At 34.5% G+C, this 1012500-nt stretch overlaps 13 protein-coding genes and 1 long non-coding RNA gene across 21 annotated transcripts; 6 read left to right on the top strand and 8 right to left on the bottom strand.

Moving 5' to 3' along the window:
* Positions 1 to 13633: 13633 nt before the first annotated feature.
* On the bottom strand, positions 13634 to 16505 carry LOC141403269 (uncharacterized). The gene is made up of 3 exons (XM_073985457.1): positions 16094 to 16505; positions 15388 to 16032; positions 13634 to 14286 (listed from the first exon to the last, which is right to left on the bottom strand). Exons 1-3 carry the CDS (start codon positions 16503 to 16505, stop codon positions 13634 to 13636), a joined length of 1710 nt encoding a protein of 569 aa, XP_073841558.1.
* A 1571-nt stretch (positions 16506 to 18076) lies between these two features.
* Positions 18077 to 68587, bottom strand: Plod (procollagen lysyl hydroxylase). The gene is made up of 10 exons (XM_073983940.1): positions 68083 to 68587; positions 62781 to 62866; positions 48505 to 48644; positions 47909 to 48440; positions 47587 to 47840; positions 40445 to 40546; positions 40257 to 40382; positions 25644 to 25770; positions 19002 to 19436; positions 18077 to 18935 (listed from the first exon to the last, which is right to left on the bottom strand). The coding sequence occupies exons 1-10, from the start codon at positions 68228 to 68230 to the stop codon at positions 18651 to 18653; spliced, it is 2235 nt and encodes a 744-aa protein (XP_073840041.1). The 5' UTR covers positions 68231 to 68587; the 3' UTR covers positions 18077 to 18650.
* On the top strand, positions 20043 to 20503 carry LOC141402484 (uncharacterized). Its single transcript, XR_012412640.1, has 3 exons — positions 20043 to 20183; positions 20245 to 20326; positions 20388 to 20503. It is a non-coding gene; the product is annotated as an uncharacterized lncRNA (long non-coding RNA).
* On the top strand, positions 25893 to 31334 carry LOC141402482 (immunoglobulin domain-containing protein oig-4). Its single transcript, XM_073983941.1, has 6 exons — positions 25893 to 26647; positions 26715 to 26821; positions 26916 to 26997; positions 27074 to 27141; positions 30986 to 31061; positions 31139 to 31334. Exons 1-6 carry the CDS (start codon positions 26563 to 26565, stop codon positions 31219 to 31221), a joined length of 501 nt encoding a protein of 166 aa, XP_073840042.1. The 5' UTR covers positions 25893 to 26562; the 3' UTR covers positions 31222 to 31334.
* Positions 37827 to 39000, top strand: nkt (noktochor). The gene is made up of 4 exons (XM_073983942.1): positions 37827 to 38195; positions 38257 to 38406; positions 38483 to 38660; positions 38692 to 39000. The coding sequence occupies exons 1-3, from the start codon at positions 38022 to 38024 to the stop codon at positions 38639 to 38641; spliced, it is 483 nt and encodes a 160-aa protein (XP_073840043.1). The 5' UTR covers positions 37827 to 38021; the 3' UTR covers positions 38642 to 38660; positions 38692 to 39000.
* Positions 68588 to 79768: 11181 nt separating the features above from the next.
* On the bottom strand, positions 79769 to 85250 carry Ube3a (ubiquitin protein ligase E3A). Of its 2 annotated transcripts, none has more exons than XM_073985978.1 (8): positions 84870 to 85250; positions 83451 to 84793; positions 82939 to 83180; positions 82551 to 82875; positions 82268 to 82482; positions 82017 to 82198; positions 80868 to 81360; positions 79769 to 80808 (listed from the first exon to the last, which is right to left on the bottom strand). In XM_073985978.1, exons 1-8 carry the CDS (start codon positions 84971 to 84973, stop codon positions 80470 to 80472), a joined length of 3243 nt encoding a protein of 1080 aa, XP_073842079.1. In that variant the 5' UTR covers positions 84974 to 85250; the 3' UTR covers positions 79769 to 80469. The 2 variants fall into 2 exon arrangements, with proteins under 2 accessions (XP_073842079.1, XP_073842078.1); XM_073985977.1 differs by having other exon boundaries at positions 82545 to 82875; positions 84870 to 85243.
* Positions 85251 to 96993: 11743 nt separating this feature from the next.
* On the top strand, positions 96994 to 101174 carry LOC141401703 (protein FAM91A1). Its single transcript, XM_073982080.1, has 2 exons — positions 96994 to 99003; positions 99825 to 101174. Exons 1-2 carry the CDS (start codon positions 97185 to 97187, stop codon positions 100919 to 100921), a joined length of 2916 nt encoding a protein of 971 aa, XP_073838181.1. The 5' UTR covers positions 96994 to 97184; the 3' UTR covers positions 100922 to 101174.
* A 68509-nt stretch (positions 101175 to 169683) lies between these two features.
* bbg (PDZ domain-containing protein big bang) lies at positions 169684 to 706802 on the top strand. Of its 2 annotated transcripts, none has more exons than XM_073983226.1 (9): positions 169684 to 170289; positions 201881 to 202422; positions 252546 to 255546; positions 276361 to 280190; positions 697985 to 701157; positions 701218 to 701346; positions 701700 to 702126; positions 706216 to 706347; positions 706423 to 706802. In XM_073983226.1, exons 3-9 carry the CDS (start codon positions 252641 to 252643, stop codon positions 706569 to 706571), a joined length of 10746 nt encoding a protein of 3581 aa, XP_073839327.1. In that variant the 5' UTR covers positions 169684 to 170289; positions 201881 to 202422; positions 252546 to 252640; the 3' UTR covers positions 706572 to 706802. The 2 variants fall into 2 exon arrangements, with proteins under 2 accessions (XP_073839327.1, XP_073839328.1); XM_073983227.1 differs by having other exon boundaries at positions 169941 to 170174.
* Positions 233955 to 235445, top strand: LOC141404168 (trypsin-1). Its single transcript, XM_073987502.1, has 4 exons — positions 233955 to 234179; positions 234245 to 234500; positions 234569 to 235134; positions 235197 to 235445. Exons 1-4 carry the CDS (start codon positions 234120 to 234122, stop codon positions 235368 to 235370), a joined length of 1056 nt encoding a protein of 351 aa, XP_073843603.1. The 5' UTR covers positions 233955 to 234119; the 3' UTR covers positions 235371 to 235445.
* Positions 706803 to 713485: 6683 nt separating the features above from the next.
* LOC141400581 (uncharacterized) lies at positions 713486 to 732200 on the bottom strand. 3 transcript variants are annotated; one of them, XM_073979828.1, is made up of 4 exons: positions 731215 to 732200; positions 729806 to 729936; positions 729376 to 729720; positions 713486 to 717766 (listed from the first exon to the last, which is right to left on the bottom strand). In XM_073979828.1, exons 3-4 carry the CDS (start codon positions 729704 to 729706, stop codon positions 716145 to 716147), a joined length of 1953 nt encoding a protein of 650 aa, XP_073835929.1. In that variant the 5' UTR covers positions 729707 to 729720; positions 729806 to 729936; positions 731215 to 732200; the 3' UTR covers positions 713486 to 716144. The 3 variants fall into 3 exon arrangements, with proteins under 3 accessions (XP_073835929.1, XP_073835926.1, XP_073835928.1); XM_073979825.1 differs by having other exon boundaries at positions 729376 to 729936; XM_073979827.1 differs by lacking the exon at positions 731215 to 732200 and adding an exon at positions 730011 to 730125 and having other exon boundaries at positions 729376 to 729936.
* Positions 732201 to 761842: 29642 nt separating this feature from the next.
* Positions 761843 to 774424, bottom strand: LOC141400580 (uncharacterized). The gene is made up of 4 exons (XM_073979824.1): positions 774331 to 774424; positions 770278 to 771643; positions 763196 to 763863; positions 761843 to 763132 (listed from the first exon to the last, which is right to left on the bottom strand). Exons 2-4 carry the CDS (start codon positions 770435 to 770437, stop codon positions 762602 to 762604), a joined length of 1359 nt encoding a protein of 452 aa, XP_073835925.1. The 5' UTR covers positions 770438 to 771643; positions 774331 to 774424; the 3' UTR covers positions 761843 to 762601.
* A 12180-nt stretch (positions 774425 to 786604) lies between these two features.
* Positions 786605 to 829477, bottom strand: LOC141400579 (uncharacterized). 2 transcript variants are annotated; one of them, XM_073979823.1, is made up of 2 exons: positions 828933 to 829477; positions 786605 to 789453 (listed from the first exon to the last, which is right to left on the bottom strand). In XM_073979823.1, exons 1-2 carry the CDS (start codon positions 829099 to 829101, stop codon positions 786797 to 786799), a joined length of 2826 nt encoding a protein of 941 aa, XP_073835924.1. In that variant the 5' UTR covers positions 829102 to 829477; the 3' UTR covers positions 786605 to 786796. The 2 variants fall into 2 exon arrangements, with proteins under 2 accessions (XP_073835924.1, XP_073835923.1); XM_073979822.1 differs by lacking the exon at positions 828933 to 829477 and adding an exon at positions 808460 to 808966.
* A 6962-nt stretch (positions 829478 to 836439) lies between these two features.
* Positions 836440 to 847643, bottom strand: LOC141400843 (uncharacterized). Its single transcript, XM_073980413.1, has 2 exons — positions 846678 to 847643; positions 836440 to 839090 (listed from the first exon to the last, which is right to left on the bottom strand). Exons 1-2 carry the CDS (start codon positions 846832 to 846834, stop codon positions 836743 to 836745), a joined length of 2505 nt encoding a protein of 834 aa, XP_073836514.1. The 5' UTR covers positions 846835 to 847643; the 3' UTR covers positions 836440 to 836742.
* A 16193-nt stretch (positions 847644 to 863836) lies between these two features.
* On the bottom strand, positions 863837 to 872991 carry LOC141400842 (uncharacterized). Of its 3 annotated transcripts, none has more exons than XM_073980409.1 (3): positions 872395 to 872991; positions 871885 to 871957; positions 863837 to 865657 (listed from the first exon to the last, which is right to left on the bottom strand). In XM_073980409.1, exon 3 carries the CDS (start codon positions 865653 to 865655, stop codon positions 864525 to 864527), a length of 1131 nt encoding a protein of 376 aa, XP_073836510.1. In that variant the 5' UTR covers positions 865656 to 865657; positions 871885 to 871957; positions 872395 to 872991; the 3' UTR covers positions 863837 to 864524. The 3 variants fall into 3 exon arrangements, with proteins under 3 accessions (XP_073836510.1, XP_073836511.1, XP_073836512.1); XM_073980410.1 differs by having other exon boundaries at positions 872565 to 872991; XM_073980411.1 differs by having other exon boundaries at positions 871901 to 872991.
* Positions 872992 to 1012500: the final 139509 nt, after the last annotated feature.

The following is a 1012500-nucleotide window of genomic DNA, read 5'->3' as shown; positions in this document are numbered from 1 at the left end:
TTTCAAATAAAAGAATGTTAAAAAATTGTAAAAAATCACTTTATATAAAATAAAATTTATAAAAAAATGATAAGTAAAAGATTAAACAAAAAAAAATTAGAATATGTTAAAAAACTATAACAAATCAAAATCCATAAAATAAAATTAGTAAATAAAAAGATTATAAAAAATATGAATAATAAAGTCAAGTTAAAATAATTAATATATATAATAAAGATAAATAACAAATGATACAAATTGAATAATAAATAAAATAAAAACATTATAATAAATAATATAATAATATAATAATAAAACCAAGTAAAAAATAAATAAATGATAAAAACAAAAATAAAATAATATAAACAATATAAAAAATTAGAAATATCAAGAATAAATTAAGGGAATTGGATTGGAATCTACAGCTCCAGTACATTTTTTTTTCTTTATATATATATATATATATATTGTTGTGAAATAATTCAGCTAAATCTCGGGTTTTGTTGTTTTTAAATTTTAAAACAACAAGTAGTTAAAATTGATTTAATTTCGGGAAAGGCAAAGAATACTAGTTTCGTCCAACGCCACTTGGACTTCTTTGTATTGAAACAAAGAACTCTTTCCCAATTTTATGACGACCATTAATTTTATAGTTTTAGGACATTTTTTCATCTAAAATGGCACATCTTGGCATTTCACTAGAAAAATTGATGTAGACAATCTTAAGGGCAATCCACTTTACAGTAGACGACCCTAAAGTAGACCACCTTAGAGGCCACCTACTTTCAGTGAACGACCCTTGAGACCATCTACTCTACAGAAGACGAAACTAAGGACCATCTACTCAAGATTATACGATTCTAGGGACCATCTACTCCACCGTATACAATCTTAGAGACCGTCTACTTTACAGTAGACAGCCCTAAGGGCAAACTACTCTACAGTAGACGACCCAAGGGGTCATACATTAGACGAGCCAGTAGATGGCCCTACTTACTATACAGTAGACGACACAAAGGGTTATCTACACAGTAGGTGACACGAAAGGTCATCTACTTTACAGTAGACGACTTCATGGGTCGTATACTTGACAGTAGACAACCCGAAAAGCCACATGGTCATCTACTCTACAGTATACGAGCCCAGGGGCCATCTAATCTACAGTAGACAGTCCCAGAAGCCATATACTCTCCAGTAAATGACCCAGACGACCCTAGAGGTCATGTTATCTACAATAGGCCACCACAGAAGCCATATATTCTAAACTCGACTGGTCAAGGAGCCATCTTCTCAACAGTAGACGACCCCAGAAGTCATACATTCAACAAAATTTAACCCAGAGGGACATATGCTGTACAATAGCTGACCCAAGGAGCCATCTACTCTATAGTAGACAATCCTAGGCGTAAACTACTCTTCAGTAGATGATCTTAGGAGCTATATATTTGACAGTCGATGATCCTAGGGGCCATCTACTCAACAATAGAGGACCCTAGAGGTAATTTACTCAATAGTAGACGACTTTACAATGAATTAAATGGCAAAATCCTTCAACTTTTGCATATGAGGTACTTGAAGGAATGGATCTCGAGTATAAAACCACCTTTAAACTTCTTTGTCGGCTATCAAACCACCCTCGAACTTCTTTGTCGCGTATCGAATCACTTTCACACTACTTCCTCGAGTATCAAACTACCTTTAAACTTCTTTTCGGATATGAACACACCTTCAAACTTCTTTGCAGGGTATCGAACTACCTTCAAACTACATTCTCGAGTATCAATCTACCTTCGATCTTCTTTGTCGGTTATCAAGCCACCTTCGAACTTCTCTGTCGCGTATCGAATCACTTTCAAACAACTTCCTCGAGTATCAAACTACCTTTAAACTTATTTTCGGATATGAAAACACCTTCAAACTTCATTGTCGGGTATCGAACTACCTTCAAACTACATTCTCAAGTATCAATCTACCTACGAACTTCTTTGTCGGCTATCAAACCACCTTCGAACTTCTCTGTCGCGTATCGAATCACTTTCAAACTACTTCCTCGAGTATCAAACTACTTTAAACTTCTTTTTGGATATGAAAACACCTTCAAACTTCTTTGTCTGGTATCGAACTACCTTCAAACTACATTCTCGAGTATCAATCTACCCACGAACTTCTTTGTAGGCTATCAAACCACCTTCGAACTTCTCTGTCGCGTATCGAATCACTTTCAAACTACTTCCTCGAGTATCAAATTATCTTTAAACTTCTTTTCGGATATGAAAACACCTTCAAATTTCTTTGTCGGGTATCGAGCTAACTTCAAACTACATTCTCGAGTATCAATCTACTTACGAACTTCTTTGTCGGCTATCAAACCACCTTCGAACTTCTCTGTCGCGTATCGAATCACTTTCAAACTACTTCCTCAAGTATCGAACTACCTTTAAACTTCTTTTCGGATATGAAAACAACTTCAAACATCTTTGACGGTTATTGAACCACCTTCAAACTATATTCTCGAGTATCAATCTACCTACGAATTTCTTTGTCGGCTATCAAACCACCTTCGAACTTCTCTGTCGCATATCGAATCACATTCAAACTACTTCCTCGTGTATCAAACTACTTTTAAACTTCTTTTCGGATATGAAAACACCTTTAAACTTCTTTGTCGGGTATCGAACTAACTTCAACTACATTCTCGAGTACCAATATACCTACGAACTTCTTTGTCGGCTATCAAACCACCTTCGAACTTCTCTGTCGCGTATCGAATCGCTTTCAAACTAATTCCTCGAGTATCAAACTACCTTTAAACTTCTTTTCGGATAATAAAACACCTTCAAACATCATTGTCGGGTATCGAACTACCTTCAAACTACATTCTCGAGTATCAATCTACCTACGAACTTCTTTGTGGGCTATCAAACCACCTTCGAACTTCTCTGTCGCGTATCGAATCGCTTTCAAGCTACTTCCTCGAGTATCAAACTTCCTTTAAACTTGTTTTCGGATATGAAAACCCCTTCAAACTTCTTTGTCGGGTATAGAACTACCTTCAAACTACATTCTCGAGTATCAATCTACCTACGAACTTCTTTGTCGGCTATCAAACCACCTTCGAACTTCTCTGTCGCGTATCGAATCACATTCAAACTACTTCCTCGAGTATCAAACTACCTTTAAAGTTCTTTTCGGATATGAAAACACCTTCAAACTTCTTTGTCGGGTATCGAACTACTTTCAAACTACATTCTCGAGTATCAATCTACCTAGGAACTTCTTTGTCGGCTATGAAACCACCTTCAAACTTCTCTGTCACGTATCGAATCAGTTTCAAACTACTTCCTCGAGTATCAAACTACCGTTCAACTTCTTTTCGGATATGAAAACACCTTCAAACATCTTTGTCGGGTATCGAAGTACCTTCAAACTACATTGTCGAGTATCAATCTACCTATGAACTTCTTTGTCGGCTATCAAACCACCTTCGAACTTCTCTGTAGCGTATTGAATCACATTCAAACTACTTCCTCGAGTATCAAACTACCTTTAAAGTTCTTTTCGGATATGAAAACACCTTCAAACTTCTTTGTCGGGTATCGAACTACCTTCAAACTACATTCTCGAGTATCAATCTACCTACGAACTTCTTTGTCGGCTATCAAACCACCTTCGAACTTCTCTGTCGCGTATCGAATCACTTTCAAACTACTTCCTCGAGTATCAAACTACATTTAAACTTCTTTTCGGATATGAAAACACCTTCAAACTTCTTTGACGGTTATTGAACCACCTTCAAACTATATTCTCGAGTATCAATCTACCTATGAACTTCTTTGTCGGCTATCAAACCACCTTCTAACTTCTCTGTCTCGTATCGAATCACTTTCAAACCTTCGGTTATCGGTCGGTTATCGAACTACCTTCAAACTACATTCTCGAGTATCAATCTACCTATGAACTTCTTTGTCGGCTATCAAACCACCTTCGAACTTCTCTGTCGCGTATCGAATCACTTTTAAACTACTTCCTCGAGTATCAAACTACCTTTAAATTTCTTTTCGGATATGAAAACACCTTCAAACTTTTTTGTCGGGAATCAAACTACCTTCAAACTACATTCTCGAGTATCAATCTACCTATGAACTTCTTTGTCGGCTATCAAACCACCTTCGAACTTCTCTGTCGCGTATCGAATCACTTTCAAACTACTTCCTCGAGTATCAAACTACCTTTAAACTTCTTTTCGGATATGAAAACACCTTCAGACTTCTTTGTCGGGTATCGAACTACCTTCAAACTACATTCTCGAGTATCAATCTACCTACGAACTTCTTTGTCGGCTATCAAACCACCTTCAACTTCTCTGTCGCGTATCGAATCACGTTCAAACCACTTCCTCGACTATCAAACTACCTTTAAACTTCTTTTTGGGCATGAAAACACCTTCACAGTTCTTTTTCGGGTATCGAACTACCTTCAAACTACATTCCCGAGTATCAATCTACCTATGAACTTCTTTGTCGGCTATCAAACCAACTTCGAACTTTTGTGTCGCGTATCGAATCACTTTCAAACTACTTCCTCGAGTATCGAACTACCTTTAAACTTCTTTTCGGATATGAAAACACCTTCAAATTTCTTTGTCGGGTATCGAGCTAACTTCAAACTACATTCTCGAGTATCAATCTACTTACGAACTTCTTTGTCGGCTATCAAACCACCTTCGAACTTCTCTGTCGCGTATCGAATCACTTTCAAACTACTTCCTCGAGTATCGAACTACCTTTAAACTTCTTTTCGGATATGAAAACACCTTCAAACATCTTTGTCGGGCATCGAACTACCTTCAAACTACATTCTCGAGTATCAATCTACCTACGATTTTCTTTGTCGGCTATCAAGCCACCTTCAAACTTCTCTGTCGTGTATCGAATCACTTTCAAACTACTTCCTCGATTGACAAACTACCTTTAAACTTCTTTTCGGGTATGAAAACACCTGCAAACTTCTTTGCCGGGTATCGAACTACCTTCAAATTACATTCTCTTGTATCAATCTACCTATGAACTTCTTTGTCGGCTAACAAACCACCTTCGAACTTCTCTGTCGCGTATCGAATCACTTTCAAACTACTTCCTCGAGTATCAAACTACCTTTAAACTTCTTTTCGGATATGAAAACACTTTCAAACTTCTTTGTCGGGTATCGAACTACCTTCAAACTACATTCTCGAGTATCAATCTACCTACGAACTTCTTTGTCGGCTATCAAACCACCTTCGAACTTCTCTGTCGCGTATCGAATCACTTTCAAACTACTTCCTTGAGTATCAAACTACCTTTAAACTTCTTTTCGGATATGAAACACCTTCAAACTTCTTTGTCGGGTATCGAAGTACCTTCAAACTACATTCTCGAGTATCAATATACCTACGAACTTCTTTGTCGGCTATCAAACCACCTTCGAACTTCTTTGTCGCGTATCGAATCAGTTTCAAATTACTTCCTCGAGTATCAAACTACCTTTAAATTCTTTTTGGATATGAAAACGCCTTCAAACTTCTTTGACGGTTATTGAACCACATTCAAACTATATTCTCAAGAATCAATCTACCTATGAACTTCTTTGTCGGCTATCAAACCACCTTCGAACTTCTCTGTCGCGTATCGAATCACTTTCAAACAACTTCCTCGAATATCAAACTACCTTTAAACTTCTTTTCGGATATGAAAACACCTTCAAACTTCTTTGTGGGGTATCGAACTACCTTCAAACTACATTATCGAGTATTATTCTACCTACGAACTTCTTTGTCGGCTATCAAACCACCTTCGAACTTCTCTGTCGAATATCGAATCACTTTCAAACAACTTTCTCGAGTATCAATCTACCTTTAAACTTCTTTTCGGATATGAACACACCTTCAAACTTCTTTGTCGGGTATCAAACTACCTTTAAACTTCTTTTTGGATATGAAAACACCTTCAAACTTGTAATATATCAGATAAAAACAAAATCTTCTGAAAAAATTTGGTAGGGTTTTAGCCAAAAATTCATAAAGAATTGCATTTTTCGTGCTCAATAAGTGGCCAAAACACTTTAAACCAAATTCGAACCTGATATATGTCTGGCATTAATGGACAATGTTTGGACAAAAGCGCTTACTTCCGTCTATAAAAACTTTTGCAATTTTTGTGAAGGAGTTACGCTATGGAGTGGTCCGATAGGAACCGTCTTCCAACTTGATGTAAAATTCTTATTCGTTTTAGTAGGAAAAAATTTGATTTACAAACAAATTAGTAAATATTTTTTGAAGTGCCTGGATTTGATTTAATGATACTTGTTAACAACAAGTGATAAACTTGGTCATATAAAGTCCCATAAAAAGTCTCATAAAGATATAGATAGTTCACATCAAAGTGCTGCGATAAGAAAAATAAAAAAGAAAAATATTGCAAGATGACTATTGCACTCTATAATGGCAACCATAAATTATTTAATTGCTATTAAATAAAATAAAAAATATTGCACCCAAAAAAGAGCACCCCTCCATCTAACCATTACATGAAGTGCACCAATAATTACAGCAACATTTGCCAGGTAGTGACAAGCTATCAAAACAACTCACAAGTGAAGTGGCACTTGGAAATACATTCTAAATGATCTAATTTCTATTTTAAAGTTTTTGCCTTTTTAGGGGCGAAGGCCATTATTTGTGAGATTTAATTAATTTAATTAATTTAATTCTATTTTTTTACAGTTATACATTACAGATACCAGGATCTTTGATTAAGTGGCCCATAGTGAAATTTTATGCGGAAGTTTTCTGCCATTGGTAACAAATTCCTACAAAAAAATTAAAGATCAAATTGACTCATTCAGAATTACCTTAAAACTAAGGAAAGATTTTTCTTATTTTTATAACCAAATTATTTTCGTAATATTTAGCTGGTATATATCACATCTACAGTCTTCGTTTGATCGGGGACCCAAAGTGGAATTTTATGCTGAACATATTATCCATTTACATCAACTGCCTAAAATGAAGATTTAAAGGTCACCTGAAACTAACACAAAATTATTTTTATAACCAAATTTGTTTCATGATATTTTTCAGGTTTATATCACATCTATGCAATTCTTTTAGTGATCCATAGTAAAATTTGATGCTGAGCATATTTTCCATTGACACCAACCCCCTAAAACGAAGTCTTATGCATCAATTTGGCCCAATTGGAAAATAGCTTCAAAATAAACAGAAATGATTTTCTTAATTTTATAACAAAATTTGTTTCATGATGTTTTCCAGATATATATGAGAGCTACAGATTTCTTTTGTTCAGAGGCCCATAGTCGAATTTGATACTGAATACATTTTCCATTGATTGAATTTCCATTGACACCAACTCCCTAAAATTAAGTTTTAAAGGTGAAATTTGTTAAAATCGAAAATACCTCACAATAATCCAGAATTAATTTTACCTTTTTATAAGCAAATTTATTTCAGGTTATTTTCCAGATATATATAAGACATGAAGATTTCTTTTGTTCTGTGGCCCATAGTGGAATTTGATGCTGAGTATATTTTCCATTGACACCAACTATCTAAAATGAAGTTTAAAGGGTCCAATTGGCCCAATTGAAAAAATATCTTAAAACTGACCAAAATTTTTTTTCGTATTTTTATAACCAATTTTGTTTCGTGATGATTTCCAGATATATCACAGACATACAGATTTCTTGTGTTCAATTACCCATAGTGGAATTTGGTGCTCAATACATTTTTCATTGACACCAACATCCTAAAATTAAGTTTTAAAGGTGAAATTGGTTAAAATCCAAAATAACTCATAATAAACCAAAATTTACTCTACCTTTTTATTATAACAAAATTTGTTTCGTGACATTTTCCAGATATGTATGAGGTCTATAGATTTCATTTGCTCACATACTTTTAGTGAAATTTGATGATGAACATATTTTCCATTGACACTAACTCCCTAAAACGACGTCTTATGTATCGGATTCTCCCAATTGGAAAATGCCTTCGAACTAACCAAAAATGGTTTTCTTATTTTTATAACCAAATTTGTTTCTTGATATTTCCAGATATACATCAGAGCTACAAATCCCTTTTGTTCGGAAACCGATATTGAAATTTGATGTTGAGCATAATTTCCATTGACACCAACTTCCTAAAATTAAATTTTAAAGGTGAAATTGGTTAAAATCGAAAATACCTCACAATAAACCAAAATTAATTTTACCTTTTTATAAACAAATTTGTTTCAGGTTATTTTCCAGATATATATGAGACATGAAGATTTCTTTTGTTCTGTGACCCATAGTGGAATTTGATGCTGAACACATTTTCCATTGACACCAATTCACCAAAACGACGTCTTATGTATCAGATGGGCCCAATTGGAAATGCCTTCAAACTAATCAAAAATTGTTTTCTTATTTTTATAACCAAATTTGTTTCATTGTATTTTTCAGATATATATCAGACCTACCGAGTTCTTTCGTTCAGAAAGCCATAGTCGAATTTTATTCTGAACATATTTTTCATTGACACTAACCCCCAGTTTTTGTAAAAAATTTTATTGTTCTCACACGAATTGTCAAATTTTGTAGATCAATTTACTCGTTTTAGCGCAAATGTAGAGCGCTGATTTTTAAATGAGGAATTCTCAGCGATATATGGAACGGGTATACGAAAAATTAGGTATGTATGTCTTTAGGGGGATAAGCTATGGATGCCTAAATTATTACGAATATAGACGAACGAACAAAAATAAGTTACAAAAACAGGGGGTAACTCTCTAAAATGAAACCTCAAGCGTCAAATCGGCCTAGTTCGAAAATACCTTACACTTCCGTTACACATGCCAGTAAATTGGTGCCAATTGAGTACATGTATTATACTCGAAAATGCCGAAAAAGTGTTCGACTGGCATGCAGTTTTCTTGTGTGTTTACACATGCCAGTGCAAGTTCAATTCCAAAATTATTTTAAGCAGCATATAACACACGAAATTGCATTATATTTCAGATTTAAAACACAATTCACAACATATTTTACTATTTTTATTTTATTTCGTTTTAAAAAGATTGTTTACAATCATAAACATAATGAATCTGGTATTGCCGCCTTTTCAATATTGTATAATCTCAGAGGGGAAATTATTTATCAACCTATATTTGCATGAAAAACATCAAAATTATGTCTTTACTAACCACTAATATATTGCAGCTACCAAGACGTATTATTTGTGTTTCCTAATCTTTCTGAAAATATGCATTAAATCTTTGCATTCTTAAAAGAAACAAAAATGTACATGGATTAAAAAATAGTCTCGGCAACTCCTTTTTCATTTTCGACATATCATTGGCAGCCAGCTCAAAATTTTGCTGGCATGAAAAATCTAGTGCCAGTGGAGTCGACAATTCAAAAAATGTAATTGTGGTAGTAAAATATTGTGTATGTATTGATTTTTTCGAACTGTCACTGGCATGTGTAAAGGTTGGGTTAGAACTAACTACAAATTATTTACTTATGTTTATAATCAAATTGGTTTTATGAAATACTTCAGGTAGATATCACATATAAAAATTTATTTTGTTGGGAGACCCATAGTCGAACACATGCTGAGCACATTTTCCATTGGCACCAACTCCCTAAAACGACGTCTTATGTATCAGATTTGACCAATTGTAAAATGCCTTCAAACTAACCAAAATTGTTTCATTGTATTTTCCAGAAATATATCAGACACATAGATTTTTTTGCTCAGAGACCCATAATGGAATTTGATGCTGAGTATATTTTCCACTGACACCAACTATCTAAAATGAAGTTTTAAGGGTCCATTTTGCCCAATTGAAAAATATCTTAAAAGTGACCAAAAATTATTTTTATAACCAAATTTGTTTCGTGATGATTTCCAGATATATAACAGTCATAACAGATTTATTGTGTTCAGTTACCCATAGTGGAATTTGATGCTCAACATATTTTCCATTGACACCAACTTCCTAAAATTAAGTGTTAAAGGTAAAATTGGTTAAAATCGAAAATAACTCATAATAAACCAAAATTTACTCTATCTTTTTATAACAAAACTTGTTTCGTGACCTTTTCCAGATATGTATGAGGCCTATAGATTTCATTTGCTCACATACTTATAGTGAAATTTGATGCTGAACATATTTCCCATTGACACCAACTCACCAAAACGACGTCTTATGTATCGGATTCTCCCAATTGGAAAATGCCTTCGAACTAACCAAAAATGGTTTTCTTATTTTTATAACCAAATTTGTTTCGTGATGATTTCCAGATATATAACAGACATACAGATTTCTTGTGTTCAGTTACACATAGTGGAATTTGATGCTCAACATATTTTCCATTGACACCAACTCCCTAAAATTAAGTTTTAAAGGTGAAATTGGTTAAAATCGAAAATACCTCACAATAAACCAAAATTGACTCTACCTTTTTATAACAAAATTTGTTTCGTGACATTTTCCAGATATGTATGAGACCTATAGATTTCTTTTGTTCACATACTTATAGTGAAATTTGATGATGAACATATTTTCCATTGACACTAACTCCCTAAAACGACGTATTATGTATCAGATTGTCCCAATTGGAAAATGCCTTCAAACTAAGCAAAAATTGTTTTCTTATTTTTATAACCAAATTTGTTTCTTGATATTTCCAGATATATATCAGAGCTACAGATCCCTTTTGTTCAGAAACCGATAGTGAAATTTGATGTTGAGCATAATTTCCATTCACACCAACTCCCTAAAATTAAGTTTTAAAGGTGAAATTTGTTAAAATCGAAAATACCTCACAATAAACCAAAATTATTTTTACCTTTTTATAAACAAATTTGTTTCAGGTTATTTTACATACTTCTTTTGTTCAGAGACCGGTAGTGGAATTTGATGTTGAGCATAATTTTCCATTGACCCCAACTTCGTAAATTAAAGTGTTAACCATGGAATTGGCTAAAATCGAAAAACTTCATAATAAACCCAACTGGAGTTCATCTTTCTATAACCTACTTGTCGATATAAAATAATTCCACTCCTTTCCTTTCTTCAGTACCAATAACGAAATTTGATAAAGAACACGATTACTCTTGACACCAACTCTCTAAAATAAAGAATTAAAGGTAAAATTAGCTGAGTTCGAAAATAGCTTAAAATTAACCAACAAAAAATTTTCACATTTGTATACCCCAATTTGTTACATGATATTTTCCCGATAAATATTAAGTGCACAGTTTTTATTCGCTCAGAGACCCATAATGAAATTTGATGAGTAACATTTTCTCCAATAACCCTTTCCACCTAAAATGAAGTATAGCCTGTCAAATTGGTCCAAATAAAAATTAATTACAATTTCTCAAAAAAAAAATATCTTTATTTAAAACTCAAATTTGTTACCTGATATTAAGTAGTTATATATTAGAGCTACAGCTTTCCTTTGTTTGGGGGCCTATTGTGAAATTTTCCGTAGAACAAGTCTTCCTTTGATACCAACCTCCTAAAATAATGTTATGGGGTCCAAAGTACATAATTTCGAAATAACCTCAAATTGAAGATAAAAAGTTTACTACTTTTTTATAAACAATTTGGTAATGAACCGTTATATATTATACATGGGTTTTATATTTCTTAAGAGACATATAGTGAAATTTGATAGGGAACATTTCTTCCATTAGCACCTTCAACTTAAAATGAAGTATAGCAGGTCAAATTCACTTAATTAAAGTGTACTCACAATTTCTCAAAAAATAAAACCCCAAATTTCTTACTTGATATTTTACCGTTATAAGTTTGTGCTACAACTGTCCTTTGTCTGTGGACCTATTATGAAATTTTCCATAGAACAAGTCTTCCTTTGATACCACACTCCTAAAATGAAGTTAAGGGGACCAAAGTGCCTAATTTCAAAATAACCTCAAATTTAACATAAAAAAATACTATTTTTATAAACAATTTGCTAATGATATTTTACCGTTATATATTATACATAGGCATTTGATTTCTTATGTGTTGTACTCTTACGTTTGAGTAAAAGATTTAGTTGTGCTTTTATGTTGTAAATAAAAGACTTATTGATAAATTAACAAACTTAAGCAAGATTTATTCTGTTTAATTCTGGAAACTGAAATACGTTACAATAGTTGATGTGCGTGTTAATACTTGTGGTGTAATACAATGACTGTGTTGTCTGAATGACTGAAAGAGACTGACTGAGTGAGAAAGAGTATAGCATGAGGGTAGCAAGTGTGTGTGTGTGTATGTATAATAACAATGATGCCTAGTTTCTGATTGTTTACAGTAGAACCCTAACATCTCCCTTTTTGAGACTTCTCGGGGGTCCGGGATACTGGCTGTACAGGGTTTCTTCGAGAAGTGATGCGTTGTGGGTGCATAACCGGTGATGATGGTGGAGTTGTGAAATCTTCTTCCATTGGTGGACTAATGTTGAAGTCTTCTAGTAGGATTTGAAGAGGAAGATTATCATTTTGCTCTGCAGGTACATTTTCATCGGTTTCTCTTGCTCGGAGTTGATCTGCGTGAGATCTCACAAGAATTTGTCTCTTATCCACTTGAATGAGAGTGTTGTAGGTAACATTTCCCACTTTGTTGATAATTTCACCTGGAACCCAGTAGCTTTTATTACCTTTGAAGTGTTTAGCGTAGACAAGATCTCCAGTGATGAAATTTCGTTGTTTTGTACAATGTTTCCGGTTGTATTGTTTCTCCATTTGAATGTTTCTCTCTCTGCTCGCTGGTGGAGGCTTTGTTATTAAATCAAAAACTGTTCTCATTTTTCGACCTAGGAATGATTCCGCTGGAGAGAGTTCATTAGGTGAGTTTTTGTTCGGTGTTGAACGATACACTTCTAAGAATGTTTGTAGTGCATTAGATGCCGTCTCCTTTCCCTCTGATTTTTTTAAAGATCGTTTGAGAGTATCGACGAATCTTTCTGCTTGACCATTGGAACTTGGGTGATATCGAACTGTTCGTGTATGTTTGATTCCTCGTTGAGAACACCAATTTTCAAAATCCGCTGAGGAAAATTGTGTTCCATTGTCGGATACGATTTGTTCAGGATTTCCAAACTGTGAACAATAAGTTGTTAGTAACCTTAATGTTGCTGCGGTCGTGGTTGATGAAGTTTCATATATGACGGGATATTTGGAATATGAATCCACTATTACGAGGTAGTAAATGCTTTTTACAGGACCTGCGTAATCTATGTGAACACGTTCGAGAACGCGTGTTGTTGTGGGCCAAGGACAAAGGTTGGTTTTGATGGGACTTTTTGCTGCGAGTTGGCAATTGTTGCATTTCTTGACGTAAGTCTCTATGTCCTTGTCTATGTTTGGCCAATATACGTAGCTGCGTGCGATAGATTTGCTTCTTTCTGTTCCTATGTGTCCGCGATGCAGTTGTTTGAGAATTTGTTTTCTGTAGCATTCGGGTACTATTATGCGCGTATTGAACATAAGACAATCATCTGTTATTGATATTGAATCTTGCCTGTTGAAATATGGAAGAATTGAAGAATCTATGCTGTTTTTGTTTTCTGGCCAGCCGTTGTATACGTAGTTTGAAACTGTTTATAAGGTTGAATCCTTTTTGGTTGCATCCTGTATCATTTTGAAGCTAACTGGCAGTGTTGATACGGCGTCTGTGATGTCATATCTTATGTCGTTTTCTAGGTTGATTGAAGCTATGATGTACTCGTCTGATGGTTTTTCATGTGCGCTTATCAATCTTGACAGAACGTCTGCATGTCCAAAATCCTTTGTATTGGTATACTTTATATCGAAATCGTAGGTGAGAAGGATGAGAGCCCAACGTTGTAACCTGTTCGCGGTGTAGACCGGAATACCTTTTTTGGAACCAAATATGGTGAGCAATGGCTTATGGTCGGTATGTAGGGTGAATTTTCTTCCGAAAATCATTTTGTGGAAACGTTGTACGGCGAAAACTAGTGCTAGTCCTTCTTTTTCGATTTGACTGTAATTTCGCTCCGTTGGAGTAAGTGATCTGGAGACGTGATGAATGGCTTTGACACTGTTGTCTGGGTAAGTATGGTATATTACCGCTCCGATGCCATGTGATGATGCGTCCGCTGCAATGTGAATTGGCAATGCTGGATTGTAATGAGTTAGTAGTAAATCCGATGTTAGAATGCGTTTGAATTCGTTGAGAGATTGTTGACATTCTTTGGTCCAAATGAATTTGTGATCTTTTTTTAAGAGATCATCTAGTGGTTTTCGGATGTTTCTCATGTTGTGGACATACTTTCCATAGTGGTTTATGGAGCCAAGTAAAGATCGTACTTCTGAAATGTTTTCAGGGACCTTCAGATTCTGTATTGCAAGAATTTTATCTGGATCAGGTCGTATGCCATTTTTATCTATGATTTGAGCTAGATACTTGATTGATGGTTTGAAAAATTGACATTTTTCGAATTTGAGTTTGAACCCGTAATCTTGAATTTTCTGTAATAACAAATTAAGATTAGTTTTGTGATCGTGAAGAGATCTACTTGCCAAGACTATGTCGTCTATGTACGCTCGTGCTCCTTGGATGCCTTTGCATAGCTCATCCATGATTCGCTGGAAGGATCCTGGTGCTGATTTTATACCTGGAGTGAGGCGATTAAATCTGTATAACCCTTTGTGAGTATTAATAGTTAGCAAGTCTTTGCTTTGATCGTCGACTTCTACTTGTAGATATGCGTCAGAGAGATCCAAATGACTAAATATCATACAATCGTGACAATCTGAGAGAATTTCTTCAGGAGTGGGCAGAGGATACTGATTTGGTTCAATTGAATTGTTGAGACCCGTGGAATAGTCTGCACAAATTCTAATTTTCCCGTTCCTTCTACTCACGACTATTGGCGCTGCAAATTTTGAAGAATTGACTGGTGTGATGATATTTGCTTTTTCAAGTCTATCTAGCTCTGTTTCTATTTCTGTTCTCACGGCATATGGTACTGGGCGTTTTGCAATGAATGTTTCTTTTGCGTCTGGAAGAAGTTTAATATGCACTTTGGTTTTTGTACAAAGGCCAAGACTGCTGTTGTCGAAAACAGGTTTGAACTTGCTTCTCAGGTTTGATATGTATTCATCGTTTGATATTTGGCGACACCAAGCTGAAATTGGTTTGTCCCAAAGGTTAAAACTTTGTATCCAGTCGATACCCATTATGTTTAAGTTATCGATTTCCGTGACGTAACATTGTAGAGTTAGCGTTTTGTCTGATACCGTTGTGTTGCATTGACACTTTCCGATTAGGCTGATGCTGTTGGAATTCACGTCTGTTGCAGTATCATTTGTTTTGTGTACGTGAGGCTTACCTATGTATTCCCATGTTGATCGTGATATGATTGAAATATCGGATGCTGTGTCGATTTGTAATTTGACTTGTTTCTTGTTTATTTCCACGGTGGTATATTTTCGCAATTGTTGAAATTGGAGTTGCTTTGAAGAGAATACAGCGTTGGCGTTGTATTTTGTTTTGTCCGACTTGACTGCAGTTTTGTCTGTAGTGGACTTGCCTCGTTTTGCGCTTTTGCAAAAGTTATCCTTGTGACCTGTCTGCTGACACTTTGAACATTTATGATTTTTAAATGGACAGTATTTTGAGTAATGCATGTCTCCGCATAACCAGCAGGGCGTTTTAGGAATTTTATGGGAATGCTTGTTGTTGTTCTTGGCGAATTTCTTGACTGCGCATATTGATTGCGATTGATGCTCGATCAATGTATTGTCTGTTTTCAAATCCATGAGTCGTTGAGTTTCATCTACAAGAGTGTCTAGAGTTGTGGAGTCCTTTGCTTCGTCTAGCAATTTGAGTAAACGTAAGCGAATGTCGTTGTCTTTGCTTGATTGTAAACCCAAGACATAGATTAGACACTTGAATTGATCCACTTGCATTTCATTTAGCTTGAAGAGTTCGCACTGTAAGTTAACTCTACCGGCGTATTCCTTATAGTCTTCTCCTTCAAGTTTTTTTCATTTGCAAACACTTGTAGCGTTGAGACACTTGAGTTTCTACCTTACCAAATAGTTTGTTAAGTTTCTCCAGGGTGTCTTTGAGACTCATTTCTGTTGGATTCTTTGGAAGAACGTAGTTCCTGAATCTTTCGTGAACACTGTTTGACATCTTTCTCCAGAGTAACGCAACTTTGTCATGATCGTCCAGAGATTGGGCTTCTTTTTCGAAGACATGTTGGTAGCGATTGTACCACGCTTGAAAAATTAATCCGCTTTCCGGTTCATAAACGAAGTCTGTCATGGAATGTGAAAGAGATTCCATCAATGCTGCTTTTGAAGTGCTGGGACTCGTAGCATCTTTGGTGTTTCCAGTACTCTGTGCTTGAAGTAGATTTGTTAATTGTTGCAGTAACTGCGTTTGAAGATTCATAGCCGCTTGCTGTTCAGCTAGTAATTTCACAATGTTCTCGCTTGACATTTTATGTGCAGTTGATTTTTGCGTAGATGAATTGAAATTAAAGAATTTATTTCCTTATTCACCGTCCTCGTCGCCAGTTGTTGTACTCTTACGTTTGAGTAAAAGATTTAGTTGTGCTTTTATGTTGTAAATAAAAGACTTATTGATAAGCAAGATTTATTCTGTTTAATTCTGGAAACTGAAATACGTTACAATAGTTGATGTGCGTGTTAATACTTGTGGTGTAATACAATGACTGTGTTGTCTGAATGACTGAAAGAGACTGACTGAGTGAGAAAGAGTATAGCATGAGGGTAGCAAGTGTGTGTGTGTGTATGTATAATAACAATGATGCCTAGTTTCTGATTGTTTACAGTAGAACCCTAACATTATGAGACCTATAGTGAAAATGAAGTATAGCAGGTCAAATTCACTTAATTAAAGTGTACTCACAATTTCTCAAAAAATAAAACCCCAAATTTCTTACTTGATATTTTACCGTTATAAGTTTGTGCTACAACTGTCCTTTGTCTGTGGACCTATTATGAAATTTTCCATAGAACAAGTCTTCCTTTGATACCACACTCCTAAAATGAAGTTAAGGGGACCAAAGTGCCTAATTTCAAAATAACCTCAAATTTAACATAAAAAAATACTATTTTTATAAACAATTTGCTAATGATATTTTACCGTTATATATTATACATAGGCATTTGATTTCTTATGAGACCTATAGTGAAATTTGATGGAGATCATTTTGTCCATTAACACCTTCCACCTAAAATGAAGTATAGGGTGAGAAATTGGCTCTATTGAAAATTACTGAGAATTTCTCAAGAAAATATGTCTTCATTTAAAACCCAAATAAGTTTCTTAGTAATTTACAGTTATATCTTCGAGCTACAGCATTCCTTTGTCTGTGGACCTATTATGAAATTTTCCATAGAACAAGTCTTCCTTTGATACCACACTCCTAAAATGAAGTTATGTGGACCAAATTGCTTAATTTCAAAATAACCTCAAATTGAACGTAAAAGATTACTATTTTTTATTAACAATTCGCTAATGATATTTTACCGTTAATATAATACATAGGCATTTGATTTATTAGGAGACCTATAGTGAAATTTAATGGAGAACATTTTGTCCATTAACACTTTCCTCCTAAAATGAAGTATAGGGTGAGAAATTGGCTCAATTGAAAATTACTGAGAATTTCTAAACAAAATATGTCTTCATTTAAAACTCATATTAGTTTCTTGATAATTTACAGTTATATGTTCGAACTGCAGTTTTCCCTTGTTTGGAGACCTATTGTGAAATTTTCCGTAGAGCATTTGTTCCTTTGATACCATCCTCCTAAAATGAAGTTAAGGGGACCAAAGTGCTTAATTTCAAAATAACATAAAATTGAACATAAAAACTTTACTACTTTTCATAACAATTTTAATTATGAAATTTTACCGTTATAAGCTATACTTTGTTCAGTGACCCATAGTATAATTTCTTGCAGAACATTTCTTTCCTTGAACCTTTCCCCTAAAAAGAAATTATATTTTTAGAAATTGAATCAAAAAGATTACAAAAGATTATTTCACTTATAAATTCTTTTTTTATTGCTTTATATCTTTTTCTATATAAAATATATATTCGATTTTGTTGCATTTTGTTTTTGTTCGTTTGTTTGTAGTTGTTGTTGTTGTTGTTGTTGTTGTTTTACATACAAAAAATGTATAATGATTGTTTGTTCGATTAAGACTACTAGGAAAAGTAAATATGTATGTAAAATAGTTATAAAAAACGTGTTATTACTAAAAACGTAATTACAAACAGACACACAAAAAGAAGAGATGGAAAGAACAACGAATGTTAAATTTTATAGTAGAACTTTTCCCATATAACCCTTAGTTATATGTGTGTGCGAGAAAAAGTAGTAGTAATGTGTTAAATGGAATTTAGAAAATTTGTTGTCGATGGTTTGAAACTTAAAAACTATTAAAGGAAACGACGAACACTGAGATTCTCTCGTACATTCTGTTAAGGAATTTTTCCCACAAAACAGAAGACTATAAAGTAAATTATTCTTTGGATATAAGTTGTGCTGGGCGACCTTAATGGCTACGGAGCAACGGTGGTTGACGGCTGTGGTTAGTGGGTCTCCTTCATTTATGGATCAATAAAGGAAATCATAATATAGCGAGTGCCATTGGTAACCCTTAAGCCTTCATGATAATGGGTCAAACGTCCAGGATGCATAAGCATCCAACCTTTTTTGGTGGCCGTAACGGAGCAATTGTAACGCAAGAAACGGCAGCCGCCACCCTCATAATCAATGCCGGCACGGTTCAAGGCAATGTTAATGGTATAGGTGGAAGAGTCATGGTGGGGTCTCAGGAAGGGTTGTTCATCTGGGCGATAACGTACAACAAAGTTCATCAGGGAGCGAACAGGCTAAAATGGAAATAAAACAAAATTAATTAAATAATAATAAAAACAATAGATTTTTACGATACTTACGCTATGAAAATAACCCAAGAACACCTTCTCTTGCAGCGGTCTCACAAAGTAATCCAAAAATTGCAACCACAAAGCATCCAAACCAACTTGTTTCATGTGAATATCCCGTGTGGGCACAGCTTCATAACCACCCTCTAAACGTTCATCTTTGTTGCTACCATCCGACCATTTACCAAATGTTTCCATAATGGCAACCATATCATCACAAAAAGCATCGGTGGCAATTTTAAACCAAAATACATCAGTACATGGTTGATTAGGCACATGGTCCGGCTTCAATTGTTCTTGATATTCGGGATGTATGTATTTCTTGGTCCAATCATATTTATTTGAAAATAATGTATAGAAATCTGGACGAGCTACGGTAATATCGAAATTTTCGGCATTAACCAAATGACCGAAGTGACGATCATTGATGATGAACAAGTGGACACCCTAAAAAGAAGAAGAAGAATAAAAAAATTAAAAATTATATGAGAAGATTTTATGCCTATAAAATGGAGTTTCATGGGTCAACAAATTTTGAACATAACCTAAAACTAACCAACATTTTTTATTAGTTCAGTTAAACGGAAATTATTGGAGTTACAGATTTCATTTGTTCGGGAGCCTATAGTGAAATTTGGAGGAGAACATGTTATCATTTTATACCATCCTTTAAAGCGTGATTTTATGGGTAAAATCGGCCAATTTTGAACATAACCTAAAAATAAACCCATTTTGTTTTATTATTTTAGTTAACCGGAAATTATTGGAGTTACAGATTTCATTTGTCCGGGAGCTTATAGTGAAATTTGGAGAAGAACATGTTATCCTTTGATACCGCTCCTCTAAAAGTGGGTTTTATAAAATTGTCCCATTTTTAACATAACCTAAAACTAACCACATTTTTATTATTTCAGTTAAACGGAAATTATTGGAATAACATATTTCATCCGTTCAAGACCTATATTGAAATTTAAAGAAGAACATTTTATCCTTTATATCACCCCTCTAAAAGGGGATTTTATGGCTAAAATTGTCGCATTTTGAACATAACCTCAAACTAAAGACAATTTTGTATTATTTTAGTTAACCGAAAATGATGGGAGTTACAGATTTCATTTGTTCGGAAACCTATGGTGAAATTTGGAGAAGAACATGTTTTACTTTGATATCACCCCTCTAAAAATGAGTCTAAGGGTAAAATTGTCTCATTTTGAACATAACCTAAAACTAATCCCCTTTTGTTTTATTATTTTAGTTACGCGGGAATTATTGGAGCTAAAGATTTCATTTCTTTGGAGACTTATAGTGGAATTTTGGTGTTGTTTGGAGTTTTATGGGTAAAGTTGTCCTATTTTGAACATAACCTAAAACTAATCACACATTTTTTTATTATTTTAGTTAAGCTGTAATTATTGAAGTTACAGAATTCATTTGTTTGGAGACCTATAGTGAAATTTTAAGAAGAATATTTTATCCCTTGATACCGTACCTTTAAAACGGGTTTTTATGGGTAAAATTATCCTATTTTGAACATAACCTAAAATTAACAACGAGTTTTTATTATTTTAGATAACCGGAAAGTATTGAATACAGATTTCATTTGATCGGATACCTTTAGTGCAATTTGGAGAAGAACAATACATCCCTTGATACCACCCCTCCTTAATGGTGTTTTTTGGGTAAAATTGTCCCATTTTGAACATAACCTAAAACATTTTTTTTATTATTTTAGTTATCCGGGAATGATTTATTTGGACGCCTATAGTGAATTTGGGAGATGAACATGTTATCATTTGATAGCACCCGAGTTATTGGTTCATTTTGAACATAACCTAAAATTAACCAAAAATATTTTCTTCTTTACAGTTTCTAATTTGTTCAGTCTTTCAAGAGATGTATACATTGGATGTACCAGTGTCTTTTGTTCCGAGACCCATGCTGAAATTTGATGAAGAATATTTCTTCTATTGGCCTCACACTTCTATAATAAAGAACAACAGGGCAAATCAATAAAATTCGAAAACTCTTAGAAATTGTCAACACATTTTTTCACCTCTATATTTATTTCGGTTATTTTACCGTTATATATTGCAGCTAGAAATATCTTGTGTTCGATAACCAACTTTGAAATTTGATGTAGAATAAGTTTTCCCTTGACACCTTCCCCCTAAAATCAAATATTGTGGACCTAATTAGCCTTTTTTGAACATAACCTAAAATTGGCAAAAAAATGTTTATTTATTTATAGATTTAAATTTATGCAAACTTTTAGAAGATAAATGCTGGACCTGTAGCTTACTTTTGTTCAGAGACCCATGCTAGAATTTGATGAAGAATATTTCTTCCATTAACCTAACACCGCTATAATAGAGTTTAATAAGCCAAATCGATCAAATTCGAAAATGCTTCGAAATAAACAAAAATCATTTCACTTTTTCACAGCCAAGCTTGTTTCAGTTATTTTACCAATACATAATGGGCCTATAAATTTCTTGGGTTCGGTGGCCAACTTTGAAATTTAATGTAGAAAAAGTTTCCTATTGACATCTTCTCCCCAAATTTGTGATATTGTGGGAAAAATTGGGCTTTTTGAACGAAACCTAAAATTATCTAAAAAAGATTTGTTCTTTCTAGACTCAATATTGTGTTAACTTTTAGAAGATATATACTGGACCTATAGTTTTCTTTTGTTCCGTAACCCCTGCTGAAATTTGATGAACAATATTTCTTCCATTGATCTCACATCGCTATAATAAAGTTTAACAGCCCAAATCGACCAAATTCGAAAATCTTTAAAAATAACCAAAAATCATTTTTTCTCTCAATACCTAAATTTGTTTCAGTGTTTTTATCATTATATATTGGACCTAGAAATTTCTTGTGTTCGGTGGCTAGCTTTGAAATTTAATGCAGAATAAGTTTTCCATTGACAACTTCCTCCTAAATTGAAATCTTGGGTACCAATTTAGCCTACTATGAACATAACCTAAAATTAACCAAAAAATAATTTTTCTTTATAGACTCAAATTTGCGTCGACTTTTAGAAGATAAGTACTGGACCTACCGCTTGCTTTTCATCTGAGACCCATGCAGGAATTTGATGAAGAATATTTCTTCCATTGACCACACACCGCTATAATAAAGTTTAATAAGCCAAGTCGATCAAATTCGAAAATGCTTCGAAATAAACAAAAACCAATTCACCTTTTCACAGCCAAGTTTGTTTCCGTTATTTTACCAATACATAATGGGCATAGAAATTCTTGGATTCGGTGGCCAACTTTGAAATTTAATGTAGAAAAAGTTTCCTATTGACATCTTCTCCCCAAATTGAGAGATATTGTGGAAAAAAAATTGGGCTTTTTGAACATAACCTAAAATTAACTAAAAAAGATTTGTTCTTTCTAGACTCAAAATTGTATTAACTTTTAGAAGATATATACTGAAGCTATAGTTTTCTTTTCTTCCGTAACTCTTGCTGAAATTTGATGAAGAATATTTCTTCCATTGATCTCACATCGCTATAGTAAAGTTTAATAGGCCAAATCGACCAAATTCAAAAATCCTTAAAACTAACCAAAAATCATTTTTCCTCTCAATACCTAAATTTGTTTCAGTGTTTTTAGCTTTATATATTGGACCTAGAAGTTTCTTGAGTTCGGTGGCTAGCTTTGAAATTTAATGCAAAATAAGTTCTCCATTGACACCTTCCTCCTAAATTGAAATCTTGGCTACCAATTTAGCCTACTATGAACATAACCTAAAATTAACCAAAAAATATTTTTTCTTTATAGACTCAAATTTGCGTCGACTTTTAGAAGATAAGTACTGGACCTATCGCTTGCTTTTCTTCTGAGACCCATGCTGAAATTTGATAAAGAATATTTCTTCCATTGACCTTACACCGCTATAATAAAGTTTAATAAGCCAAATCGATCAAATTCGAAAATTCTTAGAAATAACCAAAAATCATTTTTCCTCTCAATATCTAAATTGGTTTCAGTGTTTTTAGCATTATATATTGGACCTAGAAATTTCTTGTGTTCGGTGGCTAGCTTTAAAATTTAATGCAGAATAAGTTTTCCATTGACAACTTCCTCCTAAATTGAAATCTTGGGTACCAATTTAGCCTACTATGAATATAACCTTAAATTAACCAAAAAATAATTTTTCTTTGTAGACTCAAATTTGCGTCGAGTTTTAGAAGATAAGTACTGGACCTACCGCTTGCTTTTCTTCTGAGACCCATGCTGGAATTTGATGAAGAATATTTCTTCCATTGACCTCACACCGCTATAATAAAGTTTAATAAGCCAAGTTGATCAAATTTCAAAATGCTTCGAAAAAAAAAACAAAAATCATTTCACCTTTTCACAGCCAAGTTTGTTTCAGTTATTTTACCAATACATAATAGGCCTAGAAATTCCTTGGGTTCGGTGGGCAACTTTGAAATTTAATGTAGAAAAAGTTTCCTTTTGGCATCTTTTACCCAAATTTGAGATATTGTGGAAAAAATTGGGCTTTTTGAACATAACCTAAAATTGGTAAAAAAATGTTTATTTCTTTATGCAAACTTTTGGAAGATAAATGCTGGACCTATAGATTACTTTTGTTCTGAGACCCACGCTGAAATTTGATGAAGAATATTTCTTCCATTGACCTCACACCGAGTTAATGAAGTTTAATAAGCCAAATCAATCAAATTCGAAAATGCTTCGAAATAAACAAAAATCACTTCACCTTTTTACAGCCAAGTTTGTTTCAGTAATTTTACCAACGCATAATGGGCCTAGAAATTCCTTGGGTTCGGTGCCCAACTTTAAAATTTAATGTAGAAAAAGTTTCCTATTGACATCTTCTCCCCAAATTTGAGATATTGTGGAAAAAATTGGGCTTTTTCAACATAACCTAAAATTAACTAAAAAAGATGTGTTATTTCTAGACTCAAAATTGTGTGGACTTTTAGAAGATATACACTGCACCTATTGGTTTCTTTTGTTCCGTGACCCCTATTGAAATTTGATGAAGAATATTTCTTCCATTGATCTCACATCGCTATAAAATAGTTTAACAGGCTAAATCGACCAAATTCAAAAATCCTTAAAAATAACCAAAAATCATTTTTCCTCTCAATACCTAAATTTGTTTCAGTGTTTTTAGCATTATATATTGGACCTAGAAGTTTCTTGTGTTCGATAACCAACTTTGAAATTTGATGTAGAATAAGTTTTCCCTTGACACCTTCCCCCTAAAAACAAATATTGTGGACCAAATAAGCCTTTTTTGAACATAACCTAAAATTAACCAAAACAATTATTTCTTTATAGATTTAAATTTATGCAAACTTTTAGAAGATAAATGCTGGATCTATAGCATACTTTTGTTCTGAGACCCCTACTGAAATTTGATGAAGAATATTTCTTATATTGACCAAACACTGCTATAATAAATTTTAACATGTCAAATTGGCCAAATTGGGAAAATCCTTAAAAATTACCAAAAATTTACTTTTTTATAACCAAATTTATTTAAGTTCAGCTATTTTACCGATATATATTGGACCTAGAAATTTCTTTTGTTCGCTGGCCAACTTTGAAATTTGATGTAGAATAAGTTTTCCATTGACACTTTCCCCCTAATGTCAAATGTTGTGGGCCAAATCCGCCTTTCATGGGAGAATGAATCAAATGGGAAAAAATAATAATTTTAAACATTTTATTAGGTAGCCCCATCATAGGACCTGGGCCTCAGACAACCCTCAGAAGTTCTCGCATTTATTGTTTTTGCTCATTTCCCAATTTGAGCCACCAAATTCATTAACAATTGTGGCTTTTTACCCTCATTGTGACAATTATTAATTTGAACAAGATCATTTGGGGGGTTCCAATATGGAACCGGGGTCTCAGCCTCCCCATTACAAGATTTCTCAGTTTTTCAAACGTCTAAATCCCAAATTTTAGCCAAATCCAGTAAAAATTGTGGCTTTTGTGGTAATGCTGGCAAATTTCCTCTATAATGAAGGCTAGATTGCAAAATTAAGAGCATACTTTTAGGCGTTAACCTTACTTTGGTGAAATATAAGGAAATTCTATGCAATTCGAATAAAATTAACAAAATAAGAGTTAAATAAATTAAAAATTATTGAAATTGATACTATTTTGTATACCAAAACGTAACAAGGTGTGTTCACCTTCCCCATGACGGAAATATTCCCACAATTTTTAATTATATGAATATATTTCCCAAACAAAACCTCCATCTTTTCAAAAGACAAAACCTTGCTAGATTGCAAACCAGGCTAGATTGCAAAATCAAGAGCATACTTTTAGGCGTAAACATTAATTTGGTGAAATATAAGGAAATTCTATGAAATTCGAATCAAATTAAAAAAATAAGAGTTAAATAAATTAAAAATTATTGAAATTGATACTATTTTGTACACCAAAACGTAACAAGGTGTGTTCACCTTCCCCATGACGGAAATATTCCCACAATTTTTAATTATATGAATATATTTCCCAAAGAAAACCTAGAGTTTTTCAAAAGACAAATCCTGTGCGGAAATACATTTGCATAACCATTCATCACTAGTTGGAAAAAGCTGCTCTTTTCTTCTTCCATTTATGAAAACAGTTACAAAACACACAAACTTACCGCATTTCTAAGTGATTCACACATGGCCATATCGGGGTCATAATATTGATGATCATAGTTGAGATGTTTAAAGGCAGTATTTTTGATCAAATAAATGCTGGATACATAAGGCACATTCCACATGCCACTGAAAAGAGCAAAAAAAGAAACAACAATGAGTAAGAAAAAAGAAAAATAAAACAGAAAATTGTATAAAAATAAACTTAAAAATTAAAAAATAAAAAAAAATCACAAACCAGACACATAACACCACAACAAGTCAATGAATGTAAATTGAGGCATAACAGCAGAGTGGCGCAACAAACAACAACGAAAATAGATTGATTATAAAGCGGGATAAAAGTGTAATCCGATTAAAGTCGAGAAGCTGAGAATCTCAGGGGTCATAACCCCTTGCCTGGCAGAAAAAATAAACAAAGCCTAGAAATAAATTGGACACCCACAATTCATAAACAAGTCATCATAATGCTCTGCTCATTCCCATCATCCTCCTCATCTCATTTATCCAACCATTTATCATTTGCCATGCCTAGCTATGTGAGTGACCAAAAAACTAAGAATGAGCGTGCAACTAAGCTCATGTGGTGGCCTGGCTGGTTGGCTCACAGTTTGATTTTCTGACTGGGGGTCAGCAGTTTAACAAAAACACTTGAAGCTCCAGCATACCCAGTAACACAACGCGCAATAGGTGTCCACATTAAACGTTTGTGACAACAGCATTTGAGGCTGAATCTTAAAAATTCACGCTGTTAAATTAAACTGCAAAAAAAAATAAATTCAACTTTTGCTTTTTTTGGGTCAAAAACGCGTTTAAGAAAAAAAACAAAAACTTTTTAAATTTTAAGTGACCGGGAATAATCGGACGGTTGGTTGGTGGACGAAAACGCATTCTCGTTTTTTTATAACCCAGAAACAAAAAATGTGTTGGTCTTCTCAACATCATTGGAAATTTTTAATATTCGTTGTGATTTTATTGATAAGGGCCAATAATTTGGAGGCTCAAAGTAAAGAATTTAAAAACAAAAATACTGGAATTTTTTTTATAATTAAAATATTCTGTTTGTCCTCCAGGAACTGTCAGTGGCCGTGGTGTATTGCGTCGCAATTATACCGGAAAGAAACCAGTACTAATCCAACATCGCACCCCAGATGCCGTCAATTATTATGATCATGAAAATGTAAGTCAAGTCCATGGAGACAACGACGACGACGACAATGACCTAAAAAGAGTTTACGTTTAATTGTATTTCCTTTTGTCGCTCAAAAAAATAGGGGGCCAAAATAATCAAATCTTCTCACTTTGAATTGGATTATACATTGGGTCGTAAAATCACCTTCTTTTGTATGGCTCAGGGTAAGTGTTGAGCGATAGGAGTTTAAGTAGTTTGGAAATTTAAATCTAATACCAATTTTCGGTGTATTCTCTAAAGGCAATCCACGTCCCACCATAACATGGTTTAAAGATGGCTCGGAACTGTATCAGCATCGATTCTTTCAGGTAAGAAAACAAGTAAAAAATTTCGAAGATTTTCAAATGAAGTGAATAAAGTATCTATGGGTATCGGATAAAGTGGATAATGTATTTAAGATGTCCAGATAACGTAGATAATGTGGACAAAGTATCTGAGTTATCCAGATAATGTGGATAATCCGTCTTCATTATCTAGATAACGCGGATAAGGTATTTAACGTAACCAGATAATGTGTATAATATATCTGATAAATTCAGATAACGTGGATAATGTATCTATATTTCCAAATAAGGTGGATAATACATTTATATTATCCAGATAACGTGGATAATGCATCTACTTTATCTAGATGACGTGGGAAATTCATCTAAATTATCCATATGATGTAGATAATGTATCTGAGTTATCCAGATAATGTGGATAATGTATCTGATATATTCAGATAATGTGGATAATGTATATTAGATAACTGAATGACACGGATAATGCATCTCCATTATTTAGATAACGTGTAAAATGCATCCACAGTATCCAGATAACGCGGATAATGTATCTACACTATCTAGACAATTAGATTATCAGCGGATAACGCTGATAATGCATTTACATTATCCGGGTTAACTTGGATAATGCATCTACATTATCCAGATAACGTGGATAATGCATCTACATTATCTAGATAACGTAGGAAATTCATCTAAATTATCCATACAATGTGGATAATGTATCTGATATATCCAGATAATGTAGATAATGTATATTAGATAACTGAATGACACGGATAATGCATCTACATTATTTAGATAACATGTAAATAGCATCCACAGTATCCACATAACGCGGATAATGTATCTACATTATCTAGATAACGTTTAAAATGCATCTACAGTATCCAGATAACCTGGATAATGTATATACACTATCTAGATAATTAGATTATCAGCGGATAACGCTGATAATGCATCTACATTATCCGGGATAACTTGGATAATGTATCTACATTATCCAGATAACATGGATAATGCATCTGCATTATCTAGATAACGTGGGAAATTCATCTAAATTATCCATATAATGTGGATAATGTATCTGAGATATGCAGATAATGTGGATAATGTATCTGAGATATCCAGATAATGTGGATAATGTATCTGAGATATCCAGATAATGTGGATAATGTATATTAGATAACTGAATGACACGGATAATGCATCTACATTATTTAGATAACGTGTAAAATGCAACCACAGTATCCAGATAACGCGGATAATGTATCTACATTATCTGGATAACGTTTAAAATGCATCTACAGTATCCAGATAACCTGGATAATGCATCTACACTATCTAGATAATTAGATTATCAGCGGATAATGCTGATAATGCATCTACATTATCCGGGTTAACTTGGATAATGCATCTACATTATCCAGATAATGTGTAAAATGCATCTACAGTATCTAGATAACGTGGGAAATTCATCTAAATTATTCATATAATGTGGATAATGTATCTGAGATATCCAGATAATGTGCATAATGTATATTAGATAACTGAATGACACGGATAATGCATCTACATTATCTAGATAACGTGTAAAATGCATACACAATATCCAGATAACGTGGATAATGTATCTACACTATCCAGATAACGTGAATATTATATCCACATTATCCAGATAACGTGGATATTGTATCCATATTATCCAGATAACGTGATTAATGTATCTACATTATCCAGATAACGTGGAAAATGTGTCGAAGTTTTCCAGATAATGTGGATAATGTATCTGAGATATGCAAATAATATGGATAATGTGTTTAAGTTACACAGATAACGTGGATAATGTATCTAAGAAATCCGTTGACGTAGATAATGCATCTAATTTATCCAGATAACGATAAAAATGTATCTAAGATAACCAGATAATGTGGATAATTTGACTAAATTAACTACATGAGGTGGATTACGTACCTAAGTTATCCAAAGAACGTATCCGGCTGACGCGGATAATGTATCTACACTATCTACTCTAGCCAGATAAGGTGGATATTTTATCCAGATAACAAGAATAATGCATTTACAAGATCCAGATAACATGGATAATTTATCTACATTATCCAAATGACTTGGATAATGTATCTACAATATCCAGATAACGTGGATAATGTATCTACATTATCCAAATGACTTGGATAATGAGTTTACATTATCCGGACAACGTGGATAATGAATTTACATTATCCAGATAACGTGGATAATGAATTTACGTTATCCAGATAACGTGGATAATGAATTTACATTATCCGGACAATGTGGATAATGAATTTAAATTATCCGGACAATGTGGATAATACATTTACATTATCCAGATAAATTGTTTTAAGTTGTTCGCATGTCGTGGATAATGTTTGAACATTATCCGGGTGTCACGGATAATTTTATAAGCTTATCCGCGTGCCATGGATAAGGTTTTAACGTTATCCGCGTGCTTGGATAATGTTTTAACTTTATCCGCGTGGTGTGCATAATGTTTAAACCTTGTCTGCGTGCCATGGATAATGTTTTAAACTTATCCGGGTGCCATGGATAATATTATAAGCTTATCCGCATACCGTGGATAACATTTAAAGCTTATTCGTATGCAATGGATAATGTTTTTATCTTATCCGCTTGCCATGGATAAGGTTTTAACCTTATCTGCGTGCTTGGATAATGTTTTAACTTTATTCGTATAATGTTTAAACCTTGTCTCCGTGCCATGGATAATGTTTTAAACTTATCCGGGTGCCATGGGTATTATTATAAGCTTATCCGCGTACCGTGGATAACATATTAAGCTTATTCGTATGCCATGGATAATGTTCTAACCTTTTCCGCATGCCGCGGATGATGTTTTACCTTAGCCGCTTACCTTGGATAATATTTTATCTGTATCCGCTTGCCGTGGATAATATTTTAACATTAACCACATGCCGTCGATAACATTATAAATTTATCCACGTACAGTGGATAATGTTTTAACCTTACTCACATGCCGTGGATAATATTTTAGCCATATCCGTATGTCATGGATAATGTTTAAACCTTATCCGCACGCTGTGGACTGTGTTTTAAAGTTATCCGCGTGCCGGGGATAATATTTTTAGCTCGTACACGTGCCATGGAAAATTTTTTACTTTATCCACATGTCGTGGAAAATATTTTAACCTTATCCGCATGTCATGGATAATATTATAAGCTTATCCACGTGCAATGGAAAATGTTTTACTTTATCCACATGTCGTGGATAATATTTTAAGCTTATCCGCTTACCGTGGATAACATTTTAAGCTTTTACGCATGCCACGGATAACATTTAAAGGTTATCCACAAGCCGTGGATAATATTTTATTCTTATCCGCGTGACGTGGATAATGTTTTTACCTTAACCACACGAAGTGGACAATGTTTTAAACTGTTTCGCATGCCGTAAATAACACTTTAAGCTTATCCACTTGAAGTGGATAATATTAAACACTATCCGCATAACTTGAATAATATTTCAATTGTAACCCTGTGTCGGTAATAATGTTTTTATGTTATTCAAACACCGAGGATAATCTTTTCGGTACTCCAAATATTGTGGATAAAGTTTTTAGCATATCACTTATCGCGGATAATGATTTAGCCTTAAGGCCACGACACATAAAAAGCATGGCATTCTTGATCAAGTCATATCTGGTAAATGACTAAACACCAAGTTCGACCTAATTCAAATGTGATTCTGAAAAATTTTTATTAGGTCGAACTTGATCTTGTTCCATGTCCTCATATTGTGGATAACGTTTTCATATTATCCACTTTCTTACTACTATCCTTTTTACAGGTTCATGAGGCCCACATTGACAACGACATCATTAAATCGAAAATGGAAATTGATCCTACCACACAAATGGATGCAGGTAAGGTTCAGGATATCTAGATACACCTTTGCTTAATCATATCACCCTAACCCATTACTCTCTTCTTCTCCCCACAGGCTACTATGAATGTCAGGCCGACAACATTTATGCCATTGATCGTCGTGGTTTTCGAACGGACTATGTTATGGTTAATTTCTAAGATATGCCTCAGATTCCAAACATTTCCATTTCTTCCTCATAATTTTTTTATACATTGTACACAACAACAATTTAACTTAATAAAATTAAAATGTGGAAAATTCTAAAAGAAAACTACAAAAAACCAACGCTTTTCATTAAATAAAAGAAAGGTAGGAAAATTTTCCCATCTTCTCTTCATTGAATTTGGGGGAGCCATTGTTTGAATAAATGTGGTATTTTCTGGAATTTTATCAATCAGAAACTATAAACCATGGTGTAGACGACGGATGGATGTTATTGTGACTTTTGCGACCAGTAGTTGTTGTTATTTTTATTTTGTAACTAAAAAATTACCTCAATTATTTAATTTAAATACGAATACGAGAACAATGACAATAACAACAACAAAATGTAGTAGCATTCGGAAAGAGTATGAAGAGAGTTTTTCTAAGAGAAAGACAAGTGTTGTGGGAATGTTGCGGGAATGATAGCAAAATAAGAGTTTAATGGAGGCTTAATATGTTGTATGCTGCAAATGTGGCATGGGGGAAAATGTGTATAAATATGTACAGGACTGTGAATGAAGACTTTATGTTGCTTTTCATGGTGGAAATATAGGATTTAACATAAATAAGTACTTCTAGAATTTTTTACTCAAATTTTGGGCAATGATATTACGTTTACTTCTAAATATTGCAGCATAACGAAAAGTGAAAAGCAAAAAACTTGTGGTATTTTGAAACAAGTCCGATAAATGCAATGTAACAGTTATAGGGAAGAGTGTAACAGTTTGAACTAATAGTTTTCACTATACACGTTTTAAAGAAGAGAATAAAATCTTAAAAAAAAATTTATTACTTCAGTCGATCTTGTAGTAAACAATTGTTTACAATACATCATATAATAGTATGCATTTTTAACCGCAGTGTACAAAATTTATTTCGTAAACAAAGTTAGTATAACAGTTTAGTAACTCAGAATAACATCATGTGCTATTTTGAAACAAATTTAAAAAATACTTTTTTCTTCAGTTGATTTTTCAGTATGACAGTTATAGGGGAAAGAAAAATTATAGAGAACAAAACGTTCTCAAAAAATTCCGTTTTAAAGGGGAATATAAAAATGTTTCTTTAAAAAAGTTAATACAAAAGATTAGAAAAGTTTGGAAAAACATAAATGGTATGTTCCAGTACTGCAAGAATCTACTAATTTGTACTATTTTTTTCGATAACATAAGGGAAAAAAGTTTATGGTAGTAAAAAGTAATAGCTTCTTGCAGGTTCTGGAACAGAGCAAAAAAATACTTAAATTCTGTTCATTTTTTAAATTAATTTTAAAAATATTGGTCGTTTTTTTAGTATAACATCTATGAAGAAAAATATAACAGTTTGAACTATTTATTGTCAGTATGTCAATTTTAAAGGAGCATAATTTGTTTGAATAGAATCAGTATAAACAAATCGAAACTTGTGATACTTTGGTATAAATCTCAAAAACATTTAAGCGTATTTTGTGATATAACAGAATTGTATAACAATTTGAAATAATTAGGGCGAAGCCTAAATTTTCGTTGTAAGTGTTTTGAAGAAGTTTTTATGAGTATATAACAAGTAAAAAAGTATCAGTCGGCTTTGCCGACAGAGGTATACCCTCAGCCTATGTGAATTTAAACTTTCATCTTCGGACAGATCGAATGTATTCAGTATTTTTTTGAACTTGCCGACGAAAATATGGATTAGGATAAAAGTTCAAAAGTGTTGCAGAGGCGAACAGCCTTAAACTGCACTTAGACAAAAATGTTAGGGGAGATGCCCTAAGGTTCCTCCATTTTAGAAGTTAAACTAAATTTGGACGAAATATTAGGAAATCCAAAGTTTGGACTAAATCTGATCAAGATATATCGTGCATGCAATTTAAGTGACTTTTTTAAATATTCGGGTGAAGTGCCGGAAGATGTGGATATGGTGCCATAGGGGTTTTTTCATCTTTCGGGCTGTTTTCTCAAGAGGTATGGACTAGCCCCTAAAAAAAACATTTACCGTCGTAATTAATGCAGCGAATGCAAGTTGCTTCAACAAAAATCAAAGTGATTCGAGAGCTGGTCTTAAAGTGAACTTATCCGTAATTTTGTGTGATAGGTACCCGAAGTAGTGGACAAATATAGTCCATACTCGAACCTCATCTATATTTGGTAGATATATTAGGATGTGTAAAGTATGTATCAAATCGCTCACTCCCTTCTAGAGTTATCGTGCAAACAATTTTTCCGAATATTTTTTAACTTTTGTGGGGGAGGTACCTGAAGGAGTGGACCGATATGGCTTATGTTCGAACTTAAACTATGTTTGGACAAAATATAAAGAAGGTCAAATTTTGGACCGAATCGGCGGATCAGTTCGAGAGTTATCTTGCTATCCAACCATTACACACGGTGTCATAGGGGTTTTTTGCACCTTTCAGGCTTTTTTTCTCAGGAAGTATGGACTTGCTCCTGATGAAACATGTACCATCGCATGGGGGCGGTGAATACAAGTTGTTACAACAAAAATCAAAGAGATTCGAGAGCAGGTCCTAAACTGAACTTTTCGGAAATTTTGTATGGGAGGTACCCGAAGGAGTGGACCGATTGAGCCGATATTGAAACCACATCTAAGTCTGGTAGATATTTCACGATGTGCAAAGTATGGACCAAATTGGCTACTCCCTTCAAGAGTTATCGTGCCCACAAATTTTCTGAACATTTTCGAACTTTTGTGGGGGAGGTATTGGAAGGAGTGGACCGATATAACCCATCTTCGAACTTAAACTAAGTTTGGACAAAATATTGCGATAGCCAACTTTTAGACCAAATCGGTTCATCAGTTCGAGAGTTATCGTGCTCACCAGCCAGCCAGACAGACAGAGGGAGGGACATTGCTAAATCGACTCCAAATTGTCTGAAACACATTTCGTCCAAACATACATAAGTGGTACGATGTACGTTCCATATTTGAACGTAATCCAAGTATGTACGCGAGTGTTATGTTAGGCACAAGCAAGTTTAGTTAGTGCCGGCAGATTTTTTTGGAGCTCCAGGGCCATTATCTCATATATATTAAGATTGAAAACCAAATTTCTGTAATTTTGGGTGAATAATATGGCCAAAACCTTAAAAACCCGAAAATTGGACGTGAACCAATACCAACAATTCTCTGTAAAAATATTTCGCAAGACCTGGCGAAGACTTAATACCAAATATCAGCTACATTGGTTGTTTAATGTGACTAAAACCTTGAAAATACCGAAAAACGGGCCATACCGTTCTATTAGAGTTATATCAAAACGTGGACCTATGTACCTAATTTTTATCAGAAAAGTATTTTGGTCCATTCGGAACCCTCAATGGAAAATTTCGGCATATTTGGGCGTGAAATATATGTAAAATCTTCAACATTCCAAAAATCGGGAGGTTTGTAAAGTGAAAACCCCGCATCTCAAAATTCAACCAATTTGGTTGATAAGTTTAGCTAAAATATTCAAAATACCGAAACATTAAGAAGTACCGTTGCATGGGGACTAGCCCAAAACGTGGACCGACCTTCCCAATTTTTTGCTCTCGACATTGTCAGTGAACTATAAGTATTTATACCAAAATTCATCTGCCAACGCCAACTCCTTATATATTTGGCCACGGTATATTTGAACTCGCGACATAGTGCAGCATTTTTTTTTTTTTTTTTTTTGAGTTTATGTGCCATTGTCTCGGGAACTATGGACTTGCCCTCGAAAAAAATTACAATGACGTAACGGGGGCCGCACGAACATCCTGTTACAAAAAATTTCTTAACGATTCGTGAGGTGTCACTAAACTGCACTTATTTCAAATTTTGTTGTACCTGAAGGAGTGGACCGATATAATCCATATTCGAACCTGATGTATGCCAAGAGGTAGTATTACCGTATGCAAAGTTTGGTTCAATTCGATTACTCCCGTCGAGAGTTATCGTGCGCACAAGTTTTGCGACAATTTTTGAACATTTGTGGGGGAGGTACCTGAAGGAGTGGACCTATATGGCCTATCTTCGAATTTAAATCAAATCTGGACAAAAGATTTTGATACCCAAAATTTGAACCGAATCGATTGATCCGTTCGAGAGTTATCGTGCGCACCAGCCAGGCAGACAGACGGACGGACATTGCTAGATCTACTCAAAATTGTCTAAAACGGATATCGTACAAACATACTTGGGGTCTAAAACCATTATTTCGATGAGGCACATTTTGTATATACCCTCTTTAGCATAAACAGTATATTAGTATAAGAGTTTTGTAATTCAAATTAAATATACTTATGTTCAACTCTGAGGGTTTTTGCTACATATTACAGAAATATGTAATAGCGCGGTATAACAGTTTGGAATAACAATAAGTTAGTACTAGAAACATTTGAAGAATTAAAATGGGATATTGATCAAATTAATTTTTTATTATTTCTACTACTAATGTATAACAGTATAAAAAAGTGTCAATATCAAATATTGTTGATTTGTTTCCTCTACTAAATGCAACCAATAAGTTTTCTAATGATATTTTATGGTATATCACTTTTTTATTGAAATAAGTTTCCAGTATAACAGTTACCAAAATGAGAAAAACAGTCCTAAAATCAAGGAAACACATTAATTTTTTTTGTGTATAGCCTAAATAACAGTTTTACAGAGAAGTAAAATAGTTTAACAGTTTTATGAAGACGTATAATAGATAGAAAATAAATATTTTGGAATCTTCTCTCCTTTAAACAGAGCATATGAAAGAAACTTGAATAAAATGTTACAATAACAATTTCAAAATAATGCCATTATTGCAAAATGTACATAACATGTGGTATAACAGTTTTAAAAACATTAGAAGTGTTAAACAGAACAAGAAAATACACAAATTGAAAGAAAAGATGTCCAGAAATTAAAAACTTTTTAATGTATGATAAAATAGTTCCCAAAAATAGTATACAATTTAAAAAACATGTTAAGACCAAATACTTTTGAATTCTTTCCTCTGTAAGTTGAAGCATAAGAGTTTTCTAACTATATTTTACAGTATACCAATCATGTAGTATAACAGTTAAACAGTTTTAGAAAGTTGTATAACAGTTACATAAGCTACAAAAAACTAATATTTTTTATTTTTTTTCTATAATAAAATGAGCATGTGAAATAACTGTATAACGTGTAGTATAACAGTTTTGAAAACGTTAGAAGGGTCAAATAATGCAAAAAATACACAAATTCAAGAAAAATCTGTCCCAAAATGAAATAATTTTTTTTAAATATGAAACTATATATAATTTTTGTGTCAATTGCTTTGTATAACAGTTTCATAAAGAGGTATAAATGTAAAAATATGCTCCAAGATCCATGTTTTTAATTTTTTCCCCTCTATTTAATAAAGTACAAGGATCTTCCAATGATATTTTATAGTATAACACTTTTTTCTTTAAATAAATTTGTGGTATAACAATTGAAAATTAATGAAAAACTATCATAAAAGCAAGATTTTTTATCGATTAATAAAACACATGGAATTTTGGTGTGGTTTAACTTGTATAACAGTTTTTAGTAGAGTATAACAGTTTAATAAAATGGTACAAATGAACGAAAAAATAATATTTTTAAAATTTTAAACACTATTAAACGCAGCCTACTTGAATTCTTATGACATTTCACAGTATAACACTTTCAAAATAATGAAAGATTTGTATAGATGCGAATTAATGTTAATTTTTAAAGTTTTAGGGTTAGCATTCTCTACCACCGTGGTGCATGGTATGCACACCCGCCTTGTACACATAAGGTCGTGGGTTCGATTCCCCGGCCAGGCAACATCAATACTTTTCAACGGTGGCAAAATACCCCTCAGTAATGTTGGCGACATTTCCTGAGTATTTCAGCCATGTAAAACACTCTACAAAAGTGGTGTCTTAGACACGCCGTTCGGATTCGGCGATAAACTGTAGGTCCCATATCATTGAGCTAATAAGAATCGAGGTGCACTCATTGATATGAGAGAAGTCTCCCTTGTCCCTTATGGGATGTTTGTGGAAATATTATTCTCTACATTATCAAAGTACTGCTCTAAATAATCTTTAATAGCACACTATCCAATTCTTTAATGAATTCTAGAAAAGTCCCAATTATTCCCACAATAAACTTTGTACCATTCCTCTCCCTATACTTCGCTAATAATACATGGTGTTCCCCAACACAAAACACCATGCAGACTAATGGGAGCCGACATAATAAAAATTACAAAAAATAACTTTTATGGGTTACGGAAAGAGGTAAATTTCAAATATGAGTTATTTATATGCCATGGCAATTTAGGGAGAGTGAGAGAGAGAGGAATTCTCTATCACAACAAATTTGAAATTTTAAATTAAGCTTAACTCAGATGATGAGCTTGAGCTAATGCAGATTTTATTCATGCTGCCTGCTGCAGCTGGCTTTTGATGAGGGGTGAGAAAAATTGTGTGAGTGACAAAAACAAAAAACCTAGAAACAAACAACAAAAAACATACAAAGACCTCCAGCTTTTTTTGGGTAGAGCATGGAAAGATTTGCCCACAAGCGATCAGTTGTAAAAAGGAAACCCAGCAGATCAAAACAAACAAATCTGCAATATTATTACGGATACATTAGGGGTGAAATAGCTAGGTGGGACAAAAGTAATTGGGTGTAGATCACAGTGAAGAACGTGTTGGCACTCGGTAAAAAAAGAATTACAGGAAATTTTAAACCCAAAAACATCCGCAATAATTACAAAAACAAGTATACGAAAAAAGAAATGTATTTGAAAGTCGTGTTGTTGTGTGTGTGCATATTGATCTTGACCAGTCCCATAACTGAAGGACGACGTGGCCGTGGCAGAGGTCGTACCAAGTCTCGAGTACAAATTGGTTTACCCATTACGGGCAAATACAGAGATCCTGAATCCGATCAGTATTACAATAACAATAATGTAAGGAGAGCAAAAGAAGTTACTAAAAAAAAGAAATTAATAATTTAAAGTCTATTTTTAGGGTGCCAAAATATTGCAAGCCTCACACTTTGATTATGAATACGTGTTGGGCCACAAGATAGCCTTTTTATGTGTGGCCAAGGGCAATCCCAGACCACAAATCACCTGGTACAAAGATGGTACAGAGATTTTCCAACATCTTTATATGCATGTAAGTTTGGGAATCTTTAAAGGAAAGAAATAAAGAGATTTTTATAATAATTATTATTTTTTTTTATAATTTTAAGGTCCATGAATGGCGCATTGGAGAGGATCGTGTCAAATCGAAAATTGAAATTGATCCAGCCACACAAATGGATGCTGGGCTTTATGAATGTACCGCCGACAATATGTATTCCATTGATCGTCGTAGTTTTAAAACAGATTTTTCAATTGCTTTCGATTAAACCCCAACGAAGACGACGACCACTACAACAGATGTTGGAGAATAACCAGAATAACCCCACCAAACAAACAACTACAAGAGAAGAAGAGCAAGCAGTGTATGGAATGAAAATGGAGAGCAAAAATAGTATAGCCCCGAAGCTAAATTTTCAACATCACAGTTTTGAATAGTCGTCAAGGGGTATTTTAAGGTTGTGTCTGTCTGTCTGATTGTGTGTTTGTCTCCTCTCACTGAGCAAAAGAGTTAGTTTTAAGCTTTTAATTTATCATAATATCACCTTAATTTGTCCAAAGTTTAAATGGTTTTTGTACATGTGAATAACGTTTTAATAAATTGTGATTATTTTCTATGCGAAATAAATGCTTTGAGGGCTCTCAAAATAATTTAGCAAATAAACGGCAGGCACAACGTTTATCAACTGAAGAGGAAATTGTACCGCTGACCAAAGTAAAGACAATGATAATGATCTAGAAATTGTTTGGTGATTATTTTAAATGACAAGTAAATGGAGGGTTAAGCAGTTACCTGCCTCAAATTATAAAAATAGAGGAATTATTTAATTCAATTTTCCAATTGGGAGTTAAAAATAGAGAAGAATTTGATGGTGGATAGTTTTCTCCGTATAACCTCTGCTGCATTCTCTTATTGTTTCAGCAAATCTGTCAGTATGAATATTTACTACAAATGGAGTCAAACATAGTGACTCTCCGTTTGCGTATGGTGACAAAAAGGAAGTCCATATTAATTCCTACGCTAACTGAAAACTCTTGATGTCTGTTGCCTGTTTCCTGAAACATAGTCTATTTATTGTTCATAAACAGATATTATTCACCCCTTTAAAAGGAAGAAGGATCAATAGAAATCCGTTGTGAAAAAAAGAAGATATGTCCGTTTAAATTTGAAAATGTAAAAAAACCCAGATTTTCGCTACTTTTACCGTTATAAAAAAATAAAACGATGTGGCCCAAACGAACTAAAGGCATTGTCGTTGTCCATGGATCACGGTATAATTTTACATCAGAACGCTTGAATATTTTTCTGGTCAACTTTTGCCACAGTGCCATTTATCGACATTTTTCGAAAAATGTACACTTTTTCAAGGCCAAAACTGCCTGAAGGAGCGTTCCAATGCTCTTGCGATGTATTAGAGAGTTCTTAATTACTGTCTTGGATGCAATTCTTGTCTTAGTGTTCGATCGGAAATCTCAATGGTTTGGTTGTTATATGCCAAAATGTCCAAAAACGTGGATAAAAAACTTAAAGTCAAAATCGGAATGCTCGATTTTCACCGCAGACCTATGGTCTAGTGGAACTTTTTGCTTAGATCAATCCCAGGAATAAGAAACGCGAAGAACCCATTAAGCTTTTTTCCTTCCATACAAATCGCCCCGGCCTAATCTCGAGGTCAACGGAAAATGTTTCTTTGTATAAATTGTATCAAAGGATTCATGAAATTTATCAAAGGATTCATGGCGACTTCTATACATAAAGGAACATTATGAAGAGTACAGAAAAGTCGTGTACACCGAGAAGAAGTTTTGGTTGTTGCATGGTTTTGATTTCAAAATCGCTTCGACCTCGAAATGTTGTATCTAATTCTAAAAATAGGTACTCACATGATATCACCCTTGACAATATCGACATAATCGGGAGAGCGGGCATAGTAACCACCTTCGGATAGGGCACCCCAGAAATTACTCCACAACTCATTGTATTTGGTGACAAGGGGAGCAATGAATTGTCTGTAAAATAAATTAACTTATATAAATTATCTTAAAACAAAAATAATAAATAGTAGACTTACTTATTGTAGGTCATTAATTCTTTCAAGACTTCCAAATCATCAATATGGGTATCAGCATCAAGAAAGAAAATATAATCACTTTGTTTTTGTTTAGCTTGTTGGCTGGAATGAATAAAAAATAAATAAAAAAGGGATAATTTAAAATCAATCAATATAAAGTATGACGCCTAAAAATACCCGAAAGCCAATAATAAATCATATTTGTTTGTTTACAACGGTTTCATTCTAGTAACCTATATAGTCCTCTTCTAAGCACCTAGTAATACTACCCTTTATTCGTCTACGTAATTATTCATTACTTGTTTTATTTACAAAACTTTCCATGAATTGTCAATAAAGGCTATATTCAGCTATATAAAGACTCCTTGCAGATGGTCAAAGAAGCGTACCTTCAGCTCATCTATAAAGACTTCTTTCATTTCGTCTATAGAAACACGTCTCAGCTGGTCCATAAAGACTCCTTTCAGTTCGTCTATAAAGATACCAATCAGCTCGTCTATAAAGATTTCCTTCAGTAAGTCTACAAGGACTCCCTTCAGTCCGTCTATAAAGACTCGTTAAAAATCCTATTTTAAAAAATCCCTTTAAAAAATCAACGACGTTGAAAAAAAAATTGAAAGAAATATTCTTTAAAAACTGTACGACTTTGAAATAATTTAAGAAATCCACGATTTAAGAAATCCAAAATTACAAAAAATATTTTTAAAAAATCCACGTCTTTGAAAAAATTATAAAAAATATTTTTAAAAAATCCACGTCTTTGAAAAAATTATAAAAAATATTTTTAAAAAATCCACGTCTTTGAAAAAATTATAAAAAATATTTTTTTAAAAAATCCACGTCTTTGAAAAAATTATAAAAAATATTTTTAAAAAATCCACGTCTTTGAAAAAATTATAAATTTTTTTTAAAAAAATCCACGTCTTTGAAAAATAATTTAAAAAAAAAAATTCTTTAAAAAACCCACGTTTTTGAAAAAATTATAAAACATATTTTTAAAAAATCCACGACTTTGAAAATTTATAAAAAATATTTTTAAAAACTCCACTTCTTTGAAAAAATTATAAAAAATATTTTTAAAAAATTCACGTCTTTGAAAAAATTATAAAAAATATTTTTAAAAAATCCACGTCTTTGAAAAAATTATAAAAAATATTTTTAAAAAATCCACGTCTTTGAAAAAATTATAAAAAACAATTTTTAAAAAATCCACGTCTTTGAAAAAATTATAAAAAACAATTTTTAAAAAATCCACGTCTTTGAAAAAATTATAAAAAAATTATTTAAAAAATCCACGTCTTTGAAAAAATTATAAAAAATATTTTTAAAAAATCCACGTCTTTGAAAAAATTATAAAAATATTTTTAAAAAATCCAAGTCTTTGAAAAAATTATAAAAAATATTTTTAAAAAATCGACGTCTTTGAAAAAATTATAAAAAATATTTTTAAAAAATCGACGTCTTTGAAAAAATTATAAAAAATATTTTTAAAAAATCGACGTCTTTGAAAAAATTATAAAAAATATTTTTAAAAAATCCACGTCTTTGAAAAAAATATTTTTAAAAAATCCACGTCTTTGAAAAAATTATAAGAAATATTTTTAAAAAATCCACGTCTTTGAAAAAATTATAAAAAATATTTTTAAAAAATCCACGTCTTTGAAAAAATTATAAAAATATTTTTAAAAAATCCAAGTCTTTGAAAAAATTATAAAAAATATTTTTAAAAAATCGACGTCTTTGAAAAAATTATAAAAAATATTTTTAAAAAATCGACGTCTTTGAAAAAATTATAAAAATATTTTTAAAAAATCCAAGTCTTTGAAAAAATTATAAAAAATATTTTTAAAAAATCCACGTCTTTGAAAAAAATATTTTTAAAAAATCCACGTCTTTGAAAAAATTATAAGAAATATTTTTAAAAAATCCACGTCTTTGAAAAAATTATAAAAAATACTTTTAAAAAATCGACGTCTTTAAAAAAATTATAAAAACTATTTTTAAAAAATCCACGTCTTTGAAAAAATTATAAAAAATATTTTTAAAAAATCCACGTCTTTGAAAAAATTATAAAAATATTTTTAAAAAATCCAAGTCTTTGAAAAAATTATAAAAAATATTTTTAAAAAATCGACGTCTTTGAAAAAATTATAAAAAATATTTTTAAAAAATCGACGTCTTTGAAAAAATTATAAAAAATATTTTTAAAAAATCGACGTCTTTGAAAAAATTATAAAAAATATTTTTAAAATATCCACGTCTTTGAAAAAATTATAAAAAATATTTTTAAAAAATCCACGTCTTTGAAGAAAATTATAAAAAATATTTTTAAAAAATCCACGTCTTTGAAAAAAATATAAAAAATATTTTTAAAAAATCCACGTCTTTGAAAATATTATAAAAAAATATTTTAAAAAATCCACGTCTTTGCAAAAATTATAAAAAATATTTTTAAAAAATCCACGTCTTTGAAAAATTAATAAAAACTTTTTTTAAAAAATCCCCGTGTTTGAAAAAATTATAAAAAATATTTTTAAAAAATCCACGTCTTTGAAAAAATTATAAAAAATATTTTTAAAAAAATCGACGTCTTTGAAAAAATTACAAAAAATATTTTTAAAAAATCCACGTCTTTGAAAAAATTGTAAAAAATATTTTTAAAAAATCGACGTCTTTGAAAAAATTACAAAAAATATTTTTAAAAAATCCAGGTCTTTGAAAAAATTATAAAAAATATTGTTAAAAAATCCACGTCTTTGAAAAATTATAAAAAATATTTTTAAAAAATCCACGTCTTTGAAAAAATTATAAAAAATATTTTTCAAAAATCCACGTCTTTGAAAAAATTATAAAAGATATTTTTCAAAAATCCACGTCTTTGAAAAAATTATAAAAAATCCACGTCTTTGAAAAAATTATAAAAAATATTTTTCAAAAATCCACGTCTTTGAAAAAATTATAAAAAATATTTTTAAAAAATCCACGTCTTTGAAAAAATTATAAAAAATATTTTTAAAAAATCCACATGTTTGAAAAAATTATAAAAAATATTTTTAAAAAATCCACGTCTTTGAAAAAATTATAAAACATATTTTTGAAAAATCCACGTGTTTGAAAAAATTATAAAAAATATTTTTAAAAAATCCACGTCTTTGAAAAAAATATAAAAAATATTTTTAAAAAATCCACGTCTTTGAAAAAATTATAAAAAATATTTTTAAAAAATCCACGTCTTTGAAAAATATATAAAAAATATTTTTAAAAAATCCACGTCTTTGAAGAAATTATAAAAAATATTTTTAAAAAATCCACGTCTTTGAAAAAATTATAAAAAATATTTTTAAAAAATCCACGTCTTTGAAAAAATTATAAAAAATATTTTTAAAAAACCCACGTCTTTGAAAAAATTATAAAAAATATTTTTAAAAAATCCACGTCTTTGAAAAAATTATAAAAAATATTTTTAAAAAATCCACGTCTTTGAAAAATTATAAAAAATATTTTTTAAAAAATCCACGTCTTTGAAAAAATTATAAAAAATATTTTTAAAAAATCCACATGTTTGAAAAAATTATAAAAAATATTTTTAAAAAATCCACGTGTTTGAAAAAATTATAAAAAATATTTTTAAAAAATCCACGTGTTTGAAAAAATTATAAAAAATATTCCTAAAAAATTCACGTCTTTGAAAAACCTATATATTTTTTTTTTAAAAAATCCACGTCTTTGAAAAACTTATAAAAAATATTTTTAAAAAATCCACGTCATTGAAAAAATTATAAAAAATATTTTTAAAAAATCCAGGTCTTTGAAAAAATTATAAAAATATTTTTAAAAAATCCACGTCTTTGAAAAAAATTTAAAGAAATATTCTTTTAAAAGCCACATCTTTGAAAAAAAAATTATAAATAAAATTTTTAAAAATGCCAGGTTTTTGAAAAACTTTAACAAAAATATTAAAAATCCACGTCTTTGAAAAAATTATAAAAAAAATTTTTAAAATATCCACGTCTTTGAAAAAATTATAAAAAATATTTTTAAAAAATCCACGTCTTTGAAAAAATTATAAAAGATATTTTTCAAAAATCCACGTCTTTGAAAAAATTATAAAAAATCCACGTCTTTGAAAAAATTATAAAAAATATTTTTCAAAAATCCACGTCTTTGAAAAAATTATAAAAAATATTTTTAAAAAATCCACGTCTTTGAAAAAATTATAAAAAATATTTTTAAAAAATCCACATGTTTGAAAAAATTATAAAAAATATTTTTAAAAAATCCACGTCTTTGAAAAAATTATAAAACATATTTTTGAAAAATCCACGTGTTTGAAAAAATTATAAAAAATATTTTTAAAAAATCCACGTCTTTGAAAAAAATATAAAAAATATTTTTAAAAAATCCACGTCTTTGAAAAAATTATAAAAAATATTTTTAAAAAATCCACGTCTTTGAAAAATATATAAAAAATATTTTTAAAAAATCCACGTCTTTGAAGAAATTATAAAAAATATTTTTAAAAAATCCACGTCTTTGAAAAAATTATAAAAAATATTTTTAAAAAATCCACGTCTTTGAAAAAATTATAAAAAATATTTTTAAAAAATCCACGTCTTTGAAAAAATTATAAAAAATATTTTTAAAAAATCCACGTCTTTGAAAAAATTATAAAAAATATTTTTAAAAAATCCACGTCTTTGAAAAAATTATAAAAAATATTTTTTAAAAAATCCACGTCTTTGAAAAAATTATAAAAAATATTTTTAAAAAATCCACATGTTTGAAAAAATTATAAAAAATATTTTTAAAAAATCCACGTGTTTGAAAAAATTATAAAAAATATTTTTAAAAAATCCACGTGTTTGAAAAAATTATAAAAAATATTCCTAAAAAATTCACGTCTTTGAAAAACCTATATATTTTTTTTTTAAAAAATCCACGTCTTTGAAAAACTTATAAAAAATATTTTTAAAAAATCCACGTCATTGAAAAAATTATAAAAAATATTTTTAAAAAATCCAGGTCTTTGAAAAAATTATAAAAATATTTTTAAAAAATCCACGTCTTTGAAAAAAATTTAAAGAAATATTCTTTTAAAAGCCACATCTTTGAAAAAAAAATTATAAATAAAATTTTTAAAAATGCCAGGTTTTTGAAAAACTTTAACAAAAATATTAAAAATCCACGTCTTTGAAAAAATTATAAAAAAAAATTTTAAAATATCCACGTCTTTGAAAAAATTATAAAAAATATTTTTAAAATATCCACGTCTTTGAAAAAATTATAAAAAATATTTTTAAAAAATCCACGTCTTTGAAAAAATTATAAAAATATTTTTAAAAAATCCACGTCTTTGAAAAAATTATAAAAATATTTTTAAAAAATCCACGTCTGTGAAAAAATTATAAAAAAAATTTTTAAAAAATCCACGTCTTTGAAAATATTGTAAAAAATATTTTTAAAAAATCCACGTCTTTGAAAAAATTATAAAAAATATTTTTAAAAAATCCACGTCTTTGAAAAAATTATAAAAAATATTTTTAAAAAATCCACGTCCTTGAAAAAAAATATTTTTAAAAAATCCACGAATTTGAAAAAATTATAAAAAATATATTTTTAAAAAAATCCACGTCTTTGAAAAAATTAAAAAAAAAAATATTTTTAAAAAATCCACGTCTTTGAAAAAATTATAAAAAATATTTTTAAAAAATCCACGACTTTGAAAAAATTATAAAAAATATTGAAAAAATTAAAAAAAAAAATATTTTAAAAAAATCTACGTCTTTGAAAAATTTTTATAAAAAAAATTAAAAATCCACGTCTTTGAAAAAATTATAAAAAATATTTTTAAAAAATCCACGACTTTGAAAAAATATATTTAAAAAATCCACGTCTTTGAAAAAATAATAAAAAATATATTTAAAAAATCCACGTCTTTGAAAAAATAATAAAAAATATATTTAAAAAATCCACGTCTTTGAAAAAATAATAAAAAATATATTTAAAAAATCCACGTCTTTGAAAAAATAATAAAAAATATATTTAAAAAATCCACGTCTTTGAAAAAATAATAAAAAATATATTTAAAAAATCCACGTCTTTGAAAAAATAATAAAAAATATATTTAAAAAATCCACGTCTTTGAAAAAATAATAAAAAATATATTTAAAAAATCCACGTCTTTGAAAAACTTATAAAAAAATATTTTTAAAAAATCCACGTCTTTGAAAAAATTATAAAAAATACTTTTAAAAAATCCACGTCTTTGAAAAAATTATAAAAAATATTTTTAAAAAATCCACGTCTTTGAAAAAATTATAAAAAATATTTTTAAAAAATCCACGTCTTTGAAAAAATTATAAAAAATATTTTTTAAAAAATCCACGTCTTTGAAAAAATTATAAAAAAATTTTTAAAAAATCCACGTCTTTGAAAAAATTTTAAAAAAATCCACGTCTTTGAAGATATTATAAAAAATACTTTTAAAAAATCCAAGTCTTTGAAAAAATTATAAAAAATTTTTTTAAAAAATCCACGTCTTTGAAAAAATTATAAAAAATATTTTTAAAAAATCCACATCTTAAAAATAATAATTAAAAAAATTTTAAATTTAAAATTTTAATAGAAACGTCTTGGAAAAATAATTAAAAAAAAATATTCCTGCAAAAATCACGTCTTTGAAAAAATATTCTTTAAAAAAGCACGTCTTGGAAAAAATAAAAATAATTATTATTAAAAAATTCAAGTCTTTGAAAAAATAATTTAAAAATATTCTTTAAAAAAATCTACGTCTTTACAAAATAGTTTAATTTTTTTTATAAATCCAGCTGCTTTGCTTTTACCGCTCAGCTCGTCTATAAAGACTCCCTTCAACTCGTCTATAAACACGTCCTTCAGCTCATATATACTCTCTTCAGTTCGTCTAAAAATACCCGCTTTGGCTCGCCTATAAAGTTTACCTTTATCTCGTCTATAAAGACTCCCTTCAGCTCATCTTTAAAGACTCCCTTCAGCTCGCCTATAAAGACTCCCTACAACTCCTTTATTAGTGGTCTGCTTTTGATAATATCTGAACCCTAAAGATTTCATTCTTTCCTTCTATTTTGTTGTTTTCTTTTTAATTTCTCTTTTCCCATACTTACACAGCCAACTGTCTAGCTCTCCTCTCATCAAATTGATCTGTGGACAAAACAATTTTGGCAGACAAATATTCTGTTTCGTATTTCTTCAAATGTGATTTGGCCAAGGCATCTAAATATTCCACACCGCTGTAGATGAAGAGATGCATGCGATTTTTGGGATAATTCAAGTTGGCAGTGGCATTTAAGAACATGTCAAAGAAGGGCACAGGGGTAATACCAATCAAGGCCATGGTAACAATGGGTAGATTTTTATCCTAAAATATAAGGAAACGATATAATTAATAAGAGTTAAAAATGTTATTTAGTTTCCAATAAAACTTACATCAACTTTCACACGATTTTCCTGGCATATCAAACAATGGCCATTAAAGGTATTTGCCAAATAATTGGCAAAAGCATTCAGCTCAACTTTACTGGGACCATTGCCGTGTATGACACTTGGTGTTGTAAGGAAATTGATATTTTTCAGTGTACCACGGTTTGTTTCCAAATTAACATCCAACTTCACATCATCTTTGGCGCCATTAAGATTTTGGAATACTTTTGATTCGGTATCCAATTTCATGGATAATTTTTCCCTCAACTCCTCATTGAGGAATGATTTGGTATAATACAATTGATCATCTTCCAGGTTGTCAATGCTGGGCTGTAATAACTCCCAGATTTCTGGAGCATAACCAATAAAAGCACCTGAGTTGAGATAACGTGAGGCCTTGGGTTCCACTTGGGGATATTTGGTGGCCAGTTTTACATCAGGCCAACAGAATTTTTCGGCAGAGAATAAAATGCGGGCATCGAATTCTTTGAATTTCTTAACAATTTCATTGAGGCGGGTGGTGAAGACAACATCGTAGCTGAAAGGAAAGTGAAGAAGAAATTAGTATGGGATAAGAGAGGAAAGCAAAATCAAAACCTCACCTATCAGTAAACATAATGAGGGTATCCTTTTCATCTTTCAAAGGTTTGACGGCCGCTTTTAACAGATTAACTTTAAAGCCGCCACCCACACTTGTCATATCACCACCCTGCCATTCTTGATCCAGACCCAAGGGAGTAACCTAAAAATAAAGATAATTGAAACGAAATTAATTTTAAATGTCTTTTATCAGTAAAAATAAAGTTTTTTTTTTATTTTCTGAAATCCAAGATAGACAGAAAAAAAGAATTTTTCTAATCTCTTATTGCCAACCCCAGCATCTAGGGGTCACTCACTCACTAAGCCTTAAAACATGCATGAGTTGTCACATCGTATTTCATAACTGATAAACCGGCGTTTTGTTTTCTGGGTCATCATTATCACCAAGCCAGCCAGCCAGCATCATGTTTCTCTGCTATTCCATTTATATTTCCATATTTTATCAATTTCCAATAAGAAATGGTTCTAATGTTTCCTAACAGAAGTCTACGTGATTAAAAGAACGACAAACGCATTGAGTTTCTGAATCAGAGACACACGCAACCCACATCCCAACATTGTTTTATATAAACAATCGTAACGAAACGACAAGTAATGAAAAAAAGGAAAAATGAAACTGAGAAAAATCTGGAACATCTCTATGCGACAGACGAAAGCTGCTACTGCATGCAGCCATAAAACGAAGATGGTGATGATGTGGTTTTAGAAGATTTCTCAGTTTTTCATCTCGACTGAAAACAATAACAAATGCTAGCCGACGAATGTATTGAACATGTGTTGTGTTTGGAATTGGAAAAGTAATAAAAACAACAAAATCATGGAAGAACATCATAAAAGAGTTGATAGCTGTGTATTTAGAACAATAGCCAGAGAATAGCATTATTATGTACGTTTAGTTAACCGGATGCAGTGTAAAACAAAATCTTATATTTTGTTTATATTTTACGGTCTATGACCTCACAACTAGTATATCAGTTTCTAAAAACTATAGAATATTGAAAAAAAAACTTTAAAATATTTTTTTAAATGAAATTTAATTAGAAAATTCTAATTTTAATGGTCGAGCTGAAAGGGAACTATGGATGCACCCTTTCTTTTAGAAAGGGACTATAGAAGCTTAACTAAAGGAAGTCTTTATAGACGAGCTAAACGGAGTTTTTATAGACGAGCTAAAGGGAGTCTTTATAGACGAGCTGAAGGGAGCCTTTATAAACGAGCTGGAGGGAGTCTTTATAGACGAGCTAAAGGGAGTCTTTTTAGACGAGCTGAAGGCAGTCTTTATAGACGAGCTGAAGGCAGTCTTTATAGAGGAGCTGAAGGCAGTCTTTATAGACGAGCTGAAGGGCGTCTTCATAGACGAGGTGAAGGGAGCCTTTATAAACGAGCTGGAGGGAGTCTTTATAAACAAGCTGAAGTGAGTCTTTATAGACGAGCTGTAGGGAGTCTTTATAGACGAGCTAAAGAAGTCTTTTTAGACGAGCTAAAGGGAGTCTTTTTAGACGAGCTGAAGGAAATGTGAATGGACGAGCTGAAGGGAGTCTTTACAGACGAGCTGAAGGGAGTCTTTATAGACGAGCTGAAGGGAGTCTTTATAGACGAGCTGAAGGGAGTCTTTATAGACGAGCTGAAGGGAGTTTTATAGAAGAGCTGAAGGGAGTATTTAAAGACGAGCTGAAGGGAGTCTTTATAGACGAGCTGAAGGGAGTCTTTATAGACGAGCTGAAGGGAGTCTTTATAGACGAGCTGAAGGGAGTCTTTATAGACGAGCTGAAGGGAGTCTTTATAGACGAGCTGAAGGGAGTCTTTATAGACGAGCTGAAGGGAGTCTTTATAGACGAGCTGAAGGGAGTCTTTATAGACGAGCTGAAGGGAGTCTTTATAGAAGAGCTGAAGGGAGTATTTATAGACGAGCTGAAGGGAGTCTTTATAGACGAGCTGAAGGGAGTCTTTATAGACGAGCTGAAGGGAGTCTTTATAGACGAGCTGAAGGGAGTCTTTATAGACGAGCTGAAGGGAGTCTTTATAGACGAGCTGAAGGGAGTCTTTATAGAAGAGCTGAAGGGAGTATTTATAGACGAGCTGAAGGGAGTCTTTATAGACGAGCTGAAGGGAGTCTTTATAGACGAGCTGAAGGGAGTCTTTATAGACGAGCTGAAGGGAGTCTTTATAGAAGAGCTGAAGGGAGTATTTATAGACGAGCTGAAGGGAGTCTTTATAGACGAGCTGAAGGGAGTCTTTATAGACGAGCTGAAGGGAGCCTTTATAGACGAGCTGAAGGGAGTCTTTATAGACAAGCTGAAGGGAGTCTTTCTAGACGAACTGCAGGGGTCTTTATAGACGAGCTGAAGGGAGTCTTTATAGACGAGCTGAAGGGAGTCTTTATAGACGAGCTGAAGGGAGTCTTTATAGACGAGCTGAAGGGAGTCTTTATAGACGAGCTGAAGGGAGCCTTTATAGACGAGCTGAAGGGAGTCTTTATAGACGAGCTGAAGGGAGCCTTTATAGACGAGCTGAAGGGAGTCTTTATAGACAAGCTGAAGGGAGTCTTTCTAGACGAACTGCAGGGGTCTTTATAGACGAGCTGAAGGGAGTCTTTATAGACGAGCTGAAGGGAGTCTTTATAGACGAGCTGAAGGGAGTCTTTATAGACGAGCTGAAGGGAGTCTTTTTAGACGAGCTGAAGGGAGTCTTTATAGACGAGCTGAAGGGAGTCTTTATAGACGAGCTGAAGGGAGTCTTTATAGACGAGCTGAAGGGAGTCTTTATAGACGAGCTGAAGGGAGTCTTTATAGACGAGCTGAAGGGAGTCTTTATAGACGAGCTGAAGGGAGTCTTTATAGACGAGCTGAAGGGAGTCTTTATAGACGAGCTGAAGGGAGTCTTTATAGACGAGCTGAAGGGAGTCTTTATAGACGAGCTGAAGGGAGTCTTTATAGAAGAGCTGAAGGGAGTATTTATAGACGAGCTGAAGGGAGTCTTTATAGACGAGCTGAAGGGAGTCTTTATAGACGAGCTGAAGGGAGTCTTTATAGACGAGCTGAAGGGAGTCTTTATAGAAGAGCTGAAGGGAGTATTTATAGACGAGCTGAAGGGAGTCTTTATAGACGAGCTGAAGGGAGTCTTTATAGACGAGCTGAAGGGAGTCTTTATAGACGAGCTGAAGGGAGTCTTTATAGACGAGCTGAAGGGAGTCTTTATAGACGAGCTGAAGGGAGTCTTTATAGACGAGCTGAAGGGAGTATTTATAGACGAGCTGAAGGGAGTCTTTATAGACGAGCTGAAGGGAGTCTTTATAGACGAGCTGAAGGGAGTCTTTATAGACGAGCTGAAGGGAGTCTTTATAGACGAGCTGAAGGGAGTCTTTATAGACGAGCTGAAGGGAGTCTTTATAGACAAGCTGAAGGGAGTCTTTCTAGACGAACTGCAGGGGTCTTTATAGACGAGCTGAAGGAAGTCTTTACAAACGTGGTGAAGGAAGCCTTTATAGACATGCTAAAGAAGGTCTTAGTAGACGAGGTCAAATAAAAATCCACGAGGTTAAAAAAAATTTAAAAGTCTACGACGCCTCTAAAAATATTCTAAAAAATCCACATATTTTAAAAATCCACGAGACCTCTAAAAAAGTTTTGAAAATCCACGACGTCTCTAAAAATACTTTCACAAATCCACGAGGCCTCTACAAATATTTTAAAATTTCCACGAGGTTTCTAAAAATAAAATACCCGAGGCCTCTAAAAACAGTTTTAAAATCCCCAAGGCCTCTAAAAATAGTTTTAAAAATCGACGAGGCTTTTAAAAATATTTTTAAAAATCCGCGAGGCCTATAAAAATAGTTTTAAAAAACCAGGTACCCTCCAAACAAAATTTTAAAACCCCCAGGCTTCTAAAATATTTTAATATTTCCGACAGGCCTCTAATTATATTTAAAAAATCTACGGGGCTTCTAAAAATATTTTTAAAAAATTCACAAGGCCTTTAAAAATATTTTAAAAAATCTACAGGGTCTCCCAATATATTTAAAAAAATATACGAGGCCTCTAAAAATATTTTTAAAAAATCCACGAAGCCTCTAAAAATATTTTAAAAAATCCACGAGGCCTCTAAAAACATTTTAAAAAATCCACGAACCCTCTAAAGATATTTTAAAAAATCCACGAGGCCTCTAAAAATGTTTTGAAAAATCCACGAACCCTCTAAAAATATTTTTAAAAATCAGGAGGCCTCTAAAAACATTTTAAAAAATCCACGAACCCTCTAAAAATATTTTAAAAAATTCACAAGGTCTTTAAAAATATTTTAAAAAATCTACAGGGTCTCCCAAAATATTTTAAAAAATATACGAGGCCTCTAAAAATATTTTTAAAAAATCCACAAAGCCTCTAAAAATATTTTAAAAAATCCACGAGGCCTCTAAAAGCATTTTAAAAAATCCACGAACCCTCTAAAAATATTTTAAAAAATCCACGAGGCCTCTAAAAATGTTTTGAAAAATCCACGAACCCTCTAAAAATATTTTTAAAAATCCTCGAAGCCTCTAAAAATATTTTTAAAAAATTCACAAGGCCTTTCAAAATATTTTAAAAAATCTACAGGGTCTCCCAAAATATTTTAAAAAATCCAAGAACCCTCTAAAAATATTTTAAAAAATCCACGAAGTCTATAAAAATATTTTAAAAAATCCAAGAGGCCTTTAAAAATATTTTAAAAAATCTACGAGGCCTCTAACTAAAAATATTTTTTAAAATCCACAAGGCCTCCACAAATAGTTTTAAAAAACCGTGAGGCCTCTGAAAATAGTTTTAAAAGACCAGGAGCCTTCCAAACAATTTTTTAAAACCCCCCAAGAGGCTTCTACAATATTTTAATAGATCCGAGAGGCCTCTAAATATATTTTAAAAAATCTACGAGGCTTCTAAAAATATTTAAAAAAAATCCCAAGGCCTCTAAAAATATTTTAAAAAATCCACGAGGCCTCTAAGAACATTTTAAAAAATCCACGAACCCTTTAAAAATATTTTAAAAAGTCCACGAGGCCTCTAAAAATATTTTAAAAAAATCCACTAGGTCTCTGAACGTATTTTAAAAAATCCACGAGGCATCTAAAAATATTTTAAAAAATCCACGGGGCATACAAATATATTTAAAAAATTAACGAGGCCTCTATAAATATTTTAAAAAATCCACGAGGCATCTAAATATATTTTAAAAAATTAACGAGGCCTCTAAAACTATTTTAAAAAATTCACGAGGCCTCTAAAAATATTTTAAAAAACCCACGAGGCCTCTAAAAGTATTTAAAAAAATCCACGAGGCCTCTAAAAATATTTTAAAAAATCCACGAAGCCTCTAAAAATATTAAAAAAAACCCACGAGGCCTCTAAATATATTTAAAAAAATCCACGAACCCTCTAAAAATATTTTAAAAAGTCCACGAGGCCTCTAAAAATAATTTAAAAAATCCACGAAGCTTCTAAAAATATTTTAAAAAATCCACAAACCCTCTAAAAATACTTTAAAAATCCACGAGGTCTCTGAACGTATTTTAAAAAATCCACGAGGCCTCTAAAAATATTTTAAAAACTCCATGAGGACTCTAAAAATATTTTTAAAAATCCACGAGGCCTGTAGAAATATTTTAAAAAATACAGGAGGCCTCTAAAAATATTTTAAAAAAATCCACGAGGCCTCTAAAAATATTTTAAAAAATCCACGAGGGCTCTACAAATATTTTAAAAAAATCCACGAGACCGCTACAAATATTTTAAAAAAATCCACGAAGCTTCTAAAAATATTTTAAAAATCCACAAGGCCTCTAAACATATTTTAAAAAATCCATTTTAAAAAGCCTCTAAAAATATTTTAAAAAATTCACGAGGTCTCTGAACGTATTTTAAAAAATCAACGAAGCCTCTGAAAAAAGTTTAAAAAATCCACGAAGCCTCTAAAAATATTTTAAAAAATTCACGAGGCCTCTAAAAATATTTTAAAAAATCCACGAACCCTCTAAGTATATTTTAAAAAAATCCACGACGTCTCCGAACTTGTTTTAAAAAATCCACGAGGCTTCTAAAAATATTTTAAAAAATCCACGAACCCTCTAAAAATATTTTAAAAAATCCACGAGGCTTCTAAAAATATTTTAAAAAATCCACGAACCCTCTAAAAATATTTTAAAAAATCCACGAGGCCTCTAAAAATATTTAAAAAAATCCACGAGAAATCTAAAAATATTTTTAAAAATTCACGAACCCTGTAAAAATATTTTAAAAAATCCACGACGTCTCTGAACGTAATTTAAAAAATCCACGAAGCCTCTACAAATATTTTAAAAAATCCAAGAGGCCTCTAAAACTATTTTAAAGAAATCTACGAGGCCCCTAAAAATATTTAAAAAAATCAGCGAGGCCTTCCAAAATATTTTAAAAAATCCACGAGGCCTCCACAAATATTTTAAAAAATCCACGAGGCCTCTAAATTTATTTTAAAAAATTAACGAGGCCTCTGAAAATATTTTAAAAAATCCACGAGGCCTCTAACAATATTTTTAAAAATCCCGAGGCCTATAAAAATATTTCTAAAAATCCACGAAGTCTCTAAAATTATTTTAAAAAATCTAATATCGTGTTTTCGGAGACCCGCTTAGAAATAAAAAAACAATTAAATTAACCCAGATAAAGCCAATGGTCGTTTAAACGCCACAAAAAATGGTTGCAAAAATTGATGTAAAACTCTGTTTTTTTCGAATATTTTTGTGCGATTTTTTATATTTTGTTATTGTTAGGGTTCTACTGTAAACAATCAGAAACTAGGCATCATTGTTATTATACATACACACACACACACACACACTTGCTACCCTCATGCTATACTCTTTCTCACTCAGTCAGTCTCTTTCAGTCATTCAGACAACACAGTCATTGTATTACACCACAAGTAGTAACACGCACATCAATTGTAACGTATTTTCAGTTTCCAGAATTAAACAGAATAAATCTTGCTTAAGTTTGTTAATTTATCAATAAGTCTTTTATTTACAACATAAAAGCACAACTAAATCTTTTACTCAAACATAAGAGTACAACAACTGGCGACGAGGACGGTGAATAAAGAAATAAATTCTTTAATTTCAATTCATCTACGCAAAAATCAACTGCACATAAAATGTCAAGCGAGAACATTGTGAAATTACTAGCTGAACAGCAAGCGGCTATGAATCTTCAAACGCAGTTACTGCAACAATTAACAAATCTACTTCAAGCACAGAGTACTGGAAACACCAAAGATGCTACGAGTCCCAGCACTTCAAAAGCAGCATTGATGGAATCTCTTTCACATTCCATGACAGACTTCGTTTATGAACCGGAAAGCGGATTAATTTTTCAAGCGTGGTACAATCGCTACCAACATGTCTTCGAAAAAGAAGCCCAATCTCTGGACGATCATGACAAAGTTGCGTTACTCTGGAGAAAGATGTCAAACAGTGTTCACGAAAGATTCAGGAACTACGTTCTTCCAAAGAATCCAACAGAAATGAGTCTCAAAGACACCCTGGAGAAACTTAACAAACTATTTGGTAAGGTAGAAACTCAAGTGTCTCAACGCTACAAGTGTTTGCAAATGAAAAAAACTTGAAGGAGAAGACTATAAGGAATACGCCGGTAGAGTTAACTTACAGTGCGAACTCTTCAAGCTAAATGAAATGCAAGTGGATCAATTCAAGTGTCTAATCTATGTCTTGGGTTTACAATCAAGCAAAGACAACGACATTCGCTTACGTTTACTCAAATTGCTAGACGAAGCAAAGGACTCCACAACTCTAGACACTCTTGTAGATGAAACTCAACGACTCATGGATTTGAAAACAGACAATACATTGATCGAGCATCAATCGCAATCAATATGCGCAGTCAAGAAATTCGCCAAGAACAACAACAAGCATTCCCATAAAATTCCTAAAACGCCCTGCTGGTTATGCGGAGACATGCATTACTCAAAGTACTGTCCATTTAAAAATCATAAATGTTCAAATTGTCAGCAGACAGGTCACAAGGATAACTTTTGCAAAAGCGCAAAACGAGGCAAGTCCACTACAGACAAAACTGCAGTCAAGTCGGACAAAACAAAATACAACGCCAACGCTGTATTCTCTTCAAAGCAACTCCAATTTCAACAATTGCGAAAATATACCACCGTGGAAATAAACAAGAAACAAGTCAAATTACAAATCGACACAGCATCTGATATTTCAATCATATCACGATCAACATGGGAATACATAGGTAAGCCTCACGTACACAAAACAAATGATACTGCAACAGACGTGAATTCCAACAGCATCAGCCTAATCGGAAAGTGTCAATGCAACATAACGGTATCAGACAAAACGCTAACTCTACAATGTTACGTCACGGAAATCGATAACTTAAACATAATGGGTATCGACTGGATACAAAGTTTTAACCTATGGGACAAACCAATTTCAGCTTGGTGTCGCCAAATATCAAACGATGAATACATATCAAACCTGAGAAGCAAGTTCAAACCTGTTTTCGACAACAGCAGTCTTGGCCTTTGTACAAAAACCAAAGTGCATATTAAACTTCTTCCAGACGCAAAAGAAACATTCATTGCAAAACGCCCAGTACCATATGCCGTGAGAACAGAAATAGAAACAGAGCTAGATAGACTTGAAAAAGCAAATATCATCACACCAGTCAATTCTTCAAAATTTGCAGCGCCAATAGTCGTAAGTAGAAGGAACGGAAAAATTAGAATTTGTGCAGACTATTCCACGGGTCTCAACAATTCAATTGAACCAAATCAGTATCCTCTGCCCACTCCTGAAGAAATTCTCTCAGATTGTCACGATTGTATGATATTTAGTCATTTGGATCTCTCGGACGCATATCTACAAGTAGAAGTCGACGATCAAAGCAAAGACTTGCTAACTATTAATACTCACAAAGGGTTATACAGATTTAATCGCCTCACTCCAGGTATAAAATCAGCACCAGGATCCTTCCAGCGAATCATGGATGAGCTATGCACAGGCATCCAAGGAGCACGAGCGTACATAGACGACATAGTCTTGGCAAGTAGATCTCTTCACGATCACAAAACTAATCTTAATTTGTTATTACAGAAAATTCAAGATTACGGGTTCAAACTCAAATTCGAAAAATGTCAATTTTTCAAACCATCAATCAAGTATCTAGCTCAAATCATAGATAAAAATGGCATACGACCTGATCCAGATAAAATTCTTGCAATACAGAATCTCAAGGTCCCTGAAAACATTTCAGAAGTACGATCTTTACTAGGCTCCATAAACCACTATGGAAAGTATGTCTACAACATGAGAAACATCCGAAAACCACTAGATGATCTCTTAAAAAAAGATCACAAATTCATTTGGACCAAAGAATGTCAACAATCTCTCAACGAATTCAAACGCATTCTAACATCGGATTTACTACTAACTCATTACAATCCAGCATTGCCAATTCACATTGCAGCGGACGCATCATCACATGGCATCGGAGCGGTAATATACCATACTTACCCAGACAACAGTGTCAAAGCCATTCATCACGTCTCAAGATCACTTACTCCAACGGAGCGAAATTACAGTCAAATCGAAAAAGAAGGACTAGCACTAGTTTTCGCCGTACAACGTTTCCACAAAATGATTTTCGGAAGAAAATTCACCCTACACACCGACCATAAGCCATTGCTCACCATATTTGGTTCCAAAAAAGGTATTCCGGTCTACACCGCGAACAGGTTACAACGTTGGGCTCTCATCCTTCTCACCTACGATTTCGATATAAAGTATACCAATACAAAGGATTTTGGACATGCAGACGTTCTGTCAAGATTGATAAGCGCACATGAAAAACCATCAGACGAGTACATCATAGCTTCAATCAACCTAGAAAACCACATAAGATATGACATCACAGACGCCGTATCAACACTGCCAGTTAGCTTCAAAATGATACAGGATGCAACCAAAAAGGATTCAACCTTACAAACAGTTTCAAACTACGTATACAACGGCTGGCCAGAAAACAAAAACAGCATAGATTCTTCAATTCTTCCATATTTCAACAGGCAAGATTCAATATCAATAACAGATGATTGTCTTATGTTCAATACGCGCATAATAGTACCCGAATGCTACAGAAAACAAATTCTCAAACAACTGCATCGCGGACACATAGGAACAGAAAGAAGCAAATCTATCGCACGCAGCTACGTATATTGGCCAAACATAGACAAGGACATAGAGACTTACGTCAAGAAATGCAACAATTGCCAACTCGCAGCAAAAAGTCCCATCAAAACCAACCTTTGTCCTTGGCCCACAACAACACGCGTTCTCGAACGTGTTCACATAGATTACGCAGGTCCTGTAAAAAGCATTTACTACCTCGTAATAGTGGATTCATATTCCAAATATCCCGTCATATATGAAACTTCATCAACCACGACCGCAGCAACATTAAGGTTACTAACAACTTATTGTTCACAGTTTGGAAATCCTGAACAAATCGTATCCGACAATGGAACACAATTTTCCTCAGCGGATTTTGAAAATTGGAGTTCTCAACGAGGAATCAAACACACACGAACAGTTCGATATCACCCAAGTTCCAATGGTCAAGCAGAAAGATTCGTCGATACTCTCAAACGATCTTTAACATCTAATGCACTACAAACATTCTTAGAAGTGTATCGTTCAACACCGAACAAAAACTCACCTAATGAACTCTCTCCAGCGGAATCATTCCTAGGTCGAAAAATGAGAACAGTTTTCGATTTAATAACAAAGCCTCCACCAGCGAGCAGAGAGAGAAACATTCAAATGGAGAAACAATACAACCGGAAACATGGTACAAAACAACGAAATTTCATCACTGGAGATCTTGTCTACGCTAAACACTTCAAAGGTAATAAAAGCTACTGGGTTCCAGGTGAAATTATCAACAAAGTGGGAAATGTTACCTACAACACTCTCATTCAAGTGGATAAGAGACAAATTCTTGTGAGATCTCACGCAGATCAACTCAGACCAAGAGAAACCGATGAAAATGTACCTGCAGAGCAAAATGATAATCTTCCTCTTCAAATTCTACTAGAAGACTTCAACATTAGTCCACCAATGGAAGAAGATTTCACAACTCCACCATCATCACCGGTTATGCACCCACAACGCATCACTTCTCGAAGAAACCCTGTACAGCCAGTATCCCGGACCCCCGAGAAGTCTCAAAAAGGGAGATGTTAGGGTTCTACTGTAAACAATCAGAAACTAGGCATCATTGTTATTATACATACACACACACACACACACTTGCTACCCTCATGCTATACTCTTTCTCACTCAGTCAGTCTCTTTCAGTCATTCAGACAACACAGTCATTGTATTACACCACAAGTAGTAACACGCACATCAATTGTAACGTATTTTCAGTTTCCAGAATTAAACAGAATAAATCTTGCTTAAGTTTGTTAATTTATCAATAAGTCTTTTATTTACAACATAAAAGCACAACTAAATCTTTTACTCAAACATAAGAGTACAACAGTTATAGTATTATATGTTATCTATCATTACCAGAGGCCTGCATTGAATCACCGCAACAAGGTAGTGTATAAAATCATTTCATAAACAAATCATTCATTTTACAGAGTAAAAAATTCCGTTAGCATAATCGAATATGCAAAAATCAACATACGCCAAAGACTACCAATGATTACCTTTGGTTTGCTCAAACAATCGTTTTGATCGTTCACAAATATGTATGCATTAAAAACTACTAATGAGTGGTGGGTGAATGTAAAAAAACAACCGCCGAATGAATAGAGAGTAGTACCGCTAAATTGAATAGAGTATGAGAGAACAGAAAACAACAACAACGCAACAGTAAGAACATAGTTGTCTAAAAAATATAAAGAATTTATGGGAGAGATGTGTTCCTTTGTTATGCAAAGGCTGTGTTAGGCAAAGGGAAAACACGTTTAATATGTTGTTACGGCAATATACTCGAGTGGACATAAATGTCATTACATTTGATCAACGATGCTCAGGCCACACGAAAAAGTGCAAACAAACCACACTTCTTATTTCTTAATTTTCATCTGCAGTGGTTTAACAATGCCAATGCTGGCTTACCAATATCAACGCACGAAATATGTTGAGCACCTTTGCATTTGATGTGTTTAGTTTTTTCTGTTCCTTTTGATGATGCTGTTCTCACCAATTGTATATTTTTGCATACTCGAAACGAAGTCGACACGAACAATTGAATGAAGAAGCGATTGTTTTTACGAAGCAGTAAATTGATTACCATACTCCTTTAAATATTGAATCAATATGAATCATTATTGAGTCTCAACAGAGTGTTGATTACATTCTAACGCAAAACAATAGAGTGGCGGTGTGTATTAGTATCCCTTTCATTTGTGCATACCGCAAATCAAAAAAATGGCACCGGTTGCAGGTCACTGATCATTACACGCTTATAGAGCTTCATTGGCCTTTACATTTCCACGTAATTGGCCGAAAACCCAAGCTATTCAAAAAAATCTACTTTTTTGTAATTTTCGACTTTTGATGAAAAATTTAAAAATGCGATAAAAGTTTAATCATGTTAGAATCGTATAATGTCAGGGATTTGTTAGGAATATCTTAAGAGTATTTTCTCCTTCAAAAACCAAGGGATTGGCATATAAGGATACACCTATATAGCCGTCCAAAGTTTTTGGCACTTTTAAAAGAAGGCCCGAATGCAGGAAAACTATACATTTTAGAGAAAAAAGTTTTTTTAAATTCTTAAAAATTCTCAAAAATTTTCATAAAAAGATTTTAAGTTTTCTCCCAACAAAAAATAATCTTATGTGGATTAAATACTACTTTACTGTCTGTTTCACAATATCTACAACAAGAGGTTTAATAGTTTTTCCATCGTATTTATGTTCTTGTCGACATTATGAAACAGGCATTTAGCTTATTACTGACCAATATCAAATATCTGTCTAAACAGAATATAAAACATTGACATTTGAAAATTACGGATAGTTTTATTACCCCATTAGTTAATAAATTTTGCGACTTAAACCTGCTTCATTAAAACTGCCTAACTAAGCTTGCAGAACAAGTCAATTAAAAATGTATTGCTTGGCTTGGATTGAGTTTTGTCATTAGTAGTGTTATGCACTCAAGCCATTTGGAAAGCAGCTGATAAGAGATTGCACATTTGTAGAAGCAAAACGTAGGAAGAGGTGCTTGATTTAAAAACAAAAACAAAAAATCTTGCATCTTTCTTTTGTTTACAAAAGTCGCCCTCTTCCCTTCTGAAATGTTTGTTGGAACAATTATTAATCGGTAATTGTTTCCTTTGTAAGCAATTTCTTAAACTATAATTAAAAGAAAAAAAAACTAAAATATTAATCATTTCTAAAGTAACATTAACAAAATAGTCTATTGTACAAAAATAAATTATTAATTTCCAATTAAAACACATAATTATATGTATTAAAATTTCAGCTATTATGTCACTTTGCAGTTTTATTTTTTGGTTAAAAATTCGCAAAAGCAACGCATTGGATATTCCACAAGCGTTCACACAAAATTCAAGTTTAATATATTCGTGGATTTCATTAACTTTTGCAGAGTTTTGGTGTGCTACAGAGCAAATGATTTTAAATGTCAAAAAGCAGATGCTTGCCATTGAAGAAAGAAAGACAGCAGACAAGCTTTCGGACAAATAGTTACGCATCATACATCTTTAAGTTCCCTTAGCCAAATAACACAAACAAAAACCGGTAACTTCTCATTCATCATTAACAGTTTGTTTACTTCGCAAGCCAGCTAGGCTTTACACGCTTCTTGGCTCTACAAAAACCAAACAAATGCCGGCTACCGCCGCCTTTACTGACATCAATCATTTTGATTAATAATAAAATTCACAACAAATCGCTATGATTATCAGTTATCAATACAAGTTAATGCGGTATAATGGCAAAACAAACCCTGTTTTATTCAAATCATTCAAAAATAAGATTGTTCAACAATGGCATTGTTGTATCTTTTGTTATCTCTATTGTTTTTGGAGATTGCTCTGAATGCATTAATATTATTTTTGTCTTGTATGGGAGTTCTAGTTTTCATAACGTTTTTATTTTTGAGTGGACAATAACATATGTGGAGAAAGGTGCTAGAAGAAAGGCGTTAAAAATTTCCTTTTAAAATATTTTGCGGAAAAAAACTTACATCAATATCGTAGACTTTTGCTGAACGCATATAACGTAAAAAGCCATCGGTACGTTCTGTGGCTACTGTGAAGACTTTGACTTTAACTGTAAAGAAAGGAGAAATATAGTAATAAGTGGCGATGATCGTTCAAAGGAATATTTAAGGAAACATTTTCAAATATTTGAAGTAGAAGACCAACTGAAGGGTAATTTTTATTGATCACCTGAAGCGAAGGGAAGAGAGAAATGAATCTTTATAGATGAGGTGAATGAACTCTTTATAGACGAGCTAAAGAAAGTCCTTATAGACGAGTTGATGTGAGCCTTTGCAAACAAGCTAAAGAAAGTATTTTTAGACGGGCAGGAGGGAGTCTTTACAGAGGAGCTGAAGGGAGTCTTTTTAGACGAGTTGAAGGGAGTTTTTATAGGCGAGCTGAAGGGAGTCTTTATAGACGAGCTGAAGGGAGTCTTTACAGAGGAGCTGAAGGGAGTCTTTACAGACGAGCTGAAGGGAGTCTTTATAGTCGAGCTGAAGGGAGTTTTTATAGACGAGCTGAAGGGAGTCTTTGTAGACGAGCTAAAGGGAGTATTTCTAGTCGATCTGAAGGGAGTCTTCATAGACGAGCTGAAGGGAGTCTTTACAGAGGAGCTGAAGGACGTCTTTACAGACGAGCTGAAGGGATGAAGGGAGGACTTTAAAAACATTTTTAAAATCCACGAAGACTTTAAAAACATTTTTAAAATCCACGAGGCCTCAAAAATGTTTTTAAAAATCCAAGAGACCTCTAAAAATATTTTTAAAAATCCGCGAGGTCTCTAAAAAAGCTTTTAAATTCCACAAGGCCACTAAAAATATTTTTAAAAATCCGCGAGGTCTCTAAAAAAGTTTTTAAATTCCACAAGGCCACTAAAAATATTTTTAAAAATCCACTAGGTCTCTAAAAATATTTTTAAAAATCCACCCCCAAAAATATTTTTAAAAATCCACGAAGCCTCTAAAAATATTATAAAAATGCGCGAAACCACTAAAATTTTTTTAAAACTCCACGAGGCCTCTACAAATATTTTTAAAACAAACCACGAGGACTCAAAAAGCATTTTTAAATATCTCTGAAGCCTTTGGAGGTCTCTAAAAATATTTCTAAAATACCACGAGGCCTTTGTTGGCGTCTAAAAATATTTTTAAAAATCCACGAGGCTTCTAAAAAATCTTTTCAAAAATTTACGAAGCCTCTAAAAAATATTTTTAAAAATTCAGGAGGCCTCAAAACACATTTTTAGAAATCTGCTAGGCCTCTAATTTTTCTTAAAAAATTCATCAGGCCTCTAAAAAAATTTTAAAAATCCACGAAGCCTCTGAAAATATTTTTAAAAAATCCACGAGGTCTAAAAAATTTTTTAAAAATACATGAGGCCTCTAAAAATATTTTAAAAAATCCACGAGGCATCTGAATGTATTTTCAAATATCCACGAGGACTCTTTAAAATGTTTTTAAAAATCCACGATGTCTCTAAAAATATTTTTAAGGATACACGAGAAAACGACGGGGCCTCTAAAAATATTTTAAGAAATCCACGAGGCCTCTTTAAAATATTTAAATCTTTCAGAATATTTTTAAAAATCCACTAAAAATATTTTTAAAAATCAAGGACGCATTTTGAGGCCTGTAACAATTTTTATAAAAATATACGAGGCATTTGATGGCCTCTAAAAATATTATAAAAAATCCACAAGGCCTTTGTTGGCTTCTGGAAATGTTTTCGAAAATCTAATAGGCCTCTAAAGGTATTTTAAAAATTCATGAGGCCTCGAAAATTATCTTAAACATCCACAAGGGCTCTAAAAATAATTTTCGAAATCCACGAGGCCTCCAAAAATGTTTTTTTAAAAATCCACCAAGTTTTTTTAAAAATATTTTTAGATTAATTATATCAAAACCAGATTTCAGCCATTTCGGTTTCATAATGTGGAAAAAACCATCACTATTCCAAAATGTCGGAAGGGCCGTTCTATGGGTCTATATCAAAAAGGGACCTATGCTGATAAATTGATGCTAAATACCGAAAATGGTGAGGTACCGATCTATGAGGGCTATTTCAAACGTGGACCGATATAAACGAGCGGATAGACGGGCATAGGGTCTCCGACGAATATACCATCCTTATTATGGTGGAGGATTTAAAAATGACCCCGTGTGGATCTCTTTGACACGTCTACCTTATTTGATTACAACCACATATATTTTTGTTGACGGAGTCCATACTGTCGATTTTATCTCATGGTTTTGAAAGGCAACCAAGACAATATAGGAAGTTTTTAACACGAGGTTTTGAAATGTGACCAGAGGTGAATGCCAAAAAAACATTCCAAATGCCTTAGTTGTCTTCCAAAACAATGGGAATAAATTCAAAGATGATTACGGAACTTTGAAGGCCCATGTTTAGGGAAATATGGACTTTCGCAACAAAAAATAGATATCTTTGTAATCAAGGCTCCAGGGCTACCAAAAGTAGACATGACAAAGAGATTCGTTAAAGGCGCTTTAAACTGAACTTGCTACTTAAATCCACTTGTTGTGGTTCTTAAATGGTATGAGTTCACTTTAAGATCACCAGTCGATTTGATACGGATAATTACGCTAGAGAATATTTAATTCAATGAAAAGTGATTTAGTAAGTAAGAATGTAGGAATGCATAGGGAACATCTGATTCGTCGACTGAGATTCAAACAGCTTTGGGTGTAAGATGAAGGCTTTTGGAAGATAAAACTTTGATGAAACTACTGTGGTAAAGTGATCTCCTTTAAATTTTAGAGTCAGCTGCCACTGAAAAAGGTTGACTATATGTAGCACGGGACTTGAGGCAGTGGGTAAGAGAATTTCCTTATAAACATTTATTCTGCATATTGGGCATCCTAATCGGTATTTATTACAGTTTCTAAGCTTTATTCTTAACATATTCCTGGTATTCCTCTTTTTTAACAATTTCCCATCACATCACAATAAAACCTCTAAAAAGATGCTCATTATTATCAAAAATACATAATTTTACCAATACATACCTACAGTGAGTGTCAAAAATATTCGGTTTTAAATTTCACCAATAATAACACCTCAGTATTTTAGAAGCCCATACCCAATATTCAAAAAACCAAATACTTAAAAAAATGTTGGTCCTGTGGCAATTAAAACATGTATGTAACATGGATCCATGGCAACCCTATAAGCGAGAATAACAAAGAAAACGTTGTTAACCCTGTTTTCTATGCGTCAAAAATATTCGGTTTTTGTAACTTTTGTTAAATATTTTGGCAAAAAACCGGTCAATATCTAACTTTTTCTGCAATATTAGTATAAATTTCAATAACTGCGAATAGAATCTTTGTTTCTGTGTGCAGAAATATCATATTTCATAGCAAATTATCAAAATTTAGGGCTAAGGAAAAACGCTATCCTAGAAAAGAGAAAACTGTTTATATTTCATTATAAAAACGGCAGAAATAAAGGGAATTTTTGCTTATTTTTTAATATTTAGTCGAATATAGTTGAAATAATGTGGAAAAGTCACGAAAACACAGAAATAATCGATTTCGTGAAACACTTAAACCAGCTAAACCAAGGACTGGGAGGGAAGGTAGAGGTATCTCCTGGAAAATTGCGGCTAAACCGCCCTTAATTTTCTTGAAATTAGTCACCGAGACCTAAATGACTTTCAAAAGATAGAAAATATGCACTTACTTTCCAAAAAAATTGTAAGGGTAAAGCCTTTCATGGCCTGCTAACACATCATAAGTCATTGATAAATACATGCCTCCTAGAAGCTCCTTCGTACTTTTTGTGTTGGAGTACACAGAAAGGCCGGAAACTTGGTGGTATACTGTTTTTCCAGCTTAGACATTCAAAACTAACTCCTTTTCACCAAGTTTCTGATGTACATCAAGTTTTGAAGGCACATCAAGGCGAAACTTGAACTAGATTTTGGTTACGTAAATAAGCCGATAAGTGTGTGATGTGTTACAAGGCCATGAAAGGCTTTATCCTTACGATTGTTTTGGAATGTAAGTGCATATTTTTTATCTTCTGAAAGTCATTTAGGTCTCGGTGACTAATTTCAAGAAAATAAGGGCGGTTTAGCCGCCATTTTTCCAGGAGATACCTCTACCTTCCCTCCCAGTCCTTGGTTTGGCTGGCTTAAGTGTTTCACGAAATCGATTATTTCCGTGTTTTCGTGACTTTTCGACATTATTTCAACTATATTCGACTAAATATCAAAAAATAAGCAAAAATTCCCTTTACTTCTGTCGTTTTTATAATGAAATATAAACAGTTTTCTCTTTTCTAGGATAGCGTTTTTCCTTATCCCTAAATTTTGATAATTTGCTATGAAATATGATATTTCTGCACACAGAAACAAAGATTCTCTTCGCAATTATTGAAATTTATACTAATATTGCAGAAAAAGTTCGATAATGACATGTTTTTGCCAAAATATTTAACAAAAGTTACAAAAACCGAATATTTTTGACGCATAGAAAACAGGGTTAACAACTTCTTCTTTGTTATTCTCGCTTATAGGGTTGCCACGGATCATTGTTACCTACATTTTTTAATTGCCACAGGACCAACATTTTTTTAAGTATTTGGTTTTTTGAATATTCGGTATATGCTTCTAAAATACTGAGGTGTTATTATTGGTGAATTTTAAAACCGAATATTTTTGACACTCACTGTACATGCCTGAATACCCAAATGTGTCCCTGAAAACAAAAATTGCCACTTGTTGCTTGTCCTACTTTGTTGTCTGCTGTTGATGTTTGAAACCGGAAAGCATGTTCAAGTCTTATCTCATAATACATCTATAAGTTGTATGTATTTCATTGCATGTTATATTTCCAAGAATCTCTTATACACATGCTCATACAAATATCATATCGCACATCCATACATCCATGAAATGTGTCTGATAGACCACTATGTTCACCATCTAGCTTAGCTATATGATATTCCAAAATATATAAGTAAATGCATACATGCATTTTATTTTGCTCATAGCCTGCCTATGTAACAAAAAGAATGATATCATGATTTTGGACTGCATCCAGTCATTAAAAAAAAGAAATCTTTTCATACTTCCTTCATGCTTTCTTCACCCATTCCCCGAGCCAACCAGCTAATTGAGGCACATGAGTGCAATAGATATACAGGCAAAAAACAGACATACCCCAACTATACAAAACATACCCAATGACTTCAATGGAAAACATAAAACACTAGCTATAATTGTTAATAAAAACAAATGAATTGCAATTTTGTTTACATACCATCCAGAGGTGTTTCTTCCCCCGCCACTGGTGTCACAGTCACAGGCGTCTCTTCCTCCGTTACCAATTCATCTTGTATACAACTGCATTGGGAAATTATGAGACACACTAGTAGTATAAAACTACCAATTTTTTTAAAAGTAAGCATTTTTACTATTTATCACGTTACACTACTAAAATATATGGTTTTATGTTTCGAGGATTCACTTTAGATCTTGTCTTGTTGTGTTTCAATTTGTTTTGGGGGGCTTTCTTGTCACTTCACTGCACTAATTGCTTTGTATTATTTCTTTTCCTTTTTTATAATTTCACTCTTGCATTGCACTATTTCGTTGTTATTTCGCTTGAAAAAGCGTATATATTTTATTAATTATTTTATTTTAATAATCCATGTCCAAGTAGAGCTCCACCATTCAAGACAAAAGTAAATTAATAAATGACACAGAGAGCTGGAGTGTGCTCCCCTTTTAAGGCACTCTCTCATATCTCATATCTGTTGTACAATACGAGAGAGAGCGCAGCAACTGAGTTTTGGCGTCACAACACAATCAACTGATAACAACACAACAAACACAATGCAACGTAAAAGCGTTTGGCGTCAGAAAGTGGATATTAGCTAGAAAATTGACAAAATTAAAGACAAATATTTATACTCAAAAGTTGGCAAAAAGGTTAAAAATTATAATGAAATAATGAAACGAATGAAAATTGAATTCCCATTATTAAAAAACGTACATTTAATTAATACAAAAAGGCAGCGTATTTTTTGGAGTCAATGGGAAATTATTATTTTTATTTTTTAAAACCTGTTAAATATTTCTCATTTTAATAATTTATTTAATGTGAATAAAACATTTTTTATTTACTTTAATGTGTTATCCAAATTTCTTGTTGAACATTTTAATATACCATAAAAAGAAAAATGTTGCTTAGGAAACGAAAAACCCCCTATGTTTCTTTATCAGAAACATGTCATAGGTCATTTCAATATGATTGGGAATCTTATCGGAATGCTGTAGGAACCCTACAGTGTAGTTTCTTTGAACAGTCAAGATAAGCTGTTCCATATAAATGAGCACCCAGATGAATCAGTGAATGTTTGTTCAAACAAAACTGATAAGGAAACCATTAAGAATAGATTTAAACTAAAAAATCTAAATCAGAGTTTAATGAAAGATCATGGTTCTATGAAAAATCCGAGGAAAAATCCGAAAAATCTACAGCTCTTCTATAAAAGCTTATTCTGTAGACACTTGCTGAGAGAAAGGGTGCTTCTATAGATTCTTTGTGAAAGAAAGGGTGCTTCTATAGACCCTTTGTGAAGGAAATTGTGCTTCTATAGACCATTTGTGAAAGAAAAGGTGCTTCTATAGACCTTTGCTGAAAAAAAGGTTGCTTCTATAGACCCTTGCTGAAAGAAATGGTGCTTCTATAGACCCTTGCTGAAGGAAAGAGTGTTTCTATAGACCCTTGCTGAAAGAAAGGGTGCTTCTGTAGACCCTTGCTGAAAGAAAGGGTGCTTCTATAGACCCTTGCTAAGAGAAACGGTGCTTCTACAGACCCTTGCTGAAAGTTAGGGTAGTTCTATAGACCCGTTGTAAAAGAAAGCGTGCTTCTATAGGCCCTTTATGGAGTAAATGGTGCTTCTGTAGACCCTTTGTAGGAGAAAGGGTGCTTCTATCGACCATTTGTGAAAGATATGTTGCTTCTATAGACCCTTGCTGAAAGAAAGGGTGTTTCTATAGAACCGTTATGAAAGAAAGGGTGCTTCTATAGATCCTTTGTGAAAGAAATGTTGCTTCTACAGACCCTTGCTGAAAGAAAGTGTGCTTCTATAAACCCTTGCTGAAAGAATGGTTGCTTCTATAGACCCTTTGTGAAAGAAATGGTGCTTCTATAGAACCTTTGTAAAAGAAAGGGTGCTTCTATAGACCCTTTGTAAAAGAAAGGGTGCTTCTATAGACCCTTTGTAAAAGAAAGGGTGCTTCTATAGACCCTTTGTAAAAGAAAGGGTGCTTCTATAGACCCTTTGTAAAAGAAAGGGTGCTTCTATAGACCCTTTGTAAAAGAAAGGGTGCTTCTATAGACCCTTTGTAAAAGAAAGGGTGCTTCTATAGACCCTTTGTAAAAGAAAGGGTGCTTCTATAGACCCTTTGTAAAAGAAAGGGTGCTTCTATAGACCCTTTGTAAAAGAAAGGGTGCTTCTATAGACCCTTTGTAAAAGAAAGGGTGCTTCTATAGACCCTTTGTAAAAGAAAGGGTGCTTCTATAGACCCTTTGTAAAAGAAAGGGTGCTTCTATAGACCCTTTGTAAAAGAAAGGGTGCTTCTATAGACCCTTTGTAAAAGAAAGGGTGCTTCTATAGACCCTTTGTAAAAGAAAGGGTGCTTCTATAGACCCTTTGTAAAAGAAAGGGTGCTTCTATAGACCCTTTGTAAAAGAAAGGGTGCTTCTATAGACCCTTTGTAAAAGAAAGGGTGCTTCTATAGACCCTTTGTAAAAGAAAGGGTGCTTCTATAGACCCTTTGTAAAAGAAAGGGTGCTTCTATAGACCCTTTGTAAAAGAAAGGGTGCTTCTATAGACCCTTTGTAAAAGAAAGGGTGCTTCTATAGACCCTTTGTAAAAGAAAGGGTGCTTCTATAGACCCTTTGTAAAAGAAAGGGTGCTTCTATAGACCCTTTGTAAAAGAAAGGGTGCTTCTATAGACACTTTGTAAAAGAAAGGGTGCTTCTATAGACCCTCTGTAAAAGAAAGGGTGCTTCTATAGACCCTTTGTAAAAGAAAGGGTGCTTCTATAGACCCTTTGTAAAAGAAAGGGTGCTTCTATAGACCCTTTGTAAAAGAAAGGGTGCTTCTATAGACCCTTTGTAAAAGAAAGGGTGCTTCTATAGACCCTTTTTGAAAGAAAGGGTGCTTCTTTAGACCCTTTGTGAAAGAAAGGGTGCTTCTTTAGACCCTTTGTGAAAGAAAGGGTGCTTCTTTAGACCCTTTGTGAAAGAAAGGGTGCTTCTTTAGACCCTTTGTGAAAGAAAGGGTGCTTCTTTAGACCCTTTGTGAAAGAAAGGGTGCTTCTTTAGACCCTTTGTGAAAGAAAGGGTGCTTCTTTAGACCCTTTGTGAAAGAAAGGGTGCTTCTTTAGACCCTTTGTGAAAGAAAGGGTGCTTCTTTAGACCCTTTGTGAAAGAAAGGGTGCTTCTTTAGACCCTTTGTGAAAGAAAGGGTGCTTCTTTAGACCCTTTGTGAAAGAAAGGGTGCTTCTTTAGACCCTTTGTGAAAGAAAGGGTGCTTCTTTAGACCCTTTGTGAAAGAAAGGGTGCTTCTTTAGACCCTTTGTGAAAGAAAGGGTGCTTCTTTAGACCCTTTGTGAAAGAAAGGGTGCTTCTTTAGACCCTTTGTGAAAGAAAGGGTGCTTCTTTAGACCCTTTGTGAAAGAAAGGGTGCTTCTTTAGACCCTTTGTGAAAGAAAGGGTGCTTCTTTAGACCCTTTGTGAAAGAAAGGGTGCTTCTTTAGACCCTTTGTGAAAGAAAGGGTGCTTCTTTAGACCCTTTGTGAAAGAAAGGGTGCTTCTTTAGACCCTTTGTGAAAGAAAGGGTGCTTCTTTAGACCCTTTGTGAAAGAAGGGTGCTTCTTTAGACCCTTTGTGAAAGGGTGCTTCTTTAGACCCTTTGTGAAAGGGTGCTTCTTTAGACCCTTTGTGAAAGAAAGGGTGCTTCTTTAGACCCTTTGTGAAAGAAAGGGTGCTTCTTTAGACCCTTTGTGAAAGAAAGGGTGCTTCTTTAGACCCTTTGTGAAAGAAAGGGTGCTTCTTTAGACCCTTTGTGAAAGAAAGGGTGCTTCTTTAGACCCTTTGTGAAAGAAAGGGTGCTTCTTTAGACCCTTTGTGAAAGAAAGGGTGCTTCTTTAGACCCTTTGTGAAAGAAAGGGTGCTTCTTTAGACCCTTTGTGAAAGAAAGGGTGCTTCTTTAGACCCTTTGTGAAAGAAAGGGTGCTTCTTTAGACCCTTTGTGAAAGAAAGGGTGCTTCTTTAGACCCTTTGTGAAAGAAAGGGTGCTTCTTTAGACCCTTTGTGAAAGAAAGGGTGCTTCTTTAGACCCTTTGTGAAAGAAAGGGTGCTTCTTTAGACCCTTTGTGAAAGAAAGGGTGCTTCTTTAGACCCTTTGTGAAAGAAAGGGTGCTTCTTTAGACCCTTTGTGAAAGAAAGGGTGCTTCTTTAGACCCTTTGTGAAAGAAAGGGTGCTTCTTTAGACCCTTTGTGAAAGAAAGGGTGCTTCTTTAGACCCTTTGTGAAAGAAAGGGTGCTTCTTTAGACCCTTTGTGAAAGAAAGGGTGCTTCTTTAGACCCTTTGTGAAAGAAAGGGTGCTTCTTTAGACCCTTTGTGAAAGAAAGGGTGCTTCTTTAGACCCTTTGTGAAAGAAAGGGTGCTTCTTTAGACCCTTTGTGAAAGAAAGGGTGCTTCTTTAGACCCTTTGTGAAAGAAAGGGTGCTTCTTTAGACCCTTTGTGAAAGAAAGGGTGCTTCTTTAGACCCTTTGTGAAAGGGTGCTTCTTTAGACCCTTTGTGAAAGGGTGCTTCTTTAGACCCTTTGTGAAAGAAAGGGTGCTTCTTTAGACCCTTTGTGAAAGAAAGGGTGCTTCTTTAGACCCTTTGTGAAAGAAAGGGTGCTTCTTTAGACCCTTTGTGAAAGAAAGGGTGCTTCTTTAGACCCTTTGTGAAAGAAAGGGTGCTTCTTTAGACCCTTTGTGAAAGAAAGGGTGCTTCTTTAGACCCTTTGTGAAAGAAAGGGTGCTTCTTTAGACCCTTTGTGAAAGAAAGGGTGCTTCTTTAGACCCTTTGTGAAAGAAAGGGTGCTTCTTTAGACCCTTTGTGAAAGAAAGGGTGCTTCTTTAGACCCTTTGTGAAAGAAAGGGTGCTTCTTTAGACCCTTTGTGAAAGAAAGGGTGCTTCTTTAGACCCTTTGTGAAAGAAAGGGTGCTTCTTTAGACCCTTTGTGAAAGAAAGGGTGCTTCTTTAGACCCTTTGTGAAAGAAAGGGTGCTTCTTTAGACCCTTTGTGAAAGAAAGGGTGCTTCTTTAGACCCTTTGTGAAAGAAAGGGTGCTTCTTTAGACCCTTTGTGAAAGAAAGGGTGCTTCTTTAGACCCTTTGTGAAAGAAAGGGTGCTTCTTTAGACCCTTTGTGAAAGAAAGGGTGCTTCTTTAGACCCTTTGTGAAAGAAAGGGTGCTTCTTTAGACCCTTTGTGAAAGAAAGGGTGCTTCTTTAGACCCTTTGTGAAAGAAAGGGTGCTTCTTTAGACCCTTTGTGAAAGAAAGGGTGCTTCTTTAGACCCTTTGTGAAAGAAAGGGTGCTTCTTTAGACCCTTTGTGAAAGAAAGGGTGCTTCTTTAGACCCTTTGTGAAAGAAAGGGTGCTTCTTTAGACCCTTTGTGAAAGAAAGGGTGCTTCTTTAGACCCTTTGTGAAAGAAAGGGTGCTTCTTTAGACCCTTTGTGAAAGAAAGGGTGCTTCTTTAGACCCTTTGTGAAAGGGTGCTTCTTTAGACCCTTTGTGAAAGAAAGGGTGCTTCTTTAGACCCTTTGTGAAAGAAAGGGTGCTTCTTTAGACCCTTTGTGAAAGAAAGGGTGCTTCTTTAGACCCTTTGTGAAAGAAAGGGTGCTTCTTTAGACCCTTTGTGAAAGAAAGGGTGCTTCTTTAGACCCTTTGTGAAAGAAAGGGTGCTTCTTTAGACCCTTTGTGAAAGAAAGGGTGCTTCTTTAGACCCTTTGTGAAAGAAAGGGTGCTTCTTTAGACCCTTTGTGAAAGAAAGGGTGCTTCTTTAGACCCTTTGTGAAAGAAAGGGTGCTTCTTTAGACCCTTTGTGAAAGAAAGGGTGCTTCTTTAGACCCTTTGTGAAAGAAAGGGTGCTTCTTTAGACCCTTTGTGAAAGAAAGGGTGCTTCTTTAGACCCTTTGTGAAAGAAAGGGTGCTTCTGAAAGGGCGCTTCTATAGCAGAAAAAAAATACAAAAATTTCCTTTAAATCGCAAGTTTCCTTAAGTAGCCGGCCTTCGGCCGGGGATTTAAGACTTTCTCCTATGGACAGGAGCGAATTTCGGCTACGCGAACAAACTTTTTTTTAAATCGTAAATTTTTTCCCAAGTAAACAAGGGAATTTTCGGAACTTCGGAGGCCTATATCTCGGTAAGTATACATGAAAAGTAATAGACCCTTGCTGAAAGAAAGGGTGCTTCTTTAGACCCTTTGTGAAAGAAAGGGTGCTTCTTTAGACCCTTTGTGAAAGAAAGGGTGCTTCTATAGACCCTTTGTGAAAGAAAGGGTGCTTCTTTAGACCCTTTGTGAAAGAAAGGGTGCTTCTATAGACCCTTTGTAAAAGAAAGGGTGCTTCTATAGACCCTTTGTGAAAGAAAGGGTGCTTCTATAGACCCTTTGTCAAAGAAAGTGTGCTTCTATAGACCCTTTGTAAAAGAAAGGGTGCTTCTTTAGACCCTTTGTGAAAGAAAGGGAGCTTCTTTGGACCCTTTGTGAAAGAAAGGGTGCTTTTATAGACCCTTTGTGAAAGAAATGTTGCTTTTATAGACCCTTGCTGAAAGAAAGGGTGCTTCTATAGACACTTGCTGAAAAAAGGGTGCTTCTATAGACCTTTTCTGAAAGAAATGTTGCTTCTATAGACCCTTTGTGAAAGAAAGGGTGCTTCTATAGACCCTTGCTGAAAGAAAGGGTGCTTCTATAGACCCTTGCTGAGAGAAAGGGTGCTTCTATAGACCCTTGCTGAAATATAGGGTAGTTCTATAGACCCTTTGTAAAAGAAAGCGTGCTTGTATAGAGCCTTCTTGAAAAAGGATGTTTCTATAGAACCGTTATGAAAGAAAGGGTGCTTTTATAGACCCTTTGTGAAAGAAATGTTGCTTTTATAGACCCTTGCTGAAAGAAAGGGTGCTTCTATAGACACTTGCTGAAAAAAGGGTGCTTCTATAGACCTTTTCTGAAAGAAATGTTGCTTCTATAGACCCTTTGCGAAAGAAAGGGTGCTTCTATAGACCCTTGCTGAAAGAAAGGGTGCTTCTATAGACCCTTGCTGAAAGAAAGGGTGCTTCTATAGACCCTTTGTGAAAGAAAGAGTGCTTTTATAGACCCTTGCTGAGAGAAAGGGTGCTTCTATAGACCCTTGCTGAAATATAGGGTAGTTCTATAGACCCTTTGTAAAAGAAAGCGTGCTTGTATAGAGCCTTCTTGAAAGAAAGGGTGTTTCTATAGAACCGTTATGAAAGAAAGGGTGCTTTTATAGACCCTTTGTGAAAGAAATGTTGCCCTTGCTGAAAGAAATGGTGCTTCTATAGACACTTGCTGAAAAAAGGGTGCTTCTATAGAACTTTTCTGAAAGAAATGTTGCTTCTATAGACCCTTTGTGAAAGAAAGGGTGCTTCTATAGACCCATGCTGAAAAAAGGGGTGCTTCTATAGTCCTTTTCTGAAAGAAATGTTGCTTCTACAGACCCTTGCTGAAAGAAAGCGTGCTTCTATAGACCCTTGCTGAAAGAAAGGGTGCTTCTATAGACCCTTGCTGAAAGAAAGGGTGCTTCTATAGACCTATGCTGAAAGAAAGGGTGCTTCTACAGACCCTTGCTGAAAGAAAGGGTGCTTCTATAGACCCTTGCTGAAAGAAAGGGTGCTTCTATAGACACTTGCTGAAAGAAAGGGTGCTTCTATAGACCCTTTGTGAAAGAAAGGGTGCTTCTATAGACCCTTTATAAAAGAAGGGGTGCTTCTGTAGACCCTTTGTGAAAGAAAGGGTGCTTCTATAGACCCTATATGAAAGAAAGGGTGCTTCTATAGGCGCTTTGTGAAGGAAAGAGTGCTTGTATAGACACTTGCTGAAAAAAGGTACTTCTATTAGACCCTTTCCGGAAGAAAGAGTGCTTCTATAGACCCTTTAAGGAAGAAATGGAGCTTATATAGACCCTTTCCGGAAGAAAGGGAGCTTCTATAGACCCTTTCCGGAAGAAAGGGAGCTTCTATAGACCCTTGCTGAAAGAAAGGGTGCTTCTATAGACCCTTGCTGAAAGAAAGGGTGCTTCTATAGACCCTTGCTGAAAGAAAGGGTGCTTCTATAGACCCTTGCTGAAAGAAAGGGTGCTTCTATAGACCCTTGCTAAAAGAAAGGGTGCTTCTATAGACCCTTGCTGAAAAAAAGGGTGCTTCTATAGACCCTTGCTGAAAGAAAGGGTGCTTCTATAGACCCTTTGTGAAAGAAAGGGTGCTTCTATAGACCCTTTATAAAAGAAAGGGTGCTTCTATAGACCCTTTGTGAAAGAAAGGGTGTTTCTATGGAACCGTTATGAAAGAAAGGGTGCTTCTATAGACCCTTTATAAAAGAAAGGGTGCTTCTATAGACCCTTTGTGAAAGAAAGGGTGCTTCTATAGACACTTGCTGAAAAAAGGGTGCTTCTATAGACCTTTTCTGAAAGAAATGTTGCTTCTATAGACCCTTTGTGAAAGAAAGGGTGCTTCTATAGACCCTTGCTGAAAGAAAGGGTGCTTCTATAGACCCTTGCTGAAAGAAAGGGTGCTTCTATAGACCCTTTGTGAAAGAAAGGGTGCTTTTATAGACCCTTTGTGAAAGAAAGGGTGCTTTTATAGACCTTTGCTGAGAGAAAGGGTGCTTCTATATACCCTTGCTGAAATATAGGGTAGTTCTATAGACCCTTTGTAAAAGAAAGCGTGCTTGTATAGAGCCTTCTTGAAAGAAAGGGTGTTTCTATAGAACCTTTATGAAAGATAGGGTGCTTTTATAGACCCTTTGTGAAAGAAATGTTGCCCTTGCTGAAAGAAATGGTGCTCCTATAGACACTTGCTGAAAAAAGGGTGCTTCTATAGAACTTTTCTGAAAGAAATGTTGCTTCTATAGACCCTTGCTGAAAAAAGGGTGCTTCTATAGTCCTTTTCTGAAAGAAATGTTGCTTCTACAGACCCTTGCTGAAAGACAGGGTGCTTCTATAGACCCTTGCTGAAAGAAAGGGTGCTTCTATAGACCCTTTGTGAAAGAAAGGGTGCTTCTATAGACCCTTTGTGAAAGGAAGGGTGTTTCTATAGACCCTTTGCGAAAGAAATGTTGCTTCTATAGACCCTTTGTCAAAGAAAGGGTGCTTCTATAGACCCTTTGTGAAAGAAGGGGTGCTTCTATAGACCCTTTGTGAAATAAAGGGTGCTTCTATAGACCCTTTGTGAAAGAAAGGGTGCTTCTATAGACCCTTTGTGAAAGAAAGGGTGTTTCTATAGACCCTTTGCGAAAGAAATGTTGCTTCTATAGACCCTTTGTGAGAGAAAGGGTGCTTCTATAGACCCTTTGTGAGAGAAAGGGTGCTTCTATAGACCCTTTGTGAAAGAAAGGGTGTTTCTATAGACCCTTTGCGAAAGAAATGTTGCTTCTATAGACCCTTTGTCAAAGAAAGGGTGCTTCTATAGACCCTTTGTGAAAGAAAGGGTGCTTCTACAGACCCTTTGTGAAAGAAAGGGTGCTTCTATAGACCCTTTGTGAAAGAAAGGGTGCTTCTATAGACCCTTTGTGAAAGAAAGGATGCTTCTATAGACCCCTTGTGAAAGAAGGGGTGCTTCTATAGATCCTTTGTAAAAGAAAGGGTGCTTCTTTAGACCCTTTGTGAAAGAAAGGGTGCTTCTTTAGACCCTTTGTGAAAGAAAGGGTGCTTCTTTATACCCTTTGTGAAAGAAAGGGTGCTTCTTTAGACCCTTTGTGAAAGAAAGGGTGCTTCTTTAGACCCTTTGTGAAAGAAAGGGTGCTTCTTTAGACCCTTTGTGAAAGAAAGGGTGCTTCTTTAGACCCTTTGTGAAAGAAAGGGTGCTTCTTTAGACCCTTTGTGAAAGAAAGGGTGCTTCTTTAGACCCTTTGTGAAAGAAAGGGTGCTTCTTTAGACCCTTTGTGAAAGAAAGGGTGCTTCTTTAGACCCTTTGTGAAAGAAAGGGTGCTTCTTTAGACCCTTTGTGAAAGAAAGGGTGCTTCTTTAGACCCTTTGTGAAAGAAAGGGTGCTTCTTTAGACCCTTTGTGAAAGAAAGGGTGCTTCTTTAGACCCTTTGTGAAAGAAAGGGTGCTTCTTTAGACCCTTTGTGAAAGAAAGGGTGCTTCTTTAGACCCTTTGTGAAAGAAAGGGTGCTTCTTTAGACCCTTTGTGAAAGAAAGGGTGCTTCTTTAGACCCTTTGTGAAAGAAAGGGTGCTTCTTTAGACCCTTTGTGAAAGAAAGGGTGCTTCTTTAGACCCTTTGTGAAAGAAAGGGTGCTTCTTTAGACCCTTTGTGAAAGAAAGGGTGCTTCTTTAGACCCTTTGTGAAAGAAAGGGTGCTTCTTTAGACCCTTTGTGAAAGAAAGGGTGCTTCTTTAGACCCTTTGTGAAAGAAAGGGTGCTTCTTTAGACCCTTTGTGAAAGAAAGGGTGCTTCTTTAGACCCTTTGTGAAAGAAAGGGTGCTTCTTTAGACCCTTTGTGAAAGAAAGGGTGCTTCTTTAGACCCTTTGTGAAAGAAAGGGTGCTTCTTTAGACCCTTTGTGAAAGAAAGGGTGCTTCTTTAGACCCTTTGTGAAAGAAAGGGTGCTTCTTTAGACCCTTTGTGAAAGAAAGGGTGCTTCTTTAGACCCTTTGTGAAAGAAAGGGTGCTTCTTTAGACCCTTTGTGAAAGAATGGGTGCTTCTTTAGACCCTTTGTGAAAGAAAGGGTGCTTCTTTAGACCCTTTGTGAAAGAAAGGGTGCTTCTTTAGACCCTTTGTGAAAGAAAGGGTGCTTCTTTAGACCCTTTGTGAAAGAAAGGGTGCTTCTTTAGACCCTTTGTGAAAGAAAGGGTGCTTCTTTAGACCCTTTGTGAAAGAAAGGGTGCTTCTTTAGACCCTTTGTGAAAGAAAGGGTGCTTCTTTAGACCCTTTGTGAAAGAAAGGGTGCTTCTTTAGACCCTTTGTGAAAGAAAGGGTGCTTCTTTAGACCCTTTGTGAAAGAAAGGGTGCTTCTTTAGACCCTTTGTGAAAGAAGGGGTGCTTCTTTAGACCCTTTGTGAAAGAAAGGGTAATTCTATAGACCCTTTGTGAAAGAAAGGGTGCTTCTATAGACCCTTTGTGAAAGAAAGGGTGCTTCTATAGACCCTTGCTGAAATGCTGCCTCTATAGAACCTTGCTGAAATGCTGCTTCTGTAGACCCTTTGTGAAAGAAAGGGTGCTTCTATAGACACTTGCTGAAAAAGGTACTTCTATTAGACCCTTTCCGGAAGAGTGCTTCTATAGACCCTTTCCGGAAGAAAGGGAGCTTCTATATACCCTTGCTGAAAGGGTGCTTCTATAGACACTTTCTGAAAGAAAGGATACTTCTATTGAAACTTTCTGAAAGAAAAGAGGCTTCTACAGAATTGTGGAGTAGATGACCCCTCGGATCGTGTACAATCGAATGGATGGTCCCTTGGTTCGTCTACTGTAGAGAGTGGCCAAGAAAACATTCTTTAAAAAACCCACGGGTTGCGGAAAAATAAGGTTTTGCGGCCTTTGAAGACCAAGAAAAATATTCTTTAAAAAATCTATAATATTCTTTAAAAATCCACGTTTTGTGGCCTTTGAGGACCAAGAAAAATATTCAAATATACTCAAAATATCCACTTTTTCGGTTGGTTTGTTGATACCTGAAAAAATAGAAATTCTTCAATTATGTTGTTGTTGTTTTCTGTAATATATATTCTTCATTAAATTAAAAAGACTTTATTTACATAAAAAGAAAGTTAAGGACATTTAATGATCATCTTGTTGTTGTTATTTTTTTATAGCTTTCTTTTTTTCTTTTCTTTTTTAATGAGTAGTTTGGAAGAAGAGTTTCAGAATATAATTTTTTTTGGCCGAAAAAAAAAACTTATTATGCCAATTAGATTCGATTTTGTTTCCAATACGAAGAGTATGTATAAAAAATGCCAAAAAATATGTGTATAATATCTATGTTATATGGATAAATATGCAAAATAAATTAGGCAATATTTTAATAACCTATCATTAAATCGAGAGGGGATTGGGAGACCAAATTTCTTTGCTTAAGAGTTAGTAAATGATCTTTTTGATGATGAAGTATGATTTGAGAAAATCAGGACAAAGACATTTCTCTGGTTTTAATTTATATAAATAGCGCATTTCCAGTAAAGTAGGTGGTCATCGTTTTCAAAAACACAAAAAAAAAAGAAAGTCTTTGAATTTGAAAAAAAGAAACATGTTCCATGTTTGTTTTAAGAGATTTTTGTTTTTTGTTTATGCTCGTGTTTTTCAAAGGCCTTGGTTTCTTCATTTTCCTTGGATGATTACACAGGGTTGTGGTAGCATGGGTATTGGTCAATATGTTTAATTGATTTCGCCTTTTTCTCGAGTCTACAACATGCCAAAACCTTTGGAATAATTTATGGCTTTTAAAAGTCTTTCCTCTAATTTCTCTTTGCTGCTATATTCAGGCAATAAGAGCACATTGAAACAGGTATGCGATGTGGGCAGGCGATCACTGTCTGGGCCATGGCGGGTTATAAGCAATTTAAGACGACTTAAGCCACCCACGGGTACACGATCTGAGCCAGTGGTGAATTCCAAGAGTTTACGTTTCGATTCTTCCGGCAAACTGTGAACAATGCTCCAAAAATCTTTGATGATTTGCGTATCTTTTGTGTAGCCACCTTCATATTCAGTGGATTTTTCCAATTCCACAAAATCGAATTTCTACAACAAAAACAACAAAAGTTAGCGAAAAAAGTTTATTAGATATCCAATTTACTTACCCTGCTACCACACACCAACAATTCAATTTCTTCGGGTCTAAACAACAACTGCAAAGGCGATTCATCTGTAACCATGTCAAAACCTTTTTTAAAGGCCTTAAATTGTTTCTCTACACTGGTGTTGAGCAAGAAGTCACTATACAAATCAACAAATTCCTTTTTGTTGTGTTGGCCCACAGCTATGTCACCACCACCTGGCTTCAGTTCATGTTCCACAACTTCATCGAAAACATTTTTATAGCTGATTTTAAAGGTTTGCATGAAAACTTCTTCCATATCGGATTCTTGATAATCCAGCATAGATTTAAGACTTCTATAGAGGGTGGGATTCCAATCTTTCAAATCGTAGAAAGAGCCACGACCACCCATCAATTTGCGATAAACCACCATGGGAAAGTTCACAGCCAAAATAATATTGTTGTAAATAGCTAAGCCTATGATAATGCCGATCAAGGCAAATTGTGCCCCATTTTCAAAGGCTGAGGGATTGAACCTGGAAAAAAGGTAATTAGAAAAAAATTAAAAAAAGACTTAAGACTTATTATTATGACATAAGGGCTTGCGTCCAATTTAGAGTAGTAGAGGGCCCTTAGGGTATTCTACTGTCCAGTAGATGGCACCTAGTGTCTTCTACAGTCTAGTAGATGACACCAAGGGTCGTCTACTGTCCAGTAGATGGCACCTAGGGTCGTCTACTGTCCAGTAGATGACACTTAGGGTCGTCTACTGTCCAGTAGATGGCACATAGGGTCGTCTACTGTCCAGTAGATGGCACATAGGGTCGTCTACTGTCCAGTAGATGGCACTTAGGGTCGTCTACTGTCCAATAGATGGCACCCAGGGCCGTCTACTGTCCAGTAGATGGCACCTAGGGTCGTCTACTGTCCAGTAGATGACAAATAGGGTAGTCTACTGTCCACTAGATGGTACCTAGGGTCGTCTACTGTCCAATAGATGTCACCTAGGGTCGTATTCTGTCCAGTAGATGGCCCTTAGGGTCATCTACTATAGAGAAGATGGCCCCAAGGAACGTCAACTACACAGTGGATGGCCTGTTGTGTGGTCTACTGTAAAGTTGATAGCCCTTTGAGTCGTTAGAGCAGTAGATTGCCTACTTTAGAGTAGATTGCCTACTGTTGTCAAACTTACCACATTGTATTGGTCTCCTCCTGATGTACAAACATGCCGAAATCTGGATTGAATATCTCTTCAACAATCAATTGGAAGAATTCTTTGGAAACACCACCCTCATCGATGCCCTGTTCTCCCACAAATTCAACTACCAATTGTTTTTTCAAGTCTTTTGGATTACTCATGGCCACCAATTCCAACTGTAAACACACCAGAAAACACATTTAGAAATTAGAGACTTTCCTCCCCAAATCCAATTCAAAACTTACCCCTATTAAAGCATCATTAACAATATTATCACGTCTTACTTTCAACTTTAAGTCAGGACGTACCACATCATTGACATCACCCAAATAGCTAAACAATGAATATAAGGATGAATTACGTTCGCTATACATGCGTATGCGACTGTCATAGTAGAGGGCTATGACTTTGGTGGCAGGCGTTAATATAAAGGAATACAACATAAAGGAGAAGTGATTGCCTGTGGAAGAGAAAAGAATCGAATTTGAAATGATGACAAAGTTCTTTCTTCATTAGGTATACCTTCACCCATTGGATCCAAGGATAAATTCTTATACGATAGATAATCTCTATCCATTTGTATGGCATCACTTAAAGGCTCATTATAGAATTCTTCAAATGGCACAAGTGGGATCCTACAATCCATGCATGATATACTTAGTTCCTTTTCCAAATTATCTTCGGAAAATGAATAATAAGGAAAATAGACAAACATGCCATCATCACCACCACCAGAACCGGATGCACCATCTTGATCTTCGGATGAATCTTTATCAGCATCTGAAGCCGAAGCAGCAGATGTCCTACTGTAGCTATCGATTTCACCGGCCAACAGGCTGGCATAGAAGGCTATCTGTAAAGACAGAGAAATGTAGGAGTTAACAAAGTGTTCAGTTGGGGTAGGGTCTTTGCTCACCTTTAAAACTTTGGTTACAGCTATAACATCACTATTCTCTTGTACTGTATCCTCATCCATAATTACTTGCAGGGTAATCAATTGTTGACAGCACTGGACAAAAGATTGTAGCTGATCTTTACAGTGCACAGACCAAATGCGTGCTAAACGTGCCTGCGCCTTTATGGGCATGGTCTGAGCTGCCTGACACAATTTTGGCATACTTCTTTCCAAATATTCCAAGTCAGCAAAGCGATTTGAGGCTGGAAGGAGAGAAAAAAGATTACAGATAATAGGATAAAGGCGATATTAAAATGCAGTAGATGATCCTATTAGCGACTGGACACTCCACTTGATAGTAGAGGTCATCTACTCGACAGTAGATGACGCTCGGGGCCATCTACTCTATAGTAGACGACCATAGGGGCCCCTTACTCTGTGGTAGACGACCCTACGGGCCATCTACTCTACGTCTACACTATAGTATACTTACTCTACGACAGGAAAGCTTTTTAACAAGTTCATTTACTTACTTGTTGTTGCCATATCAAAGCATATAACAAAACAATGCAATATCTTTTCCCAGTCATAGAAACGTCCATATTTTATACTCTCTGCCAATAGGATGATGTTATTATTTAATGCTTCGCCCACAGCATTATTGTTCAGTCCATAGAGTTTCTTTTTGACACGACGTAAACTTTCCAAATCCACTTGAGTATCACAACTTTGGGTTAGAACAACAATGTCATCTAAATCCACCGAGACATCATCTTCATCCATGGGTTCAATACCTTCACCACTAGGACCTACGCTAACACCATCAGCACCTGCATTACTTGAGGAGCTGTGATCCACACCAATTTCCATGGAATTTGATGTGGCAGAGGCAGGTCTAATGTCATCAGAATCTCCACCACCAGTACCACCACCCCCATTATCTTCACCATCGTCGTCGTCTCCGTCATCAGCATCAATACATGTTGAATCCTCATCCTTATCATGTTCCCCCTCCAAGGTGCGCAAATCTTCTTTTTTCAGTTCTTGTGGTGATTTACCCAAAATTTCTTGTAACTTCGAGGCATTCGCTGTGGTCGAGGCTAATTTCACCAATGGTGGCCGTTTAAAGCTTTTACTTAGTTTCTTAACCGAACAATAGACCTGATTAATGGCATGTATTAGACGATCATAGGAATTGTATTTTGTACACTCTTCTATCAGTTCATCAAGTATTTGTTCATTCAAGTATTCCACATTTTCCAAAGTGGGTGTGGTGGGAGGACTAGCCGGTTTCGCCTTGGATGTATTTGGTGATTCAATTTCCCCCAAGATATTGGTGTTACTGCTACCTGTCGAACTGGAGGATGAGGATGATGAAGAACCTGATGTTATGGTACTGTTTGAACTACTACTACTGCTGCTACCACTGGTGCTGGCTGCATCCGGGCCAGAACATTCCATATCAACGGTGGCTGAACGTGAACTAGAGGGTGAGTCATGCTGTGGACCTGTCCTGGGCACTTTGGGTTGTTGGGCATAATGATCGCACAGTGGTGCATCTTGTGAGAATAGAGAAATTGCTTTGGCTGCAATTTCATTTGGTGTCATGGGGGCCACCTTACCACTAGAGGCACAATTGACATTGGAACATTTGGGATTGCCGCAACCTCTTTGTAACTGATAAAAATAACGTTCAATTAATTCCTTTACTGCTGATCTTTTCATATCCGTAGGTGTTGGTGAGGTATGTGTTGTGGTTGTTGTAGATGATGTTGTTGTTGCTGATCTAGCTGGAGTTGTTTGTTCTGCTTGATTTGCTTGTGTTGTTGTTGTTGCTGTTGGTCTTTGTCCTCCCAAAGACAAATCTTGTGGCACACTGATGAAAATAATAAAAAAATAATTTAACAAATTTTATTTGTTGCTTTAATCATCTCTTTCATAAAGCGTCTTACCTTATAGTTTCTTCGTCATCTGACATTGGATGGTCTTCTTGTTCTATTAACTGGCCGTTTTCTTCTGCTGCTCTTGGCAACTTTAATTTATTCTCGTCGTTCATGTGTTTTGTTTTTGTTAATTTATTTGCCTTTTATAGCAAATATCCGTTTCTCTGCCCAATTCTTTTCAATATTACCTTACTTATTCGGCTATTTTTACCTTTAGTTATTTAATCCAATTGATTTTGTATTGGATTTCGTGCATTAATTCACAGAATCTCACAAAATATTCCTTTGTATTTTGGAAAAAAGGAAGAATGTCAAACTGCCAAGAAAAAAATCAAATCATCCTGTCAATGAGAGTAACCATTTATATGAATGAGAGTAATTGGTAACTGTGTGTGTGGGGGTTTTCTGATTGGCATAAACAAGATGCAAAAAAGACGTCTTATGCGTAGCGTATGACGTAAAAGTGAAGTTTTTGACAAGACAAGTGGGAAATGAGTGGGAGTTTGAAGATTTAACAGCTGATTTGTGGGTTTGGCGCAAACGTCAAATAAATCCTCTCGAATTGCAGTAACAGGCCCAAAATGTGGATAAAACTTGAGAATATCTTAAATTGGGCGGTACCGTTACATGGGGGTGCAACAAAACGATGACATATGTATATAAATATCTCCACAATTATTGGTGCCGATATACAGTATGCAAAGTTCATATTCGTACATCCCTACAAAAATGAATAAAATCGTTATTAATTCCATATTTTATGTGCAAATATGAAATAATTGCTAGGAATTACCATAACGAAGAAAGATTTAAGAATAACAAAACAAATTTTTAATTTACTCCGTCATTTAGGTATAGATGGCGCCTGTGTGGGTGGCAAAGTTCGTATTCGTACACCTATAAGCTCTGTATATTTGGAGTTTTTAAGGATTTTCAAAGCAAAATACCGTAAATTTTTGTTCTTTTCTTCTTTTGGAATGCCTCTGCTATAGAAATATGTAAAAATAACGGTAATTTTATTAAAAATTGTGCATGAATAAAAAGTCGGACGAATATTTGAAATACTTAAGAAAAATGTGCTAGATATGATTAACTATTGCAATTTATTCCCGAATTTTGGACGAAAATAGCTAATAGCAGCCCTTCTGTAACAATATTCGAAGTCTAATATAAAAAAAAGTGTGGTCAGCGTTTGGAAATGCAAAGAAACGTAATCCGGGCTTAGGTAAAGTCAACACATTTTTGGTTTTTACTTGGTGAAAATCACAAGTTTCGTTTTATATTTGACATTAAATGTATAGAAGTTTTAGAATACGGTTTCGAAAATCATTTTGTGTCAAGACATATTGGAAATTACGAGGAATAATCAATTTTTAAGGAAGAAAATTTCCCCAGAAGTAATGACTTTCTTCAAAAGGTTACCCCACGTTCTTTCCTGGAAAATTTACTTCATTCTTTTGACATTTTTGTACTCATTTTGAATACTTCGGTAAAGAAATATAATTTTCAAGAAGCAAAAACCATTATTTTCGCAATTTTGGCGGCCATAACCCTCGTTCATAGTAAGGGTAGAATTTCAGACGTACGCAGACAGTATGAAAACTTGTACAGTTTCATTTTTCTTCATAATTTCTCACATTTTTCGACATAAAATGATTTTCGAAACCGTATTCTAAAACTTCAATACATTTTATGTCAAATATAAAACGAAACTTGCGATTTTTACCAAGTAAAAACCAAAAATGTGTCTACTTTACGTAAGCTCAGATTACGTTTCTTTGCATTTCCAAACGCTGACAACATTTATTTTCATATTAGACCTTGAATATTGTTACAGAAGGACTGCTATTACCTATTTTCGTCCAAAATTCGGGAATAAATTGCAATAGTTAATCATATCTACCACATTTTTCTCAAGTATTTCAAAAAATTCGTCCGACTTTTTATTCATGCAACATTTTTAATAAAATTACCGTTATTTTTACATATTTCTATAGCAGAGACATTCCAAACGAAGAAAAGAACAACAATTTGCGGTATTTTGCTTTGAATATCCTTAAAAACTCCAAATATATAGTGCTTAGAGTTGTACGAATACGAACTTTGCCATCCACAAAGGCGCCACCTATACCTAAATGACTGAATCAATTAAAAATTAGTTTTGTTATTCTTAAATCTTTCTTCGTTATGGTAATTCCTATCAATTATTTTATATTTGCACATAAAATATAGAATTAATAACGATTTTATTCATTTTTTTAGGGGTGTACGAATATGAACTTTGCATACTGTATTTTTTAACCACTGGAAACCCAAATTACAAAATGTATACCTGGGGCTCAATACTGTTTCTATGAAAATGTGAAATGAAAACTTTTATAAAGGGGAAAACTGAAAAATGAAAAATTATAAAGGACATTTTTTCAATTATCATCTCACTTATTTTTACAAAAATGTCAAAATTTGTCTTGCCTACTGTCTGTGAAAAAATGATAGAAAGCTGGGAGCCAAAAGACAAATGTATGTATGTGTTAGTAAATCAGAGTTGTATTTGAAGACAAACTGTCTGCTGTAAACGCCTTGTAAGCAACAATGCAATGCTTCTTATCGGCCTGTTCCTTTACTTTTGGTAAAACCGGCAAAAGTAGCAAAAGTTGTAAACTGCTCTCATATGAATTGTATGGTGTCTGAAGTAAAGGAACGCCTTTCGAGTAAAAAGTAGTAAAACTTGAAGATTCTTGCACGTAAAGGAACAGAGCCTATGTGTCGAAGCCCTAACATTGCTCCTTGCGAAAGATTTTACTAACTAAATTTCCACGAAATCTCAACTGATTCTTGAGGCTATAGTTGAATACATATTTCTCGTAATCACGTTGGTTATTGTGGAAACGATTTACCAGATGAACTGGAAGATTGTGCCACGGAATAGCCTTTCGGACACAATTAGCGATATCTTCCGCAATCTTTTCGTTACTCATGTTTGCCTTTTTTCTATTTTTGTTATTGTTGTACGTCTTTCATATGATTGGTATTATTCCTGCATTTTCCTGTAGTTACGCAGTTTTCCGAGGATTATATGGATAAATTTATTTTATTTCTTTTCTTATTCTTTTATTCTTTTCACTAAAATTTTCTTCTTATATTCTGCTTTTTCTGATAACGAAAACAACAGCTGTTTTTCCAATTGACAGGTGGCAATGTAGCCATATAGTTACCTAATAAGAAAGGAATGAACAGCTGTTTTCTTTGGATGCGCCGTTGTTACCAAATTGGTATGTTCCTTTACTTTTGAAAATGGTAAAACCGGCAAAAGTAGCAAAAGTTGTGAACTGCTCTCATAGGCTCATACCTATATACGGACGTATACCCAGGGCGCGTGTGGTGAAAAAAGTAGAACACATTTAAGCTTCGTTCCAGAACTAAAAAGTTTTTACACATTTTGAACATTTTTTTCCCAAAATGCGTTCCCGTACACCAAAAAAGTTGCAAAATGGTCACTTCTTTTTGAACAAAAATGGCGCTGAATGGCTCTCTCTTTAGAAACTTTTTACACAACAAATTTGAGCGAGCAAAAATGTGCAACATGTTTGCCGGCTTCCGATTGGCTGACACGCCGACTTTGACATTTGTTCCAGTTTTTTTGACGTTTCTGCCATTTTTCCGTTCCCGTACATTTTGGAAAAATGTGTGTGTTGGACCCATTTTCAACAGATTGCTCTTTTGACACTTTTATCATGAGAACTACCAAAATACGTCGAGCGTATACTTTTTGTAAGTTGAAAAAGTTTAACTTTGACAGAACGTTTTTGTTTGTATGTGTGTGTGTTTTGTATTTAAAAAACAAAAGCCCAACAAAACATGAAATACAATTTATTGCAAAGGAAAATTATTTGTTTTACGAATGAAAACATTCAAGTAAGTTTCGGTCGCGCATTTTGTGATTTAAATGTGATTTGGGACTCAACGTAATTGGGTAATACGGAAGCTCAGAGAACGTTGTTTTGGTAGGTTGGTGAAATATTTGTGTACGTCCCGTCGTTATTTAGGTTTAGCAGATATGAATTGTATGGTGTCAGAAGTAAAGGAACGCTTTTCGAGTAAAAAGTGGTAAAACTTAAAGATTCTTGTACGTAAAGGAATAGTGCGGTTACACTACAGTTTTTTGCCGGGTTAACCCACTTTATGAGGATTTATTGCTTAATCTGGTCAAATTTGACCAGATTTGCCATACAAAAATTAAATCCTCTCACGACTGGGTTTATTTTAAATCCGGCATAAATCCACCAAATATACAGTGTTGTATTCGGTATTTGTGCAAAAAAATCCAACCCTACTAAAAAAGTACCAAAAGTTGCAGCTGTTTTTGCAACAGAGTTTGTCGTGTTTTACACCTTTACGATTGGTCGCATTGGATTTTATGGAGTTAACAAATCTAAAGTTATTTGAAAATCATAAAATTATTTATTTTTTTAAATTAGACACTTTTTTAACAAAAATTACGCTTGATACAAAAATGTATCCCTGTGTGTAAAATATACCAATATGAGCAAAGAGGGGACGATATCTCATGCGAGAAATTGTAAAAGTGTTAAACACGACTTTATTAGTTATTTTGTATGTATACGTAAACAAACATCAGCTGACAGTTTATATACTCGAAAAGCTAAGTGTAACCAGCAAAGATTAACCCACTGGATCTATTAAACCCAGTGGGTTAACCTTCAATAGTGTAACCGTGGTAGAACAGAGCTAATATGAATATTAGTCATGGCACAATAATGCTAAGTTTACATTTACGAAATCCACTCGATTTCAACAGTCAATTCCATAGCTCAAACGTCAAATGAAATCTCATCTGGACTTCATTTGACGTTTAACCTATGGATTTGACAGTTGAAATCGAGTGGATTTCGTAAATGTAAACCAAGCATAAGAAGGTACAGCGCCAAATAAACTTATGCTTGGGTTACATTTACGTAATCCACTCGATTTCAACTGTCAATTCCTTTGTATATACGTCAAATAAAATCTCATCTGAAATTGATTGGATTTCATTTGACATTTGAGCAATGGAATTGACAGTTGAAATCGAGTGGATTTCGTAAATGTAAACCTAGTATTAATGTTGTACACGTAAAGTGTCAACATTTGTTGTGTTTGTATGAGGATTTAACTTATAATAACTTATAGCCCTGTTCCTTTACGTGCAAGAATCTTCAAGTTTTACAACTTTTTACTCGAAAAGCGTTCCTTTACTTCAGACACTATACAATTCATATGGAAGTAGATTACAACTTTTGCTACTTTTGCCAGTTTTACCATTTTCAAAAGTAAAGGAACAGACCACATTTTAGCAGTTCAAGTTCGATCAGCTGGTATTTTCTGTTTCGTCAAAAAAAATTAATAACGGTAACAACTTTTTCTCGGAAAATGTTTTGTACGTATCTACCTGAATTGACAGAAAAGGAGTACATCGAAAGATGTTGGGAAATTATATCTCCAATTGCACAACTTCCAAAATTTTTTGCTGGGTAATGTTAGAAAAAAGAGCGAATTGTCAAAAATTGTTTTCCCATGCAAATTTGTTGAAAATATGGGAACAAAAGAATGACGGAAAATGCAAAAACTCAGCAGAAATATCAAAATCAATCAAAATCAAAATGCTGTCAGTTTTACTCTGCCAAAATTGTATAGCAGAAAATTGGAGAAGAGGGTGTTATTCAGCACTATTTTTGTTTAAAGAGAAGTGCAAGTCTTGCTAGATTTCGGAGTACGGGAACGCATTTTTAGCATGGTATAAGTAAAGAGGTAGATTTAAATAAAAAAAATCTATAGAACCCTTGTTTTTCTTGAATTCCTAAAACTTCAAAATAAAAGCAACAAGTGGGTTTGTTTACAATGCATTTTTGAGCATTTTATAAAAAACGCGAAAAATGAATGAAGAGTTAAGTTTTCTCCACATAATCGAGTTGTGAATATGATAAACTGTTTGTTTCAACGCAAATCTCACCAATTTCTTCCATACAAATGGTCTAAAAACAATTTTAAAAATCATTGAATTCGATTGTTTTCAAAATTGTTTGGCATATTATGCCAAGTTTACACTTGCGCTCCAAAATCCACTGGATTTCACGAAATCCTGAAATACACCCCGATGTTTACATTTATTTTTTGTTGATTTCAAACATATCACAATGATCAAGGTAGATGCATATGCGCAGCTGATCGCACACGAAATTTCAAATAAGTTGTTGTAAATTGAATTAATCATCAAAAATATACGACAATATAGAACTTTACAACTTTATTTCGAAAATCGTAAAATTATCTATATATCGTATTAATTGTGTATAGTACTAACAAATGAAAAAATAAAAAAATGATTTTATTGTTGAGACATCGTTATAATAAATTTTGATAGGTAAAAGTTGTGCTCAGAACCTGCACAATATTAGTACTTGCAGTAGTTTTCCCGTTTAGTGCTACAAATGCGATCCCGTACTCCGAAATCTAGCAAGACTTGCACTTATCTTTAAACAAAAATAGCGCCGAATAACATCCTCTTCTCCTGTTTTCGCCATACAATTTTGACCTAGTAGAAACTAGCAGCAAGCATGTTCATTGGCATCTAATATGATTGCTGATACATTGATTTTGACGTTTATGATGGAGTTTTTGCAATTTCCGTCATTTTTTCGTTCCCGTATTTTTTAAGAAATTTGTATTGGGAAGCAATTTTTGACAATTTTCTAACATTACCATTAAAAAAGTACGGGAACACAATGAAAAATAGCATTGTAACAAAGTAATTTAGTATTTTCTTCACATTGTTTACAAATTTTGACACTAAAATTTTTTGTTGCAGCAATTGACCATCTACCTTGTTTATTGTGATACGTGAAATGTGTTGCAACTTTTGGTACTTTTTTAGGCAAAAGCAGGGTTGTATATCATGCGTACTGTGATTTCGATGTTGATTTCGCTGAAATTACGAAATAAGATGATTTCATTTTTGTATGCGAAATCATGAAAAAATTTGCTTGATTCCGCGCGAAATCACGAAACGCCTTCGAAATCACGAAACGACGCCAAATGTAAACTAATGCCAAGTTTATACTTGCGCTCCAAAATCCACTGGATTTCACGAAATCCTGAAATACACCCCGGTGTTTACACTTATTTTTTTGTTGATTTCGAACATATCACAATAATCAAGGTAGATGCATATGCGCAGCTGATCGAACATGAATTTTCAAAACAAGTTGTTGTAAATTGAATTAATCATCAAAATATACGACAATATAGAACTTTGCAACTTTATTTCGAACATTATCGTACAATTATCTATATATCGTATAAATTGTGTATAGTATTAACAAATGAAAAAATACAAAATGATTTTATCGTTGAGACATAATAATAATAAATTTTGATAGATAAAATTTGTGTTCAGAACTTGCAAAATATTAATATTTGCAGCAGTTTTCCCGTTTAGTGCTAAAAATGTGTTCCCGTACTCCGAAATCTAGCAAGATTTGCACTTCTCTTTGAACAAATGTAGCGCCGAATAAAACCCTATTCTCCTGTTTTTGGCAATACAATTTTGGCCTAGTATAAACTAGCTGCATGTTAATTGGTATCTAGATACGATAGCTGATACGTTGATTTTGACATTTTTGCTGCAGTTTTTGCAATTTCCGTCATTTTTTCGTTCCCGTATTTTTTAAGGAATTTGTATGGGGAAGCAATTTTTTACAATTCGCTCTTTTTTTAACATTACCATTAAAAAGTACGGGAACACAATGAAAAATAGCATTGTAACAAAGTAATTTAATATTTCTTTTACATTGTTTACAAATTTTGATACAAATTTTTTTTTGTTGCAGCAATTGACCATCTACCTTGTTTATTGTGATACGTGAAAAGTGTTGCAACTTTTGGTACTTTGTTAGGCAAAACCAGGGTTGTATATCATGTGTACTGTGATTTCGATGTTGATTTCGCTGAAATCACGAAATAAGATGATTTCATTTTTGTATGCGAAATCATGATAAATTTTGCATGATTCCGCGCGAAATCACGAAACGCCTTCGAAATCACGAAAAGACGCCGAATGTAAACCAAACATAAGCATTATTCAAACACCACACACACATACACAGTTTGTTTATATTGTTTTGACGTTTTAGGCATACTCGAAAGAAAAAATTTAAATTGACAGAGCTTTGGCTAACCTTTCTTATTAAACCATGATTTTTAGCACTAAACGTGAAAACTTCTGCAAGTATTTTACTTTTATCTATAAAAAGGTATTATTATGATGATGTCTCAACGATAAAACAATTTTTTTGTTCATTTGTTAGTATTATACACAATTAATACGATATATAAATTTGCGAAATAAAGCAGTAATGTTCTATATTGTCGTATATTTTTAACAATTCAACTTGTTTTGAAAATTCATGTTCGGTCAGCTGCGTTTATGCATTTATAGCTCGGTTACACTACAGCTTTTTGCCAGGTTAACCCACTTCATGAGGATTTATTGCTTAATCTGGTCAAATCTGACCAGATTTGCCATACACAAATTAAATCCTCTCATGGCTGGGTTTATTTTAAATCCGGCACAAATCTACCAAAAATACAGTGTTGTATTCGGTTTTTGTGCAAAAAAATCCAACTCTACTCAAAAAGTACCAAAAGTTGCAACTGTTTTTGCAACAGAGTTTGTCGTGTTTTACACGTTTACGATTGGTCGCATGAGACTTTATGGAGATAATAAATCTAAAGTTATTTGGAAATCATAAAATTATTTATTTTTTTTTTTTTCATTAGACACTTTTTTAACAAGAAGTACGTTTGATACCATGATACAAAAATGTATCCCTGTGTGTAAAATATACCAATATGAGCAAAGGCGGTGACGATATCTCACACGAGAAATTGTAAAAGTGTAACACACGACTTTATTAGTTATTTTGTATGTATACGTAAACAAACATCAGCTGACAGTTTATATCCTCGATAAGCTAAGTGTAACCAGCAAAGATTAACCCACTGGATCTATTAAACCCAGTGGGTTAACCTACAATAGTGTAACCGGGGTATTACCTTGATTATTGTGATATGTTTGAAATCAACAAAAAATAAGTCTAAACACCGCGGTGTATTTCAGGATTTCGTGAAATCCAGTGGAACTGGAGCGTAAATGTAAACTTGGCATAATAGTCTGTTTAAATTATAGCTTTTGCGGGGTTAACCTTCTTTATGAGCATTTACTTGACATATAGTTCATTTAGACTAGCCATAAATCTTCGACTGGATTTAATATATCCAGTACAAATTTCATTGCATTTAGATATATATTTTGGAGGATTTAAATGGCAGTCAGCTGATTTTTGTTCGTAGCACAATTACCAAGGTAGATGCATCAGCCCATCTGAACGAATGTGAAACGTCAAAAGAATTTTTTGTAAATTGAATTCGTCTCAAAAAACATACGTCAAATTACAAATGTATTGTTTAATACTTAAAATGTTAGTACATTATGCTACTAATGTTAACTAAAGAGCAAATAAAGAATTATTTTATCGCAGTTTGCCCATCTAAAATAAATAAACGAATTATTTTATCGTTTAGACATCATAAATATTAGTCTTGGTTGATTAAAATCAACTTTGTACATCACTTGTTTACAAATTTTTACATTTTAAATTATTTTTAGTGTAATAATTCACCGATGCAACTACCTTGTTTCTTGTGCCAGCTTGCAACATTTTGTATTTTCTAGCAACATGTTGCAAAAAACAGAGTTGTATACGAGGATTTATGCCACATTTAAAACAAATCCACTCAATAGGAGGATTTATTTTTGTATGGGAAATCTGGTAGATTTTGGCTGGATTTAGCAAATAAAACCTGATAATGCGTTAAATCCGGCTAAAGTCCAATTTACATATGCACATTAAATGATTTCGTTTTACGAAATCCTAGAATCAAATGAAGTGTATTTACATCTGTTTTTTTGCGTCATTTGCTTACGCACACAATCGCACATACACACTTATACAATAACACAAACACACGCACACTATATATTTATTCAGAGAAATAGGAATTTCACAACACAAATGTGTATCAAATAACTTAAATTAATTCTAAAAACAAAAAAACATAATTTTTGCAAGTTTTTTAAACATTTATTTTCACTTTTGTCATCGTTTGAGTATTTTTGTTTTTCTACAACACACACAAACAAACAAAGACATCATAAAACAGTTGCATTTTTTGGTAGTTTATGGCGATAAAGCTGGGCTGCACATAATAGTATGGTGTATTCGTGCGTTGTTTAGAAAAAATGACGCAGCTATGGTCATTTATTTTTGTATGGTAAATGACGCAAAATGTTGCCTGTTTTAGCAAATAAATGATGAAACAGCTCTAAATGACGAAAAAGTTGCTAATGTAAATTGGACATAATGGTGTCATATCTAAATGACATAATATACTCAATGGAATTGACGTTTGAAACCCATGATCTGTTCCACAACTTACAAGAAGCTACTACTTTTTACTACGATAACATTTTCTCCTTTATGTTATCGGAAAAAGTAGTAAAAATTTGTAGATTCTTGCAGTATTGGAACAGACCACCAGTGGGTTTGTTAAATCCGCTTATATTTAAACGTACTATAACAGTACTGGAAGAAGTACTTACTTGGCGTTTACACAAAACAGACTGTCTGCGTTTTAATTTTACCGATTTTCTTTTCTGTCAATTCAGGTAGATACATACAAAACATTTTCCGAGAAAAAGTTGTTACAGTAGTTATTTTTGTTTGACGAAACAGAAAATACCAGCTGATCGAACTTGAACTGCTAAAATAAGTTATTATAAGTTAAATTCTCATACAAACACAACAAATGTTGACACTCGATTTCAACTGTCAATTCCATTGCTCAAACGTCAAATGAAATCCAATCAATTTCAGATGAGATTTATTTTTGACGTATATACAAAGGAATTGACAGTTGAAATCGAGTGGATTTCGTTAATGTAACCCAAGCATAAGTTTATTTGGCGCTGTACCTTCTTATTGTGCCATGACTCATATTCATATTAGCTCTGTTCCTTTACGTACAAGAATCTTTAAGTTTTACCACTTTTTACTCGAAAAGCGTTCCTTTACTTCTGACACCATACAATTCATATCTGCTAAACCTAAATAACGACGGGAAGTACACAAATATTTCACCAACCTACCAAAACAACGTTCTCTGAGCTTCCGTATTACCCAATTACGTTGAGTCCCAAATCACATTTAAATCACAAAATGCGCGACCGAAACTTACTTGAATGTTTTCATTCGTAAAACAAATAATTTTCCTTTGCAATAAATTGTATTTCATGTTTTGTTGGGCTTTTGTTTTTTAAATAGAAAACACACACACACACACACAAACAAAAACGTTCTGTCAAAGTTAAACTTTTTCAACTTACAAAAAGTATACGCTCGACGTATTTTGGTAGTTCTCATAAGAATACAGCTTCGTTCCAGTATTTTTTTAATGATAAAAGTGTCAAAAGAGCAATCTGTTGAAAATGGGTCCAACACACACATTTTTCCAAAATGTACGGGAACGGAAAAATGGCAGAAACGTCAAAAAAACTGGAACAAATGTCAAAGTCGGCGTGTCAGCCAATCGGAAGCCGGCAAACATGTTGCACATTTTTGCTCGCTCAAATTTGTTGTGTAAAAAGTTTCTAAAGAGAGAGCCATTCAGCGCCATTTTTGTTCAAAAAGAAGTGACCATTTTGCAACTTTTTTGGTGTACGGGAACGCATTTTGGGAAAAAATATTCAAAATGTGTAAAAACTTTTTAGTTCTGGAACGAAGCTTAAATGTGTTCTACTTTTTTCACCACACACGCCCTGGGTATACGTCCGTATATAGGTATGGGCCTATGAGAGCAGTTCACAACTTTTGCTACTTTTGCCGGTTTTACCATTTTCAAAAGTAAAGGAACAGACCAATTTGGTAACAACGGCGCATCCAAAGAAAACAGCTGTTCATTCCTTTCTTATTAGGTAACTATATGGCTACATTGCCACCTGTCAATTGGAAAAACAGCTGTTGTTTTCGTTATCAGAAAAAGCAGAATATAAGAAGAAAATTTTAGTGAAAAGAATAAAAGAATAAGAAAAGAAATAAAATAAATTTATCCATATAATCCTCGGAAAACTGCGTAACTACAGGAAAATGCAGGAATAATACTATCATATGAAAGACGTACAACAATAACAAAAATAGAAAAAAGGCAAACATGAGTAACGAAAAGATTGCGGAAGATATCGCTAATTGTGTCCGAAAGGCTATTCCGTGGCACAATCTTCCAGTTCATCTGGTAAATCGTTTCCACAATAACCAACGTGATTACGAGAAATATGTATTCAACTATAGCCTCAAGAATCAGTTGAGATTTCGTGGAAATTTAGTTAGTAAAATCTTTCGCAAGGAGCAACGTTACTACGAATTGCTTGTGCAGAAATCGATAAATACCTTGGGTTTGTTTCCCTATCACTTGGCTGACATTGTGACCAAGGGATTGCGAGTGACCCCCTTTAATTATTATCTTGATGTCTTGTCTCAGCTGCTGAGAAATGATAAGAGCTATGATAGCTTACCGAATTTCACTGCAGCTGATTGTTTACGCGTCTTGGGCATTGGACGCAATGAATATTTGTCGCTGATAAGTGAGTTGAAAACGCATACAACACGTGCATTGTTGTTTACGGCGAAGCCTAACCCCTTGGAATATTTACCACGATTTCCACAACGTATACGCATTGAGCCCTGGTGGCGGGTGGAAGTCGGGTTTGTGCTGGAAACAGATATACGCTATGTTACGGCTGGCGAGAGAAGCCTTATAGATGATTTGATTGATTTTGGTTCGCAGACTGCTGGCAAGTGTGATTATAATGCGGTCCATAGTTTGTATAGGAAGGGGTTGATATATCTCGATGTACCGATATCGGGGGAGGATAAAATTTCCATACCCCCTCTGAGGAATTTTGTTATGAATCGTGTTAGTGGTGATTACTTTGAGAATTTGTTGTACAAAATCTTTGTTAGTGCGGATGAGCACATGACCATCTTGGAATTGGCCCAAATGTTGCAATTGGAATTGGATTTGGTGAAACAGGCAGTGAGTTTATTTTGTCGTTTGGGTTTTGCCCAGCTGAAGGAGTCTGCCAGCTCGCTGGAAAGTCCTTCGAATATGGCAAAGTATCATGAATCCTGGGATGCATATAAAAGTGAACGGGCCTTGGCCAAGGAGGCACCCCAGATTACTCCCTTGAACTATAACAACTATATAAACAATGAAACAGATGGTCCCGCTTCAGTGGAGACACCCAAGGCCAAGGTGGAGGAGGAGAAAAACAAAGACAAAGATTCAAGTTCCATTGGTTATTTATCTTCGGATGGTAATACCAGTGATTTTAGTTTTGCCAATATGCCCACACCATCTCCACAACCTGCAGTGAAAAATTCTCCTCGACAAAATTCCGATGACCCTGATTTATCCTCGGAGATAGATGATTTATCGGAGAATACCACCAAACCAAGTCTAAGGGAGGCCATAACACCGACCGAAAGTCCACCCAAGACAGGGAAGAGAGTTGCCTTTTTATTTGACTCTACGCTAACGGCATTTTTGATGATGGGTAATCTATCACCGGGCCTAAAGAATCATGCTGTAACCATGTTTGAGGTGGGTAAACTGTGTGAGGAAAGTATGGACTCATTGTTGGCCGAATTGGAAAAAGTTTCCCTCCTCGATGCTGAGGGGGAGGGAGATGTATCACGTTACTTTGCTCATGCTGTTATATTACGTTCCACAATTTGCTCGCTACGCAATTTGCTGCCCGGTGGCATGGATCTCCTGAGACTAGAGTGTTTGGAGAGTCTGGATCAAAAGACCCGTGATCGTGTTTTGGAAAAGAAATATAAATTTATTATTTCCTCTACACCGCTAACTGCCACCATGTCACATCTTTTCACCATACCCTTCTTTGGACAATTCTTCAGATCCTCGGATAACTCACATATGTGGACGAAGTTGTTTTATAATCACATTTCGGGTGAGTCATTAAAAATAGACATACACTGACGACACTTAGGGTCATATACTGTAGAGTTGATGGCCTCTTGGGACCGTCTACTGTGGAGTAGATGGCCCTTGGGGTCGTCTACTGTCGAATAGATGGCCCCTAGGGTCGTCTACTGTCGAGTAGATGGCCCCAAAGGTCGTCTACTGTTGAGTAGATGGACCCTAGGGTCGTCTACTGTCGAGTAGATAGCCCCTATGGTCGTCTACTGTCGAGTAGATGGCCCCTAGGGTCGTCTACTGTCGAGTAGATGGCCCCTAAGGTCGTCTACTGTCGTGTAGATGGCCCCTAGGATCGTCTACTGTCGAGTAGATGGCCCCTAGGATCGTCTACTGTCGAGTAGATGGCCCCTAGGGTCGTCTACTGTGGAGTAGATGGCCCCTAGGGTCGTCTATTGTCGACTAGATGGCCCCTATGGTCGTCTACTGTCGAGTAGATGGTCCCTAGGGTCGTCTACTGTCGAGTAGATGGCCCTAGGGTCGTCTACTGTCGAGTAGATGACCCCTAGTGTCGTCTACTGTCGGGTAGATGTCGTCTACTGTCGGGTAGATGACCCCTAGGGTCGTCTACTGTCGGGTAGATGGCCCCTAGGGTCGTCTACTGTCGAGTAGATGGCCCCTAGGGTCGTCTACTGTGGAGTAGATGGCCCCTAGGGTCGTCTATTGTCGGCTAGATGGCCCCTATTGTCGTCTACTGTCGAGTAGATGGCCCCTAGGGTCTTCTACTGTCGAGTAGATTTCCCTTATACTTTTTGGAGAACTCTTGACTAATGCCCATTTTCCTTTTCATTCCAGGTTATGGTCCACCATCGCTGTTTCTATGCCGCGGTACTGTCTTGAAATCTTTGCCCCGCATCTTTTTGGGTTATGGCAAGCTACTGGTTAATATCTTACATTCCGACTCGTATGTCATCAACAGTGAAAACTTTCGCAATCTAAATGATCAGCTGAAAAATGGTTGCATTCTGCTACAAGGTTATGGTATTCGCTCTCCTGGTGAGCTGCACTATGAAGCCTTTCCATTTGCCACCCATGGCCGGGAACAAAGTAAATGGTCGAAACATAAGGCGGTACTCAAATTACAGGAACATTTGGATTTGAAACATCACTGTGGCTATATAACATTTGTCAATACTGGGGTGGTAGATATTGGTTGCGAACAATATGATTTGAATGTCCACCTCAAGAATCCACGTAGCAAATTGAAGGCAGTGAGAAAAGAAAAAGATGGTCTTCAAAGTCCTAACAAGGAAACACAAAATGTGCCAAATGTACTTAAATTGGATGAAGATAAAATCGAGGTGAAGGATTTACTTTCACCCGATCAAACGGAGCTGTGTAGCTTTGTAGCAAGAACCACCAGCTCACCACAACATCATCAACATCTTAAGACCCCAGATGAAAACTATTTTGCCAGTACAAAGGCTAACCAAGAACCATCTGCCGTCTATACATCAGAAGATTGTAATGAACTACTGGCCTCCGAGCTTGCCAATTGCAGCGGTAAAATGGAACTTGTGTCTCAGGGTTCGGTGGAAATACCATTAGATCGTGAATCACTAATGCAAAAACAACCAATTCTCCCCGAAGAAGATGATACCACAGAAGAATGGACCCTCCTCGATGTTAATTTTGGCGTACCCCTATTCGATGTGGATACTAATACACGTATCTGTGAGCAAATTGTAAGAAATCTCTCCGAGGAAGAAAATCTCCAAGAATTACCACGACGATCGGCAGAAATGTCGGAGAAGTTCAGTAATTTCATTAAACAATGCCTCTACTTTGAAGATGAACTGTTGGATCAATTGAAATTGGGACGAAATCTACCACATCCACGTATTAATTTGGCCTTTGAAAATGGTAAGGTGTGCTACTGGAATGGAAGATAAATATGGGGTGGAATTTTTGTGGTTCAATTTTCATTTGCCGAGAGAGATCGAAAGACAGAGAGAGTTTCCATCCAGTTATTTCTATTTTGTTTTTGTGTTTTTGTTGTTGTTTTTCTTTGTAGGATTATCAGGATGTCCTTTTTTGCAATATAATGTGATAGTGCCAAAATCATATGTTCCAAAGGGAGGGAGGGAGAGAGAGTAAAAGTTAGAAAAGGTATTTCGAATTTAAACAAAAAAGTCTACGTAGAAATGAATAAATGGTTGGATAATGAGCGAGAGAGAGGAAGAGAGAGAGAGAAAGGAAGAGAGAGAGAGGATAGGGAAGAGAAAAATGCCCTTGGGTCCGTCTACTGTATAATTGATGGCCTTTGGGGAGGTCTATTGTAAAGTAGCTGAGCTTTTGAGGACGTCTACTGTATAGCAGATGGGGGCAAACGGCCTTTGGGGACCACAAGGCTCATCTACTCCAATGTAGACGACCGCAAGGGCCATCTACTACACAGTATACGACCGCAAGGGCCATCTACTATACAGTAGACGACCCCAAGGGCCATCTACTATACAGTAGACGACCCCAAGGGCCATCTACTATACAGTAGACGACCCCAAGGGCCATCTACTATACAGTAGACGACCCTTAGGGCCATCTACTATACAGTAGACGACCCCAAGGGCCATCTACTATACAGTAGACGACCCTTAGGGCCAACTACTATACAGTAGACGACCCCAAGGGCCATCTACTATACAGTAGACGACCCCAAGGGCCATCTACTATACAGTAGACGACCCCAAGGGCCATCTACTATACAGTAGACGACCCCAAGGGCCATCTACTATACAGTAGACGACCCCAAGGGCCATCTACTATACAGTAGACGACCCCAAGGGCCATCTACTATACAGTAGACGACCCCAAGGGCCATCTACTATACAGTAGACGACCCCAAGGGCCATCTACTACACAGTAGACGACCCCAAGGGCCATCTACTATACAGTAGACGACCCCAAGGGCCATCTACTATACAGTAGACGACCCCAAGGGCCATCTACTATACAGTAGACGACCCCAAGGGCCATCTACTATACAGTAGACGACCCCAAGGGCCATCTACTATACAGTAGACGACCCCAAGGGCCATCTACTATACAGTAGACGACCCCAAGGGCCATCTACTATACAGTAGACGACCCCAAGGGCCATCTACTATACAGTAGACGACCCCAAGGGCCATCTACTATACAGTAGACGACCCCAAGGGCCATCTACTATACAGTAGACGACCCCAAGGGCCATCTACTATACAGTAGACGACCCCAAGGGCCATCTACTATACAGTAGACGACCCCAAGGGCCATCTACTATACAGTAGACGACCCCAAGGGCCATCTACTATACAGTAGACGACCCCAAGGGCCATCTACTATACAGTAGACGACCCCAAGGGCCATCTACTATACAGTAGACGACCCCAAGGGCCATCTACTATACAGTAGACGACCCCAAGGGCCATCTACTATACAGTAGACGACCCCAAGGGCCATCTACTATACAGTAGACGACCCCAAGGGCCATCTACTATACAGTAAACGACCGCAAGGGCCATCTACTACACAGTAGACGACCGCAAGGGCCATCTACTACACAGTAGACGACCGCAAGGGCCATCTACTATACAGTAGACGACCCCAAGGGTCATCTACTATACAGTAGACGACCCCAAGGGCCATCTACTATACAGTAGACGACCCCAAGGGCCATCTACTATACAGTAGACGACCCCAAGGGCCATCTACTATACAGTAGTCGACCCCAAGGGCCATCTACTATACAGTAGACGACCCCAAGGGCCATCTACTATACAGTAGACGACCCCAAGGGCCATCTACTATACAGTAGACGATCCCAAGGGCCATCTACTATACAGCAGACGACCCCAAGGGCCATCTACTATACAGTAGACGACCCCAAGGGCCATCTACTATACAGTAGACGACCCCAAGGGCCATCTACTATACAGTAGACGACCCCAAGGGCCATCTACTATACAGTAGACGACCCCAAGGGCCATCTACTATACAGTAGACGACCCCAAGGGCCATCTACTATACAGTAGACGACCCCAAGGGCCATCTACTATACAGTAGACGACCCCAAGGGCCATCTACTATACAGTAGACGACCCCAAGGGCCATCTACTATACAGTAGACGACCCCAAGGGCCATCTACTATACAGTAGACGACCCCAAGGGCCATCTACTATACAGTAGAAGGCAGTGTAGATGGGCTTTAGGGTTTTCTTGGGTGAATAAAGAGAGAGGGAGAGAGTGAGAGAGAGCAAAATCGGAGAATTTTACAATTTGCTCTTCATTGCTAGAGGAGGGAAAAAGTAAGGGAACATACACCAATTTTCTTATTGAGTTTATGAGTGAATGACAGTAAAATGGAATGCAAAGAGAATCAAAACCTGAAGTAACAACGAAAAATGTTAAACATTTTATTAATTTTAAAACCTATTCATAGACGTCCAAAAGAAAAAAATATGTGGGAGAGACTGTGGAAACATATAAATGAGAGGGATGTGAAAGATGAGCCGTGAGAGGAATTCTTCAGATCTGATTCTTGAAAAGAGAACAATGTTTAATTTAACGGCAATATTGAGGGAATTACTTAGAAATATTTTAGGAAAATTAACAATACAAAGTGCCAAAGATTTCCCCAATTGTTAAACAAACATTTCTAAAATTAAAAGAATGTATTTGTAAAATTTCGAAATACCCTATTAACAGCTCTAAGGAATATATGATTTCTGTATTATCGCATAAAACCCATAACGTTTATATTACATATTATTTTGTTATTGTTTTTTGTTTTGTTTCCAGTGAAGAAAAAAAATCGTAATATAATTTTAATAATTATTTCATAATTTGCAGCCTTGATTTATAAAGTCATACATAATATATCTTATCTTATATTTAATTATCAATATCTTATCTTATATACCTACACAAACATATACATATTACTCTATACGATTATTAAATACTTAAAAAATCTTATTATCTCTGATTTACATTCCATTATTTTGTTGTATTCTATAAATGCAATTAGATAAAAAAATTGCAATAATTATTGTCATAGCATTTATTTACACGGCTACATATATATTTGTTTTTTGTAGTCAACTTTTATTGTGTAATATTTTTAATTATTAATATTTTTATTTCACAAATTTTGCAACTGATTTCCTTCCATATTCAAGCAGAATGTTGAACAAGAAGTAAAACAAATCACATGAAAAATATTTTTAAAATATTTCAAAAAATAAAAACAAATGTTTTTTTTAAGAAATGCAATTGTTAGGCCATTAGTTTTAATAAAACAAAAATTATAAAAATTGAAAATTAAAAAATAAATAATTAAAAATAAATAAAATAATATTATCAACTACAAAATAAAATTATATTAATATTTTAATAAAGTTTTAACATCCAAACTGATTTTATAACTTTAATAAAATATTTTTTTTTAAACTTACCTTAAAGGCTAAACCAATTAGTCAACTATCAAATATACATACCTTAACTAGGATCTACATTTATAAAGATACACACACCTATAAAAACTTACTCCTAACACAATTTTAAAGCTTATTGTAAACAAAAAAGAAACAACATATTTTATCATAAATAATAAAAAAAAACAATTGATGAAAAATTAATTAACAAACTAAATTTGTAACTAACATTATTGTTTTAAGAATATTAACAAAAATACAATAAATAATAATTAATATTACAAACATTATTGTAATAAAATAAAACTAAAAAAAATCATAAATAAAAAATAAGAAAACAAATATTTTAAAATAAAATAAAAAATATACTTTTGTTCAAAATGACGAGTTAGGTTAGGGACTATAGAAGCACCCTATCTTTCAGAAAGGGACTATAGAAGCACCATTTCTTTTAGAAAGGTACTACAGAAGCACCCTTTCTTTCAGAGAGGGACTATAGAAGCATCCTTTCTTTCAGAAAGGGACTATAGAAGCACCCTTTCTTTCAGAAAGGGACTATAGAAGCACCCTTTCTTTTAGAAAGGCACTATAGAAGCAACCTTTCTTTTAGAAAAGGCCTATAGAAGCACCCTTTCTTTCAGAAAGGGACTATAGAAGCACCCTTTCTTTCAGAAAGGGACTATAGAAGCACCATTTCTTTCAAAAAGGGACTATAGAAGCTCCCTTTCTTTCAGAAAGGGACTATAGAAGCACCCTTTCTTTCAGAAAGGGACTATAGAAGCACCATTTCTTTCAAAAAGGGACTATAGAAGCACCCTTTCTTTCAGAAAGGGACTATAGAAGCACCCTTTCTTTCAGAAAGGGACTATAGAAGCACCCTTTCTTTCAGAAAGGGACTATAGAAGCACCATTTCTTTTAACAAGTAAAAAAGTATCAGTCGGCTTTGCCGACAGAGATATACCCTCAGCCTGTATACATATATTGAAACAATTTTTTCCCAAAAAACTTATGTATGTATTTAGGGGTTTTTATAAATTTTGGGAATTTGAACCGACAAAAATGTTCATTAGGATTAGGGATCAAAAGTTTTGCGGAGGAGATACTAAAAGGAATGGATCTACATTGACCATTATGGAAGTGCCATATGGTGCCATATGTGGTTTTTACACACTTCGGGATGTTTACTCAAGAAGTATGGACTTGCCCCTGAAAAAACGTTTACCATCGTAATTGAGGCAGAGAATGCAAGTTGCTTCAACAAAAATCAAAGTGATTCGATAGCAGGTCTTAAAGTGAACTTATCCGAAATTTTGTGTGGGAGGTACCGGATGGATTGGACAAATATAGTCCATATTTGAACCTGTAATATATCTAGTAGATATATTAGGATGTGTAAAGTATAGACCAATTCGGCCACTCCCTTTAAGAGTTACCGTATGAACAAATTTTCCGAACATTTTTGAACTTTTGTGGGGGAGGTACATGAAAAAGTGGACCGATATGGCTTATCTTCAGACTTAGACCATGTTTGGACAAAACATTACTAAGGCCAAGTTTTGGACCGAATCGGCAGATCCGTTCTAGAGTTATTTTGCGCTCCAACCACCTCACACGGTGTCATAGGGGTTTTTTTTACAACTTTCAGGCTATTTTCTCAGGAAGTATGGACTTGCCCCTAATGAAACTTTTACCGTCGTATGGAGGGCAGTGAATACAAGTTGCTAAAACAAAAATCATAGTGATTCGAGAGATGACCCTAAACTGAACTTTTCCGAAATTTTGTGTGGGAGGTACTCGAAGGAGTGGACCGATTGAGGCCGTATTGGAACCTCATCTTCCTCTTGTAGAATGTTTACGATATACAAAGTATGGACCAAATCGGTTACTCCCTTCAAGAGTTATCGTGCGGACAATTTTTCCGAACATTTTTGAACTTTTGTGGGGGAGGTACCTGAAGGAGTGGACCGATATGGCCCATCTTCGAACTTAAATCAAATCTGGACAAAATATTTCGATACCCAAAATTTGAACCGAATCTATTGATCCGTTCGAGAGTTATCGTGCGCACCAGCCAGCCAGACAGACAGACGGACAGACAGACAGACGGACGGACATTGCTAGATTTACTCAAAATTGTCTGAAACGGATATCGTACAAACATACTTGGGGTCTAAAACCATTATTTCGATGAGGCACATTTTTGGCCGTATCAAAGTGTAAATACCCTCTTTAGCCTAAAGGCTGAGGGTATAAAAAGGGACTATAGAAGCACCCTTTCTTTCAGAAAGGGACTATAGAAGCACCCTTTCTTTCAGAAAGGGACTATAGAAGCACCCTTTCTTTCAGAAAGGGACTATAGAAGCACCATTTCTTTCAAAAAGGGACTATAGAAGCACCCTTTCTTTCAGAAAGGGATGTTTTAAAAAATATTTTCAATAAACGTGGATTTTTTAAAAAAATATTTTTTCAATAAACGTGGATTTTTTTAAAAAATATTTCTGCAATAAACCTGGAATTTTTAAGAAATATTTTTTCAATAAACGTGGATTTTTTAAAAAATATTTTTTCAATAAACGTGGATTTTTTTAATAATATTTTTTCGATAAACGTGGATTTTTTTTAAATAATTTTTCAATAAACGTTGAGTTTTTTTAATTAATTCTCTTTCGAGTTGAGCTGTTCAGCCAGGCTGAATTGAAGTTTTCCTATTGAAAATCTTATTCACGTTTATTATTTTAAAAAATCCACGTTTATTGAAAAAATGTTTAAAAAAAACTCAACGTTTATTGAAAAAATATTTAAAAAAAATTCACGTTTATCGAAAAAATATTATTAAAAAAATCCACGTTTATTGAAAAAATATTTTTTAAAAAATCCACGTTTATTGAAAAGAACTTCAATTCAGCCTGGCTGAATAAGGTTTTCCATACGAAAACTTCAATTCAGCCTGGCTGAATAAGGTTTTCCGTAAGGAAACTTCAATTTAGCCTGGCTGAATAAGGTTTTCCATATGAAAACTTCAATTCAATTCAGCCTGACTGAATAAGGTTTTCCACAGGAAAACTTCAATTCAGCCTGGCTGAATAAGGTTTTCCATAGGAAAACTTCAATTCAGCCTGGCTCAATAAGGTTTTCCATAGGAAAACTTCAATTCAGCCTGGCTCAATAAGGTTTTCCATAGGAAAACTTCAATTCAGCCTGGCTGATTAAGGTTTTCCACAGGAAAACTTCAATTCAGCCTGGCTGAATAAGGTTTTCCACAGGAAAACTTCAATTCAGCCTGGCTGAATAGGGTTTTCCATAGGAAAACTTCAATTCAGCCTGCCTGAATAGGGTTTTCCATAGGAAAACTTCAATTCAGCCTGCCTGAATAGGGTTTTCCATAGGAAAACTTCAATTCAGCCTGCCTGAATAGGGTTTTCCATAGGAAAACTTCAATTCAGCCTGGCTGAATAAGGTTTTCCATAGGAAAACTTCAATTCAGCCTGGCTGAATAAGGTTTTCCATAGGAAAACTTCAATTCAGCCTGGCTGAATAAGGTTTTCCATAGGAAAACTTCAATTCAGCCTGGCTGAATAAGGTTTTCCATAGGAAAACTTCAATTCAGCCTGGCTGAATAAGGTTTCCCATAGGAAAACTTGAAATCAAGGACCCAAAAATTGTATTTTTTTTAAGATTGTGGATTTTTACCCACTAAAAACAAAAATGAATTAACCTTGATATTTCCAATTAAGGTAATAGCAACACCTTGTTTAAGGGCGTGTCCTCTTCCATCATGACACACATACGACTATAACAACAGCATTTCAGTCGTCGCACATCATGTTATATTTGTGGGCCATTGAAGATAACGGACATGTTAATACAACAGTTTCAATGTTGAATTAACACTCCTCTAACAAGATAATGATTTGCAATCATGTGCGGAGGGGGACCATCAAATGCTCAACGAGAAGATAAATGGCCAACAACAGCAAAACAACACAACAAAATCTATGACTTAGCTTCCCAAAAGAAATCATTTAAATTTTATCTTTGATTCAAGCAATGGATGTTGGTTTTCGAAAAGGAGAAAGAGGAACAGCAAAAACATTCCCTCCATACCAGAAATACCATCATGACAGGGAAGGTAAACGCTTAGATGTACTGCTGCTCCAAACGTTGTTTTGGTGAATTAGAAAAAGCTTCACACATGCCGTTTGCTCATATGGTTTGGTATGGATGTATGTATATTTGTCGTTATGCGAGTGTGTGTGTAATTACAATTTTGCATGTTTTTCTTTCTTAGATGGATGGTCAAGATATGTTGGTTTCTTCTTAGGTTGTGTGGCTTATATCGTTCATAATATCTTGGCCAAGATTAAACTGAGATTTTCCCAAAAAGTTACAGGCAGCAGCAGCGGACCATGAATATTTACTCAGCAACATGATCCTCGTCTGTTTTTGTACAAACATATATCATTGACGTTAGTTACCTCCATTTACCTCCTTGGTCAGACTTGAAAAAATCTTCTCTGCTTGTGATCTCCTGGTCAGTCAGCTTGGTAACAGTAAAATAAGCGTTTGGATTACTAAAATAATCTTCTGCTATTCAAATGCCACCAAACTCAATTGTATGTGATGTTGTTGTTATCGTTGTTCACATGATGTGTGGAGGCGTGGTCCAATCTTTAATTTTCGTCATCGTCGAACCACGAAAAAGTAATTTTTAAACTGTCTTCTATTCTGACGGTGTGTGTCTTGTCTGCCAATGCTGCAGATAAAGTGAAAGTTATGACATTTAACAAATCTTGGAAAGAAAGGAAGATAAATTGCTCTCAAAGTCTCTACAATAAAAAAATGGATGGGAAAATTAGAATCTTCAATCTCCATCAACAGAAAATTTTATTCAGCCAGGCTAAATTGAAGATTTCTTTTAGAAATCCCCATTCAGCCAGGCTGAATTGAAGATTTCCTATAGAAATCCCCATTCAGCCAGGCTGAATTGAAGATTTCCTACAGAAATCCCCATTCAGCCAGGCTGAATTGAAGATTTCCTATAGAAATCCCCATTCAGCCAGGCTGAATTGAAGATTTCCTATAGAAATCCCCATTCAGCCAGGCTGAATTGAAGATTTCCTATAGAAATCCCCATTCAGCCAGGCTGAATTGAAGATTTCCTATAGAAATCCCCATTCAGCCAGGCTGAATTGAAGATTTCCTATAGAAATCCCCATTCAGCCAGGCTGAATTGAAGATTTCCTATAGAAATCCCCATTCAGCCAGGCTGAATTGAAGATTTCCTATAGAAATCCCCATTCAGCCAGGCTGAATTGAAGATTTCCTATAGAAATCCCCATTCAGCCAGGCTGAATTGAAGATTTCCTATAGAAATCCCCATTCAGCCAGGCTGAATTGAAGATTTCCTATAGAAATCCCCATTCAGCCAGGCTGAATTGAAGATTTCCTATAGAAATCCCCATTCAGCCAGGCTGAATTGAAGATTTCCTATAGAAATCCCCATTCAGCCAGGCTGAATTGAAGATTTCCTATAGAAATCCCCATTCAGCCAGGCTGAATTGAAGATTTCCTATAGAAATCCCCATTCAGCCAGGCTGAATTGAAGATTTCCTATAGAAATCCCCATTCAGCCAGGCTGAATTGAAGATTTCCTATAGAAATCCCCATTCAGCCAGGCTGAATTGAAGATTTCCTATAGAAATCCCCATTCAGCCAGGCTGAATTGAAGATTTCCTATAGAAATCCCCATTCAGCCAGGCTGAATTGAAGATTTCCTATAGAAATCCCCATTCAGCCAGGCTGAATTGAAGATTTCCTATAGAAATCCCCATTCAGCCAGGCTGAATTGAAGATTTCCTATAGAAATCCCCATTCAGCCAGGCTGAATTGAAGATTTCCTATAGAAATCCCCATTCAGCCAGGCTGAATTGAAGATTTCCTATAGAAATCCCCATTCAGCCAGGCTGAATTGAAGATTTCCTATAGAAATCCCCATTCAGCCAGGCTGAATTGAAGATTTCCTATAGAAATCCCCATTCAGCCAGGCTGAATTGAAGATTTCCTATAGAAATCCCCATTCAGCCAGGCTGAATTGAAGATTTCCTATAGAAATCCCCATTCAGCCAGGCTGAATTGAAGATTTCCTATAGAAATCCCCATTCAGCCAGGCTGAATTGAAGATTTCCTATAGAAATCCCCATTCAGCCAGGCTGAATTGAAGATTTCCTATAGAAATCCCCATTCAGCCAGGCTGAATTGAAGATTTCCTATAGAAATCCCCATTCAGCCAGGCTGAATTGAAGATTTCCTATAGAAATCCCCATTCAGCCAGGCTGAATTGAAGATTTCCTATAGAAATCCCCATTCAGCCAGGCTGAATTGAAGATTTCCTATAGAAATCCCCATTCAGCCAGGCTGAATTGAAGATTTCCTATAGAAATCCCCATTCAGCCAGGCTGAATTGAAGATTACCTATAGAAATCCCCATTCAGCCAGGCTGAATTGAAGATTACCTATAGAAATCCCCATTCAGCCAGGCTGAATTGAAGATTACCTATAGAAATCCCCATTCAGCCAGGCTGAATTGAAGATTACCTATAGAAATCCCCATTCAGCCAGGCTGAATTGAAGATTTCCTATAGAAATCCCCATTCAGCCAGGCTGAATTGAAGATTTCCTATAGAAATCCCCATTCAGCCAGGCTGAATTGAAGATTTCCTATAGAAATCCCCATTCAGCCAGGCTGAATTGAAGATTTCCTATAGAAATCCCCATTCAGCCAGGCTGAATTGAAGATTTCCTATAGAAATCCCCATTCAGCCAGGCTGAATTGAAGATTTCCTATAGAAATCCCCATTCAGCCAGGCTGAATTGAAGATTTCCTATAGAAATCCCCATTCAGCCAGGCTGAATTGAAGATTTCCTATAGAAATCCCCATTCAGCCAGGCTGAATTGAAGATTTCCTATAGAAATCCCCATTCAGCCAGGCTGAATTGAAGATTTGCTATAGAAATCCCCATTCAGCCAGGCTGAATTGAAGATTTGCTGTAGAAATCCCCATTCAGCCAGGCTGAATTGAAGATTTCCTATAGAAATCCCCATTCAGCCAGGCTGAATTGAAGATTTGCTGTAGAAATCCCCATTCAGCCAGGCTGAATTGAAGATTTGCTATAGAAATCCCCATTCAGCCAGGCTGAATTGAAGATTTGCTATAGAAATCCCCATTCAGCCAGGCTGAATTGAAGATTTGCTATAGAAATCCCCATTCAGCCAGGCTGAATTGAAGATTTGCTATAGAAATCCCCATTCAGCCAGGCTGAATTGAAGATTTGCTATAGAAATCCCCATTCAGCCAGGCTGAATTGAAGATTTCCTATAGAAATCCCCATTCAGCCAAGCTGAATTGAAGATTTCCTATAGAAATCCCCATTCAGCCAAGCTGAATTGAAGATTTCCTATAGAAATCCCCATTCAGCCAAGCTGAATTGAAGATTTCCTATAGAAATCCCCATTCAGCCAAGCTGAATTGAAGATTTCCTATAGAAATCCCCATTCAGCCAAGCTGAATTGAAGATTTCCTATAGAAATCGCCATTCAGCCAGGCTGAATTGAAGATTTCCTATAGAAATCGCCATTCAGCCAGGCTGAATTGAAGATTTCCTATAGAAATCGCGATTCAGCCAGGCTGAATTGAAGATTACCTATAGAAATCGCCATTCAGCCAGGCTGAATTGAAGATTACCTATAGAAATCGCCATTCAGCCAGGCTGAATTGAAGATTACCTATAGAAATCCCCATTCAGCCAGGCTGAATTGACGATTTCCTTTAGAAATCCCCATTCAGCTAGGCTGAATTGAAGATTTTCTATAGAAATCCCCATTCAGCCAGGCTGAATTGAAGATTTCCTATAGAAATCCCCATTCAGCCAGGCTGAATTGAAGATTTCCTATAGAAATCCCCATTCAGCCAGGCTGAATTGAAGATTTCCTATAGAAATCCCCATTCAGCCAGGCTGAATTGAAGATTTCCTATAGAAATCCCCATTCAGCCAGGCTGAATTGAAGATTTCCTATAGAAATCCCCATTCAGCCAGGCTGAATTGAAGATTTCCTATAGAAATCCCCATTCAGCCAGGCTGAATTGAAGATTTCCTATAGAAATCCCCATTCAGCCAGGCTGAATTGAAGATTTCCTATAGAAATCCCCATTCAGCCAGGCTGAATTGAAGATTTCCTATAGAAATCCCCATTCAGCCAGGCTGAATTGAAGATTTCCTATAGAAATCCCCATTCAGCCAGGCTGAATTGAAGATTTCCTATAGAAATCCCCATTCAGCCAGGCTGAATTGAAGATTTCCTATAGAAATCCCCATTCAGCCAGGCTGAATTGAAGATTTCCTATAGAAATCCCCATTCAGCCAGGCTGAATTGAAGATTTCCTATAGAAATCCCCATTCAGCCAGGCTGAATTGAAGATTTCCTATAGAAATCCCCATTCAGCCAGGCTGAATTGAAGATTTCCTATAGAAATCCCCATTCAGCCAGGCTGAATTGAAGATTTCCTATAGAAATCCCCATTCAGCCAGGCTGAATTGAAGATTTCCTATAGAAATCCCCATTCAGCCAGGCTGAATTGAAGATTTCCTATAGAAATCCCCATTCAGCCAGGCTGAATTGAAGATTTCCTATAGAAATCCCCATTCAGCCAGGCTGAATTGAAGATTTCCTATAGAAATCCCCATTCAGCCAGGCTGAATTGAAGATTTCCTATAGAAATCCCCATTCAGCCAGGCTGAATTGAAGATTTCCTATAGAAATCCCCATTCAGCCAGGCTGAATTGAAGATTTCCTATAGAAATCCCCATTCAGCCAGGCTGAATTGAAGATTTCCTATAGAAATCCCCATTCAGCCAGGCTGAATTGAAGATTTCCTATAGAAATCCCCATTCAGCCAGGCTGAATTGAAGATTTCCTATAGAAATCCCCATTCAGCCAGGCTGAATTGAAGATTTCCTATAGAAATCCCCATTCAGCCAGGCTGAATTGAAGATTTCCTATAGAAATCCCCATTCAGCCAGGCTGAATTGAAGATTTCCTATAGAAATCCCCATTCAGCCAGGCTGAATTGAAGATTTCCTATAGAAATCCCCATTCAGCCAGGCTGAATTGAAGATTTCCTATAGAAATCCCCATTCAGCCAGGCTGAATTGAAGATTTCCTATAGAAATCCCCATTCAGCCAGGCTGAATTGAAGATTTCCTATAGAAATCCCCATTCAGCCAGGCTGAATTGAAGATTTCCTATAGAAATCCCCATTCAGCCAGGCTGAATTGAAGATTTCCTATAGAAATCCCCATTCAGCCAGAAATCCCCATTCAGCCAGGCTGAATTGAAGATTTCCTATAGAAATCCCCATTCAGCCAGGCTGAATTGAAGATTTCCTATAGAAATCCCCATTCAGCCAGGCTGAATTGAAGATTTCCTATAGAAATCCCCATTCAGCCAGGCTGAATTGAAGATTTCCTATAGAAATCCCCATTCAGCCAGGCTGAATTGAAGATTTCCTATAGAAATCCCCATTCAGCCAGGCTGAATTGAAGATTTCCTATAGAAATCCCCATTCAGCCAGGCTGAATTGAAGATTTCCTATAGAAATCCCCATTCAGCCAGGCTGAATTGAAGATTTCCTATAGAAATCCCCATTCAGCCAGGCTGAATTGAAGATTTCCTATAGAAATCCCCATTCAGCCAGGCTGAATTGAAGATTTCCTATAGAAATCCCCATTCAGCCAGGCTGAATTGAAGATTTCCTATAGAAATCCCCATTCAGCCAGGCTGAATTGAAGATTTCCTATAGAAATCCCCATTCAGCCAGGCTGAATTGAAGATTTCCTATAGAAATCCCCATTCAGCCAGGCTGAATTGAAGATTTCCTATAGAAATCCCCATTCAGCCAGGCTGAATTGAAGATTTCCTATAGAAATCCCCATTCAGCCAGGCTGAATTGAAGATTTCCTATAGAAATCCCCATTCAGCCAGGCTGAATTGAAGATTTCCTATAGAAATCCCCATTCAGCCAGGCTGAATTGAAGATTTCCTATAGAAATCCCCATTCAGCCAGGCTGAATTGAAGATTTCCTATAGAAATCCCCATTCAGCCAGGCTGAATTGAAGATTTCCTATAGAAATCCCCATTCAGCCAGGCTGAATTGAAGATTTCCTATAGAAATCCCCATTCAGCCAGGCTGAATTGAAGATTTCCTATAGAAATCCCCATTCAGCCAGGCTGAATTGAAGATTTCCTATAGAAATCCCCATTCAGCCAGGCTGAATTGAAGATTTCCTATAGAAATCCCCATTCAGCCAGGCTGAATTGAAGATTTCCTATAGAAATCCCCATTCAGCCAGGCTGAATTGAAGATTTCCTATAGAAATCCCCATTCAGCCAGGCTGAATTGAAGATTTCCTATAGAAATCCCCATTCAGCCAGGCTGAATTGAAGATTTCCTATAGAAATCCCCATTCAGCCAGGCTGAATTGAAGATTTCCTATAGAAATCCCCATTCAGCCAGGCTGAATTGAAGATTTCCTATAGAAATCCCCATTCAGCCAGGCTGAATTGAAGATTTCCTATAGAAATCCCCATTCAGCCAGGCTGAATTGAAGATTTCCTATAGAAATCCCCATTCAGCCAGGCTGAATTGAAGATTTCCTATAGAAATCCCCATTCAGCCAGGCTGAATTGAAGATTTCCTATAGAAATCCCCATTCAGCCAGGCTGAATTGAAGATTTCCTATAGAAATCCCCATTCAGCCAGGCTGAATTGAAGATTTCCTATAGAAATCCCCATTCAGCCAGGCTGAATTGAAGATTTCCTATAGAAATCCCCATTCAGCCAGGCTGAATTGAAGATTTCCTATAGAAATCCCCATTCAGCCAGGCTGAATTGAAGATTTCCTATAGAAATCCCCATTCAGCCAGGCTGAATTGAAGATTTCCTATAGAAATAGGAAATAGGAAATTTCCTATAGAAATACCCATTCAGCCAGGCTGAATTGAAGATTTCCTATAGAAATCCCCATTCAGCCAGGCTGAATTGAAGATTTCCTATAGAAATCCCCATTCAGCCAGGCTGAATTGAAGATTTCCTATAGAAATCCCCATTCAGCCAGGCTGAATTGAAGATTTCCTATAGAAATCCCCATTCAGCCAGGCTGAATTGAAGATTTCCTATAGAAATCCCCATTCAGCCAGGCTGAATTGAAGATTTCCTATAGAAATCCCCATTCAGCCAGGCTGAATTGAAGATTACCTATAGAAATCCCCATTCAGCCAGGCTGAATTGAAGATTTCCTATAGAAATCCCCATTCAGCCAGGCTGAATTGAAGATTTCCTATAGAAATCCCCATTCAGCCAGGCTGAATTGAAGATTTCCTATAGAAATCCCCATTCAGCCAGGCTGAATTGAAGATTTCCTATAGAAATCCCCATTCAGCCAGGCTGAATTGAAGATTTCCTATAGAAATCCCCATTCAGCCAGGCTGAATTGAAGATTTCCTATAGAAATCCCCATTCAGCCAGGCTGAATTGAAGATTTCCTATAGAAATCCCCATTCAGCCAGGCTGAATTGAAGATTTCCTATAGAAATCCCCATTCAGCCAGGCTGAATTGAAGATTTCCTATAGAAATCCCCATTCAGCCAGGCGGAATTGAAGATTTCCTATAGAAATCCCCATTCAGCCAGGCTGAATTGAAGATTTCCTATAGAAATCCCCATTCAGCCAGGCTGAATTGAAGATTTCCTATAGAAATCCCCATTCAGCCAGGCTGAATTGAAGATTTCCTATAGAAATCCCCATTCAGCCAGGCTGAATTGAAAATTTCCTATAGAAATCCCCATTCAGCCAGGCGGAATTGAAGATTTCCTATAGAAATCCCCATTCAGCCAGGCTGAATTGAAGATTTCCTATAGAAATCCCCATTCAGCCAGGCTGAATTGAAGATTTCCTATAGAAATCCCCATTCAGCCAGGCTGAATTGAAGATTTCCTATAGAAATCCCCATTCAGCCAGGCTGAATTGAAGATTGCCTATAGAAATCCCCATTCAGCCAGGCTGAATTGAAGATTTCCTATAGAAATCCCCATTCAGCCAGGCTGAATTGAAGATTTCCTATAGAAATCCCCATTCAGCCAGGCTGAATTGAAGATTTCCTATAGAAATCCCCATTCAGCCAGGCTGAATTGAAGATTTCCTATAGAAATCCCCATTCAGCCAGGCTGAATTGAAGATTTCCTATAGAAATCCCCATTCAGCCAGGCTGAATTGAAGATTTCCTATAGAAATCCCCATTCAGCCAGGCTGAATTGAAGATTTCCTATAGAAATCCCCATTCAGCCAGGCTGAATTGAAGATTTCCTATAGAAATCCCCATTCAGCCAGGCTGAATTGAAGATTTCCTATAGAAATCCCCATTCAGCCAGGCTGAATTGAAGATTTCCTATAGAAATCCCCATTCAGCCAGGCTGAATTGAAGATTTCCTATAGAAATCCCCATTCAGCCAGGCTGAATTGAAGATTTCCTATAGAAATCCCCATTCAGCCAGGCTGAATTGAAGATTTCCTATAGAAATCCCCATTCAGCCAGGCTGAATTGAAGATTTCCTATAGAAATCCCCATTCAGCCAGGCTGAATTGAAGATTTCCTATAGAAATCCCCATTCAGCCAGGCTGAATTGAAGATTTCCTATAGAAATAGGAAATAGGAAATTTCCTATAGAAATCCCCATTCAGCCAGGCTGAATTGAAGATTTCCTATAGAAATCCCCATTCAGCCAGTCTGAATTGAAGATTTCCTATAGAAATCCCCATTCAGCCAGGCTGAATTGAAGATTTCCTATAGAAATCCCCATTCAGCCAGGCTGAATTGAAGATTTCCTATAGAAATCCCCATTCAGCCAGGCTGAATTGAAGATTTCCTATAGAAATCCCCATTCAGCCAGGCTGAATTGAAGATTTCCTATAGAAATCCCCATTCAGCCAGGCTGAATTGAAGATTTCCTATAGAAATCCCCATTCAGCCAGGCTGAATTGAAGATTTCCTATAGAAATCCCCATTCAGCCAGGCTGAATTGAAGATTTCCTATAGAAATCCCCATTCAGCCAGGCTGAATTGAAGATTTCCTATAGAAATCCCCATTCAGCCAGGCTGAATTGAAGATTTCCTATAGAAATCCCCATTCAGCCAGGCTGAATTGAAGATTTCCTATAGAAATCCCCATTCAGCCAGGCTGAATTGAAGATTTCCTATAGAAATCCCCATTCAGCCAGGCTGAATTGAAGATTTCCTATAGAAATCCCCATTCAGCCAGGCTGAATTGAAGATTTCCTATAGAAATCCCCATTCAGCCAGGCTGAATTGAAGATTTCCTATAGAAATCCCCATTCAGCCAGGCTGAATTGAAGATTTCCTATAGAAATCCCCATTCAGCCAGGCTGAATTGAAGATTTCCTATAGAAATCCCCATTCAGCCAGGCTGAATTGAAGATTTCCTATAGAAATCCCCATTCAGCCAGGCTGAATTGAAGATTTCCTATAGAAATCCCCATTCAGCCAGGCTGAATTGAAGATTTCCTATAGAAATCCCCATTCAGCCAGGCTGAATTGAAGATTTCCTATAGAAATCCCCATTCAGCCAGGCTGAATTGAAGATTTCCTATAGAAATCCCCATTCAGCCAGGCTGAATTGAAGATTTCCTATAGAAATCCCCATTCAGCCAGGCTGAATTGAAGATTTCCTATAGAAATCCCCATTCAGCCAGGCTGAATTGAAGATTTCCTATAGAAATCCCCATTCAGCCAGGCTGAATTGAAGATTTCCTATAGAAATCCCCATTCAGCCAGGCTGAATTGAAGATTTCCTATAGAAATCCCCATTCAGCCAGGCTGAATTGAAGATTTCCTATAGAAATCCCCATTCAGCCAGGCTGAATTGAAGATTTCCTATAGAAATCCCCATTCAGCCAGGCTGAATTGAAGATTTCCTATAGAAATCCCCATTCAGCCAGGCTGAATTGAAGATTTCCTATAGAAATCCCCATTCAGCCAGGCTGAATTGAAGATTTCCTATAGAAATCCCCATTCAGCCAGGCTGAATTGAAGATTTCCTATAGAAATCCCCATTCAGCCAGGCTGAATTGAAGATTTCCTATAGAAATCCCCATTCAGCCAGGCTGAATTGAAGATTTCCAATAGAAATCCCCATTCAGCCAGGCTGAATTGAAGATTTCCTATAGAAATCCCCATTCAGCCAGGCTGAATTGAAGATTTCCTATAGAAATCCCCATTCAGCCAGGCTGAATTGAAGATTTCCTATAGAAATCCCCATTCAGCCAGGCTGAATTGAAGATTTCCTATAGAAATCCCCATTCAGCCAGGCTGAATTGAAGATTTCCTATAGAAATCCCCATTCAGCCAGGCTGAATTGAAGATTTCCTATAGAAATCCCCATTCAGCCAGGCTGAATTGAAGATTTCCTATAGAAATCCCCATTCAGCCAGGCTGAATTGAAGATTTCCTATAGAAATCCCCATTCAGCCAGGCTGAATTGAAGATTTCCTATAGAAATCCCCATTCAGCCAGGCTGAATTGAAGATTTCCTATAGAAATCCCCATTCAGCCAGGCTGAATTGAAGATTTCCTATAGAAATAGGAAATAGGAAATTTCCTATAGAAATACCCATTCAGCCAGGCTGAATTGAAGATTTCCTATAGAAATCCCCATTCAGCCAGGCTGAATTGAAGATTTCCTATAGAAATCCCCATTCAGCCAGGCTGAATTGAAGATTTCCTATAGAAATCCCCATTCAGCCAGGCTGAATTGAAGATTTCCTATAGAAATCCCCATTCAGCCAGGCTGAATTGAAGATTTCCTATAGAAATCCCCATTCAGCCAGGCTGAATTGAAGATTTCCTATAGAAATCCCCATTCAGCCAGGCTGAATTGAAGATTTCCTATAGAAATCCCCATTCAGCCAGGCTGAATTGAAGATTTCCTATAGAAATCCCCATTCAGCCAGGCTGAATTGAAGATTACCTATAGAAATCCCCATTCAGCCAGGCTGAATTGAAGATTTCCTATAGAAATCCCCATTCAGCCAGGCTGAATTGAAGATTTCCTATAGAAATCCCCATTCAGCCAGGCTGAATTGAAGATTTCCTATAGAAATCCCCATTCAGCCAGGCTGAATTGAAGATTTCCTATAGAAATCCCCATTCAGCCAGGCTGAATTGAAGATTTCCTATAGAAATCCCCATTCAGCCAGGCTGAATTGAAGATTTCCTATAGAAATCCCCATTCAGCCAGGCTGAATTGAAGATTTCCTATAGAAATCCCCATTCAGCCAGGCTGAATTGAAGATTTCCTATAGAAATCCCCATTCAGCCAGGCTGAATTGAAGATTTCCTATAGAAATCCCCATTCAGCCAGGCTGAATTGAAGATTTCCTATAGAAATCCCCATTCAGCCAGGCTGAATTGAAGATTTCCTATAGAAATCCCCATTCAGCCAGGCTGAATTGAAGATTTCCTATAGAAATCCCCATTCAGCCAGGCTGAATTGAAGATTTCCTATAGAAATCCCCATTCAGCCAGGCTGAATTGAAGATTTCCTATAGAAATCCCCATTCAGCCAGGCTGAATTGAAGATTTCCTATAGAAATCCCCATTCAGCCAGGCTGAATTGAAAATTTCCTATAGAAATCCCCATTCAGCCAGGCTGAATTGAAGATTTCCTATAGAAATCCCCATTCAGCCAGGCTGAATTGAAGATTTCCTATAGAAATCCCCATTCAGCCAGGCTGAATTGAAGATTTCCTATAGAAATCCCCATTCAGCCAGGCTGAATTGAAGATTTCCTATAGAAATCCCCATTCAGCCAGGCTGAATTGAAGATTTCCTATAGAAATCCCCATTCAGCCAGGCTGAATTGAAGATTTCCTATAGAAATCCCCATTCAGCCAGGCTGAATTGAAGATTTCCTATAGAAATCCCCATTCAGCCAGGCTGAATTGAAGATTTCCTATAGAAATCCCCATTCAGCCAGGCTGAATTGAAGATTTCCTATAGAAATCCCCATTCAGCCAGGCTGAATTGAAGATTGCCTATAGAAATCCCCATTCAGCCAGGCTGAATTGAAGATTTCCTATAGAAATCCCCATTCAGCCAGGCTGAATTGAAGATTTCCTATAGAAATCCCCATTCAGCCAGGCTGAATTGAAGATTTCCTATAGAAATCCCCATTCAGCCAGGCTGAATTGAAGATTTCCTATAGAAATCCCCATTCAGCCAGGCTGAATTGAAGATTTCCTATAGAAATCCCCATTCAGCCAGGCTGAATTGAAGATTTCCTATAGAAATCCCCATTCAGCCAGGCTGAATTGAAGATTTCCTATAGAAATCCCCATTCAGCCAGGCTGAATTGAAGATTTCCTATAGAAATCCCCATTCAGCCAGGCTGAATTGAAGATTTCCTATAGAAATCCCCATTCAGCCAGGCTGAATTGAAGATTTCCTATAGAAATCCCATTCAGCGAAATAGGAAGATTTCCTATAGAAATCCCCATTCAGCCAGGCTGAATTGAAGATTTCCTATAGAAATCCCCATTCAGCCAGGCTGAATTGAAGATTTCCTATAGAAATCCCCATTCAGCCAGGCTGAATTGAAGATTTCCTATAGAAATCCCCATTCAGCCAGGCTGAATTGAAGATTTCCTATAGAAATCCCCATTCAGCCAGGCTGAATTGAAGATTTCCTATAGAAATCCCCATTCAGCCAGGCTGAATTGAAGATTTCCTATAGAAATCCCCATTCAGCCAGGCTGAATTGAAGATTTCCTATAGAAATCCCCATTCAGCCAGGCTGAATTGAAGATTTCCTATAGAAATCCCCATTCAGCCAGGCTGAATTGAAGATTTCCTATAGAAATCCCCATTCAGCCAGGCTGAATTGAAGATTTCCTATAGAAATCCCCATTCAGCCAGGCTGAATTGAAGATTTCCTATAGAAATCCCCATTCAGCCAGGCTGAATTGAAGATTTCCTATAGAAATCCCCATTCAGCCAGGCTGAATTGAAGATTTCCTATAGAAATCCCCATTCAGCCAGGCTGAATTGAAGATTTCCTATAGAAATCCCCATTCAGCCAGGCTGAATTGAAGATTTCCTATAGAAATCCCCATTCAGCCAGGCTGAATTGAAGATTTCCTATAGAAATCCCCATTCAGCCAGGCTGAATTGAAGATTTCCTATAGAAATCCCCATTCAGCCAGGCTGAATTGAAGATTTCCTATAGAAATCCCCATTCAGCCAGGCTGAATTGAAGATTTCCTATAGAAATCCCCATTCAGCCAGGCTGAATTGAAGATTTCCTATAGAAATCCCCATTCAGCCAGGCTGAATTGAAGATTTCCTATAGAAATCCCCATTCAGCCAGGCTGAATTGAAGATTTCCTATAGAAATCCCCATTCAGCCAGGCTGAATTGAAGATTTCCTATAGAAATCCCCATTCAGCCAGGCTGAATTGAAGATTTCCTATAGAAATCCCCATTCAGCCAGGCTGAATTGAAGATTTCCTATAGAAATCCCCATTCAGCCAGGCTGAATTGAAGATTTCCTATAGAAATCCCCATTCAGCCAGGCTGAATTGAAGATTTCCTATAGAAATCCCCATTCAGCCAGGCTGAATTGAAGATTTCCTATAGAAATCCCCATTCAGCCAGGCTGAATTGAAGATTTCCTATAGAAATCCCCATTCAGCCAGGCTGAATTGAAGATTTCCTATAGAAATCCCCATTCAGCCAGGCTGAATTGAAGATTTCCTATAGAAATCCCCATTCAGCCAGGCTGAATTGAAGATTTCCTATAGAAATCCCCATTCAGCCAGGCTGAATTGAAGATTTCCTATAGAAATCCCCATTCAGCCAGGCTGAATTGAAGATTTCCTATAGAAATCCCCATTCAGCCAGGCTGAATTGAAGATTTCCTATAGAAATCCCCATTCAGCCAGGCTGAATTGAAGATTTCCTATAGAAATCCCCATTCAGCCAGGCTGAATTGAAGATTTCCTATAGAAATCCCCATTCAGCCAGGCTGAATTGAAGATTTCCTATAGAAATCCCCATTCAGCCAGGCTGAATTGAAGATTTCCTATAGAAATCCCCATTCAGCCAGGCTGAATTGAAGATTTCCTATAGAAATCCCCATTCAGCCAGGCTGAATTGAAGATTTCCTATAGAAATCCCCATTCAGCCAGGCTGAATTGAAGATTTCCTATAGAAATCCCCATTCAGCCAGGCTGAATTGAAGATTTCCTATAGAAATCCCCATTCAGCCAGGCTGAATTGAAGATTTCCTATAGAAATCCCCATTCAGCCAGGCTGAATTGAAGATTTCCTATAGAAATCCCCATTCAGCCAGGCTGAATTGAAGATTTCCTATAGAAATCCCCATTCAGCCAGGCTGAATTGAAGATTTCCTATAGAAATCCCCATTCAGCCAGGCTGAATTGAAGATTTCCTATAGAAATCCCCATTCAGCCAGGCTGAATTGAAGATTTCCTATAGAAATCCCCATTCAGCCAGGCTGAATTGAAGATTTCCTATAGAAATCCCCATTCAGCCAGGCTGAATTGAAGATTTCCTATAGAAATCCCCATTCAGCCAGGCTGAATTGAAGATTTCCTATAGAAATCCCCATTCAGCCAGGCTGAATTGAAGATTTCCTATAGAAATCCCCATTCAGCCAGGCTGAATTGAAGATTTCCTATAGAAATCCCCATTCAGCCAGGCTGAATTGAAGATTTCCTATAGAAATCCCCATTCAGCCAGGCTGAATTGAAGATTTCCTATAGAAATCCCCATTCAGCCAGGCTGAATTGAAGATTTCCTATAGAAATCCCCATTCAGCCAGGCTGAATTGAAGATTTCCTATAGAAATCCCCATTCAGCCAGGCTGAATTGAAGATTTCCTATAGAAATCCCCATTCAGCCAGGCTGAATTGAAGATTTCCTATAGAAATCCCCATTCAGCCAGGCTGAATTGAAGATTTCCTATAGAAATCCCCATTCAGCCAGGCTGAATTGAAGATTTCCTATAGAAATCCCCATTCAGCCAGGCTGAATTGAAGATTTCCTATAGAAATCCCCATTCAGCCAGGCTGAATTGAAGATTTCCTATAGAAATCCCCATTCAGCCAGGCTGAATTGAAGATTTCCTATAGAAATCCCCATTCAGCCAGGCTGAATTGAAGATTTCCTATAGAAATCCCCATTCAGCCAGGCTGAATTGAAGATTTCCTATAGAAATCCCCATTCAGCCAGGCTGAATTGAAGATTTCCTATAGAAATCCCCATTCAGCCAGGCTGAATTGAAGATTTCCTATAGAAATCCCCATTCAGCCAGGCTGAATTGAAGATTTCCTATAGAAATCCCCATTCAGCCAGGCTGAATTGAAGATTTCCTATAGAAATCCCCATTCAGCCAGGCTGAATTGAAGATTTCCTATAGAAATCCCCATTCAGCCAGGCTGAATTGAAGATTTCCTATAGAAATCCCCATTCAGCCAGGCTGAATTGAAGATTTCCTATAGAAATCCCCATTCAGCCAGGCTGAATTGAAGATTTCCTATAGAAATCCCCATTCAGCCAGGCTGAATTGAAGATTTCCTATAGAAATCCCCATTCAGCCAGGCTGAATTGAAGATTTCCTATAGAAATCCCCATTCAGCCAGGCTGAATTGAAGATTTCCTATAGAAATCCCCATTCAGCCAGGCTGAATTGAAGATTTCCTATAGAAATCCCCATTCAGCCAGGCTGAATTGAAGATTTCCTATAGAAATCCCCATTCAGCCAGGCTGAATTGAAGATTTCCTATAGAAATCCCCATTCAGCCAGGCTGAATTGAAGATTTCCTATAGAAATCCCCATTCAGCCAGGCTGAATTGAAGATTTCCTATAGAAATCCCCATTCAGCCAGGCTGAATTGAAGATTTCCTATAGAAATCCCCATTCAGCCAGGCTGAATTGAAGATTTCCTATAGAAATCCCCATTCAGCCAGGCTGAATTGAAGATTTCCTATAGAAATCCCCATTCAGCCAGGCTGAATTGAAGATTTCCTATAGAAATCCCCATTCAGCCAGGCTGAATTGAAGATTTCCTATAGAAATCCCCATTCAGCCAGGCTGAATTGAAGATTTCCTATAGAAATCCCCATTCAGCCAGGCTGAATTGAAGATTTCCTATAGAAATCCCCATTCAGCCAGGCTGAATTGAAGATTTCCTATAGAAATCCCCATTCAGCCAGGCTGAATTGAAGATTTCCTATAGAAATCCCCATTCAGCCAGGCTGAATTGAAGATTTCCTATAGAAATCCCCATTCAGCCAGGCTGAATTGAAGATTTCCTATAGAAATCCCCATTCAGCCAGGCTGAATTGAAGATTTCCTATAGAAATCCCCATTCAGCCAGGCTGAATTGAAGATTTCCTATAGAAATCCCCATTCAGCCAGGCTGAATTGAAGATTTCCTATAGAAATCCCCATTCAGCCAGGCTGAATTGAAGATTTCCTATAGAAATCCCCATTCAGCCAGGCTGAATTGAAGATTTCCTATAGAAATCCCCATTCAGCCAGGCTGAATTGAAGATTTCCTATAGAAATCCCCATTCAGCCAGGCTGAATTGAAGATTTCCTATAGAAATCCTTATTCAGCCAGGCTGAATTAAAGTTTTCCTATGGAAAACCTTATTCAGCCAGGCTGAATTAAAGTTTTCCTATGGAAAACCTTATTCAGCCAGGCTGAATTAAAGTTTTCCTATGGAAAACCTTATTCAGCCAGGCTGAATTAAAGTTTTCCTATGGAAAACCTTATTCAGCCAGGCTGAATTAAAGTTTTCCTATGGAAAACCTTATTCAGCCAGGCTGAATTAAAGTTTTCCTATGGAAAACCTTATTCAGCCAGGCTGAATTAAAGTTTTCCTATGGAAAACCTTATTCAGCCAGGCTGAATTAAAGTTTTCCTATGGAAAACCTTATTCAGCCAGGCTGAATTAAAGTTTTCCTATGGAAAACCTTATTCAGCCAGGCTGAATTAAAGTTTTCCTATGGAAAACCTTATTCAGCCAGGCTGAATTAAAGTTTTCCTATGGAAAACCTTATTCAGCCAGGCTGAATTAAAGTTTTCCTATGGAAAACCTTATTCAGCCAGGCTGAATTAAAGTTTTCCTATGGAAAACCTTATTCAGCCAGGCTGAATTAAAGTTTTCCTATGGAAAACCTTATTCAGCCAGGCTGAATTAAAGTTTTCCTATGGAAAATATTATTCAGCCAGGCTGAATTAAAGTTTTCCTATGGAAAATATTATTCAGCCAGGCTGAATTAAAGTTTTCCTATGGAAAATATTATTCAGCCAGGCTGAATTAAAGTTTTCCTATATGATTAACCTCTATTCAGCCAGGCTGAATTAAAGTTTTCCTATATGGATAACCTCTATTCAGCCAGGCTGAATTGAAGTTTTCCTATATGGATAACCTCTATTCAGCCAGGCTGAATTGAAGTTTTCCTATATGGAAAACCTTATTCAGCCAGGCTGAATTGAAGTTTTCCTATATGGAAAACCTTATTCAGCCAGGCTGAATTGAAGTTTTCCTATATGGAAAACCTTATTCAGCCAGGCTGAATTGAAGTTTTCCTATATGGAAAACCTTATTCAGCCAGGCTGAATTGAAGTTTTCCTATATGGAAAACCTTATTCAGCCAGGCTGAATTGAAGTTTTCCTATATGGAAAACCTTATTCAGCCAGGCTGAATTGAAGTTTTCCTATATGGAAAACCTTATTCAGCCAGGCTGAATTAAAGTTTTCCTATGGAAAACCTTATTCAGCCAGGCTGAATTAAAGTTTTCCTATGGAAAACCTTATTCAGCCAGGCTGAATTAAAGTTTTCCTATGGAAAACCTTATTCAGCCAGGCTGAATTAAAGTTTTCCTATGGAAAACCTTATTCAGCCAGGCTGAATTAAAGTTTTCCTATGGAAAACCTTATTCAGCCAGGCTGAATTAAAGTTTTCCTATGGAAAACCTTATTCAGCCAGGCTGAATTAAAGTTTTCCTATGGAAAACCTTATTCAGCCAGGCTGAATTAAAGTTTTCCTATGGAAAACCTTATTCAGCCAGGCTGAATTAAAGTTTTCCTATGGAAAACCTTATTCAGCCAGGCTGAATTAAAGTTTGCCTATGGAAAACAACTATTCAGCCAGGCTGAATTAAAGTTTGCCTATGGAAAACAACTATTCAGCCAGGCTGAATTAAAGTTTTCCTATGGAAAACAACTATTCAGCCAGGCTGAATTAAAGTTTTCCTATGGAAAATCTCTATTCAGCCAGGCTGAATTGAAGTTTTCCTATACGGAAAATCTCTATTCAGCCAGGCTGAATTGAAGTTCTCCTATACGGAAAATCTCTATTCAGCCAGGCTGAATTGAAGTTTTCCTATACGGAAAATCTCTATTCAGCCAGGCTGAATTGAAGTTTTCCTATACGGAAAATCTCTATTCAGCCAGGCTGAATTGAAGTTTTCCTATACGGAAAATCTCTATTCAGCCAGGCTGAATTGAAGTTTTCCTATACGGAAAATCTCTATTCAGCCAGGCTGAATTGAAGTTTTCCTATACGGAAAATCTCTATTCAGCCAGGCTGAATTGAAGTTTTCCTATACGGAAAATCTCTATTCAGCCAGGCTGAATTGAAGTTTTCCTATACGGAAAATCTCTATTCAGCCAGGCTGAATTGAAGGTTTCCTTTACGGAAAATCTCTATTCAGCCAGGCTGAATTGAAGTTTTCCTATACGGAAAATCTCTATTCAGCCAGGCTGAATTGAAGTTTTCCTATGGAAAACCTTATTCAGCCAGGCTGAATTGAAGTTTTCCTATGGAAAACCTTATTCAGCCAGGCTGAATTGAAGTTTTCCTATGGAAAACCTTATTCAGCCAGGCTGAATTGAAGTTTTCCTATATGGAAAACCTCTATTTAGCCAGGCTGAATTGATGTTTTTCTATATGGAAAACTTATATTTCCTATAGGAAATCCCCATTCAGCCAGGCTAAGGCGAAGATATCCTATAAGAAATATTCAATTCAGCCTGGCTGAATGGGGTTTTCCATATAGGAAAACTTAATACAGGTTTTCCTATATGGAAAGCCTGGCTGAATTGAAGTTTTCCTATATGGAAAACATCTATTCAGCCAGGCTGAATTGAAGTTTTCCTATATGGAAAACCTGTATTCAGCCAGGCTGAATTGAAGTTTTCCTATATGGAAAACCTGTATTAAGTTTTCCTATATGGAAAACCTCTATTCAGCCAGACTAAATTGAAGTTTTCCTATATGGAAAACCTTTATTCAGCCAGGCTGAATTGAAGTTTTCCTATATGGAAAACCTCTATTTAGCCAGGCTGAATTGATGTTTTTCTATATGGAAAACTTATATTTCCTATAGGAAATCCCCATTCAGCCAGGCTGAAGCGAAGATATCCTATAAGAAATATTCAATTCAGCCTGGCTGAATGGGGTTTCCTATAGAGAATAGGAGACCACTGTAGGTGTCTTCTATAGAACAGAAGACCACCGTAGGGGGCTTCTATGGAATAGAAGAACACCGTAGGGGGCTTCTATAGAATAGAAGACCACCGTAGCGGGCTTCTATAGAATAGAGGACCATCGTAGGGGGCTTCTATAGAATAGAAGACCACCGTAGGGGGCTTCTATAGAATAGAAGACCACCGTAGGGGGCTTCTATAGAATAGAAGACCACCGTAGGGGGCTTCTATAGAATAGAAGACCACCGTAGGGGGCTTCTATAGAATAGAAGACCACCGTAGGGGGCTTCTATAGAATAGAAGACCACCGTAGGGGGCTTCCATAGAATAGAAGACCACCCAAGGGGGCTTCTATGGAAAAGAAGACCCCCGTAGGGGGCTTCTATGGAATAGAAGACCACCGTAGGGGGCTTCTATAGAATAGAAGACCACCGTAGGGGGCTTCTATAGAATAGAAGACCACCTTAGGGGGCTTCCATAGAATGAAGACCACCGTTGGGGGCTTCTATAGAATAGAAGACCACCGTAGGGGGCTTCTATAGAATAGAAGACCACCGTAGGGGGCTTCTATAGAATAGAAGACCACCTTAGGGGGCTTCCATAGAATGAAGACCACCGTAGGGGGCTTCTATAGAATAGAAGACCACCGTAGGGGGCTTCTATAGAATAGAAGACCACCGTAGGGGGCTTCTATGGAATAGAAGACCACCGTTGGGGGCTTCTATAGAATAGAAGACCACCGTAGGGGGCTTCTATAGAATAGAAGACCACCGTAGGGGGCTTCTATAGAATAGAAGACCACCTTAGGGGGCTTCCATAGAATGAAGACCACCCTAGGGGGCTTCTATAGAATAGAAGACCACCTTAGGGGGCTTCTATAGAATAGAAGACCACCGTAGGGGGCTTCTATAGAATAGAAGACCACCGTAGGGGGCTTCTATAGAATAGAAGACCACCGTAGGGGGCTTCCATAGAATGAAGACCACCCTAGGGGGCTTCTATAGAATAGAAGACCACCGTAGGGGGCTTCTATAGAATAGAAGACCACCGTAGGGGGCTTCTATAGAATAGAAGACCACCGTAGGGGGCTTCTATAGAATAGAAGACCACCGTAGGGGGCTTCTATAGAATAGAAGACCACCGTAGGGGGCTTCTATAGAATAGAAGACCACCGTAGGGGGCTTCTATAGAATGAAGACCACCCTAGGGGGCTTCTATAGAATGAAGACCACCCTAGGGGGCTTCTATAGAATAGAAGACCACCGTAGGGGGCTTCTATGGAAAAGAAGACCACCGTAGGGGGCTTCTATAGAATAGAAGACCACCGTAGGGGGCTTCTATAGAATAGAAGACCACCGTAGGGGGCTTCTATGGAAAAGAAGACCACCGTAGGGGGCTTCTATGGAATAGAAGACCACCGTAGGGGGCTTCTATAGAATAGAAGACCACCGTAGGGGGCTTCTATGGAATAGAAGACCACCGTTGGGGGCTTCTATAGAATAGAAGACCACCGTAGGGGGCTTCTATAGAATAGAAGACCACCGTAGGGGGCTTCTATAGAATAGAAGACCACCGTAGGGGGCTTCTATAGAATAGAAGACCACCGTAGGGGGCTTCTATGGAAAAGAAGACCACCGTAGGGGGCTTCTATGGAATAGAAGACCACCGTAGGGGGCTTCTATGGAATAGAAGACCACCGTAGGGGGCTTCTATGGAATAGAAGACCACCGTTGGGGGCTTCTATGGAATAGAAGACCACCGTTGGGGGCTTCTATGGAATAGAAGACCACCGTTGGGGGCTTCTATAGAATAGAAGACCACCGTAGGGGGCTTCTATGGAATAGAAGACCACCGTAGGGAGCTTCTATGGAATAGAAGACCAAAGCTCTAAAAATCTTTTGGCTGCGTGGGACTAGAAAAAAAATGAATGAATGAAAAGAATGATTCCCAAAATCCCAACTGATTCTTTTTTATTTGTATTATTTAACGTTATGTGGAGATTGTGATTACATAATGTTGGCCCTCCCATACCATTCATAGCTCACCCAAAAGCCAACATAATATTCTTCTTTATTACTTTTTTCCTAATCTCTTTATTGTCACATAAACAACAACAACTTTGTCCCACGTGATTCGTATAACAGCTACGACAACATGATGTTATTCTGCTGATGCTATCATGACTGACAGATATGTCAAGTCATGTCAGTTCAGTGATCTCTTTATTGTGGTTATTTGTCATTTATGTTGGCTATTCCGGAGAAGAGTAAAGGAAACATAAAAATGTTTTTTTTTCAGGGCAATTTTATGGGTTGATTTAATGTAGAGTTGGTGGGAGAATGGTTTTCGGGTGTTATGAAGGTTACATAGGTGTTCCAAGGTGATGTTAGGAAGATGCGAACTTTTCTAAACAAAGCGTGCATATAATTCGTATTATTTTTTCTAACAGTTCTCAATTTGAAGTCAAATCAAATCAAACGGTTTCTTCAAATACCTACCTCCTCTTTTGTAGATCTCTGCCGTTGATGATATTGACAATGCCCAGATTCTAATCTGCAGTTCATTTGTGGTTCACGCATCCTCTTTCAAGAGAACAAGAAACTGATTTTTTATGACAAAGAATAGAATGAGAAATAATAAAAAACAGCAACAACAAGAGCAACATCTAAGGTGAAATGTATGTCATTTAACCATGAAATGTGTGATGTTGGTTGGCCTTAGATGATGATGATGGAGGCGATGATGAAAAGGCAGATAACTTCTAAACAATAAAAAACAACACCAAACAACAACGGACCGTTTTAAAACGGAAGTAATCAGCTTTGAGAAAAAAGAACATCATTGTCGTTGCCATAAAGAAAGTCACACAATAAACGAAATTTGTAAGAATAGAAAAAAAAGAAGAAGAAAAAGAACTGTAAAGAACAATAAGGAATTTTTGTTAACAATCTTTATTGAATTGTTTAATTAAAAAAAAAAAAAACTTTTGGTAAAAATAATAAATAAATATTGGCAAGAAATAAAATTCGTTTAGGTCAATGATCGTTTATAAATTACAACAAAATATATGAAAGAATTACACCAACATTAATACAATAATAAGAATTATTAACAGGAATTGGGTATTAAATTGGTAATTATTACTTTCAAAATTTCGTTCAGAATAAAAAACTAATACAAATCAAATGACTTAAGCGACAAGTAAAAAAATTAAAACTTCCATTGGAAAATTACAATTCAGCCCAGCTGAATTTTGGCTATCCATAGGAAAACTTCAATTGCCTCTAAAAATATTTTTAAAAATTCACGAGCCTCTGTTGAGCCTCTAAAAATATTTTTAAAAATCCACGAGCCTCTGTTGAGCCTCTAAAAATATTTTTAAAAATCCACGAGCCTCTGTTGAGCCTCTAAAAATATTTTTAAAAATCCACGAGCCTCTGTTGAGCCTCTAAAAATATTTCTAAAAATCCACGAGCCTCAGTTGAGCCTCTAAAAATATTTCTTAAAATCCACCAGCCTCTGTTGAGCCTCTAAAAATATTTTTAAAAATCCACGAGCCTCTGTTGAGCCTCTAAAAATATTTTTAAAAATCCACGAGCCTCTGTTGAGCCTCTAAAAATATTTTTAAAAATCCACGAGCCTCTGTTGAGCCTCTAAAAATATTTTTAAAAATCCACGAGCCTCTGCTGAGCCTCTAAAAATATTTTTAAAAATCCACGAGCCTCTGTTGAGCCTCTAAAAATATTTTTAGAAATCCACGAGCCTCTGTAATGTCTTTAAAAATATTTTTAAAAATCCACGAGCCTCTATAATGTCTTTAAAAATATTTTTAAAAATCCACGAGCCTCTGTTGAGCCTCTAAAAATATTTTTAAAAATCCACGAGCCTCTGCTGAGCCTCTAAAAATATTTTTAAAAATCCACGAGCCTCTGTTGAGCCTCTAAAAATATTTTTAAAAATCCACGAGCCTCTGTTGAGCCTCTAAAAATATTTTTAAAAATCCACGAGCCTCTGTTGAGCCTCTAAAAATATTTTTAAAAATCCACGAGCCTCTGTTGAGCCTCTAAAAATATTTTTAAAAATCCACGAGCCTCTGTTGAGCCTCTAAAAATATTTTTAAAAATCCACGAGCCTCTGTTGAGCCTCTAAAAATATTTTTAAAAATCCACGAGCCTCTGTTGAGCCTCTAAAAATATTTTTAAAAATCCACGAGCCTCTGTTGAGCCTCTAAAAATATTTTTAAAAATCCACGAGCCTCTGCCGATCTTCTAAAAATATTTTTAAAAATCCACGAGCCTCTGTTGAGCCTCTAAAAATATTTTTAAAAATCCTCTGTGGAGCCTCTGTGGAGCCTCCAAAAATATTTTTAAAAATCCACGAGCCTCTGTTGAGCCTCTAAAAATATTTTTAAAAATCCACGAGCCTCTGCTGAGCCTCTTAAAATATTTTTAAAAATCCACGAGCCTCTGCTGAGCCTCTAAAAATATTTTTAAAAATCCACGAGCCTCTGTTGAGCCTCTAAAAATATTTTTAAAAATCCTCTGTGGAGCCTCTGTGGAGCCTCCAAAAATATTTTTAAAAATCCACGAGCCTCTGCTGAGCCTCTTAAAATATTTTTAAAAATCCACGAGCCTCTGCTGAGCCTCTTAAAATATTTTTAAAAATCCACGAGCCTCTGCTGAGCCTCTAAAAATATTTTTAAAAATCCACGAGCCTCTGTTGAGCCTCTAAAAATATTTTTAAAAATCCACGAGCCTCTGTTGAGCCTCTTAAAATATTTTTAAAAATCCACGAGCCTCTGTTGAGCCTCTAAAAATATTTTTAAAAATCCACGAGCCTCTGTTGAGCCTCTAAAAATATTTTTAAAAATCCACGAGCCTCTGTTGAGCCTCTAAAAATATTTTTAAAAATCCACGAGCCTCTGTTGATCCTCTAAAAATATTTTTAAAAATCCACGAGCCTCTGTTGAGCCTCTAAAAATATTTTTAAAAATCCACGAGCCTCTGTTGAGCCTCTAAAAATATTTTTAAAAATCCACGAGCTTCTGTTGAGCCTCTAAAAATATTTTTAAAAATCCACGAGCCTCTGTTGAGCCTCTAAAAATATTTTTAAAAATCCACGAGCCTCTGTTGAGCCTCTAAAAATATTTTTAAAAATCCACGAGCCTCTGTTGAGCCTCTAAAAATATTTTTAAAAATCCACGAGCCTCTGTTGAGCCTCTAAAAATATTTTTAAAAATCCACGAGCCTCTGTTGAGCCTCTAAAAATATTTTTAAAAATCCACGAGCCTCTGTTGAGCCTCTAAAAATATTTTTAAAAATCCACGAGCCTCTGTTGAGCCTCTAAAAATATTTTTAAAAATCCACGAGCCTCTGTTGAGCCTCTAAAAATATTTTTAAAAATCCACGAGCCTCTGTTGAGCCTCTAAAAATATTTTTAAAAATCCACGAGCCTCTGTTGAGCCTCTAAAAATATTTTTAAAAATCCACGAGCCTCTGTTGAGCCTCTAAAAATATTTTTAAAAATCCACGAGCCTCTGCTGAGCCTCTAAAAATATTTTTAAAAATCCACGAGCCTCTGTTGAGCCTCTAAAAATATTTTTAAAAATCCACGAGCCTCTGTTGAGCCTCTAAAAATATTTTTAAAAATCCCCGAGCCTCTGTTGAGCCTCTAAAAATATTTTTAAAAATCCCCGAGCCTCTGTTGAGCCTCTAAAAAAATTTTTTAAAATCCACGAGCATCTGCTGAGCCTCTAAAAAATTTTTAAAAATCCACGAGCCTCTGCTGAGCCTCTAAAAATATTTTTAAAAATCCACGAGCCTTTGCTGAGCCTCTAAAAATATTTTTAAAAATCCACGAGCCTCTGCTGAGCCTCTAAAAATATTTTTAAAAATCCACGAGCCTCTGCTTAGCCTCTAAAAATATTTTAAAAAATCCACGAGCCTCTGTTGACCTCTAAAAAATGTTTTTAAAAATGCACGAGCCTCAGTTGAGCCTCTAAAAAAATGTTTAAAATTCCACAAACCTCTGAGGTGCCTCTAAAGTATTTTTAAAAATCCACGAGCCTCTGCTGAGCCTCTAAAAATATTTTTAAAAATCCTTGAGCCTCTGCTGAGCCTCTAAAAATATTTTTAAAAATCCACGAGCCTCTGTTGAGCCTCTAAAAATATTTTTAAAAATCCACGAGCCTCTGTTGAGCCTCTAAAAATATTTTTAAAAATCCACGAGCCTCTGTTGAGCCTCTAAAAATATTTTTAAAAATCCACGAGCCTCTGTTGAGCCTCTAAAAATATTTTTAAAAATCCACGAGCCTCTGTTGAACCTCTAAAAATATTTTTAAAAATCCACGAGCCTCTGTTGAGCCTCTAAAAATATTTTTAAAAATCCACGAGCCTCTGTTGAGCCTCTAAAAATATTTTTAAAAATCTACGAGCCTCTGTTGAGCCTTTAAAATTATGTTTTTAAAATCCACGAGCCTCTGTTGAGCCTCTAAAAATATTTTTAAAAATCCACGAGCCTCTGTTGAACCTCTAAAAATATTTTTAAAAATCCACGAGCCTCTGTTGAGCCTCTAAAAATATTTTTAAAAATCCACGAGCCTCTGTTGAACCTCTAAAAATATTTTTAAAAATCCACGAGCCTCTGTTGAACCTCTAAAAATATTTTTAAAAATCCACGAGCCTCTGTTGAGCCTCTAAAAATATTTTTAAAAATCCACGAGCCCTTGTTTAGCCCCTAAAAATATTTTTAAAAATCCACGAGCCCTTGTTTAGCCCCTAAAAATATTTTTAAAAATCCACGAGCCCTTGTTTAGCCCCTAAAAATATTTTTAAAAATCCACGAGCCCTTGTTTAGCCCCTAAAAATATTTTTATAAATCCACGAGCCCTTGTTTAGCCCCTAAAAATATTTTTAAAAATCCACGAGCCCTTGTTTAGCCCCTAAAAATATTTTTAAAAATCCACGAGCCTCTGTTGAGCCTCTAAAAATATTTTTAAAAATCCACGAGCCTCTGTTGAGCCTCTAAAAATATTTTTAAAAATCCACTAGCCTCTGTTGAGCCTCTAAAAATATTTTTAAAAATCCACGAGCCTCTGTTGAGCCTCTAAAAATATTTTTAAAAATCCACGAGCCTCTGTAGTGCCTCTAAAAATATTTTTAAAAATCCACGAGCCTCTGTTGAGCCTCTAAAAATATTTTTAAAAATCCACGAGCCTCTGTTGAGCCTCTAAAAATATTTTTAAAAATCCACGAGCCTCTGTTGAGCCTCTAAAATTAATTTTAAAAATCCACGAGCCTCTGCTGAGTCTCTAAAAATATTTTTTTAAAATTCACGAGCCTCTGAAGAGTCTTTAAAATATTTTTAAAAATCCGCGAGCCTCTGCTGAGCCTCTAAAAATATTTTTAAAAATCCACTAGCCTCTAAAGGGCCTCTAAAAATATTTTTAAAAATCCACGAGCCTCTGTTGAGCCTCTAAAATTAATTTTAAATATCCACGAGCCTCTGTTGAGCCTCTAAAAATATTTTTAAAAATCCACGAGCCTCTGTTGAGCCTCTAAAAATATTTTTAAAAATCCACGAGCCTCTGTTGAGCCTCTAAAAATATTTTTAAAAATCCACTAGCCTATGTTGAGCCTCTAAAAATATTTTTAAAAATCCACGAGCCTCTTTTGAGCCTCTAAAAATATTTTTAAAAATCCACGAGCCTCTTTTGAGCCTCTACAAATATTTTTAAAAATCCACGAGCCTCTGTTGAGCCTCTAAAATTATTTTTAAAAATCCACGAGCCTCTGTTGAGCCTCTAAAATTATTTTTAAAAATCCACGAGCCTCAGTTGAGCCTCTAAAATTATTTTTAAAAATCCACGAGCCTCTGTTGAGCCTCTAAAATTATTTTTAAAAATCCACGAACCTCTGTTGAGCCTCTAAAAATATTTTTAAAAATCCACGAGCCTCTGCTGAGCCTCTAAAATTAATTTTAAAAATTCACGGGCCTCTGTTGAGACTCTAAAATTAATTTTAAAAATCCACGAGCCTCTGTTGAGCCTCTAAAAATATTTTTAAAAATCCACGAGCCTCTGTAATGACTCTAAAAATATTTTTAAAAATCCACGAGCCTCTGTTGAGCTTCTAAAAATATTTTTAAAAATCCACGAGCCTCTGTTGAGCTTCTAAAAATATTTTTAAAAATCCACGAGCCTCTGTTGAGCCTCTAAAAATATTTTTAAAAATTCACGAGCCTCTGTTGAGCCTCTAAAAATATTTTTAAAAATCCACGAGCCTCTGTTGAGCCTCTAAAAATATTTTTAAAAATCCACGAGCTTCTTTTGAGCCTCTAAAATTGTTTTTAAAAATCCACGAGCCTCTGTTGAGCCTCTAAAATTAGTTTTAAAAATCCACGGCCCTCTGTTGAGCCTCTAAAAATATTTTCAAAAAAAAAAAAAAAACATTTTTTGTTTAGTTCGTCTCTTTGTTCTGACCAGTCTGCCTCTCTAACGTTTATTCAAATCAAAAGACTTAAGAAACAAACTCTATTTAGTTCGCTTTGTGTTCTTAAGGTGGGTTGTGGCTGCTGCTGCGGGCTTTGAAATGAAATCACTGGATAATTATTTTTATTATTCATAAATGACATTAGTTTACACACACACATACCAACATACATCGACAACCACTAGAAGCTATAACTTTTTTTGTTCTCTTAAAAAATCAAGAACCTGTCTGGTGGTGGCATGGCTTGTCGTTCCAATGGAATGTTTGTGTGTCGTTGTTGGTGTTGTTTTAAGAACATTTTAATGCGATGCTATCATAACTGACCGACTTTTTCAACAGCAGCGGCATCAACAGCTGCAGCAGTCGCAGTGGCATGCAGCATCTAAAACAACATAAAACTCATTGCCAGTGGAGGCCGGTTGGTCATACATCTTTCCCCCACAGAGCAATGATTGGGACCAGAAAAAAAAATGAACGACAATCGTTCGTTGTCTGTGGCATCAATGATCATTACGGTCGTCGTGTTCTTGTTGTTGTTTTTCCTTTTTTGCTTACATTAAATATTAACAGGTTGTTTTTGTTGTCTCTTCTGCACTATCATCGCCATAAGCTGCACTGAATACATCTCCGACATCAACATCAAACCTCAATGTTGTCATGTCTCACAAGCAACGTGTTATGTGTCCACAATCTGAGCTGGATGGACGCATAAGTGCGTTCTCTGTCCACTAAATGAATTAAGGCGACATCATCATCAGGTGGTCGCTCGGTCGGTCGTTGTTGCTTTGGGTCAGACTAATCATGGCCATAAAAATTTCGAACAAAACGTCAACTTTAGAATCCCAAGACAGACAGATAGACACACAAACCAAGAAGAAGAAGGAAAAAAACAAATCACAACAGAGAGGTGAAATGAAGAAAAGCAACAACAAAACAAAAAACGAAAACCAGAAATACTCGTAAACAACGGTATCTTGGACTTAAAGGCGTTGGACTGAATGTTTGGTTAGAATGGTTAGCAGTCACCGCGGCAGTAGTTTGGTCATTTTAACGTTAAGAGATAAACAAAACACGAAATAAAAAAAAAAATAAACGGGCGACTAAAATAAACAACCCAAGCAAATGACCACGTCTAAAAGAAAAAAAAAAACAAAAAAATTCTGTAAGAAAAACCATTTTGGCAAGTGGATGTTGAAAAAGAAGTTGGACTCTGAAAAGAACCCAGCTAACAATAGCTGGGCCAAACTCTTTGCTTTAAATTCTCCAAAGAACGCTGAGACACAAACAAAAAAAACTGAATGGACCTAAATGCCCATCAACAACCAAACAAGAGAAGGAGGGGCAGCATCCGCAGCAGCAGAAAACTACAAATTATGACAAATTATTGGTTATGAAATATTTAACGGTACAATTTTTCTTTTCAAAATCAATTGGTTTTGCGTAGGTTTTTTTTTTGCTAGGGGTTTTTTTAGAAATGAAACGTGCGAGACAAGACGAGGAAAATAAGTTGTGGCCTGTTGTCAACGACCTAGCACTATAGAATTAAGATAGGTGAAGGTAAGATGGCTTCCACAAAATAAACATATTCAAATATCAGAAAAGAGGACAACCGTAAGGGATTTTTATAGAATAGAAGACCTCTGGATGGGACTTTTATAGAATAAAAGGCCACCGTAAGGGACTTCTATAGAAGAGAAGACCACCGTAGGGAACTTCTATAGGAAACACAGTACGGGACTTTTATTGAATAAAAGGCCCCGTAGGGGTATCCTATAGAATATAAGGCCACCGTAAAAAACCGCCGTATAAGACTTCTATAGAATACAAGGCAATCATTGGAGTCTTTATGGAATAGAAGGTCATTGAAGAAGTATTCTATGAAATAAAAGGCCATCGTATTGGTCTTCCATGGAATTGAAGGCCACCGTAGGGGTGTTCTACGGAATAAAAGGCCATAGTAGGGGTCTTCTATGGAATAAAAAACCGCCGTATGGGACTTCTATGAAATATAAGACAATCGAAATGGCCTTCTATGGAATATAATGTCATCGTAGGGGTCTTCTATAGAATAGAAGACCTCGGTAGGGGTCTTCTATAGAATAGAAGATCTCGGAAGGGATCTTCTTTAGAATAGAAGACCGCGGTAGGGGTCTTCTATAGAATAGAAGACTTTGTTAGGGGTCTTCTATAGAACAGAAGACCACGTTTGGGGTCTTCTATACAATAGAAGACCTCGGTAGGTGTCTTCTATAGAATAGAAGACCCCGGTAGGGGTCTTATATAGAATAGAAGACCTCGGCAGGGGTCTTCTATACAAAAGAAGACCTTCTTCTGGATCTTCTGTAGAATAGAAGACCTCGGAAGGGATGTTCTGTAGAATAGAAGACCTCGGTAGGGGTCTTCTATAGAATAGAAGACCTCTTATGGATATTCTGTAGAACAGAAGACCTCGGAAGGGATGTTCTGTAGAATAGAAGACCTCGGAAGGGGACTTCTATAGAATTGAAGACCTCGGAAGGGATGTTCTGTAGAATAGAAGACCTCGTTAGGGGTCTTCTATAGAATAGAAGACCTCGGTAGGGGTCTTCTATAGAATAGAAGACCTCGGAAGGGGTCTTCTATAGAATAGAAGACCTCGGTAAGGGTCTTCTTTAGAATAGAAGATCTCGGTAAGGGTCTTCTTTAGAATAGAAGATCTCGGTAGGGGTATTCTATAGAATAGAAGACCTCGGAAGGGGTCTTCTATAGAATAGAAGGCCTCGGAAGGGGTCTTCTATAGAATAGAAGGCCTCGGAAGGGGTCTTCTATAGAATAGAAGACCTCGGAAGGGGTCTTCTATAGAATAGAAGACCTCGGAAGGGAAGACCTCGGGGGGGGGAGAAAATTTCGGTAGGGGTCTTCTATATTATAGAAGATCTCGGTAGGGGTCTTATATAGAATGGAAGACCTCGGTAGGGGTCTTCTATAGAACAGAAGACCTCGTTAGGGGTCTTCTATAAAACAGAAGACCTCGTTAGGGGTCTTCTATCGAATAGAAGACCTCGCTAGGGGTCTTCTATCGAATAGAAGACCTCGTTAGGGGTCTTCTATAGAATAGAAGACCTCGGAAGGGGACTTCTATACAATAGAAGACCTCGGTAGGGGTCTTCTATACAATAGAAGACCTCGGTAGGGGTCTTCTATAGAATAGAAGACCTCGGTAGGGGTCTTCTATAGAATAGAAGACCTCGGTAAGGGTCTTCTATAGAATAGAAGACCTCGGTAGGGGTCTTCTATAGAATAGAAGACCTCGGTAGGGGTCTTCTATTGAATAGAAGACCTCGGTAGGGGTCTTCTATAGAATATAAGACCTCGGAAGGGGTATTCTATAGAATAGAAGAACTGGGAAAGGGTCTTCTATAGAATAGAATAATTCGGTAGGGATTTTCTATAGAATAGAAGACCTCGGTAGGGGTCTTCTATAGAAAAGAAGACCTCGGTAGGGGTCTTTTATACAACAGAAGACCTTCTTATGGATCTTCTGTAGAATAGAAGACCTCGGAAGGGATGTTATGTAGAAAAGAAAACCTCGGAAGGGGACTTCTATAGAATTGAAGACCTCGGTAGGGGTTTTCTGTAGAATAGAATACCTCGGTAGGGGTCTTATATAGAATAGAATATCGCGTAGGGGTCTTCTATAGAATAGAAAACCTCGTTAGGGGTCTTCTATAGAATAGAAGACGACGTTAGAGTCTTCTATAGAATAGAAGACCTCGTTAGGGTTCTTCTATAGACTAGAAGATCTCGGCAGGGGTCTTCTATAGACTAGAAGGCCTCGTTAGGGCTCTTCTATAGAATAGAAGAGCTCGGAAGGGGTCTTCTATAGAATAGAAGAGCTCGGAAGGGGTCTTCTATAGAATAGAACACCTCGGAAGGGGTCTTCTATAGAATAGAAGACCTCGGAAGGGGTCTTCTATAGAATAGAAGTCCTCGGAAGGGGTCTTCTATAGAATAGATGACCTCGGAAGGGGTCTTCTATAGAATAGAAGACCTCGGTAGGGGTCTTCTATAGAATAGAAGACCTCGGTAGGGGTCTTCTATATAATAGAAGACCTCAGTAGGGGTCTTCTATAGAATAGAAGTCCTCGGTATGGGTCTTCTATAGAATAGAAGACCTCTGCAGGGGTCTTCTATAGAATAGAAGACCTCGGTAGGGGTCTTCTATAGAATAGAAGACCTCGGTAGGGGTCTTCTATAGAATAGAAGACCTCGGTAGGGGTCTTCTATAGAATAGAAGACCTCGGTAGGGGTCTTCTATAGAATAGAAGATCTCGGTAGGGGTCTTCTATAGAATAGAAGATCTCGGTAGGGGTCTTCTATAGAATAGAAGATCTCGGTAGGGGTCTTCTATAGAATAGAAGATCTCGGTAGGGGTCTTCTATAGAATAGAAGATCTCGGTAGGGGTCTTCTATAGAATAGAAGACCTCGGTAGGGGTCTTCTATAGAATAGAAGACCTCGGTAGGGGTCTTCTATAGAATAGAAGACCTCGGTAGTGGTATTCTTTAGAATAGAAGACGTCGGTAGGGGTCTTCTATAGAATAGAAGACCTCGGTAGGGGTCTTCTATAGAATAGAAGACCTCAGTAGGGGTCTTCTATAGAATAGAAGTCCTCGGTATGGGTCTTCTATAGAATAGAAGACCTCTGCAGGGGTCTTCTATAGAATAGAAGACCTCGGTAGGGGTCTTCTTTAGAATAGAAGACCTCGGTAGGGGTCTTCTATTGAATAGAAGACCTCGGTAGGGGTCTTCTATTGAATAGAAGACCTCGGTAGGGGTCTTCTATTGAATAGAAGACCTCGGTAGGGGTCTTCTATAGAATAGAAGACCTCGGTAGGGGTCTTCTATAGAATAGAAGACTTCGGTAGGGGTCTTCTATAGAATAGAAGGCCTCGTTAGGGGTCTTCTATAGAATAGAAGACCTCGTTAGGGCTCTTCTATAGACTAGAAGACCTCGGTAGGTCTCTGCTATAGAACAGAAGACCACGTTAGGGGTCTTCTATAGAATAGAAGACCTCGTTAGGGGTCTTCTATAGAATAGAGGACCTCGTTAGGGGTCTTCTATAGAATAGAAGACCTCGGTAGGGGTCTTCTATAGAATAGAAGATCTCGGTAGGGGTCTTCTATAGAATAGAAGATCTCGGTAGGGGTCTTCTATAGAATAGAAGACCTCGGTAGGGGTCTTCTATGGAATAGACTAACGTATGGATCTTCTATAGAATAAACCATCTCGTTAGGGGTCTTCTATAGAATAGAATATCTCGTTAGGGGTCTTCTATAGAATAGAAGACCTCGTTAGGGGTCTTCTATAGAATAGAAGATCTCGTTAGGGGTCTTCTATAGAATAGAAGATCTCGTTAGGTGTCTTCTATAGAATAGAAGATCCCGTTAGGGGTCTTCTATAAAATAGAAGACCTCGGAAGGGGTCTTCTATAGAATAGAAGACCTCGGAAGGGGTCTTCTATAGAATAGAAGACCTCGGAAGGGGTCTTCTATAGAATAGAAGACCTCGGAAGGGGTCTTCTATAGAATAGAAAACCTCGGAAGGGGTCTTCTATAGAATAGAAGACCGCGTTAGGGGTCTTCAATAGGATAGAAGACCTCGTTAGGGTTCTTCTATAGAATAGAAGACCTCGTTAGGGGTCTTCTATAGAATGGAAAACCTCGTTAGGGGTCTTCTATAAAATAGAAGACCTCGGTAGGGGTCTTCTATGGAACAGAAGACTTCGGTAGGGGTCTTCTATAGAATAGAAGTCCTCGGTAGGGGTCTTCTATTCTATAGAATAGAATAGGGGTCTTCTATAGAATAGAAGACCTCGTTAGGGGTCTTCTGTAGAATAAAAGACCTCGGTAGGGGTCTTCTGTAGAAGAGAAATCTGGGTAGGGGTCTTCTGTAGAATAGAAGACCTCGTTAGGGGTCTTCTATAGAATAGAAGACCTCGTTAGGGGTCTTCTAGAGAATAGAAGACCTCTTTAGGGGTCTTCTAGAGAATAGAAGACCTCGTTAGGGGTCTTCTATAGAATAGAAGACCTCGTTAGGGGTCTTCTATAGAATAGAAGACCTCGTTAGGGGTCTTCTATAGAATAGAAGACCTCGTTAGGGGTCTTCTATAGAATAGAAGACCTCGTTAGGGGTCTTCTATAGAATAGAAGACCTCGTTAGGGGTCTTCTATAGAATAGAAGACCTCGTTAGGGGTCTTCTATAGAATAGAAGACCTCGTTAGGGGTCTTCTATAGAATAGAAGACCTCGTTAGGGGTCTTCTATAGAATAGAAGACCTCGTTAGGGGTCTTCTATAGAATAGAAGACCTCGTTAGGGGTTTTCTATAGAATATAAGACCTCGGTAGGGGTCTTCTATAGAATAGAACACCTCGGTAGGGGTCTTCTATAGAATAGAACACCTCGGTAGGGGTCTTATATAGAATAGAAGACCTCTTTAGGGGTCTTCTATAGAATAGAAGACCTCGGTAGGGGTCTTCAATAGAATAGAAGACCTTATTAGAGGTCTTCTATAGAATAGAAGACCGCGTTAGGGGTCTTCTATAGAATAGAAGACCTCTATAGGGGTCTTCTATAGAATAGAAGACCTCTATAGGGGTCTTCTATAGAATGGAAGACCTCGCTAGGGGTCTTCCGTAGAATAGAAGACCTCGTTAGGGGTCTTCTATAGAATAGAAGACCTCGTTTGGGGGTCTTCTATAGAATAGAAGACCTCGTTTGGATGTCTTCTATAGAATAGAAGACCTCGTTTGGGGGTCTTCTATAGAATAGAAGACGTCGTTTGGGGGTCTTCTATAGAATAGAAGACCTCGTTTGGGGGTCTTCTATAGAATAGAAGACCTCGTTTGGGGGTCTTCTATAGAATAGAAGACCTCGTTTGGGGGTCTTCTATAGAATAGAAGACCTCGTTTGGATGTCTTCTATAGAATAGAAGACCTCGTTTGGGGGTCTTCTATAGAATAGAAGACCTCGTTTGGGGGTCTTCTATAGAATAGAAGACCTCGTTTGGGGGTCTTCTATAGAATAGAAGACCTCGTTTGGGGGTCTTCTATAGAATAGAAGACCTCGTTTGGGGGTCTTCTATAGAATAGAAGACCTCGTTTGGGGGTCTTCTATAGAATAGAAGACCTCGTTTGGGGGTCTTCTATAGAATAGAAGACCTCGTTTGGGGGTCTTCTATAGAATAGAAGACCTCGTTTGGGGGTCTTCTATAGAATAGAAGACCTCGTTTGGGGGTCTTCTATAGAATAGAAGACCTCGTTTGGGGGTCTTTTATAGAATAGAAGACCTCGTTTGGGGTCTTCTATAGAACAGAAGACCTCGTTTGGGGGTCTTCTAAATTAAATAAAATTTTCTAGGCCTCCAAAGGCCACAAAACGTGGATTTTTTAAATCAATTTTATTAGGCCTTCAAAGGCCACAAAACGTGGATTTTTTAAATAAATTTTACTAGGCCTCCAAAGGCCACAAAACGTGGATTTTTTAAATAAATTTTACTAGGCCTCCAAAGGCGACAAAACGTGGATTTTTTAAATAAATTTTACTAGGCCTCCAAAGGCCACAAAACGTGGATTTTTTAAATAAATTTTTCTAGGCCTCCAAAGGCCACAAAACGTGGATTTTTTAAATAAATTTTTCTGGGCCTCCAAAGGCCACAAAACGTGGATTTTTTAAATAAATTTTACTAGGCCTCCAAAGGCTACAAAACGTGGATTTTTTAAATAAATTTTTCTGGGCCTCCAAAGGCCACAAAACGTGGATTTTTTAAATAAATTTTACTAGGCCTCCAAAGGCCACAAAACGTGGATTTTTTAAATAAATTTTTCTGGGCCTCCAAAGGCCACAAAACGTGGATTTTTTAAATAAATTTTACTAGGCCTCCAAAGGCCACAAAACGTGGATTTTTTAAATAAATTTTACTAGGCCTCCAAAGGCCACAAAACGTGGATTTTTTAAATAAATTTTACTAGGCCTCCAAAGGCCACAAAACGTGGATTTTTTAAATAAATTTTTCTGGTCCTCCAAAGGCCACAAAACGTGGATTTTTTAAATAAATTTTACTAGGCCTCCAAAGGCCACAAAACGTGAATTTTTTAAATAAATTTTACTAGGCCTCCAAAGGCCACAAAACGTGGATTTTTTAAATAAATTTTACTAGGCCTCCAAAGGCCACAAAACGTGGATTTTTTAAATAAAATTTTCTAGGCCATAAAATGTGGATTTTTAGGGGTCTTCTACAAAATAGATGACCTCTATAGAAAAGAAGTCCTCAATAGAATACTCAGACTTTGTAGGTTTCTTCCGTAGAATAGAAGAATATGTGAATATTATTTTTTTGTTTTGTTTTAACTACCAAAGCAGCAACCTCAGCATTTTTTGAGAGATATATTTCTACCACATTCCATTTATTTTCTGGTCCCACAAAAAAACTGACCACTCACTAACCAGTCACCTCGGTCAAAACTAACAAGAAAAAAAAACTAAAAAAGTAGGTACCACCAAATCTAACCAGCCATCAAATTAAATGCACCTGTTATGGCCTATTGTCAGTTGGGTTCGTTCGTTAGTTAATAACTTGTTTTGTGTGCTGATGCTGGCTGGCTGACTGGTGTTTGTTGCGTGGTGGCAACCAAATGTTGCATTTTTTTGGACTGCTGTTAGAGGTATGTCTACGGCTGTCAAGTCAATGGTCAGCTAACAAGCTGAGGCTTTTGGCACCAAAAAAAATGTGGTTTGCCAAATATGTGAGGAATTATTTTAAGCAGTAAAGCTAGAAAAAAATAAATTAAAAATTTGTTAAGAGGACTAACAGAGCCAAGATGTTGGACCTATTTATAAAGAACGCATAGAACGTGGGAGCCTTTCCAGATCACAAACATAAAAATCAAGTAGAATTTCATGTTACTTAGTGATTTTGTTTTTTCGGTTGATTTTTGTCAAACTTCAAGTAGAGGAGCTCATTCGCAATTGTTGATTCTTGTTTAAGTGTTTTAAAAATCCACCACGGATCGTCTACTGAGTCCTCCAAAAAGGGACTACCTTGATATTTTTGCATTTAAAGTTATTGTTGATTTCTCCCACAAAAATACCTTAGAAGATCTCCAACTTAATTATCTTTTTTGAAATCTTCCCAAGCTGAGAATAATTCCCATCTCCTCCTGCCTTCCCAACAAACAATCCAGACAATATGTCGCTATTTTTTCTTCTCAGATAATCACAAACAAAATCTTGGGATTCCACGCAATGCCCAGCCACAACATTATGTTCCCTGTGAAACCCTTCAAAGCGGCTTACAATTGAACAACTTAATTTAGTTCCCTTCTTTAAATCGCTCGTTTTCATTCTTCACTTTTTGTTCTTCTTCCTCTTTCCAAAAGAATAGTTACACGAAAACATGCCACCAAACATAAGCGAATAATAAAAATGTTAGTACATTTTATTGCAACTTCTTTTACCGGGAATACCTCCACTACCACCACATTTAATTACCCTGCTCAACATTAAAAAAAAAAAACACAAGAACAGAATGGACAAGAACAACAAAGTAGGTGCGCAAAGAAGCGACAAAGATGATTTTATTAAAGAAGCCGGACATTCTTATGGTTCTTCTCCTCCTTTTAAAAAGACATAAACATTAAAGCGAGCATTCGCAACTCACAAAAAAAAAAAACCAACAAAAACTAAAAATTACTTTGTCAACATTCCGGCGGCCAAGTAACACAACAGCCACAACGTTTATGGCCAACAATTCAAACGTGCCACTGACCTCTTTTGTAAGGAAGTTCCATGGCCCGACAATCTGAGAGAGGAAGGGAGACAAAGAATGATATAAAAACACAAGTTGCCACAAGTAGAAGAAGAAGCACAAGGAATTTAATGTTGTACAAATATTAGAACGACAAGCGAACAATTGAAAGATCGAGTGGCCGACCGGCCATATGATCAACCACAATCAAAAGGCCATGGAAGACCACAAAAATAACATCACTAGGCAATGAAGATAAATGTATCCATCCACATGGTGACTTCTTGCTATTTGATGGCGGAAAAGGGTTTCTTATTGGAAATCAAGAAGCTTTTTTTTATTTTGTAAGGAAACAAATTGGGTAACCATAACCATTTAGAAATCCAAAATTTGTTTAAAAAATCCTTTGGAGGGCCACAAAAATTTTTTAAAAAAGTCAAAGTTTTGTGGCATAAAAAATTATTTGAAAATCCAAAAAAATCCTAGAAAAAAAGTTATTTTAAAATCCACATTTTGTGGCCTAAAAAAATATTTAAAAAATCCACGTTTTGTGGTCTTTGGAGGGCCCCAAAAATTTATTTAAAAAAAATTCAGATTTTGTGGCCTTTGGAGAAATTATTTTAAAAATCCACAAAAATTTATTTAAAAAAAATCCAGGTTTTGTGGCATAAAAAATTATTTGACAACCAAAAAAATCCTAGAAAAAATTATTTGAAAATCCAAAAAAAATCCTAGAAAAAATTATTTAAAAACCCAAAAAAAAAAAAAAATTTAAAAAAAAAATATTTGAAAATCCACGTTTTGTGGCCTAGAAAAAATTATTTGAAAATCCACGTTTTGTGGCCTAGAACAAATTATTTTAAAATCCACGTTTTGTGGTCTTTGGAGGCATAGAAAAAATTATTTACAAAAATCCACGTTTTGTGGCCTTTGGAGAAATTATTTTAAAAATTCACAAAAATTTACTTAAAAAAATCCAAGTTTTGTGGCATAAAAGAATTATTTGAAAATCCAAAACAACCAAGAAAAAATTATTTGAAAATCCACTTTTTGTGGCCTAGAAAAAATTATTTTAAAATCCACGTTTTGTGGCCTTTGGAGGCCTAGAAAAAAATTATTTTAAAATCCACGTTTTGTGGCCTTTCGAGGCCTAGAAAAAATTATTTTAAAATCCACGTTTTGTGGCCTTTGGAGGCCTAGAAAATATTATTTTAAAATCCACGTTTTGTGGCCTTTGGAGGCCTAGAAAAAATTATTTTAAGATCCACGTTTTGTGGCCTTTGGAGGCCTAGAAAAAATTATTTTAAAATCCACGTTTTGTGGCCTTTGGAGGCCTAGAAAAAATTATTTACAAAAATCCACGTTTTGCGGCCTTTGGAGGCCTAGAAAAAAATATTTTAAAATCCACGTTTGGTGGCCTTTGGATGCCTAGAAAAAATTATTTACAAAAATCCACGTTTTGTGGCCTTTGGAGGCCTAGAAAAAATTATTTTAAAATCCACGTTTTGTGGCCTTTGGAGGCCTAACAGAAGTAATTTTAAAATCCACGTTTTGTGGCCTGTAAAAAATTATTTCAAAATCCAGGTTTTGTGGCCTTTGGAGGCCTAGAAAAAATTATTTTAAGATCCACGTTTTGTGGCCTTTGGAGGCCTAGAAAAAATTATTTTAAAATCCACGTTTTGTGGCCTTTGGAGGCCTAGAAAAAATTATTTACAAAAATCCATGTTTTGCGGCCTTTGGAGGCCTAAAAAAAAATATTTTAAAATCCACGTTTGGTGGCCTTTGGATGCCTAGAAAAAATTATTTACAAAAATCCACGTTTTGTGGCCTTTGCAGGCCTAGAAAAAATTATTTTAAAATCCACGTTTTGTGGCCTTTGGAGGCCTAGAAAAAATTATTTACAAAAATCCACGTTTTGTGGCCTTTGCAGGCCTAGAAAAAATTATTTTAAAATCCACGTTTTGTGGCCTTTGGAGGCCTAGAAAAAATTATTTACAAAAATCCACGTTTTGTGGCCTTTGGAGGCCTAGAAAAAATTATTTTAAAATCCACGTTTTGTGGCCTTTGGATGCCTAGAAAAAATTATTTACAAAAATCCACGTTTTGTGGCCTTTGGAGGCCTAGAAAAAATTATTTACAAAAATCCACATTTTGTGGCTTTTGGAGGCCTAGAAAAAATTATTTTAAAATCCACGTTTTGTGGCCTTTGGAGGCCTAGAAAAAATTATTTACAAAAATCCCCGTTTTGTGGCCATTGGAGAAATTATTTTAAAAATCCACGTTTTTAACCCTTTGGGGCTGCTTCCGTTGGATTTGACTTCTATTATTAAATCTCTATAAGTTTTTTTTTTCAGACAACGAAAATTAAGTCATTCACCATAAAAAAAAGGTTTTGAGCCAAAGGCAAACTTTGAAACCATCTTTCCGTTTTAATTGTCTTATTTTTGTTTTGTTTGTTTTGTCTCGTATGTGGTGATTGACTTATTAATTATCTTTTGCCATTTAACTGTTTTCCATTTCAATAAGCTGGCGCGGGAAACAGTTATAATTATTTGCTAACTAATCGAATAGAAAACAAAACAAATTCTAAACGACTTTCTATGTTGAGTATTTTGTGTATAGAATTTTGTGAGTATTTTGTGTATATAATAAAAAAATTCTATAATTTTCAAATGGGGTTTCTCATGTTTGCAAATGGGTTCTTTAATTAATAATTTTGCAATAAATATTTATAATAACAGTAGCTTTAACATTTTTGAAAAAAAATGTTGGTAGCCTAACGTGGATTTTTTAATTACTATTTTCTGGGCAACTCAAAACGTGGCTTTTTTAAAAAATATTTTTCTAGGGCTACACAAAACGTGGATTTAAAAAACATTTTTCCTGGGCTCCACAAAACGTGGATTTAAAAAAAATATATTTTTTCTGGGCTACACAAAACGTGGATTTTTTGAAAAATACTTTTCCTGAGTTACACGTGGATGTTAAATAAAATATTTTTCCTGAGCTACACAAAACGTGGATTTTTTGAAAAATATTTTTCCTGGGCTACACAAAATGTGGGTTAAAAAAATGTTTTTCCTTTGTAATTTTTGTTTTGCAATTTTTTAATATCCACTATTTTTATTTTTTAAAATATATTTATTTTTAAAAATATTTTTCTTGGCCTACACAAAACGCTGATTTAAAAAAAATATTTTTCCTGGGCTACACAAAACGTGGATTTTTTAAAAAATATTTTTCCTGGGCTACACAAAAGGTGGATTTTTAAAAAATATTTTTCCTGGGCTACACAAAAGGTGGATTTTTTAAAAATATTTTACATGGGCTACTCAAAACGTGGATTTTTTAAAAAATAGTTTTCCAGGGCTACACAAAACGTGGATTTTTGTTGTGTATTTATTTCAGCTAAAGTCCATACTTTGTTGCTTCAAAATTTGAAGAAACAAAATGTTTAACAGTGGGTATTGAAATTGATTACTACGAGCGGAGGCAGAGAATACTATAGTTTCGGAAGCAGCCAAACTTCCTCATCAGTTCTCTTAACCGCTGACTCTGTATCAATAAACAGGTCAATAAGAGTGACCAGAAAATTAAACAGAACGAGAAATTTTCTGTATCCTCCTAAATCTGTTGACCGCACAATTGAGTCAGAATAACGTGGATTTTTAAAAAAATATTTTTTCTGGGCTACACAAAACGTGGATTTTTTTAAAAAAATATTTTTCCTGGGCTACACAAAACGTGGATTTTTAAAAAAAATATTTTCCTGGGCTACACAAAACGTGAATTTTTAAAAAAGTATTTTTCCTGGGCTACACAAAACGTGGATTTTTTAAAAAGATGTTTTTCCTGGGTTACACAAAACGTGGATTTTTTAAAAAAATGTTTTTCCTGGGCTACACAAAATGTGGATTTTTTAAAAAATATTTTTCCTGGGCTACTCAAAACGTGTAAACGTTAATGTAAAAAATATTTTTTTCTAATTTTTGTTTTGTAATTTTATAATATTATCTATTTTTATTTTTTAAAATATATTTATTTTTAAAAATATTTTTCCTGGGCTACACAAAACGTGGATTTTTTAAAAATATTTAGCGTGGGCTACTCAAAACTTGGATTTTTTTAAAAAACATTTTCCAGGGTTACGCAATATGCGGATTAAAAAAAATGTTCCTGGGCTACACAAAACGTGGATTTAAAAAAAATAATTTTCCTGGGCTACACGACACGTGGATTTTTTTTTTTAAATATATTTTTCCTGGGCTGTACGAAACGTGGATTTAAAAAAAAAATGTTCCCTCTGTAATTATTGTTTTGTCATTTTTTTAATATCATCTATTTTTATTTTTTATAATATATTTATTTTTAAATATATTATTTTTTCATATTTTTATTTTTACAAAATATTTTTTATTTTTAAAAAGCAATATTTTTTATTTTCACAGAATATTTTTTATTATTTTGAAGCAATCAAAATTTTAATAATTATAGTTTCAACGCCATCTATATCAATACTCGTAGTAAAATTTTTAAGCTTTTGTACATTTGTCATTGTGATTTTATAACTTTTCATATTTCCTATTGTGATTGATTTTTAAATTTAAAGCTAACAGCTAAAAATACAAGTCTGTAAAATATTTTTAATACTACTAATACAAGCAACTATGTACTACTAAATTTATCAAGCAATACTAGATGACTATATCGCTTCTCAAAAATAGAAGCTAAACAGAACGAAATTCAATATATTTGTTCATTGCGCTTGAGCAACTTGAACTCTGTACATCAACATAATTTTATAGGTTATTTTTCGGGGAGTTTTTAAATAATATTTTTCCAGACCTTGACAAAATGTGGATTTTTAAATAAAATCGTTTTGTGATATTTTTTATTTAAAAAAATTAAAATATTAAAATAAATTATTATATATGTATATTTTATAATGTATAACTAAATTCAAATGTATTTATTTTTAAATATATTAATTAATATTTATACCCTCAGCCTTTAGGCTAAAGAGGGTATTTACACTTTGATACGACCAAAAATGTGCCTCATCGAAATAATGGTTTTAGACCCCATGTATGTTTGTACGATATCCGTTTCAGACAATTTTGAGCAGATCTAGCAATGTCCGTCCGTCTGTCTGTCTGTCCGTCTGTCTGGCTGGCTGGTGCGCACGATAACTCTCGAACGGATTAATCGATTCGGTTCAAATTTTGGGTATCGAAATATTTTGTCCAGATTCGATTTAAGTTCGAAGATGGGCCATATAGGTCCACTCCATCAGGTACCTCCCCCACAAGTGTTCAAAAATTGTCGCAAAACTTGTGCGCACGATAACTCTTGTAGGGAATAACCGATTTGGTCCATACTTTGCACATCGTGTAATTTCAACTAAACTTAGATGAGGTTCCAATATGGACTCAATCGGTCCACTCCTTCGGGTACCTCCCACACACAATTTCGGAAAAGTTCAGTTTAGGACCTGGTCTCGAATCGCTTTGATTTTTGTTTACGCAAGTTGTATTCGCTGTCCTCTATACGACGCTGTAAGTTTCATTAGGGGCAAGTCCATACTTCCTGAGAAAATAGCCTGATAGTTACAAAAAACCCTATGACACCGTGTGTAGTGGTTGGAGCGCAAGATAACTCTCGAACGGATCTGCCGATTCGGTCCAAAATTTGGCTTTCGTAATATTTTGTCCAAACTTAGTTCAAGTTCAAAGATGGATTATATCGGTCCACTCCTTCCGGTACCTCCCCCACAAAAGTTCGAAATTGTTCGTAAAATTTGTGCGTACGATAACTCTTGAAGGGAGTAACCGATTTGGCCCATACTTTGCACATTATGAAATTTCTACCAGATTTAGACGAAGTTCCAATATGGACTCAATCGGTAAACTCCTTCGAGTACCTCCCACACAAAATTTCGGAAAATTTCAGTTTAGGACCTGCTATTGAATCGCCTTGGATTTTGTTGTAACATCTTGTATTCACTGTCCCCTATACGAAGGTACAAGTTTCCTCAGGGCAAGTCCACACTTCCTGAAAAAATAGCCTCAAAGTTGAAAAACAAACCCTATGACACCATGTTTATGGGTGGAAGAGCAAGATAATTCTCGAATGGAAATGCCGATTCCGGCCAAAATTTGGCCTTTGTAATATTGTTTCCAAACTTACTTTAAGTTCGTAGATAAGCCATATCGGTCCACGCCTTCAGGTGCCAACCACACAAAAGTTCAAAACTACTCGGAAAAATTGTGCGCACGATAACTCTTGATGGGAGTGACCGATTTGGTCCATACTTTACACGTTTTCATAATATCTACCAGATATAGATCGGGTTCGAATATGGACTATATTTGTCCACTCCACCCCGTACCTCCCACACAAAATTTTGGCTAAGTTCACTTTAAGACCTGCTATTGAATTACTTTGTTTTTTGCTGAAGCAACTTACATTCGCTGCCTCAATTACGATGGCAACAGTTGTTTCAGGGGCAAGTCCATACAAACAGCCCGAAGGCTGTAAAAACCCCCTATGGCACCCCCATGGTCTATGTCGGTCCATTCCTTTAAGTACCTTTTCCGAAAAATTTTGAAATTTAATCCTAATCAACATTTTTGTCGGTTCATACGACCAAAGTTTTGAAACCCCCTAAATACATAAGTTTTTTGTGAAAAAAGTGTTTTAATTTGCACAGGCTGAGGGTATATCTCTGTCGGCAAAGCCGACTGATACTTTTTTACTTGTTTTTATTGAAAAAAAAAAATATTTTGAAATATAATTCATATTTTTAAATTTTTTTCATTTATTTTTTATCTTGAAAAAAAAAATTTTAATATGTTTTATTTTTACAAAATATTTTTTTAATACATATTTATTATTACAAAAAAACATTTTTTAATATTTTTTATTTGTAAAAATTTTTTCTGATACTTTTTATTCTGTTAAAAAACTTTTTTTTGTTAAAATATATTTATTTTTAAAAATATTAATTAATTTATTTTTATTTTGAAAAAAAATATTTTTTAATATGTTTTATTTAAAAAAAAATTATATTTATTATTAAAAAAACATTTTTTAATATTTTTTATTTGTACAAATAATTTAGTTCGGATACTTTTTATTTTGTTAGAATATATTTATTTTTAAAAGTATTAATAAATATTTTCATTCTTAAAAAATATTTTTTTAATAAAATATTTTTTTTAAATATAATTTAAAGTTTTAAAATTTTTTATTTTGAAAAAAAAAATTGTAATATGTTTTATTATTAAATTTTTTTTAATATGTTTTATTAAACAAAAAACATTTTTTAATATCTTTTATATTTGCCTTATTAAGGCGAAGGTCATTTATAGTGATATTTAATTAATTCTCTTTCGAGTTAAGCTTATTAGACCTATTATATACATTGAAAAATTAGGAGTCTACGGAAGTCCCACCATTACGCTACGTTTCACGGGTGGTTAAGCCGATCTTCAGGCGTACTGAATGTTGTTTTTGTGGCAGACGAAGGCAAAGCTTGGGTACTAGTATATATATCGCACTTCATTAGATAAATGTATATGCGAAATTATGTCAGTTAATTTAAACTCCAAACTTTTCCTATAGTCCTGCTTGGTAATCCCATTTTTAAATGTTCACAAATACTATGGTAAGTTTTATTCCTACGTCATTAGTAATTGCTCTCCTAAATAAGAAGGTTTTTTTATACCCTCAGCATTTATGCTAACGAAGGTATATCACCAATATTTTTGAAAATTTAACATAGTTGAAGCCAAGGTTTACCCTTTTAGAACACGCGACTTGTGATTGTATATAATACAAATTAAATATTTTTGGATAAAATGAAATGCTTTTGGACGTGACAAAAAATATTGGCCTTAAAAGATAATTTGCGTGGAAGCTGTGGCTATATTTATATTAAAAAATGGGTAAAAATGTGTTGAAGCCAACGTGTCTTTTTTTGTTTTCTCTTGATTTGTGAATAAACCAAACATTTCCCGATTTTCCTGTCAAAGTAAAAGTAGAAGCAAACTAAATAAGGATCATCTCACTAATGTATTACTTTTCAAAATTTGATCTGCTTTTACCATTAAATGATGCTGACATTTTGAAGCCAGATTAACAGTGTTTTTTGACATTCTCTTCTAATTTCATTCCGCAAACAGGTTTTTCAAAAAATCGTATATAGGATTGTAGAACTCGCGATTCTGAGTTATTTGATATAGGTGCCGTGAATGTAGTCTACACAGCTTCATAGAAATCTGCATCCAAATACGGAAATTTTGTGCCAACATTTTTCTAAAAATCATATTTTTCGGGCCTAATTTTTACAATTGTCATTCGAATTCCTCGTACTTGATTGCACATTTTGGTTTTTTACGTTCCGGATCCAATAAATCACTCTGCGTGAAAATCCATCTACTAAAACGCGAGTTACGAGAAATTCCAAAGTAGAAAAATCACATAAAAATGTTTTTGAAAATATCGCGTATTTTATCGCGTTTTCTGTGGTTCGTTTCCACTGCAATGAAACAACTAGTACTGCATCTTCGTTTTAGCGGAAACAGAGATTTGAAAACTTCACTGATAAGGGAGCTATATTCATTTTATCCCAAAAAATTGTGTGGGATGCTATATCCACGGTTCTTGATTGATCGCCTTGAAATAGATATATATGGATGTAGATTTTCATGGTGGACATTGAAATCGGATGCGGACAAAAATTGTATTCACTTTGCGCAAATTAGCGATATTTTATAGGTTTTTTAGTGCTAAGATGCAGCCGATGCTACATCTGAGCCTCCAAATTAAATTTCGAAAAATATATACAAATTAAAAGATATGGTCTTGCTGTACATGAAAATCACATGCGGACAAAATGATTTTGATAATTACGCGATTTACACGTATTTTCAAATGCATATAAATTAAAATGGGTTATGTGACCCCTATTTCCATTTCAGAAGCCTTGAGATATATCCTCAGCAACCCAATTATCTTCCTCAATAGGAAAGCTTTTATATGAATGTCTATAAAGCAAAATCCGAATATTTTAATTGGAGATTTAAGCAAAATGAAGGAAGTATTCCTACAGATATTTCCAAAATTTTATACTACATAATGAATGTGAAAAAATATTTTTTCAAACAAAAAATTATTTTTTTAACCAAAATATGTGTTTATTGTGACATCGAAACTATAATACCAATCTGTATGATTTTAGTCTCATTTGATTCGCCGTGAAGTTTTGCTCCCATACGAATTTTTTCGTAATTTTATAGCGGGTAAATGGACCTTTATTTTGAAAAAAGTTGACTTACATTCAATAATTTATCAATTTATTATACATTTCGCGAGTACTGAGTAACATTTAACAAATATTATGCAATCTACTAACTCAAGCCACATCCAGATAACTTTTTAGTAGCAGTTGCTCGCGGTAAAATAATTAGCGTTTTTATAATATTTTTTTCTTTAAAACGAAAATAAAACCGCCACAACTTTTGTCCACATCAACAAAAAACTGGCTCGCGAGCGGATTCGTACTGGGAATTTTTTTTCTTAACCTATGTACCAAAAATCGTTGATGTAGCGCAAAAAAAATTTAACATTTTTTTTGAAATGGAATATGAAATATTTGACAACATTCGTGATATACACTTTCATACGGGCAAAATGTGCCTCATCGAAATAATGGTTTTAGACTAGGGATACGTATTACCAAGCAAAAATCGATCTTTCGATCTTTTGATTCTTACTTAGAACTCAAGATTCGATCTTCTGATTCTTACTTAGAACTCAAAAATCGATTTTTCGATTCTTACGTAGGAATCAAAAATCGATCTTTCGATCCTTTAATTCATACTTAGAACTCACTTGGATAAAAGAATCGTTCGATCGAGATGACTCCTTAGTTGAAAATGTGAACGTTTTAGTGTACAATGCTTCGCGTTTAACACTGCCGTACCGTTAGATTAACTTTGTTAATCAGTACAACAAATAATATGATATTGTTGTCTTGCTCTTACCAATGTAATCTGCATATTTAATTTTCGTCGTACATCAAAAAGTCAAAACAGAATTGATCTTTCGATTCCCACTGCAAGAATCGAAGAATCATAATAGAAAATCGATCTTTCGATTCTCTATGAAGTCAAAACTCGATTCCGATTTTTAGATTCTTCAAATCAAAGAATCGAGGAATCGATTACTCGAAAATCGACTTGCGTATCCCTATTTTAGACCCCAAGTATGTTTGGACGAAATGTGTTTCAGACTATTTGGAGTCGATTGAGCAATGCCCGTCCGTCTGTCTGTCTGGCTGGAGCACACGATAACTCTCGAACGGAACAACCGTTTCGGTCCAAAATTTGGTTTTCGTAATATTTTGTCCGAACATAGTTTAAGTTCGAACATGGGTTATATCGGTCCACTCCTTCCGGTAGCTCCCCCACAAAAGTTGAAAAATGTTCGAAAAAATTGTGCGCACGATAACTTTTGAAGGGAGTGACCGATGTAACCCATACTTTGCACATCCTAATATATCTACCACGTATAGATCAGGTTCGAATATGGACTATATTTGTCCACTCCTTCGGGTACCTCCCACACAAAATTTTCGATAAATTCACTTTAAGACCTGCTCTCGAATCACTTTGATTTTTGTTGAAGCAACTTGCATTCGCTGCCTAAATTACGGCAGTAAAAGTTTTTTCAGGGGCAAGTCCATACTTCTTGAGAAAACAACCCGAAAGTTGTTAAAAACCCCTATGGCACCATATGTAGTAGTTGGAGAGCATAATAACTCTCGAAGTGATAGACTAATTTGGTCCAAAATTTTGCCTTCGTCATATTTTGTCCAAACTTAGTTTAACTTCTAAAATGGCCCATATCGGTTCTCTCCTTATAATACCTCCCCCACAAAATTCAACATTTGTGTCCAAGTGCAGTTTAGGGTGTGTTCGGAGATCCTTTGGAAAATTATACCGATGATGTACAGCCATATTATGTTTTCCGTGGACAAGTCCATGCTTCTTGGCATACTGCTCCAACAGGTGTACGATAACCCACTGAAATGACTAGTGGGCGCGATATCTATCGAAAAGATATGGCTCTCAAAATAAGATCCGCTTCCGTAATGCACTATGTCGGTTCATTCCCTTTAATCCTAATCCACGTTTTTGTCGGCAAGTTCAAATGTCCAAAAAGTGCCACAAAATTCTGAAAAGACCCTAAATACATTCGATCTGTTCGTAGATGAAAATTCCAATTCAAATAGGCTGAGGGTATATCTCTGTCGGCAAAGCCGACTGATACTTTTTTACTTGTTACCGTTTGATTTTAATTTTTTTATTTTTACAAAATATTTTTTGTAATAGGTTTTATATAAAAAAAATATATTTTTTCTTAATATTCTTTAATCTTTTTTTATTTAAAAAAGACCTGATGAAAGTCTTTAAAGACGAGTTGAAGAGAGTTTTTAGGCCACAAACCATGCATTTCTAAAGACATTTTTTAGACCACGAAGCGTGGATATTTTTAGAAGTTTTTGTGGCCCTCTAAATTCAACAAAACTTTGAATTTTGTAAAGAACATTTTGTGGCCCTTTTAAATCGACAAAACGTGGATTTTCTAGAGAAATTTTTGTGGCTTTCTAAATTCTACAATACATTAATTTTTTAAAGAAATTTTCGGGTCCCAATAAATGCCACAACATGGGCCACAAAATAGGGATTTTTAAATAAATGGGGATTTTTTAGTACATTTTTGTATGCCAGTTAACACTACAAAATGGGGATATTTTGAGTGCATTGCTTTTTAGGGATTTTTAAAGTACATTATTGTTGCCCACCATGCTGGTTTTTTAGATAACTTTGGTCCCTTCAAAGGCCTCTAAACTTTGATTTTAATAAATAACTTTAAATGCAAATATGTCAAGTCCACCAAAAACATCTTAAAATAAAAAAAATCATTTAAATATTTTATGTTAACCAACCAAGTTAATAAATTATTATTACTTCTTTGTGTTGACATTTTGGGGCGCCAATATGTCCCATAGCCAAGAAAGAATTCTATCCATATTTCAATTACAAAAATAGACATTAAATGCATTTTAATTTTCAAGCACTGAGGAATTTCATATCCAATGTCACATGTCAATACGACGGTGGCCAATAGCATGTAGTCTAAATCCAGCATTTAAGGTAATATCCCAACAGTAATTCAGTAATTCTTTTGTTTAGATTTCTGCTCATACGGGTCGGAAAGTTGTTTAATATTCCAAACAGGTTGTTGAAATAGCGACAACATGTAAACACTCTGTGGCCTGTTGAGGAGGGCTTAGAATTGTTGAGGTGACAAGTGTGGGCACGAAGAGTTCGTAAAGGGTGGAAGTATTTACAATAAAAGTGTTATTACAATTATCAAACGTGTGGGGATTGTTAATAAGATTGTTGATGAATAGATGGCCTCTTGGGCCACCTCGCCACACAATGTTGCAGTTTTGTTTTTGTTTGTAAAATATGATGGTAATTTGTGTGAAGGAGGAGTCCACTCCTTTGATTTGTTTGTTTTCTTCTTTTGTTGTTAAGGTTAATTATGCAATTTGTCTGCATTGCTGCATCTGGATTTTTGTTGCTGTTAGGTTGTTTGTTGTATTATCTTCTATGAATTTGGTTTTAATTGGTTTTGGATTTTCGTGCAATCTCAAGTGAGTGTGTGTGAAAGATTTTTTCTCGATAACTACATTTTTTATTCATGAAATCGAAAGGGGACTGAAGTGAAATTAAACAAAGAAATAAATTACAAATGGAAATCTATGCAGATAAAAATTGGTAAAAGTAAAAGTGAAAATTTTTGCTACAAAGAGTGAGATTTCTAACTACAGCTGCTACTACTTACCCGTGGAATCAGGCAATTCGAATTCAATGTTTAATAAAATTTACAAAGTTTTATGACAAGGATGCCATGGAAACAAACATCCATTTCCAGATGGTAAAACATCATAATCATGGAAATGTTTGAAGGAGGTTTGATGCCACATGATATAGACGCCACACATGTTATTTGACAAGACATGTAATTTGAAAGTCTCTTCTTCATTTGTCTGCTCTTACATCTTTGTAGCTTCCATCCATCCATTGATCTCGCAATATGACTTTAATAAAAATAATAAACGTTAAAATTTATTAAATATTTTTCTATTCGCGGACAAACCCATTTTGCATTGTTTTTGCATAAAAGTGCTATTTCTTTTTATTATTTTTATGATTTGATAGTCGGCAGCCAAAGCATTCCGGCTGTAACCACAATTGCCATTAAATTAGCAAACGGCAAATTTCTTTGCCTTTTTGCAAATCAACCAACCAAACAAACGGTCATCTGTCTTTCAATCATCAAGCAGCCAACCCCAGTCATGCAGCCTCAAGAAAACATTTGTTGTCTTGCTATGTGCCGCATACAGTTCCATATGTTTATTTGTTTTAATTCATACTCAATTAAAACGGTGTTCAACACTCTCTTCCTCTCACTCTCTCGTTCAACATAAATGGGGAGATTCATGCGGCTTTTCTGGCAGCATTTCTTGACAATGGCTTAAGTAAGGTAAGCAAACTCATTAAATTAGATTGGAACTCTCTCTCACTATGAGAGTGAGAGAGGATTCAGCAGACACTCTACCTTGGGAAATAATGCAACATTAGAAAAACGTGGTCTAAAATTTCTGTAAAAAAGAGGCAATAATAATTTATTAGCTTGGTTTGGTAACATAAAATAATTAAATAAATTTTTATTTTCAGATCTATGTATTTGACATACTTGACATATTTGCATTTAAAGTTATTTTTAAAATCTGAGTTTATAGAACTTTGGAACTCTACAGAAATTTTTATTAAAATACCCCCTTTGCAACCTTTGAAGGACTTAGAAATTCTCATTTTGTGGCCTTTGGTGGGCCACAAAAATTTCATTTAAAAAATCCACGTTTTGTGGCCTTTGGTGGGCCACAAAAATTTCATTTAAAAAAATCCACGTTTTGTGGCCTTTGGTGGGCCACAAAAATTTCATTTAAAAAATCCACGTTTTGTGGCCTTTGGTGGGCCACAAAAATTTCATTTAAAAAATCCACGTTTTGTGGCCTTTGGTGGGCCACAAAAATTTCATTTAAAAAATCCACGTTTTGTGGCCTTTGGTGGGCCACAAAAATTTCATTTAAAAAATCCACGTTTTGTGGCCTTTGGTGGGCCACAAAAATTTCATTTAAAAAATCCACGTTTTGTGGCCTTTGGTGGGCCACAAAAATTTCATTTAAAAAATCCACGTTTTGTGGCCTTTGGTGGGCCACAAAAATTTCATTTAAAAAATCCACGTTTTGTGGCCTTTGGTGGGCCACAAAAATTTCATTTAAAAAATCCACGTTTTGTGGCCTTTGGTGGGCCACAAAAATTTCATTTAAAAAATCCACGTTTTGTGGCCTTTGGTGGGCCACAAAAATTTCATTTAAAAAATCCACGTTTTGTGGCCTTTGGTGGGCCACAAAAATTTATTTAAAAAATTCACGTTTTGTGGCCTTTGTTGGGCCACGAAAATTTATTTAAAAAATTCACGTTTTGTGGCCTTGGTTGGGCCACGAAAATTTATTTAAAAAATCCACGTTTTGTGGTCTTTGTTGGGCCACGAAATTTTATTTAAAAAATCCACGTTTTGTGGCCTTTGTTGGGCCACAAAAATTTATTTAAAAAATCCACGCTTTGTGGCCTTTGGTGGGCCATAAAAATTTCATTTAAAAAATCCACGTTTTGTGGCCTTTGTTGGGCCACAAAAATTTATTTAAAAAATCCACGTTTTGTGGCCTTTGTTGGGCCACAAAAATTAATTTAAAAAATCCACGTTTTGTGGCCTTTGGTGGACCACAAAAATTTCTTTAAAAAATCCACGTTTTGTGGCCTTTGGTGGACCACAAAAATTTCTTTAAAAAATCCAAGTTTTGTGGCCTTCGGTGGGCTACACAAATTTCTTTAAAAAATTCTCGTTTTGTGGCCTTTGTTGGGCCACACAAATTTATTTAAAAAATCCACGTTTTGTGGCCTTTGTTGGGCCACACAAATTTATTTAAAAAATCCACGTTTTGTGGCCTTTGTTGGGCCACAAAAATTTATTTAAAAAATCCACGTTATGTGGCCTTTGGTGGACCACACAAATTTCTTTAAAAAATCCAAGTTTTGTGGCCTTCGGTGGGCCACACAAATTTCATTTAAAAAATCCACGTTTTGAGGCCTTTGGTGGGCCACAAAAATTTCATTTAAAAAATCCACGTTTTGTGGCCTTTGGTGGGCCACAAAAATTTATTTAAAAAATTCACGTTTTGTGGCCTTTGTTTAGCCACAAAAATTTATTTAAAAAATTCACGTTTTGTAGCCTTTGTTGGGCCGCAAAAATTTATTTAAAAAATTCACGTTTTGTGGCCTTTGGTGGACCACAAAAATTTCTTTAAAAAATCCACGTTTTGTGGCCTTTGGTGGACCACAAAAATTTCTTTAAAAAATCCAAGTTTTGTGGCCTTCGGTGGGCTACACAAATTTCTTTAAAAAATTCTCGTTTTGTGGCCTTTGTTGGGTCACAAAAATTTATTTAAAAAATCCACGTTTTGTGGCCTTTGTTGGGCCACAAAAATTTATTTAAAAAATCCACGTTTTGTGGCCTTTGGTGGACCACAAAAATTTATTTAAAAAATCCACGTTTTGTGGCCTTTGGTGGACCACAAAAATTTCTTTAAAAAATCCACGTTTTGTGGCCTTTGGTGGACCACAAAAATTTCTTTAAAAAATCCACGTTTTGTGGCCTTTGGTGGGCCACAAAAATTTATTTAAAAAATCCACGTTTTGTGGCCTTTGGTGGACCACAAAAATTTCTTTAAAAAATCCACGTTTTGTGGCCTTTGGTGGACCACAAAAATTTCTTTAAAAAATCCACGTTTTGTGGCCTTTGGTGGGCCACAAAAATTTATTTAAAAAATCCACGTTTTGTGGCCTTTGGTGGGCCACAAAAATTTATTTAAAAAATCCACGTTTTGTGGCCTTTGGTGGGCCACAAAAATTTATTTAAAAAATCCACGTTTTGTGGCCTTTGGTGGGCCACAAAAATTTATTTAAAAAATCCACGTTTTGTGGCCTTTGGTGGGCCACAAAAATTTATTTAAAAAATCCACGTTTTGTGGCCTTTGGTGGACCACAAAAATTTATTTAAAAAATCCACGTTTTGTGGCCTTTGGTGGGCCACAAAAATTTATTTAAAAAATCCACGTTTTGTGGCCTTTGGTGGGCCACAAAAATTTATTTAAAAATCCACGTTTTGTGGCCTTTGGTGGGCCACAAAAATTTATTTAAAAATCCACGTTTTGTGGCCTTTGGTGGGCCACAAAAATTTATTTAAAAAATCCACGTTTTGTGGCCTTTGGTGGGCCACAAAAATTTATTTAAAAAATCCACGTTTTGTGGCCTTTGGTGGGCACAAAAATTTATTTAAAAATCCACGTTTTGTGGCCTTTGGTGGGCCACAAAAATTTATTTAAAAAATCCACGTTTTGTGGCCTTTGGTGGGCCACAAAAATTTATTTAAAAAATCCACGTTTTGTGGCCTTTGGTGGGCCACAAAAATTTATTTAAAAAATCCACGTTTTGTGGCCTTTGTTGGGCCACAAAAATTTATTTAAAAAATCCACGTTTTGTGGCCTTTGTTGGGCCACAAAAATTTATTTAAAAAATCCACGTTTTGTGGCCTTTGGTGGACCACAAAAATTTCTTTAAAAAATCCACGTTTTGTGGCCTTTGGTGGGCCACAAAAATTTATTTAAAAAATCCACGTTTTGTGGCCTTTGTTGGGCCACAAAAATTTATTTAAAAAATCCACGTTTTGTGGCCTTTGGTGGGCCACAAAAATTTATTTAAAAAATCCACGTTTTGTGGCCTTTGGTGGGCCACAAAAATTTATTTAAAAAATCCACGTTTTGTGGCCTTTGGTGGGCCACAAAAATTTATTTAAAAATCCACGTTTTGTGGCCTTTGGTGGGCCACAAAAATTTATTTAAAAAATCCACGTTTTGTGGCCTTTGGTGGGCCACAAAAATTTATTTAAAAAATCCACGTTTTGTGGCCTTTGGTGGGCCACAAAAATTTATTTAAAAAATCCACGTTTTGTGGCCTTTGGTGGGCCACAAAAATTTATTTAAAAAATCCACGTTTTGTGGCCTTTGGTGGGCCACAAAAATTTATTTAAAAAATCCACGTTTTGTGGCCTTTGGTGGGCCACAAAAATTTATTTAAAAAATCCACGTTTTGTGGCCTTTGGTGGGCCACAAAAATTTATTTAAAAAATCCACGTTTTGTGGCCTTTGGTGGGCCACAAAAATTTATTTAAAAAATCCACGTTTTGTGGCCTTTGGTGGGCCACAAAAATTTATTTAAAAAATCCACGTTTTGTGGCCTTTGGTGGGCCACAAAAATTTATTTAAAAATCCACGTTTTGTGGCCTTTGGTGGGCCACAAAAATTTATTTAAAAAATCCACGTTTTGTGGCCTTTGGTGGGCCACAAAAATTTATTTAAAAAATCCACGTTTTGTGGCCTTTGGTGGGCCACAAAAATTTATTTAAAAAATCCACGTTTTGTGGCCTTTGGTGGGCCACAAAAATTTATTTAAAAAATCCACGTTTTGTGGCCTTTGGTGGGCCACAAAAATTTATTTAAAAAATCCACGTTTTGTGGCCTTTGGTGGGCCACAAAAATTTATTTAAAAAATCCACGTTTTGTGGCCTTTGGTGGGCCACAAAAATTTATTTAAAAAATCCACGTTTTGTGGCCTTTGGTGGGCCACAAAAATTTCTTTTAAAAAATCCAAGTTTTGTGGCCGGTGGGCCACAAAAATTTCATTTAAAAAATCCACGTTTTGTGGCCTTTGTTGGGCCAATATTTTTTAAAAAATCCACGTTTTGTGTAGGGCAAGAAAAATATTTTTTAAAAAATACACGTTTTGTGTAGGGCAAGAAAAATATTTTTTAAAAAATCCACGTTTTGTGTGGAGCAAGAAAAATATTTTTTAAAAAATCCACGTTTTGTGTGGAGCAAGAAAAATATTTTTTAAAAAATCCACGTTTTGTGTGGAGCAAGAAAAATATTTTTTAAAAAATCCACGTTTTGTGTGGAGCAAGAAAAATATTTTTTAAAAAATCCACGTTTTGTGTGGAGCAAGAAAAATATTTTTTAAAAAATCCACGTTTTGTGAGGAGCAAGAAAAATATTTTTTAAAAAATCCACGTTTTGTGTGGAGCAAGATAAATATTTTTTAAAAAATCCACGTTTTTTTGTGGAGCGAGAAAAATATTTTTTAAAAAATCCACGTTTTGTGTGGAGCAAGAAAAATTTTTTTTTAGAAAATCCTCGTTTTGTGTGGAGCAAGAAAAATATTTTTTAAAAAATCCACGTTTTGTGTGGAGCAAGAAAAATATTTTTTAAAAAATCCACGTTTTGTGTGGAGCAAGAAAAATATTTTTTAAAAAATCCACGTTTTGTGTGGAGCAAGAAAAATATTTTTTAAAAAATCCACGTTTTGTGTGGAGCAAGAAAAATATTTTTTAAAAAATCCACGTTTTGTGTGGAGCAAGAAAAATATTTTTTAAAAAATCCACGTTTTGTGTGGAGCAAGAAAAATATTTTTTAAAAAATCCACGTTTTGTGTGGAGCAAGAAAAATATTTTTTAAAAAATCCACGTTTTGTGTGGAGCAAGAAAAATATTTTTTAAAAAATCCACGTTTTGTGTGGAGCAAGAAAAATATTTTTTAAAAAATCCACGTTTTGTGTGGAGCAAGAAAAATATTTTTTAAAAAATCCACGTTTTGTGTGGAGCAAGAAAAATATTTTTTAGAAAATCCCCGTTTTGTGTGGAGCAAGAAAAATATTATTTTAAAAAATCCACGTTTTGTGTGGAGCAAGAAAAATATTTTTTTTAAAAAATCCACGTTTTGTGTGGAGCAAGAAAAAATTTTTTTAAAAAATCCACGTTCTGTGTGGAGCTAGAAAAAAAATTTAAAAATCCACGTTTTGTGTGGAGCAAGAAAAATATTTTTTAAAAAATCCACGTTTTGTTTAGTTTATGAATTTTTTTTTTAAATTCCTCGTTTTGCGTAGTTTATGAAAAATATTTTTAAAAAAATCCACGTTTTGTGTAGTGTATGAAATTTTTTTTTTTTTAAAATCCACGTTTTGTGTAGTTTATGAAAAATATTTTTTAAAAAATCCACGTTTTGTGTAGTTTATGAAAAATATTTTTTAAAAAATCCACGTTTTGTGTGGAGCAAGAAAAATATTTTTTAAAAAATCCCCGTTTTGTGTGGAGCAAGAAAAATATTATTTTAAAAAATCCACGTTTTGTGTGGAGCAAGAAAAATATTTTTTAAAAAAATCCACGTTTTGTGTAGTTTATGAAAAATAATTTTTAAAAAATCAACGTTTTGTGCAGTTTATGAAAAATAATTTTTAAAAAAATCCACGTTTTGTGTAGTTTATGAAAAATAATTTTTAAAAAATCCACGTTTTGTGCAGTTTATGAAAAATAATTTTTAAAAAATCCACGTTTTATGTAGTTTATGAAAAATATTTTTTAAAAAATCCACGTTTTGTGCAGTTTATGAAAAATATTTTTTAAAAAATCCACGTTTTGTATAGTTTATGAAAGATATTTTTTAAAAAATCCACGTTTTGTGTAGTTTATGAAAAATATTTTTTAAAAAATCCACGTTTTGTGTAGTTTATGAAAAATAATTTTTAAAAAATCCACGTTTTGTGTAGTTTATGAAAAATATTTTTTAAAAAATCCACGTTTTGTGTAGTTTATGAAAAATATTTTTTAAAAAATCCGCGTTTTGTGTAGTTTATGAAAATTATTTTTTAAAAAATCCGCGTTTTGTGTAGTTTATGAAAAATAATTTTTAAAAAATCCACGTTTTGTGTAGTTTATGAAAAATATTTTTTAAAAAATCCGCGTTTTGTGTAGTTTATGAAAATTATGTTTTAAAAAATCCGCGTTTTGTGTAGTTTATGAAAAATAATTTTTAAAAAATCCACGTTTTGTGTAGTTTATGAAAAATATTTTTTAAAAAATCCGCGTTTTGTGTAGTTTATGAAAAATAATTTTTAAAAAATCCACGTTTTGTGTAGTTTATGAAAAATAATTTTTAAAAAATCCACGTTTTGTGTAGTTTATGAAAAATATTTTTTAAAAAATCCACGTTTTGTGTAGTTTATGAAAAATAATTTTTAAAAAATCCACGTTTTGTGTAGTTTATGAAAAATAATTTTTAAAAAATCCACGTTTTGTGTAGTTTATGAAAAATATTTTTTAAAAAATCCGCGTTTTGTGTAGTTTATGAAAAATAATTTTTAAAAAATCCACGTTTTGTGTAGTTTATGAAAAATATTTTTTAAAAAATCCACGTTTTGTGTAGTTTATGAAAAATATTTTTTAAAAAATCCACGTTTTGTGTAGTTTATGAAAAATAATTTTTAAAAAATCCACGTTTTGTGTAGTTTATGAAAAATAATTTTTAAAAAATCCACGTTTTGTGTAGTTTATGAAAAATATTTTTTAAAAAATCCACGTTTTGTGTAGTTTATGAAAAATATTTTTTAAAAAATCCGCGTTTTGTGTAGTTTATGAAAATTATTTTTTAAAAAATCCGCGTTTTGTGTAGTTTATGAAAAATAATTTTTAAAAAATCCACGTTTTGTGTAGTTTATGAAAAATATTTTTTAAAAAATCCGCGTTTTGTGTAGTTTATGAAAATTATTTTTTAAAAAATCCGCGTTTTGTGTAGTTTATGAAAAATAATTTTTAAAAAATCCACGTTTTGTGTAGTTTATGAAAAATATTTTTTAAAAAATCCGCGTTTTGTGTAGTTTATGAAAAATAATTTTTAAAAAATCCACGTTTTGTGTAGTTTATGAAAAATATTTTTTAAAAAATCCGCGTTTTGTGTAGTTTATGAAAAATAATTTTTAAAAAATCCACGTTTTGTGTAGTTTATGAAAAATAATTTTTAAAAAATCCACGTTTTGTGTAGTTTATGAAAAATATTTTTTAAAAAATCCACGTTTTGTGTAGTTTATGAAAAATAATTTTTAAAAAATCCGCGTTTTGTGTAGTTTATGAAAAATAATTTTTAAAAAATCCACGTTTTGTGTAGTTTATGAAAAATAATTTTTAAAAAATCCACGTTTTGTGTAGTTTATGAAAAATATTTTTTAAAAAATCCACGTTTTGTGTAGTTTATGAAAAATAATTTTTAAAAAATCCACGTTTTGTGTAGTTTATGAAAAATAATTTTTAAAAAATCCACGTTTTGTGTAGTTTATGAAAAATATTTTTTAAAAAATCCACGTTTTGTGTAGTTTATGAAAAATATTTTTTAAAAAATCCGCGTTTTGTGTAGTTTATGAAAATTATTTTTTAAAAAATCCGCGTTTTGTGTAGTTTATGAAAAATAATTTTTAAAAAATCAACATTTTGTGTAGTTTATGAAAAATAATTTTTAAAAAATCAACGTTTTGTGTAGTTTATGAAAAATAATTTTTAAAAAATCAACGTTTTGTGTAGTTTATGAAAAATAATTTTTAAAAATCCACGTTTTGTGTAGTTTATGAAAAATAATTTTTAAAAAATCCACGTTTTGTGTAGTTTATGAAAAATATTTTTTAAAAAATCCACGTTTTGTGTAGTTTATGAAAAATATTTTTTAAAAAATTCACGTTTTGTGTAGTTTATGAAAAATTTTTTTTAAAAAATCCTCGTTTTGTGTAGTTTATGAAAAATAATTTTTAAAAAATCCACGTTTTGTGTAGTTTATGAAAAATAATTTTTAAAAAATCCACGTTTTGTGTAGTTTATGAAAAATAATTTTTAAAAAATCGACGTTTAGTGTAGTTTATGAAAAATAATTTTTAAAAAATCCTCGTATCGTGTGGAGCAAGAAAAATATTTTTTAAAAAATTCACGTTTTGTGTGGAGCAAGAAAAATAATTTTTAAAAAATCCACGTTTTGTGTGGAGCAAGAAAAATATTTTTTAAAAAAATCCACGTTTTGTGTGGAGCAAGATAAATATTTTTTAAAAAATCCACGTTTTGTGTGGAGAAAGAAAAATATTTTTTAAAAAATCCACGTTTTGTGTAGTTTATGAAAAATAATTTTTAAAAAATCCACGTTTTGTGTAGTTTATGAAAAATAGTTTTTAAAAAATCCACGTTTTGTGTAGTTTATGAAAAATAATTTTTAAAAAATCCCCGTTTTGTGCAGTTTATGAAAAATAATTTTTAAAAAATCCACGTTTTGTGTAGTTTATGAAAAATAATTTTTAAAAAATCCCCGTTTTGTGTAGTTTATGAAAAATAATTTTTAAAAAATCCACGTTTTGTGTAGTTTATGAAAAATAATTTTTAAAAAATCCCCGTTTTGTGTAGTTTATGAAAAATAATTTTTAAAAAATCCACGTTTTGTGTAGTTTATGAAAAATAATTTTTAAAAAATCCCCGTTTTGTGTAGTTTATGAAAAATAATTTTTAAAAAATCCACGTTTTGTGTAGTTTATGAAAAATATTTTTTAAAAAATCCACGTTTTGTGTAGTTTATGAAAAATATTTTTTAAAAAATCCACGTTCTGTGTAGTTTATGAAAAATATTTTTTAAAAAATCCACGTTTTGTGTAGTTTATGAAAAATATTTTTTAAAAAATCCACGTTTTGTGTGGTTTATGAAAAATCTTTTTTAAAAAATCCACGTTTTGTGTAGGTAAAGAAAAATATTTTTTTAAAAAATCCACGTTTTGTGTAGGTAAAGAAAAATATTTTTTAAAAAATCCACGTTTTGTGTGGAGCAAGAAAAATATTTTTTAAAAAATCCACGTTTTGTGTGGAGCAAGAAAGATATTTTTTAAAAAATCCACGTTTTGTGTGGAGCAAGAAAAATATTTTTTTTTAAAAATTCCACGTTTTTAGGCTTCAAAATACCCCCATAAAAATCCCTAAATTTCCCAGTGTATATAAAATATGGGGAAGGGCATTTTCTTGCCTTTAATACCCATTGATTTCTCCAATTGGATTGTTTTGTTGTTATTTCTCTGGGTTTGAGCACAACAATGAGAAATGTTGGTAGTCTCATTGATTTAATTGTGGTTTGTTTACTACCCGTTGCACTCTCTTCCACTCTCCTCTCCTTGAAATCACCATGTTACCATACAAAACAATAACAAACTAAGCCAGTTGCTACACGACCTAACAACGATATGTGAAACGAAGTGATGGTTGTTTACGTTGCCGTTGTTGTTGTTGTTCTTGTTATTGTAACTGTTGCTTTTGACCATTCATGTTTGATTTGTTTTGTTTGGCTTTGCTTGCTTGGTTGTTGTGCCGTTGTGGTAGGTATTGTGGCCTCTGTCGTTGAAACATACGCCGCAGCAGCAGAGACAGCGACAGCAGCAGCAACATTTGAGCCAAGTATCTTTATTAAGCCGTAGATAGAGCACAGTCAGAGTTTGATACGTAAGGCGTAAAGCACGCGCATTTGTTTTATGAAAATAATATCGAGCGACCGCAGAAGAAAATAAATAAAAAAAAACGAAGAAGAAATAAACGGCGAAACGAAATTAAAATAATACTAATTATATTTTGTTAAAATAACAAAACGAAATATTAAAATTTATTTATTTTGTACATAAGTGAAATAATAACAACAGCAACAACAACAGTAAGAAAATAAATAATAACATCAGAAAATAAACCCAAATTGAGAAGAACTTTGAAATAACAGAGTAATTGTTGTGAGTTCGTTCGTTTACGAAGTGTAGTGTGTTCGTTAATGTGTAAGTGTGTTCCCTCCATTGCTGTTTTTGAGGTTTTTGAAGTGAATGAATAATTACGTTAAAAATTCATTTCAAAAACGCGTTTGAATGTGGAAAAAAATGCCAAAAATTTTATTGAGAATTATTATTGTGGATGGTAGATGTTACCATGTTATGTTATAAAGTGAATAAATTATTAGAAAAACAACAACAAAAATACAAAAAATAACAAGCAAAACCGTTTCTAAGGTGATAATCAATAATAAAAAAAATAACAGCAACAACAACACAACATATGGCTATAATTTAAATAAATTGTTTGTGAATGACATAAAATGAGTGTAAAAAAGAAGATTCAAACAGCTGGTTTTTAATAAAATTTCGTGTGTAATTGAAATTTTTGGCGGATGTTTTTTTTTTTTCTTAATTCTAACAAAACGTGCTTTGGTGACGTTCTATGAATAATCAAGTATATGAAAAAAAATTAATGTATATAATTAATTTTTTTAACTGAAATTTAATATTTTGTTATAAATGGCCATGCATAGTGAAGTGTTCAAAGCAAATATAAAAATCATATGAAATTGGAGCCTAAGGTAGGAGACGCATGGATTTGTTGGTTTCAATGACTGTTAGCGACCTAGGCTCCAGTGGGAGTTAAAGGAGGCCTAGATAAGTAAAATAATATGTGTGTTCGTTTACTCAAAATTTGTACAAATTGTTACTGGATGTTGTTTGTTTACTCAACAGTACAATGCAGAAGATCTTAGCCGATTACAAGAAGTTGCTGAACTTGTACAAATTTGTACAAATTGTTGAGTAAACGAACACACCTAATAATATGTAGGTCTGTTCGATAATTTCGCAAGTAAAAAGTACTTTTAAGTTCTCTTTTACTGAACAAGTTTGTTATCGAACAGCATTTTGTTAAAGTTTGTAAAAATTTTTGGGTTAGCGAACATACATAATATAAAAAAATTAAATATCTTAGAGATTGGCGCCCAAAAAGGCAGAGGGCATGGATTATTGGCTACAATGAAATAAGTCGAGAGAGGTCCCAATTTATTGAAAAAATTGTGAAATATTGACATTTTCAAATATTTGTTATGCAAATTGGCGCCCAACGTAGGGTTTTTTTCTCTTAAACTGAAATTCAATAGTGAAAAATTGTTTAAAATCTTTAAAAATTAATTATTTTCGAGTTTGACACCCGAAGTGGAATCATGGATTATTGGCTTCAATTATTGTTTAAAATTTCTTAAATGGCCAAGAATAGAAATCAATAAAAAAAGAAAAACCCCTTATGCAAATTGGCGCCCAAAATGGGGTTGTGAATATTTCCTTGATCCTCGGCATAAGGTTTGATGAAACAACAAAAGATTAGTTTATCGACTATCAACTACCGTCGCGCATTTGACTTCCTTTCGTGGGATAGCGTGCTCGCTAAGCTGTCTGAGATTAGGTGTTGGGAGTTTGTTCTCTGGTTGAGTTATTTCAGTGGACGAAGGGCTTGTCTCGTGGGAGCCAATGAGACGGTCTGGACAGATGTGGAGCGAGGCTGCCCTCATATAAACCTACGTAGAAGCAAAGGTTTGATGCTGGGTTGGCAGCCGCTGGCCGAAAAACTATGGTTTCGGGTCAATACGGTACGAAAGAACCCGCTGCCGTGAGATTTATTTGGAACCTCATGATGGATTCTCTGCTGCGGGAGTTAGCGACCACTTTCAAGATCTGTGCGTATGCAGATGATCTCATCATGATTGAAGGTAAGACTCGTATCGAACTGGAAAGTCGTGCTGAGGAGGCCATGGGCATCGTGGGGGTCTGGAGAGACCGAGTGGGTGTTGAGGTGTCTAGGGAGAAGACTGAGAAGAAGACTGGTGTCTAGGGAGAAGACTGACTGATGCTGCTGCAAGGCAGATTAGCACACAGTCGACCTCCCCACGTTCTATTTGGTGACCACGGCATACGATATGTCAAGCAAGTCAAGTACCTTGGAATAACGATTGCCGAGAGAATGAACTTCCTGCCGCACTTTGATCGTTTGAAGGACAAGTTGACTGCTGTTGCTGGTATGGTCAGAAGTGTCTTGCGGACCGACTGGGGTTTGAGCTGGCGTTCCGTGCGCACCATATATGGTGGAATTTTGGCTTCAATTATTGTTTAAAGTTTCTTAAATGGCCGAGAATAGAAATCAATATTTGAAAACCCCCTTACGCAATTTGGCGCCCAACATGGGGTTGTGAATATTTCCTTGACCCTCGGCATAATGTTTGATGAAACAACAAAAGATTAGTTTGTGGACTGTCAACTACCGTCGCGCATTTGACTTCCTTTCGTGGGATAGCGTGCTCGGTAAGCTGTCTGAGATTAGGTGTCGGGAGTTTGTTCTCTGGTTGAGTTATTTCAGTGGACGAAGGGCTTGTGTCGTGGGAGCCAATGAGACGGTCTGGACAGATGTGGAGCGAGGCTGCCCTCACGGGTCTATCTGTGGTCCATTTGTTGTTGTTGTAGCAGCATCTATCTATGGTCCATTTGTTGTTGTTGTAGCAGCATATAAACCTACGTAGAAGCATAGGTTTGATGATGCGTTGGCAGCCGCCGAAAAACTAATGTTTCGGGTCAATCCGGTACGAAGGAACCCGCTACCGTGGGATTTATTTGGAATCACATAATGGATTCTCTGCTGAGGGAGTTAGCGACCACTTTCAAGATCTGTGCGTATGCAGATGATCTCTTTATGATCGAAGGTGAGACTCATGTCGAACTGGATAGTGGGGGTCTGGAGAGACCGAGTGGGTGTTGAGGTGTCTAGGGAGAAGACTGAGCTAATGCTGCTGCAAGGCAGATTAGCGCACAGTCGACCTCCCCACGTTCGATTTGGTGACCACGGCATACGATATGTCAAGCTAGTCAAGTACCTTGGAATAACGATTGCCGAGAGAATGAACTTCCTGCCGCACTTTGATCGTTTGAAGGACAAGTTGACTGTTGTTGCTGGTATGGTCAGAAGGACCGACTGGGGTTTGAGCAGGTGTTCCATGCGCACCATATCTGGTGGACTTTTTGTTGCTTGTGCAACATATGGTGCTTCCTGTTGGGCGTAGGAAGCTCTTGTCGTATCAACGAGTGGTCATGTTAGCATGTCTGCCAGTGTGTCGCACTGTATCTACGGACGCAATGCAGGTGTTACTTGGCGCCCTGCCCTTTGACCTGAAAGCGAGATGTAGGACTGTTCTGTGGCGTGGCTTGCAACTGAGGAGGCCATGGACATCGTGGCAGTCTGGAGAGACCGAGTGGGTCTTGAGGTGTCTAGGGAGAAGACTGAGCTAATGGTGCTGTAAGGCAGATTAGCGCACATTCGACCTCACGACCCCACGTTCGATTTGGTGACCACGGCATCGATATGTCAAGCAACTCAAGTACCTTGGAATAACGAGGGGCGAGAGAATGAACTTCCTGCCGCACTTTGATCGTTTGAAGGACAAGTTGACTGCTGGTCAGAAGGATCTTGCGGACAATCCTTCGGGAGCGTGCTGCTGTTAGGTGGCGGACTAGGTGGACGGACTAGGTGGACGGACAAAGATAGGGTGACGTACGAATTTATTCGTGACGCTACGTTCGTACTGGACCGCCCAGACTTCGGCTTTAGCATGAGTCTGGGATTCTTACTGACGGAGCATGGCTTTCTAAATCCATTTTTATATGTAAGAGGCCTGTCCGGGACAGATTTATGTGGGTGTGGGATGACTGAAGACTGGCAGCATATACTGACGGAATGCCGGTACTATGATGACATTAGAGATTGAGTCAATATCTGTATTACGTATGGAGGGGCGGGGTGGCATTTCAGTAGGGCACTTGAAGACAGGCGGATCTTTAGTTGTTTACTGAAAATATGAAGATTCTTCCCACAACCGTAATTATCAAGTCTGGGTCCATGATTTAATATATTTCTTGATGCGTGGCAGCGAATTTCTTGGTGTGTAGTGTTTTGGATCGATCCTCGAAACATGAACCTTTTTAGGTCCTCTTTCAGCTCCATCAAATGCCCACTGTCCCTCAACTGCACATCCGTGGTGATATTTTCCAACTTTGAGCTCATCTATCTCAAAATATTTCGGGGGCCGCCGATATGAATTTGGTTTTGGAATGTACTGAAGATACAAACTTCTCCACAGCCACCCAAAAGCCAGTGAAAATCTTACCTATCCCTATGTTATTCCGTGGAATTTGATTTGTCGTATCTAATTAAGTAAATGGAGTCATTTTATGTTATAAAGTGAAAACTTTACTATGGGTGTTAGCAATTCGCTAACTACGATTTTCCCCAATTTAATTTTCTATGCAAAGAACCTCTATGCGAAGAACTTCTCGTTGCTATCCCGTCAAGGATTTCTTTTTCATTTCATTGTCTTTCCATTTTAATTTATTTACAAATCGTGTTGTTTAATGTTTTCTTTACAAATTCTTTTCTTCTTTTTCTGCCTTTAGATTTTGAAGGAAGTTTAATGTTATTTTTAAAACGTTTGTGGGCTTTGAACTTTATTTTGAAAATAAATTTCCTAGTTTTTCGTATTGATTTCTATTTATATTTAGCAAATGTAATTAAATTGCTTATTTATAGTAAACTGTTGTAATTACGAAAGACCAGATGCAGAGTAGCAAATCTCGTAAATTGGGTGCAATGACTGAAATGTCTGAAAGAGAAATGAAATTGAGATCATATAAAAAACAAATCTTTTTTTGCGTGGATACAACTTTGTCTCTTGAACTCACTTGTATTTTGTGAAAAGAAACATAAACATCTTAATGGAAATTTCATAACATTAAATATATAGTAACTAGAATGCCGCCCCTTTTCTCCCATTACTAATTCTGTTTCTTTTAAATTCATAATAAACTTTTATAGGCAACTTCGCTGGGTTTTTGTTTTGTTTTTTAGAAAACGCTTTAATGTGTCAAAATTAAAATGCTGTAATTAAAAAGTCATTATCTTCGTCTTGTTTGAATGTTATTTTTATTTCTTTTCTTTACTTTTTTCCTATATGAAAGCTAAAATATGAAAGTATTTTTGAGCATAACAAATACTGCTTGGCTTTAAGCGCGCAAAATATGATGAATGGAAGAGTTTTTTGTTGTGTTTCCTCGAAGCCAAAATAAAGGCGGGGAAAATTATGTAAAAAGACAAGGATTGCTAGAACTGTTGAGTGCAATAATAACTCTTGGAAAATATTTTTCAACATTTATATTCAGACATGTATCTTTTTAAGATGGAGCAGAGCCAAGGAGAAGAATCCATTCTACGAACTTCTCAAGTTCGGGAGAAAATAACAGCATAGGTATATGCGGCAATGGGTACTTTGTGGAATTGGTAGAGGATCGGATGAAAGTGTCAAGTTTCCAGTAGAAGGTCGATCCAAAGAAATTCTACTGTTCTTTAACAAGAAATACCTAAAAACCTGGATCCATAATCATTTCTGATTTTTTTTTAAGTTATTTTATCGGAGGAGGCTTACACACACTAAAGTTGGGTAATCAAGTTCCTGGAGTGGATCGATCTTTCTAGTTCCTTTTGCCAAAAGGAACTAGTTCCTTAATATAGTTCCATAGTTCCAAATAGTTCCGAGACCGATATAGTTCAATGAATATTTCTCTTTCGTCGTTCTTTTTATTTCCTTCGTTCCAAATAGTTCCTAGAGTGAAGTAGTTTAACGAATCTTTCTCTTTCTTTTTGTTTTCATCTTTTGGTGGATGAATTGACATAAAAGTAAATAAATTGCAGCGATGTAACTAGGATGTGAAGGGCTGGGTACATAAGCTGTTTTGACTGATTGCCTCGCTTTCCTACTTCATTTCTGACATAATAAAAATAAAAAAATAAAGGAGGCCGAGCAAATTTCGAACTGGGTTTCCTTTTTCTTTTTTATTCTTTTATCAGAAGCAAGCAAGGTAAGCAGGCGAGGCAGCTTATGTACCCAGGCCTTGATTTACGTTTATTGAAAGAAAGATCGAAGTACTATATAAACTAAAGGAACTATACAAATTAAAGAGCCGGATATAGTTCCTATAGTTCCTTGGAACTAGTTCATTCCGGAACTACACAACTCTAACACACACCACAATGTCAACTACTCCGAAAATTTTGTGTATCCATAGTCCGGTTTTCATAACAACACCATAAAGGGGTTATCGGAAACAATTTTTCCATGTTTATATTCAGAAATTTATATTTTTAAGATGGAACCGAGTCAATGAGAAGAGTTCATTGTTCCAATTTCTCAAGTAAGCGGGGAAATACGACCATGTACTTGATAATGGGTACCTGGTGGAGTTGAGGGAGGAACGAATAAAAGTTTGATGCTTCCAGTTAAACATAGATCTCAAGAAACCCTACACTCATCACAATGTCAACAGCTCCAAAAATTTGGGGATCCGCAGTTAAAACCCAACATTTTTGAGAGGTTATCGTAAAATATTTTTCAACGTTTATGTTCAGAAATTTATCTTTTAAGATGGAGCCGAGCCAATGAAAAGAATCCATTCTACGCGGGTCAGTTGTATGTATGATTTCGTTGAATCGTCAATGGACTAGTGTTTTCGGAAAGTTAACTCTCGTCTGGGGGGATGATGAGAAGTAGTGTGGGAAGTAAGTGAAGTGAGGATGAAAGTGAAAAGGGGTCCAAGTTTGTTTGGAAACGTAAATTTCTAGACCAGCTAAACCTTAAGTACCTTCACAAGCCCCAGACATTTTAATGTGGATCTCATGGACCTTCAAAAGCGTTTAAGGGCTGGGTACATAAGCTGCCTCGCCTGCTTGTCTTGCTTACCTGCTTCATTTCTGACATAACAGAAATAAAAGAATAAAGAAGAAAAGTGCAAACTAGTTCGAAATTGGCCCGATCTTCTTTATTCTTTTATCAGAAGCAAGCAAGGCAAGCAGGGGAGGCAGCTTATGTACCCAGGCCTTGAACGTCAAGCAAGCAACAAAATTCATTGTGTTTCTACCATTAAAGTACAAAACCGCTTTCAAGTTCTCCTGCTCATCATACCAGATTATACCAAAAATAATTTTCCAGACTAGATTACCATTTAAAGTCCTTTTCTAGCCACCTTGGTTATACAAAAAGTAATTTCCAGACTAGATTGCTTCTAAAAGTCTTTTAAAAGCCTCACAAGTTTTTCAAAATTAATTTGTCAGCCTAGTTTACCCTTGAAAGATCTGGTCAAGCCTCTTAAGCTATGCAAAAGTAATTTTCCAGACCAAATAACGTCTGAAAGACTTTCCTCTATGTTATCGAAAGGTAATTTCGTAGATTAGATAAAGCTTGAGAACTTTCACAACCCTACTAATTTATCCAAAAGTTGTATTTCCTGGCTAGGTAAGAGTCGAAAGGTCTTAAGGAGCACACCCCTTCGACAAACAGCTTTCTAAACTTGAAAACCCTTTAAAGAACTTTACAAGGCCCCACGATCTTCTTCAAGTCTATGTAGATGTTGGGGAACTTCAAAAGTCATTCAGAGATTTACTGAAGATAAAAGATACCAAAAATAATTGTAGATAACCTCCATAAGCCTGATAACATATAAAAAAGATAATTTTCCGCACTCACGATCTTCTTCAAGTCTATTTAGATATTGGAGGACCTTCAAAAGTCATTCAGAAATCTACGGACGATTAAAAATACCAAAACTAATTTTTTAGATTAGAAAAAAACTTTCCACAAGTCTCCTAAGTTATAAAGAAGTAATTTTCCGCACTAAGTAACATCTGCAAGGCTTTCACAAGCTTGCTAATTTATTCAAAAGTAATTTTCCAATTTAGCTCACCTTTGAAAAATTCTCATAAGCCTCTTAGGACTGGATAACCCTTAAATGATCTTCAAAAGCCTCCTATGACATCCAAAAGTAATTTTCTAGACTATCTAACCTTTGAAGGACCTTCATAAGCGCCCTATGTTATCTAAAAATAAGTTTATATAGTTGATACCCATTGGAAGGCCTTAACAGACATCCTATGATCTTCTACTAGTCTTTCAAGGCCTTCACAAGTTCCTTATAACATTTTTTACATAATTCGGAAGACCTTCAAAAGACCCGAGACATTTTTATACCCTCCACCATAATATGGAGGAGTTTAATTTGTCATTCCGTTTGTAACACATCGAAATATTTATCGGAGACCCTACAAAGTATATATATTCTTGATCAGGGTAAAATTTTAAGTCAATATAACCATGTCCGTCTGTCCGTCCGTCTGTTAAAATCAAGATACAGCTCGCAATTTTTAAGATAGAGCTTTGAAATTTGGTATAGAAGTTTCTATTACTCCTAGGATGTTTGGTATTGCAAATGGGCTACATCGGTCCACGTTTTGATATAGCCCCCATAGAACGGTACCACCCGATTTTCGCTATTTTTAAGGTTTTAGCTTCATTATCACACCGAATTAACGGAAATTTGGTATTAAGCGTTCGTTAGCGGTATAAAACTTTCCCTCAGAATTTTGTTGGTATGGGTCCACGCCTTCATATAGCCCCCATAGAACGGTACCTCACGATTTTCGGTATATTGAAGGTTGTGGTCTCAATATTACTCCGAAATGGCTGAAATTTGGTATTTGTTCTTCATTGGGGGTACGAAACTTTCCCCCAGAAATTATTCGGTAGGTCCACGCCTTCATATAGCCCCCATAGAGCGGTACCTCCCGATTTTCGGTATTTTAAGGGTTATGGACACAATAATCCATTGAAATGACTGAAATTTGGTATTTAGTCTTTGTTAGGGGTATTCAACTTTCCACTCTACATTTGTCGGTATAGGTCCATAGGTCCGCCTCCATATAGCCCGATTTTCGGTATTTTGAAGGTTGTGACCTCAATATTCATCCAATGTGGCTGAAATTTGGTATTTAGTCTTCGTTCGGGTAATAAAACTTTCCCACAGAAATTTGTTGGTACAGGCCCACGCCTTAATGCAGCCCCCATAGAATGGTACCACCCGATTTTCGGTATTTTGAAGGTTTTAGCTTCGTTATCACACCGAAATGGCTGAAATTTGGTACGTAGCCTTCGTTGAGACAATACAATTTTCCCCCAGAATTTTGTTGGTATGGGTCCGCACCTTCATATAGCCCCAAGAACGGTACCTTCCGATTTACGGTATTTTGAAGGTTGTAGCCTCAATATTTTTGCGATATTTCTGAAATTTGGTATTTAGTCCTCATTTGAGTTATAAACTTTCCATATGAAATTTGTCGATATAGCCCCCATAGAACGGTGCCTCCCGATTTTCATAATCGTGAAGGATGTGACTTTAATATCCCACCGAAATGACTGAAATTTCTTATTTAGTCTTTCATGGGTTTATAAAATGTTCCAGAAAAGAATTATCATTATAGGTCCACGTCTTCTTCGTGATTTACGGTATTTTTAGGTTTTAAACACATTATTCTACTGAAATATCATAAATTTAGTATTTAGTCTTCTTTGAGTCTAAAAACTTTACGCCAGAAATTTGTCGGTATAGATCGACGTTTTGACGTTTTCCGTGTTTTAAAGGTTAGCGATATTGTTTTTACCGCAATTGCTGAAATTTGGTATTAAGTCCATTTTCATAAACGAAAGGAAACTAATTGTTCCCTTTTACTTTAATACCACTCCTGGTGGAGGTTGTAACAAGTTCGGCCCGTTCGAATTTAAAGCCGTTCTTACTTGTTTTTAGGTACTTTAAAGTTGTCCATTGTAACTCTTATTATTCTTGACTATATTCCGTGATCTCCACAGGCCTCCTAAACCCTAAACCAAGTCTTCAAAAAATCCATATAAAACTTTAGAACACCTATAAAAGGCTTTCGGAAATCTAAGATACTTCATGTTGTTTAACAAATCTTGAAATAACTAATACTCGTATGAATGTGTCCAGGCTGTATAACCATTGAAAGACCTTCACAGGTCTCCTGATTTCTTTTGGAAGTCTTGTAAAGCCTTTTGAAGTTTATTACAATAACTTAGCAGGCCTAGAAAGAGCTTTTTAGAAGTCTTCAGAGATGTATGATAGACTTCAAGATCTTGGGCATATCTTAAAAAAATCTTTGTAATATTTCCATGCCTCTTACGATTTTCTTCTAGCTTCTTAACTTCTCTATAAAGCTTTAGAAAACCTTGGATGACCTTCAATAGTCTATTAGAGTCCTAAGAATGTCTTTTGACATTTTACCCTCCTTAGAAGAACTATAAGCCATTTTTTAGGTTCTTCATGTCAGTTTGTCTCAAGCCTTAAATCTTCCACATTTCCTTATACAATTTTTAAAGGCCTTGGAGGCTTTTAAAACTCGTTGAAAGGTCTTATTAAGTTCATCCGAAGGTTCTATATCTCTAGGGAAAGTTCTAAATCTCTAGGGAAGCATTCTAATCTTCCTTAAAAAGCTTTTTATCCCACGGAAGGCATTCAAGAAGTAACTTCCCGCACTATATAAGCATTGAAAGTCTTAGAAACATTTCTAAAGTCTTTCAACATAGTAGAACAAAGAAGGTAAAGTAAATACTACAACAAATACAACTCAACAACAACCACATAGAAATTTGTTTTTGTTTGTAACATTTTTTTATCCTTTATTTATTCCACTTGGGAACATAGGGTATCTACAAGTTCATTCCATTTTACTTTATCATGACTAATCATTTTTATTTCATTAAATAACAGGTTTATTTTTGCGATGTCCGTTGTTAGCGTTCTTCGCCATCTATTCTTCGGGCGTCCACGTCTTGTGTTGCCTTGTGGGTTCCATTCCAAGGAATACCTCGCGATGCTGTCGGGGGTTTTACGAAGAGTATGGCCCACCCAGCTCCACTTTCGTTTCATTAGTTGGTTGCCAATAGGTATTTCGTTCGACTTTCTCCAGAGCTCGTTGTTTGATTTTGTGTTAGGCCAGAATATACGCCAAATTATTCGCAGGAATTTATTGATTTGCGTTTGTAGTTTCTGAAGTATTGAGTTGAAAGTCAACCATGTTTCACTGCCGTATAATAATGTTGTTTTGACGCAGGCATTGAATATACGCAGCTTGGTATGGATGGATATTTGCGGAGATTTCCATTTTTTGTTCAGTCGTCCAAAGGCTGTTCTAGCTTTGCCCAGCTTAAAATTCACGTCGTCATCTACTCCTCCTTGGGATGACATAATACATCCTAGATAGCAAAATTGTTTCACAAAATCAATATCTACATTATCTATATTAAAATTGAGGGTGACGTTGCTATTTAAGCTCTGTTCCTTTACGTGCAAGAATCTTCAAGTTTTACCACTTTTTACTCGAAAAGCGTTCCTTTACTTTGGATACCGTACAATTCATATGGGAGCAGTTTACAACTTTTACTACTTCTGCCGGTTTTACTATTTTCAAAAGTAAAGGAACAGACCATTATTTGCATGGCCTTAGTCTTATTAATGTTGACTTCAAGGCCGATACGTTTGCAGAGGATTGTTAGGTCGTTGATTTTACTTTGCATATCGCTACGCTTATGGGATATTAGGCATATATCGTCTGCAAAGTCTAAGTCTTCAAGATGGCGGTGAAATCCCCACACAATTCCTCTTTTTCTCTTGCACACTTCGACCATAACGGTATCAAGCACTAACGCAAACAGCAGTGGGGATAGAGGAAAACCCTGCTTTACTCCGATGTTTGTAGTGAACGTATCGTTGTATATATTGTTGTGTCGAACTTTGAGTGATACATTCTCGTACATAGCTTTTATTATATTTATTATTTTTTGTGGGACTCCATTATTTTGCAAAGCATTCCATATTGCGCTGCGTTTCACTGAATCGAAGGCTTTCGTGAAGTCAATGAACACTAGGTATAGGGGCGAATGCCATTCGATGGATTGCTCGATAAGTATTCGGAGAGTATTCGATTGGTCGATACAACTGCGATGGGGTCTAAAACCAGCTAGCTCGTCTTTATTTATACTCTCAGCGTCTTCTGTTGGGGCATAACATTGTAACACATTTCCTCACTGCAGTATTGAGGCGTGTCGTCAAGATCCTATTACTGATCGCGTTCCAAGATTTTAATGTATTTTTAATTCCTCTTGAGAGTATAATTCCGACTCCATTTTCCCGTCTTTCTTCCTTGCCACTGTACAAAACTAGACTTCCGTTTGCTGTTATGAACTCCCCATTTTGAATCCATCGCATTTCACTTATCCCTAGGATTCGGATGTCAAATATTTCCATTTGGGATACAACCTGCGCAAGCTTTGTGGAATCGTTTTGTGTTCTTACATTCCAAGTTCCTATTCGTGTCCTTTTCCGTGTGCCAAAGTTCGTCAACGTTACGGGTGTTGTTATTTCATTCATTGTAGACATTTCGAAAATCGATTAAGCTTCAGGTAAGTGGGTGATTGGTCCACAGTACCCTAGAATGGTAGTGGGGCTGCCAACTTTAATTGTATTTATTGGCTTTTCACTCCGGCGTCAAATTATAAAGGAATGACAGAGCCTCTTTGCAAATCCGCCTGCGTTCTCCTTTAGGAGGCTCTGGCATTCCTTTATAATTTGACATTTGGGAAGCAAGCAAAGCAAACGACGATTGATTCTGTTCAGGCCTTTATAGTTCTGTACGATAACCCAAAAATTCGTAAAAATTTTTACTGAATGCTGTTCGATAACAAAATTGTTCAGTAAAGGAGGGCGAGTTGGGAGAGATTTTTGGAGAGTTCTGTGACTGAGAACTTACACATTTTTGCTGGGAAGATTTGTCCCCTAAAAATTTGCAAGTGCGGTCAGCTGACATTTAATCAGCTGTTCGATGTAAACAAATTAAAATGTGAACGTTTACGCTTTTGACCAAAAAATCACAATATCAAATATTTTAGAATATAAAGCATTGTACGTAGGATTATCACTTTAAATAGCTGAAATTTAATTTTAATAGTAATGATTTTGTGACATTTAATTTAATATATCAAAAGCAACAAAAAAATTGTTCATGCATTTTTGGAAACAGCTGACTTTGTTGGAAGTTTTTGCAAAATGTTGTTCGATAATTCTCTGCAATTTTTCTTGCTTGAGAGAGTAAAATTCACTAAGAGAGGTTGCTGAAAGTTACAGAGTGATTATTGCTGGGAAAGGTATCGTACTCACCTTTTGTTCTCCGACTGACCGTAAAATACATCAAAAGTAATTTTCCACACTAGATAAATGCAGTTTAAAGGCTGTTCGGCGATAGTTTTGAAATGTTCATGCACCCTGAAAACTACCCTGCATCTACGAGTATTAAACTCTTTTCATAAAGATTTCTGGGTCTTTAGAGTCTAAAGTTTAGACTCTAAGATTTTTTATTAGGCTTCAAAAATCTCAAACATACATATGGGTCAATGTTTTTCCATAACCTTCCCTTCCTAATACACATTTAAATCACTTCTTTACAAACTGTTCCACTAACTGACCTGCATAAATATGTTATGACATTTAAAATTTTCTTGTTGTTATTGTTTTCTGAACACACCTCATTGAACTTACCTCTCCTTAGTAGCAGTTCTAGTTTAAAGTAGACCTAAAAAACCACAACAATTAATTCCCATGTTAAATTTTTTCTGCTTTCCCATGCAGTTTTATGTTTTATATTTTTTTACTCGTTTCATTGCAACAGAAGAAAATCCACAAAAGACGAGCAGACACACAACCTCCCAATTTTTAATGAAAACAAACCTTAATTTCCAACCCATTAAAAGGCCATTAAACGTAGCGTACAGGGGGAACTCTAAGCAGCCTCTTTAAGTTGAAAAAAAAAATCTAGTTGATTCAGCATAATTTAATCTCACACTCTCTCTCTCCCTCCTCAAACCACACTGCACTCTCTTGCACAACACACCCGGGTTATTTTGTGCCACACTACCATTAAACAACAACAATCGTGGACAGAAGAAGAAAACAATACCGTTCACTTAAATCAATTACAACAAAATAATGTATGCAAAAACATGGTGAATTGACTAAAGAACAACAACAACCAATACAGCAGCAACAAGTTATAAAAAGTATCCAAGAAACAACAACAACAATAGCAGCAGCAGCGGCAACTTGCCGATACAAGTGCATTCCACAAGCAACAGGCATTTAAATTGATGCTCTCTCACATTTTTTTTCTCAATTTGAGAAACTGTTCATTGGGGTTATGTTGTCTCTCTGTCTTGGAGGTTTTTTACTCTCTCTTTCTCTCCCTGTCTCTCTTTGGTTACATTGCATTGTGTTGCATTTTAATTTGTCTCTTGGTGTGTGTGTGTTTGTTATAAAATAACTGTAAATTGAAACAAACATCGAATAAAGTCGTCGTGGTCGTCATCGTTAGCCGGCAACGACATCGCCATTGGAGATTGTTGTTTTTATTTTTGTTGTTGTAGCCAATGTTGCCACACATATCATGGCTTAGCATAGCTCCAAAAACAACAAAAAGAGTATCAGTTAGACTTTATTGAAAAAAGGGAGAGGGAGCACATTGAAATGCAACTAAATGAGAATTGTAATCCCATTGTAGGTCGCGCACAAAGGGTGCTGTGAGGGCAGAAGAGCAAAACCGAAGTATTTGTTGCTATTGAAAAAGAAAGGGATTTCTACGAGGTTAGGTAAATACAGTGTGGTTAAAAAAATTTGGAGTCTAAGAAAGATAAGGTCTGTGCCTCAGTTAGTTGTCTGAAAACAAGCGAGGTCTATAAAAATTTATATTGGAAATTTTAAAAGGATTTACGTGATCTTTAGAGTACATAAGAAGGATTAAGAGGTATCGGAAAATATTTTTCAACGTTTATATTCAGAAATTTATCTTAAGAAGGATTTTAGAGGACATAATAAGGGCCAGGACAAGAACCTGTAGAATCTGAAGGTATATCGAAGTACCTTAAACCATTGATGCTCAAAATTAAAAAGAGAGTAAAGTAGTGAGAGAATCACAAGAAAGTTTGTATCAGCATTCAGTGGTTGTTAGAACTGCGATCAGTAAACATGTGGCGGGTGTGTGCGGTTTTGTTCAGTGTCCCCACTAAAATTATGCGTACATCCATGTAAATGTTTAGTTGTCGGCTGCTCAACGAAGTCTGATTGTTATTCTCATTGTGGGTACACGTAACATGTAGTCACGTTAACGTATATGGATGATCTTGTCTCAGGCAGACAATTTTTAGGTTTTCAAAGACTTTTAGAGAATTTTCTAGGTCGGAAAAAATCTTATAGGGCACCTTAGAAGACTCTAGCATAATTGTTGAAGATTTCAGCAGGCCTATGGCGGCCTTTCAACGGCTTTCTAGTTTTGGTTGGCTTGTGAAGGGTTTTCAAGGATTTCCTGGTTTAAAAACCTTATTTTGCAGAATCTGTAAAATTTTTCCTGGTATTTTTTTGTAGTCAATAGACTTTTGAAGTTCTCTAAGATCTACCAAACATTTTAGAATTGGTTTCAACGCTTGTAGAAGATCCTATAAGGTCCTTCAACGGTTATCTAGCCTATATCATCACTTTTGGGTGATATAGGGGGCATGTAACGGCCTTTCAAGGGTTATCTAATCTAGAAAATTATTTTTGGTAAGGGTTTTGGTCAGTGAGAGAACTTGAAAACATACTCAGAAAGATTTCTGAAGTTCTCCTAAGACTTCTGAAGTCTCAAAGATCTACAAACAGAGTTTTCAAGACTTGTTAAAGATCGTGGGATAAATTAGGAGGATTCTGAAGGTCTTTTAAGGTCTAGCTGGGTTGGAAAATTATTTTTGGATGACATATGGGGGTTTTGAAGGTCTTTAAAGGGTTATCTAATCTGCAAAATTATTAAATTATTTGTACGTTTTTTGGTCAGTAGGAGAACTTTAAAGCGCTCCCAGATCTCTGGAAGACTTCTGAAGGTCTGCAAGAACTACAAAAGGGGGTTTCAAGACTTGTTGAAGATCGAGGGATAAATTAGGAGGCTTCCGAAGCTTTAGCCGGCCTGGAAAATTATTTTGGATGACACAGGGGACTTGTTAAGGTCTTTCAAAGGTTAACTAATCTGGAAAATTATTTTTAAAATGTTGTTTGGTCTTGTTGAAGATGGTGGGATAAATTAGGAGGCCCCTGAAGGCCTTTTAAGGTATAGCTGATCCTGAAAATTTCATTTGAATGAAAAGAGAGGCTTCTGATAGTCTTAATAGGGCTATCTAATTGGAAAATTATTTTTGGTACGTTTTTGGTCAGTAGCACAACTTGAAAGCATTCTTAGGTCTCTGCAAGACTTCTGAATGCCTTCAAGATCTACAAGAATGGGTTTTACAGGCTTGTTGAAGGGGGTGGGATAAATTATGTGGCTCCTGAAGGCCTTTTAAGGTTTAGCTAATTTGGAAAATTACACTTGAATGGCAAGGGAGGCTTGTGAAAGTCTTAATAGGGCTAGCTAATTTAGAAAATTATTTTTGGTACGGTTTTTTGTCAGTGGGAGAACTTGGAAGAATTCTCAGGTCTCTAAAAGACTTCTGAAGGTCTCCAAGATCTACAAAAAGAGTTTTCAAGACTTATTGAAGATCTTAGGATAAATTAGGAGGCTTCTGAAGGTCTTTAAGGGTTAGATTGTCTAGAAAAGTATTTTCAAATGACATATGCGGCTTTTGAAGGTCTTTCAAGTGTTATCTAATATGGAAAATAATTTCTGGTACAATTTTCGGTCAGTAGCAGAACTTGAAAGTATTCATTGGTCTTTGAAAAACTTCTGAATATTTCCAAGATCTATGAAAAGGGGTTTCAAGACTTGTTGAAAATCGAGGGAGAAATTTGGAGGCCTCTGAAGGACTTTTAAAGTTTATCTGGTCTGGAAAATTACTTTTGGATATGTTAGGAGGGGTGTGAAGGTTTTTCAAGTGTTATCTAATCTGGAAAATTATTTTTGTAACGTTTTTTGGTCAGTGGGACAACTTAAAAGCATTCTCATGTCTGTGAAAGACTTCTGAAGTTCTCCAAGATCTACAAAAAGAGTTTTTCAAAACTTGTTGAAGATCGTGGGATAAATTAGGAGGCTTCTGAAGGCCTGGAAAATTGCTTTTGGATGATACTGGCGGCTAGAAACTACTTTTGGATATCATATGAGGCTTATGAAGGCCTTTCAAGGGTTGTATAGAGAGAAAAAATATGTTTTTGGTATATTTCATGATCGGTAGCAGAACATAAACATTTAAGGCCTGGGTACATAAGCTGCCTCGCCTACTTGCCTTGCTTCCCTGCTTCATTTCTGACACAACAAAAATAAAAGCATAAAGAAGGCCGAGCCAATTTCGAACAACGTTGCCCTTTTCTTTTTTATTCTTTTATCGGAAGCAAGCAAGGCAAGCAGGCAAGGCAGCTTATGTAATAGGACCTTTATAAGGTTAGTAAAAGGCTTTCAAAGGTATTCGAGATAACTAAGGAGGCTTGTGAAGATCTTTTAAGGTTAATAGTCTGCAAAATTACTTTTGAATAACTTAGAAGGCTTGTGAAGGTATTTTAAGTGTTAGCTAGACTGAAAAAGTTCTTTTAGATAATTTAGGAGGCTTGTGAAGGGTTATCTAGTCTGGAAAACTATTTTTGGATAACAAAGAGGTCTTGTGAAGGTCTCACTAGTCTAAAAAGTTGCTTTTGAAGGAATATACATATTAGGCTTGTGAAGGCCTTTCATGGATTATCTAGTCTAAAAACTACTTGTGGATAACATAGGTGGCTTGTGTAGGTCATTCATGGGTCCATTTAGTCTGGAAAATTACTTTTTGTACTATTAAAGGTGATCAGAGAAACTTGGAAACATTCTTAGGTCTCTGAAAGACTTTTGAAGGTAAGGTCTACAAAATAATTTTAGAAGGGCTTCTAAGACATGCGAAACGTCGTAGGAGGCCTGTAGAGGTATTTCAAGGTTAATTTTGCCTAGACAATTACTTTTGGATAACATAGACGCCTTGTGAAAATCTACAAATGGTTATCTAGTTTGGAAAGAACCTTCGGACAACGTGGGAGGCTTTTGAGTGTCTCTAAAGGGATAAATTGTCTGGAAAATTACTTTTGGAAAACTTAGGAGGCTTGTGAGAGTCTCTAAACGGATAAATTGTCTGGAAAATTACTTTTGGACAAATTAGGAGGCTTGTGAAGGTCTTCAAGAATTAGCCAATCCAAGAAAATTACTTTTGGAAAACTTGGTAGGTTTGCGAAAGTTTTATAGGGATAGCTAGTCTGGAAAATTACTTTTAGACAACTTATGAGGCTTATGAAAATCTGCAAATGGTTATCTAGTTTGGAAAAGTACTTTTGGATAACTTGGGTGGCTTGTGAGTGTCTCTAAAGGGATAGCTAAGCTGAAAAGTCACTTTTGGATAATTTGGGGGGGGCTTGTGAAGGTCTTCAAGAGTTAGCTTGATTGGATAATAACTTAAGAGGCTTTGGATAACTTAAGAGGCTTGCGAAGGCTTTTAGGGTTAGATAGTCTGAAAAAAAACTGTTTGATAATTTAAGCGGCTTGTGAAGGTCGTTCAACGGACAATTATTATTGGTGTCTTTTGTGGAGTCAGTGAAAGCAATGCATGTAAGTCCTCTGAAAGAATACTGAATGTCTCCAAGATCTACTAAAATGTTGTTGAAGGGTATTCAAGATTTATGGAAGATCGTGGGGACTGTGAAGGTTTTTAAGAGGTTATTTAGATTGGAAAATTACTTTTGGCAACTTTAACGGTCAGTAGGAGAATTTGTAGGCATTCATAGGACTCTGAAAAAATTTTAAGGGTTTTCTAAAAATTTATTAAGAACTTTAGGCGTGTTTTCAAGATTTAAATATCTTAGTAGAAATATGAAGGATTTTCTGGATACCGGACGCTATTTTTAAAGTCTTCCGACACACTGTGGGGAACTTGTAACGGTTCAATATAACTTGAAGACTAAGCTAAGTGGTCTGCCAAGGTCTTTCAAGGGCTATCTAATCAGAAAAATTACTTATAGTATCTTTCCAGGTGTGTAGAAGTACCTGAAAGGATTTTGTGGAATCTGTAAATATTGCAAAGGACATCCGAGGATTTAAGAATATTTCTTTTTTCAAAACTTTTGCAAGATCGTGGGGACCTGTAAAGACCTTTCAAGTGATATCTAGTTCTGAACTATTTGAAGACATTCGTAGGTCCCTGAATATACTCCAAGGGCTGTAGACATTTTAAAAGGGACTTTTAGAAGGCTTCGCTGACCCCATGGAAGGTCTTTGAGTGTGTATAATATTGCAAAGAAGAATATGGAAGCTTACCTTAGACTCATAGAGGCATTTCAGGATCTTCTTAAATCTGCAAAATACTGTTGATTGTATTATGAGCACTATCGAAGGCTTCATGAGATTGTTTTGGAATTTTCGAAGACATTCAATGGATTTAGCTGTATGTAAAAGAACTTTTAATGTCTACATAGGATCTTTCAAAACCTCCTAAGATTATATAAGGCTCATAGAGGCATATTAAGACCTTCGTAGGTATCTGAAGTTCTACTAAGTAAAAATGAAGATTTTCCAAGCACTTTAAGCTCTTTAGAAGATCCTAGGTTTTATTATGTTCATACCTTTGAAGTTGTGATAAATCGCAGAGAAATTCTTATGAAATTATTGACTATTATCTTAGGTTCTTTAAGGTCATCAAGGTCTTCTGGGGCCACCGTAAAATACTTTGTAAAAAAATACCTTTGAAAATTCTGCTAAGTTAAAGAAGACATTCAACGGTTTTTGAGGTCCATAATATGTTACCCATATGATGCTTCATGATATCTGTGAAGGTTATCTTAGATTCACAGAAAGTAATTAAAGGTCTTCTTACAACTTAAGAAGGTTGGTGATTGTTGATCCGGAGGTCCAAGGAGGTTGAAGAATGAATTATTTTACAAAAATATAATTGAAATTGTTGAGTTTTCCCAGAGCCTCAACGTCGCCTAAAAGTATGTATAAAGTTATTTGTACATTTTCCAGGGCCTCAAAGTCGCCTAAAAGTATGTAAAAAGTTATTTGTACAAGAGATTTAATAAAGGTTATCTGAGGTTCTTAGAGGCATTCTGAGGTCTGTGGAGGACTTTTGAAGGTATCTATAATCTATTCTGAGGTCTAGGAAAGACTTTGATGGTCTTCTAAGATCTCCAAAAGCCCGTTGAGCGTATTTGGAAGTTCAAAGAGGATGTTTGAAGGTTGACTTAGGTTGTAGTAGCCATTTAAAGGTTCTGGAAGTTGCTGATAGCTTATTTCAATAACTTTTAAAGTTTTCTTACGTTCATTTCGAAAATCTTGTTTAGTCTCTAGAAACTTTTCTGAAATCCACAAAAAATTGTTGGGCTTTGTTGGTGTTATAGAAGAATCCATTAAATTGCCGAGATGTTCTTGCGAGATCTTTGAAGATAATATAAGCCTCATACAAGCTTAGCGTAGTTGTCTATAAAGCCGTTGGTTGTATTTTGAACACCGTTGGAGAAATATGATGGTTGATTTTGGCTGTGGAAGGCATTCGAGGGATTTGGGGTTCCTTTTGAGGTTTTTAAAGTCCATAAAAGGCATTGAAAAGACGATTAGGCAGCAGGTAAGTCTTTTCAATGATATTTTAAATTTAATTATTCCTATAAGGTTCTTATTAGATCTCTAGAAGGCCCTTGAGTACATTTAAAAGTCAAATGAAGATGTTTGAAGGATATAGAAGCCATTCCGCGGCATTTTAGGTTCGTGAAGGCTCTTTGAAGGTCTTTCAAGATCTTTAAAAGCAATCTTAGGCTCAATGAAGCATTTAGAGGTCTTCTTAGGTCTGTAGAAGGCCGCTTATTGTTTATTGCGATCCATAGAAGATTTATGACGATTTACTTAGGTTATAAACGATTGTCAATGGTTTGTTAAGTTCATAGAAGACCATTGGAGGTGTAATAAATTTCGGGATCTTTACAGATTATCTTAGACACATAGAGGTTTATCAATTTTATCTTAGGTCTCTAGACGGACACTGAGTGAATTTTGAAGTCCATGGAAAAAATCTGAAGGTCGAATTTGGTTAGAGAACACATTCAACGGATTTTGGGGTCCTTTAAAGGTTTTTGTTGAAGTCCTGAAGGTCTATTGTTGTTGTTGAGGCAGCATAAAAACCTTCATAGAACCGTAGGTTTAATGCTGGGTTGGCAGCCGCTAGCCGAAACACTATGGTTTCGGGACAATCCGGTACGAAAGAACTCGCTGCCATGGGATTGTGGAAGGCCTATAAGGTAGCAAGTAGTATCTTGTAGGGGCTCTGGGTTGTATTTTAAGTTAAAGTAGTCATACAAAGGTCTTCTAAGATCTCTAGAAGGTCCTTCATCCGAAGGAGATGTTTAAAGTTGTAATAAAAGAACTTTGAAGGTTTATTGAGGTGCCGAGAGCATCATTAAAGATCTGTGAAGTTTTTCCTAGCCTAATTGAGCTATTTAAAGGTTGTTTGGGCCTATGGAAGGTTGAGGTTAGGCCTTTCAAGGTTGTCTTAGGACTATAGAAGGTCATTGATTGAATTTCGAACTTCGTGGAAGGGCTCTCCACGTCTTTAAAGATTATGTTAGGTTCATAGAGGCTTTTTAAGGCTACGTTGGGTCTCCAGAAACCCTGTTAATTGCATTTTGAACCCTGTGAAAGGCCTTTCGATAACCTTGTAGATTATCTTGTGCTCATAGATGCATCTTAAGCTTATTTAGGTCTCAAGAAGGCAGTTGTTTGTATTTTTAACTATATGGAAGAAATTTAAAGGTTGAATTTGACTACAGGAAATAGTCGACGAATTTTTTGGTCCATAGAAGACCGTTGAAGGTTTCCTCTGCTGCAGGCAAGAACTTTTAAGGCAATTAGAGGTTCTCTTGGGCGTTCTTAGGACTCTATTTTTTAAAGGTATTCTGAGGACTCTGGAGGACCTTTGAACATCTATTAAATTTAATAAAATATCTTTAAAGGAGTGTGAACCTTTTCCATGGGCCATACACGATTTTTAATGTCGTTGTAGGTCTCATGAAGATTCTTGAAGCTACTCTGAGGTCTATGAAAGATCTTGGATGGTCAGCTTGAATGTATAGGAGACATTCGAACGGTTTTGGGGTTCATAGAAAGTCTTTGAAGGTGTATTATATTGCACAGTAGATTGTTGTAGGCCTTTGAATGTTACCATAGGCATATGGAGGAATTTTAAAATCTACGTACTTTAGACGAAATTTGACGAAAATTAAAGAAGCTTGTTGTTGTTCAAGGCAGACCTTTGAAGAAGTGTTAAGGTCTTCTATGGGTCCTATAAGCAGTCTGAGGACCTTTAAGAGTCTATTAAGGTGAAGAGAAATCTTTAAAGGAGTGTGAAACTTTTCTATTGGTCATACACGCTTTTCTCTTTCGTTGTAGGTCTCTTGAAGATTGTTGAAGCTACTCTGAGGTCTATGGAAGGTCTGCTTGAATGTATAGAAGACATTCGATGGGTTTTGAGGTTCATAGAAGGTCTTTGACGTAGTATTATATTGCACAGGATATTGTTTCAGGCATTTGAAGGTTATCATAGGTGTACGGAGGTATTTAAAAGTTTACCTTTTAAGGTCTCAAAAAGTCTATAAAGAACAAATTGATTGTGCCTTTAAGCAACGTTCGAGTTTCTTCTAAAAAACTCCCCTACCTTCTCTCCCCAATCCCCTGCCTTCTTGAGATTTTTCTCTCTCTAGCAAAATTATTGCTTGATTAAAAACGACATGACCACTTAGCCCACAATTTAGCCGACAACAACCCAAGTGAGTGGCAGGTCTTCTTCTCGCCTTTTCCCCAGTTTTTTTCTTTTAAGTTTTTTTTTGTGTATTGGGCACACAAGTCGCGTGCTTCATGACTTTATGCTGAACAAATCAATGTTGCTGGGACTTCTTTCGCTGCCACTGCTGCTGACCGAACAATTTTTTTGTATAACATGGCATGGCATTGTTGTGATTGCAGGAACACCATCATTACATTTCGGAACGATCGATCAGGTTCATTGTGCGTTGACAATCTATGGGTGTCTTATGGCTTCTTCTTCTTCAAAGAGATGCCATGCCTCGGGCATCCTACATTGAAATTGTTTGATGACAAAAGACTACAACATTTTCCGGATGACATTCAGTGGACAATGATGATGATGATGGTTCAGGCGTAAGCTTTCAAGTTATAGGCATGTGGATGCCACTTGAATGAGGTTACCACTGGTGGTGGTGCGATCACTGTGTGTCTGTCTGTCCGTCCAGTTGTCTTCAATCTGTGTGAATTATGAGAGGATAATATTTTTATTTTTTTCAATTTACTTTCACAAGGCAAATAATTTTCGTTTATTTGTCTTGTTGTTGTTGCTGCTGCAGAGGATGCTTGTTTAAGTGGTTGCCTAGCGGATAAATGCATGGACAGACGTAGGAATTGAGTGTCTGTGGTGATGGCATGCATAAAAAATAAGAAATTTTAGTTTTATGAAGTGTGTAAAAGTGTTGCCGTTTAGAGATGTGGCTTTAGCCGTGCAGTGCAGTGCCAGCAATGCATCCATCCATTGTTTGTTTTGTGCCGTGGAATTGTGTGCCGGGCATTTGTGCGACAATTGTTTCTTGTTGTTGTTGTGGTTGTCATTGATGCTGAGATTGTTTTTTTTGTCTTCTTTTGTGTGCGTGTTTTTATTGCACTTTAATCAGAGTCAATGATTTACGATTTTAACCTGCTATCGGCAAGAGGGTCTTTTAAGGACCTGGCAGTAATAATATTTTAACTTTGGTGGAAAAATTTTTAAAAAATCCACGTCTTAAGGATTATTGAAAAAATAATTTTTAAAAAATCCACGTCTTAAGGATTATTGAAAAAATAATTTTTAAAAAATCCACGTCTTAAGGATTATTGAAAAAATAATTTTTAAAAAATCCACGTCTTAAGGATTATTGAAAAAATAATTTTTTAAAAAATCCACGTCTTAAGGATTATTGAAAAAATAATTTTTAAAAAATCCACGTCTTAAGGATTATTGAAAAAATAATTTTTAAAAAATCCACGTCTTAAGGATTATTGAAAAAATAATTTTTAAAAAATCCACGTCTTAAGGATTATTGAAAAAATAATTTTTAAAAAATCCACGTCTTAAGGATTATTGAAAAAATAATTTTTAAAAAATCCACGTCTTAAGGATTATTGAAAAAATAATTTTTAAAAAATCCACGTCTTAAGGATTATTGAAAAAATAATTTTTAAAAAATCCACGTCTTAAGGATTATTGAAAAAATAATTTTTAAAAAATCCACGTCTTAAGGATTATTGAAAAAATAATTTTTAAAAAATCCACGTCTTAAGGATTATTGAAAAAATAATTTTTAAAAAATCCACGTCTTGAGGATTATTGAAAAAATAATTTTTAAAAAATCCACGTCTTAAGGATTATTGAAAAAATAATTTTTAAAAAATCCACGTCTTAAGGATTATTGAAAAAATAATTTTTAAAAAATCCACGTCTTAAGGATTATTGAAAAAATAATTTTTAAAAAATCCACGTCTTAAGGATTATTGAAAAAATAATTTTTAAAAAATCCACGTCTTAAGGATTATTGAAAAAATAATTTTTAAAAAATCCACGTCTTAAGGATTATTGAAAAAATAATTTTTAAAAAATCCACGTCTTAAGGATTATTGAAAAAATAATTTTTAAAAAATCCACGTCTTAAGGATTATTGAAAAAATAATTTTTAAAAAATCCACGTCTTAAGGATTATTGAAAAAATAATTTTTAAAAAATCCACGTCTTAAGGATTATTGAAAAAATAATTTTTAAAAAATCCACGTCTTAAGGATTATTGAAAAAATAATTTTTAAAAAATCCACGTCTTAAGGATTATTGAAAAAATAATTTTTAAAAAATCCACGTCTTAAGGATTATTGAAAAAATAATTTTTAAAAAATCCACGTCTTAAGGATTATTGAAAAAATAATTTTTAAAAAATCCACGTCTTAAGGATTATTGAAAAAATAATTTTTAAAAAATCCACGTCTTAAGGATTATTGAAAAAATAATTTTTAAAAAATCCACGTCTTAAGGATTATTGAAAAAATAATTTTTAAAAAATCCACGTCTTAAGGATTATTGAAAAAATAATTTTTAAAAAATCCACGTCTTAAGGATTATTGAAAAAATAATTTTTAAAAAATCCACGTTTTGGATTATTGAAAAAATAATTTTTAAAAAATCCACGTCTTAAGGATTGTTGAAAAAATAATTTTTAAAAAATCCACGTTCTGGATTATTGAAAAAATAATTTTTAAAAAATCCACGTTCTGGATTATTGAAAAAATAATTTTTAAAAAATCCACGTCTTAAGGATTGTTGAAAAAATAATTTTAAAAAAATCCACGTCCTAAGGATTATTGAAAAAATAATTTTTAAAAAATCCACGTCTTAAGGATTATTGAAAAAATAATTTTTAAAAAATCCACGTCTTAAGGATTATTGAAAAAATAATTTTTAAAAAATCCACGTCTTAGGGATTTTTGAAAAAATAATTTTTAAAAAATCCACGTCTTAGGGATTATTGAAAAAATAATTTTTAAAAAATCCACGTCTTAGGGATTTTTGAAAAAATAATTTTTAAAAAATCCACGTCTTAGGGATTTTTGAAAATATAATTTTTAAATATCCACGTCTTAAGGATTTTTGAAAAAATAATTTTTAAAAAATCCACGTCTTAAGGATTATTGAAAAAATAATTTTTAAAAAATCCACGTCTTAAAGATTATTGAAAAAATAATTTTTAAAAAATCCACGTCTTAAGGATTATTGAAAAAATAATTTTTAAAAAATCCACGTCTTAAAGATTATTGAAAAAATAATTTTTAAAAAATCCACGTCTTAAGGATTATTGAAAAAATAATTTTTAAAAACTGCACGTCTTAAGGATTATTGAAAAAATAATTTTTAAAAACTGCACGTCTTAAGGATTATTGAAAAAATAATTTTTAAAAACTGCACGTCTTACGGATTATTGAAAAAATAATTTTTAAAAAAAGTTCACGTCTTAATGATTATTGAAAAAATAATTTTTAAAAAATCCAAGTCATAAGGATTATTGAAAAAATAATTTTTAAAAAATCCACGTCTTAAGGATTATTGAAAAAATAATTTTTAAAAACTGCACGTCTTAAGGATTATTGAAAAAATAATTTTTAAAAACTGCACGTCTTAAGGATTATTGAAAAAATAATTTTTAAAAACTGCACGTCTTAAGGATTATTGAAAAAATAATTTTTAAAAACTGCACGTCTTAAGGATTATTGAAAAAATAATTTTTAAAAACTGCACGTCTTAAGGATTATTGAAAAAATAATTTTTAAAAAATCCACGTCTTAAGGATTATTGAAAAAATAATTTTTAAAAAATCCACGTCTTAAGGATTATTGAAAAAATAATTTTTAAAAAATCCACGTCTTAAGGATTATTGAAAAAATAATTTTTAAAAAATCCACGTCTTAAGGATTATTGAAAAAATAATTTTTAAAAAATCCACGTCTTAAGGATTATTGAAAAAATAATTTTTAAAAAATCCACGTCTTAAGGATTATTGAAAAAATAATTTTTAAAAAATCCACGTCTTAAGGATTATTGAAAAAATAATTTTTAAAAAATCCACGTCTTAAGGATTATTGAAAAAATAATTTTTAAAAAAAGTTCACGTCTTAGGGATAATTTAAAAAATAATTTTTAAAAAATCCACGTATCAAGGATTATTGAAAAAATAATTTTTAAGAAATCCACGTCTCAAGGATTATTGAAAAAATAATTTTTAAAAAATCCACGTCTCATGGATTATTGAAAAAATAATTTTTAAAAAATCCACGTCTTAAGGATTATTGAAAAAATAATTTTTAAAAAATCCACGTCTTAAGGATTATTGAAAAAATAATTTTTAAAAACTGCACGTCTTAAGGATTATTGAAAAAATAATTTTTAAAAACTGCACGTCTTAAGGATTATTGAAAAAATAATTTTTAAAAACTGCACGTCTTAAGGATTATTGAAAAAATAATTTTTAAAAACTGCACGTCTTAAGGATTATTGAAAAAATAATTTTTAAAAACTGCACGTCTTAAGGATTATTGAAAAAATAATTTTTAAAAAATCCACGTCTTAAGGATTATTGAAAAAATAATTTTTAAAAAATCCACGTCTTAAGGATTATTGAAAAAATAATTTTTAAAAAATCCACGTCTTAAGGATTATTGAAAAAATAATTTTTAAAAAATCCACGTCTTAAGGATTATTGAAAAAATAATTTTTAAAAAATCCACGTCTTAAGGATTATTGAAAAAATAATTTTTAAAAAATCCACGTCTTAAGGATTATTGAAAAAATAATTTTTAAAAAATCCACGTCTTAAGGATTATTGAAAAAATAATTTTTAAAAAATCCAAGTCTTAAGGATTATTGAAAAAATAATTTTTAAAAAATCCACGTCTTAAGGATTATTGAAAAAATAATTTTTAAAAAATCCACGTCTTAAGGATTATTGAAAAAATAATTTTTAAAAAATCCACGTCTTAAGGATTATTGAAAAAATAATTTTTAAAAAATCCACGTCTTAAGGATTATTGAAAAAATAATTTTTAAAAAAATCCACGTCTTAAGGATTATTGAAAAAACTAATTTTTAAAAAATCCACGTCTTAGGGATTATTGAAAAAATAATTTTTAAAAAATCCACGTCTTAAGGATTATTGAAAAAAATAATTTTTAAAAAATCCACGTCTTAGGGATTATTGAAAAAATGATTTTTAAAAAATCCACGTCTTAAGGATTATGGAAAAAATAATTTTTAAAAAATCCACGTCTTAAGGATTATTGAAAAAATAATTTTTAGGGGTCTAGAGAACTCTCTATAAAGGGGCCAAGGGTTAACAATTTTGTATTTTTTTATTTAATTTATGCCATGGTATGTCTCTCAACTAGCCGTGGGGCCATGATCATTGATCTGACAATGATCATTGACTAAATTGTTGCTTTTTGTTTTTGCTTTGGTTTGTGATTGAAACCCGGAACTTTAAAAGAAATTCCTTGGTTAAATTGTCTTGTAAGACACAAAAACAACAACAAAAATGATTTTAAAAATAATCCCGTGAGTGATTTGAAATCAATTAAAGTGCAAATAGATTTGCGACAGACGATTGCACACAAAAACCAACAAAACAAACTCCACAATGGGGCGACACCACTTACGCGGAGACTGATTGTGCTGTGACTACGACCACAAACGCTGCCATACAAACAGCCAGCCAGGCAGCAAGTTAGGCAGCCAGCTAGTCAGCTCCAATCATACAGCCAACCAATGCAGCCAGCCACCATCCATCCACATCTCACATCCCCAGTGAAAGGTTCATTGTCGCCTTGACTTTAAAAGCGAAAAGATGCTCAAAGTTTATTAAAAAAACCGATTTCGTGCACGGCTAAAGTGAAATTATTTTTCGGTAAAGAAACTCAACGTCTATTGTGAATTGAAATATTTGGACAAGAAAATTATTTTCTTGTTAAATAAAAAAAAATTCTTTCTCTTTGTGACACAAAGAAGACAAAAAAATCGGCAAACAACCTGGAGAGCCGGCTTTTTTTAGTTAGTGAAAGTGCCTAAACTGAAAGAAAGTACTTGCGAAAAGAAACCCACCACAAGAAGAATAAGTTAAAGGAAAGAAAAAAAGAAAAGACAAACAGTAATTGCAAATAATAAAAATAATAATAAAGAAATTATTGTCGGGTAATTTTCGTTAATGGCCGCGTATATCCGCATCAAATTACAACAAGTTGAATTGAAAAAAAAAGAAATATATTGTGTGAAATTATAGCGCAGAAATAAAATATTATTTAAAAAATTAGAAACTTATTTTAAAAAAAGTTGGGTGCGAAATAAAAAGTTTTTTTCTCTTCTAGAAATGACAAAGAAAGTGAGAAAGTGTGACAATAAAAAGAAAGAAAGAGAATGGATCGAAGATTTTCTTAAAGAATATTTCTCTAGGCCTCCACAAGGCGTGGAGTTTTTAAAGAATATTTTTCTAGGCCTCCACAAGGCGTGGGGTTTTTCAAGAATATTTTTCTAGGCCTTTACAAGGCGTGGCGTTTTTAAAGAATATTTTTTCTACAACTCCACAAGGCGTGGATTATTTAAAGAATTTTTTTTTCTACAACTCCATAAGGCGAGGAGTATTTAAAGAATATTTTTTCTAAAACTCCATAAGGCGAGGAGTATTTAAAGAATATTTTTTCTACAAGTCCATAAGGCGAGGAGTATTTAAAGAATATTTTTTCTACAACTCCATAAGGCGAGGAGTATTTAAAGAATATTTTTTCTACAACTCCATAAGGCGAGGAGTATTTAAAGAATATTTTTTCTACAACTCCATAAGGCGAGGAGTATTTAAAGAATATTTTTTCTACAACTCCATAAGGCGAGGAGTATTTAAAGAATATTTTTTCTACAACTCCATAAGGCGAGGAGTATTTAAAGAAAAATTTAAAGAATATTTTTCTAGGCCTTTACAAGGCGTGGAGTTTTTAAAGAATATTTTTCTAGGCCTTTACAAGGCGTGGAGTTTTTAAAGAATATTTTTCTAGGCCTTTACAAGGCGTGGAGTTTTTAAAGAATATTTTTCTAGGCCTTTACAAGGCGTGGAGTTTTTAAAGAATATTTTTCTAGGCCTTTACAAGGCGTGGAGTTTTTAAAGAATATTTTTCTAGGCCTTTACAAGGCGTGGAGTTTTTAAAGAATATTTTTCTAGGCCTTTACAAGGCGTGGATTAATTAAAGAATATTTTTCTAGGCCTCCACAAGGCGTGGATTAATTAAAGAATATTTTTCTAGGCCTCCACAAGGCGTGGATTAATTAAAGAATATTTTTCTAGGCCTCCACAAGGCGTGGATTAATTAAAGAATATTTTTCTAGGCCTCCACAAGGCGTGGATTAATTAAAGAATATTTTTCTAGGCCTCCACAAGGCGTGGATTAATTAAAGAATATTTTTCTAGGCCTCCACAAGGCGTGGATTAATTAAAGAATATTTTTCTAGGCCTCCACAAGGCGTGGATTAATTAAAGAATATTTTTCTAGGCCTCCACAAGGCGTGGATTAATTAAAGAATATTTTTCTAGGCCTCCACAAGGCGTGGATTAATTAAAGAATATTTTTCTAGGCCTCCACAAGGCGTGGATTAATTAAAGAATATTTTTCTAGGCCTCCACAAGGCGTGGATTAATTAAAGAATATTTTTCTAGGCCTCCACAAGGCGTGGATTAATTAAAGAATATTTTTCTAGGCCTCCACAAGGCGTGGATTAATTAAAGAATATTTTTCTAGGCCTCCACAAGGCGTGGATTAATTAAAGAATATTTTTCTAGGCCTCCACAAGGCGTGGATTAATTAAAGAATATTTTTCTAGGCCTCCACAAGGCGTGGATTAATTAAAGAATATTTTTCTAGGCCTCCACAAGGCGTGGATTAATTAAAGAATATTTTTCTAGGCCTCCACAAGGCGTGGATTAATTAAAGAATATTTTTCTAGGCCTCCACAAGGCGTGGATTAATTAAAGAATATTTTTCTAGGCCTCCACAAGGCGTGGATTAATTAAAGAATATTTTTCTAGGCCTCTTCATTCAAAAGTTTAGAAACTCAGGTTGTTTGGTAATGACCTGAGAGCCAAAATATTTTATAGGTAATTTTCAATTTTTTCCACATATGTTTTGATTCTATAACGGTTTGATTCAAAACTCTATGTTGATAAATTCCAAAGATATAGTCAAATATTTAAAAATAGTCAATAATTATTAATAGTCATACGCCACCTGGGACTTGAAATGAAATCGCCAATCGGCATAGGGGTACATATTTGAATGATTTTTTTTGCAAGGATCAATAGACCATGAAAAGTAGTTTTTATGTACAAATAGCGTAAACTTTAAGGAATAGTTTAAAGGGCTCAATTCGCAAATGTTTTATTTTAAATTTTAGAGAACTACAATAGAAGCCGATTTAAAAAAAAATCTAGAACCCAATAAAACGTGCAAAAATCTTTCCAACCAAACCAGTAGAACTGTTTACTTTAAGAACATTGGCCATTTAAAACAAAAATAAACTCATAATTATAATTTATTATAAAAATTAATTATAAATTTAAAATGTGTTCGTTAAAATAATTTATTAATAATTCGAATAAACAACTGTAAATTAAATAACAAGAAAAACGTGCGGTCTCTAACCTTTTTAATGAAACAAAAATTACATGGAAACATATTCATAACGACAATTCAAACATAAAATATATGCAACAAAAACAACAATAAATAATAATAAAAATACCAACAAGTTTTTCAAGAAACCTTAAGAGGCCAGGCCAAGCCAAGCCAAACCAAGTGAAGTCAAGCCGAATCAAAGCAATCCAATCAATTCCTAGACAAACAAAAAATTATTTTTTGGTGCCGCCATAACGCATTGCCGTTATGGAGTGATGGAAGAATTCATTGTTGAGTGTGTGTGTCTGATATTAAAAATTTATAGTGAAGTGAAACAAGTTTTTTTTTATTGATTTTTATTTATTTTGTTGGTGACATTTTTTCCAGATATTTTGAATGAATTTAAGAAACCGAAATAGAGGCCTACAAAAAATTTACCACAAAAATAACATAAAACGGGTCTAAGACTCTTCAATACAAAAGGCCAGCAATAAATAAACAAAAAAATCTAACACAACAAAAAACGTCAACAAAGATCAGCGATATCCAGCTAGCCAACCAGCCTGCCTGCCTGTCACTCAGCCAGACAAATCAAATAAACAGCAATCCAAAAAATACAACAACTGATTGCCTGTAAAGCCTATTTCAGCCACAGACAAGGAAGTATTTATAAGGTAAAAAAGCTTCAAGCTTGAGACTGCCTTCCTGCTGCCTACTACTCTCTAGCCATATCCATAACGACGGCAGGCCATAACAGCGAATGGATGAATGCCTGTGAATTTACCATCACCAACCGCACCATCACCATCGTAAAACTGCAATAAACAATTGTGGAATTTTCTTTCCAATTGAAAATCTCAGCTGGATTTAATTGAAAAATCATAATTTTCCATTCAGTCAACTCTTCAACTTCCAAGGAAAAAATAAGGGTAAGTGAATTTTTTGATTATTCAAATAGGCTAACGTTTCGATATTTTTTATGGAAATTTCATCCAGCCTTTCAATAAAGAAATGCAGACTTTGGGATTGCCTAGAAAAATATTTTCTATTAAGCGAGTCTTGCCTAAGGCTCTGACTTTATGGAAGACTAGAAAAATATTCCTTTATTAATTTAGACTTTGGGGATGCCAGGAAAAATATTCTTTAAGAAATCCAAACTTGGGTAGGCCTAGAAAAATTGTCTTTTATTAATACAGACTTTGAGGGGCCTAGAGAAATATTCTACAATATTTTCTCGTAATTTTTTTTAAGAAATTTCCTTTTAAAATGGCTAAGAAAAATAGTATGTCCATATTTACATTAGGCAATTTTCCTAGAGGCATTTGTCAGTTCGATGGAGAAGAGGTGAAATATTTGGGAACCATTTGCCACCCTCTCTCACCAACAAACTGACATTTGCCGGAAGGAAATTGCCTGATATAAATATGGACTATCTAAGAATCCCAGGTTGTGGAGAGGCCTATACTATTTTTAATAGGCGTCTTGACTTCCCTTTCTAGGAGTTCGTGCATTTTGAATTGGCGTTAAAATATTTCTCTATACCTCGAAAAAAAAAACAAAAAAATCATCATTCCTTGGAATAAAAAATTGTTCATTGAAGAACTTCCGAACTCAAGTCGATTTCCTAATTATTTCCGAGCTAAAGTCTAGCTTGTTAGCAATTTTGTATTTTTTCTACACATGTTAGCAACCTATTACAGTTCGAATCAAAATTTTATGTTGATAAATACCAAAGTTATAGGCAAATATTAAACAAAGTTAATAATTAATAATAGTTATACGCCACCAGGTTCTTTTATCAAATTTCAATTTTACAACCACAGAGGTACATGTTTTTGAATTTTTTCAAAGACATACGATTCTATTTTTTATTTAAAATGGTTCTTGGGCCAGAAATCGTGGAATCCAGACTTTGAAGGGGCGTAGAAAAATATTCGTTAAAAAATTCGCACTTTGGAGGCTTAGAAAAGTATTCTATTAGAAATCCTGACTTTGGGGAGGACTGGGAAAATACTCTTTAAGAAATCCGAACTTGGGAAGGCCTAAAAAATATTTTTTTATAAATCCAAACTTTAATGAAGACTAGAAAAATATTTTACAACATTTTTCCCCTACAAATTATTTTTTAAGAAATTTTCGCCGCAGAAAAACATTCTCTAAAAAATCAACGTTGTGGCGAGGCCTAGAATATTTTTTTAATAGACTTATAGGTTTTCCTTTTTTAGAATTCGACTATTTTTTCAAATAATTTTAAATAATTTCAAATAATGTTTCTTTCGTTTAATTTGCAGTAAAATATTTCCCCAGATCTCCGGAAAATAAATAAAAAATGCCGCATTCCTTACAATAAAAAATCTTCATTTAACAATTTCCAAACTCTAGTCAATTTTCTAATTATTTCGGAGCTATAATTTAGAAAGATATTAATTGTGAATTTTTTCTACACATGTAAGCTTTCTATCACAGTTCGAATGAAAAGTTTGCGTTGATAAATGCCAAAGTTATAGGCAAATATTTAAAAATAATTAATAATTAATAATAGTCATACGCTACCAGGTTCTATTATCAAATCTCAATTTTACGGACACAGAGGTACATATTTTTGATATTTTTCAAAGACATAAGAATCTATTTTTAATTTATAATGACCTAAAATGTTTGTCAGGAAAAATGTTCGTCACTTTGGAGGCGTACAAAAATATTCGTAAGAAATCCAGACTTTGGAGAGTGCTGGGAAATATTCTTAAAGGATTCTAAACTTGGGGAGTCCTAGAAAAATATTTTTTTTAATAATAGAGACTTTAATGAAGTCTTGGAAAATATTTTACAACATTTTCCTCCACAAATTATTTTTAAGAAATTTCCGCCGCAGAAAAGCATTCTCTAAAAAATCCACGTTGTGGCGAGGCCTAGAATATTTTTTAATAGACTTATAGTTTTCCCTTTGTTAGAATTCGATTATTTTTTCACATAATTTCAAATAATGTTTCTTTCGTTTAATTTGCAGTAAAATATTTCTCTAGACCTCCGGAAAATAAATAAAAAATTACGCATTCTTTAAAATAACATAGATGGATAGAAATTTTGATATTTTTCTACACATGTGAGTTTCCAATCACAGTTCTAATCAAAACTGTACGTTGATAAATGCCAAAGCTATAGGCAAATATTTAAAAATAATCAATAATTAATAATAGTCATACGCCACCGGGCCCTTTTATCAAACCCCCATTTTATAGCTACAGGGGTGCATATTATAAGTATTAAACAAATTTGTAAATTTTTTTTACAGGTTTTCTTTGGCCAGAATTCGGACATGTATTTTAAAGAATGTTTCTTTCGTCGAAAATGAATTAATAGTTTTATCTAGGGTTTTAAAGTCATAAGTATTTTGTAGACCTCCACATCACTTTGGAGCCAAAATATACTTGGAAGAGCATTTTCTATTTTTTCTCACACATGTTAGTATTTTAAAATTATTTGATTTGAAACTACATGTCGATAAATTTCAAAGATATGGACAAATATTTAAAAATAGTCAGTAATTAATAATAATAATACGCCACTGATCTCTAACATAAAATATCCATTTTAAAGCCATAGGGTTACATATCCTTAATTTCTTTTCAGACCAAAGTTGGCAAATTTTTCAAAATAATTTTTATAGGGTTTCTTTGGTCAGAAATCGTGCATATATATATTTCTAAGAAAATTTGTCTCCTGCAAAATACTTTAATGGCTTGTTTCTCTAAGACGTTTTGAATTAAAATTCTTTCGAATAACTACCAAACTCCAGTTGTTGTAAACAACTTTTGTTTGACTAAAAACACAAATGAAGCAAATATTTTCAAAAAACTGAATTTTGTTAGTAGTTCGAACGATTTTTTTTCGTATCGTCTTAGTGAAACAGTCCATAATACTTTTTATATATGTAAGTAAGACTTCGAGAAACCTAAAGAAATATTCGCTGATAAATTCTGGGTTTGTGGAGGCCAAGAAAAATAGTTTTTTAAGAAATCCACATTTTTGGAAATCTGGGAAAACATTCTTTAAGAAATTAACGTTTTGGAAAGTCTAGGAAAACATTCTAAAGAAATTCAATATTTGTGTAGGTCTAGAAAAGTTTTTTTTAAATATGTAGACCATTTGTGGAGGCCCAAAATATTCCTTAAGACATTCACGTTGTGTAAAAGTCCAGAAAATAATTTTTAGACACGTAATTTGTAGACCTAATAAAATATTCTTTAAGAATTGTTCTTCAAGCAACAGGTCGAGTGGTGGCCCAAAATTTATTGTGGTATAGAAAAATGTAATTGGTAAAAATCGATATCTTTTAGATGCTTACAAAGAAAAAACTTTGTGAAATGAGCTCTTGAAAATATTTTCACCATATTCGTCATAAGGACCCAAACACTACATGTCCTGGTCTTTTGATCGCTTCAACAAATCTTAAAAATATGTACCCCTATGCCCTTAAAAAGGCGATTTCATTTTAGGCCCCCCTGGTGGCGTATGACTATTATTAATTATTGACTTTTTGTAAATATTTGCATATATCTTTGGAACTTATCGACATATAGTTTTGAATCAAACGGTTATGGAATCCTAACATATGAGGGAAAATTTTAAAATTATTACTCATATGTATTTTGGCTCCAAAGTCATTAGGAAAACGACTTGATTTCATAAATTCTTGAATGAAATCTTCCTGTATTCTTTTGAAAATCCACATTTTTTTTTGGATGACGTAGAAAAGTTTAACTTAAAAATGTCATCAATATCACAGATATTGGAGACGTTAAAAAATATGTTTTATCTTAGAAAATCAGGTACAAAATATTAGAAAAATATCCATAATTTTGGATGCCTAGACAACAATACTAAGTCATTTTATACAAGAGAAACATACTTTAATTTCTGACCAAGGAAATTAATAAAAAAAATTAAAAAATTATAAAAAATTATATAAAAATACAACTTTTGGTATATTAGTCGTTGAAATAATTTTGAAAAGTCTATATAAAAATATAAATTAAATTAAGGACTCGACCAAATTAGGACAATCGAGTTCAAAAGGATCAGAGACTATGTAAATAGGACAGAGATCCTAGACTAAGTAAAAAAAATAAAGGAACTAAACAAATAATTTCAAAAATATAAAGATAATCTTCCATAACCCAAAAATAGAGCGCACAACAGGCCTACTTATGGCTTAAGTGTACGTCCACATGGGCATGTGGGGATCTAGTATCACCCCTCTTTTCAACCTAACCTAAACTATAAATTAATTTCTTTCATTTTCTTTAAAATAGATGCACGATTTCTGGCCAAGGAAAGGCATATAATAAATTATTTCAAAACTTTACAACTCTTCATCTTTTAGTAATTGAAATACAATCTTTAAAATATCCACCTCTTTGCCCTTGAAATGGCTATTTCATATTACGTCCCCGGTTGCGTATGACTATTAATAATTATTGGATATTTTTCCCTTTTTGCCTATGTCTTTGGAACTTGTAGACATCGAGTTATGAATCAAACAGTTTTGGAATCGTAACATGTAAGGGAAACATTGAAAATTATCATTCATATATACTTTTGCTGCAAAGTCATTAGAAAAACGACTTGATTTCATAATTTCTTGAATTTGTATTCTTTTGAAAATCCAAATTTTGTGGAAGCATAAAAATAAATCATTAGGACGGGTCTCAAAAAGAATTCTTTTAGAAAATCCAGGTATTTTAGAGGGCTATAAAAGTAATATCTATCAAAACCAGGTTATGTTGTGGTGTAGAAAATATTTTTTAAAAAATATCCACGATTTTGGAATTCCGCATAAAAATAGTAATGAAATCTCCACGAGAAAAATATACTTTGGAATAAATACACAATGTCCGGACAAGGAACTACTAAAAAATACTTAAAATAAAAATAAAATAAAATAAATTTTTAGGTCTGTTTGTCCTTGCAAAAATATTTTAAATATATATGTATACTACCATGGCTTTAAAATTACAATTTTATGTTAGATCCCTGGTGGCGTATGACTATTAATAATTATTGACTATTTTTAAATATTTGTCTATATATTTAGTATTTATTGATATAGAAAATTGAATTAAATTGTGATGAAATCCTTATATAAGTAGGAAAAATTTAAAATTAATACAGAGTGTATAACAGACAAGGAAATCATTAGAAAACGACTTGAGTTCAAAAAATCTTTAATAAATAATTTTGTGGATTCTTTTCAGTAATGCTCAATACTGACATTCTGTTATTTCTTGATTATTAAATACTAACAGATTTCTTTTTATTTTTGCCTTATTAAGGCTTAAGTTTAGCCTTTGCCTACAAACTAAAATAACATCCTAATATGCCTGATGATCGGACATAACCACCTAGCATAATGGTTGGATATGTGGGACTTTGGTAGACTCCCAATTTTTCAATGTACCTCCTAGGCCATAATAGCTGAACTCGATGGAGAATTAATTAAAAAAATAGAATACTTGGGTTTTGATTTATTTGTAAAGTCATAATATTACTTGTTAAGTCTTTAATAGAGATATTTCATTTTTGGCCCATGTGTCGTATGACTAATAATAATTTTTGGGTATTCTTAAAGATTTCCTCATAACTTTGGTAATAGTGGGCATAAATTCATCAAATAAAATACAACAGAAACTTAATATATGTGGAAAGATTTTGGGGTAGCTTGGAAATTTCTATTGCCCGATGTTTTTGTAGAAATTTACCGCCAATTTGTAATTTCAGGAGCTCTATATACGTTTTCTTCGAAAAATCCAAGTTTTGTGAGGAGACTGTAGAAATATTCTTCATTCTCTTGCATAAAGTTTGCGTTGTGTGCCTAAATAAGGTTAAAAATCAACTAGTTTTGATTGTTTATCCAGTCATGATATTACTTAATAGGCCTTTTAGAGAGATTTTTATTTGAAGTCCATGTGGCGTATAACTAATAACAATTATTGGGTATTCTTAAATATTTAACCATAACTCCGCTAATAACGGACATAAATTGATCAACTAAAATGCAATGGAAACTAAATATATGTTGGAAATTCTGAATAGACTTGTGAAGATCTAGTGACGGATATTTTTGTAAAAATCTGCCTCCAATTTGTACCTTCAGGAGCTCTCTGAATGTTTTCTTCAACAAGTGAACCTTTTGGAAAGGACTGTAGAAGAATTCTTTATTCTCTAGCATAAAATTTAAGTTGTGTTGATAGATAAGACCAGAAGTTCATAATTGTGATAGATTATATTTCTTTGGCTGTTTTCAAGAGATGGTTTATTTGGAACCCATGGGGCTTATGACTAATAATAAATATTGAGTATTCTCAAAGATTTCCTCATTACTCTGCTAATAGTGGTTATTAATTGATCAAATTAACTGCAGTAGTTTGGGGAAACTTGAAAAGATCTATTGAGTTTGGTTTTGGTAGAAAACTCCCTGTATTTTTCATCTTCATTAACGAAATGAAAGATTCAAAATTATGGTAGACAGTAGAAATATTCTTAATTGCCTTGTTTTGACATTTGCAGCTAAGGCCAGAAAACCTAATATTGATTATTTATCTTTCCATGAGAGCGCTAATAGGTACATTTATAGAGGTATTTTATTTAAGGCCATTGTGGCGTATGACTAATAATAATTATTGGGTATTCTTATAGAATAACTTATAACTCTGCTACTAATGGACATAAATTGTTCAAATAAAATGCAACGGGAACATAATATGCGTCAAAAGTCTTTAAATATACTTGTAACGTTTTACGAGTTCATACAGCTATAGAAAATTGCCTTAATTTTATAACTGATTCACCATATAAATTTTTCTTCAATTAAAATTCACTTATTGTGGAGACATACAAAATATTTCTCATTGATTTTGAGTGGTGTATATAATCTAGAAGAGATATATTTAATACTTGATTATTTCTCAAGCAATAGTACCACTTCTTAGGCCTTTTAGAAAGCTATTTTATTTTGGGTACATGTGACGTATGACTAATAATAATTTTTGGTTATTATTAAAGATTTTCTCATAACTCTGCTAATAGTGGACATAATTTTAGGAAATAAAATGCCTGATGAGCTTAATATATGTGAGAAAAATTAAAATATGCTTAAAAAGTTCTACCACGTCATGCAGCTATAGAAAACTGCCTTAATTTTATGTCTTCGTGCACCATATACATTTTTCTTCGACAAGCATACAGTTTTTGTGAGTTTTGTTTGTAAATTGGGACCAAAAATCATTAATCCTGGATTATTTGTCAAGTTATGGTACTTCTTTTTAAAGCTTTTAGAGGGATATTTTATTTGAAGCCCACGTGGCGTATAACTAATAATAATTATTGGGTATTCTAAAAGATTGCCTCATAACTCTGCCAATAATGGGTATAAATTGATCAAGTAAAATGCAATAGGGACCTTATATGTGTGGAAAATTTATGGAGAAACTTGTGAAATACTATTGACTAAAGTTTCTGTAGAAACCTACCCCCAATTTGTAACTTCATGAAGGACATGAACTTTTACTTCAACTAAAATCCATGTTTGTCCAAGGGATACACAATAATTTGTATCCTCTTAAATGAACCCTGAATTGCGTTGTGAATAACGATAGAAATCCCTAATTTTTAATTATTTATTCCACAATGTAGTCATTACAAGTTTTTCGGAAAATATTTTATTTTCGGCCCATGTGGCGTATAACTAATAATAATTATTGGATACTTTTAAAGTTTTCCTCATAACTTTACTAATAATGGTCATAATTTGATGAAATAAAATGCAATGGAAACATAATATATTGGGGAAGAATTAAAATAACCTTCGGAAGTTTTGCCTCCCTAAGGGTCTAGTGAAAATCGCACTGCATTTGCGACTTCTTAATGATAGAAAATTATACTAAGGAAATATTTTTTTGAAAACTTGGCGATTAGTTTCTTTTGAAAGTCTAAAAAATGTTATTATCATATTCAAGATTTGTGATATTTTGAGGTCTCTATTTTTACTAAAAAGCTAAACTAGAAACCTACCCCCAATTTGTAGCTTCATGAAGGATATAAACGTTTACTTTAACTAAAATCCCTGTTTGTCCAAGGGATGCACAATAATTCTTATCCTCTTAAATGAACCCTGAATTGCGTTGTAAATAACGATAGAAATCCCTAATTTTTAAATTTTTACTCGACAGTGTAGTCATTACAAGTTTTTCGGAAAATATTTTATTTTCGGCCCATGTGGCGTATAACTAATAATAATTATTGGATACTTTTAAAGTTTTCCTCATAACTTTACTAATAATGGGCATAATTTGATCAAATAAAATGCAATGGAAACATAATATATTGGGGAAGAATTGAAAAACATTTAGAAGTTTCCTTTCCTTAAGGGTCTAGTGAAAATTGGCCTGATTTTGCGACATTTTAATGAAAGAAAGTTACAACAAGGAAATATTTTTTTGAAAACTTCACGTTTAGTGTTTTTTGAAAGTCAAAAAAAAAATTCAAGATTTGTGATATTATGAGCTCTCTTACTTACTTACTTACTTAGTTGGCCCATTACAGAACATTTGTTCCATAGACCGAACTAAGAAAAGATCTCCATTCCTCTCTGTTTTTCGCTTGACTTTTTGGAATACCGCGCCTTTTCATTTCTTCATCCACTTGTATGCTCCATCGAAGCTTAGGCCTGCCGATTCTGCGTGCACCGCCATATGGCATGTATTCATACGCCTTTTTAGCGGGTTCATCATCGCTCATTCTCATGATATGGCCTAGCCAACGCAATCGTTGCATCTCGATACGTTTAACTATATTCATGTCTTTGTATAGCTTATATAGCTCGTGGTTCATGCGACGTCGATATTCACCGTCAATGCAAATCGGCCGCTAGATCTTTCGAAGAGTTTTCCTCTCAAACACACCAAGCACTGCCTTATCTGCTTGCGCAAGTACCCATGCTTCGGAGCCATACAGTAGCACGGGTAGTATCAGCGTTTTGTATAGTGTTATTTTTGTTTGACGAGATGTGGCTTTGTTTTTAAATTGCTTACTTAGACCATAGTAGCATCTGTTGGCCCATACAATTCTTCTACTTATTTCACAACTGATGTTGTTTGTTGTGTTTATGGCAGTGCCGAGGTAGACGAAGTCTTTAACTACCTCAAAATTGTAGGTACCAACTTCCACAGTTGGTCCGAGCTCTATGGACGCTTTGCCCGTCGACACCATCAATTTGGTCTTTTCGCCGTTTACCGCCAGACCCACTTTCGCAGATTCTACTTCGACCTTCCTAAAGGTTTAGTTACTTCCTCTACTGATCGTCCCATGATGTCTATGTCATCAGCATAGGCAAGTAACATGTGGCTATTGGTGTAAATTGTGCCATTTCTTTTGACATTTGCATCTCGTATTACCTTTTCGAGCAAAATGTTGAATAGGTCATACGAAAGGCTGTCTCCTTGTCTGAAACCTCTTTTGGTACAAAATTCTTCGGAGAGGTTCTTTCCAATTTTAACTGAGGACCTAGTATCAGTTAAAGTCATCTTACAAAGCCGGATGTGCTTTGCGGGGATACCAAATTCAGACATTGCATGGAATACCTTTGAACGCAGCGGGCTCTCGAAGACTGCTTTATAATCGACAAAAAGGTGGTAGGTGTCGATCTGCATCTCTCGGGTCTTCTCTAGGATTTGCCGCAGGGTAAATATCTGGTCAATGGTGGACTTGCCAGGTCTAAAGCCACATTGGTATGGTCCAATTATCTCGTTGACCATAGGTTTTAGTCGTTCGCACAATATCCCTGACACGATCTTGTAGGCAATAGGGAGAAGACTTATGCCCCTATAGTTGGAGCATACAGTCTTATCTCCTTTCTTGTGGACGGGACAAAGGATGCTCAGGTTCCAATCGTCGGGTACGCGTTCTTCCTGCCAGATTGTGCTAACTAGCTGATGCATACACCTTATCAGCGCGTCGCCTCCGGTTTTAAATAGCTCGGCTGGTAAGCCATCGGCTCCTGCTGCCTTATTATTCTTCAGCCGGTTGATTGCTGTTTTTACCTCATCTTGGCTGGGCGGTATACATTCAATACCATCTTCTGGGATTGGGACTGTGGTATATTCGTCGTCTTCGCTGCTATTGGATACCAGCAGATTGGAGAAATGTTCCTTCCATATCCTGAGCACGTTATCTGTATCTGTTACCAGATTACCTGGTCTCTACAGGAGGATGTGCCTGTACCAAAGCCATCAGTTTGATGCTTGACTCTTTGGTAGAATTTTCGGACTTCATTCTGGTTCCTGTACATCTCGATTTGTTCACACTCCCGCTTTTCCATCTCTCTCTTTTTCCTGCGGAAAAGACGTTTCTACTCTCTCCTTTTCTCCCTGTATTTCTCTCGTGCGCTACGCGTTGCTACGGATTCTAAAGTAGCCTTATATGCCGCATTTTTCTCTTCGGTGGCAGCACGACACTCCTGATCATACCATGAATTCCTTTGTGGAGGTCTCTGGAATCCAAGTATGGATTTTGCGGCTGTTTGCATGGAGTGGGCAATATGTTGCCATTGTGTTGTTATGTTATCGGGACAAGGAGTGCTCGCGTTAAGCAATTGGGCTAGTTGAGTGGAATATGCTGTGTCTATCTGTTGTGTTTGCAGCCTATCGATGTCCAACTTCCTCGTTGTGTCTGTTCGTGCTTTATTTGCAACGTTTAGACGGGTACGTACCTTTGCTGCAACAAGGTAGTGGTCCGAATCAATGTTTGCGCCTCAGAACGATCGTACATCCAACACGCTGGATGAATGTCTTCCATCTATCACAACATGATCAATTTGATTACTTGTTCTTTGATCTGGAGACAGCCAGGTGCCCTTATGAATATCGAGATGACTAAATCTGGTACTGCTAACTACCATGTTTTTTGCAGCTGCAAAGTCTATCAGCCTCATACCATTGTCAGATGTTTCACTGTGGAGACTGAATTTCCCGACTGTTGGGCCAAAGATATTCTCCTTTCCAATTTTTGGCATTAAAATCGCCTAGAATAATTTTAATGTCATGGGCAGGGCAACGGTCATATGTTTCTTCTAAGCGCTCGTAAAATATATCTTTGGTCTGTTCGTCCATTTCTTCAGTGGGAGCATGAGCGCAAATACAGCTGATGTTGAAGAATTTAGCTTTTATTCGAATTGCAGCAAGTCTTTCATTCACTGGGGTGAAGCTGGATACCAGATGTTTTAGTCTCCGACTAACTACAAATCCGCAACCAAACTCATGCTTTACGTCATGGCAGCTATAGTACAGTGCGTCACCTTTAGGTGTTGTTGCGACGCCTTTCCCAATCCATCGTATTTCCTGTATGGCAGTAATGTCGGTCTTGTACTTTTCAAGTACGTCTGCCAATGCGAAGACTGCACCTTCTCTATAAAGAGTGCGAACATTCCAGGTGCAGATTCGCAGATCATGGTCCTTTGTTGTTGGCAATCTTATTTATGACTCATGTAGTTGGCGTATTACTAAATATGCGAAATATTTGATTTGTTTTGAAAGATAAATTTTTTAGTAACATTGAAATTATGAGAGATGTGGTTTTTCACTCAGGGGGAGTAAAGGCAGTCCCCTGAAAACAAATTGCTCTCCGTAAAGCTTTTGCAATTCTTTATAAGGTTTCAACAATCAACATATTTTAAATTTCTTGCAATCCATGCCATTATTAGCCACCCCTCCTCAACAATTCAAACAAACTACGTCTTTGCTGATGATGCAAAATATTTTGAAAACTCTATCAAGAGTTGTAACAAATTGTTATTAATTTAAATAAAAATTTTCTCACAACTTAGATCATAGAAAAAATGATCTCAACCATAATAGAAGTATAATCGGATGCAATTCACTGGCAGAGCAATTCAAAAAAAAAAAAAAAAATAATTTAAATTTATTTCCCATTCCCATTTAATGCAATTTATTAGCATGATTTTCAAAACTAAATAGGACAAACCCCTCATTTAATAAATTAATTTCCACCACAATTTAATGGGATTCACACGAGCAACTAATTTTAGGAGTAGCCAAAATTACCCTCCTACCACTCATTTTTTTCGGAGCGGAGTTCATTCATCCATGTTCTCGTTTTGTTTTTTTTTGTGGTTGGTTTGTGTACAACCTTGACATTGGTGTTTACTACGAAAAAATTTAAGTTTCTTTTTTTGCAGGTTGTGGAGAAAAAGTGAATGAACACTGACGGCGGCAGTGTAACCATCAAAACAGCCGCAGCTACTAGGAACTTAACCAAGCATGAAGTGCTTCGCTACTTTTTTTTGCACAAACTGCTCATAACACAAAAATTAACAGTCTCATAAGTAAAGAAGAAGCACCCAAACTAGCATAAAGAAAACTAACACCCGGTTATTATTTAATAAAAAGAATAACAAGCATTTCATAGAGGAAAGATATCAGGAGCAGGTTGAAGGAGGCGAAGAAGGTTAGCTTAACATTCCCCCAAAACAATATGTTACGCTTGAATTTCAAAGCAAGGCTTGGGAAATTGCTTGAAACTCAAGCTTGTTCTTCATTATTTTTTCAACTTTGCTTTTATTTAGCTATTTCTGGCATAAATCATAAAGGCAAACCTCGGAAATCAGATTGTTATCTTGCCATAGAGGTTGGTCTCATTTAAATTTTCCTAAAGTTCTTTTCTCACTTATTCTTGTGGTTCCTATAAAAAAAGTCTCCTACCGCTTAATGAGTTTTAATGGCTTGTTTTTGGTTTGTAATGAAGGCTAAGAATAGAGTTATTACGAAGAAGAAGAAAAAGAAATTTATTAATTTAATGGACAAAACGTGGAAGAAAAGAAGATCGGCTGCACAATATTTTTCTCAGGCTCGAAATATTGTGAATTTGTAAAGAAAACTTCATCTAGGCCTCCACAAGGCGTGACAATTTTAAAGAATATTTTTTCTAGGCCTTCACAAGGCGTGGATATTTTAAAGAATATTTTTTAGGCCTCCACAAGGTATGGATATTTTAAAGTATATTTTTCTAGGCCTGCACAAGGCGTGGATATTTTAAAGAATATTTTTCTAGGCCTGCACAAGGCGTGGATATTTTAAAGAATATTTTTCTAGGCCTGCACAAGGCGTGGATATTTTAAAGAATATTTTTCTAGGCCTGCACAAGGCGTGGATATTTTAAAGAATATTTTTCTAGGCCTGCACAAGGCGTGGATATTTTAAAGAATATTTTTCTAGGCCTGCACAAGGCGTGGATATTTTAAAGAATATTTTTCTAGGCCTGCACAAGGCGTGGATATTTTAAAGAATATTTTTTGCTAGGCCTACACAAGGCGTGGATAATTTAAAGAATATTTTTTGCTAGGCCTACACAAGGCGTGGATATTTTAAAGAATATTTTTTGCTAGCCCTACACAAGGCGTGGATATTTTAAAGAATATTTTTCTAGGCCTGCACAAGGCGTGGATATATTAAAGAATATTTTTCTAGGCCTCCATAAGGCGTGGAGTTTTTAAAGAACATTTTTTTGCTAGGCCTACACAAGGCGTGGATATTTTAAAGAATATTTTTCTAGGCCTGCACAAGGCGTGGATATATTAAAGAATATTTTTCTAGGCCTCCATAAGGCGTGGAGTTTTTAAAGAACATTTTTTTTCTAGGCCTCCACAAGGCGTGGATATTTTAAAGAATATTTTTCTAGGCCTGCACAAGGCGTGGATATTTTAAAGAATATTTTTCTAGGCCTGCACAAGGCGTGGATATTTTAAAGAATATTTTTCTAGGCCTGCACAAGGCGTGGATATTTTAAAGAATATTTTTCTAGGCCTGCACAAGGCGTGGATATTTTAAAGAATATTTTTCTAGGCCTGCACAAGGCGTGGATATTTTAAAGAATATTTTTCTAGGCCTGCACAAGGCGTGGATATTTTAAAGAATATTTTTTTCTAGGCCTACACAAGGCGTGGATATGTTAAAGAATATATTTCTAGGCCTGCACAAGGCGTGGATATTTTAAAGAATATTTTTCTAGGCCTGCACAAGGCGTGGATATTTTAAAGAATATTTTTCTAGGCCTGCACAAGGCGTGGGTATTTTAAAGAATATTTTTTTCTAGGCCTCCACAAGGCGTGGAATTTTTAAAGAATATTTTTTTCTAGGCCTCCACAAGGCGTGGAATTTTTAAAGAATATTTTTTTCTAAACCTCCACAAGGCGTGGATTTTTTAAACAATATTTTTTTCTAAACCTCCACCAGGCGTGGATTTTTTAAACAATATTTTTTTCTAAACCTCCACAAGGCGTGGATTTTTTAAACAATATTTTTTTCTAAACCTCCACCAGGCGTGGATTTTTTAAACAATATTTTTTTCTAAACCTCCACCAGGCGTGGAATTTTTAAAGAATATTTTTTCTAGGCCTCCACAAGGCGTGGAATTTTTAAAGAATATTTTTTTCTAAACCTCCACAAGGCGTGGATTTTTTAAACAATATTTTTTTCTAAACCTCCACCAGGCGTGGATTTTTTAAACAATATTTTTTTCTAAACCTCCACAAGGCGTGGATTTTTTAAACAATATTTTTTTCTAAACCTCCACAAGGCGTGGATTTTTTAAACAATATTTTTTTCTAAACCTCCACAAGGCGTGGATTTTTTAAACAATATTTTTTTCTAAACCTCCACAAGGCGTGGATTTTTTAAAGAATATTTTTTTCTAGGCCTCCACAAGGCGTGGAATTTTTAACGAATATTTTTTTCTAGGCCTCCACAAGGCGTGGAATTTTTAAAGAATATTTTTTTCTAGGTCTCCATAGGGCGTGGATATTTTAAAGAATATTTTTTTCTAGGCCTTCACAAGGCGTTGATTTTGTAATGAATATTTTTCATAGATCCTCATATTATTCTTTGGTGTTTTCTCGAGAATTTTTTTAGTACCATTTAAACGTCCAATGTATTCAACATTTTTGTTAGTAATTTGCCGTTAAATAATTTATATTCTCTGTTTAGTGTTGTTGTAAAAAGAATAACAACAAAAGATATTTTGTTGTTATTATTACTCAAATTATCAGCATGACTTCCTGCTAAATCGCCACCATAGTGGTGGTTATCAGCAATAAAGGTGGTCCACAACAGCAATTACCAAGTGAAATGAAAATAAAATTCAAGCAAAAAGCTAAGCAGAAATGCGACTGTGTTTGTGTTTTTTGTTGTTAGCCCAATATAGCAGCCAAATAAAGATGCTTATCTTGTTTTACAAGCAGATTTTTTACAACTTTTTTTACACACGTTTTTCACATTTTTGCTGTTTACATTTTTCGGCCAAAAGAGAAGTGCAGAAGAGTGGGAGATGCAGAGGTATGAATTGCATTTTTGGATATGAAAATATAATTTTTTATTAAAGTTTCTTTGTGCTGCTGCACCAGAGCATTATTCTTGTTGTTGTTGGCTTTTTTTGGCTGATGTTTAGTGACTGACTGCCTGTTTGCTTGCCTGCCTGGCTGCCTGACGAGGCTGACCCAGTTTAAAGCAAGTGTAACGAATTGGCCAACACCAACAGGTATGAAATTGTTTCATTATTATTGTTGCTTGGCTTGACTGTTTTTTTGATGTTTTTGCACATCAGCATGAAGTTTTTCCTGCTGCTGTCTGTCTGTTTTGGGGGAACTGCTGGGTTGGGTCTTTTTTTGCAATAATGTGCTTCCCATATTTCTTTTTTTATTTAAATTATGCCACAGGGCTCAAATTTTGTTATTAATATTTATGATTTTCTTGTTTAAATTTGTTTATAATTTATGCACATAAAAATTTAATAACTTTGTTAAAGAAAAAAAAACAATGGCAGTTTAAAATGATTTTTCTCGGGTGGGAAAAAAGAAAGGAAATTTGGGAAAATTTATTTTCTTTTTTTTTCATTTGATGTTTATGAGGTTTGTGTCTTAAGTCTTTTGTTTTGTTTGGAGATGTAGGTGGTTGTTTTTCATGTTTTTAATTTTTTTCTAAACCTCCACAAGGCGTGGATTTTTTAAACAATATTTTTTCTAAACCTCCACAAGGCGTGGATTTTTTAAACAATATTTTTTCTAAACCTCCACAAGGCGTGGATTTTTTAAACAATATTTTTTCTAAACCTCCACAAGGCGTGGATTTTTTAAACAATATTTTTTCTAAACCTCCACAAGGCGTGGATTTTTTAAACAATATTTTTTCTAAACCTCCACAAGGCGTGGATTTTTTAAACAATATTTTTTCTAAACCTCCACAAGGCGTGGATTTTTTAAACAATATTTTTTCTAAACCTCCACAAGGCGTGGATTTTTTAAACAATATTTTTTCTAAACCTCCACAAGGCGTGGATTTTTTAAACAATATTTTTTCTAAACCTCCACAAGGCGTGGATTTTTTAAACAATATTTTTTCTAAACCTCCACAAGGCGTGGATTTTTTAAACAATATTTTTTCTAAACCTCCACAAGGCGTGGATTTTTTAAACAATATTTTTTCTAAACCTCCACAAGGCGTGGATTTTTTAAACAATATTTTTTCTAAACCTCCACAACCGCTTGCCTTTACTCCTTTCTAACTATGTAAGCCAGTTAAGTTACTAACAACTGCAGTTGGATTCCTCCATCTCTTCTTATCAATCTCACATTCCACAAGGCATTTGTAAAGTGTCACCAAAAATCAATGTGAACTTGTGTCGCCAGAAATGGATTTCCATGTTTCTGTTGCTTCGATTCCTTTGCCACACATTCCACTTGAATTGAAAAAACCTGAAACCTCCACGAGATGTCATTTAATAAGACTTCAAAGGCATCTAACACCACCACCATTCACATAGACCTGAATTCGTAGATTTTTGTTTTGCGAAATTCAAAAAATGTTTGCAATCGTAGACTTTATTGAAAAGCCATGTTTAGAGCATGAAATTTGAATATCACCATTTTGCAATAAAATACTGAAGCAAGCGAAATACGTGCAGCTTTAACACCCTGGCGTCTGGCATTACACCACATCAGAAGTTAGAAAAAAAATGCAAACAGAATGCCACCAATCAGCCGTGGCAATGCTATGAAACAAGTCATGAAGAAAAAAACGAGAAAGAGAACAAAAGCAGTAACAGCACCAAAAATGTGTTACCAAATCAGGTTGGTTTGGTGGTTGCTGGTGTTGCACGTTTAGAGTTATTTTTTTGGATTTGAAACGCCACTACTGCCAACATCAGCAGAGAGTCTCTTTGTGGCGTTAGAAGTGGTGCAACATGCTGAACGAAATTTTGTTGCAATCGAGTGCAGAGGACTATCTGAAATTTGTAAAGAAGCTGAGATTGGAAGTGGGTAACAAGGAGTCTAAAATGTACCAAGTTTTGGTACATTTGAAGAAGGGACTCTTTTTGAGGCTTGTCTCTAAGAAGATGTAATGTTGAGAACAAAGCCTCCAAAAAGGTTTTTTTGATTACCCCATTTAAATATTTAAATATTTTTTTAATAAAAAATATGCCAACCGAGCTTTCCTCTTGTACTTGTTATTGTGTGCCACTTGACTTAACCAAATTAATTGTAGGTGATTTGCGATTTCGTTTTTATTTCTCTGACATCTCTGCTTAAATAAAAAATTATTTATGCCATGATAATCAACCAAAAAAACCTGGCAAATTAAAAACACCAAATTGTGTGCATTATAACCCCAGCAGGTTTGTTGTCTAAGTCTTTTGTTTCCTGCTTTGTAATGAGGCAAAAAATATATCTCGCTTGTCTATTTGGCCAAAATAAATACGAAATAAAAACTGAACTTGTTTTCTGTCGTCACAAAAAGTTGCATTCTCTTGCCTGTGTGTGTGTGTGAAACAACCCTGAGTTGAGTGTCTTGCTGGCTTGTCATAACGGCATCAAACAAGCAAAGAAGCCAGGGGAACAAAGCCAGCAAAGTGTCAAGTCAAAACCATTAAAAAATTGTTTTGCTGACTATTTTTATGAACTGTTTCAGTTGTTGTTCGTGGTGGTGAAGGTGGGGGTTGGGGGTGCACTGCTGCCTGCTACTGCTGTTTGGTGATTGTAAAGCAAAGTCTTACACTGGCAATGACTCGTTGCTCGTTGTACCCGGTTTTTTTCTTCTTCTGTTCAGCTCTTTAAATGTCAATTGAAACATGAATCGCCGGGCATTATGGTTTTTTAGTCTTTGGCAATAAAAAGTTGAACAAAGTGCAAAATAAATGTTCGTGTTTTTTTGTTTAAGAAAAACTGCATTTCTATGGTGAATTGGATTGTGCAAAAACTTCAAGCAATAATGGCGTAATTTCAAAGGAATGTTGGGCTAGTGGTGTTTGATTGTGGTTTTGATTTCCTTTAGAAGGGAGATTTGAAACAAATTCTAATTTAATATTTAATATTTAAAAATTTAAACATTTAAGTATCTTAATATTCTAATATTTTAATATCTTTATATTTAAATATTTTAATATTTTAATATTTTAATATTTTAATATTTTAATATTTTAATATTTTAATATTTTAATATTTAAATATTTTAATATTTTAATATTTTAATATTTTAATATTTTAATATTTTAATATTTTAATATTTTAATATTTTAATATTTTAATATTTTAATATTTTAATATTTTAATATTTTAATATTTTAATATTTTAATATTTTAATATTTTAAATTTTAATATTTTAATATTTTAATATTTTAATATTTTAATATTTTAATATTTTAATATTTTAATATTTTAATATTTTAACATTTTAATATTTTAATTTTTAATATTTAATATTTAATATTTAATATTTAATATTTAATATTTAATATTTAATATTTAATATTTAATATTTAATATTTAATATTTAATATTTAATATTTAATATTTAATATTTAATATTTAATATTTAATATTTAATATTTAATATTTAATATTTAATATTTAATATTTAATATTTAATATTTAATATTTAATATTTAACATTTAATATTTAATATTTAATATTTAATATTTAATATTTAATATTTAATATTTAATATTTAATATTTAATATTTAATATTTAATATTTAATATTTAATATTTAATATTTAATATTTAATATTTAATATTTAATATTTAATATTTAATATTTAATATTTAATATTTAATATTTAATATTTAATATTTAATATTTAATATTTAATATTTAATATTTAATATTTAATATTTAATATTTAATATTTAATATTTAATATTTAATATTTAATATTTAATATTTAATATTTAATATTTAATATTTAATATTTAATATTTAATATTTAATATTTAATATTTAATATTTAATATTTAATATTTAATATTTAATATTTAATATTTAATATTTAATATTTAATATTTAATATTTAATATTTAATATTTAATATTTAATATTTAATATTTAATATTTAATATTTAATATTTAATATTTAATATTTAATATTTAATATTTAATATTTAATATTTAATATTTAATATTTAATATTTAATATTTAATATTTAATATTTAATATTTAATATTTAATATTTAATATTTAATATTTAATATTTAATATTTAATATTTAATATTTAATATTTAATATTTAATATTTAATATTTAATATTTAATATTTAATATTTAATATTTAATATTTAATATTTAATATTTAATATTTAATATTTAATATTTAATATTTAATATTTAATATTTAATATTTAATATTTAATATTTAATATTTAATATTTAATATTTAATATTTAATATTTAATATTTAATATTTAATATTTAATATTTAATATTTAATATTTAATATTTAATATTTAATATTTAATATTTAATATTTAATATTTAATATTTAATATTTAATATTTAATATTTAATATTTAATATTTAATATTTAATATTTAATATTTAATATTTAATATTTAATATTTAATATTTAATATTTAATATTTAATATTTAATATTTAATATTTAATATTTAATATTTAATATTTAATATTTAATATTTAATATTTAATATTTAATATTTAATATTTAATATTTAATATTTAATATTTAATATTTAATATTTAATATTTAATATTTAATATTTAATATTTAATATTTAATATTTAATATTTAATATTTAATATTTAATATTTAATATTTAATATTTAATATTTAATATTTAATATTTAATATTTAATATTTAATATTTAATATTTAATATTTAATATTTAATATTTAATATTTAATATTTAATATTTAATATTTAATATTTAATATTTAATATTTAATATTTAATATTTAATATTTAATATTTAATATTTAATATTTAATATTTAATATTTAATATTTAATATTTAATATTTAATATTTAATATTTAATATTTAATATTTAATATTTAATATTTAATATTTAATATTTAATATTTAATATTTAATATTTAATATTTAATATTTAATATTTAATATTTAATATTTAATATTTAATATTTAATATTTAATATTTAATATTTAATATTTAATATTTAATATTTAATATTTAATATTTAATATTTAATATTTAATATTTAATATTTAATATTTAATATTTAATATTTAATATTTAATATTTAATATTTAATATTTAATATTTAATATTTAATATTTAATATTTAATATTTAATATTTAATATTTAATATTTAATATTTAATATTTAATATTTAATATTTAATATTTAATATTTAATATTTAATATTTAATATTTAATATTTAATATTTAATATTTAATATTTAATATTTAATATTTAATATTTAATATTTAATATTTAATATTTAATATTTAATATTTAATATTTAATATTTAATATTTAATATTTAATATTTAATATTTAATATTTAATATTTAATATTTAATATTTAATATTTAATATTTAATATTTAATATTTAATATTTAATATTTAATATTTAATATTTAATATTTAATATTTAATATTTAATATTTAATATTTAATATTTAATATTTAATATTTAATATTTAATATTTAATATTTAATATTTAATATTTAATATTTAATATTTAATATTTAATATTTAATATTTAATATTTAATATTTAATATTTAATATTTAATATTTAATATTTAATATTTAATATTTAATATTTAATATTTAATATTTAATATTTAATATTTAATATTTAATATTTAATATTTAATATTTAATATTTAATATTTAATATTTAATATTTAATATTTAATATTTAATATTTAATATTTAATATTTAATATTTAATATTTAATATTTAATATTTAATATTTAATATTTAATATTTAATATTTAATATTTAATATTTAATATTTAATATTTAATATTTAATATTTAATATTTAATATTTAATATTTAATATTTAATATTTAATATTTAATATTTAATATTTAATATTTAATATTTAATATTTAATATTTAATATTTAATATTTAATATTTAATATTTAATATTTAATATTTAATATTTAATATTTAATATTTAATATTTAATATTTAATATTTAATATTTAATATTTAATATTTAATATTTAATATTTAATATTTAATATTTAATATTTAATATTTAATATTTAATATTTAATATTTAATATTTAATATTTAATATTTAATATTTAATATTTAATATTTAATATTTAATATTTAATATTTAATATTTAATATTTAATATTTAATATTTAATATTTAATATTTAATATTTAATATTTAATATTTAATATTTAATATTTAATATTTAATATTTAATATTTAATATTTAATATTTAATATTTAATATTTAATATTTAATATTTAATATTTAATATTTAATATTTAATATTTAATATTTAATATTTAATATTTAATATTTAATATTTAATATTTAATATTTAATATTTAATATTTAATATTTAATATTTAATATTTAATATTTAATATTTAATATTTAATATTTAATATTTAATATTTAATATTTAATATTTAATATTTAATATTTAATATTTAATATTTAATATTTAATATTTAATATTTAATATTTAATATTTAATATTTAATATTTAATATTTAATATTTAATATTTAATATTTAATATTTAATATTTAATATTTAATATTTAATATTTAATATTTAATATTTAATATTTAATATTTAATATTTAATATTTAATATTTAATATTTAATATTTAATATTTAATATTTAATATTTAATATTTAATATTTAATATTTAATATTTAATATTTAATATTTAATATTTAATATTTAATATTTAATATTTAATATTTAATATTTAATATTTAATATTTAATATTTAATATTTAATATTTAATATTTAATATTTAATATTTAATATTTAATATTTAATATTTAATATTTAATATTTAATATTTAATATTTAATATTTAATATTTAATATTTAATATTTAATATTTAATATTTAATATTTAATATTTAATATTTAATATTTAATATTTAATATTTAATATTTAATATTTAATATTTAATATTTAATATTTAATATTTAATATTTAATATTTAATATTTAATATTTAATATTTAATATTTAATATTTAATATTTAATATTTAATATTTAATATTTAATATTTAATATTTAATATTTAATATTTAATATTTAATATTTAATATTTAATATTTAATATTTAATATTTAATATTTAATATTTAATATTTAATATTTAATATTTAATATTTAATATTTAATATTTAATATTTAATATTTAATATTTAATATTTAATATTTAATATTTAATATTTAATATTTAATATTTAATATTTAATATTTAATATTTAATATTTAATATTTAATATTTAATATTTAATATTTAATATTTAATATTTAATATTTAATATTTAATATTTAATATTTAATATTTAATATTTAATATTTAATATTTAATATTTAATATTTAATATTTAATATTTAATATTTAATATTTAATATTTAATATTTAATATTTAATATTTAATATTTAATATTTAATATTTAATATTTAATATTTAATATTTAATATTTAATATTTAATATTTAATATTTAATATTTAATATTTAATATTTAATATTTAATATTTAATATTTAATATTTAATATTTAATATTTAATATTTAATATTTAATATTTAATATTTAATATTTAATATTTAATATTTAATATTTAATATTTAATATTTAATATTTAATATTTAATATTTAATATTTAATATTTAATATTTAATATTTAATATTTAATATTTAATATTTAATATTTAATATTTAATATTTAATATTTAATATTTAATATTTAATATTTAATATTTAATATTTAATATTTAATATTTAATATTTAATATTTAATATTTAATATTTAATATTTAATATTTAATATTTAATATTTAATATTTAATATTTAATATTTAATATTTAATATTTAATATTTAATATTTAATATTTAATATTTAATATTTAATATTTAATATTTAATATTTAATATTTAATATTTAATATTTAATATTTAATATTTAATATTTAATATTTAATATTTAATATTTAATATTTAATATTTAATATTTAATATTTAATATTTAATATTTAATATTTAATATTTAATATTTTAATATTTTATTATTTTATTATTTTATTATTTTATTTTTTTATTATTTTATTATTTTATTATTTTATTATTTTAATATTTTAATATTTTATTATTTTAATATTTTAGTTTTAATTTTAATAAAAACTAAAACTGTTGCCCTGTGTAATTTCCATCAATACCACCAAAGCATTTCAGATCTCTCTGGCCATTTCATGCTTCATTCTATAGATAATCTCTTGTCTATCCAGATGAAAATCATTACCATCATTATCTCCGTTGTACCTGTGTTAGTGCACGTCTGCGTCCCCAACGTATTTGGGTCATTAGAACATTGCTTTTGCTTGGAGTTTCATCAACTCAATGTCAAGAAGTTATTGAAGAGGCAAAAAAAGAAAAGAAAATATAAATTCTTCCAAGAACTCCATCAAAGCTCATTTCCAACTCCACAGCCACCAGCCAACGAATGAAAGTAAAGAAGAAGCAACACAGAAAAAAATCAATAAAACAAACTTGTTTTTGTTTTTTTTTCTTCTTCTTGATCTCTGCTCCACTGGCTCACTCAAAAGATTTCTTCAAGTGCTATTGTCATAAATCTCAAGAATCTTTAATGCTGTTGTTGCTGCTTAGATGGTCAGTCAGTTAATCTGTCTGTCCATTAAATAAACACAGACGTAAGTGGAGAGACGAATGAATAGACAAACAAACATTCATACAGATTAAGGTTAATACAAATGTTAAGGTTAAAGAAAAATTATCCAAATGAGGAGTGGGAGAGGGGGCATTACGTTTGTGCTACTGCATCAACAGCCTGAGGGGTTATGTCTTCGAGAGCTATTGTGGTTTGAGGTTTTACTTTTAGGCAGTGGAAAATGGGGAAAACAATCAAAACTTATGAGCAACAACAAAAGACTTACAATAACAGTAAACAAATAAAAACAAATGAAAATAAGAAGTCGCTTTAAAATTATTTTTAAAAATCCACGAGCCGCAGTAGATTGGCAAAAAATATTTTTAAAAATCCACGAGCCGCAGTAGATTGGCAAAAAATATTTTTAAAAATCCACGAGCCGCAATAGATTGGCAAAAAATATTTTTAAAAATCCACGAGCCTTTGTAGATGTTCAAAAAATATTTTTAAAAATCCACGAGTCTTTGTAGATGCTCAAAAAATATTTTTAAAAATCCACGAGTCTTTGTAGATGCTCAAAAAATATTTTTAAAAATCCACGAGTCTTTGTAGATGCTCAAAAAATATTTTTAAAAATCCACGAGGCGCAGTAGATGCTCAAAAAATATTTTTAAAAATCCACGAGCCGCAGTAGATGGTCAAAAAATATTTTTAAAAATCCACGAGTCTTTGTAGATGGTCAAAAAATATTTTTAAAAATCCACGAGTCTTTGTAGATGCTAAAAAAATATTTTTAAAAATCCACGAGTCTTTGTAGATGCTCAAAAAATATTTTTAAAAATCCACGAGTCTTTGTAGATGCTAAAAAAATATTTTTAAAAATCCACGAGTCTTTGTAGATGCTCAAAAAATATTTTTAAAAATCCACGAGTCTTTGTAGATGCTCAAAAAATATTTTTAAAAATCCACGAGCCGTAGTAGATGCTCAAAAAATATGTTTAAAAATCCACGAGTCTTTGTAGATGCTCAAAAAATATTTTTAAAAATCCACGAGTCTTTGTAGATGCTCAAAAAATATTTTTAAAAATCCACGAGTCTTTGTAGATGCTAAAAAAATATTTTTAAAAATCCACGAGTCTTTGTAGATGCTCAAAAAATATTTTTAAAAATCCACGAGTCTTTGTAGATGCTAAAAAAATATTTTTAAAAATCCACGAGTCTTTGTAGATGCTCAAAAAATATTTTTAAAAATCCACGAGTCTTTGTAGATGCTCAAAAAATATTTTTAAAAATCCACGAGCCGCAGTAGATGCTCAAAAAATATTTTTAAAAATCCACGAGCCGCAGTAGATGCTCAAAAAATATTTTTAAAAATCCACGAGCCGCAGTAGATGGTCAAAAAATATTTTTAAAAATCCACGAGTCTTTGTAGACGGTCAAAAAATATTTTTAAAAATCCACGAGTCGTTGTAGATGGTCAAAAAATATTTTTAAAAATCCACGAGTCGTTGTAGACGGTCAAAAAATATTTTTAAAAATCCACGAGTCTTTGTAGACGGTCAAAAAATATTTTTAAAAATCCACGAGTCTTTGTAGATGCTCAAAAAATATTTTTAAAAATCCACGAGTCTTTGTAGATGCTCAAAAAATATTTTTAAAAATCCACGAGTCTTTGTAGATGCTCAAAAAATATTTTTAAAAATCCACGAGTCTTTGTAGATGCTCAAAAAATATTTTTAAAAATCCACGAGTCTTTGTAGATGCTCAAAAAATATTTTTTAAAATCCAGGAGCCGCAGTTTTTTTTTGAGAATCTAAAAATCCACGAATTTAAAGAATATTTTTTAGTCTATCCCCCATCACGTTGATTTTTTAAAGAACATTTTTCTAGGCTTCGTTGTGAAAAAAATCTTGAAGAGTATAAAAACAAAAGACTTAAGAAAGAAGTGCGAACTTTTCAAAATAATTTATGAGGCTTTTGTTTTATTGAAGCCTTCCTTCTTTCATCAACAGCATCATAAATGTCTTAACTTAAGTCAGCTTAACTCACCTCATCTATTATTTATTTTAAAATTATACAAAGCTTTAGCTGGCGTCTGTGTTAGTTTGAAATTTGATGAAAGTTTACGCTTCATTGAAGCTACAAAATTGGCAATCATTCTTTAATTGGCATTTGTGTGGGAATTTGGCAAAGATAAGAAACACTAAAGTGCAAAAACTTCACAGCCGAAGGCTATGCTTATAAATCATCTCTTGTCTTAGAAGATGGGAAATACCACTTTCTTTCAATCGATGATTTATGAATAGAGAGGTTGATAGGTTATCGGTTTTTGAGAATTCAAGAAAGTTGTAATGGAATAAGTTTTGCAAAGCTAAATTAAAATAAAAAATTGAATTGGTGTTGAAATTCTTAAGATTCTTAACTCTATTTTACCCACCCTAATTTAGTTGTTTTTGTTTTTTCTTCACCCAACCATGCGTGAGAATTTCTGAACGATTTATTTCAGCAACTTCCCCCTTAACCATGGTCAGGTTTTCGTTTTTTTTCACTGATTTAAGGCACGCCAACTGTCACCGAGTTTTGCGGTTATATTTTGTGTGACACAACTCAGAAACGGCTAAGAAAAAAAGTTAATTACCAAATATAGATCTGTTTAGGTATGCATCACGCACAGCAGTAGCCGCCGTCAGGCCATCGAAACGTAATTTAATAGCCACCTTCCTTAACACTTTACGAGGCAGGCGGCCGGCAGGCGGTTTTATGTACATATTCAAAGCTCTCTCACTCTCTCTCCTCTTCCGCCCTAAGACAACAAACTACATACAGTTAAGCTAAGCTGTAAGTGATGTCTACAAATTTTTGCACACAACACGTTCCAACTATTTACGGTAATCTGAGCTCTTTGTTTTCCGAGTGTTTAGTGTTTTTGCAAGTATTAATACAGCTACAAGTATTCATAGTGTTGGATGCCATAAATGGACCACAGTGGATGACCAACCAACCAACCAACCAACCAAACAAGTCACTTCATTCCGTCATGACCACATTGATGATGGTATCAGTTATATGGTTTTATGGTATATCACTCAGGCAAACACACATACCTTCAGGTATTGAATAATTTTGTGTTTTTGTTGGCGGACCATTTTCCTTTTCAAGTTTCCTAAAAAAATGCATCAAAGCCCATATTTTTATTAATAACTTTTTTTATTATTATTGTTATTAGCTAACAATAACTGTAACATGAGTAAGTGTTAACTTGAAAGCAGACCGTAGAAAATGCTGGCAGACAGCCAGCCAGTTTTATATGAAATTTCATAATCGAATTTTCGTTTCGTATCAATGAATGAATTGAATATCAAAAGTAACAAATCTCTGATCATTGATCACTGTATTGTGGCTACGGTAGCCCAAAGGCTATGATAAGTGTCAACGGCATTGTTTTCTTGATGGGCTTGATTTGTTTTGTGATTGCGTTAGGCTGAAATTCATTTCAGGTTTGTGACTTGAGTCTTTTGTTTTGGTCGTGATGGAAATGGATTATTCTTTAGAATTCTTTAGAAAAATCCACATGGATTTTTAAAAATATTTTTTTTTAACTATTTTTTGAGGATCTACAGAGGCTCGTGGATTTTTAAAAATATTTTTTGAGGATCTACAGAGGCTCGTGGATTTTTAAAAATATTTTTTGAGCATCTACTGAGGCTCGTGGATTTTTAAAAATAGTTTTTGAGGATCTTCTAAAGCTCGTGGATTTTTAAAAGTATTTCTTGAGGATCTACAGAGGCTCGTGGATTTTTAAAAATATTTCTTGAGGATCTACAGAGGCTCGTGGATTTTTAAAAATATTTTTAGAGGATCTACAGAGGCTCGTGGATTTTTAAAAATATTTTTTGAGGATCTACAGAGGCTCGTGGATTTTTAAAAATATTTTTTGATGATCTTCTTAAGCTCGTGGATTTTTAAAAATATTTTTTGAGGATCTTCTAAAGCTCGTGGATTTTTAAAAATATTTTTTGAGGATCTACAGAGGCTCGTGGATTTTTAAAAATATTTTTGAAGATCGACTGAGGCTCGTGGATTTTTAAAAATATTTTTTGAGGATCTACAGAGGCTCGTGGATTTTTAAAAATATTTTTTGAGGATCTACAACGGCTCGTGGATTTTTAAAAAAATTTTTTGAGGATCTACAGAGGCTCGTGGATTTTTAAAAATATTTTTTGAGGATCTACAGAGGCTCGTGGATTTTTAAAAATATTTTTTGAGCACCTACTGAGGCTCGTGGATTTTTAAAAATATTTTTTCAGGATCTACAGAGGCTCGTGAATTTTTAAAAATATTTTTTCAGGATCTACAGAGGCTCGTGAATTTTTAAAAATATTTTTTGAGGATCTACAGAGGCTCGTGGATTTTTAAAAATATTTTTTGAGGATCTACAGAGGCTCGTGGATTTTTAAGAATATTTTTTGAGCATCTACTGAGGCTCGTGGATTTTTTGAGGATCTACTGAGGCTCGTGGATTTTTAAAAATATTTTTTGAGGATCTACTGAGGCTCGTGGATTTTTAAAAATATTTTTTGAGCTTCTGTTGAGGCTCGTGGATTTTTAAAAATATTTTTGAGCATCTACTGAGTCTCGTAGATTTTTAAAAATATTTTTTGAGGATCTACAGAGGCTCGTGGATTTTTAAAAATATTTTTGTAGGATCTACTGAGGCTAGTGGATTTTCAAAAGTAGCTTTTGAGGATTTACTAAGGCTCGTGGATTGTTAAAAATATTTTTTGCGCATCTACGGAGGCTCGTGGATTTTTAAAAATATTTTTCGAGCATCTACTGAGGCTCGTGGATTTTTAAAAATATTTTTTGAGCATCTACTGAGGCTCGTGGATTTTTAAAAATGTTGTTTGAGCATCTACTGAGGCTCGTGGATTTTTAAAAATATTTTTTGAGCATCTACTGAGTCTGGGATTTTAAAAATATTTTTTGAGCATCTACTGAGTCTGGGATTTTAAAAATATTTTTTGAGCATATACTGAGGCTCGGGGATTTTTAAAAATATTTTTTGAGGATCGTGGATTTTTAAAAATATTTTTTGAGGATCGTGGATTTTTAAAAATATTTTTTTGAGGATCGTGGATTTTTAAAAATATTTTTTGAGGATTGTGGATTTTTAAAAATATTTTTTTGAGGATCGTGTATTTTTAAAAATATTTTTTGAGGATTGTGGATTTTTAAAAATATTTTTTGAGGATCTACAGAGGCTCGTGGATTTTTAAAAATATTTTTTGAGGATCTTCTAAAGCTCGTGGATTTTTAAAAATATTTTTTGAGGATCTTCTAAGGCTCGTGGATTTTTAAAAATATTTTTTGAGGATCTTCTAAAGCTCGTGGATTTTTAAAAATAGTTTTTGAGCATCTACTGAGGCTCGTGGATTTTTAAAAATATTTTTTGAGGATCTACAGAGGCTCGTGGATTTTTAAAAATATTTTTTGAGGATCTACAGAGGCTCGTGGATTTTTAAAAATATTTTTTGACCATCTACTGAGGCTTGTGGATTTTTAAAAATATTTTTTGACCATCCACTGAGGCTCGTGGATTTTTAAAAATATTTTTTGAGGATCTACATAGGCTCGTGGATTTTTAAAAATATTTTTTGACCATCTACTGAGGCTCGTGGATTTTTAAAAATATTTTTTGACCATCTACTGAGGCTCGTGGATTTTTAAAAATATTTTTTGAGGATCTACAAAGGCTCGTGGATTTTTAAAAATATTTTTTGAGTATCTACAAAGGCTCGTGGATTTTTAAAAATATTTTTTGACTATCTACTGAGGCTCGTGGATTTTTAAAAATATTTTTTGAGCATCTACTGAGGCTCGTGGATTTTTAAAAATATTTTTTGAGCATCTACTGAGGCTCGTGGATTTTTAAAAATATTTTTTGAGCACCTACTGAGGCTCGTGGATTTTTAAAAATATTTTTTGAGCATCTACTGAGGCTCGCTTAGCTTATTTTATTTTCATTTTGCCTATAATATATCCAAAAATGTTGCTCCATTGCAGTTTAATTGAATTTTTATATAATGTCCTTTGGTGCGTATGAGTATTTTTAATAGAGGAGTACTTTTACTTAAAAGGCTATAACAACCAGGTTTCTGAACCGATTTAAGTAGTGTAAAAAGCGTATGAATCTAGACATTTCAGGCCATTTTTCATTCTTTACAAAGAAATTGCGAAGCTCAGTGGAAGATCTAGAAAAGTTGCCTTCAAAATTTGAAATCTTTTGCATGGCATGAATTCTTTAATTTCTTTTTAAATATTTCACAGGATAACCATAGTGATTGCTGGAAATCCGTAATTTTACTACTGACTGCCCTTGAATTTCTGTTAAAAATCCATATTTACAGCTTCCAAACTTATCCGTTATATATTTTTTATCGGGAATTGCTTTAAAGTTTCATTTAATGGGAATTTTGTGGCTTAAGTCTTTTGTTTGGATTGCCTAAATTTCAAGTTTATGCCTTAAGTCTTTTTTATTTGCGATTTGTTTATAATAAATTCACCACACTTGAAATAAAAATAACAATTTGTCACCATATTTTATGGCTCTATTTCATCGACAAATTTAGGTCACTACCATTAAAAAATGAAAGGTTCTTGTTAACGCACCGCCGCCACCACCACCAACACCACCGTCCGTCTGATTAAAACCTTCTTTTGTTAAATAATTAATAAAACATTTATAAACATTTATAACGCCCCAAAGTAACAAAAAGCTTATACATTATGCAAAAACTAAAATAAACAACAACAATAAAGATAAAAATGTTGGTTTGGGGGGAATTACAACAAAAAGGGGAATGCTGGCTAAGCCACTCTACTTTAAACAATTCACAGCTAAAAGCCCTAAAGACCTTTAAGATGGACGGACGGACAGCCAAAAGACAATGGCTTGATGTTGGTCATTAAGGAACGAACGTAAAATGTACGATTTAATTGCCGCCAGCAATGCTGTGGCTAAGCTGAAAAATTCTTAAGGCTTTGCCAAAATGTAAAAATAGTCATTCTTAAGAAGTTGATCGTGATCTTGTTGATGATGCCAATACCGAAGATGATGATGGAGATGACGATGTAGAAGGAGATGCCTGGAATATTTGTTATTCTGGTGCTTGATCTGTTTTTTTGATATTGCGAAGCGAAGTGATATAAGAACCGTTAACGACAAACTTTCTTTCACAGTATTGTGGCTGAGATTAAACGTTACGGATCTTTATCTGGCGATTGATCGCTGAATTTTTAATAAGAAAAAGTGAAACTAAGAAAAAAAGAAGCAGAAAAAGTGTTTGAAAGAAAAAAAAAAAAAATAAACCATAACCCAATTTTGGAATTTTGTGTTGGAAATGAAATTAATTTTTATAATTCTGGTGCTGTGGCATTTGGCCAGCTTGTGTTCAGGCGGGGTAAAATTTCCCCTCACATTTCCTTTTGAAACCCAAAAAAAATTATTGTGTGCTACTCATTTCAGTTCCAGGGTTATGAATATCCCAAACCCCAAACCCCCTTTGAAGAGGTTTATGAAAAACCCACCCGCGATTTGCCCGGCAATGCCTCAGAATCTGGTCCCCCACCCGGAGTACAGGGAGATTTCATAGATGACATTATCACCGAACATAAGCAGCAAATTTTGATTTCCATTTTGGGAGGATCCAAGCTGCCCTCCTCGCAATTTGTTCAAAGCAATGAGGGTAAAGCCTTCCAGGGCAACAAATGTGCCAGTTGCAGTAAGTATGGAGTGGAATACCCCCAGCCCTTATAACACTAATCCACCAAAAAAATCTCCCCCCTCCAGCCTGTGGTGTGCCCAACATCAACCGCATTGTGGGCGGCTCCAAGGTAAAGACCAACAAATACCCCTGGATTGTGCAAGTTTTGCGTGGTTCTTTCCAATTTTGTGGTGCCACTCTGATCAATGATCGTTATGCCCTTACCGCGGCGCATTGTGTCCACGGCATGGATTCCAAGGGGCTCACTGTGCGCCTTCTCCAATTGGATAAAAATGCCGCCTCAGAGGGTATTTTACGCAAAGTTTCTGCCGTCAATATGCATCGACAATATAGTCCATCCACCCTGCAGCATGATATTGCCCTGCTAAAACTGGACCAACCTGTTCCCCTAAAGGATCCCATTAGGCCCATTTGCCTGCCGGTTACAAGTAATCACAATTTCGATTTTAAACCAGCCATTGTGGCTGGATGGGGTCTAACTTCGGATGGGGGTTCTTCATCGAATTTTTTGCGTGAGGTCACAGTGCCGGTCATAACCAATGCCCAGTGCAGGGCCACCTCCTATAAATCCATGATTTTAGATACCATGTTGTGTGCTGGGTATTTGGAGGGTGGTAAAGATGCTTGCCAGGTAAAAACTTGAAAATATTTTACCCTCTCATCGCCATCATCTAAACATTTGTTTTGCCATAGGGTGACAGTGGCGGTCCTTTAATTGTCCGTGAAGGTATTTTCCGTTTGGCTGGTGTTGTGTCCTTTGGCTATGGCTGTGCCAGTCCTGATGCTCCTGGTGTCTATACTCGTGTTAGTAAATATTTGGATTGGATTGCTGCCAATACCCGAGATGCATGCTACTGTGCCAAGTAGTAGCTGCGTAGGGGGAACAATGTGGAGGCTCTAAATTATTTAATTTATTACAAAAACTCATAAATATTCAAATAATAATATAATAAATTATTTTTAAAGTGTACTTTTATTTCAAATCCTAACATTTTAATGGAAACTACAAATATCGTAAATTTACGATATTACAAAAACACTGCAAAATTAAATAAAAAGTGGTTTTCTGAACATATAATTAAAAATTTTGAATTTTTGGCCAAAATTTATAATATCGTAAATTTACGATATTGCCGAAAATCAATGATATTTGCATTTTTAGCTAACCAAATGATTTTTCTAACAAAATTTGAGAGTTTTAAACATTTGTGGTGAATTTTGGTATTATCGTAAATTTACGATATTCCATAAAATCCACAAAAAGTTGCCAAATTTTAATAAAAAAAGATTAATTATACATATTTTATGGTTTTATGATTTCCAGAAATGTTTATAAGCATTTTTAACGGAATGTAATAAGATCGTATAATTACGAGATTTTGCCAAAAATATCCACAAATGTTCAATGTGCCAGGGAACAACGTGGAGGCTCTAAATTATTTAATTTATTACAAAATCTCATAACAAATCAAATAAAAGCAAAATAAATAATTTTTAAAGTGTATTTTTATTACAAATCCTACCATTTTAATGAAAACGGCAAATATCGTAAATTTACGATATTGTAAAAAATCAGGAAAATTTGACTTTTTAGCTCACAAAATGGTTTCTTTTAAACATTTTAACAATTTTAATTTGTTTTGTGAATTCTGGTATTATCGTAAATTTACAATATTGCTTAAAATCCACAAAAAGTTGCCAAATTTTAATAAAAAAAGAATAATTTTACATATTTTATGGTTTTTATGCCTTCTAGAAATGTTTAGAAACATTTTTAACGGAATGTAATAATATCGTATAATTACGAGATTGTGCCAAAAATACCCACAAAATCGAAATTTACAAAAATTATGCTAAAACACAAAAAAACAAATAAGGTGCTTCTGAATTAATTTTTCTAAAATCACTCGTGAAACTTTTTTAATTTTACCAAATATTTCCAATATCAAAAATGTACGATATTGCAAAAAATTAGCGAAGTGCACATTTTTGGCCTATTTTATTTCTCTAACAAAATTTGAGAATTTAAGACGTTTATTATGAAAACTGGTAATATCGCAAATTTACGATATTTAAAAGAAATCCACAAAAAAATTAGTTAAAGTGCTTCTGACTAAATTCTTCTATAATCCCTCGTGAAATTTTGTAATTTGAACAAATATTTCTTATATCGTAAATTTACGATATTGAAAAAAAATTAGCGAAATGCGATTTTTTAACGTACATAATTATTTCTCTTACAAGATGAGAATTTAAGCCATTTTGTGTGAAGTCTGGTAATATCACAGATTTACGATATTGCCAAAAATCCACAAAAATTTTTGATAAAATCTCACAAAAATCGAAAATTATTTGTCTAACACCTGAATATAAAAATATTGTTTAAAAAAATAATAATAATAATTTAGACATTTCTGGTAAAATTAGCATATCGTAAATTTATCATATTTCACAATGATCAAAAATTTACAAAAATGGCACTAAAACACCAAAATAATCAGTTCGAGTGCTTCCGACTAAATTTTTCAAAAAACGCAAGTGAAATTTTTTAATTTTGGCAAATTTTTTCAATATCGTAAATTTACGATATTGCAAAAAATCCAACAAAATTTACAACAGTTCTGCTAACAAGCACCAACAAATTAGTGAAATGCTTCTGACTACATGTATTTAAGAAGACATATGAAAATTTTTAGTTTTAACAAAAATATGCAATATCGTAAATTTACGTTATTGCAAAAAAACTCACAAACGTGTACAAAAATCGTGCTAAAAAATCACTTATCTAAAAACACCATTAAAATTTTTTTGATTTTGGCAATTTTTTGAGAAAATTATCTTAAACATAGGTAATATCGTCAATTACGATATTGCAAAAAGTCCAGAAAATAAACAAAAATTGTGCTAAAAACATCCAAAAAATCAATTAAAATATTTCTGAAAACTTTTTAGTAAAAATATAGGTGAAAATTTGCATTTAAACTAAAATTTCCAATATCGTACATTTACGATATTGGAAAAAATGAGTGAAATGCTAATTTTTATATTACAGAATTATTCCTATTACGTAATTTGAGAATTGAAGACCTTTTTGTGAAAACTTGTAATATGGAAAATTTACGATATTAAGCATAAACATACAAAAATTAAATGATTTTGACTTAATTTTTCTAAAAAATAACTTGAATTTATTTTATTTAAGCCAAAGTTGCATTCAAAATCCTCTCTATCTCATTGTTTTGGCATATATTTTAAATATCGTAATTGTCTGCATTTACGATATTACAATTTTCACATAACAATCTAGGCAAATTTCCCCCCAAAAATTAAGAAAAATATATTTTCCAATTCTAATCATGTTTAAGATGCTTTTAAACAGTTTTTTATAGTCTTGTACCAATATCATACATTTACGATATCACAAAATTTTTATAATTATGTATCAATTTTTAAATTTTTGCAACAACCAATGTTCTCCAATAAAATTTTTTAGTATTTTTTATGAACTCGGAAAACATTTTCACATTTTTAAATTCTCAATTTATTAAGTACTTGGCTTATATCGTAAATTTTACAATATAACTTATTACAGTTTTTTTCAGGAAAAACGTTGTTTTCATTTCTAAACATGTTTTAGATATTAAAAGACAAGTTTTTATTGTTTTGGTGCAATATCGTAAAGTTACGATATTACAAAATTGTCACAATAATACAAGAAATTTGGGTGTCTATTGCATGCAATGATTTCTGAAGACATTTATAAGTCATAAAAAGCTCAAATGTCAATTTTTTCTACATATCCTTTTATTATCGTGTTTTTTTAAATGTACGATATTACAATTTTCACTTAAAAATTCAGAAAAAAATTCATTTTCGTTGCCAAACAAATTTAGAACATTTTAAAACAAGTTTTTATTCTGTTGGAGGAATATCGTAAATTTACGATATAACGAAATTTTCATAGATTTTCTGTTCTATCACAAATCTTGCAATCTAAAGACATTTTGACGTCTAAACATTGTCGCAAGTCTAACTGCACACATTTTTACGCTAATATCGTAAATTTTACAATTTACTATTTTGCAATTTTAATTCAAAAAATTTAGGGCTAATTACGTTTTTCGTTCCCAAACATGTTTAAGGCATTTTAAAACAAGTTTTTATAGTCTTGGACTTATATCGTACATTTACGATATGATAAAATTACGATTAATTCACTTAAAATTTTGTGTTATATCACAAACAATTAATTCTGAAGACATTTTTACATTTCAAAAATGGCACTTGTCTAACTTTACACGCTGTTTGGCTAATACCGTAAATTCCGCAATTTACGATATTGCAAATTTCACTCAAAAACACAAGTAAAATTGTTTTTTTTATTTCTGAAACTTTTTAACACATTGTATTCATTTTTTATTGTCTAACAATTATATTGTAAACTACGATATTACAAAATTGCAGTAATTTCATATACAATTTTGTATATTATCACATACAATGTTCTCTGAATATATTTTTTTAAAGAAATATGATATTTTAATTTGTAAACATGTTGAAGACATTATAGCACACTTTTTTGGCCTTAGACTAATATTGTAAATTTACGATATTACGAAATTCTCAAAATTGTACATGAAATTTCGTGTTTTTATCACAAGCAATGAACTTGGAACATATTTTGACATTTCACATTTGTGAAAAATCTAAATTTAGAGGCTTTTTGGCAAATATCGTAAAATTTAAAATTTAATATTTTAGAACTTTTACACAATGTTGAAGCAATAAATAATATTTTCGTTGCTTAATATGTTTAAGAAGTTGTTTAACAAGTTTTTGTTGTCTTGCCCTAATATCGTAGATCTACGATAAGGCAAAATTCCCATAAACAATGAGGTCAGATATCATTTTAGACATTTCAAAATAGTCAAAAATAGAACCTTACACACATTTTGGCCAATATCTTAATTTTCAGAATTTACGATATTAAAGTTTTTACTTCAAAAATTAAAGAATAACTGTGTTTTCAATTTCCAAACATGTTTAGGACATTTTAAAATAATTTTTAACGGCCTAGGACAAGTAATGCAATATACGATATTACAAAATGTATAATAATTTCGCATAAAATGTTCAATTCTATCACAAACAATGAACTGGGAAGACATTTTGACATTTCAAAATTCTTTTTATCACTTAAAAAATAAGAAAAATACCTTTAAGTTGTAAAAAAAATATTTAGGAAATTTTAAAATGCATAGTATTGGACTAATATCGTAAATTTACAATATTGCAAAATTATCACAATTTCACATGAAATTAAGTCTGAATACATTTTGACATTTCGAAATTGTAGCAAGTCTACATTTGCGTACTTTTGGCCTTTGTAAATTCGCGATTTACAATTTACGATATTGCAATTTTCATTCGAAAACAAAAGGAAAAATCGTTATTTCACACACAATTTTGGATATTATCACATACAATGTTTTTGAAGACATTATAATTTTTCAAAATTGTCACAAGTTCAACTTTACACACTTTTAAGCTAATATCGTAATTTTTAGAATTTACAATATTCGAATTTTTAATAAAACAAACTTGGAAAAGTTATGTTTGCGCTGCAAAAGCCTTTTTAAGACATTTTATAATAATTTTAATGGCTTTAGACTGATATCGTAAATTTACGATATTGCAAAATTATCGCGATTTCCTATGAAATTAAATCTGAATACATTTTGACATTTCGAAATTGTAATAAATCGACCTTTACCTACTTTTGGCTAATATCGCGAATTTACAATTTACGATATTGCAATTTTCATTCGAAAACAAATGAAAAAATCGTTTTTTCACATACATTTTTGATATTATCACACACACAATGTTTTTTTAAGACATTATGATGTTTCAAAATTGTCACAAGTTGAACTTTACACACTTTGAAGCTAATATCGTAATTTTTGCAATTTACAATATTCGAATTTTTAATAAAAAAATCTTGGAAAAGTCATGTTTGGGCTGCAAAAATATGTTTAAGACATTTTATAATACTTTTAATGCCTTTTGACTAATATCGTAAATTTACGATATTGCAAAATTATCGCGATTTCACATGAAATTAAATCTGAATACATTTTGACATTTCGAAATTGTAATAAATCGACATTTACCTACTTTTGGCTAATATCGCGAATTTACAACTTACGATATTGAAATTTTCATTCGAAAACAAATGAAAAAATCGTTATTTCACATACATTTTTGATATTATCACACACAATGTTTTTTTAAGACATTATGATGTTTCAAAATTATCACAAGTCGAACTTTACACACTTTTAAGCTAATATCGTAATTTTTAGAATTTACAATATTCCAATTATTCATAAAAAAAATCTTGGAAAAGTTATGTTAGCGCTGTAAAAACATGTTTAAGACATTTTATAATACTTTTAATGGCTTTAGACTGAATATCGTAAATTTACGATATTGCAAAATTCTTCTAATTCCATTTAAATTTTTACATTATCACACATAATGTTTTTTTAAGACATCATGATGTTTCAAAATTGTCACAAGTCGAACTTTACACACTTTTAAGCTAATATCGTAATTTTTAGAATTTATAATATTAGAATTTTTAATTAAAAAATCTTGGAAAATTTATGTTTGCGCTGCAAAACCATGTTTAAGACATTTTATAATACTTTTAATGCCTTTAGACTAATATCGTAAATTTACGATATTGCAAAATTCTTTTAATTTCATTTAAATTTTTTACATTATCACACATAATGTTTTTTGAAGACATTATGATGTTTGAAAATTATCACAAGTCGAACTTTACACACTTTTAAGCTAATATCGTAATTTTTAGAATTTACAATATTCGAATTTTTAATAAAAAAATCTTAGAAAAGTTTTGTTTGCGCTGTAAAAACATGTTTAAGACATTATATAACACTTTTAATGCCTTTAGACTAATATCGTAAATTTACGATATTGCAAAATTCTTCTAATTCCATTTAAATTTTTACATTTAGCAACAAACTATGAATTCCAGTGATATTTTTAAATCTTTTTTCTCACAAAATAACCACATCCTTTGCCATAATGATGGGAATATTCTTTCCTTCTCCTTTCCAAACCAAAGTACAACATACTTGAAAAATTCGTTCCTTTTTTGTTTCATTTACCATTTTTGTAAGCCATTCATTGTCTTTAAAAAATTCTTTTCCGATCAACCAACCCTTAAACAAACAAAAAAACCTAAATACCTTAAGCTTGAGCTTCAGAAAAAAAAACCAAACATGCAACCATACCTTTTTATTCCATTCAACATTTATGTGATTGGAGAGTGGTCATGTTCAATATCCCTTGGGTCCCCAGGGTAATTTAATCCATGTTACAAAAGAACCTGAAGAGTCAGACATACTTTTCTTTGACTCTGTGCAACAATTTAGTTATTGTTGTAATGATGAAAAATGTATAAAAATGCCTCAAGGTCTTTCGGAAGCAAACAGGACGGTAATTTTAGTTTTTTGTTGTTGGTCTTGTTTCTTACAGTCATGGCATTCTTATCACTTGTTGGCAAGAAGTAAATGTGTTTTCGATAAAGTCTTTGCCATGTGAAAGGGGGAATATGTTGAGCAAATGAAGGCAAAAAAAAAAAACAAGTCATTACCATATCCGGTAAGCAGAGGGAAGGGTTTCTGTAATTGTTTGGTGGGAAGCTTCTTCAAAGGAGTAAAAAGAAGATGGATGGCTAAAATGGGTCACACAATTTATAGGTTATGATCTTCTCTAACTCCTTCTTTGGTCTTATTTTATTTCTTTAGGTTGAAATCAATTCCACATATTCCTCTATTTCTAAATCTCCTCCATTCATTATCACATTGCCCTCTTTCTAAGATCGCTTAGATCAGGAAGTAATCATAAATCTATTGCAATAATTATTTTAATTGAAAATCTTTGCATATTATTAACCATTTATTAATCAATTCCAACACTTAATGACGCTTGTAATTGCCACTACAAGAATGTGAAATGAATTTAATTGGCAAAGGCATGGAAGAAAAAAAAATCGCACTCAAACTTCGAACAGTAAAGCAGGCAGCATAAATATGCCATAAATAACACAGAAAAAATACAACATGTTCAGATATCTGTCATTAACATAATACAATAATACTGCATTTATATGCACTGTATTTAAAAGAAAAAAAAAAAAAAGAAAAACTCTCAAGATAAGTACGACTACAAAGATACTAACTTTGCTAGACATGGCTTAGCACTTCATACCATGCCATGTAATTAGACAATAAGCAAACAATTCAAATTCATGGAGAAAAAATCCAGTTTACATTTTTTCTATACAACATGGACGATCTAAGACACACACATGAAACTCCACAACTCCCCTTTGTACTATCTCTAATCCTCTCATGAATGACTTCCCACACACACACACTGCTTGGCATGGTGAAATTCTCATATCTGCAACACTTAAATGGGGAGGGCGCTAGACTTTGCCACTTCACTCTAATCAACAACACGCAGAGTGTCTTTGGCACACAAATTTTTCCCGGCAATTTGCTTTGACACCAGAAACAGACATGTACTCGGTGGCGGAATAAGGCGGAGATCATAATTATGGTCGGCAATTAAAGTTAATCGGACCAAGACTTGGAAAGTCATCACAAACAAAGAAATTATGAAAATTAGGGAGAGGAATTATGAAAATGTTCATAGTTTTACTAAGAAAAATAAAATATCGTAAATTTACGATATTCTAAAAATTTACAAAAAATAAAGCACCACACCAAATATCACCAGAGATGTGAGTTTTACGGTCTTGCAAATCCCATATTGGCTTTAACAATGTCGAATACTTTTTAGTCTTACTTCCATTGCAAGCAGATATTTGGGGGCAGCCCCTTAAATCCGTTTAAAGTGTAGACCTAATATAGTCCCAAAAACACAGTCACACACAAAAACCATCAAAATGTAGAAAAAGTATTAAAAATTCTATCAAATATAACAAAAAATACAAACAAATTTCAACAGCAAATTAAAACACCACACAATGTGAAATGTTTTGATTTTTTCGTAGATTTTCCACTAAGTTTAGCTTTTCCCCTGCAAAGGGTGTCAAATGGCCTAAAATGTCTAGTTTCATATGCACTTTACACAACTAAAATCGGTTCAGAAATCTTCAAGTTATAGCCATTTAAGTAAAACAACTCAGCTATTAATAATACTAATACGCACAAATGGACACTAATTAAAAATTCAATTACACATGAAATGAGCTACATTTTTGGATATATTAAATGGGAAATGGAAATAAAATAATTTAAATCACATATTTTAAGCAATTGCATACAGGAAAGGCATTTTAAATACCCATAGAATACATACATATTTCATGGGTGCCCTGTTAGGTACCACAGTCACTCATAATGAAAATGAGTACACTGGGAAATATGGAAGCTAAGAACATGGATTTTTACAATATTTTTAAGCTAGTTACAACTTTTATTGTGTTTTCCATAGATCTTGTGGTTTTACTATAAAATATTCATGGAAAAACATCAAAAAGGACGTGTTACCCCCTGAGTCATCTTAGCGCAAATATAGATCGTCGATTTTTAAATGAGGAATTCATTACTATACATGGAACGCATCTTCAAAGAATTAGATCTGTATGTTATCTCGGGACTGAACTATGGATGCCTAAAATATTACGAATATAGACGAACGAACAAAAATTAGTTACAAAAACAGGGGTGTAACAAAAGACTCCAACATTCAAGCCAACTTTTGCAGACTTTCCACTAACTTTCCCAATTTTTTTTACAAAGCATGCCAAATGACCTAAAATGTCTAGTTTCATATGCACTTTAAACAACTTAAATCGGTTAAGAAATCTCGGAGTTATAACCGTTTAAGTAAAACAACTCCTCTATTAATAATACTCATACGCTCACAGGGACACAGTTTAAAAATTAAATTTTACTACAATGGAGTTCGATTTTTAAATGTTTTAGGATGGAAATGGCAAGAAAATAGATTAAATTATATACTTTAACAGATTTCTTAAATGAAATGAAATTCAGAGGCTCGTGGATTTTTAAAAATATTTTTAGAGGCAAGTGAGAGGCTCGTGGATTTTTAAAAATATTTTTAAAGATACTTCAGAGGCTCGTGGATTTTTAAAAATATTTTTAGAGCGACTTCAGAGGCTCGTGAATTTTTAAAAATATTTTTAGAGACAATTCAAAGGCTCGTGGATTTTTAAAAATATTTTTAGATACAACTCAAAGGCTCGCGGATTTTTAAAAATATTTTTAGGGACAATTCAGAGGCTCGTGGATTTTTAAAACTATTTTTAGGGACAATTCAGAGGCTCGTGGATTTTTAAAACTATTTTTAGAGAAAATTCAGAGGCACGTGGATTTTTAAATATATTTTTAGAGGTACTTCAGAGGCTCGTGGATTTTTAAAAATATTTTTAGAGAGACTTCAGAGGCTCGTGGATTTTTAAAAATATTTTTAGAGGTACTTAAGAGGCTCGTGGATTTTTAAAAATATTTTTAGAGGTACTTCAGAGGCTCGTGGATTTTTAAAAATATTTTTACAGGTACTTCAGAGGCTCGTGGATTTTTAAAAATATTTTTAGAAGTACTTCAGAGGCTCGTGGATTTTTAAAAATATTTTTAGAGGTACTCCAGAGGCTCGTGGATTTTTAAAAATATTTTTAGAGGTACTTCAGAGGCTCGTGGATTTTTAAAAATATTTTTAGAGGTACTTCAGAGGCTCGTGGATTTTTAAAAATATTTTTAGAGGTACTTCAGAGACTCGTGGATTTTTAAAAATATTTTTAGAGAATTTTCAGAGGCTCGTGGATTTTTAGAAATATTTCTAGAGCAACATCTGAGGCTCATGAATTTTTAGAAATATTTCTAGAGCCACATCTGAGGCTCTTAGATTTTTAAAAATATTTTTAGAGAATTTTCAGAGGCTCGTGGATTTTTAAAAATATTTTTAGAGACAATTCAGAGGCTCATGGATTTTTAAAAATATTTTTAGAGACAATTCAAAGGCTGGTGGATTTTTAAAAATATTTTTAGAGACAATTCGGAGGCTCGTGGATTTTTAAAAATATTTTTAGAGACAATTCAGAGGCTCGTGGATTTTTAAAAATATTTTTAGAGACAATTCAGAGGCTCGTGGATTTTTAAAAATATTTTTAGATCCACTTCTGACTATTTTTAGAGACAATTCAGAGGCTCGTGGATTTTTAAAAATATTTTTAGAGCGACTTCAGAGGCTCGTGGATTTTTTAAAATATTTTTAGAGCCACTTCTGAGGCTCGTGGATTTTTTAAAATATTTTTAGAGCCACTTCTGAGGCTCGTGGATTTTTAAAAATATTTTTATAGGTACTTCAGCGGCTCGTGGATTTTTAAAAATATTTTTAGAGGTACTTCAGAAGCTCGTGGATTTTTAAAAATATTTTTAGAGCGACTTCAGAGGCTCGTGAATTTTTAAAAATATTTTTAGAGCGACTTCAGAGGCTCGTGGATTTTTAAAAATATTTTTAGAGCGACTTCAGAGGCTCGTGGATTTTTAAAAATATTTTTAGAGCGACTTCAGAGGCTCGTGGATTTTTAAAAATATTTTTAGAGGATAAACAGAGGCTCGTGGATTTTTAAAAATATTTTTAGAGGATAAACAGAGGCTCGTGGATTTTTAAAAATATTTTTAGGGAGACTTCAAAGGCTCGTGGATTTTTAAAAATATTTTTAGGGAGACATCAAAGGCTCGTGGATTTTTAAAAATATTTTTAGAGGTACTTCAGAGGCTCGTGGATTTTTAAAAATATTTTTAGAGGTACTTCAGAGGCTCGTGGATTTTTAAAAATATTTTTAGAGCCACTTCTGAGGCTTGCGGATTTTTTAAAATATTTTTAGAGAGACTTCATAGGCTCGTGGATTTAAACAAAATATTTTTAGAGAGAGAGATGCTTGTGGATTTTTAAAAATATTTTTAGAGAGAGAGAAATGCTTGTAAATTTTTAAAAATGTTTTTAGAGCTACTCTAGGGTCGTTGATCTTTAAAAATTTTTCAGGAACATATCTAAAGCTCGTAGATCTTTCAAAAAAATCGTGGATTTTTAAAAATGTTTTCAGAGCTACTATAGGTAGTGGGTTTTTAAAATATTTTTAGAGGGACTGGTAGATTTTTTATAAATATTTTCAGAGCCTCTCTAATGGCTAATTAAGTTTCAAAAATATTTTCCGAGCCAATCCTAAGACTCGTGGATTTTTGAAAATAAATTCAGAGCAACTTCTAAGGCTTGTAGATTTTTAAAAATATTTTTAGAGACAATTCAGAGGCACGTGGATTTTTAAAAACATTTTAAGAGAAAATTCAGAGGCTCGCGGATTTTTAAAAATATTTTTAGAGACACTTCCCTGGCTCGTGGATTTTTAAAAATATTTTTAGAGACACTTCCCTGGCTCGTGGATTTTTAAAAATATTTTTAGAGACACTTCCCTGGCTCGTGGATTTTTAAAAATATTTTTAGAGACACTTCCCTGGCTCGTGGATTTTTAAAAATATTTTTAGAGACAAATCAAAGGCTCGTGGATTTTAAAAAAATATTTTTAGAGACAAATCAAAGGCTCGTGGATTTTTAAAATTATTTTTAGAGACGAATCAAAGGCTCGTGGATTTTTAAAAATATTTTTAGAGGTACTTCGGAGGCTCCTGGGTTTTTAAAAATATTTTTAGAGGTACGTCAGAGGCACGTTTATTTTTAAAAAATATTTTTAGAGGTACTTTAGAGGCTCGTGGATTTTTAAAAATATTTTTATAGGTACTTCAGCGGCTCGTGGATTTTTAAAAATATTTTTAGAGGTACTTCAGAAGCTCGTGGATTTTTAAAAATATTTTTAGAGCGACTTCAGAGGCTCGTGAATTTTTAAAAATATTTTTAGAGCGACTTCAGAGGCTCGTGGATTTTTAAAACTATTTTTAGAGGTACTTCAGAGGCTCGTGGATTTTTAAAAATATTTTTAGAGGTACTTCAGAGGCTCGTGGATTTTTAAAAATATTTTTAGAGCCACTTCTGAGGCTTGCGGATTTTTTAAAATATTTTTAGAGAGACTTCATAGGCTCGTGGATTTAAACAAAATATTTTTAGAGAGAGAGATGCTTGTGGATTTTTAAAAATATTTTTAGAGAGAGAGAAATGCTTGTAAATTTTTAAAAATGTTTTTAGAGCTACTCTAGGGTCGTTGATCTTTAAAAATTTTTCAGGAACATTTCTAAAGCTCGTAGATCTTTCAAAAAAATCGTGGATTTTTAAAAATGTTTTCAGAGCTACTATAGCTAGTGGGTTTTTAAAATATTTTTAGAGGGACTGGTAGATTTTTTATAAATATTTTCAGAGCGTCTCTAATGGCTAATTAAGTTTCAAAAATATTTTCCGAGCCAATCCTAAGACTCGTGGATTTTTGAAAATAAATTCAGAGCAACTTCTAAGGCTTGTAGATTTTTAAAAATATTTTTCAGAGGCAAGTGAATTTTTATAAATATCCTCAAAAGCACTTAACACAATTGTCCAAAAATTTACTGATTTTCATAAAGTCTGCATTAAAATTATAAAATAGAGAAATTGACAACATTAATCCACATAATTTTTTCTTGTTATTGATCTATGTAACAGATTGGAAATTATATTGATTTTCTCACTTATCCTAAAATCTTCCTATATCTATTTTCCACAAAGCCACAATTGCGGTTAAATGGGGGGAAAAGTTGTTATAGTTGTGTGGCTCTTTGTAATTGTGTTAATGCAGGCGGAGAGGAAGAGGTGGAAAGAAGTAAACATTAAAACTAATACATTTAATTTACATAAATGTTCGATTAAATGGAGATTTCCTGGAATTAAAGCAATCAGTGTTGTTTGACTGGCTATGAAAGTGGGAAATTTTCTTTACAAGTTTTGCATGAGAAGTCTTAGCTTATGAGCAACGTTTTTTATTAAAGAAGGTTATGACATTATTTGTAGGGGGAGAGAGAGGACAGAGGAGTGGGAATTCGTCACCTTTCATCAATTAATTTGACCGGGAAAACTGGGAATTGCTTGATTTTGAATTTGTCCAGGTGAAATCATCATAAACTTGAGAAGTTTCAGTCTCAATAACTAGTAAGTCCTCATCTTTACAAGATTTATTTGACAATTTTTGGGACCTTAGGACCTATAAATTTTTTCTACTTCCATAACACTAACCATGTTGATGATCAATTAATTACAAACAAACTTTTTCTTAAAAAACCTTCAACACAATACCTTGCGGCCTAAAAACAGAAACCAACAAAACGCAAAGCACTAAATCATGTGTCCCGAAAAAAAAAAACAATATCTCTTCATGTTACAACTTTCTTGCAACAAGTTGTTAGGATGCAGGTTTTTAGTTGTTGCTGTTTTTGGTCTTTTTTTCCTCTTCACCAAAATCAACAACTTGTTATTGTTGATTTCTTGAAGGCTACCTTGTGCAGTCAAAGAGTTTGGCAGGCCAACGACAACTGCATTCCAGAAAGCATTGGAACTTCAAACTAAAAAAAACAACAAAAAAACAGTTAATTTTTACCACAAAATATTTGGTGTCTAAGTACCGGTTTAAAACCGCAAAATCGCACAAAATACCCTGTGCGGATGCAACAACATCGAAGAAAATTTTGCGTTAAAACAACTTTTACATTTTTTTATGTTGCCTAAGAAGAAATCACGGAAAATCTCTTGTTTTTCGGCATGGCCATAAATGATAGACAGGCGAGCAGATGAAGCCAAACCAACAAGCTTGTGCAGAGGACCAACCTGTGTAAGTAGTAGGTGGCGGCGAAGCAGGTTTCAAGCAGCCTTTAAATATTTAATTGTTGCTTAGTTTGGCAAACTTGATGTTGAAGTTAATTTAAATTTATTGGGTAAATGATTAGCGCTGATGTGTTGCTTGGGTATATGTCCACAAAACAAAAAAAAAAAAAAACAAACAATTAATAAATAAAAAAGAAAATCGTGGAAACTTCGAAATATTTTGTGGGATTATTAAATAGAAATTAACAAACAGAGAAATGGAAAGGCAAACAGATATTAAGCGGAATTATATCAGGAAACCTATTAATTTTCAGTCTTCAAATACTCTTGGATTTTTAAAAATCCACTAGCTGTAGAAGTGACCATGAAAATATTTTAAAAAATCCACGAGCCTCAGAAGTGGCTCTAAAAATATTTTAAAAAATCCACGAGCCTCAGAAGTGGCTCTAAAAATATTTTAAAAAAATCCACGAGCTTCAGAAGAGTTTCTACAAATATTTTAAAAAAATCCACGAGCTTCAGAAGAGTTTCTACAAATATTTTAAAAAAATCCACGAGCTTCAGAAGTGTTTCTACAAATATTTTAAAAAATCCACGAGCCTCAGAAGTGGCTCTAAAAATATTTTAAAAAATCCACGAGCCTCAGAAGTGGCTCTAAAAATATTTTAAAAAATTCACGAGCCTCAGAAGTGGCTCTAAAAATATTTTAAAAAATCCACGAGCTTCTGAAAATTCTCCAAAAATATTTTAAAAAATCCACGAGACTCAGAAGTGTCTCAAAAAATATTTTAAAAAATCCACAAGCCTGAGAAATGGCTCTAAAACTGTTTTAAAAAATCCACGAGCCTCAGAAGTGGCTCTAAAACTGTTTTAAAAAATCCACGAGCCTCAGAAGTGGCTCTAAAAATATTTTAAAAAATCTCCAAGCCTCTGAAGTACCTCTAAAAATATTTTTAAAAATCCACGAGCCTCTGAAGTACCTCTAAAAATATTTTTAAAAATCCACGAGCCTCTGAAGTACCTCTAAAAATATTTTTAAAAATCCACGAGCCTCTGAAGTACCTCTAAAAATATTTTTAAAAATCCACGAGCCTCTGAAGTACCTCTAAAAATATTTTTAAAAATCCACGAGCCTCTGAAGTACCTCTAAAAATATTTTTAAAAATCCACGAGCCTCTGAAGTAACTCTAAAAATATTTTTAAAAATCCACGAGCCTCTGAAGTACCTCTAAAAATATTTTTAAAAATCCACGAGCCTCAGAAGTGGCTCTAAAAATATTTTAAAAAATCCACGAGCCTCAGAAGTGGCTCTAAAAATATTTTAAAAAATCCACGAGCCTCAGAAGTGGCTCTAAAAATATTTTAAAAAATTCACGAGCCTCAGAAGTGGCTCTAAAAATATTTTAAAAAATCCACGAGCCTCAGAAGTGGCTCTAAAAATATTTTAAAAAATCCACGAGCCTCAGAAGTGGCTCTAAAAATATTTTAAAAAATCCACGAGCCTCAGAAGTGGCTCTAAAAATATTTTAAAAAATCCACGAGCCTCAGAATTGGCTCTAAAAATATTTTAAAAAATTCACGAGCCTCAGAAGTGGCTCTAAAAATATTTTAAAAAATCCACGAGCCTCAGAAGTGGCTCTAAAAATATTTTAAAAAATCCACGAGCCTCAGAAGTGGCTCTAAAAATATTTTAAAAAATCCACGAGCCTCAGAAGTGGCTCTTAAAATATTTTAAAAAATTCACGAGCCTCAGAAGTGGCTCTAAAAATATTTTAAAAAATCCACGAGCCTCAGAAGTGGCTCTAAAAATATTTTAAAATATCCACGAGCCTCAGAGTTGGCTCTAAAAATATTTTAAAAAATCCACGAGCCTCAGAAGTGGCTGTAAAAATATTTTAAAAAATCCACGAGCCTCAGAAGTGGCTGTAAAAATATTTTAAAAAATCCAAAAGCCTCAGAAGTTGCTCTAAAAATATTTAAAAAAAAATCCACGATCCTCAGAAGTGGCTCTAAAAATATTTAAAAAAAATCCACGAGTCTCAGAAGTGGCTCTAAAAATATTTTAAAAAATCCACGAGTCTCAGAAGTGGTTCTAAAATTTTTTTAAAAAATCCACGAGCCTCAGAAGTGGCTCTAAAATTATTTTAAATCCACGAGCGTCAGAAGTGGCTCTAAAAATATTTTAAAAAATCCACGAGCCTCAGAGGTGGCTCAAAAAATATTTTAAAAAATCCACGAGCCTCAGCAGAGGCTCTAAAAATTGTTTAAAAAATCCACGAGCCTCAGCAGAGGCTCTAAAAATTTTTTAAAAAATCCACGAGCCTCAGAAGTGGCTCTAAAAATATTTTCAAAAATCCACGAGCCTCAGAAGTGGCTCTAAAAATATTTTAAAAAATCCACGAGCCTTTGAAGTGGCTCTAAAAATATTTTAAAAAATCCACGAGCCTCAGAAGTGGCTCTAAAAATAGTTTAAAAAAACCAGGAGCCTCAGAAGCGGCTGTAAAAATATTTTAAAAAATCCACGAGACTCAGAAGTGGCTGTAAAAATATTTTAAAAAAATCCACGAGCCTCAGAAGTGGCTCTAAAAATATTTTAAAAAATCCACGAGCCTCAAAAGTGGTTCTAAAAATATTTAAAAAAAATCCACGAGCCTCAGAAGTGGCTGTAAAAAGATTTTAAAAAATCCACGAGCCTCAGCAGAGGCTCTAAAAATATTTAAAAAAAAATCCACGAGCCTCAGAAGTGGCTCTAAAAGTATTTTAAAAAAAATCCACGAGCCTCAGAAGTGGCTCTAAAAATATTTTAAAAAATCTACGAGCCTCAGAAGTGGCTCTAAAAATATTTTAAAAAATTCACGAGCCTCATAAGTGGCTCTAAAAATATTTTAAAAAATCCACGAGCCTCAGAAGTGGCTCTAAAAATATTTTAAAAAATCCGCGAGCCTCAGAAGTGGCTCTAAAAAAATTTTAAAAAATCCACTAGCCTCAGAAGTGGCGCTAAAAATATTTTAAAAAATTCACGGTCCCCTTCTGTGATCAATTGATGGTCCTGTTGAAGCCCTGTTGATACCTGGAGATGTTCTTAAAAAATAATACCAACCATAATCGAACTTTTAATAATCTAAACATCTTATTTTACTTCTCTATTTTCAGGTAACGCCATCTAGCGACGTGTAGTAAAAACCAACACCTGCGATCCACTCAATCTTCAGTTTACACCATATGCATGCGACTCTGCTTACCACATCATGGCTGATTATGTTACTGTGGTAGAAGTTGATGATCCACAATCATCATCCAAAGACACAAACCCATTGTTGGCAAATTCACCGCAACACTCAACGAATAGCACCGCATTATCGGCCGCTGATGATCCCTCATTTATAACAGTACTATCGATCAATAACAATAACAGTACAGACAACAACCTCTCAACTGGTGTGGCGGCGAAAACAATGCTTCACAACACACAGGGTGCCGTTCAGCAGCAATTAACCACAACAGAACGCCACAGTACGGACACTAACCTCTCGAACGATGATACTGAAGAGGTTGTGGTCTATCGTTTGGTTGGTGAACGTTTGGGTTTCGGTTTAAAATTTCAAGGTGGCACTCGTAGTGCAGAAAAAGTACAAAAATTATTTATTCAATCATGTGCCAAGGATAGTCCCGCTTCCAAGGTGGTGACCTCATGGGGCCAGCTAAAGGAGGGGGATGAGATTGTGAAAATTGATGAACATTATGTTCGGGACATGACCCGCATTGAATGTGTGAAATGTCTGAAAGATAATGTGGCCATAAAACTGGTGGTGCGTAACGGTAAGGGTTTGAAGCCGGAAGATTTGGATGAGGAGGGCTGTATGGAGAATCAAAGTAGTGTGGGTATGGCAGCTAATGGTAGTAATGGACAAATGAAGGGGGCACCACCGCCACCACCACCAGTACCACCCAGAAAATTGGTAAAGAAACAGAGATCCTGTAAGGATCAGGAGCACAAAGAAGTGGCGCCGCAGAAGCAAGATGTTGTGGACATGTCGGCGGAGCGATCCTTTACCCCACCACCAGATGCGGAGTATTATATCAATTTATTTGCCGAAAATAATGGTGCAAACGGCTCCCTGCTAAGGAATCCCTCACGCAATGGCGAATCCGAGTCCGATGATACTGCCAGTACCATATCCACAGTTATCGATCGTTATTCCATGACCTCCAACTATTCATCAGAGTCTGATCTCTCGGGATTTACTTCTTTGAATAATGGTCAGTCTCTGGGAAAACCCGAACTGGCCAAGGTTTTGAAGCCATTTGCCTTATTGGAGCAAGAATTCAAGGTGGAGGGTGGTGGCCTGGAGGAATCTCTTATAACCGAGGTAATGGAAATGAACCTGAAGCCGGGTAATAATTACGAAAACATAGAATTTAAGAGCGAGAAGGTGAATAACTACGAAAATGTGGAGCTGAAAGTGAAATCGGAAGCACCCAAAGATGAGGTGGATAGAAGTGCAAAAGAAAAAGAGGAAATTGTGGAAATTATGGCAGAGCTCAAGCAATCTCCTCCACCCACACCTAAACCCAGGCAACAGCTTGCCACCTCTCCTGTAGAACCCAAGAAACGCTCCATTATACCCATGCCCCGCAAGCTAAGCATCAATGGCAAACAGGCCATAGAGGTGCCGCCTCCAAAAATCCCCGAGGGAGCCATTGTAACAAAACCTTCTGCAGAGTCACAAAATGGCAAGCTGGCCACAAGTCCAGTTCAGGCTGCTGCTAAGCCCGCTCAAGAACCTCCCACTCCAACCAAAGAATTTAGCACAAAAATCCCCAAGGCCATTCACTCGCCTAGCAGTCAATACCGCTCTCTAGAACGGGCCAAAACGGAGAGTGAAATTAAACTCAAGCAAGAAAGCAGCAAACAGGATAAACTCAAGCTGCAAACTTCGGAATTTTTGGCCCATGAATCTGCCACAAATGGCATGAAAGCAGCAGAGCTGAAACCCAATAAGACACCCTCACCTGTAAAGTCCCGCATACCCATTGTCCTAACACCCAAGAGGTCTCTGGATTTGGAATCCTCGATGGAAAAGAAGGCCATCCAAAAATCTCCCACAAATATACCACGTTTGCTGACCAAGCAAAAATCCGAAACTGACCTCAAACTTAACTATTGCCGCTCCAAGGAAACCAGTCCCACCATGACCAGCAAAAAACTGCCGCTACAAAGGACCATTTCGGCAGATTCTAAAATTAAAATGCCTGAAAGGACCCTGATACCCGTGCTGCATGTCAACAATGGAAATTCCAATGGAACTTCTTCGACAGAGAGCCTGAATTCCAATTCAACGGCCAGCACCACAGCTTCTTTGGGAAGATCTTCGCGGGGTCCCAAACCCAAGCCACCAGAGAGGGTGCAATCGCTCAACAAAACCCAAACCCAAATACCCAAAGCAAATGCAAATGCCACCAACAACGTTACCACCGTAACTGTTGTGGATCGCTCCTCCACAAATAGCCTGGCAAGTCCCCAAACCTCTCCCCTACCAGCCATGCAGACCTTCAAGCAGCCTTCAACACCACCCAAACACCAAGAGAAACCGTTAACACCCCCCTCACCGAATAGGGAGATACGTTTTAAAATTCAAACCTACACTGCCAATAGCAACAGCACCAACAATGCCTTTCAAGAACCCGAAGAGCTGCCCAGCCTATTTGAACTGCAGCGGCGTAATAGCCCCGATACGGCCAGGAAAAATGAGGAATTTTCGACCTTCAAAGCGCCCTCGAACACTAATACTCCTTCAAGCAGTCCCAAAACCGAAGCCAAGCCAGAAATGGAAGATGAATTAGATCGCATTACCCCACCTCCCATGGTAGTGGGTAAATGTGTCAAGGTCAATGATACCGCTCCCATGTATTACTCTAGCTCGAGTAGTGACGAAGAAGAGGAGGAGGAAACCGATCTAAGCGGCGCCTATGATGATGAAAAGGATTATATTTGTGAGGATGGTGAGAAATTGGGTCCACCAGAATTGATTAATGGCCCTGGACCTTCTGAGGCCTATTTCAATCTTTATTGGCACTCGAATATGCTGCCCACAATTGGTGAGGTTGAGGAGGAATGTTCATCGCTGGAACTGCAATCAATGAACAATAATGGGTGAGTAGAAAAACGACTTTCAAAACCCCTCGCGGTTATATTGGCTTTGTAATGGGAGTTTTGAGGTTAAACTGCTCCTGAAAGTAGACTTTAAAATAATTAGATAGTTTAAAAACCGCCCTAGTTAAGGAGGTTTTTTGAAGTAGGACATAGAGGTCAGTAAGTGGTAAAACTAATCTTGAACATGCAGAAGTCGCAGTGGAGATCAGCGAAAGCTAATGTGCCTCCACAAAATTCATTAGAGGTTCATTAGCTTCTACAGAGGGCAGTAGGTGCTCTAAAATTTATTGGGAATTTTAAAAAGTCTCTTGAGATGTTCAGGAGTCTTTGTAGATGCCCTAGAGCCTTAATATGATGTCTCTGTAGATTCCCGGAGGTCTTCACAGATGTCTGAAGGTGGTATATACATATTCTGGTTACATTATGCCTGAAAATATGCCTTAAAAATAATTAGACTTTTCGAAAACCTCCCTAACAACTGGCTCTCTAATGCAGGAGATTTTTTAGTGTTAGAAATAGAGGTCAGTAAGTGCTAAAATAAGTTATAAACATCAAGAAACCCCAGTAGAGATCAGCAGAATCTACTGTGCTTTCACGAACTTAAATAGCGGCCCATTAGCCCCTACAAAGGTCAGTAGTTATCAAAAAAATATTTTCGACTGTCTAAAATACTCTGCAGAAGACCAGTAGCCTTTCTATATGTCCTCAACCTTTGAACGATGCCTCTGTCGAGAGCCAGGAGCCTCCTAAGATGTCAGCAAGTGATATACAAATATTCTCCTTAGATTATGCCTAAAAGTATGCTTCGGAAATAATTAGACTTCCTGAAACCTTCCTAACAATAGGCTACCCAATGCAGGAGATTTTTTGAAGTGTCATGTAGATGTCATTAAGTGATAAAACTAATCCTTAACATCCAGGCGGCCTAGTAGAGGTCAGCAAGACCAACTGTGCCTCCACGAAACTCAGTAGAAGAACATAAGCCCCTGAAGAGGCCAAATATTTTCTAATATCTAAAATTCTCTGCAGTTGAGTAGGCTAGTAGAGGCCAGCAAAACCTACTGTGCCTCCACGAAATTCAGTAGAAGAACATTAGCCCCTGAAGAGGTCAGTAGGTGATCTAAAAATATTTTCAAATATCTATAAGCCTCTGCAGTAGAGTAGTAGACCTTGTAAATGACCAGGAGCCATCTCAGTTGTCAGCAATTGTTCTACAACATTTTTGCTGAGGCTTATGAGCCTTTATGGATATCCACTAACCATTCTAGAGACAAGTAGAAGTCCAAGATCTTCTGTTGATGCTCTGTGGTATTTTTTGGGGTCATAAGAAGCTCTGAAAATATTCTGTAGATGTTCAGCAGGCTTCGCAGATATGAACAGGCGTTCTAAAAATATTTTCATAAATTAATAAGTCCAGACGCTTTTGTAGATAAAGAGAAATGTTTCTGGAGGTTGGTAGGTGTTCCCAAAATATATTTAAGCAGGATTCAGATTTCTGGAGTCTCTATAGGATTCCTCAAAAGGTTTTATGCACGTCAGGTAGTCTTTCTTGAAGAACTCCAGAAACGTCTGTAGGAAAGTTTCGTAGAGCTCAGGAAGGGCTCTAAAATATTATGCATGTGTTTAATAGCCTTCGTGGATGTGAGCATGTCTTCTAAAAATATTCTTAAAAATCTATGAGCATTTGTAGAGGTGCAGGAGCTTTTGTAGATATCCAGGAACCTTTCAGGAGGTCGGTAGATAATATCTAAATATTCTTAATTTTTCTCGAACCACCAAAATGGTTCAGGAGCCTCCTCAATATGTTTTTTGACATCTACAAGTCCCAGTAGTCTTTGTTGGTTTATTCAAAAAGATTTTTGGCATCTGTATTCCTCTGCAGATGTCCAGGAACATCTGTAGGTGTCCAGGAGCCTAGGTAGAGACCAGTAGGAGCTCAAAAAATATTCTATAGATTTTTAGAAGACTTTCCACATGTCAGAAAGTGTTCTTAAGATATTCTTAAAAATGAAGCAGCCACTGTAGATGCCCTGAAGCTTTTGTAGATATTCGGAATTTTTTTAAGAGGTCGGTAGGTGTTCTTCATATATTCTTAATCACTCACGAGTCTCTGTAGGGGTTCAGAAGCCTATAAAAGTTTCTTTTGGCATCTGCAAGTCTTTGTGGAACTCCAGGAACGTCTGTAGATGCTCAGGAGCTTTTGTGGAGCTTAGTAAGTACTCTTAAATATTCTGTGGATGTCCACGAACCTTTGCAGGTATCAGCGGATATTTTAAAAATATTCTTAGAAATCTATAAGCCTACGAACATCTTTAGATATCCAGGGAAGTCCGTTGATGTCTAGAAGCTCTTGTAAAATGTTTTTTGACATCTGCAAGACCCAGTAGAAGTCTGGAGCATTTATTGGTTTTCTTTATAAAGGTTTTTTTGGCATCAGTATTCCTTTGCAGAAGTTCAGGAACGTCTGTCCACGAGCCTTTGTAGAGGTCAGTAGGAACTCAAAAAATATTCTATAGATCTTCAGTAGACTTCCTACATGCCGAAAAGTGTTCTTAAAATATTTTTAAAAGTGAGCCAGCGTCTGTAGAAGCCAAGAAGCTTTTGTAGATATCCGGAATTTTTTCAAGAGGTCGGTAGGTGCCCTTCAAATATTCTTAATCACTTGCCAGCCTCAGAAGGGATTCAGGAGCCTACATACAGTCTGTCGCAAAAGTTAGTATACACTGTTGAAACCAAAATGTATTAGAGATAAATATCACTATAACATATTGAAAACAACAAACAATTAGTTTTATTTGATAGACAAGAAGGTTGTCTTCTGTAATAACAATTAAAAGTGCGCAATATTTGCATACATTAGCAAATGTAGGGTTCGAATCCCAAAAAGACCAAAATTTATGTCGCAAAAGTTAGTATACAACTGAGAATCCTCGTGGAACTGTGTAAAAAATGCTTGATATTTTTGAACAAAATGAAACTAAATCTGTACTTAAGATCATAAAAAGTATATTAATTGGTTTTAATGGCAGTTATAGTACTTATAGTGACAAGTCCAACGTACACTGGGTCGTAAAATCCACAAAAATTGGTCATCTGCAAATACAACAACTGTAGCAACAAAATTCCGGGTGTTATGTCCTGTTTATGGATTCTAAAGCCATGAAATGCTCAGAAAAGCTCTAAAGTTCCAATATGGGGTGATCTTGATCGAGTTTCGGCTTGTCCTGTTTGAAAAAACGGGAACTTCTTGAAGGAAACCCATACTTTTGAGGCGGTTGTCCTTTTGAAACGTGTAATAATCCTTAATCCTTACACATAAGGACTTTCCTTTTCAGTTAATTTTCTCACAAGTTATATACCTTTTCACATTCCCACCAAAAACAAATAGTAGGAGAACCTCAAGTTCGGGTGTAAGTTCTACAGTGATATTCCACCACCACAGAAGGATATGATAGCTCATTAAAGATTTTAATACAGAGCTTTCTCTGCTGTTATAACGCATAGATTGTGCAACAACGTTCTGAAAAGCTGTGTTCGCTTCACTTAGGACCAAAATACAACTAAATGGATCAGTTAGAAGTAGTTCATTAGACATTAGTAGTACATTAGACACTAGGGATATGGGAAGCATGTTCGATACTGCTAAAAGGCCGGTAGGACAGTTTAACTGTAGGGCTTACAACGGACCTTGAGGTTCTCCTACTATTTACTTTTGGTGGCAATATGAAAAGGGGCAATTTTGTGAGAAAATTAAACCAAAAAGACAGTCCTTATGTGTAAGGATTAAGGATTATTACATGTTTCAAAAGGACAATGACCTCAAAAGTATGGGCTTCCTTCAAGAAATTCCCGTTTTTTCAAACAGGACAAGCCGAAACTCGATCAAGATCACCCCATATTGAAACGTTAGAGCTTTTCTGAGCATTTCATGGCTTTAAAATTCATAAACATGACATAACACCCGGCATTTTGTCGCTACAGTTGTTATATTTGTAGATGACCAATTTTTGTGGATTTTACGACCCAGTGTACGTTGGACTTGTCACTATAAGTACTATAACTATCATTAAAACCAATTAATATACTCTTTATGATATTAAGTACAGATTTAGCTTCTTTTTGTTCAAAAATATCAAGAATTTTTTACACAGTTCCACGAGGATTCTCCATTGTATACTAACTTTTGCGACATAAATTTTGGTCTTTTTGGGATTCGAACCGTACATTTGCTAATGTATGCAAATATTGCGAACTTTTAATTGTTATTACGGAAGACAACTTTCTTGTCTATCAAATAAAACTAATTGTTTGGCGTTTTCAATAAGTTATAGTGATATTTATCCCTAATACATTTTGGTTTCAACGGTGTATACTAACTTTTGCGACAGACTGTAGGTTTCTTCAAAGCCTTTATTGGTTTCTCCAAAAAGATATTTGGCATCTGTATTCCTCTGCAGAAGTTCAGAACGTCTGTAGGTGACCAGGAGCCTAGGTAGAGATCAGTAGGAGCTCAAAAAATATTCTATAGATCTTCAGTAGATTTCTCACATGTCAGAAAGTGTTCTTAAAGTATTCTTAAAATTGAAGCAGCCTCTGTAGAAGCCCAGAAGCATTTGTAGATACCCAGAAATTTTTCAAGATATCTTTAGGTTTTTTCCAAATATTCCTAATCACTCACGAACCTCTGTAGGGGTTCAGAAGCCTATAAAGGTTTCATCAAAAATGATTCTTGACATCTGCAAGCCTTTGTGGAACTCCATGAACGTCTGTAGATACTCAGGAGCTTTTGTGGAGCTTAGTAAGTACTCTAAAATATTCTGTGGATGTCCACGAGCCTTCGCAGGTATCAGCAGATATTTTAAAAATATTCTTAGAAATCTGTAAGCCTCTGTAGATGTCTACGAACATCTTTAGATATCCAGGGAAGTTCGTTGATGTCTAGAAGCTTTTGTAGGGGTCAGTAGTAGTTCTAAAATATTCGGCAGAGTTCAGGTGGCGCTCGACAATTTTTTTTAAACTCATATAGTCTCAAGCAGCGGACAGATGGCGCTGTAAACTATTCTTGAAACTAAATCAAACATTGACGTACAGGTGGCGTCCTATAAATAATCTTACAACTCCCCAAGCTAGATGTCTACGAACATCTTTAGATATCCAGGGAAGTCCGTTGATGTCTAGAAGCTTTTGTAGGGGTTAGTAGTAGTTCTAAAAATATTCGGCAGAGTTCAGGTGGCGCTCGACAAATATTTTTTAAATTCAAGTAGTCTCAAGCAGCGGACAGATTTCTACGAACATCTTTAGATATCCAGAGAAGTCGGTTGATGTCTAGAAGCTTTTGTAGGGGTCAGTAGTAGTTCTAAAATATTCGGCAGAGTTCAGGTGGCGCTCGACAAATTTTTATAAACTAAAATAGTCTCAAGCAGCGGACAGATGGCGCTGTAAATATATTCTTGAAACTCAATCAACCCTTGACGCACAGGTGGCGTGCTATAAATAATATTACAACTCCCGAAGCTAGAGGTCTACGAACATCTTTAGATATCCAGCGAAGTTCTATTCGGCAGACTTCAGGTGTCGCTCGACAAATATTTTTGAAACTCAAGTAGTCCCAAGCAGCGGACAGATGGCGCTGTAAAAATATTTTTGAAACTCAATCAACCCTTGACGTACAGGTGGCGTCCTATAAATAATCTTACAACTCCCGAAGCTTCTCTTGGCGCTAGAGGAGTTATAAAATTGTTGCTGAAAACTCACCAGCCACTTTGGTCGCCCTAGAAATACTTCTGGAAGTCTTTGGAAGTCCAATGACTTTTGTAGGGGTGAGTAGGTCTCCTAAAAGTATTGTGTAGATATGCTCCGATGTCAGAATGTGCCCTAAAATAATCTTAAAAATTCAGGAGTCTCTATAGAGGTCAAGGAACATCTACAGATATCTTGGAACCTTTCTTCAGAGTCTCTAGGAGTTCCAAAAGTCTTCGTAGACCCTTGCGAATATCTCAAGACTTCCATCAGAGTTTTTAGCCTTCGAGGACCCTTGGTAGAGATATGCAGGTGTTTCAAAAAAATCTGCAACTTTCTATGTAGCCATGTCAATTTCCAGGAGCTTTTGTAGGGGGAAGTACGTGCCTAAGAATTATTTATTTAAATGTCCAGGAGCCTCTTTAGATGTTGATGAGTATCTGTAGTTTTCTGGGAAACTTTCCTGTGTGTCAGTAAGTGTACGTAAACCTTTACGAGCCTCTTAAGACTTCCAGAAGCATTTGCATAGATCAATAAGAGTAATAAAGGTTCTAGTGAATCCAAGGACCGCCTGTTAATGTCTAGAAACTTATCAAGGTTGCAGCAAGTGTCATAAAATCGTGTACGGATGTCTAGGAACCTCTCTTGGTGTTCAGAAGTATTTGTAGATATCTGTTAAGCTTTCTAGGAAGTCGGTAAGTGTTCTAAATTTGTTTTTAAGTCCTTACGAGCCTTTCAAGGGATTCATCAGCCTCTGACGGCTTCCAGAAGCCATTGTATAGGTCCGTAGGTACTTTAAAAATATTTCTCTACAACAGCAAGACTCTAGGAAGTCCAGGAAAGTCTGTAAATGTCCAGGTGCCTTAATAGGGGTCGGTAGGTGTCCTAAAATATTCTGTACATATGCACTGATGTTAGGAGATGTTCTAGAAATATTCTTAAAAATCCAGGGCTCTCTCTAGATGTCAAGGAAAGTTTGTAGACAAAACGGGGGCAAATTTAGAAGTATATAGGCCTTCTAGAAGTAGTCTTACACAGACTCTCCCTTTGTAAAGGCCTCTGTGGAATTTAAATAACCTTTGTAGAGGCAGGTGGTTGCTTTAAAGGAGCATTAGGAGCGTCTGTGGACATTCTGGGACATTTGTTGAAGTCGGAAGGCCCTCTAAAACTAGTCTTACACATTTTCGGGCCTTTGTATGGGACCAGGAGCCCCTGTGGCATTCCAAAAACATTTGTAGAGACCGCCAGGTGTCTCAAAAATATTTCCTATCATCTGCAAAAAGTCCAGAAATCCCTGTATATTTTTAAGAGTATTTGTTGAGGTCCAATTATGCTCTTACAAATGTCTTTAACATTGCCCAAGCTGTGTAAAAGCCCTGAAACCTGCGTAGATGCTGTAAGAATATTCCTCAAAGCCTGGAAGGTTCTGTGGACTTTCCAGGAGTCTGCGTAGATGTCGATAGACGATCTGAAAACATTCTTAAACGCCCACAATCCTCTGCAGAATTCTAATAGCCTCTCTGGATACTTTAAAGCCTAAAGTAGATGCTCTTAAAACATTCGTAAACATCGTTGAGCTTTTGTGGATGGACCAATGAGCCTTTGTTGAGGTTCATATGTACGCTAAAATTATACCAAAGCTATAATGAGCTTCCACATATATTCAGGAGCCTGTACAGATGCTAGTAGATAATCTAAGTATATTAAAGGAATATTTTGCTGACCTTTCAATGTACCAGTAAGTGCTCCTGGATATTTAACATAAAGGAGCCACCCTAGAAGTCGAATTATTTCTGTAGGTGCTCAGGAGCCTTCCTTGAGGCTCTGGGGTGCTTAGAAATAATCTTAAAAATGTTTGAGCCATTGTGCATGCCCAGAAGACTTTGTTGGATCCAATAAGTACTGTAAAAATATTTTTGAACGTCTGCGAACCCTTATAACGATGCAAAAGCCTCTTTGGATGTCCAGGATCTCAACGTTGTGTGGTATAAAAATGTTTTTTTTTAATTCCACGAGGTTTTGTAGTGAGTACTGATGCTCAGCAAAGATTAGTTACTGCTTTTAAAATATTTAAAAAAATTCAAAAGGTCTCCAAGAACTTCTGAAGAAACCAATTGATACCTTAAAAATTCCACGAGCCTCTACAGATGCCAAACGGGGCTGTAAAAGTAATCATAAAAATCCGCAAAATACTTCAGGGGTCTACAAGCGCAGGTATTTACTGCTGAACCTCTGTAGAGATCAGCAGGTGCAGTATGAATATTCATAGAAATTCTCAAACTGCTAAATAATCGACGTGGTCTTCAAAAACATTTTTAATGCTCAACGAACCCTTATAGAGGCAAGGTGGCGTATAGAAAATATTCATTCAACTGAACAAGTCGCTGTGATGGCCAGATGACATTCTAAACATAATCTCTAAACTCAACAAGATTTTGTGGAGGACAGATGGCATTCTAAGAAATCTTAAAACTCAATTAGGCTTTGTAGAAACCAGATGTCGCCTTTAAACTATTATAATACCCCAAAGAGGCTTTGTATAATGCACCTAGTGGTCTACAAACATTTTCAAAACTCTGAAAGTTTCTGTAGGGGCTAGGAGTCACTAAAAAAATATTCTCGCAGCTCCACAAACTTCTGTAAAAGCCAGGGATGCTGCAAGATTATTTTTAAAAATTTACCAGCCAGATGTCAGATAACGCTGTTTAAATATTCTTAAAAAAAACCCATAAAGCTTCTACAGAGCTCCACTAGACTCAATGACAATCCTTAAACCTCTTCATAGATCAAGCAGCACTTTAGAAATATTCTAAAAAATCCACTAGCCTCAGTCGAGACCATTATTACTCAAAAAATATTCTTACAATTCAGTGAGCCTTTATGGCGGCCAGATGGCATTGTAAAAATTTTCTTCAAACTTCACGAGTCTCTGCAAAAGCCAGGTGTCGCTCTTAAGCTAATTCATAAACCCAAGACGGCTTTGTAGAGTACATGTGACCGTCAAAAAGACTAGACAGTGGTGCTTAAATAGGATTAGGATTCAACGAGCTATTGTAGTGTGCAGATGGCGCGGATAAAAATTCTTTAAACACTACTATTCTCCATAGAAGCCATGTGTCACTCTTTAACTATTCCATAAACTCAAGGAGCCTCTGTAGAGTTCAGATGGCTCTTGAAAACATTCTTACAACTCCACAAACTTTTATAGACACTGTTAAATTATTTATGAAAATTTACAACCACGACAGAGGTCAGATAGCGCTGTATAAATATTGTTACGGAATTAGGTTTAACTAATCTCCGTGTAGACGTTGTTTTATTCCCCAGTACGATTTGTACCAAATAAAACAGGGTTCGTTTTAGATTACGTTTCTACAATGCTTTATTTACTTTATTACATTTATTCGGAACCGACTTTAATTACTAAGCACACAGCAAGTCTCTAGTTAGCACGCAGCACTTCTTTAACCGATCTGTTCAGTTCAACGCTTAAAACACAACTCACCTCGTCATTGCCAGTTCCCCTGTATTTATACCCCAAAGTCTCCTTGGTCTAGAATTATCCAGAAAGTCTGGCAACACCTCGAATCTGTGCAACGAACACACAGACGCACATTCGCACTAAGCGAACAACCATACTCACATACATACATGGGGGGAATACAGGCGGACGACAAGCAAAGTAATGACGTAATTACAACAACAAACAAATGCAAGAAATAAAGAAGTGACAAACTAAACAATAATTACATGACTATGGCAGAACAAAATAAAAGCACATTAATGAAAGGTAAAGTAACATCCAGAATAATGAAGAGAGTTCTACATGGTAGTTGTTGTTGCTTAAATAAAGTAACTGCGTAATAAAACTTTACGTTACAATTCAAATTTTTAAATTAACGGAAATTAAACTAAATTAACTTAAACCTATCAGTTACATTCGTAACAATATTGTTGAAGTTAAAACACCCTTTGTACGGCGTGGTGGCGTTCTATAAATAATCCAACTACTTCACAAGCTTTTGTGAAATTCAGAGGCGCTTTACATTCCTCTACAGGAACCAGATGGCGCTCGAAAATTCTTCTTAAAAGCCTCTGACAAGGGCCAAAAACCTATATTCCATTGAATGTTCTAGAATATTGAAAAAAGTCCCCCCTACTACACAGTCTGGACATTCTTAGCAAATTTCAGGCTCCATAACTTCTGCCAAAGTTCATAGACCTTACCTTCGATTTACTTTCCCCCATTTACCTTCCCTCTTCCAATCACACTTCATCTGATAATATAAATTCCCCCATTATTTCTCACATACTTCAGAATAAATTTATGGCCACTAATTTCCATACTTATCAGCCACTTCACACCCCGGTACGAATTGCAATTTTCAAAATTGCGATTGTTATCTGCTTGGTGGTGGTGTACCTTTTTTTGTCAGTAGTATCTGGAACAATATTTTACTAACACACATTGTGAGTAATAATTAAAATATGGCTAAGAAGTAGAGGAGGACGAGGAGCGAACACCAAAACAGGTGAACATATTAAACACTGCTGTCGGTGTAACAAATCAAAGTGTGAATGCAACAACACCACCAAATCACACACTTCTTTGCTGTGCGTCTATGCGTTCGGGGCTGATAAGCAAATTCCCCCATATCTTTTTGGGTTGATAAGAGCTAAACATATGACACCGGCTTTTGATAAGAAGCCGCAAAGTGAACAGTGAGAATGGGAGAAGAGAATGTTAAGCGTTAATGAATGTTTTGATGAATTTCCCAAAAGGGGGAGAGTAGATTATGTGGGGTCAGGTAGACTTTGGTAGGAGCTATAGTAATAAAATCTCGGGCTTCTCAAACTTTCAAAATATTTTTAGATAAACATCAGAGGCTCGTGAATTTTTTTAAAATATTTTTAGGGCGACGTCTGAGGCTCGTGGATTTTTAAAAATATTTTTAGAGACATTACAGAGGCTCGTGGATTTTTAAAAATATTTTTAGAGCCACTTCAGAGGCTCGTGGATTTTTAAAAATATTTTTAGAGCCACTTCAGGGGCTCGTGGATTTTTAAAAATATTTTTAGAGCCACTTCAGAGGCTCGTGGATTTTTAAAAATATTTTTAGAGCAACTTCAGAGGCTCGCGGATTTTTAAAAATATTTTTAGAGCCACTTCAGAGGCTCGTGGATTTTTAAAAATATTTTTAGAGCAACTTCAGAGGCTCGCGGATTTTTAAAAATATTTTTAGAGGCACTTCAAAGGCTTTTAAAAATATTTTAAAAATATTTTTAGAGGCACTTCAAAACTTTTAAAAATATATTTAGAGGTTCTGCTGAGGCTCGTGGATTTTTAAAAATATTTTTAGAGCTACTTCAGAGGCTCGTGGATTTTTTAAAATATTTTTAGAGTGACCTCTGATGCTCGTGGATTTTTTAAAATATTTTTAGATCGACCTCTGATGCTCGTGGATTTTTTAAAATATTTTTAGAGCGGTCTGTGATGCTCGTGGATTTTTTAAAATACTTTTAGAGCGACCTCTGATGCTCGTTAATTTTTTTAAAATATTTTTAGAGCGACCTCTAATGCTCGTGGATTTTTTAAAATATTTTTAGAGCGACCTTTGAGCCTCGTGGATTTTTTAAAATATTTTTGGAGCGACCTCTGAGGCTCATGGATTTTTTGACATATTTTTAGAGCGACCTCTGAGGCTCATGGATTTTTTAAAATATTTTTAGAGCGACCTCTGAGGCTCGTGGATTTTTTAAACTATTTTTAGAGCGACATCAAAGGCTCGTGGATCTTTTAAAATATTTTTAAAGCGAACTCTGAGGCTCGTGGATTTTTTAAAATATTTTTAGAGCGACCTCTGAGGCTCGTGGATTTTTTAAAATATTTTTAGAGCGACCTCTGAGGCTCGTGGATTTTTTAAAATATGTTTAGATCGACCTCTTATGCTCTGGATTTTTTAAAATATTTTTAGAGCGACCTCTGATGCTCGTGGATTTTTAAAATATTTTTAGAGCGACCTCTGATGCTCGTGGATTTTTCGAAATATTTTTAGAGCGACCTCTGATGCTCGTTGCTTTTTTAAATTATTTTTAGAGCGACCTCTGATGCTCGTGGATTTTTTAAAATATTTTTAGAGCGACCTCTGATGCTCGTGGATTTTTTAAAATATTTTTAGAGCGACCTCTGTTGCTCGTGGATTTTTTTAAAATATTTTTAGAGCGACCTCTGTTGCTCGTGGATTTTTTAAAACATTTTTAGAGCGACCTCTGTTGCTCGTGGATTTTTTTAAAATATTTTAGGAAATCTTCTAAGGTCTGTGGATTTTTAATACTATTTTTAGAAAAACTTCTGAGGTTTGTGGATTTTTAAAAATATTTTTAGGAGAACTTCTTAGTTTTGTGGATTAGAGTTTTGTGGTACTTCAGTGGCTCGTGGATTTTTTTAAAATATTTTTGGAGTGACATCTGAGGCTCGTGGATTTTTTAAAATATTTTTGGAGTGACATCTGAGGTTCGTGGATTTTTTAAAATATTTTTGGAGTGACATCTGAGGCTCTTAGATTTTTTAAAATATTTTTTGAGTGACATCTGAGGCTCGTAGATTTTTTAAAATATTTTTTGAGTGACATCTGAAGCTCGTGGATTTTTTAAAATATTTTTGGAGTGACATCTGAGGCTCGTGGATTTTTCAAATATTTTTGGAGTGACATCTGAGGCTCGTGGATTTTTTAAAATATTTTTGGAGTGACATCTGAGGCTCGTGGATTTTTTAAAATATTTTTGGAATGGCATCTGAGGCTCGTGGATTTTTTAAAATATTTTTGGAGTGACATCTGAGGCTCGTGGATTTTTTAAAATATTTTTGGAGTGACATCTGAGGCTCGTGGATTTTTTAAAATATTTTTGGAGTGACATCTGAGGCTCGTGGATTTTTTAAAATATGTTTGGAGTGACATCTGAGGCTCGTGGATTTTTTAAAATATTTTTGGAGTGACATCTGAGGCTCGTGGATTTTTTAAAATATTTTTGGAGTGAAATCTGAGGCTCGTGGATTTTTTAAAATATTTTTGGAGTGACATCTGAGGCTCGTGGATTTTTTAAAATATTTTTGGAGTGACATCTGAGGCTCGCGGATTTTTTAAAATATTTTTGGAGTGACATCTGAGGCTCGTGGATTTTTTAAAATATTTTTGGAGTGACATCTGAGGCTCGTGAATTTTTTAAAATATTTTTGGAGTGACATCTGAGGCTCGTGGATTTTTTAAAATATTTTTGGAGTGACATCTGAGGCTCGTGGATTTTTTAAAATATTTTTGGAGTGACATCTGAGGCTCGTGGATTTTTTTAAATATTTTTAGAGCGACCTCTGAGGCTCGTGGATTTCTTAAAATATTTTTAGAGCGACCTCTGAGGCTCGTGGATTTTTTAAAAAATGTTTAGAGCGACCTCTGAGGCTCGTGGATTTTTTTAAATATTTTTAGAGCGACCTCTGAATCTCGTGGATTTCTTAAAATATTTTTAGAGCGACCTCTGAGGCTCGTGGATTTTTTAAAAAATGTTTAGAGCGACCTCTGAGGCTCGTGGATTTTTTAAAAAATTTTTAGAGCGACCTCTGAGGCTCGTGGATTTTTTAAAATATTTTTAGAGCGACCTCTGAGGCTCGTGGATTTTTTAAAATATTTTTAGAGCGACCTCTGAGGCTCGTGGATTTTTTAAAATATTTTTAGAGCGACCTCTGAGGCTCGTGGATTTTTTAAAATATTTTTAGAGTTACTTCAGAGGCTCGAGGATTTTTAAAATTACTTTTAGAGGTTCTGCTGAGGCTCGTGGGTTTTTAAAATTACTTTTAGAGGTTCTGCTGAGGCTCGTGGATTTTTAAAATTACTTTTAGCCCAGATATGCCTAGTGTACTACATGTAGTACACCTACTATTTGCAGGTTTCTGAGCTTATTTTACGTTAAAATTTCTAATAAATTTGATGAGGCGGTACTGAACATAACGGTGAACAAAGCGTACTTTCATAAGTTTTGTCTAAAGTAATCGCTTGTGCGTATTATTTGTGATCGAAGATTTCAGTTTTGTGAAATTTGGAAAAGTGTGAAGATGCCACGCAATCGGCGCGAAAAAATGTTATATGCATATATTATTTTTGTTGGTTTTCTACATTTTTCTAATTTTAACAGTTGTAAAAATCAATACGTAGCAAAAGTATATGCCAAAAAATTAATTATATGTGATTTTAGTTGACATATTTCCTTGCGTACTACATGTAGTACGTTCGGCACTTGTGCGTAAAAAATAAAGATATAATTTTTACAGATTTTTATCACTAAATAAGATAATAAAGGCCTTAGAAGAAATATTTGAACAGTTTTCTACACGATTTTTATGGCATTGCAATTGTACCCGCCGTAGGTGTGAATACGAGGGCTACTAGATAAGTTTCTGGCCTAGGCAATATCGCCAAAAACGGCCGTTGTGACAGAAAATATTGATGCCGTGCAAGAACTAATAATGCAAAATCGTAATGTGATATACGGTGAGATAGAGGCAGCCTTGGTCATTTCTTACACCAGCATACATTCGATATTGCATGAACACCTGCCCGTAAAAAAGGTTTTGTTATCGTTGGAAACTCCACAATTTGACAATCGCTAAAAAAAGACTCGTGTCGATTGGTGCAAAGAAATTTTGAAAAAATACGATAGCGGTGCTTCACAAGACGTTTATACTGTCCTCACAGGTGACCAAACGTGAGTATAAGCGTATGAGCCTGAAACAAAACAGCAATTGACCATGGGGTCTACGAAGACGAGGCAAATCCAACAAAAGTTGTTCATTGAAGAAGCACTTCGAAACAAATGCTCGCCTGTTTCTGCGGCTTAACTGATCATATGGCGACTATGTGGCTTGAAAACCGTATGACGATAAATTCTGAGTAGTACTTTACAAGAAAAAAAAGGTGTGGTCAACGATTTTCGTCGCCAGAAGATGCAGTTGAAGCGTTTAAAACCCATGTTTTGGCGATGTCTCATCCGGAGTGGAAAAAGTGTTTGAACAATTGGTTTGAGTGCTGCCAAAAGTGTATAAATCATGATGGAGAATACTTTAGAAAACAACATAACTATTTTTGATGATAAATATTCGCGTTTTCATTAATAGGTCAGAAACTTTTATAGAAGCCCGCCTAATTACATTATAGATGAAGATCCTGGAGTAGATGAAGCTAATTTTAAAAATTTATCTCCTTCATTATTAAATGTTGAAGCTGATTTTTTTCGAAATCTTTATTCCACTTTTTCAGATAGCGATGTCGAATTGCACTTGCGTTATTGTAACAGATCTTACTTTGCTCTTCTCACTGACGGCTTGATACGTCAGTGAAAAGAGCGAAGCAAGATCTGGAAGACACCGATGCTATTATTTCAGCATGTGATAAGGAAATTTTACCTAAAACCCTGAAATTGTTTTAAAAAATTGTTGATGGTGATTTGGTGCAAGTTATTACTCAATTCTCCAGTGACTATGCCCCAAACATGATAAAACTATATTTCTCTTTTGCATACGTATATGCCGAGTGTACTACATGTAGTACGGCCTTAAAATCCAAGTTAGAAAATATTTTTCTTTATTTTTTCTTCAGTTTTGTAATATTATCTGTCAGAATAACACTATATTGGAAAATCACGAAAATTGCTGCATTAGTTTGCCCGTCGGCATATCCGGGTTAGAGGTTCTGCTGAGGCTCGTGGATTTTTAAAAATTACTTTTAGAGGTTCTGCTGAGGCTCGTGGATTTTTAAAAATATTTTTAGAAAAACTTCTGAGGTTTGTGGATTTCTAAAACTATTTTTAGGAGAACTTCTTAGGTTTGTTTATTTTTAAAAATATTTTTAGAGGTACTTCAGAGGCTCGTGGATTTTTAAAAATATTTTTAGAGGTACTTCAGAGGCTCGTGGATTTTTAAAAATATTTTTAGAGGTACTTCAGAGGCTCGTGGATTTGAAAAAATATTTTTAGAGGTTCTGCTTAGGCTCGTTGATTTTTAAAAATATATTAAGAGGTTCTGCTGAGGCTCGTGGATTTTTAAAAATATATTAAGAGGTTCTGCTGAGGCTCGTGGATTTTTAAAAATATATTAAGAGGTTCTGCTGAGGCTCGTGGATTTTTAAAAATATTTTTAGAGCCACTTCAGAGGCTCGTGGATTTTTAAAAATATTTTTAGAGCCACTTCAGAGGCTCGTGGATTTTTAAAAATATTTTTAGAGCCACTTCAGAGGCTCGTGGATTTTTAAAAATATTTTTAGAGCAACTTCAGAGGCTCGTGGATTTTTAAAAATATTTTTAGAGCCACTTCAGAGGCTCGTGGATTTTTAAAAATATTTTTAGAGCCACTTCAGAGGCTCGTTGATTTTTAAAAATATTTTTAGAGGTACTTCAGAGGCTCGTGGATTTTTAAAAATATTTTTAGAGGTACTTCAGAGGCTCGTGGATTTTTAAAAATATTTTTAGAGGTACTTCAGAGGCTCGTGGATTTTTAAAAATATTTTTAGAGGTACTTCAGAGGCTCGTGGATTTTTAAAAATATTTTTAGAGGTACTTCAGAGGCTCGTGGATTTTTAAAAATATTTTTAGAGGTACTTCAGAGGCTCGTGGATTTTTAAAAATATTTTTAGAGGTACTTCAGAGGCTCGTGGATTTTTAAAAATATTTTTTTGAGCGACGCCTGAGGCTTTTGGAGTTTTAAAAATATTTTTAGAGTGACGTCTAAGGCTCGCGGATTTTTAAAAATATTTTTCGAGCGACGCCTGAGGCTCTTGGAGTTTTTAAAATATTTTTAGAGTGACGTCTGAGGCTCGTGTATTCTTAAAAATATTTTTAGAATGACATCTGGGTTCGTGGATTTTTAAAAATATTTTTAGAGCGACATCTGAGGCTCGTGTATTTTTAAAAATATTTTTAGAGTGACATCTGAGGCTCTTGTATTTTTAAAAATATTTTTACAGTGACATCTGAGGCTCGTGGATTTTTAAAAATATTTTTACAGTGACATCTGAGGCTCGTGGATTTTTAAAAATATTTTTAGAGCGACATCTGAGGCTCGTGGATTTTTTAAAATATTTTTGGAGTGACATCTGAGGCTCGTGGATTTTTTAAAATATTTTTGGAGTGAAATCTGAGGCTCGTGGATTTTTTAAAATATTTTTGGAGTGACATCTGAGGCTCGTGGATTTTTTAAAATATTTTTGGAGTGACATCTGAGGCTCGCGGATTTTTTAAAATATTTTTGGAGTGACATCTGAGGCTTGTGGATTTTTTAAAATATTTTTGGAGTGACATCTGAGGCTCGTGAATTTTTTAAAATATTTTTGGAGTGACATCTGAGGCTCGTGGATTTTTTAAAATATTTTTGGAGTGACATCTGAGGCTCGTGGATTTTTTAAAATATTTTTGGAGTGACATCTGAGGCTCGTGGATTTTTTTAAATATTTTTAGAGCGACCTCTGAGGCTCGTGGATTTCTTAAAATATTTTTAGAGCGACCTCTGAGGCTCGTGGATTTTTTAAAAAATGTTTAGAGCGACCTCTGAGGCTCGTGGATTTTTTTAAATATTTTTAGAGCGACCTCTGAGGCTCGTGGATTTCTTAAAATATTTTTAGAGTGACCTCTGAGGCTCGTGGATTTTTTAAAAAATGTTTAGAGCGACCTCTGAGGCTCGTGGATTTTTTAAAAAATTTTTAGAGCGACCTCTGAGGCTCGTGGATTTTTTAAAAAATTTTTAGAGCGACCTCTGAGGCTCGTGGATTTTTTAAAATATTTTTAGAGCGACCTCTGAGGCTCGTGGATTTTTTAAAATATTTTTAGCGCGACCTCTGAGGCTCGTGGATTTTTTAAAATATTTTTTGAGTTACTTCAGAGGCTCGTGGATTTTTAAAATTACTTTTAGAGGTTCTGCTGAGGCTCGTGGGTTTTTAAAATTACTTTTAGAGGTTCTGCTGAGGCTCGTGGATTTTTAAAATTACTTTTAGAGGTTCTGCTGAGGCTCGTGGATTTTTAAAAATTACTTTTAGAGGTTCTGCTGAGGCTCGTGGATTTTTAAAAATATTTTTAGAAAAACTTCTGAGGTTTGTGGATTTCTAAAACTATTTTTAGGAGAACTTCTTAGGTTTGTTTATTTTTAAAAATATTTTTAGAGGTACTTCAGAGACTCGTGGATTTTTAAAAATATTTTCAGAGGTACTTCAGAGGCTCGTGGATTTTTAAAAATATTTTTAGAGGTACTTCAGAGGCTCGTGGATTTTTAAAAATATTTTTAGAGGTACTTCAGAGGCTCGTCGATTTGAAAAAATATTTTTAGAGGTTCTGCTGAGGCTCGTTGATTTTTAAAAATATATTAAGAGGTTCTGCTGAGGCTCGTGGATTTTTAAAAATATATTAAGAGGTTCTGCTGAGGCTCGTGGATTTTTAAAAATATATTAAGAGGTTCTGCTGAGGCTCGTGGATTTTTAAAAATATATTAAGAGGTTCTGCTGAGGCTCGTGGATTTTTAAAAATATTTTTAGAGCCACTTCAGAGGCTCGTGGATTTTTAAAAATATTTTTAGAGCCACTTCAGAGGCTCGTGGATTTTTAAAAATATTTTTAGAGCCACTTCAGAGGCTCGTGGATTTTTAAAAATATTTTTAGAGCAACTTCAGAGGCTCGTGGATTTTTAAAAATATTTTTAGAGCCACTTCAGAGGCTCGTGGATTTTTAAAAATATTTTTAGAGCCACTTCAGAGGCTCGTTGATTTTTAAAAATATTTTTAGAGGTACTTCAGAGGCTCGTGGATTTTTAAAAATATTTTTAGAGGTACTTCAGAGGCTCGTGGATTTTTAAAAATATTTTTAGAGGTACTTCAGAGGCTCGTGGATTTTTAAAAATATTTTTAGAGCCACTTCAGAGGCTCGTTGATTTTTAAAAATATTTTTAGAGGTACTTCAGAGGCTCGTGGATTTTTAAAAATATTTTTAGAGGTACTTCAGAGGCTCGTGGATTTTTAAAAATATTTTTAGAGGTACTTCAGAGGCTCGTGGATTTTTAAAAATATTTTTAGAGGTACTTCAGAGGCTCGTGGATTTTTAAAAATATTTTTAGAGGTACTTCAGAGGCTCGTGGATTTTTAAAAATATTTTTAGAGGTACTTCAGAGCCACTTCAGAGGCTCGTGGATTTTTAAAAATATTTTTAGAGGTACTTCAGAGCCACTTCAGAGGCTCGTGGATTTTTAAAAATATTTTTAGAGGTACTTCAGAGCCACTTCAGAGGCTCGTGGATTTTTAAAAATATTTTTAGAGGTACTTCAGGGGCTCGTGGATTTTTAAAAATATTTTTAGAGCCACTTCAGAGGCTCGTGGGTTTTTAAAAATATTTTTAGAGCCACTTCAGAGGCTCGTGGATTTTTAAAAATATTTTTAGAGCCACTTCAGAGGCTCGTGGATTTTTAAAAATATTTTTAGAGCCACTTCAGAGGCTCGTGGATTTTTAAAAATATTTTTAGAGCCACTTCAGAGGCTCGTGGATTTTTAAAAATATTTTTAGAGTAATTACAGAGGCTCGTGGATTTTTAAAAATATTTTTAGAGTAATTACAGAGGCTCGTGGATTTTTAAAAATATTTTTAGAGGTACTTCAGAGGCTCTTGGATTTTTAAAAATATTTTTAGAGGTACTTCAGAGGCTCGTGGATTTTTAAAAATATTTTTAGAGGTACTTCAGAGGCTCGTGGATTTTTAAAAATATTTTTAGAGGTACTTCAGAGGCTCGTGGATTTTTAAAAATATTTTTAGAGGCTCAACAGAGGCTCGTGGATTTTTAAAAATATTTTTAGAGGCTCAACAGAGGCTCGTGGATTTTTAAAAATATTTTTTTGAGCGACGCCTGAGGCTTTTGGAGTTTTAAAAATATTTTTAGAGTGACGCCTGAGGCTTTTGGAGTTTTAAAAATATTTTTAGAGTGACGTCTAAGGCTCGCGGATTTTTAAAAATATTTTTCGAGCGACGCCTGAGGCTCTTGGAGTTTTTAAAATATTTTTAGAGTGACGTCTGAGGCTCGTGTATTCTTAAAAATATTTTTAGAATGACATCTGAGTTCGTGGATTTTTAAAAATATTTTTAGAGCGACATCTGAGGCTCGTGGATTTTTAAAAATATTTTTAGAGGGGCTTAAGAGGTTCGTGGATTTTTAAAAATATTTTTAGAGCGACATCTGAGGCTCGTGTATTTTTAAAAATATTTTTAGAGTGACATCTGAGGCTCTTGTATTTTTAAAAATATTTTTACAGTGACATCTGAGGCTCGTGGATTTTTAAAAATATTTTTAGAGGGACATCTTAGGCTCGTGGATTTTTAAAAATATTGTTAGAGGGACATCTGAGGCTTGTGGATTTTTAAAAATATTTTTAGAGTGACATCTGAGGCTCGTGGATTTTTAAAAATATTTTTAGAGTGACATCTGAGGCTCGTGGATTTTTAAAAATATTTTTAGAGTGACATCTGAGGCTCGTGGATTTTTAAAAATATTTTTAGAGTGACATCTGAGGCTCGGGGATTTTTAAAAATATTTTTAGAGTGACATTTTGAAGAATAACTTTATGCTGTGTGTTATTGTAGGACCCTTTGGCTGCCTGTTTTGCCTTCCCCTATCTTTCCGTTATTCCACCTGATTTGTTTGTTGTGAAACTAACGGAAAGTAAACAGACTAAAAATAATGAAACATCATCGTCAACGCTTGGAGAGATAAGGCGGTGCAGCAGACCTATTTACAGGTGCTTGCCTACGCTACCTTATCAGCAAAAATACGCTACGCCAGTAAAGTTAGTAAAGAAAATTGAAATTTAGTATAGAATTTCGATTGAAAAGGTTAAGGTTAGGCGTACGAAGTAAAAAAAAAATAAACCGAAAAGCTATTAAAAAGTAAGAGTAGAGAGACCTACCCGACACAACCATTACAAGCTAATTTCCGGCGAGCCAAAAAGGGGTAAATCAGCTGTAAGTTGTTTTGAATCTAATTAATTGCTCGTTTTTTTGTTTTCAGTCCCATTGTCATAGTTGATGATTTGAGTCAGCAAAAATCAGCCGCTGCAGGAGCTACAAAGTCGCAAGCTGAGAATAAACAAGAATCTGAACAAAAATCAATTCTGAAGGGGAATCTCAAGAAACCTGCCTTCATTGGGGTGCCTGTCCAACCGCCCACAGTACCAGCCTTTGAGGATTTGAAGAGTCTAAAGAAGAACCTGAAAGAGCCCAGCAGAGATCATAAAATAGATAGCAAAACAATGAGTGAGGAAACGAAAGAGAAATGCAATAATTTGCAAAATTCCGAAGATAAGATAGCTAACGCTGAAACAACTACCGTCGATATGCAAACTAATGAGGAAGTGGCCAAGGTAATGGAAATTAAGCAAAACGAAAATAGCTCGGAGATACCCGAGATAACTGAAGAAAGCAAAGAAGTCAAGGAACAAAACTTTGTTGAGGTTAGTAAGAGTTCGTCCAAGGAAATCTCTGAGGATAATTCGCAAACCTGTAAAACCTCTGAGGAGGTAAAAACCGAGCACCAAGAAACCACAACTAAGACGGAAACCGAAACCAAGACCACAACAACTACGAAGAAAATCATAAAATCCACCACGACCAGCAGCAGTACATCACAGGTCCTAGAAACTACAAACTTAAGTGATTTAAAGGCCTTGGATGCATTGCCTGAGGAATTTAAGAAAGCCCTACCCAAAGAGTTTGAAAAATTGATGAACTCTCCAAAATCTCCGCAGGATAGCAAACCAGTATTTACCCTCCAACCCTACAATGAGCGCAAAGGTAATACCAAAATCACCGTACTCGAGGAGAGGCAATTTGAATCCGATCAAAAAGCCTATTCCGAAATACGCACCAAGGACGCAAAAACTGGTGAGGAAAAGGTCCAAAAATCCAGTGAAACCCATAAGGAAAGAGCCAAACTGAAGAAGGTACAATCTCAAGATAGTCTTGATGAGAACTTTGAGGCCTCCGGACAGCAGCAGCAACCTCTAACTGTTACCGCCAAAGCGGAAACAAGATTAGCGGAAGAGGCCCATAATCCACAGGATAATCAAAGTATTGCCCGAGGTATTTTGAAATTATCGGAGTGTGGTAAACAAATTCTGGCGAATGCAATGGGTGGTGTGGATCTGGTGGAGTGTGAGCATCAGGTTATGGAGACATTTGAGGATTCGGAACAGATTCTGAAACCAAATGAAGAGAAGAAGAAGGAAACAAAACCTTTGGAAAAACCTTCCTTGATAAGGGAAATCAGTGAAACCCTGACGGTCACTAATAATGGTGATACTCAGGTCACCAAGCGTAATGAGACTACAATGGAAGAAGCCAAGCCAGACGTCTTTGAGAGGACCAAAGAGGCTCAAAGTCCCCAACAGCTTGAGGCCCAGAAAATTGTGGAAAATATTTTGCAGGATGCTGAGAAACAGGCCCTGAAACGTTCTGAAGTCCCCAAGGAACCGGCGAAAAAGGGTCCCAAGCTTCTCAAGAAATCGGAGGAGGAAAAACGTCTAGAATTGGAGGCCCAGAAGCTAATTGAAAGTTATCAAAAGGTTCGCAAGGAGGCGGAGAAACTTTTCCAGTTTGATAACTTCAGACACAATGATGATGATCAGGGCTTTGATTTGAGTGGATTGGAAGTTCAGGAAGAGGAGGAAACACCAAAAGCGAGTTTGAAGGAAGATTTGAATGTGAAAGTGGACAATACTTCAGAAAATGTGGAGAAGTTCGAAGGGGAAGTGGTGCATTCTAAACCAGAAGTGAAGAAAGCGGAACCTGAAGTGAAGAAATCAGAACGTGAAGTGAAGAAATCAGAACCTGAAGTGAAGAAATCGGAATCTGAAGTGAAGAAATCCGAACCTGAAGTGAAGAAATCGGAACCTGAAGTGAAAGAATCTGAACCTGAAGTGCAAGAATCTGAACCAGCAGCAAAGAAATCGGAACAAGAAAATAAGAAATCTGATCCAGAAGTAAAGAGCCCGGAACTTGTGAAGAAATCTGTACCAGATGCAAAGATTTCTGAACCGGAAGTGAAAAGATCTGATCCTGTGAAGGAATCCAAACCACAAGTCAAAAAAACTGAATCAGAAGAGTCTGAACCAGAAATCAAGAAATCTGAGCCAAAAGTCAAGGAAACAGAATCACCATTCAAGAAATCGGAACCAGAAGTCAAGGAGTCTGAACAAGAAGTCAAAGAATCTGATTCAGAAGTAAAGAAACTTGAATCAGTTGTGGTGAAATCAGAATCTGAGGCAAAGAAATCTGATCCAGTTAAGAATTCTGAACCCAAAGTGAACAAACTTGAACCTGAGGTAAAAAAATCAGAACCTGTGAAGAAATCTGAAACCGAAGTGAAGAAATCCGAAGCAGAAGTGAAAAAATCCGAAGCAGAAGTGATCAAGTCCGTACCAGAAGTGAAGAAATCCGAAGTGGAAGTCAAGAAATCTCAAACAGAAGTTACGAAATCTTCACCAGATGCCAAGAAACGCGAACTTCAAGTCAAGAATTCGGAGCCAGTGAAGAATTCTGAAACAGAAACTAAGAAATTCGCTGCGGAAGTGAAGAAGTTTGAGAAGAATGTCCCTCAAAATAAGGAAACTCTTCCTGAATTTAAGAAATCTGAGCCACAAGTGAAGACCTCTGTCCAAGAAGTTAAGACACCAGAAAACAAGAACAAAACCTCAACACCAACTACAGAAATTGCTCTGGAAAAGAGAGAAATCACAAAAGAAAAGAAGGAATTCTCAGACTTCCCTAAAATGCCACAAAGCTTGCCACCTCAGATGACAAAAGTGGAACCCCACTTTGTCATTAAAGGTGAAACGAAACCCCCAACACCACCCTCAAGGAGTGACAGTGAAATCCTAAGCTCTCCCATAATCATCACCCCCAGTTCCTCTGGAGATCTTCTACAAACAGAAACTGAATATGTGCTGCACAAAAATATCATCAAAGCAGAAGAGAAGAAACCTCAAATCCACACAGAAACCAAGATCACTGAAATTATTACCATTGAAGAAAGTCCTAAAACTCCCAAGGAGGTCCTTACGAAATCCCCTCTCACAACGCACAAAGAAACCTCCACGAAGATTATTAAAATATCTCCCAAATCTTCACCACGAGCTTCTCCCAAACTCAAACGCAGTGAAAAGTCGTCCAAAACAAAGAGCGAAGAGAGTGGAGAAGAGACAACTTCACCTAAACCGAAACCCAAACCCTCACCAAAACCCAAACCACCCGTACCCCAGAGACGAAACAGTGGTGATGCTGCCGCTAAACCCATACCCAAGCGTCGAGGTTCCCTAGAAACCACTGCCACCATTACACTACCGCCCAAAGAACCGGCACGGCAATCACCCACACAAGCCACAACTCCGATAATTGAAATACCCAAACCAATGGAACGTATCATTGTGGGTGTGGAACATCACATTATTATACCTTCGGCTGACTTAAAGAAAGACACGCCCATTCAACCACCGGTCATAACCTTGGCTAGCGATAAACTTCCCTCAGTGGTGGAGAAACAAGCCTCGTTTGAATCTAAAGTGCCACTACTAAGTCAAACGGCTTCGGGTGATCTATTGGAGACCATTAATTTACCAAATGTCTCCACATCGGCTTCAGATATTTCGAAAAATTCCAAAGAAATTTTAATGTCCTCATCTTTGGATTCGGTGCAAAGTGTAACCGAGGAACAGTTAAGGTATTCTAAACCTACTTTCCACACCGATGAGGAGGAGGAACATGAAGAGCAGGAGGAGAAGAAGGAGTCCAGGGAGCAGCACCAGGATATGAAAGCCCGTCGAGAGCAAGAGAAGAAAATTGAAGGTAAGTCGAATCAATTTTTTCCCATTTTTATATTGAAACGGAACAGTTTTGAGATTGATGCCCAAAAAGACAATTTAAATAAAATAAAATTCCCCTGGAGGCATTTTAAGCAGACTAAAAATCTTTAGGAGGCCTTCCATGCGGAAAAGTGTAGCTCGAATACATTTTTTAATGGAGAGGAAGTCCTAAAAAGGTATCCTATATAGAATAGAAAGATTGAAGAAGTTTTACTATGAATGGGAGACTTCTGTCTTATTCCTAATACAATGAAAGCCCTCAGAGGGTCTCCCATGTCGAAAAAGAGGTCTCATGAAGTCTTCTACATGCTTTATGAAGTCTTCCAGAATCTTACAGGAGCTTCAATTCACGAATGAAGGTTGCCTATAACGAACAAAATGTCTAATGAAGTCTTCTATATCGAATATGAGACATCAGTCAATCAGAAGGGTTATTGAGCCTTTCAGAATTCTCCAGGAGCTTTCTTTCTTAAATTGAAGGTCCCTATATGGAATAATGCAATTAAAGTTCTTTTCTCCAGTCGTCCGGTATTAATTATTTAAATATTCTCCTTAAAGTATGCTCACGAATTTATGTTCTTAAGTAGAGTAGTGCTAAACGTGAAGTATATGTGGCGTAATAGTGTACATTGTACTTGAAATCTATTGGATAGATTCAAGGGGCTTTCGATGCCTCCAAAAATCTCTAGGAACATTATCATAGGCCTCGGAAGACCACAAAAATCTAGAGGAAATCCTCTGAGGCCTATGGAATCTTTCGGGAGTTTTCTTTCTTGAATAAATGCCTCCTATATCGAACAGAAGGTCTCATGAAGTCTTCCACATCGAATTTGAGACATCAGTCCACCAGAGGGGTTTATTGAGCCTTTCAAAATTCTCAGAAGCTATCTTTCTTGCATTGAAGGTGGAATAATGCAATCAAAATGCTTTTCTCCAATCGTCCATCATAATTATTTAAAATTCCCCCCTAAAAGCATGCCCATACATGTTTCTTGTTAAGTAAAGCAATGTTATATTTGAAGTATAGATGTAGTAATAGTGTATTTTTGTACTGGAAATCTATAGGAATGATTCCAGAGGGTTTCGAGGTCTCCAACAATCTTTAGGAACATTTCCATAGGCATCTGTAGCCCATAAAAATATAGCTTAAATCCTGTGAAACCTATGGAATCTTTCGGGAATTTTCTTTCTTGAATGAATGCCCGTTTTACCGAACAAAAGGTCTCTTGAAGTCTTCTACATCGAATATGAGACATCAGTGAATTAGAAGAGCTTATTTAGCCTTTCAAATTTCTCCAGCAGTTATCTTTCTTAAATTGAAGGGCCCTATATGGAATAATGCATCCAAAATTCTTTTCTTCAGTCCTCCGGTATTAACTATTTAAATATTCCACCTAAAAGTAGGCTCACAAATTTACCCTCTTTAACAAAGTAATGTTAAACTTGAAGTATATACTGCGCAATAGTGTACTCTTTGTACTGGGAAATTTTTCCTAAGCCTACGTAGCATACAATGTCCAAGAAAGTCTATAGGGAAGTTTCCATAGGCCTCAAAATCCCACACAAATCAAAAGGAAAACCTCTGAGGCCTATGGAATCTCTCTGGAGTTTGTTTTTCTTAAACCATTGCCTCTTTATCTTATGAAGTCTTGCACATAGGATATAAGGCATCAAGTATCAATAAGAATGCCTTATGTAGCCTTTCAAAATCCTTCGGAAGTTCTCTTTCTTGAATGAATAGTCCCTATATGGAATACTTCCATCTATAGGAAAGTTTACTAAGGGCTCCAAGGCTCACAAAAATCTATAGAAAAGTTTCCATAGTCTTCCGAGTTTCATAAAAATCTATAGGAAAGTTTCCATAGACCTTTGAGGTCCACACAAATCTAGAGAACGTTTCGCATTGGCCTTTGAGGCCCCAAGTTTCTCCAGGAAAATTTTCTGTGGAAGTTAAGGCTTTCAAAATTTCTTCAGGAAATTTTTTTATGCCTCTGATGGCTCCATATATCTATAGTAAATATTTCTTAGCCCTCTGAGGTCCATAAACTTCCAAGGCTCACAAAAATCTGTAGAAAACTTTGCAGAGGCTTCCAAGGCTCACAAAAATCTATAGGAAAGTTTCCGTATCCCTTTGAGGTCCACATACATCTGGAGAAAATTTCCCTTTGGCCTTTAAGCCACAAGTTTCTCTAGGAAAATTTTCTTAGGAAGTTAAGGCTTTCAAATTCCTACAGGAATTTTTTTGTAGGCCTCTGATGGCTCCATATGTTTATAGTAAATATTTCTTAGCCCTCAGAGTTCCATAAACTTTTATAGAAAATGGTTCGTTGCCTCCATGGCCAACAAATTCATTTAGAAAAATGTTTGCAGATCTCAAGGATATTAAAAAATTTTATCAGAGAAATTTAATAAGATTTTCACGCCTCATAGGTCTACACAATTTTATAGAATTTTTTTCAAGGCCTCTGAGGCCTGCGAATTTCAGTATGAAATGTTTAATAGACGTCCGAAGATTATAAATCTCTACAGATTTTTTTTATCCATCTGAGGCGTACAAATTGCTTTAAAAATTTTTATCTACACCTCGAAAGCCAAACTATTCTTTATTAAATTTTTTGTAAGCCTCTGAGGTCTTTAAATTTTTATAGGAAATTGTTTTGTAAGCCTCCGAGGCCTACAAACTTCTGTAAGAAAATATCTCCTAGGCCTCTGAGCTTTACAAGTTTCCATAGAAAGTATATCGTAAGCCTTTGAGGTCTATACATATCTATAGAAATTTTTCGTTGGCTTCTGAGACCTACAGATTTTTATTGTAAAATTTTTTTGGGCCTCTGGAGCCTAAAAGTGTCTGTAGGAAATTATTCCAAGGCTTGTTAGATCCAAAAATTTCTATTAGAATTTTTTTATAAAGAGCTGTTCATGATCTCTAAGGTCTAAAATTTGTTCTTATATATTCCGCCTAAAAGTCTGCACAAAAAATTACCTCTAAAACAAATTTGCCAATATTAATAATAAATTTCAATTATAGATGGCGTGATCTTGATTTTTCAAATACTATGTCAAAAATTTCATAGGCCTCCGATGTCTACAAATATCCATAGGAAATTTTTCTTTAGCCACTGAGGCCTATAGATTTCTATGGGAAATTTTTCTTTGGCCTGTGAGACCCACAAGTTTCTAAACTAATAATAAGTTTCAAGTATAGGTGGTGTGATCTTGATTTTTCAAATGCTGTGTCAATACAAATTTCCATAGGAAATTTTTTTTAGCCTCTGAGACCTATGCATTTTTATAGGCCTCTGAGGCCTACATATTCTTTAGGAAATTTTTTTTGTAGGCCTCTGAGGCCTAAATATTTCTATAGGAAAAAATTTCCTATGTATCTGAGGCCTAATAAAATCTATAATAAATTTTTCGTAGGCCTCTGAAGCCTACAAATTTTTATAGGAAAAGTTTCGTAGGCCTCTGAAACCTAAAATGTCCTTAGGAAAATTTTCAGATGCCTACAGAAATTTATTGGAAATTTGTCGTAGGCCTACAAATTTCTATTAGAAATTTTTCGTAGACCTTGAAGAAAATTATAGAAAATATTGGACATTTTTTGTCGGCCTCTGAGTCCCTCAAATGTCTATAGGAAATTTTTCGTATGCCTCTGAGGCCAAGAAATTTTTATAGGATTTTTTTTTCGTAGGCCTCAAATGTCTAGTCATATCCATAGGAAATTTTACGTAGGTCTCAGAGGCTTTCAAATGTCTATAGGAAATTTTTGTAGGCCTGAAAGACTTACAAATTTCTTTAGGAAATTTTTCGTAGGCCTATAAATTTTTATAGGAAATTTTTCGTGGGCCTCAGAGGCCTGCAAATTCCTGTAGATTTTTTCTAAGCCTCTGACGCATACAAATTTCTATAGAAAATTTTTCGTAGGCCTTTGAGGCCTATGAATGTCTATAAACATTTTTTTAGGCCTCTTCTATAAATTTCTATAGGAAATTTTTCGTAGGCCTCAAAGGCCTATACATTTCTGTAGAAAGCCTCTAAGGCCTACACATTTCTATAGGAAATTTTTCGTAGGCTTCTGAGGCCTACACCTTCTATAGGAAAATTTTCATAGGCCTCTGAGGCCTACAAATTTCAGTAGAATATATTCCGTAGGCCTCTGAGGGCTAAAAATTTCGATAAGAAATTTTTTCTAAGCCTCTGAGGCTCACCAAATTCTATAAAAATTGTTCGAGGCCTACTAATTTCAATAGATCATTTTTCGTTATGCTCTGAGGCCTATTAGAAATTATTCCCAAGCCTTAGATTCCCAGAAATGTATATGGGAAATTTTTCGTAAGCTTCTGAGGCCTATATATTTCCATAGCAAATTTCCTATATGACATTTTTCGTACAAACCATCAAATTGTACGCCATCTGCAGCGGAAAATTAAAACGTCTATATTAGCAGAGACACGAGCCATATAACCACTGTTTCAAACGAATAATAGATGGCACTGTGGTATCATGGTTAGTGAGTAGATACAGTTGGTATGTTCTCAAACCATCACCATTTTAAGAGACTCCTTCGTAAGTGTACGAATTTTTGAAATATTTGAAACCATCTGCGGATTTATGTTTATTTTATTTTTTTATATTATCCTAATAATATTTTTGTCCTAAGCACCTTTTTGCAATTCTTTTTATTTCCCTCAAAATAGTAAAATTTGAAAATTTATTGCAATTGTTTTGATATTTTTCTACCGAAAAAGCCACTTTAATGGCATTTACATTTAATTGATTTCTACGAAGGAAAAAAATCAATTTGAATTTCTAATTAAATTGAAAATCCGAAAACCAACAACAACAATGCTAAGGTATATTTGCCAGTCCGTACACACTTTGACCAAATAACACACATTTGGCTTTTGGGCCACGAAAAGTGGAAAAATTGCAGCAGCAACAACAAACCCATTGGCAACCAGGCTTATGGAAGGGATTTCTCATACCTCCACAGTTTCCACTTTTGGCAATGGGCGTTGTTCGGACAATCCACAGACAATAGGTGTAAACAAACAAATTGAAACATTGTTTGAACAGATTTTTTTTTTCATTTCAAGTCAATTCGGTTGTTCGGTTAATAAATAAAAATTAATAGAAACAACATTGGCGAACTGTTAACAAATCAACGCCCATATTTTCCATGGAAGGATAGGAGAATTTGTAGCTGCTAAATAGGTGGCTGCGTTGAAAGGGCGCACATACGGCAGAGAATTTTGTTTAACAAAAAACACTTTCTGGAAACCATAAAAAAAGCAACAGGTGGAATACTTTTTTGTCAATCCCTATAGCTGAGTTTTAAGTTCCATCACTCTAAAATGTTGTCTCTTTATGGGTTTACTCTGTTTGGCCTATTTGTATTTTTTCTCCATTCGTTATAGAAATTAAGTACGATTTTTTATGTCCGCTCATGACAAGTTTTGCATAATTGCCCCCTTTGTTTAACAAAGCCCAGAAGCTTAAAATGACCAAAGTACCTCTAAGCCATAAACAAATGAGATGAGGTAACGAATCAGAGGAAAATGTGTAATACAAATATGCTTTTAGAAGGAATGGCTACAAATATGTCAACGAAAAATTGCTTACAGAAATTTTTCTATGTCTCTGAGTTCTACATAAAAAAAAAGAAATTTGAAACCTTGGGAAATGAAATTGCTTCCATAGAATCTAGAAGAATACAAGATCACGCCATCTATTCTTGACGTCTTTTGACCAAATTAATCAAGTAGATGCGTAGATGAGCATGCTTTTAGGCGGAGTATTTTGGAAAATCCCCCTAATGAAATTGTGTAGGCCTCAGAGACCTAGGGAAACATTTTCTATAGATATTTCTATGCCTCAAGGCATCAGAAAAATTTCCTATAGAAATGTATAGGCCTCAGGGGCCTACGAAGAATTTCCTATAGAAATTTGTAGGCCTCATCGGTCCTGTAAAAAACTGTTGTTCTCCTAGGCCTACGAAAAAAAAATCCTAAAGAAATCTGTAAATCTCAGAGGCCTACGAAAATATTCGTATAGAAATTTGTAGGCTGAAGTTCTCCCATAACATTTGGAATACTCAATATCACGCCATCTATATTTCAAGTTTAACATTATAAGTTAAATATTTGTCTTAAGAAGATATTACGTTGAGCATGCTTTTCGGCGGAATATTTAAGAAACATTTTTATGGAAATTTCTAGACTTCAGAGACTTACAATAATATTTTATAAAATATTCTTCTAGAAATAGTTTTTTTAACTCGTGGATTTTTTAAAAAAATATTTTTTCACAAATCGTGGATTTTTTAAAAAATATTTTTTCACAAATCATGGATTTTTTAAAAAATATTTTTTCACAAATCGTGGATTTTTTAAAAATTATTTTTTTCACAGATGGTGGATTTTTTAAAAAAATATTTTTTCACAAATCGTGGATTTTTAAAAAAATATTTTTTCACAAATCGTAGATTTTTTAAAAAAAATTTCACAAATCGTGGTTTTTTTAAAAATAAATTTTTCACAAATCCTGAATTTTTTAAAAATATTTTTTCACAAATCGTGGATTTTTTAAAAAATATATTTTTACAAATCGTGGATTTTTTAAAAAATATTTTTTTACAAATCGTGGATTTTTTAAAAATATTTTTTCACAAATCGTGGATTTTTTAAAAAATATTTTTTCACAAATCGTGGATTTTTTAAAAAACATTTTTTCACAAATCGTGGATTTTTTAAAAAACATTTTTTCACAAATCGTGGATTTTTTAAAAAATATTTTTTCACAAATCCTGGATTTTTTAAAAAATATTTTTTCACAAATCGTGGATTTTTTAAAAAATATTTTTTTCACAAATCCTGGATTTTTTAAAAAATATTTTTTCACAAATCCTGGATTTTTTAAAAAATATTTTTTCACAAATCGTGGATTTTCTAAAAAATATTTTTCCACAAATCGTGGATTTTTAAAAAAATATTTTTTCACAATATTTGTTCACAAATCGTGGATTTTCTAAAAAATATTTTTCCACAAATCGTGGATTTTTAAAAAAATATTTTTTCACAATATTTGTTCACAAATCGTGGATTTTTTAAAAAATATTTGTTCACAAATCGTGGATTTTTTTAAAAATATTTTTTCACAAATCGTGGATTTTTTAAAAAATATTTTTCCACAAATCGTGGATTTTTAAAAAAATATTTGTTCACAAATCGTGGATTTTTTAAAAAATATTTTTTCACAAATCGTGGATATTTTAAAAAATATTTTTTTACAAATCGTGGATTTTTTAAAAAATATTTTTCCACAAATCGTGGATTTTTAAAAAAATATTTTTTCACGAATAGTGGATTTTTTAATTTTTTCACAAATCGTGGATTTTTTTAAAAAAATATTTTTTTCACAAATCGTGAATTTTTTAAAAAAATATTTTTTCACAAATCGTGAATTTTTTAAAAAATATTTTTTTCACAAATCGTGAATTTTTTAAAAAAATATTTTTTCTTAGAAATCGTGGATTTTTAAAAAATACTTTTTTCAGAAATTGTGTTTTTTAAAAAACGTTTTTCACAAATGGTGGATTTTTTAAAAAATATTTTTTCACAAATCGTGGATTTTTTAAAAAATATTTTTTCACGAATAGTGGATTTTTTAAAAAATATTTTTTCACGAATAGTGGATTTGTTTAAAAAAATTTTCACAAGTCGTGGATTTTTTAAAAAATATTTTTTAACAAATCTTGGATTTTTTAAATAATATTTTTTAACAAATCTTGGATTTTTTAAAAAAATATTTTTTAACAAATCTTGGATTTTTTAAAAAAATATTTTTTAACAAATCTTGGATTTTTATAAAATATTCTTCTAGAAATAGTTTTTTTAACTCGTGGATTTTTTAAAAAAATATTTTTTCACAAATCGTGGATTTTTTAAAAAATATTTTTTCACAAATCGTGGATTTTTTAAAAAATATTTTTTCACAAATCGTGGATTTTTTAAAAATTATTTTTTTCACAGATGGTGGATTTTTTAAAAAAATATTTTTTCACAAATCGTGGATTTTTAAAAAAATATTTTTTCACAAATCGTAGATTTTTTAAAAAAAATTTCACAAATCGTGGTTTTTTTAAAAATAAATTTTTCACAAATCCTGAATTTTTTAAAAATATTTTTTCACAAATCGTGGATTTTTTAAAAAATATATTTTTACAAATCGTGGATTTTTTAAAAAATATTTTTTTACAAATCGTGGATTTTTTAAAAATATTTTTTCACAAATCGTGGATTTTTTAAAAAATATTTTTTCACAAATCGTGGATTTTTTAAAAAACATTTTTTCACAAATCGTGGATTTTTTAAAAAACATTTTTTCACAAATCGTGGATTTTTTAAAAAATATTTTTTCACAAATCCTGGATTTTTTAAAAAATATTTTTTCACAAATCGTGGATTTTTTAAAAAATATTTTTTTCACAAATCCTGGATTTTTTAAAAAATATTTTTTCACAAATCCTGGATTTTTTAAAAAATATTTTTTCACAAATCGTGGATTTTCTAAAAAATATTTTTCCACAAATCGTGGATTTTTAAAAAAATATTTTTTCACAATATTTGTTCACAAATCGTGGATTTTCTAAAAAATATTTTTCCACAAATCGTGGATTTTTAAAAAAATATTTTTTCACAATATTTGTTCACAAATCGTGGATTTTTTAAAAAATATTTGTTCACAAATCGTGGATTTTTTTAAAAATATTTTTTCACAAATCGTGGATTTTTTAAAAAATATTTTTCCACAAATCGTGGATTTTTAAAAAAATATTTGTTCACAAATCGTGGATTTTTTAAAAAATATTTTTTCACAAATCGTGGATATTTTAAAAAATATTTTTTTACAAATCGTGGATTTTTTAAAAAATATTTTTCCACAAATCGTGGATTTTTAAAAAAATATTTTTTCACGAATAGTGGATTTTTTAATTTTTTCACAAATCGTGGATTTTTTTAAAAAAATATTTTTTTCACAAATCGTGAATTTTTTAAAAAAATATTTTTTCACAAATCGTGAATTTTTTAAAAAATATTTTTTTCACAAATCGTGAATTTTTTAAAAAAATATTTTTTCTTAGAAATCGTGGATTTTTAAAAAATACTTTTTTCAGAAATTGTGTTTTTTAAAAAACGTTTTTCACAAATGGTGGATTTTTTAAAAAATATTTTTTCACAAATCGTGGATTTTTTAAAAAATATTTTTTCACGAATAGTGGATTTTTTAAAAAATATTTTTTCACGAATAGTGGATTTGTTTAAAAAAATTTTCACAAGTCGTGGATTTTTTAAAAAATATTTTTTAACAAATCTTGGATTTTTTAAATAATATTTTTTAACAAATCTTGGATTTTTTAAAAAAATATTTTTTAACAAATCTTGGATTTTTTAAAAAAATATTTTTTAACAAATCTTGGATTTTTTAAAAAATATTTTTTCACAAATCGTGCATTTTTTCTGAAAAATGTTTTTAGTAATTCTTGGATTTTTTAAAAAATAGTTTTTTTACCAATCGTGGATTTTTTAAAAAATATTTTTTCACAAATCGTGGATTTTTTAAAAAATATTTTTTCACAAATCGTGGATTTTTTAAAAAATATTTTTTCACAAATCGTGGATTTTTTAAAAATATTTTTCTTTACAAATCGTGGATTTTTTAAAAAATATTTTTTCACAAATTGTGAATTTTTTAAAAATATTTTTCTTTACAAATCGTGTATTTTTTAAAAAACATTTTTTCACAAATGGTGCATTTTTTAAAAAATATTTTTTTTTAAGTCGTGGATTTTTTTTAAAAAATATTTTTTTTTAAGTCATGGATTTTTTTAAAAAATATTTTGTTCCGAAAATGGCGAATTTAAAAAAAAAATATTTCTCCATAAATGGTTGATTGTTTTAAATTTGTAAATAATATTTTTTCCAATGGTGAATTTTTTTAAAAATAATTTTTTCACAAGTCATGGATTTTTTTCAAATATTGTGTATTTAAATTTGTTTTCTTAATATTTAATTTTTATTTCGTTTAAATCTTTAATTTTTTTGAATATTTTTAAAAAAATATCTTGTCCTATAATTTTTTTTAGAAAATTGTTCATGGGCCGCTCTGTCCTAAATATTTTATTTGTAGGTCACAAAAAAAATTTTAGGTCACAGTGACCTGTGAAAAATGTTTAAAAAATTGTATAGGCAATTTTCCAAAAATTTTATAGGCCATAGTGGCCTATCGAAATTTTTCAATAAAAATAAACAGTGTCCTATGAAAAAGTTTGTATAAAATTTTAAAAGCCACAGTCGCCGATAAGTCTTGAATAATTTTCTAATTTTTTGTAGACCGCTCTGACCTATACACATTTTTAGGAAATGTTTTCATAGCCCACTGTGGTCTATTTGTGTACCTCAGAAGCCTATCGGAAAATAATAATTTCTGATTTCCCTTACCTCCCATAAAATCGAATTATTTAAATAACCATGCAATTTTATTGAAAATTCGAAAATTAATATCATTTCAAACTAATGACAATTGTTGTAGTTATTTATCGTTTAACGGTAAAGATATCAGCTTTATGACAAAAAACCTAGATAAAGAAAACAGACTAATTACAATTTTTGGTAGTCAGTCGTCAATTAACCAAAGAAAAAGAGTTTTCAATTGCCCCCAAACAGTAATTTGCCATAATCATTGAAAGGAAAGGGTTGGTTGGTTTAGTTGAGTATTGAAATGACTACCGTTTGTAGATAACATTTAACTAAAGTTTAATTACAAAACTGAAATGATTTTTGAGTTTATGGGAGGTGGGTGGGTGGATGGCGGAAGAAATAACCATTACACCAAAAAATCCATAGCAACTTAGAAAAACCCAAAACTAATGAGGAAATTTTCCAAAAGAAAAAGGCTAGGTTTGTTTACTGTTGCTGTGTGGTGTTTGTTGTCGTTGTTGTCAGCCATTATCTGTCTTGTCATTAGAATTAAAAAGATAAATTTTGAAATCTTACATCGTTGACCTGAATTTTGTGTCATCTTAGGTGAGCAGAGAGAATAGGAGAAGAAATATGGTTTGATGATGGTTGGCTGTTGGCTGGCTTAGTGGTGGTGGTGGTTCCTCGTTCTAAACCATGGCAGTGAAAGGTGTCATGTTTTTGTTTAAATAGAAAGCCAAAGTTAGCTACAATTAACGGACAAATCCTAAATTTACTCTAGAGTTTAATTTGAAAACTAAGCCAAGAACATCAGATGTTCATTACTTTCAAAAACAAAAAAGAAACAACAAGACTTGGGATTTCTAGTGAACTTTTGTCACCTGATCCTCCAAATGGTTTGTTTTATTTTTCTATCTTTCTGCTGAAGACTGGCAAGCAATCTTAATTTTGTTATTCCCATCTAATGCCTCTCTCTCCCGTTGCCTTTTTTGAGCTTTCAATGACAAAGTGTCAAATTTTTCTTTTAATTATCCATAAATTCTGGGAAAAGGAGATTGTTGGTATTTACCCAGCAAAATGTTCGATGCCAAAGATGACATTCAATCATGGGTGCAAGTGATCTAGCATGTCATCTTTTTAGCATCTTCATCGATGAATTTTATATGAGCGTGGACCCCAAAAGATGACGTTCTTTTCTGGATCCTAAGCATGTCATTTTAACCAATGCGTTGACATGTCATTTCCACCAATGCTTTGGCATGTCATTTCCACCAATGATTTGACATGTCATTTTCACCAATGCTTTGACACGTCATTTTCACCCATGCTTTGACATGTCATTTTAACCAATGCCTTGGCATGTCATTTTCACCAACCCCTTGGCATGAAATTTTCATATTGTTTGGAAAATGCTGTATTGAAATATGGTTTTCATGAAAAACAAAACTCTTTATTAATTCAAACGAATTCATGAAATAACTACAATTAGTCCATATTTATATTAGGCAATTTTCCTTGCGGCAATTGTCAGTTTGATGGAGAGAGAGGTGAAGCATATGGTAACCCTTTGCCTCTCAATACCCTCTCTCACGTACAAACTGACAATTGCCGCAAGAAAAATTGCTTAATGTAAATATGGACTTAATTTATCAGTTTAGTTTTTCAAAAGTTTACATCCAAAATTGCAATGTAATCACCACCGCTGCAACGCAAAAGATTACTTCCTCCGTTCTCCGCAACTGATATTCTTTCATCTTACAAAAGGTTTTTTCAATTATCTTCCCATCACCAGTTCAGATTTCAACATGGACTCCAAATGCACTCCTTTAAGTATTTTTATTTCGTAAATTACTTTTATTTTATAATTTTGTTATTTTATAACAACATTTTGGTAATTTATACTCTTTTGTTTAGTGACGGAAATATGTAGGGATCTACAACCCGGCTTGCTTTAGGGATCTCTAAGAACAAAATGTAACGAACGGGGAGGAGAGACTTTTTATGGAAAATACCATTTATGCTTAATTAATTTATTTTTAATTGTTTCTTTCCAAAAGTAGTTTCTTCTTTATTTTCAGATTCTTGTTCCTTTTCGTTTCGGACTTTTTTTCAAATTCCAAGAAGCGAGATTTGATTGATTTCTTTCTATGTCAGATTTAGAACAGACAAGGGGACTTTTAAAATAGCAATGTGTGCAGTCCGATTCTATTTTTAGCTCGATGGTTGGGACTTCATATAATACCAATTGTTTAGAAGTTTTAGTTGTTTGATATGCAGGAAATGTAAGACAACATCACGACGACAGTTCTAACAACTTTGGTCTGTTCCAGAAACTACAAGAATCTACTTATTTTTACTACGATAACAATTTTTCCTTTATGTTATCGGAGAAAATAGTAAAAATTAGTAGATTTTAACAGTACTGGAACATACCAAAATGAAAATAAACAGGTGTGTAAATAAAAACACAAACATCATCTCTATTGGATCGATGGAATGGGTACAAATGCTGATGAAAAGATCGGATCTTTCACGACTTCCTTTGCATTGGTTCAAATCCTAATGAAAAGATCGGATCTTTCACGACTTCCTTTGAACCAATGCAAAAGATGACATGAAATCACGTCATCGCAAAGAACCCCTTCCGTCAAATTTTGCTGGGTAGCCATTGGGTTTGGGCATTGCAATTATTTCATAAAAAAATCTTAAGAGTGAAGAAAGGAAAAAATAAAAATAGAATTCTAGGTTTGGGGAAAAAAAATATTTAATTGGACATTTTTAAAATTGGTCGGAAAAAATGAAATAAAATCTATGAAAATTTTTCTATAAATGTGTATGGGCCACTGTGGCCTTTGTAAAAATTTTCTATAAATTTGTATGGGCCACTAAGGCCTTTGTAAAAATTTTATTTAAATTTTTAGAGGCCACTGTGGGATATGAAAAATGTTCTAAAAATTTTTATAGGCCACTGTGGCCTATGAAAAATTTTCTATAAATTTTTATAGGCCACTGTGGCCTATGAAACATTTTCTATAAATTTTTATAGGCCACTGTGGCCTATGAAAAAATTTCTAAAAATTTTTATAGGCCACTGTGGCCTATGAAAAATTTTCTATAAATTTTTATAGGCCACTGTGGCCTATGAAAAATTTTCTATAAATGTTTATAGGCCACTGTGGCTTATGAAAAATTTTCTATAAATTTTTATAGGCCACAGTGGCCTATGAAAAATTTTCTATAAATTTTTATAGGCCACTGTGGCCTATGAAAAATTTTCTATAAATTTTTATAGGCCACAGTGGTCTATGAAAAATTTTCTTTAAATTTGTGTAGATCACAAAGGCCTATGAAAAATTTTCTATAAATTTTTATAGGCCACAGTAGCATATGAAAAATTTTATATACATTTTTATAGGCCACTGTGGCATTGTGGCCTATGGAAAATTTTCTATAAATTTCTATAGGCCACTGTGGTTTATGAAAAATTTTCTATAAATTTTTATAGGCCACTGTGGCCTATGAAAAATTTTCCTTGAATTTTTATAGGCCACTGTGGCCTATGAAAAATTTTCTATAAATTTTTATGGGCCACTGTGGCTTATAAAAAATTTTCTATACATTTTTATAGGCCACTATGGCCTATGAAAAATTTTCCTTGAATTTTTATAGGCCACTGTGGCCTATGAAAAATTTTCTATAAATTTTTATAGGCCACTGTGGCCTATGAAAATTTTTCTACAAATTTTTATAGGCCACTGTGGCTTATGAAAAATTTCCTATAGAAATTTTATAGGCCACTGTGGCCTATGAAAAATTTTCTATAAATTTTTATAGGCCACTGTGGCCTATGAAAAAGTTTCTATAAATTTTTATAGGCCACTGTGGCCTATGAAAAATATTGTATAAATTTGTATAGGCCACTGTGGCCTATGAAAAATGTTCTATAAATTTTTATAGGCCACTGTGGCCTATGAAAAATGTTCTATTAATTTTTATAGGTCACTGTGGCCTATGAAAAATTTTCTATAAATTTTTATAGGCCACTGTGGCATATGAAAAATTTTCTATAAAATTGTATAGGCCACAGTGGTCTATGAAAAATTTTTTATAAATTTTTGTAGGCCACAGTGGCCTATGAAAAATTTTCTATAAATTTTTATAGGCCACTGTGGCCTATGAAAAATTTTCTATAAACTTTTATAGGCCACTGTGACGTATGAAACATTTGCTATAAATTTTTATAGGCCACTGTGGCCTATGAAAAATTGTCTTTAAATTTTTATAGGGCACTGTGGCCTATGAAACATTTTCTCTAAATTTTTATAGGCCATTGTGACTTAAAAAAATACTATATAAATTTTTATAGGCCACTGTGGGCTATGAAAAATGTTCTATGTATTTTTATAGGCCAGTGTGATCAAAGAAAAATTGTCTATAAAATTCTATAAATTTTTATTGGCCTCAGTGGCCTATGAAAAATTTTCTATAAATTTTTATAGGCCACAGTGGCCTATGAAAAATTTTCTATAAATTTTTATAGGCCACAGTGGCCTATGAAAAATTTTCTATAAATTTTTATAGGCCACTGTGGCCTATGAAAAATTTTCTATAAGTTTTTATAGGCCACTGTGGCCTGTGACAAATTTTCTATAAATTTTTATAGGCCACTGTGGCCTATGGAAAATTTTCTATAAATTTGTATAGGCCACTGTGGCCTATGCAAAATTTTCTATAAATTTTTATAGGCCACTGTGGCCTATGAAAAATTTTCTATACATTTTTATAGGCCACTGTGGCCTATGAAAAATTTTCTATAAATTTTTATAGGCCACTGTGGCCTATGAAAAATTTTCTATTAATTGTTATAGGCCACTGTGGCCTATGAAAAATTTTCTATATTTTTTTTTAGCTGAAAAATTTTCTATAAATTTTTATAGGACACTGCGGCCTATTATAGGCCACAGTGGCCTATGAAAAATTTTCTATAAATTTTTATAGGCCACAGTGGCCTATGAAAAATTTTCTATAAATTTTTATAGGCCACTGTGGCCTATGAAAAATTTTCTATAAGTTTTTATAGGCCACTGTGGCCTGTGACAAATTTTCTATAAATTTTTATAGGCCACTGTGGCCTATGGAAAATTTTCTATAAATTTGTATAGGCCACTGTGGCCTATGCAAAATTTTCTATACATTTTTATAGGCCACTGTGGCCTATGAAAAATTTTCTATACATTATTATAGGCCACTGTGGCCTATGAAAAATTTTCTATAAATTTTTATAGGCCACTGTGGCCTATGAAAAATTTTCTATTAATTGTTATAGGCCACTGTGGCCTATGAAAAATTTTCTATATTTTTTTTTAGCTGAAAAATTTTCTATAAATTTTTATAGGACACTGCGGCCTATTGAAAAATTTTCTATAAATTTTTATTGCCCACTGTGGCCTATGAAAATTTTTCTATAAAATTTGTATAGGCCACAATGGTCTATGAAAAAGTTTTTATAGGCCACAGTGGCCTATGAAAAATTTTCCATAAATTTTCATAGACCACTGTGGCCTATTAAAAATTTTCCATAAATTTTTAAATGCCACTGTGGCCTATGAAAAATTTTCTATAAAATTTGATAGCCCACTGTGGCCTATGAAAAATTTTTGTATAAATTTTTATAGGCCACTGTGGCCTATGAAACATTTTCTATACATTTTTATAGGCCACTGTGGCGTATGAAAAATTTTCTATAAATTTGTATAGGCCACCAATGAAAAATTTTCTATAATTTTTTATAGGCCACTGTGGCCTATGAAAAATTTTCTATAAATTTTTATAGGCCACTGTGGCCTAAGAAAAATGTTCTATAAATTTTTATATACCACTGTGACCTAAGGAAATTTTTTAATTATTATATTGACAAATTTTTGATTGAAATGGCAACCCTGCGCCACACATCAACTCTGGCAAATACATAATGAGGAGCTAAAATACCACGAAAGCTCAGAAATGTACAGATGTTTTCTATAAGATAGCCTGTCAGTGGCAGCTCCCACACTTTTGTTTATACTTACAGTAGCTTCTATTTAGCTTAGTAAAGATGTTGATATGTGGCATGTGAAGAGACAACTACCAAAGAAAATGGAAAAGAGCAATAGGTTTTTGGAAATTCCATAATGTTTCATGTAGAACACGTCATAGGTCTTATACATGGTGTTGACTATAATGATGTGTTGGAACATAGTCGTCTATGCATTGCTAGCTAATTCACCATGTCACATTATGCAGCTGCCTTTTTGGAAGCTACTAACCATATTTTGTGCTTGACTACGCAGATGTCATAAAGCCTCAACTCAAGATGCTTCATAACAATTGCAGATTTATATTTTTGCTTGTTTGTTTATTTGTTTTGCTACTTAACATACAGACATATTAAGATCAGACATGTAAATCTCGATAATAAACGAGATCAAGAGTCTGAGTAAGGGATTTTATCGTTTCTTGTTTGTCACCAGAATGCACAGTTTTGTATTTCAATGTTGACAAATTTCATGACTAGAAGCAGCAAAAAAGCAAATAAAAAAGAAAAAAAGATTCACATGAAGAGCATCTTGTTTTCCAAGAGATTTCGGAGATTTAGTTAGGCCACATATATCAATCAAATATGACCATGATCTTGGCAATGGTACACAATCAATTTTGCATACCAAGCTACTGCGGCCTATGAAAAATATTCTATAAAATTTTATAGGCCATTGTAGCCTATGAAAAATTTCCTATAGAAATTTTATAGGCCACTGTGGCCTATGAAAAATTTCCTATAGAAATTTTATAGGCCACTGTGGCCTATGAAAAATTTCCTATAGAAATTTTATAGGCCACTGTGGCCTATGAAAAATTTCCTATAGAAATTTTATAGGCCACTGTGGCCTATGAAAAATTTCCTATAGAAATTTTATAGGCCACTGTGGCCTATGAAAAATTTCCTATAGAAATTTTATAGGCCACTGTGGCCTATGAAAAATTTCCTATAGAAATTTTATAGGCCACTGTGGCCTATGAAAAATTTCCTATAGAAATTTTATAGGCCACTGTGGCCTATGAAAAATTTCCTATAGAAATTTTATAGGCCACTGTGGCCTATGAAAAATTTCCTATAGAAATTTTATAGGCCACTGTGGCCTATGAAAAATTTCCTATAGAAATTTTATAGGCCACTGTGGCCTATGAAAAATTTCCTATAGAAATTTTATAGGCCACTGTGGCCTATGAAAAATTTCCTATAGAAATTTTATAGGCCACTGTGGCCTATGAAAAATTTCCTATAGAAATTTTATAGGCCACTGTGGCCTATGAAAAATTTCCTATAGAAATTTTATAGGCCACTGTGGCCTATGAAAAATTTCCTATAGAAATTTTATAGGCCACTGAAAAATTTCCTATAGAAATTTTATAGGCCACTTTGGCCTATGAAAAATTTCCTATAGAAATTTTATAGGCCACTGTGGCCTATGAAAAATTTCCTATGGAAATTTTATGGGCCACTGTGGCCTATGAAAACTTTCCTATGGATATTTTGTAGGCCGCTGTGGCCTGTGAAAACTTTCCTACGGAAATTCATAGGCCACTATGAAAAAAATCCTTTTCTTCTTCCACAACCTATTTGTTCTCCCTTATCCCCTTTGAAGAAGAAGATCCAAAGGTAGTTTATTTGTTTTTTATGTGAGCTATGGCGTGACCTGTCAGAAATTTTTAACTAATGATTGATTGTTCGAATGGCTGCTAAAGTGTTCCAATGGTTATTGGGACAGTGATTAATGTGGCCATCCAACCTTATATTGGTTAGCAGGACGAACAAGCAAAGCAAACAAGGAGACAGACAGCAAAACAATGCAGACAAGGTGCAACAAAGGGAATACAAAAGAATAAAACGTGACATTTTGCCCAAAGAGAAAGTTCCCAGGGACAACAAGTAAACGAACAGGCAAATGTTGGAATTCAGAACAAAAAGATTGAAATACTTTTTGGAAACTGACAAATAAAACTAAAATAATTGCTAAATATGCAGATTTTCAATATTGTTGTGCCTATTTACGCAACCTCAACACGTCTGTGACCAGTGACATACTCACTTCTGTGAGCTGTGAATAAATTTATGAGACACGTCTTGCCGATTCTTTTATTGTTTGGCAATTTTCAACTGCATTGTGATATCCTTTAAATTTATTGAAAATTGGGCCATGGTGGTCGTAATTTCTGGTGAGGGTCATAACAAATGTCAAAATACCGTAAATCGCCATTCAGCACCTCTGCTCTGGACGGCAATTTACAACAATCAATGTCGCTGCTAAGACATTCACTCAAGCCAGCCAGCCAATGGCGGCGTTTGTTCTTTTAAAACGATTTTTGTTTAAACTTAATTTGCATGCTAAGCTGGTGGGCATGAAATTCGTCAGCCTGTGAACTGCCAAAAAACACAATCGAAGCCGCAACGAAACTGCTTATTGATAACAAAAAAAAAAAAAAAAACGTAAACCAATCTTGATATAATTTTCGCACGCAATGCCATATTTTAAAGAAGTCATCCTACTGAATGGCTTTACAAAGAATTCCAGTTGTAGCTTTTGTATGTGTCCGATAGAATATTCGTCTCTCCGTCTTTTTTCATTGGTTCGGCGTTTAGCATTTTTGTATGGCAATTTGTGAATGCGTGTAATTTCATTTCTGGACGATTCCTTAACAATGTGTTATGATTGTGGTCGCGGTTTATGGTCATCATCATCATCGGATTCTTTGGTTTCTTTGCAATTTCTGCTGAAGTTTTATCATTAAATCAAGATGATCTTCTCTCTTCTTTTATTTTCTTGGTCATAAGAATTTAATTGAAAAATGTGTGAATAGAATATTGAACTTCAGATTTTTGTGGTTTTGAAAAAAAAAATCAAAATTAGGGCTGTGGTTTTTAATTTCAATCAATATGGCACAATAAATAAATAATTAAAGTTTTAAGGAATTTTTATTTTGAAATAAAAAGGTTATTACAAGTTTGAATTCGAAAAAAAACTTCGAAAATTTTTGTAGGCCACAGTGGCCTCAAAAATTTCTACAAGAAATTTATCATATGCCACAGTCACCTATAATATTTTATAGAAAAATGTTCACAGGCCACTGTGGCCCATAAAAATTCATTCATAGGAAATTTTTCATAAGCCAAAGTGGTCTATAAATTTCTATAGGAAATTTTTCATAAGCCAAAGTGGTCTATAAATTTCTATAGGAAATTTTTCATAGGCCACCGTGGCCTATAAAATTTCTATAGGAAATTTTTCATAGGCCACCGTGGCCTATAAAATTTCTATAGGAAATTTTTCATAGGCCACCGTGGCCCATAAAATTTCTATAGGAAATTCTTTACAGGCCACAGTGGCCTATACAATTTCTATAGGAATTTGTTCATAGGCCACAGTGACCTATAAAATTTCTATAGGAAATTTTTCATAGGCCACAGTGGCCTATAAAATTTCTATAGGAAATTTTTCATAGCCCACAGTGGCCTATAAAATTTCTATGGGAAATTTGTCATAGGCCACAGTGGCCTATTAAATTTCTATAGGAAATTTTTCATAGGCCACAGTGGCCTATAAAATTTCTATAGGAAATTTTTCTTAGGCCACAGTGGCCTATAAAATTTCTATAGGAAATTTTTCATAGGCCACAGTGGCCTATAAAATTTCTATAGGACATTTTTCATAGGCCACGGTGGCCTATAAAATTTCTATAGGACATTTTTCATAGGCCACAGTGGCCTCTAAATTTCTATAAGAATTTTTTCATAGGCCAAAGTGGCCTATAAATTTCTATAGAAAAAATTCCATAGGCCACAGTGGCCTAAAGAAAAATTATAGAAAATTGTTGTATTTTGTTTTTAAAAGGTCCTGTCTCTCCCGTCCCTCCCCGCCAACTCTCAACATTTCCCATACTCCTTGTTGAAATCAAATTAACACCTCAACAGTGGAACATCTCAAAAAAAATCAACTTGAAACGAAGCAATATTTTATGCTTTCAGACATAACCAAAACCATAACAACCAGAACTAATTTCAAACATCAAACAATAAAAGGCAACAGCAGTACGCAATCACATACATGCACACAAACACATGTTCAGATAAAAGTCGTAACTTATGACCAACAATCGAAAACTGAAAACCAACTGACATTTCAAATCTAAAGAAATCGTAAAGAGAAGGATGCCTGCCTGCCAGCCAGCCAGGTTCCTTTGGCTGTCTATGTTGGCAACAACTTGCTGACAGAGGGCGTAACTACGCATAATTATGCATGGCAGCAATAAGAATGTGAAGCGCACTGACTGACGCTTTACGAACCTCTCTGCAATGTTTCGCCAAGTGCGTGTGGCTCTGAGTGTGTGCGAGCGAACTAATAATCACATCAAAGTTCTTAACACTTTGGGCGTTTTGTTGAGGCTCTTCAGGCTTCACAATAAACTTTTTTTGTGTGTTCGGGTAGGCAATAAAGCAATGCATCATTCACAAATCACATGGCGGCGGCACTGCCAACAATTGCATCCGAAGAAGAAATGAAAATATCACACCTAAGTGGGGTTTAGGGGCTAGGAGTATGAGGTTTGTGGTGGTTAACATGCGGCACAACCCAGTTGCATATCATTTGAAGAATTGAAGAAATCACAACAGTCGCATTTCAAAAGCCTTAGAGGTGTAGCTATAATTGAAGCAATGCTTATTTTTTATGATTCTGTTTTGCTTTGCACATTTTTATGTTTCTTTTGAAATGCCGTAAAAGTGTAACAAAATGTTTGAAGCTGATATGAATGAAATTACTTTATTGTTTGGCATCCAATGAGGATAGAAGCAGATGGAAGTGCAAAGGATGGAGGAAAAGAGCTTAGAAGGAAGTTAATGTTTTGTAGGCCATAAAAAAAAATTTATAAAGGAGTATGGCAAATGCTTAATGGTGGGAGAAGGCAGAGAAAGAAGCTGTATGGCGGGCAAGTATGCACGGTGTTAGGATTGGGATTTAATGGAACACAGAATAACTTTCAGAGGCTTGTGGATTTTTAAAAACTGGTTTTGGAGGCATTTCAAGGGCTTGTGAATTTTTAAAAATTTTTTGAAATAGCTTTCTAGGGCTCTTGAATTTTTTAAAATATTTTTAGACAAACTTCTGAGGCTCGTGGATTTTTAAAAATATTTTTGGAGGCACTTTAGAGGCTCGTGGGATTTTAAAAATATTTTTGGAGGCACTTCAGAGGCTCGCGGATTTTTAAAAATATTTTTAGAGACAATTCCGATTTTTAAAAATATTTTTAGAGACAACTCGGATTTTTAAAAAATATTTTTAGAGACAATTCAGAGACTCGTGGATTTTTAAAAATATTTTTATAGACAATTCAGAGGCTCGCGGATTTTTTAAAAATATTTTTAAGCGACAATTCAGAGGCTCGTGGATTTCTAAAAATATTTTTAGCGACAATTCAGAGGCTCGTGGATTTCTAAAAATATTTTTAGAGGCACTTCAGAGGCTCGTGGATTTCTCAAAATATTTTTAGTGACAATTCAGAGTCTCGTAGATTTCTAAAAATATTTTTAGCGACAATTCAGAGGCTCGTGGATTTTTAAAAATATTTTTAGACGGACTTCAGAGGTTTGAGGATTTTTGAAAATATTTTTATAGGAACTTCCGATGCTCGTGGATTTTTAAAAATATTTTTGGGAGCACTTCATAGGCTCGAGGATTTTTAAAAATATGTTTGGGAGCACTTCATAGGCTCGTGGATTTTTAAAAATATTTTTAGACGGACTTCAGAGGTTTGAGAATTTTTGAAAATATTTTTAGACGGACTTCAGAGGTTTGAGAATTTTTGAAAATATTTTTAGACGCACTTTAGACGGAGGTTTGAGAATTTTTGAAAATATTTTTATAGGAACTTCCGATGCTCGTGGATTTTTAAAAATATTTTTGGAAGCACTTCATAGGCTCGTGGATTTTAAAAATATTTTTAGATGGACTTACGAGGCTCGTGGATTTTTAAAAATATTTTTAGATGGACTTACTAGGCTCGTGGATTTTTAAAAATATTTTTAGATGGACTTACGAGGCTCGTGGATTTTTAAAAATATTTGTAGAGGGACTTACGAGGCTCGTGGATTTTTAAAAATACTTTTGGATGGACTTACGAGGCTCGTGGATTTTTAAAAATATTTTTAGATGGACTTACGAGGCTCGTGGATTTTTAAAAATATTTTTAGATGGGCTTACGAGGCTCGTGGATTTTTAAAAATATTTGTAGAGGGACTTACGAGGCTCGTGGATTTTTAAAAATATTTTTAGCGACACTTCAGAGGCTCGTGGATTTTAAAAAATATTTTTAGCGACACTTCAGAGGCTCGTGGATTTTTAGAAATATTTTTAGCGAAAATTCAGAGGCTCGTGGATTTTAAAAAATATTTTTAGCGACACTTCAGAGGCTCGTGGATTTTTAAAAATATTTTTAGCGACACTTCAGAGGCTCGTGGATTTTTAAAAATATTTTTAGCGACACTTCAGAGGCTCGTGGATTTTTAAAAATATTTTTAGCGACACTTCAGAGGCTCTTGAATTTTTAAAAATATTTTTAGAGCGACTTACGAGGCTCTTGGATTTTAAAAATATTTTTAGAGGTACTTCAGAGGCTCGTGAATTTTTAAAAATATTTTTAGAGGTACTTCAGAGGCTCGTGGATTTTTAAAAATATTTTTAGAGGTACTTTAGAGGCTCATGGATTTTTAAAAATATTTTTAGAGGTACTTACGAGGCTCATGGATTTTTAAAAATATTTTTAGAGGTACTTTAGGGGCTCATGGATTTTTAAAAATATTTTTAGAAGTACCTACGAGGCTCGTGGATTTTTAAAGACATTTTTAGAGATACTTCAGGGGCTCGTGGATTTTTAAAAATATTTTTAGAGGTACTTCAGATGCTCGTGGATTTTTAAAAATATTTTTAGAGGTACTTCAGAGGCTCGTGGATTTTTAAAAATATTTTTAGAGGTACTTCAGAGGCTCGTGGATTTTTAAAAATATTTTTAGAGGTACTTCAGAGGCTCGTGGTATTACAAAAATATTTTTAGAGGTACTTCAGAGGCTCGTGGATTTTTAAAAATATTTTTGGAAGCACTTCAGTGGCTCGTGGATTTTTAAAAATATTTTTAGAGCCACTACAGAGGCTCGTGGATTTTTAAGAATATTTTTATAGACACTTCAGAGGCTCGTGGATTTTTAAAAATATTTTTATAGACATCTCAGAGGCTCGTGCATTTTTAAAAATATTTTTATAGACACTTCAGAGGCTCGTGGATTTTTAAAAATATTTTTAGAGGTACTTCAGAGGCTCGTGGATTTTTAAAAATATTTTTAGAGGTACTTCAGAGGCTCGTGGATTTTTAATAATATTTTTAGAGGTACTTCAGAGGCTCGTGGATTTTTAAAAATATTTTTAGAGCCACTTCAGAGGCTCGTGGATTTTTAAAAATATTTTTAAAGCCACTTCAGAGGCTCGTGGATTTTTAAAAATATTTTTAGAGCCACTTCATAGGCTCGTGGATTTTTAAAAATATTTTTAGAGCCACTTCAGAGGCTCGTGGATTTAAAAAAAAAAAAAATTTGCGAAAATTCAGGGGCTCGGGGATTTTTCAAAATATTTTTAGAGCCACTTCATAGGCTCGTGGATTTTTAAAAATATTTTTAGAGCCACTTCAGAGGCTCGTGGATTTAAAAAAAAAAAAAAAATTGCGAAAATTCAGGGGCTCGGGGATTTTTCAAAATATTTTTAGCGAAAATTCAGAGGCTCGTGGATTTTTAAAAATATTTTTATAGAAAAGTGAGAGGCTCGTGGATTTTTAAAAATATTTTTAGAGCCACTTCAGAGGCTCAGAGATTTTTAAAATATTTTTAGACGGACTCGTGGATTTTAAAAATATTTTTAGAGGAACTTCAGAGGCTCGTGGGTTTTTAAAAATATTTTTAGAGGTACTTCAGAGGCTCGTGGGTATTTAAAAATATTTTAAGAGGAACTTCAAGGGCTCGTGGATTTTTAAAAATATTTTTGGGGGCACATCAGCGGCTCGTGGATTTTTAAAAATATTTTTGGAGGCACTTCAGAGGCTCGTGGATTATTAAAAATATATTTAGAGGTACTTCAGAGGCTCATGGATTTTTAATAATATTTTTAGAGGTACTTACGAGGCTCATGGATTTTTAATAATATTTTTAGAGGTACTTACGAGGCTCGTGGATTTTTAATAATATTTTTAGAGGTACTTACGAGGCTCGTGGATTTTTAAAGACATTTTTAGAGGCACTTCAGAGGCTAGTGGATTTTTTTAAAAATATTTTTAGCGACAATTCAGAGGTTCGTGGATTTTAACAAATATTTTTAGAGGTTCTTCAGAGGCTCGTGAATTTTAAAAAATATTTTTAGAGGACTTACGAGGCTCGTGAATTTTTAAAAATATTTTTAGATGTACTTCAGAGGCTCTTGGATTTTTAAAAATATTTTTAGAGGTACTTCAGAGGCTTATGGATTTTTAAAAATATTTTTAGAGGAACTTACGAGGCTCGTGGATTTTTAAAAATATTTTTAGAGGGACTTACGAGGCTCTTGGATTTTTAAAAATATTTTTAGCGGGACTTACGAGGCTCGTGGATTTTTTAAAATAGAGCGACTTCCGACCAACGTAGATATTTTACAAAATATTTTTAGAGCTACTTTCAACCTTCCTAGAATTGTTAAAAAGATTTTAGACGACTTTCGAGCTTCCTAGAATTGATAAAAATATTTTAGACGATTTTTGAGCCTCTTTCCTTGATTTTTTAAATTATTTGTATAGCTACTTCCGACCCACGCAGATTTTTTATAAATATTTTTACTGCGAATTTCGAGCGTCATAAATTTTCTAAAAATATTTTTAGAGCGACGTTCTACCCTCCTAGAATTTTTAAAAATATTTGTAGAGCAACTTCCGGGCTTCGTAAATTTTTTATAAATATTTTTAGAGCGACTTTCGAGTCTCGTAGAATTTTTTATAAATATTTTTAGAGCGACTTCCGAGCCTCTTTGATTTTTTAAAATATATGTAGGGCTTATTCCGACCCACGTAGATTTTTTCTAAATATTTTTAGGGCGACTTTCGAACCTCCTAGAATTTTAAAATTTTTTTTAGGGCGACTTCCGAGCCTCCTTTTTTTTCAAAATATTTGTAGAGCTACTTCCGACCCACGTAGATTTTTTATAAATATTTTTAGAGCGACTTCGAGCCTCATAGAATTTTTAAAAACATTTTAGAGCGACTTCCGATCCTCTTTGATTTTTTTAAAATATTTGTAGAGCTACTTCCGACCACGTAGATTTTTTATAAATAAGTTAAGAGCAACTTTCGAGCTTCTTAGAATTTTTAAATATTTTAAATATTTTTAGAGCTACTTTTGAGCCACTTGGATTTTTTTAAAAATATTTTAGAGCGACTTCCGAGCCTCATTGATTTTTTAAATATTTGTAGAGCCTCTTCCGACCCACGTAGATTTTTTATAAATATTGTTAGAGCGACTTTCGAGCCACCTGGATTTTTTTAAAAATATTTTTAGAGCGACTTTCGAGCCTCCTAGAATTTTTTAAATTATTTCAGAGCATTCCGAGGTTCATTGATTTTTAAAAATATTTGTAAAGCAACATCCGGGCTTCGTAGACTTTTTATAAATATTTTCAGAGTGACTTTCGAGCCTCCTAAAATTTTTTACAAATATTTTTACAGCGACTTTCGAGCCTCCTAGAATTTTTAAAATTATTTTAAAGCAACGTCCGAGCCTCCTTGATTTTTTAAAATATTTGTAGATCTACGCCCGATCCACGCAGATTTTTTATAAATATTTTCAAATCGACTTTCAACCCTCCCAGAATTTTTAAAATTATTTTAGAGCGACTTCCGAGCCTCCTTGATTTTTTAAAATATTTGTAGAGCTACGCCCGACCCACGTAGATTTTTTAAATATTATTAGAAAAACTTTCGAGCCACCTGGATTTTAGAAAATATTTTTCGAGCTACTTACGAACATCATAGAATTTTTAAAATTACTTTAGAGCTATTCCGAGCCTCTTTGATTTCTTAAAATATTTGTGGAGCAACTTCCGGGCTGCGTAGATGTTTTAAAATAATATTAGAGAAACTTTCGAGCCTCCTAGAATTTTTAAAATTAGTTTAGATTTTTTTAAATAATATCAGAGCTACTTTTAAGCCTCCTTGATTTTTTTTTTAAATATTTGTTGCGCTACTTCCGACGTACGTAGATTTTTTATAAATATTTTTAGAGCAACTTTCGAGCCTCCATGATTTAAAAAAAAAAAAATTTAGAGCGACCTTCAATCCTCTTAGAATTTTTAAAAATATTTGTGGAGCTGCTTCCGACCCACGTAGATTTTTTTGAAAATTACTTGAATTTTTGAAAATTATTTAAAAGCGACTTCCGAGCCCCCTTGTTTTTTTTAAATATTTGTGGAGCTACGTCCGACCCACGTAGGTTATTTTAAATATTACTAGAGCGACTTTCGAGCATTTTTAAAATTATTTTAAAGCAACTTCCGAGCCTCCTTGAATTTTAAAAATATTTGTAGACCTACGTCCGACCACGTAGATTTTTTATAAATATTTTTATAGCGACTTTCGAACCTCCTAAATTTTTTAAATAATTTTATATGGACTTATGGCTTTTGCGACTTTTGAGCCTCCTGGAATTTTGTTTATTTTGTTATGTTTCCTAATATTTTTACTTGATGGGACTTCTGAGACCCATGGATTATTAAAAATATTTTTCGTGTCACTTCTGACTTTCGCGCATGTTTGTTCTTTATAAAATGCATCCTTCATTATCCCTTCAAACCAATGATATTTGATTACCACCACCAAAAAAAAGCGTTCCTCTCATTCACCACTTTTGTTCTTAACATGAAAATAATTCTCATCTTCAATACCACAACGGCAGTGATTAATCAAATGTCATAAATCATTTGGAGAACAATAAATTAATGGGCTTTTTGCGGTATAGGATATCTATGCCGGACAACCACCAAGTACTGAGAGCATTCAAGCGAACAATCATTGGATGATACCACGATTACAAACTTTTAGCACCTTATGATGGATGACTGCAACCAAAGTTGGCATAGGGTCTCAAGTGTCGATTCCATTTGTAAAGCGATTTTATTCTATGAATCATTAAGAAAACAAAACATGCTATGTCCGCTCGCAGAGAACCCATTCAATGACTCCCCCCGCCCTCTCCACCAACCACAACGAGAAGAAAACAAAGAAGCCAGCAAGATCCTCAATGGCGATGGTGGTGTTGTGGACCATAAAACATTTTAGTTAAGCAGTCATCCAAAAAATTAGGAGTAAAATAAAAAAGACAACAACGACGCAGGAAAAAAAAGACATAACAGAAATTCAATCTTTTGCAATAACAACAACTTTGAACGAAGAAGACAACGACGAAGTTTAGGCTAGAAAATTGACCAGACCACACACTGGAGGCCATAAAGTGGTGGACACACGATTCTTATAAGGTGTGTGTGTTGCTTGGTGTACATAACAGCGAGACATGAGACAAGTCACATCATTATAGTGCGGGCTCATTGGCATAATACAACAACAACGGCAATGCTAAACCATCAAAACACCAACAAGTCGCATCATTGTTTCACTCAACACCACCAAACCAACAAAAACATTACTAAATCAATAGTTAGCAGCAGTACTTCAATACATCCATCCAAAGATTGGCATAAAAGTGTTACTTTTACATGGAGGAAACACACTGAGCTTCACAGGAATAGACAAGTTCCTTGGCACCATGGACAACGATATTCAGATTTGGAACGCCTTCCTTGCCGTTTAAATGAATGCTAGGCTAGTTAATGGTGCGTAACATTGTAAAATTTAGCATAAAGTATTTGAAAACGGGGGAGGGAGAATAAAACTATAAAATCTTAGGACAATTTGAAGAGGGGTGCTGTTAGAAACTGGACATTTATGATGATTCTATTGCAGACAATGTAAAACATTTTTAATGTTTTCCTTTGTTAACCTCAATGCCTTAGAAATATTTTAAAAAATCCACGATCCTCTGAAGTCCCTCTAAAAATATTTTAAAAAATCCACGATCCTCTGAAGTCCCTCTAAAAATATTTTAAAAAATCCACGATCCTCTGAAGTCCCTCTAAAAATATTTTAAAAAATCCACGATCCTCTGAAGTCCCTCTAAAAATATTTTAAAAAATCCACGATCCTCTGAAGTCCCTCTAAAAATATTTTAAAAAATCCACGATCCTCTGAAGTCCCTCTAAAAATATTTTAAAAAATCCACGAGCCTCTGAAATCCCTCTAAAAATATTTTAAAAAATCCACGAGCCTCTGAAGTGGCTCTAAAAATATTTTAAAAAATCCACGAGCTTCTGAAGTGGCTCTAAAAATATTTTAAAAAATCCACGAGCCTCTGAAGTGGCTCTAAAAATATTTTAAAAAATCCACGAGCTTCTGAAGTGGCTCTAAAAATATTTTAAAAAATCCACGAGCCTCTGAAGTGGCTCTAAAAATATTTTAAAAAATCCACGAGCTTCTGAAGTGGCTCTAAAAATATTTTAAAAAATCCACGAGCCTCTGAAGTGGCTCTAAAAATATTTTAAAAAATCCACGAGCTTCTGAAGTGGCTCTAAAAATATTTTAAAAAATCCACGAGCCTCTGAAGTGGCTCTAAAAATATTTTAAAAAATCCACGAGCTTCTGAAGTGGCTCTAAAAATATTTTAAAAAATCCACGAGCCTCTGAAGTGGCTCTAAAAATATTTTAAAAAATCCACGAGCTTCTGAAGTGGCTCTAAAAATATTTTAAAAAATCCACGAGCCTCTGAAGTGGCTCTAAAAATATTTTTAAAAATCCACGAGCCTCTGAAGTCCCTCTAAAAATATTTTAAAAAATCCACGAGCCTCTGAAGTCCCTCTAAAAATATTTTAAAAAATCCACGAGCCTCTGAAGTCCCTCTAAAAATATTTTAAAAAATCCACGAGCCTCTGAAGTTTCTCTAAAAATATTTTTAAAAATCTACGAGCCTCTGAAGTGGCTCTAAAAATATTTTTAAAAATCCACGAGCCTCTGAAGTTGCTCTAAAATATTTTTAAAAATCCACGAGCCTCTGAAGTGGCTCTAAAACTATTTTTAAAAATCCACGAGCCTCTGAAGTTGCTCTAAAAATATTTTTAAAAATCCACGAGCCTCTAAGGTGGCTCTAAAAATATTTTTCAAAAATCCACGAGCCTCTAAAAATATTTTTAAAAATCCACGAGCCTCTAAAAATATTTTAAAAAATCCACAATCCTCTGAAGTCCCTTTAAAAATATTTTAAAAAATCCACGAGCCTCTGAAGTCCCTCTAAAAATATTTTAAAAAATCCACGAGCCTCTGAAGTGGCTCTAAAAATATTTTAAAAAATCCACGAGCCTCTGAAGTGGCTCTAAAAATATTTTTAAAAATCCACGAAACTCTGCAGTGGCTCTAAAAATATTTTTAAGAATCCACGAGCCTCTGAAGTGGCTCTAAAAATATTTTTAAAAATCCACGAAACTCTGCAGTGGCTCTAAAAATATTTTTAAAAATCCACGAGCCTCTGAAGTCCCTCTAAAAATATTTTGAAAAAATCCACGAGCCTCTGAAGTCCCTCTAAAAATATTTTAAAAAATCCACGAGCCTCTGAAGTCCCTCTAAAAATATTTTAAAAAATCCACAAGCCTCTGAAGTCCCTCTAAAAATATTTTAAAAAATCCACAAGCCTCTGAAGTCCCTCTAAAAATATTTTAAAAAATCCGCGAGCCTTTAAAGGCTTCCTAAAATTTTTTTTACAAATTCTTGAACCTCACAAAATTCAGTCTAAAAATATTTTTAAGTGACCAGTCTTCTGCTTCAAATAAGCACCCTTCTATTTGCCTTCTCACAAAATCTTCTCACGAAGCGATGTGCGTCTGTTTCCCTCAAAGTTATTCCCTTAGAAAATTACTTTGTTTTAAGAGAAAATTTCTTAAATATTTTTCTAAAAGCAATTGAAAAATATTATCTGCTTTTTCATAACATTCTTCAGCTTAGCTCCCATCTTGAAACCTAACTTTTGCTTTTCTTCGAGGTATAATAAAGCACTTCAGTGTTTTGCAGAGAATGTTATCAGGGCCACTTGATATCAGCATTTAATTCTTAACTTAAAAAGGTTGTTCGCATGGAAGTTTCATTATTTTTTCGTCTCTCTCCCCCTCTCTTTCGCACTCCTGCCTCTTCTCATGACGCGTTCTTTAAACATCATTTAATACTTAAGACAGGTGGACACACGGACAGATAGTCTGACACTTAAAGACAAACATCTTGAGGACCATCATCAAATAAATAAAAAAATTAAAAAGGAAGGTTTGACAGGGTGAAGGAGAGGCAAAAGGTTTTGCCACAAACAAAAAAAAAACGGCTTACAAAAATGGTATTTTCTTTTGAACATTTAAAAGGATGCGCAGCGTATTTCTGCTCTTATCATCTGCGTGGCGGCGGCGAGTTTGGGGCTTTGTTTTTAACTGCCTCTTCTTCATCTCAAAAACATAAAGAAAAAAGAAGAGCGTCATATGACTTTTTATGGTTCAGTAGTTGTAAAACATATTGTACATCATCATCATCATCGTCTTCATCTCCCTTTTTATTCTGCAGTTGTGGTCCCTTTTTGGTGTTGCGGATCACCAACAACCGCTGAGCTAACTTTTGGTTGGTTCCTAAGTAGATGTCGGCTTTAAAGTTTTTTGATCATTTTTTTCTTCCAGTTACCCGTTGTTGTCCCGTGTAGCGTTGTGCGAGCGTGTGTGTGTGTCTGTTAAACATTATTTGGCCGTAAAGGGCTTTAGCCGAAGAAATATCAAAGCTTTTTAAGCCGCCAAAAAGGAACAAACAGGCAATTTCAATGTTTGTTTCTTTGGCTGTCCGTCCGTCCATCCATCTGCGGTTCCTTGTTTGCCATTTTTGGGGCTGTGTCCCAAAATAAAAGATTCTGTTTTTGGCAATATTACGTTATGTGTTACGACAGTAGGTTTTTTTTTTCTCCTTCAGAAGAAGAGGAAGAAGGGTTTGTTGGGGAGCTTTGGGAATTGCTTTGCATGGCTGCTTAGCTGAATGGGACTCTTTTTCACATTAGCACAACTCAAATCAATATTTGCATATAATCGCCTTTAATCATTTTGGGGAATTTGTAATCTTCTTTTTTCTTAAGGAGTTTTATGTCATCATTAATTCCCCAACGGAAGTGATTAGCACAAGATAAAGGAGCTTCTTAGAATATCGTGGTACGTTAAAAATATATTAGAGTACCTTTTGAACTCCATAAGGGATCGTGGATTTTTTTAAAATATTTTTAGAGGAACTTCAGAGGCTCGTAGGTTTTTAAAAATATTTTTCAAAGAACTCAGAGGCTCGTGGATTTTTAAAAATATTTTTAGAGGCACTACAAAGGCTCGTGTATTTTTAAAGATATTTTTAGGCTGACCTTAGAGGCTCGTGGATTTTTAAAAATATTTTTAGGCTGACCTTAGAGACTCGTGGATTTTTAAAAATATTTTTAGACTGACCTTAGAGACTCGTGGATTTTTAAAAATATTTTTAGACTGACCTTAGAGACTCGTGGATTTTTAGAAATATTTTAAGGCTGACCTTAGAGGCTCGTGGATTTTTTAAAATATTTTTAGGCTGACCTTAGAGACTCGTGGATTTTTAAAAATATTTTTAGACTGACCTTAGAGACTCGTGGATTTTTAAAAATATTTTTAGACTGACCTTAGAGACTCGTGGATTTTTAGAAATATTTTAAGGCTGACCTTAGAGGTTCGTGGATTTTTAAAAATATTTTTAGGCTGACCTTAGAGACTCGTGGATTTTTAAAAATATTTTTAGACTGACCTTAGAGACTCGTGGATTTTTAAAAATATTTTTAGACTGACCTTAGAGACTCGTGGATTTTTAGAAATATTTTAAGGCTGACCTTAGAGGCTCGTGGATTTTTAAAAATATTTTTAGGCTGACCTTAGAGACTCGTGGATTTTTAAAAATATTTTTAGACTGACCTTAGAGACTCGTGGATTTTTAAAAATATTTTTAGACTGACCTTAGAGACTCGTGGATTTTTAGAAATATTTTAAGGCTGACCTTAGAGGCTCGTGGATTTTTAAAAATATTTTTAGGCTGACCTTAGATGCTCGTGGATTTTTAAAAATATTTTTAGAGGTACTACAGAGGCTCGTGGATTTTTAAAAATATTTTTAGAGGTACTACAGAGGCTCGTGGATTTTTAAAAATATTTTTAGAGGTACTACAGAGGCTCGTGGATTTTTAAAAATATTTTTAGAGGTACTACAGAGGCTCGTGGATTTTTAAAAATATTTTTAGAGGTACTACAGAGGCTCGTGGATTTTTAAAAATATTTTTAGAGGTACTACAGAGGCTCGTGGATTTTTAAAAATATTTTTAGAGCAATTTCAGAGGCTCGTGGATTTTTAAAAATATTTTTAGAGGCATTTCAGAGGCTCGTGGATTTTAAAAATATTTTTAGAGGCATTTCAGAGGCTCGTGGATTTTTAAAAATATTTTTAGAGCCATTTCAGAGGCTCGTGGATTTTTAAAAATATTTTTAGAGCCATCTCAGAAGCTCGCGGATTTGTAAAAATATTTTTAGAGCCATCTCAGAAGCTCGCGGATTTGTAAAAATATTAGAGCCAACTCAGAAGCTCGTGGATTTTTAAAAATATTTTTAGAGCCATCTCAGAACCTCGTGGATTTTTAAAAATATTTTTAGAGCCATCTCAGAACCTCGTGGATTTTTGAAAATATTTTTAGAGCCATCTCAGAACCTCGTGGATTTTTAAAACTATTTTTAGAGCCATCTCAGAAACTCGTGGATTTTTAAAACTATTTCTAGAGCCATCTCAGAAACTCGTGGATTTTTAAAAAAAATTTTAGAGCCATCTCAGAAGCTCGTGGATTTTTAAAAATATTTTTAGAGCCATCTTAGAAGCTCTTGGATTTTTAAAAAAAATATTTTTGGAGCCATCTCAGAAGCTCGTGGATTTTTAAAATTATTTTTAGAGCCATCTCAGAGGCTCGTGGATTTTTAAAAATATTTTTAGAGCCATCTCAGGAGCACGTGGATTTTTAAAAATATTTTTGGAGCCATCTCAGAAGCTCGTGGATGTTTAAAAATATTTTTAGAGCCATCTTAGAAGCTCGTGGATTTTTAAAAATATTTTTAGAGCCATCTCAGAAGCTCGTGGATTTTTAAAAAATTTTTAGAGCCATCTCAGAAGCTCGTGGATTTTTAAAAATATTTTTAGAGCCATCTCAGAGGCTCGTGGATTTTTAAAAATATTTTTAGAGCCACTACAGAGGCTCGTGGATTTTTAAAAATATTTTTAGAGCCACTATAGAGGCTCGTGGATTTTTAAAAATATTTTTAGAGCCACTACAGAGGCTCGTGGATTTTTAAAAATATTTTTTGAGGCACGACGGAGGTTCGTGGATTTTGGAAAATATTTTTTGAGGCACTACGGAGGCTCGTTGATTTTTAAAAATATTTTTAGAGGCACTCCGGAGGCTCGTGGATTTTTAAAAATATTTTTAGAGCCATCTCAGAAGCTCGTGGATTTTTAAAAGTATTTTTAGAGGTACTACAGAGGCTCGTGGATTTTTAAAAATATTTTTAGAGGTACTACAGAAGCTCGTGGATTTTTAAAAATATTTTTAGAGGTACTACAGAGGCTCGTGGATTTTTAAAAATATTTTTAGAGGTACTACAGAGGCTCGTGGATTTTTAAAAATATTTTTAGAGGTACTACAGAGGCTCGTGGATTTTTAAAAATATTTTTATAGGTACTACAGAGGCTCGTGGATTTTTAAAAATATTTTTAGAGGTACTACAGAGGCTCGTGGATTTTTAAAAATATTTTTATAGGTACTACAGAGGCTCGTGGATTTTTAAAAATATTTTTAGAGGTACTACAGAGGCTCGTGGATTTTTAAAAATATTTTTAGAGGTACTACAGAGGCTCGTGGATTTTTAAAAATATTTTTAGAGGTACTACAGAGGCTCGTGGATTTTTAAAAATATTTTTAGAGGTACTACAGAGGCTCGTGGATTTTTAAAAATATTTTTAGAGGTACTACAGGGGCACGTGGATTTTTTAAAATATTTTAGAGGCTCTACAGGGGCTCGTGGATTTTTATACCCTCCACCATATGGAGGGTATAATTAAATTTGTCATTCCGTTTGTAACACATCGAAATATTCGTCGGAGACCCTATAAAGTATATATATTATTGATCAGCATAAAATTCTATGTCGATTTGACCATGTCCGTCTGTCCGTCCGTCCGTCAGTCCGTCCGTCTGTCTGTCTGTTGAAATCAAGATATAGCTCGCAATTTTAAAGATAGAGAGTCAAAATTTGGTACAGAAGTTTTTATTACTTGCAGGATGGTTGGTATTGAAAATGGGATATATCGGTCCACGTTTTGATATAGCCCCCATAGAACGGTACCTCCCGATTTTCGGTATTTTTAAGGTTTTAGCTTCATTATCCTATCAAAATGGCTGAAATTTGGTACGTAGTCTTCTTTAGGGGTATAAAACTTTCCCCCAGAATTTTGTCGGTATCGGTCCACACCTTCATATAGCCCCCATAGAACGGTACCTCCCGATTTTCGGTATTTTTAAGGTTTTAGCTTCATTATCCTACCAAAATGGCTGAAATTTGGTACGTAGTCTTCATTAGTGGTATAAAACTTTCCCCCAGAATTTTGTCGGTATTGGTCCACACCTTCATATAGCCCCCCTAGAACGGTACCTCCCGATTTTCGGTATTTTTAAGGTTTTAGCTTCATTATCCTACCAAAATGGCTGAAATTTGGTACGTAGTCTTCTTTAGGGGTATAAAACTTTCCCCCAGAATTTTGTCGGTATCGGTCCACACCTTCATATAGCCCCCATAGAACGGTACCTCCCGATTTTCGGTATTTTGAATGTTTTAACTTCATTATCCTACCAAATTGACTGAAATTTGGTACGTAGTCTTCCTTAGGGGTATAAAACTTTCTCCTAGAATTTTGTCGGTATCGGTCCACACCTTCATATAGCCCCCATAGAACGGTACCTCCCAATTTTCGGTATTTTGAAGGTCATAGATTCATTATCACACTGAACTGGCTGAAATGTGGTACTTAGTCTACGTTGGTGGTATAAAACTTTCCCCCAGAACTTTGTCGGTATCGGTCCATGCCTTCATATAGCCCCCATAGAACGGTACCTCCCGATTTTCGGTATTTTGAACGTTGTGGCCTCAATACTCCACCGAAATGACTGAAATTTGGTATTTAGACTTCGTTGGGGTACTCAAACTTTCCCTTTAAATTTGTCGGTATAGGTCCACGCCTTCATATAGCCCCCATGGAAAGGTACCTCCAGATTTTTCGTATTTTGAAGGTTGTGTCTTCAATATTCCACCAAAATGGCTGAAATTTGGTATTTAATCTGCAATGTGATATAAAACTGTTCACCAGAAATATGTCTGTACAGGTCCACGCTTTCATATTGCCCCATTTCGGAGTAAAATTCGTCGGTATAGGTCCACGTTTCGATATAGCCCCCATACAACGGTACCTCCCGATTTTCGTAATACTGAAGATTGTGACGTCAATATCCAATCAAAATGGCTGAAATTCGTTATTTCGTCTTGCAAGAGTTATAAAATATTCCAGAAGAGTATTATCAGTATAGGTCCACGTCTTCCTATATCCCCATAGAAGCGTACTTCTTGATTTTCGGTATTTTTTAAGTTATAGCCATATTCTCTTGCCGAAATATAGGAAATTTGGTATTTAGTCTTCTTTGAGCCTAAAAACTTTCCGTCAGAAATTTGTCGGTATAGATCGACGTTTTGAAATAGCCCCCATAGAATGGTGCCTTACATTGTTTTACCGAAATTGCTGAAATTTAGTATTTAGTCTTCTTCATACACGAAAGGAAACTAATTATTCCATTTTACTTCAATACAACTTGTGGTGGAGGGTATAACAAGTTCGGCCCGGCCGAACTTAATTCCGTTCTTACTTGTTAAAAATATTTTAGGGGCTCTACATGGGCTCGTGGATTTTTAAAAATATTTTAGAGGCTCTACAGGGGCTCGTGGATTTTTAAAAATATTTTAAGGGCTCTACATGGGCTCGTGGATTTTTAAAAATATTTTAGAGGCACTCCTGAGGTTCGTGGATTTTTAAAAATATTTTAGAGGCACTCCTGAGGTTCATGGATTTTTAAAAATATTTTAGAGGCACTCCTGAGGTTCGTGGATTTTTAAAAATATTTTTAGATCAAAAGGCTCCTGGATTTTTAAAAATATTTTTAGATCAAAAGGCTCCTGGATTTTCTAAAATATTTTTAGATCAAAAAGCTCCTGGATTTTTAAAAGTATTTTTCGAGCCGCTTCTTAGGCTCATGGATTTGTAAAAATATTCTTAGATCTTTCAGTTAAAATTTACTCTTTTCTGGTCTAAAAATCCTACCTTCATCCTTCAACGAACACAAACAGCCATCGTATTAGACATTTTATAATCAGCAACAACACCCCATTGTAACCTCATCAACATTGCAAAGGAATTGCTGTCACTCTGGAACAAAGTTTGGCAATAAATCGCTCAACGCACCCGCAACTAATATCAAATCGCCTTATGGAAAATTCAATACTCCTGGCAAACCAAATATCAAATTCTGATGTCAGACAGGCTAATGGTTTAAACGTGTACCAAATAACCATTTAATTTTCAACGCCTGCGTGTGGGAACACACCCTCCTGCCTTCCCCAAAAGTCTTTTTTCGTAGGGGAATTATTTTCTTTACAATTATTTTTTTCATTTCAAAGGCAAATTAAATACAGAACTTTGGTAACTCAACAAAAGAAAACTGATTGAGGAGTTTGGAAACTGACCAAATACTGGCAAACATTTAGGGGGATAAAGACCAGCACCCGGTCTTAATTTACCAAACAAAACCGCATGCGTTCATTTTGGAAGCGATAAATGTTGCATGTCTTTTGATCGGCCAATGTTGGTTGCCTGCCTGCATATCATTACTGTCGAAGGTTTTATTCATTTGGGTTGGGGTTTGTTCTGCAGCAGCACACACCACAAAAAAACTTATTCTCATATTATTAGAACGTTTAGTTTAGTTACATTGTTGCAAACTCTTTACGTGTCTGCTGATGTTTGATGTTTTTGCTTGGCTTTTTTGTTGTTGTTACTCTTTTGTATGTCAAGATTCGTATTAATGGTTTTAACCATAATTTATGGGTCAATGGTTAAGACAAGGTTCCAAGTGGTTGCTGCTGATAGACTGCAAGTCTCTTTTAAAGATGCTACTTAAATTTCAACAGGCAAAGGTGTTGCAGATAAAAGATTACACAGTGATTTAAAACGTGATGTAGAAGAGATTGATTGAATTTGTTGGTTTTGCATCGTGACTGGAAGGTCTCACACATACACAAATATATTATAGAGTCTGTATGGTAGGCATGGAGATATACTTGTATGAACTTGGTTGATATTTTACGGTCTAGCAATTCGTGTTCTATCCAAGAGCTCAGCTATTTATATGGTTTTTTAATGGGGAGCGTATAATTGTTGTCAACACGTATACGCCACCGATTTTAAGTTCATTAATTTTATATCTGAAAGCTGGTTGCTGACTAAAATGCAGCCACTGTGACGCTTAGCCAATATAGAACGTGGATAACCATGATACAGCGAAAAACGTTATGAATAAGATATACCACGACCCTCCAAGGGTCCACTGACCTCAGAAGTCCCATTAAAGTATTTTTAAAAATCAACGAGACTTACTATCCATAAGTTTCAGAATTTATTATTCTTTAAGGACAGGCTAAAAATATTTTTAAAAGTACACCAGCCTCCAAAGCCCCGCTACAAATATTCTTAAATAACTATGGGCATCAGTGGTCCCTCTAAAAATATTTTTCAAAATCCACTAGCCTTCGAAGCTCGTCCACAAATATTTTTAAAAATTATTATTCTTAAAAATTCTTTTTTATTTGATTATTCTTTAAAATCTATGGGCCTCCGGAGTCTCTCCCACATGTGCTCCCCAGAACCTCAGAACTCTATTGAAGAGTTCAGAAGTTTTAGTAAACTTTATACGCTTTATTCGCTTTTCCCAGTATTTCTCATCTAGAATTTTGCCTGATTATTGTTCATCCCACATTGCCCAGGCATTGCAACCGCTGTATTTTAGTGTCAGAATACAAATCATACTGCTCGCAGATTGAATATTAGTGAAGCAAAACATAGTGGCGTATATGTATTGACAACAATTATACGCTCCCCATTTTCTCTGTAGAAAATTACCCAATTCGCTCATTCAGGGTTGCTTTAATGACCCTACAAGCGCTATAAAGTTTTTAGATGACCTTTTCAGGCTCCGAGAGGTCTTCTGCTGAATGCACGTGAACATCAAAAACCGTGAAAGCCCTTAGGTGGGCTGCTCAGAAAATATGAAAATATGTTAAGACCCAAGAAGATCGACAAATGTATAAGTCATCAAATGGCTTCTAGAAGAGGGTTTCAATGGCTTAAATATGTCTGAAAGTCTTCAGAATACCTCGATCTCAATATTACGGAGTTAAAAATCGGTGGCGTATGACTATTGGCAACTCTTATACGCTCCCCCATTTTCTTGAAGAAAATGAACAAATCTACTCTTTAAATGTTACTTTAATGTTCATTTGTCTTCATTTACCAGGTTGTACAAACCGTAGAACTATTTTAAAGTTTTCATAAGACCTTGACAGGCCTCTGAAATTTTTCTTCTGAAAATAAGAAGATTTCATAGGTCATGAAATGCCTTGGAAAGACAGATGAGACGAAAGAAGATCGAAAAATGTTTCAAAAACATGTCTACAATATTAAAGTCTAAAATCTATGGCGTATAAGTATTGACAACAATTATACGCTCCCCATGTTTCTTGAGATAAATTACACAATTTATGCTTTCAATGCTACTTTAACGTTAAATGTTTTAGTTTACTAGGTTAGAAAGAATTTTACAGTTTACAGAAGACTTTGTCAGGTCTCGTGAGGTCTTCTTTAGAGACAAATAGACTTCAAAGGACGAAGAAATTCTTAATAGAGCTTAGAAAGGTTTTATAAGCCTAATAGGATCATAAAACGTTATATAAAAGTCTTCAGAAAAGTGGTGTAAAGCCTTAAATAGTTTCAAGAATTTACAGAGAACGTTGCAAAGCCTTGGTAGCTCTAGAAAATCTTCAAAAGATCTGATAAGCAAGAACATATCTCAATCATAACTTTACAAACGTTTGGGGACGACTTTTAGAGGCGTTGGAAGATTGCAAGGAGTCTTGAGAGCCGTAAGACTTAATACAAATACCTTCAAATTAATATGATTTTCGAAATATTAAGAATGTCGGAAGTACAAAGGGTCGGCTTTGATAAATGGAAGCGATCACTAGTAATCACAACATTGCGAAGACTTTTAAAATAGTATGCCACCAATAGGGTGCCACCGTGGTGCAATGGTTTGCATTTTTCAGCGGTGGTAAAATACACCTCAGTAATGTTGGCGACATTTCCTGAGTATTTCAACCACGTAAAACTTCCCTACAAGTGGTGTCATAAGACACGCCGTTAGGTATGACAGAAGTCTCCCTTGTCCCTGCAGGGATGTTTGTGGAACAATTACAAAAATTTTAAATAATATAGACCTACCAAAGATTAAATGGTAAGCTCAAGAGCATCTAAGAATATCCAGAAAATTGGTTAGAGAATATAGTATTCATAAAAATGGTGTAAGAAGCCAGATTCCGATGCTGTTGCCTACATATATGTCAGTGTACAGTTTGTAGAATTACTATGAAAATATGTGGCGTATAAGTATTGACAACATTGATACGCTCTCAATTCCCCTAAGGAAAAAATCTGAGGGTTTTCTATGACATAGAAGAATCCTAAGACTTACTATGATCTCCAGAGACTTTCTTAGATTTTGTCGAAATAAAAGAAAACCCTTAAAAACCGTGCAGGTCTCAGGAGGTGTTGTGAAGCCAAAGAAGACCCTTAGTCGCTAGATCCTTTTTGTCCTTACCTACAGATATATCAGGATAAATATTCATATTCGCATAAGAATTGACAGCATTCATACGCTCTCCATTCCACTTAGGGAAAATTATAAAATACATAAATCAGAGGTTTTGTCTATGGCATAGACAACTTCTAAGGCTTTCTATGATCTCCTGAGTATTGGGCTGCATCAAAGAAGACCCTCAAATGTTCTTAGAAGCCACCGAAATGTCTTGAAAGTCCACATTAGACCACAGTCGATAGATTTTGATGTGCGTTCTCACAGCTATGTTAGGATACAGCTTTTACATGCGTTATCAACATGTGTGCCGTATGAGTATTGACAGCATTCATACGCTCCTCAATCCCCTTATGGAAAATTACAAATTATTTCAATTTGAAGTTTTTTGTATAGCATAGAAGACTCCTGACGCGTTCTATCAACTCTAGAGACTGTCTAGGTTTTGGGTGGGGTCAAAAATGACCCTTTGAAGAATATGAAAGACCAAATGATAGCTCAGGAAGTCTTGTAAGACCCATGAAATTCTTTGGAAATTTTGAAAAATGCGTGGGAGTACCTCAGAAAATATTTCTAAGCAACAAACAGTCCCTAAGGTTATACATAAGACTTCTAAACTTCTCAGTAAGTCTTTGGAGTTTTTAGAAAAATCTTGAGACCTCTGTAGGATGTTTCACTTTATTGGCAGATATTTTTAAATTACTTTGGAGACATCATAAGGTTAGGGAGGTCTTAAGAAGTCTTTGGAAAACCTTAGGGATTTCAGAAGAACACTCTAACTAAGCAACAAACGGTCCCAGGACGTTCCAGAGAAATCCTTTAAAGGGGTTTGAAGCGGCTTAAAACCTTTTGAAATCATTACAAAGCCTTAAGAACAATCATCTGAAAGTTATGGAAACTCTTTCAAAGCCTTTGGAATACATTGTAAGTCCGCGGAGAGTTTCGAAATAATTTTGTAAGCAGCAAACGGTTTCAGTAGGCATCGGAGTATACCCCTAAATTAACCAAAAGATCTAAACAATCCTCAACAAGTTAAGGGATACCCTTAAAATATTTCAAACATCACGTGAGACCTTAAGAGACCTCATAACGTCCCAGGACTATCTAAGAATATGCTAGATAGCCTTTCAAGACTTTCAGGAAGATTATAGACACCATTGTAATGTTTTAAAAGCCATCAGAAGACCATAAAAAGTCTCGCCAAACCCAGGAGTAATAGTAATTGTTCCACAAACATCCCAGGCGGGACAAGGGAGACTTCTCTCATATCAATGAGTGCACCCCGATTCATATTAGCTCAATGATATGCGACCTACAGTTTATCGCCGAGTCCGAACGGCGTGTCTTAAGACACCACTTGTAGAGAAATTTTACATGGCTGAAATACTCAGGAGATGTCGCCAACATTACTGAGGGGTATTTTGCCACCGTTGAAAATTTGATGTTGCCTGGCCGGGGAATCGAACCCACGACCTTCTGCGTACAAGGCGGGTGTGCATACCATTGCACCACGGTGGCACCCAAGTATCTATGAATATACCAAATAGTGTGGAAAGATTTTCAAGAATGCTGTACAAGACTTTTTAGGGTTTTAGAAGCCGTTAAGACACTCACAAAGCCTCGTAGTCTGGAAATTTTTCAAAAAGCTGCAGAAGACCTTATAAGGCGGTAGGAGGACTTTCTATATCAAGGACCTCAAAATTCCAAATGATTATCGGGACGTTCAAAATGTGTTCAACAGACTCAGATAATTTATCTACTGACTTGGGTAAGTTATTTATGTTATCCAAATTGACTTGGATAAGTTATCTTTGTTATCCAAATGACTTGGATAAGTTATCTATGTTATCCAAACGACGGGGATAACTTATCTATGTTATCCAAATGACGTGGATAAGTTATCTATGTTATCCAAATGACTTGGATAAGTTATCTATGTTACCCAAATGACTTGGATTAGTTATCTATGTTATCTTTGTTATCCAAATGACTTGGATAAGTTATCTATGTTATCCAAACGACGGGGATAACCTATCAATGTTATCCAAACGACGGGGATAACTTATCTATGTTATCCAAATGACGTGGATAAGTTATTTATGTTATCCAAATTGACTTGGATAAGTTATCTGTGTTCTCCACATGACATGGATAAGTTATATATGTTATCCAGATGACGTCGTTAAGTTATCTATGTTATCCAAATGACGTGGATAAATTATCTATGTTATCCAAATGACTTGGATAAGTTATCTATGTTATCCAAATGACGTGGTATGGTATCTAAATGATGTGGATAAGTTATCCATGGTATCTAAATGCTTTCGATAAGTTATCTTTATTATATAAATGACTTGGATAAGTTATCCACGTTATCCAAATAATTTGTATAAGTTATCTATGTTATCCAAATGACGTGGATAAGTTATCTATGTTATCCAAATGACGTGGAAACGTTATCTATGTTATATAAATGACGTGGATAAGTTATCTATGTTATCCAAATGACTTGGATAAGTTGTCTATGTTATCCATATGACTTGGATAAGTTATCTATGTTATCCAAATGACTTGTATAAGTTCCCTATGTTATGCAAACGACGTGGATAAGTTAACTATGTTATCCAAATGATGTGAATAAGTTATCTTTGTTATACAAATGACGACAATAAGTTATCCAGGTTATCCAAATGATTTGTATAAGTTATCTATGTTATCCAAATGACGTGGATAAGTTATCTATGTTATCCAAATGAGGTGGATAAGTTGTTTATGTTATCCAAATGACGTGAATAAGTAAACTATGTTATCCAAATCACTTGGATAAGTTATCTATGTTATCCAAATGACGTGCATATGTTATCTATGTTATCCAGATAACATAATTTTGCCATTACTTTAACTTTACATGAATTATTCTACAGTTTTATTTTTTCATTAAGTCTCACCTCCACTACCCATTTGCCAACCTCTAAGTTAATTAAAAGCTTTGGCCATTTTATTACTTAACATTTTTGTCATTTAATATTATCTCACCTCGGCCCCTGTCAACGTGACAAAACAGACAAAGTCAAACTATCTGTCAGATTTTTTCAAAGGCTGTGTAACTAAAGTTTAATTAGTGTCTTATGCCCTTTTCGTTGAGCCAGAAAGGAGCGAAGGCTACAGAAAATAAACCCTAAGACTGAAGCAAATCCTTTAAAAGTAATGCGACCATAAGCTTTATTTGTTAAAAGTATTAAATCTCCACTTACATGATAATGTAATGTACTGATGACGTGACCGGGATGTGAGTGTGAGCGAGTGTGTGTATATGTGTCCGTGTGACAGCCGCCAAGGCTATTTGGCTGTTGTTCCTTAAGAATTATGGGCATAGATAACTAGATTAACGCATCTACTCTGTGGCTAAATTCAAGAACTGTTTGGCTTTCTTTGGACCCAAAGAGATGTTAACAATTTGACAGTTACTTTAGACGAAACGAGACGACGAGATTACAAACGTTGCAACGTTATCTTTTTTGGCCAAAGCTGGAAGAACGTGGAACCTAGAGGAGAAAAATAACTTTACATTTCTTTATCTATTTTGGTTTCAAAAGCTAAATAGCAAGGCTGAATGGCAGTCGTCGCTTAAAAAAAAACTAAAAGCAAATCCCTGCAGTGGCCAAGGTAAAGTTCTGAGCCACTATTTTTTGTGCCAACTAAGAATTTGGCTTTTAGCCAGCAAACTAAGCTTACATAGTTTTCATTTTCATTTCAGTTTTGTTTTTTATATTTTGTTTTTTTTTTTTTGTTTCTTGGCTGACTTTGGCAAGACATTCGCGTGGCGATAAATAAATGCAAAAAGTTAAAAGTTAATTGGTTTTTGTCAATCTCAGTACAATGTCTGTCTGTCCGTTTGACTGGCTGCTTGGCTGTCTATGTACAGCACGTCTAGGCCTTTAGCCACATAAATTGGCATATGTTGTTACATTGGCTAAAATGAAGTACATATCCCCAAAAACAGAAAAAAAGAACGCTGGCCATTTTCCTTTGCCAACTCTCTGGAATAAAGATGTTTTTTCTTCTGTTTGCAAGGCAACATGCAGGAGGAATGCTTTTCTTGCCTTAGAGCCTTCTTTTTGTGGGATCACTGCTTACTAGAGCAGGCAGAAAGTTAAAATAGACATAAATACCATTAACATATGCCATTTTAAGCCAGGCGGCCACATAGTCCAGGGAACGAACTATAAAGTTGTACGATTGGCTCCATTCTAGCACTTTTCCATGTACCCTGCCCAAACAAAAACTGATGACGATGATGATGATGGCTTGGCAACAGCAACATGTTAAGAAACAGCAACAAAAACAACAACAGCAAATATATTAAACAAAATCTCCTTTGAAAGATTTATAACAGTTTAATTAGTCAAAATGTCCAAAACATTGACAGCAGTTCAGGCAATAAGGCAGAAAGATAACATTTCACATAAATAACGACAAATCGTTCATTAAAATATCTTCTCTTCGTCTGCAGTTATCGCGCAAAGCTATGCAATCTGATAAGCTTTGAAAGGTAAAAAAATGAATCAAAATGTAGCAGATAAAAGGGATAAAATGTGGTAGCCATCACAATGTCGGGGGTAATTAGTATCATGATCGCTGGGGTCGATTTGAAGTGATTTGTTATAATCTAGATAATATTTACACTTAATTTGGATGATCTAGATCATTTGGATAACGAAGACACGTTATCCACGACATTTGAGTGATGCAGATAATTTATCCACGATGTTTGGATAACTTAGATAATTATGCGGATCATTTGAGTGATGCAGATCACTTATCCAAGTTGTTTGGATGACTTAGATAACTTATCCGCATCATTTGTGTGATGCAGATAAATTATCCAAAGCGTTTAGATAACGGAGATAAGTTATCCACTTCATTTGGGTGATGTAGATAACTAATCCATATTGTTTGGATAACTTAGATAACTTATCCGCATTATCCAAGTTGTTTGGATGACTTAGATAAGTTATCCGCATCATTTGGGTGATGTAGATAATTTATTCACGTTGTTTGGATAACTTAGATAAGTTATCCGCATCATTTGGGTGATGTAGATAACTTATCCACTTTACTTAGATCACTTAGATAAGTTATCCGTATCATTTGGGTCATGTAGATAACTTATCCACGTTGCTTGCATCACTTAGATAAGTTATCCTATCATTTGGATCATGTAGATAACTTATCCACGTTGTTTGGATAACATAGATAAGTTATCCGCATCATTTGGGTGATGTAGATAACTTATCCACTTTATTTGGATAACTTAGATAAGTTATCCGTATCATTTGGGTCATGTAGATAACTTATCCACTTTGTTTGGATAACTTAGATAAGTTATCCGCATCATTTGGGCGATGTAGATAACTTATGCACGTTGGTTGGATAGCTTAGATAAGTTATTCGTATCATTTGGGTGATGTAGATAACTTATCCACTTTACTTGAATAACTTAGGTAAGTTATCCGTATCATTTGGGTCATGTAGATAACTTATCCGCATCATTTGGGTGATGTGGATAACTTATCCACGTTGTAGATACTTTATTCCCGTTCTTTGGATAACTTGGATAAATTATTCGCATCATTTGACTGCTTAGATAAGTTATCCGCATCATTTGGGTGATGTAGATAACTTATCCACTTTGTTTTGATAACTTAGATAAGTTATTCGCATCATTTGGGTGATGTGGATAACTTATCCACGTTGTTTGGATAACTTAGATAAGTTATCCGCATCATTTGGGTGATGTAGAAAACTTGTCCACGTTATATGGATAACTTAGATAAGCTATCCGCATCATTTGGATGATGTAGATAACTTATCCACGTTTCTTGGATAAAATAGATAAGTTATCCGCATCATTTGGGTGATGTAGATAACTTATCCACTTTGTTTGGATAACTTAGATAAGATATCCGAGACTTTATGGTAACGTAGACAACTGATTCGTAGAATAAAAGTCTGTTTTGGTAGAAAATTAAATTTCTAAAGAAAACCGTCCTTACCAGCGATCACTTTGAGCATTATCAACCTTCGCTGTGAAGTCGTCTATAAAACTTCCCGACTGTTACTGCTGGCAACTACAACTGAATGATTGCATGTTTCCAACTATTTTCAAGCGGATTTTTGTGCTCAGCGTTCTCTATTCCCATTTCATTTCAAACGCCACAAATATTTCTGACAATCAGGGTCGTTCTGTTTCTTTTTTTTTTTGTGAAATCATTTTCTTCCTACTTCAGGCAGCTACAACATGGAACACCACAGATCGTTAGAAAAGATGCCAATGTTAGAGATGACGGCAGCCAGCCAGTCAGTTAACCAACCAGCAGCACCTCTAAAAGTTGTAGAAATAGCTGTGACATTGGCTGATTATTTGATGTTGCCTACTGTTCTTATTTTTATTTTCGTTTTTTTTTGTTTAGTTTTTTTCTTAGCTTCTGTGCTCATGTTTGTCGTTTTGTCTTTGATAGCTCCTGTTTTAGTTGGATCTTCGGGTTTTCTGTTTTTTCTGTTTCTTAGGAAAAATTGTAGAAAAAAGTGTCATTTAATGGTGTCGTGGCATCAGAGGTTGCTGCCGAAGTCTGAAGGTTATGCCATTTTGGCACATGCAAAGTGCCAACAAGCAAAACGTAGTGGAATTTGGAATTTGTAAAGAAAAGTGTAAAGAAAGCAGGATATGGATGTATTTTGTTGAAAAAATAAGTGTTGTTTTGGGGAATAAGTTATAAAAGAAGGAGAAAAACATTTGGAACAATAAGCTTCATCTTAGCTGGAGATATAAATATCTTATACACGTTTTTTGGATAACTTAGATAAGTCATCCGCATCATGGATACATTATCCGAGGTGTTGAAACATTATCCACGTTGATTGGATAAAGTAAACCCAGTACACACGGTGTTTGGATAACATAACTGCATTCTTCATGGTGTTTGGTTAGCATAGATACATAATCTATGGTGTATGGATAAGGTAGATACATTATCCATAGTGTCTGGATAACGTAAATACATGATATACGGTGTTTGCTTAAGGTAGATACATTACATGGTGCAGATACATTATATATGGTGTATAGATATTGTAGATACACTATCCTGGTTGTTTGGATGACGTAGATACATTATATATCGTGTTTGGATAACACAGATACATTATCCGCGGTGTATGAATAACATACATACATTATTCATGGTCTTTGGATAACGTAGATGCAATATCTATGGTGTGTGGTTAACATAGATACATTATCTGTGGTGTTTGGATAACGCAGATACATTATCTATGGTGTGTGGATAGAATAGATACACTATCCACGTTGTTTGGACGACGTAGATACATTATCTATGGTGTTTGGATAACGTAGATGCATTATCTATGGTGTGTGAATAACGTAGATACATTATTCGTGGTGTGTGGATAACGCAGATACATTATCCGTAGTGTTTGGATGACGCAGATCCATCACCCATGGTGATTGGATAACGAAATATATCTATGGTGTGTGGATAACAGAGATACATTATCCACGTTATGAAGATACCATTAATACATTACCCACGTTACCCAGATACCATAGATACATTATCTATGGTGTGTGGATAACGTAAATACATTATCCACTTTGTTTGGATAACATAGATACATTATCCATTTTCTTTTGATAACGTAGATACATTATCCTCGTTATCCAGATAACATAGATACATTATCCACGTTATGAAGATACCATTAATACATTATTCTCGTTACCCAGATACCATAGATACATTATCCACGTTATCCAGATACCATAGATACATTCTCCATGTTATCCAGAAACCATAGATACATTACCCACGTTACCCAGATACTATAGACACATTATCCATGTTATCCAGATAACTTAGATACATTATCCACACTATCTAAATAGAACAGATACATTATCCACGTTATCCAGATACTATAGATACATTATCCAAGTTATCCAGATAACTTAGACACATTATCCACACTATGTAGATACCATAGATAATTAATCCGAATACCGTCGATACATTATCAGCCTTATCTGGTTGTCATATGTAAATTTTCTACGTTATCCAGATGGTGAGATATATTTTACACGTTATCTAGATACCGTAGATACATCATATACCCTATCCAAATAGATACCATAGATACATTATCCACGTTACCCAGATACTATAGATACATTATCAATGTTATCCAGATAACTTAGCTACTTATCAACGCTATCTATATACCATAGATAATTTATCCGAATACCGTCGATACATTATCAACGTTCTCTGGTTATCATATGTAAATTTTCTACGTTATCCAGATGGTGAGATATATTTTACACGTTATCTAGATACCGCAGATACATTATCCACGCTATCCAAATAGCATAGATACATTATCCATCTTATCCAGATACCATAAATACGTTATCCGTGTTACTCAGATACCATAGATACATTATCCATGTTGTCCAGTTAGCATAGATACATTATCCACGTTATCCAGATACCAGAGATACATTATCCACGGTATCCAGATACCACAGATACATTATCCACGTTATACAAATACTGAAGATATAATATTCACGTCATCTAGATACCATAGATACATTATCCAAGTTATCCAGATACCATAGATACATTATCCATGTTATCCAGATACAATAGATACATTATCCACGTTATACAAATACTGAAGATATAATATTCACGTCATCTAGATACCATAGGTACATTACCCATGTTATCCAGATACAATAGATACATTATCCACGTTATCCATATACCATAGATACATTGTTCACGTTATCCAGATGCCTTAGAAACATTATCCGTGTTATCCAGATACCATAGATACGTTATCCGTGTTATCCAGATACCATAGATACATTATCCACGTTATCCAGATACCATAGATACTTCATCCGTGTTATCGAGATACCATAGATACATTATCCATGATATCCAGATACCATAGATACATTATCCACGTTATCCAGATACCATAGATACTTTATCCACCTTATCCAAATACTGTAGATATAATATTTACGTCATCTATATACCATAGATACATTATCCAAGTTATCCAGATACCATAGATACATTATCCATATTATCCAGATACCATAGATACATTATCCATGTTATCCAAATACTGTATATATAATATTCACGTCATCTAGATACTATAGATACATTATCCAAGTTATCCAGATACCATAGATACATTATCCATGTTATCCAAATACTGTATATATAATATTTACGTCATCTAGATACCATAGATACATTATCCATGTTATCCAGATACCATAGATACATTATCCATGTTATCCAGATACCATAGATACATTATCCATGTTATCCAGATACCATAGATACATTATCCATGTTATCCAGATACCATAGATACATTATCCACGTTATCCAGATACCATAGATACATTATCCAAGTTATCCAGATACCATAGATACATTATCCATGTTATCTATCTTTTTCAAACATATGTTGATACATTTTCCACGCTTTTGATAGTCGAGTTCGCGAATCGAATTCCTGCATTGTCCATGGTTCTACGGCTCTACCTCCTTCTAACTTGTGTTAAATTCTTCTTTTCTTGTCCCAATACTGTGGCCAATTGTCACCAGCATGCTGTTGAACTTGTTTTCTATTTTCCTTGTAGTTTCTACTTTTCACCCCGCAATCCTTCTCTCCCTCTCCCTCCCCCCTCCTCTCCTTATGATTATCTTCCGCTTTAAAAATAAATAAATATTTTATTAGGAAAAACAAACAAAACAAAATAAATAACAATCGATTGACAACATTGCAGATGCCACCATCATCAGCAGAAGCAGCACCAACGACTACTGCTCGTGGTTGCTTGGCATTGCAATGTAATTCACAGCCCGGACAACAACAGCAGGCAACATTCTCTAGTTGTCGTCTACTGATCAGCATCATCGTCATCAGCGGCGGCAGCACAGAAAAAAACGAAAATAATGGCGGTAGCAAATGTTAGTTGGAAACAGCAGGAGCAGTAGCTTATGGCCAGCCAATTGTTGGCCAAAACAATGTCAAAGTTATAATTGTAAACTGCTGGTTGGAGAAGGAGGGTGATAGTGGTGGTGGTGCTGCTGTTGGTGGTGTGGATCTTAGACAAGTAACAACAAACATGCAACATTCTCTAAATGAAACACAGCAGCCAAAATCACACAAAAGTCCTGAAAAAAAAAACAACGAAACAAACAAGAAGAAGCAGCAGAAAACATAACTCCAACTCCAAACGATCGATGGATCGTTGAAACGAACGAAAAACATGTCGCCATTCACGTTGATCGCTTGTTAAATGTCTTCTACCGTAGAGATGTCATCAATATCAAACGAAAGCATCTCTAAACGAAAACAAACACACACACACACATACAGTGCGACACACGCTCATACAGAATCCCCAAAGTCAACTCTCGCCACAAGACAATAACAGCAACAACAACACCAGCAACATTGATAAAATGCTACCAAAACTTCTATGGGGGCCAATATAATCCTGCTAGCCGACCAACCATCCAGCACCAGCCATCTATCCAAAGCTAAGAAGCCCCAGTAGCCTTTTTATTCTTTGTTTGATGTTGTCCTCGTTGTTGTTTTCACGGGCCTAGAAAACAATTCTTTTTCCTAATGCCAAAGAAAGAAAAAAAAACAGAAACACAAACGAAAGAAAACAGCAAGCGGGCCTCTGGAACTTTGAAATCTCATGTGGCGGCTTGCTAGATAATGATGACAATGCTGCTGGTGCTGATGGTGCTGCTTCTGCTGAATGATGGTGGTTAGAGAGAAGCACTGTGGGATGATTAAGGATGCGTTGCAATGTATCTATGGTATCTTAATAACTCTGATAATGTATCTACGGTGTCTGGATAACGTGGATAATGTATCTATAGCATCTGGATAACGCGGTTAATGTATCTTTGGTACCTTGATAACGTGGATAATGTATCTATAGCATCTGGATAACGCGGTTAATGTATCTTTGGTACCTTGATAACGTGGATAATGTATCTATGATGTCTGGATAATGTATCTATGACGACTGCGTAACGTGGATAATGAATCTATGATGTCTGGATAACGTGGAAAATGTATCTATGATATCTGGATATCTTGGATAATGTTTCCATGGTATTTAGATAACGTGGATAATATTTCTACTATAAATATGTAACATGCATAATGAATCTATGATGTCTGGATAACGTGTATAATATGTCTATGATAACTGGATAACGTGGATAATGTATCTATGATCTCTGGATATCTTGGATTATGTTTCCATGGTATTTAGATAACGTGGATAATATTTCTACTGTAAGTAGGTAACATGGTTAATATATCTATTATGTCTGGATAACGTGGATAAAGTATCTGTGATGACTGGATAACGTGGATAATGTATCTATGACGACTAAATAACGTGGATAATGTATCTATGATGACTTGTATGATGCTTCCAAGGTATTTAGATAAGGTGGATAATAATTCTACTGTAAATAGATAACATGGATAATATATCTATGATGTCTTGATAACATGGATAATGTACCTATGAGGACTGCATAACGTGGATAATGTATCTATGATGTCTGGAAAACTTGGATAATTTATCTATGCTATCTGGATAACTTGGATAATGTTTCCATGGTATTTGGATAACTTGGATAATGTTTCCATGGTATTTAGATAACGTGTATAATATTTCTACTGTAAATAGGTACATGGATAATATATCTATGATGTCTGGATAACGTGGATAATTTATCTATGATGACTGGATAACGTGGATAATGTATCTATGATGTCTGGATAACGTGGATGATGTATCTATGAGGACTGCATAACGTGGATAATGTATCTATGATATATGGATAACGCGGATAATGTATCTATGATATATGGAGTTAAGATAACGTGGATAATGTATATATAGTATCTAAAAACACGGATAATGCATCTTTGACATCTAGACAACATAGAAAATGTATCTATAGTATATGGTAGCGTGGATAATGTATCTGTGGTGTCCGGATAACGTGGATAATGTATATATGGCATCTAGGTAACACAGAAATTTTATCTATGGTATCTAGATAACGTGGATAATTTATATATGGTATGTGGATAACGCCGATAATTTATTTATTATATCTAGTTAACGCGGATAATGTAATCATGGTATCTAGATAAGGTGGATAATGTATCTATGGTGTCTGAATAATGTGGATAATGTATCTGCGGTATCTGGATAACGTGGGTTGTGTTTCTCTGTTATCTGACTAACGTGGATAATGTATCTATGTTATCTCACTAACGTGGGTAATATATCTGATTAACGTGGATAAAGTATCTTTGGTATTTAGATGACGTAGATAATATATTAACGGTATCTAGACAACGTGGATAATGTATATATGGTATATAGATAACGTGGATATTGTGTCTATGGTGTTCAGATAACGTGGATAATGTATCGATGGTATCAAGATGCTGTGGATAACATCTCTATGATATCTGGATAACGTTGATATTGTATCTGTGACATATGTATAGAATCGAAAATGTATCTACGTTATCTGGATAACGTGGGTAATGTATCTATGGTATCTCGATAACGTAGATAAAGTATTCATGGTATCTACATAACGTTGATAATGTATATATTGTGTCTAGATAGCTTGTATAATTTATCTACGTTATCTGGATAACGTGGATAATGTATCTACGGTGTCTGGATAATGTGGATAATGTATCTGCTGTATCTGGATAACATAGGTTATGTATCTATGTTATCTGGATAACACGGATAATGTATCTATAGTATCTGGTAACGTGTATAAAGTATCTGTGGTATCTAGATAGCGTAAATAATGTATTTGAGGCATCTAGAAAACGTGAATAATGTATATATGGTACTTAGAAAACGTGGATAATGTGTCTATGGAGTTCAGATAACGTGGAGAATGTATCTATGGTAACTAGATAACGTGGATAATATATCTATGGTATCTGGATAACGTAGATAATGTATCTATTTTATCTAGCTATATGTCTATGGAGTTAAGATAACGTGGATAATGTATCTATGTTATATAGATAACGTGGATAATGTATCTATGTTATCTAGATAACGTGGATTACGTATCTATGGTATCTGGATTATATGGATAATGTATCTATGGTGTCTAGATAACATAGATTACAAATCTAAAGTATCCAGATGACCTGGATAATTTATCTGAAGTATCCAGATGACCTGGATAATTTATCTAAAGTATCCACATGACCTGGATAATTTATCTGAATTATCCATATGACCTGGATAATTTATCTGAAGTATCCAGATGACGTGGATACTTTTTCTAAAGTGTCCAGATGACGTGAATAATTTATCCAATGTTTCCAGATGACGTGGAAAATTTATCTAAAATATCCAGATGACGTGGAAAATTTAACTTAAGTATCTAGATGACGTGGGCAATTTATCATAAGTATCCAGATGACGTGGATGATTTTTCTAAAATATCCAGATGTCATGAATAATTTATCTAATCTATCCAGATGCATGGATAATTTATCTTAAGTATCCATATGACGTGGGTAATTTATCTAAAGCATTCACATGTTGTAGATAATTTGTCTAAAGTATCTACAAAGCGTATATAATTTATCTAAAGTATCTAAAATGTATAGCTAATTTATATAAAGTATCTACAAGACGTAAATAATTTATCAAAAGTATCTACAAGACGTAGATAAGTTACATAAAGTGTCTATCAAGCGTAGATAATTTATCTAAAGTATTTACAAGGCGTTGATAATTTATCTAAAGTATTTGTAAGGCGTAGATAATTTGTCTAAAGTATTTATAAGGCGTAGGTAATTTATCTAAAGTATTTATAAGGCGTAGAAAATTTATCTAAAGTATTTATAAGGCGTAGATAATTTATCTAAAGTATTTACAAGGCGTATATAATTATCTAAGTATTTATAAGGCGTAGATAATTTATTTAAAGTATTTATAAGGTGTAGATAATGTATCTAAAGTATTTATAAGGCGTAGATAATTTATCTAAAGTATTTATAAAGCGTAGATAATTTATCTAAAGTATTTATAAGGCGTACATAATTTATCTAAAGTATTTATAAGGCGTACATAATTTATCTAAAATATGTATTTATAAAGCGTAGATAATTTATCTAAAGTATCTATAAGGCGTAGATAATTTATCTAAAGAATTTATAAGGCGTACATAATTTATCTAAAGTATTTGTAAGGCGTACATAATTTATCTAAAGTATTTATAAGGCGTAGATAATTTATCTAAAGTATTTATAAGGCGTAGATAGTTTATCTAAAGTATTCATAATGCGTAGATAATTTATCTTAAGTATATACAACGCGTACATAATTTATCTAAAGTATTTATAAGGCGTACATAATGTATCTAAAGTATTTATAAGGCGTAGATAATTTATCTAAAGTATTTATAAGGCGTACATAATTTATCTAAAGTATTTATAAGGCGTAGATAATTTATCTAAAGTATTTATAAGGCGTAGATAGTTTATCTAAAGTATTCATAATGCGTAGATAATTTATCTAAAGTATATACAACGCATACATAATTTATCTAAAGTATTTATAAGGCGTACATAATTTATCTAAAGTATTTATAAGGCGTACATAATTTATCTAAAGTATTTATAAAGTGTACATAATTTATCTAAAGTATTTATAAGGCGTAGATAATTTATCTAAAGTATTTATAAGGTGTAGATAATTTATCTAAAGTATTTATAATGCGTAGATAATTTATCTAAAGTATATACAACGCGTACATAATTATCTAAAGTATTTATAAGGCGTACATAATTTATCTAAAGTATTTATAAAGCGTAGATAATTTATCTAAAGTATTTACATGGCGTTGTTAGTGTACCTTATAAATAATTTGTTTAACGTATCTACAAGGTGTATATAATTTACTGAAAGTATCTTCAAGGCGTAGATAAATTATCTTATGTATCTACAAGACTTAGATAATTCATTTGATGTATCTATGCCATCCAACTGACATTGATACGTAATATATACTATCCAAATGACTTGGATAAGTTATTGGTGCTATCCAATGGCTGTTTATAAATTATCTATATTATCCAAATGAGTGGATAGTTAATCTATGTTTTACAAATAATGTGCATAAGTCATCAATATTATCCGAAAACCGTGCATAAGTTATATTGCTATCAAATTTACTCAGATAAGTTATCATGGATTTGTTATTTATGGGATCGAAATAAAGTGAATAATTCATATATGTTATCCGAATGCTGGGGATATATTATCTATGCTTTCCCAGTGACGTGGATAAGTTATGTATGCTTGGCAGTGACGTGGATAAGTTATCTATGCTTTCCCAGTGACGTGGGTAAGTTATAGATGCTTTCCCAGTGATGTGGATAAGTTATCTATGCTTTCCCAGCGACGTGCATTAGTTATCTATGTTACCCAAATGCCTTGAATAAACTATATATTTTACGTGGATATGTCATCTATTTTATCCGAATGCTGTGGATAATTTATCTATGCTAGGCAACTGAGGTTGGTAAGTTATCTATGTTACCTAAATGACTTGGATAGACTATCAATGTTATCCAGATTACTTGGATAAATTTTCTACGTTATCCAACTGACGTAGATAAGTTATTTTACAAAAGACTTGTATAAGTTATCTATATTATCCTAATGACATGTATAAGTCATATATGTTATCCGATTGCCCTGGATATGTTATCTATGCTATCCAACTGTCGTGGATATGTCACCTATGCTACCCAAATGACTTGGATAAATTATCTAAATGTCCTGGGTAAGTTACATAGATACAATTCAAATTATGGATAAATTATCTTATTCATTTGATTAATGTGAATAGTTATCTAACTTATCCGAATAAGAGCTTAAAGTTATTTGACTTATCCAAGTGACGTAGATAAGTAATCTACGTTATACATATAATTTATCTTAATATTATAGATAATTTATGTCTGCTTATCCAAATGTCATCTGTAATATCTGTCGATATCTATATCTGTTATCCAAGTGAGTCGTTTTCAGAAACATAAACTGAATTGTAACATGTCATATTTTTAATGAATATTTCCTTGTCCTTTTTCTTCCCTTCCAAACCCATTGTGCAGCTGCTACCAAAGCTGTACAGTAGTCATTTTACCAATGTTGTAAATAGTTTGCGTTTACATGCAACTATTGCTATTTTATTGCCAATGTCACAACAATAACATGGCTCGAGAGTAGCAGCATCTTCTTCTTATCCACGGCAATGCTGGTCCCTCTATCCTCCGGAGTCTACCTTGTGCCTTTGTGTATTACCACCACCACCACCAGCAGCATCAACAGCAACAATTCCATTCAATTCTAGGACTCTGCTGGAATTCTCATTTTATGATTTTTCATCATAAAATTGACTATTGTCTCTAAAGAATTTATTGTTGTCTGTGGCGGCTTGAAAGTTTTCTACGGACCGGCCACTTGGTTAAGGGTTATGGTAGCTGGCTATTTGTTTGTTTTGCATTTTAAAAAGAAAAAAACTTTCCATGAAATTTCTTTAGAAATGTTAATAAATGTTCTAAGAACGAACGAAAAAAAAAAGATTTAACATTTTTAATGACAAAGTCGTAATCGTAGTTTTGCTATGGCAGAGGTTAGGTGGTCAAAAGTGTTGGGAGTTCTTGGGAAAAGTGTTATGGCTTTTTATGCGGTGGAAAGGTCAGTTTGATAAAATCCTATTTCCCTTTCCAAAATATGAGTTTCAGACCCTTAATTTTATAACTTATACTAAATCTCGTATGCCCTTGAGCTTCTGTTTCAAATCAATCGAATGTTGTTGTAGTTGCTGTTCTTGTTATTGTCCTGCGATGTTTATCATGCCATATTCAGTCAAAAAATATTCACCTCTAACCACAAAAAAAAAAAACCAAAAATATCCCAAGATTTCAGTTCAATGTATTACCATTACAACAACAAAGAAGTTTACTTCTTTTCTTGTTGTTGCTATTATTGTCGTCGTTGTTGTAGTTATGTCATTGTCGTGATGCCATTAAATGTGTCCATTACCATTTTTATGAGCTTTAAAGCCATTGACATTGTGACTTGTTTATAAGCTAAGCTGAGGGTTTAGATTCCTGCCATTTTCTGCTTCTTCTCTATCTCCATCTTCTTGTGCTTCTATTGCTGTTGGTGTTTGGCCAGCAACTGCAACAACTACAACAAAAGATGTGACATTGTTGTTGCTGTTGTTATTGTCAGCATAAGCGCGTCATTGTCATCATTTTTCGTTGTAACTATTGTTCCTGTCGCCGGCCGTCGTCATTGCAATCTACGACGCCGTCGCAGAAGCTGTTGCTGCTGCTGCTGCAGTTTCTGCTGCCAAGGTGGCTTCGTTTTGGCCATAATGAATGCACTTCTTTTTCTAAAGTTGGTAGCAATATTTCCGCTGTTGGGTTTCTTCTGTTGCTGAATCTTTTCGTTTTTGTTGTTATTGTTGTTGTTATTATTCATGTATAGGGGTTAGAAACCTTGTTATTGTTGCTTGTCGTTCGTTTCTTTTTTGTTTTGTTTTGTGTGTGTTGTTGTTTGCCGAACAAAACATATTTAAGAGTCTATTTTTATGGGTTTGTCATGAAACTGATTGTTTAAAGATCGATAACAAGCCACAGCAGCAACAAAGAACAGCAACAACAATAACAACAACACCAAAGCAAGCTTAATATTTAATCTTTGCAACAGTAAAGGAAACATGCTTCTAGCTTAGCCCTAAAGTTCAAGTTCTTCGTTGGAGTTCAGTGAGTTCCAAAGAACACTAAAATAAATATTGGTTAACTTCGTGGAGGCCTCTTAGGAAAAGAATACCTTCATGGTCTTCTATGGAGGAAATATGAAGACTTCCTGGTCCTCCTGATTATAAGTTATCTATGCTCTCCAAATGACGTGGATAAGTTATCTATGTTATCCAAATAACGTGAATAAAATGTTTGTGCTTTTAAAATGCCATGGATAGGTTACCTATGTTATCCAAAGACCTTGAAAACGTTATCTATGTTATCCAAATGATGTGGATATGTTATCTATGTTATCCAAATGACGTGTAGTTATCCAGATGACTTGGTTAAGTTATCTATGTTACCCAAATGACGCGGATAAGTTATCTATGTTATATAAATGACTTGGATAAGTTATCTAAGTTATCCAAATGCCGTCGATAAGTTATCTATGTTATCCAAATGATGTGGATAAGCTATCTATGTTATCTAAATGACGTGGATAAGTTATCTATGTTATATAAATGACGTGGATAAGTTATCCATGTTATCCATATTACGTGTAGTTATCCAGATGACTTGAATAAGTTATCTATGTTATCTAAATGACGTGGATAAGTAATCTGTATTATCCAAATGGCATGGATAAGTTATCTATGTTATCCAAATGACGTGGATAAGTTATCGATGTTATTCCAATGATGTGGATAAGTTATCTTTGTTGTCCCAATAACGTGGATAAGTTATCCATGTTATCCAAGTGACGTGTAGTTATCCAAATGACATGGATAAGTTATCTATGTTATCCAAATGACATGGATAAGTTATCTATGTTATCCAAATGACGTGGATAAGTTATCTATGTTATCCAAATGACGTGGATAAGTTATCTATGTTATCCAAATGACGTGGATAAGTTATCCATGTTATCCAAAAGACGTGTAGTTATCCAGGTGACTTGGATAAGTTATCTATGTTATATAAATGACTTGGATAAGTTATCTGTGTAATCCAAATGACATGAATAAGGTATCTATGTTATCTAAATAACGTGGATAAGTTATCCATGTTATCCAAATGACGTGTAGTTATCCAGATGACTTGGATAAGTTATCTATGTTATCTTAGTGACGTGGATAAGTAATCTGTGTTATCCAAATGGCATGGATAAATTATCTATGTTTTCCAAATGACGTAGATAAGTTATCTATGTTATCCCAATGATGTGGATAAGTTATATTTGTTATCTCAATGACGTTTATAAGTTATCCATGTTATCCAAATGACGTGTAGTTATCCATATGACTTAAATAAGTTATCTATGTTATCCAAATGAAGTGGATAAGTTATCTATGTTATCCAAATTACGTGGATAAGTTATCTATGTTATCCAAGTGACGTGGATAAGTTATATAATATCCAAATGACGTCGATAAGTTATTTATGTTATCCAAGTGACGTGGATAAGTTATTTATGTTATCCAAATGAGGTGGATCTGTTAACTATGATATCCAAATGATGTGGATAAGTTATCTATGTTATTTAAGTGACGTGGGTAAGTTATCTATGTTATCCAAATGACTTGGATAAATCATATTTGTTATCCAGATGACGTGAGTAAGTTATCTAGTTATCCCAATGACGTGGATAAGTTATCTATGTTATCCAAGTGGCGCGGATAAGTAATCTGTGTTATCGAAAGAACTTTGAAACTTTAAATATGTCATCCAAGTAACGTGGATAAGTTATCTAGTTATCCGAATGACGTGGATTAGTTATCTGAATGATGTGGATAAGTTGTCTAAGTTACAAAAATGACGTGGATAAGTTATCTATGTTATCCAAATGACGTGGATAAGTTATCTAAGTTATCCAAATGATGTTGATAAGTTATCTAGTTATCCATATGATGTGGATAAGTTGTCTATGTTATCCATATGATGTGGATAAGTTATCTATGTTATCCAAATTACGTGGATAAGTTATCTATGTTATCAAAATGACGTGGATAAGTTATCTATGTTATCCAAATGAGGTGGATATGTTAACTATGATATCCAAATGATGTGGATAAGTTATCTAGTTATCCATATGATATGGATAAATTATCTATGTTATCCAAATGACGTGGGTAAGTTATCTATGTTATCCCAGTGACGTGGATAAATTATCTTTGTTTTCCAAATGAGGTGGATATGTTATCTATGATATCCAAATGATGTGGATAAGTTATCTATGTTATCCAACTGATGTGGATAAGTTATCTATGTTAACCAAACGAAGTGGATAAGTTATCTATGTTATCTAAATGATGTGGATATGTTTTCTATGTTATCCACATGATGTAGATAAGTTATCTATGTTATCCAAATGACGGGCAATGAGTTAACTATCCACGAATGACGTGGATATGTTATCTATGTTATCCGAATGTCATTGGTATTTTATCTATCAATCTATTATTTTACCTTTTATGGCCAGAAGACCTCCTGGTCTTCTATGGTAACAGTGAAGACCTTCTGGTCTTCTATTGGAACACGGAAGATCTTCTGCTCTTCTATGGTTAGAACGTATTCTGGTCTTCTATGGCTTTCGGTTTTGATATCTATGGGTAGATGACCTTTTGTCTCCTATAGCTAGGAGAGATAACGGTCTTCTATGGCTTTCAAAGTTGCTGATCTCCTATAACTAGAAGACCTCCTGGTCTTTTATAACTAGAAGACCTCCGCATCTTTTAGAACTAGAAGACCTCATGATCTCCTTTAACTAGAAGGCCATCTGCTCTTCTATGTCTAAGACACCTCCAAGTCTTCTATGGCAAGACAGAAGACCTGGACATCTGAACCTAGAAGACCTCCTTCTTTTCTATAGATAGCCTTCTATGAAGACTTATATCCTATAGAATACCTCTTATAAGTTTGTCAATTCTACAGAAGGCCTCTTATGAAGACTTCTATTCTATAGAACGTCTCTTATCTGGGCTTTTATTCTATAGCCGATTTCTTATGAAATCATCTATTATGGACTTCTCTTATCCATATTATGTGGATTTTTATCCCATAGAAGAAAAGGCATTCTGTAGAATGGAAAACCCCATAAGAGGCCTACTATAGCATAGGAGACTTCATGGGAGACCTTCTATAGAAGAGAATACCTAATAAGAGGCTTTCTATAGAATAGAAGACCTCATAAGGCATCTTCTGTAGAAGGTCCCTTCATTCTACAGAAGGTCACTTATGAGGTCTTCTTTTCTATAGAACTCCTCTTATAAGGTCTTCTATTCTATGGAAGGTCTCACATGAAGTCTCCTATGCTATAGAAGGCCTCTTATGGGGTTTTCCATTCTACAGAAGGCCTCTTATGAGGTCTTTCATTCTACAGAAGGTCCCTTATGAGGTCTTCTTTTCTATAGGAAGCCTCTTATTAGGTATTCTAATCTATAGAAGGTCTTCCATGAAGTCTCCTATGCTATAGAAGGCCTCTTATGGGGTTTTCCATTCTACAGAAGGCCTCTTCTTTTATGGGATAAAAATCCAGATAATAGAAAAAACAAGTAAAAAAGCATTAAGTTCGGCCGGGCCGAACTTTTCATACCCTCCACCATAAAATATTCTGAACTAAAATGGAATAATTACTTTTCATTCCTGTCCCCAACTTTAAGTGGGTACGTTAAAATGTCAGATAATGTTTATGTACATTTATGCTTCATTCGGGAGGCCCTTTTTTATGGTGCCTATATCTAACTATGTATGTTGACAATTTTTGGTGGGCTAGAAATTGGGAGGTACTGTTATATAGGGGTTATAATAAAACATGGGCCTATGTTGACAGTTTTTGATGGGAGCCTTTAATTTCAAATAACTCCTAATTCGGTTAAAAAATTTAGCTAGAATCTTCAAAATATCGAAAATCGGTACATAACGTGGGAACTTCAAATGTCATTAACAGCTAGTTCGGAGGTATCTGGGCTATACGAAAATATGAACTTAAATGAACCGTTATATGGGGGCTATACCAAAACGTGGACCTATGTAGCTACAAACGTCAAAACACCGCAAATCGGGGGTACCGTTATATGGGGGCTATACCAAAACGTGGACCTATGTCCACAAGTTTTGTTATATAAGTTTATTGACACTTAAGAACCATAAGTGTCAAAATATAGCTAAATCGGTCTGAAAATGTAGCTAAACCTGTCAAAATACCGTAAATCGGGGGGTACCGTTATATGGGGCAATACCGAAACGTGGACCTATGTCCACAACTTTTGTTATATAAGTTTATTGACATTTAAGAACCCTAAATGTCAAATTATAGCTACATCGGTCTGAAAATGTAGCTAAAAACATTAAAACACCGTAAATCGGGGGGCACCGTTATATGGGGGCTATACCAAAACGGGGACCTATATCCACAACTTTTGTTATATAAGTTTATTGACACTTAAGAACCCTAAATGTTAAATTATAGCTACATCGGTCTGAAAATGTAGCTAAAAACGTCAAAATACCGCAAATCGGAGGGTACCGTTATATGGGGGCTATACCAAAACGTGGACCTATGTCCACAACTTTTGTTATATAAGTTTATTGACACTTAAGAACCCTAAATGTTAAATTATAGCTACATCGGTCTGAAAATGTAGCTAAAAACTTCAAAATACCGTAAATTGGGGGGTACCGTTATATGGGGGCTATACCAAAACGTGGACCTATGTCCACAACTTTTGTTATGTAAGTTTATTGATACTTAAGAACCCTAAATGTCAAGTTATAGCTAAATCGGTCTGAAAATGTAGCTAAAAACGTCAAAATACCGCAAATCGGGGGGTACCGTTATATGGGGGCTATACCAAAACGTAGACCTATGTCCACAAGTTTTGTTATATATGTTTATTGACACTTAAGAACCCTAAATGTCAAATTATAGCCAAATCGGTCTGAAAATGTAGCTGAAAACGTCAAAATACCGTAAATCGGGGGGTACCGTTATATGGGGGCTATACCAAAACGTGGACCGATATATCCCATCTTCGAACTTGATCTTCCGACGGCTAAAAAAATGGTATTCCCCAATTTTCAGCGAAATCGGTCAACAAATGCGACCTGTATGTTGCGAACGGACGGACGGACGGACGGACATGCATAAATCGACTCAGAAAGTGATTCTATGTATATCCCTAGAAGGAACTATGGGTCTATCTCGCTTCCTTTTGTATGTTACATACAAATGCACTAACACATAATACCCCTTACCACATAGTGGTGTAGGGTATAATAACAGAAGTCCATAAAATATGAATTCATAAGAGGTCTGCTATAGAATAAAAGTCCAGAATAGAATATAGAATAGAAGCTTCCTATGAGGTCTTATATTCTATAGAAGGCCTCTTATTAGGCCTTCTATTCTGTAGAGGGTCTCTTTTGAGGTCTCTTTTGAGGCCTCTCTTGAGGTCTCCTATTCTACAGAAGGCCTCTTATGAACTCTCCTATAAAAGGCTTCTTATGACATCTTGTATAGAATAGGCCTTTTATGTGGTCTTCCATTGTATAGACGACCTCTTAAGAGGCCTAGAAGACGTCCTGGTCTTCTGAACCTAGAAGACCTTCTGGTCTTCTAAAACTAAAATACCTCCTGTAGTGGGATTCTCTAACTCATTTTTTGAGTTACCGACAAAAATCGGTAAAATTAAAATTTTTATAATTTCGGTAATTAACCATAAAACCATAAACTCATAGCGATAGCAAGAGTGTTGTCGACTTTTATTTGAATTCTTCATCCAGAATTTTGCGTTTTAATTTTACCGATTTTTCGGCAACTCAAAAAATGAGTTAGAGAATCCCACTGCAGGTCTCCTAACACTGCTGGTCTTCTATAACTTGAATACTTCCTGGTATTCTGAACCTAAAAGACCGCCTGATCTTCTGCAACTAGAAAACTTCCGGGTCCTCTAAAATTAAAATTGGTCTTCTAGAAAAGCTGCCGTTCATCTACGGCTAGTAAGGCTAGATATAAGACCTTCTGTTCTTCTTTGGCCAGAATACTAACTTTTATTGGAAGACAACCGTTCTCTGGTCTTCCATAGATGCAACGCCTCATGTTCGTCTATAGCTCAAAGTTTCATATGACTTATCGAATAAAATTATTAAATTTTGCCCAGATTTTTTTCTTCTTCCGAATAAAAAAACTTTTCTATGATTTTTATCAATTAGTTAATTAACACAAACTCCCCAGATACTGGTGACAATGGATGAGGATGATGATGACGAGCATGTACTTGTAGCCTATTTTGTATTCCTATCATCTTCAACCATGAGTATTTATGGATGTCTGGCCCATCTAGCTGATGTCACAGCTATCCTGATGCCATGTTTTTTTTTGTTGGTGTTGTTTCTAATGCCATGGTGATGTTGGGTCATTAAAATTCTCCTGTGTTTCAGGAGACAGGAACAAGAGGCGGACGGACGGACGGATGGATAGATGGACATGCAGACAATCGGACCCAAGTCTCTGGATAATAAAATAATGACGCCATATTGTCACATTTAAACAATTTAACGTCATTTTAAGGCCAAACAACAACAGCACCGATGCACAACAACAACATCATGGTGCTGTAAAGTTTGCGGCAAGGTGCGTGCCTGTGTTTGATTTGATGTTTAGAGAATCTGTTAATGGCCCAGGAATGGTTGGTGTTGGCGGCCGCGTGGACAGACGAACGACTGACTATTGGCAACAAGTTTCCGTTTTTCTTGCCTATTTTTGAAGAACTCCACACTCCATTTGGCCAGAGCTTCTTTTTTTTCTAACGACAACAACATCATTGGCGGCAATAGTACATCATTGCCAACAACCTGAGAAGAAACTTCAAGTTTAGGAAACAAAACAAACAAAAAAACAGCAACGACAACAACAAACCAAGTTGTTGTTGCTGTTGTCGACAAAACGAAACGTAAAGAATTTGTAACGTGGCGGTATTGTGTAATTACTGGCGCCATGATGTGTGTTGTTATGCCACCAAAACTAAATGTCCAGAGCCCAAAGATGGACATTCATCTTCATTCTACTACGGCCGTCGCCCGGGGTAAAGAGAAGTTGTCGGAGGGCAGTGTTGAATGTTAAGGCCTAAGCCACCGCCATATAACCATAAATGACTCGAACGCAATGAGGCTAGTTAATGTTTGTTGTTGTTGTTTCTTAACTGTTTCTGTTGCTTGTTGCACCTCTGGCCAAGTCTGTGTGCCCGTCTGTCCATTTGCTAGATTTCTTGTCTTATTTAAAATTTCTTAAACGTCTACTAGTAGGAGACGTACGTTCGGCGTTTTTTTGCCGTTTCAATTCACCGTAACATATTTTCAACAGAAATATTTTGCAATTATAAACGTTTTAGCAGCAGCAGCCAGAGCAGAGTGCATCGAAGTATTTAAGCAAATATCCATTCATCTAACTCTGGCTAATACCCCATAACTAAGTGTTAATTATTCAAAGAATTTCTAAAACGGAGATTTATGGCCAATGTCGGAGATTTTTGTTTGCTGTGTTTGGTTCTTAAAATGTTCGAAGGGGGGAGTTAGGCGGTAGATGCGAACATAGACATTTAATTTAAGGTAGATGGGTCATTGATGATTCAAAATCTGCAAGTGGGTAGGTAAGGTCCTCGCAAACTTTGGAGGCCTACAAGAATATTTTACAGTCATCAGAAGATGATAAGGGTGTTTAAAGGTTCTGTAATGAGTATAAAACACTTTTTGATTGCGGTAAAGACCTGCATGATCGTATGATGGTAAATAAGGCAATTAAAAGGCTGAGGTCATTAGCACCTTCCAAAACTTGGCAATATGGTCAGAGATCTGTAAATGAATCTAAAGGTCTTTACGATTTTAATAACGAGTTCTGAAGATCCTCAAAAGATCTACAAGGACATTAAAATATCTATATGAACCTATGCAGACTAGAGGTCGACAAGAACGTTAGAAATTCAAATAAATACCTTTAAAAGGCCGTAGTGATGTTGAAATTGTTGATAAGGAGGTTTAAATTGTTTAAAGATAAAGATGAAGTTTTAAGAAGCTAATAAAATTTTAAATGTCGAATCCCATAAAATCCTATTGGATGATGACCACTCACGTTAGATACTAATTATCTATAAAGGCTCGAGAGGATTGCATAAAAACAAAAAGCACCCACAGAGGCATATAAGGACTCCTAGAAGGCCAAGAAGGATATCTGTGTTATTAGTTAGACTCCCAAATGACATCTAAATAATAGATGAAGCTCTTAAGAAGTCTATGCGAACCTATAAGATGTAGACAAGTCCTTTAGGAACTCCATGTAGGGGCTTTAAAAGGCCTTGAGGTCCATTAGGAAACTAAACTGGTCTACTAACATCCTTAATAGATCGTTGATGACCTCTAGGAACCGCTGCGAGTTGAATAGGAAATCTTATATTTCCTATAGTCGTCTGTAAGCAACTATATATGTTGACCCTGGGTAATTAGATATACCCCTAAATAAAAGAGGTGGACCTAATCAAGTCCATACGAACCTGTAGGCTGTCGTTTAGTCTGTAGGGAATTCTAGTATTTCATTGAGGGACTTTAAAGGGGACGAAGACGAGTCATACAAATCTCTTCGAATTCAACGAAGACCTACAAAAACCTCAATTGGCCTATTAAGGCCCTTAATGGATCGTTTTTGACCTCAAGGAACCTCTGCGATTTCGATGAGAAAGTATAAGAAGCTCTTCGATATTCAAGAAAGTCAAAAATGCCTCTGAGTTATTAAATTGACCTGTAATATACTTATAAATGATCGACAATGATCTGTTGAGGTCTATGAGAATCTCTAGAATTTTGATTGGTTTGTAAGGAACTCTAATATGGTCTTTAAGCAATAAAAACAAGTCTATGAAACTTCCAGTTAACTGAGAACCAGTAAAGACTTCTTTGAGTCCTAAGATCGATAATCCTAAAGGATCGACAATGATCTCTGGGAACCTCTTCCAGTTCGATGGATATATAAGAAGCTTTTGGTAAATATAAAAATTTAAATATGCTTCCAAGTTATTTATTTGATGTCCAAAAGAATTATAAATGATTGGTGAAGACATCAGGAATTCTATTTTCGTCAGACCTTAAAGGATTAAAAAATCAACTAATTTCTTCCAGTTCAAAGAGGGCTTATAGAAATCCCAATAGGTATATATAGACGCCCAATCGATCGATAGTGACCTCTAGAAACACCTCCGAGTTTCACGAGGACATATAAGAGATTCTTTGGCTTACTGTGACTTCTATGAACCTCTAAGATGACGATTAAAGAACTTCTGAGGTATTATCTAGAAATTTATAAAGCTTATAATATCGATGACTGCTTTGGGCGGACCCTGCAAGTCTGTAAGGTCTTAATGAGATCTAAATGTATGCGATGAGAGGTCCTTGAGTGTCTGTACGATGTACGTGTACGTGTACTGAGAATGTTCAAGTTGACTCTGATTACCATTAAAGCTTAGAGGATAACTTCTAGGAATCTACAATAGTCTGAAATTGGTTGTAAGCACCTCGAGTAATCTTTTAGATGCTGATTATGACTTAAAATGAATCTTAACAGGCTCTTCATTACTTAAAACGACCTCTAAGAGACCGGCCAAGTCAAATAGACTGTCTACAACCACCGGAAAGTACAAAACGACCTCCTAACACCTCCAACATGTCTATTAGTACTGTACGATATTGTTAAAGTCGAGATAGATAAGACGGGGACGTCTAAAAAATTAATTAAAAAAATCTAAGATATTGATGGCAGCCTCTAGTGTGTTGCTGAGGACCTCTGGATGGTCAATTACCCTCTTAGCAAGTCGATCAGAAACACAGAGAGCAATAACAGCAGCTAGTGTATTCCTGAAGACCCCTGTTTGGTTGAAAATCCTCCCTTGTGGTCTTTAAGAACCGATAGGATGTAAATGAGCCCACAAACAACAAATAGATGGCGCTTATAGTCTAATGGGGGCTTAAAATTAATTCTCGGAATACTTGCGAGCACGAAAGGGCCTACAAGGGTCTGCTGTGGTCCATAAGAACTTTTACAGACCTCTACTTGTCAGTTATGAGTTTTAAGAGAACATAATGGATCGATATTAAGTTCTTATACCCCTAAAAGGTCGGCAAGATCAAGTCGATAATATCCTTAGTGAGGTCTATGAAGGCATCTGGAGGTCAAATTGCAAGGAGGGAATTGAGATTCCATTATTTTTTCGTAACGCCATCTATATCTCAAATATGTACCTTACATTTTGCAATTTGTCAGAGAAAGATAAAGCAATGAGTATACTTTTAGGCGGAATATTTAAATATATAAGACATACTCCTGATATTTCAGTAAGGGCTATGTGATTTTTATGAGGTTAAGATGTCCTATGCAGAGACCTACAAAGACATCAGGAGAACATCCAACAAGATCTAGCAGGTCTCAAATGGCATTTTAAACCATCTCAGATTTCAATTAGGGCTTTCAAGAAACTAAAAGCTTGGTACGTTTTCAAAAATTTCATTAAACTTGGGTACAGTTTCTAAGACCCGTGAGATTCAATACACATATCTAGGTTCATCTCGGATGTCAATTAGGACTTCAAGAAAGCTCTAAAAGCTTAATGAGAACTTCTAAGAATCTCTGACCGGGTTATTATGAATTTAGAGATCCTCTGAGCGGATGATTAAGATATCTAGAAACATCTGATGTACAAAATAGTTATGTTAAAGACTCTAGGAGATGAAGTAGGACCCGTAAGAAATTCACAGAGTTCATAGAGATCTATTAGTACTTCTGAGAATCTGTTATATGATGATATTGATATTCAGGTTTCCATAAGAAGACCATTGAAATTGCAAAGCATTTTTAAGAGACCAATAAGTCCATAAAGAATGTGTCAGAGGCCGATAATCATCCTAAGAAACTTCTGATCTGAATAATCACGGGATAAAAACATTTAATAATGTTGATTATGCTCTCGAGGATGCTTTTGAATGGCGAATAGGATTGCAAAATTTTCAAATTCTCAATCAAGACTTAAAAGAAACTCTAATTGATCGATATAAATGTCTAAGAACTGTCGAGAGCTCGATTAGCATCTACAGGAACCGTTTGAGTCTCGATTAGGGGTTCAATGAACCTCTAAGGTATCAATGGTACTTCCAATATTATCAGCGACACAGATTCTGACTTCAGAAATATCTGAGAAGACAGTTAGAATTTCACAGAAGCTCTGGAGAAAAGAGAACGATCTATATGGCTCTCAAATTGAACGAAATTTTATTGGGATCATTAGCAGCCTCTTGTACCCTTAGCGACTTGTTGGAAGATCATTAAGGAAACTCCAAGAGATTAATGAAACCTCCAGAATGAGGTCAACTACGATCTGTAGTTACTAGAATTGTATAGTGCCCTCGAAGAACCTCTGAGGGGACGATTAGAACCACAACGAAACGAAATCCAAAAAGAACGCAGATATTTATTTTTTCATCAACGCCATCTACATCTCAAAATTACCACTAATATTGGGCAATTTTTCTGTGAACTATAAAAGCCTGTGAGAGATAGATTATAACCTTTAAGAACCTCCGAGAGATAAACTACCACCTTCTGTGGCCTCTTAGAATTTAAATGGGACCTCTACGAACCTCTTAGAGGATGGCCAAGACCACTACAAATAAAAAAATCAAAATGAACATTGCTATTTTATTATTAAATATAACGCCATCTATATCTCAATCACGTCATTTATAATGGGCGAGTTTTGATTATATTACCTAAGGGTTCACTTGAGAGATGGATTAGAGTCTTCATTAAGACCTTCAAGAGCCGATCAGACATCAATGTACATATTCTTGTAACCTTCAATTTAATTAAAAGGGTAATGAAATAGCTAAAAAGTATGAGAAAGGGCCTCGCACCAACTATGATGGCTTTAAAGGACCTTTGAGAGGTCGACTACGATATTTAATTTTCAGTAAACAAACTTCACATGCATCGTTTTGAAAAAAAATAGGATTTCAGATGTTCTTTAAGGCCTCCAGAAAGATGGAAAGATCTGTATGAATTCGGAAAAGGCCCATGGTAGTCTTGTACGACCTTAAGAAGGTCAGAAATTGGCATTTAAAAAAATTGATAACGTTTGCTAGTTGGTAATAATCCAGCGAGTCGTTACATGCACCTATGGTGATGGTCAAACTACCAGGCAAGGTAGTTTGATGGCAGTTTGATATCCTACAAATTAGTTTCAGGGAAGTTTGATAACCTACAAATTAGTTTGACTTTAGTTTGATATCCGACAGAGTTGGTTGATGCATAGAAAAGTAGTGTAATATCACATAAAGTAGTTTGAAGGCAGTTCGATACCCTACAAATTAGTTTGAGAGCATGTTGATAACCAATAAAGTGGTTTGATAGCCGCCAGAGTTGGTTGATGCCAAGGAAAGTGGTTTAGAGGTAGTTTGATGTCAGATAAATTGGTTTGAGGGAATTTTATAGCTCACAAATTATTTTTATGGTAGTGTTGCATCCAACAGAATAGGTTGGTGCCAAAGAAACTAGTCTGAAAGTTGTTTGATGTCAGACGAAGTGGTTTGAGGGCAGTTTACTATCCTACAAAATAGTTTGAGGGAAGTTTGATACCTCACAAATTAATTTTATGGCAGTTTGGCATCCAGAAGAATAGGTTTATGCCAAGGAACCTAGTTTGATGTCAGTTAAAGTAGTTTGAAAGCAGTTTGGTACCCTAAAAATATTTTGAGGGAAGTTTGATACCGCTGAAATTAATTTCATGGCACTTTGGTATCTAGCAGAATAGGTCGATGCCTAGGAAAGTAGTCTGAAAGTAGCTTGACAAAGTAGTTCAAGAACCTGTGAGAGGTAGGCTTCGACCTTTAGTAATCTATAAGCTATCTATTAGAATTATATAAGGACCTTTCAGAACCTGTAAGTTGGCGATTAGCATCTTAGCGAAATAAAAATCATAAAAGACCATTGATATTATCATTCCTTTAACGCCATCTATATTTGAAATTTACAACAGCAATGTAAAGAGCATACCTTTAGGCGGAATATTTAAATAACACTGAATACAAATTTTGGGGCAGAGATAATTTCTTTTGGAGATGAAAGCCCTTGGTGAGTATATTAAGAATCCCAAAGGACAGATCCGCCGAGAGTCGAACTTCCGCGTTATGGCGTGATGAAGTTTTTGCTAGAGACCCTGTAAGCCATCAGGAATTAGCATTATATCTTTGTTCACTGTTGATTTAGCTTATTTTTGAGATGACATGTCTGCAGTCGAATCGAATGAGGATTATTTTCGTAGAGCACTTCGACCTTCTAATTCGCTTCCTTCAATGTCCTTTTCGTCCTTTATTTTAAGAGCCGCTATAAAAGTATCACAAGCTGACGTTTTTCAGTTTCGAAGTGTTCTGCGTAAATTTCGCTCAGAAAATTTTATGTACGGCTCTTATTGACAACTAATCGATTTTGTAGCGTTTTCGTGGTCGCTTTGTGCATTACGTGCTTCCACCTACATCTCAAAATTGCCATCAATATTGGACGATTTTTCTGTGACTTACAAAAGTCTCTGAGAGATCGATTAGGCCTTCAAGAGCTCTGAAAAATATTATGGCCGATCTGATATTACATTTACTCATTCTTGAACCTGCAATTTACTTAAAATGAATGGAAAAAAACTCAAAGAGGTGCACTACGACATTTGGTAACCTATAAACCATTAGAAATAACCTCGCATCCTCTATATGATATATGACCTTTAAGAAGCTCTGAGAAATCAACTACCAACTTCTTTAACGTATAAATTATCCACTAGAATTTAACTGGCACCTCTACGAACCTCTGAGAGGATGGATCCCTACGAAATAAAAAATGCAAAATGGGCATTGATATTTTATTATTACCATTAATACACCATTTACACATATCTCAAATATCCCAATAATAATGGACGATTTTTGTTTATATGACCTACAAGGGCTTCATTAAGACCTTCAAGAGTCGATCAGACATCAATTTACATATTCTTGACCGTTAATAAAATTAAAAGGGTGATATATAAGTGAAAAGTACCTCGCACCGTCGATGATGACCTACATGAAGCTTTGAGACGTAGACTAAGACGTTTATTAACCTATAAGGTATCCATAAGAATTCTATAGGGAACTCTAAGAACCTATCCGTTGACGATTAGGATCTCAGCGAAACCTCAAATCACAAAAGACATCAATATTTAGTTTTCCCTTTAACGCCACCTATATTTGATATTTACAACCACTGAAGGGGGATTTGTCAGAGGATGATAATGATAAGAGCATACTTTTAGGCGGAATACTTAAATAATAAGCGAAGTGGTTTGGGACTTAAACGATTGGTAAAAGCAAAGTGAACTCAAATTATTAGCGTAAACATGTATTAAAAACTCACCATATCTGCTTATGTGCTTCCTAAAATTCGGTCCCGTCAGACTATTTGCGCTATTTAATTGCTTACATATTTTCTAATATTATTTTCATTTTCTTTTCTTCTTTGCAGGTATGTGTTCACAACTATGTTCGGTAAGACAGCCAACTTATAACTCACATATTGTTAGAATTGCTTTACCTTTATCAGCCAGCCTCAACTTTACTTTCGCTTAAACTTTTCATTTCCTCCACTCACAGTGGACACTGCTCTGCAGCACCACTATCCCTTCCAATATCTAACGACATCTAATCCATTTTGACAGTTTGGCTTTAAGACTAATCATTCTGCTTGAATTGACAAATTTACCTCTTCAACGAGTCCTTCTAAGGCAGGCATCTAACTTTGATTGTCAACCAAGCGATAAGCGATTAGAAGAAATCATAAAACAACCTCCAATATCATGAAAACGTGATGGATATTAAATATCCCAGACATTGTGATAGAGGTAACTCCAACGACAAACAAAGGTATTTTCAAAAGCCAAACGTATGGTCAAGCATTCATTTGTGGGCGAAATATCCGAGGTGTACAAGGGGAGACTCTTGAAAAAAATGTCACTTTAATTTAAATTTGCACGCATCAAATTTCACTGGAAAACTTGTTGAAAAGATGTATATCACCCCGAAACGCAGTTGGACCTCAAAGCACGGCTACATTGCTATGAGGTGCCAGCCAGAGTTAAATCCTTAGCCTGTATTGCCATTTTTATGAGACTTGCTATGGTTGCTTAATTGGTTGTTGTAGAAATGTGTTGTGGCAGAGAGAAGGAGCGAAAAACAACAACAAAATATTTAAATTTTAATTGACTGTTAAAATCAGGCACACACTTACAGTTTACTGGTCCGATGCTGAAAGTTTCAAATGACGAAAAATTTTTATTATTATTAAGTAATTAAATGGTAGAACGATTTTGGTTTTAAATTGGGAATGTGACATTATTGAAAAGAGTTTGAGTGTGAAATTGAAACTAATAAAATGGCTCAGCGAAAAAACAGAATCATAAATATTTAAACATAAATACCGAAGACATTGATGAGAAACTTCACAATTTATGTGACTTCATTGGAGGTTTTTAAGGTTCTTCGCGAATCTGTAAGGCACTCAAATGGGTCACCAAAAAAGCCCTATTAGGTCCAGGGGACCACTAGAATTCTTTGAGACTCTCTGTTAGTTCGACGTGAGTCATCAGGAGCTCTAAGAGACATTGTGACCCTAAACAGTTTATCAGGTAGCAATTTTCATATTCTTGAACCTGTAAAAGGATAAAAAAAATACCTCTCGATGTTAATGCTGACCTTAAAGAACCTATGAGAGGTTGTCTATGACCTTCAGAAACCTCGCTTCCAGCTCGAAGGACCATGTTCAAACCAGATTGGGTTGGCCTAGAGTGGACTGTATAGCGTTTGATAGTTAAGCGGTGGCAACTTCCTCTGCTTGAAATAGCGGCTGAGTGGGACAAATTAAAACAACCTTTTGGTTTTGGTAATGTTGTTGAGTATGCGGCAGGATTTATTGTTTCTACTTTTCTATTTAGCGGTTCTGGTACAAGTGAAGTTAAATCTCTGTGCTGCAGTCATTTGTAGTCTCTTTTTCTGATTTTATACAGAAATGAAATGGAATGTAACCTTCTTGAACTCTTAGATACATTAAGTCCTTCCAGAAAATATAAGATAACAATTGCCATATTATTGATCCTGCAATTAACTTAAATGTGTCGTGAAATAGCTAAAAAGGATCTAGCACCATTGATGAAGACCTGTTAGAACCTCTGAGATGGGGAGTAAGACCTGGAAAAACCTATATGGTACCAATAAGGTGTCATCAATACCTCTGAGATACATATTCTTGAATCAGCAATTAACTTAAAAGGATCGTAAAATGACCAAAGGGTATAAAAAAGGACCTCGGGTTGTCTATGGTGACCTTTAAGAACTTCTGAGACCTTGAAGAAAACTTTAATGTATTTATCAGAATTTTATAGCGACCTCTAACAGCCTCTGTGAGGTCCATTATGACCTGTACGAAGCTCTTAGAATTCATTTAGGACTTTCTACTCTAAGAAACCATCAGAGGTACCAGAGCTTCTCAGAAATCGATTAGAACTTACACGAATATCCTGCAGAACGTTTAGGAGCACCTAAAATCCTAGCAAATTATTGGTGACATGGTAGAGCGTTTGAGAAATTGAGTAGGAACTTCCTGAACATCTCAGCGAATCTTCAGAGGTACCAGAGCTTCTGAAAAATCGATTTGAACATACATGAACTTCCTGCAGAACGATTAGGACCATCTAAAGCCCTCTGAAGTTGGTGATGACATACTAGAGTGTCTGAGAAATCAAGTAGGATATTTTCGAACGTCTCAGCGATAGATTAGAATCCACGTGGACTTTTGAGACATCGATTTCGAAGCAGCTATTAACTTAAAAGTTCCAACAACAAATTTAAGGAATCCGAACGATGTCAACGACTTTTTCAAATATCGGAAAGAAGCTCTGACAAGTCTAAAATGACATTTTATAACCCTTAGATTTCAATCAGGACTTTTTAGTACCACAAAAACTTGAGGACTTTTAAGAAACCGTCAGACCTAGAAAGCTGCTTTAGGAACATGTCAAGTAGGACTTCAAGGAAGATCTAAGACCACAATGAGAACCTCCAAGAACTTCTAAGTGGCCGATTAAGACATTTAGAAACATCTTAGACCTCTCAGCACTTAATTGTGATTTTTTGAGAAAATCAAATAAACTTATATAGATTTCTGAGGCCCAGCGAGACGCAATTAACAGCCTTAGGATGGTCTCGGACATCAACTAGGACTTCAAGGAATCTCTAAGACCACAATGAGAATCTCTAAGTAGTTGATTAAGACGTCTAGAAACATATAAGACATCTCAGTATTCAATTATGATTTTTGATAAACTCAAAGAAACTTATATCGACTTCTAAGAGCCCGCGAGACTCAATTAACAGTATTATGACTAGGACTTCGACATGGCTCCCAGAACTCAATGAACACTTCTAAGTACATTTGAGGAGATTTTTAAGACTTCTAAACATATCTGAGATAACAATTAATTCTGTAAGGGAACTCTTGGACCTCTAAGGAAACCTCAGAACCGCACAGAGCTCATAGGGATCTATTAGTACCTCTGGTAGACATTTATAGGTTAGTTAGGTTAAGGATGCGTAACTGCCGTGCTGGCAGCCACTCCACTCGGAGACCTTGAGGTCCATAGTGATCATCCAGACTATTGAATTATGTCTATTGTAGAGATGAAGATGTTGTTGTGATGTGATGGTGTGTACATTGGGTTATTTGTTTGTATATGAAGAATGTGGCTATGTGTGTTGTTGAAAAGGTGTTCCAGTTTGTAAGTCGCTATCGACGTATAAACATCCTTAAGATGGCCAATAGAATTATTAAGTGTCTTAAAGGACCTTAAAGAATTTGTCAGATACCGATTATGACCACAAGAAGCTTCTGATATCCCAATCGCGAACAGAAAACTTTAATGGATGGATTTGGACTTTAATCGCCGATCAATTGTTGATTAGCATCTCTAGGAAGCTCGATTTGGACTGTAAATAAAGTCAGGAACTTAAGTGAGACATAAAATAAAGTCTTATATATCTATTTCGCTTCTAAGAACCGACAATATGTCCAGTAACTTCTCCAGGAATTTTTGGACCTCAATCTTCGACCTTAAAAATAATTAACGATACTGATTACGACCTCAAGGAACCTCTGGGATGTGAATTAGATTAGAAATAGATCGAACTTCATTTCTAAGAACCGCTAATATGCCGATTAATGTCTCCACGAATCTTTTGAGTCTCGATTAGGACTTTAATAAACCTCCAAGAGATCAATTGCACCTTCAAAATAATCAACAACACTGATCGCGACCTGTGGGAACCTCTGGAAGCTAAACAGAATTTCACAGGAGCTCTGGCGTATTGAGAAGGATGCATTTGACTTCTAGAGTGGACCACTATCTGCTAGGACCTTTAGGAACGTCTGCTCGTGGATTACCAACTAAACCTCTAAGATACCAATTAGGACTTCCAAAATACCAATGGAATCTCGAGGAATACCCGAGATGCTGAATGAGACCGCTAGAAATCTAAAAGATTGGGAGTGACTTTAAAACGTCTTTAAGGTCGACTGAGGCCTCTAGGAATCCGAAATTTAAATTAGAATTCCACAGAAAATATTAGGAAAGGAAAATTAGTTATTCGACACATAACGAACCTTCAATGGAAGTTAGATGCTTCTATGAGGTTTCTGGGAAATGTGCAAGGTTAGTAAAGACCGTTTTGAGGTCGGTATGGTACCTTGGAGGTTATTAGAGACTCCCAAGAAAGCCAGTAAGACCTCTTAGAGGTTGTGACAGTTCTCTAGAAGGCCGGTAATACCTTTAGGTGTATAAGAAATTCCAAAGAGGGGTGAATGACCACTCAAAAGATCAGTCAGAGTTCAGTTCAGCCAATAAGACTTGTGGAATTTTAAACAAGGCTCTAAAAAGCCGGAAAGGCTTGTAGGAAGTGTAAGTAAAGATCACTAATAGCTTCAAAAAAGGTCTAGGAAGTTAGTAATGACCCGTGGACCCCTTGCAGATCTCTTGGATGTTGGTAAGTACCAAAGAAGAGGAATTTGAAAGTTAGTTAGGTCCATTTAAATTTAATTCCCGTTCTAGAAGGTCAGTAAGAGATGCAGGTGGTCCAAAAGAACCCCAGCGATGTGTGAGACACGAGTAGGTCAGATCAGTAAGCCTATAAGACCTGTGGAATTAAAAAAAAGACTTTCACATTGTCTCTATGGTTTTCAGAAAGTCTGACAGATTCGTAGGAAGCCTGGAAAGGTTTTTAATAGTCTCTTGAGACTTTCAGGAGGTCATTAATGCGGGGTTTCCCTCGGAGGCGTTACCAGATTTATGGAATGTCGCTGATCACCAAAAGTGGTCACGAAAGATCCCAAGGATGCCATTGAACATATCAATGAGTTTGGGGATATCAATCTGTTGGTCTATAAAGTCCGGCAGTAGGTTTATATAGACTTCAGGGATAAAAGTATAGACTTTGGAGGTCGATTAATATTCTCTAATGTCGGTAAGGAGCTTTGCCAAGCATATAAAGACATCACGATCTATAAATACTTCTAGATAGTAGATATTAGTATTTAGGACGTCCGTAATAACGTAGCGAGTCGATTAGGTCACCTGCAATGATGGTAAGGCTCTTTTTGATGCCAGATAAAGCATATTGAGGGTAGTTTGATGTCCTACAAAGTTGTTTGAGGGAAGTTTAATAATCCACCAAGTAGTTTGAATGTAGTCCTACATCCGGCAGAGTTGGTTGATGTCTGGGAATGTAGTTTGACGTTAGACGGACTGGTTTGAAGGCTGTTTGATATCTAACAAATTAATTTGAGGGAAGTTTGATATCCCGAAGAGTTGGTTGACGCCTAGGAAAGCAATGTGAACCTAAATATATGATAAACAAAGTAGTAAACAAGCTTGATGTCCAGTAGAGTATGTTGATGCCTAGGAAAGAAGTCTGCAAGTAGTTCGATGTCAGAGAAAGTAGTTTGATGAGATTTTATAACCTGCAAAGTAGTTTGACTGTAGTTTGATACCCGGCAGAGTTGGTTGATGTCTAGGAAAGTAGTTCGATATCAGATGGAGTAGTTTGAAGGCAGTTTAATATCCAAAAATGGTTCGAAGGAAGTTTGATATCCGGAAGAGTTGATTGACGCCAAGACAGCAGTGTGAGCCTAAATTTATGCCAAACAAAGCAGTTGGAGGAAAGTTGGATACTTCAGAAAATAGTTGGGTATCCCTCAATGAAGTAGTTTGATATCTAGGAAGGAAGTCTAAAAGTAGTTTAATGTCAGGCAAAGTAGTTTGACTGTAGTTTGATATCCGGCAGAGTTGGTTGATGCCTAGAAAAGTAGTCTGAAAGTAGTTCGATGTCAGATGGAGTGGTTTAAAGGCAGTTTGATATCAAAAAATAATAGTATGATATCCGGAAGATTAGGGTGATGTCTATGAAGCAGTGTGAGCCAAAATGTATGCCAGAAAAAGTAGTTTAAGGAAAGTTTAATACCTCAGAATGTAGTTCGACCATAGTTTCGAGTTTGGTATCCAACAGAGTAGTTTGATGCCTAGGGAAGAAGTCTGAGAGTAGTTTGATGTCAGTCAAAGTAGTTTGAGAGCAGCTTGATATCCTACAAATTAGTTTGAGGCATGTTTGATAACACTCAAAGTAGTTTGATGATTCCTGCAGTGGTCTGAAGATAATTTGATGTCATACAAAGTATTTTGAGGGCTGCCTGATATGCTTAAAATTGGTTTGAGGGATGTTTGATACCTCAGAAAGTAGCTTCGCGGTAATTTGGTATGCAGTAGAGTAGGTTGATGCCTAGGAGGTAGTTTGATGTCACACAAAGTAGTCTGATGGAAGTTTGACAACCCAAAAAGTAGCTTGAAGATAGTTTTAGATCTGGTAGAGTTGGTTTTAGCCTAGAAAAGTTGTGTGAACTTAATTTGATGCCTGACAAAGTAGTCCGACGGCAGTTTACTATCCTTCACATTAGTTTGGGGGAAGTTTGATTTATCACAAATATCCAGCAGAGTAGGTTGATGCCTAGCAAAGTGCAGTGAAAGTAGTTTGATGCCAGACAAAGTGGTTTGAAAGGGAGTGTGAGCAAGCTGGAAAGTAAGAGCTCTAGAAAGACGCATCAGAGACCTCGAGAACGCCGATAAGATTTCTATAAATTCTGAAATAATAATAATTCGATTCGATAAAAACTCTTGAAAGCCGTTTCAACCTCCAGGACATCCAGAAGGTCGGTAAAAACAAGTAAGAAGTAGGAGGATGAGGGTAAATGTGGCCGGAAGGTGGGTAATTACATTCAGCAGGTCGTTAAACTACTTAAGGAGCTCGGAAGACTTTAAGATAACGATAAGTTGGTCGGGAAAGACGCACCGACCTTTTGAGTCTTTCTCGACCTATTTAGGCAATTCAAAGGTAGGAAGGCTCACCGGGATGACGGTAAATACTTCCAGGAGGTCGGTAATTACTTCTAATGTGTTGAAAAGGGCATTTTGGAGAGCAGCAGACATATAGAAGGTCGATAAAAACATCTAAGGGACCTGTAAAGACGTCGGAAGTCGTTGAGGACATCCAGGGTGCCAGTAAAGATAACTAAGAAGTGAGCGAATACATTTAGAAGGTCAATAAAGAACTTTTAGGGCACGACAGACTTGTAAGAGTTCAGTAAAGACTATTCAGAAGTTGGTACGGACGTAGAAAATAGGTAAGGACATCCAGGAGTTCGCCAAGTACAACAAAGAGTTAGGAAGATTTTGTGGGATGAGGGTAAATGTACAGCCAGTAGGTCGATAAAAGACTTTAGGAGCTCGGCAAACTTGTAAGATGCCGATAATTACTTCTAAGTGGTTGGTAAAGACGCAAAAGGTCGATAAAGATATACAGGCGGTCGGTAAAGACATACAGGGAGTCGGTAAAGACAATAAAGAGGTAGCAAGAATCTCTGGAATGTCGGTAAATAATTCCAAATTGTCGGAAAGTACATCTAGTATGTCGTTGAAGGGATTTAGGAGTGTCGGTAAAGACATAGAAGGTAGGTAAGTGCATGTAGAAGATCGGTAAAGACAACTATGAATCCGTGTGAAATCGGTAAAGGATTTCTAGAGCACGACAGACTTATAGGAGGTCGATAAAGACTACTCAGAGGTTGGTACGGACGTAGAAAATCGGTAAGGACATTAAGGAGGTTGCCAGAGACAACAAAGAGTTAGAAAGACACCCTATGATGAGGTAAATGTGTCTAGAATGTCGGTAGTTACATCTAGTAGGTCGATAAACGACTTAGAAGTTCGGCAGGCTTGAAAGAGGGCGATAATGACTCCCAAGAGGTCGGAAAAGACGGAAAAAGTGGATAAAGAAATACAAGCGGTCGGTAAAGACAACAAAGAAGTAGAAAGAATCTCTAGAATGTCGGTAAATATTTCCATATGGTGGGTAAGTACATCTAGTATGTCGTTGAAGGGATTTAGGAGCACGGCAAAACTTGTACAAAATCGATAAAAACTCCTAAAGTATCGGTAAAGACATAGACGGTCGGTAAAGATACCTCCGATGTAGCTAAGACAGTACTAAGTCGGTAAAGACGTTAGGGATGTCGGTAAAATCGTTCGGAAGGTGGTAGAAAGAATCTCTAGAATGTCAGTAAATACACCCATATGGTCGGTAAGTACATCTAGTATGTCGTTGAAGGGATATAGGAGCACGGCAAAACTTGTACAAGTTCGATAAAAACACCTAAGGTATCGGTAATGACATAGAAGGTCGGTTAAGATACCTCCGATGTAGCTAAGACAGTACTAAGTCGGTAAAGACATTAGGAATGTCGGTAAAATCGTTAGGAAGGTGGGTAAAACTGCTAAGAAGATCGGTAAAGGCATGTAGAAGATTGGCAAAACTTATGAGAATAGAAACAAGTCTCGTGCAAAATATTTTCATAATTAAATTGCTTCCCTTATTATTCAAATTTCCAATTCAACACAAATTTTTCTCTAGTGTATCTGCAGCCAATCACCCAGCATAACCCATGTAATTAAAATAAATAGGCTGCCGAAATAATAAAAAAACTTCAACTTATGTGCCAAAAGATATTTGCAAATTGAAATTGTAGCCACAAATTTAATCAACCGAGTGAATGGTGGTTTTGGTGGTGGCTGGCGGTATGGTTTTGTGACCTTCTCATGTTGCCTAATTCCAAGAACCTATAATTTAGACACACTTGGTTTTAGTCTATATGTGTGCGCTGAAAGTAACGAATTTTAGAACAATGTTGGTGGTCTCTTATGTGAAGCAATTAATTAGGCTAGCCAAACCAAACCCTTTAAGATAGCCGTAGGAAACAAAAGAGCAGAAACAAGAACCAAATTTGGTGTTTTGTTCTTAGCTCTTGTTTTTGGGAGTAGCCCTTGAAACATAATTTTCGGATAAACGCAAGACATGTGAATACTTGTGATTTATTTAGTCCTTTGGATTTTGGTCTTTTTCCTGCAGATGATGTGATTCAAAACTAAATCAATAAAAAGGCCACCCATTATGTTGGAAATTGTTTTGTGAGTTAGGTCTGAAGAGTGGCTCTCAGGCCTTCAGTTAATTGTGTGTTTTTTCGGTTAGTTGTCTTTTTTGTGAATGAATATTGTGTCTCTTTTCGGCAACATATGGCACCACATTGCCTCATGAAATTTGGAATTTTATTGTCTTGCCATGTATGGCCATGACATCAGTTCGAAGCTCAAGTTACCATGGTCAAGAGATACAATTTGCAAATATGAGAAATTAAAAGATAGGGAGGAGATCAATAAATGATATCTTAATTAAGGCGACAATATTCAATAGCCGATTAATGCGAACTATTTATTCAGGCGTTCCGCAAATTGCACCCTTACCTTCTCATCTCCTTAAATCGTTTTTTTGCTTTAAAATACGTTTATTTTCATTTTGCTTCCCCCTACCACAACATGGTTTACTTAAAATGTTAACCCTCCTGAAAGTGCAAACATTGCAACGCCTGCGCATTTTAGGACAAAAGACAATTGTAGAACGCCTTACACCAGATTAATGCGTAAAGCTCTGTTGTAAACATTGAGATGTAAAAAAGAAGTACTTATTTTTATTATTTTTTAATGAATGGATGATTGGTTGGTTGACTGGCTGGCTGTCTAATGTCTTTGTTGTAGGCCATATGCAAACACATGATCCGACCATAAAATCCGGGAACAAAACAAAAGATTCTGATGGCATTAAAACCCAGAACTGTCAACCGCAAAACAGCAGTGGGAGCAAAATGCAAGAGCACAATGGGTTTGAAGTTACCGCTTCACAAAATTTTCAATTTTTAAGGCTTCTTAAACGGAAGTTGCCTTTCGTAAAGACATAGAAGGTCGGTTAGGACATCCAGGAGGACCGCAAACTCAACTAAGAGGTAAAAAGGCTCACTACGGACAAGGCGAGTAATTTCAGGAGACCTGGGAATACCTCTACTGGGTAGATAAAGACCTTTTGGGACACGGAAGACTTGAAAGAGGTCGATTAGGAGTATTAAGAGGTTGGTAAAGAAGTAAAAGGTTGGTAAAGGGATCTCAGAGGTTGGTAATTACATCTAGTAAGCCCATAAATGACGGTATGTCGACTAGAAAGCCAATACAAAGTCTGAGAGATGAGGAAATGCATTTAAAAGGTCGGCAAAACATATAGGATGTTATATAGACTTCAAGGAAGCCTGAAAAAGACATCCAGAAAGTCTCAAAGACTTTAATAAGGCCTTTTAAGCTTTTAAAAACGTTATAAGGATCAGAAAGTCCTCTAGTTTACCATATAGGACCTCAAGAAGATCGATTAATGCTTGTGGATGTCCGAAAGAGAAAACTGAAGACTTTTAAAAAGTAGGTACTTTTCAGTAAAGCAATAAGATTTGGGATGGATAGGAAAAACTTTCATGAAAATCTGAATAAATAAGGTCAGTAACTGCGATATAGATCGGTTCATTTATCCTACAGGGTAGGAAAGCCATTGGGGTCATCAACCAAGGTTTGCAAAGGCTTTCTGGAGATTGGTATACTTCTAGAAGATCAAAAAGGCCATTTAAGATGACATACAAGTAGTTCGATGGCAATTTGATATTCTACAAATTAATTTGAGAGAAGTTTGATATCTAAAAAGCAGTTTGATGTCAGACAAAGGAGTTTGATGGAAGTTCGATACCCGAGAAAGTGGTTTGAAGATAATTTTATATTTGGAAGAGTAGGTTGATGCCTAGGAAAGTAATCTTTCCATCTTTTATGCCTGATAAAATTGTTTTGGTGTAGTTTGATACTTCACAAATTAGTCTGAGGGAAGTTTGATACCCACAAACTAGTTTGATGGCAGTTTGATATTCAGTAGAGTTGGTTCATGACCAGGAAAGTAGTCTGAAACTAGTTTGATGTCATACAAATTAGTCATGTTTGATGCCGCTGGGAAAGTAGTCTGAACATATTTCGATGTCTGACAAAATGGTTCGAAGGTAGTTTGATATCCCGCAAATTAGTTTTTGAGAAGTTTGATATCAGTTTGATGTCAGGCAAAGTAGTTTGAGGGAAGTTCGATACCCGAGAAAGTGGCTTGAAGATAGTTTTATATTTGGAAGAGTAGGTTGATGCCTAGAAAAGTAATTTCTCCATCTTTTATGCTTGACAAAATTGTTTTGTTGTAGTTTGATACTCCACAAATTAGCCTTAGGGAAGTTTGATACCAGTTTGACATTCAGTAGAGTTGGTTGGTTGGCACTTTGATGTCAGACAAAGTAGTTTGAGGGAAGTTCGATACCCGAGAAAGTGGTTTAGTGGATTGTTTTATATTTGGAAGAGTAGGTTGATGCCTAGGAAAGTAATCTTTCCGTCCTTTATGTCTAAGAAAATAGTTTTGGTGTAGTCTGATACTGCACAAATTAGTCTAAGGGAAGTTTGATACCCACAAAGTAGTTTGATGGCGGTTTGATATTCAGTAGAGTTGGATTATGACCAAGAAACTAGTATGATGTCATAGAAATTAGTTTGAGTCAAGTTTGATGCCGCAACAAATAGTTTGAGGGTGGCAGAGCAGTTTTATGCCTAGGAAAGTAGACTGAACATCTGTTGATGTGTGACAAAATGGTTCGAAGGTAGTTTGATATCCCACAAATTAGTTTGAGAGAAGTTTGATATCTCAAAAAGCAGTTTGATGTCAGACAAAGTAGTTTGAGGGAAGTTCGATACCCGAGAAAGTGGGTTGAACATAGTTTTATATTTGGAAGTGTAGGTTGATGCCTAGGAAAGTAATCTCTCTATCTTTTATGCCTGACAAAATTGTTTTGTTGCAGTTTGATACTCCACAAATTAATCTGATGGAAGTTTGATACCTACAAAGTAGCACGATGACAGTTTGATATTCAGTAGAGTTGGTTCGTGACCAGGAAAGTAGTCTGAAACTAGTTTGATGTCGTACAAATTAGTTTGAGTCAAGTTTGATGCCGCACCAAATAGTTTGAGGGTGGCAGAGCTGGTTGATGCCTAGGAAAGTAGTCTGAACATATATTGATGTGTGACAAAATGGTTCGAAGGTAGTTTGATATCCCACAAATTAGTTTGAGAGAAGTTTGATATCTCAAAAAGCCGTTTGATGTCATACAAAGGAGTTTGGGGGAAGTTCGATACCCGAGAAAGTGGTTTGAAGATAGTTTTATATTTGGAAGAGTAGATTGATGCCTAGGAAAGTATTCTCTCCATCTTTTATGTCTGACAAAATTGTTTTAGTGTAGTTTAAAAGCGTACAAATTAGTTTGAGGTATGTTTGATACCCGACAAAGTGGTTTGACATTTGAATGACCAGGAAAGTAGTCTGAAACTAGTTTGATGTCGTACAAATTAGTTTGAGTCAAGTTTGATGCCGCACCAAATAGTTTGAGGGTGGCAGAGCTGGTTGATGCCTAGGAAAGTAGTCTGAACATATTTTGATGTGTGACAAAATGGTTCGAAGGTAGTTTGATATCCCACAAATTAGTTTGAGAGAAGTTTGATATCTCAAAAAGCCGTTTGATGTCATACAAAGGAGTTTGGGGGAAGTTCGATACCCGAGAAAGTGGTTTGAAGATAGTTTTATATTTGGAAGAGTAGGTTGATGCCTAGGAAAGTATTCTCTCCATCTTTTATGTCTGACAAAATTGTTTTAGTGTAGTTTAAAAGCGTACAAATTAGTTTGAGGTATGTTTGATACCCGACAAAGTGGTTTGACATTTGAATGAGTAGTTTGATTCCTAGAAAACTAGTCACGTCTTAGCTTGATGGTAATTAAAGCTGTTTGAGCGTAGATTGATGTCTTACGAATTAGTTTGAGGAATATTTGATGCCTCACAAAGTACTCGAGATGTCGTCCCGCATTCAAAATCCTTAATAATCTTCTAAATCTTTCGCAAACCCCATAGAAGTGTTTAAAGGCCGTTTGTAGGTCTTCATGAGCTCCTAGATTACGTGCAGAGCTTCACATATTTTACTGAAATAGATCTGCAAGTAATCTAAGAGCTCATAAAGACCTTCAAACGGCCCTTAAACACTTCTATGGGGTATGCGCGAAGATTTAGAAGATTATTAATGATTTTGAGGGCGGTACGACATCTCGAAAATTGTTAAAGACCTTTAGAAGAAAGATAAAACCTCTATAAGGTTAGTTAGACCTCCAAAAGGCCTTAAGAAACCCCATAGAGAAAGGAATTTTGGAAAAGTCTTTAGTAAGTTATTTCAGGACTGTAGGAATTGGGAAAGACTTGTAGGAATCGGAAATGTTCACTAGTCACCTCGACAGGCCTTCAGGAGCTTAGTAATGGACCCTTATGTAAAATTTTTACTCTAAAAGACGTAAAAGACATCTGGAAAGTTGGTTTAACGTCATGAAAAGCTTCTAGGAGGTTTGTGAAAGATATACAAGGTCCGTTTTAAGATAAATAAGACGTCTACGAAATGATTTAGACCTCTATAAGGCCTTAAAAGATGTCAAAGACAAGTGAAGGATCAGTAAGTCAGTTCTCTAAGCCAAATAGACCTTTGGATTTTATAAAAGAGACTTTCAGAAGTTTTTTAAGGCCTGTAGAAAGTTGTAGGAAAATGGAAACGGTCATTAATCACTTTGAAAGACCTTTGGGAGAATCGGTTTTGGCTCTGGAGGTCAGTAAAGAACACTAAAACCTTGGCAAAATGTTATTAAAAGTTTCTTGGAGGTTTGTAGAAGATGTACAATGTCAATAAGGACCATTTTCCGATTGCCTCTTAAAGTTTGTTAGAGATCTCTAGAAGAAGTGGAAGACCAATAATTGAGTTCAGTAAGTCAATTAGACCTGTAAGTTTTTGAAAAGGCTTTCGGAAGATCCATAAGGGCTGCAGAAAGTGGGCAAATATTTGTAGGAAATCAGATATGGTCTCTTATCACCTCCAAAGACTTCGCAATATCCCCTAGTAGTGGATTGTACTCTGGAAGTCGGTAAAGATCTCTGGGAATTGGAACAACATTAGTAAAAGCTTCTTGGAGGTATGTGTAAGATCTACAAGGTCAGTAAGCCCAATTTCCGTAACTGTATGACCTTTTTCGTTCTTAGAGACATATATAAGTTCGGTAAGACCTCTAGGGTGTCTTAAAAGATCCCAAAGAGGAAAAGAAAGACCAGTTAGTCGATTTTGTAAGGCAATAAACATCGTATAGATTTCTGAATTTTTTCTGAAGGATTCTAACGCCCCTGAAAGATTTGTAAGAAGTGATTGAGCGCGTCAAAGCGATTTCGAAAAAGCTAAAGTGATTACAGTCGCCTTTGCGCACTTCCTTGATGTCTTCTCCGACCCTTTTTGAGACTTTTGTAAGGCAATTAATCTCGTATATATTTCAGAAACTTTCCCGAAGGTCTCTAATGTCTCTCAAACTTTAGTAAGACTTCTAGGAATTGATTGGAGTGCACCAAAGCTATCACGGAACAGCTAAAGTGATTACAGTCGTCTTTGCACACTTCCGTGATGTTTTCTCCGACCCATCTGATTCTTGGAGGTTAATTAACAGACGCCTTGATGTCTAAAAGGCTTGTATGGCTTTGAAGGGATATTATTATTCATCTACATATGGTCTGTACAGCATCCAACAATGTTATAGGCCTTATTGTCATCCGGTTGCTTTATACGGCCCTTTCTGAACACTTTATCAATTGCGAAGGACCATTTTGTGACTTTACCGATATCTTAGTACATTTATCGACTTTCTAGAAGTTGTTACCGGCCTCGCTTATGTCTTTACCGTCTTCATTTACGTTTTTAGCATCTTTCTTGATATGCTAGTCCAAGATCCTGATGTACTTACCGTCATCCTTGATGTCTTTATCGACATCTCTGAGTCTTTAGTGGTGTTAAAGATATGTATTTGCATTATTCAAAGCTGCATAGCAGCATCCAACAATCTGTTAGACCTTGTAATGATTCTCTAACTTTAAATGGGCCGTACTGAAAACTATATCAATCTCGAAGGACCATTTCGAAACTCTACCGGCATATTAGTACATTTATCGACCTCCTAGAAGCTCTTACCGACCGAGCTTATGTCTTTAACGACATTGCTTACGTTTTTGTCGGCTGTCTTGATGTAATTATCCACGTTCTTGATGTATTTACCGACCTGCTTGATGTCTTTATCGACATCTCGGAGTTTTTAGTGGCGTTATAGATATTTATTTGCATTCTAGAAGGGTCCTTACCAGCATCCAACATTCCTGTAGACCTTATAATGATCTTTTGGCTTTATACAGACCATCTTGAAAATTTTATCAATCTCGAAGGACCCTTTCGGGACCTTAGCTACTTTCCTGCACTTTTATTGATCTCCAACAATTTTTGCCGACCTCAATAATGTCATTAACGACTTTGTTTACAGTTGTACCGTCTTTATTAATGTTTTATCCACGTTGTTTGTGTAGATACCTACCACAAGAACGCCTTAACCGACTTCACATTCTGTACTGGAGTTATAAGCATTAAAAAACTTCATCAATCTCAAAGGACCATTTTTTCGACTTTGCTTACGTTTCTACCATCTATCTTGGTGTAGTTACGAACCACAATGACTCCCTAAGTCGCCTTTGCGCACTTCCTTGATGTCTTCTCCGACCTTTCTGAGACTTTTGTAAGGCAAATAATCTCGTATATATTTCAGAAACTTTCCTGAAGGTCTCTAATGCCTCTCAAACTTTAGATAGACTTCTTGGAATTGATTGGAGTGCACCAAAGCTATAACGGAGCAGCTAAAGTGATTACAGTCGCCTTTGCACACTTCCGTGGTGTCTTCTCCGACCCATCTGAGTCTTTGAGTTTAATTACCAGACGCCTTGATGTCTCGAAAGCTCTCATGGCTTTGAAGGGATATTATTATTGATCTAAATATAGTCTGAACAACATCTAACAATGTTATAGGTCTTATTGACATTCTGTTGCTTTATACGGAACTCCTTGAATACTTTTTCAATTGCATTTATCGACCTCCTAGAAACTTTTACCGACCCAGATTATGTCGTTACCGACATTACTTACGTTTTTGCCGGCTGTCTTGATGGCATTATCCACGTTCTTGATGTATTTGCCGACCTCCTTGATGTCTTTATCGACATATTGGAGTTTTTAGTGGCGTTATAGATATTTATTTGCATTCTAGAAGGTTCCTTACCAGCATCCAACAATCCTATAGACCTTATAATGATCCTTTGGCTTTATACATACCATCTTGGAAATGTTATCACTCTCGAAGGACCATTTCGGGACTTTAGCTACTTTCCAGCACTTTTATCGATCTCCAACAATTTTTGCCGACCTCAATAATGTCTTCAACGACGTTGTTTACAGTTGTACCGTCTTTATTAATGTCTTTATCCACATTGTTGGTGTAGATACCGACCGCATTGACGCCTTCACCGACTTTCCAGTCTGTACTGGAGTTCTAGAGATTATAGATATTTATTTGCATTCTAGAAGGGTCCTTACCAGCATCCAACAATCCTATAGACCTTATAATTATCCTTTGGCTTTGTACGACCATCTTGAAAATTTTATCAATCTCGAAGGACCATTTCGGGACCTTAGCTACTTTCCAGCACTTTTATCGATCTCCAACAATTTTCGCCGACCTCAATTATGTCTTTACCGACGTTGTTTACATTTGTACCGTCTTTATTAATGTCTTTACCATTTCGAAACTGTACCGGCATATTAGTACATTTATCGACTCCTAGAAACTTTTGCCGACCCAACTTATGTCTTTACCGACATTGCTTACGTTTTTGCCGGCTGTCTTGATGTCATTATCCACGTTCTTGACGTGTTTACCGACCTCCTTGAAAGTCTTTATCGACATCTCGGGGTCTTTAGTGGCGTTATAGATATTTATTTGCATTCTAGAAGGGTCCTTACCAGCATCCAACAATCCTATAGACCTTATAAGGATCCTTTGGCTTTATACAGACCTTCTTCAACATTTTATCAATCTCGAAGGACCATTTCGGGACCTTAGCTACTTTTCAGCATTTTTATCGATCTCCAACAATTTTTGTCGACCTCACTTATGTCTTTACCGACGTTGCTTACTGTTTTACCGTCTTTATTAGTGTCTTTATCTACGTTGTTTGTGTAGATACCCACCACATGGACGCCTTAACCGACTTTCCAGTCTGTACTGGAGTTCTAGAGATATATTTGCATTCTAGGAGGATCTAATAAACATTATAATAATCCTTGAGCTTTTTTCGGAACTCTTTCATAACTTCATCAATCTCAAAGGACCATTTTATCGACTTTGCTTACGTTTTCACCATCTATCTTGATGTAGTTACCGACCACAATGACCTAACCAACCTTTTAAGTTTTTACTGGCATTCTCGAGTTTTTTTTTCATTCTAAAAGGGTTCTTAACAGCATTCAACAAGCTTATGGAACTTATAAAGTTCCCTGAGCTTTGTACATATCTACTTTATCAATCTCCAAGCAATTATGTTGTTTTACAGACTTCCCTGAGTCTTTACTTTCGTTCTACAGATTATTTTCGACATGTTTGCCGTATTTACGATCTAGAAGGGTCCTTCCCAGCATTTAGCAATTTCATAGACCTTATAAAAAACTTTATCAATCTCGATGGATCATTTCGAGACCTTATTGACTTTTCGCACATTTACCGACCTCCTAGACGATTTTACCGACCTCATATATGTCCTTACCGACATTGCTTACGGCTTTGTATTCTTTATTGATATCTTTATCCACGTTGTTGATGTAGTTACATGCCACAATGACGCCTTAATCGACCTCCGAGTCCTTATAGGTTTTCTAGAGACGTACTTGCATTCTAAAAAGGTCCTTACCAGCATCCATCATTCCTATTGATCATAAAATAATATTTTAGCTCTATATGAAGCTCTTTGAAAACTTAATCAATCTCGAAGGACCATTTTGTGAACCTATTGATTTCATAGCATATTTATCGACTTTGCCGACCTAAGTTATGTCATTACCGACTTTTCTTACGGCTTTGCCGAGTATTTATAGGTTCTCTGGAGATGGACTTGCATTCTAAATAGGTCCTTACCAGCATCCATCATTCTTATTGATCATAAAATAATCTTTTAGCTTTATGTTGACATCTTTGAAAACCTAATCAATCTCGAAGGACCATTTTGTGAACCTATTGACTTCGTAGCATATTTATCGACCTCATGACGACTTTGCCGACCTAAGTTATGTTTTTACCGACTTTTCTTACGGCTTTGCCGAGTATTTATAGGTTTTCTAGAGATGTACTTGCATTTTAAATAGGTCCTTATCAGCATCCATCATTCTTATTGATCATAAAATTATCTTTTGGCTCTATATGAGCCTCATTGAAACCTTAATCAATCTCGAAGGACCATTTTGTGAACCCATTGACTTCGTAGCATATTTATCGACCTCCGAGACGACTTTGCCGGCCTAAGTTATGTCTTTAGCGACTATTCTTACGGCTTTGCCGAGTATTTATAGGTTTTCTAGAGATGTACCTGCATTCTAAAAAGGTGCTTACCAGCATCCTTCATTCTTATTGATCATAAAATAATCTTTTAGCTCTATATGAACCTCTTTGGAACCTTAATCAATCTCGAAGGACCCTTTTGTGAACCTATTGGCTTCGTAGCATATTTATCGACCTCCTAGATGACTTTGCCGACCTAAGTTATGTCTTTACCGACTTTTCTTACGGCTTTGCCGTCTTTATTATTGTTTTATCTGCATTGTTGATGTTGTTACCGACCGCAATGACGCCTTAACCGACCTCTGAGATGTCTTTAGCGACATCCCTGAGTGTTCGCTGGCATCTTATGCCACGCTTATGCCTTTACTCTTTATACAAGTTCTTGATGTATTTACCGATCTCAATAATTTCTTTACTGATCTCCTTGATGTCTTTACCCTCTTCTCCGTTGACTTTACCTAAATCCAAGAGTCCTCACTGGCCTTCTAGAGATTATTTTCAAACTGATGTGTTTTCACTATTTCTTTCTCATAACCCATTGTGCCCTTCGCAATGCAAATTCATTTGAGGGAGGCAGTTCAGCGAACAACAACACCGCCATCAACCCAAAGAATACTTAAATCCACAGTAAGCTTTTTCAGATTTCAATTTTCATTATCAGTTGAGAATAAAAGTAAATATCGAAATGTCATGTGTTGACAGTCATATACGCAGCTGTCATTTTTTTGTTGTGAGCCCGCCAACAAATATTCAAACGAAAGAAAGACAGGGCACGCATTTAGATCACGGCAGGCAGTTGTAAACAGATGACATGCGCGCTAGTGGAGCAATGAAACTTTACAAAAGAGCTTGGGGAAAGAGTGGGGAACGTAAACGACACTCTGTAAAGCAACAACAATAAACATACAGACTGCAAAGAGCTTTGTTTTGTTGTTGATTCTTAGGCTGTTCATTGGCTTGGTGGCGGTTTTGGTCTGAACGCTTGCTTACCGGCTGGCTAGCTGTGATTGTGGTATGTGTGGTGACGGTGGAGGTACAACAACGAAAACGAAAAAAAGTGAAGTAAAACGCCCAAGGCGGAGGTGTATTAAGTGACGTTAAATAATACGTATTTTCATAAGGTGTTGACAGGAGGCGTTCTACAAATGACAAAGTATTTAACAAAAACAAACACAACAAACACCACCAGCAACAGCAACAAGAATAAGATCAACAAAATCCACATAAAAACAAAGCGCAAAATGTGGAGCGTTTGTGGCTTAATATTTCCAAAGACAAGCAAAATAAATATTGAATAAAAAAAGGTTAAGGATAACCTGGATTGAAATTGAAAACAAATTTGAAATTGAGAGGAAAATTTTGTTTGGCGAGGTCTTAGAATGAATTCTGTGGAAGGCTTTTAATTTCATATACCTTATTTTTTAAGGTTATGACCTGTGAAATCTTTTAACACGACAACCAATTTGGTAACTGTTTACCTGGTTATTTTAAAATAAACACAATTTCTCCTCTTATCGGGAGCGTGTAGATCCTTCTTTACACCATTAGCTATTCCTAATGCTATTTTTTTTGCAAAAATTCTATTTTTATTTGCTTGTAAAGTTTATTTTACAAGTTTGTAAGCTTTTGTTAAACATTAGCATGTTAAGCTATTTTGTGGGAAAGCAAACAGTGCTGATTTGCAAAACAGCAGACACACAAGTGTGTTAACAATTGCTGGCAACATTTGACACTCTCTGGAGAACAACATATGTCGTTGGAAACAAAAGGAAAAGGGAAAAAACCCTAGAACATAAGTAAACAAGGTATTTACCTAAAATAGGAGAAGGATTTCAGGGGGCCCAATGCCAATGGGGCCCAAACAAAATTTTTCAGAAAGAATTTCCTCTTTGGAGGTAGCTTCCACAGGAAACTAAGGACCTGAGGAATTTTTTTCTATGGAAAAAACCATACTCAGCGAACTGAGGATATTTTTTCTATACGAAAAAACCATCCTCAGGGTACTGAGGAAATTTTTTCTATACGAAAAAACCATCCTCAGGGTACTGAGGAAATTTTTTCTATACGAAAAAACCATCCTCAGGGTACTGAGGAAATTTTTTCTATACGAAAAAACCATCCTCAGAGGCTTTTGGAATTTTTTCTTTACCAAAAAACCATCCTCAAAAAATCAAAATGGGCCCTCACTTACCACGTGTCATTTTGAGCACCTGCGCATTTTCCTTTTCTATTTGCTTTCCATGCTTTAAGAGTTCTTTAACTTTTGTTGCAGGCAAAGCTATTGACAAAATTGGCAGCTGTATTTATTTGCCATACCCAAATAGAAAGAAAAAAGAAAGAGTAATGTGTGAGATCTCTGTTTCTGGAATCTAGCCTCAGGACATTGAAGAAAAATTGCTGGGAGGAGAGTTGCGAGTCATGCAAAAGGTGTTTCTATTCGTAGATGTTTAACTGCGGTACAGTGACTAAAAAAAATAAAAATAAAATTATAGATTTTAGATTTTGATGGACTGGCTGATTCCGAGGTAGTTTTTTAAGTATTGCTTGGTGTTTTTTTACCGGTTATTTATCAGATTTATATAAAAATTATTTTGTACGGATTTTAAGTTACTTCTGTTCTTTTCTATAGATCACGTGAACCGGTTATTCGGTTTTAGAATTGGGGTTTTGTTTCAATTGTATACAAAAATAACTTTTAAAGTGCCTACTGTCCCGTGCTCTATGAGTTTTGAGCCGATTTCTTGTTTTGAACCGATTATTTTGGTTATTTAGTTGGTTATTTGGGTTTAAAGCCGGGTTTGTTTACAAGATTTATATAAAAATAATTTTGTACCGATTTTAAATTTTTTCTATTCGAAGTAACCATCCGGTTAAAGTCTATAGAGAATTTAACCGGATGGTTACTTCGTTTTTAACCTGTTATTCGGTTTGAAAATCGTAAATTTTATACTAAAATTACGTGTATTGGTGATTTTAAGGTGCCTACTGTCCCCTGCTCTATGGTTTTTGAATCGATTTCTTGGTTTGAACCGGTTCCTTTGGTTCTTTATTCGGTTATTCGGTTTAAAAGCCGGTTTATGTAAACATTACAAAATAATTAAGCAATATTGGTTTCTGTTGTTTTCTATGTTCCCCTCTATGGATATTGAATCGGTTACCTGGTTTCTTGAACCGGTTATTCGGTGTCACAATTGGGGTTTTCTTCAATTTTATATACAATTAATTGTTGTTGGTGTTTCTTAGGTCTCCACTGTTCCCTACTCTATGGGCTTTGAAACGGTTACACGTTTTTGAACCGGTTACTTGGGTTCTTCAAGTTTGGGTTCTTTAACTTTAGTTTCAAAATCGGGTTTGTGAATAAATTTGAAAATACAGAAATAAAAAATACTGGCTTTAGTTTTTTCCTGTATTCTCATCTATGGGATTTGAACCGGTTACTTGTTTTTAATGATCTGGTTATTCGATTTCAGAATCGGGTTTACTTCAATTTTTTTTACAAAAATAACTTTTATTGATTTTTTAAGGTGTCTACTGTTCCCTACTCTATGGGTTTTCAATCGGTTACCTGTTTCTTGTAACCGGTATATTGCTACTTGAACTTTTGAACGGGTAGTTCGGTTTCCAAACCGTTTTTTTTTTTTGCATTACAGGGGGTCTTGAACCGGTTATTCGTTTTCAAATCGTTTTTTGAATAAATTTAAAAGAATAAATAAATAATATTGAGTATTCCCTCTTTGCGTTTGAACCGATTACTTGGTTTCAAGAACTGGTTACTTGGTTTTTGAACCGGGTTTTGGGTTCCGTTTTATTATAAAAATTACTTTTATTGTGTTTTATGTTTCCTCTATTTACCTACATGGGTTTTTGTCCGGTTACTTGATTTTATATTCGGGTTACTTAGATTCCTCGACCGGTTATTTGGTTTCTGAACCAGGTTTTTTTGCTTCATTTTTTTTTACAAAAATAATTTTTATTGATTTTTATGTTTCGTCTGTGCACATACATATGTGGATTTGAAAACGGTTACTCAGTTTTTTTACCGGTTACTTAGGTTTTTAAACCGGTTATTCTGTTTACTTCAAAAATATTTTTTATTGTTTTTTTAAGATGTCCACTGTTACCTACTCTATGAGTTTTCAATTGGTTACTTGTTTCTTGAAACCGGTACATTGCTTCTTGAACGTCTGAACGGTTAGTTCGGTTTTCAAACCGGTTTTTTGCATTACATGGTTTCTTGAACCGGTTATTCCTTTTTAAAACTCGTTTTTTGCATAAAAGTAAAAGAATAAATAAATAATATTGTGTATTCCCTCTATGCGTTTGAACCGATTACTTGGTTTCATGAACTGGTTACTTGGTTTTTAAACCGGTTTTTTTGCTCCATTTTATTACAAAAATAAATTTTATTGTGTTTTATGTTTCCCCTATTCACCTACATGGGTTTTTGGTCCGGTTACTTGATTTTATATTCCGGTTACTTAGGTTCTTCGACAGATTATTTGGTTTCTGAACCAGGTTTTTTGCTTGACTTTTTACAAAAATAATTTTTATTGGTTTTTTGTTTCGTCGGTGCACACACATTTGTGGATTTGGAAACGGTTACTCAGTTTTTTTTGAACCGGTTACTTAGGTTTTTAAACCGGTTATTCGGTTTACTTCAAAAATATTTTTTTATTGTTTTTTTTTTTAAGATGTCCACTGTTACCTACTCTATGGGTTTTCAATCGGTTACTTTTTTCTTGTAACCGATACATTGGTTCCTGAACTTTAGAACGGGTGGTTCGGTTTCCAAACCGGTTTTTTGTATTACATGGGTTCTTGAACCGATTATTCGTTTTTAAAACAGTTTTTGCACAAATTTAAAAGAATAAATAAATAATATTGGGTATTCCCTCTATGCGTTTAAACCGATTACCTGGTTTCATGAACTGGTTACTTGATTTTTGAACCGGGTTTTGGGTTCCATTTTATTACAAAAATTACTTTTATTGGGTTTTATGTTTCCTCTATTCTTCTACATGGGTTTTGGCCTGGTTACTTGATTTTATATTCCGGTTACTTAGGTTCTTCGACCGATTATTTGGTTTCTCAAAAATTTTTTTACAAACAATATTTTTATTGATTTTATGTTTCGTCTGTGCACATGAATATGTGTATTTGGAAACGGTTACTCAGTTTTTTTGAACCGGTTACTTAGGTCTTTAAACCGGTTATTCGGTTTCAAAAAAGTTTTAGCATAAATTAAAAAAAAAAGTAAAAAATAAATTATATTTTTGATGATTCCTGTGTTATCCACTATGAGTTTTGAACCGATTAATTGGTTACCTGAAGCGGTTATTTGGTTTCGTAAACGGATTTTGCTTCCATTTTATCAAATTTTGTTAAACAAATTAACTTTTATAGTTTTTTATGTTTCCACTATTTGACTATATGGATTTGGAACCGGTTACTTGGTTTTATAATCCGGGTACTTAAGTTTTGAACCGGTTAATTGGTTACCCGAACCGGTTATTTGGTTTCGATAACGATGTTTTGCTTCAATTTTATCAAAAAATCAATTTAATTGGGTTTTTTTGTTTCCGCTGTTCACCTATGTGTTTTTTTGAACCGATTACTTGGTTTTGTGATACGGTTACTTAGGTTCTTCAACCGATTATTCAGTTTCAAAACCGGTTTTGTACCTAAATTTAAAGTGTAATATTGGTTTTTGATGACTCCTGTGTACACCTCTATGGGTTTTGAAGCGGTTACTAGATTTCGTGAACCGGTTTTTCCGTCTCAGAACCGGGTTTTTGCTTCAGTTTTGTAAAACAATTTAACTTTTATTGTTTTTTATGTATCCTTTGTTTGGCAATATGGGTTTGGAACCGGTTACTTGGTTTTATGATCCGGTTACTTAGGAGTTTCAACCGGTTATTTAGTTTAAAAAACTGGTTTTGTGCAAAACTTTTAACTATAGATGAACAATATTGTTTTTGATGTTTCCTATCTTCTAGTCTTTGGGTTTTGAACCGGTTACTCGACTCCTTGAACCGGTTATCGGTTTCGGAACCGGTGTTTTGCTTCAATTTTGTTAACAAATTTAATTTTTTTGGGTTTTTATGGTTCTCCTATCCAGTGTTTATGGCAATTTGAACCGGTTACTTATTTTTGTAACCGGTTACTCGGTTTCAGAACCGGGTTTTTTCGTTATTTTTATAAAAAAATATTTTTCTTCCATTATTCGGTTTCAAAAAAAGTTTTTGCATAAATTTAAAAAATATATAAATTAATTATATTTGATGTTTCCTGTGCTCTCCACTATGAATTTGGAACCGAATAATTGATTACCTGAACCGGTTATTTGGTTTCGTAAAAGGGGATTTGCTTCCATTTTATTAAAAATTCAATTTAATTGGGTTTTTTGTTTTCGCTGTTCACCTATGTGTTTTTTTGAACCGATTACTTGGTTTTGTGATACGGTTACTTAGGTTTTTTTAACGGATTATTCACTTTCAAAACCGGTTTTGTACATAAATTTAAAGTATAATATTGCTTTTTGATGATTTCTGTGTACACCTCTATGGGTTTTGAAGCGGTTACTAGATTTCGTGAACCGGTTTTCCGTTTCAGAACCGGGTTTTTGCTTCAGTTTTGTAAAACAAATTAACTTTTATTGTTTTTTATGTTTCCTTTGTTTGACTATATGCTTTTGGAACCGGTTACTTGGTTTTATGATCCGGTTACTTAGGTTCTTCAACCGGTTATTCAGTTTCAAAACAGGTTTTGTGCATAACTCTTAAATATAAATGAGCAATATTGGGTATGATGTTTCCAGTGTTCCAGTCTTTGGGTTTTAAACTGGTTACTCGACTCCTTGAACCGGTTAATCGGTTTCGGAACCGGTTTTTTGCTTCAATTTTATTAAAAAAATTAATTTTATTGGGTTTTTGTGGTTCTCCTATGCAGTGTTTATGGTATTTTGAACCGGTTACTTGTTTTTGTAACCGGTTACTTGGTTTCAGAACCGGTTTTTTTATTATTTTTATAAAAAAAGTAGTTTTTTCTCTAAAAAATCAATTTAGAGTATTTTATGGCTGATTTCCATTTCTGTTCCTGTGACCACTGTCCTCCTCTATGGCTTCTGCTTCTAATTTTTGCACCTTTTAGCCAGAACTTGCGATAGTTTTGTATTTCCTCTTTAAATGTTGCATTTGCTTTGCCAACAAATCACACTTTGGATTGCTTTTTTTCTATTCAAACAAAACAATGAAATTAAATGAAGAGGAAAAGTGGAAGTAGAAGTGGAGTTAGAAATGGAATTGAAAGGAAAAAAACTCAACAAAACGCAAGGTTCACCAATAAACATTTATGCAGCTGCTGTTGATGCTGTTTATATTGCAGTGATTTGATCTCAATGGTCATGGCAATGGGTTCCTCTAAGGTTGGGAATACAAAGACAATGTCTTTGAGGACTCCAATAAGCCCACGAAAATGAAATTGGAAAAAACTCTCCAGAGGTTTTTGGTTTATATTTTTCAACACACTAATCTCATCAATTGATAGAAAAATGGGTTTTAAGCAGTTGGTGTTGTTGTTGTAAGGCCCCCACCTTCCCCTCTCTATATTACATAACTAAATGTCGAATGAAATTCTTGGTGGTTGTTCATCTGTCTGTATATTTATATATAAATATACAATATATCTTGTGGCTTAGATCATCATCACAAGACACGAGAGCTAGGCTACAAGGCAGGTTACCATCGAAGGCAGCCAAGCCAGCATTACCAATGAATGAATGCCTTTTACAAAGTCAATGACGACGAAGACGACGACAACGTAGCTAAGCAGAACAAAAAACGCATAAATTGCATTTTGTCGATTTGTTGTCGTTTTCATAAATAAAAGCCACCAGAAGAAGTAGTAGAAAAAGAGCATGAAACAAATGTCCCGGAAAGAAGAAGCCATGGCGGAAGACCAAGAAGCTGTTGTGGATGCTCTAACTGCTGCTGCTGCTGCAATGGAAAGATAAATGCTTTTAGAATTATTATTTGTAATTACATAGATTTGCCATTTGTTTTTCGGTTTTACCTCACAACACCACACAGCAAACACACGCACACAAACACCGTCACAAACAGAGGCCTTACAGGTTTCCTCCTAAAGCCCAAGGTGGTGGTTTGGCTGGCTGGCTGGCTGCCTATCTTAACGCAATCGTTTGAAGTAACAGGAAGGAAAGCGAATTTTTCTTTTTATAAGAACATTAGACATTGTTAAGCAAAATTTATTAGACGATATCAGTTAGTTTAGAAAACGAAACGACCAACAACAACAGCAGCAACAACAACAACATCGGCAGCAGCAGTTGCAATTGCAGCAACAAAAGAAAAATATGTAATGGATTTGTATCAAAACCATATTGGCCATTATTAGCTTTCATTTGAAGTTTGGTTCTTAAGTCTTTCGTTTTGTTTTCAAGGCATCATTACTTCATGGAAGGGGGCAATGCTTCCTCTTGTTCTTTTCCTCATCAAAAAAAAAAAATAAATATTTCTTTCTTTGACTTTTATTAATGTGACTTTAAAGACGGAAGTGTTTACTTTCATGTTGTGATTTCCACTGTTAATTTGATAAGAAAGAAGAAAAAAATCCGCAAACAGACTCCTCAACAGATATGAAATCCAACAACATTTTTTTCTTCTTCTCTGCTTTGACATAATAAATGAAAATGATTTGAGAAAAATTTATTAATGTTTTATCATCTCGAAGAAGCAGCTGCCGCCGCATTAACTGCTGATCTAGGCAACTAAACGGCCTGAGATTAGCCATAGTTAACTACATCAAAACAAATTGCGGTTATTTTTTGAGCAACATTCTTGTTATCCTCTTTAGCTGTGGAATTTTAATAAGAAAATGTAGTGGTTTTTCTCTTGATAAATCAAGTCAAGAATTTCAAATATTTTTGCAGCATGAAATATGTGTTTTTATGTCATTGCTAAAATTTATTGATTCATGCATAGAAAAAAACCATCCTCAGGGAACAGAGAAATTCTTTTCTATAGAAAAAATCCACCTCAGGGACCTGAGAAAATGTTTTCTACAGAAAAAAACCCACCTCAGGGACCAGAGGAAATTTTTTCTATAGAAAAAACCCACCTCAGAGACCTGAGGAATTTGTGTCTATAGAAAAACCCACCTCACGTACCTGAGGACATTTTGTCTATAGAAAAAAACCCACCTCAGGGACCTTAGCAAATTTTTTCTATAGAAAAAACCCACCTCCGGGAACTGAAGAATTTGTTCCTATAAAAAACCCACCTCAGACAACTGTGGAATTTTTTTTATAGAAAAAACCCACCTCAGGGACCTGAGGAAATTTTTTTTATAGAAAAAACCCACCTCAGGGTCCAGAGGAAATTTTTTCTATAGAAAAAACCCACTTCAGCGGCCTGAGGAAATTTTTTCTATAGAAAAAACCCACCTCGGGGACCTGAGGAAATTTTTTCTATAGAAAAAAACCCACCTCAGGGACCTGAGGAAATTTTTTCTATAGATAAAACCCACCTCAGGCAACTGAGAAAATTTTTTCTATAGAAAAAACCCACCTCAGACAACTGAGGAAATTTTTTCTATAGAAAAAACCAACCGCAGTGACCTGAGGAAATTTTTTCTGTAGAAAAAAAAACATCCTCAGGGACCTGAGGAAATTTTTTCTATAGAAAAAACCATCCTCAGGGACCTGAGGAAATTTTTTCTATAGAAAAAACCATCCTCAGGGACCTGAGGAAATTTTTTCTATAGAAAAAACCATCCTCAGGGACCTGAGGAAATTTTTTCTATAGAAAAAACCATCCTCAGGGACCTGAGGAAATTTTTTCTATAGAAAAAACCATCCTCAGGGACCTGAGGAAATTTTTTCTATAGATAAAACCCACCTCAGGCAACTGAGAAAATTTTTTCTATAGAAAAAACCCACCTCAGACAACTGAGGAAATTTTTCTATAGAAAAAATCTACCTCAGGGACCTGAGAGAAATGTTTCTATAGAAAAAACCCATCTCAGAGAAAAAAATCCACCTTTGGTACCTGCAAAAAACCAACCCAGGGACCAGAGGGATTTTTTTCTATATAAAAACCCACCTCTGGGACTTGAAGAAATTGTGTCTATAGAAAAAGCCCACCCCAGGGAACTGAGGAAATTTTTTCTATAGAAAAAATTCACCTCAGGGACCTGAGGAAATTTTTTCTATAGAAAAAAATCCACCTCAGGGACCTGAGGAAATTTTTTCTATAGAAAAAAACCAACCGCAGTGACCTGAGGAAATTTTTTTTATAAAAAAAAAAACATCCTCAGGGACCTGAGGAAATTTTTTCTATAGAAAAAACCATCCTCAGGGACCTGAGGAATTTTTTTCTATAGAAAAAACCATCCTCAGGGACCTGAGGAAATTTTTTCTATAGAAAAAACCATCCTCAGGGACCTGAGGAAATTTTTTTCTATAGAAAAAACCATCCTCAGGGACCTGAGGAAATTTTTTCTATAAAAAAAAACCATCCTTAGGGATCTGAGAAAATTTTTTCTGTAGAAAAAACCTACCTCAGGGACCTGAGGAAATTTTTTCTATAGAAAAAACCCACCTCAATGACCTGAGGAAATAATGTTTCCCTAAGACGTGGATTTTTTCAAAATAATTTTTCCCTAAGACATGGATTTTTTTCCCAAATAATTTTTTCACTTAGACGTGGATTTTTTCAAAATAATTTTTCCCTTAGATGTGGCTTTTTTCAAAATAATTTTTCTTTAAGACGTGAATTTTTTCAAAATAATGTTCCCTAAGACGTGGAGTTTTTTAAAATAATTTTTTCCTAAGACGTAGATTTTTTCAAAATAATTTTTCTCCAAAATGTGCATTTTTTCAAAATAATTTTTCCCTAAGACGTGGATTATTCAAAATTGTTTTTCCCTAAGACGTGGATTTTTTCAAAATAATTTTTACACAAAATGTGGATTTTTTCAAAATAATTTTTCCCTAAGACGTGGATTTTTTCAAAATAATTTTTACACAAAATGTGGATTTTTTCGAAATAATTTCAAAATAATTTTTACATAAAATGTGGATTTTTTCGAAATAATTCCAAAATAAATTTTCCCTAAGACGTGGATTTTTCAAAATAATTTTTCCCTTAGACGTGGATTTTTTCAAAATAATTTTTCCTAAGACGTGGATTTTTCAAAATAATTTTTCCTAAGACGTGGATTTTTCAAAATAATTTTTCCTAAGACGTGGATTTTTCAAAATAATTTTTCCTAAGACGTGGATTTTTCAAAATAATTCCAAAATAATTTTTCCCTAAGACGTAGATTTTTCAAAATAATTTTTCACACAAAACGTGAATTTTCCAAAATAAATTTTCCCTAAGACGTGAATTTTTTCAAAATAATTTGTTACTATGACGTGGATTTTTTCAAAACGTGGATGATTTCAAAATGATTTTTCCCTTAGACGTGGATTTTTTCAAAATAATTTTTCCCTAAAACATGGATTTTTTCAAAATAATTTTTCCTTAAGACGTGGATTTTTTCAAAATAGTTTTTCCCTAAAACGTGGATTTTTTCAAACTAATTCCAAAATAATTTTTCTCTAAGATTTTTTCAAAATAATTTTTACAAAAAAAGTGGATTTTTCAAAAAAATTCCAAAAAATTTTTCCCTAAGACGTAGATTTTTTCAAAATAATTTTTCACACAAAACGTGAATTTTTCAAAATAATTTTTGCACAAAGTGTGAATTTTTTCAAAATAATTTTTCCCTAAGATGGATATTTTTTCAAAATAGTTTTTCACGCAAAACGTGAATTTTTCAAAATAATTTTTCCCTAAGACGTGGACTTTCTCTATAGAAAAAACAATCTCCGGATACTGAGGAAATTTTTTCTATACGAAAAAACCATCCTCAGGGTACTGAGGAAATTTTTTCTATACGAAAAAACCATCCTCAGGGTACTGAGGAAATTTTTTCTATACGAAAAAACCATCCTCAGGGTACTGAGGAAATTTTTTCTATACGAAAAAACCATCCTCAGGGTACTGAGGAAATTTTTTCTATACGAAAAAACCATCCTCAGGGTACTGAGGAAATTTTTTCTATACGAAAAAACCATCCTCAGGGTACTGAGGAAATTTTTTCTATACGAAAAAACCATCCTCAGGGTACTGAGGAAATTTTTTCTATACGAAAAAACCATCCTCAGGGTACTAAGGAAATTTTTTCTATACGAAAAAACCATCCTCAGGGTACTGAGGAAATTTTTTCTATACGAAAAAACCATCCTCAGGGTACTGAGGAAATTTTTTCTATACGAAAAAACCATCCTCAGGGTACTGAGGAAATTTTTTCTATACGAAAAAACCATCCTCAGGGTACTGAGGAAATTTTTTCTATACGAAAAAACCATCCTCAGGGTACTGAGGAAATTTTTTCTATACGAAAAAACCATCCTCAGGGTACTGAGGAAATTTTTTCTATACGAAAAAACCATCCTCAGGGTACTGAGGAAATTTTTTCTATACGAAAAAACCATCCTCAGCTAACTGAGGAAATTTTTTCTATACGAAAAAACCATCCTCAGCTAACTGAGGAAATTTTTTCTATACGAAAAAACCATCCTCAGTGAACTGAGGGAATTTTTTCTATACGAAAAAAGAATTTTTTCTATACGAAAAAAACCATCCTCAGCTAACTGAGGAAATTTTTTCTATACGAAAAAAACCATCCTCAGCTAACTGAGGAAATTTTTTCTATACGAAAAAAACCATCCTCAGCTAACTGAGGAAATTTTTTCTATACGAAAAAAACCATCCTCAGCTAACTGAGGAAATTTTTTCTATACGAAAAAAACCATCCTCAGCTAACTGAGGAAATTTTTTCTGTACGAAAAAAACCATCCTCAGCTAACTGAGAAAATTTTTTCTATACGAAAAAAACCATCCTAAGCTAACTGAGGAAATTTTTTCTATACGAAAAAAAATCATCCTCAGCTAACTGAGGAATTTTTTTCTATACGAAAAAACCATCCTCAGCTAACTGAGGAAATTTTTTCTATACGAAAAAAACCATCCTCAGCTAACTGAGGAAATTTTTTCTATACGAAAAAAACCATCCTCAGCTAACTGAGGAAATTTTTTCTATACGAAAAAACCATCCTCAGCTAACTGAGGAAATTTTTTCTATACGAAAAAACCATCCTCAGCTAACTGAGGAAATTTTTTCTATACGAAAAAACCATCCTCAGCTAACTGAGGAATTTTTTTCTATACGAAAAAACCATCCTCAGGGCACTGAGGAAATTTTTTCTATACGAAAAAATCATCCTCAGGGTACTGAGGAAATTTTTTCTGTACGAAAAAATCATCCTCAGGGTACTTAGGAAATTTTTTTTATACGAAAAAATCATCCTCTGGGTACTGAGGAAATTTTTTCTATACGAAGAAATCATCCTCAGGGTACTGAGGAAATTTTTTCTATACGAAAAAATCATCCTCAGGGTACTGAGGAAATTTTTTCTATACGAAAAAACCATCCTCAGGGTACTGAGGAAATTTTTTCTATACGAAAAAACCATCCTCAGCTAACTGAGGAAATTTTTTTCTATACGAAAAAACCATCCTCAGCTAACTGAGGAAATTTTTTTCTATACGAAAAAACCATCCTCAGCTAACTGAGGAAATTTTTTTCTATACGAAAAAACCATCCTCAGCTAACTGAGGAAATTTTTTTCTATACGAAAAAACCATCCTCAGCTAACTGAGGAAATTTTTTTCTATACGAAAAAACCATCCTCAGCTAACTGAGGAAATTTTTTTCTATACGAAAAAACCATCCTCAGCTAACTGAGGAAATTTTTTTCTATACGAAAAAACCATCCTCAGCTAACTGAGGAAATTTTTTCTATACGAAAAAACTATCCTCAGGGACCTCAGGAAATTTTTTCTATACGAAAAAACCATCCTCAGGGACCTCAGGAAATTTTTTCTATACGAAAAAACCATCCTCAGGGTTCTGAGGAAATTTTTTCTATACGAAAAACCCATCCTCAGGGTACTGAGGAAATTTTTTCTATACGAAAAAACCATCCTCAGGCACCTAAGGAAATTGTTTGTATAGAAAAGAACATCCTCAGGGTCCTGAGGACCATCCTCAGAGGCCTGAGGAAATTTTTCTTTAAAAAAACCCAACCTTTTACTATATCTATTTACCTATTCGATTCCCAAACGTGATATCTTTATGACACTTTACGAGTTTGCGGTTTTTTGGCATTTATTTTCAATTTCCTTTGATTTTTTGTTTGAATTTTGTTAAACAATTGTTATGTTCGACCATTGATATATCAATTTTTAATTAATTCATTACAATTTTGTCGCTTTAACAATTCACAAAACCAACAACCGCAAATTTCTATCATTCATTTTTACTCATGTTTTGTTTTCTTTTCCCCTTTCTTTCCCATTACAGGTGAGTTATTGTTTGAGGAAAAAATGACACATGTATGAGCGAGCGACCACACAGCAAATTATGTAAGTTTTTGATTTTTGTTAAATTGAATTAAATTTTAGTGAGAAAAAAAACGACAAGGCGGGGGACAAAAGATTTAAAATAAATGATTAATTCCTTTCCAATTGGACGAATGAAAAGAAAAGACACAACCGATACCAATTGTGTCTCTTCGACTTCCTTAAAACAAAAGCTGGAAACCACTTTCGTTTTGTGTTATTATTACCATTTTGACAATGTTTGTCTGTCTGTCGGCTTTTGTTTTTTTTTTTTGTGGTCATTTGGAGGCGATTTTGAATGAATTGATGTTGGTTAAATGAAATCGAAACTTAAAAGAAAAAAATTATTGCAAATGTTAAATAATTTTTCATTGTTTCGGATTTTTGCTTTGTTGTTATTGTATGAGTAAACAACAAATAATAATTTTGAATTACCATAATGTTTGTCATTTGTAATGTGAGCAAAACATCAGCCACTTGTTGTTTACATTGTTTATTGGATTATCATATCCGTTATTAGTGTCTTTCTTTTTTTGGAATTAGATAAGTGGTTGTAATTGTGGGCAGATTTGAAGATTGGCATACATCTTAAGTGAGTCATGGGGAATGGAATCACTTGGGAACTGACAATTTTTGTCTACAAAAACCATTTTTTGTATAGAAAAAAATTTCCTCAGGTAGCTGAGGTGGGTTTTTTCTATAGAAAAAATTTGCTCAGGTCCCTGAGGATGGTTTTTTCTATAGAAAAAATTTGCTCAGGTCCCTGAGGATGGTTTTTTCTATAGAAAAAATTTGCTCAGGTCCCTGAGGATGGTTTTTTCTTTAGAAAAAAATTCCTCAGGTCCCTGAGGATGGTTTTTTCTATAGAAAAAATTTCCTCAGGTCCCTGAGGATGGTTTTTTCTATAGAAAAAATTTCCTCAGGTCCCAGAGGAGGATTTCCTCATGTCCTCAGGTCCCTGAGGATGGTTTTTTCTATAGAAAAAATTTCCTCAGGTCCCAGAGGAGGATTTCCTCATGTCCTCAGGTCCCTGAGGTGGGTTTTTTCTATAGAAAAAATTTCCTCAGGTCCCTGAGGTGGGTTTTTTCTATAGAAAAAATTTCCTCAGGTCCCTGAGGTGGGTTTTTTCTATAGAAAAAATTTCCTCAGGTCCCTGAGGTGGGTTTTTTCTATAGAAAAAATTTCCTCAGGTCCCTGAGGTGGGTTTTTTCTATAGAAAAAATTTCCTCAGGTCCCTGAGGTGGGTTTTTTCTATAGAAAAAATTTCCTCAGGTCCCTGAGGTGGGTTTTTTTCTATAGAAAAAATTTCCTCAGGTCCCTGAGGTGGGTTTTTTCTATAGAAAAAATTTCCTCAGGTCCCTGAGGTGGGTTTTTTCTATAGAAAAAATTTCCTCAGGTCCCTGAGGTGGGTTTTTTCTATAGAAAAAATTTCCTCAGGTCCCTGAGGTGGGTTTTTTTCTATAGAAAAAATTTCCTCAGGTCCCTGAGGTGGGTTTTTTCTATAGAAAAAATTTCCTCAGGTCCCTGAGGTGGGTTTTTTCAATAGAAAAAATTTCCTCAGGTCCCTGAGGTGGGTTTTTTCAATAGAAAAAATTTCCTCAGGTCCCTGAGGTGGGTTTTTTCAATAGAAAAAATTTCCTCAGGTCCCTGAGGTGGGTTTTTTCAATAGAAAAAATTTCCTCAGGTCCCTGAGGTGGGTTTTTTCTATAGAAAAAATTTCCTCAGGTCCCTGAGGATGGTTTTTTCTATAGAAAAAATTTCCTCAGGTCCCTGAGGATGGTCTTTCAAAAATGTACTTTAAAAAATATTGCTTTAATTCACGTTTTGCGGCTTTTAAAAATTTCCAAGAGCCCCAAAATACTGTTAAAAAAACCAACTAGACCTTTGGAGGACTCTAAATTATTTCTAAAAATGCATTAGGCCTTTGGTTGCCTTTAAAATTACTTTGAAGAGCCTGCGAGGCCTAGGAAGGTCTCTAAAATATTTTTAAAAATCCACGAGGCCTCTAAAAATATTTTTAAAAATCCACGAGGCCTCTAAAAATATTTTTAAAAATCCACGAGGCCTCTGAAAATATTTTTAAAAATCCACGAGGCCTCTAAAAATATTTTTAAAAATCCACGAGGCCTCTAAAAATATTTTTAAAAATCCACGAGGCCTCTAAAAATATTTTTAAAAATCCACGAGGCCTCTAAAAATATTTTTAAAAATCCACGAGGCCTCTAAAATATTTTTAAAAATCCAAGAGGCCTCTAAAATATTTTTAAAAATCCATGAGGCCTCTAAAAATATTTTTAAAAATCCACGAGGCCTCTAAAAATATTTTTAAAAATCCACGAGGCCTCTAAAAATATTTTTAAAAATCCACGAGGCCTCTAAAAATATTTTTAAAAATCCACGAGGCCTCTAAAAATATTTTTAAAAATCCACGAGGCCTCTAAAAATATTTTTAAAAATCCACGAGGCCTCCAAAAATATTTTTAAAAATCCACGAGGCCTCTAAAAATATTTTTAAAAATCCACGAGGCCTTTATTAATTAATTAATTAATTAATATTAATTAAATAATTTATTGTAATTTTTATTAGGTTTCTCGGTTCAATGATCTGCTAAAGAGTCTGCTGGATATTAATTTGATGGCAAACTAGAGCAACAAATGTCATTAAACAAAAATATGATAATAATAATAATAAACATAAGTTATTGTTAATGAGAGTACTTAACATCCGAGCATTAACATGTACTTTAAAAAATATTGCTTTAATTCACGTTTTGCGGCTTTTAAAAATTTCCAAGAGCCCCAAAATACTGTTAAAAAAACCAACTAGGCCTTTGGAGGACTCTAAATTATTTCTAAAAATGCATTAGGCCTTTGGTTGCCTTTAAAATTACTTTGAAGAGCCTGCGAGGCCTAGGAAGGTCTCTAAAATATTTTTAAAAATCCACGAGGCCTCTAAAAATATTTTTAAAAATCCACGAGGCCTCTAAAAATATTTTTAAAAATCCACGAGGCCTCTGAAAATATTTTTAAAAATCCACGAGGCCTCTAAAAATATTTTTAAAAATCCACGAGGCCTCTAAAAATATTTTTAAAAATCCACGAGGCCTCTAAAAATATTTTTAAAAATCCACGAGGCTTTTAAAATACTTTTAAAAATCCAAGAGGCCTCTAAAATATTTTTAAAAATCCATGAGGCCTCTAAAAATATTTTTAAAAATCCACGAGGCCTCTAAAAATATTTTTAAAAATCCACGAGGCCTCTAAAAATATTTATAAAAATCCACGAGGCCTCTAAAAATATTTTTAAAAATCCACGAGGCCTCTAAAAATATTTTTAAAAATCCACGAGGCCTCTAAAAATATTTTTAAAAATCCACGAGGCCTCCAAAAATATTTTTAAAAATCCACGAGGCCTCTAAAAATATTTTTAAAAATCCACGAGGCCTCCAAAAATATTCTTAAAAATCCACGAGGCCTCTAAAAATATTGTTAAAAATCCACGAGGCCTCTAAAAATATTTTTAAAAATCCACGAGGCCTCTAAAAATATTTTTAAAAATCCACGAGGCCTGTAAAAATATTTTTAAAAATCCACGAGGCCTCTAAAAATATTTTTAAAAATCCACGAGGCCTCTAAAAATATTTTTAAAAATCCACGAGGCCTCTAAAAATATTTTTAAAAATCCACGAGGCCTCTAAAAATATTTTTAAAAATCCACGAGGCTTCTAAAAATATTTTTAAAAATCCACGAGGCCTCTAAAAATATTTTTAAAAATCCACGAGGCCTCTAAAAGTATTTTCAAAAATCCACGAGGCCTCTAAAAATATTTTTAAAAATCCACGAGGCCTCTAAAAATATTTTTAAAAATCCACGAGGCCTCTAAAAATATTTTTAAAAATCCACGAGGACTCTAAAAATATTTTTAAAAATCCACGAGGCCTCTAAAAGTATTTTCAAAAATCCACGAGGCCTCTAGAAATATTTTTAAAAATCCACGAGTCCTCTAAAAATATTTTTAAAAATCCACGAGGCCTTTGAAGGCCTCTAAAAATATTTTTAAAAATCCACGAGGCCTTTGAAGGCCTCTAAAAATATTTTTAAAAATCCACGAGGCCTTTGAAGGCCTCTAAAAATATTTTTAAAAATCCACGAGGCCTTTGAAGGCCTCTAAAAATATTTTTAAAAATCCACGAGGCCTTTGAAGGCCTCTAAAAATATTTTTAAAAATCCACGAGGCCTTTGAAGGCCTCTAAAAATATTTTTAAAAATCCACGAGGCCTTTGAAGGCCTCTAAAAATATTTTTAAAAATCCACGAGGCCTTTGAAGGCCTCTAAAAATATTTTTAAAAATCCACGAGGCCTTTGAAGGCCTCTAAAAATATTTTTAAAAATCCACGAGGCCTTTGAAGGCCTCTAAAAATATTTTTAAAAGCCACGAGGCCTTTGAAGGCCTCTAAAAATATTTTTAAAAATCCACGAGGCCTTTGAAGGCCTCTAAAAATATTTTTAAAAATCCACGAGGCCTTTGAAGGCCTCTAAAAATATTTTTAAAAATCCACGAGGCCTTTGAAGGCCTCTAAAAATATTTTTAAAAATTCACGAGGCCTTTGAAGGCCTCTAAAAATATTAAAAATTTCCAAGAGCCCCAAAATACTGTTAAAAAAACCAACTAGGCCTTTGGAGGACTCTAAATTATTTCTAAAAATGCATTAGGCCTTTGGTTGCCTTTAAAATTACTTTGAAGAGCCTGCGAGGCCTAGGAAGGTCTCTAAAATAGTTTTAAAAATCCACGAGGCCTCTAAAAATATTTTTAAAAATCCACGAGGCCTCTAAAAATATTTTTAAAAATCCACGAGGCCTCTGAAAATATTTTTAAAAATCCACGAGGCCTCTAAAAATATTTTTAAAAATCCACGAGGCCTCTAAAAATATTTTTAAAAATCCACGAGGCCTCTAAAAATATTTTTAAAAATCCACGAGGCCTCTAAAATATTTTTAAAAATCCAAGAGGCCTCTAAAATATTTTTAAAAATCCATGAGGCCTCTAAAAATATTTTTAAAAATCCACGAGGCCTCTAAAAATATTTTTAAAAATCCACGAGGCCTCTAAAAATATTTATAAAAATCCACGAGGCCTCTAAAAATATTTTTAAAAATCCACGAGGCCTCTAAAAATATTTTTAAAAATCAACGAGGCCTCTAAAAATATTTTTAAAAATCCACGAGGCCTCTAAAAATATTTTTAAAAATCCACGAGGCCTCCAAAAATATTTTTAAAAATCCACGAGGCCTCTAAAAATATTTTTAAAAATCCACGAGGCCTCCAAAAATATTCTTAAAAATCCACGAGGCCTCTAAAAATATTGTTAAAAATCCACGAGGCCTCTAAAAATATTTTTAAAAATCCACGAGGCCTCTAAAAATATTTTTAAAAATCCACGAGGCCTGTAAAAATATTTTTAAAAATCCACGAGGCCTCTAAAAATATTTTTAAAAATCCACGAGGCCTCTAAAAATATTTTTAAAAATCCACGAGGCCTCTAAAAATATTTTTAAAAATCCACGAGGCCTCTAAAAATATTTTTAAAAATCCACGAGGCTTCTAAAAATATTTTTAAAAATCCACGAGGCCTCTAAAAATATTTTTAAAAATCCACGAGGCCTCTAAAAGTATTTTCAAAAATCCACGAGGCCTCTAAAAATATTTTTAAAAATCCACGAGGCCTCTAAAAATATTTTTAAAAATCCACGAGGCCTCTAAAAATATTTTTAAAAATCCACGAGGACTCTAAAAATATTTTTAAAAATCCACGAGGCCTCTAAAAGTATTTTCAAAAATCCACGAGGCCTCTAGAAATATTTTTAAAAATCCACGAGTCCTCTAAAAATATTTTTAAAAATCCACGAGGCCTTTGAAGGCCTCTAAAAATATTTTTAAAAATCCACGAGGCCTTTGAAGGCCTCTAAAAATATTTTTAAAAATCCACGAGGCCTTTGAAGGCCTCTAAAAATATTTTTAAAAATCCACGAGGCCTTTGAGGGCCTCTAAAAATATTTTTAAAAATCCACGAGGCCTTTGAAGGCCTCTAAAAATATTTTTAAAAATCCACGAGGCCTTTGAAGGCCTCTAAAAATATTTTTAAAAATCCACGAGGCCTTTGAAGGCCTCTAAAAATATTTTTAAAAATCCACGAGGCCTTTGAAGGCCTCTAAAAATATTTTTAAAAATCCACGAGGCCTTTGAAAGCCTCTAAAAATATTTTTAAAAATCCACGAGGCCTTTGAAGGCCTCTAAAAATATTTTTAAAAGCCACGAGGCCTTTGAAGGCCTCTAAAAATTTTTTTAAAAATCCACGAGGCCTTTGAAGGCCTCTAAAAATATTTTTAAAAATCCACGAGGCCTTTGAAGGCCTCTAAAAATATTTTTAAAAATCCACGAGGCCTTTGAAGGCCTCTAAAAATATTTTTAAAAATCCACGAGGCCTCTAAAAATATTTTTAAAAATCCACGAGGCCTCTAAAAATATTTTTAAAAATCCACAAGGCCTCTAAAAATATTTTTAAAAATCCACGAGGCTTCTAAAAATATTTTTAAAAATCCACGAGGCCTCTAAAAATATTTTTAAAAATCCACGAGGCTTCTAAAAATATTTTTAAAAATCCACGAGGACTCTAAAAATATTTTTAAAAATCCACGAGGCCTCTAAAAGTATTTTCAAAAATCCACGAGGCCTCTAAAAATATTTTTAAAAATCCACGAGTCCTCTAAAAATATTTTTAAAAATCCACGAGGCCTCTAAAAATAATTTTAAAAATCCACGAGGCCTCTAAAAATATTTTTAAAAATCCACGAGGCCTCTAAAAATATTTTTAAAAATCCACGAGGCCTCTAAAAATATTTTTAAAAATCCACGAGGCCTCTAAAAATTTTTTTAAAAATCCACGAGGCCTTTGAAGGGCTCTAAAAATATTTTTAAAAATCCACGAGGCCTTTGAAGGCCTCTAAAAGTATTTTTAAAAATCCACGAGGCCTTTGAAGGCCTCTTAAAATATTTTTAAAAATCCACGAGGCCTTTGAAGGCCTCTAAAAATATTTTTAAAAATCCACGAGGCCTTTGAAGGCCTCTAAAAATATTTTTAAAAATCCACGAGGCCTCTGAAAATATTTTTAAAAATCCACGAGGCCTCTGAAAATATTTTTAAAAATCCACGAGGCCTCTGAAAATATTTTTAAAAATCCACGAGGCCTCTGAAAATATTTTTAAAAATCCACGAGGCCTTTGAAGGCCTCTGAAAATATTTTTTAAAATCCACGAGGCCTCTAAAAATATTTTTAAAAATCCACGAGGCCTCTAAAAATATTTTTAAAAATCCACGAGGCCTCTAAAAATATTTTTAAAAATCCACGAGGCCTCTAAAAATATTTTTAAAAATCCACGAGGCCTCTAAAAATATTTTTAAAAATCCACGAGGCCTCTAAAAATATTTTTAAAAATCCACGAGGCCTCTAAAAATATTTTTAAAAATCCACGAGGCCTTTGAAGGCCTCTGAAAATATTTTTAAAAATCTACGAGGCCTTTGAAGGCCTCTAAAAATATTTTTAAAAATCCACGAGGCCTTTGAAGGCCTCTGAAAATATTTTTAAAAATCTACGAGGCCTTTGAAGGCCTCTAAAAATATTTTTAAAAATCCACGAGGCCTTTGAAGGCCTCTGAAAATATTTTTAAAAATCTACGAGGCCTTTGAAGGCCTCTAAAAATATTTTTAAAAATCCACGAGGCCTTTGAAGGCCTCTAAAAATTATTTTAAAAATCTACGAGGCCTTTTAAGGCCTCTAAAAATAGTTTTAAAAATTCACGAGGCTTTGAAGGCCTCTAAAAATATTTTTAAAAATCCACGAGGCCTTTGAAGGTCTCTAAAAATATTTGTAAAAATCCACGAGGCCTTTGAAGGCCTCTAAAAATATTTTTAAAAATCCACGAGGCCTATGAAGGACTCTAAAAATATTTTTAAAAATCCACGAGGCCTTTGAAGGCCTCTAAAAATATTTATAAAAATCCACGAGGCCTTTAAAGGCTTTTAAAAAATAGTTTTAAAAATCCACGAGGCCTTTGAAGGCCTCTAAAAATATTTTTAAAAATCCACGAGGCCTATGAAGGACTCTAAAAATATTTTTAAAAATCCACGAGGCCTTTGAAGGCCTCTAAAAATATTTATAAAAATCCACGAGGCCTTTAAAGGCTTTTAAAAAATAGTTTTAAAAATCCACGAGGCCTTTGAAGGTCTCTAAAATATTTTTAAAAATCCACGCGGCCTTTGAAGGTCTCTAAAAATATTTTTAAATATCCACGAGGCCATTGAAGGCCTCTAAAAATATTTTTAAAAATCCACGAGGTCTTCAAAGGCCTCTAAAAATATTTTGTGGCCCCTGAAGGTGGACAAAAATTTCTTTTAAAAAATCAGCATTTTGTGGCCTTGAAGGCCCACATAAATTTCATTTAAAAAATCCACGTTTTGTGCCCTTTGTGTGACAAAAATATAAAACATCTGTCGCTCTTTAATTGTTCCCCCACTGTGGTGCTTGCGTGCCAATATTAATTAAATAATTTATTGTAATTTTTATTAGGTTTCTCGGTTCAATGATCTGCTAAAGAGTCTGCTGGATATTAATTTGATGGCAAACTAGAGCAACAAATGTCATTAAACAAAAATATGATAATAATAATAAACATAAGTTATTGTTAATGAGAGTACTTAACATCCGAGCATTAACATTGATGGGACTCAATTCTCAATTTGTTAACAAAAAATATTATACAAATATAATGAATTTGTTAACCTAATAAAAGCATGAAACAAACAGACCATCATAATTTGCAAAAAAATAAAAAAATGGTTTTAATTTTCTCTGCATGATGGCTTTACTGATTGTGAACCCCCTTTTTGGGAGGTCATTCATTGAATCAGTAGCCAAGTAAATGATTTTCGGCTAAAAACCTCACCATTTGAATTTTTAATTATACACACCAGCATTATACGATCGCTTATCGTCTATCTTAGAGATCGATAATATGCTAAAAGCTCCACTAGTCAGCTGGGGCGGTCATAAAACACCAAACTTTTCAACCTGTCAATATTCTTGAATTTGTGGTTTGACCATAAACACCCTCTGAGTAGGGGTCACTCTATTTGGCCAACCGTGGGAAATGTTTAAAAAAATATTTAAATAATTTGGTAGTTTTATTGTTATTTTAACGCATAGAGGTGAATTAATCGCTACGTATGTTAATGTGTTTTAGGCTGTAAATCATTCCGGCTAAGATGTATTGTTTGTTGTAGGGCAGGTGTATGGCTATTGAGGCCTGCTTTATCATGAAAAACAATCTGCACATCTAAAACTATAAATTATATAAAGAATTCGATATAAAAGATATTTAGTTAAGATTATTTGAAGTAACCTGAGGATGGTTTTTTCTATAGAAAAAATTTCCTCAGTAGCCTGAGGATGGTTTTTTTCTATAGAAAAAATTTCCTCAGTAGTCTGAGGATGGTTTTTTCTATAGAAAAAATTTCCTCAGTCGTCTGAGGATGGTTTTTTCTACAGAAAAAAATTCTATAGAAAAAATTTCTATAGAAAAAATTTTTTCTATAGAAAAAATTTCCTCAGGTCCCTGAGGATGGTTTTTCGTATAGAAAAAAATTCCTCAGGTTCCTGAGGATAGTTTTTTCTATAGAAAAAATTTCCTCAGTAGCCTGAGGATGGTTTTTTCTATAGAAAAAATTTCCTCAGTAGCCTGAGGATGGTTTTTTCTATAGAAAAAATTTCCTCAGTAGCCTGAGGATGGTTTTTTCTATAGAAAAAATTTCCTCAGTTAGCTGAGGATGGTTTTTTCTATAGAAAAAATGTCCTCAGTTAGCTGAGGATGGTTTTTTCTATAGAAAAAATGTCCTCAGATCCCTGAGGATGGTTTTTTCTATAGAAAAAATTTCCTCATTAGCCTGAGGATGGTTTTTTCTATAAAAAAAAAATTTCCTCAGTAGCCTGAGGATGGTTTTTTCTATAGAAAAAATGTCCTCAGTAGCCTGAGCATGGTTTTTTCTATAGAAAAAATTTCCTCAGTAGCCTCAGGATGTTATTTTCAATAGGAAAAAATGTCATCAGTATCCTGAGGATGGTATTTTCTATAGAAAAAATTTCCTCAATAACCTGAGGATGTTTTTTTCTATAGAAAAAATTCCTCAGATCCTTGAGGTGGGTTTTTTTCTATAGAAAAAAATGCTCAGGTCCCTGAGGTGGATTTTTTCTATAAAAATGTATGTTTTTTCATAAGCTACCATAATGTTCTATAGAATCTCCCTTATTTCACTTATATGTTGAGTTTATTGCCCTCTTCTCCCTCCACCTTTCAGCGATTCTCATTAATTTAAATTTATTTGTTTTCTGCCAATCAATTTTGGGTTGTTCCATAAACAATTTTTTTAAAGTGTCAAAATAATAGTTGTTGTTTTGAGGGGAGGGGGAAACTCCCGTCACAACAAGATCTATATCTCTAAGTGCCAAGATGATTAAATGCCGGATAAGAACCTGCTCCCCACCCCCTTGTGTGCAGGTCTTCCCCTTTTGCATCTCTAAAGCCAAAAAAACATAACAAATTAATTGTTTTCAATTGGCTTGACCTTCGATTTCGATTAAAATCAATTGTTAAAAGACCGAAAAAATAGTTTATCACTTAGTTTAATTTTTTGGCAAACGAGGAGGAGGCGCCCCAAATTGTTTATGTTCCCAAAGCAAACACCAACAACAAATAGTTTATATCATTTCAATTAAATAAACAATAGCGGTAGATGGTTATCAGGTTTGCAATTGTGTGGTATAAATGGAAGGGAAGGGGGGGAGTGGGTAACAATTGTTTAATAAATACCTCTGTTTGTTAAATTTATTTACCCGTCAACCTCGTCCCTCATTTGAACTCGTTCAAAATGTTAACTAAATACATTTGTTGTTGTTGTATTTTTTATTATTATATTATCATTTACTTGTGGTTGTTGTAGATATTTTTGTTTTGGTAGTTCAGTTGTTGGTTATGTATCATGACGTTGTTTTTTTATGTTTTTGTTTAAACAATTGAATTTGTTTTTGTTTGAGGTTTGAATTCAGTTGTTAAAAATTATTTACTTCATTTAATTTATGCTCATGTCTGATCTTATCACAATGGAATTTTGTCTGTGCAAAAAGCAATCAGTTTTGACAACTCGAGTACCTAACACACCCTCCCCCTAAACTTCTTAATCAAAAAACATTTGATAGTGGATTCAACATTCCTTAGGTATAGCACAATATTTTTGCTACATAAAAAACCATTCTCAGGGGCTTGAGGAAATTTTTCCACAGAAAAAACCATCCTCAGGCCACTAATGAATTTTTTTCTACAGAAAAAACCATCCTCAGGGCACCTGAGAAAACTTTTTCTATGGAAAAACCATCCTTTAGGCTCAGAGGAAATTGTTTCTATAGAAAAAGCCATCCTCAGGCTACTGAGGAAATTTTTTCTATACGAAATAACCATCCTCAGCTAACTGAGGAAATTTTTTCTATACGAAAAAACCATCCTCAGCTAACTGAGGAAATTTTTCTATGGAAAAAACCCTCCACAGGGACCTGAGGAAATTTTTTCTATAGAAAAAACCCTCCTCAGGGACCTGAGGAAATTTTTTCTATAGAAAAAACCCTCCTCAGGGACCTAAGGAAATTTTTTCTATAGAAAAAACCATCCTCCGTGACTTGAGGAGGTTTTTTTGCTATGGAAAAAACCATCCTCAGGGACCTGAGGAAATTTTTTCTATAGAAAAAACCATCCTCAGGGACCTGAGGAAATTTTTTCTATAGAAAAAACCATCCTCAGGGACCTGAGGAAATTTTTTCTATAGAAAAAACCATCCTCAGGCTACTAAGGAAATTTTTTCTATAGAAAAAAAACCATCCTCAGGGCACTGAGGAAATATTTGTCTACAGAAACAACATCTTCAGGCTACTGAGGACATTTTTTTCTATAGGAAAAAACCATCCTCAGCTAACTGAGGAAATTTTTTCTATACGAAAAAACCATCCTCAGCTAACTGAGGAAATTTTTTCTATACGAAAAAACCATCCTCAGCTAACTGAGGAAATTTTTTCTATACGAAAAAACCATCCTCAGCTAACTGAGGAAATTTTTTCTATACGAAAAAACCATCCTCAGCTAACTGAGGAAATTTTTTCTATACGAAAAAACTATCCTCAGCTAACTGAGGAAATTTTTTCTATACGAAAAAACCATCCTCAGCTAACTGAGGAAATTTTTTCTATACGAAAAAACCATCCTCAGCTAACTGAGGAAATTTTTTCTATACGAAAAAACCATCCTCAGCTAACTGAGGAAATTTTTTCTATACGAAAAAAACCATTCTCAGCTAACTGAGGGAATTTTTTCTATACGAAAAAAACCATCCTCAGCTAACTGAGGGAATTTTTTCTATACGAAAAAAACCATCCTCAGCTAACTGAGGGAATTTTTTCTATACGAAAAAAACCATCCTCAGCTAAATGAGGAAATTTTTTCTATACGAAAAAAACCATCCTCAGCTAAATGAGGAAATTTTTTCTATACGAAAAAACCATCCTCAGATAACTGAGGAAATTTTTTCTATACGAAAAAACCATCCTCAGATAACTGAGGAAATTTTTTCTATACGAAAAAACCATCCTCAGATAACTGAGGAAATTTTTTCTATACGAAAAAACCATCCTCAGATAACTGAGGAAATTTTTTCTATACGAAAAAACCATCCTCAGATAACTGAGGAAATTTTTTCTATACGAAAAAACCATCCTCAGATAACTGAGGAAATTTTTTCTATACGAAAAAACCATCCTCAGATAACTGAGGAAATTTTTTCTATACGAAAAAACCATCCTCAGATAACTGAGGAAATTTTTTCTATACGAAAAAACCATCCTCAGATAACTGAGGAAATTTTTTCTATACGAAAAAACCATCCTCAGATAACTGAGGAAATTTTTTCTATACGAAAAAACCATCCTCAGATAACTGAGGAAATTTTTTCTATACGAAAAAACCATCCTCAGATAACTGAGGAAATTTTTTCTATACGAAAAAACCATCCTCAGATAACTGAGGAAATTTTTTCTATACGAAAAAACCATCCTCAGATAACTGAGGAAATTTTTTCTATACGAAAAAACCATCCTCAGATAACTGAGGAAATTTTTTCTATACGAAAAAACCATCCTCAGATAACTGAGGAAATTTTTTCTATACGAAAAAACCATCCTCAGATAACTGAGGAAATTTTTTCTATACGAAAAAACCATCCTCAGATAACTGAGGAAATTTTTTCTATACGAAAAAACCATCCTCAGATAACTGAGGAAATTTTTTCTATACGAAAAAACCATCCTCAGCTAACTGAGGAAATTTTTTCTATACGAAAAAACCATCCTCAGCTAACTGAGGAAATTTTTTCTATACGAAAAAACCATCCTCAGCTAACTGAGGAAATTTTTTCTATACGAAAAAACCATCCTCAGCTAACTGAGGAAATTTTTTCTATACGAGAAAACCATCCTCAGCTAACTGAGGAAATTTTTTCTATACGTAAAAACCATCCTCTGGTACCTGAGGAAATTTTTTCTATACGAAAAAACCATCCTCAGGGACCAGAGGATTTTTTTTTTCTAAAGAAAAATTTATCCCGTGGGGTAATTCCCTGATTTTCCTTAATTTAAAGTACTCCCAACTCTCTTGATTATTGCTTATGTTTCAATTCCGTTTCGTTTCAACCAAACCAAGTTGCAACTAACTGCCTTCAAACTTAACGAATGAACAAACTTGTCTTCAGGTGTGTTGCGTGAGCCATGCCATGCAGTAATTTTGCCAATTTTTTTACTCTTGTTGTTGTTGGTTTTTTTCTCTTGTTAAAGTTCATGATCACATTTATTTATTTCCTTCTGTTGCAATCGTCACAAAGCAACGAACAACACCACAACCACCTTCACCAGAGTCTATGTATGACTGGCTGTTTGACTCCAGTCACTCGCTATACAAGGTATGATGCTGATGAGGATTGTGGCCACTACAACTACCACAACTGGTGCCTAGCCATAAAGGCTGCTGCTATACAAAAGGAAACAAGTTCTAAATTTTGCAACAAAAACAAGAACAACAAGAAGGCATTTTCAACCTGAAACAACTTTAATAAGAGTTGTGTATTTTCTTGTATTTTTTTTTTTTGCATCATGGCTGAGAATCAAACTCGGTTTCCAGCTTCTCACTCTCAGCACCTTAGCTTTGGCTGCGCCGCTGCCCCAGCTTAGAACAACAACATCAGCAGCATTACAACATTTTTCGCCATTAACTCTGTTAGCTGGCCGTGTGGCAGGAAGTTTTTCCTCCACGACATCCAGTTTAGATCTAAACATCTTTTAAAATAGACGTGTGGCCAACAATAAAAAGAAGTTCTGCAAAGGAAAGAATTTTTTTTGGAAAGAAAAAAATCTTCTTCAAACTTCTTCAACGGGAGAGAAAATTATTTTAAAGAAAATATTTTGTTGATTTGAAAAGTGTTGGTGGAAATGTTATAAAGGCGATAATCGGTAACTGAAAATATAAACAAAATACCAACGAATGAATTTTCGTTTTGTAGTGCCTGCAAAATAGTTTTGTTTTAGTTACTCAATTAGTGGCAGACAGTGTTTCCCAAACTGTTTTTGTTTTTCGTTCACTTAACAGCTTCAACTTTAAAACGCAAGAAGTAAAAGCAACAAATGCTGCGTCAACGTTTGGCGGCTCTGAGCCTGAAAAAAGGTAAGATTTTGGATGGACGATTTTTTAAATAGAATTAGGACAAATTTTAAAGTCTTAAAAGTTTTCTTTAATTGAAATTTTGTGTAGGAAAAAAAATAAATATGTATATTGATTTGGCATTAAAATATCTAAGAATCTCGAGTGAGTCAAATTTGATGCTTTTGAAAAATGCGACTTTTGGTTTACTACTAAGGAGTATTTTTTACGTCACAATTGACTTCTTATTTGACCAAAATTCATAAAAAAAAATACGAATATTTGGGAAATTCGACATTTGTAAGAATCAAAATTTCCTTAGGAAAACTCTATTTCTCTTAAGAAAATATATTTCCCTTGTAGGGAAATTTTTATTTATCATAAAAAATAAACACTTTAGTGCTAAAATACTTAAAAAATATATAAAATAATTTCATGGTTTTTTAAAAATGTCCTATTTGGGAAATTTTGCGGATTTTTTTTAACACAAATTAAAATTCCCTTTGTTTCCAGTCAGATTCATAAAAGCAAATTTCTAAAATCAAACATTTGAACGGAACGTTTATTTTACATCAATATTTATTTTCAAGATTTTCCAAAAATTTACCTTGTGGGAAATTTTGAGGTAATTTTTTTGTAAAACTCGAATAAAACTTAGACATTTTAAACCCAGTTTTCGCTTAAATAAAATTTCCCTTTTGGTAAAAATATTTCCCTTTAAGGTCATTTTGATTTTTAACTAAACCGTCGAAATTTTGGAGCCCACAAAATGTCCACAAACGTAAATGTGCATTGTTTGCAAACAGTTTACTTTGTGGGAATTTTGAGGTAAAATTTTTTGTTAAAAAGCAAACATTTTGTACCAAATTTCCCTAAAGGAAATTAATTTCCCTTTAAGAGAAACTATTTCCTTTGTAAATGATTTTTTTTTTATTTTTTACTAAAATATCCACATGTTAATGTCAAACTACATAAAACCCACAAATAAATAAATGTTCAGGTTTTTGTAAAATTTCCCTTTCGGGAAATTTGAAGGGAAATTTTTATTTCACTAAAATTTATCTCTTTTTGCAACAAGAATGCATAAAAATACCCAATTTTGTAAAATTAAATATTTTTGAATGTAAATTTTCTTAGAGGGAAAAACTTTTCTCAGAAGAAACAAATTTCCCTTGAAGGGAATTTTTTTAATTTTCATTAAAATATCAACGTTCCAGTGCCAAAATAGCTACAAATCACAAATAAGTTTGTTTTCGTGGTTTTTGAAAAATTTCCCTTTTGGGAAATTTGGAGGGAAATTTTTTGTTTTACTAAAACCAATAAATTTTTGAAACCACCATTCATAACAATACAAAATCAAACATTGTCTTCTTTTCCCTTCTTTAAAAAAAAAAAAAAACATTTTTTTTAATATTGAGAATATTGAAAAATAAATCTTCATTTAGAAGAAATCTTTTCACTCTATTTTCTAATTTGTAGTGATTGATTAAAAATCCCTCTTTGAAAATATTTTGATTTTCTTGTCTGTCTACCTACAGACAATCTACCAAACGATAAAATTCCCCAATACCGAAGAACCATTCAAAATCAGATGAGACTGTAAGTCCGCTAAACCAAATTGATTAGTACTTGAGTCACGATCGTGATATTTTGATTCTCAAAATCTGTAAACATCCCTACCAGTTTCACAACTGGATCCTAGAAATCACTGAATTAAAATTCTCCATGGTTTCCCAAAATATCTATTTATAAGAAAAATCTATTAATGTCGTACAAGGTGGCCAAATTATTAATACAATTATATAAATATTTTATTATTTTGGAAAAATTTCCCTTTTTGCCAATTTTGATTGAAAATTTTGGTTTCACTAAAATTAATCTCAATTTATAGCCAGATTAAAAAAAATCACAATTTTGTATAAATCAAACATTTTGAAACGAATTTCCTTAGAAAAAATAAATTTCCCTTAAAGATGAAAAAAAATTCCCTGTGGGGAAATTTTTAGTTTTCATAAAAATATTAACATTTTAGTGTCAAAATACTACAAATCACAAATATGGTTGTTTTCGAGGTTTTTGAAAAATTTCCCTTTTGGGAAATTTCGAGGGAAATTTTTTGATTCACTAAAATACATTTAGTTTTGCAACCGCAATTCATAAAAATAAATACTTTTATAAAAACAAACACTATGAACAAATTTCCCTTTATTTACTTTGTAGGGAAATGTTTATTTTTCATCAAAATATCGGCATTTGGGAGCCGAAAAATTAAGAAACACCAAGGATACATGTAAATGGATTTTGAACAATTTTCCTTTTATGAAACTATATGAGATTTTTTTAACATTAGAATCAAACTCTTGTTTATAAAAACGGGAAATTATGATTAAAATTTTCTTAGAACAATTAATTCCCACAAAATATCCCCTCAGCTAAAATGTATTATTTTCCTTAAAAATACTAAAAAAAGAAACAAAAAATCCTTCCCCAGTATTTAAAAAATTGGCTTCATTGTTGTCTTTATAAAAAAAATATTTACTTAATATTACATGTTTTGAAAAATAACCATTTAGAAGAAATCTTTCCATTCTATTACCTAAGGTGTATTGATTCTTAAAAAAAAACCACTTTCAAAATGTTTTGAATTTTTATTCTGTATATCTCAGATAAAACTTGATAAGTAAAAGGCTTCCAAAAGACTTCATATCTGCAAATTTGTAATAATAGAAGTTATCAAAATCAGCCTTTGTCTTCTAGCCATTCACATCCGATATACCTGATGAGCTGAATGAAACCACCAGCGAAACGATCGTAGCATATTTGTTGTGTGTGTGGGACTTTGCTAGAATTCACGTTTTCAATACAAATCCCTTAGGTCATGTTAGCTCGATTAAAATTCAATTAATTAAAATCCTCAAATAATCTTTTAAAACATTACTTTAATGCCTTAGATAACTTTAACTCGTAGTACAAAAAAATTCCCTACAAAACTTCCCAGTACCGAAGAACCATTTCAAATCAGCTTGGACTATTAGTGCGTTAAATCAAAATTAGTTGAACTAGATGCAAGTTATTTTTCTCTCTCAGTGAATTTTACTCTCTCTGGCAAGGACAATTGCAGAAAGTTATCGAACAAGATTTTGCAAAAACTTGCAAGAATGTGAAATTTTCTTGGTCAAAAATATTAACATTTCGAGTTGTTTACATTGAACAGGTGATTAAAAGTCAGCTGATCAGACAAATTTTTGAGGCACAAATTTTCCCAGCAAAAATTTGCAAGTTTTCATTCACAAAACTCTCCAAACTCGCTGTCTTGTGCTGGATAATTTTGTTATTGTACAGACCTATAATGCCTCTTTTGTAAGTTCAAAGACGCCGTCAAATTTACTTTGATTCTTAAGGTCTCTAAATTTCCCTAAGAATTCCCTAAAGGTATCCTTCAAGGAATTAAAATAAAATTCCCCGTGGTTTCCGGAAATATCCACTGATAAAAAACATCGTACAAGGTGGCATATGATAAACGACAGTAGTTATACGCCACAGTACAATGACTTAAAAATTTCGCTTTTTAAGAGCCAGCATTTTGGATACCCGTATTATATAATAATTTTTATAACCAAATTCTCTATACTTCCCCATTAATTTGTTAAATGGGTTCTACAAATCACGTATGCAAATTTATTATATTTATTCAGAAATTTCCATTAATACCAAGAAATATCTACAAATGTTGTACAAAGTGGCGTATGATTGACGACAGTAGTCATACGCAACCGTGGAATGTTTTAAATATGATGATTTTTAAGTACTAGCAAAAATTGTCTACCTTGAAAATTTGACTGGTAAGTTTATGGACTGATGAGCCATTTCCAATGTCCATACTTAGCAATTAACTCAGACAGAAGAAGCTTAATATGAAGGTCACGATCCACGTTCCTGAGAAAATTACCCCTTTTCGCAAGTTTACAAGTTCTACAACAGGTATCCGTAAATTGGATTCAGTTGATTTTATTGATTTTTAAAAGTCTCAAATTAAGTCTCTCAAATCCTTTAAGAATAACCCCCCTTTTTAATGAGGACTAATTGTGGGTTTCAAGATCATGATTGAGGTATCCAGAAGTTCCCTATCAATTCCCTTCCTAAGAAGACTAATTGTAGGTTTTATTATCGTTATATTAGTATCCGAATGTCACAAATCTCTGCAAAAAAATTACCTATCGTTTCCAGAGATTTTCGTAAATAAGAATAAAATCAAAATGTTGGACTAGGTAGCGAATGATTGACGACAGTTGTCATTCGCCACAATATTACGACATTTTAAAGAAATGTTAACAGTTTGAGTATATCTCTTATTCATTTACCTGTTCCTGAAGATCAACAATCTTAGACTTAAGCATATTAATCAAGATCCCAAGGGTTTGTAAAGACACAACATTAAGCCCTAATGAGTTAATTCGTTTAAATGTTTATTTAAGAAGGACCCTGAGCATTGTATGGACCAAATATCGTTGGGTTTTGAAGACAACTATGCGAGTTTATTTTACAAGTCTCTTGTGACTTTACTTATTTATTTTCGAAATGTTATTTGAAATCGGTGAAGTAAATTTTTTAATAATATTTATTTTGTTGAATAATTTTTTTAATATTTGTCCTAATCGAAGGTTGCGTATGATTGACGACAGCGGTCATACGACACACTATCACTAGTTAAATTTTGTATGTTTAAGAATTATTTGTAGGTCTTCAGAAGCCACAACATATGAATAAAAATGGAGTTTTTTTTAGAAGTATGTTCGTGGCCTCCAAAGTCGCAAAGCCTGGATTATATTAAACAAATTGTTGTTGGCTTCCAATAGACACAAAGCCTGGATATTATTAAATATACTTTTAGACGTCCAAAGGCAACAAAGCCTGAATTTATTATTTATAAATAATTTTGTATGGTCCCATAGGCCACAACAGTTGGATTTTAAAGAGAAAATTCTAGGCTTTACAGGGCTAATAAACGGGATTCATTTGGAATGTTTCAGGAGCCCTTCAAAAGCCATAAACCATTGAGACGTATGAGTGGCGATATAAGTCATACGTAACCCTATAGAAGAGCATGAAACATAGTAAAATTTTAAAGAAGTTATTTTAGCAGCCCCCATTAAAGTCATAAAGACATTTGGCCTATGAGTGGTGAGGCAAGTCATACTCCAACCTATATGAGAACATCAAAAATAGACTGCTCGAGACCTGAAATAGTCTTGGCCACAAAAACCCTGGACCTCTTAAGGAATATTTTTACTAGGATTTTTACGTCGATTTCTTTCGATTTTTTCCAGGACTCCACAAATTTTTCTAGGAATCCACAGAAACAATACAAAACAAGGCGTGGTATTCTTAAGGGTTATTTTTCTGGGTCTCCACAAAACGAGGATTTCCTAAAGAATATTTTTTATGCATCCTCAAGATGTTAATTTCTTAAAGAATATTTTTCTAGACCTTCACACGGTGTGGACCTCTTAAGGATTATTTTTCTAGGTTCCCACAAAATGTGGATTTCTTATAGTATTTTTTTCAAGCCATCCTCAGGACGTGGATTTCATAAAGATTACTTTTTTGGGCATCCTCAAGACGTGGATTTCTTAAAAAACATATTACTGGTCATCCTCAAGACGTGGATTTCTTAAAGCATTTTTTTCTAGACCTCCACTAGGCGCGGATTTCTTAAAGAATATTTCTCTGGCCATCCTCAAGACGTGGGTTTCCTAAAGTATAGTTTTCTGGCCATCCTCAAGACGTGGAGTTCTTAAAGAATATTTTTCTGGCCAACCTCAAGACGTGGATTTCTTAAAGAATATTTTTCTGGCCAACCTCAAGACGTGGATGACTTAAAGAATATTTTTCTGGCCAACCTCAAAACGTGGATTTCTTAAAGAATATTTTTCTAGGAATCCCCAAGATGTGGATTTCTTAAAGAATATTTGTATAGGCCTCTACAAGACGTGGATTTCTTAAAGAATATTTTTCTGGGAATCCTCAAGACGTGGATTTCTTAAAGAATATTTTTCTGGGAATCCTCAAGACGTGGATTTCTTAAAGAATATTTTTCTCGGAATCCTCAAGACGTGGATTTCTTAAAGAATATTTTTCTGGGAATCCTCAAGACGTGGATTTCTTAAAGAATATTTTTCTGGGAATCCTCAAGACGTGGATTTCTTAAAGAATATTTTTCTGGGAATCCTCAAGACGTGGATTTCTTAAAGAATATTTTTCTGGGAATCCTCAAGACGTGGATTTCTTAAAGAATATTTTTCTGGGAATCCTCAAGACGTGGATTTCTTAAAGAATATTTTTCTGGGAATCCTCAAGACGTGGATTTCTTAAAGAATATTTTTCTGGGAATCCTCAAGACGTGGATTTCTTAAAGAATATTTTTCTGGGAATCCTCAAGACGTGGATTTCTTAAAGAATATTTTTCTGGGAATCCTCAAGACGTGGATTTCTTAAAGAATATTTTTCTGGGAATCCTCAAGACGTGGATTTCTTCTGGAATATTTCTAGGAAACCAAAGGCCTCCACATTTTCTTAAAAAAAATTTTAAGCCTTTACAAAACCTCCTTTTCTTAAACAATATTTTTCTAGGCCTCAACAAAAGCTGGATTTCATAAAGAATTAAATAATATTCTGGATTTTATCTAAAAGGAGTCAAAAAATCTGTTTGAAAGCTATGCCAATACAATTTTTAAATATTGTATAAGTGGCGTATGAGTAACGACATGGGTCATACGCCACCCTAGGATTAATTAAAAATCACCTATGTAATCCACATCTTTAATTAGCTTCTATGAAGAATGTTCATTGTTTTGAAATCTAATAAATTTCAATTTATTAAGAATGAATTTTGCACAGGTTTGCCTGCAGAAGATACGATTTTATTTTAGGTCTCATACTCCTAAATTGACATTTTATATTAAACAGCATTTAATGAAAATATTCAAATCACCCTAAGGACAACATGCCCAAAAGACTTTGCCCACATAATGAAGACTTCTTCCCTAATACTTACCCGCTTATTTGTCTTGCTGTAGAACAACAGCGACCAGATAAAATCTCTAAATTTCTTTTTTACTTCAAATGAAAGAAATAAATATTTAAAGCACGTTTTTTCTTCTTCACGTTTTTATTGTGAATTTTTAAATAGTGTCAAAAGAGTTCAGCTTGAATGGATGAAGGAATGAATGGAACTGTAACACACACCAAACAAAACAAAAACGATATGTGGCACACTTTAGAAAAAATAACTTTAAAAATCCATTGTTAATCAATACAAAAGATAAAAATCTATAGCCTCATTTTTTTGGTTTGTTCTGCTCTAGAGTTAGACAGAAAAAGCTATTAATTAGCTTTACTAAAAATGTATTTTTTTTTTGAAAGTCTTTAAATCAGAGGCTAAGGCTATGTTAGCCACAACATAACCCCCAAAGGTTTTTTATGGTTGCCTATTTTTTGCAAGTACCAAAACCGCAAACAAAAAACAAGAATGAACAAAAAGGTAATGTAGTTTTACAAGGACATGAAATATGTTTTTCTAATCAGCAACAACAAGAGCACGACAAGAAATGCTAAGCAGCAAATTTGGTAACCACAGCGGCAGCCGCAGCAGCAGCGATGACAAACAGTAACAAACGTTCCAAACACACTTGACCATTTCTTGAGATCTAACGCCCAAAAGAGAGATAAACGTAACACACAGACAGGCCTTGGTGTGTGGACCCCTTAAAGGGGTTTTAGATACAAGAAAAAAAAATAGACAAAAACACAACAATGAGGGCCAGGACTGCATGACTAAGATTTAGTGTGGCACAAGCCACAAATATTGTAATTGAACACAATGGTGCTGGACCCCCATATACTTGTAATTTTAACAAAAAAAAAATGTAAAACGAAATAAATAACATATGACCACATATTTTTTTCTCTCTTTATGAAAAAATGACTAATGAAATGTTTTTTCTTTAATTTTTATTTTTTTTTTAAATATTGTTTTGTATAGCTGTTTAATATGCAAATATTTTGTTGTTGCTGTTATTGAAATGGGTGGTCAATAAGTTCTCCGTTTACCTGATATTTTAATAGAAAAAGAACTGACATTTAACATAAACGAAATTTGTCGCTGGTCAAGAATTTTTAAAGCAACAAGGCTATGAGTAATTTGAGATGACAACAAAAACAACAACAAGCGAACGTTCATAACAAACAACTGCCTGTTGTTGTTTTTGTTTTCTAATCACCGAGAACACAATTTATTGAACATTCTGTATTTAGCAAAAATATCTAATTTTCAATTAAAAAGTTTAAAGGCCACAAAATGTTAAAAATTACAAAATGCATTTGCTGCAATAATTGATGGATGGCCAAGACAAAAAAGGACAAAGGTCATAAATGAAATATTGGTGTTGTTAAGGTACGACATACTTACGACATGATTAGTGACTTTTTGAAATTTCAAAAATTAATTGGTCGAAGATTTCAATAATTTCACAGATTTAGTAAGAATTTTTGACCATGTACAACTTGGCGTATAAGTAGTGTCAGTAGTTATACGACACCATATAACTAGAGACCAGAAGATTTGGAACAAATAAACCTTTAAACAATCCACGTCTTGAGGATTCTTAGAAAAATATTCTTTAAGAAATCCACGTCTTGAGGATTCTTAGAAAAATATTCTTTAAGAAATCCACGTCTTGTGGAGGCCTAGAAAAATATTCTTTAAGAAATCCACGTCTTGAGGATTCTTAGAAAAATATTCTTTAAGAAATCCACGTCTTGTGGATGCCTTGAAAAATATTCTTTAAGAAATCCCCATCTTGTGGATGCCTTGAAAAATATTCTTTAAGAAATCCCCATCTTGAGGATTCTTAGAAAAATATTCTTTAAGAAATCCACGTCTTGAGGATTCTTAGAAAAATATTCTTTAAGAAATCCACGTCTTGAGGATTCATAGAAAAATATTCTTTAAGAAATCCACGTCTTGAGGATTCCTAAAAATATATTCTTTAATATTGGATTGCTAGAAAAATACTCTTTAAGAAATCCACGTCTTGAGGATGTCTAGACAAATATTCCGGAAGAACTCCACGTCTTGAGGATGCCTAAACAAATATTCCGAAAGAAATTCACGACTTGAGGATTCCTAGAAAAATATTTTGTAAGAAAGCCAGATTTGTGGAGGCCTAGAAAAATATTCCTTAATACTTTGAGAAGTCTTAAAACAAAAAATAAAAAAATCGGAAGCATAAATTAAATCTTAATATTCGCAAATATTCTTTAGAAATGTATTATTTAGTGTCTCCACTAGGGTTATGACTTTTTTACAACCTCATATCCCTGTATCATAGCGTGATGAGTTTTGCCATAAGATTACATAAAATCTTAATTATAAGGTGATTCGGTGAAAAAACCTCACGCACAAAATTATTTTAAAATCTGAATTTATCAAAATTATGGACACTTTTTTGAAGTGACTGAAAACAGATATATAATTGAAAATAAACTTTAGAGCCACATAAGATAATTAAAATGACATAAAATTTATTTCTCACTAGTTTTCTTCAATTTTGAGAATCGTAAAAATGTCGTAAACGCTTTGATTCAAAAATATAATTTTTTAACAAAAAACAAAAAATTTAAAATTTTTTTAAAGTGACTTTTTTCGCGACTTTTTTATATTTGAATGAAATAAACGTTATTATAGTTATTAGTAGGCTTATATTTATTAATTTGCGCAACAAAAAATTATTTTTTGAAAAAAATTTTTTTTTTCATTTCATATATTTTTTCAAAAAATTATTTTTTTAAAATCGATTTGTGCGTGAACTTTTTTTATATTTCAATGGAATAAACGATAGCATAATGATTAATAGGCAAAAGTTCATTCATCCCTGCTACAGGAAATCATTTTTGAGGAAAAATGCCAAAAAGTCATAACCCTAGTCTCCACATCTCAAAAAATGTATATGTCATAGCGTGGCGTATGACTACTGTCACCACTTATACGCCGCAGTAGCCCACGTAAATATTATTATTGCCTTTAAAAATATTCTCTAATAAAACTATGGTTGGTAGCAAAAATACGTTTTGTGGCCTTGGAAGGCTCACAAAAATTTCATTTAAAAATCCACGTTTTGTGGCCTTGGAAGGCTCACAAAAATTTCATTTAAAAATCCACGTTTTGTGGCCTTGGAAGGCTCACAAAAATTTCATTTAAAAATCCACGTTTTGTGGCCTTGGAAGGCTCACAAAAATTTCATTTAAAAATCCACGTTTTGTGGCCTTGGAAGGCTCACAAAAATTTCATTTAAAAATCCACGTTTTGTGGCCTTGGAAGGCTCACAAAAATTTCATTTAAAAATCCACGTTTTGTGGCCTTGGAAGGCTCACAAAAATTTCATTTAAAAATCCACGTTTTGTGGCCTTGGAAGGCTCACAAAAATTTCATTTAAAAATCCACGTTTTGTGGCCTTGGAAGACTCACAAAAATTTCATTTAAAAATCCACGTTTTGTGGCCTTGGAAGGCTCACAAAAATTTCATTTAAAAATCCACGTTTTGTGGCCTTGGAAGGCTCACAAAAATTTCATTTAAAAATCCACGTTTTGTGGCCTTGGAAGGCTCACAAAAATTTCATTTAAAAATCCACGTTTTGTGGCCTTGGAAGGCTCACAAAAATTTCATTTAAAAATCCACGTTTTGTGGCCTTGGAAGGCTCACAAAAATTTCATTTAAAAATCCACGTTTTGTGGCCTTGGAAGGCTCACAAAAATTTCATTTAAAAATCCACGTTTTGTGGCCTTGGAAGGCTCACAAAAATTTCATTTAAAAATCCACGTTTTGTGGCCTTGGAAGGCTCACAAAAATTTCATTTAAAAATCCACGTTTTGTGGCCTTGGAAGGCTCACAAAAATTTCATTTAAAAATCCACGTTTTGTGGCCTTGGAAGGCTCACAAAAATTTCATTTAAAAATCCACGTTTTGTGGCCTTGGAAGGCTCACAAAAATTTCATTTAAAAATCCACGTTTTGTGGCCTTGGAAGGCTCACAAAAATTTCATTTAAAAATCCACGTTTTGTGGCCTTGGAGGGCTCACAAAAATTTCATTTAAAAATCCACGTTTTGTGGCCTTGGAAGGCTCACAAAAATTTCATTTAAAAATCCACGTTTTGTGGCCTTGGAAGTCTCACAAAAATTTCATTTAAAAATCCACGTTTTGTGGCCTTGGAAGTCTCACAAAAATTTCATTTAAAAATCCACGTTTTGTGGCCTTGGAGGGCTCACAAAAATTTCATTTAAAAAGCCACGTTTTGTGGCCTTGGAAGGCTCACAAAAATTTCATTTAAAAATCCACGTTTTGTGGCCTTGGAAGGCTCACAAAAATTTCATTTAAAAATCCACGTTTTGTGGCCTTGGAAGGCTCACAAAAATTTCGTTTAAAAATCCACGTTTTGTGGCCTTGGAAGGCTCACAAAAATTTCATTTAAAAATCCACGTTTTGTGGCCTTTGAAGGCCCACAAAACTGTTATTTAAAAATCCACGTTTTGTGGCCTTTGAAGGCCCACAAAACTGTTATTTAAAAATCCACGTTTTGTGGCCTTTGAAGGCCCACAAAACTGTTATTTAAAAATCCACGTTTTGTGGCCTTTGAAGGCCCACAAAACTGTTATTTAAAAATCCACGTTTTGTGGCCATTGAAGGCCCACAAAACTGTTATTTAAAAATCCACGTTTTGTGACCTTTGAAGGCCCACAAAACTGTTATTTAAAAATCCACGTTTTGTGGCCTTTGAAGGCCCACAAAACTGTTATTTAAAAATCCACGTTTTGTGGCCTTTGAAGGCCCACAAAACTGTTATTTAAAAATCCACGTTTTGTGGCCTTGGAAGGCTCACAAAAATTTCATTTAAAAATCCACGTTTTGTGGCCTTGGAAGGCTCACAAAAATTTCATTTAAAAATCCACGTTTTGTGGCCTTGGAAGGCTCACAAAAATTTCATTTAAAAATCCACGTTTTGTGGCCTTGGAAGGCTCACAAAAATTTCATTTAAAAATCCACGTTTTGTGGCCTTGGAAGGCTCACAAAAATTTCATTTAAAAATCCACGTTTTGTGGCCTTGGAAGGCTCACAAAAATTTCATTTAAAAATCCACGTTTTGTGGCCTTGGAAGGCTCACAAAAATTTCATTTAAAAATCCACGTTTTGTGGCCTTGGAAGGCTCACAAAAATTTCATTTAAAAATCCACGTTTTGTGGCCTTGGAAGGCTCACAAAAATTTCATTTAAAAATCCACGTTTTGTGGCCTTGGAAGGCTCACAAAAATTTCATTTAAAAATCCACGTTTTGTGGCCTTGGAAGGCTCACAAAAATTTCATTTAAAAATCCACGTTTTGTGGCCTTGGAAGGCTCACAAAAATTTCATTTAAAAATCCACGTTTTGTGGCCTTGGAAGGCTCACAAAAATTTCATTTAAAAATCCACGTTTTGTGGCCTTGGAAGGCTCACAACAATTTCATTTAAAAATCCACGTTTTGTGGCCTTGGAAGGCTCACAAAAATTTCATTTAAAAATCCACGTTTTGTGGCCTTAGAAGGCTCACAAAAATGTCATTCAAAAATCCACGTTTTGTGGCCTTGGAAGGCTCACAAAAATCTCATTTAAAAATCCACGTTTTGTGGCCTTGGAAGGCTCAAAAAATTTTCATTTAAAAATCCACGTTTTGTGGCCATTGAAGGACCACAAAAATTTTATTTAAAAATCCACGTTTTGTGGCCTTAGAAGACCTACAAAATATTCTTTAAAAAATCCACGTTTTGTGGCCTTTGAAGGCCCAAAAAAAATTAATTTAAAAATCCCCGTTTTGTGGCCTTAGAAGGCCAACAAAAATTTTATTTAAAAATCCGCGTTTTGTGGCCTTAGAAGGCCCACAAAAATTTTATTTAAAAATTCACGTTTTGTGGCCTTGGAAGGCTCACAAAAATTTCATTTAAAAATCCACGTTTTGTGGCCTTGGAAGGATCACAAAAATTTCATTTAAAAATCCACGTTTTGTGGCCTTGGAAGGCTCACAAAAATTTCATTTAAAAATCCACGTTTTGTGGCCTTGGAAGGCTCACAAAAATTTCATTTAAAAATCCACGTTTTGTGGCCTTGGAAGTCTCACAAAAATTTCATTTAAAAATCCACGTTTTGTGGCCTTGGAAGTCTCACAAAAATTTCATTTAAAAATCCACGTTTTGTGGCCTTGGAGGGCTCACAAAAATTTCATTTAAAAAGCCACGTTTTGTGGCCTTGGAAGGCTCACAAAAATTTCATTTAAAAATCCACGTTTTGTGGCCTTGGAAGGCTCACAAAAATTTCATTTAAAAATCCACGTTTTGTGGCCATGGAAGGCTCACAAAAATTTCGTTTAAAAATCCACGTTTTGTGGCCTTGGAAGGCTCACAAAAATTTCATTTAAAAATCCACGTTTTGTGGCCTTTGAAGGCCCACAAAACTGTTATTTAAAAATCCACGTTTTGTGGCCTTTGAAGGCCCACAAAACTGTTATTTAAAAATCCACGTTTTGTGGCCTTTGAAGGCCCACAAAACTGTTATTTAAAAATCCACGTTTTGTGGCCATTGAAGGCCCACAAAACTGTTATTTAAAAATCCACGTTTTGTGACCTTTGAAGGCCCACAAAACTGTTATTTAAAAATCCACGTTTTGTGGCCTTTGAAGGCCCACAAAACTGTTATTTAAAAATCCACGTTTTGTGGCCTTTGAAGGCCCACAAAACTGTTATTTAAAAATCCACGTTTTGTGGCCTATGAAGGCCCACAAAACTGTTATTTAAAAATCCACGTTTTGTGGCCTTGGAAGGCTCACAAAAATTTCATTTAAAAATCCACGTTTTGTGGCCTTGGAAGGCTCACAAAAATTTCATTTAAAAATCCACGTTTTGTGGCCTTGGAAGCCTCACAAAAATTTCATTTAAAAATCCACGTTTTGTGGCCTTGGAAGGCTCACAAAAATTTCATTTAAAAATCCACGTTTTGTGGCCTTGGAAGGCTCACAAAAATTTCATTTAAAAATCCACGTTTTGTGGCCTTGGAAGGCTCACAAAAATTTCATTTAAAAATCCACGTTTTGTGGCCTTGGAAGGCTCACAAAAATTTCATTTAAAAATCCACGTTTTGTGGCCTTGGAAGGCTCACAAAAATTTCATTTAAAAATCCACGTTTTGTGGCCTTGGAAGGCTCACAAAAATTTCATTTAAAAATCCACGTTTTGTGGCCTTGGAAGGCTCACAAAAATTTCATTTAAAAATCCACGTTTTGTGGACTTGGAAGGCTCACAAAAATTTCATTTAAAAATCCACGTTTTGTGGCCTTGGAAGGCTCACAAAAATTTCATTTAAAAATCCACGTTTTGTGGCCTTGGAAGGCTCACAAAAATTTCATTTAAAAATCCACGTTTTGTGGCCTTGGAAGGCTCACAACAATTTCATTTAAAAATCCACGTTTTGTGGCCTTGGAAGGCTCACAAAAATTTCATTTAAAAATCCACGTTTTGTGGCCTTAGAAGGCTCACAAAAATGTCATTCAAAAATCCACGTTTTGTGGCCTTGGAAGGCTCACAAAAATCTCATTTAAAAATCCACGTTTTGTGGCCTTGGAAGGCTCAAAAAATTTTCATTTAAAAATCCACGTTTTGTGGCCATTGAAGGACCACAAAAATTTTATTTAAAAATCCACGTTTTGTGGCCTTAGAAGACCTACAAAATATTCTTTAAAAAATCCACGTTTTGTGGCCTTTGAAGGCCCAAAAAAAATTAATTTAAAAATCCCCGTTTTGTGGCCTTAGAAGGCCAACAAAAATTTTATTTAAAAATCCGCGTTTTGTGGCCTTAGAAGGCCCACAAAAATTTTATTTAAAAATTCACGTTTTGTGGCCTTGGAAGGCTCACAAAAATTTTATTTAAAAATTCACGTTTTGTGGCCTTGGAAGGCTCACAAAAATTTCATTTAAAAATCCACGTTTTGTGGCCTTGGAAGGATCACAAAAATTTCATTTAAAAATCCACTTTTGTGGCCTTGGAAGGCTCACAAAAATCTCATTTAAAAATCTACGTTTTGTGGCCTTGGAAGGCTCACAAAAATCTCATTTAAAAATCCACGTTTTGTGGCCTTGGAAGGCTCAAAAAATTTTCATTTAAAAATCCACGTTTTGTGGCCATTGAAGGACCACAAAAATTTTATTTAAAAATCCACGTTGTGTGGCCTTGAAGGGCCCACCCAAATTTTATTTAAAAATCCACGTTTTGTGGCCTTTAAAGGCCCACAAAATTTTATTTAAAAATCCACGTTTTGTGGCCTTTGAAGGCTCACAAAAATTTTATTTAAAAATCCACGTTTTGTGGCCTTTAAAGGCCCACAAAATTTTATTTAAAAATCCACGTTTTGTGGCCTTTGAAGGCCCATAAAAATGTTATTTAAAAATCCACGTTGTGTGGCCTTGAAGGGCCCACCCAAATTTTATTTAAAAATCCACGTTTTGTGGCCTTTAAAGGCCCACAAAAATTTTATTTAAAAATCCAAGTTTTGTGGACTTTAAAGGCCCACAAAAATTTTATTTAAAAATCCACGTTTGGTGGCCTTTGAAATCCGACAAAAATTTTATTTAAAAATCCATGTTTTGTGGCCTTTGAAAGCCGACAAACATTTTATTTAAAAATCCACGTTTTGTGGCCTTTGAAACCCGACAAAAATTTTATTTAAAAATCCACGTTTCTGGCCTTTGAAAGCCGACAAAAATTTTATTTAAAAATCCACGTTTCTGGCCTTCGAAAGCCCACAAAAATTTCATTTAAAAATTCCACGTTTAGGTGCCTTGAATGGCCTAGCAATTATTCTTTAAAAAATCCAAGTTCTATGGCCTAGAAATGTCCTTAAAAAATCCAAACCAAATAAAATTTAAGACCTCTTAGGTCCTGTTTTTATAATCTTTGACATAGGTGGCGTATAACTACTGTCACTACTTATACGCCATAAGGTGCAAATTCTAAAAATTGTCTTATTTTATGAGAAATTGCTGAAATATTATCACAAAATGTTGCCAAATGTATGGTTATAGAACCTTGCTCTCCCATCTGCGGCTGAAATTACAATTTAAATTTCATAATTCACCCTGCAAATCACCTCCTATCTTCTTTCTGTTCTTATTCAATTTCGACTTTCACAAATAAACAAAACATTTAATCTTCTTAAGCTCCCCCAGGGCACACTGTGGACAGTTAGACCAAAGACCTATACTTCTTTAATATCATGCAGCAGTCTTTCACTTCTTCACTAGATGTGGCATTCAAGCAGAACCATTTTACCATATGAGGAGGATGGGGGAACATAATATTTGCCAGAAAATCAATTTCTATGGCAATGCCAACTACGTAGCAAAAAAAAACAAATGTATAATTTTTCTTCGGAAAGCCAGTGAGGCAATATGTTTGCCAGAAATACCGTAATTCGAACTTATGATGCAACCAAGCATTACCCGACCATCTTTGAAATCAGGCTTAAATCTTCTGCTTCCATCTATCTACCAAGCCTAGCCGGTATTTGTAGAGGGAGATTGCCAAGATGTTACAAATGGCGCAACATGAAATCGTCATCATCGTCGTCAGCCAAATGCCAAAGCCGGCATGCATACATGATTGCTCTGAACCAACTACCAACAAAAACATTATTTGTGGCACGTTGTTGTTGTTTTGGTTCGGTTGGTTCGTATAGCCATTTTTAGGTACATCTTCTTCCTCTTAAATCAAGTCCTACACCAAGTTTTTGTTGTCGCACTAGTGTTGTGTTTTTGTTGGTGCTGGTGTTGTTATTCCTGTTAGATTTTCTGCAAAATTCTAATCGTATTCCTTTCTTCTTTTCTTGGCTTTTTTTCGGACATGTGTAATTTCAGCTTTCTCAGCATAGAACACAAACAAAAAAACCCAAAAAAGTACAATTCTAGTTCCACGAATCAATGTATGTCTTTATGTCTAACTAACAGACTTTCTGACTGTCCTCCTCGGTTTGGTTGTCTGTACCGTTGCTTTTTGGTCGGTCTCCTTAGCCGGTTGTTGGTGCTGCTGCTTACTGTAGCATTACCATATGCAGTTTGTTGTTCATTGGTGTTATTACCAGATTCTCTTTAGTTTTAGTGTTGTTATTCTTTGTTGTTGGTGTTGTTGTCCATTTTCAAAAACATAATCAAATGTACCGCAATATGCCAACGGTGATTTTCCCTTTCTGGTCGATCTTTTTAAGCTGTGTCAGGATTTTGTTGTTGTTTTGGTTTTATGGAGCTGCCTTATGTTGCAGCAGCAGCAGCCGCCTCACCTCATCACCAGATGACGATGATGCTGAAGATTTTTTTTTTTTTCATTTTGAGAAAACAAGTATTGCGTATATGTTTGAATAACTGATTTGTTTAGCTTAGCATGAACCATCATGGAGGGAAACAAAAACACAAAAAACCTGGAATACAGTTCTAAGCGTTGCTGTGATTTAAAGTAGTCGAAGAAGTATGAAGCGACAGTGGGGAGAGACATTAAAAAAGGGTTAAAAAAATTATGAACAAAAATTCAACATTTTTTCCGACAGATTTGCTTCCAAAATTATTCTTTCGATTGTATTTCAAACGATATAAACCAAAGTTTTAATTATAATTGGTTTATATTAAGGGGTTGCTCGGTGGCGAATAAATGCTGTCGTTACTTATACGCCACTAAAACGAATATATTTGCAGGCCATTAAGGCCACAAAACGAAATAGCCTTTGGAGGCCTATGGATTTTTTAAATAATTTTTCGACCCTTTGAATTTTTTAAATAATTTTTTCGAACCAATGGATGCTACGTGGTTTTTTTAAATAATTTTTTCGACCCAATGGAGGCTACGTGGATTTTTTAAATAATTTTTTTCGGCCCTTAGAATTTTTTAAATATTTTTTTCGACCCTTTACAGGCTACGTGGATTTTTTTTTAAATATTTTTTCGAATTAATGGAGGCTACGTGGATTTTTTAAATATTTTTTTCGACCCTTTACAGGCTACGTGGATTTTTTAAATATTTTTTTCGACCCTTTACAGGCTACGTGGATTTTTTAAATATTTTTTTCAAATTAATGGAGGTACCTGGATTTTTTAAATATTTTTTTCGACCCTTTACAGGCTACGTGGATTTTTTAAATACTTTTTTCGACCCTTTACAGGCTACGTGGATTTTTTAAATATTTTTTTCGACCCTTTACAGGCTACGTGGATTTTTTAAATATTTTTTTCAAATTAATGGAGGTACCTGGATTTTTTAAATATTTTTTTCGACCCTTTACAGGCTACGTGGATTTTTTAAATATTTTTTTGACCCTTTAGAGGCTACGTGGATTTTTAAAATATTTTTTTCGACCCTTTACAGGCTACGTGGATTTTTTAAATATTTTTTTCGACCCTTTACAGGCTACGTGGATTTTTTAAATATTTTTTTCGACCCTTTACAGGCTACGTGGATTTTTTAAATATTTTTTTCGACCCTTTACAGGCTACGTGGATTTTTTAAATAATTTTTTCTACCTAATGGAGGCTACGTGGATTTTTTAAATAAATTTTTCGACCCTATGCAGGCTACGTGGATTTTTTTAAATAAATTTTTCGACCATTTGCAGGCTACGTGGATTTTTAAATAAAATTTTCGACCCTTTGCAGGCTACGTCGATTTTTTATATGTTTTTTTTTTCGACCCTTTGCAGGCTACGTGGATTTTTCAAATATTTTTTTCGACCCTTTGCAGGCTACGTGGATTTTTTAAATATTTTTTCGACCCTTTGTAGGCTACGTGGATTTTTTAAATATTTGTTTCGACCTAATAGAAGCTACGTGGATGTTTTATACATTTTTTGACCATTTGACCCTTTGGAGCCGACGTGAATTTTTAAATTAATTTCTTCGACCCTTTTAAATATTTTTTTCGACCCTGTGGATTTTTTAAATATTTCTTTTCGGCCCCCTTGGAGGCTACGTGGATTTTTAAAGTAATTTTTCCAACCCTTTTTAAATACTTTTTTTGGCTCCATGGAGGCTATATGGATTTTCAAAATATTTTTTTTTTCAACCCTTTGTTTTTCGACGCCTTGGGGGCTACGTAGACTTTTAAATATTTTTTCGACCTTTAAAGGACTTTAAAATATTTTTTCGTCCCATTGGAGGCTAAGTGGACTTTTAAATATTTTTTTTTTTTCGAAGAATGTCCTCGGTCCATGTAAGACCTTTAGCAGATATTCTGTCCTTTAGATGGTCTTCTGTCATTTAGAAGGTCTTCTGTCCTTAGAGGTTCATCTATACATAGAAGAACTTTAGAAGGTCTTCTATCTATGAAATAGATTTAAAAGGACTATAAAAGACCTTCGGAGTGTCTTCTGTCCATTGAAGACAATTAGAAGATCCCTTTTTCAGAAATTGCCAATAGAAGAAGCCCGTTTTCAAAGAATATGAAATGACCTACCAAGCCCACCAAACGTGAATTTTTTAAATGAAACTTTTGTGGGCATGCCAAAGCTACAAGACGTTGATTTTTAAACGAACTTTTTGTGGCCCTTCCAAGCCCCAAAACGTGGATTTTTAAATGAAATTTTTGTGGCCCTACCAAGGCCCCAAAACGTGGATTTTTAAATTAAATTTTTGTGGCCCTACCAAGGCCCCAAAACGTGGATTTTTAAATGAAATTTTTGTGGCTCTACCAAGGCCACAAAACGTGGATTTTTAAATGAAATTTTTGTGGCCCTACCAAGGCCACAAAACGTGGATTTTTAAATGAAATTTTTGTGGCCCTACCAAGGCCACAAAACGTGGATTTTTAAATGAAATTTTTGTGGCCCTACCAAGCCCACAAAACGTGGATTTTTAAATGAAATTTTTGTGACCCATCCAAGGCCACAAAACGTGGATTTTTAAATGAAATTTTTGTGACCCATCCAAGGCCACAAAACGTGGATTTTTAAATGAAATTTTTGTGACCCATCCAAGGCCACAAAACGTGGATTTTTAAATGAAATTTTTGTGACCCATCCAAGGCCACAAAACGTGGATTTTTAAATGAAAATTTTGTGGCCCTACCAAGGCCACAAAACGTGGATTTTTAAATGAAATTGTTGTGACCCATCCAAGGCCACAAAACGTGGATTTTTAAATGAAATTTTTGTGACCCATCCAAGGCCACAAAACGTGGATTTTTAAATGAAATTTTTGTGACCCATCCAAGGCCACAAAACGTGGATTTTTAAATGAAATTTTTGTGACCCATCCAAGGCCACAAAACGTGGATTTTTAAATGAAATTTTTGTGACCCATCCAAGGCCACAAAACGTGGATTTTTAAATGAAATTTTTGTGACCCATCCAAGGCCACAAAACGTGGATTTTTAAATGAAATTTTTGTGACCCATCCAAGGCCACAAAACGTGGATTTTTAAATGAAATTTTTGTGACCCATCCAAGGCCACAAAACGTGGATTTTTAAATGAAATTTTTGTGACCCATCCAAGGCCACAAAACGTGGATTTTTAAATGAAATTTTTGTGACCCATCCAAGGCCACAAAACGTGGATTTTTAAATGAAATTTTTGTGACCCATCCAAGGCCACAAAACGTGGATTTTTAAATGAAATTTTTGTGACCCATCCAAGGCCACAAAACGTGGATTTTTAAATGAAATTTTTGTGGCCCTTGAAAGGTCAGAAAACGTGGATTTTTAAATGAAATTTTTGTGGCCCTTGAAAGGTCAGAAAACGTGGATTTTTAAATGACATTTTTGTGGCCCTACCAAGGCCCCAAAACGTGGATTTTTTAATGAAATTTGTGTGGCCCTACCAAGGCCCCAAAACGTGGATTTTTAACTGACATTTTTGTGGCCCTACCAAGGCACCAAAACGTGGATTTTTTTAAAAAATATTTGGAGGACATCCAAAGACCAAAAATGTGGATTTTTAAATGAATTTTTATGGGCCTCCCATTTCCGCAAAACGTGGATTTTTTAAAAAAATATTTGGAGGACTTCCAAAGACCAAAAATGTGGATTTTTAAATGAATTTTTATGGGCCTCCCATTCCCACAAAACGTGGATTTTTTAAAAAAATATTTGGAGGACATCCAAAGACCAAAAATGTGGATTTTAAAATGAATTTTTATGGGCCTCCCATTTCCACAAAACGTGGATTTTTTAAAAAATATTTGGAGGACATCCAAAGACCAAAAATGTGGATTTTTAAATGAATTTTTATGGGCCTTCCATTTCCACAAAACGTGGATTTTTAAATGAAATTTTTCTACGCCTCCCAAGGCCAGAAAATGTGCATTTTTTGAATAATACTTTCTAGGCATTCCAAGCCCTCAAAACGTGGAGTTTTTTAAGAATATTTTCAAAGGCCCAATGGAAGGCTACGTGGATTAAAGCCCGCAAAACTCTCTAAAATATATTTTTAAAATCCTGCCTCATTGTCTCCCATAGGGTGGCGTATGACTGCTGTCATTACTTATACGCCACAAATATCACTTAGAGTCACTTATACGTAACAATATACAATTGTATATCACTTAAAAACATTATTCCAAATTCTGATTCTAATTTGTATTTTTTTCTTTTCAGGTATGTTTCCCGAGTAATAATGTATATAATTAGGACCTTCATTTGGTGAGTCTCCCCACAAAATGTGGATTTATTAAGGAATATTTTTCTAGGCCTATGTACAACGTGGATATCTAAAAGAATATTTTTCTAGGCCTCTACAAGACGTGGATTTCTTAAAGAATATTTTTCTAGGCCTCCTCAAGACGTGAATTTTGTAAAGAATATTTTCTAGGTCTGTGGAAGGCATGAATTTCTTGAAGAATATTTTTCTAGACCTCTGCAAGACGTGGATTTCTTAAAGAATATTTTTCTTGGTCTCTGCAAGACGTGGATTTCTTAAACAATTTTTTCTGGGCCTCTGCAAGACGTGGATTTCTTAAAGAATTTTTTTTCTAGGTCTCTGCAAGACGTGAATTTCTTAAAGAATTTTTTTCTAGGCCTCTGCAAGACGTGGATTTCTTAAAGAATTTTTTTCTAGGCCTCAGCAAGACGTCTATTTCTTAAAGAATTTTTTTCTAGGTCTGTGGAAGGCATGAATTTCTTGAAGAATATATTTCTAGGCCTCTTCAACACGTGGATTTCTTAAAGAATATTTTTCTAGGTCTGTGGAAGGCATGCATTTCTTGAAGAATATATTTCTAGGCCTCCTCAAGGCGTGGATTTCTTAAAGAATATTTTTCTAGGCCTCCCCAAGGCGTGGATTTCTTAAAGAATATTTTTCTAGGTCTCCTCAGGACGTGGATTCCTTAAAGAATATTTTTCTAGGTCTCCTCAGGACGTGGATTCCTTAAAGAATTATTTTCTAGGTCTGTGGAAGGCATGAAATTCTTAAAGAATATTTTTCTAGGTCTCCAAAGACGCGGATTTCTTAAAGAATATTTGTCTATGCCTCCGCAAGACGTGGTTTTCTTAAAAAATATTTTTCTGGGACTCAAAAAATACATTCTTAAAAATTGCAGTGTTCACGGTGGCGTATGAGTAGTGACGCTACTTATACGCACCATTCACCCAATAAGTAAAATTAGTGTATTTCCTTTACCTTCATCTTTCTCAACTATTTTTTCATCCCACTGTCTCCCAATGATTATAAATTCTATTCTACCTGGTGGTGATGGTGGCAAAGTGATGGACTCTGGCTCCGGCTCTCTAACCAGTATGTTAAGCAAGCTGTTTGTCGTCATCATCATCGTCATTGATTCTATGTTGAATTGCATTCTTAAGACTTCTTTTTGTTTCGTTGAATGACTAACTAACTGACTGGCTGGCTGCTGCTGGGTAGTTGGTTCTAGAGCTGTTGCCTCTCGACTACCACGGCTGATGTTGTCAGTTTGGCTCATTTGTTCCCTAGACTTAAATAAAAAAGAAGTCTTTCCTGGATCCAGTGTCTGTTTTGCATTTATTTTCTTGCTTTTTTGTATTTTACTCTTGAACCCAAGCTGACGATTATATTTTACGACGCGTGACTGTTAAGAGAACCGTATTCCATGGCATTCTATTTTGCCTGCTGCCGCTTGCTGATCATTTTGTTGTCTTCCTTGTTGCCAAATGGTATTGGGTATACAATTTCGTTAGCTTGTTAGGCCTTTAGGTCTTGTTATGCATGTAAACTTGAAATGTTTTGTGTGTGTGTGTGTCTGTGAAGCTACGCAATTCCGTGATGGTACTTGCTGTTGGTACTCTTCCCTCCCGTTTGTTTCGTACTTTTTGGACGTTTTTTTTTATTTTTGTGCTGCCTAAGCAGTTAATCAATTATAACGACTCTTGATTTCCTTCCTGATCTAGATCGAAACTTTTTGGCATGATTTACAAGCTAAAAAACAACAACAATATAAAAAACAAGCCACCAAAGAACAGTTGCTTTTTCGCACCGTGTGCCTGGGATTTTTGGTGGGTTGTTTGGTCTCATGGCCAAACTTGTGTTGCTGGTTTACAGTTGTTGTAGAGCACACAGCAAAACATGTTGCGTTATATTTTTTGTCCACACTGATTATGCGTTCTTTAGTTTTTTCTTTCATGATCTTCTTTGTCAAGTTGAGATTTTTATTTCTTCCTTCTTGTTATGGCTGCTGATGCTGCTGCTTCATTGGCAATGTCATGTGCCAGCAGCAATGGCTGGCTGACTGTCAGTGACTTCTTGGTCGTCATTTTATCCTTTCTTACGCTGCGACTTCCTTCTTCTTGGGAGTTTTTTCTACTTGACTTGGCATTCATCACACCACAGATTCCATAACAAGGGGGACCAATAGCTGGATCTTCCTCGTCTGTTTTTCTTTTTTTATGTAGAGCCGCTTCAATTGTTCAATCTTTGTTTCTAAAGCGGCGATAAGGTGTTGCTAATAAATGAATGGCTTAACCAGGGTAATTTATGTTTATCCGTTATTATACCGTTTTTTTTTAAAACAACAATTAATCAATTTATGTGGAACAAATGGTTTTAAAATGGATTACAGTAGAAACATACGGGGTAAGGTTGCGTATAAGTGCTGACAAAACTCATACGCCCTTAAATTTCTTTTGGAAACCATTTTTGGGGGCCACTTAAGGCCGGAAAAATGGGAGTTTTCAAAGCATATCTTTTATAGACCTTCAAAAAACGTGAAATTCTTAAAGAATATTATTCTAGACATCCTCAAGACGTGGATTTCTCTAAGAATATTTTTCAACACAAGTCGCGAATTTCTTAAAGAATATTTTTCTAGAATTCCTTAAGACGTCGATTTCTTAAAAAATATTTTCTAGGCATCCTCAAGACGTGGATTATTTAAAGAATATTTGTTTAAGCCTCCACAAGACGTGGATTATTTAAAGAATTTTTTTCTAGACTTCCACAAGACCTGAATTTCTTAAAGAATATTTTTCTAGACCTCCACAAAACGTGGATTTCTTAAAGAATATTTTTCTAGGCCTTTAGAAAGATGTGGATTTTTTAAAGAATATTTTCTATGCCTTTAGAAGACGTGAATTTCTTAAAGAATATTTTTCTAGGCTTCCTTAAAACGTGGATTTCATAAAGAATAATTGTCTAGGCCTTAAGAAGACGTGGATTTCTTAAAGAATATTTTTCTAGGCTTCCTTAAGACGTGGGTTTCTTAAAGAATATTTTTCTAGGCTTCCTTAAGACGTGGTTTTCTTAAAGAATATTTTTCTAGGCTTCCTCAAGACGTGGTTTTCTTAAAGAATATTTTTCTAGGCTTCCTCAAGACGTGGTTTTCTTAAAGAATATTTTTCTAGGCTTCCTCAAGACGTGGTTTTCTTAAAGAATATTTTTCTAGGCTTCCTCAAGACGTGGTTTTCTTAAAGAATATTTTTCTAGGCTTCCTCAAGACGTGGTTTTCTTAAAGAATATTTTTCTAGGCTTCCTCAAGACGTGGTTTTCTTAAAGAATATTTTTCTAGGCTTCCTCAAGACGTGGTTTTCTTAAAGAATATTTTTCTAGGCTTCCTCAAGACGTGGTTTTCTTAAAGAATATTTTTCTAGGCTTCCTCAAGACGTGGTTTTCTTAAAGAATATTTTTCTAGGCTTCCTCAAGACGTGGTTTTCTTAAAGAATATTTTTCTAGGCTTCCTCAAGACGTGGTTTTCTTAAAGAATATTTTTCTAGGCTTCCTCAAGACGTGGTTTTCTTAAAGAATATTTTTCTAGGCTTCCTCAAGACGTGGTTTTCTTAAAGAATATTTTTCTAGGCTTCCTCAAGACGTGGTTTTCTTAAAGAATATTTTTCTAGGCTTCCTCAAGACGTGGTTTTCTTAAAGAATATTTTTCTAGGCTTCCTCAAGACGTGGTTTTCTTAAAGAATATTTTTCTAGGCTTCCTCAAGACGTGGTTTTCTTAAAGAATATTTTTCTAGGCTTCCTCAAGACGTGGTTTTCTTAAAGAATATTTTTCTAGGCTTCCTCAAGACGTGGTTTCCTCAAAGAATATTTTTCTAGGCTTCCTCAAGACGTGGTTTTCTTAAAGAATATTTTTCTAGGCTTCCTCAAGACGTGGTTTTCATGAAGAATATTTTTCTAGGCTTCCTCAAGACGCGGTTTTCTTGAAGAATATTTTTCTAGGCTTCCTTAAGTCGTGGTTTTCTTAAAGAATATTTTTCTAGGCTTCCTCAAGACGTGGTTTTCTTAAAGAATATTTTTCTAGGCTTCCTTAAGTCGTTGTTTTCTTAAAGAATATTTTTCTAGGCTTCCTCAAGACGTGGTTTTCTTAAAGAATATTTTTCTAGGCTTCCTCAAGACGTGGTTTTCTTAAAGAATATTTTTCTAGGCTTCCTTAAGTCGTGGTTTTCTTAAAGAATATTTTTCTAGGCTTCCTTAAGTCGTGGTTTTCTTAAAGAATATTTTTCTATGCTTCCTCAAGACGTGGTTTTCTTAAAGAATATTTTTCTAGGCTTCCTCAAGACGTGGTTTTCTTAAAGAATATTTTTCTAGGCTTCCTCAAGACGTGGTTTTCTTAAAGAATATTTTTCTAATCTACCTCAAGACGTGGTTTTCTTAAAGAATATTTTTCTAGACCTCCACAAGACCTGGATTTCTTAAAGAATATTTTTCTAGACCTCCACAAGACCTGGATTTCTTAAAGAATATTTTTCTAGGCCTTTTGAAGTCGTGGATTTCTTAAAGAATATTTTTCTAGGCCTTTTGAAGTCGTGGATTTCTTAAAGAATATTTTTCTAGGCCTTTTGAAGACGTGGATTTCTTAAAGAATATTTTTCTAGGCCTTTTGAAGACGTGGATTTCTTAAAGAATATTTTTCTAGACCTCCACAAGACCTGGATTTCGTAAAGAATATTTTTCTAGACCTTAAAGAATATTTTTCTAGACCTCCACAAAACGTGGATTTCTTAAAGAATATTTTTCTAGACCTCCACAAAACGTGGATTTCTTAAAGAATATTTTACTAGGCCTCCACAAAGCGTGAAGTTCTTAATGCATATTTTACTAGCCCCCCACAAGACCTGGATTTCTTAAAAAACATTTTTCTAGGTTTCCTCAAGGAATCGAGAAATACGTATTCTTACAATAAAATTGTGGTAGATTATATGTGGCGTATAAGTCATGTCAATAGTCATACGCAACCAGGTTTTTCGAGAAAAATCACTTGGCTTGTAGGCATCCAAAGAATTCTAAACAATAATTTGGATTTTTGATTTTTACGCATATTTATATAAGCCTCTCAAAGTTCTTTTCATAAATTTTAATTTATATACGCTGGTCCATTTCTGGAAGACAAATCTGATCCTTAAAAATACAATGTATTTAATTCCATTTTCTAATTCCGTTTTCATTTCCTTTTAAGAAAAAAATTCCACAGGTTAAGTATTTTTACAGTTTCTCCATCACCATTATTATGGTAACCAACTGTCCCTTATGGCCACAGAAAGCCAGCCTTAAAATGGAAAACTAATTCCACATAACGTTCCAATAACACATTGAAGAAGAAGAGGAGTTATGGCAAAACTTTATTCTGGTGATGATGATGCCGATCGAGCATGTGAAACTCTAAACAAAACTCCTCCCTCAAGACCACCTTCTCCAATGTTTTTTTTCCAGCCTTGGTTTGGCAAGTCAAAGTAGGTCATTTTTAGTTTTATGGTTTTGTTTTATTTCTTCGTTGTTGATGTTGTTTTTTTTTACCAATGCAATGGGTTAATTTAATTTCTTCTTCGTTTTGGGTTTTTTCTGTGGTTGTGTGGCAAAATTCATTTTTAGTCTGGGTCTTCAATGGCATTTTGGCCACAAAAAACAAAAACCCCAAGCAAAGAAAGACAATCAAAAGTATGGATAGAAAAACAAAAAACGACAAACAATTGTAGGAGAAACCAAACACCCAATGGACTAAATGAATGACTGACTGGTGGTGGTGTCTGAGAGCTAGAGTTAGAATTGCCAGACATAATCATGAATTTGTTTTCCATATGATGAGAAAGAAATTCTTCTTCTGTTTTGGGAAAATTTTTCTCTGTTGGTTTCGAGGGAATTTATGAAGATGACCTAAATTTTCAAAGTTAAGAAGAAAAAAATGGAAAAACATTCCATTAAGAAAGAAAGCCATTGAAGGTCGCCTTTATCTGGCACAAATGTTGTAAAATATCATTTAACTATAAAAAAAATTAATATTTATTTATTAGGAAAATTAATGATGATGTCTAATTACCATCAACAAGTGATGCATGAAGTGAAGGTCAATAATAATTGTACTATATAGACCCAGTTATTTATTGAAATTAATTATAAGACCAAATAAAAGAACAAATGAAAGAAAGCCTTGGGCTATTAAAAAATTTGTCTAAAAACAATAGCCGTCAAAAAACAGGAATTTGTGTATATTTAACTGAAATTAAAAAAGAAGTACCTTGGGCGTATGCGTATTGGCGTTAATCACACGCCCTTGTGGAATTCTAGAAAAATTTTCTTTAAGAAATCCACGTCTTGTGGAATTCTAGAAAAATTTTCTTTAAGAAATCCACGTCTTGTGGAGTTCTAGAAAAATATTCTTTAAGAAATCCACGTCTTGTGGAGTTCTAGAAAAATATTCTTTAAGAAATCCACGTCTTGTGGAGTTCTAGAAAAATATTCTTTAAGAAATCCACGTCTTGTGGAATTCTAGAAAAATATTCTTTAAGAAATCCACGTCTTGTGGAGTTCTAGAAAAATATTCTTTTAAAAATGCACGTCTTGTGGAGGCCTAGAAAAATTATCTTTTAAAAATCCATGTCTTGTAGAGGCCTAGAAAAATATTCTTTAAGAAATCCACTTCTTGAGGATGCCTAGAAAAATATTCTTTAAGAAATCCACGTCCTGAGGATGCCTAGAAAAATATTCTTTAAGAAATCCACGTCTTGAGGATGCCTAGAAAAATATTCTTTAAGAAATCCACGTCCTGTGGAGGCCTAGAAAAATATTCTTTAAGAAATCAACATTTTGTGGAAGCCTAGAAAAATATTCTTTAAGAAATCAACATTTTGTGGAAGCCTAGAAAAATATTCTTTAAGAAATCCACGTCTTGGGGAGGCCTAGAAAAATATTCTTTAAGAAATCCACGTCTTGTGGAGTTCTAGAAAAATATTCTTTAAGAAATCCACGTCTTGTGGAATTCTAGAAAAATATTCTTTAAGAAATCCACGTCTTGTAAAGGCCTAGAAAAATATTCTTTAAGAAATCCAGGTCTTGTGGAGGCCTAGAAAAATATTCTTTAAGAAATCCAGGTCTTGTGGAGGCCTAGAAAAATATTCTTTAAGAAATCCACGTCCTGTGGAGGCCTAGAAAAATATTCTTTAAGAAATCCACGTCTTGTGGAGGCCTAGAAAAATATTCTTTAAAAATTCCACTCCTTATGGAGGCCTGGAAAATATTCTTTAAGAAATCCACGTCTGGTGGAGGCGTGGAAAATATTCTTTAAGAAATCCACGTCTTGTGGAGGCCTGGAAAATATTCTTTACCAAATCCACGTCTTGTGGAGGCCTAGAAAAATATTATTTAAGAAATCCACGTCTTGTAGAGGCCTAGAAAAATATTCTTTAATAAATCCACGTCTTGTAGAGGCCTAGAGAAATATTCTTTAATAAATCCACGTCTTGTAGAGGCCTAGAAAAATATTCTTTATGAAATCTTTGTCTTGATATGGCCTGGAAAAATATTCTTTAAGAAATCTACGTTTTGTGTAGTCCTAGAAAAATATTCTTTAACAAATCCAGGTCTTATAGAGGTCTGGAAAAATATTCTTCAAGAAATCTACGTCTGCTGGAGGCCTAGAAAAATATTCTCTAAAAAATCCACATCTTAAGGAGGCAGAGAAAAATATTCTTTAAGAAATCCACGTCTGCTGGAGGCCTACAAAAATATCCTCTAAGAAATCCACGACTACTTGCTGGAGGCCTAGAAAAATATTCTTTTAGAAATCCACGTCTTGTGGAGCCCTAGAAAAATATTCTTTAAGATATCCACGTCTTGTGGAGGCCTAGAAAAATATTCTATAAGAAATCCACGTTCTTTGTAGGTCTAAAAGAAACTCTTTGAGAAATCCACGATTTGAAGATTCCTAGAAAAGTATTCTTTATGAAATGTTTGTCTTGAGAAGGCCTGGACATTCTTTAGATGCCTACAAACCAAGAGTAAGCAAATCCAATTATGTTGCCTAACAGAGGCCTATATTTCAGTGATTTTTCTCGAAAACCTGGTTGCGTATGACTATTGACATGACTAATACGCCACATATATTCTACCACAGTTTTATGGTAAGAATACATATTTCTCGATTCCTTGAGGAAGCCTAGAAAAATATTCTTTAAGAAATCCACGTCTTGTGGAATTCTAGAAAAATATTCTTTAAGAAATCCACGTCTTGTGGAATTCTAGAAAAATATTCTTTAAGAAATCCACGTCTTGTGGAGGCCTAGAAAAATATTCTTTAAGAAATCCACGTCTTGTGGAGGCCTGGAAAAATATTCTTTAAGAAATGCACGTCTTGTGGAGGCCTGGAAAAATATTCTTTTAAAAATCCACGTCTTATGGAGGTCTGGAAAAATATCTTTAATAAATCCACGTCTTATGGAGGTCTGGAAAAATATCTTTCATAAATCCACGTCTTGGTGAGGCCTAGAAAACTATTCTTTACGAAATCCACGTCTTGTGGAGGCCTATAAAAATATTCTTTAAGAAATCCACGTCTTGTGGAGGCCTAGAAAAATATTCTTTAAGAAATCCACGTCTTGTGGAGGCCTATAAAAATATTCTTTAAGAAATCCACGTCTTGTGGAGGCCTATAAAAATATTGTTTAAGAAATCCACGTCTTGTGGAGGCCTAGAAAAATATTCTTTAATAAATCCACGTCTTTTGGAGGCCTATAAAAATATTCTTTAAGAAATCCACGTCTTGTGGAGGCCTAGAAAAATATTCTTTAAGAAATCCACGTCTTGTGGAGGCCTATAAAAATATTCTTTAAGAAATCCACGTCTTGCGGAGGCCTATAAAAATATTCTTTAAGAAATCCACGTCTTGTGGAGGCCTATAAAAATATTGTTTAAGAAATCCACGTCTTGTGGAGGCCTAGAAAAATATTCTTTAAGAAATCCACGTCTTGTGGAGGCCTACAAAAATATTGTTTAAGAAATCCACGTCTTGTGGAGGCCTAGAAAAATATTCTTTAATAAATCCACGTCTTTTGGAGGCCTATAAAAATATTCTTTAAGAAATCCACGTCTTGTGGAGGCCTAGAAAAATATTCTTTAAGAAATCCACGTCTTGTGGAGGCCTATAAAAATATTCTTTAAGAAATCCACGTCTTGTGGAGGCCTATAAAAATATTGTTTAAGAAATCCACGTCTTGTGGAGGCCTAGAAAAATATTCTTTAATAAATCCACGTCTTTTGGAGGCCTATAAAAATATTCTTTAAGAAATCCACGTCTTGTGGAGGCCTAGAAAAATATTCTTTAAGAAATCCACGTCTTGTGGAGGCCTAGAAAAATATTCTTTAAGAAATCCACGTCTTGTGGAGGCCTAGAAAAATATTCTTTAAGAAATCCACGTCTTGTGGAGGCCTAGAAAAATATTCTTTAATAAATCCACGTCTTTTGGAGGCCTATAAAAATATTCTTTAAGAAATCCACGTCTTGTGGAGGCCTAGAAAAATATTCTTTAAGAAATCCACGTCTTGTGGAGGCCTATAAAAATATTCTTTAAGAAATCCACGTCTTGTGGAGGCCTATAAAAATATTGTTTAAGAAATCCACGTCTTGTGGAGGCCTAGAAAAATATTCTTTAATAAATCCACGTCTTTTGGAGGCCTATAAAAATATTGTTTAAGAAATCCACGTCTTGTGGAGGCCTAGAAAAATATTCTTTAATAAATCCACGTCTTTTGGAGGCCTATAAAAATATTCTTTAAGAAATCCACGTCTTGTGGAGGCCTATAAAAATATTCTTTAAGAAATCCACGTCTTGTGGAGGCCTAGAAAAATAATCTTAAATAAATCCACGTCTTGAGGAGCCCTTGAAAAATTATCTTAAATAAATCCACGTCTTGTGGAGGCCTGAAAAAATCTTCTTTAAGATATTCACGTCTTGTGGAGGCCTGGAAAAATCTTCTTTAATAAATCCACGTCTTGGTGAGGCCTAGAAAAATATTCTTCAAGAAATCCACGTCATATGGAGGCCTAGAAAAATATTCTTTAAGAAATCCACGTCTTGGTGAGGCCTAGAAAAATATTCTTCAAGAAATCCACGTCTTGTAGAGACCTAGAAAAATATTCTTTAAGAAATCCACGTCTTGTGGAGGCCTGGAAAAATCTTCTTTAAGAAATCCACGTCTTGTGGAGGCCTGGAAAAATATTCTTTAAGAAATCCACGTCTTGTGGAGGCCTGGAAAAATCTTCCTTAAGAAATCCACGTCTGGTGGAGGCCTAGAAAAATATTCTTTAATAATTCCACGTCTTGTGGAGGCCTGGAAAATATTCTTTAAGAAATCCACGTCTGGTGGAGGCCTAGAAAAATATTCTTTAATAATTCCACGTCTTGTGGAGGCCTAGAAAAATATTCTTTAATAAATCCACGTCTTGTGGAGGCCTAGAAAAATATTCTTTAAGAAATCCACGTCTTGAGGAAGCCTAGAAAAATATTCTTTAAGAAATCCACGTCTTGGTGAGGTCTAGAAAAATATTCTTTAAGAAATCCACGTCTCTTGAGGCCTAGAAAAATTATATTTCAGAAATCGACGCCTTAAGGAGGCCCAGAAAAATATTCCTTAAGGAATCCACGTCTTGTGGAAGCCTAAAAAATATTCCTTAAGAAATCCACGTCGTGTGAAGGCCTAGAAAAATATTCTTTAAGAAATCCACGTCTGCTGGAGGCCTAGAAAAAATTCTTTAAGAAGTCCACTTCTTGTGGAGGCCTTCTTGTAATGGCCCAGACTAGCAAAATATTCTTTGTAGTGGTCTAGAAAAGAAACATAGACCCCTTCTGAAAAAATGGGTTCTTCTATATAACATTTATGAAAGAAAGGGTCCTTCTGTAGACCTAGGGTACACAAGGCGTATGCGTATTGTCATTACATATACGCCACATGCTCACAATTAATTTTGTAAACCCCAATTTTTCTTCCAGGTAAATCTTCTCTTGGGAATTTTTCCCTATCTCTCTTCTTGTTGTTTTCCACTTGAATCGCATAAATAAGTTAATACTTTGCCGGTTCACATTTCATTGAAAAACTATTGCAAACAGCCATGAAATGACAACATTCAGCATCCGTAGTAGCAGCAGCGGCAGCTCATTTTGTGGTTTTCTATATTTGTCTGGGATCTGCACACAATTATATGCAACAATTGTCAGATGGTGGCACTTCTATGTCTTGTGTCCGGTATTCTTTGTGTTGTTCATAACAAGTTGGCTGATGGTTTTGTATTTTATTGTCTCGGACTGCACCTACAACACATGTCATAATGACGCGGAACGTTAAGACTAAGAACAGAAGGTGCAGTTAAAAGACAGCCCATTGCGGATTATAAAGCATGTGAAAATGCGTGGTTGGTTAGCTGTGATGACTCTGTGGATGAAAATCGAAGGTGCACTTATGATGAAACAATAAGGGAAATACATACATATGAGCTATGGTAGTAGAATCTTTTTTAGAAAATTTGTTTTCTATATAGAATAGGTAGGTATATTTATCATACAATTTCTCATATTTTAGATCAGCGGTTAGTATTTTCTTTATGTTTTTTTAAGTCCTCCATCGGTCATAAAAGGTGGCGTATGATTGCTGTCAGCACTCACACGCCCCTGTGCCACTTTCTTTTTATTTCAGTAAAATTTATATGTTTTATCAGCAATTGCGGATCCTTGATGCCCTCTACAAAATAATTGCTAATTGCAAAACCAAAACTAAGAAGGACCATAACATTCTCTCCGTGTATATCCCCACCTATTGTCCTAATTTATTCTGTCAAATCAAAAAAAATATTGCATGCAAATATTATCCATTTTCAGTTCCATGAATTCTCCAGTGTCCACATTCCAATTGTACCCTGTTCCATTTTATCGAATTTGCACAAACATTGATCATGTTTTACAATTTACATTTTCGATCATAAATCTTTCATTTATCCACAAGTTGGCGGCCATTATTTGTAACATTTCGGAATGTTGGCATGGCATTACAATACGTCCATGACCTTCTTTTGTGTGCATTTGGAAATTTGTTCGTTCGTACATGTACAAATGGGAGTCTTGGGAGTTGCTAAGCAAATTAAAGCCAAAGATATTGGCTTACATTTCCCCCTTTTTTTCTTTTTTTTTTATGGCGGTGGTAATGTTTAGAGTTTCTTGCCATGCCATCCCTCCATCATCATGAGCATCATCATGGTTGTGGCAGTTAACAAATCCCAAAAAATCTCATTGGCACGACTTTGAACTTCTTTGGTGAACACACAACAACATTTTGCAAGGCATTTTTCCTTAGCATTTTCTTTAGATTTTCCTTCCATTACTTCTTCTTCAAGATGGCTATGAAAAGCTTAGCCTAGGAAAATCATCTCCCAAAACGATTAAAGGCAAGTAACAAAAAAAAAAAAAAAAAATGAAAACCAAGAACTTGGCTTTTAATTTGAAAAGAAAAAACAAAAGAAAATACTCTCCCTGCTATGTATGGCCTGGCCTTCCCAAAGCTCTAGAGACCCATTAGACATTTTCTCATATCTAAATTAAAATGGAAAACGAAGAAAAGAAAAATAAAAAAATTACTGAAAATATTTCTGTTAAATTATAGGTTTCCACCACATTGAGCCAAGTCTTTGACTGGTTTAATTTCCTTTTCAATATCAGGAGAAACTATGATGCATGAATTGAGGAAAACATCTGGGCATTAAGAAAATGAAAATAGACGTAAGGTATTTTCAACAAACATCCGAAGAAGGGACAATAGGAAAGGTAAGCTCGAAATGAAACTGATGAGGGAGGTTCACAAAAATTTTATTTAAAAATCCACGTTTTGTGGCATTTCAAGGGCCGCAAAAATTTTATTTAAAAATCCACGTTTTGTGGCATTTCAAGGGCCGCAAAAATTTTATTTAAAAATCCACGTTTTGTGGCATTTCAAGGGCCACAAAACTTTCATTTGAAAATCCACGTTTTGTGGCATTTCAAGGGCCACAAAAATTTCATTTGAAAATCCACGTATTGTGGCCTTCGATGGGCCACAAAAATTTCATTTAAAAATCCACGTTTTCTGGCTTTTCAAGGGCCACAAAAATTTAATTTAAAAATCCACGTTTTCTGGCTTTTCAAGGGCCACAAAAATTTAATTTAAAAATCCACGTTTTCTGGCCTTTTCAAGGGCCACAAAAATTTTATTTAAAAATCCACGTTTTCTGGCCTTAGGAGACCCACAAAAAATTTCATTTAAAAATCCACGTTTTGTGGCCTTAGGAAGCTCACAAAAAATTCATTTAAAAATCCACGTTTGTGGCTTTGGATGGTCCACAAAAATTTCATTTAAAAATCCACGTTTTGTGGCCTTAGGACGCTCACAAAAATTTTATTTAAAAATCCACGTTTTGTGGCCTTCAAAGATGCACAATAATGTCATTTAGAAATCCACGTTTTGTGGCTTTGGAACATACACAAAAATTTAATTTAAAAATCCACGCTTTTTGGCCTTGGATGGTTCACATAAAAATTAAAAAATCTACGTTCTGTGGCCTTTTATTCAGGTTTTTGAAGGCATCTAAAAATATTTTTAAAAATACACGAAGCCTTTCTAGGCCCCAAAAATATTTTTACAAATCCTCTAAAAATATTTCTTAAAAATCCACAAGGCTTTTGCTGGTTTCTAAAAATATTTTTAAGATCCCGCGAGACCTTTGGAGGCCTCTAAAAATGTTTTTAAAATCGACGTCGCATTTGGAAGCCTCTAAAATTATTTTTAAAAATCCACGAGGCCTCTAAAAATATTTTTAAAAATCCACGAGGCCTCTAAAAATATTTTTAAAAATCCACGAGGCCTCTAAAAATATTTTTAAAAATCCACGAGGCCTCTAAAAAAAATTTTAAAAATCAACGAGGCCTTGAGGGTGTCCAAAGCATTCGAAGGCCTCTAAAGGTATTCTTAAAAATCCACGAAGTATTGGGAAGTCTCCAAAATATTTTTAAAACTTCACGAAGCCTCTAAAAATATTTTTAAAAATCCACGAGGCCTTTGAGGGCCTCTAAAATATTTATAAAAATATACGAGGCCTTTGAAGGCCTCTAAAAATATTTATAAAAATACACGAGGCCTTTGAAGGCCTCTAAAAATATTTATAAAAATACACGAGGCCTTTGAAGTCCTCTAAAAATATTTATAAAAATATACAAGGCCTTTGAAGGCCTCTAAAAATATTTTCAAAAATTCACGAGGCCTTTGAAGGCCTCTAAAAATATTTTCAAAAATCCACGAGGCCATTGAAGGCCTCTAAAAATATTTTTAAAAATCCACGAGGCCTTTGAAGGCATCTAAAAATATTTTTAAAAATCCACGAGGCCTTTGAAGGCCTCTAAAAATATTTTTAAAAATCCACGAGGCCTTTGAAGGCCTCTAAAAATATTTTTAAAAATCCACGAGGCCTTTGAAGTCCTCTAAAAATATTTTTAAAAATCCACGAGGCCTTTGGAGACCTGTAAAAAAATTTTTAAAAATCCACGAGGCCTTTGGAGACCTGTAAAAATATTTTTAAAAATCCACGAGCCCCTTGAAGGCCTCTAAAAATATTTTTAAAAATCCACGAGGCCTTTGAAGGCCTCTAAAAATATTTTTAAAAATCCACGAGGTCTTTGAAGGCCTCTAAAAATATTTTTAAAAATCCACGAGGCCTTTGAAGTCCTCTAAAAATATTTTTAAAAATCCACGAGGCCTTTGAAGGCCTCTAAAAATATTTTTAAAAAACCACGAGGCCTTTGAAGGCCTCTAAAAATATTTTTAAAAATCCGAAGGCCTCTAAAAATATTTTTAAAAATCCGAAGGCCTCTAAAAATATTTTTAAAAATCCACGAGGCCTTTGAAGGCCTCTAAAAATATTTTTAAAAAACCACGAGGCCTTTGAAGGCCTCTAAAAATATTTTTAAAAATCCACGAGGCCTTTGAAGGCCTCTAAAAATATTTTTAAAAATTCACGAGGCCTTTGAAGGCCTCTAAAAATATTTTTAAAAATCCACGAGGCCTTTGAAGGCCTCTAAAAATATTTTTAAAAATCCACGAGGCCTTTGAAGTCCTCTAAAAATATTTTTAAAAATTCACGAGGCCTTTGGAGACCTCTAAAAATATTTTTAAAAATCCACGAGCCCCTTGAAGGCCTCTAAAAATATTTTTAAAAATCCACGAGGCCTTTGAAGGCCTCTAAAAATATTTTTAAAAATCCACGAGGCCTTTGAAGGCCTCTAAAAATATTTTTAAAAATCCACGTGGCCTTTGAAGGCCTCTAAAAATTTTTTTAAAAATCCAAGAGGCCTTTGAAGGCCTCTAAAAATATTTTTGAAAATCCACGTGGCCTTTGAAGGCCTCTACAATATTTTTGAAAATCCACGAGGCCTTTGAAGGCCTCTAAAAATATTTTTGAAAATCCACGAGGCCTTTGAAGGCCTCTAAAAATATTTTTAAAAATCCACGAGGCCTTTGAAGGCCTCTAAAAATATTTTTAAAAATCCACGAGGCCTTTGAAGGCCTCTAAAAATATTTTTAAAAATCCACGAGGCCTTTGAAGGTCTCTAAAAATATTTTTAAAAATCCACGAGGCCTTTGAAGGTCTCTAAAAATATTTTTAAAAATCCACGAGGCCTTTGAAGGCCTCTAAAAATATTTTTAAAAATCCACAAGGCCTTTGAAGGCCTCTCAAAATATTTTTAAAAATCCACGAGGCCTTTGAAGACCTCTAAAAATATTTTTACAAATCCACGAGGCCTTTGAAGGCCTCTAAAAATATTTTTAAAAATCCACGAGGCCTTTGAAGGCCTCTAAAAATATTTTTAAATATCCACGAGGCCTTTGAAGGCCTCTAAAAATATTTTTAAAAATCCACGAGGCCTTTGAAGGCCTCTAAAAATATTTTTAAAAATCCACGAGGCCTTTGAAGGCCTCTAAAAATATTTTTAAAAATCCACGAGGCCTTTGAAGGCCTCTAAAAATATTTTTAAAAATCCACGAGGCCTTTGAAGGCCTCTAAAAATATTTTTAAAAATCCACGAGGCCTTTGATGGCCTCTAAAAATATTTTTAAAATCCCCGAGGCCTTTGAAAGCCTCTAAAAATATTTTTAAAAATCCACGAGGCCTTTGAAGGCCACTAAAAATATTTTTAAAAATCCACGAGGCCTTTGAAGGCCTCTAAAAATATTTTTAAAAATCCACGAGGCCTTTGAAGGCCTCTAAAAATATTTTTAAAAATCCACGAGGCCTTTGAAGGCCTCTAAAAATATTTTTAAAAATCCACGAGGCCTTTGAAGGCCTCTAAAAATATTTTTAAAAATCCACGAGGCCTTTGAAGGCCTCTAAAAATATTTTTAAAAATCCACGAGGCCTTTGAAGGCCTCTAAAAATATTTTTAAAAATCCACGAGGCCTTTGAAGGCCTCTAAAAATATTTTTAAAAATCCACGAGGCCTTTGAAGGCCTCTAAAAATATTTTTAAAAATCCACGAGGCTTTGAAGGCCTCTAAAAATATTTTTAAAAATCCACGAGGCCTTTGAAGGCCTCTAAAAATATTTTTAAAAATCCACGAGGCCTTTGAAGGCCTCTAAAAATATTTTTAAAAATCCACGAGGCCTTTGAAGGCCTCTAAAAATATTTTTAAAAATCCACGAGGCCTTTGAAGGCCTCTAAAAATATTTTTAAAAATCCACGAGGCCTTTGAAGGCCTCTAAAAATATTTTTAAAAATCCACGAGGCCTTTGAAGGCCTCTAAAAATATTTTTAAAAATCCACGAGGCCTTTGAAGGCCTCTAAAAAATATTTTTAAAAATCCACGAGGCCTTTACAAATATTTTTCAAATCCACGATGCCTCTGGAGACCTCTGAAAATATTGTAAAAAAAGTTTACGAGACCTTTGGAGCTTCAGAATTGTCCAAGAAATCAAAGAAAATCAAGTAAATCAAATTGACACCGCTGCGGCGTATACGTGTTGACACAATTCATACGCCACCAGACCTCCAAAGTAAGGAGCCATAACCATTAATTTTTCATGAAAAGACAAATGTTTCTATCAGGAAATTGTTCCATTTCTCTAACAATTTCTACAACATATCATCTACAGGTCCATAAACTGTCTGCTTTTTCTATTACATTAAATTTTATGTTTTTTTTTTTTTTTTTTGAGGTAATAATCAATTGACCTACAATTGCAGTTTTATGCAAAATAGCAACGTCTAACGTTATGGTGCATCAATTCATCAGAATTTCACAGTTATTTTCAAAAAAAAATCAAACCAAATAACAACTTGGCTTCTTAAAAATTTAACAGAATAACCTCAACTTTAGTTACTATCTAGCGAGGGATAAAGAAGAAAAAATAATGGCAATAAAAATAAATAAAACTGGCAATAAATTCAGTCAAACACTGGCAATCGATCAATCAATCAATTCCTTGTTGCCATTTTTTTTTCACCCAAAAACCACAGACTCCTTAAAGCCATCTAATAACTCTTTTACCAACGCCAACACCAGCATCACCATTACTTTGGGAACCATAACAGCGCCACCAACACCACCACGACCACTAACAACAACAATATCATCACTCTTCTTATGGCCCAATACCTGTAGGGGGGGCCTTGTATTTTATTTTATTTCTTTATTCAAGCTGTTGATGTTTTATATTGACTTTAAAGCAAATTGACAGATTCCCACCGAAAGGAAGAAGAAATCGACAAAAAACAAATAGTTTTAGAGGAAGAAGTTGTAGCCATTGCCATAACTTAACATAAAGAATGGGTAGATACAGCCAGCCAGTATGGGATAGCAGTATGATGGTGATGAGGACATTGATGGTTACAAGTCTTCCCCCGGCTAACTGGCATCAAACATTAACAACAACAACAAAACATAAATATGTCAACTGTCAAAAAAAAGTTGAAAATGCCAAATGTCCAGGCTAACAAGATGAAAATAAGAACTAACCATCATTGGCCATATTAAATAGCCACTCAGCCGGGCAGCAACATGAACACATGTTGGCCATTGGTCTCCCAGGCCTTCTTAAGACCAATTAAATTTTTTTCCTACCATAACCTAACGACTAAGTGAGTGAGTGGCTAAGTGACTGACTGATGAAAAGAAGTCTGCTGTGTAACGATCATCATTGTCCTCCTCTGATGATGATGAAAAGAAATTTTAATTGAAATGAAAGGTCTCAGGCACATTTTGGAAAGGTCTAACAGCTACCAAGCAATCCATCCATCCTTCCACACTGCATGTAATCTTCTGTCTGAAGAATCAATCTTAAAGTTGGGTAATAAACTTTAAATGAAAATGGCCATAAATTAGTAGTGCTGGTCAGTCAGGCAACAATAACAACAGCAACAACATTAATTACGCACTGCTAAAGGGGGATGTCAGGAGGAAAAAATGAAGAAATAATCATGGGAAAATGTCATCATCTTTGATATGATGAAACAAGGAAGTGATGTTACCAATGTAACAGGTTTTTCTTCGTCTACTTTAAAACTTCTTAGGAAAAATAATTAGCTTTAGAGAGACCAGCTGTCAACTATTTGAAAAACATTGGAACCATAAATTCAAGAGAGGAAATTGAAAGAAAAAAAGTTTGGGAATTGGAAAAATACCAAAACAATTTTTGTAGCATTCACAAAGTTGACAAATCAAGGCAATCTTCTATGGATCCTTAAAATTCCAAGACATTTTAATTTATTTACAATTCATCCTGCATATCTTAGCTACCCATTACAATTTCTTTCAACAATTTATGCCAATAATTGACCGAGTTATGAGGAAATCTTTAAAAATATCCACGAATTATTATTAGTTATTCGCCCCATTGGCATCGTAAAAATAAATTCCGTAAACGACTTAAACGGCCATTAGCTTGACAAAATAACCATGGAATGTTAGAACTTATTGTCCTTATTTACAAATAGAAAACAATTTCCATCGATTGACAGAAAAACATATGCCGAAAAAGTCAATATATTTCTGTCATGGAAAAAAATTTCACAAGTCGAGGCATGTTTCAAGGTGTTTATGAGGTATAGGATATTCCATACTAATTTTCGTTTTTTTCTGCACATGTCAGGATTACAATGACGTCTAGTTCGTATTTTTATTCCAAAAAACAGCAGAGATATGGACAAATATTTCAAACTAGTCAAAAATTAATATTAGTCATACGCAACCTGGGTCCAATATGAAATCTCTAACCAGAGCGGTATTTGTACATATCTTAAAAGAATTTTTGGCGACTCTGTAGGGCACAAAAGGGTAGATTATTTGTGGAACTCCCACGACCACAAAACGTGGTTTTTTAAATGAAATTTTTGTGGCCCTGCCAAGGCCTCAAAACGTGGATTTTTTAAATGAAATTTTTGTGACCCTGCCAAAAATACAAAACGTGGATTTTTAAATAAAATTTTTGTAGCGCTGCCAAGGCCACAAAACGTGGATTTTTAAATGCAATTTTTGAAAACCTCCCATAGCCACAAAACGTTGATTTTTTAAAGGAACTTCTTGTGGCCCCTGAAAGGTCACAAAACGAAGATTTTTTTAATGAAATTTTTGCGAACCTCTAGGAACATAAAATGTGAAGTTTTTTGTGGATCTCCTAAGGCCACAAAACGTGGATTTTTAAATGCAATTTTTGAAAACCTCCCATAGCCACAAAACGTTGATTTTTTAAAGGAACTTCTTGTGGCCCCTGAAAGGTCACAAAACGAAGATTTTTTTAATGAAATTTTTGCGAACCTCTAGGAACATAAAATGTGGACTTTTTTGTGGATCTCCTAAGGCCACAAAACGTGGATTATTAAATGAAATTTTTTGTGGGTTTCCTAAGGCCACAAAACGTGGAATTTTAAATGAAAATTTTTGTGGGTCTCCTAAGGCCACAAAACGTGAATTTTTAAATGAAATTTTTGTGGGTCTCCTAAGGCCACAAAACGTGGATTTTAAATGAAATTTTTTTGGGGGTCTCCTTAGGCCACAAAACGTGGATTTTTAAATGAAATTTTCGTAGAACTCCCAAGGCCAAAAAACGTGGATTTTTAAATGAAATTTGTTGTGGTTCTCCTAAGGCCACAAAACGTGGATTTTTAAATGAAATTTTTTGTGGGTCTCTTAAGGCAACAAAACGTGGATTTTTAAATGAAATTTTTTGTGGGTCTCCTAAGGCCACAAAACGTGGATTTTTAAATGAAATTTTTTGTGGGTCTCCTAAGGCCACAAAACGTGGATTTTTAAATGAAATTTTTTTGTGGGTCTCCTAAGGCCACAAAACGTGGATTTTTAAATGAAATTTTTTGTGGATCTCCTAAGGCCACAAAACGTGGATTTTTAAATGAAATTTTTTGTAGGTCTCCTAAGGCCACAAAACGTGGATTTTTAAATGAAATTTTTTGTGGGTCTCCTAAGGCCACAAAACGTGGATTTTTAATTGAAATTTTTGTAGCGCTGCCAAGGCCACAAAATGTGGATTTTTAAATGAAATTTTTTGTGGGTCTCCTAAGGCCACAAAACGTGGATTTTTAAATGAAATTTTTTGTGGGTCTCCTAAGGCCACAAAACGTGGATTTTTAAATTAAAAATTTTTGTGGGTCTCCTGAGGCCACAAAACGTGGATTTTTAAATGAAATTTTGTGGGTCTCCTAAGGCCACAAAACGTGGATTTTTAAATGAAATTTTTGTAGACCTTCTAAGGCCACAAAACGTGGATTTTTAAATGAAATTTTTGTTGGGTCTCCTAAGGCCACAAAACGTGGATTTTTAGATGAAATTTTTGTGCACCTCCCAAGGCCAAAAAACATAGATTTTTTAAATAAACTTCTTGTGGCTCATCAAAGGCCACAAAACGAAGATTTTTTAATGAAATTTTTCGTGGGTCTCCTAAGGCCACAAAATGTGGATTTTTAAATGAACATTTTCCTGGGTCTCCTAAGGCCACAAAACGAGGATTTTTAAATTAAGTTTTTTGTGGGTCTCCTAAGGCCACAAAACGTGGATTTTTAAATGAAATGTTTTGTGGGTCTCCTAAGGCCACAAAACGTGGATTTTTAAATGAAATGTTTTGTGGGTCTCCTAAGGCCACAAAACGTGGATTTTTAAATGAAATGTTTTGTGGGTCTCCTAAGGCCACAAAACGTGGATTTTTAAATGAAATGTTTTGTGGGTCTCCTAAGGCCACAAAACGTGGATTTTTAAATGAAATGTTTTGTGGGTCTCCTAAGGCCACAAAACGTGGATTTTTAAATGAAATGTTTTGTGGGTCTCCTAAGGCCACAAAACGTGGATTTTTAAATGAAATGTTTTGTGGGTCTCCTAAGGCCACAAAACGTGGATTTTTAAATGAAATGTTTTGTGGGTCTCCTAAGGCCACAAAACGTGGATTTTTAAATGAAATGTTTTGTGGGTCTCCTAAGGCCACAAAACGTGGATTTTTAAATGAAATGTTTTGTGGGTCTCCTAAGGCCACAAAACGTGGATTTTTAAATGAAATGTTTTGTGGGTCTCCTAAGGCCACAAAACGTGGATTTTTAAATGAAATTTTTGTGGGTCTCCTAAGGCCACAAAACGTTTTTGTGTCCACGTGGATTTTTAAAAATATTTTTTGAGGCCTTTAAAGGCCTCGTGGTTAAAAATAATTTAAGAAAACTCCAATGGCCTCGTGGTTTAAAAAAATAGAGACCTCCAAAGGCCTCATGGTTTTTTAAAAAATATTTTTGGAGGCCTCCAAAGGTCTCGTGGATTTTAAAAAATATTTTCGTATGCCTCCAAAACCCTTGTGGATTTTTAAAAATATTTTTAGAGGCCTCCAAAGGCTTCTTGGATTTTTACAAATATTTTTAGAGGCTTTTTTGAATTTTTATAAATATTTGTATAGGCCTCCAAAGGCTTCGTGGGTCTCCTAAGGCCACAGAATGTGGATTTTTTGAATGAATTTTTTTATGGGTATACCAAAAACTATTGAAAATGTTCCATTCCCATTGACTGAGGCATATTGGGATTTTTTCTCCCAATTTTTTCCTTTTCCCCCTTTTCACTCATGAGGTTTTAAAATTATTGTAAGTGACCTTCAAAGGCCTCATGGAATTTTAAAAATATTTCGTGACTTTTTTAAAAAAAAAATTTAAGGCATTTAAAGGTCTCGTGTATTTTTAAAAATATTTTTTGAGGCCTATAAATGCCACGTGGATTTTTAACAATATTTTTAAGGCCTTTAAAGGCCTCGTGGTTTAAAATAATTTTGGAGAACTCAAAAGGCCTCATGTTTTATAAAAGTAGAGACCGCAAGTGTCTCGTGGATTTTTAAAAATATTTTTAGTGTCCTCCAAAAGTCTCGCGGATTTTTAAAAATATTTTTAGTGTCCTCCAAAAGTCTCGCGGATTTTTAAAAATATTTTTAGTGTCCTCCAAAAGTCTCGCGGATTTTTAAAAATATTTTTAGTATCCTTCAAAAGTCTCGCGGATTTTTAAAAATATTTTCTTAAGACTCCAAAACCCTTGTGGACTTTTAAAAATATTTGTAGGGGCCTCCAGAGGCCTTGTGGATTTTTAAAAATATTTTTAGAGGCCTCCAAAGGTATCGTGGTTTTTAAAAAATATTTTCTTAAGCCTCCAAAAGTCTTGTGGATTTTAAAAAAATATTTTCTTAAGACTCCAAAAACCTTGTGGATTGTAGGGGCCTCCAGAGGCCTTGTGGATTTTTAGAAATATTTTTAGATGTCACCAAAGGCTTCGTGGAGTTTTACAAATATGTTTAGAGGCCTCCAAAGGCTTCGTGGATTTTTACAAATATTTTTGAGGACTCCAAAGGCTTCGTGGATTTTTACAAATATATTTAGAGGCCTCCAAGGGCATCGTGGATTTTTACACACATTTTTAGAGAGGCTTTTTGAATTATTAATAAATATTTTTACCCCTTTTCACTCATTGGGGTTTAAAAATATTCTTAGAGACCTTCAAAGGCCTCATGGATTTTTAAAAATATTTTTGAGGCATTTAAAGGTCTCCTGCAATTTTAAAAATATTTTTTGAGGCCTATAAATGTCACGTGAATTTTTAATATTATTTTAAGGCCTCTTGGTTTAAAAAGTAGAGACCGCAAAGGTCTCGTGGTCAAAGGTCTAGCGGATTTTAAATAATATATTCTTAAGACTCCAAAACCCATGTGGATTTTTAAAAATATTTTTAGAGGTCTCCAGTGGCCTTGTGGATTTTTGAACATATTTTTAGAGGCCTCCAAAAGTATCGTAGGTTTTAAAAAATATTTTCTTGAGCCTCCAAAGGTCTCGTGGATTTTATAAAATATTTTGTTAAGCCTCCAAAAACCTTGTAGATTTTTAAAAAATATTTTTAGAGACCTCTAAAGGCTTCGTGGATTTTTAGAAATATTTTTAGATGCCACCAAAGGCTTCGTGGATTTTTACAAATATATTTAGAGGCCTCCAAAAGCTTCGCGGATTTTTACAAATAATTTTATAGGCCTCCAAAGGATTCGTGGATTTTTTAAAAATATTTATAGAGACATCCAAAGGCTTCTTGGATTCTTACATATTTTTTTAGAGGCTTTTTGAATTTTTATAAATATTTGTAGAAGCCTCCAAAGGCTTCGTGGGTCTCCTAAGGCCACAAAATGTGGATTTTTTAAATGAATTTTTTTGTGGGCCTCCCAAAAAACTCTTGAAAATTTTCCATTCCCACTGACTGAGGCATATTGGGATTTTTTCTCCCACTTTTTTTCCTTTTCCCCCCCTTTTCACTCACATTCCAGTAATGACTTGTTAGAAAAGTGTATAACTTGTTACTGGCAAACATTAGAAGAGGCTTCTTGCCACTTCTGTTTCGAAGTGGTAAGAATACTTGTCCGTTTCTGTGTTTGTTTAACAGGAAAGATAACAGAAGATTCCTTTCCTCAAGACCGGAATATTCATAATGTCGATGTTTGAAAATGACAACAACAAGAACAACAAATAATCTTGGTTTGTTTTTCCACTTCTTTAGCTTCTTCTTTTTTTGTTGCATTACTTGTCTTGTTGCAAGTTCTTGTTGTTCAACAAGTTGTTATAGCGGTTATTTTACGCCATCAGCCGCATATATCTTTACGAAGGTAAAGACAGGGTGGGGAAGTAGCTCTTGGAGATAGTTTTTGGGCGAAAGAATACAAATAACGCATCCTTCAAAGCGATTTGGTTGGGTCACTGGAGACCTTTGACAGTATTACTGTCACATTCCTTTTCCAATTTCCTAGACCTTGCCTTTAAGTTTGCCCACCTCTGTAGCTAGTAACTATACGCTAGTTATTTTTTTTCATCTATCCACAAAGTAAACATTTGCCATTACTCACCGTAGGCCATGGAAATCAATGTGTACAAACCGAACGAACGACCGTCGAACCAACAGACAGACAGCCAATAAGTCTCACTTACTTCTTACGCGCATTCTGTATGTGGTTGGCTCGGTTTGTTGTTGTTGTTGGTTTAAATGCGGTTATTTATGACAAGCATATCATTAAAAATAAAAGTATAATCGCCTCTGCATCTCCATTCCAATTTTGCCATTTTTGCAACAATTGCAACCTACCACAAGTCGTTCTACATCACCATCATCGGAATCGGCAATGGTCATTTGTATAGCTGAAAGAGTAGATCTATAATTTTTTCCATCTTAAAGAAAAGCGAATCTAAGAATTCGTTTTTTATTGATATGGCCAACTACTAATATTGTTGTTGTGGTTGTAGTTGTTGTTGCTGCTGCTGGTATGTGTTGTTGGTTATTACATGCCTCTTTATTGATGTAAAGTTGAAATTATTATTAGAAAAATAATATTTTCTTACCATTTATGTTCGGATAGCAGCAGCATAGCAGATCTTTTAATGACCAATTTCTTGGTACTTCAAACGTAGTTGGAAAGTAGCAACAGCCGCCATTTAATAGTTATTAAAAATTGGAAATTATCGAATTATTGGAAATAAAGTTTTGCACTTTAAGATGATGGCTGATGCTACTTCGGGGGAAAATTCTTTTCTCCTATTTGCAATATATGGCAATAATAAGAATTAATAAAAACAGTTTATGTTAGACAGGTAATAAAATTTCTAAAGGAAAATCATCTTTAAAGGGGTTATTTTATACGGCAGAATGGGTTAATAAGGTAATGAAGTTATTTTGTAGGTCATTAAAAGGGGATTTATGATTAAATCATAGCCTTTGAAGAAAATAAATATTTTATAGAGGTGCAAAAGATAACTTGTGTGCGTCATTATAATATTTTCTATGAAATATGGACTTATTCAAGGTCTTTAAATACTTGTTTAATAGTGTACGAGGTTTAGATAATTTCAAACAAGCATTAGGTAATTTATCTGTGCTCTAAGATAACAAAGATAATAAAAACATAGCCTTTAGATAACATAGATAATGATTATACGACATATAAATAATATTGAAACAATATCTAAGGCATTTTAATATCATAGATACATTATCCATGGTCTTTACATAACATAGATACTTTATCCCAGTTAGCTAGACAAGGTCTTGGATCAAGTATCTACATTATCCAAGGACAATCTATAATATATCTATAGATTGTCTTTGGATAATGTAGATACTTGATTCAAGACATTTAGATAACGCAGATACCTTATCCTAGATCTTTAGATAATGTAGATACTTTATCCAAGGTCTTTAGATAATGAAAATACTTTATTTAAGGTATTTATATGATGTAGATACTTTATCGAAGGTCTTTGGATAATGTAGATACTTTATCCGAGGTCTCTAGATAATGTAGAGCATAGATAACTTCTCTTTCCACGGCTTCTAAAGAGCATAGATAATTTATCCACGCCTTCTAAAGAGCATATATATATCTTATCCCCGCCTTCAAAAGAGCATAGATAATTTATCCACTCCTTCTAAAAAGCAGAGATAATTAATATACACCATCTAAAGATCATAGATAACCTATCCACGCCTTCTAAAGAGCATATATAACTTATCCACGCCTTCTAAAGAGCATAGATAATTTATCCACTCCTTCTAAAAAGCAGAGATAATTTATCCACTCCTTCTAAAAAGCTGAGATAATTTATCCACACCTTCTAAAGAGCATAGATAACTGATCCACGCCTTTTAGAGAGCATATATACTTATCCACTCCTTCTAAAGAGCATAGATAAATTATCCACGCCTTCTAAAGAGCATATATGACTTATCCACGCCTTTAAGATAGGAACGCCTTCTACGAAGAATATATAACTTATCCACGCCTTCTAACAAGAATAGATAATTTATCCACACCTTCCAAAGAGCATGGATAACTTATCCACGCCTTAGAAAGAGCATATATAACTTATCCACGCCTTGGAAAGAGCATAGATAATTTATTCACGCCTTCTAAAAAGCATAGATAATTTATTCACGCCTTGTAAAGAGCATAGATAATTTATTCACACATTCTAAAGAGCATATATAACTTATCCACGCCTTGTAAAGAGCATAGATAACTTATCCACGCCTTTAAGATAGGAAAGATAACTTATCCACGCCCTATAAAGAGCATAGATAATTTATCAACGTCTTCTAAAAAGCATAGATAATTTATCCACACCTTCTAAAGAGCATAGATAACTTATCTACGCTTTCTAAAGAGCATATATAACTTATACACGCCTTGTAAAGAGCATAGATAACTTATCCACGCCTTGTACAGAGCATATATAACTTATCCAAGCCCTCTAAAAAGCATAGATAATTCATCCTTCTAAAGAGCATAGATATTTTAGCCACGCCTTCTAAAGAGCATAGATATTTTATCCACGCCTTCTAAAGAGCATAGAATTTTATCCACGCCTTCTAAAGAGCATAGATATTTTATCCACGCCTTCTAAAGAGCATAGATATTTTATCCACGCCTTCTAAAGAGCATAGATATTTTATCCACACCTTCTAAAGAGCATAGATATTTTATCCACGCCTTCTAAAGAGAATAGATATTTTATCCACGCCTTTTAAAGAGCATATAGAACGTATCCACGACTTCTAAATAGTACAGATAATTTATCCACGCCTTCTAAAAATCATAGATAATTTATCCACGCCTTCTAAAAATCATAGATAATTTATTCACGCCTTCTAAAGAGAATAGATAATATATCCACGCCTTCTAAAAGTCATAGATAAATTATCCACGCCCTCTTAAGGGCATAGATATTTTATCCACGCCTTATAAAGAGTATAGATAATTTGTCCACGTCTTCTAAAGAGCATATATAACTTATTCACGCCCTCTAAAGAGCATAGATAATTCATCTACGCCTTCAAAAGAGCATAGACAATTCATCTACGCCTTCTAAAGAGCATAGATATTTTATCCACGCCTTCTAAAGACCATAGATAATTTATCCACGCCTACTAAAGGGCATGTAACTTATCCACGACTTCTACAGAGTGTAAATAATTTACCCACGCCTTCTACAAAGCATTGATAATTTATCCACACCTTCTAAAGAGCATAGATAATTTATCCACACCTTCTAAAGAGCATAGATAACTTATCCACGCCTTCTAAAGAGCATGGATATCTTATCCACGCCTTTAAGATAGAAAAGATAACTTATCCACGCCTTTAAGATAGAAAAGATAACTTATCCACGCCTTCTAAAAAGCATAAACAACTTATCCACGCCTTCTAAAAAGCATAAACAACTTATCCACGCCTTCTAAAAAGCATAAACAACTTATCCACGCCTTTTAAAAAGCATAAACAACTTATCCACGCCTTCTAAAAAGCATAAACAACTTATCCACGCCTTCTAAGAGGATAGATAATTTATCCACGCCTTCTAAAAGCATGGATAACTTATTCACGCCCTTTGAAGAGCTTAGATAACTTATCCACGCCTTCTAGATAGCATAGATAACTTATCCACGCCTTCTAGATAGCATAGATAACTTATCCACGCCTTCTAGATAGCATAGATAACTTATCCACGCCTTCCAGATAGCATAGATAACTTATCCACGCCTTCTAGATAGCATAGATAACTTATCCACGCCTTCTAAAAAGCATAAACAACTTATCCACGCCTTCTTAAAAGCATAAACAACTTATCCACGCCTTCTAAAAAGCATAAACAACTTATCCACGCCTTCTAAAAAACATAAAAAACTTATCCACGCCTTCTAAAAATCATAAAAAACTTATCCACGCCTTCTAAAAAGCATAAACAACTTATCCACGCCTTCTAAGAGCATAGATAATTTATCCACGCCTTCTAAAAGCATGGATAACTTATTCACGCCATTTGAAGAGCGTAGATAACTTATCCACGCCTTCTTGATAGCATAGATAACTTATCCACGCCTTCTTGATAGCATAGATAACTTATCCACGCCTTCTTGATAGCATAGATAACTTATCCACGGCTTCTAGGTAACATAGATGACTTATCCACACCTTCTAGATAGCATAGATAACTTATCCACGCGGCGTGGATAAGTCATCTATGTTATCTAAAAGGCGTGTATAAGTTATCTATGCTATCTAGAAGGCGTGGATAAGTCATCTATGCCATCTAAAAGGCGTGGATAAGTTATCTATACTATCTAGAAGGCGTGGATAAGTCATCTATGTTATCCACGCCTTCTAGATAGCATAGATAACTTATCCACGCCTTCTAGATAACATAGATGACTTATCCACGCCTTCTAGATAGTATAGATAACTTATCCACGCCTTCTAGATGGCATAGATGACTTATCCACGCCTTCTAGATAGCATAGATAACTTATACACGCCTTTTAGATAACATAGATGACTTATCCACGCCTTCTAGATAGCATAGATAACTTATCCACGCCTTCTAGATAACATAGATAACTTATCCACGCCTTCTAGATAACAGAGATGACTTATCCACGCCTTCTAGATAACATAGATGACTTATCCACGCCTTCTAGATAGCATAGATGACTTATCCACGCCTTCTAGATAACATAGATAACTTATTCACGCCTTCTAGATAACATAGATGACTTATCCACGCCTTCTAGATAGCATAGATAACTTATCCACGCCTTCTAGATTTCACAGATACATCCACGTCATCTATATATCATAGATAAGTTATTTACCCCTTCTAGATATCATAGAGACATTATCCACGCCTTCTTGGTATCATAGATACATTATCCTTGCCTTCTAGACATCACAGATACATTATCCATGTCTTCTAGATATCATCGATACATTATCCTAGCCTTCTAGATACATTATCTAAGGGCGTGGAAAAAGGGACAACATACCTATGATATCTGGAAGGCGTGAATAACTTATCTATGATATCAAGAAGGCCTCGATAACTTATCTATGATATCTAGAAGGCAAGGAAAATTTATCTATGATATCTAGAAGGCGTGGATAATGTATCTTTGCCTTCTAGATATCATAGATAAGTTATCGACGCCTTCTTGATATCATAGATAAGTTATTCACGCCTTCCAGATATCATAGGTATGTTGTCCCTTTTTCCATGCCCTTAGATAATGTATCTAGAAGGCTAGGATAATGTATCGATGATATCTAGAAGACATGGATAATGTATCTGTGATGTCTAGAAGGCATAAGATAAGTTATTCACGCCTTCCAGTTATTATAGATATGCTGTCCTCTTTCCATGTCCTTAGATAGTATACAAACTGCCTATCCTATATTTGCCGCTAACTAACTTCTTCCTTAAGGTCTCAAAAGGAACTCAAGTTACTTATCTCAATTGCTTTTAGTGTATAACTTCGCTCAGAAGTTCATTAACCTCCAGCAACGTTCTGCAGCTTGATTTTGTTAGAGTTCATCTAAGAAGTAAGAACCTTGGACAAATGCCCGACCAAATCAAACGAACGGGTGTCCACTATACACAGAAGATATTAATACCGTGGACCGTGAAGTGAATGGTACATTCTCTTGAGCAATAGCAGCTGCTGCTGATACGGATGCTGCTGTGTGTATTTATGCAATTTGTGTTCAAGAACAAAAGCAACAACAACAGCAAAGACTGGAACAAAAATGAAAGCATGGAAGCTTAGCTAAAATAAGATCTTTATTTATTTATTTTTTTCATGGAAGAACAATGAGAGGGTGGTTAAGTAAAGGCCACCTGCACCTAAAGAGGATGCAGAAGAGGAGAAGCTCAAGAGGATCTCTATGCTGTTATGATGACCATTTCATTGTTTTTTTTTTTTTTTTTTGTTTATTTTGTTCGTAAGCGTTAACTTCCTTCTCCACTAAGGCTGGGAGTTGGCGGCGCTTATGACATTGCTGTTGGCTCGATGGTCAAGCCCATAAAAAAAAAAACAAAATATGAAAGGCCATACCCAGGCGGACTAAGAACATTACTTGGCAGAGATATGATATCTTGAAATCGAGAAAGACCTAAACAATAACAGAAAGTTCACAAGGAAACCAAAACATATACATGCGAATTTACAATTGTTTTGCTACCCAACAACACTCACATTCCCATAGAAGTTTTTGAGAAAGGGTAGCACCCAGAAATTTGCATTCGCCAGCAAATAAAAACCATGAAATAATGTGCAAAACTTGAAACCCAAACATTTGATGTCTTCAGCAGCAGCAGCAGCTGCATCTAACTTTTCAAAATCTTTCCTATTTATGGAATGGTTATGGTGTGCTATGATGCTGGTCGAGGCTGTCCACAAGAGTGGTGTTATGATTCTTGTTTTCAATCTTTAGCTTTTGTCTTTTATTGTTTTTTTTTTTTTGCTTTGTTTTGTTTTGTCTTTGTTGTATTTATATCACCACGTCCACCACCAGCACCAAATGAGTTGCGGGAACAAAATAAGAAACAACTGAAAAAGTGGGAGTTTACCTTCAAAACTACCTTTTTTTCTTTTGTCCGTTGCAGAATCGAATGAAAAGAATTCAGAACAATACCATAATTGTCCATTATTATGGCATACTCCTACTACTATAGAAGTGATCTTCTCCTCTTGCTCTTCGCTGTGGTTTAGTAATGCCAGGTACATACAATTGTTTTTGGGTTTTTGTTGTTGTAGTGGCCAAGCCCAGTGCGAGGAAAGGTATGTGTTGAAGGAACGTTTAATGACCTTGACCATTTTGTGAGGAGTCATTACGTATGATCTCTATATAAGATAGGTAAAGCTTTCATCTTGCCTAGATAAAGTAGGTATGTAAAAAATCGATTCCTAAGATATATACTTTATCCACATGTTTTAGATACCATAGATGCTTTATCCGTGTCTTTTAGATACCATAGATGATTTATCCGTGTCTTTTATATACCACAGATACTTTATCTACGCCTTCTAGATAGCAAAAATAATTTATCCACGCCGTCCAGATAGCACAGATAACTTATACACGCCTTCTAAATAGCATAGATAACATATCCAGGCCTTCCAGATAGCACAGATAACTTATTCGCGTCTTGTAAATAGCATAGATAATTTATCCAGGTCTTCCAGATAGCACAGATAACTTACCCACATATTCTTTATAGCATAGATTACTTATCCACTTTTTTTTGATAGCATGGATTACTTAACCACGCCTTCTGGATAGCACAGATAACTTATTCACGTCTTCTGGATAGCACAGATAACTTATCCACGCCTTCTGGGTAGCATAGATAACTTATTTACGCCTTCTGGATAGCACAGATCACTTATCCACACCTTCTGGATAGCACAGATAACTCGTCCACGCCTTCTGGATAGCATAGGTAACTTATCTACGCCTTCTGGATAGCATAGATAACTTATCCACGCCTTCCATGTAGCACAGATAACTTATTTACCCTCTAAATAACATAGATAACATATACAGGCCTTCCAGATAGCACAGATAACTAATCCACCCCTTTCGGATAGCATAGATTACTTATCAACGCCTTCTGGATAGCATTGATAACTTACCTACGCCTTCTAGATAGCATAGATAACTTTTCTACGCCTTCTAAAAAGCAAAGATAACTTATCGACGCCTTCTAGATAGCATAGATAACTTATCCACACCTTCTGGATAGCACAGATAACTTATCCACGCCTTCCATATAGCACAGATAACTTATTCACGTTTTGTAAATAGCATAGACAACTTATGCAGGCCTTCCAGATAGCGCAGATAACTCATCCACGGCTTCTGGGTAGCAAAGATAACTTATCCACGCATTCTGAATAGCACAGATAACTTATTCACGTCTTGTAAATAGCATAGATAACTTATCCACGCCTTTTAGATAGCATAGATAACTTATCCACGCGTTCAATATAGCATAGATAACTTATCCACGCGTTCAATATAGCATAGAGAACTTTTCCATGCCTTGTGGATAGCATAGATAACTTATCCACGCCTTCTAGATAGCATAGATAACTTATCCACACCCTCTAGATAGCGTAGATAACTTATCCACGTCTTTTGGATAGCATAGATTACTTATCCACGCCTTCAAGATAGCATAGATAATTTATCCATGCCCTCTAGGTAGCATAGATAACTTATTCACGCCCTCTAGATAGCATAGATAACATATCCACGTCTCTTAGATAGCATTGATAACTTATTAACGCGTTTGGATAGCATAGATAACTTATCCACGCCTTCTAGATAGCATAGGTAACTTATCCACGTCTCTTAGATAGCATAGATAACTTATCCTCGTCTCTTAGATAGCATAGATAACTTATCCACGCCTTCTGGATAGCACAGTTAACTTATCCACGCCTACTAGATAGCATAGATAACTTATACACGTCTTCCATATAGCATAGATAACTTATCCATTCCTTCTAGATTGCATAGGTAACTAATCCACGCATTCAATATAGCATAGAGAACTTATCCACGCCTACTGTATAGCATAGATAACTTATTCACACCTTCTGTATAGCATAGCTAACTTAACCTCGCCTTCTGGATATCATCGATAACTTAACCTCGCCTTCTGGATATCATAGGTAACTTATCCACTCATTTTATATAGCAAAGATAACTTACCCACGCCTTCTGGATAGCACAGATCACTTATCCACGCCTTCTGAATAGCATAGGTAACTTTACCCACGCCTTCTGGATAGCATAGATTACTTATCCACGCCTTCTAGATAGCATAGATAAGTTATCCACACCTTCTAGATAGCACCTTCTGGATAGCATATATTACTTATCCACGCCTTCTGGATAGCATAAATAACTTAGCCACGCCTTCTGGATAGCACAGATCACTTATCCACGCCTTCTAGATAGCATAGATAACTTATCCACGCCTTCTAGATAGCATAGATAACTTATCCACGCCTTCTAGAAAGCATAGATAACTTATCCACGCCTTCTAGATAGCATAGAAAACTTATCCACGCCTTCTAGATAGCATAGATAACTTATTCACGCCTTCCAGATAGCATAGATAACTTATCCACGCCTTCTAGATAGCATAGATAACTTATCCACTCCTTCTGGATAGCATAGATAACTTATCCACGCCTTCTAGATAGCAAAGATAATTTATCCATGCCTTCTGGATAGCACAGATAACTTATCCACGGCTTCTGGACAGCATAGATAACTTATCCACGCCTTCTAGGTAGCATGGATGGCTTAGTCACGCCTTTAAAAAGACATAGATAACATATGCACAAATTCAGGATAGCATAGATAACTTATGCACCCTTTAGGATAGCATAGATAACTTGTCCACGCCTTCTGGATAGCATAGATAACTTGTCCACGCCTTCTAGGTAGCATAGATACATTACCCACGCCTTCTAAATACCATAGATAACATATCCACGCCTTCTATATAGCACAGATAAGTTATCCACGCCTTCTGGATAGCATAGATAATTTATCCACGCCTTCTGGATAGCACAGATAACTTATCCAAGGCTTCTGGACAGCAGGGATAACTTATTCACGTCTTTCGGATAGCATAGGTAACTTACCCATGCGTTCTGGATAGCACAGATAACTTATTCACGCCTTCTGGATAGCATAGTTAACTTATCCACGGCTTCTGGATAGCACATATGACTTATCCACGGCTTCTGGATAGCATAGGTAACTTATCCACACCTTCTGGATACCATTGTTAGCATATCCACGCCTTCTAGATAGCATAGATAACTTATCTACACCTTCGGGATACCATAGATAACTTATCCACGCCTTCTAGATAGAATAGATAACTTATCCACGGCTTCTAGATAGCACAGATAACTTATCCACGCCTTCTGGACAGCATATATTACTTATCCACGCCTTCTAGATAGCATAGATAATTTATCCACGCCTTCTGGATAGCACAGATAACTTATCCACGGCTTCTGGACAGCAGGGATAACTTATTCACGTCTTTCGGATAGCATAGGTAACTTACCCATGCGTTCTGGATAGCACAGATAACTTATTCACGCCTTCTGGATAGCATAGTTAACTTATTCACGGCTTCTGGATAGCACATATGACTTATCCACGACTTCTAGATAGCATAGGTTACTTATCCACACCTTCTGGATACCATTGTTAACATATCCACGCCTTCTACATAGCATAGATAACTTATCTACACCTTCGGGATACCATAGATAACTTATCCACGCCTTCTGGATAGCATAGGTAACTTATCCACGGCTTCTGGACAGCATAGGTAAATTACCCATGCCTTCTGGATAGCATAGCTAACTTAACCACGCCTCCTAGATAGCATAGATACTGTATCCTCCTCTTCTAGATTAGTTACACAGTTCTTCCAAGTTTCCTGCATACATTTTAGATAAATTATCCGTGTCTTCTGGATTTACTTCTTCGGGCCGATCTACTTTCTGAAAGAGAAGATAAACAATTATCCTCACCTTCTTACACATTTTCTACTTGAAAAATTTCCACGGACATTTGCCTCTAGTTTCCTGCATACATTTTAGATAAATTATCCGTGTCTTCTGGATTTACTTTTTGGGGCCTATCTGCTCTCTGAAAGAAAAGATAAACAATTATCCTCACCTTCTTACACAGTTTCTATTTGAAAAATTTCCATAGACATTTCCCTCTCCCTCCTTCACCTTTCCCGTTGTTTACATCGACCTTAGGAATTTTTGCGTGGCTGGCTCAAAATCTTTGAAAAGCATGCCAGATTTGCCTGTCATGTGTATATTAGCGAGAGTGAGTGTGTGTGTGCGTATGTGTCTGTTTTTATGTTTAGCTAAACAACCACTATAATTATCCAAGGACGCTTGTCTTTCATTTCGCTCTGCAGTCAGTGGCTGACGGGCGCGCGGAATATCTTCCCATGTCGTCATACCAGATTCTAAGCCATAAAAAAAGCTAGTTGCAGCTAGTTTGGAGCATTGGCCGTTTCATTGCTTGATGTCCGTTTTAAAGAACAGAATTTGTTTTGTTTGATTCTGCTGTTCCTCCTCCCTTTTTATAGATTTTCTTTGGGTAATTTTTACTGCTACGGTTTGGAGTAGCAACAGCAGCCAGCAGCCACAGAACCTTCATTGCCAAGTGCCAAGATTTTTGTTCATTTATGGTCATCATACATTGGCAATGGTGGTTGGCTGGACTTTAACACATATGTATGTGAGTGTGCTACACTTATAGATAAAGTGAAACGACCTTGAGATTTTGACGTACCAAACTGGGCAACAAACGTAAGAAACAGCAACAAAAACAACGTGCAGAATATTCAATGTTATACCCGTATATTTTCGAACGAACTTTTCCTCCTCTGCATTTAAAGCCTTGTTCTTGTTCTTCATGGCATTGATCGCTGTCTAAGCGTCTATCTGTGAATGCCTGTCCGTTGTAAATTTTTGTTGTTGTTGCCCCTATTACGTCCGTCCTTGACGTTGTTTTACTAATAAAGGCAAATTCCAATTATTTGTTGACTTCTTTTCGTTCGTTTGGACTCTCATTCCTCGTTCAAATCTCTAGGAAAAGCAAAGGTTTTCTTTGCATCTCCATCTTTAGCATGGCCTGTTTTTCTTGATTGTGGCCCTAGTTATCTTAGGAATTTTAGCCATTAATATTTAGAAGGCCATGAAGAGGAAAAGCACACACGTAATCGCCAAGCCAAGGCAAAAACAATAGGCAGAGGGATGGACAACATAATATTACATGTTGGCTATATAAGGAGTTGTTGGCTGAAGATGTCATGGAAGAGGAGGATAGCGTAATAAGTTTCGGCATTGCTCTTCAATGGCCTTTGGAAGGTTTTATTCCACAGAAGATATTTTTAAGGATTTTATTCTATGGAAAATTTCTTGTTAAGAACTTCTAGAGAAGACGATGTTCCTCGAAGAATATCCCATAAAGGTGTTCTATTGAAGAAGAAAGCCTTCTAAAGGTATTTTATAGAAGATGGCTGAATACCTTCTAAAACTCTTCAGTAGAAGCAGAAGACTGTCTGAAGGTCTTCCTTAGATGCAAAAAAACCCTTCCAAGGAGTTTCCGTAGAAGCAGAAGAAGAAGAAAACCTTCTAAGGGTTCTCCACAGTAACAGAAACCCTTTAAAGGTCCTCCATAGAATCAGACGATGAATTCCTTAGAAGCAGAAGACTTTCTAAAGGTCTTCTAATGAAATAGAAGGCACTCTGGATGTCTTCCGTATAATGTATATGAAGGCCTCCCTCAAGGCCTCAGAAAATATTTTTTTTTTAAAAAATCCACGTTTTGTGGAATATTCAAAAAATATTTTTTAAAAAATCCACGTTTTGTGGAATATTCAAAAAATATTTTTTAAAAAATCCACGTTTTGTGGAATATTCAAAAAATATTTTTTAAAAAATCCACGTTTTGTGGAATATTCAAAAAATATTTTTTAAAAAATCCACGTTTTGTGGAATATTCAAAAAATATTTTTTAAAAAATCCACGTTTTGTGGAATATTCAAAAAATATTTTTTAAAAAATCCACGTTTTGTGGAATATTCAAAAAATATTTTTTTAAAAAATCCACGTTTTGTGGAATATTCAAAAAATATTTTTTAAAAAATCCACGTTTTGTGGAATATTCAAAACATATTTTTTAAAAAATCCACGTTTTGTGGAATATTCAAAAAATATTTTTTAAAAAATCCACGTTTTGTGGAATATTCAAAAAATATTTTTTAAAAAATCCACGTTTTGTGGAATATTCAAAAAATATTTTTTTAAAAAATCCACGTTTTGTGGAATATTCAAAAAATATTTTTTAAAAAATCCACGTTTTGTGGAATATTCAAAAAATATTTTTTAAAAAATCCACGTTTTGTGGAATATTCAAAAAATATTTTTTAAAAAATCCACGTTTTGTGGAATATTCAAAAAATATTTTTTAAAAAATCCACGTTTTGTGGAATATTCAAAAAATATTTTTTAAAAAATCCACGTTTTGTGGAATATTGAAAAAATATTTTTTAAAAAATCCACGTTTTGTGGAATATTCAAAAAATATTTTTTAAAAAATCCACGTTTTGTGGAATATTGAAAAAATATTTTTTAAAAAATCCACGTTTTGTGGAATATTGAAAAAATATTTTTTAAAAAATCCACGTTTTGTGGAATATTGAAAAAATATTTTTTAAAAAATCCACGTTTTGTGGAATATCCAAAAAATATTTTTTAAAAAATCCACGTTTTGTGGAATATTCAAAAAATATTTTTTAAAAAATCCACGTTTTGTGGAATATTCAAAAAATATTTTTTTAAAAAATCCACGTTTTGTGGAATATTCAAAAAATATTTTTTAAAAAATCCACGTTTTGTGGAATATTCAAAAAATATTTTTTAAAAAATCCACGTTTTGTGGAATATTGAAAAAATATTTTTTAAAAAATCCACGTTTTGTGGAATATTGAAAAAATATTTTTTAAAAAATCCACGTTTTGTGGAATATTGAAAAAATATTTTTTAAAAAATCCACGTTTTGTGGAATATTGAAAAAATATTTTTTAAAAAATCCACGTTTTGTGGAATATTGAAAAAATATTTTTTAAAAAATCCACGTTTTGTGGAATATTGAAAAAATATTTTTTAAAAAATCCACGTTTTGTGGAATATTGAAAAAATATTTTTTAAAAAATCCACGTTTTGTGGAATATTGAAAAAATATTTTTTAAAAAATCCACGTTTTGTGGAATATTGAAAAAATATTTTTTAAAAAATCCACGTTTTGTGGAATATTGAAAAAATATTTTTTTAAAAATCCACGTTTTGTGGAATATTGAAAAAATATTTTTTAAAAAATCCACGTTTTGTGGAATATTGAAAAAATATTTTTTAAAAAATCCACGTTTTGTGGAATATTGAAAAAATATTTTTTAAAAAATCCACGTTTTGTGGAATATTGAAAAAATATTTTTTAAAAAATCCACGTTTTGTGGAATATTCAAAAAATATTTTTTAAAAAATCCACGTTTTGTGGAATATTCAAAAAATATTTTTTAAAAAATCCACGTTTTGTGGAATATTTAAAAAATTTTTTTTTAAAAAATCCACGTTTTGTGGAATATTCAAAAAATGTTTTTTAAAAAATCCACGTTTTGTGGAATATTGAAAAAATATTTTTTAAAAAATCCACGTTTTGTGGAATATTGAAAAAATATTTTTTAAAAAATCCACGTTTTGTGGAATATTGAAAAAATATTTTTTAAAAAATCCACGTTTTGTGGAATATCCAAAAAATATTTTTTAAAAAATCCACTTTTTGTGGAATATCCAAAAAATATTTTTTAAAAAATCCACGTTTTGTGGAATATCCAAAAAATATTTTTTAAAAAATCCACGTTTTGTGGAATATTGACAAAAAAATTTTTAAAAAATCCACGTTTTTTTTTTGGAATATTCAAAAACTACTTTTTTAAAAATCCACGTTTTTTGGAATATTCAAATCTATTTTTTAAAAAATCCACGTTTTGTGGAATATTCAAAAAATATTTTTTTAAAAAATCCACGTTTTGTGGAATATTCAAAAAATATTTTTTTAAAAAATCCACGTTTTGTGGAATATTCAAAAAATATTTTTTAAAAAATCCACGTTTTGTGGAATATTCAAAAAATATTTTTTAAAAAATCCACGTTTTGTGGAATATTCAAAAAATATTTTTTAAAAAATCCACGTTTTGTGGAATATTCAAAAAATATTTTTTAAAAAATCCACGTTTTGTGGAATATTCAAAAAATATTTTTTAAAAAATCCACGTTTTGTGGAATATTCAAAAAATATTTTTTAAAAAATCCACGTTTTGTGGAATATTGAAAAAATATTTTTTAAAAAATCCACGTTTTGTGGAATATTGAAAAAATATTTTTTAAAAAATCCACGTTTTGTGGAATATTGAAAAAATATTTTTTTAAAAATCCACGTTTTGTGGAATATTGAAAAAATATTTTTTAAAAAATCCACGTTTTGTGGAATATTGAAAAAATATTTTTTAAAAAATCCACGTTTTGTGGAATATTGAAAAAATATTTTTTAAAAAATCCACGTTTTGTGGAATATTGAAAAAATATTTTTTAAAAAATCCACGTTTTGTGGAATATTCAAAAAATATTTTTTAAAAAATCCACGTTTTGTGGAATATTCAAAAAATATTTTTTAAAAAATCCACGTTTTGTGGAATATTTAAAAAAATTTTTTTTAAAAAATCCACGTTTTGTGGAATATTCAAAAAATGTTTTTTAAAAAATCCACGTTTTGTGGAATATTGAAAAAATATTTTTTAAAAAATCTACGTTTTGTGGAATATTGAAAAAATATTTTTTAAAAAATCCACGTTTTGTGGAATATTGAAAAAATATTTTTTAAAAAATCCACGTTTTGTGGAATATCCAAAAAATATTTTTTAAAAAATCCACTTTTTGTGGAATATCCAAAAAATATTTTTTAAAAAATCCACGTTTTGTGGAATATCCAAAAAATATTTTTTAAAAAATCCACGTTTTGTGGAATATTGACAAAAAAATTTTTAAAAAATCCACGTTTTTTTTTTGGAATATTCAAAAACTACTTTTTTAAAAATCCACGTTTTTTGGAATATTCAAATCTATTTTTTAAAAAATCCACGTTTTGTGGAATATTCAAAAAATATTTTTTTAAAAAATCCACGTTTTGTGGAATATTCAAAAAATATTTTTTAAAAAATCCACGTTTTGTGGAATATTCAAAAAATATTTTTTAAAAAATCCACGTTTTGTGGAATATTCAAAAAATATTTTTTAAAAAATCCACGTTTTGTGGAATATTCAAAAAATATTTTTTAAAAAATCCACGTTTTGTGGAATATTCAAAAAATATTTTTTAAAAAATCCACGTTTTGTGGAATATTCAAAAAATATTTTTTTAAAAAATCCACGTTTTGTGGAATATTCAAAAAATATTTTTTAAAAAATCCACGTTTTGTGGAATATCCAAAAAATATTTTTTAAAAAATCCACTTTTTGTGGAATATCCAAAAAATATTTTTTAAAAATCCACGTTTTGTGGAATATCCAAAAAATATTTTTTAAAAAATCCACGTTTTGTGGAATATTGACAAAATAATTTTTAAAAAATCCACGTTTTTTTTTGGAATATTCAAAAACTACTTTTTTAAAAATCCACGTTTTTTGGAATATTCAAATCTATTTTTTAAAAAATCCACGTTTTGTGGAATATTCAAAAAATATTTTTTTAAAAAATCCACGTTTTGTGGAATATTCAAAAAATATTTTTTAAAAAATCCACGTTTTGTGGAATATTCAAAAAATATTTTTTAAAAAATCCACGTTTTGTGGAATATTCAAAAAATATTTTTTAAAAAATCCACGTTTTGTGGAATATTCAAAAAATATTTTTTAAAAAATCCACGTTTTGTGGAATATTCAAAAAATATTTTTTAAAAAATCCACGTTTTGTGGAATATTCAAAAAATATTTTTTTAAAAAATCCACGTTTTGTGGAATATTCAAAAAATATTTTTTAAAAAATCCACGTTTTGTGGAATATTCAAAAAATATTTTTTAAAAAATCCACGTTTTGTGGAATATTCAAAAAATATTTTTTAAAAAATCCACGTTTTGTGGAATATTCAAAAAATATTTTTTAAAAAATCCACGTTTTGTGGAATATTCAAAAAATATTTTTTTAAAAAATCCACGTTTTGTGGAATATTCAAAAAATATTTTTTAAAAAATCCACGTTTTGTGGAATATTCAAAAAATATTTTTTAAAAAATCCACGTTTTGTGGAATATTCAAAAAATATTTTTTAAAAAATCCACGTTTTGTGGAATATTCAAAAAATATTTTTTAAAAAATCCAAGTTTTGTGGAATATTCAAAAAATATTTTTTAAAAAATCCACGTTTTGTGGAATATTGAAAAAATATTTTTTAAAAAATCCACGTTTTGTGGAATATTGAAAAAATATTTTTTAAAAAATCCACGTTTTGTGGAATATTGAAAAAATATTTTTTAAAAAATCCACGTTTTGTGGAATATTGAAAAAATATTTTTTAAAAAATCCACGTTTTGTGGAATATCCAAAAAATATTTTTTAAAAAATCCACGTTTTGTGGAATATTCAAAAAATATTTTTTAAAAAATCCACGTTTTGTGGAATATCCAAAAAATATTTTTTAAAAAATCCACGTTTTGTGGAATATCCAAAAAATATTTTTTAAAAAATCCACGTTTTGTGGAATATTGAAAAAATAATTTTTAAAAAATCCACGTTTTTTTTTTTGGAATATTCAAAAACTACTTTTTTCAAAATCCACGTTTTTTGGAATATTCAAAAAATATTTTTTTAAAAAATCCACGTTTTGTGGAATATTCAAAAAATATTTTTTTAAAAAATCCACGTTTTGTGGAATATTCAAAAAATATTTTTTAAAAAATCCACGTTTTGTGGAATATTCAAAAAATATTTTTTTAAAAAATCCACGTTTTGTGAAATATTCAAAAAATATTTTTTAAAAAATCCACGTTTTGTGGAATATTCAAAAAATATTTTTTAAAAAATCCACGTTTTGTGGAATATTAAAAAAATATATTTTAAAAAATCCACGTTTTGTGGAATATTAAAAAAATATTTTTTAAAAAATCCACGTTTTGTGGAATATTAAAAAAATATTTTTAAAAAATCCACGTTTTGTGGAATATTAAAAAAATATTTGTTAAAAAATCCACGTTTTATGGAATATTAAAAAAAATATTTTTTAAAAAATCCACGTTTTGTGGAATATTAAAAAAATATTTTTTAAAAAATCCACGTTTTGTGGAATATTCAAAAAATATTTTTAAAAAATCCACGTTCCGTGGAATATTCAAAAAATATTTTTTAAAAAATCCACGTTTTGTGGAAAATATTTTATTTAAAAGCCACGTTTTGTGGAAACGTATTTTTGTGATTTTTTTAAATCCTCGTTCTGAAAGAATTCCTCCTTTTGCTGGTTTTCTTCCCTTCTTACCCCTCACCCTTAATGTATATGTATGTCCTTGCCAATGTACTTATTTTAGATAAGAACAACTTAGCTATCAGAATATTGGAAGTCTTGTACATTTCAACAACAAAAACAACACCAACAAACGCAGCTGAATTTTTTTCTTTTTATGCTTCATTTTTTTGTTGTACTTAAAGTCCGTCATCTCTCTTTGTGTACGTCTTGGGTTTGGTTAGTTTATTATGGTGGTGGCCAGTAATGCTGGCTGGCTCAAACTGCCGTCATCGTCTCGCTGTTGTTATTGTTGTTAATGTTATTGCAAAAAAATTATTGTTTTGTATGGCGTCATTACCTTGGTTTAAGGGTGTGGGCTGTTTGGCTGGTGCCAAGATTAATGGTTGTATCCATACATCGGTATATTTAGTAAACTTTTTTTTTAAATTTTTTTGCGGATTTCTACACCACACACTCGCCTGCTCGATCTCTAACAACGAAGTTATTATTATTAAATTTCAAATCGGTGCTGCTGAAGATTGGTTAAGGCGGCAATTGCATGAAGTGTAAAACAAAACTAAGAAATCAAACGCATTTACCACACACACCAGAGGAGGTACGAAGCTAAGCTGCAAAGCTGCCTGGTCTAGCTAGCTTAGCGGCCCTAGTAGTTCAAGGTTGTTGTAGTTATAATTTTCGCATGATTGTTACATATTGGCGTTTTTTTTTTCAAATTTCTATTTTTATGGCAAGGAAAGAGGAAGGAGTTTGTAGGAAGGCTCTAACATGAGGTATTATTTTTCAAATCAAATCTCTGGAAAAAATATGTATTTTTAATATCTATTATTAAAAACATCAATATCATCACCTTGATCCCTTTTTACAGGATTCCACATGGAATAGGTCTTGCGTTATTATTACTTGTGGAAGAATTTGAAATTGATGAGACTTTAAATAACCATTTAACGTTGCCTCTTTCTCGTTTTGCCTTAAAGCTTAGCCAATAACCAGAGTTTATTAATTGAGTTGTTATCTGCTATGGAACAAAGGAATTTTCAGTCTAATAATTGAGAGTTATTTATAGCTTGGTTTTTTTATGGAGAAGTTAATCCAGCTGAAGTATTCAATAATTAAATGATATCTCTATCATGTTTGCAAGTCATGAGGCGCCACCCATGACTGCATTGAAATTAATTTTGACATAAAAACAATAACTATTTTGACGTGAAATTGAAATCTAAAATATAAACAAATTATAAGCGATTTGAAAACTGCAAATCATTATCTAATAGCTTAGCACTGCAACAAAGTTGCAACTTAATTTGGACAGTGGTTGGACTGGAGTCACACTAAAAATCATATTTATTGTAACAAAAACGTGGATTTTTAAATAAAAATTAAAAATTTTTCACTAAACGTGGATTTTTTAAAAAATATTTTTTAAGATTTTCACAAAACGCGGATTTTTTAAAAAATATTTTTTAAGATTTTTACAAAACGTGGATTTTTTAAAAAATATTTTTTAAGATTTTCACAAAACGTGGATTTTTTAAAAAATATTTTTTACGATTTACACAAAACGTGGATTTTTTAAAAAATACTTTTTAAGATTTTCACAAAACGTGGATTTTTTAAAAAATATTTTTTAAGATTTTCACAAAACGTGGATTTTTTAAAAAATATTTTTTAAGATTTTCACAAAACGTGGATTTTTTAAAAAATATTTTTTAAGATTTTCACAAAACGTGGATTTTTTAAAAAATATTTTTTAAGATTTTCACAAAACGTGGATTTTTTAAAAAATATTTTTTAAGATTTTCACAAAACGTGGATTTTTTAAAAAATATTTTTTAAGATTTTCACAAAACGTGGATTTTTTAAAAAATATTTTTTAAGATTTTCACAAAACGTGGATTTTTTAAAAAATATTTTTTAAGATTTTCACAAAACGTGGATTTTTTAAAAAATATTTTTTAAGATTTTCACAAAACGTGGATTTTTTAAAAAATATTTTTTAAGATTTTCACAAAACGTGGATTTTTTAAAAAATATTTTTTAAGATTTTCACAAAACGTGGATTTTTTAAAAAATATTTTTTAAGATTTTCACAAAACGTGGATTTTTTAAAAAATATTTTTTAAGATTTTCACAAAACGTGGATTTTTTAAAAAATATTTTTTAAGATTTTCACAAAACGTGGATTTTTTAAAAAATATTTTTTAAGATTTTCACAAAACGTGGATTTTTTAAAAAATATTTTTTAAGATTTTCACAAAACGTGGATTTTTTAAAAAATATTTTTTAAGATTTTCACAAAACGTGGATTTTTTAAAAAATATTTTTTAAGATTTTCACAAAACGTGGATTTTTTAAAAAATATTTTTTAAGATTTTCACAAAACGTGGATTTTTTAAAAAAATATTTTTTTTAGATTTTCACTAATCTTAAACTTTTTCAAAAATATTTTTTAAGATTTTCACAAAACGTGGATTTTTTAAAAAATATTTTTTAAGATTTTCACAAAACGTGGATTTTTTAAAAAATATTTTTTAAGATTTTCACAAAACGTGGATTTTTTAAAAAATATTTTTTAAGATTTTCACAAAACGTGGATTTTTTAAAAAATATTTTTTAAGATTTTCACAAAACGTGGATTTTTTAAAAAATATTTTTTAAGATTTTCACAAAACGTGGATTTTTTAAAAAATATTTTTTAAGATTTTCACAAAACGTGGATTTTTTAAAAAATATTTTTTAAGATTTTCACAAAACGTGGATTTTTTAAAAAATATTTTTTAAGATTTTCACAAAACGTGGATTTTTTAAAAAATATTTTTTAAGATTTTCACAAAACGTGGATTTTTTAAAAAATATTTTTTAAGATTTTCACAAAACGTGGATTTTTTAAAAAATATTTTTTAAGATTTTCACAAAACGTGGATTTTTTAAAAAATATTTTTTAAGATTTTCACAAAACGTGGATTTTTTAAAAAATATTTTTTAAGATTTTCACAAAACGTGGATTTTTTAAAAAATATTTTTTAAGATTTTCACAAAACGTGGATTTTTTAAAAAATATTTTTTAAGATTTTCACAAAACGTGGATTTTTTAAAAAATATTTTTTAAGATTTTCACAAAACGTGGATTTTTTAAAAAATATTTTTTAAGATTTTCACAAAACGTGGATTTTTTAAAAAATATTTTTTAAGATTTTCACAAAACGTGGATTTTTAAAAAAATATTTTTTAAGATTTTCACAAAACGTGGATTTTTTAAAAAATATTTTTTAAGATTTCCACTAAACGTGGATTTTTTAAAAAAATATTTTTTTAGATTTTCACTAATCTTAAACTTTTTCAAAAATATTTTTTAAAATTTCCACAAAACGTGGATTTTTTAAAAAATATTTTTTAAGATTTTCACAAAACGTGGATTTTTTAAAAAATATTTTTTAAGATTTTCACAAAACGTGGATTTTTTAAAAAATATTTTTTAAGATTTTCACAAAACGTGGATTTTTTAAAAAATATTTTTTAAGATTTCCACTAAACGTGGATTTTTTAAAAAAATATTTTTTTTAGATTTTCACTAATCTTAAACTTTTTCAAAAATATTTTTTAAAATTTCCACAAAACGTGGATTTTTTAAAAAATATTTTTTAAGATTTTCACAAAACGTGGATTTTTTAAAAAATATTTTTTAAGATTTTCACAAAACGTGGATTTTTTAAAAAATATTTTTTACGATTTACACAAAACGTGGATTTTTTAAAAAATATTTTTTAAGATTTTCACAAAACGTGGATTTTTTAAAAAATATTTTTTAAGATTTTCACAAAACGTGGATTTTTTAAAAAATATTTTTTAAGATTTTCACAAAACGTGGATTTTTTAAAAAATATTTTTTAAGATTTTCACAAAACGTGGATTTTTTAAAAAATATTTTTTAAGATTTTCACAAAACGTGGATTTTTTAAAAAATATTTTTTAAGATTTTCACAAAACGTGGATTTTTTAAAAAATATTTTTTAAGATTTTCACAAAACGTGGATTTTTTAAAAAATATTTTTTAAGATTTTCACAAAACGTGGATTTTTTAAAAAATATTTTTTAAGATTTTCACAAAACGTGGATTTTTTAAAAAATATTTTTTAAGATTTTCACAAAACGTGGATTTTTTAAAAAATATTTTTTAAGATTTTCACAAAACGTGGATTTTTTAAAAAATATTTTTTAAGATTTTCACAAAACGTGGATTTTTTAAAAAAATATTTTTTAAGATTTTCACAAAACGTGGATTTTTTAAAAAATATTTTTTAAGATTTTCACAAAACGTGGATTTTTTAAAAAATATTTTTTAAGATTTTCACAAAACGTGGATTTTTTAAAAAATATTTTTTAAGATTTTCACAAAACGTGGATTTTTTAAAAAATATTTTTTAAGATTTTCACAAAACGTGGATTTTTTAAAAAATATTTTTTAAGATTTTCACAAAACGTGGATTTTTTAAAAAATATTTTTTAAGATTTTCACAAAACGTGGATTTTTTAAAAAATATTTTTTAAGATTTTCACAAAACGTGGATTTTTTAAAAAATATTTTTTAAGATTTTCACAAAACGTGGATTTTTTAAAAAATATTTTTTAAGATTTTCACAAAACGTGGATTTTTTAAAAAATATTTTTTAAGATTTTCACAAAACGTGGATTTTTTAAAAAATATTTTTTAAGATTTTCACAAAACGTGGATTTTTTAAAAAATATTTTTTAAGATTTTCACAAAACGTGGATTTTTTAAAAAATATTTTTTAAGATTTTCACAAAACGTGGATTTTTTAAAAAATATTTTTTAAGATTTTCACAAAACGTGGATTTTTTAAAAAATATTTTTTAAGATTTTCACAAAACGTGGATTTTTTAAAAAATATTTTTTAAGATTTTCACAAAACGTGGATTTTTTAAAAAATATTTTTTAAGATTTTCACAAAACGTGGATTTTTTAAAAAATATTTTTTAAGATTTTCACAAAACGTGGATTTTTTAAAAAATATTTTTTAAGATTTTCACAAAACGTGGATTTTTTAAAAAATATTTTTTAAGATTTCCACTAAACGTGGATTTTTTAAAAAAATATTTTTTTTAGATTTTCACTAATCTTAAACTTTTTCAAAAATATTTTTTAAAATTTCCACAAAACGTGGATTTTTTAAAAAATATTTTTTAAGATTTTCACAAAACGTGGATTTTTTAAAAAATATTTTTTAAGATTTTCACAAAACGTGGATTTTTTAAAAAATATTTTTTAAGATTTTCACAAAACGTGGATTTTTTAAAAAATATTTTTTAAGATTTCCACTAAAGGTGGATTTTTTAAAAAAATATTTTTTTTAGATTTTCACTAATCTTAAACTTTTTCAAAAATATTTTTTAAAATTTCCACAAAACGTGGATTTTTTAAAAAATATTTTTTAAGATTTTCACAAAACGTGGATTTTTTAAAAAATATTTTTTAAGATTTTCACAAAACGTGGATTTTTTAAAAAATATTTTTTAAGATTTTCACAAAACGTGGATTTTTTAAAAAATATTTTTTAAGATTTTCACAAAACGTGGATTTTTTAAAAAATATTTTTTAAGATTTTCACAAAACGTGGATTTTTTAAAAAATATTTTTTAAGATTTTCACAAAACGTGGATTTTTTAAAAAATATTTTTTAAGATTTTCACAAAACGTGGATTTTTTAAAAAATATTTTTTAAGATTTTCACAAAACGTGGATTTTTTAAAAAATATTTTTTAAGATTTTCACAAAACGTGGATTTTTTAAAAAATATTTTTTAAGATTTTCACAAAACGTGGATTTTTTAAAAAATATTTTTTAAGATTTTCACAAAACGTGGATTTTTTAAAAAATATTTTTTAAGATTTTCACAAAACGTGGATTTTTTAAAAAATATTTTTTAAGATTTTCACAAAACGTGGATTTTTTAAAAAATATTTTTTAAGATTTTCACAAAACGTGGATTTTTTAAAAAATATTTTTTAAGATTTTCACAAAACGTGGATTTTTTAAAAAATATTTTTTAAGATTTTCACAAAACGTGGATTTTTTAAAAAATATTTTTTAAGATTTTCACAAAACGTGGATTTTTTAAAAAATATTTTTTAAGATTTTCACAAAACGTGGATTTTTTAAAAAATATTTTTTAAGATTTTCACAAAACGTGGATTTTTTAAAAAATATTTTTTAAGATTTTCACAAAACGTGGATTTTTTAAAAAATATTTTTTAAGATTTTCACAAAACGTGGATTTTTTAAAAAAATATTTTTTAAGATTTTCACAAAACGTGGATTTTTTAAAAAATATTTTTTAAGATTTTCACAAAACGTGGATTTTTTAAAAAATATTTTTTAAGATTTTCACAAAACGTGGATTTTTTAAAAAATATTTTTTAAGATTTTCACAAAACGTGGATTTTTTAAAAAATATTTTTTAAGATTTTCACAAAACGTGGATTTTTTAAAAAATATTTTTTAAGATTTTCACAAAACGTGGATTTTTTAAAAAATATTTTTAAAATTTTTAAAATATTTTTTTTTTACATTTTGTTTTTAATATTTTTTAGAGGACATGGATTTTTAAATATGCTTTTTTCTTCGAAGATCTCACGAAACACTTTTCCACATGGAAGAAAGACATTTGAAGTGCTTCTCCTTTAAAAATATTTATTTAACGTTTTTCTTATTTGTTTTTAAATATGTATTTTTAATTATTGTTTTCTTCTTTTCAGGTAAGTGAATGATTCGTATTGGTATTGAAATACTCGAGTTGTCTATTTGTTAAGAACAAACAATCTGTGTACCAAAGGTAAGATCTATTACAATAAAGTTTATTGCCCCCATCATCCTCCATGCGAAATGTGCTTTAATTTTTTGTTGCTATTGATTTTCTAAATCATCTGAGAACATTAATTTCACGCCATCACAAAATTTCAATGCTCACGACTTTTCAAAATTTGCCTATCCAAAAAAAAAACTTTTTTGTTATTCATTTTTTATTATTATTTTAAAGAATCGATTCTTATGCTGAGAATAATAAACCACAATTAGCAATAACAATAACAACAACAGCAACAACAGTTACTCAAACTAGATTGCCAATTTTCCTATTGTCTTCTTTTTTTTCTTTGGGAGTTAATATTTAAATTTATGATCAATGAGTTTGCTGATTTGTTGGAAGGAGATAACTTGGCGTCTTAATAACTTCTTTAGAACATTTTTGCTTTTATTTTTTGAATTATGAAATCTGCCAAAGAAGTGTTGCGAATTTCAAAAATGGATCTGACAGGAGTTTCGGTGGAGTTTTTGCTGCCTAGCTAATAATGAAATCATAATTTATAATTGAGTAATAGTTGAGTTGGGTTTCGTTTGTAGATCTAAAGATTTGTGGTTTCATGAGATTTGGATTTGTTGTTTTTTTCCTCGCAAATTTGGATGAACAAACGTAGCGTTTTGATTGATTATGATCTTGACATGATCAGTTAAAGGAAATATTGTTTTAATTTTTAATGGGAATTTTTATTGTGCATTTAATTTTGGATTCTCTAAAAATATTTTTTTATATTTCATAAAAAAATATTTTTAAACAAATATTTTTTCAATATTCCACAAAACGTGGATTTTTTAAAAAAATATTTTTTTAATACTCCACAAAACATGCATTTTTTAAAAAAAATATTTTTTCTATATTCCACAAAACGTATTTTTTTAATTTTTTTTAATTTTCCACAAAACTTGAATTTTTTAAAAAATAATTTTTCAATATTCCACAATACGTGAATTTTTTTGAAAAATATATTTTCAATATTCCACAAAACGTGGATTTTTTAAAAAAATATTTTTTCAATATTCCACAAAACGTGGATTTTTTGAAAAATATGTTTTCAATATTCCACAAAACGTTAATTTTTTAAAAAATATTATGTTGAATATTCCGCAACACGTGAATCTTTTAAAAATAATTTTTTTCAATATTCCACAACACGTGGATTTTTTAAACAATATTTTTTCAATATTCCACAAAGCGAAGATTTTTTTAAAAAATGTTTTTTCAATATTCCAGAAAACGTGTTTGTTTTTAAATTTTTTCAGCATTCCACAAAACGTGGATTTAAAAAAAAATTGTTTTTCAATATTCCACAAAACGTGAATGTTTAAAAAAATATTTTTTCAATATTCCACAAATCGTGGATTTTTTTAAATATTTTTTTTTCAATATTCCACAAAACGAGGGCTTTTTTAAAAAATAGTTTCTGAAAATTTCATAAAACGTGGATTTCTTAGAAAACAGTTTTTTGAAAATTCCATAAAACTTGGATTTTTTAGAAAATATTTTTTGAAAATTCCACAATACGTGGATTTCTTAAAAAATATTTTTTCAATATTCCACAAAACGTGGATTTTTTAAAAAATATTTTTTCAATATTCCACAAAACGTGGATTTTTGAAAAAATATTTTTTCAATATTCCCCAAAACGTGGATTTTTAAAAAAATATTTTTTCAATATTCCACAAAACGTGGATTTCTTAAAAAATATTTTTTCAATATTCCACAATACGTGGATTTCTTAAAAAATATTTTTTTTAAAATTCCACAATACGTGGATTTCTTAAAAAATATTTTTTGAAAATTCCACAATACGTGCATTTATTAAAAATATTTTTTGAAAATTCCACAATACGTGGATTTATTAAAAAATATTTTTTCAAAATTCCACAAAACTTGGATTTTTTAAAAAATATTTTTTCAATATTCCACAAAACGTGGATTTTTTAAAAAATATTATTTCAATATTCCACAATACGTGGATTTATTAAAAAATATTTTTTCAATATTCCACAATACGTGGATTTATTAAAAAATATTTTTTGAAAATTCCACAATACGTGGATTTATTAAAAAATATTTTTTGAAAATTCCACAATACGTGGATTTTTTAAAAAATATTTTTTAAATATTCCACAAAACGTGGATTTTTTAAAAAATATTTTTTCAATATTCCACAAAACGTGGATTTTTTAAAAAATATTTTTTCAATATTCCACAAAGCGAAGATTTTTAAAAAAAATATTTTTCAATATTCCACAAACCGTGAATTTTTTAAAAAATATTTATTTTCAATATTCCACAAAACAAAGATTTTTTAAAAAATATTTTTTCAATATTCCACAAAGGGAAGATTTTTTAAAAAATATTTTTTGAAAATTCCACAATACGTGGATTTGTTAAAAAATATTTTTTCAATATTCCACAAAACTTGGATTTTTAAAAAATATTTTTTTCAATATTCCAGAAAACGTGGATTTTTTAAAAAATATCTTTTGAAAATTCCACAATACGTGGATTTATTAAAAAATATTTTTTGAAAATTCCACAATACGTGGATTTATTAAAAAATATTTTTGAAAATTCCACAATACGTGGATTTATTAAAAAATATTTTTTGAAAATTCCACAATACGTGGATTTATTAAAAAATATTTTTTGAAAATTCCACAATACGTGGATTTATTAAAAAATATTTTTTGAAAATTCCACAATACGTGGATTTATTAAAAAATATTTTTTGAAAATTCCACAATACGTGGATTTATTAAAAAATATTTTTAACTGTTCTCAATTCTCGCTTGCTTCTTAAGTCTTTTGTTTTCATAACCCCTGGCAAATTTTCCATCAATTTGTGACAATATTTGACAAGTCAACTAGACAGCCATTGAATTGAATTAAAATTTTTTTGATTAAAATATTCTTAAAAATGTGAACTCTTGTCTTTTTGTTTGTTATATAAGTAAGATCAAAGATTAAATTTTTGTCAGATGTTTGCCGAAGTGACCGTCGAAAAAAAAACATTCAAACTAAGTTTCTGTTGTATTGAAATTTGCCATAATTTTGATTGACATATTTTTGGGGAGTGTTTTTCTATTCAATTCTTGCTATGAAATCCAAATTTGACAACTTGTAATTTTCCAATCCGTTCATGTGTCATTTTAGGTTAGGGCATTGCAGCCAGCCAGCCGGCAGGCAGTAGAGCCACGGTGGTGGTGAACAGCAGCAGTCACCAATATTCAGTGAAACGCCAAATTGTGTTTTGTCTTCTCTCACAAACAAACAAACAACAACAAGCATTGAAATGTCTTTTAACCATAACATTTATGGCCATTTTGACTGTATGTCACCTTTTGTGGTCTCGCCGTGTGTTGTGGTCGGCATGAAGACAGACAGACGGACATGAAAAAAAGAAGCCCAAAAACCCATAGAAAATCACAACTTATGGGCCATGCGTTTGTTTCGCGATTGGTGGCGGTGGTAATGGGTGCTAAAGCCAAGTTACCGCCAACAGTCACTGCGGCAGCCGCCGTTGTTGATGTTGTTGTTGCTGTTTTACATGCAAATGACATTTAGCTCCCGCTGTCATTACATATTAAATTCAATGTTCCGCAATGGTTTTTTGTTGTTTTTGTCTTATAGATTGTTTCCAGGGGAGGGCAGGGGGAGTGTTAAACAAACGCAATGAACATTTATTGAAAAATTGCAACCAATTGTTGGATTTTCAAAATTTGAAAATTTTACTCAAACTGTTTTGTGGCTCACCAAGCAGCCAAACAGCCACCTCATTTAATTGCTGCTCAACTCATTTTAAATTTTGTTTTGGAAGAGTTTTTCTTGAAAATATTCCCACCATGCCAATTGTTAGATGGAAATTTTAGACACAAGCCTTCACAAGAGTGGCTCTCTGTGGGCAAGTCTGTGTATGTTACAAATTTATTTTATACGATTTGTTTGTTTTTGTATTCTGTGTTAAAATCTTGTTAAGAAGCTAAAATTTAGTGGCGTTTGCTTTCAATACTTTTTATGGTTATTGTCAGTTGTCGTTTTCTGTCGCTTTTTATTGGCTGGAGGTGTGGTGTGAATAAGTTGTCAAAAGAGGCATGGCCGCCACATTTAGTTAAATGAAACGGATATTTTTCTTTAACTAAAATAAATAGTAGATAATATTTAAAACAAATTGCAGCAGGTTGTGTGTGGTGACGGCAAAATAATTCCCAGGCATGTAAGATTATGTCTTGTAATTAATCGGAGGTATTAGGATGCAAATGGAAAGGGAAATATTAATTCTAATATTTTGGGGAGAGGCTGGCGGAGGCTTGCGAAATATTCTCAAAAAAAAAAAAAAAAAAAAAGAATACAAAAAATCCACGTTTTGTGGCCTTTGAAGGGGAACAAAAATTTATTTAAAAAATCCACGTTTTGTGGCCTTTGGAGGGGAACAAAAATTTATTTAAAAAATCCACGTTTTGTGGCCTTTAAAGGGGAACAAAAATTTATTTAAAAAATCCACGGTTTGTGGCCTTTAAAGGGGAACAAAAATTTATTTAAAAAATTTATTCAAAAAATCCACGTTTTGTGGCCTTTGAAGGGGAACAAAAATTTATTTAAAAAAACCACGTTTTGTGGCCTTTGAAGGGCCACAAAAATTTATTTAAAAAATCCACGTTTTGTGGCCTTTGAAGGGAAACAAAAATTTATTTAAAAAAATCCACGTTTTGTGGCCTTTGAAGGGGAACAAAAATTTATTTAAAAATCCACGTTTTGTAGCCTTTGAAGGGCCACAAAAATTTATTTACAAAATCCACGTTTTGTGACCTTGGAAGGGCCACAAAAATTTATTTAAAAAATCCACGTTTTGTGGCCTTTGAAGGGCCACAAAAATTTATTTACAAAATCCACGTTTTGTGACCTTGGAAGGGCCACAAAAATTTATTTAAAAAAATCCACGTTTTGTGGCCTTTGAAGGAGAACAAAAATTTATTAAAAAAATCCACGTTTTGTAGTCTTTGAAGGGAAAATAAAATTTATTTAAAAAATTCACGTTTTCTGGCCTTTGAAGGGGAACAAAAATTTATTTAAAAAATCCACGTTTTGTGGCCTTTAAAGGGGAACAAAAATTTATTTAAAAAATCCACGGTTTGTGGCCTTTAAAGGGGAACAAAAATTTATTTAAAAAATTTATTCAAAAAATCCACGTTTTGTGGCCTTTGAAGGGGAACAAAAATTTATTTAAAAAAACCACGTTTTGTGGCCTTTGAAGGGCCACAAAAATTTATTTAAAAAATCCACGTTTTGTGGCCTTTGAAGGGAAACAAAAATTTATTTAAAAAAATCCACGTTTTGTGGCCTTTGAAGGGGAACAAAAATTTATTTAAAAATCCACGTTTTGTAGCCTTTGAAGGGCCACAAAAATTTATTTACAAAATCCACGTTTTGTGACCTTGGAAGGGCCACAAAAATTTATTTAAAAAATCCACGTATTGTGGCCTTTGAAGGGCCACAAAAATTTATTTACAAAATCCACGTTTTGTGACCTTGGAAGGGCCACAAAAATTTATTTAAAAAAATCCACGTTTTGTGGCCTTTGAAGGAGAACAAAAATTTATTAAAAAAATCCACGTTTTGTAGTCTTTGAAGGGAAAATAAAATTTATTTAAAAAATTCACGTTTTCTGGCCTTTGAAGGGGAACAAAAATTTATTTAAAAAATCCACGTTTTGTGGCCTTTAAAGGGGAACAAAAATTTATTTAAAAAATCCACGTTTTGTGGCCTTTAAAGGGGAACAAAAATTTATTTAAAAAATCCACGTTTTGTGGTGATTGGAGGGGAGCAAAAATTTATTTAAAAATCCAACAACAATTTATTAAAAAATCCACGTTTTGTGGTATTTGAAGAAAAGAGAAAAATTTCTTTAAAAAATCCACGTTTTGTGGCCTTTGAAGGCCGACAAAAATTTCATTTAAAAAATCCACGTTTTGTGGCCTTTGAAGGGGAACAAAAATTTATTTAAAAAAATTCACGTTTTGTGGCCTTTAAGGATTACAAACACGTTTATGGACTTTGAAATAAAAAACAAAAGTCTTAAGACACAAACTTTTACAATTTATCAATACACAGCAGTTGCGATTTCAACCCTTCTCGTTTCTTTCCCACATATTCTGTCAGGCATGATCTCTGCCGATGGTTTGGAAGATTAATCCGATTTTCTATTGTATTCCTCATTTTTTAATCTTCTCGCGGAGTTTTAAAAATATTTTTAGAGGTCACCAAACGCGTTGTGTATTTTTAAAAATATTTTTAGAGGGTACCAAAGGCGCTGTATATTTTTGAGGATATTTTTAGAGCCCACCAAAGGTCTCGTGGATTTTTAAGAATATTTTTTAGAGGCCTCTAAAAATGTTGGGGGCTTTCTAAGGCCTCGTGGATTTTTTAACATTTGTAGAGGCCTTCAGAGGCCTCGTGGATATTTTTAAATATTTTTAGAAGCCCCCAAAGGCCTCGTGGATTTTTTAAAATATTTTTAGAGGCCTCGTGGATTTTTACAAATATTTTTAGAGGCTTTGTGGATTTTTAAAAATATTTTTGGAGGCCTCGTGGATTTTTAAAAATATTTTTAGAGTACACCTCGTGGATTTTTAAAAATATTTTTAGTACACCTCGTTGATTTTTAAAAATATTTTTAGTACACCTCGTGGATTTTTAAAAATATTTTTAGTACACCTTGTGGATTTTTAAAAATATTTTTAGTACACCTCGTGGATTTTTAAAAATATTTTTAGTACACCTCGTGGATTTTTAAAAATATTTTTAGTACACCTCGTGGATTTTTAAAAATATTTTTAGTACACCTCGTGGATTTTTAAAAATATTTTTAGTACACCTCGTGGATTTTTAAAAATATTTTTAGTACACCTCGTGGATTTTTAAAAATATTTTTAGTACACCTCGTGGATTTTTAAAAATATTTTTAGTACACCTTGTGGATTTTTAAAAATATTTTTAGTACACCTCGTGGATTTTTAAAAATATTTTTAGTACACCTCGTGGATTTTTAAAAATATTTTTAGTACACCTCGTGGATTTTTAAAAATATTTTTAGTACACCTCGTGGATTTTTAAAAATATTTTTAGTACACCTTGTGGATTTTTAAAAATATTTTTAGTACACCTCGTGGATTTTTAAAAATATTTTTAGTACACCTCGTGGATTTTTAAAAATATTTTTAGAGGCCTCGTGGATTTTTAAAAATATTTTTATAAGCCTTGTGGATTTTTAAAAATATTTCTAGAGGCCTCGTGGATTTTTAAAAATATTTTTAGAGGCCTCGTGGATTTTTAAAAATATATTTATAAGCCTCGTGGATTTTTAAAAATATATTTATAAGCCTCGTGGATTTTTAAAAATATTTCTAGAGGCCTTGTGGATTTTTAAAAATATTTTTAGAGGCCTCGTGGATTTTTAAAACTATTTTTAGAGGCCTCGTGGATTTTTAAAACTATTTTTAGAGGCCTCGTAGATTTTTAAAAATATTTTTAGAGGCCTTGTGGATTTTTAAAAATATTTTTAGAGGCCTCGTGGATTTTTAAAAATATTTTTAGAAGCCTCGTGGATTTTTAAAAATATTTTTAGAGGCCTCGTTGATTTTTTAAAAATATTTTTTGAGGCCTCGTTGATTTTTAAAAATATTTTTAGAGGCCTCGTGGATTTTTAAAAATATTTTTTGAAGCCTCGTGGATTTTTAAAAATATTTTTAGAGGCCTCGTGGATTTTTAAAAATATTTTTTGAAGCCTCGTGGATTTTTAAAAATATTTTTAGAGGCCTCGTGGATTTTTAAAAATATTTTTAGAGACCTCGTGGATTTTTAAAAATATTTTTAGAGACCTCGTGGATTTTTAAAAATATTTTTAGAGGCCTCGTGGATTTTTAAAAATATTCTTAGAGGCCTAGTGGATTTTTAAAAATATTTTTAGAGACCTCGTGGATTTTTAAAAATATTTTTAGAGGCCTCGTGGATTTTTAAAAATATTCTTAGAGGCCTAGTGGATTTTTAAAAATATTTTTAGAGACCTCGTGGATTTTTAAAAATATTTTTAGAGGCCTCGTGGATTTTTAAAAATATTCTTAGAGGCCTAGTGGATTTTTAAAAATATTTTTAGAGACCTCGTGGATTTTTAAAAATATTTTTAGAGGCCTCGTGGATTTTTAAAAATATTCTTAGAGGCCTAGTGGATTTTTAAAAATATTTTTAGAGACCTCGTGGATTTTTAAAAATATTTTTAGAGGCCTCGTGGATTTTTAAAAATATTCTTAGAGGCCTAGTGGATTTTTAAAAATATTTTTAGAGACCTCGTGGATTTTTAAAAATATTTTTAGAGGCCTCGTGGATTTTTAAAAATATTCTTAGAGGCCTAGTGGATTTTTAAAAATATTTTTAGAGGCCTCGTGGATTTTTAAAAATATTCTTAGAGGCCTAGTGGATTTTTAAAAATATTTTTAGAGACCTCGTGGATTTTTAAAAATATTTTTAGAGACCTCGTGGATTTTTAAAAATATTTTTAGAGGCCTCGTGGATTTTTAAAATATTTTTTGAGGCCTCGTAGATTTTTAAAAATATATTTAGAGGCCTCGTAGATTTTTAAAAATATATTTGGAGGCCTCGTGGATTTTTAAAAATACTTTTAGAGGCCTCGTGGATTTTTAAAAATATTCTTAGAGGCCTAGTGGATTTTTAAAAATATTTTTAGAGACCTCGTGGATTTTTAAAAATATTTTTAGAGGCCTCGTGGATTTTTAAAATATTTTTTGAGGCCTCGTAGATTTTTAAAAATATATTTAGAGGCCTCATAGATTTTTAAAAATATATTTAGAGGCCTCGTGGATTTTTAAAAATACTTTTAGAGGCCTCGTGGATTTTTAAAAATATTTTTAGAGGCCTAGTGGATTTTTAAAAATATTTTTAGAGGCCTCGTGGATTCTTAAAAATATTTTTAGAGGCCTCGTGGATTTTAAAAAATATTTTTAGAGGCCCCCAGAGGCCTAATGGATTTTTAAAATATTTTTAGAGGTCACCAAATGCCTTTGTATTTTTAAAAATATTTTTTAGAGGCCACCAAAGGCGCTGTTTATTTTTAAAGATATTTTTAGAGCCCAGCAAATGTCTCGTGGATTTTTAAGAATATTTTTTAGAGGCCTCCAAAAAAATTTGGAGGCTTTCTAAGACCTCGAAGATTTTTTAACATTTGTAGAGGCCTCGTGAATTTTCAAAAATATATTTAGTGCACCTCGTGAATTTTTAAAAATATTTTTAGTGCACCTCGTGGATTTTTAGAAATATTTTTAGTGACCCTCGTGGATTTTTAAAAATATTTTTAGTGACCCTCGTGGATTTTTAAAAGTATTTTTAGTGCACCTCTTGGATTTTTAAAAATATTTTAGTTCACCTCGTGGATTTTTACAAATATTTCAAGGGCACCTACAAAGCCTCGTGGAAGGGCTCGTGGATTTTAAAAAATATTTTTAGGGTACCTACAAAGGCTCGTGGATTTTTAAAAATATTTTTAGTGCACCTACAAAGGCTCTTGAATTTTTAAAAATATTTGTATAGGCCTCGTGGCTGTTCGCAAACAAAAGACTTAAGACACAAGTACGTTTTGGGTTTTATTTCCTCTTTTTTAAAATCTTCTTAGAATATCAATGGGATTTATTGTTGTGACCTTTGATGTGTCCCCTTGAGCAAATTTCCCTGCTAATCCACTTAATAATTTGCCAACAATTTTTTTTGTTCGTGTGCTCTATTCAAATTTATCTAATTTCATTTTATTTGTGGCTATCAATACATTCTTTAATAGCCGAAAAAACACTAACAACAACACGAACTTCCTAGACATCTTAGCCAAGTCTGCTGTAAAAGAGTAAAAGTAAAACGTTTGCAACTTTGCAATCGAAATATTCGATAAGTAATTGTATGTGAAAGTTGTTTATGGATTGTCAACAGTTTTTTCTTCTTTTTTACTTCTACTCCAACTTCTTTTCTTCTTTCGTTTTTTTGTGTTTTTTGTTGCTGGACGATTTTATGGTTTCGAGCAGACATTCTTTTGATACGACAACGACCAGCTGTTTGTCTGTCTGCCTGAAATTGTGCAAATGGCCATCTATCTTAATTTTTGTTCATGGTGTTGTCTGTCTGACCGATCTCAACTGCTTTTATTTCCTTTAAGTATTTTTGCTGAGTGTGTGTATATGTGTGTGTGTTGTATGTTCCTGTTAAGAATAGCTGATGTTTAAACATTAACTACTTTCATTTCATTTTCATTCAGAGGCCTTTCTTTGGCAAAACGTTAGCTATAACAGCAGCATCGGCGGCAGTGGCTTGGTCATGAGTTATGCCTTGAAGGCCAACACCGGCATTTACCGGCTACCACAACAACGACGACGACGACAACAACGACATTGTAATCGCCTGTCAACAGTGTCGTTTTGAGAATGTTAACAATGTCTCGCCACCAAAAAAACGGCCACATAAAATTTCTTGGCCAAAAAATACCACTTTTTTCCTGGACAAGAATTTAGAGCAGATTCTTATCATTGACTTGGTGGCTTTACTTGACTTTGGTCCAAAGAAAAAAACTGAGCAAACACAAAACCCCAGAGCCAGGAGTTGAGTTATTGTGCAGAACATTCACCAGCTCGCCTCATAACGCTTAAAGGCTTCAATGGTCCCCATTTTTACGACAATGGCTTTGCTGATTTGTGTTTAAAAAATTTATAGAATTTATTTATAACTGTTTTAAGAGGAGCGAGAGAGGCCAAGCCACACAATACCCCATACATCCATCTAGCCACTATTTTTTTATTTTTTACAGTTTTTTCTTCCCCGTGATAATGATGTTTAGGCATGAAATCGATCACGCAAAGCTAGAAGACAGACCATGGCTACCATTTGTTCTCATCACAGACCACAGAAGAAAAAACTTTAACTGGCAAACCAAAGTGTTTGGTTGTCTGTTAACAAAACTTTGCAGCTGTTAGCCATACATGGCCCATACATTTGACCCCATGTCTTCCACTTCAAACCCCTTTTAGCTTAATCTAAGCCATCCTTTCTTCCCACCAAAAAAGAGCAAAAATTATTTTATTGTTAACCAACTCGTTAGAGTATGGAACAATTTTTTTCCTCCCTGGTTCCCAACCATGGATTTGTTTTTTTTTTTTGCCAGCGGTGGTTTTTATTGCCATTGAAATCTCTTAACTTAAGCATTTAGTAGACTATCAATTATGAATTTGATTTGTTGCCGCTTTGATAGATAGACAAACAGACAGACAGACTGTAAATTGTAGTCAAGTATCATTTTCAGTTCGAATTCCTCCAATACTTGTAAAACTTGTAGTTATCATTGCCTGCCTGCCTGCCAGCCAAACTGCCCTGCAGGGTTTCTTGATTTCATTTCTGTGGCACATTTGAAAATTGGTTTTGTTGGTCAAATCATTTAATTAAAGTTTCGTTTCGTTTGATTTCTGGGCTATAATTGTTGTTGTCGAAGCAAGGCAAGGAGGTGGTGGTGATGTACCATTTGTTCCACTTCGTTTTGTTGTTTTCGTGTTTTTTATTTCTTCGATTTAAAGTTCGATTTTTGATTTGGCACATTGAGATAAATGATTTGAAAACGTTCTAATTAGAAAGTCATTAAGGCATGTGGAGATGACTGGGAGATATCGAATGATAAGTGTAATTGCGTGTGTGGAACACATGTGTGAACGGTCAGGAGATAGAAATTCCCACAAAAATTATTTGAAATTATTATTTGTTTTGAAATGGAAAATACAGGAAGAGCAAAAATATTTAAAGAAGATTAAAGCTTGAAAATATAAACAAAAACATGTGGATTATGAGAGATTCTTAAGACTATTTTTCTAGGACTTTGAATGGCACGAAACGAAGATTTTAGCAAACAAGGTCTATTAAAACCCTCCAAAGGCCTTGAGGATTTTTAAAAATATGTTTAGAGGCACCCACAGGCCTCGTAGATTTTTAAAAATATTTTAAGAGGTCCCCACAGACCTCGTGGATTTTTAAAAATATTTTTAGAGGTCTCCAAAGGCCACGTCGATTTTTAAAAATATTTTTAGAGGTCTCCAAAGGCCACGTCGATTTTTAAAAATAGTTTTATAGATCTCTCCAAAGTCTCCGTGGATATTTCAAAAAATTTTAGAGACTCCAAAGGCCTCGTGGATTTTTAAAAATATTCTTAAAGATCCCCATAGGCCTCGTAGATTTTTAAAAATATTCTTAAAGGTCTCCATAGGCCTCGTGGATTTTTAAAAATATTCTTAAAGGTCGCCGTAGGCCTCGTGAATTTTTAAAAATATTCTTAAAGGCCTCCATAGGCCTCGTGGATTTTTAAAAATATTCTTAAAGGTCTCCATAGGTCTCGTGGATTTTTAAAAATATTCTTAAAGGGGTCCATAGGCCTCGTGGATTTTTAAAAATATTCTTAAAGGTCTCCATAGGCCTCGTGGATTTTTAAAAATATTCTTAAAGGTCTCCGTAGGCCTCGTGGATTTTTAAAAATATTCTTAAAGGTCTCCATAGGCCTCGTGGATTTTTAAAAATATTCTTAAAGGTCTCCATAGGCCTCGTGGAATTTTAAAAATATTCTTAAAGGTCTCCATAGGCCTCGTGGAATTTTAAAAATATTTTTAGAGACCTCCAAAGACATCGCTGATTTTTAAAAATATTTTTAAGACCCCAAAAAAAAACTTGGTAGTTTTTTTAAAAAATCCTACAAATATTTTTAGAGGGCATCAGAGGCCTCTTGGATTTTCAAAAACATTTTTAAAGTCCTCCAAGGTCCTCGTTGATTTAAAAAAAATGTATAGATGCCTCCAAAGGCCTCGTGGATTTTTAAAAATATTTCTAGAGGCCTCCAAAGGCCCGGTGGATTTCTAGCAAATATTTTCAGTGGCCACCAAATGCCTCTTGGATTTTTAACCAATTTTTTCACAAGGCTTCCGTGGCCTCGTGTGTGTTAAAAATATTTCTAGAGGCCTCCAAATAACTCGTGGATTTTTAGAAATATTTTTAGGGCAACTACAAAGGCTCGTGGATTTATAAAAATAATTTAGGGCATATTTTAGGATTTTTCAAAATATTTTTGAAGCTTTAAAAGGGCTCGTGGATTTTTCATTTCGCCCATTTTTTAGAATAATTTTAGAGGCCTCGAAGATTTTAATAATTATTTTTAGAGACCTCGTGGATTTTTAAAATATTTTTAGAGGCCTCGTGGATTTTTTAAAACATCTTTAGAGGCCTCGTGGATTTTTTAAAACATTTTTAGGGGTCTCGTGGATTTTTTAATATATTTTTAGAGTCAGCGTGGATTTTCAATAATATTTATAGGGCAACTACAAACGCTCGTGGATTTTTAAAAATATTTTAGAGGCCTTCAAAGGCCTCGTGAACTTTTCAAAAATATTTTTAGAGGCCTTGTGGATTTTTAAAAATATTTTTATAGGCCTCCTGGAATTTTTAAAAATATTTTTAGAGGCCTCGTATGTTTTTAAAAATGTTTTTAGAGACCTCGTGGATTTTTAAAAATATGTTTATAGGCCTTTTGGAATTTTTAAAATATTTTAAGAGGCCTCGTGGATTTTTTAAAATATTTTTATAGGCCTCGTGGAATTTTTAACAATATTTTTACAGGCCTCGTGGAGTTTTTAAAATAATTTTAGAGGCCCTAGGATTTTTTTAAATATTTTTAGAAGCCTCTTGGATTTTTTAAAATATTTTTATGGCAACTACAAAGGCTCATGGATTTTTAAAAATATTTTTAGAGGCCTTCAAAGGACTTTAAACAGTGGTCTTGTGGATTTTTAAAAATATTTTTATAGGCTTCGTGGAATTTTTAAAATAATTTTAGAAGCCTCGTGGATTTTTAAAAATATTTTTAGAGGCCTCGTAGATTTTTAAAAATGTTTTTAGAGACCTCGTGGATTTTTTAAAATATTTTTAGAATCCTGTTGGATTTTTTTAAATATTTTTAGAGGCCTCGTGGATTTTTTAAAATATTTTTTGAGGCCTGGTGGATTTTTTAAAATATTTTTAGAGTCCTTGTGGATTTTTTAAAATATTTTTAGGGCAACTACAAAGGCTCATGGATTTTTAAAAATATTTTTAGAGGCCTTTAAAGGTCTTTAAACAGAAGTCTTGAGGATTGAGGCTTCGTGGATTTTTTAAAATAATTTTAGAAGCCTCGTGGATTTTTAAAAATATGTTTAGAGGCCTCGTAGATTTTTAAAAATGTTTTTAGAGACCTCGTGGATTTTTTAAAATATTTTTAGAGGCCTCGTAAATTTTTAAAAATGTTTTAAGACCTCGTGGATTTTTTAAAACATTTTTAGGGCAACTACAAAGGCTCTTGGATTTTTAAAAATATTTTTAGAGGCCTTCAAAGGCTTCGTGAACTTTTCAAAAATATTTTCAGAGGCCAACAGAGGCCTTGTGGATTTTTTAAAATATTTTTAGAGGCCTTCAAAGGCTTCATGAACTTTTCAAAAATATTTTCAGAGACCTTGTGGATTTCTTAAAATATTTTTAGAAGCCTCGTGGCTTTTTCAGAATATTTTTAGATGCCTCGTAGATTTTTAAAAATGTTTTAAGAAGCCTCGTGGTATTTTTAAAATATTTTTATAAGCCTCGTGGAATTTTTAAAATAATTTTAGAGGCCTCGTGGATTTTTTAAAATATTTTTAGAAGCCTCGTGGATTTTTTAAAACATATTTATAGGCATGGTGGATTTTTTAAAATATTTTTAGAGGCCTCTTGGATTTTTTAAAATATTTTTAGGGTCCTCGTGGATTTTTTAAAATATTTTTACGGCAACTACAAAGGCTCATGGATTTTTAAAAATATTTTTAGAGGCATTCAAAGGCCTCGTGAACTTTTCAAAACTATTTTCAGAGGCTTACAGAGGCCTCGTGAATTTTTTAGAATATTTTTAGAGGCCTCTTGGATTTTTTAAAATATTTTTAGGGTCCTCGTGGATTTTTTAAAATAGTTTTAGGGCAACTACAAAGCTTCATGGATTTTTAAAAATATTTTTTGAGGCATTCAAGAGTTCGTGAACTTTTCAAAAATATTTTCAGAGACCTTGTGGATTTCTTAAAATATTTTTAGAAGCCTCGTGGCTTTTTAAGAATATTTTTAGATGCCTCGTAGATTTTTAAAAATGTTTTAAGAGGCCTCGTGGAATTTTTAAAAATATTTGTATAAGCCTCGTGGAATTTTTAACATAATTTTAGAGGCCTCGTGGATTTTTTAAAATATTTTTAGAAGCCTCGTGAATTTTTTAAAACATATTTATAGGCATGGTGGATTTTTAAAATATTTTTAGAGGCCTCTTGGATTTTTTAAAATATTTTTAGGGCAACTACAAAGGCTCATGGATTTTTAAAAATATTTTTAGAGGCATTCAAAGGCCTCGTGAACTTTTCAAAACTATTTTCAGAGGCTTACAGAGGTCTTGTGGATTTTTAAAAATATTTTTAGAGGCCCCGTGGGTTTTTTAAAACATTTTTAGAGTCCTCGTGGATTTTTAAAAATATTTTTAGGCTAACAACAAGGGCTGGTGGATTTTAAATGTTTCTAGGGCAACTATAAAGGCTCATGGATTTTTAAAATATTTTAAGAGGCCTTCAAAGGCCTTGTGAACTTTTCAAAAATATTTTCGGAGGCCAACAAAGGCCTTGTGGATTTTTAAAAATATATTTATAGGCCTCGCGGAATTTTTAAAATAATTTTAGAGGCCTCGTGGATTTTTTAAACTATTTTTGGAGGCCTCGTGGTTTTTTTAAAACATTTTTAAAGCATCGTGGATTTTTTTAAAATATTTTTAAAGGGCTCTTGGACTTTTTAAAATATTTTTAGAGTCCTCGTGGATTTTTAAAAATATTTTTAGGGCAACTACAAAGCCTCGTGGATTTTTAAAAATATTTTTAGAGTCCTCTAAAATGTTAAAAAAGTAATAATTACATGTCCTTGGAGAGAGCCTTGAATGTTGTTTTGTTCAAGGTAAACAAACAAAATTAAAAAAGTTTGAATAGAATTGAAATCAAACTTTCCTTGCCATTGCCATCATCATGACAAGTAGATGTTGATGATATTGCAGCTGATGCTGCTGCTGCTGCTGCTCATCATCAACAACAAAAGCTTAGGCTAGAAATTTTGAAATCATTCTTCATTTGCCATGGCAAACCAAGTCATGATCATTATTTATAATATTTATTGTATGAAATGATCTGATGTTGTCTTCCTGCTGTGCCAATGTTTTCCTCACTTTTGAATGCAGATGGTGCTGGCTGGTGGTGAAGGCAAAGAATGTGCCCCTTTGGAGCAACATGTGTTTGTTGTTGTTGCTGGTGTTGTGGTCAAGTAAAAAAGGCTGAATAATGATTGTGAGTGCTGGTTGCACACTCCAGTCCGTCAGTCAGTGAGTAGTTGTGGCTGACTGGCTGGCTGGTGTTAATGTTGATGATGCTGTTGTTACTACCTTGGCACTGATTGACCTGATTTTTTGGTTGTTGTGGTCGGTTGACTCAATTGCGGGCTGACGGACTGGCTGGGGCTTTACATTTGTTTTGATTTAATTATTCTGAGGCTGGTTGATACATGGTGACCAATAACACCACCAACCAACCACCATAATGCTCATAATGCTGAGGAGGATGGTTATGGCTGGTTCGCTCTCATGATCATCATTGTTGCTGCTTATGTTGAACACTTTTGCTGCGTGTTCACGCTCATTATAATGCGATCATAATCGACACATTAACTGTTGACGTAGCTGTTTCTCCTCCACTCCCCTTCCCTCTGATCACTCTTTAAGTTTATTCACGCATTTCTGCATCCATAAATTTGACGTCACACAGCAGAAAGAAAGAAAATTGGAATTTCCTTTAAACACGGATACCCAAACGAAAGTGTTGCAGGAAGAATTTCACTTGCAAACCATAACAAATTTGGGTCATTATGGGAACTCAAGAGCGAGAGCGGGCCAAGAAAAAACCTTTAAAATATTCATTGAACATGTATCGGACATTTAGCTAATTTATTACTAGATGGAACATGGTTTTCATGGCAACCAAGAATGGATAATTAAAAGGGCTTCCAATCCACCTCGTTTTGAAATCTTTCTTTTTTCCAAACTTACATAAAGACAACCCCGCTGTTTTATGATGACTTATGGCCATTGTTCCAATTTGAAGGTACCGAAGCTTTTTTTGTTTTTTTTTTTTTTTTGAATTTGGTGAGAGTTTTATGTTCATGCTCATATTAAACATAATCTTCCACAAAAAAAAAGTTACAACAAAAACCACCAGCACCAACAACAAACAATGTCATCTTTAAATTTTGACAGTTTTTAGTGCTTATCTGTGCAATTTTCCCTCTTCATTGTCGTGATCCTTTTGTCGGTTTACAATGACAATTTTTTTTGCAGTCCCCCCTCAGTTTAGTTTCACTGTGGTCTGCTGCCAATGCTGTTGTTGTTTACGTTTATGCCTTCTTAAAGAGACAGTTTGAATTGTCAATTCATTTCTTTTGTTGTTATTGTTGCTGTTTTTTGCTTAATATGAGCATTTAAAGGTTTAATAAATCCCCTCCAAATGTAGACGGTTCGTTTGCAATGACAAAACGAAATGTGGTTATTTATCTCTTTTTCGAGATGGTTTTATTTGCGAAAAGAAATGAAAAAAAGAGTTGTTCCGTCTGTCCCACACCATCATAACATTCACCTTATCCAATTTCATTGATTAGTGATCAGTAAAAGGAATATTGGTTTATTTTCTTCTTCTTTTTTCTCGCTCGAGACTTTAGTAACTTACTGACCTAGAATGGTTTCGAGTGAGATTTGTTTTCTTTTGGCATGTCACCAAAAAGACAAAATACTTTCATATTCAGGAATATTCAATATCCAAATATTTAAAAAAAAATTCAAAACCTTTGAAGGCCTCTAGAAATATTTTTCTAAATCCAAGAGCCTTTGTAGATGGCCTAAAAATATGTTTCTAAATACACGAGCCTTTGTAGGAGTCCTAAAATTAATTTTAAAAATCCACGAGCCTTTGTAGGTGCCCCAAAAATTAATTTTAAAAATCCACGAGCCTTTGTAGGTGCCCTAAAATTAATTTTAAAAATCCACGAGCCTTTGTAGGTGCCCTAAAATTAATTTTAAAAATCCACGAGCCTTTGTAGGTGCCCTAAAATTAATTTTAAAAATCCACGAGCCTTTGTAGGTGCCCTAAAATTAATTTTAAAAATCCACGAGCCTTTGTAGGTGCCCTAAAATTAATTTTAAAAATCCACGAGCCTTTGTAGGTGCCCTAAAATTAATTTTAAAAATCCACGAGCCTTTGTAGGTGCCCTAAAATTAATTTTAAAAATCCACGAGCCTTTGTAGGTGCCCTAAAATTAATTTTAAAAATCCACGAGCCTTTGTAGGTGCCCTAAAATTAATTTTAAAAATCCACGAGCCTTTGTAGGTGCCCTAAAATTAATTTTAAAAATCCACGAGCCTTTGTAGGTGCCCTAAAATTAATTTTAAAAATCCACGAGCCTTTGTAGGTGCCCTAAAATTAATTTTAAAAATCCACGAGCCTTTGTAGGTGCCCTAAAATTAATTTTAAAAATCCACGAGCCTTTGTAGGTGCCCTAAAATTAATTTTAAAAATCCACGAGCCTTTGTAGGTGCCCTAAAATTAATTTTAAAAATCCACGAGCCTTTGTAGGTGCCCTAAAATTAATTTTAAAAATCCACGAGCCTTTGTAGGTGCCCTAAAATTAATTTTAAAAATCCACGAGCCTTTGTAGGTGCCCTAAAATTAATTTTAAAAATCCACGAGCCTTTGTAGGTGCCCTAAAATTAATTTTAAAAATCCACGAGCCTTTGTAGGTGCCCTAAAATTAATTTTAAAAATCCACGAGCCTTTGTAGGTGCCCTAAAATTAATTTTAAAAATCCACGAGCCTTTGTAGGTGCCCTAAAATTAATTTTAAAAATCCACGAGCCTTTGTAGGTGCCCTAAAATTAATTTTAAAAATCCACGAGCCTTTGTAGGTGCCCTAAAATTAATTTTAAAAATCCACGAGCCTTTGTAGGTGCCCTAAAATTAATTTTAAAAATCCACGAGCCTTTGTAGGTGCCCTGAAATTAATTTTAAAAATCCACGAGCCTTTGTAGGTGCCCTAAAATTAATTTTAAAAATCCACGAGCCTTTGTAGGTGCCCTAAAATTAATTTTAAAAATCCACGAGCCTTTGTAGGTGCCCTAAAATTAATTTTAAAAATCCACGAGCCTTTGTAGGTGCCCTAAAATTAATTTTAAAAATCCACGAGCCTTTGTAGGTGCCCTAAAATTAATTTTAAAAATCCACGAGCCTTTGTAGGTGCCCTAAAATTAATTTTAAAAATCCACGAGCCTTTGTAGGTGCCCTAAAATTAATTTTAAAAATCCACGAGCCTTTGTAGGTGCCCTAAAATTAATTTTAAAAATCCACGAGCCTTTGTAGGTGCCCTAAAATTAATTTTAAAAATCCACGAGCCTTTGTAGGTGCCCTAAAATTAATTTTAAAAATCCACGAGCCTTTGTAGGTGCCCTAAAATTAATTTTAAAAATCCACGAGCCTTTGTAGGTGCCCTAAAATTAATTTTAAAAATCCACGAGCCTTTGTAGGTGCCCTAAAATTAATTTTAAAAATCCACGAGCCTTTGTAGGTGCCCTAAAATTAATTTTAAAAATCCACGAGCCTTTGTAGGTGCCCTAAAATTAATTTTAAAAATCCACGAGCCTTTGTAGGTGCCCTAAAATTAATTTTAAAAATCCACGAGCCTTTGTAGGTGCCCTTAAGTATTTATAGGAATCCACGAGTCTTTATCGGTGACCTAAAAGTTTTTATAAAAATCCACAAGGCCTTTGGAAAAATTCACCAAATATATTTTTAAAAATCCACGAATAGTTTTAGTTGCCCTGAAAATATTTTTAAAAATCCACAAGGCCTTTGAAAAAATTCACCAAATATATTTTTAAAAATCCACAAGGCATTTGGAAAAATTCACCAAATATATTTTTAAAAATCCACAAGGCCTTTGGAAAAATTCACCAAATATATTTTTAAAAATCCACGAATAGTTTTAGTTGCCCTAAAAATATTTTTAAAAATCCACGAATAGTTTTAGTTGCCCTAAAAATATTTTTAAAAATCCACAAATAGTTTTAGTTGCCCTAAAAATATTTTTAAAAATCCACGAATAGTTTTAGTTGCCCTAAAAATATTTTTAAAAATCCACGAATAGTTTTAGTTGCCCTAAAAATATTTTTAAAAATCCACGAATAGTTTTAATTGCCCTAAAAATATTTTTAAAAATCCACGAATAGTTTTAGTTGCCCTAAAAATATTTTTAAAAATCCACGAATAGTTTTAGTTGCCCTAAAAATATTTTTAAAAATCCACGAGTCTTTGCAGGTGCCCTAAAACTATATTTAAAAATTCAAGGGGCTATGCAGGCATCTAAAAATATTATTATGGTCGCTTTAAAGTATATTTCTCAGCAGACCACCCTCAACTCCAGTTGATAGTAAAAAAATGAAATTACTTCAAGGCTTTAAATGTCTCCCAGCCTTTATTAATAAGACTATCAAATTACGTTTCACATGTCTTCCAAATTGGGTGGCAGTTTTTTTTGCGTACCACACAGACTCAATACACTGTTTTATCATTTTACCGTTAAGGTCGTTTAGTGAGTGGTAGAAAAAGTCAAATGTGTGGCTCTTGGCTGCAAAAAAAAAATTAAAAGAAAAAATGCTTTCCTTAGTCGGTGCTGCTGCTTTTTTGTCCACTTTCTGTTTGTCTCTTCCTCCAGAGTAATACCTCACACACAATGGTATCAGTTTTTTATTTTGGCCAAACAACAACTGACCTCCTTTTCACACCGTATGTGTTTTTGTCAGAGACTTTGGTGCTTTTTTTTGCAGGACCAAAGTCAAGGAGAAAAATTAATTCCCCGGCCTTACCACAAAATATAAACATATAAACTTTCAGCAAAGTTGGCCTCTGCAGAGTCTCGTGATGATTATAATGATGATAATCATTATAATGATGATTATGGTGTGTTAACGTTAGGCCTTATGGCCTTCATTATAATAAAGAATGGGCAAATTCTGTCATCATTTTTTGTGGCACCAGAAAAAAAATTGCAGGCCTAGTTCATCACCACCATCGTCAGCCAGGAACATTCTCCCCGAACGCTAACCTAAAAATAATTTGTGTTGTTAACAACTTCTTAACAACTCTGCTGCTTTATGGGCCATAACTGCAACCATTCAGTTCGGTAAAGTTATTTGTTGGCAAAATTAAGATAAATGACATTTCATTTCTCTTCTCAATTTCCTTTGAAATTGCATTTTTGTTGCTTACAAGCTGGGAACAAGCCACAAAAATGCCAATAAAAATTATGATTAAATATTTTGACACATCAAAGTGTCATAAAAATGATGATTACCCCTTGGCCAGGGGGATAAAAAATGACCCACATAAGGGAAATCTACAACAACATGATTCATGATGAGACACCAACAATTTGCGGATGAAAATCAGTCTCCACATCAAATCAATTTCACTTATCCCTTGCCAAATATGGCCACCTAAAAGTGTCGACATTTGCAACACTTGTCCAATTCCTTAAAGGGAAATAGAGTTTGGGTTTTCAAATTGCTTGTGATTTTTCACACTTTTACCCTAAGAAGGAGAAATAACTCAGTTGGCCATATTTTTGTTTGGTGGCCATTTGTATGGCTTTTTGTTTTTGCTCCCAACTTTGTCAAATCTCAGCTACACAATATTTGCATTTAACCTGCTTTCACTAAATGTCACAACAACTGCGTTTTGGCCAACAGACATACATACATCATCAACAATGGATTAAATGAAAACATTGTCTAGGAAATAGATGAGAGGACACATGTGGCCAATGGAGAGACAGTGGCTCCATACAGGGATTTTTTGAAGACTTTTTAAAGGCTGGCAGATTTTTAAAAATATGTTTAGGTCACCCACAAAGGTTGGTGGATTTTTAAAAATATGTTTAGGTCACCTACAAAGGCTCGTGGATTTTTAAAAATATTTTTAGGGCACCCACAAAGGCTCGTGGATTTTTAAAAATATTTTTAGGGCACCTACAAAGGCTCGTGGATTTTTAAAAATATTTTTATGGCACCTACAAAGGCTCGTGGATTTTTAAAAATATTCTTAGGGAACCTACAAAAGCTTGTGGATTTTTTAAAATATTTTTAGAGGCCTCGTGGATTTTTTAAAATATTTTTAAAGGCCTCGTGGATTTTTTAAAATATTTTTAAATGCCTCGTGGATTTTTTAAAATATTTTTAGAGGCCTCGTGGATTTTTTAAAATATTTTTAGAGGCCTCGTGGATTTTTTAAAATATTTTTAGAGGCCTCGTGGATTTTTTAAAATATTTTTAGAGGCCTCGTGGGTTTTTTAAAATATTTTTAGAGGCCTCGTGGACTTTTTAAAATATTTTTAAAGGCCTCGTGGAATTTTTAAAATATTTTTAAAGGCCTCGTGGATTTTTTAAAATATTTTTAGAGGCCTCGTGGATTTTTTAAAATATTTTTAGAGGCCTCGTGGATTTTTTAAAATATTTTTAGAGGCCTCGTGGATTTTTTAAAATATTTTTAGAGGCCTTGTGGGTTTTTTAAAATATTTTTAGAGGCCTCGTGGATTTTTTAAAATATTTTTGAGGCCTCGTGGATTTTTTAAAATATTTTTAGAGGCCTCGTGCATTTTTTAAAATATTTTTAGAGGCCTCGTGGATATTTTAAAATATTTTTAGAGGCCTCGTGCATTTTTTAAAATATTTTTAGAGGCCTCGTGGATTTTTTAAAATATTTTTAGAGGCCTCGTGGTTTTTTTAAATATTTTAGAGGCCTCGTGGATTTTTTAAAATATTTTTGGAGGCCTCGTGGATGTTTTAAAATATTTTTAGAGGCCTCGTGTATTTTTTAAAATATTTTTAGAGTCCTCGTGCATTTTTTAAAATATTTTTAGAGGCCTCGTGCATTTTTTAAAATATTTTTAGAGTCCTCTTGGATTTTTTAAAATATTTTTAGAGGCCTCGTGGATTTTTTAAAATATTTTTAGAGGCCTCGTGCATTTTTTTAAATATTTTTAGAGGCCTCGTGGATTTTTTAAAATATCTTTAGAGGCCTCGTGCATTTTTTTAAATATTTTTAGAGGCCTCGTGGATTTTTTAAAATATTTTTAGAGGCCTAGTGGATTTTTTAAAATATTTTTAGAGGCCTCGTGGATTTTTTAAAATATTTTTAGAGGCCTCGTGGATTTTTTAAAATATTTTTAGAGGCCTCGTGGATTTTTTTAAAATATTTTTAGAGGCCTCGTGGATTTTTTAAAATATTTTTAGAGGCCTCGTGGATTTTTTAAAATATTTTTAGAGGCCTCATGGATTTTTTAAAACATTTTTAGAGGCCTCGTGGATTTTTTAAAATATTTTTAGAGGCCTCGTGGATTTTTTAAAATATTTTTAGAGGCCTCGTGGATTTTTTAAAATATTTTTAGAGGCCTCGTGGATATTTTAAAATATTCTTAGAGGCCTCGTGGATTTTTTAAAATATTTTTAGAGGCCTCGTGGATTTTTTAAAATATTTTTAGAGGCCTCGTGGATTTTTTAAAATATTTTTAGAGGCCTCGTGGATTTTTTAAAATATTTTTAGAGGCCTCGTGGATTTTTTAAAATATTTTTAGAGGCCTCGTGGACTTTTTAAAATATTTTTAGAGGCCACGTGCATTTTTTAAAATATTTTTAGAGGCCTCGTGGATTTTTTAAAATATTTGTAGAGGCCTCGTGGATTTTTTTAAAATATTTTTAGAGGCCTCGTGGATTTTTTAAAATATTTTTAGGGGCCTCGTGGATTTTTTAAAATATTTGTAGAGGCCTCGTGGATTTTTTTAAAATATTTTTAGAGGCCTCGTGGATTTTTTAAAATATTTTTAGGGGCCTCGTGGATTTTTTAAAATATTCTTAGAGGCCTCGTGGATTTTTTAAAATATTTTTAGAGGCTTCGTGGATTTTTTAAAATATTTTTAGAGGCCTCGTGGATTTTTTAAAATATCTTTAGAAGCCTCGTGGATTTTTTAAAATATTTTTAGAGGGCTCGTGGATTTTTTAAAATATTTTTAGAGGCCTCGTGGATTTTTAAAAATATTTTTAGAGGCCTCGTGGATTATTAAAAATATTTTTAGAGGCCTCGTGGATTTTTTAAAATATTTTTAGAGGCCTCGTGGATTTTTTAAAATATTTTTAGAGGCCTCGTGGATTTTTTAAAATATTTTTAGAGGCCTCGTGGATTTTTTAAAATATTTTTAGAGGCCTCGTGGATTTTTTAAAATATTTTTAGAGGCCTCGTGGATTTTTTAAAATATTTTTAGACCAACTAAAACTACTCGTGCATTTTTAAAAATATTTTTAGAGGCCTCGTGGATTTTTTAAAATATTTTAGAGGCCTCTTGGATGTTTTAAAATATTTTTAGAGGCCTCGTGCATTTTTTAAAATATTTTTAGAGGCCTCGTGCATTTTTTAAAATATTTTTAGAGGCCTCGTGGATTTTTTTAAAATATTTTTAGAGGCCTCGTGCATTTTTTAAAATATTTTTAGAGGCCTCGTGGATTTTTTAAAATATTTTTAGAGGCCTCGTGCATTTTTTTAAAATATTTTTAGAGGCCTCGTGGATTTTTTAAAATATTTTTAGAGGCCTCGTGGATTTTTTAAAATATTCTTAGAGGCCTCGTGGATTTTTTAAAATATTCTTAGAGGCCTCGTGGATTTTTTAAAATATTTTTAGAGGCCTCGTGGATTTTTTAAAATATTTTTGGAAGCCTCGTGGATTTTTTAAAATATATTTAGAGGGCTCGTGGATTTTTTAAAATATTTTTAGAGGCCTCGTGGATTTTTAAAAATATTTTTAGAGGCCTCGTGGATTATTAAAAATATTTTTAGAGGCCTCGTGGATTTTTTAAAATATTTTTAGAGGCCTCGTGGATTTTTTAAAATATTCTTAGAGGCCTCGTGGATTTTTTAAAATATTTTTAGAGGCCTCGTGGATTTTTTAAAATATTTTTAGAGGCCTCGTGGATTTTTTAAAATATTTTTAGAGGCCTCGTGGATTTTTTAAAATATTTTTAGAGGCCTCGTTGATTTTTTAAAATATTTTTAGAGGCCTCGCGGATTTTTTAAAATATTTTTAGAGGCCTCGTGGATTTTTTAAAATATTTTTAGACCAACTAAAACTACTCGTGGATTTTTAAAAATATTTTTAGACCAACTAAAACTACTCGTGGATTTTTAAAAATATTTTTAGAGGCCTCCAAAGACCTCGTGGATTTTTACAAATATTGTTACGGAAGCTAAAACTACTCGTGGATTTTTTAAAAATATTTTTAGGGCACCTAAAACTACTCGTGGATTTTTAAAAATATTTTTAGGGCACCTAAAACTACTCGTCGATTTTTAAAAATATTTTTAGGGCCCCTAATTCTACACTTCTCTTGGATTTTGAAAAATATTTTTTTAGTTTTAGAAATATTTGCCTAGGTTTATATGTCTATCACCACAGTGTCCACCTTAAAATGCAAATTTTGTTTTTTTCTCCCAATGAACTTGCCAGTGAATCAGATGCAGCCACAGTCTCCGTCTCCACATGACCGTGATATCTTTTGTGGAAAATGAATGATCACATGCAAATTTTTTGGGTGCCATTTACTTACATTTTTGTCTCAAGAATACTGAAGAATGCGTGGGTGGCATTTCGTTGTAGTCCGGTTCGGTTATTCGTTGGTGTTTTTTCTGTTTCCTGCCAAAATAACAAAAAAACACACATCGTAGTTTTTGTTGTTGGTAATTTCTTAATCTCTCAATTTTCAGTTGACTGGCCATGGTATCAAATTACTTAAAGAAGGAACCACACAACAACAGGCAACAAAAACACCAGGAGAATATTTACCTGTTGTGCTGCGGAACAAAAAATTCACTTTGTGTTTATTTTAGCCAACCAGAAAAGATGCTGTTTTTGTTGTTGTATTATTTAGCCATAAATAAGGTTAGCAAGATTTATGGATTTTTAAATTGAAAGTCGTTGATAAGACCCAACAGTGTAGGTCAACAAAAATGCACATTGAGTGAGGTCAGAAATATTTTTCAGAATCCACGAGACCTCTGGAATACTCTAAAATATTTTTAAAAATCCAAAAGTCTTTGTAGGTGCCCTAAAAATATTTTTAAAAATCCACGAGCCTTTATAGGTGCCCTAAAAATATTTTTAAAAATCCACGAGCCTTTATAGGTGCCCTAAAAATATTTTTAAAAATCCACGAGCCTTTATAGGTGCCCTAAAAATATTTTTAAAAATCCACGAGCCTTTATAGGTGCCCTAAAAATATTTTTAAAAATCCACGAGCCTTTATAGGTGCCCTAAAAATATTTTTAAAAATCCACGAGCCTTTATAGGTGCCCTAAAAATATTTTTAAAAATCCACGAGCCTTTATAGGTGCCCTAAAAATATTTTTAAAAATCCACGAGCCTTTATAGGTGCCCTAAAAATATTTTTAAAAATCCACGAGCCTTTGTAGGTGCCGCAAAAATATTTTTAAAAATCCACGAGCCTTTGTAGGCGCCCTAAAAATATTTCTAAAAATCCACGAGCCTTTGTAGGTGCTGTAAAAATATTTTTAAAAATCCACGAGCCTTTGTAGTTGCTTTAAAAATATTTTTAAAAATCCACGAACCTTTGTAGGTGCTGTAAAAATATTTTTAAAAATCCACGAGCATTTGTAGGTGCTGTAAAAATATTTTTAAAAATCCACGAGCCTTTGTAGTTGCCCTAAAAATATTTTTAAAAATCCACGAGCCTTTGTAGGTGCCCTAAAAATATTTTTAAAAATCCACGAGCCTTTGTAGTTGCCCTAAAAATATTTTTAAAAATCCACGAGCCTTTGTAGTTGCCCTAAAAATATTTTTAAAAATCCACGAGCCTTTGTAGGTGCCCTAAAAATATTTTTAAAAATCCACGAGCCTTTGTAGTTGCCCTAAAAATATTTTTAAAAATCCACGAGCCTTTGTAGTTGCCCTAAAAATATTTTTAAAAATCCACGAGCCTTTGTAAATGCCCTAAACATATTTTTAAAAATCTAGGAGCCTTTGTAGTTGCCCTAAAAATATTTTTAAAAATCCACGAGCCTTTGTAGTTGCCCTAAAAATATTTTTAAAAATCCACGAGCCTTTGTAAATGCCCTAAACATATTTTTAAAAATCTAGGAGCCTTTGTAGTTGCCCTAAAAATATTTTTAAAAATCCACGAGCCTTTGTAGTTGCCCTAAAAATATTTTTAAAAATCCACGAGCCTTTGTAGTTGCCCTAAAAATATTTTTAAAAATCCACGAGCCTTTGTAGGTGGGCTAAAAATATTTTTAAAAATCCACGAGCCTTTGTAGGTGGGCTAAAAATATTTTTAAAAATGGACGAGCTTTTGTAGGTGCCCTAAAAATATTTAAAAAAAAACACGAGTCTTTGTAGGTGCTGTAAAAATATTTTTAAAAATCCACGAGCCTTTGTAGGTGCCCTAAAAATATTTTTAAAAATGGACGAGCTTTTGTAGGTGCCCTAAAAATATTTAAAAAAAAACACGAGTCTTTGTAGGTGCTGTAAAAATATTTTTAAAAATCCACGAGCCTTTGTAGGTGCCCTAAAAATATTTTTAAAAATCCACGAGCCTTTGTAGGTGCTTAAAAAATATTTTTAAAAATCCACGAGCCTTTGTAGGTGCTTAAAAAATATTTTTAAAAATCCACGAGCCTTTGTAGGTGCTGTAAAAATATTTTTAAAAATCCACGAGCCTTTGTAGGTGCTTAAAAAATATTTTTAAAAATCCACGAGCCTTTGTAGGTGCTGTAAAAATATTTTTAAAAATCCACGAGCCTTTGTAAGGTGTCCTAAAATATTTTAAAAATCCACGAGCCTTTGTAGGTGCCCTAAAAATATTTTTAAAAATCCAGGAGCCTTTATACGGGCCCTAAAAATATTTTTAAAAATCCTGGAGCCTTTATACGGGCCCTAAAAATATTTTTAAAAACCCACGAGCCTTTGTAAGGTTTCCTAAAAATATTTTTAAAAATCCATGAGCCTTTGTAAGGAGTCCTAAAAATATTTTTAAAAATTCCACGAGACTTTGTAGGTGCACAAAAATATTGTTAAAAATCCACGAGCCTTTATAGGTGCCTTAAAAATGTTGTTAAAAATCCAGGAGCCTTTGTTAAAATCCATGAGCCCTCGTAGGTGCGTTAAAAATATTTTTAAAAATCCACGAAGCCGTTGTAGGTGCCCTGAAAATATTTTTAAAAATCTACGAGGCCTTTGGAGGCCACTACAATATTTATTAAAATCCACGAGGCCTTTAGAAGTCTTTAAAACTATTTTTAAAAATCCACGTGGCCTTTGGGGGCCTCTTTTTTTTAAATCTCCGAGGCCACCAAAAACATTTAAAAATCCAAGAAACATTTAGAGGCCTCCAAAATATTTTAAAGATCCAGGAGGCATTTGGAGGCCTCTAAAAATCCCGAGACCTCCAAAATTAATGCAAAAAATCCACGCTTTATGGCTTTTGATGAACTACCAAAAATTCTTTAAATAATCCACGCTTTGTGGTGTTTGGGGTGTACAAAAATTCTTTAAATAATCCACGCTTTGTGGTCTTCAAAAGTGATTCACAATTACTGTAGAAGTCCTTCCACAACTATTCTCTTGAAACAAGCCCTTCATCAACACCATATGGCGGCGATTTCATTTTAATGACTTCCCATGTGATACAACAAAAACAACAAAAAAGTAAATCAATTTTCCCAACCAAAAATAATGACAATTTATCATAATACCGGAAGTCAAGAGGAGGCAAATAAAGGAGGCTAGTTTTCAAACTCAAACCAAATCTTAACACCATCTATCTTGGCAAGCCACAAAAACATTGACATAAAACATAATAAAAATGTTTTAACCTTTGACACCAAGGCAACAAGGGTCTGTCTGCCTGAGCAGCCATAGCAGCAACATCTATCGGCTTAACAAAAGAAAAGTCATCTCTTTTTGGCCATTATTTTGAAATGGTTCGCTTGACAATGTACGTGACTTTGGCATGAAAATGCAAATAATGTTGCGGACAGCGGCTTCATGTTGTTCGGGAGGAAGAGGGAGGTGATTTGTTTGTGTTGTGTTGCTTTAAAGGATTAGAGACTGAAACGAAATCATTTCATGTGAATAATAAAAAATGTAATGCATTAAAATTATTTGGTGGACTTTTTTGGACCTGCAAAAACCATTGACATCCTCTTCTTTTTCTTCTGCTGCACCAAAGGTATTGAAATAATAACACAAAAATTATAATAAAAAAGTTGTTTTTTACCGTTAACATATTTTTTGCCCATGTTGAAATCGTCGGCTCCAAGGGAGCCAATAACGGCATTTGAACATCTTACCAATGACCAAGTTCAGCCATTCATTCTCCTGGTGGGGGGACATCACAAAAAAAGATTCCCTGCCATGCCATCCACATTGCCAATGCAAAAACATGGCCAACATGAAATTATGCATGTTTTTTCATATTTCTCTTTTCAGTTATTGTTGGTCTTGTATCAAAACTAAAAAATTTCCTTAAGGGGGAAATCCTTGTATTTCAATATTTTTTTTGCTGCATAACCAAGTTTTGGTTGTTTTTGGTTATGAATTGCCAACATGACCCAATAAATGTGTGGTGGCATAACACGTGATGATGTTGTTGCTCATGTTATTTTTCCAACAACAACAATCGATTTTTCCTATTGTCTTTGCCAATGTTTAGACATTCCAAAAGGTTTTCCAATATTGGTAACAATCACCCACACCAACACGGGAACAATCACATTCATATGTGTTTTTGTATGGCTGAGGGATTTCCCTGCTTACCTCCTTTGATGCTGGCCTGACGTGCCTACCATGAGTGTGGGAATGTTTTGTTTATGATGCTGTTGGGCCTCTGCTTCCTTCTTGCCTGATTATTGTGGGAAATTTGCATATCAAACCTTTAAGAAAATCTTGCTGTGTGAATGGAAAACAAGGATGTTAAATTGTTTCTAGGCTAACGAATTCGGTAAATGTTTGTCTTAGAATAAATGGCTTAAGAACGTGGCATATTTTAAATGGATTAACATACAGAAGAGGAAGACGAAGAAGGAGGAGTAGGTCATCAATGGGAAAATAAGGGCAGATAGGGGATCTCCAAACACCACAAAGCGTGAATTTTTAAAGGCAATTTTGTAGGTCATCAAAGGCCACAAAGTGAATTTTTCAAAGAATTTTTTGTAGCTCGTCACAGGCCACATAGCGTGGATTTCGGAAAGAATTTTTGTGGCACTTCCAAGGCCACAAAACGCGGAGTTTTTAAATTATTCTTGAAGATCTTCGGGGTATCGTGGATTTTTAAAAATATTTTTGAAGACACCCTAATGCACCCTGGATTTTTAAAAATATTTTAGAGCACATACAAAGGCTCGTGGATTTTTTAAAATATTTTTAGGGCACCTACAAAGGGATTTTAAAAAATATTTTTGGGGCATCTACATAGGGTCGCGGATTTTTAAAAATATTTTTAGGTCACCTACAAAGGCTCGTGAATTTTTGAAAAATATTTTTAGGGCACCTACAAAGGCTCGTCCATTTTTAAAAATATTTTAGGGCAACTACAAAGGCACGTCTAGTTTTATTTTAAAAATATTTTTAGGGCCCCTTACACTACTCGTGGATTAATATATAAATATTAGAGCGCATAAAACTAATCGTGGATTTTTAAAAAAAATTGTAGGGGCACCTATAAAGCCTCGTGGTTGTTAAAAAATAATTTTAGGGCACCTACAAAGGCTCGTAGATTTTTAAAAATATTTTAGAGCACCTACAAAGTCTTGTTTTTTTAATATTTTTAGGGCGCCTACAAAGGCTCGTGGATTTTTAAACATATTTTTAGGGCACCTACGAAGGCTCGCGGATTTTTTAAAAATATTTTTAGGGCACCTACAAAGGCTCGTGGATTTTTAAAAATATTTTTAGGGAACCTACAAAGGCTCGTGGATTTTTTAAAAATATTTTTAGGGCACCTACAAAGGCTCGTGGATTTTTTAAAAATATTTTTAGGGCACCTACAAAGGCTCGTGGATTTTTTAAAAATATTTTCAGGGCACCTACAAAGTCTCGTGGATTTTTTAAAAATATTTTTAGGGCACCTACAAAGGCTCGTGGATTTTTTAAAAATATTTTTAGGGCACCTACAAAGGCTCGTGGATTTTTTAAAAATATTTTTAGGGCACCTACAAAGGCCCGTGGATTTTTAAAAATATTTTTAGGGCACCTACAAAGGCTCGTGGATTTTTTAAAAATATTTTTAGGGCACCTACAAAGTCTCGTGGATTTTTTAAAAATATTTTTAGGCCACCTACAAAGGCTCGTGGATTTTTAAAAATATTTTTAGGGCACCTACAAAGGCTCGTGGCTTTTTTAAAAATATTTTTAGGGCACCTACAAAGGCTCGTGGATTTTTAAAAATATTTTTAGGGCAACTACAAAGGCTCGTGGATTTTTTAAAAATATTTTTAGGGCACCTACAAAGGCTCGTGGATTTTTTAAAAATATTTCTAGTGCACCTATAAAGGCTCGTGGCTTGTTGAATTTAAAAAATATTTTTAGGGTACCTATAAAGGCTCGTGGTTTGTGGATTTATTAAAATATTTTTAGGGCACCTATAAAGGCTCGTGGCTTGTGGATTTATTAAAATATTTTTAGGGCACCTATAAAGGCTCGTGGCGTGTGGATTTTTAAAAATATTTTGAGGGAACCTACAAAAGCTCGGGGATTTTTTAAAATATTTTTAGGGAACCAACAAAAGCTCGGGGATTTTTTAAAATATTTTTAGGGAACCTACGAAAGCTCGGGGATTTTTTAAAATATTTTAAGGGAACCTACAAAAGCTCGGAGATTTTTTAAAATATTTTTAGGGAACCTACAAAAGCTCGGGGATTTTTAAAAACATTTTTAGGGAACCTACAAAAGCTCGGGGATTTTTAAAAACATTTTTAGGGCACCTATAAAGGCACGTGGCTTGTGGATTTTTTAAAATATTTTTAGGGACCCAAAAAAGCTCGGGGATTTTTAAAAATATTTTTAGGGCACCTACACAGTGTCGTTGATTTTAAAAATATTTTAGAGCAACTACAAAGACTAGTGGATTTTTAAAAATATGTTTAGGGCATTTACAAGGTCTCGTAGATTTTTAAAAATATTTTAGTGATTTTTAAAAATATGTTTAGGGCATTCACAAGGGCTCGTAGATTTGTAGAAATATTTTAGGGATTTTTAAAAATATTTCTAGGGCACCTACAAAGTCTCGTGAATTTTTTAAAGTATTGTTAGGGCACCCACAAAGGCCCGTGGATTTTAAAAATATTTTTAGGGCACCTACAAAGGCTCGTGAATTTTTAAAAATATTTTAGGGCACCTACAAAGGCTCGTGGATTTTTAAAAATATTTTTAGGGTCCCTACAAAGGCTCGCGGATTTTTAAAAATATTTTTAGGGCACCTACAAAGCCTCGTGGATTTTTAAAAATATTTTTAGAGGCCTTCAAAGGCCTCGTGGATTTTTAAAAATATTTTTAGAGGCCTTCAAAGGCCTCGTGGATTTTTAAAAATATTTTTAGAGGCCTTCAAAGGCCTCGTGGATTTTTAAAAATATTTTTAGAGGCCTTCAAAGGCCTCGTGGATTTTTAAAAATATTTTTAGAGGCCTTCAAAGGCTTCGTGGATTTTTAGAAATATTTTTAGAGGCCTTCAAAGGCCTCGTGGATTTTTAACAAATATTTTTAGAGGCCTTCAAAGGCCTCGTGGATTTTTAACAAATATTTTTAGAGGCCTTCAAAGGCCTCGTGGATTTTTAACAAATATTTTTAGAGGCCTTTGGAGGCCTCGTGGATTTTTAAAAATATTTTTAGAGGCCTTCAAAGGCCTCGTGGATTTTTAAAAATATTTTTATAGGCCTCGTGGATTTTTAAAAATATTTTTAGAGGCCTCGTAGATTTTTAAAAAATTGTTTAGAGACCTCGTGGATTTTTAAAAATATTTTTAGAGGCCTCGTAGATTTTTAAAAAATTGTTTAGAGACCTCGCGGATTTTTAAAAATATGTGTAAAAGCCTCGTGGATTTGTAAAAATATTTTTAAGAGGCCTCGTGAATTTTTAAAATATTTTTAAGAAGCCTCGTGGATTTTTAAAGATGTTTATATAAGCCTCCAAATGCCTCGTGAATTTTTAAAGATATTTATATAAGCCTCCAAAGGCCTCGTGAATTTTTAATTTTTAAAATATTTTTAGAGGCCTTTAATGCCCTCATGGATTTTTAAAATAATTTTGGAGGCCTCCAGAGGCCTTGTAGATTTTAGAAATATTTTTAGAAGCCTCCAAAGGCCTCGTAGATTTTTAAAATATTTTTATAGGCTTCCAAGGGCCTCGTGGATTCTTAAACATATTTTTAGAGGCCTTCAAATGCCTCGTGGATAATTAAGAATATATTTAGAGGCTTCCAAAAGCCTCGTGGATACCTTAAAATATTTTTAGAGGCCTCTAAAGGCCACGTGGATACTTAAAAATATTTTTAGAGGCCTATCCTCAGCTCCCTGAGGATGGTTTTTTGGTATAGAAAAAATTTCCTCAGTTCACTGAGGATGGTTTTTTCGTATAGAAAAAATTTCCTCAGTTCACTGAGGATGGTTTTTTCGTATAGAAAAAATTTCCTCAGTTCACTGAGGATGGTTTTTTCGTATAGAAAAAATTTCCTCAGTTCACTGAGGATGGTTTTTTCGTATAGAAAAAATTTCCTCAGTTTCCACTGAGGATGTTTTTTTCGTATAGAAAAAATTTTCCCAGTTCACGGAGGATGGTTTTTTCGTATAGAAAAAATTTCCCCAGTTCACGGAGGATGGCTTTTTCGTATAGAAAAAATTTCGTCAGTTCACTGAGGATTGTTTTTTCCTATAGAAAAAAGTTCCTCAGTTCACTGAGGATGGTTTTTTCGTATAGAAAAAATTTCCTCAGTTTCCACTGAGGATGGTTTTTTCGTATAGAAAAAATTTCCTCAGTTTCCACTGAGGATGGTTTTTTCGTATAGAAAAAATTTCCTCAGTTTCCACTGAGGATGGTTTTTTCTTATAGAAAAAATTTCCTCAGTTTCCACTGAGGATGGTTTTTTCGTATAGAAAAAATTTCCTCAGTTTCCACTGAGGATGGTTTTTTCGTATAGAAAAAATTTCCTCAGGTCGCTGAGGATGGTTTTTTCGTATAGAAAAAATTTCCTCAGTTTCCACTGAGGATGGTTTTTTCGTATAGAAAAAATTTCCTCAGTTCACTGAGGATGGTTTTTTTTATAGAAAAAAATTCTTCAGGTCCATGAGGATGTTTTTTCTATAGAAAAAATTTCCTCAGGTCCCTGAGGATGTTTTTTTGCATAGAAAAAATTTCTTCAGGTCCATGAGGATGGTTTTTTGTTGTAAATCACCAAAAATTATCTCTGTTTTACACTCCACATTCAACTACCATTAGAAATTTTCCTACCACCATTACCTCCATCACCTTAGTGTGGAGCTAGCCACCGCTAACGATCATTTATCAATTGATTAAACCGCAACCGAAGATTCCTTTGCCCAATGTAGAAATAAAAATCTTTAGATCGGTTATGGTGCAATGAATTGTTTCCACTTCTATCCATGTACGCCCGTTGCTCCATTCCATACCGTTCGTTCGTCGGTTGGTATGGCTCTGCTCGTGTTTGTTGCATTTTACATTGGCAGACACCCCGGCGTGTTGTGACCCATATTTTGATGCAAAGCCAAAAACATTTCATACTTTTGTTGTTGTTTTTTGTATTTATTGTTTTTGTAAAAGTACAACAACAACAAATTCCGAGATTTCTTATGGTGGTTATACAGTTTGGTGAGGACGAGGAGGGGAGGTGGGGGCAATTGGTTTTACACATATTTTTGGAGTATAATTCCACATTGGATTGTTTGTCTTCCCAATTTTTTATTGCGGAGGTAACACGTTTTTCATATTCTTGGCCTCCCCGCCCCCTTGTGTTTGGGGAACTGTCACTGCCTTCGTTCATCGATCGGTGGTTGTATGCGATTTTTCTTTTTTGGTTTAATTTATTGTCAGTTGTCGCGGCATGTTGCATTTATTTGAACATTTCATTTGTTGTTGTTGCTGTTGTTGTGGTGTTCATGTTGTTTGTTGTTCTTCATGGTGTTGTTGCATGCTCAACATTTGTGTTGATTTCATTAAGAGTGTTTTCCTTGTTTATGTTGAAGGCTCCTTGGGTGAACAACCAACCAACATTCATGGGGGTTATTAATTGTTTCAAAGCTCCGAACATTCCCTCCTCTCCTCCACTGCCAAAGAAACTTTCTTCTTCTAGTTCTTTATTTTCTAAAGCATTGAAGGTGATTTTTGATCGTCACTAATGGCATGGGTGTTAATCTGCATTAGACTTTCTTTGGATTCTCTTTTCACTTTACTTTTGTTGCATGCAGCCAGCTAGCCGAAGCAGCTGCTTCAAACAAATGCCTTAATTTCAGCTTTGTTTTTTTTCATTCTGTTCAACTGATTAATAGGTGAGAACATTCTTTGTTGTTTTTTGTATTTGGGGCTTAGATCGGATTTTCTTTCTTTCTTTATTTTCCGATTGAAAGCTTAATGGAAGCCTAAGTTTTGTCGACTTGGAATGGTTCAATTACCATCCATGCTTTATAAACTTGATATGTGCCCAGGCATGATTGCCGACTGGTCGTGGTAATTAACGGTAATACTGTAATGCTGTTAACACCTTAATTGTGGCTTTCAATTGATCTTTCGGCATGCTGCTCCAATCTCCTTTTGGGTGAATAAATTTCGAGTGGGTGTTCGTTGAGGCGTTGAAGTGCAAATGGGTTATGCTTCGCAGGCACTTAAGAGTTTGATGTATTAGAAAAAAGCATCTAAAATGAAAATATGTTATAAGTGAGATAAGCAACAGATTTATTTTATTGAGCTATTTTCACATTTGGGACAAAAGATGCCGATGTAGCATTTCAGTTATGGGTCAGGAGGTCACAAATGAATTTTAGAGGTTAAAATGGAGTTATGTTATAATTAAATTATCTATTAAAAAAATTTCAAATATTTTCATTTAAATAATAAAATCTTCTTTTTTATTTCAGGTAAATATTTCAGTGTCATAGTTCGGAATATCATAAATCGGTAAGCTGCCAAAAGGAAAGAAAATGTTAAAATTTATGAAGTTATTTCTATAGAAAAATTTCTTCAAAAAACTGAAGATTTTTTCTATAAAAGTCGTTTAACCCTAATCTGAGGAGGGTTTTTTCGATAGAAACATTTTCTCAAGTCCCTGAAAATGGTTCTTCCTATAGAAAAAATTACTCAGCTTCCTTCGAAAAATTTCTATAGAAATTTTCTACAGAAAAAATTTTCTCAGGTCCCTGAGAAGGGTTTTTTCTGTAGAAAAAATTTTCACAGATCCCTGTGAAGGGTTGTTTCTATAGAAAAAATTTTCTCAGGTCCCTGAGAATGGTTTTTTCTATAGAAAAAATTTTCTCTGGTCCCTGAGAATGGTTTTTTCTATAGAAAAAATGTTCTCTGGTCCCTGAGAAGAGTTTTTTCTAGAGAAAAAATGTTCTCAGAAAAAGATTCTATAGAAATTTTCTATAGAAGAAATATTCTCAGCTTGCTGAGAAGGGTTTTTTCTATAAAAAAATTTTCTCAGTTCCCTGAAAAGAGTTTTTTCTATAGAAAAAATTTCTCAGGTCCCTGAGAAAGGTTTTTTCTATAGAAAAAATTTCTCAGGTCCCTAAGAAGGGTTTTTTCTATAGAAAAAATTTCTCAGGTCCCTGAGAAGGGTTTTTTCTATAGAAAAAATTTCTCAGGTCCCTGAGAAGGGTTTTTTCTATAGAAAAAATTTCTCAGGTCCCTGAGAAGGGTTTTTTCTATAGAAAAAATTTCTCAGGTCCCTGAGAAGGGTTTTTTCTATAGAAAAAATTTCTCAGGTCCCTGAGAAGGGTTTTTTCTATAGAAAAAATTTCTCAGGTCCCTGAGAAGGGTTTTTTCTATAGAAAAAATTTCTCAGGTCTCTGAGAAGGGTTTTTTCTATAGAAAAAATTTCTCAGGTCCCTGAGCAGGGTTTTTTCTATAGAAAAAATTTCTCAGGTCCCTGAGAAGGGTTTTTTCTATAGAAAAAATTTTTCAGGTCCCTGAGAAGGGTTTTTTCTATAGAAAAAATTTTCTTAGGTCCCTGAGAAGGGTTTTTTCTATAGAAAAAATTTTCTCAGGTCCCTGAGAAGGGTTTTTTCTATAGACAAAATTTTCTCAGGTCCCTGAGAAGGGTTTTTTCTATAGACAAAATTTTCTCAGGTCCCTGAGAAGGGTTTTTTTCTATAGAAAAAATTCTCAGAAAAAGAATTCTATAGAAGAAATATTCTCAGTCGGCTGATAAGGGTTTTTTCTATAGAAAAAAATTTCTCAGGTCCCTAAGAAGTGTTTTTTCTGTAGAAAAAATTTTCTCAGGTCCCTAAGAAGGGTTTTTTATAGAAGAAATATTCTCAGCTGCCTGAGAAGGGTTTTTTCTATAGAAAAAAATGTCTCAGGTTCCTGAGAAGGGTTTTTTTCTATAGAAAAATTTTCTCAGGCCCCTGAGAAAGGTTTTTTCTATAGAAAAAATTTTATCAGGTCCATGCGAAAGGTTTTTATAGAAAAAAATTTCTCAAGTCCCTGAGAAAGTTTTTTTCACAGGTCCCTGAGAAAGGTTTTTTCACAGGTCCCTGAGAAAGGTTTTTTCTATAGAAAAAAAAATTCTCATGTCCCTGAGACAGGTTTTCTTTATAGAAAATATTGTCTCAGGACCCTGGGAAAGGTTTTTTATAGAAAAATTTTCTCAGGTCCCTGAGAAGGGTTTTTTTTCTGTAGGAAAAACCCTAAAAAAGGTTTTTCCTATAGAAAAAATGTCCTCAGTATCCTAACAAGGGTTTTTTCTGTAGAACAAATGTCCTCAGTATCCTGACAAGGATTTTTCTACAGAAAAAACGTCCTCAGTATCATGACAAGGGTTTTTCTATGAAAAAATTATGCTCCTCAGATCCCTGAGGAGGTATTTTTTCTACCATGTGAAGGGTTTTTTTAATAGAAAATTTGTTCTCAGCTTCTAAAGAATAAATGTTCTCACTGAGAAGGGTTTTTTTTTTAAGAAAAAAATTTCGCAGCTTTTTTTTGCCATAGAAAAAATTTTCTCAAGTCCCTGAGAAGGGTTTTTTTTCTATTAAAAAATTTCTTCAGTACCCTGACAAAGGTTATTTCTATAAAAAAATGTCCTCAGCATCCTGACAAGGGGTTTTCTATAGAAAAAATGTCCTCAGTATCCTGAGCAGGTCCCTGAAGATGGGTTTTCTATAGAAAAATTTCCTCAGGTCCCTGAGGATGTTTTTTTTTTTTCATAGAAAAAATTTCCTCAGGTCCCTGAGGATTCTTTTTCCTATAGATCAAATTTTCTGAGGACCCTGAGAACGGTTTTTTCTATAGAAAAAAATTTCATCAGGATCCTGAGAGGTGTTTTTTTTATAGAAAAATATCCTCAAAACCCTGAAATTTTTTCTTGACTGCAGATAGTTTTTCAATAGAAAAAGTATAGAAAATGGTTCTGTGGAGGATTTTTTTTTTCATATAGAAACCTTTTTCTTACCTACCTTTAGGATGCTTTTCCATTAGAAAAAATTTCCTCTGATCCCCTGAGGATGTTTTTGCTATATCCGGGAAAAAATTTTAGGTACTCTGAGATTTTTTTCCGTACACCCCAAAAAGGTCTTTCAGGTACACCAGACCACTTGAGAAGTCCTTATATCTATAGAATACTATTTAATGGGGACCTTTAAGTATATAAGACCAATAAGGAGGTCTTCTGTCAATGGAAATCTGTTGGTAAGATGTCGATAAAACACCTCGTCTACTTATAGAAGACACCTTAGGAAGGTCATCTTTTTGCAGAAGATCCCACATGAAGGTCTTCACTCTTTAGAAGACCCCTAAAGAAGTAATCTATTAATAAATGTTCCTTAATGAGGTTTTCTTAATCAATATTTGCATCTACGTAGGCTTAGTGGCCTTCTGTCTATGAAAAACCTCTCAAGGATATTTTCTATCCATACGAGACCCATTATTTATACCTTTTGGAAAGCATAAGGAGGTCTTCTCTCTATAGAATATGCCTGAAAGAAGTCATATCTCAATAGAATACCCCTAAAGAAGGTTTTCTATCTATATATACACAGAAGATTCTCTGAAGGGACATATTCTCTATAAAAGACCCCTGAAGAAGTCCTTCCATATATGGCATTAGCATTTTACACCTAAAAAGGGTCTTCTATCTACAGAATATCCCTTAAAGTGGTTTCTAACAAATCAGAAAGAATCTATCTATACAATCCCCTTGAAGAAAGTCTTCTATTTAGGGTTTCGGGGTCGAGCCATTTTTCCTTCGTCTCCGACTACAGGCAAGTTTTTTTCACGACTCCGACTCCAGCAAAATTTGCTAGACTCCGACTCCGAAACCCTGCTTCTATTTATAGAAGGCCCCTTAAGAAAGTATTATCTCTATTGAAGACTCACAAAAGAGGCCTTCTTTTTATAGATGACTCTATAAAGAAGCCTTCTCTCTATATATAGAAGTCTCTTAAGCAGGTTGTCGTTGGGAGAATGCCCCTAAGGTAAAGATTTTATCTACACAAAACAATTTAAGGATGCGTTATCTGTATAAAAACTCCTCGAAAAGGCTTTCTATGTATAGAATACATTTTTATGAACCTTTTACAGATAAAAGGTTATCTTCTGTATAGAAGATCCATCAGAAGAAGGTCTCTCTATAGGTCATTCCTAAAGGAAGCTCTTTAGCTATACAAGACCCCAAGCAGCACTTTTATCTACAGAACACTTCTTTAAAGGACCTTATATATAAGATCCCTATAGCAGGTGTTTTAATTAGGTATCTTCTAACGATAGCCCAGCTTATCGGGTCTACCATCTGTGGAATATATCCGAAGATGGTGCATTGAAGAAGATTTCTTTCCGTAGAGGTCCCTTTAAAGAGATGTACAATCTTCAGAAACATCTTGTTAAGGTCGTCTATTTATACAAGGCCCCTTATGAAGATCTTCTATTAATAGAAAACCCCTTAAGGCGGTATCTATCCATTGGGCACATCCATAGCCTCCTTTTGGAGATCTCATATTAATAAAATATTACCTAAGTAATATATTGTGTATATTAAGCGTTTGCAGAAGGTCTTCTATCAATAGAAGATCCCTTAAAGACCTACATTATCTACAGAAGACCCCTAAGGAGGTATTATATCTAAAGAAGACATATTAAGCAGACCTTAAGTCCATTGTAGTCATTTCAAGACTATAAGACTTTTATTCAGAGGTCCATCGATCTATAGAACACACCTTAATGAGGTCATCTATCTACGAGTCTCTTATATATTAGATAAAAACAATTCAGGAAGTTTTCTTAAAAAATCAATTTATTTATTTTTTAATTTTAGGAAATATTTTGAATAATTCAGTTTTCTATAGCTCTCCGTTCTGACACCCTTCTTGGTATTTATAAAGACTTCCTTTGGACACCCTTAATCTCGTCTATAAATACTCTCTTCTGACAACTCATAAATCTCCTTTCTAGGTGTCTTTAAATATGCCTTTCTGTTATCTATACAGACTTCCTGCTGGTTGTCCATAAAGACTCCATTCCACTCCTCAATAAAGTCTCGTAACTGTTCGTCTATAAAGGCACCTTCTGGATCGTTTATAAACCTTTTTTGTATAACTACTACCTTCTCGTCATCTATAAAAACGTTATTCTTGGATTCTATGAAGACAACCTCATATTTAAAGACCCCTTTCGGATCTTCAATAAAGGCTCTATTGCGGTAGTCTATAACACACCCTTTTTATACCTTTTGAGATAACCTTCCATATTTTGTAGCTTCTAAAACTTAAACAACATGTTTTAAATGTCACGATAATCTCCCCTTCAAGACAAATTTTGCACAAAAAAAATCCAAGTTGAGCCAATATAAATAATCTCAAATAGCCTAATAGAGTAGATTTGTCATATCTCTTCCAAAATTGTCAGATATCATGACAAGAATAAGCCATTGTTTGGATCGATCCAATCACCTAGCCTAAAAAAAGTAGATGACATTAGCTGTGTCTTTTTACGTGATAATTAGTCATAATTATTACTAATGCTGCAGATTTTGACAGTTGTATAAAGGAAAAGTTGCTGAAAAAAATGTTTCAGCAACATTTAGTAAGTAGAAAGACACACCAATTATTGGCTTAAATGATAGCAACATTTCTCTTATCAACATTTGCCTTAGCAACCTTTTCCTTGTCAAAGTTTCTTTATAGCATTGGCAACATTTCGAATAATTTGCTTTAAATGTTCCTAAACATGTTATTCTGTTATGGTCTCTTTTAACTTTACATAATAAATGTTATATACATTTTACCGTTAATGTTAATAACGAAACAGAAATCTGTTGTTGTTTACAGCAACTGATCACTTAACAGACATTATTTACTGCATTGATAATGAGAAAAACAAAACACATAATTTCCAGAAAAATTATATTGTTGGATTTTTCTTATGCTATTCTTACAGCTATCTTTACTAACATTTTCATTATGATCACAATAATTATGATAATGATGTTTGTGTTGTTGGGAATGATCATAATCATGACGTTGAAACTACTAATAATTGGAAAATATTAAGATACTTTTCTGTGGTTTCGTCAAGAAGGTGGTTTGCTTACTATCACCGATCCACATTGCATACCAGTTTTATGAAATGCTGTGACTTTTTCAAAGAAACAATTACGCATAAATTATTTGCGGAATTTTTATATTGTTGATTTTTAAATAATTTTTATGATCAAATTAATGAAAAATTCACACATAAAGGTCTGGGGGTGGTTGATGAAATTTTCTTTAAAAATCCACGTTAAAAGATCTGGGAGCTGCCGAAGAAATTTTCTTTAAAAATCTACGTTTTAAGGTCTGAGGATGGCAGGCACATTTTCTCTTTAAAAATCTACGTCTACAAGATCTGAGGGCCGTTGAAGAAATTTTCTTTAAAAATCTACGTCTTAAGGTGTGAGTATGGCAGGAATTTTTTTCTTTAAAAACCCACACCTTTAGGTCTGAGGGTGGTTAACATTTTTTTCTTTTAAAATTCTCGCTTACAGGTCTGAGGGTGACAGGTATTTTTTCATTGAAAATTCATGCCTTAAGGTCTGAGGGTTGTTAAACAAATTTTCTTTAAAAATCCTCGCCTAAAGGTCTGACGGCGGCAGACATTTTTTCCTTTTTCTTTCGAAAAATAAATTTTTTAAATTCTCAAAAAGTTCCTTCAAAAATCAAACTCCTCAAAAAAAAATTAAATTTCAGAAACCAAAACCAAAAAGAAATCCACGAAATTTAAAAAAAAAAAATCTTTAAAAAATCCACGACATTTGAAAAAATTCTTTAAAAAATTCACGATCTTTGAAAAATTCTTTAAAAAATCCACAACATTTGAAATATTCTTTAATAAATCCACTAACTTTGAACAAATTCTGTAAAAAATCCACGACCTTTGAAAAAAATTCTTAAAAAAACACGACCTTTGAAAAAATTCTTTAAAAAGGCCAAGACCCTTGAAAAATTCTTTAAAAAATCCAAGACCATCGAAAAATTCTTTAAAAAATCACGGTCTTTAAAAAAAATGCTTTAAAAAATCCACGACCTTTGAAAAAATTCATAAAAAAATCCACGACCCTTGAAACAAATTTTTCAAAAATCAACGAAAAATTATTTAAAAAATCCATCACCTTTGAAAAATTTCTTTAAGAAATTCCCGACCTTTAAAAAATTCTTTAACAAATCCACGACTTTTGAAGTATTCTTTAATAAATTCAGGACCTTTGAAAAAATTCTTAAAAAAAATCTAAGACTTTTGAATAAATTCTTTAAAAAATCCAAGACCATTGAATCACTTCTTTAAAAAACCACGACCTGCGAAAAAAAATTGTTTTAAAAATCCACGATCTGAAAAATTCTTTAAAAAATCCACGACTTTTGAAAAATTCTTTAAAAAATCCACGACCGTTGAAAAAAATTTTTAAAAAACCATGACCTTTGAACAATTCTTTAAAAAATCCACGATCTCCAAAAAATTACTTGAAAAATATACGACCTTTGAAAAAATTCTTTAAAAAATCGACAAACTTTGGAAAAATTCTTAAAAAAAAAATTCACGACATTTGAAAAAATTCTTTAAAAAATCCATGACTTTTCAAAATCTTTTTTAAAAAAATCCACGACCTTTGAAAAATTCTTTAAAAAATCCATGACCTTTGATTTTTTTTTAAATCCACGGCCTTTGAAAAAAATCTTTAAAAAATCCATGACCTTTTAAATTTTTTTTTAAAAAAATCTTTAAATAATTCACTTCCTTTGAAAAAAATTCTTTAAAAAGTCCACGACCTCCAAAAAACCACGACCTTTAAAAAATCGACAACCTTTGAAAAAATTCTTTAAAAAAATCCACAACCTTCAAAAAAATACTTTAAAAAATTCACGACCTTTGAAAAATTACTTTAAAAAATCCATGACATTTGAAAAAATTCTTTAAAAAATCCACGACCTTTAAAAAAATTTTTTAAAAAATCCACGACCTTTGAAAAAATTCTTTAAAAATCCACGACTTTTGAAAAACTTCTTTAAAAATCCACGACCTTTGAAAAAATTCTTTAAAAAATTCAAAACCTTTGAAAAATTCTTTAAAAAATCCACGACTTTTGAAAAATTCTTTAAAAAATATACGACTTTTGAAAAAATGCTTTAAAAAATCCACGACCGTTGAAAAATTCTTTAAAAAACCACGACCTTTGAAAAAAATCTTTAAAAAAGCGACAACCTTTGGAAAAATTCTTAAAAAAAATCGACGACCTTTGAAAAAATTCTTTAAAAAATCCATGACCTTTTAAATTTTTTTTTAAAAAAATCTTTAAATAATTCACTTCCTTTGAAAAAAATTCTTTAAAAAGTCCACGACCTCCAAAAAACCACGACCTTTAAAAAATCGACAACCTTTGAAAAAATTCTTTAAAAAAATCCACAACCTTCAAAAAAATACTTTAAAAAATTCACGACCTTTGAAAAATTACTTTAAAAAATCCATGACATTTGAAAAAATTCTTTAAAAAATCCACGACCTTTAAAAAAATTTTTTAAAAAATCCACGACCTTTGAAAAAATTCTTTAAAAATCCACGACTTTTGAAAAACTTCTTTAAAAATCCACGACCTTTGAAAAAATTCTTTAAAAAATTCAAAACCTTTGAAAAATTCTTTAAAAAATCCACGACTTTTGAAAAATTCTTTAAAAAATATACGACTTTTGAAAAAATGCTTTAAAAAATCCACGACCGTTGAAAAATTCTTTAAAAAACCACGACCTTTGAAAAAAATCTTTAAAAAAGCGACAACCTTTGGAAAAATTCTTAAAAAAAATCGACGACCTTTGAAAAAATTCTTTAAAAAATCCATGACGTTGGAAAATATTTTTTAAAAAAATCCACGACCTTTGAAAAATTCTTTAGAAAATCCATAACCTTTGAAATTTTTTTTTTTAAAATCCACAGCCTTTGAAAAAATTCTTTAAAAAATCCATGACCTTTTAAATTTTTTTTTTTTTTTAAATCCACGACTTTTAAAAAAATCTTTATAAAATTCACTTACTTTGAAAAAAATTCTTTAAAAAATCCCCGAACTTTGAAAAAATTCTTTAAAAAATCCACAACCTCCAAAAAAATATTTGAAAAATCCACGACCTTCGAAAAAATTCTTTAAAAAGTCGACAGCCTTTGAAAAGATTCTTTAAAAAATCGACAACCTTTGAAAAAATTCTTTAAAAAATCCACGACCTTTGAAATTTTTTTTTATAAATTTAAGACCTTTTTTTATTTAATTCACGACATTTGATTTTTTTTTAAAATCCACGACCTTTGAAAAGTTCTTTAAAAAATCTAAGACCTTTGAAAAAAATTCTTTAAAAAATCTAAGACCTTTGAAAAAATTCCTAAAAAATCCACGCCCTTTGACAAATTATTTAAAAAAACCACGCCCTTTGACAAATTATTTAAAAAAACCACGATTTTAGAAAAAAAAATCTTTTAAAAACCCACGACCTTTGAAGAAACTCTTTAAAAAATCCACAAACTTTAAAAAAATCTTTAAAAAATCCACCACCTTTGAAAAAATTCTTAAAAAAATCCACGACCTTTGAAAAAATTCTTTAAAAAAATTCACTACCTTTAAAAAGTCTTTTAAAACTCCACGACCTTTGAAGAAATTCTTTAAAAAATCCACGACTTTTAAAAAAATCTTTAAAAAATAAACCTTCTTTGAAAAAATTATTAAAAAAATCCACGACCTTTGCAAAAATTCTTAAAAAAACACGACCTCCAAAAAAGTTCTTTAAAAAATCCACGACCTGCGAAAAAAATTGTTAAAAAAACACGACCTCCAAAAAATTCTGTAAAAAATCCACGACCTTTAAAAAATTCGTTTAAAAATCCATGACCTTTGAAAAAATTCGTTAAAAAATCCACGACCTTCGAAAACATTTTGTAAACAAAACAATGACCTCCAAAAAATTCTTTAATAAATCCACGACCTTTGAAAAAATTCTTCAAAAAAATCCACGACATTTGAAAAAATTCTTCAAAAAAATCCACGACCTCCAAAAAATTCTATAAAAAACCACGACCTTTGAAAAAATTCTTTTAAAAACCACGACCTCCAAAAAAGACTTTAAAAAATCCAGTAGTGCAATTCTCTAACACATTTTTTGAGTTACCGACAAAAATCAGTAAAATTAAAACGCAAAATTATGAATGAAAAGTTCGAATAAAACTTGACAACACCCTTGCGATCGGTAGAACTTTACGACTGTTTTTTATTCGTCGCTTGCATACCGAAAAATATCGGTAACTACCGAAATTATAAGCATTTTAATTTTACCGACAATTTTCGGCAACTCAAAAAATAAGTTAGAGAATCACACTAGGACCTTTAAAAAAATTATTTTTAAAACCACGACCAATGATATTTTAAAATTGATTTTTTAACTTCGTAGGTTTTTTTTTAAAAAAATTTTATGGTCATGGATTTTGGAAATGTCTTTGATATTTCAAAGAATTTTTAAAGTTCATGGAATTTTGAAAAGTTCCAAAGTTAGTTGGCTTTCCTTTTATTATTTAATGGAACTTTTTAAGCGGAAACCGATTCAGTCCTCCTGAAAATATTTTCTTTGAAAGAAACAATTTCTAAGAAAAATAATCTAATCTTTTGAACCTGAAGGAACTCTCCTTTCTCTTATGAAATCTCTCCACATATTTCATAATATTGTTTACATTTTTTGCAAACCAAAAAAGTTGGTCAAGTCTCTTTTACCCATCACCACGATAACATTAGCCAACATTGCAAGTATTTTCTTCCAAAACAATAACAACTGCAACAAACAATCTAATCATTAAAAAAAGTTTTCTTCTTCTGAGCATTCTTTCACTTGTGAGTTCTATGAATTAATTTTGCCGGTATTTGTTGTTGTTATTTTCCAACAGTTTTGGGTTACTTTTGCAAAACACAACAACAGACAGATCAGATGTTAACAACAATACCAGGCGGAGGAGAATGTAAAAAAAAAAAGAAATGCAGCTTCATTCAGTATGACATGACTGACGACATGGCGTTCGAAATTCAAGATGAAGAACAAAAATACGTGCCATATTCTTGATTTCAGCATTTGTTGTCTTTGCTTTCGTATCTCGAATCATTGTAAATTGTATTTGCAACAGAGATACCTTTGGGAAAAGTATGCGGTGAGTTTGTTTCTGGGCGGCAACGGCAAAGAGATACCTACATACATACGTAGCGGAGTTATTCCAAAAAAGTATCTGATGGCATTTAATTGTTTAGAATTTTGATTATGTAATCTTTCCCGAGTTGAATTACATACTTCGTTTTGCAGCAGCGGAATGAATGAAAGAAAGATATGGAAAGAGAAGAAGACGAAAAAAGTATGGCATTGCATCACCGAAGTAATCACGTTGATGATGGCAATGATCACCATGAGATGATGACGATCATCATCACCTCACCATCATCAGCCCGTATGCAATTTGTAAGAATAATTTATGATTTCTGATAAATCGCATAATTACGCATGCAACCCAACAACAACAAAAGAATTACCAAAGATAAGCATTGAGCACGAAACCAACCAGCAAACGGCAAATCTGGGCAAAGCTATCACCTTACAATCTCCCTCTCCGGTGAATTCAGTTACATTCTTCCATTCCCAAATCACGATAATGATGATGATGACGATGATGCGGATGAAAACTATAAAAAGATATGAAGTGATTTGCAAGGAAATGTTTTTTATGAATTGAAGTATATTTTTTATATCTTAATCTCCTCGATCTGAATGTGCGGTAATTTACACACCTTAAGAATAATAAGACGAAGAAATTTGAAAGACAAAAAGAGAATGGAATTTTATCAATTAAGGAAGTTGAAATTAGAAAGAACAACTCTTTAGAGGGTTGCTCAGCAACAAAAGAATAGTTTTTCTAAAGAAAAAAATTTGCTCAATAACCTGAGGATTCTTTTTTCTATAGGAAAAATTTCCCCAGGTCCCTGAGGATGGTTTTTTTCGTATAGACAAAATTTCCTCAGGTCCCTGAGGATGGTTTTTTTCGTATAGAAAAAATTTCCTCAGGTCCCTGAGGATGGTTTTTTCGTATAGAAAAAATTTCTTCAGTTCACTGAGGATGGTTTTTTCGTATAGAAAAAAATTCCTCAGTTTACTGAAGATGGTTTTTTCGTATAGAAAAAATTTCCTCAGCCTCAGACAAAATTTCCTCAGGTCCCTGAGGATGGTTTTTTCGTATAGAAAAAATTTCTTCAGTTCACTGAGGATGGTTTTTTCGTATAGAAAAAATTTCTTCAGTTCACTGAGGATGGTTTTTTCGTATAGAAAAAATTTCCTCAGTTCACTGAGGATGGTTTTTTCGTATAGAAAAAATTTCCTCAGTTCACTGAGGATGGTTTTTTCGTATAGAAAAAATTTCCTCAGTTCACTGAGGATGGTTTTTTCGTATAGAAAAAATTTCCTCAGGTCCCTGAGGATGGGTTTTTTCTATAGAAAAAATTTCCTCAGGTCCCTGAGGATGGTTTTTTCTATAGAAAAAATTTCTTCAGGTCACTGAGGATGGTTTTTTCTATAGAAAAAATTTCCTCAGGTCACTGAGGATGGTTTTTTCTATAGAAAAAATGTCCTCAGGTCTCTGAGGATGGTTTTTTCTATAGAAAAAATTTCATCAGGTTCCCTGAGGAGGTTTTTTCTATAGAAAAAATTTCATCAGGTTCCCTGAGGAGGTTTTTTCTATAGAAAAAATTTCATCAGGTTCCCTGAGGAGGTTTTTTCTATAGAAAAAATTTCATCAGGTTCCCTGAGGAGGTTTTTTCTATAGAAAAAATTTCATCAGGTTCCCTGAGGAGGTTTTTTCTATAGAAAAAATTTCATCAGGTTCCCTGAGGAGGTTTTTTCTATAGAAAAAATTTCATCAGGTTCCCTGAGGAGGTTTTTTCTATAGAAAAAATTTCATCAGGTTCCCTGAGGAGGTTTTTTCTATAGAAAAAATTTCATCAGGTTCCCTGAGGAGGTTTTTTCTATAGAAAAAATTTCATCAGGTTCCCTGAGGAGGTTTTTTCTATAGAAAAAATTTCATCAGGTTCCCTGAGGAGGTTTTTTCTATAGAAAAAATTTCATCAGGTTCCCTGAGGAGGTTTTTTCTATAGAAAAAATTTCATCAGGTCCCCTGAGGTGGTTTCTTCTATAGAAAAAATTTCATCAGGTCCCCTGAGGTGGTTTCTTCTATAGAAAAAATTTCATCAGGTCCCCTGAGGTGGTTTTTTCTATAGAAAAAATTTCATCAGGTCCCCTGAGGTGGTTTTTTCTATAGAAAAAATTTCATCAGGTCCCCTGAGGTGGTTTTTTCTATAGAAAAAATTTCATCAGGTCCCCTGAGGTGGTTTTTTCTATAGAAAAAATTTCATCAGGTCCCCTGAGGTGGTTTTTTCTATAGAAAAAATTTCATCAGGTCCCCTGAGGTGGTTTTTTCTATAGAAAAAATTTCATCAGGTCCCCTGAGGTGGTTTTTTCTATAGAAAAAATTTCATCAGGTCCCCTGAGGTGGTTTTTTCTATAGAAAAAATTTCATCAGGTCCCCTGAGGTGGTTTTTTCTATAGAAAAAATTTCATCAGGTCCCCTGAGGTGGTTTTTTCTATAGAAAAAATTTCATCAGGTCCCCTGAGGTGGTTTTTTCTATAGAAAAAATTTCATCAGGTCCCCTGAGGTGGTTTTTTCTATAGAAAAAATTTCATCAGGTCCCCTGAGGTGGTTTTTTCTATAGAAAAAATTTCATCAGGTCCCCTGAGGTGGTTTTTTCTATAGAAAAAATTTCATCAGGTCCCCTGAGGTGGTTTTTTCTATAGAAAAAATTTCATCAGGTCCCCTGAGGTGGTTTTTTCTATAGAAAAAATTTCATCAGGTCCCCTGAGGTGGTTTTTTCTATAGAAAAAATTTCATCAGGTCCCCTGAGGTGGTTTTTTCTATAGAAAAAATTTCATCAGGTCCCCTGAGGTGGTTTTTTCTATAGAAAAAATTTCATCAGGTCCCCTGAGGTGGTTTTTTCTATAGAAAAAATTTCATCAGGTCCCCTGAGGTGGTTTTTTCTATAGAAAAAATTTCATCAGGTCCCCTGAGGTGGTTTTTTCTATAGAAAAAATTTCATCAGGTCCCCTGAGGTGGTTTTTTCTATAGAAAAAATTTCATCAGGTCCCCTGAGGTGGTTTTTTCTATAGAAAAAATTTCATCAGGTCCCCTGAGGTGGTTTTTTCTATAGAAAAAATTTCATCAGGTCCCCTGAGGTGGTTTTTTCTATAGAAAAAATTTCATCAGGTCCCCTGAGGTGGTTTTTTCTATAGAAAAAATTTCATCAGGTCCCCTGAGGTGGTTTTTTCTATAGAAAAAATTTCATCAGGTCCCCTGAGGTGGTTTTTTCTATAGAAAAAATTTCATCAGGTCCCCTGAGGTGGTTTTTTCTATAGAAAAAATTTCATCAGGTCCCCTGAGGTGGTTTTTTCTATAGAAAAAATTTCATCAGGTCCCCTGGGGTGGTTTTTTCTATAGAAAAAATTTCATCAGGTCCCCTGAGGTGGTTTTTTCTATAGAAAAAATTTCATCAGGTCCCCTGAGGTGGTTTTTTCTATAGAAAAAATTTCATCAGGTCCCCTGAGGTGGTTTTTTCTATAGAAAAAATTTCCTTAGTTTCCACTGAGGATGGTTTTTTCGTATAGAAAAAATTTCCTCAGTTTCCACTGAGGATGGTTTTTTCGTATAGAAAAAATTTCCTCAGTTTCCACTGAGGATGGTTTTTTCGTATAGAAAAAATTTCCTCAGTTTCCACTGAGGATGGTTTTTTCGTATAGAAAAAATTTCCTCAGTTTCCACTGAGGATGGTTTTTTCGTATAGAAAAAATTTCCTCAGTTTCCACTGAGGATGGTTTTTTCGTATAGAAAAAATTTCCTCAGAGTTCACTGAGGACGGTTTTTTCGTATAGAAAAAATTTCCTCAGGTCCCTGAGGATGATTTTTTTCGTATAGAAAAAATTTCCTCAGGTCTCTGGGGATGCTGTTTTCGTATAGGAAACATTTCCTCAGCTCCCGGAGGATGGTTTTTTCGTATAGAAAAAATTTCCTCAGAGTTCACTGAGGATGGTTTTTTTCGTATAGAAAAAATTTCCTCAGAGTTCACTGAGGATGGTTTTTTCGTATAGAAAAAATTTCCTCAGAGTTCACTGAGGATGGTTTTTTCGTATTGAAAAAATTTCCTCGGAGTTCACTGAGGATGGTTTTCTATAGAAAAACCATATTGAGGATGTTTTTTCGTATAGAAAAAATTTCCTCAGTTCACTGCGGATGGTTTTTTCGTATATAAAAAATTTCCTCAGTTCACTGAGGATGGTTTTCTATAGAAAAACCATATTGAGGATGGTTTTTTCGTATAGAAAAAAATTCCTTAGGTCCCCTGAGGATGGTTTTTTAGTATAGAAAAAATTTCCTCAGTTCACTGCGGATGGTTTTTTCGTATAGAAAAAATTTCCTCAGTTCACTGAGGATGGTTTTTTCGTATAGAAAACATTTCCTCAGTTCACTGAGGATGGTTTTTTCGTATAGAAAAATTTCCTCAGTTCACTGAGGATGGTTTTCTATAGAAAAACCATATTGAGGATGTTTTTTCGTATAGAAAAAATTTCCTCAGTTCACTGCGGATGGTTTTTTCGTATATAAAAAATTTCCTCAGTTCACTGAGGATGGTTTTCTATAGAAAAACCATATTGAGGATGGTTTTTTCTATAGAAAAAATTTCCTCAGGTCCCCTGAGGATGGTTTTTTCTATAGAAAAAATTTCCTCAGGTCCCCTGAGGATGGTTTTTTCTATAGAAAAAATTTCCTCAGGTCCCCTGAGGATGGTTTTTTCTATAGAAAAAATTTCCTCAGGTCCCCTGAGGATGGTTTTTTCTATAGAAAAAATTTCCTCAGGTCCCCTGAGGATGGTTTTTTCTATAGAAAAAATTTCCTCAGGTCCCCTGATGATGGTTTTTTCTATAGAAAAAATTTCCTCAGGTCCCCTGAGGATGGTTTTTTCTATAGAAAAAATTTCCTCAGGTCCCCTGAGGATGGTTTTTTCTATAGAAAAAATTTCCTCAGGTCCCCTGAGGATGGTTTTTTCTATAGAAAAAATTTCCTCAGGTCCCCTGAGGATGGTTTTTTCTATAGAAAAAATTTCCTCAGGTCCCCTGAGGATGGTTTTTTCTATAGAAAAAATTTCCTCAGGTCCCCTGAGGATGGTTTTTTCTATAGAAAAAATTTCCTCAGGTCCCCTGAGGATGGTTTTTTCTATAGAAAAAATTTCCTCAGGTCCCTTGAGGATGGTTTTTTCTATAGAAAAAATTTCCTCAGGTCCCCTGAGGATGGTTTTTTCTATAGAAAAAATTTCCTCAGGTCCCCTGAGGATGGTTTTTTCTATAGAAAAAATTTCCTCAGGTCCCCTGAGGATGGTTTTTTCTATAGAAAAAATTTCCTCAGGTCCCCTGAGGATGGTTTTTTCTATAGAAAAAATTTCCTCAGGTCCCCTGAGGATGGTTTTTTCTATAGAAAAAATTTCCTCAGGTCCCCTGAGGATGGTTTTTTCTATAGAAAAAATTTCCTCAGGTCCCCTGAGGATGGTTTTTTCTATAGAAAAAATTTCCTCAGGTCCCCTGAGGATGGTTTTTTCTATAGAAAAAATTTCCTCAGGTCCCCTGAGGATGGTTTTTTCTATAGAAAAAATTTCCTCAGGTCCCCTGAGGATGGTTTTTTCTATAGAAAAAATTTCCTCAGGTCCCCTGAGGATGGTTTTTTCTATAGAAAAAATTTCCTCAGGTCCCCTGAGGATGGTTTTTTCTATAGAAAAAATTTCCTCAGGTCCCCTGAGGATGGTTTTTTCTATAGAAAAAATTTCCTCAGGTCCCCTGAGGATGGTTTTTTCTATAGAAAAAATTTCCTCAGGTCCCCTGAGGATGGTTTTTTCTATAGAAAAAATTTCCTTAGGTCCCCTGAGGAGGTTTTTTCTATAGAAAAAATTTCATCAGGTCCCCTGAGGAGGTTTTTTCTATAGAAAAAATTTCATCAGGTCCCCTGAGGAGGTTTTTTCTATAGAAAAAATTTCATCAGGTCCCCTGAGGAGGTTTTTTCTATAGAAAAAATTTCATCAGGTCCCCTGAGGAGGTTTTTTCTATAGAAAAAATTTCATCAGGTCCCCTGAGGAGGTTTTTTCTATAGAAAAAATTTCATCAGGTCCCCTGAGGAGGTTTTTTCTATAGAAAAAATTTCATCAGGTCCCCTGAGGAGGTTTTTTCTATAGAAAAAATTTCATCAGGTCCCCTGAGGAGGTTTTTTCTATAGAAAAAATTTCATCAGGTCCCCTGAGGAGGTTTTTTCTATAGAAAAAATTTCATCAGGTCCCCTGAGGAGGTTTTTTCTATAGAAAAAATTTCATCAGGTCCCCTGAGGAGGTTTTTTCTATAGAAAAAATTTCATCAGGTCCCCTGAGGAGGTTTTTTCTATAGAAAAAATTTCATCAGGTCCCCTGAGGAGGTTTTTTCTATAGAAAAAATTTCATCAGGTCCCCTGAGGAGGTTTTTTCTATAGAAAAAATTTCATCAGGTCCCCTGAGGAGGTTTTTTCTATAGAAAAAATTTCATCAGGTCCCCTGAGGAGGTTTTTTCTATAGAAAAAATTTCATCAGGTCCCCTGAGGAGGTTTTTTCTATAGAAAAAATTTCATCAGGTCCCCTGAGGAGGTTTTTTCTATAGAAAAAAGTTCATCAGGTCCCCTGAGGAGGTTTTTTCTATAGAAAAAATTTCATCAGGTCCCCTGAGGAGGTTTTTTCTATAGAAAAAATTTCATCAGGTCCCCTGAGGAGGTTTTTTCTATAGAAAAAATTTCATCAGGTCCCCTGAGGAGGTTTTTTCTATAGAAAAAATTTCATCAGGTCCCCTGAGGAGGTATTTTCTATAGAAAAAATTTCATCAGGTCCCCTGAGGAGGTTTTTTCTATAAAAAAAAATTTTAATTTCATCAGGTCCCCTGAGGAGGTTTTTTCTATAAAAAAAATTTTAATTTCATCAGGTCCCCTGAGGAGGTTTTTTCTATAAAAAAAAATTTAATTTCATCAGGTCCCCTGAGGAGGTTTTTTCTATAAAAAAAATTTTAATTTCATCAGGTCCCCTGAGGAGGTTTTTTCTATAGAAAAAATTTAAATTTCATCAGGTCCCCTGAGGAGGTTTTTTCTATAGAAACAATTTAAATTTCATCAGGTCCCCTGAGGATGGTTTTTTCGTATAGAAAAAATTTCCTCAGAGTTCACTGAGGATGGTTTTTTCGTATAGAAAAAATTTCCTCAGTGAACTGAGGATGGTTTTTTTCGTATAGAAAAAATTCCTCAGGTCCCTGAGGATGGTTTTTTCGTATAGAAAAAATTTCCTCAGAGTTCACTGAGGATGGTTTTTTCGTATAGAAAAAATTTCCTCAGAGTTCACTGAGGATGGTTTTTTCGTATAGAAAAAATTTCCTCAGAGTTCACTGAGGATGGTTTTTTCGTATAGAAAAAATTTCCTCAGAGTTCACTGAGGATGGTTTTTTCGTATAGAAAAATTTTCGTATCGCCCCAAATTACCATCAGGACTTAACATTAGGGAGTTGAAGTTAATGGAGAAATTATTCTCCCCAAAATTTCATTAACAGTTGCTGCAGAAAAAGAATCTGTAGCTCTGATATTTTATTGAGAAAGATAGGGACAAATTTGTACATATATACAATCAGGTATTAATTTATTTTGTTGAAATATTTTGGACTCAATGTAAGTGGACCCAAATTGTCCCACAAACCTTGGTCCTTGGCAAAAGTTGTGAATGACAAAAATATTCTACAGCAAATTTTACTAAAATCTCTTAAAGAAACGTTATGCGTTGCTTTAAGAAATATTAGAGAAATATGGCTTACCATTCGGTTATTTTTACCAAGAAATGTTAAAATATTATATTTTTAATTTCGCAGAAATTTTGAAGTGGAGCCAAATTGTCCTGCAAATCTTGATTCTAGAGAAAAGTTGTTAATAGAAATAATATTCTGAATCAAATTTTACTATCAGGATCTGTACAAATGATGTTTGTATTTATTATAAATAATATTGAAACAGGCCTTGCAAATTTGCTCGCAAAAAAAGAAAAAATAAAGTTTTGAATAATTTCGTATTATTTCGAATATTGACCCAAATTTCCATCTGGACTTCAGTTTAGAGACCTGGGATCAATGGAGAAATATTTTTCAGTTAATTTCACTACTAATTGCCAAAGAAATGAAACCAGTAGCTTTAATATTTATCAATAAAATATTAGTAACAATTTGGGTTAAGGCGAACAAAAAAATATATATATTTTTAATAATTTTATATTCGATCGAAAATTTGCCCAAATGTCCTTCAAGACCTCAGGCAGCTGGTTCCAATGAGGAATTAATCTTCAGGAAAATTCAGTATTATTTGCCAAAGAATTTAAAACAGTAGCCTTAATACTTATCAATAAAATATTGGTATTAAATTTGACATGGTGTCAATGAGGGAATTATTCCTAAGTAAGTTTCACTACCAGTTGCCAAACCAACGAAACCAGTAACATTAATATTTATCGATAAAATAATGTTTAAATCTGCTATTATTAAGGAAAACTATAAAAAATAATTTTTAATTTGGTATTGTTTCGGAAATTGGCCCAAATTCCCACTAGGACTTTATTTTAGGGACCTGGTATCAATGGAACAAATATTCTTCAGCAAATTTCACTAGCAGTCACCAAGCCAACGAAACCCGTGGCTTTAATATTTATCGAGAAAATATTGGTATTAAATTTGCTATTAATGTGAAAAAATATAGAAAATATTTGTTTTTTTTTTAATTTGGTATTATTTCAGATATTGACCCAAATTTCCATCTGGGCTTGAGTTTAGGGACCTAATGTCAATGGAGTAATTATTCTCCAGAAAATTTCACTACAAGTTTCCTCACAAACCAAATCGGTAGCTTTAATTTTTATCACTAAATTTTTGGTACTAAATTTGCTATTAATATGAAAAAAAAACTTAAAAAAATATATATTTTTATTTAATATAAGATAAATTGGGGGAATATATTTTTTAAGTTTGGTATTATTTTGAAAATTGGCCCAAATTAAGAGTAAGACTTCAATTTAGGGAGCTGATGCCAATGAAGAGATTATTTTTCAACAAATTTCACTAATATTTTCCAAATAAACGAAAACAGCAGCTATGATATTTATCATTAAAACATTGGTATTCAATTGTCAAAAAATTTTAAAAAATATTTTCTTAAATTTGGTATTATTTCAAAAATTGGCCTAAATTTCCATCAGGAATTCAGTTTAAGGACTTGGTGTCAATGTAGGGATTATTCTTCAGAAAATTTCACTACTAGTTGCCTACTAAACGAAACCGATAACTATAATATTTATCGATAAAATATTGGTATTCAATTTCCTACTAATTTAAAAAATGTATTTTTTTAAGTTTGGTATTATTTTGAAAATTGGACCAAATTAAGATTAAGACTTCAATTTAGGGAGCTGGTGTCAATGGAGGAATTATTCTTTAGCAAATTTTACTAATAGTTGCCAAACAAATATAACCGGTGGCTTTAATATTTATCATCAAATTATTAATATCAATTTGGCTATTAATATGAACAAATTAAAAAATATAAATTTTTAAATTTAGTATTATTTCAGAAATTGACCCAAATTACAACTATGACTTTATTTTAGGGACCTGGTATCAGTGGAGCAAATATTATTCAGCCAACTTCACTATCAGTTACTAAACCAACGAAATCAGTGGTTTTAATATTTATCGAGAAAATATTGGTATTAATTTGGATATTAAGGCGAACAAAATATAAAAAAAAGTTTTTAATTTGGTACTTTTCGAAAAGTGACCCAAATTTCCATCAGAACTTCAGTTTAGGCAGCTGGTACTAAGGGAGCAAATATTCCTCAGCAAATTTCATAATAAGTTTCCAAATAAGCGAATTCAGTAGTTAAAATTTTTATCAATAAAACATTGGTATTAAATTTGATATCAATGGGAAAAATGTATTTCTTAAATTTGGTATAATTTCAAAAATGCCTAAAATGTGTATCTGGACTTCAGTTTAGGGACCTAATGTCAAAGGAGTAATTATTCTCCAAAAAATTTCACTACAAGTTTCCTAACAAACGAAATCGGTAGCTTAAACTTTTATCACTAAAATATTGTTATTATATTTGCTATTAATATGAAAAAATTTAAAAAATATACATTTTTTTAAATTTGTTATTGTTTGGAAAATTGTCCCAAATTATCATCAAGACTTCAATTTAGGGAGCTGGTGTCAATGAAGAGATTATTCTTCAGCAAATTTCACTACTATTTTCCAAATAAATGAAAACAGCAGCTATGATATTTATCATTAAAACATTGGTATTCAATTTATGTCAACAAATTAAAAAAAAAATATTTTCTTAAATTTGGTATTATTTCAAAAATTGGCCCAAATTTCCACCAGGAATTCAGTTTAAGGACTTGGTGTCAATGGAGGTATTATTCTTCAGCAAATTTCACTACCAGCTGCCTACTAAACGAAACCGATAACTATAATATTTATCGATAAAATATTGTTATTAAATTTCCTACTTATTTAATTTTTTTGTTTTTTTTTTTAAGTTTGGTATTATTTTGAAAATTGGCCCAAATTAAGATTAAGACTTCAATTTAGGGAGCTGATGTCAATGAAGAGATTATTCTTCAGCAAATTTCACTACTGTTTTCCAAATAAACGAAAACAGCAGCTATGATATTTATCATTAAAACATTGTTATTCAATTTATGTCAAAAAAGTTAAAAAAAATGTTTTCTTAAATTTGGTATTATTTCAAAAATTGGTCCAAATTTCCATCAGGAATTCACTTTAAGGACTTGATGTCAATGGAGGGCTTATTCTTCAGCAAATTTTAATAACAGTTGCCTTCTAAACGAAACCGGTGCCATAATATTTATCCATAAAATATGAGTATTGAATTGTCCATTAAGGCAAACAAAATAAAGAAATGATTTATCCATCTGTGGCTATTGGGAAATTATTATTTTTATTACATTTTTTAATTTTCTTTGTGAAACGTGACTGAAGTGATCAAATGAAAATGAAAACTCTGCATTAGTGTTAATTAAGTTATAATTAATAATGGAAGTAATAATTATTATTTTCCACTTCACATTAGTCGCCTCAAATTGTTAACTGCTTCCTTTTTCTCTCGGGCCAGGTCCCCCTACCTCCTCCTCTTTGTGGTAATATTCCTTTATTCTTCATGCTGTGAGGAAACAAAAGATTTGGGGTTTTCCTCAACACCACAAGCCATGGCCATCATAAAAATAAGATAGGCCTAAGAAACTATTTAAACAAAATGAAGAAAAGAAGAAGGCCATGGTCACGCGCCACAGCAACAATAAAAAAGTCTGCTCTTTAGACAAAATTACAATTAAAATAAATTACAACAAAATGGACAACAAAAAAAAAACATGATAATAGTAATAAAAAAATTCATTGGTCAAACAAAAGGAATACTTGAAGAAGTCATAAAAAACCCTTTTTGAACAATAATAAAAGTTTTTAGCCAAGCAAAGGCAGAAAAAAAGATAATCAGCCTCAAGTAGTGGCAGAAGAAAAGAAGATCTTCAAGATATTACTTTATGAAGAGGAAAGAGTTACAATAAGCCGGTAGAGGTAGTGATAATAAAGCAATTAAAATGTCATTGAGTTTTTAGCGGATACGCAATGCAATGCAATCCATTTGAGTTAATAGAAATAGAGGGGGATTAGGCCACGCATGTGCGGTTTACAGTCATTACAATGAAAGCGTTAAGAGCTACTGCTGCAATTTGTGTGAGGAAATCTCGGAAAAAAACGACAGACAAAGAGGAGTAAATTGTAGCACATGTTGTACACACGCACCGTTATTGCCGGCAATCACCAGCCACACCATTTGTTCATTTGTGTGACAATCAACCGTTTGTTTACCTGCCTGAGTCCGTCCAAATAGTCATTTAAAGTAGCCTCCATAGAATCAAGTGGTGACTGGCAGCCTAACTAACTTGTGGTTGTTACTATCTCTAACCAAAGATTTTTCTTCCAGTCCATCACAATCATCTTCATCGTTGATTAAACAATGATCTCGGACGCACAAGTGCAGATAAAGAAAACCAGAAGAAAAAAAAGTGTTACAATCACAAAAGCGGTTATTTCAAATGTCATTAAGACAGATCCCCCCGTAGATGTTGTTTATTGTTGTGTCTCTCTTTGGACAACACAAAAGGTGTTGATCATCCTCAAATCATTTGTGGACAAATGAGTTGGGATTGTTTTTGTCACCCTCACCCTCATCACCACGACCATCATTCTCAATAATCAATTCTGGTGGAAATATTTTTATCAATGTCATCTTCAACACCCCAATATTTTATCTCTAAACAACAATAAGAGCACCAATCTGGGAATCTGTAACAAATTTGTTACTGATTTTTTTGTTTCCATACAAAAATATTATTTTCCCTTTGAAAAGAAAAAAAAAAAGAAGAAAAATAAATGGCATGACAAGTGATTGTCTCCGATTGTCTCACACTGTGTGTCTGTCTGTGTGTTGTTTTAGGTTGACATATGCTATGATTTGTTTTAGTTTATCAAATTATTTGTCTCCGCTCACAAATGTCCTCCACCCATGTCCGTCCCCTCACCACAATAAATGGTTTTGTTTGTACAGATCTTTTTTTTCTCTGTTGTGTAATTTTGGTTTTTTTGTCATTGTGGAAAACAAAAGTTCATCAGCCTTTTTTCTGAAATAATATCGATTTTTGGTTTTATTTTCGTTTATTTATCTTCAATTCTCTGGGTTTTTTTGTTTTTGTTACTTGTCCAAATAATTGTGTTCAAATATTTGTTACGTCTGTCTCCCTCTCCCCAGGCCATGATAACAGCAAAAACTTGTAAAGGTTCTAATGAACTTTTTTTCGGTAAACTTTGACAAACGCTCTTCATTTGCTGCTTGCTACAATCTCTCGCTCAAAAGGGAAGGAAATTCTTAAAATGTTTCTTTAAGTGGTTTACCTGCCATGGTTGGGTTTTTAGGAAATTGGCGGAAAGATCAAAGAAAGAAGCCACTAAGAACCGAAATCATTATTGAACAACAACAACAACAACAAAGAGCGAAGACTAAAGCAAAAAATTTACTATGTTTTGTTGTAAAGGAAAAAACATCCTACTGGATACTGAGGAAAATTCATCTATGAAGTGTCTTTTATCGCACTAGTACCAATATTGATACTAATGTTTTATTGATAAATATTATAGCTACTGGTTTCGTTTATTTGGCAACTAGTAGTGAAATTTTCTAAAGAATAATTCTTTTATGGACACCAGCTTCCTAAACTGAAGTCTTAACGGAAATTTGGGCCAATTTTCGAAATAATACCAAATTTAAAAAATAATATTTTTTCTCATTAATAGTAAATTTAATACCAATATTTTTTGATAAATATTACAACTACTGAATTCATTTATTTGGTAAATTGCCATGAAATTTGCTGAGGAATATTTGTTCGATTAATACCAGCTGCCTTTACGGAAGCCCCGATGGGAATTTCGACCAATTTTAGAAATAATACAAAATTAAAAAATAATTTTTAAAATGTTCACATTAATAGCAAAATTTTTTCGATAAGTATTTAAGCCATTGGTTTCGTTTGTTTGGCAACTAGTAGTGAAATTTGCTGAATAATATTTCCTTCATTGCTACCAGGTCCCTAAACGGAAGTCCTGATGGGAATTTGGGCTAATATTCGAAATATGTAATACCAAATAAAAAAATATTTTTTTTATATATTTTCAAATTAATATCAAATTTAATATTAATATTTTATTGATAAATATTAATGCTGCTAGTTTCATTTGTTTGGCAAGTAGTAGTGAAATTTACTAAAGAATAATTCATCCATGGACACCAGCTCCCTAAACTGAAGTCTTAATGGAAATTTGGGCCAATCTTTGAAATAAGACCAAATTAAAAAAAAAAATAATAATATTTCTTCTCATTAATAGCAAATTTGATACCAATATTTTATTGATAAATATTAAATAGTGAAATTTGCTGAAGAATATTTCCTCTATTGACACCAGGTCCCTAAATTGAAATCTTGATGGAAATTTGGGCTAATATTTGAATACCAAATAAAAAAAATATTTTCTTATATATTTTCAAATTAATATCAAATTCAATATTAATATTTTATTGATAAATATTAATGCTACTGGTATCATTTGGTTGGCAACTAGTAGTGAAATTACAGAAGAATATTTTCTCCTTTCACACCAGATCCCTAAACTGAAGTTCAGTTAAAAATTTCGGCCAATTTTCCAAATAATACTAAATTTAGGAACAAAATATTTTTTAATATTTTTTCTCAGTAGTATCAATATTTTATTATCAATATTTTATTAATAAATATTAAAGCTACTGGTTTCATTTGTTTGTCAACTAATAGTGAAATTAACTGGAGAATAATTTCTCCATTGACGTCAGCTCCCTAAACTGAAGTCTTGATGGAAATTTGGGACAATTTTCAAAATAATATTAAATTTAGAAAAAAAATATTTTTTAATATTTTTTTTTTTTCGTTAATAGCAAAACTTAATATCAATATTTTATTGATAAAAATTAAAACCATCGATTTCGTTTGTTTGGTAACTGGTAGTGAATTTTTTTAGGAATAGTTTATCCATTGCCACCAATAATCAAAATATTACCAAATTTAGAAAATATGTATATATTTTTTATATTTTTCATTAATAGCAAATTTAACATTTTATTCATAAATAAAAAAGCTACTCCTTTCATTTGTTTGGCACATAGTAGTGAAAATAACAGAAGAATATTTCTTCCATTAGTATCAGCTCCCAAAACTAAAGGCTTGATGGAAAATTCGACCAATTTTAGAAATAATACCAAATTAAAAAAAAAAAATTTTATTTTTTTTTTTCTCATTAATAGCAAATTTAATACCAACATTCACTGAAGAATAATTCCTTCACTGATGCAGTTCCCTAAACTGAAGTCTTGATGGAAATTTGGGTCAAATTTCTAAAAAATATAAAATTATTATTATTTTTTTTTTTTGCTTTTTATGCATCTAAATTGCAAAACACATTTAAACATTGTTTATAATATAAACAAACATCATGTGTTCTGAAACTGATAGTGAAATTCGATGGTGAATATTTTTTTCATTGGCAACTTTTACATAAATACAAGATTTATGGGTCAATTTGGGTCCAATTCAGACTTCATAGGAAAGTAAACATATATAATTTAAATTTTATTGATATAATAACCAATTTTTTCACCTATATTTCTCTCTATAGAAAAAAAAATATCCCCAGGGACCTGAGGAAATTTTTTCTATACGAAAAAACCATCCCCAGGGACCTGAGGAAATTTTTTCTATAGAAAAAACCATCCTCAGGGACCTGATGAAATTTTTTCTATAGAAAGAACCATCCTCAGGGACCTGATGAAATTTTTTCTTTAGAAAAAAACCATCCTCAGTGATCTAAAAAAAGTTTTTGTATAGAAAAAACCATCCTCAGGGATATAAGGATTTTTTTCTATAAAAAAAACCATCCTCAGGGGAACTGAGGAAATTTTTTCTATACGAAAAAACCATCCTCAGGGGAACTGAGGAAATTTTTTCTATACGAAAAAACCATCCTCAGGGAACTGAGGAAATTTTTTCTATACGAAAAAACCATCCTCAGGTGACCTGAGGAAATTTTTTCTATACGAAAACACCATCCTCAGGGACCTGTGGAAATTTTTTCTATACGAAAAAACCATCCTCAGATACCTGAGGAAATTTTGATAGATATCGCGCCCACTAGTCATTTCAGTGGGTCATCGCATACATTTTGCACCAGAAAATCGATATCGGTCATTTTGGAAGTTAAACTAAATTTGGACAACATATTAGGAGATCCAAAGTTTTGAACAAATTGGTTGCCCCTTTCGAGAGACATCGTGCATTCCGTTTTTGCATTTTTAGCGAAATGTTGTAAATATTGAGGGGGAAGTACCGGAAGTTGTTGCCCATCTTCGAACTGAGACTAAGTTTTTTCTATAGAAAAAATTTCCTCAGGTCCCTGAGGATGGTTTTTTCTATAGAAAAAATTTCCTCAGGTCCCTGAGGATGGTTTTTTCTATAGAAAAAATTTCCTCAGGTCCCTGAGGATGGTTTTTTCTATAGAAAAAATTTCCTCAGGTCCCTGAGGATGGTTTTTTCTATAGAAAAAATTTCCTCAGGTCCCTGAGGATGGTTTTTTCTATAGAAAAAATTTCCTCAGATCCCTGAGGATGGTTTTTTCTATAGAAAAAATTTCCTCAGGTCCCTGAGGATGGTTTTTTCTATAGAAAAAATTTCCTCAGGTCCCTGAGGATGGTTTTTTCTATAGAAAAAATTTCCTCAGGTCCCTGAGGATGGTTTTTTCTATAGAAAAAATTTCCTCAGGTCCCTGAGGATGGTTTTTTCTATAGAAAAAATTTCCTCAGGTCCCTGAGGATGGTTTTTTCTATAGAAACAAGTAAAAAAGTATCAGTCGGCTTTGCCGACAGAGATATACCCTCAGCCTGTGCAAATTGAAACACTTTTTTCACAAAAAAACGTATGTATTTAGGGGGTTTCAAAATGTTGGTCGTATGAACAGAAAAAATGGTGATTGGGAATGGACCGACATAAACCATGGGGGTGATACAGCGGGTTTTTACACCCTTCGGGCTGTTTTCTCAAGAAGTATGGACTTGTGTGGGGTAGGTACCTGAAGGAGTGGACCGATATGGCTTATCTACGAACTTAAAGTAGGTTTGGAAAGAATATTACGAAGGCCAAATTTTGGACGGAATCGGCATTTCCGTTCGAGAATTATCTTGCGCTTTCACCCATAAATATGGTGTCATAGGGTTTGTTTTTCAACTTTCAGGCTATTTTTTCAGGAAGTATGGACTTGCCCCTGAGGAAACTTGTACCTGCGTATAGGGGACAGTGAATACAAGATGTTACAACAAAAACCAAGGCGATTCGAGAGCAGGTCCTAAACTGAACTTTTCCGAAATTTTGTGTGGGAGGTACTCGAAGGAGTTTACCGATTGAGTCCATATTGGAACCTCATCTAAGTCTGGTAGAAACTTCATAATGTGCAAAGTATGGACCAAATCGGTTATTCCCTTCAAGAGTTATCGTACGCACAAATTTTCCGAACATTTTCGAACTTTTATGGGGGAGGTACCGGAAGGAGTGGACCGATATAATCCATCTTTGAACTTGAACTAAGTTTGGACAAAATATTACGAAAGCCAAAGTTTGGACCGAATCGGCAGATCCGTTCGAGAGTTATCTTGCGCTCCAACCACCACACATGGTGTCATAGGGTTTTTTGTAACTTTCAGGCTATTTTCTCAGGAAGTATGGACTTGCCCCTAATGAAACTTACAGCGTCGTATAAAGGACAGCAAATACAACTTGCGTAAACAAAAATCAAAGCGATTCGAGACCAGGTCCTAAACTGAACTTTTCCGAAATTTTGTGTGGGAGGTACCCGAAGGAGTGGACCGATTGAGTCCATATTGGAACCTCATCTAAGTTTGGTAGAAATTACACGCTGTGCAAAGTATGGACCAAATCGGTTATTCCCTACAAGAGTTATCGTGCGCACAAGTTTTCCGAAAATTTTTGAACATTTGTGGGGGAGGTACCTGAAGGTACGAACTTAAATCGAATCTAGGCAAAATATTTCGATACCCAAAATTTGAACCGAATCGATTGATCCGTTCGAGAGTTATCGTGCGCACCAGCCTGCCAGACAGACAGACAGACAGACAGACAGACAGACAGACGGACGGACATTGCTAGATCTACTCAAAATTGTCTGAAACGGATATCGTACAAACATACTTGGGGTCTAAAACCATTATTTCGATGAGGCACATTTTTGGTCGTATCAAAGTGTAAATACCCTCTTTAGCCTAAAGGCTGAGGGTATAAAAATTTCCTCAGGTCCCTGAGGATGGTTTTTTCTATAGAAAAAATTTCCTCAGTAGCCTGAGGATGGTTTTTTCTATAGAAAAAATTGCCTCCTGTCCCCCAGGTGGGTTTTTTTCTACAGAAAAAATTTCCTCAGGTCCCTGAGGATTGTTTTTTCTATGTACAAAATCATTCTCAGGTATGGACCTGAGTAAATTTTTTAGAGATTTCCCTTTGCTATTCGGTTGTATATTCTCCATTTTTTTTTTTGTTCTACATCACTGCTCATTAAATTGGTGTTGTCAAGTAAGTTTATTTGTTTCTATGATTGTGCCCAACCTCTCTTCCCCACTCCCCAGACATTCCTTTTATTTGCCCATTAGTTGTTTTGTTTGGAGGGGATTTATTAAATTGCCTTTGCATTTAATCTTAATCATTCATGTTTAGAATTTTTAATAATCTTTAGTTTGGTTTTTATCAAACATCAGTCAGACATGCAGAGAGGCAGGCAGTTAGTTATCCAAACTGTTACTCGTTGAAGGCAACGGATTCACAAGTCCATTAGAGTTGCAGTTGTAAAAAAAAATTGTCTCCATGGTCTGGCTAGAGGTGCTGTTGACAATGGTGTGACTGACTAACTGACTGGCTTAGTGACTGACATAATGAAATTGTCACACAGTCTTTGTTGTTGTCTTTATGGAAGAAGGGTACAACGTTTTGTATGTTCAGATTAGCATTTGTGCTAATGTGAACATAACTGTAATTTTAAATTGTGAGCCTTGTTTGAGTGTGAATTTTGCTGGGTATCCAAGGGGGAACTTTGATGCAATGCAAAACAGATTAAGTGACGATAATATTTATATCAAATTTCAAATGATAATTGCTTGGCCACAATATTATGTTGGTCCTTCGACCTCAAAATTGATACAGACAAATCGAAAATAATAATATCTTTTTATTTAATTTTTAATTAAGTTCATTTACCATTTTAACACATCCATTATTTGTCTTATTACCCTACAGAGAGAAGGAGGAGTAGAGAAAATTCTCTGTCTAATTGAATCATATTTCGTACATGACATTCAAATGTCTTTGTCTGCCAAACAAAAATCCATCCATCGACGTAGTGCACGTTTGTTTTGGAAAAAAAGAAACCTAAGCATGTAAGTGACCGCTTCATGTTGGAACAAACGTTTAGGGTAAACTTATGAAATTTGTTTTCAATACGTGATTATTTCACATTATTAGAAGAACTTCTGGTGGCTGATGACACTATTTGGAATAATGTTTATTTATAATTTTCTAATTTTTATTAGCTGTAAATAACATGGGTAGTAAAATAAATATTTTCATGCTCAAATGTCCATCTCCCCCTCCCCCGCAACATTTATTTTTGTTACGGTTCTTATTATTATGTGACTAGAATTCATTAACTCTCGCCCGCTTCCCCCAATAACCCCAAGTGAAGCACATTCGGCTTTTCATTTTCAAAGAGGTGTCATATTTAATTGAAGTACCTTGTAAATATTGTATTTTGAAGCTTGTTAAAACACTTCGTGTAATGCATAAGTTTATGCTGTGGTACCTCCTCACATCTAAAATTGTAATCAATTTTGAGAATTTATGATAATGATGACCAGATATGTTATTTTATGTACCGTTTTGAGGTTAACTTATTTGTTTTATATTAATTTTGTGTTTTGTTTTTCTGTTATTTAATATTCCATTTATGTCAACAACAATTTTGTGTTTTCAAAACTTTTTTTTTGTCTTTCGATTTTATAGAATAAATTTCTTTGGTATGCTGGTTGGTTGGTCCGCTATCGTTGATTGTAGAGCAAAGATTTCTAAAGAATTCCCACGGTTTCGTGGAAATTTAAAGTTTATTTCTTTCAATCTTGACCATGTAATTGCCTGATTTGAAGTCAAGTTTTAATTTTTTTCGTTAAAAAGATAATTAAATTAAAATAAAAATTCATTTCAAATATCTACGTTTATGGGAATTTAAAAAAATGTCATCGGCGGAACTCAGGATTTTTTTTTTTTTTTTTTTTTTTTTGAGAGAAAATCAACCTCAATGGATCTGAGGATTTTTTACTATAGAAAAAAACGATCCCAGGAGAACTGAGGAAATTTTTCTTGAGAAAAAATCAACATCAGAGGAAATTTTTTCTATACGAAAAAACCATCCTCAGGGAACTGAGGAAATTTTTTCTATACGAAAAAACCATCCTCAGGGAACTGAGGAAATTTTTTCTATATGAAAAAACCATTCTCAGGGAACTGAGGAAATTTTTTCTATACGAAAAAACCATCCTCAGGGAACTGAGGAAATTTTTTCTATACGAAAAAACCATCATCAGGGAACTGAGGAAATTTTTTCTATACGAAAAAACCATCCTCAGGGAACTGAGGAAATTTTTTCTATACGAAAAAAACCATCCTCAGCTAACTGAGGAAATTTTTTTCTATACGAAAAAAACCATCCTCAGCTAACTGAGGAAATTTTTTCTATACGAAAAAAACCATCCTCAGCTAACTGAGGAAATTTTTTCTATACGAAAAAACCATCCTCAGCTAACTGAGGAAATTTTTTCTATACGAAAAAAACCATCCTCAGCTAATTGAGGAAATTTTTTCTATACGAAAAAAGTCATCCTCACCTAACTGAGGAAATTTTTTCTATACGAAAAAAGTCATCCTCAGCTAACTGAGGAAATTTTTTCTATACGAAAAAAGTCATCCTCAGCTAACTGAGGAAATTTTTTCTATACGAAAAAAGTCATCCTCAGCTAACTGAGGAAATTTTTTCTATACGAAAAAAGTCATCCTCAGCTAACTGAGGAAATTTTTTCTATACGAAAAAACCATCCTCAGCTAACTGAGGAAATTTTTTCTATACGAAAAAACCATCCTCAGCTAACTGAGGAAATTTTTTCTATACGAAAAAAGTCATCCTCACCTAACTGAGGAAATTTTTTCTATACGAAAAAAGTCATCCTCAGCTAACTGAGGAAATTTTTTCTATACGAAAAAAGTCATCCTCAGCTAACTGAGGAAATTTTTTCTATACGAAAAAAGTCATCCTCAGCTAACTGAGGAAATTTTTTCTATACGAAAAAAGTCATCCTCAGCTAACTGAGGAAATTTTTTCTATACGAAAAAAGTCATCCTCAGCTAACTGAGGAAATTTTTTCTATACGAAAAAAGTCATCCTCAGCTAACTGAGGAAATTTTTTCTATACGAAAAAAGTCATCCTCAGCTAACTGAGGAAATTTTTTCTATACGAAAAAAGTCATCCTCAGCTAACTGAGGAAATTTTTTCTATACGAAAAAACCATCCTCAGGGAACTGAGGAAATTTTTTCTATACGAAAAAACCATCCTCAGGGAACTGAGGAAATTTTTTCTATACGAAAAAACCATCCTCAGGGAACTGAGGAAATTTTTTCTATACGAAAAAACCATCCTCAGGGAACTGAGAAAATTTTTTCTATACGAAAAAACCATCCTCAGGGAACTGAGGAAATTTTTTCTATACGAAAAAACCATCCTCAGGGAACTGAGGAAATTTTTTCTATACGAAAAAACCATCCTCAGGGAACTGAGGAAATTTTTTCTATACGAAAAAACCATCCTCAGGGAACTGAGGAAATTTTTTCTATACGAAAAAACCATCCTCAGATGAGATGAGGAATTTTTTCTATATAAAAAAACTATTCTCAGGGATCTGAGGAAATTTTTTCTATAGAAATAACGATCCTCAGGGGCCTGAGGAAATTTTTTCTATAGAAAAAACCATCCTCAGGGGCCTGAGGAAATTTTTTCTATAGAAAAAACCATCCTCAGGGGCCTGAGGAAATTTTTTCTATAGAAAAAACCATCCTCAGGGGCCTGAGGAAATTTTTTCTATAGAAAAAACCATCCTCAGGGACCTGAGGAAATTTTTTCTATAGAAAAAACCATCCTCAGGAATCTGAGGAAATTTTTTCTATAGAAAAAACAATCCTCAGGAACCTGAGGAAATTTTTTCTATAGAAAAAACCATCCTCAGGGACCTGAGGAAATTTTTTCTATAGAAAAAAACCATCCTCAGGGACCTGAGGAAATTTTTTCTATAGAAAAAAACCATCCTCAGGGGCCTGACCAAATTTTTTTTATAGAAAAAACCATCCTCAGGGACCTAACGAAATTTTTTCTATAGAAAAAATGTCCTCAGGGGACCTGATGGAATTTTTTCTATAGACAAAACCATTTTTTCTATAGAAAAAACCATCCTCAGCTAACTGAGAACATTTTTTCTATACGAAAAAACCATCCTCAGGGACCTGAGGAAATTTTTTCTATACGAAAAAACCATCCTCAGGAACCTGAGGAAATTTTTTCTATACGAAAAAACCATCCTCAGGGACCTGAGGAAATTTTTTCTATACGAAAAAACCATCCTCAGGGACCTGAGGAAATTTTTTCTATACGAAAAAACCATCCTCAGGGACCTGAGGAAATTTTTTCTATACGAAAAAACCATCCTCAGGGACCTGAGGAAATTTTTTCTATACGAAAAAACCATCCTCAGGGACCTGAGGAAATTTTTTCTATACGAAAAAACCATCCTCAGGGACCTGAGGAAATTTTTTCTATACGAAAAAACCATCCTCAGGGACCTGAGGAAATTTTTTCTATACGAAAAAACCATCCTCAGGGTCCTGAGAAAATTTTTTCTATACGAAAAAACCATCCTCAGGGACCTGAGGAAATTTTTTCTATACGAAAAAACCATCCTCAGGGACCTGAGGAAATTTTTTCTATACGAAAAAACCATCCTCAGGGACCTGAGGAAATTTTTTCTATACGAAAAAACCATCCTCAGGGACCTGAGGAAATTTTTTCTATACGAAAAAACCATCCTCAGGGACCTGAGGAAATTTTTTCTATACGAAAAAACCATCCTCAGGGACCTAACGAAATTTTTTCTATACGAAAAAACCATCCTCAGGGACCTGAGGAAATTTTTTCTATACGAAAAAACCATCCTCAGGGACCTAACGAAATTCTTTCTTTACAAAAAACCCACCTTAGATTTATGAGGAAGTTTTTTTTAGAAAAAACCCCTGAAGAAATTTTTAGAAAAAAACATCCTCATGTCCAACATTTTTTCTATAGATAAAATTCGTCTTTAGGGACCTGAGGGAATTTTTTCTACAGCAAAAAACCATCCTCAGGGACCTGTGGAAATTTCGTTTGATATTTTTCTATGTTTTTACTGTAAAAATAAATTCCTCAGGTCCTTGTGGGTGATTTTTTCTTTAGAAAAAATTTCTTCAGGTTCGTGAGGTTGATTTTTTCTTTAGAAAAAATTCCTTCTAGCCCTGAGGATGTTTTTTTCTATAGGGTTTTCAGGTCCCTGATGTGAATGTTCTTAATATTCGCAAAAATTAGCACAAATTGTTTACAAATATTTTTTTATAATTTGTTCCCCATTCCACCTATTGAAAATCTTCTTAACTGTTTCGAATAGCATAATCATAATGTTTCTTTTTGCTCTTATATAACAACACCGTTTGTTTTGTTTGTGTACCTTATAATCAGATTACGAAAGTAACTCGAAGAGGGAGGAACGTAACGAATAACATACACCTAGACAACAACAACAATAACAACAACGAAGAAAATAACAAACTGTGTATGATTTAAAAGATTAATCATCTGACAGCTTCAGTAGCTACTGGACTTTGCGTTTTTCTCCGTTCCTTTCAGAGATGATGTTCAGTTAGAGGCTGCTTGTGGAGCAGATAGACCAGAAAAAAGAAACAACTAACTCAAATGGTTGGTTGGCCAGCCAGTTCAGGCCATCATGGTTCGTTCCTATGCGAGGTAACAGGGTGGGAGAGGTTACACATACGTTACGCTTAGCATCTTAGAAAAGAAAAGACAAGCACCGAAGAACAAATGTTTGCTGGCTGTTTGTGCTCCACAACGAATGCTGCCTGGTCAATCATTAGCTTCGGACAAACAAAACAAAAAACCACAAACTCGATTTCAGGAAAAAGATTAACCCTAGTGGGTTCTAAGGCAGAGATCTTTGGACAATATTGCCGAGGTAATGGCTTATCATAAATTCAACTTCTTTAGAAGACCCCTGCATACCTTTGGAGGTTTAATGGGTTTAATCATGGAAATCATGGCTTTGCCAATATTTATTGTAAGTGGCCGTTTGGATGTTTGAGTTGTTGTTTTTTGCTCCTCATCTTCCTTTGTTGTTGTTGTTGCTGTTCATATAATTTTAAGCCTTTAATTATTATGTATTTATAACTGCAAAGCAAAAACTTTTTAATAAACTAAGCCATCGTCAATTTGTTTGTTGTTGTTCTTCATTGGTATTGGTGTTACGCCTTTCTTTGCATAACCACCATGCAGAGGATGGACGGACGCTTGGACAATTTACTTGCCTAGGTTACACAATATCCATCCATCCGTCCGTCCGTCCCGATATGTGCTACTATTATTACAGTTTAACCGTTGATAATCCCCCAGCAGAATGTTGTAACCCAACTAAACAAAAGAGGAACAACGTCAGTTACTCTAATAACAACAACAACAAAACAATAGCAACAAAGACAACAAGGGACATGTGTGGCAACAACAAAGAAATGCAAAATACCTCAACAGAATAGCAAAATCACAGTTTAAAGTCTAACTAGTGGTCATTAACTTTGTAAATATTTCAGAATATGTCGAGTGAGTTTGCACCGGCGAAAGCTTGTATGTGTCTGTTTGTTTATGGATGGGCCTTTAGGCTTAGCTTTGAAAAAAAAACTTATGAGGCACATAATGATGCACCCCTTGCTCAGTTAACTAATTGAAATTATGGTTAGAGAATAGCAAGAGGTTCGGTTAAACAATAATGAAAAAATCGGAGAGACAATACCGAGGTTTTTTCTATAGAAACAACTTTTATCAGTATGCTTGATGAGACATTTTTCAATAGAAAAAATTTCCTCAGGTCCCTGAGGATGGTTTTATCGTGTACAAAAAATTTCCTCAGGTCCCTGAGGATGGTTTTTTCTATAGAAAAAATTTCCTCAGGTCCCTGAGGATGGTTTTTTCTATAGAAAAAATTTCCTCAGGTCCCTGAGGATGGTTTTTTCTATAGAAAAAATTTCCTCAGGTCCCTGAGGATGGTTTTTTCTATAGAAAAAATTTCCTCAGGTCCCTGAGGATGGTTTTTTCTATAGAAAAAATTTCCTCAGGTCCCTGAGGATGGTTTTTTCTATAGAAAAAATTTCCTCAGGTCCCTGAGGATGGTTTTTTCTATAGAAAAAATTTCCTCAGGTCCCTGAGGATGGTTTTTTCTATAGAAAAAATTTCCTCAGGTCCCTGAGGATGGTTTTTTCTATAGAAAAAATTTCCTCAGGTCCCTGAGGATGGTTTTTTCTATAGAAAAAATTTCCTCAGGTCCCTGAGGATGGTTTTTTCTATAGAACAAATTTCCTCAGGTCCCTGAGGATGGTTTTTTCTATAGAACAAATTTCCTCAGGTCCCTGAGGATGGTTTTTTCTATAGAAAAAATTTCCTCAGGTCCCTGAGGATGGTTTTTTCTATAGAACAAATTTCCTCAGGTCCCTGAGGATGGTTTTTTCTATAGAACAAATTTCCTCAGGTCCCTGAGGATGGTTTTTTCTATAGAACAAATTTCTCCAGGTCCCTGAGGATGGTTTTTTCTATAGAAAAAAATTCCTCAGGTCCCTGAGGATGGATTTTTCGTATAGAAAAAATTTCCTCAGGTCCTTGAAGTGGGTTTTTTTCAGGTAGAAAAAGTTACTCAGGTCCCTTAGGTAGGATTTTTCTATAGAAAACATTTCCTCGGGTCCTTAATGTGGGTTTTTTTCTATAGAAAAAAATTTATCAGTTCCCTGCAGTGGGTTTTTTATAGGAAAAATTTCCTCAGGTCCCTGAGGTTGGTTTTTCCTATAGAAAAAATTTCCTCAGGTCCATTAGGATGGTTTTTTTTGTATAGAAAAAATTTCATCAGATCCCTCTGGATGGCTTTTTCGTATAGAAAAAATTTCCTGAGGTTCCTGAGGTTGTTTTTTTCGTATAGAAAAAATTTTCTCAGGTACCTGAGGATGGTTTTTTCGTATAGAAAAAATTTTCTAAGGTACCTGAGGATGGTTTTTTCGTATAGAAAAAATTTTCTAAGGTACCTGAGGAAATAAAAGCTTGAAAATCAAAATGATCTACACTGCGCATTTTACGGCTCAAACTGTTCTACTCTGCCCAGTTCGAGGTTCAACCTTTTCTACTCATCCCACTTTGAGGCCAGATTGAGGATCGAATTGTCCTACTGTTATACTCAGCCCTGTGTGAGACTCAAAATGCCATACTCAGACTCAAACTGTTATTCTGAGCCCAGTTTTGAGCTTCAAACTGTTCTACTCAGCCCAGCTTGAGACTCAAACTGTTATACTTAGCCCTGTTTAAGGCCCTAACTGATATATTCAGTCCTGTTTAAGGCCCAAACTGTTATACTAAGTCCAATTTTAGGCTCAAACTGTTACTCTCAGCCTAGTTTGGGACTCAAACTATAATACTCAGCCCAGTATGGACCCAAGCTGTAATACCCAGCCCAGTTTGAGTCTCATACTTGTTACACTTCGCCTGGTTTAATGCTCAAACTGATAAACTCAGCCCTGTTTATGGCCCAAACTGATATACTCAGTCCTGTTTAAGGCCCATTCTTGGGCTTCTGTTATAATAAGCCCAGTTTGGGACTCAAGCTGTAATACTAAACCCAATTTGAGACTCAAGCAGTAATACCCAACCCAGTTTGAGACTCAAAATGCCATACTAGGTTCACTTCGAGATTCATACTGTTATATTCAGCCTAGATTGAGACTGAAACTTTTATACTCAGCTCTATTTTAAATTCAAGCTGTTATACTTAGTCCGATTTAGAGCTCAAACTGAAATACTCAGGCCTGTTTTGAGGACCAAACTGTTGCACTAAGTTCAGTTTCATGTTCAAACTGTTATACTCAACCCAGTTTTGACTCATACTGTAATACTGAGCCCAGTTTAAGATGCAAACCCTTATACTCAGCCCTGCTCGAACCTCAAAATATCATTTTAAGATTCAATCTGTTATACTCAGCCCAGTTTTGAGCCTCAAACTGTTCTACTCAGCCCAGCATGAGGTTGAAACCGTTATACTTAGCTTGGTTCTCAGTCTGATATACTCAGTCCTGTTTGAGGCCCAATCTGTTATATGAAGTCCAATTCAGGCTAAACTATCTACAGTTTTTATTCAGGCTAAACTGTCTACAGTTTTTATTCAGGCTAAACTGTCTACAGTTTTTATTCAAACTGTCTATAGTTATACTCAGCCCAGCATCCAATCCGTAGTATTCAGTCTAGTTTGAGGCTCAAACTATCCTACCCAGCCGAGATTGGGGCTCAACTGTCCTACCCAGCCCAGTTTGAGGCTCAAAGTGTCCTACCGAGCCCAGTTTGAGTCCCAGACAGTTATACACAGTTCAAGCGGATATACTCAGCTCTGTTTGAATCCCCAACTATTACAATTAGTCAAGTTTCATGCTCAATCGGTTATACTGAGCCATGTTTAAGACTCAAAATGCCATACTCAGTCTCAAACTGTTATACTCGGCACTGTTCTTAGCCTACAACTGTCCAATTCAGCCCAGTCTGAGGCCCAAACTGTTATAATTTGCTTAATTTAAGGCTCAAACTGATATACTCAGCTCCTTGTGAGGCCTAAACTGTTATACTAAGTCCAATTTTAGGCTCAAACTGTTATACTCAGACCAGTTTGAGACTCAAAATGCCATACTCAGTCTCAAACTGTTATACTCAGAACTGTTCTTAGCCTAAAACTGTTCTATTCATTCCAGCTTGAGGCCCAAACTGTTATATTTGGTTTAATTTAAGACTCAAACTGATATACTGAGCTCTTTTTGAGACCTAAGCTGTTATAATAAGTCAAATTTCATGCTCAAATTATTATACTCAGCCCAGTTTGAGACTCAAACTGTTATACTCAGCCCAGTCCTACCCAGCCCAGTTTGAGGCTCAAACAGTCCTACCCAGCCCAGTTTGAGGCTCAAACAGTCCTACCCAGCCCAGTTTGAGTCATAAACTGTTATACATAATTCAAACTGATATAATCAGCCCTGTTTGAAGCCCAGACTTTTAGAGCTAGTCAAGTTTCATGCTCAATCTGTTATACTCAGCCCTGTCTATAACTCTAAATGTCATACTCAGTCTCAAACTGTTATACTCAGCACTTTTCTTAGCCTAAAACTGTTCTATTCAGCCCAGCTTGAGGCCCAAACTGTTATACTTGGCATGATTTAAGACTCAAACTGATATACTGAGCTCTTTTTGAGGCCCAAACTGTTATAATAAGTCCAATTGCAGGCTCAAATTGTTATACTCAGCCCAGTTTGAGACTCAAACTGTTATACTCAGCCCAGTTTGGACTCATGCTGTGATACTCAGCCCTAATTGAAAGCTAAAACTGTTATACTCTGCCAGTTTGAGGCTCAAACTGTTATAACTAGTCCAGTTGAGGTTCAAACTGTTATACTTAGCTTACTTTTAGGCTCATGCTTTTATGCTCAGCCCAGTTTGAAACTCAAACTTTTATACTCAGCCTAGTTTGAAACTCAAACTGTTATACTCAGCCCAGTTCGAAACTCAGACTAATATTAGTAGCCCAGTTTTTGATTTAAGTTGTTCTATTGAGCCCCCTTTGAGGCGCATTATTCACAATCAGCCCATTCTGGGGTATAAACTCTCATACTTAGCCCTTAGTTCCTTAAATCTTTTACTAAACATTGTTGATTTAACAACAATTTGTGATGATTCGTTATTGATTTTTTCAAACAATGTTGCCTAATTGAGGTTTTCTTATCAGAAAAGGCATTTATTAAACCGGCAACAATACTTGGTAATTTGTTGCCGTAGAAAACTTCTAAACGAGCTTCGTTTAAAGTTTCGTTTGGAAAATAAAAATGATTCTGCCAAAGCAGACAAAAGTCTTGGTAATTTCTCCCAATTGTTATAATGTTAAATATGAACATTAATAATAAAAATTTATGAAAAGATTATGATTATTATGGACACACAATTTCCGAGAAGAAGATGAAAATGATGAAGAAACTATTATTATGTGATCACATGAATCTTTGGGAATTTGGGGTTTTTTTGATAAGACTAAAGCTTTCTCATTTTTTGGATTTTTTTTTGTTAGATGTTAAAAAAGTACCAAAATTGCTTTCAACCAAAATGTTGAGAATCATTACCAGATATTGTGCAATATTAGAAAAGTTTTGTTAGAAATTTAACAAACAACAACAACATTTCTCGTGTATGAAGCAACAACAATGAACATGAATGCAATGCATAATTTCCACACATTTTGGTATTTCTTGGTCATTGGTTCGGTTTGTCCGCATGTCTGTCTGGCCATGTCTGATGGATGAAAAAAAAAACGCTTTATGGAATTTTGTTATTTCTATGGAAAACATTGTTAGAGTTTTTTCTTCTTTTACTTCTTGCCAAGCCAATGATTTTCGGTGATGATGGCTTCTATGTTGTCTTCTTTATTATCATTCTGCTGCGACTGCTTCTTCTTCTATTTCACCATGGAAAAAGAGATGTACAAACTTTTTAAATACAATCATGTTTGAAGTCATCGTTTTTTTTTTTTTTTTTGCTGGCTAGATGCCTGTCTCTGCCTCTTGTGATTGTGTTTGAAAAAACTTTGTAAGCAAAGATGTCTATTTATGAACAGCTTGTATGGCCCATCAAATGCTGCTCCTCGTTCTTCTTCTTCTACTTTATTTTCTAGTTATTTATAAAGCGCACTCGGTCCGTTTTCTATAAGCCAAGCATGCATGTTGTCTTTTCTTGAGGAAAAAGAAACAGCAACATCTTTTTTAAGCCGTGTCGGGTATTTTTTTTTTTTTGCTCCAACGTTTCACAATGGATGCCAATCGGTCCGAGTGTTGCAAGCAATGCAGCCCAGCCAGCTCATCGTCGTCATTTGGAATATTGCCAGGCAGGCAATGTTATTTAACGTAAAGGTCACAACATTGACATTGATCATCGATCGAAACCAATGAGCATGGCATAAACTTTAACTACCCATTCCCGTTTACAATGGCCCAGAAGAAGCAGCAGATGACGACGAAGGTAAACAATGCTACATGCCAGCCGTGGAGGAAAAAATTGTTTACATACCTTAGCGTCATCGTGTTTTTCCCCGGCACACAACTACTATTTTCCAGGCCACCTAACAAAAGATGGCTTTAATATGTAATTATGAACTATAAGAAGAAGAAGCAACAGCAGAATTGGAATCTCCCCAAAACATATATATTTTTAATCAAAAGACTCTACTCAGAGCAAAGCATTAAACGTTACTGATGGCCATGGATCATCATCAACGTAATCACATGGCCAGCCGGCCACAAATGTTAGCCAAGCGTTAAACTGTCAATCATATTTTTCACATTTCTAGCAGTCTATGGCTGCAAGCAGGGGCAATTTCATATTCATAACTTTTTTTTGTTATCATTCTTCCTCTTCTTCTACTTACGGTAAATGCATTTCATTTGAAAACAAAAAAAAAAAAAATTTTTTTGAAGAAATTTTGATGTGAAAGGCGTTGAAATTATTTAACTTTTAACCGTTATTAATTGGTCAATATTGATGACACTTTAGAATCGTAAGTTTTGATTTATTGAAAAACCATTTTTCTTAAGGCTGTCAAATTTCCAAAGTTTCTGGGTTTCAGTAAATGATTGATTTACCCCCTTTCTTGTAGTTTTTTTTTTTTAATTTCATTTGAAATCCGTAACAAAGCAGATTCATATCTTTTATTTAGTTTTCAAAAGTTCAAGCATTTAAAATTTATTAAATCAAATCCAATTTATTTAACATGGTTCATATGATGAATATTTCACATAAATTGTGGCAATACATTATAACAATTATATAACTTCCACCAATTCTCTTGCAATTTCAAACAAAAGATTTAAGACACAAACGCTATCATTTCTATTCCCACAAACATCCTCGAGGGGACAAAAGGAGACTTCTCATATCATCGATTCATATTCACTCAGTTATATGGGGCGTACTTTATTTTATCATCGAGTCCAAACGTCGTGTCCTAAGACACCACTTGTAGAGCAGTTTTGCATGGCTAAACTACTTAGGAAATGTTGTTTGCATTACGCTGAGGGGTATTCTTTTACCACCGTTGAAAATTTGATGTTGTGTGGCCTGGGAATCTAACTCGGACATTCAGTATGCAAGGAAGTTGTGCTTACCATTGTGCTCTATCGATAAGATAATGAAGAGGGAGATACTAATCTAAAATATCTAATCCAGAACGTCGACCTATCTACATTGTTGCAAACAAGGCTATTTCTCACTGACATCCATAGTTTAGCAAAGACCAATCACTCTCCCGAATTGGGAGTCCCCAATTCCACATCTCTTTCCTTCTCTTCCACACAGGTATAATTTTTGATTGGTTTGTGTCTTAAGTCTTTAGTTTCTGTATATTTGATAGCAGAGTAAATTTTACTTTAGAATATTTTTTTTAAGTTTTAAAATTAATTTTATTTTATTTTTAAAACAGGGATGTCCTTTCTAAGCTGTGAAAGACCCTGTGAAAACTGTCTAAAATGTGTTTACAATTTTGTGATTCACTCTAACATTTGGTTTTTTGTTTTTTTTTTCAGGTAATTACCAAGAAACTTCTGTATTCACTTGTGGTAAGAATTTTATCTATATCAAATGCTTAAAGATAATTTAAACATAGACTTCTCCAAAAAAATACAATTTGGAGGCATAAACTTTTCTAAAGAGGCAAGTTTGAAATTCAAACCTGTCTCTAAAGACAAGTTTGAGATTCAAACCTAATAGGAAAAGTTTTGAGATAGACTAGTTTGGGACACAAACCTGCCTCTAAAGATAAGTTTGAGGCTAGAACCTGCCTCTAAAAACATATTCGTCTACAAAGACTAGCTTATGACTTAATCTCATATATAAATACAAGTGTGAGACTCAAACATATCTACAAAGACAAGTTTAAAACTCAAACCTGCATCTAAAACAAGTTTGAGACTCAAAGCTATCTATAAGGATAAGTTTGAAACTAAAACCTGCCTATAAAGACAAGTTTGAGACTCAAACATGTCTCTACAGACAAGTTTGAAACTCAAACTTGCATCTCAAGACAAGTTAGAGACTCAAATCAGCCTCTAAAGACAAGTTTGTGACCCAAACCTGCCAATAAAGCCAAGTTTTTGACTCAAACTTGTCTCTTTAGACAAATTTGGGACTCAAACCTGTCCATAAAGACTAGCTTACGAATCAGTCCCATATAAAATGTTTGGGGCTCAAACCTGTCTCCAAAAACAAGTTTGAGACGCAAACCTGACTCTACAGACAATTTTGAAAATCAAACCTGCATCTCAAGATAAGTTTGAAACTCAAATCAGTCTCTAAAGACAAGTTAGAGACTCAAACCTGCCACTAAAGTCAAGTTTGTGACTCAAACCTGCCTCTAAAGAGAAGTTTGGGACTTAAACAAACATGTCTCTGCAGACAAGTTTGAGGCTTAAACCTGCCTCTAATTACAAGTGTAAGACTCAAACATGTCTCAAAATACCAGTTTGAGACTCAAACTTCTTTTTGAAGACAAGCTTGAGGCCCAAAATTTTCTCTAAAGGCAAGTTTGAAACTCAAACCTGCCTCTAAAGACAAGTTTGAGACTCAAACCTGTATCTAAAGACCAGTTTGTAGCTTAAACCTGGATCTAAAGACATGTTTGAAACTCAACCCTGCCTCTAAAAACAAATTTGAAAATAAACTTGCCTCTAACGACAAGATTTAAATCAAACCTTCTCTAACGACAAGTTTGAGACTGAAACCTTTCTCTATAGACAAATTTGACACTAAAAACTGCCTCTAAAGACAAATTTGAGACTCAAAAATGTCACCCAGGACAACTTTGAAAGTCAAATCTGTCTCTAAAGACACGTTTGAGCCTCAAACTTTCTTACAGAGACAAGTTTGATACTCAAACTTTTCTATAGAGACAAATTTGAGCCTCAAACTTTTCAATAGAGACAAGTTTGAGGCTCAAACTTTTCTACAGAGACAAGTTTTGGACTCAAACTTTACTATAGAGACACGTTTGAGACTCAAACTTTTCTATAGAGACAATTTTGAGACTCAAACTTTTCTATAGAGACAATTTTGAGGCTCAAATTTTTCTATAGAGACAAGTTTGAGGCTCAAATTTTTCTACAGAGACAGGTTTGAGACTCAAATTTTTCTATAGAGACAAGTTTGAGACTCAAGCTTTTCTATAGAGACAAGTTTGAGACTCAAACTTTACTATAGAGACAAGTTCGAGACTCAAACTTTTCTACAGAGACAATTTTGAGCCTCAAAAGTTTCTATAGAGACAAGATTGAGTCTCAAACTTTTCTATAGAGACAAGTTTGAGCCTCAAACTTTTCTACAGAGACAAGTTTGAGCCTCAAACTTTTCTATAGAGACAAGTTTGAGACTCAAACTTTTCTATAAAGACAAGTTTGAGCCTCAAACTTTTCTTTAGAGACAATTTTGAGACTCAAACTTTTCTATAAAGACAAGTTTGAGCCTCACACTTTTCTATAAAAACAAGTTTGAACCTCAAACTATTCTATAGAGACAAGTTTGAACCTCAAACTATTCTATAGAGACAAGTTTGAACCACAAACTATTCTATAGAGACAAGTTTGAGCCTCAAACTATTCTATAGAGACAAGTTTGAACCTCAAACATTTCTATGGAGACAAGTTTGAGCCTCAAACATTTCTATAAAAACTAGTTTGAGCCTCAAACTTTTCTATAGAGACAAGTTTGAGCCTCAAACTTTTCTATAGAGACAAGTTTGAGCCTCAAACTTTTCTATAGAGACAAGTTTGAGCCTCAAACTTTACTATAGAGATAAGTTTGAGCCTCAAACTTTTCAATTGAGACAATTTTGCGCCTCAAACTTTTCTATAGAGACAAGTTTGAGTCTTAAACTTTCTATAAGGACAGGTTTGAGTCTCAAACTTTTCTATAGAGACAAGTTTGAGTCTCAATCTTTTCTATAGAGACAAGTTTGAGTTTCAAACTTTTCTATAGAGACAAGTTTGAGTCTCAAACTTTTCTATAGGAGACTCAAACCTTACTCTAGAGACAAGTTTGATACACAAACTTTTCTATAGAGACAAGTTTGAGACTCAAACTATTCTACAGAGACAAGTTTGAGACTGAAATTTTCTATAGAGACAAGTTCGAGCCTCAACCTTTTCTAGGGGGACAAGTTTAAGTTTCAAACTTTTCAATTGAGACAAGTTTGAGACTCAGACTTTTCTATAGAGACATGTTTGAAACTCAAACTTTTCTATAGAAACAAGTTTGAGACACAAATTTTTCTGTAATGACAAGTTTGAGCCTCAAACCTTTCTTTAAAGACAAGTTTGAGCCTCAAACTTTTCTATAAAGTTAAGTTTGAGCCTCAAACTTTTCTATAAAGACAAGTTAAAGACTCAAACTTTTCTATAGAGACAAGTTTGAACCTCAAACTTTTCTATAGAGACAAGTTTGAGCCTCAAACTTTTCTATAGAGACAAGTTTGAGTCTCAAACTTTTCTATGGAGACAAGTTTGAGCCTCAAACTTTTCTATAGAGACAAGTTTGAGCCTCAAACTTTTCTATAGAGACAAGTTTGAGCCTCAAACTTTTCTATAGAGACAAGTTTGAGACTCAAACTTTTCTATAAAGACAAGTTTGAGCCTCAAACTTTTCTTTAGAGACAAGTTTGAGGCTCAAACTTTTCTATAGAGACAAGTTTGAGCCTCAAATTTTCTATAGAGACAAGTTTGAGACTCAAACTTTTCTTTAAAGACAAGTTTGAGACTCAAACTTTTCTATAAAGACAAGTTTGAGACTCAAACTTTTCTATAAAGACAAGTTTGAGCCTCACACTTTTCTATAAAAACAAGTTTGAACCTCAAACTATTCTATAGAGACAAGTTTGAAGCTCAAACTATTCTATAGAGACAAGTTTGAACCTCAAACTATTCTATAGAGACAAGTTTGAGCCTCAAACTATTCTATAGAGACAAGTTTGAACCTCAAACATTTCTATGGAGACAAGTTTGAGCCTCAAACTTTTCTATGGAGACAAGTTTGAGCCTCAAACATTTCTATAAAAACTAGTTTGAGCCTCAAACTTTTCTATAGAGACAAGTTTGAGCCTCAAACCTTTCTTTAAAGACAAGTTTGAGCCTCAAACTTTTCTATAAAGTTAAGTTTGAGCCTCAAACTTTTCTATAAAGACAAGTTAAAGACTCAAACTTTTCTATAGAGACAAGTTTGAACCTCAAACTTTTCTATAGAGACAAGTTTGAGCCTCAAACTTTTCTATGAAGACAAGTTTGACCCTCAAACTTTTCTATGAAGACAAGTTTGAGCTTCAAACTTTTCTATAAAGACAAGTTTGAGACTCAAACTTTTCTATAGAGACAAGTTTGAGACTCAAACTTTTCTAAAGAGACAAGTTTGAGACTCAAATTTTTATATGGAGACAAGTTTGAGACTCAAATTTTTATATAGAGACAAGTTTGAGATTCAAATTTTTATATAGAGACAAGTTTGAGACTCAAACTTTTCTATGGAGACAAGTTTGAGACTCAAACTTTTCTATAAAGACAAGTTCGAGCCTCAATATTTTCTATGGGGACAAGTTCAAGTTTCAAACTCTTCAATAGAGACAAGCTTGAGTCTCAAATTTTTCTATAGAGACAAGTTTGAGCCTCAAATTTTTCTATAAAGACAAGTTTGAGCCTCAAAATTTTCTATAGAGACAAGTTTTCAATAAAGACAAGTTTGAGCCTCAAACGTTTCTATAAAGACATGTTTGAGCCTCAAACTTTTCTATAAAGACAAGTTTGAGACTCAAACTTTTCTATAGAGACAAGTTTGAGCCTAAAACTTTTCTATGGGGACAAGTTCAACTTTCAAACTTTTCTATAGAGACAAGTTTAAGACTCAAACTGTTCTATAAAGACAAGTTTGAGCCTCAAACTTTTCTACAGAAAACACGTTTGAGCCTCAACATTTTCTATGGGGACAAGTTCAAGTTTCAAACTTTTCAATAGAGTCAAGTTTGAGCCTCAAACTTTTCTATAAAGACAAGTTTGAGCCTCAAACTTTTCTATAGATACAAGTATAAGCCTCAAACTTTTCTATAGAAACAAGTTTAAGCCTCAATCTTCTCTATATAGACTAGTTTGGGCCTCAATAGAGACAAGTTTGAACCTCAAAATTTTTTATAAAGACAAGTTTGAGCCTCAAAATTTTTATAGAGACAAGTCTGATCCTCAAACTATTCTATGGAGACATGTTCGAGCCTCAAACTGTTCCATGAAGACAAGTTTGAGTCTCTAACTTCTCTATAGAGACAAGTTTGAGCCTCAAACTTTTCTATAGAGACAAGTTCGAGGTTCAGAAATTGTTATAGAGGCATGTTGAGTCTAAAAAATAAAAATAATTTTTAATAAAAATAAACATTTAATTTGAATACAATTTTTATTAAAATATTTCATATCATTCACTAAACGAACAAAATATTTCGAAAAAATTTGAATAAATCAACGGAAAAACACTTCCCTTTCTTGTTGTTGCTACTGCTAATGCTAACACCTGTCCTTTGTTACCACTACGGGACTGTTTTTAAACAGCCGGTCTTTTTTACGTTTGACACCTGTCATCTTTTTTTTGTATGTCTGTATCTCGGTCTGTGTCTTGTGGCTGCCAAGAGACACTTTCGATATTTGAGTGTCATTTTATGTATCAAACAATGGAAGACAGGACAAAAAAATACAAAATCCATTTTTTAAAATCTTTATAACCGAAAATATATTCAAAATATCCAAACATATTATTAATTAAATTGACAAGTAACGTGGGGTCCAAAATGCAAATATGGGAATCGATTGTGTGTTTGCCTTATGTGACATAATAATAAACTGTCAGAAAAAAAAAAAAAACAAACAAAAAAATATTCGATGAAAAATTGAATGCAATGGCCATTTAGGAAATTTTGAAAAAATCTAAACCAGTCAAAGGTAATAATAATAACATTAAAATTTTACTACTACACTCGGGGAAAAATATTAGACACCTTATAATTAAGCTGTCCAAAAAAAGCCCTTCAAACCACATTTGAATTTATTTATTTTTTAAAAACCATAATTATATCATCAAGACAAGATGGCAATTAGGGTGAGAAAATGACACAGAGGGGGCGTAAAATGGACGTTTAAGAAATATTACCAAGGCATTTGGAAATAATTATAGCACTTGAAATCAAGGAAACAACAAAAACAAGACATTAAGTTCAGAGGGAGAGAGAGACATACGATGAATTTGAGGAGTGTGTCACCCTGGTCGAAGACACCATCATATGTTGTTGCTTCTTCTTCTCATTCGTGTTTAGTTTATAACACCAATGGCCATTGTTTTTTGTATTTCTTATTTTGTTTTTTTTTTTTTTTTGTTCTAACGGTCGTTTGGTTGTCTTTGGTTGTCAAATTGCACTGCATCGCAGAGTTGGAACAAGAGTCGAGTCGAGCGAGTCAAACTACAGTTATTGTCTAACATCCCGGCCATGTTGAACACTGAACGTGTTGCTGGCGTAGTTGTTGCTATTTTTTTCCTTCATTCCTCTTCCAACTTTAATGTTACAATGTATGTTGTTGTACTGAGGAGTTGTTGTTTGATTTCTGTTCCTGCATTGTTAGGGTAATTTAAAGTTTAACATTTTAACTTGTTTTAAAAGCCAAGACAATCTTCATGGCAAACCTGTCCGCATGGCTGTCTGTCTGCCTCTCTCGCTCGGTGTCTTTTTTTGGTTAGAAACATTTTTTCCTCAGTTTTTCCACAATTCTTGTTTTTATTTCTTCAACTTCAACTACTAAACTAATTTAAACTTGTTGCAGATAATTTTTTTTGCAACAACAGCAACAACAAAATAATACATGATTTTTCAATATATGCTTGTAGAGGCCATGTGATGCTGTTGTTGTTATGGCAACAATGTCTTAAACAAATTGAAATTAGATGGCTAAATGATTGATCGCCAAGATTTTAATGAGATTGTGAAGAAAAGCAAAAAAAATCCAAATTAGAATTCTTTTTAAAAGTCAATGATTGGGAAATTTTCAATACGTGAAGGAATGTCTAGAATGCAAATTACAAGCAAATGCTTTGAGGTTTAAACAAGGCTTAATGGAAAAGTTATACATATATGCTTAACAGTGTGGTTTTCAAAATGATACGAATTGGTGAAATCACACTTAAAATTTTGAATTTCAAACTTATATCTATAGAAAAGCTAGACTCTGAAATTTTCCTCTATAAAAAGTTTGAGTCTCAAACTTGTCTCTACAGCAAAGTTTGAGTCTCAACCCTGCCAATGTAAAATGTTTGGCTCTCAAATGTGTCTCTATAGAAAAGTTTGAGTCCCAAAATTGTTTTTATAGAAAAGACTGAGTCTCAAGCTTGTCTGTGCAAAAAAAGTTCGAGTCTCTATAGGAAAGTTTGAGTCTCTAATGAGCCCCTATGGAAAAGTTTGAGTACCAAACTTATTTCTACCAAAAGTTTCCAATCTCAAATTTGTTACTTTTCTAAACTCCGAGTCTCAAGCTTGCCTCCATAGAAAAGTTTGAGCCCCAAACTTGCCTCTATATAATATTTAAAACCTCAAACTTGCCTCTATAGAAAAGTTAAAGTCCCAAACTTGCCTACATGAAAGGGTTTGAGTCTCAAACTTGCCTCTATAAAATAGTTTGAGTTCCAAACTTGTCTACATAAAAAGTGACCCTATAGAACAGTTTGAGTTCCAAACTTGTCTCTATAGGCAAGTTTGAGTTCCAAACTTATCTCTATAGGCAAGTTTGAGCCTCAAACTTGTCTCTATAGGCAAGTTTGAACCTCAAACTTGTCTCTATAGGCAAGTTTGAGCCTCAAACTTGTGTCTATAGGCAAGTTTGAGTCTCAATAGAAAACTTTGAGCGTCAAACTTGTCTATATAAACAAGTTTCAGACTCAAACTTGTCTCTATAGGCAAGTTTGAGCCTCAAACTTGTCTCTATAGGCGAGTTTGAGCCTCAAACATGTCTCTATAGGCGAGTTTGAGCCTCAAACTTGTCTCTATAGGCGAGTTTGAGCCTCAAACTTGTCTCTATAGGCGAGTTTGAGCCTCAAACTTGTCTCTATAGGCGAGTTTGAGCCTCAAACTTGTCTCTATAGGCGAGTTTGAGCCTCAAACTTGTCTCTATAGGCGAGTTTGAGCCTCAAACTTGTCTCTATAGGCGAGTTTGAGGCTCAAACTTGTATCTATAGAAAAGTTTGAGAAAGAAGAGTCTCAAACTTGTCTCTATAGGCGAGTTTGAGTCTCAAACTTGTCTCTATAGAAAAATTTGAGTCTCAAACCTGACTCTATAGAAAAGTTTGAGTCTCAAACTTGTCTCTGCAGAAAAGTTTGAGTCTCAAACTTGTCTCTATAGGCAAGTTTGACCCTCAAACTTGTCTCTATATGCAAGCTTAACCCTCAAACTTCTCTCTATAGAAAAGTTTGAGTTTCAAACTTGTCCCTATAGGCGAGTTTGAGTCTCAAACTTGTCTGTATAGGTGAGTTTGAGTTTCAAAGTTGTATCTATAGGCAAGTTTCTGCCTCAAACTTGTCTCTATAGGCATGTTTCAGCCTCAAACATGTCTCTATAGGCGAGTTTGAGTCTCAAACATGTCTCTGTAGACGAGTTTGAATCTCAAGCTTGTTTCTATGGGCTATTTTGAGTCTCAAACTATTCTCTATAGGTGAGTTTAAGCCTCAAATTTGTCTCTATAAGTGAGTTTGAGCCTCAAACTTGTCTCTATAGGTGAGTTTGAGTCTCAAACTTGTCTCTATAGGCGAGTTTGAGCCTCAAACCAATCTCTATAGGCAAGTTTGAGCCTCAAACTTTTCTTATTTGGCAAGTTAGAGTCTCAAACTTGTCTCTAAAGGCAAGTTTGAGTCTCAAACTAGTCTCGCCTAGTCTCAAACTAGCCTCTATAGGCGAGTTTGAGTCTCAAATTTGTCTCTACGGGCGAGTTTGAGTATCAAACAGGTCTAAATAGGCAGGTTTCAGTCTCAAACTTGTCTCTATAGGCGAGTTTGAGTCTCAAACTTGTCCCTATAGGCGAGTTTGAGTCTCAAACTTGTCTCTATAGGCGAGTTTGAGTCTCAAACTTGTCTCTATAGGCGAGTTTGATTCTCAAACTTGTCTCTATAGGCGAGTTTGAGTCTCAAACTTGTCTCTATAGGCGAGTTTGAGTCTCAAACTTGTCCCTATAGGCGAGTTTGAGTCTTAAACTTGTCTCTATAGGCGATTTTGAGTCTCAAACTTGTCTCTATAGGCGATTTTGAGTCTCAAAATTGTCTCTATAGGCGAGTTTGTGTCTCAAACTTGTCTCTATAGGCGATTTTGAGTCTCAAACTTGTCTTCTTAAGGCGAGTTTGAGTCTCAAACTTGTCTCTATAGGCGAGTTTGATTCTCAAACTTGCCTCTATAGGCGAGTTGAGTCTCAAACTTGTCTCTATAGGCGAATTTGAGTCTCAAACTTGTCCATAGAAAGGTTGGATGTTCGAACTCGTCTTTATAGAAAATTTTGATTCATTAAACTGCTTCAGATTGAATCATTTGGTTTCATTTTGAACTTGTTGTTCCATACAATGTTGCATGCAACATATTATGTTAAGTGTGTTACAATTTGATAATGCTATTTATAAATAAAAAATGAGATCATTTTAGTTGCGGAACTGAAACGAACTGAAAATCATTTCCCATGAAGTGAAATAAAAATCTCAGGCGTTTATGAAGATGACCGCATTTGATAGGTTGTGCCAAATCACATAAAAAATACTCCAGAACACAGTACAAAATAATTTTTCTAAATTGATATTGTCGATGATCAAAGATTTCACAATCAAGGCTTTATTCTGAGATGGATCTTTCAATGGGCAGTGATTTTCAATCCGCAGTCTTCTACACAGTAACAGCACACTTGCCATTCTCCCATCGAACAAACAGCAATTCCAATTAAACAAAGCATTTGTTTGTTCTCGGGATGTGCCATTTCGTTCTTCTAGTTTTGCCTCTACCTCTCTCCCCTTATGAACTCTTTTAAACAATCGCCAAAGGGAAGTGAAAGATGCCTCAAAGTTCTATCAATGATTTACAGTTGGGGTTAATGGTAACAAAGTACGATCGAACAAGCACCACAAACAACATAGTATATGGAATTATTGTTGTTATGTCATACAACAACAACAACACCAAACTGGTACATAAGCAATAACAACAGACAAATGTCATACTGACAGCTTTAGCTAATATTGTTGTGTGCAAACAGCCAATCTCAGCAAAAAATAAAATTTCAACAAACTTTTCAGAGAGAGACACCCAGCAAAGTTAACTGCTACTTGTTGTCGTGTCGTTTTTTGTTCTTGTTGTTTTCTATTCATAATCGCTGTTGTTGTTGTTGCCTTTCCATATGAAATGTGGCATTGCTGTGCCATTGGCTCCACATGTAAGGCATCTTTCTTTCTTTACACCCCAAAAAGATCATCGATTTTCTGCAACATTGTAGAGAAAATTGCCGATAGCTGTCCCACTTGGTGGTGGCGGGTAACAAGCGGTGAGAGGAAGTTGTGAATCGTTTTAGTTTCATGTTGTGGTTATTGGGCATAGTTCCATTACTTTGTCGCCAGTTATTGTCATCATTGTTGTCTTTTTTTGTTGTTGTTTAATGTTTATTTAACAGCAAAAAACATAAATAGTCCAATACCAAAAAGGAGGTGGTTGCCTCTGCTCAGATTGGAGCAATCTTTTTGTAATAAATAGAAAAAAAGACGACTCAACACAACTTGGCATGGCCAAAGACAATGACTGGAGAATGTCATATGGGGAAGACATGGCTGTTCTTCTTCGATTTTGATATAAAACAAGTGTTTGTAGTTTTTATCAGAACAAAAAAAAAACGATCGAACGAACCACCACACACTACGAATAGGAAAGATGACAATGGCGATGATGTTGATGATGATGATACTGTTGATTCTCTTCTGATGATGACTTTTACAATTTGTTTTATTTTGATTTTATTTGTTTCCGAGAGGTCATTAACACGAATTTATTGCTTATAAATCGATTGACAACATATGGAACAAATTAATCTGTTTATATAGAACAGCAACAACAAAAACAACAGGAACACCAAAACAAAACTGGAATATCATTCTGTGTTGGGATGAAAGGCAAAAATACAAAACAGACCAATAGAAATTTTAGTAATTGTAGTTGGGATCATCAAACACATACAAATCGATTATTCCATTTATTTTTTACAAAAGTTTTCAATAGATTTCAATTTGAGGCTTAAACCTTCCCTTAGGGACAAGTTCGATACTCGAACTTTCCTACACAAACAAGTTTGAGACTGAAAATTTACTAAAGAGACACGTTTAAGACTGAAACTTTACTAAAGAGACAAGTTTGAGACTCCAACTTTCCTACAGAGACAAATTTGAGACTCAAATATTACTATAGAGACAAGTTTGAGACTCAAGCTTTACTATAGAGACAAGTGACAAGATTGAGACTAAAAAATTTCTATACAGACAAGTTTGAGACCCAAACTTTACTATAGAGGCAAGATTGAGACTCAAACTTTTCTATACAGACAAGTTTGAGCCTCAAACTTTTCTATAAAGACAAGTTTGAGCCGCAAATTTTCTATACAGACAAGTCTGAGACTCAAACTGTACTTTACAGACAAAGTTTTCTGTACAGACAAGTTTAGACTAAAAATTTGAGACTAAAAATTTTCTATACAGACAAGTTTGAGACTCAAACTTTTCTATACAGACAAGTTTGAAACTCAAACTTTTCTATACAGACAAGTTTAAGACTCAATCTCTTCTATACAGACAAGTTTGAGACTCAAACTTTACTATAGAGATAAGTTTTCTGTACAGACAAGTTTGGGACTCAAACTTTACTATAGAGACAAGTTTGAGACTCAAACTTTTTTATACAGGCAAGTTTGAGACTCAAATTTTTCTATAGAGACAAGTTTGAGTGTCAAATTTTTCTAGAGACACAAGTTTGAGTCTCAAAATGTTCTATAGAGACAAGTTCGAGTCTCAAACTTTTCTATAGAGACAAGTTTGAGTCTTAGCTTTTTCTATAGAGACAAGTTTGCGTCTCAAACTTTTCTATAGAGACAAGTTTGAGTCTCAAACTTTTCTATAGGGACAAGTTTGAGTCTTAGCTTTTTCTATAGAGACAATTTTGCGTCTCAAACTTTTCTATAGAGACAAGTTTGAGTCTCAAACTATTCTAAAGAGACAAGTTTGAGTCTCAAACTTTTCTATAGACACAAGTTTGAGTCTCAAAATATTCTATAGAGACAAGTTCGAGTCTCAAACTTTTCTATAGAGACAAGTTTGAGTCTCAAATTTTTCTGTAGAGACATGTTTGAGTCTCAAACGTTTCTATAAAAACAAGTTTGAGCCTCTAACGTTTCTATAGAAACAAGTTTGAGTCTCAAACTTTTCTATAGAGACAAGTTTGAGTCTCAAACTTTTCTATCGAGACAAGTTTGAGTCTCAAACTTTTCTATCGAGACAAGTTTGAGTCTCAAACTTTTCTATCAAGACAAGTTTGAGTCTCAAACTTTTCTATAGAGACAAGTTTGAGTCTCAACTTTTTCTATAGAGACATGTTTGAGTCTTAAACATTTCTATAGAGACAAGTTTGAGTCTCAAACTTTTCTATAGAGACAAGTTTGAGTCTCAAACTTTTTTATAGAGACAAGTTTGAGACTCAAACCTTTCTATAGAGACAAGTTAAAGCCTAAAACTTTTCTATAAAGACAAGTTTAAGCCTCAAACTTTTCTATAGAGACAAGTTTGAGCCTCAAGCTTTTCTATTAAGACAAGTTTGAGCCTCAAACGTTTCTATAAAAACAAGTTTGAGCCTCAAACGATTCTATAAAAACAAGTTTGAGCTTCAAACTTTTCCTTAGAGACAAGTTGGAGCCTCAAACTTTTCTATAAGACAAGTTTGAGCCTCAAACTTTTCTATAAAGACAAGTTTGAGCCTCAAACTTTTCTATAAAGACAAGTTTGAGCCTCAAACTTTTCTATAAAGACAAGTTTGAGCCTCAAACTTTTCTATAAAGACAAGTTTGAGCCTCAAACTGTTCTATAAAGACAAGTTTGAGCCTCAAACTTTTCTATAAAAACAAGTTTGAGTCTCAAACTTTTCTATAAAGACAAGTTTGAGCCTCAAACTTTTCTATAGAGACAAGTTTTAGACTCAAACTTTTTTAAAGAAACAAATTTGGACCCCAGTTTTTTTACAGAGATACGTTTTAGTTTCAAAACTGCCTTATGCCCTCTTCTACTATGTTTTGGTGATATTTCGTTGATTAGTAGTCGTCATTGGCTTGTCCATCTTTTAACAAAGCTGAAGTTGGTTTGGTTGTCTGCTTTTTCCCTGGCCATAATTTAAAGAAAACTGAAAAACAAACTTTTTTTTTTGTGCTCTGTTAGCCTCATGTTTTTTTGCTATGCCCAATACTCCCGCAATGTTTGTAATTAATTACCAACATTAGCTGTTGTAATGGGGTAGCAAAATATGTTTTGTTGATGATTTTTATGTGTTTTTCTTTAAATCAGTGATTTTTTCTGCTCCGCATGAGCTTTGATGGGCTTCTTTTTTGTTGATACTTGGGTAAACTTCATTAGTTGTATTACTTAAATGAAGAAAAAACACCATCTTGTAGTTTTTCAAATTTGCATTACAGTTGTCTTCTGTTATAAAGAAAGAGGAGAGGTCTTGATTAGTCTTGAAGGAACCAAATGAAAAGTATAAGGAATTTTCATAACCGTGAATTTGTTGAAAGTCTTGGTAATTCTTTGTGGAAAAAATATACATTTCTAACAATCTTCTTGGAAGCTTAACAAATCCAAGATTTTATCATTTCATGAGAGAAAATTTTGCTCGCCCAATGCGGCCTAAATGTTACCCCCTTTCTCTTTTTCTAAAGAACAACACATCAGCGGAATTATATAAAACCATGTTCCACTGTATTACGGCCAACATCAGCAGCAAATAATTATTAATTTTTTTCTTCTTAGCTTCAGATAGCCTGCTGGTGTGTGAATTGTTTATGTTATCTCTTTGGCAGTATATTTTGGAGTTGGGTTTTGTTTTTTTTTTTTTTTCATTACACTCGTTGGTTTTTTCTCAAATCAGTTTCCTCGCATATGGGTCGTTTGTTAAAACCAGTGGTAGGTTATTTTCTTGTAATGGGATTTAATAACGCAAAATAAACACAAATCAAGCGGGAGATGAGTTGCGCAACTTAAGATGAAAAAATATATTGAAAAGAAAACACAAACATATTTTTATTGGAAATCTGGCAATACCATAAAGAAGGGACTTCAATTGTTCCAAGTAAAACAAGTGGAACCTGCTCGGTTTTTTGCTTTGTTACATTTCCGAACCAAATCAATATTCTTTCCGGAAACAAGTTTAAATTGTCATTCGGGATATTTTCCATATTTCCTTAAATAACCATTAACCTTTCCCATGACCCTTTTCTCATTTAAGTGAATACAAATGTGTCATAATGATGTAACAAATTTCAATTGTTACCATTTTTGTTGTGTGAACTGATTGAGATGACATAGCAGTTTATTCGAAAACATTGAGAACTTCTTTAAAATGTAACCAAAACTGGTCAAATCATATCCGTTGCACTTATAAAAAAGTTTGAGGTTCTAACTTGTCCTTAGAGCCAAGTCTGAGTCTTAAACTTATCTTCATAGAAAAGTTCAAGCCTCACACTAGTCTTTATAGACAAATTCGAGGCTCGAACTTGCCTCTATGGAAAAATTTGAGGCTCAAACTTGTCTTTATAGAAAAGTTTGAGGCTCAAACTTGTCTTTATAGAAAAGTTTGAGGCTCAAACTTGTCTTTATAGAAATGTTTGAGGCTCAAACTTGTCTTTATAGAAAAGTTTGAGGCTCAAACTTGTCTTTATAGAAAAGTTTGAGGCTCAAACTTGTCTTTATAGAAAAGTTTGAGGCTCAAACTTGTCTTTATACAAAAGTTTGAGGCTCAAATTTGTCTTTATAGAAAGATTTGAGGCTGAAACTTGTCTTTATAGAAAAGTTTGAGGCTCAAACTTGTCTTTATAGAAAAGTTTGAGGCTCAAGCTTGTCTTTATAGAAAAGTTTGAGGCTCAAACTTGTCTTTTTGGAAATGTTTGAGGCTCGAACTTGCCTCTATGGAAAAATTTGAGGCTCAAACTTGTCTTTATAGAAAAGTTTGAGGCTCAAACTTGTCTTTATAGAAAAGTTTGAGACTTAAACTTGTCTCTATAGAAAAGTGTGAAACTCAAACTTGTCTCTATAAAAAGTTTGAGACTCAAACTTGTCTCTATAGAAAACTTTGACACTCAAACTTGTCTGTATAGAAAAGTTTGAGACTCAAACTTGTCTCTATAGAAAAGTTTGAGACTCAAACTTGTCTCTATAGAAAAGTTTGAGACTCAAACGTGTCTCTATAAAAGAAGTTTTTGACTCAAACTTGTCACTATAGAAAGGTTTTAGACTCAATCTTGCCTTTATAGAAAAGTTTAAGACTCAAACTTGTCTCTATAGAAAATTTGAGACACAAACTTGTCTCTATAGAAAAGTTCGAGACTCAAACTTGTCCCTATAGAAATGTTTAAGACTCAAACTTGCCTCCATAGAAAAGTTTGAGACTCAATTTTGTCTCCATAGAAAATTTGAAGACTCAAATTTTTCTCTATCGAAAGTTTGAGCCTCAAACGAGTCTCTATAGAATAGTTTGAGCCTCAAGCTTGCCTTTATAGAAATGTTTGGATCTCAAACTTGTCGTTATAGAAAAGTTTGAGCCTCAAACTTGTCGGTATAGAAAAGTTTGAGCCTTAAACTTGTCAGTATAGAAAAGTTTGCGCCTCAAACTTGTCTCTATAGTAAAGTTTGAGTCTCAATCTTGTCTCTATAGTAAAGTTTGAGTCTCAATCTTGTCTCTATAGTAAAGTTTGAACCTCAAACTTGTCTCTATAGTAAAGTTTAAGCCTCAAAATTGTCTTTATAGAAAAGTTTGAGCCTCAAACTTGTCTCTATAGAAAAGTTTGAGCCTCAAACTTGTCTCTATAGAAAAGTTTGAGCCTCAAACTTGTCTCTATAGAATAGTTTGAGACCCAAACTTGTCTCTATAGAAAAGTTTGAATCTCCAACTTGTCTCTATAAAAAATTTGAGACTCAAACTTGTCCCTATAAAAAAGTTTGAGACTCAAACTTGTATCCTTAGAAAAGTTTGAGAATCAAGCATGTCTCAATAGTAAAGTTTGAGACTCAAACTTGTCTCTATAGTAAAGTTTGAGCTCCAAACGTGTCTTCATAGAAAAGTTTGAGCTTCAAACTTGTCTGTATAGAAAAGTTTGAACCTCAAATTTGTCTCCATGAACACTTCCCTAAAGAGACAAGTTTTGGCTTCAAATTTATCTGTAGAGGCCAATTTGAGCCTCAAATCAAATTGAAAGGTTGAATTTTAATATTGATTGAATAATATATTTATTTTTATAATTATTAACCATTAAATAAATAACTTCCACGCACAAAACCCCCCACAGGAAGTAAATATTACAACCACCAATAAAAAACAAGAAAAACCATTTGAAATTAAATCAGTCCAAAGCCCGCAGGTTTTTATTGTTGTTTTTTTTTTTTTTGCACAGCAGGAATATAATAACCTTTATGATTATAAATAAAAAAAGCAAATTTTGGAACAAAAAAACAAAAACTAAAGCAAAAATCAAATTTTGTTAATGAATTTGTAAAAAAAACACAACTTAAAGCAATAAAACAACCACACATCATACTGATCGAAACCCCTCTGTTCCCAAAATTGCAAACCCCCCTAATGAAAATAAAAATTAAACGAAGATGATGTTTTTGGAAATTATGTAATATTTATTTGAAAAAAACATTGAGAGGATTAAATGAAGCGGTGGCGTCCGACGCTCATGCATGGCCAATGGCCATGTGTGTTTTTTTATTAATAAAAATTAATTTGAGTTTTTACTTTTTTGCACAAAAAATTTGTCTTTAAAAATTTCATTGGAACCATTTATACGCTTTAATCGATTTTTATAGTCAATAAAAAGAAACAGAGTGTATCAACAACAAAAAGGGAATATGTCTTAGTGATGAGTGATAGTGTTTCAAAATTATGACATCATGTTTGTTGGCAAAAAAAAAACAACAATTTTGGGGAAGTTTTTTCGAAAACATTTTCTTCTCTTGTTTTCGATGGCGACAATGCTGATAAATTGTTTTTAATTAAAGTAAATATAAATTAATAAAAATATAGTTGTTAGTTTTGTGTTTCGCCCTCCCTACTTCTCTCTCTTTTCCCTTGAGTTAAGCTTGCAATCAAATCTTTTGGTATTCCATTTTTTATTTGGATTAATTGCCCAAACGCAAAGGTATTTTCATGGAGATAATAAAATTTGCCAATTGACCGTTTAACGGTTTTTGGGTATTTTAATGGTAATTCAGGTAGCAACACAAAATCACCCATGTTACCTATGCTGAGGAAATTCCCATGGGTACGAAATGATGAGCAACTATTTAGGGTATTGGGTCAAATGTGTGAAGACGACGACATAAGGGCTGCAGATGGGGTTTTCTTGGGTTAAAAAGGAAAGCATTTTTTATGGAAAACAATGTTTTTGGAAACCATATGGAATTCAGTGAAACTGATTTTTTTTCTAAATGTGTCCTTATGGAGGTTTTAAATATTCTTAGAATAAATAGAAATAAAACTAAATAAACACAAAAATTAATTAAATATAATTAAAAAAAATAAATAGGTAAATAAATAAACTAATTAATTAATTAATTAAAAAATAAATTAATTAATTAATTAATTAATTAATTAATTGATTAATAAATAATTGATTGATTGATTAATTAATAACTTAATTAATTAATAATTTAAGTAATTAATTAATTAATTAATTAATAAGTAAATAAATAAATAAATAAATAAATAAATAAATAAATAAATAAATAAATAAATAAATAAATAAATAAATAAATAAATAAATAAATAAATAAATAAATAAATAAATAAATAAATAAATAAATAAATAAATAAATAAATAAATAAATAAATAAATAAATAAATAAATAAATAAATAAATAAATAAATAAATAAATAAATAAATAAATAAATAAATAAATAAATAAATAAATAAATAAATAAATAAATAAATAAATAAATAAATAAATAAATAAATAAATAAATAAATAAATAAATAAATAAATAAATTAATAAATAAATAAATAAATAAATAATATTATAATAAATAAAATATTCTCGCAATCACAGGAAAATTAATTCTGAAACTAAACACTTTAATTTGGTTCACAATAAATTTTCTTATAAAAAACTACGGTGCTTCCTTGAACCCAAGTTGGCCTAAAAGATTTTAGAAAATATAAAGAATGACCAAATAATTGCAATACTATTCTATATTGCAATATTATACTATAATTGCAATAATATACTATGTCTACTTTATTTAACTTATTTTTAATTTTTTTATTTATATTAATTTAATTTTTATTTTATTTATTTTTTTTATTTTACATTTTTAAATTATGTTTTGTAGATTTTCCCACATTAATTAATCCCTTGTCACTTTCTTCCTTTCTTTTCAGGTAATTAAATGCTAATACATATTTTTTGCAAAAACCGCATCCAATTCGATGACATTTCAATTAGGGTAAGAACTCAAATTCATTTTTTTTTTTCATTACAAAAATAAACAATTTTCAACACATTACTACAAATTTCCATTTCCAAATTTTGTTTCCTTTGAAATTTTCACACCATCATAAGAAAGGCATTTCCTTCGTCTTTGAGGCGCTACTGCAACCAATAAGGCTATTAGCTGCCTGTTAACACACACACCCTCACTCACACAGGAAGAGAAGCAGCCCATAATACTAAAAAGCCGACTTCCTTTTTCTTGGGCATAAATAAATATTTTCCTTTCAATATCTTTCTTTATTTTTGCTTCCCTTTGTGAATAATTGTTGTGGCTACTAAGCAATTCGGTTTCCTTTTGTGTTTGCTCCCGTCTCTCTATTTTTGCGGGTGTAAAAATAACAAAATGCCACAATTTTGTGGCAAAAAGAAGTAAATACAACATTTCAAAAGGAGCCACACTTCTTTCTTCTGCTTCTTGACGTTAAAGGATGGATGGACGAATGTGTTTGCCAGTTGTGTGTTACCCACATAATTGTGATTGCTCACTTTTCGCACTTTAGTGTTAGAAAATGAAAACAAAACAAGAAAAAAGGGAAATAATATGAAGCCATTTCAGAAGACCTTTCGAAGGCCTACTCTCAGCCGATAATCTTTACATGGACTTCCATCGGCAAAAGACTCGTTTCTTCTATTCAGAATACTTTTAGAAGGTATTCTATCTACAAAAGACCTTTATAAAAACTTCTATCAAAATAATATCTTTGGAATACCTTGTGTAAACGGAAGACCCTTGGAAGGTCTTCAATAAACATAAATGTTAGTTTCACACTTGTCTCTAGAGACAAGTTTGAGGTTCAAACTTCTCTCTAGAGTCAAGCTTGATGCTCAAACATCTCTGCGGAGACAAGTTTGAGCCTTAAACTTATCTGTAGAGACCAGTTTGAGCATCAAACTTATATCACGAGACAAGTTTGAACCCTAAGCATATCTAAAGAAGCAAGTTTGAGTCTCAAAGTTCTCTGTAGCGACATGTTTGTGGTTAAAACTTTTGTGTAGATTCAAATTTGTAGCTCATACTTATCTTTAGAGACAAGTTTGTAGTCAAAATTTTCTTTTTTCATCTGTAGAAACAAGTTTGTGCCTCAAACTTCTCTGTAGAGACAAATTACCTCTAGAGACAAGCTTGAGCCTCCATATTATCGTTAGAGATAAGTTTTAGCTTCAATCTGCTCTACATAGACAATTTTGACCGTCAAACTTGTCTGTAGAGTCATGTCAATCTTCGGACTTCTCTGTAGATACTAGTATGACCTCCAACTTCCCTGTAGACACAAGTTTGAGTCTCCAACTTATATGTAGAAAGCATTTTGAGCCTTAGACTTCTGTGTACAAGCATGTCAAGACTCGAACTTATTTCTAGAGACAAGTTCGAGTCTCAAACTTGCCTCTACAGAGAAGTTTGAGATTCAAGTTTGTCCCTACAGACAAGTATGAAGTTCAAACTTCTCTGTAGAGCCCAAAACTTAACTGTTTGAGCCTCAAACTTTTCTATAGATACTAGCTTGCGCCTCCACCTTCTATGTAGTGACAAATTCCTATGTTGAGACACGTTTGTGACTCAACTTTTTTTTGGTTGACAATTTAGGGTTGAAGCTGGTCTCTACAGAAAAGCTTGAGACTCAAACTCGTCTCTACAGGGAAGTTTGAACTTTAAACTTATCTCTATAGAGAAGTTTGAGGCTCAAACTAGTCTGTACAAACATGGCTCTAACTTGTGCCTCGAACTTCTCTGTATAAACATTTTTGGGGTTCAAACTTCTCTGCAAGAACGAGTTTGAGGCTCAGACTCCTCTGTAGAGACAAGTTGAAGCTTCATACATGTTTGTACAGACTAGTTTGAGCCTCAAACTTCTCTATAGAGATAAGTTTAAAGTTCAAACTTTCCTGTAGAGACGAGTTTGAGTCTCAAGCTTTTCTGTAGAGACAAGCTTGAACCCTAAATTTTTCTGTAGAGACAAATTTCGACCTTAAACTTCTCGGTAGCAACAAGTTTGAGCGTCAAAATTTTCTGTATAAAGGCAAATTTGAGCCTCAAACGTATCTTTAGAGAAAATTTTGAGCCTCAAACTTCTCTGTAGAATAGGTTTGACTCTTCGACTTCTCTATAGAAACAAGTTTTTAGCCTCAAGCTTATCAGTAGAGACAAATTTGCGCCTCAAACTTCTCTGTTGAGATACTTTTGAGCATCAAGTCTGTCTGTATAGAAATATATGTATGTACCTCAAACTTCTTTGTAGCGATCATTTTGAGGCACCAATTTCTTTGTAGAGACAAGTTGGAGGCACAAGCTTCTCTGTGGAGTCAAGTTTGTGGCCCAAATTTCTCTGTAAAGACAAGGTTAAGCACTAATTTCTCCTTTAGAAAGTCTTCAAACAGCAAGTTTTCTACCTGCGGGTGGCCTTCTATTAACAGAACACTTTTAGAATCTATTATGTCTACAGAAGACCTTTTATTAGTAGATGGCTCTTAGAAGGTCTTCCATTGTGGAAGATCTTTTGTAAAGAGTACTTAAAAAAAACCAAGTTTTTCGAAAAATATTTTCAAAAAAAACCATGTTTTTCGATAAATATTTTTAAAAAATTTTTAAAAAATCCACGTTTTGTGGAGACTTTTTGAAAAATATTTTAAAAAATCGGCGTTATGTGGAGACTTTTCGAAAAATATTTTTAAAAAATCCACGTTATGTGGAGACTTTTTGATAAATATTTTAAAAATATCCACGTTATGTGCTGACTTTTTAACAAAAAATTAAAAAAAAAAAATTAAAACAAAAACGTTCTGTTGAGACTTTTTAACAAAAAATTTAAAAAATATATGTTTTATGGAGACTTTCCGAAAAATATTTTTTTCAAAAATCCACGTTCTGTGGAGACGTTTTAACAAAAAAGTTAAAAATATAAGTTTTAGGGAGACTTTTCGAAAAATATTAAAAAAAATCAGATTTCTGGAGACTTTTTTACAATATTTAAAAAAATCCACTATTTGTGAAAACTTTTCGAAAAATATTTTAAAAAACTTCACGTTATGTGGAGTCTTTTCGAAAGATATTCTTTGAAAATCCACGTTTTGTGGAGACTTTTCGAAAAATATTTTAAAAATATCCACGTTTTGGAGACTTTTTGAAAAATATATCTTTAAAAAACTTCGTTTTGTGGAGTCTTTTCGAAATATATTCTTTTAAAAAACTTCACGTTTTGTGGAGACTTTTCGAAAATTATTTTTAAAAAATCCACGTTTTCTGCAGACTTCAAAAATATTTAAAACAAAATCCACGTTTTGTGAAAAGTCTTGAAGAATATTTTAAAAAAACACGTTTTGTGGAGACTTTTTGAAAAATATATTTAAAAAACTTTCGAAATATTTTCTTTGTGGACAAAAAACCACGATTTGTAATGACTTTTCAAAAATATTTTTAATAAAATCCTCGTTTTGCGGAGAGTTTTCGAAAAATATTTAAAAAAAAACTTCACGTTTTGTGGAGTCTTTTCGAAAGATATTCTTTAAAAATCCACGTTTTGTGGAGACTTTTCGAAAAATATTTTAAAAACACTTCATGTTTTGTGGAGACTTTTCGAAAAAAATATTTAAAAAAAATACGTTTTGTGGAGACTTTTCGAAAAATAATTTTAAAAATATCTAAGTTTTGGAGACTATTCGAAAAATAATTTCAAAAATATCCACGTTTCGGAGACTTTTTGAAAAATATATTTAAAAAACTTCGTTTTGTGGAGTCTTTTCGAAATATATTCTTTTAAAAAACTTCACGTTTTGTGGAGACTTTTTGAAAAAATATTTTTAAAACCCCACGTTTTGTGGAGACTTTTCGAAAATTATTTTTAAAAAATCCACGTTTTCTGCAGACTTTTCAAAAATATTAAAAAAAATCCACGTTTTGTGGAAAGTCTTGAAGAATATTTAAAAAAAAACATGTTTTGTGGAGACTTTTTGAAAAATATATTTAAAAAACTTTCGAAATATATTCTTTAAAAATCCACGTTTTGTGGACAGAAAACCACGTTTTGTAATGACTTTTCCAAAAATATTTTTAATAAAATACTCGTTTTGCGGAGAGTTTTCGAAAAATATTTTTAATAAAATACTCGTTTTGCGGAGAGTTTTCGAAAAATATTTTAAAAAAATCCACGGTTTGTGGATACTTTTCGAGAATTATTTTTTAAAAAATCCACGTTTTCTGCAGAATTTTCGAAAATAATTATTTAAAAATCCACGTTTTGTTGAGAGTCTTGAAAATTATTTTCAGAAAATCCGAGTTTTGTGAAGAGTCTTAGAAACTATTTTTAAAAACTCCTCGATATATGGAGACTTTTCAAAAAATATTTTTAAAAAGTCCGCATTTCTTTAAAAATTCAAGTTTTGTGGAGACTTTTTGAAAAACATATTTTTTAAATCAACATTTTTGGAGACTTTTTTAAAAAAGTCTTTAAAAAATCCTGAAAAAAATTATCTTTACAAAATTCTAAAAAATATAAAATCCAGAAAACATTCTTAAAAAAATCCACGTATTGTGGAGATTTTTTTAAAAAATATTTGTTTTAAAATCCACATGTTTTGAGGCTTTTTGAAGTATTTTTTTTTTTAATTTCCACGTTTTGTGGAGACTCTTTAAAAAATATTGAAAAAATCCACGTTTGTGGAGAAATTTTGAAAAATATGTAAAAAATTCACTTTTTGTGGAGAGTCCTTAAAAATATTCTTTAAAAAATCCAAGTTTTGCGGAGAGTCCTGAAAAGCAGATTTTTTTTTATTTTCTCTCCCTCTTGTTCCTCTCTATTTTAAATACCTCTCCCCATTTTTCTCCACATTCCCCTGTTACCCTCTCCATCCAAAGGCACAGCTCTCTGACTGAATACACCCAGCAACCCATGACTCCTTTGCAATGCCGTCAAAACGGCGTCTAAAATCCAACCATGGCCATGGAGTAACAGAAATAAGTCAGCTCTCATTGCCTGTTTTACAAGCCATTGTGGAATGGTCAAAAGCTTATCACATTATTTAGATGCTACCTAGGTCTCTGTTCCCCTGCATCCCTCTGCAAAGCATCACTGCACTGCTCCTCCACGTTCGTTGCTGCCACATTTAAAATGTCTGTGTTCAGAAAAAAGAACACAGCTTGATGTTGGCTGCTAAAAATAGCTACTAGAAATTGTTGTAACCTTGTTGCCTCCTGTGGCCGCTTGCTGTTGTTCTTGTTGTTGCTGTTGTTTCTGATGTTGTCGTTTTTGTTGTTATAGATATTATTTGTAAGTGTTGCAATTGTTGTTGTCGTTCGTTGTTGTTCTGCATGATGTTATTGCTGTTGTTTTCTACATTGTTATTGTCTGTTGTTCTTGACTGGATGGTGGAGATACTTCTCGGGAGAGAAGCAACACAACAACAATAAAACAAATTCCACTTTTTTGTGACTCCCCTTCCCACTGGAATTTAGTAGCCCCTTTCTTACCACTCTTAGAATAGGGGAAAAAAACAACATTGTTATGCGAACTTGGCTGCATGCGCGCATGCTCAACTCACCAGAAGAAGAAAAAAATAAGTCGCCATGGCCATGTCTGTTGTTGTTGTTGTTTTTGGGATTCTGGACAGATGCTATTAAATTGATAGCACTTTGGCAGCCAAGCTCAAGCAGCTTGAAACAACAACAAGCAGTTTTACATTGAAGTCATTCCAGTCACAAAAACACAAACAAGCAGCCGTATAACAACAACGATGACAACAACAACATATTACAACAAAAAATAGAAGCATTGGTCGTTGCAATGGGCATTCCGCCTGGCATGTGCCCTTTTTGTTTACAAACCAAAGAAATGTGCAACAGCAGCCGAAGCCGCAGCAACTTATGTTTGCTCCTCCTTGGCTCCTTGGCGTACACATATCCTTCTTTTGAGACCATTGCTTTTAGAATGTCCCTCAAGTCTTGGCAGCAACAGCAATTTTTTGAAAGCTGCTTCTGCTGTCACTTTTGTCCACTTCTAAAAGTCATTTAAACGAAAATTAAATCTATAAAAAGTCACAGCATTCGTTTTTCTGTCTGTGCCCAGTACCAGGAATCACCGCATGAACTCTGGCTTGACCTCTAGAAGAAATTAAGGGGAAATATAAGAAAAGTCGGACAATAATTCCAAAGGAAAAAGTAGAGAATATGGGGGATAAAAGAGCTTCAGTAGATCTTCGAGTAATATGTGACTTTCGTATACCTTCCATAGGTCCTGTTCTTCAATCCAAAAATGGATCTTCTGGAGATTCCGTGAAGATCTTCCATCCCAGATAAAGTAGATAAGCTATTTATAGTACCCGAATAATGTAGAAAATCTCACGTATAATGTATCTGAAGTATGCTGATAACATGGATAATGTATATAGAGCACCTAATTAAGGTGGATAATGTATCTAGAGTATCCATATAAAGTGGATAATGTATCTAGACAAGCCAGATAAGGTGAATCATGTATCTAGGGTATTCAGATAACGTGGAAATGTATGTAGAGTATCTAGATAAGGTGGATAATGTATCTAGAGCATCCAGGTAAGGTGGATAATGTATCAAAAGTATCCAGATAATGTGGATAATGTATCTAGACAATCCAGATTAGGTGGATAATGTATCTAGAGCATCTAGATAAGGTGGATAATGTATCTTGAGTATCCAGATAAGGTGGATAATGTACCTAGACAATCCAGATAAGATGGATAATGTATCTAGGGTATCCAAATAAAGTGGAAATGTATCTAGAGTATCTAGATAAAGTGGATAATATATCTAGAGCATCCAGATAAGGTGCATAATATATCTAGAATATCCAAATAAGGTAGATAATGTATCTAGACAATCTAGATACGGTGGATAATGTATCTAGGGTATCCAGATAACGTAGTAATGTATCTAGAGTATCCAGATAAGGTGGATAATGTATCTAGAGCATCCAGATAAAGTGGATAATGTATATAGACAATCCAGATAAGATGGATAATGTATCTAGGGTATCCAGATAACGTGGAAATGTATCTAGAGTATCTAGATAAGGTGGATAATGTATCTAGAGCATCCAGATAAGGTGGATAATGTATCTAGGGTATCCAGATAACGTGGAAATGTATCTAGAGTATCAAGATAAGGTGGATAATGTATATAGACAATCCAGATAATGTGGATAATGTATATAGGGTATCCAGATAATGTAGAAATATATCTGGTGTATCTAGATAAGGCGGATAATGTACCCAGAGTATCCAGATAATGTGGATAATGTATCTAGAGTATCCGGATAATGTGGATAATTTATCTAGAAAATCCATATAAGGTGGATAATGTATCTAGGGTATCCAGGAACGGTGGAAAATGAATCTAGGGTATCCAGATAACGTGGAAATGTATCTAGATAAGGCGGATAATGTATCTAGAGCATCCACGTAAGGTGGATAATGTATCTAGAGTATCCAGATAAAGTGGTTAATTTATCTAGACAATCCAGATAAGGGAGTAATGTGTCTAGGGTATCCAGATAACGTGGAAATGTATCTAGTATCTAGATAAGGTGGATAATGTATCTAGAGTACCCAGATAAGATGCTAAATATATCTAGAGTGGCCAGATAAGGTGGATAATGTTTCTAGAGTACCCATATAAGATGGATAATGTATCTAGAATATCCAGATAACGTGGTAATGTATCTAGAGTATCTAGATAAAGTGGATAATGTATGTAGAGCATCCAGATATGGTGGATAATATATCTAGAGTGTGCAGATAAAGTGGACAATGTATCTAGGCTATCCAGATAAGGCGGATAATGTATCTAGAGTATCCAGATGAGAAGCATAATGTATCTAGACAATCCAGATAAGGTGGATAATGTATCTAGAGTATCTAGATAAGGTGGAAATGTATCTAGTGTGTCTGGATAAGGTGGATACTGTATCTAGAGTATCCAGATAAAGTGGATAATGTATCTAGAGTATCCAGATAAGGTGGCTATTGTATCTCGAGTATCCAGATGAGGAGGATAATGTATCTAGACAATCCAGATAAGGTGTATACTGTGTCTAGAGTATCCAGATAAGGTGGATAATGTATATAGAGTATCTAGATAAGGTGGATAATGTATCTAGACAATCCAGATAAGGCGGATAATGTATCTAGGGTATCCAGATAACGTGGAAATGTATCTAGTGTGTCTAGATAAGGTGGATACTGTATCTAGAGTATCCAGATAAAGTGGATAATGTATTTAGAGTGCCCAGATAAGGTGGATAATGTATCAAGAGTATCCAGATAAGGAGGATATTGTATCTAGAGTATCCAGACGAGGAGGATATTGTATCTAGACAATCCAGATAAGGTGGATAATGTATCTAGGGTACACAGATAACGTGGAAATGTATCTAGAGTGTCTAGATAAGGTGTATAATGTATCTAGAGCATACGGATAAGGTGGATAATGTATCTAGAGCATACGGATAAGGTGGATAATGTATCTAGAGTATCCACATAAGGTGGATAATGTATCTATAGTATCCAGATAAGGCGGATAATGTATCTAGACAATCCAGATAAGGTGGAAAATGTATCTAGAGTATCTAAATAAGGTGGGTAATGTATCTAGAGCATCCAAATAAGGTGGATAATGTATCTAGAATATCCAGATAAGGTGGATAATGTATCTAGGGTACCCAGATTACGTGGAAATGTTTCTAGAGTGTCTAGATAAGGTGGATAATGTATCTAGAGCATCCGGATAAGGTGAATAATATATCTAGAGTATCCAGATAAGGTGGATAATGTATCTAGAGCATCCAGATAAGGTGGATAATGTATCTAGAGTATCCAGATAAGCTGGATAATGTATCTAGAGCATCCGGATAAGGTAGATAATGTATCTAGAGCATCCAGATAAGGTGGATAATGTATCTAGAGCATCCGGATAAGGTAAATAATGTATCTAGAGTATCCAGATAAGGTGGATAATGTATCTAGAGCATCCAATTAAGGTAGATAATGTAACTTGAGTAACCAGATAAGGTGGATAATGTATCTAGAGCATCCAGATAAGGTGGATAATGTATCCTGGGTATCCAGATAAGGTGGATAATGTATCTAGAGTATCCAGATAAGGTGGATAATGTATCTAGAGCATCCAGATAAGGTGGATAATGTATCTAGAGTATCCAGATAAGCTGGATAATGTATCTAGAGCATCCGGATAAGGTAGATAATGTATCTAGGGTATCCAAATAAGGTGGATAATGTATCTAGAGCATCCGGATAAGGTAAATAATGTATCTAGAGTATCCAGATAAGGTGGATAATGTATCTAGAGCATCCAATTAAGGTAGATAATGTAACTTGAGTAACCAGATAAGGTGGATAATGTATCTAGAGCATCCAGATAAGGTGGATAATGTATCCTGGGTATCCAGATAAGGTGGATAATGTATCTAGAGCACCCGGATAAGGTGAATAATGTATCTAGAGTATCCAGATAAGGTGGATAATGTATCTAGAGTATCCAGAAAAGGTAGATAATGTATCTAGAGTATCCAGGTAAGGTGGATAAATTATCTAGAGTATCCAGATAACGTGGCTGATGTATCTAGATAATCCAGATGAGGTGGATAATGTATCTAGACAATCCAGATAACGTGGAAATGTATCTAGAGTATCTAGATAAAGTGGATAATGTATCTAGAGCTTCCAGATAATGTGGATTATGTATCTAGAGTATCCAGATAAGGTGAATAATGTATCTAGAGTATCAAGATAAGGTGGATAATGTATCTAAATTATCTAGATAATTTGGATAATGTATCTAGAGTCTCAAATTAGATGGATAATTTGTCTTAGTAATGCATCCGGAGAATCCAGATAACATGGCTAATTTATCCGGAGTGCAAAAATAATGTGAATAATGTATCTGGGCTATCCAAATAACGTGGTTAATGTATCTGAATCGACATAACTTTGGAATTTGGCTATTATAAATGTATGGTTATTTATAAATGTACAATTTATATAATATAGAAAAATTATCTAACTTCATTTAATACATCATTTTTTTAACCCAAATAAAAATATTTATTTAAAATTAGTTATACCACCGTTTTTGTTCACACATCTGAACAATTTACAATCACGTTTTAGCAATTTAAAAATCTAAATACTGTAACTAAATAAATTACAAAAACAAAAAAAAGAAAACGCCTTGGCAAAATTCAAACCCAAACCTTTAAGTTTTTTTTTTTTTGCACAAAAGCGTTTATGGTAAAGCGTTAATAATTATAATTTATAGATTCTAAGCAATCACTGAGCACAATGACATTATGATCTTTTAACTAATCGGGGGAAAATCAAGCTAAAAACACAAACCCTTCTCCTCACCTCCGACTGACCCGCCAGGAGTTTGGTATATGAGCTTTAATTAACAGAGTGAGCGTTTAAAAGCGCCACCACACCTACTTCTCTTTTGCAGTGAAGGTGAGTGAGTTGTTAAAGATTTGCCCTGGCGATGGCTGGCTAGAGATTGCCAACCCTTGTGCAAACATGTGGGCTGGATGTTTGGTTGGCTGGCCAACAAAACGTTTCCTAGTTGTCAAAAGGGAAAATTAGAGTGTTGAGTCCAAAGAAATTGCACAAAATTAAGACATTTCACAGGCAAGTCATAGAAACGTGCCATTTCAATGGCTATGACCGCAGAAAGCTGTCTGTCTATTTTGACGATTTGTAATGGTAACTTTCAACTGTTTTTTATCTAAAGTTTCCATGGATTGTTTTAAATGTTTAAATTTACTTTTTTGATTTTTTTTTCAATGGAAAAACATTTAAATTTTTCCTTCCATAAAAAAACGTTTTTGTTTTATAACTTCATTTTGTTATGTTTAACAACCATTCATTCCATTGTTGTTGTTGTTATTTTAGAGATTTGAATACCTCTGTGGATGTTAATTGTTTTGTTTGGGCTTTTGTTTAGCATGGCTTGTTAACATCCTACTGAAAATGGCTTTATTAATGTTATAAAATGTAAATAGTTACTAAAACATAACAAAAAAACAACAAAAATAACAAAAACACCAACAAACATAAAGGCCACCCTCATGAAAAATGGACATCAAAACAAATGTTCAGTGAAGTTTGAAAATGTCCCCAAACCCCATAGCGTAAATGCCATGTGCCGCCGCCAGCTATCTCACGCCTACACTTAACTTATTTTGTTCCAATTAAAACTGGCGGGAAGACATTTAAATGCTAGTTGTAGGTTTTGTGTGTGTTTTTTTTCTCAATGAAAATTAATATATTTTGTCAAAAAATTATAAATTTATAATGAACGTCCCTTTTATGACCTTTTGCTTTGTTTTATTTATTTCTAAGAATGGCCCCCCCACGCATTATAATTTTTTATGGCCTTCTGTTGTCATAATTTTGTGTGATTTTGTGTTAATAACATAATTTATAATTAAATTACTGCTGCTAATAACATTTAAAGAGGCATAAAACTTAAGTATAAAATATTTTGTGGAGTTTTTGACAGTTTTATGAACTATATAAGCGATTCAAGTTAACTGGATACTCTACATATGTACATTATCCGCCTTATATGGATACTCAAGACACATAATCCACATTATCTGGATACTCTAAATACTGTAGATACATTATCCACGTTATCTGGATACTGCAGATACATTATTAAAGTTATCTGGATACTGTAGATACCTTATTCACGTGATATGGTTACTGTAGATGTATTATCCACGTTATGTGGATACTGTAGATACATTATCCACGTTATCTGGATACTGTAGATACATTATTAACGTTATCTGGATACTGTAGATACCTTATTCACGTGATATGGCTACTGTAGATGTATTATCCACGTTATGTGGATACTGTAGATACATTATCCACGTTATCTGGATACTGTAGATACATTATTACTGTTATCTGGATACTGTAGATACCTTATTCACGTGATATGGTTACTGTAGATGTATTATCCACGTTATGTGGATACTGTAGATACATTATCCACGTTATCTGGATACTGTAGATACATTATTAACGTTATCTGGATACTGTAGATGTATTATCCACGTTATGTGGATACTGTAGATACATTATCCACGTTATCTGGATACTGTAGATACATTATTAACGTTATCTGGATACTGTAGATACCTTATTCACGTAATATGGCTACTGTAGATGTATTATCCACGTTATGTGGATACTGTAGATACATTATCCACGTTATCTGGATACTGTAGATACATTATTAACGTTATCTGGATACTGTAGATACCTTATTCACGTGATATGGCTACTGTAGATGTATTATCCACGTTATGTGGATACTGTAGATACATTATCCACGTTATCTGGATACTGTAGATACATTATTAACGTTATCTGGATACTGTAGATACCTTATTCACGTGATATGGTTACTGTAGATGTATTATCCACGTTATGTGGATACTGTAGATACATTATCCGCGTTATCAGGATACTGTAGATACCTTATACATGTATCTGGGTACTCTAGATACATTATCGACTTTATATGGACACTCTAGTTACATTGTCGATTATCCATGTTATCTGGCTAATGTAGATACTTTATCCACGTAATTTGGATACTGAAGATACATTATCCACGTTGTGTGGATACTGTAGATACATTATTCACGTTATATAAATACTGTAGATATATTTTCCACATTATCTGGATACTCAAGATACATTATCCACGTTATCTGGATACTTTAGATACATTATCCACGTTATCTGGATACTTCAGATACATTATCTACCTTACCCAAATACTCTACATACATTATTCACCTCATCTGGATACTCTAGTTACATTGTCCACGTTACCTTGATACTCTAGATACATTATCCATGTTATCTGGCTAATGTAGATACGTTATCCAAGTAATCTGGATACGGATTAAACATTTTTCACGTTATCTGGATACTGTAGATACCTTGTTCACGTGATACGGTTACTGTAGATACATTATCCACGTTATGTGGTTACTGTAGATACATTATCCACGTTATGTGGATACTGTAGATACATCATCCACCTTGTCTAGATCCTTAAGATACATTATACACTTTATCTGGATACTCCAGATACATTACTTACGTTATCTGGATACTTTAGATACATTATCCACGATATCTGGATACTTGAGATACATTATCCACGTCGTCTGAATAACATGGATATATTATCTAGGTTATCTGGATACTCCAGATATATTTTTCCAATTATCCGCGTAATGTGGATACATTATCTAGGTTATCTGGATACCCTAGATACAATATCCAGGTTATCTGAATAATCCAGATACATTATCCCCTTTGTCTGGACACTCCAGAAACATTATCTGTATACTCCAGACACATTATTGAGATTATCCGGACGTTCCTGATATATTTTCTACGTCATCTGGATACTCCAGATACATTATTTATGTTATCTTTATACTCCAGCTACATTATTTCAATTATCTGGACGCTTCAGATACATTATCCACGTTATCTTGATACTCCAGATACATTATCTACGTTATGTGTATACTCCAAAAACATTATCTAAGTTATCTGGATACTCCAGATGCATTTTTCGCATTACTCTCATACTGTGGATACATTATCTGGATACAACAGACACAATGTTCAGGTTATCTTGATACTTCAGAGACATTATCTGGATACTCCAGATACATTATCCAGGTTATATGGATACTCCAGATACATGTTTCGCATTATCCGCGTACTGTGGATATATTATCTAGGTTATCTGCATACCCTAGATACAATATCCAGGTTATCTGGATACTCCAGACACATTTTCCACTTTGTCCAGATACTCCAGATCCATTATCTACGTTATCTGTATACTCCAGACATATTATTTACATTATCTGAACGCTCCCGATACATTACCCACGTTATCTTGATACTCCAGATACATTATCTATGTTAACTGTACACTACTGAAACATTATTTAGATTATCTGGATGGTCCAGATACATTTTTCGCATTGCCTTCATACTGTGGGTACATAATTTCGGTTATATGAATACCCCAGATAAAATATCCAAGTTATCGTGATATTTCAAAGACATTATCTACGTTATCTGGATACTCTAGATGCAATACAAACATTATCTGGATACTCTAGACAAACAATCGACGTTATCTGGATAGATAGTACATGTCCACGTCCTTTTGATACTCAGGATACATTATCCACCTTATCTGGATATTATAGCTATTTTATCCATCGTACCTGGATATTCTACATGCATTATCTACGTTAAATGGATACTCTATATACATTATCCACGTTATCTGGATATTCTAGATACATTATCCACATTCTCTGGATACTCTAGATGTAATACTCACATTATCTAGATACTCTAGCTACATTATCCACGTCATTATCCACCTTATCTGGATATTCTAGGTACATTATCCTCGTTATCTTCACTCATTTGGACATTCTAGATACATTATCCCCATTATCTGGGCTCCTAAGATACATTATATACGTTATCGGGATATTTTGGATTCTCCAGATACATTATCTAGGTTATTTAGATAGCCTAGATACATTTTTCGCATTATTTGGATACTCCCAATACATCTACTTTATCTGGGCAAAGGCTCTTAAATGTTGACTCCACGATATAATTTTTGGATGTCTACAAATCCCATGAAATTTGGATTTTTAAGGAATACTGTATAAATATTTCTACAGACAGTCTTCAATTATAATTCTTTTTAGTTTTGAAAATTTCTTTTGTAAAATGAAACATTTTGAATGGAATTTTTATATTGACAATTTCTTTCTCTTTCTCCTCTGATAATTTATTGTTATTGTTTATTTATTGCGATTTTTCGATTATTATCACACACAACATTTACTATTCACAGGCATTCGCGCAGCACTTCAGTGACACTCCCCCTCCTGCAGACGTCAATGGCCATTAATTATTCCGAGCATGTAAACTTGCTATCATTTATATCTCCGTTTGACGACTTCATTTCTATTTCGTTTTTTCTGCTCTTTTGTTTTTTGAAATTAAATTGATTTGAAATCAAAATTCTTTGCACTTGTTAACGGAAATTGTACAAAAAAATAGAGACCACACCATTTACCAACTACATGGCGACATTTCAGATTGATACAAATTTCAATTTCTTGTGATATTTGCATTGTTTTTATTTTAACAATATTTTGCGACGATAACATACCAATGTTGTGTTTTTCATTTTTTTTTTTTTTTTTTGTTTTTATTTTAACAAAATAAATATCTTTTTCTGTTGCTGTTTTGAACAAATAATATTTATTTACAATTTTTTGCAAACAATTTAGGAATTTTATCACGAAATGAGGTCATTTTATGACAGAAACTCCACTGACGATGAACTGATGATTCTACAACCGCATATTATGTTTGTTGTATATGTTGTTGTTGCTATTCTGAAGAAAAAGTGTTGACGAGGTGACAAAAAGTCTACCCAATTCGCCGCTATTAGTCATATTAAATTTCGCAAAATATTGAGAATTTCATGGCAAAGATAAAGGTGAGAGATATGAGCCATCCACCAATCGCGGTGACGTTCTAAATGGGAAATTTTGGTGACTACAAGTCTGGTAAGGTGTGAGATCAGTTGTGGATTCCAATATTTGTTTACCATAAAAGCCTTTATTTCAGAAAGGGTCAATAGCAGTACTCGGAAAAATACACGCTTTGTGGCCTTAGAAAGCCAACAAAAAATTCTTTTAAAAATCCATGTTTTGTTTCATTTAAAAATCCACGTTTTGTGGCCTTTGACGGGATATAAAAATTTCATCTAAAAATCCACGTTTTGAGGTCTTTGAAAGAACGGCCACAAAATTTCATTTAAAATTCACGTTTTGAGGTCTTTAAAGAGCCACAAAAATTTCATTTGAAAATCCACGGTTTGTGGCATTTTAAGGCCCACCAAAATTTCATTTAAAAATCCACGTTTTTTGGCCTTTGAAGGCCCACAAAAATTTCATTTAAAAATCCACGGTTTGTGGCCTTTGAAGGCCCACAAAAATTTCATTTAAAAATCCACGTTTTGTGGCCTTTGAAGGCCCACAAAAATTTCATTCAAAGGGCCACAAAATTTGCTTTAAAAAATCCACGCTTTGTGGCCTTCAATGGCCCATAAGAAATTCTTTAAAAAATCCACGCTTTGTGGCCTTCAAAGGCCCATAGGAAATTCTTTAAAAAATCCACGCTTTGTGGCCTTCAAAGGCCCACAAAATTTCCTTTAAAAACTCCACGCTTTGTGGCCTTAGAAGGCCTGCAAAAAATTCTTTAAAAAATCGACGCTTTGTGGCCTTCAAAGGCTCATAAGAATTTTTTTAAAAAATCCACGCTTTGTGACCTTCAAAGGCCCATAAGAAATTCTTTAAAAAATCCACGCTTTGTGACCTTCAAAGGCCCATAAGAAATTCTTTAAAAAAATCCACGCTTTGTGGCCTTTGATGATCCACAAAATTCGCTTAAAAAATCCACGCTTTGTGGCCTTCAAAGGCCCATAAGAAATTCTTTAAAAAATCCACGCTTTGTGGCCTTCAAAGGCCCATAAGAAATTCTTTAAAAAATCCACGCTTTGTGGCCTTCAAAGGCCCATAAGAAATTCTTTAAAAAATCCACGCTTTGTGGCCTTCAAAGGCCCATAAGAAATTCTTTAAAAAATCCACGCTTTGTGGCCTTCAAAGGCCCATAAGAAATTCTTTAAAAAATCCACGCTTTGTGGCCTTCAAAGGCCCATAAGAAATTCTTTAAAAAATCCACGCTTTGTGGCCTTCAAAGGCCCATAAGAAATTCTTTAAAAAATCCACGCTTTGTGGCCTTCAAAGGCCCATAAGAAATTCTTTAAAAAATCCACGCTTTGTGGCCTTCAAAGGCCCATAAGAACTTCTTTAAAAAATCCACGCTTTGTGGCCTTCAAAGGCCCATAAGAAATTCTTTAAAAAATCCACGCTTTGTGGCCTTCAAAAGCCCATAAGAAATTCTTTAAAAAAATCCACGCTTTGTGGCCTTCAAAGGCCCATAAGAAATTCTTTAAAAAATCCACGCTTTGTGGCCTTCAAAGGCCCATAAGAAATTCTTTAAAAAATCCACGCTTTGTGGCCTTCAAAGGCCCATAAGAAATTCTTTAAAAATCCACGCTTTGTGGCCTTCAAAGGCCCATAAGAAATTCTTTAAAAAATCCACGCTTTGTGGCCTTCAAAGGCCCATAAGAAATTCTTTAAAAAATCCACGCTTTGTGGCCTTCAAAGGCCCATAAGAAATTCTTTAAAAATCCACGCTTTGTGGCCTTCAAAGGCCCATAAGAAATTCTTGAAAAAATCCACGCTTTGTGGCCTTCAAAGGCCCATAAGAAATTCTTTAAAAAATCCACGTTTTGTGGCCTTCAAAGGCCCATAAAAAAATTCTTTAAAAAATCCACGCTTTGTGGCCTTCAATTAAGAAATTCTTTAAAAAATTAAGAAATTCTTTAAAAAAATCCACGCTTTGTGGCCTTCAAAGGCCCATAAGAAATTCTTTAAAAAATCCACGCTTTGTGGCCTTTGATGCCCCATAAGAAATTCTTTACAAAATCCACGCTTTGTGGCCTTTGATGCCCCATAAGAAATTCTTTAAAAAATCCACGCTTTGTGGCCTTTGATGCCCCATAAGAAATTCTTTAAAAAATCCACGCTTTGTGGCCTTTGATGCCCCATAAGAAATTCTTTAAAAAATCCACGCTTTGTGGCCTTTGATGCCCCATAAGAAATTCTTTAAAAAATCCACGCTTTGTGCCCTTTGATGCCCCATAAGAAATTCTTTAAAAAATCCACGCTTTGTGGCCTTCAAAGGCCATAAGAAATTCTTTAAAAAATCCACGCTTTGTGGCCTTCAAAGGCCCATAAGAAATTCTTTAAAAAAATCCACGCTTTGTGGCCTTCAAAGGCCCATAAGAAATTCTTTAAAAAATCCACGCTTTGTGGCCTTCAAAGGCCCATAAGAAATTCTTTAAAAAAATCCACGCTTTGTGGCCTTCAAAGGCCCATAAGAAATTCTTTAAAAAATCCACGCTTTGTGGCCTTCACAGGCCCATAAGAAATTCTTTAAAAAATCCACGCTTTGTGGTCTTTGATGGCCCATAAGAAACTCTTCAAAAAATCCACGCTTTGTGGCTTTTGATGGCCCACAAAATTCCCTTAAAAAATCCACGCTTTGTTGCCTTCAAAGGCCCACAAAATTTCCTTTAAAAAATCCACGCTTTGTTGCCTTCAAAGGCCCACAAAATTTTCTTTAAAAATCCAAGTGTAGCGTTTAAAGGTTCCTCAGCCGTTTGACTTAATTTGCCAACTTCGACAAAAATTATTAAAATATTATTGCCTTCATTGGTTACAGATAATGGCATACTTTATTGGCAAAGGTAGTTTACTCCTTAAAGGCAAAATTAAAGAACCTTATTTTTTAAGGTGATGGTGGGGTACCTCTCCATTTTTTGCAAATATGTATTTATAACACAAAATTAGAAAGTCTTTAGTGGTTAATACATAACAACAACAAAAACAACGCTAGGAAAATGAAGGTGGCTAGCCTGCCTAAGCTGCCTTGATTTGGCTGGTGTTGTGATATGGTTTTCGATGAATTGTTTGGCTTTAAGGAAGACACACCTTTGGCAGCAGCAGCAGCAGAGTGACGACAACGACACGACGATGGTGGTGGCGGCAAATGGCAATTTATTACAACGCCGCCGCCAAATCACAACAAAAAGATCTAAAGAAAAACTCAATCTCAACAATCGAGTTTAGAATATTTAACGAGACTCCCCCTTTTTTCTGTTGTAGTTGGGGTTTTTGAAAACATTATTAACAATTGTTTCAGATTATTTTCAAATCTATTTTTATGCCTTTTCTTTCGCCACATTTTGTTGTGAACGAAGCAATAAACGAGCGAAAAAAAATCTCTACAAAATATCGTTATAATAATTTAAATCAATTGCCAAAGCCTTTGAGCTTTGACGTTATTGTTGTCTATTTGTGATTTGTTGTTGTTGTTGTTCATTCGTTGCCTTATTTATTGTGGCAAAATATTTGCTATCAGTTAAATGACTCCAGCAGTCACTGGTTCTTTGGAAACCGATAATTAGGGATGGGCTCCAAACAAAAAATATTTCAATTTTTGTTGGTGTTGTTGCTGTTCATATTGTCTTCCCATAAAACTGACTTTGAGGAGGATTGTCCGCTAAGAAAACACAACAACGACTTTATTTGTATTCTTGTTGTTGTTGCTGTTATTGCCATTTTGCCCTGTCATGACGTCGACAAGTGCCGCTAGATTTTCGTATTGATCTATTTTTGTGGCCCAAAGTTAATTATCTGCAAATGCCTTTTTTGTTGTTGTTGGCCACGAAGTTTTACAGTTTGTTTTGTCGTAAAATCGGTGTGTTTAAAAACTTTTGACATTTAACAGCTACTGGTCAAAATCTTTAAAATGGAAATCCACAAACTTTAATTAGAAGTTTGAAAAAGGAAAAAAGAAATAAATTAAGAAACAATCTAAAAATAAACCATAATTATGTTGAAGGTTAATTTGTTGCTGGCAAATGATTAGCAGAGATTCTAGGCATACGAGGGAATATTAAAAATTTCAACAAATTTTTAAAAATATTTTGGGGTCTTTCCAAGGTTTTTTAAATAATTTTTTTCAGGGCCTTTTACAGCGTAGACTTTTTAAAGGATTTTTTGTGGACCTCCTAACACCACAGAGCATGGATTTTTTAAAGCATATTTTGTGGCCCATCAAAGGCCACAAAGCGTGGATTTTTTAAAGCAAATTTTGTGGCCCATCAAAGGCCACAAAGCGTGGATTTTTTAAAGCAAATTTTGTGGCCAATCAAAGGCCACAAAGCGTGGATTTTTTAAAGCAAATGTTGTGGCCCATCAAAGGCCACAAAGCGTGGATTTTTTAAAGCAAATTTTGTGGCCCATCAAAGGCCACAAAGCGTGGATTTTTTAAAGCAAATTTTGTGGCCCATCAAAGGCCACAAAGCGTGGATTTTTTAAAGCAAATTTTGTGGCCCATCAAAGGCCACAAAGCGTGGATTTTTTAAAGCAAATTTTGTGGCCCATCAAAGGCCACAAAGCGTGGATTTTTTAAAGCAAATTTTGTGGCCCATCAAAGGCCACAAAGCGTGGATTTTTTAAAGCAAATTTTGTGGCCCATCAAAGGCCACAAAGCGTGGATTTTTTAAAGCAAATTTTGTGGCCCATCAAAGGCCACAAAGCGTGGATTTTTTAAAGCAAATTTTGTGGCCCATCAAAGGCCACAAAGCGTGGATTTTTTAAAGCAAATTTTGTGGCCCATCAAAGGCCACAAAGCGTGGATTTTTTAAAGCAAATTTTGTGGCCCATCAAAGGCCACAAAGCGTGGATTTTTTAAAGCAAATTTTGTGGCCCATCAAAGGCCACAAAGCGTGGATTTTTTAAAGCAAATTTTGTGGCCCATCAAAGGCCACAAAGCGTGGATTTTTTAAAGCAAATTTTGTGGCCCATCAAAGGCCACAAAGCGTGGATTTTTTAAAGCAAATTTTGTGGCCCATCAAAGGCCACAAAGCGTGGATTTTTTAAAGCAAATTTTGTGGCCCATCAAAGGCCACAAAGCGTGGATTTTTTAAAGCAAATTTTGTGGCCCATCAAAGGCCACAAAGCGTGGATTTTTTAAAGCAAATTTTGTGGCCCATCAAAGGCCACAAAGCGTGGATTTTTTAAAGCAAATTTTGTGGCCCATCAAAGGCCACAAAGCGTGGATTTTTTAAAGCAAATTTTGTGGCCCATCAAAGGCCACAAAGCGTGGATTTTTTAAAGCAAATTTTGTGGCCCATCAAAGGCCACAAAGCGTGGATTTTTTAAAGCAAATTTTGTGGCCCATCAAAGGCCACAAAGCGTGGATTTTTTAAAGCAAATTTTGTGGCCCATCAAAGGCCACAAAGCGTGGATTTTTTAAAGCAAATTTTGTGGCCCATCAAAGGCCACAAAGCGTGGATTTTTTAAAGCAAATTTTGTGGCCCATCAAAGGCCACAAAGCGTGGATTTTTTAAAGCAAATTTTGTGGCCCATCAAAGGCCACAAAGCGTGGATTTTTTAAAGCAAATTTTGTGGCCCATCAAAGGCCACAAAGCGTGGATTTTTTAAAGCAAATTTTGTGGCCCATCAAAGGCCACAAAGCGTGGATTTTTTAAAGCAAATTTTGTGGCCCATCAAAGGCCACAAAGCGTGGATTTTTTAAAGCAAATTTTGTGGCCCATCAAAGGCCACAAAGCGTGGATTTTTTAAAGCAAATTTTGTGGCCCATCAAAGGCCACAAAGCGTGGATTTTTTAAAGCAAATTTTGTGGCCCATCAAAGGCCACAAAGCGTGGATTTTTTAAAGCAAATTTTGTGGCCCATCAAAGGCCACAAAGCGTGGATTTTTTAAAGCAAATTTTGTGGCCCATCAAAGGCCACAAAGCGTGGATTTTTTAAAGCAAATTTTGTGGCCCATCAAAGGCCACAAAGCGTGGATTTTTTAAAGCAAATTTTGTGGCCCATCAAAGGCCACAAAGCGTGGATTTTTTAAAGCAAATTTTGTGGCCCATCAAAGGCCACAAAGCGTGGATTTTTTAAAGCAAATTTTGTGGCCCATCAAAGGCCACAAAGCGTGGATTTTTTAAAGCAAATTTTGTGGCCCATCAAAGGCCACAAAGCGTGGATTTTTTAAAGCAAATTTTGTGGCCCATCAAAGGCCACAAAGCGTGGATTTTTTAAAGCAAATTTTGTGGCCCATCAAAGGCCACAAAGCGTGGATTTTTTAAAGCAAATTTTGTGGCCCATCAAAGGCCACAAAGCGTGGATTTTTTAAAGCAAATTTTGTGGCCCATCAAAGGCCACAAAGCGTGGATTTTTTAAAGCAAATTTTGTGGCCCATCAAAGGCCACAAAGCGTGGATTTTTTAAAGCAAATTTTGTGGCCCATCAAAGGCCACAAAGCGTGGATTTTTTAAAGCAAATTTTGTGGCCCATCAAAGGCCACAAAGCGTGGATTTTTTAAAGCAAATTTTGTGGCCCATCAAAGGCCACAAAGCGTGGATTTTTTAAAGCAAATTTTGTGGCCCATCAAAGGCCACAAAGCGTGGATTTTTTAAAGCAAATTTTGTGGCCCATCAAAGGCCACAAAGCGTGGATTTTTTAAAGCAAATTTTGTGGCCCATCAAAGGCCACAAAGCGTGGATTTTTTAAAGCAAATTTTGTGGCCCATCAAAGGCCACAAAGCGTGGATTTTTTAAAGCAAATTTTGTGGCCCATCAAAGGCCACAAAGCGTGGATTTTTTAAAGCAAATTTTGTGGCCCATCAAAGGCCACAAAGCGTGGATTTTTTAAAGCAAATTTTGTGGCCCATCAAAGGCCACAAAGCGTGGATTTTTTAAAGCAAATTTTGTGGCCCATCAAAGGCCACAAAGCGTGGATTTTTTAAAGCAAATTTTGTGGCCCATCAAAGGCCACAAAGCGTGGATTTTTAAAGCAAATTTTGTGGCCCATCAAAGGCCACAAAGCGTGGATTTTTTAAAGCAAATTTTGTGGCCCATCAAAGGCCACAAAGCGTGGATTTTTTAAAGCAAATTTTGTGGCCCATCAAAGGCCACAAAGCGTGGATTTTTTAAAGCAAATTTTGTGGCCCATCAAAGGCCACAAAGCGTGGATTTTTTAAAGCAAATTTTGTGGCCCATCAAAGGCCACAAAGCGTGGATTTTTTAAAGCAAATTTTGTGGCCCATCAAAGGCCACAAAGCGTGGATTTTTTAAAGCAAATTTTGTGGCCCATCAAAGGCCACAAAGCGTGGATTTTTTAAAGCAAATTTTGTGGCCCATCAAAGGCCACAAAGCGTGGATTTTTTAAAGCAAATTTTGTGGCCCATCAAAGGCCACAAAGCGTGGATTTTTTAAAGCAAATTTTGTGGCCCATCAAAGGCCACAAAGCGTGGATTTTTTAAAGCAAATTTTGTGGCCCATCAAAGGCCACAAAGCGTGGATTTTTTAAAGCAAATTTTGTGGCCCATCAAAGGCCACAAAGCGTGGATTTTTTAAAGCAAATTTTGTGGCCCATCAAAGGCCACAAAGCGTGGATTTTTTAAAGCAAATTTTGTGGCCCATCAAAGGCCACAAAGCGTGGATTTTTTAAAGCAAATTTTGTGGCCCATCAAAGGCCACAAAGCGTGGATTTTTTAAAGCAAATTTTGTGGCCCATCAAAGGCCACAAAGCGTGGATTTTTTAAAGCAAATTTTGTGGCCCATCAAAGGCCACAAAGCGTGGATTTTTTAAAGCAAATTTTGTGGCCCATCAAAAGCCACAAAGCGTGGATTTTTTAAAGCAAATTTTGTGGCCCATCAAAGGCCACAAAGCGTGGATTTTTTAAAGCAAATTTTGTGGCCCATCAAAGGCCACAAAGCGTGGATTTTTTAAAGCAAATTTTGTGGCCCATCAAAGGCCACAAAGCGTGGATTTTTTAAAGCAAATTTTGTGGCCCATCAAAGGCCACAAAGCGTGGATTTTTTAAAGCAAATTTTGTGGCCCATCAAAGGCCACAAAGCGTGGATTTTTTAAAGCAAATTTTGTGGCCCATCAAAGGCCACAAAGCGTGGATTTTTTAAAGCAAATTTTGTGGCCCATCAAAGGCCACAAAGCGTGGATTTTTTAAAGCAAATTTTGTGGCCCATCAAAGGCCACAAAGCGTGGATTTTTTAAAGCAAATTTTGTGGCCCATCAAAGGCCACAAAGCGTGGATTTTTTAAAGCAAATTTTGTGGCCCATCAAAGGCCACAAAGCGTGGATTTTTTAAAGCAAATTTTGTGGCCCATCAAAGGCCACAAAGCGTGGATTTTTTAAAGCAAATTTTGTGGCCCATCAAAGGCCACAAAGCGTGGATTTTTTAAAGCAAATTTTGTGGCCCATCAAAGGCCACAAAGCGTGGATTTTTTAAAGCAAATTTTGTGGCCCATCAAAGGCCACAAAGCGTGGATTTTTTAAAGCAAATTTTGTGGCCCATCAAAGGCCACAAAGCGTGGATTTTTTAAAGCAAATTTTGTGGCCCATCAAAGGCCACAAAGCGTGGATTTTTTAAAGCAAATTTTGTGGCCCATCAAAGGCCACAAAGCGTGGATTTTTTAAAGCAAATTTTGTGGCCCATCAAAGGCCACAAAGCGTGGATTTTTTAAAGCAAATTTTGTGGCCCATCAAAGGCCACAAAGCGTGGATTTTTTTAAAGCAAATTTTGTGGCCCATCAAAGGCCACAAAGCGTGGATTTTTTAAAGCAAATTTTGTGGCCCATCAAAGGCCACAAAGCGTGGATTTTTTAAAGCAAATTTTGTGGCCCATCAAAGGCCACAAAGCGTGGATTTTTTAAAGCAAATTTTGTGGCCCATCAAAGGCCACAAAGCGTGGATTTTTTAAAGCAAATTTTGTGGCCCATCAAAGGCCACAAAGCGTGGATTTTTTAAAGCAAATTTTGTGGCCCATCAAAGGCCACAAAGCGTGGATTTTTTAAAGCAAATTTTGTGGCCCATCAAAGGCCACAAAGCGTGGATTTTTTAAAGCAAATTTTGTGGCCCATCAAAGGCCACAAAGCGTGGATTTTTTAAAGCAAATTTTGTGGCCCATCAAAGGCCACAAAGCGTGGATTTTTTAAAGCAAATTTTGTGGCCCATCAAAGGCCACAAAGCGTGGATTTTTTAAAGCAAATTTTGTGGCCCATCAAAGGCCACAAAGCGTGGATTTTTTAAAGCAAATTTTGTGGCCCATCAAAGGCCACAAAGCGTGGATTTTTTAAAGCAAATTTTGTGGCCCATCAAAGGCCACAAAGCGTGGATTTTTTAAAGCAAATTTTGTGGCCCATCAAAGGCCACAAAGCGTGGATTTTTTAAAGCAAATTTTGTGGCCCATCAAAGGCCACAAAGCGTGGATTTTTTAAAGCAAATTTTGTGGCCCATCAAAGGCCACAAAGCGTGGATTTTTTAAAGCAAATTTTGTGGCCCATCAAAGGCCACAAAGCGTGGATTTTTTAAAGCAAATTTTGTGGCCCATCAAAGGCCACAAAGCGTGGATTTTTTAAAGCAAATTTTGTGGCCCATCAAAGGCCACAAAGCGTGGATTTTTTAAAGCAAATTTTGTGGCCCATCAAAGGCCACAAAGCGTGGATTTTTTAAAGCAAATTTTGTGGCCCATCAAAGGCCACAAAGCGTGGATTTTTTAAAGCAAATTTTGTGGCCCATCAAAGGCCACAAAGCGTGGATTTTTTAAAGCAAATTTTGTGGCCCATCAAAGGCCACAAAGCGTGGATTTTTTAAAGCAAATTTTGTGGCCCATCAAAGGCCACAAAGCGTGGATTTTTTAAAGCAAATTTTGTGGCCCATCAAAGGCCACAAAGCGTGGATTTTTTAAAGCAAATTTTGTGGCCCATCAAAGGCCACAAAGCGTGGATTTTTTAAAGCAAATTTTGTGGCCCATCAAAGGCCACAAAGCGTGGATTTTTTAAAGCAAATTTTGTGGCCCATCAAAGGCCACAAAGCGTGGATTTTTTAAAGCAAATTTTGTGGCCCATCAAAGGCCACAAAGCGTGGATTTTTTAAAGCAAATTTTGTGGCCCATCAAAGGCCACAAAGCGTGGATTTTTTAAAGCAAATTTTGTGGCCCATCAAAGGCCACAAAGCGTGGATTTTTTAAAGCAAATTTTGTGGCCCATCAAAGGCCACAAAGCGTGGATTTTTTAAAGCAAATTTTGTGGCCCATCAAAGGCCACAAAGCGTGGATTTTTTAAAGCAAATTTTGTGGCCCATCAAAGGCCACAAAGCGTGGATTTTTTAAAGCAAATTTTGTGGCCCATCAAAGGCCACAAAGCGTGGATTTTTTAAAGCAAATTTTGTGGCCCATCAAAGGCCACAAAGCGTGGATTTTTTAAAGCAAATTTTGTGGCCCATCAAAGGCCACAAAGCGTGGATTTTTTAAAGCAAATTTTGTGGCCCATCAAAGGCCACAAAGCGTGGATTTTTTAAAGCAAATTTTGTGGCCCATCAAAGGCCACAAAGCGTGGATTTTTTAAAGCAAATTTTGTGGCCCATCAAAGGCCACAAAGCGTGGATTTTTTAAAGCAAATTTTGTGGCCCATCAAAGGCCACAAAGCGTGGATTTTTTAAAGCAAATTTTGTGGCCCATCAAAGGCCACAAAGCGTGGATTTTTTAAAGCAAATTTTGTGGCCCATCAAAGGCCACAAAGCGTGGATTTTTTAAAGCAAATTTTGTGGCCCATCAAAGGCCACAAAGCGTGGATTTTTTAAAGCAAATTTTGTGGCCCATCAAAGGCCACAAAGCGTGGATTTTTTAAAGCAAATTTTGTGGCCCATCAAAGGCCACAAAGCGTGGATTTTTTAAAGCAAATTTTGTGGCCCATCAAAGGCCACAAAGCGTGGATTTTTTAAAGCAAATTTTGTGGCCCATCAAAGGCCACAAAGCGTGGATTTTTTAAAGCAAATTTTGTGGCCCATCAAAGGCCACAAAGCGTGGATTTTTTAAAGCAAATTTTGTGGCCCATCAAAGGCCACAAAGCGTGGATTTTTTAAAGCAAATTTTGTGGCCCATCAAAGGCCACAAAGCGTGGATTTTTTAAAGCAAATTTTGTGGCCCATCAAAGGCCACAAAGCGTGGATTTTTTAAAGCAAATTTTGTGGCCCATCAAAGGCCACAAAGCGTGGATTTTTTAAAGCAAATTTTGTGGCCCATCAAAGGCCACAAAGCGTGGATTTTTTAAAGCAAATTTTGTGGCCCATCAAAGGCCACAAAGCGTGGATTTTTTAAAGCAAATTTTGTGGCCCATCAAAGGCCACAAAGCGTGGATTTTTTAAAGCAAATTTTGTGGCCCATCAAAGGCCACAAAGCGTGGATTTTTTAAAGCAAATTTTGTGGCCCATCAAAGGCCCATCAAAGGCCACAAAGCGTGGATTTTTTAAAGCAAATTTTGTGGCCCATTAAAGGCCACAAAGCGTGGATTTTTTAAAGCAAATTTTGTGGCCCATCAAAGGCCACAAAGCGTGGATTTTTTAAAGCAAATTTTGTGGCCCATCAAAGGCCACAAAGCGTGGATTTTTTAAAGCAATTTTGTGGCCCATCAAAGGCCACAAAGCGTGGATTTTTTAAAGCAATTTTGTTGGGCCATCAAAGGCCACAAAGCGTGGATTTTTTAAAGCAAATTTTGTGGCCCATCAAAGGCCACAAAGCGTGGATTTTTTAAAGCAATTTTGTTGGGCCATCAAAGACCACAAAGCGTGGATTTTTTTAAAGCAATTTTGTGGCCCATCAAAGGCCACAAAGCGTGGATTTTTTAAAGCAATTTTGTGGCCCATCAAAGGCCACAAAGCGTGGATTTTTTAAAGCAATTTTGTTGGGCCATCAAAGGCCACAAAGCGTGGATTTTTTAAAGCAATTTTGTTGGGCCATCAAAGGCCACAAAGCGTGGATTTTTTAAAGCAATTTTGTTGGGCCATCAAAGGCCACAAAGCGTGGATTTTTTAAAGCAATTTTGTTGGGCCATCAAAGGCCACAAAGCGTGGATTTTTTAAAGCAATTTTGTTGGGCCATCAAAGGCCACAAAGCGTGGATTTTTTAAAGCAATTTTGTTGGGCCATCAAAGGCCACAAAGCGTGGATTTTTTAAAGCAATTTTGTGGCCTATCAAAGGCTACAAAGCGTGGATTTTTTAAAGCAATTTTGTTGGGCCATCAAAGGCCACAAAGCGTGGATTTTTTAAAGCAAATTTTGTGGCCCATCAAAGGCCACATAGCGTGGATTTTTTAAAGAATTTCTTATGAGCCTTTGAAGGCCACAAAGCGTGGATTTTTTAAAGAATTTCTTATGGGCCTTTGAAGGCCACAAATCGTTGACTTTTTTTAACAATTTTTCAAAGTCCAAAAAATGATGAAAAATTCGAATTATTGATTTTGTCCCACGTCTTGTAATTAGTTTTCTTGTTAGAAAAAATAATAAAAAAAATACAATTTCGATTAACAATCTTGTTACAACAACAAGCTACAACTATGTCACAAATTATGTTTTTGTTTTATTGCATTATTGGATTGTTTGATTTCCAATAATGGTATTTTTCCTAGCCACCACTAACAGTTTCCTCTACCCTTTTCGCAAACTTGGAAGGTTTTTCTTCAACATAAATATGTTGTCAACATAACTATGTTGTCAAATGTAATGATATGCTGTTCCAAACTTCATTACCAACATCATAACCATTTTTTTTTAGTTATTGTCACTGCCAATTGTTGGGCTGCTGTTGTTGGTTCTCCATAAATTATAATCAGTTTATTAACAATTTTAATGTCGATTGTTGTTGTTTGTCTTTTTCTTACAACTACATTTATTGCCCAGGTTATGGTTATGAGAAGTATTATTAATATTGTTAACATGTACATGAAAATTGTTTAATGAATTTTTCATTTTTCATAAATTTGTTTAGGAATTTTTGTTGTTGGGAAAAATTCTTTATCGAAAAAATTCGATAAGATTTTCTATGGAAAATTTTATCAAAAAAAATCGATAAGATTTTTTATAGAAAATTTTATCGAATAAATTCGATAAGATTTTCTATAGAAAATTTTAATGAAGAAATTCGATAGGATTTTCTATAGAAAATTTTATTGAAAATTTTATCGAAAAAATTCGATAGGATTTTCTATAGAAAATTTTATTGAAAATTTTATCGAAAAAATTCGATAGAATTTTCTATAGAAAATTTTATCGAAAAAATTCGATAGAATTTTCTATAGAAAATTTTATCGAAAAAATTCGATAGAATTTTCTATAGAAAATTTTATCGAAAAAATTCGATAGAATTTTCTATAGAAAATTTTATCGAAAAAATTCGATAGAATTTTCTATAGAAAATTTTATCGAAAAAATTCGATAGAATTTTCTATAGAAAATTTTATCGAAAAAATTCGATAGAATTTTCTATAGAAAATTTTATCGAAAAAATTCGATAGAATTTTCTATAGAAAATTTTATCGAAAAAATTCGATAGAATTTTCTATAGAAAATTTTATCGAAAAAATTCGATAGAATTTTCTATAGAAAATTTTATCGAAAAAATTCGATAGAATTTTCTATAGAAAATTTTATCGAAAAAATTCGATAGAATTTTCTATAGAAAATTTTATCGAAAAAATTCGATAGAATTTTCTATAGAAAATTTTATCGAAAAAATTCGATAGAATTTTCTATAGAAAATTTTATCGAAAAAATTCGATAGAATTTTCTATAGAAAATTTTATCGAAAAAATTCGATAGAATTTTCTATAGAAGATTTTATCGAAAACAATTCGATAGAATTTTCTATAGAAACTTTTATCGAAAACAATTCGATAGAATTTTCTATAGATAATTTTATCGAAAACAATTCGATAGAATTTTCTATAGAAAATTTTATCGAAAACAATTCGATAGAATTTTCTATAGAAAATTTTATCGAAAACAATTCGAAAACAATTCGACAGAATTTTCTATAGAAAATTTTATCGAAAACAATTCGATAGAATTTTCTATAGAAAATTTTATCGAAAACAATTCGATAGAATTTTCTATAGAAAATTTTATCGAAAACAAATCGATAGAATTTTCTATAGAAAATTTTATCGAAAAAATTCGATAAGATTTTCTATAGAAAATTTTATCGAAAAAATTCAATAGATTTTCTATTGAAAATTTTATCGAAAAAATTCGATAAGATTTTCTATAGAAAATTTTATCGTAAAAATTCGATAAGATTTTCTATAGAAAATTTTATCGAAAAAATTCGATAAGATTTTCTATAGAAAATTTTATCGAAAAAATTCGATAAGATTTTCTATAGAAAATTTTATCGAAAAAATTCGATAAGATTTTCTATAGAAAATTTTATCGAAAAAATTCGATAAGATTTTCTATAGAAAATTTTATCGAAAAAATTCGATAAGATTTTCTATTGAAAATTTTATCGAAAAAATTCGATAAGATTTTCTATTGAAAATTTTATCGAAAAAATTCGATAAGATTTTCTATTGAAAATTTTATCGAAAAGATTCGATAAGATTTTCTATTGAAAATTTTATCGAAAAGATTCGATAAGATTTTCTATAGAAAATTTTATCCAAAAAATTCGAATTAGAAAATTTTATCGAAAAAATCGATAAGATTTTCTATAGAAAATTTTATCGAAAAAATCGATAAGTTTTCTATAGAAAATTTTATCGAAAAAATCGATAAGTTTTCTATAGAAAATTTTATCGAAAAAATCGATAAGATTTTCTATAGAAAATTTTATCGAAAAAATCGATAAGATTTTCTATAGAAAATTTTATCGAAAAAATCGATAAGATTTTCTATAGAAAATTTTATCGAAAAAATCGATAAGATTTTCTATAGAAAATTTTATCGAAAAAATCGATAAGATTTTCTATAGAAAATTTTATCAAAAAAAATCGATAAGATTTTCTATAGAAAATTTTATCGAAAAAATTCGATAAGATTTTCTATTGAAAATTTTATCGAAAAAATTCGATAAGATTTTCTATTGAAAATTTTATCGAAAAAATTCGATAAGATTTTCTATTGAAAATTTTATCGAAAAAATTCGATAAGATTTTCTATTGAAAATTTTATCGAAAAAATTCGATAAGATTTTCTATTGAAAATTTTATCGAAAAAATTCGATAAGATTTTCTATTGAAAATTTTATCGAAAAGATTCGATAAGATTTTCTATTGAAAATTTTATCGAAAAGATTCGATAAGATTTTCTATAGAAAATTTTATCCAAAAAATTCGAATTAGAAAATTTTATCGAAAAAATCGATAAGATTTTCTATAGAAAATTTTATCGAAAAAATCGATAAGATTTTCTATAGAAAATTTTATCGAAAAAAATCGATAAGATTTTCTATAGAAAATTTTATCGAAAAAATCGATAAGATTTTCTATAGAAAATTTTATCGAAAAAATCGATAAGATTTTCTATAGAAAATTTTATCGAAAAAATCGATAAGATTTTCTATAGAAAATTTTATCGAAAAAATCGATAAGATTTTCTATAGAAAACTTTATCGAAAAAATCGATAAGATTTTCTATAGAAAATTTTATCGAAAAAATCGATAAGATTTTCTATAGAAAATTTTATCGAAAAGATTCGATAAGATTTTCTATTGAAAATGTTATCGAAAAGATTCGATAAGATTTTCTATAGAAAATTTTATCCAAAAAATTCGATACGATTTTCTATAGAAAATGTTATCGAAAAAAATTCGATAGAATTTTCTATAGAAAATTTTATCGAAAAAAATTCGATAGAATTTTCTATAGAAAATGTTATCGAAAAAAATTCGATAGAATTTTCTATAGAAAATGTTATCGAAAAAAATTCGATAGAATTTTCTATAGAAAATGTTATCGAAAAAAATTCGATAGAATTTTCTATAGAAAATTTTATCGAAAAAAATTCGATAGAATTTTCTATAGAAAATTTTATCGAAAAAAATTCGATAGAATTTTCTATAGAAAATTTTATCGAAAAAAATTCGATAGAATTTTCTATAGAAAATTTTATCGAAAAAAATTCGATAGAATTTTCTATAGAAAATTTTATCGAAAAAAATTCGATAGAATTTTCTATAGAAAATTTTATCGAAAAAAATTCGATAGAATTTTCTATAGAAAATTTTATCGAAAAAAATTCGATAGAATTTTCTATAGAAAATTTTATCGAAAAAAATTCGATAGAATTTTCTATAGAAAATTTTATCGAAAAAAATTCGATAGGATTTTCTATAGAAAATTTTATCGAAAAAAATTCGATAGGATTTTCTATAGAAAATTTTATCGAAAAAATCGATAAGATTTTCTATAGAAAATTTTATCGAAAAAATCGATAAGATTTTCTATAGAAAATTTTATCAAAAAAATTCGATAGAATTTTCTATAGAAAATTTTATCGAAAAAAATTCGATAGGATTTTCTATAGAAAATTTTATCGAAAAAAATTCGATAGGATTTTCTATAGAAAATTTTATCGAAAAAAATTCGATAGGATTTTCTATAGAAAATTTTATCGAAAAAAATTCGATAGGATTTTCTATAGAAAATTTTATCGAAAAAAATTCGATAGAATTTTCTATAGAAAATTTTATCGAAAAAAATTCGATAGAATTTTCTATAGAAAATTTTATCGAAAAAAATTCGATAGGATTTTCTATAGAAAATTTTATCGAAAAAAATTCGATAGGATTTTCTATAGAAAATTTTATCGAAAAAAATTCGATAGGATTTTCTATAGAAAATTTTATCGAAAAAATCGATAAGATTTTCTATAGAAAATTTTATCGAAAAAATCGATAAGATTTTCTATAGAAAATTTTATCAAAAAAATCGGTAAGATTTTCTATAGAAAATTTTATCCAAAAAATTCGATAAGATTTTCTATTGAAAATTTTATCGAAAAAATTCGATAAGATTTTCTATTGAAAATTTTATCGAAAAGATTCGATAATTTTCAATAGAAAATTTTATCCAAAAAATTCGATATGATTTTCTATAGAAAATGTTATCGAAAAAAATTCGATAGAATTTTCTATAGAAAATTGTATCGAAAAAAATTCGATAGAATTTTCTATAGAAAATTTTATCGAAAAAAATTCGATAGGATTTTCTATAGAAAATTTTATCGAAAAAAATTCGATAGGATTTTCTATAGAAAATTTTATCGAAAAAATCGATAAGATTTTCTGCATAAATTATCTTTAAATAATATTTATTTTCTATTAATTATTTTTACATTTCAAAAATTCCATTGGAGATATGCAAATTTCTCTCCTTCCCAATGATATTGAATAATAAAAATAACCCAGTTTTTTCTGCAACATCATATCAATCATCCAAAAAAACTTTCAATCAAATAACAATTTTTGGCATTTGACGAAACTGAAATTCACTTACCAAAAAAATTCCACATTATGGCAAATTAAAAATCCATTCCAATGCCAAGTTAAAAAGAGATTTGTGCTGAAACAATTACGCCCCAGGGGCAGCTTAAGTAAACCCCAAGCACCCAAACCTGTGTTACAAAAAAGCGAAATTACTTTAAAGCCGACTTTGGATCTAAAAAAAAACGTGGTGGTGGCATATCTTCAAAGAGGAGTGATGAAATCTATTTTAGTAACAAAAAAATCAATATTTTCTCTTCCTCTTCTTTTGTTTACTGTTATTTCTTAAGTTAATAATTCGCTACTGTTGGTTTGCTTGGCTGGTTGCTGAGAATGGCATTGTCTGATTGTAATCTTAACCCCGGGGGTTATGGAGGAACCTACATTGGTAGCTTAACAAACAAAAAACCAATATAAAATTAAACAATATATTATTTTTGTATTACTCTAACGGTATCTTTGTGCTTAAAATAAATTTATTTATTTAATTAAGTATTTATTTTTCCAAATTGATTTCAACACTTGTGATATGAACCAAAACAAATTCTAAGTACTTCACTCGTAAAAATAAAACAAATTGGAAACAAAAACGTTTCCCTTTGTTGGTGTGATGATTTTTTCGGTTTGACGTTATCTCTGGCCTTGAACGACCTTGTCGTGTGTGATCGGCGACGAATCCAACACCACAAAATAAATAATATTCTTCTCCCTTCAAACCCTTCAAACGCTGCTCGCCATGAACTTTGTGATTGGAATGTTGTCTTGTTACGGGGGAAAATTTGTTTTGTTTATCTTTTTGTTGTAATCTTTGGGTGTGCGTGTGTGCTCCCCGACTGAGTTAATAACTTTGTTTAACTAGGCATGACTCACATAACTGGAAGTCATATTTCAACTGGCCAACTAAGTGCCAATTGTTGTTACAAATCGAATGAATTCGAAAAGAAGTGCAAAAATTCATTAACGTTAAAATAAACATTGTTAAAAAGAGTATTAAACAAATATTGCCGATGATGACATAAAATGTTATCGGTTTTTTTCTGTTATTATATCAAGTCATCAGACAGACAAGCACGTAGTGCGAAATAAGAGTTATGACTACAATAAAAATATTGGTAACAATATTACACAGGGGAACAATTGTTGCTCCAACAAAATCGATAGAATAATGTATCGATGAAAATCTATATGCTTCAAAATTTTCGATAAAATTTTCTATAGAAAATCTTATTGAATTTTTTCGCTAAATTTTCTATAGAAAATTCTGTCGAATTTTTTCGATAAAATTTCTATAGAAAATTCTATCGAATTTTTTCGATAAAATTTCTATAGAAAATTCTATCGAATTTTTTCGATAAAATTTTCTATAGAAAATCTTATTGAATTTTTTCGATCAAATTTTCTATAGAAAATCTTATTAAATTTTTTCGATAAAATTTTCTATAGAAAATCTTATTGAATTTTTTCGATAAAATTTTCTATAGAAAATCTTATCGAATTTTTTCGATAAAATGTTCTATAGAAAATCTTATCGAATTTTTTCGATAAAATGTTCTGTAGAAAATCTTATCGAATTTTTTTGATAAAATTTTCTATAGAAAATCTTATCGAATTTTTTCGATAAAATGTTCTATAGAAAATCTTATCGAATTTTTTCGATAAAATTTTCTATAGAAAATTCTGTCGAATATTTTCGATAAAATTTTCTATAGAAAATTCTATCGAATTTTTTCGATAAAATTTTCTATAGAAAATTCTATCGAATTTTTTCGATAAAATTTTCTATAGAAAATTCTATCGAATTTTTTCGATAAAATTTTCTACAGAAAATTCTATCGAATTTTTTCGATAAAATTTTCTACAGAAAATTCTATCGAATTTTTTCGATAAAATTTTCTATAGAAAATTCTATCGAATTTTTTCGATAAAATTTTCTATAGAAAATTCTATCGAATTTTTTCGATAAAATTTTCTATAGAAAATTCTATCGAATTTTTTCGATAAAATTTTCTATAGAAAATTCTATCGAATTTTTTCGATAAAATTTTCTATAGAAAATTCTATCGAATTTTTTCGATAAAATTTTCTATAGAAAATTCTATCGAATTTTTTCGATAAAATTTTCTATAGAAAATTCTATCGAATTTTTTCGATAAAATTTTCTATAGAAAATTCTATCGAATTTTTTCGATAAAATTTTCTATAGAAAATTCTATCGAATTTTTTCGATAAAATTTTCTATAGAAAATTCTATCGAATTTTTTCGATAAAATTTTCTATAGAAAATTCTATCGAATTTTTTCGATAAAATTTTCTATAGAAAATTCTATCGAATTTTTTCGATAAAATTTTCTATAGAAAATTCTATCGAATTTTTTCGATAAAATTTTCTATAGAAAATTCTATCGAATTTTTTCGATAAAATTTTCTATAGAAAATTCTATCGAATTTTTTCGATAAAATTTTCTATAGAAAATTCTATCGAATTTTTTCGATAAAATTTTCTATAGAAAATTCTATCGAATTTTTTCGATAAAATTTTCTATAGAAAATTCTATCGAATTTTTTCGATAAAATTTTCTATAGAAAATTCTATCGAATTTTTTCGATAAAATTTTCTATAGAAAATTCTATCGAATTTTTTCGATAAAATTTTCTATAGAAAATTCTATCGAATTTTTTCGATAAAATTTTCTATAGAAAATTCTATCGAATTTTTTCGATAAAATTTTCTATAGAAAATTCTATCGAATTTTTTCGATAAAATTTTCTATAGAAAATTCTATCGAATTTTTTCGATAAAATTTTCTATAGAAAATTCTATCGAATTTTTTCGATAAAATTTTCTATAGAAAATTCTATCGAATTTTTTCGATAAAATTTTCTATAGAAAATTCTATCGAATTTTTTCGATAAAATTTTCTATAGAAAATTCTATCGAATTTTTTCGATAAAATTTTCTATAGAAAATTCTATCGAATTTTTTCGATAAAATTTTCTATAGAAAATTCTATCGAATTTTTTCGATAAAATTTTCTATAGAAAATTCTATCGAATTTTTTCGATAAAATTTTCTATAGAAAATTCTATCGAATTTTTTCGATAAAATTTTCTATAGAAAATTCTATCGAATTTTTTCGATAAAATTTTCTATAGAAAATTCTATCGAATTTTTTCGATAAAATTTTCTATAGAAAATTCTATCGAATTTTTTCGATAAAATTTTCTATAGAAAATTCTATCGAATTTTTTCGATAAAATTTTCTATAGAAAATTCTATCGAATTTTTTCGATAAAATTTTCTATAGAAAATTCTATCGAATTTTTTCGATAAAATTTTCTATAGAAAATTCTATCGAATTTTTTCGATAAAATTTTCTATAGAAAATTCTATCGAATTTTTTCGATAAAATTTTCTATAGAAAATTCTATCGAATTTTTTCGATAAAATTTTCTATAGAAAATTCTATCGAATTTTTTCGATAAAATTTTCTATAGAAAATTCTATCGAATTTTTTCGATAAAATTTTCTATAGAAAATTCTATCGAATTTTTTCGATAAAATTTTCTATAAAAAATTCTATCGAATTTTTTCGATAAAATTTTCTATAGAAAATCTTATCGAATTTGTTCGATAAAATTTTCTATAGAAAATCTTATCGAATTTTTTCGATAAAATTTTCTATAGAAAATCTTATCGAATTTTTTCGATAAAATTTTCTATAGAAAATCTTATCGAATTTTTTCGATAAAATTTTCTATAGAAAATCTTATCGAATTTTTTCGATAAAATTTTCTATAGAAAATCTTATCGAATTTTTTCGATAAAATTTTCTATAGAAAATCTTATCGAATTTTTTCGATAAAATTTTCTATAGAAAATCTTATCGAATTTTTTCGATAAAATTTTCTATAAAAATCGTATTGATTTTTTTCGATAAAATTTTCTATACAAATTCCATCGAATTTTTTCGATAAAATTTTCTATAGAAAATCTTATTGAATTTTTTCGCTAAAATTTTCTATAGAAAATTCTATTGAATTTTTTCGCTAAAATTTTCTATAGAAAATTCTATTGAATTTTTTCGCTAAAATTTTCTATAGAAAATTCTATCGAATTTTTTCGATAAAATTTTCTATAGAAAATCTTATTGAATTTTTTCAATAAAATTTTCTATAGAAAATTCTATTGAATTTCTTCGCTAAAATTTTCTATAGAAAATCTTATTGAATTTTTTCGATAAAATTTTCTATAGAAAATTCTATCGAATTTTTTCGATAAAATTTTCTATAGAAAATTCTATCGAATTTATTCGATAAAATTTTCTATAGAAAATTCTATTGAATTTTTTCGCGAAAATCTTCTATAGAAAATTCTATCGAATTTTTTCGCTAAAATTTTCTATAGAAAATTCTATTGAATTTTTTCGCTAATATTTGCTATAGAAAATTCTATTGAATTTTTTCGCTAAAATTTGCTATAGAAAATTCTATGGAATTTTTTCGCTAAAATTTTCTATAGAAATTTCTATTGAATTTTTTTCGCTATAGAAAATTCTATTGAATTTTTTCGCTAAAATTTTCTATAGAAAATCTTATTGAATTCTTTCGATAACATTTTCTATAGAAAATCTTATTGATTTTTTTCGATAAAATTTTCTATAGAAAATCTTATTGAATTTTTTCGATAAAATGTTCTATAGAAAATCATATTGAATTTTTTCGATACAATTTTCTATAGAAAATCTTATTGAATTTTTTCGATAAAATTTTCCTCTGTCTAAAGAATTCCTTTGGAATGTCCTCTCTTTTATTTATTTTATTTTTTATTTAAACAAATGTTTTAGAAAAAGTTGCATTTATTTACTCAAACATTTATAGGTCACATAAAGATTTGTTTAAAATAAATATTTAATTTAGTTTCATTGGCACTGGAAGTCATTACAAGTCAATCACACCTAATGTTGAAATGTTTCTACTTTATTTTCCCAAGTGCCTTTATTTGTTCAGCTCTGTGGAATTTGCTAAAAAAAATTCAAAATTGAAATTCTGTTTTTTGGGGAATTCCGGAAATAAATATTTTTCTTGTCGGAATCAACTGAGCAACAACGAGTGAATGAAATTCCGCACAAAAATTATAACAATTTTTCTTTCGACCACCACCTTCTTCCTACATAACTGTTTTTGTTTTTTTTTCATTTCTTGGTTATCAAACAAGGAACCCACAATGGGGCTAACATTTCTTTTGACCATGTTTTTTCTTCGCCAGCTTTTCTTTTGTATGTCTTAATTTTTGTTGTTGCCTTTGTTGGTTTTGTTGTTTCTTTTAACAAATTAAAAATTAATCACATTAATAGCGAAAAAATAAGGCAATAATTTCCACACACACACACACAACAAACACTCCATATATCCAACCCAAACCCCAGCCATCCATCCAAACCGATTCACTTCTCTATTCGATCGCACTCGGCGCAATATTGCACGATTTAAATAAACAAAGAAATGTTCAGCTTCTATAACAACAACAGCAACAACAATGGCATAAAATAGCAACAAAAACAAACAAAGATTGATTGAAATATAGAGTAGTGAATATATGCTGCATAAATGGATGGAAGCGTATTACAACAACATGCCAACAACAACAACAAAAAAGCTACAAACAAAACAAATAAACCCCTCAACAAATATTACAATGAACCACCAAAAATTTCCAAGACTTACAAAAGTCGTCCAGAGGAGCCAAATGAGTGACGACGACGACTGACTGACTACTTTACAAATACCTAACACCCCCTCCCTAACCTAGCCTAACCTAACCTAAACGAAACTATGTGTGTGCCTGGCCATTTGGCTGGCTAGCTGACTATCAGTTTTTGCGTGGGTTGTTATTAGAGATGGATGGATGGTTGGACGAATGGACGGACGGCCATGCAAACCCAAGTTGTGCGGAGTTTTGTGTTTTTTCCAAAACAATGTTTATTTCTGTTGTTATTTCATAAGTTTAACAACGCTCACACTCCAACTGTTGTTGCTGTTACAGAAGTGATTTTATATTTTTTTCTCGCTCCATTTTGTTGTTGCACTGCTGACATGGTGGCGTCGCTTGATGCCGATGCTGTTGCTGTTGCCGTTGATGTAAATGAAAGTGAAATTATGCATTTCAAAAGAAATTATCGCTTTATCACGATTCGTAGCTTCTCCAAACAACGAACGAACGAAACAGCCTTGTCTACAGCTTCTCATCAACATCATCATCATCTGCCGACATGGATGATACAACCTTCATTGCCCCCCAACCTCCAACACCCACCCACAAAGCAATGAAATGCTTGCCGAGTTATAGCATTTGAAATGTGCAGTTTCCGAACAAATTGAACTGATGCGGCTACTTTTCTTTACAAGCAACAGAAAAAATAACAACACCAACAAGAAACGACCAGCTGGGCCTCAAATACCAGTATCATCTCCCCATAAAGAAACGTTTTTTTGTCTTCTTCGTTTTTTCACCTCTTTTATTCAAACGCTGTGTTGTTTTTTGGTAATTATGCAATTTCTGTTAACACGGCTTCCAATCAGAGCAAACTTTTGGCTGTTACAAAAATTCCCATATTGAAGCGGTGAAGTACCATAATCAGCGAAAAATTGTTCGATTAAGTAAAACAAAGCAAACAAAAAAGAAAGGAGGAGAAAATAAAAAGCACAAAAAAATTAAATATGTTAAATACAATTTTTATTAGGCAGAGGCCTATTTAAAAGCCTCAAAAGGTCTTCCTTAGACACATCATCGACGAAAAGTATTCTATAGACAGGCCTTCCAAAGGTCTTCTGTCTTTCCAGAGGTCTTTAACAGACAGAATACCTCCGAAATCTCATTTACAGAAAGAGGACCTTCTATAAGTCTTCTATAGAGAAATAACCTTCGAAAGATCTTTTATAGACAGAAGACCTTCCAAAGATCTTTTAACTTTTATAGAGAAAAAACATTCCAGAGGTTGTCTGTAAAGAGAAGACCTTCCAAAGATTTTCTCTAGGTCCTCCATAAACAGATGACCTTCGAAAGGTTTTTTGTTGACAGTAGACTTTCCAAAGACAGAAGACCTACGATGAGCCTTCCTTAGAAAGAAGACATTTGATAGTAATTCTATAGAAAACTGATTTTTCAAAAGGCCTTCTATACACAGATCAAAAGATCGTCTATATACACAAGATCTTCGAAAGGTCTTCTATAGACAGAAGACTTTTCAGAGGTCTTTCATAGACAGAATACCTCCAGAAAGAATACCTTCTATAAGTCTTTTATAGAGAGAAAAACTTTCCAGAGATTGTCTATAGAGAGAAAACCATCCAAAGATTTTCTGTAGGTCCTCCATAAACAGAAGACCTTCGAAAGGTTTTTTGTTGACAGAAGACTTTCGAAAGTTTTTCCATAGACGGAAGGCCTATGATAAGTCTTTTCTAGAAAGAAGACCTTTGATAGGATTTTTCAAAAGGTCTTCTATAGACAGCAAAACCTCCAAAAGATCTTCTGTATGCAGAAGATCATCGAAAGGTCTTCTATAGACAGAAGACTTTCCAGAGGTCTTTCATAGACAGAATACCTCCAGAAAGAAGACCTTCTATAAGTCTTCTATAGAGATAAAACCTTCGAAAGATCTTTTATAGACAGAAGACCTTCCAAAGATCTTCTATCTTTTATAGAGAAAAAAGATTCCAGAGGTTGTCTGTAGAGACAAGACCTTTCAAAGATTTTCTGTAGGTCCTCCATACACAGAAGACCTTCAAAAGGTTTTTTGTTGACAGAAGACTTTCGAAGCTTTTTCCATAGACAGAAGACCTACGATAAGTCTTCTCTAGACAAAAGACCTTTGATAGGACTTCTATAGAAAGAGTATTTTTCAAAAGGTCTTCTATAGACAGAAAACCTCCAAAAGACCTTCTAAATTCAGAGTATCTTCGAAAGGTCTTCTATAGGCAGAAGCCCTACCATAGGCCTTCTATAGACAGAATATATTTGAAAGCTTTTCTAGACCTTTGAAAGGTTTTCAAAAACCTAAGACCCTCACGAGGACTTCTATAGGCATAAGACCTTTAAAAATTCTTCTATAAAAGAATGTCGAAAGGTGTGCAATAGACGGAAAATCTTTGCCTTCGAAAATTCTTCTGTAGACAGAGCACATCCAGTAGGTCATCCTTCAAAAAATCTTCTATTGGCAAAAGTCCAACAATTGGACAATTGTAGACAGAAAATCCGCGAATAGACTTCTATAGACAGAAGACCTTCGAAAAGTCTTTTCTTCACAAAAGAATTTCTGTCTATAGAAGACCTCTCGATAGTCTTCTGTATATAGAAGACTTTTCAAGGGTCTCCTATAGACCGAATTTCGAATGGCTTCTGTCTATAGAAGACCTTTGGAAGTATTCTGTCTATGAAAGACCTACTGGAGACCCCAGGATAGAAGACCTACAGAAGATCGTATGTCTCGGATGATGTTTCGAAGCTCTTCTGTCAACAGATGTGTTTTGTAAGGTATTCTGTGTATGGAACCCCTTTAAAAAGTCCTCTGTCCATAGAAGCCTTAAGGTCTTATAGATTTTCATAGAAAATTTGTCTATAGAAAACCTTATCGAATTTGTCACCCTTTAATGTTCTTCTAAAACCCTCGAAAGGCCTACTAAATTTTTTGAAGGACAAACGTCCTTTCAAAAGTCTTCTAAGAACCCCTTAAAAATTATTTTAAAGGTCGTCTAGGCTCCTTTAAAGGCCTTCTAGAACCTGTTAAAGGTCTTCTATAGACAATAGTTAATTTAAAGCTCTTATAGGAACCTCTACAGGTCATTAAACGGTCATTTGAAGGTATTATAAAACACTTAGTAGGTCTTTTATAGATAGAGGCCGGCTTAAATGTCCTCAACGGACATATAAGCACATTAAAAGGTGTTATAAACCCCTTAATAGGTATTTTATAGATAGGGATGTTTTAAACGTCTCCAAATCGAATTTGAAGGCCTTTTACTACGTTTTAAAGGTGTTCAATAGGCAGAATCTCCTACGAAACTCTTCTAAGGCTCCTTAAATGCCTTCTTAGCCATTTAAGGCCTTCCTAGCCTCTTTAAAGAACCTCTAAGCCCTTTCGAAGCCCTGCTATAGATGGAAGGCCGCTTAAAAGTCTTCAAACCCAACTTGAAAGCCGTCTTAGCAATTTTACAGGTAGGAAGTTCTTTTGTGAGTCTTCCAGTCCGCTTAAATATTTTCTAAGCCCTTCAAAGGATCTCCTAAGTCTTTACAAGGGTCTTATTAGCAAAAGTCCCCTTTCGATAGTTTGATGACCTCTTAAAGGCCTTCACAATCCATTTTAAAGGTGTAAAGTTCTTTTGTGAGTCTACCAGTCAATTCAAATCCCTTCTAAGCCATTTAACGGTACTCCGAAGCCCCTATAAAGGTCTTCGATAGCAAAAGTTTCCAGAAAAAAGTTTGAAGGTAGTGTGTTACTCGAGAAGGTAGTTTGATACCCTAAAAATAACGTTGAAGGTAGTTTGACACTCGACAAGTTGGTTTGGTATCCGAAAAGATGTTGTAAGTTTGTTTGATGCTCTAAATGTTGGTTTGGTTCCCGACAAAAAAGTTTGAAGTTCGCTTCATACTGGAGAAGATAGTCAGAAGGTAGTTTGGTCCCCTACAAAGTAGTTTGAAAGTTTGTTTGATACCTGACAAATAAGTTTGAATGTGATTTGACACTCTGGAAGGTAGCTTGATACCACACACAGAGATTGAAGTTGGTTTCATACTGAAGAATGTAGTTTGATACTCGACAAAGAAGTTTAAAGTGATTTGATACTTGAGAATGTACCCCAGAAGTTTGAAGGTGGTTTGATACTTGAGAAGGTAGTTTGATACCCGAAAAAGAAGTTTAAAGGTGGTTTGATATCCCAAAGTTGATTTGGTTCATGCTGGAGAAGGTAGTTCGATACCCTACAAAGATGTTTGAAGTTGGCTTCGTACTGGAGAATGTAGTTTGATAGCCGACAAAAAAGTTTGAAGTTTGCTTCATTCTGGAGAAGGTAGTTTGATACCCCAGGCGCATGCTTAAAGGTGAAATGATACTTCATAAGGTAATTTGATACCTGACAAAGAAGCTTGAACGTGAGCTGGTGCTTGAGAAGGTAGTTTGATACCCTACAAAGTAGTTTGAAAGTTTGTTTGATACCTGACAAATAAGTTTTAATGTGATTTGACACTCTGGAAGGTCTAGAAGTTTCAAAGTGATTTGATACTTGAGAAGGTAGTCTGATACCGGCAAAGTAGTTTGAAGTTATTTTGATACTCGACAGTGTTGGTTTGGTACCAGAGAAAGTAGTTTGAGGTAATTTGGTACCCGAGAAGGTAGTTTAATAACCGACAATGAAATTTGAAAGTATTTTGAAACTCTAGAAAGTATTTTGATATACTGCAAGTGAGTTTGAAGGTGATTTGATACTCGAGAAAGTAGTTTGATACCTGACAAAGAAGTTTGAAGGTGTTGTGATACTCGAGAAGATAGTTCAAAATCCGACAAGAAGTTTGAAGCTGATTTGATACTCGAGAAGGTAGTTTGATAGCCCGAAAACAAAAATTTGAAAGTGTCTTAATACTAGGGGAGGTAGTTTGATACTCCAGAAGGAAGTTTGAAGGTGGTGTGGTACTCAAGATGGTAGTTTGATGCCCTACAAAGAAGTTGGAAATTGCAGTCATGCTGGTGAAGGTGGCTTGATTCCCGACGAAGAAGTTTGAAGTTGATCTTATTCTCAAGAAGGCAGTTTGATATCCTAAAAGGATCTTTAAATGTTATTTGATACTCGAGAAGGTAGTTTGATACGCTTGAAGGAAGATTGAAGGTGGTTTAATGCTTGACAAAGTAGTTTGATATCCGACAAAAATGTTTGAAGGGGACTTGATACTCGAGAAGGTATTTTGATACCTGACAAAGAATTTTTAAGTTGGTTTGATATTGGAGAAGGTAGTTTGATATCCGACAAAGATGTTTGAAAGGGGTTTGATACTCGGCAAGGCAGTTTGATACCCCAGAAGGATGTTTGAAAGTCGTTTGATACTCGAAAAAGAAGATTGAAGGTGGTTTGATACTTGAGAAGGTAGTTTGATACCCGAAAAAAGTTTGAAGGTGGTTTGATATTCCAAAAGTTGGTTCGGTTCATGCTGGAGAAGGTAGTTCGATACCCTACAAAGATGTTTGAAGTTGGCTTCCTACTGGAGAATGTAGTTTGATACCCGACAAAGAAGTTTGAAGGTGGTTTGATTCAAAACAAAATAGTTTAGTACCCGACAAAGTCCGAAGGTATTTTAATATTTGAGAAGATAGTTTGATCCCCGACAAAGAAGTTTAAAGGTGATTTGACACTCGAGAAGGTAGTTCAATATCCGACAAGAAGTTTGAAGGTGTTTTGATACTCGCGAAGGTTGTATGATACGCAAGAAGGAAGTATGGCGATGGTGGGGACGCTCAAGAAGGTAGTTTGATACCTGAAAAAAAGTTTGAAGGTGAATTGATATTCCAGATACTCTACACAGAAGTTTGTAATTGGCTTTAAATGCGAGATGATAGTTTGATATCTGACAAAAAAGTTGGAAGTTGTTTTCATTCTGAAGATGGTTGTTGATACCCTAGAAAGAGATTTGAAAGTGGTTTGATACTCGAGAGAGTAGTTTAATACACCCGAAGGAAGTTTGATACTCGAGAAAGTAGTTTGGTACCCGACAAAAAGCTTTAAATGGTTTCCGTAGCTCTTTTAGCTCTTTAAGACATTTAATTCCTTATGCGCAGCTAAGACCATTTAAAGGGCTTTTATGCAGCTTTAGGAATTTTTTAGGATTTTAGAAATTTCTTCTGAAAGTCTTTAAAAGCCTTTTAAGATCTCTTAAATATCTTCAGTACCCTTTTAGATAATCTGTTATACTAAAGTCCTTATGAAAATGGTTTAAGACAACTTAAAGGTGTTCGAGGGTCTAATACTCTCCTTTAAAGACTTTCTATAGACAAAAAGTGTGTTTTTGAAGGCCGGTAAGCTCTTTTAAAGGTATTCTGTGGACAGAGGGCCTCTGAAAAGCCCTATAAGATTACTTAAAAGTCATCTAAGCCTTTCTGTGGAAAAAAGCCTTTTAAGAGCTTTCTAAGCTCATTTGACAATGTTCTTGAACACCGGTAAGCTCCTTTAAAGGTATTCTGTGAACAGAGGGTCTCTGAGGAGTCCTTTAAGATTAGTTAAAACTCTTCTAAGCCATTTTAAATATATTTTAAGCCCTTATAAAGATCTTCTTTAGACCAAACTCATTTTAAATATGTTCTTCAACCTTTTAAAAATTTGTGTAATCCCTTTTAAAGGTCTTCAAGCCTTTTGAAAGGTATTCTGTGGTCAGAATCCCTTTTAGAGATACCTTTAGGGTTCTTCTAAGCCCGTATAAAGGGCAAAAGTACTTTTAAATTTCTCCTGAACCTTTTTCAATGTCTTCTATAGACAGAAATCATTTTGAAGATCTTCAAAGTCAATTTAAGAGCTCTTAAAGGACTTTCTGCGCCATTTTGGGTGGTCAGAAGGCCTTTTAGGTGTCTACTTAGCCCATTTAAAGTTCTTCTAAGTCGATTTAGGGTTCTTCTAAGCCATTATACAGTGTTTGTATCCTTCTAAATTTCTCCTGATCTTTTTTGAAGGTCTTCTATAGACAGAAGTCATTTTGAAGGTCTTCAAAACCAATCTAAGGGCTCTTAAAGGTCTTTCTGAGCAATTTTAAAGGTATTCTGTTGTCCGAAGCTATTAAAGGTTTCCACTTAGCCCATTTAAAGTTGTGCTGAGATCCCTTAGGATTCTTCTAATCTCTTATAAAGTGATTTTATTGACAAAATTATCCTGAACATTTTTGAAGGACCTTTATAGACAGAAGTAATTTTGAAGGTATCCAAAGCAAGTGTAAGGCCTCTTAAAAATATTCCTGTCCTCTTTTGACGGTCTTCTAAAGACGGAAGTCACTTTGACGTTTTTTAAAAACAATTTAAGGCCTCTTAAAGGTCTTCCCAAACCATTTTGAAGCTTTTCTTTGGACAGAAGTTATTTTGAAGGCCTTCAAAGCCAATTTCAGGCCTCTTAAAGGTTTTCTAAGGTCTCTTAAAGGTCTTCCAAAGCCTCTTATAGATTTTTCATGCTCTTTGTATAGACAGAAATCTCGATACTGTATATACCTGACCGGTTTTAAAGGTCTTCCATATATCAAAACGATTCTTTAATGTCTCGGAGGGTGTAATTTTTGTTTGGAGAGAGGTAGTTGCGTCCTTTGAAGGTCTTCAAAGTCAATTTAAGGTCTCTTAGAGGTCATTGTTAACCCTTTTGAAGATCTTCCATAGACAGAAGTCATTTTGAAGTTCTTCAAGGTCAATTTAAGGCCTCTTAGAGGTCTGGGTGAACCCTTTGAAGGTCTTCTATAGACAGAAGTCATTTTGAAGGTCTTCAAGGTCATGTTAAGGCCTCCTAGAGGTCTTGGTAAACCCTTTTGAAAGTCTTCTATAGACAGAAGTCATTTTGAAGGTCTTCAAAGTCAATTTAAGGTCTCTTAGAGGTCTATGTGAACCCTTTTGAAGGTCTTCTATAGACAGAAGTCATTTTGAAGGTCTTCAAAGTCATGTTAAGGCCTTCTAGAGGTCTTTGTGAACCCTTTTGAAGCGGCTTCTATAAAAAGAAGTCATTTTAAAGGTCTTCAATGTAAATTTAAGGCCTCTTAGAAGTCCTGGTGGAAACTTTTGAAGATCTTCTATAGACAGAAGTCATTTTGAAGTTCTTTAAAGTCAATTTAAGGTCTTTTAGAGGTCTATGTGAACCCTTTTGAAGGTCTTCTATAGACAGAAGTCATTTTGAAGGTCTTCAAGGTCATGTTAAGGCCTCCTAGAGGTCTTTGTGAACCCTTTTGAAGGGCTTCTGTAAAAAGAAGTCATTTTAAATGTCTTCAAGATCAATTTAAGGCCGCTAAGAAGTCCTGGTGAACCCTTTTGAAGATCTTCTATAGATAGAAGTCATTTTGAAGTTCTTCAAAGTCAATTTAAGGTCTCTTAGAGGTCTTTGCGAACCCTTCTGAAGGTCTTCTATAGACAGAAGTCATTTTGAAGGTCTTCAAGGTCAGTTGAAGGCCTCTTAGAGGCCTTTGCGAAGCCTTTTGAAGGTCTTCTATCGCTATAAGTCATTTTATAGGTCTTCAAAGTCAATTTAAGGCCTCTTAGAGGTCTTGGTGAACCCTTTTGAAGGGCTTCTATAAAAAGAAGTCATTTTAAAGGTCTTCAAAGTCAATTTAAGGCGTCTTAGATGTCTTGGTGAACCATTAGAAGGTCTTCTATAGACAGAAGTCATTTTGAAGGTCTTCAAAGTAAATTTAAAGCCTCTTAGAGGTCTTGGTGAACCTTTTTGAAGGTCTTCTATAGACAGAAGTTATTTTGAAGGTCCTCAAGGTCAATTAAAGTCCTCTTAGAGGTCTTGGTGTACCTTTTGAAGGTCTTCTATAGACAGAAGTCATTTTGAAGGTCTTCAAAGTCATGTAAAGGCCTTCTAGAGGTATTTGTGAACCCTTTTGAAGATCTTCTGTAGACAGAAGTCATTTTAAAGTTCTTCACAGTCAATTTAAAGCCTCTTAGAGGTTTTCGTAAACCCTTTTGAAAGTTTTCTATAGACAGAAGTCATTTGAATGTCTTCAAGGTCAATTTAAAGCCTCTTAGAGGTGGTTCTGAACCCTTTTGAAGTTCTTCCATAGACAGGTGTCATCTTGAAGGTCTTCAAAGCCAATTTAAGGCCTCTTAGAGGTCTTTGCGAACCTTTTGAAGGTCTTCTAGAGACAGAAGTCATTTTGAAGGTCTTCAAGGTCAATTTAAGATCTCTTAGAGATATTTGCGAACCCTTTTGAAGGTCTTCATAGATATGTCATTTTGAAGGTCTTCAAAGTCAATTTAAGGTCTCTTAGAGGTCATGATGAACCCTTTTAAAGGGCTTCTGTATAAAGAAGTCATTTTAAAAGCCTTCATGGTCACTTTAAGGCCGCTTAGAAGTCCTGGTAAACCCTTTAGAAGATCTTCTATAGACAGAAGTCATTTTGAAGTTCTTCAAAGTCAATTTAAGGTCTCTTAGAGGTCTTTGTGAACCCTTTTGAAGGTCTCCTATGTCATTTTGGAGGTCTTCAAGGTCAATTTAAGGCCTCTTGGAGGTCTTGGTGAACCCTTTTGGAGGTCTTCTATAGACAAAAGTCATTTTAAAGGTATTTAAAGCCAATTTAAGGCCTCTTAAAGGTCTTCCTGAACCATTTGGAAGGTTTTCTATAGTTAGAAGTTATTTTGAGGGTTTTCAAATCCAATTGAATGCCTCTTAAAGGTCTTGTTGAGCCCTCTTGAAGGTCTTCAAAGTCAATTTAAGGCCTCTTGAAGTTCTTCTAAGGTATTTTATGCTCTTTCTACAGACAGAAATCCTTGTAAAAGTGTCTTAAAGGTCTTCTACGGTTCTTTTTTCTTTTCTTTTTCAAAGGTCTTAAAATTCATTGAAGAAGCAACATTTACTTCTAAAATGCTTTCTCTCCCTGTACTTCTTCTTCATTTTACCCTGTCTCTCTAATGTCTCTTTCTCATCAATGTCGGCAATTAAATTTAAAAGAAATTTTAAATTTCCTTAAATATCTTGCCCCACAAATTTTACTTTTAAAATCTTTGATCTTCGTGTCCTGTCCTTCCTCCTCTCCTTTTTCTACTTATTCCTTACCTTGACTCTCTAATAACTCTTTTTCATGATTGACAGCATAATAAAATGAAAATAACTTTTGATTAGAAAAATAGCAAAAATGTGTACTTGGCCTTTTTGTTGCTTCTTCTATTTCTTCTTCTTCTCCAACTTTTCTGGATTATGGAAATCATTGGCAAATGGCACAAAAACCGAAATGCTCACACAAAACCCATGCACAATGCAACAGATTCATGATAAATCGTGACTATTTTTCAAATGAAAACGCTAACAAGAGAAATTGGGAGAGAGAAATTTGCACAGATTATTTTGTCATTGGTGGAGTTGTTGTTACTGCTGTTGTTGTCAGTTAGTTATTGCCAGATTTCGTCTAAGAGACCAATTTAAGGTTAGAAGAAAAGAAAGGCCGATACTGCAACTGCAAAAACGTGGCACAGAAACTTCGCAAAACGAGATAGAGGAAGGCAAGGGGATAGATTAGCCTTTAGAAGACTGGTGGAGGCCCTTTAGAAATTTGTTATGGCCAGCTTAGCTTCTCACTAACGTCCTAAATTTAGTATATGTCCCAATTAAAGACGTCAAGACATTTTTTGTAACTCTAGCCTTAGGTCTAGCTTAGCTACGCCATTGCCTTAAAGAAGTCTCCCCCGAAAATATTTGAAAAGAATTGAAGTTCACAAAAGTTTTTTGCTGTTTTTATTATTGTTGTTGTGTTTTTCTTTTTTAAGTATTTTGATTGACGTCACTGACCAAAAAAAGTGCTGCACATATTTTTTGTTTTCGGTGGCTTTTAAACGGGTTTCCTTGACTTTAAATTTAATTTATAGGGCTTTTATGCTAATTTTTATGGTGGTATGCAATTCCCCTGCTTCCAGCAGCAGTCGGCACAGCCGCCGCCACCAACATTCATTCGAACAATGCCATTTACAACATTTACGCCAGTTGCTTGATGAGCAATTTCGTTCATAATGACCCTATATTTTTGTTGCTGGTCTTTTGATAGAAGTTGTTAACCAGCACCAAACACCAACAACCGACACAATAATTTGTAATGCCAGTCAGCTGCAAGGTTAAAGGTTATTCTTAGCCATACCTTTTTCGAATTCGTATTTCATATTGAGGGGGTGGGGAAAATTTTGAATTTATTTGTAATAAAATAAAATTTTGTGTTTATTTTCAATTATTGCAATTTAAATTAATGCAATGAAGATAATTTATTAAAAGGAAATAATTCAAAGAAGTTTGTTCCCTACATAAAGAGTGAAGGGTTGGCGGTCCAAATTTCGAAGGTCAATAGATTTTCTTTTTTTACATTGGTGATTTTTTTGAAAAACCCACCACAGGTGACCTTAGGATTTTTTTTTTTTGGATAGAAACAAACCACCTCAGAGAACCTTATTATTTTTTCTATAGAAAACACCACCTCAGGAGACCTGAGGAAATTTTTTCTATTGAAAACACCACCTCAGGAGACCTGAGGAAATTTTTTCTATTGAAAAAACTACCTCAGGGGACCTGAAGGAATTTTTTCTATAGTAAAAACCACATCAGGGGACCTGACGGAATTTTTTCTATAGAAAAAACCACATCAGGGGACCTGACGGAATTTTTTTTATAGAAAAAACCACCTCAGGGGACTTGACGGAATTTTTTCTATAGAAAAAATCAACTCAGGGGACCTGACGGAATTTTTTCTATAGAAAAAGTCAACTCAGGGGACCTGACGGAATTTTTTCTATAGAAAAAGTCAACTCAGGGGACCTGACGGAATTTTTTCTATAGAAAAAATCACCTCAGGGGATCTGAAGGAATATTTTCTATAGAAAAAATCACCTCAGGGGACCTGACGGAGTTTTTTTCTATAGAAAAAATCACCTCAGGGGACCTGACGGAGTTTTTTCTATAGAAAAAATCACCTGAGGGGACCTGACGGAATTTTTTCTATAGAAAAAATCACCTCTGTGGACCTAACGGTTTTTTTTTATATAGAAAAAATCACCTCAAAGGACCTGACGGATTTTTTTTCTATAGAAAAAATTACCTCAGGGGACCTGACGGACTTTTTTTCTATAGAAAAAATCACCTCAGGGGACCTGACGGATTTTTTTCTATACAAAAAATCACCTCAGGGGACCTGACGGAATTTTTTTTATAGAAAAAAATCACCTCAGGGGACCTGACGGAATTTTTTCTATAGAAAATACCTCCTCAGGGGACCTGACGGATTTTTTCTATAGAAAAAATCACCTCAGAGGACCTGACGGAATTTTTTCTATAGAAAAAATCACCTCAGAGGTCCTGACGGAATTTTTTCTATAGAAAAAATCACCTCAGGGGTCCTGACGGAATTTTTTCTATAGAAAAAATCACCTCAGGGGTCCTGACGGAATTTTTTCTATAGAAAAAATCACCTCAGGGGTCCTGACGGAATTTTTTCTATAGAAAAAATCACCTCAGGGGTCCTGACGGAATTTTTTCTATAGAAAAAATCACCTCAGGGGTCCTGACGGAATTTTTTCTATAGAAAAAATCACCTCAGGGGTCCTGACGGAATTTTTTCTATAGAAAAAATCACCTCAGGGGTCCTGACGGAATTTTTTCTATAGAAAAAATCACCTCAGGGGTCCTGACGGAATTTTTTCTATAGAAAAAATCACCTCAGGGGTCCTGACGGAATTTTTTCTATAGAAAAAATCACCTCAGGGGTCCTGACGGAATTTTTTCTATAGAAAAAATCACCTCAGGTGTCCTGACGGAATTTTTTCTATAGAAAAAATCACCTCAGGGGTCCTGACGGAATTTTTTCTATAGAAAAAATCACCTCAGGGGTCCTGACGGAATTTTTTCTATAGAAAAAATCACCTCAGGGGTCCTGACGGAATTTTTTCTATAGAAAAAATCACCTCAGGGGTCCTGACGGAATTTTTTCTATAGAATTCAATTCCGTCAGGACCCCTGAGGTGATTTTTTCTATAGAAAAAATTCCGTCAGGACCCCTGAGGTGATTTTTTCTATAGAAAAAATTCAGTCAGGACCCCTGAGGTGATTTTTTCTATAGAAAAAATTCCATCAGGTCCCCTGAGGTGGTTTTTTCTATAGAAAAAATTCCATCAGGTCCCCTGAGGTGGTTTTTTCTATAGAAAAAAATCCCTCAGGTCCCCTGAGGTGGTTTTTTCTATAGAAAAAATTCCCTCAGGTCCCCTGAGGTGGTTTTTTCTATAGAAAAAAATTCCCTCAGGTCCCCTCAGGTGGTTTTTTCTATAGAAAAAATTCCCTCAGGTCGCCTGAGATGGTTTTTTTCTATAGAAAAAATTCCCTCAGGTCACCTGAGGTGGTTTTTTCTATAGCAAAAGTTTCCTCAGGTCTCCTGAGGTGGTTTTTTCTATAGCAAAAATTCCCTCAGGTCCCCTGAGGTGGTTTTTTTATAGCAAAAATTCCCTTAGGTCCCCTGAGGTGGTTTTTTCTATAGAAAAAATTCCCTCAGGTCCCCTGAGGTGGTTTTTTTTATACAAAAAATTCCCTCAGGTCCCCTGAGGTGGTTTTTTCTATAGAAAAAAATCCCTCAGGTCCCCTGAGTTGGTTTTTTCTATAGAAAAAATTCCCTCAGGTCCCCAGAGGTGGTTTTTTCTATAGAAAAAATTCCCTCAGGTCCCCTGAGGTGGTTTTTTCTATAGACAAAAATCGCCTGAGTTGGTTTTTTCTATAGAAAAAATTCCCTCAGGTCGCCTGAGGTGGTTTTTTCTATAGAAAAAATTCCCTCAGGTCGCCTGAGGTGGTTTTTTCTATAGAAAAAATTCCCTGAGGTCCCCTGAGTAGGGTTTTTTCTATAGAAAAAATTCCCTGAGGTCCCCTGAGTAGGGTTTTTTCTATAGAAAACATTCCCTCAGGTCCCTTGAGGTGGTTTTTTCTATAGAAAAAATTCCCTCAGATCCACTGAGTTGGGTTTTTCTATAGAAAAAATTCCCTCAGGTCCCCTGAGTTGGGTTTTTTCTATAGAAAACATTCCCTCAGGTCCCTTGAGGTGGTTTTTTCTATAGAAAAACTTCCGTCAGATCCCCTGAGGTGGTTTTTTCTATAGAAAAAATTCCCTCAGATCCCCTGAGGTGGTTTTTTCTATAGAAAAAATTCCCTCAGGTCCCCTGAGGTGGTTTTTTCTATAGAAAAAATTCCCTCAGGTCCCCTGAGGTGGTTTTTTCTATAGAAAAAATTCCCTCAGGTCCCCTGAGGTGGTTTTTTCTATAGAAAAAATTCCCTCAGGTCCCCTGAGGTGGTTATTTCTATAGAAAAAATTCCCTCAGGTCCCCTGAGGTGGTTTTTTCTATAGAAAAAATTCCCTCAGGTCCCCTGAGGTGGTTTTTTCTATAGAAAAAATTCCGTCAGGTCCCCTGAGGTGGTTTTTTCTATAGAAAAAATTCCGTCAGGTCCCCTGAGGTGGTTTTTTCTATAGAAAAAATTCCCTCACGTCCATTGAGGTGGTTTTTTCTATGGAAAAAAATTCCGTCAGGTCCCCTGAGGTGATTTTTTTTTCTTGAGAAAAAAGTTCAAAACACTTTTTTCTCATAGTATACCTTTGCAAAGTCTTCTTCCCAGCTTTATAGAAAAACCGTTACTTTTTCATAAATTATTTTTTAGTGTTAAAAGCAAACATTTTTTTAATTATAGTGTACTGGTCACCTCCCCCATTTGGGGGTGGTGAAACCCATGCTGTTTCACAGCAAGATGTTTTGTTGGAAATTAGGTTTTAATTTCATTTTTATTCTTTAACACATATAGAAAACAATTGTTTCTCTTTTCAAGGTAAACTTTCACTTAACGCTTGTGAGTTGTTGGAAGAAACTGCCACACATTATTCTAAAGAATATTTATTAGAAAATAAATAGATATTGGACACACATTGGACACACATTTTGTGGCCATCCACAAGATCAGCTATGAATAGAAGAAAGGGAAACAATGAAAAACTTCTTTAAATCACCCATGGTGGCCTTTTCACTTTTTTCTTGTTAATGAGTGGGTAATGAGAGGGAGGTTGGAGGACGAGGAGGTTGACGTAAGTGATGTTCAATGTTATTGAAATGAGGTGTTAAAACATTAAGTGAAGCTGAAAGTGTGAAATGTGATTGTGGGTGAGTTCACTTTCTAAAGTTATTAGAACCAGAGGCTTACTTGAAAGGCGTGAAGGGACTTGTTTATTATGGTGACTTAAATCAGGGGCTATTGGGTGTTGTCTCCCCATATTTTACTATTCCGTATTACTAATAATTATAATGAGTTTATTAAGCCTATCAACAGTTAGTTATTGGTAAGCTTTACTTACCAAGTGATATAGGCTAGGCCATGTCTATAATACATAATCTGCTTAACACCATATAGGCAGATTTTTTACTTAAAAAAGGCCGCTTTTGAAGCCATAATTATTGTGTTGTTTATAAAAAATAAAAGTTCTAACTCAATTAAATTGGGAGTTAAATAGACTTTAGCCTTAAAACCCCCACTCCCAATTTACCACACAAAAAAACCAAAATACATAAATAAATAAATCCAAATAAATGTTATTTTAATAAGAGTCTTAAGAAGGTGTGAACTTAATCATTAAATCTCATAAAAACAAAGATTTTTTTAATTGTTTATAACGTTTCCCTCCCATAAATCATTTAAAAATGTCAATAATCTATTGCAAAACAAAAAATTAAAAATAAATAAATATGTATCTTCTATTCACGTTCAATTTCCTAGAACATGAAAAACTCATTCATTTAAGTCATTACCTCCGCGCATACCCCCTTTCCCATCGAACGAATCCATTGCAACGCAGCGCAATTGGACAAACGTCAATATTGTGATAGGTGGCGGCAAAGTTCTGAGCGTAAAGTAAAAATATTGCAAAGCCGACAACGACACTTTGTTCGTCACTTTTACTTTACTGTGGAAGAAAGAAAAGATGCGAAGAAATGATATGCATAAACAATTTAATTGCTATTAATAAAAATTAATAAAACAGCAATACAACGCGCTAAAGAAGGGTGACACCCCACCACCACCCAGCTAGCCATCAGCCGTTGAGTGCAGCCAGCCATCGAATAATTACAATAACAATATTTTGCCACGCAGAAATCAAAACAAGTCACAAGTGAAGTGACAATTGAAGGCAAGTGATGAAATTAATTTAAACAATTTCATAAAGAAAGCCGTTCATCCATTGAGTCAGATGAGAGTGGGGAAAAGGGGGTAAGTGGTTGGGTTAGAGAATGATAGAAAGCAGGGGACCTGACGGAATTTTTTTCTATAGAAAAAACCACCGAAGGGGACCTAACGGCATTTTTTCTATAGAAAAAACCACCGCAGGAGACCCGACGGCATTTTTTCTATAGAAAAAACCATCGCAGTGGACCTGACGGCATTTTTTCTTTAGAAAAAACCACCTCAGGAGACCTTAGGAAATTTTTTCTATAGAAAAAACCACCTCAGGGGACCTGAGGGAATTTTTTCTATAGAAAAAACCACCTCAGGGGACCGGAGGGAATTTTTTTCTATAAAAAAAAACACCTCAGGGGACCTGAGGGAATTTCTTCTATAAAAAACCAACTCAGGGGACCTGACGGAATTTTTTCTATAGAAAAAACCACCGCAGGAGACCTGACGGAATTTTTTCTATAGAAAAAACCACCGCAGGAGACCTGACGGAATTTTTTCTATAGAAAAAACCACCGCAGGAGACCTGACGGAATTTTTTCTATAGAAAAAACCACCGCAGGAGACCTGACGGAATTTTTTCTATAGAAAAAACCACCGCAGGAGACCTGACGGAATTTTTTCTATAGAAAAAACCACCGCAGGAGACCTGACGGAATTTTTTCTATAGAAAAAACCACCGCAGGAGACCTGACGGAATTTTTTCTATAGAAAAAACCACCGCAGGAGACCTGACGGAATTTTTTCTATAGAAAAAAACCACCTCAGGGGACCTGAGGGAATTTTTTCTATAGAAAAAACCACCTCAAGGGACCTGAGTGAATTTTTTCTATAGAAAAAACCACCTCAGGGGACATGAGGAAATTTTGTCTATGGAAAAAACCACCTCAGGGGACCTGAGGGAATTTTTTCTATAGAAAAAACGACCTCAGGGGACCTGAGGGAATTTCCACCTCAGGGGACCTGAGAGAATTTTTTCTATAGAAAAAACCACCTCAGGGGACCTGAGGGAATTTTTTCTATAGAAAAAACGACCTCAGGGGACCTGAGGGAATTTTTTCTATAGAAAAAAACCAAATCAGGGTACCTGAGGGAATTTTTTCTATAGAAAAAACCACCTCAGGGGACCTGAGGGAATTTTTTCTATAGAAAAAACCACCTCAGGGGACCTGAGGGAATTTTTTCTATAGAAAAAACCACCTCAGGGGACCTGAGGGAATTTTTTCTATAGAAAAAACCAAATCAGTGGACCTGAGGGAATTTTTTCTATAGAAAAAACCACCTCAGGCGACATGACGGAATTTTTTTTATAGAAAAAATGTCCTCATGAGACATGACGGAATTTTTTTTATAGAAAAATGTCCTCAGGGGACCTGACGAAATTTTTTCTATAGAAAAAACCACCTCAGGGGACCTGACGAAATTTTTTCTATAGAAAAAACCACCTCAGGGGACCTGACGAAATTTTTTCTATAGAAAAAACCACCTCAGGGGACCTGACGAAATTTTTTCTATAGAAAAAACCACCTCAGGGGACCTGACGAAATTTTTTCTATAGAAAAAACCACCTCAGGGGACCTGACGAAATTTTTTCTATAGAAAAAACCACCTCAGGGGACCTGACGAAATTTTTTCTATAGAAAAAACCAACTCAAGGGACCTGAGGGAATTTTTTCTATAGAAAAAACCACCTCAGGCGACCTGAGGGAATTTTTTCTATAGAAAAAAAACACCTCAGGGGACCTGAGGGAATTTTTTCTATAGAAAAAAACACCTCAGGGGACCTGACGGAATTTTTTCTATAGAAAAAAACACCTCAGGGGACCTGACGGAATTTTTTCTATAGAAAAAACCACCTCAGGGGATCTGACGGAATTTTTTCAGTAGAAAAAACACCTTAAGGGACATGACGGAATTTTTTCTATAGAAAAAACCACCGCAGGGAAGCTGACGGAATTTTTTCTATAGAAAAAACCACCTCAGGGGACCTGACGGAACATTTTCTATAGAAAAAACCACCTTAGGAGACCTGAGGAAATTTTTTCTATAGAAAAAAACCACCGCAGGGTACCTGACGGCATTTTTTCTATAGAAAAAAACCACCGCAGGGTACATGACGGCATTTTTTCTATAGAAAAAAACCACCGCAGGGTACATGACGGCATTTTTTCTATAGAAAAAACCACCTCAGGGGACCTGAGGGATTTTTTTCTATAGAAAAAACCACCTCAGGGGACCTGAGGGATTTTTTTCTGTAGAAAAAACCACCTCAGGGGACCTGAGGGAATTTTTTCTATAGAAAAAACCACCGCAGGAGACCTGACGGAATTTTTTCTATAGAAAAAACCACATCAGGGGACCTGAGGGAATTTTTTCTATAGAAAAAACCACATCAGGGGACCTGAGCGAATTTTTTCTATAGAAAAAACCACATCGGGGGACCTGAGGGAATTTTTTCTATAGAAAAAACCACGTCAGGGAACCTGACGGAATTTTTTCTATAGAAAAAACCACGTCAGGGAACCTGACGGAATTTTTTCTATAGAAAAAAACCACTTCAGGGGACCTGAGGGAATTTTTTCTATAGAAAAAAACCACCGCAGGAGACCTGACGGAATTTTTTCTATAGAAAAAACCACCGCAGGAGACCTGACGGAATTTTTTCTATAGAAAAAACCACCGCAGGAGACCTGACGGAATTTTTTCTATAGAAAAAATGTCCTCAGGAGACCTGACGAATTTTTTTCTATAGAAAAAATGTCCTCAGGGGACCTGACGAAATTTTTTCTATAGAAAAAATGTCCTCAGGGGACCTGACGAAATTTTTTCTATAGAAAAAATGTCCTCAGGGGACCTGACGAAATTTTTTCTATAGAAAAAATGTCCTCAGGGGACCTGACGAAATTTTTTCTATAGAAAAAATGTCCTCAGGGGACCTGACGAAATTTTTTCTATAGAAAAAATGTCCTCAGGGGACCTGACGAAATTTTTTCTATAGAAAAAATGTCCTCAGGGGACCTGACGAAATTTTTTCTATAGAAAAAATGTCCTCAGGGGACCTGACGAAATTTTTTCTATAGAAAAAATGTCCTCAGGGGACCTGACGAAATTTTTTCTATAGAAAAAATGTCCTCAGGGGACCTGACGAAATTTTTTCTATAGAAAAAATGTCCTCAGGGGACCTGACGAAATTTTTTCTATAGAAAAAATGTCCTCAGGGGACCTGACGAAATTTTTTCTATAGAAAAAATGTCCTCAGGGGACCTGACGAAATTTTTTCTATAGAAAAAATGTCCTCAGGGGACCTGACGAAATTTTTTCTATAGAAAAAATGTCCTCAGGGGACCTGACGAAATTTTTTCTATAGAAAAAATGTCCTCAGGGGACCTGACGAAATTTTTTCTATAGAAAAAATGTCCTCAGGGGACCTGACGAAATTTTTTCTATAGAAAAAATGTCCTCAGGGGACCTGACGAAATTTTTTCTATAGAAAAAATGTCCTCAGGGGACCTGACGAAATTTTTTCTATAGAAAAAATGTCCTCAGGGGACCTGACGAAATTTTTTCTATAGAAAAAATGTCCTCAGGGGACCTGACGAAATTTTTTCTATAGAAAAAATGTCCTCAGGGGAACTGACGAAATTTTTTCTATAGAAAAAATGTCCTCAGGGGACCTGACGAAATTTTTTCTATAGAAAAAATGTCCTCAGGGGACCTGACGAAATTTTTTCTATAGAAAAAATGTCCTCAGGGGACCTGACGAAATTTTTTCTATAGAAAAAATGTCCTCAGGGGACCTGACGAAATTTTTTCTATAGAAAAAATGTCCTCAGGGGACCTGACGAAATTTTTTCTATAGAAAAAATGTCCTCAGGGGACCTGACGAAATTTTTTCTATAGAAAAAATGTCCTCAGGGGACCTGACGAAATTTTTTCTATAGAAAAAATGTCCTCAGGGGACCTGACGAAATTTTTTCTATAGAAAAAATGTCCTCAGGGGACCTGACGAAATTTTTTCTATAGAAAAAATGTCCTCAGGGGACCTGACGAAATTTTTTCTATAGAAAAAATGTCCTCAGGGGACCTGACGAAATTTTTTCTATAGAAAAAATGTCCTCAGGGGACCTGACGAAATTTTTTCTATAGAAAAAATGTCCTCAGGGGACCTGACGAAATTTTTTCTATAGAAAAAATGTCCTCAGGGGACCTGACGAAATTTTTTCTATAGAAAAAATGTCCTCAGGGGACCTGACGAAATTTTTTCTATAGAAAAAATGTCCTCAGGGGACCTGACGAAATTTTTTCTATAGAAAAAATGTCCTCAGGGGACCTGACGAAATTTTTTCTATAGAAAAAATTTCGTCAGGTCCCCTGAGGACATTTTTTCTATAGAAAAAATGTCCTCAGGGGACCTGACGAAATTTTTTCTATAGAAAAAATGTCCTCAGGGGACCTGACGAAATTTTTTCTATAGAAAAAATGTCCTCAGGGGACCTGACGAAATTTTTTCTATAGAAAAAATGTCCTCAGGGGACCTGACGAAATTTTTTCTATAGAAAAAATGTCCTCAGGGGACCTGACGAAATTTTTTCTATAGAAAAAATGTCCTCAGGGGACCTGACGAAATTTTTTCTATAGAAAAAATGTCCTCAGGGGACCTGACGAAATTTTTTCTATAGAAAAAATGTCCTCAGGGGACCTGACGAAATTTTTTCTATAGAAAAAATGTCCTCAGGGGACCTGACGAAATTTTTTCTATAGAAAAAATGTCCTCAGGGGACCTGACGAAATTTTTTCTATAGAAAAAATGTCCTCAGGGGACCTGACGAAATTTTTTCTATAGAAAAAATGTCCTCAGGGGACCTGACGAAATTTTTTCTATAGAAAAAATGTCCTCAGGGGACCTGACGAAATTTTTTCTATAGAAAAAATGTCCTCAGGGGACCTGACGAAATTTTTTCTATAGAAAAAATGTCCTCAGGGGACCTGACGAAATTTTTTCTATAGAAAAAATGTCCTCAGGGGACCTGACGAAATTTTTTCTATAGAAAAAATGTCCTCAGGGGACCTGACGAAATTTTTTCTATAGAAAAAACCACCTCAGGGGACCTGACGCAAGTTTTTCTATAGAAAAAACCACCTCAGGGGACCTGAGGGAATTTTTTCTGTAGAAAAAACCACCTCAGGGGACCTGGGGGAATTTTTTCTATAGAAAAAAAACACCTCAGGGGACCTGAGGGAATTTTTTCTATAGAAAAAACCACCTCAGGAGACCTGAAGGAATTTTTTCTATAGAAAAAACCACCTCAGGGGATCTGAGGGAATTTTTTCAATAGAAAAAACCACCTCAGGGGACCTGAGGGAATTTTTTCAATAGAAAAAACCACCACAGGGGACCTGAGGGAATTTTTTCTATAGAAAAAACTAACTCAGGGGACCTGAGGGAATTTTTTCTATAGAAAAAACCACCAATTTTTTTTATTTTTTATTAATTTTAATTATTTTTATTTATTTTATAATATCTTTTTATTTTGTATTATTTATTTTATTAATTAATAGTTTTATTTTAATTAATTTTTATTGTTTTTTTTTTAATATTATTTATTTTTATTGTTTTTATTAATTTGTTGACAAAAGTTCATTGTCCCTTATTTACACTTGAGTTGAGATTTCGCACCCTCTTGCTAATGACCTTTTGAAAACCCCATTTCTTAATTCGCCAACTATTTAGCACCTCATTAATAAAAACTAAAAAAAAAACATGTCAATGAAATTCATCAAAATAATAAATTAATAAACAAGAAAACTAATCATTCATAACGGTCACCCTAAACATATGACACATAATTTAGTGTGAGAATTTTTTTCATTCCCTATTTAATTCAAAATGTACTCATACCCATTTTCCAGTTAAACCATTTTAAATAACAAACGATAATTTTTTTTATAGTTACGTTTTTTCCACATAAATATTGTTTAATCAAATTGTTTTATACATATTTAATATGATGTGCGTGTGAAGGCAAGGGGTGTGTGCGTGTGTGTGTTCATCTTTATTGCATGTGCATATTAATTAACATAATTTCCTAACGATAATCATAAAAACACCTCATAAAAATGATAAAAATTGTCAACAATGACAAACAACAACGCCGAACGCCGCGACGCACCGTATGGTACGTACACAAACGGAGCAAGCATCCGTCCGTCCGTTTGCATTCGCTTGACAGACCTTTTTTTCGTCACACACAAGCGTGCGAGTTATTACATTACCTTTGGAAGCGACGGAAAAAATTCCCACCAGCCGAACATATTTTAGCCATATTTTTAGATTAATAGCCATCACTAGGCTTTGTGAAGCATAATAAGTCAGCCAAGTACAACAACAAAGGGAAGACTAGCTTGTATGTAGCTAGATGGCTGCTTGACTGACGGTATGAGCAGCAAGGCCTAGGGTTTTTTGATCTATAAGAAAAAAAATATGACAACAACAACGACAACAACATTTCTTATTGTCATTTTCTTTGAAAATGCAGTTTTGTTTGTCCGTCCGCCCGTCCACCTTTGACGCGAAGAGGGTAAATCTGAGGTGTGCTACAACAGCAACATTAGCATTGTTTACATCTGGTTAACAGAGAATGTAAACAAACTTTGTTTCCCTTCTACAACACTTCAAAGTCAGGTAACAAAAACAACAACAAAAAATAATCGAACAGAAACAACAACAAGCCATAATAAAACAACAACAAAATTTTGATAATATCGTAAAACAGATGACAAAAAACTCCAGACCATTTTTAGGAAGACATAAAGACCAAATGTTTTGCATGATGATCACGAAGTAAATCATCATCATCATAATCATGTTTCTTGATTATAAACCATTTGCCTGCCACTTAACTATAATCGCTGTATTAAATATGCGAAACGTTTTGGAATGAAACGGCATATTATGGCCAATTTAATCCGCTTGAGAAACGAGCGAACGAACGAACACACATGGACTTCCGCACTACACACACAGTGCCAGATATTGGGGCAGATAATTACTTAATTTTCTTGTAACAAAATTGACGGAGGGGAACGTTGGGGAATTGAAACAATTTGCCTAAACAAACTTATTTTAGTATAGCGGTAGGGAAATTAATTAGGGGAACTAAATGGTTTTGAGGAAACAAGGGTAAAAAAACTGTTTCCTACGAACATTCGAAAGAATCTTGAGACAACATCGTTCCGAATTCCGTTTCCACTTCCACGTACCTTCTACTAACAAACAATAACAATTGTTCAAATGTCAAACAATGACACTTTGAATGGCGCCAAATTTAATAATTGCGTTCTAGTTGGGACACCCTTTACAATCAAAAATGTGGCTCATCAAAATAATCATTGTAGACCCGAACATACTTTTAGACAGTTTGAAGTCGATGTTATTCTGTTCGTCCCTCTGTGTGGCTACTCCTTCTTCCACTCCTTTGAATACCTCCCATACAAAATTGCAAAATTCAAGATCACCTCATTTAATTTTTTTGCATCACGTTGCCTTTGTGGCCCCTTTTAAGACGGTAAATTTTTTCGGGTGCAAGTTAATAATATTCCAATGCTCCGAAAACCCCAGGTGGCACCATCTTTGAGCACGATAACTGTGTATCCAATTTAGTACATAGTACCTTGTAACATTTAGTACATCAAGTTTCAAGAAGGACTATATCTGACAACATCTTTGGGTACCTCCCCCAACTCAACAGTTCAGAAATACTTGATGTTCGTGCGTCGTTGTGAAATTTTTACCAAAGATAGTTGTTGTGATCTTGATTATAATGATATTATTTTTACCGAGGGTAAGTCCATACTTCCTGAGATAAAGGCCCTAAAACTCTACAAAAAATCCTGCTGCCACCAACTTAAGCAACTGATGAGCACTATAACTCTCAGAGAGACTGAGAGAGACTCAAAGAGACTAAACGTTGCAAATCCCAATAGTTCTTTATGGCTCTTCCACAAAAGTTCAAAAATATTCGTTTAAATACAAATCTCTATTTTCTGAAAATTTGGACGAAATTTTGTAAATATTTCTTCCAAAGGTACATCATCAGGTTCAAGACGTACTGTATCGGAAAACGCCTTAAAATATCATCCCAAAAAACTTCAAAAAATTTAAAATATGGACTGTTTAATGGCTGTTCAAAGACCCTTGTTAAATTTTTACCTCACATAATCTTTATGGTCCGGAATACAACGATATACTATATTTTTAGTGGACAGGTCCACACATTCCAACATAATGGGCAGAAGACTCTAAAAATATCGCACAAAAACCAGCTAAAATGGCTGGTAAGCACGATAACTACCGAAAGAGCAAACCTCTTCGAGTATTTACCCGACAACATTTCAAAAATTTCGCTTAAGTACAGTAAAGGTCCGTTCAGGGATCGTCTTGAAATTTTCACCTCGTTTTGAATTCCTCACTTTTTTGTGGTCGATGTAATCACGACGGGGAAAGCCCGTACTACTTGAGATATTGGTCTGAAAGCTCTACAAAATCTTAAGGTGGCCAACAAAAACGGACTCACTATCGAAAGCGGTTAACCTCCAAACTTAGAACAAGTTTCGATGGAAGAATTATGCCGGTCCAGTGTTAGAGGTACATCCCTCACAAAAGTTCAACACTTTTAAAAATTAAATACATTTTAAGGTAACTTGTCGGTACGTGTTGAAATTTTAATAATTATTTTTTTTAGGGCGTGCTAAAGCTTGCAGATATATTGACCCTTGGAACGTCTCAATATTTAGGGCCACTGTTTTAAAACTAGAGACGGTAGTTTCTTACCTGGTAAAGAAGTCAGATGGCGGTTTGATTTCCGACACAGAAGTTTGAAGGTGGTTTAATACTTGACAAAGTAGTTTGAAGGCATTTTGATACCAGAGAAAGTAGTTTGATATCCGAAAAGGAAATTTGAAGATGGCTTGATACCCGATAAAGAAGTTTTAAGGTAGTTTGAAAGTCGACAAAGAAGTTTAAAGTTAGTTTAATACTCGAGAAAGTAGTTTAAAGGTGGTTTGATAGTCTACAAGGAAGTTTGAAGGTGTTTTAGTACTCGAGGAAGTAGTTTGAAAACATTTTGATAGTAAAGAATGTAGGCCGACATCCGACAAAGAAGTTTGAAAGTGGTTTGATCCCTACAAAGAAATTTGATTGTGGTTTACTCCTCGTGAAGGTAGTTTGATATCCAACAAATAAGTTTGAAGGTAGTTTGATACCAGACAAAGAAGTTTGAAGGTAGTTTGATACCAGACAAAGAAGTTTAAAGGTAGTTTGATACCAGACAAAGAAGTTTGAAGGTGTTTAAATACTCCAGAAAGTAGCTTGAAGTCATTTTGATACTAGACAAAATAGTTCAATACTCGACAATAAGTTTGAGCGTTGTTTGATACCCTATAAAGAAGTTTGACGGTGCCTTAATACACTTAAAGGTAGTTTGTTACCCGATAAAGTAGTTTGAAGCTAGTTTGATACCCGAAAAAAAGCATGAATGTGTTTTTACACTCGTGAGAGTAGTTTGATATTCGACAAAGACGTTTGAAGCTGGTTTGATACTCTACAAAGTAGTTTGAGGGTGGTTTAATACTCTTTAAGATAGTCAGATAACCGATAAAGTAGTTCAAAGGTGGTTTGATATTCGACAAAGAAGATTAAAGTTGTTTTGTTGTATTTGAAGATATTTTGATATTATTGAAAGTAGTTTGATTTTCGACAAAGAAATTTGAAGATGGTTTGATACCCTCCAGAGGAGTTTGAGGATGGTTTAATATTCGAGAAGGTAGTATGATACCCAACAAAGGAGTTTAACGGTAGTTTAATACTCGAGAAAGTAGTTTGAAAGCATTTTGATACTAGATAAAGTAGTTTGAAGGTGGTTTGGTACTCTACAAGGAAGTTTGAAAGTGTTTTAGTACCCGAGGAAGCAGTTTCAAAACATTTTGATAGTAAAGAATGTAGTTTAATATCCGACAAAGAAGTTTGAAGGTGGTTTCATACCTTACAAAGAAGTATGATTGTGGTTTACTACTCGAGAACGTAATTTGATATCCAGTAAATAAGTTTAAAGGTAGTTTAAAGTTTGAGGATGTTTAAATACTCCAGAAAGTAGTTTGAAGGCATTTTGATACTAGACAAAATAGTTTAATACTCGACAAGTAGTTTGAACGTTGCTTGAAGTTTGACCGCGGCTTTATACTCTTAAAGTTAGTTTGTTACCCGACAAAGTAGTTTGAAGCTAGTTTAATACACGACAAAGAAGCTTGAAGGTGTTTGAACACTCGTGAAAGTAGTTTGATATTCGACAAAGAAGTTTGAAGGTGGTTTGATACCCTACAAAGTAGTTTGAGGGTGGTTTAATACTTTAGAAGGTTGTCAGATACCTGACAAAGTAGTCAAAGGTGGTTTGATATCCGACAAAAAAGTTAAAAGTTATATCAATACTCGAGAAAATATTTGAAGATATTTTGATACTAATGAAAGTATTTTGATCTGCGACAAAGAAGTTTGAAGCTGGTTTGATACCTTATAAAAGAGTTGGAGGATGGTTTATTATTCGAAAATGTAGTATAATACTCGAGAAAGTAGTATGAAGGCATTTTGATACTGGAGGAAGTAGTTTGATACCCGACGAAGAAGTTTGAAGGTAGTGTGTTACCCTACAAAGAAGTTTGAAGGTGGTTTTATACCCGACAAAGAAGTTCGAAGGTGTTTCAATACTCGAAACATTAGTTTGAATGCATTCTGGTACTAGAGAAATTGGTTTTATATCCGACAAAGAAGTTTGGAGGTAGTTTGAGGTGGGTTTAATACTGCAGAAGGTAGTTTGATACATAACAAAATAGTTTGATGGTTGTTTGAAACACTACAATGAAGTTTGCGGATGACTTAATACTCGAGAATGTAGTTGGAAGGCATTTTGATACTAGAGATTGTAGTTTGATACCTGACACAGCAGTTTTAAGGTGGTTTTATACCCTTCCAAGAAGGTTGAGGTTGGTTTAGTACTCCAGAAGTTAGTTTGATACCCGACAAAGAAGATTTAAGGTGGCTTGATACAAGACAAAAAAGTTTAACGGTGTTTTATTATTCGAGAAAGTGGTTTGAAGGCATTTTGATGCTGGAGAAAGTAGTTGGATACTCGACAAAGAAGTTTGAAGGTAGTTTGATACCCTACAATGAAGTTTGAGGGTGGTTTTATACCCGACAAAGACGTTCTAAGGTGTTTAAATATTCCAAACACTAGTTTGAGTTCATTCTGATAATAGAGAAAGTAGTTTTATATCCGACAAAGAAGTTTGGATGTAGTTTGAGGGTGGTTTAATAGTCCAGAAGGTAGTTTGATACATAACAAAGTAGTTTAATGGTTGTTTCACACCCTACAATGAAGTTTGAAGATGACTTGTTTAATAATTTAATACTCCAGAAGGTAATTTGATACCCGACAAAGAAGTTTTAAGGTGACTTGATACAAGACAAAGAAGTTTGAAGGTGTTTTTTTTGTTCGAGAAAGTAGTTTTAAGACATTTTGATACTAGAGAAAGTAGTTTGATACTTGACAAAGAAGTTTGAAGGTAGTTTGATACCCAACAAACAATTTTAAAGGTGGTTTTATACCCGACAAAGAAGTTCGAAGATGTTTTAATACTCGAACCAATAGTTTGAATGCATTCTGATAATAGAGAAAGTATTTTTTATCCGACAAAGAAGTTTGGAGGAAGTTTGAGGGTGGTTTAATACTCCAGAAGGTAGTTTGATACCTAACAAAGTAGTTTGATGGTTGTTTCAAACCTTACAATGAAGTTTGAGGATGACTTCATACTCGAGAATGTAGTTTGAAGGCATTTTGATACTCGGGAAGGTAGTTTGATACCCGACAAAGGAGTTATAAAGAGGTTTGATACCCTACCAAGTAGATTAAGGGTAGTTTAATACTCCAGAAGGTAGTTTTATACCCGACAAAGAAGTTTTAATGTGGGTTGATTCAAGACAAAAAAGTTTGAAGGCAAAAAAGAAGTTTGAAGGTAGTTTGACGGTGGTTTAATACTCCAGAAGGTTGTTTGATACATAACAAAGTAGTTTGATGGTTGTTTCAAACCCTACAAGGAAGTTTGATGATGACTTAATACTCGAGAATGTAGTTTGAAGGCATTTTGATACTCGGGAAGGTAGTTTGATACTCAACAAAGAAGTTTGAAGGTGTTTTAATACTCGTGAAAGTAATTTTGATACTGAAAAAAGTAATTTGATACCCGACAAAATAGTTCGAAAACAGTGTGATACTAGACAAAGAAGTTTGAAGTTGGTTTAATACTCGAGAAAGTAGTTTGAAGGCATCTGGATACCAGAGAAAGTAGTTTGATACCCGACAAAATAGTGTGAAGGTTGCTGGATACCCGAGAAGGACGTTTGAAGGTGAATAAAAGATAAAGTAGTTCGAAGTTGGTTTGATACCAGACAATAAAATTTGAAGGTATTTTAATACTCAAGAAAGTAGATTGAAGGTTTTTCAAGTGGTATTTTCCCCTTTCTTTGTTGAACGTTTCGCACAATCGTTTGTATGCCTTTAAATATGAGTATATAGGTTCGTCAGTAAAACCTAGGACCAAATTTGTATTGACTCTACAATTTCGCAACTATTTATATTTATACCCTACACCACACTGTGGTAAGGGGTATTATGTCTTTGTGTATTTGTATGTAACATACAAAAGGAAACGAAATATACACATAGTTCCTTTTGGGGATATACATATAATCACTTTCTGAGTAGATTTATGCATGTCCGTCCGTCTGTCCATGTATTTTTGTTCGAAACGTACAGGTCTCATTTTCTGTCCGATTCAGCTGAAAATTGGAGACTACAATTTTTTTAGCCATAGGAAGAACGCTATTGCTTTTGGTGCAAATCGGTTCAGATTTGGATATAGCTCCCATATATATTTTCACCCGATTTCACGTATTGCGTTGCTGCACCAAACACACTATATACGTCCAATTTTGATGAAATTTTGAATGCGTGACTGAATTTGGTCTACAAATAAGTGTGCCAAATTATATCGAAATCGGTTCATATTTGGATATAGCTCTCATATATATTTTCGGGCGATTTCACGTATTTTCTGTACCACACATGCTATATATGTCAGATTTCGATGAAATTTGGAATGTGTGACTGAATTCGGCCTAAAAATAAATGTGCCAAATTATATCGAAATCGGTTCAGATTGGGATATAGTTCCCATATAAATTTTCGGCCGATTTCACGTATTTTCTGTACCACACACGCTATATATGTCCGATTTCGATGAAATTTGGAATGTGTGTGTGTGAATTCGGTCTACAAATAAGTGTTCAGATTTGGATATAGCTCCCATATATTTTTTCGACCGATTTCACGTATTTTCTGTAGCAAACACGCTATATATTTCCGATTTCGATGAAATTTAGAATGTGTGACTGAATTCGGTCTAGAAATAAATGTGCCAAATTATGTCGAAATCGGTTCAGATTGGGATATAGCTCCGATTTATATTTTACTTATTCACAGTGGTGTAGGGTATCATATAGTCGGCCCCGCACGACGTTGATCCTTTCCTTACTGGTTTTTCATTCTTTCTTTATTCTTATTCCTTCGTAATTTTCTTAATATGCAAAAAAATCTAATAATGTTTCTTCTCTTTTCATTGCAGGTAAATTTTATAGAAAATCTGAATCCGAAAATCTGGTAAGACTGCGTTAAATTAAAAAAAAAAAAAAAATATGTTCCCACGAACATTCCCAAATAAGATACATTCACCATTCAGAGTCTTTTCTATTAATCGAAATTAATTTATTACGAATTATGTAGGGTTCTCAATTAATGTCCTCAAATGGGTTTCCAACATTAAAACCTCAGGGTTCCCAATTAATGTCCCAAATGGGTTTCCAACGTTAAAACCTAAAAATGAATTCCTATTTTTTACCAAATTTGATTTTTGGTGTTAAAACCATTGGATTTTTACTCAAACATAAATTTACCTTTAAGGCAAATTTTTACTTTTTATAGAAAAATTGAAATTTTAATACCAAAAACATGTTGATAATTGAAGGAGTTGATTTTAGTGATTTTTAAAAAAATTTCCTTTCAGACATTTTTTTAGGAAATTTTTAAAAGTACATAAAATGCTTAAATATTAGTATCTATATCCGTTCCAACTTTCAAACAAAAAAGTGTCCCTTTATTGTTCCGAAAGTACTTTTTGGTGGCGGAACCTTTGAATTTTGGCTGTATTGTAGTGACTTCTAAAATATTACCATCTGGCATATTTTTGGGAAAACTTTTTTAGAGCACTTAAAATTATACAAAAAATGATCCTCAAGTCAGTTTCCTACCTATAACCTAAAAATGATATCCTTTGTTGTCCCGAAATCAATTTTTAGCGTTCAACCATGAATTTTTGAATTTAACAGAAATTTCCCTTCAATGGGAATTTTTATTTATTATATATAATTGTTCCACAAACATCCCATAAGGGAGAAGGGAGACTTCTCTCATATCAATGAGTGCACCCCGATTCATATTAACTCAATGATATGGGACCCACAATTTATCGCCGAGTCCGAACGGCGTGTTTAAGACACCACTTCTGTAGAGAAGTTACTGAAATACTCAGGAAATGTCGAACCCACGACCTTATGTGTACAAGGCGGGTGTGCATACCTTTGCACCAAGGTGGCAAAAAATTAAAAAAAAAAGAATAGCAAAATAATTTTTAGACTGAAAAATTATTCTTAGTGATTTTTTGTAAATTTCCCTTTTGGGGAAATTATTAAGAATACTTAATAATGATTTCCAAATAGGTTCCCAACGTTAAAACTTAAAAACTAGTTCCTTTGTTGTACCGAAATTAATTTCTGGTCCAAAAAAATTAAATTACGACTCTTGTATAAATTTCCCTTCACGGGAAATTTTTAGTTATAGAAGAAAAGTTGACATTTTTAAAACAAAATCATTTGAGACATGAAAAATTGTTTTAGTAATTTTTAGAAAATTTCTCTTTTGGAAAAATGTTTGGGGAATTTTTTAAAATATTTACAACGACTTAAAAGTGTTCCCCACATCCGATTTGCACTTAAAAACCTAAAAATTAATTCCTTTATTTTTGCAGCCAAAATTTTAATATTTTGAAACTTAAAAAAATGTCCCTATGAGGGAAATTTTCATTTATTGGAGAAAAATTAAAATTTGTACGACAAAACCATAGCAAAGCTTGAAGAAATTTACAGCAAACGCCAAAGTGGATTTTTTTTAAAGAATTTTCTAAGGCCACAAATCGTCGATTCTTTACAGAATTTTTATGTCCACAAATCGTGGATTTTTTTAAAAAATTTTTAAGCCCCAAATCGTTAATTATTTATAAATCGCGGATTTTTAAAGAATTTTCAAGGCCACAAATCGTAGATTTTTTTAAAGAATTTTTTAAGTCCACAAATCGTGGATTTTTTCAAGGATTTTTAAGTCTAAACATCGTGGATTTTTTCAAGAATTTTTAACTCTCCAAATCGTTAATTTATAAAAAAAATAAATCGAGGTTTTTTAAAGAACTTTCAAGGCCCCAAATCGTGGATTTTTTAAAGAATTTTTTAAGTCCACAAATCGTGAATTTTTTATAGAATTCTTACAGCCCCACAACGTGGATTTTTTAAAGAATTTTTAAGGCCCAACAACGTGGATTTTTAAAGACGCACAACGTGGATTTTTTAAAAAAAATTAAAGACCCCACCCCTCAACGTGTTTTTTTTAGATAATTTTATAAAGCCCCAAAACGTGAATTTTTAAGGCCACAACGAGAATTTTTTAAAGAATTTTTAAGGCCCCACAACGCGGATTATTCAATAAATTTTTTAAAGACGTGTATTTTTTAAAGATTTTTTTAAAGCCCCACAACGTGGATTTTTTAAAGATTTTTTTTAAAGCCCCACAACGTGGATTTTTTAAAGATTTTTTTAAATCCCCACAACGTGAATTTTTTAAAGCCCCACAACGTGGATTTTTTAAAGATTTTTTTAAGGCCCCACAACGTGGATTTTTTAAAGAATTTTTTAAGGCGCCATAACGTGGATTTTTTAAGGAATTTTTTAGGCGCCACAACGTGGATTTTTTTTAAAGATTTTTTTAAGGCCCCGCAACGTGGATTTTTCAAAGAATCTTAATGCCCCACAACGTGAATTTTTTAAAGAATTTTTTAAGGCCCCGCAACTTGGATTTTTTTAAAGAATTTTTCTAAGGCCCCGCAACGTGGATTTTTTAAAGAACTTTTTAAGGCCCCGCAACGTGGATTTTTTAAAGATTTTTTTTAAGGCCCCGCAACGTGGATTTTTTTTTAAAGAATTTTTTAAGGCCCCGCAACGAGAATTTTTTAAGGCCCCGCAACGTGTATTTTTCAAAGAATCTTAAGGCCCCACAACGTGGATCTTTTAAAGAATTTTTAAGGCCCCACAACGTGAATTTTTTTAAAAGAATTTTTAAGGACCTACATCATGGATTTTTTAAAGAATTTCTAAGGCCCCACAACGTGGATTTTTTAAAGAATTTTTAAGGCCCCACAACGTGGATTTTTTAAAGAATTTTTAAGGCCCCACAACGTGGATTTTTTAAAGAATTTCTAAGGCCCCACAACGTGGATTTTTAAAGTATTTTCGAAGGCCACGCAACATGGATTTTTTTAAAGTATTTTCGAAGGCCACGCAACTCCTTTTTTAAAGAATTGTTAAGTCTACAAATCGCGAATTTTTTAAATAAAATTGAAGTCCTTAATTGAGGTTTTTTAAGAATTTTCAAGGCCACAAATCGTGAATCTTTTAAAGAATTCCTAAAGAATTTTTAAAAGCCCCCACAACGATGATTTTTTTAAGATTTTTTAAGGACCCACATCTTGGATTTTTTAAAGAATTTTAAAGGTCCCACAACGTGGATTTTTTTAAAGAATTTTAAAGGTCCCACAACGTGGATTTTTTTAAAGAATTTTTAAGGCCCCATAACGTGGATTTGTTAAAGAATTTTTTAAAGTCCCACAACGTGGATTTTTTAAAGAATTTTTTAAGGCCCCACAACGTGTAGTTTTTAAAGATTTTTTTAAGACCATACAACGTGGATTTTTTAAAGAATTTTTTAAGGCCCCACAACGTGGATTTTTTAAAGAATTTTTTAAGGCCCCACAACGTCGATTTTTTAAAGAATTTTTTAAGGCCACGTTGTGTGGATTTTTTAAAAAAAATTTTAAGGCCCCACAACCTGGATTTTTTAAGGAATTTTTAGGGCCTCAAATCGTAGATTTTTTTAAAGAATTGTTTAAGAAATTAATGGAAAAAATATTCCCCATAAAATACCTCCCATTATACCCCACGCATATCTGCGCTCTGTATATTGCCCAGCCATCTGATATCATTTCAAGCAAAAAAACCCACAGCTCCAAAAACAAAACATTTGTGTATAAAACAATTTCATTACTTGTTATTCATTAAGAGGAGCATTGTTGTTATTACTTCCCATTTTAATTACACGACATGTTTCACAAATTTACCAAAATGTTCCGCGCTGACTCTCAGAGGCAAAGAAACCACCGCTCCCACCATCTCTCACCTAAACAAATTGAGATAAAACAGTTAACAAGCCAAGTTAATGGGAGAGAGGGAGAGTCAGTCTCATTTGGCCAATTACTCCAATTCCAAAACGTTTAAGGCAAAACATAGGAAAAACCTGTATCGAAATTCTGCACTTATTTTGTACAAACAACACACACACAACATGCTTGCTGCCTGCCTCTGGCCAGGCCAGCCAGCCAGTCACTCAACTCCTCATTCGCACACGACACACTGTGGTATTGATCAATGCGACCATCCATCCATCCATGCACAACACCAGCCAACCGCCAGCACACCATTCAGTCTTAGTTTAGTGATCGCTCGGTAAGGTTGTGTGGGACCGCAGAAGCGTTTTACTTACAAATGATGTAAAGAAAAATATTGAAAAAAAAAATCGAAAATAAAAAAGAAGATTACGAACCTTCTTCTTGTAAATGCAAACTGTTAAGAAAAAAAATATAATTTGCAAAAATTATAAAAAAGTGCTAATTTTAGAATGCAACACTAAACCAAAAAAAATATTGAATTATAAAAAATAAACAAATGTTGTTTGTGGTTAAAGCCATAAAATAGATTTATTGCACATTTAACCAACCATATGGCTTAAAACAAAACAAAAAATTACTTAATAAAATACAGTTAGCTGTTACATCGCAGGTCAAACAAAAATTATGCAAATTTTTTGAAATTTTTGCACAAACAAAAGAAAAAAGTTCAAAACCCCCTTCAACGAAGAAAGAAATTAATCAACCTTGGACAAAAAGTGACAGTTAACTAAATTGTTTTTAATTTAAAAAAAAAGTTTATGCGCGGCTTAAATTTCTCAAAAGTGTGCAAAAAATTATCTCAAAATTATAAAAAATATAAACCGGAGAAAGAAAAGTGAAATTTTTTCCCCATTTGATTTATATACCGCAACGTTTCAGCAGCTAATTGTGTTCAACTTCGTTTCGATTGTGTTACCTCCGACCTCCTGCTTATTTGTTATTACCTTGCTTGATGTGGATTAATTTTTGCAAATATTTAAATCAAAAGGTAAAGTCATAAATATTCAATTAATGATTTTGTTTATTTGTTTTGTTGTTGTTGTTTTTTAATATTTATCAAAAGATAAGCGGCAACTAATAAGGCATAGAAAGAAAGCCAATAACAAAGAAATCAATTTGAAAAACATTAAAGAAAAAAAAGAGAAATTCTTTGCTGATTTTGAAAAGATAAGTCAGGTTCATTGTGTTGATTTTGAAATAAAGGTGAACGGTTTTAAAAATAAATTCTGATGTTATAACGAAAATGATGATGAAAAAAAGCAAAAGAGTGGGAGAAAATGGAACCTGGTTAACAAAAATTTACCAGATAATTTACAAAAAAATGTAAAAGATTATTTGTAAAACTTCAAGGTTACAGGGGATTTTTGTGTTGGGTTTTAAAAGCCTATAGGAATTGATATTGAAATAATGAATTTTATTTTTGTTTCACTGTCATGTCAACTTATAGTTCTTGACAATATAACCCATGTGTGCAGCAGATTGTTCACAATACTTCCACTTTATGAAATATAATGCAAAAATGTGAATTTTTATAATAATTAATAATTTTTGAGGCTGTCCTGAAAGTGCATACGAATTGATCTTTTGAAGCCATATTCAGGGTTTGGTTAAGTGATATGCAGGCTTTAAAATCTTATTTATATTACCCAAGTGTGCAGCCAATTTTTCAAATTATTCTCTTCCCAAATAACATAGTGTCAAAATGTGAATATACATTTTTTTTTTTTCATTTTAATAATTATTTTTGAGGCTGTATTAAAAGTGCATACGAATTGATCTTTTGGAGTCATACTCAGGGTTCGGTTATTTGGTATGTGAGCTTTCATTTTCTATTCGGGTCACTCAAGTGTGCAGCTGATTTTTCAAATTATTCTCTTCCCAAGGAATATAGTGTCGAAAAGTGAATTTTTATTTCTTAACTTTAATCATTATTTTTTGAGGCTGTCTTGAAAGTGCATTCGAATTGATCTTTTGAAGTCATATACAGGGTTTAGTTAAGTGATATGCAGGCTTTAAAATTTTATTTATATTGCCCAAGTGTGCAGCCGATTTTTCAAATTATTCTCTTCTCAAATAATATAGTGTCAAAAATGTGAATTTTCATGTTTTTTTTCAATTTAATAATTATTTTTGAGGCTGTCCTGAAGGTGCATACGAATTGATCTTTTAAAACCATATCCAGCGTTTATTTAAGTGGTACGTGAGCTCTCATTTCCTACTCAGGTCACTCAAGTGTGCAGCCGACTTTTCAAATTACAATCGTCCCAAGGAATATAGTGTCGAAATTTGAATTTTCATATTTTTCGCTTTAATCTTTATTTTTGAAGCTTTCCCGAAAGTGCATACGAATTGATCTTCTGAACCCATATTCAGGGTTTGGTTAAGTGATATGCAAGCTTTCAAACCTTTATTATATTACGCAAGTGTGCAGCCAATTTTTCAAATTATTCTCTTCCCAAATAACGTAGTGTCAAAAATGTGAATTTTCATTTTATTTTATTTTTCAATTTAATTATTTTTTTTTTTTGAGGCAGTCCTGAAAGTGCATACAAATTGATCTTTTGAAGCCATATTCAGGACTTGGTTAAGTGATATGTGAGCTTTAATTTTCTCTTTAGGTCACTCATGTGTGCAGCCGATTTTTCAAATGATTCTCTTCCCAAATTATATAGTGTCAAAAATGTGATTTTTTTTTTTTAATTTAATCATTATTTTTGATGCTGGCTTAAAAGTTTAAACGAATTGGTCTTTTCAAGCCAAGCTAAGATTTTATTTTAGGGATATGTGAGCTTTCTTTTCCCCTTCCAGGTCACTCATGTGTGCAGCCAAATTGTCAAATTATTCTCGCCCTAAAGAATATAGTGTCAAAAAATGTGAATTTTCATTTTTTTACATTAATCATTATTTATGTGGCTGTCCTGAAAGTGCATATGAATTGATCCTTAAAAACCATATTCAGATCTTAATTTTGGAATATGTGAGCTTACATTTGCCACTAAGGTCACTCAGGTGTGCAGCCGATTCTTTATTTTAAACATAGTTCAAATTATATATCTAAAAAATAAATAATTCAATTTTTGCACTTTAATCAATTCTTTGAGGCTGTCCTGAAAGTGCATTCGAATTGATCTTTTGAAGCCATATTATGGGTTCGGTTAAATGGTATGTGACCTTTAATTTTCTTCTTAGGCCACTCATGTGTGCAGCCAATTTTTCAAATTATTCTCTTCCCAAATTATATAGTGTCAAAAATATGATTTTTTTTTTCAATTTAATCATTATTTTTGAGGCTGGCTTAAAAGTTTAAACGAATTGATCTTTTCAAGACAAACTGAGATTTTATTTTAGGGATATGTGAGCTTTCATTTCCCTCCCAGGTCACTCATGTGTGCAGCCAAATTGTCAAATTATTTTCGCCCTAAAGAATATAGTGTCAAAAATGTGAATTTTCATTTTTTTACCTTAATCATTATTTTTGTGACTGTTCTGAAAGTGCATATGAATTGATCTTTCAAAACCATATTCAGATCTTAGTTTCGGAATATGTGAGCTTACATTTGCCTCTAAGGTCACTCTGGTGTGCAGCCGATTCTTTATTTTAAACACAGTTCAAATTATATATCCAAAAATAAATATTTAAATTTTTGCACTTTAATCATTTCTTTGAGGCTGTCCTGAAAGTGCATACGAATTGATGTTTTGAAGTCATATTCAGGATTTGGTTAAGTGATATGTGAGCTTTAATTTCCTTCTTAGGTCACTCATGTGTGCAGCCGATTTTTTAAATTATTATCGTGCCAAGGAATATAGTGTCAAAAATGTGAATTTTTACTTTTTTCTTTCTTTCTTTTAAAACCATATTCAGATCTTACTTTCGGGATATGTGAGCTTACATTTGCCACTAAGGTCACTCAAGTGTGCAGCCGATTCATTATTTTAAACATAGTTTAAATTATATATCCAAAAATAAATATCTCAATTTTCAATTTTTTCACTTTAATCATTATTTTTGAGGCTGGCTTAAAAGTTCATACCAATTGATCTTTTGAAGCCATGTTCAGGGCTTGGTTAAGAGCTGGACTTTCATTTTCCACTCAGGTCACTCAAGTGTGCAGCCGATTCATTATTTTAAATATAATTTAAACAATGCATTGCAAAATAAATATTTATTAGCATTTGCCACATTAATGTCACATTTGGTGTCTTATTTAAAAGTACAAACGAATTGATCTTTTAAAGTGATATTCAGGACTTAGTTCACTAATATGGGAGCTTTCATTTCCTACAAATAGTGCTCATGTGTGCAGGTGATTCTTTAGTTTATATCCATTTTGAAAAAAGAAAAAAAATACTCCAGCTTTTCCATATTATTTTCCACATCAAAGAGTTCCTTTATGTCTGTTCTGAAAGTGCCTACGAATTGATCTCTCGAAGCCATATTCAAAATTGAATACTCCTCTAACTGAGCTTTTATTTTTTGTGTAAACCACTTAAGTGTACTGTCAATTTTTAATATTATCCACATATTAAATAAAATATATCAAAAATTAACATTTTTATTTTTCCATATTTATGTATTTTGCATTTTTTTTTTCAATTTTTTTCGGAGGTCTCTAGAGGCAACGTGGAATTTTAAAACATTTGTGGAACAGTCTTTGATTTTTTTTAACATAAATTTTAAAAGTCTGTTGAGGCCATAACTTTTTTAGCCATGTGCCGAGAGGTCTCTTAATGCGTGCTTGAATTTTAGTGATAATTTTGTGTACCTCTTTCAATTTGGCTCAAACTCTGCCGGAACAGTTTATTTTCGGTGGTTGGTGTTAAAGGCGAAAATATTTTGCATTGAATTCCATTATAGGTCTTCGAAGGAATATAGTCCATAGATATAATGCATATCCTAAAATTATCAGCAACAATTTGGTTACATAAAAAGAAACAATATTTTATTTATTTCTTTTGTGTATTTTCCAAAATGTGTCAATATCTCATCGAGTGCTTATTGATATAGCTGAAGTGTTAAGGGAAAAAATATTTTTCATCAAATTTCACTGTAGGTGTCTTAACAAATAAAATTTCTAACTCCAACCGATATCAATGAAATCTGTGTTCCAATTTGGGTATATGGAAAAGAAATAATTTCTTATCTCTTTTTCTAAACTTACACCAATAACGCCATCTATACTTCATATTTGATAGGTGGTGTCAATGGGAAAATTATTCAGCATAGAATTTTACTGTAGGTCACCGAGGGAATGATAACTGTAGGTATAGTGTATAGCTCTATAATATCTGTCCCAATTTGTACATTTGAAAAAGGGTTTTTATTATTTGTTGAGCCATTTCCGTATCATTGCCAATATCTCCCCCTATATTTCACTTTAAATGGCTGCTGTCAATGGAAAAAATATTCAACATTAAATTTCCAAATAAGTCGAAGGGCACATCAAAGTCATCTAACAAATAAAATTTCTAACTCCAACCGATATCAATGAAATCTGTGTTCCAAATTGGGTATATGGAAAATAAATAATTTCTTGCCTCTTTTTCAAAATTTAAACCAATAACGCCATCTATACTTCATACTTGGAAGGCGGTGTCAATGGGAAAATTATTCAGCATAAAATTTCACTATAGGTCACCGAGGGAATGATAACTGTAGGTATAGTGTATAGCTCTATAATATCTGTCCCAATTTGTACATTTGAAAATGTGTTTTTATTATTTGTTGAGCCATTTCCGAATTATTGCCAATATCTCTCCCTATATTTCACTTTAAATGGTTGCAGACAATGGAAAAAATATTCAATCATCAATTTTCCAAATAAGTCGATGGGCACATCAAAGTCACCTAACAAATAAAACTTCTAACTCCAACCGATATCAATGAACTCTGTGTTCCAAGTTGCGTGTATAAAAAACAAATAATTTCTTACCTCTTTTTCTAAATTTACACCAATAACGCCATCTATACTTCATATTTGGAAGGCGGTGTCAATGGGAAAATTATTCAGTATAAAATTTCACTATAGGTCACCGAGGGAATGATGACTGCAGGTATAATGTATAGCTCTAAAATATCTGTCCCAATTTGTACATTTGAAAATGTGTTTTTATTATTTGTTGAGCTTTTTCCGTGTTATTGCCAATATCTCCCCCTATATTTCACTTTAAATGGTTACTGTCAATGAAAAAAATATTCAACATCGAATTTCCAAATAAGTCGATGAGCACACCAAAGCTGCCAATATAGTATTTATCGGAGAAATATGACCTCCAACTTGGGTATATAAAAATACATTTTATTTTTGTTCCTTTTATTTGTTTCCTTTGGATATTTTCTAAACTGTGCCAATATCTCATAGAGTGCTTATTGCTATAGCTAAAGTGTTAAAGGAAAAATTATTCTTCATCAAATTTCACTGTAGGTCCTCTAACAAACAAAATGTCTAACTCCAATCGATATCAATGAAATCTGTGTTCCAAGATGGGTATATAGAAAAGAAATAATTTCTTATCTCTTTTTTAAATTTACACCAATAACGCCATCTATACTTCATATTTGGTAGACGGTGTCAATGGGAAAATTATTCAGCATAGAATTTCACTATAGGTCACCGAGGGAATAATAACTGTAGGTATAATGTATAGCTTTATAATATCTGTCCCAATGTGTACATTTGATAATGTGTTTTTATTATTTGTTGAGCTATTTCCGTGTTATTGCCAATACCTCCCCCTATATTTCACTTTAAATGGTTACAGTCAATGGAAAAAATATTCTACAGCAAATTCTAGTGAAATTCGATGACCGTATCAAATCTGTATATATAATATATATCGGAAAAATACGAGTACAAATGTGGGTACATAAAAAAATATAAATTTTATTTTTTCTATAGTTTTTGTACTTTTTCCGTTTTATGTCAATATCTCCCTCTATATTTCATTCTAGAGAGTTGATGTCAAAGTGAAAAACATTCTACACAAAATTTGGCTATAGGTCACCGAAGACATGAACTCTGTAAATATAATGTATATCCCCAAAATACCCGTCCCAATTTGTGTAGATCAAAATATTTGTTTTTTTACATTTTCTAGTTCTTTCCGGTTAAGTACCACTATCGCCCTCTATACTCCATTTTAGGTGGTTTGTGTCAAGGGAAATTTTTTCTACATAAAATTTAACTATAAGTCGCTGAATATACCTAATCTGTATATATAGTGTTTATCGGGAATATATGCAAAATATTTGGACATATCAAAAAAATAAATTTTATTATTTTTTTCATGCATAATTTTTTTACACTTTCGAAATTATAGCTATATTTCCCCCTATACTTCATCCTAGACAGATGGTGTCAAGGAAGAAAAAATTCTATACCAAATTTCACTGTGGGCCTTCGAAGACAAGAAATCTGCAAAAATAATGTATACCACTAAAATATCTGTCCCAAATTGGTTGTATTAAAATATTTGTCTTTTTTATTAATTTTTTATTTGGTTCCTACTCCTCGCCCTCTATACTTCAGTCTATACGGATTGTGTCAAAAGAAAAAAAATATTCTACATCAAATTCAAATAACCTTTAAGTCGCTGAACAACCCAACCAAGTGTATATAGTATTTATCGGAGATATATGAGTACACATTTGGGCTTATATAAAATAAAATGTATTTCTTTATTTTGGATATTTTTCGTATTATACCTATATCTACCCCTATACTTCACTTTAGGTAGCTGATTGCAAAGAGGAAAACATTTTATACCAAATTTCACTATATGTCTTTGAAGACAAGATATCTGTAGATATAATTTATAACCATAAAAAATCTGTCCCAAATTGAGTAAGTTACAATAGTTGGCTTTTTTAAATTGTTGTGTTGTTCCTGATGGTTGCCGACATCACCCTCTATACTTAATTTTAGAGGGTTTGTGTCAACGGAAAAACTATTCTACATACAATTTCAGTTAAAGTCGCTAAATAACTCAATTCGGTATATATCGTATTTATAGGAGAAATATGAGTACAAAATTGGGTATATATAGAAAAAATTATTTTTTCTCTCACTTTTGTGGATGTTTCGTATTGGGCCTAGATTTCCCCCCATACTTCATTCGAGAGAGGTGGTGTCGAAGAATAAAACATTCTACACAAAATTTCACTATGGGTCTTCGAAGACAAGAAACCTGTAGATATAATTTATACCTATAAAATAGCTGTCTCAATTTGAGTAAATTAAAATATTTGTTTTATTTAAATTTTCGAATTTGTTTCTGACTTTGTGTCATTATCACCCTCTATACTTCATTTTAGAAGGTTTGTGTCAAGGGAAAAATTATTCTACATCAAATTTCTGTTCAAGTCGCTGAATACACCAAATCGGTATATATAGTATTTATCCGAGAAATATAAGCACAAATTTCGCCATATATAAAAATAAATTTTATTTTTTTCTTACATAATTTTTGTACATTTTCGGATTTATGCCTATATCGCCCTCTATATTTCATGTAAGGGAGTTGGTATCAAAGAAGAAAAAATTCTATACCAAGTTTCACTATGTGTCTTCGAAGACAAGAAACGTGTAGATATAATTTATACCTATAAAACAGCTGTCTCAATTTGAGTAAATTGAAATATTTGTTTTATTTAAATTTTCGAATTTGTTTCTGACTTTGTGTCATTATCGCCCTCTATACTTCGTTTTAGAGGGTTTGTGTCAAGGGAAAAACTATTCTCCCTACAATTTCAGTTCAAGTCCCTGAATACACCAAATCGGTATATATCGTATTTATAGGAGAAATATGAGTACAAAGTTTGACAATATAGAAATAAATATTTTTTTCTCTCATTTTTGTGCATTTTTCGTATTTTGCCTAGATTTCACCCTAAACTTCATTCTAGGGAGTTGGTGCCAAAGAGGAAAACATTCTACACAAAATTTTACTATGGGTCTTCGAAGACAAGAAACCTGTAGATATAATTTATACCTATAAAATAACTGTCCCGATTTGAGTAAATTAAAATATTTGTTTTATTTAAAATTTCGAATTTGTTTCTGACTTCGTTCATTATCGCCCTCTATACTTCATTTTAGAAGGTTTGTGTCAAGGGAAAAATTATTCTACATCAAATTTGGGTTCATGTCGCTGAATATACCAAATCGGTATATATAGTATTTATCCAAGAAATATGAGTGCAAACTTGGTAGTATATAAAAATAAATTTCATTTTTTGCTTACCTAATTGTTGGTCATTTTCGGATTTATGCCTATAACGCCCTTTGTATTTCATGTAAGGGAGTTGTTGTCAAAGAAGAAAAAATTCTATACCAATTCCACTATAGGTCTTTGAAGGCAAGAAACCTGTAGATATAATTTATACCTATAAATAGCTGTCCCAATTTGAGTAAATTTAAATATTTGTTTTATTTAAATTTTCGAATTTGTTTCTGACTTCGTGTCATTATCGCCCTCTATACTTCATATTAGCAGGTTTGTGTCAAGGTAAACATTATTCTATATCAAATTTAAGTTCAAGTCGCTGAATACACCAAATCGGTATATATAGTATTTATCCGAGAAATATATGTACAAATTTCGCCATATATAAAAATAATTTTTCTTTTTTCTTACATAATTGTTGTACATTTTCGGTTTTATGCCAATATCGCCCTCTATATTTCATGTAAGGGAGTTGGTGTCAAAGGAGAAACAATTCTGTATCGAATTTCACTATGGGTCTTTGAAGATAAGAATTGTGTAACTATAATTTATACCTATAAAATATCTGTCCCAATTTAGGTAAAATAAAATTTTAATTTTTATTAAATTTATTTAGTAGATAGCTCCAAAATGGCTTGTTAAATTTAGGCTTGGTTCCATTTTTTCCATTCCTCTAAATTTAAAAATTCACAATTTATGTTAATAGCTAACCTTAGGTCTCACTCTGTTTTTTGCTCAAACCAAGATCGTGAACTATTTTCAAGGACCATACGGCGGACAAGGTCTAAATTTACATTTTCTCGTGGAAATTTTTTTCTCGTTATCTCGACTTAATTTTTTGTTGTTGCTGTTGTTGTTGCTTTTGCCAACTTATTTCACGACAGAAGCCAAAAGATCACATTGTCTTTCTTTGTTCCGGCCTGTCCGGAAAAGAAGAGCAGAACATAAAACCCATATGTAAAACATTACGTTCTCCAAGTCAATGCTATACATAGATGGTGGTGCTAGAGATGGTTACGCGGTGGTAATGGAGGTGGTGTAGAATTTTCAGTTTGTAAAGCATTTACAGATCACGAACGGTGAGGTGAGGGCGGGCGACTGACTAACTAGCAGAGTTTATGCAGTTCAGTTCATTTCAGCTTGCGAATGAAATGTGGAGTCGTCAGTCTTGGTGGAATTGGAATTGTGTTGTGCAGATTCTCAGGAATGTGAACGTTTTGTTTATACACGTGAAGACAGACAGACACACATATGTATATTATACATATGTGAAGAACTTATTAACTACAACCATCATCATAGCCCAATGAAAACCAAAACCCATGATGGCAGGGCAGAACTGAAAAAAAAATTCATTCAAAATTCTCAGACTAAACAAAATACATACAACAAGACGTATGGAAAAAAAATAAAGAAATAAAATATAAGAACAAGGCAGCAGCGAACAAACCGAAAAACACATCATAAACCATTGGAAATACAAGTGTTTAGTTTCGGTTTCTTCTTCGCTGTTTTGCAGAAGAAGAAACTCAATCTGAGAATGCATTTCAATGAAAAACAAAGAAACCAACAAAAAAAAAAAGAATTCAAAATGAATCCGAGGAGCCACAAGATAGTTTTGTTTGTTGGTTGGTTGGTGTTGGAGGCAAAACTGCAAACAAAATAATAAAAAATCACATTGTTTTGCCTTGCCATGGTGATGATGAACCGAACTCCACCAAAGCAAAAGGCAGATCTACAAAATTTTCACTATTAACACTTCTGAACAAACGTTTTCGTTTTGTGGTCAATTTTTGTGAAATGTATAAAGAATAATGGAGAAGAAGTAGTGACGAAATACAAGGAGGGAGTTGAAATGCAACAGGAGGAAAAAAGGAATGTGATTGTTGGATTGTGGGGCATTGCTTTGTACTGGTTGGTGTCTATATTTATTTCGATTTCGGTAGCTACTTTAACAAATCAAGAAGTAGGCTTCCCCCATCCCGCCAAGACCCTTGTTCTACTCCTCCATAAGCTGATGTTTGTGTCTTGAATATAAAATTCAATCGACAGTCATCAGTCTCGTCTACCTCATCCATCTCATCTCCTCTTCACCACATTATTATTATTATGCTTGAAACTTTTAAGTGGTCGCATGTGCAACATTGTAGTTACTCAGCCGTAACGTTGAAAGAAGGAGAGTACATCCGAAAAAAAACCTACTACATAATAACTGCCATACAAAATAAAACAAAACCAAAAAAATGTTACAAAAAACTTTAAAAAAATTTACATTTCAAGCAGCCAACCACTTAAGGAAAAGGAATCACAAAATATTAATGATTACCTAATGTTTGTTTTTGTTTCAGTTTTTTCTTCTTCTGCTTACGTCTACTTGGGGCCGGAAAAAGAGGTGTAGAAAAATTAAAAAACACTGTTTATATTTTCTTTGCGTGAAAACGGCTATTTATTACAGTTTTGCAAGTAGGAAAAAATTATAGGAAATTATGAAAAAAAAATTATGGTGTTTAATTTTCAAAATTTGTAATAAAAAATGTACGGAAGCTGTTGAGGTATATATTGGAATTTATTAATAGCACATAATAGGGAGGTACAGGAGAATACAACAAAAAATGTGAAGAAGAAAAAAAAATAATTTTCAGTTTCCGAATTATGGCCATAACTCCCTCTATACTTCAATCTGGGGAGATGGTGTCAAAGAGGAAAATATTCTATATCTAATTTTCCACAGGTCTTCGAAGCCAAGCAAGCTGTATATATAATTTATACCAATAAAATATCTATTCCAATTTTGTTACATTAAAATATTTGTTTTTATTAAAATTTCAAGTTGTTTTCCAATTGGAAGCAATAGCTCCCTCTATACTTCATAGTGGAAGGTTCTTGTCAAGGGAGAAAATATTCAACATCAAATTTCACCATAGGTCGCTGAACACAGCAAATTTGTATATATATATATTATTTATCCCAGAAACGTGACTTCAAATTTGGAATGCTAAAATTATATTGTATTTCGAGTCATATTCCATTTGGAAGCCATAGCTCCCTCTGTACTTCATTGTGGAAGGTTCGTGTCAATGGAGAAAATATTCAACATCAAATTTCACTATAAGCCGCCGAACACACCAAATATGTATATATATTTTTATCCAAGAAACGTGACTTCAAATTGGGGAAGCTAAAATTATATTGTATTTTTTGCACAGTTTTTTTTATATTTTCCCAAGTATACTCATATTTCTGCGATAAATACTATATATAAAAATTCCACGCATTCATAGAATTATAGTGAAATTTGATGAAGAACAAATTTTTCCTTGACACAAACCTTCTAAAATGAGATATAGAGGGCGATATTGGCACTAAATCAGAAACAAAGTCGAAAATTTCAAAAACCAAATATTAAAATTTACCCATATTGGGACAGCTATTTTATCGGTATAAATTATAGCTACCCGACTCTTGTCTTAAAAGGCCCATAGTGAAATTTGGTATAGAATTTTTTCTTCTTTGACACCAACTACCTAACATGAAATATAGAGGGCGATATTGGCATAAATACGAAAATGTACAAAAATTATGTAAGAAAAAATAAAATTTATTTTTCTATATGGCTAAATTTGTACTTATATTTCTTGGATAAATACTATATATACCGATTTGGTGTATTCAGCGACTTGAACTGAAATTTCATGTAGAATATTTTTTACCTTGACACACACCTTCTAGAATGAAGTGTAGAGGGCGATAATGACACGTGGTGGGAAAAAATTCAAAAATTTAAATAAAACAAATATTTAAATTTACTCAAATTGGGACAGCTATTTTATAGGTATAAATTATATCTACAGGTTTCATGTCTTTGAAGACCCATAGTGAAACTTCGCATTGAATGTTTTCCTCTTTGACACTAACTCCCTATAATGAAGTATAGGGGTAAATCTAGGCACAATACGAAAAATTAACAAAAATGAGAGGAAAAAATAATTTATTTCTGTATATACCCAATTTTGTACTCATATTTCTCCAATAAATACGATAGATTGAGTTATATAGCGACTTGAACTGAAATTTGATGTAAAATAATTTGTCCTTTAACACAAACCTTCTAAAACGAAGTATAGAGGGCGATAATGTCACGTGGTCGGAAACAAATTCAAAAATTTAAATAAAACAAATATTTAAATTTACTCAAATTGGGACAGCTGTTTTATAGATATAAATTATATCTACAGGTTTCATGTCTTTGAAGACCCATAGTGAAATTTGGCATTGAATGTTTTCCTCTTTGACACTAACTCCCTATAATGAAGTATAGGGGTAAATCTAGGCACAATACGAAAAATTAACAAAAATGAGAGGAAAAAATAATTTATTTCTACATATAACCAATTTGGTACTCATATTTCTCCAATAAATACGATAGATTGAGTTATATAGCGACTTGAACTGAAATTTGATGAAAAATAATTTGTCCTTTAACACAAACCTTTTAAAACGAAGTGTAGAGGGCGATAATGACACGTGGTCGGAAACAAATTCAAAACTTTAAATAAAACAAATATTTAAATTTACTCAAATTGGGACAGACATTTTATATGTATAAATTATACCTATAGATTTCGTGTCTTCGAAGACCCATAGTGAAATTTGATATAGAATTTTTTTCTCTTTAACATTAACTCCTTAGCATGAGGTATAGAGGGAGATATAGGTGTAATTTAAAAAAGTGTTACAAAAGTATGCAAAAAAAACAATTTGTTTGTAATATGACCAAAATAGTAATCATATTTCTTCGTTAAATATTATATAGATTGATTGGATATATTCTACTACTTATAAGAAAATTTGATGTAGAATAATTTTTCCCTTAACACAAACCTTCTAAAGTGAAGTCAAGGGAAAGATATCGTTACCAAATCGGAAACAACTCAAAAATTTAATAAAAACAAATATTTTAATATAACCAAATTGGGACAGATATTTTATTGGCATCCAATATCCATAGATTTCTTGGCTACGAAGATCTATAGTCAAATTCAATGGTGAATAATTTTCCCTTTGATACCATGACCCAAATCCGAAGTATAGAGGGGCAAAAGTTCACCGAAGATGACTTTTCCTATAGAAAAGTTCACCGGTGATGACTTTTTCTATACAAAAATTCACCGGAGATGACTTTTCCTATACAAATTTTGTAAATTTTGAAAAGTAGGAAAGATTTTTTCGTTTTTACATACGAAATTCAAACACAAATTTCATTGATATCGGTTGGATTTAGGAATTTCATTTGTTCGGTGACTTATAGTGAAATTTTATGTAGAATAATTTTTCCCTTGACATAAACCTTCTAGAGATTAGTATAGAGGGAGCTATTGGCACTAAGTCAGAAAAAAACAAAAAATAATAATAATACCTTATTTTCTTTTTTATATGTCCAAATTGGAACACAGATTTCGTTGATATCAGTTGGATTTAGAAATTTTTTTTTCGGTAACCTATAGTGAATTTTTATGAAGAATATATTTTCCATTGATGCAAACCTTCTAAAGTGAAGTATAGGGGGAAATATTGGCATTACGCCAGAAATAGCTCTAACAAATAATAAAAATCATTTTTATATACTCAAATTACTGAAGAGATATTTTCTGGGTATATATTACATATAAAGATTTCATATCCTCGGTAAGTTATGGTGAAATTTGGTGAGGAGTAATTTCCCCTTTGACACCATACCCCAAATCCGAAGTATAGAGGGCATAATTGGTGTAAATTTTGAAAAGAAGATACGAATTTTTTAGTTTCTATATGGCCACATTGTGGAGCAGATTTCATTGATATCGGTTGGATTTAGGAATTTTGTTTGTTCGGTGACTTATAGTGAACTTTGATGTAGAATAACTTTTCCCTTGACATAAAGCTTCTAACGCGAAGTATAGAGGGAGCTATTGGCATTAAGTCAGAAATAGCTGAAACAAATAATAAAAATCATTTTTATATACTAAAATTACTGAAGAGATATTTTCTTGGTATATATTACATATACAGATTTCATATCCTCAGTAGGTTATAGTGAAATTTGGTGAGGAGTAATTTCCCCTTTGACACCATGCCCGAAATCGAAGTATAGAGGGCATAATTGGTGTAACTTTTGAAAAGGACGATACGATTGTTTTTATTTTCTATATGCCCACATTGGAACGCAGATTTCATTGATATTGGTTGGATTTAGGAATTTTGTTTGTTCGGTGACTTATAGTGAAACTTGATGTAGAATAATTTTTCCTTTGACATAAACCTTCTAAAGTGAAGTATAGAGGGAGCTATTGGCACTAAGTCGGAAATAGTTAAAAATTAATAATACCTTATTTTAATATAGCCCAATTAGGAACTGATATTTTATTGGTATATATTATATCTACCGGTTTCATGTTACCGGTGACTTATAGTGAAATTTAATGCGGAATAATTTTCCCATTGACATCACTTTCCAAATATGAAGTATAGAGGGCGTTATTGGTGTAAAGTTAGAAGAAAGTAAAAACCCCTCTCTTGGTAAAATACTCATTTTGTTGTTGATATTTTTAAAATGTCTGATATATCTACAACTTTAGTTCGTTCGGTGACCCATAGTGAAATTCAGTGTAGAATATGTTTGCCTTTAACGCCAACCTCCTAGATTGAGCTGTTGTGGTAGATAATGCCCAATATTGAAAAATACTCGAAAAATCGCATTTTAACTTAGAAAAATGTTTTTTATCCGAATTGTTACGGATATTTCGGGGATATGGCTTAGATCTACCCATGTAATTTTTTTGAAGACCTGCTATGAAATTTGATGGAGAATATTTTTTCCTTTAACACCATTCACCTAAAGTTAAGTTTTGGTGGAGATTTTTGCCTTAAACTAAAAAATTCCAAAAGAGAAATATTTTCTCTTATTTTTATAAGCAAATTGGAACCCCCGCTTTCATGGCTATATCTTGGACTTACACATTGCATTTATTCGGGGACTTATTGTGAAATTTGGTGAAGAAACTTTTTTCCATTAACACTTTGTCCCTACAACTGAGTTTTGTAAAAGATATTGACTCAATTCATAAACATACCAAAACATTGGAAATATGTGATTTTTTCCTTTTTCTTAAAATACCCACATTGTTGTTGTTATTTTTATTATATTTGTACGATTTACAGCTTTATTTTTAAGTGACCCACAGTGAAATTCAGTGTAGAATATTTCTGCCTTTAACACCAACCTGCTAAAATGAAATGTTGTGGTTGATAATGGCCAACATTGGCAAAATACACGAAAAATTGCATCTAAACTTAAAAACAATTATTTACCGGAATTTTTATATATTTTTCCGGGGATATGACTTAGATCTACCCATGTCATTTTTTAAGACCTAATTTGAAATTTGATGGAGAATATTTTTTCCTTTAACACCATTCACCTAAAGTTAAGTTTTCGTAGAGATTTTTGCCTTAAACTGAAAAATTACAAAAGAAAAACATTTGTTCTTATTTTTATAAGCAAATTGGAACACCCGATTTCATGGCTATATGATGGATTTACAGCTTGGGTTTATTCGAAAACTTATAGTGAAATTTTGTGAAGAAACTTTTTTCCATTAACACTTTGTCCCTACAACTGAGTTTTGTAAAAGATATTGGCTCAATTCATAAACTTACCAAAACAATGGAAATATGTGATTTTTTTCCTTTTTCTTAAAATATCCACATTGTTCTTCTTATTTTTATTGTATCTGTACCATTTACAGCTTTAGTTTGTTAGGCGACCCATAGTGAAATTCAGTCTTGAATAATTTTGCCTTTAACACCAATCTCCTAAATTGAGATTTTTCGGTAGATAATGGCCAACATTGAAAAATATACGAAAAATCGAATTAAACTTAAAAAATGTGATTTATCCGATTTGTTATGGATATTTCGGGGATATGGATTAGATCTACTCATGTCATTTTTTTGAAGACCTATTATGAAATTTGATGGAGAATATTTTTTCCTTTAACATGATTCACCTAAAGTTAAAGAATTGTGGAGATTTTTGCCCTAAACTGAAAGAAGTGAAAATTTGATTATTTTCAGTTAATTTCTTTAATTAAAATTGAATACCCACTTTCATGGCTATAGTTTAGACTTACTGCTTGCATTTGTTCGGAGACCCATAGTGAAATTTGCTGTAGAATGTTTCTTCCATTGACACTTTATGCCTAGAACCAAGTTTTGTGGGAGTTATTGATTCAAATCATAAATTGACCAAAAAAATTAGTTTTATTATTTTCCCCTCTTTAAAAAAAAACATTCTGCTCCCGATATATTTAAGGTATCTGTTATATCTACAGCTTAAGTTTGTGAGCTGACCTATATTAAAATTCGGAGTAGATTATATTTGTCTTTAATTCCAACCTTCTAAAATGACATTTTGTGGTAGATAACGGCCAATATTGGAAAATATAAGAAAACTAATATTAAAATCTTAATAAATACGGCATATGTATATCCGTTTGTTATAGCCATTTCGGGTATATCTCTTGGATATACCCATGTCATTTGTTTGAGGACCCATAGTGAAATTTGATTTGATGTAACGTAATCCACCTAAAGTTAAGTTTTGGTGGAGATTTTTGCACTTAACTGTAAGAAACATAAAAGCAATTATTTTCTCTTATTTTTGTAACCAAATTGGAACACCAGCTTTCATGGCTATAGCGTGGACTTACAGCTTACATTTGTTCGGAGACCCATAGCGAAATTTGCTGTAGAATGTTTCTTCCATTGACTCTTTATGCCTAGAACCAAGTTTGTGGAAGTTATTGATTCAAATCATAAATTGACGAAAAAAGTTGTTTTATTATTTCCCCTCTTTAAAAAAAATCATCCTATTCCCGATATTCTTAAGGTACCTGTTATATCTACAGCTTTAGTGTGTGAGGTGACCTATATTAAAATTCGGTGTAGAATATATTTTTCTTTAATGCCAACCTTCTAGAATTAGATTTTGTGGTAGATAATGGCCATAGTTGGAAAATATAAGAAAAATAATATTAAAATCTTAATAAATACGGCATATATCAGATTGTTATAGGCATTTCGGGGATATCTCTTGGATATACCAATGTCATTTGTTTGAGGACCCATAGTGAAATTTGATGCAGAGTATTTTTCACTTAATCCACCTTAAGTTAAGTTTTGGTGGAGATTTTTGCACTTAATTGTAAGAAACCGAAAATCAAATATATTCTCATTTTTACCAAATTAGAACACCCGCTATAGCTATAGCTTGGACTTACAGCTTGTATTTATTCGGAGGCTTATAGTGAAATTTTGTGAGGAAACTTTTTTCCATTAACACTTCGTCCATACAATTGAGTTTTAAAAAAGATATTGACTCAATTCATAAACCTACCCACAAAAAAATTAAAATATGTGATTTTTTTCCTTTTTCTTAAAATACACACATTGTTGTTGTTACTTTTATTATATCTGTTATACTTACAGTTTTAGTATGTTTGGTGACTCATAGTGAAATTCAATGTAGAATATTTTTGTCTTCAACACCAATATCCTAAATTGAAATGTTGTGGTAGATATTGGCAAAAATTTAAAAATATACGAAAATCGCATTTAAACTTAAGAAAATGTTATTTATCCGAATTGTTATGGATATTTCGGGGATATGGCTTAGATCTATCCATGTTATTTATTTAGAGATCTGGTATGAAATTTGATGCAGAGTATTTTTTCCTTTAACATCATACACCTAAAGTTAAGTTTTGGTGGAGATTTCTGCACTTAACTGTAAGAAACATTAGAGCAATTATTGTATCTTATTTTTTAACCAAATTGGAACTTCGGCTTTCATGGCTATAGCGTGGATTTTTAGCTTACCTTTAGTGGCAGACCCATAGTGAAATTTAGTGTAGAAATTTTCTTCCATTGACACTTGATCGCTAAAACAAAGCATTGTGGGAGATATTGCCCCGTTTTGAAATGTGTGTGAAATTATAAAAAGTGTTTTTTTTATGAAAGGGACCAAAATGACCACTCATTGTGAGCCCTAGGAGGGTTAAAATCATTTAAGAAAATATGTCTGAAGGGTTTAGAACTAAAATTTGGAGAACTTTCCTTATAAAAAAAATTATGTTAATTTTTAAGTATGATTAAAAATATATTTTAAATAAAATAAAATAAAATAAAATAAAACAAAATAAAATAAAATAAAATAAAATAAAATAAAATAAAATAAAATAAAATAAAATAAAATAAAATAAAATAAAATAAAATAAAATAAAATAAAACAAAATAAAACAAAATAAAACAAAATAAAATAAAATAAAATAAAATAAAATAAAATAAAATAAAATAAAATAAAAAATAAAATAATTAAAAAGCTCCAGCGGGAAATTAATGAAAATTAATATCGAATGAATAAAATTAATATTAAATTAAATGAATAATATTAAATCAAATTTAATCTAGTTCGTCTCAGTAGAACCCAAGGCCACTTTTACTGTTTTAAACCCCGCCATTTTTGGGGGTTCCACATGCTTTTCTTAATCTCCATTTTATGTCTACTTTTGATTCTGTGTTTTTTTTTCTGTTTTCAAATTTCTTTTGGCAGAATATTGACTATTCTCAACACGTATCTCAATGACATTTTCACTTTCTTTCTTCCTTCCACTTCAATTCAATTCTTCCGCGCGACAGGCATTAGCAATCGGCATTGAAACTTTTACTTTTTATTGCTAAGATCTGACCAAAGAGCTATCAATAAAAAAACGCAAACCACAAAACTCCCCCCTCCAACTCAATGCAAATATAGTTCTTAAGCAAATGTGGGAGGATGAGGCGGGGGACGCCGAAGAAAGAGCTTATCAATTCTATGAAAGTCAATATGACTTTCTTTTGCCTCCATCCAATACCAAGAAGCAACAAAATGATTTGCATTCCTTTCTCTTTCATGGCATAATTCAAAGTTTGTATTTCAAACGCAGCAGAACTAAAGCTAGAAAAAAATCAATAACGAACTAATCCACCTCAACGTGTGGTGTGCGATTATCAATGGATGACTTTGCAATGATGATGATGATATGTGCCTGGCGGAATGACAAGCTAATAAACCAAACTCGCTCACATAAAAAAAATTGTGCCACTTGAAATGTTATTGTATTATACCAACCAACAAAACGAACGACCAACCCGACCTGGCCATTATCAACTATCCATGGACAAATGCAGAATTTTTAATTACCAATGTTTTCGCACAAAAAACCGAAAGGTGTTTGGTCGACAAAAATTGCTTTGCAAAATAAACTCCAATGAATGCGTTATTTTGAAGAAGAAGAATTATTTTTTTTAAATTTTTTATTATTATTTTTTTTTGTTTTTTTTCTGAAGACTTGAAAGTTTAATTCATTTACGGCGTTCGGTTTTTGTACCAATTTAAAATGCTGTACAAGCAAATATTGATAAATGTGAGAGTGTGAAGAAGAAGAAGTGAACGAAATAAAACTGACAAACATCAGCAAAATGTCGTTGCAAGATATGGCGATATGTGACAGGAATTTGCAAATGTCATTAATAATGACGGGGAAAAAATAACAAAAAAAAAACAATTTTTTCAATTACAGCTACCAACCAGCAGAAGAGCTGATCAATTGAAAAAAATTGTTTAAAACTCAAATATTTTATGAAACGTGCCAAAAAAGGAAATTCCAATGAAAACAAAAAAAAAAACTACGCAAAAAAATTTAGAGCATACCTAGATAAACTTTTAACTCTGTGGGGAATATTTTTGAGGGAAAATCGAAAAAAAAAATAAAAAATAATTCCCTTTTCATCATCACTTTTACAAAGTAAATGCCACAAATTTCAATTACATTTAATAAAAAATAAAAACAGAGAAAAACAACAATGAAACTATGCTCCACAATTCAAGTCAGACCCATTGTTGCCGGGTGTTTTGACACCTTCGAACATAAAGTGCAGCTATCGCCCAGTTTTGATCTTTAAGTTTTTTTGCAGTTCCACACAGAGCCAGTAATATCTCCAACACCACAGTTCGTTCATAAGCAAAATGCATCATTGCATGAGTGTCTGTGTGACTAAATGTTGTTTCTTTAGGTGGGAGAGGCAGGCAGCACTTTATTCATCGTGTGTGGTAGATAGTTTGCTGAATGAACTGATTACTCATCTTTGAGGTTTTTCGCTTTTTTGTCTTTGACGGAACAACTCATTGTGATGAGTTAGTTCTACCTCTGGAAAAAATAACATTGGCAATTCACTTGTCATTTTTAACCCGAGGCTAAAACTCTGCGTTTTTAGGGTCGAGAACTAAAAACGGATTTCTTTAACCTCCATAATGTCATGGAGGACAAATTCTCTCATTTAACCCTAAAAATTCCTGTAAAGATTTTTAACATCGCAATTTTTCCCAACACATTTCCACAAATACACAACTTTGGGGGTTCAACGGACAAAATTTGAACCTTTGCGAGCAAAATATACGTGGATTTTTTTTAAATAATTTTTGGGGACCTTTAAAGGCAACGTGGATTTTTTAAATAATTTTTGAGGACCTTTGGAGGCAGCGTAAATTTTTTAAATAATTTTTGGGGACCTTTAAAGGCAACGTGGATTTTTTAAATAATTTTTGGAGACCTTTAAAGGCAACGTGGATTTTTTAAATAATTTTTGGGGACCTTTAAAAGCAACGTGGATTTTTTAAATAATTTTTGGGGACCTTTAAAGGCAACTTGGATTTTTTAAATAATTTTTGGGGACCTTTAAAGGCAACGTGGATTTTTTAAATAATTTTTGGGGACCTTTAAAGGCAACGTGGATTTTTTAAATAATTTTTGGGGACCTTTAAAGGCAACGTGGATTTTTTAAATAATTTTTGGGGACCTTTAAAGGCAACGTGGATTTTTTAAATAATCTTTGGGGACCTTTAAAGGCAACGTGGATTTTTTAAATAATCTTTGGGGACCTTTAAAGGCAACGTGGATTTTTTAAATAATTTTTGGGGACCTTTAAAGGCAACGTGGATTTTTAAAATAATTTTTGGGGACCTTTAAAGGCAACGTGGATTTTTTAAATAATTTTTGGGGACCTTTAAAGGCAACGTGGAGTTTTTAAATAATTTTTGGGGACCTTTAAAGGCAACGTGGATTTTTTAAATAATTTTTGGGGACCTTTAAAGACAACGTGGATTTTTTAAATAATTTTTGGGGACCTTTAAAGGCAACGTGGATTTTTTAAATAATTTTTGGGGACCTTTAAAGGCAACGTGGATTTTTTAAATAATTTTTGGGGACCTTTAAAGGCAACGTGGATTTTTTAAATAATTTTTGGGGACCTTTAAAGGCAACGTGGATTTTTTAAATAATTTTTGGGGACCTTTGGAGCCAAAGTGGATTTTTTAAATAATTTTTGGGGACCTTTGGAAACAACGTGGATTTTTTTAAATAATTTTTGGGGACCTTTGAAGACTACGAGGATTTTTAAAATAATTTTTGAGGCCCTATGGAGGCAACGTGGATTTTTTTAAATAATTTTTAGGGACCTTTGGAAGCAAGTTGATTTTGTTTTAATTATTTTTGGGGACCTTTGGAGGCAAGTTGAATTTTTTAAATAATTGTTTGAGGACCTTTGGAGGCAACGTGGATTTTTTAAATAATTTTTGGGAAAAAAATCCACCGCCAAAACTTTATTACCTTCGAACTTAAGGAAAATTCTGAGACTTTTCCAAATGCTTATTGAGCTTTTAGAAATCCAATGGACTCTTAAGCCTCTGAAAGCTTTCAGAGAATTTCTCAAAGCCTTTTTTTAATTATATAAGTCTGAGATTGCAGCAGCTTTGAAGGACAAAGATTGACATTTTTAATCCAAAAGCTTTATAAAGGCTTCAACAGGTTGTCCAAAAGGCAATTTTAAAAAATTTTTTTTATAAAAAAAATTCTATAAAAAACTTCAGAACCAATCTCAAACATTCTATGGTATACAAAATGTGAGCTTTTTAAGCTTTTAGAAATCCAGTGGACTCATATGCCTCTTAAAGCTTTCAGAGAATTTCTCAAAGCCTTTTCTAATTATATAGGTCTGAGATAGCAGGAGCTTTGAAGGACAAAGATTGACATTTTTAATCCAAAAGCGCTTTATAAAAGCTTCAGCATTTTGCTTAGAAGCTTAATTCTTTTTCGATGTGAGAATTACGAAGTTGAGAACAATGAAGAATGTCTTAAAGCTTTCAAAGAATTTTAGTCATTTGGTAAATTTCAGATTGAAAGAGCTTTCGAGGCAATTTAAGCAGTTGTTCTTAGAGAATTACTGCTGAAAAGCCACAGAGATTGTCATTTAAAACTCAGAAGTTCAATAAAAGCTCGAACGGGTTTTTTTTAAGAAAAACCTTTTAAACTTTTTCAGGGAAATTTCCAAATCCCTTGAAGCTTTTATAATTTTGTGAGTCTTCGATTGCAGGAAATTTTCTTAAACTGAAACTTTAAACTGAAAAGCTTCGAACTATGAAGAACCGTTAAGACTTTTCCAAATCTCTTGAAATTTTTGTTATTCTGCAAGTCTGAGATTGCAGGAGCTTTTCAAGATATTCTTACAACTATTTTTTTTTTCTCAAAATTACTTCTGACGTGCTAAAAGCTCAGCAAAAGTTTCAAGTGCTGTTAATACCCTCGAGTCTTTATAAATTTAATCAATAAGAAGCTTTGAGCTCTGAAGAACCTCTAAAAGCTTTTAGAAACTTGTCCAACAGTCTTTCATGTTGTTGCGATTTTATGAGTCTGAAGTTGTAGGAGCTTTCAAGACATTCTTCAATATTTTTCTTCCAAAATCTTTTGATACTTTTTTTTGCAATATTTAAAAGCGATTTTTGAAATATATGCACATTTAAAAGCTATTTTTGTAAAATCTACAAGTGCCTAGAAGGGACGGTTTTGGAGCTGTTAATAACTTGGCGATTTATAAAAGTGCCTAACAAAAGTTTCGTAAAAGCTCAGATATATCTTTAAAATAACTTAGAAAGCTATTGGAAATGCAAATGCAAATCTTATGAAACGTTTGAAGACTTTCAACACTTTCTGTAGAATTTAAAGACTATTTTATGTGGATATTTCGCAGAAATTTCAAACCTACAAGTAGCTTATAAAGTTTTTTTTCAACTTTTTTGATATTTTTTTAGACAGACATTTGGTTCGATTGATTGATATTGGCAAATGTTGAGCGTCTTTTATATTCTCAGATTCCCTTCAATGGTCTATAAATATTTCTTTAAAATACCTCTCAAAGCTTCCCGGGCCGTTAAAGACCTTTACAGATTGGAAAGCCTCTCATTAAAGTGTTTTGGGTACTTTTAGGAGCTTTGAACATTTTTTTAACCGACAAAATTCCAAAACTACCTTTAAAGGAAATGAAGATGACCTTTGAGGGGTCGGTTATGGTAAATAAAGCACATTAAGAGCTTTTTCTCAGATCTAACATTTTTAAGTATTTCTCCAAGGAATATTTAGTGACTTCAATACTTTTTAGACTTATTATCAATACTTCTCAAAACTCTAAAGGTCTTCAGAGATCAGCTGATAGTATAGAGAAACAAATTGATTTTTTTAAACCCAAAAGCTTCTTAAGAGCTTTTTCTCAGATCTAAAGTTTTTAAGTATTTCTCTCAGGAATATTTAGAGACTTCAATACTTTTTTAGACTTGTTATCAATACTTCTCAAAACTCTAAAGGTCCTCGGAGATCAGCTGATAGTATGAAGAAACAAATTGATTTTTTCTTAAACCCAAAAGCTTCTTTCGAGTTTAAAAAAGAATCTTAAATAGTTTTTAAATTATATTTAAGGGTTTTATGATGTATGGAAGTTCCATATATGTCCGGTTTTAGGGTCTTTTATATACCAAAATTCGCCTAATTGAACGACGTCTTCTGTTTTAGAAGCATTTTAAATTAAACTTACCAAAAACATCAACTAAATATTTAACCTTTCCCCAAACAAAATTAATAACTTGACCTTATCTTCGCGAAGCAAAAAAAAAAACAAAACTATTTCTTTGGCCATACCTCGAAACCTAAGCAAAAGCCATTAGATGTGATATGAGAAATGAACTCTGAGTAGATTTTTTTATTATTTGCTTTTATTAGTTGATTAATTGTTTTAAGCCGCTATTTAATCGTTGCTTATTGATTTTGCATACGGAACACAAAGAAAAGACAAGCGAAAAAGGCAAAGAAATCTGAGGCAGAAACCAATAAGGCAGTAACCAATCAAATTTGCCATGGGGCCAAAAATATAAAACAAAAACTTCAGCTAGATAGGAATGTTGGCAGTTATTTTGTTGAACAGATAGTAAAATGTTTCTCTTTCTTGCTATCTGTTCTTTTGTTCCAAGTTAATGGTTATTTAAAAGCCTATTAAATTACATTAACAATTTATTAAATAATAAGATATTATTAAGATAAAATTAGGTGGGTTGAAAGAATTTATAATTATATATTTTTTCTGAAATAAAAATATTAAATTTCTTTCCCCACGAGAAACTTTTACAAGCTTTTTTGATGGGAATTTTGAAAATATAACGTTAGTTTTTTTTTCTTTGGCCACAAGTCAGGGAAATGATGTCACATTTTACCCCTTCCCTGTTTCGGATGATTTTAATAAATTTGTTTTCTTTTGTGATGTGATTAATAAATTTCCTATAACAGAAAACAAATCATCTATCAAATTTGGTGAATGTTGTGTGAATGCATAGCCACCACTTTGGGGCCACAAATGACCCATTTCTTTGGCTGAAGTATAATAACGCTGCCTCCATGAGTGCCAGTTCCGTTGCCAGCTTCTGGTGTCATTTATTGTTGTTCATTTAATTTTTATTGTTTCTGGCATTGAATCATGACTCACACTTGGGACAAATGACAATTCTTTGTTTCACTGAAGTGGTCCAGAGACCACACATAATAAAAAAATAAGCGGTTATGGATATTCATATTTTTTCCATGGAGACACACCTCTTAACCGCAGTGTGCAGTGCATTAGACAAAATACGCAAAACAAAGAAACAGAAGAACAAAAGTATTTCCTGTTCGAAAGTAACGCAAGGCAAGTTAATTTTATTTGAAATTAATAAACATTTGTTACTAATCTTGATAGCAATTTTTTCTATAGCCAAGGTAGCTCTCTAGGTCTTACTTTAATTCATCTTTAATTCTTTAATTCATCTTTAATTTAGCACACAATTTTATTAACCCAAAAAAAAACTTTGGCAAAAACAAACAGCCCCCAAAAGAAGGTAATGAACTTTGCAAAATTTCTACTTCTACCTCCCCTTATTATCTCTCTTCCTCTTCTTTACTTCACTACTATTATTAATCAAAACTATTTTGCCAAAAAAAATGTGGTTTTTGCACATCTTCTTCCCTCCACATGGGGTTTATGTACTGCTCATGTACTCTGCTCATCACCAATTTTATTGTACATTCCTTTGTTGTTGTGAAATTGTTTGTCTTCTTTTTTTCTTCACCCATTTCTTAATTTCATTACCCACTTATTATATTGTGTTTTTTGTTTATTATTTTTGTTTAAACTTCAAGCCATTAAAATGGGCTAAGCTCACCACTCACAGTGGGTGGTAGTTTAAAGTTCACATAGCTGAACTTGTTGAAGCTAAAAAAATATTTTTTTTAGGTTAGCTTTTAACAATTAAAATAAAACTGAGATAACCAAACATTAGAACAAAATATTTCACTATAGGTAATATGAGCTATCAGAGAGTATCATTTGAGCTTCCAAGTCCTCAAGAGCTTAAAAAAACATTCGCTTATTAAGGATTAAAAAGCCTATTGAAAATTAAAAAAAAAGCTTGGAAAGCTTTTGAAAAAGTCCTGGCAAACTTACAGAGATTCTTCATATTTAAAAAGCTTTTGATAAAGTCTCGGAGATCTTTCAGGGGTTCTTCATACTTTAAAAGCACCCTTTCTTTCAGAAAGGGACTATAGAAGCACCCTTTCTTTCAGAAAGGGACTATAGAAGCACCCTTTCTTTCAGAAAGGGACTATAGAAGCACCCTTTCTTTCAGAAAGGGACTATAGAAGCACCCTTTCTTTCAGAAAGGGACTATAGAAGCACCCTTTCGTTCAGAAAGGGACTATAGAAGCACCCTTTCTTTCAGAAAGGGTCTATAGAAGCACCCTTTCGTTCAGAAAGGGACTATAGAAGCACCCTTTCTTTCAGAAAGGGACTATAGAAGCACCCTTTCGTTCAGAAAGGGACTATAGAAGCACCCTTTCTTTCAGAAAGGGACTATAGAAGCACCCTTTCTTTCAGAAAGGGAATATAGAAGCACCCTTTCTTTCAGAAAGGGACTATAGAAGCACCCTTTCTTCCAGAAAAGGTCTATAGAAGCATCCTTTTTTTTCAGATAAGATCTAAAGAAGCACCCTTTCTTTCAGGAAGGGACTATAGAAGCACCCTTTCATTCAGGAAGGGACTATAGAAGCACCCTTTCTTTCAGGAAGGGACTATAGAAGCACCCTTTCTTTCAGGAAGGGACTAAAGAAGCTAAAACTTCTCAAAGCTTTGTAATGAGTGTCGGTAGAGACGTTCGCATTCTCATCAAAGCCTCTAAGAAGTCGATAAGGATGAACTTATTACTTAGGTCGATAAATACTTCTCATAGGTGGATAATGAGAGTTAATGGTTCGATAAAGGCGCTCTCGTTTTTATCCAAGCTTTAAGATCTTTCAGGGGTTCTTCATAATTTAAAAGCACCCTTTCCTTCATAAAGGGACTATAGAAGCTCCCTTTTTTCAGAAAGGGACTATAGAAGCATCCTTTTTCAGAAAGGAACTATAGAAGCACCCTTTTTCAGAAAGGGACTATAGAAGCACCCTTTCTTTCAGCCTTTCTTGCAGAGAAGTTCTATAGAAGCATCCTTTCTTTCAGAAAGGATCTAAAGAAGCATTCTTTCTTTCAGAAAGGATCTAAAGAAGCACCCTTTCTTTCAGGAAGGGTCTACAGAATCTAAAACCTCTCAAAGCTTTGTAATGAGTGTCGGTAGAGACGTCTGCATTCTCATCAAAGCTTCTAAAAATTCGATAAAGATGAACTTATTACTTAGGTCGATAAATTCGTCTCATACGTGGATAATGAGAGTTAATGGGTCGATAAAGACGCTCTCGTTTTTATCCAAGCTTCTTAGAAGTGGATACAAATGACAAATACGATCGATAAATGCGTGTCATAGGTCACCCATTAGTGCTCATGGGTTGGCAAAGACATCTCCTTTCTCAAATAAGCCTTAAATTGTGAATTAAGTCTATAAAAATATTGAGAGATCGCAAAAATGTGCTTTTGTTCGATAAACACTTCTCAGAGGTCGGTAATGAGTGTTTATGGGTCGATAAATATGCCTCCATTCCCAACAAAGCCCCTCTTAGAAGTCGATAAAGATGGACGGATATCACATATGTCGATAATTATGTATCATAGGTGGGTAATAAGTGTTCATGTATCGGCAAAGGCATCTCCTTTATCAACAAAACTTTAAACTCTTTGAATTAAGTCGATGAAGACCACTTAGAGATCGAAAAAAAACATCGATGAATACTACTCAAAGGTTGGTAGTGCATGTTCTGGTATCGCTGGAGAAGCCTCATCAATGTCTCCAAGAAGTTCATAGAGATGGACTGACTTAGGTCAAGAAATACATCGTATAGGACGGTAATGTGTGTTCATGATCTCCCCAGTCTCAAATGGTCTAAGAAGTAGATAAATGCGTTTAATAGGTCGATAAAGTGTGTTCAAGGGCCAACAATGATGTCTGCATTATCATCAAAGCCTCTAAGAAGTTAATAAGGATGAACTTATCTCACAGATCGATAAATAGGGTTCATAGGTGGGTACTGAGGGTTCATGGCAAAGGTGTCTCCACTTTAAACAAAGTCTCTGAAAAGTCGTTAAAAACGTAGTTTTCAGTTAAAAAGACTCTTAAGAGTCGATAAGGATGAACTTATTTTTTAGGTCGATAAATATGTTTAATAGGTGGGTAATAAAGGTTCATGGCAAAGGCAAAAGTGTCTCCACTGTCAACAAAGCCTCCAAAAAGTCAATAAACCGAATTTTCGTTAAGAACCAACTGATCGAAAATAAAGCACCACCTTTATTGCCTTTGTTCACTTCCCTTTCATTCTGAAAAAAGTTAATAATATTTTTTTATTGTTTAATTATTTAAAATTGTTTACACATATTTTTGCATAATGTTAATTTTTTTGTAAACGTAAAAAGGTCGGCTGTGAGAAACACACATATTTTTTTCTGTATAGTTGTTTTTGTGGGATATTTTTGCTTTCATTACAAAGCCAACCCAAGCAACCTTCTTCCGGGAATTTCAGCTGGACTGCTACTGCTACCGCTTTTGTGGTTGTTGTTGTTCGCATTAAAATACTTATAATTTTTATAGTTTACATTCTAAAGATATACCAAACGGGAAAAGCGAACAAAAACAAAAATTAACTTAAGCGGTCATTAAATGAATTGTTTGAAGAAATTCCGGTGGTTGGGAAGGCATGAAATGTGTACTACAAAAACAACAACCAAAAAATGTTTTAATAACTAAGGCAAGTGCGTAACTTTTAATAGGGTCTTCATGTAATATCTCCACCATTTAAAGTCAATGGGGGTTGGCTTCAACCACAAACCATTATTACCTTTGACGAAATGTGCGGAGAAGAAGGGATGAAGTTTGTCATTCATACCTTTAAGACATTCAGTCAATGTTACTTCTTTGGTATTCTCGATCAAATTCTGTTGTAATGTTTTTGAACAAAAAAAAACATCAACAGCAAAGTAATTCGAGCAATTAGCAATCCACAAAAAAATTAACTTAGCCATGGCGGCGGGGGTATTCTTTAATTCGCACACACATAACTATTGACAATTAATGATGGAACCACAGATACGCAAGAAAAAAAAAAGCGAAACTAAAACTGCGTAACATTTTGAGCTCAATTTTCCACACATAATCACATACACACCAGCTGTAGTTCTTTTTTCGAAAAGCACACAAAAAACATCAAACGCTTTAAAACCGCCGCCAATATGCCGTCAGAAAAAATATTTCTTCTACATCTTCTGACCGTTCTTTAGTTAGTCACTTATTTTTCTGCTGCTGCTGTTAGCTTAACATCTGAAGAAGACTCAGAAGATGATGATGGTAGAACAACTCACATACTCACAGAGACAGAAAAAAATAATTTAATATTAAAACAAAAGAAGTGAAGAGTGAGACAAGAGGGTGAAGAAGTTGGAACAAAGAACAAAAATAACTGACATTTTTAAGTATATAACAAGTACTGCTGGTACTTCAACTGAAGCAACAACAACAACACCAGTATAAAAAAGACAAACAAAATAAATAAAATACCTGAAACAGCGTTTAATTGCCATTCAGGAACAGCTTAAGCTGAACTCTGTGAACTTTCAATTTGCGGATTGTGACCTTTTTTCGTTCAGTAATGAAATATAAATTTTGTGTGTCAATATTGATTGTCAATTTTGAAACTCATTTAAGGGGTATTGACCCTCTCTCTAGAGGTGTCAACAGGTAACCAAAGTCACTTAGTTCGATAATGTGTGTTCAAGGGTCGGCAAAGACGTCTGCATTATCATCAAAGCCTCCAAAAAGTTGATAAGGATGAACTTAACTCACAGGTCGATAAATAGGGTTCATAGGTGGGTACTGAGGGTTCATGACAAAGGCAAAGGTGTCTCCACATTAAGAATAAACTGAGAGATTTTAATAATAGGTCGATAATGTGTGTTCAAGGGTCGGCAAAGACGTCTGCATTATTATCAAAGCCTCTAAGAAGTTGCTAATGATGAACTTATCTCACAGGTCGATAAATAGGATTCATAGGTAGATAATGAGGGTTCATGGCAAAAGCAAAGGTGTCTCCACTTTCAACAAAGTCTCTAAAAAGTCGATAAAAATTACGAAAAAAAATTATAAATTATATAATTTTCTATACGAAAAAAATTATACCGAATTTTTTCTATACGAAAAAAATTATACCGAATTTTTTTCTATACGAAAAAAATTATACCGAATTTTTTTCTATACGAAAAAAATTATACCGAATTTTTTTCTATACGAAAAAAATTATACCGAATTTTTTTCTATACGAAAAAAATTATACCGAATTTTTTTTTTCTATACGAAAAAAATTATACCGAATTTTTTTTTCTATACGAAAAAAATTATACCGAATTTTTTTTTCTATACGAAAAAAATAATACCGATTTTTTTTTCTATACGAAAAAAATTATAACGAATTTTTTTCTATACGAAAAAAATTATAACGAAAAAAATTATAACGAATTTTTTTCTATACGAAAAAAATTATAACGAATTTTTTTCTATACGAAAAAAATTATAACGACTTTTTTTCTATACGAAAAAAAATTATAACGACATTTTTTTCTATACGAAAAAAAATTATAACGAATTTTTTTCTATACGAAAAAAAATTATAACGAATTTTTTTCTATACGGAAAAAATTATACCGAATTTTTTTCTATACGAAAAAAATTATAGCAAATTTTTTTTATACGAAAAAAATTATAGCGAATTTTTTTCTATACGAAAAAAATTATAGCGAATTTTTTTCTATACGAAAAAAATTATAGCGAATTTTTTTCTATACGAAAAAAATTATAGCGAATTTTTTTCTATACGAAAAAAATTATAGCGAATTGTTTTCTATACGAAAAAAATTATAGCGAATTGTTTTCTATACGAAAAAAATTATAGCGAATTTTTTTTCTATACGAAAAAAATTATAGCGAATTGTTTTCTATACGAAAAAAATTATAGCGAATTGTTTTCTATACGAAAAAAATTATAGCGAATTGTTTTCTATACGAAAAAAATTATAGCGAATTTTTTCTATACGAAAAAAATTATAGTTAATTTTTTTCTATACGAAAAAAATTATAGCGAATTTTTTTCTATACGAAAAAATTATACCGAATTTTTTTCTCTACGAAAAAAATTATACCGAAATTTTTTCTATACGAAAAAATTATACCGAATTTTTTTCTCTACGAAAAAAATTATACCGAAATTTTTTTTCTATACGAAAAAAATTATACCGAATTTTTTTCTGTACGAAAAAAATTATACCGAATTTTTTTCCATACGAAAAAAATTATACCGAATTTTTTTCCATACGAAAAAAATTATACCGAATTTTTTTGTATACGAAAAAAAATATACCGAATTTTTTTGTATACGAAAAAAATTATAACGAATTTTTTTGTATACGAAAAAAATTATAACGAATTTTTTTGTATACGAAAAAAATTATAACGAATTTTTTTCTATACGAAAAAAATTATAACGAATTTTTTTCTATACGAAAAAAATTATAACGAATTTTTTTCTATACGAAAAAAATTATAACGAATTTTTTTCTATACGAAAAAAATTATAACGAATTTTTTTCTATACGAAAAAAATTATAAAGAATTTTTTTCTATACGAAAAAAATTATACCGAATTTTTTCTATACGAATAAAATTATACCGAATTTTTTTCTATACGAAAAAAATTATACCGAATTTTTTTCTATACGAAAAAAATTATATCGAATTTTTTTTCTATACGAAAAAAATTATATCGAATTTTTTTCTATACGAAAAAAATTATATCGAATTTTTTTCTATACGAAAAAATTAATAGCGAATTTTTTTCTATGCGAAAAAAATTATAGATAATTTTTTTCTATACGAAAAGAAATATACCGAATTTTTTTCTATACGAAAAAAAATATACCGAATTTTTTTCTATACGAAAAAAAATATACCGAATTTTTTTCTATACGAAAAAAATTATACCGAATTTTTTCCTATACGAAAAAAATTATACCGAATTTTTTTCTATACGAAAAAAATTAAACCGATATTTTTTCTATACAAAAAAAATTATACCGCAATTTTTTCTATACGAAAAAAATTATACCGAAATTTTTTCTATACGAAAAAAATTATACCGAAATTTTTTCTATACGAAAATATTATACCGAAATTTTTTCTATACGAAAAAAATTATACCGAAATCTTTTCTATACGAAAAAAATTATACCGAAATTTTTTCTGTACGAAAAAAAATTATACCGAAATTTTTTCTATACGAAAAAAATTATACCGAAATCTTTTCTATACGAAAAAATTATACCGAAATTTTTTCTATACGAAAAAAATTATACCGAAATTTTTTCTATACGAAAAAAAATTATACCGAAATTTTTTCTATACGAAAAAAATTATACCGAAATCTTTTCTATACGAAAAAAATTATACCGAAATTTTTTCTATACGAAAAAAATTATACCGAAATTTTTTCTATACGAAAAAAAATTATACCGAATATTTTTCTATACGAAAAAAATTATAACACATAGCTATAAAAGCTTCAAAAAATTCTTAGGTCGCTATAAAGATTCTCTAAAATTTGCCAGGGGCCAATAAAAAAAATATTTCGGAAGTCTGTTGATACCCTTAAGAACTCTGCATTGGTCATTAAGTCCGAATGCTGTCTAAACAATAAAAAATATTTCAAAAAAAATTATTTACAAAATTCTCTGATATCTGTAAAAACTTATCCAATATTGAAAAAACCGACATAAGGTCGATGAAGGCGCATCATAGGTCGGTAGTGAGTGTTCATTGGTCGGCAAAGGAGTCTCAACAAAATCTCTAAGAAGTCGATAAGAACGATCTCCTGGACTCTATAAAGTCTCTCTCCAAAGTATGTCTGAGGAAAGTAAAAATGTTAAAAATATCTCATAAGTCCTTAAAGGATCTCAGGAGTCTAAAATATTTCATAAATCGGTACAAAATAACATGTCGAATATTGCAAAACCCAATATTAGGTCGATAGTTACGTATCGTTCAAACGTTCACCGGAGGTGACTTTATCTATACAAAAGTTCACCGGAGATGACTTTCGCCGGAAAAAAGTTCGTACAAACGTTCACCGGAAGTGACTTTTTCTATACAAAAGTTCACCGGAGATGACTTTTCCTATACAAAAGTTCGCCGGAGGTGACTTTTCCTATACAAAAGTTCACAGGAGATAACTTTTCCCTTACAAGAGTTCACCGCAGTTGACTTTTCCTATTCAAAAGTTCACCGGAGTCGACTTTTCCTATTCAAAAGTTCACCGGAGATGACTTTTCCTATACAAAAGTTCACAGGAGATGACTTTTCCTATAAAAAAGTTCACCGGAGATGACTTTTCCTTGGTCGGCAAAGGCGTTTTGTTTCTCAATAAAGCCTCTTAAAGTCGCTAAAAACGATTTTGCTCCCAGGGAAATGTATTTAAAATATCTCAGAAAACCCAAGATTGCTTCCAAAAGTCTCAGATACTTTTAAGAAATTCACAGTGGTCTATAATCGGCTCTTCAATCGGTAAATACATAGCCAATAATGTAAAACCCGACCTTAAGTCGATAAAAACGTATCATGGGTGGGCAAAGGCGTCTCAATTCTCAACAAAGCCTCTAAGAAGGCAATAACAATAATTCTCCTCCTAGAAAATATATTTTAAAAATTTTAGATTCTTCTTCTAAGTGTCTCAAAATTCTGCAGTTCCCTATAATAAGACCGCAGTTGTCTATAAAATTTCTTCGATCGGTAAAAAAATTACCTAATATTGCAAAACCCGACATTAAATCGATAAATGCGTATCAGAGGTCGGTAATGGGTGTTCAAACGTCGGTAAAGCCATATGAAACATCATTAACGCCTCTAGTCTAGTCGATAAGGATGAACTTATTTGTCACGCAGGTCGATAAAGACGTAGAATATGTCGGAAATGGGTGTTCACGCGCAGGCAAAGACGTCCTAATTCTCAACTAAGCCTCTAATTAAAGGTCTGTTGCTTTACCTGAAATGTTGGCAAAAAAAGATTTCACTTCAATCTCCATATTGAAATTTCAATTTCCCTCTAATCTATATCTCGTTTGATAATACGACCAAATAGTCTCTGCGCATCTTCCCATAATCATTGGCAAGCTGTTAAAATAATCAATGGGCCTACTAAATTCTAATTATACCCCATCCTTACCACCACTACTACTTAGCATTCATTCCATCCATCCATCCTCCATTCAAAAAATCTTTCCCAGATCATCTTGTGCCAACAGATTATGAGTCATATTAAGCATTTATCAAAGCGTTTAATTTCACTTTGCACATTGCACAAAACTTGACCGGTTGACCACCATCAAGCTACCGGTGGTGGCGGCGGCGGCCAACAAGGTAAAAGATTTTCCTCAACTGATGGCGTGAGATAGTCCAGTCAAAGTTACACATTCCAAGCAAATCTATGGTGGCGGCAGGAGAGCAAACAGAACTTAGGCAATGAATGAATAGCAGGGGGTACGTACGGACCAAGTTTAGATAGACTTGAAAACTAGTCTTATTAACGTCAGTTCATTTTTAAGATACTTTAAAGCCTTCTTGTCATCCATTCGGGGTAAGAGTTTCTGTTGTTTTTTTGTGCTATTTTTCTGCTACGCTGGACATCAAGTAAAAGTGTAAGCATTCATATGGAATGGTCATAAAAAATGTAACAACAAAGATCATGGCGGCAAAGCAACATGGTAATAAATGAAGCAGAAAAGAGAATTACAACAACGACAAGAAGAACAATCTTTTTCCCATACAAATTCTTCGCGACTTTGTTGTTTTAGTTTTTTTATGTTTCATTTCTTAAAGCAATGTCAACAATTTCCTGTTCGAACATGGAGAGGGCTCCCTTGATGCATCCTGCTAAATGGTTAGTACGACGACCATAATTCTCATTGGCAAATTAATAACGAAAGTGTTTGAACGGAAGTTAAATTTGTATAAAGTTCTCACAGAAAGAAGACACTAAGTCCGTGTGACTCATGTTGTTATTGGAGATATATACGACTACATGAAAGCAGGTTCTGATCCATGATGAAAAATAAATAAATAAATTAATAAAATATAAACTAAGGGAAAAAACGAAGTTTCTGGCTTTAGGCACTCTCCGAAACTCCTAATCCTTAAAGAAGAAAGTCTTAGGAGCTTCGGAAAGTGTAAAGAAATATACATATTACTATAAAGATAATTGGGGGAACGCCATCTGCTGGAGACATTTGAAGTTGGAAAACAAGCAAAGACCGCAACCGCTCTGTTCATGTAGGTATTTACTACAGTTCGAAAAAATGAGTTTGGGACCTCTACTCATTTTTTCGAACTTTAGTAAATACCTACATGAACACAGCGGTTGCGGTCTTTGCTTGTTTTCAAACTTCAAATGTCTCCAGCAGATGGCGTTCGCACAATTATCTCTACAGTAATGTGTATATTTGTTTACACTTTCCGAAGCTCATAAGACTTTCTTCTTTAAGGCTTTAAAAGTTATTTAACAGATTAGCTGATTTGGAATCGGTTAAATCATCTGAAATCACTTACCAGCGAATCTGATTATATATAAGGAGAACTATCTGAGAAACCGCCTGCGACCTCTAAGGAACATGATGAGACCTATGAGTAAGCATAGGCTTTAATGGCCCTAAACGTTGGTAGCAAATCCCCTAAAGAACCTAAAATAAATTTCCGTGATTCCAAAAATAAGTCACTGAGGCTCCCAGTTACATTTTAAGACTTCTCTAAGAGACCCAGAAAATTTTCTGAGGAGTCTTATGAAGTTCCTCTAGAGTCCATCTGGGGCAAGTACGAATGTTAATGGCGGTAAAATCCCTAGGAACATTCAAATAAATTTTAGCGAGCCCACAAGAAGTCACAAACGCTCTCTGTTGCATTTTAAGACATCAGTAAAAGGTCCTGAAAGGTAAAACAACTAGAAAAGCTTCAAAATAACTCTCAGGAATCTATTAAGTCCCTCCAAAGTTTGTAAACATATATATGGCCTCTACTGCGCTTTCAGTAAAGTCCCTAGGGTGACAAAAATGAATTTCAGCGAGCTCAGAAGAAGCCACAGACGCTCTCATTTGCGTTTTTAGACATCTCTAAGAGACCCAGAAAGATGACAAGGCTAGAAAAGCTTCAAAAAATTCTTAGGACACCAAAAAGATTCTCCAAAAACCTGTCTGGGGCCACTAAAAATATGAAAAATATTTCAGAAATCCCGAAAAGTATCGCAGAAGCCTGCTGATGTCTATAAGAAATCTGCAGTGGTCTATAAACTCTTTCTAAGGTCTGATAAAATTATATATTTAAAATATCTCAGAAATCGGTAAAAACGTACCCATTATAGCAACAACCGACATTAGGTCGATAAAAACGCACCATAGGTCGGTAGAGGCGCCTTAATTCTCAACAAAGCCTTCAAGAAGTCGTCAAGAACGATCTTCCTCCTAGGGAAAACTTCTATGTATATTCAATAAAACCCCTAGAAGGAACCTTAAATACGCATGAGAAATTCGCAGTGGTCCATAAAGGTTCTTCAATCGGTAGAAGCATATCCAATATTGCTAAAACCGACATTTGGTCGATAAAACTGAATCATAGGTCGATAGTGAGTGTTCATGAGTCGACAAAGGCGTCTCGATTCTCAACAAAATCTCTAAGAAGTCGATAAGAACGATCTTCAGAACTCGAAAAAGTTAAAAAGGTACCATAAGTTCCTAAAATTATCTCAGGAGTCTAAAATATTTAAAGTATCGGTATCTCAGAAATCGGTAACAATATAGCCAATATTGCAAAAACCAATATTAGGCCGATACACATGTCGCATATTTTTAAAAAATCCACGAGTGGTGAAAAATATTTTTAAAAAATCCACGAGTTTTGAAAAATATTTTTAAAATATCCACGAGTGGTGAAAAATATTTTTAAAAAATCCACGAGTTGTGAACAATATTTTTAAAATATCCACGAGTGGTGAAAAATATTTTTAAAATATCCACGAGTGATGAAAAATATTTTTAAAAAATCCACGAGTGGAGAAAAATATTTTTTAAAAATCCACAAGTCCTGAAAAATATTTTTTAAAACATCCACACGTGGCCAAAAATATTTTTTAAAAATCCACAAGTCGTGAAAATTGTTTTTAAAAATCCACGAGTCGTAAAAGATATCTTTAAAAAATCCACGAGTCGTGAAAAATATTTTTAAAAAATCCACGAGTCGTAAAATATATTTTTAAAAAGTGCACGAGTCGTGAAAATTTTTTTTTTGAAAAATCCACGAGTCGTGAAATTTGTTTTTAAAAAATCCACGAGTCCTGAAAAATATTTTTAAAAAATCCACGAGTCGTGAAAAATATTTTTAAAAAATCCACGAGTCGTGATAAATATTTTTTTAAAAGATCTACGAGTTGTAAAAAATATGTTTTTAAAAATCCACGAGTCATGAAAAATATTTTTAAAAAATCAACGAGTAGTGAAAATTTTTTTTGAAAAATCCACGAGTCGTGAAAAATATTTTTAAAAAAATCCACGAGTCGTGAAAAATATCTTTAAAAAATCCAAGAGTCGTGAAAAATATTTTTAAAAAATCCACGAGTCGTAAAAGATATCTTTAAAAAATCCACGAGTCGTGAAAAATATTTTTAAAAAATCCACGAGTCGTAAAATATATTTTTAAAAGGTGCACGAGTCGTGAAAAATGTTTTAAAAAAATCCACGAGTCGTTAAAAATAATTTTAAAAAATCCACGAGTCTTGAAAATTATTTTTAAAAAATCCACGAGTGGTGAAGAATATTTTTAAAAAATCCACGAGTGGTGAAGAATATTTTTAAAAAATCCACTAGTCCTGAAAAATTTTTTATGAAATGCACCAGTCGTGAATAATATCTTTAAAAAATCCACGAGTCGTGAAAAAATTTTTATGAAATGCTCGAGTCGTGAAAAATATCTTTAAAAAATCCACGAGTCGTGAAAAATATCTTTAAAAAATCCACGAGTTGTGTAAAATATTTCACGAGTAGTGAAAAATATTTTTAAAAATCCACGAGTCGAGAAAATTTTTTTTAAAAATCCACGAGTCGTGAGAATATTTTTAAAAAATCCACCAGTCCTGAAAAATATTTTTAAAAAATTCACGAGTAGTGGAAAATATTTTTAAAAATTCCACGAGGCGTGAAAAATATTTTTAAACAGTCCACGAGTCTTGAAAAATATTTTTAAAAAATCCACGAGTCGTGAAAAATATTTTTAAAAAATCCACGAGTCGTGAAAAATATTTTTAAAAAAATCCACGAGTCGTAAAAAATATTATTAATATTATATTCTACAAGAGCTCAAAAACATTTTGTAAAACTGTCAGTTCATTTTGTAAAACTTCAAAAATATTTTTCATATCTACAAAATATTTTTTTTTTTTAAATACGGTACTTCGGAAATATCTTTTTAAAAATTCGGGATTTCGAAAATATTTTTTTTAAAATAAGAGATTTCGAAAATATTTTTTTTTAAATAAGAGATTTCGAAAATATTTTTTTCAAAAATCAGCGATTTCTAAAATATTTTTTTAAAAATAAAATTCACGAGTTTTAAAAAATATGTTGAAATAGAATCCACGAGTTTAAAAAAAATATGTTTTAAAATTCCACAAGTGCTCAAAAATATTTCAAAAATATTAACAATTTCTCAAAATATTTTCTTTAAAAATACAAATGTTTTCAAAAAGTTTAAAGACGAGAATCCTGGTTACAGCAGAGTTAAGTAACTCCCAATTGCCATCTTCTTGAATCCTAGCTAGGACAAATAAGGATTATGCATAGACATCTAGCGGAGTTATCTACGGTGTCACTGAAAGCTGTTAAATCCTTCTTCTCTATTAATATATTGTGGCATCTAAGAAAAAAGAAGTCATTTGCTGCCCAAAAATAATTTTCGCTTTTTTCTTTGTGTGTGTCGTTGTGTAAATGATTTAGACCATGAACTTGACACTTTATGCTTTTTCGAAAAAAATAAAACAAACGTTAAAGAATTCCGGTAGTAATACCAAGAAACCGAACAACAACAACAACAGTGTCACTATAATTTACTACCAACAACAATTAACGACCTGCCACCACCTCAACCATCATCCCAACCAACTACTGTTTGGTTTAGGGCAGAGCAGGCAGCTGCTTGTTTTAGCCGGCGAAAAAAGCCCTCTAAGATAAGTTGATGAGTTTTATGACTTGTGCTTTTTTCACTAAAGTCAAAAGGTAAGATAATGAAAACAAATACAACAACAATAAAAGGAAACTGAATAAAAAACGTACGTAAAGAAGGTCGTTACAAGAGAGCGTATGCCTTTAATTAATTACACGATGTTGTTGTAGCCGTTTTTATTTCTCTGGCTGATATGGAAGTTCATGCTACAGTTATTTGCTTGACAACCAACGCCGCCATCCTCATATGAGTGAGTGTGAGAAGCTAAAGCAGAAGAAATGGTAGCAACAAAATGAAAAAAGACTTAATCTTCCCCCAAAAATCAGACCATAATTTTTTAAGGTAACTTTTGTGCTGAGTAGGCAATTACTTGATGTTGATGATCTAGAAGCAGATTCCCCCACCAGCACCACCACCGCGATCACCACCGACCGCACTATTCAAATTGTACGACAATATGTAAAATTAAGAAAACAAACAACAACTAAAAAATTAACCCCAAAAAGCCATCAAGTGTGGCAATGAAGCCAACCAAGCGACCAACGAACTACACACTCACATTCCGCCACAGCAGGTGCAAAGTTAATTCAAAACTCTGAAAAAAAAAACTGAACCTGAACAAAAACGCAATTCAACTGCAACGTTTCTTAACTTCAAAAAAAATTATTGTGGGCCACAAAAGAACCAAAAGCCAAGCAAGCGAGCAAATAGACCCGACCATCATCCGATGGTTCTCATCAGATGTGTGTTGTGTAATAAAAATAATTTTATTTTTTTGAAAATTTTTTGCCGTTATGCCTTTTTCGGTTCGCTTTTATTTCACTCTCTTTATAAGGAAATGTTATAAAAAGCGCAATTTATAAAATTAAATTTCATATTTGGTAAGGAGGGAGAGGAGCGAGGCTGATGGTTGGTGGTGGAGGTCGTCATGATGTCTTAAAACAGAATTCATGGAAAGAGGGTTTTGGATGCTTATGACTTTAAAGCTTCCTGCTTTTGATAAAGATCCAATCGCATGTATATAAAGTATGGATTTAATGTTACCAAGAATTTTTGTGATTAGATCGAAAAAGTTTTGAGTGAATTTTTGGGAAATATTATTTCAATAATTTTTTAAAAGATCAAAGATTGTAAGTTTTTATGAATACTTTTAAGACCTTCTAGCCAAGAATTTTTGGAAGCCACAATTCGTGGATATTTATGAAGAATATTTTTGGGTAACCTGAAGGTCACAAATCGATGGATTTTTTGGGAATATTTTGAGGACCCGAAGACGAAGGTCTGGTGGATTTAAAAGAAAATATTTGAATAGTCGAGGATTAAAAAAAGACTAGTGGATTTTAAGAAAATATTTTTGAGCACTCGCGGATTTAAAAAAAAAATACATTTTCCAGGACTCGTGGATTTTTAAAAAATATTTTTCAGGAATCGTGGATTTAAAAAAAAAAACTTTTTTCAGCACTCGATTTTTATTAAAAAATAATTTTTCATGGCCCATGTATTTTAAAAAAAATATTTTTCAGAACTCGCGAATTTTTTAAACATGTTTTCCGCATTCGTGGATTTTTCAAAAATATTTTACGGGACTCATGTATTTTTATAAAATATTTTTCAGGACTCAGGGATTTTTATAAAATATTTTTAAGGATTTTTTCGAAATATTTTTGAGTACTCGTGAATTTTTCAAAAATATCTTTCACTACTGATGGATTTTTTAAAAATATTTTTCACGACTCGTGGATTTTTTACAAATATTTTTCACGACTCGTGGATTTTTTAAAAACATTTTTCACGACTCGTGGATTTTTCAAAAAATATTTTTCACGACTCGTGGATTTTTCAAAAAATATTTTGCACGAATCGTGATTTTTTTAAAAATAGTTTTCACGACTCGTGAAATTTTTTGAAAATAATTTTCACCACTCGTGGATTTCTTAAAAACATTTTTCACGACTCGTGAATTTTTTAAAAATATTTTTCATGACATGTGGATTTTTTAAAAACATTTTTCACGACACGTGAATTTTTTAAAAATATTTCTCACGAATCGTGGATTTTTCAAAAAATATTTTTCCCGTCTCGTGATTTTTTAAAACCATTTTTCCCGTCTCGTGATTTTTTAAAACCATTTTTCACGACTCGTGGATTTTTCAAAAAATATTTTTCACGACTCGTGGATTTTTTGAAAATATTTTTCACCACTCGTGGATTTTTTAAAAAAATTTTCACGACACGTGAGTTTTTTAAAAATATTTTTCACGACTTGTGGATTTTTTAAAAATATTTTTCACGACTCGTGGATTTTTTAAAGATATTTTTGATTTAAAAAAATATTTTTCCTTTCTTTTTAAAGATATTTTTGATTTAAAAAAATATTTTTAAGCACTCGTGGATTTTTTAAACGTGTTTATGATTTAAAAAAAGCACTCGTGGATTTCTATTTATTTATTTAAATAAAAAAAAAAAATTTTTTCTGGAAAATATTTTTTTAAATCCACGAGTACTGACGAATATCTTTTTAATAATTCAAGAGTCCTCAAAATACTTTTTTTAAAAATCAAAAATATTTTGTTAAATATCCGCGAGTGCTCAAAAATCACAAAGATTTTTTTAGGTATCCATGAGAGCTCAAACGTGTTTTTAAGCATCAAAACTATTTTTTTTTTAAATCCGCGATTGCTGACGAATATTTTTTAAAAATTTAAAAATCCACGAGTGTTAAAAACATATTTTTGGGTTTTAAAAAATATGTTTGAGCACTCGTGGATTTTAACAAATATATTTTGATTTTAAAAAATATTTTTGAGCCATCTTGGATGTTTTAAAAAAATTTTTGAGTTCACGTAGATTTTTAAAAAATATTTTTAAATTTTTAAAAAATATTCGTGAGCAGTCGTGGAATTAAAAAAAATAATTTTTATGCTTAAAAAACACTTTTGAGCTCTCGCGGATACCTAAAAAATCTTTATGATTTTTGCACTTTTATAAAATTATTTCCAGGGATCGTGGAATTTTAAAAAATATTTTTCATGCTTGGTTAATTTTCCGAAAATATTTTTGATCACTTGTGGATGTTCAAGAAAATATTTTTTAACAAATTTTTGACCACTCGTGGATTTAAAAAAAATGTTTCTAATCACTAGTGGATTTGTAAAAAAAATTAACATTCGTGGATTTTTAAAAAATATTTTTTAAGACCGGTGGATTTTTAAAAAAATATTTTTGGCCAATCGTGGATTTAAAAAAAATATTTTTTAACATGTTAAAAAAAATATTTTGACCACTCTTGGATTAAAAAAAATTTTAATATTATTTTATTTTAAATAAAAAAATTATTAAAAAAAAAACAAAATTTTAAATTTTATTTTAAAAAAATATTTTTTTATTTTTTCTTTAGGAAAATATTTCTTAAATATTATTTATTTTTTTTTTTAAATATTATTTAAAAAAAAATATTTTAAGATTTTTTAACAAATAATATTTTAAAAAATGTTCTTCTCTAAAGATTATTTAAAAAAATATTTTTTTTAATATTATTTGAAAAAATATTTAAAACAAAAAATGTTTAAAAATAATATTTAAAAGAAATTTTAAATATTATATCAATAAAATATTTTTGAAAAACTTTTATTTAAAAAACGATGTTTAGATAAATATTGTTATTTGTTGTAATATCGTTAAAGATAGAATCTCATTATTATATTTTTATGTACAAAAATCTTCCAACCAATAAAGACAAATATGAAAATTGAAATTGAGTTACTTTATTATTTATTTTGAAAATATATTTTTAACCACGGGCGGATTTTTTAAAAATATTTTTTTGTTGTTATTATTTAGTTTAAAAAATATTTGTTTTCTACTCACGGTCAATAATATTTTCTAAATTAATTTTTTATTATTATTTAACAAGTTAAAAAAACTATAAAAAATATTTTGAGCACTATTGTTTTAAATATTTATTTTAAAAGATTATTAAAAATAAATTTTTTAACAAATAATATTTAAAAAAATATTCTTTTCCAAATATTATTAAAAAATATATTTTTTAAAAACTTTTATTAAAAAAAATTGATTTTTTAATATTATTTTAAAAAATATTTTATTATTTATTGTGAAAAAATATTTCCGACCACGGGCGGGGCGAATTTTTTAAAAATATTTTTTTTTAGTTTAAAAAATATTTTTTCTACTCGCGGTCAATACTATTTTCTGAATAAATGTTTTATTATTATTTAACAAATAAAAAAATAATATTAATAAATATTTTGAGCACTATTGTTTTAAATATTTTTTAAAGATTATTTAAAAATAACAAATAATATTTTAAAAAAGTATTATATAAATCAAAATATAAATATTATTAAAAAATTTAAATATTATTTTAAAAAACTATTTTGTTATTATCATTAGTTTTAAAAATATATTTTTGACCACTCGCGGATATTTAAAAATATTTTTAAAAACTATATATTATTAAAAAAATATTTTATTATTTATTTAAAAAAATATATTTTTGACCAATCTTGGATTTTTAAAAAAATATTTTCCAAATGTGATCAAAATTGTATCTACATCATCCAAACAACGTGGATAATGTATCTACATTATCCAAACATTATCCAAACAACGTGGATAATGTATCTACATTATCCAAACAACGTGGATAATGTATCTACATTATCCAAACATTATCCAAACAACGTGGATAATGTATCTACATTATCCAAACAACGTGGATAATGTATCTACATTATCCAAACAACGTGGATAATGTATCTACATCGTGGTTAATGTATTTTCATAGTCCAAACTACGGCTAATACGTCAAAATAATTTCGATAATATTGATAAAGCTATTTTCTAAATTTAGACAAGACAGAAAAAAAGTTTTGACTATCTATAACCCCATTAGAAATTTTAAATAACGCTTGAGATGTTTGAATGTCACAGATAATGTATTTTGATTATTTTGGTAATTCATTTAGAACGTTTTCCATAACAAAAATAAATAATTAGTTATTTATTGGCAATATAAAATTTCCTCCACAAAACTCAGCAACTTTGTGCATTGTGGCGCTGGCTGCTTCATGCTCAAGAATTTCAAAGTGTGGGCCTTCTATAATGAAATAATTTATTAACCCCGCTTTAAAAACAAACAGAAACTTAAAACAATCTACATTCAAGTAGTTCTTTGTTTGTTTATTATGCGATACTTTATTGAATGACTTAGAATGTTTTTGGCTTTTGTTTTTGTTGTTTTAATTTCAAGTAGTTATGACCAACTTAAGTTTGAAGAAGTAGTAGGTGGAGGAGGTACTCTAGAATAAATCACCATACTTAGAACAATGAAGAAACAAAAAAAAACAAAAACGACTAAAAACTAAGCAGTCATGGAATAATTTAATGTGACTATCTGGAAAAAAAAACTTGTTGATGACCACAAAGAAAGAAAGAGGAGGTCTTAATGAGTTAGAAGCAAACATTTGAAGTCGTGTGCATGAAATGAAATTTATGTTCTTTTCGATTATTTTGGAACTTGTTTTCTCTAAAATACGGTAATTCGAGGTATTAAAACGTTTTGGGAAATGTCAATAATTAAGAGAATTGGCAATTCATATTTTTTGTCATGATTTACTAAAGATATTTAGATTTCCTTTTGTTTGTAGCTGATATAAAATGGGCAACAGGTTTTGAATTTTTGCCTGAAAGATGCAACTATTTCCTTAATTGTTTTTGGGGAAGGTAATACATTTATTTCATCATGGTTCTGTGATAAGGAAATCTGGTTTTGAAATTTGCTAATTGGCAATAAAAACAGTGCTGCCAAATGCAATTTGGCATAGCTGCTAAAGCAGTGCCATACCAAAAAAAAATTGATTTATGTTACCATTTCAGGCCATCATTATCATAAAACAAATGGTCCTTCGAGCATAACCACAGTTTATTAAAGTAGCCAAATAATGATAACAATATTTATGACACCCATTTATGACATAATAACTTCTCTTAATTCCCACTGCAGCCCAAAATGAAGTTTGCCATGGGAACCAAATTGCTAATGTCATAAATTCCCCGTAATTTTATTTAATAGGATTTATTTCCATATTTCATGTGGAGAGTATTTATTATCTTGAACTAACTGACTGGTCAATAATCATAAAAATAATAACAATGAGATCATCATCTCCATGAGCAGCAGCAGCAGCGGAACAGCTGTTTTTGTGTATTGTTGGCCAACTATCAAATTCTCTTATCAAAAAGCCATTGTATAACTCATGTTTTGAAGTGTTAAAGACAATCTAATCTTTATTGTGTGTATTTTTGTTTGTTTTGTTTCTTCGACAAAAACGATATGATCGAACGATGATTGTATTGCTGTATTGACTTTTGGTCCCATTCATTGTCCATATATTGCATTAGTCATAAATGATATAATGCAACAAGAGAGCAACAAAGTATTGATATCATAACGAATTACTAATTTGACAATGGTAATGATATTGAATGGAATGGGGAAAAACTTGTCAACGAAGAGGAGATATTTCAAATTAAAAAATAATTTTCAAATTCTCCATGGTAACATTTTCCAAGAATAATAAATAAATCTGCCTTCTTTTTACATATGGCAATGCCATCAATGACACGGATAATGGAGATGGGAAATTAATTGATTTTAGTATTGCATATTTATAGGACAAAGGCTTAGCAAATACAAAAACCTTATGAATATATAATTTTTATAAAGAGAGCTACCCTTATAAATAAAGAATTCCTCATTTTAAAAAATTAGGCTCTGTTCCAGAACCTGCAAGAATCTACTAATAATTGACAAATTTATAAAGGAAAAAATTGTCCAAATTTTAAAAATAGTACCCTCTAAAGCGCCCCATACATTATCAAATTGGATTCTCAATACTTGTAATTGTATGTGTAAATTTTTCAAAATCTAAGAATGCGTGTGTGAGTTTGAAATGCTTGATGAAAATCAAAATCGATTTGATTTTCAAAATGAACCCCAGTCAATCCGATGGAGGAAAAAATTTAAGATTACGGTTGTAGATTGAAAGCTGATTGAATGTGTAGCTACACCCTTATCCAGCACACATGGACAGAAAGAGTTCATCGGCTGGACAATCCAATTTGACAGTGTATGGGGCGCTTTACAGGTTCTGAAATATAGAGTGGAGATACATACATTTTCACTGAAAAATAAAAAATAGAAATTTCACATTTAAACCAAATTTCAAATTATCCGTGCTAACAAGTCCCTTCTATAGTTCCGGTCCACCCTAGAGTGATTTCAATGAAATACTTTCATGAAATTAGACGTTCTTAAATTGAGTTCCATACTAAAGTAATTTTATGAAATTGCTGTAATAGGGAATTCTACCTAAGAACACCTAATTTCATGTAATTATTTCAGAGAAATAACTGTGGTGTGGCCCGGGACATAATTAAATAAGTTTTCTTTTTTTTCACATATGGCAGTACCATCACAGACAACCATCTATTTTTGTAGACATGGATGATAGAAGTGATAGGTTAGTGGCTTTAGGTGTCGCATATTTATAGGATAGCTTATGTGGCTTATCCAATAACCAAACCTTGGGAATATATAATTTTGATGGAGTAAGTTACCCTCAAAATATATTAATATATTCTCTGAGTTTCCCGAAATTAAATCAATGTTAACTTCATCCCAATTTAAAAAACTTTTGTTTTTAAAATGTAAAAACAATAAAACCGAAATTAAGCTACATTACCTTACAATTATAAAAATTACATTTATTTTAAATCGCAAAAAACCTAAAGAACTACTTTTTTTAAATTCAGTTTGATTATTGGCCCCATAGGTCTTCAATAGCATTCAAAAATTCAATATTATACCTGCTTTCTGGATTTAGCAAATCCAGTGGTTTTAAGTTGTCATTTTCATACAACATATGTCAAATAAAGCCAGATAATTGCTAAATACAGCGTAGTCTAAATGGGCTATTACACAAGGCTTCTTGAAGTTCGTGCTATTAAGAATCCAAACACTTAATTTACCATCTTGTGATAGGCGTAGACCTTCTTACGGAGTACTTCTATAGGAAAAAGTTATGCCAAAATCTTCTAAGTTATTTTTGTATGGAATATAAGGGTTCTGTAGAATAAGGAATCTCCCAAGAAAAATAGAAAACGTTCCGATTGATCATATTGCAATATGCGAAGGCCTCCTATGGAGTATCCTTAAATGACTTCATTTGGAAAAAGGTGCCACGACGCCACCTAAGTTAATTTCCATAGAATAGTAGGTATCTTTAAAACAAAAAATCACCAAGAACGCTAGAAGGAGTCCCAAAAAGACTTTGATAGAAAAAACGTTTCACAATAAACTTCTATTGGAAAATAACTTCTCGCAACAGGGTTTCAATAGAAAATAAGGCGCCCTGCAGGGGATTTAAATGAGTATAAAGCCTCCCAGACCTCCTAAGTTGACTTCTACAGACTATAAAGTTTCCCAATGCAACTTCTATAAAAAGTAGGTCTCCCAAGTTATCGTAAGTGGACTTCTACTTACGATAACTTATAGAAAATAAGGTGTTCTAAAATAATTTCTATATAGAAACAAGCCCGTCCAATACCTCTAAGTTAATTTTTATATAATAGAAGTTATATCTAGGGTAAAAACAAACTCACAAGTGAACTAGAAAACGACCGAAAAACAATTTGATAGAAAAAAGGTTTTCTAAATAAACTTCTAGTGAAAAATATGACCTCTTAACAAGGCTTCAATAAAAAAGGAGGTCTCCTACTGGGGATTAGAAGACGACCCAAAAAGAATTTGATAGAAAAGAGGTTTTCTAAATAAACTTCTATTGGAAAGTAAGGCCTTCTAACAGGGCTTCAATAAAGAAGAATACATCCTACTGGAGATTCTACAGAATAGAAGGCATCCCCAAGGACTATGTTGTCTGCTATAGACTATAAAGTTTCCCTTTGGGATTTTTATAGAAAAAAGATCTACCAATTAATCGTAAGTGAACTTGTAACAATTTCAACAATTTCCCACAAACTCATAAGTAAAATTCCATAAAATATAAATGGATTAAAGGCAATGCGAATTATGTATAATATTTATTCATGCGAAATTTGAAAGATAAATAGTAGAGCTACAGATTTCATTTCTTCGAAGACTTGTCGTAAAATTCGATAGAGATGATTTCTTTCTTTGGCATCAAGTCTCTGAAATGATAACTAGTGAGAGAATTGGGTACTTATATTAAAATAAACGTGAGAAAATTATATTGAAGGCAATGAGAAGTATATCAATTTTTAAATAAGGAATTTTAGATACAACTGGTATAACTACAGATTTCATTTATTCAAAAACTTTTAGTGAAATTCGATGAAGAAGATTTATTTCATTGACATGAAGTACCTCAAATGATAAATAATCGGAGAATTTGGAGAATATTTTTTACAATTTTTTTAGGGTAACTCACATTATATTTATTATTGATTCCTTGGGTTTATGTATTTGATGCTTCGACACAAGCCATAATACTAAAAAATGCAGCAGTAATGATCACATCTATTACATAAAATCTCGAAAATAGATAGTTGTCTTTGCTAGCATTGCCATATAACAAAAATATTCAATAACGTATTTAATACAGTCATTGAAAATGGTTCTGCACTTTTTGCATCTGTGCCAATATTTAATTCTATTGTTTCAAATTTGTACCTTCGTTATTACAGACCGATCGGATCGGAAGGCAGCTATATTTTATAGAAAGGCACTTAGAGGCCTTCTTTAATATTAAAGCAATTGGGAGACCTTATATTGAAGAATTATATTGAAGTCATTTCTATTCCAAAGAAGTTAGATTGACAGAATTTGTTGTTCTACAGAAATCATCTTAAAAGGTTTTCAAATCTATAGAAGTGTACTTGGGAGACCTTTTCTCTATAAAGAGGCCTTCTCCAATGAAAAGAAATGTGTATGATATTTATATAAATTTCCACTTAGAATTTGAATTGACTGTTATTTCTTTTCTGCAGCTTCAAAAGTGTGGCATACTTTTAGGATTATCACCTAAGATTCACTAGAAATCAGCTGTAAGGCTCCCAATGTTGTATTTGTAGCTTAAAAATTGGGCAAAGGCAATCATTTTGTAACCTCAAGATGATGATACCAATCTTAGAATAATTTTCTTGGCAAAATTCTTCTCTGGAGGACTTTTTAAAAGTATAACCGGAATGAGATGTAAAACCTATTTAGTTTTACAAACTCTTTTCTAATTCTTAGCGAACCTTTTGTCAAGTTTTATAATTCTGTTAGTCATTTGTAGTTTTTTTAAACCCTTAGCCGTTTCCTTACCAAAAAAGCAACCTCCCAAAAAGGTAACATAAATGTTAATGCCCATAGCCTTAATGTAGTCATTGCTGTTGTTGCTATTTTTTGGGCTTCGATTTGTTGTTGTTGTTGTTGTTTTGCATTTATTTAACAAAATATTTTTAACTGTCACTTGATTTGACATTAACAAATTTGTCTTTTAAAGATTAGACATACTCTCAATCTTGTCTCATTCATGTTAAGGTATTTGCGAGGGAAAGAGGGGAAGGCGTCAAACATGGTATGCCTTGCCAGACGACTTCATTCAAAGGTTTTTCTTGGTTTCAAAAAAAAAAACACAATTCTTGCCCACCAAGAACATTTGAATATTTCTACCTTAGAGGGTGATCAATTCATATTTTTGGTTTTGGCCTCTGCGAACTTTTGGGGTAAAATAATACCAACATGTGACCAAAAAACGTTCTGGTCATTTGTTTAAGTTTGGCCTGTGCTAAAAAATTTGCTTATTATTTTGCGTTTTTTTTCTTATTCTGTTGTTCTGACTATCACTAAATTTCGCTTACTATTTGTCAAATGTGATTTGTTTACATGGGTTTTTATGCGCGCCTGCGCACATAATCTACAACCTGTCAAATTTTAGAAAAATCACTGTCAATTTATTTTTATTTTTTTGCTAGACGGGGCAGAATGCGGACTTTAATTTCGAAAACACTGTGGGTCGGCGGACAATTGGGTTGGTTGCTGAGCTGGTTGGCTATTAAATTGTTAACAAAATTTTCAATGCAATTGTTCTTGATTTAGATTTAGCGACAGACAGACAGTAGTGTAGTGGTGGCGGATAAGTCTATCTTTGGATTAGATTTGTCAAATAAATTATTTAACACCAGTCACTTGGAGGCATTCAATGCGGTGGTGTTTAAAATTGTCAAATGGCTACTTTTTTTAGGGGTATTGATTTGTTGACATGTGGGGGGCTAGGTTCAGGAAAAAATTATCTTTTGCGCAAGTGGCTTTTAGTAATTTGAATATTGAAGATTATGAAATTTTTTGGTATATGGCAATACTAGCAAAGACAACTACCTCTTTTCGAGATGTGATGTGATAGATGTGACCATCACTGTGGCATATTTTAGCTTAATCACGTGTATTTAGCATCAAATACACAAACCTTGGGAATAAATAATGAATATAATGTGAGTTACCCACAATAATATGTAAAAGAAAATTACGATTATTGGCAATCTTTTAAATCATTGAATTCCTTTTTATTATTAAAAATTTAATCTTTTCATTGTCTTTAATTACTTTTCACATAAGTGCCGATTTCTTCCCTTTATTATAAATTGTGGCTATAATATTTTTATTTCAAATTCCTAATGAAAAAACGGGTATAATTCTCATTGCCTTGGATACATCTCTTATTTACTTTTCCCATATAAGTGCCAAAAACGCTACTATTTATCATTAAAGTGACTTGATGCTAATGAAGGAAATCTTCTCCATCGAATTTCCTTGAAAGTTTCCGGAGAAATGAAATCTATAACTATAATATTTATCCACCAAATTTCTTCTATATAAATGGGCATAATTCTCATCTCCTTCAATCTTACTTGTTTCATATAAGTGCCGAATTCTGCCATTATTTGGTATTTTATGGACTTGATGCCAATGTGCCGAATTTCACCACAAGTCTTCGAAGAAATAAAATCTGCAGCTATGATATTTATACTTCAAATTCCTTATAGAAAAATGTCTATACTGAAATGTCTATACTTCGCATTGTCTTTAATCTATTATTTTCTTACCTTTTTCATATAAGTGTCGAATTCTCCCATTATTTGTCACTTTAGGGACTTGATGTAAATTAAAGAAATCTTCTCCATCGAATTTCACTATAAGTCTCCTAAGAAATGAAATCTCTATCTATATTATTTGAAGGATAAATATCCCTTCAAAAAAATTGGTATAATTCGCATTGCCTTCAATATATTTCTCTTTGCATTATTAAGGAAACTGGTGCATACTTTTAGGATTGTAATTTAAAATTCAAGCTTTAACAGCTGTAATGGTCCCAATTAGCTAATTGTGGCTTAAAAAAATCCAACCCTGACGTTTTCTATAATTTTAAGGTATTAATCGATGTCTAGATATGTTTTCCTTACTTTATATCAGTATTGGCTGGGGTTGTCCCAATATTTTGCAAATTTAAATATTCAGAAAATATCCTGAAGAATTCGGGATATTTTAGAGATCCTTCTAAGTTCTTTGAAGAAATGAAATTTGTGGTTATAATATTTTTATTTCAAATTCCTAATGAAAAAATGGATGTAATTCTCATTGCCTTGGATATATCTCTTTATTTACTTTTCCCATATAAGTGCCAAAAACGCCCACTATTTATCATTTAAGGGACTTGATGCTAATGAAAGAAATCTTCTACATCGAATTTCTTTAAAAGTTTCCGGAGAAATCAAATCTGTAGCTATAATATTTATTCACCAAAATTTCTTCTATCTAAATGGGCATAATTCTCATTGCCTTCAATCTTACTTGTGTCATATAAGGGCCAATTTCTCCCACTATTTATCATTTTAAAGACTGGGTGGCAATGAAAGAAGTCTTCTTCATCGAATTTCCTTAAAATTCTCCGAGGAAATGAAATATGTATCTATAACATTAATCCATCAAATTCAATCTATAAAAATGAGTATAATTCGCATTGCCTTCATTCTATTATTTTCTCACTTTATTCATAAAAGTGTCGAATTCTCCCTTTATTTGTCACTTTAGGGACTTGACATCAAAGAATGAAATGTTCTCCATAGAAATTCACCAAAAGTCTTCGAAGCAATGAAATCTCTAGCTACAATATTTATCCTTCAAATTCCTTGTATACCAACGCATATACTTCGCATTTCCTTCAATCTATTTTTCCTACCCTTTTTTCATATAAGTGCCAAAATCTCCCGGAATTTATGATTTTATGGGTTTGATGCCAATGAAAGAAATCTTCTCCATCGAATTTCACTATAAGCCTCCTCAGAAATGAAATCTCTAGCTATAATATTTATCCTTCAAATCCATTCGAAAAATTGGGGTAATTCACATTGCCTTCAATCTATTTCTCTTTGCATTATTGAGGAAAGTGGTGCATACTTTTAGGATTGTTATTTAAAATGCAGCCTATAACAGCTGTGAGGACCTCGAAATGCTATTTGCGACATAAAATAGTTGAATCCGGATGCTTTCTATAATATTAAGCTATAAATCGATGACTAGATATGATTTCCTTACTTTATATCCATATTGGCTGGGATTGCCCCAATATTTTGCTAATTAAAATATTTAGAAAATTTACTGGGCCTGCCAGGGACATTCAAAAGACCTTTCTATATGTTTGTTTCTCATTTCCTAACTAAAACAATTTTCAACAGCGTTTCCTCTTGAAAAAAAAAATATTTTTTGATGAATCAAAAAATATATCAAATAATTTGTTTAATTTAGTTCCGTTTCCCCCTAATATTGTCTTCACCATAAATAATAAAAAAAAATTTATTATAATTATGGTTTTTGTTTTTCATCTTCCATTTCCATTATTGATGTCACATGGCATGACACACATTTTGGCTATTTGGATTTTCCGCAAAAAAACCATACACATCTGTTTCTTCTTCTTCGTCGTCTTCTTTTCGGATTGTTCATTGATAATTTCCAATAAGAAATAAATCAAGACAAGAAAAAAATTATGAATGACAAAAATGGTATTTAATTGGTGGGTATTAGAGAGAAATAATTATGGGTTTGAAAATAGTAATTATTTTTTATTAGGAAATTTTGAGAAAAAAACAATAGATTTTCGAATAAGATTTGGTGGCCTCAATTCGAAACCGAAATATAACTGAACACAGCTACATGCTGAACACAGATAGTCGAGACACACACCAATAAAATGCAAATCTTTGTTTATATGTTCGAATCGTAGTTCAATTCGATTTCGAATTGTTAAGGTAATTGAACACAGATTTTTGGATTTTAGTCATTCGATTTCGAATTGATGTGGTAATTGAACACAACTTCGAACTTTAGGTTTACAAAATAAATGACATAATGACTATTTCTTATTATATATGGTCTGTTCCAGAACCTGCAAGTATGTACAGATTTTTACTAATTTTTCGATATCATAGTCGCGGTCCACACTAGCGTGAACATCATTAAAACTTTCATGAAATTAGGCGTTCTTAGATCGAACTCCCCACTACAACAATTTTATGATTCTACTCTACTATGGAACTCGATCTAGAAACGCCTAATTTCATGAAATTTTTCAATGAAATCTCTCCAGAAAAAATTTTATCGTAAAAAAAATTTTAGATTCTTGTAGGTTCTCAAACATAAAAAATTCTATAATAAAATATTCTAAAACTTTTCTAAAATGTTTGCTCTTTTTCAATATTTCTCTCATCTTTTTATTTTCTTTCTCTCTCTCTTATTTTTTACAGATTATTTTTGTAATTCCTATTATTTGTAAATTATGCTTAGCCTATAATCACCTCCCTTAGTGTGTTTGATCCTTAACTAACTTTGTGTTTATGTGTTTTTGTTTTTTTTGTCTCTTCCCCCATGCCCTCCTCCGTACACCCAACAGATCTTGAACAAAGACATTTAAACAAAATGGAGAACGGCCTGCATGTCATGCCACCTCAGCCACCATCAGTTCACCACCACACCACACCCATAATTGTCAGTGATTACTTAACCCTAACATCTCCACCAACATATTCACGTCTGCCACCCGATGGTCATGAATTTCCGCCAAATTTCACAGAGCCTCTAATTATGCCCAGCAGCAGCAATATCGGCGGCAGCAGTATCATGAAAACCACAAGTCTCATGCAAAGTGTTACAACAACAACAAAAGGTGCTTCCCCCGGGGACAACAACACAGTATACACGGAAAAATTATATGCCGCCTCTAAAGTGGGTCCAACCATGGTTGCCAGCAGTCGAACCACCCACATGACCAGTACCACCACAAATGGTGTAACACAAACTATTGTCGAGGTGGAGAAACAAAAATCCGCACCCATTACCATGGAATTGTCGAGTGATGCCCAACCACCTCCACTACCCAAATCCACACCACCACCCACAGTACCAAGGAAGGTTTATCGCCAAGATTTGGTGGTAAATGTTGAGGATACGCGCAGTAATCCCATTACCGTGGCCACAGGGACACCCACCAAAATCATCATTGACACCCGGAACAGTCGTTCCACACAAAATCTTTCCAGCGGCAACAGTAGCGGCAGCACCACACCCACAGCCCACAAGGTGGAGTCACCCTCATTTAGCTCCGACAGCCCCGACTACAAACGTTCCTTAAGTGTACCACGCAGGTCCAGCGATTGGAGGAAAGATGAAAAGTCCGAGAAGAGTGTGCGGGACAAAATTGCCATGTTCTCCAATGATGATGCGCAGCCTTTGGAACCCTCAATGGCCAACAAACCCCTAAGCTTTTCACGTTCCAGCAGCTCCTCGAAGCCCTTGAATTTGAGTACAGAAAATCTGCTTGACAGCTCGTCTTCGGTGTCGGCATATGCCCCCTATAAGGCTTCGCCCAGCCTACACAAGACCCGTGCCATGAGTGTGGAAAATTTGAATGATGTTGCCCGTCTCTATCAGCTCTCCAAGCCTTTGCCGGCCCAAAGCAATTTCTCGGATTCTTTGCAGTCTTTGAATTTCATCAATTCGGATTATACCCAAAGTTATGCCTCACTACCCAGGCGCCATGCTTCCACCCAGAATCTGGATAGGCGCATAAGTTTCAGTGGACAACCGGCCTATGTCCCTGATGAGGCCTCACGCAAGGCAGCCATTACAAATATACTGGAGCAAAGGAGAAGAAGTCTTTCAAAACTTCGAGGTCTGGTTATACCCGATAGACCCCATGTCCCGTTGGAACCCATTTTGGATTTACCGGAAATCAAGTCACGTGACAGTGATCAAATGAAGGCCTCGGGCAACACCTCCTCCACAGATTCTACTGATAGTGGAGTGGGTTCAGTGTCGGGAGTGGGAGGGCAGCACACCGTACCCCGCCCTGCCAAGCGCACGGAGGTTAGCTCCACCACAAACACCTCCACCACCGCCTCAATGCTAAGCACCACCCCGCTCAGGCCCTTGAATGTTTCCACGCACAGCAACAGTGTCAACATTGCCAACAATCACCGGGGCTATTTGTCACAAAGCGGCGGGACTCAAAATTCTCGCTATGCCCCTCCCTCAGTGGCCCAAAGACGCATGGAGGCCCTGAACACCATACCCCCAGCCAAACCACCACGCACCTCCCTTGTGGCCACACCCCGACAAATGTTGCACGAAGAAAGTGATTCCTGTGATTCGGTGTTCTCCTCCCGCATATCCTCCCCACCCATGTCACCCTGTGTACCCCAGGTGCCGGAGAAATTTGCCCTTACCCGTACCCTTTCCTCGGAGACAAACACCTCCATTGCCAGTTCCACCACCTCCACCCTGACCTCGGGCTCTGGCTCCCAGGCAAGCTGTTCTTCGGTGGGCAGCACTCCCACCGTGGATCTTAGTCGCCGTGTTTTGAAATCCGGATCCAATGAATCGGCCACAAACCGCAAAAACATCCTGGCCTCGGCCAAGTGTCGCAATGGCCGTGGTGATACCTCCGCCTTGATGCGCAACCGCCCATACGACGATGAAGACAGTACCGATGGCTATGATGATGATGAGGTGAGACGCCATCACAAATCCAAACCCAGATCTCTTGTCTCAAGTAGCTCCTCGCTCATTACGCTACCCTCCAAAGCTGCCTCACCCACGGCCCCCATCAACTATAAATTGGTCAACAAGAATGACCAAAATCTGGTTGACAAGGTCATCAATGTGGCCGCCTATGTGGAGATCACCTCCGACACAGATGACAGCAGCCGCAAGTCGGCCGATAGCAGCTCGCCCCTGAAACTCAGTGCCATGTTCATAGATGAGGAACGTAAACAGAGCTTCAAAGCTGATCCCACACAAAAGGCCGTGAGCAAACCGGCGGTCAGCAAGAATAGTTCACAAATCATTCCAGCCAAGGTGGTGGCTCCCATAAGCTCACAACCGGTGCAGCAGCTTAGTCCCCAAAGAGCCGTGGAGGCCATTTCTCCGTTAAGCAAAAAATCCTCGGATTCCGGCAGCAGTGAACTTAGCCAATGGATGCATGTTGAGGTGGCCAAGGCTAGAACCCTGAATTCCTCCTCCAGGACACCTGAAAGAAGCCTCAAACCGGTGTTCGAAAAATTCGAAACCAATACCAAGACCACCTTTAGCAGTTTGTCCAGTAAAACCACTCCAAAAATTAGCACAGCTGAGATTAGAGAGAAATTTGAACGCTCTGCGGCCGCACAAAGCTCTCCTCTCATTATGAACTCCTCTTCCGCTGCCACTGCTGCTCCCACCACCACCACCACAAATCTCCTCAGTGCCAAGTCACAACAAAAACAAAACACTTATCACGAACGTTTCTCTTCGTTGGACTCAATTGCCTCCTCCTCCTCGGGTGTCAGTTCAACCACCCAAAATGTCTCCTCGACCCAAGAGAATACCACCGAATTTGGTAGTTTCTCATCGCTTGGCAGCAATCAGAGCCTGATCACTGCTCAAGATATACAACAGATAATCGAAGAAGCCGATCCCCCACTTAAAACACCCGAAGCCTTTATTATTGTCTTGCAAAGGGATACACCGGAATCAAGTATTGGCATTACCTTGGCCGGTGGTTCGGATTATGAAGCTAAGGAAATAACGGTGAGTGCGAAACACATTTTGCTTTCCGAAGATTTGAAATAATTTTGTTTGGTTTTTCAGATCCACAAAATTTTAGCCAACACCCCAGCAGCTAAAGATGGTCGTTTGAAGAAGGGTGATCGCATATTGGCCGTTAATGGCATGAGCATGCGCGGTTTGACACATCGGGAATCTATAACGGTGCTAAAGGTAAGTTTGAAAGCAAATTTAAGGTTTTCTTTCGCAGAGATAAGCTCTAGAAGGGATGTCTGAAATCTAAAAGGGCCTCATAGTCAGGGGAGATCTATCTGAAAGCTTATATCGATTTGGAAGAGCGCTGCTTAAATTCCTTCAGGCTTTCTGGAGGAATTTTTAGGTTTAAAAGACCTTCCTCGAAGAGCTTCTAGCTTAGGAAGATTTCGCCCAGATAAAGACATCTTGGAATAATCGATAGAAGTCCAATACGAAAGGCCTTCAGCCTACAAAAATCTCTTCACTCTTCTGTCACTTGAAAACCCCACCAATAATGCCATACTAATCTTTTTCTATCTCTCTTTTTTCAGACTCCTCGTCCTGAAGTTGTTTTAGTTGTAACCCGCTCCGAATCAATTATCGTCAAACCGTTGACGAAAAAACGTTCCTCCCTGGGCTCCCTATCCAGTCTGAATGAGAAACCCAGCGAAATTGATTACGAAAAGAAACGTAACTATCACAAGGCATCGCGTTCATTGGATTTGGACTTAGATGTTATATCGAATGAAGAATCCACCGCCACCAGCCCAACAAGTCGTCACACACCCTCAAGTACAAGTTCAAGTAGTCGTAGCAGTCCACAGCCTCCCGTCAGCCTTTCCGAGGCTGAGACATTGGCCAGTATTAGAGCTAGACGCCAGCTGTCTAGACCAGATGTTAGTAAAATCTCAACAAGCGAACTGTTGGAGAGGGCTCAAGAGACGCGTAACGCTTTGCAGGCGGAAATTAGGGCACAAGGTAAGTTGGAATAAGAGAAGAATTGCTTAAAAGATTGGGCGGGGAAAAATCTAGGGATAAATTTGGTAATGAAAACCAATCTTAGAATAAAAATTTGTTAATGTGAACTAACCTTAGAAGTAGTTTGATAGTCTTTTCGAGTATTGAAACACGTTCAAACTTCTTGGCGGGGTATCAAACTACCTTCTTGATCTTCAAACCACCTTCAAACGTATTTTTCCGGTATCAAACTACCTTCTATTGTATCAAACCACATTCAAACTACTTTGTCGGCTATCAAACTGCCTTCACGTGGTGGTTTGATGCCTTCCAACTTCTTCGTCCGGTATCAAACTACCTTCAAACTTCTTTCTTAATAGCCGACAAAGAAGTTTGATGATGGTTTGATACTTTAGAAGAGTGATAATACACCACAAAGAAGTTTGAAGGTGATTTTATACTCGAGAAAGTAGTTTGATACCCGATAAGGATGTTTGAAAGTGGTTTGTTACTCGAGGGGATAGTTCGATTCCCCACAAAGCAGTTTGAAGGTCGAGAAAGTAGTTTGGTACACCACTAAGAAGTTTGAAGGTGGTTTGATACCCCACAAAAAAGTTTTAAGGTAGATTGATACTTGTGAAGGTAGTTTGACACTCTACAAAGAAGTTTGAACGTGGTTTCATATTCGAGAATGCTATCAAACCACTTTCTCGAGTATCAAACAACCTTCAACCGTCTTTGTCGGGTATCAAACTGTACTCAGTCTGTGTAAGAATCAAAACACCACAAGAAGTAGTTTTAAGGTAGTTTGATGCCCTAAAAAGGAAGTTTGAAGGTGGATTGATACTCAAGGCAGAAGTTTGAAGAAGGTTTGACACCCTACAAGGAAGTTTTAAGGTGGATTGATACTTGTGATGGTAGTTTGATACCCGAAAAAGAAGTTTGAAGGTGGTTTCTTATTCGAGGGGATAGTTCGACTCCCAACAATGCAGTTTGAAGGTCGAGAAAGCACCCACCAAGAAGTTTGAAGGTGGTGTGACACTCAAGAAAGTAGTTTGAAGGTGGTTTGATACGCCACATAGAAGTTTTAAGGTGGATTGATACTTGAGAATGTAGTTTGACACTCTACAAAAAAGTTTGAAAGTGGTTTCATACTCGAGAATGCTATCAAACCACTTTTTCGAGTATCAAACAACCTTCAAACTTCTTTGTCGGGTATCAAACTGTACTCAGACTATTTTGTGAGAATCAAAACAACACAAGAAATAGTTTTAAGGTGGTTTGAAGCCCTAAAAAGGAAGATTGAAGGTGGATTGATACTCAAGACAGATGTTTGAAGGTGGTTTGACACCTTACAAAGAAGTTTTAAGGTGGTTTGACACTCGAGAAGCTAGTTTGACATCCGACAAAGAAGTTTCAAGGTAGCTTGATACTCGAGAAGGTAGTTTGATATAAAACAAAGAAGTTTGAAGGTGGTTTGATACCCCAGCAAGAAGTTTGAAGGTGCTTTGTTCCTCAAGAATGTAGTTTGAAGGTGCTTTGGTACCCTACATAGAAGTTTGAATGTGGACAAACACTCGAGATAGTAGATTGATACTCGACATATACATTTGAAGATCGTTTGAAACCATAGAAAGTAGTTTGATACCCAACAAACATGTTTGATAGTGGTTTGACACTCGAGAAGGTAGTTTGAAACCCAAAAGCAATAAGTTTGAAGGTAGTTTGATAATCGAAAAAGTAGTTTGATACCCCACCAAGAAGTTTGAAGGCGATTTTATACCCAAGAAATTAGTTTGAAGTCGGTTTGATACCCTCAAAAGAAGTTTGAAGGTGGACTGAAACCATTCAAAGAAGTTTAACGGTGGTTTGATACTTGTGAAAGTAATTTGATACCCGACAAAGAAGTTTGATTGTAGTTTGACAACCGACAAATAAGTTTCAAGGTAGTTTGTTATTCGAGAAAGTAGTTTGATACTCCATTAGAAAGTTTGAAGGTGGTTTTGATACTCGAGAAGGTAGTTTGAAACCCAAAAAATAAGTTTGAAGGTGGTCTGACACCCGACAGTGAAGTTTGATGGTAGTTTGACAACCGATAAAGTAGTTCGAAGGTGATCTGACAACCGACAAAGAAGTTTGACATTCGAGAAGGTAGTTTGGAAAAGTTTGAAGTTGTTTGAATGCTCGAAAAAGTAGTTTGATATTCAACAAAGAAGCAATGAAGCCACCTTAATGTAAAAGTTGCCCAAGATGCAATTTTTGCGTGATCTTAGACATATTTGAAGTTGTGAACACGCCGTTGTCCCACGAAAGTACCTCAGTTGGGTTCAGAGCAATAGATTTGCCTCTTTTATTTAATTTTTAGGGAATTCAGGAAAGTTCAAAGAGAAAAGAAAACAAACGTTTCTTAAGATACAATTTATGGATGTATTCAGACATAACTTAAGTTGTGACCCCACCTTTACCTCATCAAAGAACATCTGGACGGTTTTGAGCTATGTTTTATTTTTTGTGAGGGGTTTTGTGAAGTTTGACGGGAATTTAGGGAAATTCAAAGAAAATGAAAATAAAATTAGCCCAGAATACAATTTGTGGATGTCTTTAGACATATCAGAAGTTGTGACGCCCCCTTTATCTCATCTAAGAACCTAAGGGGGTGCAGAGCAAATGATTTGCCTCATTTTGAAAACGTTTACGGAGGAATTTTGTGAAGTTCATAGACTTATTTGTTAACTTTGTTTGGGAATTTGGAGAGGTTCAAAAAAAAGGAATGTTGAAGATGCCCAAGATTCAATTTTTGAGTGTTTAAGACATGTCTGAAGCTGTGAACCCACCCTTATCTCATTAGGGAATCTCAGTTGGAGTCCAAAGCAAAAATTTGCCTCACTTTTTTAAATTTTGTTGGAATTTTTTTAAGTTGATGGAGAATTTAGGGAAGTTCAAGGAAAGACGAAAGTAAATGTTGTTCGTGACACAAATTGTGGATGTTTTTAGACATATCTGAAGTTGCGAAGCTACCTTTATCTCATACAAGAACCTTAGGTGGATTCAGAGCAAATGATTTTCCTCATTTTTTGGGCAATTTTGTGAAGTTTGTGGGGAATTTAGGGCAGTTCAAGGAAAAACGAAAGTAAAAGATGTTCACGACACAAATTGTGGTTGTCTTTAGACATATCGAAACTTGTGAAGCCACCTTTATCTCTTGGGAAAACCTCAATTAGGTTCAAAGCCACAGATTTGCCTCATCTTTTAATTTTTGTGAGAATTTTTTGAAGTTGGTGGGGAACTTAGGGAAGTTCAAGGAAAAATGAAAGTCAAATTTATTCAAGACTCAATTTGTGAATGTCTTAAGATATATCTGAAGTTGTGAAGCCACCTTTATCTTATCTAAAAACCTCAGGTATGTTCAGAGGAACTGATTTGCCTCTTTTTTAATTTTTGTGGGAATTGTTCCAAATTGGTGGAGAATTTAGGAAAGTAAAAATAAAATGTTGTCCATGATAGAATTTGTGGATGTCTTTTGGCTCATCTGAAGCTGTGAACCCACCTTAATCTCATGAGAGAACTAGGGGTAGTTCAGTCGTAGCCGTAGATTTGCCACAATTTTCATGTTTTTCGGGAATTTTTGTGAAGTTTGTGTAAAACTTAGGGAATTTAAAGATGAAAAGAAAAAACTACCCATATCTAAAGTTGCAAACCCACCTCCTCTCATGGGAGATAACATTTTTCACTTGGCACAATTACCAAGGTAGTGGTATAGTAAAATTTTGAATATGTTATGTCAAAATTTTCTTTGTGTTGTTGCTGAAATTACAACAAAGGAAAACCTCATAAAGGGATTTGACATTTCACATTCGAACAGCTGGTGTATTACCACTACCTTGGTAATTGTACCATGAGTGGGTCCATACTTTATTTTTGAGGAATTCAGGGCTATTTTTTCAGAAAAAATTAAATCGAAATTTTCATGAGCGAAAATCTGATAGTCTTTCGACATATTTGAAGCTATGAACCCACCTTGGTGTAATGGGAAATTACTAGGTCTTTTCACACCTTTTTTTTTCTTTACTTAAACAATTATTTTATTTCTATTTTTTTATTCTTTTATAGAAGAATCCACACCCAAGGGAGCCCGTTGTGTGGAAATCATCAAAGATAGCTGTGGTCTGGGTTTCTCCATTGAGGGTGGTTTCGATTCGCCTTTGGGTAATCGACCTTTGGTGGTGAAAAAGGTGTTTATGGGTAAGTTTTCTCGAACTTTTTTTAATAATTATTGGATTTTTAATGTTCCAATTTTTGTGTTTTGTTCTTTCCCAGGTGGAGCCGCCAAGAAAACCAATCAAGTGCGTAATGGTGATGAAATCCTAAGCATCAATGGCTGTTCAACAGCCAAAATGACCCGGGTCGATGCCTGGAACTATATGAAACAGTTACCTTTGGGACCAGTTAAAATTGTATTCGCTTAAAGAGCTAAACAAAAAAGTGTTATAACGAAGTTAAGTTTTAATGTTAATAATTATTATTATAAAAATATATTTTTTTGTTTTTATTATTATAAAAATTAATATTTACTTAGAAAGTAAATTAAAAAATATAATTATTTTTTATTATAAGAAATAAAATCAAAAATTTTATTTTTATAAAAAAATGTAAAAAATTGAATTTAATATTAAATTATGTTAAAAAATGAATAAAAATCTTAATCTTGCCATTTCTCAAACCTTAAAACAATTATTATGAAATAAAACCAAGTTTTATTTCCATTAATTAAAATTATATATAAAAATGGCTTAAAAATAATTTATATAAAAAACACATTTTTGGGGAAAACTTAAAAGCATTTAAATTAAAAAAGAAAGTAAACGTTTTTAATTTTTATAAAAATAAATATATAATATAACATAAAGTGCAATTATTTTTTGTATAATAAATATATTAATTTAAAAAAAAAAAATTGAGAAAAAAATATTTTTATTTTATTAAAAAAAAATTAATTACATTTAATTTTTCTAATGCAATAAAAATATTTTTTAAATAAAATAAAAAATATTTTATTGGTTAAAAAATTAAATTAATTTTTTAATTAAATTAAATTAAAAAAAATAAAATTTTTTATTTTGATTTTTTAAAAATATTTTTTTTAATTAGTATTTAATTTTTTGTTTTTAAAATTAAATTTTATTTTTTATTTATTATTAATTTTTTTTAATTTTATTCTTTTAATTTGTACTTAATTTTTAATTTAAAAAAAACCTGTAAATTTGTCTTTTTAATTTTAGTTCATTTTTAATTTCTAAACGAAAAAGTAAAAGCCATAAAAATTATGTTATAATTTTTAAAATTTAAAAATATTTGTTTCTTCTACAAAAAAGAATGTGCTTTAACTTTGCATTTAAAAACCAACAACAACAACAAAACAAACAAACAATGGATATGTGTATATTATTTTTTTCTCTCATCATAACTTTTTTGTAAAAGTTAAAAGTTTACTGTTTTTTATTAACCTTAACCTTTTTGTAAACTATTAAAAAATAACTATAAATTTTATTTTTATATATATTTTTACTCTACTTATAAATTTACTTATATACATACATGTATTTGTATCTATTATTTCATATCTAAATTAATCATATACCTTATTATAATTATTACTTATTTTTACTTACAATATAATAATCGACAACAACAACAACAAAATGTATGTGCTGAACACACAAATCAAACAAACAACGAACATACATTTATCTATATATTTATATACTGTATCGCGACATATAATTGAATTATAAACAAAACAACCACAAAACCAATAATCATATAAATAAAAATAAACAATTTATTATATATATTCATATATATGGAAAAATATTAAAAAAAATAAAATTGTTTTATTTTGAAAGGATATTGAAGGATTTGAATTTGAGAATTTTTTCTGAATATTTCTAAATGAAGGGGTGCTTCTGAAGAACTTTCCGAAAGAATGGCTGCTTTCATAGACCTTTTGTGAAAGAAAAGACGCTTCTATAGACCCTTTCTGAAAGAATGGGTGCTTCCATAAAGCCATTCTCAAAGAAAGGATTCCATAGACCTTCTTTGAAAGAAAGGATGCTTCTATAGACCCTTTTTGAAAAAATGTGGTTCCATAGACCTTTTTTGAAAGGAATGGTGCTTCCATAGACCCTTTTTGAAAGAAAGGGTGCTTCCATAGACATTTTTTGAATGAAAGGATACTTCCATAGACCCTTTTTGAACGAAAGGGTGCTTCCATAGGCCTTTTTTGAAAGAGAGGCTGCTTCCATAAACCCTTTCTCAAGGAAATGATGTTTCCACAGACCCTTTTTGAAAGAAGGCGTGCTTCCATAGACCCTTTTTGAATGAAAGGGTGCTTCCACAGACCTTTTTTGAAAGAAATGGTACTTCCATAGACCCTTTTTGAAAGAAAGGGTGCTATTTTTGGAGTCTTCCTAATGCCACAAAACGTTGATTATTAAGAACAATGTTGGGGGTTTTCGTGAGAATCACAGTAATTACCATATGGTGGATAGGAATTCAGATAGAGATTCAACGACAGAATATAGAACCCCTAGATCAGATTAAGCAAAGAATACAATGTTTTGTTACAACAACAACCGGTTACCATAATAATTCTTTAATGGAGTACAGGATTTGGTCCAACCTTTGAACATCCTAATACGCCATTCAAACTTAAATAAAGCTCGAAGGTCGATTGTATCAGTATCCTTCTGGTATCTTCCCAAAAAAGTTTTTTTTTCGCATTACTGTTCTAGAATGGAAAGTTCCGATGGACCCTAAATTTACCAACCGCCGACGTAGCCAGGAAGGTACGCGAAATGGTAATTTGTAGAAAATTTTCAATATTTCTATATTTTGCTCACAAAAGTTCAAATTTTGGCCATTGGTATACCAATAAGAGACTCCTTTATATCTATGGAGACCTTTGTTATATAGAAAACTGCCGTAAGTGGACGTTGCTTTACATAAAGTCCCTTTAGGATGTCTTCTATTTATAGTCGATCCCTTCATGAGGCCTTCGTTCTATAAAAGACTGCTTTGGGTGGTCGTTCTTTTAGAAATTTATACGTCTTCGTTGCATTAATGACCTCTTTGAGAGCCACCATTCTATAGAAGGTAAATTAAATAGGTTTTTATCCATAGAAGTTCCCTTTCGGAAGCCTTCGTTCATAGAAAAACGTCTTATAAAACAGAACACTAAATAACACTTGTTCTGTTCTGTTGATTTGTTCCCCAGACTTTCCTTCATCATACAACTCTGTTGTTGGGTGAGGTAGAAATGTGTATATCAAATGTTGAAAAATGATAGCATACTTTTAGGATGTAGATGAATAAATTGTTCAGTTTCAGTTTATTTTTATTGAGACTTTTTAACAAAATCAAGGTATTTGAAACGTTATAAAGGAGGTACTTAAAACTGGAATGTATTATTTTAATGACTGATAAAAAGAATATAACCCATGTTATTAAAATCAGCAGTTAAACAATCATTATATATGTTTACAATAAAAGAGAAAACGCTTGCTCCCGGCGTTAACAATGAATAAATTGTGTAAATATCAAATATAAATACTGAGGACAGTTACGACCCTATCTTTAGCATACTTTAAGGCATTGGCAGGGAGGTCGTTAGATATAAGATAAGTGGGCAATCAACACTTTAAAGCATGGATAGGCGATGTGCGCTTACTAGGCGTTTACACCAGACAGTTTGTCTTCAAATACAACTCTGATTTACTAACACATACATACATTTGTCGACTGTTTCTCAGTTGTCTATCAGTTTTTCACAGACAGTAGGGTTAACAAATTTTTGACATTTTTGTGAAAAAGAAGTGAGATGATAAATTAAATGTGTTGAAAACAAAAGAATATGTACAAAAACAAAATATGTGAACGGAAAACAAAAGGAAATCTATGGTTTTTATTCATAATTTTACAACTGTTTTTGAAGTTGTCTGGACGCCTACGTCACAGAGGCAAGTTTTGGGTTTTTGACAATCGATACATGAAGTCAACTGTCCAGTCTTTTGTAAACGCAGGGTTACTGAGAGCAAGTGAGCGAAAACTTCAATGTAAAATGCATTGAAATGTATGCTCACTTGCTCTCAGTAAGCGCACATTACCTAAAGCTCTACAAATCACATGGTCCGAACGGTATAACACCGGCGATGCATCAAATCCTGTAGGAGATCTAGAGGGCTTGTCTGTGAAAAGAGGTGAACGTCGCTTACATTCCCAAAGCCGGGAAATCTATTCACTCTACACCAAAAGGCTACAGGCCCATTAGCCTATCGTCGTTTCTCCTCAAGACTCTCGAGAAATTGATCGATCTGGAGATCAGGAGCATATAGACACTGCTTCTTATAAGCAATACACAACATGCCTATATCAAAGGCAAATCTGTAGAATCTACACTTCATGAGGTGGTCAGTAACATTGAGAGGAACATGGAAAATTCAAACTTTACGTTGGCCGCCTTTCTCGATATTGAAGAAACGTTCAACAATGTAGAACTTCAAATCAATTGACCTCTCAATTAGAAAATTCAACACACCGAAAACCCTGACATGTTGGACACGTAAAATGCTAAAAAGCAGAATTAAAGGGGTCGATTATGGAATTATGGATAGCAACCCAACTCCAGTTGCGTTGCCGACAACAAATTCAATAAGAGAAATTTCTATTTCCGCATTGAAATTTATACTTTTTTACAATTAAATTAATAGCTAAAGGTTTAAAACACTGATATTGAATGAAGTTGACAAAAATTTCCGTCGTTTCACTTATTTAAATTGTATGATTTTCTCTTCTGGCAACGCAACTACAGTCTCACCGTTACTGTGGCCACTCGTGCATACTGACGGAACTGCATAATCAAGGCATCAAAAGTTATCGCCTACGCGGACGACGTGGTGCTAATGATTTCCGGTAAATTCCTGTTCACAATTTCGTAGCTTATGCAAGGGGCCTTATCAACACTCTCTCATTCGCAGTTCGTCCAAATTTCATTGAAATGGGACAAATATAGCGTGTTTCCTGCAGCAAATACCTCAAATCTGCCTAAAATATAGTATATGAGAGCTACATCCAAATCTGAACCAATTTCGATATAATTTAGCACACTTATTTCTAGGCCAAATTCCGGCAAACCATCCAATTTTTTTTTAAATTGGACATATGTATATTGCTCGTTTCGTGAATCAAATACCTAAAATTGGCCGAGTATATATATGGGAGCTATATCTAAATCTGAACCGATTTCTATATAATTTAGCACACTTAATTCTAGTCCAAATCCCGGTAAACATTCCAAATTTTATTGAAATCGTACACATATATATAGCGCGTTTCGTGCATCAAATACCTAAAATCGTCCGAGAATATATATGGGAGCTATATCCAAATTTGAACCGATTTCTATATAAGTTGGCACACTTATTTCTAGACTAAATACCGTCGCACATTCCAAATTTAATTGAAATCGGACATAGAGCGTGTTTCGTGCACCAAATTCCTTAAATCGGGTGAAAATATATATGGGGGCTATATCCAAATCTGAACCGATTTTACCAAAAAAATAGCGTTCGTCCTTTGTCCAAAAAAACTATCTTTCCCAATTTTCATACGAATAGGACAATAAATGCGACCTGTACTTTGTTCACAAAAATACATGGACAGACAGACGGACATGCGTAAATCGACTCAGAAAGTGATTCTATGTATATCCCTAAAAGGAAAAGGATAAGGTACATATATCTCGTTTCTTTTTGCATGTTACAAACTAAAGACATAATACCCCTTACCACAAGGTGGTGTAGGGTATAAAAACACTGTCTCCTTGGCCTAAACCTTTATGTCAATCCAACAAAGACAGAATTGGAAATATTCACTACGAAACGTGAGCTCGACGACTTTGTGCTACCAATACTGGAATACTGGATGGAGTGCAACTTCAGCTCTCGCCCGAAGCTATAAACCTAGCTACAATCCTTGCTACGATGCAAAAGGAACGTTGAGGAGAGGGTGAAGAGTGGATTAATAGTACCCTATTCGTGCAAGAATTCTATTGGGAAAAGCTGGGGACTAAACCCATCGATTATACACTGGTTGTATAACACTGTGGTGAGGGCCATCCTATCCTATGGATCTCCTGTCTGGTGGGACTCTCTACGCCAAAAATCCGACATCCAGGAAAATAGTCAAGGTATAAAGAGCAGCCTTGACTCTAATAACTGGAGCCGCTAGAAGCACTCCACAAGCTGCATTGAACGCAATGCTGAACCTACGACTTTTGGGTTTTAGCATTAAAAGCCTGTTTCACTATGTCGAACGAAAAAGAAAACGAAAGAAAAACTACTTAACACATGTATGATTTTCAAACTTTGTAGTTGTTTCGAAGCAAAAACAAAGTCAATATTACCATGAAAAGCAAAGTTATGTTTTTCGTTCGCATTCATTTTCTTTCGTCATAGTGAAACAGGCCCTAAGTGTCAGGCAGCAACGTAGTTCTCTAAGGCTGTAAAAAAACTTTGGCGCAACAGTGCCACCTATGGGCATGGATAAAGTTAGAATGAATTAGGAGAGAGCTTCAAAATGGATCAATGTGGGAAACTGAGCGACTACATATCACCAGTCTTGGTATTTGAAGATATACATAGATGTCGTTATCCAAAGTAGAGACGTCTGTAGTAACCTCCTCTGGACGGTCTGGCTTTTTATACAGACGGTTCCACGAATGTGCCGGGGCTGCCACTGTGGAAGGCTTGGTCTTGATTACTCTTACAAGTTAGACAACGACTGTAGTGTACTCCAATCTGAAATCTTCGCGATCAGGAAGGCTGCAGAATTGATAAGAAGTCTGGATGCGGAGAGCTTTGAACCGGTGACTATTTTTGTGGATAGTCAAGCGGTTTTTTGAAGCCATCAAATCCTTTGGCATCAAGTCTGAGGCCGTCCTTGAGAGTAGGGCAACCTTGAAAAACCTAACAAATAGTTTCCGGCTATGCTGGGTACCAGGACATTGCGACTTTATGGGAAACCAAACAGCAGACTAACTGACTAGGCGAGGATCGCAATCAACATGTCTAGCAACCGCTGACGCAATCGTTTTTTAACGAAAAAGCCAAAAAATCAAGATCTATTTGGCCAAATATGTCAGTCAACAGAACAAATTCACTCTTAAGCCTGAGCAAAGCTGAAATAAGGGTAATAACGAGAGTCATTACTGGGCACTGCTACATTAGAGCCTATACATCAAGTGGAACGCTGACGGTGTTGATTGACTTAAGGACTCCGAGTGACATAACCTACTAACAAAATAAAATAACAAATCTCTAAATTATTGAGCAAATATATTCTTTAATGATTAATAAAACAATTACAACAAACTACTTAATTACCAAAAAATGATGTGCAATTTTTATATAAAAAGTAAAAAATATTATATAATAAATTTACTTACAAATTAAGTACTTAACAAAAACAATTGTTACTGTGGGGGTATACAAATGAGCAGCTTACAATAAAGATATTGTAAATTATGTTGTTACAAAAAAAAAAAAATAAAACTTAAATACCTATTATTAAATAAAACATAAACAAGTTAAAAAAATTAAAAACTATGTTAAAATAATAAAAGAGAATATAACTTAAACTAGTGATAATAAAAATAAAATGTAATTTAAAATGAAACAAAATTTAAAATTTTAATGCAAATTAAAAGATAATTGATAAATTAAAAGCAAACTACCTTTTTAAAAAAGGTTACTTTAAATAGCCTGGTAGGGAAGGCTATATAACTGAAAATTTTTTTGAAAACTTAAAGCTAAACTGTGTAGAAAGTACTTTTGTAAAGTCGCGGGGTGGTGGCTTGTGGAACATTAATGCAGTTTAAGAGGAAATGAAAACATAATTGAATTAAATAATAAAAAAACTTAACTTATAACTAAATGAACAGAAGGGCACATTTTGAACTGAAAAAAAAATATAAAATAAAGATAATAGATTTATCAATATGGTATTTCATCAATGTTGCTATATTTTTATAGCAACACGAAGCATATCACCTGCCTTGATCTTCCAGCTTAATGTGCATACTGCTTAAATATACCTTAAAGCCATAATAAAAACACAGTTGTAAAATTAAAAAAAAAATAATAATAATATTGTGAAAATAAAAGGCTCTGGGAGATGGGAGACGGCTCTTTAGGGCTGGTGTTTAAATTTTCGGTAGATCTCCTATGGACGGAAGACCTCATGAAGTTCTGTTGCGGTATTTTAAAGACACCAGAATTACTCTTGAAGTCTCCTAAAGACAACAAAAGACCTCTTGATGTCTACTAAATACAACATAAGGCCTTTTGAGGTCTTAGAAGGCAAAAGACAGCAGAAGAACTCTTCAGGTCTTCTATAGACCACCGACGAGGTCTTATAAAGACGACAGAATACCTTTTGAGGTCTTCTATAGGAAACAAATGATCTCTTGAGGTCTTTTAAAGGCCACAGATTATCTCTTGACATCTTCAACATGCAACAGAAGATCTCTTGGTGTCTTTTATAGGCAACATAAGTTCTCTTGAGGTTTTCTATCGACCTCTTGGATTATTCTATACAGAAGATCTCCTGAGTTCTCCTTTAGAAAACATAAGATCTCTTGAGGTCTTTTAAAGGCTACATAAGTCCTCTTGAGGCCTCCTAAAAACAACAGAAGGCCTCTTGAGGCCTTCTAAGTACAACATAAGACCTCACGAGGTCTTGAATAGGCAACAGAAGTCGTCTTGAGATCATTTATAGGCAACAGGAGACTTCTTGAGGTCTTCTGTAGGCAACACAAGACGTCTAGAAGACTTCTATTGGCTATAGTATATCTCTGAAAGACTTCTATAGGCTACAAAATACATTTTGAGGCCTTCTATAGACAACAAAAGACGTCTTAAGATCATTTATAGGCAACAGAAGACTTCTTGAGGTCTTCTGTAGGCAACAGATGACCTCTTGAGGTCTTCTATAGGCAACAGAAGACATCTTGAAGTTTTATATAGGACACAGATGACCTCTAGACGTCTTCTTTAGGTAACAGATGACCTTTGAGGTCTTCTAAAGGCAACAGATAACCTGCTGAGATCTTTTCACGGAAACCTCTTCAGGTCTCTTTAAGCAATAGATGACCTCTTGAGGTCTTCTAAAGACAACAGAAGGCCTCTTGAGGTCTTCTAAAGACAACAGACGACCTCTTGAGGTCTTTTAAAGACAACAGAATAACTCTTGAGGTCTTCTATAAGCAACATATGACCTTTTTAGGTCTTCTTAAGGCAACATATGACATCTTTAGGTCTTCGATTGGCAACAGATGACCTCTTGAGGTCTCCCATAGGCTGCAGGAGACCTCCTGAGGAATTTTAAAGCTAACAGAATGCCTCTTGAGGTCTTCTAGGATCATTCCTTCCTTGTAAAAATTGCTTTGTCCATACAAATACCCTCAAAGATCTTCTAACCCTACATGCATAAGATCTCTTGCAACATATGACCTTTTTAGGTCTTCTTAAGGCAACAGATGACCTCTTGAAGTCTTCTATAGGCAATAGAAGACCTCCTGAGGACTGTTAAAGCTAACAAGAAGGCACCTTGAGGTCTTCTAGGATCGTTCCTTCCTTGTAAAAAGTTGATTTGTCCATAAAAATAAGATCTTCTAACCCTACATACAAAAGATCACTTGGATTATGTTTATACACGATAATTTTATAGAACACATCCGCAATGACGTGAATGATATAACACTGAGATTTCAAAAGCAATTCAACCCCCAAAATAACGTGTTAAAAGTCCCCGAATGAAAGCCTTTCCTAACTTATTTCTAAACATTCGAAAAAGTATATCCCCTATTTAAGATAACCTATATTTTTTACAGTTATACGAGCTGACTTTAAGCCAGCTGCTTCTACTAGCAGTCCTCCTCCCTCTTCTGCTGCCCCTCCACCACCTCCTTGCGACTGCAGTCTTGGTCAATCGATATCCACATCTTCAATTTCATCTTTGATGGCCAATGGCATAATTTGAGTCCATGATCCTGAGGATGCTGCTGGTGCTGTTGTTGATGAAGTGGTGGTGGCAGTGCCATTAGTTGTACTGATACTGGTTACCGTGGTAACCGATTGTTGTGCATTATTCAATTGTACCGGTGAGGAAGTGGAGGTTGTTGAATGGACATTGGATGTCATAACGGGTGTAGCGGGTGTATGATGTATGGTTGTCGAAACGGTACCGGTGTTCGGTGATGTGGCCTTATTAACCAGGGTCATGTTACGCAATGAGGCTGGTGGTGGACATGTCACCTTTGTAATGGTTATCTTGGGTGTGGATTGTAAAAGGCGGGCTGCAGCACTACTGGCCGGTATAATGGTGGCTGAGGTTCCATTACTGAGACGTGTTGTAATATTTGTTGTGTGATTGAGAGTGCTACTGTTGGTGTTGTTGTTATTATTTGTGTTATTAGGATTGGTATTAACACTGATGTTGACATTACGCAAAGATGTCTGCAGGAAGCCATTCACCTTTTGCAGCTCAGCCTCACTCAGATTGGCAATGTTGTTGATTAAATTTCGAGCTGTTGAGGAGTTGACGGTCAGCACAGTTTGCTTGACCTGGGACCCGCCCTGCATGGTTGTGGTAGTGGTACTGGTACTGGAATTATTATTATTGTTCATGCTGTGACTATTTTGGTTACTCAAAATAGTGCTTGTTGTTGTTGGCAATGAGGCTACGCTTGGTCTTGCTGCCACCGAGACACTTGCAACTTGTGGCTTCGTTTCATTTTTGAGATTGGGGAAATCATTGGCATTTTCAAACACCTCTTCCAAAGTTTGATAAATTTTCCTCTTGAATATGATTTTCTGTTTGGTATTCATCAATGCCATATCCGGCAGAAGGGCCTCCAAGAAACGCAAATCTGCCTCACTGGTTCCCATGGGTATGGAATTGAATTTCAAACGTTTCATTTCAAATGTCTCTGTGTCCAATTGCATTGGACGTTTCAATGGATTGCTGGTGTGATGATTTGCCGTCGTCATCACACGACGTTCAGTTTCGGTGGTGTGCGACATGTTATCATCATACCTTCCATCATGGAAATCCTGTTCAGCATCACTAGTTGAAAAATCATGCGTTTCATATATGGCCGAGCTATTATCATAATCTCCACCACCACCATTGTGATGTTCACGTTTTTGAGAATTTTGAAAATCTTTTAAGGTTTTGTGAAATTTACCCTCAGTCTGTATGGTAATATCGGGATTGAGAGCCTCAAATGCAGATTTCATATCAATACTATTATCTTGGAGGTCGTCATCATCTGCCAAATCGGGATGCTGATCATCATCTTCAAATTCTACATCATCATCTTCCTCCTCGCCCTCGGTATATTCTTCTTTTTGTAGACCATTTTCCGATATTTCATGGGTCTCTTCTGTGCGGTCACGTCCCTCCATCATGGGTTTGACGAGAAATGAGAGTTCTTTGTGTAAATAATAGGGCTTTATACGATTCGGACCACTGTGCGTTTTGTAGATGTTGATGGAACGGGCAAAGGCGGCACGTATGTTACGCCAACGTTCTTTGCAGGAAGCCACTGAAAGGAGAAGGAAAAAAACTTGGTTAGAAATTTAGAAAATTACTCGCTTAGTACAGGTAAAGACAAAAAAGGGGTAATATGCTCCATAGAAGAGGACCGTTAGGGTGGCTACTCTACAGGGGAGGACGCTTGAGGTTATCTAGAGGGCACTGGACGTCAGTAGAGGACCCTTGGGGTCATCTACTCTACATTAGAGGACTCTTGTGGTAATCTACTCTATAGAAGAGGACCCTTAGGGTCATCTACTCGTCAATGAAAGATGCTGGGGATGATTTACTCCACAATAGAGGTAAATTGAGGTCATATACTCTGTAGTAGAGGACCTTTGAGGTCATCTACTCTATAGTAGAGGACCCTTGGGGCCAACTACTCTATAGCAGAGGACTCTTTGGGTCATCTTCTCTATAGTAGAGGACATTTGGGGTCATCTACACTATGGTACAGGACGCTTGAGGTCATCTACACTATGGTAGAGGACCCTTGAGGTCATCTACCTTACGGTAGAGGACCCTTGAGGTAATCTACTTTGCGGTAGAGGACCCTTGAGGTCATCTATTCTAAGGAAGAGGACCCTTGGGGTCATCTAATTCGTAGTAGAGGACTTTTGGGATCATCTACTCCATAGTAGAGGACCCTTGGGTTCATCTACTCCATAGATAAGAACCGTTGGGTCATCTACTCTACAGTTGAGGACCCTTGGGGTCATTTACTCTACAGTAGAGGACCCTTGGGGTCGTCTACTCTACAGTAGAGAACCTTTGGGGTCATCTACTTCACAGTTGAGGACCCTGGGGTCATCTACTCTACTGTAGAGGAGCCTTGTGGTCATTTACTCTGCAGCAGAGGACCCTTGGGATCATCTACTCTACAGTGGAGGACCCTTGGGTAATCTACTGTGCAGTAGAGGCCCCTTGGGGTCATCTACTGTGCAGTAGAGGCCCCTTGGGGTCATCTACTGTGCAGTAGAGGCCCCTTGGGGTCATCTACTGTGCAGTAGAGGCCCCTTGGGGTCATCTACTGTGCAGTAGAGGCCCCTTGGGGTCATCTACTGTGCAGTAGAGGCCCCTTGGGGTCATCTACTTTACAGTAGAGGACCCTTGGGGTCATCTACTCTACAGTAGAGAACGCTTGAGGTCAACTGGTGGATAGTAGAGAACCCTTGGGGTCGTCTGCTCTTCACTAGAGGACCTTTGGGGTCATCTACTCTACAGTAGAGGACCCTTGGGGCCATCTACTTTACAATAGAGGACCCTTGGGGTCATCTAATCCGTAGTACAGGACGCTTGGGATCATCTAATACGTAGTAGAGAACGCTTGGGATCATCTACTCCATAGTAGAGGACGCTTGGGGTCATCTAATCCGTAGTAGAGGGCCCTAATCCGTAGTAGAAGACGCTTGGGATCGACTACTCCATAGTAGAGGACCCTTGGGGTCATCTAATCCGCAGAAGAGGGTCATCTACTCTCTACAGCAGAGGACCCTTGGGGTCATTTACTCTACAGTAGAGGACCCTTGGCGTCATCCACTCTACAGTAGAGGACCCTTGGGGTCATCTAATCCGTAGTAGAGGACTTTTGGGATAATCTACTCTATAGTAGAGGACCCTTGGGTTCATCTACTCCATGAAAAACAGTTGGGGGCCATCTACGCTATAGTAGGACCCTTGGGGACCCTTGGGTTGTGGAGTTGGTGTCATATTCTCTAAATTAATGGATCTTTGGACGCTAGGGGTTATTTACTCTTTATTTATTTATATATTTATTTATATATTTATTAATATATCTATTTATTAATATATCTATTTATTTATCTATTTATTTATTTATTTATTTATTTATTTATTTATTTATTTATTTATTTATTTATTTATTTATTTATTTATCTATTTATTTATTTATTTATTTATTTATTTATTTATTTATTTACTTATTTATTTATTTATTTATTTATTTATTTATTTATTTATTTATTTATTTATTTATTTATTTATTTATTTATTTATTTATTTATTTATTTATTTATTTATTTATTTATTTATTTATTTATTTATTTATTTATTTATTTATTTATTTATTTATTTATTTATTTATTTATTTATTTATTTATTTATTTATTTATTTATTTATTTATTTATTTATTTATTTATTTATTTATTTATTTATTTATTTATTTATTTATTTATTTATTTATTTATTTATTTATTTATTTATTTATGTATTTATTTATTTATTTATTTATTACAACTCTTTAAGATCCCACTCTCTTTGTGATTCAGCAAAACATAAATATTCGTTCGCTCTCTCTCACACATCATTAGCTGAATGACCTTTCAAACGTCATCATTTCCAATACAATCAACTAGTTCTTGTCGTATGAAAATAATCGAACCTGTTGTATATTCTGTACCTCCTTTTACTCTCTCCCTGTTATTTTCAACATTCTCACTATATATCTCAAATAGAGTCGGCAAATAATCCAACATACCAATGAATCATTATCACCACATTCAGACACAGACTACAGACTTGGTATAATACGAAACCACGATGAAAATAATAATAAAAAAACAAAGAAGAAAACGATGAAACAAAGTAGCAAACTACGAAAGAACGAAGATGATGAAGAAATCGAAACAATGAAGAAATGTAATAATACAGCATAGAGAAGAGCGATAGAGTGGACAAAGAAGAAACTAATTAAATGAAACGAAGTAAAATTATAACGACGATGATGAAATTAATATCATAGCTTCAAAATAATGTTCGCTTATTGGAAAATGGAGTAGAAAATGAAAGATACGCAATAAGAAATATAATAAAAAGGCGTAATAAATAAAACAAGTTAGAGACTTTGAAAATCTAGAGAAGATGGAATTCAAAGAAGTCATCGAAATGTGAACCGTTTTATTAAAATAAAAAATAAGCATTGGAGAAAAATATCAAACATGGTGATAAGCTGCCAATAAAAATTCGAGACTCTGAAAATCTAGAAAAGATAAAATATTCATCAAAAAATACGAATTTAATACGGCGTTTATATTATAGTTTTTTGCAGGGTTAACCTTCTTTATGAGGATTTGTTTGAAGTATATACAATGGAAATGACATTTGAAACCCAGACCCACTGGGTTAACCTTGTTATATATAAACGGCCTATAAAAGTTCATCGAGAATATTAACGTTCCTGGGAACAATTTCCCTAGAAGAACAACTATAGCTCTGTTCCAGAACTAAAAAGTTTTTACAATTTTTACCACTTTTACACATTTTGCGTTCCCGTACACAAAATTTATATGAAAATCGTTTACGACTTTTACCACTTTATAAAGTACGGGAACAGGCCATATATAAAAACTATGGGCCATTAATAGGTATATGTAATTTTTTACTATTGGATGAATTTTAAAACGCAAAATAAACCAATTTGCATTCATTAAAAATATAATTTAAACATCAAAAATTATTGCAAAGAATGTCCTCCATGAAATTTAATGATCGCATTTATCTTCAAGTTAGCCGGAACGCTATAAATCTGTTCGGAACTTTCGGAATCCAAACTTTAGCAATAGAAGACTTATAATAATAACTCATAAACTGTAAACACTGTAAATTAAATTAAATTAAATTGAAAGCCGACCAAATCTGTTAATTCATGCATAAAATTAATAATTATCCACAATAGTTGATAATTAGTGTTTGTTGTATTAGTGTTTCATTAAAGCCTATTATGTACCTGGAAAATATTTTTAAAATATGACCCACAGTCTATACAGTCGGACACTCAGCCCAAACTAGTTAGCCCTGACTATTTAGTTTCCTGTCAAGTACATTATTGTGACATAAAATACATAGGAAATCAAATCACAATAATGAACAATCTATTATGTTTGTTGTCAAAAGTTGTTAACAGAACTCTGAATGGCCGACCTTCTGTAGGCCTTGATATGACCAAAAAATTTACGACCAAAATAAAAACCGACCAAAAATTAAAAAAATGTGAAGTTTAATTTTAAATTTCACACAAAAATCCTTTTCAAAGATGTGCAAAAATTACGACTTAAATGTCACACCGTCCAAAATCGTTCAACAAAACAAAAAATTCACAAAAAATTAAAGCACCAAGCGGGATATTATACTTCTTATATCGCACGAAGATCATTTGAGCGAGAATTTTGGAACAATTCCGTGCCGAATTCCCGAATTTCACAATTTTTTATTTTCATATTTATGACCAAAAAGGGAATATTTTTGTTTTACAAATATTGATTTTAAAAGAATTTCACTTTTCAAAATTATTTTCCTTGCGGAAAATTTTGAGGGAAATACTCATGATTGCCCTGAATATGACGACTAAAATCTGTGAGCATTTTGATGATTTTGTATTATATTTCTGTAAATCTGCGCACAATGTTCCGTGTCAGTTTTGAAACTCATCCTTTTTCAGTATGGACATTGATAATGTCCACCATTTCGAGCTTTTTTAGAAGCCCATGCCCAGTATTTTAGAAGCCCATGCCCAATATCCAAAAAACCAAATACCTAAAAAAATGTTGGTCCCACAGTTTATACAGTTGGCCATTCAGCCCAAATTAGTTAGCCCTGACTATTTAGTTTGCTGTCAAATACATAAAATACAAAGGAATTCAAATCACAATAATGAACAATCTATTATGTTTGTTGTCAAATGTTGTTAACAGAACTCTGAATGGCCAACTGTATAAACTGTGGTTGGTCCTGTAGCAATTAAAAAGTATATGTAACATGGATCCATGGCAACCCTATAAGCGAGAATAACAAAGAAAACGTTGTTAACCCTGCTTTCTATGCGTCAAAAATATTCGGTGTTTGTAACTTTTGTTAAATATTTTGCCAAAAAACCGGCCATTATCGAACTTTTTATGCAATATTAGTATATATTTTAATAACTGCGAACAGAATCTTTGTTCCTGTGTGCAAAAATATTATATTTTATAGCAAATTATTAAAATTTAGGGCTAAGGAAAACGCTATCCCAGAAATGGGAAAACTGGTTATATTTCATTATAAAAACAGCAGAAATAAAAGGAAATGTTGCTTATTTTTTAATATTTAGTCGAATATAGTTGAAATAATGTGCAAAAGTCACGAAAATATAGAAATAATCGGTTTCGTGAAACACATAAGCTAGCCAAACCCAAGACCTGGAAGGGGAGGTAGAGGAATCTCCTGAAAAATTACGGCTAAACCGCCCTTAATTTTCTTGAAAGTGATTACCGAGCCCTAAATGACTTCCAGAAGATAGAAAATATGCACTTACTTTCCAAAAAATCGTAAGGATAAAGCCTTTCATGGCCTTGTAACACATCACAAGTCATTGATAAATACATGTCTCCTAGAAGCTCCTTCGTACTTTTTGTGTTGGAGTAAACAGAAAGGCCGGAAACTTGGTGGTATACTGATTTTCGAGCTCAGACATTCAAAACTAACTCCATTTCACCAAGTTTCTGATGTACATCAAGTTTTGAAGGTACATCAAGGCGAAATTTGAATTAGATTTTTGGTTATGTAAATAAGCCGATGGTGTGTGATGTGTTACAAGGCCATGAAAAGCTTTATCCTTTCGATTTTTTTGGAATGTAAGTGCATATTTTCTATCTTCTGAAAGTCATTTAGGACTCGGTGACCAATTTCGAGAAAATTAAGGGCGGTTTAGCCGTAAGTTTTTAGGAGATTCCTCTACCTTCCCTCCCAGTCCTTGGTTTGGCTGGCTTATGTGTTTCACGAAATCGATTATTTCAGCATTATCGTGACTTTTACACATTATATCAACTATATTCGACTAAATATTCAAAAATAAGCAAAAATTCCCTTTATTTCTGCGGTTTTTATAAAGAAATATAAACAGTTTTCTCTTTTCTAGGATAGCGTTTTTCCTTAGCACTAAATTTTAATAATTTGCTATGAAATATAATATGTTTGCACACAGGAACAAAGATTTTGTTCGCAATTATTGAAATTTATACTCATATTGCAGAAAAATTCCGATATTGACCGGTTTTTTGCCAAAATATTTAACAAAAGTTACAAAAACCGAATATTTTTGACGCATAGAAAACAGGGTTAACAACTTCTTCTTTGTTATTCTCGCTTATAGGGTTGCCATGGATCCATGTTACATACATTTTTTAATAGCCACAGGACCAACATTTTTTTAAGTATTTGGTTTTTTGAATATTGGTTATGGGGTTCTAAAATACTGAGGTGTTATTATTGGTGAAATTGAAAACCGAATATTTTTGACACTCACTGTATGTATTTAGGGGGTTTTAAAAATGTTGGGCGTTTGAACCGACAAAAATGTTGATAAGCATTAAAGATCAAAAGTTTTGCGGAGGAGATACTAAAAGGAATGGATCGACATTGACCGTTATGGAAGTGGATCTCCAACCACAACATATGGTGCCATAGGGGGTTTTTACACTATACGGGCTGTTTGCTCAAGAAGTATGGACTTGCCCCTAAAAAACTTTTACCATCGTAATTGAGGCAGCGAATGCAAATTGATTCGTTATTAGGTCATAAAGTAAACTTATCCGAAATTTTGTGTGGGAGGTACCGGACGGAGTGGACAAATATAGTCCATATTTGAACCTGATCTATATCTGGTAGATATATTAGGATGTGTAAGGTATAGACCAATTCGGCCACTCCCTTCAAGAGTTACCGTACGAACAATTTTTCCGAACATTTTTGAACTTTTGTGGGGGAGGTAACTGAAGGAGTGGACCGATATGGCTTATCTTCAAAATATTACTAAGGCCATATTTTGGACCGAATCGGCAGATCCGTTCGAGAGTTATCTTGGGCTCCAACCACCTCACACGGTGTCATAGGGGTTTTTTTTGCAACTTTCATGATATTTTCTCAGGAAGTATATAGTTGCCCCTGATAAAACTTGTACCGTAGTATGGAGGGCAGTGAATACAAGTTGCTAAAACAAAAATCAAAGCGATTCGAGAGATGACCCTAAACTGAACTTTTCCGAAATTTTGTGTGGGAGGTACCCGACGGAGTGGACCTATTGAGGCCATATTGGAACCTCATATTACTCTGGTAGAAAGTTTTCGCTATACAAAGTATGGACCAAATCGGTCACTCCCTTCAAGAGTTATCCTGCGCACAATCTTTCCGAACATTTTCGAACTTTTGTGGGGGAGGTACCGGAAGGAGTGGACCGATGTAGCTCATCTTCGAACTTAAACTAAGTTTGGGCAAAATATTACGAAAGCCAAAATTTGAACCGAATCCGTTCAAGAGTTATCGTGCGCTCCAGCCAGCAGGACAGACAGACGGACGGACATGGCTAGATTGACTCAAAATTGTCTGAAACACTTTTCGTCCAAACATACTTGGGGTCTAAAACCATTAATTCGATGAGGCACATTTTCATCGTATCAAAGTGTATATACCCTCCTTAGCCTAAAGGCTGAGGGTATAATCAAAGGCAACTTGTTGTTTCAGTTGGCCCAGTAAAACCAATTCTCTGCTTTTTAACTTCAAAGTGGTCACCTTGCAATATACAACTGACCACACTGGCGTGAAGCTCTTGAAATTCTCTAACAATTTCTTTACTGTTTTAAACATGTATCGCAAAATGTGCTGAAGGTATAATCCGCGTATCGGGAAAATGGACTTAGCCTTTTTTATGCAGCCTTACTGTCGGATATCTTATCGGCAAATTCAAAGCTGCTTTCACTGCTGTATTAAGAGCACACTGTAAATCCTTTAGTGGACATGACTCCCAACTCCGTAAACTCCTGTTAAATAAATTAGGTGTGAATGTATCAATGATTGGTATATCAGCATCATATAATCAGTACTCAAACGTCCTCTAAAGAACACCTGTAGCGGATGATACCTCAGACTGAGAAATGTCATTAATTACCCCAGGTAATTTATGTGCGCGCTCCGAATGAGGTTTAAATCGTATAAATTTAATTTTAATTGTTTCTTGCGAACTCTGATATCAATGCTGAATCATATTCGATTTGAGTTTGAAGTACCTTATATATATGAAAAACGGTCAATGTGGGTTTATTCTTAAACTGCTTACTTAGCATCTGATGGTCAACATTATTCTTCTTATTTAACTACTGATGTTGTTTGCTGTGCTTATGACGGTGCCGAGGTAAGCGAAGTCTTTTACTACCTCAAAATTGTAGGTACCAACATTCACAGTCGGTGCGACATCGGTGGACGCATTACGCGTCGATACCAACAACTTGGTTTTATCGCCAGACCGACTTTAGCTAATTCCCTTTCGATCTTTGCAAAGGTATCAATTACTTCCTTTACCGATCGACCCATGGATATCAATATCGCCGGCATAAGCAAGTAACATATGGCTGTTTGTATACATACATATGTATATTGTCCCGCTTCTGTTGACCTTCGCATCTCTTACCTTTTCTAACAGGATGTTGAAGAGATCACACGATAGGCCATCTCCTTGTCTGAAACCTCCTTTGGTCATAAACTCTTTGGAGAGGTTCTTCCCAATTTTAACTGAGGACAGAGTATCGGTTAATGTCATCTTACAAAGTCTAGTGAGCTTTGGTGGGGATAGAAAAATCAGACATGGCTTGGAAAACCTTTGAACGTACAGTTACTCCCAGCTTATTTGATGTAGAAGTCAAATTGAAATAAAAAGCAGTTTATTTTGAGTGTTTTAGGTAATGGAAACAAAATAAAAACATTTATTCATTATTTAAGTCTTATAGAAACATATTCCCAAAAAAAAGCAATTCATCGCGCCATAATAAACTAAAATTAAATGAAAAAGTGCTGTTCTTCAGCTCACAGCTTAAATGATGCATTCTATGCAAAGTCTTCAATAAACTTATGTAATAGATTGTTTTGAGATTGTAGTAATTTCTAGTACTTTTGTGGGACATCCTCTTTGATCCAGAACGGCCTTTAGGCGAGTATTCATTGATTCCACCAACTTCCTGGTATAATCTGGGCTAATTTTCTCCCGTTCCTCAAGCAAGGCACGTTTAAGGTCCCATCCATTTGAAATATTGTGAATTCTTATGTTTTTTTTTTTTTTTTTTCAAGTAGAGACCACAAATTCTCTATGACATTGAGATCTGGGGCTGGATTCTTGTTCTATGAAAATTTGAAATGAAAAATATTTCCTTTATAATTTTTTTTCATTTGACAGCTTTCTCCTTTATAAAAGTTTTCATTTTACATTTTCATAGAAACAGAATTGAGCCCCTGGACCTTGTGCTGGAGTTCCAGGCGAGCCAAGTCTCCACAATTTCGGCTGTATGCTTTGGATCATTGTCCTGATAAAATCGTTGATTCCATCAACTTCCTGGTATAATCTGGGCTAATTTTCTCCCATTCCTCAAGCAAGGCACGTTTAAGGTCCCATCCATTTGAAATATTGTGAGTTCTTATGTTTTTTTTTTTTTTCAAGTAGAGACCACAAATTCTCTATGACATTGAGATCTGGGGCTGGATTCTTGTTCTATGAAAATTTGAAATGAAAAATATTTCCTTTATAATTTTTTCATTTGACAGCTTTCTCCTTTATAAAAGTTTTCATTTTACATTTTCATAGAAACAGAATTGAGCCCCTGGACCTTGTGCTGGAGTTCCAGGCGAGTCAAGTCTTCACAATTTCGGCTGTATGCTTTGGATCATTGTCCTGATAAAATCGAAATGACTGCCTTATGCCAAGTTTTTCTGTGCTTTGTAGCAAATTATTCTTAAGCAGGTCCAAATATATTCTCTTGTCCATATTCCCATTGATAAATACCAAATTTCCGACCCCTACAGATGACATGCAGCCCCATACAATTACACTGCCACCACCGTGTTTGACAGTAAATTAACGGATTAAGGGCAGTATTGGGTTTCCTCCATACCAGGGACTTGCCATCTGACTTAAAAATATTAAATTTGCTTTCGTCAGCAAAAATAACGTTATTCCAAAATTAAATATCCCTGTCTAAATGCACGCGGGAAAACTCCATTCGACGATTTCTATTTTTTTTTTTTTTTGGCATTGACGTAGGGCTTGTTGCGTGCAGTTCTGCCATTATAATTTTCGCAAAACTCGTCTTATTGTTTCGGGACTACATGACTTTTCCAAGTATTTCTCGGCTTCAATTGCCAACTTTGGGATACTAGGATCAAGCTTAGCTTTGATTTTTCCTATGATCGTTTCTCCCCTTGTTATCAATTCTATTTTCCTTTACGAATCTTTCTACGATATGTTGGACTGTAGAAGTACTCAATCCAACAATTTCAACTATCTTCTTTTGACTGTTTCCAAGTGAATGATGTCGAATGAGATCTTGACATTTTTCAACTGAGGTACGTTTACCCATAACGAAAACTCTCGGAAGAAGTGTTCGATTCTAAACGGATCGTGTCAAATATCACTTTAAAATGATATTAGAATTCATTTATTGTCAAACATTTGTAATGAGACCGTTATTTTTTTCTCTCATAAATCTGTTTTTTACAATACATCATTTAAGCTGTGAGTATGATTATTTGAGTGTTACAGGTGTTCTGTTATATTTTTTGCTATGAGCGGAATTATCATGAATTTTTTCTATTCGTCTCTTACATTAATTTTTAAAGATATCAATCATTGTTTTGATCCTATGTTTAAAATTTTGAGAAATATTTCACAATCTTTATAAAAAAAATCTGTCACATCAGCTGTATATGACTGACGAAGGCTATTTTATAATCGACAAAAATATGATAGGTTTCGATCTGCATTTCTTGTGTCTTTTCCAGGATTTGCCTCAAGGTAAATATCTAATCAATGGTGAACTTGCCCGGTCTAACGCCGCACTGACCAATTATTTCATTTACCATAGGCTTTAGTCGCTCACGCAATATACTATCTTATATGCAATAGGGAGCAGACTTGAATACCAGAGGGTCAAATGCACTTGCTTATGTGCTAAATGTATCGTACAGACACCCAAGCTCTCTATTTATTGCCAATTTTCTCGGAATAAAATCGGGTTTTGAACCAGTAGTGCGATTCTCTAACACATTTTTTGAGTTACCGACGAAAATCGGTAAAATTAAAACGCAAAATTATGAATGAAAAGTTCAAAAAAAAGTTGACAACACTCGTGCTATCGGTATAACTTTACGACTGCTTTTTATTCGTCGCTAACTTACCGAAAAACATCGGTAATTACCGAAATTATAAACATTTTAATTTTACCGACAATTGTCGGTAACTCAAAAAATGAGTTAGAGAATTGCACTACTGATCATAGGCTAAAGTATAAATCCCCTGCCAAACGTCTTCTCGTTGCGATCAGCATAACATGCATATGGTAAAAATGTCCAGTGTCCCTAAACGACACTTTTCCCAAAAAATGCATTTTTTGTGTCAAAAAGACCCAATAAAAAATCTGGCAACACTACGGACAGCAACAGATTAACATCATCATACAAATTACTCTTTAATAACCCTACAAAAGAGGGAGGTTTGTGATCTGTGTTTGCTCTCTCTCTCTCTGTTTTCCTTCAGTGACAAGCTAACAAGAGTTGCCAAACTATTCAATTTTTTTGTTCGTACTTACCCGAATCATTACATTCTCGAGCAATTTTACACCATGACTTATCCAAAATGTGTTTCTTGGCATAGTTGTGGTGATTACGATCATACATCCAAGGGCATTTCCGAACCAAGCGGCATAATTTTGCATTGGCATGGAATGCGACGGTTCTTTGCTCTGCGGCGCTAGTTTCTGACATGTTTGTGGCGGCGGCTGCAACAACAGTAGTACCTGTATTATTAGTATTTGTGGTATTCGAAGCACTTGTTGTTGTTGTGGTGGTCTCTGATTGGGTTGCTGTTTCGTTGTTGTTGCTGTTGTTATTGTGGGCGTTGGGTTCCTTCTTTGGCGGCATTTCTTGCAGCGAAACTGTTATGTGGAATTGTGTCTGTTTTTTTGTTGTTGCTGTTTCGTGTGTGTGCAATTTTTATAACAGAGAAAAAGTGCCAATCACCTGTGTAAATTTTTGGTTGCGTATATTTATTGCTAGTGGTGGTGTTTATTGTTGTCGTCGTTGTTGCATTATTGTATGTTTGGTGCTGTGCCTGATCTTTTTCTTCTCTTGCCTTTTTCCAATTTCAACAGCTAAACACGAAAATGAAAACAAAACAAAAAATACAATTGAAATTGAAATTCTCAGTTAATTCTGTCAAAATAACCTCTCTTCTCTGATAATTCTGTCAAAACAATCTCTCTTCTCAGTTAATTCTGTCAAAACAATCTCTCTTCTCAGTTAATTCTGTCAAAATAACCTCTCTTCTCTGATAATTCTGTCAAAATTGGAAATTGGGGTTATTTTGTCAACCAAAATTTCTCGCAGGTTTTCCATTTTTGTTTCTATATTTGTTCTCGAATATAAAACAATGAATAGAAAATTAAATTTAAATTAAATAGAATAGAAAATTTGCTATGCTTTGAATGTATTCACATTTCTTACGTTCATCGTTTTCATTCATGTTTTTCCTGTCTTGTATTTTGCCCAACAATTTAATATTGTGCGACATATTTTATATTTTGACAGTTAGTTCCGTCAAAATAGAAAACAAAGAAATTTTGCAAAAACAGCTGTTTCTGTATTTGCAAGGCAAGTTAGACTGTTGGATGTTGGAGACAACAGATCTAATTATAAAGACATCCCATCGGAAAACTGCATATTTCAAACCGGTAAGATGAATGGACATTCGTGATTCGTGGACAGTTGAAAAGATGTAGCGTACTACAAATTCTATCCCAGTATCCTACATCCCAGTATTACACCTGACATTTTATTTCCAAAATGTGTAAAATAAAGCCGGTACCTTAAATATATATGGTATGGATGTTAGATCAGTGTCGGCTGGAGCCATAACGGAAAGTGGACAAATGATAAATGATTGTGTCTGGCTCGAGAGATAAAACCACTAAGCTATGGAAACCATTAGATAATTAGAAGCTCTAACGCTGCAAGATCACAAGAATTTTGTATCCTGTGTATTCTAAGCTATGTACGGTAGTATTTATGCAGAAAATTCAGTATTGCCAATTCAGTCTACGGTGATGACCGCGACAGCAGAGAAGAGCAAGCACTAGCCATATAATAATAATCATACATGGAACAAAAAAGAAGGAGGCGGTGTACTCAACACAAGAAAATACATGCGAGCGAATAGAGCGTTTTCTGTGAATATGCATAAATTATAAATTTATAATACGCTGGAATTTTTAATAAACAAACCACGTACAGAAGTGTTGTAGTGTTCATAGGGAACAACAACATAGAAGAATATCCCAGAACTTTTCAATTTCGAGAAAAAGATTTCCCAAAAAAATTTTGTAATTCTGTGGAATTTATTAAAGAAGTGGCTGCTTTTTTTTTTTGTTTACCTTTTTTCTGTTATGTTTGCTTTTGCTTTATTCACAAAATGTTTTACTTTGTTGTTTTTTTTTTCTTGACTTCTTTTATCACACGTGTTTGTTTGGTCGTTACTTTTTTATTAAATCACGTTTTTTCTTTTCCATTTACACATTCCATCTACTTATCCATTATTACTCATGCAGTTTTTGTTTTTATTTTATTTATGTTTTAACATCATCTTCGTTTGAGCATCGGCATTCAATTGAAATAACCATTCGTCAAGCGACACCGTTAAAGACCCTTCTGCTGGTTGGTGGTGGTGCTGATTAATTTTATTTAGATACAATTGCACTCTATTCTTCTTCGTCTCCTTCTGCTTCTTCTTTTTATTTGATCGTATACGTTTTTGTTTGTTGTTAAACTGTTTGTGGGGAATTGCTGAGTAGAGCCAAGCTCCACACTACCACAATAAGTAACCAACACGGCAATTACAGTTTCCCCCTCTCGTTCTCTCTCACTCATTCACGTAACACTCAGAGCAAGGCAACATCAACCATCATCATCGTTGATTTTTATAACTTATAGTTCTTCTTCTTTTACTTTGTCTTCTCTTTTTTCTTATTTTACTTTGTCTTTTGTTTTCTTTTACACAACCAAGTAATTTTTTGTTTAAATCACACAGAAAAAATAGCAACAAAATATTCACAATAATAATAACAACAAATGACGGAGACGGCAACGACGACAACGTTTAGACTTCATGTGATCTACACAGAACAACAACAACACATCATCATCATCCCAACAATACAATGAATGCTGCTAACTAAACTAGCCACAATACAAATACACAGCTAGAAGATATTCCTCCGATGAGCGGCGGCAAAAGCAACAAATGAGCACACTTAAAATTTTGTGTAAAAAATAATCACACCACAGAAATAACGAAAAGAAAACCCACGACGAACGAGACGACAAAACACTTCTACTCCATGCGAGAGCCAAGAATTAACTAAAAATCGAAGTTGTTTTTGTGTTGTTGCCCATTAATGAAAATCACACAACAACTAACAACAATAGCAACAACATCAACATCGGTAAGCTCACCTCTGTTGAGAGAGTAATCATCAACACACGACGAGATACATTCGCCGTCTCAGTGAATATCGAAAATCCCCACACACAAAACAATAGTCATCAACAAGTATTTTTTGGCTCCCTCTTTTTCTCTCTTCCTCTCAATTGCTTCCTTATGCTCTGTATAATATTTTGTACTATCATCCAGGGTTGGATGGTTGGTATTGTTGTCATTTCTTTAGTGAATTGTTAGGTAAAATGGGTTCTTTGAAATTTGCTGCAGTTTTATGTGCTGTGGATTTTTAAAAATGTACATACAGTGAGTCACAGTGAAAAGTAGCCATGTCAGTTACTTTCATTAAAACAGCGATTGCTGAGAGTAAATTAATGAAAATGATTTTGTCCTTTTTTTATATTTTTACATTAGTGTCTTAACTTAAAATTAACGGCAGCGTTAATGTGCATTAACTGCCTTAATGCAAATTAATTCGTGCATTATCCACATTCTTAATGCACAAAATGAAACTGAATTTAAAGGGCATTTAGGTATTTTAATATGGCAATACCGTAAAAGAGAACCCATATTCATATGAGACACAATTTGCATTGCAAACAACAACAAAACAGTTGTTTACCAGCAATCAGCTGTTTCGTAAATGCAGAAACTGTCGTCTGTCAGGGCAAAATTAAATACAGTTCTTAATGCAAATTAACGCTGCCGTCTGTCTAGGGTATAAAATTAGCAAGTTCCTATACTTTGCAACAAATTGTGGATAGTTCTTTAAAGAAAATTTATTTTTAGTCCAAAGCCGATGCTTTTTGTGTTTAATATTTCATTCACGTAGGGCATGGAAGGTACCAAGCAACGGTCCTGACCGGCTTTAACATGGCAAAGCCCAGGATTTATCTTGGTCCCTCTTTCATCTCAAGTGGACACTGACCTCCCCGTGGTGTCATTTGACCTCCCCGTGGTGTCACCCATAAGAACGTTAAACACTTGGGTTCGGGCGTCGGGTTTATAACCCTCCCCTAGAAAAACCAGCCTACTATGAAAAAACGAAAGAAAATAAAAGCAAATCCCTCAAAAGTTGACGACCTCCACAAACGTTTTAAGGACCATGATCTGTGAATCTGCACCTGGAATGTTCGCACTCTTTATAGAGAAAGTGCAGTTTACGCATTGGCAGATGCACCATACAGGTAATACGATGGATTGGGAAAGGCGTCACAACAACACCTAAAGGTGACACCCTGCATTATAGATGCCATGACACAAAGCATGAGTTTGGTTGCGGATTTGTAGTTGGTCGGAGGTTAAAACATCTAGTCTCCAGCTTCACCCCAGTGAATGAAAGACTCGCTGCAATTCTATTACAAGCTAAATTCTTCAACATCAGCTTTATTTGCGCTCATTCTCCCACTGAAGACAAGGACGAACAGACAAAAGATATATTTTACGAGTGCTTAGAAGAAACTTACGACCGTTGCCCTGCCCATGACATTAAAATTATACTAGGCGATTTTAATGCCAAAATTGGAAATGAGAATATCTTTGGCCCAACAGTCGGGAAATTCAGTCTCCACAGTGAAACATCTGACAATGGTATGAGGCTGATAGACTTTGCAGCTGCAAGAAACATGGTAGTTAGCAGTACCAGATTTAAGCATCTCGATATTCATAAGGGCACCTAAGCCAGACCAAAGAACAAGAAATCAAATTGATCACGTAGATGGAAGACATGCATCAAGCGTGTTGGATGTACGATTGTTCCGAGGTGCAAACAAAGACTCGGACCACTACCTTGATGCAGCATAGGTACGTAACAGATTAAACGTAGCAAACAAAGTGCGAACAGACACAACACGGAAGTTGGGCATCGATAAACTGCAATCACAACAGATAGCCACAGCATATTCCACTCAAACGGCCCAACTGCTTAATCAAAGAACTCATCGTCCCGATAACCTCAGGACAATGGCAAAGATTGCCCACTCCATGCAAAAAACAGAGAAAAATGCGGCATATAGGGCTACTTTACAATCAGTAGCAACGCGGAGCGCACGAGAGAGTTATCGGGAGAAAAGGAGAGAGGAGAAACGTCTTTTCCGCAGGAAAAAGAGAGAGATGAAAAAGCGGGAGTGTGAATAAGTCGAGATGAACAGGAGACAGAATGAAGTCCGAAAATTCTACAAAAGATGAAACATCAAACTGATGGCTTTGGAACTGGCACATCCTCCTGTAGAGACCAGCAAGGTAATCTGCGCAATGCGTCCATTGAGATCGGACCAACTGTTGAAGTTGGTTCCTATAGTTTTGAGGTAGTAAAAGACTTCGGCACCGCCGTAAACACAACAAATGACATCAGTTGTGAAATAAAAAGAATAATTGTATTGGCCAACAGATGCTACTTTGACCTAAGTAAGCACTTTAAAAACAAAGCCACAACTCGTCAAACAAAAATAACACTGATACCACCCGTGCTGATGTATGGTTCCGAAGCCTGGGTACTTGCGCAAGCAGATATGGCAGTGCTTGGCGTGTTCGAGAGAAAAATTCTTCGAAAGATCTACGGACCGATCTGCGTTGACGTTGAATATCGAAGTCGTATGAACCACGAGCTGTATTTGATATACAACGACATCAATATACATAGTTAAACGTATCGAGATGCAGCGATTGCGTTGGCTAGGCCATATAATAAGAATGAGCGATGATGCCGATTTTTTCGGCAGTAGCATACATTTTAAAGAAATTTATAACTTTACAGAGAAAGTACACATTGTCACCATTCTACTGAATATCATATTTATTTATTTGGATATTACCAAACTCTTACAAATTGCATTTTAATTCTGTTCTGAGTTTTTATCTTTCTTAATATTTTTTATTTTGCTTTCGAATTTTTGATTTTGACTTTGAATAATACAGCGGGTTTTGAATATTTTTGTAAACAAATGTCATATTCCTATACATGTTCTTTCTTCAAATCAAATTAGAAAACTCGCGTTATTAAAAATACATAAATCGACTTTTTGCCTAAAAGCCTGTACAAAAATACCTATAGTGCACCGGAAGCACTCATACAACCCATATCAAGGCCGTATTTGCTATACGCCATACCTTAATTGGTCCATCCGACCCAAACAGACTGTTATTTTTGCCAATGACAGTAAATTTAACCTGTTTGGGTCGGATGGACCAAGTAAGGTATTGCCCATTGCAAATACTGCCTTGGACCCTAAACACACAATTCCAACCGTAAAGCGCGGAGGAAGATCAATTATTCTATGGGGTTGTATGAGTGCTTCCGGTGTAGGGAATCTTGTCTTTGTCGAAGGACTTATGAATACGATGTGGTATTTTAAACATTCTGAAGGATAATTTAAAATGTACTCTTAGCAATCGCAGTTTTAATAAAAGAAACTGAAGTAAATACGTTTGACTAACTCACTTTAGATAGTTTAAGAAAAATATTTTTAAAGAAATAAGTGAATTCTTTCTTCACAACGTGGATCCTTAAAGAGAATATTTGTAAGGTTAACTCCTTCTAAACATGGAATTTTAAGCAAAATATTTTTTATTAATGTTAATTTCTTCTTCTTAAGGTTGATTCTTTTGTGGCGTGGTTTATTTTTAAGTAGAATTCCTTTCTGCGTGGCGTGGATTTTTTGAGGAAAATTTCTTTCTGTGTGGCGTGGATTTTGAAGGAGTATTTCTTTCTGTATGGCGTGGATTTTTGTATGAGTGCTTCCGGTGTAGGGAATCTTGTCTTTGTCGAAGGACTTATGAATACGATGTGGTATTTTAAACATTCTGAAGGATAATTTAAAATGTACTCTTAGCAATCGCAGTTTTAATAAAAGAAACTGAAGTAAATACGTCTGACTAACTCACTTTAGATAGTTTAAGAAAAATATTTTTAAAGAAATAAGTGAATTCTTTCTTCACAACCTGGATCCTTAAAGAGAATATTTGTAAGGTTAACTCCTTCTAAACATGGAATTTTAGGGAGAATATATTTTATTAATGTTAATTTCTTCTTCTTAAGGTTGATTCTTTTGTGGCGTGGTTTATTTTTGAGGAAAATCTCTTTCTGTGTGGCGTGGATTTTTGAGGAAAATCTCTTTCTGTGTGGCGTGGATTTTTAAGGAGTATGTCTTTCTGGGTGGCGTGGATTTTTAAGGAGTATTTCTTTCTGTGTGGCGTGGATTTTTAAGAAGTATTTCTTTCTGGGTGGCGTGGATTTTTAAGGAGTATTTCTTTCTGTGTGGCGTGGATTTTTAAGGAGTATTTCTTTCTGGGTGGCGTGGATTTTTAAGGAGTATTTCTTTCTGTGTGGCGTGGATTTTTAAGGAGTATTTCTTTCTGGGTGGCGTGGATTTTTAAGGAGTATTTCTTTCTGTGTGGCGTGGATTTTTAAGGAGAATTCCTTTCTCTGTAGCCATGGTAGAACAAACATTGTGGGAAACGAGAAAGCAGATGAACTGGCAAGACATGGATCCCAATTAACAAGTCTAGCAATCACTGATTCAATCAAACCACCCATATGTCACCTTTTTCGGAGAGTGGAGACGTTCTTTCACTAACGAGCCAAGAAACTATGGCATAATGAACCAAGGTGCAACGTGTCAAGGGCCATTTGGCTGACTCTATCAACAAACTGAACAACTTCACTCTTAAATTTGAGCAAATCAGAAATCAGGGTATTGACGGGAGTCATTACCGGTCATTGCAACATCCGAGCTTTTATCGGCAAATTTGCAGGCTCTGTGAAGATGAGGAGGAAACGGATACTATTGAGCATATTTTATGTCGTTGCCCGATGTTAACTCGAAAGCGATATAGATTAACAGGGGTATGCTTTCTTCCAAGCTTAATCTTCTACTCAAACATGGAACCAACAATCATAAACAACATCATCTAAAATTTGAATTGGCTGGGACGGCGCGACCCATAAGCGTATCTACTTCTCCGACAGTTTTCTACCATCACCAAATAAACCATCCTCCTTTCTTTATTACATCTTCATCTTTAATAATCCATTTATTATTACTTTCCCAACCCCACCCTATTTTCTTTACTTTTCTCTTCTTTTGTCTTTTCAGTTAATTCTGAACCTCTTTTTTCTGATTTATGGATGATCACAATGGACCGAAAGGTCTCCGAGTGGCGTAGTCAATATATATTGACTACATATCCCTTAACCTACATGTCAATGATATGAAGAAGTCTTTATGGGAAATAGTTTTTTTTTGTGATGAATAAATTTGTTCTTCAAAAATATATATATATACATCGAACATAGAAATAAATATATAAAATGTCGTATGGAATTTGACACTAACATTACAGCCCAGTTCAGTCAGCTGGGTATTGCTGTTACCTTTTATTGTTCTACCATGGCATAGATTTATAAAAAAATAGTGCATTTATAAAATTTTTTCCAAAATGAATTTTGTAAAAATTAGTTCCAAAAATCATGAATTTTTAGACACCAAATTTTAGCAAAATGGATTTTCCCCATTTGTTAACTGAATTCCCAATCGGTTTTTTTCACTTTCTCCTTTAAGTTCAAAACTCACGGGAATTAAATTTAAATTTCTACATTTTGTAGGTTTTTTTTTAAATATTTATTTTTCGCTAATTAAATATACATTTTCCAAAAAATTTAGATTTTTTAAATATTAATTTAAAAATTTGTTTACTAATTTTTAACAATAATAGTTGTGGATTTTTTAAAACAAACTTAAAAAAAGGTGTATTTCGATTTTTTAACCAACTTTTTTTAAACCTATAATATAAATTTTGCAGAACTTGTGGATTTTGAAACCTATTTTTTATTTTTTCACATTACCTTTCCAAAAATAATGGATATTTTTAATTACACTGGTCAACATGACTTTTGTTTCAACCGAAGTTGCAGTTGTTTCTAGATGAAATCGGCGAGTTATTTTCAAATCCGGTCCCCGTTTTTCTCCATCAGCTCTTGTTTTTGAGATATAGCTCAAAATCGGTTTTTACGAGTTTAACCCAGATTTTCGTTATTTTCGGATACAAACAAATATTTTTTGTGGGGTTTTCGACATTAATATATTAAGGAGATGTTGTACGCTCGATACAAATCGTTTTTGAAATAGTTATGGTGGATATATATCAAAAAAATATAGAAAGTATACGACGGACCTTGTAAAAATTGCTTATTTTCAGTATTTTAAGCTGTAATTACGTCATCGGGGGAAGTCATAGGATCTTCATATGGTACTCCGGGTATGCTTAGGGTGTCTACTATATAGTCCAGTATTCAAATGTATAATATAAAGTTCATAGCCCCCATGATTCGGCCATAATCTAAAAATCGCCATGAATACTGCTAAAGGGAAATAATTTACCAGTGATATCATTACCACATAAGCCATTTACTTTTCAATGGCAGTATTCATGATGATTTTTAGGTTATGGCCGAATCATGGGCGCTATGAACTTTATATTATATATTTGAATACTGGACTATATAGTAGACACCCTAAGCATATCCGCGTTACCATATGAAGATCCTGTGACTTCCCCCGATGACGTAATTACAGATTAAAATACTGAAAATAAGCAATTTTTACAAGGTCCGTCGTATATTTTCTATATTTTTTTGATATATACTCACCACAACTATTTCAAAAACGATTTGTATCGAGCGTACAACATCTCCTTAATATATTAATGTCGAAAAACCCACAAAAAATATTTGTTTGTATCCGAAAATAACGAAAGTCTGGGTTAAACTCGTAAAAACCGATTTTGAGCTATATCTCGAAAACAAGAGCTGATGGAGAAAAACCGGGACCGGATTTGAAAATAACTCGCCGATTTCATCTAGAAACAAATGCAACTTCGTCTGAAACATTCAACTTTTTCAATTTTGTTGAGCAGTGTTATTAGTGCATTTTTTAGCACTAGTTTTTAAACATGTTAGAATCTTTTGTTCTAAAAATTGCGGATTTTTTTAAGACTAATATTGCAAAAATCCTGGATTTTATAAAGACTAATATTCAAAAAATCTTGAATTTTTTAAAAATCCAAAAATCCTGAATTTTTATTCTAATATTCCAAAAATCGAAGATTTTTTACATACTCATATTTTTTAATAATCGTAGATTTTTTATTTTTTTTTACTAAAATCGTGGATTTTTTAAACTAATATCCCAAAAATCGTGCATATTTTAAAGGAAAATATTCCAAAACTCGTGGATTTTTTAAAGAATAGTATTCCAAAAATCGTGGTTTTGTTTAAATTTTTAACATTACATTAATCTTCAGAATATATTGAATTTCATAGATTTTGCTCAAGATTATTTTTTAAAAAATCGTGCATTTCTTTAAATTGTTAATTTTATTTTCTAAACATTTTGAATTTTTTAAGTAATAATTATTTCTCATTAATTTTTCAAAAAAGCCCAGATTTCGTTCAAAATTATTTACCAAAAATTTCTTCAAATGTTTAACATTAATTTTCTTGAATTTTTTAAAGATCCAAAAATCGTGATTTTTTCTACGTCTAATATTCCAAAAATCGAGGATTTTTTACAGACTAATATTCTAATAATCGTAAATTCTTTAAGACTAATATTACTAAAATCGTGGATTTGTTTAAACTAATATTCCAAAAATCGTGAATTTTTTAAAGAAAAATATTCCAAAACTCGTGGATTTTTTAAAGAATAGCATTCCAAATAGCATTACTTTTTCAAAAAAATCATAGATTTTGCTCAACATTTTTTTTTTTAAATCGTGCATTTCTTTAAATTTTTAATATTATTTTCAAAAATTTTGAATTTTTAAAGTAATTATTTCTCATTAATTTTTCCAAAAATCCAGATTTCGTTCAACATTATTTTCCAAAAATTTCTTCAAATTTTTAACATTAATTTTTCGAAAATTCTGGATTCTTTAAACATTATTTTTCTCATTAATTTTTCAAAATTGTGGACTTTATTAAACAATATTTTTCAAAAATCTTTTTTAATTTATTTTCCAAAAATCATGGATTTTTTAAAATTATTTTTTAGCATACGATTTGCTTTATGATTTCTTTGTTTATGATTTGTTTAAAAAAATCATTAGCTTTTTAAAAATTATTTTCACAATAATCAAAGATGTGTCTAAAACTACTTACACAAAAGAACAGCTTTCCGCATTTTGTAGAAATAGTAAAAATTATTATTCCACAAATCATAGATTTTAAAAGAATATTATCCATAATTTTACATTCCCCAGCCCTGTCTTCATATCAAAGACCCCACATCATTGAAAGAGAGAGAGAGCAGTGAAAATATGTGGTATGTATCTCTTTACCACAACTACTTCCCCCCACAGCAGCAACACAACTACACATCTTGGTTGGGTATCTCCAACATTGTTTTTGTGACCGACTAGATGACTGAGATGAGATATTTGGAAAAATATACATTTGCTGGCCTTTTGATATTTTGTTGGTATGGTTTTTTTTTTGTTTTCGAAAAAAATGCTGTTGATGAAATATCTAGAAATGTATCATTCGACGGTGAATTGTTGCTGCAGTTGTTGTTGGTTATTTAACAAAACGAAACCTACAACGACACAGATACTCATGCAAGAGTATCTGTGTGTGTGTGTCATAGCCATTGAAAAAATTCCGTCATAGAAAAATACAAAATGACAATGAGAGAGTGTTCTCTCATTATCATTCAGCAATTGAGACAATTTGAAAATCTGAGATGGAACGTCAAACAATGAGTAAATGTTGGTGAGAGGGAGATATATGGGGGAAATTAACCTGAAATTCAATGTGAGAAGAGAGTAAAAAGTTCAAAAGTGTTGAATATAGAAAAAAAAAGCCAAGCAACAGCAGCAAAATGTGATCAAGTTTTCGTTCGTCTTGACATTATTATTTGTTTTATTTCACAATTTTGTGATGTTACATACGGACAAACTTATGTATGTATGTATCAATAACTACTCAGCTACATGTAATTACCGTTCATACATAAGAAAATGATGATGAAGTGGAACAAAGGGGAACTTAAAAGACAAGGAAAGGAAAATGGCAAAAGTGGGAAGCTTTGCCACTTCCTTGAAGCAGATAGACTCTTTAATTTCATGAAGATACTTTACATAACTTTGCTTAGAATGCTTTAGGCAAGAAAAAATTACCATGATAAGGATTATGATCATCAACAAATGTCATTATTAATGTTTTAAAAGGAATTTAACACTCAACAATTTATGTAACATTTTTCATTTGCTTTTCTTTGACATTTGCCGGAATGATATTGTTGCTTTAACGGTGTTTGTGTGTATCTATGCTTCTTCATTTCATGTGTGTTTGTTTGTACATATGTTAATTTATTTTGTGGTAATTATCATTTGACTGTTGCTTATTTTTTCATATTCCTTTTACTTTGGTCTTCATTTGCCTTTACCATTTTGCTTCATGTCTACTTCTCCATGTACTGATCACGGCTCTCTTGTATGTGTATGTGATTCTCTCTCGTTGAGAGTAAAAACCAATGATTTTTGTTTTTATTTTCTGTTATTTTCTTCTTGTCATCGTGGCAGACAGCAGGGTTGTATTTGATTATTGTAATAATCATCATTCACCTATGGCGGAAAAGGGTTGTCAACTGCCATGGATTTTTTAAACAATATTTTTCAGGCAACCAAAGGCCACAAAACGTGGATTTTTAAAGAATATTTTTGAAGCAACCAAAGGCCACAAAACATGGATTTTTTAAAGAATGTTTTTCAAGCAACCAAAGGCCACAAAACGTGGATTTTTTAAAGAATATTTTTCAAGCAACCAAAGGCCACAAAACATGGATTTTTTAAAGAATATTTTTCTAGCAACCAAAGGCCACAAAACGTGGATTTTTTAAAGAATATTTTTCAAGCAACCAAAGGCCACAAAACGTGGATTTTTTAAAGAATATTTTTCAAGCAACCAAAGGCCACAAAACATGGATTTTTTAAAGAATATTTTTCAAGCAACCAAAGGCCACAAAACGTGGATTTTTTAAAGAATATTTTTCTAGCAACCAAAGGCCATAAAACGTGGATTTTTTAAAGAATATTTTTCTTGCAACCAAAGGCCATAAAACGTGGATTTTTAAAAGAATATTTTTCAACCAACCAAAGGCCACAAAACGTGGATTTTTTAAAGAATATTTTTCAACCAACCATACGTGGATTTTTTAAAGAATATTTTTCAACCAACCATACGTGGATTTTTTAAAGAATATTTTTCAACCAACCATACGTGGATTTTTTAAAGAATATTTTTCAACAAACCAAAGGACACAAAACGTGGATTTTTTAAAGAATATTTTTCAAGCAACCAAAGGACACAAAACGTGGATTTTTTAAAGAATATTTTTCAAGCAACCAAAGGCCACAAAACGCGGATTTTTTAAAGAATATTTTCAAAGCAACCAAAGGCCACAAAACGTGGATTTTTAAAAGAATATTTTTCAACCAACCAAAGGCCACAAAACGTGGATTTTTTAAAGAATATTTTTCAACCAACCATACGTGGATTTTTTAAAGAATATTTTTCAACCAACCATACGTGGATTTTTTAAAGAATATTTTTCAACCAACCATACGTGGATTTTTTAAAGAATATTTTTCAACAAACCAAAGGCCACAAAACGTGGATTTTTTAAAGAATATTTTTCAAGCAACCAAAGGCCACAAAACGTGGATTTTTTAAAGAATATTTTTCAAGCAACCAAAGGCCACAAAACGTGGATTTTTTAAAGAATATTTTTCTAGCAACCAAAGGCCATAAAACGTGGATTTTTTAAAGAATATTTTTCTAGCAACCAAAGGCCATAAAACGTGGATTTTTAAAAGAATATTTTTCAACCAACCAAAGGCCACAAAACGTGGATTTTTTAAAGAATATTTTTCAACCAACCATACGTGGATTTTTTAAAGAATATTTTTCAACCAACCATACGTGGATTTTTTAAAGAATATTTTTCAACAAACCAAAGGCCACAAAACGTGGATTTTTTAAAGAATATTTTCCAACAAACCAAAGGCCACAAAACGTGGATTTTTTAAAGAATATTTTTCAACAAACCAAAGGCCACAAAACGTGGATTTTTTAAAGAATATTTTTCAACAAACCAAAGGCCACAAAACGTGGATTTTTTAAAGAATATTTTTCAACAAACCAAAGGCCACAAAACGTGGATTTTTTAAAGAATATTTTTCAACAAACCAAAGGCCACAAAACGTGGATTTTTTAAAGAATATTTTTCAACAAACCAAAGGCCACAAAACGTGGATTTTTTAAAGAATATTTTTCAACAAACCAAAGGCCACAAAACGTGGATTTTTTAAAGAATATTTTTCAACAAACCAAAGGCCACAAAACGTGGATTTTTTAAAGAATATTTTTCAACCAACCATACGTGGATTTTTTAAAGAATATTTTTCAACCAACCATACGTGGATTTTTTAAAGAATATTTTTCAACCAACCATACGTGGATTTTTTAAAGAATATTTTTCAACCAACCATACGTGGATTTTTTAAAGAATATTTTTCAACCAACCATACGTGGATTTTTTAAAAAATATTTTTCAACCAACCAAAGGCCACAAAACGTGGATTTTTTAAAGAATATTTTCAAAGCAACCAAAGGCCACAAAACGTGGATTTTTTAAAGAATATTTTCAAGCAAACAAAGGCCACAAAACGTGGATTTTTTAAAGAATATTTTCAAGCAACCAAAGTCCACAAAACGTGGATTTTTAAACAATATTTTTCAAGCTACCAAAGGCCACAAAACGTGGATTTTTTAAAGAATATTTTTCAAGCAACCAAAGGCCACAAAACATGGATTTTTTTAAGAATATTTTTCTAGCAACCAAAGGCCACAAAACGTGGATTTTTTAAAGAATATTTTTCAAGCAACCAAAGGCCACAAAACATGGATTTTTTAAAGAATATTTTTCAAGCAACCAAAGGCCACAAAACGTGGATTTTTTAAAGAATATTTTTCTAGCAACCAAAGGCCATAAAACGTGGATTTTTTAAAGAATATTTTTCTAGCAACCAAAGGCCATAAAACGTGGATTTTTTAAAGAATATTTTTCTTGCAACCAAAGGCCATAAAACGTGGATTTTTAAAAGAATATTCTTCTAGCAACCAAAGGCCACAAAACGCGGATTTTTTAAAGAATATTTTCAAAGCAACCAAAGGCCACAAAACGTGGATTTTTTAAAGAATATTTTTCAACCAACCAAAGGCCACAAAACGTGGATTTTTTAAAGAATATTTTTCAACCAACCATACGTGGATTTTTTAAAGAATATTTTTCAACCAACCATACGTGGATTTTTAAAGAATATTTTTCAACAAACCAAAGGCCACAAAACGTGGATTTTTTAAAGAATATTTTTCAACAAACCAAAGGCCACAAAACGTGGATTTTTTAAAGAATATTTTTCTAGCAACCAAAGGCCACAAAACGTGGATTTTTTAAAGAATATTTTTCTAGCAACCAAAGGCCACAAAACGTGGATTTTTTAAAGAATATTTTTCTAGCAACCAAAGGCCACAAAACGTGGATTTTTAAAGAATATTTTTCTAGCAACCAAAGGCCACAAAACGTGGATTTTTTAAAGAATATTTTTCTAGCAACCAAAGGCCACAAAACGTGGATTTTTTTAAAGAATATTTTTCTAGCAACCAAAGGCCACAAAACGTGGATTTTTTAAAGAATATTTTTCTAGCAACCAAAGGCCACAAAACGTGGATTTTTTAAAGAATATTTTTCTAGCAACCAAAGGCCACAAAACGTGGATTTTTTAAAGAATATTTTTCTAGCAACCAAAGGCCACAAAACGTGGATTTTTTAAAGAATATTTTTCTAGCAACCAAAGGCTACAAAACGTGGATTTTTTAAAGAATATTTTTCTAGCAACCAAAGGCCACAAAACGTGGATTTTTTAAAGAATATTTTTCTAGCAACCAAAGGCCACAAAACGTGGATTTTTTAAAGAATATTTTTCTAGCAACCAAAGGCCACAAAACGTGGATTTTTTAAAGAATATTTTTCTAGCAACCAAAGGCCACAAAACGTGGATTTTTTAAAGAATATTTTTCTAGCAACCAAAGGCCACAAAACGTGGATTTTTTAAAGAATATTTTTCAAGCAACCAAACGCCACAAAACGTGGATTTTTTAAAGAATATTTTTCTAGCAACCAAAGGCCACAAAACGTGGATTTTTTAAAGAATATTTTTCAAGCAACCAAAGGCCACAAAACATGGATTTTTTAAAGAATATTTTTCTAGCAACCAAAGGCCACAAAACGTGGATTTTTTAAAGAATATTTTTCTAGCAACCAAAGGCCACAAAACGTGGATTTTTTAAAGAATATTTTTCTAGCAACCAAAGGCCACAAAACGTGGATTTTTTAAACAATATTTTTCTAGCAACCAAAGGCCACAAAACGTGGATTTTTTAAAGAATATTTTTCTAGCAACCAAAGGCCACAAAACGTGGATTTTTTAAAGAATATTTTTCTAGCAACCAAAGGCCACAAAACTTGGATTTTTTAAAGAATATTTTTCTAGCAACCAAAGGCCACAAAACGTGGATTTTTTAAAGAATATTTTTCTAGCAACCAAAGGCCACAAAACGTGGATTTTTTAAAGAATATTTTTCTAGCAACCAAAGGCCACAAAACGTGGATTTTTTAAAGAATATTTTTCTAGCAACCAAAGGCCACAAAACGTGGATTTTTTAAAGAATATTTTTCTAGCAACCAAAGGCCACAAAACGTGGATTTTTTAAAGAATATTTTTCTAGCAACCAAAGGCCACAAAACGTGGATTTTTTAAAGAATATTTTTCTAGCAACCAAAGGCCACAAAACGTGGATTTTTTAAAGAATATTTTTCTAGCAACCAAAGGCCACAAAACGTGGATTTTTTAAAGAATATTTTTCTAGCAACCAAAGGCCACAAAACGTGGATTTTTTAAAGAATATTTTTCTAGCAACCAAAGGCCACAAAACGTGGATTTTTTAAAGAATATTTTTCTAGCAACCAAAGGCCACAAAACGTGGATTTTTTAAAGAATATTTTTCTAGCAACCAAAGGCCACAAAACGTGGATTTTTAAAGAATATTTTTCTAGCAACCAAAGGCCACAAAACGTGGATTTTTTAAAGAATATTTTTCTAGCAACCAAAGGCCACAAAACGTGGATTTTTTAAAGAATATTTTTCTAGCAACCAAAGGCCACAAAACGTGGATTTTTTAAAGAATATTTTTCTAGCAACCAAAGGCCACAAAACGTGGATTTTTTAAAGAATATTTTTCTAGCAACCAAAGGCCACAAAACGTGGATTTTTTAAAGAATATTTTTCTAGCAACCAAAGGCCACAAAACGTGGATTTTTTAAAGAATATTTTTCTAGCAACCAAAGGCCACAAAACGTGGATTTTTTAAAGAATATTTTTCTAGCAACCAAAGGCCACAAAACGTGGATTTTTTAAAGAATATTTTTCTAGCAACCAAAGGCCACAAAACGTGGATTTTTTAAAGAATATTTTTCTAGCAACCAAAGGCCACAAAACGTGGATTTTTTAAAGAATATTTTTCTAGCAACCAAAGGCCACAAAACGTGGATTTTTTAAAGAATATTTTTCTAGCAACCAAAGGCCACAAAACGTGGATTTTTTAAAGAATATTTTTCTAGCAACCAAAGGCCACAAAACGTGGATTTTTTAAAGAATATTTTTCTAGCAACCAAAGGCCACAAAACGTGGATTTTTTAAAGAATATTTTTCTAGCAACCAAAGGCCACAAAACGTGGATTTTTAAAGAATATTTTTCTAGCAACCAAAGGCCACAAAACGTGGATTTTTTAAAGAATATTTTTCTAGCAACCAAAGGCCACAAAACGTGGATTTTTTTAAAGAATATTTTTCTAGCAACCAAAGGCCACAAAACGTGGATTTTTTAAAGAATATTTTTCTAGCAACCAAAGGCCACAAAACGTGGATTTTTTAAAGAATATTTTTCTAGCAACCAAAGGCCACAAAACGTGGATTTTTTAAAGAATATTTTTCTAGCAACCAAAGGCCACAAAACGTGGATTTTTTAAAGAATATTTTTCTAGCAACCAAAGGCCACAAAACGTGGATTTTTTAAAGAATATTTTTCAAGCAACCAAAGGCCACAAAACGTGGATTTTTTAAACAATATTTTTCTAGCAACCAAAGGCCACAAAACGTGGATTTTTTAAAGAATATTTTTCAAGCAACCAAAGGCCACAAAACGTGGATTTTTTAAAGAATATTTTTCAAGCAACCAAAGGCCACAAAACGTGGATTTTTTAAAGAATATTTTTCAAGCAACCAAAGGCCACAAAACGTGGATTTTTTAAAGAATATTTTTCAAGCAACCAAACGCCACAAAACGTGGATTTTTTAAAGAATATTTTTCAAGCAACCAAAGGCCACAAAACATGGATTTTTTAAAGAATATTTTTCTAGCAACCAAAGGCCACAAAACGTGGATTTTTTAAAGAATATTTTTCTAGCAACCAAAGGCCACAAAACGTGGATTTTTTAAAGAATATTTTTCTAGCAACCAAAGGCCACAAAACGTGGATTTTTTAAAGAATATTTTTCTAGCAACCAAAGGCCACAAAACGTGGATTTTTTAAAGAATATTTTTCTAGCAACCAAAGGCCACAAAACGTGGATTTTTTAAAGAATATTTTTCTAGCAACCAAAGGCCACAAAACGTGGATTTTTTAAAGAATATTTTTCTAGCAACCAAAGGCCACAAAACGTGGATTTTTTAAAGAATATTTTTCTAGCAACCAAAGGCCACAAAACGTGGATTTTTTAAAGAATATTTTTCTAGCAACCAAAGGCCACAAAACGTGGATTTTTTAAAGAATATTTTTCTAGCAACCAAAGGCCACAAAACGTGGATTTTTTAAAGAATATTTTTCTAGCAACCAAAGGCCACAAAACGTGGATTTTTTAAAGAATATTTTTCTAGCAACCAAAGGCCACAAAACGTGGATTTTTTAAAGAATATTTTTCTAGCAACCAAAGGCCACAAAACGTGGATTTTTTAAAGAATATTTTTCTAGCAACCAAAGGCCACAAAACGTGGATTTTTTAAAGAATATTTTTCTAGCAACCAAAGGCCACAAAACGTGGATTTTTTAAAGAATATTTTTCTAGCAACCAAAGGCCACAAAACGTGGATTTTTTAAAGAATATTTTTCTAGCAACCAAAGGCCACAAAACGTGGATTTTTTAAAGAATATTTTTCTAGCAACCAAAGGCCACAAAACGTGGATTTTTTAAAGAATATTTTTCTAGCAACCAAAGGCCACAAAACGTGGATTTTTTAAAGAATATTTTTCTAGCAACCAAAGGCCACAAAACGTGGATTTTTTAAAGAATATTTTTCTAGCAACCAAAGGCCACAAAACGTGGATTTTTTAAAGAATATTTTTCTAGCAACCAAAGGCCACAAAACGTGGATTTTTAAAGAATATTTTTCTAGCAACCAAAGGCCACAAAACGTGGATTTTTTAAAGAATATTTTTCTAGCAACCAAAGGCCACAAAACGTGGATTTTTTTAAAGAATATTTTTCTAGCAACCAAAGGCCACAAAACGTGGATTTTTTAAAGAATATTTTTCTAGCAACCAAAGGCCACAAAACGTGGATTTTTTAAAGAATATTTTTCTAGCAACCAAAGGCCACAAAACGTGGATTTTTTAAAGAATATTTTTCTAGCAACCAAAGGCCACAAAACGTGGATTTTTTAAAGAATATTTTTCTAGCAACCAAAGGCCACAAAACGTGGATTTTTTAAAGAATATTTTTCAAGCAACCAAAGGCCACAAAACGTGGATTTTTTAAAGAATATTTTTCAAGCAACCAAAGGCCACAAAACGTGGATTTTTTAAACAATATTTTTCAAGCAACCAAAGGCCACAAAACGTGGATTTTTTAAAGAATATTTTTCAAGCAACCAAACGCCACAAAACGTGGATTTTTTAAAGAATATTTTTCAAGCAACCAAACGCCACAAAACGTGGATTTTTTAAAGAATATTTTTCTAGCAACCAAAGGCCACAAAACGTGGATTTTTTAAAGAATATTTTTCAAGCAACCAAAGGCCACAAAACATGGATTTTTTAAAGAATATTTTTCTAGCAACCAAAGGCCACAAAACGTGGATTTTTTAAACAATATTTTTCTAGCAACCAAAGGCCACAAAACGTGGATTTTTTAAACAATATTTTTCTAGCAACCAAAGGCCACAAAACGTGGATTTTTTAAAGAATATTTTTCTAGCAACCAAAGGCCACAAAACGTGGATTTTTAAAGAATATTTTTCTAGCAACCAAAGGCCACAAAACGTGGATTTTTAAAGAATATTTTTCTAGCAACCAAAGGCCACAAAACGTGGATTTTTTAAAGAATATTTTTCTAGCAACCAAAGGCCACAAAACGTGGATTTTTTAAAGAATATTTTTCTAGCAACCAAAGGCCACAAAACGTGGATTTTTTAAAGAATATTTTTCTAGCAACCAAAGGCCACAAAACGTGGATTTTTTAAAGAATATTTTTCTAGCAACCAAAGGCCACAAAACGTGGATTTTTTAAAGAATATTTTTCTAGCAACCAAAGGCCACAAAACGTGGATTTTTTAAAGAATATTTTTCTAGCAACCAAAGGCCACAAAACGTGGATTTTTTAAAGAATATTTTTCTAGCAACCAAAGGCCACAAAACGTGGATTTTTTAAAGAATATTTTTCTAGCAACCAAAGGCCACAAAACGTGGATTTTTTAAAGAATATTTTTCTAGCAACCAAAGGCCACAAAACTTGGATTTTTTAAAGAATATTTTTCTAGCAACCAAAGGCCACAAAACGTGGATTTTTTAAAGAATATTTTTCTAGCAACCAAAGGCCACAAAACTTGGATTTTTTAAAGAATATTTTTCTAGCAACCAAAGGCCACAAAACGTGGATTTTTTAAAGAATATTTTTCTAGCAACCAAAGGCCACAAAACGTGGATTTTTTAAAGAATATTTTTCTAGCAACCAAAGGCCACAAAACGTGGATTTTTTAAAGAATATTTTTCTAGCAACCAAAGGCCACAAAACGTGGATTTTTTAAAGAATATTTTTCTAGCAACCAAAGGCCACAAAACGTGGATTTTTTAAAGAATATTTTTCTAGCAACCAAAGGCCACAAAACGTGGATTTTTTAAAGAATATTTTTCTAGCAACCAAAGGCCACAAAACGTGGATTTTTTAAAGAATATTTTTCTAGCAACCAAAGGCCACAAAACGTGGATTTTTTAAAGAATATTTTTCTAGCAACCAAAGGCCACAAAACGTGGATTTTTTAAAGAATATTTTTCTAGCAACCAAAGGCCACAAAACGTGGATTTTTTAAAGAATATTTTTCTAGCAACCAAAGGCCACAAAACGTGGATTTTTTAAAGAATATTTTTCTAGCAACCAAAGGCCACAAAACGTGGATTTTTTAAAGAATATTTTTCTAGCAACCAAAGGCCACAAAACTTGGATTTTTTAAAGAATATTTTTCTAGCAACCAAAGGCCACAAAACTTGGATTTTTTAAAGAATATTTTTCTAGCAACCAAAGGCCACAAAACTTGGATTTTTTAAAGAATATTTTTCTAGCAACCAAAGGCCACAAAACTTGGATTTTTTAAAGAATATTTTTCTAGCAACCAAAGGCCACAAAACGTGGATTTTTTAAAGAATATTTTTCTAGCAACCAAAGGCCACAAAACGTGGATTTTTTAAAGAATATTTTTCTAGCAACCAAAGGCCACAAAACGTGGATTTTTTAAAGAATATTTTTCTAGCAACCAAAGGCCACAAAACGTGGATTTTTTAAAGAATATTTTTCTAGCAACCAAAGGCCACAAAACGTGGATTTTTTAAAGAATATTTTTCAAGCAACCAAAGGCCACAAAACGTGGATTTTTTAAACAATATTTTTCTAGCAACCAAAGGCCACAAAACGTGGATTTTTTAAAGAATATTTTTCAAGCAACCAAAGGCCACAAAACGTGGATTTTTTAAAGAATATTTTTCTAGCAACCAAAGGCCACAAAACGTGGATTTTTTAAAGAATATTTTTCTAGCAACCAAAGGCCACAAAACGTGGATTTTTTAAAGAATATTTTTCTAGCAACCAAAGGCCACAAAACGTGGATTTTTTAAAGAATATTTTTCTAGCAACCAAAGGCCACAAAACGTGGATTTTTTAAAGAATATTTTTCTAGCAACCAAAGGCCACAAAACGTGGATTTTTTAAAGAATATTTTTCTAGCAACCAAAGGCCACAAAACGTGGATTTTTTAAAGAATATTTTTCTAGCAACCAAAGAATATTTTTCTAGCAACCACAAAACGTGGATTTTTTAAAGAATATTTTTCTAGCAACCAAAGGCCACAAAACGTGGATTTTTTAAAGAATATTTTTCTAGCAACCAAAGGCCACAAAACTTGGATTTTTTAAAGAATATTTTTCTAGCAACCAAAGGCCACAAAACGTGGATTTTTTAAAGAATATTTTTCTAGCAACCAAAGGCCACAAAACTTGGATTTTTTAAAGAATATTTTTCTAGCAACCAAAGGCCACAAAACTTGGATTTTTTAAAGAATATTTTTCTAGCAACCAAAGGCCACAAAACGTGGATTTTTTAAAGAATATTTTTCTAGCAACCAAAGGCCACAAAACGTGGATTTTTTAAAGAATATTTTTCTAGCAACCAAAGGCCACAAAACGTGGATTTTTTAAAGAATATTTTTCTAGCAACCAAAGGCCACAAAACGTGGATTTTTTAAAGAATATTTTTCTAGCAACCAAAGGCCACAAAACGTGGATTTTTTAAAGAATATTTTTCTAGCAACCAAAGGCCACAAAACGTGGATTTTTTAAACAATATTTTTCTAGCAACCAAAGGCCACAAAACGTGGATTTTTTAAACAATATTTTTCTAGCAACCAAAGGCCACAAAACGTGGATTTTTTAAACAATATTTTTCTAGCAACCAAAGGCCACAAAACGTGGATTTTTTAAACAATATTTTTCTAGCAACCAAAGGCCACAAAACGTGGATTTTTAAAGAATATTTTTCTAGCAACCAAAGGCCACAAAACGTGGATTTTTTAAACAATATTTTTCTAGCAACCAAAGGCCACAAAACGTGGATTTTTAAACAATATTTTTCTAGCAACCAAAGGCCACAAAACGTGGATTTTTTAAAGAATATTTTTCTAGCAACCAAAGGCCACAAAACGTGGATTTTTTAAAGAATATTTTTCTAGCAACCAAAGGCCACAAAACGTGGATTTTTTAAACAATATTTTTCTAGCAACCAAAGGCCACAAAACGTGGATTTTTTAAACAATATTTTTCTAGCAACCAAAGGCCACAAAACGTGGATTTTTTAAACAATATTTTTCTAGCAACCAAAGGCCACAAAACGTGGATTTTTTAAAGAATATTTTTCTAGCAACCAAAGGCCACAAAACGTGGATTTTTAAAGAATATTTTTCTAGCAACCAAAGGCCACAAAACGTGGATTTTTTAAAGAATATTTTTCTAGCAACCAAAGGCCACAAAACGTGGATTTTTTAAAGAATATTTTTCTAGCAACCAAAGGCCACAAAACGTGGATTTTTTAAAGAATATTTTTCTAGCAACCAAAGGCCACAAAACGTGGATTTTTTAAAGAATATTTTTCTAGCAACCAAAGGCCACAAAACGTGGATTTTTTAAAGAATATTTTTCTAGCAACCAAAGGCCACAAAACGTGGATTTTTTAAAGAATATTTTTCTAGCAACCAAAGGCCACAAAACGTGGATTTTTTAAAGAATATTTTTCTAGCAACCAAAGGCCACAAAACGTGGATTTTTTAAAGAATATTTTTCTAGCAACCAAAGGCCACAAAACGTGGATTTTTTAAAGAATATTTTTCTAGCAACCAAAGGCCACAAAACGTGGATTTTTTAAAGAATATTTTTCTAGCAACCAAAGGCCACAAAACGTGGATTTTTTAAAGAATATTTTTCTAGCAACCAAAGGCCACAAAACGTGGATTTTTTAAAGAATATTTTTCTAGCAACCAAAGGCCACAAAACGTGGATTTTTTAAACAATATTTTTCTAGCAAACAAAGGCCACAAAACGTGGATTTTTTAAACAATATTTTTCTAGCAACCAAAGGCCACAAAACGTGGATTTTTTAAACAATATTTTTCTAGCAACCAAAGGCCACAAAACGTGGATTTTTTAAAGAATATTTTTCTAGCAACCAAAGGCCACAAAACGTGGATTTTTAAAGAATATTTTTCTAGCAACCAAAGGCCACAAAACGTGGATTTTTTAAACAATATTTTTCTAGCAACCAAAGGCCACAAAACGTGGATTTTTAAACAATATTTTTCTAGCAACCAAAGGCCACAAAACGTGGATTTTTTAAAGAATATTTTTCTAGCAACCAAAGGCCACAAAACGTGGATTTTTTAAAGAATATTTTTCTAGCAACCAAAGGCCACAAAACGTGGATTTTTTAAAGAATATTTTTCTAGCAACCAAAGGCCACAAAACGTGGATTTTTTAAACAATATTTTTCTAGCAACCAAAGGCCACAAAACGTGGATTTTTTAAACAATATTTTTCTAGCAACCAAAGGCCACAAAACGTGGATTTTTTAAACAATATTTTTCTAGCAACCAAAGGCCACAAAACGTGGATTTTTTAAAGAATATTTTTCTAGCAACCAAAGGCCACAAAACGTGGATTTTTAAAGAATATTTTTCTAGCAACCAAAGGCCACAAAACGTGGATTTTTTAAACAATATTTTTCTAGCAACCAAAGGCCACAAAACGTGGATTTTTAAACAATATTTTTCTAGCAACCAAAGGCCACAAAACGTGGATTTTTTAAAGAATATTTTTCTAGCAACCAAAGGCCACAAAACGTGGATTTTTTAAAGAATATTTTTCAAGCAACCAAAGGCCACAAAACGTGGATTTTTTAAAGAATATTTTTCTAGCAACCAAAGGCCACAAAACGTGGATTTTTTAAAGAATATTTTTCTAGCAACCAAAGGCCACAAAACGTGGATTTTTTAAAGAATATTTTTCTAGCAACCAAAGGCCACAAAACGTGGATTTTTTAAAGAATATTTTTCTAGCAACCAAAGGCCACAAAACGTGGATTTTTTAAAGAATATTTTTCTAGCAACCAAAGGCCACAAAACGTGGATTTTTTAAAGAATATTTTTCTAGCAACCAAAGGCCACAAAACTTGGATTTTTTAAAGAATATTTTTCTAGCAACCAAAGGCCACAAAACGTGGATTTTTTAAAGAATATTTTTCTAGCAACCAAAGGCCACAAAACTTGGATTTTTTAAAGAATATTTTTCTAGCAACCAAAGGCCACAAAACGTGGATTTTTTAAAGAATATTTTTCTAGCAACCAAAGGCCACAAAACGTGGATTTTTTAAAGAATATTTTTCTAGCAACCAAAGGCCACAAAACGTGGATTTTTTAAAGAATATTTTTCTAGCAACCAAAGGCCACAAAACGTGGATTTTTTAAAGAATATTTTTCTAGCAACCAAAGGCCACAAAACTTGGATTTTTTAAAGAATATTTTTCTAGCAACCAAAGGCCACAAAACGTGGATTTTTTAAAGAATATTTTTCTAGCAACCAAAGGCCACAAAACTTGGATTTTTAAAGAATATTTTTCTAGCAACCAAAGGCCACAAAACGTGGATTTTTAAACAATATTTTTCTAGCAACCAAAGGCCACAAAACGTGGATTTTTTAAACAATATTTTTCTAGCAACCAAAGGCCACAAAACGTGGATTTTTTAAAGAATATTTTTCTAGCAACCAAAGGCCACAAAACGTGGATTTTTTAAAGAATATTTTTCTAGCAACCAAAGGCCACAAAACGTGGATTTTTTAAAGAATATTTTTCTAGCAACCAAAGGCCACAAAACGTGGATTTTTTAAAGAATATTTTTCTAGCAACCAAAGGCCACAAAACTTGGATTTTTTAAAGAATATTTTTCTAGCAACCAAAGGCCACAAAACGTGGATTTTTTAAAGAATATTTTTCTAGCAACCAAAGGCCACAAAACTTGGATTTTTTAAAGAATATTTTTCTAGCAACCAAAGGCCACAAAACGTGGATTTTTTAAAGAATATTTTTCTAGCAACCAAAGGCCACAAAACGTGGATTTTTTAAAGAATATTTTTCTAGCAACCAAAGGCCACAAAACGTGGATTTTTTAAAGAATATTTTTCTAGCAACCAAAGGCCACAAAACGTGGATTTTTTAAAGAATATTTTTCTAGCAACCAAAGGCCACAAAACTTGGATTTTTTAAAGAATATTTTTCTAGCAACCAAAGGCCACAAAACGTGGATTTTTTAAAGAATATTTTTCTAGCAACCAAAGGCCACAAAACTTGGATTTTTTAAAGAATATTTTTCTAGCAACCAAAGGCCACAAAACGTGGATTTTTTAAAGAATATTTTTCTAGCAACCAAAGTCCACAAAACTTGGATTTTTTAAAGAATATTTTTCTAGCAACCAAAGGCCACAAAACGTGGATTTTTTAAAGAATATTTTTCTAGCAACCAAAGGCCACAAAACGTGGATTTTTTAAAGAATATTTTTCTAGCAACCAAAGGCCAAAGGCCACAAAACGTGGATTTTTTAAAGAATATTTTTCTAGCAACCAAAGGCCACAAAACGTGGATTTTTTAAAGAATATTTTTCTAGCAACCAAAGGCCACAAAACGTGGATTTTTTAAAGAATATTTTTCTAGCAACCAAAGGCCACAAAACGTGGATTTTTTAAAGAATATTTTTCTAGCAACCAAAGGCCACAAAACGTGGATTTTTTAAAGAATATTTTTCTAGCAACCAAAGGCCACAAAACGTGGATTTTTTAAAGAATATTTTTCTAGCAACCAAAGGCCACAAAACGTGGATTTTTTAAAGAATATTTTTCTAGCAACCAAAGGCCACAAAACGTGGATTTTTTAAAGAATATTTTTCAAGCAACCAAAGGCCACAAAACGTGGATTTTTTAAAGAATATTTTTCTAGCAACCAAAGGCCACAAAACGTGGATTTTTTAAAGAATATTTTTCTAGCAACCAAAGGCCACAAAACGTGGATTTTTTAAAGAATATTTTTCTAGCAACCAAAGGCCACAAAACGTGGATTTTTTAAAGAATATTTTTCTAGCAACCAAAGGAAAAAAAAAGTGGATTTTTTAAAGAATATTTTTCTAGCAACCAAAGGCCACAAAACGTGGATTTTTTAAAGAATATTTTTCAAGCAACCAAAGGCCACAAAACGTGGATTTTTTAAAGAATATTTTTCTAGCAACCAAAGGCCACAAAACGTGGATTTTTTAAAGAATATTTTTCTAGCAACCAAAGGCCACAAAACTTGGATTTTTTAAAGAATATTTTTCTAGCAACCAAAGGCCACAAAACGTGGATTTTTTAAAGAATATTTTTCTAGCAACCAAAGGCCACAAAACTTGGATTTTTTAAAGAATATTTTTCTAGCAACCAAAGGCCACAAAACGTGGATTTTTTAAAGAATATTTTTCTAGCAACCAAAGGCCACAAAACGTGGATTTTTTAAAGAATATTTTTCTAGCAACCAAAGGCCACAAAACGTGGATTTTTTAAAGAATATTTTTCTAGCAACCAAAGGCCACAAAACGTGGATTTTTTAAAGAATATTTTTCTAGCAACCAAAGGCCACAAAACGTGGATTTTTTAAAGAATATTTTTCTAGCAACCAAAGGCCACAAAACGTGGATTTTTTAAAGAATATTTTTCTAGCAACCAAAGGCCACAAAACTTGGATTTTTTAAAGAATATTTTTCTAGCAACCAAAGGCCACAAAACGTGGATTTTTTAAAGAATATTTTTCTAGCAACCAAAGGCCACAAAACTTGGATTTTTTAAAGAATATTTTTCTAGCAACCAAAGGCCACAAAACGTGGATTTTTTAAAGAATATTTTTCTAGCAACCAAAGTCCACAAAACTTGGATTTTTTAAAGAATATTTTTCTAGCAACCAAAGGCCACAAAACGTGGATTTTTTAAAGAATATTTTTCTAGCAACCAAAGGCCACAAAACGTGGATTTTTTAAAGAATATTTTTCTAGCAACCAAAGGCCACAAAACTTGGATTTTTTAAAGAATATTTTTCTAGCAACCAAAGGCCACAAAACGTGGATTTTTTAAAGAATATTTTTCTAGCAACCAAAGTCCACAAAACTTGGATTTTTTAAAGAATATTTTTCTAGCAACCAAAGGCCACAAAACGTGGATTTTTTAAAGAATATTTTTCTAGCAACCAAAGGCCACAAAACGTGGATTTTTTAAAGAATATTTTTCTAGCAACCAAAGGCCACAAAACTTGGATTTTTTAAAGAATATTTTTCTAGCAACCAAAGGCCACAAAACGTGGATTTTTTAAAGAATATTTTTCTAGCAACCAAAGTCCACAAAACTTGGATTTTTTAAAGAATATTTTTCTAGCAACCAAAGGCCACAAAACGTGGATTTTTTAAAGAATATTTTTCTAGCAACCAAAGGCCACAAAACGTGGATTTTTTAAAGAATATTTTTCTAGCAACCAAAGGCCACAAAACGTGGATTTTTTAAAGAATATTTTTCTAGCAACCAAAGGCCACAAAACGTGGATTTTTTAAAGAATATTTTTCTAGCAACCAAAGGCCACAAAACGTGGATTTTTTAAAGAATATTTTTCTAGCAACCAAAGGCCACAAAACGTGGATTTTTTAAAGAATATTTTTCTAGCAACCAAAGGCCACAAAACGTGGATTTTTTAAAGAATATTTTTCTAGCAACCAAAGGCCACAAAACGTGGATTTTTTAAAGAATATTTTTCTAGCAACCAAAGGAAAAAAAAAGTGGATTTTTTAAAGAATATTTTTCTAGCAACCAAAGGCCACAAAACGTGGATTTTTTAAAGAATATTTTTCAAGCAACCAAAGGCCACAAAACGTGGATTTTTTAAAGAATATTTTTCTAGCAACCAAAGGCCACAAAACGTGGATTTTTTAAAGAATATTTTTCTAGCAACCAAAGGCCACAAAACTTGGATTTTTTAAAGAATATTTTTCTAGCAACCAAAGGCCACAAAACGTGGATTTTTTAAAGAATATTTTTCTAGCAACCAAAGGCCACAAAACTTGGATTTTTTAAAGAATATTTTTCTAGCAACCAAAGGCCACAAAACGTGGATTTTTTAAAGAATATTTTTCTAGCAACCAAAGGCCACAAAACGTGGATTTTTTAAAGAATATTTTTCTAGCAACCAAAGGCCACAAAACGTGGATTTTTTAAAGAATATTTTTCTAGCAACCAAAGGCCACAAAACGTGGATTTTTTAAAGAATATTTTTCTAGCAACCAAAGGCCACAAAACGTGGATTTTTTAAAGAATATTTTTCTAGCAACCAAAGGCCACAAAACGTGGATTTTTTAAAGAATATTTTTCTAGCAACCAAAGGCCACAAAACGTGGATTTTTTAAAGAATATTTTTCTAGCAACCAAAGTCCACAAAACTTGGATTTTTTAAAGAATATTTTTCTAGCAACCAAAGGCCACAAAACGTGGATTTTTTAAAGAATATTTTTCTAGCAACCAAAGGCCACAAAACGTGGATTTTTTAAAGAATATTTTTCTAGCAACCAAAGGCCACAAAACTTGGATTTTTTAAAGAATATTTTTCTAGCAACCAAAGGCCACAAAACGTGGATTTTTTAAAGAATATTTTTCTAGCAACAAAAGTCCACAAAACTTGGATTTTTTAAAGAATATTTTTCTAGCAACCAAAGGCCACAAAACGTGGATTTTTTAAAGAATATTTTTCTAGCAACCAAAGGCCACAAAACGTGGATTTTTTAAAGAATATTTTTCTAGCAACCAAAGGCCACAAAACGTGGATTTTTTAAAGAATATTTTTCTAGCAACCAAAGGCCACAAAACGTGGATTTTTTAAAGAATATTTTTCTAGCAACCAAAGGCCACAAAACGTGGATTTTTTAAAGAATATTTTTCTAGCAACCAAAGGCCACAAAACGTGGATTTTTTAAAGAATATTTTTCTAGCAACCAAAGGCCACAAAACGTGGATTTTTTAAAGAATATTTTTCTAGCAACCAAAGGCCACAAAACGTGGATTTTTTAAAGAATATTTTTCTAGCAACCAAAGGCCACAAAACGTGGATTTTTTAAAGAATATTTTTCTAGCAACCAAAGGCCACAAAACGTGGATTTTTTAAAGAATATTTTTCTAGCAACCAAAGGCCACAAAACGTGGATTTTTTAAAGAATATTTTTCTAGCAACCAAAGGCCACAAAACGTGGATTTTTTAAAGAATATTTTTCTAGCAACCAAAGGCCACAAAACGTGGATTTTTTAAAGAATATTTTTCTAGCAACCAAAGGCCACAAAACGTGGATTTTTTAAAGAATATTTTTCTAGCAACCAAAGGCCACAAAACGTGGATTTTTTAAAGAATATTTTTCTAGCAACCAAAGGCCACAAAACGTGGATTTTTTAAAGAATATTTTTCTAGCAACCAAAGGCCACAAAACGTGGATTTTTTAAAGAATATTTTTCTAGCAACCAAAGGCCACAAAACGTGGATTTTTTAAAGAATATTTTTCTAGCAACCAAAGGCCACAAAACGTGGATTTTTTAAAGAATATTTTTCTAGCAACCAAAGGCCACAAAACGTGGATTTTTTAAAGAATATTTTTCTAGCAACCAAAGGCCACAAAACGTGGATTTTTTAAAGAATATTTTTCTAGCAACCAAAGGCCACAAAACTTGGATTTTTTAAAGAATATTTTTCTAGCAACCAAAGGCCACAAAACTTGGATTTTTTAAAGAATATTTTTCTAGCAACCAAAGGCCACAAAACGTGGATTTTTTAAAGAATATTTTTCTAGCAACCAAAGGCCACAAAACGTGGATTTTTTAAAGAATATTTTTCTAGCAACCAAAGGCCACAAAACGTGGATTTTTTAAAGAATATTTTTCTAGCAACCAAAGGCCACAAAACGTGGATTTTTTAAAGAATATTTTTCTAGCAACCAAATGCCACAAAACGTGGATTTTTTAAAGAATATTTTTCTAGCAACCAAAGGCCACAAAACGTGGATTTTTTAAAGAATATTTTTCTAGCAACCAAAGGCCACAAAACGTGGATTTTTTAAAGAATATTTTTCTAGCAACCAAAGGCCACAAAACGTGGATTTTTTAAAGAATATTTTTCTAGCAACCAAAGGCCACAAAACGTGGATTTTTTAAAGAATATTTTTCTAGCAACCAAAGGCCACAAAACGTGGATTTTTTAAAGAATATTTTTCTAGCAACCAAAGGCCACAAAACGTGGATTTTTTAAAGAATATTTTTCTAGCAACCAAAGACCACAAAACGTGGATTTTTTAAAGAATATTTTTCTAGCAACCAAAGACCACAAAACGTGGATTTTTTAAAGAATATTTTTCTAGCAACCAAAGGCCACAAAACGTGGATTTTTTAAAGAATATTTTTCTAGCAACCAAAGACCACAAAACGTGGATTTTTTAAAGAATATTTTTCTAGCAACCAAAGGCCACAAAACGTGGATTTTTTAAAGAATATTTTTCTAGCAACCAAAGGCCACAAAATGTGGATTTTTTAAAGAATATTTTTCTAGCAACCAAAGGCCACAAAACGTGGATTTTTTAAAGAATATTTTTCTAGCAACCAAAGGCCACAAAAAGTGGATTTTTTAAAGAATATTTTTCTAGCAACCAAAGGCCACAAAAAGTGGATTTTTTAAAGAATATTTTTCTAGCAACCAAAGGCCACAAAACGTGGATTTTTTAAAGAATATTTTTCTAGCAACCAAAGGCCACAAAACGTGGATTTTTTAAAGAATATTTTTCTAGCAACCAAAGGCCACAAAACGTGGATTTTTTAAAGAATATTTTTCTAGCAACCAAAGGCCACAAAACGTGGATTTTTTAAAGAATATTTTTCTAGCAACCAAAGGCCACAAAACGTGGATTTTTTAAAGAATATTTTTCTAGCAACCAAAGGCCACAAAACGTGGATTTTTTAAAGAATATTTTTCTAGCAACCAAAGGCCACAAAACGTGGATTTTTTAAAGAATATTTTTCTAGCAACCAAAGGCCAAAAAACGTGAATTTTTTAAAGAATATTTTTCTAGCAACCAAAGGCCACAAAACGTGAATTTTTTAAAGAATATTTTTCTAGCAACCAAAGGCCACAAAACGTGGATTTTTTAAAGAATATTTTTCTAGCAACCAAAGGCCACAAAACGTGGATTTTCTAAAGAATATTTTTCTAGCAACCAAAGGCCACAAAGTGTGGATTTTTTAAAGAATATTTTTTTATTAAAAAAAACTCCATATTTGTTTTGTTTGCTTATATTCGAATCTTTTCTTCTATATTTTATTAAAAATCATTACAAAACTAATGACTGCATTATTATTATTTTATATATGTTTATATAAAACTACATAAAGATAACATACACTAATATTTTTTAAAAAATTTACAATATTGAATCTTGTACATTGTTTGTTTCGATAGAGAACCTCTCGATGGTTATCTAGCCACAGAAAGCCCCTCGAAGGGGTTTTATATTTATAAGACCAATAGAAGAAATCATAAACTCCTTCTCACAATGAAAAAAATTTCAAATCCCTTCCTTTGTAAGGTCTTCTTTGAGGAACTATCGGGGGACTATTCTAAATGAAAACTCCTCCGTGATTTTTCTCATTTCCTCATTTAAATTCTAATGACAGAGAGTGAGAACTCACGAGGAGTTTTCATTCAGAATAACCCCCTATATGACCCCCATGAAGCTTCTGTCTATAGAAGGTCTCTCACAGGTCCCCTACTTATAAAACACTTCAATGTTTTCCCGCCATTTGATTCATTTATAATTCTTGGTATAGGAAAACTAAATGTACACTCTTGAAATTTACATTTAAAACTCTCAATAATCTAAAAAAAAACTTATTAATAATGTTTACAATATTTACATTGAAATTCATGCTAAAAGGGACATTCACACATAAAAACGCATAAAATTACTTCACACGCTAAAATATAATTACAACTAATCCTATTTATAAAACTATTTTAGCTATCTCAAAACATAACCTCAATTTGTATCTGGTTCCTCTTTAACAGCCGTTTGACCACCAGCCACCATACCATTTGCACTGACCATACGTAATCGTGTTGTTACGGCTGATGATCGTGTTGTGGCACCAATTTTTGCAATAGGTACCGTTATGGATGATGGGGTATTGGGCGAGGCCAAGGAGGCGGAGGATATATTAACACAGCGTGGAGTTAGAGGCGCTGGTTGTGTTGCTGTTGTTGTAGTTGTTGAAGAAGGATCTTGTAATAAATGATTTAAACGCCTGAGTAAATTTAAATCTGAAGAGTTGACCATGGCCATGGGTGAGGTATTTGGGGATTGATTAGATTGTGATTGCTGGCCAAAGAGATGTGTAGAATTTGTCGTGGATGTGGCTTGACTTGAGGAATTATCAAAAATCTCTGAAAGGACTTCATAAATACGCCGCTTGAAAATGATTTTTTGTCGAAAATCCATGGCTTTCATTTCAGGTAATAGCCCCTGTAGGAAAATGTTGTCATAATCATGAGGTGGGACAATTTCAACGGGCTGGAAAGGAAAAAAACAACAATTAATATTATATGTATGAGCTATAAATGTCCTTCAACTCACCTTAACATCTGGATATGTATAATTATCAATACCATAGGCACTATTGGCCACCCTTAAACGTTTCTTAGGTGGTGCACAGGCAAAATTAATGTAATCCCGTTTCTCTTCCTGTGATATATCCAATTGATCCTGCTCAATTTGTACCATGGGTGGGGCAACAAATTCTTCAGCACTAACAGGGGCTGTTGTTGAGGTGGCTTTTTCTTCCATGTTGTGTGGTAGGGGAGGTTGTGAGTTTTGTTGCTGTTGGCTTTGCTGTTGTTGTGTTTGCTGCTGACTTGCCTCCACAATGGCAACTTCTGGTTCCGTTTCATTTTCAGGTGTATTCTTTGATGTTGCCTCACTAACCACACTACTGCTACGTTCTTCACGATCTTGTGACTTATCTTCATAGTCTAACATGGCAGCAGCATAACTATCAATCGATTCTTCTCCCAAAGCGACTTCAATGTGTTCACCTTTTTCGCTACGCGGTGATGTGTGATAGGAATTGGACACGGAACGTCTTGAAACAGGTATACCAGGGGTGATGTGTCGCGATAGAAACTGCAACTCCTCATGTAGATAATATGGCTTGGTGCGATTGGCACTGGCAGGTACTTTATTGACATTTATGGAACGGGCATAGGAAGTGCGTATATTGCGCCAACGTTCTTTGCATGAGGAAACTGAAAGAGAACAAGTGGAGGGAAGGTTAAAAAGAAAGTTCCCTAAATAATAAAATAGTTCTTTTAGCCTACTCCATAAACATTTACATACACCAAATTGCTGCATTTCAAAAGTATTCAACCGTTCAAATAGACTGCAAATTACCGCTATTTGTTTTTGACGGCGTTAAAATTAAAAATTCGTCTTTGTTATATGATAATCGTTTGACAAGGAAAACGGCGGGAAACAAGCAAACATGACATTTTTCGAGATGAAATGCTAAACAAAAGACTAATGAAGCGGTTTTTGTAGAGGTTAACGTTTTTTACAACATCAACCTTTAGGTTAACGAGGGATAAAAATACCTTTTGGTGAAGAAAACGGCGGGAAAAACCAAACAAACATGACATTTCCCGAGAAGAAATGCAAAACAAAAGGCTAATGATGCGGTTTGTGTAGAGTTTGGCGTTTTTTACAACATCAGCCGTTATGTTAACGAGAGTATAAAAGCTCGGCTTGACCATGGCACAATTTCCCAGGTAGTGGCATGATAAAATTTTGAATATGTTATGTCAAAACTTTCTTTATGTTGTTGGGGAAATTACAACAAAAAAAAAATTTATAAAGGGATTTGACTTTTCATATGCGATCGGCTGGTGCGATACCACTACCTGGAAGTTCTGCCATGGGCTTGACAAAGAAAACGGCAGAAAAGCAAACAAACATGACATTTATCCCGATATAAAATCCAAAGTAAAAAACAAACGTAGCGTTTTTTGTAAAAGTTGGCGTTTTTATACACCCAGCCGTTAGGGTTTTTGTAGAAGTTGGCGTTTGAATGCCCTTCAGGCTATAAAGGGTATAAAAACACCGTTTGGTAAAGAAAACAGCTGAATGTCAAACAAACATGACATTTGTCGAGATATTCGAAACAAAAGACTAATGTAGAGGTTTTAGGTGAAGTTGTCATTTTTTTGCCCTTAACCTCTATGTTAACGAGATCAAATATGTACCTCATTGAAATAATGGTTTCGTTTCAGACAGTTTGAAGTCGATCTAGCCCTGTCCATCCGTTCGTCGGTTTGGCAGGTATGCACGATAAATCTCCAACGGATTTACCGATTTGGTCCGAAACAAATATAATATTTTGTCCAAACTTAGATCAAGTTCGGAGATTGGCCATATCGGTCCACTCCTTCGGGTGTCTCCCCCACAAAAACTCCAAATTGTTCGCTAAAATGTTGCACACGATAATACTAGAACGTATTAACCCGATTTGGTTCGAACTTTGCACATCGTAATATTTCATTCAGACATAGATCGATCAGGTTCGCATATGGACTATCGTTCCTCTCCTTCGGGTACCTCCGACACAAAATTTATTTATTTTTTTTGTTTGTAAAAATGCTGTTTAAGGACATGTCTCGTACTGTTTTGTAAATCTTTGCAGCAAGTTGTCCTCTGGTCTAGTCTATATTTCTTGAAATGTCCCAAAAGTTCTAAAAAATCCCAGCCGCCCTCAACCGAAAAGGCTGATGAGCACTTTTAACATTGTAAAATTTCTTTCTATAAGTTCCGATAACGTCAATATCGGACAAATCCTTCCGGTACGGTACCTCCCTAACAAAAATTCCAATTTTTCGTTTAAGAGCAGTTTACGTGCTGTTCGATGTTTGGTTTGAAATATTCATAGAGGGTAGTCCTTGAGATTCTGATTACAACAAAATAATTTGTTGTGGCCAAGTTCATGCTACCTGACGATAATTCAAAGGCTCTAAGAAATCCTAACGCGGCCAAATGCAATGGTCGTGGTTACCACGATAACTATCGAATGGTTTGAACGACAATAGCCCAACCCATTCATACTGTAGTATTTTTTCAAACTTTTCCTATTTCGAATATGGGCTTTATCGGAAAACATGCCTCTTGACGTAAAGGCCCAAAAGTTCTATCATAATTATACGTTAGTCAAATAAAATCGGCTGGTTGGCACGGAAACTATTCAAAAAATGGCTCCCGCAATTAGATCCACTTCCCAAATGGATTATGAGGACCATTACTTCAGGTACTTCCTCCGCAAAAGCTCAACACTTTTGCGCTGTAGCCTATACGTGTACATCACATAAGAACTCTTGAGGTATCCTAAGAACAACAGAAGCAAGAAGGTCTTCTTTAGACAACTGAAGACAACTGGAGGTCTTCCATAAATAACAGAAGATCACTTGAGCTCTTCTATAGAAAGTAAAAGACTTCATGAGATCTCCCAAGGACAACAGAGAACAATTTAGGGTCCTCTTTAACTAACAGAAGATTTTTAGAGAGCTCTTCTAGACAACAAAATATCACCTGAGGACTTCTAAAGACAATAGAAAACATCTTGAGGACTTCTATAGATAACAGACGACCTCTTGAACTCGTCTATAGATAACAGAAGACTACAGGCGGTCTTCCATAAATACAGGAGATCGCTCCACCTCTTCTATAGACCAAATAGCACTTCATGGGTTATAATGACAACAGAGAAGAATTTAGGGTTTCATTTAGACAACAGAAGACCTTCTGTATACAACAGGAGACTTCTTTAGGTTTGCATAGACTACAGAAGACTTAATGAAATCTCATAGGGACAATAGAAGACCGCTTAGACTACTGGAGGTCTTCCATAAATAACAGAAGACCACTTGAGCTCTTCTATGAAGCAAATAGAACTTCATGAGGTCTTCTAAGGACAACAGAAACATTTAGGGTCCTCCTTAGACAACAGAACATCTTTCGACGGCTCTTTTAGACAACAAAAGTCTACTTGAGGCCTTCTATGAAAAGACGACCTCTTGAACTCTTCTATAGACAACAGAAGACTACAGGAGGCCTTCCATAAATAACAGAAGACCACTTCACCTCTTCTATAGAACAAATAGGACTTTATGAGGTCTCTTCGAAGACAACAGAGAAGAATTTATGGTATCCTTTAGAAACGGAAGACCTTTCGAGGGCTCTTATAGACAACAGAAGACTTCGAGATCTTCTATTGGGCACAGAAAATACCTCAAGTCTTCCAAAAAGACAACAAAAAGACTTTTATTGTGAAAAGAGGACTTTTTTAAATATTCTAAAGTCTAGTATTCTAAAAACTATGCAAGAGAAGGCCCTTAGAAGGTCTTCTGTCTACTTGATAACAATTTAAAAGGTCTTCTGTATACTAGAAAATACCTTAGAAGGTTTTCTGTATACTGTAGAAGGCCTTAAAAGGTCTTCTTTCTACTATAGCAGACCTTAAAAGGTCTTCTGTCGACTATAGATGTCCATAAAAGGTCTTCGGTCTGCTACAGAATACCTTAAAAGTATATTTGAAAAGCAAAATAGTATTTTTTCTTTTATAGAAAACCTTAAAATGTCTACTGTATATCAAGGTGTTCTTTGTACAAAGGAAGATCTTAAAAGGTCTTCTGTGTTCCAACGAAGACGTTAAAAGGTATTCTGTGTACTAAGTGAGCCATAATGATACTTTTTGTCTTCTACGGAAGACAATAAAGGGCTTCTGTCTATTAAAGAAAACTTTAAAAGTTCTTCTGTCTAATAGGGAAGACCTCAAAACGACTTCTGTCTACTAGGGAAGGTATTAAGATATATCTTGTCTTATGTGTACTAAGGAAGGCCTTAAAAGTTATTCTGTCTACAATGGAAGACCTTAGAAGGTCTTATGTCTACTGGAGAATATCACAAAAGGTCTTCTGTCCGTTAAAAGGTCTTCTGTCTGCTAGAGAAGATCTTAGGTCTTCTGTCTATTAGGGAATACCCTAAAAGGTCCTTTGTCTACCAGAGAAAAATCTAGAGAAGGTCCTAAAATGTCTTCTGTATTCTAGGGAACACCTTAAAAGAATTTCTGTCTACTAAAAAGTGCTTTAAAAGATCTTCTGTATACTATAGAAGACCTAAAAGCGTCTTCTGTATACTATAGAAGACCTAGAAGCGTCTTCTGTCTACTAGCGAATATCATAAAACGTATTTTGTCTATTAGAGAATACCAAAAAAAGTTTTTCTGTCTACTATTGAAGACCTTATAAGATCTACTGTCTGCTAGAGAAGACTTTAAAAGGTATTTTGTCTACTAGGGAAGACCTTAAAAAGTTGTTTGTCTACCAGAAAAAAATGTATTTTGTCTGCAATAGAATACCTTAAAAGGTCTTGTGTATACTAATGAAGGCCTTTAAAGGTCTTCAGTCTACTAGGGAACACTTTAAATGGTCTTCTGTTTGCTAGAGAACATCTTAAATGTCTTCTGTCTACTAGAGAACGCGTTAAAAGGTCTTCTTTATACTATTGAATGCTTTAAAAGGCCTTCTGTCTACTAGAGAATACCATAAATGGTCTTCTGTGTACTAGGGAAGATCTTAAAAGGCCTCCCGACTACCTTAAAAGGTTTCTATCTACTAGAGATTATCATAAAAGGTCTTCTATCTACTAAAGGGAAATTTAAAAGTGTCTTCTGTCTACTAGGGAACACCCTAACAAATGTCACAATATGTTACAGTAGTTGTGTTCCCGAACGTGCAAGATAGTACATACGAACTGTACTATTTTTATGCCGTTTCAACTTAAAGGAGAGTGTGAGCAAACTCTAGCGGAATTTACGTTCAGAATAATGCTGTGTATTCTACACCCCCATGGACCCCGAACTATTTTCAAACTGACTTGCTCATAAGGTATGAAATACACGGCACTATAGCCTTTTTTACAATTTTACATTATTTTTTCATTTTATCTTCCCCGAGAAAAACCACCAAATTAGCATTACTGCAACTGTCAATTCCATTGTTTAAACGTCAAATGAAATCCAATAGATTTCAGACGAGACTTCATTTGACGTATGCACAAGCGAATTGACGTTTAAAATCCACTCGGTTTCGTAAATGTACTATTACTTTTGTTTTCATTTTGAATTACCTTTTTTTATCTTCCGCTAGAAGAACCACCAAGTCCCGGTCCACACTAGAGTGATTTCATTGAAAAAATTGCATGAAATTATGCGTCTCTAGATCGACTTCCATAGTAGAGTAAAATCATAAAATTGCTGTAGTGAGGAATTCGATTTAAAAACGCCTAATTTCATGAAATTTCTTAATGAAATTCACGCTAGTGTGGACCTGGACCAAATCAGCATCGCTGCAACCTTATGCTTGGTTTACATTTACCAAATCCACTCGATTTCAACTTTCAATTCATTGGGTATACGTACGTCAAATGAAAACTCATCTCAAATGTATTGTATTTTATTTGACGTTTAAGTAATGGAATTGATAGTTGAAATCGAGTGGATTTCGTAAATGTAAACTTACTATGTACTATTACTTTCGATTTAATATTAAATATCCATTTTTTTCTTATCTTCCATAAAAAACCGCCAAATTAGCATTACTGCAAACCTTCTTTTGTTTTCGGGGGTTGGGGTGGTGCAGTGAGTGTGCAATGTTTTGATTGCCATTGTCTTTGCATGAATACAACACACACGCGTATTATTGTTGCTGCTGTTTTCAAAGGCAAACAAACATATGCCATATTTCTTGTATGCATTTGTTGCGTCGACTGCGCTGCTGCTGCCGCCGCTAATAACACAACGAAACGACGACGAACGGCACAGTTTACAAACCATTGTTGTTATGTATTGCATTTGATACAATCATTGTTGTTGTTGCTGTTTATATACCAATGGTTGGTTTGCAAAACTCTCACTCTCTCTCGGATTGGATAATGGCGTCTACTCTCCTTACACCGCATTGAGACAAAAGCAATGTTGCCCCCTTATCCAAAAGGTTGGTTGTTTGTTATGTATTTGAAAATGTGAGGAAGAAGAACAAGAGAGGTGAATACAAAGGCAGAGAGAGAATGCGCTGTGTGTTGTGTAAAAACGAAGAGCTTAATAATGTACAGATGAGAAGAAAAACTACTATAAATAATACTACGGCGGCGACAGCAGCAACAATGACGACTATGAGGTTCCTCAAACAAACCGACAACTTAGTAAAAACAACAGCAAAAAAACGAAAAGAAAACAACTAAAATGTTAACGAAATAACAACCAACCAAAAGGCAAGCAAGCAATAATATTTCTACTGTGGTGAAAACAAAAACAACAAATTGTTCATAATTAAGAATAATATGACAAAAGTTGTTATTGTTGTTTTTTTCTGTTTAGATTACATGATGTTGTTGGTGGTGGTGACGACGAAACGATGATGACGGTTTGGTTCGTTAGTTGTTATTGGCGATTATAGTGACTTGTTTGTACCAAAGATGAGTTGATAGGGGAGGAGGAAAGGTAATAAACCTCCAAAAAAGAGTTAATTTCAAGCAAAGACTGTGTCTTGTTTTTAACATTTTGGAGGAGGTAGGCAAAGAGTAAAAATGTTGTTAATGTTATTGTGTCTCATACTTACTTGAATCATTCATTTCTTTCGAAATAGCAATCCATGCCAGATCAACAACATCTTTCTTCAAGTAGCTGGGATGTGAACGATCATACATGCAGGGATATTGTTGCACTAGCCGACAAATTTTTGCATTGATGTTATAATTTTCCGGTTTATTCTCCAACATGTTGGTGGTGTTGCTGCTGCTACTACTGTTTCTTGGGGACTTAATGGTTGCGGTTTTCTGTGGCCAATCTTTGCTTTGGGGAACAGCAGCGATGGGGTATATTTTTCACAATTTTTTTGTTTTAATATTTCTTTCTTTATTTTAGTTGTTATTTTCTTCTCCGTTTATTGTGATTATCAAACACTATTATTATTTCAAAATACTATACACAGCTTTGAGAGAGCGTGCAAAGAAAACAGTCCGATTATTACCCGTGCTAAAAACTGATTGCCAACAACTCTTGGCGAACGCAAACAACAGACTGAGGGCAATGAAGAGCAGCAAACGATGGCAACAGCAATGAATACCCTGTATTGCTCTGCTCTATTGTGTGGTTGGGGATATACAAACAAAAACAACAATAACAAAGGCAGCAGAAGTAGTTGTACAAAAACCCAAAAACAACAACATCACACACAAGATGTCGTATTGATGGTGGTGGTGGCGGGTGCGGGTAGGTAGGCAGGCAATCAGACATACAGACGTTCGCTTTGCTTGTCTGGCCAGGCCATACGGCTGTCGTAAAACAACTGCTGTTTTTATTGTTGTTGTTTTAGTTAGTGGTGTTGTCGTTCATTCGTTGCTGCTGTTGATGATGATGGTGCTGTTGTTGTCGTCTGTCGTAGTCAAAGACCAACCACAGCAGTAAAACAACTACACTACAGCTGGCTTTGGGTATTAAAGGCGAACAGAAAAAAAATTTAACAAAAACAACCAAATGCGCTATATTGTGTTGCTATCGTCGTCAACAACAACAGCACCACAGTGGTGACTGGCCGGCTCCGGCCCGGTACACACAAGTTTCCGAAAAGCATGTAAAATGTGGTTGTTCATCGTCGCTGCCTTGCCTGGTGGCTGGGGTTTTTGATGTGTTGCTGTAACCCAGTAAACAATATTTCTTCGAAGTGAACAGAGGTACCAATGTGGATTGTTTAAGAAAAACTTTGCTGAGACTCAAAACAGAATTGACCCAAAACCACAAACATTGGGGGTATTAGCAATGGTTGATTTTATTAGAGTTTCGAGCACATTGCAGTAAAGTTTAAAGGAAAATATGAAAGTCCATTCGAGGTAAGTTGTTTAACACCGATATTGCAACTGTGCGAGGTAAATATTCTTTGCCTACAATGAACGAGATCGGAGCAGAATGCACCGACATGCCGCAACCTGAAATGATTAAAATAATAAACTTTATTTTTTTCTTCCACAGTGGTAACAAAAATCTCATTCAGCAGCACGGACGGCCACCTAACAGTAATAAAATTTTAAAGTATAACGGCAAGGAAAGCAACAGCCAAACCTACATTTAGCAAATGAAGCAATGGAACCGCAACATGGCGGGCCGAACGAGCTGTTATATTACTCATCACAGTTACTTAATTACTCAATTATCCATCCAATAGCTTTTAAACAACTCATCCAGAATTCAACTAATGAAACCATGAAATATCAACACTAGTCAAACAGTTTGAAAAAATTGTCATAGAGACGGACGTCCATTTATAACTTCGTAGCTAAGTTTATTCTGAAATATGTTGAACCATACGGTCTGCTAAGTTATTCATGATCCTCATTCAAGTTACCTTACCGAAAGCCATTCAAAAGTCTTCTAAACCAAATCCTGTTATACATCTTTGAAAAGACATAAGGTGTGTTCGTTTACCCTCAGCTCAGCTACCAACAAATAAATGGATATACCATTCCTACAGACCCCCCTCAGAAAGAAATGTCCTAATAAGATTTGATTTTCGAAAGGAACTCCACAATATCACTCAAGATTCTTTAAATTATGACATCCAAAATACACTGAAGCAGGCACACACAAGGTTGGTAGATGACTACATCTCATCGTACGCCAACAGTGTTATTCTTGGTGGGAGACACCCATGCATAAGCAACGAGGGCCAGATCGATACTATCCCAACTTCGCTCTGGCATCTCTAGGTACTTAACCAGCTATATCACACTCTGTTAAGTTATTTATAACCCGCAGCTCAGTTACCAAAAATAAATGGATATACTATTCCTACAGACCCCCTCAGAAAGAAATTTCCTAAAAAGATTTGATTTTCGAAAAGAGCTCCATAATATCACTCAAGATTCTTCAAATGATGACATCCAAAATACACTGAAGCAGGCACACACAAGTTTGGTAGCTGACTACACCTAATCGTACGCTTACAGTGTTATTCTCGGTGGGAGATTCTTCTTCTATGAAAATTTGAAATTAAAAATTATTTCCTTTATAATTTTTTCATTTGACAGTTTTCTCCTTTATAAAAGTTTTCATTTCACATTTTCATAGAAACAGAATTGAGCCCCAGATCGATACTATCCCAACTTCGCTCTGGCACCTCTAGGTACCTAACCATCTATATTACACTCCTGAGATCTCAGACACGTGCCCTAAATCCGGCCTATAAACCAAACATCACACGCCATCTCTCTGCATGCCCTGCAAATCCAACAGGCCTAAAACTGGAGTCACTATGGATGGACACATTCAGCCGTAGTGCCCCGCTTTCTAGGACTGGATGTGGATGCTTTTCTACTTTTCTTTACTGTTTTTTTTTTCTTTTTCGGTTACAACAACAAAGTAAACAATACACAAATCCGCAAGAAATTTTCGAAGATGCCAGCAGTTGTCTTCAATTTGCAACCCTAGTCTACCTGCTCATACGATCGGGTCAAAATATGTCAGGGATTCCGTACGAGAAGCCTGCCAAATAGTGATCATCAATTTACAAGGATCCTTCAGAATTACCATAGAACTTGTACAATGAAGAGTTGAAGCGTTAAATTTAACGGGTAAGTCTGACTTGAGAGAATTGCTGTAGAACCTGTTCATCGCTCTGTGGTTTTTCCCGATACTTGTGGTGATTTTTGACGTACAAAAACCACTGTTTAACAACCATGTCACTGTTCAAAGGTTCAAATGGTCTGTAGCGATTTTTACCTCGTAATAGTTGGCATCCTTGCTAACAAGCCCAATGTCGGATTAAAATATCCGATCTGCTGTTGAAGCGATGAACTAGCAAAGCTGGAAGTTAAGCTATTGCAGCGTTCAATTTGCAACCGAGTATCTCAGTTTGACTAGAAAAAATTAATATTGAACTAACTGGGATATTTTAAAGTAGGTACCCGAGGTCACTGCACCAGGTATGGGTTACCTAGAAGCCTCCAACATCACATGCCTTAGAGATCTGTTCGAATATTCGACTACAGGGTGTGCCGCAGTTTCCTAAAGAGGCGCAGCTATGTAAAATGCAAGAGTGTCGTGGATGTGCATAGATGGTGATACCAGGTGGCGATTAATTCTTAAATAAAGATCTTTTTGATGGTCATATGGATTACCTCCTCAATGTAATCAGGATAACAAAATCAAGGTAAGGAAAACATTTCGTACAAACCCGGTAGGGTTTTAACATTTTTAGAAAGTTCAGATACTCCCGGAGTGTTCGGATTTTCTAATAAAAATGTAATAGAAATCCGGTTGGTGACCCCAAACTTTTCAATGTTCCTCCACTAAAACTGTACACCACTGCAAACAGGAACTGTAGTGGGATTCTCTAACGCATTTTTTGATTACCGACAAAACTCGGTAAAATTAAAATGTTTATTAATTCAGTAATTAACTAAAATTTTCGGTAAGTTAACAACCAAAATAAATTTGTCGCCATGTCCTACCAGTCTTGTAAACTTTTATTGATACTTTTCATTCAAAATTTTTGCGCTTTAAAAATTTCATAGCAACCCTTCGTGGGGATCCTAAACTTCGCAGGCCCACATAATGAAAGGTATGAATTTTCCTCACTAAATATGTACGGCATTGTAATCAGGAAAGCAAGACTCACCTTTTGGTAAAAATGTCGTAACGAGTGGTGACAATAAACTCAACTTTAGTAAACATTTTTTGAGGTAACATCATGTCAGGTTACCTCAAAAAATGTTTACTGGGTTTGCTTGGCGATTGTTTGTTGATTTTGGATTTTGTTGTCTGGATTTGGCATAAAACATTGTTGGTGGTGTGGTGGTGGTAGTTGAGTGGCAGTGTTGTCATCATAGTCACAGTCATCATCCTCGTCGTCAGCATTGACAGTATCCCAACTGTTGTATTGTAGGGTTGTTGTTTTTGTTGTTGTATGTAATGGTTATTATAACAATTTTTGTCGGTTAGTGACGATGGCAACATACACAAAAAAAAGATTGCGCGCCGTTGTGGATGATGATGGTGGCGGTTGTGTTTTGGGACCCCTGAACACACACAAACATACTCACACTGTATTATTATCACCCTGCACAACAACAAACCAAAAATCCGAACGGCATCATCGTCATTATCATCGTTGCCGTTGTTGTCGCGTCTTCGTTACTCGGCCAACAATTTGTTTTACAAACACCGATACTTACACATTCACACAAATTGAAAAACAAAAACACGGGAGAAGCAAAAAAAAAACCAAAACAGACAGCCAGACACAAGCAACGGGCAGCACCACAGCAACAATAAAAACAACAAGAACAGTCCAACAAATGAGCAATCAAAAACCCACCAGCCAGCCCAGCTAACCATCCAAGCAACGACGATGAACAAACCAAAACGAACGACGATAATATTTCAAAGCAACCACATTTTACGGACAGCAGCTGCAGCACACGGGCTATACGGACTAGGCCAGGCAACAACAACGACAAAGATTTAAATCTGCACCACACACCACCACCGCCGCCAAACCATATCCCATCAACCCGCCACACCACCATCTTCATCATCATTGCTCAAAAACAGAAAATAAAAAACAACATTGTAACCAGACATCGTCATTGCCACCACCAAGCAATGCAAAGAACAACAACACAAAGTCGGCGGGCAGGCAAGCAACCAACAATAATGCCCCGTTAACAAGCCCAAACAAGTCATCAGCAGCAAGTAAACCCAGCAACGAAAGACTGAACAATGAACGACATCAACATAATCATCAACGTTGTCGTCATTGAAAACGGTAAAGGCAGTGACAGACAGGCAGAGAGGGTCGGTCTGTCATGCATGACAGAAGGCCGGCAACTTTACTTGGGTTTTGCCAAAAAAAAAAGAACCCCCAAAAAAGGAGACTTCTTTTGCAATAGCCAAAGAAAAAAACCACCACCACCACCCGTTATCCTCCCACCCTACCTTCTTTACATGATTTCATCTAAAGAAACCAGCAACATCAATATTGTGCTGAAAATTACTGGAAATACCCCATCAAACACCATCAGCCGACTGAACATAATTATCATTATCAGCTGCTTCATTATGACGTTGTGGTGGTTATTGGCGGCATTGTTGTTGTTGTTTTTTTTTTAAATAGCCTACTCGTCGACTACCTTGTGGTGGTTACTTGATGTTGCTGAGAAATAAAGAAAACAACGCACAACAACAGCATCACCGCTGCTACTGCAAAAAAGCAGCTGTTGTTATGACATAAAACACACACACGCACACACATTCGAAGATATATGTACATAATTAACAAATGCAACAACACGATGTTTTTACAATGTTGGGCCTTTATTTGATGATCGGGCAACAATGTTGTTGCTGGAAAGAAATGCCTGTACAACAGCAACAGAAAAAACAAAGATCATCTAATAAATACAAATTGCAATCCCTTTATGATTTTCGCTCCCTCGACTACCTGCTCTTCTGTGGTGGTTACCCAGCAAACCAAATGTAGGATATCTGCCACGACGATAGCTAAGTCGACTTTCGATTAATCGACTTTTTGCAGTCAAAAATCAAAAAATCATGGTCGACCTTTGTCTGGAGGGAAAATCGCATAATCGATTATCTTGTGATCGATTTTCGAGTTTGCCCATAGATTGTTGACTTGGCGGTTTTACAGTTTCAAAGGAACACACGAAAATTGACGAATAGTAGATTATAATCGATTTTCTGCGGTTATCGAAAAGTCGAAAGTCGAGTTTTAACACAACTGAAGTAATCGCAAGACCGAAAAATCTCATTTTTAGTTTTAGTCCATTACCTATCCCTAATTTCGGAAGCAAAATCGTTCAGATTTCTTCCGATTTCGGTACGAATTCGGATCGATATGTCGGAAACAAATTTCTCTTTGCACAACAACCACCTTTTGTATATGTATTCATACAGTGAATCACAGTCAAAAGTATCCACTTCTTCTTTTTTTCATTAAAAATGCGCTTGCTAAGAGTTAATTAATGATAGCGATTTCATTCTTTTTTATATTTTTACATTAGGACCTTAACTTAAATATAATGAAATAAAATTAACGAAATTCGGGTAATATTAGAAAAAAATTTTTAAACAACATCGATTTCTACCACACAGTGAAAAGTATCCACTCTAAAAGTTTTATGAAACAAAAAGGATTTCTTAGGGTTTTAGCACTTGATATGACATCCTTTGTTATCCTTTATAGCTTTTAACCCTTTTTTGGCAAAGATATAACTAAATTTTCGGTGCAAGATATCTGCATTTTTTCCCATTCTCCTTGCAAGGCATTTTTCAGGGTTCCTATACTTTAGATCACTGCCGACCAAGAAGAGGGCACACAAAATTCTGAATATTGGCATCTTTTGACAGTGTGTTAGTAAGGTTGTATGCACGCATGCTGCAAAACAAAAACAAATCAAAACATTTGCTCTCTTTTGTGTGCTCTTTCGTTGCGTTCGGGTCATGTGTGTGTGAATAGCCGAAAAACTTCGTAACTTCAACAATACCAAAGAACGGCTTTGCTTTAGATGTTATGACATCATATACATACAGTGACACAGAAAAGTATACATACACCCCACAAAAATGCAGTTTTGGCTAAATCGTTGGGTTTTTTACAGCAACAACTGCACTGTGTGGCTCTTTGGCGACAAAATAACCATAATTACACAAATTTATTTTAATCTAATACGTATATTTAATACAATTAAAGAAATTCAATTTTCACAACACAGAAAAGCATAGATGGGCTTTCTTGCACGCCAGCGTTGCTATGTTTTGTTTCTCTTTTTCGTTGTTACAACATAAATATGTAAATATTTACGGGTAATTTTGCAAATTTGTTTTCAATATAATAGTTTTTTGGACTTGTTAAGATACCGTCTGTGTTTAAAAAATATTAAAAAAGCAAAGAAATTTTAACAAAAGCCGCGTTCTAATTTTCCCTTAAATTATATTTAAGAAGAATTTTGCCCATCTATGCAGAAAAGTATACATACACCCCAAGGGAATACGAGTATTATCGTAAAATTTATGGAATTAGTAGCAAAATTTATACATTTTTTAGTTTTGGCGAATGTCTCTGGGTGTCTGAGATATATTTTAGAGAAAAGAAAATAATTTTTGGGGGTCAAATGCGGTTATTTGGGGTCAAATTTCTTATATACCTCGTTAAAGCTGACCCTTGCTTAATTTTTTGAGTTTTTAGCTATTGTATTTTTTTAAAAAAAAAGCACAAAATTAGTATCAGATAGCAAATCTGGAGACGCTAGAAGGCTTTGAAGTTGTTTTTGTGCGAAATATACCTTCCTGAACGTCGATAAACGCACGTTTTTCCTCAGATTTCTCAGGATGTGAATAGATTCCGCGGAATTCTTGGTGCAAATTACATATAGATGGCCTTGAATTGCCTTGTAATATTGTCAGATACAATCCTTGGACATTAATTGAATCAGAAATTTGATATATTTTGTTACAAACCTGTTCCCAAAGCTTCTAAAGCAACAAAATATAAGCACTACCAAAAAAGCATGAAATTTGTACTGTGAACAACGTCGTTTTCGTATTATGATCATTACCGTTACTATAGGCGCGAAACGTTTCGTATAATTGTACATTTCTGAGTCGATTGATGCCCAAGGATTGTATCCGACAATATTACAAGGCAATTCAAGGCCATCTATATGTAATTTGCACCAAGAATTCCTCGGAATCTATTCACTTCCTGAGAAATCTGGGGGAAAACGTGCGCTTATCGACGATCAGGAAGGTATATTTCGCACAAAAACAACTTCAAAGCCTTCTAGGGTCTCCAGATTTGCCATCTGATACGATATTTGTGCTTTTTATAAAGTACAATACCTAAAAACACAAAAAATTAAGCAAGGGTCCGCTTAAACGAGGTATATAAGAAATTTGACCCTAAATAACCGCATTTGACCCCCAAAAATTATTTTCTTTTCTCTAAAATATATCTCAGACACCCAGAGACATTCGCCAAAACTAAAAAATGTATAAATTTTGCTACTAATTCCATAAATTTTACGATTATACTCGTATTTCTTTGGGGTGTATGTAAACTTTTCTATGTTGTGAAAATTGATTTTCTTCAATTGTATTAAATATACGCATTAGATTAAAATACATTTGTGTAATTATGGTTATTTTGTCACCAAAGAGCCACACAGTGCAGTTGTTGCTGTAAAAAACCCAACGATTTAGCCAAAACTGCATTTTTGTAGGGTGTATGTATACTTTTCTGTGTCACTGTATGTTGTAAGTGCATAGTCTAACAAGGGTTTAATATTCCTCCTCACAGGTGCTGACACACATCTAGTCAGTAGTGGGATTCTGTAAAGAGCAGTACACATTGTCAGTTTTGAATGACGATATTTCGCAGTTATCGATAACTGTACAACCGTCCAGCAACCACAAAACATTTTGTGGTTGCATGATGAATGACAAAAATCAACGGCCACACTAGCAAGCACCAACAAAGCTGTCATTCAAAACTGGCAATGTGTACTCAGCTTAACTCTTTTTGGCTGTTATCGATAACACTGTGCTACAGTGAAAATTTGCAGGGGTTCTAATGCATAAATTCGGTTTTGCGGGAGTCCACAGAAGACGAAAATACCTTTGGTTTCTTTGGGTCACTTCGGTTTTTCATTTTATAACGGTAAATGTAGTGAAAAATGGGCTTTCTTGGATTTTCAACTTTAAACGGACATTACTTCTTTTTTCCACAACCGATTTGGGCACAATGTTTTTCATTATAAAGGGGAGAGTAATACCTTTCGAACAAGCAATAGATTTTTAAAATCGGTTAATGCCCGTAATTTCTACGCGTAGTTATCTATGAGTTCATAGATATCCCCCGTGTAAGCAAAATTTCATAATTTCAATCCATAGGTAACGTTACCGGGTCGAAAACGGTCGTGTTACTTACACCAAGGATTTTGCCTGGTTGATCGTTGCCAATGTGTTAAAAATTGTAACACACTTATATGTGGCAATGTTTTTACGAAATCATGAATGAAAATCACCAATGTTACCACATGTTTTCAAAATTTACACGCCTCGGTAAATGGCACGTAGAAATTACCAAACGCGTGGGTAAGATAACTAATGGGTAACCACCTACCCGGTTACCTAGGGCTAGAAATTACGGGCATAACAAATGGCTAAGTAATAGTGGTTTAAGTGTGACAAAAACGCATTAAAAAACAATAAACAGTGTGTGCAAATCGGTTGTGGAAAAAAGAAGTAATGTCCGTTTAAATTTGAAAATGCAAGAAAGTCAATTTTTCTCTACATTTACCGTTATAAAATCAAAACCCGAAGTGACCCAAAGAAACCAAAGGTATTTTCGTCTTCTGTGGACTCCCACAAAACCGAATTTGTGCATCAGAAATCCTGCAAAAAAATTTTGTCCACTTTTGTATCACAGTGTAATTGTCGGTAAAATTAAAATGCTTATTATTTCGATAATTAACGAAATTTTTCGGTAAGTTAACGATGAATAAAAAGTAGTCGCTAACCTCTACCGACACAAACAGTGATGCCAAATTTTCTTTTAGAAATGCTGCTTTGTTTTATGACATTCCACGTCAGGGATGGAAAGTTTTTATTATTAACATATCATGAGAAAAGGGAACGTTGTTTAAAGAAGGTTAACCCTGAAAAAGGCGATAATATAAGCATGGCCTTAATTGTATGTACCTACTAGGTAGCTATGTATATGAATTATTATTTTGGTTGGCGTTTTTTTATTTGGGATGACGACTTCTATTTTGCTTTTCAAAATAGTCAGGCTTAATCCCATAGTCGTTGTTTTAATATTTTATTAAAACAACTTTAATTTATTAGTGGGGAAAAATTGGCGATGTTTACCAAAGGGTAAGGCAGGGAAGACTATAGTTTCAGATTTTGCCACAGATCTTCATCAGTTCCCTTGTTTCATGTTTTCAACAAGAAACTTTTTATACCCAAGTGTCAATTGCTCGCTCAAATAGATAAGTGTCCAAAGAAAGACTCTGATCGGGAATTTCTTTGGCACTACCTAAACTCGAGCAACTTCACTTGCAAACAAAACCAAATCTGTCCCGCTGCTATGCGTTCGTTGAGTCTCAACGAAAAACACATAACTAATTTGTTGATATTGCCTATTAAGGGGTCGATTAGGCATTGCCACTAAAATTGAGTTGCGTTGTCAATTGTCAGCACAACTGAGATGAAATGTTGTATTATTGGTGTCAACCCAACTGGGTTGTTGATAAACGTGTTATCGATCATTGTTTTTTCAAACTTGTGAACTCTATTATATCCAAAAGGCACAATTCTCCAAAAATCTGTTTTAAAATGATAAGTTCAGTGGAATTATTTTTTGATGATTAAGAAAATGTACAGGACATAACATCCATTTATTAGAAGAAATTTGAGGGACAAGTCGAATCCATTGGAATTGCCATCTGTACTGTAAGTTGAGCTCATGTTTGAAAGATCTGTATAATCAGTAAATTATTTTAGGTTTAAGGCGTATTTTCGATTGCCAAAGGATGCCGTAGTTTACATTGTGGAACAGTTAAAAGATGACTTCAAAGTAAGTTACAGATCAACAGCAATACCCCCACTTTTAAACGAGTGCGCTGCGTTGAGATTTTTTGCGGAGGGAAGTTTCCAAAAGTCCCATGGCAATGATTACAACAATTGCATGGCTCAATCTACATTGTCGAACGTATTGAAGGAAGTTGTCCACTTGATAGAGGACAAATTGGATCGTTTCGAAGTTGACGGAGGAGGAAAAAAGACAAAACAAAAATCATTTTTATTCAAGAACGAAATTCCCTGGTGTAGTCGGCTGTATAGATGGAACCCATGTGCACATTGGATTTGCACTCAATTTATCAATTAATATTTCAAACTGTTGTTTTATTGTTATTTTCACCATATTTTTTGATACACAAAATAAATTAATCATGCAAATAATCAGCAATTGTTAAGAACATGTTTTTGTACCCTCCATCATAGGATGGGGGTATATTAAGTTTGTCACTACGTTTGTAACTACTCGAAATAATCATTGACCCCACAAAGTATATATATTCTTGATCAGCGTGCAATTCTACATCGATATAGCCATGTCCGTCCGTCTGTCCGTCTGTGGAAATCACTCTAGCGTCCGAACGGATTGACGTAGGTTGATGAAATTTTGGGAAAATATGTTATATTTACGTAGGACTTTTGGTATTGAAAGCGGGCTATGTAGGTCCACGCTTTCGTATAGCCCCCATACAAAATGACGCGTGACGCGTCGTCGTTTTAAGGAATTTTTAAGATATTTGGCCCATTTTACCACCGAATTGGTTTTAATTTGGTACTTTGTGTCTCCAGAGGCCAAAAAATATTCCTACCAAAGTTGGGTTATATCGGTCCACGTTTTGGTATAGTCCCCACATAAGACCCCTTATAAAGCACGCGTCATTTTAATATATTTTGAATGTATTAGACTCATTTGACCAAAGAATCGGTTGTAACTTTGTATTTTGTGTTTCCAGAGGCTAAGAAACATTTCTACCATAAAATGTTTATATAGGTCCACTTGTTGATATAGCCCCCATAATAAAATATCTCCCGATTTTCGATATTTTGAACGTTTTAGCCTCATTATCACACCGATATGGCTGAAATTTGGTATTTAGTCTTCTTTAGGCGTATAAAACTTTCCCCCCGAAATTTGTAGGTACGCCACGCCATCTTATAGTCCCCATAGAATGGTACCTTCCGGATTTCGGTATTTTGAAGGTTGTGGGCACATTAATCCACCGAAATGGTTGAAATTTGTGGTGGAGGGTATAAAAATTTCAGTTGGAGGTTGCCATACATAAAGTAATTTTGACAACTGGCAACTCCACTCAACGATAATTGCTAACGATAATCGACCCCTAATAGCAATAAACCACACATTTGACGGTGCCCGGTCTTACAATTAGGATGGTTGGAGTTTTTTATTTCGGATGGCGATTAAACCTGACTATTTTGAAAAGCAAAATAGAAGCTTTTCAAAATATTCAGGTTTAATCAAATAGTTGTTATTTTAATATTTTATTAAAACAACTTAAATTTATTACTCTCAGCCTTTTGGCGAAGTAGGGTATATGCACTTTGATGCTATCAAAAATATGTTTCATCGATGTAATGTTTTTGTCTGGTTTGTGAACATAATAACTTTCGAACGGATCAACCGAGTTGTTTAAGGATATGTTTTGGATTTTTTAATGTTTCTACAGCGGCTTATCCTCGCGGACTCTATAACGACTTAAAGGTTCCACCAAATCCCTGACGGCACCAAATGAAGTGACTGATGAACACGATAACTTCGGTTATTTGTCTCACAAAAATTCAAGATTTTTGCATATCTGTTTACACGGATATAATGTTTTTCCATGCTTTTTGGCATAATGGTGCAAAAGTATGGTGCAATATATAAGATGGAACATTAAGACCTGCTGATTTCAAACAATCTGTCAAGTTTTTTTGTTATTCTGAATTAATCGTATAAAAAAGTCAACAAAATTTTTGACAGCTTGAAGTAATTTCAATTAAAATAATCTTGTTGTAGTTACTGATCCACCTTATTTATTGCATCGTGGTGCTAAAGCTCTAAAAAATCATACGGTGAGTAACCCGACAAAGAAGTTTGAAGGTAGTTTGATACTCAAAAGAAATTTGAATGTTGTTTGATACTCGAGAAGGTAATTTTTGATTCCCGACAAAAAAGTTTGAAGAGGATTTTATATTCGAGAATATAGTTTGATAACCGACAAAGAAGTTTGAAGGTGTTTTGAAACTCGAGAGGATAATTTGATACCCAAGAAAGAAGTTTGAAGGTGTTTTAGCTGTTTTGATACTCGAGAAGGTAGTTTGATACCCGACAAAGAAGTTTGAAGGTGTTTTAGCTGTTTTGATACTCGAGAAGGTAGTTTGATACCCGACAAAGAAGTTTGAAGGTGGAAGAAATTTAAACGTTTGACAATTTAAAAAGAAGTTTGAATGTGGTTTGATACTCCAGAAGGTGGCTTTTGATTTACTACAAAAAAGTTTGGAGGTGCTTTGATACAAGAATATGGTTTGATACCCGGCAAATAAGTTTAAATTGTTTTTGATATTCGAGAATGTAGTTTGACACCCGACGAAGAAGTTTGAAGGTGTTTTGACACTCGGTAAGGTAGCTTGATACCCGGCAAGGAAGTTTGAAGACGTTTTGATACCCGACAAGGAAGTTTTAAAGCGTTTTGATACTCTACAAGGTAGTTTGATACCCCAAACAGAAGTTTGAAGTTTATTTGCTACTGGATAAAGTAGATTGACACCCGACAAGGAAGTTTGAATGTCATTTGATACTCGTGAAGGTAGTTTGATACCCGACAACAATTTTAATTGACAAAGAAGTTTGAGTGTGGTTTGATACGCGACAAGGTGGTTTTTGATTCCCGGCAAAAATGTTTGACGGTGGCTTGATACTCGAGAAAGTAGTTTGATACCCGACAAAGAAGTTTGAAGGTGGTTTGATATATGTACGAGATGATAGTTCGATGCCCGACAAAGAGGTTTAATGGTGTTTTAATACACGACAAAAAAGTTTGAAGGTGGTCCGAAAGGTCGAAAAGGTAGTTTGATACCCGACAAAGAAATTTAAAGGTGTTTTGCTACTAGGGAAGGTAGTTTGATACCCAACAAAGAAGGTTGGATGTGTTTTGCTATTCGAGAAGGTAGTTTGATATCCGACAAAGAAGTTTGAAGGTGATTTTATAAAATCCCAGCAAAAAATGGAAGTTGTGCAATGTATAGACAGAATTTCGCTGCTTATTTTTTACAAAGTTTAGGAGAGCTGTTGCTTACATTTTTAGGTTATGTCCTACAAAAAACATAATGTAGCAAACAACATAAACTGTATGTAAAATGACAATTTTGTTGTACATATGCATTCACATGTGAATATACAAGCTACATAACATACGTAAAAAAGCAGATGGCACCTTAAAGCTGTGTCTAAGTAAGTCATTGTGGAATTTTGTTTCTTGGTGTAAATTTGCCATCAGTGGCGTCAGTTAGTGACAAAGTAAAGTAAAGCTGTGTCCAAATACAGCATTGCGGAATCGCAATAAAAAACTTTTGTTATTTTGCACGGAAAATATAAGCTTCCCGTTCTTTTTAATAGTAAAACTCGTAAAAGAGAGAACTGTAAAAATATTTTTCTCGCACAAAAGTTTTTTGAAATAGTTCGGGAACGGGAAAATAGAAAATACGTAAAAAAACTGGAACAAATGTCAAAGTCGGCGTATCAGCCAATCAGACGCCGGCAACCATGTTACCAATTTGTACACGCTTAATTTTGTCGAGTAAACAGTTTTTAAAGAGACCGCCATTCAGCGCCATTTTTGTTCAAAGAGAAGTGAACATTTTACAACTTCTTTGTGTACGGGAACGTTTTTTCGGGTAAAATGTGTAAAAATTTTAAAAACTTTTTAGTTCTGGAACAAAGCTATGACATTAATACAATGTTAATTCACATGTGAAGTCTTGATTGATGTAAATGTACCATCAAGTGGCGGTAGTTACTGGACAACTAAAGTAAAGCTGTGCCCAAATAAATTATTGTGGAATCGTAATTCGAAAAATTTGGTTTTAATTTGCAGGGAAAATTTACAGCCTGTTTCACTATGTTGAAAGAAAATGAAAACGAAAGAAAAACTACATAACTCGTGTATGATTTTCAAATTGTGTAATTGTTTCGAAGCAAAAACAAAGTCAATATTACCATGAATAGCAAAGTTTAGGTGTTTTTCGTTCGTATTAATTTTCTTTCGACATAGTGAAACAGGCCCTTAATTTCGTTTTGTTCCAGAACTAAAAAGATTTTACAATTTTTACGACTTTTGCACATATTACCGAAAAACCGTTCCCGTACACAAAAAAATTGTAAAATGTTCACTTCTCTTTAAACAAAAATGGCGCTGAATTACGCTCTCTTTAAAAACTTTTTACTCGACAAAAGCTCTGTTCCTTTACGTGCAAGAATCTTCAAGTTTTACAACTTTTTACTCGAAAAGCGTTCCTTTACTTCAGACACCATACAATTCATATGGAACCAGATTACAACTTTTGCTACTTTTGCCGGTTTTACCACTTTCAAAAGTAAAGGAACAGACCAAAATTTGAGCGTGTAAAAAATAGTAACATGATTGCCGGCGTCTGATTGGCTGGTACGCCGTTTTTTACGTATTTTCCATTTTTCCGTTCCCGAACTATTTGAAAAAAACTTTTGTGTGAGAACAATTTTACAGTTCTCTCTTTTACGAGTTTTACTATTAAAAAGTACGGGAACAAAGCTTTCAGCTTACAAAAACCTTCTTGATGTAAATGTGCAGTTAGTGGTGTCAGTTAGTGAACAAGTAACGTAAGTAAATCATTGTAAAATAAAACAATATTTTCACGGTTTTGAGTTAGACTATGTTTACATTTACGAAATCCACTCGATTTCATCTGCCAATTCTTTTGTGTACACGTCAAATGAAAACTCATCTGAAATCGATTGGATTTCATTTGACGTTTGAGCAATGGAATTGACATTTGAAATCGAGTGGATTTCGTAAATGTAAACATAGTATTAGATTAGAGAACTGCTTGGTCAAATTTAAACTAGGTTGCCTTTTATTCTTCTACCAGAAATGACTTGAGCCAGAATCCTATGCTGCTTGTGCCTGTCTCCGCTTTGAATGTTGTGTTCTCCCTTCATTTCTGTGTGTTCGTGGTTGGCATTTGTTTTGTCATGACTTCTTAACCGTACTTACCCTTTTCCTTGCCGAAATGTCTCCAAAGTAAAACACAAAAAGTTTATTCAATACAAGTTTATTAACATGAAACTGGGGATTTGTGGGCGTAAATTATTTAATTTTCTTGTATTTGAAATGAAATTTTTGGAATTTATTCTTCTTGTTTTTTTAACAATTATTAAAAAAGTCAATGAAAAAAATTAATAATTACATATAAACTTAAAAAAGGAAATAATATTTGAAGGGTAGATTTTAATCTTGAGGTTCATCTTTGATAAAAGGTGGTTTGGGGAATTCTGGTTCAAATGAATCGGCGGCAATGGTGCCGGCTGTTTCTAAAACAGGTATATCATTTGCATTTTGAGAAAAGGAATCAGCCGATGGTCCCTCGGGGGAATTGTTTGAATTTCTTGCTGCTGTAGTTGTTGATGACGATGTTGGACCATCTGTGGAATTAGAGTCCTGGTTGAATCTGGGACTATTGCTTCTTGTGTCGTTATCCATGGCTGATGAATTAAGGCTTCTGGGTTGTAAAATTTGAAATGGTGATGAGGAATTGGTGGTTGAGGTGGTCGTAGTGGTGCTGGTGGCGGCAATTGAACGAACATTGCCAACTACCGAACTGATGCTGGCAATGGGCACAGGCCGTATTTGTTGCATTTGTGGTGGTGGCCGTCCTCCTCCTCCTGGGCTAGAAGAAGCTAGTTTTATGGGTTGTTGGGATAACTTGAAGGGCTGATGTTGTTGTTGCTGCTGCTGATGTTGCTGCATGCCCTGACGCATTTGTTGTAAATGTTGCTGCAACCCTTGACGCATTTGTTGAATATTTTGCAATGGTTGTAGAGAGTGCCGTGATTGTTGCACCGAGGCTGATGTTCCACCACCATTTGTTGTTATCACCCTGCTAGGCACACCTGCAGAAGAGTTTGGTGCTGGACCACATATGGAGTAGCGTCTGCGAAAGATATTTGCACTGGGCACATGTGTGGAAATGCTAATTTTTTGACCCTGTGGTGTGGAGGTGGCATGTGGTGAGCTACCCGATAAAACTGGTGAACGAGTGGTGCTGGGTGGCAACATTGGTGATGTGGTTGATGATGATGTTGCTGCTGCTGGAGAGCCGCTGGCATTACCAGCGGCGCCAGTGCTTGTTACAGCTCCTGTTTGTTTGGGTACTATTTTTGGATACTGAATTGCAGTGCCCCTCATCGGAGTGGTACAAGGATTGTTGAGAGGTGCCATTTTTTTCATGGGACCTATGTATGTGGGTGCACGATTTAATGGTGGCTTAGATGGGGTGACAAAAAATGTACCTGCGTTACTGCTGCTGCCGCTGCTACTTTGATGTGTGCCAACCACCTTTTCTCCACCACCCACCACCATGGATGAGGTGGAAGAAGCAGACGAAGTAGTGGAACCTCCCGTGCCCGAGTTTGGTACCTGATTTTTAGGATATATACGATAAATCCGCCGTTTATCACCATTTTGGGCCAACAAAGTACCACCACTTTGTCCCGTAACCTTAACGGCCTTGTGCAGAATGTGTCGTGGTATACCCAAGGAATCGTGGGATTTTGCTCCGCCAGTGGGATTTGGTGAACTGGTTTCCCGTTCATCATCCCCAAGTAGCTCCTCCAGGCCATTGGTAGTGGGTGAATGTTGTTTGGGATCAGACAAACGATTTGGTTTGGTTAAATTGGTTTCCGATGATGACCTTACAATTGTCACCTTTTTATTGGCATCAACAACTTCGGAGGAGACCTTGGCAGCCTTTACCAGGGACACTAACTCCCGCATTAAACGCAATTCACCACTGGTGGCAGATTCAAAATGCTTTGCCATGGGTGGTGGCAGCTCAACAATATCATCTTCATCATTGGGGAAATTCTTGGCATCGTCCAGGACATCCATCAGAGCCAGGTAAACACGCTGCTTAAAATTGATTTTCTGGCGGAAATTCATTATTCGAATTTGAGGCCTCAATGAATCCAGGAACTCATCATCCAATGTGCGTGGTTCTTCATTGCTTTGTATGGCCTTTTCATCGGTTATTTCCATTCGCTCGGTCTCGGTGCTGGCATCCAACATTTCAGGTTTTGCAAAGACCTCAGCGTCTGAGGTGGATTTGATTTGCTGCCAATTATTTTCCAAATTCTCAATAACTTTCACCTCATTGAAGGTTGATTTTTTGGGTATGTCAATTTCAGGCTCATCACAAAAACTAACGGCAGCTTTCTTTTGTTTCTCTTCCCTTTGAGGTGATTCGGCGGGTTCATCAAGGGAAATGTTATTTTTGTACATAAATTCCCGTAGAACCAGACCGCCCAGTGACTTACGCCTCTCCATAATACGACGTGGCCTTTTCTCTTGTTGCATCTCTGTTTCAAGTTCGGGCACATAAATACGTTTTGGTGGTTTTCGGATACGTGTGGGCCGGCAATCATCAAAAGAGTTCAAGGACTGATTGGGACTAGGTGTCGGCTGAATTTGCTGCAGCCGTGGTAAAGGTGGTGGTGACTCAAGTTTTCGTTTAGATTGATCATCATCTGTGGTACTATTGGGCGCCAACTCCCCACCACTACCACCACCATTACTATCTGGATCCAGTTCAATAACTGACGAAGTTCTACGTAGCTTATTTTTAAAATGTTCATCGGCACTTTTGGTAGTATCGGTATCATTTAAACTGATATCATCTCTGTGTGAGCTATCTTCTTCTTTGTCCAATTGTAAAGGATTCATTTCATCAGCCCCACCAATGCTCTCATCATTCTTTTCCATCAGCGACATATGGGGAACCAAAAAGTCCAAATATTCGTACAAATAATATTGGGAACTTGTGCCAAATTTACGAAAAGATCGTGTAAATGAACTGCGTATTGTCTTCCATCGAAATCGGCAGTTGGAAGCTAGAGGTGTTTTTTGGGGGTAGGCAGGTAGGAAGGCGGGAAATTATGGTCAGATTTGACATGTAATTTCTCATAATTATATAACAATTGGTTAAGATTTTAATACGACTACTGTATGGTTAGGTTAGTAAGTGTGACTTTTTAAATATGTAAACACAAGAAGAGATTTAAAGATATTTATTACCAATAATTATGAAACATAAATCTATACCCAATCATAATACTAAAATATTAAGATTCGTCCATGCTACTACCTTTATTATTGCATGATGGTAAATTATTTTAGTACATCGCGTTGAATATTAGGCATGGGCGTAAGATTAAAAAAACCAACCCTGCTTTCGACAGCCTAAAACGCCTGTTAGACTATACACTTATATCATCTTTAAGAGCATTATGTCGATTTATTTAACATATATTGTATGTAAATGACAAATTAAATCGACTGGATTTGCTAAACCCACCATAGTCTAAACGTACCATAAGCCATGGTAGAATAAGGAATAGAGTTGTACAATCTAGTTCATTTGAAAGATCTAGTTCAATAGCTCAGCTCTTTAAACTGAACTAGGTCAGTAATCTAGTTCATAGTTCACTGTCCAGTTCGATCATTCGGATAAAAATCGTTCACCGGCTCTTAATCGGTCGTTTGATGAAAACGGATACATACACCCATAACAAAAATATTACATTTACATAGTTTTATTGCATTCTTAAAGAATGATTAATTAATTCTAGGAAAAAAAAACATCCTTCATTTAGGTGGCTGGCAAAAAATCTTATGTTGTGTGTGTGTGCAGAAATTGTCATTGCGAAAAAGCTTTGTGTTTGTGTGTTTCTTTTTATGTTTTCCCTTTTTTTATCCAAAAAGGCAGATTCATTAGGTAATCGATTCGACATATTTTAATATGTTATGTCTCTATGTTTTTGTAGAAATCTTCATTTTCGGACAGCTATTCCATGTACCTTGATTCAAAACATAAACAAACTGATCACATTACGAAGGCATCCCTTAACATAAAAGACGCCGTCACTTTATGTATTTGTGAACGACATGTTGAACTAGATTGTGAATCGTTCGTTGATCGTACGGTCACCGACTGATTATAGTTCAGTGAACTATTGAACTATAATGAACTATATCTACTGATCTAGTTCATACGCTCTTTTCAATGAATCGTTCAATTGAACTAGTTCGTTCATGAACTATACAACTCTAATAAGGAAGGTAGAACAGGTTCGAAAAAACCATACAAAATCAACACTACACTTACTAGGTGTTTACACCAGACAGTTTGTCTTCAAATACAACTCTGATCTACTAACACATACATACATTTGTCGGCTGTCTTCCAGCTGTCCATAATTGTTTTCATAGACAGTCGGGTTAACAAATTGTTGACATGTTTGTAAAAATCAGTGAGATAATAATTGAAATGAAAATTGAAAATTAAAAAAATTAAAAAAAAATAAATGGAACGTTGTAAAGAAAAAAATATATATATGTATTTTTTATGCGGATCTGCTACAAATGTTGCTGCTACAGATGTTGGCAACGCTTACAGAAGGTCGGCCATTCAGAGTACTGTTAACAACTTTTGTCAAACATATTAGATTGTTCATTATTGTGATTTGATTTCTTTTGTATTTTATGTCACAATCATGGTGGAATAAGAAGGTGTTACATCAAATCATGACAAACGTCAAATTTGCTCACAATAATGCATTATTGTGAATTGCTTGTTTACATTTTGTATGTGATTTTATTCACAATAACGCATTTTGACAACTGGTATGAAGATCAGCTGTTTTTTGGCGTTACACCTTATTATTCCTCGATGGTCACAATAATGTATTTGACAGCAAACTAAATAGTCAGGGCTAACTAGTTTGGCCTGAGTGTAGACTGTGGATGTTGGTGTTGCAGCATCGCAAATATGTACATATTTCAGTTATGTGGTGCTGATTCCTCTGTATTCAGACTCAAATATTCTGCAACATGGACTGGTTGCGCCCATAAAGAATCAAGAGACAGTGGTGAGTGAGCTAAACAAATGCAGCGTGTCATGTGGTCCCAATTCACATGCCGGGCATGTGTTGGATATCGTGGCATCAATTCGGGTCCGATACTGTACTGAGTCGACTGCATCGTCCGCTAAAGCCACTCGTTCTATCTTGATAGTTGGCGTTCTACTGCTGCAATGGATGGGTGGTGGTGGCCTCCGAATACGGAATACACACTGTAGCATTGTACGGTCTGCGCAACTGCATCAGTATGAATGCCATTCAAGTCTGCCTGATAGGTTCGTTGATAAAGAGGGCATCGTTTATACCTATTTTTCCAGATCATGAAGATCTCTCCTGACGTGCCTGAGCGAGGGAAGCCTGCCCACTATGTCGTGGCAATGATGCTCACGGCGATAACACCCCAAGAAGGTACTGCATCGACAACATTTTGTTGTGCTGATGCAAGGGTAAAATCTTCGTCTCCGCCTTCAATAGTGTCATGAGGGAACGATGGCGCCGCATATCTTACCACAAATCGGCCTATTGGGTTTGACACAAGTCGGTCAAAATGGGTTTGACACAAGTCGGTCACCGAAGAAAAAAATTGTAATCAGCTGTGGGCTCTGCTATACCTTTCTTATTATACCATGCTATAAGCCGTAATAAAGTCCCAATTTACATTAGGCGAGTTTACTTGCGGCAATTGTCAGTTTGTAGGTGAGAGAGGGTGCTGAGAGGCAAAGGGTTACCATATGCCTCACCTCTCTCTCCTACAAAATGACAATTGCCGCAAGTAAACTCGCCCAATGTAAATTGGGACTTAGTCGGCTTTCACACAGTGTACTTTCGTCACGGAGACGACGTCATTTCTTGCTCTCCGTTTTCGCTTCATTCGTATTTTTTTGTAAGCAGGGTTGCATTTTTGCGGGATTTTTGTGCCAATCGTACATCTTTACCTAAGCGTACTATTTATGTACCGAATGTACAAACATGTTTTAATGAAATATTTTGAAATAGAGATTACAAAATATGTGTATATATTGATTCTAATGAAAAACAATATTGCAGGTAAGAAATATAATAAATAAGTGCAATAAAATAATTACTTTGTGTATGAATTTACATCAACAGTACCTTTTCGTACGTTTTCTTCATTTAATTTTCCCACCCTGACAACATCTACGAATGAACATCAAAACGGAAGCTGTGAAATGTTGTCGTCAAAACGACACTGTGTGAAAGCCGACTAAGTCCATATTTACATTAGTCAATTTTCCTTTCTGCAATTGTCAGTTTGTCGGAGAGAGAGGGTGTTTAGAGGCAAAGGGTTACCATAGATATGGACATACAAAACTGTAATCAGCAGCTAAGTCCGTGTTTAGCCACACAAATTTCTCGGGAAAATAAATTCAGTTTTTAGGCAATAGGGGGTAGGAAAGAGTATTGAGGAGCTCTTTCCTCTCCGCTCTCTCCCAAAAAACTCAATTTACTTTCCCGAGAAATTTGTGTGTCTAAAGCAGAGTGAGGCAGAGAACATTTTTGGGTCTCTCTTGTGCTCTCAATGAGCGTAAATTTGTTGTTGTTCACAACGTGTTAGCATCTACACAGGCTGTGAGCGATAACAAATTTACGCTCACTTAGAGCACATGGGCTCTCTTGTGAGTCACAATGCCTCCTCCTGGTCTAAAGCGTTGATCTACACGCCTACACGTTGTCGTAACAACAGAGAATAACAAATCCGAATGAGAGCCATGTCAGCCGTTGTTTACCATAGGGACATTACTCTCCCATCAATTCTCTCATTTATTTTGGACACCAATGGTCTAAAGTTTAGACTCTAAACTTTAGAGTCTAAACCAGGAGGAGGCATTGTGACTCACAAGAGAGCCCATGTGCTCAAAGTGAGCGTAAATTTGTTATCGCTCACAGCCTGTGTAGATGCTAACACGTTGTGAACAACAACAAATTTACGCTCATTGAGAGCACAAGAGAGACCCAAAAATGTTCTCTGCCTCACTCTGGTCTAAACCATTGATGCTCAAAATAAAAAAGAGAGTAAAGTAGTGAGAGGATCACAAGAAAGTTTGTATCAGCATTCAGTGGTTGTTAGAACTGTCGACCAGTAAACATGTGGCGGGTGTGTGCGGTTTTGTTCAGTGTCCCCGCTAAAACTATGCGTACATACATGCACATGTTTACTTGTCAGCTGCTCAACGACGACTGATTGTTATTCTCATTGTGAGTACACGTATCATATAGTCACGTTAACGTATATCAGCCATGCACGCGTCTTTACGAAAAAGTTAACTAAAACTCTCTTTCCCATACAAAAACCCAAAATAGCATTATCTTCTTGTGCACCATTGCGTATATGCATTGATGCTCAAAATATTTTGTGCATTAGTCTCTCCGAGCGAGTCCTTCCTTTGCTAAACCACGACAGATGAGAATAAAGAAAAAAATATGTTGTTGTTCCAGTTACGTTAACGTATATGGATGATCTTGACTGATCTAAACACAGACTAAATGTGGACTTCCTTTTATGTTTAAAGTTTGAGAATCACTGTCTATAAAATAACTATAGAATTACTCAATGCGTATGTTACGTATGGGAGGATTGAAAAAAATGTCAGTGCGTAAAGCCCTAAGGCCAGAACAGAATCAATCGTCGCTTGCTTTGCTTGCTTCCCCAAATGTCAAATTATAAAGAAAGGCCAGAGCCTCTTTGCAAATCCGCCTGCGTTCTCCTTTAGGAGGCTCTGGCATTCCTTTATAATTTGACCTTTGGAAAGCAAGCAAAAGCTGTGTTCCTTTACTTACCTGAGTTTACCATTTTTAACCTGCAGAGCGTTCCTTAACCCCGAAAAGTGGAAAACTGGAAGCAATTTTTAAGAGAGTGAGAGAGGAGAGAGAGCGAAAATGGCTTTTAATGAAGAAGAAATTGGACGAAAAACAAAAGAAAAAGTCGAACGCTGACAAAACTAAATTAAAAACTGTGAAATAAAAGATTTTTGATTTTTTATGTTTCTTTTTGACATTGCAGCCAGATCTACCATTTTTCCGTTCCTTTACTTTTCTGGTAAAAATGTTCATGAGAGAGCAATTTTGACACTTTTCTCTTTTACCACTCTTACCATTAAAAAAGCAAAGGAACAAAGCTAAAGCAAGCGACGATTGATTCTGTCCTGCCCTTAAACACGTCCAACTTTTGTTTTTAAGTTTCGTGTCGTCCATCGTCGTCGATTTACGTTGGGCGTTGGTAACACACATAAAACTTTTGATAACGCCTTCGTGAGCCATATGTTTTATGTAAAACATATGTTCGGCAATCAACATTTAAGAAATGTAAAAATATAATATAATCCCTCCCAAACATTGTTATTACATACTTTTTATTATAAAATGAGTAACAAATAATAAAAAAAAAAAAAACAAGAATAACTTCAAAAATGAGTCAATGTGCAAAAACATAAATACAACAAGATAAGACATTGTTTTGCTGTCATTCTTAAGTGAATGGCTTTTGAATTTAACATAATGTAATTTTAGGATATGATAAAGTAACATTTTCTTCTTTTTTAATTAATTTCTCGTTGCAGTCGAGCTTGATGATCAATCAATAATGCAAGTGAAAAAGGAAAGCCGACGATTCGAACCCACACACCCATCACTATGTGACATGACATGTTTCGCCTTTGGTAATGAAGGCTCCTCAGACATATCGGATGTAGGACGGCTTCGCTATCAGCTAACTTTTACTCTTTCAAATGCATATTTGTTTTTACAACAACAATGGGGATTTTCCCATTTAGTTTTGCTTTCATGACAAACGCTTAGCGCTGCCTTTGAAAGTAATGAGTTTGGCTCTGAACGCTAACATGCCGTAACAACACTTTTTTCCTGTGTTTTTCGATGCAATTGACATGGAATTCTTCTGGAACAGATCCTTGAATTCATAAATTTCGTTTCTGATACTATTACATGATATGTTCCACCTAGATTGCGATTTTAAGTTACCTACAACCTGCATTGTTTCTGTTAAGGGTAATATTTCTATACATAGTTTGTATTTCTATACATTCTATACATTTTTTGTTGCATGCCTTTTGTCTAGTCTTATTTCTTCTATGTTTTTGCAATGCGTTTGTATAACATGTAAACAATGAAAAGTGAATAAATTTCTAACTTTGAAGTCCAAAACTGAGCGTTGTTGTGTGCAACACAAAGAGAATTAGAACAAGAGAAATTTTTGGACGTCAATGCCAAATGCAAAATTTTACCAAATGTTGGATGTGTTTACAGCTTAATAGAAGAGTTGAGGTAGAAACAGAATCAGCTCTTTGCTTGCTTCACTTGCTTTCCATATGTGAAATTAAATGGGGAACGCCGCCGGAATTGAGAAGATCCTCTGGCATTCCTTTATAATTTGACATTTGGAAAGCAAGCAACGAGCTGATTCTGTTTCCACCTTTACTGCTGGGGCTCAATACTGTGTCTATAAAAGATGGTATAAAGGAAAACAATGTCAAAAAATATTATACGGAAAATATTTTACTTTTTAATTTTCATGAAACAATAATTGTGTAATATAGCCATGAGATAAAAATTGGGTTAAGAAGATCATTGAAGATTTACATTTTGTATGTTCTCTCATTCCATTCCATTCATTGTCATTGATTTTTATTAAATCAACCGATTACTAAACTTGTTTTACCAAAAACATAGAAGAAATAAGACTAGACAAAATGCATGTAACAAAAAAATGTTTATGAAACAATGTGTAGAAACATTACCCTTAACAGGTTGCAGTTAATTCAAAATCGCAACCAAGGAGGAACATTTCATGTAATGGTATCAGAAACGAAATTTATGAATTCAATCATCTATTCAAGAATAATTCCATGTCAATTGGATCGGTAAATTCGGTAAATAAAAAAATGTTATTTCACCATATCGTAACATAACATTATGATAAATTCAAAAGCCATTCACTGAAGAATGATATCAAGGAAATGTCTTATCTTGTTGTATTTATGTCTTTGGTTTTACTCAATAATGCGGCTTCTACACGGTATGTTTTATGCATAACTACTGTCACTTTTTACAAATCTGAATTTTGTACACATGGTGTGAACCATACAAAAAATTGTATGCATCAAAGTGATATGGGTATGTGTACATAAGCATTTTTTACGAATAGAACGCGCTCTATTCTCGTTTGTAGAACAAAACGAAAACAGCTTTTTCGTTTGTTCGCAATATACAAAACGAAAACAACAGAAAACAACTGAAAAATAAAATTTTGCTGTGCAGAAGGAATTAGATATGGGCGAAAAAAACAGTGACAGATGCTATGCATAACATGTATAAAACATACCGTGTAGAACCACCATAAGTATTCAAACTAACAATCCCATATGATCACAGTTTGAAAGCCACCTGTGAATACGTGAATACCAATAACTCACAATGTACACACATAAATTGGATCTAAATAACAGAGCATGTGTTTCTTTGCCGCCAACAAAGGCAACCATAAACGACAGCCAGGGATGGAAAATCATAACTACACAATAGAGGAAAATTATCAAAGATGCTGTTCTGACGTTCTCTTAATATTAAAACTCGAAGATATTAAACACATGTATTTTATTACAAATATTAACCGAAACTATTAGATAGATCATCATGAGAAAAAAGTAAAAGAAAATACATTTCTCATGCAAAATGAAATACAGTTTGTCGATGGTCAGACTAGCACGATTTCAACATGGCGACGTCAAGTTTATTGGCGAGGGGTATGAAGTAGTGAAACCCATGTACATGGTTTTCTGTGTTTGTTGTGTTGCCTCTTCTTGTTCTTCGTTGCAAGATTTTTTCTTCAATTTTCTTTCATTTTTATTTTCTCAACCAAACGTTAACAACAAAACAAACATAAATATATTTAATAAAAACATTTAATTAATGAAATAGTGAAAATTTAACTATTAATATTAATTTAATTAATAATGTTAGTTATTTTGTGTTGTTTTTTGGTTTATGTCTTTTTTGTTTTTATTGGTATGAGAAACCCAACAAACGCGAATGGTAAAATAAAGAGAACACGCAAAGATCTTAAATTTCACGTTAACGTGTGTGGACATTAACGAAATTTGAAAAGAAACTTTAACGAAATTGGTTTCATGAAACCTTGCTAGTCTGACCATCGACTTTGTTTTTAAACATTAATGTTGGCTAATGCCATGTTCATACCAGCATTTGAATAACGTCGTTCGTTCTCATAATTACGTACACGAATTAATTTGATTTTTGTTTCTAAATTTGTACGCGAATTTGAAACGATGGACAAGAAATGTAAATGCATTGAAAGAGAAGACAAAATTTGTTATGATTTGAATGTATACTAGTCGTTAAACCGTTTGCTTTTCATTCATATTTTGCAGTTTTTCTAAAAATGTTTGGGTTTTTAATAACTTTTTAATTTTTGTATTTTTCCTGTCATAATTAATTTATTTCGATAAATTCTCTCGTTTGTTAGAGATGGGACATATTTTATCGTCGTTCTGAGAGTAATTTAAATTGAACAATGTACAAAAATCGTTGTTCGTTCTCAAAATTTTGTATGGGAAATGAAGTAATTGTATCGTAATTTGGGGTCGAACATCGAATAGAGAGCGAATTACCGCTAGTCTGAACATGGCATTACTTTTTTCACCATGCTTGAAAATATGAAAAAAAAAAAATAAAAAGGTGAGACATTCCTCATGTCATAGAATACTGTAATATTGCTTCAGTGGTTTTTAGTCTTATGCCACATGCTGAAATTTGTTATAAAAATTTCCTCATTCATCGGGGTTCTTAAATCGAGTTACACACTACAGCAAATTAATAAAATTACTCTAGTATGGAACTCGACCTAAGAGCGCATAATTTCATGAAATTTATTTCGCCGTGTAGCAGGGGGCTTTGAGTTGTATTGTTCACGAATGAATTAGTTTAAATCAGTGCCGACCAAGAAGAGCGACGCCAAAAATGTGAATGTATTTAAAACATTGGCAGTTTATGACAGTGTGTTAGTAAATTGTATGCACGCAAGCTACAAAACAAAAACAAATCAAAACATGTGCTCACTCTTCCACCAGAGGTTGATATACATAGTTCACTGAGCACTGACTGAAAGATCAACGAATGATCGTCGAACGAACCAATCTAGTGCAGACGTGACCAAAAAGAGAACAGCCCAAAAGGTGAATGTATTAAAACTATTGGCAACTTATGACTGTGTGTTAGTGTGTTTTTATGCACGCACGCTACAAAACAAAAACAAATCAAAACATTATCTCTTTTTCGTGCGCTCTTTCTATGCATTCGGGTCGTATGTGTGTAAATTGCCGAAAAACTTCGACACCGCTGTGTCAAAGAAGAACACATTTGATCTAGTGCAGCACATCAATCACGAATGCATAAAAGCGACGCCGTCGCACATTGGAAACAAATACAGATCTAGCGTTCAGAAAATAAAAGTCGATGTTTTATGTTTAAGGATTCGTGATATCTGTACCCATAGATTGTTTTAGGCTGTTCTTAAATAACACATATGATCTGTTAGAATTGATAGCAATCCATTATTTGCTCGTTTATTGGAGCAGAGGGGAGCTACAAAGGGTAATATTTCTTACAGGACCTCCAATTTTTATACCCTCAGCATTTATGCTAACGAGTGTATATACACTTTCATACGGGCAAAATGTGCCTCATCGAAATAATGGTTTTAGACCCCAAGTATGTTTGGACGAAATGTGTTTCAGACAATTTGGAGTCGATTGAGCAATGTCCGTCCGTCTGTCTGTCTGGCTGGCTGGAGCGCACGATAACTCTCGAACGGGTGCACCGATTCGGTTCAAATTTTGGCTTCGTAATATTTTGCCCAAACTTAGTTTAAGTTCGAAGATGGGCTATATCGGTCAACTCCTTCCGGTACCTCCCCCACAAAAGTTCGAAAATGTTCGGAAAATTTGTGCGCACGATAACTCTTGAAGGGAGTAACCGATTTGATACATACTTTGCCCATCGTAAAGTGTGTACCAGACTTAGATAAGGTTTCGATATATCAATCGGTCCACTCCTTCGGGTACCTCCCACACAAAAATTTCGGAAAAGTTCAGTTTAGGGCCATCTCTCGAATCGCTTTGATTTTTGTTTTAGCCACTTGTATTCACGACGGGCAAGTTTCCTTAGGGGCAAGTCCATACTTCCCGAGAACTTAGCCTGAAAGTTGCAAAAACCCCCTTTGACACCATGTGAGGTGGGTGGTTGGAGCGCAAGATAACTCTCGAACGGATCTGCCGATTCGGTCCAAAATTTGGCCTTAGTAATATTTTGTCCAAACATAGTTTAAGTTCGAAGATAAGTCATATTGGTCCACTCCTTCAGGTAACTCCCCCACAAAAGTTCAAAAATGTCTACTAGATATAGATCAGGTTCAAATATGGACTATATTTGTCCACTCCATCCGGTAGCTCCCACAAAAATTTCGGATAAGTTCACTTTAAGACCTGCTATCCAATTTTTTTCAGGGGCAACTCCATACTTCTTGAGCACCGACTGATACTTTTTTACTTGTTTGATCTAAAATCATAAAAATATTAAGTTCTTTCGACGGGTTTTTAATGTTTTCTTATTTTTGATAATAGTTTAGCACATTTTCTTCACAATCACAAATATTATTGATATTTGCAATATATTTTGGAGGTCTTTACGGGGCATTATTTTTGATTCTGGGTCCATATGGGTTTTCAGCCCCATTAACTCTAGAAGGGGAATTACAATTTTTATTTTTGGTGCAGGTTCATTCAGGAAAATAATGTTAGGAAGAAAAACTAAAGTTTTCCCTATGATTTTGACGGTCAAGTTTAAATTTCCTTAAGAAATTGTCTTATTTACTTAAAGTGGCTCTATTATTTCGCACAGATCTTTACAGGCTCTGCCCTGCCTAATACAAGGTCAACCCCCAAACTGGACAAATGTTGACTGAATTTTATTTATAGGATAATATTGCACTATAAAAATGCAATCTTCGCCATAAAACACTTTTCAGAAGTGGTTTAGAAACGTTTAATGCGTTGTAACTTCAGTGGCTCTATTATTTCGCACACCAGTGTACGTTCAATGTTCCGTTATTCCGTTTCGACTAATCAATTCTAGTTATTGTATATGCCGTTAAGTACAGTACTAAAGTTTCATTGTTTCTTTGAAGTCCATTTTTTTATTTCCTGCACGCTAGATCGGTATTTTTTCCCACTGTGCGATAATAACTTTGGTTATCTGTTAGGAGTCTAATAGTTGGTCTGTTCAAGAATTGCAAAAATCTACTAAGTTTTGCTATTTTTTCCAATAACATAAAGAAAAATTTTTATCATAGTAAAAATTAGAAACAGACATATAGTTGTTGAACATTGCTTAACTTTTCATTTTGATAAATATTTTATTTATTTATTTTCGTTTGTTTGTTGGTGGGCTGCTATAGTCTTTTTGACATTGAAGGTTCTCCACATTTATGAAATTTCCATCCCTGCAACTGAGTAGATATACTGAGGTGATTAACTTTTGGCTAACGCCGTCAAGTTTATACAGTTTGTTGTAATGTCCTAAAAACAACGGCGTTACACATTCAACTTGGCACCGTAATAAGTTATTTATCAGATATTCAATGGAACGGACGAGTTAAATTATACGATTTATAAAAACGTTGTTTGTTTTAAATTATATTAACCCTGCGTTTACAACAGACAGTTGAGTTCATGTATTGATTGTCAAAAACCCAAAACTTGCCTAGTTCTTCGTCAAAGGCGTTCTATGCCGCCAACAACGGCAATCATAAGCGACAGCCAGGGATGGAAAATCATAACTACACAATAGAGGAAATTTATCAAAGCAGCTGTTAATATTAAAACTCAAAGATATTAAACACATGTATTTTATTACAAATATTAACTGAAACTATTAGATCGTCATAAGACAAAAGTAAAAGAGAATACATTTCTCATGTAAAATGATATACAGTTTGTTTTTAAATGGTTTTATTTAGCTCACCCTGTTTGTTTTATTATTTATTCTTGGGTCAAATTCATGGTATAAGTAAAGAGGTAGATTTAAATGAAAAAAATCTATAGAACCCTTGTTTTTCTTGAATTCCTAAAACTTCAAAATAAAAGCAACAAGTGAGTTTGTTTACAATGCATTTTTTGAGCATTTTATAAAAAAACGAGAAAAATGAATGAAGAGTTATGTTTTCTCCACATAATCGAATTGTGAATATGATCAACTGATTGTTTCAATGCAAATCTCACCAATCTCTTCCATACAAATGGTCTAAAAACAATTTTAAAATCATTGAATTCGATTGTTTTTAAAATTATTTGGCATATTATTCAAACACCACACACACATACACAGTTTGTTTATATTGTTTTGAAGTTTTAGGCATACTCGAATGAAAAAAATTAAATTGACATAAAGCTTTGGCTAACCTTTATTATTAAACCATGGGTCAAATTTAGTAATTCAAATTTCACCCTCTTCCTGTCAACCGATTAATCTGAAATTTTGTATACACTTTGGATTTTGGTGACAATACAATTATGTTTATTCATTATCATTATAAATTCAAGATGGCCGCCGCTACAAAATGGCGGATAACGTAGGTATTATCAATCCCATCAATATGGGTATCAAATGAAAGGGCTCAACAAGCAGAATACAATATACTATAAAAAATTGAAATCCAAGATGGCGGCCGCTACAAAATGGCGGGTAACGTAGGTTTTATCAATCCCATCAATATGGGTATCAAATAAAAGTGCTCAACCAGTAGAATACAATGTACTATATAAAATTAAAATCCAAGATGGCGGCCTCTACAAAGTGGCGGATAACTTAGGTTTTATCAATCCCATCAACATGGGTATCAAATGAAAGGTCTCAACAAGTAGAATACAATTTACAATGCAAAATTGAAATCTAAGATGGCCGCCGCTACCAAATGGCTGATAACAAGTTTTTATCAATCCCACCAATATGGGTATCAAATAAAAGGGCTTGACAAGAAGAATACAGTGCACTATACAACGTCAATATTTAAGATGGGCGCAGCCACTAAATGGCGTATAATTAAGATTTAAATTTAAATTAAATTTAATTTTCCCCTCAAGACTCAGGCGCATCTTGTTGTACATAGCCTTGCCCCTTTATTGGACCTCTGGGGGGATCGACCGTTTAAATGTCCATTACTCGTGGGAACAAAAACACCTGAGCAATATGATGCCAGGTTAAAAAATAAAACAGTTTAAATAAAACAGAAACTGCAACACAACGTAAAGAAGGCTTCAAAAAGCGAAAGAAAAGTATAAAGCAAAACGAGCTAAAGAAAGTGAAGGTGATAGAAATAGTCGATTACAGAAACGACGGGAACAATTAGCGTCAAAAACACCTGATCAATATGAGGCCAGGTTAAAAAAGCAACGTCAGCGATATACACAAATGACGGCGTTGGAATCGCCTGAAGAATATGAAGCCAGGTTAACAAAGCAACGTGAGCGATACACACAGATGATAGCGTCAGAAACACCTGAAGAATATGAAGCCAGGTTAACAAAACAACGGGAGCGATACACACAGATGTGTGTTGCCTTTAATACTATCATGGGCTTCTACAATATATAAAATGCAGGGCAGCGCTGTGGTTCACGCAGTCGTATACTTAGGTGCGAAACTGTTTGAAGAAGGTCAAGCCTACGTGGCTCTTAGTAGAGTAAGATCTTTGCAGGGACTACGTATAGAGGAGTTGGACTGCAATAAACTAACGGGCAAGAAACCTTGCAATAATGAAGCACTAAATGAATTAAACAGAATGCGAAATAAAAACTAAAAACTAGAAAATAAAAATAGGTAAAAAAACTTTTTAAGTTAAACGGTTTTATGTTAAACATACATTGCAATGTTTAAGATAAATGTACTAAAAACAAAAAAATAATAAAATAGATACAGTCGTGGGAATTATAAACATATGCATAGACTAGACTAAAATAAAACCGTGGGGCACGTCAATTGTCTACAAATTATCGACTTAATGTGCGATAGAAGAATCGTTTAATTCGTCGTTAGGCAGTTGGACCGCAGACGGTGAGGAAATTACTTACTATTTCTTGCTCATGGAAATTCCAATAGTTATACACTCCATGTAAATAAAAGAGATGTTGCAACTAGTTTATCGTTGGACATTCACACTGCTGGCTGGCGAGGAATCGTTTCACTGCTCGTAGTTTGTCTTTAATCGACAAAGTACTACTCGCTCACCACTATGAAACCCTAAAACTCGCTTATAATCGAGCTTGCTAGCTTGTTTCCACATTCTAGCCCTACTTACCACACGTCCATCGCTGTCGGTTGAACAACTGCCTAATTATAGTGTAACATTACAAAACAAACATTTTAATCAACGAATGTAGACAATTGACGTGCCCCACGGTTTTATTTTATTTTAGTCTAGTCTACGCATATGTTTATAATTCCCACGACTGTATCTATTTTATTATTTTTTTGTTTTTAGTACATTTATCTTAAACATTGCAATGTATGTTTAACATAAAACCGTTTAACTTAAAAAGTTTTTTACCTATTTTTATTAAACATTAATCTTGGCTAAAATCGTTCATAAATGAAATTACACTGTGAAACAAAATGGAACTAACGATCTGGGGGTAAAAAATGCTTTGCGAAAAAAGCGAGCTATTTTATTTTTCCTCAGGTACTAAATTTTATTGATATTCCAACTTCAGTGGACTAGGGGCCATTATTATATGTGTTCTTTGAATTTTTGATGGATTTAAAAACGCAAAATAAACCAATTTGGAGGCATTAAAATACAATTTTACATTGAAAGTTAATGCCAAGAAGCTCCTCCTTGAAATTCAATCATCACTTTTAACTTTAAGTTAACCAGAACACTATAAATCTGTTCGGTAAATCCAAACTAAAACAAAAGAAGACTTATAATAATGGCGGTAGAACTTGTAAGGAAAATATGGATGATAGTTTCATATTTTCAAAAAGATGCCTAAGAGTGTCCCATTTCAGTCCATATATAGTTTTGAGTGGTGCTTAAAAAATTACATTATTTTTTAATTAAAAAATAAATATGGTAACATGGGGCGCCTTCGCCACGTTAACCGTTAAAGTTAAAGTTTTTTCAAATATTACTTTTGGTACAAATATTAACAAATCTTGACTATAAGTTTTGATATAAAAATGGTTATAATTTTGTTTTTAAAATATTTTTTTTTTTTGAGTTTTTACAAAATGTCTAAAAAGTGGCGAAGCCTCCCCACCCATGGGGCAGCTTCGCCATCGATATTGAAAATTCTCCAACGGACTCTAAAACTGTAATTTACCATACTTCTTCCTTAAATATCATCATTGTGCAAAAAAAAGGAACATGTTTTCTATTGAATAATCAAAAATGATTTTAAAATTCACAAAAAGTAACCGATTCTAGCGGTTAATTGAAGTAGGTACCTTGAATTTAGCTACAAAAATCATAGTATAACTAAAACAAGATACGTTTAGGACAATATTTGATTTTAACTTCACATTATAGTGCGGTATATCTATGGTATAAAGAATTTAAGTTAAACATGACAAATTTCTAACATTAACTCACCAGGCCCCTATCATGGCGTAGGCGCCCCACCCCTTACATATTTCATATTATTAATATATTGACATTTGCAATTGCTTTTTTCGTGCGAATTATTGGGATTTATATTCTTCATTAGTTGCCTTCTAACGGTATAAAATGTGTTTTTGATATCACAAAAGGTAAAGAAGATATCACCAAAAATACCTAAAATAATTATTTTTCCCAATGCCCTGAAAACACAAAACCGCGTGCGTCCGCTATCAGATCTTCATTAAACTCACAATTTTGCCTTTAACGGATTTTTTCTAGCACTTGTATTTTGCGAGAAAATCGGCGCTGGCGTAGCCGCCCCAGTGTCGAAGGCGCCCCATGTTACCATATAGCTTTTCTTTTAATATTTTTTTATTTTGATAACAGATACCTAATTCCACTACTGGTTTCGTTACCACGACAAAAACTATGAAAATATCTTTGTTTATCCGTTCACAAGTGGTCCAAATTGATCATTTAACTCTTATGAAATTCTGATGAAAAAAGTTTTTCTGGTGACAGAAATTTGAGGATATCAATCGAAAGGCATCAAATTAAAAAATGTATTTATTTATAAAAGAAAACTTGCAAAGCCTATTATTATATGAAATATACACGGTTGCAAAATCTACCCAAGGAATTAGTTTTCTACCTGTTGTTTACTTTACGTGTATATTGCGTTCCAAATAATTGCATTCATTATTCGGTATAGTTTTAGAAGACAAGTAGATTAAAGTTTTGCAAAAAATTTAATAATTAGGACACACTTTGAGTGAATAGAGTACATCTTCTAAAAAACAGTTGCTTTTTTTACAAAAGAACGTCCTTTATATTCTATCGATTCTGAATTTCCATCCCTGTATGAAAATCTATTTAAGGGCCAGAACAGAATCAATCGTCGCTTGCTTCCCCAAATGTCAAATTATAAAGGAATGCTAGAGCCTCTTTGCATATCCGCCTGCGTTCTTCGTTAGGAGGCTCTGGCATTCCTTTATAATTTGACTTTTGGGGAAGCAAGCAAGCGACGATTGATTCTGTTTCTACCTTAACGGCCTTTCAAATAACGAAACAACGCAGTTTGTTTATTCGGTATTGCTAAGTTTACATTTACGAAATCCACTCGATTTCATCTGTCAATTCCATAGCTCAAACGTCAAATGAAATCTCATCTGAAATCCATTGGATTTCATTTGACGTTTAACCCATGGATTTGACAGATGAAATCGAGTGGATTTCGTAAATGTAAACATAGCATATCACTGCGGTATTGGATGCTCAAAACACCGACAAAGAAACTGGCGTCTTGAATGTCGTCCTGATTGGCGGTTTGTAAAAACGACAGTAATTTGAACGCAATTTGAGTCTCCCGCAAATAGAATACAACTTCTATCAAACAAATTTGTGGTTTTACAACGGAAAATTCTATATATTCTGACAATTTTGACTATCCATCCCTGTATGAAAATCTATTTGCCGCCGTCAACACCACAAGTTTAAAGACGTGGTATAAATCAACGGCGGTACTTACAAATGGTGACTGCGTTGCAAATTCACACTTCATATGAAGGTGTTACAGTAGCTGCTCAAAAATCAGTCTAAACGTCAACATTTCTTCACAATAACGCAATACTGTGAATTGCTTGTTTATGTTTTGTATGTGATGTTATTCACAATAATGCATTTTGACAACTAGAATGAGATAATCAGCTGTTTTTGTTGTAATACACGTATTATTGTGCGATGATAAATCGGAGAAGTGTGAATTTGCAACGCAGTTACCATTCATAGGTACCGGCATTGATTTATGACTCGACTTCAAATTTCTTATGTTGACGGCGGTAAATAGATCAAGATGACCAAGAAATGTAGGATACAAATTTATCTATGAAGGAAATATAAGCTTTTATTATTCCAATAATGCGCTTACATAGTACCCCATTTAGCAAATGTAAGCTTTGTTCCCGTACTTTTTAATAGCAAAACTCGTAAAAGAGAGAAAAATTGTTGCCACACAAAAGTTTTTTCAAAAAGTTCGGGAACGCAACAATGGAAAAAACGTCAAAAAAGCTGAAACAAATGGCAAAGTCGACATACCAGCCAATCAGACGCCTGCATCCATGTTACTAGTTTTTTACACGCTCAAATTTGTGGAGTAAAAAGTTTTTAAAGAGAGCGTCATTCAGCGCCATTTTTGTTTAAAGAGAAGTGAACATTTTACAACTTTTTTGTGTACGGGAACGGGTTTTCGGGTAAAATGTGTAAAAGTCGTAAAAGTTGTAAAAATTTTTTAGTTCTGGAACAAAGCTATAGTACTCCATTTAGCAAATATAATGCATTGCAAATTCCATTGCAAAAAATGCATACAGGAGGTTTTAGTGAAACCTGTCATTAAAATTGTTAATTTCATTGGATATGTGTCAGATAAATTAAGTATTTATATATAAAAGGTGTTTTATGATCTATTGTAAACGTTTTTTATTAAATTAAATTTAATAGCTCTGTTCCTTTACCTTTTTAATGCTAAAAGAGAAAACTGTCAAAATTGCTCTCTCATGACTAGTTTTACCTGGTGACAATGTCAAGAAGAAATAAAGAAATTTCAATTTTTTTCACGTTTTTTGATATTGTTTTGTCAACATTCGCTTTTTTTCTTTTGTTTTTGTTAATTTTTTTTTAGTTTTACCATGGTAGCCTCAGGCATGTAATCTTCTTTATGAGGATTTATTTGACGTATACCCAATTGAATTGACATTTGAAACCCAGTGGGTTTGTTAATCCGGTTTTATATAAACGTACTATATGATTATCTTACTTAATGAAAAATGTACCTGCGATACTTTCATTTACAATCCTACACGACTAATTGGATTTTAATTCCAATTTCTCAATTACCAAATATTCAAATTGTATTGATCAAATATCAAATACCCGCTCTCTTTGACAACGAATACAACCCTGAAGGGAAAAACATCTGTTGCTCTGTTGTTGTTGTAGCTACAACACTGTACAAAATAGTGACACAGTTTGAAAGTCACTGATGAGAAATTCAACTTCATTATGACAATTGGGAAGCCAAAACTACAACAACAACAAAAACATCTGGCAAACAAAAACTGAATGAAAGGCCGACACACACACAAGAACAGCAAAATAAATACAGATACAATGACTATTTCTTACCAAAAACCAAAAATGGTTGGTTCACCTTTAAACCCTTCTTGTGTTTACATTTTGCATATTTTGTTAAAGCTTAACTTTCTTTTGCTCACTTACCCGTATCGTTACATTCTTTTGCAACAGCTTTCCATGCTGAATTGACCATATTTCTCATCTGATAACCAGATGACAATGGATCGTAGAGACATGGATGCCTGCGAACGGCTTCACATAATTTTTGTCCACTTTGGATTTGTTCATCGTTCATACATGGAAAGTCCTTCATTTTGACGATACACGCACAACGACAACAACAAGAGCAACACTACCGACCAATTCTTATGAGGGTTTCACTTTGTCTTTTGGTAATTACAACAACATTGCCTGCTGCAAATGGCAAACACAGGCAGTCAGGTCGAATGGTGGTTTCTTAGGGATTTTTTTATTTCTAAGTCAAATACGCACTAATCTAGTTGTCCTCATAAGATACCCGCACACACACGCACGTGCATTAGTTAGTATTCGCGTCTTATTCCAATACTGTCAGCATTTGTTTTATAAACAAAACATATCTTTACTCTATTGAATCGCTAGAGAGCAAAGAGAACAACTGACTGAAAGAAATTCAAACATGAAAACAAACCAACATGACAGCAGCTTGACGTTTGGGAATGTCAGAGTTATGTTTTGGTTTCACGACGGCGGGGAGAGTTACCAGATGTTGGGAGAGGTGTTGTGATGTAGTAGTCTGGTGATGATCATCAGAGAACAGTTTCTCTATTTAAATAATTTTTTTAGTACTCCCAAGGCCACAAAACGTGGATTTAAAAAAAAAAAATTCAAGCCCTCACATGGCCACAAAACGTAAATTTTTTAAAGAATTTTTTGTAGTCCTCCCAAAGACACAAAACGTGGATTTTTTAAAGAATTTTTTTGTAGCCCTCCCAAGGCCACAAGACATGGATTTTTTAAAAAAAAATTAGTCCTCCCAAAGCCAAAAAACGTGGATTTTTTTAAAAATTTTTTGTTGTCCTCCCAAGGCCACAAGAAATGGATTTTTAAAAAAATTTTTGTCCTCCCAAGGCCAAAAAAAAAAAACGAGGATTTTTTAAAGAATTTTTTGTAGCCCACACAAGGCCACAAAACGTGGATTTTTTTAAGAATTTTTGAAGCCCTCGTAAGGCCACAAAACGTTGATTTTTTAAAGAATTTTTGTAGCCCTACAAGGCCACAAAAAGTAGATTTTTTAAAGAATTTTTTGAAGCCGTCCCAAGGCCACAAAACGAGGATTTTTTAAAGAATTTTTTGTAGCCCACACAAGGCCACAAGACGTCAAATTTTTAAAGAATTTTTTGTAGACCTCCCAAGAGCACAAAACGTGGATTTTTTTAAGAATTTTTTGTAGCCCCCCAAGGCAACAAAACGTGAATTTTTTGAAGCCCTCCCAAGGCCACAAAACGTTGATTTTTTAAAGGCTACAAAACGCGGATTTTTTAAAGAATTTTTGTAGCCCTCCTACAAGGCTACAAAACGTGGATTTTTTAAAGAATTTTTGTAGCCCTCCCAAGGCTACAAAACGTGGATTTTTAAGGAATTTTTGTAGCCCTCCCAAGGCGGTAAAACCTGAATTTTTTAAAGAATTTTTTGTAGCCCTCCCAAGGCCATAAATCGTGGATATTTTAACGAATTTTTGTAGCCATTCCAAGGCCCCAACGCGTGGATTTTTTAAAATTTTTTGCAGCACTCCCAAGGCCACAAAAAGTGGATTTGTTAAAGAATTTTTTGCCCTCCCAAGGCCACAAAACATGGATATTTTAAAGAATTTTTTGTACCCCCACAAGGCTACAAAATGTAAATTTTTTAAAGAATTTTTATCGAAAACGATATCGTCTTCCATAGCAATGATATGGTGGGAAGTTAATTAAAAAATCGTTTAATTGCATTCAATTAAAAACTTACAAAAACCGTCCCTTAATTAGTCCAATGATGAATATTAGTGATGAATTCAATTCCTACGGAAAACGTTTCTCACGAGAAAAAATTTGTCAATCATTAATAATTTGGAAGAAATAATATGCAAATTTGGCATCACTTTTGAGAATTTTCTCATACGGCGCTCTTTAACTGCCGACACCACCCATGTTTATTTGCGCGTGTTTTTAATTAAAAATAATTGCAAAATCTAAAACATAATATATTTTGCACATAAAACCAGTGGTTGGGGCAAATACATCATGTATTTGACAGATACTCAATAGAATTGACAACTTAAATGACACATTTTTTTATTGAAAATGGTTTTTATTTCGACTTTATTTGATTTTATACTTAATTTTTTAAGACTATCAGCCAGTTTCTGTATGTCGAAAGAAGAATGTGTGCGAATGAAACACGTCCAAACTCTTGTGTGTTTTTCAATTTTTTTTGTTTTGAAGCAAAAGCAATGTACCCATAACGAAATGCAATTGAGTGAACACACATGCACACTACAATTTCTCTGTCTATTCTTTTATTTGGCTATGGTTTCATAAAACCTGTTAGATGTAAATTGGGCTTAAAATATATCATTCATTGTCATTGATTTTTATTAAACCAAACAACCGATTACGAGGGCAGTTTGGAAACTTCTTAGCCTAGCACAAAAAGCGCGGTATAAACAGAAAAAAGTTAAGTGTTTTGGGAACTTCCATCTCTGTTATGAACACATGTTAAATTTTGTTTCGATCTGGCAACTCCTTCATAAGAAACAGGTGTTCAAAAAAGACGCATCCGCAATTTTTTTACAATGGAAAAATCAGAAATGCGTGCTGTCATTAAATATTTACATAAAAAAGGTTTATCGCGACAAGAAATCCATAATGATATGGTGAATGTGTTAGGTGAAAGTGCTCCTTCATTTGCAACAGTAAAAAATTGGGTTGCTGAATTTAAACGTGGTCGTACAAGCATTGAGGATGAAACACGTAATGGACGTCCAACAACAGCAACAGAAATTGTAGCCAAAGTGCATGATATAGTATTAAATGATCGACGAATAAAAGTGCGTGAAATTGCTAATATCATGGGCATCTCAAATGATCGAGTCCATTTAATTTTGCATGAAGAACTACAGATGAAAAACCTTTCTGCAAGATGGGTGCCGCATTTGTTAACAGTCGATCAAAAACGCATAAGAATGAACATTTCTCAAGCTTGTTTGGATCGTTTTAAGCGAAATAAAATGGATTTTAAGCGTCGTTTTATAACTGTTGATGAGACATGGATCCACTACTATACTCCAGAGACAAAAGAACAATCCAAACAATGGACTGAAGCTGGAGGAAGTGCCACAAAGAAGGCAAACACAATTCAATCGGCTGGTAAGGTTATGGCAACGGTTTTTTGGGACTTCAAAGGTATTTTATTGATTGACTATCTGCAAAAGGGTAAAACAATAAATTAAGAGTACTATTGCAACCTTTTGGATCAATTAAATGTACAAATTCGAGAAAAACGTCCTGGCTTACAACACAAAAAAATAATTTTTAATCAAGATAACGCACCAGCGCACAAGAGTGTTTGAACAATGGCTAAAATCAACGAATTAAAGTACGAGTTGCTTGACCACCCACCTTATTCTCCTGATTTAGCTCCCAGTGACTTTTACTTGTTCCCAAATCTAAAAGAAAATCCTTGCTGGCAAGCGTTTTACCTCAAATGAAGATGCAATTACAGTTGTAAACCACTATTTTGAAGACCTTGAGGAAAACTATTTTAATCAAGGGATAGAATAGCTAGAAAAGCGTTGGATTAAGTGTATTGAAGTTTCAGGAAATTATATTGAAAAATAGAAATATTTTTGAAAAACTAACTATTCTCTTTCATTGATAGGCTAAGAAGTTTCCGAACCGCCCTCGTACTAAACTTGTTTTGCTTGATAAGTATTCAAACTATGTATCTCATTTGATAACAGTTTGACAACCACAGGTTATTCAAACATGAATACCATGGCGGAATAATAAGGTGTTACATCGATAACAATAATCGGGCCATTTATCACACAAAACGTCAACATTTCTTCACAAATTTTGACGTTTGGTCTGGTAAATGGTCCGATTATTTTTATCGATGTAAGACCTCATTATTCCACCATGGTGAATACCAATTACTCACAAAGTACACACATACATTGGATCTAAATTACCAATCAACTCTATGCCGCCAAAAACGATAACCATAAAGTTTGAAATACAATGAAATTTGTTACTAGCTTCACGCTTAATTTCATGTCCTACCTAATTAAAATGCGATCTTGAATTTCTTTATTCTTTTACATTAATTGAGGCTTGGATAAGCATGAATTTCTCAGGGTGTGAACAGAATGAAAAACCCCCCTTTTTCACGCTCAGTTTCATGTAAAAGATTAAAGGCCGAGTACTACCTAGGTACACGCAAAAAAAAGGCCTCTCTAACATATGTCCCAAACATATTTTGCAGCAAACATATATATGTTTGCAACAGTCCCAAACATAATATATGTTTGGGTCTGCAAACAAATATATGTTTGGGTGCAAACATATATATGTTTGGGTGCAAAGATATTTATGTTTGGGTGCAAACATTTTATATGTTTGGGTGCAAAAAAGTACAAACCCAAAAGGCACAAAAAAAAAAACAAACACATGCACCAGTGGGCGCTTATTGAGAGCAAGGGAGCATAAAATTCAATGTAAAACACTTTGAAATGTGTGCTCATTTGCTCTCACTAAGAACTCACTGGCTATCTCTATAGTATACACACAAATGTTGAGGTTGTTTATTGAAAGGAAAAAGAACAACAAACACATAGGTACATACAAAATTCCAAAGAAATACATGACACACTTTAATAAAAGAAAAACTGATTGAAATAATTTGTAAATAGTCACACTTTTAAAAAGGAAAAATATATAGAAACGTAATTGAACGCTTCTCCTTAGTTGTGAAATAAAACAAATTGTCCTCATAGTTGAAATCATCAGGCATCTAGAATCAAATGATTATGTAATGTATTAAATAAATATGGATATGCCATATTTCAAATATACATAAGTATGTATGTAATTACCAATATTAAATGCGATTTCTTCCTTGTCCAATAAAATAATTCCATTCAACTTTCCGATTCAATTATAAAATGTATTGGGCATTTAATTTACTAAAAACACAATTTCTTTAAGAAAACACAAAACACTGATTAATTCACTCACTTTACCGTCTTGACGCTACGCTGGCAACTAAAACACTGAAGAAAGAAAAAACAAAATAATTCATACCATTTCTTCTTATCCTCTTCGCCCACTACGTTGGTTAACAACAACAAACACACGAGTTTGACGCATACTCGCAATCAAAGCACCAAAGCCCCCTTCTTCGCTTCTACGTCTTCTATTATACAATACACACAACTCTTCATTATAAAACAGCATTCCACAGTCGCGAGAGCACTGTTATTACTCTCGTTGACAAACATCCTCTCTCCACCCATGAAAAAAATGTTCTAACATAAAACATGTGTGTTGCAAACATATTTTTGTTTGGACCCAAACATATTATGTTTGGATCCAAACATATAATTGTTTGCAACCGGTCCCAAACATATATTTGTTTGGATCCAAACATATTTCTAACATAAATTTTTCTGCGTGTAGCATTTGGCCTTTAGTCTTTTACATGAAACTGAGCGTGAAAAAGCGGCGTATTTCATTGTGTTTCTACCTTCATTGTGTTCTCACCTAAAACGACAGCCAGGGATGGAAAATAATTACACTTTGGGGGAAAATTAAAAAAGGAAGTTGTTTGGGCATTGATTTTAAGTAAATAGCTTTGTTCTAGATCTAAAAAGTTTTTACAGTTTTTACGACTTTTACACATTTTACCCGAAAAACCGTTCCCGTACACAAAAAAGTTGTAAAATGTTCAATTCTCTTTAAACAAAAATGGCGCTGAATTACGCTCTCTTTAAAAAATTTTTACTAGACAAATTTGAACGTGTAAAAAATAGTAACATAATTGCCGGCGTCTGATAGGCTGGTACGCCGACTTTGACATTTGTTCCAGTTTTTTTTGACGTATTTTTCATTTTTCCGTTCCCGAACTTTTTCAAAAAACGTTTATTAAGAAAATTTTTTTACAGTCCTCTCTTTTACGAGTTTTACTATTAAAAAGTACGGGAACAAATCTTATTTTATAACAGAAATTATCCGAAATCATTAGATCGCAATAAGAAAAAAAAATAGACAATTAATGGCTTAGAAATCGATTGTCCTCCCCAAAAACCCCAAATTTTCTGTCGTCATTGATTGTTAATTTCTATATGGGATTCGAGAGTAATTATATTGAACTAAGGGAACCAAACAATTTAGATTACATTTTAATACAAATAATTCACGATAACGATGAATTTGACAAATCGGGTGAAAACAGCTGGCTTTAGTATTCCACCCTGTATATTGTGCCATGGTAGGTAAGTTTGTTGCCGTAAAGAAACGTTTTAATAAATTACTGTATCGTTTACTCATAATAAGCTATTATTTGTGAAGAAATTAAACATAATTGAAAACTTTTTGAACACGAAGATACGTGTGCGATCGTTCATCTATGCTCTAAACCGTTTTCGGCTGGTTTTGTGGGTTAATAAAAATTAAAAATATTTACATATACACACTGATCAACAAAACTGATAGTCATCGGGTTCTATTTCGTTAATATAATAGCTGAATACTTCCCTAATCTCTAAATAATACGTTACATACTGTATTTCAATAATTTTTAGTTAAACTAAAGTTTTTATTTGCTAGTAAAATGTGGTAATATTACGTTTTATCGTTCAACAAAGAACAAAATACCACACATTTCACTACTATCGGCATCATTGTTTTGTTCGAATTCTCAGTAAATATGCAGGCAAGTGTAAACAAAACATCCAAGCCAGTGCCCGTTTATGTGACGCCATCAAATGACTCCTTGTCTATATGATACCACATCGAAGGTGTATCAAAAAAATTTTGCACAGGGATGCCAACTGTTCCGAGACAAAAATCGTAACAGAAAAGTTGTGTTAAAAACCACCACAAATCTCCACTGACTAAGACCAAAAAGCACTTCGAAAATGTATAAAAACGGTAGAAATGATCCACTGTTACACAGAAAGAGATAAATTAAAAAAATAGCACATACATGTTTTTATCAATTTCTTCAATAAAATATCTGAATTCCCGTGCTTTTCTGTATTTTTGAACACTATCTGGCCTCTAAATGTATGAATATTTCACTCGCTGCACAATGTACTATTTTTCGTTTGCTTTAAAAGTGATGACAGTAAACAATGTTGCGTAAAAATCGCTATAATCGTTACCTTAAACAGTCAAAATCGCTACTGTAGCGATTTAAAATAAAAAATCGCGACAACTTCTAAAAGGTGTTTTTTTTGTATGTCAAAAATCACAAGTAGCGGGAAAATCACCAACATGGCATCCCTGAATATGCAGCCGATGCTGCTTGGCGATCCATTGTAAACGAGTGTAATGCTTGGTTTACATTCGGCGTCGTTCGTGATTTCGAAGGTGTTTCGTGATTTCGCGCGGAATCAAGCAAAATTTATCATGATTTCGCATACAAAAATTAAATCATCTCATTTTCCTAGAAAAGTACCAAAAGTTGCAACACTTTTCACGTATCACAATAAACAAGGTAGATGTGCGAATTGCTGCAACAAAAAATGTTAGTATCAAAATTTGTAAACAAAGTGAAAAAATATTAAATTACTTTGTTACAATGATATTTTCCATTGTGTTTCCGTACTTTTTTAACGGTAATGTTAGAAAAAAGAGGGAATTGTCAAAATTGCTTTCCCATACAAATTTCTTAAAAAATACGGGGACGTAAAAATGACGTAAATTGCAATAACTCCAGAAATGTCAAAATCAACGTATCAGCTATCATATTCAGGTGCCAATAAACATGCTGCTAGTTTAGACTATGCCAAAATTGTGTAGCAGAAAACAGGAGAAGAGGGTGTTTGTTATTCGGCGCTATTTTTGTTTAAAGTGCAAGTCTCGCTAGATTTCGGAGTACGGGAACACATTTGTAGCACTGAACGGGAAAACTATTGCAAGTACTAATATTTTGCAGGTTCTGAGCACAACTTTTAACTATCAAAATGTATTATTATGATGTCTCAAAATAAATAAAATATTTTTTTATTTTTCCATTTGTTAGTACTACACATAATTAATACGATATATAGATAATTTTACGATAATGTTCGAAATAAAGTTGTAAAGTTCCATATTGTCGTATATTTTTGATGATTAATTCAATTTACAATAACTTGTTTTGAAAATTCATGTTCGATCAGCTGCGCATATGCATCTACCTTGATCAGTGTGATATGTTTGAAATCAACAAAAAATAAGTGTAAACACCGGGGTGTATTTCAGGATTTCGTGAAATCCAGTTGATTTTGGAGCGCAAGTGTAAACTTGGCATAAGAGATACAGGTAAAAAACACTAAAATAAGCTCTGTTCCTTTACGTGCAAGAATCTTCAAGTTTTACCACTTTTTACTCGAAAAGCGTTCCTTTACTTTAGAGACCATACAATTCATATGGTAGCAGTTTACAACTTCTACTACTTTTGCCGGTTTTACCATTTCAAAAGTAAAGGAACAGGCCAATAGAATGCGTTTTGTTTCCATTTTCTTTTGCAGTATTAGCTGGGTCTTTTTACGTGATAATTTCTAATAATTATTACTAATGTTGAAGATTTTGACAGTTGTGTAAAGGAAAAGTTGCTGAAAAAAATGTTTCAGCAACATTTAGTATGTAAAAAGACACCCCTATTATTGTCATATGTTGTTTTATTTTGTTGTTGTTTATAGTTGCCAAGAGATCATAGCAATTGTATTATTTTCATATCTCTTGTTTTTGTTTTAGTTTATTTGCCACTGTTGTTAGTTAAAAGAGTGACCATCAAACTGTAAGAAAAAGTGTTGTTTCGATTAAAGTTTAAAAAATGACAGTTATTTTTTAAAAGTAAAACGAAAGTTTTGAGGAACTATAAAACATTTAGAGATATAGAGGGGTATTCTGTATAGAGAATATCCTGTATAAGTCTTCTCTATATTAGAATAAACGCTTTTATAGTACAAACAGGTGAGGTAATCTATCAAAGAACTAAAGCTACGTTTACATAAATATCCATAATCATGATAATTTATCTTGAACTACTTGACGCATATTTTTGTGAATTTTACTTGAAAGTAATCGTGGTAGAATATTTAATCGTAGCAACAAGCTCCATTGTAAAATAAAAACGCATTTTACACTTGCACTTAAAACAGGGTTTCTAGGAGTTTACGTAATTTATTTGACAGATATTGTATGAAATTGACAACTAAAAATGATTCATGTTTTATAAAACATGTTAAATGTAAAATGCGTTTTACATTCAAGAAGGCACTTGTCGAACTTATAACTTTTTTAAATGGTTTTATTTAGCTCACCCCGTTTGTTTTATTTATTCTTGGGTCAAATTTAGTAATTCAAATTGTAAAAGTGCACGTAAACAATGTTATCGTGAACTAGTAGTGAAGGTGAGATCTTAAACCCCCTTTTTCATTGTAAATAAATTTAAAAATCGTTTTTCGAGTAGAGTTCGATTTACGACAAAACAGTTCGAAACTGCACATGTCAAATCTTACTTTATGAGTGGGAAAGGACAGAAGTAAAAGTAAAGTATAAGATAACAAAAAACACGTGTCTAATGGCTTTTTACCTGTACTTTTGTGCCCATTTTATGGCATGGAAACAACCAGTAGCTTTGTGTGGGTTAAATTAAGATGGTCCGATGTGTTCTTTAAGTGTGAAGGTAGTTATGCAGTTTTCACTTAGCTGCCTTAGTTTTAGCTGCGTTTTGGCGTTAGCTGTCCAATATCACTTTTTTTGCGTATAAAAAATATTCTATTTTTATCAAATTTATTTAAGATAACTGCATTTTTGGCTTACGTTCACAAAAATGTCAGAATTTTTTTATGTGCAGGTAAGCGAAAACTACCGTATAACTACATGCACATTTTAAGATCACATTGGACCATCTTGAGGAGTGTGCCTCTTGCCAAATTAACCAACACAAAGCTACTGCGCTTTATTACTGAAGTAATTTCTTTCATTTTTACGAAAGAAACAAGTGTTAAACGGAGGGTGCAGGTACAAAAGAATATATTGTGTATACGAAACTTTGTTCCATCTTTTTTCCCCACAAAGTTCTACTTCACTAAAATTTAGGAAAAATAAAGAGTTCACTTTGTGTAAACGCTACGATAATTTTTTAAAACGCTTCTTAAAGACAACCATCCTACCTGCCGAACAAAAGACAATGAACACAATATCTGTTGTGCGATTCTCTAACTCAGTTTTTGAGTTTACGATAAAAAATTCCGTATTCGGTATGTTAACGACCAATAAGAAGTAGTAGAGATCTACCGACAACAACAGTGTGCCATTTGTTCAACTTTTCATTCATAATTTTGCGTTCTAATTTTACCGATGTTTGTCGGTAACTCAAAAAAGAGTTAGAGAATCCGAGAAATAGCCATCTCTACAGAAATGGTCAAAATTTACGTATTTGTTGAAATGGGGAAAATTGTCGGTGCCCCCTAACACTCCACGCCTACACTTTTCAATATTACGATTTTTTTTTTTTGATTCCTTAGTTTCAATAAGTTCACTATCCAATACCATATAGAAATTAAATATCAATAAAAACAAAAAATTGGGGTGTTGGCCAGGAAAATCGATTTTTGAACAACTGTGCGGCGTTAAACATAACTTAAATTTTAATTTCGATAAATAATTTATTCGAATGATAAATAATGCACATCTTAGTTATTCGAATGATAAATAATGCACAGCTTGGTTGGCCTGGGTTCCGAATTCTTTATTTTTCCAATTTCCCTTTACCTTTCAATTGATTAAATGTTTGGTTGAGGTCAATAGCTTTCCCCAAATTTAAAGTTTTCTAGATTTATTAAATTATGAATTTCCCTCCCTGCGTCTGTGTAAATATACATAGTGGTTAGCTTTTGGTTAACGCCGTCACGTCTGTACAGTTTGTAACAATGACATAAAAATAACGGCGTCAAGCGTTTCTCATATTGACTCCTAAATGTGTAAACACATACAACCACAGTTTATACAGTTGGACACTAAGCCCACCTGATTGTTATGTTTGTTGTCAAAAACATTATTGTAATTTAAAATACAAAGAAACTCAAATCACAATAATATAAAATCTATTATGTTTGTTGTCAAAAGTTGTTAACAGAACTCTGAATGGCCGACCTTCTATAGGCCTTGCATACAACGTTTGGGTAAAATTTTGCGTTTGGCATCAACGCTCAACAGTTTCTCTTGTTCAATTTCTCTTTAAGTCTAGTACATTAATTTTCATTCATCTTTTTCTTTTTTTCTAAAAATTTTTGTGTTTTCAAAAAATGTTTCAAATTTGAATTTAGACATGTCATAATTGTTTTTTTCGATAAATTCTCTCATTTGTTAGGGATGGGACGTACTTATTCGTCGTTCAGAGAGTATTTCTAATCGAAAAACGTAGAAAAATAGTCGTTCGTTCATAGAATTTTGTGTAGGGAAATAAGTATTTTATTCGTAGTTATGGGTCGAACAACGAATAGAGAACGAACGACGTACCCTGGAAACGCGCTATAAAGCAGCGAATAGAAGCGTTACGCCATGTTTACATTAGAGTTTTTTGAGGGGCTAATCTTCTTTATGAGAATATATTTGACGTATACGGAATGGAATAGACATTTGAAATCTAGCGGATTTACTAAATCCATTATGTAAACTTACTATTAGAAACTATTAGGTTTTAATGCTTTGTTCCAGAAACTACTTTTTTTGAAATTTTTGACAAATTTATAAAGGACAAAGTGTCAAGTTGACTCTTGCAGGATCCATATTTTCTACTACCTATTTTCTGCTAGTCTGTCGCCTTATAAAGAAAACGTGAATACCAATTACTCAAAATGTGCACGCATAAATTGGATATATGTAAATAACCATACATACATATGTTTCCTTGGCGAACAACTATGCCGCCAACAACTGCGCCCATAAACGACAGCCAGAGGTGGAAAATCATAACTACACAATAGAAGAAAATTATCAAATAAGCTGTTCGAACGTTGTCTTAAACTATATTTGATTGTGATCGTAAGAAAAAAAGTAAAAGGTGATACATGTGTCAAGTCAAAAATACAGCTTTATTATTTATGTTAAAAAAATAAATGTTGGAAAAAAGTCGATCATAAAGAAATTACACTGCAGGACAAAATGCAATTCAAGGTCTGGGCTCGAAAATTCCTTTGGGAATGAAAGCCTTGAAAGAAAGCCTTATTGCCAAGGGTAATTTTCTCCATAGTTAAAGTTTCTGAGTTATTATGTGATTAACGTTTTTACTGTCGCCTTATAAAGATTTAAGAAAATATCTTTATAACTTTGTTTGGCGCTTTTTTTACAATTTGCTCACCAACTTTACGGATGGCATCAGTTAAATGTTGATATTTGTATTGTCACTGCACTGGAGTTGCTTTCTACATTCGATCCCTATTGTTTTTTTATTTCTGTCCTTTGATATTATTAGGCCATCTTTAAAGAAGTGCTTTTTGTCGGGTTAACTAACCTCTTTAAAATCGATTATTTGATTACCTGATTACAAATCGTAGCTGAAGATTAGTGGCTTATAGTACATTTACATTTACGAAATCGAGTGGATTTCAACTGTCAATTTCTTTGCGTATATGCCAAATTGACAGTTGAAATCAAGTGGATTTCGTTAATGTAAACCTAGCATTACGCCGTCACTAAATTTCTGTTCTCTGCTTTGAAGTAAAGCCAGAGACGGATGTTTAAAAATAAAGTACCATGACATATTTTTGGAGACAACAAGTACACAAAAAGCTAATTTTTAAATACTATTTTTGGAATATTTAAAATGTTTTGAGGTCCCAAAATATAAAACGTGAATATCTATTCTTTTTCGGAGAATTCTGGTTTTCACGTTTTTTTAAGAATATTTTTGGAGGTTTTTAAATGACACAAAACGTTTTTTTAATATTTATGAAAATATTGTTTTTAAGTCTGCTACAGAGAGTGATGTTTTTCAAAAACGAAAATTTTACTGATCGCTACCAATATCATGATTTCATCCCGGCGAAGGGAATTATCAATTGGCTTTTCAGCTTTTTGAAATGATGCCTTTTTTAGCGAAAACCCGACCTCTTTAAGTATCTAGTAATCTCAAATAAATGAGAATCGCACTCACTTTTCGACTATTCCAAAAACATCAGAACAACAATATTTGAAAACTATCAGCACGTATCAACTAAGTTGAAAAAACATCACCACAGTTGCCTGTGGGTGAGTGTTATTGGAATTTATTTCAAATTCCCCTGCGCATGCCATCCGCTGTATTTTGTTTGTTTTGTTTTGATTGAAGTATCAATCTCATTTGATTGTTTTTAACATTACTCACTGTCAGGGCTGCCAGATTATTTTTATGAAATATCGTAAATTTTGTAAATAAATCTTTGAGTTTATCATCTTTAACAAGGCTTTTTTAATTATTTTCAAACATATACTCAAAATCCAAAAACATTAACAATTTTAGCTTTTGCTCCTTCTTCACAAAATGTAAAAATTGTTAAGGGTGTCGAAAAATTAATAAAATTGCTTCAAAAATCAAATCTATTTAAATTTTAATAGTTTTTATTGTGATAATTTATTTATTGGGGTTTGGAAATTGAGGATATCAATCGAAAGATATCAAAAATGTTTTAATTTATTATGCTATGTAAAAATATGTATTTAGTTTTTCAATACCAATACAAGGAAAACTTACAAAGATTCTACCTTTTGTTTATTTTGAGTGTATCTTGCGTTCCAAATAACGCAACAGTGAAGTTTTGGGTTATAATGATTCGCATTCATTCGGAATCGTTTTGGAAGACAGGTAGATTGAAGTTTTGCAAAAATTTCAATAATTTGGACACAATTTAAGCGAATTGAATACATGTTCTAACAAACAGTTGTTTTTTTAAGAACGTTCTTTATATTTTAGCCATTCTGAACATCCATCCCTGCTTGAAAATCTATTTAACGGCGTCAACATATGGCCTGTTCCCGTACTTTATAAAGTGGTAAAAGTCGTAAAAGTCGTAAACGATTTTCATATAAATTTTGTGTACGGGAACGCAAAATGTGTAATGCCAAGTTTACACTTGCCCTCCAAAATCCACTGGATTTCACGAAATCCTGAAATACGCCCCGGTGTTTACACTTATTTTTTGTTGATTTCAAACATATCACAATGATCAAGGTAGATGCATATGCGCAGATGATCGAACATGAATTTTCAAAACAAGTTGTTGTAAATTGAATTAATCATCAAAAATATACGACAGTATAGAACTTTACAACTTTATTTGGAAAATTATGGTAAAATTATCTATATATCGTATTAATTGTGTATAGTACCAACCAATGAAAATATAAAAAATAATGATTTTATCGTTGAGACTTCTTTATAATAAATTTTGATAGATAAAAGTTGTGCTCAGAACCTGCACAATATTAGTACTTGCAGTAGTTTTCCCGTTTAATGCTAAAATGCGTTCCCGTACTCCGAAATCAAGCAAGACTTGCACTTCTCTTTAAACAAAAATAGCGCCGAAAAACAAACACCCTCTTCTCCTGTTTTCTGCCATACAATTTTGGCCTAGTAGAAAATAGCAGCAAGCATGTTCATTGGCATCTAATATGATAGCTGATACGTTGATTTTGACATTTATGCTGGAGTTTTTGCAATTTCCGTAATTTTTCCATTCCCGTATTTTTTAAGAAATTTGAATAGGGAAGCAATCCTTGACAATTCGCTCTTTTTTCTAAAATTAACATTAAAAAAGTACGGGAACACAATGGGATAACCTATACCACTATCCCTGGACAATCGCTCTCCACGGAACTTCTTTTCAATGATTGTGAAAATTTTATTATCAAATATCAGAGATGTAATGTATAATACTTATGACCAAAACCAAAAAGTTATCTAGCATGACAAAGACATTTTTGTAGCAGGAAAGGTAAATATAGTTCACACAAACTAAAATGTAATGAAACCCACTTATGTTGTACTGCTACTTCCGTTGTTTAACCGCTACGTTATTGAAATTTTTACCAATTTCACACAAAAGTTTCAGTCCATTTAACCCGCTAAGTATTATCTGATCTTCACGTTGGTTTGTACGCTTCTTCTTCATCATAAACTCAAACTTTGTTTAAAAATTTGCGGGTTATTATTTTGAACTACAGAGCCGCTACAAAATTAGTTACAATGTTTTTTTGGTCCATTTCATCCCCTGAACATTTCACCATTATCACCAAAAACTAATCATTTCTATTCTGGCCCGAACCCAACCTCCTTAAAAAATTCCTTACAATCGGTCCACAATTGCGGCCTTAAGTATAGTACACATTGACAAGCAAAACTGACAGTCATCGAGATCTCGTCGAGATATGAATTTTGGCATACCAAATAAGGGGTCTAGGACGAATATTTCGTGGTGTTACATAAACTTTTGGAGAGACAATATGTAGCATGGGATAAAAATGTGGTTCTCTACACAGAACCCATTATATATTAGGCAGTAGGCCTGTTATCTAGCAAACACTTTATTGCAATTTACATCAGAGGAAAGGTCAGTAGTTTTTTTCCATATGTAGGCTACTTTGCGAAATATATATGTCCTCAAAGAATTAAAATATCGACCAACAATAAAATTTTTATATTTTTCATACAAAAGTAATGGTCCATTTCACCCGCTAAAGAATATCAGATCATCATTCAAAATTGTAGGCATCTTTTTCGACCTATACTATTACCCGGTGCAAAATTTCGTGACTATTGATGTATAATTGCGACTTCTAGCGAGTTTATTATTACACTACATACAAATAACGGAATATATTAGGCTGTAACTATGTTATCTGATCATGCACATGAAAGGTCAAGCGTTTCACTTTCAAGTGTTTCTCACTTGTCCGGAATGTCACTTCCAGGAATTAAGATATAAGCTGTATATTAAAAATTTTCACAATTTTCACACAAAAGTTTTGTTCCCTCTAAATATTATCCGATCGCCATCTGAAATTGCAAGCTTCTCCTTTGTGATATACTCTTACCTTATTTAAAATTACGCGTTGATCGGACTATTATTGAGACCTACAGAGCCGCTAGAAAATTGGATAAATATTATGTTTTTGATCCATTTTACCCGCTAAATATTTCACGATCATCACCAATAATAATAGGGATCTATTCTGATCTGAACCCGACCTCCATACAAAATTTCGTGACGATTGGTCCATAATTGTGGCCTGGAGCGTACTTACAATTTATAATGGACGGACAAACATCTCAAAATCGCTGTATCTCGTCGAGATATGAAGATTGGTATACCATATTGGGGGTCCCCGACGAATATTTCGCGGTGTTACATGAATTTTTACCAAAACAAACTTATAATACCCTTTTCCACAATGTGGTATAGGGTAAAAATAGCATTGTAACAAAGTAATTTAATATTTTTTTCACATTGTTTACAAATTTTGATACAAAAAATTTTTGTTGCAGCAATTGACCATCTACCTTGTTTATTGTGATACGTGAAAAGTGTTGCAACTTTTGGTACTTTTTTAGGCAAAAACAGGGTTGTATATCATGTGTACTGTGATTTCGATGTTGATTTCGCTGAAATCACGTAATGAGATGATTTCATTTTTGTATGCGAAATCACGAAACGCCTTCGAAATCACGAAACGACGCCAAATGTAAATTAAGCATAAAAGTGGTAAAAATTGTAAAAACTTTTTAGTTCTGGAACAGAGCTATAAGTTGTATTCCTTTACTTGCCTGAGGTTACCATTTCTTACCATTTTTAACCTGCAAAGCGTCCCTTAACTGGAAACATTTTTAATGAGAAAGAGAGAGAGAGAGAGAGAGAGAGAGAGAACAAAAACTGCGTTCTCTTCTACCACGGGCGGTTAAAAAATGTGTAGAACTGATTTTTCGACATTTTCTTGACGATTTGGCAATGATGAAAAAATAACAAAAGAAAAAAGCGAACGCTGACAAAATAAAACTAAAAGCAGTGAAAAAAAAGAAAATTGATTTTTTATTTATTTTCGACATTGTTACCAGATCTACCATTTTTTTCGTTGCTTTACTTTTCTGGTGAAACTGGTCATGAGAGAGCAATTTTGACAGTTTCCTCTTTGTAAGGATACAAAGCTAAAACAAGTTTGAAGTCGTGCCATAAATTAACGTCGGCACTTTTGAAATAAAAAATATACGAAATGTACACGTTTGCAAAATCTACCTAAGCCATCAGTTTTCTACCTGCGGTTAATTGTTCGTATATCTTGTCTGTGGAATAACGCAAGAGCGAAATTTTGAACTATAATGCTTCGATTAATTTCTTGCAACATAGGATACTTAAAGCATCGACAATGCAAATGACGTTTTGGACGCCAGGTAGCATGACGTTTTGCAAAATGTTCAATAATTTTACATCAATTTGAGTCCTGTGTATAAAATAGCTCTTCTAACAAATATTTTTGTGTGTGTTTTTTTAAAGGAACGTTCGTTCTAGCAAATTCAGAATTTCCATCCCTGTATGAACATCAATTTACGCCGTCAACATCAAGTTTGAAGTCGTCTCAATAAATGAGCCGACAATGTTGAGAAAAGCGATGATGAAATGTGTATCTGTATATTTGCCATTGTTTATTTGTAATTTAAAGGTGCTAATCATTATTATTCAGGAAAGTTATTTTTAATATAAAAAGTTATGACTATATAAAGGACTTTGACACTTAAATTTAAGATTTTTCAAAAAGTGGATTTAATCGATGTGTGCACTGAACGACTCAAATAACGTCAGCTAAGTTTTGGACTATAATGCTAAGCATTCATTCGGTATCACTGCTACATTGGATGCTTAAAGCAACTGACATTTTAGAACACCGGTAGATTGACGTATGGTGTGCCACCGTGGTGCAATGGTATGCACACTCACCTTGCATTTTGAAGGTCGTGGGTTCGATTCCCCGGCCAGGCAACATCAAACTTTTCAACGGTGTCAAAATTCCCCTCAGTAATGTTGGCGACATTTCCTGAGTATTTCAGCCATGTAAAACTTCTCTACAAGTGGTGTCTTAAGACACGCCGTTTGGACTCGGCGATAAACAGTAGGTCCGATATTATTGAGCCAATATGAACTCATTGATATGAGAGAAGTCTCCCTTGTCCCGCATGGGATGTTTGTGGAACAATTATTATTATTATTATTGACGTTTTTCAAAAATGTCAACAATTTGGACACAATACAATAAAAAGTTGTGTTTTTTTTTTACAAAAGAACCTCCCCAATATTCTAGCAATTCTTACTATCCATCCCTGGAAATCTATTTGTCGCCGTCAACATATCAAGTTTAAAGTCGCGGCATACATCAACGTCGGTACTTATGAATGGTGACTGCGATGCAAATTTACACTTCATGCTCCTATTGTTTGGCTTATTTACGAAACGTCAGTTGCTTTACTGTCATGAAACAAATCTCATGCAATTATGTGTTCTTAAATCGAGTTCCATACTAGAGTAAGTCCCAATTTACATTAGGCGAGTTTACTTGCGGCAATTGTCAGTTTGATGGAGAGAGAGGTGAGGCATATGGTAACCATTTGCCTCTCAGCCCCCTCTCTCACCTACAAACTGACAATTGCCGCAAGTAAACTCGCCTAATGTAAATTGAGACTTAGTCCCAATTTACATTAGGCGAGTTTACTTGCGGCAATTGTCAGTTTGATGGAGAGGCGAGGCATATGGTAACCCTTTGCCTCTCAACACCCTCTCTCACCCACAAACTGACAATTGCCGCAAGTAAACTCGCCTAATGTAAATTGGGACTTATTTTATGAAAGTAGTGGGGAACTCGATCTAGGAACGCCAAATTTCATGAGATTTGCTTCATGACAACAAAGCTACTGACGTTATGGAAGACAGCCATTTTGTAGGGTTTCTGTTTTGTAAATATGAGCATAATACCACGTTTACACTTAACCGGATTAACCCAGTGAGTTTGGGTTTCAAATATCAATTCCATAGACCCGGTCCACACTAGAGCAATGTCAATGAAATTTCGACATGAAATTTTTCATTTTTTGGGGAAACACATAATTTCAAGAAACTATTGTACACGGTTTCATGTGTTCTGAAACTTTGCTTGTTGCAATGTTCGTATGAAACAAACAGTTCGTTTTATATTACATTTTCATTTAGTTTCATGTCAAAATTTCAGTGAAATTACTCTTATACTTGGTTTATATTTGCGATTCCACTCGATTTAAACTGTCAATTCCTTTGGGTATACGTCAAATGAAAACTCATCTGAAATCCATTCGAATTGACAGACGAAATGGAATTGACAGTTGAAATCGAGTGGATTTCGTAAATGTAAACTTACTATTAGTGTGGACCGGGACATAGTGTAAACGTCAAATAAATCCTCATAAAGAAGCAAGAAAAACGCTCTAGTGCAAAACGCCGTTTAAAGTGTGAATTTGCAACGCCGTCACCATTCATACATAGGTGCCGACGTTGATTTATGACATAGCCGCAAACATGATATGTTGACGGCGGTGAATAGAACAAGATGACCAAGAAATGTAATTTTTCGCGATTCATAGGATTAAAATTTAGGTAAAAAGAAAATATCAAATTTTATTAATCTATTCATGCGTTCGAAAATGTGAAATGAAAACTTTTATAAGGAAAAAATGTCGAATAAAAAAATGTATATAGAACAAGAATCCAGCCCCAGAGAATTTGTATTGCAAATTCCTTTGCAGAAAAGCCATAAGCATGTCATTTAAGTCGTTAATTCCATTGGAAATCTCTACTGCTAGCTTTATAGTCGATAATGTAAATTAGGTTTAATATTATACTAAGCTTAAGTATTTCCTTTTTCATTAGGTAAGGCTATGTTCATCTTAATGGAAAAAGTACCTGCGATACTTCCATTTACAATCCTACACGACTAATTGGATTTTTAGTTCCAACTTTTCAATTACCAAATATTCCAAGTTGTGATCAAATATCAAATACCCGCTCACTTTGGCAACGAATACAACCCTGAAGGGAAAAAACATCTGTTGCTCTGTTGTTGTAGATACAACACTGTACAAAATGGCGACAAAGTTTTAAAGCCACTGGTGAGAAATGCAACTTAATTATGACAATTGGGAAAAACAACGCTACAACAACAACAAAAACATCTGGCAAAAAAACTGAATGAAAGGCCGACACACACACACATGAACAGCAAAATACAGATACAATGACTTTTTCTTAACAAAACCAAAAATGGTTGGTTCATCTTTAAACCTTTCTTGTGTTTACATTTTGTTAAAGCTTAACTTTCTTTTGCTCACTTACCCGTATCGTTACATTCTTTCGCAACAGCTTTCCATGCTGAATTGACCATATTTCTCATCTGATAACCAGATGACAATGGATCGTAGAGACATGGATGCCTGCGAACGGCTTCACATAATTTTTGTCCACTTTGGATTTGTTCATCGTTCATACATGGAAAGTCCTTCATTTTGACGATACACGCACAACGACAACAACAAGAGCAACACTACCGACCAATTCTTATGAGGGTTTCACTTGGTCTTTGGTAATTACAACAACATTGCCTGCTGCAAATGGCAAACACAGGCAGTCAGGTCGAATGGTGGTTTCTTAGGGATTTTTATTTCTAAGTCAAATACGCACTAATCTAGTTGTCCTCATAAGATACCCGCACACACACGCACGTACATTTGTTAGTATTCGCGTCTTATTCCGATACTGTCAGCATTTGTTTTATAAACAAAAAATATCTTTCGACACGGGAAGCTAGGCCAAACTCTATTAAATCGTTAGAGAGCAAAGAGAACAACTGACCGAAAGAAATTCAAAAATGAAAACAAACCAACATGACAGAAACTTGACGTTTGGGAATGTCAGAGTTATGTTTTGGTTTCACGGCGGCGGGGAGAGTTACCAGATGTTGGGAGAGGTGTTGTGATGAAGTAGTCTGGTGATGATCATCAGATAACAGTTTCTCTATTTAAAGAATTTTTGTAGTCCTCCCAAGGACATAAAACGTGGATTTTTTAAAAAAATTTTTCAAACCCTCACATTGCCACAAAACGTCAATTTTTAAAGATTTTTTTTAAGAATTTTTTCTAACCCTCCCAAGGCCACAAAACGTGGATTTTTTAAAGAAATTTTTGTAGTTCTGCCAAGGCCACAAAACATCGATTTTTTTATGAGTTTTTTGTAGTCCTCCCAAGGCCACAAAACTTGGATTTTTTAAAGAATTTTGTGTAGCCTCCCAAAGTCACAAAACGTAGATTGTTTTGTAGCCCTCCAAAGGCCCCAAAACTTGGTCCACGGCTTCATATAGCCCCCACGCCTAAGTATATCCTCCATAGAACGGTACCTCCCTATTTCCGGTATTTTGAAGGTTGTGGCCTCAATATTCCACCGAAATGGCTGAAATTTGGTAATTGATGCTCATGTGCGATTTGTCGGTATAGGTCCGCGGATTTATATTGCCCCCATAGAACGGTACCTCCCGAAATGTCTGAACTTTGGTATTTGGTCTTCATTTGGGGTATTAAACGTACCTTATGAAATTTTTCGGTATAGGTCCACGCATCCATAGAACTGTAACACCCGAATTTCGGTATTTTTAAAGTTTTAGTCTTGTTATCACACCGAAATGGCTGAAATTTGGTACTAAGTCTTCGTTAGGGGTATTAAATATTCCCACAGAAATTTTTTGGTATAGGTCCACGCCGTCATATTTGAAGGTTTTACCGAAATATCGGAAATTTGAGTCTAAAAAACTTTCCGACAGAAATAGACGTTTTGATGTACCATAAAACGGTACGTCCTGTATTTCGGTATATTGAAGGTTAGCCACATTGTTTTACCCAAGGCGAATTTAACAAGGTGATCCAATAGTAGGTGATCCAATAGTTGACGTTAGGTTGTAGTCTTCATTTGCTGTCAATTTTTTTTGCGCGAAATATCCACAAAAGTTAGAAGAAAACGTTAAAATATTATTCGCGAAGCTTAAACATAGATGTTGTAGGCAGATATTTTTTATAGAAGCGAAATATTTGTTGTTTATTTTTGATTAAAAATATGTTTTGACAGCAAATGAAGACATCAGTTGGTATTATTGTATCACCTTCTTTCTTACACCATGGTCTTCTTCATAAACGAAAGGAAACTAATTGTTCCATTTTACTTCAATACAACTCGTGGAGGGCATAACAAGTTCGGCCTGCCAAGTCCACAAAACGTGAATTTTTTAAAGAATTTTTTGTAGACCTCCCAAGGCCACAAAACGTGGATTTTTTAAAGAATTTTTTGTAGACCTCCCAAGGCCACAAAACGTGGATTTTTTAAAGAATTTTTTTGTAGACCTCCCAAGGCCACAAAACGTGGATTTTTTAAAGAATTTTTTGTAGATCTCCCAAGGCCACAAAACGTGGATTTTTTAAAGAATTTTTTGTAGACCTCCCAAGGCCACAAAACGTGGATTTTTTAAAGAATTTTTTGTAGACCTCCCAAGGCCACAAAACGTGGATTTTTTAAAGAATTTTTTGTAGACCTCCCAAGGCCACAAAACGTGGATTTTTTAAAGAATTTTTTGTAGACCTCCCAAGGCCACAAAACGTGGATTTTTTAAAGAATTTTTTGTAGATCTCCCAAGGCCACAAAACGTGGATTTTTTAAAGAATTTTTTGTAGACCTCCCAAGGCCACAAAACGTGGATTTTTTAAAGAATTTTTTGTAGACCTCCCAAGGCCACAAAACGTGGATTTTTTAAAGAATTTTTTGTAGACCTCCCAAGGCCACAAAACGTGGATTTTTTAAAGAATTTTTTGTAGACCTCCCAAGGCCACAAAACGTGGATTTTTTAAAGAATTTTTTGTAGACCTCCCAAGGCCACAAAACGTGGATTTTTTAAAGAATTTTTTGTAGACCTCCCAAGGCCACAAAACGTGGATTTTTTAAAGAATTTTTTGTAGACCTCCCAAGGCCACAAAATGTGGATTTTTTAAACAATTTTTTGGAGCCCTGCCAAGGCCACAAAACGTGGATTTTTTAAAGAATTTTTTGTAGACCTCCCAAGGCCACAAAACGTGGATTTTTAAAGAATTTTTTGTAGACCTCCCAAGGCCACAAAACGTAAATTTTTAAAGAATTTTTTGTAGCACAAAACGAGGATTTTTTAAAGAATTTTTCTGGCCCTCCCAGGGCCACAAAACGTGGAGTTTTTAAAGAATTTTTCTGACCCTCCCAAGGCCACAAAACGTGGAGTTTTTAAAGAATTTTTCTGACCCTCCCAAGGCCACAAAACGTGGAGTTTTTAAAGAAATTTTCAATGCCACAAAACGTGGATTTTTTAAAGAATTTTTCTGGCCCTCCCAAGGCCACAAAACGTGGATTTTTTAAAGAATTTTTTCTGGCCCTCCCAAGGCCACAAAACGTGGATTTTTTAAAGAATTTTTTCTGGCCCTCCCAAAGCCACAAAACGTGGATTTTTTAAAGAATTTTTTCTGGCCCTCCCAAAGCCACAAAACGTGGATTTTTTAAAGAATTTTTTCTGGTCCTCCCAAGGCCACAAAACGTGGATTTTTTAAAGAATTTTTTCTGGCCCTCCCAAGGCCACAAAACGTGGATTTTTTAAAGAATTTTTTCTGGCCCTCCCAAGGCCACAAAACGTGGATTTTTTAAAGAATTTTTTCTGGCCCTCCCAAGGCCACAAAACGTGGATTTTTTAAAGAATTTTTTCTGGCCCTCCCAAGGCCACAAAACGTGGATTTTTTAAAGAATTTTTTCTGGCCCTCCCAAGGCCACAAAACGTGGATTTTTTAAAGAATTTTTTCTGGCCCTCCCAAGGCCACAAAACGTGGATTTTTTAAAGAATTTTTTCTGGCCCTCCCAAGGCCACAAAACGTGGATTTTTTAAAGAATTTTTTCTGGCCCTCCCAAGGCCACAAAACGTGGATTTTTTAAAGAATTTTTTCTGGCCCTCCCAAGGCCACAAAACGTGGATTTTTTAAAGAATTTTTTCTGGCCCTCCCAAGGCCACAAAACGTGGATTTTTTAAAGAATTTTTTCTGGCCCTCCCAAGGCCACAAAACGTGGATTTTTTAAAGAATTTTTTGTAGCCCTCCCAAGGCCAAATTTTTTGTAGCCTTCCTAAGGCTACCAAACGTGGATTTTTTAAAGAATTTTTTGTAGCCCTCCCAAGGCCAAATTTTTTGTAGCCTTCCTAAGGCTACCAAACGTGGATTTTTTAAAGAATTTTTTGTAGCCGCAAAACGTGGATTTTTTAAAGAATTCTTTGTAGCCGCAAAACGTAGATTTTTTAAAGAATTTTTTGTAGCCGCAAAACGTAGATTTTTTAAAGAATTTTTTGTAGCCGCAAAACGTAGATTTTTTAAAGAATTTTTTGTAGCCGCAAAACGTGGATTTTTTAAAGAATTTTTTTGTAGCCGCAAAACGTGGATTTTTTAAAGAATTTTTTGTAGCCGCAAAACGTGGATTTTTTAAAGAATTTTTTGTAGCCGCAAAACGTGGATTTTTTAAAGAATTTTTTGTAGCCGCAAAACGTGGATTTTTTAAAGAATTTTTTGTAGCCGCAAAACGTGGATTTTTTAAAGAATTTTTTGTAGCCGCAAAACGTGGATTTTTTAAAGAATTTTTTGTAGCCGCAAAACGTGGATTTTTTAAAGAATTTTTTGTAGCCGCAAAACGTGGATTTTTTAAAGAATTTTTTGTAGCCGCAAAACGTGGATTTTTTAAAGAATTTTTTGTAGCCGCAAAACGTGGATTTTTTAAAGAATTTTTTGTAGCCGCAAAACGTGGATTTTTTAAAGAATTTTTTGTAGCCGCAAAACGTGGATTTTTTAAAGAATTTTTTGTAGCCGCAAAACGTGGATTTTTTAAAGAATTTTTTGTAGCCGCAAAACGTGGATTTTTTAAAGAATTTTTTGTAGCCGCAAAACGTGGATTTTTTAAAGAATTTTTTGTAGCCGCAAAACGTGGATTTTTTAAAGAATTTTTTGTAGCCGCAAAACGTGGATTTTTTAAAGAACTTTTTGTAGCCGCAAAACGTGGATTTTTTAAAAAATTTTTTGTAGCCCTCCCAAGGTCGCCCAAAGGCCACAAAACGTGGATTTTTTTAAAGATTTTTTGTAGCCCTCCCAAGACTACAAAACGTGGATTTTTTAAAGAATTTTTTGATAGCCCTCCCAAGGCTACAAAACGTGGATTTTTTAAAGAATTTTTTGATAGCCCTCCCAAGGCCACAAAACGTGGATTTTTTAAAGAATTTTTTCTGGCCCTCCCAAGGCCACAAAACGTGGATTTTTTAAAGAATTTTTTCTGGCCCTCCCAAGGCCACAAAACGTGGATTTTTTAAAGAATTTTTTCTGGCCCTCCCAAGGCCACAAAACGTGGATTTTTTAAAGAATTTTTTCTGGCCCTCCCAAGGCCACAAAACGTGGATTTTTTAAAGAATTTTTTCTGGCCCTCCCAAGGCCACAAAACGTGGATTTTTTAAAGAATTTTTTCTGGCCCTCCCAAGGCCACAAAACGTGGATTTTTTAAAGAATTTTTTCTGGCCCTCCCAAGGCCACAAAACGTGGATTTTTTAAAGAATTTTTTGTAGGCTTCCCAAGGCCACAAAACGTGGATTTTTTAAATAATTTTTTGTAGGCTTCCCAAGGCCACAAAACGTGGATTTTTTAAATAATTTTTTATATCCCTACCAAGACTACAAATCGTGGATTTTTTAAAGGCCACAAAACATGGATTTTTAAAGAATTTTTTGTAGCCCTCCCAAGACTACAAATCGTGGCCACAAAACATGGATTTTTTTTAATTTTTTTGTAGCCCTCCCAAGGCCACAAAACATGGATTTTTTTGCTGCCCTCCCAAGGCCACAAAACGTGAATTTTTAAAAGAATTTTTTGTAGCCCTCCCAAGACTACAAAACGTTAATTTTTTAAAGGCCACAAAATATGGATTATTAAAGAATTTTTGTAGCCCTCCCAAGACTACAAAACGTGGATTTTTTAAATAATTTTATGTAGCCCTCCCAAGACTACAAAACGTGGATTTTTTAAAGGCCACAAAACATAGATTTTTAAAGATTTTGTTGCTGCCCTCCCAAGACCACAAAACGTGGATTTTTTAAAGAATTTTTGTAGTCCTCCCCACGCCACAAAACGTGGATTTTTAAAAGAATTTTTTGTAGCCCTCCCAAGACTACAAAACGTGAATTTTTTAAAGGCCACAAAATATGGATGTTTAAAGAGTTTTTGTAGCCCTCCCAAGACTACAAAACATGGATTTTTAAAGAATTTTTGTAGCCCTCCCAAGACAACAAAACGTGGATTTTTTAAAGAATTTTTTGTAGCCCTCCCAAGACTACAAACGGTGGATTTTTTAAAGAATTTTTTGTAGCCCTCCCAAGACCACAAAACGTGGATTTTTTAAAGAATTTGTGTAGCCTTCCCAAGGCCACGGGGATTTTTAAAAGAATTTTTTGTAGCCCTCCCAAGACTACAAAACGTGGATTTTTTAAAAGCCACATAACATGGATTTTTAAAGAATTTTTGTAGCCCTCCCGAAACTACAAAACGTGGATTTTTTAAAGAATTTTTTGTAGCCCTCCCAAGGCTGCAAAAAGGTGGATTTTTTTAAGAATTTTTGTAGCCCTCCCAAGGCCACAAAACGTGAATTTTTTAAAGAATTTTCTGAAGCCCTCCAAGACTACAAAATGTGGATTTTTTAAAGGCCACAAATCATGGATTTTTAAAGATTTTTTTGCTGCCTTCCCAAGGCCACAAAGTGGATTTTTAAAGAATTTTGTGGCCCTCCCAAAGCCACTAAACGTGAATTATTTAAAGAATTTTTTGTAGCCCTCCCAAGGCCACAAACCGTGGATTTTTTAAAGAATTTTTTGTAGCCCTCCCAAGACTACAAAACGTGGATTTTTTAAAGGCCACAAAACACGGATTTTTGAAGCCCTCCCAAGACTACATAACGTGGAATTTTTTAATAATTTTTTTAGCCCTCCCAAGGACACAAAACGTGATTTTTTTAAAGAATTTTCTGAAGCCCTCCCAAGACTACAAAATGTGGATGTTTTTAAGGCCACAAAACATGCATTTTTAAAGATTTTTTTGCTGCCTTCCTAAGGCCACAAAAGCGGATTTTTAAAGAATTTTGTGGCCCTCCCAAAGCCACAAAACGTGGATTTTTAAAATAATTTTTTGTAGCCCCCCAAGACTGCCTTCCCAAGGCCACAATGTGGATTTTTAAAGAATTTTGTAGCCCTCCCAAGACCACAAAACGTGAAATTTTTAAAGAATTTTCTGAAGCCCTCCCAAGACTACAAAATGTGGATGTTTTTAAGGCCACAAAACATGCATTTTTAAAGATTTTTTTGCTGCCTTCCTAAGGCCACAAAAGCGGATTTTTAAAGAATTTTGTGGCCCCACCAAAGCCACAAAACGTGGATTTTTTAAATAATTTTTTGTAGCCCTCCCAAGACTACAAAACGTGGATTTTTTAAAGGCCACAAAACATGGATTTTTAAAGAATTGTTTGTAGCCCTCCCAAGGCTACAAAACGTGGATTTTTTAAAGAATTTTTTGTAGCCGTCCCAAGGCTGCAAAACGTGGATTTTTTAAAGAATTTTTTGTAGCCCTCCCAAGGCTACAAAACGTGGATTTTTTAAAGATTTTTTTGTGTGCCTCCCTAGGCCACTTCCTGAAACAAAGGGTGCTTCTATAGACCCTTTCTGAAAGAATAAAATTCAAAATACCTTTATTTCCCACCCAATAAAACCATCCAAATATTGTTACGTAACTATACGTAAAGCGTTCATAAGTTTATTAGATGTGAAGTGCATAAATCGAACACTAGTTCGAAGTGATTTATATGTAGTTTTATTAAAACTATTTACAATGAGTTAACGATAAGATTATAAAATAAAATGAAATGAAACGAAAGAAATATATTTTTTTTCCTTTTAGCAATTGATCCGTGTATCAAGTTCTTCGAAAGAAAACGTTACATAACCTAAATTTACAAAAAAAAAAAAAGTTTCAAATTCAAATTTCTTGACGCTTTACGTGTCGAAAGCTCTTAAGGGGAAAACTTATTCATCTACTGGTTCATCTTTAATGACCGATTTAATAAAGAGCGGATCATAACCACCATCACCAGTTATGGTTTGTCCATTGCCATCCTCTTCCTCGGCCATGCCACCATCTGGCAATATGGTATTTGGTGAATTTTCTCCGGGAATTTTGGGTTTGGTTTCTGGGGTTTCTGGGGCAGATTCTAGAAAAGCCTTAACACTATTCTCGTTGGCATTGGATGCGGCGGCGGCGGCATTAAGACTTATGGGTTGGGAAATTTGTATTTGTGAGAGTCCCGATGTTGTCGTTGCATTACCCTGCGGCTGGGGTGATGGACGCAATGCTGTTGTTGCTGGTGATTTGCTGGAGCTAACATTTTTATTTTGCACATTTGAGGTGGTGATGCGTTTCTGTATAACCAGACCTTGGGGAGTGCGTACGGCAATTCTTGGTCCACTTTTACCACTGGAGGATACCACTTGTGTTGTTGTTGTGGTTCCGCCCACTGTGGCCGATGATACAGTTGCCATATGATTGACAATTTTACCATTGAATACAATTGGCTTGGAGCTGCCCGATGATGATGAGGCGACCAGGGTTTGGGTCACTGTTTTAGTTTGGCTGCCAGCCGATTGTTGGTTTGGGGTTGCAGTCTTGGGTGGAGTAACATAAAAGGTACCAATGGGTGTGCTGGCCGAGTTGGAGCTATTGGGTGGAGATGTTGGTATAGTGCCTTTGGGATAAATGCGATAGACACGACGCTTATCTCCCTCGTGGGTGAGAATTGTGCCGCCATTCGAGCCGGCAACCTTGACCACTTTTTGTAGAATGTGACGTGGCAAACCAAGAGTTTCTCCACGCATCTTGGAGTTTCTGAGATCAATTTCTCCATCCTGTGGTTCGGGGGACTTCTCCTTCGAGGAAAGTTTCACCAAATCATTGACGTCCGCTGTTAGCTCTGGTGTGGTTTTTGCAGCTTGCACAACATTTACCAATTCTCTTATTAAACGCAGCTCTGCCGTGGTGGTGTTTTGATAACGAAAGGCCCCGGCACCCCCGGGAGGTTCTACATGATCATCACGATTGGGAAAGTTGCTGGGATCATCAAATACCTCCATGAGTGCTGAGAAAACTTTCTTTTTGAAATTGAATTTTTGACGGCCGTTCATGTATTCCATTTGTGGTAGAATGGTATCCAAGAATTGTTGATCCAATGTTTTTGGCAGCTCCGTGTCACATTGGGTACCACGATTAACCACTTTCTTAATGGTAGCGCCAGCAGCAGCTGCAACAGGTTCTTGGCTTGAGCTAAACGATTTTTCCGAAGATGGAGCAGCAGGAGTGGAGCCCTTGAGCACACTATCCTTCAATTGTTGCAGAGTTTGTTTGTCAGGTTTGGTGATGACGGGTCTTACCTTATCGGGAATGGCAATTTTTATGGTTGGCTTTTCCACCCCCTCAGAGCGTGACTTTTTAATTTCCACAGAAGCCGGAGTTTGGGTGGTGGTGGAGGTTGTATTCGCGTTACTGGCGTTACTTTCATTAAGCTTGGTTTTCAGCAGCTTAACCTCCACCCTTTTTGGCGGTATATTGGTCAAGGATTTACGTTTATCAAACTCCTCCACCGAGGGACTGGCAGAGGGGGTGGACTTTTTGCCCCTTTCCACTGAGAGTCGTGGACGTTTTTCTTCAGGCCTATCTTTCTTACGGCCATCACATAATCCCGACTCCAAGAAACGTTTGGTAATTTTGCGTACACGCACAATACGTCTACCACTTGATGGACCCTCATCGGTATCATGATGATTATCATCTGCCTCTTCATCCCCCTCATTGTTGGTATCATTTGCCTTGTTGGCATTAGTGGCCAGTTTACGTTTACGTTTCAATTTTTCAGCTGCCTTATCTTTAAGGGTCTCATCTGCACTGCTGGTCTCACTTTCATGATCACTTGATTGCTGCACTCTTTTGCGATTATTTCCACCGCCTCTGCCACCTCTACGAACTTCTCCCTCTTCCTCATCCTCCAATTCATGATGTTCTTCCTGTTCATGATCAAAATCCTCGTCATTTTCGTCGTCTTCCTCTATATCATCAAATACTTCATATTCTTCCCCAATTTCTTCCTGTTCCTCTTCCTCATCCTGTTGTTGTTGCTGCTTTTGCTGGGGTTCTTCTTGTGGTACCACCACTTTCTTAACATCGGGTTTCTTTAGGCTACCATCGTATACATCAATACTGGCTACATGCGGTACCAAAAACTCCAAGTAGTCCTGCAGATAATGTTTGTTTTTGTTGCCATACTTGCGATACGATATGGCAAAGGATTTGCGTATTATGCGCCAGCGGAATTTACAGTTGGCCACTAAAATAGAAAAGGAAAAAGGGAAGGGTGGGGAAAATTAGAACAAAGTTGTAAAAAAAGGTAAAAGCTCAAAAGGTGGATTATAAAGACAACTAGCTTAAGAATATTTTTCAAGGACTTCGCAGATCCAAGACTTTTAAAAATATTTCTCAGATTTAGCACATTTCTGGGAATTGAAATTGAATTGAAATTTAAATTACTACGCAGCCCAAAAAAAGATATGTATCTTTCACGAAGAAATTTAAATATTTTTGAAGGACTTCCGAAGGCTACAAAATTAATTTGTTTTGCAAATTTTTAGAGGCGTAGATATTTAAACAAGAATAGTTTTCAAAAGAATAAATTTTAAAAATGTGGATCTTTCAATTTTTTTCGGACATCTTAAAAAATTAAAACATGGATTTTTAAAAGATTTTTTGAGTTTACGCAGGCCATAAAATGTGGATTTTAAAAGAATATTTTTCTCAAGGATCCGCAAGCCATAAAACATGGATTTTTTAAAATCTATTAAAATAATATTTAACAAAATTTTGGAAAGAATTCAGAGGCCATTACACTTTGCAAAAAAACGTTTTGTGATGACCCTCTTAAATTAAAAAAAATATTATATTTTCTAAATTTTTATTGCGGAATACTTTTTTCGCAGAAATATACATATTTTTCGAGTATTTTAAAGAAAAATGTGAATTTGAAAGAATATTTTTTCGATCATTTGGAGGCCATTAATTTTAATTTTAAATTTTTTTGAGAATATTTTTTCAGGTTTTTTAAGAAATACATATTTGTTTGAGGATTTTCACAGAATATTTTGTAAAATTCCGTAAATTTTTAATGAATATTTTTTTCTGAATTTTTAACATTTTTTCCAGTATTTTGAAAAATATTTTTTTGGCTTCCGTGGTTTTTTGGATTGGTTTTTTAAGAAATATTTCTTGAGGATTTTCGTTTGTTCGGAGGCCACAAAACGCGGATTTTTTTTTAAATATTTTTTATTTCCCTTGGATTTTGAAAGAATACTTTTTCAGGATTTTCTTTTGTTCGGAGGCCACTAAACGTGGATTTTTTTTTAAATAGTTTTTATGACACTTGAATTTTGAAAGAATATTTTTTTCAAAATATTTTGATGAATATTTGTTGAGTTTTAAAGATTTTTTTATATATTTTTATACCCTCCACTATATGAAGGGTATAATTAAATTTGTCATTCCGTTTGTAACACATCGAAATATTCGTCGGAGACCCTATAAAGCATATATATTATTGATCAGCATAAAATTCTATGTCGATTTGACCTTGTCCGTCTGACCGTCTGACCGTCCGTCCGTCTGTCTGTTGAAATCAAGATACAGCTCGCAATTTTAAAGATAGAGAGTCAAAATTTGGTACAGAAGTTTTTATTACTTGCAGGATGGTTGGTATTGAAAATGGGATATATCGGTCCACCTTTTGATATAGCCCCCATAGAACGGTACCTCCCGATTTTTCGTATTTTGAAGGTTGTGTCTTCAATATTCCACCAAAATGGCTGAAATTTGGTATTTAGTCTTCAATGTGATATAAAACTGTTCGCCAGAAATATGTCTGTACAGGTCCACGCTTTCATATTGCCCCATTTCTGACTAAAATTCGTCGGTATAGGTCGTCGATATAGCCCCCATAGAACGGTACCTCCCCATTTTCGTAATACTGAAGATTGTGACGTCAATATCCAACCGAAATGGCTGAAATTCGTTATTTTGTCTTCCAAGAGTTATAAAATATTCCAGAAGAGTATTATATCCCCAAAGAAGCGTACTTCTTGATTTTCGGTATTTTTTAAGTTTTAGCCACATTCTCTTACCGAAATATAGGAAATTTGGTATTTAGTCTTCTTTGAGCCTAAAAACTTTCCGTCAGAAATTTGTCGGTATAGATCGACGTTTTGAAATAGCCCCCTATAGAATGGTGCCTCACATTGTTTTATCGAAATTGCTGAAATTTAGTATTAAGTCTTCTTCATACACGAAAGGAAACTAATTATTCCTTTTTACTTCCATACAACTTATGGTGGAGGGTATAACAAGTTCGGCCCGGCCGAACTTAACGCCGTTCTTACTTGTTTTTGATAACCTAATATTATTTTTCGAGGATTTGAAAAAAAAATTTTTGGATCCTTTGAATTTTTAATTTCTTTTTTGATGATTTTTAAAAAATAGTTTTTTATAGAATTTTTTTTTTTTTAAATTAAAAATTATTGGAATTTTTTAAAAATATATTTTCGAGGAAATAGCACTTGGCCACCGTGGTATGCACACCCGCCTTACACGCTGAAGGTCGTAGGTTCGATTCCCCGGCCAGGCAACATCAAATTTTCAACGTTGGCAAAATACACCCCAGTAATGTGGGCGACATTTCTGAGTATTTCAAGATACGCCGTAGAGAGTAGATCCCATATTATTGATCTAATATGAATCGGGTTGCACTCATTGATATGAGAAAAGTCTCCCTTGTCCCGTCTGGGATATTTGTAGAACAATTATTAGCTTTGTTCCAGAACTAAAAAGTTTTTACAAATTTTTACGACTTTTACACATTTTGCCCGATAAACCGTTCCCGTACACAAAAAAGTTGTAAAACGTGCACTTCTCTTTAAACAAAAATGGCGCTGAATGGCGTTCTCTTTAAAAACTTTTTACACGACAAATTTGAGCGTTTAACAAATAGTAAAATGGTTGCCGGCTTTTGATTGGCTGATACGCCGACTTTGACATTTGTTCCAGTTTTTTGACGTATTTTCCATTTTTCCGTTCCCGAACTATCTCAAAAAACTTTTGTGTGAGAAAAAAATTTTTACAGTTCTCTCTTTTACGAGTTTTACTATTAAAAAGTACGGGAACAAAGCTATTACATTATTCTATTTTCCAAGAATTTTTTCAATAAAATTTTTGAGGATGCTTTGTTTTTTAAAAAATATTTTTTGAAGATTTTTAAATAATATTTTTTCTAAGATTCTATCACCATAAAACGTGGATTTAAGAAACATATTTAAAAAATCGGACGCCGTAAAACTTCGATCTACAAAAAAATATTAAATAAATATATACATACATACATATTTGAAAAAAAAAAAAAAATCCAGACCAATAAATGTGCGTTAAAAAAGAAAACATTTTTAAAGGAAGACGATTTTTTTCAAGGATCCTTTGAATTTAAAAACAATTGAGGATTTTTGAACCATAGTTTTTCAGAGTTTATTTTTTCCAGGACGTGAAACCAGTGTTAAAAAAATATTTTTCGAGGATTTTGGAATTTTAAAGAAAAAATATAAATAATATTTGAAGAGGATTTTTTTAATAAAAAAAAACGGATTTCTAATGAATACTTAAACAAAATTAAGAGGATGTTTTAAGATTTCAAAAAGAAAAAACATTTTAAAGGAGCATTTAAAAATTATTTATTATTATTAATATTTTTTCAGAATTTTAAAAAGAAACATTTTTTCAGAATTTTTTAAAAGAATATTGTTTTTCAAAGATTTTTAAAGAAATTTTTGGGGAGTTCCTTGGATTTTTTTAAGAATAATTTGGAGCACCTTTTGAATTTTTAAGGTATATTTTTTGAGGACTTTTAAAGAAAAAAATGAATTTTTAAAGAATATATTTTTTAACGTTCGTGTTTTCTTGTTTTTTAGAAAACTTAAAAGAATTTCGGAGGCCATAAAATTTTTATTTTTAAAAACTATTAAAAACATTTTGTTTCAAAGACACTTCGATTTTTAAAGAGCATTTTTTAGAAATTTTTCGAAGATTAAGAAAAATATTTTTCGGCAGTTTTTAAGAATATTTTTCTAGGCTTCGTGGACTTTCAAAGAAAAATTTTAGAATTTTTTGAAAAAGATTTTTTTGTTTTCCATATTATTTTCGGAGGATTATTAAAAAAACGAACACTTTAAAGGAGCATTTAAAAATTATTAACTATTATTAATATTTTTTCGAATATTTTTTTTTCAAAATTTTTAAAAGAAAATTCTTTTAGAATTTTTTTAAAAGAGTATTTTTTCGAAGATTTTTAAAGATTTTTTTTTGGGTGTTCCTTGGATTTTTTTAAGAATAATTTTGAGCACCTTTTGAATTTCTAAAATATATTTTTTTGAGAATTTTTAAAGAAAGAAGATGCATTTTTAAAGAATATATTTTTTAACGTTCGGTGGCAATAAAACACCTACCTAAAGATATATACATATATATAAAAATCCGAAACGTCGAAAAATATTAAGTAGATGATTCAGAAGAATTTTGGAGGCCTTAAAAATTTTATTTTTAAAAACTAATAAATATTTTTGTTTCAAAGACCCTTGGATTTTTAAAGAGCAATTTTTAAAAAATTTTTCGAAGATTAAAAAAATAAGAATATTTTCAAGGTAAAGAGTGGACTTTCAAAGATTATTTTTTTTGTTTTTCAAAATAGTCAAGTTTTTTCCCATAGTCTTTGTTTTAATATTTTATTAAAACAACTTTAATTTACGAGTATTAGTGGGAAAAAGTTGGCGATGTTTACCAAGGGGTAAGGCAGGGAAGACTATAGTTTTAGATCTCGCGACAGATCTTCATCAGTTCCCTTGTTTCTTGTTTTTCAACAAGAAACTTTTTATACCCAAGTGTCAATTGTTATAAAAAATTGGGTCATATTTGGAAGTTAAACTTAATTTGGACAAAATATTAGAAGATGAAAGTGTATCGTGCATACCATTTTAGTGACACTATTTTAAATTTTGGGGAAAGTATTGGAAGTGGTGGACCGGTATAACCCACTTCGAACTGAAACTAAGTTTGGACAAAATATGTCGAAGGCCTCCGACCAAATCGGTTGACCAGTTCGAAATTTACGTGCTCTCCAGCCACTATATACGGTGCCATAGGGATTTTTTTACAGTTTTTGTGCTGTTTTCTCAGGAAGTATTTACTTGCCCCTGAAGAAAACTTGTACCATTGCAATGGGGGTCAGTGAATGCAATTTGCTTCAACAAAAATCAGAGTGATCCGAGTGCAGGTCTTAAAGTGAACTTATCCAAAATTTTGTGTGGGAGGTACCCGAAGGAGTGGATAAATATAGTCCATATTCGAACCTTATCTATATCTGGTTGATATATCGTGCGCACAATTTTTGAACACTTTTGAACTTTTGTGGGAGAGGTACCTGAAGGATTGAACCGATATGGCTTATATTCGAACTTAAACTAAGTTTGGAAAAAATATTAGGAAAGCCAAATGTTAGACCGAACCGGCAGATCCGTTTGAGAGTTATCTTGTGCTCCAACAACTACACAGGGTGTCATAGGGGTTTTTTTTACAACTTTCAGGCTATTTTGTCAGGAATTTTGGGCTTGCCCCTGATGAAACTTGTACCGTCGTATGAGGGGCAGAGAACACAAGTTGTGACAACAAAAATCAAAGCGATTCGAAAGCTGGTCCTAAACTGAACTTTTCCAAAATTTTGTGTGGGAGGTACCCGAAGGAGTGGACCGATTGCATCCATATTGGAACTTCATCTAAGTCTGGTCCACTCCCTCAGGTACCTCCCCTACAAAAGTTCAATTTTTTCGCAAAAATTTTGCGCACTATAACCCTCGAGGGCAGTAACTGATTGGGTCATACTTTGCACATCGTAATATTTCTACCAAACATTTATCAGGTTAGAATATGTGCTACATCGGTCCAGCCCTTAGGGTACCTCCCACACAAAATTTCAGTTCAGTGCCGTTTAATACCTCCTCTCGAATTCGTTGTTTTTTTACCTGGTTAGTGGCTTTAAAAAAAATGTCACTAAAATGCTAGGATGAATGGGGCAACCAATTTGGTTTAAACTTTGGATCTCATAATATTTTGTCAACATTTATGGTCTGTTCCAGAACTGCAAGAATCTACTAATTTTTACTATTTTTTCCGATAACATAAAGGAAAAAATGTTATCGTAGTAAAAAATAGTAGCTTCTTGCAGGTTCTGGAACAGAGCATTATTTTAACTTCTAATGGTCTGTTCCAGAACTGCAAGAATCTACTAATTTTGCCTATTTTTTCCGATAACATAAAGGAAAAATCGTTATCGTAGTAAAAATAGTAGCTTCTTGGAGGTTCTGGAACAGAGCATAAAATAACCCATATCGGTCCTCCCTAAGGGTACCTCCCCCACAAAAGTTCAACAATTGTGTCTTAGTGCAGTTAATTCCTAATCCACATTTTTGTCGGCAAGTTCAAATGTTCAAAAAGGGTCAATAAATTCAGAGGAGACCTTAAATACATTCGATCTGAGCGTATGTGAAAGTTTCACTTCACATTGGCTGAGGGTATATATCTGTCAGCAAAGCCGACTGACACTTTTTTACTTGTCATTATAGCTTTTTGACGATTTAACCTTCTTTATACGTACACGCAATGAAATTGACATTTTAAATCCGGTTTTATAATGACCATAAAGTCCATATCTACATTAGGCAATTTTTCTTGCGGCAATTGTCAGTTTGAAGGAGAGAGAGGTGAGGCGCATGGTAACCCTTAGCCTCTCAACACCCTCTCTCACCTACAAACTGACAATTGCCTCAAGGAAAATTGCCTAATGTAAATATGGGCATATGGACAAAGTTCAACGTTTCCGAAAATGTAAAGACCCACATCTGACGAAGTATGGACATTCTTCCCGAAAATTTATATATCGCTGTGAACAGGAAAATAAGGACTACCTGTTGTAAAAATGTCTACCCAATAAGAGAGATGTTACTAAATGGCATTTGTGCCAAGGCTTTCCTAGATTCTTTACGAATAGAAGGAAAACTTCTGTAATGAGCAGGATTACTACGGATCTTGTACATAATAAATATTTGGAAATTGATCTGTCCCGGAACTGCAAGAATATACTAATTCTTATTTTTTTTTTTTTCATAACATAAAGGAAAGTTTGTTATCGTTGTAAAAAGAAAAACAGTGCAAATAATTAACCTTTAGAAGGTCGGAGAAGAGAATTTCGACTGTACCTACTTGAATGTGATTTACAATAGAGCATATTATCACGATTAACCGATCTATTTCGATTTAATTTAGACTGTAGAAAATACACAGTCAAATTATTCAAGTAGGTTTATTACGCCAATTGACACTAATGTAAACATAGTTTAAGTTCTTTAATAGATTACCCCACTTATTTGTACTATAAAATGGTTTATTCTAATATAGACGACTTCTTGAAGGTCTTCTCTATACAGAATATGCCTATACAGATTTGAAATGCCTGATAGCTTCCCAAAACTTTCTTTTTAACTTCTTAAAAAAATTATTATAAAAATAAAAGTTATCGATTTACCATTTATCGAAGCAGTTAAAACTGTAATCGAAACAACACTTTTGCCTACAGTTTGATAGTCACTCTTAAAATTATAAAAACAGGGGCAAATAAACTAAAACAAAAACATTTGGCACATCACAGAATGAGATATCAAAACAATACGGTTTCTATGATTTCTTTGGCAACTATAAACAACAAAAAATAAAACAACGTATGAGAATAAAACCACAAGAAAAATAGAAATAAAACTCATTCCATTTTACTGCTGTTTACCTGTATCTTCACACTCGTTAGCGATGGAACGCCAAGCAGCATCGACTGCATGTTTCATTTGATACACCTTCGATTTGGTATCATATAGACAAGGATGCCATTTGATAGCGTCACATAATCTGGCACTGGCCTGGATGTTTTGTTCACTTGCCTGCATATTTACTGGGAATGCGAGAACAAAACAATGCTACTGATAGTAGGTGAAATGTGTCTTTTTTTCTTCGTGTTGAACGATTAAATAACAGTACAACAAACAACCCTCTTCATTAACCCACAACACCAGCCAATAACGGTGTAGGGTACTTTAAGTAAAACTTCTTGCTCACGGTTGCACGGAGACTTTGCCAATTGAGCTGAGCGGCGGCGTTGGTTATACTTTGCTGATTACAGTTTTGTAAACACAAGCTTGAGATGAGCACTTTTTGTCAATGTTTTTTCGAAAGTTTTTTGATCACTGATTTTAGCAAATTTTATGGAAATTATACCGAAGTTTTTTTTTCCAAAAATACCCGATTGCAAAAAAATTATCGTCCGTTCTTTAGGTATACACTGGCACATTTGACAAGCGAAATGTCAAAAATTTTCACTGCGGTGTTGCCGTATGTTTTTAGTGGTAGACGAATGGTTGCCACTTAGCATAAAACAGCAAGAAGAAGCATGCAAATAAACGATAATTTATCGTTTTATGGAATAAAGAATGCGCGAAGTAGGACGATGAAAACTTTTGAGACTTTTTAGAGGGAGAGAGCGTTGGTGAGGGGGAGCAATTCCTCAATGTTCGCCCACAAACTTTACAATTTCACATGAAAATCATCAACGTGTGGAATATGAAGATGAAGGTGTAAACCTTTTTCGATTATTTTCGCTGACTAATGAAAGTGTTGCCACATATTTGTATTTTTTATAGTGTTCTTTGCTTGAAAGAAAAAAATGAAGCATTGATTTGTCAATTTTAGCGCAAACTGTGACAGTGTTACCCAATCTTTTTATTACTACAAAGACACGATTATAAAGAAGAAGAATAAACTTTAACTATGTTTACATTATGCCGTTGAATTGATCTGTAGCCGTTTAATGAAAATCTTAGCTTCAGAATGTTTCTATCCATTGACAGAAGGGGAGCAAAAGACCTTCTAAAGGTTTTTGGTGGCGGAAGACCTTCAAAAGGTTTCTACAGACACAAAAACCCTTATTAATGTATTCAAGAGATAGAACCGATCTTTTGTAGGCAGAAGACCTTCTAAAGATGACCAGAATGAAGGCCTCGTAGCTAAGCTAAGCAGAAAAATTAATTAATTCTCACCTTTAAGGCCTCGTCACATAAGGGGATTTCTGGCCTAATTCATTAAGTTGCATGTTCTTCCGGCTTTAAGTCAAAAGTCAAAGCATACGAAAATCGTATTTCAGCACACATTCAGCCGCGTAGAGATGCGGCAAGTCTCTATGCTTTGACTTTTGACTTAAAGCCGGAAGAATATGCAACTTAATGAATTAGGCCAGAAATCCCCTTATGTGACGAGGCCTTAAAGGTGAGAATTAATTAATTTTTCTGCTTAGCTTATTTCTTCACCAGGCCGCTTATTTCTTGGTATCGCACATCGAAGCGTAAAATGCATGGGAGCTATAATATAATCCAAGGCAAATTCATATAAGGTATAAGCATGAATTACAACAACTAGCAAATTTACAAAAACAACATTGTTGTTATCGAAAATTAATTGTCAAAGAAAATATTGAATAATAGAGTCGTTCGAAATTTTTTTTCGGAAAAACATAAATACATTTTAAAAATTATCTAAAATAGAACAAATTTGAATCAAAATGTAATACAACGCATTCAGAACTCTCGTAGGTAATTTTTATTACACGTTTATGGTGAAAAGAAAAATTTTATGGTAGCAAATTTCGAAGTTTCAAATTTCATGAGTAGACATTTTGTTACATTTTGAAAACCAAATTTACAAAAAAAGTAAAAATACAGCTGATTGTCACTTCTACCTTCTATAAATGTGCCTTGATATAATCATTTCAATTTATTAAATAAAATTCAACTTTTTTATATGAATTGCTCGTAAATAATTAGTTCTGTGCAAAAAAAAAAAAAATATATCCAAATTCTATTTTTCAGATTGAACACGCGTTTACGTCAAATTGAATGTAGAAACGAAATGTCAAATTTGAAGCCAGGCGAAGAATTCAAAGGTTGAACAAATTTCAAGTTTGTCTCCTGAAGCCTCGCTTCGTTGTGGTCTGTCATATTGAAAACAGCACAAGTTCACTTTTGCGCTTTGAGACGAGGCGTAAAAAATAAGCAACAAAAATCCACACTAAGTTATTGTGGAAGGACAACACTGTGTTAAGTACAATATCCACAGCTGGAAAATAATTAGATAGTTAAATACACATGGTTGACACAAATAAAAATGCTGTTGGAGTTTTCAGAATGTTTATAGCAATATTTTTTAACTTTGAAGCACACAAATTATTGTAACTATATTGTCCGTCCTACAAATTAATCTAGGTTTTGTGGAAATATTACTACATACAAAATTTGAACCAAGTCGGTTAAGGTCCACGTTAAAGCCCAAACTAGAATAAACTATTTGCTTTGACTTAGACCTTGCGTGTTGTCATATAGCGATGCATTTCAGGAGCATATTTGTACCTTTTTCCAGAAATGAAGTAACCTAGAATGTCAAACACCGCCTGTAGTATTGAGTAGTTAAGGCTATGTGAAGATTATCAGAGAAACAAGACATTATAAAATTCTCAATTCAATGATTCAATCTCCTCAGCGTATAGTATGTTTAGGCTTATAAATCTACCCGATTTCAAATGTGAATTTCATAGCTTCTACCTCAAATTAATCCTCGTTATATTTATTTATTATTATAGTATTTGACGTTTAATCTATGGAATTGACATTTCAAAGGCCTCGGTACATAAGAGACATGAAATTCTTGTTTTAGCCAAATTCGAATTGGGTTTCCCTTTGTCGTTTAGACTTTTTCCGGGAATATCTTAAGCAAGAAAGTCAGCCGCTTAGTCAGGGCCATACTAGAGCGATTTCTGCGGTAGTGGGGAACTCGATCTAAGAACGGCAAATTTCATGAAATTTTGTTTAATGAAATTCACGCTAGTGTGGAGCGGGACTTATATAAGCTCTGTTCCTTAAAGTGTCAAAATTGCTCAATATTGCTCTCTCATGAACATGTTTAGCAGAAAATTAAAGGAACGGAAAAATGGTAGATGTGGTAGCAATGTCAAAAAGAAACATAAAAAAATCAATTTTCGTCTTCTATTTCACAGTTTTTAATTTAGTTTTGTCAGCTTTCGACTTTTTCTTCCTTTTTCGTCCATATTTTCTTCATTGTGAAATAATCGTCAAACAAAAGTCGAAAAATCAGTTCTGCCATTTTTTACCTACAGAAATTTGTCTGGTAGCCTGTGCTAGAAGAGAAAGGCATATGTGCTCTCTCCTCTTTCACTCTCTTAAAAATTGCTGCCAGCTTTACCACTTTTTGGGGATAAGGAACGCTTTGCAGGTTAAATATGGTAACAAATGGTAAAAATGGTAACCTCAGGTAAGTAAAGGAACACAGCTAAAAAGAGACCTTAATATTGACTTCCCGTTCTTGAGAATTTCAGTCATATTCGAAGGAGGTTACATTTCTGGGGCTGGATTCTTGTTCTATGAAAATTTGAAATGAAAAATAGTTCCTTTATAATTTTTCCATTTGACAGTTATTTCTTTATAAAAGTTGTCATTACACATTTGCATAGAAAGAGGATTGAGCCTCTGGTCTGTTCCAGAACTGCAAAAATCTACTATTTTTCCCCTTTTTCACGATATCATAAAGGAAACATTATGCCTGTTCCAGAACCTGCAAGAGTCTACACATTTTTAAAACGAAAACAAAATAGTAAAAAGTTGTATATTCTCGGAGTTGTGAAACAGGCCAATTGTTATCGTAGTAAACATTTTTAAATTCTTGCAGGTGCTGGAATAGATATGTATATCATTGAGGTAAAATATAGTAAGAATTCTCCCTCTACCAATTGATCGATGGTCGATTGAAATATTTTGTTTTTTTTTTTTTTTGACATGGTGCTGCGTAAACAGTCCACAAACATTCATTCGCTATCTTCTACCTTCTTTTCCTCAGTGGGGAATTCATGATTTTACTCTACTATGAAAATTCGATCTAATTAATTGTGTGGACTGACACTTATCAATGCTATTTTCAGCCAGCAGTTTTTCATTGAAGATGTAAAGGCCTGCGTACATAAGCCGCTCTGCCTGATTGCCTTGCTTTCCTGCTTCATTTCTGACGTAATAAAAATAATAGAATAAAGACGAAATTTTGAACTGGGTTGCCATCAGTTGGAAATTGGGTCGGCCTTCTTTGTTCTTTTATTTTTTATTGAAGCAGCAAAGCAAGGCAATCAGGCAAAGCAGCTTATGTACGCAGGCCTTAGCTGCTCTTTAACATAACCTATATTTTGTTCCCAATAGTGCCACCCAACTATTTTTCTCTGTAGTTTTCAGTCAACCAACTTATACAAGTGGCAACTCTGTGTATATGGTCATGTGGCATCCCTCTCCTTTTTTCGATATCAAATGCAAAACATCGATATTTTATTTGCTTTTAACACACATATTTTCCATTTAAGCTGCAATAAAATATATAATTTAGTTGAAAGAAACACCGTGTTATTTGATAAATCATGCATTTTGTTTTTTTTTTTTCATTTGTGTTATCACGTTTTATTTCTTTACAGCAACAAGTTTTATAACGACTTCATTATCATACATGGCAAAACAAACAAATCGATAACACATTGATTTTGCTTGTTGGTTATCGATATTGCCACATTTACAAGTAGTGGCAATACTGTTGTTATTGCCATATTAAAACAAAAACAGTAAAACACAACCGGTTTACATCGTATAGAAGATGATTTTAATGTTTTATTTTGTGTAATGACAAGTGAATGAATAAGCAGTTGGCATGATGGTGTTTAAAATATACATAAACGAAAAAAGAACCAAAAAAACTAAAAAAAGCTGCTGTAAACGAAGTTTGCCCGCATTATAGCATGTTTACATTAAGCGTAGTACACACTGACCAACTGACAGTCATCGAGGTCTATTTCGTTAATATCAAAGCCTAGCTGAATGATTACTTACTATTATTAAAACTTTTATTACTACTTAATAAAACTTTACATATTGAATTTCAAATATTTTTATTTAAACAAAAGCTTTTATTTGCCAGAAAATTGAAATTTGACTGATAGTGTGTACTCCCCTTTAGTCCAGGTCCACACTAGCGTTAATTTCATTAAAAAATTTCATGAAATTAAGTGTTCTTAAATCGAATTCCCCACTACAGCAATTTTATGATTTAACTCTACTATGGAGGTCGATCTAGAGACGCATAATTTCATGCAATTTTTTCAATGCAATCACTCTGGTGTGGACCGGGACTTAAGCGGCCTTTAAGGTGAGAACACAGTCAGCTCTTTTCTGCTTAGCTTATTTCTTCACTAGGCCGCTTATTTCTTGGTATCACACATCAAAGCGTAAAATTCATGGGCGCTATAAACATAATCATTTCCATATATCAAATAAAAATTAAATTGTTGTAAAATAAAATTAAATGTTTGTAAATAAAAATTACACCCAACTTTTATTTTTCAGATTGAACACGTGTTTATAACAAATTGAATGTCAAAAATGAAGCCAGGCGAAGAATTCAAAAGTTCAACAATTTTCAATTTTGTGGCCTGAAGCCTCGCTTCGTTGTGGTCTGTCCCATGGTAAAATAAAGTAGAGGCAGGCCAGATTTTCATAATCGCTGAAAAATACAACCCTGCAGCCATTGCTTAAAACGTCAAATTGCATGGTACAATAATATAGGTAGATGTATCTGCATAGTTTGCCCGTCTTACAAAAACATATGAAATTTATAACTACGCTGTTTATGTGTTAAAAGTACCAACTAGTGTAAAAAGCAAAAAATACTTTAGCTAGGGTCCAAAACATTGTTGCTAGAAAAGTGTTCCAAAAGTAACAAAAGTTGTACCCACAATTACCAAGGTAGTGGTGTCACACTAGCTGCTGAAAAGTCAAATCACAAAATAAAACAATTATTTTTGTTGTAATTTCCCCATCAACATAAAGAAAATGTTGACATAACATATTCCAAATTTTTTGGTAATTGTGCCATGGTTGTACCCAAACTTATGACAGTAAAAAAAGTCATTGTTTCTTGTGGAAGTTTGGCTGATCTAACATCGTGATTACTGGCATCCGATTTGCAGATAAATTTCAGCTAGAATTTTTGCAAAAATTTTAATTTTTCCATTCCCGTAGTTTTGGAACAAATTTAAATTAATATCAATATTTGACGAATCGTTCTTTCGTAAGTATTTCTATTAAAAAATTAACAATTTAATTTTGCCACGCGAATAAATATCGTTTGAACTTGTTTTAATTTTAAGATATACCCAGCAAAATGTTTGCATCCGCGGATGCAGTTAAATCCCTAGAACAATTGCCGCTGGAGTACATCTTTTCCTATGAATTCATCTATGAATTTTACAAGAGAGCGCGCAGCTAGGATGCACTCCATTTTGCTTCCACGGCACACAGCTAGGATGCACTCCATTTTCGTTCCAAATCACAGCCTTTGATGTAGTGTTTTGGATTGAATTTAAATTCAGTCTAAAGATGCTATAAAATGCAAGCCATTGCAAATATCCCAAAATAAATAAAATACATTGCTTATTCGTGTAAACAAGAATATTAACTTTATTACAATAATACAAATTATAGCAACTCTCCATTAAATTTGATCATAACTGAGTTTACTTCCTCTGCTCTGCTTTTTGTAACACCGCGACTGATATTGCTTCATCATCCAAATGGTTTTTCATTTTTCCTCCAACTCCAGTTCAGATTTCCAAAAAAACTCTAACTCCACTTCAAAAATAATTTGCGTCTCATGAATTACAGCAATGTTCGTATCTTTAGTTTGAATTTCTTTATTTTCTTTAAACAATTTCTTATAATTTTAGACACTCTTTCTTGTGTTCAAAGTCAAAAGACTGCGACTGTAGGGATCAAAAAATTGGCTTGCTTGGCTAGGGATCAATAAGCGAGTGCTTTTAAAATGTATCGAGCGGTGAGCATTTTTCATAACTCCGTGTGGACTGCATCGAAAGATGTATTGAAATCATAACTCTGCATTGCACTACTTCCAAACTTTTTTGCTGGGTAGCGTTGCAGCAGAAATTTTTTGTTGGAACAATTCACCGATGCATCTACCTTTATTATTGCATAATGTCAACAACAGTAACAAATGTCAACCCTGCTTTTGACAGAATAGGCCATAATAAGAAAAAAATTGTAATCAGCTGTTAGCTGTGGCCTACCTCTAATTATTCTACCATGGTCTGTCCTATTAAAAAGAGTGCAATTTCACTTTTGCGCTTTGAAGCGTGGTGGAAAAAGTTTCATTTCAAATTTTCATAGAACAAGAATTCAAGGTGAGAACACAATGGATTTTTGTTGCTTGTTTTTTCGGCCTAGCTTCAAAGCACAAAAGTGAAATTGTACTGTTTTCAATAGGACAGGACACAACGAAGGGAGGCTTCAGGCTACAAAGTTGAAAATTGTTGAACTTTTGAATTCTTCGCCAGGCTTCATTTTTGACATTTCGTTTCGACATTCAATTTGATATTAACACGTGTTCAATCTGAAAACTAGAAGTTGGCTGTAATTTTTATGTTCTGTACTAATTATTTACGAACAATTCATATTAAAAAATTGCATTTTATTTGATATATTGAAATAATTATGTTTATAGCGCACATGCATTTTACGCTTCGATGTGTGATACCAAGAAATAAGCGGCCTTGTGAAGAAATGAGGTAAGCAGAAAAATTAAGCGAAGAGCTGACTGTGTTCTCTCCTTCAGCCCCTGGGTACATGAGCTGCCTCGCCTGGTTGCCTTGCTTTCCTGCTTCATTTCTGACATAGCAAAAATAAAAGAATAAAGAAGAAAAGGACAACCTACTTTGAAATTGGCTCGGCCTTTTTTATTCTTTTATTTTATGTTATGTCGGAAATGATGGAGGAAAGCAAGGCAGCCAGGCGAGGCAGCTTATGTGCGTGTACCCAGGCCTAAACATGTTTCATAAAACACATACCATTTAAGTGGTCTATTCCATAGAATATCTGTCAAATAAATCACGTAAATTCCACAAACACCTGTTTTAAATGCAAGTGTAAAAATCCATTTATCTCACATATGTATAAATGTCATTGTTTAACTTTTGGAAACATTCCACATACTGTCCACTCGCCTTCTTCATTTCCTCATCAATGCCATTTTCAGCCACCAGTTTTTCGCTGCTCTTTTACATAACCTAAATTTTGTTGCAAACAGTGCTACCCAATTATTTTCCTTTGTATTTTTTTCTATTTTTTCTTTCAACTAACTTTTTCAAGTGGTAACGCTGTGCATATTTCTATATGGCATCCCTCTCCTTTTTTCGATAGCAAAAGCAAAACATCGATATTTTATTCGTTTTTAACACGCCTATTTTGTTTTCAAGCTGTAGTAAAATATGTACTTTTCTTCAAAATAATACATCGTATTATTTGCTAAATCATATTTGTTGCGTTGTTTTCATTAGCTATAACGTTTTATTTTTTTACAGCAACAAGTTTTATAACAACCTCATTATCGTACACGCTACTCACACAAATCGACAACAGATTGATTTTTATCGTTGGTTATCGATATTGCCACATTTACAAGTAGTGGCAATACTATTGTTATTGCCATATTAAAACAAACACAGTAAAACACAATCGGTTTACATCGTATAGAAGATGATTTTAATGTTTTATTTTGTACAATGCAAATGTCTGTTCCAGAAACTGCGAGAATCTACAAAATTTTACTACGATAAAAATTTTTCCTTTATGATATCGAAAAAATAGTAAAAATTAGTTGATTTTTGCAGTTCTGGAACTGCATGAACACAAGTTGAGAATACAAAAACTAAAAAATACTTGGAAATATCCCAGTAAAAAAACAAGATAAAAGTGCTTCACTGTTGTAAACGAAGTTTGTCTACATTATAGTTTGTTTATATTAGAGATTATTTTGTGAAATAATAAATAACTGAAAAACAAACACCTGTCATGATGGTGCGTAAAATATAATAATTGTTCTACAAACATCCCAGACGGGACAAGGGAGACTTCTCTCATATTAATGAGTGCACCCCGATTCATATTAGCTGAATAATATGAGACATACTGTTTATCGCCGAGTCCGAACTTCGTGTCTAATAGTACGTTTATATATAACCGGATTTAACAAACCCACTGGGGTTCAAATGCCAATTCCTTTGCGTATACGTCAAATAAATCTTCATTAAGAAGGTTAATCCTGCAAAAGGCTATAATATAAACATGGCCTTAAGACACCACTTGTAGAGAAGTTTTACATGGCTGAAATACTCAGGAAATGTCGCCAACATTACTAAGGGGTATTTTGCCACGGTGGCACCCGTAAAATATACATAAATGAAAAAAGAAAATAAAAGTACTTGACGAAAATATCACACTGTTGTAAACGAAGTTTGCCTGCATTATAGAATGTTTGCATTAGAACTTTCTGCTGAGTTAAACTCATTTATATGCAATGGAATCGACAATTTAAGTCCACCGGTACGTTTATACCATGGTATAGGTAAGTCAGGTATGAAAATCACTGAAATGTACAACGATGTAGCCATGGCTTAAAACGTCAAATGACATGGAACAATAATATTTTTATGTTCAAAGTACCAAATAGAGTAAATCCATATTTACATTAGGAAATTTTCCATGCCGCAATTGTCAGTTTGAAAGAGAGAGAGGTGAGGCATATGGTAACCCTTTGCGTCTCAACACCCTCTCTCATCGACAAAGTGACAAACTATCTGATCTAACATCGTGATTGTTGGCATCCGATTTCAGATACGTTGACATCTCAGCCAGAATTATTATAATATCTGTAATTTTTCCGTTCCCGTACTTTTAGAACAAACTTCAATTAATATCAATATTTGACAAATCGTTCTTTTCAATTTTAACATCTTTGGTCTGTTCCTTTACTTTTAAAAATGGTAACAGTGGCAAAAAATGGTAAAAGTGGTGAACTGGTCTCATATAAATTGTATGCTTTTTAAAGTAAAGGAACACTTTGCAGGTTAAAAATGGTAAGAAATGGTAACCTCAGGCACGTAAAGGAACAGAGCTCTTGTGTTACCGCAGAAGTTTTTTGTTGGAACAATTCAACCGATGCATCTACCTTTATTATTGCATAATGTCAACAACAGTAAACAATTTCAACCTTGCTTTTGACACAATAGGCCATAATAGCTTCGTTCCAGTATTTTTTTAATGGTAAAATGTTCAAAAGATAAAACTATCAAAAATGAGTTCAACGCAGACATTTTCCAAAATGTACGGGAACGGAAAAATGGCAGAAACGTCAAAAAATCTGGAACAAATGTCAAAGTCGGCGTGTCAGCGAATCGGAAGCCGGCAAACATGTTGCACATTTTTGCTCGCTCAAATTTGTCGTGTAAAAAGTTCCTAAAGAGAGAGCCATTCAGCGCCATTTTTGTTCAAAGAGAAGTGAACATTTTGCAACTTGTTTGGTGTACGGGAACGCATTTCGGGGAAAATGTTCAAAATGTGTTAAATGTGTAAAAACTTTTTAGTTCTGGAACGAAGCTAATAAGAAAAAAATTGTATTGCTGTAAGCTGTGGCCAATGGCACAATTGCCAAGGCAGTGGTGTTACACCAGCTGTTCGAATATGAAATGTCAAATCCCTTTTTAAAAACTTATTCTTGTTGTAATTTCCCCAACGACATAGAGAAAATTTTGACATAACATATACAAAGATACCACTACCTTGGTAATTGTGCCCTGGGCATACCTATACATTTTATCTACCATGAGTATAATAAATGGTCTGTTCCTGAACTGCGAGAATCTACTAATTTTTACTATTTTATTGATAGCATAAAGGAAAAAATTTTATCGTAGTAAAAATTATTAGCTTATTACAGGTTCTGGAACAGGTACAAAGGAAGTAAAGCATTTGCTCTGTCCAGACCCTGCCAGAATCTACTAATTTTTGCTACGAGAACAATTTTTCCTTTATGTTATCGGTAAAAAGTAATAAAAACAAGTAAAAAAAGTTTCAGTCGGCCTTCCCGACAGAGATATACCCTCAGGCTGTGTATATTGAAACAATTTATTCCCAAAAAACGTATATATGTATTTAGGGGGTTTTAAAAAATTTGGGCGTTTGAACGGACAAAAATGTTGATTAGGATTAAAGATTAAAAGTTTTGCGGAGGAGATACTAAAATGAATGGATCGACATTGACCATTATGGAAGTGGATCTCCAGCCACTACATACGGTGCCATAGGGGATTTTTACACCCTTCGGGTTGTTTGCTCAAGAAGTATGCCCCTGAAAAAACTTTTACCACCGTAATTGAGGCAGAGAATGCAAGTTGCTTCAACAAAAATTAAAGTGATTCTATAACAGGTCTTAAAGTGAACTTATCCGAAATTTAGTGTGGGAGGTACCGGATGGAGTGGACAAATATAGTCCATATTTGAACCTGATCTATATCTGGTAGATATATTAGGATGTGTAAAGTATGGACCAATTCGGCCACTTCCTTCATGAGTTACCGTACGAACAATATTTCCGAACATTTTTGAACTTTTGTGGGGGAGGTACTTGAAGGATTGGACCGATATGGCTTATCTTCGAACTTAAACTATTTTTGAACAGAGTTTGGACCAAATCGACAGATCCTTTCGAGAGTTGTCTGCGCTCCAACCATTTCACACGGTCGTATTTTTTTCAACTTTCAGGCTATTTTCTCAGGAAGTATGGACTTGCCCCTGACTTACCCGAAGAAGTGGACCGTCGGAGTCCATATTGGAACCTTATCTAAGTCTGGTAGACATTTCACGATTTGCCAAGTATGGACCAAATCGGTTACTCAACTCAAGAGTTATCGTGCGTACAAATTTTCCGAACATTTTCGAACTTTTGTGGGGGAGGGACCGGAGGGGGTGGACCGATATAACCCATCATCGAACTTAAACTAAGTTTGGACAAAATATTACGAAAACCAAATTTTGGACCGAATCGGTTGATCCGTTGGAGAGGTATCGTGCGCTCCTGCCAGCCAGCCAGACAGACGGACGGACATTGCTCATTCGACTCCAAATTGTCTAAAACACATTTTGTCCAAACATACTTGGGGTCTAAAACCATTATTTCGATGAGGCACATTTTGCCCGTATGAAAGTGTATACACCCTCGTTAGCATAAATGATGAGGGTATAATGAAATACACATACAACTTTGTTCAATATGTACGGGAACGAAAAAATGGAGAAAACGTCAAAAAACTGGAACAAATGTCAAAGTCGGCCAAGCAGCCAATCAGAAGGCGTCAACTATATTACTATTTTTTACCCGCTCAAATTTGTCGAGTAAAAAGTTTTTAAAGAGAGCGTCATTCAGAGCCATTTTTGTTTAAAGAGAAGTGAACATTTTACAACTTTTTTTTGTGTACGGGAACGGGTTTTCGGTAAAATGTGTAAAAGTCGTAAAATTTGTAAAAATTTTTAGTTCTGGAGCAAAGCTCATTTTTAAAAGTAAAGGAACAGACCAATATGCTGTCAAACCGACTAACTATGCAGATACATCTACCTTTATTTTTGCTCCATGCCTTTTGTCGTTTTAAGCCATGGCTACTGGGTTGCATTTTCAGCGATTTTCATGCCTGACCTACCTATACATTAGATCTCTTCCTTTACGTGCAAGAATATTCCAGTTTAATACTTTTTACTCGAAAAGCGCTCCTTTACTTCGGACACCATACAATTCATATGGGATCAGTTTACAACTTTTACTACTTCTGCCGGTTTTACTATTTTCTAAAGCAAAGACATATGGCCTGTTCCCATACTTTATAAAGTGGTAAAAGTCGTAAAAGTTGTAAAAGTCGTAAACGATTTTCATATAAATTTTGTGTACGGGAACGCAAAATGTGTAAAAGTGGTAAAAATTGTAAAAACTTTTTAGTTCTGGAACAGAGCTATAATATATAACAAGATAGGACATTGCTACTATACATCGGCAGATGGCGCTGGAGGTCTAACATAATGTTATATTCCAATATGGTGACATAAAATTATGTTATACTTGTTTTTGTTGCCGTCGTGTTCTGTTAGTTCTCTGTTGTACACAAACACCATCTATGGTTTAATAGTAAAATTGAACTGCATTATGCACTATGTCCAATCTTTTCTATGTTCTATGTCTTTGTCAAAGGTGAAGGAATAGACCAATTATTGCACCATGGTTTAGAATATTAGTAATACTTTGTTTACATTTACTAAATCCACTCGATTTCAACTATCAATTCCATTGCTCAAACGTCAAATGAAATCCATCGATTTCAGATGAGTTTTTATTTGACGTATACACAAAGGAATTGACAGATGAAATCGAGTGGATTTCGTAAATGTAAACTTATACTATATAAGCTTACATTTACGAAATCGAGTGGATTTCAACTGTCAATTTCTTTGCGTTTACGTCAAATGAAAACTCATCCGAAATCCATTGAATTTCATTTGATGTTTAAGCAGTGGAATTGGCAGTTAAAATCGAGTGGATTTAGTAAATATAAACGTACTATACAATTTCCACATGTAATTCGAAGAATATCAGTTGTAATTTGATTATTTCATTTAAAATTCAATTGGAATTCTCAAATTACAAGTGAAATGTTTCGAATTTAAACTGAAATTATTCGAATTACATGTGAAAATGGTGTATATCCTTACTTTTGCAAATCCTGTATATTTGAGTTGTCGAAAATGACAATATATGTCAAAAAATCGAAATAATACACTTAGTCATAGTATAAGTGTGTAGTCTAAAAGGGGTTTTACCAGAAATTACTCAAGTTAGTAAGTCCCGGTCCACAATAAAGCGATTTCAATGAAAAAATTTAATGAAATTGGGCGTTCTTAGATCGGGTTCAATACCAAAGTACTCGATCTAAAAATGCCTAATTTCATGAAATTAAATTTTAATTCCCAAAATACCTACCTTAAGGGCACGTGTAAAGTGCGCTTAAAGTAAACAGAGTTTTTGTTGGAGAGTGGAGGGGAAAGTGTAGAAGGGATGGAAACCTTCAAAAATAACATGTCTGACATCAGCTGGTCTGTATATTAGTATACCCAAAGATACAACATATGGTCTGTTCCTTTACTTTAAAAAATAGTAACAGTGGCAAAAAATGGTAAAAGTGGTGAACTGGTCTCATAAAAATTGTATGCTTGTTAAAGTAAAGGAACGCTTTGCAGGTTAAAAATGGTAGGAAATGGTAACCTCAGACAGGTAAAGGAACAAAGCTATACATGTGAAAAAGCATATGGTGTGATGTAGCCATTAGAGGTGGTTTACACTAGCTATCAATGTCATATGACACGAAATAAAAACATCCATATCTACCCACGCAGGCAATGTGGACACGTAATTTCACTGCATTTTTGCTAGTGTGGACGCAAAAAGTAAATGGAAAATCCCCAATATTGCACGCATGGAAATTTTCATCACATATAACATTGATATATAGTAGGCCTGTTCGATAACTTCGCAAGTAAAAAGTATTTGCAAGTTCTTGCAACCACTTGCAAGTTCTATCACTTTTACTGAATAAGTTTGTTATCGAACAGCATTTTGTACAAATTTGTACAAACTTTTGGGTTATCGTACAGACCTCGTGTAAACCATGGTACAATAATTTGGAAGGTAGGTCAGTAGTGGGATTCTCTAATTCATTTTTTGAGTAACCGACAAATGTCGGTAAAATTTAAATGCTTATAACTTCGGTAATTAACGATGTTTGTCGGTAAGTTAGCGTCGAATAAATAGTAGTCGCAAAGTTCTACCGATAGCAAGAGTGTTGTCAACTTTAATATGAATTTTTCATTCATAATTTTGCGTTTTAATTTTATCGATTTAACGACAAAAATCGATCAAAAAATGAGTTAGTTACTACTGGTTCGAACAAATTGTGACAAATAAGGCCTGGGTGTTTCGCTTATTCTGTCAGAATTAAAAATAAATTAAAAATCATGGGAGGCTAAGTTTTCTTTACAGAGTCAGATTCTGTATATGTTCAAAAGTTTGTTTCATCACAATGTTGTAATAAATATAAATAATAAATTTTGTAATAACAATTTTCATTTCGACTGAATTTTAATATGTATAAAATATTTTGTCATATTTTTCAAAACCATAAACATACATACACTACCTCATATTGGGTTTCTACACGGTTTTTTACATATTTGGGCATACCAACTGTCATGGACAGCTGGAAGACAGCCAACAAATGTATGTATAGCCCTGTTCCTTTACGTGCAAGAATCTTCAAGTTTTACCACTTTTTACTCGAAAAGCGTTTCTTTACTTCCGACACCATACAATTCATATGGGAGCAGTTTACAACTTTTACTACTTTTGTCGGTTTTACCATTTTCAAAAGTAAAGGAACAGACCATATGTGTTGGTAAATCAGAGTTGTATTTGAAGACAAACTGTCTGGTATAAACGCATAGTTATGTGGATCATGGTACAATAATACAGGTAGCATTATCAAGCCAGCTGATGGTAACATAATGTGTCAATTGCATTGAATTGATGTCAAATTTTGACATCTTATGTTACCAACAATTGCCGATGCGGCTACCTGTGTATTTGTACCATGATGTGGATACCATGGCACTATTAGCAGGTAGATACATCAGCCAACAACTAAGCCAGTTCAGGGGCTCAATTCTGTTTCTATGAAAATGTGAAATGAAAACTTTTATAAAGGAAAAAAACTGTCAAATGAAAAAAATTATAAAGGAAATATTTTTCATTTCAAATTTTCATAGAACAATAATCCAGGCCCAGTACTGTGAAATGTCAAAAATGTTTTCAAAAAAAAAAAAAAACCACAATTGTTTTCAATTACAACAACATTTTTGACAGCTTGCATCAGCTGGGCTGATGCGGGTACCTGTATGATTGTGGCATGGTGCATACCATGGTACAATAATACAGGTAGCATTATCATGCCAGCTGAATGTAACATAATATGTCAAGTGCATTGAATTGATGTCAAATTTTGACACCTTATGTTACCAACAGACCAGACTATGAAAATTTTCATTGAAAACGTTTTGCCATTTTCTTCCAAATTTTCATTGACGTCTACACATATATGAAATCATATGAACATTTTGATATTTTCATTGGTTTGAGAGTTACGTATTTAAAGTCCCAATTTACATTGGGAGAGTTTATTTGCGGCAATTGTCATTTTGTAGGAGAGAGAGGTGAGGCATATGGTAACCCTTTGCCTCTCAGCAACCTCTCTCACCTACAAACTGACAATTGCCGCAAGTAAACTCGCCTAATGTAAATTGGGACAAACACAAAGAATAATTTCAGATTACAAAACCTTGTGTACAGAGCTTCACCCCCTTTACAAAATTTGCATAGTCTGGCATAAGACTAACGCGCTCTATTCTCGTCTGTACAAGCAAATGCAAACAGCTGTTTTCATTGCAAATGGAATTACATATGGACGAAAAAAAGTGACAGTTTCTCTGTATGAATATGTAAAAAGCAGAACGTGTGAAAACTGCATTATTGCATTTGTCGTCAAATTAAAAATATTAATGTTAAGAATGTTAAGCCAAATCTTTCACCGTTCATATTGCATGTGAATGCGTCAAATAATTTTCATATTTTCAGAATATGCAATTTAATTTACAACCTGTTTCTGTATGTCAAAACGAAAATGTGTGCGAATGAAACACACCCAACCTTTAGTTTTCGTAATATTATTACTGTTTATTTACAAGGGGGTGGGGTTTTGTGTAAATTTTAGTTTATATTTGTCTTATTAAATATTTGTTATTTTATTTGTCCACTTTAGTTACCACTTGTTTTATGCCTCTTTGATTAAAAGATGTCATTTGATTTTGGTTTTACAAATTTTATTTAAACACAAAGTTCACAATAGTTTAATTCAGTTTTGTTTTACTTTGAAAGGTAAAAAATTTAATTTCAATTCACATCAATTGTTTTTGTTTAGTTATGTTTAATTTACTTATTTAAATATCAAGATTTGTTTTTCGACAATGATTGTAAGTTTTTTCCTTGCGTTTGACTTCCACTTGTTTTCTTTTTGTTTTCTCGATTTGAAAGACAATTTTGATCTTTTTGATAGCTAGTTCGCGAAACAACTAAAACTTCTTCTCTATCCCTTTTGTGTGTAAGGGCATAATAAGAGATTGAGAAAAAAAATGTCAACAACAACATAAAGGTCTATGTACACATACATAGGTATGTCTGTATGTTCACTGAAGTAAATAGAGCGAAAAGAAACAAGTGGAAGTTGGAGTAGGAATTGAGTAAAAGTAAATAGAGAATTTCAAGTTCAAGGTTAATGCAGAAATGTAGTAAATAGAGAAATTCAAATTCAAGGCCAAGGTCAATAATACAGATCAGCTGTAGTCCGCTTTACTGCATTTTGACTTAACTTACAAATATATGCAAATTATGATTAAATGAAAGAAATGAAAATTATTGTTCAATTAAAATTTCATAAAATAAAAATATGTTGTTCAATCGTATATTGAACATGCCGCCTCTCCGTGACAGCTGCTCACATGTGTTCTACAACTCCAACAAATACATAGCCCAAAGCGGTTGGTTGGGCGAAGACACCAGCTACTTCGGTTTCCAGACATCCGTTACGGAAGATGGTTTTGTATAAGTCTGCCCCGAGCTCAAGTTCAATGGCTGTATTGCTGCGGGGTATAGGATCCGCCAGGGAATCTTCTGGGAAATCAATGGCAGGATTTGCTTCAATTGGGCCAGCATAGGGTTTTTTTGGTAGGTCGCTTGTCACTATGGCAGTTATCTCCTTTTTCCAAATTTTGCGTGAATTTCTGGACGCGATGACGAACTTTGCAAATCTTGTTTCACCGTGGTTGAACGTCTCCAATTTGAGCTTGGATTGCAAAGACTTGGAAATTCTGGATACCGTCGCATGGAAATTTAAGCTTCCTCTGCATAGATGCCATGCACCTCCTTGATTTGGCATTTCTATGCGAATTTGAACGGTTGGTATGAATACCTTGGAATGGGCAAAGGGCACATTTGGTCGTGGTGCCATCGCAAAGTCTTTGTCCGTTAGCTTAGGTCTTTCTGCTGCCTTTGATGTGGTTGATCGTGTTGGTGATCGGCTCTTTCTATTTGATGATCGTGTTGGAGCGTGCTGCCGTTGATGTCTGGATGACGATGGAGATCGTGTTCTTGCTGGTGCCTGGCGCTGTCCAGGTCTTTGAAAGGAAACAGACCGTTGTTGCGAAAGACTTTGACGCTGTAGAGGTCTGTGCAATGAAACAGACCGCGCCGCTGTTTGTTGTTGACGTTGTGCAGGCGGTTTTGCTGAAACAGACCGTTTTTTTGTTGGCTGCTGGCGCTGTTGCGAACGGCTTGGTCGTTGTGGTCGTAAATCTTTCACTTGTGAAGCAGAGTGCAGCAAAAAATTATGCCTTTCGCCGCAAACATGACAACTCGATTTGGCTGGACAGTTGGGGCGATTGTGTGAACAAGCCAAGCAATTTATGCAATAATAATATTGGCATACGACCTCAAACCGCTCATCAGGAGTAAGACATAGAAACTCACGGCATGTTTTAATAGGATGATCCTGTTTACATAGACCACATGAGTGTATCCAAGGGCGTGGTCTATAAAAACTTTTGTATGCTCGAGGTTGTGGTGCCATGTCTGCAAAGAATAAGATTGGATTAGATTATGTATTGAAAAGGTATGGAGTTATGAAATGTCTATAAGCTATTCAGAGAGTAGTGGAATAAGTTTCGTTATAGGTCGTCGAATTTCTCCGTTCGAGGTCTTAAGATCAACAACTCTGATGTTTTGGTCTGAGCCTGGACATAACTTAATAATTCTACCTAACTTCCACTCATTCTGAGGCATTCTATCATCCATTATTATAACTAAGTCATTGAGTTGAACATTATCTTGATGTCTTTTCCATTTATAACGACGATGTAATTCTTTTAAATATTCGTTCTTCCATCGTTGACATAACATCTGAGATAATATTTTTAAACGCTTCCAACGGTTGGCTATCGTTATGTTTTCTTCGGATATGTCGGGTTCCGCTGGAGTTAATAAAGGAGAACCAATGAGAAAATGTCCAGGTGTAAGGGGAGAAAGGTCGTTGGGATCATCACTATTTGGACAAAGAGGCCTAGAATTAAGGCAGGATTCAATGCGTGTAAGGATTGTAGAGAACTCCTCAAAGGTAAATGTCATATTTGGTACCATTTTCTTGAGGTGCATTTTGAATGACTTTACGCCTGCCTCCCAAAGTCCTCCCATGTGTGGGGCTCCTGGAGGAATGAACGCCCAATCTAGGTTTTGGTGTGCATACTTCTGGGTAAGGTCATTTTTAATCTGTCGGAAGAATTCCAATCTGTCTTTTCTGAGCATTTCCGCTGCACCTGTGAAATTGGTCCCATTGTCAGAGAACATCTTTGCAGGGCAGCCACGTCGTCCTATAAACCTAGTAAAGGCAGCTAGGAATGCATGTGTGCTAAGGTCGCTTGTGACTTCCAAATGCACGGCTTTGGTTGAAAAACATACGAATATGCAGACATAGCCTTTTGTGATAAGGCATGCACGTCCTGTAAAATTGCGTATATTAAAAGGTCCTGCAAAATCTACTCCGGTGTTCAAAAAAGGTCTAGTAAACTGCGTTCGTTCCGGAGGTAAGGACGACATTATTTGATTTTGTGTACGCTTCTTATATATGATGCAGGCCTTGCACCGATTTATGACCATTTTTACGAGAGGTTTAAGTCTGAAAATCCAGAACTCTGATCGTAGGATACGGATCATTAACTGGTTTCCCCCATGTAATGTATATTTGTGTGCATGTTCAACTAGTAGTAAGGCCAGTTGGGAATGATGTGGGATGAGAACTGGGTGTCGTTCATTGTGGGTTAACATGGGAGAATTCGTAAGACGTCCGTTTGCTCTCATGATTCCATTGGCGTCAATAAACGGATTTAAAGTCAAAAGCGGACTGTTCGTAGGTAGTTTTCGTTTTTGGGATAGCAAGGTATATTCTTCTCCAAAATAGTGACGTTGGGTAAGTAGAATAAGTTTCCATTTTCCAATTTGTATTTCGTCTAAACGAATGTCGCTGGAGGATCCTGGGTTTCTACGTTGGTGTATTATTTGTATGGTCCTAGCGACATATGCAAATGATCGATACGCTTTTGATAAGGTCGAAAAGTTTTTTAAGGGATCAGTTTCCTTAAGATCTTTAATCGATGGGATAACAAATGTTTTGATTTGTTTTCGTTCTAAATTTGTTTCACCATGATGCTGAGATTGAGGCCAACAATTCTTCGGTTCTCGAAGCCATGGAGGTCCATGCCACCATAAAGTATTGTTTTTAAGGTCGTTAGAAGAGCATCCTCTTGTTGCTATGTCAGCTGGATTTTGTGATGATTCCACGTGACGCCAATTTGAAGTTCCGACCTTATCCATAATGTCAGATATTCGATTTCCGACGAATGTATTCCATACACATGGCGGTTTCCGAAGCCAGGCCAGGACGATTGTTGAATCCGTCCAAAAGTGTATGTCATGTTGTGAAAGGTTAAGATTTGGTACAATTGAAGATGCTAATTTTGCTAGAAGAACGGCACCGCAAAGTTCCAACCGAGGTAGGGAGATTTTCTTCACTGGAGCAACACGGGTTTTTGCAACGAGGAGGTTTGTATGTATGATGTCATTTTCTTCGATTCGAATAAATAAGGTCGCAGCATATGCTTTTTCAGACGAATCACAGAACCCGTGAATGTCTATCTTGCATGACGGAGTATATTGTATCCAACGTGGTATTTCCTGATGTTGAATGTCTGGACAATTTTGGAGAAAATTTTCCCATGCAGATGATGTGAGTGGTTTAAGTCCGTCATCCCATCCGCCCTTATCGAGCCATATCTGCTGCATAATGATCTTGGCAACAACGATAATAGGCGCTAGCCAACCGCAGGGGTCAAAAAACCGCGCTATTACGGAGAGAACTTCCCTTTTTGTAAACGACGACTTCAGCGTGATATCGGGTTGAGGAAACGAAAAGGAATCACTACTGATGTTCCATTTGATGCCCAACGTCTTTGTTACAACATTTTCTGACAGGTGTAAACACTCATCCGATAAAAGTTGTTCAGGTGGGAGGTCATTGATTATACTGGGATTATTTGAGGCCCATTTTCTCAATTCAAATCCTGCTGAAGTCAATGCAATATTTAATTGATTTCTTGAAGTTACTGCTTCTTCCACGGTATGTCCTCCTGCCAAAACATCATCCACGTACATGTTGTTTTTTAATATCTGAGAGGCTAAGGGGTATATGTCCTTGATGTCGTCAGCTAACTGCAACAAGGTCCTGATTGCTAGGAAAGGAGCGCAATTAACTCCAAAGGTCACTGTAAGGAGCTCAAAATCCTCAATTGGCCCTTTAGGTGATGTCCGAAATAGTATTCTTTGATACTTTGTTTGTGAAGGATGGACTAAAATCTGCCGGTACATTTTGGTAATGTCGGCATTGTACACAAATTTGTAAAATCTCCATTTTAAGGTCTGGAGAATAAGGTCCTGTTGAAGGATTGGTCCAGGGAACAAAATGTCGTTTAAACTCTTTTTATTGTCTGAGGGAGATGAGGCGTTAAAAACCACTCTGAGCTTGGTGGTCACACGGTCCGGTTTTATTACCGCATGATGTGGAAGGTAATAGTTAGGTCCATTATTGATATCGTCCTTTGAAATTTTCTTCATGTGCCCCAAGTCCAGGTACTCCATGATGGTTTTATCATATAAATCCTTGACTTCTGGTTTGGTACTAAGCATTTTCTCCATCCGAAGGTACTGCGCCATTGCTATGTTCCTAGAATGGCCAATGTTTTCCTCGTTTTTGAAGGGTAGGTTCACCATGTATCTCCCGGAGGCTGTTCTGGAAGTCGTTGACTTGTAAAGATTTTCGCAAAAAATGTCTTCTTTTGAGCGCAAAGTCTCACTTGGCGTTTCCTCCATCTCCCAAAATTGTGTCAGCAGACTATCTAGGGCAACGGCATTAAAGAGTGAGACATGGCTAGGTGACTGGGTCGATCGTTCTACTGGTCCTCCCACAATCCACCCAAACACAGTTTTTTGAGTCAATAGGGAGCCATGTGAACGCATCGGAACCGCTAAGTCGAAGATAGTTGGACAAATGTCGAGACCAATGAGAATGTCAACTGGTCTGCTTTTATGAAAATGTGGATCTGCAAGCGGATGATCTAGGTCATCATACATATCTATATCCATATTTTGTGGTGGTAGGTTGAATGACAATGTCTTTAGAACAGGGGCCCAAACGTCAAGTTTGAATTCAGGGTTTAACCGCGAGCGAATTGTGAAAAGGCATGCTTGTGTTGACGTTTCCATCATTGCTGGGTTAAGACCTGAGACGTGCACCAGGTTACGTTTGGTTGGAAGTCGAAGTCTATTTTTTAACTTCTCAGAAATAAAGGTCGATTGCGAGCCGGAATCGATGATTGCGCGGGCTTCGAATCTCTCTCCCTTTGATTCAACTTCCACTAAGGCTGTGAAAAGCAAGGTCTCTTCTGATTTCGACTGAGGTCGATTCTCATCGCGAAGAGCAAGTGAAGTTAGATGATTGGTTTTTGTACAAGGTGTGGACTGTATGGTTGTTGTTAGGGCTTGAGTACTTGTGGTAGGTCGTACGTCAAGCTGTGATTCAAAGGAGGTCGTTGATTCACCTCCTTTATGCAAAAGAGTGTGATGTCGAAGATTGCAATGTTTGCAATTGAATTTACTTTTGCACTCGCTAACCCCATGGTCAGTTAGGAGGCAATTGTAACATGTCTTTGTCGTTTTGACGACATGAATCCGATCGTTTACGGTTTTTGCCAGAAATTTGGGACAATTCCTCATTAAGTGGCATTCTTTACAGTACTGACATTTAAGATTCATAGATTTTTGTGGTCTATTGGAAGCTGATGTTAAATTTGTCTTTGAATTGTATTCAACATTCGTTTGAAATGAGTTGACTCTTTCCTTTTGAGGTCGGGGATTTCCTTTATTAACTTGAGCTGGTTTTGAGGTCGAAAGTTGAATGTTTCCAACAGATTCTAAAGTTTTGAATCGTTGTGTTAGGAAGTTATTGAATTTTTTCCATGTTGGGATTGTTGAACTGTCGCTTAACGTATTTTCAAAGTCCTGTAAATAGCTTCGAGGTAACTTTTGTGAACATAGATAAATGAGAATTGGATCCCATGTTACAATGTCAATGTCCAAAGTCTTTAAGGTTTCTAAACAACCATTTACTGACCTTTGCAGTGACTTTAACGATGAGCTTGAATCAACAGTTACCGTAGGTAAACTGAACAAAGTCTTCAACTGCTCATTCACTTGCATGCGCTTATTCTCATACCGGTCGGTTAGGCTTTTCCACGCTAAGTCAAAGCCGTCATGTGTGAGTGGGATATGCGCTATAATGTCCCTAGCTTCCCCACTGGTCTTTTGTTTAAGATGATATAACTTTTCAACCTTGCTAATTCCGGAATTTTCCACATAAATAGCCGAAAAAAGGTCTCTAAAGGTCGGCCACGTCTTGTAGCTACCATAAAAAACATCGGTATCGCAAGGGGGAAGCTTTATTGAACGACGTACGGAATTGTCCTGTACAGTCGTTTCATGTGGTTCTGTTGACTTATTGGTAAGGGTATCTATTTCTGCATTTATTATGCCTAACGTGGATTTGTATACTGAAATAGCCGTTCTATAATGTGCTCTAAGTTTTGTAAGGTCAACAGGTGCTTCTCCTTCCTTGACATCATAATCCCGACAGTCTTCGTAACATCGTTTTACTTGTGTCCAAATGTGATCCAGATGAACTCGAAGCGCTTGCAAACAATGTACATTATCTTCTGCCGCACCGCCAACCTGCGATTCGTTGAAATCGATCAGGTCGTTATAAGCGTTAGTGAACTTTTTTGTGATGTCCATATTTTCACAATGTCCAAAGAACTAACTCGAGATTTTCCCAAAAAAAACTATTCAAATTGAGTTATTATATTGTTCAGTGGCAACTTTCACCAGATAAATGCAATGTCCTCAACGACTCGTATTTAAACTTCAAGAAAATCGTTCAAAAATTTCCAAAAAATACAAATGATAAAGTGGTAGAGTTATAAACAGCCCAAAGTGTTGTACAACGTTAGTGCTTTTACAAAAAAAAACTTTCCAAAAGAATCAGCAATGTACGAGTGAAATCCAAGAATATTAAAGTTTGTTGTGAATGTCGGTAAACTTGAGCATCCGACATTAATAATTTCCAAAATTTGTATTATGTTGTTAAATATGACCAAAATCTTATTAATCGACCAAAATCCCAAAGTTATCTAGGTAATTCGACGTCACAAAATGGTTGAAAATGTCAATTTTGATTCTGTGTGTTGCAGAATATTTTAAAATACATATTAAATATATTACAAAAAGGTCCAAAGACAATAACCAAGTCGACGAAAAAACGACCAAAACGTGATTTATGCCAAAATGAAAAAAGGGTATGTGGTTTTCAAAAGATCTTTATGACAAATAGCACGAATCCCAGTATGAGAATTCAAAAGCAACGTAAAGTTGGGCAAAAATGTCGTATTCCGCAAAGTGATAAAAAGTTTCGTAAATTAATATCAAAATGCCAATTAATTTTTGTTCTGGTATGTTCAGCTGCAGATGAGTTCAATAAATATGCATTTATTTTTCTTGTTTTGATGTGTTTAACTTTCCCCAAAAAATGTTCAAATTTAATCCGAGATGGCAACCCTATGTCCTCTCAGAGATGTAATGTCATATGTTAAAGTCTCTCTCTCTCTTAGTACAAAATAAAAAATAGGTGAGTTTGTACTTACTGCTTCTCTTATGTACTTGCTTGTAAATTTTATTGAGGTCGTTTTACTCCAATTTTGTTAAAATTTCTGCAATCTGGAAAGAGAAGAAGACACACATTTGTTGGCGATGTTCAACGTTATATACATTGAACATTTGTATGTACAAAGGTCCGTTAGAAATAGCGGGGAATTTTTTTCTATTTCTTGTGATCGACAAGTAACACAATTTGACAAACAAAATTTTGGCACCGTTCAAGAACAAATTAGGTCGATTTTGAAGGTCAAATATTATGAACATGAAACGATTTTTGCACTATGTCACTATGAACTTCTTTTATACTTAATGTCACTGGCTCGTTATTTATTTTTTGTTTTTTTTTTTGTTTTTGTTAACAGTGTAATTTTTCACTTTTCACACGATCCGGCTCGAAGGACCAAATGTTTATTTACAAGGGGGTGGGGTTTTGTGTAAATTTTAGTTTATATTTGTCTTATTAAATATTTGTTATTTTATTTGTCCACTTTAGTTACCACTTGTTTTATGCCTCTTTGATTAAAAGATGTCATTTGATTTTGGTTTTACAAATTTTATTTAAACACAAAGTTCACAATAGTTTAATTCAGTTTTGTTTTACTTTGAAAGGTAAAAAATTTAATTTCAATTCACATCAATTGTTTTTGTTTAGTTATGTTTAATTTACTTATTTAAATATCAAGATTTGTTTTTCGACAATGATTGTAAGTTTTTTCCTTGCGTTTGACTTCCACTTGTTTTCTTTTTGTTTTCTCGATTTGAAAGACAATTTTGATCTTTTTGATAGCTAGTTCGCGAAACAACTAAAACTTCTTCTCTATCCCTTTTGTGTGTAAGGGCATAATAAGAGATTGAGAAAAAAAATGTCAACAACAACATAAAGGTCTATGTACACATACATAGGTATGTCTGTATGTTCACTGAAGTAAATAGAGCGAAAAGAAACAAGTGGAAGTTGGAGTAGGAATTGAGTAAAAGTAAATAGAGAATTTCAAGTTCAAGGTTAATGCAGAAATGTAGTAAATAGAGAAATTCAAATTCAAGGCCAAGGTCAATAATACAGATCAGCTGTAGTCCGCTTTACTGCATTTTGACTTAACTTACAAATATATGCAAATTATGATTAAATGAAAGAAATGAAAATTATTGTTCAATTAAAATTTCATAAAATAAAAATATGTTGTTCAATCGTATATTGAACAATTACCTTTGCTTTAATACAAAAACAAATTTAAAAACAAACGGTCTGTTCCAGAACTGCAAGAATCTACTAATTTTTACTATTTTTTCCGATAACATAAAGGAAAAAATGTTATCGTAGTAAAAAATAGTAGATTCTTGCAGGTTCTGGAACAGAGCAATACACACACGAGTTTGGTAGTATTTCGTACACATTAATTTTCTTATCGATATACAGAAACAGTTTTTTAACCTTTTACATCATATCCCTTCTCTAAACTAACTTCAAGAAAAAATTATATCTGTCAACTGATAAAATCAATCAAAAAACTTGATTTTTTAATTGCTAAAAATTTACGAAAATAGTTTCACATTTCACATGTGTATGAAGTAATAATATTCAAATCATTTTTCTCAAACAAAATTTTGAAATGTGGGTTAATGCAAAAATAGATAAGCAAAGTTACCCATTAATGTTTGTTTCATTTTGCCAAAAACGTTTTGCATTATTTTATTTCGTTTCTTCTTGGCCTATAGATTTTTGCGTTTGGCAAATTTGTTTTATTTCCATTCTTTATGCTGCGATTACAAGTTAATGCTTAAGTTAAGCATTGCAATTATCGTGTGCGAAATTCAACAAATATTGAAATTGAATACCGACACGAATTATTTCACACACACGCAAAATAAGTACATATTTCATTCCATCAACCGGTCGGCGACGGCAACTACGGCTAATGCCGTCGCCACTGTTTTATTTTGAATGTTAACGAAAACACGCTTTGACATTTCGTACTAAATTTTAGCAATTAAATTAATGCCTTTTAAATGGCAATTTTCTAGGCATTAAGATATGGAATGTGTGCGTTAGGTGACCGAAATAGTGGACAATTAATTAGAATATAATTAGACAATTTATTAAAAAAATAGAATGTTGAGATTTATTCTAAAGAATTTGCTTATAAATATGTCAAAGAGTAGCAATGCTGCCTAAATGTCTCCATCTTCAAGATGAAAAAAAAAACAACGTGTTTGACAAAAAAAACTACAACCACAAGAAGTCATTGACGAAAGCATTTAGCATTAATGAAAGAACAAAATTACAAATAATCGAACTTTTCGGAATTAACACCAACAGTGTAACAGCTGGCGATTTAAGCGAGCATTCCATGCTGCTTATTTGTCTCAACTTTAACTCCCATCTCTGTTCAATTGGCAACATTTGAACACTATTGTTTATCTTATTGTTTTTTTTTTACAATTATTCAGTGCCGTCTGTGTGTGTTTGATGCCAATTGATGCTACAGTTTGAGAGCCTCTGGCAGCGACTTGAAATAAAATAATGGCATTGCAGTTATTACCGACTACATTTGGTTTGTTGGGTATTATTCAAAGCCTTTGTTGTTGGAATTTTCAGTTATGTTTTGTGGTTTAAATTTTACAAAAGGTTATAGGTCAGTCATTTAATGCTTACATTTTATGTTTTTTTTTTTTTTCGGGAAATGTTTTCAACAACCTAACCTACAAAAGCAATGAAGAGTTGTCAGTGGACTTTTGAGATGCTGCACGTTGGTTTTGAGATAAATGTAAGTACCTACCAATAGATATTTTTTAAAGGTTCGTATAGTAACATCGTTAGTGTTTGTATTATGGGAATATTTTTGTGAATTTGAAAAATAATTGAAATTATTTTGACATTTGGTGATTGGTTGGCAGTTAGTGGATGGAATATTTGCGTTATTGGAAGCGTAATTTATACAAAAATATGAACAGTGTCTTGGAAAATATGAACGATAGATAAAAAATGTTTTTAAAAATCCGGGAGCCTTTTTGTTTTACACCTGGAAAATTTTAAAAATCCACGAGTAACCTTTAGTGGAATTCTGTAACTCATTTTTCGAGTTACCCACAAATGTCAGTAAAATTAAAAACCTTATAATTTGAAAAATTAACAAAAAATTAGACCTCTTGAAGAGGACTTCTATAAGATGAACACCTCTGGAAGGTGTCTTAATTCACTTGAAGAGGTATTCTATCTAGCAAAGACCTCTGGAAGCGGTCTTTAATCTACAAAGGACCTCTTTAAGGGGTCTTCTTCTACTCTAGACCTCTAGAAGGGTTTTCTTCTATGCTAGACCTCTTGAAGGGGTCTTCTTCTACTCTAGACCTCTAGAAGGGTTTTCTTCTATGCTAGACCTCTTGAAGGGGTCTTCTAGTTGTCGTAGACCTCTTGAAGGAGTCTTCTTCCTATGGTAGACCCATGGCACAAATACCAGGTAGTGGCATCGTAAAATTTTGAATATGTTATGTCAAAACTTTCTTCATGTTGCTGGGGATATTACAACAAAAATAATTTTTTTTTTTAAAGGGATTTGACTTTTCATATTCTGTCAGCTGGTGTGATACCACTACCTGGTAGTTCTGCCATGGGTAGACCCCTTGAATCTCTTTCCTATATATCGAAGACCTCTTGAAGGGGTCTCCTATCTATGAAGGGGTCTTTATCTATCGAAAAGGTGTTGATACCATATAATGCCAATTGAAAGACTTCCCTATCTAAAGAAGATCATTTAAAAGGCTATTTCATATATAGAAGACAGTGGTCTTCTATCTACAGAAATTTTTTCTTTAGAAAAACCCACCTCAGGGACCTGAGGAATTTTTTTCTATAGAAAAAACCCACCTCAGGGACCTGAGGAATTTTTTTATATAGAAAAAACCCACCTCAGGCACTCGAGCAATTTTTTCTATAGAAAAAACCCACCTCAGGCACTCGAGCAATTTGTTCTATAGAAAAAACCCGCCTCAGGTACTCGAGCAATTTTTTTCTATAGAAATCATCACCCTCAGGGACCTGAGGTTTGCTTTCTATAGAAAACCCCTTCCTTCTCAGAGACCTGAGGGTTTTTCTATAGAAAATCCCTTCCTTCGCAGGGACCTGAGGAAATTTTTTATATAGAAATACCACTTCTCAGGGACCACAGGAAATTTTTTCTATAGAAAAAACCCACCTCAGGGACCTGAGGAAATTTTTTCTTTAGAAAAAACCCACCTCAGGGTTCTGAGGAATTTTTTTCTATAGAAGAAACCCATCTCAGAGACCAGAGGAAATTTTTTCTATGGAAAAAACCCACCTCAGGGACCTGAGGAATTTTTTCTATAGAAAAACAAACCTCAGTGACATGAGGAACTTTTTCTTTAGAAAAACCCAGCTCAGGGACCTGAGGAAATTTTTCGTATAGGAAACCCCCACCTCAGGGACATGTGGTAATTTTTTCTCTAGAAAGACTCCACCTCAGGGACCTGAAATTTTTTTTCTGTAGAAAAAACCTACCTCAGGGACCTGAGGAAATTTTTTCTATAGAAAAACCCCACCTCAGGGACCTGAGGAAATTTTTTCTGTAGAAAAAACGCACCTCAGGGATATGAAGAAAATTTGTATTTAAAAAACCCCACTTCAAGGACCTGAGCAAATTTTTTTTCTATAGCACTCATCACCCTCAGGGACCAGAGGTTTGTTTTCTATAGAAAACCTCTTCCTTCTCAGGGTCCTGAGAATTTTTTTCTATAAAAAACCCCTTCCTTCTCAGGGGCCTGAGGAAAAGTTTTCTATAGAAATGCTCAGCTCAGGGACCTGAGGAATTTTTTTCTATAGAAAAAACCCATCTCAGAGACCAGAGGAAATTTTTTCTATAGAAAAAAACCCACCTCAGGGACCCGAGGAAATTTTTTCTATAGAAAAAAACCCACTTCAGGGACCTGAGGAAATTTTTTCTATAGAAAAAACCCACCTCGGGGACCTGAGGAAATTTTTTCTATAGAAAAAACCCACCTCAGGGACCTGAGGAAATTTTTTATATAGAAAAAAACCACCTTAGGGACCTGAGGAAATTTTTTCGATAGAAAAAACCCACCTTAGGGACCTGAGGAAATTTTTTCGATAGAAAAAACCCACCTTAGGGACCTGAGGAAATTTTTTCAATAGAAAAAAACCCACCTCAGGGACCTGAGGAAATTTTTTCGATAGAAAAAACCCACCTCAGGCAACTGAGGAAATTTTTTCTATAGAAAAATCCCACCTCAGGGACCTGAGGAAATTTTTTCTATAGAAAAAACCCACCTCTGGGACCTGAGGAAATTTTTTCTATAGAAAAAACCCACCTCAGGGACGTGAGAAAATTTTTTCTATAGAAAAAACCCACCTCAGGGACCTGAGAACATTTTTTCTATAGAAAAAACCCATCTCAGGGACCTGAGGAAATTTTTCTATAGAAAAAACCCAACTCAGGGACCTGAGGAAATTTTTTCTATAGAAAAACCCCACCTCAGGGACCTGAGGACATTTTTTCTATAGAAAAAACCCACCTCAGGGATCTGAGGACATTTTTTCTATAGAAAAAACCCACCTCAGGGACCTGAGGAAAATTTTTATATAGAAAAAACCCACCTCAGGGACCTGAGGACATTTTTTCTATAGAAAAAACCCACCTCAGGGACCTGAGGACATTTTTTCTATAGAAAAAACCCACCTCAGGGACCTGAGGACATTTTTTCTATAGAAAAAACCCACCTCAGGGACCTGAGGACATTTTTTCTATAGAAAAAACCCACCTCAGGGACCTGAGGACATTTTTTCTATAGAAAAAACCCACCTCAGGGACCTGAGGAAAATTTTTATATAGAAAAAACCCACCTCAGGGACCTGAGGACATTTTTTCTATAGAAAAAACCCACCTCAGGGACCTGAGGACATTTTTTCTATAGAAAAAACCCACCTCAGGGACCTGAGGAAATTTTTTCTATAGAAAAAACTCACCTCAGGGACCTGAGGAAATTTTTTCTATAGAAAAAACCCACCTCAGGGACCTGAGGAAATTTTTTCTATAGAAAAAACCCACCTCAGGGACCTGAGGAAATTTTTTCTATAGAAAAAACCCACCTCAGGGACCTGAGGAAATTTTTTCTATAGAAAAAACCCACCTCAGGGACCTGAGGAAATTTTTTCTATAGAAAAAACCCACCTCAGGGACCTGAGGAAATTTTTTCTATAGAAAAAACCCACCTCAGGGACCTGAGGAAATTTTTTCTATAGAAAAAACCCACCTCAGGGACCTGAGAAAAAACCCACCTCAGGGACCTGAGGAAATTTTTTCTATAGAAAAAACCCACCTCAGGGACCTGAGGAAATTTTTTCTATAGAAAAAACCCACCTCAGGGACCTAAGGAAATTTTTTCTATAGAAAAAACCCACCTCAGGGACCTGAGGAATTTTTTTCTATAGAAAAAACCCACCTCAGGGACCTGAGGAAATTTTTTCTATAGAAAAAACCCACCTCAGGGACCTGAGGAAATTTTTTCTATAGAAAAAACCCACCTCAGGGACCTGAGGGAATTTTTCTATAGAAAAAACCCACCTCAGGTACCTGAGGAAATTTTTCTATATAAAAAACCCACCTCAGGGACCTGAGGAAATTTTTTCTATAGAAAAAACCCATCTCAGGGACCTGAGGAATTTTTTTTTAAAGAAAAAACCCCATCTCAGGGACCTGAGGAAATTTTTTCTATAAAAAAACCCCATCTCAGCGACCTGAGGAAATTTTTTCTATAGAAAAAAACCCATCTCAAGGACCTGAGGAAATTTTTTCTACAGAAAAAAACCCACCTCAGGGACCTGAGGAAATTTTTTCTATAGAAAAACCCCACCTCAGGGAACTGAAGAAATTTTTTCTATAGAAAAAACCCACCTAAGGGACCTGAGGAAATTTTTTCTATAGAAAAACCCCACCTCAGGGAACTGAGGAAATTTTTTCTATAGAAAAAACCCACCTCATGGACCTGAGGAAATTTTTTCTATAGAAAAAAACCCACCTCATGGACCTGAGGAAATTTTTTCTATAGAAAAAACCCACCTCAGGGACCTGAGGAAATTTTTTCTATAGAAGAAACCCACCTAAGTGACCTGAGGACATTTTTTTCAGGGCCTTAGGAAATTTGTTCTATAGAGGAAACCTGAGGTCTATCTAGTGGCGACCTCTTTAAGGAGTTTTCTATCTATAGAAGACTTCTTTAGGGGTTCTTTCATCAATAAAATGCCCTTTGAAGGGGACTTCCTATCTATCGAAGACATTTTGTAGGTGTCTTCCATCTATCGAACACCTGTTGAAGGGATCTTCTATCTACAGAAGTCATCTTTGAGGGGTCCTCTGTCTTCTCCTAGACCACCAAAAGCGTCCAACTTCACATCATCAATATGTAAATCCTCATCTGTATAACCTTTTCCGACAAAAATTCCATTGAAAAGTTCACATGTTGCATTTTTTCTGCACAACCTTGAATATAATCGTGGACATATTGGAATATTTTAATTAATTGACATTTTAATAATACGACATCGACGACAACAAGTGGTAGAACATTTAAAATTTATCACCAAGTTTTTTCTTTTATTTACCACAAATTGTTCATTGCTCATTTTTTTGTTTGAACACAGCTTACCTGCCGATAAACGTCAGCGGCATCGTCATTGCGAAATGTCAAATGGCATCGGGGCTACACATTAGCGTAGAATTAAGAAAAAGGAGTGCTGATTACAACACCAAGCGACGTCTCATTGACTGAATGAGACGCGGCATTGTGCCGCCACAAAGCATGTTTGAGGAACGGCGTGTAAATTTGCCAAAACAACCACAAGATATGTTGTTTTACGTTTAATAATTTTTCATAAATTTAACAGCAACAACAACAACGACGACGAATACGTTGAGAAGCAATTATGTGCGGCAGTCAAAACAGGAAAAACCATCAAGACGAGATTTCAATCGTTTAGTTTTTCTGCTAGGATTTAGATTTCATTTGTGAATTGGATTTCGAGTGTGTTTCCAGCTTCCCCCACCATCGGCTCTAGTTATCTTAGGTGGCTTGGTAACCACACAAACTTTTAAAAATGTCAAATTATGGACACAATAATCGATTTCACCACACCAACCTCAACATTGAGAGAAAACCTAATGTGTCGCCTGCCCACTTAGGTTTTGTATTGCCATTTGTTAATAGTTTTTTGCAAGTTTTTTTTGCAATTTCTTTTGCGTGTTTGACATTTAAAATAAATATTATTTATTGTTATTGTTTTGTTGTCTCCCTCTCTAGCGATCGTGGTAAGACATAACATTTTATTTGCGAACCAGTAAAAAACTAAATGTTTTTTTGCAAATGGCATCACAAAAAGTGGCATCTCTTTTGTATGCTAATGCCTAAAATAATTGCAATGCTGCAGCTACAACTGGTGGCATTTCCACTTCGAACAGCTATGTATTTCTTCTCAGTGATGTTGTGGTTGGAGGATCTCTAGCCATGTTCGCAATCATCTGTAAATTGTGACATAGTAGCAAAATTGATAGGAGACCATCATCATTGAATGTTCATTTCATTTGAACACAGCTGTGGTTTATCGTTTTTCTTCGTGCCTTGCCTGGCGCATCTTCACAAAATGTTCATTCATTTTGTTTCGTCAAATTCTTCCTTATTTGAAGAGATCATCGCCATTAAAGTTAAGGCACAGTGGGGGTGGAAGAATAAAGGAAGCAATTTTTTCATTACTGGCGCCCAACGTTGCTATTGAATGTGGAACAACTTTTGTTAGATGATAAGTCCATATTTACATTAGGCAATTTTCCTTGCGGCAATTGTCAGTTTGTCGGTGAGAGAGGGTGTTGAGAGGCAAAGGGTTATCATATACCTCACCTTTCTCTCCATAAAACTGACAATTGCCGGAAGGAAAATTGCCTAATATAAATATGGACTAAGTTTTTTCAGGTGTTTTGGGAGTTTACGCCATTTATTTGACAGCTATTGTATGGAATTGACAGCTTAAATAATGCATGTTTTATTAAATGCTAAATATAAAATGCGTTTATGTAAATAGTCTTGCTGACGAGTCTAGTGTAGACGGGATAGTGCATAGGAGATTCAGGGAAGGGATAGGTAAAGCGGGGTACACACGATCAGTTTTAACTGTCGATTTTTCGGAAATATCGATAAATGTCAAACTTTCCAGCAACCACAAAATGTTTTGTGACTGACGAAAATGAACGGCCACACTGGCAAGCAGCCGATTATTTGAGCAAAACTGACAGTCAAAACTGATCGTGTGTACCCACATGAAAAGCAATAATCGAAAGACCACATGTATAATGTGAGTGTAACTGCCAAGTTTGTTCTTGAAGTTTTCATGTATTTGTTGTAACTCGACATTCAACGGACCGTATGTGCCGAGGTCTTATAAATGTCCTAAAACTCGACTCTCGACGTTTTGATAACCGCAGAAATCCGATTATAATTGACTATTCGTCGATTTTCGAGTTTTATTTTGATCCTCTGCACAGATAATGGTGGAATAAGAAGGTGTTACATCAAATCATGTCAAACGTCAAATTTGCTCACAATAGCTGTGTTCCCTTACTTACCTGAGGTTACCATTTTTAACCTTCAAAACGTTCCTTTATACGGCGTTTATATTATAGTTTTTTGCAGGGTTAACCTTCTTTATGAGGATTTATTTGAAGTATACACAATGGAAATGACTTTTGAAACCCAGACCCACTGGGTTAACCCGGTTATATGTAAACGGCCTATAACCCCAAAGAGTGGTAAAACTGGCAGCAATTTTTAAGAAAGTGAGAAAGGAGAGAGAGCACAAATCCCTTTCTCTTTTACCACAGGCTACCACACGCAGAGAAAAAAATATGATTGATCCAACAATATTCGAAGAGCAAAATATGTATTGTAAAGATATTGTTAAATTCCAAATGTAGTATTGTGATTCCAACAATTGGGTTTTGTTAAATCCAAAAATAGTTTTTGTCAACTGGACAATAGTTCTCTCCTTTCTTCGAAATTTTTTTCTTTTCTCTCGTTATTCGATGCCGTGTTGAAAAAAACAATTATGGTGAGTTTTATTTGTATGACATGATGCCTTTATCTTTGGTTTTGTGTGTATGTATACCAACATTGATACTCTTGTTTTTATTTGTTTCTGTTTTGTTTCATTCTTCTATCTTCATTGTGCTTTGAGGTTTGGTGTTATACCGGAGTTTGTTATGGTGTTTAATTATTCCTTATGTTGTGGTGGGTGCTTGTGGCTTTTTGTTTGTCTTTGTTGTCAGCCAATGCAGCAAACCATGTATTGTGTTCATCAATGATTGCAATATTATACGCGACATTTATATCCAAGTTATGTGAAAAGTGTATATGAGAAGTATATACACTCAAATCGAAAATTTCTGGGCTGGTTTTCTGGGTTGACAATACTTTTTGTAAACAAAATTAGATTATGATAGTTCCTACAATCGGTATTGTTAACGATTTTTACAATATTGCGGAAATTCGAAAGTTGTTTTTGTTTTCTATGTTTGGAACAAAAGATGGTATTTTTGGCAGCTGATCTTCATACCAGTTGTCAAAATGCGTTATTGTGAATAAAATCACACACAAAATGTAAACAAGCAATTCACAGTAATGCATTATTGTGAGCAAATTTGACGTTTGACATGATTTGATATAACACCTTCTTATTCCACCATGATCAAATCATACCAAACGTCAAATTTGGTCACAATAATGTATTATTGTGAATTGCTTGTTTACATTTTGTATGTGTTTTTGCCGCTGTACCTGTATTATTGTGCCATGGTATTAGTATACCCAAAGTGACAACGTACATGTGAAAAAGCAGATGGTCTGATGGCCGCCTTAGCTATTCCTAGAAAAATGATGAACACGAATGGTCTGTTCCAGAACCTGCAAGAAGCTACAAATTTTTACGACGATAACAATTTTTCCTTTATGTTATCGGAAAAAATAGTAAAAATTAGTAGATTCTCGCAGTTTTGAAACAGACCAGAAGGGAGCATTTGTTCATCTATGCCCTAGAACTCTCCACACAATCACAATTGTTATGCAACATTCTAACAAGGCTTCTGTGTCAATCTTCCCATTGAGCTTCACCAAGATGACTTCTAAAGATAGAAGATACCTTCTGTAGATAAAAAATCTCTTCATGAGGTCTTCCATAAAAGGAAGCCTCACCAAGAGGCCTTCTGCAGATAAAAAATGCCTTCATTAGATAGATCTTCCATAAAACGAAGTCTCACCAAAAGTTATTCAATAGATAGGAGATCCGTTCAAGGAGTCTTCGAAAGAAAGAATCCTCCTTAAGGAGGTCTTCTATAGATAGAAATCTCAATCAAATGGTCTCCTATAGATATAAAACCTCTTCAAAAGGTCTTCTAAAGGAAGAAGGCTCCTTGAAGAGGTCTTTTTATATATGTATGTATAGAGAAGACCACTTCAAGAGGTCGTCTGCAGATAGAAGACAGCATCAGGATGTCCTTGATAGAAAGAATACTCCCTTCACAAGGCAATTGAAAGATAGAAGAACCCTTCACGAAGACTTCTGCAGCAGTCTTCTGTAGATAGAAGACCACTTCAAAAGATGTATTAAAAATAGAAACCACAACAAGAGACCTTCCCTTGAAGAAATCTTCCGTAGATAGATACCCCTTCAAGAGGTCTTCTAAAGAGGAAAGGCTTCTTCCTCCCCTCAAAAGGCCTTCTGCAGTTAGAAAACCTAACTCATAAGGCATATAAATGACCTCAAAATGTCTTCTGTTGTCTTTTGACCTCAAAATATCATCGGTTTGCTATAGAAGACCTCAAGAGACCTTTTGTCTACAGGAGACGCAAAAAAAACGTTTTGTCTAGAAAAAGCTACAATAGGTCTTCTGGCTATAGAGGAACTAAAAAGCTCTTCAGTAGTGCGATTCTCTAAATCATTTTTTGAGTTAAAAATTAAAATTTTTATGATTTCGGTAATTACCGACGTTTTTCGGTAAGTTAGCGACGAATAAAAAGCAGTCGTAAAGTTCTACCGATAGCAAGAGTGTTGTCAACTTTTACATGAACTTTTCATTCATAATTTAGCGTTTTAATGTTACCGATTTTTGTCGGTAACTCAAAAAATGTGTTAGAGAATCGCACTACTGCTTACAAAAAAAAAAAAAAAAAGAATATCTAGAGGAGTTGCTCTACAGAAAACCTCAAGAGGTCTTCTGATGTGTAAAGATGACCTCAAGGGGTATTCTGTTGAATATATGTATCAGACCTTAAGAAGTCTTATGGTGTCCATGGAAGATCTCACAAAGTCTTCAGTTGTCTTTAAAATATCTGAAGAGGGTCTAATAATACCACAGATGCCATATATTGTTTATGGAAGACTGTAAGAGATCTTCCTCAAGAAATGTTCTGTTGTCTATACATCAAAAGATTTTCCGTTGTCTCAAGAAGACCTTATGGAATTTGTTCAGCCTCTAGAAGAACTCAAGAGGTCCTCTGTTGCTCATGAGGGCCTCAAGAGGTCTTCTGTTGTTTTTAGCAGATATTAGAAGGTCTTCTGTTGTCTATAGAAGACTTTAGGAGATTTTCCGTTCTCTTGTGAAGACCTAAGAAGGTCTTCCGTTGTTTATAGAATACCTCATGGGGGACATCTGTTATCTATAAAAGACCTTAAGAGGTCTTCCGTTGTCTTCAGAAGACCTTAGGAGGTCTTCTGTTGTCTATAAAGACCTTAGAAGATCTTCTGTTGTCTTCGGAAGCCCTTAGGAGGGATTCTATTTTCAATAGAAGACCTTAACAGATCTTCCGTTATCTTCAGAAAACCTTCTTGTCTTCTGGTGTCTATATATGACCTTAGGAAGTCTGTTGTCTATAGATGACCATAGGAGGTCTTCTGTTCTCTTAGGAGGTATTTTGTTGTCAATTGAAGGCCTCAGGGGGTTGACTGTTGTCCTTAGTAGGCCTTTTACTGTTTTATAAGACCTTATCAGATCTTCTGTTGTCTACAGAATTCCTCACGCGGTCTTCTGTTGTCTTAAAAAGACCTTCCACTGTCTTTAGGAGACCTTAGGAGGTTTTCTGTTGTCCTTAGAAGACCTTAGGTAGTCTTTTGTTGTCTTTAGAAAACCATATGAGGTCTTCTGATGTCTATAGAAGACCTAAGGAGGTATTTTGTTGTCTATAGAAGACCTTAAGAGGTCTTCTGTTGTTTTAGTCGATCTTAGGAGGTCATCTTAGAAGACCTTAGGAGGTCTTCTTAGAAGACCTTAGGAGGTCTTCCGTTATCTTTAGAAGACCTTAGAAGGGCGTCTGTTGTCCTTAGTATACCTTAAGAGGTCTTCTGTTCTCTTAAGAAGACCTTGGAAAGTCTTCCGTTGTCTATAGAAGACCTAAGGAGATCTTTTGTTGCCTTAAGAAGACTTTATGAGGTCTTCTGTTATCTATAGAGAGATCGTCCGTTGTCTTCAGAAGACCTTAGGAGGGCTTCTTTTGTCTTTGAAAGACCTTAGAAGATCTTCCGTTGTCTTTAGAAGACCTTAGGAGGTCCTTTGTTGTCCTTAGAAGGCCTTAGGAGGTCTTCTGTTGTCTTAAGAATACCTTAGGAGGTTTTCTCTTGTCTTAAGAAGACCTTTGGAAGTCTTCCGTTGTCTATACAAGACCTTAGGAGATCTTTTGTTGTCTTAAGAAAACCTTGTGAAGTCTTCTGTTATCTATAGAAGACCTTGGAAGATCGTCCGTTGTCTTCAGAAGACCTTAGCGGATCGTCTGTTGTCTTTAGAAGACCTTAGGAGGTCTTCCGATGTCGTTAGAAGACCTTAGAAGGTTTTTGTTGTCTATAGATGACCTTAGGTGATTGTCTGTTGTTCTTTTGAGTTCTCTTGCTCTTTTAAAAGACCTTATGAGGTCTTCTGTTGTCTTTTGCAGACCTTAGGAGGTCTTCCGTTGTCTTAGGAAATCTTCCGCTGTCTTCAGAAAATCTTAGGAGGTCTTTCTTTGTCATTAAAAGACCTTGGGAGAACCTCCGTTGTCTTCAGAAGACCTTAGAAGGTCTCCTGATGTCGATGGATGATCTTAAGGGGTCTTCTATTGTCTATAAATAACCTTAAGAGGTATTCTGTTATAATAGAAGACCTTGGGAGATCGTCTGCTGACTTTAGAAGACCTTGGCAGGTCTTCTGTTGACTTTAGATTAACTTAGGAGGTCTCCTGTTGCCTTTAGCAGACCTTAGGATATCTTCTGTTGTATTTAGAAGACCTCTGGAATTTCTCTGTTCTCTATAGAAAACATAAGGGGATCTTCTGCTAGGATGACTTCCTTTGTCTATAGAACACCTCTGGGGGTCTTCCGTTGTGTAAGTATTCTAAAGGACTCGTAAGGTATTCTGTACACAACGGAAGAGGTTTTGTGTTGTCTATAGAACACCTAAGGAGGTATTCAGAAGACCTCAGGATGTCTATAAATTTTTATTAGACCTTATGAGGTCTTTAGTAGATCTTAGGAGGTATTCTGTTCTCATTTGTAGACCTTAGGATATCTTCCGTTGTATTCTGAAGACCTTTGGAGTTTCTCTGTTCTCTATAGAAGACAAAACGGAGACTTGGGGACTTATGTTGTCCCTAGAAGGTTTTCTGTTGTCTATAGAAGACCTTACGAGGTCTTCTGTTGTGTTTTCCAGACCTCAGGAGATCTTACGTGGTATTCAGAAGACCTTAGGAGTTCCTCTGTCCTTTATGGAAGTCCTAGGGGTTCTTCTGCTATCTTTAGGAGACCTTAGGATGTTTTTTGTTGTCTAAAGAACACCTCAGGGGTTACTCTGTTGTCTTTAGTCAAGAGCATTTTTGTTGTTTATAGGGGACATTAAGAGGTCTTCTGTTGTCTATAGAGGACCCCAAGAGGTCTTGTGTTGTCAAAAGCATATTGCAAGAGGTCTTCTGTGGTCTCATCTCTCCCACGGTCCCTGTTTTACCCAAAAAAAAAAAACTGAAAAATCCTCTTCCACCGTGTAAAATTATTTAACGGTCGGATTGCGTAACACTTTGTTTCTCGCTGCACAGTCATCGTGCCATCGCGCCATCGCTGTGGGATTTTTAAGGATTATTACATGACTTATGGCAAATAAAATGGAGTTTTATTTGTGCGAATGTGTGTCAATCCCATCAACCGCAGCCATAAGGCAAGGCACGAAGCAGAAACTCCATTTGTAATTTGATGGTGGAAAAAATGAATTGTTTGGTTTATGCCGTCGATTGGTGGTTGATTTCGAATACTTGGATTTCAGTTGGTAATTTCAAGACGAACAATAATAACAACAACTTATGCTGAACTATAAGACAATCATCGTCGTCATAATCAGCCTCAGAATCGGCATCGGCTTCGATGGTTGTTGTGATGCTGATGATGCCGATTGTGCTTGCCTATGATGCCGCATAATATGGCTTTTGGCTTAAACCTCATTTAGGTCAACACATAAATTTCGTGAAGCTCAAAAGAAGAACTAAAAACAACAACAACAAGAAACACATTAAGTAAATAAACCAGCAACAACAACGACAACAACTCCAAACATTGATACTTAAAATATGATTTTTTGTTTATTTATTTGCCGACCTAAACCAAACGCCAGCCAGCCGTTAGAAGAAGAAGATACCTTAGAATCGAAAAAAAAACACGAGACCGTTGATCGTTGAAAACCTCAACAGCTTCTATCGGAATCTAAGCATCTTTGCTTGGTTTATCTATCACCTTGCCTGATTATCTGTCTTTCGGTTTGTTGTTTTTTTCTTCTTTTTGCTGGCCATTAATGTATAACTTAGAGGTTATTGGGGTCAATTTACTTTTGAATATCGTGTTCGCCAATTTGTCCCAATACAAGAAGAACAAAAAAACTATTATGCGGGTCGGACGGATGAATGGTGTGAACATGAATTTATGATTTGTGTACGTTTTTGCTTTTTTATTGAGTGGTGAATGAGAGGAGGGGGGAACTTCTTTGTGTGGTTTGTGATGATTGGATTAGTTTGCCGTAAAACAAAGTAAGGGATAAAATAAATACACAAATCATGCGGATATAAATTTTATTGTAATTGGCGAGGGAGAAAAAAAATCGAAATCAAAGACTTTGATATTCGAAAAGTAGGTCAGAGTTGTTATTGTAATTGTTATGAAAGAAGGAGATATTAAAGAAAGAGACCTTCTATAAGCATAACAGGAGGATTGGAAAGGGTCTTCTGTAAATAAGAGATTTTTCAGTGGTACTTAATAGAAATACGACTGAATTCCGGTGGTTTTCTATAGATAAAAGTTCCCTTCGAGTGGTGTTCTAAAGAAAGAAGAGGTCTCCTGTAGATAGAAATTCCATTTGAAAGGTCTTCCATCAGCAAAATACTCATTTTAGAAGTCTTCTATAGACAGAACACCCCTTCACCCCTTCTTCTGTAGACAGAAGAGGTCTTCGATAGATAGAAAGTCCTTTCAAGAGGTTGTCGATAGATAGAAGACTCCTTCAAAAGACCTTCGGTATCTAAAAGTCCAATTCAAGAGGCCTTCAATAGATAGAGGAGCCCTCCAACAGGTCTTCTATAGGCATAGAGGGCCGTTTCAAGGGCTCTTCTGAAGGTAGAGGACACTTTCAAGAAATCTTCTGCAGAAAGAATATCCCTTAAGAGGTCTTTCATACTTGGAAGATCGCCTCAAAAAGACTTTGAAACATATAAGACCCCTTCAAGAGGCATCGGATAGATAGAAGGCACCTTTAAGAGGTCTTCGATCGACAGAAAAGAAGAAGGTCTTCGATAGAGGGAAGACCCCTAAAAGGAGTTTTCGCTTGATAGAAAACCCCCTTAAGAGCTTCTATAGAAAAAACCCACCTCAGGGACCTAAGGGAATTTTTTCTATAGAAAAAACCCACCTCAGGGACCTGAGGGAATTTTTCTATAGAAAAAACCCATCTCAGGGACCTGAGGGAATTTTTCTATAGAAAAAACCCACCTCAGGGACCTGAGGGAATTTTTTCTATAGAAAAACCCCAACTCAGGGACCTGAGGGAATTTTTTCTATAGAAAAAACCCACCTCAGGGACCTGAGGGAATTTTTTCTATAGAAAAACCCCAACTCAGGGACCTGAGGGAATTTTTTCTATAGAAAAAACCCACCTCAGGGACCTGAGGGAATTTTTTCTATAGAAAAAACCCACCTCAGGGACCTGAGGGAATTTTTTCTATAGAAAAAACCCACCTCAGGGACCTGAGGGAATTTTTTCTATAGAAAAAACCCACCTCAGGGACCTGAGGGAATTTTTTCTATAGAAAAAACCCACCTCAGGGACCTGAGGGAATTTTTTCTATAGAAAAAACCCACCTCAGGGACCTGAGGGAATTTTTTCTATAGAAAAAACCCACCTCAGGGACCTGAGGGAATTTTTTCTATAGAAAAACCCACCTCAGGAACCTGAGGGAATTTTTTCTATAGAAAAAACCCACCTCAGGGAACTGAGGGAATTTTTTCTATAGAAAAAACCCACCTCAGGGACCTGAGGGAATTTTTTCTATAGAAAAAACCCACCTCAGGGACCTGAGGGAATTTTTTCTATAGAAAAAACCCACCTCAGGGACCTGAGGGAATTTTTTCTATAGAAAAAACCCACCTCAGGGACCTGAGGGAATTTTTTCTATAGAAAAAACCCACCTCAGGGACCTGAGGGAATTTTTTCTATAGAAAAAACCCACCTCAGGGACCTGATGGAATTTTTTCTATAGAAAAAACCCACCTCAGGGACCTGAGGGAATTTTTTCTATAGAAAAAACCCACCTCAGGAACCTGAGGGAATTTTTCTATAGAAAAAACCCACCTCAGGGACCTGAGGGAATTTTTTCTATAGAAAAAACCCACCTCAGGGACCTGAGGGAATTTTTCTATAGAAAAAAACCCACCTCAGGGACCTGAGGAATTTTTTCTATAGAAAAAAAACCCACCTCAGGGACCTGAGGGAATTTTTTCTATAGAAAAAAAACCCACCTCAGGGACCTGAGGGAATTTTTTCTATAGAAAAAAAAAACCCACCTCAGGGACCTGAGGGAATTTTTTCTATAGAAAAAAACCCACCTCAGGGACCTGAGGGAATTTTTTCTATAGAAAAAAAAACCCACCTCAGGGACCTGAGGGAATTTTTTCTATAGAAAAAAAACCCACCTCAGGGACCTGAGGGAATTTTTTCTATAGAAAAAAAAACCCACCTCAGGGACCTGAGGGAATTTTTTCTATAGAAAAAAACCCACCTCAGGGACCTGAGGGAATTTTTTCTATAGAAAAAAAACCCACCTCAGGGACCTAAGGGAATTTTTTCTATAGAAAAAAACCCACCTCAGGGACCTGAGGGAATTTTTTCTATAGAAAAAAACCCACCTCAGGGACCTGAGGGAATTTTTTCTATAGAAAAAAAACCCACCTCAGGGACCTGAGGGAATTTTTTCTATAGAAAAAAAACCCACCTCAGGGACCTGAGGGAATTTTTTCTATAGAAAAAAAACCCACCTCAGGGACCTGAGGGAATTTTTTCTATAGAAAAAAAACCCACCTCAGGGACCTGAGGGAATTTTTTCTATAGAAAAAAACCCACCTCAGGGACCTGAGGGAATTTTTTCTATAGGAAAAAAAACCCACCTCAGGGACCTGAGGGAATTTTTTCTATAGAAAAAAAACCCACCTCAGGGACCTGAGGGAATTTTTTCTATAGAAAAAAACCCACCTCAGGGACCTGAGGGAATTTTTTCTATAGAAAAAAAAACCCACCTCAGGGACCTGAGGGAATTTTTTCTATAGAAAAAAAACCCACCTCAGGGACCTGAGGGAATTTTTTCTATAGAAAAAAAAACCACCTCAGGGACCTGAGGGAATTTTTTCTATAGAAAAAAAACCCACCTCAGGGACCTGAGGGAATTTTTTCTATAGAAAAAAAACCCACCTCAGGGACCTGAGGGAATTTTTTCTATAGAAAAAAAACCCACCTCAGGGACCTGAGGGAATTTTTTCTATAGAAAAAAAACCCACCTCAGGGACCTGAGGGAATTTTTTCTATAGAAAAAAAACCCACCTCAGGGACCTGAGGGAATTTTTTCTATAGAAAAAAAACCCACCTCAGGGACCTGAGGGAATTTTTTCTATAGAAAAAAAACCCACCTCAGGGACCTGAGGGAATTTTTTCTATAGAAAAAAAACCCACCTCAGGGACCTGAGGGAATTTTTTCTATAGAAAAAAAACCCACCTCAGGGACCTGAGGGAATTTTTTCTATAGAAAAAAAACCCACCTCAGGGACCTGAGGGAATTTTTTCTATAGAAAAAACCCACCTCAGGGACCTGAGGGAATTTTTTCTATAGAAAAAAAACCCACCTCAGGGACCTGAGGGAATTTTTTCTATAGAAAAAAACCCACCTCAGGGACCTGAGGGAATTTTTTCTATAGAAAAAAAACCCACCTCAGGGACCTGAGGGAATTTTTTCTATAGAAAAAAAACCCACCTCAGGGACCTGAGGGAATTTTTTCTATAGAAAAAAAAACCCACCTCAGGGACCTGAGGGAATTTTTTCTATAGAAAAAAACCCACCTCAGGGACCTGAGGGAATTTTTTCTATAGAAAAAAAACCCACCTCAGGGACCTGAGGGAATTTTTTCTTTGGTGTTCTGCAGACGGAAACATTTAAAGAGGTCTTTCATAGAGAGAAGGCGAAGACCTCTTGAATGGGTCTTCTCGCTATGGAAGACCTCTTGAGGGGTTTTCTATCTACCGAAAACTTCTTTTAGGCGTCTTCTCTCTATGGAAGTCCTCTTGAAATGTTTCCGTCTGCAGAACACCAAAGGTTATTCTGTCGATCGAAGACCTCTTAAAGGTGTCTTCTATCTATCAGATGCCTCTTGAAGGGGTCTTATATATTCCAAAGTCGTTTTGAGGCGATCTTCCAAGTATGAAAGACCTTTTAAGGGATATTCTTTCTGCAGAAGATCTCTTGAAAGGGTGGGTTTTATCTATAGAAAAAACCCACCTCAGGGACCTGAGGGAATTTTTTCTATAGAAAAAACCCACCTCAGGGACCTGAGGGAATTTTTTCTATAGAAAAAACCCACCTCAGGGACCTGAGGGAATTTTTTCTATAGAAAAAACCCACCTCAGGGACCTGAGGGAATTTTTTCTATAGAAAAAAAACCCACCTCAGGGACCTGAGGGAATTTTTTCTATAGAAAAAAAACCCACCTCAGGGACCTGAGGGAATTTTTTCTATAGAAAAAAAAAACCCACCTCAGGGACCTGAGGGAATTTTTTCTATAGAAAAAAAACCCACCTCAGGGACCTGAGGGAATTTTTTCTATAGAAAAAAAAACCCACCTCAGGGACCTGAGGGAATTTTTTCTATAGAAAAAAAACCCACCTCAGGGACCTGAGGGAATTTTTTCTATAGAAAAAAAAACCCACCTCAGGGACCTGAGGGAATTTTTTCTATAGAAAAAAACCCACCTCAGGGACCTGAGGGAATTTTTTCTATAGAAAAAAAACCCACCTCAGGGACCTAAGGGAATTTTTTCTATAGAAAAAAAACCCACCTCAGGGACCTGAGGGAATTTTTTCTATAGAAAAAAAACCCACCTCAGGGACCTGAGGGAATTTTTTCTATAGAAAAAAAACCCACCTCAGGGACCTGAGGGAATTTTTTCTATAGAAAAAAAACCCACCTCAGGGACCTGAGGGAATTTTTTCTATAGAAAAAAAACCCACCTCAGGGACCTGAGGGAATTTTTTCTATAGAAAAAAAACCCACCTCAGGGACCTGAGGGAATTTTTTCTATAGAAAAAAACCCACCTCAGGGACCTGAGGGAATTTTTTCTATAGAAAAAAAACCCACCTCAGGGACCTGAGGGAATTTTTTCTATAGAAAAAAAACCCACCTCAGGGACCTGAGGGAATTTTTTCTATAGAAAAAAAACCCACCTCAGGGACCTGAGGGAATTTTTTCTATAGAAAAAAAAACCCACCTCAGGGACCTGAGGGAATTTTTTCTATAGAAAAAAAAACCCACCTCAGGGACCTGAGGGAATTTTTTCTATAGAAAAAAAACCCACCTCAGGGACCTGAGGGAATTTTTTCTATAGAAAAAAAAACCACCTCAGGGACCTGAGGGAATTTTTTCTATAGAAAAAAAACCCACCTCAGGGACCTGAGGGAATTTTTTCTATAGAAAAAAAACCCACCTCAGGGACCTGAGGGAATTTTTTCTATAGAAAAAAAACCCACCTCAGGGACCTGAGGGAATTTTTTCTATAGAAAAAAAACCCACCTCAGGGACCTGAGGGAATTTTTTCTATAGAAAAAAAACCCACCTCAGGGACCTGAGGGAATTTTTTCTATAGAAAAAAAACCCACCTCAGGGACCTGAGGGAATTTTTTCTATAGAAAAAAAACCCACCTCAGGGACCTGAGGGAATTTTTTCTATAGAAAAAAAACCCACCTCAGGGACCTGAGGGAATTTTTTCTATAGAAAAAACCCACCTCAGGGACCTGAGGGAATTTTTTTCTATAGAAAAAAAACCCACCTCAGGGACCTGAGGGAATTTTTTCTATAGAAAAAAACCCACCTCAGGGACCTGAGGGAATTTTTTCTATAGAAAAAAAACCCACCTCAGGGACCTGAGGGAATTTTTTCTATAGAAAAAAAACCCACCTCAGGGACCTGAGGGAATTTTTTCTATAGAAAAAAAAACCCACCTCAGGGACCTGAGGGAATTTTTTCTATAGAAAAAAACCCACCTCAGGGACCTGAGGGAATTTTTTCTATAGAAAAAAAACCCACCTCAGGGACCTGAGGGAATTTTTTCTTTGGTGTTCTGCAGACGGAAACATTTAAAGAGGTCTTTCATAGAGAGAAGGCGAAGACCTCTTGAATGGGTCTTCTCGCTATGGAAGACCTCTTGAGGGGTTTTCTATCTACCGAAAACTTCTTTTAGGCGTCTTCTCTCTATGGAAGTCCTCTTGAAATGTTTCCGTCTGCAGAACACCAAAGGTTATTCTGTCGATCGAAGACCTCTTAAAGGTGTCTTCTATCTATCAGATGCCTCTTGAAGGGGTCTTATATATTCCAAAGTCGTTTTGAGGCGATCTTCCAAGTATGAAAGACCTTTTAAGGGATATTCTTTCTGCAGAAGATCTCTTGAAAGGGTGGGTTTTATCCCTCAGGTCCCTGAGGTGGGTTTTTTCTATAGAAAAAATTCCCTCAGGTCCCTGAGGTGGGTTTTTTCTATAGAAAAAATTCCCTCAGGTCCCTGAGGTGGGTTTTTTCTATAGAAAAAATTCCCTCAGGTCCCTGAGGTGGGTTTTTTCTATAGAAAAAATTCCCTCAGGTCCCTGAGGTGGGTTTTTTCTATAGAAAAAATTCCCTCAGGTCCCTGAGGTGGGTTTTTTCTATAGAAAAAATTCCCTCAGGTCCCTGAGGTGGGTTTTTTCTATAGAAAAAATTCCCTCAGGTCCCTGAGGTGGGTTTTTTCTATAGAAAAAATTCCCTCAGGTCCCTGAGGTGGGTTTTTTCTATAGAAAAAATTCCCTCAGGTCCCTGAGGTGGGTTTTCTCTATAGAAAAAATTCCCTCAGGTCCCTGAGGTGGGTTTTTTCTATAGAAAAAATTCCCTCAGGTCCCTGAGGTGGGTTTTTTCTATAGAAAAAATTCCCTCAGGTCCCTGAGGTGGGTTTTTTCTATAGAAAAAATTCCCTCAGGTCCCTGAGGTGGGTTTTTTCTATAGAAAAAATTCCCCCAGGTCCCTGAGGTGGGTTTTTTCTATAGAAAAAATTCCCCCAGGTCCCTGAGGTGGGTTTTTTCTATAGAAAAAATTCCCTCAGGTCCCTGAGGTGGGTTTTTTCTATAGAAAAAATTCCCTCAGGTCCCTGAGGTGGGTTTTTTCTATAGAAAAAATTCCCTCAGGTCCCTGAGGTGGGTTTTTTCTATAGAAAAAATTCCCTCAGGTCCCTGAGAACAATACTTCCGCTATAGAAAACCCATCCTCAAATAACTGAGTAAATTTGTTTTGGTCTAAGAGTCTATAGACCCTTCCTAAAAGAGAGCGTGCTTTAGACTCTTTCTGAAAGAAAGGGTGCTTCTATAGACCCTTTCTGAAAGAAAGGGTGCGTTTATACAACCCTTTCTAAAAGAAAGGGTGCGTTTATAAGACTCTTTCTGAAAGAAAGGGTGCTTCTATAGAAACTTTCTGAAAGAAAGGGTGCTTCTATAGAAACTTTCTGAAAGACAGAGTGCTTCGGTAGACCCTTTCTGAAAGAATGGTTGCCTCTATAGACCCTTTCTGAAAGAAAGGTTGCCTCTATAGACCCTTTCTGAAAGAAAGGATGCTTCTATAGACCATTTCGGAAACAAAAGGGTACTTCTATAGATCCTTTCTGAATGAAAGGGTGCTTCTATAGACCCTTTCTGAATGAAAGGGTGCTTCTATAGACCCTTTCTGAATGAAAGGGTGCTTCTATAGACCCTTTCTGAATGAAAGGGTGCTCTATAGACCCTTTTTGAAAGAAAGGGAGCTTCTATAGACTCTTTCTAAAAGAAAGGGAGCTTCTATACTCTCTTGTTGAAAGAAAGGGTGCTTCTATACACCCTTTCCCAAAAGAAAGGGTGCTTCTATACACCCTTTCTGAGAGAAAGGGTGCTTCTATACACCCTTTCTGAGAGAAAGGGTGCTTCTATACACCCTTTCTGAGAGAAAGCGTGCTTCTATTGACCATTTCTGAAACAAAGGGTGCTTCGTTTCTGAAAGAAAGGGATAGGATACCTCTTCAATAGATTTCCGATAAATAAAAAACCCTTAAAGAAGTCTTCGATAGATAAAATAGCCTTCAAGAGGTCTTCGATGAATAAAAGAAACTTCAAGGTTTTCAATATATAGAAGAACCGTTCAAGAGGTTTTCGGTAAATATAATACCCCTTCGATATCTATGAAGAGGTCTTCGATAGACAGCAGACCCTATCAAGGGATCTAAAATACATAGAAGACCCCTTCAGGAGGTCGTCTATAGACAGAAGACCCCATCAAGAGGTTTTCGAGGCCCTACAAGATTACTTTAATATATAGAAGACCCCTTCAGGATGTCTTCTATAGATAGAAGACCTCTTCAAGAGGTCTTCCATAGATAGAAGATCCTTTCCAGAGGTCTTCAATAGACAGAGGACACTTTCAAGAAGTCGTCGATAGGTAGAGGAGCCATTCGAGAGGTTTTCTATAGATAGAAATCCTCTTCAAGAGGCTTCGGTAGATTGAAGAACCCTTGGGATTGTCTTCTATAGATAGAAGATTCCTTCAAGTGATCTTCGATAAATAGAAGGCCACTTCAAGAGGTCTTCTATGGATAGAAGACATCTTTAGAAGGTATTCAGCAGACAGAAGACGACTTTACCCCTTAAAAGGTTTTCTTTAAATAGAAGATGCCTGCGAGAGGTCTTATATATGAAAAAAAAGAGGACTTCTTTCTAGATTCGTGTTTCTATCGATAGTAGTGGTCTTCTTTCTATAAAATAAACCCTTGAATTGGTCTTCTAAAGCGTTGTTCTGTTTACAGAAGTCCTCGCATAAAGATCTTGCATTATAGGATACCTTTTGGAGGGGTTTTCTCTTTATCGAAGAAGGGGTCTCGAAGGGGTCTTCTATCTTCAGTAGGCCTCTTGAAAGTTGTTCTGTCTACAAAATAAATCTTGCTATGGAAGACCTATTTAGGGGTATTTTATCTAGATTGTGATTTAAAGTGGTCTTCTGTCTATAGGAGAGGGGTTTTCTATCTATAAAAAGGAGGGGTGTTCTGCCTATAGAAGACATCCTGTAGGGATTTTCTTTATAGAAACCTTTCTGAAGGGGTCTTCTATATACAGAAGGCCTCTTGAAGATTTCCTTTAGGGATTTCCTTTCCTATAGACGATTTTCTGTAGGGATTTTCGTCTACATAAGACCTCTTGAAGGGGCATTCTCTCTCTGTAGAAGACATCTCGAGGAGGTCTTTTATGTACAGAAGACTTTTAAAGAGGTATTTTGTCTACAGGTCGACGCGTTGTTCTGTCTACAGAAGACCTTGGATAGAAATCTTCCTCTACAGGAGTCCTATTGATAGGGGTTTCTCTTTATAGAAACCCTTCTGAAGGGGTCTTCTATATGCAGAAGGCCTTTTGAAGGTTTGTTCTGTCTATGGAATACCTCGTGCGGAGAGCTTCGCCTGGAGAAGACTTCTTGAAGGGGGCTTCTTTCTATAGAATAACTCTTTAGGGCATTCTATTTGGAGAAGAGTTTCAAAACGATATTTTGTCTATAGAAGCCTTCTTAGAGGTGTTTTCTATCTATAGAAAAAGTCTTTTGTCTATAGAAGATCATTTGAAGGGGTCTTAAATCTGTAAAAGACCTCTTGAAGGGTTATTCTGTAAAGGATACCTCTTGATCCCTTAGACGAAGGTGTTGACGGGGTATTTTTTGAAAAGAAGATATCTTGAATGGGGTCTGCTTTCCACAGAAGACCTTTTGACCTATATACATAAGGTCTCTTGAAGGGTTGTTTTGTCTGCAGAAGACCTCCTGTAGAGATCTTCGTCTTCAGAAGACCTCTTGAAGGGGTCTTCTCTCTATTGAGGTCTTTTCTCGAAGAGGTATTTTATGTACAGAAGTCTTTTAAAGAGGTTTTCCATATATAGAAGACTTCTTATCTACAGAAGACCTTTTGAAGCGTTATTCAGCCTACAGAGGGTCTCATGTAGGGAACATCGTCTGCTCTCAAAGCTGTCTTTTGTCTATAGAAAACTTCTTAGAGGTGTTTCCTCTCTATAGAAAAGTCTTTTGTCCATAGAAGGTCATTCAATCTGCAGAAGACCTCTTGAAGGGACCTTAGAGATGCATTCTGTACCCACAATTCTCTTTGAAGTGGTCATAGGCAACGAATACATTACTTTTGAGACATAAAAATAAAAATCCAAACTTATTTCCTTGCATCAATTCCGAACTATTCAACTTTCTCAACTTCCCTTAATGCTCTGCAGTAATCTGCCAAACATGGCAACATTTCATGGCAGGAAATAAAAACCAAAACAACTGCATAAAAACAATAACGATTTTATTACTACGTCATTTCTGGCATCGCCTCCCTCCCTTATTGCATTCCCATTACAATGGCCCTTTCCGATTACTTCATGCATCCGTTTTAATTCCATTAACAATTTGGCAACTGCCAACAAAAGAAAACTTTTCTTTACTTCTTCTTGGCGATTGGCAGAGAATTTGCAAAATTTTATTGTTAAAACAATTAGTAAAGAAACAATTTCATCCTCTTCCGACAACACCCCCTTAGACAATTTCTTAACAAATTTCCTCTTTGCGGACCATTTCCTCTGGAAGTTTTGATGGCAAGGAGACCAAGTTGGGGGTGGGTTTAAGAATTGGTCATGTTGGCAATTTATGGCACTTGAATTTTATTGGCATTGTTGATTTTTGCACTGTTTTGCTTTAAAATCCAACAATGGAATTCATAACAATAAGAGAGTGTTGCTATACATCCCCACCCCCCTTTTGTTTCCGTTACTGGTTTACTAGTAAAATCTTCGTCAAACAAAAGAAAACCGAAACTTTTTTAAGTAACTGCAACAAATTCCTATGAAATCTGGAGCAAAAGGATTTAATAAAAAAAAGAAAAGCTAACAACAACTACAACAACATTACATAGAAAATCTTGTTATCATTTAACAGTCGCACACAAAGAGCCTAAATCTATGAATGAAGGGGAAACATAATGGAGCTTTGTGTTGCCTAGCTCCCTGAATTTAACCAGATACACATCGTCAATGGTGAGCAGCCACACAAATGATGGCCATAAATTTATGAACAACAGCAAAAAAGCAATGAAGGCTAAAGTAATGGAAGCCGCAAAAGTGTAACATTCGGATGTAGATACCCTACTGGTGGGAGTTAGGGAGATGAAAAAGATAAAGGCGAAAATATTTGCCAAGAGTTTAGATTGTGTTGGATGAAGCTTGGATAATGCAACCACATTTTCCGAGCAATCGTGTAAAATACATGTGTGTTTAATAAAATACCCCAAAATATCTTATAGTGTTTATAGAATAACTCAAGAGGTCTCCTGTTGTCTATAGAAAACCTCAATAGGCCATCTGTTACCTTTAGAAGACCTCAGAATGTCTTTTGTTGTTTTAAGAAAAAAACTCAAGTCTGCAGTCTATTGAAAACCTCAAGATGTCTTCTATAGTTTTTACAAGACCCCAAGCGGTATTCAGTTGTCTTTAGAAGAGCTCAGAAGAAGCTTTCGATTGTCTCCCGTAGTCTATTACAAGACCTAAAGCGGTCTTCTGTTGTCTTGAGAAGAGCTCAAGAACATTTAAGTTGTTCTTAGGGGACCTCATGAAGTTTTCTGTTGTCTATTGAAGACCTCAAGAGGCCTTCCGTTTCCTCAAGAGGACTTCTGTTGTCTATGGAAGACCTTCTGTTGTCTTTAGAAGAATTCAATAGTCCTTCTATTGTCTAGAGCTGACATCAGGAGGTGTTCAGTTGTTGTTGGAAGACTTCAAGATGTCCGCGGTTGTCTATAGCAGACCTCAAACAGTGTTCTGTTGCCTTTAGAAGACACAAGATGTCGTTTTGTCTTGAAAAGACCTCAGGATGTCTTCTGTTGTTTTTTGAAGACCTCAAGACGAGTTCCTGTATATAGAGCTAACCACGAAGGTCTTCTGTTGTTTCTAGAAGACTTTAAAGGTCTTCTGTTATATATAGAGGGCTTTAAGAGGTCCTCTGTTGTCTTTAGAGGATTCAAGAGTTCCTCTAATATCTTGAGAAGAAATTAAGGTGCCTTCTGCACTCTATAGACGACCACAAGAGTTCCTTTGTTATCCATAGAATACCTCAAAAGGCATTCTATGGTGTATAGCGAATCTCAAGAAGTCTTCTGTTACCTTGAGACGAGATCAAGAGGTCCATTGTTGTCACTAAATGACCTCAGGAAGTCTTCGGTGGTCTATAGCGGACTTGCAGAGGCCTTATATTATCTTTGAAAGACCTCAAGAGGCTTTCTATTATCTTTGGAGACATAAAAAGGCCTTATGTTGCCTATAAGAGACCTTAATAGATCTTCGGTGGCCTATAGCAGACCTCAAGAAGTCTTATTTTGTCTTTGGTGGACCACAATAAGCTTTCTGTTCTCTTTAGATAACCACAAGAGGTCTTATGTTGGCTTTAGAAGATCTTGAGGTCTTCTAAAGCCAACATAAGTCTTCTGCAGTCTTTAGAAAACCTCAAAAGTTCTTTCGTTGTCTATATGGGACCTCAAAAAGTCTTCGGTAGTCTGTAGCAGACCTCAAGAGGCCTTCTGTTGTCCCTGGAACACCACAAGAATTCTTCACTTGTCTGTAGAGGACCTCAAGGCCACAAGAGGTCTTCTATAGTCTTTCAATGTCCTCAAGCGATCTTCTGTTGTCTGTAGAAGAGCACAAAAGGTCCTCTATTGTCTTAAGCAAACCTCAAGACGCCTTCAAAAGTTTTCCTGTTGCCTATAGAAGCCCTGATGAGGTCTTCTGTTGTCTACAGAAGGCATCAGGAGGTCTTCGGTTGCCTATAAAAGTCCCCAAAGACTTCTGTTGCTTATAAAAGGTCTCAGGAAGTATTCTGTTGCCTATAAATATCCTCAAGAGGTCTTCTGTTGCCTGCAGAAATCCCTAACAGGCCTTCTGTTGCCACAGAAGTCCTCAAGAAGTCTTATGTTGCCCACATAAGTCTTTAAAATATCTTCTTTTGCCCTAAGAAGGCGTCAGGAGGTCTTTTGTTGCCTACAGAAGGACTCAGGACGTCTTCTGTTGCCTAAAGATATCCGCAAGAGGTCTTCTGTTGCCTATAGAACCCTTAAAAGGTCTCCTGTTACCTACAGAAGTCCTCAAGAGTCGTCTGTTGCCTACATAAGCCCTCAGAAGGTCTCCTGTTGCCTACAGAAGTCCTCAAGAGGTCTTCTGTTGCCTACAGAAGGCATCGAGAGGTCTTCGGTTGCCCATAGAAGTCTCCGAAGACTTCTGTTACTTGTAGAAGGCATCAGGAAGACTTCTGTTGCCTACAGATATCCTCAACAGGTCTACAGTCATCTGCAGAAGATATCAAAAGGTTTCCTGTTGCCTACATAAGTCCTTAAGAAGCTTTCTGTTGCTTTAATAAGGTCTCAGGAGGTCTTCTGTTGCCTAGAGATATCCCCAAGGGGTCTTCTGTTGGCTATAGAACCCGTAAACGGTCTCCTTTTCCTTCAGAAGAAGAAGTCTGTTGCCTACATAAGTCCTCAAAAGACCTCCTGTTGCCTACAGAAGTCCTCAAGGGATCTCCTGTTGCCTACAGAAGGCATCAGGAAGTCTTCGGTTACCTATAGAAGTCCCCAAAGACTTCTGTTTCTTGTAGAAGGCCTCAGGAAGTCTTTTGTTGCCTACAGACGTCCTCAAGGGGTCTTCTGTTAACTGCAGAAGTCCTCAACAGGTCTTCTGTTGTATACAGAAGGCCTCAAGAAGTCTTCTGTTGCCCACATAAGTTCTCAAAATATATTCTTTTGCCTTTAGAAGCAGTCGGGAGGTCTTCTGAAGCCTACAGATATCCTCAAGAGGTCTTCTGTTGCCTGCAGAAGTCCTTAACTGGGTTTCTGTTGCCTGCATAAGTCCTTTAGAGCCCTTCTGTTGCCTTTAGAAGTCGTCGGGAGGTCTTCTGAAGCTACAGATATCCTCAAGAGGTCGTCTGTTGCTTATATAACTTTTAAAATGTCTCCTGTTGCCTACAGAAGTCCACAAAAGGTTTTCTGTTGCTTATAAAAGGCATAAGCAGGTCTTTGGTTGCCTATAGAAGTCCCCAAAGGACTTCTATTGCCTAAATAAGGCGTCAGGAGATCTGCTGTTGCCTGCATATGTTCCGTGGTCTATAGATGGTTTCAGGTGTCGTACAGAAGTCCTCCAGGGGTCTTATGTTACCTATAGAAGATCTTTGAAGTCCTTAAGAGGTATTCTGTTGGGTATAGAAGGCGTAAGCCTATAGAACGACTCAAGGGGTCTTCTGTTGGGTATAGAAGGCGTAAGGCGGTCTTCGGTTGCCTATAAAAGCACTCAAGGGCCCTCTGTCGCCTACAGTAATCCTCAAGAGGTCTTATGTTGCCTTCAGAAGTCTTCAAGGGGTCTTCTGTTGCATACAGAAGTCCTCAAGAGGTCTTCTGTTGCCTACAGATGTCCTCAATATTCTTCTGTTGCCTAGAGAAGTTCTCAAAAGAACTTCTGTTGTCTACAGAAGTCCTCAAAAGGTCTTCTGAAGTCTCAGAGGTCCTCAAGAAGTCTTCTGTTGCATATAGAAGGCGTCAGGAGGTCTTCTGTTGCCAACAGAGTTCTCAAGAGGCCATCGTTGCGTATAGAAGGAGGTATTCGGTTGCCTTCGGAAGTCACCCAGGGCTTTACATTGCCCATCGAAGGCCTCAGAAGGCCTTCTGTTGCCTAAAGAAGTCCTCAAAAAAGGTCTTCTCTTGCCTACTGAAGTCTTCAAGAAGTCTTCTGTTGCATATAAAAGGCGTCAGGAGGTCATCTGTTGTCAACAGAATGCGTCAGGATATTGCCCACATAAGTTCTCCAAGGGTCTTCGGGTGCCTACAGATATCCTGTAGAGGTCTTCTGTTGCTTACATATCTCCTCAAAAGATCTTGTGTTGCCTATAGACGGCGTGAGGAGGTCTTCGGTTGTCCTCAAAAGGTCTTCTGTTGACTACAGACGTCCCAGGAGATCTTGTGATACCTATAGAAGGTGTAAGGAGGTCTTCTGTTGCCTACGGATGTCCTCAAGTGGTCTTTTGTTGCCTTTAGGATTCGTCAGGAGGTATATTGTTGCCTATAGAAGACTTCAAGAGGTCTTCTGTTGCCTACAAAAGTCATCAAGAAGTCTTCTGTTGCATATAGAAGGCATCAGGAGGTCTGTGTTGCCAACAGATAATGGGTCAGGAGGTATTCGGTTGCCTGCAGAAGTCCTCTAGGAGTCTTCTGCTGCCTATAGTAGGCGTCAGAAGGTATTCGGTTGCCTGTAAAAGTCCTCAAGGGGTCTTCTGTTGCCTACAGAAGGCCACAGGAGGTCTTATGTTGCCTACAGGTATCCTCCACAGGTATTCTGTTGAATACGGAAGTCTTTAAGATGTCTTGTGTTGAATATGAAAATCCTCAAGAAGTCTTCGGTTGCCAATAGAGCACCACAAAAGGTCTCCTATTGCCTACAGATGTCACCAAGAGTTCTCCGGTTACCTATAGAAGAACTCAAAAGGTCTTCTGTTACCTACAGAGGTCTTCTGTTACCTATAGAAGTCTTCAAGAGAACTTCTTTTGGCTGCAGAGGTTCTCAAGAGGTCTACTGTTGCCTGTAGAAGACTCCAAGAGGGTTTCCGTTACCTATAGAATTCCTCAAGCGGTCTCCTGTCGAGGTTTTGTATTGCCTTTAACAGACCTCATTATGATTTATAATGTCTTTGCATTATCCGTAACACCTCTCGTAATGCATTCTCCATTAACCGAAGCTAAAATTAACTACTACACTAATCATTCTCATGTCCATCGATTTAATTCAATTTACTGAGATCTGTTTAAGGTCAGTAGTTGTTTTATATTCTAGGGGCGTTGCAATATGTTCATGCTCTTATGGTGTTCGTATTGTTGTTGGCTGCTGATCGAACTGTTAGTTACCGCATATAGCCATTAAATTACTTCATTAGCACAAAATCATGGCAATTTATTGACGTTTCTATGGCTGGCGATTTCAATGGAGAATTCTAAGGCACCAGTGGTGAAGCTGCCGCGATAGGAAATGGAAAACAAAACGCGAATTGAGATTTGAGCGAACAAAAGAAAGGATATGTTTTGTAGGTACGCTATGCTGCTATGCGTTTGTGGTTAGTGTCGAGGGAGGGGCCGCCGCATGAACTAATGCCTATCTATTAAAGAAATCATGTCGAACATAACCTAAAAATAGAAATAGAAATAGCAGTGGAAATAAATGTTGCATGTTGGAGTTTTGTTTTGTTTTGATTGTCAATGTAAGGTAAGCTAACAGCCTCCTTCTAGTTGCTCTCCACCCCTCCGCCATAACAGTGATGTTTGTCTGACCATCTAGAGTAGTTGTAGTTGTTGTTGCTGTTGTTACAAAAACTAATGCTGCAGCTCATTTGTTGCTCTTTTAACATTTGTAGACACGGCCATAAGACAAGAACCACCAACCAACCGACCAACAAAAACAGCAACAACAACAACAGCAGCCAACATGAATGTTAAGCGTGGGTTGTTGCAGTCTCGTTGGAGATTTAGCTACGCAAGCCATAGTTGGTAATGGAACTGTGCCGCTTCCAACAAAGGTAGTCAGTCACCACAGCCAGCGAGCAACACAAGACCAACAAAACAACAACAAAAATTGCTCCTTTTATTTAATGTTGGTCTCTGTCTCTCTGTCTGTCTGTTCATCATTCGTTTGTTTAATTCTCTGTCTGTATTTGTAGTTACAACATAGAATATAAACATGTGTGTCATCGTTGTTGTTGCTGGTGTTGTTATTTGTTGCTTCCATAGTCAGCCTGGCTGGCTGGATGGCAAGCGTATTTAGCGTGTGCTTACAATCAACTAATTCTGTTTGGAGTTCGCTATGCGAATGCAGTGTGGCAAACAAGAGTTCATGTGTACGTATTGTACGTGTATGTGTGTTTGTTTTATTTTGTGTGATTGTGCCAAAGAAAAGTCGGCCTTTGTCACGGTGCTTTTTAACAGAATGTTGCAACATTATTGTTTTGGTTTTGTTGCTTTGCTTGGGAGTGAGAGGAGGGAAGGCAGGGAGGGATAATGTCCATAGTTTGTTGTGTCGTGTTCCCAAAATTATGTAGTAGTTGTTGTTTATTTTTTATTTACATTGTTTTGTAGCATTTGTTTGATATCAAGGTTAAAGACAAGAAGCTTTAAAACACCAGACTAAATTCAGTAAATAAGCTAAACGTGTGTAAAATGCAGACAGAAGACCTCGTGAGGTTTTCTGTAGGCAAAGACCTCTTGAGGTCTTCCTTAAGACTTTTTGCGACAACAGGGAGTCTTTTTTTCAACTACGGGTGAACTCGTGGGGTCTTCTGTAGACAACAGAGAGCGGTATAAGACATCTTGGGGTCATCCTTTAAACAACAGAATACCTTTTAAGGACTTATATAGGCAACAGGTTACCTCATAAAACCCTTTGAGGTTTTCTATAGGCGGCCGAAACCCTATTGACGTCATCAAATCTTGAGTACGCAACAGAAGAAGATATGAGGTTTTCTAAAGGCAATAAAAGACGTCTTGATGTCATCTATAGGCAAAAGAAGACTTCTTGAGGTCTTCTATAGGACACAGATAACGTCAATAGGTCAATAGGCAACATACGACTTTAAAATGCCTGCTAAAGACAACATCAGGTCCCTTGAAGTCTTCTATAAGCAACATATAACACAAAACCCTCATAGAAATCCCAGGAGGACGGATTGGGGTAAATTCGAAGCTCTGACGGCCTCAAAACTATGTGGAGGTGGAAGTAACACTCTCCATACTGTCGAGGAGGTTGAGAGATCTGTGGATTCCCTAACCCTAAGCCAAGTCATACTCTACCAAAAGACTACAGACCAATTAGTCTTTCTTCCTTTCTCTTAAAAACATTAGAAAGGTTAATGGATCTTGAAATTAGAACACAATTAAACCCCATTAACATCAGCAAATCACAACATGCCTACACTAAAGGCAAATCAGTGGAGACTGCCTTGCATGAAGTGGTCGGGCATGGTGAGAAGCATATGGAAAATTCAGGCTTCACGCTGGCGACCTTCCTCGATATAAAGGGGGCTTTCAAAAACGTGAAGCTTGAATCAATCCACAATGCTCTCAGCAACACAGGCATTTCCTCCATCTTTGTGGAATGGATTGATGAAATGCTGAAGAGTAGAATCATCAACTCATGCATAGGAGAGAGTTCCGTGAGGAAATCTGTTAACAGAGGACTTCGCAGGGAGGAGTTCTCTCACCCCTGCTATGGCTTCTGGTAATAAATGAAATACTTGTGTGCTTCGACCGGCTGAAGATCAAGGTGGTTGCTTATGCTGATGATGTGGTTGTGCTGATAAGTGGCAAATTCTTGCCAACACTGTCTGAGCTCATGCAAAGAGCCTTAGTACAGCTTGCAAACTGGGCCCAGAACAACGGTCTGGGAGTAAACCCGGAAAAAAACAGAGCTTGTACTATTCACTAAGAAACGCAAAATTCCCGATTTCGAGCCTCCAGTCCTGGACGGGTTGACCCTGGAACTTTCTACGGAAGCTAAATACCTCGGCACTATTCTGGACCATCGCTTGTCATAGAAAAGAAATGTAGAGGAGCGAATGAAGAAAGGACTCATGGCACTCTATTCCTGTAAGAACTCCATTGGGAAAGCTGGGGATTGAGACCACAGATCATACACTGGCTGCATGTAACCGTGGTCCTGCCCATACTTACCTATGGTGGACTGGTCTGGTGGCAAGCTCTTGGGAACAAAGCGTTACTTTCCAAATTACCGAGTGTACAAAGAACCACTGATTTACGGACTGCTGATTACCGGATCGATTAAAAGCACTCCTCAAGCTGCTTTAACGTCATCCTGGATCTCCAACCTCTGGACATTCTAATCCAGTTTCCGGCGGCGAGAACTGCTTTTAGACTCCGGGAGTCAGGGTGTTGGTGTGGTTCACACCTTGGGCACTCGAATGTCCTAAAACTAGTTGATAGTCGACTTGAGTTAGGTGACAATGGTTGCGTAAGCGATTATATGCCTACCTCATTCAAGTTTGACTCCTTAACTGTTATCTTCCCAAGCAATTTACACAGACGGGTCCAAGATGGAAGAAGGTACTGGCGCTGGCGTCTACTGCGAGAATCCACTAATTAGAAAGTCATATAAGCTTGACGATAATTGTAGTGTTTTTCAGGCGGAGATTCTTGCTATCAAGAAAGCAGTTGAATTGGTGGAATGGCTTGAAGGCAGTCTTACAGGACCGGTGACTATATATGTCGATAGTCAAGCGGCCCTCAAGGCTCTCAAGTCACGGACCATAAATTCAAGAGCTATTCTTGATTGTTGGAGAGCTCTGCAGGATATACAAGGTATCGTAAAGCTATGTTGGGTTACCGGGTCATAGCAACATCATGGGAAACGAGGTAGCAGATGAACTGACTCGAGGTGGCTCTAGGTCTATCGACTTATCAGTTGATGAAACCGTCCGGCCACCGATGTGCCACTACATCGGCAAACTTCGGGAGATCTTCAATCAGAAAGCACATCAAAGATGGTTGTAGGGAATCCAAGGCAATCTGGCCTGTGGTTTCTCTTCGAAGAACGGCTTTCCTCCTCTCACTTGATAAGTTAGGGATGAACATAGCGGTGGGACTTATAACAGGTCACTGCAGAGTGAGGTCCCCAAATTCAAAATGGGACGACAGTGGCATTGACTACTGCAGACTATGTGAAGATGCGGAGGTGATAGAGACTGTCGAACATCTGCTTTGTAGGTGTCCCATGTTGCAAACAAGGAGATACCGCAGACTAGGCAGATATGAGATAGACACTCTGACCTTCCCGTCTAACATAGATCCTATCGTCCTACTCAACTTTGCCAGACATCTAGAATGGCTTAGCAAAGATCCCTTAATAATCAGACTCTTTTCACTTTTCCAGATAATTCCTCGGCGTCAATCTCTACATCTCCCACACTCACCATCATCTCATCATCTCTATCCTATCATCCTCATCTCATAAAGCTGCATCAACACTCTATCATCGCCTTCATCTTAAATCATCTCAACAACACACCTCCATCATCTTTAAATCATCATCCCCATCATCTTTAGATAGCCTACACAGGATGAACACAATGGACCAACGGTCTCCGAGAGAAGCAGACTTTTTTAGGTCTTCTAACGGAACAGATGACCTCATGAGGTCTTCTATATGAAACAGGTTTCATCCTGAGGTCCCCTATAGAAAACATAAGATCTCTTTAGGTCTTTTAAAAGCAACATAAGGCCTTTAGCAGACCTCTAAAGACAACAGAAGAACTCTTGAGGTTTACTATAGACCACCGACGATCCCTTGAGGTCTTCTTAAGACAACAGAATATCTCTTAATGTTTTCTATAAGCAACACATGACCTCTGAAGGTCTTCTAAGGGCAACAGATGATCACTTGAGGTCTTCCATAGGCAAGAGATGACCCTTGAGGTCTTCTATATACAACAGAAGACGTCTGGATGGTTTCTATAGACTATAGTGGACCTCTGGAAGACTTCTGTAGGCTACAAATATATCTTGATGTCTTCTATAGACAACAAAAGATGTATTGATATCATATATGTGCAACAGAAGACTTTTTGGGGTCTTCTATAGACAACAGATTACCTCTTGAGGTCTTCTATAAGATGTGACCTCTTGCCTTCTATGGGCAACAGAAGACCTCTTCTATAGGACACATATGACCTCTTGAGGTCTTCTATAGGGAGCAGAACACATTAGAAAGACTTCTATAGGCTATAGTAGGTGAGATGCTCTCTTAAGCTACAAAAGACATTTTAAGGTCTTCTATAGGCAACAAAAGACCTCTTAAAATCTTCAAGGGGCAACAGAAGATCTCCTGAGGTTTTCCTTAAGCACCACAAGACCTCTTGAGGTCTTTTATTTTCAACTCAAGATATCTTGAGGACTTCAGTAGGAAACACAAGACCTCTTGAAGTCTTCAAAAGGCAACTGAAGACCGTTAGATGTCTTCTATATGCAATAGAAGTCCTCTTGAGGGCTTCTTATGAAAAAATAATGATGATTGATGACCTTTTTATGACTCCCATAGACAGCAGAAGACTTTTTGAGGACTTTTACTTGCAAGAAGAGCTTTTGAGATCTTCTATAGGCAACAGAAGACTTCTTGAGGACTTTTGTAGGCAACAGATGACCTCTTGATGTCCTCTATAGGCAACAGAAGGCCTCTTGAGGACTTCTACAGGCAACAGAAGGCCCCTGGAAGACTTTTATAGGCAACAAAAGGCCCGTGGAGGTCTTTTATAGGCAAATGAAGGCCCCTTTGATATCTTCTATAGACGAACGAAGACCTATTGAGGTCTTCTGTAGGAAACAGAAGACCCATTGAGGTCTTTTATGAGCAAATGAAGACCTCTTGATGTCTTCTATAGACAACAGAGAACTTCTTTTGGACTTCTGTGGACAACATACAACTTCTTGAATACTTTAGTGGCCAACAGGAGATATCCTTAGTCATTCTATCGGCAACAGAAGACCTCTTGAGACCTTCCGTATGCAAATGTAGGCCTCTTGCGGCCTGCTGTAGCCAACAAACGACCTGTTGTAGTCTTCTTTAGGCACCAGAAGACTACCAGAGGTCTTCGATAGGCAATAAAAGACCGTTTGTGGAAATCTGTAGATAACACAAGAGCTCCAGAGGACTTCTGTAGGTAATACGAGACCACTTTAGGACATCTGTATGCAACGGAGGAACACTTGAGGACTTCTGTAGTCACCAGAAAAGCTGCTGAGGCTTTATCTAGGCAACAGAAAACCTCCTGAGGACTTTTGTAGGTAATACAAGTAATCCTGAAGACTTCTATGGATAATGAAAGACCTCATGAGGCATTCAATAGACCTCTTGAGGTTTCTCCTCTTGAAAAGAAAAGAGGACCTCTTTTAAGTCTTCTGTAGGCAACAGAAGGCTTCTTGAAGTCTTTTGCAGGCGAAAGACGACCTCTTGAAATCTTTTATAGGCAAATGAAGACATCTTCCGGTCTTCTATAGACAAATGAAGACCTTTTGAGTTCTTCCATAGACAACCGAATACCTAACAGAAGACCTCGGCAGGATTTCTGAAGGCACCAGAAGACCTTCTTAGGTATTCTATGGACAACCAAAGACCTCTTGAGGTATTCTATATTCAACAGAAGACCTGTTAAGCTCTTCTTTAGGCATCTGTTGATGACATCTGTAAGCAACAAAAGACCCCATGGGATTGCCTATACAAACAACAGAAGACCTCTGAAGGCAACTGAAAACCTCTTGAGGATGCAACAGAATACCTCATGAGGACTACTGCAGGCAACAGAAGGATTACTGTAGGTAACAGAAGACCTCTTGAGTTCTGCTGTGGGCAACATAACACTTTTTGAGAAATTCTGAGGGTAACAGAAGACCTCTTGAGAACTTTTGTAGGAAAGAGAAGACCTTTTGAGAACTCTTGTAGAAGTCCTCTCGAGGGCTTTTGTAGACAGCAGAGGAGCTCCTGATGATTGTAGACAATAGAAGTCCTTTATAGACAAAAGGACACACCTTGAGGACTTCTGTAAGCAAAAGAAGGCCTAATGATGAGTGTAAGCAAAATAAGACCTCTTCAGGTTTTCTGTAGGCAACCTAAGACCTACTGGGGACTTGCGGAGACAAAAGAAGAACTCTTGGAGACTTCTGTTGGCAACATAAGATGTCTGTCGATCTTTTATAGACTACATAAGATCTCTAGGGGACATCTATAGATAACAGAAGACCTGTAGAGAACAATTCGTCGGTGTCATGCTTAAGTGTTCCACACACCATTTTTCACTTTTCGAGTATAGGTGGTTTCTAGGGTTTTCCGTTACGCTCTTTCCAAATTTTTGGTCCGCCTTTTCCTATCTACTCTAGATTCCGAGATCTTTACGTTTCTACGCGGAAGGTTAAGTTTTTTCAGGTATGAAATTAATATTTTAAAAACTTACAACTTTTGAAACACATTTGAAAAATCAGAACTTTTATTTTTGATTTAGAAGTTTTGAATTTATTGAGGCAAATATGGGGAAAATTTTTTGTCATTTTGTTCCATGTGATAAATAATATTTCACATTTGTGTCGTAAGAGTTGATATGGAATAAATCTACAAAAATTCTATTTTTAAAAGTTCTCTATAACTTTTATATTCCAACAGATATTCCTCTAAATTTTTGTAAATATGTTCTATATACTATAATCAATAATACAAGCTCCACGCACTTGTGACGCAAACATTAAAATGCGATTATATCAAAACCGAAAATGGCGTATGGAACACTTAAGCATGACACCGACGAATTGTAGACAACAGGAAACGTGTTGAAGTCTTCTATAGACAGAAGACCACTTCAGGCCTTCTTTGTCTTCGTCGTACTGGCAGCTATTTCAATATAGATGGACTGCGAACCCATCTATAGGTGAACTCATCTTTAGCACTATAGACGGCTTCCGAGCCCATCTACCGCATAAAAAATTGGGTTCCGTTGCTATATAGAACTATAGATGTACCTATAGAGCGATAGATGGCTTCTGGACCCATATATAGGACAATATTTTGACGTCTAAATCCAACCATAGAACGAGCCCATCTGAGTCTTTCCATTTAACGATAGATGGTCTCTAAATCCATCTATAGAACTACTGGGCTGGGATCTGATCCCATCTTTAGAAGGATATACAGCCTCTGAGCCTATATACGTGTCTAATAGATAGCCTTGGATTTCCATTCCCTAGTAAATCCGCTTCATTTCATTCAATATCACATCTTAGTAAAATTTTATCTATAACCAACCCTTTTCCCATTCCATCGCACCAGCACACACACATACTTCAGCATATTTAGGCCAAGTGTGTTACTTGTCCACTTAGTATCTGCATTGAGTGCCATAAAAATTTTATTTCTAAACAAAGTTGAACGAACACTCAATTCACAATCATACAAAACGACACATATGCAAACACACATACATACATACATGTCACACAGGTTATACTTTATTATCCTATATCCTGAAACAGGAGGATAAGCAGCAGTAACAACAGCAGCAGCAAGTGCAACGAACAATAACTAATTCATATTTGGCCTCTTTTTTCAGTTTGGAATTGCTAAGCCTTTCCCTCTCTTTCGAAGTGTCCGTGAGTGTGTCAATGTATATGTTTTCATGTGAGGACGAAGAACAAGTAGTCATTTCGTGTTAAGTCCTCTTGTGTTTTGCTAATTCAATATTTTTTTGTCTATGCAGCTGATGTTTTGTTGCTGGCCAGGATGTTTTGGGGACTGCAGGTCGTCCTTGTGTTATGTCATAGTTAGCAGAAACGGCAGCAGCAGCAACAGCATTAGCAGAGCTACTAAAATGACATGTCCTCTCATTCTCGGTGGACATATTTTGCAGTCTATTAACAAATTTCATGCAAACATAGGTTGTTAGGGCTTGAGGTTCAAGCCAGTCCAACGTCGCTCGGTCACATCATGCAGGAAAAATGCCACATTTGGTGTACTTTTGACATGAAGAAAAAAAATCGTTTTCCCTTGTCACTTGTTGTAGCAGTAGTTAGCACAAACTTCCAACTAACAACTGGTAGCACAATTTCTATGGTCTCTTCTGAAACTATTGGCCCTCATTTTCAGATCTCCATGTCCGTGCAACATATTTACAAAACAACCATTTGCAAAAGTAACAAAAAAACAGAAGGAGGACACACATCCAGCGAACACCCAACTACTTACTACTCTACAGCAGAAGAGACTAACGTATTTGCCATATTTCCGTTTTTATGACCCACAAGTAACTGTAACAGTCAAATTTATGGTAACAACTACAACAACAACGACGACATTGTGTGCCCGACAGTGTTCTGGAATACTTTGCATTTTATTATGGCATAACAGCAGCAGCACCGCTCTTCCAAAGGAGTCATCCGGGAGTCATGGAATCATGTTGCTGCAACAACATTGTGGCAGTAAACTGAACGCCATCCCCGGCCAGCTCTACCAACTTAAGCATGAAATGGCCTGCTGTGTTAACAACCCATTACAATATCCAAATGATTGCTTCGTGAAATTTATAAATGTTGCGAGAAATTGTACACTCGAGAAGAAATGAGAATGCTTGGAAGGTGTTTAAGTTACTATATAACGATAGATGGCTTCTGAGTCCATATATAGATAGATCGCCCATCCATAGAGCGATTGATAACCTCTGAACACACCTATGGAACGATATATGGCCTCCGAACACACCTATTGGACAATATATTGCCTCCGAGACCATCTATAGAACAATGGATGACCTCCGATCCCTATGGAACGATATAAGGCCTCTAAGCCCATCTAGTTAAAAACTTATTTAACGATAGATGTCCCATGAGCCCTTCTAACCCATAATAGATGGATTTTGAGTCCATCTATGTGATATATGGCTCTCTAACTTTTATTTAAAGTTCCTCGTGAGGTCTTCCATATACAACCGAAGATACGATGTGACTTCTCTGCACAATAGAACAACAGAAGACCGCTTTAGGTCGTCTATAGACAGCATAAAACCTCAAGGGCATTTCTGTAGACAACAGAAGATCTCTTGGGGACTTCTGTAGACAGCAGAATACTTCTTGAGGACATCTGTAGACGTCTCTGGATGACTTCTGTACACGACAGAAGATCTCTAGGACTACAGGAGACCTCTTGGGATCGTTTACAGACAACATAAGACCTCTTGAGGACTTCTATAGATAACAGAAGACCTCTTAGACTACAGAAGACCTCTTGGGCTCTTTTACAGACAACATGAGACCTCTTGAGGCCTTCTATAGAAAACAGAAGACCTCTTCTATAAGCAACAGAAGACCTCTTGAGGGCTTATGAAGACAACAGAAGACTTCTTGATGGCTTTAATGTACAACAGACGACCTCTTGAAAACTTCTATAGATAACAGAAGACACCTGCAGGTCTTCTATAGACAATATAAGACATCTTGGGGACTTCGGTAGACAACAGGAGATCTATTAGGGACTGTTGTAGACAGCAGAAGACCTCTTAAGGACGTCTATAGACAATAGACGGTCTGTTGGGGACATTGGTCTACAACGGAAGACCTTTTGAAGTCTCCTTTAGGAAAGAGAAGATCTCTTAAGAAGACTTCTTGCTGAACTTTATGGACAACAGACGACCTCTTGAGGACTTATGTACACAACAGAAGACCTTTGTAGGTCGACTATAGACAACAGAAGTCCTCTTGGAGAATTTCACAGACAACAGAATACATTTTGAGGAGTTCTGTAGACAACAAAAAACCTCTTGAGGACCTCTAAGACTACAGAAGACCTCTTGGGCTCTTTTACAGACAACATAAAACTTCTTGAGGTCTTCCACAGGCAACAAATGACCTATTAATGACTTCTGTAGATATCAGAACACTTCCTAAGATTTTCATTAGACAAGAGAAGAAAGGAATCATGACCTATTAATGACTTCTGTAGATATCAGAACACTTCCTAAGATTTTCATTAGACAAGAGAAGACGTCTTGAGGGCGTACGAAGACAACAGAAGACATCTTAATGACTTTTATAGACAACATACTACTTCTTTTGGACTTCTGTATACAACATAAGACATTTTGTGAATTTCTGTAGAAAACAGAAGACCTCTTTATGTCGTCTATAGACAACATGAAACCTCTTGGGGACTTCTGTAGATAACAGAAGACCTTTTGATGACTTTTATGGACAACAGAAGACCTCTTGCGGACTGTTATCGACAGGAGAAAACCTATTGAGGACATCTGTAGGCAACAGAAGACCTCTTGGGAACTTTTGTAGAACTCAGAAGTAGAACACAGAAGACCTCTTTAAGTCTTTTATAGACCGAACCAAGAGGACTAGGAGGACTTAGGTCAACAGGGACTTCTGGGGACAACGGATAACAAGATGGCCTCTGAGCCCACCTATACAATGATAGATGGCCTCTGAGCACACCTATACAACGATAGATGGCCTCTGAGCCAACCTATACAACGATAGAAGGCCTCTGAGCCCACCTATACAACGATGGATGGCCTCTGAGCACATCTATACAACGATAGATGGCCTCTGAGCACACCTATACAACGATAGATGGCCTCTGAGCCAACCTATACAACGATAGATGGCCTCTGAGCCAACCTATACAACGATAGATGGCCTCTGAGCACATCTATACAACGATAGATGGCCTCTGAGCCCATCTATACAACGCGAGATGGCCTCTGAGCACATCTATACAACGATAGATGGCCTCTGAGCACATCTATACAACGATAGATGGCCTCTGAGCCCATCTATACAACGATAGATGGCCTCTGAGCTCATCTATACAACGATAGATGGCCTCTGAGCCCATCTATACAACGATAGATGGCCTCTGAGCCCATCTATACAACGATAGATGGCCCATGAGCCCATCTATACAACGATGGATGGTCGAGTGTCACATCTATACAGCGATAGATGGCCTCTGAGCCCATCTATACAGCGAAAGATGGTCTCTGAGCGCATCCGTACAATGATAGATGGTCTCTGAGCCAATCCGTACAACGAAAGATGGCCTCTGAGCCCATTTGCACAACGATAGATAGCCTCTGAGCCCATCTATACAACGATAGATGGCCTCTGAGCCCATTTATACCACGATAGATAGCCTCTGAGCCCATTTATACAACGATAGAGGCCTCTGAGCCCATCTATATAACGATAGATGGCCTCTGAGCCCACCTATAACGATAGATGGCCTCTGAGCCCATCCATACAACGATAGATGACCTCTGAGCCCATCTATACAACGATAGATGGCCACTGAGTCCATTTATACAACGATAGATGGCCTCTGAGCACATCTATACAACGATAGATGGCCTCTGAGCCCATCTATACAACGATAGATGGCCTCTGAGCCCATCTTTACAACGATAGATGGTCTCTAAGCCCATCTATACAGCGATAGATGGTCTCTGAGCCCATCCGTACAATGATAGATGGCCTCTGAGCCAATCCGTACAACGAAAGATGGCCTCTGAGCCCATTTGCAACAACAGAATACATTTTGAGGAGTTCTGTAGACAACAAAAAACCTCTTGAGGACCTCTAAGACTACAGAAGACCTCTTGGGCTCTTTTACAGACAACATAAAACTTCTTGAGGTCTTCCACAGGCAACAAATGACCTATTAATGACTTCTGTAGATATCAGAACACTTCCTAAGATTTTCATTAGACAAGATAAGAAAGGAATCATGACCTATTAATGACTTCTGTAGATATCAGAACACTTCCTAAGATTTTCATTAGACAAGAGAAGACGTCTTGAGGGCGTACGAAGACAACAGAAGACATCTTAATGACTTTTATAGACAACATACTACTTCTTTTGGACTTCTGTATACAACATAAGACATTTTGTGAATTTCTGTAGAAAACAGAAGACCTCTTTATGTCGTCTATAGACAACATGAAACCTCTTGGGGACTTCTGTAGATAACAGAAGACCTTTTGATGACTTTTATGGACAACAGAAGACCTCTTGCGGACTGTTATCGACAGGAGAAAACCTATTGAGGACATCTGTAGGCAACAGAAGACCTCTTGGGAACTTTTGTAGAACTCAGAAGTAGAACACAGAAGACCTCTTTAAGTCTTTTATAGACCGAACCAAGAGGACTAGGAGGACTTAGGTCAACAGGGACTTCTGGGGACAACGGATAACAAGATGGCCTCTGAGCCCACCTATACAATGATAGATGGCCTCTGAGCACACCTATACAACGATAGATGGCCTCTGAGCCAACCTATACAACGATAGAAGGCCTCTGAGCCCACCTATACAACGATGGATGGCCTCTGAGCACATCTATACAACGATAGATGGCCTCTGAGCACACCTATACAACGATAGATGGCCTCTGAGCCAACCTATACAACGATAGATGGCCTCTGAGCCAACCTATACAACGATAGATGGCCTCTGAGCACATCTATACAACGATAGATGGCCTCTGAGCCCATCTATACAACGCGAGATGGCCTCTGAGCACATCTATACAACGATAGATGGCCTCTGAGCACATCTATACAACGATAGATGGCCTCTGAGCCCATCTATACAACGATAGATGGCCTCTGAGCTCATCTATACAACGATAGATGGCCTCTGAGCCCATCTATACAACGATAGATGGCCTCTGAGCCCATCTATACAACGATAGATGGCCCATGAGCCCATCTATACAACGATGGATGGTCGAGTGTCACATCTATACAGCGATAGATGGCCTCTGAGCCCATCTATACAGCGAAAGATGGTCTCTGAGCCCATCCGTACAATGATAGATGGTCTCTGAGCCAATCCGTACAACGAAAGATGGCCTCTGAGCCCATTTGCACAACGATAGATAGCCTCTGAGCCCATCTATACAACGATAGATGGCCTCTGAGCCCATTTATACCACGATAGATAGCCTCTGAGCCCATTTATACAACGATAGAGGCCTCTGAGCCCATCTATATAACGATAGATGGCCTCTGAGCCCATCTATATAACGGTAGATGGCCTCTGAGCCCATCCGTACAATGATAGATGGCCTCTGAGCCAATCCGTACAACGAAAGATGGCCTCTGAGCCCATTTGCACAACGATAGATGGCTTCTGAGCCCATCCATACAACGATAGATGACCTCTGAGCCCATATATATAACGATAGATGGCCTCTGAGCCCATCTATATAACGATAGATGGCCTCTGAGCCCATCTAAATAACTATAGATGGCCTCTGAGCCCATCTATATAACGATAGATGGCCTCTGAGCCCATCTATATAACGATAGATGGCCTCTGAGCCCATCTATATAACGATAGATGGTCTCTGAGCCCATATATACAACGATAGATGGTCTCTGAGCCCATATATACAACGATAGATGGCCTCTGAGCCCATCCATACAACGATAGATGACCTCTGAGCCCATCTATACAACGATAGATGGCCACTGAGTCCATCTATACAACGATAGATGGCCTCTGAGCACATCTATACAACGATAGATGGCCTCTGAGCCCATCTATACAACGATAGATGGCCTCTGAGCCCATCTTTACAACGATAGATGGTCTCTAAGCCCATCTATACAACGATAGATGGCCTCTGAGCCCATCTATACAACGGTATTTGGCCTCTGAGCCCATCTATACAACGATAGATGGCCTCTGAGCCCATGTATGCAACGATAGGTGGAATGGCCTCTGAGCCCATCTATACAACGATAGATGGCCACTGAGCCCATCTATACAACGATGGATGGCTTGTGAGCCCATCCATACAACTAAAGATGGCCTCTGAGCCCATCTATACATCGATAGATGACCTCTGAGCCCATCTATACAACGATAGATGGTCTTTGAACACATCCCTACAACGAGAGATGGCCTCTGAGCCCATCTATACAACGATAGATGGCCTCTGAGCCCATCTATACAACGATAGATTGCCTCTGAGCCCATCTATACAACGATAGATGGCCTAGGAGCCCATCTATACCACGATAGATGGCCTAGGAGCCCATCTATACAACGATATATGGCCTCTGAGCAACGATAGGTGGCCTATGAGCCCATCCATAGAACGATAGATAACCCCTGCACCCATCTATACAACGATATATGGCCTCTGAGCTCATCTATACAACGATAGATGGCCTCTGAGCCCATCTATACAACGATAGATGGCCTCTGAGCACATCTATATAACGATAGATGGCCTCTGAGCCCATCTATACAACGATAGATGGCCTCTGAGCTCATCTATACAACGATAGATGGCCTCTGAGCCCATCTATACAACGATAGATGGCCTCTGAGCCCATCTATACAACGATAGATGGCCCATGAGCCCATCTATACAACGATGGATGGTCGAGTGTCACATCTATACAGCGATAGATGGCCTCTGAGCCCATCTATACAGCGAAAGATGGTCTCTGAGCCCATCCGTACAATGATAGATGGTCTCTGAGCCAATCCGTACAACGAAAGATGGCCTCTGAGCCCATTTGCACAACGATAGATAGCCTCTGAGCCCATCTATACAACGATAGATGGCCTCTGAGCCCATTTATACCACGATAGATAGCCTCTGAGCCCATCTATACAACGATAGATGGCCTCTGAGCCCATTTATACCACGATAGATAGCCTCTGAGCCCATTTATACAACGATAGAGGCCTCTGAGCCCATCTATACAATGATAGATGGTCTCTGAACACATCTATACAACGATAGATGGCCTCTGTGCCCATCTATACAACGGTAGATGGCCTCCTAAGCCCATCTATACAACGATAGATGGCCTCCTGAGCCCATCTATACAATGATAGATGGCCTCTGAGCCCTTCTATACAACGATAGATGGCCTCTGAACCCATCTATACAACGATAGATGGCCTCTGAGCTTATCTATACAACGATAGATGGCCTCTGAGCCCTTCCGTACAATGATAGATGGTCTCTGAGCCAATCCGTACAACGAAAGATGGCCTCTGAGCCCATTTGCACAACGATAGATAGCCTCTGAGCCCATCTATACAACGATAGATGGCCTCTGAGCCCATTTATACCACGATAGATAGCCTCTGAGCCCATTTATACAACGATAGAGGCCTCTGAGCCCATCTATACAATGATAGATGGTCTCTGAACACATCTATACAACGATAGATGGCCTCTGTGCCCATCTATACAACGGTAGATGGCCTCCTAAGCCCATCTATACAACGATAGATGGCCTCCTGAGCCCATCTATACAATGATAGATGGCCTCTGAGCCCTTCTATACAACGATAGATGGCCTCTGAACCCATCTATACAACGATAGATGGCCTCTGAGCTTATCTATACAACGATAGGTGGCCTCTGAGCCCGTCAATACAACGATATATGGCCTCTGAGCCCATCTATACAACGATAGATGGCCTCTGAGCCCTTCTATACAACGATAGATGGCCTCTGAACCCATCTATACAACGATAGATGGCCTCTGAGCCCATCTATACAACGATAGATGGCCCCTGAGCCCATCTATACAACGATAGTTGGGTTCTGAGCCCGTCAATACAACGATATATGGCCTCTGAGCCCATCTATACAACGATAGATGGCCTCTGAGCCCATCTATACAACCACAGATGACCTCTGAACCCATCTAAACAACGATACATGGTCTCTGAACCCATCTATACAACGACAGGTGGCCTATGAGCCCATCTATACAACGATAGATGGACTTTGAGTCCAACTATATAACGATAGATGCCCTCTGAGCCCGTCTATAAAACTATAGATGGCCTCTGAGCCCATCTATACAACGATAGATGGCCTCTGAGCTCATCTATACAATGATAGATGTCTTCTGAGCCTCTGTACAACCATATATGGCCTCTGAGCCCATCTATACAACGATAGATGGCCTCTGAGCCCATCTATACAACGATAGATGGTCTCCCAGCCCATCTATTCAAAGATAGATGGCCTCTCAGCCCATCTATATAACAATAGGTGGCCTCTCAGCCCATATATTCAAAGATAGATGGCCTCTCTGCCCATCAGATGGCCAAAGGCAGATGATCTCTGAACCCATGTAATCTATTACAGATGACCTCTTAGCCTATCTTTTCGAAGATAGAGCATATCTATTCATAATTATGATGCCTGTGAGTCCTTTCATTCCAAGACTGACAGCCTCTGACTCATGTTTTCCAACATAACTTCTGAGCCATCTATTCAGAGATAGGTGGCCTCTGAACCATTTATTCACAGATAGATGACCTCTGAGATCATCTATTCAATGATAGATGGTCTTCGAGCTATCTATTCAAAGACAGATGGCCTCTGATCGCATCTATTCATACATGTGAGTCCATTCATGCAAAGACAGATTACGGCTGAGACATCTAATTCAGTATCGATAATCCCTGAGCCCAGCTATTCAAGCACATGTGGCCTCTGAGTCCATACATTCCAAGATATATAGACTCTGAACCAAATATTCAATGACAGATTTCCTCTCAAATAAAAAAAAATAGATGGGCTCTCTGTCCATCTATAGAACGATAGTTGGTCTATGAGTCCATGTCTTGCGTATGAGTGCTGTCAATAGTTATACGATCTATTGGACAAACTAAAGAAATAATAAGCTTACAATATTTCCGAACTTTTTAAAATGATCTAAATTTTATTTTAATTGTTTAAAGATCGCCTTTTTATTTTAGGAATTCCACAAAGACCCCACTCAGGTTTGTAAAATCTTTTATGGGCACTTTTCATTCATAATTTTGCGTTTTAATTTTAACGATTTTTGTCGGTAACTCACAAAATGCGTTACAGAATTCCACTACTGAGCCCATCTATACAACGATAGATGGTCTCTGAACACATCTGTACTGCGATAGATGGCCTCTGAGCCCATCTAAACAACGATAGTTGGCCTCTGAGCTTATATATACAATGATAGGTGGCCTCTGAGGCCATCTATACAACGATAGATGCCTCTGAGCCCATCTATACAACGATAGATGACCTCTGAGCCCATCTAAACAACGATAGTTGACCTCTGAGCTTATATATACAACGATAGGTGGCCTCTGAGGCCATCTATACAACGACAGATGCCTCTGAGGCCATCTATACAACGATAGATGCCTCTGAGGCCATCTGTACAACGATAGATGGCCTCTGAGCCCATCTAAACAACGATAGTTGGTCTCTGAGCTTATATGCAACGATAGGTGGCCTCTGAGGCCATCTATACAACGATATATGGCCTCTGAGTCCATCTATACAGCGATAGATGGCCTCTGTGCCCATCTATACAACGGTAGATGGCCTCCTGAGCCCATCTATACAACGATAGATGGCCTCCTGAGCCCATCTATACAATGATAGATGGCCTCTTGAGCCCATCTATGCAACGATAGATGGCCTCTTGAGCCCATCTATACAACGATAGATGGCCTCCTGAGCCCATCTGTACAACGATAGATGGCCTCTGAGACCACCTATATAACGATAGATGGCCTCTGAGCCCATCTAAACAACGATAGTTGACCTCTGAGCTTATATATACAACGATAGGTGGCCTCTGAGGCCATCTATACAACGACAGATGCCTCTGAGGCCATCTATACAACGATAGATGCCTCTGAGGCCATCTGTACAACGATAGATGGCCTCTGAGCCCATCTAAACAACGATAGTTGGTCTCTGAGCTTATATGCAACGATAGGTGGCCTCTGAGGCCATCTATACAACGATATATGGCCTCTGAGTCCATCTATACAGCGATAGATGGCCTCTGTGCCCATCTATACAACGGTAGATGGCCTCCTGAGCCCATCTATACAACGATAGATGGCCTCCTGAGCCCATCTATACAACGATAGATGGCCTCCTGAGCCCATCTATACAATGATAGATGGCCTCTTGAGCCCATCTATGCAACGATAGATGGCCTCTTGAGCCCATCTATACAACGATAGATGGCCTCTGAGCCCATGTATACAACGATAGATGGCCTCTGAGCCCATGTATACAACGAAAGATGGCTTCTGAGCCCATCTATACAAAGATAGATGGCTTCTGAGCCCAAATATACAACGATAGATGGCCTCTGAGCCCATCTATACAAAGATAGATGGCCTCTGATCCCATCTATACAACGCTAGATGGCTTCTGAGCCTCTGTACAACGATATATGGCCTCTGAGCCCATCTATACAATGATAGATGACCTCTGAGCCCATCTATACAACGATAGATGGCATTTGAACCTATCTATTCAAAGATAGATGGCCTCTCAGCCCATCTATACAACGATAGTTGGTCTCTGAACACATCTGTACAACGAGAAATGGTCTTTGAGACCATCTATACAACGATAGATGGACTTTGAGTCCAACTATATAACGATAGATGCCCTCTGAGCCCGTCTATAAAACTATAGATGGCCTCTGAGCCCATCTATACAACGATAGATGGCCTCTGAGCTCATCTATACAATGATAGATGTCTTCTGAGCCTCTGTACAACCATATATGGCCTCTGAGCCCATCTATACAACGATAGATGGCCTCTGAGCCCATCTATACAACGATAGATGGTCTCCCAGCCCATCTATTCAAAGATAGATGGCCTCTCAGCCCATCTATATAACAATAGGTGGCCTCTCAGCCCATATATTCAAAGATAGATGGCCTCTCTGCCCATCAGATGGCCAAAGGCAGATGATCTCTGAACCCATGTAATCTATTACAGATGACCTCTTAGCCTATCTTTTCGAAGATAGAGCATATCTATTCATAATTATGATGCCTGTGAGTCCTTTCATTCCAAGACAGACAGCCTCTGACTCATGTTTTCCAACATAACTTCTGAGCCATCTATTCAGAGATAGGTGGCCTCTGAACCATTTATTCACAGATAGATGACCTCTGAGATCATCTATTCAATGATAGATGGTCTTCGAGCTATCTATTCAAAGACAGATGGCCTCTGATCGCATCTATTCATACATGTGAGTCCATTCATGCAAAGACAGATTACGGCTGAGACATCTAATTCAGTATCGATAATCCCTGAGCCCAGCTATTCAAGCACATGTGGCCTCTGAGTCCATACATTCCAAGATATATAGACTCTGAACCAAATATTCAATGACAGATTTCCTCTCAAATAAAAAAAAATAGATGGGCTCTCTGTCCATCTATAGAACGATAGTTGGTCTATGAGTCCATGTCTTGCGTATGAGTGCTGTCAATAGTTATACGATCTATTGGACAAACTAAAGAAATAATAAGCTTACAATATTTCCGAACTTTTTAAAATGATCTAAATTTTATTTTAATTGTTTAAAGATCGCCTTTTTATTTTAGGAATTCCACAAAGACCCCACTCAGGTTTGTAAAATCTTTTATGGGCACTTTTCATTCATAATTTTGCGTTTTAATTTTAACGATTTTTGTCGGTAACTCACAAAATGCGTTACAGAATTCCACTACTGAGCCCATCTATACAACGATAGATGGTCTCTGAACACATCTGTACTGCGATAGATGGCCTCTGAGCCCATCTAAACAACGATAGTTGGCCTCTGAGCTTATATATACAATGATAGGTGGCCTCTGAGGCCATCTATACAACGATAGATGCCTCTGAGCCCATCTATACAACGATAGATGACCTCTGAGCCCATCTAAACAACGATAGTTGACCTCTGAGCTTATATATACAACGATAGGTGGCCTCTGAGGCCATCTATACAACGACAGATGCCTCTGAGGCCATCTATACAACGATAGATGCCTCTGAGGCCATCTGTACAACGATAGATGGCCTCTGAGCCCATCTAAACAACGATAGTTGGTCTCTGAGCTTATATGCAACGATAGGTGGCCTCTGAGGCCATCTATACAACGATATATGGCCTCTGAGTCCATCTATACAGCGATAGATGGCCTCTGTGCCCATCTATACAACGGTAGATGGCCTCCTGAGCCCATCTATACAACGATAGATGGCCTCCTGAGCCCATCTATACAATGATAGATGGCCTCTTGAGCCCATCTATGCAACGATAGATGGCCTCTTGAGCCCATCTATACAACGATAGATGGCCTCCTGAGCCCATCTGTACAACGATAGATGGCCTCTGAGACCACCTATATAACGATAGATGGCCTCTGAGCCCATCTAAACAACGATAGTTGACCTCTGAGCTTATATATACAACGATAGGTGGCCTCTGAGGCCATCTATACAACGACAGATGCCTCTGAGGCCATCTATACAACGATAGATGCCTCTGAGGCCATCTGTACAACGATAGATGGCCTCTGAGCCCATCTAAACAACGATAGTTGGTCTCTGAGCTTATATGCAACGATAGGTGGCCTCTGAGGCCATCTATACAACGATATATGGCCTCTGAGTCCATCTATACAGCGATAGATGGCCTCTGTGCCCATCTATACAACGGTAGATGGCCTCCTGAGCCCATCTATACAACGATAGATGGCCTCCTGAGCCCATCTATACAACGATAGATGGCCTCCTGAGCCCATCTATACAATGATAGATGGCCTCTTGAGCCCATCTATGCAACGATAGATGGCCTCTTGAGCCCATCTATACAACGATAGATGGCCTCTGAGCCCATGTATACAACGATAGATGGCCTCTGAGCCCATGTATACAACGAAAGATGGCTTCTGAGCCCATCTATACAAAGATAGATGGCTTCTGAGCCCAAATATACAACGATAGATGGCCTCTGAGCCCATCTATACAAAGATAGATGGCCTCTGATCCCATCTATACAACGCTAGATGGCTTCTGAGCCTCTGTACAACGATATATGGCCTCTGAGCCCATCTATACAATGATAGATGACCTCTGAGCCCATCTATACAACGATAGATGGCATTTGAACCTATCTATTCAAAGATAGATGGCCTCTCAGCCCATCTATACAACGATAGTTGGTCTCTGAACACATCTGTACAACGAGAAATGGTCTTTGAGACCATCTATACAACGATAGATGGACTTTGAGTCCAACTATATAACGATAGATGCCCTCTGAGCCCGTCTATAAAACTATAGATGGCCTCTGAGCCCATCTATACAACGATAGATGGCCTCTGAGCTCATCTATGCAATGATAGATGTCTTCTGAGCCTCTGTACAACCATATATGGCCTCTGAGCCCATCTATACAACGATAGATGGCCTCTGAGCCCATCTATACAACGATAGATGGTCTCCTAGCCCATCTATTCAAATATAGATGGCCTCTCAGCCCATCTATATAACAATAGGTGGCCTCTCAGCCCATATATTCAAAGATAGATGGCCTCTCTGCCCATCAGATGGCCAAAGGCAGATGATCTCTGAACCCATTTAATCTATTACAGATGACCTCTTAGCCTATCTTTTCGAAGATAGAGCATATCTATTCATAATTATGATGCCTGTGAGTCTTTTCATTCCAAGACAGACGGCCTTTGACTCATGTTTTCCAACATAACTTCTGAGCCATCTATTCAGAGATAGGCGGCCTCTGAACCATTTATTCACAGATAGATGACCTCTTAGATAATCTATTCAATGATAGATGGTCTTCGAGCTATCTATTCAAAGACAGATGGCCTCTGATCGCATCTATTCATACATGTGAGTCCATTCATGCAAAGATAGATTACGGCTGAGACATCTAATTCAGTATCGATAATCCCTGAGCCCAACTATTCAAGCACATGTGGCCTCTGAGTCCATACATTCCAAGATATATAGTCTCTGAACCAAATATTCAATGACAGATTTCCTCTCAAATAAAAAAAATAGATGGGCATTCTGTCCATCTATAGAACGATAGTTGGTCTATGAGTCCATGTCTTGCGTATGATTGCTGTCAATAGTTATACGATCTATTGGACAAACTAAAGAAATAATAAGCTTACAATATTTCCGAACTTTTTAAAATGATCTAAATTTTATTTTAATTGTTTAAAGATCGCCTTTTTATTTTAGGAATTCCACAAAGACCCCACTCAGGTTTGTAAAATCTTAACAAAATATGTCTATTTTATTATTTTGTGTTTTGAACTTAATTTTTTCTTTGGCCGTAACATGGAAACTTATCTTCAATAGAACTTGCCCAACCTGAACACGTACATACATATGTTCTAAAAGTTTTCTCGTTTATTATGAAAAATCGAGTTAAAAATAATTTACCAAAATTTATTTCAAAAACTAACAAAGAATTTTAAACTTGAGATGCCTAAGAAGGAAGATAGTCTGTCCACAATGAACAACAGTATGTAGCATCAATTAAATTACTGCAGTAGAAGTTATGAGATTTAATTTCAATTTCTACTACGCCATGTGAATATTAAAAATGGTAAAGTAGAGATTGTAAATAGAATTTATTCGAATCTGTTTATTGGCTTAGTAATATGGTCTGTTTGGAAATGATATTAAAGATTTTAATTGAATTTTCTGCTAGAATAAAAATAAATAACTTCCGATAATTTTAGATAATTGTCTGCAAAAATAAAGATTTATACGGACGAATAAAAACAGTTTCCGACACAATAGCATTTCCCTATATAATAATTTAAAATTTTTTAAATCAATTTAAAAATTTTAAAGAAAATTAAATTAAATATCCATCAAAGAAAAAAGTTGATAAAAATCTAATAAAGTTGATAAAAATTCTAATAACTGTTTAAAGTTTAACTTACCCATTTCCTCTACATCCATTTTCATTTCCGTCTACCAAATCCACTTCTTTATATGTTGGTATAGGTATTTTAGGTTTTCTACGCCATGGATTTGTGCTAAAATGTTTTTAAACAACCCAAAACTCAGCCATTCTCCTCCATCCCCATCCCATTTCTACTCAATTTTTTGCCACATTTTGTTGTATTCCCTTTTGCACTTTTTTGTTTGTTGCTTGACACAGCTTTTAATTTATGTTTTGAACTTAATGATTTATTTACTATGTTTCTCTTGACTTTTTGATTTGTTGGCAAGCAGAGGAGTTAAGCTCTGGGGAGTGTAGAGGGTCCATGTATATTTCCCGTGTTGATAGTTTGTTGCCCTTTTTAATGCATTTTCCGTTTACGTTTTCCTGTCGCTTTCTTTTTTTTTTTTTTTTTTTGCTTCATCTTCAATATGAATGATTTAATGTTACATGGAAATATTTGTAAGTTTGTGGGCAATACTCTTAAGGGGGCAGAAGGAGAGAAAGAAAAAAGCGTGAACCGTTGAACGGCAACAAATTACAAAACTCATTAATAATGACCGGCGGGTTTGCTTTGGAGATTTGGTTTTTATCCACTTGTAAATGCCATGGAAATGATAAACGAAGTGTTTGTGTGATATTAAGCAATTATGTCAACAACCTGATAATGGCCGTGTTATGGTTATGATTTCTCATTGGAATGATACACATACTTGTCTTCTGATTTAAGAGCATATTTTTCCAATGTAAGTTTTAATATTGTTTTCCAGTAAATCAATTAAGCATTTTATTTAATAAGTATCAGGTCTATGTGACGAATGAGTAACGTCAACAGTCATACGGTACGGTGGCTCTTGAAAATTGTTTTCAATATCTACGGCTCTTGGTCTGGTGGTCGTTGGAAAAATTGCTCAATAAGCCGTTGATCGTTGGAAAAAATAGTTTTAAAAGATAGTTGGAAAAATTACTTTTAAAAACCCTCTCATTTTATATAATGGATGGATGACCATCAGTTAAAGGATAAATGTCCTCTGAGCACACCACTTTAATAATACTTTACCCCTTAGCCCTTCTAGTTAAGGTTACTTGAACTCTGTGCCCTTACAATTAACTATAAATGGGCCGAGAGTCACCTATTTAAGATAAATGACACCTGAGTCCATTTATTGAAGTACAGATGGCTTCTGAGCCCATCTATTGAGGTAAAGATGCACCCTGAACCCATTACTTCAACGTTAGATGGTCTCTGAGCCCATATGACAGATGGCTTCTGAGGCCATCTATGTAACTATATATGACCTCCGAACCCATCTATTTAACGACAGATTGCCACTGAGCGCATCTTTTATCGATAGACGACATTCGAATCCATATATTAAAGTAAATTGAAGATATATGGGGTCAGAGCTCATCTATTGATGGACGGATTGCCTCTGAGCTCATCTGTTAAAGACAGCTGGCTTCTGAGCCAATCTATTTAACATTAAATGGCCTCTGTGTCTATCTATGTAACAATTAATGACCTCTAAGCAAATATTTGGAAGATATACGGCCTCTGAGCGTATCCATTGAAGATATCTGGCCTCTGAGCCAATTTTTTTGAAGAATACCTTGCCTCTGAGCCCAGCTATTGAACGATAGATGGCCCTTGAGTCCATCTATTGAACTGTAGATGGCCTCTGAGCCCTTCATTTGCAGATAGATGGCCTCTGAATCTATCTATTGAAAGACAGATGGCCTCAAAGCCATTCTACAAATGATAAATGTCCTCTGAGCCCATCTGTTGAAGACAGATGGCCTTTGAGCTCACCTATTTAATAACAGATGGCCTCTGGATCCATCGATGAAGATGGATGCTTATTCGTCCCTATATTGAAGGAAAGATGACCACTGAGCTTATCTTTGAAAGGTAGATGGCATTTGCGTCCATCTATTGAAGGATAAATCGCTCCTGAGCCCATATCTTACTGATGGATGGCCTATGAATCCATGTATTGAAGGGCATATGACCTCTGAGCCATTCTATAAATGATAAATGGTCTCTAAGCCCGTCTGCTGAAGACAGAAAGCCTCTGAGCCCACCTATTTAACGATAGGTGGCATCTGTACCCATCTATCCTTTGAGCCCATCTATTGAACAATAGATGACCTTTGAGCCCATCTATTGAACAATAGATGGCCTTTGAGCCCATCAATTGAATAATAGATGGCCTGTGAATCTATCTATTGAAAGACATATGACCTCAAAGTCATTCTAAAAATTATAAATGTCCTCTGAGCCCTTCTGTTGAAGCAGATGGCCTCTGAGCTTATCTATTTAATGAGAGATGGCCTCTGGGCCCACCTTTTGAAGGAAGTGCGGCCTGTGAGCCCATCTATTGAAGATAGATGCCTATGAGTCCCAATATTGAAGGGCATATGGCCCCTGAGCCTATCTAGTAAAGATAGAGGGCTTTTTCGTCCATCTATTGAAGGACAAATGGCCTCTGAGCCCATCTCTTACTGATGGATGGCCTCTGAATCCATGTATTGAAGGACATATGACCTCTGAGCCAATCTATAAATAATAAGTTGCCTCTACGTCCGTCTGCTGAAGACAGATGACCTTTGAGCCCACCTATTTAACGATGGATGGCATCTGAGCCTTTCTGTTAAAATAAATAGCCTCTGAACCCATCTATTGAAAGATACGATAGAACGATAGATGGCATGTGACACATACATGGAAGCACAGATGGCCTCTGAGCCCATATATTGAATGATAGGTGGCATCTGAGGCCATCTAGTGAACAAAAGATGCTCAGAGGCCATCCATTGAACAATAGATGGCCTTTGAGCCCATATATTGAACAATAGATGGCCTTTGAGCCCATCAATTGAACAATAGATGGCCTGTGAGCCCATCTATTGAACAATAGATGGCCTTTGAGCCCATCTATTGAACAATAGATGGCCTTTGAGCCCATCTATTGAACAATAGATGACCTTTGAGCCCATCTATTGAACAATAGATGTTCTGTGAGCCCATCTATTGAACAATAGATGGCCTTTGAGCCCATATATTAAACAATAGATGTCCTTTGAGCCCATCTATTGAACAGTAGATGGCCGTTGAGTCCATCTATTGAACAATGGATGGCCTTTGAGCCCATAAATTGAATAATAGATGGCCTGTGAGCCCATCTATTGAACAATAGATGGCCTTTGAGCCCATCACTTGAACAATAGATGGCCTGTGAGCCCATCTATTGAACAATAGATGGCCTTTGAGCCCATCTATTGAACAATAGATGACCTTTGAGCCCATCTATTGAACAATAGATGGCCTTTGAGCCCATCTATTGAACAATAGATAACCTTTGAGCCCATCTATTGAACAATAGATGGCCTTTGAGCCCATCTATTGAACAATAGATGGCCTTTGAGCCCATATATTGAACAATAGATGGCCTTTGAGCCCATATATTGAACAATAGATGGCCTTTGAGCCCATCAATTGAACAATAGATGGCCTGTGAGCCCATCTATTGAACAATAGATGGCCTTTGAGCCTATCTATTGAACAATAGATGACCTTTGAGCCCATCTATTGAACAATAGATGGCCTTTGAGCCCATCTATAGAACAATAGATGGCCTTTGAGCCCATCTATTGAACAATAGATGGCCTTTGAGCCCATCTATTGAACAATAGATGACCTTTGAGCCCATCTATTGAACAATATATGACCTTTGAGCCCATCTATTGAACAATAGATGGCCTTTGAGCCCATATATTGAACAATAGATGGCCTTTGAGCCCATCAATTGAACAATAGATGGCCTGTGAGCCCATCTATTGAACAATAGATGACCTTTGAGCCCATCTATTGAACAATAGATGGCCTTTGAGCCCATCTATTGAACAATAGATGACCTTTGAGCCCATCTATTGAACAATAGATGGCCTTTGAGCCCATCTATTGAACAATAGATGGCCTTTGAGCCCATCTATTGAACAATAGATGGCCTTTGAGCCCATCTATTGAACAATAGATGACCTTTGAGCCCATCTATTGAACAATATATGACCTTTGAGCCCATCTATTGAACAATAGATGGCCTTTGAGCCCATATATTGAACAATAGATGGCCTTTGAGCCCATCAATTGAACAATAGATGGCCTGTGAGCCCATCTATTGAACAATAGATGGCCTTTGAGCCCATCTATTGAACAATAGATGGCCTTTGAGCCCATCTATTGAACAATAGATGACCTTTGAGCCCATCTATTGAACAATAGATGTTCTGTGAGCCCATCTATTGAACAATAGATGGCCTTTGAGCCCATATATTAAACAATAGATGTCCTTTGAGCCCATCTATTGAACAGTAGATGGCCGTTGAGTCCATCTATTGAACAATGGATGGCCTTTGAGCCCATAAATTGAATAATAGATGGCCTGTGAGCCCATCTATTGAACAATAGATGGCCTTTGAGCCCATCACTTGAACAATAGATGGCCTGTGAGCCCATCTATTGAACAATAGATGGCCTTTGAGCCCATCTATTGAACAATAGATGACCTTTGAGCCCATCTATTGAACAATAGATGGCCTTTGAGCCCATCTATTGAACAATAGATAACCTTTGAGCCCATCTATTGAACAATAGATGGCCTTTGAGCCCATCTATTGAACAATAGATGGCCTTTGAGCCCATATATTGAACAATAGATGGCCTTTGAGCCCATATATTGAACAATAGATGGCCTTTGAGCCCATCAATTGAACAATAGATGGCCTGTGAGCCCATCTATTGAACAATAGATGGCCTTTGAGCCTATCTATTGAACAATAGATGACCTTTGAGCCCATCTATTGAACAATAGATGGCCTTTGAGCCCATCTATAGAACAATAGATGGCCTTTGAGCCCATCTATTGAACAATAGATGGCCTTTGAGCCCATCTATTGAACAATAGATGACCTTTGAGCCCATCTATTGAACAATATATGACCTTTGAGCCCATCTATTGAACAATAGATGGCCTTTGAGCCCATATATTGAACAATAGATGGCCTTTGAGCCCATCAATTGAACAATAGATGGCCTGTGAGCCCATCTATTGAACAATAGATGACCTTTGAGCCCATATATTGAACAATAGATGGCCTTTGAGCCCATCTATTGAACAATAGATGACCTTTGAGCCCATCTATTGAACAATAGATGGCCTTTGAGCCCATCTATTGAACAATAGATGGCCTTTGAGCCCATCTATTGAACAATAGATGGCCTTTGAGCCCATCTATTGAACAATAGATGGCCTTTGAGCCCATCTATTGAACAATAGATGACCTTTGAGCCCATCTATTGAACAATATATGACCTTTGAGCCCATCTATTGAACAATAGATGGCCTTTGAGCCCATATATTGAACAATAGATGGCCTTTGAGCCCATCAATTGAACAATAGATGGCCTGTGAGCCCATCTATTGAACAATAGATGACCTTTGAGCCCATCTATTGAACAATAGATGGCCTTTGAGCCCATCTATTGAACAATAGATGACCTTTGAGCCCATCTATTGAACAATAGATGGCCTTTGAGCCCATCTATTGAACAATAGATGGCCGTTGAGTCCATCTATTGAACAATAGATGGCCGTTGAGTCCATCTATTGAACAATAGATGTCCTTTGAGCCCATCTATTGAACAATAGATGGCTTTTGAGCCCATCTATTGAACAATAGATGGCCTTTGAGCCCAAAAATTGTCTTTAAAAATCCACGCCTGTTGTTATGTGGATCCTTGGACAAATTGTCTCTAAAAAACCAAGCCTGTTGTTGTCTGGATCCTTGGACAAATTGTCTTTAAAAATCCACGCCTGTTGTTATGTGGATCCTTTGACAAATTGTCTCTGAAAATCCACGCCTGTTATCTGGATCCTTGGACAAATTGTCTTTAAAAATCCACGCCGGTTGTTTTGTGGATCCTTGGAAAAAATTGTCTTTAAAAATCCACGCCGGTTGTTTTGTGTATCCTTGGAAAAAATTGTCTTTAAAAATCCGCGCCGGTTGTTTTGTGGATCCTTGGAAAAAATTGTCTTTAAAAATCCACGCCTATTGTTGCGTGGATTCTTCGAAAAATTATCTTTAAAAATCCACCCCTGCTGTTGTGTGCATGTTTTTGTGCTTGCCTCTTTTTCTTGACTTCGTTTCGTGGCACGAATGACTAACGTCAGCACTCATACGACCACCCGAGCTGTTTAGCCAATATGCCTGGCATTGGAATTGCTTGCGTGATGAAATTAAATATTTAATGCTTGTGTTTGTTTCATATTAATTGTACAAGCTTACCAACATGACAATGATTATTTATTTAACTACGAAAACAAACAATTTCAGCCCCTTAATAATTTATTCTGCATACTAAATCATTATTTAATATTCTATGATATATTTATTTATCACTTGATATCAGTTTGCAATTATTATTCATTTAATGCTTCAGTGCATGCATAAACAAATGCAAAGCAATTCTCTTTTAATGTATTAACTTTTTGATTTATTTAATTTAAATAATTTATGAAGATATGTTTTCGCATGTAGTAATACAATACGGGTGTTTGTGTGAGTGAGAAGTTGTATTATTTGTTTATTTAATTAAATTATATGAAAGAATTGATTTAGGCAAACAAAAATGTTTAAACATTGTGTTTAGGGGGCAAAGGGACAACCAGTGGGATCGGAAGGTGGCCAAAGCTGCTGAGTATGTATAGCGTCAGACTTTATCCAAGAGAGAATGGTTAGTGGACTGTAAATATTGTGGATCCAAAGAGTCCCTTACGTCCTCCTCGTAATTCCTCAAACGTTATCAATATTTTGGAAGTAAAAGAAATGAAAGGTTTGTGCAAAGTAGGGTGTTTATTTCCAAGCTTGCGAGGTTTGTGCTTACCGCTGGAGTTATGGATAAAAAGTGGTTTTAATTTTAAGCTCAAACTTCCCAAGAAAGGTAAAAATTTTATCTTATAAGTATTCATTACTTATAGTATTTATAAATGTGGATACTAAGTATTTTCGTTCATTTTACAGTGGTTTTTAAACTGCGTTACAAATTTCAATGCAGAAACCGTTAAATTCAATTTTGACAAGTAATTCATATGGATTTAATATAATTCAAAAAGATATAAATAAGTCTAAAGGGTTACTTTAGACATGCCGCCGGACCGGAAGACGAGCAAAGCACAGATGCTAAAGCACGTATTGCCTCTGATATGATTTGTTGATTAGGACTTGGCGTTGCATCGGTGCTTTGAGTATTGTCTCGACTGGATTTGTTTACATTGTTGGTTGATCGGTGTTTTGTTCTGTTGTTTTGGCTTTGTTCTTGGCTTTCCCTTGACCTTATCTCCGGGTACACCGAATGTAGGAGTGTGTGATGAGGCCTTTGGCAACGACGACACATATTTGATGACCGGCAATCTCTGAAACGATGACTTCTAGCGAGGCAGTTGACGCAATACATTTCTTTTAATATAAATATGTTTCTTTGGCGTCTTGTCATATCTAGAAATTTTGGACAAACCTTCACTGCGTGAAAGCGATTGCATAATTTGCATCTATATATATTTGGTTGTCGCTGCGTATTCATGGGAGACCTAAAAAATGAACATTTTATTAACATGTTGATAAAATTGTTAGTAAGTGAATTTAATGGGTTTGGAGTACATTGATAATATTAATCATTTTCATTTGAGTTGGCGTATGGAAGGAAACATAATTTTGCGATCGGCCTATTTATAATGCCAGTGGATGTTCTCACATCTACTACGCGAATTTTCCCGTCTGTGCCTGGATATGTTTTCTCAATTCTGCCCATGCGCCATTCACATGGAGGAAGTAAATCGTCAATAACCACTACGAAATCATTTACGTTTAAATTGGGAGTGGAATATTTCCACTTATATCTTTTGTGCAAAGCTTTTAGATAGTCTTCTTTCCATCGTTGCGCGAACTGATGATGTAGAGCTTTTAACTTTACCCATCGGTTTATAAGAGGAATGTTTAGTGATAATGGCTCTGGAAGGGAAAGCATTGGACCTCCTTTTAAAAAATGACCTGGGGTAAGAGCTTTCAGATCAGAGGGATCTTCTGACAGAGCAGATATGGGACGAGAGTTTAAGACGCCTTCAATACGAGCTAGCAGAGTTGAAAATTGTTCAAAATCGAACTTATGAGAACCGGCAATTTTCTTAAAATGTGTCTTGAAGCTTTTTACAGCGGCTTCCCACAGACCGCCCATATGAGGTGCATGTGGAGGAATAAAACTCCACTCAAATCCATGTAAATTGTATTTTTGAGAAACATCATGGGAAGTCATTTTTAAAAATTGTGTAAATTCTCGTAGCAGATTTCTACTGGCCCCAATAAAATTGCGACCGTTATCAGAAACTACCCTATGGGGGAGTCCCCGCCTCCCAACGAAGCGAGCGAAGGCAGCTTGAAATGCCGCTGAGGACAAGTCGGAGCAGGGTTCTAAGTGAATTGCTTTTGTTGCAAAACACACAAATACGCTAACATAGCCTTTCATATATGGAGCCTTTCGAAGAGATGAACTTTTGAGTTCGAAAGGACCCGCGAAGTCCACACCAGTGACATGAAAAGGTGGAGAAAGAGTACATCTGTCAATTGGTAATGGAGCCATTATTTGCGAAGTGGGCTTATGTTTGTAAATAATACATGTTTTACATTTGTGTATTATACCCTTCACTCTTGATTTAAGACGCGGAATATAAAATTCGGTTTGTATCAATCTACACATTAGGTTGCATTCCGCGTGAGCTGCGAATAAGTGCAAGTGACTTAAATAGAGATTACAAATTCTTGAATTGCCAGGAAGAATTATAGGATGGCGTTCTCGATATGGAAGAAGAGAGTCAGAGAGTCTTCCATTTATTCGTATAATTTGACTGCAATCTAAAAATGGGTTGAAATATGATAAGCTGCTGTTTTTTGGAATCGGGGTTGAGTTTACTAAAGAGTTATATTCTTCTTCGTAAAATTGCTTTTGTGAGAGCATAATCAATCGTGATTTAGTGAATTTTAGCTCTTCGAAAGTAAGTTCTGTGCTATTGAAAGAATGAGAAGTTTGAGACTGATTACGACACTGATTATAAAAACGAAAAACATACGAGATGACTCTTAAAGCTCGTGTATAAGAAGAGAACCGAAGTAGAATTTCATTTTCTTTTGTTTCGGATTGAAACGTTTGAGTAATAGTGGTTGATTTGGGTGTCGATATTGAAATTTTCTTTGGCCAATTTGATTCCTGTTTGGTCAACCAAATTGGGCCATTCCACCATAATGAGTTATTTTTGAGATCCTGTGGCTTGCAGCCGCGAGTTCCCAGATCAGCTGGGTTATCATTGGTAGGAACAAATCTCCATTTTGCATTAGGCACTAAATCGAAAATTTGGGATGTGCGATTTGCCACATATGCTTCCCATGTCATCGGTGGTTTCGATAGCCATCCGAGTACAATTGATGCATCTGTCCATAAAATGACGTTCGAAATATTAACATCGAGAATATTTGTAACATATTTAATAAGTTTTGCTAGGAGTAAAGCACCGTTGAGTTCTAATTTGGGTAACGATATAGTTTTGATCGGAGCTACTTTACTTTTTGCAGTGAGCAAATTAGAAAAAACAGATGATGACGTTTGAGATCGTACATACACGCATGCACAATATGCTGCCTTTGAGGCGTCACAAAATCCGTGCAACTCTACCTTATCTGAGGGCATGTGTTGAATCCATCGGGGAATAGAAATTTGTTCAATGTACGAAAGATCATTTAACAAATTTTGCCATATGTACAGTGATTCCGAGCTAATGTTTTCATCCCAAGATAAATCTTCTAACCATAGCTGCTGCATGAGAATTTTTGCTCTAATAATAATGGGAGTTATCCAACCTGCAGGGTCGAATAGCTGAGCAACTTTGGACAATACTATGCGTTTCGTTACTTTCAGTTCATTTTGGGTAGGAATGAAGGAGTAGGAAAATTGATCACTTAATGCGTTCCATTTTATCCCCAATGTCTTTGTAAAACTTGTTTCTGAGAAGCGCAGGAAGTTATGATCGTATAAATCTTCTTTGGGTATATGAGCAAGAAGTTGAGAATCGTTGGCAGTTAACTTTTTTAAGGGAAACCCTGCAGATTTGAGTACTGCAATGAGTTTTGTTTGCGAGTCGATGGTTTCTTCAATGGTGAATCCACCAGATAACACATCATCGACATAAGTTTCACTGCGTAAAATTTTGGAAACTTGTGGAAACTCTTTCTCAGAGTCTGAAGCAAGTTGTAATAATGTACGTATGGCTAGGAAGGGGGCACAATTTACTCCAAACGTTACTGTGCTCAATTGGTAGTCTTTAATGGGGCTACTTGGATTTTGTTGGAATAGAATTCGTTGAAAGGGTCTGTCGTTGGGATGTACCTTGATTTGTCGGTACATTTTTTGAATATCTCCATTATACACGTATTTATATCTTCTCCAATTGAGAATAGTGGATATTAAATCGTTTTGAAGAGTAGGACCCGTGTATAGAACATCATTGAGTGAGAATCCTGAGGTCGTTTTACGAGAAGCATTAAATACAACTCTGACTTTAGTTGATTTATGCTCTGGGCGGACTACCGCGTGATGTGGGAGGTAAAATGAATGATATTTACCTTGAGAGCAAATTTCTTGAGAACTTGAGTTTTCCATATGGTCAAGGGTAAGGTATTCCTTGAGAACAGAATTGTACTCTTTTTGAAGTTCTGGATTTTTTGACAGTGACTTTTCCAGTCTAGAATATTGTCCAAGAGCCAGAAATCTGGATGATCCAAGAAAAATTTCTTGAGGAAACTCATGCTTGAAAGGAAGCCGTACTACGTACCGGCCGTCTGAGTCGCGAGTGGTTGTGGCAGCGTATAGCTCTTCACAATATTTCTGGGATTCTGAGATATTTGGTTTGCATGGTACTTCCTCAATTTCCCAAAATTTCTTTAGAATATTGCTGAGTAACATTTCATCTGAAGTAATAACGTTTGTTGTGAATGTGTGTGTGGTTTCTGCTGGCATTGGGCCACTGAGAACCCAGCCGAAAATAGTGTTGTATGCAGAAGCAACGCCACAAACGTTTTTTATGACGCCTTCGAGGTTAATATGTCTTTCAGAGTCATTACCAAGAATGAGATCAATATTTGAAGACTGATTAAAGTGAGGGTCTGCCAAATCAAGTTGTTGTAGTTGGGGAGAATTTGGCTTTTGAAACGAGATGGCTGGTAACTTGTTAGTTACTTTGGGTAATACAATTGCACTAACAGAGCATCGAGTATTGTATTTTTGTGAGTACAGCACAATATGACATTCTTTGTCGGCCTTTTGAGTTGTACCTCCTATTCCTCCTACCTCAAATAAAGATGTTCGATATGGAAGTTGCAATAAATTTCTTATTTTTTCTGAGAGGAATGTTCTTTGAGAACCAGGGTCTATTAATGCTCTAATGCTAAAGAGTTCACCATTGTGTTCTATATGAACTAAAGCAGTTCTGAGCAAAATAGTTTCACTGTTAAACCCAACGTTTGCTTGAATCTGCGAGGAAGTTTTGTTTTTTTGCGTATCAGCGTTAGAATTCGAACTGTATTTAATTTCTATGTTGTTTGATGGAGCTTGGGGATTGCTGGTTTTAGGTTCTGATATCATTGATTCATTTTCGCGTAAGTGTAATAGCGTGTGATGGCGTTTTCTACACGTTAAACAAGAGCTTTTACTCTTACATTTGTTTTTGGAATGGCCAAGTGAAAGACAGTTATTGCAGTATTTATTTTTAAACACAAAGTCAATGCGTTCTTGAGTAGATAATGATCGAAATTTGGGACAAATACGAATACTGTGATTCTCTTCACATAAGAGGCAATTCGCATTAAGTTTTTCTTGAGAAGTATATGTTTGTATTTTGGATGAGCTTGGGGGAGACTGCCATAATGGCATACTGCTCCGATCTTTTGTGGATTTAAAGTTTGAAATTCTTTCTACAACTTCAAATCTGTTCGTTAGGAATTCATCCATTTGAGTCCAACTTGGTAATTCTCTATGTGATTTAAGTGACTGTTCCCACTGGGATATAGTTTCTTCAGGGAGTTTGGTTGAGATCAAATATATTAAAATATATTGGATCCCAACTGTCAACTTTAACATTCAGAGATTTGAGTGTACAAATGCAGTCCTTAACAGTGGAATGAATCTTTTGTAGTGATTCACTATCTTCTACATTTGCAACCGGGATATTAAATAATATTTTCAACTGATTGTCGACAAGGACTCGTTTGTTTTCATATCGGGTTTTAAGGGCTGTCCAAGCGAGGTCGAAATTTTCATCGCATAATGGGTATCTCTTGACTATTGCTCCTGCACTGCCTTTAGTTTTATTGCGCAAGTAATACAGTTTTTGAGCGGGTGTAAGTTTTTGATGCTTTATGTAGACCGCCGTGAACATGTCACGGAACGATGGCCATTCCTCGTAACTACCCTGGAAAACCTCTGTATCACAAGGTGGAACTTTTATGCATATATTGGAGCTGTCATTGTTTGTGGGAAGTGGGGGAACAATACTTTGTCTGTTTGTAGTTTGAAGGCTCGTTCTTGAGGATATCCTTAAAACATCCATAATTTGTGAACGGGTTTCATAATATGCTTCTGAGCATACGTTGAAATTAATTTTTGCATTTTCTTTGAAGTCTTTGGTATTGGATGATTCTGAGGACAGCATGAGATTTTCATAACCTGCTTGCAGTTTTTTCCATCTGCATTCTAGGTCATCCAATTTGGCTTCAAGAAGGGAGTCGGTTTGATCAGCGATATCGGTTTTCTCAAAAGTTTTGCAAAAATCGATAAGGTGATCGCAATCGAAAAGGAATTTGTCGTGTATTAGAAAAGGTTTGGCAGCAGAGCTGCCTGAAGTGGATGCATTTTGTTCTGCGGTTTCCACCATTTTTAATTATTGAACGAATTTAAATTCTTTGTGAAGCGAAGTGGAAGAAAATGGGGATATCTTAAAATTCAGAATACTTTTAAGTACCTCTATTCAACTAAAAGAATTGATTGTGTAAACCGCAAGAAAAATTTCCTAGACCAGCTTTGTTAAAAGGACGACGAGCATTTAAATCGGTATTAACTTCGTGTGTATAACCTTTAGGCGTATTGTAAACCTATAAGCGGATTTGTGGATAAATTATTGTTATAGACACAACGAAATACGAACCGCAAAATTGTTGGTTTCGTGCAAACTTTTATAAAGTTGTTGTTGCAGTAAAGCACAATGTTCGTAAATTTGTACAATGAATTAGTAACTTGGTATGAGTATATCCGGTAGCTCAAAATTGTTTTATATTCGGAATTTTTGGAAGTTAGCATATATTATAGGGATTGTAATGTAATGCAGCAATATTTATATTGTTATAATCGATGTAATTGGTGTAATTAATTTCCCACTAATCGTAAATAGGCTTTTAACATGTACTAATTGATTTCACCGCAAGTACTTCAAGTTTAATGTGACACATCCGTCTCTGTCACCATACAGTTTGAAAGGCATAGCAATAAATATAAATTACGTAGGAGTGAGAAAGAATTGCAATTACCTTATTGTTGATTCCAACGTAAATATGATGATGTAGGAGTGTTTGTTTTATTCGACCGAACCGATAATATTAAATTATTTGTGAATCCAATTATATTTAACTACCGAAAACTTTCTTGTTTTCAAATATTCGCCATGTATATCTCACTCACTTATTGCATACATGTAATCACTGAATTTAGCTGGTGAACTTAAATGAAATTTTTGTATTTACTAATGTGGTCAAATTGTTTTGCATAAAATTTATGCCACTCGGATAAATAAATAATATTGTTTACAACTTCTTGATTTACATTTCTTCTTCTTGCTAACGATTCTCTTCTGAACCAAACATTAACTCATTTTCTCTTAGACACTAGCACTCAAAGCTGGAAGACAAGAGAACTTTATTGGGTTATGAGTAGTTCTGCAACAATGTCTCATGAAACACTTTATCACTCAACATCAAAAAGTGATGAGAATTATTTTGAGAGACGATCAAGAAAGGAGGGGAATATGTGGAATTTGAAACAAGCAGGAATGATGTAAAGATGTGAGACATGAAACAAAAGGAATGTTGTAATTAGGAGAACTTTTTCCTTTAACTGAATGATGTATGTAAGGGTGTGTATGGATTATGAAAAAAAAACAATTGGAGAGAGTGAGATAAAGTGAGGGCAAATAAAAAGGTGATTTTGAAACACAAGGGTGGACGGGGAATTGTTAAGACTCCGCTATGCAAAATTCGTTTTTTCTTCTATTATTTTGTGCACCCACTTTTGCTGTTTTGTGGTTGACTATCGTAATTCTTTTCCTCTGTTTTGCACAATATTAACATTTACACATGTATGGAAATTTCCACTGAAACTTGATTTTTTAGGTTATGTTTCGATACGCAATTTGCCACTTATAAATTTTATGAGATACTTGTTAAAAATATTTTCTTTCTTGTTAAGCTATTTCCGTAAAATTATTTGTTTTGCATACATAAATTTTAATATTATCCAAATCACTTGCAACATTTAACCGCTGATTTTTTCGGAATTTTAGTTACTTCTGACTTTTTTAGTTTAGCTTAGACTTTTAGTTATTCAACCAATGCCATCAATATCTAAATTTGCTTTTTATTTTAACATTTACTGATTTATGAAATTTCTTGTCTAATTCGTATTTACCGCATTAATTTTTGAGCGTGCGCATTGAACGTTACCGGCAAACTACTTTGTTAGTTTTTTCATTACCTTCTGCTTTCTCTGTTGTCGCGCTGGTTTGAGTTTTCTCTTCTCGAATGGACCATGTTTAGGGGGCAAAGGGACAACCAGTGGGATCGGAAGGTGGCCAAAGCTGCTGAGTATGTATAGCGTCAGACTTTATCCAAGAGAGAATGGTTAGTGGACTGTAAATATTGTGGATCCAAAGAGTCCCTTACGTCCTCCTCGTAATTCCTCAAACGTTATCAATATTTTGGAAGTAAAAGAAATGAAAGGTTTGTGCAAAGTAGGGTGTTTATTTCCAAGCTTGCGAGGTTTGTGCTTACCGCTGGAGTTATGGATAAAAAGTGGTTTTTATTTTAAGCTCAAACTTCCCAAGAAAGGTAAAAATTTTATCTTATAAGTATTCATTACTTATAGTATTTATAAATGTGGATACTAAGTATTTTCGTTCATTTTACAGTGGTTTTTAAACTGCGTTACAAATTTCAATGCAGAAACCGTTAAATTCAATTTTGACAAGTAATTCATATGGATTTAATATAATTCAAAAAGATATAAATAAGTCTAAAGGGTTACTTTAGACACATTGTACAAAAAATGTTTAACATATTTCATACGTCCTGAAGTTCCTGGGGACGGTAAATTTATGTAAAGCATACGGCACCACGGACAGATATGCTGCATAAGTTAATATCAGTTATACGACACCAGCCCAAAAACAGGGAACTGATGAGATCCAGTGGCGTGGATCGAAACTATAGTATTCCCTGCCTTACCCCTTGGCGAACAATGCCAAATCTTTTCCACTAATAAAATAGTTGTTTTAAAATATTAAAACAACAACAATAGGATTAAGCCAGACTATTTTGAAAAAACAAAATTGCAAACGCTATCCCAATAAAAAAACGCCACAATGCTTCAAAGTGGATTTTTAAAGACAAATTTTTCAACGATCCCCTGGCTAGCAGGCCTGGATTTTTTAAGAAAATTTTTTCCACGATCCCCTGACTAACAGGCGTGGATTTTTAAGGACAATTTTTTCAACGATATCCGTTTCAGAAAATTTTGAGTAGATCTAGCAATGTCCGTCCGTCTGTCTGTCTGTCTGTCCGTCTGGCTGGCTGGTGCGCACGAGAACTCTCGAACGGATCAATCGATACGGTTCAAATTTTGGATATCGAAATATTTTGTCCAGATTCGATTTAAGTTCGAAGATGGGCCATATAGGTCCACTCCTTCAGGTACCTCCCCCACAAATGTTCAAAAATTGTCGCAAAACTTGTGCGCACGATAACTCTTGTACGGAATAACCGATTTGGTCCATACTTTGCACATCGTGTAATTTCTACCAAACTTAGATAAAATTCCAATATGGACTCAATCGGTCCACTCCTTCGGGTACCTCCCACACAAAATTTCGGAAAAGTTCAGTTTAGGGCCTGGTCTCGAATCGCTTTGATTTTTGTTTACGCAAGTTGTATTCGCTGTCCTCTATACGACGCTGTAAGTTTCATTAGGGGCAAGTCCATACTTCCTGAGAAAATAGCCTGAAAGTTACAAAAAACCCTATGACACCGTGTGTAGTGGTTGGAGCGCAAGATAACTCTCGAACGGATCTTCCGATTCGGTCCAAAATTTGGCTTTCGTAATATTTTGTCCAAACTTAGTTCAAGTTCAAAGATGGATTATATCGGTCCACTCCTTCCGGTACCTCCCCACAAAAGTTCGAAAGTGTTCGGAAAATTTGTGCGTACGATAACTCTTGAAGGGAGTAACCGATTTGGTCCATACTTTGCACATTATGAAATTTCTACCAGACTTAGATGAGGTTCCAATATGGACTCAATCGGTAAACTCCTTCGAGTACCTTCCACACAAAATTTCGGAAAAGTTCAGTTTAGGACCCACTCTCGAATCGCGTTGGTTTTTGTTGTAACATATTGTATTCACTGTACCTTATACGAAGGTACAAGTTTCCTTAGGGGCAAGTCCATACTTCCTGAGAAAATAACCTGAAAGTTGCACAAAACCCCTATGACACCGTGTGAGGTGGTTGGACAGCAACGGATCTGCCGATTGGGTCCAAAAATTTGTCTTAGTAATATTTTGTCCAAACATAGTTTAAGTTCGAAGATAAGCCATATCAGTCCACTCCTTCAGGTATCTCCCCCACAAAATTTCAAAAATGTTCGGAAAAATTGTTCGTACGGTAACTTTTGAAGGGAGTTGCCGAATTGGTCCATACTTTGCACATCGTGCAACTTCTACTAAACTTAGATGAGGTTCCTGGACTCAATCGGTCACTCCTTCGGGTACCTCCCACACAAAATTTCGGAAAAGTTCAGTTTAGGACCTGGTCTCGAATCGCTTTGATTTTTGTTTACGCAAGTTGTATTCGCTGTCCTCTATACGACGCTGTAAGTTCCATTAGGGGCAAGTCCATACTTCCTGAGAAAATAGCCTGAAAGTTACAAAAAACCCTATAACACCGTGTGTAGAGGTTGGAGCGCAAGATAACTCTCGAACGGATCTGCCGATTCGGTCCAAAATTTGGCTTTCGTAATATTTTGCCCAAACTTAGTTCAAGTTCAAAGATGGATTATATCGGTCCACTCCTTCCGGTACCTCCCCCACAAAAGTTCGAAAATGTTCGGAAAATTTGTGAGTACGATAACTCTTGAAGGAAGTAATCGTTTTGTTCCATACTTTGTACATTATGAAATTTCTACCAGACTTAGATGAGGTTACAATATGGAGTCAATCGGTAAACTCCTTCGAGTACCTCCCACACAAAATTTCGGAAAAGTTCAGTTTAGGACCTGCTCTCGAATCGCCTTGGTTTTTGTTGTAACATATTGTATTCACTGTCCCCTATACGAAGGTACAAGTTTCCTCAGGGCAAGTCCATACTTCCTGAAAAAATAGCCCGAAGGGTGTAAAAACCCCCTATTGCACCCCCATTGCCTATGTCGGTCCATTACTTTAAGTACCTTTTCCGCAAAATACATAACTTTTTTTGTGAAAAAAGTGTTTCAATTTGCACAGGCTGAGGGTATCTCTCTGTCGGCAAAGCCGACTGATACTTTTTTACTTGTTAAAGTCAATCTTAATACAGAACATTTTTTACTTTAAAGCTATGGGTCGTATAACAGCTGACGGTAGTCATACGCATCAAGGGACTATAATTTGAAATATTTAATAAGCAGAACACACAACTTGGATTTCTTTGATACATTTTGAATTCTACTAGATATTCCCATAACTTCCATTTGTAACATACATTTTTCATTCAATATTTCCTTTACAAACATCCTTATTGTTACAACAATAAATATCCCTATTTAATAGAATAAACATTATTTCCTTTTCCGCCATTTAGTTTCCTTTATTAATGTCTTCAGTCAAAGAGAAGCCAACAACATCTACGCAGAAAACTAGAATCAGGACCTCCAGCAAACAGGATACTTATTGCCATGATAATAAACAAGAATTCATGTTGAGCTGCTGGGATGCTTTCTTTTCTAGCTGAATATAAAAACCTGCAAGGTTCCAATGAATAATAACAACCACACCAACAACATAAAAAATAACGTAGTAAATAAATGAGCATAAAATTGCAAATTGATAGCCACGGCAGGCAAACAAACCGACTTGCTAACCAGCAGCATTTAAATGAAGTGGAAAAGTGCAATTTAAAAGCTATTTCCATAAGAATGATTCCAAAAAGCACCAACAGCACTACGTGGACTAGCAATGCAGAAAGGTGGAGAGGCATTCGAATGTGCAGTGAACTCTGTGAAGGTCAGTTGGTTAGTTTTTAATAAACCAACCACCGACAGGCCGAGAGAAAGAAATGAAATAATAAAGAAAAACTTTATTATAACTGTAAAAACTTCTTTTATAAACTTTTATTGAATTGCGTTATTTTTATACGTACCAGGATTTTTTTATTGAATTAAAAATGTGTAACAAAATGCACATAACTTGTAAAGTTGTTGTTGCTGCTGACATTCCTTTGAATGAAATTAAATTTATTTTACATTGCAACTTCAGTAAACTTTCTTCGAGGGAAAATGAAAAATTGTTTCCTTCAAAGTTCTGCTTTCAGAGATATAGCCCCGGATTTCTTTAAAAACTTAATATTTAACCATGTTTAGATGGGGCCATAATATCCGAGCTGGATCTGACACAACCAAACCCAACTAGGGTTTCTTGTCGTTTGGGTCTGTACTTTCAAAAAATCCTCAGTTCGAATTGTTTGCACAAGATGACCTTAAAAATGTTGCACAGTGTTATGGAACATTCTCGCTGAATCGACAAAAATATTCTATTTTTGCACATAAATATGGAAATAAAAAATTGTGAAATTGGGGAAAGGGAACACGTTCCGCACTGAATTTTTATTTATGATTGCCCTGAACATGTTTAGCTGGAAGCTGTTGTGGCGTATGATTTGTGTCAACATGTATTCGCAACATCTGTTCTTTATACCCTCAGCCTTTAGGCTAGAAAGGGTATATACACTTTCATACGGGCAAAATGTGCCTCATCGAAATAATGGTTTTAGACCCCAAGTATGTTTGAACGAAATGTGTTTCAGACAATTTGGAGTCGATTTAGCAATGTCCGTCCGTCTGTCTGTCTGTCCGTCTGTCTGGCTGGCTGGTGCGCACGATAACTCTCGAATGGATCAACCGATTCGGCCAACAATTTGGCTTTGGTAATATTTTGCCCAAACTTAGTTTAAGTTCGAAGATGGGCTATATCGGTCCACTCCTTCCGGTACCTCCCCCACAAAAGTTCGAAAATGTTCGGAAAATTTGAGCGCACGATAACTCTCGAAGGAAGTAACCGATTTGATCCATACTTTCCACATCGTGAAATTTCTACCACACTTAGATGAGGTTCGAATATGGACTCAATCGGTCCACTCGTTCGGGTACCTCCCACACAAAATTTCGGATAAGTTCAGATTAGGACCTGCTCTCGAATCGCTTCGACTTTTGTTGCAACAACTTGTATTCAGTGCCCTCCATACGAAGGTAAAAATTTCATCAGGGGCAAGTCCATACTTCCTGAGAAAATAGCCTGAAAGATGCAAAAAGCCCCTATGGCACCGTGTGTAGTGTTTGGAGCGCAAGATAACTCTCGAAAGGATCTGCCGATTCGGTCCAAAATTTTGCCTTCGTAAAATTTTGTCCAAACATAGTTAAAATTCGAAGACAAGCCATATCGATCCACTCCTTCAGGTACCGCCTCCACAAAAGTTCAAAAATGTTCGGAAAAAGTGTGCGCACGATAACTCTTGAAGGGAGTGACCGATGTAATCCATACTTTGCACATCCTAATATATCTACCAGATATAGATCAGGTTCGAATATGGACTATAGTTGTCTACTCCTTCTGGTACCTCTCACACAAAATTTCGGATAAGTTCACTTTAAGAACTGCTCTCGAATCACTTTGATTTTTGTTGAAGCGATTTGCATTCGCTACTTCCATTACGACGGTAAAAGTTTTTTTCAGCGGCAAGGTGTGAAAAACCCCTATGTCACTATATGTGGCGGTCGGAGAGCACGATAACTCTCGAGCTGTTCAACCGATTTGGTCCAACATTGGGTCTTCGTCATATTATATCCAAACTTAGTTTCATGTCGCTATGACCAAAATGCTAAGACGATATCACTTGAATACGGCAACCAATTTTTTCCAAACTTTGGATCTCCTTATATATTGTCAAAATTTAGTTTAACTTCTAAAATGGACCATACCGGACCTCCCTAAGGGTACCTCACCCACAAAAGTTCAACATTTGTGTCTTAGTGCAGTTCATTCCTAATCCAGATTTTTGTCGGCAGGTTCAAATGTCCAACAAGGGCCACAAAATTCTGAAGAGACCTTAAATACATTCGATCTGTCCGTAGGTTAAAGTTTCACTTCACATTGGCTGAGGGTATATATCGGTCGGCAAAACCGACTGACACTTTTTTACTTGTTTTTTATACCCTCCACCATAGTATGGAGGGTATATTAAGTTTGTTTTGTAACGCATTGAAATATTCATTTGCTACCCTACAAAGTATACCTATTCTTGATCAGGGTAAAATTCTAGTTGATCTATGCATGTCCGTCCATCCGTTCGTCCGTTTGTGGTAATCATTCTAGCATTCACAAGAATGGAGATTGGGCACTGAAATGGGAAAATGCGTCTTTTGTTTGCAGGCAAGTCAAGTCAAGTTTGATGATGGGCTATATTGGTCCACGTTTTAGTATAGCCCCCATATAACGATACCCTCGATTTCCGGTATTTTGACGTTTTTAACTACATTTTCAGACCAAATTAGCTTTAATTTGGTTCTTATAATAATTGTTCCACAAACATCCCGAATGGGACAAGGGAGACTTCTCTCATATCAATGAGTGCACGCCGATTCATATCAGCTCAATGATATGGGACCTACTGTTTATTGCCGAGTCCGAACGGCGTGTCCTAAAACACCACTTGTAGACAAGTTTTACAAGGCTGAAATACTCAGGAAATGTCGCCAACATCACTGAGGGGTATTTTGCCACCGTTGAAAATTTCTTGTTGCCTGGCCTGGGAATCGAACCCACGACCTTTAGCGTGCAAGGCGGGTGTGCATACCATTGCACCACGGTTCTTAAGTGTCAAGAAACTTATATAACAAAACTTGTGGACATAGGTCCATGTTTTGGGAATATCCCCCATATATTTTATGGGGTATGTTGATGTTTTTAGTCACATTTTTAGACCGAATTAGCTATAATTTGACATTTAGGGTTCCTAGTTACCACAAAACTTATATTCAAAAAATTATGGACATAGGTCTATGTTTTGGTATAGCCCCCACATAACGGTACCTACCGATTTTCCGTGTTTTGAGAGTTTTATCTACAATATTTAACCGAACTAGCTGTAATTTGAAATTTAAAGTTCTTAGTGGTCTCCAAACCCTCCCCTAGAAAAAAACAGCCTACTATGAAAAAACGAAAGAAAAGAAAAACAAACCCATCTAAAGTTGACGAACCCCGCAAACGTTTTAAGGACCATGATCTGCGAATCTGCACCTGGAATGTTCGCACTCTTTATAGAGAAGGCGCAGTCTTCGCATTGGCAGACGTACTTGAAAAGTACAAGGCCGATATTACTGCCATACAGGAAATACGATGGATTGGGAAAGGCGTCACAACAACACCTAAAGGTGACGCACTGTATTATAGCTGCCATGATGTAAAGCATGAGTTTGGCTGTGGATTCGTAGTTAGTCGGAGGCTAAAACATCTGGTATCAAGCTTCACCCCAGTGAATGAAAGACTTGCTGCAATTCGAATAAAAGCTAAATTCTTCAACATCAGCTTTATTTGCGCTCATGCTCCCACTGAAGAGAAGGACGAACAGACCAAAGATATATTTTACGAGCGCTTAGAAGAAACATATGACCGTTGCCCTGCCCATGACATTAAAATCATTCTAGGCGATTTTAATGCCAAAATTGGAAAGGAGAATATCTTTGGCCCAACAGTCGGGAAATTCAGTCTCCACAGTGAAACATCTGACAATGGTATGAGGCTGATAGACTTTGCAGCTGCAATAAACATGGTAGTTAGTAGTACCAGATTTAATCATCTCGATATTCATAAGGGCAACTGGCTGTCTCCAGCTCAGAAAACAAGAAATCAAATTGATCATGTTGTGATAGATGGAAGATATTAATCGAGCGTGTTGGATGTACGATCGTTCCGAGGCGCAAACATTGATTCGGACCACTACCTTGTTGCAGCAAAGGTACGCACCCGCTTAAACGTAGCAAACAAAGTACGAACAGACACAACACGAAAGTTAGACATCGGTAAGCTGCAATCACAACAGATAGCCACAGCAATTCCACTCAACTAGCCCAATTCCTTAATCAAAGCACTCCTCATCCCGATAACATTTCAGCGCAATGGCAAAGCATTGCCCACTCCATGCAAAGAGCCGCAAAATTCATACTTGGATACCAGAGACCTCCACCAAGGAATCCATGGTATGATCAGGAGTGTCGTGCTGCCACCGAAGAGAAAAATGCGGCATATAGAGCTACTTTACAATCAGTAGCAACGCGCAGCGCACGAGAGAGATACAGGGAGAAAAGGAGAGAAGAGAAACGTCTTTTCCGCAAGAAAAAAAGAGAGAGATGGAAAAGCGGGAGTGTTAACAAATCGAGATGTACAGGAGATAGAATGAAGTGCGAAAATTCTACCAAAGAGTGAAACATCAAACAGATGGCTTTGGTACAGGCACATCCTCCTGTAGAGACCAGCTAGGTAATTTGGTAACTGATACAGATAGTGTGCTAAGGATATGGAAAGAGCATTTTTCCAAACTGTTGGTATCCAATAGTAGCGAAGTCGACGAAGATACCACAGTCCCAATCCCAGAAGATGGTATTGAATGTATACCGCCCAGCCAAGATGAGGTAAAGACATCAATAAATCGGCTGAAGAATAATTAGGCAGCAGGAGCCGACGGCTTACCAGCCGAGCTGTTCAAAACGGAGGCGACACGCTGATAAGGTGTATTCATCAGCTAGTTAGATCCATCTGGCAGGAAGAACGAGTACCCGACGATTGGAACCTGAGTATCCTGTGCCCCGTCCACAAGAAGGGAGATAAGACTGTATGCTCTAACTATAGGGGCATAAGTCTACTCCCTATTGCCTACAAGATCATGTCAGGGATACTGTGCGAACGACTAAAGCCTATGGTCAACAAGATAATTGGACCATACCAACGCGGCTTTAGACCTGGCAAGTCCACGATTGACCAGATATTTACCCTGCGGCAAATCCTGGAGAAGACCCAAGAGATGCAGATTGACACCTACCACCTTTTTGTCGATTATAAAGCAGCCTTCGACAGCCCGCTGCGTTCAAAGGTATTCCAAGCCATGTCTGAATTTGGTATCCCCGCAAAGCTCATCCGGCTTTGTAAAATGACTTTAACTGACACGAGGTCCTCAGTTAAAATAGGAAAGAACCTCTCCAAAGAGTTTGGTACCAAAAGAGGTTTCAGACAAGGATACAGCCTTTCGTGTGATCTCTTCAACATCCTGCTGGAAAAGGTTATACGAGAGGCAAACGTCAAAAGAAGTGGCACAATCTACACCAATAGTCACATGTTACTTGATTATGCTGATGATATAGACATCATGGGCCGATCAGTAAAAGAAGTAACTGATGCCTTTATGAAGGTCGAAGGAGAATCTGCTAAAGTGGGTCTGGCGGTAAACGGTTAGAAGACCAAGTTGATGGTGTCAACGTCAACGCGCAATGAGTCCTCGGACCGACTGTGGAAGTTGGTTCCTATAATATTGAGGTGGTAAAAGACTTCGTCTACCTCGGCACCTCCGTAAACACAACAAACGACATCAGTTGTGAAATAAAAAGAAGAATTGTATTGGCCAACAGATGCTACTTTGGTTTAAGTAAGCAGTTTAAAAACAAAGCCACATCTCGTCAAACAAAAATAACGCTCTATAAAACACTGGTACTACCCGTGCTGATGTATGGCTCCGAAGCCTGGGTAGTTGCGCAAGCAGACATGGCAGTGCTTGGTGTGTTTGAGAGAAATATTCTTCGAAAGATATACGAACCAATCTGCGTTGATGGTGAATATCGAGTGGATGATGAGATGAAAAAGCGCGGTATTCCAGAGTGCGAAGCAACAAACAGAGAGAAATGGAGATCTTTTCTTAGTTCGGCCTATGGAACAAATGTTCTGTAATGGGCCAGCTAAGTAAGTAAGTAAGCTGTAATTTGACACTTGAAGTACTTAGTGGTCACCACACCTCTCTACCAAAAATTTTCAACACAGGTGCATGTTTGGATATAGCCCCCACATAACGGTACCTTCCGATTTAGGTATTTTGATGATTTTTAGCTATAATTTATAACTAAACTTGCTGTAATTTGACATATAAAGTACTTAGTGGTAAATTGTAAACATAGGTCCATGTTTGGATATAGCCCCCATGAAACGGTAACTTCATATTTTCCGCATTCTGAGAATTGTATTTAAATTTTTACCTAAATAGCGGTAAAATGATATTGAGGTTCCCAGTGTTCGCAAAACTATGAGAGCTAACAAAAATTGTTAATTAAGGTCCATATTTTCATATAGCCCTCATAAAGCGGTACCTGACGATTTCCGGTATTGTGAGGATTCTAGCCACAATTTTTAACAGAATTATCTGTTATTTGACGTTTGACCCCATTGACCATAGTCCACTAGAAATTATCAGGGTAGGTCTAAGTTTTGGTATAGCCTCCATATAACGTTACATACCGATTTTCGGTATTTTTTAGGATTTTTGCTAAAATTTTTACCCGAAATAGGAGTTGTTTGAAATATGAGGTTCCCAGTGTTCGCAAAACATCTCCATTAAAAATTGTAAATATATGTAGGTCGTGTTTTGGTATAGCCCTCATATAACGGTACCTCCCGAGTTTCGGTATTTTGATGACTTTAGTGACAATTTTTAACCGAACTAGCTACAATTTGTCCTACGTTTTTCAACCAAACTACCAGTAATTTTACATTCGCAGTAGTCACAAAACTTCTCCATCAAAAACTTTCAACATAGGTCCATGTTTTGTTATAACCCCTACCTATATAGCTGCATCTCCCGATTTTTGGTGTTTTGAGGGTTTTAGCTACAAGTTTTAGCTGAATTAGATGTAATTTCCCAGTTGTCACATAGCTCCTCCACCAAAAATGGTCAATATATATAGGTAGATATAGATAGGCACCATATAAAAGTGCCGCCCGAAAAAAGACATTTTATGTACATTATCTGACATTTTTAGGTACCCACTTATAGTTGTGGACAGGAATGAAAACAAATTCGGCCCCGCCGAACTTAACGCTTTTTTACTCGTTAATTTTTTTTATTTTCATTTAATTTACTTAAAATTCTTTTAGTTTTATTTATAATTATAATTTATGTGAATTTTATTTATATTAATTTACTTAAGTTTTTTATTTACTTACTTACTTAGCTGGCCCATTACAGAGCATTTGTTCCATAGGCCGAACTAAGAAAAGATCTACATTTCTCTCTGTTTGTTGCTTCGCACTCTGGAATACCGCGCCTTTTCATCTCATCATCCATTTGTTTGCGCCATCTATTCCTTGGCCTGCCAATTCTGCGTGCACCGCCAAGCGGTCCGTATTTATACGCCTTTTTAGCGGGTTCATCATCGCTCATTCTTATGATATCTCCTAGCCAACACAATCGCTGCATCTCGATACGTTTAACAATATTGATGTTGTTGTATAGCAGATACAGCTCGTGGTTCATGCGACGTCGATATTCACCATCAACGCAGATTGGTCCGTAGATCTTTCGAAGAATTTTTCTCCCAAACACACCAAGCACTGCCATGTCTGCTTGCGCAAGTACCCAGGCTTCGGAGCCATACATCAGTTTGCCTCTCGTATAACCTTTTCTAGCAGGATGTTGAAAAGGTCACACGAAAGGCTGTCTCCTTGCCTGAAACCTCTTTTGATACAAAACTCTTCGGAGAGGTTCTTTCCTATTTTAACTGAGGACCTCGTGTCAGTTAAAGTCATTTTACAAAGCCGGATGAGCTTTGCGGGAATACCAAATTCAGACATGGCTTGGAATAACTTTAAACGTAGCGGGCTATCGAAGGCTGCTTTATAATCGACAAAAAGGTGGTAGGTGTCGATCTGCATCTCTTGGGTCTTCTCCAGGATGTGCCGCAGGGTAAATATCTGGTCAATGGTGGACTTGCCAGGTCTAAAGCCGCATTGGTATGGTCCAATTATCTCGTTGACCATAGGCTTTAGTCGTTCGCACAATATCCATGACACGATCTTGTAGGCAATAGGGAGTAGACTTATGCCCCTATAGTTAGATCATACAGTCTTATCTCCCTTCTTGTGGATGGGGCACAGGATACTCAGGTTCCAATCGTCGGGTACTCGTTCTTCCTGCCAGATGGAGCTAACTAGCTGATGCATACACCTTATCAGCGTTTCGCCTCCGGTTTTAAACAGCTCGGCTGTTAGGCCATCAGCTCCTGCTGCCTTATTATTCTTCAGCCGGTTTATTGCTGTCTTTACCTCATCTTGGCCGGGTGGTATACACTCAATACCATCTTCTGGGATTGGGACTGTGGTATCTTCGTCGTCTTCGCTGCTATTGGATACCAACAGTTTTGAAAAATGTTCCTTCCATATTCTGAGTACACTATCTGTATCAGTTACCAAATTACCTTGCTGGTCTCTACAGGAGGATGTGCCTGTACCAAAGCCAACAGTTTGATGCTTGACTCTTTGGTAGAATTTTCGGACTTCATTCTGGCTCCTGTACATCTCGATTTTTTCACACTCCCGCTTTTCCATCTCTCTTTTTTTCCTGCGGAAAAGACGTTTCTCTTCTCTCCTTTTCTCCCTATACCTCTCTCGTGCGCTACGCGTTGCTACGGATTGTGAAGTAGCCCCATATACCGCATTTTTCTCTTCGGTGGCAGCACGACACTCCTGATCATACCATGGATTCCTTGGTGGAGATCTCTGGTATCCAAGTATGGATTTTGCGGCTGTTCGCATGGAGTGGGCAATGCTTTGCCATTGCGCTGATATGTTATCGGGATGAGGAGTGCTTTGATTAAGCAATTGGGCTAGTTGAGTGGAATATGCTGTGGCTATCTGTTGTGATTGCAGCTTACCGATGTCTAACTTTCGTGTTGTGTCTGTTTGTTCTTTGTTTGCTACGTTTAAGCGGGTGCGTACCTTTGCTGCAACAAGGTTGTGGCCCGAATCAATGTTTGGGTCTCGGAACGATCGTACATCCAACACGCTCGATGAATGTCTTCCATCTATCACAACATGATCAATTTGATTTCTTGTTTTCTGATCTGGAGACAGCCAGGTGCTCTTATGGATATCGAGATTATTAAATCTGGTACCGCTAACTACTATGTTTTTTGCAGCAGCAAAGTCTATCAGCCTCATACCATTGTCAGATGTTTCACTGTGGAGACTGAATTTCCCGACTGTTGGGCCAAAGATATTCTCCTTTCCAATTTTGGCATTAAAATCGCCTAGAATGATTTTAATGTCATGGGCAGGGCAATGGTCATATGTTTATTCTAAGCGCTCGTAAACTATATCTTCGGTCTGTTCGTCCTTTTCTTCAGTGGGAGCATGAGCGCAAATAAAGCTGATGTTGAAGAATTTAGCTTTTATTCGAATTGCAGCATATCTTTCATTCACTGGGATGAAGCTTGATACCAGATGTTTTAGCCTCCGACTAACTACGAATCCGCAGCCAAACTCATGCTTTACGTCATGGCAGCTATAATACAGTGCGTCACCTTTAGGTGTTGTTGTGACGCCTTTCCCAATCCATTGTATTTCCTGTATGACAGTAATATCGGCCTTGTACTTTTCAAGTACGTCTGCCAATGCGAAGACTGCGCCTTCTCTATAAAGACTGCGAACATTCCAGGTGCAGATTCGCAGATCATAGTCCTTAAAACGTTTGCGGGGGTCGTCAACTTTCGAGGGATTTGTTTTTCTTTTCTTTCGTTTTTTCATAGTAGGCTATTTTTTCTAGGGGAGGGTTACTAATCCGACGCCTAAACCCAAGTTTTTAACGTTCTTATGGGTGAACGCGCGGCACATGTTAGCTTACTACCTTTAACTGGTGTTGAAGGCAGTTCCCCAGTTGACACCACGGGGAGGTCAGTGTCCACTTGAGATGAAAGAGGGACCAAGATAAATCCTGGGCTTTGCCATGTTAAAACCGGTCAGGACCGCTGCTTGGTATCTTCCATCCCCTACGTCTCCGACTTATCAAGTACAATGCGTAAACTGTACCTTCTCTATAAAGAGTGCGAACATTCCAGGTGCAGATTCGCAGATCATGGTCCTTAAAACGTTTGCGGGGGTAGTCAACTTTTGATGGATTCGTTTTTCTTTTCTTTCGTTTTTTCATAGTAGGCTTTTTAGCGGTCAACAAAACACAATTCCTACCCTTGACCACCTTTTTTACGCCATCACTTATAATAAATAAAATATTATAATTCTAATTTCCATAAAAAACTTAAAATTTTCACTTTCTTTGACTTTCCCATGGAAAATGTCCCCATCAACCATAATCTCTCTGGTTTAGTGACATTATTTGAAACTATTTTTGCTTTTACTGTTGCAATTTAAGTAGCAAATAAAACAAGAACAATCTTGTCACTTTAACGATATCAACGATGATGTCGTCTTAGTGACAACTTCGAGACATCATCCAGCACCGAGTCATGGGGAGTAAGTGTTCTAACAAGTGTTAAATAACACTTTTGCTGCGAGGCGAACATCTTAAAGTTGGTGGCAAGAAAAAACAAGGAGAGTGACAAAGACATAAAGGCAACTCCCCACATTTTAAAATTGCAGACATCACCCTAGTCTCCTAGTCAGACACACACACACACTCAAAGTAAAAACTTCAAGAACTGCCAATAATGAGCATAATAATGATGAAAGCTCCTCCATTCATTGGCTTTTCACTCCTCGCCTGGCATTATTATCGCCTTAGACATCACCACCACACCATAGAATGCTTTTAACAGACACAAACCAAAATCATTAATGTCAAATTCAATTACAACGAATGACATTTGAGAGAAATGAAAAAGCAAAAAAAAATCCAAAACGAGAAGAATGGTCCTCCAACCAACACAGAAATTGACAGTTATTTAGTTAGTAACAATGAACGCGTTTCTTCTTATTAGATTCATTTCTTATTAGGATAGCTGGAAGTTATGAAAAGAGAAAATAAATTCAATAATGTTGGCGAGGACAAATACTTGGCTACAAAGAGGGGGACAATAGATGACAGCTACATTTCTCCGCACAAACAGCTTTCCTTCAATGATGATGACCAATTTAAACTTTGCTAACAAGCAAATCCCATGTAATCAGTTTTGCCAAAGGACAAAGGCGGTGGTATGATGAGCAGCCATTATTAAAAATTATTTTTATTAGCAGTTCAATTTTGGGGAGGGTTGGGAGTCACTTTTTTGGATTTCTTCAGTTAATTATTGAAAGTAATGAAAATAGATGCTTGATATAATCGTATTTCAATTTGTCAATCAAAGTGATTATATTTATATTTTCAGAGAAAAGGATTCTATAAGAGGAGATTTCTTTGAGATATTTAAATTGTGTGCTTTAAAATATTTTCTAGTAAATTTTTAGACTTAAATAATAAAATCTTCCAAACGAGAGGTCTTTTCACAGAAGACCAGAAAATGTGCTCATAGACAAAAAAAAAAAAAAAATTGTCTCAAAAAAACCCGCCTGTTGGTCTGCTGATCGTTGAAAAAATTGTCTTAAAAAATCCATGTTGTTGTTGTTGTTGTTGTAACAGTGTTATTATGTTTGTATGTTCGTTCTTCTGTTCAATCTGGCTCTGGGTCTATCTCCAGGTCCAGGAAATTGGCTGCTTCGATGGGATGTAACCACAGATCCACTTGAGTTAGATGAAAAGGTGTTTTGTGTCGTGCGGGCCCATGCCACATATTGGGCAGATGTCTTACACCGCGCGGTCGATTTCCGCCCAATAAGAATTTAGGCGACTGCAATATCCCGAGCGTAGTTGAGCCAAAACTACTCTAGTTTGTCTTGGCAATAAGAATTTACTACTTACTTACTTAGCTGGCCTTTTACAGAACATTTGTTACATAAGCCGAACTAAGAAACAATCTCCAATCCTCTCTGTTTGCTGCTGTATTTTCCCAATCTGGGATATGTAGCTTACTGATATCTCGTTTCACTTGTTCGCTCCAACGAAGCTTTGGCCTTCCAGATCTGCGAGAACCTCCATGCGGCCCGTATTTATACGCCTTTTTAGCGGGTTCATCATCACTCATTCTTATAACATGGCCTAGCCATCGCAATCGTTGTATCTCGATTTGTTCAACTACATTGATGTCATTGTATAGTTGGTACAGCTCGTTGTTCATACGACGCCGATATTCGCCGTCAACACAGATTGGCCCGTAGATCTTTCGAAGAATTTTTCTCTCGAACACACCAAGCACTGCCTTATCTGCTTGAGCAAGTACCCATGCTTCGGAACCATACATTAGCACGGGTAGTATCAGTGTTTTGTAAAGTGTTACTTTTGTTTGACGAGAGGTGGCTTTATTCCTAAACTGCTTACTCAGCCCAAAGTAGCATCTGTTAGCCAACACTATTCTTCTTCGTATTTCACAACTGATGTTATTTGTTGTGTTTATGGCGGTGCCGAGGTAGACGAAGTCCTTTACTACCTCAAAATTGTAGGTACCAACATTCACAAATGGTGCGGGGTTTGTGGTAATATTACGCGTCGATACCATCAACTTGGTTTTTTCGCCGTTTACTGCCAGACCAACTTTAGCAGATTCTCTTTCGACTTTTGTAAAGGTGTCAGTTACTTCCTTTACCGATCGACCCATGATGTCAATGTCGTCGGCATAAGCCAGTAACATATGGCTGTTCGTGTATATCGTTCCATTTCTTTTGACCTTCGCGTCTCGTATGACCTTTTCCAGCAGGATGTTGAATAGATCACACGACAGGCCGTCTCCTTGTCTGAAACCTCTTTTAGTAATAAACTCTTCGGAGAGGTTCTTTCCTATTTTAACTGAGGATCTCGTCTCAGTTAATGTCATTCTACAAAGCCGAATGAGCTTTGCAGGAATACCAAAATCAGACATGGCTTGGAACACCTTAATCGACGTAAAGATGGAAGGTGTCGATCTGCATTTCTTGGGTCTTTTCCAGGATTTGTCTCAAGGTAAATATCTGGTCAATGGTTGATTTGCCAGGTCTAAAGCGGCACTGATAAGGTCCAATAATTTCATTGACCATAGGCTTTAGTCTCTCACACAATATGCCAGATACTATCTTATACGCAATAGGGAGCAGACTTATGCCCCTGTAATTGGAGACCACAGTCTTATCACCCTTCTTGTGGACTGGACATAGGATGCTCACGTTCCAATTGTCGGGTACGCGTTCTTCCCGCCAGATGGTGCTAACTAGCTGATGCATACACCTTATCAGCGTGTCGCCTCCGGTTTTGAACAGCTCGGCTGGTAGGCCATCTGCTCCTGCCGCCTTATTATTCTTTAGCCGGTTTATTGCTGTCCTTACCTCATCTTGGCTGGGCGGTATACATTCAATACCATCTTCTGTGATTGGATCTGTGGTATCTTCGCCGTCTTCACTGCTATCGGATACCAACAGTATGGAAAAATGTTCTTTCCATATCCTGAGCACACTATCTGTATCAGTTACCAAATTACCTTGTTGGTCTCTACAGGAGGATATGCCTGTACCAAAGCCATCAGTTTGATGCTTCACTCTTTGGTAGAATTTTCGGACTTCGTTCTGTCTCCTGTACATCACTATTTGTTCACACTCCCTCTTTTCCATCTCTCTCTTTTTCCTGCGGAAAAGACGTTTCTCCTCTCTCCTTTTTTCCCGATACCTCTCTCGTGCGCTACGCGTTGCTACTGATTGTAAAGTAGCCATATATGCCGCATTTTTCTTCGGTAGCAGCACGGCACTCCTGGTCATACCATGGATTCTTTGGTGGAGGTCTCTGGTATCCAAGTACTGATTTTGCGGCAGTTTGCATGGAGTGGGCAATATTTTACCATTGTGCTGATATGTTATCGGGACGAGAAGCGCTTTCATTAAGCAATTGGGTCAGTTGAGTGGAATATGCTGTGGCTATCTGTTGTGTTTGCAGCTTAGCGATGTCCAACTTTCGTGTTGTGTCTGTCCGTGCTTTATTTGCAACGTTAAGACGGGTACGTACCTTTGCTGCAACGAGGTAATGGTCCGAATCTATGTTTGCTCCTCGGAACGATCGTACATCCAACACGCTCGATGAATGTCTTCCATCTATCACAACGTGATCAATTTGATTTTTAACGGGTGTTAAAGGCAGTTCCCCAGGTGACACCACGGGGAGGTCAGTGTCCACTTGGGATGAAAGAGGGACCAAGATAAATCCTGGGCTTTGCCATGTTAAAACCGGTCAGGACCGTTGCTTGGTATCTTCCATCCCCTACGTCACCCCAATAAGAATTTAGGCGACTGAAATATCCCGAGCGTAGTTGAGCCAAAACTACTCTAGTTTGTCGTGGCAGCTGACGCTCCTCAGCTGCAATAGATGGGGGATGTATTTCGAGGACTTTATTCACACTATAATTGCTTAAGGCCTTGGCAACTGCATCCGTGTAAATACTATTTAAACCTGCTTGATATGCTTGTTGATCTAGGGGTTCTCTCCTGTATCGTTGGACCTCTCCCTCTAGAGCATGGATATCCTTCCTGATCTGCCTGAATGTGTCGGGCCTACCCACAAGATAGTGATTGGGATGGCTCAGGCGGTAACGTCCAAGCAGGTACTGCCAACGAAAGCATCTCATTGTGTTGATTTACTGGAAGAATCTTTGCCTCTTCATGTAGATGGTTCACTGAAGATTTGAGGAGGCACCCTGTTGCTGTTCTCAGGGCGGCATGCTGGCAAGTTTGAATCTTTTTCCAATTCGTATCACATAATCTGGGGGACCAGACTGGCGCCGGATAGCTTACCACAGACCGATCTATCGCGTTATATGTGGTCAACAAGGTTTATTCATCTGTACCCCAAGTGTTGCCGGCTAGGGACTTGAGGACCTTGTTCCTACTTTTCAGTTTGTCGCAGATAGCTGTGGCGTGCGCGCACGACGTGAAAGTAGTGTCGAATGTGACCCCTAAAATTTTGGGGCAGTTTGTGGTCGGAATTCTGCTACCGTCGACCACGACATTCAATTCTCTTCCAAACTGCGCTGTCCATGTGGTGGAACAGAGTGACTGTTGATTTTGTGGCGGAAATTTGCATATTCCTAGCATGGAAAACGGTGGTAAGATCGGTTAAATAGTTGTTCAGTCTCTCACAGATGTCATCAGGATAGGTACCCGACGCCAGGATCGTGCAATCATCCGCATACGTTACGATCCCGATGCCGTCTGGAGGGGGCAGAATACAGGATAGGTAGAGGTTAAACAGTTCGGGAGATATCACCCCACCTTGGTGAACTCCCTGTTTCATTCTACGGGGTTTGGACTTATTGTTCCTGAATTCCACGTACGACTGGCGTCCACACCTATAATTGACTATCCAACATTTCAAGCTTTCAAACAGGATAGAGTGCCTGACTGTATCAAAGGATTTTGATAAGTCAAGCGCCACCACTTGACAAATATGTGTGGTAATGGCGTGCAGCGCAGTTGTCGTGCTGTGCTGCTTACGGAATCCATGCTGATGATCGGCAACTTGATAGCTATTTCTGAAACTGGGGAGGACTCAAGGGTCTTTGCTACGGGTGACAAAAGCGAAATCGGCCTGTACGATTCACTTTTGCTGTCATTCTTGCCGGGCTTCCGTAGTGGAACCACCCTGCCCATTTTCCAGACTTCCAGGTGGATAGCGATAAGTTGAGAACTTTAGTGAGATACTCCACTCCCGGCTCATCCAGCTGCTTCAGCATTACCATGGAGATTCCATCGGGGCCCAACGCTTTGGATGATTTAGCGTTCCTGATGGCATTGGCAACATCATCCATTGTAAACTGTGGTGGTTCCTCCTCGGCAGGAAGAGATCTGATGCGACGTAATACTCTTCTCTTCGCCCTGTCACTCTCGGTGTGCTCGACAAACTGTCGATTGAAATAACTTGTGCACCTCTTCGGGTCAGTCAACGTAACGTCGCCAAACGTGACTGAGGTCCTATCTTCCCTTCTTCCAGGGTTCGAGAGTGACTTAACCGTTGCCCACAATTCACCTATACCGGCTCCAATGTTGCAACTCTTCAGATGATTTAAGCACTTGTTCCGCTTATGCTCGCCGACCAGCCTGTTAACTTCCAGTGTCAGCTGCCTGACTCCGGGGTCATCATCAGCAGTGATGATGTCTCGGAACTTCCTTTCCGCTACCCGAACATCAGAAGGATTGGGCAGTTCTCTGAAGCGGTGATTGGTGAACTCTCTTAAACCCGACCAATCAGCTCTCTTATGATTGACGAATGTGCGGCGTTCAGAGGTAATGAAATCGGGCGGTCTGCTAATGGAGACAATTATGGGGAGATGGTCTGATCCAAGGGAAATGACGGGTTGCCAGGTAACGATGGTTATATCTGGCGAGCTGTGACACTCTCCTCTAATTCTGTTAGGGGCATCCTCATTGACCGTGCAAAACGTAGAGCTGTCAATCTGCTCAGCCAGCGCTGTACCTCTCTGGTCGTTTCCGAGCTCCAAATGCCACATCTCATGATGCGCAATAAAGTCCCCCAGGACCAGACGATTATGACCTTCCAAAAGCGGGCTAATGTTAGGCACGTAATCTGAGATACAGCTATTTCTCGGCGGAATGTATACGTTCAGCAACTCTATCTCGGCAGTTCCACACCTAACTGCTACCCCCATACATTCCATGTACGGGTCATTAGAGACCGGGTCAAGCGAGGTAGGTCTGTATTGGACAGACTGGAGCAATAGGAAAGCTAATCCCCCACCTCCACTTCTGGTGCGATCCTTCCTTAGCACGTTGTAACCATCGCAACGTTGTAAGCTACAGTTGTTGTTGAGCTTCGTTTCTTGCACCGCAGCGACCTTGATATTCCTCCGACTCATGAAATCTACTATTTCCTCGACCTTACCTCGGAGTCCATTGCAATTAAATTGCAAAAAGGATGCATTTTCCGGGATTGGGACAACAACGGCTGGTGTTAAGGGCTGCATGTGCGGTCGTTGTCGAGGGGACTGCGGGGGGAGTCTCATAATCAGACGACGAGGGAGTTTCGTAATCCGATGACGACTCACTGGGACTGTATTCACACAGCATGCAGCAACATAGTCCCTTTCGTTGTCCCTCACGTGGACAAGTCCAGAGCAACCCCTTAGATGCACCCACTCCAGACATCTATTGCATCTCACCGAAGGCTGGATGTGGGTGAAGATGCGGATGTGACAAACCTGGGTTATCCTCCGTCCCGGCACGGACCAAAAAGATTCGGAGCAGCCATTCCGGGATATGCTGCTCCCAACACAGTGAAACGAAACAAATACAAACATATGTTCACTGAGGTGGCAGGCGCTGGCCGGAACAATGATGTTGTGTGGTTCCGGGTCAATCCGGTACAAATAACCCGCTGCCGTGGTCTGCTGACCCTTCGCTCTATTGTTCAATAAAAAAAATTAAAAATTTTTCTCAACCAAATTGTTATAAATAAATATGTCCTGGATTATTCGGGAGCAACGAAGTTGATGTTAGCTTCCACTCAACATTAAAATATGAATTTGAAAAATATATGAAATGAAGCAAATGGAGCAGAACTTTGTAAGAAGCAAGTTTTCTTTCCCCTCCAAGCAAAGTTTAACGAAGTTGTATAACAAATTTCATTCCACTCAAAGGAATACCAGCAGCAACAACAACGTTAAAGTTAAGTGCACGGAATTCTGTTACAATGTGAATTCAATAAAAAATCGTTGTGCGTATTAAAGCAAGGCACAGTAATAAGTTTATAAGAGAAGATTTTACAGTTATTATAAAGTTTTGCTTTATAATTTCATTTCTTTCTCTCGGCCATCATTAATGAATGGTTGGCTGGCGGTTGGTTTATTAAAAACTAACCAACTGCCCTTCACAGAGTTCACTGCACATTCGACTGCCACTCTACCTTTCTGCATTGCTGGTCCACGAAGTGTTGTTGCTGCTTTTTGGAATCATTCTTATGGAAATAGCTTTTAAATTGCACTTTTCCACTTCATTTAAATGCTGCCTGGTTAGCAGGTCTGATTGTACGCCTGCCGTGGCTATCAATTTGCAATTTTATGATCATTTATTTACTACGTTATTTTATTATGTTGTTGTTATTATTCATTGGAACCTTGCAGGTTTTTATTCAGCTAGAAAATAAAGCATCCCAGCAGCACAACATGAATCCTTGTTTATATCATGGCAATAAGTATCCTGTTTGCTGGAGGTCCTGGTGCTAGTTTTCTGTGTAGGTGTTGTTTGCTTCTCTGTTACAGAAGACATTAATAAAGGAAACCAAATGGCGGAAAAGGAAATAATGTTTATTCTATTAAATAAGGATATTTATTGATGTAATAATAAGAATGTTTCTAGAAGAAATATTGAATGAAAAATCGTTGCCAAAAATTCACCGCCATCACCAATGCGATACAAAATCAAGACAATTAAATTGATGACCTGCGGAAGGAAGCAAAAGGAAATCAATTAAGAAATTTTCTATAAATGCATTTAAAATTAATTATTTCAATAGTTTGGAGCTGCAGTAACAGCATAAAGAAAGAAAAACCACATTATTTCAACTAGAAGTGCTTTATCCGCTCTTATCCGTTTTATCCGAATATTTTCATTGAGGGAATACTAATTTTTTGTAATATTTTCACCATTAATTAATGCATAACTGATTATCCGTTTTTATCCGAAATTTCGTTTTATTACATTTTAATGGAAAAATTGCTAAATATACTAAGCCTACAAACGTGTTATCCGCGGTTATCCATTTTTATCCGATATTCGTTTTATTAAATTTTAGTGGAAAAATTGCTAAATATACCAAGCCTACTTTAAATTACGTAAAAATGAAAGAATTTTGACAATATTTGACCTAAAAACGTGTTATCCGTGATTATCCGTTTTATCCGAAATTTCGTTTCATTAAATTTTAGTGGAAAAGTTGATAAATATACTAAGTCTAATCTAAATTACGTGAAAATGAAAGAATTTTGACAATATTTGACCCAAAAAGGTGTTATCCGCGATTATCCGTTTTTATCCGAAATCTCGTTTTACTGAATTTTACTGGAAAATCTTCCAAATATACTGCTTCTCATCTCAATTATATCATAACGATAGAATTTTTACAATATTTGGTCTAGAAAGGTGTTATCCGCGATTATCCGCTCTTATCCGAAATCTCGTTTTACTGAATTTTACTGGAAAATCTTCCAAATATATTCCTTTTCATCTCAATTGTATCAAAACGGAAGAATTTTAAGCAATATTTTGGCCTAAAAATGTGTTATCCGCTATTATCCGTTTTTATCTGAAATTTCATTTAAATGGATTTTAGTGGAAAATGTTGCAAATGTTGTTCGTCCGATAATTTTTCATCTAAATACCACGCAACGAACAAATTTTGACAATATTTGGCCTTGAAGTGCCCTATCCGCGATTATCCGTTTTTATCCGCAATTTCGTTTTAGTAAATTTTTATTAAAAATGTTCCAAATATGTGGGTTTTTTATCAAAATGGCATTACAACGAACGAATTTTGACAATATTCCACTTAGAAATAATGTCTTATCCGCTATTATCGGTTTTTATACGAAAATCCGTTTTATTAAATTTTAGTGAAAAATTGCCAAATATACTTCTTTTCATATATAAAATACTTGAAAACAAAAGAATTTTGTCATTATCCGACCTAGAAAAGCCTTATCCACGATTATCCGTTTTTATCCGCAAAATCTCAAAGTGCTGGGAAATGTTCAAAATCATTTAAAAATTATAGCGAATCATAAAATAAAGAAAACTAAAAAATTGAAAAACTAAATCCTTTATCCAAGCTTATCCCTTTTTATCCTCAAAATTTCAAAATCATGGAAAATCATAAAAACAGTTTTAGAATGATAGAGAATGGCAAAATAATGTAATTTAAAAATTTTAAAGTGTGAAAAAACTACTTTTACGATCTTTATCCATGCTTATACGTTTTTATCCACAAAATCTTAAAGTGCTGGAAAATATTTAAAATCATTTCAAAATGGTGGGGAACGAAAAAATAAAATCGTCTGACAATTTAAAAATGTGAAAAAAACTACTACTAAGAGCTTTATCCACGCTAATCCGTTTTTATCCGCAAAATCTTGAAGTGAGGAAAATTGTTCAAAATCATTTTAAAATGATAGAGAAAGATTAAATAAAGTTTTTTTTTTACAATTTTAAAATATGAAAAATCACTCCTAAGACCTTTATCCACGCTTATCCGTTTTTATCCGCAAAATCTCAAAGTGTTGGAAAATATTCAACATCAGCTCACAATGACAGAGTATTGGAAAATAGTGACATTTAACAATTTTAAAATGTGAAAAACTACGTTTAAGACCTTTATCTACACTTATCCGTTTTTATCCGCAGAATCTCAAAATGTAGGGGAAATATTCAAAATCAATTTAAAATGATAGCGAATCATAAAATAAAGGCATTTAACAATTTTGAAATGTGAAAAACTACTTCTATGATATTTATTCACGCTTATCCGTTTTTATCCACAAAATCGCAAAGTGCTGGAAAATATTCAAAATCATTCCTAAATGATAGAAAATGATTAAATAAAGACATTTAACCATTCTAAAAACTATTTTTAAGACCTTTATCCACGCTTATCTGTTTTTATGCACAAAATCTTAAAGTGCTGGAAAATATTCAAAATCATTTTAAAATGACAGAAAGTGATTAAATGAGGCCATTTAACAATTTTAAAATGTGAAAAACTACTATTAAGGCCTTTATCCACGTTTATCCCTTTTTATCCGCAAAATCTCAAAGTGAGGGAAAATGATAAAAATCATTTCAAAATGATAGAGAAAGATAAAATAAAGCTTTTTTACAATTTTAAAATGTGAAAAATCACATCTTAGACCTTTATCCACGCTTATCCGTTTTTATCCGCAAAGTCTCAAAGTGAGGGAAAATGTTCAAAATTATTTCAGGAAGATAGAGAGTGATGAAATAAAGTCGTCTGACAATATCGACGCCTCCAAACAATAGTATGCTAAGTCGACTTAGCATGTTTTCAAGTTCTTTGCATTTTTATATTAAACGTCCTTTAACTTAACTTCTGTCAAATTTTGGTAATGATCGGACAATCCGAACAGAAGTTATAACCAAATTTTTACTTAGCATAGTACTGAAGGTCAAAGAAATTTCCAAATTTTAGAGCTTGTCCTGCAAAACTCGCTTTTCAGAATTAGCAAACTATTATTTGGAGGTGTCGAACGTCCTTTAACATAAATTCTGTCAAATTTTGGTAATGATCGGACAATCCGAACAGAAGTTATAAACAAATATTTACTTAGCATAGTACTGAAGTTCAAAAAAATTTCCAAACATTGAGAGCTTCTCCTGCAAAACTCACTTTTTAGACTTAGCATACTATTATTTGGAGGTGTCGATATAATCACTAACGTTCCCCGAGGCCGTTGATAGTCCAAATCGACGTAGAATTGCAGTTCTTCCGTGTTCGGAACTGCGCCATGAACTTAGCTCCTTAAGACGAAGTGCACTCATTGCTGCCAGTTCCTGTACTACTAGGTCTAACGGATGTAGATCCAGTAGCACATTCAGGGCAGCTTGTGGAGTGCTCCTCATGTCACCAGTGATTAGGACTGATGCCGCTCTTTGGACGCTGTTCATTTTGTTTAGATATGTCGTTTTGTTGAGAGCATTCCACCATACCAGAGAGCCATATGTAAGAATTGGGCGTACAATGGTCGTATATATCCAGTGGATTACTGTTGGTCTCAGACCCCAGCTCTTGACAATGGAATTTTTGCAGGATGCGTATAGAGCTATTAGACCTTTCTTGGTGCGCTCCTCGACATTCCTTTTCCACGTGAGTTGGTGGCTTCCGAAGAGAGTTCTAGAATAACTCCGTCCAGCACTGGTAGGGTGAATGGTCTGACCTTCCTTTTGTTTGTAAATTGAACTAGGTCAGTCTTTGATGGGTTCACTCCGAGGCCATTGTTGAGTGCACATCTTGATAACTTGACCAGAGCTCCATGCATAAGTTCTGATAGTGTCTGTGGAAACTTCCCGCTAAACATGATGACAACGTCATCAGCATATGCGATGGTCCTTATACGCAGCTTATCAAAATCCTTGAGTATTTCATTTATCACTAGAAGCCACAGTAGTGGTGATATGACACCACCTTAGGGTTTACCTCTGGTGACATGCTTCCGGATGGAACTTCCACCAATAATTGAATTGATTATTCGACTGCTAAGCATACTATCAATCCAATTGACCAGTGTGGACGGTACACCTAGGTTTATCAGAGACTTGTGTATGGACTCAAGTCTAAAGTTATTAAAGGCACCCTCTATGTCAAGGAATGCAGCTAGCGTATAGTACGAGCCCTTCATATTTCTCTCAATATATCCTACTACCTCGTTTAACGCTGTATCTACCGATTTGCCTTTTAGGTAGGCATGTTGGGCGGAACTTAGGTCTGTGGCTGAAAGCTTGGCTCTGATGCCAAGATCCAGCAGCCTTTCTAAAGTTTTCAATAAAAAGGAGGAGAGACTAATTGGTCTGTAGTCTTTTGGAAGTGTGTGGCTTGACTTCCACGCTTTAGGGATGTATACCACAGTTACTTCCCTCCAAAGAGCCGGTATGTATGATAAGCATAGACAAGCCCTGAAAATAAGTTCCAGGTGTGGAATCAGTGACTCCAGTGCGTTGTGTAGCATTGCAGGTATGATTCTATCTGGTCCGGGTGACTTAAAGGGCTTGAATGTGTTTATGGCCCATTTTATTTTTGGTTGACTAATGATTTCCTCTATAACACTCGCATCTACGGTGGTATGGTTGTGTATCCTTGGAACATCAGGGTGTTCTGATTTATCCATACAATTAGGAAGGTGAGTATTAGCAAGGAGATCTAGAGTCTCTAGGCCGGAGTTAGTCCATGTGCCGTCGGCCCGTTTGATACTACCAATGGTTTTCGGGTCCTTTGATAGTACCCTACGGAATCTGGCCACGTCCTTTACTCCTTCAATCGTCTCACTAAAGCAAATCCAAGATTTGCGCTTAGCCTTCTTAATCGCACTATGTATTTATAGAAAGATACCTTGTAGTTCTCCCAATCGTTTGACAACTTTGATTTGTTGGCTTTATTGTAAAGCCTTCTGCTAATCTTTCTTAGATTGACGAGATCTTTCGACCACCAGACCGGTTGGCTTCTCCTGCCAGGGTGAGTTAGTGGGCAGGAGGCCTCATAGCTATCCACCATAACCTCTGTTACATGTTTCACTGCATTATCAACCTCTTCGGCTGCGTATGACTAACTTCAGCAATCATACGATCCATGGCTTATTATATAAAAGAATATGTTAAAATTGTCTTTAATGGAGATTGACCGTGATGAGAGACAGTCACATCACGAAGTTCAGTGCGGTTCACAACAAAATTCTGAATAAACCAGAATATAAAAAACTTTTTCGTACTAGTATTTTCGCTAATAAATTGCGAGTGATAAAGATTATAAAAAACTTATAAAAACATTAAATAAATGAGTGAGCCTAAGGCTCAAACTTCAAATATAAACAATGTAATCGAAAGTCGTGCAAATAAAAACGAAAATACCAGAAAACGGAAGAGCGAAAATATGAATACTCAGCAGACACCAAAAATTCTAAAAAATAATTATTATGCTGTGCTTGACATTGAGAATGACGAGCAATGCAACAAAGACGTACTCTCAGAATTTGAGAAACACGTGCAAAAGAAAAAAGAACAAACACCCAATGCACCAGCTAATCATTCTCCAACTACACAAAGCACAAACAATAATAATCAATCACAGCAGCAACCCAACGTTGCCTGCGCGAATAACAACAACATCATTCCTCTCGATGAGAGTAAAAAAACCAACAAAATACCACCAATCTATATTGTCAATATTGAAACAAAAGACTTAAAACAATTTATTAAAAATGGATTAAACATAAAAGACTTCAGTGTTAAAATCTTCAGAGATAAAAGAGCTCTGTACATGAGTAACTTGGATGATTATATGAGAGTTAAGGCCTATTTGGAAAAGGCTAAAGCAAATTTTTATACATTTACACCGAAAATAATAAAATCAAAAACTATATTACTAAAAGGAATAGAAGCAGATACAGATCCAAATGAAATCTTGGAAGATCTTTCCAGACATGAAAACGAAGAACTAAAAATCTTAAAAGTTAGTCCATTCACGACTAAGTACTCTACAAAAAATAATAAACCTCTTCATATGTTCTTGGTACAAATTAGTGCAAACAGCAACATAAACAAACTGAAGCAAATAAAGCGTGTGCTTTTAATAAACGTCACTTGGGAGCATCTCAAACGTCCCGAAATAAGTCAATGTAGGAATTGCCAAGGGTTCTTCCACAATGCAGCAAATTGCTTTCTTCCGCCGAAATGTGTGAAGTGCGATAAAAGCCACGAAAAAGGAAAATGCACCATGGCAGCGGTACCAGAAAATGAAAAGGATAAATTATATTGCGTTTTATGCAATAAATACGGACACCCCGCCTCTTATAGAGGTTGCGAAGTCTATAAAAACTTGCAGCAAAAACTTAGATCAAGAAAACAAACTATTATAGAAAGTAAAACTAACAAAAATAACAATTATATATACACAAATCAAAATATGAGTTACGCTAACACTACAAAAGGAACGGTAACATTACCTTCAAATGATACACATAATACGAATAATTCGTTTATGAACGATATAAAATCAATGTTAACTAACTTAACTAATCAGGTTATTAACTTGCAAAAGCAGTTAAATATACAAACTGCTCGCGTAGATACCATCTTTACTATGATGGGAGTATGATGATGACGGACCAAAACAGTACATCAAGATATCTCAAAATTGTACAAATAAATGTAAATTCTCTAATACGTCTGCCTAGAAGATTTGAATTGCAAACATTTTTGGATACAAACAATCCAGACATAATCCTTTTAAATGAAACTAAATTGAACCATAGGCACAGAGTCTCATTTAAAAACTATAACATAATAAGGAAAGACAGAGATGGAGCAACTAGAGGTGGGGGAACAGCGATTTTGATCAAAAGTAACATAAAATACAAAGTCTATAACAACAATACCATAAGCACTCTAGAGAATCTCGAAACTTGTATTGCAAAGATATCTATAAACTCCAACACTTCTTTATATGTCATTTGTGCTTACTATCCAGCCGGTAATTCAAATACTATAAACTCGGACATAAATAAAATTTTTCACTCGATGAATCTTCAGAATCTAAACAACTATTACATTTTAGGTGGAGACTTAAACTGTAAGCATAGGGAATGGGGGAATGCAGAAAATAATACGAGAGGCAACAACTTAAACGCTTGGTTAATTGAGAAAGAAATAGAGTTTAGATGTAAACTCTACGCTCCACAACATCCATCTTACCCCCGTACCGGTTCGTTTATTGATTTATGCATAGCAGACTCTAGACTAAATATACAAAAAGAAAACACCTCAATAAACTGTCTTAAAACACTTGACTACGACAGTGACCACAATGCCCTGGAAATATTAGTCAAACTCGAAAATTGTACGAATGTAATGTCTCTTACTAATGAAGAAATAATGTACAAATTAGACTATAAAAAGACAAATTGGAGAACATTTGAGCGTAAAATTTTACAGAAATTGAATGCAGAAAATACAATTCCTTCCAATAGAAATTTATCGAACATAGAAATAGACAATTATCTCCATAAGCTACATTCCATAATAACAGAGGTTATTAATAATACTGTACCAAAAATTAAAAACAATTTTGGAAATACAAAATACACTAATAGTATTATTAAAAAGCTACATTCTGAAAAAAGTAAGCTATTAACTTTATTAAAGAAACATTACCGTCTGGAAATAATTCTGCCCGAGGCAACCCTATCCATATTGAAAGCAAAAATAAAACTAATAAAAAAATTATTACAAGAAAACCTGTCACTGGTAGTAAATAATAAATTCAAAGAAAGGTTGAGTAAGATTAACTGTAAAGATCCCACAAGTATGTTCAAAGAAACTAAATTCTTGAAGAAATCCAATCCATTAAACATACCAAAATTAATTATACACGAATCTGAAGAAAACATTCTGCAAAGAGCAAGAATAGATAGACAAAACTTAGAAAAAGATAATATGAGTAATTTTATAGTTCATGATCAACATGAAATTCTCGACACTATAGGAGCTTACCTAGAATCTCTTCATGATTACAAACAAATAGATGTCAATAATAGCACACATACTACTGTTCAAGAATATTTCCAGAACTTCATTCAAGAAAAAACTAGACAAGAACTCGATCAAACTACACTTATAAACTTCAATGAAAATCAAAGATCTGACAATTTTAACGATAATCAAACTAATAACTACTTTGTAACGAAAGATGATATTTATTATATATTTTCCAACTTAAGAAGTAAATTATCAACAGGTTTAGATAATATTCCTAATGTTATTTTAAAAAAACTTCCGTATGCCATATTAGATAACTATGTCATTTTATTTAACAATATGTTAAATAATGCATATTTTCCTGAAATTTGGAAAATGACAAAGGTAGTAATTCTGCCTAAAAAGGATAAAGATGCTAGTTATCCAAATAACATAAGACCCATTAGTTTGCTATCAAATATTGGGAAAACATTTGAAATTTGCATACATAAGAGTATTATTAAGCACATGACTGAAAACAAAATCATTAACGAAAAGCAATTTGGTTTCAAATTTCAACATTCAACAACGAACGCAGTTGCTTTATTATCCTCAGAAATAAACTGGAATTGGAACAAAGGCCTATACACAGGGGCATGTTTTATCGATATGGAAAAAGCCTTCGATAACGTATGGATCCCAGGGCTAATATATAAACTAATTTCACTTAACTTCCCAAAAAGTTTAATAACAATAATACACAATATGATTGTCGACAAACAATATATTATTTCTCATAAGGGAGAAAGGAGTAAATATATTTACAGCATCGTAAACGGGCTACAACAAGGGGCTGTTACCTCTCCCACATTATTCAATATATATTTGATGGAATTGACTAACAAGGTTGAAAACATTATTTCTTTTGCGGATGATATTGTAATTTATCATCCAGGCAAAACAGTTGGTGAGATAAATTCAGGACTTCAACAAGCTTTCAATGTAGTTGAAAAATATACAGTTGATTGGCATTTAAAGATAAATATAGGAAAATGTGAATCCATATTGTTTAGACCACCTGTAGGACAATGCAATTCCAATGTAAGGAAAAACTGGAAAAATTTCACTATAAAATCCAATTTAACAAATACGAATATTTCAACAAAACATCAAATAAAATATCTCGGAATTATTATGGATAAATTTCTATACTTTAATGAGCATATTAAAACTGCTATCAATAAAGCACGTAAAGCCTTCTTTTTATATAGTTCCCTGTTTTATTCAAAACAATTAGATATTGGCGTTAAATTAGCTCTGTATAAGACTTTAATTCGCCCAATAATAACTTATGGGTGCCCTATATGGTACAATATATCTCCTTCGGTTATGGAACAATTAAGAGTATTTGAAAGGAAATGTCTGAGAGCATGCACTTCAACATACAGAACACCTTCTAGTCAATACACGAAATTTGTTAGCAACAAAATACTGTATAACAAAGCAAATATTAATAGAATCGACATTTTCATCATAAAACTAATCAGAAATCATATAGATCGTTGCTCCAAAAATTTCGAGAACAATTTGATTATGGCACCATTTTATACAAGCGATGAATATATAAGAAATGCCATACAAAATGGTTTCGTTCCCCCAGAAGCTTTTCTATTTCTTGATAAAAATCATTACATTCAAGATGAAAATGCAATACCTGTAATTTATCATATATTCCGTCGTGCAAACAATAAAGCTATACAAAGCTTAACATACAATTGTAGTGAATTCAGATTTAGTACAAGTATTTCAAATAAAGATAGACAATTATTATCAAGAAACGAAAAATTCTGGTGGCTTACCGAATAAATATGAATTACATTAACGTCCTAATGTTACCTTCCTTTTACTAACTAACCTTTCTTTTATAATAACCATAAAAAATATAAATGTAATGTTTTTTTGGCATGTTTTCATTACATTGAAATTTAACGAAAATATTTATATATATACATTGTAATAAATAAATTGTACAAATGCAAAATTCCACTATTAAAAATTATACTAGAGAGCCCGTTGTTGGGACAATGTATTATATTATTATAAGAAATACTATTGTTTATTATAGTTTACATAATTATAAGTATACCAATAAAAATAAACAACTTAAAAAAAAAAAAAAAAAATTGTCTTTAAAAATTCACGTCTGCTGTTTAAATATTTTTGTCTTTAAAAATCCACGCCTGTTGGCTTCTGGGGATCCTTGGAAAAAATTGTCTTTAAAAATCTACGCGTGTTGGCTTCTGTGGATCCTTGGAAAAGATTGTCTTTAAAAATTCACGTCTGTTGTTGTGTGGATCCTTGGAAAAAATGGTCTTTAAAAACTTAGGCCTGCTGGCCAGGGGATCCCTGAAAATCGCTCTTTAAAAATCTTAAATTCTCCAAAATTAAAAATCATCATACGCCACCATTGCCACCATATTAATATCAGTCATACGCATCAATATTCAAACCCCTTTTTCAAAATAATGTATCAATAAACTAATTACCATCAATTTTTGACATCATGTTAATTACATTACACCGAAAACGTTTAATTAATTAAAATTCGAATTGGAAACTTTTGCAAATTTGCATTTCCCCTCATATTCACAAACACACACACTCAAGTTGATAAATTGTTGTACAAATTTAGAGCACTCTCAATGCATACAGATGTATATTTATTTGTATTTGAAAACCTCATACAAATTATGTACTCAATCACAAAATGTGTTTGACGACATGTGTAAATGTGTGTGCGTTAATGTGTTTCATAGACTATGTCATTCTGTCTGGGGGTGTATAATTTACAATTGTGTCATTACACCAACTACGAGCTACCATTCATCTAACTAACCATATACATCCAGTTATGGAAGCATCCATCTATCCATTCATACCTCGAGTCAGTCAGTCAGTCATTCTGGCTTTCATTCATTCATTTCACTTATGTTGTTCACACATCCGTTTGCAATCGGATGCCATGTCACATAATTTGAGTAAAATGTTTAGGATTTCATAAAAGCGATTCTCAAGCACACACACACACAATCACACTTACACACAAAACGATAACTAGTCCTTTTATAGCTACTCAACTCAACTAGATTTGTAAACGACAACTATGGTGTGATTATGGCATGGGAGTACACACACATATGGATGTATGTTTGCCTAGAGACCATAAACACCACTGGAACTCTACACATGTCCTAGTACCACTACTACAAACCACATACATATGCATATATGTATCCATTTGTGTTTTCGGTGCATTCATGTATGCAAATAATGCTAAATCAGCATTATTTGTTCTTACTCTCTACAATTACCATTGAGAGGATGGATGTTTATTTGTCAGTGGTTTGTCTGGATGTATATGTGCGTAAGCTTCACATGATTATATGTTATACATTTCCATATGTATCAGAATTACAATAAATTTATTTGCTTAGTAAGTGAAATGAAAATGAAGTCTAATTTGTGTTTTGTGGAATTTTTGTTTAATGAGATTTTTTAAATAAATTAAATTCAAACTTCTATCGGTCATATTATCTCTTATTTGAGGCTTTGTGTTTTGGTGCGTATTACTAATGTCAGCACTTATACGTTTTGAGTGTTTTAGACAAATTGTCTTTAAACATCCAAGCTTTTTGGTCAGTGGATCCTCGAAAATTTATCTTTAAAAATGCATGCTTCTTGGTCTGTGGATCTTAGAACAAATTGTCTTTAAAAATCCACGCCTGCTGGCTAGGTGATCGTTGAACAAATTGTCTTTTAAATCCACGCCTGGTGACCAGGGGTTCTTTGAAAAAATTGTCTTTTAAATCCACGCCTGGTGACCAGGGGTTCTTTGAAAAAATTGTCTTTAAAAATCCACGCCTGCTGGCTAGGTGATCGTTGAACAAATTGTCTTTTAAATCCACGCCTGGTGACCAGGGGTTCTTTGAAAAAATTGTCTTTAAAAATCCACGCCTGCTGGCTAGGTGATCGTTGAACAAATTGTCTTTTAAATCCACGCCTGGTGACCAGGGGTTCTTTGAACAAATTGTCTTTTAAATCCACGCCTGGTGACCAGGGGTTCTTTGAAAAAATTGTCTTTAAGAATCCTCCCCTGCTGGCCAGGTTATCGATGAATAAATTGTCTTTAAAATACCTCCCCTGCTGGCAAGAAAATCCTTAAAAAATTGTCTTTAAATATCCACGCTAGCCGGCCAGGGGATCGTTAAAAAATTGTCTTTAAATATCCACGCTAGCCGGCCAGGGGATCGTTAAAAAATTGTCTTTAAAAATCCACGCCAGCCGGCCAGGGGATCGTTAAAAAAATTGTCTTTAAAAATCCACGCCTGCTGGCCAGAGATCGTTGAAAAAAATGTCTTTAAAAATCCACGCCTGCTGGCCAGAGATCGTTGAAAAAAATGTCTTTAAAAATCCAAGCCAGCCGGCCAGGGGATCGTTAAAAAAATTGTCTTTAAAAATCGAAGCCAGCCGGCCAGGGGATCGTTAAAAAATTGTCTTTAAAAATCCACGCCTGCTGGCCAGAGATCGTTGAAAAAATGTCTTTAAAAATCCACGCCTGCTGGCCAGAGATCGTTGAAAAATTGTCTTTAAAAAACCACGCCTGCTGGTCAAGGGATCGTTGAAAAAAATTGTCTTTATAAATCCACGCCTGCTGGCCAGGGTATCGTTGACAAAATTGTCTTAAAAAATCCACGTCTGCTTGCCAGGGGAATCGTTGGCAAAATTGTCTTTAAAAATCCACGCCTGCTCGTCGGGGGATCGTTGACAAAATTGTCTTTAAAAATCCACGCCTGCTCGTCGGGGGATCGTTGACAAAATTGTCTTAAAAAATCCACGCCTGCTTGCCAGGGGAATCGTACAAAAATTGTCTTTAAAAATATCCAGTGGATCTTTAAAAAAAATTGTCTTCAAAAATCCACGCTTGCCGGCCAGGGGATCTTTAAAATGATCCTTGAAAACATTGTTTTTAAGAATCCACGCCTGCTGGCCAGAGTATCCTTGAAAAATTGTCTTTAAAAATTCAGGCCTGCTGGCTAGAGGATCCTTGAAAAAATTGTCTCTAAAAATCAAGGCCTGCTGGCCAGAGGATCCCGGAAAAAATCGTCTTTAAACATACACGGTTCCTAGCCAGAGGATTCTTGAAAAAATTGTCTTTAAAAATCTAGGCTTGCTGGAAAAATTGTCTTTAAAAATCCACGCCTGATGGCCAGGGGATCGTTGAAAAAATTGCCTTTAAAAATCCACGCCTGATAGCCAGGCGATCGTTGAAAAAATTGTCTTTAAAAATCAACGCCTGATGGCCAGGCGATCGTTGAAAAAATTGTCTTTAAAAATCCACGGCTGATGACCAGGCGATCGTTAAAAAAATTGTCTTTAAAAATCCACCCCTGATGACCAGGAGATCTTTAAAATCACTCCTGCTAAATAATCGTCTTTAAAAATTCACGCCTGCTGGCCAGTGGATCCTTCAAAAAAATGTTTTTTAAAAATCCATGCCTGCTTTACAGGGGATCTTTAAAAGAAATTCTATTTAAAAATCCATGCCTGCTGGCCAAGCGATCCTTGAAAAAAAGAATCTTTATAAATCCACGCCTTCAGGCCAAGGATCTTTGAAAAATTGTCTTTAAAATTCACTCCTTCTATCCAGGGGATCCTTAAAAAATTTTCTTTAAAAATCCACGCCTGTTAGTCAGGGGATCCTTAAAAAAATGTCATTAAAAATCCACGCCTGCTGGTCAGGGAATCGTTGAAAAACTTGTCATAAAAAGTCGAACTTATTTCCTAAAATGTTGGTGAATGTTAAAATACCCGCACCCCTTGTCTGTTCACCGACATTCGGTCAATCAAAGATTTCTAGTTTGAGATTTTTCCAATTGATTACTTCAGCAATGACAAGTTGGAACATAAAAAATGGATTTATGATGTGACAGCAGAACATGGTCGTAAACGAATGAAGTTGTTTAGAGGGAAAACATGAAATAAGTCATAAAATTGGAAACCCAGTTTTGTTCACTTTTCCTAATAAAAGTTCAAAAAAAAAAAAAAAAATACACACATGAAGTTCAGCAGCAAACATTGAAAGTTCCCCCGAATATGGTCCGACATGTTTTGCAAAGCCAAAGGTTTAATTGTAGCTCTAATTTAATGTTTGTGAATTGCAAATTTAATGAATGCTCATGCATGCTGTATGTTCGGAACGACAATCAGACAGAGGTAGACAGACAGACGGACAGCCACGTTGTCTGCCTCTGTGTTTTATTTGGGTTGGCAATGTTAATTGAAAGCATGTTAAATGCTTCTAATGGTCACAGTTTTACGTTTTACGTTTTGGGTTTTTATTTTTTACTTTAATTTCGAAAAAAAAAATAAATAAAAAACTCCTCCAACTCCAATGCCGCCTTCTACTCCGACTGTTAACAAGCTGGATTTAAGTTGGCCGCCGGTATTTATTCAACAAAATGAAAATAAAAAGGCTTACAACATATCTGAACAATGTTGAACATGATCTAAACAAGGCTTACTCTGAGATTTTGTTTTGGTTGGCCAAAAGTGTGGGCATTTAACCGGTATTTATCCGTACGTGAGCTACACACACACAATGGATTCGTTTTGCCATTGGCCTTAATGGTAATAAATTTTATAAGGATCAGCAGACCAACAAGCGTGGTTTTTAAAGACAATTTTTTCCAAGATCCCTGCCCAGAAGGCGTGGATTTTTAAAGAAAAATTTTACTAGGATACTCTGACCAAACGGCGTGGATGTTTAAAGACAATTTTTTTAGGATCCCCTACCCAAAAGGCGTGGATTTTTGAAGACAATTTTTTTAGGATCCCCTGCACAAAAGACGTGGATATTTAGAAATAATTTTTTAGGATTCCCTGCCCAAAAGGCGTGGATTTTTAAAGACAATTTTTTCAAGGATCCCCTGACCAAAAGGCGTGGTATTTTAAAGACATTTTTTCCAACGAACCCCTGACCAAAAGGCGTGGTATTTTAAAGACAATTTTTTCAAGGATCCCCTGACCAAAAGGCGTGGATTTTTAAAGACATTTTTTTCAACGATTCCCTGACCAAAAGGCGTGGATTTTTAAAGAAAATTTTTTCAACGATCCCCTGACCAAAAGGCGTGGATTTTTAAAGAAAATTTTTTCAACGATCCCCTGACCAAAAGGCGTGGATTTTTAAAGACATTTTTTCACCGATCCCCTGACCAAAAGGCGTGGATTTTTAAAGACATTTTTTTCACCGATCCCCTGACCAAAAGGCGTGGATTTTTAAAGACATTTTTTCAACGAATCCCTGACCAAAAGGCGTGGAATTTGAATTTTCCTAGGATCTCCTGTCCAGCAGGCGTGGAATTTGAATTTTCCTAGGATCTCCTGCCCAGCAGGCGTGGATTTTTAAAGTCTATTTTTTCAACGATAACCTGGCCAACAGGGGAGGATTCTTAAAGACAATTTTTCAACGATCCCCTGGCCAGCAGGCGTGAATTTTTAAAGACAATTTTTCAACGATCCCCTGGCCAGCAGGCGTGAATTTTTAAAGACAATTTTTCAACGATCTCCTTGCCAGCAGGCGAGGATTTTTAAAGGCAATTTTTTCAACAATACCCTGGCCAGCAGCAGTGAATTTTAAAGACAATTTTTTCAACGATCCCCTGACCAAAGGCGAGGATTTTTAAAGGCAATTTTTCTAAGTTACCCTGGCCAGCAGGCGTGAATTTTTAAAGACAATTTTTTCAACGATCCCCTTACCAAAAGGCGAGGATTTTTAAAGACAATTTTTTCTAGGATCCCCTGCCCAAAAGGCGTGGATTTTTAAAGACAATTTTTTCAAGCATTTCAATTTTTTCAACGATCCCTTGACCAAAAGGCGAGGATTTTTAAAGGCAATTTTTCAACGATACCCCGGCCAGCAGGCGTGAATTTTTAAAGACAATTTTTTCAACGATCCCCTTACCAAAAGGCGAGGATTTTTAAAGGCAATTTTTTCAACAATACCCTGGCCAGCAGCAGTGAATTTTAAAGACAATTTTTTCAACGATCCCCTGACCAAAGGCGAGGATTTTTAAAGGCAATTTTTCTAAGTTACCCTGGCCAGCAGGCGTGAATTTTTAAAGACAATTTTTTCAACGATCCCCTTACCAAAAGGCGAGGATTTTTAAAGACAATTTTTTCTAGGATCCCCTGCCCAAAAGGCGTGGATTTTTAAAGACAATTTTTTCAAGCATACCCTGGCCAGCGGGCGTGGATTTTTAAAGACAATTTTTTCAAGCATACCCTGGCCAGCGGGCGTGGATTTTTTAAGACAATTTTTTCTAGAATCCCCTGCCCAATAGGCGTGGATTTTTAAAGACAATTTTTTCAAGCATACCCTGGCCAGCGGGCGTGGATTTTTAAAGACAATTTTTTCTAGGATCCTCTTCCCAAAAGGCGTGGATTTTTAAAGACAATTTTTTCTAGAATCCCCTGCCCAATAGGCGTGGATTTTTAAAGACAATTTTTTCTAGAATCCCCTGCCCAATAGGCGTGGATTTTTAAAGACAATTTTTTCAAGCATACCCTGGCCAGCGGGCGTGGATTTTTAAAGACAATTTTTTCTAGGATCCTCTTCCCAAAAGGCGTGGATTTTTAAAGACAATTTTTTCTAGAATCCCCTGCCCAATAGGCGTGGATTTTTAAAGACAATTTTTTCAAGCATACCCTGGCCAGCGGGCGTGGATTTTTAAAGACAATTTTTTCTAGGATCCTCTTCCCAAAAGGCGTGGATTTTTAAAGACAATTTTTTCTAGAATCCCCTGCCCAATAGGCGTGGATTTTTAAAGACAATTTTTTCAAGCATACCCTGGCCAGCGGGCGTGGATTTTTAAAGACAATTTTTTCAAGCATACCCTGGCCAGCGGGCGTGGATTTTTAAAGACAATTTTTTCAAGCATACCCTGGCCAGCGGGCGTGGATTTTTAAAGACAATTTTTTCAAGCATACCCTGGCCAGCGGGCGTGGATTTTTAAAGACAATTTTTTCAAGCATACCCTGGCCAGCGGGCGTGGATTTTTAAAGACAATTTTTTCTAGGATCCTCTTCCCAAAAGGCGTGGATTTTTAAAGACAATTTTTTCAAGCATACCCTGTCCAGCGGGCGTGGATTTTTAAAGACAATTTTTTCAAGCATACCCTGTCCAGCGGGCGTGGATTTTTAAAGACAATTTTTTCTAGAATCCCCTGCCCAATAGGCGTGGATTTTTAAAGACAATTTTTTCAAGCATACCCTGGCCAGCGGGCGTGGATTTTTAAAGACAATTTTTTCTAGAATCCCCTGCCCAATAGGCGTGGATTTTTAAAGACAATTTTTTCAAGCATACCCTGGCCAGCGGGCGTGGATTTTTAAAGACAATTTTTTCTAGAATCCCCTGCCCAATAGGCGTGGATTTTTAAAGACAATTTTTTCAAGCATACCCTGGCCAGCGGGCGTGGATTTTTAAAGACAATTTTTTCAAGCATACCCTGGCCAGCGGGCGTGGATTTTTAAAGACAATTTTTTCAAGCATACCCTGGCCAGCGGGCGTGGATTTTTAAAGACAATTTTTTCAAGCATACCCTGGCCAGCGGGCGTGGATTTTTAAAGACAATTTTTTCTAGGATCCTGTTCCCAAAAGGCGTGGATTTTTAAAGACAATTTTTTCAAGCATACCCTGGCCAGCGGGCGTGGATTTTTAAAGACAATTTTTTCAAGCATACCCTGGCCAGCGGGCGTGGTTTTTTAAAGACAATTTTTTCTAGGATCCTCTTCCCAAAAGGCGTGGATTTTTAAAGACAATTTTTTCAAGCATACCCTGTCCAGCGGGCGTGGATTTTTAAAGACAATTTTTTCTAGAATCCCCTGCCCAATAGGCGTGGATTTTTAAAGACAATTTTTTCAAGCATACCCTGGCCAGCGGGCGTGGATTTTTAAAGACAATTTTTTCTAGAATCCCCTGCCCAATAGGCGTGGATTTTTAAAGACAATTTTTTCAAGCATACCCTGGCCAGCGGGCGTAGATTTTTAAAGACAATTTTTTCAAGCATACCCTGGCCAGCGGGCGTAGATTTTTAAAGACAATTTTTTCTAGGATCCACTGGCCAGCGGGCATGGATTTTTAAATACATTTTTTCTAGGATCCCCTGGCCAGCGGGCATGGATTTTTAAATACAATTTTTTCTAGGATCCCCTGGCCAGCGGGCATGGATTTTTAAATACAATTTTTTCTAGGATCCCCCGCCAGCGGGCGTGGATTTTTAAAGACAATTTTTTCTTGGATCCACTGGCCAGCGGGCATGGATTTTTAAATACATTTTTTCTAGGATCCCCTGGCTAGCGGGCATGGATTTTTAAATACAATTTTTTCTAGGATCCCCCGCCAGCGGGCGTGGATTTTTAAATACAATTTTTTCTAGGTTTTGTTTCTAGGATTTTGTTTCTAGGATCCCCTGCCCAAAAGGCGTGGATTTTTAAAGACAATTTTTCTAGGATCCCCTGGCCAGCGGGCGTGGATTTTAAAGATAATTTTTTCAAATATCCCCTGCCCAAAAGGCGTGGATTTTTAAAGAAAATTTTTAAGGATCCCCTGGCCAGCAGGCATGGATTTTTGAAGAAAATTTTTAAGGATCCCCTGGCCAGCAGGCGTGGATTTTTAAAGACAATTTTTAAGGATCCCCTGGCCAGCAGGCGTGGATTTTTAAAGACAATTTTTCCAACTATCCCCTGGCCAGCAGGCGTGGATTTTTAAAGACAATTTTTCCAACTATCCCCTGGCCAGCAGGCGTGGATTTTTAAAGACAATTTTTCCAACTATCCCCTGGCCAGCAGGCGTGGATTTTTAAAGACAATTTTTCCAACTATCCCCTGGCCAGCAGGCGTGGATTTTTAAAGACAATTTTTCCAACTATCCCCTGGCCAGCAGGCGTGGATTTTTAAAGACAATTTTTCCAACTATCCCCTGGCCAGCAGGCGTGGATTTTTAAAGACAATTTTTCCAACTATTCCCTGGCCAGCAGGCGTGGATTTTTAAAGACAATTTTTCCAACTATTCCCTGGCCAGCAGGCGTGGATTTTTAAAGACAATTTTTCCAACTATTCCCTGGCCAGCAGGCGTGGATTTTTAAAGACAATTTTTCCAACTATTCCCTGGCCAGCAGGCGTGGATTTTTAAAGACAATTTTTCCAACCATCCCCTGACCAGCAGGCGTGGATTTTTAAAGACAATTTTTCCAACTATCCCCTGGCCAGCAGGCGTGGATTTTTAAAGACAATTTTTCATAGGATCCCCTGGCCAGCAGGCATGGATTTTTAAAGACAAATTTTCCTAGCATCCCCTGTCCAGCGGGCGTGGATTTTTAAAGACAATTTTTTCTAGAATCCCCTGCCCAATAGGCGTGGATTTTTAAAGACAATTTTTTCAAGCATACCCTGGCCAGCGGGCGTGGATTTTTAAAGACAATTTTTTCTAGAATCCCCTGCCCAATAGGCGTGGATTTTTAAAGACAATTTTTTCAAGCATACCCTGGCCAGCGGGCGTGGATTTTTAAAGACAATTTTTTCTAGAATCCCCTGCCCAATAGGCGTGGATTTTTAAAGACAATTTTTTCAAGCATACCCTGGCCAGCGGGCGTGGATTTTTAAAGACAATTTTTTCAAGCATACCCTGGCCAGCGGGCGTGGTTTTTTAAAGACAATTTTTTCTAGGATCCTCTTCCCAAAAGGCGTGGATTTTTAAAGACAATTTTTTCAAGCATACCCTGTCCAGCGGGCGTGGATTTTTAAAGACAATTTTTTCTAGGATCCCCTGCCCAATAGGCGTGGATTTTTAAAGACAATTTTTTCAAGCATACCCTGGCCAGCGGGCGTGGATTTTTAAAGACAATTTTTTCTAGAATCCCCTGCCCAATAGGCGTGGATTTTTAAAGACAATTTTTTCAAGCATACCCTGGCCAGCGGGCGTAGATTTTTAAAGACAATTTTTTCAAGCATACCCTGGCCAGCGGGCGTAGATTTTTAAAGACAATTTTTTCTAGGATCCACTGGCCAGCGGGCATGGATTTTTAAATACATTTTTTCTAGGATCCCCTGGCCAGCGGGCATGGATTTTTAAATACAATTTTTTCTAGGATCCCCCGCCAGCGGGCGTGGATTTTTAAAGACAATTTTTTCTTGGATCCACTGGCCAGCGGGCATGGATTTTTAAATACATTTTTTCTAGGATCCCCTGGCTAGCGGGCATGGATTTTTAAATACAATTTTTTCTAGGATCCCCCGCCAGCGGGCGTGGATTTTTAAATACAATTTTTTCTAGGTTTTGTTTCTAGGATCCCCTGCCCAAAAGGCGTGGATTTTTAAAGACAATTTTTCTAGGATCCCCTGGCCAGCGGGCGTGGATTTTAAAGATAATTTTTTCAAATATCCCCTGCCCAAAAGGCGTGGATTTTTAAAGAAAATTTTTAAGGATCCCCTGGCCAGCAGGCATGGATTTTTGAAGAAAATTTTTAAGGATCCCCTGGCCAGCAGGCGTGGATTTTTAAAGACAATTTTTCCAACTATCCCCTGGCCAGCAGGCGTGGATTTTTAAAGACAATTTTTAAGGATCCCCTGGCCAGCAGGCGTGGATTTTTAAAGACAATTTTTCCAACTATCCCCTGGCCAGCAGGCGTGGATTTTTAAAGACAATTTTTCCAACTATCCCCTGGCCAGCAGGCGTGGATTTTTAAAGACAATTTTTCCAACTATTCCCTGGCCAGCAGGCGTGGATTTTTAAAGACAATTTTTCCAACTATCCCCTGGCCAGCAGGCGTGGATTTTTAAAGACAATTTTTAAGGATCCCCTGGCCAGCAGGCGTGGATTTTTAAAGACAATTTTTCCAACTATCCCCTGGCCAGCAGGCGTGGATTTTTAAAGACAATTTTTCCAACTATCCCCTGGCCAGCAGGCGTGGATTTTTAAAGACAATTTTTCCAACTATTCCCTGGCCAGCAGGCGTGGATTTTTAAAGACAATTTTTCCAACTATCCCCTGGCCAGCAGGCGTGGATTTTTAAAGACAATTTTTAAGGATCCCCTGGCCAGCAGGCGTGGATTTTTAAAGACAATTTTTCCAACTATCCCCTGGCCAGCAGGCGTGGATTTTTAAAGACAATTTTTCCAACTATCCCCTGGCCAGCAGGCGTGGATTTTTAAAGACAATTTTTCCAACTATCCCCTGGCCAGCAGGCGTGGATTTTTAAAGACAATTTTTCCAACTATTCCCTGGCCAGCAGGCGTGGATTTTTAAAGACAATTTTTCCAACTATTCCCTGGCCAGCAGGCGTGGATTTTTAAAGACAATTTTTCCAACTATTCCCTGGCCAGCAGGCGTGGATTTTTAAAGACAATTTTTCCAACTATTCCCTGGCCAGCAGGCGTGGATTTTTAAAGACAATTTTTCCAACCATCCCCTGACCAGCAGGCGTGGATTTTTAAAGACAATTTTTCCAACTATCCCCTGGCCAGCAGGCGTGGATTTTTAAAGACAATTTTTCCAACCATCCCCTGACCAGCAGGCGTGGATTTTTAAAGACAATTTTTCCAACTATCCCCTGGCCAGCAGGCGTGGATTTTTAAAGACAATTTTTCATAGGATCCCCTGGCCAGCAGGCATGGATTTTTAAAGACAAATTTTCCTAGCATCCCCTGGCCAGCAGGCGTGGATTTTTAAAGACAAATTTTTCTACTATCCCCTGCCCAAAAGGCGTGGATTTTTAAAGACAAATTATTCTACTATCCCCTGCCCAAAAGGCGTGGATTTTTAAAGACAAATTTTTCTACTATCCCCTGGCCAGCGGGCGTGGATTTTTAAAGACAATTTTTTCAAGCATACCCTGGCCAGCGGGCGTGGATTTTTAAAGACAATTTTTTCAAGCATACCCTGGCCAGCGGGCGTGGATTTTTAAAGACAATTTTTTCTAGGATCCTGTTCCCAAAAGGCGTGGATTTTTAAAGACAAATTTTTCTACTATCCCCTGCCCAAAAGGCGTGGATTTTTAAAGACAAATTTTTCTACTATCCCCTGCCCAAAAGGCGTGGATTTTTAAAGACAAATTTTTCTACTATCCCCTGCCCAAAAGGCGTGGATTTTTAAAGACAAATTTTTCTACTATCCCCTGCCCAAAAGGCGTGGATTTTTAAAGACAAATTTTTCAAGGATACACAGGCCAAAAGTCGTTGATTTTTAAGGAGAATTTTTTTCAATGTTTCAGTATTTCAATTTGCTGAGCAATAGTCTAAAAACATGATATAACGATTATTTCCACCATTCCATTTTTATGGTGCAATCGTTCCGAGTTTCTTTGTTGCGATAACTTAATCTTAATGTCATTTCTCAAACGTATGGCGTCATGATGCCATGGCTTGAAAGCAAAGAAAATAGAAAGCTCTTTAAAAAATACCAAACAAGAAGAAAATAACTCCATACTGTCATGTTTAAGTGGAAAATTGTTACAAACTTACATCACAATAATGCATTTTTTCCCTACTCCTACAGCGTCCCGCCGCTTGTTCTCCCTCACCATTTACTTACGTTTCATTTCTTTAGCATTTTCCACAAAACACAACAGCAGAAAATGGAACTATGGAAGAAGCAATAAAAAACCCGTCTTGTTAAGTGTTGTGGCTTTAATGCCACTATAAATGCGTTTCGTTTTTTGTTCGTTCTTATCCAGCGGAACTGCCAGCAAGCAGCCAGGAGCTGTATCAACAGCATCTCTTTACCTCCTTATTTACGCAATTTTTTCTCTCTTCTACTTAACATCCATGGTATTGTTATCCTTTGGCATGGGATATGGCACTGTGTTTCGTGCAGCTCTGATATGGAACTGAGACACTGTCAACTGAGGAAGAATAATTTTTTTCTGCTCCGCACAAGGAAGTTAAAGTTAAACTATGAAAACAATGACAACCGAGGCAAGCTGCTTTAAGCTGAAGAGCTTCTTTTGTTCCAAAATGAACATAGTTTTAAAGCAACGCAACTTAAGGAAATAGACTCTTAAGAGGCTTTTTACTTTAGCTGAAGTGGGGATGGATGACTGGATGATGGATAGAGGTTTAAAAGAAAGTGAGGAAGATAAGTTAAGTGTGAAGATTTTTAAGAGGAGATTATGATGACGAATACAAAAAGGGGTTATAATTGTTAAGGCCCTCTACATTTATATTTCCTATTCAATAGAAGACCCCTAACGAAGCCTTCTATTCCATAGAAGACTCCTAACGAGGCCTTCTATTCTATAGAAGACCCCTAACGAGGCCTTTTATGCTATAGAGGACCCCTAACGAGGCCTTCTATTCCATAGAAGACCCCTATCGAGGCCTTCTATTCCATAGAAGACCCCTAACGAGTCCTTCTATGCTATAGAAGACCCCTAACGAGGCCTTCTATGCTATTGAAGACCCCTAACGAGGCCTTCTATGCTATAGAAGACCCCTAACGAGGCCTTCTATGCTATAGAAGACCCCTAACGAGGCCTTCTATGCTATAGAAGACCCCTAACGAGGCCTTCTATTCTACAGAAGACCCCTAACGAGGCCTTCTATGCTATAGAAGACCCCTAACGAGGCCTTCTATTCTATAAAAGACCCCTAACGAGGCCTTCTATTCTATAAAAGACCGCTAACGAGGCCTTCTATTCTATAGGAGACCCCTAACGAGGCCTTCTATGCTATAGAAGACCCCTAACGAGGCCTTCTATTCTATAGAAGGCCCCTAACGAGGCCTTTTATTCTTTAGAAGGCCCCTAACGAGGCCTTTTATTCTTTAGAAGACCCCTGCCGACGCCTTCTATTCTATAGAAGACCCCTGCCGACGCCTTCTATTCTATAGAAGACCCCTACCGACGTCTTCTATTCTATAGAAGACCCCTACCGACGTCTTCTATTCTATAGAAGACCCCTACCGACGTCTTCTATTCTATAGAAGACCCCTACCGACGTCTTCTATTCTATAGAAGACCCCTACCGACGTCTTCTATTCTATAGAAGACCCCTACCGACGTCTTCTATTCTATAGAAGACCCCTACCGACGTCTTCTATTCTATAGAAGACCCCTACCGACGTCTTCTATTCTATAGAAGACCCCTACCGACGTCTTCTATTCTATAGAAGACCCCTACCGACGTCTTCTATTCTATAGAAGACCCCTACCGACGTCTTCTATTCTATAGAAGACCCCTACCGACGTCTTCTATTCTATAGAAGACCCCTACCGACGTCTTCTATTCTATAGAAGACCCCTACCGACGTCTTCTATTCTATAGAAGACCCCTACCGACGTCTTCTATTCTATAGAAGACCCCTACCGACGTCTTCTATTCTATAGAAGACCCCTACCGACGTCTTCTATTCTATAGAAGACCCCTACCGACGTCTTCTATTCTATAGAAGACCCCTACCGACGTCTTCTATTCTATAGAAGACCCCTACCGACGTCTTCTATTCTATAGAAGACCCCTACCGACGTCTTCTATTCTATAGAAGACCCCTACCGACGTCTTCTATTCTATAGAAGACCCCTACCGACGTCTTCTATTCTATAGAAGACCCCTACCGACGTCTTCTATTCTATAGAAGACCCCTACCGACGTCTTCTATTCTATAGAAGACCCCTACCGACGTGTTCTATTCTATAGAAGACCCCTAACGAGGCCTTCTATGCTATAGAAGACCCCTAACGAGGCCTTCTATGCTATAGAAGACCCCTAACGAGGCCTTCTATGCTATAGAAGACCCCTAACGAGGCCTTCTATGCTATAGAAGACCCCTAACGAGGCCTTCTATGCTATAGAAGACCCCTAACGAGGCCTTCTATTCTATAGAAGACCCCTAGCGAGGCCTTCTATGCTATAGAAGACCCCTAACGAGGCCTTCTATTCTATAGAAGACCCCTAACGAGGCCTTCTATTCTTTAGAAGACCCCTAACGAGGCCTTCTATTCTATAGAAGACCCCTAACGAGGCCTTTTATTCTTTAGAAGACCCCTAACGAGGCCTTTTATTCTTTAGAAGACCCCTGCCGACGTCTTCTATTCTATAGAAGACCCCTACCAACGTCTTCTATTCTATAGAAGACCCCTACCAACGTCTTCTATTCTATAGAAGACCCCTACCGACGTCTTCTATTCTATAGAAGACCACTACCGACGTCTTCTATTCTATAGAAGACCCCTACCGACGTCTTCTATTCTATAGAAGACCCCTACCGACGTCTTCTATTCTATAGAAGACCCCTACCGACGTCTTCTATTCTATAGAAGACCCCTACCGACGTCTTCTATTCTATAGAAGACCCCTACCGACGTCTTCTATTCTATAGAAGACCCCTACCGACGTCTTCTATTCTATAGAAGACCCCTACCGACGTCTTCTATTCTATAGAAGACCCCTACCGACGTCTTCTATTCTATAGAAGACCCCTACCGACGTCTTCTATTCTATAGAAGACCCCTACCGACGTCTTCTATTCTATAGAAGACCCCTACCGACGTCTTCTATTCTATAGAAGACCCCTACCGACGTCTTCTATTCTATAGAAGACCCCTACCGACGTCTTCTATTCTATAGAAGACCCCTACCGACGTCTTCTATTCTATAGAAGACCCCTACCGACGTCTTCTATTCTATAGAAGACCCCTACCGACGTCTTCTATTCTATAGAAGACCCCTACCGACGTCTTCTATTCTATAGAAGACCCCTACCGACGTCTTCTATTCTATAGAAGACCCCTACCGACGTCTTCTATTCTATAGAAGACCCCTACCGACGTCTTCTATTCTATAGAAGAGCCCTACCGACGTCTTCTATTCTATAGAAGAGCCCTACCGACGTCTTCTATTCTATAGAAGAGCCCTACCGACGTCTTCTATTCTATAGAAGAGCCCTACCGACGTCTTCTATTCTATAGAAGAGCCCTACCGACGTCTTCTATTCTATAGAAGAGCCCTACCGACGTCTTCTATTCTATAGAAGACCCCTACAGACGTCTACTATTCTATAGAAGAGCCCTACCGACGTCTTCTATTCTATAGAAGAGCCCTACCGACGTCTTCTATTCTATAGAAGAGCCCTACCGACGTCTTCTATTCTATAGAAGAGCCCAACCGACGTCTTCTATTCTATAGAAGAGCCCTACCGACGTCTTCTATTCTATAGAAGAGCCCTACCGACGTCTTCTATTCTATAGAAGAGCCCTACCGACGTCTTCTATTCTATAGAAGAGCCCTACCGACGTCTTCTATTCTATAGAAGACCCCTACCGACGTCTTCTATTCTATAGAAGATCCCTACCGTGGTATTCTATTCTATAGAAGACCCCTACCGAGGTCTTCTATTCTATGGAAGACCCCTACCGACGTCTTCTATTCTATAGAAGACCACTACCGACGTCTTCTATTCTATAGAAGACCCCTACCGACGTCTTCTATTCTATAGAAGACCACTACCGACGTCTTCTATTCTATAGAAGACCCCTACCGAGGTCTTCTATTCTATGGAAGACCCCTACCGAGGTCTTCTGTTTTATAGAAGACACCTTCCGAGGTCTTCTGTTCTAAAGAAGACCCCTACCGAGGTCTTCTATTCTATAGAAGACCCTTACCGAGGTATTCTATTCTATAGAAAACCCCTACCGAGGTCTTCTATTCTCTTGAAGACCCCTACCGAGGTCTTCTATTCTATAGAAGACCCCTACCGAGGTCTTCTGTTCTATAGAAACCCCTACCGAGGTCTTCTATTCTATAGAAGACCCCTACCGTGGTATTCTATTCTATAGAAGACCCCTACCGAGTTCTTCTATTCTATAGAAGACCCCTACCCAGGTCTTCTATTCTATATAAGACCCCTACCGAGGTCTTCTGTTTTATAGAAGACCCCTACCGAGGTCTTCTGTTCTATAGAAGACCCCTACCGAGTTCTTCTATTCTATAGAAGACCCCTACCCAGGTCTTCTATTCTATAGAAGACCCCTACCGACGTCTTCTATTCCATAGAAGACCCCTAACGAGGCCTTATATTCTATAGAAGACCCCTAACGAGGCCTTCTATTCTATAGAAGACCCCTAACGAGGCCTTCTATTCTATAGAAGACCCCTAACGAGGCCTTCTATTCCATAGAAGATCCCTAACGAGGCCTTCTATTCTATAGAAGACCCCTACCGAGGTCTTCTATTCTATAGAAGACCCCTACCGAGATCTTCTATTCTTTAGAAGACCCCTACCGAGGTCTTCTATTCTATAGAAGACCCCTACCGAGGTATTCTATTCTATAGAAGACCCCTACCGAGGTCTTCTATTCTATAGAAGACCCCTACCGAGGTCTTCTATTCTATAGAAGACCCCTATCGAGGTCTTCTATTCTATAGAAAACCCCTACCGAGGTCTTCTATTCTATAGAAAACCCATACCGAGGTCTTCTATTCTATAGAAGGCCCCTACTGAGGTCTTCTATTCTATAGAAGGCCCCTACTGAAGTCTTCTATTCTTTAGAAGACCCCTACCGAGGTCTTTCATTCTGTAGGAGACTCCTACGAAGGACTTTTATTCTATAGAAGATCCCTACCGAGGTCTTCTATTCTATATAAAGCCCCTACTGAGGTTTTCTATTCTATAGAAGGCCCCTACTGACTTCTTCGATTCTATAGAACACCCCTGCCGAGGTCTTTCATTCTGTATGAGACTCCTACGAAGGACTTTTATTCTATAGAAGATCCCTCGGAGGTCTTATATTCTGTATAAGACACTTCGGAGCTCTTCTATTCTATAGAAGACCCCTACGGAGATCTTCCATTTTATTCTAAAGAAGACCCCTACCGAGGTCTTCTATTTTATAGAAGATCCCTACCGAGGTCTTCTATTTTATATAAGACCCCTTCCGAGGTCTTCTATTCTATGGAAGACCCCTACCGACGTCTTCCATTCTATAGAAGACCCCTACCGAAGTCTTGTATTCTATAGAAGACCCCTACCGAGGTTTTCTATTCTATAGAACACCCCTAACGAGGTCTTTCATTCTGTAGGAGACTCCTACGAAGGATTTTTATTCTATAGAAGATCCCTCGGAGGTCTTCTATTCTGTATAAGACACTTCGGAGCTCTTAGCTCTTAGACCCCTACCGTGGTCCTCTATTCTATAGAAGACCCCTGCGGTGTTTTCCATTGTAGAGAAAATCACTATATATTTTATCTGTTGCATACTTAAGGCTGTACAAAAATGAGCTGTGGACTTTCCATATGTTTCCTCTTCATGTATGATTATACGACCTCTTTATAACCCTTCCATTATTTTCTATGTTCATCTTTCTAGAAAATTGGGTTAACATCTGCCAAACCTTTGGCATCATCATCATATTTCATTGCTGGTAAAAATTTTTGAGTGTTGAAGGCAAGAAAAAAAAAACTTAGAAATTAAATTCTCACGTTTCCGCTTCGACTTCTTCATGTAAACGAAAACAACAACTACAACAAAAAGAAATCCAAAATCCTAGGAAAAAGGCCAAAGTGTTTAAACATTTATTGTTTAAATAGAAAATAAATTAAGGTTGTAGTTATTCTTTTTTCTTGTAACCATGTCTCTCTCTTCTCTTTCAAGGTATGCCATAGCTCCCTCCGCTATTATTGTTTAAAGAGGCTCTTTCTTTGCCTATTTCTTGGTTTGCATTGTTGACCTTTGGCGCGACTTGAAACGGTTCACATCAATACCTCCAAAGATCTGTTGTCTGTTTTTCCTTTGTAACGAGAAGGTATCCTAAACTTAGCCCAAGCGTGAATGAGCCAAGTTAGGCGAAAAAAAAATCTTCAAAGACAGCAGAAAAAAAGGAACTCTTTGTCCCAACTTTTTTAACAATGGAAACTTTTTGTATCTCGTTTTTCTTCAGCTTTTTTGGTGTTAGTTTGATGGCCTCAACAGCCGAACAAACCTATTGAAAGGTATTGAAAGTAACGACTTAAAGGTTGCTTACCCTGGCTTATAACAAAAAAAAAAAAAAAGAAATTCCGAAAAAGTTCTTTGTAGGTTTTTTGTTGTTGCTGCTGTTGTTATTGTTGTTTTGTTTGTGGCATAAAAGATTTGTTTTGTTTTGCCTTTTGTCTCTTGGAAAATCTTTGAAGTGTCTTAAAGTCACCTTTTTTTTGTTAAGATGATGTTGATGTTGTTGCTTTTGTAGTTTTTTGTTCCTTTGGGTCTTACATTGAAAGCTGTAACTCTTTTGGCTTGATTTAGTTGAACAGAAAACGTGCATTATGCCTTTTTATCGCCCCCACAATATCTTCTTTTTTCGGGGGAGATTGGCTTGGGTTTATTTTTCTTCACCATGGAGTGGGTCGAATTTTTTTGCCACGGCAACTTTGCCTATGTTTGGGTTGTGGGTTTGTTTACCATTTGGGTTTGAGGTTTCTGTTTACAAGGAAAATCAAGTGAGGCCATTTGGGATATTTTGTAGTGCAAAGATACACTGCAAAAAAAGGCGGGGATAATGTATCTGCGTTGCCTAGGTTACAGGATAATGTGTTTAAGTTACCCAGATAACTTGAAAAATTAAACTACTTTATCCAGATAACGCGGATAATGTGTACGTTATCCAGATAAAGTGAAAATGTATATTCTTCATCGTGGATAATGTATCTACGTTATTCAGATAACGTGGATAATATAGCTACGTTATGCAAATAAAGTGGATAATTTGTCTATGTTATCCAAAAAACATAGCTAATTGATCTATGTTATCTAACTAACGTCGTTAATGAAGCTAAGTTATCTAAATAACGTAGACAAAGTAATTTATCTAAGTTATCGAGATAATTTGAACAAATTATCTACGTTATCCAGGTATTGTGAAAATACATCTACGTTATCCAAATATCGGATAACGTGGACAATGTATCTACGTTCTCCATGTCTTAGTTATGCAGATAACTTACATAAAGTATCTACGCTATTCAGGTAAAGAGAAAGTGTATCTACGTTATCCAGATATCAGATAACGTGGACAATGTATCTGCGTTATCCAAATAATGTGGATGAAGTATTTAAATTGTCGAGATAACGTAAATAATGTAGCTACGTTATACAGATAACTTGGTTAATTTGTCTAAGTTTTTCAGATAACTTGGATAAAGTACCTACGTTATATCTAGGTTATAATGTAGCTGGATATCGTAGTTAAGTTATCCAAGTAATGTAGATCATTTATCTACTTTATGCAGACAACGTGGATAATTAATTTAAGTTGTCAAGATAACGTGGATAATGTAGCTACGTTATCCAGATAACTTGTATAGGGTGTTTTTTTTAAGCTAGATAGAACTTTAAATTGTAAAAAGTAACACAAAAAATTAAATTTAGATGAAACTTTTTTTTTTAATTGTTTCAGTATACTCTGACAAATCATCATGAATAGACTCACGCTTGAACAATGCTACGAAATTATCCAAATTTACTTTGAAAATCACTCGTCTATTCGCGCAACTTATAAACGACTTCGTTGTGTTCAGCGACGAGGCGCATTTTTGGCTTAACGGGTTTGTTAATAAGCAAAATTGCCGCATATGGAGTGAGACCAATCCACAAGAGACCCTACAGACTCCATTACATCCAGAAAAATGCACCATATGGTGCGGTTTTCACGCTGGTGGCATCATCGGACCTTATTTCTTCAAAAATTAGGCCGGAGCTCTCGTTACCGCACCATGATCAATGATTTTTTGTTTGAAAATATGGATGACATTGATCCGGAGTAGATGTGGTTTCAACAGGATGGCGCTACGTGCCATACGGCGAACGCAACCATCGACTTACTGAAATCAAAATTTGGCGATAAGTTGATTTCGAGAAGTGGACCTGTCAATTGGCCTCCAAGGTCGTGCGATTTGACACCTCTCGATTATTTCCTGTGGGGCTACGTGAAGTCACTGGTTTATGCTGATAAACCAGCAACAATTGATGCCTTGGAGGCCAGCATTGTTCATGTTATTCGTGACATACGGCCAGCAGTGCTCCAAAAAGTGGCCAAAAATTGGACGTCCAGAATGCACTTCGTCAAGAACAGCCACGGTGCCCATAGACCTCCGTAGATGTCTTCGATAGAATAGAAGACCTCCGTAAGGGTCTTTTATAGAATTGAAAACTTCGGTTAGGGTCTTCTAAAGAATAGAAAGCCTCGGTATGGGTTTTCTATAGAATAGAAGACCTCGGTAGTAGGCTTATACATAATAGAAGGGCTCGGTATGAGTCCTCCGTATAATGAAATACCTCGGTATGGGTCCTCTATATAATAAAATACCTCGGTATGTGTCTTCTATAGAATAGAAGACCTCGGTAGGGTTCTTCTATAGCATAGAAGACCTCGGTAGGGGTATTTTATAGCATTGAAGAACTCGGTAGGGGTCCTACATAGAATAGAAAACTTCGGTTGTGGTCTTCTATAGAATAGAAGGGCTCGGTATGAGCTATATATTAGAAGACCTCGGTCGTGGTTTTCTATAGATTAGAGGACCTTGGTAGGGGTCGTCTAAAGAATTGAAGTCATCGGTATGGTTCTTCTATAGCATAGAAAACGTCGGTAGGGGTCTTCTATAGTATTCTATAGCATAGAAGACCTCGGTTGGGGACTTCTACAGCATAGAAGACCTCGGTATGGTTCTTCTATAGCATAGAAGACCTCGGTATGGTTCTTTCATAGCATAGAAGACCTCGGTAGGGGTCTTCTATAGCATTGAAGACCTCGGTTGGGGACTTCTATAGCAGAGAAGACCTCAGTAGGGGTCTTCTATAGCATATAAGACCTCGGTAGGGGTCTTATATAGAATAGAAGACCACCGTAGGGGTAGGGGTTTTCTATAGTATAGAAGACCTCGCTAGGGTATGGTTCTTCTATAGCATAGAAGACCTCGGTAGGGTATGGTTCTTCTATAGCATAGAAGACCTCGGTGCGCTTCTTCTATAGCATAGAACACCTCGGTAGGGTTCTTCTATAGCATAGAAGACCTCGGTAGGGGTCTTATATAGAATAGAAGACCTCCGTAGGGGTCTTCTATAGCATAGAAGACTTCGGTAGGGGAATAGAATAGAAGAGCTTGGTAGGGGTCTTCTATAATATAAAAACATCGGTTTTGGTCTTCTATAGATTAGAAGACCTCGGTCGTGGTTTTCGATAGATTGGAAGACCTTGGTAGGGGTCGTCTATAGAATTGAGGACCTCGGTATGGTTTTTCTATAGCATAGAAGACCTCGGTAGGGGTCTTCTGTAGCATCCTCGGTTGGGGTCTTCTATAGAATAGAAGACCTCGGTAGGAGTCTTCTACAGAATAGAAGTCCTCGGTAGGGGTTTTCTATAGTATAGAAGACCTCGGTAGGGGTCTTTCGAGAAGAAGGGGACTTCTATAGAATAGAAGGCCTCGTTGTAGAATAGAAGACCTAGGTAGGGGTCTTCTATAGCATAGACGACCTCGGTAGGGTTCTTTTATAGCATGGAAGACCTCGGTAGGGGTCTTCTATACAATGGGAGACCTGGTTGTAGAATAGAAGACCTCGCATAGAAGACCTCGGCAGGTGTCTTCTACAGCATGGAAGACCTCGGTAGGGGTCGTCTATAGAATAGAAGACCTAGGTAGGGGTCTTCTATAGAATAGAAGACCTCGGTAGGTGTCTTCTATAGAATAGAAGACCTCGGTAGGTGTCTTCTATAGAATAGAAATCCTCGGTAGGTGTCTTCTATAGAATAGAAATCCTCGGTAGGGGTCTTCTATAGAATAGAAGACCTCGGTAGGGGTCCTCTATAGAATAGAAGACCTGGTTGTAGAATAGAAGACCTCGGTAGGGGTTTTCTATAGAATAGAAGACTTTGGTAGGGGTTTTCTATAGAATAGAAGACCTCGGTAGGGTCTTCTATAGAATAGAAGACCACGGTAGGGGTCTTCTATAGAATAGAAGACCTCGGTAGGGGTCTGCTATAGCATTGAAGACCTCGGTTGGGATGTTCTATAGCATTGAAGACCTCAATTGGGGACTTCTATAGAATAGAAGGCCTCGTTGTAGAATAGAAGACCTAGGTAGGGGTCTTCTATAGCATAGACGACCTCGGTAGGGTTCTTTTATAGCATGGAAGACCTCGGTAGGAGTCTTCTATACAATGGGAGACCTGGTTGTAGAATAGAAGACCTCGCATAGAAGACCTCGGCAGGTGTCTTCTACAGCATGGAAGACCTCGGTAGGGGTCGTCTATAGAATAGAAGACCTAGGTAGGTGTCTTCTATACAATAGAAGACCTCGGTAGGTGTCTTCTATAGAATAGAAGACCTCGGTAGGTGTCTTCTATAGAATAGAAATCCTCGGTAGGTGTCTTCTATAGAATAGAAATCCTCGGTAGGGGTCTTCTATAGAATAGAAGACCTCGGTAGGGGTCTTCTATAGAATAGAAGACCGCGGTATGGGGTCTTCTATAGAATAGAAGACCTAGGTAGGGGGTCTTCTATAGAATAGAAGACCTCGGTAGGGGTCTTCTATAGAATAGAAGACCTCGGTAGGGGTCTTCTATAGCATATAACACCTTGATAGGGGTCTTCTATAGAATAGAAGACCTCGGTAGGGGTCTTCTATAGATTATAAGACCTCGGTAGGGGTCTTCTATAGAATAGAAGACCACGGTAGGGGTCTTCTATAGAATAGAAGACCTCGATTGGGGTTTTCTATAGAATATAAGACCTCGATTGGTTTTCTATAGAATATAAGACCTCGGTAGGGGTCTTCTGTAGTACAGAAGACCTCGGTAGGGTCTTCAATACAATATAAGACCTCGGTAGGGGGTTTCTATATAATAGAAAACCTCGGTTGGGGTCTTTTATAGAATAGAATACCTCGGTAGGGGTCTTCTATAGAATAGAAGACCTCGGTAGGGGTCTTCTATAGAATAGAAGACCTCAGTAGGGTCTTCCATAGAATAGAAGACCTCGGTAGGGGTCTTCTATAGAATAGAAGACCTCGGTAGGGGTATTCTATAGAATAGAAGACCTCGGTATGGGTCTTCTATAGAATAGAAGGCTCCGGTAGGGGTCTATTCTATTCTTCTATAGAATAGAAGGCTCCGGTAGGGGTCTTCTATAGCATGGAAGACCTCGGTAGGGGTCTTCATAGCATGGAAGACCTCGGTAGGGGTCTTCTATAGAATAGAAGACCTCGGTAGGGGTCTTCTATAGAATAGAAGACCTCGGTAGGTGTCTTCTATAGCATAGAAGACGTCGTTAGGGGTCTTCTATAGCATAGAAGACGTCGTTAGGGGTCTTCTATAGCATAGAAGACGTCGTTAGGGGTCTTCTATAGCATAGAAGACGTCGTTAGGGGTCTTCTATAGTATAGAAGACGTCGTTAGGGGTCTTCTATAGAATAGAAGACGTCGGTAGGGGTGTTTTATAGAATAGAAGACGTCGGTAGGGGTCTTCCATAGCATGGAAGACCTCGTTAGGGGTCTTCTATAGCATGGAAGACCTCGGTAGGGATCTTCTATAGCATGGAAGACCTCGGTAGGGGTCTTCTATAGAATAGAAGACCGCGGTAGGGGTCTTCTATAGAATGGAAGACCTCGGTAGGGGTCTATTCTATTCTAGAATAGATAGAAGACCTCAGTAGTGGTCTTCTTTAGAATAGAAGACCTCAGTAGTGGTCTTCTTTAGAATAGAAGACCTCAGTAGTGGCCTTCTTTAGAATAGAAGACCTTCGGTAGGGGCCTTCTATAAAATACAAGACCTTGGTGGGGGTCTTCTATAGAATATAAGACCCCGGTAGGGGTCTTCTATATGTCAAAAGATCTCGGAAGGGGCCTTTTATACAATTGAAGACTTCGGTATTGGTCTTCCTTAGATTAGAAGACCTCGGTAGGTGTAAGCGTCATCTTCAGAAAAGAAGACCTCCCTAGTGGTCTTCTATACCATATGTATATTAGAAGACCTTGGTATTAGGTTTCTATAGAATAAAAGTCGTCGGGAGGGACCATCTATACAATTGAATACTTCGGTAAAAGTTTTCTATACAATTGAAGACCTCGTTTGTGGTCTTCCATAGACTAGAAGGCCTTGGTAAGGGTGTTACTTAAAAAAGAAGACCTCCGTAGGGGTCTTCTATACAACATAAGACCGCGAAAGTGATCTTCTATATTTTAGAAGACCTCTTTAGTGGTTTTCTATAGAATAAAATACCGTGGTAGGGGTACGTTATCTATATAATCTAAATGCATTTTTTTTTAATTTCCATCCTTCCCAATTTCTCCCACTGTACCACATTTCGATTTGGTTGATAGCCTCTCCATATAACCTTTATTCCATTAAGTATTTTCGTTAGTTTTCCAAGTACTACTGATAGTTGTTGTGCCTTTTGTTTTTGTTTTTTTTGTTTTTCTTTTTAAAAAAGACCCTAAAGATTGTCTCGTCCTAGTTTGTGCCTTAATAGGTTCTACATAGTTGTTGTTGTTTCGTATTTTGTTTTAGAAGTTCATCGTTAACTTCTAAAGGCCAACTGTGGCAGTTCACCAATGCAACCACCACCACCACCACTTCAATGGATTGCAATTTGAGGCCATCTTTTGTTAGCCGCCAACAAACAAATATTCTATTACACCAATCATATTCTGGGAAATTGAAGCTGAAGTTGGAAAAGCAACAAAAACAAAAAAAGAAAACTGCAACTTTTTTCATGGAAAAATAACAAAACTTCTAACTTTTCACCAGATAATCAAACATTGAGTCTGGTTTGGCAATATTGAGTAGGTTCGGTCGGGCATATGGAGTAGTGGTTGAGCCTTTAACCAAATTTTTTATTTATGAGTCCGTCCGTCTCTGGACTTGGCCATTATAAATGACTATGAAGTGGCCATTGTTCTCGGTGAACAATAGACAACAATTATGAGTGTGAGTTAGGTGTATGAAGAGGAGGGTTTAGGGGGAGATGGATGAGGGAGACTAGTGTTCCTTTCTCGGCCATGTTTTTTGGCTTTGTCTTGGCTTAACAAAAAGCCCAATCTTATGTAAATATTAATAATTTTGTGAACATTTCTAAGAAGATTTTCTTCCTCTTCCCAAAAGAGTACAACAACAAAGAAGAAGAAGGCGTAGACAGTTTGTTTTGAATGCGTTGTTAATCTTTTCAAGCTGCAGCAACAACAACATTTGTTATTACGAATCCTATTGATATTCGTAGAAGGTTTGTTAAGAAGTTGCATTGCATTTAGGAGTGGGGAATAGACAAAATCGAAGTTCGCTGCCTGGCTGCGAAGTCAAAAGGTGGAGTTGTTTTGCGATAAAGTTGGCAGTTATGGTTGTGATTTTTCAACCTTTGTAGACGCTTTGTTCCTTATTCCTGGGTGTTTGTGGCCATAATGGCTATCATGGCGATAATGATATGCCAAAACTGATGACGCTCATGATGATGATGATGCGGATGATGGCGGGGATGATGATGGTTTATGTTATTTGCCAAGTTTATTCGCAGATGTGGCAAAATATCAATAACGGTTTGTCTGGCTCTTCATTTTAAATGCCAATACAATCTGTGGCTAAAGTAATCAAAATAAATTTTGAGCGGAAATTTTGTTGTTGTTTATGATTCGAAGCTAAGGTGAAGGTGATGAAATAAGATATGGGTTTTAAAGTACAATAATAGAGGGAAAATGAGTATACGAGAATGTATGTCTTCTAAAGAAGAGAAGACCAACTTAGGGATCTTCAATAACACAGAAGACTTCCACATGGGTCGTCTATAGCACAGAAGACTTCCGTATGTATCTTCAATTGAATAGAATATCTCGGGAAGACAAGACCTCGATAGGGGTCTTCTATGGAATATGTCCTCTGTAAGGGCATTCTATATAATAGATGAAATCGGTAAACGCCTTCTGTAGAAGAGAAAACCTCGATAGGGGTCTTCTATAAATTTTCTTGTTAGGGGTCTTCTATAGAATGTATGACATCGTTAGGGGTCGTCTATAGAAAAAGAACTCGGTAGTTGTTTTCCATAGGGCTTTTCTATGCAATAGAAGACCTCTGTAGGGCTCATCTAGAGAATAGAAGCCCTGGACATAACTCTTCTATGGAATAGAAAACATTAATAGAACCTCATTAGGCGTCATTAACAGAATAGAAGACCTCCGCAGTGGTCTTCTGTAGGATAAAATAACCCCGCGTAGGTCTTGATAGAATAGAAGATATCCCAGGGGATTCTCTTTAGGGCAACACCTTTTCAGGCGTCTGATTTTCTGTAGAAGTTTTTTTTCTTCAGGAAGTTGTTATGATGACCTCTTTAAAGGTGTTCTATGAAAAACATTTCTTTGGCGATCTTCTATGCAAAAAAAGAGCTCAAGAGGTGTCCCATAGCGAATACTTAATTTTCTAAGGAGTTTTCTATTTAAAGGAAGACCTCTAAAAGGTTTTCTATAGAAAAAAACCTCCGAAGGGGTCTTCTGTAGAATTGAAGACAGCCGCAGGGGTCTTTGATGGAATGCCTTTCGTGAGAGCCCTTTTATAATACTGTGAAAACAAATTTTGGGGCACGGAAAATTCCTCTTGGAGAAGAAAGGCCTTGTTGAGTATATTAAGAACCCCGAAGGACAGATCCGCCGTGAGTCGAACTTCCGCGTTATGGCGTGATGAAGTTTTTTTTAGAGACCCTGTAAGCCGTCAGGAATTAGCGTTATATCTTTGTTCACTGTTGCTTTAGCTTATTTTTTAGATGACATGTCTTCAGTCGAATTGAATGAGGATTATTTTCGTAGAGCACTTCGACCTTCTAAATCGCTTCCTTCGATGTCCTTTTCGTCCTTTATTTTAAGAGCCGCTATAAAAGTTCCACAAGATGACGTTTTTTAGCTTCGAAATGTTCTGCAAAAATGTCGCTCAGAAAATTTTAAGTACGGCTTTCATTGACAACTAATTGATTTTGTCGCGTTTTCGTGGTCGTTTTGTGAATTTACCCTGTTTTTGTTCAAAAAAAGACTATATTTTTTTTTTTTTTTGTATATTAGCTAGAATCGGAAACTAGAATACAATTGTAGATATCTTCTAAAGAAAAAGATACCCCTACGACGAATTTGTATACCGATACCTAAGTTTTCTATTCTGTAGAAGGGCACGTCTCCTCTATGGAAGACACCACGGTAGTAGCTTTTGCGATAGAATGGTTGTATTTTATACGATATAACAGCCTTACAGTGTTTGTTCTATAAAACATTCATGCGCCGATCGTTCCTTCTCCCTACTGTAGTGTTCTATTATGTAGACAATCCTTACGGGGGCTTCTTTTCCATATAAGACTCTTGTAATGTTTTAGAAACTTCCATTGACCCTTTCTGAAAGAAAGATTGCTTCTACAGACCCTTTCGGAATAAAAGGGCGTTTCCTTAGACCCTTTCGTGAAGGATGGGTGCTTCTATTGTATTCTATTGACCATTTCGTGAGAAAAGATAGGGTGATTTTTTGGACACTTTCTGAAAGATAGAGTGCTTCTATAGACCCTCTCTGAAAAATGGGGTGACTCCTTTAGACACTCTCTGAAAGACTGAGTGTTCCTATTGACACTTTTAGAAAGATAGGGTGCTTCTATTGGCCCTTTTCGAAAGATATGGTGCTTTTGTAGACCCTTTCAGAAAGGTAGGGTGCTTCTGTTGCCCCTTTCTGAAAGATAGGGTGCTTCTGTAGACCTTTTCTGAAAGATATGGTGCTTCTATAGATCCTTTCTGAAAGATAGAGTGCTGCTGTAGACCTTTTCTGAAAGATAGGCTGCTTCTATAGACCCTTTCTGAAAGATAGGTTGCTTCTGTAGAACCTTTCTGAAAGATAGGGTGCTTCTATAGACCCTTTCTGAAAGATAGGGTGCCTCTATAGACCTTTTCTGAAAGGTAGGGTGCCTCTGTAGACCCTTTCTGAAAGATAGGGTGCTGCTGTAGAACTTTTCTGAAAGATAGTGTGAGTCTATAGACCCTTTGCTGAAAGATAGAGTGCTTCTAAAGACCCATCCTGAAAGATAGTGTGGTTCCGTTAGACACTCTCTGAAAGATAGGGTGCTTCTATAGACCCTTGCTGAAAGATAAGGTACTTCTGTAGACCTTTTTTTGAAATATAGGGTGCTTCTGAAGATACTTTTTGAAAGATAGTGTGCTTCTATAGACCCTTTCAGAAAGATAGGGTGCTTCCATAGACCCTTTCTGAAATATAGAGTGCTTCTATAGACCCTTTATTAAAGATAGGGTGGTTCCTTTAGACACTCTCTGAAAGATAGGGTGCTTCTATTGACTCTTTCTGAAAGATAGGGTGCTTCTATTGACTCTTTCTGAAAGATAGGGTGCTTTTGTAGACCCTTTCTGAAAGATAGGGTGCTTCTATAGACCTTTCTGAAAGATAGGGTTCTTCTATAGACCTTTTCAGAAAGATAAAGTGCTTCTGTTAACCCTTTAGGAAAAATAGGTTGTTCCTGAAGACCCTTTCTGAAAGATAGAGTGCTTCTTTAGACACTTTTTGAAAGAAAGGGTGCTTCTATAGACCCTTTCTGAAAGATAGGGTGCTTCTATAGACCCTTTCTGAAATACAGGGTGCTTCTATAGACACTTTCTCAAAGATAGGTTGCTTCTATAGACACTTTCTCAAAGATAGGTTGCTTCTATAGACCTTTTTGAAGGATAGGGTGCTTCTGCAGACCCTTTCTGAATGATAGGGTGCTTCTATAGACCCTTTCTGAATGATAGGGTGCTTCTATAGACCCTTTCTGAATGATTGGGTGCTTCTATAGACCCTTTCTGGAAGATAGGGTGCTTCTATACATCTATCTTTCACAGACCCTTTCTAAATGATAGGATACTTCTGCAGAACCTTTCTTAAAGATAGGGTACTTTTATAGACCCTTTTTGAAAGATAGGGTGCTTCTGCAGACCCTTTCTGAAAGATAGGTTGCTTCTATAGACCCTTTCTGAAAGATAGGGTACTTCTATAGACCCTTTCTGAAAAATAGGGTGCTTCTATAAGCCCTTTCTGAAAAATAGGGTGCTTCTATAGACCCTTTCTGAAAAATAGGATGCTTCTATAGACGCTTTCTGAATGATAGTGTGCTTCTTTAGACCCTTTCTGAAAGATAAGCTGCTTCTATAGATCCTTTCTGAATTATAGGGTGCTTCTTTAAACTATTTCTGAATTATAGGGTGCTTATTTAAACCATTTCTGTATTATAGGATGCTTCTTCAAACCATTTCTAAAAGATAGGGTACTTCTGTGGACCCTTTCTGAACGATTGGGTGCTTCTATAGACCCTCCCTGAAAGATAGAGTGTTCTTTAGACACTTTCTGAAAAAAGGTGCTTCTGTAGACCCTTTCTGAAAGATAGGTTGCTTCCATAGACCCTTTCTGAACGACTGGGTGCTTCTATAGACCCTTTCTGAATGATAGGGTGCTTCTATAGACCCTTTCTGAATGATTGGGTGCTTCTATAGACCCTTTCTGGAAGATAGGGTGCTTCTATACATCTATCTTTCACAGACCCTTTCTAAATGATAGGATACTTCTGCAGAACCTTTCTTAAAGATAGGGTACTTTTATAGACCCTTTTTGAAAGATAGGGTGCTTCTGCAGACCCTTTCTGAAAGATAGGGTGCTTCTATAGACCCTTTCTGAAAGATAGGGTACTTCTATAGACCCTTTCTGAAAAATAGGGTGCTTCTATAAGCCCGTTCTGAAAAATAGGGTGCTTCTATAGACCCTTTCTGAAAAATAGGATGCTTCTATAGACGCTTTCTGAATGATAGTGTGCTTCTTTAGACCCTTTCTGAAAGATAAGCTGCTTCTATAGATCCTTTCTGAATTATAGGGTGCTTCTTTAAACTATTTCTGAATTATAGGGTGCTTCTTTAAACCATTTCTGTATTATAGGATGCTTCTTCAAACCATTTCTAAAAGATAGGGTACTTCTGTGGACCCTTTCTGAACGATTGGGTGCTTCTATAGACCCTCTCTGAAAGATAGAGTGTTCTTTAGACACTTTCTGAAAAAAGGTGCTTCTGTAGACCCTTTCTGAAAGATAGGTTGCTTCCATAGACCCTTTCTGAACGACTGGGTGCTTCTATAGACCCTTTCTGAAATATAGGGTGCTTCTATAGAACCTTTCTGAAAGATAGTGTGCTTCTATAGAACCTTTCTGAAAGATAGTGTGCTTCTATAGAACCTTTCATTAAGATATGGTGCTTTTGTAGACCCTTTCCGAATGATAGGGTGCTTCTATAGACCCTTTCCGAATGATAGGGTGCTTCTATAGAACCTTTCTTAAGATAGGGAACTTTTATAGACCTTTTCAGAATGATAGGTGCTTCTATAGACCCTTTCTGAGAGATAGGGTGCTTTTGTAGACCATTTCTGAAAGATAGGATGCTTCTATAGACTCCTTCAGAAAAATAGGGTGCTTCTATAGACGCCTTCTGAAAGATGTGGGTGCTCCTATAGACGCTTTCTGAAAGCTAGGTTGCTTCTATAGATAATCTTTCTGAATAATAGGTTGCATCTATAGAAGCCTTCTGAAATATAGGGTGCATCTATAGACGCCTTCTGAAAGATAGGGTGCACCTGTAGACGCTTTCTGAAAGATAGGATGTTTCTGGAGACCTCTTCTGAAAGATATGGTGATTCTATAGACCCTTTCTGAAAGATAGTGTGCTTCTAAAGACCCTTTCTGAAAGATAGGATGTTTCTGTAGACCCCTTCTGAAAGATATGGTGATTCTGTAGACCCTTTCTGAAAGATAGTGTGCTTCTAAAGACTCTTTCTGAAAGATAGGGTGCTTCTGTAGACCTTTTCTGAAATATATTGTGTTTCTATAGATCCTTCCTGAATAATTGTGTGCTTCTATAGACCTTTTCTGAAAGATAGGGCGCTTCTGCAGACCCTTTCTGAAGGATAGGGTGCTTCTATAGATCCTTTCTGAATGATTGGGTGCTTCTGAAAGAAAGGGTGCTTCTGTAGACCCTTTCTGAAATGTAGGTCGCTTCTATAGACCCTTTCTGAAAGATAGGGTACTGCTATAGACCCTTCCAGAAAGAAGGGCGCCTCTATAGACCCTTTCTCAATGATATGGTGCATCTATAGACGGCTTCTGAAAGATAGGGTGCTTCTATAGACCCTTTCTGAAAGATAGGGTGCTTCTATAGAACCTTTCTTAAGATAGGGAACTTTTATAGACCTTTTCAGAATGATAGGTGCTTCTATAGACCCTTTCTGAGAGATAGGGTGCTTTTGTAGACCATTTCTGAAAGGTAGGATGCTTCTATAGACTCCTTCAGAAAAACAGGGTGCTTCTATAGACGCCTTCTGAAAGATGTGGGTGCTCCTATAGACGCTTTCTGAAAGCTAGGTTGCTTCTATAGATCCTTTCTGAAAGATAGTGTGCTTCTATAAACCCTTTCGGAAAGATAGGGTGGTTCTATAGACCCTTTCTGTAAGATAGGATGCTTCTGTAGACCCTTTCTGAAAGGGAAGTTTCTCCTGTAAGCCCTTTCTGAAATATAGGGTGTTTCTAAAGTGCTTTTTTGACACTTTCTGAAAGGAAGGGTGCTTCTATAGACCCTTTCTGAAAGGAAGGGTGCTTCTATAGACCCTTTCTAAAAGATAAGGCGCTTCTATACACCCTTTGTGAAAGATAGGGTACTTCTATAAACCCTTTTTGAAAGATAGAGTGCTTCTGCAGACCCTTTCTGAAAGATAGGGTGCTTCTGTAGACACTTTTTGAAAAATAGAGTGCTTCTATAGACCCTTTCAGAAAGATAGGGTGTTTCCATAGGCCCTTTCTAAAAGATAGGGTGCTTCTGTAGACACTTCCTGAAAGATAGGGTCCTCTGTAGACACTCTTTGAAAGATAGAGTGCTTGTATAGACCCTTTCTGAAAGAAAAAGTGCTTCTGTAAACCCTTTCTAAAATATAGGGTGTTTCTAAAGTGCTTTTTTGACACTTTCTGAGAAAAAGGGTGCTTCTATAGACCCTTTTTGAAAGATAGGATGCTTCTATACACCCTTTCTCAAAGATAGGGTACTTCTATAGACCCTTTCTGAAAGATAGGGTGCTTCTGCAGACCCTTTCTGAAAGATAGGGTGCTTCTGTAGACACTTATTGAAAGATAGAGTGTTTCTATAGACCCTTTCAGAAAGATACACCCTATCTTTAGACCCTTTCTGAAAGATAGGGTGCTTCTGCAGACCCATTCTGAAAGATAGTGCGCTTCTATAGACCGTTTCTAAAATATAGAGTGGTTCTATAGACCCTTTCTGACAGATATGGTGCTTCTGTAGACCCTTTTTGAAAGATAGGGTACTTCTATAGACCCTTTCAGAAAGATTGGGCGCTTCTACAGACCCTTTCTGAAGGATAGGGGGCTTCTATAGACCCTTTCTGAAAGATAGGGTAAGTCTATAGACCCTTTCAGAAAGATTGGGCGCTTCTATAGACCCTTTCTGAAGGAAAGGGCGCTTCTATAGACCCTTTCTGAAGGATAGGGTGTTTTTGTAGACCGTTTCAGAAGGGTAGTGTGCTTCTGTACACATTAGCTAAAGGATAGAGTGCGTCTGCACATCTTTTCTGAAAACACGGTGTTTCTAAGACCCTTTCTGAAAGATAGGGCGCTTCTTTAGACCGTTTCTGAAATATAGAGTGGTTCTATAGACCCTTTCTGACAGATATGATGCTTCAGTAGACCCTTTCTGAGAGATAGAGTACTTCTGTGGACTCTTCTGAACGATAGGGTGCTTCTGTAGACCCTTTCTGAAAGATAGGATGCTTCTATAGACCCTTTTTGGAAGATAGGGTGCTTCTAGAGACCGTTTCTGAAGGGTAGTGTGCTTCTGTCTACCTTATCTGAAAGATAGGGTGATTCGATAAACAGTTTCTAAAATATAGGGTGCTTCTATAGACTCTTTCTGAAAGATTGGGTGCTTCTATAGACTCTTTCTGAAAGATTGGTTGCTTCTGTAGAACCTTTCTGAAAGATAGGGTGCTTCTATAGACCCTTTCTGAAAGATAGGGTGCCTCTATAGACCTTTTCTGAAATAAAAGACAGGTTTTACGGGTATATTATTGGCAGAAAACCTGTGACAGGTCTACCATAGCCCGAAGACCTTTGAAAGGTCTTCCATAGCCAGAAGAGCTCCAACAGAGCTTCTACAGCCAGAGGACTTTTGACAGGTCTTCTATGGCCAGAAGTCCTTTGACAGGCGTCTATAGCCAGACGACTTTTAAACGGTTTTCTATACCTTCTGACTGGTAGGTCTTCGGTAGGCAGAAGACCTCTCACAGGTCTTTTGTAGGTAGAAGACCTCTCACAGGTATTTTGTAGGCAGAAGACCTTTTAAAGGTCTTCTGAAGGAGGAAACCTCTTACAGATCATTTGAAGGTAATATACTTCTTACGGGTATTCTATAGGCAGAATTGCAAGCCGCCTATTTTCATGGTAACTAGAGTGGCGGGATTTTTAAACATTGTTCTGATGCCTTCCCCTCTCTAGTGCTTTCCAAGCAGATCTGTTAGTGCTTGAATTTCATCTTAAAGAGTCGCATACCTTCAACCGGTATTTGATGTACCTTTCTGAAATAAAAAAAATTAAGTTACAATGTTTTATTTATAAATGCACTAAAAGTAGAAAATAATTTTTCTCTTAGTCTCGAAAAGCATATTCTTCTTCATGATGGGATTTCTCAAATAAAAAGCTTGCAGTTTACTGTCATTTAATTTTGTCACCATCTTTAATTTAAATGCAAGCGTTTTATTTGAGAGGTACCATCATGATGAATATACTTTTTGAGGCTAAGGGAAAAATTATTTTTTAGTTTTTAGTACATTTATATATAAAACACTGTTATTTATATTTGTAAGGGGAGAAATATCCAAATTTAGGAGAAAACTTCCCTTTGATTTTGTTTATAATTTTTATTAATTTTATTATTTATACTGGGACATGAATAAGTCGCAATGCAGTATTCGTCCTCAGTTTCTCTATTGCAATGTAGCCTTAAGGCTTCCAATGTCTAAGAGAATATTATTTTTTATATTTTATTGGTTTTTCCAAATAAAACAAATTGTTTCCAAGTTTACCACTTTATTGGTCTGCAGCTCGATCACAATAGAAAGAATAAAAATCATTTCTATGACCAGCTGGACATCATTAAAATCTTTAACATCGTTTAGAACTTATCTACTATTCAATGTACGTTAATATATTAATACGATAAGTAACAACAAATATTGAGTCTATATTGATCTGCAATCTGTAACAATGTAATGCCTACTTTGCATAAATATCGAGTGTTTGAGAACAATTGAGCAAAAGAGAAAACAAACAGATATATTGTCGTTAAGTTTAATATTTGTGAGAACATTGACGAAAACAATGCAATAACAATTATAATAACTTGTTCGTTAAGTTCAGAAGAAGAAGCATATTTATTGAGTAAATGAGAAAGTTATTTAGTTGCTCCTTCGAGTGAAATTATTTAAACTCTGTAACGAAACATCGTTTAACATTGGATGTAAACATTGGACGTTAACATTAACATGAGAATGACGTTAAGATACATATGTATAAATGTTGTTGAAAAGATGCTGTTAAGTAACATTATTTATCTTCATAATAATATGTATTTAGTTATAGTCATGATATAAAATATTGTAATAAATAGTGAAACGGGCCGCTACATATTTTTAATTATTTTTTAATTTAATTTTTTTTATTGAGTAGATTTTACTAATCCCCTAACCAAATTACGCCAATTTAGGCCGAAAATGTAGATAACAACTTCAAAATACCAGAAATCGGGTGGTACCGCTATATAGGGGCAATAACAAATCCTGGTCCTATGGCTATAATTTTTGTTGGATAAGATTATGTACTGTAGGGAACTCCAAATGCTAAGTTACAGCCAATTCGGGCTAAAAATGAAGACAAAATCCCCAAAATACCTGAAATCGGGTGGTACCGTTATATGGGGGCTATAGGGAAAAATTTACCCATATTGGTTTTGGTTTCATATTCATGTATTGTCATCCAATTCTTAAAAGTGTGCGAAATTTTAGTTCGATTGGTCAACTGCAACTGTGTGGAAAATGAGTTACTAAATTTGAACTAAACAGACACCGAAGCAAGTTAAATAAAACACTGTAAAAAGTCCTGGATTTGTCATGTCAAAAACAATAATGACTGTTGCTTGGGATCACTAGGGATCTTAGCATTCCATACGCCATGCGTAAAATAGTTTCATTAATGGTCAATGACCTCTAGCAGAGGGAGTGAGTGGTTGAAACAAATAGCTTGGCATCAAATATCCAATTAAAAGATCTCATCTTTCCATCTAATCCCATTTCGAAGATTTCAAAGGACTTTTCCTCCCATTATGTTACTTTCAAAGGATAAAATTACTTTTACTTGTTTTTGCAACAATTTGCAGGAAATCAATCAGAGAAGCTAACCCCTATTTCCTCTATTACAAAAATACAACAAAAGCAATTGTAATTTTATCACTCAATATCCAGAAAATCTAATCAGTTGGCAACGGCAATTGCAGCCCCATAAATTCGAGATTCACCCACACTTCATAACAAAACAACTGTCAATCAATCCTGTTTGTCACTATTGTTCAGAAAAATGTTCCTTACGACAATTACTTTTGGGGAAAATTCTTCAGAGTGGCTCTGTCCCAGCAATTGGCGCAAAGTTAATGATGCCTGGCAGGCTCAAACATCTTATTTGGTTAATTTGTTGATACGCAATTGTCATCCCCTAAAGCAACTATTTTTACGGGGGAGTATAGTTTTGCTTTGTCCTTCTTCTTCCTCTTACCCTCTTGAAGAACCAAATCACAATATCCTGGGTGTTGGAATGACTCATTCTCTGGCCATTAAACTCGATCTATGCCATCAAGTGTTGATGAAAAATGTCAATCCCTTGTAGCGACCAATGTCAAAGCAATGCTCATCAATGGCATTTGAATGTTATCAATAAAGTCACAGATGTAAATTAAACACAAAGGCAACTCATTATGAAGCATACTTATGGGGGTGAAATTGGCAAGGGGGTGGGCGAATCAATAATTGCAATTGTTTTGTAAAATTGTTATAGTTTTTCTAATTAACTTTGCCAAAATGAAAATTGACATGAAAATGATAATAAAATGTCAATGGAATCTTTGCAAATGTTGGGGTGGAGTGTTTTGTGCAATTATTGTTTTAGCGGCTATAGTACGTAAGGGGAGAGGAGATAATGCAGGGTGAAAATATTCATGAGGTCATACGATGGTGTTCTATAATATACACTAATGCGGGTTTATATGCCTCTGAATATTGTTGAAAAATTCTTTTAAAAATCCACGTTTATATGCCTCTGAATATTGTTGAAAAATTCTTTTAAAAATCCACGTTTATATGCCTCTGAATATTGTTGAAAAATTCTTTTAAAAATCCACGTTTATATGCCTCTGAATATTGTTGAAAAATTCTTTTAAAAATCCACGTTTATATGCCTCTGAATATTGTTGAAAAATTCTTTTAAAAATCCACGTTTATATGCCTCTGAATATTGTTGAAAAATTCTTTTAAAAATCCACGTTTATATGCCTCGGAATATTGTTGAAAAATTCTTTTAAAAATCCACGTTTATATGCCTCTGAATATTGTTGAAAAATTCTTTTAAAAATCCACGTTTATGGGCCTCTGAATATTGTTGAAAAATTCTTTTAAAAAATCCACGTTTATGGGCCTCTGAATATTGTTGAAAAATTCTTTTAAAAATCCACGTTTATGGGCCTCTGAATACTGTTTAAAAATTCTTTTAAAAATCCACGTTTATGGACCTCTGAATACTGTTTAAAAATTCTTTTAAAAATCCACGTTTATGGGCTTCTGAATATCACTTAAAAATTCTTTTAAAAATCCACGTTTATGGGCCTCTGAATATTGTTGTAAAATTCTTTCAAAAATCCACGTTTATGGGCTTCTGAATATCACTTAAAAATTCTTTTAAAAATCCACGTTTATGGGCCTCTGAATATTGTTGAAAAATTCTTTTAAAAATCCACGTTTATGGGCCTCTGAATATTGTTGAAAAATTCTTTTAAAAATCCACGTTTATGGACCTCTGAATATTGTTGAAAAATTCTTTTAAAAATCCACGTTTATGGGCCTCTGAATATTGTTGAAAAATTCTTTAAAAAATCCACGTTTAT

Source organism: Musca autumnalis, unplaced genomic scaffold, assembly GCF_047663935.1.
Source record: "Musca autumnalis isolate F117 unplaced genomic scaffold, ASM4766393v1 scaffold_4, whole genome shotgun sequence".
NCBI classification, from domain to species: domain Eukaryota; kingdom Metazoa; phylum Arthropoda; class Insecta; order Diptera; family Muscidae; genus Musca; species Musca autumnalis.
This window is presented reverse-complemented; position numbering and strand designations above follow the sequence as displayed.

Bases quoted from the DNA above. Each gene is read 5' to 3' on its own strand.
- bbg (XM_073983226.1), top strand. From the start codon at position 252,641: ATGGCTGATTATGTTACTGTGGTAGAAGTTGATGATCCACAATCATCA. The intron at 701,347-701,699 runs GTAAGTTTGAAA...CTCTTTTTTCAG, and splicing joins AATCTATAACGGTGCTAAAG to ACTCCTCGTCCTGAAGTTGT. The intron at 702,127-706,215 runs GTAAGTTGGAAT...ATTCTTTTATAG, and splicing joins GGCGGAAATTAGGGCACAAG to AAGAATCCACACCCAAGGGA.
- LOC141401703 (XM_073982080.1), top strand. From the start codon at position 97,185: ATGAGTAACGAAAAGATTGCGGAAGATATCGCTAATTGTGTCCGAAAG. The intron at 99,004-99,824 runs GTGAGTCATTAA...TTTTCATTCCAG, and splicing joins GTTTTATAATCACATTTCGG to GTTATGGTCCACCATCGCTG.
- LOC141402482 (XM_073983941.1), top strand. From the start codon at position 26,563: ATGTGTTGGTCTTCTCAACATCATTGGAAATTTTTAATATTCGTTGTG. The intron at 26,822-26,915 runs GTAAGTCAAGTC...TCAAAAAAATAG, and splicing joins ATTATTATGATCATGAAAAT to GGGGCCAAAATAATCAAATC. The intron at 27,142-30,985 runs GTAAGAAAACAA...TCCTTTTTACAG, and splicing joins ATCAGCATCGATTCTTTCAG to GTTCATGAGGCCCACATTGA.
- LOC141404168 (XM_073987502.1), top strand. From the start codon at position 234,120: ATGAAATTAATTTTTATAATTCTGGTGCTGTGGCATTTGGCCAGCTTG. The intron at 234,180-234,244 runs GTAAAATTTCCC...TACTCATTTCAG, and splicing joins CCAGCTTGTGTTCAGGCGGG to TTCCAGGGTTATGAATATCC. The intron at 234,501-234,568 runs GTAAGTATGGAG...TCCCCCCTCCAG, and splicing joins CAACAAATGTGCCAGTTGCA to CCTGTGGTGTGCCCAACATC.
- Ube3a (XM_073985977.1), bottom strand. From the start codon at position 84,973: ATGAACGACGAGAATAAATTAAAGTTGCCAAGAGCAGCAGAAGAAAAC. The intron at 84,794-84,869 runs GTAAGACGCTTT...TATTTTCATCAG, and splicing joins GATGACGAAGAAACTATAAG to TGTGCCACAAGATTTGTCTT. The intron at 82,199-82,267 runs GTAAGTTTTGAA...GTGTGTTTACAG, and splicing joins TTAATGATGCTTTAATAGGG to TTGGAATTGGTGGCCATGAG.
- LOC141400842 (XM_073980411.1), bottom strand. From the start codon at position 865,655: ATGGCACCACAACCTCGAGCATACAAAAGTTTTTATAGACCACGCCCT.
- LOC141403269 (XM_073985457.1), bottom strand. From the start codon at position 16,505: ATGTCAAGCGAGAACATTGTGAAATTACTAGCTGAACAGCAAGCGGCT. The intron at 16,033-16,093 runs GTAAGGTAGAAA...AAAAACTTGAAG, and splicing joins GAAACTTAACAAACTATTTG to GAGAAGACTATAAGGAATAC. The intron at 14,287-15,387 runs GTAAGCCTCACG...GAAAACCACTAG, and splicing joins ATCAACATGGGAATACATAG to ATGATCTCTTAAAAAAAGAT.
- LOC141400580 (XM_073979824.1), bottom strand. From the start codon at position 770,437: ATGTTGGAGAATAAACCGGAAAATTATAACATCAATGCAAAAATTTGT. The intron at 763,864-770,277 runs GTAAGTATGAGA...GTTCTCTTTCAG, and splicing joins GAAAGAAATGAATGATTCAA to TTTCCTCATGCAAAGAACGT. The intron at 763,133-763,195 runs GTGAGTTGAAGG...TTTCCTTTCCAG, and splicing joins ATACATATCCAGATGTTAAG to CCCGTTGAAATTGTCCCACC.
- LOC141400581 (XM_073979825.1), bottom strand. From the start codon at position 729,706: ATGCCGCCAAAGAAGGAACCCAACGCCCACAATAACAACAGCAACAAC. The intron at 717,767-729,375 runs GTAAGTACGAAC...TTCTCCTTTCAG, and splicing joins TCGAGAATGTAATGATTCGG to TGGCTTCCTGCAAAGAACGT.
- nkt (XM_073983942.1), top strand. From the start codon at position 38,022: ATGTATTTGAAAGTCGTGTTGTTGTGTGTGTGCATATTGATCTTGACC. The intron at 38,196-38,256 runs GTAAGGAGAGCA...GTCTATTTTTAG, and splicing joins AGTATTACAATAACAATAAT to GGTGCCAAAATATTGCAAGC. The intron at 38,407-38,482 runs GTAAGTTTGGGA...TATAATTTTAAG, and splicing joins TCCAACATCTTTATATGCAT to GTCCATGAATGGCGCATTGG.
- LOC141400843 (XM_073980413.1), bottom strand. From the start codon at position 846,834: ATGCAGGCAAGTGAACAAAACATCCAGGCCAGTGCCAGATTATGTGAC. The intron at 839,091-846,677 runs GTAAACAGCAGT...TTTCTATTTTAG, and splicing joins TAACGAGTGTGAAGATACAG to TGGCCAACTGTAAATTCCGC.
- Plod (XM_073983940.1), bottom strand. From the start codon at position 68,230: ATGCTTACTTTTAAAAAAATTGGTAGTTTTATACTACTAGTGTGTCTC. The intron at 40,383-40,444 runs GTAAGTCTACTA...TTTATTTTACAG, and splicing joins GAATTAATGACCTACAATAA to ACAATTCATTGCTCCCCTTG. The intron at 19,437-25,643 runs GTAAGTTTGTGT...TCTTCTTTTTAG, and splicing joins GTGAATCACTTAGAAATGCG to GGTGTCCACTTGTTCATCAT.
- LOC141400579 (XM_073979823.1), bottom strand. From the start codon at position 829,101: ATGAAGGACTTTCCATGTATGAACGATGAACAAATCCAAAGTGGACAA. The intron at 789,454-828,932 runs GTAAGTGAGCAA...AAACACCTCTAG, and splicing joins GAAAGAATGTAACGATACGG to CTTCCAACTGCCGATTTCGA.